General features: G+C 38.4%; 10 protein-coding genes, 5 long non-coding RNA genes, 5 other non-coding genes and 8 pseudogenes across 91 annotated transcripts in view; 15 read left to right on the forward strand and 13 right to left on the reverse strand.

The window, feature by feature from the left end:
• Window positions 1-47,146: 47,146 nt before the first annotated feature.
• Window positions 47,147-87,570, forward strand: GC (GC vitamin D binding protein). The gene is made up of 13 exons (XM_008993199.3): window positions 47,147-47,283; window positions 57,963-58,032; window positions 58,936-59,068; window positions 62,315-62,526; window positions 63,984-64,116; window positions 64,416-64,510; window positions 70,603-70,732; window positions 72,140-72,342; window positions 74,205-74,334; window positions 74,800-74,897; window positions 76,673-76,805; window positions 83,721-83,775; window positions 87,397-87,570. The coding sequence occupies exons 1-12, from the start codon at window positions 47,223-47,225 to the stop codon at window positions 83,748-83,750; spliced, it is 1,428 nt and encodes a 475-aa protein (XP_008991447.1). The 5' UTR covers window positions 47,147-47,222; the 3' UTR covers window positions 83,751-83,775; window positions 87,397-87,570.
• Window positions 87,571-87,769: 199 nt separating this feature from the next.
• On the forward strand, window positions 87,770-92,515 carry LOC144581812 (uncharacterized). Its single transcript, XR_013533084.1, has 2 exons — window positions 87,770-87,854; window positions 91,681-92,515. It is a non-coding gene; the product is annotated as an uncharacterized LOC144581812 (long non-coding RNA).
• A 12,879-nt stretch (window positions 92,516-105,394) lies between these two features.
• On the reverse strand, window positions 105,395-105,549 carry LOC118152428 (small nucleolar RNA U3; annotated as a pseudogene).
• A 121,983-nt stretch (window positions 105,550-227,532) lies between these two features.
• On the forward strand, window positions 227,533-289,285 carry LOC128931610 (uncharacterized). Its single transcript, XR_008480194.2, has 2 exons — window positions 227,533-227,642; window positions 289,164-289,285. It is a non-coding gene; the product is annotated as an uncharacterized LOC128931610 (long non-coding RNA).
• SLC4A4 (solute carrier family 4 member 4) lies at window positions 282,315-781,238 on the reverse strand. Of its 40 annotated transcripts, none has more exons than XM_078367094.1 (28): window positions 781,135-781,238; window positions 755,429-755,491; window positions 630,775-630,848; window positions 611,274-611,453; window positions 520,372-520,507; window positions 509,405-509,565; window positions 501,910-502,089; window positions 489,578-489,673; window positions 459,937-460,013; window positions 423,995-424,152; window positions 416,433-416,520; window positions 413,642-413,796; window positions 412,900-413,013; window positions 410,469-410,643; window positions 397,583-397,716; window positions 391,832-392,103; window positions 377,415-377,485; window positions 366,533-366,724; window positions 327,433-327,546; window positions 325,280-325,441; window positions 313,988-314,166; window positions 312,810-312,882; window positions 305,440-305,508; window positions 302,652-302,825; window positions 297,923-298,084; window positions 290,441-290,537; window positions 287,604-287,683; window positions 282,315-286,610 (listed from the first exon to the last, which is right to left on the reverse strand). In XM_078367094.1, the coding sequence occupies exons 2-27, from the start codon at window positions 755,440-755,442 to the stop codon at window positions 287,640-287,642; spliced, it is 3,351 nt and encodes a 1,116-aa protein (XP_078223220.1). In that variant the 5' UTR covers window positions 755,443-755,491; window positions 781,135-781,238; the 3' UTR covers window positions 282,315-286,610; window positions 287,604-287,639. The 40 variants fall into 40 exon arrangements, with proteins under 40 accessions (XP_078223220.1, XP_078223218.1, XP_078223229.1 ...); XM_078367092.1 differs by lacking the exon at window positions 781,135-781,238 and adding an exon at window positions 761,577-761,777; XM_078367103.1 differs by lacking the exon at window positions 489,578-489,673.
• LOC100394691 (uncharacterized) lies at window positions 314,162-433,507 on the forward strand. Of its 2 annotated transcripts, XR_013533086.1 has the most exons (5): window positions 314,162-314,274; window positions 378,876-378,955; window positions 393,306-393,353; window positions 423,324-423,430; window positions 426,587-433,507. It is a non-coding gene; the product is annotated as an uncharacterized LOC100394691 (long non-coding RNA). The 2 variants fall into 2 exon arrangements; XR_008480196.2 differs by lacking the exons at window positions 423,324-423,430; window positions 426,587-433,507 and adding an exon at window positions 394,208-395,871.
• LOC118152280 (uncharacterized) lies at window positions 501,703-567,056 on the forward strand. The gene is made up of 7 exons (XR_008480193.2): window positions 501,703-501,862; window positions 506,565-506,747; window positions 517,569-517,669; window positions 535,480-535,680; window positions 544,003-544,145; window positions 544,804-545,486; window positions 566,363-567,056. It is a non-coding gene; the product is annotated as an uncharacterized LOC118152280 (long non-coding RNA).
• LOC128931609 (SLC35A4 upstream open reading frame protein pseudogene) lies at window positions 567,217-567,935 on the forward strand (annotated as a pseudogene).
• LOC128931608 (putative UDP-sugar transporter protein SLC35A4) lies at window positions 568,006-569,214 on the forward strand (annotated as a pseudogene).
• Window positions 679,404-683,306, forward strand: LOC144581814 (uncharacterized). Its single transcript, XM_078367122.1, has 4 exons — window positions 679,404-680,262; window positions 681,281-681,339; window positions 682,345-682,395; window positions 682,521-683,306. The coding sequence occupies exon 1, from the start codon at window positions 679,442-679,444 to the stop codon at window positions 680,036-680,038; it is 597 nt and encodes a 198-aa protein (XP_078223248.1). The 5' UTR covers window positions 679,404-679,441; the 3' UTR covers window positions 680,039-680,262; window positions 681,281-681,339; window positions 682,345-682,395; window positions 682,521-683,306.
• A 27,396-nt stretch (window positions 781,239-808,634) lies between the features above and the next one.
• Window positions 808,635-839,432, reverse strand: DCK (deoxycytidine kinase). The gene is made up of 7 exons (XM_008993200.5): window positions 839,068-839,432; window positions 834,111-834,226; window positions 816,989-817,182; window positions 815,833-815,980; window positions 813,632-813,747; window positions 812,815-812,905; window positions 808,635-810,532 (listed from the first exon to the last, which is right to left on the reverse strand). The coding sequence occupies exons 1-7, from the start codon at window positions 839,156-839,158 to the stop codon at window positions 810,506-810,508; spliced, it is 783 nt and encodes a 260-aa protein (XP_008991448.1). The 5' UTR covers window positions 839,159-839,432; the 3' UTR covers window positions 808,635-810,505.
• LOC118152594 (small nucleolar RNA SNORA36 family) lies at window positions 822,842-822,972 on the reverse strand. The gene has a single exon (XR_004741339.1). It is a non-coding gene; the product is annotated as a small nucleolar RNA SNORA36 family (small nucleolar RNA).
• A 6,026-nt stretch (window positions 839,433-845,458) lies between the features above and the next one.
• Window positions 845,459-998,139, reverse strand: MOB1B (MOB kinase activator 1B). Of its 7 annotated transcripts, XM_078367132.1 has the most exons (9): window positions 997,644-998,139; window positions 993,893-994,024; window positions 946,743-946,909; window positions 943,024-943,221; window positions 874,471-874,637; window positions 863,808-863,901; window positions 858,974-859,107; window positions 854,497-854,660; window positions 845,459-851,957 (listed from the first exon to the last, which is right to left on the reverse strand). In XM_078367132.1, the coding sequence occupies exons 5-9, from the start codon at window positions 874,523-874,525 to the stop codon at window positions 851,880-851,882; spliced, it is 525 nt and encodes a 174-aa protein (XP_078223258.1). In that variant the 5' UTR covers window positions 874,526-874,637; window positions 943,024-943,221; window positions 946,743-946,909; window positions 993,893-994,024; window positions 997,644-998,139; the 3' UTR covers window positions 845,459-851,879. The 7 variants fall into 7 exon arrangements, with proteins under 7 accessions (XP_078223258.1, XP_078223259.1, XP_035149477.1 ...); XM_078367133.1 differs by lacking the exon at window positions 946,743-946,909; XM_035293586.3 differs by lacking the exon at window positions 943,024-943,221.
• LOC108590961 (uncharacterized) lies at window positions 924,389-929,172 on the forward strand. 2 transcript variants are annotated; one of them, XR_008480198.2, is made up of 3 exons: window positions 924,389-924,516; window positions 928,457-928,559; window positions 929,042-929,172. It is a non-coding gene; the product is annotated as an uncharacterized LOC108590961 (long non-coding RNA). The 2 variants fall into 2 exon arrangements; XR_008480199.2 differs by lacking the exon at window positions 924,389-924,516 and adding an exon at window positions 925,351-925,484.
• On the reverse strand, window positions 960,628-960,734 carry LOC118152464 (U6 spliceosomal RNA). Its single transcript, XR_004741226.1, has one exon. It is a non-coding gene; the product is annotated as a U6 spliceosomal RNA (small nuclear RNA).
• Window positions 963,568-964,597, reverse strand: LOC144581815 (ATP synthase peripheral stalk subunit b, mitochondrial pseudogene; annotated as a pseudogene).
• Window positions 969,121-969,231, reverse strand: LOC118152529 (U6 spliceosomal RNA). The gene has a single exon (XR_004741286.1). It is a non-coding gene; the product is annotated as a U6 spliceosomal RNA (small nuclear RNA).
• LOC103792005 (protein cornichon homolog 1) lies at window positions 984,501-985,657 on the forward strand. Its single transcript, XM_035293591.3, has one exon. The coding sequence runs from the start codon at window positions 984,549-984,551 to the stop codon at window positions 984,981-984,983; it is 435 nt and encodes a 144-aa protein (XP_035149482.1). The 5' UTR covers window positions 984,501-984,548; the 3' UTR covers window positions 984,984-985,657.
• Window positions 997,693-1,015,639, forward strand: GRSF1 (G-rich RNA sequence binding factor 1). 2 transcript variants are annotated; one of them, XM_002745747.7, is made up of 10 exons: window positions 997,693-998,116; window positions 1,000,641-1,000,797; window positions 1,003,650-1,003,805; window positions 1,004,800-1,004,943; window positions 1,005,557-1,005,692; window positions 1,007,762-1,007,946; window positions 1,010,008-1,010,129; window positions 1,010,836-1,010,971; window positions 1,011,867-1,011,941; window positions 1,014,310-1,015,639. In XM_002745747.7, exons 1-9 carry the CDS (start codon window positions 997,763-997,765, stop codon window positions 1,011,914-1,011,916), a joined length of 1,440 nt encoding a protein of 479 aa, XP_002745793.1. In that variant the 5' UTR covers window positions 997,693-997,762; the 3' UTR covers window positions 1,011,917-1,011,941; window positions 1,014,310-1,015,639. The 2 variants fall into 2 exon arrangements, with proteins under 2 accessions (XP_002745793.1, XP_078223256.1); XM_078367130.1 differs by lacking the exon at window positions 997,693-998,116 and adding an exon at window positions 998,190-998,384.
• Window positions 1,015,640-1,022,349: 6,710 nt separating this feature from the next.
• On the reverse strand, window positions 1,022,350-1,022,444 carry LOC118152635 (small nucleolar RNA U13; annotated as a pseudogene).
• A 4,314-nt stretch (window positions 1,022,445-1,026,758) lies between these two features.
• Window positions 1,026,759-1,131,204, reverse strand: RUFY3 (RUN and FYVE domain containing 3). 23 transcript variants are annotated; one of them, XM_008993206.5, is made up of 20 exons: window positions 1,112,739-1,113,153; window positions 1,112,308-1,112,610; window positions 1,092,354-1,092,407; window positions 1,073,622-1,073,795; window positions 1,072,634-1,072,751; window positions 1,071,559-1,071,660; window positions 1,068,422-1,068,545; window positions 1,061,692-1,061,753; window positions 1,060,078-1,060,143; window positions 1,057,779-1,057,848; window positions 1,051,915-1,052,007; window positions 1,050,257-1,050,340; window positions 1,045,223-1,045,390; window positions 1,044,606-1,044,703; window positions 1,040,339-1,040,458; window positions 1,039,363-1,039,462; window positions 1,034,885-1,034,949; window positions 1,032,144-1,032,171; window positions 1,030,625-1,030,693; window positions 1,026,759-1,028,830 (listed from the first exon to the last, which is right to left on the reverse strand). In XM_008993206.5, exons 2-20 carry the CDS (start codon window positions 1,112,483-1,112,485, stop codon window positions 1,028,687-1,028,689), a joined length of 1,917 nt encoding a protein of 638 aa, XP_008991454.1. In that variant the 5' UTR covers window positions 1,112,486-1,112,610; window positions 1,112,739-1,113,153; the 3' UTR covers window positions 1,026,759-1,028,686. The 23 variants fall into 23 exon arrangements, 19 of the variants coding, with proteins under 19 accessions (XP_008991454.1, XP_035149483.1, XP_078223252.1 ...); XR_013533090.1 differs by lacking the exons at window positions 1,112,308-1,112,610; window positions 1,112,739-1,113,153 and adding an exon at window positions 1,130,699-1,131,204 and having other exon boundaries at window positions 1,040,339-1,040,478; XM_035293592.3 differs by lacking the exons at window positions 1,112,308-1,112,610; window positions 1,112,739-1,113,153 and adding an exon at window positions 1,130,699-1,131,204.
• LOC100397595 (large ribosomal subunit protein eL8 pseudogene) lies at window positions 1,045,625-1,048,265 on the forward strand (annotated as a pseudogene). The gene has a single exon (XR_013533093.1). The product of XR_013533093.1 is annotated as a large ribosomal subunit protein eL8 pseudogene (transcript).
• On the reverse strand, window positions 1,065,439-1,065,511 carry TRNAK-CUU (transfer RNA lysine (anticodon CUU)). The gene has a single exon. It is a non-coding gene; the product is annotated as a tRNA-Lys (tRNA).
• Window positions 1,130,314-1,153,433, forward strand: part of JCHAIN (joining chain of multimeric IgA and IgM) — a 49,761-nt gene continuing 26,641 nt past the window's right edge. The window contains exon 1 of the mRNA XM_008993213.5: window positions 1,130,314-1,130,497. The gene's annotated coding sequence lies outside the window, so the exon portion shown is untranslated. The remainder of the gene's footprint in view (window positions 1,130,498-1,153,433) is intronic.
• On the forward strand, window positions 1,132,547-1,132,648 carry LOC118152540 (U6 spliceosomal RNA). The gene has a single exon (XR_004741296.1). It is a non-coding gene; the product is annotated as a U6 spliceosomal RNA (small nuclear RNA).
• Window positions 1,133,985-1,134,084, reverse strand: LOC118152534 (U6 spliceosomal RNA; annotated as a pseudogene).
• On the reverse strand, window positions 1,146,434-1,148,111 carry UTP3 (UTP3 small subunit processome component). Its single transcript, XM_035293605.3, has one exon. The coding sequence runs from the start codon at window positions 1,147,941-1,147,943 to the stop codon at window positions 1,146,498-1,146,500; it is 1,446 nt and encodes a 481-aa protein (XP_035149496.2). The 5' UTR covers window positions 1,147,944-1,148,111; the 3' UTR covers window positions 1,146,434-1,146,497.
• On the forward strand, window positions 1,149,418-1,150,011 carry LOC128931611 (large ribosomal subunit protein eL32 pseudogene; annotated as a pseudogene).

Raw genomic sequence — 1,153,433 nt, forward strand, 5'->3', positions numbered from 1 at the left:
AACCAAGTTGTAGCCTGACTACATTGGGCACATGTTCTCAAGATCTCCTGGGGACAGCATCATGGGCCATTAGTCACTCTTATTTGGCTCATAATAAATTCCTTCAAGTATTTTACAGAGGTTGGCTCTTTGTTGATATGGTTAATAATACTGACAGCTCAACATTAACCTTCTGTTTAGCTGTACTTGCCTTAAGTTTAAATTTTTTTTTTTAAATTTCCCTTCTGCTATTTTGACATTTCATATCTGTGCAGTTAGTCCTCAGAAGAAACAGAACTATCTCAAAACCCAACTCTCTGAGCTAAGAAATTATTGTTTCCTAAATGACTCTATTTTTACTTTTCCAAAGATTTTTAACTTACGCACCTTATTTGCTTGACTTGTTTTCCTTTATGTTATATAAGGTTATTCAGAGGGTAAAAAAAAATCTTTCAAATTATCTGGATATGATAAAATACTCTGCACCTCCTACCTCCACTACAGAAATATGTTCTAAGAATCAAATGACTCATTTCTGAAATATGAGTATTTTCTGCCAACAGTTTTCCCATATTTTAATTTTATTAAAATCTCTGTAGGTATAAACTTTCAACTGGTCACCCTGAAAGTCTGTTGTTGAACTTTGCTTTTGAGGAGAAATGACTTGGTTGAAACCAAATCACAAAACACATACACACACTTAATTTCTTGTGATTTCTATGTCAACATAGATAAAGATAAGTTCATAATAAAGGATAGGTTGCTTGATTTTTGGTGGTGAATTAACTAATGATCCACATACAATTAGAAATAATATTCACACCTATTTCATCTACAAATTGTTTCTCTTATATAACACGTAATATATAATAACAACTATGATGATTCTCTGTTCAGCCATCCCCAAGAGAAATCCGTTTGCTTAACTTCATCTTAATTACAAGGACTAGAGAGATATATCTCTAGGATATGATATTAGAGCACATATCCTTCGCAGGTTCATTAATGCCAATATTTTAAAATGTATACTTTATCATATTATTATACTCGGTTCCACTGTGAAAAAACAGGAGGGTCATTGAAGAATGACCCTCCTGTTTTTCACAGTGCAACTAGTGAATTCATACTAGAAATAGATTTGAGTCCTTACTTTGCACTTTCAGACTTTAACCTATATAAATCTAAATTTCCTTAAGTATAACATGAAGAAAATAGTAATACTCATTCAACAGAGTTGTAAAGATTTACTTTGCACAACAAATATTTATTGAGCACTTCCATGTTCCAGACGTGATGCAAAGAGCCATGTGTACAACAGTTAACCTATCTAAAGAGAATCCCTGAGTTCTTGAGGTCTGACATCTAGAAGGAGGGTCAGACATTAGGGAAATGGTTATATAAGAAACTATAAAACTATAAATTTGGTGAGTGTTGTAACACCCCATATTAGAGGGCTTTTACCTAATGTGACTCCCCTAAAGAAGTGATGTTTGAGTTGAGATACTTTGTATGGGTAGGACTTAACAATACAGAGGCTAGGAGGAAACAGCGTGTATAAAACCCTGTGGTGGGAAGGAACTTAGAAGAATGTTAGATATAGAAGAAAGACAAGGTACTTGAAGTCAAGGAAGTAAGAAGGAGTATAGTTTGAAATGAGGTGGATAGTTAAGGCCATACCAGAAAGGGCCTTTTATGCCTTACCAAGGAATGTTATCTTTATGCTAAATGGAATGGGAAGCTATTAATGAGGAAAGATTATCTCGTTAGTAATGTGGAAAACAGGTTGAAGAGCATCCAGACTGGACTTGAATAGATGCATTGAGGAGGCATAGCAGAAGTCTAGTCAATAAATAATGGAAAGTTGTACTAGCATGGTTTTGGCAATGAAAGAGAATGCAGATGAACTTAAGAGGTATTTAGGAGGTAAAACGGAAAGAACCTTATGATAGCCTTGACAGAGTATAAGACAGTAGACTCCAACATTTTGGCTAGCTACTTAGATTACAACTGTATCTATGACACAGAGATATGACAAAAGGCCAGGTTTGGAGGCAAGAAGATTATAAATTTGGCTTAGATAGTTTAAGTTTGAGATTCCTCTCATAAATTCAAATATGTTGATTAGACAATTGTTTATATCAAGCAGGAGTTGGTTGGCTATAGAGAGATTTGGGTGGTACATGTGTATTGTTTCCGTAAAATATTAAAAGAAACATTGAGTATGACTGAAGTCATCCAGGCAGATAATCTGGAGTTAGAATACAGTGGACTAAGACTGAGGTTTAAGTAATTCTAATACTTAATAGCCTGATGAAAGAAAAGAAGCCTACAAAAGTGTCAAAAAAGAATATCAGAGCAACAAATGAAAGTAAAGAGTGTAGTGCTACGAAAATCAGTTGAGAACAGTATTTTGGGAAGAAGAGAGTAACCAAAAGAGTCAACTGCTCCTAGTAATCAAGTAACATAAACAATGCAAAAATGCTGGTTTGGTTTAGAAACAAGAAAATCATTGGCTGGGAAAGAGTAGGAAGTAAAGAAATGAACACAGCACACATAGATATTCCTTAGAAAAAAATTGACTTTCAAGGAGAAAGATTAAAGGTAACAACTGATGAACAATGAAAGGTTGGCTGAAGTTGTTTTTGTTTTTGTTTTTGTTTCTTTAAGAGACAAGGTCTCACTCTGTCGCTCAGGCAATGCAGTGGCATAATCAAAGCTCACTGTAGCCTCCATCTACCAGCTCAAATGATCCTTTCATTTCAGCCTCCCAAGTGAGTAGCTATGACTACAGGCATGCACCACCATGCCCAGTTAATGTGTTTGGTTTTTAATGGGAGATACTTGACCATGTAAAAGGCATTGGGATAAACACAATTAAGGGATTAAGAATAAATCTATAAGAAAGAATTCATGTAAATCATGCAGAAATTGTGATAGAAAAGAAAGAAATGGAATATCGAGCAGAGATTAGCCTCTAAAAAGTAAATTAAGTGACATAAGCAAGTGATATTTTTCAAAATCCCTAGCACATTCAATGGTAGCTATTTTATCAGGAAGGATACTTTTGTTTGAAACTAATCAAAAATGCAGCTCAAACTGGTTTCAACAATAAAAGAAATTTATTAGCACACGTTGCTAAAAATACAGTGCAAACAAATCTCATGCACTTTTAAAAATCAGAGTTCCAGGTCCATTTTCTCTGAGATTTTCTTGGTTCTGCCTGTTATCAAATATGAGGTATCTCAACCATAAACCATCTTTTAGTTCCATCTTATCAGGGCCCTCACTCTGATTGGTTCAACTTAGGTTACCTACATTTTCCTGTAACAATCACTGTGGGTGGGAGATTATTTTACACTGTGGCAAGAAGAGGATTCATTCTGTGAATAGGCTGTTACCAGGCAGGGTTTAGACAGGGGACCAACCTTACCTGAACATCATGGTTGTTGTAAAATCAGTTGGGGGCTGAAATGGAAGCTGCTAAGATAACCAAGGCTGTCTACTATACACCATGTAATGAACTACCCTGATAGTAACATGTCTTCTCACAATAGTGGTACATCATTAAACTTCTTGCTTTCCCTCCGCATTTTTCTCTTTAGGACAGATTGAGAAAAAGAAACACTTCTCAGTTGACTGCGATGACTGGAGGCTGGTAATGATGAGGGGCTGAAGTTTTCACTACCAGGAGTTATCACAGCTAGTGGACTTGACAGCTGGAGTGTTTTTAAATACCAAAGTTAGTATTTGCTACTTAAGCTTTTCCCATAAAACTTCAGAAAAAGGTAGTGCAATGCAGATGTTTCATATATTTTGGTGGTTTATTTCCCTTATAAACTTGATAATAATTAGATTCCCTGGACAGTCAATTCAGTTCTTATTTTAAGGAGAGGATATCAGTTCCTGTAACAGTTCCTGTTACAAGAGTTTATAAGAAATAGAACATAAGTAATCAAGATAGAAAAAAGTTGTAATAGAGTACAGTTTCTGCATTGATTGCAAATAGAATAAATATGCTCATTCTGGTCCTTGTATAATAGTTTTACTATTGTTTTCTTATTCTACCCAATTTTAAGAGTCCTATCCAAAAATCCCCTGAGGCTGTAGTCTAAGACTAGAAAAGGGTTTTCATATGTTCCCTGAATATGGTCAGTCAATCATTCACTACTTCTTTTGTCATGAACACTTCTTTAAGCTATAAGGACTCATGAATGTTTTAGAAGAAGATTTCCATTTCTATCTATTCTCAGACATGCTTATTTCTGTTCTTCTCCAATATTTTTGCTACACGAATATCAATTTTCTGTTTTCCCAACCTAGCTGATATTTCTCAACTCTGCTGCATTTTAGACTTATGCGGAAAATTTTATCCCAGAGAGAGGAAAGGAGGGCAGTGGACAGGAGGAGAGAAGAGAAAAAGAAAACACCAGTGCTTGGATCCCACTCCTGGGAAACTAATTTAATAATCTGGGGTAAGACACAGGAATTACTGATTCTACTGTGCAGCCAGCACTGAGAATCACTGCCCCAGTTCTCCAAGGACTCTGCTTATGTATCATATTTTTAGACTTTGGACTTTGGCCAGTCATTTTATTCACCCTTATTCTTACTTCTCTCACCCCTTGAAATATATTTTGACAGAAGAATAAATCCTCAGATCCTTGCCCATGTCCTCACTTGGTTCCAGAGCCTATAACTGAGTGAAATCTAAAAACAGAGTTATCCAAGCAAGAGATTCTTAGCTATCTATAACATTTATATTTACAAATAATATATATATCCAACACTAATACAACAGTCTGTAGTAGTGATGCTTTTATGACCCATTTATAATTATCACAGAAAATAAGTAATTCTATTAATTCTATAAATTTATCTTTATAAATTTTATTTTGATTCCAGGAAAATGGGGAAGAACTACATAAAATTAAATACAAATAATTTCTATTGAAACAAAAAGACTAAACCTCTTTCATTAGGCCCAAATAGGGTACCACAAATAGATCAAATATCTATATTAGGATAAAGTCTATTTCTAATAATCAACATTAAACATTAAAGTCTATTCCTAACAATAAAAAATTATAAGAAGTGCTAGGGAAGCAGAGGCCAGAATGTATAAATTAAAAAGATGCATTGGATTTAGGATTGTTAATATAAAATTCAAATAGAAATATAACTGCCCAATAGGTTCTCTTTGCCCACTGCCCAGACAGAGCCAATTTATCAAGACAGGGAAATTGAGATAGAATGAGTTTAATTCATGCAGAGTTGGCTGATTGGGAGACTAGAGTTTTATTATTCAAATCAACCTCCCCCAAAATTCAGAGTATAATTTCTAAATATAATTTGGTGGGTCAGGGGCAAGGACGTAGAGAGTGCTGATTGGTTGGTCAGGTTAGAGACAATCACAGGGGGCAGAAGTGGGTTTTTCTTGCTCTCTTCTGTTCCTGGGTAGGATAGTAGAACTGGTTGAGCTAGTTTACCAGTTTGAGTGATGCCAGCTGATCCATCAAGTATGGGTCTGAAAAATATCTCCAGCACCAATGTTAGGTTTTACAACAAGTAATGCTATCAATAGGAGTAATTGGAGAGGTTTGGAATCTTACAGCCTCTGACTTTGTATTTCCTAAACCATAATATCTAATCTCATGGCTAATATGTGTTTTACAAAGGCAGTATTGTCCCCAGGCAAGAAGGCTTGCTTAGGAAAGAGATGTTATCATCTTTGTTTTAAAGTTAAGCTGTTACAGTAGGTAGTCAGGCAGATATGAGCAGGGCAAGAGCAGGAGACCTCCCCCTCCCCTGGCACCAGGAACGTCAGACGACCAACAGGTGATGGTCAGGCAGTTGTTAAGCTTTCTCTCTACAATAATAATTGGTCACACCCAGTACCAGGGAAAGGCAGTCTCCCAGTAGATAGAAAAACCTGAAACTGGTGATCAGCTTCCCAATAAGATCTCAGGAGTGGGGCAAGTGGGTACAAGCGTGTGCACCTAAGAGACAAAATGGTGGCGTTTAACTGGTATATGACCTTATAGAAACACTCAACTGGTAAGGAAAGAATGCCTCAAGTGAGCATGTGTACAACTCCAGTAAACACACCGTGCCTGCAGCCCCTCCCAAGTGCTGGCAGGCCACTCTGCATGCAGACAGCTCACCCCAAGGAGAGAATCAGGGAAGAGACACAACCGTCTGAAAGTATCCCAATATATGCTCCAGGTCAAAAGGTTCAAACCGTGCGCTTGACTCTCACAAGTCTCTTGCCTGGCCTTCTTTCAAGCATATTTAGTTCCTTTCCTTCATACCCTAAAACTTTTTAATAAACTTTCACTCCTGCTCAAAAACTTGCCTCAGTCTCTGCTGCCTTATGCCCCTCAGTTGAATTCTTTCTTCTGAGGAAGCAAGAATTGAGGTTGCTGCAGACCCATACAGATTTGCCACTGGTAACAAAACTACAAACTAAATTTTTCCCCAAATTTAGTGCAGTTATGCCCAGGAATGAACAAGAACAGCTTGGAGGTTACAAACAAGGTGTAATGTCTTCCATTGTCATAATTTTCTCACTGTTATAATTTTTGTGAAGACAGATTCAGAAACAAGCCACTTTTTAAAATATATGATTTATTGCCTTGGCTTATAGAAACCACCGAAACCCACACAGCTTCATCTCAAAATGCATAAAATAATTTTGGGGTGGGGAAAGTCATAATTTATTTTTTTTTTGAGACGGAGTTTCACTCTTGTTACCCAGGCTGGAGTGCAATGGCGCAATCTCGGCTCACCGCAACCTCCGCCTCCTGGGTTCAGGCAATTTTCCTGCCTCAGCCTCCTGAGTAGCAGGGATTACAGGCACGCACCACAATGCCCAGCTAATTTTTTGTATTTTGAGTAGAGACGGGGTTTCACCATGTTGACCAGGATGGTCTCGATCTCTCGACCTCGTGATCCACCCGCCTTGGCCTCGCAAAGTGCTGGGATTACAGGAAGTCATAATTTTTTAAGGTAGTAACTGTCAGAGACTTTTCTGAATACTTTGGTTTACTTACATAGTGCTGCACACATGGTAAATATTCCATTTTTGCTCAATGTCAGATTGATCAATGCAAGGTCCATGGTTTAACTAAGATGTTAGTCTGTTTGCCCTGCAGGTACTATAAGGGAAAATACAACTTAAAAATAAGACGTTTAATGCTCCCTATTGAAAATAAAGGAAGAGAACAATTCCAACTTTTTTCTTAGGATACTTCCAAGACTTATAAATTCTTTGTCTCTTAGAAATGTTAAGTCTCTTGCAAAAGTTCAATTAACCTCTTTCCAGCTTTACAATACAGGAATGTATTTCTCAAGAACCTGAGAATCATCTCTTTGAAATGCAATTATCAAAAAAGCTAGCACTCCTATCTCCCAGTTTTTGTGAGAGAAAATTAGCCTGATTTCATTGGGTGCCTTGCTCCAAAACTACCTCCTTTCAAAAAATATGAGAAGTTTGTTTTTTCCTTTAAACAAAGGTAATAAGCTAATGCAGATGTTCACTGTACCAGATAAACTTAAAATGAACTATGTGTGACAAATGGTGCTCTAAAGTCCTCTTAATAATTAGTTATTGTTTATCTTGAGAACATCTATGTAATGGGCTATATCTGCTTGGCTTGAGAAAGGGCTGAGATTTCCGTCTTTTTGATTACTTAAATGAATTGCATGATGTATATTATATTCTGGCTATTAATAATTCTGGTTATTTAATAATAAAATGGGTTTCTTTCTCTTCTACCTTTAGGGAGCGGTTTTTCTGGGTTGGGAGAAGATTTTGTTTTTAGTCAGTTTCCCCTAACAGTACCCACATCAGTCCCCTTGTGGTGCCTCCTGTACCCGGCCATAGTGAGGGGAGCTGTCTGGTGAGTAACACCTTTATTTCAAGAGTTCTTAAGCTCCATAAATCTCTGGCTCTCATTAGAGAGAGAGACTGGCTGGTACCTGAGACTATATAGTCATTCCTCAGCATATTCAGGGGATTGGATCCAGGACCCCCAAGGATACCAATATTCAAGGATGCTCAAAGTCTTGTATTTGCTTATATCCTACACACATTCCAGTATACTTTCAATCATCTCAAGATTATTTATAATAATACAATGTAATTGCTATGAAATTCTTATATTGTATTGCTTTATTTGTAATACTTTTATTACTGTATTATTACTTTTATTATTATTTCTTAAATATTTCCTATTTGTAGTTTGTTAAATCTCCAGAAACAGAACCTGTGGATACAGAAAGTCTACTTTAGCTTTAATTGGTGTCATCTTCAGCTGCTCCTTGATTAGATTAAGATTTTGAGCCCTTATCTGAGTAGTTTAAGCTACCATTAGTTGGAGTTTTTTTAGATTATCATAGAGAATAATGCAGTCTTTCATTCAGTCTTTCAACAAGTCTGGCATATATATTGAATGTAAATGCTCTACACAACTGTCCAGGCATTAGAGATAAAACAGTGAATAAAGTAAAGCCTTTGTATTTAAGAAGTTTGCATTCTTCTGAGGCATGAAAGGCAATAAACAACTCAATCTATTGTTCTTCACATTTTAACATTTCTAAAATTAGGATGGCATGACTGTAACAATCCTGATTATTACCAGGCAATAGGAGTTGTCATCGCCTGCACATATGCCAACTTGGTCATATCTGTTCACACTGCCATTATACCAGTTGAATCATGTGTAGTGCTAATATTATACATGTCAGTTTAATTGCTATGTAAAGTGTCTTTTTAAAAGATTATACTAATACACTTGAATTTTTCTTGAAGTGAGAAATTATTGTATAGGTCAGAAAGCATGGAAACAAAGCAGCAGGGAATACATTTGAAGTAGTGAAGATAATAGTCATCATTGTAAGTGTAACCATAATTCCATATTTTCTTTTTGTTAAATGATAAGCCAAGTGCTTTATGGACTCCAATAAAGAAAAATTACCTCCCTCACAGCTTCATTAGCTCTAGCAGCTGATAGGTTGCAAGCTGAAATATCCTTTGACAATATCTAGAACTTTCCTTAAGTGATCTTCTTCTCTTTCCTTTCATTCATCTTACTACCAGGAAGATAAATGATGCCAACTTGGATTATGAAAGAGGCCACACAGAGCAGAGTAACCCAGACCCTGACATCACCCTAGTAGACATCACTCTAGTAGAGCCATTGACAATCTACTAGAAATTTCGTGTGAGAAAAGTAAACTTCTATTGAGTTTAAGCTACTGTTAGTTGGAGTTTTATGCCAATTGCCACGGAATCTAATTCTAACCAGAACGGGAAGATAAAATGAGGCAATACTATATGCAGATATCCTAAGCAGTGTTTCTAGAATCAAAAGACCAGTTAAATTAGCAAACAAGGGAAGAATGCTATGAGATGACCCTGGAGACTATAACTAGAATCCAGACTGCCAAGATAACAAGAAGGAATGAAAAATCCCAGAAGGATTAGGAAGGGGATAGATTCTAATGTACTTTCTACAAATTCACTCTGGACATCTTGCTGGAAACAGGCAGAGAAAGAGGCAAGAGGGTGCACAGGGAAGCCACCAGGAGGCTGCTGCAGTAATCAAAGGAGGAATGATTGCCCATATTAGGGTGGTGACAAAGTATACGGAGGAGAGTCAATGGATTTGAAATGGGCAAGTTTCTTGTCCTCTCAGAGTCTCAATTTCCTCTGCTGTTAGATTGGGATATTAATACATTCTACCTTATAACATATGTTACCCAAAAATAAAATTCTAAGTCCCCCAACTGACTGGCCAAGGGGAGCTAACAAAACCTGAAAATCTAGTTCATAGCATGGCATGAAGGTGGAGATTAGACACACTCCATTATACTCACCTTTCTTTGGAGTTCAGAAACAACTGACCACCATTACCATTAAAATAGAGACCCTAATGAGGGAATGTATCCTCTTCCTGGGTCCATGAAGGGGCATAGCTTCAGGGGCAAGAACTTCCCAATGCCCCCTTTCCTTCTCTCCATCTGGGAGACTTAACTGTTTCTGTTCTAACTTTTGCGGGCGTGGAAAAATAATCAAAGTCAATCACTCCAGTGGAAGTTTAAAGGAACTCTATTCATTGGCTGGGAGCTTGGAGAAGGAGGGAATTCTTCCCAGGTTAAAAGTCCCCTTCTTTCACACCCCCTTTGGACTCTTGTTTGGATCCCCTTTCACATTCCTGTGGAAGCTGCTTTCCTCTCCAGGATTCCCATTTTGGGTCCCCTTTCACACTCTTCATGGAAGCTTTCTTATCTTTTTCTCTCTCTTTTTTCTCTTTCTCTGCCTAAATAAATCACTTGTCTGCAAAAACTTTTTGGGGTCTAATATTTTTTTTGTTCGCACCATGCCATGGTCCCTGTCCCATTCTTGGGTAAGCGAGAGACCAAGAGCCCGGAAAAACATCTTCTCAGGGGAGCTGAGTGCTCCCCTCCACCCCAAAACCCAGAAACAATTAGCAGCAAGCCAGCCAAGAGAAGGCAGTCAGGAGCCAGGTACAGCCAGGAGCCAACATAAGGTAGCACATGAGGGTGAGTTATATCGGATGTCTCAAAGAAGGAAACCTTCCCAAATCATTCTATGAGACCAATATCATCCTGATACCAAAACCCGGCAGAGACCCAACAAGAAAAGAAAACTGCAGGCCAATATCCATGATGAACATAGATGCAAAAATCTTCAATAAAATATTGGCAAGCCGATTGCAACAGCAAATCAAAACACTTATCCATCATGATCAAGTAGGATTCATCCCGGGGATGCAAGGCTGGTTCAACATACGCAAGTCTATAAACCTAATTCACCACATAAACAGAACCAAAAACAAAAACCACATGATTATCTCAATTGACGCAGAGAAGGCATTTGACAAAATTCAACAGCCCTTTATGCTAAAAACCCTCAATAAACTTGGTATAGATGAAACGTATCTCAAAGTAATAAAAGCTATTTATGACAAACCAACAGCCAATATCATACTGAATGGGCAAAAACTGGAAGCATTCCCTTTGAAATCCGGCACTAGACAAGGATGCCCTCTTTCACCACTCCTATTCAATATAGTACTGGACGTTCTAGCCACAGCAATCAGGCAAGAAAAAGAAATAAAGGGTATGCAAATTGGAAAGGTGGAAGCCAAATTGTCTCTATTTGCAGACGGCATGATAGTATACCTAGAAGACCCCATCGCCTCAGCCCAAAAACTCCTGAAACTGATAAGCAACTTCAGCAAAGTCTCAGGATATAAAATCAATGTGCAAAAATCACAAGCCTTCCTCTACATCAATAACAGACTTAAAGAAAGCCAAATCAAGAACAAACTGCCATTCACAATTGCTACAAAAAGAATAAAATACCTTGGAGTACAACTCACAAGGAATGTAAGGGACCTCTTCAAGGAAAACTACAAGCCACTGCTCAACAAAATCAGAGAGGACACAAACAGATGGAGAAACATTCCATGTTCATGGTTAGGAAGAATTAATATCGTAAAAATGGCTATACTGCCCAAAGTAATTTACAGAATCAATGCTATACCCATCAAGCTACCATTGACTTTCTTCACAGAACTGGAAAAAACCACCATGAACTTCATATGGAACCAAAAGAGAGCCCGCATAGCCAAGTCAATTCTAAGCAAAAAGAACACAGTGGGGGGCATCACACTACTGGATTTCAAACTATACTACAGGGCTACAGTAATCAAAACAGCATGGTACTGGTACCAAAACAGAGATATAGACAAATGGAACAGAACAGAGGCATTGGAGGCAACACAACATATCTACAACCATACAATCTTTGATAAACCTGACAAAAACAAGCAATGGGGCAAGGATTCCCTGTTCAACAAATGGTGTCGGGAAAACTGGCTAGCCATGTGCAGAAAGCAGAAACTGGACCCCTTCCTGACACCTTACACCAAAATTAACTCCAGATGGATTAAAGACTTAAACATAAGACCTGGCACCATAAAAACCCTAGAGGAAAATCTAGGCAAAACCATCCAAGACATAGGAGTAGGCAAGGACTTCATGAACAAAACACCAAAAGCATTGGCAACAAAGGCCAAAATAGACAAATGGGACCTAATCAGACTCCACAGCTTCTGCACGGCAAAAGAAACAGTCACTAGAGTGAATCGGCAACCAACAGAATGGGAAAAAGTGTTTGCAGTTTACCCATCTGACAAAGGGCTGATATCCAGAATTTACAAAGAACTCAAACAGATTTACAGGAAAAAAAAAAGCCCATTCAAAATTGGGCAAAGGATATGAACAGACACTTTACAAAAGAAGACATATATGAGGGCAACAATCATAAAAATGCTCATCATCACTGGTCATCAGAGAGATGCAAATCAAAACCACATTGAGATACCATCTCATGCCAGTTAGAATGGCGATCACTAAAAAATCTGGAGACAACAGATGCTGGAGGGGATGTGGAGTAAAAGGAACACTTTCACACTGTTGGTGGGAGTGTAAATTAGTTCAACCATTGTGGAAGACAGTGTGGCGATTCCTCAAGGCCTTAGAAATAGAAATTCCATTTGACCCAGCAATCCCATTACTGGGTATATATCCAAAGGACTATAAATCGTTCTACTATAAGGACACATGCACATGAATGTTCATTGCAGCACTGTTTACAATAGCAAAGACCTGGAATCAACCAAAATGCCCATCGATGATAGACTGGATTGGGAAAATGTGGCACATATACACTATGGAATATTATGCAGCAATCAGAAATGATGAGTTTGTGTCGTTTGTAGGGACATGGATGAATCTGGAGAACATCATTCTCAGCAAACTGACACAAGAACAGAAAATGAAACACCTCATATTCTCACTCATAGGCGGGTGATGAAAAATGAGAACACATAAACACAGGGAGGGGAGTACTAAACACTGGGGTCTATTGGGGGGAAAAGGGGAGGGCCAGTGGGAGGGGGAGGTGGGGAGGGATAGCCTGGGGAGAAATGCCAAATGTGGGTGAAGAGGAGAAAGGAAGCAAAACACACTGCCATGTGTGTACCTATGCAACTGTCTTGCATGTTCTGCACATGTACCCCCAAACCTAAAATGCAATATAAAATTAAAAAAAAAAAAAAAATCTGTCCCTCTTTAAAGACCAGAAGCAGCAGCACCAAGCCATGGGGGTAGGGCCCAGCCCATCTTTAAGTCACATGGGCCAGCCAGAATTAAAGGCTCAGTTTCATTCCTCCAAGCTCTCTCTGCTTTCCCTCGCTCTCTCTCTCGGCCGCATCTCTGGGCAAAAACCTGTGGGAGGTGGGGCAGGCAGACACTATCTCCAGTTACTGGGTGTCCTGGCTGTGTGTTCCAGCTATAAACTGAGTCTGTGGGGCAGAGCAGGTGAGCAATCCCCCTAGGCCTTTCACTCCTTGCCATCCAGGAACTGGGACCACAGTGGGCCTGGGAAGTTAAAAGCTGCAGTCAGTCACAGGCACCTATGGGCTGGAGTAAAGTAGCGGGGAGGGGGGAAGGTGTGGCCAAGCCAGGCACGGAGTCTTTAAATGCTGTAATTTCCCCAAACACTCCTACTGCCCACACTTAGCAGAGCAGCAGCACTTTAAAAAGCAAAGCAGGGATGCGCTTTTGTCAGCCCTCTTGCTTGCTTGCTGGCCCGAACGTTTGGATCATGAGTTGGGATGGTGAAACTGTCGCTCAGTCCTGGAGGCAGAGCCTGATTGGAACCATGACACCAGGCAAAGCCTGTACTGGGTCCGCACACAGCTGCAGCTGAACCAGACACATGCAGACAGTGGAACCAGGTTGTTAAAAACCACAGTCAGGGGCAGAACAGGGGAGGCTCCCCCAGGGCATTTGGCTGCCAGCTGGGGGGTCCCTGTGTGGGCAGCAGCCAAGGAGGCAGTGGCTCAGGGAGTGGCCCAAGAGTGCACGTGGTTCTGGCAGGGTCAACATGGCAGAACAAAAGCTGCAGGGATGGGGCATGGTTCCCACAACTCACAGTCAAATGAAAGCCACCTGTGTGACCCAGGCCCAACTTTTAAAATCACAGTGGCAAGCAGGTTTTTCTCTCAGTGCACCAACTGAAAGAAACAAATGGCAGCTGGCTATAAGCCCTGCCCAGCTTTCAGGGCCAGCCACACCACCTCAGGGTGCAGCATTCTCATTCACATAAGGCTTATGAATGCTTTCTGCCTTGCTTTAACACAAGTGGCCAAATGGTGAAGGAGTTAAAGTGTAGGGCTGGCAGCTGCAAAGTTACCTGATTCAAATTCCTGGTGAAGTCAGTCTTGAATTGGGGAAATCTTCTAGGGAAATTCAGAAGCCGAAGGCTATGGGACTTTGTGTTTTGTGTATAATTTGTCTTGCTTAGGATTAGGCTCTCTCTATGGCAGAACTTTTCCATCTAGAAGATCACAGTTAAACCAAGGCTAGGGACTCAATAGCTAATTGCAGGCCTCACAACCCTAAGGGCATTTTCCTACAGTGGAAAATAAGGTTAGGGGAGGAGTCCCAGGTCCTGAGGGTACGGTTCCAGCCTCGACCACACGGCCTTCTTTGAACTGTGCACTCCAAGGTTCCCTCCCTAGAAGTTTACCCTTCTAGGGCAGTTTTGTAATCTGGCCTGTGTAAATTGAACTTTTGCTAGGGAATATTGGTACCCATCTCCTGAGCCTCACTGGCATCATCAAGGACTCATTGGTACATGACTACCCAACCCAATGGCCCATCATGCCTCTGTGGTAGTCACTGGAGGTCATGCAGACAGTGAGTGATTTCCTATGATGCTGGTAGGCATGACTCAAATCCAGTACATGGGAGGCTCCCCAAAAAGATGATCACGCATCTTGGGCACACTGAAATTTCAAGGTACTGACTGAGTAATGCCTCAGACCCAGTACCCTTATCTGTGGGATGATGCCTTAGTTCAACGGGAATAACCAGGGATGCTGGTTTTCTTTCACAATTGAATGCTGCAGGTTAAAATTAAGTGGTCTATAAAGGTAAAATACTGTTGAGCTGAACTTTTTTCTTCCAATTAGGAAAGATACCCATCAGTGCCCTCATATACATGTAGAAGGAAACAAACACTCCCTTTACGTGCCAGGTTGCAGTGAGCCGAGATCGTGCCGCTCCCGGCCAAGTGTACTTTTTTAAAGCCTCCCGCAATTGCTCAAGAAAAGCTGTTGGGTTTTCTTCATTTTGGAGGCCAGGTTTTTTTTTCCATTCAGCAGGGGGTAATTTGGCTATGCTGTTTGGCAGAGAAAAATGAGCCACTTCATCCTCAAAGATTGTGTGTCAAATTGGTCCCAATTCTCCAGGATACATTTTAATGGGGACTTGATCTTGGGAAGAGAAGCACCCATCTGAAATTGAACACAATGCCGGGCGCGGTGGTTCATGCCTATAATCTCAGCACTTTGGGAGGCTGAGGCGGGTGGATCACGAGGTCAAGAGATCGAGAGCATTTTGGTCAACAAGGTGAAACCCCGTCTCTAATAAAAATACAAAAATTAGCTGGGTATGGTGGTGCATGCCTGTAGTTCCAGCTACACGGGAGGCTGAGGCAGGAGAATTGCTTCAACTCAAAAGGCGGAGGTTGCGGTAAGCCAAAATCGTGCCATTGCACTTCAGCCTGGGTAACAACAGCGAAACTCCATCTTAAAAAAAAAAAAGAAAGTACACCAGACTCCACTGAGGGTCAGTTAATACTAAAGGACAAGTTTATTACTTAGTCAGCAGCAGATATCAGGAGGAAGCTTCAGAAGCTGGCCTTGGGGCCAGAACAGAGTCTAGAATCATTACTGAACCTAGCAAACTCGGTGTTTTATAATGTAGACCAGGAGGAACAGGCTGAAAGGAACAGGAGAGATCAGAGAAAGGCTGCTGGCTTAGTCATGGCTCTCAGGCAAACAGACCCCAGGGACTCAAATGAGGGAAACACTTGGGTTAGCTGCCAGTCTGGCAAAGCCTGTTAACAGTGTGGTCTGAAGGGACATTTTATAAGAAATTGCCCCCAGAGAAATGGACCACCACCTCATCCATGCCCACTGTGCCAAAGGAATTACTGAAAAGTACACTGTCCCTGAGAACAAAGGTCCCCAGGGCCTGAGGTGTCTGACCAGATAACCCAATGACAGGACTGAGGGTTCCTGGAGCAAGTGCCAGCCTGGAGACTTGGTGTCTGTCAAATCTCTCCCCTCAGACTCTCCCTCTCTATGCCCATCTTGGGAAGGACCATTTTTGGTTATTCTGTCTACCCCAATGGCAGTTAAGGTAGTGGGAATTGACTCATGGATTTGTCACACTCAGCTGCCACCTTGGACACCCCCTGAAGAAAGTCACAGACCCTCCACTCCACAGCCTGAAGTTCCAGGAGACAAACTTTCATACACCTGTGAGCCATTAGAGGATCCTCTCCTGCTTTTCCAACAAGATCCCAAGGAAACTAACTCTTTATGAGTCTAATTTGTATCCTGGCATTAACAGGACTGCAACTCTTAACTTTGCTATCTCTCAAACTCCAATTATTCCTTTCATGGCGGGGGCGGGGGTAGAATAATAGAAAAACTCAGTGCTGGTGTTAGGAAAGTTACTACCTCTGTTCAGTTCCTATAAACTATCTCAGGAGTTAATTAATAACATTAAAAAGTTGTTGATTTTTCTCTGCAAAGGCAGCTCTCTCTGCAAAACAGCTTAACTCTTTAGCTGCCATAGCCCTTCAAAGTAAAAAGGGCCTCAAATCTGCTAACAACAGGAAGGGAACCTGCCTCTTTCTAGAAAAAATGCTGCTACATTGTAAACCAGTTACATGTTGTCTTAAACATAGTTAACGAACTCATGGTTCAATCAAACACAGGGCTAGCGACCTTCAAGAAACAGTATTGTGAAGCTTGTTTAACAACCGGCTGTCCTGGCTATAACATCTCCTAGTTATAACTTCTGGTTATAACCATTCTATAATTGTTGGCCTCTGAGTCTCTGATCTTTAACCTTTTTGTCACATTCATTTCTTCTAGAGCCACACAGTCACGAATAATCCTGCCACTGGAATCCCAAATGTCCTTGGCTCATGAGCTCTATTGTGGACCTCAGGATCAACCTGCACCCCTGAAAGTCTGCCCTCTGGAGGAAACCTTGACTGCAAGGCACCTTCCATGCCCCATTTCAGGAGGAAGTAGTTAAAGAACAGTCAATGCCTGTGTTCCAACAGAAGTTGAACTTTCCTGTTCAGAGGGGGGACTGAGGGAATGCAGTCTCCTCCTAGGTCCATGAGGGGGTATAGTTTCAGGGTCAAGAACTTCCCAATGCCCAAAAGTCTCTCTCCATCCAGGAGACTTAACGGTTTCTGTTTAACTTTTGAGGGTGTGGGGAAATAATCAAAGTTAACCACTCCAGTGGAAGTTTAAAGGAACTCTTTTCATTGGCCAGGGGGCTTGGAGAAGGAGGGAATTCCTCCCAGGTTAAAAGTCTCCTTCTTCCATACTCCTTCTTTGGATCCACTTTCACAATCCTCGTGGAAGCTGCTTTCTTCTCCTTGATTCCATATTTGGATCCCCTGCCACACTCTTCGTGGAAGCTTTCTCTCTCACCTTTTTCTCTCTCCTATTTCTCTTTCTCTGCCTAAATAAATCACTTGTCTGCAAAAACTCTTTGGGGTCCAATGTTCCCTTGCGTATGCACCATGCTGTGGTCCCTCTCCCATTGTTGGGTGAGAGACCAAGAGCCTGGAAAAAACATCCTTTCAGGGTAGCTGAGTGCTCCCCTACACCCCAAAACCCAGAAACACTAAGACTGACAGAACTGCTTCTGTAACCGTAGATACTCAATTCCAACCTAACTCTTGTGTAGCATTACATGACAGATAGCAGGGTTCTAAAAGAAACATATTTTGAAATGGTCCTACAAAGCTGTCTCTTGGAGGTAAAATTTTGCATTCTATAAAGAATCTCCTACCTTTACTAGGTCTTTCTAGGAGTCTAAAACCTTCAATAAGATGTGAGAGAATAGTGACATCTCCTCTCTGAAGCCTACTAACTGGAGGATTCAGCTATATGACAAGAACCTTGGCTTCCACAACAACCCCTTTACCTTATCTCAAACCGATTTCAACTCTTCAGTCAGAGTTTAACCCTTTCAACCAATTGCCAATCAGGAAATCTTTGAATCCACCATCACTTTTAAGTTCCCCCACTTGCAGTTGCCCTACCTTTCTGGACTGAACCAATGAATATCTCACACATTGATTTATGTCTTATGTCTCCCTAAAACATATAAAACCAAGCTGTACCCAACTGCCTTGGGCATGTGTTCTCAAGACTTCCTGAAGCTGTGTCATGGATCATGATCCTTAATCTTTGAAAAATAAACTTTTAAATTCATTGAGACCTGCCTCGGTTACTTTTTGCTTTGTGCAAATCTGTGAAGATTAGATAATAACATGGAAAATGATCATAAGCCTCCTTAGCACAGAGAAAGAGACCAATAAATGCTAGCTACTGCCATTGTAATTATAATGACCACCTTGGAAGTAGAAATTACAGGACTTATTGATGGCTTTTATGACATATATAATCTGTGTGCTGGGCACTATTTTCATCACCAGAGGTTGTGCCAAGCCTGAACAGTTAGCTATAGTCTAGGTAAGCCCATTTGCTTTACTTGTGTCATAGCTGCTGAGTATATACTCAGGTTTTTATTGACATGTTTGCTACATTTATCTTTTTCAAATATAGCAGGTATGAAATGTATTTCTCAACTCTCAGAACCAAGATTTGATATATGTATTTCTCTAAATCTATTTAAATCTGCTCTGAGTCTCTACACTGTTGACCATCATGAAATTCAATTTATTTTCCTTTGGAGGTTTTATATAGGAGTTTCAGTATCTTATTTATTCTAAAACATTTACAAGGGCTTCTCATCAGTTCACACTTGACCACCTCTATGGTCACTGTAAAGCAGGGAGTACTGCTGTTTTGTTGGGCATTTAGGCACCATGATCTTTGCCAAGTAGAGGAGTCAGGTCCCTGGTAAGCAACTTTCAATATCCTCTGAGGCTCTCCTACCTCCCTATGGTGCTGAATAAAAGCAGAGAACTGAACCCTACAAGTCAAGTATCTCATATAATTTGATAATTTCCCAGATTCTGAAGGGGAATTATCTATTATCATTCCTTTTGCTCTCCTCTATTATAAGTATGACAATCCCTTTCCTCCTCTCTTTATTGTTCAAAATGCATTATTATTCAGTTTTGCTTACATTCAGCACATAGGTGATTTCTAAGCTTCCTGGGAACTTACAATAATACTGTCAGAGTAAGAAGTAACATCTTCTTGACCTTTTGCCATATGACAAATGGCTTCATCTATGAACTAATGAACTTGGTGAACTGATGGTGCTGGTTTCAGCAAGTCTTGGGGCCTTTTATTCCCAGGAGATTATTTGTGTAGGATAAACGAAAGGGAAAAGAGCAAATCATGAGGTAGTCTTCAGTCTTTATAGCTCGCACTGTATCATAGGATTATCTCCATGCTTGCTTCCTTGTCAGGTATCAGTATCCCAGGTAAGAAAAAAAATATATGTATATATATATACACACACACATATATATATCTTATATATATACATATATATACTTACCAGTATCTCAGGTAAGAAAAATAGATAGATAGATAGATACAGATATAGATATAGAAATAATTCCTATCAATGTGGGTATAAAAGAGGAAGACTGCTCACTTCTTAATGAGAAGCACTGACCAAACCATGTCCTCAAAGTACAATGAAATAAAAACTTTTTAATGCATTTCTAATTTTTCTTCCTAAGACAAAAAGAGAGAGATAAGAATTTCCATTTATGACTCAAATCACTGAAACAATACAAAGAGTTTATAACAGAGAACTCAATGGGAGTAATATTGGACAATTATTTAATGCTATGTTGAATAGGAAATAAAAGCACCATTACCAACACATCTGACAGATATCTGGCTCTTAGAGTTTTGAATCTTCTAAAAGTATACATTGTGCCTTATGAAAACAACAAATAGAAAGGAGCTTCTCCTGACACTTGGACATAGATTCTCCTAAAATATGCATCCATTTTTTTCCCCATAAGTTATTGGGGTATAGGTGGCATTTTGTTACATGGTAAGTTCTTTACTGGTGATTTGTGAGATCCTCATGTACCCATCACCTGAGCAGTATACACTGTACCATATTTATAGTCTTTTATCTCTTGCCCCCTTCCCACTATTCCCTACTCCCAAGTCCCCAAAGTCCGTTGTATTGAGGGATTGTGTTAAAGAAACTTCTCTTCCCAGGTCCCCTAGGGGAGAGGTTTCAGGTGCAGGAATTTGCCAGCTCTGCAACTCCAACTGGAGACCAGAGGGGTTTCAAATGTAAAGTTCTTTGTCTGGGTTGCCCACGTGGAGGCTAAGTAGGGAAAGCCAGGTGGGGCTCCTTTGTCCCAAAATCCCACTGAGAGCTCTGGGAGAAGGGGTCTTTGTAACTCAAGGCTGTGGACCAAGTAGCCAATCTGGTTTCAGAGTCAAAGACTAATCACTCCAGAGGAAGTTTGAAAAAACTCCTCTCATTGGAAGAGAACATGAATGGGGAGGGAATAACTCAAGGGTTAAAACATCAGCTGCTCCTTACCTGAAGGAATTTCCCTCTCTGGGTTCCCCTCCCACAACAGTGTTGGAGCTGCCCACCCCCTCTCTGTCTAATAAATTGCTCTTCCACAAAACTCTTTCCTTCCATGGTACTTATTCAGCCTCCAGGGCCCTTTCCCCATTCTTTGGGGTAAGAGAAGCCAAGAACCTCTGAGCTCTGGGAGCTGGGGATGCTCCTCCATTACGGTATCATTCTTACATCTTTGCATCCTCATAGCTTACCTCCCAAATATCAGTGAGAACATATAATGCTTGGTTTTCCATACCTAAGTTACTTCACTTAGAATAATAGTCTTCAATCTCATCCAGGTCATTGCAAATGCTTTCAATTCATTCCTTTTTATGGCTGAGTAGTATTATACTGTGATTGTATATACCACAGTTTCTTTATCCACTAGTTGATTGATGGACATTTGGGTTGGTTCCACGATTTTATAATCATGAATTGTGCTGCTATAAACATGTGTGTGCAAGTATCTTTTCCTCTGGGTAGATACTGAGCAGTGGGACTGCTGGATCAAGTGGTAGGTCTACTTTTATTTCTTTAAGGACTGTCCACACTGTTTTCCATAGTGGCTCTACTAGTTTACATTCCCATCAGCAGTGTAGAACTGTTCCCTGATTGCCAAATCCACGCCAGCATCTACTGTTTTGGATTTTTTTATTATGGCCATTCTTATAGGAGTAAGGTGATATGACATTGTTGTTTATTTGCATTTCCTTGATCATTAATGATGTTGCACATTTTTTTCATACATTTTTAAACCCCCAAACCAGTTAACCCAGAGGGACTTTTAATGGTTCTATTAGGCACTCCTCTCCTCCTTGTCTTCCGCTCACACAGACCTAAATAGAGTTTTGGCCTCTGCCCCAGTAGTTCACTGAAGCAGCTCTCACAAAGGTAAACAACAATTTAATCCTTCTTAAAGAACATAAACCACAAGCTCTTTACTTTTTCTGGGAAGCAAGAGAGGAAGGTATAAGAACAGCTTAGACCTTGGCTCAATTTTGTAAACAATCTAAATGTGGACAAATAAAATGTGTCATATGTTGGAAAAAGCAGCAAAGGAGAAAGGACTTACAGAGTGCCTACATAAATTGGTTATGAGTGACACATAAACAAGGAACAACAAACTGCAGAAGGCTGCAGGAGGCCTCTGAGGAGGAAGACCTCTCCACGCCTCATGTTCTTGGCTCTGTTACCATAAACATGTGCTCAAGGATGTAAAACCGCTTTGTAGCACTATGATGTAGCCAGACTTATAGGCTCCTTGTAAGACCCTCATTCCATCAGCTGCACATAGATGATAGGCTAAAGATAACCACGTTCTTGTTTTGTGAAACTCCCAAACCACCACCATTATCAATCCATAGAATGACACACTAGTTCCAGCTCACTGATTCACTCCATCACATCACCCACTCCCCACCATTACTCCACCCCTACCCTTGTAGATCAAAGTGATTGTAGCTAATAAATAGTGTGGATGATCAGAGCACAGGGCCTTCACTGTCCCCTCCAAAGTAATAAGTGATGGACCCCTGGTCCCACTCTTAACACTCTTAATTTTTTCCTCATTCCTTTGTCACCACCAAACAAGGGGTACCAAAGATGATGTAGGGCTGGCTCCATACATCATATCCATGAAATTAATGTTACAAAGCTGTGAGAATTAGTGGAGTTACTAGTATCACCTAATATCAGAAATATTGTTTCCAAAACAGAGGCATGTTGCAAAAAGTAGCATACAGTGTTGATAGCATTTGTGTAAAGTATAAAAGCAGCAAAACAATATTAAATACTTGTTTAGCAAATCACTTATTTAGAGTAAAAATATTAAGACATTTATTTGGAGTGTAAAGAAAAGCATACACACAAAAAGATCAGGATACTTGTTACCTCAGAGTAGGAGGTAGGAGAATGTAATCAGAAGTGCTTCATTTTTATGTAATGCATACATGGATTTTAATTATATTAACCTCTTTACTTTTTCAACATGTTTGCAATAATTCATAATAAAGGGATAAGTTAAAGAAACTAAATGTATACCTGTTCTTTTTTAGAGGTAGGATTAAGGGTGGGGAGAAGAAATATTAGTGCTATTACATTCCTTCTTCCTATTGCACCATTTCACTTATTTTTATTTAAACTATTTTGGCTAGAATGGGCCAGATTATGCTTCACTAACAAACCTCCAAATATATATGTCACAACTAAACAAAAGTCCAAATTTCACTCTTTCTTGTTTATGGTGGCTCCACATTCCACTTGTCTTTGTGTTGGCACAACTGAACATGATCACCATGGCTAAGGAAGAGAGCAGGGATAATTAATAGCACGAAGGATCTCAAGTGTTTCCAAATATGGCCAAATACATCACATGGATATTCCCAGACTCAAAGGGCTGTGTCTTAACTCACTGATTTTTTTAAAAGTAATCCTAAGTACAGGAGCAGACTGAGAAAGTGATACAGAGAAGGAAGGAAAAGCAATTCATGGGTTTATGATCAAGCTGATGGTTTCTGAGACTCAGGCATGCTGGGATGCCTCAGAGGAGCCATGAAAAATATACCTAAAAATTTCCCATGAGAGTGATATTTAAAAAGGAACCAAAGGTATTTTTGTATCTGCTTCCAGCCTTACTTGTCAAGAACTGTCCCATGGTAAACACTCTCCTGTACTTCCTGATTGGTGTATGTGTCATGGTGCTCATCTTCTACACTGGTTCACAGAGAAACACCAGGGCAGAAAGCAAGAGACATACAGTACAGCTGAGGCAAGTCACTGTCAAGTCATACCTCTAAGTCCTGGATTGCCACTGTAATCTCTGTAACAGAAGTTTGGGCAGAGATGCTGAGAAGCAAAGCACAGGTGTTGTCATATACAGTTTATCCCTTATACCACTCAGATCCACTTGTAAATCCAATACACTACAGTAAATCCAATATGTCACAGAGAACCAAGCTACAGTCCCCCTGCTACAACTCATCGCAAGGCTATAATTGGTACTTATTATTTCTCTCCACCATCACACAATTTAGATTTCCCTAACCTTTGAGCAATGATTCAATAACTCCAGATTTCTTGTTTAGTGAGAAAACATAGACCTCTAGGGGAAGGCAAAGCTTCCAGTTACTTACTATAGTTTAATACCATTGCCATGATTCATTATATGCAGTCATGACTGTGCATAGAAGCGCCAACGTATTTTCCTGAATTCCACAAGTATTTTTCCTTGCTTCCACTGTGTAATATATCTATCCAAGGTAATCAGAATCAATCATTCAGCTCTCACAGTAACTCCTTTATTACTTGTTGGTTCTGCAACATTAGGAATTAAAATAGCAAAGTAGTGGTGGGGCTTCAGGCATTAGAATCTCTACTACGCCCTCTGATAGAAATGTGTCCCTGATGGAACAGGAGCTCTACTCCTGAAAAGCAAAAGTATGAGAAGCAGAATTCCAAAAAATAATCATTTGGAATTATGGTGAGGGAGCCAATCCTCCCTGCAACTCATATCCGTATTGATGCAGGCAAACCCCAAAACTGGGGCTCAGCTTGGGAGCGTTCTTGGCTTCACTCAGGAAAGAATTCAAGAGTAAATTGACAGTGAAAGAAAGCAAGTTTACTTAAAGCATACAGCAAAATGGCTGCTCCATAGAGAGAGCAGGACTGTCTCATAGGCAAGATAACCACAGAGTAACACTGGTGGGTTTATGGCTAGCTATTTATATACCCACTCTTAATTATATGTTAAATAAGGGTCCAGAACTTTCTGGAAAAGGGGCATGGAATTTCTAGAACCATATAAGGTAACTTCAGGGTGATTGCCATGGCATTTGTAAACTGTCATGGTGCTGGTGGGAGTGTACTGTGCAAATGCATTAAAAGTTCTAGTTCGGCTAGTTTGGGCTGATTTCTTTAGATCAGCTCCTGTTTTGTTCAGTGAGGTCTTGTGACCAGTGCCAGGAAAAAAAGTCCTGCTGATCTCCTACCTCAATATGTTTTAGTTAGTGAAGATAGTACCATATAGCACAGTATATCAACCATCAGTTTACTGTATACAATGCATTCTGAAGGACACCTGAATCAGTGGTGTGCTAGTAAACTGAATTCTCTCCAAAGTCTTCTTTTGCTCTGGATCCCATTAAATCTGGATGACTTTCAAGTAACTTTTAAATGGATTAAAAATGTATTCCCAAGTATATTATATACTGTCTCCAAAGTCCAAAGAGGCTTGCTGAGTATTGAGTCTGTTTTGTACAAGACTCCAAAATTTTTTACCTATATAACAGTTATATGAAAATTCCTGGATTTTTATCCTTCACCCTCTGATACTCACATGTCCTACTGGACACTAATTCCTGTTTAATATGTTTAATTAGCCTTATGTCAATAATATAGTGAGCCAGCATGATATTCTACAGAATGTCAAGAAACTCAGGGCCTCTGAGGAATATATTGTCACAAAGAACAGGAGAGATGATATGATCCTGAGATAAGACACTGATTATTAAATGACTACAGGAAATGTGGCCACCTTTAAATACTGCATGGAGGCTTTCTAAATTGGTGAGTGGCAAAACTGAGCCTGTCATTTGCGTTTACAAAGTTTCTAGAGAAGTTAACAAAAGCCAGCTAACTTCACAATTATTGCTATAATATTACTTAGTGTTCTGTATAGGCCAATAACTTACCATCTCCTGTCCTTCTCAATTCATCATCAGTTAAAGTTTTAATCATACTAATGCTACTATATGCTGAAAGTTACCACCAGTCTATCACCTACCAGTAGCAGTGGGGTCTGATCACTGTCTTAACAATTAATTACCAGTTCCAGAGTCCAATCAGGAGGTTCGGTAAAAGATATTCCTAGAGCTACTTCTAGTACCAATTACCCTAGCCTGGGATCCCACAAGAAGCAGAGACTGAGATAAGGTTTGCATACATATATTTTCTTTAGAAATATGCTCACCCTCCTCTGAGGGAGCCATTTAAAACCTCAAAATTTTCTGCCTGTGAATGGAACAGTACTATTTATTTACCAACTTCCATCCCCATTGTGCAGGCTTGTCTCATAGGTGTCATCTCCCTCATCATTTAGCTTTGAACATACATCAGGGTGACTGAGGCTTTTTGCAGGAGTCCCATGCAGATGTGGCAGAGATGCCCAGAGGTAGTAAATGAGAGATCCTTAATGCAGCTGAAGTGAGGTACTTTCAGGGTATACCTGTTGACACCAAGTTTCTACACCAATGTTGTGGGGAGAGGTGATGGTGGGAAAGGAAGGCTGAGAGGATGTGAGACAAGGCATTAAGCAACATCCACAGCAAGCCATGTTCTTCTAAGAGAGGAAGTCTGAAAACCCTGATAAATACTGTCAGGGACAGCATAGATCCCATTAAACATATAATAAGATCACAATCTGTAAACACCACAAGGCCAAGTCTTTTTATCATAGTATGTATGTATAGTTGTATTATCTATTTATTTTACACACGAGGTCTCACTCTGTCACCCTGGCTAGAGTGCAGTGATGCCGTCTACAGCCTAGATCTCCCAGGGTGGTGTGATCCTCCCACCTCAGCCTCCCGAGTAGCTTGAACTACAGGCACATGCCACCACGCCCAGCTAATGTTTCTATTTTTAATGGAGACAAGGTTTCACCATGCTGCCCAGGCTGACAAAGTATTAAATAAATGAGTTAAAGAAAAAGTGAGTAAATGAAGAATGCAGCTTATAGTTGAATTCTTACTGGAATGAACTTTTAATGATTTTTTTAAACTTTAACAGGTTTTGGGAAACAGGTGGTGGTGTTTGATTACATAAGTTTTTAGTGTTGTTTCCTGAGATTTTGGTGCACCCAATACCTGAGCAGTGTAGATTATACTACCCAATGTGTAGTCTTTTACCCCTCTCCCCTTTCCTTCTGCTCCCCAAGAGGCCCCAGAGTCCAGATCATTCTTAGGCTTTTGCGTCCTCATAGCTTAGCTCCCACTTACAAGTGAGAACATACAATATTGGGTTTTCTGTTCCTGAGTTACTTTACTTAGAATAATAATCTCCAACTCCATCCCGGTTGGTGTGAATGCCAGTATTTTGTTCTTTTTATGGGTTAGTATTCCATGGTGTGTGTGTATATATAACACATTTTCATTATCCACTCATTGGTTGATGGGCATTTAGGCTGGTTCCATATTTTTGCAATTGCAAATTGTGCTGCTATAAACATGCATGTGCAAGTGTCTTTTTCATATAATGACTTATTTTCCTCTGGGTAGATACACAGCAGTGGGACTGCTGGATCAAATGGTAGTTCTACTTTTAGTTATATAAGATATCTCCATACTGTTTTCCACAGTGGGTGTTTCAGTTTACATTCCTACCAGCAGTGTAAAGGCTTTCCTTTTCACCACATCCATGCCAGCATCTATTACTTTTTTGTTTTTTAATTATGGCCATTCTTGCAGGATTAAGGTGGTATTACATTGTGATTTTGATTTGCATTTCTCTGATAATAAGTGATGTTGAGCATTTTCTCATATGTTTGTTAGCCACTTGTAAATCTTCTTTTGAGAATTTTCTATTCATATTCTTAGCCCCGTTTTTGATTGGATTGTTTTATTCTTGCGTATTTGTTTGAGTTTCTTGTAAATTCTGGATATTACTCCTTTCCAGGATGCCTAGTTTGTGAACGTTTTCTCCCACTCTGTGGGTTGACTGTTTACTCTGCTGATTATTTCTTTTGCTTTGCAGAGGTTTTTCTTTAATTAAGTCCCATCTATATTTGTTTTTGTTGCACTTGGTTTTGGGTTCTTGATCATTAACGCTGCCTAAGCCAATGTCTAGAAGATATTTTCTGATGTTATCTTCCAGAATTTTTATGGTTTCAGGTCTTAGATTTAAGCCTTTGATCCATCTCGAGTTGATTTCTGTATAAGGTGAGAGATGAAGGTCCAGTTTCATTTTTTTACATGTGGCTTGCCAATTATTCAACCACCATTTGTTGAATAGGGTGTCCTTTCCCCACTTTATGTTTTGTGTGGTTTGTTTACAGTTGGCTGTAAGTATTTGGCTTTGTTTCTGGCTTCTCTATTCTCTTCCATTTGACTACCTGGCTGTTTTCTTACCAGCATCATGCTATTTTGGTAAATCTAGCCTTGTAGTATAGTTTGAAGTCAGATAATGTGATGCCTCCAGACTTGTTCTTTTTCCTTAGATTTGCTTTGGCTATGTGGGCCCTTTTTTGGTTCCATATGAATTTTAGGTTTGCTTTTTCTAGTTATGTGAAGAATGATGGTAGTATCTTTTTTTTTTTTTTTTTTTTTTGAGATGGAGTTTCACTCTTGTTACCCAGGCTGGAGTGCAATGGTGCAATCTTGGCTCACCGCAACCTCTGCCTCCTGGGTTCAGGCAATTCTCCTGCCTCAGCCTCCTGAGCAGCTGGGATTACAGGCATGCACCACCATGCCCAGCTAATTTTTTGTATTTTTAGTAGAGACGGGGTTTCACCATGTTGACCAGGATGGTCTCGAACTCTTGACCTCGTGATCCACCCTCGGCCTCCCAAAGTGCTGGGATTACAGGCTTGAGCCACCGCGCCCGGCCGATCGTAGTATCCTGATGGAAACTGCATTGAATTTATAGATTGCTTTTAGCAGTATAGTCATTTTCACAATATTGATTCTACCCATCTATGAACATGGGATGTGTTTTCATTTGTCTGTGTCATCTATAATTTCTTTCAGCAGTGTTTTATAGCTTTCCTTGAGGTTTTCTATCTCCTTGGTTAGGTATATCCCTAAGTATTTTATTTATTTATTTATTTATTTTTGCAGCTGTTATAAAAGGGGTTGAGTTTTTTATTTGATTATCAGCTTGGTTGCTGTTGGTGTATAGCAGTGCTGCTGATTTGTGTACACCAATGGTGTATTCTGAACACTTATTGAATTCATTTACCAGATCTAGGAGCTTTTTGAACAAGTGTTTAAGGTTTTCTAGGTATATAGGAGGTGGAGCTAGCTGGGCCTGGAACTGGTGGGAGGCAGAGACAAATGGGAGCCCTCCTGGGAGCCCATGGCCCTGGGGGCCACAATGATAGAGCTGAGTCGTGTTGCCCTCCAGTGGGGGAGCAACATGATCAGGCATGGAGGGGTAGACAGAGAGGGGCCCAGGGGGAGCCTGGAGCCCCTGCCCCAGGCTGCAAGGAGTCACTGCCAGGGCTGCCTGCACATTCCATGGAGTGGGTGAGAGCACTGCCCTCCCAGGCACAGGACCCAGGCATCTCTGCAGTCTGTACCCTCACAGTTCCAGAAAAGACCCTCACTTTCCCCCACAGGCTCAGGGGTATCTGCTCCCACTGTCTGGCCTCTCCCCACTTCTGGTGCCCACTTTGATCTTGGAGCTGAGTTGGGGCCACATCCAGGCTGTTACAGCCTGGCTAGGTGTGCGCACACTCAGGGCAGCATTGACATGCTAGCCCCCTGCCACCTTGGTCCCCTACAGACTTTGAGTGCCAATGAGCATGATGAGGAAGTAGCTGGGGCGGGGGTGCTTAGGGCAGCTCAGCACTGGCCTGCGGTGCTCCTTGCTGTGAGAACCATGGACAGCAGCAGGAAGCAGACAGGCTCCTAGGCAGAAGAGGGCAGGTCCCTAGCGAAGCCCTACTTTCAGGCCAGGGACAGCCTGAAGGCTGGGAGCTGGGCTGCTAGTCCCACGGACCAGAGAGGGAACTTATGGGGACTTTTCTGAGCCCACCCATGTCTGCCCACGGACTAATCAGTGCACACTTCCTCCCCACTGAGACCCAGAAAGCCCCAGGCTCAGCCAGAGCTAGACACAGGATGGGAAACCTGAAGGCAGAGAGGACCCACCCACTCTAGGGCCTCCTCTCTGCTGAGAGCTGCACAATGTGACAAGCAGCTGCAGACAAGAGCTACCCTCTCTGTTGAGAGCTGAATACTGGACTGGACACCCTTGCTGCAGAAAGGAGCTGCCCCCTGCAGGTCTCTTCTGAGCTGTTCTATCACTCAATAAAGCTCCTCTCCGTCTTGTTCACCTTTCACTCTTCTGCATACCTCATTCTTCCTGGTTGCAGAACAAGAATTTGAGACCCGAAGAATGGTGAGGACAAAAGAGCTGCAACACAAACAGGGCTGAAACATGCATCTTGCTCTCCACATGGCTGGCAAAAAGAAGGAGAGGAAAGTTGCAGCCCTTCAGGGAGCCCAGAACTGGGAGCTCCCCAAGCTAGAGCTGTGATTCCCGCTTTCGGCCCCTTCAGTGGAAGCTGCTTACTGTGCACCTGGTCCAGCTGCAGCCTCCAGAACCAGCACCTGTGCTGGAACCTGGAGCTGCCCACCCCATGGCAGCAACTGGTGCATCTAACTGTGCAGTGGCTTGATCACACACCCCTCACCACTCCACACCTGACTTGCAGTCTCCCTTGGAGGCATGGGACCTAGGCTGGTAGTGTGAGCCGAGCACAGCCTGACAGGCCAAGTGGGTAGAAGCAAAACTTGGGCAAAGGTTGCACTGGCCACAGAAGTTTCCAGCCAGAAAAGCAGCATCCCAAAGATCCTGTACCATCTATAGGTTTAATCAACCTATATTTGGAGAACATACATGGGAGACTTGAATAATGAATAATTGTTCTTCAGCCAAAGTTAACATGAAAGATATAGTTGAAATGAAGCAGAATGTAAGGCAGCTCAGAAACTTATGCATATGTAGTCAGTTTTTATTTTTTAATTTTGGTTTTGAGAAATATTATATTCTGCTCTACCCAATTCAAAAGGAAATAGAAGGTATGCAAGTCCAGCATAATCACAAAGCTATATAGTTTCTCCAGAAACCTCCAGACCTTTACCTAATAGGTATAATTTTATGTATTTTGTGCATATATTTAAGAGAGAGAATAACAGAAAGAGAGAGACAATCAAATAAGAAAATAAGGTTTCAGCTCAATCTGAATGAATTGTAAAGAGTCGCCTCTACCAAGTAGAAATATTTCAGAATTTATTCATTTTTATTTTACACAAATAATTTGAATTGCTACTTCTGTTATAGTGCCTTAATTTCTCTGTTACTTTTTTTTTTTTTTTGAGGGCAGGGACTTTGTTTTGTTTCTCAGCTGTGTTATGTCCTCAGCATCTGGAGCTGCACTGACACACAAGTGCTCATAATACTTTTCTAATCAAATTAAAGATGTGACAGTTTGAACTATGATAAAAGACTTCTAAATATGAGTAATCAGTTTTTTATAACCATTTTACAAAGAAATAACACCTACTATAACAAAAATTACATTTCATTATCTTAATGTATTTATGTCCTACCCTGATCGCAAAAAGCCATAAGTAGTCAATAATAAACCAGAAACTAACAGAATTCTCCATGTCTGTTAATCCATGGACCTCACCTGACTCTAACAACACATCCCCCAAAATTAAAAATACAACTCACCATCAGACAAATGTTATAGTTTTTTTTAAAAAAAAGGCCCTTTAGATTTTCCTAATATGGTTTAGGGTTTTGTGGTACATGCATATACACACAAGTGTGCATATAAGCATGTGCATTTTAGGAAGAAGAGGAAGTAAATTCTTTTTTTATTTTATTGTTTATTTATTTATTTTTAAAGAAATGTAGCAAATGCCCAACTTTACCTTTAAAGGCATTGTAAGTAATATTCCATTTTTATGATGGAGTATTAAGATGAGATGTGCTGATAGAAAACCATAAGACTCTTGGTATAATGGAAACCAATGTGGAAATATGTTAAAAGAGATACTTTTATAAAGCTAGGGAGGGGTCACATCACAGAAATTGTAACTTGCTGTCTTGGATGGCCATCAAGTTTTATCTTACATGCCATCTGCTTTTGATTGATAGTGACTTTCTGCAACAAAGTGTGGAGACAGATTCATAGGCAGAGTTACGTGCTCAGTGGACTGTGGCAAATGCTTGTTGGTAGCTATCAAAGGTGCTCATTGCATAGGAGCAACAGGTCTGCCAAGTATTTGCCTAGGATTCAGGGGTTCACCAATGTGTTTCTGACTTTCATCACCCAGTGCTATTTAGCAAACTGGTTTTTTTGTTGTTTGTTTGTTTTAAAGAAAGGAGATAAAGAAAGAAAAAAAAGGACTGAAGGAGAGGAAGAAAGAGGAAGAAAAAGAGGGAGAGAGAATGGGAATGTTGCTTTATTCTAAAAATGGGTATTGAAAACCTATTATAAAATAGGTTGCCAATAATTGTGCTTAATAATGGCCGGTCAATATTTCATTTAAACCTATGAGTAGGTGTGATGTGGTACTGACAAGAATGTATATTTTGTGTATTTAAAGTGGAGAGCGCTATAAATGTTTATTAAGTTTACTTGTTCCAGATCTGAGTTCAAGTCCTGGATTTCTCTGTTACTTTTAAGACAAAAAAGCTTGCATATCTAAAGTGACCAGTTGTGGAGAAACTATAGTCAGAGCATTTTTATGAGACTCATGCTAATAGGCTTAAGTTCTGAGCTAGTGAGCCCAAAAGTCAATCTTGCCAACTTCCACTTTTGTGACTTCCAGCTTTTTCAAGTATACATATTCTTTTTTGCGATTAAAAACTTTATCATTTTCCTCCCTAACTACTTTTTAACAAAATTCTTTTAAAAGAATTTTCATTTTATTAATCAGAAGACATTTAAATATAATTTTCACACAGTGGCTTGGAAAACATATTCCATTTACTGTCACTATTTACCTGTTAATAGTAGATTTGTTGATAGTAGAATACTATGTATCCTATTAGGAATGGGCTCTGGATCAAAATGCTCAATTTAAAATTCAGACTACTTACTAGAAAACTTAGTAAAACTCAGTTTTCTTATCTGTAAAAAAAAAAAGATGATATATTTTGTTTGCTGTAAAGATTAAATTAAAAATTAATGTAAAGTTTTATGCATAATGTATAGTATATGTTGAGCTCTCATTATATATTAATGTTTTTTACTAGTAGGCATATGGATCTACTGACCATTTGCAATGACCTTGATCCCTTTCCCCAAAAAGAGGTTGGGAAAAAATCTCTTTAATCTGGTTATTGACTACAAAGGTAAAAATAAATATAGAACAATCACAGATCTAATTCTCCATGGTACTCAGTGACTTTGTGATAAGAATGACATAAGACTTTAAAAAACAAATTGTCTTGGTATGGCTGCTCACTATAAAACAATTTCCCTCAGGCAACAGTGATTCGTTTATCCTTAGAATTAAAAAATATTGTACATGTATCTTATAACATTATGTTGTATGCCTCAAACATATACAATAAAATTTATTTTTTTAATTTATATGATTATATCTACTAAAAGGAATGACTACCAGAACAGTTGTGGTACACACAGTTGAGAAGGAAATGGGCACCTCTGCTTTCTAGAGGTGTAACAAAGAGGTTCCACTAAGACTTTTGTATCAGAAAAATAATCCGCTACCTAACATTACTTGTTTATTAAAATATAATTAGTACCCATTCTATCCCACTAAAATTGTGCTCCATGACGTCAAATATTTTGTCTGTGTTTTCTATCTTAAACTAAACACTTAGAACAGTGCCTGGATCAATAATAATTTATTTGAATGAATAAATGAATGAATTTGTTATTAATGTTAGCTGTATTACTAGGATTAACAAAATAATAAAGAATATGATATAAACAATATTACTATGCTTATGCCATATGACTGCAGATTATAAAGAGTAACATTTGAAAAATGGTGAGGCTTGTTATTTTACCTCTTCCTCTGATTTATGACATTAGTCAACATTTGTAGAATCCAAAGATTTAACTCACTGTTCATAAATCAGCCATGATTGAGAAAACTGATGCATTCCAAAAAAAATCCACAAGTTATATGTATGTTTTTTGAATTTATTTATTTGTACTTAGCTAGGTACTTTGAATACATTAACCATTAATCTGTTATCATTAAATCTATTTTATATATAATTAATGTTATTGGTAGAGCTTGCATACAAATCTTTCTCTAAAACCAAAGTCTCTTTTTCACTGTTTTTTCAAAAAGATTGCTTACTCCACTAGGAGAAAGATATCTACCTAATCTAACACTGGTGATGATCTTGATTAGTCCAACTGGTAGGAAATGCTGTAGTCTTGGAGTCAGGTACTATGTTCTAATTCCAAAGAATTTCAAGTTACCATTGGTACTGTCTGAGCTTCAGCTTCCTTATACTATGAATTTACAATATTCTGACTACCAATTCATAGGATTCCTGTGCAAAGGAAATAAAATAAAAAGTATAGGAAAGTGATTTGTTGATTTTAAAGGAATATTGATGTGTATGAGAATTGTTGGTGGTATTAGCTCTCATCTGTATTCATTCATATTGTCAAATGACAGAGTATGTTGAGAACAATGACTTTATATCAAATTTTCTGTAGAAATGAAATAGAATCCCAAATCTCTGAAGTAAGATCACAAAAAGTAAATAATACATAGAATACCAAAAACAGCCAGTATTTTTACTGCACTATAGCCTTTTATATTTAGTTACCTTTTCCTGAGTATATCATTGCATAGAACTCACATGGCAATACCTTGAATAAAAAAGACAAAAGTTTGTAAAGTTATTTATCATCATTGATTATTAACTTTTTGTTTAAAGTTTTCACATTTGAAGTGAAAATCTAGTGTACTTTCTATGAGGGAATCAACAGAGGTTCCACTTTTTAAAGGAAGTAACTGAATTAGAAATAGAATGAGAATAAAAGCAATTTTTCTGTTACTAGAAAGCAACTTTCCTTTACTTGTTCTTTTCATGCTCAGCCAAATCAGAATACAGGAATAGCATCACACAGTTTGTTAAACCTTTGGATTCTGCCAATGTTGACTGATATAAGCCAGAGGAAAAAGTAAAATAACAAGCCTCACTCTTTTTGAACATAACTCTCCCTAATCCTAGGCATGTGGTATAAGCATAGCAGCACATCATTCATAACACATTATTATCAGACTGTAAGTTCACCAGATCCCTTTCTCGCTATCTCCTTCACACATTTGAATACAGACAGTCCCTGACTTATTATACAATGGTTTGGCTTATAATTTTTTGACTGTGATGATGTGAAAGCTATACATACTCAGTACGCTCTTCAGCATAAGACAGGGTTGTAGCTATATTAAACTCATCATAAATTGAAGGTATCATTAAGTCAAAAACACACTTTGGACTTACAGTGTTTTCAACTTTTGATGGGATTATTGGGACATAGCCCCATCGTAAGTTAAAGAGCATCTATATTTCAGATGATTGTTTGACTGAACAGGGTAGCAATTTGACAGCTATCTAATCAATTCAATTTAAAAAAAGCCTTAATGACACAAATTAAACTCTGGGATATCGAGAATGAGAAAAGAAATGAGAAAAAAAAACTTGATAGTACACATGGTTCCTAACTTGCAATGGTTCCACTTAATGACTTTTGAACTTTAGGATGGCTTATCGGAGTATGAAATACATTTTCAACTAATGATATTTTCACCTTATGATGGGTTTATAAGCATACAACCCCACTGTAAATCTAGCAGCATCTGTATTGTATGGTTTAATTTTTAAAAATTCCCTTTTAACGTTGCAAGTACTAATTAGGCTATCTGAAAGATCTTGTTTTTCTCTAAAAGACTGTATTGAACAACCTATTCAGTTCAGACATTCTCTGTGCAGGCTACAAATTTCATTTTTCATGTGAATAATCCTAGAAGGTAAATGTCAATCCAGAAAAAGAGAAGGATACACAAAATAATATGAAGCTTAAACCCCAAATAAGCACTAATTGCATTGACTAAAAGCAGTAGAAACCCTAAGACTATTAAAACAGTGAAATGTTAAAAAAAACTAAGTAATTTAAATGATATGATGTTATTCACATAATAGTTTATATCTGATGTTCAGAGGCAAGATGAATAAAATATACTGTCCACACAAAGCAAGAAACAATGGGATTTTAAAGGCTACTGTAAAGTCAATTACTTCAAATAATTCAATATTTTGTTCATTTCCATAAAATTACAGAACAATTAACCTGGCATTTTCAAACACCTAATCTTTCCAGTACTAATACTAATTTGTAATCTAAGCATGGTAATTGACTTTCAGGGCAAAAGAAATAAAGAAGAAGAAAAAAAGGGAAAAACAGGAAGAAAAGAAAGAAAAAAAATTGCTGTGACGCTTAGGGTTTAGTAGAAATGTTTAAAAATTGGAGTCCAGTTAATTTTAAATTTTAGAACAAAATATCCTTTTTAAATTTATTCTTAGATAATTGTCTCTTTACTATTCTTCATTTGTATAGGCAAACATTATTTTAGTTTTTTTTAGGCATTTTTTAATTGTGTACATGTGGAGTATTTCCTCCATACTGGAGTTTCTTCCATAAGAAACCATTCAGGAGGTACCTGCTTTCACGTATTGGACAGCAGATGTTGTAAGTTTGAGATTTCTGTGCGTAAGGAATTTCATAAAGTGAGCCCTGAAGTCACCCTGGCTATTTGTCAAAAACGTCCGGACCTCAGTTTACCAAGCTGGAATCCAAGCATAGCACAGTAGTCTCACTGAGCGGAGGCAGAGGAGTTTAGGGCAGCTAAAACAAATGGAATTTGCAGGACAGAGTACCGGAGGAGAAGAATCTGCCTGGGAGCAGGAAATGTGCTCAGAAGACTATGGAGGACTTAATATGTGACTATGAGATTGTAGTCATTCTAGTAAGTGTAAAGCAGCACCTCATTTTGGTTTTGCTTTGCATTTCTTTACCTCTAATGAGGTCAAAGTCTTCCATGTGCCTATTGGATTTGTGTATCTTCCACAGAAAAATGTCTATTCATATCCTTTGCCCATTTAAAAATTTAGATTATTTGTCTTTCTTATTGCTAAGTTATAAGAGTTCTCTCTTCTGGATATGAGGCATTTATCATATCTATGACTTGCAAATATTTTCTCTTATTCATGGGTTGCCATTTCACTTTCTTGATAGTGTCCATGAAGCACAAAGTTTTAATTTTGATGAAGGCCATTTTTCTATTTTATTTTGATGTTCATTCTTTTGGTATTATATCTAAAAATCCATTGCCAAATCTGAGGTTATGAAGATTACCTCTAATCTTCTAGAATTTAGATTTCTTAGTTTGTTCTAAAAAATTTAATCATAAAATAGGAAGTGCAAAGTTTCTGATCATTAGAGAAATGCAAATCAAAACCACAATGAGTTATCATCTCACGCAAGTCAGAATGGCAATTATTAAATGGTCAAGAAACAACAGATGCTGGCAAGGCCGTGGAGAAACAGGGACACTTTTACACTGATGGTAAAAATGTAAATCAGTTCAAACACTGTGAAAGACAGTGTGGCGATTCCTCAAGAATCTAGAACCAGAAATACCATTTGACCCAGCAATTCCATTACTATATACCCAAAGAAATATAAATCATTCTATTATAAACATATACGCCCACATACGTTTACAGCAGCATTATTAACAATAGCAAAGACATGGAACCAACCCAAATACCCATCAGTGACAGATTGGATAAAGAAAAGGTAGTATATTTACCCATGGAATACTATACAGCCATAAAAAAGAATCAGATCATGTCCTTTGCAGCGTCATGGATATTACTGGAAGCTATAATCCTCAGCAAACTAACACAGGAACAGAAAACCAAATACCACATATTCTCACTCATAAGTGGGATCTGAACAATGAGAATACATGTACACAGGGAGGGGAACAACATACACTGGGGCCTGCCACAGAGGGCAAGGATAAAGAGCATCAGGACAAATGGCTAATACATTCAGGGCTTAACACCTAGATAACAGGTTGATAGGTACAGCAAACCACCATGGCACACGTTTACCTATGTAACAAACCTGCATGTTCTGCACATGTATCCTGGAAATTAAAATTTTTTTTTGAAGTATAAAGTGTCAGCTATAAATCTCTACTAATTGTGTGTTGGTTGTTCTATTGTTTTCATCAATGTCCTGTGACATAAATTGCTTCACACACTCATATTATCAAATTGGACCTCCTTGGAAGTGATAGCCCCTGAGGCCAGTATTGGAGATTTGTTCTGACCCCAGGGGGGCTCCTCACAGCTTTATCTATCCCTATTCCTTTCCAGTAATCTAGCCACACTACAGCTTAGACTGTATCTCCAATGAATCCATCAGCCCCCCTCCCCCATTGCCTTTCACCACAACCTTCATTACTTTTTTGTTGTAAATGAAGTAAGTTTTTTGTGGGAGAGATTCAGGGCTCTCTATGCTAGAGCATGCTTCTCCTGCCTGGCGAAGTCTTTGAGATGTTGGTCTAGTTCTGTCTGCTGGTGGGCACAATGTCGCTTCTCTCTAGAAGACCCCCGTCACTTTAGACATAAGTACTCAGTGGAGGGGGAAAGCATCAGCCCCAGGACCCCTTGGCTTACCTCTCTTGACCTAGAAACCCTGCCCACAAGCCAATGCAAGAGCAATCAGGATTTAAATATTCTCAGCAGTGCCATGCCCAAGTTGAACCTACATCCTATCATCCAGGGCTGCACAAAATAGAGCAATGACTTCTTGGCCACACTCACCAGGAACTTAGCCTCAGCAAAAGTAGGTGAGGGCAGGAGGAGAAAAGCTGTCATGCTGCCCATCTTGGGAAGACAGCCCTCCATTGAGAGATAGGGGTAAACAGAGCCCTGTTCTCTCAGTTATATCTGTCTTGTTGAGCTGGGAGGCAAGAATTAAATGAACAGATCTTGGTTCAAATATCACAGATTTACTTTTCTTACCAAGTGTGGTAGATTTCCTTAAGTAAATGATTTTTTCATTTGCTATATGACCCTAAAACCATTTCCAGAGAATGGAAATGATTCTTTTTAAGATAATTTTCACCCATTTCACTAGAGAATAAGTCCATGAAGCTCCTCACACTGTCATGCCAAAAAGGGGAACCATGGGATTTCTTTTTGGGGGTAATGAAAATGTTCTAAAATTAACATAGTAATGATTCCCAAATCTGCAAATACACCAAAACCCATTGAATTTTGTACTTTAAACAGGTGAATGTTATCATATTTAAATTATATCTCAGTAATTCTGCTTCTTAAAATATATTTTAAGAGAGAGAGAGAGGGAGGTATATGAGGCTTGCCTAAACGTGGCTACTAAGTTGTTGAGAATAAAAAATAGAGACTGGAAGTCAGATGGTGCTAAAAGACATTGGCACTCCCATCCACCTAGAGTGGAGAGACCTCATTACGAGCTTTTTTACTCCCAAGTATCCAGCTAAGACTCCAGGAAGACTACACATTGGAAGACTATACCTTAATACACTAATAGAGAAAGGCCTTTTGTAGATTCACCCTCACAGTGTCTAAAATCCAAGTCCTTACAAGAGCTATAGGAGATTGAGTTTGGAGGTTGAGTCCTCCAAAAGTTAGAGGGCCTTGGGAACCACTGTGTGCCCTCCACACAATCGCCCTAAGAAAAGACAAATCTAGCTCACACAGGTTCAAGATGATTAACCAGTAACTGAAGTGTCAAGATGATTGATTAACCAGTAACTGAAGTGTCAATAGAAACAAAAGTAAAATTTTTACAGTAAAATAACAGAATACAGTCTTTGTAATATATCTTGAACAATGTCTATTGTACAGTAAACAAAATTTCTGTACTTGTAAAGAAACAAACAAAATCATTCATGGCTCAGAGAATAATCAGTCAACAGAAACCAACTATGAGATGGTGCAAACACAATATGTACTAGACAAAAATTAAAGGCTGTTTTAATTTATAAAGTGAAAACTTTAAAAGATAATCTGTTGGAAGAATTAAAAGTAAATATAGTCTTAAGTGAATAGATAGGGAATATCAGCAGCAAAATAGAAAATGTAAATTAAAATAAAATGGAAATTCTGAAATGAAAAATGCTAAACTTATTGAGTAGAATTGGGGATATCAGAAGAGCAATGAACTTGAGACTAATGAGTAAGAACTATTCCATCTGAAGAACAGAGACAACAAAGGTTGAAGAAACTGAGCAGGCACCTGTGGGTTAATATCAAGTGGTCTAACACAACACTGGGAATATAAGTCTTAAGGAGAAGACAGGAAGAACAGAGCAGGAAAGAAATAATCGTTAGACATTTTACAAATTTGATTTTTAAAAATTGACTTATGAGAAGCTCAATAAATGCTTATCAAGACAGATATAAAGAGAATCATACAATGCATATCCTAGGATAGTCACTGAAAACCAAAGACAAACTAATCATCTTAAAAGCAACCAGAGGAAAAAAAATACTGCAATCAGGACAGCAATGAAAAGATTAACTGCCAACCTCTTAACAGAAGATAATAAAAAAACATGTTTATAGTGCTTAAAAAACTTTAAGTAAAAAGAATAACTTTGAAAGAAATGTTGATAAAGCTGGAATAAACACAAAGTATTCAAAAAATAGTACAAAGGATAAGACTGGTAAATGATATTATACTGTTGTAAGCTTTTTAAATGTGGGAAATGTGATATAAACATATGACATATGAGATGTGAAAATGTGAAGAAAAAAACTTTCAGGTATAAAATAGAAAGTGAAACATGTAGGACAAAAAAACCAATAAACTTTGGAATACTGAAGATGAATCTTATCAGCCCTAGAAAATCTATTACATTTTAACAAAATTAATGGCTTAAAAATCACAAATGCTAAAATAAAACAATATTGTCAACTGAGACAAGAGAGTCAGGAAATGAACAAAAAAGGAACAAAATACAGAAGAAAAAAGTGGAAAGCAAATATATCAAAAAATAGTAAGAATGTACATTCAAAACCAATCATACCAATAAGAACATTAAACATAAATGAACTAAACACGCCAAGATTATGTCTTGATAAAACAAGCAAGTATGAATGCTTTTGTCAAGAGCTTCACTTTAAACACAAAGACACAACTAGATTGAAAGTAAAAATATGCAAAAAGATTACCATTACATTAAGTATGAGAAAGCTGTCATGGCTATACTATAAGGTGAGTACAAAAGTTTTTTTGGTTGGTGCAAAATGGTTTTTACCGTTAAAAGTAATGACAAAACTAATAAATAAAAATATGGGTTTTAATGGCAAAAACCACAATTACTTTTGCACCAGACTAATGGCATTAGACAAAATAGATTTCTAGAGAAAGTATTATCATAGATAAAGGAGGACATACTGATAAAAGGAATAACTTATCAGAAAGATAATCATTACAAATTTCTATGTGTATAATAACAGAGCTTCAAATTTAAAGAAGCGAAAACACAATAGATTAAAAACTATAAGGGAAAATGCTAAAATCCTCAATGGGAGTTGGAGATTTTAACACTCCTTTCCATTTTCTTGACCTTTCTAGCTTCCAGGAGATGACTGCATGTCTTGGCTCACAGACCCCTTCCATCTTCAAAGCCAGCCATCCTATCACTCCAAGCTCTGCTTTGCTTCTCACATCTCTTTCTCTCACTCTGACTTTCTGCCTGATTCTTCTAAACTTAAAGGACCTTTGTGATAACATTGAGACCACCCTAATAAGCCAATAAAATCCCTATAAAGGAAACTGATTAACTTTATCTGCAACCTCAATTCCCCCTTGCTAGGTTACATAACAATTACAGTTGCAGGGATTAGGGTGTGGGCCTCTTTGGTCAGCCATTATTCTGCCTTTTCCTGACTTTCTAGAGGCTCTAAAAAGAAATTCCTGAAAACAGAAAATTCATTTCCCCTTCAGTAAAGATAATCTCTTAGATCATCTAATATTTTAACTTATTTTGCAATGTGATCCCAAAAACTTTTTAAAACTCGCTCATATAACCCAATTTGTCACCTTCATTTATTCAAATTGCCAGTCCTTCCTCTTTAGAGTCCTATTCATTAGAGAATGTACAGAAAACAGCATTATTAGAAGCTCTTAACAAAGATTAGCCAGGTTATGAAAATTAACATTTGTTCTATTTTTGAGAACTCCATTCTATTCCTGGAAAATATATATTTAAAATCTAAATGCATATATGTACATTTGGAGACATCTATCAGGGTTGCTCACATATGGATGTTTTAGTATATATTGGCTTATTTTCTCATTCTCTCTGTATTTTATCCTTTATTCTCTTTTTTCTCCATTATCTCATTTTCTTTTTATCACCTTCTGCTTCTCTTTCTCTCCATATATAATTCAAAAACATACTACCATTGTTAATATTTATAAAAGTAATTACATAGTTTTAGTATTCAGACCTGTTTCTACAAATGACCTGGCTCCAGTGTTGGAAATAGTTCAGTAAAAAAATCATTATAAAGCAACTTCTTTTTAACTAACTGAACCTAGATATTTTTACTTAAGAATACTAAAAATACTTAGCTGACAGTTTAATAATTATGACTATATATTTAATGGTGAATATTATGGCATTCCTCATACCATTGAATAATACAGGTAGAAAGAGATGTAGCTGCCTGCCTAAGATTACCAGCCAAGTCTCATATGAACCTTGCTCCTGTACTATTTTTTAAATTCTGTTCTTTCTTGTTCTTTCTCTCTCTCTCTTCTTTCTTTCTTTTCTTACTTTCTCTCTTTCTCTCTCTCTCTCTCTCTCTCTCTCTGTGTTTTTTTTCAAGGAGAAGATAAAATTATTTGCATCTAGTCTGAACCATCATTTCTCCTAAATATCTATGGTTCTCTTCAGTGATGTATATTTCTTTATGAAAGTGTTTTGGGAATAGTAATGGTTATGTGCCAGTTTGTTAGTTATACAAGACCTCATAAACTACTATAGCCTTAGTAAACAGAGTCACAGCAGAAGTCAATTTATCTCTAATTGTAGCTCAAATTTTTATTTTAAAATAAAGGAATACATCTTGCTTAATAAATACATTTATATTTTTCAGCATTTTCTGAACTCCTGTACTCTGTTGAATGTATTTATATAACAGCTCCTTTTGTTTTAAAATACAAATAAATCATTTGCAGATTTGCATGAAAATTCAAGTAAACTTAAAAATAAACTGGCTTGTTCATGAAAACCATGATTACTCAAATTATACCTGGATTTCAATGAGCATAAACAAATTGCATAATTCTAGCATGGCCTTTCATTTCTAAATCCAGGGTTAACAAATTTCTCTAGACATTTAAAATCCTTTATTAAACTGATTATGACTGAGAATTTACCGCATTCAGTTTCTATCGGTGCTAGCTGTTGGAATACCAAAATAAAGGTGTTTTAGCCATAGTAGGAGCACTGTGGGAGAGCAAAGCACAGAGGAGGAAGACTCAGCACCACCTGGAAATTTTGGGTGTCTTCCAAGCTCCAGAGTCATGGACCCAACTGCCTACTCAAAATATCACCTGAACACATCTTCCTTCAAACTGTATGTCTTCTTTGGTGTCTTCTATTTCAGAGATTTGCATTAATATCCATGCACTTGCACAAGCTAGAAACCTGGGCATAACTTCTCACTCTTCCCTACTCAGTCAAAGTCTGCCTCCAAAACCACGTGATGATTCTGTCTCCAAAACTGTCTTGCCCCTCTGCCAGCACCACAGGCCACACTTCTGTCATCCCTCACTTGGACTTCTAAAGCAGTCTTCAAACTGCTCTTACTGTATCTACTCTTACCCCCTCTATTCTCTGCACCCTCACAACTCAGCACACTCGGCATTTTGTCTTCAACGTCTGTCTTCTTAGCTAGACTAGAAGGTCTGTGAGAAGAACCATGTAGATATTTTGACATAGTAGTACCAATAGCTTGCATGTTACTTGGTACAAAGTGGTATGAATTAAATATATGTTAAATGAATAAATGAACGGCTGACAGACAAGGGACAACAAACACATAAAACAGAGGAAGAGGAAAAAGAAGAATCTCAACAAAGACTATGGAAAGCTCAATAGTACAATGCGTTCAGTGAACCACAACTAATTCAGCTGTACTTAATTTTAATATACATACACAGCAAAGCATCCCTTTTAGAGGTAGGTAGCATGGATTCATGAACTTTAAGCACAGGCGTTGGCCTAAATTGTTTTAAATAGGGAGGCAGTAACACAGTCTTATTTGCATTTTTGATAAATAATTACAGCAACAGAGGGGAGAATGTTTAAAGGCAGGTTAGTTAGAATGCTTTTAATTGCAAATTCAGCAAGAAGCAGCTTAAGTAAAAAGAGATTTACTATAAGGATATTGGAATTTCTCATGGAAGTCAATCATAGATAAATGGCTGGGCTATAAGTGTATTCTGAAACCTGGATTATGCTTTATTACTCTCTATTCATCAACTTTAAGGGTATTATTACTTCAAGCTACTAATATCAATTTCATCAGGTCATTTATCAGGAAAAGATACTGATAGTGCATTTTAATAGTATAAAGACAACCTGAATAAAGAGAATACTCTCCCAAAATCATTCTGAAGAAGGTCATTTCTACAGAAGTATTCTAAGAGTTTTTAAGAAACCTGTAGCAACATTAAAATATTAAAGATACTGTTTTGGGCATGTGCAGTGGCTCGTGCCTGTAATCCTGATGCTTTAGGAGGCTAAGTTGGGCAGATTGCAAGGTCAGGAGTTCAAGACCAGTGTGACCATCATGGTGAAACCCCTGTCTCTACTAAAAATACAAAAATTAGCTGGGCGTGGTAGTGCATGCCTGTAATCACAGCTAGTCAGGAGGCTGAGGCAGGAGAACTGCTTGAACCTGGGAGGTGGAGGTTGTAGTGAACCAAGATCACGCCACTGCATTCCAGTCTGGGTGACAGAGCGAAACTCCATCTCAAAAAAAAAAAAAGATACTGTTTTGAAAAAGAGCAGTATTAGTGTTACCTTTTAGTAACTAAGCCTTCCTAAAGGAAGAGACATGGGATAGAGAAAAGAACTAAAGATAGGCTGTGTCTGCCACACAATTTTGCCTGGAACTAGCCCTAGTCAGGGAGAAATATGCTTTTCCTCTGAAGCCAATGGCAAGATAGAAAAGAGGAAAGAGGCTACTTCAAATCAGTGTTATACAGGAAAAACAGCTCCTGCAAAATTCTGCTTAAATATTCGATAAATGATTCTTGTTAAATACATACTTCTGTGATAAATCTCTGAGTTGCTGTAACTGCTGCTCTGATAGGCAATGTCAAAAGGTTTGATTTGGTCTTTTTCACCCATTTTTCCTCCATCGGACTTACTAGAGCAATCATTGTCACATGAGGCCTCTCACTTAGGCCAATTATGATTATTTCTTCCCAGTTTTAGAATCACAGTAAGCAATCAACATTTGAAAAATTAAGGATAGCTACATAAATGAGACGGAAAAAAGGCTTATATATTTAGCTTCTAGCCTGTTTTGCTGATTTTCAGTTAGAAAAACGTTGGCTGTTTGTTTAGAGATTTCTCAAGAGGACACATAAATGAGATGTTGCAATTCTTGCTACATGTAGTTTATCATTAAACGAACGTGGCAAATGTTATTGCAAAACAGAGATAAAGTTTAATCTTTAAAACAATGAAAGAATGAGCTGGTCTTAACTCTGTATTAAAATTTGTGGGGAATAATCTGAGTGTAGCTTTTTGAATGAACTAATCATCAGAAGATAACTGAAATATGGTTAAATAAAAGAGATACAGAAGTATAAATACATTATATTGTCTTACATAAAAATGAAAGCTGTAGCAATACACTAATGCGTTAGTTATTTCTCTGAGTTCTGGGTGTTTGAGTACTTCTTAAGTTTTTCCACACTCATTTGGAGTTTCATTTCCAAATAATTTGCCATAGAAATAAAATATATTTTTTAACTAACTTGCACAGTAAACTAGGAATTGGGCCAAAGGGAACAGAAAATTTAGATTTATATTAGTCAGAAAGTTGATCATTGAACGGGAGAGTTAGCTCTTGGACAGGAAATCTATCTCCTTGACCATATGGATTGCCACTGGCCTTACAGAGATACTTGTCCTTTGATCTGACATAGGTATATTTGTCCAGCTAGCTGGACTTATTTTCTGAAACTAACACCCAGGAATTTTCAACATAGATAAGAATCTGACTAAACATGTAACTGCTTAAATTGGTTTACTGAGATTTTGATGGACTCTGCCCTTGTAGACAATCCTTGGCTACTGAGTTGATAACGAAGTTTTAAATCATTTATCTGTGAGACCCTGGACACAGGGCTGGTTTTAACATCTTCTGCTGAGTTTCAATGGCCTCATTAGTTCCATCGACCTTCCCAGATATTATAAATTTGGAAAGCCAGCAGGAGGAAGTGGCAATAAGAACTAGAATAAGAGTAATAGGTGACATTAATCTATGTTACTACCTGACGGATGTTACCATGAGCCCTGCACCTGGATTATCTTAACCTGATAGCCATGCTGCGTCCAGTGTACTCAGTTATCACCACATTGCATATAAGGAAAATGAAACTCAGAGGGATTAATTTCCCAAGGTTACATAGCTACGAAAGCTGAGTAAGGATCTGATTTTAGAGTCTGTGTAACAACCTGTAACTGACCATTTCCTGAAAAGAGGACGACTACTGAAAAAAACAGGAGTGGAACTCATCTAATTCCAATGAATCATCTACCTGTGAATCTCTGGATAAGTCACAGAATTTACCCAGTGCTCAGTTCCCTCTTCTGTAAAATGAAGATGTTGGATTCCATGTCCTACAAGACCTCTCTGAGCTCTCAAATTACACGCCCATAAAATATACTAGATGTGAACTATTAGTAGAGGGAGCTTTAAAATTGCTGTAGGAAGTCCAAGATTTGCCACTAACTTTTTATCATTGGCAGTGGATGAACCATTTAATCTCTCCGGTTATTTGCCTCACTTCAAAGTTTATTTTTAATATATATGTCAGTGCTTCACAAAGTGTAACATAGCACATAAATACAAAGTACTATGCCATCACCTCAAAGAAAATTACTTTATAGCATCAGGATTATGAATTCTAGAAACTGTGCTGAATGGGCTTCTCCCTTATTACTTAGAACATCGGTTTGCAATATTTTAAGGTAATGCTTATTTGTAGTAGATTTAAACAAAGAGAGGAAGAGAGGTAAAGAGAGATAGTTTCCAATTTTCCACTTACACATGAGAAAGGTGGAATCCAAACAAGACACATAGCCCTATACAGGGGGAGAAGGTATCCCTTACAAATGTATTAAATAAACTTTAGTGAGGAACAGCAGTGATAAATAACCTAATACCTTGGCTCTTTTGCAGTTTGACAAAGTTAATGATTAAAATCTCCTAGGTTTTCCACTACAGTATCCCCAGGGTGTCTATTTACCTTGATTGTATCTCTTTGGGGCCAAGGATAATAGCCTCTTGCTTCTGTGTAGAGATTAATAATTGATTAGTTTATAGTCAGGAATCTTCGTAAAAGGAAACCAGTTACTTTTGGCTACCACCTTTTACATGATCACCTACAGGAGCCAGGAGGTGCCGCAAGACTCCCTGGTAGAAAAATGAAGAAGGCCCTGGTACTACTCCTGCTTGCTGTGGCATTTGGACATGCTTTAGAGAGAGGTAAGATTTATTTGTTGTCACCATTTACAGGAACTTTTACTGGTTTAATTTTATATTACCACTTAAAAATGAAATAAAAGGTTAAGAAACAGAAGAACTGGTGAATATGTTGGGGAGAGGGGTAAGGACCAGAGAGGCATTAATCAGAGCTCCACTATGCCATGTAATGTTGAATTGGAATAGACAAAAAAATCAAGACAAGCATCTTGTTAAAGAAAGAAAATGGAACTATACAATTTGCCAATTATCCCTCCCCTCTTTTTAATAAGCAAGACCTAAAGAGAATGATTTAAAATTAGACATTTGCTAATTGTTACAAGATGATACAAATAAAGACCATGATTCATCACTAAGCATTGATTCAGACTTCAAATATTCATTGCCATCAAGAGTATAAGATGCCAAGTAAATGATGCGTGATGTCAACGTAGAGATTTCTTTGACCCCTTTAGAGGAATCCTATACATGCAATATTTGAAAACGTACTGTTTTAAAAATACCCATCACATAAAATTTCTATAGCTATGAAACACAACCACAAATAAGATAATTGAGTTATATTTTTTATTAAAATTATTCTTCAGATGGTGTCTTCATCTTTGGGCAATGTTTCAAAACTTTTTTATATGATACAAACTGAGATAACGTGAAGTATACAACTTCATGAATTCTACAGCTGGAAAACTTTTCATCATTAGTTTCAATTTATTTTTCTGGCTGATTATTTAATGTTCACAAGGGAAATCTGCATTTACCCTGCTTTGTAAAATTAAGGTTTTCATTTAGTGCTGTCAGTTAACAGCCTCACCTAACTCGTATACTATTATTCATATTAGTAATATATTTAACCAGTGGAAAAAAATGTGTGTTCCCAGAAATTATCAGTTACTTAATGTGACATGAATAACCTTACTCCAGACTTCTTCTTCTTCTTAAATTTACTTTTCCTTGATCTTACTTTCATCATTCAAATTATTTTAACTCTTGTCTTACCCATCAATTTTTAAGTAAGTCGTGTGTCCTCAGGTAAGACTACAAAGTCTTTCCAAGATAGTGTAGAGTATAAAAAAGCAACATAAACTGTATCCCTTATAAGACCTCTGAATAGGCCACTTTCCAAGAAATCCTGAAGCCTTATTCTTTTTGCTAAGGCTTTGCTGGGGCAGATATCATCTTGAAAAATCCTACTGAAGCAGGTTCAGATCAGGATCTTTAAACATAGATGGTCCAATAATGGCTAGGAATTTGAATTATATGTAGAGGTCATAACCAGAAGCATGAATCACCATTTTAGACTGTTGACTCAATAGGTGTACATTGGCTTCACCTCAAAGAATGACAGTGTCCTTTGGAGAGGAACAGAAAGAGCATTCTGCATTCTCTATTTCAACATTCTCAGCAGTCCTCAGGTTCTGATGAAACAGATGCTAAAAACCACCAGTCAGACCCCTTGAAGATCTGAACTTTATTCTTATAACTCATGAGCTATGAGCCAGATGATATCTTGAGATATACATAATACACTTGGTAAGCATTAACATTCAATATTTGGGGGCAGTAGTTCTGATTTATTATTTCTCTATTCTCTAATACATGAGCATGACCCAAATACCAAGTCAGTAGTCTACTTAGAAGCTAGCTGTGTTTTCTCCCAGCTGGGAGTTATAAAGTGTACCAATTAAGGGAGTTCTGAGGACTCTTAGGTTCTGAGTAGACTTGGATTATGGGAGATTGGTTTGGATTGCAGTTTTCTCTGCATGTTATAGTTCTAGAGAGCTGACCACCCACGGCATTTACTTAAACACCTGTTCCAGAATATATTACATTCGAGACTTGTCTTGAAAAGAAGTTTCTGTAGCCAAACATACTTAAGAAATGAGTCATACATTATCCTTCTTGGTGGTTTCACAATCAATGCCTTTGTTGTCCTAAAGGTTATGAGAAACACTACCAGAAAGAAATTTAACTCAGAGTGTCTCAATACATTGACTCTTTTCGGAACTATTCTTTGGAAATCTTGGGTCTGAAATGGATAGTTACAGCTCAATCTTTACTGGACAGGCTCCAGTTAAGCCAGTCCTCTATTATCAAACAGCATTGGGAATCTTGTCCCCAACCCCTTTGGTATATCTTGGAGAAAAGAGCTTACCAAATCTGCTAAATCTGGATAGTGTCTTAAGAAAATGTTCACTTTTGCTACCCTGTGAGAAGCAAGAAGGCAGTGTTTGCCAGTTGCCTCCAAGTAGCTTCTTCCCCTAGGACTGAAATGGATGAAATACTAATACACAACATATCCTTCCCTCTTCCCTTCCAAAGAAACCAAGTAGCAAAGACTAGTGACAGAGCTACAAAATTATCAAAGTAATTATGCCAGCAGGAAATAAACCACTGCAGTTGATAAGAGTTGTTGACAAGAACAGGCTTTTATTATGAACATGTCCTTTTTTGCTTTAAGCATTTCATTTTCAGAACACACACACACACACACACACACACATATATATAAAACATTATACTAAACTGTAAGAAGAAAGTTCCCTTTGGGTTGGTGGGTGAGCTACACTTCTCCTTCTCTTTCTTCCCTGTCAAAACAGCCCTACACAAGGGCTGAAGTCATACAGGCAGCTAACGTTATCTCTGAGAGCAATGTTAACCTCCCTGAAAATCAATAGCAACGTTTCATCTTATTGATATTGGGTGTAATGCCACATATGCAGTCACCATTATGTGTGTAATAAAAGGATAAATGTACACACTCTGTAAAAGGCCACCAACTTAATCCACTTAGGATAGGAGGAAGATGAAGACACCTCTAAAAGGAATTGATGATACCCTTCCCCAATTGTTTGGTCACCTAACTTCTTCATTCTACCCATTGCTTTCTCTCTCTAATTTTCTCATTCATCCTGATCTGAGCACACGTCTAAGTCCTTTGTAGCCCAGGGCTTTGCATTAGCTCTTCCCTCTTCCTGGAATATTGATTGTCCAGATATTCTCATAGCTTCCTTTCTCACCTTCTTCAGGTGCCTACTCCAAGTCTACTTATAGAGGGGGCTTCCCTAACCAACCTACCACAAATGACACCTACCACTCTTTTACCTTCTATCCCCTTACTTGGATTATTTTTCTTCTTAGCACTTAGTACCTTACCTTATCACTGGTTGTTCATTTGTTTATTGTAACAAATGTAGAATGTAAGCTCTGAAATTAAGAACTTTTGTTATTTCCTGTAATTCCCAGTTATGGAACACTACTTGGCATTCAGTAAGTGTTCAATAAATTTTTGTGTAATATTACAAAATTGGGATTTTGTATACTTATGTCTACTATCAGACTCAGGTTCCTTAAAGATTGGTGGCTTTAGAGTTTTCTTTTATATGATGCCATACTATCTACTATCCCAGTAGATAGTCCAGGTGTCTGTGTATGTGTGAGTGTTTGTAGATAGATAGATAGGTACATATATATATATATTCATATGTATAACAATGGTCACGAACTAACTGGATTTAGCTAATAATAATAACTGCCAGGTATATTCTGCTTCCTAAGGATATAATCATCTTCACCTTACAAATGAGAAAACTGAGGAAGAACAGAGAGGATAAGCAACTTCCCAGGGAAGCAGGGATTCAAATCCATGTGGTCTGCATCCAAAGTCTCTTTCTTAAATCATGATAAAATACAGCCTCCTATGGATGTTTTATTTGGTCCTCATGGTTTGGGCCAACAAAATTTCTTTAAGGCTGTCTTTAAAGTCTCATTTGACTTGTCAACATTTTAAAACCTGGTTCCACATAAAAATCTAGATTTCTAGCTTCTCTGGAAGCACAGGAAGGTGTGGTAATAAGGGGCAAATTTCCACATGGCAATGATGAACTGGAGCTGAATTGTGACTCCCGCTTTTGGTCTAAACCCCCAGTTCTCATGATTGGGTATTTAATCCTTTCTTCCCTTAGATCAAATGTAAGTTGTGTAGTTCCTAGATCTTATGAGCATTTGTGTTTGCTAACCTGGGTGTCATGGTAAAATAGTAACTTGAGGTTTAACACTACCTAAAGAAAAGAATATTAACCAACCTGGTGCAGTGGCTCATGCCTATGATCCTGGTGCTTTGGGAGGCCGAGGCAGGTGAATCATGAGGTCAGGAGTTCAAGACGAGCCTGACCAACATGGTGAAACCCTGTCTCTAATAAAAATACAAAAATTAGCCAGGTGTTGTGGTGTGCACCTATAATCCCAGCTACTTGGGAGGCTGAGGCAGGAGAATCATTTGAACCCAGGAGCCGAGATCACATCACTGCACTCCAGCCTGGGCGACAGAGGCAGACTCCGTCTAAAAACAGAAAAGAATATTAACCAGTGATTTTATCTTTGCATTTAAAATAGGCAAAATAATTAGTTATCAGCCATACCTTTCATGAAATCACACGTGAATTATTTAAATATGTTTACATTTTACAAATTGTGTTTTTATCCTACAGAAGCAAAACTTAAGTAACATTTTTAAATGCAAATAACTGATTTTATCTGTTTAAAAATATAATAGCAAGAGCACATAGAATAACACGTTTCAGTCTTCAAATTCTACCACATATCAAAGTAAATTTGTTATTTTGATATTTATCAGTTCTGCTGCAAATGTTAGGTAACAATTGGTTTTGTTTTTGTTTTGTTTTTGAGATGGAGTTTCGCTCTTGTTACTCAGGCTGGAGTGCAATGGCGCGATCTCTGCTCACTGCAACCTCCGCCTCCCGGGTTCAGGCAATTCTCCTGCCTCAGCCTCCTGAGTAGCTGGGATTACAGGCACGCGCCACCATGCCCAGCTAATTTTTTGTATTTTTAGTAGAGACGGGGTCTCACCATGTTGACCAGGATGGTTTCGATCTGTTGACCTCGTGATCCACCCGCCTCGGCCTCCCAAAGTGAACAATTGGTTTTAAAATGAAACGTATTCATTTGACAAATACATACTAGATTTTAAAAAATATAAATAACAAAATACATGGTTGGATTGTTGACTAGGCTAACATTGAAGTGAGTGTTCCTTAATAGTTTTCTTAGAAAATATGTGTCTAAGGAATTATAACCTGATGACAATTGGGGTGTAACATCTAGTATATATCCTTTAGAAAACAGTGGCATTCCATTTTCTTTCTTTCTTTTTCCTTTTTCTTTCTTTCTTTCTTTTTTTTTTTTTTTTTTTTTGAGATGGAGTCTCACTGCTCTGTCACCAGGCTGGAGTGCAGTAGTGCAATCTCGGCTCACCGCAACCTCCGCTTCCTGGGTCAACTGATTCTTCCACCTCAGCCTTCCGAGTAGCTGTGACTACAAGCGCACCATCACGCCAAGCTAATTTTTGGTTTTTTTAGTAGAGACGGGTTTCACCATGTTGATCGGGATGGTCTTGATCTCTTGACTTCGTGATCCACCCACCCTGGCCTCCCAAAGTGCTGGGATTACAGGCGTGAGCCACCGTACCGGGCCTCTATTTTCCGTCTACATGGTACTGCAAAATTCATTATTATTTGTTTAAAAGGCTCTCTTTAGCCTTACTAAGACAAATGAAGTGCTACAAAAGCACTTAAAGCAATATATATCACAGTGGTTAACACAAAATAGCACTGAGTACTTGATAGTAAAATTTCCCATTTAAATTACAGTTCTCACAAGTGTCTAATAATAAGCCTTCAGTTTTTTACTGGGATTTAAAAAGAAAAATTAGAAAATTATATTTCATTTATGAAAAAAATACTGCGGATACATCACTATAGGAGACAGCACTATAAAATTGTTTTGGCCATACTAAAAATTAATATACACAAATCTACTCTTTATCACTTTTAGAAGATAAATTACTAATCTTTGAAATGAAATTTTTCCTATCAAGATACTGCAATCTGTTGGACTTAAAATGCATTTAAATGGCTCAGGAGAGCTGTTTGACAGAACCACGTGATGACAGAAACATAAATAATGATAATGTACAATATATCTTTGCCATTAGATTGCATAATTTGTTTTCAGTTTATACAGTTATAACTTCAGTAGTCATTGAGATGTGTATATTGATAGGAAACAGTGAAAGGAAATCACCCATGTCCAGTGTTTCCTGGTTTAAAATGTATTGTTTTTTAATTGGCAAATCATGGGGGCACAATGGAGTAGTTTGATATCCATATATAATGGGGAATGATAAAATCATCAATGAACTCCTCTACCATCTCATTACTCATCATGCCAAAGAAATGAAATTGTGAAAACATAAAATACCCAACAGAGCTGTTAAAGCCCATGATTCTCCAGAACACAACAGGAAAATAGCAACTTGAGACAATTCCTAGCATCCTGTATGAGCATTTATTTACATCAATGTTATTTAGCATCCATTAATGTTCTTGGTATACAAATAACAGTTCTAAGGAACCAAATTAGATTTGAGTGAAAAACTAATAATAGTGAGATCCAAATACTTACTTGAATAAACTTAGTAACAAGAAACTATCTTATGACTTATTATAAAAATTTCATGAAGGCAAGGATGTGTCTATTTTGGGCTCCATTGTATATTCAAATTTGATACTGAACCCAATGCCTGGCACAGAGTAGGCCTCAAAAAATATTTGTTGTATGTATGAATGAATATTATCAACTTCGTAGGCAGAGGTAAGGTGCCTGAAACAGCAAAGATTTCCTGAAAATAAATTAAACTGGCTTTCAAAAGTTCAAAATTAAACAATGCTTACCAGAATGTTTCACAATATAGATAAAAAAATGGAACATGCTGTTCCAAAAAGCAAAAATTCTGTTAATGAAATTTGTAAACACTTAGTACTGTGGTGGTCACTTGATGTGAAAGTGATTTCACCAGAGTCACTAAGATTATTCCAATATTTACTAGGGATATATCAAAGTCCAAATCACCTTCTTTGTCACTAAATGGCACATTTAAAAACAGAGCATATCATTTACAATTCATTTGAGACAGGTTTCAACTACATGAATTGGACTGAGCTCAACTGGTGCAAGAAAAAAAAAGCATACTTATTAGTAGTATCCATGGAATGAGGAGTCAATTCGTAATAATCACATTGCAAATTAACTTTAGTATTTATTTGCCATATCTGCAAATTGAGACAATGATTAACATACATTGGCTTAGTCTTGTAAGCTAGATATCTTCTCTTTAGATAAATTTTTAAAATTATTTTATTAGAATTATATTTTGGGTAGTTCACCTGAAAGATCAAGGTGCAACAGTTTCCTCTACATGTTATTTTTATATTTTAATTCTGAGCTTTCTCAATATCCAAGTTGAGCTTCCTCCCTTGCTTCCTGTCACACCCAAGGATGAATGTTCCAGCAAAAATAGTTTCAAAACCATTTTAAGCCTTATACAGTCCATCCAGTTTCCCACTTCTTTCTCCTCAGTTTGCATTCTAACTAAAGTAGTATAGAATGTTCATGAATTCCAAAGCGCTGTGTGCAAACTCGAATAGTTAATTCAATTCAAACTATTTAATGGGATAATCTGCAGGGCCCATTTATACTACCTTGACATGCACATTCACATTCCCATAATATATGAAAGAAAACTTCACATTTTTTCGGTGAAATGAAAAATCAGAACCTGGGAGGTTAGAAGCAAAATATTTCTCAAAATGTTCATCAGAGGTACCTCATTTGAATACAGGATTTCACTTTGCATATTATTGAATAATGGTCACAATAGAAGTACCAACAAAAATAACCTCTTCCATTTTATAGGGGGGATTTAAACAAAGCTCCTATTTATTAAAAGGAAAAGGAATTCTTATTAGAGCTATTTTGTGTGTGTGTTAAAACACAGTAAGCCTTGAGAAAAAATTCCTTGTAATCTCTATTTTTAAGAGACTAGTTTATAGTCCTCAACAAGTGATCTTACACATCATGAGGATACATTGTACTAAATTCAAGGATCTTTACAAGATATGGTTATTTAAATCTATTTTGATATTTACAATGACAAAACAAACTCCCCTCTTTAAAACACTGCTTTCATTTCAGTTACAAAATAGCCACAGTTGGAATAAAGATATCTTACATTGAACTAAAATCTACTGCTATATAACTCCCAGCCGTTTTTTCTAGCTCACTTTAATAAACGAAATCTACTTTAGAAGCAAACTAAGACAACTCTTGACATCCTAAGTACAGCTTATCACCACATGACAACAGTTTAGCCTCAATTGTTTTTTCTCCCTATTCTAGTCTTCAACTCCATAGAATACCATTAACGATTAATGGAAGTTTTCTGCCTTGTTTAACCTTTTGGAGGTGTCACAATAGCCAACCTTGTAAACTAATCAATAAATTTCAGAAAATGTACAAGATCTGAAGGTTCTCAGACGTAACAGAGGTTTGCTGCAAGCGGCTTTTTTGGTTCCACTGACAATCAGCTTGATCAACCCTACTGCCTTGTCCTAGTTGCCAGAATAATATCAGATTCAGGCATGTGGGTTCTTTTCCACTTTCCCTGTGGTTTTCAGGGTGTTTGAGTAGGTCTCTTGTTAAAAAGTGCTGCTGAAGAATGTCTTTTTCTCACAATTATCAAATCTGACTTTTCTCACCTCAAAAATATTTTGGAGGGTATCCATCTAAAAAAATACATGCTGTGACTGCTTCCTCTATAGGCAAACTGATATTAAACAGGTGGCATTAATCTGATGACTCCTAAAGAGAATCTTCACCCAAAAAAATACAACGCTTTCAAGTCTATATCCAATCACAACCATTTCCACTGCAAGCCGTCAAATAGAAATTTTCACCCAGGCATATGTTTACACAGTCTTTCATAGAACTGTAACTGTTAGAGAGGAGAGGACTCTTTGGGATTAATGCCTGACGGCAGTTACCATCATATCACCTGAGATGACTTTCCCAACATTTGAAGTGAGAAGGATAAACCACTAAAAGTTAAAGCCACTTAAAACAGAGAGTAGGGCATTTCTGAAGATATAACATCACAGGAGGGAAATTTCCTGGGCTTATTTGCATAAATAATGAGTCAGATTAGGAGGACACTGACTGACTTTGATGTGTCCGCCCTATTACATATGTGATGGGCATGCTGAACAAGAGTCTCATGATTATTAAAGAACTCTTCTCCCTCTGCAGGAACTAGCTCTTCCCTGTAGTGTGAATGAACTCAAGAGTAGGTCCTGTGATTTTTCTGTTCCCTTTCAAATACCAATCTTATTTCATCATGAGAATGTCTAGTTGTATTTAATAGTCAAAATGTTTTAGTGTATTGAAAGTTGAAGCTACTCCCCCATTCAGGCCTGTTGCAGTCCTGTTGCTTGGGGTGGGACAGGAGAACACAGACACCTGCCTCTCTTCTTCTTTGCCTATTCTCCTCTTCTCCTTCCTCTGTACCCTCTAGGGTGCTTCTAGCTCCTCCAGGGATAACACAGGGAAAGGAGAAGCTAGTAAGAGAGACAGCAGCAGGAAAAGTTCAATACAATGGACAAAAAAAAGTCAGTGGGCAGCATGGTGAGCCAAGGTTGTCTCCTCTGGTTATGAAGACTTGCAAAGCTGCCATTCACTCATACTGGGTTCTTTGATGATCTCTTTCCCTCATTATTCCTGGATATGTTTCGTATGCAGCTGGCACCTTAAGACTCTCCTTTGGGCCCTTGATTTTCAAATTGTCTGCCTCCACATAGACACCCAGCTATTGACAGTCCACTGCCCTGCAGATAGCACTTTTTTGGTGGTGAAGCTGGAACTGGGGGAAATATATTTAAGACAACTCTTGACCAGTTCGCTCTCCTGCTTGAGCTATGTCAGGTCTGCAAGCCACACCATTGCTTCCCACCCAGTCCTCTGTTTTGTTCTCCAGGCCACCTAGCCAGCCCATCACCCTCTAGATTTCTCCAGCCTGAATCATACTCCTGTCTATGACACCCCAAACTCCAAGAGTCCCCTTTCAAGCACTGAGTGGTTTCTTGAAGCCCTTGTCGCTATGTGAAAGTGAAAGGGAACACTCCCCACCATCCCCCAGACTCACCACACTAACTCTGTCCAAAATAGTCTTTGTCTGATTTCCACCTTGTCCCCAGCTGAATTCCTAGCCTTCCCTTAGACAGCGGGAGGTGAGTAACAGAGCACGGGTGGCAGCACTAACTCTTCTGTACCTCCCTTAAAGTCCTGCATTAGTGGTGCTCCCCCTCACCTTGGAATGGAGACACTCTCTACTTGTTTGTTGTTCTTTTTCCTTTTCAGGCCTTAGGTGAAACTGAGACAATAAAAGAAGAAAGGGAGAAGAGGGTGGGAAGGAGGGAGAAAAAGAGAAAAATTCTCATTTTGGCATCATTATAAAGGTAGGAACTAAGAGTTGCCACATCAGTAGCTTCTGACTCACTAGTTCACATGTATCATTTGACTCGCCTACTTTCAGTATTAGTTTACTCTCTCCTTTTGTTCTGCTGGTGACTAAAATATAACAGAATGCCATAAAATTGTGGCCTATTGTGAGAGAAGAGCTAGAAAGCCACTCAAAATATGAAATTTTATATAAACATTGAGAAAATGCTACTTTCACCATAGACCACATGGAAGATCACTTTATACATATACATGTAACATAATATTGATCAAAAGGGGAAACATACAATTTTTTTCTGTTTCTGCCTCCTTAGGCCGAGATTATGAAAAGGATAAAGTCTGCAAGGAATTCTCCGATCTGGGAAAGGGGGACTTCACATCTTTGTAAGTGTGCCATAGCCACTCACTCTCTTGGTGATTTGATCTTGAACAAAACTGAGTGTTAGGAACTGACTCAGCATGGAGGCAAATCCTTAATCCTTGCCAAAATTAAGAGAACAGAACGCTGGGGCCAGTGTAGACACATGAGTCAAGCAAATGAAGGACATCCAGAGATTCCAGTTGACCTTTGGTTACTACAGTCTAAGGACTTGTCACCAGTAAGTTTATGAATGAGTTCAAAGAGAATACATACAGCATAGCTTTCTAAGGTCAATTAAAATGCAACAATACATCCTAGGAATCTAGCAAACCAAGGCAATGAGGTACAGAGCAAGTACATTTGGGGAAGCTCAAGAAGGACCACACCAGACTGGTTTGACAGAATCCCTAAGGTTCAACATCTATGCTTTCCAAGATAAATTTGCCTACAACAAAAGTTGCTTTTTAAATTAAATCTCTTTTTTTTTCATTAGCCAAATAAAGTAAATGTGTACAATATTTCATTGAAACACTGAACTCATTTTAATGTGCACATTCATACTTTAATGTGCCAAAATGTAAAAAGAAAGTTTCAGTTCTGGCTGGGTATGGTGGCCTGTAATCCCAGCACTTTGAGAGGCCAAGGAGGGCGGATCACAGGTCAGGTGTTCAAGACCAGCCTGGCCAACATGGCAAAACTTCACCTCTACTAAAAATGTAAAAATTAGCCAGACATGGTGACAGGCACGTGTAGTCCCAGCTACTCGGGATGCTGAGGCAGGAGAATTGCTTGAACCTGGGAGGCAGAGGTTACAGTGAGTCAAGATTGTGCCACTGCACTCCAGCCTAGCCAACAGAGCAAGGACTCCATCTCGAAAAAAAAAAAAATTCCATTCTAATTGATATATTGTCTTATTTTCCCCTCAGGTCACTAGTTCTGTACAGTAGAAAATTTCCCAGTGGTACCTTTGAACAAATCACCAAGCTTGTGGAGGAAGTTGTCTCCTTGACTGAAACCTGCTGTGCCGAAGGGGCTGACCCCGACTGCTATGACACCAGGGTAGGTTTCTGTGGCTGGCCATCTCTATGGCAGCCCAGAGAAGGAAACCAAAATAGCCCTTTATGCCATGTGTTGAGAAAATTTTAGACAGCAACTCCACTTATTCTAGTTTGGGGGAAATATGAAGCCTAATATCTTTAGAGCCCAATTTATTCTAACATAATGAGTCAATATTATCCACTATTCCTACAAGGTTCAAATGAGAAAACTGGGTCATAGAGTAATTTAGTGATTTATTAACTACACATTGCTAGCAAGAAGCAGTTAGAGGATATAAATCCAGATATAACTCTAAAACCTAAGTTTTTATCACCATATTGACCTCCTCAAATATCAGCTCACAGAAATTATGCTAGGTAAAGTAACTCAGGAATGAAAACCCAAATACCATATGTTCTCACTTATAATTGGGAGCTAAGCTATGAGGTTGCAAAGGCATAAGAATAATACAATGGACTTTGGGGACTTAGAGGGAAGGGTGAAGGGGGCAAGGGATAAAAACTACACATTGGGTACAGTGTGCACTGCTCAGTTGATGGGTGCACAAAATCTATCTCAGAAATCACGTCTAAAGAACTTAGCCATGTTATCAAAAACAAAATAGTTTTGTTCCCCCAAAACTATTGAAATTAAATATACCTATGAATTAAATAGACACATGAAATTATATATATAATTATGTTTATATATATCAGTTCATTAACCTCTTGAAATAATCCTAAAATATCCTGTATAGCTTAAAAACCTAACCATAGCTTTATCCTTTTATCATCACGCCAGGACTGTTACCAACTGCTCCAGAATAATTTCACGTTGGTTTCAAATTGAGGAGGAGGATTCAAAAGTTGCCCTGTATGCACATAACTAAATTCTAGGTTTTCTCCCCTATAGCACTTATGGAGAAATTAAAATGCTGAAGTTACAGTGTTCTAACCGTAGCTAAAAAGGGTGAAATCTAAGGAGTTTCAGCAATTTATTAATGTAGTTATCAGGCCTGATGCAAATGACATTTAGATGCATTTTGATAAAGGCCTTTACAGACAGATTCATTTCACTGTTCAAGCCTTCAGCAAATATTCTACAGAAACAATGCTCCAAAGATCTGATTAGAATAGATTCTACACAATGAATATTCTTACCCACTAATTGTTTTATCTGTTCTGTCCCTTATCTAGTTTTTCAGAATTTTATAATCCTTTTCTTCCACTGGCAAGTTCATAAATATTTTTTATTTCAACCGGAACTTCTGCACCACCTGAAACTATAAAAGCATCAAGCTGTCAACCATGGTCAACGTAACAAGCACATTTTTATTTTATTTCACATTTTGCTAATACATCCCTTGACCAAAGAAATAACCTGTCTTATAATCCTGGAGCATAAGAGAACAGATATGGCATTGATATTTTTTGCACATTTCTCTTTCTCCGGATCAAAACATTTTGAAAATTGTTTTGATATTTTGTCAACCTTTTTTTTTACTTTAAAGAAGATAACTTTAAAAAGGCAAAAAAAAAAAAAAAAAAAAAAGGGTTGCCAGAGAAATTAATGGAAAGGAAAAAGATGGACTGAAAAGAGAGATAAGTGAAAAAAAGAGAAAGATTCTAATTTTTAACTTCTCCAAATCTGATGAAAGGATGATATGGGAGAGGGTGAGAAGTTAGTTTACATAACTAATTTATCACATTGCCATCCTTCACTGGTAGAAAAGATTTTTAGAAACTTTACCTTAAAAAATGACTAACTTATAAATTAAGAATGTCAAAGTACTTTTTCCCATATAAATCCCAAGGTAATTTTTTCCATGATGACTATTTCTAATCTTTGTTCCTTTATGCTATTTCTATTCTAGATTTTAATTTCAAATATCAAATTGTTTCTAAAAAGAACATTTTGATGCTACGATTGCCTTGATGGTGTTTAGTCTGCTCACAGGTATCAGTGTATCATTGCTGAAGCAGTAAATGAAGGTGCATCAGTGGTTTTCAACCTACACTGCACTTGCACATAAATCTTGGAGTTTTGGGAAACACAGACTTTCAGGCCCTATCTTTCACCTACTGAAACATAATTCCTGCGTTGTGCAACCAAAGCATTTTTTATTTTATGTATAAGTAATTATGATGCAAAAGCAGGCTCAAGAATCGTTAGGTAAGAGAATGTAAATAATGTAGAATGAGACATCGGTCACCACCTGCGGAGTCTGACCTGCAGACCCTGACTCAACCACCAATGAATGAATGCACTCTCACACCATTACAGCATTTCAAGTGGGCTAGGGATGGCTGTTGACTGCTTTCAGAGGGTGAAATGCAACTAATCGACCCAGACTCCCTGTATATCCACACATTTATTCCCTCAAGATTTTACAACAGAGGTTCTAAATTAACACACTTGTGGATAATTAAGATGGTTAAAAGAGTAGTTATATGAATGATAAAAGCTTTAGGTTGTGGGGCCCAGAGTAAACACTATTAACAGGTAATTCCCCTTTAATCTCCCCCTGAGTGGGCCATCCAGCACAAAGTTCACCTGAATAAACAGTTAGAGTAAAGACAATGGGATGTGGGGTAAATAGACTTAAACTGGGAAAAGAATCTTACTGCCCTATCTTCTCCCTAACTAAATGGATCTGCCACCTTTGGCCTACTCCAGTAAAACCTTTCAGCCTTCCAAAAGGTTTGAGACTAATCTATTACTTTTCCCAATATATCTTTAATATTTTGCCAGCCACCCCAACAGAAGATTAAAAGAGCCAGCAATCAAGAGTCTGCTCATTTCATAAAGAGAGGGGAGAAGAGCTCATTTCATAAACAGAGGGAGGTCCTCCTCACTCTTAATGGGGCATTTGCAGCAGAAAGCAGGTGGGAGATGATTACAGAATCACCAGTGGAAGTTTTTCAAATGACCCTCTCATCCTCAGAGATTTACTATCCCCATGGAGGAACGCTGGGCTGGAGAATGCAGTCCTAATGGCTCTCATCAGAAAAACACTGTCCATTTATTATTCAAAGTTCTATTTTTGTTCTACTCTGAGGAGTCATTTATTAACATAAATAAGATTCTATACTTGCTGATAATCATACAACTTGTCATATTGAAAATCACCTCATGGCGCCCTTGGCATGAATACACAGTTACGAATGAGAAATTTCTAATTATAGGCTAAGATATTATATTGAATGGAGATCGAAGAGCCTGGAAATTTACATACATAGATGAGTTTCCTATTTTCTTCTCTTCCAGACCTCAGCACTGTCTGCCAAGTCCTGTGAAAGAAACTCTCCATTCCCAGTTCACCCAGGCACTGCCGAGTGCTGCACCAAAGAAGGACTGGAACGGAAGCTCTGCATGGCGGCTCTGAAGCACCCGCCAGAAGAATTCCCTTCCTATGTAGAACCCACAAATGATGAAATCTGTGAGGCATTCAGGAAAGATCCAAAGGAATTTGCTAATCAGTGAGTGTTTTCATCCTTTAGGGCCTAAGATATCAGAAATGACTCTAATCTAACCCCCTACTCTGTGCAAACACTTCCTCTACAGCAACCTGAACCAATTCTGAGAACTTGACTCTCATTCAAAACAGCCCAGCTTCCGTTTGGTGCTGAGTTTTGTGTATGTCTTTCTCAGAGATGAAATCAATTTTTCCAAACTCTTAGCAACCCTAATCCTATTATTTGAATCAGAATCACTTGAGTCCCCTATCCACATGATATATTTTCAAATATTTGACAGCCCCTATGATTTCTGATGCTAAAGATCATTGCATATGTCATATGATAGAAGCATTTTATTGCCATACACATTTTAAGTTCTTAATTTCCAGTAAACCATAAAAAATGAACAGCTTTTCTCTTCACTCCTATACATCCCAGAAACATGATATGTATATGTGAATATGAGCATCTACTACATCAAGTGAACATGCAACCTTGATATTTTCATTGTTTAACATGCATAAGGGGCCAGATTACACACTGATTCTTTATGCTGGTCTGGAAGGTAACAAAAATGAACAAAAATGGGGGGAAATACATTTATTAAAGTAAGAAATATATATATATATTCAAAAATCAAAAGCAATGTCATTCAAAGTGGTCACAAATTGTAAAAATGAGTAGGATTGCTCATGCCTGTCAATTTTCAAAGAGGATTTTGCTGAGAATTTCAGAGTCCCTTTTAGATTCATAAGGACATCTAATCCCCAACATAGAAATTATTTCCAGAAAATAAGTAATGTATATATGACAATTATCTAAAGTAAACTGAGATACATAAGGAAAAGCAAATCTAGTAATTACATTTATTTCAATTAATTCAATCAGCAGCTTAATTAACAAGCTGCTAAAATGGGTGATGCACCTGTCTAGACATGAAGTGAACGAAGGAACAAATGGCCCCTCCTCTCAAGCAAAAAACACAGAAATTTAGTAATCTATTTTTAATGAATATATTAATAGTGACCAGTATTATAACCTTTTCTCTAAATTCTTAGTGTTTTTAGATATTAAACTATAAATGTAACATACATCCTTTCTCCATCAACATACTTACTAAAAGGTAGGTTTTGGGGGCCGAGCATGGTGGCTCACACCTATAATCCCAGCACTTTGGGAGACTTATGTGAATCACCTGAACCCAGGAGTTCAAAACCAACTTAGGCCAATTAGTGAGACCTAATTTCTATAAGAAATTTAAAAATTAGATGAACATGGTGGCATACACCTGTAATTCCAGCTACTCAGGAAGCTGAAGCAGAAGGATCACTTGAGCCCAGGAGGTTGAGACTGCCACAAGCTATGATTGTGCCAATGTACTTCAGTCTGGGTGACAGGACAAGATACTGGCTCAAAAAAGAAAAGCAAGTTTTGTTTATTCACAAATTTTTTGACTAATCCTATTTTTTCCTCCATAGCTTTATGTGGGAATATTCCACTAATTATGGACAAGCTCCTCTGTCACTTTTAGTCAGTTACACCAAGAGTTATCTCTCTATGGTAGGGTCCTGCTGTATCTCTGCAAACCCAACTACATGCTTTTTGAACGAGGTATGTCCCATTTTACTTATTACATGTTTATGTTTTTTTCTTCTAATAGCATTCCTCTTAGACAATGGTAGAAATTGAGATTTTGCAATGAGTAAAAGTTTCTAAAATGCCTCCCTTGCAACTTGTTAACTGGAAAATAAATGTAATACCTCTGGAAAAGAAATAGCAATAAGTTACTTTCACCAGTGTTTAGTTTCCTCTTCATAAAAAAATATCATGAAATAGTCCCTATTTTTGCCATTTACATGGTATCCAATGAACCTTGACCATCTAATGGGATTCTTTCATTTGTTTTCTAGAGACTCCAGATTAAACATTTATCACTTCTCACCACTATGTCAAATAGAGTCTGTTCACAATATGCTGCTTATGGGGAGAAGAAATCAAGGCTCAGGTAAACATTAAGCACCATCCTCGTATTTAGAAGTTTGGTTCTGCATTATCTATTCATAATATTATGGTTCTTTAAGAAGATGTCTGCATTGGAAGATATAAAATAGTTTTATGCTTCAGTAATCTTTAAAAACATGGCCAAATTCTTGTTTTCTTCTCTCTATACAGATTGTGAAGAATAAGGAACAAGGTTATGTCATAAACCATGAGATTTGCTTTTAATCAATCTTTTCCATATAGTTGACCACTAGAAAATATTTTTTCAGTGTTTATATTAGCATATGTTACAAACAAAAAAAGCAAAAACCAAAACAAAACAAAAAACCTTTTTAGTTTATTACCTATTATTTGCCTTGCCCAATTTTTCTTGGAATAAGACATCTGAATTCTTACTTATTGTATGAAGACTCATGCTATACAGTATATATGTCTTGCCCTTCATTAATTTATTCTCACTAGTTATCAGCCTTTGTATTAGTCTGTTTTTATGCTGTTGATAAAGATATAACCAAGACTGGGCAATTTACACAAGAAAGAGGTTTCATTGGACTAACAGTTCTATGTGGATGGGGAGGCCTCACAATCGTGGTGGAAGGCAAAGAGAAGCAATCACATCTTACTTAGATGGGTAGGCAAAGAGAGGGCTTGTGCAGAGAAACTTCTGTTTTTAAAACCATCAGATCTCATGAGACTAATTCACTATCACAAGAACAGCACAGGAAAGACCCACCCCATAATTCAATCACCTCCCACTGGGTTCCTCCCACAACATGTGGAAATTGTGGGAGTTATAATTCAGGATGAGATTTGTGTGGGGACACAACCAAACCATATCATCCCACCTCTGGCCCCTGTGAAATCTCATGTCCTCACATTTCAAAGTCAATTATACCTTCCCAACAATCCCTCAAAGTCTTAACTCACTTCAGCATTAACTCAAAAGTCCACAGTCCACTGTCTCATTTAAAACAAGGCAAGTCCCTCTGCCTTTGATCCTTTAAAATCAAAAGCAAGCTAGTTACTTCCTAGATACAATGGGGTAAAGGCATTGGGTAAATGCTGCCATTATAAATGAGAGAAACTGGCCAAAACAAAGGGACTACAGGCCCCACACAACTTTAAAATCCAGTCGGGCAGTCAAATCTTAAAGCTCCAAAATGATCTCCTTTGACTCTATGTCTCATATCCACGTCATGCTGATATAAGAGGTGGATTCTCATGGTCTTGGGCAGCTCCACCCCTGTTGCTTTGCAAGGTACTCTCACAGGCTGGTGTTGAGCATCTGTGGCTTTTCCAGGAGCATAGTGCAAGCTGTCAGTAGATCTAGCATTCTGGGTTCTGGAGAATGGTAGCCTTCTTCTCACAGCTCCACTAGCCAGTGGCCCAGTAGGCACTCTATTTTGGGGCTCCAACCCCCACATTTCCCTGTAGCACTGCCCTACCAGAGGTTCTCAATGAGATCCCTGCCACTCCAGCAAACTTCTGCCTGGACATCCAAGTGTCTCCATACATCCTCTGAAACGTAAGCATAATTCCCAAACCCCAATTCTTGACTTCTGTGCACCCACAGGCTCAACACCATGTTGAAGTGGCCAAGGCTTGAGGCCTGCACCCTCTGAAGCCATGGCCTGAGCTCTATACTGGTCCCTTTTAGCCATGGCTGGAGCAGCTGCAGTGCAGGGCACCAAATCCCTAGGCTGCACACAGCACAAGGACCCTGGGCCTAGTCCATGAAACAACTTTTTCCTCCTAGTCCTCCAGGCCTGTGATGAGATGGGCTGCTGTGAAGACCTCTGACATGCCTTGGATACATTTTCCCTCACTGTCTTGGGGATTCACATTCAGCTCCTTTTTACTAATGCAAATTTCTGCAGCCAGCTTGAATTTTTCCTCAGAAGATGGGCTTTTCTTTTCTATTGCATTGTCTGGCTGTGAATTTTCTAAACTTTTATGCTCTGCTTCCCTATGAAACTGAATGCCTTTAACAGAACCCAAGTCATCTCTTAAATGCTTTGCTGCTTAGAAATTTATCCTCCCAGAATGCTTTCCTGCTTAGAAATTTATCCTGCCAGATACTCTAAATCATTTTCCTCAAGTTCAAAGTTCCACAAGTCTCTAGGCCAGGGCAAAATGTCACCAGTCTCTTTGCTAATACAAAACAAGAGCCACCTTTGCTCCAGTTTCCAACAAGTACCTCATTTCCAACTGAGACCACTTCAGCCTGGACCTTATTGTCCAAATGCTATCAGCATTTTAGGCAAAACCATTCAACAAGTCTCTAGAAAGTTTCAAACTTTCCCACATTTTCCTGTCTTCTTCTAAGCCCTCCAAACTGTTCCAACTTCTGCCTGTTACCCAGTTCCAAAGTTGCTTCCACACTTTTGGGGTATCTTTTCAGCAGCCCCCACTCCTGGTACCGATTTACTGTATTACTCTGTTTTCATGCTGCTGATAAAGACATTCCTGAGACTGGGCAATTTACCAAAAAAAGAGGTTTAATTGGCCTTACAGTTTCACATGTTTGGGGAGGCCTCACAATCATGGTGGAAGGCAAGGAGGAGCAAATCACATCTTACATGGATGGCAGCAGGCAAAGAGAGAGCTTGTGCAAAGAAACTCCTGCTTTTAAAACTATCAGATCTTGTGAGACTGATTCACTATCACAAGAACAATTCAGGAAAGACCCACTCCCATAAATCAATCACCTCCCACCAGGTTTCTCCCACAACATGTGGGAATTGTGGGAGCTAAAATTCAAGCTGAGATTTGTGTGAGGACATAGCCAAACCACATCAACCTTATATTTGCAAACTTCCCTTTGATTTTTGTATTACTACTGTTAACCTGTATTTTAATTTTGGTAGTTTCTAGGTTGCATGTCTCTCATACCTTCTCAAACATCTAGATTTACCAACTTTTCTTCCCTCAGTACTTAGTGACTTTAATTCCTTCTAATATACCCCACAAGCTTTCTTCCCTAATAGTAATGATAGAACTTTTTGCCAGCAATGAATAATAATAAGCTTCTATATTGGAAATAGAAACTACTTAAGTTCTTTAAATATAACATTCTCTCAGAATTACTTGAATACACACTGACAGTTTCTTTAGTTCTTTCTATAACTTTTTTTTTACATAGATATAGTGCATTTGGTGGGTAAAGCAGAAGAATTTATAATATAAAGCCACCATATATAATACTGTCTAGAAATGTACTTCAAGGAAATGGCATTTGCTATAAACAAATATTTAGCCATAAAATGTTGCTACCACTTTTTAAAATTAAAATATGGTGGTTTTTAAAATTAAAAAGTGGTAGCAACATTTTATGGCTAAATATTTGTTTATAGCAAATTATGACATACACATATTATTTTTTAAGGCTACATAATATTCCACTGTGTGTGTGTGTGTGTGTATGCGTGTGTGTGTGCACATGCGTATACCATGCTTTCTTTCTTTGTCTGCTGATGAACAAACGGATTGCTTCTGCCTCTTGGTTATTACATTACATTGTTAAAATTATATAATAAATGAATATTTAATGAAAACTATAAAACATTGCCAAAAGAAATTTTAAAAGATCCAAATAAATGAAAATACAGCACATGCTTGTGGTTTGGAGGACCTAACACTGTTTAAATGAGAGCAATCTAGAGACTTGATGCAATCTCTATCAAAATCCTACTGGCATTTGTTTCAGAAATAGAAAAAACATATTCTAAAATACTCAAGAGATCCCAAGTAACCAAATAATCTTGAAAAAAGAGTAAAATTCGAGGTCTAACACTTTTGATTTTAAAACATACTACAAAGCAACAGTAATTAAGACAGTGTGATGCTGGCATGAAGACAGATATATAGACCAATGGAACAGAATAGACAGTCCAGAAATAAACTTTTGGATATATTGCCAAATGATTTTCAAGAAGTGTGCCGAGATTACACCATGGGATTAAAAGATAGTCTCCTCAACAAGTGATCCTGGGAAACCACATATGTACATGCAAAAGAATGAGGTTGGAACTTTATATAATATATACAAATTAATTCAAAAATAAATTGAAGACCAAATGTTAATACCTAAAACTATAAAACTCCTAGAAGAAAACATAGGAGAAAAGCTGTCAGGATATTGGATTTGGCAATGATTTCTTGAATATGATACCAAAGTACAGCCAAGAAAAGCATAAATAAACAAATGAAACTACAACAAACTTTAAAACTTCTGGCCAGGTGTGGTGGCTCATGCCTGTAATCCTAGAGCTTAGGGAGGAAGAGGAGGGAGGATATCTTGAGCTCAGGAGTTCGAGACCTGACTGGGCAATATGGCAAGACCCCATTCTCCACAAAAAGGAGAAAACAAACAAACAAAAAACTTCTACATATCAAATGACACAATTAACAGAGTAAAAAGGCAACCTGCAGCATGGGAGAAAATAATGCAAATCATATATCATATAAAATATCATATAATATTCAGAATATATAAGGAACTTCTATAATTCAACAACAACAAAAACCAAGTAACTTACTTAAAATAGTGTTAAAAGACTTGAATAAACAATTATTGAAATAAAATACACTAATGGCCAATAAACATGAAAAAATGCTCAAAGTCACTAACCTTAAGAGATATGTAAATCAAGTCTACTGTCATACCACTCTGAACATGCCCAATCTCATCTGATCTCAGAAGCTAAGCAGAGTCAGGCCTGGTTAGTATAATACTTGGATGGGAGAAATGCAAACCAAAACCACAGTGAGGTATCCCATTAGGATAATCACTATCAAAAGAACAGAAACTAGCAAATGTTAGCAAAGATGCATAGAAATTGGAATGCTTGTACACTGTTGGTAGGAATGTAAAATGCTGCAATCATTATGGAAAACAGTATGGAAGTCCTTTAAAACATTAAAAATAGAAATAACATTCAATCCATCAGTTCTGCTTTTAGGTATATATTTAAAAAATTCAAAGCAGGATCTCGAAGAGATTTGCACTTCCATGTTCATTGCAGAATTATTCACAATAACCAAGAGGTGAAAGCAACCCATATGTCCATCAGCAGATGAACGGATAAAAACAATGTGGTATATACTTACAATGGAATATTATGTAGCCTGAAAAAAATAAAATCTTGTCACATGCTACAAGGATGAACCTTGAGGACTTTCATTATGCTAAGTAAAATAAGCCAGTCTCACAAGGCCAAATACTATATAATCCCACTCATATAAAATATTTAAAGGAATCAAAATCATAAAGACAAAAAACAGAAAGGTGGTTGCTAAGGGATGGGAGGGTAAGGGAGGGGAAGTAGGGAGCAAATCAGTGTCTAATGAGTATAGAGTTTTAGTTTTGCACAAGGAAAACTTCTAGATATCTGTTGCAAAGCAATGTAAATATACTTATATACTAAACTGTACACCTTAAACATGGTTAAGATAGTAAATTTAATGTCATTTTCATCACAATTTTTAAAAATAATGCTTAATCATATTCACGACATATTTAAAATATTAATATTAAAAAAAACTAATGATATTCCTGGTATAGTAAGTGAAGAAGGCAAATCTGAGAATAGTATAGCATATCATTCACATATAAAATACTTAAAGGTTATACACCTAAAATGTGAACATTTATTAACTCTAAAGCTAAAAGGTCTTTTAATACTTCTTTTATCTATACTTTCTAATAAAATTTATAAAAAATACTTTTTACAATTTATGAGAGCCCACAAAAAAATACAACATTGGCCTTATGAATATACAGAGAGAGACATTTGTGATTGCTTCACTAATGCTTTATATCTAACATTTTAAAGGTGTGCTTTAACTATATAGAACTTGCAAGAAGAGAAGCTGCATTTGAGTACTGAACATTTGAAAAGATTCATTAGGAATCTTTCAATCTTGAGTCTTTGGCTTTGGTACATAAGATCTATCGCATGGCAGATGTGCTCCCATGCAGCTCTTGAGGCCAAAGAGTTGAAACTGTGATATTATTTCTCCCAGTAGTGTGTTCATCTTGAAACCAAGAAAACTGAGAATGTTGATAAGCTAACAAATTTATTTTTAACTGTTTAGCAATCTCATAAAGTTAGCCCAAAAAGTGCCTACCGCTGATCTGGAGGATGTTTTGCCAGTAGCTGAAGATATTACTAACGTCCTCTCCAAATGCTGTGAGTCTACCTCTGATGATTGCATGGCCAAAGAGGTAAGACAATCTCTCTTATCGTTATCACCATGTACCAGGTTTCGAATGCCAAATGCTGAGTGGCAGGTACTCTTCTAAGCCCTAGTTCATGTGCATTATCCTCATGGATGTTCACATGTATTCTATGAGACATAAACAATTCTTAGCGCCACTGTACAGATGAGGAAACAGAAGATTAGCAAGGGTCAATAATTTGAGACCACACAAGTAGTAAGTGGCAAAGTCCATATGCAAAAATGAGATTATCTGATTCTCAAGACCTTACACTACTTGCACTGTATGGTATTCGTCACCATATGTGGTCATTTAAATTTAATTTTAAAGTTAAAATAGTTATAATTGAATATGATTTAAAATTCAGTTCTTTAGTTACACTAACCACATTTCAAATGCACAATAGCATGGACAGTGCAAACACAGATCATTTTTATTATTGCATAAAGTTCCATTAGGCAGCACTTGAACCAATATACTAGTGGAAGCTACTACTGTTTTTATTACACTTTTTATACTTTGATGCCCATCTCAAATTTTTTTACCATTTTTTATTTTCATAATCCTTTAAAACTTTGTGAATAATTGCTTTAGCTGAAGGTCAGTCTCCAAGGTCTTGTCAATCTCTGTAGTAATAGATACATTGAGTTGCCTTGTCCTTTTCCATAAAAAATGCATGTCTGTGTTAATAAATGTTTTTCTATAAGGCTTTATAATGGCAAAATAGGAGTCTGTTTCATATATTTATGTCATGTATTACATCGGTCTACCTAGACACAGCATATTTTTCTTTTTCTTTTTCTTTTTTTGAGACGGAGTTTCGCTCTTGTTACCCAGGCTGGAGTGCAAAGGCGCGATCTTGGCTCACTGCTAACTCCGCCTCCTGGGTTCAGGCAATTCTCCTGCCTCAGCCTCCCGAGTAGCTGGGATTACAGGCACGCGGCACTATGCCCAGCTAATTTTTTTGTATTTTTAGTAGAGATGGGTTTTCACCATGTTGACCAGGATGGTCTCGATATCTTGACCTCGTGATTCACCCGCCTCGGCCTCCCAAAGTGCTGGGATTACAGGCGTGAGCCACCGCGCCCGGCCCATATTTTTCTTTTACTAGTCCTCTATTGTTGTATTTAGGTTGTGCTGGTTTTTTAATATTTTAAGCAATGATGCACTTAATAGCCTTATAATGGTTGGCCTTTTATCCATAATTATTTTCTGACCATAATTTTTTAAAAATAGAATTGTACATTTTTAAGACTTTTAGTACATATTGACAAATTGCCTTTCCACATATTTTACCAATTTTCTGAGAGTATTCACACTGACTTTCATAAATATGATGCCAAAGCCTATGTAATTTTTATTTTTAATTAGACTATCAGGAAACTGACAATGCACAAACCATTTGTTTTGTAGCTGCCTTTACACACAGTAAAAATCTGTGAACATTTATCCACAAAGAATTCTAAATTTGAAGACTGTTGTCAAGAAAAAACACCCATGGATGTTTTTGTGTGCATTTACTTCATGCCAGCTGCCCAAACCCCTGAGCTTCCAGATGTGGAGCTGCCGACAAACAAAGATGTGTGTGATTCAGGAAACACCAAAGCTCTGGATAAGTAAGTAGTGGTCATGTGAAAATGTGTTCCCATTTTAAGTTCTCTGGACAAAAAAATGGGGGCCCACCAGATGGAGGGAAGGTTTGCTGTCATCCATTTCAAACATAGGCAAAGTACTATTTTTATGCTTTTCATGGACTTTAAGTATCTGTTAATCTATTGTAAATAACTAGAATTTTCAAAACATCACAATTCATTGAGTTTGACAGGAAGATTTTGGATAGCGAGAAAGCAGCTTAGAGTTCTAATTCTGCCTTCTTTGATTCCTGTGGATGGCCAAAAGAAGTAACTTGACATTTTTGAACTTCAGCCTATCATTAATTAATTTGAAAATGTTTATACTTGCCTTAGCACACAGATTGCTAATGAGAAATACATGTAGGAATGTAAGTAACAGTAAATGGGAAAACATGTCTTTGTTTACAATGCTGAACACATGTAAAATATATCATGCAGCCAGAAATGTTTATCATATTATTTACTAGTTTTATCATAATACTTCTGTTTTAAAGTCACAAATCAAAAGCCTAAAGTATACTAAACTTTTGGACAATAAGCATTTGATGCAAATAAAAGAGATGGCAAACACAGAATATTTTTTCTTAACAATTATTATTCATTTTCATTAAATTTGAAAAGAGATTAAACCAAAGAAATGGTAAGTTTTTATCTTGTTTCATCCAACTAAAAAAAGAAATAAAATAAATATACCATGGGTTGAATAGATGTGTATGCATACTCGTGGCATAAAAATACTTCAGTAATAGGCAAGGTACGATGGCTCACGCCCATAATCCTAGCACTTTGGGAGGCCGAGGCAGGTGGATCACGAGGTCAAGAGATCGAGACCATCCTGGCCAACATGGTGAAATCCCATCTCTACTAAAAATACAAAAATTAGCTAGGCATAGTGGTGCACGCCTGTAATCCCAGCTACACGGGAGGCTGAGACAGGAGAATTGCTTGGACCCAGGAGGCAGAGGTTGCGGTGAGCCAAGATCATGCCATTGCACTCCAGCCTGTGTAACAAGAGCGAAACTCTGTCTCAAAAAAAAAAAAAAAAAATTCACATACAGTTTGAAGCAGCAATTAGCAATATCAGATGGCAGAAGGTAGATAGGACTAAAACTTTAATTTACATTTTAATAAATGTTTATTGTTTTTATAAGTGCATAGACGGCAGTGGGATAAGACATAATGAAGGAATTTACACAAACCTATTTTCACAGAAAAGCCTTTTAAAGTACCCACATGATGCTTTATATGGCGTCAAACGTATTATGTTTGCACAAAGACAGTTCCATATGCATTTGAAATAGATATGTTTATATATAATATAAATATATATTCCACACAAAGCTTTAATTCAGTATTAACTAGTCACAATAGCAAGTATTAATAACTTGTATCTCAATGAAAGTATTTTACAATCCAAAACATGTTAATTTAGAGTCAGTCTGAGCTAAATCTCTTTCTTTAATTAAAATGCAGAAACCACAGCTCTGCCTTTATGATAGATGTTTCACATTTCAAAATGTAGGCCAAGTACAGTGGCTCATGCCTATAATCCCAGCACTTTGAGAGGCTGAGGCAAGCAGATCACTTGAGGTCAGAAGTTCCAGACCACCCTGGCCAACATGGTAAAACCCCAACTCTGCTAAAAATATGAAAATTAGCTGGGCATGGTGGCAGGCGCCTGTAATCCCAGCTACTCAGGAGGCTGAGGCATGAGAATCGCTTGAACTCAGGAGGCAGAGATTGCAGTGAGCCAAGGTGGAGCCACTACACTTCAGCCTGAGTGACAGAGGGAGACTCCATCAGAGACAAAAGAAGTCAATATCTCCTTTTCTCCCTCATGCTAGGTATACGTTTGAACTAAGCAGAAGGACTCGTCTTCCAGAAGTATTCCTCAGTAAAGTACTTGACCCCACCCTAAAAAGACTAGGTGAATGCTGTGATGTTGAAGACTCAACTGCCTGTTTTAATGTTAAGGTATATTTGCTAGATTTTCTTTATTAAGCACGTACATAAAGGGTTGGCAAATTATAGATCATGGGCCAAAACTTGCTCACTGCCTACTTTTGTATGGGCTACAAACCAAAAATAGAAAAATGGTTTTACAGTTTTACATTGTTGGTGGGAAAAACATAATAGAACATCAGTATCTCATGACCCATGAAAATTATACAAAATTCAAACTTCAGTGTTTATACATCAACTTCCACTGGGACACAGTCATCCTCATTGCTCCTGCAAAGCTTACAACTGCTTCTGTACAGAATTGAGTAGTTTCAACAAAGACCACATATGGCCTGCAAACCCTAAAATATTTATTATCCAGCCTTCTGTAGAAGACATTTGCCAATGCTTAATGTAGGTAACATCTTGATTTGACAGCCTGATGGGACAATGTTTGAAGACAAATAATTTTGTTATGCAATTATTGTTTTCTTACAGGGCCCTCTGCTAAAGAAGGAACTAGCTTCTTTCATTGACAAGGGACAAGAACTATGTGCAGATTATTCAGAAAACACATTTACTGAGTACAAGAAAAAGTAAGAAACTTGTTCTGGCTTTATCCTTCAAATTTATCAATAATATTTTCTTAGTACTATGAATTGAAAGCATAGTTGAAAACATAAGATTCTCTTCAGTGAACAATAAAAAGAGGAGGTGCAATGAGGAGTTTAAGTAGTCAGAATCTCATAGAGTGGAATAATAGACATTGGAGACCCCAAAGGGTAGGAGGGTAGAAGAAGGGTGAAGGATAAGGAATTCCCTCTTGGGTACAGTGTACATTGTTTGGGTGATGGTTATACTAAAAACCTAGACTTCACCACTACGCAATACATCCATGTAGCAAAAATGCACTTGTACCCCCTAAGTCGTTTTAGTTTTAAAAAAGTAGTTCAGAATTTATTATCTGTACAAGAAGCAGCTAAGTGTTTTTCAGGGGAAAAATTGTCATGTGTATCAAGTGGGTGGGCAATAGAAACACAGCCACAAAAGTATAGATTACAAAATCTATCTGCAGGAACTTGATTCAAAATGGAAAAATGAGTACATAGCTTATCAACATTCTTATCTCAGAATTTTCTGTAGATATTGCTATATAAAATTGAGGACCTATAAAACTGCTGAGAAACATTATAACTTCATGGCATAGTGCCTGGCAAGAAGACCCAAACTTTCAATCAAGCATAGTGTCAGCCATCACCTGCATATATTCCCTATAAATCAGAAATAGAAATCTTAACCACCAATAATATTAATTGTGTTTTTTTCTCAATTAAGTCATTTTTCTCAATGAAAAGGAGGAAAAAGCATTTCTCTATAAGTAGGCATTAACTGTAAAATAATAGGCCATAGTAAGGAAAGAAGTGGTACTGGGTTCTTGAGGAAAGTCTCCACTGAGAAAACCATGTCATTTTCCCAAGCTATAGTTAGTAAATTTCTCAGATCCTAATCCCTACCCACCTCTTCCCCACTTCTTTTTTGCATGAGTCTCTCCTTGCCTCATTTGAGCCCCCCATCCCTACCACCCTGAGGTTCAACAATGCTTTTATGAACTAATGGGTCCCCTTTACCTTTTGTGCCTTCCCAGCACCCACCCTTGCCAAGCCCAAGTCTAGATTAATATGGGTCTTCTTACCTCCCATTGCCCACTGCTGGCTGGCAAGCACTTCCTGAAGAAAGTCGTAAAACCAGGCTGGGTTGCTTATTATGAGTGTGAAGAGACACTGAGATCATTGATTGTTCAAATTGAAAGAATCAGGAGACATCAAGTCCCATCACCATCCTGAAACAGAGACGGAGAGTTCATTTTCAGTAGAGCTAAAAACAAAAGCCAAAGTTTTCTGACTCTCATATCAGTGTTTTCCAACATAGTGAGTTGAGAAGTAGGTAAACCAAAGGTGAAAGCATATAAATTAGGAGAGAAAAAAAAGGCATTAAGCTGGTATGAGGTCCTGTAAAGGAAATATTTTTTAAGGAATTTTAAATCTAAAACTGAAGAGAAGATGAAAGGTTAGAAAAAAAATTAGAAGTATTCTTCCATGTTGAAATAATGAGCAAATGAAAGAATAAAGACTGGAATTCCAGTTCAGCAGCTATTTGTATGTTTACTTTCATGATCTTGAAGAGGCATAGGTTTCACTTTCTAATCTCAAACTGACATTTCTATACCACAGGTGTAGAATTTTCTTGAGACTGGCAAGTATTTCTATTTTCATTTTTATTGTAAAAGATCTGAAATGGCTACTATTTTGCATTAGAAATTTTTATAAAATAAATACATCTAGTAAGATCTGACATTTAAATGGTTTTTCAGACTGGCAGAGCGACTAGGAGCAAAATTGCCCGACGTCACACCCAAGAAACTGGCAGAGCTGGTTGACAGGCGCTCAGACTTTGCCTCCCACTGCTGTTCCGTAAACTCACCTCCTCTTTACTGTGATTCAGAGGTAGGAAAATATAACCCTCTACTTAACACAGCAAAATAACTTAAGAACTTATTCACTCAGATCTACTCATTTCTTTCCTGTTATTGAGACACCATTATGACAGGCCTTTCCTGGTGTTATTATAACTTGACTGTCTTTGCAATGAAAGTAAGAAACATAACTGCTTTTATGTTATACTCTTCAAAAGCAAGTTGAGGCAGTTGTAAAACATGAAATTTGATACTTTTTTAAGAAACAAAAAAGTTTGTGAATACAGGCAACAAAGAACATGTAGTGTTTTACAAATTGTGAATTGTAATGTAGTAACAGCCTTTTTAAATGAAAAAGAAGAATAAGAATACAGTGAAAACATCCAAGTTCATTACCTTCACATAGTGAGGGTAAATTGTATTTCATGTATCTGTATGTGTGATTATGTAGATAGATACATATGCATATTTAGGTAGGTAGATTGATAAAAGGAAATACTTTTAGAAAAATGGGGTTATATCATAGCTTCTATTAATATGTTAATTATAGAAATATTACATTTGTTTTAATATGACATAAGAAAAAGAAATGCAACAGAAGAATTTCTAAAGGTCACATAAATGCTTCTTTAAGAGTTATTTTCTAAAAGCTAAAAAATAATTTTAGACACTATTTGTTGGCTCCAAACTCTGAAAGATAAAGATATTAGAACTCCTATATCTTCCAACTTCCGTCTCTACTTCCCTCAATTTTGGATAGTTCTTGGGCTCATCTTTCTTTAAATGTCCCTTCCCCTCATCCCCACCTTCCCTTTTTCTTTTTTCCCCTCCTACTTCCTGGTTCAAGTCCAATAATGTTAACAGTAAAATAACCCCTTCCCCTATTCCCCTCCTCCTTTCTCTCTTTCCCCTTCTTTCCCATAAATGTATTTGCATGTCTGCCAGATCATTTATTTTTTAACTTGTGCAAAACACAGGCAGTTCTGGCCAGACCTTTCTGCTTTCTCTGATGGTATCAATAGATGAATTATTGTTTATCTAATCATTGCATCTGAAGCATATTGGTTTTCTTCTATAAACCACAGTGTTAGGTTGGGATCTTGTATTCTGCCATCTTTATATAGACTGAAGGTGTGAGAGAGGGGAGGAGACCTCAAGTAGGCTGTGTGAGCCCACTCTTAGTGGACCTGAGCTATGCTCCAATTTCTGAGACTTCAAGTGTCTTATTCTAAGATTTCTTTCACTAAGTAAGCATCTGCCCTGTTCTCATGGTGAGGGGTGTATTCTGATGGCTTTTTTCAGAAAATGTCAGCCCATATGTTCACATCCTCTGTTTTTACCTGTTACTCTCCAGCAAGTATTTCATTTTTTCAGAAGAGCCAAAAGGTAAAAACACTTCATTTCACTTTACTGCTTATTTTGAGACATTAGTAATAACTCCAAGAATTTTGTTGTCTTGTCCACTCTATTTCTGAAATATAGAGGCAGGGTAAGGAACAATTCTATGCCATACCAAATGATACTTAGAGTAAATGATTTAATGCCAATTAGAAGCCCTTAAGCGCTTTTTTGGTTTTTTTGTTTGTTTGTTTTGTTTTTTTGTTTTGAGATGGAATCTCATTCTATCACCCAGGCTGGAGTGCAGTGGTGAGATGGTGGTGAGATCTTGGTTCATTACAACCTCTAACTCCTGGGCTCAAGTGATTCTCCTGCCTTAGCCTTCCAAGTATCTGGGATTACAGGTGTGTGCCACCACACCTAGGAAATTTTTGTGTTTTTAGTAGAGGGGTTTCACCATATTGGCCATGCTGGTCTGGAACTCCTGACCTCAAGTGATCTGCCCGCCTCGGCCTTCCAAAGTGCTGAGATTACAGGTGTGAGCCACCATGCCTGGCCAGAAGCCCCTTTCTGTAAGTGAAATAATTTAAGCATTTACATGAAGTTTTGTTCATTTATTAGCCACGAAAGCAACAAAGCCCAATTTCTATTAGTGCACATTTAAAAATCTTCAAGAACTTAATTTTTAAAAAAGTAAGTCAAACTTTGTATTTTTTAAAAAGTATAAATGTTCAAAGAAAACTATACATATCATCTAGAGTAATTTCTCACTCAGTTAATTCCTTCCAGAGGTGCATTCAGCCTTCATTTAAGTTTTTTGGTTTTTTATGGGTTTTTTTTGAGACGGAGTCTTGCCCTGTTGCCAGGCTGGAGTGCAGTGGCATGATCTTGGCTTGGCTTACTGCAATCTCTGCCTCCTGGGTTCAAGTGATTCTCCTGCCTCAGCCTCCCAAGTAGCTGGGACTACAGGTGCACACCACCACGCCCAGCTAATTTTTGTATTTTTAGTAGAGACAGGGTTTCACCATGTTGGCCAGGATGGTCTCAATTGCCTGACTCTGTGATCCACCCACCTTGGCCTCCCAAAGTGCTGGGATTACAGGCATGGGCCACCGAACCCAGCCATTTAAATTTCCATAGTCAATTTATCTACTCCTAGGAGTAGAAATGGAAATGGCCTATTCTATTACCACATAACTGCATTGAATGTTCTCTTATTCAATGAGAACTATAAATTAAGCTGTAATATTCCCTTTGTAATTTCTCCTGAAATCACCCTGGCTTTTGTTAGCAACTAGAAAATGTCTCTGTTAGCAAGAGCAGTTGTCTTATACTTGAAGTGGCTTTAAAAAAATTAGGCTGTGTAAAATATTTTTTTAAAGTCTTGGGCTATGCGTACCAAGTTTCTTAATATTCATATTTTAGTAAAGTTTTATTTGTTTTGTTTTGCTTTATTTTACTGTATGGTACGTAAGAAAAAAGTCTTAGTTTGACAAACGGAGTTACATATTTTTCTAATGCCTTCCTTATAACCTTAGGGATTCTGGTTTCTTTTCTAATTTCCATATTTACACTCTGGTCCCAAACCTATTTGCTAATCTTGTTTGTAAAAATTTATAAAGTCAGAATTCCAAATGAAAAGAGTACAGTAGAATAAAAGCCCTTTCTTTAAATTCTACTGAAAAATATGCCATCTTTATTGTTCATTAAAATTCAAGCTACTTAAGATTTTCAACATAAAATCAGAAGAAGCTGGATTGTCAGAATATTTTGTGGGCATTAAAACATTTTTCACATAAAATAATTAAATTGAACAGTTCCTTCCTTTTATAATAACAACTTGCTTTTGGTAACCTAAATTTAGTTGCAATTTAGGTGGCCTTAACCTAGAAAAATAAGGCCAGGCGTGGTGGCTCAAGCCTGTAAGCCCAGCACTTTGGGAGGCCAAGGCAGGTGGATCACAAGGTCAAGAGATCGAGACCATCCCGGTCAACATGGTGAAACCCCGTCTCTACTAAAAATCCAAAAAAATTAGCTGGGAGTGGTGGTGCGTGCCTGTAATCCCGGCTACTCGGGAGGCTGAGGCAGGAGAATTGCCTGAACCCAGGAGGCGGAGGTTGCAGTGAGCCGAGATCGCGCCATTGTACTCCAGCCTGGGTAGCAAGAGGGAAACTCCGTCTCAAAAAAAAAAAAAAAAAAAAACCTAGAAAAATAAAATCACCTTACATATAAGTTGTTTCCTACCAGAAAATTTGCTCTGAGAGTCTATTACAAAAAAAGGAAAAAAAAAAAAAACAGTCTAAATATTCTTTTAAATTCTATAAGAAACATCACTCTTGAAATCCTTCCCTGCCCCCTTTGTCTATACAGATAGGCACTGTCCTGCCTAACACTATACAAGACAAACTGAGCTTTAAGCGTAAATTCATGCTCGCTTCAAGTTCCTTGTTTTTTATTTGAGTTGGTTTTCAATATATTTTTCATTTTAACATATTGCCATTCAAATCACTACAATGATGAGAAGGGAGGTTTGTAGCTATCCCTCTTCTTGCTTTATGGCCAGTAAATTTATAGCAGCTGAGCAGCTTATCTTTCAGTAATTGCTAAAGTAGAGTGAGATGAATGGAGTTATTGAGATGAATGCAGTTATTGAGTTACTTGTGCAAATTTGATTATTCAGAGCCCTCAGAGATTAAACCTTCTGCTGTTTCAATTAGCCTTCTGATTGCTTTTCTAAACTGACCTTATAGCTAGGTAAGCAAGTTCACCCCTCCTTTCTGACTTCATTTTAATACAACATCTGTTTGAACAGCATTCTCTTGAATTTCCAATGCTTAACGTGAATGTCCCACTTTCCCTATAATATTTGGATCATAATTTGTGAGATGTCTTTGTTATATATTTGCTTGACAAAATTTTTTCTTAAAAGTAATATCCATCTACTCCTTTTCCTCCCATCACTTGCATCCAGGAATCAGTCTCTACTTGTCATTCCAAATACACTTGGCACAAGTACTGGAAGATTGGCAAAAGAGGCTTCTGAACCACATTAATTTAGTGTGTCATTGCATGGGTATCTACCCCTATCCTCACCCTGATCGTGAAATGAGCAGGAAATACAACAACCATGTCATTTTCTTTTGGTTTTACCATAGCACTCTCAGAACTGATTCATTTGTTTACGCCAAAAAAGGCCCATTTGCCTGCAGAAAAACACACAGTTATAAAATTAGACTTGAATTTTTTTTTCTTTTTCTACCATTATTCAGGCAGGGCATGCCCTTGTACTCTCCTGAGAACTCATTACTATGCTTCCTTTAAAATGTTTCAGCTAGTGAGCATCAGATATGATTTCCCAAAGTATTCTGAAAGTCACTGTAATATGCTGGAATTGATCACGAAAGTCCTAAAAACATAGAGACAAATACAAATAGCCAAGTGGAAGCCAAGTGGAGGAGACTGACAAGTAGAGTGATACATTGTCTATACCCTCCCCGCTGTCTTTCTTATATTAGGAAAAACTAGTATATTCACTGTAGTTTGTTTTATTTCTTGGTATAACTAGATTTTATAATCCTCAGTGTCACAGCTATCATTGATTAAGCTATTGCTATATGTTAAGCAGAACTATTAATAGCCCGACACGTATGTACTTATAGAATAACCCAAAACAATTCTAGATGTTATTATTTTAATTCCCCTTTCACAGATGGGTTGAATCAAATTTATAGAGGCTATATGATGTTAAGAAAATCTGTTTATTCTGTATTAGTCTGTTACTTTCCCTCAATGTCCTTGTCATAGACTTTAGCCCTAATTTAGCTAATCATGACAAAAGCAAAGTATTGCTACCAAAAGACTACTGACTGAAAATCCAAAATTATTGTTAAGTAGCAAACAATGATACTATGTTGGTAGCATCACTCTGAATCCTACCCATCTCACTTCCTTGGACTCTTCCTCCATTAGATATTCTTTCTTCTTTTGCATCAACGTTTTTACCAGCTCTGTCTAATTTGTATTAAAGTTATTCTTCTTATCTGAAAAAATAACAGATAAGGCACTTTAGACACCTCCCTAGCTATATTTCTTTCACCTCCCCTTACAGCCAAGATTCTTGCAAGAATACCATATACACCAACTCCTCACACCTCCTATTAATTTCTCAACCCTTTGGAGCCTGGCTTTTGATGGTACTGTATGACTATCAACAAAGGCACGCCAACAATATCCTTATTGCTAAATCTAATAAACATTTTTTAGTTCTTACCAGCTGTCTCTGCAATACACTTGATACCCATAAGTATTCCTTCCTTCTTGAAACAATTTCTTTAGCATCTGTATTATTATTTTCTACTTTTTGTCTTTCTATAATTCTTCTCTTCTTGTTCTATTTCATATTGTCCTCTTCCTTTACCTATCCCTTAAATTTGTTTTCCAGAGTTTTTTCCTTGGTCTCCACTTCCATGGCGCTACATTTTCCCAATGTTTTCCATCAATGCATACGCTTTTAATCTCCAGATCTCTACCTCCAACCAAGATCTCTCCTTCAGCATCAGGCTTTTTATCTAACTGTCTATGGGACTCTCTTTTCCCCCAATAGCTTGTCCCATAAGAAATTTTAAATCGACATGGCCAAAACATAGGCCAACTCCCATAACCTTCTCTTGTGTTTTTTAAGTTTATGAATATTATCATCCTTTTACCCGTTGCCCCATGATAAAAATTTAGTGACTCTTTTTATTTTTCTTTCTCTTTTTCCTTATGAAGCAAATAAAATTGCAAATCCCATCAATTCTAACTCTGTAACATCTCCCAATCTCCCACCCACATTCTTCTACATTCCTAGTATTTAGTTTCAGGCAATCTTTCACCTAGATTACAGCCTGTCCTTTGGTCTCCCACCTCCAGTCTGCCCACAGTGCCTCACTTCCAATCCCATCTCTATACTGAGGTCAAATCAATGTTTTTAAAACACAAAAATGGTTTATACACTCCCCTAATAGTTTTCATTGCTTCCAAATTAAAGTACACTTTTTTTTTACAAAATAGAGATATTTTGGACCTTGATTTCTTCTCCAGGTAGTAACTTGCTGTCACCACTTGTTGTGCCTCCTGCTTGGGTTCTCCTGAGCTACTTGCCATTTTCCAAACACGTTAAACTTGCTCTTACCTCAAAACCTTTGCACATAATAACTCTGCTCAATTGCCCTATCTCGCATCAGGCTTGCTTTGGCTGAATTATTCATCAGGCTTTAGGGTTCAAGTTAGAAGACATTACCTCCTCTGAAAACTCTTCCCTGACACTCAAACTTCTCTGTTGTCCCATAAGATTCCGTGTGCACCCAATAATTAGCACTTATAAACTCTAAGGTCATTTTTTCTTGTTTACATTTTCCAGCAGACTGTAAGCCCTTCAAGGGCAGGGATGATGTAAAGCTAAATAAACGTGAAGGGTGGTTAATAAAAACTACAATGTAACATTGCATTCTGGCAAGAATTGTCCCCTCTAACCAAGGTTTCAAGATTTTGTATATCTTCTGCATAATCTAGTAGTCTACAAATGAAATACTTCGTAAATGATGTAACATTCTTTTTTCATTATCAGATTGATACTGAATTGAAGAATATCCTATAGTCCTGAAGCATGTGTATTAACTTTGGTAAGTGTATTTTTAAAATTCAGGACCAAAGAATTCAGCACTGTACAGTGTATTCTAAATATCAAAGAATGGGAAGGAGATTTTAATAAATTTACTCTTATCTACTCAAACTCATTTTACAGATAAGAACATTAAGCAATGAGAAAAGTTAAAGAGTTTACACTTACACAAGAGCACACAGCCAACTTCTGATATATTTAAGACTAGAATCCAGGCTTACTGGCCCCCTGACTTGTGCTTCATCTATCATAATCTCACATGTAATATAATGACAGCATAAAGAACATTTAAAGGATTCTCATGCACTTCAACAGGAAGAACTCTGAGTTTAAAGACAGCGTTCATCAAGTCTTACAAATAACACAGTAGGGACCTTAGGAGGAAAGGGACTTTCTTATTCAAATTAAAACAACACTGTTAAATTATTACTTGCTTTTTTCAGTTACTATATTTTCACCTATTAAAAAATGCCAGATGAAGACATTAAGAACCTAAAATAGTTTATTCTGACATAACTTCACATCTTAAACTGAAAGTGACCTGAACTCTGCACATTTCAACAAAAACATTTTCTGTCCAGATTCAGTTGTATTTATTCTAAAGATATTATACATGAGACTTTAAAAGATGCAAACTGGTTTGGATTTCAGTTCTTAGCTGAACTGAGGCTTTTCAATAATGTCAGTTATTATTTTGCTGACAACCCTGCCCAAAATAATGTAGACACAAAAGCCTTCCAATCCCTTGACTAATAACATTAAATTATTTCACCATGTTCATATTTTCAATTATTAATTATTTAAATCTTGTGAATCAGTAAAAAAGAAACTTAACACTCTGAGAACCAGTACTAGGGTGATTGTCAAGAAAACTCATTTTCGAAATCACTCAACCTGGATTAGAATCCCCACTCTAACTATCTGTCTTTGTAAATTTGAGCAAGTTATCTATCCTGTCTAAAGATGAGTTTCCTTTTATCTAAAATGAAAATTTCAATATCGACCTTAATACAAAATTTCAATTTTTATGATTGAGATGTATATAAAATGCCTAAAAAATAATCAAAATGAATATTAGCAGTAATACTAGCAAAGTTGTTGCACTGATTCTCCTACTAGTACTGATATGAATCTCAAACGTTTTTCTGCCCATGTATATGCCAAAGCACAAAATATGCCACTGTCCTAAAGATAAAGTAAGTTTTCTCAACAACTTCCAAGGAAAACACTTTCTGATCTCAGTAGCTGCTAAATTATACTCTCCTCCCCATTGGAATGAGTCTACTTTTCCTTTATCTCAATCCACATGTAATAATCTGCAAAAAGTTAAAATCCCAATACACAACATTTACCTCACCTCTCATCCTTCAAGATTTCTTAAGTTTTAATTAAGAGTCAGGGTTATTTGGAAAGCTATATGATAACTTTGATTTCAAATATGTTTTTCACTGGACTATTATTCTTCAGAACTCAGAGTGCATTTCCTTAATGTTATATGTTTTCAGGCTTTGGGAAAACTAATTAAAATCGGAGAAGATATCCTAAGATAAGTAAAGGAGGAAGTAATAATCTGATGGATTTCAAGAGATTTCTTTTCAGAACAAATTTCACAAGTATTTTTAATGCTAACTAAATCAAGAGATAAATTCAGTTTGTCAATGACATATTAATGAAGATTCTAATATACTGATTCTTCTGGTTCATGGTCATTATTTTCATCTTCTGTAGACATTTCTTATTATTTCACCTGTGTTAGTCTACATTTTTCTCTGACCTTTAATTAATTCTTTGATTTCTATACCACTCAATTGTTTGGCTTCCCAAATACATTTTGATCATCTGGATGGATTATTCACATATTCACTTATTCCTTCCTAAGGTTGTTCACATATTCCTTCCATGGATTTTGGCAACATGCATTGACTCTTCTGAGCTCAATTTTATCCACTGCCTATTTATCACTATTGCATTCTGCAATGATGAAGGCCTACCAGCACTCAATTATTTTGGGAATAGTTACATGACTTTGAAAAGGAAAATTATACCTCATTCACAAGGCTATGAGCCACTGTGACCAGCCTGAGGTACTTGATACCCAGAAATAATGAGACCACAACTTTACCACTTGTCTCAGGTTTCCAGAACACAACCAACTGATTGCAGTTCCTGGGTTCCAGGGGGAATTTTGTAGCTGTATTGGACAACTGTGAAGTCATTCAACTAACAGCAGCATTGCCTCAAAAATAACACAATCCTAGTCATGAGCTGCTCTAAATCTAAGTCTTAATGATTTCAGAGTAAATGCCGAGTACTTTCCCTCAGATAGATCAGTCTTTTCAATATATATTAAATTATTCAAGTAGAAAATATCAATTTTCTTCAATGATTTTTCCCTTGCTGTAGCAGGTAATCTCTTCAGCCCCAGAAGTGGCACATAGTTTAGACTGAAGCAGTGTCTAAAACCATTAAGCCAACTTTGGTTGGCTGTGCATTTCATTTCCATTTAAGCCTACGCATCTCTAGTTAGGGATCTGAATCCCTCATTTAGAAGCTGAAGCTGAACACCTTTTATCTCAAGGTGTTCCAATCTCTAGTACATCTACAATTCAACAGTTTCACACTATTTCACTGTCAATTAGAGTCTTATTAAAAACTTCAGTTCTCATCTTGACAGCTATTGGTCTCCTTGATCAATCTTTTACTTCAAGCCTTCAAGCTCCAAATTGATGGTGGTCATACTTGCATGCACTTTTGGAGAGAGAATCTCTGTGTCTTAATAAATCTCACAAAGCCCGATATTTTTTGCCATTAGCTATAGAAGCAAGTAGTGGTCCCTCCAGGTTGCCAAAACAATAAATGAGTTGGCTCACAATGTAGAATCAGGCTGGGTGACAAATATTTTAGATACCAGAATCACAACCAACACAGAGTTGCTCTCACTATGAGAGAAACACAGGAAGTGAGGCTATGAGAAAAGATTCGAGTCTCTCATCCTATCCTCACTCCAAAGCATAAACTCACTGAAGACAATGAAACATGGAATTTTTTATACAGTACAAATAGAACTATGATATAACTATATTATATTGTCTTGGAAGAGGGAAAAAAATTAAAGGTAGACAAATTGGCCCTAACACAATGTAGAAGATGATTTGATAAAATTCATACTCAGTGTTTTGCTAAAATAAAAACTACTAAACTATTGTCTCAATTCCATGATCAAGTGTACTCATTATGCCACTGGTTGACAGTTTTGCCCTGGCTGTAATTGTTATTAACATAAAGCAGAAAGTCACATTCATCACCAGTTTAAAAAATATTTTTAAAACACTGCACAACATACAAGGTACCCTGGTGTATCAATGGTAATGGCTTTATATGCTTTATGTATGTATATAGTATATAAATCCATCACTATTTGTATTGGAAATGTCTTACATTCTTTTCTTAATCTGGACTTATGAGATGGGCCATAGTGGATATATGGGTCATTCTAGACAGAGTAATTTTTGGCATAAATATTAAAATAGCATGAGGTTGTATGCATCTATTGAGCAATGTTATGATTGTTGCCCATTAGCTCTGTTTTTCTAACATAAAATTTATTTCATTATTCTCATAGACCTAGAGCTGGAGCACCCTGGGGAATGACCTCTGATGACTTAACCTAAGCAAAACCACTGAGCTTCTGGGGAGACAACCAGGATACTTTCTACTTTTTCTAGCTACAGCATCTTCATACAATGATAAGTATGATGATTTGCTATCAAAATAAATTGAAATACAATGCAAACCATAGATATGACTGAGAATTATGTGGATCTTCACAGTGTTGATCTTGAGAACTGCTCCTGTGTCTTTCACAAAAATGCTACAGTAAGCAATCTCATAAGGCCTGTTTTTGTCTATATCTCTGCTGTTTCATTCTAAAAGACTCAGCATTAAGCATCCACTTTAAAATTCCCAATATGCTAAACTCCATTCTCTGATTGATTCCCAGGCTTAGTAGGTATCATCAAGAAAATGTTGAACCGGTCACAGTGGCTCACACCTGTAATCCCAGCCCTTTGGGAGGCCAAGGTGAGTGTATCACAAGGTCAGGAGTTTGAGACTAGCCTGGCCAACATAGTAAAACCCCTTCTCTACTGAAAATACAAAAATTAGCCAGGCATTGTGGCATGTGCCTGTAATCTCAGCTACTCAGGAGGCTGAGGCAGGAGAATTGCTTGAACCTGGGAGGTGGAGGTTGTAGTGAGCTATGATTGCACCACTGCACTCCAGTCTGGGTGACAGAGCAAGTCTCCATTGAAAAAAAAAAAAAAAAAAAGAAAAAGAAAAGAAAAAGTTAGACAGACTTCCACCATAACGCCTAGAATATTTCACTTCTTAAAAACTAACAGCAAAAACACAACAACAGCAACAAAAAGACTCCTGAAACTACCTTCCTGCTTCCAGCTACAAGTTGCTTGGAATTAACTAGGTAGCATCTGCCTTGCTACAAATTTTCTTTGTAACTTGAACAAATTTATTTTTGCAAAAAATGCCTGAGAGAAATTTATAAAGTTCTAAAAACACGATTTTTCTGCTTAACTAAATGTACCACATATAAAAAAATATATAATATTCTATATGTCTTCTTGGCCCAGGGGAAATGAAAGTGTTCTCTCTATTCTGCTTTAATGGAAAGTTCAAATATTTAGAATAAATACCTCTCTGAAACTATGACAAATCATGCAAGCTTCTATATGTAGAGTTAATTGCGTCAGGGAATTTGAATTCACCTCATGTTAGATGTAGAGTTATACAATATATCAAGCAATTTTATGGCAAATATAATTGGAGTTAAATTAACTAACATACCTGTCACTTCTCAAAATTCTAAGTCCCATGAAGGAGTATTGCATTAACTGAGCCAAGGTCAAGTCACTTTCTGTCATCCAAAGAACTTCTCTGTTTGAGGTTTGCTTCTCATTTTGAAATCTTAGTGAAAGGTAGGGCTGCACTTTCTATGTAGAAGCTTCAAGGAGCAGGCATTTTATTTCCCAATTCCTGGCAAAGCCACCTTTGCTCCAGTTCCCAAAAAGTTTCTCATCTCCATCTGAGACCACCTCAGCCTGGACCTTATTGTATATATGGCCGTCAGTTTTCTGGTCAAAGCTATTCAACAAGTCTCTAGGAAGTTTCAAACTTTCCCACATTTTCCTGTCTTCTTCTGAGCCCTCCAAACTCTTCCAAACCCTGCCTGTTACCCAGTTCCAAAGTCGCTTCCGCATTTTCAAGTATCTTTTCAGCAGCACCCCATTCTACTGGTACCACTTTTACTGTTATCAGTCTGATCTCAAGCTGCTGATGAACACAATATGCAAGACTGGGCAATTTACAAAGGAAAGAGGTTTTGTGGAGAATTCACAATTCCACGTGGCTGGGGAAGCCTCACAATAAAGACAGAAGGAAAGGAGGAACAAGTCACAGCTTACATGAATGGCAGCAGGCAAAGAGAGCTTATGCAGGAAAAGTCTCACTTATAATAACTATCAGAGTTCATGAGACTTACTATCATGAGAACAGCATGGGAAAGACCTGGCCCCATGATTCAATTACCTCCCACAACACATGGGAATTCAAGATGAGATTTGGGTGGGGACACAGCCAAACCATATCAAATTTGTTTCTAAGAATGATGTTTACAAGTTCTATCAGTGAGGATTATCTGAGGAAACAGAAAAAACAGGAGATAAAGAGATTTATTTTAAGAAATCTGGGAGAAATGCCACATATAGATGAAGAAGAGGAAGGCAGCAAATCACGCTACCATGTGTGTACCTATGCAACAATCTTGCATGCTCTTCACATGTACCCCAAAACCTAAAATGCGATTAAAAAAAAGACTAAAAAAAAAAGAAAAAGGCACTTAGATGTCCTAATATTTCTCAAATTATGCAAACGTACAAATACAAAAAGATCCTGTACTTGGCAATTGCTAACTAGATATTTAGATATGGAAGAAAATATAAAGGGATGAGGTAGCCAGTTCATTTTATTAAGTATTTTACATTTAGGTTAAAGAAATACCCATAGAAGAGTACGTTGCCATCTAGACATCCTTTCTTCAATTCCAAACTCAGTGACTAAGCCCCTATGGTATACCAAATTCCAGGTGGCCTCTAGAGGGAAAATAAGTGTCCTAAGATAGAGGTATGCACAGAGCATTCCTAGAGTCTTGGGGAGGAACAGGGAATTTCTAGGGATGAGAATTAAGTGTGTGCATGGCAGTGGGGTCAAGGTTAGGCCTCACTGAGGTCTGAACTTTCTTAGGGTATAAAAATGGTGCAACCATTTTGGTGGAAGTGGAGTTGGTTGGGCAGATATCTGCAGGTTCGTGAGCCCAGGGGTGTTTTTAAAAACAGGGCTGTTGCTGGGAACAGGAAAAAGCCATAGTTAGGCCAGCATCTAAGATCGGCCTGCTACCCAGGTGAATTTAAGGGTAATTTTGGGAGTAACAGACAGAAAGCAAAAACGCCATTAGAAGTGATTACAATGATCTGGAAAAGTAATTACAAAGGCATGAACCATGGTAGTGACGAAAAGAATGGAGAAAAGGGGACAGAATCGAGAAACATTTTGATAATAAAATCAGCAGGATAAGGGATTAATCAGCTCTCATGAGTGGAGAAAGTGCTGGGATAAATGGAAAGAGAGGATACATATCGCCACCAGATTCATCTCTCCATTCATAAAACAATAGTTGTGCCACTGAATGAAATAAAGACACTAATAAGACCCTAAGTCACTTTTCCTCCTGACACAATAACATGGATTATTTTCCATAAATAAAGACCAAGATCCTAGAGTATCTAATATTTGTAAGGTGCTTTTTCACATTTATAAAATGTTTCACTCATTTTAAGTCATTTGGTAATAATTACAATGCTGAAAGGCAGGGCTATTATATTTTATGGACAAGAAATTATGTTTCAGAGAGGACATCTATTTCTAAAAATCACACAGCTAGTAAGTGGGAGAGCAGAAACTCAGATTCAGAACTCCCTTCCAAATCCATCATTCCTTCCCTGTAGCAGGTTCAGTTCTTTCGGTTAGAAGCCATCTCCCTGTCAGGACACAGACAAGCTGTTTCTGCTTTGGTGACAGCGTTTCCTGCCTTCTTGCCCGAGTCTCTGTAATTAGTAGCCCTGTGCATTGCTGACCACAGTCAGGAACGGATGTCCTTGCTGTAGGATCCTATTTTAAGACTCCACTTGAGATATATATGTGTTATACCTGCTTTTTCCTTTTGCCACATAAAATCCACAAATGGAAGACCAATGAAAAATCCCTGGAGCAAATGTACTCGTTGTAACTTTCACAAGACCTGTCAAATTCTAGGTGACTGCAGGCATTCTATTAAATGATGTCAGTAGGGACTTACTGATACCTCTGTTACCTTCACTCTAAACTAACTCAAATTAACCTGGATCCCAAAAATCTGAGGTTTCAAAAAAAAATTAAGAAATTGCTTATGCATTTGTGAAGCTGGCAAGTCTTAAATAGCCTAGAAACAGACAAAATTTCTATATTACAGTGTTGAGGTTGAATTCTTCTTTCCTGAAAAAACTTGTTTTTGCTCTTAAAGCGTTCAACTGGATGACAGTCACTAACATTATCAATGGTTACATGCGCAAGATCTCTTTCCAGCAATATCTAGGCTAATGTTTCACTAAACTATTACCATAGCCTAGACAAACTGGCACACAAAAATTAACTATCACACAAATCTTTTCTTGCCATCTATAAGGTCTAAAGTCTTTCAAGTTGCAGTATTGACTTCCTATATTTCTCTGGATTCCTAGGTCATCCCACGAGTGTTTCTTTCTTTTTTTTTTTTTTTTTTTTCTCGCTTTTTCACCAGGCACCAGGCTGGAGTGCAATGGCCCGATCTCCGCTCACTGCAACCTCCGCCTCCTGGCTTCAAGCAATTCTTCTGCCTCAGCCTCCCAAGTAGCTGGGACTACAGGTGTACCCCACCATGCATACCTAGCTAATTTTTGTATTTTAATAGAGACAGGGTTTCACTATGGTGGGCAGGATGGTCTTGATCTCTTGACCTCATGATCCACCTGCCCCAGCCTTCCAAAGTGCTGGGATTACAGGTGTGAGCCACCGTGCCTGGCCTCATGGTTGGTTCTTAAACATCACCTGGGACCCATTACCTTAAACAGTCCTCACAGAATTAGAATATTAATACCTCACCTGGAAATTCTAAAGAAACAAAGCTTTTTATGAAGATTTTAATTTAAAAACAAGTGAAAGACCTTTCTAATGTGTCATTTCATTCAATAGCAATAGGTCCTAATGAAGAAAGAATTTGATCAGCTTGAGAGTTGACTGTTTCCATTTGGAGATAAATAGCTAAAAATAAATAAGAAGACTTAGAAGGTTGTTTTTACATCTCTGCTCTCCCTTTTGTACACCTTTCCCCACCACAGAGGTCTCACCCTCCCCCAACCTATAAATGTGATTCCCAACCCCAGCTGCATCTTTGAATTATATGGAGAATTCTGGAAAAAATACCAGTGCCCAGGCACCCCCTCAGAGATTCAGATTTAAGCAATCTTGAATGAAACCTGCCCTGCAACCAAACCTGCCAATCACTGCCTTAAAAGCTTGGTCCCTTCACCCAAATCAGAAAGAGAAAAGTATCTTGGATTAACTGATTAAAGATCTTGGCTAAATGACTAATGAAACTGTAGCAAGTGTGAATTTCTAACACTGTATTATCTCACTCTGGCATTACATTTTGAGTATTTTTGTCCTTAATTATAAAATAATCTCTTATCTCTCACTAAAGAAATCCCAGTCACAGATAATCAGGTCAAACAATTCTCTTTCCCACAGTCTATTTTATCCTTGTCTGTTTCTTCAAGGATCTGAAATATTCCTTCCTCCATTGGGCCAAGAAAGCATCTAATGGTTTCTTCCATGACACCCACCACCACAAAGCTACTAGTTTCATAACTAATGCATTCTGGCAAGTTCCACTTTGCAGTTAACAATAGTAGTACCTTATTGCTCATCCATGGATAAGGCACTTGGGATTCATATTTTACTTCTTACCAAGTAAGAAAGTTTCTAATAATAGATTGACTATGCCAGATATTCTCTTTAATATCAAAAGTATAAATCTTTGCATCTGTTGTATGCTGCACCATGAAAATCCTCTAAAGAAATGCCTATTTCAGATAAAAACCTTTGCCTCCACCTTGTGGATGACATGTCAAAATGCAGATGACTGTGCAAAAATAGATTCTTAAATCAGTTCTTAATTAAATTAATACAAAATCATCTGGGATATGCTTACTCTATGCTATAGCTGTAGAGCAATGTGAAAAGCAGTTAACAAGATACAGAACTTTTCATTTTATACTCAGAGATTTTAACAATTATGTCAGTTTGGCAACTTTGTACACACAGAACAAATAATCCATCCAAATTTGTCATTTAGTTTGAAAATGTTTAAAAATATGAAAAAAATTATCTCTTAAAATAGCACTAGTTTTAGAGTACAAATATCTACTCAATATTAAACACCTGCTAAATTTAAGGTAAGAAAAAAATGTGCAAAACAGTAATATTCACTTTCTATAAACTTTACTACTTTTCAAAGAACTTTCTTATTTTCTCATCTAATCTTCATCAAAATTGCATGAGGCCGATAACCCAGGACCTATTACATATAATTTACAGATAGGAAAGGTGCAGTGAGATGAACACACTAATAAGGGCACACACTAGCAAACAGCAAAGACTGATTTAACAATATAAAGCATTTGTTGAGAACTTTTATTAAGTACAGTTCTTATTGCTTTGTAACTGAGTCACTTATCTACTGTATAGTAACATGCCAACCAGAAAAAAAATAGCTTAAAACAGTAAGAATCATTAACTGTGCTCACACATCTGGGGGTTGAGTGGGCTCAGAGTTTCTCATGCAGTTGCAGCCAGGCAGTGGCTGGAGGTTGGGCCTGACTATCTTGAAAGGTTTCCTAGGCATGTAGTTTGGCAGTTGGGCTGGGAAAAAAATCAAACATCTGGGGTCTGGAACAGATGGGCTTCTTGAGTATCTCTAAGTGGTCTCTTCAGGTGGTCTCTTCATATGGCAGTTTCAGGGCAGCCAGATTTTTCACGTGGTGGCTGAAGAGCCCTAGAGTGAGTTTCCCACAAGTCAATGGCAGAAGTTATCCTTTCTAGTCAACCCTCAGAAGTCAGGCAACTTCCTTTCTATTGTATTAAATTAAGGAAGTCAAAAGACCCGTTTAAGTTCAAGAGGAGAAACAGACTGCAATTTTTGATGAGTATGGTATCAAAGAATGTACAGATGTTTTAAAATAATCACATATACATTATCTTCATTAGCCTCCATGAGATAGGTACTGCTATTATCTTTATAATGTAGATGAGGAAGTTGAGGCACATCATGGTCAAATAATATCCCAAGGACAAGTTTCAGTGGTAGAATTTAATTCCAGATAGTTTGACCCTGCATATCTCTCTCTCTCTCTCTCTCTCTCTCTCTCTCTCTCTCTCTCTCTCTCTCTCTCTCTCTCTCTCTCTCTCTCTCTCTCTCTCTCGATAGTGAGGTGGGGTAATTCCCTTGATTCCTTTCATGGACAGGTACTGGAGTTACTTGTTTCACTCTGCCCACCGCTGGCCACTCCTCATGAAAGGGAGTGTGTGAACAAGTACAGGAACTGGAGCTAATGAACGCTGAAACTGGCCAGTCACTTCTCTGTGGCAGGAGTAGGCTCTGTGCAGGCCCTGCAGCAGCATCCAAGTGTGTTACAACCAATGGTCTCTCAGCTCTGCCATCCAAGAATGTTCAAGTGCCAACCAGCTCAGTGGAGGGTCCAGGTAGCAGCCCCTGCCCTCTCAGCACCCAGGTTGCTGTCTGGCATCCAGAAAGAATCAAGTCACACCAATGGATTGAAGTGTAGTATAGGCATGAGAGGATTTTATTGGGTAATGAAAGTGGCTCTCAGCGGGTTGGGGAGTTGGAAGGGGATGGTGTGGGTAAAAGGTGATCTTTCCCTGAAGCCCGGCTATTTTGGGCTAGGCCCCTCTTCGAAGTCACACCATCTGTAGTTAGCCACATCTATCTGTAGTTTCCAACACTTAGTTGCTTCTCAGCTCACCACTCAGCTGCTTGTATCCTCAACACTCAGCTGCTTGTGTTGCTCTGCCAGCTGAAATCTTTTTATGGGCAGAGGATAGGGGATGTGCCAGGCCAAAAAAAGGCAACATTTGGGTAGAAAAACAGAGTCAAATGTTTTCACTTAGGACCTTGATTCGGCTTAAGGGTGGGGTTTACCAGGAGCACAGCCCTCTGTATCAATAGGTTCTCACTCTGTTGCCCAAGATGGAGTGCAGTGAAGTGATCATGGCTCACTGCAGCCTTGACCTTCTGGGCTTAAGTGATCTTCCCAACTCAGCCTCCTTAATAGCTGGGATTACAGGTACATATGACATCACCCAGCTAATTTTTTCTATTTTGCAGAGGCAGGGTCCCACTATGTTACCCAGGGTATTCTCTAACTCCTGGACTCAAGCAATCCTCTCACCTCACCTCCCAAAGTGCTGGGATTACAAGCTTCAGCCACTGCACCTGGCCCACTATACATCCTTAACCTCTATGCATACTCCTGACATTGAAATTCGTAGCCGGATATATACTAACAATTCTGAAGGGTATTTTGCTATCAATCACACTTATCGGGTAAAAAAAATTTTTAAGGCTTTATTTCTATTTCCTTTTATCCTAGTTTCATAAGAAAATTATATCTAGCCAGGCTATGTTTTGTGGAATATATCTTTTAAATAAACATTTATTGAGCATCTAGTCAGCATTTACAAAGCACAATGCCTATTATCAAAGGAACTTCTGTTCTAATAGGGAAGACAGGCACATGCACTAATAAACTTAGGAACTGAATGATGCAGGTAGAGAGAAGGGTATCACTGAGGATGAGCTGAGAGGAAAACTGGTCAGTGGCAGGTCTACAGTTTGAATATTGGCACAGGTTCTTTAATATGAAGTAGTGTTCTCTGCTATTAAATCAGCTCCAGGGCAGATTACCTTGTAAGGCTTCTTGTCCTGTGCAGGGAGCTGCCATCTGCCATTTGTCCTCCTTCATCTCAACAGCCAACACAGCTTTCCTGAAATTCCATCTGGGAGTTGAAGCTCAGAAGGACAATGAGAACAATATATCATTGATTGATTTCTCATTGAAAAGTCACTATATGTTGTTGGGTTTTTTTGCTTACTTTGGTGATAGGTGGAGAGTTGACACATCAAATACTAAGTAAAATAAATCATGCTGCCACCTCTACACCACCAGGTCCTGGACAAACAGGGAGGAAGCAGGATATATCTTCCAAGTCCCACAACAACCAGCTCTGGACTTCCTTTTGTACTTTTAGGAATTCTCTCTTTTCCTCAATCTCTCCTCAAGGTTTCCGGTATTCTAATAACAATCATAATAATTCCTTATTTTTATATTTTAATGCATTTTTCATTTTATTACTGGATTTGATATGCTTATTTTATCCCCAGATTGACTAATGCCCAAAGTGATTTAATATCTTTTCAGGAAATATTTTTTTAAAAAACATATTGACTGAAAGTGGAAGCCAAGGAACTCAATATGTTAGAGGTTTTAGAGACACATGTAAGGAAAATAGATTTTAAACAGTTGACTCTCCAGGAAACAGAATGTGGATGTGTCCTCTCGGACTCTTTGTGAAGCCAATCAACCCTGTAAGTGATCTTACCCACTACTTAGTTCCCCCAACCTTAAACAAAACCACCTCACTATCCTCTAATGCAGTGCTCTTCAAAAATGTAAAACATTGACCCAAATTTATAGAAATATATTAAAAAATGAGATCACCAATTGTGTTCCTAAAAGCCAAATATTTAGGGCAAAAAAATGAGACCAAAGACCATTTTTAGGGGTGAGATTCAAAATACAGTACTTAACAATTGCCATGCATATGGCCTGAATAGGATGCTGGTCAATAGGACATGGCCATGAACAACTGGCAACTAACCGAGACATATGGAGGGGGTTGCATCTGAATATTTTTGGCCATTATGGAATACGGTATCTGAAGAAGTCAGGAAAAGTCTTGGAGAAGAAGGGGCACTGAAAAAACAGAATAACAGGGTCAAATATAAATTTTATGCATTTGGATGCCAGAATCACATGCAAACTTTCAGTAACTGAACAGACTTCTTCTCTAAGCAGACCAGACTTAGGCACAAGGATTAGTCAAGAGGCAGTTGTTTGTGGAGGATGTAGTATTTAGACATACGGGCCAAGGTCTGCACATGCATATGTAAGTGATCCCACAGAGCTAGGCAGAGTTGGGGCTGGGAAGGAAGAGGGACAGGGGTGGACTGAAAGCTGGTTCTCCTTATTCTGCCAATTTCTATTTTAGAACTCAAAGGAAATAAGAATTTTAAAGCTAAACCTTAATTTTCAGGTGATTTAAAGGTATATTTGCCAACTTAGGAGGGTAGAACATGTTTTATTTATTTATTAGCTTGTCAGCTAGATTTCAAAGGTTTAAATATTTAGACACACGCTATGTGGGCCTCCATTTGTACTCTTATGCATACGCCTGCAGTTTCAGGGTCAGGTATTTATTTTACAGGTCCTCAAATGGATCAAGTAAGTGACTTCTCTCTCCTTCTACACAACAGCAATAGGCAGCCTTATCCAAACAGGTTTAACAACAAACTGTAGCCAGGTGTATTAGTCCCTTCTCATGCTGCTAACAAAGACATTCCTGAGACAGGGTAATTTCTAAAGGAAAGAGGTTTAATGGACTCACAATTCCACAAGGCTGGAGAGGCCTCACAATCATGGGGGAAGGTGAAGAAAGAGAAAAGTCACGTCTCACATGGTGGCAGGCAAGAGAGTTTGTACAGAAACACCTCCTGTTTGTAAAACCATCAGATTTCACCAGACTTATTCACTACCACGAGAACAGTAAGGGAGAAACTTCCCCCATGATTCAATTATCTCCACGTGACCCCACCCTTGACACCTGAGGATTACTACAGTTCAAGGTACAAGTGAACTCACATGAATTCAATTCATGTGAGATGTGGGTGGGGACACAGCCAAACCATATCCCCAGGTGTTTCCCCAGGATGGTGATTTAAAACCAACTACTGGCTCTTTCCTCCAAAGTCAAGTCTGGGAAAGCTGTAAATCTGAGAGGAAACTAGGAATAATTTAAGAAACTAATAACCATAACAACAGTAAACATGAGAGCCCTTGAGGTGTCTGAAGGTGGAAGCATTCCTTAAAGCCTGCCTTGAACTTAGGAACATTGTGAGGGAAGGAGATTGAACTGTAGTAGATTCATCCTGGAGCAGAGAAAGCTGAAGAAAATCTTCTACAATCTGCTTTTGCTTTCGGAAAAGTTTAAAATTCTAAAGAAGTCTAACAGATAGTCCGAGTAAGTGAAAAGACAGTCAATCCATGCTCTTGCAGTAAATGACTGGCTATCATAAAAGTATTGATTCTTTCCAAATTTATCAATAAATTAAATGCAATTTCCATTAAAATTCCAGATGAATTTTTAGTCATTCAACATTCTTGTTAAAAATTTTATGTAGAAATATAAAAGTCTACAATAAAATCTGCCTAAAACATTAGTAATGTGTGGTAATGTGTTTAACCAAATATTAAGACATAATACAAAGCCATATAAACAACAAGTAACATATAATATAGCAGTGAATAAACAGAATAAAATAGAAATCCAGGAATGTAGAGGAACTTAAAACACTATAGTGATAGTATCTGAAAAAAACATGAAAAGATTGTATTCTTTTAGAGGTGGTATTGAGTTTGTCTACCATGTGTAAAAAATTTAAAGTGAAACCCTAACAGCACATGCAAAGGCAGGCTACAAATAAAGACTTAAAAATATATCTCTGGAGTTAATAAAAAATGCACATAAATGTATTTGGAACATGAAGGTAGGAATAGCCTAACTAAAAAAAATATTCAAAAAGGACAAATCATAAGGCAAAATTTTGATGAATTTTATTATCAAGATTAGAAGTTCTGTTCAACAAAAGACATCATGAATAAAGTTCACAGACATGTGCAGGTAGGGATAAAATATTTATAGTTCCTAAACTAGCAAGACATTAAAATTGAGAAAATATTTTAAAAATCCAAAAACAAAAAAAGAGAATGTAAAAATGAGTGAAGCACAGAAGATTTTTGGAGATGGTAAAACTATTCTGTATGATACTGTAATGGTGGGCAAATGACATTATGCATTTGTCAAAACTTATAAAACTGTACAACACAAAAAGTAAACCTTAATCTATACAATTTTAAAAACATTGTTTAGGAGGTCGAGGATTCCAGGAAAGAATGCAAACTGTGACAAGAAAATCTAACTTTATTACATTTGTATGAAACAAGTTGATTGAAAGAGTTAGAAGAAAAGGCTTTTATCTACATACCCTTAGAAATCAGTGAAGTCTCTAAGACTAGAGGCAAAAAGAACTGCACATAAGTACTGCACTCCAGTTTATAAAGTTATTTCCCAAGGAAATATGTGTTAACAATTCTGATACTACCTATACATTATACTAGGATTCAACATTTAAGTGACTGAGTAGAGGGCAGATAGTGGGAGCCAACTTTCTCACCGTGGGAGTAGGAATTTACAAATAAACAAGGGGAAGAGGCTAGAATGCTCCATGTTAAAATGAATTTGAGTTAGGAACATCAGTAAGAATTCATGTTTAATTTAAGACAGATACAGGTGGTTACATGGAGAAATATTTACAGATATGTGTACACATATACTTGTTTGTTCTGTCAACTGAGTGGGCCAAAGACACAATACCCAAAAAGTAATGAGTTCACCTGGCACCCACAGCCAGATTATTGTTTTTCTAATAGTAAGTGCCAATAGCAAGAACCAGGGATCTGTGGAGAGTTTAGGACTACAGGAGGAAATATACATAATAAGCCTACACCTTCTGGTAGTGCCAGAACCAATGCAAGTACTCGGAAAATACACACACACACAAAACTGGGGTATGTCAAAAGGACACATAAGCCAACTGAAAGAGCTCCAATGACCAAAGCTAGAACAACCTGACCTTAAGATAGATAAAGTAGTATTGGGTTATAATCCAACATATAAAATAAATGCCCATAAAGCAGTCCATACTAATAGAAATAAATGATTGAATATATTTATAAAGGGAAGAGACAAAACTCCCCTGGAAAAGAATTATAAATGAATTATACAGATACTCCCACTTAAAGAAAGAAGAACATAACTCCCCACTCATTAAGTGTGGACTTGTATAGTGACTTTCTTCTAAAGAGCAAAGCATAGAAAGAGACAAATAAAGAGAAACTTTACAGTGGAAAAACCTGGAAAACACTAGTTCAGTCAGGTGATCAAGGTCAACATCAAGAGGCATACATCATGTAGATGGTACATATCCCCTTAATATGATAATTAAAATGGTGCTTTACTAGTGTGGTGTTCCTCCCCAAAATCAATACACTCAGTTTAGGGATAAAAGAAACATCAGAAAAATCTCAATAGAGGAACATTTTACAAGATACCTGACCAGTACTCTTCAAAACTGTCAAGGTCACCAAAAACAAGGGAATTCTGAAAAACAATCACATTCAAGAGGAGCTTGAGGAGCTATAACAACCAAATGTAATACGGTCTGTGTGGCCTCCTGGAACAGGAAAATGAATTTGGGTAAAACTAAGAAAATCTGAATATACCATGGTTCAGTAATGATAATAAATGTACCATACTAACATAAGATGTTAATAATAGGAGAGATTATAGGGAGGGGAGAGAGAATATGAGAAACCTCTGAACAATCTGCTCAATTTTTCTATAAATCTACTACTGTTATAAAAAATAATATCTACTAATAAAATATTACACTTTATAGATGAGGAAATCTGCTGTGGTGTGAAGGTTTGTGTCAGCTCAAATTTCATGTTAAAACCAATGTAATATTAGGAAGTGGGGCCTTTGGAAAGTGATTAGTCATGAGGACAGATCTCTCATGAATAGGATTAGTGCCCTTACAAAAAAAGTTCCAAAGAACCATCTTGTCTCTTCTGCCACGTGAAGACACATTAGGAAGATGCCATCTATGAACCAGGAAGTAAGCCCTTGCTGGACACTGAATCTGCCAGCATCTTGATCCTGGACTTATTAGCCTCTAGAGCTGTGAGAAATAAATTTCTTTTGCTCATAAGTTACCTGATTTATTGTATTTTGTTATAGCAAAATGCAAAGGCTTATTAGCATGTAAAGAGATAAACTTATTAATGATCAGAGAAATGCTAATTGAAACAAAAATGAGTTACCACTTTACCTCTGTGAGACTGAATAAACATGGAAATCTGGGAAATGCCAAGTGTTGGTGAAGACATGGAGATAAAGGAACCCTTACTCACTATGGTTAGAGTGCAACCTTAAGTATGTATGTGCTTTGGAGAGGAATCTAGGGGCCTTTAGTTGATTACATACTTAAATAACTCTCACCCCACAATTCTGCACCCGGGTATGTATATCCACAGGAAACCCTCACAAGGATTCACAAGAAAACCTGTAGGAAGATGTTACTGTAGTGTTGTTTGTAAAGACAGAGTCAAACATAAACTGTGTTTCCAGCCCTGGAATAATATATATCCAGAATGTGATAGATGCAGACCATTAAATGTACACATTGGTTAAAAACAGCAGATGTACATAAAGAAACATGGCTCAGTTTTAAACTCATAGTGCTGACAAAAAATTCAAGAAATACAATGATTTTGTTACACAATACCATGTATGTATATTAAAAATACATATATACAAAACAAAATTTATATTTAACAAGAACACATACAATGAAATTATACACAAGAACACATAGTATGGTTACTTATGGGTAGAGGAAAGTGGAGAATTGGGAATGGGAATAAATTTAAAAAGAGAAGAGCCTTACATGGACCAAAGATGATAAAATACATGAACTAAAGAGTATTATAAATGTAATTAAACTAACCTTCTGCACTTGATCCAACAAGAAAATTATATTCTAACAGATATAGAAATAGGCTCTGAAACCTCAAAATGCTATGCTGTGACTTTATGATTTCATTCCTATATGAGGATCCTTAGGTCTACACTTCCCATGTCATTTTCCAAGAACTCCCATGGTCTGAGCTAACAGTTGAGCAAGGTCAAGAGGATCTTGTGTGGCTCCAAGGAATCTCCAGTGTATACCCTGCAGGGTTCCTGGTGCCCAGGAACCAGAAACCCAAGGACAAGGCTAGAACTTAGCATTGTCTTTATGCTATTGAAAAGTAGCCTATTTCGTTATTTACTCTTGGGATGCCAGCCAATTCTAACCATTTTTGGAGGAGGAAAAAGGATAATAGCTCCACCTACATTAGACTAATTTGGGTCCTGCTATTTTATCATAGCCCCCACCTAGGAGAGAGCAGAGGCATATTTGATGCTATTGGAGGAAATCCTGCTCTTTCCAAGTTGTTAAAGAACTACTCTCTAAGGAACTAAATTAGTTCCAAATGGTTAGAATAAAGATTGGTTCAAGAGGGATGTTATTTGATTCCTGGTATCACAGAGCTAAGCCTAGACTTAGATAGCTTCACAATCTCCAACTAACAAAGATAACTATAAAATGATAAAGGGGTGAATTCAGCAAGAGGATATAACAATTTTAAATATATATGCACCAAACACTGGAGCACCCAGATATATGAAGCAAATATTTTTAGAGCTAAAAAACGAGACAGGCCTCAATACAATAACAGTCAGATCTTCCATACAGATTAAAGAAATATTGGACTTAATCTGCACTATATACCAAATGAATCTAATAGCTATTTACAGACTGTTTTATCAAATGGCTGCAGAATATACCTGCTTTTGCTCAGCACATATATTATTCTCAAAGATAGATCATACATAGGTCAAAAAACAAGTCTTAAAACACTTTAAAAATGAAATATTATAAAGTATCTTCTGTGATCACAATGGAATACAAACTAGAATTAATAACAGGAATTTGAGGAACCATGTATTTTAGGAAATATGTAGAAAAGTAACAATATGCTCCGGAAAGACTAGTGGATCAATGAAGAAATTAAGAAGACAATTGAAGAATTTCTTGAAACAAATGATAATGGAAACACAATGTACCAAAATCTATGGGATACAGCAAAAGCAGTATGATGAAGGAAGTTTATATCTAATTAGTGACTACATCAAAAAAAAGAAAAAATTACAAATAATCTAACAATGTGTCTTGAAGACCTAGAAAGACAAGAGCAAAACAAATCCAAAATTAGTAGAAGAAAAAATAAAGATTAGAACAGCAAGAAATGATACTGAAATTAAAAAATACAAAAGATGAATGAAACAAAAAGTTGGGCTTTTGAAAAGTTAAACAAAACTGATGAACCTTTAGCCAGACTAAGAAAATAACTGAGAGAAGATCCAAATAACAAAATCAGAAATGAAAAAGGAAACATTACAACTGATACTGCAGAAATTTAAAGGATTATTGTGGCTACTATGAGCAACTATATGTCAATAAATTGGAAAATCTAGAAGAAATGAACAAATTCCTAAACACATGGAACCTACTAAGATTGAGCCAGGAAGAAATGGAAGAAATCCAAACCTGGACAAACCCATAACAAGTATTGAGATCAAAGCCGTAATAAAAAATTTCTCCCAGTAAAGAAAAGCCCAGGACCTGATGGTTTCACTGACAAATTCTACCACACATATAAACCATTAATACCAATTCTACTCAAACTATACAAAAAAAATAGAGGAGGAGAGGAATACTTCAAAAACCATTCTATGAGGCCAGTATTATCCTGATACCAAAACCAAAGACACATCAAAAAAAGAAAATGATAGGCTATCTCTGATGAAGACTGATGCAAAAATCCTCAACAAAATATTAGCAAACTGAATTTAACAATACATTAGAAAGATCATTCATTAGGACCAAGTGGGATTTATCCCTAGGACATGAGGATGGTTCAACATATGCAAATCAGTCAATGTGATACATCACATCAACAGAATGAGGAAGAAAAACCTTTATGATCATTTCAATTGATTCTGAAAAGCGTTTGATAAAATTTAACATCCCTTCATGATGAAAACCATCAAATAACTGAATATAGTAAGAACATACTTCAACATAATAAAAGCCATATATGACAGATATACAGCTAGTATCATACTGAATGGGGAAAAAACTTAAACTTTTTCCTCTAAAAACTGAAACATGACAAGGATGCCCACTTTCACCACTGTTAGTCAACAAAGTATTGGAAGTCTGAGCAATGGCAATCAGACAAGAGAAAAAATTAAAGGGCATTCAAATTGGAATGGAAGAAATTATTCCTGTTTGAAGATGATATAAACTTATATTTGGAAAGCCCTAAAAGAGTCCACCAAAAAACTATTAGAACTGATAAATTCAGTAAAGTTGCAGGACACAAAAATGGGATACAAACATTAGTAGCATTTCTATGTGCTAATGGTGAACCATCTGAATAAAAAATAAGAAACATAATTCCATTTACAATAGCCACAAATAAAATTAAATACCTAGGAATTCACTTAACCAAAGAAGTGAAAGATTTCTGTAACAAAAACTATAAAGCACTGATGAAAGAAATTGAAGAAGACACCAATAAACAGAAAAATAGTTCATGTTTATGAATTGGAAGAATTGTTGTTAAAATGTTCATACTACCCAGTGCAATCTACTGATTTAATGTAATCTCTATCAAAATACCAATGACATTCTTCACAGAAATAGAAAACGCAATCCCAAAATTTGTATGGAACCACAAAAGACACAGAATAGCCAAAGCTATCCTAAACAAAAATAATTAAACTGAAGAAATCACATTACATGATTTCAAATTATGTGACAGAGCTATTGTAACCAAAACAGCATTGTACTGGTATAAAAATAGCCACACAGAGCAATGAAACAGAATAGAGAAACCAGAAACAAATCTGTACACCAACAGTGAACTCATTTTTGACAAAGGCCCCAGATCATACACCAGGGAAAAGTCAGTCTCTTCAGTAAATGGTGTGGGAAAAACTGGATATCCATATGCAGAAGAATGAAACAACACACCTATCTCTGGCCATATACAAAAATCAAAATAGATTAAAGACTTATGTCTAAGACCTCAAATTATGAAACTGTTACAAGAAAACATTGGGGAAAATCTCCCGAATATTGATCTGGGCAAAAATTTCATGAGCAATACCCCAGAAGCAGAGGCAACCAAAGCAAAAATGGACAAATGGATCACATCAAGTTGAAAAGCTTCTGTACAGCAAAGAAAACAATCAACAAAGTGAATAGAAAACCCACAGAATCGTAGAAAATATTTGCAAACTATCCATCTGAGAAGGGATTATTAAACAGAATATATAGGGAAATCAAACAACTAAAGGAAAAAAAATCTAATAATCTGATCCAAAAATGGGCAAAAGATTTGAATTTCTCCCAAGCAACACCAAAAGTCAGCTTCACACTCAAGAGAGAACACTACATCTCTTCCTCATGGGTTTCGGTACTCTACACATGCAGAGAAACTTCTCTAGTAAAAACTATAGAAATGATCCCTGAAAGTATAGTCTTGATTTGAATTTCTCAAAAGACATTTCTCAAAAGATGACATAAAAATGGCAAACAGGCATATGCTCAACATCACTGATCATCAGAGAAATGCAAATCAAAATTACAATGAGATATCTCATCTCAGTTAAAATGGCCTATATCCAAACGACAGGCGATAACAAATGCTGGCAAGGACATGGCAAAAAGGGAACCCTCGTACACTGTTGGTGAGAATGTAGATTAGTACAACCACTATGAAGAACAGTTTGGAGGTTCCTCAAAAAACTAAAAATAAAGCTAACATATGATCCAGCAATCTCACTTCTGGGTATATATCCAAAAGAGAGGAAATCAGTATATTAAAAAGGTACCTGCACTCCCACGTTTACCACAGCACTCTTCACAATACCCAAGGTTTGGAAGGAACCTAAGTGTCCATCAACACAGGAATGGATGAAGAAAATTTTGGAGGAGGGTCCAAGATGGCCAAATAGAAACAGTTTCCATCTGCCACTCCTAGCAAGACCTATACAGAAGGCAGGTGATTTCTGCATTTCCAACTGGTGTACCCAGATCATCTCACTGGGACTGGTGCGACCCATGGAGAGAGAGAAGCAGGGTGGGGCATCACTTTACCCAGGAAGTGCAGGAAGCCAGGGGACTTCCCTCCCCCACCCAAAGGAAGCACCAAAGGAAGTGGTGTGGGACTGTGCTAGCTGCCTGAGGTACTATGCTTTTCCCATGGATTTTGCAATCCATAAATCAGGAGATTCTCTGGTGGGCCAGACCACCAGGGCCCTGGATTTCAAGAACAAAACTGGGCAGCTGTTTGGGCAGGCAATGAGCTGCAGGAGTTTTTTCATACTCCAGCAGTGCCTGGAACTCCAGTGAGACAAAAAAATCATCTACTCCCCTGGGAAAAAAGGTCTGAAGCCAGGGTCCCGCTCCCATGGACTCCAAAAAGCTAAGAACCACTGTCTTAAAATTTTCACTGCTGGCACAGCAGTCTGGAGTCAGCCTGGGATGACTGAATTTGGTGCCAGGAGGAACGACCTCCATTACTGTGGCTTTAGTAGGCGGTTTTCCCCTGACAGTGCTAAAGAGACTGGGAGGCTTGTACTGGATAGAATTTACCATGGCACAGCAAAGCGGCCATGGGCAGGCTGCTGCTCTAGATTCCTCCTCACTGTACAGGGCATCTCTGAAGGAAATCCAGCAGCCCGAGTTAAAGGCTTACAAATAAAACTCTCATCTCCCTGGGAAAGAGCACCTGTGGGGAGGGGCAGCTGCAGTTTCAAGTTCGGCAGACTTAATCTTTCCTACCTGCCTGCTCTGAAGAGAGAAGCTTATCCTGACAAGGGGAATTATCCCAGCACAGTACACAAGCTCTGCTGAGGGGCAGACTGCCTCCTCAAGCAGGTCCCTGACCCTCCAGGGCTCCTGACTAGGAGAGACTTCCCAACAGGGATCAAGAGACATCTCATACAGGAGGGCTGACTGGCATCAGGCTGGTGACCCTCTGGAACAAAGCTTCCACAGGAAGGAGCAGGCAGCAGTCTTTGCTATTCTGCAGTCTCCACTGGTGATACCCAGGTGAACAGGGTCTGGAGTGTATCTCCAGCAAACTAAAACAAACCTGCAGAAGAGGGAGCTGACTGTTAGAAAAAAACTAACAAACAGAAAGTAAGAACAATGAAATTAAAAAAAAAAAAAAAAAAAAAAAAGATCCCCCCTCCGACACACACACAAAACCCTATCCAGAGATCATCTGCCTCAAAGGTCAAAGGTAGATTAAACCACAAAGATGAGGAAAAACCAGCACAAAAATGCTGACATATCCAAAATCCAGAATGCTCTTCTCTTCAAAAGATGGCAATGCCTCTCCTACAAGGGCACAGAATTAGACAGAGGATGAGATGGATGAATTGACAGAAGTAGGCTTCAGAAGGTAGGTAATAACACAATCCTCCAGCTAAAGCAGCATGTTCTAACCCAATGCAAAGAAGGTAAGAACCTTCATAAAAGGTTACAGGATCTGATAACTAGAATAACCAGTTTAAAGAGGAACATAAATGACCTGATGGAGCTGAAAAACACAGACCTAGAACCTTGTGGTATACAAGTATCAATAGTCAAATCGATAAAGGAGAAGAAAGGATATCAGAGTTTGAAAACCACCTTGCTGAAATAAGACCTGCAGACAAGTTTAGAGAAAAAAAGAATAAAAAGCAATGAACAAAGCCTCTAAGAATTATGGGACTATGTAAAAAGACTGAACCTATGATTGACTGAACCTGAAAGAGATGGGGAGAATGGAACCAAGTTGGAAAACACACTTCAGGCTATTATCCAGGAAAACCTCCCCAAACTAGCAAGACAGGCCAACATTCAATCTCAGGGACTACAGGGAACACCACTAGATTCTCCACAAGAAGATCACCTCCAAGACACATAATCATCAGATTCTCCAAGGTTGAAATGAAGGAAAAAATGTTAAAGGCAGTCAGAGAGAAAGATCAGGTCACCTACAAAGGGAAGCCGATCAGACTAACAGTGGATCCTTCAGCAGAAACCCTATAAGCCAGAAAAGGGTGGGGGCCAATATTAAACATTCTTAAGTAAAGAATTTTTAACCCAGAATTTCATATCCAGCCAAACAAAGCTTCATAAGTGAAGGAGATATAAAATCCTTTCCAGACAAGAAAATGCTAAGGGATTTCATCACCATCAGGCCTGTCTTGCAAGAGCTCCTGAAGAAAGCACTAAATATGAAAAGAAAACACTGGTACTAGCCACTGCAAAAACACACCAAAATATAAACACCAATGACAGTATGAAGAAACCACATCAACTAGTGTGTAAAATAACCAGCTAGCATCAACATGACAGGATCAAATTCATACATAACAATATTAACCTTCAGAGTATATGGGCTGAATGCCTCAACTAAAAGACACAGACTGGCAAATTGGATAAAGAGTCAAGACCCAGCAGTGTGCTGTATTCAGGAGACCCATCTCACATGCAAAGATTCAAATAGGCTTAATTAAAGGAATGGAGGAAAATTTACTAAGCAAGTGGAAAGCAAAAAAAAAAAAAAAAAAAAAAAAAAAAAAAAAAAAAAAGGAGAGGTTGCAATCTTAGTCTCTGAAAAAACAGACTTTTTTTTTTTTTTTTGAGACAGGGTCTCACTCTGTCACCTAGGCTGTAGTGTAGTGGCACAATCTCAGCTCACTACAAGCTCTGCCTCCCGAGTTCAAGTGATTCTTCTGCCTTAGCCTCCCAAGTAGCTGTAATTATAGGCACCTGCCACCATGCCTGGCTAATTTTTGTATTTTTAGTAGAAACTGGATTTCACTATGTTGGCTAGGCCGGTCTTAAACTCCCAATCTCAAGTGATACACCTGCCAAGGCCTCCCAAAGTGCTGAGATTACGGTGTGAGTTACCATGCCCCACCTAAAACAGACTTTAAACCAAAAAAGATCAAAAAAGACAAAGAAGGGCATTACATAATGGTAAAGGCATCAGTGCAACAAGAACTCAATATATATGCACTCCATACAGAAGAACCCAGATTCATAAAGCAAGTTCTTAGAGACCTATAGAGAGACTTAGACTCCCACACAATAATAGCGGGAGACTTTAACACCCCATTCTCAATGTTAGACAGATCAACGAGACAAGGATATTCAGGACTTGAATTCAGCTCTGGATCAAGTGGGCCTAACAGACAACTACAGAACTTTCCAACCCAAATCAACAGAATATACATTTTTTCTCAGTGCCACATGGCACTTATTCTAAAATTGACCACATAATTGGAAATAAAACATTCCTCAGCAAATGCAAAAGAACTAAAATCATAACAAACAATCTCTCAGACCACAGTACAATCAAATCAGAACTCAGGATTAAGAAACTCACTCAAAACCAAACAACTACATGGCAATTGAACAACCTGTTCCTGAATGACTCCTGGTAAAAGATGAAATTAAGGCAGAAATTAAAAAAACTAATGTGAAACCAATGAGAACAAAGAGATAATATACCAGAATTCCTGGGACACAGCTAAAGCAGTGTTAAGAGGAAAATTTATAGCACTAAATGCCCACATCAGAAAGGTAGAAAGATGTCAAATCAACACCCTAATATAACAATTAAAAGAGCTAGAGAACCAAGAGGAAACAAATCCAAAAGCTAGCAGTAGACAAGAAATAACTAAGATCAGAGCAGAACTGAAAGAGATAGAGACACAAAACACCCTTCAAAAAAAATCAATGAATTCAGGAGCTGGTTTTTTGAAAAGACTTACAAAGCAAATAGATTGCTACCTAGACTAATAAAGAAGAAAAGAGAGGAGAATCAAATAGACACAATAAAAAAAAAGGGGGATATCAACACCAACCCCATTGAAATACAAACTACTGTCAAAGAATGCTATAAACACCTCTATGCAAATAAACTAGAAAATCTAGAAGAAATGGATAAATTCCTGGACACATACACCCTCCCAAGACCAAACAAGGAAGAAGTTGAATCCCTGAATAGACCAATAAAAAGTTATAAAATTGTGGCAGTAATTAATAATCTACCAACACAAAAAAAGCCCAGGATCAGACAAATTCACAGCCAAATTCTACCAGAGGTACAAAAAGAGCTGGTACCATTCCTTCTGAAACTATTCCAAACAATTGAAAAGGAGGGACTCCTCCTAACTCTTTTTATGAGGCCAGAACCATCCTGATACCAAAACCCAGGCACGGACAGGACAAAAACAGAAAACTTCAGACCAATATCCTCAATAAACATTAATGTAAAAATCCTCAATAAAATACTGGCAACAGAATCCAGCAGCACATCAAAAAGCTTATCCACCATGATCAAGTCAGCCTGCTTCATCCCTGGGATGCAAGGCTGGTTCAGCATACACAAATAAATAAAAGTAATCCATCACATAAACAGAAACAATAACAAACACCACATCATTATCTCAATAGATGTAGAAAAGGCCTTCAACAAAATTCAACATCCCTTCATGTTAAAAATTCTCAATAAAGTAGGTATTAATGACACTTATCTAAAAATAATATGAGCTATTTATGACAAACCCACAGCCAATATCATATTGAATGGTCAAAAGGTGAAAGCATTCCCTTTGAAAACCCATACAAGACAAGGATGCCCTCTCTCACCACTCCTATTCAACATATTATTGGAAGTTCTGGCCAGGGCAATCAGTCAAGAGAAAGAAATAAAGGGTATTCATATAGGAATAGAGGAATTCAAATAGTCTCTGTTTACAGATGAAATAATTCTACATTTGGAAAATCCTATCATCTTAGTCCAAAAACTTCCTATGCGGATAAGCAAATTCAGCAAAGTCTCAGGCTACAAAATCGAAGTGCAAAAATCGCAAGCATTCCTATACAGCAACAAAAGACAAGAGGAGAGCCAAATCATGAATGAACTCCCATTCACAACTGCTACAAAAAGAATAAAATACCTAGGAATACAGCTTACAAAGGACATGAAAGACCTCCTCAAGGAGAACTACAAACAACTGCTCAAGGAAATAAGAGAGGACACAAACAAGTAGAAAAACATTCCATGCTCATGGATAGGAAGAATCAATATCGTGAAAATGGCCAAACAGCCCAATGTAATTTATAGATTCAATGCTATCCCCATCAAGCTACCATTGACATTCTTCACAGAATTAAAAAAAAAAAAAAAAAAAAAAAAAACTCCCTTAAATTTCACATGGAACCAAAAAAAAGAGCTATAGCCAAGACAACCCTAAGCAAAAAGAACAAAGCTGGAGGTATCATATACCTAACTTCAGACTATAATATAAGGCTACAGTGAACAAAACAGTATGGTATTTGTACCAAAACAGACATACAGACCAATGGAACAGAACACAGACCTCAGAAATAACAGCACACATCTAAAGCCATCTAATCTTTAACAAACTGGGGGGGAAAAAAAGCAATGGGAAAAGGATTCCCTATTTAATAAATCATGCTGGGAAAACTGGCTAGCCAATGCAGAAAACTGAAACTGGACCCCTTCCTTACAACTTATACAAAAATTAACTCAAGATAGATTAAATACTTAAATGTAAAACCTAAAACCACAAAAACCCTAGAAGAAAACCTAGGCAATACTATTCAGGACATAGGCATGGGCAAAGACTTCATGACTAAAACACCAAAAGCAATTGCAACAAAAGCAAGAATTGACAAATGGGATCTAATTAAACTAAAGGGCTTCTGCACAGCAAAAGAAATAGAGTGAACAGGCAACCTACGGAATGGGACAAAAATTTTTCAATCTACCCATCTGACAAAGGTCTAATATCCAGAATCTGCAGGGAAGTTAAATGAATTTACAAGAAAAAACAAACAACCCCATTAAAAAGTGGAAAAAGAATATGAAGACACTTCTCAAAAGAAGACATTTCTTTGGCCAACAACATGAAAAAAAGCTCATCATCACCGATCATTAGAGAAATGCAAATCAAAACCACAATGAGATACTATCTCACACAAGTCAGAATGGTGATGCTTAAAAAATCAAGAAACAATAGATGCTGGAGAGGATGTGGAGAAATAAGAATGCTTTTACACTGTTGGTGGGAATGTAAATTAGTTCAACCATCCTGGAAGACAGTGTGATGATTCCTCAAGGATCCAGAACCAGAAATACCATTTGACCCAGCAATCTCATTACTGGGTATATTCCCAAAGGATTACAAATCATTCTACTATAAAGACACATGCACGTGTATGTTTATTGCCGCACTCTTTATAATAGCAAAGACATGGAACCAACCCAAATGCCCATCAATGATAGACTAGGTAAAGAAAATGTGGTACCTATACACAATGGAATATTATGCAGCCATAAAAAAGAGTGATATCATGTCTTTTGCATGTACATGGATGAAGCTGGAAGCCATCATCCTCAGCAAACTAACGCAGGAACTGAAAATCAAACACTGCATGTTCTCACTCACAAGTGAGAGTTGAACAATAAGAACACATGTGCACAGGAGGGGAACAACACACACTGGGGCCTGTTGGAGGGTTGTGGGCAAGGGGAGGGAGAGCATTCAGAGAAATACCTAATGCATGTGGGGCTTAAAACCTAGATGATGGGTTGATAGGTGCAGCAAATCATCATGGCACGTGTATACCTATGTAACAAACCTGTACATTCTGCACATGTATCCTGGAACCTAAAGTAAAATAAAATAAAATGTTTTAAAAAAAGAAAATGTGGTACATATACACAGTGGAGTCATATTCAGCCATTTAAAAAATGACATTTTGTGATTTGCAACAACATGGATAAAACTGGAGATCATTTTGTTTAAATGAATTAAGTCAGACCAGAAAGACAAACACTGCATGTTCTCACTTATTTGTAGGGTCTAAAAATCAAAACATATGGATATAGAGAATAGAAGGATTGTTTGCCAGAGGCTGGATATGGTAGTGGGGGGCTAGCAGGGGGCCGGGAATGGTTTCTGGGTACAAAAAATAACAGAAAGAATAAGCCTTGCTATTTGATAGCAGGGCAGGGTGACTATAGTCAATAATAACTTCATTGTGCATTTCAAAATAACTAGGAGTGTAATTAGATATTTGTAACACAAAGGAGAAATACTTGAAGTGATGGACACTCCATTCTTCATGATATAATGATTTCACATTGCATGCCTGTATCAAAATATCTCATATATACCATAAACATATACACCTAGTATGTATGCACAAAAACTTTTAAAAAGTAAGAGAAAAACCTCTCTAACTACAAACCATTCATAGTTATTCTAATAACTTAAAATTATTTACTATGTGCCAAACATTGTTCTAAACACTTTAACTGCAGTATGTCATATTCACACACACACAAATAAATTGTGAGATAGCTATAATAACTATACCGGTGTTATAATAGGAAAGTAACACATACAGAGATTAAATGATTGGCTACAGGTTAAATAATGATGGTGGCTCTCGGCTCCATCATCATTAATAAATCATAATAAATGATGGTGGAGCTAAGATCCAAACCTAGGCAATCTAAACTCAAAGTCTGTGAACTTAAATAGAACTCACTCTATCTCTATCTATTGGGCATAGTCGTCAAAGAAAAGCAGCTTCTCTAAATGATGGCCAAAGTCCTAATGGAGGAAATTTTTCTTGCTTCTGTCAGAAAGACATTTTTCTACATATGTATCCAAACAGACAACCAGATTTGTTTTGCGTATTTTTGTTTGGGTTTAAAAGTTTTAACGCTTGCCTTTCTACTTGTTGCTGACTTTCTTTTCTTCTCTTTCCTTCCTTCATTCCTTCCTTTCTTTTGCTTTATTTCTCTCATTGTCATTTTAAAATTACTAAAAGCATATTGACACTTTTCACTGTGTTTACAATCCTGCAATACAAATGATAACAAATGAGTACAGCGAAGATGGCAAGATGCTTGATGGTGGCTTCCACCTATGAGAATGTCTTGGAAAGGGGGTGAAAAAACATGAAATCCTCTATAATCTCCATATCGGACATTTTAGAAATCATCCAAGGAAAGAAAAGGACTTTTTCCCGAGAGGAGCCCAGGTTTGTCTCTGCCCCAGTTCCCCTACTGTCTTTCAAAAGAACACAGCCAAACAGTTCTTACTTCCCAAGATACATTGTTTTAAGAAAGAAACTAACAAATATGACAAAGAAAGACCCACCATTTTAAGTAATGGTCTATTCATGTATAGACACAACAAACCAGTTCTTAAGAATATTTTAAAGTGCATTATAGTAGATTTTGTATGCTATTTGATATGCAAAATAAGTATTTCTACTTATCAAAAGTAGAAATAAAAATGTTTTTGAAATCAGGTTTTAAAAAATTTGTTACGAAACTCCTTTACTGCTCTGACAATAATGGTGTGAAGTATACTTTATACAATATATACTTCATTATTTACAATCTATTCATCTTTTTTATTATTTTTTTAAATGCTAAACAGTAGTCTACTGCCATCCAGCCTACTTCTAGTCTATCACAAGTTATTATGTGCCTAAGAAATGGAAATTTATTCTCGTATTAGCCTAAGATAAATAGATAAATAGATTAAAAACTACTTTTATCAGCCTTTTTAGAGATCATGAGGCATATTTCAGTAAATAAGAATGAGCAATGTAAGCAGACAGATTTCCTGATGTTGACTCAATAAGGGGATAGCTATACTCTTTTCTGGTTTCCTCAACACCCCTGGCAGCCCCAGGTCTTAGAGTGCTCCTAAAGTTGCTAGGTTCTTGTTTTCATCCCTGTTAGTATCTAAGAATAAAGCAGCAATGAGCATCCTATATCTTTTATACTTAGATGCTAACAGGAATGTAAACAAGAACATAGCAACTTTAGGAGCACTCAGAGTGTAGGTATGTAAGTATAGGTATAGTTATAAGCACAGGAATATAAACCTAAACGTATATAAATATGGATATATAGATATATATTTCTATTACATACAACAAGTTTCCTTTCCACTAATATAACTGAGACCTGACTGCCAAAATAGAAAGCTGAATGATATTTGTGCTGAAAGACTCAAAATACTTGAGGCAAATACTTTGATTTTGAATTCTGTTCATTGAAAGAACCTTTTCTTTCCTATTTATAGAGTAGCAGAGGAAAAGAACACTGAACCAAAAGCGAAGAGACTGGAGTTTTACTCCCAGTTTTGCCACCGTTATATTTACTGTGTGACTTTGGAGAAGTCAGTCAATTCTTCACACTCAAACGCTCCCATTTGTAAAATGCTGGCAATAGACTAGAGGACCTTCACAATTCCTACTCACCTCATATTCTTTGACAACAGTATTATCTTCCTTTGCCTGTGTGTGGGGGTGAAGTGGTGTGTGTGTGTATGTGTGTGTGTGTTTTTGCTGCTCTATATGCAGTATCTGAAACTGATTTTGAAGATGTAAATTACTCAATTGACCCACTAGATGGTAGCAGATTCCTGGTTACTGTATAATTGCAGGCTTCCAACCTCTTTCATAACCTGAATTCTACCATCGAGAAGTTAGTGAAAAAGATTTTGCCTTGTTTGTCAAAAATCATGAGTTTTACTCTCAGCTCTGCCATTTACTCCTTGCGTGATCTTTGGCAAATGAGAAATTGCAAGGTTTTTGATTTCCCACCATAAAATCAAAGGGAGTCTTGCAGATCTAAAACTTTACTGCATATTGTTACCATAATCAAAACAAGACATTTAAGCAGTAATGGCCTCCTTTTTTTTTTTTTTTTGAGCCATTCAAACAGTCTGAATATGACATGAAGAAAAATTTCATTTTCTATCTACAAGACATCAAGTCATCGATATTTTTTAGTTTCCTCATCTAAAAATTAGGGAAATAATAGTATCCACCCCTAAAAGGGTATTGTAATGATTAAATAAGATCACACAAATACAGCAGTTAATAAATGTTAGCAACAATTTTTGGCAGATTTTTTTAAATTGTTATGATTTTGTCCCATGCCGTTTGGACACCCTCAGATTATTCACTACTCTTCTCTCCTAATAACTGTGGACATAAGCCAGCGGGTATGGACTGGTTCAGAGACTGCACAGAACAGCCATGGGCCCAGAAATACCTCATAGAATCCTCTCTAGTCTAAGATGCTGTAAAAATTTCCAGATCCTTGATCTGTAATTCCAGTAGAAACCTAGATCTTTGTTTTAATCTATCTTTGCTAAAATTTCTTGACAGGGCCATCTCCGAGCCCTCTGATCTGAATTCGCAGCCTGTGTTCACTTAGATTCCCCTTAAAGAGTGCAGAGTCAGCCTGAAGGCCTCCAGGTAAACATGTTTGGCTTCTAATCTTAGCAAAAATCTATACAGACTGGTAACTACTGCTACATATTATCTGAACACAGTTGCTGTGTTCTTTTAAATATTGTTTTAAAGCCTTGAAGATTTGAAATGCCAAGGAGGCCAGAGGCAAGAGGTACCAAGTCATTGAGGTAAATAAAATTCCTAGACTCCACCCTGCTCCTCTGCCCTCATTAGCTATCATCACTTTTGAAAATATTTGATATGATAACTTAGCAGAATTAAGGTAAGAGGCAGAGCAAAAACTAACTATGGTTATTACCAGGAACCATTCCCTTACTTGCCCCATGTCTTTTTTCCAAAAACTATACTGTAACACATTTCTCCATTTTCTTTTTTTAATAATTTATTGTTTCGCATTTATTTAGAAATAATATAGGTGCTTTCTGATACTTTATTCTGTGCAACAGGATGAGCCCAATCAAAATATCAGTGCTGATAGGAAGCTGTGAGTCAGAGAATACAGCCCAAGCCAGGGCAAATGTAGCAGAGGATGTAGCCCAGACACTCAACAGTAGAGCAGATCATAAGAAAGCAGAACCAGGAATGAGTGGGGTCTAGAAACACCCCCACACCCTTTATCTTTACGTGCTAACAGAGATGAAAACAAGAACCTAGAGATTTTAGGAGCACTGCAAGACCTCAGGCTGTCAGCGGTGTTGAGGAAACCAGAAAACAGTGTGGCTACCCCCGTAATGAATCAGTGTTAGGAAATCTGTCTGTTTACACCGCTGGTTCTTGTTCACCCAAAGATGCCTCAGGACTTCCAAAAAGGCTAATAAGATTAAAGTAGCTCTTGAGTGCACATCCCACATTTAGAAAGAGGAATGAATACAAAATTAGAGAAAGGGAAAATGGAAAAAAAAAAAAGCTGCCCTCTAATTATGTATTCTTTAGCTCGGAGAACACTCTGCAGACACAAACCAACTATCAGTAACTACACTGTGAGCTCACTGAGGGCAGAGACCAAACCCGGGCTACCCTTTCTATCACCAGTGACCAGTCTGGTACCTGCCACACATATGCTCTCAAAGAATGTTTGCCTTTGTTACTGCTGTTGTGGATGATGCAACTGAATATATACCAAGGTGAAAGCTTGTGATATTGTCCTGCTTCTAAGTGACCACAGTGCATGCTTCTGACCTTTAACCCTCTCCTAACCTTCAAGCTGAACATGCATGTGAGCATGTGAAAGTTTAATCACACCAAATAGGAAATAAGACCAGGGTGCAGGCTTTAAACGGATGTAAACTTCCTGTGTGTCTATTACGATTGGTGGCTCCTAACATCCTGAACACCCTTCCAGCTAATGATGAATTTATAGAATTGCTTTGTAAACATGGTCCAATAGGCTGGAAGTCAGAAAATCTATATCCTAAGCCTAGTGTTTTCACCTGCCAGCTATATAATCTGAAGCAAGTCACTTAACTATATTTACTTTTCTTTTTTTGTAAGTTAGGTTAATTGCCTCTAATGTTCATTTTAGGGGCAATATTCTGATGCTAAGCTGGTCATAAAGAAGAGAAAATTGGATTTAATAGGGCAAACTAGTGTTCCTGATCTTTATAAATTCCCACACAGTCTTTGCCTCACCCTAATCCACATACTTTGCAGTGTGTGAACAACTAAACTGCTTACAGGAGGATTAACTGGCAACACAAATGCAAGGAGTATTCCACCAAATTACATGTAATCATCTTTTTGTGTACCTTAGGGCAGGACTAAACTCTTATCATTTCAACACACTGAATTCGTTGGCTATAGAGCCTAAAAATAATTTTAAATAACTTGAAGTGGAGCTATAAAATATAAGAATTTTATGCTTCATTCAATAAATCTTATATGCAATGGTCTTTAAGTTTTCTACAGATGTCATATGAAATGATGATGAAATTAGCAAATGTTGACAGATTAAACTATCAGTAGACAGCTGACTGGAAAAATGAGCCAATGAAGATAGAATTCTGTTTGCAGATACTCAGTTTAAAGCCATGTGCCACCAAAGGTGATGTCAAATTGTGTCCCTGAGTTGATAATTGTTCAACTCTTTAATATGAGGTTTTCAAGCCAGCTAGAAAGGGGCAGGGGATAATGAGTTTTGGGGCTAAGGCAGCCCTGGATAAGGCTACAAAGAAGTTAACTTTAATCTCCAAAATATTAATCCCCTTGCCATCACCATTCCACCAGGATACTCAGTGCTGTCCATGAAATTTATCACAAAAGTTCTTCAGTTCAAAGCACATCACTTTCCAATCTAATAAAAAAAATTCTATTTAATTCTTGTTTGGAATAAGACAGTAAGCAAATTCTACCTTGTCTCTCTCACTGAATGTAATTTTAAAAACCTACATAGAATGCATGAAGTAGACATTTGGAGACTCTGAAAAGTAAACAGCAGCAGGCAAATGAGTAACAAAGACCAGATTTAAAGAACCACTAACCACTAGTGTGTGTATCATGTATTCCACTGATGTCCTCTGGCCTAAACTATAAGCAGCCTAAAAGCCAGAAGTAGCCATCCGTGAAAACAGAAAGAGATCTAGACTTGAGGGGTGGCCAATGCAGGGGATGCTGCAATTATCTAAAATTCTGAGGAATAAGAAACTTTCTATCCACTTGTAGGAGCTCAGATTCCAAAACCTAAGAGGGTAGGGTAAGCCCCATTGTTTTCTATCTTCTCTGTCATTCTACTGTTTAGCCACAGCACTGGTAGAGAGTCGTAAGTAATGCCAGGCAGAACAGAGTAAATAAAAGTCCAGCTCTCTGGAAGCAAGACTGAAAAGGGGAACTTCAGGGAACTGGAAGGTAATGGAGATATTCATGGAGAGAAGCCGAATAAAGCAACCCAATAACGTTGGTTCTGAACTCCAAACCATACCTGCATGCATATGCCCTAATCGGCATACCAAAGACTCTGAAAACTAAACTAAAAGTTAAATCATTCCTCAGGCTACTGAATAATTATACACATGGGTCTGGTCCAAATAGCACTTCAAGGACTGAAAATAGAAACAAAAGAGATATCATAACAGACCATGGAAATATTTTTTTAAAGGTTAGGAAATACTATGAAATACTCTATGCACATACATTTTACAATACAGATGAAATAGACCAATTGCTTGAAATCCGCATACTATTTAAATTCATTCAAGATGAAATAGAAAATTGGAAGAGTCTCATAAATATTAAGGGAATTAATTTTGTAGTTAGAAACATTCCTAACGTCTTACTCTAATACCAAAATTAGACAAGGATAACAGAAGAAAAAAAAAACACTAACACAATATTGCTCATGAACACAGATACAAAAATCCTCAACGGATTGAATATATATATATATAAATATTAACAAACTGAATTTATATATATATGTATCAGTCAATATATTGGGTTATTGAAAACTTTGCCATTAAAAGTAATGGCAAAAATGGCAATTAATTTTGCACCAACCTAATAATTCACCATATATAAGGAAAACTACAAACTCTACAGAAGACCACAAACTCAAGCAATTAATGCAGAAGAAAGCATTTGACAAAATTCAATTTATGATCTAAAAATACCAGAAAACTAAATATAGAAGGAAACTTTCTCAATGTAATACTACTAACATCATATTTAATTGTGAAGGGCTGAATGCTTTCCTCCTAACAATGAGAACAAGGCAAGTGTACAACTCTTATCACTCCTATGCAACACAGCACTGGAAGTCACAGTCAGTGAAATCAGGTGCAAAAAAGAAATAAAATGCATACAGATTGGAAAGAAAGAATATTTTTCCTATTTGCAGATGACATTATTGTCTATTCTAAAACCTCTCAGAATTATGTCTTTAACAAAGTTGCAGTATACAAGGTCAGTGTACAAATATCAATCATATTTCTATATACTAGTGATGAATAATGAAAAGCAACTTTTAAAAAATACAATTTACATTAACTAAAAATAGTTATGTGTAAGTTTAACAAAAGATGTACAGGGTCTGTAGGGCAAAAATTACAAATGTTGACAAAAGAAAGCAAATAAGACTTTAAAACTGAGAGATACACTATGTTCATTGATTGGGAAATTCAATGTACTAAAAATGTCACTTCTCCCAAATTGATCTACTCATATAATGGTATTTATTTATGTATTTGAGATGGAGTTTCACTCGTTACCCAGGCTGGAGTGCAATGGTGTGATCTCAGCTCACTGCAACCTCCACCTCCTGGGTTCAGGCAATTCTCCTGCCTCAGCCACCTGAGTAGCTGGGATTACAGGCACATGCCACCATGACCAGCTAATTTTTTGTATTTTTAGTAGAGACGGGGTTTCACCTATGTTGACCAGGAGGGTCTCAATCTCGACCTCGTGATCCACCCACCTCGGCCTCCCAAAGTGCTGGGATTACAGGCGTAAGCCACCGCGCCCAGCCCTATAATGGTATTTAAATCAAAATCCCATGAGAGATTTTGTGGATACAAACCCATCTGATCCTATAATTTATATAGAAAAGCAAAGGAATTAGAATCACCCAAACAATTTTAAAGGTGAAGAATAAAGTTGCAGGACTCACATTGCCTGTTTTAAAACTTCTTACAAAGCTACAGTCATCAAGACAGTGTGTCATTGGCAAAAAGAGAAACACATCAAGGAAAACAAATGAAGACTGCAAAAATAGACCCACACAACTATGACCAATTGATTTTTAACAAAGATGTAAAGACAAGTCAATGGGGAAAAATAGTGCTTAAGCAAGTGGCATTGGAACAATCACATACCTGTAAGAAAAAAAAATTACCTAAATCTCATACCTTATGTGTTAACACAAAATGGATTATACATCTAAACATAAAATTATAAAACTTTTAGAAGTAAACATATGTGTTAGAATTCATAGGTATGTACACTAAAAAAAGTCAAGTTCACTATATGCTTATTTTAAAAATAAAATTTTTAAAAACCCAACTCATCCTCTGATTCATATTCATTGCTATAGACAATAGGTAGCAAAAGATCACACAAGCCTTTTAAAGGGATGACAATGAGATAGTAAAATTTTAACTAAATTTTAATTTTTGACTCCAGAAACATTCCCTAAGGAATAAAAATGCCAACTTTTGCTATAAGCATGGTTTGCTTATTTCTCCTCAGTTCACACCACTGCACTATGCTTACAAATAATGTGGTCTTTCTGAGGATGTCTATTATGAGTCAAGGGCATGAGAAGAGGAAAGCTAGTGTCAAGAAAAGTGCCCTAGCTTATATTAAATAGGCTAAAAGTTTCAGGTGTACTACCATGACTACATCTCTAACCCACTCTGACTTATCCATGCCTCCTGTGGGGGAACATCACTAAAGAAGCAGAAAAGGTACAAAGAGAAAGACAAGGCATCAAAAAAATGAACAGCCCAATGTTGCAAATAGCAAGTATATGAATTTTCCATTGCTGCTCTAACGAATTATCACAAACTGAAAGGCTTAAAACAACACAATGTATTATTTTACCTCTATGTAGATCAGGACACAGTAATAAGAGGTAAATGTTGGATTCAAACCCAGGTCTTTCTGATTCCAAGATGTGTATACTTAGTCGCTACGCTTTATTGTCATGGAGTCTCTGGGGATTTTAGGTAGTTTGAAGTGCTACCTGTCCTCTTGACTACCATGATATATTGTCTATATTTTCTACATTTGTGATATACAGTTGTCACTGGTTTAATTATACACATGCATCTTTATTTTTCAAATCTGTAAATTATACATTTAGAAAAGACTTCTTTCATACCATGTGCAAATTTGAAAACGAAGCTAGGAGAATGAAGACCTTTGGGTTTAATTATTGCTTTGTGCTTTCAGCTGAATGATTACAACATACTGGTACGAGGGAAGGTCACTAGAATCATGTTACTAATAATAATTATCACAGGGCAGTTTGCATATGACTTATTTTGAAAAAAAAGAATTAGAGGAGATTCAAAGTCATCTTTACATGTATACAACGGGAGGAAGGATGATCCCCATGAGTCTAAAAACCAAGACAAATTTTCTCCTTGCCTTCTCCCAATGCCAGATTTATCAATGATTGTTAAATGCTTACCACTTTTACCACTTTCAGATTTCTGTGTATATGCAAGCAGGAAAAGGGCGAATATTGATCTGGATTCTTTGAAATATTTAAGAAAAAAACCACCTGGAACATCAAAGCTTTAACGATATTTCATGTTGCTAAAAATAAATTTTCTATCACCTTTGGGATAGAAGGAGTTTGGCTTTTAGAGTAAACGTTGTCATGAGCCTTTGCTTATGCAAAGGTAATAGATTCTGTTTTGAAACACTGGATTTGGAATAAAAGAAACCTAACTACAAAAAAAGCAATGTAAAACGCTATTTTCTGTGGTCACAGCAGCATTTCTGAAAGATTATCGTGGGGTTAACCATTTTGGTTTCTCTTGGACAGCAAGAATAAAGTTAAAATAAGGTTTTCTCAGCAAGAAAAGTGAATTAAGTCCTAGGAATTTAGTTGAGGGCTGAGGAACGACTAATAGATTTTAGGAGTAGGATTTCCTACTTTTCTGCATTGTAATTACCTTATGTTTCCATAAACTTTCCATTTATTCAACAAGTTTTTAATGAACTTGTACTATGTGCCAAGCAATATTCTAGGTGCTTGAGATTTGTCTATGACAAAATAAAGACCCCTGCCTGAGGGTACCTTATATTATAGTTCACTTTCTTGAGTGAAGTCTTTTGAAGGATAAAGCCTGTCAGCTGTGTTTTGGAGAGAGAAAAGTGATGTCTAGTTTTATAGTGAGGCAGAGCAGAGATATTTGCACTGCATGAAGAGTAGTTATGAGATAGCAGGGGTGGGAAAAATGGTGGAGAAACTGGGCAAAGCCGCAGCCAGGGGAAGGTAAGTTCTAACCATGGCTTCCCAGGACTTGTGGATTCCCAGGACTTGTCTGCACTGTGTGACTTCCCATATGATAAAAAGCCAGATGATAATTATTTGGGTATTAAAAGGAGGCTAAATCTAAGAAGCTAGCAGGCCCTTGTATTACATCTATAACAACATGAATTTAATTCTCAAACTATCAGCTATATGATCTTGAGTGAGAGATAAAAGGATAGCATCAGAAATACTGCTAAGGGAATTGAGTTTAAATTTCATTCATGTGTATTGCATACATGAATGCCATCACTTATCATGAGTGTTTATTGTGGAAGACAGATGAGAATCACTGGTACCTTTGTTCACCAGACATACCAGGAAAACCAACATGGAACAATAGTGATATTTCGATGTAGTTTATTGAAAAGTAACATTGACATCCTGTATCTGACAGAATCCTAGATTATATTTCTCTTTAGCTATAGCCAGATGGAGATGTTTTTATTTTTAACACAGGGGTACCTCTTGTAAATAGTTCTTTAATCTACCCCATATGATCATAGTTATATGATTAATCAAGAAATTATTCTTGAAAAACAAAAATTAGGTAAGAATAATTTTGGTTATTAAAGTATTTTTCCATCCATTATTCTATTTTCTTCTAAAGTTTTCTCCACTAATGAAATTATATTCATTTTTTACATATAAATCAATAATTATTGCTTTTCTGTGTTTCCTGATTACATTTATCATGTTAAAATGCACTTCCAAATCCAGTTTAGGCTTACATTTAATCAGATGTAATGCATTTATTTGGTTTTCTAACCACACAGGCTATCAAATGGACTTTTAATCAAACCTGATGCTTATGAAGTTTTTGACCGAAAACATAAGGTTATTGGCATCTGGGTAATATTAATGAGATATGTAGAACTTATAAACACAAAACAAAAACATTTCAACTCTAAGTCACATATAAATAAGTTATCTGTTGCTTATGTGTAAAACTCCTCCTTAGTTTCAGCTTTTCCTTAAACATCTCCAATACCTTTTTCTGTTCTGCATCAGATCCCTGAAATTCATCAGTTAGTATGGTCTGCTTTAGAGGTCATAAAAATGGCCTCCCAAAGATGTCCACATTCTAATCATGGGAACTTATAAATATATTGATTTACATGGCAAAAGGAATTAAGGTTGTGAATCAGCTGACTTTAAAATAGGGAAATTATTTGGTATATCCAGGTGGATCCAATATTGTTACAAGGGTCTTTAAAAGTACAAGAAGGAAGCAGAGGAGTGGCAATGATGCTGGCTTTGAAGATGGAGAAAAGGGACCATGAGCCAAGGAATGTGAATGTCCTCTAAAAGCTGGAAAAGACAGCTTCCAATATTCTTCATCCTCTCCCAATTAAAAACAAAAGTCCCTCCTCAATCCCATGCACCATACCAATTATTACCCTGTTTTTTGCCTCTCTTTTACAGAAAAATCTATTGGAAGTTTTCTACTTGGTTCCTCCATTCCGACTACACCTCTAACCACTGCCATCTGGTTTCCACCCCCAATATTCAACTGAAGTGGTCCTGATAAGATCACAAGTGGCCTCCACCCCATTTCCAATAAATCTGAGCCCTTATCATTCTTAAATTCTCAACTACATTTGATAATATTGGTATTGCTGCTCTTCTCAATACTTTCTCCCATAACTCCTATAACACTTCATTCTAAGTTTCTGGTAATTATTCATTGTGAACTTCTTCTTTTTTACCCATCCCTTATTCATAAGTGTTCTTCAAGGTTGTGTGGTGAGACCTTGAACATAAAAATGTTCAGACTTTACGAACTCTTCCTATGTAATCTCATCTACTCACATGGAATCAACTATCATCTTCATACTAAAGGCTTCTGACTATACGTCTCCAGCTAGATTTCTTTCACGCTTTTTAGATCAAAATGCCTACACCTTTTAAAATATTATGAAAACGTCAAACTCAACACATCCAAAACTAAACTTATCTTTTTCAAACTATTTCTCCCAACTTCAGTGTACTTAGTACCAGTAAATGGTGTGAATATTCACTCGTTTCCCTACTCAAAAAATTGGGAGTAATCCTTGACTCTTTCTTCTCCCTCTTCCTCCATATTAAATCAGTTCTACTTTGTAAACATTGCTCAAATTAGTTCACTTCTTATCATTGCCATTGAACTACCCTAATTCAAATCATTATCACCTCTCACCTGTATATTAGATCAACTCTTTAGAAAGAAGCTGCAAACACTAGCTAAAAGTATGCCAGGGAGAGAACTGTGTTGCTTCCCCTTAAGACTAGCCTGTCTAAAAATAAAGGCAACACAAAGGAAGGCAAAACAGAGATGTATAAAGGAAGAAGATGCCTTCTATAGTACATGAACCCCCTGGGTAAGCCATGCCTGAAGCCACATTTCTATCTGGAACTTTCGAGTTATCTGAGCTGCTGCATTTCATTTTTTGTTTTGACTTTTTAAGTTTACTAGATTTCCATAACTGTCAATTTATGTTTTGACTTACAAAATTATTTCACTAGGACATAATCTACATTTTATCCTCAGTTCCTAGCACAGTGCCTAGCCAGGTACTGAATTTGTTGAATGAATGATGTATATAAAACACTTTCAGTTCAACTTCACATGTACGCCAACAATATACTTTAATTCACTCAAGAATCAAACGTATGTCAAACGTATATTATGGATCAGGCACTAGCTAGATGCTTGGAATACATCTAGTCCTGAAGGAAACATACAACACTCTTATTCTAATGAAGTTTAGATTTAGTATGTCAAAAGATAAACAGTAAAGAATTAAGGTGTGCCAGTTAGTACAGGATATCTACTATTTTTCCATGAATTTTAGAAAAGCCCCTTGGATTTTATGCAGCAAAATATTATGTCTCAATGAACAAAATCCTTCAGTGTTTGTCTCTCAGTGTAAGATATTCATATGAAAGAATTGAGGAAATGGTATCCAATAAAAATTAGTCCCAAACAAACTCCAGGGCTTAAAATTCCATTAGAAACAAATTATTATTATAGAGTACTAAGGATTCAGGTCACAGAAACACACTCAGTTCACTGACCCTTTAGCTCACTAATCAAGAAACCATGAAAAAGAAAAAAATGTTACTTAAAATAAGCCGTCCTGGAACTGAATACTGGATTCAAATAAAAGTTGTATCCTCTTGGGAAAGTTTTCTGAACTTCCTAAACAGTTTCCTCATTTGCAGTTGGAGGACTATTAATACCTAATTCACTAGGCTTGTTCTATAATACTTTAATTCACTAGGCTTGTTCTGTTCACGTAAAAATTAGCCAGTGATCATTAAATTTTGGTTAAATGAATAAATGCAAATACAAATATTAAATGACCTGACATATATGAAAGCATTCGTAAGCTGTAATGTGCTGTCTAAATGTTAGCTGCTTTTGGTATTGCTGTTGTTGTTGTTATTACTATTATTATTCTGGTGAAAGCCAGGGGTGTGGGAGAGTTGAGAGGAGAGTACTGGAAAGAGAAGGAAGTATGAGAACAGACTTGAAAGTCAAAGGAGAGTGGGCAAGGCTGCAATAAGCAACATGTCTAAGTAGAGGGAGCTTGTTTTCCCTGTTTCCAGCCTCTAAGCTCCTTTTCTTTGGTGCCCCCATGGTTCTCTCCATAAAAACCCATAATCCACCAGGCACAGTGGGTCATGACCGTAATCCCACTTTGGGAGGCCAAGACAGGCAGATACCTTGAGCCCAGGAGTCTGAGACATAACCTGGCCAACATGGCAAAAGCATTTGTAAAAATAGCTGGGTATGGTGTCACACATCTGTAGTCCCAGCTACTCAGGAGAGACTTGCTTGGAACCAGGGAAGTTGAGGTTGCAGTGAGCTGTGATGGCACCACTGTGCTCCAGTTTGGGCAATAGAGACTGTCTCAAAACAAACAAACAAAAACCCCTAATCCCGCACCCTGTTTAGCAACCAAAATTACCTCTTCCCTCAGCCACACCACACTTTCCTCAAAGGCTGGTTTTAGGAAAGAATCTGATTAAGTGATACTATAATGTTGTGGAAATGTTGCTGTTTTTGTGCCCTGCCACTTTGGGTTGCATCTTTTTTCCCTGTGACTGTCACCTCCCCTTTAATTACTCCTTAAGGCTGAAAGTCCCCATGACAGCAGTGGTCACTGGCCGACATTTTTCTTTTTTTGTTTTTCATTTTCCAATTTTTCTATAATAAATTGGAATATAATAAAAAGAGAAATATTATTTTTTAAAATTAGATTTTTTTAAAAGCTATTCCAATAAGCAAGGAGTAGCTTCCTTTATCTTCTTTGTTATCAGCTGCCACCTTGGCCTTCTAATGATCTGAATAAGTTTCCCTCCAGTGACCATTCTCTATTTCCTGGAAAACTGAGTACAGTTGAAATCTAGATGTTCTAAACCTCAACTAACTTGTTTGCCCACCCCAGCTTTTGGAAATTTAGAACAGATACATAATGGATTTTTGTCTTGTCTTATGAAGTTTTCAAAGTAAATACTTGAGTCTGGGCAGAAACTCTCTTTAAGTAATACCTTGGGATTCAAGGAAGAAGAAATTGATCAAGAGAAAAGAAGCCTAAAGGTATATACAGACTTTAGTTCCACCATCTCTGAACCACTTTCCCAAGTAATGTACTTAGCTTCACTATATGAAAATCTTACTGTTTTCATTTAAATGGATAGTTTACTATTAAAGTGTAATTCAGAGCCCAATAAATCTTAACACAATAAATATCATGCATATAATTAACTATATTGACTTAATTTTTTGTAATTTTAATTGAAACAAATAACAGTATGATACATTATCTGAATTGTATATGTTCCTGATATAGCATAGCTCTTGGTTATAACCTTCAAAAGAGGAAGTTATATTGGTCATGGACATAAGATTATTAGGATAACTGAGGCCACACTAAGGATGGGGAGTGCATAGAACTGTGTCAGACTTGGGAAGGAGAACCCTGTGAGCCATTAGCAGTGAAAGCACGCAGTAATTCTAATAGTCAAAGACCTACAAGAGGTCAAAACTCTGTTCATAGCATGTGAGGGGTCATAGCAAACAGGAGAGGCTATGAATGAGAAGTTAAAAACATCAGCAGAGTTTGGATACAGGTCCTGGGTAAACTCAGCTAGCAAACCTTTCTATTTTGCCAGCTGCCTGACACCCCCCAGAATTCTATGTGATTCTTATTGAAATAGAGGGCAACCAGCATGATAAGTCTAGGTCTGAAGAAGGGAGTATTAATCGAAGTGTACAGATGAGAGAAGAAAGGGTAGAAAATTAAAGTTCCAGAAGAGGCACAGATATATAAGACAACATTCTCTTAAAAAGAGATAAACAACTAAAATGTCCAGTGCTTGAATTTGTGGAAGGAATAGTCTGAGTATTATTTCAAATCCCACCATCCCCACTTCCCCATTATACATCATTCTTAGACTTAACAGACTATGAGTGTATTTAAGTATTTTTAAGAAACTTACGAGAAAAGTTACCTTTCCTATGTTTAAAGAAAATAAATGCTCTACTAACAAACACATATTTTCCTGAAGGCTTTATTCAATACTTAATGCTTAGCCACAAACACATCTAGAATTGTTGTGTAAGGAGATTGTATTAAACGATCTTCATCTCAGAAAAATACAACCCCAGGGCTTTACCAGTACGTAAGTGAGACAGATATATTCTGTGGAACTAAAACCCTGCTACGTTGAAAAGAAGAAGCAATCTTGCCCTGGATCTATCAAGAGGAAGCAGAACACTGAGACTGTATTACCTGAAAAGGCCCCAGAAAGCTTGAAGTGCCACTGCTCACAGATTTTTTTTAAGTTTGATCAAGAACTCCCAAAGGCAATATAATTCTAAAATTAAATCAAGGATCAATTAGGTCTTCTGAAAACTATTACTTTTAAAACATGTTTTTAAAAATGAATGAATGAAATCTAATTCTTTGTTTCCACACTTGCCTTTTCAGTTTTCTTGATCCACTTTCCTCTCAATAAAATGCTGAGGAAGATACTTACACAAATAGAAATTAAGGATTTTTCTTAATAGAAATAGAGTGGTCACATTTGTCTTATATGCTACTTTATGTATCTCAGCAAACTGTGTGATAATCTCACAATGAAAGACAACATGTGAAAATGGTAACAAGGGGAATCAGTGACAGATTTACTCAGGAAGCTGGATTTTCAATCTGAAAATTTCTAAAAGAATCAAATATGAGTTGATATGAATTTGGGGTTGAAAGCAACACATTAAAACGGAGAAAACTATTCTAAAACAAGTCATGGGAAGCCTACCAATAGCTTGCTAATCTGACAAGCAACTTAGATTTGGGGGCGGTTTTGGACAAATGCTTAAAGTTAATTAACTCCTGGAAATCCCTGGAAGCCAACTGACTAACTTGCCATTTCAAAGACAAACTCTTGACCTTTGGCACAGTTCTTTTTAATACTGGTGGTGTGGAAGGAACAGGACAAGGGGCAGTTCCCACAGCTACTTAGTAAAGTTTGTCTCCTTCTGGAATTCTGGAGATCAGAGTTTTAAGAGCAGTGCAACTTCTGACTAGTCATTTACCCTCTCTGGGTCTTAATTTCTTCCTCAGAGAATGACAGTGTGATACAGTTAATTGCCCCAGTATTTCTTTTAGTAACAAAACCCTCAAATGTTAGTTAGGCACAAGAGTGCCCAGCTAGAGACTAACTTTCCAGCCTTCCTCGTAGCTAAGAGTGGCTGTGGGCTAGCAAGAATTATATTGTAATTTTTATGTCATTTCCTTTAAGACAAAGCCACTTTTTTTGGACTCTCTCCTGTCCCGCTAGCTGGGAAATGGCCACGGATCCACCACCTATACCCAGGAATGAGAGCCCCGTGATGAGGATAGCAGAGCCCGCCACCAGCACAGGATCCCGATAGACATCACTAAACAGAGAAGCCCATCAGCCCTGCACTACTTAATTCTGGATTCTTACATGAGAGAGAAGCAAAACTACTTCTATCTTGTTCAAGCTGCTTTAGTTATATTAGCTCAGCGTGAACCCTACCTAACACAGAAGGTCCTACACAAACTATCTCTAAAGTATGTTCTAGATCTGACTTTTCATAAATATAATGGAAGAAACAGAAGTTTTGCCTTAGTACTAAAACACACAGAATAAACCTTGCTATTCTGCCAGTGATGGTCACAGAAATGCATGCTAAAGCTTAAGATCAATTTTTAAATGATAGCCTTTTCTTTTTCTCAGCATCTCAGACTTATAGGCCCCATCATTATATCTTTTAATTGCTCTGTTAATCACTTTCAATATTCCTCTACTTCACTATCATGCAGTATGACAATAGATTACCTTCATTACAAAGGCTATCTTCAAATTCCCACAGGCATTTAGTAAAGTTTCATTATCCTCAGACATAATCCTATGAGAAGATTAGATCACATAAAGTAGTTTTCTGCCTATCAGCACAAAGCAGCCAGGGAGGGCTTGCCGTTGATGTGAGGTTTGAAACCTGAAATCCTGCAGCTCACATGGGAGAGCCAGAAGGAGCTCTGGGAGAATCAACTTAAGTTGACTCAACATTGCTCTTGCTTATGCAAGTCAATTCCCAACATGAACATAAAAAATGCTCTCATCAGCCAAGCACAGTGGCTCATGCCTGTAATCCCAGCACTTTGAGAGGCTGAGGTGGGCAGATTGCTTGAGCCTAGAAGGCCAGCCTGGGCAATATGGTGAAACCCCATCTCTACAAAAAAAAATACAAAAATTGTCCAAGTCTGGTGCTGCACACCTGTAGACCCAGTCTCTCTAGAGGCTGAAGCAGGAGGATTGTTTGAGCCACGGAGGTCCAGGCTACAGTGAGCTGAGATCACACTCTGCACTACAGCCTGGGTGACAGAGTGAGACCCTGTATCAATAAACAACAACAACAAAGGTTCTCATCATTTTGTAAAAGCCCAAACTTGAATACTTGATTTTACAGAAATTTTACAGTCATGTACAAGTTGTCTTTTTATTAATTATTCAGCATTTTATTAGCAGTTTTTTCAATTGAAGCTAATGTAAAGTCTCAATGATCTGAAAAGATCAAGAGTCATTTGACTAAATTGAATTCTTTGTGCAAATTTAAACTTTCCAGTCTGTTGATATCTAAAAGAGAAAAATACATAATGGATGACAGATGGATTCAGAAACAGAGAATATTTCCCAAGAGAGCATTTTGTACAAGAAAGAAATCTGGACCTCTCAAAGGCCAGCTAAATAGCCATTATGAACATGGGGTAGGGAGAGCTGATATCTTTGGGGAGAACTAAAGAGATGCCAAAAAGAAAAGTGGAGGGATACAATATGATGCTGTACCACCTACTAATCCATCACTCACACTGAAATCAGGGCAAGTATTTAAAACCACAAATATGATCGTTTCCACTTCCCTGCCTAAAATTCATAAATGGTTTGCCATGGCCCTTAGAAAAAATGTACAAAATGCTAAGTTCACCTAAAAGTGTGTTATGTGCTGGTATGCTAATTACCTTTCTGAGATCACATCAAACCATTATCCCCACCCCGCTCCCCAGGCTAGGCATGTCCCCGAAAAATGTCACATGTTGAAGTTCTGACTCCTCAGAATTTGACCTTATTTGGAAATAGGGCTATTGCAGATGTCATTTGTTAAGATGACTCCTTCTAGAACATAGTGGACCCTTAATTCAATAGTGTCCTTGTGAAAGGGGGAAACTTGGACCTAGGCTCATACAGGGAAGATGCCATGTAAGGATACAGGCAGAGATGTAGATGATGCTTCTCTGAGCCAAAGAGACCAAGGATTGCCAGCAGAGCACCAGAAGCTAGGGGAGAGGCATGAAACATTCTTCCTCACAGCCCTTAGAAGGGACAAACCCAGCTGACACCTTGATCTTGGACCTCTAGCCTTCAAAACTGCAAGTTAATAAATTTCTGTTGTTTTAAGCCACCCAGTTTGCTGTACTTTGTTACAGCAGCCCTAGGAAAATAAGGCAATGGGATTCTCTCAACTTCTGTATGGACCTTTGCCCATGATGTTCCTTTTATCTAATAGAGCAACTTCCCTCCCTCTTTTCCTAGCTAAGAGAGCCTTAGGTCTTGCTTTAGAAAACACTGACTTTAAAGTAAGACCTTCTTTAACCTTCCATACTAGATTAGATCTATCTTCTCCTCCATGCTACCTTTGCCCCAAATTTTACAGGACCTCACAGTTCTTCAAAGCCCTAGTTTCTTCTGAGCTATTTCATTATTGGCTTAATGTCTCCATCTTCTGCATTTGACTGTGAACCTAGTCTGGGACTATGTCTGTCTCATTCATGTCTATGTTCTCTGTGTCTAGACCAGTAGCTGGCACATAATTTGTGCTCAAGAAACATTCATTGACTGGCTTCCTTCATTTTGACTTGGATGCCTTTGTTTCCAAATATTGTTTCAAAGATTTCACATCCTTAGTAATAATTCCCACCAAAATATTTCTACCCTCATGTATATATTCATGTGCCTGAAGGCAGCCTCATATTTCTATAATTCGTTGTTGTCATACCTAACATTTTATCCCATTCCACCACACATCTGTATAAGCAATAATATTTGTAAATGTACTAGTCCCCAGGAATGTTTTTGATTTGAGTCCTATATTACTGAAAAGAATCTTAATTATTTGGCAAGCTGACATCCTCATAAGATTCTATCTGCTCTGCAAGACAGATGAGAGAAATCATGTGAGAGAGAACACTAAAGGAATGAAGCACTTTTTATAAAACAAACACTTGTTTAACCTGTATTTTCTGATATGGAAACTTCTGATGAGGTACTGAAGTGAGGGGTTTGGAGAAAACTATCTAGAATCTGTGGAATAGCAAAAGTCAATCTCAAAACATTGATATCTATATCTATCCATATACCTGCCTTTCTATGTATATTTGTAAAAAGACAAAAAGAACAAAGGTTTTGGATAGGTTATTTGTACCTGTCTGGTTAATTTTAACTTGGTCTGATTTTTTTTTTTCTCAAAGAATTGCACCAATTCTTGAAAAGAGTCTGTTTAAACAGACAGACTCAGAAATGTGTAATAAAGATCTTGGTGATTATGTTCACTGAGTAGAAACATTTTGCTTTATCCTAGAGAAAAAGTTTTGAATAAATGTGAACTTGACAAATATTTTCCTAAGAGGATAATAGCTGGAGATACTATATTATTTAGTATCACATCTTCAGACAGGTTCTGCTGTTCACAGAAGAACTAAAGAGTGGTGAGTTCATTTTGATTTCCATCATACAGTGGGCATAAGATATGGTACGATCTACTACTCTCGGGTACGAGAAGACTAAGGTGACTAAATTTGCCCTAGTCTTCATTTAGTAAATATTTCTTAGGCATTTATTCTGTGTCAGCCATTGCAGCAAATGCTGCTAATGCAAGCTGAGTAAAAATAATAGTAACAGCAAGAATCACTGATTTTTATCACCAGTTCATTATGTGCCAGGTACTATGCTAAATGCTTTAATACATCATCTCCTTTTACCCTCACCATACTCCTGTGACAAAAGTACTATTATTTTCTTCATTTTATGGAGAATGTAAATCTCAGAGAGGTGTGAGAAGTTTTGTAAAATTGACCTTGTAATTTGTACAAGGTCAAAGAGCTAGGATTTAAAAACAGCTCTGTTTTACTCCAGTGCCTAAGTTCTTACCCAGTACTACTTCAATTATACTACTTCACATTATAGCGTGGCTCAGTTACTAAAATTCTTTCCCCAAATCCATAAAATGCAAGTTGGGATTTTGACCTAAGAAAGATAATATAAAAGTAGGTTTGAGAAAGGGGATTTAATTCCACGTTATACAGAAATGGCATTAAGTAATCTTTTCCTAGAATGAGTTTATGAACCATTTCACATAAGCTCTCCAAGTTCAAAAGTCAGGATTATAGTAATTTTGACTTGACTCAAGTGGCTAAAGGAAAACCAAAATGAAAGAAAAGGCCTTCAGAACCTCAAGCTCAATATGTGTGTGTATGTGTGCATGTGTGTGTATGCAAAATTAAAATGGTATAGAAAAGAGAGCTGGAGTTTTGAGTCAATAAATAAATTCAGTCTGGTTTTAGTCACACAACACAAAAAAACCTGAATCTGTGTACATTTTTTGGTTAGGGAGAATCCAAAGCTTTCCTAAATTCTCCAAAAAGATTTTGACCCCAAATTTTGAACCAAAAGTGGGGAAAATATTTTTCAAGAATCCAAAGAGAAGGCAGGATACAAATGTACCCACTGGTTGAACTCAGGATTCTGGAGATGTTCGTAGAACCACTGTAAAGTAGAGAATTGGCCACCGAGCCTGTGCATCCCTGGCACCTGTCATTTTATCTGTCAGGCCCGCCACTGATCTTTCCTTCTGTGGATTTAATACTCCTAGCCTCTCTCTGCCTCCCTCACTCATTTAGTTCCATTCCAGATACAGAGGAAAGACTTAACCTGATCAGTGAATTTGGGAGAGTAACTATGAATGGAAGCTTCCAGGAAACATGCTCCCCTCTCCAGCTTGGGAAGAACCTACACTTGGAGCAGGAAACTCCTGCCCTGTTCTAGTACAAATGAAGCTGAGTAGATGCCCTTCAAATTTCAGATACAGCATCATGGAGCCAAGTTATCCAGAGACATAGTCAAATTATCTAGTTTTATTATTAATTAAGGTCATTTTTGAGGCTTCTATACGCTGACCCTTTTCTTTCTGTTCTTCACTTATTCAGAAACTGAATGTGGAAGCAGTGTATTATTTATCAGACCTTTTCAAAGAACCCCAACTATACATAAATAGATAACAATAATTGGTAAATAGAATGCAAAAGAAAATGTTTCTCCTTTACATATTCTGGAAATAAATGACTAGAGGTTGATAGAAGTGACTTAACAAAAGCCCAGAAAGGTGACAAGAAGATAGTTTCTATCCCTAATTCTGAAGCCAATGGAACCATTGGATAGAAGAGAATTAGAATTAACACTGAGGCAGTAAATGGGGACAGTTCTGCCTAATAGAAGAAAGTCTTCTAGGTATTGTTCAGATATTTCATTTTCTAGCTACCCCATCTTTGATCTTTCATTTTCTTTTCTACCCATCATCACTGAAGTAGGAATTGTACAAGGCATGTGTTTTGCTCATGTCTTATTCTAGAGAGCATGATGAACTAGGGGTTCCAGCTTGGAAATCAGTACCAGGGTTTGCTTCAAGGCTACTCCTCTCATAGGCTGCTCCAGCCAGTGACTGAGTGTAGCAGGGATACTAAAGCAGATCCCATTCCAGAGAGACACAGAACTTTTTGTTGGCCAGCTTTGTTTGAGGATTTCCTGGTGGCTTTGCCAAAACTGTATGGCACTCCACTCAACATTCACTGCCGCTCTGTCTCTCTGTCTCTCTTTCACTCTGGATTAGACTGGGATAGTGGTCAGGTGGTCCTCCTATTTCCTGCACACAAGCATGTTCCCTTAATAGAGCTTATATGTTTAATCTCATCCTGGTGTCTGCTTCTTGGAGGACCCTGAGGGAAAGTTTTAAAGACAGTACCAATAGAATCTATTTATACTGGAAAAGAGTCAGAGAGATCAGCATCTATACAACTTTATAAAATAATAAAACAACAGTTAGCTAAAGCCTTAGAATATAGTTAATGCAGCTCTATAGCCAATGCAGGGTGGTCCTGTACTTTAAAGGAAGGATTTTGCATAATGTCAGAAAGAAATAATAGCATTTGGATTTCTCAGAACTGTTACTGACTTTGTTTAGCAAGCATGGGTATGGGAGAAGGATTAGCATGAGCTTTAGTTGAGAATGAATCATGGATGCAGACCCAAAACAAAGACAGAGACTTTCCTAGTCACACTGACCATGAGTTTTCCCAGCACCACTTAAAAAAGTGATTAGTGATTAGCACCAGAAATGCATAATTTGGCTTTATTCAGTGAGTTTCCAGAACGAGTAGAAAGAGAAATAACACCTCTTACAGATTGGTGCCTCAGCAAGATACATTCTTGTTTATATATGGTACTCTTCCAAAATAAGTCTGAGCCTTGCCAATTCCTCCATTACATCATGCCTAGAGACAACAAGAGGTGCAGAATTTTGCACCTGGGCTGTGGCGCATTGGTAAGCAGACTCTAGAGTTGTGCTGTCCAATATTGTAGCCGCTAGCCACATGTAGCTGTTTAAATTTAAATTCAAATTATAGACTAGGCATGGTGGTTCAGGCCTGTAATCCTACTACATCGAAAGGCTGATGTGGGCAGATTACTTGGGCCAGGAGTTGGGGACCAGCCTGGCCAACATGGCAAAACCCCATCTCTACTAAAAGTACAAAAATTAGCTGGACATGGTGGCAGGTGCCTGTAATCCCAGCTACTAGTGGCAGAGGCAGAATAGCTTGAACTCAGAAAGCAGAGGTTGCAGTAAGCCGAGATCGTGCTACTACACTACAGCCTGGACAACAGAGTAAAACTCTGTCTCAAAAAAAAAAAAAAAGAAAAAAAAATCAAATTATTTAAATCTGAGTAATATTTAAAATTTAGTTCCTAACTGCACTGTCCACATTTCAAATGCTAAACAGTCATAGGTGACTAGTGGTTTCTGCATCAGATAGCACAGATATAGAATATTTTCATCATCAAAAAAAGATTATTTTAAACAGTCCTGTTCCAGAGGAATTCTCTTGGAACAGAACAGTAAACTGACTTCTTAAAGTGATTTCAGCTTTGGTGTGGAGAGAGAGTGTAAGGCCACTGTTCCAGCACAGCTCCTCCTCACGTCTACTAAAGAGGCATAAAGACTGTGCCACTGTTTTTAGGAGGCACCAAAGAAGGCTCAGTTTTATCTGGGATAATTATTAGTAACCAAAAAACTTCACTGAAATCTTTAGTTTATTTGATTTCTTTCCATGCATTGCCTAATGGGATTAAGTTTTAGGACAATGAAAGCTCCGGTTAAAAAAGCAATGGGCTAGCAAAAGCAGAACCAACCCTGCTGTGGAAAACCACATGGACCTGGGAATCAGCATCATGTGTAGTCTGTCTTAGAAGAGCCAGGGTCTGGAAGATTCCTGTAGCTAGAGGAAGAAACTGTGCTTCAACTGATGGGTTTAGGCAGTCTGGCCTCCTCTTTAGAGATACCCTGCTCTGAAAGAGTTTAGATGTGCAGATGCTGTTGAGATTACAAGAGAGAATTAGTGTCTCAAGAGAAGGAAATCTTTCTGCCAGAATTATTGACTCCGCTGGGGAAAAAAAGTGCAGTCACTGACAAATCCAACTAAGAAACTCCAAGGCTTTCCTGCCGATATGCTGATGATCAGGGAGAGCTGTGGGTGGACAGATGATTGAGAGAGCACACCACCTAGGAAAAGATGCTGAACTGGAGAACAGAGAGCCACAGAACTACACTTAGAGCACCTAAGCACATGTTTATATGGGTCTTATATCGGCACTTTCTTCATACTCCCATGCCTTTGATGATTCCATGGACTTCATATCAGTTTGATTCCATGGTTCCTTTTGCATTTCTTGGCCTTGACTAGGACAGTTCATTCCTGATTTGGCATTGGTTTATTTCGTGCTGCGTTTTTTCCCTTTGAAACAGGGCATCTCTGTCCACTAATGCCTTGGCCTGTGACTGCCATTCTCCTACTCCTAGTCTTCTCCATAGTCTCAGCTCCTGGCTGATCTCCTCTTTTTTTCTCCCAAGTCAAACTTGCTTATACTGGTACCAATAAGTTCTGCCTCTCAATCCAGAATTATGGGAGAGACATGATGAATTTTCTAAGAATAGATCAATATATACAGCTTACCTCTGAGAGGATTGATTAAGAATTCTTTGGCTTCCTCAGCTTCATTTGTTATTTCAATCTTTCATTAAATTAACCATGGATTTACTCATTCAATCACTGAATAAACATTTATTGAGAGTACATGATGCACCCAGACAGTGATTTAGCACTAGAGATACAGTGGTGAACAAGAGAGAAAAATGTCCTGAATATAGCTGCTTATGTTGTAGTGGGGAAGGAAAGATCATACACAAAGAGAAAGCAAATTGAATTATTTCCAGCAGTAGCAATCATTATTTCAAAAGAAGATGGAGTAATGAGACACGTAATACTAGGGGAAGTGATCGATTTAAATACATTGATCAATGACATTCTCTGAGAGTAGGTCAAAATTGAGCAGTAACATGAATGTTGAGAAAAAGTCAGCCATGTTAAGGTCTAGGAGAGGAACTAGCTAGGCTGAGAAAACAGCAAGTGTACAGGCCCAAGGTATGAGTGACCTCAGCATGTTCAAGGGAAAAAGGATGGGTGTCGTGGAACAGAATGAGAGAGAGACTGGAAGGAGAAAAAAATGGAGAGTTAAGATCATGAGGTTCTATCAAAGAGTTTGCTTTGATTCTAATTGCAAAGGAAGATCACTGAAGAGTTTGGAATAGGGTAGCAATGTTATTTGACTTCAATTTTATAAAGAGTTCTCTATGCAATGTATAGAATTTATATCTGTCAGGGTCCCAGCAGGAAAAACAGCCACACTCAAAAAGGGCTTAACTCAAGAGAGGTTAGTGAAGAAACTGCATGTGGAGTCATGGGTAGGATTTTGGAAGCCAACAAGGGTTAGTGAAGTACCCAGGGACTAGCAACAGCAAAGCGCTGTTACCCTAAAGCCTGAAGGGACAAATTGAAGAAAAAAGGAACATACAAGCCTTGGGAGAGCTGAAGCAAGAGAAGATTACCCGCAAGAGCTGTTAACTATGGAGATACACAACCACTGCCAGACTGTAGAAGGGATAATGAGGCAAAAGAGATATCTCTTTCCCATCTTTCTCTCTCCAACCTTCTATTGGGACTCAACTTTCTGGACCTTCAAACTTCTACTGAGACTCTCAACCATCAAGGCAAGAGAGTCGGCAAGTGGACCCAGATAACTCCTTTCATAATGGTCAGCTACCAAGTAGTCAAAATACGTCAAAAAAAGGATAGGGAATGAATATGGAGGGTGGGGAAGGAAGTAAAGAGAACACATTAAATCAGATTAAAACAGAACAGAGTAAATCTGCGAGATTTAGTGGAGCAGGAGGAAATCTGTGAGAAACAATTGAGAACAAAGCATGATAATAAGTACTGTGAAAAATAAACTTACTGTATAATATAAAAAAGATTTTCCAATATTAACTATCACTTTCTGAAAATTCAGGGGTGAAGAAAAGTTTATAAATATTATATTTATCAAGTATATTAAGGTGACTTCATTCCACTTAAGGAAGATAGTGCCTATGAAAAATAACCTCAGTATCTTTTGAGGTGAATAAAGGAAGAACTATTTATGTCAAAATCATAAAATACAAAACCAAAAAGCAGGTCATATGGGAAAAAATCTACTTTATCTTCTGAGTTTGTTCCTGCACAGTATTTGTGCTGGCCTCCCTAGCTCTTAAATAAATACTCTCCCAGGTAGAAATATGAATGATAAATGATTGTGGGCAGACATTTAAACTATGTTTCCACAAGAAGCAAACATTAACTTCAAGAAGAATGTTCTCATAACCATAGTGCCTGAAACCCAGTTTTCTCCCACTTTTATAACATCTTACTGTTTTCTCCACTCTTCATTACCCTCTGGGATAGTGAACCATGGAAAATTAACAATAGAACAAGAGGATTGTATTAAAACTGAAGAAAATTTGGAAACTCTTAGCAATGTAATAATCAGACTGTGTGATGGGGACAATCTTAGCAATGTTAGGTAAGGGTGAAAAAGGGGACAGCGAATCCTTTCTCACAATGATGATTGGGAATCTTACTAATGAAGGAACCCATCTTAGAAGTAGAAATATTTGCTTGCCTTTTCTTTGATTCTTTTCATTTCTTTGCCTGTACACAAAGTTTGATCTCTTTTCAGCCTATGATCCAAAAGGTAAGAATGAAACAAATGCTGGGGTGCTGGGTAATGGGGGAAAAAAGCAAGACAAGGAGGACAGACTGAAAACTAAGAGACAAGAGACATCTATTTCTGTCAATGAGAAAGTAAGGAAGTCTAAATTACCCTTCAAACCACTATAAAACTGAACAAAATACAACAACTATGTTCAGATATTGGACAATGGACAATAAAATAATAATGTTCCTCGATAATTGGGGAAGGGGAAGAAGGAACCCATGCCCAAGTGATGCGGGAAGGAAGAACCTAGAATGTCGTTGAACAGACATTGATAAAGTTCAGGAAGGTCAGAGTTGCTGGAATTTTTAAGGCAATGTATCTGACAGTACAAAACTACATAGAGAAAAAACTTTAGAAATCTGGGTAAGGGTCACCTTGAGCCTTTGGCTAAGGAGATATTTGCCCATTTATAAGGTAAAATCCCAGGAGGGCAGACAAGAATAATTTCTGCAGAAAAAGCAATTACCATGAAGCTGAAAGATGAACAGTTTCTGGAGCTGAGACTGGGCCAAAAACAGTTTGAATTCCTTCCAGCCAGAATGGAGAGATTTCTCTGAATACACAAGGTATTCAGTAGACTGTAGAAGGCTCAGACCTTAAAAGTGGGAAAAATTTATCTTGAGAATAAAACATATTCTATACTCATCTAAGATAAAAGAGCTTAAAAACAAACTTTGAGAGATCAAACTAACCCACAAGTGACTTAATTGTCTTCAGGCAAAATTTTAGAAATATTAAATTAACACAAAAACATCTACCACTCAACAATATAAAATTCAGAAGTCTAGAAAACAATTAAACATATATTAGATATACAAAGAAGCCAAAAATACAACAAATGGCCAGAAGAAGAACCAGTTAATTAAAAACACACCCCAAAATAATAGAGATTTAATTCGGAGATTAAAAGCTTAAGATGATATACATTTCCTACACATATTGAAGGATGCAAAGGAGAGGAAAATGAACATAATAATAAAAGAAATGAAAGTCATACAGAAAACCAAATGCAATATCTAGAAATGAAAATTACAATAGTGAAAGTGAAAACATGACTAGAAGCAAGTAGCATTAGTTTGAACACTGTAGAAAGAAAAATTAGTGAACTTGGGGCCATATACTTATCCAGATATAAAACACAAATATAAAAACACTTAAAAATTGGCAGAACCTCAATGGCCTGTAGAATAATAGTGAATAATTTAGCACAGACATAACAGGAGTTTGCGGGAAGCAGAGAGGGAGCAGAAAAATTATTTGAAGAATAAATGGTGGTCTGATGTATTCTAAATTTTCTGAGATCTTGCAGCAAACAGATCTAAGAAGTTTAATGATGAACAAGATACAGAGAAAATCACACGAAGATGTAGTATGATCAAATTACCGAACACAAGCATTAAAGGGAAAAATTTTAAAGCAATCAAAGGAAAAAAGGCACATATATAGAAAAGAATAAAGCAGAATGTCCATAGACTTCCTGTCAGAAACTATGCAAGCCAGATGATAGTGCTGTTGACATAGAGTCTGTAACCAATGCAAATATTCTTGAGGGGAAAAAAAAGAAAAAGAAGAATTTTATCGGGCAAGTAAAAAGCAGAGATAATCCATTAAATAAATCATTCCTGGAAGTAAAATATAACCCTAAAAATATTAAGCATTATTAATATTTAATATTTGTAAATGTTAAATCAGGAAATATGAAAACAGAGAAAACAAACAGTAAAATGATAGATTTATTTTTATTTTTTTAATATATATTTTCTTACATTTTAAGTTTTGGAGTACATGTAAAGAACATGCAAAATTGTTACATAGGTACATACATGGCAATGTGGTTTGCTGCCTTCCTCCCCAAAATGATAGGTTTAAACTCAACCATATCATATTACATATCAATAGTCTAAATAGTTTAATTAAAAGACACATATCATCAGACTGGATTATAACAAGACCCAACTAAGACTCTACTGTATGTTGTTTACAAGAAAACTATTTTCAAGATAAAGACTCAGGTAGATGAAAACTTAAAGGATAGAAGGATGATAAAGCATGAAAATATTCATTATAAGAAAGCTGGAGTGGCTACATTAACATCAAACAAAGTAAACATTATAAAAAGGAATACATTCAGGTCAAAGATGGACATTTTATAATAATAAAGAGGTTAATTCACAAAAAGACATAATAAAGCTAAAACCTAGAGTTTCAAAATTTGGGGAAAAAAAAAAGCAACCCTTGTCACATTGAAGCAAGACAAATCCAAAATTGTAGTTGGAGACAACAGTACTCTCAATAGTTATTCAAATAATTTAACAGAAAATCAATTAGGATATGAAAGACTTGAGCAACACTATAGCATCTGATCAGAGCTAACTGATCTTCACAGACCCTTCCACACAGTAACATCAACAAATGCATTTTTTCAAGTACATATGGAATTTACATCAGAATAGCCAAATGCCATGCAATTAAAAACTAGTTACAACAAATTTAAAATAATTAAAATAATACCACATTTATTACCTTATCACAATCAAATTAAATTAGAAATCGACAATAGCAAAACATCTACCAAATCTCTAAATATTTGAAAATTAAACTTTTAAGTTTGGTCAAAAAAGAAATCACAAAATGATTAGAAAGTATTTTAAATGAATTGAAGATTAAAAACAAAACACACTGAAACTTGTGGGAAGCAGTTAAACCAGTGCTTAGCGAGGAATATATAGCTTTAAACGGTTACATGAGAAAAGACGTTAAATAAATGACCTAAGCATGATGCTTTAACAAGCTAAAAAATAGTACAAATTAAACCCAAAGTAAGTAGAAAGGAGACAATAGTAAAGAATAGAAATCAAGAAATTAGAAAATTAAAAAACCAATAGAGATAATTTTAAAAACCCAAAGGTAATTGTTGGAAAACAAAAATGAATGAAATTGATAAACTTCTGCCTAGACTTATAAAGAAAAAAAAGAGGCCAGGCACAATGGCTCACAACTATAATCCCAGCACTTTGGGAAGCTGATGTGGCAGGATCGCTTGAGCCCAGGAGTTCTAGACAGCATGGGCAACATGACAAAACCCTGTCTCTACAAAAAATACAAAAATTAGCTGGGCATGGTGGTGCACACCTGTATTCCCAGCTACTGAGAAGACTGAGGCAGGAGAATCATGTCATCCTGGGAATTTGGGGCATCAGTGAGCCATGATTGTACCACTATACTCCAGCCTGGGCAACAGCAGGAGATCTTGAAAAGAAACAAAGAAGGAAAAAGAGATAGAGAGAGAGAGAGAGAGAGAGAGAGAGAGAGAGAAGAGATAGGAAGAGAGAGGAAGAGAGAAAGAGAGGAAGAAAGGAGGAGAGAAACAAATGACCAATACCAAGAATTAAATAGAAGACATTACTATAAATTCTGCAGAGGTTCAAAAGATAAAAAGAAAATATTGCAAAACAAATTCACCAAAAAAATGACAACTTAGATGAAATAGGAAAATTTCTTAAAATTTATAAACTACCAAAAACTAACTGATGAAGCAATTTTTAAAAACTAAATAGCCCTAAATCTATTAAAGAAACTGAGTACATCATTCAAAAATCTTCCCACAAAGAAAACTCTATTACCAATGGCATTAATGGTAAATTACTTTAATCATTTACAGAAAAAAAATACCAGTCTCACACATATTTTTTCAGGAAAGAGAAGGATAAAGATGAACTCCCAAATCACCATAATAGGCCAGAATAACTCTAATACCAAAACCAGACTCACACATTCCCAAAAAAGGAATATACATGTCAATATCCCTTAGAAACCTAGAAGCAGAAATTTTTAACAAGCAAAATCTAGAAATGCACAATAAAATAGGACATCAGGACCAAGTGGGGTTTATTCTAAGAAACCAGGCTTGATTTAACATTAAAAATCATTCAGTGTAATTCATATCAACAGAATTTTTTAAAAACCAATTTAATCATTTCAATAGACACAGAAAAATCATTGATACATCTTAATATTCTTGTTTTTTTTTTAACTCTCAGAAAACTAGGAATAGAAGGGAACATTTTACAGCCTGAAAATATCTGTGAAAAGGCAACAGCTTAAATTATACTTAAAGATGAATGACCAAATGCTTTGCCACTAAGATCAGGAGGAAGGTGGGAATGTCCATGGCTACTTCTACTGAAACTTGTAAACTTGTAGTGGATGTTTTAGCTGGTGCAAAAGGCAAGGAGGAAAAAAAGAATTAAAATTCGAAGAAAGCTGAAACTCTTTTTTCAGACAACATAATCATGTCCATTTGCTAGATTCCTTAGAAATCGTTTTTTAAAAAGCTAATATAGAATTAATATTCTAGTTTAGCAAGGTTAATACACAAAAATCAACTGCATTTCTGTATACTAGCAACAGCAATTGGGAATTATAATTTAAGAACAATAGCACTTATCTTACCACCAGAAACATGAAAAACTGAGGAATAAATTTGACAAAATATGTCCAAGAACTTTTTAATGAAAACAACAAAACATTACTTTAAAAAGTTAAAGAAAACCAAAAGAAATCGAGACATATACCATGTTTGTAGATTAGAAAACTCAATAGTATTTAGATAACAAACAATTCTGCCCAAAGTAATCTAGAATGTTGTAACTGTTCTGTCTTCTTGAAAGTCACCAGAGTGACCATTCTAAATTACAAATTTGATCATGTAATTCATCTACTAAAAAAACCTTTTATGGTTCCCCAGAGCTTATAGGATAAAGTCTGAACTCCTGAGAAGAGCACACAAAGCCCTCCATCATCTAAGCTAGACTACTGCTTTCTATAATGCTCTCTGACTGAAATACCCACCTTTATCCCCACCATAGTGAACTCTTTTTTTATCCAAGATTCAGCTTTGACCCTGCTCTATGAAGACATTTCTGATGTACCAAAGATTTCATCACTGCCTCTTTCAAGTCTGACCTATGTTACCCATTTTTGTCCAATATTGTCATGGTTCATTTGATGTTGAATATCACCCCAAGAAAGACTGTGCGCTTTTTTGTAGGCTCTACCTTGAGGGCAATGACTATGTTTCATTCATTTAATTTGGTTTCTCCAGTGCTAGCACCATGCATGGCCACATAATAGGTACTCAAATGTTTTTTGAATGAAGCATTGTCTGCTTGACTGAATGGATGAAAGAGAATTAGAGTCCTCCAAGAATGAAACATCCAAACAGAATGAATTTTACAGGAGAATAGGATACATTATCTAAAGTAAGTTGAGAGAAATATGAAAAAGGACTTTTCATAACAGGAAGAATTATTAAATATTTTTATTCTGGCTCCCTTTTCATTCTGGCATTGCTTCTAATCTAAAGCGTCTCTGAGGAAATTATGTTTGACCACAAACCCCACCAACTATTTCTAGTTTCCCATAGTAAGTCCTAGTTTTTTAAATCATGTCATCTATAGCTTCACTCTAACTCTGACTTCAAATTTCCCTCCCTCTTTTATTCTCTCTTCTATACTAAACAAATGAAAATACTTGTAAATTAAATAAAGAACTCAGTGCCAGAAACTGCCTGGCCCAGGAAAATTTTCCTGTTTCCTTTCCATCATTCACACAAAGTACTAATAGCATGCTTACCTCTCCACCCTTTCTAGAACCTGATTCTCCTCCATTTTCTTTAACCTATAAGTTTAGGTGAGTACATGTTCATTTGCTAACATTTCAGAGATTCCCAAGAACACAGTGGCCTAACTCTTCTACATAGAAAAGTTTGGGAACCCCACAAAACCTCATTTCCTTTTGGTATCTGGAGACATTTGTGCTACATTACTTTAAATATTTAATTATTTTTAAATACCATTTTGAAACAAAGTCTAATCTATAGAGAGCTATGCAAAAGATATGACAAAGCTAAAATGAAGGCAGGAAAACACTTGGGAGAACTCCCAAACTTCTTGTTTTAACCAATTAGGCAGAGGAGGCTGGCAAAAACATCAGGCAGAGCTCGCCTACTGGAAGAGCTTGTCGTCTCCTTTCCTATTCTGATGCTCTCTCCTTGTGGTGCCGTCTCTCTCCCACCTTCTCAGCCAAATAATGATCTACTCTTTCTTCATATTAAAACTGTACCTAAATATGTAATGGATGAATTTCCTTTCCTTGGGATTTGCCTTTTATCAGAGGGCAAAGGTCTTTCCCACCCCACTTTGTCGAATTACACCCCCCAAAAAAATATCTTTTTGGAATAAGCAAACTAGGTGGGAGAGGGAGTAGACTTATTACTTCTTTTATGGAGGAACTGCAGAATACAGAGCTGATGGGAAAATATTCCCAGCCAACATGAAAGAAATACTCAGGGCCGTTTCAGCAGAGGCTAAGGCACCATCTTCAATGTTCTACTGGAGATTCAGCACCAATCTTGTTAACTTAAGCTCACACATTTAGAGAGAAGCTAACACATTAAGGAACAGAGGCAGCATAAGTCCTGACTTCCCTTCCTTTCCCTTCCCTTAACCATCAACTAACAGTCCAAGATCTTTTCTCTCACTCTCAAATAGCTGCTTTCTACCCCTTCTCCTTGAATGTGAGATATATTACTCCTTCTTAAGTGTGTTCACATTCCTTTGCTCCCCATTTTAAATTTTCCTGTCTTTTCACCTCAGCTTGGCAGTAACATAGGTCATTGTCAAAGACACTTAAATTCTATTGTTGTCTCCTAAGTTATTACCTCTCCATTCAACTTAATGCCAACAACCAACTCCTAAAGGAAGAAAAATTTGAGTGCGTTAACTGCATTCAATAAATCTTATAGTGCCACAAAGAAAACCACAGCAAGAACAACCTAATTTCCAGGACCTAAGGTTTAACAAATCATTTTGACAGCCGCCACTGCCAAATTTACTATTCAGTGTTAACCATGTGCAACTTTTTCTTGAATAACCCAGGAGTGACCTGCTGAGAAGAGATGGCCTGGCTACTGAAAGCTTGTTAGCTCACCCTTCCTGCAGTACCCCTGACTAGTGTAGCTAAAATTATAAGAGAAACAGGCAGAATGCATTTTTAATCAAAACACAATTTTAATCACAATTATTGATTGATTGTTTAATAATTCCTTTCTTTGGTCAGGTGAGGAATATTATAGTTAGAAAAAGGAAAAAAACTATAAAGAATACTGAAATACTTTAAACTTAAGGAAATAAATAAGACCTCTTAAAGTCTCAATGCTGCATTTTAGTTTGTGAAGCAAAGACTGAGCTTTGGCAGAGTGATAAGTGTTGGAAAAGTGTCGGTCCACGTGAACCTGGAGTGCCCACCATTGCACCAAAACTGTAACACTGCTGGGACTCTGATAACAGATAAGGAAAGCAGATGTTACAGGAATTCATTTGCTTATCTGGCCAAGGACTATCTTGAGAGAGATTGCTCTACTGCCAGGAAAGTGAGAATCAATGACACAAATATGATTTATAGAAAATTGTTCTTTCCCAAGGAGGTATCTGGGGTCAAAAGGAAAAAAAGAAAGAAAATGTTTCAATATCAGAAAGAAAAGCAGTATTGAGAAACTCACACAGCCTATCCTCAGATAACCCCTGACCTAGTTTGCAAAGCCCAATGTCTAATTCCCAGAGTTACCTATACAAAACTAAGTCACCATGAGGCCCAGTCATGTTAACAGGGGCTAAGACCCCAAAATAACTAGAAAACGTCTGTTCTCAGGGTCTCTTTTTGCTTCACTCTAATCTCCCCACAAAAGGCAGTCTCTCAAAAATGCATTCCCAAAGGCATCTTAAACTTCTTGGCCCATTTTCTCTTCTCTTCCAGATTGCTTCTACCAGCAACCTTCTTCCCTTTTGAGTGTGAACCCAGCTGCTCTCTCTAGATTCTCCATTTTTCCTCATCCACTCGTATTCTCCATTGACTCAGCAAAGTACAAGGTATAGTCTACTCCAGAGCTTTCCAACTGGCACATAGGGTGACCAGCTTGTCCTGGTTTATCCAGGATTTTTCTAGTTTTAGCAATGAAAAATTCACATCTCAGGGAACCCTTCAGTTCTAAGTAAACCCTACTGCTATACCACAAATGGGTGAAGATATTCATAACTTCAGCTCTGGGGATGGCTAAAGAACAGAACTTGTCATTGCTGAAGTTCCTGGATCATTTCTAGCCACAGGGGCCTCATCCATTTACCCAAATGGCCTATACAAATATCATGTCATCATGTGAAGTTTATGAAGCACTGTTCTAGAAAATTCCCTTTTCATTTAGTTTAGTTAGAAGGGATGGATAGAAAATGTTGCAAAGTAATGTCTTTTCTTTTTCCCTAGTCCACCTAGTAAGAGACTGTAGATTCAAAAAGAAACTGAGATGCACAGCACAAAGTTCCTCCTTTTTTCTTGGTGTGAGGTTTCAGCAGAGTGCTGTGCCATCACTGTCTGACTTTGTGAGGGGTCAGGAGACGGTAATGCTTATTCATCACCTGGAACCAGCAGAGGCAGCACGGTTCTCCATAGCAAACACTACAGTATCACAGGCCAAAAGGCCTTGATAAGAAGTGGGAAGCAAGACTAGAGCTTCAGGGTATATCAACAGCTCTTAGTGTAATGGGTGACAAGAGTGGCAACAATTATAAGATCACTTAATGAGTGCCTAGTGCATGACAAGTATTTATACTAACAACCTCACAAAATTATCTCATTTGACACTTTCCCAAGCTCTGTTTTATAGTTGAGGAAACTAAGACTCAGTGAGATTAAATCACTTGCCAACATCACCCAGCGGATAAGGAAAAGACCAAAATTCAAACACAAGTCTTTTTGATGCGAAAGCCCATGCTCTTATCCTCTCTACTCTAGAGGCATGAACACCCTCTGTAGTTGCTGCCAGAACAAATAGCAGTCACATCCTTATCTTCACTGTCTCAGGATGAGAGTATTCCTTCATATGTCACAACTGGATTCAGGCATGAACAGTTCCATTAGAAATAACCACAGGAGACAGTGAGAAGAGCTACAAGTCACACAATCTCAGGTAAGTGCCAAGAGCCAGAGAAATTTTGTGTGACTTTTATTTATTATAACTCTAGCTTTGCCACCAGGCTGGTGTGGCAAGGAAAACATACAATACTGGCAAAAGAGGCAAGTTCAAGAAGTGGATTTTATAGGCAACTCATAATATCCTTTCCCACTTTACAAATTCCAAAAATTCCACTGCTGATCCTTAAACCCTTTAGATTAAACTTGGTTTCACTTGATTCTCCCTGGCAGAGCTAATACAAGCTGGTCTTTGATTCTGTATGCATCTCCATGAGGGATGAAGGATATGTCCTGGAGGGTCAAGAGGAAATAAAAAGAAGAAAATGATCACCCTACAGGGACACGCAACTTGCCAAGATAATCTTTGTGATTAGTTTACGGTTTGTTTTGCTTGTGTATTTTGGGTTGGTTTGTTGTTTCCCGAGTCTGGCCTTATAATTAAATATGAGTTTGAGCATGAATTTGGGACTCTCTGAGCATATTTTTCCCAAATATTAAGAAAACATTTTCCAATAGTGTCCTGTTTTGTGTTTCTTAATCAACTTGAGGTAAAAGTGGCATCAAAAAGATGAAACTTAAATAGTTGATCTAGCTGAAATTTTTTGAACATATCAAAGTTCATGGGAAGAATAGAACACTATTTTTTGAGGTTGCAACTGCTCTGGAAAATTAAATCCACTACATTAAGGAGGATATTGTCTTGGCTATTATAACAAAGACCAAAACACACTGGCTTAAATGAGATAGGAAGCTTATTTTTATTTTGTATAAACATTCAAATTGATAAAGGGCAGGAAACTCTGTTCAACCGAGTTGCCTAGGAAAGTCAGGTTTCTTTTATCTTATTGCTCCAGCATTCAGTAGGGTCATCTATGGAGGCAAGTTGATCTACCACCACCAAGTCCATGATCCAGGCAGCCAGAAAGGAGTAACTGCGATAAAGGAAGCAGATGCCCAATCCTTGGTAGAGATAGTCTCAGGTGTGACACAAAAGTCATACATGCATGTCCCATTGGCCAAAACTTAATCATATGGCCATGCCTAGATGCAAGGAAAGTTAGGAAGTGTACCCTCTAACTGGATGGCCACTGGTACAGCCAGAACTCTTTAACTATGGAAGAAAGGGACAATGACCATTCAGAAATAATTATAGGTCTAGAGTCAGTCTTACTGTAGGTAGAAGCATAAGACTAGAAATGATGAACTTACATATTCAAAATAAAAGAGAGTAGCAGTGGCTATAGAGGAAAGAACACCAGACAGGAAATCGGAAACCTTACCTTGCCTTCTTTAATTGTGAAACTTTAACTGAAATATCTATAAAAAATAATCTAAAAGGAATAGTCTATGGATCTAACCTTTCTAACACTGAAATTTTAATATTTAAATAAGATTCCAGATTTTTACAGACTAAACTCGAGAAATTATGTAAGAATAGGCTATACTGTACTTCTAGTCCATTGGCTACATTCTTAATATTTTATGATGTCTCAACAGATCAACCTTAGTCTTGTACATTTTTTTCATGTCATCAGGCCCAAGCTATAGCAGTGGGTGTTATGATTTCTCTACTGGTTCCTTCATCTCTCATAGTATTTCCTTCTCTAAGGTTCCCCTCTGGACCCTGTGGTCTAGGGCTGACTTTTGGATGTTCTGTATTAATTTTTTGTGCCATTTTCATGTGTACAACTAGTGACATTAAGTACATTCACATCATTTTGCAACCATCACTACCATCCATCTCCAGAACTTTTCATAATCCCGCATTGAAACTATACCCATTAAACAATAACTCCCATGCCCCTTTTCCCCATCCCCTGACAAGTACCACTCTACTTCCTGTCTTTACGAATTTGACTACTCTAGATACTTCATGTAAGTGGAATCAGAGAGAACAGTCATATGTCACATGAAGACATTTCAGCCAATGACAGCATTTACTGCAGTGTTCCTATTAGGATGATAAAACCATGTTTCTAATGCATCTTTTCTATGCTTAGATATGTACAGATGTACAGATAATTACCATTATGTTATAATTTACTAGACTATTCAGTAGTAACAAGCTGTGAAAGTTTGCAACCTAGAAGCAATAGGCTATACCATATAGCCTAGATGTTTAATAGGCTATAACGTCAAGGTGTGTGTAAGTACATGCTATGAAATTCGCATGATGATGCAATTGCCTAATGCTACATTTTGCAACATGAATCCCATTCTCCATTGTTAAACAACACATAACTCTATTTGTTCCTTTGTGACTGACTTATTTTACTTAGCATAATAGTCAAGGTTCATCTATGTTGCAGCATGTGTCAGAATGTTCTTCCCTTTAAAAATTTTTAATTTTAGCTTTGCTTATTTTACTTTTGATTGTAACAAAGAACCCACAGCATAAAATTTACATTTTAACCATGTTTAAATCTACTGTTCAGTAGTGTTGAGTAAATTCACATTGTTGTGAAACATATCTCCAGAATTATTTATCCTGTAAAACTAAAACTCTGTTCTCATTAAACAAGCATTTCTCTTTCCTTCATCCCCATAGGCCCTGGTTGTAAGATTTATTGCTGAGGTAAAATGAGGAAACTAAGGCAGGTATAAAAAAGTGAAAAGCCAATTTATTCAGCTCCCATGCAACCTTCAGTGGTCCAAGAGGGGGCCAGAGAAGTCACACCCCGCTATTCAGGGTGTGGGGTTTTATGGGGAGTGCAGGAAATTGATTGGTTACTGGGGAAACAAAGAGAAGGCATTTCTATTGGCTGTTGAGGAGTAGGAAGTACATGGAGTTAAAGTAGGAAGTACATGAAACTAGCTGCCATTGGTAGGCAGGCGGGACTTTGGGTAAGTGGGCCTTGATTGACTACTGGGGAAACAAAGAGAAGGCATTTCTATTGGCTGTTGAGGAGCAGGAAGTACATGGAGTTAAAGTAGGAAGTACATGAAACTAGCTGCCATTGGTGGGCGGGCAGGACCTTGAGTATGCGGGTCTGCTGGGGGTATTGGGGAAAGCTGTTGCTGGGCAGGGAATGGTGGGGCTTCTTTAAAAAAATTTATCTGCAGGGTTTTTTAACAGAGGGCTGGAAGTTGGATGCATAATTTAGTGCTGAGTGTGGGCTTGGACATGGTATGCCGAGGCGGGTGCAGGGAAGCTTTGTGGGGAAGCCAGATAATGAGCTCGGGTGATGATGCAGTTATCAGGCATGGAGATTGATGAATGTGTCCGTTTAACTCCCGGCAAGGCAACTGGCCTTACACTGGTAACCACCAATCTATTTTTTGTTTCTATGAATTTGATTACTTTAGATACCTCATATAAATGAAGTCATATAATACTGGCCTTTTTGTAACTGAATAATTTCACTTAGCATAATGTTTTCAAGATTAATCCATGTTATAGCATGTGACAGGATTTCTTTCCTTTTGAAGGCTGAATAATATTCCATTATCTGAACATAGCGCATTTTCCCCCACTCTTCCATTGATGAATAATTGGTTTGCTTCTACTTCTTGACTGTTGAGAATAATGCTACAATTAATATGGGTGTGCAAATGTGTCTTTGAGAAGTGTACTTTGAATTCTTTCAGATATATATCCAGAATTGAGATTGCTGGATCACATGTTCATCATGTCAATTTTTAGTTCAATAAAATATTAACTGCTTCACAAAAAATCTTCTATACTTAATTAATTGACAAAGTTTTTACCAAGGTTTAATGTCAGAATTCTAAAATCTTAGCCAGAATGGCTGAATATTCATACAGATACTCTTAACATGAATAAAATATGATTGATTCTATAATAAAATATAACATTTATAGGAAATATAATGAATGTCTAAAATAATGAAATATTACATCAACAGGAAGACCAAGGCCTGTAATCTAGTTAAGCAAGACCAAGAAACTGGACATAAAAGAATGACAAATGCAGCAGATCATTGCATCCAGAATCATGAATGATACGGAAAAAGATATTTATTATAGGGATTAAACATTATGCATTTGTCATGGCTGGTAAAGGCATTAATGGAAGGCTTTTGCCTCTGTGTCTGGTAACGGACCTGACTGTACTGTTGTAGGTCAGCAAGGACTGGAATACAGAAGAAAGACTGAAGGCAGAGATGAGCAAGGACAGGCTAGGAAGCACACAGAACAACTGAAACACTCAACTGTCTCTCATTGCATCTAACCTCAATGATACAGGTGACGTGCACAAAAAGCTGGTACCCTTTCCCAGCTCAACTGACCCAGAACTTGAAGAAGTGAAGGAGGAGATTGAGCAGGGGGAAGAAGAGTTGTGGGCCCAACTGTCACTCAATGTCAATGATGAGTGAGAAATTACCTTTGACTTCTACCAGACCTCATATCCATTTCCACAGCAAATCCTTTTAGAGATACCTGCAAAGTATATTCAGAATCTGAATGCTCCTTGGCACCTCCATGCTACCACTCTAGTCAAAACCATCATTATCTCTCACCTAGATTTTGCAGCAGTCTCCTTAATGGTCTTTCTACTTCTTCCATGACCTCTATACTCTCTTGTCAAAACAGCAATCGAAGTGACTACACTGAAACATAAAGTAGATTTTGCTTTTCTTCTGCTCAAAACCCATCTTTCTGTTGGGGAAAACCATAGTACTTAGAATGGACTCCCACGTCCTGGTCCGGCTCATTTCTCTGACTTCACTTCCTTGCAGTTATGCAGATACCCAACGTGTATCTGAATGTCTCTCCCCTTCACTACCTGCACTGTAGCAACCTGGGCCTTCATGCTTCTCCTGAGTCTTTGCCCCTGCAGTTTCTTCTGGCTGGACATTTCTTCCCATGTTCATTCACCTGTTTCCCTCTCTTCCTTTCTTCAGATCTCCACTCAATAGCAGCTTCTAACTGAGGCCATCCTGACCACTCTACTTAAAATAGCAAATGACTAAGTCTCCCACCACCTGACACTCCTTATCGCCTCTCTCTGCTTTTTCTTCATATCAATGTTTGATCTCCTTTGTATTTTACTTATTTATTTCTTCCCTCTATAGAATATAAGCTCAATGAGGACATACATTTAAGGGATGGGGTGAAGGTCTGATTTGTTCACTATTATGTTTTTAACATATGGAACAATAAATGAGTGTTGAATAAATAAGTCAGTGAATAAGTGCTAGTATTATTTCATGTATTGCCATCTTCCTACAAACTCCTGGAATACTCCCCTTACCCTTAAATGACTCCATGTACCAGAATTGACTACAGAAGGCTCTGGGTGAAAACCTAATGGCACTGAACTTATAAGATGACAACTGCCTAAGGTTTCTATTGATTTTTGTCTTAACTGTGGGATGAGGGATATTACATTTTCTGAGCAAAAGAGGGCCTTGAAAGGAAATTGACAATTAGGAAAGAAGTTGTTTCTTGGTTAAAACAATCTTTCTAGTTATATCTGCTTTTAATCTTGTTTCATGTGATACTTTACCTCCCCTTGAAACTATTCTTAGATCAGGCATCCTCTCCTTGTGAATGTCATCACCTCAAACATCAATGAGAACCAGAAGAAGAAAAATATGTATATTTTACTTAGAAAAATTCCAGAATTACTTTATGACCAACAGTAATTTGGTTGTATTTGGTTTTTCTGGTTTTAATGCAGTTTCTCAGGATAGAAAATACAGAGTTGCATCATTTGGCAATTTGCCGTGTACAGCATCCAGAACAATTTGATTCCCATTTGCAAGTTTCATGGAATTTTTTTTTCTGTAGTGATCATTAAGTCTATTTATTATGTTTTATATTTAATAATGTGTTGTAACTGTGGCAAATAAAAGAAATATAGTCCTTTCTTGATGGGAGATTACAATAATACATGAAACAGAATCTAATAAAAAAGTAACATATTGTTAAATGTTCAAAAAATTTACTTGGTGTGTCTATTTCACCAAAAAAAATTCATTATTCCTTCTGCTTCTTTGATAAGCTCTCTTTTAAAATCAACAGATCTAACATCACTAGTAACCTAAAAGGTAATCTAATTTTTTTCACCCTATGCCTAAAAGTTTGGTATCTCCATTTTTAACCTATTCTGCCTCAGAACAAACTAAATTTTAAAGCAATTTTAGTTCAAGGATCAAATTTAGCTCAATTGGCCTTTTAGGGGAAGAAATTCATTTTGTCTACTAACTAGGATGTAGTGTCAATTAATACAAGTAATGTGCAAGGTGATTTTAAAATGCTAAGACCAAATGTTCACTCCTGTGATGGTTACAAATGAAATTCAATGACTTGGCAGTAGCAGTGATTCAAGCCTGTAATCCCAGCACTTTGGGAGGCCGAGGCCAGTAGACCACTTGAGGTCAGGAGTTTGAGACGAGACTGACCAACATAGTGAAACCCTGTGTCTATTCTACTAAAAATACAAAAATTAGCTGGGTATGGTGGCACATGCCTGTAGTCCCAGGTACTTGGGAGGCTAAGGCAGGAGAACACTTGAGCCCAGGAGGCAGAGATTGCAGTGAGCTGAGATCGCACCACTGCATTCCAGCTTAGCAACAGATCGAGACTCCATCTCAAACAAAACAAAAGAAAGAAACAAGAAATTCAGTGACTCAATGGCCTATATATTAGTAGTTAGAGATCAACTATTCTGTAAATTTAATTTGCATGTGTAGGCACAAGTTCTATTGATAGAGCTGCTTATTTTAAAAGAATTACATAGTAGTACATTTTCATTAAGTATCTAATTTGGTCACAGCATATCTCAAAATTAATTTAATTTCAGTTAACACTGATTTTTTTAAGTTTATCCAATGCTTCAGATAAACTTTCAAATTTAGGAGTCTTAGAATAATTTGTAAAGATAGCTTCAAATTACTCATTCATCGCTTTTTTATGCCAGCATTTATTTGAAAAAATATTTATTGCCAAGTCAGGTTTTTCTCTGCCTATGTAACAAGATATTTTTATTAAAAACTCCTTCCTGTCACTTAATAGATAGAATATTAAATTTTAATATCATCAGAAGGAAAATAAAGTTACCTAGGACTACTAAAAAAAAATGGTTTGTTCCAAAATTAAGTATACCTTTTGGTGTTTGGTTACCTATACTATTTCCTCTCTCCCTAGATTTCTCATTAAATATTCACTGTAACAGAATGTTACCTTTCACAAAGCTAGACACCCAACCCTCCAAGGATAGTCAGGAGTGGTGGTGGAGTAGAACAGTATAACTTTGGAATCAAACTCTCTCCCTAACTCCTAGTGGGAATTTTAAAAGGCATTAAATATTTCTAAACCTTAATTTTCTCATCCCCAAAATGAACTTAATAATGACTTACACCCAAAGGATTTTAGGATAAAACTCTCCATAGTATGTGGCATATGGTAGACATTCACTAAATGTTGGTTTGCTTTGTGTAGTAAGGTTCTTTTAATTTTTACAATTTTAAGATTTGGAATTTTTCTAAAAATCTGACATATATACTTTCCCATCAGTTTTATGCTTGTATCTTTATTCTGGACAGAGAGAACCTAGAGTGAGTAAAGTGAAGCACATGGCATGTAGATTTAAGGAGGGACACATTTTCAGGGTCACATGATTTGAGAAAGGTCCTGAAATTTGGTTAGAGGAGAATTTCCTGGAGTGTTTCCCAAACTATCATCTCCTCCCTTTTTCCAGGCAGCTCATGGTTTCCAACCTCTGTAGTGATGTCTCAATCATTTCTAATTTTACCAGGCATATATCCTGGTTCCTCAAAGTTTGATATGCAGACCAGCAGCAGAAACATCACCTGAGCACTTATTAGAAATGCAGAATCATAAGGCTGGGCTCATATGTGTAATCCCTGCAGTTTGGGCAGGCCAATCAGTTGAGCACCAGAGTTTGAGACCAGCCTAGGCATCATGGCAAAACTCTGTCTCCACAAAAAATATACAAGTAGCCAGGTGTGGTAGCATGTGCCCGTAGTCCCACCTAGTCAAGAGGCTGAGGTAGGAAGATCACCTGAGCCTAGGGAGATTAAGGTTTCAGTGAGCTGTGATAGTGCTAACAAGACTCTGTCTCAAAATGAAGTATTTTGGGGTGGTATTTCCTATTAGGGCTCAGGAAATACCACTTCAAAATCTTTCTCTTTGGCATATTGACTATTTTAAGTGAGTTATTCTGAGAAGCTACAGATACATAAATAGGTCTGAAAAGCTGCCCTTTGTAAAATCAGTTTACATCTTTGAAATAAATTTTTTTAGTAAAGTTATCTATATCAGAAAGAGAGCTACTCCTTTTATCACCCGAGAGACTTTTATTTACATAACAAGGTAGCCTTTATTTACCATATATTTCCTCCCCTCACCCTCTCATAACTTGCCTTCACCACCAAAAGCTCCAAGCCCTTATTCCTTTCTATAGCCCAAGATGCTACAGAAGCTTTAATCATCTCACCCTTCTTCAAGTCTCATATTTTTGTGGGTCTCCTGTATAGATGTATATAATTAAATAGGGTTTTTCTCCTGTTAATCTTTTTTATGTCAATTTAATTCATAGACTAGAAGAAATAGAAGGGTGAAGAGAAGTCATTTTCTTTTCTTCTCTACAAAGCCCTTAAAAAATTTTTTAGCTTCATCTCATCTATGTTACAGAAAGTTAAAGGGAAAGGCCTTGGATTCACTTTGGGGCTAGAATGTAAAATGTAAAACAGTACCATAAGCTCACTACAGAACAGAGGAAATAAAGAGTTCTTCTGAGATGTGTAAGACTTCCCTCCAGGATCAACCTTGAAAGACTAGGGTTTTATTTTCTTTAAGAGGAGTGATTGTTCCTTTAACCTTATTACTATAATACCAGGGCTAGAGTGGTTAGGGATGGAGGGAGGGACATAGAGAAGCCGTTGCTTGTCACCATAGCCCCCAGGTAAGAGATCAGAGATCCAGGAAGATTAACGACATTACCTGGAGAAAACGACATTCTAGAACATCTACTCAAAGTTTCAGAGTCATTTACACACATTCCAACTGCTAACTACTCCTTAGCCAAAAAAGCTGGATGAACAAAATTCTGTAGATTATTTTAACTGATTCTTTAATCTTTATTAAACAGGTTTTTAGAAAGTGAAAAAAAGTCAAAAGACTAATTCTAAACAAATAAAATCTGGCTTCAGAATAAAACGCTTACTCATACAACATAAACAGTTCCTTTAAGGCTAAATGGTTCCCTAAATTGAACTAAATTTGAAAATCTCACATGTCCCTCCTGTCCTTGAAACTGCTTTGCCTCAAGGGAGTATTTGATTCCTTAGGAATGCTCTACATTTTGATTCTTGGTTCAATATGAACTTAAGTCAAATACTTAAACTTGACATAAATATTTAAGTTTTACCCTCAAATACTGTATGTACACAAAAGTAAAATATTCAAGCTATTAAAAGTAATTCATCTTGGGTAGTTGTAAAGATTACAGAAAAATTAAATTTTGTTTTTTGTATACTTCTATGCATTCCCAATTTTCTAAATAGTATATGTTACTTTCATATAAATAAGTATATAGTTGTAAATACAAGTAGTTTCTCTGGCCAAGCCTACAGCCATCATCAAATTTTCCTGCTTCCCATGATCCAGAAAGTTAAGCAATATGAATTGGTTTATACTGTGTTTTAGATACAATCTTAGGATGAAACAAACAAACAAAAATAACCCAGCTCGCATTTTTAAAGAACTTATGGTCTAGGAGAGACAGATATTCATTAAAACGTTATTGCTCAGTCTGTGCTATTAGTGAGGTACCATGGCATGCTATGGAAATGCAGCAACAATGCCTACGTCAGTTTGGGTAACTTAGGGAAGTCCTGAGGAACAAATTTGAGCAGAAAAGCAAGGAGTGAACATTCCAAGCAAAGAAAAGAAAGGGCATGAAAGACACCTTCACTGCCTAATTTTTCAGCCAGCCTGATTTTAAAGCACGTTATCCTCATTAACTGGTTAGTCCATGTCAAATCTCTAAGAGTTATTTCCGTTAACAGTAAATTTGGTTGATTAGATTTTGATGTTAATAAGAACCTTTGCTAACTTAATGGCTTACCAAAAGAATGCACACAGAGAAACTAGGGTAAAGAACCCTAGAATACTTTAATCCTAGCCCATAAGGGCATTCCAAGACAGGTAGTCATAGGAATTTATTCAACAGCTAGTTCTGGGAATTTATTCTCACAGGTCCCGAGAGCAAGATTTTTGGGGGCATCCTTAAGATGGCAATTGTTCCCTGCAGCCTCTCCATTCCCAAACATACACAACACATACAGTCACACCCTCTCCCCAACATCAACATCACCCAACATACACATATAACACTTAACTTCATAGGAAGCAATAGAAAGAAAATTAACTAGTCAACATCGACCAACTTTCCAAACAACTCAAAATTGTGCCCCATTATCTATTGGTAGAACAGCTTTGGTTACCTCTTTGTTTATTCATTTATTCAGCAAACACCTACCAGGTACTAGGGATTCAAATCTGACTGAGGCACGGTGTTTGCTCTCAAGAAGGTGCAAATCAAAAAGCATGTGGCACAGTACAACAAGTGCAGTGACAGATGGACACAGTGGTCAGAGAGTGTTAGGAAAATAGAGGGCATTAAGTCATCCCAGGAGGGAATTATTCTGAAAAGTGGTCTGCTTCTCTCGGAAACCACAGAGAACTACAAAAAGCCCAGTATGGCTGGAGCAAAGGGTGAATGTGAAGGAGTAGCAGACAACAAAGCTGAGATTATAGGAAGAAATGGGGTCATGAAAGGCCCTATGTACTAATTAAAGATTTTGAACTTTATCCTTGAAAGCTATGGGGGGGCTATTGAAGGACTCTAAACAAGAAAATGACATGATTTAAAAGATCAGTATAATTGCAGTGTGGAGAGCAGATTGGAATGGGGTCATCCTAGGAGCAGGAGAGGTAGTTGGGGGACAGTTGCAGGAATGTAGAGCCTTTAATGAGTTCAAATTAGGGTAGTTGCTGTGAAAACAGGGAGAAGGGGAAGAATTTAAGAGACAGTGAGGAACGAGATCTTCACAAGAAAGTGTTACCAAGGATACCTCCTTCAGCTTCCAGCTCTGATGTGTTTAGTGTATGGGGAGAAAAATCACCAGGAAAGTACTAATCTCAAAGCAGTTTTCAGTTGCAGTAAGGTGGAACGAATGCTCACACAAGACAGTAGAGATGTAAGGTAGCTCTTTGGTGATAGGCTATGAATTCTGGAGGGCACAAGAGAAAGTTCTGAAAGATCAGGTGGGCTGTTTGGTCATCAGGTTGAGAGAGATGCAGAGCAATGTGGAAATTAGCATTCAAATAAAGACAGCTTATCTGGAAGTCTTGAACAGAGATATGGTCTTGATGTGGTCAACCTCAAATGCTTGCTGTATGTGATATAATCATGTTACTCTAACTTACTTCACCATGAATTTTTTTAACTTCATAACGTATTACTAGAATATCTAAAGGAGTTCATAAAACATGAGTTCTTTGATTAAAGTAGCTAGTGTTGGGGCTCAGAACACGATAACCCAAAGTATGACACCTTGGCATGCTGAGTATTTTGAACTGAAGGGCCTTAGTGGCAATGTCTTTCTGACCTTCTCCCACCTTCCTGTCTCTTGCCCCTTTTTCCCCCTGAAGTGATTCACAGAAACCAGAATTCCTCACCCCTAATTCAGGTCATTGAAAGTAGAACTCCACTTCCCTAAGGCAGGCCATAAAACCTAGAAAGATCACTCTCTGACCTTCTCCCTTCTCCTTACTAACCCTTATGTGACAAGCACCCTGTCCTAAATACAGAGGAAAGTAATGCCACACAGAGAGGCCAAGAAGATCTGAACAGACAGGCCTTGCTGCCCCACTTAGTCTCTTTCCATTAGACCATCCCCTTTTGTCCAATCACATTTCTACATGGCTGTTCATTCTTCACTGAACCTAAGCATAAAAATAGAGTTTTCCCTGGGTCTTTGAGTCTTCATTTATGAAGGCTTCCACATCATGTAAAACTTGGATTAATTTGTTGTGCTTTTCTCTCTTTTTTTTTTTTTTTTTACAAAAGTATTCCTTGTGATACATGAAAAAAAACATTTCCCACTTTTCTGCCTCTAGAGTAGGCAAAAACTGGTCTTTAAGATAAATTATTTGCTTCAGGAAATTATCAAAAAGCTTTTATTTATGTCATTTTAGTGCTTAATAGCGAACACATCAGAGGAATCAAATATGTTTTTGTTTTAGTGAAAATAGAAAAGGAAAACATGAAGGAAATGATCAAGACAGAGGTCCAGCCCTGCACACAGCTCCTCCTACCCCATGCCTAGAGGCTTCCCCTCACCTTATCCAGTCCAGGCTAAGTAATGTTTGCTCATATAGTATTCCAGCCCCCTCCCTGATTGGCATCATCCTTTTAGTTTTCTCAAAAGAAACTGAAGCTAGAAAGGAAGATTTAAATTCAGACTGAGTGGATTTCTTGAGGTTCTGCACCCCAGTCTGAATACCGCCTCTCCCTTCCCATCCTTACCTCCATTCATATCACCAGGGCAGCAACATGGTTCTTTCCAAAAAGGAAAAAAAGGAACTATTAGGGCCTGGAAGTGGGCTCAGTTTGTGGAGAATTCTGGGGCCAATATATCCAGAACACAATTTAGATGTCAGGAGCTAGAAGGCGAGAGGATGAGACGTTGGGGTGAAGGGTAATGAATGGAGACAAGGGTTCTACTCAGCACATCCTGTGGGCCAGACAGACTCCTCAATCTCAGGGAAGGACCACAGCTAGAGGAGGGCCAAGGTAGGGTCTACTAAAGCACAGGACTCAGAGCAGGAGCCTTTTGCCTAGGTCTGTGTGTGGAAGGGCACTCAGAAGTGAGAAAGAGCAAAGTTATTTCCTAATCATATGCAGAATTCACCGTAAAGCCATGAAGCATCACAGTCGTAATTTCCAACACCACATCTTGAAGCTTCAGGGGCCCATTTTTCAATTATATATTTTTCTGTAAATAAAGGTAACAGTTCAGTTCTCTGGATCAGTCTGAGTCCCAGTGGAAAGCAAAAGGCACACTCAGCCCTGAGAAATAAAAATGAAAATTTAAGCCTCCCAATTGACTGAACAGAGCCCCCGTTGGCCAAGGGGAACCCAGAATAAGCTTGAAAACTGAGTTCTCAACCAAGAAGAGATGGGGCATCAGACATGTCTCCTTAGAAGCCCCTCCCTCGCTTATTGCCATGACATTTTCTTCACTAAGGGCTAAACTGAAACCAGGCCTTCGAAAAGACTACACATGAATATCAACCAATTGCCTGATACTGCCCCTCCATTTTGCAGTTTCAACAAAGCAGTACCAGCAGCCAGGCACGGTGGCTTATGCCTGTAATCCCAGCACTTTGGGAGGCCAAGACAATGGATCACCTGAGGTCAGGAGTTCAAGAACAGCCTGACCAACATGGTGACACCCCATCTTTCCTAAAAATACTATACTAAAATTTAGCCAGGCATGGTGGTACACCCCTGTAGTCCCAGCTACTCAGGAGGCTGAGGTAGGAGAATCACTTGAAACTGGATGCAGAGGTTGCAGTGAGCTGAGATCAGATACTACACTCTAGCCTGGGCAGCAGAGCAAGACTGTGTCTCATTAAAAAAATAAAAAATGCCTGTAATCCCAGCACTTTTGGAGGCTGAGGCAGGCAGATCACCTGAGGTCAGGTGTTACAGACCAGCCTGGCCAATGTGGCAAAACCCCATCTCTAGTAGAAATACAAAAACTTAAGCCAGGAGTGGTAGCACTACTGTAGTCTCAACTACTTGGGAGGCTGAGGCAGGAGAGTCACCTGAAACTGAAGGCGGAGGTTGCAGTGAGCCAAGATTGAGCCACTGCTCACTTCAGCCTAGTCGGCAGAGCAAGACTCCGTCTCAAAAAAAAAAAAAAAAAAAAAAAAAAAACATCATTTCTTCCTAATAAGAGATTGTTGGGGCCAGGCGCGGTGGCTCACGCCTATTATCCCAGCTACTCAGGAGGCTGAGGCAGAATTGCCAGATCCCAGGAGGCGGAGGTTGCGGTGAGCTGAGATCACGCCATTGCACTCCACCCTGGGTAACAAGAGCGAGACTCCATCTCAAAAAAAAAAAAAAAAAGAAGAGAGATTACTGGCCATGGAGTGTTCCTGGCCAGTCCACAGTGGATGCATAGTAAGGAGTTTCAGGTCCTCTGCTTCACCTTTTGACACCACAGGACCAAAAACTCCACCCTCACACCATGCTAACACGCTGCCTTTTTTTGAACATGGATCCTATGGAGAAGCATGAAGCTCAGTTGCACATGCACATGTGTCTCCTCTCATAAATATTTACGACTCCTACAGCTTATTAACTACGTATCTTTAGCAACCTTGTTCAGCATAAATTCCTGTTCCCTCTGCCCCTCCGTTGAAGTGTAGGTCTCCAGCTTCTGACCAGAGGCTATGCTTTCTAGCCTGAGAGACTGGCCACCCAGCAAGCTGCAACCCTTTATGAGACATAAAGCTCTCCTATCCAAATGTATGGATCTCATCATTCTTCAGTTGACAGCCCAAAGGCTTAAGAGAATTTAGTGAGGGGACTATTTCTGGAGGGTGGGTAAGTTAAGGGAACCTATAGAAAATGTGGATGCACCCAGGGTTTAGAAACAGGAGGGAGCTGTTACCCCAGCCTGAAGAGATAAGGAGAGGAACTGATAGTGTTGGAGTCCAGTGAGAGTAGCCCAGTACTACCATCTAGAGTTTTAAGGCACAAAGACAGGAAGGGAGCAGGTGAAGCAAAGCCCCAGCCCCTTTTTCCTCAGGTCCTCTGACTCTCTCAGCCCACCCAGAAGCCAGAAGGGTAGTCGACCCAGGAACTGTAATTAATAGGGTCACTCCACCAAAAGTACTCACAACAGCAGAGCAGAGAAGAAAAGAGAATAAATTATGAATTTGGAAAGGGGGAAAAGGGAGAATAATCAAGCTCTCTTTTATAATTAGCTTGCTAACATCTCTGGGAATGTGAACACAGCACAGTCAAATCCTAGTCAAAAGAAGCACCGAACATTTACAAATTAAGTACCCTTCAGTCCTGTGATTGACTCTTGTTTTTAAAATTAAGTTTAATCACTGATTATCTTTTCTTCTTTTTTTATTTTTTTCTGGTTCACAGAATATTGACGTGTCCAAGGGAAAAGACCTTTGGTAAATTAGTCACATATTTTGTATTGGTCTTTGTCTGAGAAGGAAATGTATCTAAATATCAAATAAGTCCCCAGGAATTTTCTAAAAACATCAGGTGTTTGCTGCCATTTCCAGAGGGAAATTCTTCCATAAATATAAACTAACTTTAACCTAAATTGTATTCTGACTTCTTTTAAGTAACTAGAGTGTAATTAAATGTCTTGAAGTTCAGATTGAGGGAAAATACAAAACACTCTCTTAATTCTGATTTTTTTTTTTTTTTTTTTTTTGCGAAGTTGACAATATACTGCCTGTTCTTTCCAAAGGCGTGGAAATCTGCAGTCAAACTCTATCCAAACTTTCTTTTAATTATCTCATGAGGTCTTATGGTAAGCAAGGTGAAAATAATGTGTCTGAATGTGACTTTGGTGATTTTCTTTCTAATTTATATTTACAGATATCTTCTAATAACCTCCTCCCTTGCCTCAATTGGCTGAAATTTTAGTAGAGACAGAATCTTCTGGCTTCTAGAACTTTTGCTCCATAGTCAGAAAATTTCTCACCACCCTCTACATTTTTAATGGACATGCCTTCTGTTTTCTCACCTTAACTCTGTAAAATAAAAATAAAATCCTAAGCCCAGCAACCAACTGAATGAACCCCCATTTTATGCGATTAGAAAGTGTTAGAAATTAATATGGCATATTAATAAAAGCCAGTGTAAATCAGTGGAGATAAAGAATGCTGGGGTATCAGAAAGGATTTTTATGAAAATAAAGTGGGAATTAAAGTAGGCTTTGAACAATGGAAGGAGTGAACATGTAGTGACAGAAGTATCTTGGTAACTCAAGTGCATGAAAGTGCCTTGAGATGGGAATGCATGTAACATCTAAATAGTAGCATGCTTAGAATACATAGCACCTACAATGCAATGGGGGAAAACTCAATGATTGTATTTGTCAGGGGCTAGCTGGTAATTGTTTGCATGTAACATGATCAAGGTGGGCTTCGGATCTATCAATTTGGCAGCAATGCATGATATGCATTGGAGGGAAAGAGATCACATGGAAGGAAAACCATGAGAAAATTCTTAGACTGTTTGTAAAGACATGACAAGTGCTTAAACTTGGCAATTAGTTGACTGTGGAAAGTTAAATAGAGAAAAACATCAGTGATGTTTGGGATTTTTTTTTTAGCTTAATAAACTTGGAAAAGATTAGTATGATCGGCAGAAACCACAACATGGGGAAAAAAAATTTAGAGAACATGATTAGCTAGTTTTAGATTTTTTTATACCTCAGCATGAACATATCTGATATCTGACAAGTAGGGAGCTTGCAAGTGAGACCAACACTGAGGACAGATACTGACTCACCTACTCAAGAACCATTTATTACTATAACCTCTTGAAGAATCGTGGTCATCTTATCACTATTGTATGTCTAGCATCTAGCAGGTTCCTGATTTACAGCAGCCCCTTGTTACAGACATATCGAATGAATCCTAGGCAGTGGGCTTACAGTGGTGAGGAGATACAGACCCTGCTCTCAGGAAGTTCACTGGAGATTTGAGAGTTATTATGGTAGAAGCTATAACTGAGGCTATAAGAGAAAACACAGTCAGCTAGATTTCTTCACCCAACCACTAACTTTTCCCCCAAACAAAACAAAATCATAGTAAATAAGAAAAAATAGGGTCAGAGGAGAAAGAAAAAGGTGGAGCCATGGAATAAATAATTATAAGAAAAGAAAGAAAATAAAATAACCAAATTTCATAGAAACCAAGGTAAGAGAAAATTTCCCTAATATTGCAGAGGTAAAGAGTATCCGAATTTCTAACAAGATGACGAATACAACAAGTAATTTGATTTGGCAACATCAGGTCTATGACACTTTTTAGGAGCTAAACAGTCAGGGAAGACACCACTGACTGGAGGTGCTGTATGAGTGAATGCAGTATAAACTTTTCAAAAGGTGAGACAGGAAACGGAAAAGAAAGAACAATACAGCGATTCTGGAGATGCTTCATTACTGAATTAAAGTAACTCATAATTATGTACAAATGACTGATATTCTTCTTTGGTTGGTCCCTGTTTAGTTATTTCACAATCTATGTCAGCTAAATCTCTGCTCTTAACCATGTTACTTTCTCAAAACTTTCCTCTGTCGTTACCTCTTAAACTTGCCTTAGACTTGTTTATTTGCTCCAGTGCAAGTGCCAACCTTATGCTTTAAGGCATAATCTTCTAGGTCACTGCCTTATAATCTATGTATTCTATGCTCCAAGCAAATTAATAACATTTAGTTCACTCCTCTCAAAAATAAAAAATCTTTCTGACCTCGATAGCTTTGTTATTTACTTCTGTTCAGTTATACTTCATTATTCTTGCATCCCTGGCTTCCACATAAGTTGACTGATCCATGGAAACCTCTGAGTCTCCTTGACTCATCTTCCTCTTTTGAGCAGAAAGAAGCAAACACCAAAAACAGTGAAATACAGAGGCAAAGAGGTATAAACACAGCAAGATTTTTAACCTTTTTTAAATAAACATATAATCTGAACTCTATGCTAAAATAGTAATAATCTAGATTAAAGGGATATATTTATTGACAAAACATAAAATGCCAAAATTGGTACAAGAAAATTTAAATATCTTTGATGACAAGTAACAAAGAATTGGAAAGCTTAGACCCAGAGAGTTTCAAGTAAGATTTACAAAACTCTCAAGAAACAAGTAACTCTATACTAGCTGTTCCATAAGTTTAAACATGGTTGGGAAGGTGGTCGCCTAATAAATTTTAGGATGCTAAGATAGCCTTAACTCCAAAACTTGTTAAGGCTTGTCCAGAAAAGGAAAATTACAGGGCCATTTCACTTATAAACATAGATGCCAAAATCCCAAGTAGAATATTAGCCTACTAAATCCAGCAGTGCATTTTAAAATGACTAAGAGTTTTTCCAGGATTGCAAAAATAATTAAATAGCAAAATACAAAGATGCAAACTGAATAATCATATGATTTCTCCAATGATAAGGAAAAAATTGACCAAGTTTAATGCCTATTTGTTATTTAAAAGCTAAAACAAAGTGAAACATTTCCTGAGCCTAGGAACAGAAAACTTGAAAATTCCATTATATAAGGTTTTTATGCCAAAATTCTAAACCAACATAAACAACTATCTGTTGGCACTATTAAAACAAATCAGCCATTATTATTGAATCAGTTTGAAAAATCTAAATATTCCTCTACTGGCAAAGTCAACTACAAAATGAAGATCCATTCACAATATCAATATGAACTGGAACTAGCCTTATATGGAATGTCTTATGAAATAGGTATTTCATGATCATTGTTAGATAACTTAACATCTATAATTTCAATGTCATCTCAGGTGAAACTCCAGACAAAATTTTTACCACTTTTCTGAGATTTTTCAAATTCTTCCTTTTGCATCACAATGTTAAGTGTACTTATTCCTCCTCCTAAACCTCCCATTCCTATCCTCCTAATCATTACTTACCTATCATTAGAAGTATAGAAATCTCTTCTCCATATTTTAAATTCCTCAGAGCACCTAACACAATGCCTTTTATGATAGATGCTTAAAGAAATACATATTAAAGAAAGAAAGGAAAGAGATTGTGAAAGTACATTGTTCATTTTCCATGAATTTGTCCAAGGAAGAGTTCTTATTTTTAAAATAGATGAATAAAGTGACACATCAGTTTTGAGGAGCTTCTCAATTTTTCTTATTCTATAATTTTTAATGTTATAATCAATTATACCTTAAGCTGGTTAAAATACGAGTAAAGATCTGGCATATATAGAACATATATCACAAAATAGAATTATTTCACCATTTTATATTAATTTCGAACCCTGTTTACATTTATATTCTCATCTACCACCTATTTTCTAATACAAGCTTCTGAGAAATGTGTCATTTAAAAAGTTGTATATATTTCCCTTCCTCCACCTTTTCACATACAAAAAAATTCACACACCTCTATTTTGTTTCTAAATTACTTGTCTGTGTTCCTTTAAGTAGTGTATAACTCTGACAATTCGTCTGGCAAATTACTAGTTTGTGTTAAGTCCAAATATCACAACAGAAATAGAATCAGAATAGTCACCAAAATTATCAAATGATATGAAGATGGTGTCTAATCTATGAAAACCTGAAATTCTCAGAACATATATGAGCCCATACACTAATCAAATATTAGAACTCAAAATTGGCTTCAATTATTAGATGAGGACAGAGAAAGCTTAAGTGATTTTCTTAGTATCTCAAGGAATTTGGTGAAAGAAAATACACCAGTCTCAATCAATCAATTATTAACTGCACAAACCTTTTGTTCTCATTATTATACAATTATTTATGGTAGGATAAATTTGAACAGAGTCATATGGAAGTGTCAGACCTGCACAAAACTATAAGGTCAGCAGCATTTTCCTTTCTTTCACAAATTTCTCTTCAGTAATATACCATTTCCTCACCTTGGAACCATCACTTAACCTCTGTGAGCTTGTTATCATATGGAATATTGGAGACAATGCCTATTCACAAAGCTGTGGAAAAAGTTAACTAAATGTGAGTCCTTGTCTAGCGGCCAAACCATAGCTGATGAAAAACATTTTTTCCTCTTCACTTTCTTAAGATAATACTGTTTTCTAGTCTCTAACAACCTGTTATATCAAAGCAGCAAAAAGTATTTAACCTAACTTATTCTTTGGCAAAACTAATTTACACCATCTTTAAAAAAGCTTTGAAAATATTTTATGAATATAAATATTTTAAATATATAATAAATTATACATAATATAAATAACATTTTATAATTATAAATATTTTTATAAAATGAAAATTATGTTATATAAAAGAAATATTGGGTGGGTCATTTATGTAAATCCTTACTTCATGATCGTATATCATACTGAAAAATAATTATGTATATTCTAAAATTTGACACATTAATTTTGTTACAAATGCATTACAATCAAAAGGCAGGCATTTTAGGGAGGACACTAGAGTAGGAGTCAGGAAATCTTGCCTCTAACTCTGGCTCTGCCATTATACTATCACATCTTTTAGGGTAAATCACCTATTCTCCCTGACTCTCCTTTTCTTCATCTGTAAACTTAAGAGGCAGAGCCAGGCAATTTCTGATCCTTCAGCCCAGAAAAGTCTTTTTTTGATGCTTTTACAGATGCTCAGCCTTCCTGAGATTTTCTCCTGTCTCACATACTTTTAATTTATTCAAAACCACCAAGGACCTTATTCACTTGCAGATATTTGCTCTTGGAAATGGGAGACATAGCCTAAAAATGAATAATAAAAGCATGTGAAAGGATTTGATTTAGGGTTACACAATTGTTCAAATATAAGAGGGGTCTTCAAAAACTCATGAAAAATGGATATTATAAAAAAACTATGCATACATTTCCATTTTGAACTAACTTGTTATAACATGTTTGAACATGATCTAGTCTGAGGCAATAAGAAGGTTAAGACATCCATCAGTTTGAAAACAGATACTTTCAGAACAGCATGACTTCTGCTAATATTGAAATAAGAACAAACACCAAATGCATGGTGAAGCTTGGGTGGAAGAATGGTGACATCACTAATGCTTTACAAAAAGTGTATAGGGACAATACCCCCAAGGAAATCAGCAGTTTACAAATGGATATCTTCTTTTAGGAAGAGAGGAGACAATGCTGAAGATGAAGGCTGCAGAGACAGACTATCCACAACAATTTTGAAGAAAAAGTTCACCTTGTTTGCAGCCTAATTGAAGAAAACCAATGATTAGCAACAGAAAAAATACCCAACACCATAGACGTCTGGTTTAGTTCAGCTCACACAATTCTGACTGAAAATTTAAAGGAGCAAACTTTCCATACTTGTTAGGTGACAAAACCATTGCACCCAGATTAGCTGCAGACAAGAGCAGAGTTTTCAATAAAATTTTTAAATAAGTAGGATAAATATTCTGAAGCATTTCTTCAAAGAATTATAGGAGGAAATGGAACATGACTTAACCAGTATGATCCTGAAAACGAAGCACAACAAAGCAACAGCTACCAAGTAGTGGAAGTGCTTTAGTCAAAGCAAGAGAGGACTGTCAAGAGTAAGGTCATGGCAACAGTTTTTCGGGGATGCTCAAGGCATTTTGCTCATTTACTTTCTAGAGTGCTACAGAATGATAACATCTGCTTATTATAAGAATGTTTTCAGAAAATTAACAAAGCCTTAGCAGAAAAATACTCAGGAAGGCCTCACCAGTGAGTTCTTCTCCACTATGGCAATTCTCCTTTTCATTTCTCTAATCAAGCAAGGACAATTTTGCAAGAGTTTTTATGGGAAATTGTTAAGTATCCACCTTACAGTCCTGATTTGGCTTCTTCTGAAGTTCTTTTTGTTTCCCGATCTTAACATGTCTGTAAAGGACTCCCATTTCTCTTCAGTAAAAAAATAAAAAATAAAACAAAACACTGATATGGTTAAATTCTCATGGCCTCAATTCTTTAGGAATAGACCAAATGACTGGCTGGTATCATCACTTTTAAAAGTGTCTTGAACTTGATGAAGCTTATGTTGAAAAAGTTTATATTTTTTTATCTTTTCATTCCATCTTTTTCCACAAACTTTTTCTAGTTTTCTCATATGTAGAGTTATACTAGCCTCTTATCTCATCTGAATTGTTAGACTATCATAGCATTTTTCCCTCAAAATGTGTCAGCGAGAAGTAAAAGGAATATGAAAGGTAAGAGTAATTACTTTTTGCATGTGGTAAATGGAAAATACTAAGCCAGTCATCACTGTTGATAGTAGACGAAATTACAGCACTACAACTTCAACTTTCAAAAACTGAACATAATAAATGACAAGGTATTTCAGATGTCCTAAATACTTTTAATCCCCTGAGCATGGTATTATCTGAAGCCATATTTGCGTTCTACTAACCCAACCACAGTTATCTGAAGGGAACACTCACTAGTTATTTCATTTATTTATATACTCCCTCATCTATTTAAAAGCAATTTTTTAATTGAATCCCTCCACTTTTATACTAGGTTCCAACCTTTTTTACCTACTCAAGAAAATTGCTACAGCAATTCTTCCCTAATCCACATAAGTACTTCTTGTTTGAATATGTCCCATCTACATTTTAAAATGTTATAGCTTCTCCCATGAAAAAATAAATTCCTCTTGAACTCAAATCCCCTTTGGCTACTGCTTCTCTACTTAACAAACATTTTTTAAAAGAATTGCTTATATATTCTATATACAATTATTCTCTTCCATTTTTTCTTGACCTCTACCCAATCAAGCTTTTGCCACCACGATTGCACCTAAATAGTTCTTGTCAAGGTCAACAGTGATGCTAAATTCAAGTCTTAGTTCTCATTTTAGTTGACATGGCAGCAAGTTACATACATGATTACTTCCTCTTTGTGGAAACAGTTTCTTCCATTGACTTTCAGGATAATTGTAAAAAAAATAATGACCAACAAACTAGTACAGTTTTATTTTGAAGTTCACCTGTATCTACCATGATTCATCTGGCTTTTCGTAAAGGCTATATAGTTCAATTTAACTTTGATATGATGAAGACGACTACCCCTGCATCTTTTTAGTCTTTGATAGAGTTCCTGCAACTCCTCCTGGGATAGAGTACTGTGTTACTGCTTCTTATTTACCATATTAAACAAAGTATAAGGGAGTGGTAGGAGAAGACAATCTCAGAGGTTTCCATTTGGCCTTATCTAACATGATGGCTCTTACTCCACAAATGCAGAATCAAAATGATGATTCTGCTAGGTGCTGATGTTGCTCCCATTTTTCTGTACTCAGGAACCAAAGAAATTACCAAGAATGAGTTGTGGGTTAGATCTACTCTGGACCTGCTATGAGTTGAACTTCAGCCAAGACTCCATGTGTTTCATGGCCCTTGTATTCAGCAACTCTAACAAGGATGCCATGAGAGCATTTGATTGGTATCACTATTGGCTTACCCCTCATATACAGTAATCCTCACAAGAGCTGAACATACCCAACCCCAGAGTACAGAGCATTGATAAATAGCTATAGAGCCCTTGAGTGATGAACTGGTAAACACTTTTTGGAAATACATGTTGTAGTATTTTATCGTCCTTCAAGTTGACCAGCCTCCTCTTCAGTCAATAGGCTTCCTGTCTGGAAAATTAGTAAGAGTGAATTTTTTCTATTGTAAGAAAAACGTTGATTTCAATCTTCTACTTGCAAGCTCTTAATATTATTTGGTTATGTAATTCAAGCAATACTTTCATTGGCTGCCCATCTCTCTCATCCCTAAGAAATCATGGTTCATCTGCCATTGTTACATATCCCTATAAGTATAGGCTCCCTGGTGGCTTTCCAACTGTGTTGATGAGTAATTAAAATCACCCTGCCTCAAGTGGTTAAGTGTCACCATTGGGCCCCTTCTATTCTAAAATCCTGTTACCACCACTGACTTTAGGCAGTTAGTCCCATAGTAGCAACTTTTATCATCAACTTGCCTACAACACACAGCCATCACTGAGCTTCTAGGGGTTGCTATCTTCCCTCTTGCCAGTGTACTCTTCATTGCTTTAGTGCAGTAAGTGTCCTCTATGCCCTACCAAAAGATATAATCAGCTGTTTCCTGTAATATGTTTATTCTAGCATAATGATTCCTCTGGGACTTCTGATCGTTTGCTTCATTATCTACTATGGCAGTTTCAACATCTCCACCTCACTTCCTGTGTCATTGCTATCACCATAATTTCAAGGAGTTACTGAAATATGTATATTAAGACTAGATCCCAGCATTATTGCCAGTATGTTAAACCCTGAGTTATGAGAAAATACCTCCATAGCAATAAACTCTTCCCTATCTAATCATGCATTTTGCCCCTGCCCCTATTCTATACTATTCCTGTATATGTTCTATGTTCCTGTCAGTATCAGCCATAGGTTACAGGTCTTTAATTAGTAATCCATTCCCTCCAATAGCAGAGACTATACGTCCATGTTTTTTTTTTTTTTTCATGCTAAAACTTGACCCTAGTTATTAGCCTAGAAATAATGAGAAAATATGTAGGCAGTTCTTAAGGAGGGCAAGCATCATCTTGAAAGACCTCAAGTGAAGAAGCTTCCAGGCAATAGAAGCTGCTAGCCAGAGAGAGAAGGTTGTTTCTCCAAACCTTGAGGGTTTCCAGAAACCTGGTAATAGCAATGCCACCACATGTTGGTATTATTACCACCCCAGTTAGCACCAGCAATGGGATCTCTATTTAGTCTGGCCAGAGAATGATCTGATTTAGACTCTCATTCTAAGGGCTCGCTTTCCATGACCACCTCTGCTACCAATGGCTTTAGATTAGGTTTCCTGAGTCAAGGATTTGGATGCAACTAATTTACTTGGGAAGCAATTTCAGGAAGCATGTTAAGGGATTGGGAAACTGAAAGGAAATGGAGGGAAGCCAATAAACAGATTTTTAAAGAGCAAGTTATCACAGCAACAAGAGATATCCTCTAAGAAACTGTAGAATTCAGCATGGAATTGTCCCATTAAGGGGCAAGAAAGTTGAGATATTTATTGACAAATTCCTGACCCTCATTGTTGGTTGCTCTGAGAGCAGTTAACACTCTTCTCCCAGTCAGGCCTAAACTAGCCGTAGACCAAGTATCCTCCCTCAGCAAGTTAATCAGAAATAATGAGTTTGTATGGTCCATGAAAGCTCTAAGGCAGATCCGGGTGGGCCATGAAAATATGGACAGGGCACTGACAGCATCTGCTACTCTAGCATATATCAAGACCCTAACTCTCCTGTCTCAAATAGCAGGTATCAGTTATATGTTTATGTCTACATAAATATAAACCTACAAATGATTCTTTTTTATACAGTTATCCAATTCCCACCTAAAAACTTTCATTCTATCAGTTTTATGGATTCTACAGAATTGTTAAAGATGTGATAAGCAAACACTGAAGAACTTTTATATATGAGTAATATGCATAATAACTTTGTGCTATTAAGATGATGAATTTAAAGGAAGAAAGGTCATATGTGGGGAACCAGACGGGAGACTACTATAATATCTATAGCATTAACTAAGATAGTAATTGTGGGTGGGGAATGGAGATAGTGGCAGTTTTGAAACATCTTAGCAAATAAAATTTATAGGACTAATTGATAGAAAATGAGGATTAGGAGTGAAGGAATTAAAAATATAGTATCTTTCCCTTCTTTTAGATATGCAAGTACTTAACAGCAATCAAGTGACAAGTGGAAGAGATATTACAGATATCAGAAATAACTAGTAGAAATCCTTCACACTGAAGGTTAAACTAAAGCCATAGGTGATTTAGATAGTTTACAAAGTTTAAGAACCTCTGTTCAGCTTAACCTTGTTGGGGTCGGCGACCATTTTAGGCGTGAGCTTGCTGGTAGCCTGGGCACCCAAATTAAAGTTCTCTTCAGTCCCCAGGGAAGAAAAAAACAAAAAAAAAACAACCTCTGTTTCATATGATACTACTGGAATCTCTTCTCAAAAGATTTGAGTGTCATTAACTGGCCCATATGTAACAATTCCAAGAATATCTTCTATTTTAGGTGTTGAAAGTTTCTTACGGAAATTTATCATGTCATATTAGCAGAAACCAAGAAATTTAACTATACATCTATCAGACTTCCAGTAACTGCCTTGGCAAAAAGTCAAATGATATTTTAATCATTGTCAGATGCCATTCTTAGCAGGAAAAACTTTCCAGGAACAGAAGGTAAACTGAGAGAAGAATTGCATAATTCTAATCCAAATAACAAAATGTAAATACCTTGCCAGGTCTGTCCCACAGACCCTGGCCGACAGATGATATGAGTCCTCAGACAGAGGTATGCAGTGTAAGAGCAGCTAGGTAACCACCTAGCCCTAGTGGCCAGAGAGGCAGCCTCGAGAAGCAGGAGCTGCTTGCTTTTATTCAGTGTGTGCACAATACCAAAAACCTGGAGCAAACACCACCTGTAGGTAATTAACATTTATCATTCCCCTTTCAGGGAACGTCAGGCATGGGGATGATCAAAGGTCAGTTCCTGATCAATATAAGTAAGCAAGTATGTTTAAAATAAATTCCCCTGTACTCCCTTGAACTCCCTTGCCCTCTGCCTCTAGGTTATAGAGCAGCTGCCTTCAACTATTCTCCCCTGGGGCTCTGCAGAACCTTCCGACCTTTCCGGTTTGCATCCTTTCTCTATAGTTGTTCCCACCACTGTGACTGATCCCCCACAATACCTCCTATTCTGTTTCCAGTAACCACTGAATGAATATCGATTGAGGCAGCTCCAGAATGATGTAGGATGAATTTATAATTGGCCATGTAAACATATTAATTGCCCCATATTAAGCTCACAATATGTTACCACCTGGTTGCCATGCTACTAAAACAAGCCAGCTGTGGCACATTCTTTCCACCTGAGGGACTGATTTAATGCCACAGTCAACAGAAGACTGTATCTCTCCCAAGTTTGCGTGCAGATTTCTTGTAACAAATAATTTATAGCAAAAAGATGCCCGATTTTTGACAGCTTCCTAATGACTGAGAAGTTTAAAAATATCCTTAAATTTAAGCAAAAGAAAAAGGGGAGAGATTTACTACGAGAGAAGTTGACATTTTAGGGATAATGGTAACATGTAAATCCTAGAAATCTTCAAGAAAAAGTAAAAACACTAAGTGATTTCGTCTAGTCTTTATTCATGCAACAAGTATTTACAAAGTGCCTATTTTATATGTAACAGGTACTTTCTCTAAATGTGGGGGATACAGCAGTGAATAAGACAAGCAAAGTGAATCCTATGAACACCACAGTGGTAATTATTTAATAACCGGTTTTTCAGGTTTCTAGAGTTCTGTAGTTTAAATACTCCCACTGTGGCCAATTTCAAGCCACTGACATGGCATCACTGGGAAGCTGGGAGATGATGCATACACTTGGCTTTCATGAGCTGGTAGGAACCAGCTTTAGCACTCCTCTGGAACACTGGTCCAATGAGGCTTTCAGAAAAAGAAGGTGATTAAAATATGTAGAAATCTAAGTTTTGAGAAACACTATATCCCTTTGTTGTATGCTGTGTCATTCTCTTAGAGGTTTTTCAAACACTTTAGCTCAGCAAGGAGTCATACAGTAAAAACTTAAAATTATTTACCCGTGTTTCTCAAGGAGATTTGGCCACAACCCAGCTTGTTAGCCTGCATAATTTTTAAACTCATAATCAGCACCTAGAGAGTTGGAAAGTTGGCACATCTGACTGTGAAGAACTTAAATGTAAGGATCTCAAAATGTGTATGACTGGCAATACCAGGTATGCCTTATCTATTTCTAAGACGTTTAGGAAATGGTCAGATTTTATCTTGTTTTGTGAACTACATAAATCCTTTATTTTCTTTTTCTCAATTCTTTCTTGTTCATCCAGTTAAGTCTGATTGATGGGGGGAAAAAAAGTCAAACTGTCAGAGGCACTGGAACCAGATAACTCCATCTTGATCAGGGGCTGCGTAAAATAAGGCTGAGACCTACTGGGCTGCATTTCCAGAAGGTTAAGGCATTGTTGGTCACAAGATGAGATAGGAGATTGGCACAAGATACAGATTATAAAGACCTTGTGGATCAAACAGGTTGCAGTAAAGAAGCCGGCTAAAATGCACCAAAACCAAGATGGCAACGAGAGTCCCTCGGTCATCCTCACAGCTACACTCTCACCAGCACCATGACAGTTGACAAATGCCATGGCAACATCAGGAAGTTACCCTATATGGTCTAAAAGGGGGAGGCATGAATAATCTACCCCTTGTTTTGCATATAATCAGGAAACAACCATAAAAATGAGCAACTAGCAACCCTCGGGGCTTCTCCATGGATAGTCATTCTTTAATTCCTTTACTTTCCTGGTAAACTCACTTTTGCTTTACAGACTTGCCCTGAATTCTTCTGGCATGAGATCCAAGAACCCTCTTTTGGGGCCTGGATTGGGACCTGTTTCTGTAACTAAACCAGCTATTTTATATAACAACTTGACCAAAACAATAACTTAGAAAGGCTTTGGCAATATTGGTTTCAATTATGACTGGATCAATAATCGAGCCTCTTTTTTTCCAGAACAGCACAGATAACTGAGAAATTGTGATAAATGACTTACACCTTTATAACAGGCAAAATTGTGAAGATATTAATTTTCTTACTTGATATTTAAAAAACTGAGATTCAAAGCAAGGAACTAAATTAGAAAATATCCAGTAATGATTTCATATTGCAGGTTTAGAATGCATGTGATTCTGAAAAACCGTGATCTAACAAATAATGAAATTTCTCCTCTGAGGTTTTAGGAGAAGTCCAAAGTGGTGAAAGGATATTATACATGTTACATATAATATGTATTATGGTTTTATATATTATAAATAACATTTATTACATATATAAATGTTTATATATAAACTATGTAAACTACAAATAAAATCCTAAGCCCTCAACTGACTAAATGGACCCCTTTTTGGACAAGGGAACCCCAGAGAAACCTGAAAAACTGAATTCCCAGTCATGAAGTAACAGGGGGTCAGATATACCTCGCTATGTTCCCTCCCTTTTGGAGTTTAGGCACAACTAGCCAGAATTAACATTAAAATTGAGATTATAAGACTGGCAAAACAGACTCTTTGACTCTTTGTGGCAGTAAGATACTGAATTCCAACCTGACCCTGCTATAGCATCACATGACAGATAGTAAACCCTAGAAGAAATAGAAATATACCCCAAAATATATTTCTTGGACATGTTTTGAAATGGCCCTGCAAAGCTATCTTTGCAGGTGGAGATTAGCGTCTGTGGAGAATCTCCACTGAGGCAGCCAGGCCTCCCTTTCTAGCCTTGTCCTAGATCTGGAAAAGATAAAATGAAAGTGTGACACCTTTAAGGTTTGAAAAGAGACATTTATTATCTATTCTCTCTGATGGTTGTTACCTATGAGTCTTCATCTACATAAGAACCTTGGTGCCGACAATGCCTCTTAACTTGAGCATTTATTTCTACTGACTTAAAGTCTAAAAACAAAGTTTTAGTTTTTCAAACAATTGCCAATCAGAAAAATCTACCTATGACCTGTAACCACCCTCACTTCCCTGCTTCAAGTTATTTCACCTCTTTAGGTTGAACTAATGTAAACCTTCCATGTATTGATTATGTCTTTGCCTGTAACTCCTTCTCCCTAAAATGAGTAAAGCCAAACTGTAACCCGACCACCTCAGGCATACTTTCCTAGGACCTCTTGAGACTGTCCTTGAGCCGTGGTCACTCATATTGGCTCAGAGTAAATCTCTCTAAATATGTTACAGTTTTATTTTTCTGTTAACAAATACGTGTGTTTGTGTCTGTCTGTGTGTGTCCCTGAGTTTTGCTTTGGGATCAAGACTCTAAAAGGTATATATTGTGAACCCCCAAATTTGACATGGGTCTCAGTTAATTTAGAAAGTTTATGTTGCCAAGGTTGAGGATGCGCATCCATGACACAGCCTCAGGAGGTCCTGATTACATGTGCCTGTAAGGCTTAATTATCGGTTCGAACCCGAGAGCCGACAACCAACAACACAAGGCGATGTGTAGTAACACGCAGTTTTAATGAGCTCCTGGGTGCAGGTGGGCTGAGACCTAATCCTGTAAACAGTCAGTGTCCCAGTCTGATGTAACTGCTACATGGTACCTGGATGGCCTTTTTCTCAATCTTCTTCAGGGGGTACGTGTCTTTGGCCAGTTCTCTTCTGACTTCTGCTATCTTGCTGATGCTCGCTGCTGGCACAAGTGGCCTTGCACCGTGGGACCCGGCCTGAGAAGGGAGGAGTTACTCATTCCCCTAAGCTTTCAGGCCCCAGGAAAAATCTTTCATTCCTGTCTATTTGGTTATAAAAAAAGGGAAAAGGGACGACTTTCTCAATAATTACTTCAGGCATGACATAGGGGGTGGCATGGGCACCTTGGAAAAAAGAAAAAGAGAACTTAATTAGGGGGGTATTTTTGAGAGACAGGTTGGCATCCATCACGTTGTCGTAGCAGGAGGATCGTCTGGATTGTCTGGTGGTTAACTTTAAGGACTGTTTTTTCTGTTTGGGTTATCATACACAGGGACTCTGAGTGTGTTGCCTGCTGCTGACGTTTTGGAGGACGAAGTAGTCTTGGGGGCAAGCTTGACCTTGGTTTGATGGATCCAGCCGGGGAGTCCTTGGACTCTCACTGCAATTGGCATGCTGAGTCTCACAGTGTAGGGGCCTGTCCACTTCCATTGTAACTTTTTGTGAGGGTCGAGATAAACACATCCGTGTCTGGAAGACAGTTAGGGTAAGAGGACAAGGAGGTGTCGACAGGCAGAGATGTGGCCTCATTTGCTGCTTCATGAATGAAAGACCGTGTCTGGATTAGGGAGGGGAGGTAATTCCCGAGTGGCTCAGAGTCTGGTAAGGGTGGAGGCCCTAAGAGAAAAGTTTGCCCATACATGATTTTAAAGGGACTATAAAAACACGGTGCTTTTGGTGTTACATGGAGTCCCATGAAGGCAAAGGGAGACTTTTTTGTCCATGACTGGAGGGTTTCTAGAGCCAGCTTGGGGAGTTGGGCTTTGAGGACAGAGCTGACTTTTTAAACTTTGCCTGAAGATTAAGGCCTATAGAGTGTGTGGAGAACCTATTTTATTCCTAAGGATGTAGTGACGCCTTGGGTAATTTGGCTGAAAAGGGTGGGTCTGTTATCGGACTGGATGGATATTGGAAGTCCGAAACAGGGAATTATATGTATGATGAGAGTTTGCCTGACAGTATTTGCACATTTTGAAGTTGTTGGAAAGGCTTTTACCCACCCAGAGAAAGTGAAGACAAAGACCAGAAGATAGTGGAGCCATTTATTGGGTGGCACGTGAGTGAAGTCTATTTGTCAATCTTGCCTGGGAACCTGGCCCTGTGCTTGGTGGGTAGGAAAAAGCAGCGGCCGGAGGGAGCCCTGGAGTGACACTGAGTGGCAGATAGAGCAGGACTGAGTAATCTCTCAAACACGTCTGGAAAGGTGAGGACAAGTGAGAATAGGGTGGAGGAGTTGCAAGAGAGGTCTGTAACCAACCTGGAAAGAGTTGTGGAGGCTTTGGAGGATAGGGATTGTTTGAGAGTGAGGAAGCACGAAGCGCCCTTCCTTGACATACTATGGTCCCTGCTTTTGAAGGTCTGGGGCTTGGAAGTGCACCTTTTCTTTTAAGGAGCAAAGAGGGGAGAATGAGGACAGGGACAGAAACTGGCCTCGTACAGGTTGTAGGGCTACTTGTTTGGCTGCCTGATCTGTTAGAGCATTTCCAGCCGATACTGGATTGTCTGGGGTTTGGTGATCCCTGCAATGGATGATGGCAACTTTCTGCGGGAGTCTGGCAGCTTGAAGGAGTTTGCAGATGAGAGAGCCATTTAGGACAGGAGTGGGTTTTTTTGTAGTTAGGAAACCCCATTCTTTCTAGATGAATGAGTATGAGTGCACTATGGAACGTATAGCAAGCATCTGAATGTATGTTAATTTGTTGTCTGGCTGCTAGAGTGAGAGCTCCAGGTGAAGGCAATGAGCTCAGCGTTTTGGGAGGTGGTGCCTATGGGGAGTGGATTGGCTTCAGTAGTATGGGGGGTGACACCGTCGCATAGCCAGCATGTCGGTGTCCTTGACATAGGAAGGAGCTGCCAACTACAAACTAAGTAAAGGAGGCATCTGGAAGAAGTTGGTCTGTTAGGTTTGGAAAGGGTGTAAGAAAGGTTTGAACAGTGTCTACACAGAAGTGTGCGGGGTTTTGGGAGTTAGTAGCTTCAGGTAAGAGAATAGCCGGGTTTAGACGAGAGCTGGTTAGCATGGTGATTTGGGGAGTTTCTGTGAACAAAGCATACAGTTGGAGGAGCCATGGGGCAGAGATGAGACTTAGTACACTGTAGTAAGCTAACATGTCTTTGATGTCATGGGTTGAATAAACTTAGGTTTGCATGAAGGGATAGCTTTAGGCTTTCAAAGATGAGAACAGCAGCTGCTGCTGCCAATGCTTGGAGACAGCCAGGCCACCCAAGAACAGTGGCTTTAAACTGTTTAAAGAGGTAGGTAGGCAATAACCTGGAGGGTGGATCCCTTTGACTGGGTTAGAAGACCTAGTGCAACTCCACGCCGTTCATCAGTAGAGAGGGAGAAAGGTTTGGCAAGGTCTGGGAGAGTGAGTCCGGGGGCTGAGGTGAGAGCCTTTTGGAGTAGACAGAAAGGCTGGGTAATAGGCTGTGTAGGATTAAAGGCTTATGGAGAGGGTCTTTGGCAGCTTGGTATAATGGTTTGGCAAGTAGAGTGAAGGAGGGAACCCAGAGCCTAAAGTATCCCACTAGTGCCAGAAAAGAGAGAATTTCTTGTTTAGTTTGTGGAGGCAGGAGGGACTGGAGGAGAGATACATGGTCAGTTGTGAACCTTGGGTTTGCAGAGTAAGAGCTAGGCCTAGGTAAGTGACTGAGGAGGTGAGTATTTGTGTGTTTTTAGGGGAGACCTGATGCTCCGTTTCTGTTAAGAAGTTTAAAAGAGATAGTATGGGTATTGCAGTCTTTTTGAGAGGGGCTACACAAGAGCAGATCATTAACATATTGAAGGAGAATGGACAGTTTTAGGGATAAGGTACAGAGGTGGCAAGGAAGGGCCTGTCCAAAAAGGTGGGGTTTATCCTTGAAACCTTGAGGCAGTACACACCAGGTGAGCTGGTGTGAAAGGTGGGTGTCAGGGTCTTCCCATGTTAAGGCAAAGAGGTTCTGAGAATCAGGGTGCAAAGGAATTGTGAAAAAAGCATCCTTTAGACCAAAAACGGAAAAATGGGTGGTATTGAAGGGAAAGTAGTGTATGGGTTAGGAACTACTGGACATACTGGGAGCACAGTTTGGTTAATGATCCTGAGGTCCTGGACTAGGCGCTAAGTTCTCTCTGGCTTTTTAACAGGTAGAATTAGTGTGTTAAAAGGGGAGTTTGTTGAGCAGAGTAGGTGACTGGTGAGGAGTGGGAAATGACAGACTTTAGGCCTATGAGAGCCACTTGAAGAATTGGATACTGCTTCTGTGATAAGAACTGGGTGGGAGTTTTAAGGGTGATGTGGATAGGGGTGTGGTGTTTTGTGACTGAGGATGTGGAAGAATCCTAAAGAGCAGAGTTAACTACAGATGGGGGGATAAGGAAAGGTTAGGAGGCTGGAGGAGTAGAAGAAAGAAGAACCAGAGGCATCTGGGTGGATGTGTTGGATACTATAGGGAACGTGGAAGTGGAGAGTAGTGTGGAGTTTTAAAAGGATGTCTCTGCCTAGGAATGGAGCTAGGCATGAGAGCAGAACTAAGAAAGAGTGAGTGAAGGAAAAGGTGTGTAGGGAGCAGAAGAGTGGAGGGGTGGCTTGGGGTTTGGAGAGTTGTCCATCAATTCCTACAACAGAAACTTGGGAGGACTGGGTGGATCCTGATAAGTTAGGTAAAGCAGAGTAGGTTATTCTGGAATTAATTTAAAAACATCCTGGCCTATATGTCACCATCAGAGTTACCCTTGGCTCGGATGAAGAGATGGTGGTTGCTGAGGCGTCCGTTCCAGGGCACCATCAGTCTTCAGTGGCAAGGCCAATGAGATCTGAGTAGAAGGTTTTGGTCAGCTCAGGAAGGGATGAGGGTGGTTCTTGTGGGGACCGCTCACAGTCTGACTTCCAGCGGAGTCCTCCACAGAGGAGGGCCACAGCCTGTTAGACTTACCTGGGTGTGAGCATTGTCTGTACTAGTGGCCCTCATTGACACACCTGAAAGAAACGCCAGGTGGAGGTGGATTACTAGGAGGCTTCTGTGGGGCCTGCAGGGCCCCTGGTGGCGGAGGCAAGCATTTGAAACTCTGCCTGTTTTTGTCTTTTACTTTTCTCATCATGATTATTAAAGACTTTGAAGGCTAAATCAAGAAGGTGTCACTGTGGGGTTTGAGGGCCGTCATCAAGCTTCTGAAGCTTGCCCCAAATATCGGGGTTGAATTAGGGGATGAACTGAAGGATTAAGATAGTGGTTCCTTTTGGGCTGGCTGAGTCTAGGTTGGTATACTTTCTCATGGCTTCAGTTAAATGCGAGAAAAAGAAGGCTAGGTTTTCATCAGGACCTTGGGTGATTTCTGAAAGTTTTCCCTAGTTGACTGTTTAATGGGCACCCTTTTTGAGTCCAATAAGGAGACACACAATCATGTGGTCTTGATGGCAGCATCCAGGGGCCTGTCTTGATGATCCTAGTGGGGGTCCTGGTTAAGGACTGCCTCTGCGCCTGTAGGCTGGGCAGGAGCCTGGTGGCGAATTGTATCAGCATGTGCCTGAGCTAGGGTCCAGATACAGTCCTGGTCTTCTGGGGTGAAGGTGGAAAAGAGGATAACATAGAGGTCATGCCAAGTTAGTTTAGAAGACTGGGTAAGGTACTGACACTCTTTAATATAAGAGGTAGTTTCTTCTGGAAATGAACTGAGTCTTTTGTTAGTTTCAGAGAGATTAAAACATGAACTTTTACAATACCTTCAGTTCCTGCTATGTCCTGAAGGGGGTATTCTAGCACAGACACTGAAGTAGGGGTGGGGCATGGGCCAAAGATGGCACCTGAGTGAGTATGGGCAGAAGAAAAGAAAAAACCTGGAAGTGGTTCTGGCTGAGGGTTCAAGGGAGAAGTGGGGTTGAGTTAATAGGCAGTGGAGGATAAATAGGGGCATAAGGTGGCAGGATGGGTTTACAGGCCTCAGAGGAGGGTGATGGGAGAGTACAAGTATGGGCAACACTAGAATTGTCCTGTGAAGAGGCTGGTGTAGGAAAATAAGTGGATACTTTTGGATGTAGTGCTGGCTGGGAAGATGGCAGCTGGGATGGTGGCGGCTGAGAAGATGGTGGCTGGGAAGACAGAGGAGGCTTGGGAGATTGGAGAAGGTGGTTGAGAGGGAGAGGTAGGGGCTGGGAGGAATGCACAGCAGTCTGCTGGATGGAATGAGGAAAAAGAGGTAGGGTCAGGAGGAGAAAGGCCATCTGGGCAGCAAGAATGGAGGAGAATTTGAACAGGCAAGCAAGAATTGTAGAGGTCGGGTTATGATCTGAGGGCAGGAAAGGCCTGTACATTAGGAATTTCTTCTCATTGTTTCAGTCATTGGCAATAATTGCTTAAGTCAGTTAAAATTATAAAGTCAAATGTTCTATTTGTGGGCCATTTGGACTTATTATCCAATTCGTATTGTGGCCAGATCGAATTGCAAAAAAAAGATGAGGTGCTTAGGGTGGATATCTTGCCTGAGGCCTAAGGTTTGCAGCTTTTTTTATGAGGCAGCCTAGAGGGCTGTCCTTTGGAATGGAACACCAGGAATTTCCCATAATGGTGGGTAGACTTGGGAGAAGAGGGAAAAGGAGACCATCCTGGATGGCAAGAGGGAAACGATAAAAGGAATGAACATCACTGCTGCCTTTTTTATTCCCAGAATGGGATCAAATGGCTCAGAGGTGTCCCCCTAAGACCTGATGATCAGCGAGTGCCTGGCACACGGGAGACCCTTCTTGGACCAAGGTTGGATTTTTGGACCAGAGAAATCAATAGAGTCCATGCAGATTTTTCTCTGTTAACTGGGCTCCCAGGAAACTTACCAGTAGGTGAGATTAGTTAACCAATGTGCACATACAGAGAGGTGATGAGGCTGAGGATCTTCCTTTGTCCAGTTGCAGTGGCCTGCTCTCCAGGGTGGAGGGGTAGGTCCACTGGGACATGGACTGGAACCCCTCCTGGGTTTTGGCACCAGATGTAAGGCTCTGTTACTGGTTTGAACCCTGAGAGCATACCAACAAACAACATAAGGCAATGTGGAGTAACACACTGATTTGTTTGTTTGTTTGTTTTTGGTTCTTTTTTTTTTTTTTTTTGCTTTTCATACATATATTTTTTATTTTTAATATATATTAAATAAAATCCGCATCAAACAGCTTTGTTTTCCCCACCCCTTTTCTTTTAATTATATATATATATAATTGCATTTTAGATTCTGGGGAACATGTAAAGAATATGCAGGATTGTTCCATAGGAACATATATGCATACATGGTAATGTGGTTTGCTGCCTCCATCCCCATCACCTGTATCTGGCATTTCTCCCCATGTTATCCTACCCCCCACTGCCCCTCCCCTAGTCCCCCCACACAGACCTCAGTGTGTGATGCTCCCCTCCTTGTGTCCATGTGTTCTCCTTGTTCAACACCTGCTTAGGAGTGAGAACATGTGGTGCTTGATTCTCTGTTCCTGTGTCAATTTGCTGAGAATGAAGGTTACCAGGTTCATCCACATCCATACAAAGGACATGAATTTATCATTTTTTATGGCTGCATAGTATTCCATGGTGTATATGTGCCACATTTTCCCTGTCCAATCTATCATCGAAGGGCATTTGGGTTGGTTCCAAGTCTTTGCTATTATAAACAGTGCTGCAATGAACATACATGTGCATGTGTCCTTACAATCAATTTATAATCCTTTGGATATATACCTAGTAATGGGATTGCTGGGTCAAATGGAATTTCTATTTCTAGGCCCTTGAGGAATCACCACACTGTCTTCCACAATGGTTGAACTAACTTATACTCCAACAGTGTAAAAGTTTCCATATTCCACCACACCCTCTCCAGCATCTGTTTTCTCCAGATTTTTTAATGATCACCATTCTAACTGGTGTGAGATAGTATCACAATATGATTTTGATTTGCATTTCTCTAATGAATGGTGATGATGAGCATTTTTTCATATGTTTGTTAGCCTCATATATGTCTTCTTTTGAAAAGTGTCTGTTCATACCCTTTGCCCACTTTTTAATGGGCTTGTTTGTTTGTTTGTTGTACATCTGTTTTAGTTCTTTGTAGATTTTGGATATAAGTCCTTTGTGAGATGGGTAGATTGCAAAAATTTTATCCCATTCTGTTGGTTGCCAGTTCACAGTTCACTCTAATGATTCTTTCTTTTGCTGTGCAGAAGCTCTGGAATTTCATAAGATCTCATTTGTCTATTTTGGCTTTTGTTGCCAATGCTTTTGATGCTTTAGTCATGAAATCCTTGCCTATGCCTATGTCTTGAATGGTTTTGCCTAGGTTTTCTTCTAAGGTTTTTATGGTGTTAGGTCTTATGTTTAAGTCTTTAATCCATCTGGAGTAAATTTTAGTGTAAGATGTCAGGAAGGGGTCCAGTTTCAGTTTTCTGCACATGGCTAGCCAGCTTTCCCAATGCCATTTATTAAACAGGGAATCCTTTCCCCTTTGCTTGTTTTTGTCAGTTTTGTCAAAGATCAGATGGATGTAGAAGTGTGGCATTGCCTCCAAGGCCTCTGTTCTGTTCCATTAGTCTATATCTCTATTTTGGTACCAGTATCATGCTGTTTTGATTACTGTAACCTTGTAGTATTGTTTGAAGTCAGGTAGCATGATGCCTCCAGCTTTGTTCTTTTTGCTTAGAATTGACTTGGCTATGCAGGCTCTCTTTTGGTTCCATATGAAGTTTAAGAAGTTTAAGTGAAGAAGATCACTGGTAGCTTGATGAGAATAGTGTTCAATCTATAAATTACTTTGGGCAGTATGGTCATTTTCACAATATTGATTCTTCCTAACCATGAGCATGGAATGTTCTCCATCTGTTTGTGTCCTCTCTTATTTTGTTGAGCAGTGGTTTGTAGTTCTCCTTGAAGAGGTCCTTCACATCCTTTGTTAGTTGTATTCCTAGGTATTTTATTCTCTTTGTAGCACTTGTGAATGGCAGTTTGTTCTTGATTTGGCTCTCTTTAAGTCTGTTATTGGTGTATAGGAATGCTTGTGATTTTTGCACATTGATTTTATATCCTGAGACTTTGCTGAAGTTGCTTATCAGTTTCAGGAGATTTTGGGCTGAGATGATGGGGTCCTCTAGGTATACTATCATGTCATCTGCAAATAGAGACAACTTGGCTTCCACCTTTTCTGGATTGACTACCCTTTATTTCTTTTTCTTGACTGATTGCTCTGGCTAGAACTTCCAATACTATATTGAATAGGAGTGGTGACAGAGGGCATTCTTGTCTAGTGCCAGATTTCAAAGGGAATGCTTCCAGTTTTTGCCCATTCAGTATGATATTGGCTGTGGATTTGTCATAAATAGCTTTTATTATTTTGAGATTCATTTAATCAATACCTAGTTTATTGAGTGTTTTTAGCATAAAGGGCTGTTGAATTTTGTCAAATGCCTTCTCTGCATCAATTGAGGTAATTGTGGTTTTTGTCTTTGGTTCTGTTTATGTGGTGGATTACGTTTATAGACTTGCATATGTTGAAAAATCCTTGCATCCCTGGGATGAAGCCTACTTGATCATAATGGATAAACTTTTTCATGTGCTGTTGCAATCAGTTTGACAGTATTTTATTGAAGATTTTGGCATCTATGTTCATCATGGATATTGGCCTAAAGTTTTCTTTTCTTGTTGAGTCTCTGCCAGGTTTTGGTATCAGGATGATATTGGTCTCATAAAAAGATTTGGGAGGATTCCCTCTTTTTGGATTGTTTGGAATATTTTCAGAAGGAGTAGTACCAGCTCCTCTTTGAATGTCTGGTAGAATTCAGCTGTGAACTCATCTGGACTTGGGCTTTTTTTGGTTGGTAGGCTATTAATTGCTGCCTCAACATCAGCCCTTGTTATTGGTCTATTCAGGGATTCAAATTCTTCCTGGTTTAGGCTTGGGAGGGTGTAAGTGTCCATGAATTTATCCATTTATTCCAGGCTTACTGGTTTATGTGCATACAGTTGTTTGTAGTAATCTCTGATGATGGTTTGCATTTCTGTGCAATCTGTGATGATATCCCCTTTATCATTTTTATTGCATCTGTTTGATTATTCCCTCTATTCTTTTTTATTAATCTGGCTGTGGTCTGTCTATTCTGTTGATCTTTTCAAAAACCAGCTCCTGGATTTATTGAGTTTTTGAAGGGTTCTTTGTGTGTGTGTATCTCTATCTCCTTCAGTTCTGCTCTGATCTTAGTTATTTCTTGTCTTCTGCTAGCTTTTGAGTTTTTTTGTTTATCTTGCTCCTCTAGCTCTTTCAATTTTGATGATAAGGTGTCAATTTTAGATCTTTCCTTGCTTCTCATGTGGGCATTTATTGCTATAAATTTTCCTCTAGACACTGCTTTAAATGTGTCCTAGAGATTCTGGTACATTTTGTCTTCATTCTCGTTCATTTCAAAGAACATCTTTATTTCTGCCTTCATTTCATTGTTTATCCAGTTAACATTCAAGAGCCAGTTGTTAAGTTTCCATGAAGTTGTGTGGTTCTGAGTTAGTTTCTGAATTCTGAGTTATAATTTGATTGCATTGTGATCTGAGAGACTGTTATGATTTCCATTCTTTTGCATTTGCTGAGGAGTGATTTACTTTCAATTATGTGGTCTGTTTTAGAGTAGGTGTGACATGTTGCTGAGAAGAATGTATATTTTGTGGATTTGGGGTGGAGAGTTCTGTAAATGTCTATTAGGTTTGCTTGATCCATGTCTGAGTTCAAGTCCTGGATATCCTTGTTAATTTTCTGTCTCATTGATCTATCTAGTAATGTCAGAGGAGTGTTAAAGTCTCCTACTATTGTTGTGTGGGAGTCTAAGTTCCTTTGTAAGTCATTAAGAACGTGCTTTAGGGTTCCAAAGTGGCTCCCGCCAGAGGTCATGGCGCTCGCGAAGGCAAGGTCATCAGTTCAAGGCTAACCTGAGCAACCTCATAAGCTCAAACTGATTGGCAAAAGAAAAAAAAACAAAAAAAGAACGTGCTTTACATATCTGGGTGCTCCTGTATTGGGCATTTATATATTTAGGATGGTTAGCTTTTCTTGTTGCATTGATCCTTTTACCATTATGTAAGGCCCTTCTTTGTCTCTTTTGATCTTTGTTGGTTTAAAGTCTATTTTATCAGAGACTAGGATTGCAACTCCTGCTTTTTTTTTTTTGCTCTGCATTTGCTTGGTAGATCTTCCTCCATCCCTTTATTTTGAGCCTATATGTATCCTTGCATGTGAGATGGGTTTTCTGGATACAGCAGATCACTGTTTTTTGACTTTTTATCCAGTCTGTGTCTTTTGACTGGGGCATTTAGCCCATTTACATTTAAGATTAATATTGTTGTGTGTGAATTTGATCCTGCCATTTTGATGCTAGCTGGTTGCTTTGCCCATTAGTTGATTCAGTTTCTTCATCGTTTGGATGCTCTTTACCATTTGCTATGTTTTTGGAGTGGCTGGCACTGGCTGTTCTTTTCTATGTTTAGTGCTTCTTTCAGCACCTCTTATAAATCAGGCCTGGTGGTGATGAAGTCTCTGAGCAATTGCTTGTTCATAAAGGATTTTTTTTTTTTTCACTTATGAAGCTTACTTTGGCTAGATATGAAATTCTAGGTTGAAAGTTCTTTTCTTTTTTTTTTTTTTTTTTTTTTTTTTGAGATGGAGTTTCGTTCTTGTTGCCCAGGTTGGAGTGCAATGGCGCAATCTCGGCTCACTACAACCTCCACCTCCTGGGTTCAGGCAATTCTCCTGCCTCAGCCTCCTGAGTAGCTGGGATTACAGGCACGCGCCACCATGCCCAGCTAATTTTTTGTATTTTTAGTTGAGACAGGGTTTCACCTTGTTGACCAGGATGGTCTCGATCTCTTGACCTCATGATTCACCCACCTTGGCCTCCCAAAATGCTGGGATTACAGGCTTGAGCCACTGTGCCCGGCCTGAAAGTTCTTTTCTTTGAGGATGTTGAATATTGACTTCCACTCTCTTCTGGCTTGTAGGGCTTCTGCTGAGAGATCCGCTATGAGTCTGATGGGTTTTCTTTTGTGGGTAACCTAACCTTTCTCTCTGGCTACCCTTAGGATTTGTTCCTTCATTTCAACCCTGGTAAATCTGATGATTATGTGCCTTGGGGTTGCTCTTCTTGAGGAGTATCTTTGTGGTTTTCTCTGTTGGCCTGGCTTGCTAGGTTGGGGAAGTTTTCCTGGATAATGTCCTGAAGTGTATTTTCCAGCTTGGATTCATTCTCTCCATCGCATTCAGGTACATCTATCAAACGTAGATTAGGTCTTTTCACTTAATCCCATATTTCTTGGAGGCTTTGTTCATTTCTCTTTACTCTTTTTTCTCTAATCTTGCCTTCTTGTTTTATTTCATTGAGTTGATCTGCAATCTCTGATATCCTTTCTTCTGCTTGATTGATTCAATTATTGAAATTTGTGTACACTTTGAGAAGTTCTTGAGTTGTGTTTTTCATCTCTACCAATTCATTTATATTCCTCTGTAAGCTGTTTATTCTCATTAGCGTTTCATCAAACCTTTTTTCAAAGTTCTTAGTTTCTTTGCATTGGGTTAGAACATGATCTTTTAGCTCAGAGAAGTTTGTTATTACCCACCTTCTGAAGCCTGATTCTGTCAATTCATCAGACTCATTCTCCATTTAGCCTTGTACCCTTGCTGGTGAGGAGTTGTGATCCTTTGGAAGAGGAGAGGTGTTCTGGTTTTGAGTGTTTTCATTGTTTTGTGCTGGTTTCTTTCCATCTTTGTGGATTTATCTACCTGTGGTCTTTGTGGTTGGTGACTTTCAGATGGGGTCTCTGAGTAGATATCCTTTTTGTTGTTGATGAAGTTATTTCTTTCTGTTTCTTAGTTTACTTTCTAACAGTCAGGCCCCCCCTGCTGTAGGATTGCTGGTGGTCCACTCGAGACCCTTCTTGCTTGGGGATCACCTGCAGTGGCTTGCAGAACAGTAAGGGTTGCTACCAGTTTCTTCTTCTGTTATCTTCGTCCCAGAAGAATACCTGCCAGATATTGGCCTGAGCTCTCCTTTATGAGGTGTCTCTTTGGTTATATGGGGTAGGGGAGCTGCTTGAGGAGGCAATGTATCCCTTATAAGCACTCAGATGCTGAGCTGTGAGCTCCATTCTTCTGTTCAGAGCAGCTGGGCAGGTATGTTTAAGTCTGCTGCAGTGGAACACATAACCACCTTTTTTTCCCAGGTGCTCTGTCCCTGGAAGGTGGGGTTTTATTTATAAAGTTCCTGTCATTCTCATGCCTTTTTTCAGAGATGCCCTGCCCATCAAGGAGGTAACCTAGTCACAGTCTGCCAGCAGAGGCATTGCTGAGCTGTCGTGGGCTTTGCCCAGCTACTGTGTGGACTTCCTTGCAGTTTTGTTTATAGCAGTATAGTCAGAACTGCCTCAGTAATGGCGGTCTGCCTTAGTAATGGTGGACTATCTCTGTAATGGTGGACTGCCTTGGCAACGGTGCACTGCCTCAGCAATGGTGGACTGCTTCAGTAATGACGGACTCCCTCAGTAATGGTGGACTGCCTTAGTAATGGTGGACTGCCTCAGTAGTGGTGGACTGCCTCGGTAATGGTGGATGCCTTTCCCCCCACAGAGCTGGACCATCCTGGGTCCAGCTGTGCTTGTTGTGAAACTCTCAATCCAGAGTGTTTCAGATTGCTGGTCTTTGTAGGGGTGGGACCAGCCAAGCCAGATCACCTGGCTCCCTGTTTCAGTCCCCTGTTTTTCAGTTGAATGGGTGACTCTGTGTCTCAGGTGTTCCAGCTGCCAGTGCCCAGATTTGTGAGTTTTTGTGCAGAAACCAGCTGCGCCAGCTGAAGTTGCTGTGCTGGAGACTTGTGGTGCTTTTCTGCCCGGGAATCTCCTGGTCTGTGGGCAGTAAAAATTCACTTGGAAATGCAGTGATCACTCACTCTCTGCATTTTTTGCTGGGAACTGCAATCCAGAGCTGTTCCTATTCATCCATCTTCATAACACATGGTTTTAATGAGCACCTGGGTGCAGGCAGGCTGAGACCTAAAATGGCTTCAGGACCAAGTGAGAATGGGGCAGGAATTTTATGGTCTCCTGTAAAGAGGAAGTGTCCCAGACGATATAACTGCTGCGTGGTACCTGGACAGCCTCTCTCTTGATCTTCAGGGTATACGTGTCTTCCAGCCAGCTCTCTTCCAGCTTCTGCTCTCTTGCTGACACATGCCACTGGTGCAAGTGGCCTTGTGCCTTGGGACAGGGCACTTTTAGGCCCAAGCTTTCAGGCCCCAGTGGGAATCTTTCAGTGCCCAAGGTAGTAGAGCACAGCTTAGCTTTATACATTTTAGGAAGACATGAGACATGAATGAATCATTATATGTAAGAATTACATTAGTTTGGTCTAGAAAGGTGGGACAACTTGAAGCTAAGGCAGGAAGACCTGAAGCAGGTAGGTGGGCTTCCGGGTCACAGATAAGTGAGAGACAAACAATTACATTCTTTCAGTTTCTGATTAGCCTTTCCAAAGTAGGAAATCAGATATGCATCTATCTCAGTGAGCAGAGGGATGACTTTGAAAAGAATGGGTAGCAGATATACCCCGCACAGTTACAAGCTTGAAGGGGTCCAAGATATTTTCTTTTCACATTTCTCCCCTTTTCTTTATTAAAATGTTTTGGAGAAGGCATTTTAGAAGAAAACGAGTCTCTGGTCTCAAGATTCATCTGATCTCTCATGGTTAAGAAGGTTTATTCCTAGATGGGTAGGTCCTGAAAACTCATTTTTAGCAGGTTGTGAAATCTCATGTCTTATTAAGAGAAAAATGGTGGGAAAAGGGATAAAAACAACACACAGAAGAACAATCCTGAAAAATCAATATAGGCCACATTACTCTGAAATCTGTACATCAGTAGATAGTTATAAAAGTGGTTTATGTATGTACATATGTTGCTGTTATTTTCCTCTGAAGTTTAAGTTGTCTAATTTCAGTTCACAAGGCTTTAAAAAAGAACAGCTTAGTTTTCAGTGACTCCCAATTAGAAAAAATGAAAAAGAAGAAAAAAATTGAAAACATATTTTGAAGACTTTTAGCCAAGAAGATATTAGAATTCAGTCTAAACTGTAGAAAATAATAAAAATTAAAAAACATAAGGCAAGACTATAATCTAAAAATAGGTATACTATAATTTTTGAAACATAATTTTTCTTGCTCCAGTTTCCTATTTTTGCTAAAGACAAATCATGGTGGAACAGTTGCCTTATTGCCCTAGGTCTAATTATTTGTATACAGTGTAGCACAAATAATTATTTTTTACATAGGCTTTTAAATTGACTTTGATGCATCTTTGTTTCATAGAAGGAATCTCAGATAAGTCTTTTTTAAAGCTGAACAAGCCATGGATTTGTGTCATCAAATGTCTGTGAGTTGGGTGATTCTCTTGAGATTCCAGGATAAACTCAGGGATCCTAGACCTGTCAGAAAGTGACATTTTTCACTTACCACAGGTCAGGAACCCTATACAGGAGGTGTGTGGACAAAGATATAAGGCCAGTTTTCCCAAGGGGCTTTATTAATTCATAAGTCATGTTTGATTCCCTACACTATTCTAGTCAAAGCCTTGATAAAATAACCATTTCCTCCAATTCCATCCTGTTACAAATGAAAAAAGATTTTTATTACACTTATGCAAATAATTGTATTGCCATAAGTTAAGAATACTCACAAATAGTTTCCAAATTATGGAGAAATCAGAGAGAAACAACAGTATACTTACCTATTTAAAGATGTCAATAGCTTAAATGAAAAGTTTTAAGACTGAAAAAGGCTAGGCATGGTGGCTCATACTGTAATCCTAGCACTTTGGGAGGCCAAGGTAGGCAGATCACCTGCATTCAAGGGTTTGAGACCAGCTTGGCCAATGTGGCAAAACCCCATTCCTACTAAAAACACAAAAATTATCTGAGTGTGATGGTATATGTCTGTAATCCCAGCTACCCAAGAGGCTGAGGCAGGAGAATCACTTGAACCAAGCAGGTGGAAGTTGCAGTGAGCCAGGATTGTGCCACTGCACTCCAGCCTGGGTTGATACAGTAAGACTCCATCTCAAAAAAATAAAAGAGTCTCAAAAATAAAACAAAAGGATCGGCAAACATTTTAAGCAAAAAGTAAAAAAGATTGGTTCATTCCATGCAGTTAATTCCTGTTCTGCTTGACATTCATGAACATGTTAGCTCTCCATGAGTCCTGAAAATTTTTCTTGTTATTATGTCACAGAATATCTACAATTTATCTACATATATGCATAAGAATATTTCTAGACCTATTATAAAAAGGGTTTTTTTAATGTATTTGGTCTTTTTCCAAAATAGTCAAATATTATTTATAGAGTTGTAATTATTAAGCTTTGTACTCCAGAAAGTGAGGTTTCAGGGACAACCTGCATGAATGCTAAAACTTGATGCTAAACTTAATATTTTAAATTAATTCATTAAGTTTCTACTAAGAACATGCTGCAAGAGACCTTTCAAGGGTTCAAGTCTGTCAGAGGCTTAAATATTTGAAAATTTTCTGATGTTCATTTTCCAAAGAAGCATAGACCATGAAATAAATATTTGCCATATAAAATAGAAGATAAAGTTAATAATCTAAAAATAATTCTGGTTGAATTAGACACAATTCATGCAAATTTGGCTTACTCAACACCGATGAGTTTAAGTGGGAGAGTTAAATTATTGACTCCACTCATACAATTTCTGTTAACTTATGGAACAAAATCACTGCCTAGAATAGCACTTACCAAATATTGTTGTAAACTGCTGACCTCATGCATCTAGATGATGTTAGTTATTCTGCTAAAGTCTTTAGAAGCAATTGGTTGTGGCCTTCTTAAGCTCTATTTTAAAAGATTTCTGTTGTGAAACAGATGGACTTGCATGAAATATTGCTCCTATGCTTTCTGATCATTTGTTTTCTCTCATAAGAGTGAAATTTGTTATCTGTATCCTCTCTGGTTGCTAGGATAAAATGTCTCCTTAAGGTTGCCAAGACTAGCAGCAACAACAGCTGGTGAATCTAATTTGCATTTAAATGGACAATTCAGAACAATGTCCTTCAAGTCCCAGGATGCTCTGGATGTATTCTCTATTTACATACACTGCAAGATTGATATACAAGCAACCATACAATCTAAAAGCTGCATATTAAGGATCAGTCACACTATGAAGGGCTGCTGATGCACTCACTCATCACCCTCTTGAAAAAATAATTATCCCAAATCCTCATATCAGGCATCTCCTTCTAATATTTCAAGCTGCTCGAGGATTAATTTTAGCAAGCCTAGAATTGGGCCTGTGTTATATTACTGAATAAAAGATCTTCCAAAAATCTGTGATCTCTGGTCAAGTCATGAATTAATTATTATAATTGATAAAATTGCTTGGTAACCAAGAGTCCAAGGAGTTTCAGGGAAGTTTGTACCATGTTGTTAGTATTGTTCATTGATAACAGTGAGACTGATGATTTGTATCCAATTGTGTTAAGATCCCAGAAGATCTCTGCTATTGGTGCTAGTTTCATACTAAGAATATTGCTTTGGGCTATGATACATATTCTTACTTTAATGCTGTTGCTATATTGTATAATTTTCTTGTAAAACTAGATTTGAAAATACTTCAACTTTGGGTCTTGAGAATGTTCTTTACCAATTAAATCCTGTTTGATTGCCACTGTTCATGTGAAAGCTACACAAACGCTCCTTTTAATAATCACCTAAAAATAATCACTTGTATGATTATAAATTATTATGTGCTTATCAAAAAGCTTGGAGACTGTAAAAAATTTCTGAGGAATAAATAAACTAAAGTTACTCAATCTTAGAATCAAGAAATAATCATTCTTAATTTTTCCCATATACTTTCTGTTTTCCTGAGATCATGTGTCATAATTGTTTTGTAATTTGTTTTTCTTCAGGTGACCTTAATAACATTAGCATTACTCTTAGTAAATATTTTCCTGACTATATACTGTTTCATCAATGGATATTCCATTGTTACAAAAAAGATTTGTATTGTTGAAAATTCCATTTATTTTATTTTTCTTCTTTAAAAATAAGAAGTTATGGCCAGGTATGGTGGCTCACACCTTGTAATCCCAGTACTTTCAGAGGCCAAGCTGGGCAGGTCACGAGGACAGGAGTTCTAGACCAGCTTAACCAACATAGTGAAACCCCATCTCTACTAAAAGTATAAAAATTAGCTTTGTGGTGGTGCACACCTGTAATCTCAGCTACTCAGGAAGCTGAGGTAGGAGAATTGCTTGAATCCGGGAGGTAGTGTTTGCAATGAGCCTAGATCATGACACTGCACTCCACCCTGAGTGACAGAGTGAGACTCTGTGTCTAAAAAAAAAAAAGCATTTATGAAATTGTATTGTGCATTAAGGCTGTTTATCATATTTCTTCCATATCTTTCAGATAGATTCCTAAAATGAGATTGACTATGCCATAGAATATAAACATTTCTAAGGCTAAGGACAAAAAAATTACTTTTTTAAGTGACTTACAGAATCCTTTCATTGAAATCTAAAAAGAAGTTGGCATTTTTATGATTAATTTCCAAAAAGGTAATATCTACTTTTATATGCATAAAAACTATAGAAATAATTTACTAAAGCAGTCATATCTTCTGTCATAGTTATTGGAATAATTTTTGTTTGACTTTTAATTTTTTGTTTGACTATTCCATACAATACAAACATTTTTAAGGCTAAAGATATAACTATACTGATTAATTTCCAAAAAGGTAATATCTACTTTTATACTCACAAAAACTATAGAAATAATTTACTAAAGCAGTCATATCTTTTAGAAATATTTAAAAGACTATGACAGACCTCTTGTCTGTCATATTTATTGGAATAATTTTTGTTTGAATTTTAATTTATGTATTTGGCTTATAGTCATTTTATGTCTTAATACAGTTAAATCTATTATCTTTTCCCTTCTAATCTCTTATATTACTTTTAAGTCTGGAAATCTTTTCTCATGCAAACATTTGATAGTATATTCATTTTTATTTTTTTCGAGACTTTTTACAGACTGATTTTTTTTTACCTTTAACTCTTTAAGCCCTTTAGATGAAGTTTCCCAAATTATAACTTCATTTATTCTAGTACTATTTATTGAAAACCTTTATTATATGTTAATATATTGTTCATATATATTATGGGAAAATAAATCATCACTGGATTTTTAGGTTTCCCTGCAAAGCATTGGACTCCTGAGCCATGGTATGTTGCAAATTAGAAAATATTTGGCTTTATTTTTTTCCAGAAAAAAAATCCTTTTCATTTGCCTGAGTAGGACATCTTTATCCATTTGCCTTCCATTCAAAAGATAATAAACTTCTTATCCCCTAGGATTCAAATGGTTTCATTTCGGAATGGGAACCTGAGTTAAAGGAAAGGGTCACTGAATAATGCTTAGACTACTGGAAGAATTTAGAGTGTTATGTTTCCTTGTATTTACATTTCCAAAGAGACAATTCTGGGTTGCAAACTTGAAGAACTCGTCTTATCTTGCCCTTGAAGATATTCATTTGCACTACAAACTTAGGAACCCAGAATCCTTCCTCTTCTAACAGAAAGAGGAACGGATGATCTTCTCCCCTTCTGGATAGAAGGAGAAACGTAAAGTTCTGGGTCCCTAGCCTACAGTGCAATCCCACAGCATATTTTATGATTTATCCATACACTTATCATCTCTAAGGGCTGTTTTAGCTTTGAGTACAATAAAGCTCTGATCTCTGACTGTCTGCAGGTGTTTCTGTTAAGTTTTCAACTGTCTACCTATCTAAATATATAATTGTGCAAATAGGGAAACAGATCCATCACAGTTTCTATCTTAACATACATTAAATTTTTATTCTCCTGGAGCTCCTTCTGGACTATTTTCTTTGTCACTATCACGTCAGTGATTATGTAAGCTTTGTATTATAGATATTTATAAATTTTATAACTTGTATTTTTTCTAATTTTAAAGCAATTTTTCTCTATTTACTTTTTTAAGTGACTTACAGAATCCTTTTATTGAAATCTAAAAAGAAGTTGGCATTTTTATTAAGCCTATCAACAAATTGGTAAATAATTCACATTCTCTATAATAATTGGTTTTCCCTTGAAGAAGTATTTCTTCATTTATTTAAATATTTTTATTTCTCATTTTTGCAATTTTCTATATAAAATATAATTTCAATTTATATTATTAAGAATTTATTTCTGTTTCTGATGTGTATGTCATCTTGTTTTTCATTATGCTTTCTAACATTATCAGTGTGACTATAAAATAGTCTTACTTTCAGTCATTGTTATTTTTTTTTTTTGAACTCTTTAATTTTTTTGAATTCTACCCTGTCACCCAGGGTAGAATGCAGGCTGGAGTGCAGTCACAGCTTACTGAAGCCTGGACCTCCCCGGCTCAAGCAATTCTCCCATTTTAGCCTCCCAGAGTAGCTGGGACCATATGTATGCACCGCCATGCCTGGCTAATTTTTGTTTTTTGTAGAGACAGGTTTTGCTATGTTGCCCAGGCTGGTCTTGAATTTCTGGCCTCAAGTGATCCTCCTTCCTTAGCCTCTCAATATGCTGGAATCACATCCACAGTGCCTGGCTGAGAATTTGTAAAATGCTTTTACTGGTATAACATATTTTTTCAGCCCTGAAAGAAAAGATTTTCATGCTGACCTATCTAGCATATTCATCATGAGTACTTGCCATTCTTAGGCACTGAAAATACCAAGTTTTGTAAGATAATATAATGACGGCTTTTAAGAAAAACTCCAAAATTTATTCTATATCCTTCCATGAAAAACTAAAACTGACTTTGAAAATTATGACAGTAAGAAAAAACTGCTGTAGTTGACTCCACCTTGCTTCTAATCTCCAAGCTGTATTTGGTCACTCCTGGGCATAAGTCAAGCTCTCTTTGGGAGGAATTTAGTTTACAGTTTAAATTTAAAGTAAGGATGATAACAGATTTTCTTTATCCACTCATTGATTGATGGGCATTTGAGCTGTTTCCACATTTTTGCAGTTGCAAATTGTGCTGCTCTAAAGATACATATGAAAGTATCTTTTTCATATAATGACTTCTTTTCTTCTGGGTAGATACCTGGTAGTGGGATTGTTGGATCAAATGGTAAATTGATTTTTAGTTCTTCAAGGAAACCCCACATTGTTTTCTGTAGTGGTTGTACTAGTTTACATTCCCATCAACAGTTTAAGTGTTCCCTTTTCATTGCATCCATGCCAACATATATATATTTTTTAAATTTTTTATTTTGGCTATTCTTGCAAGGAGTGAGTTGGTATCATATTATTGTTTTGAATTGCGTTTCCCTGATCATTAGTGATGTTGAGTATTTTTACATATGCTTTTTGGGCATTTATATATCTTCTTTTGATAATTGTCCATTCATGTCCTTAGCCCACTTTTTTATGTCACTGTTTTTTCTTGCAGATTTGTTTGAGTTCTTTGTAGATTCTGGATACTAGTCCTTCAATGGATAGAGTGTGCAGATCTCCCATTCTGTGGGTTGTTTGTTAACTCTATTGATTATTCCTTTTGCTGTTCAGAAGCTTTTCAGATTAATTGAGTCACATCTATTTATCTTTGTTTTAGTTGCATTTGTTTTTGGGTTCTTGGCCATGAACGCTTTGTCTAAGGCAACATCTAGCAGGGTTTTTCCAGTGTTATGGTCCAGAATCTTCATGGTGTCAGATCTTAAAGTCTTTGTTCCATCTTGAGTTAATTTTTGTATGAAGTGAGAGATGAGGCTCCAGTTTCATTCTTCTATATGTGGCTTGCCAAATATTTTAGCACCATTTGCTGACTAGGGTGTCCTTTACCCACTTTATGTTTTTCTCAGCTTTGTCAAAGATCAGTTGGCTGTAAAAATTTGACTTCATTTCTGCATTCTCTATTCTGTTCCATTGGTCTATGTCTCTATTTTCATACCAGTATCATCTGTTTTGGTTACTGTGACCTTATATAAGTTTGAAGTTAGATAATGTGATACTTTCAGATTTGTTCTTTTTGTTTAGTCTTGCCTTGGCTATGCAGGCTCTTTTTTGGTTCCATATGAATTTTAGTATTGTTTTTTTTAGTTTTGTGAAGAATGACAGTAGTATTTTGATGGGAATTGCATTGAATTTGTCAATTGTTTTTGGCATTATGATCCTTTTCACAATATTGAGTCTACCCATTCATGAACATGGGATGTTTCTATTTGTTTGTGTCATTTATGATTTCTTTCAGCAGTGTTTTGTAGTTTTCCTTGTAGAGGTCTTTCACATCCTTGGTTAGGTGTGTTCCTAAGTATTTTTTTTTTTCAGCTATTGTGAAAAATGTTGAGTTTTTTACTTAATTCTCTGCTTGGTCACTGTTGGTGTTTAGCAGTGCTACTGATTTGTGTACACTAACTTTGTATCCTAAAACTTTTCTGAATTCATTTACCAGTTCTAGAAGATTTTTGGAAGAGTTTTTAGGGTTTTCTAAGTAAATGATCATGTCATTAACAAACAGTGACAATTTGACTTCCTCTTTACTGATTTGGCTGTCCTTTATTTCTTTCTCTTAGCTCATTGGTCTGGCTAGCACTTCCAGTAGCATGTTGAATAGAAGTGGTGAAAGTGGGCATCCTTTTCTTGTTCTAGTTTTTAGGGGCAATGCTTTCAACTTTTCCCCATTCAATATAATGTTGTCATATATGGCTTTTATTACCTTATGTCCCTTCTATGCCTATTTTGCTGAGGGTTTTAATCATAAAGTCATGCTGGATTTTGTCTAATGCTTTTTCTGTGTCTATTGAGATAAACCCATAATTATTGGTTTTTTATTTTTTTGTTTTTTTGTTTTTGAGACGGAGTTTCGCTCTTGTTACCCAGGCTGGAGTGCAATGACTTGATCTCGGCTCACCACAACCTCCGCCTCCTGGGTCCAGGCAATTCTTCTGCCTCAGCCTCCCGAGTAGCTGGGATTACAGGCACACGCCACTGTGCCCAGCTAATTTTTTTGTATTTTTAGTAGAGACGGGGTTTCACCATGTTGACCAGGATGGTCTACGAACTCTTGACCTCGTGATCCATGCGCCTCGGCCTCCCAAAATGCTGGGATTACAGGCGTGAGCCACCACGCCCGGCCAATTTTTGTTTTTAATTCTGTTTATGTGGTATATCACATTTATTGACTCGTATATGTTAAGCCATCCCTGAATTTCTGGTATAAAATCCACTCGATCATGGTGGGTTATCTTTTTGATATGTAGTTGAATTCAGTTTGCTAGTATTTTGTTAAGGATTTTAGCATCTATGTTCATCAGGGATATTGGTCTGTAGCTTTTTTTTTTTTCGGAGATGGACTCTAGCTCTGTCGCCAGGATGGAATGCAGTGGTGCAATCTCAGCTCACTGCAATCTCTGCCTCCTGAGTTCGAGCAGTTCTCCTGCCTTAGCCTCCTGAGTAGCTGTGATTATAAGCACATGCCACCATGGCCAGCTATTTTTTTTTTATTTTTAGTATAGATGAGGTTTCACCATGTTGGTGAGGATGGTCTCAATCTCCTGACCTCATGATCTGCCCGCCTCAGCCTCCCAGAGTGCTGGAATTACAGTCATGAGCCACTGTGCCCGGTCTGCAATGCAGAGCTTATAGCTTGCAGTGAATGCCAAGAATGAAGTACTCAGACACTTCCAGCTGAGCGGGGATAGGGGAAGCTCTTCCAAGAGAGTCTTTCCCAGCATCCGTCCACCAAGTATTTATTGAAAGGGCTTGTATTAACTACAAACATCCACTAGATGGTCATTTGAGGTGGGCTACTGAGGCACCTGTGACCTTGCACATCATTCAAGCTGCATTCTCAGGAGGCTATTTACAGCATTTCTTATCACACCACACACTCCACTCCCTGTCCTGTTTTCAGGGACAAGAGTCTCATTCCTATGCAGAAATAGCATACACAGTGCTTCAGTATTTTTCCATGCCCAACCTCAAACTCCATGTACATAAGCTTTAATATGTTGCCATGCACCCCCTACATCTCCCCCTTCTTTAATTATTACACCATCCAATGCAAGGTAAGCTCTTCCCTGGTTATAGATGCATCAGGTGGCAGCAAAGAGCCATCTGCAAATGCCTAGCAAACAGATACAAAAAAGATAAGTATAGCAGCCATCACCCAAATATGTGTGTTTAGCCACACAACTAAGTGTTTGAGTGTAACCATTGAAAGCCTTTTTGCAATTACTTAAGGGTACTTGTCTGTAATTGCTGTGATCATTCCTCCAAGTTGTTTCTTTAATTAACACTCAAAAGTGGAAATTTGAGAAGACAAATAGTCATGATAAGCCCCTTGCAGATGTGCTTTTCTAAATTACTGCAAGGTGGAATCTCCTTCCCAGTTCCAGGTTAAACTTACAGGCAGCCATAATTCTTCATGCCATTTTAAAATCATGACATAGGTTATATTTAACTGTACAACGCTTTGTTAAGACAAGGATGTAGCATACCAACTACAAGAAGAGGCTTTAATATTATAATGGATTGGTTCTGCTTTATGTTAGGAACACCTTGCCCAAACAGAAGTATATAAGGGTGCATAGTACAAATCAGGACTGTATCACTAGCATTATTCTGCAAAGCAAAGGCATAGTTTTCACCACTAGTAACATACTCACCATGTGAAAGAACTGTTTTAAAAAAGGAAGACCTAGTCTCCAAATTTGAGTATGAGCAGGCTTAAAGCTTGTTTCCCTTTCAGTTGTAATATTGGTCCTGAAAAGCTCATACTCTGACCAGGTGATAGAACTATTGGAGAGACTCCCAAATCCAGTAGTTTGATTTGCAGACATAAGATAACTGTGGGAACCCCAATCAAGTAAGCTGCCATTAACAAACAGAGGCCCTTGGTATGGTGCAAGCTGTCTGCACAGAGACCACTGGACAGCCTCAAACTTATATCACCAGTCCCTACTTGGATAGTATATGCCATCTGAAAGTAAAAATACTCCTGAGGAATGAGAGTAACAAACTTGTCATGTGCTATTGTGGAAAACAAAGAGGGGGATTACTGAACAATAAAGTCAAGGCATAATTAAGTTTAATCCATCTCAAATTTTCAATTAAGGGGTAAGATGGGAGCATCTATTGACCTCCTGTCTAAGAAATATCATTAGATGACAAAGATAGGTCAGCATCCCACCATGTAATAACATTAAAAACAGAGGGATTTAGAACATGACTCCAGTAAGCATGTTCTTAAGCTGATCCCACTTGGCAAAGGACAAGAATCACCAGCCACCCTAACATGCATCTCTATCTTACTTTCTTAGAAGTCTCCCCAGTTACCACCAAATACATGACAAATTGATTTTCTGGACTTGCAGGGACTTCCATGGTGGCTAGCCAGATAGTTTGTTGTTTATCCTGTTTCTTTAGCTGTCCTTACGTAATGTCAGATGCCTTCCGAGTCATCACCATCATTGCTGGTCAATTCTCCAATAACAGGTCCTTTTTTCAATGAAGGAGCCCCATATTCCCCCTTTTTTGTTTATTATGATATACTTTAAGAGTTAGAGTTTATTCAATAATGGCCTAACTTGTTGAGTAATTAGGGGATGCCAGTTTTGTGTTGTATGTGTTAAAGTTGCAATACATATGTAAACTGAGCACTAAGATAGCAAAGGCCATTATTAGTTTTTGTAGTTTCTGAAAGGCCTAAAGTTATAAAAGGTTTAAACAAATGAGTAATTGCATCTTAAATTTTTCCTTCTTCCAGAGGGTAGCCTTTATCAAGCCTGTATACATGTCCATGGTAACGTGGAGAAATTTTAAAAGTCTAAAGGGTGGATACTGAGTAATATCAGTTTGCAAGATAGCGCTAGGCACCAGACCTTGTGGGTTGGCACCAAGCCAAGGAAAAAAGGGTGAGAGAATGCCGTTGTCAACTTTTAATGATTATGTGAGCTTGAGCAAGTGTTACATGAAACTGTTGTTTAAGAGTGCTGGCATTTTGATGGAAAAAAACCCCAGCATGATTAGCTTTAGCTTGTAATAAAGCAGGAAAGTTAGCAAACCACATTTGTCGTTGTACCAGAGCATTAGGTCAAGCATTCCCTTCTGATAAGGGACCAGGTAACCTAGAATGAGAGCGAATATGTGTTATGTAAAAATAGTGATGATGGGCATAGAGGAGGCTTTGCACTGTAAGAAACAAATTTAGTAGAGATTAATTAGTAATCCCCTTCACGTGTGCAAGATTTAAATGCCACACTATAGCTGCCTTTTCAGTTTTTCTTGAGCCATCTGTAAAGACAGTAGTGGTGTGAAACAAAGGCTTAGAAACAACAATAGATACAAATTTAACAGGCACAGTTTGTAAAAAGTTTAGAAGCTTAGAGGCTGGTAAATGGAAGCTGATATTACCAAGAAAGTCAGCCAGAGCTACTTGCCAATTAAGATTACAAGCTAAGAGAGTATGAAATTGCTCCTCGCTTAATGGTAGGAAAAGAGTATCAGGGTCATATCCTGACAACTGGACACAATGCTGGTGTTCCTTTATGATAAGAGAAGCTAGTAAATCTGTGGTCTTTTGTATATATTTAGAGGGGTTATGAGACAGGTACACAGCACATAAAAATATGGAAATGGCAAAAGATAAAGCCTACCTGTTAAACTAAGGCATGGAAGGGATAGATATTTTAAGTGATTTTTACCATATTTTGGCCTTTGAAAGTCATTAAAATGTGACTGAAATTTGCCAGGATAATAAACTTGCATTGAGTTAGCTTATGTGTATTTAAAAAAAAAAACTTTTAAAAAGGTCTTTAGGTGCTGGACATTTTCTTGCATTAGCCTTTAGCTGGAATGTTTCAGAAGAGAGCTTGGGAAAGCAAGGCTGGGGCTGGTTTCTTCCCAGCTGCTCTGGGCTCCTTAGACAGCCTCTCTCTAACAGCCTGCCACCTGTTGAAACTCTTGCCCTGAGAGGAAGGAAGGAAGACTACAAGAGGCAGTAAGGGGCTAGAGAATGACCAGGTGGTCAAGTGTGCGTACGTAAGCACAGAGGCAAGAGGCAAGAAGGTAACAGCCTGGGAGAAGACTACTCTCCTCATCCTCTAGACCACCTATGCTTGGAGCCAACCCTGTTACGTAAGGTACTGAAAACATATTGGGCTTTTTATTATTTTTACCACCCTCAAGCAGAGAGGCTCAGGGGAGGAGCAGACATGCAGCACAGTGTTTTTTAAACATTTTATTAAAAAGTGAAACAAACATTTCTTACTGCTGCGTCTATCTTCTGAAGATGACAGCAGCTGGCAGAGCTCGTCTACCCCAGCCTAGTATTTAACATATGGCTACAGGAGAGCACCCCTTATTAGCGGGCTTCTCCCCCAGAGCTCTGTACTCTAGGCTGCTCTACACTCCTCTGCCCACCTTAGGCTAGTAAGACGGGCGCACATGGACTGTTTCTTAGCCCTTTCCCCTGGGGGCCAGGGAAGATGAGGAATTGTTTGTCAGCTGGACCTGTGAGGGGTGGCAGGAGTAGGAAAAGCAGCAGCACAACAAGCAGCAGGCCACTTTCTGGGCACAGTTACTAAGGCAGGTGACCATGGCGAGGAGGATTCTGAGGACCAAGCTGGAGCTGCCTGCAGCCACCCCGGGACTCGGTCTGTGGTTCTTGGCCTCCATTTTGTCACCACAAACTCAGAAAGGGGCAACTTGCCTAGATTGCTAGTGACTAAGTGGGCACTCCATGGCATCTTAGCACCTCTCCTGCCCCAGGCCTCAGTGTGCAGCAAGAAAGCCAGTGCTATCTTAGATAAAACTCAAGAGGCAGCCTGCAACTTTCCCTTATACTCCAGGGAAACAGAAAACAGACAAAACCAGAAAGGCCGATGCTGGAAGTAGGAAGTAGTGAGAGCATGCATATTAGGAAGACAATTATAGTCAGTCACTCTCCTTCCCTCCTGGGTCACCCCTCCAGTGGGGAAGTTTGTCAAGGAGATGCAGACATCCAATCATATAGATGTCCTCTGACCAGGGGTCTTATCTAAGAACTGTCCCTTAGGAAATTGGCCTCCAATCTCCTCAAGGGGGATAGGAGGCACTGTTTCCTGGACGGAGCCAACAGATGCAGGTCCCTTTAAGGGTGGAGAAAAAGAGGGCAGTAGCTTTTCTATTGGGGGGAGGAAAAGGCTCCAGTCTGTCCTTATCCTCACTGCAAAAAATCTCTTCCTTATTCCCCACAGAAGGAAATGAAAGAGAGAGAGGGGTCTCTCCCTGTTGTTCTGGTTTCTGCTTTTCCTTCTCCTTTAAATCTCCTGAATTTCCTTCAGGTGGAGAAGATGGGTGGTCTGACTCACCACAATATAGCAGGTAGAGGATACAATACAGAGTGTACCAGAACCCAGGTGTTCAAAATAGTAACATTAGTAAAATGACCTTGCTCATATCCTCTTTTCAGGTAGCGACTTACCTGCTCCCATAACTCTAAATCTAAGGTTCTTTGACCAGGAAACCAAGGAGATTCCTGCCAAATTAAAAGCATAAGCTTGTGTAGAGCTCCAGGCTCTACAGTGCACTGGATAGCCTTAGGTAGCTGTTGCACTGTTTTAAAAAACACTTTCTGCTCTTTGGTTATTTTTTGACCCACGATAACCTAACCCCTGATATTTTATACACCTGTTGCTACACTTGCCCTGAGAAGATGAATTAAACTTAATTATGCTTTGGCATCCCAGCCTCCTGATACAAGTCAAGACTCCTTTACCTGGATTCCCTGAATATTGATGAGCTCTTCTTCACTCATAAATTCAAGGTGATCACATCGAGATCACCAGTTGCAGAGCTTATAACTTGCAGTGAAAGCCAAGAATGAAGCTATCAGACACTTCCAGCTGAGCAGGGCTTGGGGGTCGCTCTTCCGAAAGAGTCCACCCCAGCATCCATCCACCAAGTATTTATTGAAAGGGCTTGTATTAACTACAAATATCCACTAGATGGTCACTTGAGGTGAGTTGCTGAGGCACCTGTGACCTTGCACAACACTCAAACTGCATTCTCGGGAGGCTGTTTTCAATGTTCCTTATCACACCACACACTCCACTCCCTGTCCTGTTTTCAGAGTCAAGGAATTTCATTTCCATGCACAAATAACATATGCACAGTGCCTCAGTATTTTTCCATGACTGACCTCAAATGGCATGTACATAAGCTTTAATATGTTGCCATGAGCCCCCTACACTGTAGTTTTCTTTTTTGGTTATGTCCTTCCCTGCTTTTGGCATTAGGGTGATACTGGCCTCATGGAATGATTTAGGGAGATTCCCCCCCCTCGCCCCCTCCCCCCTTTCCCCCCCTCTCTTTCTTTCTCTTTTGGAATATGTCAATAGCATTGGTACTGATTCTTATTTGAATGCCTGATATAATTCAGCTGTGAATCCATCTGGTTCTAGACTTTTTTTCTTATTGGGTTTGTTTTGTTTTGTTTTTGTTTTGAGGCAGAGTCTTGCTCTGTCACCAAGACTGGAGTGCAGTGGCATGATCTTAGCTCATTGCAACCTCTGCCTCTTGAGTTCAAGCAATTCTCCTGCCTCAGCCTCCCAAGTAGATGGGACTGCAGGCACATGACACCACACCTGCTATTTTTGTGTTTTTAGTAGAGATCAGGTTTTGCCAGGTTGGCCAGGCTGTAACTCCTGATCTTAGGTGATCTGCCCACCTCAGGTTCCCCAAGTGCTGGGATTACAGGTGTCAACCACCATGCCCAGCCTGTTGGCCATGTTTTTATCACTATTTCAATCTTGTGGCTTGTTATTGGTCTATTCAGAGATTCTGTATCTTCCTGGTTTAATATAGGAGAGTTGTATATTTCCAGGAATTTATGCATCTCCTCTAGATTTTCTAGTTTATGCATGTAAAGGTGTTCATAGGAGCCTTGAATAATCTTTTGTATTTCTTTGGATCTCCTCTTTTCTTTTTTGATTCATCTCATCTCACTAATAGTCCATTAATTTTATATATACATTTTTTAAAGAACCAGCTTTTTGTTTCATTTATCTTTGATATTGTTTTTGTTTGTTTCAGTTTCATTTAGTTCTGCCTTGATCTTATTTATTTTCTTCTGCTGGGTTTGGGTTTGGATTATTCTATTGTTCTTGTTTCTGCAGTGCCATGAGGTGTGACTTTAAATTGTCTATTTGTGCCTTTTCAGACATTTTGATGTAGGCATTTAATGCTACAAACTTTCCTCTTATCACCACATTAGCTGTATCTCAGAGGTTTTGATAAGTTGTGTCACTATTATTGTTCAGTTCAAATAATTTTTTAATTTCCATCTTGATTTTATTGTTGACCCAACAATAATTCAGGAAAAGGTTATTTAATTTTTATAAATTTACATGGTTTTGAGGGTTTCTTTTGGAGTTGATTTCCAATTTTATTCTCCTGGGGTCTGAGAGAGCATTTGACAAAATTTCCATTTTCTTAAATTTACTGAGATTTGTCTTGTGACCTATCATATGATCTCTCGGAGAATGTCCTATGTGCTAACGAGTGTACATTCTGCAGTTGTTGGGTGGAATGTTTAGTAAATATCTGTTAAGTTCATTTGTTGTACCATAAAATTTAAGTCTGTTGTTTCTTTGTTGATTTTCTGTCTTGATGACCTGTCTAATGATGTCAGTGGCGTGTTAAAGTACCCTCCTATTATTGTGTTACCATCTATCTCATTTTTACATCTAGTAATAATTGTTTTATAAATTTGGGAGCTTTAGTGCTAGGTGCATATACATTTAGAACTGTGGTATTTCCTGTTGACTAGTGCTTTTATCATTATATAATATCCCTCTTTGTCTTTTTTAACTGCTATGACTTTATTGTTTTATCTGATGTAAAAATAACTACTTCTGCTTGCTTTTGATGTCCAATTGCATGGAATATCTTTTTCTGTCTCTTTACCTTAAGTTTATGTGAGCCCTTATGTGTTAGGTGAGCCTGCCAAAGATAGCAGAAACTTGATTGATAAACTTTTATTCATTCTTTCATTCTTTATCTTTTAAGTAGAGGATTTAGGCCATTTACATTTAATGTTAGTATTGAAATGGGAGGTACTATTCTATTCTTTGTGCTATTTGTTGCCTAAATACCTTGGTTTTTTTTTTATTGTGTTATTGTTATATAGGTCTTGTGAGATACTTTAAGGAGGTTCTACTTTGGTGTATTTTTAGATTCTCTGGGGGGTATTTAGAAGTCCTTTTAGCAGTCCTTGTAGTGCTGGCTTGGTGGTGGTGTATTCTTTCAGCATTTGTTTATCTGGCAAAGACTGTATCTTTCTTTCATTTATGAAGCTAAATTTCACTGGATACAAAATTCTTGGCTGATAATTGTTTTGTTTAAGGAGGCTAAAAATAGAACCCCAGTCCCTTCTAGTTTGTAGGGTTTCAGCTGAAAAATCTACTGGTAATCTGATAGGTTTTCCTTTCCAGGTTACCTGATGCTTTTGCCTCACAGCTCTTAAGATTCTTTCCTTCATCTTGACTTTAGATAACCTGATGACTATGTGCTTAGGAAATTATCTCTTTGCAATAATTTTCCTAGGTGTTCTTTAAGGTTCTTATATCTTTAGCAAGGCCAAGAAAATTTTCCTTGATTATTCCCTCAGATATGTTTTCCAAACTTTTAGGTTTCTCTTGTTTCTTGGGAACACCAGTTATTCTCAGGTTTGGATGTTTATCATAGTCCCAAACTTCTTGGAGGCTTTGTTCATTTTATTTTTCTTCTTCTTTCTTTGTCTTTGACAGATATAGTTTGGCAGTGTGATTTCTCCACTCAAATCTCATCTTGAACTGTAGTTCCCTTAATCCCCACGTGTTGTGGGAGGAACCTAGTGAGAGGTAATTGAATTATGGGGGCAGTTTCTCCCATACTTTTCTCATGGTAGTAAATAATGCCACTTGGTTCTTATTCTCTCTGTCTGTTGGCATGTAAGACAAGATTTTTGCCTTCCACCATAATTGTGAGGCCTCCCAAGCTACATAGAAATGTGACTCCATAAAAACTCTTTTTCTTTGTAAATTACCCAGTCTTGGGGATGTCTTTATCAGCCGCAGGAAAATGGACTAATAAGTTAAATTGATATTGGTAGAGTAGGGTGCTGCTGTAAATATACTCAAAAATGTGGAAGAACTTTGGAACTGGGCAACAGGAAGAAGTTGGAACAGTTTGGAGGGCTCAAAAGAAGATAGGAAAATGTGGGAATGTTTGGAAGTTCCTAGAGATTTGGAGGGCTCAGACGACAGAAGGATGTGGGAAAGTTTGGAATTTCCTAGAGACTTGCTGAATGGCTTTGACTAAAGTGCTGATAATAATATGGATAAAAAATCAGGCTGAGGTGGAGTCAGGTAGAGATGAAACTTTGTTGGGAACTGAAGTAAAGGTGACTCTTGCTATGTTTTAGCAAAGACTGGTGGCACTTTGCCCATGCCCTAGATATTTGTGGAACTTTCAACTTGAAGGAGATGATTTAGGGTACCTGGTGAAAGAAATTTCTAAGTGGCAAAGTGTTCAAAAGGAAGTAGAGCATAAAAGTTTGTAAAATTTGCAGCCTAATGATGCAATAGAAAATAACCCATTTTCTGGGGAGAAATTCAAGCCTGCTGCAGATATTGGTATAAGTGACAAGGAGTCAAATGTTAATCACCAAGACAGTGGAGAAAATGTCTCCAGGGCATGTCAAAGACCTTTGTGGTAGACCCTCCCATCACAGGCCCAGAGGCCTCTGATGGTTTCATGGGCCAGGGCCAGGCACCCCTACTGTGTGTAGCCTAGGGTCTTGGTGCCCTTTTTCTCAGCAACTCCAGCTATGGCTAAAAGGGGCAAGGTATAGCTCAGGCCATGGCTTTGGTGGGTGGAAGCCCTTAGCCTTGGCAGCTTCCATGTGGTGTTGAGCCTGCAAGTACACAGAAGTCAATAATTGAGGTTTGGGAAACTCTGACTACAATTTAGAGGATGGAAATACATGGATGTCCAGGCAGAAGTTTGCTGAAGGCGAGGCTCTCTTTGAGAACCTCTGCTAGAGAAGTGTGGAAGATAAATGTGGGATTGAAGCCTCCACACAGAGGACCCACTGAGACACTGGCTAGTGGAGCTGTGAGAAGAGTGCCATCATTCTCCAGACCCCAGAATAGTACATTCACTTACAGCTTGTATTGTGTGCCTGGAAAACACACAGACACCAATGCCAACCTGTGAAGGCAGCCTGGAGGGAGGCTATACCCTGCAAAGCCACAAGGGCCAAGTTGCCCAAGACCACAAGAACCCACCTCTTACATCAGCATTACCCAGATGTGAGACATGGAGTCAAAGAAGATCATTCTGGAGTTTTCAAATTTGACTGCCCTCCTGGATTTTGAACTTGCATGGGATCTGTAGTCCCTTTGTTTTGGTCAATTTCTCTTATTTGGAAAGAGTGTATTTACCCAATGCCTGTACACTTATTATATATAAGAAGTAACTAATTTGCTTTTGATTTTATAGGCTTACAAACAGAAGGGACTTGCCTTGCTCAGATGAGACTTTGGACTTTTGAGTAAATGCTGAAATGATTTAACACTTTGGGGGACTGTTGGGAAGGCAGGATTGGTTTTGAAATGTGAGGACATGAGATTTGTGAGGGCCAGGGCTGGAATGTTATAATTAGGCTCTGTCCCCACCCAAATCTCATCTTGAATTGTAGTTCCCTTGATCCCCACTTGTTATAGGAGGGACCAGTGGAGGTAATTGAATTATGGGGGAAGTTTCCCTCATACAGTTCTCCTGGTAGGGAATACGTCTCAAGAGATCTGATGACTTTATAAGGGATTTCCCCTTTCACTTGGCTCTCATTCTCTCTTGTCTGCCACCATGTAAGATGTGACTTTCAATTTCTGCCATGATTGTGAGGCCTCCCCAGTCATGTAGAACTGGGAATACAGTCAACCTCTTTTCATTTACAAATTACCCAACCTTGGGTACGTCTTTATCATCAGCATGAAAATGGATCATTACAGTATTAACAAATTGGGTGAATTCAAAATTTTTATCATCAAGCTCTAAGGTTCTTTCTTCTGCTTGTTTGATTCTATTGCTGAGATTTTCCAGTTCGTTTTGCATTTCTTTAAGTGTGTCTTTGATTTCCAGAAGTCATTATTGTTTCTTATTTATGCTATTTCATGGAATAACTTTTTCATATCCTGTATCATATTTTTTATTTCTTTAAGTCGAACTTCATCTTTCTTTGGCACCTACTTGATTTGCTTAGTAATTGTCCTTCTGAATTCTTTTTCTGACAATTCAGAGATTTTGTCTTGGTTTTGATCCATTGCTGGTGAGCTGGTATGATCTTTTGAGGATGTTAAAGAACCTTGTTTTATCAAATTACCAGAATTGGTTTCTGGTTCCTTCTCATTTGGGTAAACTATGTCAGAGGGAAAATCTGGGATTCAAGGGATGCTGTTCAGAGTCTCTTATCCCATGGAGTGCTCTTTTGATGTGGTGTTCTCCTTCCCCTAAGAATGGGACTTCCTGAGAGATGAACTGTAGTGACTGTTTTCGCTGTTCTGGATTTAGCCACCCAGCAGAGCTACTGGGCTCTTGGCCAGTACTGGGAAGTGTCTGCAAAGAGTACTGTGATGTGATCCATCTACATGTCTTGCAGCTGTGGACACTATCACCTGCTCCACTGGAGTTAGCAGGGAAGTGAAGTGGACTTAGTGAAGGTCCTTGATTGTGTTGTTTCTTAGTGTACTGGATTTCGTTGGTTGGCCTACAGCCAAAAAGTGGTACTTCAAGACTGCATCAGCTGCAGTCTTGTAGGGAGGATACAAACTTGCCCTAGGGACACCTAGCTAAGTATTCAGGATTCTCAAGTGGTGGGCCATAGAATTCCCATAAGATTATGACCTTTGTCTTCAGCTACCAGAGCAGATAGAGAAAGACCACCAGGTGAGGGCAGGGATAGGTGTGTCTGAACTCAGCCTTTCCTTGGGTGGGGCTTGCTGCAGCTGCTGTGGGGTATGGGGTGTGGTTCCAATGGAGTTATATTCCTAGGGGGATTATGGCTGCCTCTGCGGAGTCACATAGGTCACCAGGAAAGTGTGGGAAAGCTGGCAGTCACAGGCCTCACCCTGCTCCCACACAGCCTGCAGTCCTAAAGTCCAGTCTCACTTCCATTATGCCCCACAACAGCACCAAGTCTATTTCCAGACAGCCAGTGACCAGGGCTGAGAACTTGCCCCAGACCACAAGCCTCCCCATTGAGAGAGCAAGCAGAATCACCCTTGTTTGGTATCTCAGGGAGTCTGCAGCAATGATCCAGTTCCTTCAAAGAGTTTGTGGATTCTCTCAGCTTTCCTGGTATGTTCTTGCAGTAGTTCTTGGAGCAAAAGTTAATGATATGAGTTTCTACACACTGCTTTGATCATCAGAGCAGGAGCTGCAAGCTAGTCCTGTCTCCTATCCATCATTTTAATCTGTCTCCCAACTTTTAAATTTTTTAAAACACTTGTTTTTAACTCAGGTAAAAATACATACAGTAAAGTGAAGAGTGAAACAAAATTCAGCTATGGGAAAGGAGTTTCTCTGTACACTAGTATCATAACATAATTCAACATTTCTGAAATTCTGGGAAAAGTTGAGATTTAGTTTCTTAAAAGTAATTATTGGTCAAATTAAACTCCTTTCTGGTTTTGAGCTTGTTCCTATCACATGAGGATTTGAAGTGAAGATTAAAGAGGGCATATCTAAAAGCACCTAACAGAATTTCTGGGCCAAGAAAAATGCATAGTAAATAACTCCCATTGCTGTAGGGTGCGTGTGTGTGTTGTGTGTGTATGTGTGTAATGTGGGGCAGCCATTTTAATTAAACTTTTAGTTTTACTAAATTTGTACTTGTTTTATAGAGGAAATAAATAATTTTTCTAAAAATTAGCTGTAAATTTTTCACCATCAGCTTTTAAGAATTCTAATTTTGGTAGTCATCAAACAGAATAATCCTTGTCAACTGCAACCAATTTTTATTTGTGACAGGATTCAAATTTAAAACACCAGACCCTTATAGAAATATGTATAATATAAACATATATTTGGTGTAAAATAGATTTCCTAAAAATTTTATCTACAGGTTATTTTCATTACACTTAAAGTTTTTAAATTTCAATCTAATGTATTTTTTCTGGATTTCTTATATTTGCTATGTATGCACCTCTCACACTGAATTGGCACAAGGCAAATGGATGGACAGAGAAATAGAAGATGGTAGATAGATAGAGGTCGATAACAAAGGTGGAAAAGACGAGAACAAATAATTTTTGTGATAGTCTGATAAAAATAGACATTTCTTGGAATCCAATTAAATTATTACAAAGTTGAAGTTTAAAAGGTTACTCAAGATCTAGAGTATAAATTGGATATCTCTTTAATGCTCTTTTAGCCAACATTTTCCATGTCAACAAGAATTGTTTTACTACAAATTTTCAGGGGTAAAATTTGTTTCTTAACCAATTATAAGTATTTCTATTTTCCAAAACTTGGGTGTTCTACTGAAAAGAAAATTGAGAATAAAAGTAAATATAGTCAGTTTTTCAAAAATGTTTGTTTTTAAAATGCAAATTTGTTTCAAAGCAATTGGTATATTAGAAACAATTTTTAGTATAATATGAGTTTTGTATATCACATGCATAATTTTATCTGCAGAAAACACTACATGAAGGTAAAAATGTTTAACCAGCTGGACTGAGACAAGTAGGAATGTGCAGAATGCATATATACACACTCCTTAAATATCTACCCCACTTAATGCAAGTGTTAAATTACAGGGTTGTTTTTTATTTTGTTTGCTGTTTCTTTTGTGTGTTTGTAAACTTGTTTATTAAAAAAAAAAAACTCATCATCTTATATTGATCTAAATGTCCTGGCTCAGAAATGCCAAACTATGCATGCAGAAGGATAGCTTTAAGAATTGAGATGAAGTTTGAAATAGTAAAACATTCTGAATAAAATGAGAGAACATGTGATACATTCTGAGCAACAGATGTAAAGGAATCCATATTGCCAACCATCAGAGACAACACTGGGAAATAAAAGAAAGGCCATAGTCAGGACAATTTAGGTGCTAAAAGTCAGTAAGAGCAAGGCCCAAAGAAGAAGAAAGAAATAGATCTTAAAGTATATGGACTAAACACAAAATGGTAAGAAAATTGGAAACGATCTTTCCCCTAATTGAAGAGACAGCACTATCTATATTCAAAGGCCCTAAATAGAAATTACCAAATCTTGTAGAAGTGGTTTTGTTTTGTTTTTTGTTTTGTTTTGTTTCAGTGATAACAGTGGCTTCAAACATGGTAAAACTTCCAAAGGCTTCAGCTGCTGGATGGAGCTATAAGAACAAATTAGCCACAAAAAAAAAAAAAAAAAAAAAAAAAAAAAAAGTTCCCAGCACTGATACAGAAGGCAATTGAAGAAAAAGGCTATACTTCAGATTAAATTCTCTATTTTGAAGAAACATGTAACTATTATCATTGTACACCTGAAAAACCTACATCTCAAAGGCAGGAAAATGTACCCCAGGATTCAAGGCTGTTAACTATACAAACCTGATTCTGGCTAGCTCAAGCACAAGTATCTACAGTTCTCTATATCTGATATTACAACTTTCCATTCTTCAAAATAATGTTTCTTCTGCCTTTTAACAGTAACTCACAAGTCACAACCCTTCAATGCTCACTTCCACAAGCAAACTTCATGTTCTTTTCAAGATAAAGTACCATATTTCTTATAGTATTTATGTATTTCTTGACCATTTTCAGGTGTACATGTTGACCAGCCTCATCTTGAACTCCTGACCTCAGGTGATCCACCTGCCTTGACCTCCCAAAGTGCTGTCATTACAGGCATGAGCCATCATGCCCAGGCTTTTACTTTTTTTTAAGTGATGTGGTCTGACTGTGATTCCCCAAGCTGGTCTCCAATACCTGGTCTCAAGTGATCTGCCAGCTTCAGCCACCCAAGTGCTAGGATTACAGGCATAAGCCACCACATCAGACCAGAATGCACAGTTTTAACATCAGATAATCATAAAAATAGCAATAATTAAGGTGAATTGCAAATATGTTAAGGACAACTTTATTGATTATTGTTATTATCTATTATCTCCACTTAACAGATGAAACTGAAATTCAGAAAAGGTAAGCAATTTGCCCAATTTTACGCAGTCAGGGATAGAAGTTAAATAGCATGTTCTCCAAATACTCTCTCGAGAGGCAGGAAGAACCTACTCACCCTGAGGGAGTTGAAAAAGGTTTCACTGAGAAGTGACATTTGATCTGTATTTTAAAGCATGCGTCAAAGGTTTCCTAATAGAAAATGGTGTGAGGGCATTCCAGGAGGAAGAAAAATGTATGCATAAACATGGGAAAGGGCATGACATATTTGTTTTAGGGCAAAGAGTTCACGGGAGCTGAATTGCTAAAGTTACATGGCAGAAAGTACACAGAAAAAAGGCAACAAAATTAGGTATAGATCAAATTGGGAAAGGCTTGCCTTAAATCTAATCTGGACAACAGAAAATCAATGATAGATTTGGTGTACAAAAAAGAAAATTCAGATAACTTTCTGTGACTTAAAATGCTAGGCCCGTACAATTCTACCAAAGAGATAAGAAAAGTGCCAGATTTATTGAAACACATGGATGATAAAAGACAAAAGTTAGGAGTTCCTAATTTAAAATAAACCAACAGCTCTCTTCTCTTCTTCACTTCCTTTCCTGGACACGTCAGTCCTAGCCAATCAGGTGTAGCTGAGCATGTGTCCAGCTCAACGTGGGAAAGTCACAGTGGTCAAGAGTGAGAATTGAGAGCAAGCTCACGGTAATGAAATTGTCCACTGAGGGAGCCAGTCCAGAGTGGCCTGCCAGTGCTTAAGTAGGATGAGGAGAGCATCTGTGTGAACAGGCAGCCTGGCAGCAGGTGTTGGAGCCTGAGCATATCTACAGAGGACTAGCCCAGTGCAGGATCTCAAAGCCAAGGAGGGTAAGGAAGACAATCCTGAAGGAGCAAGCCCAACACAGGGTGTCAAAGCCACAGAGCACGAGGAGGATGTCTGTGTAAGAAGGATGGCATGATGAAAGGAACTGGGTGTCCAGGGCAGGTGAGAAGGATGTCTGGGTATGGGGCGTGATCCAGTGCAGAGTATCAAGCCCAGTTGCAGTGAGGAGGATTTCTTTCTGGGATAGTGGACAGATGTGGGGTGTAAGAGCCCAATGAGAGTAAAGGGAGTGCCTGCATGGGTAAAGGATGATGTGGCAGTAGCCTGGAATGAGGATGTAAAACCTGAAGGGAGTAAAGAGGATGTCCCTGTGAGGGAAGAGACAGGACCAGTAATGGGAATGAGTTCCAACCATGGAAATTGATCAATAAATAAGTACATTAAGGGTAATGTGTCAGTTTCTCATGAATGAGCTGCAAATATGAAACTTTATGGTTTCATTTGGCATTGGAGGCATTTGTGTAAACTTAGGTCTCAAAATATATGTTAGATATAGAAATCAATAGAGGTGTGTGCATGTGGGTATATATTCCCTACCTCTGTCCAGTGAAAGGACATGAGATAAAAGCGAAGACAGGAAGCACAGCTAGCACCTAGATCTTGATTTCTGAAGACTTATCCGTTGTGAGCTAGGGATTTTGTGAAGAAATAGCTGATTCCAGTGCTGGGGTTGAAAAACTACAGTATGAGCCTGGAACAACTTATGGTGTCTAGAAATGAGGAAGTGCTCAAAGAATCATAGAAACTAGTAAAAAATATTAAGAGTCAGGTTGAAGGAGCTTCCACTGGACAAATCAGAGATAATTTGGAGGTCAAATGAATACAAAGTGGCAGACAATAATGCATTAAATAACATAGGAAATTATGAGTTCATATTGATATAAGCAAATGAACAAACTGCTGAGAGAGGATTTTACATCATCTCAAAATACTTTCACCTGCAAAAACACTTATTAACTGCAAAGGGAAAGAGACACAGTGAACAACCTAGCTGATTCCGCCTCATTCAAGTGATTAAACACCAGTGATAAGACAACATGAAATTGTGGTCCACCTAATAAAACGCAAAGAACAGAACATAGTAACATTTTAAAAATATTTATGCCAAGGATGCATAACCTGAAACTAAAGATAAGGAAATGTTAGATAAATCCAAACAGCGAGATAGTCTCTAAAATAATTGACCTGTAATCTTCTAAAGTGTCAGGGTATTAGTTAAGAAAAGCCTGAAGAAGTAACTGTTTCTTACTGAAGAAGACTACACATGACAACCTGTGATCTTAACTGCATTCTTTAGACACAAAGGATGTTATTTACATACAGGCTGAGGATGTGATTGTAGTAAGGTATCAGTGTTAATATCCTGCTTTTGAGTGTTGTACTGAGGTTATGTCCTCCTTTTATCAGAAATGCACATTCAAGTATTCAAGGATAATGAAGCATAATATCAGCAACTTACTCAAAAATAGATTCAGGAAAAAAGGTTCTTTGTACTATATATACACAGTTTCTGAAGGTTGAGATTCTTCTTTTAAATAAAGAAACAAATCAACAATAAAATCCCACATATGTGTCAACTCAGTTCTCCAGAACTCAGCTTGAGCTCAGATGTAATGCAGAAGGACCTTCATTCTTAAAACCCTAGGCAATGTACTGCTTCCCTTAGCAACTCACTAAAATTCATATTGTTCTTACTTTAGCACACAATTCTTAAAAAATCATTCTTGGTTTTCAGTCATTCTGGCCAATAGCTGATTACATGGCCACTGTTGAAGCAGACTAAAGACTAACTTTAGTCTTTTAACTTGTAAAATAAATTTTAAAAGTGAAGGTGATTTAGCTTGCTGCAGGAAGGAAGACCAGCACTCCATAGGAACATAGGAGCACGTCAATAAGGAGGAGCAGGTTAAGAAAGGCTTCTTATGAGATTTGAGCTTGTGTTAATGATTCTAAGGAGGAATTAAGTAAGGAAACAAGAACCAGTTCTGAATTGGGAGTTTTCAAGAAGCAGGAAAAACTCTGTGATTGGGAATCTTAACACTTTTTGTCTAAGAGGTAGGAAGAATAAAGCAAATCTAGAGTTGCCACTGGTAAAGAAGCAGGAATCGTTCATGTTAGTCAAAAGAGGGGCGTATTTAGTCATTTCTCTGATCATGTAGCAGTCTGGTCTATGCCTTGTTTTTAGCATTGTTTATGAGAATGCTAAGAACACAGCGTTGTAATGGGAGAGAATATTGTTGTCTGGTTGTCATCAGCACCATGTTTCAATTTCTCACCAGAAAAAAATAGATGAAGATGAATAGTACTGTAAGATGCAGATACAATGTAAACACAGGAAGTAATCACCAAAACCTGCCATTAAGAAAGGAAACAAAAAAAATTTTAAAACATGGTCCCAAAATAATTATAATAATATGTTAACTGCTGCCGATTCTAAGGACTGTCGTGAGGGTCATACATATGGCAAACATTTTCAATTCTCAAAGATATACATTAAGTTAATATTATCTTCTTTTTACACACAGAAAACTGAGAGACAGATTAAATTCCCCGATGTTGCTCTGCTAGTAAATAGCAGAGCCAGAATTACTATATAATATAATGGTGGATTTCCACACTCAATGCCTAAACATTTACTGAAGTCACTCTCTGAAAAGTGTTATCTGAACACTATAGGGAACAAGACATAGCACCTTCTAAAATATCCCTTAATATCTCTTCCAAACATTGGCTACTTTCAACAATCCCCCTTCCTTGCCTCAATCCCAAATTTTCAAAGATGTAATCTAGCCTTCTATTTCATAGTTGAAATAAGGATCAACAATGTACTTCCTTCTGACTTTGACTTACTCCAAATTTAGCCCCTTCTCTCCTTTCATTCTTTTCTCTATTTTGCATTTTCTTTTTTGTTTGTTGAACTCTATTTCCCCATATATACTACATGTGTTATCTTGCAATTGCCTCTTTATATACCTGTCTTAGAAGACATAATTTATTTTTGTTTTTGTCTGCTCAGCATCCTAATTGTTTGTGGGGGAATTACTCATACTCATGCTGATATATGTTCAACAACTGGTTGTGTGTGTGTGTGTATGTGTGTGTGTGTGTATGTAATTATACATTTACTCATATCAAGATCATAGATAATTTATAAATAATAAAATATCTAATTTTCTTTTCATTTTAAATTCCGTGCAACCAGTTAATTCTCACAGAATATTTTTGTTGATTTTGCCAAATTTCTGCAAACTAGAGTTGTAGTTGATAAAGGGGTGTGGTTCTGCCTCAAAGGCAGGTTGATATTTTCATTCATGTTAATGAGTAAGGCAAAGTGAAACAACAAACCCCTATGTCAAAACTTTTATTGCATCAGTGACAAGTAAAATAACTTGGGAAGTAAAAACCTTTGAGTATTTATTACCTTCATTTTTATATAATTTATTTAATTGCAAGTTAATATTAATTTTAAATAATATCTACATATAACAAGCTTATAGGACTTCTAAAATTTTAACAATTGGCTCTCAGGAGCAGATAGAAGATACATCTAACTTATCACTTGGGATAGTTAATATTAAGCGGCAACTTGATTGGATTGAAGGATGCAAAGTATTGTTTCTGGTTGTGTCTATGAGGGAGTTGCCAGGGAAGATTAACATTTGAGTCAGTGGACTGGGAGAGGCAGACCCACCCTCAATCTGGGTGGGCACCATTCAATCAGCTGCTAACCTGATAGAAAAAGCAGGTGGAAGGTGGAATGAGCTGATTTTCTGAGTCTTCCAGGCTTTATCTTTCTCCCATGTTGGATGCTTCCTGCCCATGAGCATCAGACTCCAGGTTCTTTGGCCTTTGGGACTCTTGGACTTACACCAGCAGTTTGTCAGGGGCTCCTGAGACTTTGGCCACAGAATAAAGGCTGCACTGGCAGCTTCCCTACTTTTGAGGTTTTGGGACTTGGACTGAGCCCCTACTGGCATCCTTGCTCCTCAGCTTGAGATGGCCTACCATGGGACTTTGCCTTGTGATTGTGTGAGTCAATTCTTCTTAATAAACTCCTTTCATATATACACATATCTTGTTATAATAGTTCTGTCCCTCTAGAAAACCCTGACTAATACAGATTTGGATACCAGGAGTGGTTCCAGTGGAACAGAATTTTAAGGCTAGATTTCTAAAGTTGGTTCGGGGGTTTCTGGAGTTGGCTGCTTAATCTTATTAGATCCAAAAATGTTAAGGACACTACTTCTAGTAGTATAGAGAACACTGATAAGGACTCTACTTCTAGTAGTATAGAGAACACTGATAAGGACTCTACCTCTAGTATATAGAGAACACTGATAAGGACTCTACTTCTAGTGGTATAGAGAACACTTGTCATTAACTGTTTAGAGAGTTATGCCTAATTAGTGCATTTGATACTCCTGATTCACCACTCTTGAGAGGCAAGGAGTTTAGCAGCTCTGTACATAATACCTTTGTCCATATGTGGAGAACCAAGGAATATAATGAAGTTGCTTGGTTGCTCCTTAGTTCACTGGAAGACGTGATGAAAGAAAAGGATGAACACAGGGATTCTAACTCCCAGCTCCAGAAGCACATACTGAACCTCAAATCTTCTGAGATTGCTGTGAGAGTCTGCTCTCCCCTAGAAAAAGGGCTGAAATTGTAGATAATTAGACACATGCACTTATCATGCAAGTGGGTGACCTACAACAGGAAAGGTGCATGCTTAGTCTTGCCAGGTGTCTACTGTTAAAGGGAGAAATTGGGAAAGTATGGGACCCTGCAACTCGGAATGGGGATGTGTGGAGAACACTGATGAACCTGGGGACATTGAGCTTATAAATTCTGATGAGCCATTTTTGCCAGAGGAAACAACCTCCTCACCCTCAGAGGTCTCAACATCCCCTCCCTGACCCATGCTGCCATCAGTCTTTCCACCTTTGTCTAAGGAGATCAACCCTACACTGCCTGAGGCAACAGTGATGCCCTCCTTTGAGGCAGTTGCCAGGCAAGACAATGCTGATTCTCCTCGGGACCCATTCCCAACACCCTTCTTTGCATCTAGATCTGTAACTAGACTCAAGTCTTGGCAGGCTCCTGTAGATGAGGTTCAGAGTGTGACCTATGAGCAGGTGCACTACTCTCCAAAATAATTCCTTGAGTTTTCTAATTTATATAAGCAGAAATCTGGAGAACAGGTATGGGAATGAGTATGAAGTATGTGGGATGATGGTGGAGGGGACATAAAGTTGGATCAGACTGAATTTATTGATATTGCCCCACTAAGCAGGGATTCTGCATTTAATGTTACAGCTTGGAAAGTTCAAAATGGTTCTAATCATTTATTTGCTTCGTTAGCTGAAACATGGTTCAAAAGATGGCCCACTGTGAGTAAGCTGGAAATGCCTGATCTCCCTTGGTTTACTATAGAGGAAGGGGTCCAAAGGCTTAGGGAAAGTTGAATGTAGAATCACTTTAGACCTACTTATCTCAGTTGGGAGGGTTCAGAAGACATGCCCTTCACCAATAGCTTGAGAAACTGATTGTGAGGGGAGCACCTGCATCCTTAAAGAGCTCTATGATGGCTCTTTTCTGTATGTCAGATCTTACAGTGGAAACCACAGTCACTCAATTACAGAATTTAAATGCAATGGGAAAACTTAAATCCTGAGGTGGCAGAAGTGGCGACACTCAGTTGTCAAAGGCAAGGTGGGTATATTTACCATAATGAACAGCAGAGGTAAAGCAGCAATCAGACTACTCTGACTTGTGTAGAACTCTGGCATTTGGTTAATTAATCACGATGTTCCTAGAAGTGCCATTGATAGGAAGCCTATTACATTCTTATTTAACTTGTATAAGCAGAAAACTTCCAGGTCAAGTTGACAAAAGACTAATTTGAATTATAAAAATAGAGAATCATAGCCCCTCAATCAATTTCCATTCTTGAACCACTTTATAGACCCAGAACCCTTTGAATGAAGGGGAGGCTGAGTCTCCTTGAGGAAGGACCCCACTCTACTACCAACAATTTATGCTGTTAATCATTTTCCCACATTTTCCCAAAGAGACCTCCAGTCTTTTACCAGGGTAACTGTGCATTGGGGAAAGGGAAATGATCACAACTTTAGGGGATTACTGGCCACTGGCTCTGAGCTAACATTGATTCCAGGGGACCCAAAACATCATTGTGGCCCTCCAGTTAGAGTAGGGGCTTATGGAGGTCATGTGATTAATAGAATTTTAGCTCAGGTCTTACTTACAGTGGGTCCCTGGAGTCATCCTGTGGTTATTTTCCCTGTGCTAGAATGCATAATTGACAAAGACATACTTAGCAGCTGGCAGAATACCCATATTGGCTCGCGGACTGGTAGAGTGAGGGCTACTATGGTGGGAAAGGCCAAATGGAAGCCATTAGAGCTGCCTCTACCTAGAAAAATAGTAAATCAAAAACAATATTGCATCCCTGGAGGGATTGCAGAGATTAGTGCCACAATCAAGCACTTGAAAGATGAAGGGGTAATGATTCCCAACACATCCCAGTTCAACTGTCCTATTTGGCCTGTGCAGAAGACAGATGGATCTTAGAAAATGACAGTGGACTATCATAAGCTTAACCAAGTGGTTACTCCAATTGCAGCTGCTGTACCAGATGTGGTTGCATTGCTTGAGCACATTGACACATTTCCTGGTACCTGGTATGTAGCCATTGATTTGGCAAATGACTTTTTCTCCATTCCTGTCTGTATGGACCACCAAAAGCAATTTGCCTTCAGCTGGCAGGGCCAGAAATATACCTTCACTGTCCTACCTAGAGATAAATCAACTCTCCAGCTTTGTATCGTAATCTTGTTTGCAGAGATGCTGAGACATTTGCATGCCAGTGGATGGGAAATAAATCTGACTAAAATTCATAAACCTTCCAACTCAGTAAAATTTCTAGGGGTCTAGTGGTGTGGAGTCTGTCAAGATATTTCTTCTAAGGTTAAGGATAAGTTGTTGCATTTGTCCCCTTCTACAACCAAGAAAGAGGCACAACAGCTACTGAGCCTATTTGGATTTTGGAGGCAACACATTCTTAATTTGGGTGTGTTACTCCAGCTTATTTCTCAAGTGATCCAAAAGGCTGCCAGTTTTGAGTGGTGTTCAGAAGAGAAGAAGGCTCTGCAACAGATCCAGCCTGCTGTGCAAGCTGCTCTGCCACTTGGACCATATGACCCAGCAGATCCAATGGAGCTTGAGGTGTCAGTGGCAGATAGGGATGCTGTTCGGAGCCTTTGGCAGGACCCCATAGGTGAATCACAGCAGAGGCCTCTTGGATCTTAGAGTAAGGCCCTGCCATCTCCTGCAGATAACTTCTCTCCTTTTGAGAAACAGCTCTTGGCCTCTTACTGACCTTGGTCAAAACTGAACATTTGACTATGGGTCACCAAGTTGCCATGTGACTTGAGCTGCCTATTATGAACTGGATGCTTTCTGACCCATCCAGCCATAAAGTTGGGTGTGCAGAGCGGCATTTCATCATCAAATTGAAGTAGCGTATACAGGATTGGGCTCAAGCAGATCCTGAAGGCACAAATAAGTTACATGAGGAAATTGTTCAAATGTATATGGTCCCCACTCCTGTCAGCCTGTCTTCTCTCCCTGAGCCTGCACCAATGGCCTCATGGGTAGTTCCCTACAATAAGTTGACAGAGAAAGAGAAGACTAGAGCCTGGTTTATACGTGATTCTGCATGCTGTACAGGCACCATCAGAAAGTGGACAGTTCCAGCATTATAGGCCCTTAGGACATCCCTGAAAGTTAGCAGTGAAAAGAAATCTCCCCAGTAGGCAGAACTTTGAGCAGTGAACTTGGTTGTGCACTTTGCTGTAGGGAGAAGTGGCCACATGTGTGGTGACAAAGAAATATGGGGAAGAAGTATGTAGATAGCCCTGAGTGATCAAAAACTGTGAAGATATTTGCATCTCCTGTGAGTGCTCACCAAAGGGTGACCTCAAGAGAGGAGGATTTTAATAATCAAGTAGATAGGATGGCTACTTATTATGTGGATACCACTCAACCTCTTTCCCTAGCCACCCCTGTCATTGCCCAATGAACCCACTTACAAAGTGGCCATGGTGGCAGGGATGGAAGTTATCCATGGTCTCAACGACATGGACTTCCACTCACCAAGGCTGACCTGGCTACAGTCACTGCTGAGTGCCCAATTTGCCAGCATCAGAGACAAATACTGAGCCCTTAATGTGAAACCATTCCTTTGGGTGATCAGCCAGCTACTTGGTGGCAGGTCGATATTCTGAACCTCTTCCATCATGGAAAGGGCAGTGGTTTTTCCTCACTGAAATAGACACTTACTCTGGGTTTGGGTTTGCCTATCCTATATGCGATGCTTCTGCCAATACTACCATCTGTGGACTCATGGAATGTCTTATCCGCCATTATGGTATTGCCTCTGACCAAGGCACCCTTCAGAGCTAATGAAGTGCAGCTGTGGGCTTATGCTCATGGAATTCACTGGTCTTACCATGTTCCCCATCATCCTGAAGCAGCTGGATTGGTAAAACAGTGATATGGGCTTTTAAAGTCACAATTACAATGCCAACTAGGTGACAATACTAGTCTGATGGTGCCTGTATAGCATGCATAAGGCTGTGTATGCTCTGCATCAGCATTCAATATATGGTACTGTTTCTCCCACAGCCAGGATTCACAGGTCCAGGAATCAAGGGGTGGAAGTGGAAGTGGTACTACTCACCATCATCCCTAGTGATCCACCAGGAAAATTTTTGCTTCCTCTTTCCACAACATTATTTTCTGCTGGCCTAAAGGTCTTAGTTCCAGAGGGAGGGATGCTGCCAAGAGGAGACACAACAATGATTCTGTTGAAGTGGAAGTTAAGGTTGCCACATGGACACTTTAGTCTCCTCCTACCTCTAAGTCAACAAGCTAAGCAGGGAATTACAGTGTTGGCTGGGGTGATTGACCCAAACTATCATGATAAAAATCAGTCTACTACTTTACAAGAGAGGTAAGGAAGAGTGTGTATAGAATGCATCCTAGGAGATCTCTGAGAACTTCTCTTAGTATTACCATGCTCTGTGTTAAGGTCAATGGGAAACTATAATGACTCAATCCAGGCAGGACTACAAATGGCCCAGAACCTTCAGGAATGAAGGTTTGGGTCACTACACCAGGTAAAAATCCACAGCAAGCTGAGGTATTTGCTGAAGGCAAAGGGAATGCAGAATGGGTAGTATAAAAAGGGAGCTATGACCACGTGACTAGTTGCAGAAATGAGGACTATAATTGTTATGAATTTTTTCTCCCTATTTTGTTAGCAATATGTTTGTGGATGTATACAGTGGTACTGAGAAAATTCTTCATTTTATTTTCTTTGTTTTCCTTTATCATGTGACATAAGATTTATTGACTGCATATCAGCATTTAGGTGTTGTTAACTTGGTGTAATAGCATTTAGGTTCAGGATCAGTGTGCTTCTGGTTATATGGATAGCTGTTTTATGTTAGTGTAATTATGACCTTATTATTGCCTTTATTTGGAGATTAAGTAAAATTTCAGAAGCTATATACGGGTTCAAGTTGACAAGGGATGGACTTTGATGGTTAATATTAAGTGTCACTTGATTGGATTGAAGGGTGCAAAGTATTGTTCCTGGGTGTATCTGTGAGAGTATTGCCAGAGGAAATTAACATTTGAGTCAGTGGACTGGGAGAGGCAGACCCACCCTCCATCTGGATGGGTACCATTCAATCAGCTGCCAGCCTGGCTAGGAAAAGCAAGTGGAAGAAGGTGAAATGAGCTGACTTTCTGATTCTTCCAGGATTTATCTTTCTCCTGTGCCGGATGCTTCCTGCTCTTGAATATCAGATTCCAGGTTCTTCAGCCTTTGGACTCTTGGAATTATACCAGTGGTTTGTCAGAGGCTTTCGGAGCTTTGGCCACAGACTGAAGGCTACACTGTCAGCTTCCCTACTTTTGAGGTTCTGAGACTCACACTGAGACACTACTGGCTTGCAGTTGACCTATAATGGGACTCCGCCTTGTGATCATGTGAGTCAACTCTTTTTATATAAACTCCTTTTCATATATTCTTTTATCCTGTTATTTCTGGCCTAGATAATCCTGACTAATACACAACTGCTGCTTCTTTGCTGTGGATAGTCTTGGGTGGGAGAGACCATCTTCTATAAACAATCAAAAAAGCTAGCCTCCTCTCCCCTGTGGTCAGTCAAGAAACAAACCCAAGCTTGGGAAGTTTTGTGCTCTCTTCTGGGACTTTGAATCTTAATTGAGTTGTAAAAGAAGAAAAGAAACAGTTGGAGATCAATCATTCATAATATTAGTAGTTGCTGACTTCAAAAGATTAACAGCCATGGGACAAGTCTTCATTAATGGGAAATAGAAGTCAGTAGGTAATTCTCGCTATTAGAGTGGGCCATGTTTCTTTTTCTACTGTCTGGCGATTCCTTGATTGCTACCTCTTTCTATACTAGTTCTCAAGCCTATGATTCTCTTGTTATTCCCATAAATTACATTTTGCTTAAGTTAGAGCAGATTTCTATTGGTCACAATCAGTAAATCTGAAATGTTTTATCTGAGCTCCTTAGGAGAAAGGACCAGACTATTTTCCTATTTCTAAAACTGTTTCTAAACTCTAAAGTGTTTCTATGCACTTTACATAGTTCTAGCACTAGGTGAGCACTCAATAAATGTTTGCTAACATGAATGAACAGATTTTATAGTTAAAATAACATTTCTGATTACATAGGTCATATATAAGCCCCTAACATAACTTAAAATAATTATGTTGTAAGTTCTAGAAGTTAGGAATAAATGTTATACTATTTCTGTACAGAAAATTATCAATATTTGCAAAAAGTTCTCAAGCTATTTCTAGATATTAAGAAATCGGTGATCTTAATAATAATACTGGTGGGAGCAGGTGGGTGGGAGGTGATGTTTGTCATGCAATTGAATATTTCTTCTGTCTACTTTATATCCTCTTTGCCTACTGTTTACTTGAGTCATTGATGTAGCAATGAACTTTGTAGAGGTATAAACTGGTGACTCCTTACTTCAGCTGTGACATATTCCCTGGTATCTTCCTGACATCTTGGCATGGTTCACACATGTATATATAATCTTGACCTCAAAAGACTAATAGCCATGGGACAAGTCTTTATTAATGGGGAATGTAAGTTAGTAGGTGATTCTTGAATTATTCTCCTCCTTGGTCCCTCCAAGAGACAATTCTGAGTGGCAATTCACATGGCTTTTCAGAAGATTCCAGAAAGACTGACCCCAGTTGTCCATTCAGTGATAAGATAATCTCTACTGGGAAAAATATTTTAATTATTTTTCTATAACCCGCAGTAAAATTTCAGCATGGAGTAATCATTGAAATATAGTGAAGAGTTAGACATCATTAATATTCATATGTAGAAATTTTATCCAAAACAGTTGGGAGACTGGGATGGACATACAAATATTTATAAGCATCTGAGTAACTGCTACTTGACCTCAGCATAGCACTCATTGGTCACATTTTTCAGGATGCCAGTCTTAAATTTTCCAGAAAGTCACAATATGTTTCTTCTAGGAAAATAAGAAATAATATTTCAAAGAAATCCTTTAGGCAAGTTTCAGTATATTACCTAAAATTGTTTTAATTAAATAAACTGTCCACTACAGAAACAGAGTACTTTGAAATTCTATGATGATACATAGAGATAGGGAAGTGGCTTTGGCAGAAATGATGGGTTGGTTGTATCACCAGAGGATACTATTTATTACCAGTATCCATGTTAGAGGCATCTTACGGAAATATATAAAAAATACATTTTTGCTCTAACCTTAATCTAGTGAAGGAAAGTATCAAGAAGCCTTTATCTATCATGATATCCATTCATATTTTTAAAAGCAAATAGCATTAGAGGGCTGATATGATCCTGCGTATTAAACACTCTGGCAAACTACGTATGAACTAATTGCCACCAGCAGAAGAATTTTGACTTTTGAAATGTTTAAGACAGAAATCGTAATACATTTCCCCCAGGCAATTTTTTTCTTCTTAACTTACTGTTTTCCATAAAGAGTAAGTCATCTCAATTTTATTTATGATATTAGAGGACAATGCTCAGAGCATTTCAGTGTATTTACTTATGATTAATGAACTTAAACTGAATTTCCATCTAATCCTATATAACCAACTCTTTGTAATTTGATTCTCCCCACCCCAAATTATGAAACATGTTTTATTATAGTGAGAACTATTTCAGACAGAGCAGATGCTTCCCTCAGTTTCAGTATTTGTAATATGAATGCACATGCATTTCACAGAAAACATCATCTAAAGATTTAAGGCAGAAACTGCCCTCAGTATCTCAGTATTTCAGCAAACTGATACTAAGTCAGTTCAGAAGTAAAACAACAAAGGCTATTTAAACAGATTTTCATGGAAAGCAACTTAGTTAAGTATTAAATAATCGTTACTCTTTGCATGTTTTTCTTGAGAGCAAGTGTTCTTACAGAATTCATAGAAGACTTCCAGCATGTTGTTAAGTCTCTGAATGTCATAAAGAATTTTGTATAACTGATTTAAAATTTCCTCTAGGAAGAGGAGTCCTAGCTTTCACTAGTTTCTTAAAGCATCCATGGCAAACAAAAACAGCACAAAACAAACTTTTATTTCTTCAAAGCCAGTTCTTTTTCTTCCATTCCATGATTTAAACTAGGAATCTTCTCCATCTGTTTTCAGATAAGATCAACACGACTTTTTCCTTGCAGTTGTACAATTTATTCTTGACAGCTTTTATTAGGTAACAGCCCAATATTCTTTTTTTCCAAAAGAGTGACAAAGCTCTATTGGAAAGAGTAGTAGTTGAGAGGAATTGTTTTAAAGTAAGTAAAAAGGGACAAATTTGAAGTCTCTTCAGAGATATTTTGTGTCCACACTGGAGTAGCAAAGAAAACTACAAAACTTATTGATTGACAATGTATAACTTTCATAGTACTAAATCACAAAAGAATGTCAAGCCAGGTAAGTCATTAGGAAAGCACCTTTGTTAAGTCAACATTTCGCTCAAATAGTAAAAGTTAATATTAACATGCTTTCCTAGAAAAATGCTCATTTCCCTACCATAAATCATGCAACAAAGCAGGCATTTTTGAAATATCTTTTAAAATCTGTATTTTTTTTTTTTTTTTTTTTTTTTTGAGACAGAGTTTCACTCTTGTTACCCAGGCTGGAGTGCAATGGCGCGATCTTGGCTTACTGCAACCTCTGCCTCCTGGGTTCAGGCAATTCTCCTGCCTCAGCCTCCTGAGTAGCTGGGATTACAGGCACGCGCCACCATGCCCAGCTAATTTTTTGTATTTTTAGTAGAGACAGGGTTTCACCATGTTGACTAGGATGGTCTCGATCTCTTGACCTCGTGATCCACCCGCCTCAGCCTCCCAAAGAAAATCTGTATATTAAAAAATATAAAGACAGAATGTATAGTAAAAGACATGTAGCAAATTTTGTAGAATGGTAATATTCTGCACCTTTGCCCCAAACACACTAATCCCAAGTACAGCTGTCTTTCTCCATTAGTTAACGTAAATTCAGAATGTGATTGCCTTACATGTAGCATTTTATTAAAGAAATCTCAAACCTGCAGGAGTATCTCAGTTTTCACAATTAAATACAAAACCAAAGAGCCCTTTATTCAATAGAAATTTTATCAAACATTTTCAAGAAAAAGTCAAATTTTTTCACTACTTGTCAGTTTTAACTTCAATATATATAGCAACAGTTAGGAGTGATATTTTTGTTTCTTTATTCTTAAGTCACCGAAATTAAACAATTATTACCACATTATATCCCAAACGCATTCATTGAACAAATCATCTAATGCTTACTATGTGTGAGAACTGCACTAAATAAGTGATGGTGCCTAAAAGCATGTGATGGTGATAAGGAACAAGTGTGAGTCCTTAACTGTGACATGGACAAAATAGATGGTGAATAAGTAAATCATTTTATCTTGGACAAACATAAATAGTGATAGGAAATCTTAGTAATGATAAGTCACATATCAAAAAGCAAACTGTGAAAAGAACAGCAGCATTCTGTATACTTATTAAGTGCCAGACATTATACTAAGAGACTAAAAGGTCTTACTGTCCCTAAACTTTATAGAAACCCTGTGAAGAGTGGGTATATTTGTTATAGGACTCTGAGTCACAAGTAACAGAAATGCAACTTATAAGAATATAGTTAAAATCCAGCACCCCTAGGACCAGGTTCTAGAAGAAATGCTATTAAGTTCCTTACTGTGTCTGTCATCTCTCTTCTTCTTTTCAAGTCCCCCTTATTCTTTGTCTGTAGGTGAATTTCCTCTCTGTGTATATGACAGTAAACAAGACCATTAATAACTCTCAAGTTTTATATCTTAAAATATTAACACCTAACAAAAGGCTATGCTTTATGGGTTGCAATTCTAAGATTCCTGAAAAAGAACCACAATTGGCCAAAGTTGATCCAGATGCCCAACACCAGACCAACAGTGTTCATAGGTGGATTCTGTTACATCGAGGAAACAGGATCTTGAAGTGTCAGTCTTTCTGATTTTATTTTTTTTTTACACACTCATACCTTTTCTCCAATGAGTCAGTGAACACAGAAGCATCACTATTTTTCTACAAGAAAAGTAAAAAGAAAAAATACATTTACATTAATTTTTCTACAAGAAAAGCAAACCAAAAAATACATTTACATTAATTTGTTCATTTGGTTTAGTTGGTTGGTTGGTTGGTTGGTTGGTTGGTTGGTTGGTTGGTTTAGTTGTTGGTTGGTTGGTTGGTTGGTTGTTTGGTTGTTTGGTTTAGTTGTTGGTTGGTTTAGTTGTTGGTTGGTTGGTTGGGTTTTTTTTGTTGTTGTTGTTTCTAATGCTTTCTAACTAGTCGCTTGAGACTCAAAAGAAAATCCCTGAAGGGAGTGGGACAAAGAGATTACATGACAAAAATTTTAAATTGAAAAAGGTAAGGCAATAACCTCAACTCCTGTAACTGGAGGGAAAATTGTTTAGGGTTACCTAGGCTGAGAGAGAGGAAAGAACATGGAGGGGCCAAAACCTCAAAAGAGGGCAGAATTCTCAGAACTAAAGCATCACAGGGAAGGTAGAGATAAAAGGGAAGAGTTACCATGAAAATATGGCCAATTATCACTAACTGGCCAGCTCTAGTGAGCAGAGTGGAAGCTTGGATGATAAACTATCCTCACTTTGGTGGAAAAACCATGTCAGTGGCTGCCATCATTGTTGGGCAGATAATAGCTGCCACCATCAGCAGCCTCCACCTCAGCAGTGCACTGTCCACCATATTAGTATCTACCTATACCTCAAGATTTTGCAGAACCTCCATGAGTACTGTCACTATCATTAGCCGGGACCCTCATAAGTGCCCCAAAACAGAGCATAGGAAACTTGACCCACCAAAAACCGCAGTGGTAAAAAAGGGAAAGCCCCAGTACAGGTATTTGGGTAGGCTGGAGAGTGGAAAACCCACGATTTTTTTTTTAACCACTTTTGCAATTTCTAGGGTAGCCATGCGGATGACAGGGTAGAGGAAGGAAAATTCCAGAAAAAAATGGCTGTCATGGCTTGTATGGTAGATGCAAAAAATCGGAACACTCTAAAATGCAAATGTTGTCATTTGACATGAGACAACTAATTTTTATAAAGTTGAATACTTTCTTTCCCAAGATCACACAGTTAGAAAATTCTGAGCCAAAATGCAGATGCAGACCCAGCCAATGCTCTGAACCATGAAGTGACAGTGGCTCAATAACTAGATCCTTGTGGCAGCTTCTTTTATAAACAAAAATGTACAAGAGGCATTAATGAAAATTTTTGGAATTAGAAATCTAACTGATTACATAACAAATCTAACTGATTCTGGCATTAAGTCCATTTTGGGCTACTGTACCAGAATGCCTGAGACTGGGTAATTTATAAGAAAACAGACTTATTTATTATTATTCTGGAGGCTGAGGAGTCAAAGATCAAGAGGCCCCCATCTGGTGAGGGCCTTAGTGCTGTATCATCCCATGGTGAAAAGCGGAAGAGCAAGAGAGTATGAAAGAACGAGAAGAGGTAAAACTCACTTTGATAACAAACCCACTCTCAGGATAACAAACCCACTCCAATGAAAATGATATTAAGTCATTCATGAGGGCAGAGCCTCTTACAGGTCCCACCTCTCAATATTATTGCATTGAGGAATTGAGTTTCCAGTACATGAACTTTGGGTGACACATTCAAACCATAGCAGGCACCATGGAAAGCAGATAGCTATCTCAGCAGCCCTGAGAACAGATAGGCCTTAAGATCTTATGTACAGTATTAGGAAAGGGGGCTGTTTTCATTTTTGCCTTTTGAAATAAAATGTAGTTATTATTGCTATCCATTATTGCTCTAGATAAGTATGTCTCAAACTCAGATTGGGGCCTGAGATTATGTTTTGTAAAGATTTTATACATACATGTCTTTATTTTGATGAAAAAACCATCTATATATATAGAGAGAGACAGGGAGCCATTTGACCCACTAAATCACTGACTTTTAAGGAACAGTGGGGCAATGGGGCTTCAAAAGGCATAGAAAACATGTGATCTTAATTTATACACATTAAAAAAAATTTTTTTTAATCTTAAATTCATGGTAAGTGCCATAAAAAATCTTGAAATATAAATCATGGTTCTTCTAAGTCATTATTCTAATATTAATCTATTTTTTTAATATGACATATATATACTAAGTAGCAAGTTAGAGAAACTGAATTCAAGTTAACTTAAGCAACTAATGAAAATTTTGGTTCATGTCGCTGTAAAAGATATTTAAAATGTGCACGCTTGCTTTCTCTTTCTCCTTGCTCTTCTCTCTCTCCATCCATCTCTCATGTCTTCCACTCTCTGCAGGGCCTCCTTCTCTTCTATAACATGCATGGATAAAAAGCCCCAGGAAGCTCTGAGTTTAAGATATCACGGCTCATCATTCAAGCACAAAGAAGGAAATTCTCTCAGCTTTCAAATGTTAAATTTTTTATAAAGACCTTAATCCAGACTGGGTCACATGTCCACCTTTGGACCAATACCTGAGGCAAAGGGATTGGGCACAGGATTGGTCATGTCTCTGTCCTGTGTCCAGCATTTTGTCTCAAGTATTGCAAATGTCAGCCCTACAAGAGTCACATGTTTGGTAGGGAATATGAGTTGTGGTGGGCCAGTTCCAGCTTGCTGGAGTTGACTGTGTGTATCTTTCTTACAACCCCAGATGGTGGAAATATTTACACAACAGAAAAAAAAAGCATATGCTACAGACCAGGGATGTTTTATTTTCCTGAGAGTAGGTTGTTCAATACCAGAAACTCCTGAATAGGAGTATTTCTTTCTAGGGCTAGAATCAGGAAGACAAAAGGGTGTTGAATAGAGATGTCACTATGTACTACAAGACCCATTTGTTCTCTATAAGTGCAACTAACAAGTAATATTTATAAAACTAGCAGATTTATCAACCTTTACAGCAATTTTTCATGAACAGAATTCTAAGATATTGAGGACTTTTAAAGCTTTCCCGTTTTCAGACTATATAAAACAGTTTTGAATTTGTTTTTTACATAGCTTCTATTCATCTCACTAGTGTTCAAACACAGAAAAATAATATTCCCAGAAAATAACATGCTCTCAAAATGGAAAAATGTTATCTGCATTCAGATAATTTTGTAAAAACATTACCTGTATACTATGGTATCTCACTTGAAGTATAGTCATTATTAGTCTTTCCATGGGTCATTTATGGAATGATAATATTTTTGAAATTCTTTTGCCAAGAAAAATAACATGTCCTGATACATGCAACCCACGGTGAATAAAGATAATTTTTGAAAAATTCCTTTAAAACTCTTTCAAATATCCACATGCTATTCAAAAGAATTCATGTTACAAATATTATTTGAACATCATCTACATACAAGTCTCTAATTTCATCTTAATGAAAGACTGAAAGTAAACAAACTCCAGTCATTCTGTTTCAGTGCTGATTTTTTTAAGATTTGTTGAAAGTTCTTCATACAATGGCTTATAATCATGGATTAGGCTAATTGAGCCTATTTTTTAGTCATATGATACATAATACCTACTGTTTTGTTTAAAAGAATTTTTCTTTTACAGAGAAAAGCTTTCCCTTGAATTTATATGTAATTTCACTTCTTGCACAACTAATAGTTATGAAATAGCTTGTATTCATAGAGCAAACATTTTTTGAACTTTTACTCACTTGCTAGATATTGTGCTAAGTACTTTACTTGCATCATACAATTTAATCCATAGAATAGCTTGGTAAGACAGGAAAACTTATCCCCATTTAATATATGAGCACATTGAAAAATAAAGAAGACAAATAGCTTTCTCAAGTCACATAAAAATTGAATAGCATTTCCAGGAATCAAAGCCTAGTGTGACACCAATATTCATGCACCCAACTGCCTATATATACCGGCTGCAACGTAAGGCACTAAGGTGCTCTCATGTGTATTTCTCATTCAGTTCCAATGCACAATGTCTCTGTTATTCTTCTCCATTACGGAAGATAATACCAAGGCTCAAAATACTTGAGAAATATGTCTAAATTTGCAAAGCAACAGATTATAACTGCCAGAGGTGAGAGTCAGATCCAAGCCTGACTGATGCCTTGAGCAGGGCTTTTTCTACTGTACACCTGTCAACAGAGCCAAATTATTTGAATGTGTTACAAATTTAGTTACTTAAAAATTTCAAAGGAATAGCCTTAAATTATTAATGTAATTATGTTTGGCTATATCAAAATATGGCATTTGTTCAGATTGTTAATTCGATTATACTTGGGCATAACAATAGAGAGTATGTGCCAGAATAAATCACAGATGCCCAGCAATTTTGTGAGAAGATGTCTGGGGAGACATCTATATGATAGAAGTTGTAATTTAGCACCAGACAGTATGAATAAAAAGAGTTGAATAAACAAATCCAGAAAAGAGGATTTGTTTATTCAACTCTTTTAGGGAAAAGAGATAATGAAGGCAGAATCTAGAATCATTTATATCCTTTAATCACAATAGTTATACTAAGAACAGACCAAGCTGAGTTAAGGGTCTGTCAAAGTCACATTAAACAACTTCAACCCTTAGTTATCCCAGCCCTAGTACCAACTCCTTATTGTAATAGGCCCATAATAAGAAAATCACATGCAAATTAAATAGACAGTCATTAGAGACAGAGTCAGAAATGTCTACTCCTTCCACTTTGGAGTAAGTGAGATCTAGGCAGGATTGAGGTGTGGTTTGCCATACAGAACAAGAAAGATATCATAAAGTTAATGGATATGACAAGTTTAAGAGTTACCTAAAGGCTCTGCATCAAAGGGAGGGAAAGAGACTTTGAGTCCTACTAAGTTGTTGCTTTCCAAGTTGACTTCAATGGTGGAAAATATGAGTAATAAATCATGCAGATGTGCTTATTATCTTGCCATATATAATCATTGATGCTTGGAAGGAAACCCTTCAAGTCAGAAACAATGGGCTGGGATGAATACTTGGAAAGGTATGCCGTCTTCCTCTGAGCAGAATCAACATCACAAAGATGTCAATTCTGAACTTGCTTGGAAAAGCAAATTACAGCACTCTCCTTTAAGTTTGAAGATTCACAGAGAACCAACAAGTGGGTCACTTTTAAGCACCTCTGGTTCTGGAAATTACAGAGGGAAACTTGAAGAAAATTTTCTAGTAGAACAAAGGTAATTGATCAGCAGAGTCACTGAACATAGGTTGGGAAGAAGCTTAACTAACAGTAAATCTTATTTATCACTAGAAATTTACAATCAAAGAGAGGGTATGGCTTCAGTTGGGGGAGGAGGTTGTTGTTGGGAAAGTGTTTGAGGAGGTGGGCAAAGAGGGAGCCTCTAATAATGGCAACAGGCTTAGAAATAGTCCATAAAAATTTCAAGATCTACATTTAAATGTCTTGTATACTAGCAGACTTGTGGGCTAAGAAACGTGGAACTTGTACTTGCTTTTTGGAATAATAAGCAAAGCTGGGAAGCTTTCCCAGACTCCTAAGCTAGATGACAGCTAAGGTAATAGCTCTTCCTGAATTCTGCAGTCAGATTCATCTTCCCCCACAAGATTGTGAGCTCCTCACTGATAAAAAGTCTCCTGACACAGCAGTTGCTAAACAAATATTTATTGGATAGAACTATTGAAATATATTAGTTTAATTGTCTTGTCCTAACTAATCTTAAAATTGCCCACTTCAGAAAATAAATGGCATGCCTCTACAGAGCTCTACATAGATGTTCTCTTCCCTTTTAGACCCATACTAGTTTAAAATCTGATCATCTTAGTTTTTAAATAACTTTTCCTTGTGGAAACTGTTGCCTATTTTAGCTATCCAGTTTGTTTCTGTTCCATTTATCTTGCCTCTAACTCTAGATGGGCAGTCACTGTCCTATAGTGTGGACACCATTCCACACAAGACATATGAGATTGACATGGTCCAAGCTGCCCTTGGACAGAAACATGAAGTCACTGAAATGTGACTTTGCCTTCTTCCTGTGTCATCTGTTAGTGGCCCTGATCAAGAAAACATTTTGTGCATTTTCTTAGAATCATGCCACTCACGTGGGTCTTTTGGATCATAGTTTAAATTCATTTATCTATTTCCTAATATCCCAGTGGAGGGTGCTATAAGACTAGTCTACAGGTCAGCATGGCTACCTCCATGACAGGGAGGGAGCAAGGAACTCAAATAAATAAGGAGAGAGAATATGAATGGAGGTTAAAGCTCAAGTACCCACACCTGAAGCTACGTTTTTTTTGCCAGAATAGGATCTTGAGGGAGATAAGAAAGCCATCTAGTTGAAACACTACAGATAATATGGAACCTGGTAATAGGTTAATGACCTTATAATGCATTCTGTGTGAGAAGGCAGCAGACATCACACTTCATTTGGATCTCTGCTCATATGGTTCCCAACAAAGAAGCCTTCTCTGACCCTGTTACTAAAACAGTACAACTCCTGTTGCCAATCCCATCTTACTTACCCTGAATTTGCAGAGAGTCCACATGGATTATTGAGTAAGGGCCAGACTCTGACTCCATACTGTTTGGATTGAATCACAGCTTCATGATGATCATTCTGATCTTATGACAGGCTACTCTAGGTAGCACTAAGATTGGAATTTATAACAATCTTAGCATCCAATCATAAATATATGTAATTAGTCTGATTGTATAATTCTGGAACTGAGCCCATTCTTAAAACCTCCCATGAGTAAGAAGAGACATGGGAAGAGTGAACTGGCTATATATACATTTAACAACTCACTTATTTAACAAATATTTATCAAGTACCTACCATGTGCAAGGCATCCCTGGGCTCCTTGAAAGTTGTTCAAGAGAGGATGCAGACTTCTCTTTGCCACTCTTGTGGAAAGAAATAGAAGGCAGTGAAAACCTTAACTAACTTCTGAGTTAAGGTTTAAAGCTTAATCTAATCACAGAAGTTTCCTAACTATGAAAACAGGAACAGTGCCTTGCTGATCATCTTGCTTTTTCTTTCTCAATAAGTTGTCTGCTTCCTGAATGCACACATGTGCACATACACACACATGCACACACACACCTGTAATCTTTATTCCTGAATAACCTGGATTCTAGTGTCAGAAGAAGAAAAACATTAGCAACCTACAATGTTAATAGTTCCAATTAGTAAAATTAATGGATTTGGGTACTTCTTTAATTTTTCCTTAATTTGTTCTACATAATTTAAACAATTAAATTATAATGATGAAAAATATGCACTCAACCAAGAGATCAAATCAGATGTGAGACAGGGAGATAAGCAGGATTCTTCTCTTCTGAGATTGTGATTTTTTTTTTTCCATGTTTTCTATAGCTATGAAGAGAAGAGGGTCAACAGTGTGGAAAGGGAATTTTCTCTCAGTTTAGATACTCTGTATGTGAATCATGTCTTTGGAGGCCTTTCTCTGTGGTTTGATGTGGTATCTCAGACCATGTTGGTATAATATTTGTAAAATTAAAGAGTAGTTGATTTACTATATCATTTTCACTGAGCATGCAAATATTATAGACCCCAAACAAATAAATTATTTCTAAAATATTAAAATAAACACATTCTGAGGCCATTTCCATTACAAATAATGGTGGACTTCTGTTAATGTAACACAGACCAAAATTCACTGTAGACTGTAAATAACATCTAGAACTTACTTGCTATAATTTAAAAACATGAGGAAATTTCCTGAGCAGTGATGTTAGCAACATGGCAGAATAAGACATCCCAGTCCTTGTCCTCTATACAAATAACAATTTGGCAACTATCCACAGACAAAAGTACCTATGTGGAAGGAGCTTGTAACACCCCAGTGAACCCAAGACTGAGAAGAGCTGCTTTGAAAAAGCAGGCTTATACCCCAGTAGTGGGCTTATCATTACAGACCCTACTATACATCTGAAAACAGCTTCATTCCCCTGTGGAACTGACTTCAGCTCTGCTTATTTGTGGCCTCAGAGAAAGGCTATTTCTGAGAAGGGGCCTGGCAAGAGCCACATTCGCCTATGACCCTAGTAACAGGCCTGCTGACAGTAGACCCAACTGCAGATACGGAAGCAACCCCATGACCCAACTTTATCCCCACTTGACCACAGTTCAGAGGCAGTCCTGTCCATCTGGGGACCCTTCAGGAGAATGTTTGAAGAAGTCAATAAATTCTGGAAGAAGTGACTGTTCCTTCAAATACACGAACAAAACCACAAGGCTACAAGGATCACAAAGAATCAGGCTACTGTAATACCATCAAGGGAAACTAATAAAGCTCCAGTAACCAACCCTAAATAAATGTAGATTCATAAACTGTTTGACAGAAAATTCAAAGTAACCATTTTAAAGAAGGTCAATGAACCACGAGATAACATAGGTAGACAATTCAATGAAATCAGGAAAGCAAGATATGGACAAAATTAAAAATTCATTAAGAAATAGAAACCAAAAAAAGAAAGAAACTGAAATCTTGAGGATAAAGACTATAGTGACTGAATTGAAAATCTCTAATAGAGAGTCTCAATAGCAGACTCAATGAAGCAGAAGAAAGAATCAGCAAAATCGAAGACAGGTCATTTGAAATTATCCAGTTAGAGGAATCAGAAAAGAGTGAAGTAAGCCTACACATCTTATGGGACACTATCAACCACACTAATATATGTATTATGAAAATCCAAAAAGGAGAGGAGAGAATGTGACAGAGTGTATTTAAAGAAATAATGGTTTAAAATGGCCCAAATCTAAAGACAAAAAAATGGATGTTGAAATTCATGAAACCTAAAGACACCTAGATAGGTGAAACCCAAAAAGTTTTACAGTGAGACACACTATAATTGTCAAAAGTAAAAAATGAGAAAGAGAGATAATTTTGAAAATAGAGAAAATCAATTCTTCACACACAAGGAAAGCTTCCTAAAACTGTAAGTGAATTTCACAACAGAAACCTTTCAAGCTAGGAGAAAGTAAGCTGATATTCAAAGTACTAAAAAAAAAACCTGCTAATTAAGAATACTTTACCCAGCAAATACATTGTTTAGAAATGATGGAGAGAGAATTCTAAAACAAAAACTATGGGAATCCATTATGACTAGGCATGCCTTACAAGTGCTAGAAGTAACATTTCAAGTTAGAATAAAAATATGCTAAACAGCAACACAGAAACATATGAAAGTATAATTAATTTCACTCTACAGGTAATATAAAGACAAACACAGAATATTGTAATGCTGTAATGATGACATGTAAGTCATGTTTTAACACTAGTATTTAAATTACAAAGACAAAAATAGGCGTAATAACTATAACCACAGAATATTTTTAATAGAACACCATATAGAAAGAAGAAGAATCTAACATGAATTACATAAGAGGGAGGAGGAAATACAGAGTCTCTTTTTTTTTTTTTGGAGAGAGCCTCGCTCTGTTGCCCAGGCTGGAATGCAATGGGTCTGTCTTGGCTCACTGCAACCTCCACCTCCCTGGTTCAAATGATTCTCTTGCCTCACCCTCCTGAGTGTCTGGGATTACAGGCACCTGCCACCACGCCCAGCTAATTTTTATATTTTTAGTAGTGATGGGGCTTTCACCATGTTGGCCAGGCTGGTCTCAAACTCCTGACCTTGTGATCCACCTACCTTAGCCTCCCAAAGTGCTGGGATTACAGGCATGAGCCAGAAATATAGTTTCTCTATGAGATTATCAGCTTAAAATCAACAGTTATAGCTACAAAATGTTTGATAAAAGTCCCATGGTAACCACAAAAAAATATAGTATGTAAAGATAAAAAGAATGAAAGCATAGTACTATTTTTAAAAATTCATCAAAACACAAAGGAACTAAGAAGAAGAGAAGAACAAGATAAGTACAAAACAGGCAGAAAAAAATAATACTTTTGTAAAACAGGCCTTACAAATTAATAATTACTTTAAATGTAAATAAACTAAACTCCTCAATAGTCCAAGCAATTGGTAGCTAAAAGAAAGCAGAGTGGCTACACTTCTATCAGACAGGATGGACTGTTGGTCAAATACTATCACAAGGAACAAAGCAGAGCCTTACTTAATAATAAAAGTCATTTCAAAAGAAGGATAAAACCATTATAAATATGTATGAATCCAACATCAAAACACCTAATATATAAAGCAAACAGTGGTATATATGAAAGGAGAAATAGATGGAAATACTATAATAGTAGGAGACTTTAATATCCAACTATTTATAGTAGATAAACCATTCAGACTGAAAATTAACAAGGAAATAGCAGATAAACCATTCAGACTGAAAATTAATGAGGAAATAGCAGAACCAAAAGAACTAAACTATACTAGAGAACAAGTGGACCCAAAAAGCATATACAGTGCATTCCACTAAACAGCAGCAGAGCACTTACTTTTCTTAAATGTACATTCTCCAGGATTGGTCACATGCTAGATCACAAAATAAGTCTCAACAACTTTAAGAAGATCAAAATTATTCCAAGTATATTTGCAGTAACAATGAAGTGAAACAAAAATCAATAATTAAAAGATGGAAAAATTTACAAATGCATGGAAATTAGATAACAGACTCTTAACTCTTGGGTCAAAAAACTCAAAACGAAAATTATAAGACAAAACTTACAGAATTCAACCAAAGTAGTACTATGAAGGAAACTTATAATCATAAATACCTACATTGAAAAATAAAATAGATGTCAGATAAATGACCTAACTTTGACCTCGGGAACTAGAAAAAGAACAAGAAGCTAAACCTAAAATTAACAGAAGGAAATAAAGAAAATTAGATCAGAAATAAATGAAACTGAAAAGAGAAAAAAATTGAAAAAATTAAGAGTTGATTTTTTGATGCCTGTAGTCCCAGCTACTTGGGAGCTGAGGCAGGAGAATTGCCTGAACCCAGGAGGTGGAGGTTGTGGTGAGCCAAGATCGCGCCATTGCACTCCAGCCTGGGTAATAAGAGCGAAACTCTGTCTCAAAAAAAAAAGAAAGAAAAAAAAGAGTTGATTTTTTTTGAAAAGAGCAAAATCAGCAAACCCTTAACTAGACTAAGAAGAAAGAGAGAAGACTTGATTAAATAAAATAATAAATGAAAGAGGCAACATTATAATTGAACCCATAGAAACGAAAATTATTTTAAGGGGCCATAATTAATAATTATCCACCACCAGATTAGACAACCTAAAGGAATGTTGAGAAATTCCTAGAAACAAACTATATTAGGGTTTTCCAGACATACATACATCCCACAACAATTAATTCGCTTACTTGCCATGATATAGGCAAAACATTAGTTATCAAATAAATGATACAAACCATAAGAGTGATATAAAGAATGATACCAGGGCAAGCTTTACAAAGGAGATAGCATTTGATATGGGCCTTGATTAAAAAGTAAGATAAAAGGGAAGGATTTAGAGACAGAAGAAAATGACTCCAGAGCACAGACTATGGAATTATGAGCCTCACTTGGCTGAGCAGAAGGTGCTTGCAGGTGAGGCAGGTGACTAGAGGGAGAAGTTATTGAAATAAGCAGTTTATAAAGCTCTTGGGAGTATTTGTATTTATAACGATGATTACTAATCCTGGGAAATTAGACAATGACAAACCTGGATTGAAAAGATATTTTAAACAGCAGAACCCTCAACTCCTACTATCTAGATCAATTTCTACTTTGACCAACCCTACAATGTCTGTTTACCCTTGACTTATGGTCACGTGTCACTTAACAACAGGTATAGGTTCTGAGAAATGCATTAGGAGATTTCATTGTTATGCAAACATCATAGACTGTACTTACACAAAGCTAGACAATAAAGCCTACTACAGTCTAGCCTGCATGGCTAGACTACCCGTAGGCTAAAAATCTGTGCTGCCTGTACCATACTGAATACTATCGATAATTCTAACACAATGGTATTTGTATATTTAAACATATCTACATATAGAAAAGGTACAGTAAAAATATGATAGAAAAACATGGTACACTTACACAGAACACTTACGATGAATGGAGCTTGCAGGACAGGAAGTTGCTCTGGGTGAGTCAGTGAGTGAGTGGTGAGTGAATGTGAAGGCCCAGGACACAGCTGGATACTACCTTGGACTTTATAAACTGAATACACTTGGGCTACACTAAATTTATTTTTAAATTTTTCTATCCTCAATAATAAATTAACCTTAGCCTACTATAACTTTTTTACCTTATAAGCTTTTACTTTTTTTCATCTTTTTAACTCTTGTATTAATATTTAGCTTAAAACACAAACACATTATACAGCTGTTCAAAAATATTGTCATTTTTAATTTTCTTCTATAAGGTTTTTCTATTTTTAAATTCTTTACTTTTTAAACCATTTTGGTTAAAAACAGTAACAAAAAGTCACACATCAGCTTTGACCCACAAAGGGTAGGATCATCACTGCTACTGTCTTCCACCTTCACATCTTGCCCCATTAGAAGATCATTAGGGGCAATGACATCCATGGAGCTTTCATCTCCTATGAAAATGCCTTCTTCTGGAATACTTCCTGAAGGACCTGCCTAAGACTGTTTACAGTAAAATTTTTTAAAAAAAGAATATACCCTAAAATAATAATAAGAAGCATAGTATAGTAAATACATAAACCAATAACATAGCCATTTATTACTCTATCAAATATTCTGTGTTGTACATAACTATATGTGATCTACTTTTATACAGCTGGCAGCACAGTACACCAGCATCACCACAAACACATGAGCAATGTGTTGTGCTGTATGATTTTACTACAGCTACAATATCACTAGGACACAGGAATTTTTCAGCTCCATTATAATCCTATGGTACCACCGCCATAAACAGGTCCATGGTCACTGAAACACCATTATGTGGGTATGACCGTATTTAAGTTAGTTTCTTACTGAAGTAAGGGAAGCACCATTAAACCCAGTAAGCAACTCCAAATCTAACATGAGCGTCTTTTAAAACTTCTTTCCCTCCAGACTGAAAACTCCATGAAGTGAGAGACAACAGCTATTTTATTCACCAGTTTTTATTAAACATATGCCATACTACCTGGCCCTAGTAAGTGCTCAGTAAATAAATGTGGAATTCATTTTGAATAAATTATCTAGGTATAGTTTCTTTGGAGTTACAATTCTATATTACACTGTTTTATCCTTGTAACCTTCTCTTGTGACATACTAAAATATAATTTGTTTATATTTTTTAACTTTGAATTTAAACATTGTAACAACTTTTCTGCCCTCCCTTGAAATAGTTGGAATAACCCTGAATCACAACATCAGAGGTGGGAAAACACAGCCCCAGGCAGTTATGCCAGAAAGGTTTAAATACTCTCTTAAAGCATTTCATTTTTAGCCTTCAAAATGAAGGTTTTGTTTTTTTTTTTAACTTTGTGAAAGCTGTGCATGTGAACAGATGTGCTCTGGGAAAATCAAATTTAATCAATATTGGCCAGAGAACAAAGGGATTTAGACCTGAATGATTTCTACATTTGGCTACTGCATATCAATCACTGGAGACAGCAGTGACTGCTCTGCTATGGCAGAGAAGAGCTATACTGATTTCCGTTAGACATGCTTCTGCTAAAATAGATTAATTCTTAGTCAGCAGAATCTGATTAAGGCCGAAGCTTAGCAGGCTAATTTTCAGCCTATGGGAATAAAGTCACAGTAATTTTCCGATCATTTAATGAGAAAGAAATCAGCAAAGATAAAAGAAAAACACGACACCAGGAGACTACAAATGCCAAACATTTCCTGCCTGTCTGGCCCATTGAAACATCATCTGGGTAGGGTTTACTTTTACAAGGCATAATTTCCCTAATAATTAAGAGTGGGAAGGTTTTCAGAGTCCTTAGTTTACTATTTAGAAAAACGTCACCAGAACAAGGCTAATTAAACCTTCGCTTTTCATCACAGTGTATAGTTGCCATACTTCTCTATGATTTGAAGCAATGGTCTTGGACCATATTTTACTTCCAAAATATACAGTGTACTTTGAAGCAAACAGTTATCAGAAAAAAATAATTTCCAATGAAAATTAGATTTATTTAAAGTAGTAATTGGTGGCTTTTCTTCCCTTTACTTTTTACATTGAAATAGCTGTGCTCTACTCCATAACCAAATTGGCTCTAACACACACATATTTATTGAATGTAGACAATCATTTTGTGAGAGGCATTTTTCCAGATACTGGGAAAAAAATAAAAACCGATTCTGGCTCTTGCCTTTGAGGTTGCCCAGTCCCCTGGAGAGACACTGTGAGAAGTACAATTAAAAGGAGGTATATTAGTTCATTTCACACTGCTGATAAAGGCATACCGGGACTGGATTATAAAGAAAAAGATATTTAATGGACTCACAGTTTCACGTAGCTGGGAAGGCCTCACAATTATGGCAGAAGATAAAAGGCATGTCTTACGTGGCAGAAGGCAAGAGAGAGAATGAGAACCAAGTTAAAAGGAGTTTCCCTTTATAAAACCATCAGATCCCATGAGACTCACTACCATGCAAACAGTATGGGAGAAAACTTCCCCATGATTCACTTGTCTCTCACCAGGTCTCTCCTGCAACACTTGGGAATTATGGGAGCTACAATTCAAGATGAGATTAGGGTGAGGACACAGCCAAACCATATCAGAAGGCAAGTACCAGGTTCTATGGAAACCATGTTTCTGGAGAAATTATAGGAAGCTTCCCAAGGACATCACCATCCAGCAGAGTCCTGAAGCAGAAGTAGGACATTTCCAGGATTATGAACTTCTGGTTAAACCTGGGAGAACATAGTTTCTTCTTGGAACTTTACTATATGGATTTTTTCAATGAACTTCTTAATTTTAAATTTATAAAAGAGAAGTTACAAACAATACAGGGAGATTCCAGTTTCCCTTAAAGTTAACATCTTACATGACCTTGGTATATTTGTCAAAACAGATATTAATGTTTATTATTAGAAAACAGACACTCTGTATTTCCCCAGTTTTCTCAATAATGTTCTTTTTATGTTGCAGTATTTAATTCAGGATACTATATTGAATTTAGTGGTCAGTTCTCCTTGTTCTCTTCTAATCTTTGACAATTTCTCAGTTTTTTTCTTTTTTTCATGACCCTGACAGTTTTGAAGGATACTGGTCAGGCAGTGTCTCAATCAATCCGAGCTGCTGTAACAAAACGTTTTAGACTTCATACTATATAAACAGTAAAGTTCTTGAAGTCAGGCAATCCAGGATCAAGACACCAGCAGATCTGGTGACTGATAAGAGCCTACTTTCATACAGATGGCACCTCACTTGGTAGAAGGAGTGAACAAGTTCCCTTGAGCCTCTTTTACATGAACACTAATCTTATTCATGAGGGATCTGACCTCAAGGCCTAGTGATCTCCCAAAGGCCCTACCTCTTAATATTATTAAGAGGTAGAAATTATGTTTATAGAGATTATGTTTCAATAACATGAATTTTGGGGGGCAACAAACATTCGGACCATAGCAGGCAGTTTGTAAATCATACTTCAATTTATATTTATCTGAGATTTTCTCATAATTAAATTGAAATTATGAGATTTGGGGAACAACATCACAGAAGTATCCTTCTCATGGTATCAAATCAGGGTGTATTTATCTGTTTTCATGCTGCTGATAAAGATATACCCAAGACTGGGCAATTTATAAAAGAAAGATTTATTGGACATACAGTTCCACATGGCTGGGGAGGTATCACAATCATGGGGGAAGGCAAGAAGGAGAAAGTTACATCTTATGTGGATGGCAGCAGGCAAAGAAAGAATTTGTTCAGGAAAACTCCTGTGTTTTAAAACTATCAGATCTCATGAGATCCATTCACTATCACAAGAACAACAGTGGAAAGACCCACCCCTTGATTCAGCCATCTCCCACCAGGACCCTCCCACAACATGTGGGAATTGTGGGAGCTACAAGATGAGATTTGGGTGGGAACACAGAGCCAAACTATATCACAGGGCTACATGATATCAACATGACATATCACTGTTGATGTTAACGTTAATCACTTGGTTAAGGTAATGTCTGAAAGGTACAGTGAAGTTATTTTTTACCTTTCCATATTCTATCCTTTGGAAAGAAGTGAGTAAGTCCAGCCCACACTCAAAGAGAAAGGAATTAAGCTCCACTTCTTAGGTCAGGGAGTATCTACTATATTCTTTAGAATTACTTTGTAAGGAAGATTTATCCCTTCTTCCCTATCTATTCAGTCATGCATTTGTATCAATTTGTACTTATGTATATCTATCTAATACTTTTTGTATTGGACAAAAACTTTATTATTTATTTTGCTGCCCAAATTTTTCCAGATTTGGCCAGTGGATGCTCTTTAGTTTACTGCCTGTGTTCTTTCAACCTCTGTATTTTTATTGTTTTAATACTTTTTTGCATTTTGACATTACAAGATGCTCCAGGATCATCTTGTATCATCCACAACTAGCTCTAGAACCAGCTATTTCCCCCAAGGAGCCCTGGTTCATTTTATTGGAGAAAAGGATTAGAAATCAAGATATGACTGCTGAGTATGTGTTTTTTGTGTATTCACATGCTGAGATAAAACACAAGGATGAAGAAAAGAGAAGAGATGGCAGCAAACAAAATAATCAAAGCTGGAAAGCAATGAGCCAACTAGAAGTGATTTAACAGACTGAGAAAAATAAAAGGTAAACCAGCAGTGGTGAAAATATTGAAGCAAGCCAACTGGTTCCACAGAACTCCAAAAAGTCTTGGAATTGAGGGAACAAGCTAACTCTGAGAATGAGCATAATGATGGGCTGAAAAAAGAGTGGGTAAAAGTATATGCAAGGAAATATTGTATTTCCTTCCCACACCATGTATACCAGATACGGTTTGGCTGTGTTCTCACCCAAATTTCATCTTGAATTGTAACTCCCACAATTCCCATGTGTCATGGGAGGAATGAGGTAGGAGGTTATTGAATCATGTGAGCAGGTCTTTCCTATGATGTTCTTCTGATAGTGAATATGTCTCACAAGTATAAAAATGGGAATTGCCCCACACAAGCACTTTTCTCTTGTCTGCCACCATATGAGACAAGCCTTTCACCTTCCACCGTAATTGTGAGGCCTTCCCAGCCACGTGGAACCATCAATTAACCCTCTTTCTTTCATAAATTTCCCAGTCTCAAGTATGTCCATCAGCAGCATGAAAAGAGACTAATACATTACCCAGGCAGTATTCCTCCCTACACAAGCACAAGACTGAGGCTTTAATGCTCCATAGAGGTTCAACCAGAAGGACTCTGGAATTGGGAATACTAAGCTCAGTTGAACAGAATTAAATGAAATATAGCTATATGAAATAGTGAAACATCTTAGCTCACTTCTTTCATTTATTTCTGAGAACACAGTCAACCAGATTAAGGATTCCTCTCTGGATAAACTGAACAGAAGAGAAAGTCTCACAGGTGATTAGAGTTGGAGTTTCAAAATGAGTAGCTCAAATCTACCTTGCAATGAAGTCCACAGGTCAATAACACCAATGCTTGCACACAAATTTGCAGTAACAATTATTGTCATTTTTTTTGATTAAAGGTATACATAAACAACATATATAATACATGTGGACACACACATACATGTATGTATGTGTATTTTATATACATAATATATAAACATAATTGTAAAATATTCTGTAGTTAATTGCAAGTACCATAGAAGGAAAATGCTGATTTATAAGCCATTCCTCCTAAGGATAGCCATAATCCTGATTTGTAGGCTTTTCTTTCCATATACAGGATATATATGGATCCTTAAAATGATAGTTTATTTTGACAGTTTTTAAATTTTTATACATGGATTTATACTGGATGCATAACTTGTAACTTGCTTCTTTCCTTTAACATTATTTGAGAGATTAATTTACATTAATGCATGTACTTGTAGTTTGTTCACGTCCATTTCTCTATATAATATGTTTATTTTAATATGGTTAGAAATGTGCTTTGTTTACAATTGGGGATTATTATAGATAATACTAATATGAACATTCCTGTGCATGTGTCCCTGTACACATGAGCATGCCTCCTTTTTTTTTTTTTTTTTTTTTTAGATATATAGGTAGGAGTAGAATTGCTGTCTGGTATATAGATTTGGCACAAGTGCAATTTAAAAATTTCAGCAACTTTTTAAGAAATTGACATGATTATTCTAAAATATATATATGGACATTCAAAGACATGAGTGTAGCCTAAACAGTTTTAAAAATAAGAATTGAAAAACATGCCGTATCTGATTTTAAGACATTCTAAAAGTACAATAATCAAGATGGTATGTGATTTGTGTCAAAATAGACAAATAGATCAGAGAAACAGAATAAAGAACCCAGTAAAATATCCACACATATATTGTCATCCAGCAAAGGTACAAAGTAATTGCATGGTAGAAGAATACTTTTTTATATATAGTACTAGAACAATTTATTATCTATATGCAAAATAATAAACCTTGATTCTTTCCTCATACCATCTACATGTTTCTTGAAATAGAGCATGGAACTAACTATAAGAACTAAAATTATAAAATTGTTAAAAGCTTAGTGACCTGGTGTTTGGTGTTGCTTTCTTTATGATGTTCTTGTGCTTTTTAAAAAATAAATTTTATTGTGTACACTTAAGGTATATAACGTAATATACAGGACACATAGATAGTAAAATTGTTACTATAGTGATGAAAACATATCCATCATCTCACATAGTTACCAATTATTTTGTTTCTGTGACAAGAGCAGTTAAAATCTACTCAATTAGCATAAATCTCATATAAGTACAATTTTATTACCTATAATTCTCATATTGCACATTAGATATTTAAACTTGTTTATTCTACATATTTGCTGCTTCGTATCTTCTGATCTATGTCTCATTTCCTCCTCCTGTTCCCCAGCTCCTGGTAACCACTGTTTTGTTTTCTGTCTCTGTATATTTGACTTTTTAATTTTTTTTTTAGATCCCACATATAAGTGAAATTATGCAATACTCTTTTTCTGTCCCTGGCTTAATTCACTTGGCATAATTTCCTCCAAGCTCATCTATGTTGTAGAAAATGGGAAGATTTCATTCTTTTTTAAGGCTGAATAATATTTCAGTATATATTTGCACCACAGTTTCTGTATTTGTTCATCTGTTGACAGTTTAGTTGTTTCCATATCTTGGCTATCATGAATGATGCTGAAATGAACAAGGGATTGCAGATATCTTTTTTTTCGCATATACTTGGAAGAAAAATTGTTGGATCATATGGCAGTTCTACTTTTTGTTTGTTTAGAAACTTCCATACTGTTTTTCATAATGCCTGTACCAATATGCATTCCCATCAACAATGTAACAGATTTCTCTGCCTCCAAACCCTCAGCATTTAACTTCTGACTTTTTGATAACAGCTATCCTAATGGGTGTGATATGGTATCTTATGTGTTTTTTATTTTTATTTTTTATTTTTTTAAGGAGGGCATGGGGGTGGGTTGCGGGGATCCCGCCGGCTCAGCTGCGCCAATTCCAGGTGAGTCACGGCGATCTTATGGTGGTTTTGATTTGCATTTCTCAGATTAGTAAAGATGTTGAACACATTTTCAAATACCTGTTGTTCCATTAGTATGTCTCCTTTGGGAAAATATCTATTCAGGTCTTTACTCATTTTGAAATAAAGTTATTTGTTTTTCCACTCTTGAGTTGTATGAGGCCTTCATAAATTTTAGATACTAACCCCATATCAGACATACAGTTTGCAAATAATGTGTCTCAAGCTATAAACAGATTTTCTTTTCATTTTGTTGTTTCCTTTGTTGTGCAAAAGCTTTTTAGTTTTATGTAGTCCAATTTATTTACTTTTGCTTTTGTGGCCTAAGCTTTTGGTGTGATACTCAAAATATTATTGCCAAGACCAATGTCCAGGTTTTCTCTTATGTTCCCTTTCACGAGTTCTAGAGTTTCTGACCTTATATTTGAGTCTTCTGTCCATTTTGAGTTGATTTGTGTGTATGGTTTAAGATAAAAGTCTTATTATTTTGTAAGTTAAAATTTAGTTTTTCTAGCACCATTTATCAAAGGCTCTCCTTTCTCCATCATGTCCTCTTGCATGCCCTTGTTGAAAAGTAGTTGACCATGATGTTTGGATTGATTTCTGAGCTCTTAACTGTGTTTCACTGGCCTACATATCTGCTTTTATACCAGAGCCATACTGTTTTGGTTAATATAGCTTTGTAACATTATAAATCAGGAAGTGTGATCCCTCTGACTTATTTTTCTTTTTCAGAATTGATTTGGCTATTCAGGGGTTTTTTTTTTAGTTCCATACAAATTTTGGGATTTTTTTCTTATTTCTTTGAACAATGCCTTTGCAATTTTCTTAGAAATTAATTGAATTTGTAGATTTTATTGGCCAGCATGAACATTTTAACGAAATTGATTCTTCTAATCTGTGAACATGGCACAGTTTCCATTTATTTGTGCCTTCTTTAATTTACTTCTTCAGTGTTTTATACCTTTTAGTATAGCTTTTATATACAGATCTTTCACCTCCTTGGTTAAATTTATTTCTAAATATTTTTTATGGTATTATAAAGGGGAATCTTTGTTTTCTTTTCTTTTTTTTAAACAGTCTCCCTCTGTAGCCCAGGCTGGCGTGCAGTGGCACGATCTCAGCTCACTGCAACTTCTGTCTCCCAGGTTCAAGCAATTCTCTTGCCTCAGCCTCCTGATTAGCTGGGACTATAGGCACATATCACCACAGCCAGCTAATTGTTTTTTGTATTTTTACTAGAGACAGGGGTTTCACCATGTTGGCTAGGCTGGTCTTGAACTCCTGACCTCAAGTGATCTGCCCCTCTTGGCTTCCCAAAGTGCTGGGATTACAGGTGTGAGCCAACATGCCCAACCAGGAATGTTTTCTTGATTTATTAGTTAGGTCACTGTTTGTGTGTAAAAATACTACTGATTTTTCTAGTCTAATCCATAACTACTGATTTTTATATGCTGGTTCGGTATCCTAAAATGTCAATGAATTCATTTATTAGTTCTAACAGGCTTTTGTTGTTGAATCTGTGGGGTTTTTTTAACACAGAGAATCATGTTACCTGAAAACAGAAAAAATTTTACTTCTTTCTTTTGTGTTTGTACACATTTTGTTTCTCTTTCTTGTCTAATGGCTCTTGCTGGCACTTCCAGGACTATGTTGAATAGAAACAGCAAGAGTGAACATCCTTGCCTTGTACCAAATCTTAGTGGAAAACTTTGTTTTCTCCCATTGATTATAATGGTAGCCATAGGTTTTTTTCATAAATGGTTTTTATTATGTTGAGAAACTCTATACCCATATCGTTGAGAGAGTTTTTAATTGAGAAAGGATGTTGGACTTTGTCAAATTTTTGTATGTGTCAATGAGATAATCATATGATTTTTTACTATCATTCTATTAATGTGTTGTATAATATTAATTAATTTGCATATGTTCAACTAGACTAGCATGCTAGGTATAAATCCCACTTGGTTATGATATGTAATCTGTTTGATGTGTTATATTTGGTTTGCTAATATTTTATTAAGAAATTTTGTGTGACTGTTCATCTGAGTAATTGGCCTACAGTTTCCCTTTCTTGTGATGTTTTTGTCTTGCTTAGGTATCAAAGTGATGCTAGCTTCATAAAATGTGCTAGCTTAATTTTTTGAAAGAGTTTAAGAAATACTAGTATTAAGTCTTCTTTGAATATTTGGTAAAATTTATCTGTGAAGCCATCTGGTCCTTAGGTGATGGTGGTGGTGGTGGTAGTGGTGGTAGTGGTGGTGGTAGGAAGTCTTTTTAATTACTTCTTCAATCTCTCATTACTTTTTATTAGTATGCTCAGGCTTTCTATTCTTCCTGACTCAGTCTTGGTGGGTTGCATTTCTCTATAAACTTACCTATTTTCTCTGGTTATCTAATTCGTTGTCACATAATTTTTTTATAATAACTCTATTGATCCTTTTTTATATCTGTGGAATTTCTTACAGTTTCTTCACTTTGATTTTTAATTTTGTTTGCCTTCTCTCTTTTCTCTCTCTCTTTTTTTTTTTTTTTTTTTTTTGACTAAGCTAATGTCTAGAAGGATTTTTAGAATGTTATCTTCTATAATTTTTATGGGCTCAGATCTTAGATTTAAGTCTTTGATCCATCTTGAGTTGATTTTTGTATAAGGTGAGAGATGAGGATCCAGTTTCATTCTTCTACATGTGGCTTGCCAGTTATCCCAGCAAGCTTTGTTGAACAACGTGTCCTTTCCTCACTTTATGTTTTTGTTTGCTTTGTCGAAGATCAATTGGGTATAAGCATTTGGCTTTATTTCTGGGTTCTCATTCTGTTCCATTGGTCTGTGTGCCTATTTTTTTACAAGTACCATGCTATTTTGTTGACTATGGCCTTATAGTATAGTTTGAAGTTCCATAGTTGGGTAATGTGATGCCTCCAGATTTATTATTTTTGCTTATTCTTGCTTTGGCTTTGCAGGTTCTTTTTTAGTCTTGTATGAATTTTAGAAATGTTACTAATTTTGTGAAGAATGGTGGTGGTATTTTTAAAGGAATTGCATTGAATTTGTAGATTGCTTTTGGTAGTATTGTCATTTTCAAAATATTGATTCTACCCATCCAGGAGCATGGGATGTGTTTCCATTTGTTCGTATTGTCTGTGATTTCTGTCAGCAGTGTTTTGTAGTTTTCCTTTTAGAGGTCTTTCACCTCCTTGGTTAGGTATCTTTCTAAGTATTTCTCTCTTTTCTCTTAACTAGACTACTAAGGGTCTTTCAATTTTGTTTATTTTTTCAAAAACAAAAACCAACTTCGTGAATGTATAAAACTCATTTGTAAAGGTAAATTCATAGTCAAACCCAGAATACTTCAATATTGTAATGGTGATGTGTAAATCATATATATCTCTAGAATAAAAATTAAAAGTCTAAATGATAAAAACAGAACTGCAATAAGTTGTTAGTAATGCACAATATAAAAATCTATAAATCTAGATATCAAAAACATAAATTGTTTGAGGGGAAAAATAAAACTAGAGTTTTTGTGTGCACCTTAGTTCTGCAGGGTAAGTCTTTTTGGCTGGAAGGTTTTTTCTTTGGTCATATTTAAAATCTCACTCTGTTTTTTCTTGGCCTGTAATGTGTCTGCTGATAAATATGCAAATAGTCTTGATAGTCTAAGGGTAATTCCCTTATATGTGACTAGACAATTTTCTCTTGCTGCTATTAAAATTCTCTTCTTGATCATCATGGTGGTCAGGAGGCAGGACTAGATAGCAGCCCTGACCTGGACAGGCAGAGCAGCGTGTGGAGACTTGCATTGTGAATTTTAACTCCAGATCTACTGCAAGAAGAAACCAAGAAGACCTGCAGACACTCCAAAGGAAGCAGATGGCTTCTGCAGGACCTGGGAGGCACCCCAAATAGTGTGTGCCCCAACTGCAGAAGTGGGAAAGGAGAGCTTCCTCACCTAAACACACATTCCCACTGGAGAAACTAAAGGTCTATGTGCAGGAGAAGTTTCTGACCTTACCTGGAGCTGAATCAATTTAGAGAGCCCAGTGAAATACAGGGGTAGAGGAAGCAGCCAAAGGCCCTGAGAGCTCCCTGGATCCCCAAACAGGCCACTCATGCCTAGCATCACAGGGATCCATCGGGAGGGCAGCCAGAGGAGCAGGGACAGAAAACACCACAGAGAGAAGGAAATCTCCAGCTGAACTTTGTAACAACTTGAATGGGGTAAGAAATCTTCTGGCCAGAACTTGGGGGAGGGTGTGAATCCAATGTGCAGACACCACAGACAGGAGAAGAAACAAGCCCTTTTCTTTCACAGATGGGAGGTAGGTAGCCTGGTGAAAGTTCTCAAGACTGACTCGTCCACTGCCTGCAAACAGACTTGGAGCTGCGAGGAAGGCACGATGGGAGTGACACTGGCCCTTTGGTTCGCAGGGAAATTGGGCGAGGCCTGTGACTGCCAGCTTTCCTCACTTCCCTGACAACGTACATGACTCAGCAGAGGCAACCATAATCCTCCTAGGCACACAACTTCATTGACCTGGGAACCTCACCTCCCATCCCCCACAGCAGCCACAGCAAGACACCTCCCCCACCACCAGGACAGTCTGAACTTATACCTGACTAGCTCTGCTCCCACTTGATGGTCCTTCCCTACCCATCCTGGTAGCTGAAGACAAAGGTCACATAATCCTGTGAGTTCTGGGGCCCCATCCACTGCTGGTTCTTCTCTATACTACCACAGCTGATGCTCTCTGGAAAGCACCACCTCCAAGCAGAAGGCCAATCAGCACAAAAACAGCATTAAATCACCACAGGATTCTGTGCAGACAACTCCCAGTACCAGCCCAGAGTCGAGTAGATTTGCTGGCTGACTAGACTCACAAGAGAGACAACAATCAATGCAGTTTGGCTCACAGGAAGCTGCATCCATAGGGAAAAGTGGAGAGTATTTCATCAAGGGAATAATGCATGGGACAAAAGAATCTGAACAACAACCTTCAGCCCTAGACCTTCCGCCTGACAGAGCCTACCAAAATGAGAAGGAACCAAAAAACCAACTCTGGTAATATGACAAAACAAGGCTCTTTAACACCTTCAAAAAATCATACTAGTTCACCAGCAATGGATCCAAACCAAGAAGAAATCCCTGATTTACCTGAAAAAGAATTCAGGGTGTTAGTTATTAAGCTAATCAGGGAGGCACCAAAGAAAGGTAAAGCCCAATGCAAGGAAGTCCAAAAAGCAATAAAAGAAGTGAAGGGAGAAATATTCAATGAAATAGATAGCTTAAAGAAAAAATGATAAAAAATTCAGGAAACATTGGACAAACTTACAGAAATGCAAAATGCTCTGGAAAGTCTCATCAATAAAACTGAACAGTAGAAGAAAGAAGTTCAGAGCTTTAAGACAAGGTCTTCAAATTATCACAATCCAACAAAGACAAATAAAAAAGAATAAGAAAATATAAAGAAAGCCTCCAAGAAGTCTGCGATTATGTTAAATGACCAAACCTAAGGATATTCAGTGTTCCTGGGGAAGCAGAGAATTCTAAACAGTTGGGAAACATATTGAGGGGAAAATCAAGAAAAATTTCTCTGGGCTGCTAGAGACGTAGATATCCAAATACAAGAGTCATAAAGAAGATTTGAGAAATTTATCCCAAAATGATCGTAGTAAGAAAAAAAAAATCCCATCAAAAAGTGGGCTAAGGGCATGAATAGACAGTTTTCAAAAGAAGATATACAAATGGCCAACAAAGATATGAAAAAATGCTCAACATCACTAATGATTAGGGAAATGTAAAATAAAACCACAATGCGATACCACCTTACTCCTGCAAGAATGGGCGTAATCAAAAAACAGTAGATATTGGTATGGATGTGCTGATCAGAGAATACTTCTGCACTGCTGGTGGGAGCGTAAACTAGTACAGCTACTATGGAAAACAGTGTGGAGATTCCTTAAAGAACTAAAAGTAAAACTACCATTTGATCCAGCAATCCCACTACTGGGTGTCTACCCAGAGGAAAGAAGTCTTTATATGAAAAAGATACTTGCACATGCACGATTATAGAAACACAATTCACAATTATAAAATCGTGGAACCAAGCCAAATGCCCATTAATCAACAAGTGGATAAAGAAACTGTGAGATATATATATATCGCCACACACACACACAATTTTATATATATAGATTATATATATAGAGAGATGATTGTATATGTGTGTGTGTGTGTGTGTGTGTGTGTATATATATATATGTGTGTGTGTGTGTCTATATATATGTATATGATGGAATACTACCCAGCAATAAAAATGAATGAATTAACAGCATTTGCAGCAACCTGGATGAGATTGGAGTCTATTATTCTAAGTGAAATAACTCAGGAATGGGAAAAAAAAACATCATCTTCTCACTGAATGTGGGAGTTATATGCTATGAGGATGCAAAGGCATAAGAATGATACAATAGATTGTGGGGACTTGGTGGGGAGAATGGGAGGGAGTGAAAGATAAAAGACTATAAATAGGGTGCAGTGGATACTGGTCAGGTGATGAGTGCACCAAAATCTCACAAATCACTGCTAAAGAACCTTCTCACGTTACCAAATACCACCAGTGTCCCCTATAACTTATGGCAAAAAAAATAAATTTTAAGTGAAAATTCTCTTCTTGCCTTTGACTTCTGATAGTTTGATTAGACATACCTTGGAGAGGACCTCTTTGGGTTGAATCTATTTGGAGATTTTTGAGTCTCGTGGATCTGGATGTCCACATCTCTCTCAAAACTTAAAAAGTTTATAACAATTATTTTATTAAATGAGTGTCTCTTAAATAACAATTATTTTGTTAAATATTTTATTAAATAATAAACAATTATTTTATTAAATAAGTCTCCCTTCTCTGCCTTTCCTTTTGAAATTCACATAATGTAAATATATGTCTCTTAATGATGTCTCAAGTTCTGTAAGCTGTCTCATAGTCTGTCTTTACTCTTTTTTATTTGTTTTTCTTTTTCCTCTGAGTCATTCTAAAAACTTGTCTTCAAGTTCACAGATTCCTTTTTCTACTTAATTCATCCTGCTGTTGAAGCTGTCAGTTACATTTTTATTTCGTTGACTGAATTGTTTAGCTCCAAGATTTCTGGTCTAGTTCTTTTTTTTTTTTTTTAATAATACCTATCTCTTTGTTGAAATGCACATTCAAATAATGAATAATTTTCTTGATTTTATTGAATCACCTACTTGTTTCCTCTTGTATCTCACTGAGTTTCCTTAAGATAAAGATTTTTAATTCCTTTTCAGAAAATTCCCTAATTGTCCTTTATTTTCAGTCAGTTACTGGAGAATTATTGTGTTCCTTTGGTGGTGTCATATTGTCTTTCTTTTTTATGTTTCTTGTGTTCCTACACTGATATTTGTGTATCTGGTGGAACAGCCACCTCTTCCAAACTTTAGAGATTGGCTTTTGTAAGGGAAGAATTTCACATGCAGATGGGTCTAAGGGTGCTACTTGGGAAGGATATGGTGACACTGGTTCAATGTGGGCACAGTAGTATAATGTCTGTGTAGCTCTTTCAGTTGTAATAAACACTGGCAATGACTGTAAGTGCTTCAGTTGTCTAGACTGCAGAAATATATCACAGTGACTCTGTGGCTGCATAGGTTTTCAGGGCATGAGATTTAGGGGTTCTTCCATTCTTATTTTTTTCAGTGAGAAATCTTAACTAAAGGGATCTTTTTTGGCACCAGGTCAGACATGGCTCAAAATCAGCCATAGCAGCACTTGGATCCAAGGTACAGGTGCTGAGAGCAGCTATGAAGCTGAGTTCCTGGGCTCAGCATCCTGTGAAACCACTGTAGCACCTGGGACTTTAGGTATAGTTTCACTCTTCAAGGCACAAATGAATGTAGTTCTACAAAGCTGGGGTCTTTTGCTCTGAAGCACACCATAGCAGCTGGGGCCAGAGGACTGGGATATAGCTGTGTTTATAATTATGAAAGGCAGGGCACAGCACCGACAAAACTCTGAGAAAGAAGAGTTGCTCTGAAGGGTTGAGTCCAAGAAGCAAGGCACAGCTACAATTTAGGAACCAACAGGACACAGCGGCAGCTTGGGTTCTAGGAAATGAAGTACCATTCAGTAGTGACTGTAGACCCCGGGATGATAGGACAGGGCAGTATCCCAGGCTCTGTGAGGCCAGGTGCAGCAACAGGAAGGACTCAGGAATGTCAAGATGCCCTATGGCAAGATGCTCAAAAGACTATTGTACATATGAACACCAAAACACCTGTACAAAATGCTCATAGTAGACTTATTCATAATAGCCTCAAACTGAAAATATCCCAGATGCTTATCCAAAGAAGTAGGGAATGTATATACAAACAAACATACACACAAGCATAGGAAAACTACACAGCACTAAAATAAACCCAAATTACTGATATACACAACATGGATGGCTTTTAAAGACAATATAGAGAACAAAAAAATTGAAATAGAATAGAACCAGATAGAATGATTCTGTTTAGATGAAATTTAAGAATAGAAAAGAACTAAGATAACTTAAGGTGATCAAAGTCAGATTAGTGGTTACTTATGGGAAAAGGGATAGAGACTGACAGACAAGATGGTTTAGATATGTGTTCCCACCCAAATCTCATGTTCAGTTGTAATCCCCAATGTTGGAGGTGGGGTCTGGTGAGAGATGATTTGATCATGGGGGCAGATTTTATAGTGTTGTCATGGTGATCATGAGTTCTCCTGCAATCTGATTGTTTAAAAGTATGTGGCTCTTCCCCCCATCTCTCAGTCCTGTCCCTGCCATGTAAGTCACTTGCTCCAACTTTGCTTTCCACCATGATTGTACGTTTCCTGAGGCCTCCCCAGAAGCAGATGCTGCCATGCTTTCTGTACAGCATGCAGAACCATTAACAATTAAACCACTTTTCTTTATAAATTACATAGTTCTCAGGTATTTCTTTATAGCAGTGCAAGAATGAACTGATACAACAAAGAAATAAGCAAGGGGACTTTTTGCACTACTGGAAATATCCTATACTTTGATCTAAATGGTGGTTACACAGATGTGTACAAATGTAAAATTTCATTGGCTGACTACCTAAATTTAGTTCACTTTTTGCTTTAAATCTGAAAAGATATAAAAATTAAGAAATACATTACATATAGTTTACCTTATATATGAAATGTAAACTATGTTTAGCAGAAATATTGTTACAAATAAGCAAAATTTCACAAGCTGTGCTTTTGCCAGTAATCCCCAATAAGAACTGCCTTATCAATTCACATTGAATCTGTGAATTGATTGTATTAATATAATTAGCAAACCAAGGCAGGGGAATCCTGAAATAGCTGTTCACAGAATAAAGAATATGTGTCTTCCCTTAGTTTCTATAGGACTGACGAGGTTACAGTTGTGGCATATTTTATTAGAGCTCTTGCTCTAGCTGTTAGGATTATACTTCACCACCTCCAGGCTTGGCCAAATGACCTGCTTTTGGTCAGTTAAAACTAAGTAGATAGGGTATGGACCACTCACTGAGTGCAGAGCTATTATGTGATAGTTATGTTCTGTTTCCTCTGCTCTGAAACTGGCAATGTCTAGACAAGGCTGCTCTGTCGGCCTACGTTCTGAAATGGAGATGATCTGGCCTAGAGCCACATTAGTATAGCTTAAGAAATTAACATTTATTTTTTAAATCCACTACAATTTTGGGGTTATCTGTTGGCATAATTTAGGCCAAGCTGACATATAAAAATTGGTATCTAGAAGTGTCACCATAACAACAAAAAAACTAAAATAGGTGAAATTGTCTCACAGACCAATGAAACTGTAAATGGACTCTAGAAAGATGACAGTCCATATTATGCATTGGCAAAACATTTTATAAACTGTTGCCTGCCTGTGTTAACATGGAAGACAGTGAATGTATTGAGTGAGCTTTGGATTTAGGCATAGAGACTGGCAAACATAAAGTTAATGACATAATTTGCTTGTTGTATCTGACAAGATATTACAACAGAAATGAATTTTTTTTTAAAGCAAAATGAAACTAAAGTCAGTCTGCAATCACAGATGAAAGGGAACAAAATAGAAAGGTACATCTGTTTCTCCTCTCCAAACATAAAAGATAAAACTGAGAGGGCATAAAACTCACCTCATACCAATGAATACATCAGTATACAGCCAAAGTATCCTATGTTAAAACTTCTTAATAGATTAAGTTAGAGCCTATAACATCCCTTCAGTCAGATGAAATAGCCTATGGATAAGAGGCTAAAGGCATGAATCTATCCCACCTCCAAAACCTGATTAGCTCAAGTCATTGGTAATTAAGTTTACAGAAAGAGATATTGTAAAAAGAATAGAAGATGAGGCTATAGGCACATGAAGGTGGCTGAAATCTCATCAATAAAAGAGCCTAATGCTGAGAATATGGTCTTAGTTGGGACTAAATACAATTTGTGATTGTTCTAGATTAAAATGATCCTTGGCACCTCTAATAGTTCATGTGCGGGAAGTAGACTGAGAAATCTGCTTAGCTCCAAGGAGGATGTATTCTTCAATGTCTTTTTCAGTTGTGGCCAACAAGGATATTGGAGAAAAAACATTTTTCAGTGTACAAGCCAAGAGCTAACGTAAAAAACAGACTAGGGCATTCTTCTCTGGAGGCAGAAAAGCGGCCTAATCAAAAGGTATAACCTATCTTCTGGGGAGGAGACTTCTTGAAACATCTATCCAATGTGATTTCAGAATTGCTCTGTCCCTCCCGTTATTTCCCTTTCTGAAAAATAATACTTGTTGCAATTATTTTCTCTCTATCAGTGAATTTGAGACTTGTGGGTGGAAGGAAAGTTATTTTCTGTTTATATGCCCTTTACAAAGAGAAATTACAACCAGATCCAATTTAGTAAAGACTATCACAAAATCGCTTACTTTCATCCTGATGTCATTCCTTGACTTTTGGATTTTTCTCCTCTTGAGGAGAGAAATGAAAATATTTTGTGTGCAGATGGAAGCAAATATTTGTGAATAAAATTGGGGACTGTGCTAGGTTTTTTGTATTATGCATTATTTGCTGTCTTACCCTGAGAGAGGATTATAAATCCCTCCCTGTTGACCTCAAGCTTGGTCATGTGACTTGCTTTGAACAATGCAGTATGAGCAAAAGCTTTAATATGCATCAAAGGTTTTCTCATGCTCTAATTTCCCTCTGCCACGAAGTCAGCCATATCCAGAAGGGTGAACTCCGTCAAGTTGGATCTTGTAGCAAAGATGATGGAGCAGAGTTTCAGTCCATTAACTAACCTATAAAGACTTACTACACACATCAGAAATAGACCTCTGTTGCTACAAGCTTAGGAAGTTTTGAAGCCTTTGTTAGTTCAACATAATTTTGCCTAAGTAGATTGCTATGTCTTTGCTTTCTTTCTTGGTGTTTTTCTGATCCCTTCCAAAAGATATCCTTGAGCCCTCTCACACTTACATGGAGGGCAAATTTCTAATATATTCTCGCCTTCGCCAAACAGATGCTTCAATGGTTGGAAATATAAGTCACTTCATTGTACGACAAAAATAAGTGCTAAAATGTAGTGTTAGGGGAGTAAGGCTTGCTTTCTCATCTTCTCATGACATCACCGCAGTTAGTATCCTTGTGTTGATAATAGACCTGTGGAAGTCTGGCTTAGCAGGTTTCCTCTTTGGCTTAGGATTACAATGTATTCTTAGAGAACTGCACAAGAGATTATTAAAAACCTACTTTAAGAGATTAGAAGAGATTAGATGTTTCATCAGCAGTATAACCTGTGCTTGTTTTGAACTGGAAAACTGGTTACTCTCATGATATCACAGAAACTCAAAAGGCTTGAATATCTAAGAGGATTTGAGGAAGCCTCTACTGTAAAGCTAATTCCCTCATTTATTGGCTTCTAAACTACCAGTAAAAGTATGTGTTTATCATCACAATCTAATAACCATTTGTTGAGTACATTGGCTTGTGGCTGTAGTATAAAAGAACTCAAACCATTTTCCCAGAAAAGGAATGACAAAAATAACCCTGATAGTCTGAGCAAATAGAGAGGAGGGCTGGATTCCTGGAAAATCTGTTTTATATAATTTCTAGTGAAAAATGTTATGTTCCAAAGCATAGTATTAAAAGAGATTATTATGAATATGTAGCATAGCATAGTGGTTAAGAGTACATATCCTAGGGCCAGACTGCTTGAGTTGGTTCTACTACTTATTAGCTATATGACTGTCTTAAGTCAGGTTTTCAGGAAGCCAACTCCAAGGCAGAGATTTTCACGCAGGAGACTTAATGGAGAATGCTCCAAAAATGTGTCTTTACAAAAGTAATTTATATTGTCACATTGCTTCCCAAAGAGTGCTCTCAACACTTGTGAGGGAGTAAGAACAGAATTGAGTGGAAAGGAAAAGTTGAACCATGATGTAGTTGCAACAGGGCCTCAGCTGATTCCATGAGGAAATCTAGAGCTGGAATGGCCTTTTAGGAATGTCCTGAATTGAGGCAAAAGGCATTGGATGTGGATTGCTCCTGAGGGAGGGGAATAACTGTGGGTAAAGCTTTGGCCCACTAAAATTCCTGGGGAGGGACTCAACTGTGACTGTCAGCAGCCAATACAGCTGGATCTGAAGGAGTGCTGGGAAGGGCATAGCAGTCCTTCAGGAGCGCTACAGTTCCCATGGGAAAGTTATTGAACTTCTTTGTCCTTCAGTCTCTTCATCTATAATATGGGAGTAATAATAGTACCTCTCTTTTAGGGCTGTTATTAGAATAAATTATTATTTGTTAAGTATCTGGAACACTCCCTACCACATAGTGTGACTATATAAAGTGCTTGTTAAATAAAAAATTGTCCAGTAGACGTTATTAGAGAATATACTTTAACAAACAGATAGAGGAATTGTATAATAGTTTATTAAATGGTTCATGGGGATAAGTCACTCTGAAGTACTTTTGAATGTTTGAAAGCAGTTAATTCTCAAGAAATTTAGTTCTACAGGAAAATCTTAAGAAAAGTGTTAATTTGCTTGGTAGTTATTTCTTAATAATCACGTAGGTATTAGAATTATCCTAGGCCTTATTCAAATTACATATTTTGAATTGCTGAAATATAAATTAAAAGAGTATAATTTTTGGCAAGTGCTATGCTAAATACCTTATGTGCATTTTCTCATTCCTCATTACAACCATTTTAAGAGAAAGATTCTATCGCTTGTACAGAGGGGAAACAGACTCAGAAAGGTTTGCAAGGCCAGACTTCAAGGCTGATTCCAAAGCCTTGATGTTTAACCACTTCACTACACTTCCTTCCATATAAGCCACTCACACATTCAGCTGTTCCAAATCTTTGAAATATCTGTTTGATTTCTTAAGCATTGCACTCAAAGAAAACCTGTCTTCATAAACATTCAATAATAACCCAACAGTATTATATTGCATTTTCTTATCAGAAAAGCCAAGCTGTTCATGTCAGATAAACAAGGTAATAAAACATTAACTTGTATCCATAAACAAGATGTTAGCTTGCATGGTATTCTAGAAGTATTGTATAAAAACATACGTTTGTATTAAATTACATATTTATTATGAGGATGTGTATCATAGCATCAAAAATATACTCAGCACTATTATCATACTCAGTATTATTATCATACTTTAAGTCCTATGATACATGTGCAGAACATGCAGGCTTGTTACATAGGAATACATGTGCCATGGTGGTTTGCTGCACCCAGCAACCTGTCATCTACATTAGGTGTTTCTCCTAATGCTATCCCTACCCTAGCCCCCCACCCCTGACAGCCCCCAGATGTGATGTTCCATTCCTGTGTCCATGTGTTCTCATTGTTCAACTCCCAGTTATGAGTGAGAACATTCGGTGTTTGGTTTTCTGTTCTTGTATTAGTTTGCTGAGAATGAAGCGGTTTCCCACTTCATCCATGTCCCTGCAAAAGACATGAACTTATCCTTCTTTATGGCTGCATCGTATTCCATAGTGTATATGTGCCACATTTTCTTTATACATACTATCATTGATGGGCATTTAGGTTGGTTCCAAGTCTTTTCTACTGTGAACAGTGTTACAATAAACATATGTGTGCATGTGTCTTTATAGTAGAATGATTTATAATCCTTTGGGTATATACTCAGTAATAATGGGATTGCTGGATCAAATAGTATTTCTGGTCCTAGATTCCTGAGGAATTGCCACACTATCTTCCACAATGGTTAAACTAATTTTTGCTGCCACCAACAGCGTGAAAGTATTCCTATTTCTCCACATCCTCTCCAGCATCTGTTGTTTTCCAACTTTTTAAAGATCGCCATTTTAACTAGCATGAGATTGTGGTTTTGATTTGTGTTTCTCTAATGACCAGTGATAATGAGCTTTTTTTCATGTTTTTTGGCTGCATAAATGTCTTCTTTTCAAAAGTGTCTGTTTATATCCTTCCTCTATTTTTAATAGGGTGCTTTTTTTTTTGTAAATTTAAGTTCTCCATAGATTCTGGATATTAGCCCTTTGTTAGATGGATCTACTGTAAAAATTTCCTCCCATTCTATAGGTTGCCTGATGATAGTTTCTTCTGCTGTGCAAAAGCTCTTTAGTTTAATTACATCCCATTTGTCAATTTTGGCTTTTGTTGCCATTGCTTTTGGTGTTTTAGTTATGAAGTCTTTGCCCATGCCTATGTTCTGAATGGTATTGCCTGGGTTTTATTCCAGGTTTTTTATGATCTCAGGTCTTATGTTTAAGTCTTTAATCCATCTTGAGTTAATTTTTGTATAAGGTGTAAGGAAAGAATCCAGTATCAGTGTTCTGCATACGGCTAGCCAGTTTTTTCAATACCATTTGAGAATCTTTTCCCCATTGCTTGTTTTGGTCAGGTTTGCCAGAGATCAGATGGTTGTAGGTGTGAGGTGTTATTTCTGAGGCCTCTGTTGTTTTCCATTGGTCTCTATCTCTGTTTTGGTACCAGTATCATGCTGTTTTTGTTACTGCAAACTTCTAGTATAGTTTGAAGACAGGTAGTGTGATACCTCCAGCCTTGTTCTTTTTGCTTAGAATTATCTTGGCTATACTAGCTCTTTTTTGGTTCCATATGAAATTTAAGGTAGTTTTTTGTTTTGTTTTGTTTTGTTTTTGTTTTTTTAAAATTCTGTGAAGAAAGTCAGTGGTAGCTTGATGGGGGTAGCATTGAATCGATAATTACTTTTGCCAGTATGGCTATTTTCACAATATTTATTCTTTCTATCCATAAGCATGGAATGTTTTTCCATTTGTTTGGGTCTTCTCTTATTTCATTGAGCAGTGGTTTGTAGTTCTCCTTGAGTAGGTCCTTTGCATCCCTTGGAAGTTGTATTCCTAGGTATTTTATCCTCTTTGTCACATTGTGAATGGCAGTTTACTCATGATTTGGCTCTTTGTCTATTATTCGTGTATAGAAATGCTTGTGATTTTTGCACATTGATTTTGTATCCTGAGACTTTGCTGAAGTTGCTTAAGGATGAGCTTAAGGATAAGCAACTCCCATGAGAAATTTTGGGCTGAAACTATGGGGTTTTCTAAATATACAATGATGTCATCTGCAAACAATTTGACTTTCACTCTTCCTGTTTGAATACCTTTTATTTCTTTCTCTTGCCTAATTGCCTCGGCCAGAACTTCCAATATTATGTTGAATAGGAGTAGTGAGAGAAAGCATCCTTTTCTTGCAATGGTTTTCAAAGGGAATGCTTCCTGCTTTTGCCCATTCAGTATGCTATTGGCTGTGGATCTGTCATAAATAGCTCTTATTATTTTGAGATGTAATCCATCAATACCTGGTTTATTGAAAGTATTTATAATAAAGGGTCTTGAATTTGACTGAAGGCCTTTTCTGCATCCATTGAGATAATCATGTGTTTTTTGTCATTGGGTTCTGTTTATGTAATGGATTACATTTATTGATTTACATGTGTTGAACCAGCCTCGCATCCCAGGGATAAAACCAACTTGATCGTGGTGGATAAGCTTTTTGATGTGCTGCTGGAATCAGTTTGCCAGTATTTTAGTGAGGATGTTTCACATTGATATTCATCAGAGATATTCACCTCAATTTTCTCTTTTTTTGTTGTGTCCCTGCCAGCTTTTTGTGTCAGGATGATGCTAGCCTCATAAAATGAACTAGGGAGAAGTCTATCTTTTTCTATTTTTTGGAATAGTTCTAGAAGGAATTGTACCAGCTTTTCTTTGTACCTTTGGCAGAATTCAACTGTGAATCCATCTGGTCCTGGGCTTTTTTTTTGGGGAGGTCAGGGGGGTTGGTAGGCTATTAATTACTGCCTCTGTTTCAGAACTTGTTATTGGTGTATTCAGCAATTTGACTTCTTTGTGGTTTAGTCTTGGGAGGGTGTATGTTTCCAGGAATTCAACCATTTCTTCTAGATTTTCTGGTTTATTCATGTAGAGGTGTTTATAGTATTTCCTGATTGTAGTTTATATTTCTGTGGGATCAGTGGTGATATTCCCTTCATCATTTTTATTGTGTCTATTTGATTCTTCTTTTTTCTTCTTTATTAATAAGTGTGATGTGGTGCTGAGAAGAATGTATATTCTGTTGAATTGGGATGGAGAGTTCTGTAGATGTCTATTGAGTTGGTTTGGTCCAGAGCTGAGTTCAAGTCCTGAATGTCCTTGTTAATTTTCTGTCTCGTTGATCTGATATTGACAATGGGGTGTTAAAGTCTCCCACTATTATTGTGTGGGAGTATAAGTCTCTTTGTAGGTCTCTAAGAACTTGCTTTATGAATCCGAGTGCCCTGTATTGGGTGCATATATATTTAGGAGAGTTAGCCCTTCTTGTTGCATTGATCACTTTACCATTATGTAATGCCCTTCTTTGTCTTTTTCGATCTTTGCTGGTTTAAAGTCTGTTTTATCAGAGACTAGGATTATAGCCCCTGCTTTTTTTGTGTTCCATTTTCTTGGTAAATCTTCCTCCATTCCTTTATTTTGAGCCTACGTGTGTCTTTGTATGTGAAATGGGTCTCCTGAATACAGCACATGATAGGGTCTTGACTTTTTATCCAGTTGGCCAGTCTGTGTCTTTTAATTGGGGCATTTAGCCTGTTTACATTTAAGGTTTATATTTTTATTTGTGAATAAAATTTATGCTGTCATTATGATGCTAGCTGGTTGTTTTGTCTGTTTGCTGATGCAGTTTCTTCATAGTATCAGTGGTCTTTAGAGTTTGATATGTTTTTGCAGTGGCTGGTACTGGCTTTTCCTTTTCCTATTTTGTGCTTCCTTCTGGAGCTATTTTAAGGCAGTCCTGATGGTGACAAAATCCCTCCATGTTTGCATGTCTGTAAAGGATTTTATTTCTCCTTCACTTATGAAGCTTAGTTTGGGTGGATATGAAATTCTGGACTGAAAATTATTTTCTTTAAGAATGTTGAATATTGGTCCCAACTCTCTTCTGACTTGTAGAGTTTCTGCTGAGAGATCTGCTGTTAGTCTGATGGGCTTCCCTTTGTGGGTAACCCGACCAATCTCTCTTGCTGTCTTTACCATTTTTTTCCTTAATTTCAACCTTGGTGAATCTGATGATTATGTGTCTTGGGGTTGTTCTTATTGAGGAGTATCTTTGTGCTGTTCTCTGTATTTCCTGAATTTGAATATTGGCCTGTTTTGCTAGGTTTGGGAAGTTCTCCTAGATAGTATCCTTAAGAGTATTTTCCAGCTTAGTTCCATTCTCCCCATCACTTTAAGTTATACCAATCAAATGTAGATTTGGTCTTTTCACATAGTCCCATATTTGTTGGAGGCTTTGTTCATGCTTTGTCATTCTTTTTTCTTTGATGTTGTCTTCATGCTTTATTTCATTAAGTTGATTTAATCTCTGATATCCTTTCTCTGCTTGATTGATTAGGCTATTGATAATTGTGTATGCCTCATGAAGTTCTTGTGCTGTGTTTTTTAGCTTCATCAGGTGATTTATATTCTTCTCTAAACTGGTTACTCTAGTTAACAGTTACTCTAAATTTTTTCAGATTTCTCAGCTTCCAAACATTGAGTTAGAACATGCTCCTTTAGCCCAGAGGAGTTTGTTATTACTCACCTCTGAAGCCTGCTTCTGTCAATTTGTCAAACTCATTCTCTGTCCAGTTTTGTTCCCTTGCTGGCAAGAATTTGTGATCCTTTGGAGAAGAAGAGGCTTTCTGGTTTTTGGAATTTTCAGTTGTTTTGTGCTGGTTTTTCCTCATCTTCATTGATTAATCTACATTTGGTCTTTGGTGACCTTCAGATGGGGTTTCTGTGTGGACGTTTTTGTTGTTGTTGATGTTGATGCTATTTTTTTCTGTTTGTTAGTTTTCCTTCTAACAGGCCTCTCTGCTGCAGGTCTGCTGGAGTTTGCTAGAGGTCCACTCCAGAACCTGTTTGCCTGGGTATCACCCACAGAGGCTGCAGAACAGCAAAGATTGCTGCCTGTTTTTCCCTCATTCCAGAGGAGCTCCCACTAGATGCCAGCCACTCTCCTTTATAAGGTGTCTGTCAGTCCCTGCTGGGAGATGTCTCCCAGTCAGGAGGCATGGAATTCAGGGACCTACTTGAGGAGGTAATCTGTCCCCTTGCAGGGCTTGAGCACTGTTCTAGGAAATCCACTGCTCTCTTCAGAGCCAACAGGCAGGAATGTTTAAGTCTGCTGAACTGGTGCCCATAGCCACCCTTTCCCCCAGGTGCTCTGTCCCAGGGAGATGGGAGTTTTATCTACAAGCTCCTGACTGGGGCTGCTGCCTTTCTTTCAGAGATACCCTACCCAGAGAGGAGGAATCTAGAGAGGCAGTCTGGCTACAGTGGCTTTGCTGAGCTCTGGGGGGCTCTGCCCAGTTTGAACTTCCTGGCAGCTTTGTTTACACTGTGTTGGGATAACTACCTACTCAAGCCTCAGTAATGGTGGACACCCCTCCCCACACCAAGCTCAAGCATCACAGATCAACTTCAGACTGCTGTGATGGCAACAACAATTTCAAGCCAGTGGATCTTAGCTTGCTGGGCTCTGTGAAGATGGGATCCACTGAGCTAGACCACTTGGCTCCCTGGCTTCAGCCCCCATTCCAGGGGAGTGAACAGTTTTGTCATGCTGGCATTCCAGATGCCACTGGGGTATGATTTAAAAAAACCCTCCTGCAGCTAGCCTGGTGTCTGCCCAAATAGCCGCCAAGTTTTGTGCTTGAAACCCAGGGCCTTGATGGAGTAGGCACCCAAGGGAATCTCCTGGTTTGCAGGTTGCAAAGACCATGGGAGAAGCATAGTATCTGGGCCCACATGTACCATTCCTCATGGGACAGTCCCTCATGGCTTCCCTTGTATAGGGTAAAGACTTCTTGTGCTTTCTGGGTGAGGTGACACCCCACCCTGCTTTGGCTCACCCTCCTTGGGCTGCACTCACTGTCTAACCAGTCCCAATGAGTCAAGCCACGCACCTCAGTTGGAAATGCAGAAATCACCTGCCTTCTGTATTGATCTCACTGGGAAATGCAGACCAGAGCTGTTTCTAATCAGCTATCTTGCTGGCCACTGTACTCAGCACCTTTCTAATTATAACATCTAATCTTAGTCTCACCATTCAAAAACCTGATCCTTTAAAAACAGCTAATGTATAGTCACTAATCCACTAATTCATAGTTTCTTGTAGTTTTGCCCAAAGTCAGCAATTGTTTGCCAGTTGAGTAACTTAGTAATTGAACCTCCACAACTGCTAATGTTTGACTGATGTACTCCTTGACAATTCCATTGCTAAATTCTAATGTTTGGAATTTCCCATCTAAGCTAAATTTTAACCTGGAAAATCTGAGATAGAAGATCAGGTTAAATAAGGTAAAGAAGATAAAAATCATTCCAGATACTGGAGAATGCTGGTTTTCAAAACAAAAAATATTATAGTGCTATTTGACTTTTCAACATCCATTTCCTATCTTGTCACATTAACTCCAATTTGTTCAGGTAGTGGACTGAGCTACCTTGGCTCCGGAATTAGACTCTAACCCCAGACTATGTTCAGAAAATGCTAATCAAAATGCCATTAAATAGTGATTGCTCCAATTGTGGGCAGGTAATTCAAACCTGCCCAGTGAAACATAAAGGGAAGTCTCACAGGTTGAACTTCCATCCCAATATAAAGGCAAATCTTGGCTACGAGAAAGCCCATTACCTGTCTCCCAGCTTCTTTGTGTTTTGATGTGATGATTGAAAATGTAACACCCATCTTGTGAACATGAATGAAGAAACCAAGAGAATAACAGAGATGCTAGCTCTGACATCAACACATGGAACAAAAGCTGAAAGTGACTTAACCCCAGACTATTTGAGGCAGGGTTCAAAGTTGTCATTTTTTCCAACCACTGATGCAGTGTCTTCACACTGCTCTTCATCTCTTCTCTCACTCTGCTGCCCAGTATTCTGTCAGCTGCCTGATACGTTTTAGGCAAAATATCATTTGCATTCATTTCTCTAACATCTAAAAAATTCTATGCCTTGTTTATGGGTTCATTGTGAATGCTAAAACCAACAAATTGTGTTTCCATTGTTATAATTTTAATGTTCTAGTAGGACCAAGTAGTGGGCTATAATTACATATCCAATATAACATCTGAGACATTCAAAGGAGAATGTCAAGTTCAAAGAAATTCTGTTTCCTTATCTGCACCATTAATAGCTCAAACTTTAAGTCAGCTATATATTTGGAGTATTTATTGCTCAAGTGGTATTTAGTTTTTATTTTTCCTGGAGTTTCTGATTGCTTTTGTTTTCTTTTTAGGTATATTAACATATGTCTTCTTCACCATATCTCCAAATCTTCAATATTTTACAGATTCTCCCTTATTGTTGGAATCTAGCACATTATTTCCCCTGAAATCTACTAACTGCTATTGGTCTACTAACTCTGATCTGGATTGGTTTTATAATATCTGGGTCACCACTTTCTTGTACAACTTTTTGTTTTTCTAGAAATTTTGAATTGCCTTTTAAAAGGTGGGGGCTTTGTCATATGTTCAAGCTTTCAGCCATTTATCCATTCTATGGGGTACTTTTTAAAATGTGCTTTTCCCAAGACTTCTGTTCTCCTAATTTAGAGTGAGTGAGTGTGTGTGTGTGTGTGTGTGTGTGTGTGTATGTGTTAAGTTTAGATGGACTCTTGCTCTGTCACCCAGGCTGGAGTGCACTGGCGCAGTTTTGATCACTGCAACCTCCACCTCCAGAATTCAAGCGATTCACCTGCCTCAGCCTCCTGAGTAGCTGGGATTACAGGTGCATGCCATCACACCTAGTTATTTTTTGTGTGTTTTTAGTAGCAATGGAGGTTTCATCATGTTGGCCAGCCTGGTCTCAAACCCTTGACTTCAAATGATCTGCCTACCTTGACCTCTCAAAGTACTAAGATTACAGGCATGAGCCACCACACCCTGGACCAAATTTAGTTTTGATTGGTTGTTTACTAGGCCTGAGGCACAGTGATTATTCTGGACTTTATTGTTCGACAAGGTTGAATCATATTTTTTTTGACCCTAACTCTTTGTGTCAGTCAAATCCTTCATTGTGAAGTACATCCATAATTAATTTCCTAAGAACAGTTGAATAGAATATGAACATTTGAAATAAAGTACTGCATACTTTATTCTAATATACATTTGATTAATGTTAGTTGGTTCTAGAATTTTAGGTTTAAAATAATTTGCTTCCAGAATTTTTAAGATATTATATTATTATGTCCTAGTAAACAATTTTGCTGTTGCATAGACTGTTACAGCTTGGTTCTGACATCTCTGTTCTGTAGGTGGCCTTTTTTTTAATTTCCTGTATTTCCAACATTACAGGGAAAGATAGCTCTTTTTTTCTGGACAATTTTAAGATACTTAATCCCATCTTCTGAAACTTTTATTTTTGGTAATCTAAAATTTGACAATGTTATGAGTATGTATTTTTAATTATTGTTGTTCTGGCCACTCAGATTTGTGTCTGAACATATGTATCTCCATTTATCACTGAGAAACATTCTTAATCCTGAGTTCTAATTTGATTGCACTGTGGTCTGAGAGACTGTTATGACTTCCATTCTTTTGCATTTGTTGAGGAGTGTTTTACTTCCAATTATGTGATCAATTTAGCATAAGTGTAATGTGGTGCTGAGAAGAATGTATATTCTGTTGATTTAAGGTGGAGAGTTCTGTAGATGTTTATTAGGTCCACTTGGTCCAGAGCTGAGTTCAGGCCCTGGATAGCCTTGTTAATTTTCTATCTCATTGATTTGTCTAATATTGATAATGAGGTGTTAAAGTCTCCCACTATTATTGTGTGGAAGTCTAAGTCTCTTTGTAGGTTTTTGAAAACTTGCTTTATGATTCTGGGTGCTCCTGTATTGGGTGCATATATATGTAGGATAGTTACCTCCTCTTGTTGCATTGATCCCTTTATCATTATGTAATGCCCTTCTTTGTCTCTTTTGATCTTTGTTGGTTTAGAACTTTTTTTATCAGAGACTAGGACTCCAATCCCTGCTTTTTTTGTTTTCCACCTGCTTAGTAAATTTTCCTCCATCTTTTAATTTTGAGGCTATGTGTGTCTTTGCATGTAAGATGGGTTTCCTGAATACAGCACACCATAGATAGGGTCTTGACTTTTTATCCATTTTGCCAGTCCATATCTTTCCATTGGGGCATTCAGCCCATTTACATTTAAGGTTAATATTGCTATATGTGAATTTGATCCTGCCATTATGATTATAGCTGGTTATTTTGCCCATTAGTTAATGCAGTTTCTTCAAAGCATAGATAGTCTTTACAATTTGGCATATTTTTGCATTGGCTGGTACTAGTTTTTCCTTTCTGTGTTTAGTGCTGCTTTCAGGGGCTCCTGTAAGGCAAGCCTGGTAGTGACAAAATCTCTCAGCATTTTCATGTCTGTAAAGAATTTTATTTCTCCTTCACTTAAGAAGCTTAGTTTGGCTGGATATGAAATTCTGGGTTGAAAATTATTTTCTTTAAGAATGTTGAATATTGGCCCCAACGCTCTTCTGGCTTGTAGGGTTTCTGCTGAGAGATCTGCTATTAGTCTGATGGGCTTCCCCTTGGGGGTAACCTGACCTTTCTCTCTGGCTGCCCTTAACATTTTTTTTTCTTCATTTCAACCTTGGTGAATCTGATGATTATGTGTCTTGGGGTTGCTCTTCTCAAGGAATATTTTTGTGGTGCTCTCCATATTTCCTGAATTTGAATGTTGGCCTGTCTTGCTAGGTTTGGGAAGTTCTCCTGGATAATATCTTTAAGAGTGTTTTCCATCTTGGTTCCATCCTCCCTGTCATTTTCAGTTACATGGATTGAATGTAGATTTGGTTTTTTCACATAGTCTCATATTTCTTGGAGGCTTTGTTCATTTCTTTTCACTCTCTTTTCTCTAATCATGTCTTCTCATTTTATTTTATTGACATATTTAATCTCAGATATCCTTTCTTCTGCTTGATTGATTGAACTATTGATACTTGTGTATGCTTCACAAAGTTCTCATGCCACATTTTTTCAGTTCCATCAGGTAATTTATGTTCTGCTTTAGGCTAGTTATTCTGGTTAGCAATTCATCTAACCTTTTTTCCATGTTCTTAGCTTCCTTGCATTGAGTTAGAATATGCTCCTTTAGCTCAGAGGAGTTTCTTATTACCTACCTTCTGAAGCCTATTTCTGTCAATTCATCAAAGTCATTCTCCATCCAGTTTTGTTCCCTTGCTGGCAAGGAGTTGTTATCCTTTAGAGGAGAAGAGGTGCTCTGGTTTTTTTTGAAATTTTCAGCCTTTTTGTTCTGGTTTCTCCCCATCTTCATGGATCCATCTACCTTTGTTCTTTGATATTAGTGATGTTGATACTATTCCTTTCTGTTTGTTAGTTTTCCTTTGAACAGTCAGGACCCTCTGCTGCAGGTCTGCTGGAGTTTTCTGGAGGTCCACTCAAGACTCTGTCTTCCTGGGTATCACCAGTGGAGGCTACAGAACAACAAAGATTGCTGCCTGTTTCTGTCTCTGGAAGCTTTGTCCCAGAGAGGCTCCTGCCAGATGCCAGCCAGAGTTCTCCTGTATGAGGTCTGTTGGCCACTACTGGGAGGTGTCTCCCACTCTGGATACATGGGGGGCCAGGGTCCCACTTGAGGAGGCATTCTGTCCTTTATCAGAGCTCAAGCACTGTACTAGGAAAATTGCTGTTCTTTTCAGAGTTGTCAGGCAGGGACATTTAAGTCTGCTGAAGCTGCACCCACAGCTATCCCTTCCCCCAGGTTCTCTGACCCAAGGAGCTGCAGTGGGCTCATCCAGTTTGAACTTCCTGGCTGCTTTGTTTACACTGTGAGGGTTCAACCACCTACTCAAGCCTCAGCAATGGTGGATGCCCCTCCCCTCACCAAGCTCACATCCCAGGTCAGGTCGACCTCAGGCTGCTGTGCTAGCAGCAAGAATTTCAAGCCAGTGGATTTTAGCTTGCTGGGCTCCTTGAGGGTGGGATCTGCAGAGCCAGGCACTGAAGAGAATCTCCTGGCCTGCCAGTTGTGAAGACCATGGGAAATGCCCAGTATCTGGGCCAGAACACACCATTTCTCCCGGAAGAGTCTCTTGCAGCTTCCCTTGTGCTTCCTGGGTAAGGCAACACCCTACGCTGATTTAGCTCATTCTCAGTGGGCTGCACCCACTGTCCAACCAGTCTCGATGAGATGAACTGGGTACCTCAGTTGGAAATGCAGGAATCACCCCCGATCTGCATTGACCTTGCTGGGAGCTACAGACTGGAGCTGTTTCTATTTGGCCATCTTTTTTTTTTTTTTTTTTTTGAGATGAAATCTTACTTTGTCCCTTAGGCTGGAGTGCAGTGGTGTGATCTCAGCTCACTGCAATCTCCACCTCCAGGATTCAAGCAATTCTCCTGCCTCAGCCTTTCAAGTAGCTAGGAGGATTTCAGGCACCTGCCACCATGCCCAGCTAATTTTTTTTTTTTTTTTTTAGTGGAGATAAGGTTTCACCATGTTGGCCAGGCTGGTCTCAAACTCCTGACCTCACATGATCCACCCGCCTTGGAGCCCCAAAGTGCTGGGATTACAGGCATGAAGTGCCCAGCCTAGAATGATTTTAAAAAGCTATCTTCTATTCTCTGAGATATTTGTTTTCATAGAGTTTATATTTTCTATTAATTTCAGTCTTTCTCTGTGATGCTTAAAGGATTTCTTCAAGTGTTTTGTAATTCTTATTGTCTTATCTATACATTTTACATTTTAGAACTTGAGAGAAATATTTGACAGGGAGCTTTATGTCTTCAGGAGAGTATTCTTGTACTTTGCCTAGTTATACAGAAAGGTAACCAGCTATTAATGTCAGAATGAGGAGAGCTTTTTTCTTTTTCTTACTGGTTTTATAATACTTTATAATATCTCTTATCAAATGATCCATCAGTTCCATTTTTTTCCTTAAAAGTATTTCTCTGGGAGCTCACCATCCTCTTGTTCTGATCCAAACCAGTTTCTCTTAGGTCTGTGCCATAGTTTTTATTGTGGGATATTGCTTTGTCATAAACATGGGAATTAGGGTTCCTAATTTCTCCCAAGGCAATGGTTCAATAATCTTAGAGAAAAACCCTCTGATCTTTTACCTAAGATAAGAGCCAGGCATTAGGTTGATTGACAAGCAGAGGGGGGAGAGGGAGTTCTATATATAGTAGACCCCCATTTGTGGTTTGGTTTTTACAGTTTCAGTTACCCATATTCAACTGCAATGCAAAAGTATTCAAAAATTCCAGAAATAAGCAATTTATAAGTTTTAAATGGCCTGGAATTCTCAGTAGTGTGATGAAACCCTGTGTTATCCTGTTGCATCCTGCCTGGGATGTGAATATTCTCTTTGCCCAGTGTTTCCACACTGGCTATGCCACCATTTTATTGCTCATTTAGTAGCCACCTAGATTATCAGATTGACTGTTGCAGTATTGCAGTGCTTGTGTTCAAGCAACCCATATTTTACATAATAGTGGCCCCAAAGAGTAAGTCTAATGGTGTTGGCAAATTATTATGTTTTATTTTTGTTGTTGTTAATCTCTTACTGTGCCTAATTTATAAATTAAACTTTAGTTATCATAGGTATGTATCCACAGGAAAATCCATAGTATATATAGGATTCGGTACTATCCACTGTTTCAGGCATCCACTGAAGGTCTTGGAACGTATTCCCTAAGAAGAAGGGGGAATTACTATACACGCATACTGTAGACACCCACTCTCAGCCAGCCCCACTTCCCATTCCCATTCTCAGTACTACCTGCAATGTCTGAGTCCAAACCTTCATGAGATTCTCTTGGCCATCTATCTATGGCTTTTACTGTGGCTTACTTTGCATGTGTTTTGGTCCACAGCTGGCTTCATCATTAAAGGTTGCATTTGCCTGTATCATTCTAAACTTTGTGGGAGTCTGCTCTACCTGTGCCCTCTTCCATAATGTTTTTATTAAGAATCATTGTAATAAAGTCTTTGAAAGGAGAGGTCTTGCTTCACCAATTTGTATAGAAATTATTTTTCTATTAAAAAAAATACATTGGAGACAGAGTAGAAAGTATATGTTTCCTTTCAATGAAAAAACCTGGTGGCATGGGTACCAGTGGGGAGACTAATTTATAATCCAAGTAGTAGATGATGGATATCTAGACTAGTGTACTGTTCATGAAGATATTTATTAAAAGTTGATGATTTCAATCTGCTAAGGAGGTAGAACAGTACTCGTGGTTCATTGAAGGTGTAAAACAAGAGGTGGGAATTCAGAATGACATTCGGGTGCATGAACTGAGCTACTTCGTGGCTGATGGCATTCTTTGTGACATAGGGAACTTGAAAGATGTGCTTCAGTGGGATCGATGGGTGAGTTTGATTTGGATAAGTTAACACATGTCATTTAAATCCAAATGTTCTGGAATCACTTGCATATCTAAGTCAGAAGCTCAATAGAGGGATCTGGACCGAAAATGAAGATTTTGGAGTTATCAGCATATGGGTGCTGTTTGATGCCACAGGAATAGGTGTAATTGCTATGACACAATAAGAGGAGCAAGAGTCAGGCCTTGAGGAGAAATCTGGAACAATACAAGGATAAAAAGTACAAGAGGAAGGTGAGCTCACAAACGAACCTAGGAAGAAAGAGAAAGACAAATGACTTAAACACTGATAATTTATTTGAGGAAGGAGTAAGAGGTGTGACAAGTTCTAAGAAGATTTAGGCATAAATATATGAGAAAATCCCGGAGACGGCAGTGTCCAGAAGATCTACTGCCCATCTGATGCACCCTCCTGGCAAAGCCTAACTCTGGACCAATCCCACTATCAACTCTCATTTGGATTATTGCAATGGTTTCCATTGGTCAGTCTACCTTTGTCCATCAACTCTCCAATTTAGTCCTTATTCTGGGCAAATCTAATGCGCTGTTTCTCTTCCAAAAACCCTTAACAGATTGCCATTGCCCTTTAATGTCGGGCCAAACTCTGGGCTGCAGAAAGGGTCCCATGGTGACAAATACTGCTGAGATGTATACTATCTCCAGGAGACACATCATGGACCTTGTTTTCTCAGAAACGATCATCTCTGAAAAGCCTCATTCAGACCTTCCCTACTCAGATCACATCCTCTTAACCAGCCAATGTGTTCAGCTGGTACTGACTCCACAAAAATATACTGTCTTGAACATTCCATATTTTCCTTCTCCTTTGGCCCCTTCAGTCTTAACTGCCATGGTGTTTCCTCTGCCTAGGCCAGTCTGCTCACTGTCTACCTGCCTTCTTTCACACATGCTTTGCTCTTCACTTAACTATCCCTCCAAGGACTACCCAGTATCCATTAGGTCAGGTTTACTCTCCCATTTCCCCATCCTTTCCCTTCACAGTGCTGTAATTCGTAATACTGTATTTACCATTTAAAAATTTATTATATATCTCCTCTTCTAAAACACACAATTCATTAGGGCAAGGACTGTATCTTTTGTTTGTTCATTTCCTTAACCAAGCAAAGAGTCTTGCACATGTATGTCCCATTATTATTAAATTGAACAAATGCATGCCAATTCTCTGCCTGCACCATTTTGTTTTACAGCTTCCAGGTTTGAAATGTCTTTAACCACTTTCTTAATTCCACTTCAGACTATGTCTGGCAAACATTTGCTCACAAAACCTGACAGACTGCTTTGAGACTTCCTGACAGTTTGGCCTCTTATTCCCACAATGAATTGTTACCCACTGTACCCAGCGCATATTTCTATTGTGGTACTTATAAATTTTTATTGCACTCCTTTGACTACCTGTCTTTCTCACTTGAAGGTAAGCTACTTAAAATTAAGAATCATGTCTTATTTTTGGTTCTTCAGCAACTACCTCATTCAATGTTTATCAAGGATGAATCAACAAAAATCAAATATGGCTTAATATTGTCTTGATGTCCCTAAATAATTATTCAGACCATTAATTACAATGTATTTAACCCTTAAGATATTTAATCAGGTTAATAATTTAATCAGTAGATTTTAGTCAATATAAAAGCAACATATTTTAAGGTCAGTTGTGGTGTCCTGCCTTTGTACTAGATAACCTAATTCTTAAGTATTTGAATATATTTTGTACAGTTTTTTTTTTGTAGAAAAAAAGAAAAAAGATAAAGAAAGAATAAAAAAAAGAATGAAGGAGAGGAAGAAAGAGGAAGAGAAAGAGGGAGAGAGAACTGGAGTGTTGCTTTATTGCCCAGGCTAGAATGCAGTCTAAAAATAGGTATTGAGAACCTCTTTTATGCCAATAATTGTGCTTGACAATGGAGACAGGAAGGAATAAGGGAGGAAAATAACAAAGAAGCAGCCAACCAATATTTCATTTAAACCTGTGAAATGCTATGCAATTGCTGAGGAGTGATTTACTTCCAATTATGTGGTCACTTTTAGAATAGGTGTGATGTGGTACTGATAAGAATGTATGTTTTGTGTATTTGGGGTGGAGAGTTCTATAAATGCTTATTAAGTTTACTTGTTCCAGGTCTGAGTACAAGTCCTGGATATTCTCGTTAATTTTTTGTCTCATTGATCTGTGTAATATTGACAATGTGATGTTAAAGTCTCCCACTATTATTGTGTGGGAATCTAAGTCTCTATAAGTCATTAAGAACTTGTCTTATGATTGTGTACAGTTTTTTAATATCTTCTTTCTCTCTTCCTGTTAGGACTAAGCTATTGATTCCGGCTACATCAATTCTCTTATCAATAGTTTTCTCTGTTGTTTCTAATTTCTTCCAATTCAATAAATCTATAGATGACCAAGCTTGTTAACATTTTGAATAAAATGAGCATTAATTATTCTGAATGAGGATTTGAGACCTAAGGTGCTCAAGCTGTCATGCCTAGACCTTGAGAAAGATGATTTGGTAGCTCAGAGGGTTTTGTATTGTACCTCCTAGTTCTCAGAGCAGGGTTCAGATAGGCTGTATAGTATAATGAAGAGTTGGTAAAATGCAAAAGCATATGCACAAGTATACTTTTTCATAATTTACTAAATATAATTTGATCTAATTCCTTGACTTTTATTGTTATACATGGCAATATTATTTAATGACTCTTCTTTGTATATGTTGAAGATACAAATTCTCCCAAATTAGAATCTGTTCTGTGTGTGGCTTCTGCTGCTGCTTCCAGCTCAATGATAAAATCCCAATCCCATTCCCTAACCCCCATCATCACCACCACTATCAGTCTCCTCATGCTCAGAGCTATTTTCTCTGTTAAATTTTCAGATTAAAGGATTAGGCCAATGTCACTGCCTCATTATTTTTGTTTTTATGTCACCTTTTACTGCAATCAGCAGTTCTCTCTTATCACCTCTATTATTTGGTCCCCACCCACCCAACATCATCACTCTCTGATTATAATTTTGGACTGAAGTTTCCTGGATAATTTTAAATATTAGGTGAAACCTTAGATAAACCCAGCAAAAGTGTATATACTGTATCTTCTGTGAAAAATCATTCTAAGATTTCATTCATTTAAATAATTCTTTTTTAGTAAGTACTTATTATGCTTAGCAGTTTTGTTTTGAGAATTAATTTACTCTATACCTCATCCTGGATTCAAGAAAATAGTATTTTATATTTCACTATATAAAAGAAGACAATACTATCTTCTCAAGAAAGACCATTCCTATTGCTCTTAGTTGGACCTATTTTTTCTTCCTTTGAATCTTTGCATAATAGCATTTCATTAATAATTACATAATTCTTAGAATCTTTCTTAAACATATAATTTGGACACTAATTGTATCCTCCTGCCTGAAGTAACTAAAGCAATGTCAGACAAGGATTCTGACTTGCTCATCTTTGTATTCCCTGCAGCACCCAAAGAAATAAAATAAATAATAGGCATTTAACAATTATATGAGGGGTTGAACAGAAGCACTTGACACCCATAAATGCATAAAGTTACTTTATTTTAAGTATACATATAATTTTGAAAAATATAAATGCTAAAATATCTCATCTTCTTCATCTCTTAATTCCATAAAAGTCACAATAGAAAGCTTCATAAAACTGTAAAATACTATGTTATAGGAATTTTAGGATTTATATTGGAAAAAGTTATTAGTAATATATTGAAATGTTTTCTGTTCTTTATCATTTTGTTCCACCATGTTGATCTACTTCATTTAAAATAAAAAGATGCATCATTTCTCTCTCCAAAGTTAATAAAGACTTAAGAGAATAAAAATAAGAATATCTGAAAGTGCGTATTGATTCTGAAAAGTAACGTGTACGAATATGTACCAGCCATGAAAATGGCTAAAAAGAGGCAACTATTCACTCTTTTCACATTGTAGGACTGGGACAAAGTTACTTCTGGCTCTAAAAGTTTCACTGGATGACTTTAGCCCTGAGTTGCAATATTTGCCTAGGAAACAGAATTCTTGCTTATATGTACCCAAAGAGAACAATGAAATGAGCCAGGAAATCAGACATATCTAAATTTCTGTCCAAAACACAGCTTAACTGGTTAGTGTATTACAAAACTTTTTTTTAAAATTTCAGGCTGCAATGAAGCTTAGTGAAATCATCTGAAAATTTCCATGGCCTTTCAGATAGTGAAGTGCTATAAAATATCACTTAATTGTACCCAGCCTCTTGGTGCCACTGGGCTTCATGCTCATGCGTGAAGAGCAGATGTGAAATATCATGAACTATAAATAAGAAAATCTCAGGTTCCCGCACCAAAATCATTAAGTAGTATGAAAAGGATTGAAGAAGGCTTTGTCCCATCCCTGAACAATGTCAACCTCTGTAATACAACTCAAATGGTTTCATTTTGTTTTTAACATATAGTCAGCAGTCAATACATTTCAAGTACTTTAACACAGTTAAAAAAGAAACCAAAAAACTCAAAAGACAATCATTCTCTATTAAACACCAGTATATAGTTGATAAAAGATTTACTCTGTGTGGGTTGGTGCATAAGTGTAAAATATACACAAACTGAATTACAGACAGCAGACAACTGTTTTTCCTCCACTCTTTAAGGTGGAGGGCTGAGGAGAGAGGTTTTTGTTTTCCTACTTCGTAAGTCAGTATATCTCCCCAGCCCCACTTCTCAACCTTGACTGGGAGAAGAGGCAGGGACATTACTGCCTCTGGCACACAAAACAATTAGGATTCCGAGTATTCGTTTCACACAGTAGAGAAGATGACTTTTGTAAGGAAAACAGTGTGTCCAAGAGATTTTTCTCCCAAAAACAAAACCAGGGGCATTTATGCTCCTTTGATAAGGCAGAGGCTTGGCGTATTTCTCTCTTTTCTTCCAATAGTGTTTCTCCAACCACAGCCAGGACTTTCTGGTTAACAACAACTCTGAGTGTACTTTGCCTTTACCTCTTGAATCTTTTATCTCTGAATTCATATCATGGAGAAAAGGGAGAAACACTTATAAAAAAATATTTACGGTTGTAACTTGTGTACAGTTTGCATAGAAACAAAACCACTGCCAAATCTGGCTCATTCTTAGTCAATGAGTAAGTTCAGTTAAAATACTGATAATTCGGTGTCTCTATCTGAACCTCAGGTTTTGCTTGTTAGTTTGGTTAACTACTTCTGTTCCTCTGAAAATGATAACATGTTGAAAAACTTTCCTGGGTTCTAGAATATTGAAAGGATTTTATATTAACTGTTTATTTAGCAAATGTAATATACTATTCTGTGTTCATGTCATAAATACCAATATGGATCATAAACAGAAGTACATACAGGTTTTACCTCTACTCAGAGGCTGAAAGATGAGTTAAGTTGCTTCAGGAGTTCTTGGCAAGGTATGGAGAGGGCAGTGAAACCATAAATACTTGATTCCTGATCAGAAAAGTATCTAGAGCTTTTATAAAAGTAAACAAAAGTGCCTTTGACTTAACAAGATCACAGGTTAAGCTAAATGTACTATACATGGTTTTTACACAATTTGTTGATGCTTCCATCAGTAAAGAAAAAGGGAAAGCCTTCTTATACGGGTTTTTATTAGGGTAATAGAAAGCTAGATAATATAGAATAATCATTTTAAGATAGCCCTAAATACAAATGTGATGCCAAAGTTTGGCATGTGAGGTTTTAACACAATAGCATCTAATTAACCACTATTATTTTAATGGAAAAATTGGGTTCATTATTGTCTAATTTGTATAAATTAAAAGTTTTAGGAGTATCAGATACTGTAAAACTGACAGCTAACTCAGGATAATAAAATTTTTGTAATCAAAATTACAAGGAGACAGAATTATAATTTAATTAACACAACAACGAATGGTAATCAATAAGTGCATGTTATCAAACCAAAAAATGTGGTTTCATTCTGCTTCTAGGATACTCCCCAACAACTGCAACAACTGGTTATAGTTAAGATATATCACAGTTGTGGTTATATGAATCTAAACTTATAATTTCAACATTTAAAATAGTTTCTTAATATACATTCACAATATGTAATGTATCATTAAAAACATTACATTTAAATATCATGTTAAATTTGGTTAATAAATGTCTAATTTTCAGTATGGTGCTTTGAAATATACATACATATAATATGTACCCAAATACATTCTAAATGTCCCATTTACAAAGAATAATTGCCTTTGTATCCTAGGAAAATTGCATGAGAGTACTGTTACAGTGTACTCTGCAGGTCTGCAACCCCATTACATTTTATAGGCGTGTAAATGGGCTATTAATACTTTTATGATTTTGTATTATAACTATGAGCTATTATATCAATTATAATGACTGATACCTGGGAAGTATACTATATTTGCCCTCATTTTCATAAGGATAGACTTCTTGGACCCTTGATGAATGTTTTCAAATGTGGTTTAGGCTTCATGAAAACTGGCACAAGGGATTCAATGACTTTGCCCTCTGCCTACCATCACTCTATTGCTTTCTACTATTGTACATATATGCACCAGCCATACACAGAGCACATACATAAACACACAAATATTTCAAAATGAGAAAATGTCTAACAATACTGCATAGGACACTGACGTGGTAATACAATCAGCATCTGTACCCAGATGCTACTATTATCAGAACATCAGTTATTCTCATGACATAGGAGTTTGTCTCTTCTCCCTCAGTCTCCTTCATAGAACAGTTAAGTTTCTTTTAAAGAAAGGGAAAAATTGATGCTTAGAAACATGGTGTTTTTAATCTGATCTTGCCTTCTGGCTTACCCTAGAGATTGTGTATTTGTGTGTGCATGTATGTGTAAAAATCACATTATATACAATACAATTTTTACAGAAAGCCTGGCAGCTACAAATAAGAGGTAGAACTACTCAAAACTATGTTTCCTGCTGCAGGAAAAAATTCATTTTCTTTACAGTAATTTAAAAAAAGTTTTAAAAATTGACAAAAAATAAGTTGCAGGTTAGGCCCCATAATTTAAACAACAAAATCTAGGAAGAAAAATATTCTTCAATGTACTCAACAGATAAGTTCATTAAAGGGTTAAAAAAAGTTGCATAGGAAAAAAGGGACATTCCAGCACTTGCTACAATGATGGCAATGGTTTCTGTATAGGGAGTAAAGTACCTTCAGTTTTTCTTCTTTTGATAACTCTAAGATTAGGGTTTACAAGCAAGAGCAAGTTTGAATAGCAGCACTTTTTCCAGTCCCAGATAGCTCTATAAGAAAGAAGGGACTCTGTCTGGAGGTCAAGGTTTGTTCTACCAGACAAAGACAAGCCAGTAAGCACAGCTCCAAAGCTAAAGTTATAAGTTCCTTCAATATTTTAATAAAATGTGTTATAAAATCCTTAATACTTTTATCCTCTGCTTAATAGAGGCAAAGGACAGGGTCTGTGCATGTCTGTGTCTTGAGTGACAGAAGAATTTGGTTATCAGAGGATATATCTGAACGTTTAAGAACAAAAGGGGGATTCCTCAGATGCTGATTTTAAGGAACGGTGCACTATTACCTTGATCATATCTATGCAAGAGAGAAGCAGAGAGAGCACTGTATTATTTGGCCAGTGACCAAAAACTGAGACAAAACAAAAGTTAAAAAATAAACAGCCAAACAAAAACGAAGGACATGAACAACAAAATGTCAGTTTTAAGAAAGACAAATAGGTTACAACGTAGTTTCTGTTCCCTTGCTCCTCCAGAAATAATCACTGTCTTCAGGCTCAAGTTCTATTCTAATTTGAGGCACAACTTTTACTGGAGTTCTAGGAGGACTAGAGAAAATTAAAAAAAAGTAGTAAGTAAATCAGATTTCCTTCATCATCTGTCAAATGTACATGCATTGTATAGAAGTAAATGTGTCCTTCTTTGTTCTCTTTTAAAATTTATATCCTCTTTGTGTATTAAAAACAAACTTTTTAAATGGGATGAAGGTATCAGCAGAGTAAAAAACTTCAAGTAAAAGATTTCATCACATCTCATACCTAGATTAAAACAATAAAAACAAACACAAAAGGAAAAGAAGCACTACCAGGTGAGTAATGCTGTCAGGAATTAAAGGACAAAAAGACCAACATAATAAAAACATTCAGAGATTTCAGAAAATCAATTAGAACCTGAAATCTCTAGAACTTTGTTAAGAGGGAAAGAAACCACTGAAGAAGAGCTATCAGAAAGTACCAGTTACCAGCCAGGCACGGGGGCTCATGCCAGTAATCCCAGCACTTTGGGAGACCAAGGTGGGTGGATCACCTGAGGTTGAGAGTTTGAGACCAATGTGGAGAAACTTCATCTCTACTAAAAATACAAAAATTGGCTGGGCATGGTGGTGCATGCCTATAATCCCAGTTGAGGATTATAGGAGGCTGAGGCAGGAGAATTGTTTGAACCAGGAAGGTGATGGTTGTGGTGAGCCAGGATCATGCCATTACACTCCAGCCTTGGCAACAAGAGTGAGACTCTGTCTCAAAAAAAAAAAAAGTGCCAGTTATCCCTTCAAAGCAGGGATGAAACTGAAATTATAAGAGCTAATGTTGATCCTGGGCTGTGACTTAATGAAAGATTCTATTATTTTTAAGAGTAATAGGTCTTTTAGAATGCTTTTTACTAGTAAAAGCTGGAACAAGTTTTGATCACTGGGTAATTTATTTAAGATAAATCATAGAGAGGAAGGAGGACAAGAAGTTCTGTCAATAACCCACCATTAACTACACTTCTGTGGGGCAATTATCCCACAGAACAACGTAAAATACTGGGCTCTCCTTTACCTTGGCAAACCGAGTGACTGAAGGAAAGAAATTTTATCAGCATGATGTGTGGCGTTCAAGGAATGTTGCTGATCTTTCTCCTAAAAAATAAAATTTTTTGAAAACATAAATAGTAAGTCTTTGGCAAAGTATAAAATAAAAATCTTCACAAAAGGATGCATCTTCCATAACTAGAAAGAGTAAAAAAGTCAAGTTTAGACACTTCAGTAAACAATGTATTAAGCTAAGACTCTAGTGTGATGCAGACAAAATCACTTAGTTTTCTTTATTTTAGGTTTTCTGGGATGGGTCACTATTGTCTTGTCAGTGAGAAGGATAAGCAGCAAATCATTTTTAAAGGGTGGTAGCATTCTCTTAATGTCTAAGGCTTGCTCTTAGATTTCCTTCTGTCTTCAGAATTCCTAAGTTGGCCCTGCTGTTATTTACAGGGAAAAAAAAGATTTTTTTTTTGAGTTATTTACTTATACCACAACACTATTTCTATCAGTTTTGTTCTTTCATGGATGATAAAGATCAATATGACATTAGGAAACATTTCAGGCAAAATGCTCATGTGTATTTCATTTAAGTAAATTTCTAATATCAACTTGCAATTTTTCCCTTAAAAGGGGTTTGAGAGGGTAAAGGGCAACTGGCACATAAACTTTGTCCATGAGTCTCAAATTCTGGCTAGTGATTTTTTTAATAGCTTTTACATTTATTGATGTGGGGCTATTCCAGGTTATAATGCCAACAGAAAACATACATGCTAGGCACATGTATGTTACTGTCTGCTTTTGCTGTTAATGTTTCATTGATAAAAAATGAAGTCAGAACATGGTTTGAGGAGCTTAAATTCAAAAAGAAATCTGTAACAAAACCCCATTAATAGGAGTTAACAGAAATTAGCCTCAGTTACAAGTTATAGATTACAGATTGGACACCAAAGGTAAGACTGCTTTTAGTCCTTTGTTCTTGAATTCCAGGCTGGTAGCCAGCCTCCAAGATGGGTCTCAGAGATCCCTGTCTCCCGGTATTTACGACTTTGTGTAATTCTTTCCCACAGTGTTAAGAGTGTGGGTCTGCACTACCTTCAGAATATGACAGAAGTAATGGTCTGTTACTTCTGAGATTCAGTTATAAAAGATTGTAGCTTCTGTCTTGGTTTCTTTCTCTTTTATGACTGGCTTTGAGAGAAGCCATATCATGGGCAGCCCTATGGAGATATCCACAGGTAAAGAAACAAATGTCATGCCATGGCCCTCATGAGTGTGCTTTTGGAAGCAGATCTCCAGCTCCAACCAACTCTTCAGAGACTAAAATATTTAATGGGAACCTCAGGGGGTGGATACTATGCCGTCAAAAATGTTTATTATAGAGATTTGCAGAAGAAGAAACAAAACCTGGTCTGTTCAGAATTCATGTGTTTCCTTAAATTCTTGGCATAAATTACTTTACTTTGGTTTGATTTGGTTTGGTCTCTTGGGGCCTAGTGCATGAGCTTAGTTCAGAACAATGGCATCCCAGAATATTGTTTAAAAAAATTCCCCCTTTTAACCAAGTTCATTTCTTCTTGTCTAGAGACCATCAAGCTTCAGATGATCATGGAACAAAGGTTCCAGCCAGCCAGTTACAGGTGAAGATACCACCCCTGTTCATCAAGGAGCTACCCTGCCTCCACTAGATAAAGCATGAAGAAAGTTCAGTGATCCCCAATAGGTAGGTACTATCTACCACACCAGCATGAAGCAGTTCCAGGAAAAAAAAAAAAACCACTGGTCCCTCTGATTTCCATGAATCTTTAGGGAGATCACATCTCTCAGTGAGGAGATGAGGCAGGAAAAAGGTCTGGAGGCAGGGAACATAAGAAAATATGTTTGCTGTTTTAAACTGCTAAGTTTTACAGCAATTTGTTACTCAATGATTGGTAACTAATATACCTTTTTTTATCAATAGATATTCATTCCAAACTTTTCTTGATAACAGTAATTTCTTATTGAAGTCGAGGTGGCATGATAAAATAGAAATAAAAGTGTCTTAACTGTCTTTTTCTGTAACAGATCAGTGTACTTTGAAGTGCATCTGAATCTAAAAGGATACATTTTCTTCAATGAGAATGAAAAGTGAAAGATAGCTTGATAGCAACTGCTACTTGCTATTAGAGAGTCTGAAACAGTCACTAACATTACTCTAGAGGTTTACCCCATTTCTAAGAGACCTATTAATTCAATTACAGGAGGAAAATGTCACAAATCATTGCACTGTAGCCACCAGGCTATTACCCTAGAAAGACCAGTGCAGTTATAATGATAATTTTGAAATAGCAAAAGAGGAGATGAAGAAATTAGAAAGCAAATGCATATAAGTTATATCTAGAAAGTTGTACTAATACTCCGATTTCTAATTTAATCAAAATAATTTTTCCAAATTATCAATATTAACAATTTATTGATCAATTTCTCTTTTGAGCTGATTTGATCATTGGTTAAAACCTAAGGAAGACAAACAGTTGACAGTGATGTAGCTGCAATTCTAAATACCAGCAGGAAAAAAAAAGAAAAATCAATTAAAACATGGTTATTAATTTAGCAATTGGAAAAACTGGGGATGATTTGGGAAAGAGAAAAGACTACCAAATAAAAATTTTAAAGGTTATGGATAAAAGGAAGAAGTTAAGAGTGAAGCTTAGGGTATAGGGTATGTAAAAATAAAGTTTTATTATATTAAGTGTAAATCTTCTCACAGAAAAAATGAGAAACAAATTGAGGGAAAGTTAATGCAGATGGCAATTCTAAAGTGTTTTCTCTGTAAGTGCAAATCATATTCAAGCAAGCAAGCAAGAGGTTAGTTCTACTCACTGTCGGAAGGTTTGCTATCACTTAGGAAAGGTTGCTGTTCCATGATGTCCATTGGAATTTTAATACTTGGAACTTTTTCTGAGTATGGGCAGTCAGACTGTGAAAAAAATGTACAACACGTTTTAGAATATTTTTATTATACAACCCTTCCTATCTCCCAGTATCGAACAAACCTTTCATATAATCACTTACTTAATACTAAGGAGAAAAGCCCTGTAATTACTTCCAGTTTGCTAGCTTTTAACTGCATGGCTTCTTTCTCCCTCATGTTTGTTTTCCACTCTTCTGAGTTAATGGTATTGAGTCAATTAAAACTAGAACTATGCCAAATAGAGATCACTACAACTGAATTGTAAAGCTTTCTATAAGTTAGACTCCCAATCAGCAAATGTTTATGAGTTGTATGTGTGAAGCAAATTATCTCAATGCAAAAACAGATTCAAGTTAGGAAACTTCCTAAATTATAAATGGTCTTGAAACTCTTATTTTGTTTCTGCTGATTCTGTCTCTAGAAAAATCATGACCCATCTTTCCTCTAGAACAAGTGACAGACTTTTAAAATATCCACGATCCAGGAGCCTTCTATGTACACTAGAAAATAAACTTTCCTCACTTACTCTAAGTACTATTTTATGGGTAAAGGTTCATTTTGATTTGTTTGTGCCAAAGATACCTGAAAATGTAAGCAAACATAAGAAAATAAAATATTTAAAAAGGTGTCTATGATGGTTAGATAAGCAGAAGATCATAACCAGAATAAAATGACAAAACCAGGCAGGTAATCATAGGACTGCTTAAAGAACAGGCCACCTACCCCAAGCTATAATAGATTTCCCAAAGATTACCAACTTTGCTTTGTTAAATTGCATTATATTGATTCTAAGTCTATGTTTGGACTCAAAGACCAATACATCTCTTAACTTAAAGTAACAAAAAGATGATCATCTTTAGCTGAAAAAAAAATGAGACGTAATGCTTAAAAAAATCTTAACATAAAGCTTATTACCCACATGGAAAATTTACTTATGACGCCTCTAAAGAAGTTAATGAACTAGAATATCCTTTAAGAGAACTAATATAATGCACTCAAACTGGCAAAACAGAATAAAAAAGATGTCACACATAACAATATTAACCTTAAATGTAAATGGACTCAATGCTCCAATTAAAAGACACAGCCTGGCAAACTGGATAGAGTCAAGACCCATCAGTGTGTATATTTGGGTGACCCATCTCACGTGCAAAGACACACACAGGCTCAAAACAAAGGGATGTAGGAAGATTTACCAAGCAAATGGAAAGAAAAAAAAAAAGAGTGGGAGTTGCAATCCTAGTCTCTGATAAAACAGATTTTAACCAACAAAGATAAAAAAAGAAAGGACGGCATTACATAATGGTAAAGGGATCAATGCAACAAGAAGAGCTAATTATCCTAAATATATATGTACTAATACAGAAGCATCCAGATTCTTAGAGCAAGTTCTTAGAGACCTACAAAGAGACTTTTACTCCCACAATAATAGTGGGAGAATTTAACACCCCACTGTCAATATTAGACCTAATGAGACAGAAAATTAATGAGGACATTCAGGACTTGAACTCAGCTCTGGACCAAGCTGACTTAACAGACAGCTACAGAACTCTCCACCACAAATCAACAAAATATACATTCTTCTCAGCACCACATCACACTTATTTTAAAATTGCCCACAGAAGTGGGAGTAAAACACTCCTCAGCAAATGCAAAAAAAAAAAAAAAAAAAAAAAAAAAAGAAATCATAACAGTCTCTCAGACCACAGTGCAATCAAATTAGAACTCAGGATTAAGAAACTCACTCAAAATCCCACAACTACATGGAATCTGAACAACCTGCTCCTGAATGACTACTTGGTAAATAGTGAAATGAAGGTAGAAATAAAGATATTTTTTGAAACCAATGAAAACGAACACACAATGTACTCAGAATCTCTGGGATGAAAAAAAAATGTAGGAAATATCTAAAATTGACACCCTGACATCACAACTAAAAGAAACAGAATTAAAAGAACTAGAGAAGCAAAAGCAAGTAAATTCAAAAGCTGACAAAAGACATGAAGTAACTAAGATCAGAGCAGAACTAGGGAGATAGAGAGAGACATGAAAACCCCTTAAACATCAATGAACCCAGGAGCTGGTGTTTTGAAAAAATTAACCAAATGTATGTACCACCAACTAGCCAGAGGAATAAAGAAGAAAAGAGAGAAGAATCAAATAGACACAATAAAAAATGATAAAGGGGATATCATCATTGACCCCACAGAAATACAAACCACCAGCAGAGAATACTATAAACACCACTATGCAAATAAACTAGAAAATCTAGAAGACATGGATAAATTCCTGGACACATACACCCTCCCAAGACTAAACCAGGGAGAAGTTGAATCCGTGAATAGACCAATAACAAGTTCTAAAATTGAGGCAGCAGTTAACAGCCTACCAACCAAAAAAAGCCCAGAACCAGATGGATTCACAGAGGAATTCTACCAGAGGTGCAAACATGAGCTAGTACTATTCCTTCTAAAACTATTCCAATAAACAGAAAAAGAGGGAATCTTCCCTAATTCATAAAAAAAGAAAATTTCAGGCCAATATCCCTGATGAACATCAATGCGAAAATCCTCAATAAAATACTGGCAACAGAATCCACCAGCACATCAAAAAGCTTACCCACCACAATCAAGTCAGCTTCGTCCCTGGGATGCAAGGCTGGTTCACTATATGCAAATCAATAAATGTAATCCATCATATAAACAGAAACAATGACCAAAAAAAACATAAATATCTCAACAGATGCAGAAAAGGCATTCGATAAAATTCAACACCCCTTCATGCTAAAAACTCTCAATAAGCCTGGCATTGATGGAACATATATGAAAATAATAAGAGCTATTTATGAAAAACCCACAGCCAATATCATACTGAGTGGGCAAAAGCTGAAAGCATTCTCTTTGAAAACCATTACAAGACAAGAATGCCCTCTCTCACCAGTCCTATTCAACATAGTATTGAAAGTTCTGGCCAGAGCAGTCAGGCAAAAGAAAAGATAAAGGGTATTTACATAGGAAGAGGGAAGTCAAATTGTCTCTCTTTGCAGATGACATGATTGTATATTTAGAAAACCCCATTGTCTCAGCCCAAAATCTTCTTAAGCTGATAGGAACTTCAGCAAAGTCTCAAGATACAAAAACCAAAGTGCAAAAATCACAAGCATTCCTACACACCAATAACAGACAAACAGAGAGCCAAATCATGAGTGAACTCCCATTCACAACTGCTACAAAGAGAATAAAATATCAAGAAATACAACTTCCAAAGGATGTGAAGGACCTCTTCAAGAAGAACTACAAACCACTGCTCAAGGAAATAAGAGAGGACACAAACAAATGAAAAAACATTCCACACCCATAGATAGGAAGAATCAATATCATCAAAATGGCCATACTGCCCAAAGTAATTTATAGATTCAGTGCTATCCCCATCAAGCCACCATTAACTTTCTTCACAGAATTAGAAAAAAACTACTTTAAATTTCATGTGGAACCAAAAAAAATGCCCATATAACCAAGACAATCATAAGCAAAAAGAACGAAGCTGGAAGCATCACGCTACCTGACTTCAAACTATACTACTAGGTTACAGTAACCAAAACAACATAGTACTGGTCCCAAAAGAGATACATATATAGACCAACAGAACAGAACAGAGACCTCAGGAATAACGCCACACATCTATAACCATCTGATCTTTGACAAATCTGACAAAAACAAGCAATGGGAAAGGATTCCCTATTTAATAAATGGTGTTGGGAAAACTGACTAGCCATATGCAGAAAAATGAAACTGGATCCCTTCTTTACACTTTATACAAAAATTAATAGAGATTAAAAATTTAAACATAAGACCTACAACCATAAACAACCTAGAAGAAAACCTAGGCAATACCATTCAGGACGTAGGCACAGGCAAAGACTTCATGACTAAAACACCAAAAGCAAAGGCAACAAAAGCCAAAATTGACAAATGGGATCTAATTAAACTAAAGAGCTTTTGAACAGCAAAAGAAACTTATCATCAGAGTGAACAGGCAACCTACAGAATGGGAGAAAACTTTTGCCATCTATTCATCAAAGGGCTAATATCCAAAATCTACAAGGAACTTAAACGCATTTACAAGAAAAATAACCCCATCAAAAAGTGAGCAAAGGATATGAACAGACACTTCTCAAAAGAAGACATTTGTGCGGCCAACAAACCTATGAAAAAAGCTCATCATCACTGGTCATTATAGAAAGACAAATCAAAACCACAATGAGATACCATCTCATGACAGTTAGAATGGTGATCATTAAGAAGTCGGGAAACAACAGATGCTGGAGTGGATGTGAGAAATAGGAACACTTTTACACTGTTTCTGGGAGTGTAAATTAGTTCAACCATTGTGGAAAACAGTGTGGCGATTCCTCAAGGACCTAGAAATAGAAATTCCATTTGACTCAGCAACCCCATTACTGGGTATATACCCAAAGGATTAGAAATCATTCTATTATAAAGGCACACATACATATGTTTATTGGAGCACTATTCACAATAGCAAAGACTTGGAACCAATCCAAATGCCCATCAATGATAGACTGGATCAATAGCAAAGACTTGGTATCAACCCAAATGCCCATCAATGATAGATTGGATAAAGAAAATGTGGCACATATATACCATGGAATACTATGCAGCCATAAAAATGATGAGTTCATGTCCTTTTCTGGGACATGAATGAAGCTGGAAACTATTATTCTCAGCAAACTAACATAGGAACAGAAAACCAAACACTGCATGTTCTCACTCATAGGTGGGAGTTGAACAATGAGAACACATCAACACAGGGAGGGGAACATCACTCACTGGGGCCTGTTGGGGGCTAGGGGAGGGATAGCATCAGGAGAAATACCTAATGTAGACGACAGGTTGATGAGTGCAGCAAACCACCATGGTAAGTGTATTTCTATGTAACAACCCTGCACGTTCTGCACATGTATCCCAGAACTTAAAGTATAGTAATAATAAAAAGATGCCACATGCACGTACCTTTATGAGAATGTCAAAAACAGTAAGACATTATACTCTTTTAAATATTTTCCAAAATAATAGCAATTATACATGGACAGGTTGCAGCCCACCCTTAATCACAGCCTACCAAGCAGACTAAAAAATGACTGAGTGGCTCAAAATGTTGGCAAGCCATAATTTTCACTATATGTGCTCATAAATATTACATTATAGCTGTTACCCGCATGTCCCCTTGTGACTTCTTGTATCCATAGATCCCAAACCATGTGACTAAGAGGCAAACTTAGGAGGGCCACATTCCAAATGTGGAGCCCTAAATAATTAGCTCAACCCAAAGAACACACTGCACAGATGTACTCTAAATTGCCTGGCTGGATTCAGTGCCCAGGAACAAATGTATATGTTTGTTTGTTTTGGTAGAGGTAGGATGAAAAAGAAGAGGAAAAATATCAACTATGACACTTTGGCTTCAAGAAATCTGTTGGAAACAGTTGAAAATGGTAAATATTCATATGAAAAACTATTTAAATGGAACAGGATTTGTTGGAAATCATATTTAAGAATTGGAAGAACTTCTAAGGAGTTCATTTGATCCAACTTTTGTCACTCGAGAGCAGTATATTTAAAACATTCTCCAAAGTTGGGATTTTACTATTTTTTCTTAAAAATCATTAGAGGGGTATTCCATAATCTCCCTCTTTGTACATTCATACATTCATAATATATAATGAACTTTATATTTGAGGTCCATGTACATAAGTTGACATACTTATTTTGGACAAAATATTTGCTTTAATTATTTTAATATTTCAGGCAACCTTTTTTTTTTGTATTGATTGGTCCAGAAATTCATTTCAAATTTTAATTTGTATTAAATGTGTAAATGCATCATTCTTCTATTACATCTTAATCTCTGCTGCAATTAAAATGCATTCTTTTTCTGTCATCATTGGAAACAAAAATCTATATACCTGTTCTCATTGCAGATGGATGACAGTCATAAAGCTCTCTTCACCTCTTTTTCTCTTTAGCTAAATGTGCCTCATGCATTAAGTCTTTTGCTTATTGAATCAATTTATGTGAAATCCAATTACGTCTCTTGCCTTCTTTCACTGTACTATTTCCAAGTTCTACAAAAAGAATACAGTCAGACAGCCTGATCAGTTGGAACTAACCAGAGAGGCCTGGATTCGAGTTCTAGCTTTGCCACTATGGCTGCATACAATTAGACAAATGACTTAAATATATATGTCAAAGCATCACCTTACATATATACAATATTATGTCAATCATACTTCGTTAAAACTTTAAAAAAATTTTAAATATTTAACATTTCTCAGTCTAAATTTCCTCGTCTGTAAAAATGGGGGCAAAAAATAAATACTGTGATAACAAGCTATTAAGACAATTAAGGATAAGGTATGCAATGATCAAAGTTATCAAGTACTAAGTAGAAACTAAAAATTAACAATATTCCTACTTTAGAATGGGTAATGATGCACAAAAAAATCATTTGTGAGACTGCACTGTGTAAAACTCAGAACAGATTTTCAAATGGAAAACATTATTTTGGCAATCTTTTCAAAAGGCTACTGTAATAAGGTGTTACTACACGTGTTAAAGAAAACAAATCCCAGCTTTTCTTCTAGCACAGATTACAGATCCCTACTGGAGAATCTGTATTCTGTGAGCTGGTCACCTAAAGAAAAAATTGGGCAATAATTTTGTTTCTCAACTTAATCCCCTAATTGCAGGAGCATGACACTAACCACCATGACACTAACCACTATAATTACGTAAAAAGACCCCAAACTCCAATTCCCTTATCTTTTTACTGAAGAGCAACAGAAAAATAATGCTAAATCTTATTAGCATAAATATAGTGCTAATATTAATAAAACAGCATGGAACTTTGGTGGAGAGCCTACTCAAATAGATTCATAGCTCACACGAAGTGAGATCACTGACATCTATCCACATTAGGCTTAAAACTACATAAAATTGAGTTATTATCTTAAATATAAGCCCTGGATTATTAATAGAAACCAAATACATTTTATAGTATTACTAAGCAAACTTCCTTCATATCTATGAGATCAGAGTTCTTAAATGTGGTGAGTTTTAAAATTTTCTAGAAGTCATTATTAGTCATTATGTCATTATTAGTGTATTAATGGTTACAGAAAGACTTCAGAAAATATAAAAAACCAGAGAGAATATAAAGGGCAAAGGGAGGTGAAATGAGTAATATGCGACACTTCCAGATAAACATTCTTAGAACTTGGCCCTCCATTTCACATCAAGTATAAAAATGGATAATTTTCACATTTGTTTTTCTTTAACTAGCTTTCCTTTGGAAATTGGAAAGTTCCTTACATCATCATTGTCACTGTCCAGACTTCCCTTCTTCTTTTTCTTTTTCTTCTCATCCTCCTTCTTTTTCTTGTCCTTTTCTGGAATGACATCATCGAGGAAGCTGAGGTCGTGCTGAGAGAAGAGGTAGTCCATGCCTTTTCTGACAGCTACAAGTGCCAAGATCTGAAAGGGCAAATATTAAAAGTATGAAAGAAACCATATTAGATGAAGTTGCAGTGAGCATAGATAATGTTCCATCAAATTCCTCAGAAACCTACTTTGTGTAACGCTAGAGTATGACAAACTTGATCTTGACTATATGAACTTATACCAAGTGAACTCTAATAATTTTCTACATGGGGACTGTTGTTTTATAAAAGTCTTAGTTGAAACTCACTTTCTTTTGTTCACTGAAATGCATGATCACATTCAATCAGAATTTTATTATCAAAGGATTGTTTTTCAAAACCATTTCCTTCTATGTGAGATTTTAAGTAAAAGTTGAAAGTAAAAAAATAGCTGGCATATGATTTCTAAGTATTAAAAATTAAAACATTATAAAAGTTTTTAGCAATCAAGAAAATCTGTACAACACATAGAACACTAAGACATCTTCAAAGTATTCACAATAAGGTAGTATTTGAATATTCATAGGGTACTTCAATCACCACCGTTAACTAAACAGTTAACATGTGCCAGACACTTTATTCAACTCTTAGGCAATATTATCTCATTTATTCTTAACAAACTTCAAAAGTAGGTATTATTATTTCCATTATACAGTTGAGGAAGTTGAAGGTTAGAGACATTAAGTACGTTATCCAAGATCCTTAATGTCTGCAGAGGGAAATGAATGCAGATCACAATAATACAAAGGGTCCCAGTTGTCTGCTTCCAAAACAAATATTCTTGACCTGTGTATTTTTGGTTCTATGAATTGCTCTTGAAGAATGACTTCTGAAGGTACATTAAAGGTATCTTTATTCCACATTAAATTTAACATGCATCAAGTTATAGGCATCCTGACTTGCTTCAAATTAAGCAGTTGTCTTTATCAGCATCATGCTCTCTATGACAGTTTCCTCATCCCCTAGAGAAATAAATAACATCTACCCTAACTTTTATTACAGAATTATACTGTGACCAAATAAAAGTTCTGAAAAGATAAAAACACTTTAGAAAAGTAAAGCATTTAAAAATTCTTATTTAGCACAGGCAAAAAGTGATTGATTCAATATAATTCGAATGTATCCTGGTCTAGCTTCAATTTTCCTGACTTCAGCAAAATTTATAGGCAGGTAGATACTACTAGTAGGTAAAGTCGAGTTGCTTCTTACATTCAGTATGTTCTTCAGTAAATATAGCTTTTTATTTAAAAAAATAAGACATAAGGGACTATTAAGAAAAAAAAATCCAACCTAACAAATATCACTAGTATTCAATATCCATTTTTTCTTGCATCCTTGGGAGAAGAAAAAATTTAAACAACAAATACAAAAAATAATAATCCTGGCTAAGAGTAAGAGGATTTTTTTATAAAAATAAATGTGGTAAGCGTATGAAAACTCTGTTTTCAAAGGTGCAGGGGAAACAAAACACACTCGAGGCTCCCTTTGTGTCTTGTTTTAAGTGTACATATATGCATTTTCTTGCAAAAAATACAGATTTATGGTAAATTATCAAATTCTGTAACGAAGACAAATACATAACTCCTTTTCCTCTTCTTTCACTTGTGACTCAGAGTTAAACGTTAGTTGCTTTACCTTGTTTCTCATCGTATTATGAAAAGGATAGAGTGTCCCCACCTTATCTTTAAACTTAGCATTATGCAAACCACAAGAAATTTAAAAACTGAACTTCTCACTCCATTTCTTCTAATGTATTGGATGCATTCTCACAAGTTGCCAAGCACTTCTTTATTGCTTGAAATGTCCTACACTCTTTTTTTTTTTTTTTTTTTTAGGGAGGAAAGGAGGAAGGGAGGGAGGAAGTAAGGGAGGGAGGAAGTGGGAGGGAGGGAGGGAAGGGAAGGAAGGAATTCAAGCAATGAGAGAGACATTGCCGACCTAGATCTAGAGGTTTACAAGTTGATTTCTTTTTTTGAGAGAAGGAAAGAAAAAAAAATGAGTAAAGGAGAGAAAGAAAGAGGAAGAGAGAGAGGGAGGTGAACAGAAATATTTCTTTATTCTAAAAAAAAATGGGTATTAATAATGGCCAATCAATGTTTCATTTAAACCTATGAGTAAGTGTGATGTGGTATTGACAAGAATGTATATTTTATGTATTTGAAGTGGAGAGCTCTATAAATATTTATTAAGTTTACTTGTTCCAGATCTGAGTTCGAGTCCTTGATATCCTTATTAATTTTCTGTCTCATTGAATCTAAGTCTCTATGTATCTGGGTGTTAGGATCGTTAGCTCTTGTTGTTGTATTAATACTTTTACCACTATATCTTTGTTGCTTTAAAATCTAATTTATCCGCTACGAGAATTGCAACTCCTGCTTTTTTATTTATTTATTTATTTATTTTTGCTCTCCATTTGGTTGGTAACTCTTTCTCCATTCGTTTGTTTTGAGTCTTGTGTATCCTTGCATGTGAAACAGGTCTGGATGTAACATGCCGTTGGGTTTTGGCTGTGTCTTTTGATTGGGGGATTTAGTCAATTTAAATTTAGGGTTACTGCCATTTGATGTTAACTGGCTGTTTGATCCATTCGTTGATGAAAATTCTTCTTTATGTTGGTGCTCTTTACTTTTTGGTATATTTTTAGTAAGGCTAATACTGGTTGTTTCTTTCTGTGTGTAATGCCTCTTTCAGAAGCTCTTGTAAAGCAGGCCTGGTGGTAATAAAATCTCTGAGTACTTGCTTGTTCATAAAAGATTTTATTTTTCCTTCAGTTGTGAAGCTTAGTTTGGCTGGATATGAAATTCTGGGCTGAAGGTTCTGTTCTTTGAGGATGTTGAATATTGGCCCCCACTCTCTTCTGGCTTATAGAGTTTCTGCTGAGAGATCTGCTGTAAGTCTGATAGGCTTGCCTTTGTGGGTAGCCTGACCTTTCTCTCTGGCTGCCCTTAGTATTTTCTCCTTCATTTCAACCCTGGTGAATCTAACGATTATGTACATTGGGGTTGCTCTTCTTGAGGAATATCTTTGTGGTGTTCTCTGTATTCCCTGGGGTTGAATATTGACCTGCTTTGCTAGTTCAGGAAAATTTTTCTGAATAATATCCTGAAGGGTATTTTTCCAGCTTGGATTCATTCTCTCTGTCGCATTCAGGTACACCTATCAGACGTAAATTTGGTCTTTTCACATAGTCCCACATTTCTTGGAGACTTTGCTCATTCCTTTTTATCCTTTTATCTCTAATCTTGTCTTCTTGTTTTCTTTCATTTAGTTGGACTTTGACCTCTGTTATCCTTTCTTCTGCTTGAACAATTTGAGTGTTTAAACCTGTGCATACTTCTCGGAGTTCCTGTATTGTATTTTTCAGTTCCATTAATTCACTTATATTCCTCTCTAAGTTGTCTATTCTCAATAGGATTTCGTCAAACCTTATTTCAAAGTTCCTAGTTTCTTTATGTTGGGCTACAATATGTTCTTTTAACTCACAGAAGTTTCTTATTATCCATTCCTTGAAGAGTGATTCTGTCATTGGGATGCGCTCATTCTCCGTCAAGCCTTGTTCCATTGTTGATGTGGAACTGTGATCATCTTTAGAGGGAGAGGCATTCTGATTTTGAGTATTCTCAGCCTTTTTATGCTGGTTTCTTCCCATAATTGTAAATTTATCCTCCTTTCATCTTTGAAATTACCAACTTTCAGATTAGGTCTCTTGATTGGACGTCCAAGTTGTTAGTTCCCAGGGCCAGAACGGTGGCGTTAAGACTGATGGTGCTTTTCTGCCCAGGATTCTCCTGTCTGGCTTCCTTCTTGTGTCCGTAAAGGGTGACTCTGCCTTCCCTGGGCTCCAAACCTCAGTCAGAAGGGGAACCAGTCTCGTTTTCTCTGCGCCGAGAGCTGCTGCGCCGAGGTGCCAGCAAAGCCGCTACGCTGGCCACAAGAGTTGCGCTGGCGGCCCATGTGGGTCCTTCAAGCCTCAGTCAGAAGAGGAGCCAGCCCTGTTTACTCTGCTCCGAGAGCTGCCACGCTGAGGTGCAGGCGAAACTGCTGCACCAGCCACAAGAGTCGCGCTGATGACCCGTGTGGTTCCTCCACTGGGGATCTTCTGCTCCATGAGAGACCAGAATTTGTCTGAAAGTGTGGTGTCCTCTAGTTCTCTGTGCTTTGACTGAGAGCTGCAATCCCGAGCTGTTATCCATTGGCCATCTTGGATCGTTCCTCCTGTCCTACACTCTTACTTAGATTAATTCTATTGTACAACAACATTTAAAAAGTAATTAACATGCACTGATGTCTACTGTGTGTCAGGCATTTGCTACATGCTTGATATTCAATTTTGATGATCAGAAAACAACAATCCACCCCTTGTTTTACTGATGAGTTAATAGTAGTTCAAAGAAGTTTTGATGAGTATCGACCAGGGCCAGTATTCGAACTCAGGTGAGCCTAATTCTAAGGTCCATCCTAAACAACCATAGACATGGGAAATGTAAATTACAACTGATCAAAGTGATGAGGTCAAAGCTGGAAAAGTTTGAAACCACACACAAAAGAGATGTGTGTCTATATAACAATAACCACATGATCCATATGATCTCACAGTTAGGTTCAATTAAATAAATCCCTACCATTACTGGAAAAATGATAGCAGCCACAGTTGACTTGAGGATCCAAAGCAGGGCCAAACACAACACCTGCAGGAAAGTGAACAGGTGGACTCTGCGCAGTGGAACATGACGCAGGTAGATAAAGTCAGGCTGATGCTTCAGTGGCATCAGAAGCAGCTTCAGACGATCCATGAACTGGGGAGGAAAGAGGAAAGGAGTCCAACTGCATTACTTCAAGAGCTGATGCACGAAGTCATTTACAGTATATCTAACTAATCACTACTGATTAATATTCTATAATTTAGGCAAGCAGTGTCCTTTTCAGAGGACAAAGGAATGGTCAAGGAATGCAGAAATTTAGTCAGGCACACTAAAGCACAAGTCTTCAAAGTTTTGTTATTATATTGCAGGAATGTTATGCTGAGGTATAAGAAAAAGTGTCCACTAAAGAATAAAGTCACAAAGAAACACATAAATTCTAGAAGCTCATCTCCTGGTTTCTGTTTTTACTCTCTGAGTCTTGGGAGAGAGGATCTTTTGCCTATTATAGTAACAATATGCTGAAGGAAGATGTCTAACTCATGAATCCTACTCTGCCTCAGTTGCGTTATCTGAAAAAATAGGAGATGATACTATGCATCATATATTAATATATTTCAGGAATGTTTTAGGGATATAAAGGAGGTATCCAACTTAAAGGGAATACATTATGTTTTCATAAATTCCATATTATTTGAGTGACATAACTTGACTAATACACTCAGCAATATATCACCATTTCTTTTCAGAGAAAAGCCATATGAATACTACAGTGAGTTTCAGGGTTGACATCTGAATCTAAGAGAGGCTATCAAATGGTCATGTATAAACAGGTATTGAAATAACTACTGAGCATCTATGTGCCAGGTACTGTGCCTCAAAGAATAGCTGCTGAATTGACATTGCCAATGACAAATGGGAAGATATTCAAGAACCTATCACAGGCTCTTTCAGTGAAAGATGCTCAGTAAACAGCTATTGAATTGTACAATCAAGGAATATTAACTCTGAAATAATCTCTATTTTCTTTCTGGAAGGAAACAAGTGTAAAAGTAAACTAGACTATCACGATATTCTCTTCCTACATCCCTTCTCTTCCTCTCTTCCTTTCCTACTTAAAGCGTTTTCGTTTTCCCTCTAGAACTATTTTTAACTGGTGGGGACCTTCTCTTTATAAAGTTTGGGTTATAAAATTTCTTGCTAAATCAAAGCTCACCAAAAATGTCTAAACAAGGGAGAATCAAGAAAGAAAGAAAAAGAGAAAAGCCATTAGGGGTAGTAGCTTTGCAGAATTTAAGAAATCTACTAGCTGTCTCTGGTTGTTTTTCCCCATCATTATTATATGGTTGATTTTTTCTTTTCTTTTTTCAAATAAAGACGGGATTTCACTATGTTGGTCAGGCTGCTCTTGAACTCCCGATCTCAGGTAATCCACCCACAGTGGCCTCCAAAGTGCTTGGATTACAGGTGTGAGCCACCACGCCTGGCCTCTTCTTTTTTAATTAAACAAATATGTATGAGTTTAATATGAGTTTCAACCAATAAAGCCCTTAAAACACATAGAATTAAACTTATGATCTAGACCAGGTCATTAAGGGCAAACAAAAATAAGAACTATCTGTCTGGGAGCCATTTTTGTTTCATATTTTTCCATTTTGGGAAATAAGGAATATTTACCATGGCAGGTAAAAATAAAATAATTTTACAAATTTATACTTCCCAAAAGTCACATTCATCTAGTCCAGACTATGAAGAACCACCTTGTATTTTGTAACAAATATCCATATGATGACAAACTCTACTTAGCAGTTCTAAACAGAGAAAAGTAAAGTAGCCTTTTCTCTTTTTTGTGATCTGGCCACTTGCCCAGTTCTATCTGACTTTAAAACCAAATTAATCTGAATTCAATAAGCAAAATCAAGGACTATTTTGAAGGGGTTCAAATAAATTCTTACGATGTTCACAGGACATGCAGTCTTTTCCCATTAAAATATAACTAAGTGTTAAATAAGGCTACAGTTAACAAGGTGCCAGAAAACAGCATAAGTACTTCCAGTTTCCTGGTGCCAAATAAATTAAAACCTAATTGAAAGACAAAGTCACTTATGAAGTTTTCCCTAATGATTCTTTTTTTAAAGAGACAGAGTCTTACTATGTTGTTGAGGCTGGACTCAAAGTTTCAAGTGATCCTTTCACCTCAGCCTCCCACGTAGCCGAAACTAAGTGTGCACCACTGTGCCCAGCTGATAATGATTTTTTCCCAAAGTTATGAATAGCTGAAGTTTTCAACAAAAGGAATACATAAACCACATTGACTTTATTCTTTTACTGGTAAAAACCTTTTGATTATTGCTAATAGCCATGTGAAAAGCAAACCAAGAATAGCCTGTTCTTAGTATAGCGTTAAGGCAAATGAATAAATACCATCTTGAAGAACACACAGAAAGAGTTAGATATCCTTCCTGAGACAGCAAAACAGAGATAAATATGGGTAAGGAGGAGGAAAAGAAAGATTATAGCCTCTCACTTTCTTGATCAAATGACTTTTAACAGCTTATTTAAAGAATGGGTATGTATGGTAACTTTTGTTAATACTGGCTAACTTGTCAACTAAACCAGAAATGAAAAGCAGCTGAATGATGAAGGAGAAAAAATGTATTTTTAAAATTTAGCAGTTAATGATTAGCACTTTTCTTCAAAGATCTTTTACTGGACTAGTCTTACTATTAGAAAAACACTACTGTACTTATATTGCCGTGGAAAAACTTACCTGCACACCATTGAGGGATGCTACTCCCATATATAGAAACACACCATAGAGTACAGGCATGGGTATAAACTAGAAAGAAAAAAAATGAATAAAAGTTAAAAGCAATAATAAGAAAAAAGAGGAATGAAGAGGAGTCATTTAAATAAAGGCTAAATCTAAAACTACAATACAGGCTATCATAACACAGTGACCTCTAACTAGTATGCTTTACTAATCAATTGATGAACTTCTGAACTCTTTGTACTAGCAATAAATCAAGAGTTAAAAGGACTTTGAATTTTCATTGGATGCTTGTTTTTTGAGTGAGTATGTACCTTAATAACAACTTTTTTTAATTAATGGAGGAAAAGTTCCATTCTCCTTTACCCTGAAAAGGAATGACTATGTAAACCAGATACTTGTGTGAACTGTGAGGTAGACAGAAATAGAGGTATTAATAGATGGTTGCCTCACTCTTGAGACCAAGTTCCTTTCAATACAGTCTGTTGATTTTTATCCTTAATAATTTTTGCCAAATTGTTTAACATCTTGATGTATATATGCCTCTTTCAATAAACATCAAAAAACTGTCCTCTCTCTTCTCGGGAATATTATGAGAACTTACTAAAGAGAACACTGCTTGAAAGGAGCATCTGGAAGCAATTAATTACACCCATGGATTAATACACATCTTTAAAACTGAATTAATACCTTTCATGCATTAACTAGCCAAAATATTTTACATTAATAGAAAGCATTTTAACAAGAAGAAGTGATGTTTGTTCTATTGCTGTCTAAAACTGTATCTATTGCTAAACCTTCAAAATGTCTCCTAGGACTAAGGAAACTAAGCAAATAAAAAATGATTCTGTTTCTGGGAAGACTTCTGTTTGAAAAACAAAAGGTTCTCAACCTTAGAATTTGAAAAGAAGTTCAAGTAATTTCAGGAATTTTCAAAGCTAAAATACTAAAACCACAAGTCAATTAAGGCCAATCTTACCAAATCCACATAAAGGAGGCTACTGTAACCAGAAAACATAGTATGGCTTTAGAGTAATTTTTTAAATACTGCATGCATTAAGTGAAGCACAATTTCTATCAGTCTCTCCTTGTGATTGTCTAAAGTAGTTATGCATCTGAGACTCTTCGGCCACTATTAGAGAATGAGTAAATTCTAAAATGTGTAACAAATATTTCCAGTTGTTACTGGTTAGACATAGGGATGCTTAAATTTATATGAAATATACTTATTTACACATATAAAACATAAAATGCTTCTTCAGAAAAAGACAACATTTTTAACGTAGCTAATTTTGATCTTGATGTCAGAAAAAAAAAAAAATGATGGGGATAGGAGGGATGAAGTTCCTGCTGGGGAAGCTGTAGTACCCAACAGTCACCACAAAGAGGTGAACACATCACACTCAAGCCTCTTTACTTCTGATACATGCCTTCATTTCCTTTGCAATGTGCATGTTTCTATTCCTTGTGATTCTTGTGTATAAATGTACCAAAAAGTAAAAAAATAAAAGGATCGTTTAATAGCTTTGATTCATTTTTAAACATCTTCCACTTTTCTTTCTTGTCATTTCATTTTTAATTTGGTGAGCAGTGGGGGTGGGGTGGCTGGAAGGAAAGAAAAGAAGGGAATCGAGAAGTATAGTTCAATCGTGGAAAACTAGTTAGAATTCCTGCAGTAGTTACTTTTTCATCTGATTAAAGCGTTGTTCTAGTTTGAAAGAAAGCTAGCACAAAAGGGACCATCCCTGGCCTCATCCTCACCCTTCAGCTAGGCTTAGCTACAGGTTTTTTTCTAATGTGGTTCTGATGTCAAAGTGAAGGACAGTTGTGCCTTCGTGCTTAGGTCCATTCTCTGTGAATTTATGATTATGATATCACCAAATCTACAACAAAATAAAATCAGAAGGTACCAGTAACAGAATGGCATGGGGTGTGGGTAGAAAAATAGCTTAAGATATGAAAATGTTTTTTAAACAGTTATTCTTTGTTGGAAAGGAAATAATACATAAAGAAGGCTACTAAGTTGACTTTTGGCCAACTTCTACGTGATTCAAATATATCCTTTGAAATTTGCCATTTTCCTTAAAATAGTGCAACCTCTCAATAAAAATCTTTCAATGTGGAAACCTTGGTGAAACTTAATAGAATTATTGGGTTAGAGTATACTTTTTATTGGATTTAGTTCATGAGTTACATGAGGTCAACCCTTAAAAATTTACCACAAAATAATCATTTCTTGCAACAGAAATTTCTCAAAGGAGGAAAGAGAAGATATGCTTTAAGAAGATGGAAATCCATCTTAAGTTAAACCAATATAATATACCTAATAATAGTAAGTAGACAATTTTACAAAGCAATACAGAAGTAATTAAAACATAAAAAACACAAAGTATACCAAGTTTACAGGCATATCAGGAACTGCCAAATGATAAAATTATGTAAAGGAAATGTTGTAGATAACCAGTCATACCCAAAAAGCACAAAACTATAATTATAAATAAGATTACCATGCATGAAATCAAGTATTGATCCTACAACCAGATGGAATAATTGAGATAAAATCAAAATAGAAGTTCACATATTCAGACCATGTCACCAAATTTGGATAAAATCAAAATAGGAGTTCACATAATCAGACCACGTCAATTTTTCAAATTCTGGTGAATTCAGTTCTACTCTTTTTCACTTATGCCTCCCTTTAATGTGCTAATAGTATTTTAATATTCCCAGAGTAGCAAGTGAGAAAAGGGTAAATTTCATGTCCAGCCCAGAATTAGGTACAGCAGTGAGACCTCCTAGCAGAATAATGGTCATCGTGTGTGTGTGTGTGTGTGTGTGTGTGTGTGCATGCATGTGCATGTAAAACCCAGAACAAGATCCTGATTAAGAGCATGGGCACAAAAGTCAGACAAACCTGGTTTCAAATTCTGGCCCTACCAGTTCTGTAACATTGAGAAAAGTATTAACTTATCCTCAGTATTGTCATTTAAAAGAGGCTATGATAAAGACTATATCACATAAAGTATCTAATCCAGGGACTGGTTCTGAATAGATAAGTGACAAATGGGGTATTAATGTCATAATTATCATGAGGAGGATCTGACTGGCAAGTTGAGAAGCCCGCAATTCCTTAGCAGAACTCTCTTTGGTCCTCAGTCATCAGGGCGGAAAACGGCAGTGATACAGACCAGAAGAATGGCTGCAAAGGTCAGACTCAAAGCCCTGGTCTGACTTAAGTTCTACAATATTGCCCTTTCAGCAATAACAACTATATTTAGAAACATGCTATTCAAATAATATCTTAATTCCCTTAAGTCTTAAAAATCTAAGCTGGTAAGGAAGCAGTAGCTGACTTGCAATCTGCTTCCTAGTCATTGAAGAAACTGGAATGAGGTATGATGAGGAGTTTGTAAAAATGCTGTATTTATCTGCATATGAGAGGATTCGAAATTAAAGAAACTGAAGAAGATCATCTCATGGAAAAGGAAAGTAAATTAATTCTTTGGGGGTAAGTACTATGTTTTGTTTTAAATGGTTATAAACCATGAAGGTTATGAGATTGGCTTTCATGTCAGAACTGCCTGAATTCACGTTTTGACTCTATTATTTAAGAACTTTGTGACCTGGTAAGTTATTGATAATTTTTCTTATCTGTAAAACAGAGACATTTTTTATAGGTGTCATTCATTGAGGGACTAAATTTTAAAAATCTGTGCTAAGCCCTTAATCAAATGCCAAGCTCAGTAAATGGTAGCTACTCCTATCATCATCATCAGCATCACCATGACCATCTTTATTTCTCTAGCACTGAATAAAGTGGCATATTGTAGAAGCTTAAATATTTCCAAATACAAATTAAATGGTGTCCTGATTTTAGAACACAAAACAAATCTTAAAGATAAATTAGATTACTCCTAATTAACTTGAATTAAACTATTTCAAGCAAAGGCAACAAAAGTAGCAGTGAACTTCACTTGATTTTTACTTCTTCAGACTTGCTAGAAAAAATGGGAAAAGTAAAGCTCAAGCAAGTGACATTCATCTTTTTGATGATCTTTAGCGTCCTCTCTTTTCCCCACACAGAATACTCACTTGCCAGGCAATATTTCTGCTGCAAAAACCCAGAAGTAAACTGTTTAGCCAGCCAGGGATGCCAGTTATTCTTGTTCAGTACCGAATCGGTTGTTAGATTCAGTGCTTTGAGGCATGTATGACTGCTGCTGGCTAGGGTCAAGGGGTATCCTCATAAATTTAAAACTGTAATTCCTTACATTCTTCTACATAAAAGGCAGATCTCAGCAAAGAGATCAAAATAAAAGCCAAAAACTTCATATTTAAAGTAAGCTTGCATAAACATACAGGGGAAACATTACCTACACTGCTTAATGCATGAAAGAAAATTACTTGGATCACCCAAGACCATTAAACTTGTAAGGGATGTAAGGAGTTGGCAGAAATGGTGTTGAGCCATTTCATTTTAAAAAAGTAAAAGTAACACATTTCTCTTTTCCCATTTATTTGATCTGTCCTTTCAAAGACAGACTCTTAAGTAAAATGATTCTCTGAAGTTATCCTCTGGTTCTTTAAAAAAATAGAGTCGCAAAGGAGATGGAAAAAGGTTCCCTACTAAAACATAAACCCTGACACCACTTTCTGTGTGAATTCTAAGGTTAATTGTTAATCTTGACTCTTACTTAGTCATAACTTAGGTTTTGGTTAAACTGTACCCTCAATATCTGCTTCTTCCTGTATTGACTTTTCAGAGATAACAAGGGATTTGTGATAAACGCACATAACTTACCAAACCTTAATGATACATGATCTGAAAGTAGCTGACTTTATCAGGAGATGTGATTCCTGAAGTAAGGAACAGCATAACTTAATGAAGTAAGGAATCACAGCTGCGAATGCTTGACTATTGTATTCTTGTTGTTTTCAAATATAGGTTTTGTACAGTATGCTATAAACTATATTGACAAAACAATTTCATTTCCCACATTATGGGCAAAACCTTGCTTAACAAAAATGTTTGCTGGACCACATTTTTCATTTATTCTTACAATGACTCTTTGGGTTAACTCAAAATTGCCAGGTGGAAATAGCCACAATCATGGACACTAGCAGCTGAATGAAGGTGAGCCCAGGTATGGATCAATTAAGGAAGGTCAAAAGAAAAGAAAGCTCATACTCACTGATCTCTTACAGCTCTCTGCCTTTGTTCCCTGCATTCTTATCTGTTTCTGTAAATACTAAGGTACTTTGCCTATCAGGGGTGAAAAGAATCATTGTAAAGAAAAGAACTTTTAGCTTTAACTCCTCTGCAGCCATATTTGGGTGCAGGGTGGGAAAACAGGAAGAGGCGTTGTTGAAAATGTAAGTCTTGCATCTCTCCTAAAAATAGTAATTATATAGTATCTGTTCTCTATGTCCCCTTGGAATCATCCATGATTACTCAACTGTCAGAGTCTCTAGGAATAAAGCCAATTTGCTATAACATATACACACAAAAGGAACTTTTAAACACATCTGACTCTTTTGAATTAGGATTTTATACTGTATTAATGAAAAGAAATTACATAAACATAAAAGAAAAATGGGGGAGGTGATGAGTAAGTTAGAACTGATGAAAAGATTTTTGCTCATTTATCCCTCACTAGTGACTGAGCACAGAGCTCAAAGAAGAAACTCTGCAGCTGCTCGAAGTGAGCCCACCTTCAAGGAACCCACATTCATTTCTAGGAGAGCCTCTCACAACATGGGCTCATAATTGTCTGCAATGGACTCTCTAAAAATGATCTCAGTAGATGAGGTTCCATTGCCTAAAAGGTAACTGTCATTAGGCTTTCTGCCAGCTGATGTGCTGGTGCCTATAGGATAATGGAGGAACATAAAGCATTTGGCAGCAGATTCGATGCTGTGAAAGTCACCTCTTCACGCCTATCCCATAACTTGCTTTGCACTGGCAAAGGTGACAATAGGGTTCCCTCTGTCCCTGCAGAACATAAGCTCCAAACTCTTTTAAGGTCCTCTGTACCTAATCAGAACCAACTTCTCCCAGGTTATTTTTAATCTCAATGTCTCAAGTGTAAGATGAGATATTTCCTCATGAATCCAGTCAGAAATTAATTAAACTAGTTAATTGACATTGTGGAAACCAAGGGAAAAAGATGAATAATTACATATTTTAACTGTTTAACAAGTATTTTCTGCATAGTGTATACATCAGTCTAAATACCCTGAAGGCAATCTTAGTCTTATTTATAGGTCAAAGATACAACAGTTCTACTCTCCTCAACTTCATCTGATTGGCAACTGACATAAAATTTGCTAATTTTAGAGAAACAGAGGGTTTTTGCTTTTCATTATTTGTACTTCTATATTGTTTGAATTCTTCAGAAGATTACTTATGTAATTAAATGAACATTTTAAAAGCCTTTAAAATTAAAATTGTTTAAAAATAAAAATTTTAAGAGAACATTTGGAAGGATATCATTAACAGTGGTTGTTTATAGCTGTTAAGTCCATGGGTAACTTTCATGCTTTGTAATGTCATACAAAGCATAAGATACAAATTATCAATAATTTGCAAGTATGTTTATAGGATTGAGAAAAAAGAATAAAATGTTTGCAAAAGAAAATTTGAAGTTTCATGAAGAGGTATATGCAAACTTTCTTTAGTTTTTTTCCTACTTCTTAATAGGTTTCATATATAGTTTCTGTGTATCCATCCCATCAATGAAACCTATATTGACTCCTAATTTTCTAAACAACCTATACCATGTAATTTTCTTCCTCAAAAGTTCATTTCTAAAGCTTTCTAATTACAAGTCAGTAATTCTACTTTAATTTACCTTTGTGAATTACGGAGCTGAGTCAAAGAAAATAGAAACAAAAGCAATAATTAAGAATAGCAGAAAATTTCAAAATTGTCATCCTGCATCACTCACATTATCTAGGAGTCTAATGGGGGAAGAGGAATGAGATTTGGATACAAGCAATGGAAGGTGATAGAAGAAAGAATGTATAGGAGACAAGGAGAATAGAAATATGTATGTGGAGGAGGGGAGAAGATCATTCTGATTAAATTGCATGAAACTACCGTTTTCACAGATCAGAAAGTTTGGATATTGTTAACTTAATATGGTTCAATCAAATAATTGCAAAACTAAGGATAAGGGAAGGGATGAAAGAGTGAGAAGGAAATCAAGACAAGTTATTTAAGGCCCTCTCTCTACTTGACCCCTGCTTCAGTGTGTGATAGAACTGATGAGAATCTTTCAAATATCTCACAAAGAATTCCACTCTTCACATGTCCAATTATATGTCAGTGATCTGAGAAGAAGGAAGAGGTGAATGTTTCACATATTTACCTTCAAGATGGGAGCCATAAAGACTGACAGACCAGTCAGAATAAACACAAGGGTTCCAGTGACTCTTTGTTCCCTGAAACCAAATCAGAAGATTACCAATCTACCTCTTGTCTTCATAAACATGCTCTTGTCTTTTCACTTTCAAAAAAAAACTACACATTGACAAAATCAATGTTTGGGTAAAACAACAAAGGTGTTGATATTATGTAATTAATACCTCAAGGATAGTATATAAACTCAATGTAACTATAAAAAAATCTCTTAAGGTGACTCCAATATGTGATTTGAATTCATGAAGAAAGAAGTACTCCTGCTAAATCTTTTGCTCCTTTTAGAATCAAAGAAAAATCACTTGCTCTTGGTCCATCAATTACTGGCCTCTTTGAAGACCTGATTTTTTAAAGCAATTTATCCACTTGTGTAATTACCCTTACACCTTCTTTTATAGGAGACAGATATAACATTGTCCTATATTCTAATTAACAAACAGCTCAAGGAAATTTCATTAGCACAATAAATCACATCAGTCTAATTTCCAAATCTACAACAATAAAAGTACTTTTCAACAAATATAATTCCCATCATACACCCCTCCCCCACCCACTGTTTTGGCAAGGGATACAATGGCTCTGTCATGTGAGCTCTCTACCCAAGCACTTAAGAGCAGAGTTTGCTGTAAAAAGTACTTAACAGAGTATAAAAACCTTCTACTTCTTCCCTTCATATCTACCCAAATCGAACAGCTGGAGGTTAAAGTTTCTCAGTGTTTATGGGGACAGAAAAAGAATTGGAAAATAAGAATGCCTTTCCCTTTACAGAATCTTAAAAGTCATAAGCAGACTCAAGAGTTTTAGGGCCGTCACATGTGATTGTGATAGAGTCAACACTGCAGCACCAAAATCACCCGCATGTTGAAGAAAAAAATGATCTGGTTGTGGTTTTACATGGCAACGTTTAGCCTTTTGGAAATCAATGAAAATCATATATCATAAGGAGTAAACTGAAAAAGATCACTGAAAACTCTGATGAAAATTTAGTCCTTTCTGGAACAAAAAATATAAGAATGAATTAATCATCACAAGCCCTATCTCCTCTAAATCTGCCCATTTCCTTATGATTGCCACATAAACGTGTGCACAATATGTTTTGAAGAGCCATTTTCCTCTGAGTTAACACACCTCACTCCTAGAAACTTTGGTTGTTCTCCAGGTGCAGAAGTCTCTGTCTCCATCTTCAAACTGTCGATGTGAGCAATGGAGATGACTGTAGCAGCTACATACCACGGGAGAGCCATGAAGGAGCATATCACCATGAGGATGGCCACCCAAAAGAGATCCAAGTGATAACCCGCTCCTTTCTGTGGAAAGAGATAACAAAACCATGTGGAGAAAAGACTCATATTTGCTATCTAGTCATTTCCAGAAGGGAATTAAGATTAGCAAAGGAAATGGACTCACTTTGCTTGGTAAGTTAAACTCCTTGAAGGAGGAGACTGTATCTTGTTTATATTATTCCCCTTAGCAATTAAACATACAGCTGCCTCTGACAGCTGCTTTGGTAGACACCTTCTCTACTGTAACAATGAATCATTGTTTAAGAGGTAAGTCAAAGCTACACTTACTATTTGTTTATCTTTAATCTCTCTACATACAATTTTCTAATGAGAACAATGGAAAGATATGCCCACTCCATAGAGGAACTGAGATCTTTCAATGATGTAACAGAGGCAAAGCATCTTATAACAATTTAAACCGTAGTAGTTGTTAATGTCACAGGTGCTTAGTAAACAGTGATAGTGGCAGTAGTGGTACTGGTTGTTGTTGTTCAGATAGTCATAATAAGCACCTTGAAAGCAGTCACCCTGCCTTCTCTGCGGGACAGTGCTGAGTAGTACGCTGTTCATCTAGACAGTACTTACTTTATGTAAGGATCCGAAAGCAACGTTGAGAAGGTATGTGGGCCATTTCTCAGCTTTCATAACATACAAAAGTAAATGTTTAACAGTCTATTACACATCATCATTAAGGTAATAAACACTCCCTTAATCAGAATAGGCCGATTTCAAACATTGCCCAATGGTCACAATAACATTTGCTGACTGGAAGAGCAGACAATGTAACAAAAGGTCTAGCTCTTTTACTCATTAAATAAATATTGTTAAATGTGTCCGCAATGTTATTCTATGGTTATATTTCTCTGCTTTATTTATGAAGAAATCAAATACTTGATACCCCTATGGAGCCTGAGAAAATAGAGCAGTCCATTTTCACAGCATGGAAGCAGCAGTACCAAGAGTATGACCAATCCAAGGAATAAAGAGGTTGGTTTTAAACAACGAGGATATGATTTACACTAGGAACCTGGTGACTGTTATCATTCAGCTCTTGTTACAGTTCCTCGCAACACTGCTCTCCTCTCATTGAAATGCCAAGATTTCACCCCTGGTTCGCACACATGGATCTAATCATGTTCTAAGAACTCATCACAGGCAAGGGGAGTTGGTACAAGAAAGAAAAGCATGTATTCACTTAGTCCAGGCTTGGCTAAGAACAAAAATCAACTTGGGATTATGAATAGATATAGGCTAATATACATTCATAAAACCAGTTCTTTTCAGGAAGACATAATAGTTTGAATTCAGAGTGGTGTAAGGCAGACGAAAAGAGGGCAGAGGTGGGATGAGCTGAAATAAACTTGTTCAATAATGACTAATGGGATTAATACCATGATATATCTGAGATTTCATTCTTTCTTGAATATTGACTGCCAACTTAGGACCATGCTGGTGACACATCTGTGAATAAAACAGACAAAAAAATCCTGCCCTCATGGAGTTTCCATTCTACTGAGGGAGACAACAATGAATAATATAAATAAATAAAATATACAGCTTCTCACATAGTAATAAGTACTAAGGAGAACTGTCGGTCCCTAGGTTTGTATAATGAGTATAATGGGAACCACTGGAGGGTTTGAAATGGAGGAGAGTCATGGTTTGCTTATGTTCTAAACACTCTGGCTGCTGTGTTAGGAGCAGATTGAATGAGTAAAGGATAGTAAGACTACATAACCAGTGGAATAAATTGTGATGATTACAACCAGAGTGGTGGCAGTGAAGATGATAAGAAGTGGTTGGGTTCTGGCTCTACCTTAAGGTGGAGCCTACAGAATTTTCTCCCTCCTGCCTGTTCGTATGTCTATGACCCTGCTTTGGGGCATTCATGATCTGGCTTCTGTTCACATCTGCAGCCTCATCTTTTACCTGGATCCTATGCCACCACCACCTTCAACCACATGCAATGCCTCATATGTGTTTCTTTCACTAACACCTTTTGTGTCTTTGCCCACATAGCCTCTTCTACCCGGAATAACCTCTACTCTTCTTTTGTTCTTTCTCTGGCTCAGTCCTCTTTATCCTTAAGACTTAAATTAGCCTTCACCTTTTCTGGTAGGGTTTCCTGCCTCAACCTAGGTGAGATAGGTAAGTCAAGTTAGGTTAGATCTCCTCCTTTATGTTTCCCTGTTTTTCATTTTATACCTTCCTCTATCACAGCATTCATCACACTAATTCTGAAATTATATATGTATTCATCTGTCTTTAACTGTAGACTATAAGTAACATGAAGACCCGGACAGGATCTTTTTTTCTCTGTATTCTGAATACCTTAGCAGAGTGCATGATGTACAGCCAATTCTCAATTAGTGTTTATTTCTAGAAAAGGACAAATAACATTCATATACTCCCCTTACTGGTAATTATAAACTCTTATTTAGCCCTGAAAAAAATGCAAAACTTTGTTAATTAGTAGACATTAACTAATTAACATTGTGGAGAGGGGAAAAAAGGAGAAAAATAGCTGGAGACATCACAGAATTTTCAAGCCCTCTTTAGACTAAATCACTCAAGTTCATATTAGAAGTACCAGCAGGGTAACTAATGAGCATAATCCCCAAATCTTGTTACCAAAAAACCTGTAGGAACCTAAGGATGTGCACACCAGCCAGATGAATGGGTCAAAAGAATAGGTGATGTAAAAAAAAAGTCACCCATGTTACCCTGAGTCATCTGGATGCTTTCTGGATCTATTTCAGCTAAAACAAATTTGAGTTAGATATGCTGAAGATTAGCAAAAAGGGGCCATATGAAAGAGGGTGAACTAAAGATTTTAGATGACAGACTCTAAAGGTAACTATATATAACCATCAAAATAAAAAAAACAGTTCTGGGATAAAATAGTTATAGATACATAAGTACTCTCTGTTCCCTTGACATTGTTCCTTCCAAAAAGTCTTCCTTCTCCTCAGCTACACTGGCCTAAGGGAAGGGAAAATCACCAATGTGACCAGAAGGCCCTACCTGGTCTGCCCCTACCTCCTCTCCAACCTCAACTCTCCCTCTCTCACTGCAGCCACAAAGGATTGTTTCAATCACTTGTTCTCACCAGGTACCTCCTTTTGTAAGGCTTAGGCACACAGTGATTCCTTTGGGTGCCTGAAATAGTATTCCCATCCAGCCTCATTTAGCTAATTCTTGCTAACAATTTAGGTCCCAATGTAAGTGCCATCACATTGGGGAACTCCCTGCACCTCATGGACTAAGTCAAACCCTCTCAATATACTATTTCCTTCTCCTTCATGACACCAGCCACATTTGCAGTGTCACATTCTGCATAATTATGTGAATTGTGCCTCTCTCTCTCTCTCATAGCTCCATGAGGACAGGAACCATGTATGCTTTTGTTCACCACCAAAATAGCACCTGGCACAGTGCCTGCCACAGAGTGGATACTTTAGATAAATGTTTGATGAATAAATGAATAAATGCTAACTCGTTCATTCAGTGGCACTCTGTCAGACCACAGAAGAAAAACTAAAGATAATACACTGCCCTTGCCCTCCAGTGGTTTACTGCAATAGTAGCACTGGTCAAGACAACAGGTGTTTGTAAAACCGCAGTGTTAAAGGTCTACAGTAAGGCTGAATTCAGGGCATTAAGAAAGCATCCTGGAGGGATACCCAACTCAGCACAAAGTCAGGGATGGTTTGCATGGGGTGTGGTATTTAGGTTGAGTTCTAAAATATGAGCCCTAACCAGCTCGGAGATAAAAAGTCGGTGAAAAACTATGCAAAGAGAGTTGCCATTCTGAGAAAATGAAATAGATTTGGAGCACAGGAGATGGGGGAGGTAGAAAATTAGTCTGGAGAAGTTAAGAACTTTTGTATTTTGCTAAAGGCTTTGGAAGTTCTTATCACAGGAGCAATGGGAAGTCATGGGAGGGTTTTAGGCAGGTGAGTGATATGATCAGATTTTTATTTAGAAGGACGGCTCTGTTGAACTGCAAATGATATCTTGGGAGTGGTCAGGATTAGAGGCAGAGGACAGACATGAGAACACTGTCATAATACAGGCTTGAGACGATGCAGCTTAAGCCGAAGGAACACTGGGGAGAGTTTAAGGAGACCAAGACCAAAGAGGAAAAACTGATAAATTTATTTTGTCAGATTGCAACATGCAAGGTTTACCATGTCTAGTACAGTGTCTGACACACAGTAAACTCTAGAATACCTTTGTGGAACGGAATGGTAGAAGCTATGCTTCAAATTCATGTTGCCCCTGGCTATTGCCATGAGACCCAAGAACCCAAATGGTTATGTCAAAGAAGTTATTTCTGCAAACACCTATATATGTACAAAAACAAGCCACTTCTAAGATGTCCCTTTGAGTTAAAAGTATCTGAATGACTAGATTTGAATGGAATAAAAATAATATTCAAATACTGGTCCTTTTTATATAAAGAATACTGCAAGAAATATGGAAAACAGTATTTTTCAAAAATAACACATGGAACTTTTTATCTGTTCTGTACTCCTCCTCCCCACTGCCATTACCTTTTTCAGATTCTCATTCTTTCTCTCCTGGATTATACAGCAGCCTCTTCCCACCCACCTTCCCCTTCCACTGAGCTCCCCCACCCACCTCCACTCTTGCTCCTCTCCCGTCCATCCTCACTGCTGCCAGACACAGTGTTTAAATGCAATTCTGACCCCATCAAGTCCAAGCTGGATGTTGCTGAGAAGGGGAAGCCACAGGCAGATGAGAAGGCTGAGCAATACAAAGCCATACCGAGGCTCCTGCATCTAAAACTGAGGAGGCCCTCGCCCTCAAAAACTCCAGAAGCTCTCCCAATCCCTAAATATGCCTTACACATTCCCTGCTCCTGTACTTTCTAGGTGCCACTCTTTGAAGTGGTATTCTGCTTCTACTCCTTGACATTTGTTAAAAGCCATTCACTACCTTCAATGCTCCATGCAAAAATTCCCCTTCTTCCTTCACACCATCCAGCAACCAACCTGCAGCCCTCAATGCTGCTCTCACCACAAATGTCCCTGTTTTTCTCTTGTCCCTGACAACCCACTCTCCTCACGAACTAATCTTTTTTAAAAATCAAAATCATTATATGCCATTTCCCAGTTTAAAACCCTCCAGTAATTCCTGTTTCACTTAGAATGAAAAACTAAACACTGTAAAATTATCTTTAAGTTCCTATATCAGAGCCTCCTCCCAGAACTATTTTGCTCCCATCTCCACTCCCAAGGGACGTTTGGCAATGCCTGGAGACATTTTTGGTTGTCACAGCTGGAGGGTGGAAATGCATCTACTGGTGAGAGACTAGAGATGCTGATAAACAGCCGACAATGCACAGGACAGCTACCACCAACAAAAAAACATCCAACTGTCAATGCTGAAGTTCAGAAACTTTGTTTCATGTGACCTGGCCCCATTACCTTTGACCTCGTCTCAGCAAACTACTTCCCCATGTTTCAGTCACACTGGCTTACTATATGTTTCTTCTTAATACCCCAAGCTCCTTCCCACCCCTGGGGCTTTTGCATTTACTCATGTTTTTGCATGGAAAATGATTCTTTAATAAGTATTTATTGAACACCTATCGTGTGCTAGGCTCTGTGTAAGACAAAACAATAAATAAGAGAATACTTGCCCTCTAAGAGTTACAGATTATTAATTGTGGAAAGATATGAAAACAAGGAATTTAATGTACATATAAGGTACAAGGCACAAAGAAAGGCATGGTCAGTTCTAACCTTGGTGTTGTAATAGACAGGTGGTGAATAGGGAAAATCCATTAGACTCCTTCGGGGCACAGACTGCAATGTAGAACAATTTTTATCTTCAACATCTAACACGAGTGTTCCATACATAGCAACCACTCAATAAATGCTCAAAAGGTTAAATATGCCCTTGAAAGTTTAAAAGACTAGGCATGAATACAAACCAGTTGTTCTATTTTCTAAAACTAAGATTATTTTAAGTATAAGGAGAGAAAGTGAAACTTTATTTCCTTTTGAAATGATATATGCTTTACTAATACAGAATAGAAGGCATTTAGGAATAAATCCACAGAAATCAAAATCTATGAAAGAAGACTAGCCTAGCAGCCTAACATTGACAAGTGGTACACAGATGGTAACAAAGGAGAGGTAGGAACAGTGTGCACTCAGACGTGCAGGGACACAGAGCAAACATTCATGCTAGAGGCCCACAAAGATCCACACATTATGCTCGTTTATGGGGACACTGAGAGCCATGACATGGTAACTCCCACCAAGGGGCTCAGAATTGAAGGGGACACAGACTTGTACACAAATTATAATGTACTCTAAATAGAGATTCAAAGAGGTTTGGAAACAATAATAAAAATACAGATAATGAAGTTTTCAACTATGTCTAGAGTTAACTCACAAAAATGCCCTGCAATGATGCCATCTAAACAGGGCTTTGAACAATGTAAGCACACACTTTGAGAAGTGGAGAGTTTACATGTATTTCAGTTATCACGCATCTCACACAGCGTAACAACTGAGAGTCATGTGGGCCAAAGAGAATAAAAAATTCTCCAGCATGTATTTATTGAGTCTACCATATGGAACTGGTGGGCCACATGAGAGCTGAAGAGAGGAATAAAACATGGTCCTTACCTTGAAAACATTTTGGCCCAGAAAAGAGATACGGTAATTAAACAAAATAGATAATGTGAAAGACATATGTGACTTGTGCCACAGAGTAATACAAATATACTAAGAGCAAAAACAAGAGAAATATGAGTTACATTAAAGGTGAAAGCTACACTGAGAAGTTTTTGTATTTAAATTATCTTAAAGGATGGAGAAGATTTTGAAAAATAGCAATCATTAGGAAGTAGGGAGAAGAACTTTCTGGCTGGAATACCTAACAGAAGAAACTGTCAGTTTTAAGGAAAAATCAACTAGGGCAAATGGAAGTTCTCTGAGAGGTAAAGATTCAAAGGGGCCAAAGTGTGAACATTTAAAAACACAGGACTGACATACAAGAATAGTATTTTTTAATAAATGAATGCTTTTGGAAGGAAGCAAGGAAGGCTGGTTATTAACTCATAGCTAGCCCTTTAGAAGAGTCTAGGCATGAAATAAAAGAACTGAGTCTAGGGTTACAGGAGTAGAAATAAAAAATGAAAATAGAGTAAAAATAGGAATTTGGGAGTTATCATAAAAGAACAACCTCAAATTAAGGGTTTTACCATAAAAGATATCAGAGCAAATTGGTTGCCATAACCACCTCATATCTATTTCTAGATATAATACTAAATTATTTCTCCCTCCCACACCCAATCTATAACACTCTTGAAATCACTTTTTATTGTGAGAAGTATCCCTGGCTTTGCAGCCTGAAGCTCAGACTCTCTTCCTGCTTCTGTCAATGACTCAGGGATAACCTTAAGGAAGTCATGACCTTGCTGACCCTGGTTTGCTTTTGAGAACTCTGCAGGGATAATGCAAGGCATAACCAACCAAAATAATGGCCAAAGAAAGCCAAGTGCCTTGGCGTTCCTTTATCAATACTGAGCTGTTCAGCAGAGTGGAAAGGTGGATCCCATCCCAAGCAGAAAAGACAGCCAGAGCCACTTGACCGGAAGCCAAAGCAAATGCCACCCAAAAACATGCTGTTTTTAATGTCACAATGCTTCCATTTCTCTCACTGTTTCAGGTTTCTCTTTTGAATCAATTTCATAACAGTTAAGGCCCTTTACAATTTTAGACAGAATCTCCAATGTTCACATTCCACAGCTCTCCTTTCCTAACAAAATATGAACAAAACAATTTTCAGAGTGAAAAGCCTTTGATTCATGATGAAATCTCCACTGGTATCATCAGATTTGTGACAAAAGATTGACACCCATTCCATAACCCTCATTATTCAAAATAATGATTTCAAGTGGTAATTCTGAAGGTGATAAAAATTTATTTTTTTATATATTCAACTCTTATTTTAAGAGGCAAACCCTAATAAACCTTGATTTTCTAATGTTTTCTACTGAACTAAGAGGAAAAAAGGTCTATGTTTTATCATTCCTAAACTTGTGAAATTCTAAATTCTTAATTTTATCAATAAGAAAACATAGCAAAAATTAGTAGCCATTTATTCACCTCTAAAGATACATAATAAATCTGGCCAACTGTAGATCACAATTAATAATTTGTTTACAAATATTTTTCAGAATAAAAATACATTAGTCCATATCCATTTGTAGCCTTTGGTAAATTAAACCAACATCCAAAACTCTGTCAATTCAGAACATCTAAAAATGCTAAAAAAGGCACAGAAAATATATTTTAGAAACTGGCTTATCCACTAGAAAGGCGAGCAATTGGACACAAAATACAATAGCCACAGGAAGAAGCAAATCCATGGAGTCAGTAAGCCCTGGAGCCTGGGACTGCTCTGAGAGAGACTGTGCCAATCCTTGGAGGCTTTGGGCCTGAATTAGAATGACCCTCTGAACTCTTGGGACTGGAGACCAATTCTCGGGCTATGTGGGAGAGGGCACAGATGGGAGATACCACCGAAAATAAAACTAGTACACTCTAAACATGGCATACTCAGTTGGTCAATCAGGAAAAAAAAAAATACCCCACAGAGAAAGACAGTGAGAACACATGCCTCTCTCAGCCTTGCCACTGGGTATCGTGCCAAAAGAAGGGAAAAGATAGAAAGAATCTCCCAGGATATTCCTAACCACAGATCTACAATTGCGTTTAGAGCTGGAATTCACATTATCTCTGTGGCCTGGAAAATCCTAAGCCAAACTTGTAGTTTGAAGTTTAAAGTCATCTGGCCTTTTAAAAATTAGCCTTGGGCTTCTCCTTCCATGTGTATGTGTAGATAGATAGATGTCTATATCTATATTTATATCTATAGATATTTGATTATATATATAATTAAAACTTTATAATTATAAATATAATAGATACTTGATTATATATAATCAAATATATATCATTAATATATATAACTATATATTCAAAACTATACATGCACACACACATGGAAGGAGAAGCTCAAGACTAATTTATAAAAGGCCAGATGAGGCCATATATATATATATATATATATATATATATATCACAGGGAAGCAATCACCAAGGTCTAGACTATGGCAAAATTTTCAGTACAAATGTAGCAGATCTTATTTTCCAAAAAAGGCTGGAAAATATCTCCTGTCTTACATCGTTTTCTACAATATGACCTTGCCATTTCCCCATTAAAAGGAGAATCCCCCCTGTCACCCCCTTAAATGGAGGCTGCCCTTGTGACTATATTGACCTTTTGACTATTGCAAAGTAAAGAAGTAAGGCGGTATCAGTTGCAGATAAAAACCATTAAATGGCCTAGCATCTTCCACTTCTTAATTCTTAAGTCAGCTGCTGTGTAACAAGTGCAAATAACCCAACATTACCAGAATGTGAGAAGCTCAGTGATCTTAGAATTAAGACAAGTATCTCAGAACAGTACAATATCTACCCATGGCAGGAGTGGGCATAGGGGGAAAGTCATTTTAATGTAAGTTTCCAAATGAATTTGCAACCTTGTCTTTCATCGTAAGTGAAAACCACTTGGTTTCCTTTGGAACCGCTGATTTCCTGGAGATACCTGTTCTTTAGTGAAAGTCTAGTATTTTTCTTTTTTTATTCCCTATATTAGATGGGAGCATACCTCACTTATTTTCATGCTTCCATAAACTGTCTTCTATTGAAGTCTAGTTATTCTTCATTCTGTCCTTCTACATCACTAAATACGCTGACCTCCATGTCAGTTATATAATCTCACTTCTGGTTTTAGCAACTTTGCCATGATGTTCTTCTCTACCATACCCTGTGCCACTTTCCAATCATAGCAATATTGAGGCAGGTGATACTTTCAGTACACCAGACTCACACTACTCTAACTTGCAAGTTTTGATGGACATCATCTTCCATATGCTTCAGGAGCTAGCCACAGGTTTTGAACCACTTCATCACTCTCAGCTTCCTCTCCTCTCAAACTCTCAAAATCTAAGCATCTCTTCTTTGACCAAAGCCTTTAATTTTCTTCTCCTGGTCTTATTATTATGGGATTTGCTCCTTTCTTACCATAATCTACAGCTTTTTAAGTTCTCCCATAGTTTATCAGAATCTTCCTCATCTCTCTCATTCCTCTACTCAATGGGTTTCTATAGTCAGACAATTCTTTATATTTCCTGAATATTTTTCCTGATATACCTACTGTGCTGAACTCTATTCTTAGTAATATCGTCTCCTTCTGGGATTTGAATGCAATTTTCATGCTTCCCTCATATGGTGGTTATGAAAAGTTAATGAGTTAATATATAATACAAAGTGCTTAGAAGATCGCCTGGCTCATGGTAGCCATCCACTAAATTATATATAGCTCTTGTTGTTGTTATTCATATCTTACTTCCTCAAATGGTATTGTAAAAATCCATCACAACTAAAAAAGTCACTACAGCTGGGAAAACATTATAGGCATTTTAGGCAGCTCTCTTTAAAGACATCTCAGACCACTATGGCATTTTCTTTAGACTCATAAAGTTAATAACTTATTCTTAAAATGTGCAAAATAAAGTGTTTTTCTCCATACTTTATGGTTAATAACATACTGACACATGTATGTGAAGAGAAAAAACAAGAATGCACACCAGCAGCTTACAATCATGAACTATCTGAATAATCTTTAAGAATAAATTTGAGTTGATTTAAGAGAAAGCAGATGCTCAGTACAGATTAATTAAATCTTTGATTGTCAGTGTCTTTATTGAAGATAGCTACCCCACTAAAATCAGATGTAGGATGACTGTGGCTAAATAGTAAATTATGTTTGTATTCACTCTTTCCTAGTGAAAGACATATGATTTGAAACCTTTTTTTTGTTTGTTTCAGATTTAAATGAGCTCTCCCTAAAGTGTTATACCAAAGACATGTGCCAATACAAGGTGATCTATGGTCCTGCTGACTCTGAAGGAACATTAGCTATAGTATAACTACCAACAAAGTTTTCTTGTTTTTTAATCAATTAATGTTTTCAGGTACTAAAAAGAAAGTAGAAGGCAATGATAGACATTATTATGTACACTTACCTTGAGTTTATGTTCTTTCCTGTTTACAATCACAGCTGTAATTTGTTGGTCCATGAAAATCAGTATAGTGACCAACAAAGCCGGGATAGCAGCGGCAAGGCACACCCACCAGGGGTTCCCTCCAAACGGTGGAACAAACCAACCTCGGTTTGGACTTGTTGGCTTGAAAAGGATAGGGGACATTTTTCAGAAAATTATCAAGTTAATATATACTATTCAGTGAAAAATCAATGGGAAGACATGCTTTTATATCTGGAAAACCAACATATTGAGACATGTAAACAGCTGAGAGTTGGAGAATGAAGATTATTTACCAAAACCTTCCCAAAGGATGTAATTTTTGAGGCAATTCTTTAAAGAAAAGAGAGAAAGAATATGGGCTGTTAGAAAATAGTGAATGGCATTTTGTGTATTTGGGATGATTTAAGATAAGGACTCAAAATGTAAGAAAGTGATTTAAGTTTAAAGAGTAGCCAGAAGAAAACTCCAAATGTAATATTCAGTAGAAAGGCAGCAAGAAATTACCAAACCACCATGAATTTTGTTCATGGGTTGTAGCAATTATACTGAAGTTGTTTCTACTATTGCCAAATTTTAACAGCTTCATAATATGTATAAAAAGCCACAACTTTTTTTTTTATAAGTGAACTAATGTAAACATTCTTGTCTCTTATTTTACATATGAAATATTGATCTACAATAATTTGGCAAATTCTAGGAAATATCACAAAACAATGGGAAAAATGTGATTTTTTGCAGTTCTTAGTCTGTTTTTTATCAGTAGATCATATGTGTCTACTACAGGAAAAAAAAAGGTTTTCCTAGGCTTTTCCTTACTTTCAACAATGCAAATTAAAAAGCTAAAATAGAACAGTCTGTGAATTATTTTCTCCTTATTTGCTATGAGGAAAGTTTCACTTCTCTTCTGAGAATATTCCCATCATCTGTCTCATAATTCTATCACTGAATCTAACCTTATTTTACTACAATTAGCAGATGTGAGCTTGTCAGGGAAAAAATTTTTTTTTACTCACAAATGCATTTCAAATCGCCAGTTTAGAGTCTGACTCAACATTCAATAAATATTAACTCAAATCAATTGATTATTGAATTAATGAGAACTTATCTTTACTAATGAGTATGTGATAGCAGAGACAATTTAAAAAGTAATGTTTCTTATAACATATATATCCCTTCCTCATTACGTAGTTAATAAACTAAAACTGCAACTAGGTTAATAATTCTTAGCAAGTATATGGTTTCAGTAGTGGAGAGAGTGAGGATTATTCTAGAAAATAGATGAAAGACTTGCAATGAAAACTTAGGAATATATTTAGGAATGACTGAAATATAAATTTTATCCATTATCTACACGTATGAATAGGTTCATAAGTAATTCTTATATCTACTTTGTAAAAATTAAAATTCACATTATATGTAAATGTGTGTAGTAGGTAGTTTCATAGTATGAAAAGAGTACTAAGACTAGACATCCGTAGGCTTGGGTTCTAACTTCATACCGTGACATTACTGGTTTCATAATCTTGGGCATTTTGCTTAATTCTCTGAGCTTCAATCTTAACTTTATAAAATCAGGATGATGACCAGCCTGGGAAATATGGTGAAACCTTATCTCTACAAAAAATTAAAAAATTTGCTGGGTGTGGTAGCATGTGTCTATAGTCCCAGCTACTTGGGAGGTTAAATGTGGGAGGATTCTTTGAGCCTGACAGGCAGAAGTTGCAGTGAGCTGAAATTGCACCATCACACTCCAGCCTAAGCAACAGAGCAAGACTCTGTCTCAAAAAAGAAAAATAATCAGAAGGATGATAGCGACATTCCATACTTCTCAAAGTTATTATATAGATCAAGGTAATAAGGCATATAAAAATATTTCAGATATTTAAAAAATATTCTAAAACTATAAGGCAGTGTTTGTAATAGTATTATCAGTTGTGCTAAATAAAAAACCTAGTCTTGACAGTTAATTGTAGTGAATAAATTAAATTACATGTATATATGAGCCTAAGAGGGACTGATTTTGAAAAAAAATGAATAATTGTACAAAACTAACTAAAAGAAACACACAATAAATGAGGGAGAAAGAAAGAAAAAGAGTTCCAGGAATGACCAAAAGATAGACATTCACCTACCTTGAACTCGCTTGGCACAATTAGTTTTGGAGTGTCCACGCCCACCAGGGCATCTATTACACAAAAGATGAGAATGGACAAGATAATGGCAAAATCACTGATCAGTTTTCTTGCCTGGAAAAAATAAAAAGAAACCAGGAAGCATTTAGTACCAGATACATGTATTTGTCTATGTTTGAACTGAATGAAGAAATTTGTATTTGCTAATAGTTTCTAACAGCTTCATCAACCAATTGAAGGAGGTATCAGAGTGCAGAAAGATTCTTTTTAAAATTGTTTTTGTAGTAGTATATCACCTGGCTAGACATAATCTAATCCCAAAGAACAGGTTGGGATGTATGTGTGCAGCACACATGTATGTATGTGTGTGTGTGTGTATGTGCACGCATACACGTGTGTGTGCAGGGAGGGCAATCAAATAGAACATATCCCTGAAATATTGTATAAACTCATCCTGCTTGCAATATGAAGGTCACCTGGATAAGAATGAAAACTAAGTGCATATTATAAAAATCTGCACAACAGAGAAATTCTGTTTATTATTTGGGAGGCAGCACTGTGAGTACAAAGTATGACAAATCTCATAAGATAGCCTGAAAACACCAAGAATCTAGCATGGGAAGGCTTAGAAGTTCCTGTCCCTGAGTGAAGTAAATATCAAGAGCTCAGAGTAATGTCAAGTGATGAAAAATGAAAATGTGATGGCTGCGCTAGCTTTGTTAAATAAAATATTTCTCAATCCCAGTTAGTTGTCACTGTGTGACATCTCTTCTCCACCACTTTTGCATGTAACTGCCATTATCTGATAACCCTCCAAATTCCTAAGTACCTCCCTCTGGTCAGGACACAGTCTGAGGTTTAAAGAATACAGCATTAAACTAAGATCATTCCCATGAAGTGGGTGAATATTGGTCATCTGCAAGTTGGTAAGGGGAGCATAGTACCATTTGGTTGCTTGAGATTTCTCTGTAGTCTCTAGTAGCACTAATGAGGATTAAGTGTATTTCTAGAGCACAGATATTTGAGCTTCCCATATGGTGGATACACATGTTAACACATAATTTAATCATTCAACAAAAATTTACTCAGTTCCTAATACTTGGCTTGGTGCTAAGGATACCACAGTAAATAAAACAGACACAATCCATGTCTTCACAAAGCTCATGCCAAGTTATAAACAAGGAAGCCTGCTCCTAAATAAAACCAAGGTTGATTCAGAGGTTATGTAGATATCTCAGGGTGAGCAGTCAGTTTCTGATGCTGCTGGATGAAGGGAGATCAGTGATGGGCTGAGTGGATGCAAGTTCTGAAGACAAAGGATTTCTTGAAAGAGAATAATATCACTGCAGCCAGGCAGTCAACAGAAACTAAAAGTAAGGGATGAAAATTACTTGGCAGGGTGCGTGTGGTAAAGGCTCTAATGTTCGATGCTTGACCTTTATCAGGTGTCAAGAGCCTGATACTAACTGGCTGCAGGATCAAAGTTGTTCCTTTTGGCCAGTAGTTCCTTTACTTCTTGGAGGGTTAGATTATGCTAGGTTTAGCTTTCTTGAAAAGTACACGTTGAGGAACAGAAGGCGAGACTTTTGTGGGCAAGTTAGCATCAATTATAAACAATAAGTTTAAAGAACCAATAGATGGCATGAATCAATTTGGGTGGACAATATAGTACAGCAGTTAGGAGCATAATTACTATTGGAACTCCTGCACCATTATTTCCTATTTGTAAATACCCTTTCTTAGCTTCAATTACTTCATCTGCAAAACACAGCCAAAATAATCCCTATAACTTCACTGGTTTATCAGAATTAAATAAGAAAAGTCATCAAAGTGTTTAACAATATTGCCTGGAACATAATAAATTCTCCTAATATAAGTTAATTATTGTTATTTAAAGTTCCAGAAGCTCTCTTGGCTGCAGAGACCACTGGAATAACTAAATGATCTACTGTCAGGAGGTCTTTGAAATGAAACTTGAAATCCAAGAAGCAAAAAATAAGAGGCCACTAATAACATGAGACTGCCACTCAGAGCTAATTTTGGTTTGAAGTATCTGGAATCTCACACAAGAAAGGATGTTTCTATACTGGAGGAAACTCATTTATTTAAGTTTTGTGCAAATAGTGTTGACACTGGCAGTTCAGAGTGGTCTGGCAAAAGATGGTCCCATGAAGCAGTTCAGGAGTATGTCAGGAAGTTACAACCACCCCTCTAGACCAGTAGGTCATAAATCACTGGAGGACCAGAGGTCATTGCAAAGGCAAAGTGGAAGTTAGTTCTTATTTATCACCCTTACAGTCCTCACCTAGAAAATACAACTGGTAGGCAACACAGATGTCCTAAGTTGTTTTAAAGAAGAGAAATAGTTATTTAAAGGACAGATAGCTTTCCTCCTTTTTTTTTTTTTTTTTTTTTAATGAACAGGAGAAGGGAGGCCAGGTGTGGTGGCTCATGCCTATAATCCCAGCACTTTGGAAGGCTGAGGCAGGCGGATCACCTGAGGTCAGGAGTTCAAGACCAGCCTGACCAACATGGAGAAACCCCATCTCTACTAAAAAAAAAATACAAAATTAACCAGGCATGGTGGTGCATGCCTATAATCCCAGGTACTCGGGAGCTGAGGCAGGAGAATCACATGAACATGGGAGGTGGAGGTTGCTGTTAGCTGAGATTGTGCCATCGCACTCCAGCCTGGGGGAACATGAGTGAAACTCCATCTCAAAAAATAAAATAAGAAATTAAATTTTGGAAAAAAAAAAAGGAGAAGGGAAATAGTAGAAAATAAATTCAAACTGCAATTCTTTGGTATAAATTCCCATAGACCTGTACCTCTAGCCCTGGTGAAGGACAGACCTGCTTGACCAAGATCACTACCAGGCACCTGGGCAATTCTGCTTCTTCAGTTGGTGGAAGAGGCATTCTCAGCCTTCCATATGTTGGACACCCTGCAAAACCTATATGGCAAACTGAGCCTCATCATTGAGGGCCCACATATGGGGCTCCTAATTTGGCTGCGCTACTCTAAGAGATAGTGAGATCAAGGCACACAATTCCAAGTACCAACAAAGAGAAAGTTCCCTGGAAGATCTATATTGCTTTAAGAAATTATTTAAGGTATAGTAATATTGAAAGAAAAACAATGTTTCTTTTTTCAGACGAATATACCAGCTGCATTTTAATTTGGGTGCTGGTTACACAGATGTGCAATCTATGAATTTTACTATGTAAATTAAAGCTCAATTTTAAATATACTGCAACACCCCCAGAAATCCCAGAACTTCCAAATCCAAATTAGGGTTGTCTTTCAAATCATTCTCTTTGGGAAGCTATTTATTTTAATGGTGTTGCTATTGTTCCAAAAATTAAAAATTCCTTTTATAGTTTTAGTACTGAGCAAAGACTCACATTATCCACATTAACTATCACATGTATGAAGGATCCACAATCCTATCTTCTTTGAAGTGTAATCTTTTTTGTTTCAAAATTAATATGTGTTCATTGCAGAATATTTCGAAAAAATAGGTAAGAAAATATTTTTAATGAACTATATAGGAATACGTTATAACATTTGCAAATATATCCTTTTCTACACATTTATGTCCATTTATATGTATACATATAGAATTTTTCACATACTGTTTGATATTTTGCTTTTTCTACTTTTATTCTATTTCATTTGATATTTTCTATAATAGTATACAATATTGACTCTACAGTATTATGCTAAATGGTTATCCTAAAATCTACTTTTCTAATACTCTACTGTTTAGAATGCTTTTAACTTTTCACTATAATGAACAATATCATAAAGAAATCTTTGCACATATATAAGACTGTTTCCTTAGAATAAATTCCTGTTAGAAGAATTATGGTATCAATGTCTATATAAAAATTTAAGTCTTTTGGTATGTAATGCCAAATTATCTTCTTGAACATTACATTGATTTTTCCAATTTTCATTCTACTCAATGATACACAAATTACTGCAGACAGTTTGTAAAGTTAAATCCATTCAAAGCAAGAGAAATTTGTCATCACCGAGGATATTCAAAAGCATATAAAATTGTCAAATCTCCTAAAATTCCATTTCTGTAGGGAATGAACTGAATTTCTTACTCCATGCTGAACTCTCATATTTAATACACAGCCTACATGGATATATCACCCTCTAAATATGGCATTAACATGGGTACTCAAAAGTATCTCATTAAACTTCATAAACCACATATTACACGAATAGAGAGTAAATGTAGAATTATCAGTGGATATGGAGTCAACTCTGATAGCAGGATATGTGTATGGAAATAGTTCATTAAAAATCACAGCCAGGGTGATATATCCTGTATAATATACACACTTTTATTTCCACTTCCTTCCCCTTAAATTGTACAATATTAGTTTAGTTACAGCACAAATCACTCCTGGAGAGTGTTTATTATTAAGATATTCATTTCTAAGATCTTGGATCCAGTTTAAACTTCATAGTCAAGGAAATTGATTTTTCCCAGACCACTGTTGTATTCAACTCTAAATCTCCTAATTAGAGAAGACAGGTAGGGGTGCTATTTTAGCAGATTATTCATGTCTTACTCTATACTAAAATGATTAGTTTGAGCTAGGCAAAACTGACATAGAAGTAGAAAGTGCCCTAAAAATGTCTAGCAATGAGTACATACAGTCTACTAGATACACTCTGGAGTCTGTAAATGAGACTTCCAAGTCTGACTTTAAGAGATAGGAACTGCTCTCTTTGGGCCCTTCTCACAGTTTTAAACACATTTAGAAAGAGACACCTATGTGATTTTCTTTCATCATTTGTTTTCCCTTTCATTTCATCAAACTTGGTCTCTTTCAAAAACTCCAAAAACATCCTGTTATGTAGGTCAATCTATCAATAAAGATATAAAATTAGAAAGACATAGTTCCTAATTCTCTACTATTAACAGCTATTACTGGTAATGGTTAAAAGTAGAAGTGCCAAAGTTTTCCTGAGAAAACCTGTTCCTTCAAGATTTCATGCCCAAACCAGTGGATTCAGAGGCCTCAAATCTAGCCTGAACAAACATCATAAATTGTGGTTGTCCATCCAAATCAAATGTTAAGTCTCTCCAGGCTCAAACTTCAATATCTTAGGAATATAAATTATCACAATCTAAGAGAACACAAATTAAGATAATTAATAGATAGCAAGAGCTTGCCATTAAATATTTTTAAATAATATATAGATGTGCTACAAAACTCCTACCTCAATTTATGAAAGACAGAAAGAGAAGCATGCCTCAATTAAGACTGTACTGCCTTTTTTATCAGACCAGTTTTTAACTCTTTAATTTTTGTTTACTATGTTTAATTATAAAATGAAGAGAAGAAAAATATTTCTGTCCTCTTCAGGATTAATTAGACAGTATCTCAATTAATCTAATAAGAAGCCAGCAGCTTAAATATTTAAACTACCAAAGCAAAGAAGAAATTAAGTGGATGGGAAAGGAAATCCAAATAAACATATGCTGTTCTCTCCTTCTCTGGAAAAACAACCTAATAAATCTGTTATAAACATAATATTCATGAAAGATGATACTATATTAATTATTGAGAGAGTTGTAATCATACAGACACCAACAGTGAGAAGCTAGTTGATTTATAGGGGAAAAATGAATTGGGTTTTTTGGAAAGCCCAGAGGACATTTGGTTTTCACTTTGCAAGGTCTACAGCTGCTCCTAAATTAACTAGAGGGAAAAAGCCATGCATCTACAGAGCAGTTCTCAATGGATCAGGCTGTTATGAAGAGACAAGGACAGCAGCAGTCACCCTGTGAGCTCTCAATACATTTTAAATCATGATGTCAGTTCCTCTAGTGATTGTGGTACTTGGAAAACGCTAAACACAGTGTAAAAAACCATTTATTCTAGATGAAAAACAAATTATGCCAGACAATTATGGGTCTTTCAGTAATCAAAAAAAGGCATCAAAATAACCTACAAATTTTGGAATTTTGTCCCCCAGTAGCCAAAGCTATAAAGCACTGTAAAAAAAGAACATTAATAGTAGTCATGGCAATAATCATAGTTCACTGTACTTTGATTCAGTAATATCCACTATAATCGGAATTTAATGAAAGGAAAGTCTGATTTTGACTCTAAGATTTTAGTGCCATGGTTCTAAGTTTGACTTAGTTCTAAGTCAAAGAGACTTGGGGAGCAAAGAAGAGAGATGAACTGGAGAATTTATCTGCATAGGGCTTGGAGGTTGACAATGGGAAGTCTACTGGAAGGAGAGTAAACCTAGTGAAGTGGTTCAGAAAAGATACTAAGGAGACTTTGGCAATCAAAAAAGATGTTTACTTTCATTATATCTCAAAACTAGGCAGTAGAACAAGAAACACAATGTGTGTATTCCAGAAGCAAATGATCAAAACACATGGAAAATACTATGTCCCAATCTGGTTACTATCTTCTAAATTGAAACTTAAAATCTGGAGCTAATATAGAAAAGGGCAGCTGGAGGATTTGGGAATGTGGAAAACACGTCACAAGAAGAATGATGGCATGCCTAAAGAAGTTGTAGGGAGAATTTGTCTTCAAATACGTGAAGCCTATCTCAGGAAAGAGAAATTAACTAGTTCTATGTAGCTCCAGATGGCAAGTGCAGACCCTGTGGACAGAGGCTATGGAAAGGTAGATTTTTGTTTCTATCAAGAATGCCTACGGGATACTAGAATCCTGTTCTAGAAAGCATTTAAGCAGCATGAAGACCACATGTCAGAGATGACGTTACACTAGATAGTGTTCAAAGTCCTAACACTAAAATTCATTAAGATCCAATTATTAAAATTGCTTGACCATCTAATAGAGTCTTCTTAGATATAACTCAAATAAATCAGTATAATAAAGTGAACCAGGGCCTAAAAGATGGTTTTATAATTTACAATAATATACAATAAAAGTTTTAAAAGTATAATTAGTTAAGTCATCTGTATAAATTAGACAACCCCAAAATGGAATAAGAGATCATTATGTGTTAGTGCAGAGATTTCAATATTGTTGACTTTTCTATGCTAGATAAATAAGCTGAAAGAGCTCAGGACCAAGAGATTATCATGGTTAAAATTATTACTTCTAGCCATAAACTGCCTCTTTGCAACCAGTAAAAGCTTTCTCAAAATGTTTTGGCCAATCACTGCTCCCAACCTGTTTTTCTTAGGGCTCAATTCAGGTTGATTGTATTTTTATTTTGGGTCATATGTCTGTAAGAACTAAAGTATTTGTATAGTCTTTGTTAAATGTTTAACAGATTAAGTTGTGTTTATAACCAAATATCCCTTTGTCATTCTTAACAAAATAAGTATAAAAACAAATTTGACTTCAAAAATTACTTTCCTTGATATAAAATACTTCAAGAATCTGGAAATCTGATTCTTCTTTAGTGACAGCAAAGTCGCTTTGCTGTCACTAAAGAAGACAAATACCACCCAAGACCGCGAAACTAAGTGAGACATGTAAGAGAGGACATTTCTTACTCATGTTTTAACATATTGTTTTAGTTTGACAGTTTTTACCATTCACTAAGACAATTTCTGAGAGAAAAAGAAACCAGAATGGGGATGTCTCCTGATTCTTGTTAAGGGCTGTTTATAAACTAAACACATCCAGTTTTAATAGAATGGCCATAGACCAAAATGTCAACAAAAAAATCATGGTTCTAGAATATAGCTAATTGTAGAATTCTAGACTTTCCTGTGTTTCATGCCAACAAAAACTAAATGCATCACCCAAATAAACTGTTCCTCATGTTTTCATTAGTTTCTGAAGCCTCACTCTTCAAAGAACATTCTGCATTATCTAAATATAGCATAGAAGTTGTTATAGCTATTGATGCTACCTGGAATTAAGTGATTTTATTTATATTTAAATAAACAAACCAGGAAGTATATTAAAAACACCTTATGATTATACCAATTCATCTGAAGGTTAGAATTAATGCATATTCTAAGGAGGAAAATTAGAAAATCAAGCAATTCTTTAAGAATGGCATTCCTGGGCCTATTACATATGCCAGCCACATTGAATGTGACTATATCAAAGTACCAATAATTTTGCCTAATTCATGGGGTTCTGGGGCTTTCTGATTTCTACTAATCCTAATACTGCTCTGTTTTTAAGCTATGGTTTTCATTTTGCCACCACATATGCACATAAGGTGTGTGATGGCATCTTTGTTCTTTGTTTATGATCATTTGTTGGTGTGGGACTCTGGAAGAACATTTCATGTTAATGCCCTGAGCCATCTGCCACAGAAAATCACAGATTATGCTGTGATATTCCTAATGGAAGTTTTGATGCTGAAAGACTTTGATTAAAGACTCAAGGCTGATATAACAGACCAGTCACAGTGTGGGATAAGAGACTGATACGCCCCTTTAAAAAGAATGGTGAACACAAAAAAGACCGTCAAAGGAGTACTGGTATTTGACACATGTTCCGCTTAGCATTAGGGTTCTGTAGAAGTGTCTAATATACAAAGTAAATACCTGATAGACAGGCTAGCAAAGGTAATCCGTTTCATTTTCAGTGCTCATACTCATGGATTGCTAGTGGCTCTGAGAGGGGAAAGAGTGGGTCATTGACCATGGCCTCAGTGAAGGTAATGAGAGCCAGGAGGGGAACTGAAGTGTAAGTGTAAAGGAGAAAGACTGCAGTGGAATAAACATCACAAAAGGACTGTGACAAGTTTAATTTGATAAAGAAATATGTGGAGTGCCACATGCAATGGATATCTTTTTTTTTTCTGAGACGGAGTTTCGCTCTTGTTACCCAGGCTGGAGTACAATGGCACGATCTCGGCTTACTGCAACCTCCGCCTCCTGGGTTCAGGCAATTCTCCTGCCTCAGCCTCCTGAGTAGCTGGGATTACAGGCACGCACCACCATGCCCAGCTAATTTTTGTACTTTTTTAGTAGAGACGGGGTTTCACACCATGTTGACCAGGATGGTATCGATCTCTTGACCTCGTAATCCACCTGCCTCGGCCTCCCAAAGTGCTGGGATTACAGGCTTGAGCCACCGCACCCGGCCGCAATGGATATCTTTATTTGTCACATCAGATTCATTCTCTATCCCCCTCTACTACACTCTCTGCCTTCGGAAGTTAATCTGTATGGTCTACTATGGGTTCCCCAGTCTTATTCACTGGGATACCACATCTTCTTCTGTGGTTTCCATATACCCTAACTTCACCTTCATAAATAATGTATTTATTAAATCTTCAAATTATCTTAATTTGAACATACCATTTGCTTCTTGCTGGGATCTTGACCCATACACCAAATCTTACTTTAAAATTTTGATCAGACCAGGTGTGGTAGCCAACATCTGTAATCCCACTGCTTTGAGAAGCTGAGACAGAAGGACTGTTTGAGCCCAGGAGTTCAAGACCAGCCTGGGGAACACAGTGACACCCCATCTCTATAAAAATTAAAAAAAAAAAATTTCCATGCATGATGGAATGTGACTGTAGTCCCAGCTATTCGGAAGACAGGAGAGAGGACTGCTTGAGCCCATGTGGTTGAGGCTGCAGTAAGCCATGATTATTCCACTGTACTCTGGCTTGAGTGACTGAACTAGACCACATCTCATTTTAAAAAAAGAGAGAGAATAAAAAAGATTTTGATCTTGGGTGGCTCTAAGGATAGGTGATATTATTAGCTGAGATAAGGAACCAGATGCAGTGGCTAATGCTGGTTTATAAATAATGCCTTTATTAAATCCTCAAATTATCTTAACTTGAGCATACCCTTTGCTTCCTAATGGAATTCTGACTCACAGACCAAATATGACTTTAAAAGTTTGATCAAACCAGGTGCGGTGGCTTATGCCTATAATCCCACCACTTTGGGAGGCTGACTTGGGAGGATCACTTGAGGCCAGGAGTTCTGAGGTGGGAGAATCACTTGAGGCCAGGAGTTTGAGATCAATCTGGGCAACACAGTGAAATCCTTTCTCTCCCCGACCCTCTAGAACCCCAAAAAAGGAATACAGAGAGATGAGTAAATTCAATTTTGTCAAGAAAGCCAACAATGTTTTGAATTTGTCTTTGCTGCATGACAAGTGTGAATCATCCACAAAGGGAGACTGGCAGATGTGGTATGATAGAGATAATTATATTTTGCAAATTTGTAAGGTTTAATTATTGCCATAAGCCTAGAATAATATAGGAAATGTAATTCATTTAGGAAATGGAGCCAGAAAACTCTTTAAATTTATAAAAGTACTAGAGATCAAAAGGCTGTTAATTGTCACCTAGCCAAGCTTTCCCTTTATAGGTGAGGAAACTGAAGTCTGTAGCTGGCTATCAAAGAGCACATTGTTAGTTAATGGTAGTGCTGACACTAGAATCTATAGCTCCTGGGTTCCTACACATTGCGCTCTTCCCACAAAATGCCGCACTAATCTGTACCTGACTGGTGTCTACTACTCAACAAGTATTAAGTACTTAGTCTGTATCCAACCTTGTGACAGTTGATCTGACTAATAAAAGAGAAGTATAACTGTTTTAAAGTAGTTTAGCCTTAACTAACGATTCATACAAATGTTTAAAAATGAAAGAAAAAAGGAGAAATGACTGTGTAAGCTAAAGGAGACTGAGACATTTTTCATGGCAAGAACATTGTCATTCAGCATTAGCATTTTGAGTTTTTAAAGGTTTCATGTGAATTGTCGGTGCAAGGAAGGAACTAAAAATAGTCTCGATTGTTTCCACAACTATAAAAGCCTGTCTTATGTATAGTGTTTAAGCATGTGTTTTAATTATAAAACATTATATAAGAATATATATAAGACTGTATACACCTGTCTGCACCGACCTGTAGAAACCATATTTCTAAATGACAGCTTAAATTAAAACATATTTTAGTAAATGAGACATAAAAATGATGTTCTCAGCCAGACACAGTGGCTTGCGCCTGTAATCCCAGCACTTTGCAAGGCCGAGCCAGACAGATCACCTGAAGTCAGGAGTTCAAGACCAGCCCGGCGAACATGGTGAAATCCAGTCTCTACTAAAAAATATACAAAAATTAGCTGGGTATGATGGTGTACACCGGTAATCCCAGCTACTCAGGAGACTTATGCAGGAGAATCGCTTGAACCCAGGAGGTGGAGGTTGCAGTGAGCCAAGGTTGTGCAACTGCACTCCAGCCTGGGCAACAGAGCAAAACTCTGTCAAAAAAAATGAGGTTCTTATTATTCATTTATGTATGCATATACATTTAGGTATATATTATTACTTAGCTGTAAATGTGAAGTGAGTTAGGGTATAAGGGGAGATGACAGACTGAAAGCCTACATAGTTACACATTGATCTTTAGAAATCACACATACTTTCTCCTCTCTGTGTATCTTATAATTTGGTATATACTATTCTAAATGATGCTGAGAATCTTCTTTAAAAGAACTGTTACTGGAATACTATCATTATTCTATTTTTACATCATCATGACATTCTGTGCAGTATTCATCAATGACTGAGAAATTACCTGCTTAGGCTCTTATAAGGGGAGAATTTCTTTAAGTCTGAAGAGTTTTACTCAATTTGGGTGTTGCTGCCACAAGGAAAAGGTTTTGCACACATAGAAAGTAAAATGACCATTCTATTTAGTCTTGGAAGTGATATCAGCAAGATGGCAGACTAAGACTTTCCAATGGTCACTCCCCTGTAGAAACATCAATTTGAACGACTAGCCACTGATTAAAATACTTTCACAAGAGCTGAAGAGGGAAAGCCTCTGTTTAGGAGAAGAGGGAAATGAGTAACCAGTCTTCACCTTGGACACCAACAGGCCTGCCCCAGTAAAACCAAATGAGAAGGAGGCCCCACAACCCCAGATGCTAGGTTGGTAGAGAACCCCAGACTCTAAAATCAACCACAGACTGATCTGGGCAGCCCCCACACCAGGCTGGCTCAGCAGTCCCATGTTCCTGATCTGTCCTGGGGACTTGGTATCTGAGCCCACCCCATTGCCAGATCAAACCAAGTGGCCCTAGGCTCCAGATGAGCCCCAGGGCCAGGGTAGCCCCAGGTACAATAGGCTCTGAGCACCCCCAGCACCAGGTTAGATGCTATGGCCTTAGTCATCAGGTCAGTACCAGCAGACTCAACCTCCAAACAAGCCCCTGCCAATACAGGCTTCAGGCCTGTCCAGTATCAATCAGCCCCTATGGCCTCAGGCTCCAGGCCCACCCTAGGTTCCAGACCAGCCCAGAGCCAGGTCAGCCCAGAGAACCCGACCTCAGGCCTGCTGCGGAACAATGCCAGCAGCCCTGGCCTTAGGCACTTGGTAAGTACCATGCATACAGGCTCCAGGCTTGCCCAGTACCAGGTCAGTCCCTGTGGCTCCACCCTCTGGACTGGACCCTTAAACCCCACACTCCAGCAGATCTAGGATCCAGGCACACGTTAGCAGACCCATGTTTCAGGACAGGCCCTGTGGTTGCATGACCCAAAACAGCCCTCACAGACCTAGTCTCCAGGCAAGCACCCATAGAGCCAGTTTTCAGGCTGGTTCCCATAGCCACAGGCATCAGACCAGCCACTTTGGCTTTGGGCATTAGGCCAGCATCTGTGATCCCAGAGTCTACATCGGCCCCAGCACCAGGCCAACTCCAGTCTCTAGGCTGGTACCCATATAGCCAGGCTCTAGTAGACACAGGGTCCAGGCCCACCTCACTAGACCCTGAAGCCAGAAAGGCTCCTATGAACCAAGCCTCCTGGACCATTCCTTCAGACTCAAGTTCTAGGCCAGTGCCCATGGACCCAGGCCCCAGGCCTTCCCTCAAGCACTGAGCAGCTGTGGCAGGGCATCATTTTGGGAGCACAGTCATCACTGGTAAAGCAATTACACAAAGGCATAAGAAAAAGGGCTCAAATGGTATCACTAACAGTAATCCCCCAAACCACACAGTTAGAGAAAAAAAAGGAAGAAAGAATATACAAGACAACCAGAAAACTATTAGTAATATGACAGAAACAAAGCCACACATATTGATAATAACTGAATATTAACAGATTAAATTCTATACTTAAAAGATACAGAACTGCTGACTGAATTTACAAAAGTAGCATCTAACTATATGCTACTTATAAGAAACTCACCTTACCAATAAGGACATATACAGACTGAAAGTAAAGGGATGGAAAAAGATATTCCATGCAAATGAAAACCAGAAGGGAGCAGGAGTAGCTATAATTATATAAGATAAAACAGACTTTGAGTCAAGAACATTAAAAAATATAATTACCTATGAAATAAAGCAATAAATCTAGCAAGAGGATATAACAATTCTAAAAATATATATACCCAACAATGGAGCACCCAGATTCATAAAGCAAATATTACTAGATCTGAAGAAACAGAAGGTGATACAATAATAGTAAAAGACGTTAACACCCCACTGTCAGCATTAAATAGATTATCTAGATTTAAAAAATCAAAAAAGAGACACTGATTTAGACTGAACTTTAAACCAAATGGATCTAACAGATATTTACAGAACATTCTACCTAATGACTGCACAATATACATTTCTTTCATCAGCACATGAAACATTATCCAGGACTAACCATATGTAAGGCTACCAAAGAATTCCTAAAAACTTTCACAAAATGAAAATCATATCAAGTATCTTGTCAGACCACAATATAACTAGAAATAAATACAAAGATATACTTCAGAAACTACAAAATTATATAAAAATTAAACATGCTTTGGAATGACCTTTGAGTCAACAAAGAAATTAAGATGAAAATCAAAAAAAAATCTTGATATAAATGAAAATACAAACCTAATATACCTAAATCTGTGGAATACAGCAAAAACGGTATGAAGATTAAAATATATAGTAATAAATATCTCCATGGAAAAGTAGAAAGATTACAAGTTAACAATCGAAAAATGTACATCAAGGAAATAGGAAACCATGAACAAACCAAATCCAGAACTCTCAGGAAGAAAAGAAATAATAAAGATCAGAACAGAACTAAGTGAAATACAGACTAAAAAAGTACAAAGAACAAATGAAACAAAAGGTTGGCTCTTCGAAAAATATAAACAACCAACAAACGAGCTAGACTAAACAAGAAAAAAAAGAAAGAAAAAATCAGAAATGAAAAAGAAGACATTACAACTGATATAACAAAAATACAAAAGATCATTACAGACCATTACGAACAGCTATAGAATAATAAACTAGAAAACCTAGAAGAAATGGATAAATTCCTAGAAACATGCTCCCAACTAAAATTGAATCACTAAGAAATAGAAAACCTCAAAAGACCAATAATTAGTAGTGAGAATAAATCAGTAATAAAATGTCTCCCAATAAGGAAAATCCCAGGACTAGATAGATTCACTGTGGAGTTCTACCAAACACGTAAAAAAATAACCAGTCCTCCTCAAACTATTCCAAACAATTGAACAAGAGGGAATTTTTTTTCTATATTAGTCTATTCTCACATTGCTTTAAAGTATTACCTGAGACTCGGTAATTTATAAAGGAAAGAGTTTTAATTGGCTCACAGTTCTGCAGGCTGTACAGGAAGTATGGCTTGGGAGGCCTCAGGAAACTTACAATCATGATGGAAAGCAAAGGGGAAGCAGGTATGTCCTACATAGCTGGAACAGCAGGAAGAGGGTAAAGGGGGAGGGCCTACACAACTGTAAATAACAAGATCTTGTGAGAACTCACTATCATGAGGGCAATAAGGGGGAAATCTGCTCCTATATTCCACTATCAAGCCCCTCCTCTAACACTGGAAATTACAATTTGATATGAGATTTGGGTGGGGACATAAATCCAAACCATATCATCTCCCTAATACATTCTATGAAGCTAATGTCACCCTGATACCCAAGACAGACAAGAACAACAACAACAAAAATGACAAATATAGGTCAATATTTCTGATAAGCACAGATGCAGAAATTCTCAACAAAATACCAGCAAACTAAAACCAACAGCACGTCTACAAATAATACACCACAATTAAGTGGGATTTATCCCAGGGATGCAGGGATAATACAGCACAATAAACAGTGATCTTTATACTGTTTATGTGATATCACATTTGCTGATTCAGCAAATCAGTAAATGTGACATCACATAAACACATAAAGATCAAAAATTATACAGTCATCTCAATCAATGCAGAAAACTATTTGATAAAATTCAACATCCTTTCATGATAAAAACTCTCAATAAACTAAAAATAGAATGAGCATGCCTCCTAATAATAAAAGCCTTGTAAAACAAACTCACAGCTAATGTTATACTGAATGAGGACAAGTTGAAAGCCCTTCCTCTAAGAACTGAAAAAAGACAAGAAAACCCATGTTCACAACTCCTATTCTACACAGTCTGGAAGTCCTAACTGAAGCAATTAGGTAAGAGAAAGAAATCAAAGATATCTGAATTAAAAAGGGGGAAGTTAAATTGTGCCTCTTTGCTGATGATACAGTCTAATAAAAACTCTACAAAAATTTCTTATATTTGATAGAAAAAAATAGTACAGTTGCAGGATATAAAATCAACATGCAAAACTCAGTACATTTCTATACACTATGATCAAGCCAAGAAAATAATTCAAAAGGTAACTGAATTTGCAAGAGATATAATACAATAAAACAAAATACCTAAAAATAAATTTAACCAAAAGGATGAAACATCTCTAGAAAGAAAACTGCACAACACTGATGAAATAAAGAGGCCACAAACAGAAAAACTTCTCACACTCATGGATCAGAAGCATTAATACCATTAAAATGACCATATTGTCCAAAGCAGTCTGCAGATTCAATGTGATCTTTTTCAAAATACTGCCAGCTTCACAGAGTTAGAAAAAAATCCTATGTAATAAAATTCATATAGAACTCAAAAGAACCTGAAGAGCCAAAGCAATCCTGAGCAACAAAAGAATAAAGCTGGAGGCATCACATTACATGACTAAGATATATTACAATGCTTTAGTAACCACATCAGCGTAGTATTGCTATAAAAACAGACACATAGACCAATGGAACAGAGTAGATAATCCAGAAATAAAGCCACACTTACAGCCAACTGATCCTCAACAAAGCTGACAAGAACTTACATTGGGTAAAGTACACCCTGTCTGATAAATGGTGCTGGGAAAACGGGATACCCACATCCAGAAAAATTCAACTGGACTCCTTCCTCACCATATACAAACATCAACTCAACATTAAGGACTTAAAAAGACCTCAAACTATAAAAATACTGGAAAAAAATTAGGAAAAACTTTCCTGGACATTGGTGTAAACAAATTATTTATTTATTTTTGTCTCTGAGATGCTTTTATTTTTTATTTTTTATTGTAGTTTAGGTTCTGGGGTACATGTGCAGATCATGTAGGATTGTTACATAGGTACACACATGGCAATGTGGTTTGCTGCCTCCATCCCCTACATCTGGCATTTCTCCCCATGTTATCCCTCCCTGACCTCTCCACCCCCACTACTGTCCCTCCCTTGGCAACCCCCAACAGACCCCAGTGTGTGATGCTCCCCTCCCTGTGTCCATGTGTTCTAATTGTTCAACATCCGCCTATGAGTGAGAACATTTTCTGTTCTTGTGTCAGTTTGCTGAGAATTATGGTTTCCAGATTCATCCATGTCTCTACAAAGGACACAAACTCATCGTTTTTTATGACTGCATGGTATTCAATGGTGTAAATGTGCCACATTTTCCTTGTCCAGTCTATCATCAATGGGCATTTGGGTTGGTTCAAAGTCTTTGATATTGTAAATAGTGCTGCTATGAACATATGTGTGCATTTGTCTTTATAGTAGAATGATTTATAATCCTTTGGGTATATACCCAGTAATGGGATTGCTGGGTCAAATGGAATTTCTGTTTCTAGATCCTTGAGGAGGCGCCACACTGTCTTCCACAATGGTTGAACTAGTTTATACTCCCACCAACAGTGTAAAAGTGTTCCTATTTCTCCACATCCTCTCCAGCATCTGTTGTCTCCAGAGTTTTTAATGATCGCCATTCTAATTGGCATGAGGTGGCATCTCAATGTGGTTTTGATTTGCATTCTCTAATAATCAGTGATGAGCATTTTTTCATATGTTTGTTGGCTTCATATATGTCTTCTTTTATAAAGTGTCTGTTCATATCCTTCTACTTTTAGATGGGTTTGTTTTTTTCTTGTGAATCTGTTTTAGTTCTTTGTAGATTCTGGATATTTGCCCTTTGTCAGATGGGTAGATTGCAAAAAATTTTTCCCGTAACAAATAATTTATTATTAAGATCTGAAATTCACAAGCAACAGAACAAAAATAGAAAAGTGGGACTTAAACTAAAAGCTTCTGCACAACAAAAGAAATAATCTACATAATAAAGAGACAATCTATTGAATGTGAAAATATATTTGCAAATTATTCATCTAACAAGGGACTAACATTAGAATAAACAAGGTACTCAAACAACTCAAGAAAAGAAAAACAAATAATTCCACTTAAAAGTGGGCAAAGAACATGAATAGACATTTCTCAAAAGAAGACATAGTAATAGCCAACAGGTATATGAAAAAATGCTCAGCATCACTAATCATCAGAGAAATGCAAGTCAAATAAATCTATGAGGAAATGTCATCTTACCCCCATCAGACTGGCTATTACTAAAAAAGACCAAGTATACGATGTTGGCAAGGACGCAGAGAAAGAAGAAATTTTTATATGGTTGGTAGAAGTGTAAACTACTACAGTCACTATGGAAACAGTATTGAGATTTCTCAGAAACCTCAACACAGAATTGCCATTTGATCCAGCAAACACAGTACTGGGAATCTACTCAAAGGAAAGGAAATCACTATATCAAAGGGATAGGATACCTATACTCACATGTTTTCTACAGCGCCATTCACAACAGCAAAAGTATGGGATCAACCTATGTGTCCATCAACAGATAAATGGATAAAGAAAATGTGACATATATATATATATATATATATATGTATATATATAATGAAAAACTATGTAGCCATAAAAAGAATTAAATAATGTCATTTGCAGCAACATGGATAAAACTGAAGATCGTTGTTTTAAGTGAAGTAAGCCAGGCACAGAAAGACATATAGCGCATGTTATCACTCATATGTGGGAGCTAAAACATTTGATCATATTGAGGTAGGGAGTGGAAAGAGAGTTAACAGAATCTAGAAAGAGTGATGGAGGTAGGGCAAGGATAAATTGGATTATAGGTATAATGAAACAGACAGAAGGATCAAATCCAATGTTTGATAAAAGGTTAGAGTAACTATACTTAACAAAATGTATTGAAAATGGGTGATAGATACCCTTAACACCCTTAAAAACCTTTTGTTATATATATAAAACAAAATCTCACACATACCTCATAAATTTGCACAAGTAAGTAAAATAAAAAGAAACTATCATCCCAGTGAACAGGCAACCTACAGAATGGGAGAAATTTTTTTCAATCTCTCCATCCAACAAAGGGCTAATATCCAGAATCTACAAAGACCTTAAACAAATGTACAAGAAAAAAACCAAACAACCCAATCAAAAAGTGGATGATGGATAGGAACAGACACTTCTCAAAAGAAGACATTTATACAGCCAACAAACATGAAAAAAAAGCTCATCATCACTTGTCATTAGAGAAATGCAAATCAAACCACTTCAAGATATCATCTCACCCCAGTTAGAATGGCAATCATTAAAAAGTAAGGAGACAAAAGATGCTGGAAAGGATGTGGAGAAATAGGAACATTTTTACACTGTTGGTGGGAGTGTAAATTAGATCGACCATTGTGGAAGACAGTGTGGCAATTCTTCAAGGATCTAGAACTAAAAATACCATTTGATCCAGCAATCCCTTTACTGGGTATATACCCAAAGTATTCTAAATCATTCTATTATAAAGACACATGTGCACGTATGTTTACTGTGGCACTGTTCACAATAGCAAAGACTTGGAACCAACCCAAATGCCCATCAATGATAGACTGGATTTAAAAAATGTGGCACATACATATCATGGAATACTATGCAGCCATAAAAAAGGATGAATTCGTGTCCTTTGCAGGGACATGAATGAAGCTAGAAACCATCATTCTCAGCAAACTGACACAAGAACAGAAAACCAAACACTATGTGTTCTCACTCATAAGTGGGTGTTGAACAATGAGAACACATGGACACAGGGAGGGGAACATCACACACCAGGGCCTGTTGAGGGATGGGGTATAGGGGAGATAGAGCAGGCAATGGGGGATTGGGGAGGGATAATATTAGGAGAAATACCTAATGTAGGTGATGGGGGGGATGGATGCAGCAAACCACCATGGCATGTGTATACCTATATAACAATCCTGCACAATCTGCACATGTACCTCAGAACTTAAAGAATAATTTTTAAAAATTCACTTTAAAACTCAAAATTTGAAAACAAAATAAAAAATAAAAGAAATCTCCAAACAAAAAAAATATATAAGGGGGGGGAAACTGCTAACAAAGAATATCATCTATTCTCCAAAAATGAAAGAGAGGCACTTTCTCAGACAAATAAATGCTGAGCAAGTTCATTGCCACCAGACCTGTATTAAAGGAAATGCTAAAGCGAATTCTTCAAGGGAAAAGTAACTGAAAAATATTTGAAAGTATAAAACTCACTGGTAAAAGTAAGTGTATAGTTAATTTCAGAAAACACTGTAATTGTGGTAAGTTACTTATATCTTTGGTATAAATGATAAAGACAAAACTATTTAAAAGGATAATTACTATAATAATTTGTAAGATATATATTGTGACATGCAAAACATTAAAAAAAAAGTGCTGAGGGAGATGTAAAGTAAAAGTAAAACGTTGTTCTATGCAATGAAAAGTAAGCTGATATCATCTTAAAATAGCCTGTTATAATTGCAAAATGCTTTATGTAAGCCTCATGGTAACCACAAAGCAAAAATCTCTAGAACACACTCAAAAGATAAAAAGTAAGAAATCAAAACACACTGGAGGAAATTATCTAATCACAAAGGAAAACAACGAAAGAGAAAGAACAAAGAATCTACAAATTAGCCAGAAAACAATAAAATGGTAGTAATAAGTCTGTACCTTCAAAAATTACCTTGAATATAAATGGGTTAACTTCTACTCTAAAAAGACACAGAATGTCTGAATCGATTTTTTTTTAAAAGATCCAACTATATGCTGCCTAAAAGAGACTCATTTCACCTCTCAGGACATACATAGTTTAAAACTGAAAGGATACAAGACAATAGTCCATGCAAATGAAAACCAAAAGAAACCAGGGATGTCTGTACTTGCATCCGATAAAATAAATTTTAAGTAAAAAAAAAAAAAAAAAAAAAAAAAAACAGGACAAAGAAGGTCATTATGTAATGATAAAGGGATCAGTTCACAAGAAGACATAAAAATTTTCATTTCAGACATCAAGATGGCTGACTAGAGTTGCCTGGCACTCATCCACTACACAAAAAAAGGACCAAAATAGCAAATAAATAATTACATTTACACTAGAGTGACAGAAATTATGTTGGGAGAGATCCAGAGTAGCAATGAAATCCCTGTGGAGTGTGAAAGCCCAGGATAGAGAAAGGAAAAGGCATCCTTATGCTTCTGCCACATTATCTTCCTTGCTGGGATTGGCTCAGAATCAGGGCAGACTTCTTATTACAACAAAAAGATGAACTGATGGCCAGAAGTCCCCATAGCCACCAGAGATGCCAGAAGTCTTTGCTACAGAAGAGTCCCCAGTCCTCACAGGGGACTGTGATTAGGATCCAGATTAGGGAGTTTCTAGGAGTTTACACAACCGCATTGCCCCAGAGTAGGAACTCAGGTTGTATATACTCTACCTTTCAAGCTAAGGTGCTATAATATGGCACCATCTTTAAACTAGACTAACTGTTATAGGGCATCCTGTCCTGGGAGCCCAGAAGCCACTGCCTCTCTCCATCCTTGAGGCCCCACCCTCATTTCACCATGTTCACACAGGTGCCTGCAGCACTACAACCCCAGGTGCACAAAGCATAGAACCAACAGTACAACCAAGAACCCAGTGTTCAAACCCATGGAGCATCCTCACCCATGAGGAACACGTGGAACTGCAAAGCAGGAAAGTCATTGAACAGCCAGCAAGTCTGCCATGCACCTTACCCAAGAGGCTACCTGGTGGTACCCCGGTCACCAAACCCCAGATTGCTTGCCACACAGCCTGATGGCCCACCATGCACAAATGTTCTCACCTACGAAACTGGCTCAGGAATTCTACAGACCCTAGCAAAATTGCAGAGCGACCATCACAAACTCCCATAAAGTAGGCCACTAAGACAATCACAGATAGCTGACAAAAATTAAAGCTGAAGAAAATGTATGGCAACCATGCTACTGAGCCTACCCAGAATCAAAGCCAATATATGATACCAAATGATACCCTAAGACCCATCTACAGAAAAAAAAAATCCCTCCCTACAAAAGCTCCTCCATGAATTTTAAAAAATACCTATTTCACTAGATGTGTAGATTATCAACATAGAGACACAAGAAATATAAAAAGGCGAGTTTGACTCCCTCTCTTCTGATTTGAATAGCCTTTCTTTCTTTTGCCTGATTGCCCTGGCCAGAGCTTCCAATACTATGTTGAAGAGGAGTGGTAAGAGAGGGTATCCTTGTCTTGTACTGGTGTTCAAGAGGAATGCTTACAGCCTTTGCCCATTAAGTATAATACCGGCTGTGGGTTTGTCATATACGGCTCTCATTATTTTGAGGTGTGTTCCTTTAATAACTAGTTTATTGGGAGTTTTTAATATAAAAGAATATTGAATTTTATTAAAGGCATTTCTGCATCTATTGAGAAAATCACATGGTTTTTTTCCTTAGTTCTGGCTATGTGATGAATCATATTTATTAATTTGTATATGTTGAACCAACCTTGCATCCCAGGGTTGAAGCCTACTTGATCATGGTGGATAAGGCTGATGTGCTACTGTATTTGGTTTGCCAGCATTTTGTTGAGGATTTTTACATCAATGTTCATCAAAGATACTGGTCTAAAGTTTTCACTTTTTTTTTTTAATCTCTACCAGGTTTTGGCATCAGAATGATGCTGGACTCATAGAATGAATTAGGGAGATGAATTTTAATTTATGGAATAGCTCTTCTTTATATGGCTGGTAGAATTCAGCTGTGAATCTGTTTGGTCCTGGTCTTTGGGGGTTGTTAAGCTATTTATTACAGCCTCAATTTGAGAACTCATTATTGGTCTATTCAGGGATTCAACTTCTTCCTGGTTCAGTCTTGGGAGGGCATATGTGTCTAGGAATTTATCCATTTGTTCTAGATTTTCTAGTTTATGTGCATAGAGGTGTTTATATTATAAACTCCATTATAATATTCTCTAATGGTTGGTTGTGTTTTTGTGTGGTCAGTGATATCATTCTTTATCATTTCTGATTGTGTTTATTTGAGTCTTCTCTCTTATCTTCTTTATTACTCTAGCTAGTGGCCTATTTAATTTTTTCAAAAAACCAGCTCCTGGATTTGTTGATCTTTTGAAGGGTTTTTTGTGTCTCTATCTCATTCAGTTCAGATCTGATCTTGGTTATTTCTTGTCCTCTGCTAGTTTTTAGATTTGTTTGCTCTTGGTTCTTCAGTTCTTTCAGTTGTGATGTTAGCTTATTAACTTGAGATCTTTCTAGCTTTTTGATGTGGGCTTTTAGTGATAAAAAGTTCTTTCTTAACACTGTTTTAGCTATATCCTAGAGATTCTGGTACATTGTCTCTTTGTTCTGATTAGCTTTAAAGAATTTCTTGATTTGTGCCTTAATTTCATTATTTACCCAAAATTCATTCAGGAACAGGTTGTTCAATTTCCATGAAATTTTAGGGTTTTGAGTGAATTTCTTAATCCTGAGTTCTAATTTGATTGTGCTGTGGTCCAAGAGACTGTCTGTTATGATTTCAGTTCTTTTGCATTTGCCAAGGAGTGTTTAACTTCTGTTTATGTGATCAATTTTATAGTAAGTGCTGTGTGGCAATGAGAAAAAGTTATAGTCTGTTGTTTTGGGGCAGAGAGTTCTAGAGATATCTATAATGTTCTCATGATCCAGAGCTGAGTTCAGGTCCTAAATATCTTTGTTAATTTTCTCTCTTAATGATCTGTCTAATATTGTCAGTGGGGTGTTAAAGTCTCTCATCACTATAGTGTAGAAGTCTAAGTAACTTTGAAGGTCTCTAAGAACTTGCTTTATAAATCTTGGTGCTCCCATATTGGATGCATTTCTATTTAGGATACTTAGCTCTTGTTGAATTGAACTCTTTACCATTATGTAATGCCCTTTGTCCTTTCTCATCTTTGTTGGCTTAAAGTCGGTTTTGTCAGAAACTAAGACTGCAATCCATGCTTTTTTCTGCTTTCCATTTGTTTGGTAAATTTTCCTACTTCGTTTTATTTTGAGCCTATGTGTGTTTTTGCATGTGAGATTGATCTCTTGAAGATAGCATACAAATGGGTCTTGGTTCTTTATCCAGCTTTCTACTCTGTGTCTTTTAATTGGGACATTTAGCTCATTTACATGTAAGGTCAGTATTGTTAAGTGTGGATTTGATCCTGTCATCATGATGCTAACTGATTATTTTGCAGACTTGTTTATGTGGTTGCTTCATACTGTTAGTGGTCTGTGTACTTCAGTGTGTTTTTGTAGTGGCTGGTAACAGTTTTTCCTTTCCATATTTAGTGTATCTTTCAAGAGCACTTGCAAAGCAGGTCTGGTAATAATTAATTCCCTCAGCATTTGCTTGTCTGAAAAGAATTTGATTTCTCCTTTGCTTATGAAGCTTAGTTTGGTGAGATATAAAATTCTAGGTTGATTTTTCTTTTCTTTAAGACCGTTAAATATTGACCCCCAATCTCTTCTGGCTTGTAGGATTTCCACTGAGAGGTTCACTGTTGGTGTCATGGGCTTCCCTTTGCAGGTGATCTAGCCTTTCTCTCTGGCTGCCCTAAACATTTTTTTCTTTCATTTCAACCTTGGGGAATCTGATGATTATGTGTCTTGAGGATGATTTTATGTGGAGTATCTTGCTGAGGTTCTCTGCATTACAAAAATTTGAATGTTGGCCTATCTAGATAGGTTGGGGAAGATACCCTGAAATGTGTTTCCCAAACTGGGAGTCAAACAACCTAGTTTGCAGGTTACATCAAACTATATCTAGAAAACCACATCATCTCAGCCCCAAAACTTCTTTAGCTTCTAAGCAACTTCAGCAAAATCTCCAGATACAAAATCAGTGTGTGAAAATCACTAGCACTACCTTAAACCAAAAACAGGCAAGTCAAAAGCCAAGTCACAAATAAACTCCCATTCACAACTGCCACAAAAGGAATAAAATACCTAGGAATACAGCTAATGATGGAAATTAAGGACCTCTTCAATGAGAACTACAAACTACTGCTCAAGGAAGTATGCTCAGAATGACACAAATAAATTGGACTTTATTTGTAAATTGATATTGATACTTCCATTTCATGCTCATGGATAGGAAGTATCAGTATGCTAAAATGGTCATACTGCCCAAAGCAATCTGTAGATCCAATGCTAGCCCAAGTAAACTACTATTGATATTCTTCACAGAATTAGAAAAAACTATTTTAAAATTCACATGAAACCAAAAAGAGCTTAAATAGGAAGGAAATCTTAAGCAAAAAGAACAAAGCTGGAGGCATCACACTACCTGACTACAAACCACAAAGCTACAGAAACCAAACAGCATGGTACCAACACAAAAACAGACACAGACCAGTGGAACTGAACAGAAAATCAGTAAGTAAGACCACACATCTAGAACCATCTGATTTTTGACCAACCTGACAAAAACAAGCAATGGAAAAAGAATGCCTTATTTAATAAATGGTGCTGAGAAAACTGGCTAGTAGTATGCAGAAAATTGAAACTTGACCCCTTCCTCATGCCATATACAAAATTTAACTCAAGATGGACTTAATGGTAAACCTCAAAACTATAAAAACCCTAAATGAAATCTAGACAATACCATTCAGGATATAGGCATAGGCAAAGATTTCATGATGAAGATGCCAAAAGAAATTGCAACAAAAGCGAAAACATACAAATGGAATCTAATTAAACTAAAGAGTTTCTGCACCACAAAAGAAACAATCATGATTGTAAACAGACAACCTACAGAATGAAAGGAAATTTTTGCAAACTATGCATCTGGCAAATGTCTAATATCCAGCATTTAAAAGGAACTTAAACAAATTTACAAGAAAACAAAATCCTATTAGAAACTGGGCAAAGGACTTGAAAAGACACTTCTCAAAACAAGACATACATTTGGCCAGCAAACATATGAACAAAAGCTCAACATCACTAATCATTACAGAAATGCAAATCAAAATTGCAATGAGGTACTCTCTCACACCAGTCAGAATGGCTATTATTAAAATGTCAAAAAATAACAGATGCTGGCAAAGTTGTAGGAAAAAAAGGAATGCTTTTACACTGTTGCTGGGAGTGTAAATTAGTTCAACCATTGTGGAAGAAGACAGTGTGGCAATTCCTCAAAGACCTAGAGGCAGAAATACCATTCGACCCAGCAATCCCATTACTGGAAATATACCCAAACATATGTAAATTGTTCAATTATAAAGACACATGCATACATATATTCATTGCAGCATTATTCACAATAGCAAAGACATGGAATCAACCTAAAAGCCCAGCAATGATAGACTGGATCAAGCAAATGTAGTACATATACATCATGAAATACTATGCAGCCATAAAAAGGAACAAGATCATGTCATTTGCAGGGACACGGATGGAGCTAGGGGCAATTTATCCTTAGCAAACTAGTGCAGGAACAGAAAACCAAATACCACATGTTCTCACTTATAAGTGGGAGTTAAACAATGAGAACATATGGATACATCTAGGAGAACAACACACTCTGGGATCTGTTGGAGGGGGAGAGGTGGGAGGAGAGAAAGAATCAGGAAGAATAGCTAGTGTATGCTGGGCTTAATACTTGGGTTGATCTGTTTAGCAAACCATCATGGCACAAATTTACCTATGTAACAAACCTGCACATCCTGCACATGCACTCTGAATTAAAGTAAAGGTTGGATATTTTAAAAGAGAAATACAAACAAAGCAAAACTGAAAGAGAAAAATACTACCCCCAATGAAACACCATAAGTCATTAGGTGGTCCAAAACAAGAATATTTATAAAATAGATCAAAAGGAATTCAAAATAATGATATTAAAGAAACTCAGAGAGATATTGTAGAATAGAAACAATTCAGTGAAATTGGAAAAATAATTCATAATCTGAATGAAAAATTAAAAAAATATATCATAAAAAAAAAACAATCAAACAGAAATCCTGGAGGTGAAGAATTCAGCAAGAGAAATTTTAAAAAGCATACAATTGAGAGCATCCAGAACAGAGTAGATCAAGAAGATCAAAGAGTTCCTGAGCTTGAAAATACCTTTTGAAATAACCCAGTCAAGTAAGAGGAAAAATAAATAAGAATTAAGTGGATAAATCTTTGTATGATATGTGTGAAAGTCGGAAAAGAGACAGATAAAATACAGAAAATTTATTAAACAAAATAATAACTGAAAACTTCAAAGTTTTGGGAGAAATATGGACATCTTGATCTAAGAAGCTCAAAAGTTCCCAACTGGATTGAGCCCTAAATGATGTTTTCCAACGCATATTATACTCAAATGGTCAAAAGCTAAAGACAAAGAGAGAATTCTATAAGCTGCAGGAGAAAAGCATCAAGTCGCATATAAAAGAATCTCCATTAGACAATTAGCAGATTTCTCAGCAGAAACCTTGCCAGTCAGGAGAGAATGGAATAATATATTCAAAGTGTAGAAAGAAAAACCAACTGTTAGTCAATATCACATTCAGCAAGCTATAATAAAGATCTTTCCAAACAAACAAAAGCTGAGGGAATTAATTATTGCTAGATAAGCCTTATAAAAAATGCTTAAGAGCTATAACTGCAAACAAAAGGATGATACTCATTATCATGAAAACACAAGAAAGTATAAAACTCACCAGTAGAGGTAAATTCATAATAAAATGCAGAATTTTCATGGTGCTACATAAATCTTTCAATCTCTAGTATGAAGGTTTAAACTTAAAAAGGTCAAAAACAAGAAAACCCATAATTAGTGACTAAGAAACACACAGTAGATAAGAAAGTAAATTAAGGTAACAAACATATAAATTGTGGGAAGGAGCAAAAAAGTCTAGAGTATTTTAACGTGACCAAAGTTAAGTTGTTATCAGCTTAAAATAGAGTATTATAATTATAAAACTCATTATGTTAGCCCCATAGCAACCACAAAGATAGAAATTACAGCAGAAACACACATGAGAAAGGGAAAAGAAACAAAGCTTAGCACCAAACCACAGAGGTAAACAACAAGACAGGAAGAAAGGAACAAAGGATATTAAAATAACCAAAGTACAATTAACAAAATGATAGGAGTATGTCCCTTACCTATCAATAAAATCCTTGAGGGTAAATAAATTAAGTTCCCCAATGAAAAGATACAGAGTGTATGAATGTATATTTTTAAAAAACACCGAACTATAGTTTGCCTACTAGAGATTCCCTCACTATTAAGGACAGACTGAAAATGAAAGAATGGAAAAAGATACTCTATGCAAATGAAAAACAAAAGTGAGCAGAGGTGTCCATATAAAATATACTTTACATCAAAAACTGTAAAAAGTGACAAAGAAGGTCATTATATAATAAAGTAATTGATTCAACAAGAAGATAAAATAGTTATAAATCTATATGCACCTAATCACAGAGTATCCAAATATATAAAGCAAATATGATTATTAGATATAAAGGGAGAAACAGAAGACAATACAATAATAGATTTCAATACCCCATAACAATGGACAGATCATCTATACAGAAAATCAACAAGAAACATTGGACTTCAGCGGCACTATGTCTCAAATGGACCTAACAGACTGTTACAGAATATTCCACACAACTGCTACAAAAAACATATTCTTTTGAACTGCATATGTAACATTCTCCAGGATAGATTATATGCTAGGCTACAAAACAAGTCTTAGAAAATTTAAGAAAACAGAGATCATATCAAGTATCTTTTCTGACCACAATGATATAAAACTATATATGAACAATAAGAAAAACTTTGAAACCTTTATAAACACTTGGAAGTTTATGCTCCTGAATATGTATGCTACTAAATAATCAATGTGTAAGTGAACAAATTAAAATGAAATTAACAAATTTGAGATTAATGAGAATGAAAATATATCATACCAAAACCCATGGGACACAACAACAGCAGTTCTAAAAGTGAAATTTAAAGCAATAAATGACGATATCAAAAGACGAAAAATTTCTAATAAACAGCCTAAGGAAGTATGTCAAGGAACTAGAAAGACAAAAATAAACTAAACTCAAAACTGTTAGAAAGAAGAAAACAATAAAACTCAATAAAGACTAAGAAAAGTAAAAAAAAATCAACTAAAAGTTGGTGTTTCTTTAAACATAAAATCAGCTGGGATGCAGTGGTTCACACGTGTAATCCCAGCACTTTGGGAGGCCAAGGAAAGTGGATCACTTGAGGTCAAGAGTTTGAGATGAGTCTGGTCAACATGGCGAAACCCCATCTCTACAGAAAATACAAAAATTAGTTGGACATGATGGTGGGTCCCTGCAATCCCAGTTACTTAGAGGGCCAAGTCACCATAATCCCTTGAACCCAGTAGGCCAAGGTTGCAGTGAGCCAAGAAGGCATCACTGCTCTCCAGGTTGGGAGACAGAGCAAGACTCCATCTCAAAAATAAAATAAAATAAAATATGATAAGCAAAATCAACAATCCAACAGCTAGACTAAAAAAAAAGAAAGAAGACTGAAATAAATAAATTCATGATTAAAAAGAGACACTATACCTGATAACAAGGAAATTTAGAAAAACCCTAAGAGACAGTTAGGAACAATTATACAACAACAAATTAAATGACCTAGAAGAAATGGGTAAGTTCTTAGACACATACAACATATGAAAGGAAGGAAAGCAAGAAGTTAAATTGTCTCTGTTGGCAGACAACATGACCTTACATAAAGACTCAACCAAAGCATATTTCAGAATAAACAAATTCAGTAAAGTTGCAGAATACAAAATCAACATACAATTTGGTTGCATTTCTATAGACCAACAACAACCTAACTGAAAAAGAAATCATAATCCCACTTAAAATATCTACAAAGAATACTTGAGAATAAATTTAGGGGGAGAGGATCCAAGATGCCCAAATAGGAACAGCTCTGGAGTGCAGTTCCCAGCAAGAACAATGCAGAGGGTGAGTGCTTGCTGCATTTCCAAACAAGTTTTCACTGCCCACAGACCAGGAGATTCCCAGGCTGAAAAGCACCAAGAGTTTTCAGCACAGTGGTTTCAGCCAGTGCCACGGGTTGGTGCACAGAAACTCAAAACAAATCTGGGTGGCTGTTTCAACTGTTACCTGGAACACCTAGGAGACAGAGCTGTGCATTCAACTGAAAGGGGGGGACTGAGACAGAGAGTCAGGCGATCTGGCTTGGCGAGTACCACCCCCACAAAACAAGCAATCTGAAATGCCCTGGCTTGAGAGTTTCACAGCAAGGGCAGCTGGACCAGGGACAGTCCAGATCAGTGGGGGGAAAGGCACCTGCTACTACCAAGGCAGTCCACCAATACCACAGCAGTTCACACAGCAGCTGGGCAGAGCCTGCAGCAGCTCAGCAACACCTCTGTGGGCAGACTGTGACTAGACTACCCATGTGGGGCAGGGCATCTCTGAAAAAAGGCAGCAGCATGTCAGAAACTTACAAATAAAGCTGACCTTACCAGGTCAGAGCACTTGGGAAAAGAGGCAGTTGTAAGTTCCACTGCAGCAGACTTAAAGGAACCTGCCCAGCAGCTCTGCACAGAACAACAGAGCTCCCAGCACAGCACGTGAATTCCTATAAGGGGCAGACTGTCTCCTCAAGCAGCTCCCTGACCCCTGTATACCCAAAGAGACACATCATAAAGGAGAGCTCAGGCCTACATCTGGCAGGTACCCTTCTGGGATGAAGACAACAGAAGAAAAAACCAGCAGCAGCCCTTACTGTTCTATAGCCCCCATGGGTGATGCCCAGGGTCTTGAGTGGACCTCCAGCAATCCTGCAGCAGAGGGGCCTGACTGTTAGAAGAAAAACTAAGAAACAGAAAGAAACAGCTTCAACATCAACAAAAAAAATGTCCACTCAGAGATCCCATTCAAAAGTCACCAACTACAAAGACCACAGGTAGATAAAGCCACTAAGATGGGAATAAACCAGTACAAAAACCAGAATGCCTCTCTTCCTCCAAGGGATCACAACTCCTCCACAGCTAGGAATCAAAGATGGATGGAGAACAAGTTTGATGAATTGACAGAAACAGGCTTCAGAAGGTGAGTAACAACAAACTTCTTAGAGCTAAAAGAACATGTGATAACCCAATGCAAAGAAACTAAGAACCTTGAAAAAAGGTTAGATGAGATGCTAACTAGAATAAACAGCTTAGTGAAGAATATAAATGACTTGATGGAGGTGAAAAACACAGCATGAGAACTCAGCAAAGCATACACAAGTTTAAACAGCTGAATCGACCAAGCAGAAGAAGGGATATCAGAGATTGAAGATCAACTCAATAAAATAAAACAAAAAGGCAAGAATAGAGAAAAAAGAGTGAAAAGAAATAAACAAAGCTTCCAAGAAATATGGGATTATGTGAAAATACCTAATCTACCTTTGATAGGTATACCTGAATGTGACTGAGAGAATGAATCCAAGCTGGAAAAATATTATCCAGGAGAACTTCCCCAACCTACCAAGGCAGACCACCATACAAGTCCAGGAAATACGGAGAACACCACAAAGATATTCCTCAAGAATAACAACCCCAAGACACATAATTGTCAGATTCATCAGAGTTGAAATGAATGAAAAAATGCTAAAGTCAGCCAGAGAGAAAGATTGGGTTACCCACAAAGGAAAGCCCACCAGACTCACAGCAGATCTCTTGGCAGAAACCCTACAAGCCAGAAGAGAGTAGGATCCAATATTCAACAACCTTAAAGAAAGAACTTTCAACCTAGAATTTCATATCCAGCCAAACTAAGTTTCATAAGTAAAGGAGAAGTAAAATCCTTTATGTACCAGCAATTGCTGAGAGATATCATCAACACCAGGCCTGCCTTATAAGAGCTGCTGAAAGAAGCACTAAACAAGGAAAGGAACAACTACTACCAGCCACTCCAAAAGCATACCAAATGGTAAAGACCATCTACATAATGAAGAAAATGCATCAACTAATGTGCAAAACATCCAGGTAGCATCAAAATGGCAGGACCAAATTCACACATAACAATATTAACCATAAACGTAAATGGGCTAAATGTCCCAATCAAAAGACACAGACTGGCAAACTGGATAAAAATTCAGGACTCATTGGTGTGCTGTATTCAGGAAACCCATCTCACATGCAAGGACACACATAGGCTAAAAATAAAGGGATGGAGGAAAATTTATCAAGCTAATGAAGAGGAAAAAAATAGGAGTTACAATCCTAGTCTCTGATAAAATGAACTTTAAACCAACAAAGATCAAAGTAGACAAAGAAGGTCATTGAATAATGGTAAAAGGATCAATGTATCAAGAAGAGCTAATGATCCTAAACATATGCACACCCAATACAGGAGCACCCAGGTACATAAAGCAAATTCTTACTGACCAACAAAGAGACTTAGACTCCCACACAACAATAGTGGGAGACTTTAACACTCCACTGTCAATATTACACAGATCAATGACACAGAAAATTAACAAAGATATCCAGGGCTTGAACTCAGAACAAGACCAAGTGGACCTAACCGACATCTACAGAAATCTCCACCCCAAATCCACAGAATATACATTCTTCTCAGCACCGCATTGCACCTACTCTAAAATTGACCACATAATTGGAAGTAAATCACTCCTCAGCAAATGCGAAAGAACGGATATCAAAAACAGTCTCTCAGACCACAGGGCAATCAAATTAGAACTCAGAATTCAGAAACTAACTCAGAACCACACAACTTCATGGAAACTGAACAACCTGCTCCTAAATGTCGACTGGATAAAGAATGAAATTAAGGTAGAAATAAAGATGTTCTTTGAAACCGACGAGAATAAAGACACATGTACCAGAATCTCTGGGACACATTTAAAGCAGCGTCTAGAGGGAAATTTATAGCAATAAACACCTACATGAGAAGCAAGGAAAGATCTAAAATCGACACCCTGTCATCAAAATTGAAAGAACTAGAGGAGCAACATCAAAAAAAACTCAAAAGCTAGCAGAAGACAGGAAATAACTAACATCAGAGCAGAACTGAAGGAGATAGAAACACAAAAAAACACACTTCAAAAAAATCAATAAATCCAGGAGCTGGTGTTTTGAAAAGATCAACAAAATAGACCACTAGCCAGATAAACAAAAAAGAAAAAGGAGAAAAATCAAATAGATGCAATAAAAAATTTAAAATAGGATATCACCACAGATTCCACACAAATACAAACTACCATCAGAGATTACTACAAACAACTCTATGCACATAAACCAGTAAGCCTGGAAGAAATGGATAAATTCCTGGATACTTGCACCTTCCCAAGCCTAAACCAGAAAGAAGTTGAAACTTTGAACAGACCAATAACAAGAGCTGAAGTTGATGCAGCAATTAATAGCCTACCAACCAAAAAAAGCCCAGGTCCAGATGGGTTGAACCAGATGTACAGCTGAACCAGATGTACAAAGAGGAGCTGGTACCATTCCTTCTGAAACTATTGAAACCAATACAAAAAAGGAGGGAATCCTTCCCAAATTATTTTATGAGACTAACATCATCCTGATACCAAAACCCAGCAGAGACTCAATAAAAAAAGAAAACTTCAGGCCAATATCCATGATGAACATCATGCAAAAATCTTCAATAAATACTGGCAAACCAACTGTAACAGCACATCAAAAAGTTTATCCATAATGAGCAAGTAGGCTTCATTTCAGGGATTCAAGGCTGGTTCAACATATGCAAGTCTATAAACGTAATTCACCACATAAATGGAACCAAAGACAAAAACCACATTATTATCTCAATAGATGCAGAGAAGGGCTTTGACAAAATTCAACAGCCCTTTATGCTAAAAACTCTCAATAAACTAGGTATCAAAGGAACGTATCTCAAAATAAAAAGCTATTTACAACAATCCCACAGCCAATATCACACTGAATGGGCAAAAACTGGAAGTATTCTCTTTGAAATTTGGCACTGGACAGGGATGCCCTCTCTCACCACTCCTATTCAATATATTATTGGAAGTTCTAGCCCGAGCAATTAGGCGAGAAAAAAAACATAAATGGTATTCAATTAGGACAGGAGGAAGTCAAATTGTCTCTATTTGCAGATGACATGATTGTATATTTAGAAGACCCTATCATCTCAGCCCAAAATATCCTGAAACTGATAAGCAACTTCAGCAAAGTTGCAGGACACAAAATCAATGTGCAGAAATCACAAGCATTCCTATACACCAATAACAGAATAACAGAGAGCCAAATCATGAGCAAACTCCCATTCACAATTACTACAAAGAGAATAAAATACCTAGGAACACAACTAAGAAACGATGTAAAGGACCTCTTCAAGGAGAACTAAAAACCACTGCTCAAGGAAATAAAGAGAGGACACAAACAGATGGAGAAACATTCCATGTTCATGGTTAGGAATAATCAATATCATGAAAATGGCCATACTGTCCAAAGTAATTTATAGATTCAACACTATCCCCATCAAGCTACCAAAGACCTTCTTCAAAGAACTGGAAAAAAAACACCTTAAACTTCATATGGAACCAAAAGAGAGCCTGTATAGCAAAGACAGTCCTAAGTAAAAAGAACAAAGCCGGAGGCATCACACTACCTGATTTCAAACTATACTACAAGGCTACAGAAATCAAAACAGCATGGTACTGGTAGCAAAACAGAGATATAGATCAATGGAACAAAACAGAGGCCCTGGAGGCAATGCCACACATCTTCAACCATCTGATCTTTGACAAACCTGACAAAAACAAGCAATGGGGAAAGGATTCCCTGTTTAATAAATGGTGTTCGAGAAAACTGGCTTACCATGTGTAGAAAGCAGAAACTGGACCCCTTCCTGACACCTTACACTAAAATTAACTCCAGATGGATTAAAGGCTTAAGTATAAGACCTAACACCATAAAAACCCTAGAAGAAAACCTAGGCAAAACCATTCAAGACATAAGCATAGGCAAGGACTTCATGACTAAAACACCAAAAGCATTGGCAACAAAAGCCAAAATAGACAAATGAGACCTAATGAAACTCCAGAGCTTCTGTACAGCAAAAGAAACAATTATTAGAGTGAACTGGCAACCAACAGAATGGGAAAACATTTTTGCAATCTACCCATCTGACAAAGGGCTAACATCCAGAATCTACAAAAAACTAAAACAGATTTACAAGAAAAAAAAAACCCATTCAAAAGTGGGTGAAGGATATGAACAGACACTTTAGAAAAGAAGATACAAACGAGGCCAACAAACATATGAAAAAATGCTGATCTTCACTGATTATTAGAGAAATACAAATCAAAATCACATTGAGATACCATCTCATGCCAGTTAGAATAATGATCATTAAAAAATATGGAGACAACAGATGCTGGAGAGGATGTGGAGAAAGAGCAACACTCTTACATTGTTGGTGGGAGTGTAAACTAGTTCAACCATTGTGGAAGACAGTGTGGTGCGTCCTCAAGGACCTAGAAAGAGAAATTCCATTTGACCCAGCAATCCCATTACTGGATATATATCCAAAGGATTATAAATCATTCTACTATAAAGACACATGCACATGTATGTTCATTGCAGCACTGTTTACAATAGCAAAGACGAACCCAAATGCCCATCAATGATAGACTGGACATGGAAAATGTGGCACATATACACCATGGAATACTATGCAGCCATAAAAAATGATGAGTTTGTGTCCTTCATAGGGATATGGATGAATCTGGACATCATAATTCTCAGCAAACTGACACAAGAACAGAAAATCAACCACCACATGTTCTCACTCATAGGCGGGTGTGGAACAATGAGAACACAGGGACACAGGGAAGGGAGCATCACACACTGGGGTCTGTTGTGGCAGGCCAAGGGAGGGAAAGTGGGTGGGTGGGGAGGTCTGGGAGGGATAACATGGGGAGAAATGCCAGATGTAGGTGACGGGGGGGTGGAGGCAGCAAACCACATTGCCATGTGTGTACCTATGCAACAATCCTGCATGATCTTCACATGTACTCCAGAACCTAAACTACACTTAAAAAACAAACAAACAAAAAGAATAAATTTATCAGGGAGATGAATGTGCTATACTTTGAAAATTATAAAGAATTGGTGAAAGATATTGAAGAAGACATGAGTAAATGGAAAGATGTCCTGTATTCATGAATTTGAAGAAGTGGTGTTATTAGAAAGTCCATACTACCAAACCAATCTGTGGATTCAAAGCAAACCCTATCCAAATTCTAATATTTTGTACAGAAATAGAAAAAATAATCCTAAAATTTGTATCAAATCACAAAAGACCCCAAAGAGCCAAACCAATCTTGACCAAAAAGAAAAAAACTGGAAGCATCATACTACCTTATTTCAAAATCTACTACAAACCTATAGGAATCAAAACAGCATGGTACTGGCAGAAAAACAGACATGTAGACCAAGGGGAAAGAATAAGAGTCCTGGAATAAATCCATGCATTTATGGCCAATTGATTTCAAACAAAGATGCCAAGAACATACAATGGGGTTACAGTAGTCTGTTCAATACATGGTGCTAGGAGGACTAGAAATCCACAGGCAGAAGAATGAAATTGGACTCTCATCTCATACCATATACAATTATCAATTCAAAATGGATTAAAGATTTAAATATAAGACCTGAAACTGTAAAATTATTACAAGAAAACATAAAGGAAAACTCCATGACTTTAGTCTGGGCAAAGATTATTCTTAGTATCAAATAAACAACCTAACATGACATCTCAACATAAGGTTATCTTCTGACAACAAAACCAAACATAGACAAACAGGATTGCAACAAACTAAAATGTTTTTGAACAGCAAAGAAAGTAATCAACACAGTGAAGGGACAAACTGTGGAATGGGAGAACATATTAGCAAATCATACATCTGTTAAGGGGTTAATATCCAAAATATATAAGGAACTCAAACAACTCAATAGTAAAAAAAAAAAAAACAAAAAACAAAAAGCTCACCTCGACAAAGGACCTGAATAGATGTTTCGCAAAAGAGGGTACATAAACGGCCAACAGATATATAAAAAAATGCTCAACATCATTAAGTATCAGGGAAGTACAAATTAAATCCACAATGAGATATGACCTCACACCTGTTGGGATGGTTATTATCAAAAAGATAAAAGATAAGTGTTGGTGATGATGTGGAGAAAAGGTAACCCTTGTACACTGTTGGTGGGAATGTAAATTAGAACAGCCATTACAGAAAATGTATGGACGTTTCCCCATAAAATAAAATAAAACCAGAACTACTATATGATTCAGTAACCCTACTTCTGTGTATATATCCAAAAGAAATGAAATCATGATCTCAAAGAGATATCAACACTCTCATGTTCTTTGTAGCATTATTCACAATAGTCAAGATACAGAATCAACCTAAGTATACATCAATAGATGAATATAGAAAATGTGGCACATATAAACAATGGAATACTCTTCAGCCTTAAAACAAAGGAAATTATGTCATTAGCAATGGAGGACATTATATGAAGTGAAATAAGCCAAACACAGAGAGACAAATACTACATGATCTCAGTTATACGTGAAACCTAAAAAGTCATACTCACATAAGTAGACAGTGGAATGGTGCCTACTGGAGGTGGGGAATGCGAGGATATTGGTCAAAGGGTACAAAGTATCAGACAAGAGGAATAAGTCTTTGAGATCCATTGCACAGCATGATGACTGCCGCTAATAATAACGTGTTGTATATTTTAAAATTGCTAAAAGAGTAGGTTTTAAATGTTCTCCTCACAAAAAATGATAAGTATGTGAGGTTACAGATATGTTAACTAGCTTGATTTAATCATTCTGCAACATATACATATGTCATATTGTAGTACAGAAATATATAGTTTACAATTATTGTTTCTCAATTAAGATTTTAAAACTTAGGAAAAGGATCCCCATTCATCTCAAGGTTGAAACTAGTTTATTTTGCAAATTATGACCTATTAAGTACTTCATAGATTTTCCCCTTTCCCACTTACTATACTTAAATTATATCAGAATTTGTCAGATGGTGATGATTCACAAAGTATAAGCCAAAAATACAAACAAACAAAAATAATTAATAAGGGAAAACCTCAATAGATAATAAAAAATGTCCTCAAAGATTTTTACCCAGGAATCTGTAATACACAAAACTCATACAGTTGAAGAGGTATATCAAGAAAGCACATTTCCCAGTGTCTTTAAGAACAAGCAGTTAATCTGAATGGGTGAAACAGCCAAGTCTTAGACAATAGAGAGTTGGAAAAATATCTACCTGCAAAGTACAGATTCTACCAAAAGCCTCAAGTGAGAGAGAGAGAGAGAGAGAGACACACAGAGAGAGAGAGAGAGAGAGAGAAAGAGAGAGAGAGAGAGAGAGAGAGAGAGAGAGTGTGTGTGTGTGTGTGTGTGTGTGTGTGTGTGTGTGTAGGCTAAACAAAGAATGGCTGTGGATTGAATGCTTTCTGGCTGTGGATCACCAGCTTGTAATGCCCATGTTAAGCAGACTAAGTTGAATGCTTCTTTCTACATTTCACTTTGTGGAAATTTTTCATTCCTTGGGCTATCTAGTTCTAGACATTTCATTATCAACCCTCCCATTTATTTACAATTTTATAAGAAGAATCAGAGAGTCAAAAATTTTCTAGGTGAAAGTAAATATATTTTCATTTCCAAGGAATTTCATCAAGTGTATCTTATATTCTAAAATTTTTCCACTCCTTTTACACAAAATGCAAGAGCTATTTCATGAGATGTCAGCTGTACAGAGTAGGTCACTGATATAAATCAGGTGTAATCAAGATTGCCTAAGAAATACTGACATCCTAAACACTAAAAACTGAACTGTAAAACAAAGGATTATCTTAGTTTGATTCTGCAGGCAAAAAAACCAAAATGCCATTAACTAAATGTTGGTCTTATCTTGTAGCATCTCCATGAACCCACAGTTTTGACTAAGCTCACTCAAGCATTTTAATGGGAGACAGGATGTTTGCACAACTCAGTTTAATTATCTGTTTCTCTGTACTATGGAATTCATCATTATGGGAAGGGAAGTTTGGCTCATATGACAGTCGTATCTTATACCAGTATTTGTGTAACAACACAATTTAAGTTTACTCCCACAGCCCATAATTCAAGTACTAAAATACTCACATGTACAGCTGCTGAAGAAATTCCACAACATGGAAATTCCTGATTAACATGAAGAGTTTTTGGTTATATACTTAAATGCTATAAATTCAAAAGGTCTTTTTCTTCCCTCATGCATTTTTAGATAGAATTCATCTCATTTTGTTTTCCTTTTAGCACATTCAGAATTATGAGAGCTATATGACAGAATTATGTGAGCAAATCCTTGGAAGGTTTTCCTAAAGCTTGACTACACTTATGTTAGTAAGTATGCACGTGAACAAAGATTGAAATGTAATTAGTAAAATGCACGAAATTATATTGGACAGGTTGAATTACAGGTGCCTTTTTTGCCTTATAAAGTTGTATTATTGTTGATGCAGTGTAAATCCAATGAAAATGATTTAAAGCTGAGGTACTTACTGTGGTTGGAAAATAGCGACTAGTTTTGAATTTTTTCAGAGCCATCGAAGAGGTGTAGGTTCCCAAGAAGAGGATACAAGACATGAGTGTGATATCAGGAACAAAATTACAGTTGTTCCCCACCACTATTCCTCCGTATTTTGAACACTCCTTCTTCGATAAAAATGCCCAGTCAACAGTAGTATTATGGTGCTGAAGAAGAAAAACATTAAAATTTTTCTAGGTAACACTGACATGCAAAAAACAGCCTTTGATACCTGACAGGCTATATAGGAATTATACTAAAAGTTTCTGTAAAACAACCTGAAAATAAGCACTGGGGGGTGAAACTTGATGAGGTGTTAATGGAATAACAGATAAGATGGGCCAAGAGGGTGGCAGTTATTGAAAATACAAAGGAATAATGCAATTTGTTACCTAGTTAGGGCAACAGCCTTAAAATGCCCACTTGTTCAATAGACATAAACCACCACAAAGTACTTCTTTCCTGCCAGTCTTCCTGAGAGTAAAATGAGACACATTAATATTCTAAGTCTCAAAATGTAAGACTCTTTAAAACACTTTTCTTTTTCAAAAAGTACTTACCATTGTAAGGCACAGCCTCTTATGCCTCTACCCTACGGTTAACGCTCTAAAAGTTGCAATGGGTTAACTACTCACCGAGCACTTTCACAAGTACTGTATTTCTTTTCTAAATAACTAGAGACCAGTGATTTAAGCAATTAAACTATAAAAATGTGGATGTTCCCTGCTTTTTCAATTGCACATTCTAATACAGCAGAGATTCTTTTCTTGTTGACTCTAGGTCAGCTTTGTAAGCATCTGTTCTTGGTATGGGCTGATGCCCTTAAGGCTGTGTAGTTAAGTATGGAATATCCGTCTCCATGTTACATGGCCTCAAACATAGGGTCAGTTTTCACGTATGGCTGCCGTGGAGTCAGTGCTGTGCTTCTCTCTAGCAGCTCACTCCTGTTCCTATTTTTTGTTTCTAATACAGAGGAGAATCCTTTTGTTAGCATAGCAGATAGGGCCAGCACACCCATTCCCCAGCTGCTCTGAGTATTAGCTGCTCTTAGTTTATAGCTTTATTCTTCTCTAGATAACTGGCATTAGCCATTTAAGAGCCACCCCACCTGCAATATAGTGCCCTCTCATAGCTGATTGCTGACCAATACTAACCAGAATTGAAAACTCTGCCCGCTTTGTCTCCAGGTGAGAGAAACTCTACACACAATTTATGCTCCAGAGTTCCCCATGGGATCAGGCTGAAGCAAAACTCAGCTGAAACTGCATCCTTGTTTAACTCCTTTCCTGTCTTAAACTGCTTCTCTCAATCTGTTTTTATTGAGACTACTGTCTCAATAAAGTCACGTCACCCAAAATCCCTGTATCTGAATCTGCTTCTAAAACAGCCGACTTACTTAAATTACTAGTCAACCAAAAGTAAATGGCCTCTAAGCCTAAGAAACTTTTTCTAAAATATCAGAGTTTGGAGGAAATAATTTAATCAGATTTCTCACCTCTAGTATTCAATAGTCCTGAAAGATGAACATTCATTCTCTGCTTGAACATTTTATGTGATGAGCAGTCTCCTGGTTGCTCATTCCCAGGCTTAATAAAACTTCTTCATAGATCTTCCTTATACTGACAGTTGAATCTGCTTAAATACACTTTAACTAAGTTTCTTTTGCTATACAGTAACACTTTCTTGCATACTGTGACAATCTGGCTCTTTCCTGCGGATTTTCAAAATCTTACCTATCTAAATGGATGCCAGTGTGGTTGGATGGAAGGGACTGGGTGTCTTAGCTTAGAAACATTCTAGATACCCATAATTTACTCCTTTTAGATGCAGGCTAATGGGTATGTCATATGCTATCAGAAGAGTTATTTGAAAACACCTTGCAAATAAATATGGAAAGATAAATTTTTCTGTCCTTTGCAGACAAGAGTTCTACCTCACATCAAACACATCATCAATGTCTTTTACTATTCTATGAATTCTCGTTGTATGAGTACCACAGTCATAAAAGAAGAATCTCTTGCCAGAAAGAGTTTACTTTTTCATAGAGCTCAAAAGGTAAAGTGCTTACATAAGTCAATGTAAAACAAACTTTCTCTTTCCCTGAAATACTTTCCTATAGAAGCTTCAACTTGTAAACAGCTGAACTGCATACTTGCTTTTATCGAACTCTGATTCTGAAAGGTGATTAACCAAATATCATTTTGTTTTTGAGATTTCTGCATATGGACATTTACAGTATCATACATTTAAAGGTTAGATGTCATAAGAGCTAACAGGTTTCTTTGTTTTAAAGTCAGCAAAAATTTAACATAATTCCACTTCAGCACTTTAATAACAAAAGAATTCTTCTCTATAACTAGAGTTGCCCACAGATAAGTTGTATTAAAGCAATACTGACAGGAAGTTCCATTGATTTTTTTTTACAGAGATTCAGGTTGAGGTGACTATACAGATGTCCATGAAATGATGGACATGTTTTCTTGCTTACATCAACTTAAAATGCCAAATGATCAGCATTTTGTAAGCCTCAAATGTTCTTTGTATGATTATCCAGAAACTTGAGTCTCCAAATACACCTATCATTAAGGACTTCAATATAAATATTGTAGATGGTATGCATATATCTCAGCATATTTGGCATTTCAGAATACAAAGTTTCCTACTCCCATAAAACTTAAATTCTAGCTAATAATTAATTCTATTTAGATATCACTGAAAAGACATCTATATTATCTGTATTACTTCAGTGTTATTATTCCATATAAGCTGATGTTAGTGAAGAATAACTCTATAAAACTTCAGGCAAGGTCCATTTCATAAACAAACTAACCCACAACCACTGCTACCACCCATGTTTAAGCCATGATTATCTCCTCTGGACTTAATGCAAGAGACCCTTAACTTATCTAACTGCTACTATCCTCTAGCACTTACAAGTGATTCTCACTTCTCTATGGTTTTGACCTTTATTTCCTATGCAAAATTCTATACATATTTTTTAAATGGTTAAATCAGAACTTTAAGAACAAGACCGTTCTGGCATGGTGGCTCACACCTGTAATACCAGCACTTAGGAAAGCCAAGGCAGGAGGATCACTTGAAACCAGGAATTTGAGACTAGCCTGGGCAGCATAGCAAAACCTCATCTCTATTATTTTTTTTAAAATTAGCCAGGCTCAGTGGTGCATGCCTGTGGTCCTAGCTACTCTGGAGACTGAGGCAGGAGGATCACTTGAGCCCAGGAGTTTGATGTTACAGTGAGCTATGATTGTGCCACTATACGCCAGCCTGGGCAACAGAGCAAGATCCTGTCTCTGAAAAAAAACAAAGAACAAGACAAATGGGAACATAATTTCAGAAGTCCTCTCTGCCTGTTAGAATTCTCTTAGCACATTATCTCTTTTCCTTAGATGCTTGTAATGTTTTATTACAATTTATTACAGCTTCCCTCAATATTCAGTGTTGTAAGTTTGGAAATATTCAGAGGGCTATCTAGTGGATCTGAGACCTGGATCTAGAAGAAATGTCAAGTGTAGTGACATCTACTTAGGAGTCATTCGGCAAAGAGCTGATAACTGGAGTAGTAAGACAATAAAACAAAAAGGGGAAAATGTGCAGGAATAAAAGAGTGTAAAACATCTAGGGTATCCACAATGGAAGTGAAGATACCACAAAACACTATGAAAAAGTCATCAGAGTGATGGGTAAAAGAAGTACAATGAGCTGAGAAACCCGTGGGAGTGAAAAAATTGCAACAGCAATTACAGACTATTTTTTTTCAAGAAATACAGTAACAAAAGAATAGGTTAGAATATGTAAATTGCAAGGTTACGGCAAGTTCTTTGGGGTTGGCAAAAACGTTTGAGGTATTTATAGTGGATGAGAAATAATCTGGTTATGGGGATGAAAAGGAAAATAGACTGATGGGAAATGCAAGAATGGAAAAAGGAAATGAGAGAGAGAGAGAAATGAACCAGGACTTAGTAACTGTTTGGACTGAGGATGGAGAAAAGCTAAAAATGATGAATTTACATTTTGCCTGAGGACCAAAGGGACTGTGCATCAATAGGAAAAGAAAAAAAGAGCAGAGCACAACAGTAGCAGAACTGAATTTGGTATACATTAGGCACTGAAGAAATCATTGTTGAACAAATAAAATCTCTCATCAGGTCTGGAATATATGACATATTCAAAGAAGATATCTACCAATTTATCTATTCTTTTTATTTGGAGGACAAAAATTAAATTGAAATAAACTTTCAATTTAGAGTTGCTGGGTAAAATGTAGTATGCCCAGTTACATTTGAATTTCAGATAAACAATAAATAATATTTTCAGTATAAGTGTTTCATATATAACATTTAGGACATATTTATACTAAAAATTATTCAATATTTATTTAAAATTCACCTGTAACCGGGCGCAATTTATATTTGTTTGCTAAATCTGGCAACACTATTTCAATTAAATATAGAATATTTTTAATAACAGTCACATCTACAAAGAAGAAAAATAAGACCACAAGAAAATAGAAAATGCACTGAAACCTGACTGCATGAATGAACTACTGTAACATCTACAGATGCAATAACAATAAAACAACTTTTAAAACTTTCCCTAGAGAAATAAGATATAGTTACTTAAATATTTAAAAATATAAGGCAGTTAAGGAAAGTATCTAGATGAGTGGTATGAATATCAGATTATCCGAAGAGAGAATAATCATCTTCATTGAGCACAGAGAAAATAAAATTTAAGCCCTAAACGAAGGATTGGTTTTTGTAGAACTCTCATATTCAAAAGGCAGCAGGAGTAACAGCAGAAGGACAGCAAAACTGAAAGGGACGACAGTGAGGGTAACAAAAAAGAATAAAAGTAACAAACATTAGGTGTGTAAAAGTTAGGTGTGTATTTCTTTTGGCATTGGCAGCAAAAAGGAGGTAAAGTATTAGAGAGAGACACCATGAGCAAAGATGCTGATATGGGGACATACAAAGCTTCATTCAGTTTTAAAGACTTACTGAATGCTCACCTTTGTGGAGGATCTAACAGTGAATAGACCAGATGGGCTGAAGCAGATTGTTTAGGTAAACGGGTATTAGGGAAAAAGATTTAAAGAAAATGAGATCAAGTTGCTGAGGATCTTTACTGTGGCGAATCTCATTAAAAGAGATTTCAATCTATTTTTGAGATAACTTTTTCAAGAGAATTACCCTGTTATACAGAGTGGACCTGCTTGCAATTCTTAAAAATAGAATGCATAACACAGGATTTATTTTAAAATTTAAAAGACCATAGTATCCTACCTAAAGGAAAAAGTGGGGGATATATGAGACAGGATGGACAAAATGTTTGAAGCCATTGAGGTTAGGTGGTGCATATATGGGGCTTCACTGCACTATTCTGTTTTAGTGCATCTTTAAAATTTTCCGTAATACTTTTAAAAGTAAAAACACGTAATCGTCAAGGAGGTTTAAGGAAAGAATGGTTTTTACACTTGACTATCTCAGTGGGAGAAAATCCCAAGGATGCTTTGCACAAGATTAATATGACATTCCATTTCCCATGAAAATGAATGATAATTCCTAGAATCATGAAGGTTCTTAGTCCCATGATTAACAGCATCTCTGGATAATATAATAAGTAATAATGATAAAAATAATAATTAATGGTTCTGTATTACAGTAGATCCTCACTTAATGTCATCAATAGGTTAATGGAAACTGCAACTTTAAGTAAAATGATGTATAACTGTACCAATTTTACCATAGGCTAATCACTACAAACAAGAATTAAGTCCCTAAGGCATACTCCGGGTCACAAAACCATCACAAAGAACAAAACAATGTCTTATATTAAATGTTAAAATAAATGTAAGCTATACATCCATTTAAGAAAGATTAATAAAACAAGTAAGATAATAATTATCATTCCAGTTCAGGGTTGTGAGTGGCCAAAGCCTATCCCAGCTGCTCAGGGTACAAGGCAGGAACTATCCCTAGAGAAGACACCATCTTATCTCAGGGTGCAAGCACACACATACCCACACTCAGTCTGACTGGGAAATTAAGACATGCCAATGAAGCTAATATGCATGTCTTTTGGATGTGGAAGGAACTCAGAGTACCTAGTGAAAACCATCCAGACATGAGGAGAATATGCAAACTCCACACAAGCAGCAGCCTGAGAATCACCATCTTTTTTCCACCAACATTATAATGAAACGGTGTTATTTGAGGACCTGCTGTACCCTCTTTGAGTATCCACTGATAAAATATATGCTTTTAAAAATATAAACGAGAGTGACACCACTAATAAAAGCCTTAAGTTAAGTTGTTGATATACTTTATTTTAGAGTCCCCCCCAGTGGTGAGCCAGATTTGCAGTATTCTGAAGCCTTACCTTACCTACAGCATGCATTTGAGTTACAGTTGTCTGTACCATTATAAAATATCAAGATGAATTGGTTGTTCTGTTTGTGACTAAGATTATAGAAAGTTGTAAGAGGCCATCACTCCCATCCTAACAACCAAAGAAAGCTAGATACCCTATAAAAAAATCATAGTTTTAAAAAACTCACCATTAAGATGAGGAAAGAGGTCAAATATTTAATTTTTTTAAATTATTTTTTGTTATTTATTTGTAAGATATTAATACCTAGACTCACTCTGTTGCCCAGTCTGGAGGGCAGTGGCATGATCATAGCTCACAGTAATCCTACAGGTGTGTGCCATCACACCCAACTAATTTTTCTGTTTAATAATTTTTTTTTTCTTTTTGAGACGGAGTTTCACTCTTGTTACCCAGGCTGGAGTGCAATGGCGTGATCTCGGCTCACGGCAACCTCCGCCTCCTGGGTTCAAGCAATTCTCCTGCCTCAGTCTCCTGAGTAGCTAGGACTACAGGTGAGTGCCACCATACCCAGCTAATTTTTGTATTTTTAGTAGAGACAGGGTTTCACCATGTTGACCAGGATGGTCTTGATCTCCTGACCTCGTGATCCACCCACCTCGGCCTCCCAAAGTGCTGGGATTATAGGCATGAGCCACCACACCCAGCCTATTTAATGAATTTTTAATGACTACATGCAGACAGGGTGAGGAGAACTCAGAGGAGTCCTAGGCATAGACTCAGTCTGAATCCACTCACCAAAGTTTCTCATGGTCTTTGCCAAGTGGATGGGTAATACACACAAGACTGGAGGTTGGACAGGAAAGCTAAAAGAGTTTCCCCTTAGATACATGGAGCCTCCCTTAAGTGTAAGAAGGCCACTTTCTTAAGATGGGAGGCAGAGGGATAGAGCTGAGAGAAACCCTTCTGAAGCATTCAACCACTTTGGAAAGAGCTCAGGTATCTGCCCTCTGAAGGGAAGGGGCAGAGTATTTGGGCAAAGAAAGATCCCCCAAGGAAAAACCTGGGGTATCAAACAAAATACAGCATTCCATGGGACCTTCTGGGATGATGGAAATGTTCTATATCTCGTTTGGATGATGGTTACCTAGGGTATACAACCATGGAAACTCATTTCAATGAAAACTTCAGAATTGTGTATTTTAAAGTAAGCCTCAATTTTAAAAAAAAAGGACTCTGATGTAAAAAACAAAATACTAACTGATCTTTTCAATTACTTCCTCAGACGAAACTGACATTTGATTTTGAAATCTAGTGTCTCACACTCTGAGAGTAGGAAACTGGAAGCCAACAGGTATTAATGCTCATTATCCAGCTACAGTGTGAGCAAGCTGTGGCTAGTCTTAAAGGTTTACAGGAATCTTTTAAGGAATTTGGTTTGCAAGTTGAAGGGATATACCAAGCAAGAAATCTATAGAAAAATTAGAGAAAGTAAGAAGAAATAAAGACACCATTGCAACAACAAATGGAAATTTTAAAACCTGCCTTTTTATCTTGAAATATAGTTATCCTAGAGTTTTAATCTCTGTTTAAATGTCTTAATACCCCTCTCTCCTGCTCTTTCCCCCAAAACACATCCCTATCACCATGAAAAGGAAAGCTTGTCTTCATGCTAGTGAAGCTGAAGGGAAAAGACCTTCCTTTGTCTGACAGGATGTACTCAGGCCTGTGAGAGCAAGCCTTCCTGGCTCCAGGGCTGCATGTCACTTTTCCTGTACCTTCTCTCACAATCTAATTATGCCTGAAATGAAAAAAGGAAAATAAAGTCTTGATGACTGCGTGTCCTAGAAAAGGTTCAGGATAATGGAGCCAGCTTTCATGACCAAGCAGATAGAGGACTTAGCGGCCTCTCAGAAGGTGGGGTTCCCGATGTCCTCTCTCTATTAAGCTTCTGAGTTATGCAGGCAGTATGACCTAATCAAATGCTAGTATCTAGAAAGAACAGTAACAATACCTAACACTGACTGAGAGATGACTACATGCCATCCACTATGCTAAGTCCTGCCTATCTATTAAGTGGACACTTAAAGTACCTTTGAGATAATGACTATGACTATCCCAATGTTGCAGATGGGTTGAGAAGGTTCCATGGCCTGCTAAGTAATGGAGCCCTGCATTTGAAACCAGGCAGTCTGACACAAGAACTCACTGTCTGTAAGTTCTTCTACATGAAACACTATGCTGCTTCCTAAAAGAACAGAAACAACACAGACTCTACAGCCAGAAAACCCTGAGTTCAAATTCCCATTTTACCATATACTTGCAACATGGCCTTTGGAAGGTCAGTTAACATTTCTAAGTCTCTGTTTTATCTATAAAATAGAGGTAACATCTAATTACTCATAGAGTGGTTGTGAGAATTATAGACAATTACTGTGAAGAGTCTGGATCCTAGTAGATGCTCAATAATTGATAATTATTGATGATAACAAATCATATTCCCTCTTAAAACTCATTTCTGAGTCATTTACCTATACTGTATGTGTGTGTGCACATATGTGTGTGTATATACAATGTATACACATGGGCATTGACATAAATGAAAAAGGAGAAATGAAGATTAAGAGTTGTCCTTCATGACCACACACACATTTTTCCCCCTAACTTATTTCCCTAGAGGTGTTGAACACAGCAACTTAACATTTTAATTAAGGTATGCAATTGATGCACACATGAGGGGTTTGCTGCCCTGCCCTGGAATATAGGGCATCTATAGGAACTGAAACGGTAAACATTTTCACTTGTATACATTGAAGCATCATGGTACACTAGGAATGGCACCAGTCTTAGAACCAACCAGACTTCAGTTCAAATCTTTGTTCTACTAACATATGGCTAAAGCAAAAACGTTATTAAACCTCTGGAGCTTCACTTTCTCTCATGTATAAAATATAAATAATTAACTCTGGTAGTTTTTATTGATAGTTATAGTACATATTAAAGTCTATAATAATGAAAATATGTATAACACATGTGGTCTCTAGTAGGTGCTCTATAATTAGATATTATGACTCTGTGTTTCTATCATAATCATGCTAGAAGTCAATCAGAACTTCCATTTTTTTCCATGAACTTTATTGTGACATCTTGTTTTAATACATATCAGTTACTGAAGTCTCTTCCAGGACTTGCCCAAAGGTGGGACTTAAAAGTTCATTAATTTTAATGCTTTCCTTGATTAGATACAAAAAGAATTAAGTTAAAAATTAATCTCTTTTTTTAAGTCAGTGGAAGTGATGTTTTATTAATATTTATTGAAAATCAACTTATTTTGTATTAATTATATTTTATTAACTATATTTTAATTAAAATATATACTATTAAATTATGGTTTATTAATTATATTTTTACTATAAGAATTTGAATAAAATTTTTCAAATCTAGAAGGAACTAGTTTTTCCTGTACTTAGGCAAGACCTTTCAGGCAATAAACTGACCAGCTGAAAGACTGAAAACCGAACTCCTTTCTGCATGCATGTGGTAAAACATGTACAAATAGTTTTTCACATACACAGTATCAAACATGAAAGAAATAGAGAGGTAAAGTTTGAGGAAAGTCAGAGAAAACTTTAACAGCAAAAAAAGTAGTCAAGAGAGCCCTAGAATATAAAAACGAAAAGAAAGGTCACATGAAAGTTGCCCAGGAAAGACAGAAAACATCATCTTTGAAAGGGATGTTAGGGCACTCACTGCATAATATCTGTAGAAATGTTCGAGTCTCCAGAGAGATGGGCACTCTATCAATACAAGGTATTATGGCTTCTGTCTTTATAACTGAAAGATTGATATTCTTTGGTAAGATTCCATATTCAGCATAGAAGGAGCACAATTGGAAGTCTGAAACAGCACTTTCCCCTTTTTCTCTAACACAAAAGCCTCCTTCCAGTGTGTGACCTTCCATGCAAAACAGCTCATTTTTAAAGCTTAGTTCCAGTCTCCTAAAGATCCTTGGTTACAAGCCATGGGAAAGGATATCATGTGACAGAGGCACAGTCCTTTCTAAGTGACAGTGGAAAGGTCCTACTACAATCACTCTTAGTGAAGAAAACACAGCACCATTTGGTTAGTAAGAATTCTTAACCATACGAGACACAGAGAGAGAGGATACTGTGCTCTCATTTTCCAACTTCTCACATTTTCCTTTGTGAAAATATTTCAATGTTACAATTAATGTGATGTGGCAGTTGAATTCCTAAGAAGTTTTAAAAAGCATATTATAGAAGTAAATATTGGCTTCAGTTTTTTTTTTAAGGCAAAAAAAATAGTGCTACTACAGGAAAGGAAAGTGGCTTTTTTTTTCCCTGTCCCTCCACTGTCAATAATCATTACATTTGTGTTCATGCCGGAATTGCTGAATGACAGAAGACATCATATATTATGAATATTATAAACTGGTATACAAGACACAGTCAGTATGAAGGTAATTTAAAATAGTAAGTCACTTACCATGTCAGTAGAAGAAACAGTTGGCCAATGCTCTGGGGCCAGTGTGGTGTCATTAGATATTGAGATATTAGCTGTAAGCAAAAGACAATTATTTTATAATATAAAAATAAAATAGAAGAAAACCTTAAATGCATAATTAGGTATTTTTAAAATCAGGGCTAAACAGTTTTTTTATAAAGGTCCTTAATAAAAACATAAGGGAACAATGAAATTTTATTTATTATAAATGTGTTTATCTTTCACCTAGATAAAACAAAGATTTGGACACATCTGCTGTGCTCTAATCTGATAAGAAATGATGAGGGATATTTAAGAAGATGGGATTAAAATTTGTTTCAGGTTTCAAAAAAAAAAAATACTTCCCTGATACAAGTACTCAATATATTTTACCTTGTGGAACAAGGGATGTTAAAATTGGATAAGTTGATCACTGGCTTCAGCATGTACAGGAAAATCTCCCAAATTGAATCTTTACTAACTAAGAATTAAATAATTCATAACTTATGGAAATTTTGACAGTGTATGAGAAAGAATATCTTTGCAAAATGTGTGAAAACAAGAGTAAGTACTAAATGAATAATATAAAACTAATGAAGATGAATATTTAATCTAACTTTTACAATTATATTCACACAATTTGGCATCATTTATAGGTTTAAAATGGCACTTGAAGAAGAACCTAACTTATTAACCCGAACTTCCTCTTGGAAATGTTTCGTTCCTTTTTTTAAATTGCATGTGTCTGAAAATTAAAACACAGAATTTTAAAAGTATTCTATAGGTAAAATATTTTTATCAGATAATCCTTTTTCCTATTTTGAGAAGCTTTATATATTACAAAATAAACTATTAGAGCATATTCCTAATTTATAAAAATGTTATAAAAAACAACACATCAGCGTTTTTATGTGTTTGTTTAGGATCATACAGTTTATCTAACATCTGAATTGCTAGTTACTATTTGGTCCCTACCCCCATCCCTCTAAGCCACTAGCTGGCCGTTTTAGTTTGCATGCTTCAAGTCCTGCCTACCTAAACGCTTAAGAAGAAACACACAGGTTTTGATAGCTGACATTAGAATATAAAATCCATAAGGGAGGAACAGAAGAAGCTTATCTTGCTATAATTTTTCCCAAAAATCTCCCCAGTGTAGCTCATAATGGGAACTCAGAAATATTTGCTGTCAATAAAGGAAGTTAGAAAAGAGGCCATTTCATGGCCAAAATGAATGAGAGCAGATAAATGGGAAAAAGAGAAATAAGAAAAACAAACGAAAAGAGAGAAAATATTTAGCTTGGGCCCTGCCTTTGGCCAATTTTGGAACTCACTCTGATCTTTCAAGACTCTAGATTGTGTAACTATTAAGCTAAAGCTAGCTATTGCCAGAGTTTCTCTATTTCAGCAGTAAAGCAAGTACATGTTCATATTATCTGTTTTCTTATTCTCTCTGTTTCATTACAGATCAGAGGGAATTAAAAGTCTGACGGATATCAAAAAGCTAATCCATCATGATCAAGCAGGCTTTATCCCTGGGATGCAAGGTTGGTTTAACATATGCAAATCAATAAATGTGATTCATCACATAAGCAAAACTAAAGACAAAATCACAAGATTATCTCAATAGATGTAGAAAAGGCTTTGGATAAAATTCAACATCGATGCATGTTAAAAACTCTCAACAAACTAGGTATTAAAGAAACATACCTCAAAATAACAAGAGCCATATATAACAAACCCACAGCCAACATTGTACGCTTCAAGGGAAGCATTCCCCTTTAAAACCTGCACAAGACAAGTATGCTCTCTCTCACCACTCCTATTCAACATAGTATTGGAAGTCCTGGCCAGGGCAATCAGGCAAGAGAAAAAATCAAAGCACATCCAAATAGGAAGAGAGGAAATCAAACTATCCATGTTTGCAGACAACATGATCCTATATCTAGAAAACCCCACAGTCTCAGCCCAAAAGCTTCTTAAGCTGATAACTTCAGCAAAGTTTCAGGATACAAAACCAATATGCAGAAGTCACTAGCATTACTATACACTAACAACAATCAGGAACACACTCCCATTCACAACTACCACAAAGAGAATAAATGCCTAGGGAATACAGCTAACCAGAGAGGTGAAAGATCTCTACAAGGAGAACCAGAAACCACTGCTAAAGAAAACAGAAATGACATAAACAATGGAAAAACATTCTATGCTCATGGATAAGAAGACTCAATGTTGTTAAAACAGCTACGCTGCTCAAAGTAATTTATATATTCAATGTTATTCCTATTGAACCACCATGGAGATTCTTCACAGAAGTAGAAAAAACTATTTTAAAATTTACATGAAACCAAAAAAGAGTCTGAATAGCCAAGGCAACCGTAAGCAAAAAGAACAAGGCTGGAGGCATCACGTTACCCAGCTTCAAACTATACTACCTGGCTATTGTAACCGAAACAGAATAGTACTGGTACAAAAACAGACACATAGACCTATGGATCAGAATAGAGAATCCAGAAATGAGACTGCACATCTACAACTATATGATTTTCGACAAACCTGATAAAAAGAAGCAATGGGAAAAGTATTCCCCATTCAATAAATAATGCTGGATAATTGGCTGGTCATAAGTAGAAAATTGAAACTGGACCTCTTCCTTATGCAATATACAAAAATTAACTCAAGATGGATTAAATACTTAAAATGTAAAGCCCAGGACTGTAAAACTCTAGAAGACAACATAGGCAATCATATTCAGGACACAGGCATGGGAGAAGATTTCATGACAAAGACATCAAAAGCAATTGCAACAAAGGCAAAAATTGACAAATCGAATCTAATTAAACTAGAGAGCTTCCGCACAGCAAAAGAGATTATTAACAGAGTAAACAACCTAGAGAATAGAAGAAAATTTTTGGAAACTATGCATCTGAGAAAGGTCTAATATCAAGAATCTATAAGGAAATTAACAAATATATTAAAAAGATTAACAGCCCCATTAAAAAGTGGACTCAGGACATGAACAGACGCTTTTCAAAAAAAGACATATATGTAGCCAATAATCATATAGGAAAAAAAGCTCAACATCAATGATCATTAGAGAAACACAAATCAAAATCACAATGAGATACTATTTCACACCAGTCAGAATGGCTATTAATAAAATGTCAAAAAATAACAGATGCTGGTGAGGTTGTAGAGAAATAGGAACACTTATACACTGTTGGTGGGAGTGTAAATTAATTCAACCATTGTGGAAGGCAGTTTGGTGATTCCTCAAAGACCTAGAGACAGAAATACCAGTTGGCCCAGCAATCTCATTATTGGGTATACACCCAACAGAATATAAATTATTCTATTATAAAGATACATGTACATGTATGTTCATTGCAACACCATTCACAATAGCAAAATCATGGAATCAACTTTACTGCCCATCAGTGATAGACTGGATAAAGAAAAGGTGGTGTATATATACACCATGGAATACTATGCAGCCAGAAAAGGAATGAGATCATGTCCTTTTTAGAGACATGGATAGGACTGGAGGCCATTATCCTTAGCAAAGTAATGCAGGAACAGAAAACCAATTAATGCATGTTCTAACTTATGAATGAGAGCTAAATGATGAGATCACATGGATACATACAGGGGAACAACATACATTGGGGCCTACTAGCGGGTGGAGAGTGGGAAGAGGAAGACGATCAGTAAAAACAACTAATGGGTACTTGGCTTAATACCTGGGTAATGAAATAATCTTTAAAACAAACCCCCATGACACACATATAGCTATGTAACAAACCTGCACATGTACCCTGAACTTAAAATGAAAGTTAAAAAAACAAAAACAGGCTAAAGGATGTTTGACCTAAACAATAAAGCCAAATGAATACATTCTCAAAAGGACGAAAATATTCGTAAATAATTATTTACAAAATCTAGGTTTAAATTACCATGTTGTTATAAAAAGCTTAAATAACTTTTTTTACATTGTATTTCCTCATTTTACATTCTAGGTCATATAATGGGTATACTTTTATACCCATTTCATATTGAATGGGACTCTGAAGCAAGATATGCCAGGTTACTTGCCCAGGGTTATAGTTTTTCAGAAGCAGACTTGGTAGCAAGACCTTGTTCAGCATTTCTTCTCTTACACAGCATTTCTACGATCAAAATCAGATGATTTATGTGGCCATGGAATGAAAGGTGAGATAGTACTTGCCAATATTAGATGATGTGACTCTCAGTTGTGACCCAAAATGTCTAATCTGTCTGAGCTTTTGAGGAAAAGCTGCATATGTGAAATCACAGGTACTATTTAGATGGTGTTGAAAAGCTGCCCTTCTTGAGATAGATTCTTTAATGCAATTTTGTCAGCTTTCTCTCTCAAGAGATCGAAAGTCTTTTTGCAACCCCACTTTTCTGCATAAAGACTGAGGAGGAAAGATATTCAAGGCTTTTTCTTCATGAAGTGAATGATGGATAATAAAGGCCGGGGGTGTATTAAAATAGGATTGCAATCTGAACTTTTAGTAGCTGCTCTCAAGTTTTGGATAAGCATCAAGTCTGTTCGTTTAAATTCCTTTTAGAATTTCAATCTTCTTCCCCTAAGACAGGTTATTAAAGCACATTGGCTCTCAAAATCCCAAAAGACCAGCATCAAAAGGACAGTAAAAAGTATATAACACTTTCCCTACTTATTTTAATAAGCAGCTGCTTCAGATGAAAAACTTGAAGATAAATATATTTTAAAAGTACTTCCATAAATGCATGTTGGCAGGGTATGTTAGAGTCCATAAACAAGATTAAAAAGTAAATTTCTTTAGGCTCACAGAAAATGATCGATCCCAATTGGAAGCTTGGTCTACCATTGGTTACCATTTGAATCCAGGTGCAGATATTTTGGCAACCAATTGCAGAATAATCCATTTATATGGAATCTGCAATCTACTTAATTAGGATTCTGGAAAAGTCAAATGGAAAAGCCAAAACACTCTGCATGTCTCTCCCATTTACTCAGCATCCTGGCTCATGAGGCAAAGAAATTCTTTGTCCTAGGAGTCTGGCTAATTTAGATTTAGCCAATTATCACTGGGACAATCTCTGTTTCATACTGGCTTTCAGGGAGTTTACACAGGTTGATCGTTTTCCATATGTGGATTTTCACATATTGTTCTTCCCTCCCATGTATCAAATTTTAGCTGATCTTTTGGAATGAGGGAACGAATATTGTAAGTAACAGAAATTTTTAAATGTGTCTGTGACTTTTCCTTCTTTTCTTTTCTTTTGAGATGGAGTTTCACTCTTGTTACCCAGGCTGGAGTCCAATCTCGGCTCACCGCAACCTCCGCCTCCTGGGTTCAGGCCTCTCCTGCCTCAGCCTCCTGAGTAGCTGGGATTACAGGCACACGCTACCATGCCCAGCTAAGTTTTTTTTTTTTTTTTGTATTTTTAGTAGAGACGGGGTTTCACCATGTTGACCAGGATGGTCTCGATCTCTTCACCTCGTGATCCACCCGCCTCGGCCTCCCAAAGGGCTGGGATTACAGGCTTGAGCCACCGTGCCTGGCCGACTTTTCCTTCTTAACCCATTTATGCCAGAGGTTGCAAAATATTTTGTGTGAAAAATCAGACCTTGGCGGTGACCTTGAGCAGTAGGATATAAATAACTCCCAGAAGCTTAGCATTCCAATAATGGAACACTAGGCATTTAAGCTGAATTTTCTTCCTTATGCTTAATGAGAGATTTAGAGAAAGAACAAGGGGATCAACTATGGCTGAAGCTGTAAGACGTATGAGAGAAAAAAGAAGATGATATCTACGTGTCAGTGTTGGTAAACCTCTGGCATAGGGGAAAATCAGTTGGATCATTAAAGGTTGTCCCTGTTTATCTTCTAGTGGCCTGGCCCCAGGAACTACCGTGTGGCTCCTGTGCTCTACATATTAGCAAGAACTGTACCGTCAGGATCAGGAACAAACTCAGCTGAGATTGTGAGGTCAAATGTGAGCAACAGTTGGTCACTAAGGTCAGATCTGTCTGCTTTTATGTATCCCCTAATACAATGTGGAGACGGGAGTACCATGAGAACTGGGCTTGAATTCTGAACCCAGTACCTTCTGAGCACAGTGCCCTTAAGCTCCCTCACTGCATAATCTCGAGGAGTTACTTCACACCTCTTGACCACATGTCCCTCATTTGTAAAACTGGATTTGAAACTATCTACCTCATAAGGTTACTGTGCAGATTAAATAACACAATGTAGGCAAAATTATAAACACAGTGTCCAGTACCAGGATAGATCTAAGTAAATGGCAGCTAAGTCTCAAAAAAAAAAAAGATTACTCATAGCTCTGTGCCCTGGAGAAAGCAGACCTTGTCCCTAGGATGAATGTCAGCTATCTCTCAAGATCTATGTGATAATTAAATATACATACATTATGTTACTAAAATACAGTTTATTAAAATCCCCTAGTTAAATGTCTGGCATTTGGATGGTGCTTAATAAATATTAGCCTAATGTGAACCTGTGCCCTCAACATCGCTTCTTATGATTACAATAATGTGGCACTGATTAACCATATGTGTACAAGAAAATCTTTAAGACAATTTTCCATGATAATGAAACTTTAAAGTTTTATTTTATTACATTTAAGAAACATCTTAAGGGAATTAAGTAACTATAAAATAGATAAAGGATAAAATTAAATAAGCTCTGCCACACGGTCATGTCAGATTTATTTAAGGGTTCTGGATAGCTTGAGCCCACTAGTGCCTCTTGATAAAGTCAAATATGTATGCTTTTAATTTCCAGGTCAATAAAGGTAACAAACGGTAAAAATGGCTTTTGAGGGAAGACAAAGTAAATTAAGAAAACTGGGGGAATTAGCTTCTAGGGAAATTGTTTGCCACTATCTCAGCATTAAATCTTAAAAAAGATAAAATTAATAGTAGGTTTTCTTTATTTTTTTTTATTATCCTTTTAGTTTCCCTAAGTATTTTCACCAAGGCTTGAGTTTTCACCACAACTAGGAAAGTTCAAATTGTATACTCTTTAATCTACAGGCATTCTTTTCACAAGTTCGCCTACGATGTTGAGCTGGAAGTTAAAGAGCTGAGCTACTGTGAAGACATTAAGATGAATATATTTAATCTGGGCATGGTGGCACGTGCTTGTAGTCCTCGCCGCTCAGCAGGCTGAGGTGGGTGGATCACTTGAGCCCAGGAGTTCAAAGTTGCACTGAGCTATGATCGTGCCACTATGCTCCAGTTTGGGTGACAGAGCAAGTCTCCATCTCAAAAGAAAAAAAAAAAAATATGGGTATATTTTGCCACCAATTTCACCAAAATTTCTCTTCCATACCCACCCATCATTACATTTTGGATGTGTCATAGACATTGTAATGGGGAAACTTTCACAAAACTGTTTTTATACAAACCCAAAACTACAGAATTTTCCAGGTCTTATGACAATTCCATTTTTTGATTTTTGCAAGCATTATGCAGAAACTGCTAAAACATAGGTTAAGACAATAAAAGAAAACTAAAATGATGAGTCTCTTTCCCAAAACACTATTACCATAAGTGATAAAATGTCAACTGTGCTGGAAAAGGATTCTCACAAATGCAAGCCTGCGGGATGCTACAGCAGAACTTGTACTTCCTTGTTTTACCATTAGTTTATGTTTAAACCTGCTTCACAAAGAGGGAATGGCACACAATAAAAATAAAATTGCATATATTATGACGTAGTTCATGGAAGGTAAGTTAGAATGATCTTTTATTTTCTAATTTTCTTTTAATAGGCTAATTATGAAATACATATTGACTATAATATGGGACCACAAGGGATGCAATCCAGAAATTCTTTTGAATGGTTAAATTAGTGCATAGCACTTATTAATATATTAGAAAAATTATGTAGAAAGAAATGATGTTAAAATTCTAGTGACAACTATGTTAGAGCATCTAGAAGCCTCCTTATGCTGTGAATTACATAAAGGTATGGAAATGGAAGCATGGCTACTTCCAATCACTAGGCTTGGTCTTACAGTTTCATACCAGGAAAAAAGCCAACTTTAAGATAATATAGACAGGATGCACTTAGTGCCTGAGAAAGAATTTACTCACCTTAGTCATGCATCTATTATTAAGCATGTTCTCCTGGAACAGTCAACAATAAATCAATAAAATATATCCCTTCTGTTAACATAGTGTCTACCCCTTTGAGGCTATTTTCCTTACTTTTATAAGTCATCATTTTTAGAGAAGTTTCTTTTTCCTCTGGAAGTAAAACTGACACCTGGTCAGAAAATTTTCTTTGACCCTTTTCAAAATATTAATATGCCTTGAGTATATAGTCACTGTAAGGTTTACACATTAGGCAAATGAACACAGATATTAGAGGGGAAATTTATTTCTAAAGTTTGGATTAAATAGAATTCTTACTTTTGTTCATTCAAAAAGCAATTTAACACTATTTTAGAAAAACAATACATTTTCTAATTTGTGTGTATATGTATGTATCCTACTTCATTGCAAATAACACAATTCCTTTTTTTTATTATTATACTTTAAGTTCTGGGATACATGTACAGAACATGCAGGCTTGTTTCATAGGTATACATGTGCCATGGTGGTTTGCTGCACCCATTAATCCATTGTCTACATTAGCTATTTCTCCTAATGCTATCCCACCCCCAGCCCTCCACTCTCCGACAGGCCCTGGTGTGTGATGTTCTCCTCCCTCTGCCCATTTGTTCTCATTGTTCAACTCCCACGTACGAGTGAGAATATGCGGTGTTTGGTTTTCTGTTCCTGTGTTAGTTTGCTGAGAATGATGGTTTTTCTAGCTTCATCCATATCCCTGCAAAGGACATGAATTCATTCTTTTTTATGGCTGTATAGTATTCCATGGTGTATATGTATCACTTTTTCTTTATCCAGGCTATCATTGATGGGCATTTGAGTTGGTTCCAAGTCTTTTCTATTGTGAATAGTGCTGCAATAAACATATGTGTGCATGTACCTTTATAGAATGATTTATAATCCTTTGGGTATATACCCAGTAATGGGATTGCTGGGTCAAATGGTATTTCTGGTTCTAGATCCTTGAGGAATCGCCACACTGCCTTCCACAATGGTTGAACTAATTTATAATCCTACCAACAGTGTAAAAGTGTTCCTAGGCCTCCACATCCTCTCCAGAATCTGCTGTTTCCTGATTTTAATGATTGCCATTCTAACTGGCATGAGATGGTATCTCACTGTGGTTTTTATTTGGATTTCTCTAATGATCAGCGATGATGAGCTTTTTTTTCTTGTGTTTTTTGGCCACATAAATGTCTTTTGGTAAGTGTCTGTTCATATTCTTTGCCCACTTTTTTGATGGGGTTATTTTTTCTTGTAAATTTGTTTAAGTTCCTTGTAGATTCTGGATATTAGCCCTTTGTCAGATGGATAGATTGCAAAAAAATTTCTGTACAATTCTTAAAAAACAGTGAAACAGACCCTCAGAAAATTTTTGTTGATGAATGAATGAGAAGTGAAAAAGGGCAGAGGACAGATGAGAAAACAAGTGAAAGGTGTGATGCCCATGTTCTGTCCCCTGTTTCCAAAATTCTGGCATTTATGTTTTTGAATAAATTAAATAGATACCTCTTAGAAGAAATGAACACCTTGCCTCTAGGACTTCAAAGCCTTTTTTTGCATGAGTACATACAGTATACAACACTTTTTTGTCTTGAGATTCAATTAAATACTATTAAATACTCTAACTACAATGCACTGAAGCCTTAACTTTTTTTTTTTTTTTTTTTGTAAACACAGCTTCAATGTTTCGTATTTATCTATAACAGCACACTGGTTGTTAATTTTGGGGGAGAAAGCAGACTTGCAGTAGAAGCCTTGTTAGTATCTTTCCCTAGGAAAATTTATGGGAAAATTAAAGGTTTGAATATTTAAAGAATACAACTATTGGAAGATTAAACTCACTAGGGCATCTTTTGTAGGACAGTGAGAAATATGAAAAAGAACAAATTTTTACTCAGTGTCCATTAGGTACCAAACAATTTTGCATATGCTACCTCATTTACTCTTTATAGTAACCCCTAAGAATAGGCACAATTACTAATCCAGTTCAGAGATTATCAAACAAAGAGATTAAGTAATTAGCCTAGTTCAGGGTCGCACTGCTAGCTAGTAGCAGAGCTGAAATTCACACTCAGTTTTGTTTACTCTAAAGCACGCAGTGTTTACACTTCATCACATTAACATTTCTAAATTGGGATGTTGGTGATAAAATTAGATAGTCTATTGTTCTTCAACTGATATTTTTCAGTTTTCCCTTTTGGCTTTTGACCTAAATTATCTTCTTTCTTACATACTCCACCATGTAATCATCAAAGTACAGTGGGAAATGTAATATCCATTTCCTCTACTAATTAATAGCTATCCCATTTCTAAGAAAAGCAAATCTTAGCACAAAAATCACCCATGAATGGGATGTATCCGCTCAAGCATGTCAAACTTACTGACTGATTTTCCGACTAGCACTTGCAACTGAGCTTCCTTAGTTGTTCAGTAAACCTATGTATATAACTTGAGTTACCAAGCAGTAGTTGGGAGTAAAATGAATGGAGAAAAAGATGCATTGGGGGGGAAAAAAAGGAAGTGATTAGGCTTTCTCGAAGCAAGTGAGAACAAGAAAGAAAAAAAGAGAAAAGAAAGCGTTGCCTTAACAAAGCACACACTACAGAAAGCCACAATATATTGTGGCCATGAAGAGAGGTTTCTTCAGTAATTAGTGGCCCCTGTTTCCATTCCTGTAAAATCAATTCTCAGTTTGCAGAATCATAAATCCATCTGTGCAATTGCTGGTTCATTATTACATACAGTCCCAGTGTTGAAAAACAAGTCATATGCCAGTTTAAATATTATTGACTCATTGAATTATTTTATTAAGAGTGCATGTTGTGATGAAAGGCCAGTCTTTTGTTATTTTTAGAATACTTACTTAAGCTGTATATGCAACTGTATTATTCTCTCACTATCATCTTTCAGTTTGCTATCAGGAAATACTAAATTTATGATGAATAGATGCAGTTTGCTACCAAAAAACATTGAGGTTATGGAGAAATAATAACATTGTCAAAAAGTACTAGGGTTATGTGGGAAATACAAAATCATTAATCTTATGGGGTTTTGTTAAATATGAAATTGTCATGAAAATGCAAATAACTATCCATTTGCCTTTTTACAAACCACAAATAGATTTCATCTCCATAGATTTAAATAATTCTTCATGTTCACATGTATCTTTTATGAGTACCAATAAGAGGTATAACCAACAGTCTTGTTGCAGAATGGGCCAACTGCCCAACAATGTATGCCTAGAAGGAAGGATGATGAAGACAGGACTATTTATTCTATCATTTACACTTCAAGGCTAAATACTAACTCTAAATATTAAGGATTGGTAATAGCAATAATAATGGCAGCTAACAGTTGATTACTTATTATATATTAGAAACTATTGTAAGTATTTTATCTGTAATAGTTCTTCTTTTTTTTTTTTTACTTCAAAACAAATCTATAAGGTAAGTACTATTACAAACCTTAGTTTACAGATTAGAAAGATGGGGCTAAGCTACCTTGGGAAAAGGAACTTGCTAAAAGTCACATATTTGACCTTAGCCAACCCAGGACTTGGATACAAGATCTTCTGACTTCAAAGCCCTGCTACACTACCTTACTGGTGCCAACTAAAGGGAGTAGGAATTGTTGGAGTCCTTCTGAACAACTTCCTAGTTACTCAGCGCTGACTTTTTACACACTCCAGGAAAAACAAGACGAAGGAAATGCTATCACCACTTACGCCAGCACTTGCCATGCAAGTGTAAAATAGATTCAACTCTCAGTGTCACTTTTTCAAAAAACAAAGATCTTTCTTGAAAAGGAGATTACATGTAAAACCATTGTCGTACTTTTTACAGTTTGAACACATTTAGATATGTCTTCCTTGGTTTCACGTTACCTCTTCTATCAACATCCACATAATAAAACAACAAACACAAGTTTCCATTTGCTGCAGGTGGGTATGGGGTTGACACTAGACTTTTTTTTTTTTTTCTGTGTGACAGGTGTGCTGGCAAAGCCCTCATCTGGCTTCTTAAATATCTCAAAGTGTTTTTTTTCTTTTAGAAAATCTTGGTATGATTACTCAAACTTGCCTAAGAAGTCATAAATCATTAAATAAACATATACATTTATTTATATATAATGTATTTTTAGGAGAGCTGAAAATCCCACAATTAAATGTTTGTGAAGCCATTATTTTGGACATCTGGACTTCCATGAAAGTCCAGGTTGTATGTTTATTGAGAGTTTTACCCACTTTCTCTCCTAGAAAAAGGTCCATACAGTTGTGTAACGGTAACATTTGTGTTTCTCTGGGGAGCACATTTAATTGATCTATTAATACTACATATCATGGGCTGAGTGATATATATTGTACTTGTTTCCAAGTACTTTTTAAATTATTAAATATTTCAAATCAGTATACAGCTGAACACTAGTTCGCTTTTATAACTATATGACATCCTTTTTAGTCTGAATCTTTAAATTTCTACTTTGTATATCTTTCTGCATTGCCTTTAAGTATGGGTTTCATTTTAACGTGCGTTGATTTATCTTAACACAAATAGAATCCCTAAGTGCATGGCCCAACAATGCCCTCACTTATCATCAGTGTTACTGATGTTACTTGCCTCATTGTGAGGGAAGTAGTGTTCTCTTTTTTCTTGCAATTCAAGACACATATCAGTCTACTAAGACTTCACCAATATGGCAGAGAAGAATGTGTTGCATACCAAAATATCTAGGAGTAATCTGAAATGGCACGCCACAGCATAAAAATAATTTGTAGTATCTTGCTTATTCTTTAAATTCATAAGCATTCTGCATTCTAGTCTATAACTATGCTTGTTTTACTGTAATTATTAAGAGGTTTTTCCTCAGAATCTGTAAGTCATTGTGCATATTGCATGAATATGCCCCACATTTATGTCCCAGCCCTTTGAACACTGCTCTACTTCTGGTGCTAAAAGACCTTTTAAAAAATATGGGCTATATCTCAATTTTTACTTTAAGGGACACAGACCTGTAGCTAATTGCATAACTTAGGATCATCAGTACTATTAATATTTAATTGTCTGACACAAATACCTGTCTCTCTTCTTTTCTTTTTTTTTCTTTTTCTTTCTTTCTTTTTTTTTTTTTTTTTTGAGACAGGGTCTTGTTCCCCCCTCAGCCACTTGAGTAGCTACAGGTATGTGCCACCACACCCAGCTAATTTTTGTATTTTTTGTAGAGACAGGGTTTCATAATGTTGCCCAGACTGGTCTCAAACTCCTGGGCTCAAGCAATCCACCTGCCTCAGCCTCTCAAAGTGCTATACAAATAATAATACAAACATTAATTCCTTGCAAATACTGCAATTTGAGTTAATGTCAAAATTACAGGCATGAGACACTGCACCCAGTCACTATCCCTTTTTCTACAAGAGAAGATCTAAAACAACTTCCCTCCAAGAAAATCATTTTTTCTAATGTCTTTCATAGTATAAAATGGAATTTTATAATGGAATTCCTCCAAGAAAGAATTCCAAAGACCAAGCTGAACCCTTTTTTTGTGAAAAAGTTCTGATGTCAACTCATGGTTGGTATGACAGATTTTAAAGTGCTAAGATATATAGACTCACATTCCTTTCCAGAAATTACTTTTGCTGTTACGTTCTTCATGAGTCTAGAATATAAATCTACTCCTAGAACATCATATTCCTTCTTTGGTTTCTTCTTTTCTCTTCCTTTCTTTTCTTATTTGTCTCATAGAGATAAACCATAAAATTCTACCACTAGGCAATTTCAATCTGAATTTCTCTTTTTTTAATTTAATGTTTCAAATTATATGAAGTAGATTCTTATTTTTTTCTTCTATAAACTTAACATAATCTATTAAAAGTTTACTTATTGGAAGAGATTCCTACACCAATAAAGAAGCATCAGAGGACAGGCTTGTCACGTACTTATATGTTAATACATGTATCCAGGTTTCCCCACTTATCAAATTAAAAATAATGTACACATGAATTCCTTGCAAATCCTACAATTTGAGTTAATTTCAAAATACTGAGGTGGTTATAGTCGCATTCCAGAGCTCCTGGTCTCATTTCCTGGTTGAATCATACAGCTAAAACATCTCAGGCAATGAGACTTCAAATTCAGTAGCATAGTTTTTCAGAGAAAATAAAATAAGACTAATTCCTCAGGATTGTAACAGCATGTTGAAAATTTGCAAGCATGAAGCCTACACCTTCCTCCAAATACAAAGCAAGCACAAACACAAACCATGACGCCCTCACCTGGGTCAGGTGGTACACAGGCACAGGAAAAGAGAGTGTTGTCGCCCACTTTGAAGTTGGAGTTGATGGGGTAGTAATGTGCAAGCTTGATCATCTTCTTGAAAGCATCATAGATAAAGATGAAGCTAATCAGAGAAGAAAAGCCCTCTTCTGTGAAACGTGTGAAGTATTGAACCAAGAAGCTGGCATCAGTGGCTACCAAAATGAGACACAGGAAGGCAGACCACAGGCCAATCCAAAGGCGAAACTCCAAATAATCAAAATTATGGTCCCTGGAAAAAAGAAAGAAAGGTGTTTAGATTCCTTCTCCTTGGAACATAAAGAATAATATAAAACCACCAAATGTCTATAGAATGACTGACAAAAATATAAGATCACTTTTAGCCACTAATTGTAAAACTCAATTTTAACTAGAAAGCACTAAGTTTAGGGATTTAGTCTAACGATACAATATTTTAAAGAGTAACAGAAGTTTGAGGAAAGCACATTGAAAGTAGTTATCATTCATATGTGAAAAACTTATTATTTTTTCTCATTCAAAAATATGGTCCTTACCTTCATAGAATTTATAGAGTAAATAATTTGCAAGCATAACACTGGCACCTAGTGTGTGTTCAATAAATGTTAGTATGAGCTTTATGGGTTTATAAAGACAGTAAGAGCAATATATTTTCTGTCCCTATGTCATCACAATCTACTGAGGGAAACAAATCAATAAATGTAATCACACTTTAAAATACTAAGTGATAATGTTACAGAAGAAGGAGGAAATAATTCTGGCTGGAAGGAAAGATGAAGTAGCAGAAAAAAACTCAAGGTATTCAAGGATAAGTAGTAGAAGCTTTCTGGACAGGCCAGGGAGAGAAAAAAGTGGTTAAAAAGATATGTGGCATAAGATGGCCTATAATGCCCACTGTGTGTGGACAGAGTGCCACCAACATGAGATGGAATAAGACATATGAACAGGCATCAGATCAAGAAAGGCTATCTTGCCATGCTGCTTCCAGACCCTACCACTTCTTATGAAGCTTGTCCACAGATCTGATATCCTCCTGCTGAAGCTGGGTGTGAAGCATCTGGTGACTAACAGCTTTTGGTGTTTGTCCCACAGCAGACTTGGAATAGGCTGCTTCTATCTAAGGAGGTCATTGTCTTCTGAGGACTTTCCCATTTCTTACAACTGAATTATTAATAGTCCAAGGTTCACAACTCTGAAAGGATGGGTCAAGTGTTAACGTTGACCTTTTTATACTGATTATTTTTAAATTATGTGGCAAGTGCTTTACAGTGATTTTTTATACTCAATTTATTTGTGATGATAAAGCAGGTAACAGTATTACTTGCAAGAGAATAAGAAATAAGTCAAGGACTGTTTGACACTGTATGACACTTCATGCTTCACACTTTATAGCCTTGTTTTTAGACAATGACTTTCTGATAATTGCTAATGATATATCTTAAAACTTTCCCATAGGTAATCAACTCTCCGCCTTTACCAGCACCAACCCAATATGGGTCATAGGTAAGTCTTTCCCTGATAAAAACCTCCTCATTGATATCCTTACTGATATTTATATTCGCCTTACTCAAAGCCATTTTCCACACCACAGCCAAAAATTATCATTTTTAATGTAAGTCAGACACCCCAGCTTAAAATCTTTCAATAGCTTCCCATTGCCCTTAGAATAAAATTCAAATTTTTTACATAGGACAGTGCCTGGCACATAGAAATTACCCAACAAAGACTTGCAGGATGAATACATGCATGCAAGTAACTTAAGACTTGACTGAGGCAGTTGCTGACACTGGCCTATGAACTATATCACATGTAACCAAGACGTGACTGGTCCTGTGCTAGCTAAAAATGACAGGATATTAGAATTAAAAGTTCTTTAGGTGCTGTGATGATTAGTTGTATGTCCCGGCCAGGCTACAAAGTACTCAGACACTGGGTCAAACATTACTCTGGGTGTTTCTGTTAAGGTGTTTTTGGAGAAATAGACATATAAATTGGTGAGCTTTGAGTAGAGCAGATCACCCTCCATAGTAAGTGGGGGACTCATCCAATCAGTGGCAGGCCTCAATAAAAGAAAAAAGACTGACCTTCCCCAGGGTAACAGAGAATTCTCCAGCAACTGCCTTGGAACTTCTGCAACATCAGCTCCTCCTGGTTCTACAGCAGACAGCCTTTAGACTCAAACTGGAGCATTGGCTCCCCTGGGTCACCAGCCTGCCAGCCTTGTCAGCCTCTATAATTGCATGGGCCAACTCTTTATAATAAATCTGTACACACACTCACATTTTATGGGTTCTGTTTCTCTGCAGAACACTGGCTAGTACAGACACCAATCTGTCAAATTATGTCTCATTTTACAGATAAGAACATCAAGACCAATGGAAGTTAAATCATTTATCCAACGTCAAGGTTTTAATGACAGAGCTTGACCAGAAACCAAATCTCTTGATTCTTAGATGTTCCCTTTAAAAATTATAGCATCTTTCCTCAACTGATTTGTATTTAGCTCCAGATAGTGTGCATATTAAAGTCACTGTCCTTTGTTTCTCTCTTCTCATCGAATCATGCAAATTGAAATACATTACCAAAGAAGGAGATTAACACTGGAGTAAATAGTTATCTTCTATACACTTTATGGGATCCTTCTGAAGACAGCTTTTGCATTCCTTTGCAGTTCAATTTACGTCCAGAACCCTACAGTTTAAATCCCATGCATGCCTATGTGAGATAAGTAAACTATAGAAAAAAATCTGAGTTCTAGAAATTTGAGATAATTTACATGATCATACAATGAGTCAATGTCAGAATAACAACTAATAAACAGTTTTGTTACTTCTGAGCCAACATACTTTTTCCTTAAAATAAAAATTTTAAACAATTACCTAGTTTTGCTACCCTAGCAAGAAGATGAAAGAGCAATCTTGATTTGTTCTAGGAATGCTAGTAGTTGTTTATAGATTTGATGTTTACAGGATAGGATGAGAAACAAATCTATTAACTAGTCAGTGGTTAGGAACAACATTAAATTGGGTACAAAGAAAAAGATGCATGTATAAACTTAAACTTTAGAACCTAAACAATATACTAAACTAGCTGCTTTAAAAGACTTAGGCAATCCTAGAATAGTTCAACAAGAATGACCCAAATAAAGTCAATAAAACCAATGGCACTTCATTATGAAGTCATATGTGTAGAGCAATCAGAAGGAAGAATAAGAGATGAGAAAAATTTAAATAAGTTGATCATCAGTAATGACTACAATAAAATGATATTATTACATCCAATAAGTTCCCTTGGTGCCAAGTTTAAATAGCAATTAAGTTCTAAAAAGCAACAGGAAATGATATTAGAGACCAAAGAAGAAATTATGGTGAATTAGAAGGAGAAAATAGATTAATATCATTATGGTACCACTCAGTGTTCCTAGATATTTGGAGTCATAGTTTCTTAGTAACATAAAACCAAGGATACAGACAAACTGAAGAAGTCACATCTGAAACATGCTCCAGAAATTAGTGGGCAGCCACTGACGAATAAACTCCCTAAAGAAATACATCCAGTAATATCATGGAAGAAATAATAATTTGAAGGCTTTAAAGAATATAGGAAAATAAATACTGAATGACCAAATGATAATAGTACAAATTAAAATCCAACTTTTAATTGTGAAGTTCTTATATAGCTTAGATAATATATAGCTTACATATTATCACTGCTGCTGCAGTAACATAAACAAATGATACAGCATTGTGATTAAAATAATGCTTGTTACATATTGCTCAGTGATGGATTTAAAGCATGGCTTCTCAAATGTTTCTTGCTGATTTAAAACTGTTTTCAAATTAATCACCTCGAACTATGTTATGTTACCAATTATGATGAAAAAAAGGGGGAATGGAAAGAACTTGCTTAGTAAAAGGATATAATCTGTACCTCACAATTACTTAAAACAACTGGGATGCAAACATTTTCTGCATATTAAGGCTCTGATCACATTTCATCCAATAAATCTTTCTTCTAAGTTTGTTCATGTTTGTTCCTGTTTATAATACATCCTTGTTTAATCTTTCCACAAAGGCTTTCTTGTCCCACACAATGTTTCCTTAAACATATAAAAACTGTTTGACTCTTTCTATAAACTGACATGAATAAAATTCTTTCCAAAGTTCCTCTGAGAATTATGATAGAGGAGGGATTTATAATAATAATTACCTACAGAAAATTCACAACATTACTTAAAATTTGGAACTTTACATTCTCAAAAGACTCTCGATGACATCCTCAACCCTGTTTTCAAAAAACTAGTTTGAAATCCTCATTGCCTCCTCCACCTTAGGACCATTTTTGATAGCACACACACTTTCAAAGGCTGCATATGAGCCCCTAAGTCCATGATGTACTATGAAGGTAATGACCATACTAAAATTAAAATCCTAAAAATATATAACAATATAAGACTATGGGAATGCGACAAAGAGTGCCAGCAAGCCATGTGACATTCTGCAATCTAAAGATTGAGATCTGCCAGTAAAAGCAATTCTCTTTTAGAGGTATCAACTACATTAGAAAGAAGCCAGAATACCCAATTTGATTTTGAATCTATTTGTGTATTAATGCGGCCACTTGGATAATTCACTTAACTCATTTCCCCTTCTTAAAATGATCCATCAATTTCTAAAAGAAAATGTTGATATCTTAATTGCGATGCCTGTTTGAAATGTCTAGTGATTCCTGAAGAGACGTGGACTCTGGAGTCAGAAAGCAGGAATTCATATCCCAGCCCTACCAATGATTTGTGATGTAATATTAGGCAATTTACTTTTATTTCCTGTATTTGCTTTTTCATCTATAAATCAGGATGGTCCCTACCTCACAGGATTGCTGTAAGAATTAAATGAGTTAGTACATGTAAAGTGCTTAGGATAATATTTGGTACATGATCAGCTCTCAATAAATATTAGGTATTTATTCAGCTGAGTTTTGGAAGCTATCTTTAGTTAAGAACACACAACTGGAGTTAGGAGCAGTGAACCAAGTAAACACATCCAGTCTCTTTCATTATTGAATGATGTGAACTTAATCAATTTAATTTCTCTAGCATATCATTCAGGATCATGGCAGGAAATAGAAGGCATTCTGACGTAACAATGAGTGGCAAGGCACTCAGAGACCATCAACAGCAGGAAGCCACTAATAACTTCAGGCTTGAAAAGGCCAGCGAAGGAACAGAGCTACCAGAGCCTGGAGAAGGCTAGAGTCAAGGTAGATAAGCCACTCGACAGGGACTACAGTCCTCTGGAATAAGCACTGCCAGACTGCTGTGCTAAAGCAGACGGTAAGCTGGAGAAAGGCAGACATACTCAGACCTGTCTCTCTCTCTTCCTGCCCTGCTGGTACTCCCCAATAACCAAACCCAAGAGGAAGCCAAAAGGCAAAGGGGCATGGGTGTTGCCATCCACAGGCATCAGCCCCTAGAGCACAAGGCAGAACAACAGGAAAGAGAGTAAGTGGGGAGGGAGCAAGGACGCACACCACGTAAGAGCCTCAGTCCATTCACATACGAAACAAGTGGTGGCTACCTGATTGCTAAGGCCCTTTCACCTCTCCCATCTGAACATTCCAGTATGCTGAGTGATTCTTGGATCTGCCTAATCACTCTTCTGTGCTCTATCTAAGCTATAAAAGGTTCTACAATTAAGCAATTCTAATTTTTAATTAAATATGTATATACATACTTGCTGAAATTAAATAGGAGCCTTTCAAAAACTAGGACAGGTCCAGTGCTGCTCAGAATAGTGAGTGGTTGACCAGCAAAAAGGCAAAAGATGGCTCCAGAGACAGCAGTGCCCAAGAAACTCTCCAACACGCCCTAAAAGAAAGAAAATACAGATGTTAAATGGCACGTCTTCTTTTTCTTCTCATTTGTGATGTCTCTAAGCAAATAAAGCCACATGGATATACTATTAGGGGGGTCTTAGGAAACGTATCAAGAATGAAGACCAAAGACTTACCAATATGCATATTGCCACTATTTATTTCACTTGCATGCCATTTAGTTATTGTTCCCTACTTCAAGGGTCAACCTTCTCTAAAGCACTGTAATTACTATAGTGACTGGTGAGTACAATGCAAAAGGTGGCTCTGATCCTTATTAAAATACTGATAGAAGCTTCTAGACATAAAATTCAAGTGGTTAGAAGTGACTTGGTATTTTTGCTGGCATTTTTCTCTTTGTGATTCCCTGATTTTAGGGAATGAAAAACCAGAGTGTTTTAGCCTGATTTCACCTTGCACATAGTAAACACTTATAAGTAGCTATCTTTTATGCACAAAAGCTGTTTATTTTTTCCTAGAGAAATGCCTTTGAAGAAGAGAGGGAAACAAAGAGGACCAAAATAGTGATTTGTCCTCCATTCTGCAATTTCTAAGACACCAATTTCAAAAGACATTCTCATTATATTTTCATTGTCCAATGTAAACTTATATACGAGCTTCAATTAACTATTTCTAAAGAAAATATAGGTGCTGGAACATAAATAGGTAGTCTTTTATGGCCACATTTTCTTTTAATTACATCTGTGGAAATCTACCCATTATTTTCCTTTAGCTTAATAAAAACAAAGACAGCATGTCAACCAGGGTCACTGACTTACGAAACTGTCCTAACTTTCCTAATCACATCACTCAGGACCAACGCTTTCAAGGATGACAATCTAGCCTGTTTCCTATATTTTTCATTATTTCCAGCTTTAGTTATTAGTCATCGCAGCCAAAAGCGTGATTATTTTTGCACCAACCTATAGATAAGCACATGTGTATTTGTAGGAAGGTTGTTTCGTAGGCTTAAAATAATATTTTATAAAGACATGACTTTTAAACATCAAAAGATGACAGAGAGCCTTTATTAACACATGAAGCTATAAATCTGAACATTTAATTTGCGAAATAAAACATTTTCAAATGAGTAAAGAAATTCCGTAGCTTTAAAGGACACAATAATATATTCAGTGGTAGATCAAACAGTGAAGCAAAATCATGTGATCTCTGTTGGTATAGGAAGAGTTCTTTCTTCAATTAAACAAATTACCTGTTCTTAGATGTATGATTTATGCCACATAAAACAAGCCTTTTAATTGAAACCACCCCCTGACTAGAGGAGAGTGGATTTCGGGGGAGTCTGCAGCACCCCTCAGTCATTACCTGTGACCCTCAACCCCCAAGTTGACCTCTCCATCTGTCAGCCTCACTAGGCCACCTCTTTCCACTGCCCCAAAAGTTCTCCAGCAACTTCTCATTCACTTATCATTTTTAAAGAAAATATATATATAAAATGATTAAGAAGAAATTTTTTAATCAACTTACAATACTTAAACACAGTAAGTTCATCAAAAGCTTAGTAGACCATTATTACAATGATTATTAAAAATATTTCTTACACTACTTCCAAGACAGTAAGATTCTCCATAGACCGACATTAGCAATAGCACATCCTCCTCTTTTTAGGGTAGAATTCACTTCAGAAAACAAATGAAAATCCTTTAGATCAGCACTAGGTAATAATGGAGTTGAGACAGTGGTGGATAAAAAACAAGAGTTGACAATTAAGTAGTAAGACTGGTTTTTCTATGGCAAATAAACACACTCTGAAACAATCCAGAACAATTTCAGTTTATACAGAAACTAGGTTTGAAGTCTGGTAGGAAGGTCCCATAGGGACTTCCATTTACATGGATGTAGGTCCAGGGCACAGCTGAATGGTGCCATCTCATTATTTATAGCTGTTCTGTGGAGAGAGTATCTTGCTTATTCTTCCTCACAGGGACAGAAACCAGAATAACAAGGAAGGGCAGCAGAACCAAATGTAGTTATCCAGAGAAGACAGAAAAGGGTTCTCCTATGCCAACAAATAGCATTTGCCTTGATTTCTTAAACATGTAGACAGGGAGATTCAGGGGAGTTAAGTGATATGAACAAATTCACATTCAATGTGACACAAAAAGTCTTTGGGTCTTTGGCGCATGTACTTGCCCAACCACACTTCACCCCTGGCAAGGATGAAAGGTGTACCATAGGCTGGGATTCCAACCCTTGTGCATAGAAAGTAGGCTTTCTATGTCTTTATAATTTATTTTTCTTTTTTTTACAACTTATACCAGTGTATGTATAAGATGAAAGGTAGAAAACTGAATGTCTCCTGTGGCAGGACAAGCCACACTCTGGGTGCATGTGATAGGCAGATATACTGCATCATTCTTTATCAAGCAAGGAGTAATATTTCTCATCACTACCATAGGGTCAAAACATGGCACTGACTGGGTGTAAGGGGAAATATAAAAGGGAAAGGAGCAATACAGAAGGAGAGATTTCGCTTTCTCTACTTGATTTGACACAGCTATTAATCTCTGAGAGGACAGGAATGAGGTCTCCTGGCATCATCCACGTTTCTTCTTCTCTCATCATGCTATCCACCATCTCTACATGTGCTCTGCAGGCATACAGCAAATGCTAAGGGAACCAAGAAGCAAGGCCCAAATCACAGTCTATGTTCCACTTATCAAAGGTCAACAGGCGTTGTTGCTCATTCAGTAAAGATAACAACCAATTTCTTCCAGAAAACCACTGTGATTTATGGAAGCCATGTGACTGTTAAAAGGCAGATTATTTTTATTTCAGCACTTGATCCTTTGGTAAGTGCTACAGTTTCCATTCTGTTGCTGACAATTTTGAAACAGAGACAGGTTATTTATGAAACACACTGTACTGGAAACTTGCTTAAACTTAGAGATGCTTCCAGCATTTCTGAGAAAAGAACTATTTGACATTTCCCTCTTTATAATACAGAAATTTTTAAAATAATGTGTAATGAATAACTCTAGTTTAACTGTAACTCAAGTTTAAAGCAATTTATAAGGTGAACTATCAGAAACTTCTTTTCTGATTTATTATATTCAGTGTTCACTGATATGAAAAGGAAAACAATGTGTGGATATGTATAGTTTTAAAAGCCATAACTCATAAAGTCATTTCTACACCTGATTGTTCAGAGGAACAAATTCCCTAGCAATTTATGATGCTGTAGACAGCTGAGCTCTGAGGTGTGGAGCAATCACATCCCACAAAGTGCTCTAGTCCGTTCTGGTTGGGCTTTCATTTTATTCCACTTCTGATCATATGACACCACTGTGGAACAGTAGAAAGAGCAGAAAAATGGCAGTCAGAAATCTGGCGTCTAGGCTCTGTTCTGCCAAAGGGAGCTGATGGTCTTATGAATGTCACTTCACCTCAGTCAACTGCAGTATTTTTATGAAGAAAAAACTGAAACACAATAGTAGAGTACTGGACTCTGGAGTCAGACAATCCCAGATTGACATCTATACCATATTATTTCCTAGATCAATGAATTTAAACAGGTTATTTAACCTATCTCTGCTTCCTGAAGTTAGTATGCACATAGATCAGATCATGTATGTAAAGTGCTTAGCATAGTCTCTGACTGATAAAAACCTTCTTGATATATGGCAACCATATGTGTACACTGTACTTATTTAAATATTAGATGACGGCCAGGAGAGGAGGCTTATGCCTGTAATCCCAGCACTTTGAGAGGCTGAGGTAGACAGATCACCTGAGGGCAGGAGTTTGAGACCAGCCTGGCCAAATTGGAGAAACTCCATCTCTACTAAAATCTCAAAAATTAGCTGGGCATGATGGTGCATGCCTGTAGTTCCAGCTACTCAGGAGGCAAGGCAGGAGAATTGCTTGAACCCAGGGGCAGAGGTTGCAGTGAGCTGGGATCACACCACTACACTCAAGCCCAGGTGACAATCTCAAAAAAAAAAAAAGAAAAAGAAAAAGATGAGGAGGTTAGACTGGATAACATCTAAAATCTCTTCCAGGTGGCTCAGCACAAAGAACATGTCTTGGAGTAAGGGACATCTGAATTTAAATTTCAGTTCTACCAGTGACCAACTGGGTAACATTTCTAAATCCTACTTCTCTTCTGTAAAGTCAACAGCTACTTCAAGGATAATTATTTGGATAAAATGAAACAATAATATGTAAAGAGCTAAGAACAGAGGTTCACATAAAGCAGAGATACAATCTAATGTTGATTTCTTTTCCTTGGCTGCTCTTCGTATTTTTCTTTTCAACCTCTCTCTATTATTTCTCTTTCCTTCAAGAGACAAAGGAGATAAAAAGAAAGACAAAAGAAATAATGTGAAAAGATAAAAATTAGTCTTTAGAAGAAATAGGTGAAAAGAAGTCTCTTTAGGTCGACAGTATTTCCCACAGCAAATTTTTAAATCTACAGAAGTCTTAGATGCAACACTATAGCCATTGAGGGCTGCTTCTTTTCATTCCTTTGCATCACATGCAAGACAATGATAATAAACAAAATAGCTTGTTTTACTTTTCAGCAGTGAAGTTGAAATCCATATTCAAAAAAAATTGTGAATCTTTTTCAGCTTGTATTAGGGTATAAAATTAAACCATGGATAGCCCTTGTTTTTTAAAAGTCAAGAAATTAGGACAAGTCCCAATTTACTATGTTTTAGTAAAACATACATTTTACTAAAAGAAATCAGACCATAGGAGCAAGATTCTAAATTAAAAGCCAATCACAATTTGTAATATCAGACTTTTATGTCTTTGAGCAACTTGGGACAAGGTCTGTTGGGGCCACCATTACCTGTCATGGCTAATGCAAAGCAAACACATTCAAGATGATAAAACATTAAATATTTAAAATCGGTGCGGTCAACTTTGACTTTACTGCACTTTGCTTTCTTCATATAACACTAAAAAGCGACTTTTTATGTTCTTTTTTATTATGGACTTTATTATTTGGATTAATAATTATAACCCCAATTAGGGAAGATGAATGACAATAACAGAAGGAGAAAAAAGGCTAAGGAGAAAAGTTGCACAACAGCCTAGGAAAACAAAAAGATTTCTATTTCTTTTGACAATTTTCAACACACTAAAGTATGGAAAATAAAATATTTAGGTGGCATCAAATGGTAAAGTATTTAACGGCATTATTTTCATGTTTCAGACTTTATAAATTTTTTTGTTTATAAGAGTACAAAGAAATGCTAGCCCTTTTGGTGGTGTTCATAAGGAAATCTGCAGCATATTGAATAATAAATAATAAAATTAAATTTCTCTAGATAGGCCCTTGAAGCTAAAGTTTAGTCAGGAATTATGAGGTAGCCCAATGCCACTGGAAATAAGCAGTCAGAGCTGAATTACCTCTATGAGCTTTGATGTCAGATCACCAGCACAAGCCAAGCCACGTGATCAAAAATAAGTGGAGAAATGATTCAAGTATCTAAAGCAAATCTGGGTCATATGAGAGTTATCTCAGAAGCTTTTTTAATAAGAAAAAAATACTGATTATTTCCACCCTAAACAAGTCAGGACCAGTGAAAATAATGTGTAGGGAATCAGTATCTTCTTAAGTTCCCCAAGTGATTCCCATGTGGCCCAAATGTGAGATGTACCTCCCCTTCTCCTTCAGAACAGCAGTAACGATTGGTCACGCACACCATTCATCTACACTGGGGAAGAAGACTGGATATACAACCCTCGTTTTTCATTTCCCTTGTGTGTAGGCACAGCCTATAAATCAGTGGCTTCTGTCCTGACACATCACAGCTGCCAGGTCCTTATAGCCATCCACTTTGCCTACAGTACTTTGTCGTCATAAGCAGGATTTCTGTTTACAATACTCAACAGGAAGTGAAAAAAAAAGGCAAGACTTGAAAGACAAATTATCTCCCTGCTTGATAAAAAGTACAAGCCAAAAATCTTACCAAGAGTTTCAACTCCAAGTCTAATAGACTGGATGGTAAGACATGGAGACCTTTCTAATTTTTTTTTGTTTGTTTGAAGAGCTGTGAATATGTATCTAGATCATCAGAAACGTTAGGCCAGTATAACCTTACACAAAAACCAATTCCAGATGGATAAAAAATTTAAACAAAAACAGAAAAGAACTAAAATATGTGGTAAATATTTTTTTAATCTTGGGGTAGGGAAAGCCTCTCTAAATATATCATAAAAGTAAGAAACTACTAAAAAATTAATGATTATGTCTACATAAAAATTAAAATCTATACACAAAAGAAATCATAAATAAGGTTAAAAGACATATGGTAGCTCTAAAAAATATATCTTTTGTAATATTTCTCACAAGCAAAGAGAAAGTATCCTTATTATACACAGAGTTCTTCTAAGTCAATGAAAAAAAACCCTAACTGCCCCAAAAGGAAAATATACCAATGATACAAGTATAAAGAAGTAGAGCACGTAATCAATAAAAATGTGACAGATTCACCCTCACTAAGTAATCAAAGAAATTTAAATTAAATAAAATGAACCATCAGTTTTCAACCCACAGAATGACGAAAATGAGAATATGGGACAAAATTCTGTTTTCACAAGGGTATGAGCAAGTGCCCATTACTGGTAGAAGTATAAACTGGTATGACCATGTGTAGCATATTTGAAACAAATATCAAAAAATAACATGAGCATATCTTGCAATCATTCTGCTAGAAATTTGCCCTACGAAGGTAATCACAAAGAATAAAAATGTAGTTAATCATCTACACTTTTTTGTTTATAACAAACTGGGAAAAACTAAACGTCTACTAAAAGGGGCTCTGTTATAGTAAATTATGGCACATGCATCATGTGTGTATATATATGTGTATATATAGTCATTAAAAATGATGTTAAATATTCATACTAAAGTGGAAAGACATTCATGAAATACTGAAGTTATGTAACAGCACATATGGGATCTTATTTATATAAAAGCCTATATATCTGTATACACATAAACTTTAAGATGTACGGGAAAATGTTCATAAAAATGTTAATGATGATAAATTATGGGTGATGGGTTTAAGGGTAAAATTCCCTTCTACATTATTTTTCTAGATTTTTGGAATTTTTTACAATACGTAATTACATCTTATTCTCAAAACAGTTGCAAGCCTAATACACAATAAGAATTAGAATTTAGCATCAGTTGAGACTTCCCATGACCCTGACTAAATCACTATCATTTTCTGATCGCCAAGAAAATAGGGTGACAAAGGTCTTTCAAATCAAACAACCCACCAAATACACATTACTTAACCTCAATCAAATAGGATTTAATTCACAATTTGCACATGAAGCAGAGTACATTATTTAAAGTTCCTTTCAGGAAGAAGAAGTAGCTAATAAATTTTAGAGGTAACCAAGTAATGCAAAATCCTTATTTTGTCATTAAATAGGTCTATTTATTTTTACCTATCAAAATTGTGTCATTCCAACAAACCATCTCTATCTAACTTTGAAAGTGGAATATGTTGATAGTGTGGAATAATGTCACCTTATATTTTCACTTCAAGGAGGAAATGCATTTTGGTGCCAAAGTACAACACTCAGCTAAATTGAAATTCATGTACAATTCTCAGTATAGTAAAGCAATTACCAATTTGCTTTAATCTTGCTGTTATAAATTACACATAATAGGCTTTGTAAAGATGTGTCTGTCTTATCAAGGAACATCACATGTGAGTAAGAATGATATAGTTCCAACTTAAGCAGATTGATTAAATATTCTCAGCACGGCTTTATGTTGAAATAAAGTTTCAAATTTGGAGATGCCAGCTATAAATGTTCCTTATTATGAGACAAGTTCCCTTAAAATGTGCTCTGTTAAGCTCCATAAATATCACAAAATTCACAGAATCTAAAAATCTTACTGTATTCTTTTGCTAAAAGGTTTATGAAAATAGGATTATATTTACTCCTGGAAAAAAATTAAAATTACATTCTTCACTCAGTCTTCACTCTAGACTATGCTTATTCATTCACAATCAACAATGTAGATTTTAATTAAAATACTTTTCTGTCTTTCATAACACTAAAAGAAACAATTTTTTAAATAATATGAGACTTGTCAGAAGGTATCAAAAAGTATTTCTTGTATAAGTATCTTGCCCATAGACTACAGTAATCCATAAATATTTGTTGATTTAGTTCACATTAAGGTTCCATTCAGATAGTACTTAGAATGAAAAACTCATAGAAGTAATAAATTCTACAGAAATACATTTATACCCTGACATTTAACAATTTAATTAGAAGTAGCAAAATGAATCGAGCAGTATACTTGTTTGGCAAGCAAGAATATAAATGAATCGGCCCATCCATATGTGTGGGTTCCACATCAGTGGATTCTACCAACTGCAGATCAAAAAATAGGAAAAAGTAAAAATAAAAAATAATAAAAACCAATACAAAATCTGAAATATTGTATAACATGTTTCATAGTATTTGCACTGTATTAGGCATTATAAGTAATCTAGAGATAATTTAAAATATATGTATGTGCAAAGGTAATACACAAATAGTACCCTGTTTTGTAAAAGCCATTTATACATCCATGACCTTTAGTATCCACAGGAGGAAAAGAAGTTCTAGAACCAATCCTCTGCTGATATCGAGGAATGACTGTAATAATGCAGTGAGTTGGCAAGCATGATTACAGAGTTTAGTTATTGAAGGGGACATGCTGTTTAGGACGGTAAGGCTGAAAAGCATTTGTCTGCCTGAAAATATGACAAGCAGACCAGAGCATTACTGTGGGACTTACTATAAGAAAAGGATAGTAAGAGTGTCTTACAATTCTTGGACTTCAGAAAGCTTATGTTCTAGTCCTCCATTGCTGAACTATAGAGAAAGGAAACAGTCACAAGCCAGGGTTGCAACCAAGATAAATATAAGGTCAACTCTTGGCTGAGTGGTTCAGTTACTCAAAGAAACCCCAGCTAAACTTTATGCTACATTTAACAAGAAATTTGTGAAAACCCATTCTGTAAGTCCCAGAGTTCTCTCAGAGCAGCCTAATGGCCAAAATGTGTCCCCCAAACTGGGAAATTCATACAATCATCTATGTCAGCATTATAATTCTATGACTGTACTTAGAGCCACTGTAGACTAAACTGTTCTATTTTGAACATAATTTCATGAGAAATAATCTACATAGCTCCCAAAATAATCTGCTTCTAATTATATATGTGTATATATATGCTCTAAGATAAATGCTTCAAGCAGGCAAGACCTTCTGAACAGAAGCTGGCAGAAGAGTTTGCTTAGACAACAGCCATGCAGTGACTCATCTGTGTTTTCACAACACGTTTCTACCCAGCACCCATGTCTATTTGTAGCCTAACAATAAAGGCCCTATGTGAACTATCTCTGAGCTGTCTGCCTTTAGAAGCAAGGACGCTTCTCAGTTGACTCATTTGAGCTGCCTGTGCTTTTGAGAATAACCCACTGCCACATTTATGAAGGCATGTGACACAACGGCAGATTATTTCAGGCTCTGCCAATGCATTTCTGCTTAGTCTTGGTCTAGTGTTTAGAAAAGCAAGTGAAGCCAGAGGATTTCACCCCCCAAATAAGCCCACTATATACGACTACTAATATCTCTTGGGGTAACTGAAAAAGACTGTTTTCATCAACACTCGACACTATAACTGGGATTCAAAATTGGAATTCTTGTCTATTTTGCTCATCTATCTTTATCTCCAGCACTTAAAACAGTGTCAAACACATAGTAGACACTCCATAAATATTTGCAAAGAAACAAGTCAACTTCTGCCGTAGACCTGTAAAATGACCTAGGCCTTACCACCAAATCCATAAAAATATTTTCTTAACCTAATCACAGGTCAAGAAGACTTCTCCTGCCAGAAAATAAAAAATTTTGAGTGGCAAAGTCCACACCCTTTTAATGAAGAGATTATCTTCCACATTTTAAATCACCTTACTCCCTAGTTCTTAAAATAGATAAAATTATTAATATTTCTTGAGTTTCAGTTCAACTAATTTATATTAACAGTCATTAATTTTCTATCTACTTTTTTCAGTGTTTCTATCATCTACTGTGACTTTTAGATGTATCAAACTGTAGTCTAGAAGAAAGACATTGCCAATATATTTTTTAAGGGAAAAAAGCTTCGAAAGGGGGTGAAAAGTATGTTCTTCAGTATTTTCACTCACAGAAACCTTTAAAATAATCCATCTACAGTTTCAGTGAAATAATCAATGGAGGTTAAAAAATCTATTAATAAAATAATCAAATTACACCTGGAAAAATTCCCCATAAATTTGAAAGTCAACTCCTAGGAGTCACTTCCAACAAATAGTTATTTTAGTGGACTATTTAACATCCTTAAGCACTAAAAGCATATGCATTTCTCCTGAAATTTTTACAACCCAGAAAATAGCTAATTCCACCAGCAAGGCCTTTTTCAGGTCATATATCACAGAGGAAAAAAATGCCAGTTAACTATATATGTTACATAATAGAGTCCTCTACTTTGCCAAAACTTATTCATATAGAAGTTCATACACATAGAAGGGATCGAAACGGACCTGAACAGACTTATTCTCTAGAGTCAGATGCAACATTGTAAAGCCAAGTCTTACGAGATTGCAAAGAATTACAATTCAATTCAAAAAAGATAATAAACTAATACCCATAGGTAGTACTGCAATGTCCCATCTCAATGAGAATGTCCATCAAAAAAAGTCTAAAACTTATCTGCACAACACAAGAAAGTCTCTGTACATTCTGACAGACGGAAGACAGTTTTGTTCTTACCGCCCTCTCAAAATCACAGCTTTCTTCTATTTTCTTAACATGTGGCTGACTGTGTTATCTTCTTCAAGCTGGCCATAGGGTGTTTCCCCAGTGCCATCTTCTCCATTTGTTTTCTCAAACTATCTGTTTCAGTTATCCTTATGCTGTCATTTAGATGAAGAATAGCTGCCCAACTTGGATATAGATCAAACTTTATAAAAATTCTATTACTGACATCAGTACTATAATTTATTCATTCTTGTCTTACAAATGAGGGAAAAGGAAAAAAAACGCACTGTATATTTCAACTCTATGTCCCATTAGAGTCGGTTTTTACAAACCATGCTGCAGGTCTCTCACTGGTAACACAGAGATAAATGTTCTTTGACCAGCATGATGTTATTTTCTAAAATGTTAATCAGTTGCCAATAATTTAAAATGACTGGTTTCATTAAGAATTAGAATTTTCAGCCTCTCTTTGAAAATCAGAAAATAAAGCAATACTGGGTACACATTCATGTGGGAAAAAAAACAAAGCTGAGTGGTCACTGACTCTGATAGAGCATGAGCTCTTAGACGGCATCACAGTCCCCCTGCTGTAAGAAAGCCAAAGTTAGCTATGTGGAGAAATCACGGAGTGAGTTTCCAGACCCCAAATATTCCGGACATTCTAGCTTAGGCACCAACACATAAGTAAAGAAGCTGTTGCGTGACCTCAACCTCTGCTGCCATCTGACTGCAAGTGTATGACGGACCAAAGAGAGAACCACTCAGCTGAGCCAACCCACCACCAAAACCATGAAAGAGACTAATAAGATGGTTGTTTCAAGCCTCTGAGTTTTGGGGTAACATGCTACTCAGTGATAGATAAGCACTAAAAGATAAAAGTACACTTAACAAAATAAAATACAATTGTATAATTTCTCCCTTTTTACTTAGCTCAACATAGATGCTATAATCTCCATAGTATTTCTGTATTTAGACAAAAATCTTAAACATGCCTGTGCCCAGGAAAGAAAACCAAAGTAGAAAAAAAACCAATCCTCTGGAATCAGCTGCATTAAAAATAATCATACAAAGCTGGCTGGCACCACTTATGAATGCCCCATATGTCATAGAATAATAGTAAAGTGGAAGGGCAATGTGTGAAAAAGGCTTGAATCTGGTCCTTTTCATAAGAATATAACTTCATTCATTACTCTGTATTCATCACCTAGCACAATACCTTTTTTTCAAATGACTGGATCAACTAAAAACAGCTCTGGATATATTTTTCTGTTGATGGAGGGAATCAAAAGCATCTTTTCTATCATCAAAACTTTAGCTATTATTGTTACAAAGGGAAGGAAAATGCTATCTGAGAAGCAAACAACTAATTGTAGTTACAATTAATCATACAAAATAAGTCAAGCCAGAGTCTTTACAGCTTAATGAGAATCAGGTCCACCTACAGGAGATACAACTGTTAGCTTGAATTCATTGAAACCAATTATACCGGTAAACATGCAAACCCGGAAAACATGCAAACCCAACTTTGAGCAAATCACTCAATGGTTTCATGCTATTTGCTCATATGTAAAATTAGGCTAATCACATATTCCTAAAGAAAGTGTAATCATCAAGCTTAACAGAATATGTTCCACATAGCCAAAGTAGAAGGTCTAAACCTTGTGCACTGAACAAAATTAAAGCAGCTGATAAGCTTTTGCCCAAATAGAATTGTATATCCTCATTTCCTTCCCTTCCTTTCCCCACTTGTGACTCAAGCCAGATTTCATCGAGCTATTTTTATAATTACTAAAATGCTGGAAATACAGCAGCAGGCCAGAAGCAAAGTAAAATGCAGCATCCAGCAAAAGAAAGAAAATCACGCTGAGTAACTGAAAGGCCATCTGCTTCTAACTGAGCTGTAGGGGTGAGGAAGGCAATCTGGGCTGTACTATTTGTGTCCTCCCCAAAACCATACCCACCTGCATGTTGTCAGTGGCATCCCCAAGCAGTCCTCCAAAAGTGATAGCATTAGTTACAGTTGCCAGATAAATGAAGAGAATTGCCGAAAGAGCTTGAATATTTAAAGCATCATAAAAATCGCTGGCAAAAAATGGTGCTTTCCTCTTTATGTCTTTAATTAGTCCACCACAGAACCTGGGCAAAGAGAATGCAAACATCTACTAAATGTAAAGTAAATGACTATAAAATGAATCAAGAGGTAACTCATTAAATCAAACATAACATATTTAAAATGCTTGAATCAGTGATAAGATACTACTTAACCACTTATGATGAAACCAGAAAACTATAAAGGAATAAATTTTCTTCTATCTTTTTATTTTTGGATCACCGAATTAGGTGTTGCATTTCCTAAAGACCAGCCAGTTGGTCTTTAGATAAAAGTGAACTATGTAAATACATTAAAATTTTTCATTGCCTAGAGAAAAACATCCAAATATGTGAGCAGATCATATAAGGCCCTTCATCATCTTGCCACCATATCCTTCCACCCTCATTCATTCATTCACTCACTCACTCATTTATTCATCATTCATTCTTTCATCCCATAAATGCTATTGAGCGCCTGCCCACACTCTGGCCCTTTTCCGAGTACTGAAGACACAACAGTGAACAACATGGGTCAAAAAGCTCTGCTTTCATGGAGTTTACTCTGGGGACCAAAAGGAGGTCAACAATAGTAATCATCAATAAATGCATAAATGCATAATAAATGAACATATGGATTATTCTACATTGAATAACTGTATAATAATAAATGAATAAATACAACACATAGTGATAAAAATCAAGAGAAAAACTAAATGGGGAAGAACATTATGTAGTACTGGAGAAAAGTGGTTGAGATTTTAGATAGAGTGGCCAGAAGAGGCCTCCAAGAAGGTGACTAGGTAAGGACCTGAAGGAACTAAGGGAGGAAGCCATGCAAGTGTGTGATGGGAGGAAATGCAGCTGAACCCCATGACAAGTGTCAGCAGGTCAGCTGAGTGACTTTCACATCTGTCTACTCACCCTCCCAACCAAACTTCTAACCTCAGTCTTCCCCAGGGCTTCTGCCTAGAATGCCCTATTATGAAGCTCAACACCTTTCTGAAGTCTTGACCTAGAACTTAAGGTTCATATTTCCACTCTGGGCTATTATACTTTATGAGGATTATCCATCTATCTGTCTGTGCTCCTACTGGATTTTAGCTGACTCAGTGCCTTGCTTCAGTTTTCTTAGAATTCACAGGGCTGTGCATGGTACCAAGCATACTGCAGACAATCAATGAATTTAGCAAAGGTGAAATATAAAAGAATGAAATCGATTCTGATTAAATTAAAAATTAAATTCCAGAACTCATATCTGTAGAAAAGAAAAGGATATTCCTAATGAAAATAGTTTACAAAAAAAAAAACTATTCAAAAAAAGGTAGGAGAGGAGAGAAAAGAAGATTTTGTGTTTTCTATGTTTTGAGAATAAAGGAGAGGGGAATAATATCCCGTCAGTTTGGAAGAGAAATCCAAGTGGGTCATCAGGAGAAGGAAATAACTTCATTTCATTCAGATTCAATTGCATATTAAAATGACATACATTTTCATTTTCAAAAACCTTGAAGTGTTTTTTAAAAACTGTATCTTTATAAAATAAGTATCCCATTTAAAAACTTACTTAATCCCCAATAAAAGAAAGAATCTAATGGTAGGGAAAGAAGAGTTATCATGGAAAGAAATTAGCTGAAGTAATTTACAAAACCTGAATTCCCAACTTCAGGCTAAGGAGGCAGAAGAGTGAGAACTCATTCCTGTATCATGTTCCTCACTTTTGAATACACATACAGGCAAGAAATGTAATTATGAAAGCCAAGAGGTGAAGGCTGGTACATCAGTCAGTTCTCTGCCATCTCCCTGACCCTAACATGCCCACAGTCATTCCCCTCCAGTCTTGCTCGCTTTGGTGCCAGCCCTGCCACACACCAGGCACTCTGTTGCAGTCCCACCCCTACACACCCACCACACCCACATGGTCTGTCTCCCATCTCCTGTAGTACTTTCCTCAAATGTTGCCATTCTCTGTAAGGCCTTCTCTGGACACTCTATCTAAAACTGGAATACAGTACTCCCATCCCCAAAGTCCCTACTTCTGCCTTAATTCTCCTCATAAAACCATTACCTCATTTACTAATTTGCTTATTATTTACGTCTTGTCACTATAATAAAAGACCCTATGGGAAGACAGCATCATTTAATTCACTGCTATATTCCCAATGCCTGTGACAAATTGTTATACTGTAAATATTTGTTGGCTGAACAGATGAACAAACTGATGAATAAAATGCTGACAGAAAGATGAAGGGAAATTTACACCTAAGGAGAATGTCGTCATGAATGGCAAAAGGAACTGTCAGTTACCGTCCAGTTCGCTGCAATTCTTCACAATCCCCATGTCCTCCTCCTCCATGTCCTCCATCATGGGGCGTATCCCCATTCATCTGAACATTCTCTCCACCTGAGTACATATTCTTTCTAAGCAAGACAACAGACACCAAGAGCATATTAGTTTATTTTATTCATTTGCTTCTTAGCTGTATCATGCACTGGCTAACGGAAAGATGGAGTGAAAATCCTTAAGGTGAAAGATCATTATTTCTTTCTGCTGCCTAACAGGCAATTCTTTAAGTGTTGCATTTAGAGCCAACACAAATGACTGGATGAATGGGAAAGCTGAATTAACTGTATATCTTATAAGAGGGAAACTGTTTCAACTGGGAAAAAATATTCCAGAAAATTATTTCTCTTCAACTACTTTACTCTATTTTTTAACCATGTACATCTACAAGGACTCATCTTCATGTTTCCAGATATACAGGGAGTCCCCAAATCCCCCAAAGAATGTCTGTGATACATTCCTATGTAGTAATCTGAGATCTCCAATTTATAATAACTGAAGAATGTCATACCCATAACATTTATTTTACAGTGTCGAGGAAACGTGAAGCCAAGGCACATAAGTGATCCATTTGGGAAAATATGTCAAATTAAGCAGGAACCTGAAAATATTAGAGCAATAGGCTGACCTCACTTTTTTTTAAAACACAATCTCCTTCTCAGAGTCATCCCAGCAATTGAAAACTATCAACTGGCTATAATTTACCTTTTGTCAGAGGATGGAAGACTCTTAGGAGGCTCTATCCTAATCGCCGGATCCCATTCCCCAGGTGGAAGGACAATGACTTCATCTAGGAACTCATCAATACCAGCAATCAGGTCGTGCCTGTCTTTTGCTTTATAAGCAATGTCATGGAACACCTAAAGAATAATAAAAGATGTGCTCATTCAAAGAGAGACCTCTGCACATGCTTCACACCATGTCAAGCCTGAAGAATGCAACCCGTAATAACAGCCATGCTCTCATAGTCCCTATTATTCAGTCTGTCCCCCAAAAATACAGGCATATGGATTCTAATTTCAAAGAATAGAGGTAGAGGCTTGAACAAAATGCTTTGTTTTCATGTGGTTTCTTTCCTACCAATAATGTAAAACAACATTGCCTTTCTGCTCCCACTGGCATGTACCACTACTAATACAGTTGCTATGGAAGTCAGATTAAAATGGTTTGGAGAAACATACTAAGAGTCATTCCCTGAAATAAAAACAAGTGGGATAAAAACTGCTCATAACTCAAGAAGGAAAAGTTCAAGCTGAATGTTAAGATTAGGTTAACACCCAAACACTGAGTTCTCAAACATATAAATAATGTGAGATATTTACAAAAGAAAAATCTGGGTTATATTGGCAGCACATTAGTCAAAGGGCCTTGAATAGTAGATCATCTGCCTATCTTTAAGCAAGGAAACAACAAAACCATCCAATGCAGCAAGTGTTTCATATCTTTTATACAATCTCCAAAGAAAGAGGTTCCAAAATGTACACAATCCCTCCTGTCAATCGTTCCATTTTTCTAACAGAACTGATGATCTGAAATCTCTTTATACATAACCTAAGTCTTTCATACTTCGTATGTCAAATTCTTCAGTCTTCAGAAGAGAAGATGGTCCCTGTTCAATACCCTTACCTATTCTTAAAGATTTCGACTAAATCACTTCTCTTGGAAAAGAATTTTTTAAGCTATCAATTAAGTAACATTAATGGTCTGGGGGTTGTGGGGTTGAGGGAAGGGTGACACAAAATGCCAGCACCCTTTGGTGGCAGATACAGCCACCCTTGACTTTATTTTAACCTTATTTTCTCTTGCTACTTCCCATGACAGAGGCTGGAAAGTCACAGATTCACTTCCTAGCCAACTGTGCAGATAAAGATGAACAGTTCCAACCAATAAGATGTAAGAAAAAGGCTGTCTGGGAAAGCTTTAGAATACCTGATAAAAGATGAGATACAGCTAGCATTACCATACCATCCTTCCTACCTTTAATACAGATAAGATGAATATAGACAAGATGACTCGAGCTGATGGTAGGCAATGTCGTTTTACCATACTGACAGGAAAAAAAAAATGCCATTTTAAGACCATAAATTTAGCAAGAGCTTCAGCTCTTGATTTATCATTAAGCCGTTATGTTAAAATAACCCCAGCAACTACCTACCTCCAAACTTCCAAATAAAACCCCAAATTGTTTGAGCCACTCTAAATCTCACTTGTTAAAGCATTCTTAATTGAAATATCTTAGGAGAAAGTATTTTTAAAAAACAGATAAATTACAAAAATGCAAAAAATAAAATGAATCCACTGAGATGAGTGAAATAGATGTTTCCTTTAGGGAAAAAAGCAGCATAGCCATAAAGCTTTTGGTCCCAGAATAAAGTAGCTACCTGAGTAATTACCACAGGGAACCTCTATAACTAAGGGGAAAAGTACCCCATTCTCCATTTAACACACAGAAAAAAAATGACAAATCAAGCAATGAAGCAAAAGCAACATATTTGGGGAAATAGTAAGCCAGAAAGATCCAGGAGCAGCAACTAATGATCCTCTATTCTAACAGTATTTCTTCTGCTATTAGGAATAGTTCAGAGTTTTATCATATCTAAACTACATGTAACAACATCCAGGCTGTTATGAAAGTAAAAGCGTCCTAATTCCAAAGTACTCTGCCATAATGGTTGCTAATGCATTTTTAGATGTGTATCATTCCTTCCCACAAAATAGAAAACAATAAAAACATGTGCTTTCTGATACCTAAGGAAAAATGCATTATCCATTTTATTAAACATTATTTTACAGAACCCATCATTTCTGAAACATAGTATATAAGGATTTGAATTCACAGAATCAGTATATTAAAAACTTCAATAGATAAAGTTTAAGTCAATACAATGGCCTCGAACTTTTTTATTTTGAGAATGAGTCTTGCTCTGTTGCCCAGGCTGGAGTGTAGTGCCGTGATCTCAACTCACTGAAATCTCAGTATCCCAGGTTCCAGCAATTCTCCTGCCTCAGCCTCCCGAATAGCTGGGATTACAGGCATGTGCCACCATGCCTGGCTAATTTTTGTATTTTTAGTAAACTTGAGGTTTCACCATGTTGGCCGGGCTGGTCTCGAACTCCCGACCTCAGGTGATCTGCCCACTTCAGCCTCCCAAAGTGCTGGGATTACAGGCGTGAGCCCCCGTGCCTGGCTGACCTTGAAACTGTTTAAAGAATATTTAACATATATCAGTTTTAAGACATGAAAGTGTTTTGCAAAAGAAGGAAAAATATGTTTTATTCCAACAGAGTTTAGAATCCCTTATGAAACCAAAATGCATGCCTTACTTTTTGAAAACCATATAGGAGTCAGCTCATTTGTCTCAAATGACTGTACCTTATGTTATAAGGAAGTCTAGTAATCACATAATTCTAACTAAATAAATTGTGACAGCCAATTCACAGTATGAAAACAACACAAGTAGGGCATTCACAGAACTCCATCTTCCTGATTTCCTACCTCATCAGACATCAAGGTGGCAATGGCTCTGCCAATCTCATGGTAGGATTTGGCTTTCCCCTTAGGACCTAAGAGAATGAACAAGAACCTAACAGAAAAGGAAAAAATTTCATCAAACTCAACATACATAAAACTGAGAAATGTTTAACTTAGTTCATAAAAAGGTTAGGTTTAGAATTCACCTTTAAAACAAAGGTAATATTCTTGGTAATATGAAGAATACTCTTTTGCACTATTGCAAAACACAGTGCAATATTTATTTATTTATTTATTGTTTATTTGGCGGCAAATGAGAATCTAGCATATAAATCTGAGAAGCTTCTTCGCTGAGCAGGAAAGGTGCATTTCAAGCACTTTAGAGGAATCATTCAATCTTTCCTTTTTAAAGCTTTTTTCTCTCTCCATTTCTACTGACTTTTGGAATCTTTGGAGCAAACCCATTAAGCACAGTAACTGAAGAGACAGTACATCTTTACATTTTTCTGACTTTTCCTTATCCAATATGGGTAATGACAGATTATGGGCTCCACAGTTTTAAGAAATATTTCTACTCAGAAGTGACTGGGATTCAGCAAAAACCAAATCCTCTACAAGTAAGCCACATGCTGACAGCCAAAGTAAGGACAGAGAAATATGAGAGAAATTCAAAATAAAGCATCATTCACAGACAGTCAAAATTCTTTTGTGGGTGTCCTCTTGTCATTTACCAACATTTTTTCTTCATAATGCACAAAACATTGCTCCATAGCAAACAGGTCCTGAAACATGCAATAACAAACTTAAACCCACCTAGGTTCACCTCTAATCGTGTTGGAAAAAAAATCCCTCACTGATCACAGAGGGCCTTTGCCCTTGCAGCGTGTCAGCACTGAGGATGAGGGTATCTGATAAGTAAATGAGTAAGAAAAAACATACAAAAAATATACCAAAGGTGACATCAGATAAATTCCACCTTGATATTTATCATGTATCACCTAATGGGGAGACAGTGAGGACAATAAAAATGAAAACATCATAGGCTTGCCCAGCTTTTAAAGCCTGCAAAGCATTTTACATTCATCACTTTACTTACACTTCCATATGACCCCCTGCAATAAAGAAGGTATCCTATTCCCACTTAATGGTGAGGAAATTGAGGCTGAATTAGGTTAAAGGAAGAGCCCCGATCTGTGCCTAGTAAATGACAAAGGGCAGATAGATAGGTACTCTTACCTCCTGTTCTTTTCACCACATATTTCTGCCTAATATTACCTGCCCTACTAATATACCAAGTTTGTGAATTAACAGAAGTCCAACAATGGCTTCTATAGGTCACCCTGGGGAAAGAACTTCTGGATGCTTAGCTAGGAACAAGAAATCTTACGTAAGATTTTTATGGTACCAGAAATGGCTTGCCACTTTGCTTAGCCAAATTTTATTTATTTATTTTTATTATTTTATTTATTTTATTTTATTTTTTAAGACGGAGTTTCGCTCTTGTTACCCAGGCTGGAGTGCAATGGCACGATCTCGGCTCGCCGCAACCTCCGCCTCCTGGGTTCAGGCAATTCTCCTGCCTCAGCCTCCCCAGTAGCTGGGATTACAGGCATGCACCACCATCCCCAGCTAATATTTTGTATTTTTAGTAGAGACGGGGTTTCACCATGTTGACCAGGATGGTCTCGATCTGTTGACCTCGTGATCCACCCGCCTCGGCCTTCCAAAGTGCTGGGATTACAGCCTTGAGCCACCATGCCCAGCCTGCTTAGCCAAATTTTATACTTAACTTACTTATCTATATACCTCACTTAAAATGAAAAAGAATTGACAGTAAATACTTTAAAATATGTTTGGGTCTGTTCCAAAATGCTCTTGAATGTATAATTACTTTTTTTAATTATAAAATTCAACCCAAAAGGGATTGTAAAACCCCAGAAATAAAGAATGTAAAAAGGTGTCTGAAAGTTTGAATACCGAAGTTTTATACCAGAATAATCATAAAACCACTTAGCACTTATTTGATTAGAAACCAGTCCTGGAGTAAAGCAGCACACTCACTTCCAAGTGTTACCATAGTAGATAGAATCAGCAGACACCAAAGGCTGTTCAAGTATGAAGGAAGTCATTATTTGAATTGAATTTTAGTTCTTCTAACACTGAAGTTCAATTGACACTAGAACTTTTGTTCCTTTGAAGCTGGATCCTAATTATAAGCCACTATGTATAGTATTATAAAGTGCTTCTTTAGGACCATAAAATGGATTTTTCTAAAGGAACTGATCACTGATTTGAGTGCAACATACATAAAAAATATTTAATGTTTAAAGCAAAATAATGCTTTAATCCCATTAAAAAACACAAGTACTAGTCACATTTCTTAATTCCTTTTGCCTGACTACAAATGGCCATTTTTCAAGACAATAAGGGTGCAGGTTTAGGGAAAAAGGAGCAGATGGTGTGCTACAAGGGAAAATATCTAACACCTGGATCCTTTACTTAGTACATTTTTAAATAATGGATTTATTTTGCTTCCATTTTTTATTATCTTCATGTATCTAAATATTAACTTTTCAGTAATACATATCCAAAACTTTCCCAAAACCACTCTGTATCTCTTCCTACCTCTCTCTAGCACTTCCATCATGACTATAGCTTGCAAATACATATTATGGAAATGTATTTACCAACTGACACGAGTTAATTATCAGGTTGACTATATGGCAACAAAGCCAAAATACTATCTTGTTAGTGAGAAAACATTCTCAGTCATTAGTAGTCCTCAAACATAAACTTTGGCAGGCGATGAGCACTCCCATAGCTGACAGAGTAATTGAGCCTCCAAGTTACAGCCTAAGAGATAAGGACAGACATTTTCTATAAAATAATTACTCTTTGTTCACTGCCAAATAGTACCGGTTGAAGAATGAAAGGAAGCAGGAGATCAATGCTGTCTACAACGATAGCAATAAACCCAGTGTATGAGAATTATATTGGTTCAGTAACCCAGATATAAAAGTAGTATTCCTCTTTCCTGGGTAGTGCAATTTTTATTTTTTAAAGAACATATTTCTTCATTAATAGAATAACACCTAGTGCCAAACCATCATGGTGGACACACCAGTTAAAATTTTCACATTACTCCAATCAGGAAAAATTCAGTCAATCTGCCTCCTTAAAATGATGCATAGAGACAATCCAAGCATCGTAAGCAGCAAGAAACATAACTTCAAGCCAAAAATGTCATCTGGAGGAATGGAGACCCTTAAGAAGCTTCTAATGTGGACTGCATTACTGAAACAGGAGGAGACATCTGAGAAAACTGAACACAAGACAATCTAGCAAGTTGAAGTTCCCTCTGCCTGAAATATGTTTTCTCTCCTTTAACCTTCGAAGAAGCAAAAGCTGTTACAACTTTTATAATTGAAGTACATCCTGCCAAACTCAGTTTTTATAATGTACTGAAAATTCCTTTCATGACCCAAGCTGATTTTTCTCAATGGACAGATGTTATTTTTATCCAGAAGCTTTTTTCTTTATTAACAAATTAGAGTAAACATCACGTTTGTGTGGCTGCAAGGGCACAGCTTACATTGACAGCTCGGAAAAAAAAATTATTTATGTTACTAAGTTCTTTTTATTCACTCAGAAATAAGTCAGAGTTACAATTTTTAATCGCATCTAATTATCTGAAGACTCTTCATGAGGCCCTTTTCTACTTTTTTGAGTTTTTCATATAGTTTATTATGCCTGGGGAGGATGCCTCCAGCATTCTCCACAACAAAAGGAAGTATTAACCAATCTGTGTCCAGAACCGATGGCCTGTACTCACATTCACAAAATAATTATAGGCAGAAACAGAGCATAATATGAGAAAAGGAGTAAGCCTTCCTAAACCATTTGATGTTTTCAGAAAAGATGTGCACCCCCATCTTTCCTGATACATCACAGTTATTTCCAGCATAAACTCAGCATGTACCAACCCTTTATATCCTTCTAACAAAACGACAGGGAATTCAATAACCCATTATTCATCTTTATCAGCTTTGGAAAATGTAGCTTCCATAATGAATTCATGAGGACCACAAACCCACCATAACCAACTGCATTACACACAGTAAATATTAATAACAGCTAGCAATTAAACTGGTGGATGTGACAAAATTTAACTAGCAGGACCTCCATCCCAACCCCTCTAATTGTTTTCTTAATGGTTTTGACAATTAACCACAAACTACTACTTTTAGATAAATAATTATTTGTAACATATATATTACCTTAAGTGCTAAGAGGGTAAACATTCTAAATTTTTAACACTCTAGACCTTACAATTGCCTTATATGTGCAAATCAAAGATCACAAAAGTACAAACTAGGGTTTCATTCTTCTTTATGAGAGAACCCTAAAACATTTTATTCTAATCCATTTTAGAATCTCCCCAGACTCTCCCTAAAACTCTTGCCTCAGATTCAGAAATATATCTAAAGTTCTATTCCCAGCACTGATGCTGAATCTTCCCTTTGCCTTCATCTCTCAACTGCAAAATGGTATAAGAAGAAGATTCATCCCCTATATAACTAAAAAATATGAGTGAGGCTGGGTGCAGTGACTCACGCCTGTAATCCCAGCACTTTGGGAGACTAAGATGGGTGGATTACTTAAGGTCAGGAGTTTGAAACCAGGCTGGTGAAACCCCATCCCCATAAAAATACAAAAATTAGCTGGGTGTGGTGGCATGCACCTGTAATCCTAGCTGCCCAGGAGGTTAAGGCAGGAGAATTGCTTAAACCCAGGAAGTGGAGGTTGCAGTGAGCCAAGATCATGCCACTGCACTCCAGTTTAGGTGACAGAACAAGACTCCATCTTACTCATATATATATACATACATATATACATATATATATATATACATACATATATACATATATATATATATACATACATATATATATATATGAGTAAGTGGCAGCTCTGTGGACAGACATAAGATGACAGCAAGCAGCCGGGCGCAGTGGCTCATGCTTATAATCCCAGCAATTTGGGAGGCCGAGGCGGGTGGATCACAAGGTCGAGAGATCGAGACCATCCTGGTCAACAAGGTGAAACCCCATCTCTACTAAAAATACAAAAATTAGCTGGGCATGGTGGTGCACGCCTGTAGTCCCAGCTACTCGGGAGGCTGAGGCAGGAGAATTGCTTGAACCCAGGAGGCGGAGCTTGCAGTGAGCCGAGATCGTGCCATTGCACTCCAGCCTGGGTAACAAGAGCGAAACTCCGTCTCAAAAAAAAAAAAGATGACAGCAAGCAAAGTGCCTGCAAGATAGTAGGAAAATCATAAACACATCCTATCATATCACCAAAGATCAAATAACACAGTTTGTTTGCTTTCACATGAATGTTAAGAGGGGCCCCTACATTGGTAGACATCCACCCAGTTGATAGTCATTAGCTGCAAGTGGAGGCCTAAAATAGATCAAGCAAGTAACAGAGTAATTAGTGAAATTTGTGAACTGTACACAAGAAAGGGGAGCTGCTGGAGCCATACTTCCTAAAAGGCAGATGGTAGTAATACTGTTTATTAGAAATGGTAATAATCATAACAGCAGCAGTATAACCTTCCTCCACCTTTAAAAGGAAAAATGACCATAAAAAGATGTGTGCAAACAGATTTTTCAGGTTTTCTTTCAGTACAACAGAGTAGCATGCACGTCAAAGCACATCCTGAAGTGTAGATGCTGTCCCTCACAATGCCTACCACATTCCTTGTGGGATTTGTTTTATTGGATTTCACAGGATGCAGCCATTATAAATGGCCCTACATTACCTACACAAAAAAACCTAATGACACTCCTTACTCAGTGATTATAGCTTGTACTGGTTCAGAGGACAGCAAATGGTTGAAACTATTTCCAGGAAAAATGATAACATGCAAGGATATATTGTTCAGATTATTGCCCTGAAAAAGTCTCTAATATTATTGAATTACATTGTTTTGAATTGCTTGGCTCCTTTTGCTAATTTAAGTGATACTGTATTTTACCTTTACACTAGCCCTACCTTCCAGAATAAAAGAAAAAAGTCAGTGAGCCAGATAGGAGCAAATGACAAGCAGGATACAAAAATGGTCATGATTTGCTACTCAATGCATGCATATTATTGTTAAATAAAAAGCCTTTTAAAGTATTTTTTATTTGTACCTTCTAAAGAAAAATGGTAATAAAAATGAAAAGCCAAGAGCAATTTTCTTTAACACTTCTCAGCATGTTTTTTTTTCTTTCAAGCCCCAGTAAAGTTAGGCCAGAGAGACATAAATAAAGCCATAGGGGCACGGAGCTGGACTTCAGCCATTATCTGAGTCAGCTGTTTGCCAGGTGACTGTACAGATAGAACCACAAGGCTCAGCTGGAATGTTTTCAAGCAAAATGCTATGTTACAGAAAACACAAATCATCATAATCCTATTAACTGAATAAGCTATAGTCATCTCCTTTCTGCTGCTATTTGTCCAATAACAGCCCTATGTATCATTCCTATTTTAAGTGTCTAAGAAATATCAAAATGGGTTAAAAAAATACCTGTATGATGTGGAAGAATGTCCTTCGATGTGCGAATTGAGAGACCTAGAGAAAATTTTCTCTTAATTTTCTTCCTAACTGGCTCTAAAGAAATCTTGAGACTCTTTACACTGTTGGTTAATCATGCTCAGACCATCTGAGCTGAGGAGGACACATCTATCACTGAGGAGGATTCAGGGTTCTTCCTGCTCACATGAGGAAACCTAAAGGAAATTCACCTGTCCTTGCCCTGGAACCCACAGAAACAACTCCCACCTCCCACCCCGCAAAAAAAGGTTCTATTCATATGATAATTTTCTGTCAACCTAAAAACTACAAGTTTTCTTTAAACTCTTTTGCAGCACAAATTTAAGTGAAAAATGAACTTCAGTCAACTAATGGCACTCCCAAGTCAAGCTTTCCAACTTTGTGGAGCTCAGTTTCAGAGGCAGATGAAATGACTTCTCAGGTACTATGCAGTGAAATGAGTATGTGATTATAATAACATTAATATACTTCATTTTAAAACAAAAATTTTTGACATAACATATAACAGCAAAGTATGCAAATTTAAGTATACAGCTTGATGATTTCAACATATATAATATGTGTACATAAACCTACTACCAATTTTCTGATAAAACACAGAGTAAATGAAAGCAACTATGACCTCTGAACCATTTACTAACTATATGACCTTGGACAACTTACTTAAATTCTTAGACCGTTTTTCATCTGTAAAAACCAGATAACTATAGTTTGTCCCTTAAACTATTATTGTAAGGATTAAGTAGAATAATCCATAAGAAGAACCTAGTGCGTTGACCAATAAACCATTATAATTGCTATTGTTATTACTATATCAGTGCAAAAAATTTGATAGTATCAAAGTCAAACAGTCATTATTTCAAGTTAAACATCTCCAATGTGTTTGCACTAAACATTTCCACATTCTATTGATTCTCTAGCCTGAGAGGGAGGAGATAACTCTATTAGCACATTGTAGACCCCAGCAGGTAGGAGAGCAGCTTACCTTGTGGGCACAGGAACTTCAGTCAGGGCACCCAGCATGACAGCCTGCTGTAGCCTAACAAAGGCAATGAAAGGAGTATCCAAAAAGTCAACCTCCCCAACAAGCACATTGGAAGCTTCTGCATCACGTGGCAATTTTTTCATGAACTTATTCTTCAGCTGCATGAGAAGAACCAAGAAAACACAATTTAGTTCCAGAGAGGGGAACAAAAAGAGACATCCCATGTATCACTCACAGGAAATTCCTTTTTACAAATCTACATACATGTTCTAGCTGGCCACTTCTCTATTATGTTTAAACATTCTATTATAGTAAACATTTACTTGGATTCAAAAATATTGGGGAATAATCACATGGTTTACATATAAAACAATGTATCATACAACTCCATTCATTTATATATTCATTCACTCAACAAAAACTTGTTGAAAATCTACTGTAAGCCAGGCAATACTATAAGCCTTAAGAACACAGGGATGGATAGACTAATTACATGTCCCTCTTAGACTCATATTCCCATAGGGGAAAAATAAAATATAAAGTGCTGATAAGCACTAAGTTAAAACAGGTTAAAAAAAAGATACTATTTTAGAGAGGGTGATCAGGGAAGACCTCTGAAGAAATACATTTGACACTGGAGTAAAGATACAAGCTATGCAAAAATCAGAGCAAAGAATATTCTAGGCCAAATGGATGGTAAATGCAAAGACTCTGTGACAAGAAGCTGTTTGGCAGTTACAGGAAAAGTAAGAAGCCAAGCGTGGCAGAAACTAAAGGAGCAAAGGAGAGAAAACAGTAGCCAAAGAAGTTGCATAGGTAAGGGGTGAACAAGATTGTAGGGCACAATAGGCCACAATAAGGAGTTTTGGAAGTTGCAGGCAGGAATTACCTACCAAAAGCCCAAGTAGAAAGATGGAGTGGAACAGGAAGACACAAATTTGAGAGACATCACCGCATAAACAGTATTTGGTATCATAAGGCAGGATGGCACAATCCTGGGTGTGAGTGTAGACAGAGCAGAGGGGTAAGTCCTGGACCACTCTAACTTTTACAGGAATAAGAGAAGATAAGCAGAGAACACTGAAAAAGAAGAGGAAAACCAGGGCTTCACCAGCAGCCGGGTGAAAGAACAGCTCAATAAGGAGAGTAAATCAGTTGAATCACAGGCTGCTGAAGGTTCAGTTAAGATGGCAGCTAAGAAGGGACCAATGAATTTGGCAAGATGGAGGTGCTGGGGATCTTGATAAGAGCTGTTACAGTAGACACCAGGGAGTAAAGATAATTATTTTGAGAAATGTTGCTACCAAAAAAAAAAGCTGAGAAATGGGAAAGCTAGGGGAGGAGGGAATAAAATAGATTTTTTTAAAAATATAACTATTGTATTAACAAACAATGCTTCTTGATAGCAAATATTAAGGAACTGGTTGAGAAGTGAAAAGATTCCATCAAATTTCTTATTTGGATAATATAAATAAATAAACATATATTAAGATCTACCAACTTAAAAAAATGTAGTTAAAACAGTCATAAGGCAAAATTTCAGCATATTAGAGAAATATCATTTTAATTCATGGGTAAGCCTTTTTGTTTTCATAGTCCTCACTTTTTTTTAAATTTTACTTTAGCTATATACTATATCCTGCATTTCTCCGCATGTTATCCCTCCCCACCTGCCCCACCCCCTGCTGCTCCTTTTTAATTACAAAGGAGATGGTGATAGCAGAAAGAGGCTGATATTTGATTTTGAATAAAAGTTATTAAAGTTTGAGTAGAATGACTTGAGATTATCTAAACATTACTAGTTAACAGTTTATTTCATTTATCTATGACTACCTTTTCTTCAAAAAAAGCAGATCATTGAGGACTTCTATGATTTTATTTCTTTAATTTTTAATGCATCATTTTCATGAAGAAGGAAAAATCTGACCTGATTTTGCCACTGACTCAATGGTATAGTTTGTCAAATACTTTACAATACCTTTTTTTATCGTACTTTAGGTTCTGGGGTACACGTGCAGATCATGCAGGGTTGTTGCACAGGTACTTACATGGCAAGGTGGTTTGCTGCCTCCATCTCCCTGTCACCTATATGTGGCATTTCTCCCCACGTTATCCTTCCCCAACCTCCCACCCCCGACTGTCCCTCCCCTAGCCACCCCCCACCAACAGACCCTAGTGTTTGATGCTCCCCTCCCTGTGTCCATGTGTTCTCATTGTTCAACACCCGCCTATGAGTGAGAACATGTGGTGTTTGATTTTCTGTTCTTGTGTCAGTTTGCTGAGAATGATGGTTTCCAGATTCATTCATGTCCCTATAAAGGACATGAACTCATTGTTTTTTATGGCTGCATAGTATTCCATGATGTATATATCTATCATTGATGGGCATTTGGGTTGGTTCCAGGTCTTTGCTATACAATACTCTTTTTAAAGTTCCCTAGACTTTTCACCATGACTTTCTCACAGCAACCGTGTAGTTAGGACAAGTCTTATTATCACATTAGAATAACTTTTTAAAAGAAGCTCACAAAGTCCAAGTGTGGAGTGGAGATTAAACTCTCATCTCTTTCTCTTTGCATCTATCATATTTAGTTCCAGCATGTTGAGCACCATGACAAAAATGATTGCAAAGGTACAGCACTTCTCTAAGCAACAAAATATGGCACTTTGAAAAGCAAAGCTAAAATTACTTTTAGCCCTCATGATCACAGTCCATTTTTTCAGAACTGTCTTAATGATATAAAAACTACCACATATTTGTAAAAACGAAAATAGCATATTAAGGGGCCAGGTCTGTGTGAGCCCTGCATGAGATGGGAGTGGCCTTGCGCAGCTGCAGTAGCACCGGGCGAGGGGCCTTCAAACCGTCAAGGATTCTTCCGTACCTCAAGGAGATTTCTGGCGCTGCTTTCCTCCGTCTGCCTTTTGCATGAGCTACCAACCATGAGCTGGGCTGTGGGAGTCCTGCCCACCAGCGAGAGAATAGGTGCTGCAAAGCTCATTTCCTTCATGGGAGGCTGGCTCCATGTCCCCACCAGGCTGCATGCATCCTACTTGGGGGTGGCTGGCCCTTCACTCCCATTTCCAAGATGGTGACTGTCAAGTGTGAACTTGCCAGGAATTTTACTTTGGAGGAGGCCACTCATCCCAATAAGAGCTCCATTATAGGAACTGGATCAGTTGGCATGGCCTGTGCTCTCAGCATTTTATTAAAAGGTCTGGGCAATGAATTCGCCTTTGTGGATGTCGATTAAAGCAAATTGAAGGGTCAGACAATGGATCTTCAATATGTCAGCCCTTCCTTAAAAATGCCAAACATGTTTTCCAGCGAAGATTACAGTGTCACTGCAAAGTCCAGCTTAGTCATTATTGCAGCAGGTGAACGTCCGGCAAAAGGAGAAACGCATCTCCATACAGTCCAGTGAAATGTGTCCATTTTTAAATTGATGATTTAAAGTACTATCCAGTACAATCCGCACCACAAACTGATAGTGGTTTCTAATCCAGTGGCTATTTTAACTTAAATATCCTGTAAATTGAGCGCATTTCCCAAAAACCATGTTATTGAGAGTGGCTGTAATCCAGACATTGCCTGTTTCCGTTTCTTCATTGGGCAAAGGCTTGATATCCACTCTGAAAGCTGTCATAGGTGGATCCTTGAAGAGCATGGGGACTTAAGTGCTCCTGTGTGGAATGGAGTGAGTAATGCTGGCGCCCCTCTTGAGGATCTGAACTCAGATAGAGGAACTCATAAAGATCCTGAACAGTGGAGAAAAGTCCACAAAGAAGTGATTACCTGTGGCTACGAGACAGTTAAAATGAAAGGTTACACTAATTGGGCCATTAGCCTATTTGTAGCTGATTTAACAGAATGTCCTTTGAAGAATCATAAGAGAGTGTATCCAGTTTCCACCATAATTAAGGGATTTTATGGAATCAATGAAGTATTCCTCAGCATTCTTCGTATCCTGGGACAGCATGGCATTACAGATCTTATGAAGATAAAGCTGTCCCCTGAAGAGGAGACCCAGGTGAAAAAAGAGTGCTGAAAGACTCTGGGAAATTTAAAAAGAGCTCAAGCTTTAAAGCTGTTTAAAGCTATCAATCTGAGGATTTTTTGTTACTTCCTTTGGTAACAATCATTTTATTTTTTAAATTGTTGTATTATTTTCGTTTTATACTTTTCCCTGAGAAAAATTTCAAAAGTACTTGCAAAATAGAGTATGTAATAACAAATTCCTGTTTATCAACCACTCAACTTTATCAGATTTTACCCTTATGCCATGTTTGTTTCAATCTTTATTTTTAAAGAAAAATCCCACAACTGCAGTTGAGTACATTCCAACTCCACTTCCTTCACTTTTCCCCGAGGGTTCTGAAACCAGTGTTTATTCTTCTCATGTAGAATTTATTATAAATGTGTATGGGCATACACATGATATAGTATTGTTTCTCAGGCATTTAAGCTTTTCATAAATAGTATCATACTCAATGTATCATTCTTTACCTTGTGTTTACGTTTGTTAACTCAACATCATGCTTTTGAGAGAAATCCACATTGATGAAAGTAGCTCTACTACATTCATTTGAAGGGCTGCATACTACTTCATTGTATAAATATAACACAATTTATACATTGTACTATTAGGCAGTTATAAATATTTCTGCAGTGTTGCAATATGCAAAATTTTTGCCTTATGATCTCAATATTTGAGCTTATTTAATGTGTATACCTAAAAGAATAATTCCTGAGTTTTAAAGAAGTTCCTCCTGGCTCCTAGCTAAAGACTTCATGACTAAAACACCAAAAGCAATGGCAACAAAAGCCAAAATTGACTAATGAGATCTAATTAAACTAAACAGCTTCTGCACAGCAAAAGAAACTATCATCAGCGTGAAGAGGCAACCTACATAATGGGAGAAAATTTTTGCTATCTATCCATCTGACAAAGGGCTAATATCTAGAATCTATAAGGAACTTAAATTTACAGATTTCTTTTTTTTAATGGGAGATATTACAGCACTTTTGGAATGTAAGTGAGAATGGTCTAGTAGAGACAGATTAATGCTGCGAGATAGATAGGTGTAAATGCAGAAGAGTTTAAGCATCTTTAAACTATTGACAAGAGACAATATTCACATCACAGGTAGAAAAGTTAGCTTTAGATAGGAACACAGAGAGTTCATCAATACTAACCAGGGAAAGCAGACTAGATGGGTACTAATGGGAGTACCCATTGGGAGACTGGGAGATTTGGTGGGAGGACAATGCAGGCTTCTTAGGATTTATTTTTGCAGTGAAACACTAGGGTGCTAATCCTGAGGAGGAAGAATTTGTGTCGGGTTTTGAGAAAAGAAGGCACAAACTGGTTTTCTTGGAGAATGAAGGCTGCTTAACACAGTCACTTTGAAAGCTTATAGGTGTTACTCTGCAGCACAATTTAAGGAAGATTTTTCAACAATTGTGGAAAAATGGAGATAAGAATTTTGGAAGACCATTCAAAAGACACAGACTTCTGATACATACTTATGCAACATAAATGTCCCTCCCCTCAAATCAAAAGAACCATAAAACTTAATATTTTCTATAACTGATTATTGTGAAGATGGAGGTGTGAGGCATGAATGCATTTTTCCATTAATAAAAAGGTTACACCAACATTTTCAACTTCCATTTCAGAGTTCTTAATCAGGGGAAATAAGCAGCATGAGAACTAATCCCTAAGCTCCATCACTCTCTGTAGGATTTTTATAGATTTTTTTTTTTTTAATTCTTCATATAAGAAGAAAGCTGTGAGGCAAAAAAGCAAGGAACTTAGGGCTAAGAATTTAGTGTAAACCAAGAAAAAGAAAAAGAAAAAAAAAAGAGCAAAGACAAGGTATATATAACTTACATGCTACAAACAAAACCACTTCTAAGCAGTAGGGAATTTTCCAAAGTTTCTCCCATCAATCCTTGAAGAAATGCTAATATTTATAAAATTTCTTTTTACATCTTACAGATATGAAAAGAATAGACATGGGAAGGGTCTAAAAAAAAACATCAAGTTGCCAAAATTGTTATTATTACCTAAGGAAGTTGCAACTATAAATTGTCCCCTATAACACAGAGCAGAGTGTGGAATATGGTCAAGTGGCCCAAACCCATACAAAATAACATTTCTAGAATAATCTTCCTCAAACTCTCTCCAGAGAGAGTTCCCGCTATTAACATGGAACACAAAGCTCTCTAATAATCTGACTTTACTTCCCATTTTCTCCAGCAGACTCCTTGCTCCAGTTAGGCAGGTGATCTGACCATAATCCTCTTCTGTTTTATATACTTACACTCCTACACTTCTTATCAAAAATTGCCTTTTCTTCATGTATGCCTTTTCTAAACAGCCTTTAGAAATCAGCACAAGACTTTCTACCATCTCAGTCCAATTCCTTGGTAACTTCCTAAATACTCATTTCTGAATCACATTTTTACCAAAGTATCTTTTCCCCAAGTTTCACAAGGGTAAGAGCAGTTTATTCTCCATTGTACCAAACAATTGCTTTGCACATAATTCAGCTGTAATAAATATTATAAAGGAATGGATTCTGTAGCACTAAAAATCAGACCAGAAGACCATAAAATGCCAAAAAAAAGAGAGGATTTTAAGGTTCAACCTGGAACCTACTAACTGGATTGTCACAGCAACTACCTAACTCACAACACATGCAGATTATCCCACAGTTGATTATATTCTTCCATAAATCATTTTACCAGTTCTGCAATCACTATACCCATATTCAAAATTAAGGTATATACATTTTAAGGCAATAGCTAAGATAAATCAATAGCAATTCTAAAAAGTATGTGGTCCCTGAAGTACCCCTAGCACTCAGTCTTTGGTTGGCTCTTTTCTATCTAACACACTTTACCTGGGTGATCTCATCAAGTCTCATGCCTTAGATACCATCTGTATGCTGATGTCACACATTTATATCTTCAGCCAGGACCTCTTTCCTGAATTCCTAGACCTATAACACCACCACTTGGATTTCTAATATGCATTTCAAACTTCACATGTCCAAACTGAGCCCTTTCGCTAGCCCAGCCCACCCCACCCCCGACCAGCTCTTTCTGTCATCTTTCCTGTCTGATTAATGGCAAATCCATTCTCGCACTGCTCTAGACACAAACCTTGCTATCATATTCACCTCTTCTCTTTCTCTCAGACTCCCATATCCATTCCATCAGCAAATCCTGTTGAATTTACATTCAAAAATATATCCAGAATCTGATTATTTTTCACCACTTTCATTGTTAAAAATAGTGAAACACCCTTCTCCATGTTATACTTATCTCTCTCCTGAATGATGGCCTTGGCCTCTTGGCTGGATTATCTGTTGCTGCCCTTGCCCCAAGTCTATTCATCAAAGCTGGCAGAGCAGGCAAATTAGGAATTCAATCATGCCACTCCTGTGCCCAAAACCCTCTATGGGCTTTTCCATTCCAGTAAGAATGAAGCTAAGGTCTTCATGACAGCCACAAACCCCAGCATTAACTTGTTGCCCATCAGCTCCCTGACCTTGTTTCATACTTTCATACTTCCTACTTTCCTACTGAACAGATGCTTCGCACATAATTCAGCTGTAATAAATATTATGAACAAATGGATTCTGTAGCACTGAAAATCAGACCAGAAGACTGTAAAATGTCCTCAAAAGTTAGGATTTGAAAGGTTAAATCTGAAACCTACTGCCCACACTCTACCCTCCATGTCCTCCATGATCTTCTCCAAGTCCACACTCTATACCCTCTATGTCCTCCTTCAGATACCCCAAGCACACTTACCCCAGGTCCTTCACACCTGCTGTGTCCTCTGAAAGGGATGTATGCAGGGCTCCCCCCTTCACTTCCTTCCAATATTTAATTAACTTACCTTCTCATCAGAGAGGCTTTCCCTGGACACACTAAAATTTTAACTCCCTTCTCCCCACAGATACTTCTTACTCTTCTGCTTTATCTACCTTGTACTTACTGCAATCAAACATACTGTTTTCCTTATCATCTATATTCATTTTTGTTGAAAAGTTTTATTTTTATTACACTGCAATGTAAGCTCCCTGAAGGCAGAAATATTCATTTGTTTTGTTCAGTGTTGTATCCCTAGTGCTTGAAGAGTGCCCAAGGAGCTGAGGAGAAAGGTTCATGAATATTTGTTGAATGATGAGTGTTGGTTATCATTTCTGCTCTTTCCAACAATCCTTCCTATATCTTCTCTTAAAGAAGTAGGTTCTACACATCCCAACGAGGCCACATACATGGACAAAAGACCTAGATATAGCCAATCTTAGTAAACTCCTCTCCTAACAAGAGTCATTGGTCTACAGGATGGAGTCAATTACAGGGAACCAAACCTTTGGGAAAAATCAATATTTAGAAGTGTAGAAATCAACACATTCCCTTTCAGCTGAGGTTGTTCCCTATCATGTCGAAAGGGCACAGGACTGTCCACGCCAGGAAAGAGTGAGGTCAGCACCCAAAATGAAACCATCAGAATCAAAAAAAGAAAAATGGATGAAGAGAAAGGCTCTTGAGTCCCCAGTCTCAGTCAGTGACATCCTGCAGCTTGTCTGTTCTATGAACGCACCAAGAATTCTTCTCAGTTACATAAGCCACTAAATCCCCTTTTGGGCTTTGATTAATTTGAGGTACATTTCTATCAACTGTAGAGCTCAGATACAAAAGTGTGTTTGTCAGATAAATGTGAGGAACAGCAGGTTAAATAAAATTAAACAACTTTCTATACTACAGATTTTTTTAAACTTTAGTATACCTAGGAATTCTTTATCTCCTACTGGCAAATAGATAAGGCACCTTATGATATGGAATCAGATTAGCAAATTCTGCTTTGGACAGAAATTTTCTCATCTTCCATCTAATCCTACTCTCAACTGTACTTAATTGTCTTCAGACTATATGGGTACCTACAATGTTCAAAGTCTGATAAGAAGAAGACACTAGAGAACAGACACCCTGTAATGCTGCAATTAAAAAAAGAAACATAAATATATGTGAAAAGTACACTGTGGAATGGGAGGTCACAAGACACACCAATCACACCTAGTAACGGAGTTCAAAGAAGGTTCTTCCCTAAGTCAAGTTTAAAACTCTCCCATAATTTTGGCTCATCAAACACTGATTCACATATGTTATCTTTTCCAAGTAACCCAATAACATCTGATAAAGGAAAAAGTAATGGCTAAAGTATGAAAACCAATTCCAGGCTTATACAATAAACTGTAAACTGTAATAAAATACTAGAAAAAAATGTAAAGATTAACCCAAAGGTAAACAACACCAGGAAACATAAAACAAATAATAAAAAACAAAAGTAGAATATATGGCTTTCAGATCACGTTGAAATCACTCAATAAATGCATCCAGATTGAATTCCAAAGATAAAGTTGAACATCCCTTTCGAAAAGATCGTAAGTTGCTTCTTAAAATAACCAGCCTGGATTTTATGCAGGGCCAACTACAAGAACACACGGAGTAAAAAACAAAAACAAATTTTTTTTTTTTTTAAAAAACAAATTTTTGTTTTTTACTCCGTGTGTTCTTGTAGTTGGCCCTGCATAAAATCCAGGCTGGTTATTTTAGCCAACCTAGGCTTCAGAGGAGTGAATTTCAAATAGCCGCCTTGTGGAACTAGAATTATTAAAAAATACTTTGATTAGTTCACTGATTTTGTGACCTTTTTGTCTTGACCAGGCTATTAACACCAGCTCTGTGAATCCAGATGCTACATTCTAGGTTCCTTTTATACTAGCCTGGATACTTTCTTCCAGAGTAAAGTCATACTATAGTTATTCAGAAGTATACATTTTACCTTCTGCTATAAATGTTTTATCTTATAATTTTTTTAACCTTTCCTACTTTCTGAGTGGTTTTCTAACAACAACTCAGTTATCACGGTATTAGCATAAGAGGTCGCTTAACTTGGGATGACAGTTGTATGTGATGATAGAAAAGTTACTCATACACAAGTAATATACATCAAATATAGCTATTTTTAAAGGTTAGTCTTTCACACTCCACTCAGGTCTTAGATTCTTCTGCCTTTTATGAAAGCAGTTAGCATAATTTTTTTTTTTCCAACAATGTAATTTTTACTTCCTGGACTGCGGGAAGGGTACCCCCAGTGAACAAAGGAAAATACGCAAATGTATCCCTTACACATTTGGGGTTGTCATTACTGCTGTGTCTGATCTCCATTGGCTGGAGCCAAACCTCACAATCTAAAACTCGATTCGCTAATAACTTAAAATTTTCTAAACAGGTAAAAGCAGTGGAGAGCTGGGACATGCCAGTGAGCACGTCTAGCAGATACCTTGGTTGAAGTCCAAGGACACAGGTTTTCTATATGGGTGGGATAATCATATGATTAATATTATATACTCCTTCAAGTTGAACGGTAAAGAAAAATAAATAAAGAAATAAAAATTTTTAAAAATATTATGTACTCCTAGCTTCCTCATCATCACTCTCAGTCCTGCAACATCACCTGTAGGTCCAGGATATTATATTATTACCCAGTCACTAGGCGGACATTTACACTCTACCTCCTTTTTTCTCTGCCATTTTTCTGCATGTGTTAAAATAAGAGCACCAATAATAAAGTGTTATTTATAACCAAGAATACTCACGATTTGTCCTTTAAATCTGATTTACTAGAATGTTATCCTGTAGGCTCTTCAATGTCCTTGCTATAAATGATATTTTAACAACATCTAAACTTGAGTGTATTTTCTCATTCTTTTAATAAAGCTTACACCCCCTGCCCTATTCTATACATTATCTTTTCCCCTCCATGAGAATGATTTTAATCTTCAAATCTGTACCTGTTTTCTATTCACCCTGCCTTATGTCCACATGCTAACATTCATCTGTTTTCCTGGGCAAAGATATTCTTTCTGGCATTCTTGCTGTTCCTTCCTCTTTCCATTTCTTCTTCATAGCTTATTTTCTCTTCTTTCTGTTTATTTTTCCCTGCCCCTCACCCTTCCATTGTTTTTGGGTATTTTCAGCTCTTATTCTTTCTCAAACAAACTCACATGGTAAGCTCAAAATCATTTTAGGTCACCCAATTTCACGTCCTTCCATTGCAAAAGATATCTCTATCAGTAGTAAAGTAAGATCACCATATCTACTGGTTGGCCCATAACAGTCCCAGTTTACCCTACCGTCCTGGCATAATGACTAATAGCACCTCCTTTCATTCTCAAAAATGTCTTGGTCTAAAAGAAAAATTATTATGGTCACCCTACATGTTAATCTCACTGACACTGGCTTTTAGGCCAAATAATAGTGTTAGAAAATAATTACATACTGTAGAACCTAACATTCAAGAAACTCAAAAGTGTAAGGGAGAGCCCAGGTCAAACAGCATCTTACTAGGTCACTTATGCTCTCTGAGTATGAATTTATTCATTTACCATACGCAAACAACAATATTAACTGTTAAGGTAGGGGAAAAGTGTTCTCTCACCTTACCATGTTTCTGCCCCTGCCTATTTATTCCTCTTGTCTGTACCTCAGGAAAGGTGGCCAATCTTTCCTGAATTAGAGTTCAATGGGACTAGTGCCTTGAAGACAGGAGGTAAGTTGACTTCTTTCTCTTACAGTAAGACAACTAAATAGAAAAAAAAGAGACTTGACATCATCTATGTGGCTGGTTATATAAGTTGACTTGGAGTCTGCTTCATAGGCCCAACTATATTTCTCTATCCTGGCTGGTGTCTCTGAGACTGTGAATCCCAAGATTTAGATTCTGTGTGGATGGTTGTGAGCCTATGTACGTGGTGAACCATATTAAGACTGAAATTCAGCTTCCAATCTGCTTAATTCCAGGCTGACATTAAGGTGACCTGCGCCTAATCCAAATGCCAGCTAAAAACAAAAGATATCATCTCTGAAAGAAGATGATATCATCTAGAGTATAAAAATTATATCTACTATGGATATTTTATATCTGACATTTAATCAAAAGTTGTTAAACATGACAGAAGACAAGATCAATTGACTGGAATCCCAAGGCAGGAAAAAGCAGAACTTAGAAATAAGAAAGGAGAGTTATATTCTGTGGTTATAAGACACAGGCTTTGAAATAACTTCCTATTTTTTAAATATTGATTTCAAGATGGGAATTTCAATGGAATCTATTTATAAAGCAAAATAGTTGTCCTAGAGATTAAAATGTGTATCACTGCCTTGTTAAAGTTAGTATTATTCATAATATGAACACATGACATATCAAAACTTGAGAAATGCAGCTGAAAATGTGCATTCAGTAAAATTCATGCCCTTAACTGTCAATGTTACAAAAAGAAAAGCTAAAGTCTAATGGTCTAAATACATTATCTCAAAAAATAAGAAAACAGCAAAATAAATTCAAAGAAAGCAGAAGGAAAAAATAATAAAAGAGAAGAAATTAATAAATTTAAAAACAAATATATAACACTGCTCATGTTGTTTCATAATTTGAGTGACAATTATATAGGTGTATTCACATTGTGAAAAATCATCAGTTAGACATGATTTGTGCATCTATGCACACCCAGATGTGTGTTGTACTTTAATAAAACATACTACAATAAATTTCTTAATAAACTGTTATTTCACTGCAAACATGGCATACATGTAGCATTCCTTGGCAGAAAATCCTTAAATGAAATAAAAGACAGTGAAAAACTAAAACCATATTTCACAGCCATAACATATATTAAAGATTTTTATAAAGATTAGAAGTTATATAAATGTGCACACCATACCCAAGCTATGTCCGAGGAGATACAATCCTGCCTTTAATCTCCAATGGCAATCAAATTCCAATATTCCGCTACTCTAGACAAATAAAATATAACCTTAGCAATTATATTTTTCTTAGATTAAAATTAGACTTTAACAAGGGCTGGGATGAAGAAATAGGCCATAAAAAACATCCATGTGAAAATTTATCACTGGGGCAGTTCTGAAATAGGTTTCACCTACCAAGAACTGTATGTACCTATGTGGAGCACACAGTCGCAAACTCTGGGAATCTGAAAGCATGCTGGCTAGAGACCAGTACATTCCTACAACTGGCTTCTTTAGTTAATCAAAGGCTGTTCCTATCCACACCCTTCCCATACCTTCAAACCCCTCTTATTCTATACATGGGGAAATAGAGGGCTTATCTGAACTTCTCAAATTCTAATCCTATAGGAGTTTGACTTCAAGTATCAAGCGTAAGCTAAAAATTCCAAGCCCCACAGCCATCTAAATGGACCCCTCCCTCTCATCCAAAAGCATTCCAAAGTTAACCTGAAAAACTAGTTCAGGCCATGATGGAAAGCCTGGGGTAAGACATCCTGTTTACACCCTCCTCCTCTTGGAATTCAGATACAAGTGACCAGCATTAACATTGAAACAGAGATCTTAAGACTTTCTGTAGCAATAAAAAAGTTTTATTCTAGCAATAAAAAAATTCCAAGCTTACTATAGTATAGCATCACATGGTACAAAGCATGCCCTGAAAGAAACTGAAGTATTTTACCCTAAAATATATTTCTTTGACCTATTTTGAAATGGTCCTACAAATCTGTCTGTTGTGGGGAAAATCAACATTGCATAGAGAATCCCTTTCCCTTTCCGGGTCTTTTCCCTGATCCTCTGGCATCTTTTTAAGTCCAATAAGAAACATTTATAATCTATTTTCTCAGAACCCTGCTACCTGGAGGCTTTATCTGTGTAAGAAGAAACTTGGTCTCCACAACCCTTTATTTTAATCCAGATACTCCCTTCTATGGATTCTAGGTCTTTAGATACACTCTTTCAACCAACTGCCAATCTGAAAATCTTGGAATCCATCGAGGACCTGAAAGACTGTCTCCCCACCCCACTCCCCGACCCCTACTTTGAGTTGTCCTGCCTTTCTGGACTGAACCAATGTGCATCTTACATTTATTGATTGATACCTTATGTCTCCCTAAAATGTATAATACCAAGCTGTAGCCAACCACCTTGGGTACATGTCATCAAGACCTCCTCAGGCTGTCATGGGCATATCCTCAATCTTGGCAAAATAAACTTTTAAATTGAATGAGACTTGTCTTAGATACTTTTTGGTTTACAGGAGACAGCAGTTTTTCTCACTGAAAGCTGTATTCTGGCTTTTCATCGTAGAAGAGAAGGAAGACCCATGATTCAGAATCTGGGTTCCAAGTACAAAGAGCAGGCCTAGTATAACCAGTCTGCTTTTCTGAGAGGCTCTTCACAGCTAGGAAGATGAAGCAGAAGGCTCTGCATAGTTCATCAGTGTTATGCTTCTGGGTTTGAAGACAAAGTCTCAGCCAACAATAAAGGCTCCTTGGCCTTTGTTTCTCTGTGTACACATTTCCCTGATGATCTTCTGGAGAGACTGCTGGGCTGAGGACAGGGCTTGGGTGTTCCTGAATAGCCTGGACAAATACCATCTTAAACACACCTCAACAGTCGATTTCTAAATCTCGCTTCTTAGCATGGTTGCCCAACTAGGAACAGCAGAAGAAGAAAAAGGGTAAGAATCAGTGTTCTCTGAACTTAATCAGGCATTGCCTTTTATTCTAAGTCTACACAGGAAAAATTATCTTAAAGTTTTTTGTTAAATAAGGATATTATTTACGTGTTCATTAGGCTAATTTATGGAATAGGATAATTATGGTGTGATAAAAGAAAACCACTGGATAATTATTAGAACATATTTTTGTTTTGTTGTTAATGGAAATGCTGATTGCCCATCAGGCTCTTAAAGGTATAATTTAGAAGAATATTTCCAAGGGCTAAATTTACATACCATTGGCCTAATATCTAAATGGCCTAAAAAGAACCATTGCTTGATAGCCCATAGAATCCAAAATTTAGACAATCACTTTTGATGTTTTTGGAACTTAATGTTTATGATGCAGTCTGAGATTTCCAGTGTGTATAAAATATGAAAGACTGCAGATAAAAATCATTAAATAAGACAAGATGCCAAAAGGCTCTGGCTGCATTATTTTACTTTTTGAATACTCTTCTACTTGTGTTTATTCCATTTCTTAAAAACACTACTTCAAAATGAAAATAATCCTGAACGTAGAAATTTGATTTTCTAATTTTTCCTTCCAAATATAGACATCTCACCACCATTAATGCAAATGATTCTGCAAAGCAACACATTTACAAATGGCTATTAAACTAAATATAACAGTAAGTACGATCCATTAGTTCTAATTTCCTAAACAGGATGAAATTTCAAGTACTGCTCTAGTTTAAAAATCAACTTGGTCAAATTTCCAAGTCACATTTTCTTAATGTCTCACATTATTTTTTTTTAAAATGGTCAATATGCATATAGCTACTTAAAGTTTTTAAAACACTTTCATATGTACTATGTTACTGGAATTCTTACAGCAAGCTTGTAAGAAATGTATTGCAACACCAATTTACAAATGAGGGAAATTAAGTCTCAGAAAGCTTAAGGGTCTTCACCAAACTCATACAGCTAAAATGACCAGGCCATGACTTGAATGTTCACTATACTGTGAACCCCTTACATGTCTGAGGAATAGATTTTACTACCTAAAATTTAGAAGCTATTATCCTGAAATATCTGAGCCTTTTATATAGAAAAACAGTGTTAATGTTTAGTCTCTGTAAAGATAACCTTGAAAAATTTTAATGAGTCCATTTTAAAGTGTTTCATAATATTTAACTGCATAAAATAAAATGGGACAGAGACAGGGAAAGGAGAAGACCAAATAAAGACAACGGTACTTTAAAAAGGATTTAAAGAAAAACAAGAACTGCAGGTTCTAGATGCTAGCTAAGTTATATAATTTTTCTTTTCTAATAAGTTCTTTTCCTCTTTCATTGCTGTGTCATGAACTCCACTGTCACTTGTTCCATGGTCACTTGTTCCATGCCTGAAGGAAGTAGAATTGAAATCCTCATTCATCTATCTGAGATGGAAAGCCCCTCTACCTGCATCACCCTCCCTTCCTACCTGGCCCTTTTAGTTGGCAAATTCCACGTATGCCTCCGATCTTTAGCCAGGCCTTCAAAAAGGCTAACTTCCCTGACTATCCCCACCTTCTCTAACTTTCCCTAGCCTGACCTCTGAAATTGTTCTTATCACCAGGCATTCATTGCTTGACTTGGCTGTGACTCTTACTAGACAAAGAGTTTAAAGACAGGTCTAAAATACCCTATGAAAATAAACCCTGTATTATTCACCTTTGTTTCCTCATTGCCTTACAAAGTGATGGCCTTGCAGTAAGCATTCCATAAATGTTTGTTAAACACATGAAATCCATGTGCTCACACCTGTGTTTTGGCATCTTTATATCATGCACAGAAACAAGCAGGGACACTGGTATCTCCACTAAAGGTGCTCCATCTTGGCCGGATGCAGTGGCTTACACCTGTAATCCCCACACTTCGGGAGGACGAGGTAGGCAGCTCACAAGGTTGGGACCAGCCTGGCCAACATGGTGAAACCCCATCTCATCTACAAATATAAAAAATTAGATGGGTGTGGTGGTGTGCACCTATAATCCCAGCTACTCGGGAGGCTGAAGCAGGAGAATCACTTGAACCCTGGAGGTGGAGGTTGCAATGAGCCAAGATTGTGTCACTGCATTCCCTGGTGACAGAGAGAGAGACTTGGTCTCAAAAAAAAGGTGTTCCATCTGGTGATTGTCAACCTCAGAAACGTCTCCGGGAAGAAGCAAAGGGCCTTTACAGGTTCCAAAACTATGACCATAAGTCCCTACCAGTCATTGTTTAAAAAAATTCCCTACTGAAGTGACTGAAAATCCTATCCTTGTCCAGGATTTCTCAGTGAGATTTTGAAAAAGAGTCTTTCTTTGGGAGAATAGCTGTACAGTGAATTCCTTCCAAATTTAAGATTTTGAAACTCATACTGGTAAGACTTAATTCTAAAGGTACCATTATTACCAAGATGCAGAAAGAACTTCAATAATCATTCCAAAATTACTAGTAGTAAAATAATAATGATTCCAAATGTTTTCAATCAATCATCTCTGGCCAGGCACTGGACCAAAAACTTTGTATGGGTCATCTTCTTAAATTCTCACCACATTTCTATAAGTAAGTTATTACTGTGGTCTCCATATGCCCAAGAAGAAAGTAACATTTAGAAATTCCCCCTTATCTAAGGCTTCACTTCTGCAGTTTCAGTTACTTATGGTGACCCAGGGTCTGAAAATAAGTAAATACATACGGTATAATAAGATGTTTTTTGAGAGATCAAGTGTGAGCGCACATTCACATAACTTATATTACTGAATGATGTTATAATTGTTTTATTAGTAATAATTGTTGTCACTCTCATACTGTTCCTGATGTGTAAATTCAACTTTATCATAGGTATGCATCAATAAGAAAAATCACAGTATATGTAAGGTTTGGTACTGTCCAGTTTTAGACATCCACTGGGGTTTTGGAACATGTCTCACTGAAATAACAGGAAACTGCTATGTAAAACTAACATCACAAAACTAGAAAAGGCAGAACAAAGATTCAAACAAAAGACTGGTTGTCTCCAGAGTCCAAGCTTCACCATGCTAAGCTTGCTAATTGTTATCCAGTGTTCTAAATTCAAGTGGAGAAAAAAAGAATGAGCTTTGGAATTAGACAGAGCTGGAAGCAAATCTCAGTTCTTCCGTTTATCAGCAGACTAACGTTGGACAAATGACTTCATTTCTTTAAAGTGAGTTTCCTCATCTGTATATTGAGAATAATAAATGATTACTTTGTGGCATTAAGAAGAGTTAAATGAGGTGATGTTTGAAAGTATTTATGCCCAATGCTGAGCAGGTAATAGGTCCCTCAATAAATATGTTAAATGGAGGAACATTATAGAGCCCTGAATCAAGAAAGCACCAGTGGGACTGAATGCTGAAGATAGATTTGAGAAAAATTAAAAGACAAAATATTTTGGACTTGTTGAATGCCCGGGTAAAGCAGGTGACAAAGTAGGAAGAATCCAGCATGACATACAACACAAAACTTGATTTCTTCAAATGCTTAGCGCTCTCGAGCATTAAAAGGAAATCTTTCACCAATACTGGTGATTCACAGGTAAATCATTGAAAATTCAGCTATGCATTAAAATATCTGTGTCCTAAATTGTTTAAAGTTTAACCTATGCCACAGTTGCTGAGAAGACCACAAAGTTATCTTCTACATTTAGCGTACTCATCTCTAAAGTGGGGTTGAGGATAATATATAACATGATATAGGTAAATGCTCCTAGCACAGTACCTGAAATAGTGAATAAATGGTACCGATAATTATGATCACATTAGAGTTCTAATATAATCCTAGAAAGAGGGGAAGAGGTAATTGGCAAAAATGAAATTTTTCTCTCCCAAGGGAATAAAGTAAAATACAGCTAGATTGCCACCACATTTAACTCAGATATGCCATCATTTGAACTTTAAGAAGAAATTTCTTTTATCAGTTTGTATCATAGACTTAAAAACATATTATCCATAAAATACCTCCCTAAGAAAGTTCATTCTACCAAGTCTACAGATGCACACATTTTAGCTTGGGAAGGTTGCAGAGAGAGCCTCCCATGCTAAAGCTGCAAAATGAACCGAAGGCTGAGGTGAGCGTGGGTGGTTCAGTGCAACTACAGTGTAAAACAAATACAATTCCTCAGGATAACTGTACCCATTTAAATTATCTTTATTCCCTCAGAATGACACCCTTGTCCTTGAAGGACTATTTTCAGCGGGAACACTTTGTTTTAAAATGAAATGCTTTATTTCTAACTTTTGCCCTACCTATTGTCATCAAAAAGCATTATCTGATAATAGTCTCCCCTCCCCTACCCCAAAAAGAAAGATCATAAACATAGGGTTTCTTTTATTCTTCCTGCCCCACAAACACCAGCTGCCATTAGGAAAGAAAGGTTATAGAAGGAACAACTATATGAAGTCAAAATAAATAAACAAATTTTAAAAAAACGTTGTGGGGCTAGTGTCTTCAAGAAAAATAAAAATATAGTTTAAAGGGAATCGTTTCATGTGCATTGTGTTCTGCATATACCCCAGCTGGGGTAACTAATAAGAAAACATAAACTTCTCTCTTAAAAAGTTCAAGGCGTGCATGGTAAAGGGTAGAATAATCAGAGGTAATGTAGGCAAATAAGAGTTACAAGTTAATAGTTTGAAAATAATAAATAAATAAAAGTTAATGGATTGACAAACACTTATGCAGAATGTCTATCTTGTGCAGAAACTGAAAAAAACACTTTCCATTGCTTCTCCCACCCCTGCTCCACCCCAGTGTAGTTTATGAACCCAACAAAGCTCTGCTCTTGGCACCATTTAAAGCCCAGGCTGGTGCTTCGGGGCTTAGGCCCTCTACTTCACTGTTCTCAACCTCACCTGAAGTTCCCTTCACTCAGAACAAAAAAGAAAAGCCAGGACTCTTATAGAAGCACAGAGCAATGGTTCTTAAGGTTGGCTGATGGGGATCCAAGAAGCCCATGGGCACCTGAAAATTACATGCAACCTTTTGTCCTCCATATTTATTGTGTATTTTTCTGTTTAAAGCATTCACAGTTTCATCATAAGCTCAAGTGGATCCTTGACAGGAGAAAAGTTTACGAACCACTGCATTAGACAGTCCACGCACTGAAAAAGTACATAAGAATGGCTACAGCTCTGTTACTCTATGAGGCTTTGACCTCTAAACAGAGTTCATATTGAAAGATTTTTGTGGTTCAAGCAATGGGAAATTTGGGCTAAGCACAAGAGGGAAGAGATACATAGACTACCACAGTGGGAAAAGGAACCACCACCTGTCTCCTCCAGATGCATTTCACTGGCAAGAGCATGTTCCCCCAGCTAATTCTGAATCACAGAATTTTGGAACTGGAAGAGATCTCAAAGGGCTCAGTCTTGGCCCTCCTGAGGACCAGAGAAGCTAAATACATGTTCAAGGTTATACTCTGAGAACAGTAGCAAGCGCCTTTTCCCAAGTCCTCCTCCATTCCTGCTACCACCATACCACTGGGACAGAAAACAATTAAAAGAATCATCTACTAAAAAACTTTTCTTTTTTTTTTTTTCTAAAAAGCCACTGAGGGAGAGTTCTTAAATGCAGAAGTACTTTTCACTTAACACATCAAATACAATGACAAAAATCAGCCTGTAAAACTGACAAGTAGACATCGTTCTTAAGCCCTGTCTGGATGAGTGCTTTAATATCTGATTACTTGGGATCTAATAAGAAATTGTCAATAAAACATCCATTTGCAGAAAGACAGGTGAGGTAAAATACACAATCTATTGACTTCCAAATGACTGCTAGCAGTTCTTTGAGAATTCAGTACGATCAGCTGGGAAACATTTAAACCAGGTCCTTCCAGGGCTGAGATACACAAGAGAACATATGGCCCCAGCAGAACACTTCAAACAGGCAGCTGTATAGCTATAATTAAATCTGTAGTAGTCACGCTATTATTTATTTAGCAGATTTTTTTAACATACCCTTCACGGAGGTCTCAGAACATGCACCAAATCAGAACAACAAATATACTGAAGAAACGGAAAAAATGAATCAAGAGGAAAGTAAGGCTCTGAAACAAAGGCAGGCAACAACTCTACGGAAATTTGGCCACGAGGTTCTTCATCTGCATATGGGGGCTTCTGACTGAGCCACCAGTAGGTTATGGTTACTTAACTGACATACTGACCTGAGATCCTTTCGCTCCTTTGTTCTAAGTTCCAGCCCAAAGTCAGCTTCTTATTTTTGAATTCCTAGGTGCTGTGGGCCATTTGACATTCAATAAATCACAAAGTCTTTAAATCATTTAAAGACTGACTAGTTTGTGATACCCCACTCAATGAATACATTCCTAACATATAGTCATTTGTTTCTTCTGGAACATTACTGTGAAAGAAGGAGCATCAACTCCAGAGTAAGTTCAAAATCACCTCTGCCCACTCCACAATTCCTGACAAAGTTCATACTTCCTTCTCTGTGCTAGGACATCTAACAGCCTATGTTACTTACCGATTCATCTCACAGTCTATAATGAGACCTCCTAGACAGCAGGGATTGTGCACTGTTCATTTGTGTAGTCCTGATACCTACTGCAGCATTTAAGTGCAAAGAAGGGCTTTAAAAAGTACATATATACATTAGTGACAACGCTCAATTTCCTATATAATTCATCCTTATGTTGAAATCAAATCTGCTTCCATGAAACATCCATCTGTTATTGCAATTTTATATCTGGAGAAAAAACAATGAATCTATTCTCTCTCACTGGAAGGCAACTTTCACAGCTTTATACCCTTTAAGCCTTCTCATCTCTAAAAGTTTTGGGTGAGTTACTTCTATTGTTCTTCTTAGGTTAGTGTCCAGGTATCTCACTTCACTGTTACCATAACTACATCTCCTCAACTATTTCTGAATAATTGACACCTTTGTATAGTCTAAATCTGCTGAAAGTCATAAATTCTCTGTCCAAATAAAGTAGTAATTTTGCATGTTCTTATTCACTTCAGATTTAGAACTTATATAGTTTATCTTATTCTTGTGAAATTCCTGTGGTTTCAAGCCTGTCAAGATCATGCTTCATCTTAATTATATTACTTAATTTTTAGATGGCTAACTTTGTCAGTTTTATGTCATTTGAAAATCTCATAATAATGTATTATGTCTTAATCTAAATTGCTAATACATTTGTTTAGCAGAGCAATACAAACTAAAAAGTGCCATGGCATTAGAAACCTCTCCCACTTTTACACTGGCTATTAATCAACACACTTTGAGTACAGTTGTTTATCCAGCTAAGAACCCTCTGATGTTCATGCAGCTCTCAGTCTGTCAAAGTGCTCACAGCAACATCACTAGGCCCTATAGATGCCACACTACAATGAAGCATCACTAGGCCCTATAGATGCCACACTACAATGAAGTGTCCTGCTCAGAAAAGAAAACATAGTATATAAATACACTTACATTCTTCTACTCAACATGTATAGCAACAACTTAGACCACCGATCGGCAAACTGTTTCTGTGAAAGACCAAACAGTAAATATTTTAGACTTTATGGGCAAACATATAGTATCTGTCACTTATTCTTTTTTTTTAACAGCTCTTTAAAACTGTAACCATGCTGAGTTTGCCAGCCATACAAAACCAAATTACCGGCAGGCTATGGTCCACGAACTATAGATTGCCAGACATCATTTCTCCAATTCTGAAGCCAATGGCCTATTTGTGAAGACAAACACTTAGCCAAAATTTAAAATAAGCAACTATTTGATGACAGTTGTGGTAGGTGTCATGGTAGAAAAGCATAATATTCAGTAAGAGCTTGTAACAGCAGCCCCTAGCCAAGACTGGGGGCGGGGGTGTGTCACAGAAAACTTCCCTGAAAAGGTGACATTTACAGAGAAATAATGGGCAAATACCAGTTGCCTGAACAAAGAAGAGCGTTTCAGTGAACAAAAGCAGCATGTCCAAAGACTCAAAGGCAGGAAGAAGACTGGCATGCTAGTGAAACTGGTTGGAGTGAAGTCAAGAAAGGAGAAAACTTTTATCACCTTTGGACATCAGGCAGGATAACGAAGGTCATGCCAAGGATTCTGGTCCTTATCATAAAGTCAACAGGTAGTCATCAAATGGTTATAAGCCAGGAGTGACACTTTCCATACACTCCATCAGCACAAAAGCCTGTCTTACATTTGCTGTATGTGCCCACAGTGCTTGGTCAGCTTTCTACAGTCTCAGCTTTAAAAAATCACAATGGTTTATATCAACGTTAAAATTATTAGTGCACTACCACAGGCTGGCTAGTGACTTGTTATTTTCAATAAAGGAGAGGGGAAGAGAATACCATCGATATAAAATTTGCCTGTAAATTAGGAAACTAATAAATGGGGAATCATTCTAAATTCCGATCTATTCCAAAACAAAAACAAAAAAAACATGCTAATGTTCTATTTTCCAACTGCCTTTCTCTTGAACTTCTCCAATATTGAAAATGTATTCCCAACAGTCCCCCAACATCTTAACTCATTTCAGCATTAACCCAAAAGTCCACAGTCCAAAGTTTCATCTGAGACAAGGCAAGTCCCTTCTGCCTATGGTGTTTGCCCTATGGGCCCGTTAAATCAAAAGCAAGCTAGTTACTTCCTAGATACAAGAAACTGGCCAAAATGAAGGAGTTACAGGGCCTGTGCAAGTCCAAAATCCAGTGGGGCAGTCAAATTTTAAAGCTCCAAAATGATCTCCTTTGACTCCAGTTTTCACATCCAGGTCACATTGATGCAAAAGGTGAGTTCCCATGGTCTTCAGCAGCTCCACCCCTGTGGCTCTGCAGGGTACAGCCTCCCCTCCTGCCTGCTTTCATGGGCTGGTGCTGTGTGTCTGCAGCTTTTCCAGACACACAGTGCAAGCTGCCAGTGGATCTACCATTCTGGGGTCTGGAGAATAGTGGCCCTCTTCTCACAGCTCCAATAGGGACTCAGTGTGGGGGCTCCAACCCCACATTTCCCTTCTGCACTACCCTAGTAGAGGTTCTCCATCAGGGCCCTACCCTGAAACAGACTTTTGCCTGGGTATCCAGGTGTTTCCATACATCTGACATCTAGGCAGAGGTTCCCAAACTTTAATTCTTGACTTCTGTGTACCCGCAGGCTCAACACCATGTGGAAGTTGACAAGGCTCGGGCTTCCACCCTCTGAAGCCAGCCTGAGCTCTACATTAGCACCTTTCAGCCACAGCTGGAACATCTGGGACACAAGGCACCAAGTCCCTAGGGCACACTATAGCATGAAGACCCTGGGCCTGGCCCATAAAACCACTTTTTCCTATGGGGCCTCTGAGCCTGTGATGGGAGGGGCTACCATGAAGGTTTCTGACATGGTCTGGAGACATTTTCCCATGGTCTTCGGGATTAACATTAGGCTTCTTGTTACTTATACAAATTTCTGCAGCTGGCTTGAATTTCTCCTCAAAAACTGAGTTTTTCATTTCTACTTCAAAACTGAGTTTTTCATTTCTACTTCATTGTCAGGCTGAAAATTTTCTGACCATTTATGCTCTGTTTCCCTTTAAAAATGGAATGCTTTTAACAGCACCCAAGTCAGCTTTTGAATGATTTGCTGTTTAGAAATTTTTTCTACCAGATACCCTAAATCACCTCTCTCAAGTCCAAAGTTCCATAAATTTCTAGGGCAGGGGCAAAATGCCTCCAGTCTTTTTGCTAAAATGTAACAAGAGTCACCTTCACTCCAGTTCCCAACAAGTTACACATCTTCAACTGAGACCACCTCAGCCTGGACCTTATTGTTCATATCACTATCAGCATGTTTGTCAATGCCATTCAACAAGTCCCTATAAGGTTCCAAACTTTCCCACATTTTCCCGTCCTCTCCTGAGCCCTCCAAACTGTTACAACCTCTGCCTGCTACTATCTTTTCAGCAACACCCACTTCTGGTACCAGTTTATTATATTATATTAGTTCATTTTCACACTGCTGTAAAGACACACCCAAGACTGGGAAGAAAAAGATTTAATTGGACTTACAATTCCACATAGCTGGGAGGCCTCAGAATCATGGCGGGAGGCAAAACGCGCTTCTTACATGGTGGCAGCAAAAGAAAATAAGGAAGAAGCAAAAGCAGACACCCCGATAAACCCATCAGCTCTTGTGAGACTTACTCATTATCATGAGAATAGCAAGAGAAAGACTGGCCCCATGATTCAATTACCTCCATCAGGATCTCTCTCATAACATGTGGGAATTCTGGGAGATAAAATGCAAGTTGAGATTTGAGTGAGGACACAGCCAAACCATATCAGTGATGAAAATAATAAGTACTAGATAGTATTAGAAATTCAAGACAAAAGTAATTAACATCAGCTGGAATAGTCAAGGATGGATATAAGGAAAAGCACCACTTGACAAGTTTTGTAGTAAAGGCAAGACTTGGAAAAGCAGAGAGAAAAAGAGAAATTTGGGTCCAACAGTAATGTGAATGCAATAACATTCATGGAATAACAATCAGAAATACATTTCATTAGACTGTGGACAGAACAGTATAGTGCAGAAGTTCAGAGCATGAACTCCAAATAGGCAAATTAACAATGCAAATTTTAAAAATAAGGAATGATATCTACATGAAATGGACTTTCATCCCACCAAATCTTACTGCAAAACAAAACCAAAAGTAAAAAAGCAGTAGCCCATTTAAATAATGAAAATGGCAAGGACAACAAAGATTTGCATAACATGTTGAAGTATATTAAGTATTTTCCTTTTCACAAAACAACTCAGTAGAAAAAGCAGCTCAGACTGAAGTATAATATCTGTATTATGAATCAGAAAACTGAAGTTCCGAAGAGTTAAGGTTTACCATGGTTAAGTGTTCCTATGATCATACTAATAAAAAAGTTGAATAATAACCACTTTTTCATCTTACCAGAAAAAAATTTGAAGATTATAATGATGTGTATTTATCAGACTAAATGAACTAGAGTTGACTCTATCTATGCTGAAAATGAGTATGTAGCAGCCCTGAAGTCAAAGAACCTTGGGGTTTAGCAAAGCACAAGTGAAGATCTGTAAATCAAGTGTGTTCTAACTTTCTAATCACTGTGGTCTGTGGACAAGTCGACTAGCTAATCTACTTTTACTAATTCTACACATGACACTAACTACAAAAAAAAAATAACATTCAAATGTTGTATTTCCTCTAATTTGGAAAACTTTAGACCATTATTTCAAATAATTCTAAAAGCTTTAATATTTTCCATTTATTAGATGAACTAAGCCTTTTACTCGTATTGTTAAACTCTAGATCGTTGCATTCCAATTTATTTCTCTCATCTCTTACCTAACCTTTTATCCAAGGAAGAATGTTTAATTTGGTTAAAACTCTTTTCTTCTGTTGTTTTTGTTCTCTAGAATGGAAAGATGCTTCTAAAGTCCCTGGTTTCTCTTTGATTGATGGCTTTGGCCCACAGAGTTGTCTTTCACTGAACTCCAGCTGCACTTTACCATCAGCACCACAGTTTATTTGGTGTGAATAATCGGCTAAGATACAGACTCAGAATTTGAGATTAGATATTATACTTTTTTTTGTTACATCAGTCTTTTTTCACTGACCTCCACCAATCACATCTACAGTATCAGCACATAACATTGAGTATTTTAATCACTGTGGCAACAGAAACATCCATGCTGTCACCATAAGACCTTTAAAATTTTTTTAATTATTCATTTTTTAATAGTAATTCTGGTAATTAGCCTATTCAGCATGATGTGTCCCTCAAAGACAAACCAAAGGCCAGAAACACTGATTGAACATCTGTTTGTTCCACTGTAGCTTTCAGGGACCTAAAAAGACCTTTATCCAACTAGGCAGAACTCATTATACTCACTAAGAGCAGAGGCGCTAGGATCAGAATGCAGCTCTACCACTTAAATGCTATTTAACTTTAGGGAAATTACTTAATCTCTTCATGCCTCAAGTTTGCCAATATGTAAAACAGAGTTGCCATTACCAACCCCAAAGCATTAGCTGTAAGTAAGTGTCCAAACTATGCCAGTTGTTAATTATTGCTTACATAGAAATAGACTCAATACTATCAGACAGAGCTACCGAGGGATCAACAGTACAGATAATTTTGAGGTTCAAAGCTTACAATCACTCCCTATGCAATGACTCAGTTACTTCCTACCCTCTTATATGTGTATGCATGGAACATTGATTAGGCAGGAATGTCATCTTGGCATGATTAATCACTGGCTTTCAGACTGCAGAAAACATTACTGCTGCCATTTTAACATGGTGGCAAAAAAAAAAAAAAAAAGAATTGTTTTCATTTCAGTTCAGTTCTAGGGAGTGAAACCAGCCCATTGGTAGGTGACACATGGAGAAATCAGGAAGCTCTGCTGGTGACTGATAAGGTCATGAGATTCTGCTGAGGCACACAAAATCAACGAGCCACCGGATCAATCAGACAAGTGAGTGGGAACAGTGAGAAGCTCTTCTCTTTCTAAAGAACAGGAAAAGCTTCCTCCCATGGTGTGACCTCTTCTTAAATTTACTCTGCAGGGATTCCCTACTGAGAGCGAAATTGGGGAATGGTAGAATCTGCAAATATGACCCAACATGTTAAAAAAAATTGTTGGCTGATCTTTATATTAGCCATTTCAGTTAACCACACTCCTTCAAAGCTCCTAATATAGCACTCCAGATAAGATATACGCTTTTTATTTAACTAACAGTACAGTCTAGATGCATGTTCACTTAAAATTCTCTTGGGAGTTGGGGGAAGGAAAAGAAGGAAATGTAGCTCCAAGCTGCAAATGTGTTGAATAATGTTCAAAGGGAACACTTGTCCAACTTCTTTTGCAATTTTTCTTTTTGTTCCAAATGCTGACCACCAAGAAGGGCTCTTGAGATCAAGCCATTTTTTGGTTGCCAAGGAAATTCCCACAGAGCCTGAAAAGTGCTCTCAGAGATGGAAACAGCAACATCTTCAGTCAAAGCAAGAAGAAACAGACAGGTGGCCAAGTCTACGATCACTGCACCTTTCACCTCCTTACTTCAGAATGTGGTGATTATCCAGCTCAGACATTGAATTAGACCAGGAAAATAAACCCAGTTTTTATTTCTATACTTTAAGCTTCTGACATAAGCCCCCAAAGTGAGTTGGGAGGCAAATGCTAGATACTGAGATTCTTTTCACTTTGAGTCGCTAAGCTTTTAGTGGAGTGAAACATAAAGAAAAAACTCAAATCTGACCGACAAATAGTATCTTAGCAGTGGAGGAGGATTTAGCAAAGTGTTGAAGAGATCTAGGACACAACTCCTAGAATCTTTTGGGAAGGTAATTAAATTTGTAATACACAGTAATCCAGCAATTCCACTTATAAAAATTTCTCCTCCAGAAATACTCCTGAAAGAATGGAGAAAAATTACAATGAGGGTACTTCTTAAAGGCTTATTTGTATAAGCAGCCTATAAGCAGAGAATTGAAAATAACTCATATCTAGTCATAGAAGACTTTCAATAAAATATGATTCATATATACTATATGGCCTTTAAGAATAAGGTAGGTATCCAGGATATTGTTAGGTTAAAGAAAATCAAATTTTAGAACAATGCAATCAATCCCATTTTTTTATTTATATATAAATATATAAGTATTCATGTATCAGAAAAGTTCATTAGACTCAACATCAACCTGCTAATGGCAGTTACTTTGAAGGATTCAAATTTAAGAATTTTCACTTTTTATGTTGTTCGTTTTTGCTTTGTTTAAATTTGACAGCATTGTTGTGTATTTTGAATCAGAAAATTCTAAAGTTTTAAAAAATATTGTAGATAATAACATGTTAATATAAGTAAAGAATGATTCTGTGGGCTGGGCATAGTGGCTCACGTTTATAATCCCAGCACTTTGGGAGGCCGAGGCAGGTGGATTGCTTGAGCCCAGGAATTCAAGACCACCCTGGGCAACATGGCAAAAGTGCATCTTTCCAAAAAAAATTTCTTTATATATATATATGTGTGTGTGTCTGTGTGTATACATTTATACACACACACACACATATTAGCTGGGCAGGTGGTACACACCTGTAGTCCCCACTACTTGGGAGGCTGAGATGGGATGATATCTTAAGCCCAGGATGTAGAGGCTGCAGTGGGCCAAGATTATGCCACTGTACTCCAGCCTGGCCAATAGAGTGAGACTCTGTCTCAAAAAGAAAAAAAAAATAAAAAATGATTCATGTATATATTTACAATTACTATAAAGTTTTTAAAACTGTACTCTTAAGAGTGTTTATCACAAGGTACTGCTATTTTCTGGTTTTGTAACAGTTTGCCACTTCCAAAAAAAAAATACTCATTTCTTTTATGAAGACTTCATCAGACGTATGTAATTTGTGATGTAAGAGTATACCTCCATCACAGACTATTGCTGACAGCATGCTACTGTTCTCTGAAATATATTCTAAGGGTCTTCCTGGTATTGACATACTGTCAGAGTGATACATATTGAAAAGAGAAAAAAGTGACATCAAATGTAATACTGCCAGTTTATTAAGATATATCATAGCTACAATTTCTTTTGTTAAACGTCGAATACAGAGATGCAGTGCTACTGGAGTTCAATTCTTTCACAGGGGCAGGTAAGAATGTGGCACAGAATCCCTTTTTTGGCTGTGCTGTCCTGTTCCTACACATCCTGATGCTCCTTTCTGAACCATAAAAACTAAGAAGGTTTCCTGTCACCATTCCTCTAGCAAGGCCTCCAGTGAAGGTTTCATGAGTCATGTGTCATTAGCCAGGTGGCATGCCTGATGTTAGCCAACAGTAACATTAAAAGGACCACAGGTGCAGATATAATTACTCAAAAATTCAATCTCACTATTCTCGGTGGCCTACACCCACTTCTAGTGCATTAAATATTTCAATAATATTTACTAATTAATAATGTAATATAATTAACAATACATGGATGACCTTTTAACTATGAAACTCTTTTTCTTTCTTACACTATTTCTATGGCACAGAAGAACTTCCTTTGCTGATAATAATAGTCTTAATGGCTGTGGCTAACACATTAAGGAATGGGCTCCCATGGGTCTGTGAGCTCTCATTTTAATGCACCAGGGTACTCATACAGTACTTAATATAGGAATAACACCAGATGATCCAAAACATTGGCAAATTCCTCCATCCTATCACATTGCATCTCCAGTGAGCTTTTTAAAATGCAAATCAGAGCATGCAACTCTCTAGGTAAAAATCCTAAAAGAGTATCTCACTGTACTTAGAATAAAATAAAAAGGTCCTCCTGCATATTTTCCTGACCTTATCTACTGCTGCACACCTGCTACATTTGCTCCAGCCACTTACGACATTTTTTTCCTGTTTCTTGAATACACTATCTTCATTTCTGCCTTAGGCCTCTACTCTTGCTTCTTGCTCAGCCTTGAAACCTCTCTCTCCAGATCCTCTCCTCACTAGCTAACCCTCTTACCTAAGATAGTTTTCCTGTACCTCTCCACATTACCCTGCTTTATTTTCAAGACAGCAGTTTTCATTATGTAAAATTATCCTACATATTTACTTGTTTTTCTTGTTTACTTTTTGTCTCTTCCCAAAAGTATGGAAGTTCCATGAGTCAAAAGATGTATCTGTTTCATTCACTTATGGAACCCACAACTAAGAACATTTTCTAGCACAGAATATACATTTTAGATGAATGAATGAATTCAGATCACAGCTACATGCAGTGATGGGGTGATTTAGGAATTCAAATTTATTGTAGCTTCAGTCACTTAAAACCAAAGCTCTAAACTTCACAAAAGGCTCCTTTTTTCCTAAGTGAATACATAAGACAGAGCTCAGTTTACTTCATATATACTCATCTGCTTCATTTTAAGGCTGACACAAAACCTGGCCTTAAATGAGTGCTAGTTTTCTGTTTCAGACAAATACTGCTTAAGAAAGTATATTAACAAATTCAGAGATGCAACTGTCCCAATTTCAAAACACATACCTTCTTTAAATCAGTATTAATACCAATGCTTCTCAAACCCTACCCATAACTATCAACTGTTTAAGCTTTAAGATTTTGGGAGAAGGATAGAATGGAAAAAGGAAGCTATCTTAACCCAAATTTCTTCTAGAGAGGGAAAAGATAATGACAAACATGTTTTGCTAATTATCTAAGCACAAGCTGTCCCCCTGTGAAAGGGGCCCAAAGAAAATCATTGCAAAGCCATACAAGTTCCCCTCAGGGACACCTTGCTGAAGGAAAGCTGTAGCTGCTGAGCCAGAGAGATGCTCACCAAAGTCACCAAAACTGTAGTGACTAAGGACCTCTAAAGACCATAACTACCTTCTTACAACACTCCTTTGTTCTTAGGTTTTCACAGATGTGATTCCATCTGAGCTCCTCTGACATAGTAATGTCTCACTGGTCCCTGACTGAAAACATGCTTAAGACAATTATTATAACCTCAGAAAACATGAACCTTTCTTAGCCATTGTACCTCCTCTGAGAGGTGAAGTAAGACCATTCATATTCAGTGTGAACTGTAGGTTTTTTTCACTGCGCCATGGAAAGGAAAAGGAGGTGGTTTTGTATGTTTCCTTCACTATAAGCATGAAATAACTATTAATGCTAAGAGAAGCTTTATGTGAGCCCTGTGATGGAACTATATGTTCAAAATCATGAGAAGAAGTCATCTCAGTGGACTGGGTTGACTATCATGTATATGCAAGAAAAGAATTAGGGGTTGTTCAATCATAGGATGTTTCCTTCTAGATTTCATTTTAAGATAGTTATGCTTAGAAACTTTAAACTTATACATGGCTTAATGGTTTCATCCTCTTACTTTCTGACAAAATATTTAAATTCAGATCTATTTCTTAAAAGACCAAGACTTCAAACATAGGAATCAAGGCAGCCAAATATATTTAAACATAATAAGCAATAGACAGTACTAAAAATTATAATATACTTTAGAAATTAACCTGACGTAAAACTCCACCATGAGATCTATGGAATAGATTCTCAGATTAGCTAGCTAAATAATGAGTATCACAGAAATAATAACCAGATAAGCAGTTACAAGGTTGTATGGACCTCAAGGGTCCCCCTGAGAATCTGTGGGATATTTCTACATAATGTATCCACTGCAGTCTACAGACTACAATTTCACTTCAGGTTGGACATGTAATTGTGACATGTTATTGTATTATTAATAAACTTGGAAAAAGTCAACCTTTTTAAAGTCGTTGCACACTAAGCAACGTATTTCTACAAGAGTTAAAGCTAAGAGGTAAAATGATGAAAAAGCTCTTTCTTATCCTCATAGCTGAACCCATGTTCACATGAAAACTGTAATTAAAACCACTGTATTTGATAAGCACCCATCTCATATGTATGTAAACTTTTAAAAGAACAGAAAAAGAATAAGAAGAAATGGAAAAACAAATCAAATATAATCAAGAAAGATAATTAGATAATGTAAAAAAAAAACACTCCATAACAACAAAATAGAAGAGATTATTTATGTAGATTTACAACGAGATGAACTCCAGATGTATTTTTTAAATCTACTTCTCCACAGGTGTTTTTCTGCTTAATAAATATAACATCCAAGTTGGAATATGGTTGAAGCACTGAATCACCTAAATTCTGGCTATGCTCTTCTGCTGTTAACTATTTTAAGCTATTTTTCAATAAAGCAGCCGCTACTGAAATCATAAGTACATAAGCTTGGCAAAGCCAGAAAGAAAAAGTACAGCCCACAGATTTGTTTCTTCTGTTTTCCCAAAACAGAATCTCATAAAAAATATGCCCTAAAATTCTGTCAGTATGTAGCTGTCAGAAAGAGTAATTCTGTTCCTCTTCATAACTCTGAACATTAAGCCCATTCCCTGTGCTACTAAGAAGTTAGATAGCTCCAGTATGTTGCAAGGCACCATTACAACTATTCAAATTGTATCCAGGCAGAATAATCAGTCAATCAGAAATTTCAGTTTTTGGGGAAAACAGAAATTTTTTTGGATGGAAGTTTTTGGGGCCAACTTGGACAAACACACAAGACAAATTTGAGTTTCCTGCCAGGATTACTACCAGGACATTGGCTAATTAATTATAAAAACTTTCTCAAAATAAATGTAAGCCTGGAAACCTTTTTTTCCCTGTCCAAACAGAGAAAAAACAAGTTAAAAAAATTAAAGCTAGGGTTTACCACAGCTTCATCTTACTTGCAAATCCACTTTCCTTTTTATTGCCCTAAAATGATCTAGGAGTTTTTGTATTTGAAGTTACCAAAGTAGTAGGTGTAAAAACTGAAATCTTAGTTTGATTTCTGTGCCTAAACCTTTGGTTGTAAAAGAGATGATGGATTAGTTACAAAGCTTCTCTTCAAACTCTGGTAGGAAGAAAGAATGGAGTTTCTTCCTCTTTTGAAGAACTCATTGGATTAACTATAGCTACTGCCATAAGATACAAATTAGATTAATAGTTGTTCTTACAATTTTATATTCATCAACCTTCCTTTGCTGGCTTTGAAAAAAAAAAAGGAACAACATTCCTAAATTAAATTCTCCTGGCTTCATCTTAACATGAACCTTGATGACTATGAGATGTTAGAGATATACACTGATGATTCTGGTTTTAAAGACTCCATTCTTATGGGCTTATAACAAAATTAATACCCACAAAAAATGTTCCACATATTTCTTCTACTACTGGAATCAAAATTTTATGTAATATGCATCTTAAGCCATTAAATTTCTTCCACATATGCCTAGATATGAAAAGACCCAGTAAGTTAGTAAATTTCTCTGTAAGCATTTACCAGCTGCTTCTTGTCAAATTCCTGGCAAGAGGAGAGCTGCCCTTAATAAAAGAAGCCTTCCTCAAAAGCTCCATCAACAAGCTATTTCTAAGCCTAATTACTACACTGCCTTATCCAGTATTAAGACCCATGGCAAGCCTTACAAATAATCAGCATGAGTTGGTAAACAATGAATGGAGACAAAGTATGTGAAACTGATTTAAGGAAACTTCTAGTGGCCTGAGTTCTCCATTTTCCACTACAGGTAGCTATCTACCAAGGTACCCATATTTAAATGCTCTTCTTCCTGATCATTCCAAGAGGTAGACAGATATAAGGGAGGTGACAATTCACATTAGCATCTGAAGGAGGAGCAGCTCAAGGACTCAAGAATGTATCTCAATGTAAAGAGGTAGGAAAGTAATTAGTCCTGACCTAAACAGAGTCCCTCTTCTGGGGAACACAAACGAATAAATGAAGATAAGGAAGATAACATCAGCTTTCAGAGAATCATAAAGGTCATCAAGAAGTTCTGAACTTAAAACGATAGGAAGCCACTATTTGTTTTTAATCTAGAGTAGAAAAATGAGGGCAACAATGTAAAAAACATATTGAATTGAGAGAAAATGAGGACAAGAGATGAATTCCAACAGCTCTTCTAGCAATTCAAATCTGAGATGATGATACTACAAGGAAGGAAGGAAGGAAGGAGGGAAAGAAGGAAGGAAGGAAGGAAGAAAGGGAGGGAGGGAGGGAGGGAGGGAGGGAGGGAGGGAGGTGGGATGGAATGGAATGTACACCCTTCCCATATTTTTAGAATTCACCAAGGCCTATAAATCTCTATCACTACTACAAGTACTGTCAGTTAAAGAGGAATACCATCATAAATATGGGTTTTGGGGAAAAAAATTTAAAAAAACTAAAAACAGCAAAGTATGAAAAGAGAAAACTTCAAACCCACCTACTTAAAAGACAGAAAGGAAAAGAACAAGTCATCCCTCAGTACCTGTGGGTCATTGCTTCCATGACCTCCATCAGATAACAAAATTGGAGAATGCTGAAGTCCCTGATATAAAATGGCATACTATTTGCACATAACCTACACACATCCTCTCAAACACTTTAAATTGCTCTAGATTACTTATAATACCTAATACAATATAAATGCTATGTAAACAGTTGTTACGATATATTAGAGACTAACGGCAAGAAAAGTAAGTCTCTACATGTTCAGCACAGACACAATTTTATTTTCATTCTGTCCATGGTTGGTTGAATCCATGGATGCAGAACCATGGATACAGAGGGCTAACTGTACAATCAGCACATCAAGCATGAAGCCAAATAGAATCACACTCTACTATATCAAAAAGCAAAATGGTAAGTTAAAAGAGCAAGAATCAGATATTTGATTTTCTGAGGTGAGTTATGTACTATAGTTTCCATTTAGCATAGAACAAAACTGCTGTCCATCATTACACAACCAGGAATAAGCGGCAAGACCAAATTTTCTTGCTTCATGTTCCTTCTTCTTTCCAATATATACTACTTCCCCTCTAACCCCAGGGAAAGTCTAGGATTTCTATGATTTTTTAAATATGCTGCTTTCATTTCTTCAAAACTTTGAAATTTTTTTATTTAAGAATCATTTTTCAATATATTCTTAAAATATAATTTTCTTGCACAGATATTTACCCAGCTGGAAAAATGGCCCAGTTCATACCATATTCTCTTCAAAAGAAAGTAAACAGATACTCAAAACCTGATTGCTCTTCATTCAACTATACATTTTAAAAGACAAATATATAGCTAGTGAGACAACTATCATCTTTCCCTACAGTATCCCCCAAAAGTTAACAACATCAGCATTTCTTAGCATTTCTTTTTTTTTTTTTCCTGGAGACAAATCTCCCTCTGTCACCCAGGCTGGAGCTCCGTGGTGTCATCTCAGCTCACTACAACCTATGCCTCCCAGGTTCAAGCAATTCTCATGCTTCAGGCCCCTGAGTATCTGGGATTACAGGCCTGCACCACTGTACCTGGCTAATTTTTGTGTTTTTAGTAGAGACAGGGTTTCGCCACATTGGCCAGACTGGTCTCCAACTCCTAGCCTCAACTGAGCTGCCCACCTCAGCCTCCCAAAGTACTGGGAGTACAGGCATGAGCCATTGTGCCTGGTCAGTATTTCTTCACAATTTACCAAAATATTTTTTTCATAAATTATCTCACTTAATCCCTAGAATAAACAGAAGGCAGAGATTACTGCTATTTTTTAAAGCTGAGACAACTATTACTCTAAGACTTAAATTGCTCAAGTGAATGCATCTGCAACAACTGAAGTAGACTCAAATTATTTCCTTCTGATTCCAGCTCCCTTCACACACTGCTTCTCCTTCTCTCAGGAAAAGTCCAAACTGCTGTCTGTACATAAAGGTCCATTTTAAGTGAGGCAACCATCACCCCTAATCCTTTCTCAGCATCTTTTAGACATATGTTGTCTTACATTTCAAAGAAGCAAGAATATTTCGCTTACCTGGTCCTTCTCTGGTTTATCAGAAATGTCATTCAGACTGGAGGAAGTCAGATTCCTGTGGGTCATGGCTGGGCTACCTGGAAAAACACAAGTAAATGCTAATTAAAGATGTGTTTTCAAGAGCACAAAGACTTTCTAATTAATAAACACCAATAGATGATGATGGAAATGGAAATGATACTTTTAACCACTCTAGGATTCTTCTGAAGAGTTTTCCAGAGGCCAGGTTGGAATAAGAACATAGTTAAATGCCAAGTATGTAAAATCTCAAATACCTGGTTTAGGGCTTATTGCCTGGTTCAATTTGAAGATAAGCTAAACTTTGAAAAAAACTTCTAAGACAGGAAGCATAAACATAACTTTGCTCCAGGTTTGGTTCACTCTGTTATTCCCCTTTACATACGTGTGAATATACCTGGTTTTCTTTCCTTTTCCTGTTGCCTGCAGAGAACAGCTGTTTCCTCATCTTCAGCAGAGCTGACCCCGGATGCCAGGCCCAGGCCTCCTGTCCCCAGGCCTTGGCAGCCCTTCCTAGAATGCTGCTCACTCAGATCAACCTGCAAAGCCTTGGTCAAGTGTTTCCTTCTCTGGCTAACACTTGGATCTAGAATATTTCTCCTTAGTGGGCATCTGATCTAGAATCCTCACTCTATGCCTCAACAGAGTTATCACAGGCTCTCTTACTTCTCTGCACTCCTGTTTGCCAGAATAAAATAAGCATATCCTCTTTTACCCCTTAATATGTTAAAACACTTCAAGTGAAAGGATGGATGTCATCCGAACACTACATGGGAACCAATCTTCCTGACCATATGGCAGCTGTCAGTATGGTTCACTGGTAACCCATCCAATGATTTAAGACACTATCATACATGAATAGAGAGGAAAGACATGTAGAAGAGCCACAGACTGTTTTCAAATAGACCATGTTAATCAACTTCAGAACACTGAACTTTCATTCTGCAGTTGTACCTGAAATTTAGGCTCACCAAGCAAAAAGACTAACTTTTCAAAGCCAAGATGTTTGACCCAACTGCTGCAGGGTGCTGAGTAATGCATTCATCCTTAATCCTCAATGATCTGACTCAGGCTGGTCTTCACAGCAAGAGGACAAGGGTTGAAAAGAAGCACTGAAGTTCTAACATAGCTTCACATTTGCTTCCCAATAATTTTTTAGATTACAGACTTTAATTCCTTCAGATAGAAACTTTAACATATAACTTCGCAAAACATTAAAAGCTACTCCTAATAAGCTAATGCCTATATAAGAGCAGCTCTTTAAATAATATCATTCCTTTTAACTAACAGATCAGAAAAATTATAATATCCTTGAACTGGCAAGACAGGATATTTTCCACTCTGCTGCATTTCATTGAGTAAGCATGGCCTAGATCTCTTAAATCTTTTACCTGGTTGGGTGTTTTATTCTAGGAAAATTTGAGCTCAGGGCATTATTCAAAGGAAAATAACATTTGAAAATGTGCTTTATGTGCAAAATTAAAAGAAACTCTTTGAAGAACACATTTTCTTCTTTGAGCCATGTATTAGATTTCTAGTGTCCACTCAATACAAAAGATACCAGGGACAATCCTGAATGCCCCCCAAATAATGCTGTGATTGAAGCTAATAGAAAATGATGAGTACAGACAATTTTGCACTTTACATTTAAAAACAAAACCAGCTATTTGGACTAACTGGGTAAAAGTTCTGCCCGAATAAGTGAAGAAATCTGAATTATACAATCCTAAAACAATAAAGCCTTAGCAATTCTAATCATAAGTTAAAAATCGCTTATGTAAATAAATAGGTAAGACAAATTTCTACTCATCAAGTCATTTATATGTAAGTGGCAGTACTGAAATAAATTTAAAGCAGGTTTCCATTGAGTAATTTAAATTTCCAAGGCGATAGCCTAAAGTCATTGATTTGCTTTGGGCACACTTCGTAAATATTGCAAAGGGACATTTCAGCCCAAGCTGTCCTAACTGCTGCAAAATCTGAATAGGTAGAAGCCAAATTAATGAGGTTTTCTTTGTAATGGTAATCTTGATTGGTGTGACAGCTTTTTCATGAAACCTTAGATACCATCTCATCATTCTTCGCATTTCTGAAAGACAATGATAGTATGGCTATCTATATTTATGCTATATGAGGAGCAAGAGAAAGGTACACGTCCAAGACAAATGCAAGAACCAGAAGAGGGAGAGAAGACTAGTATTAAGAAATAATTAAATCTGTTTCCGTTCCTAACTTTCTCTGATTCTCATTAATAAAAGTAACTAATATTAACAGCTTTACTAATGTTTAACACTGCAAGAGTTTGCTAGTCAACACTTCCAGTAACTAAGCAAGATGATCAGCATTCTTCAATCTTCTTCCATCCCCCTCCCTACCAAACACCCCATCTGGACTTCCTAAGACCTTGAAGCAGAGACAAATCCTCCCCAATGCTCTAAATCAGTGGTTTCTAAAGTGAGATCCCTAGACCAGCAATACCCACATCTTGCTGGACACTTGTTAGAAAGGCAGATTATTGACACTCACGCCATGCCAATTTTTTTTCCCATAAGTTAGATTTCTAGTGTCCACTAAACAGATGGGAACAGGTGGTATTTGGTCACATGAGTAAGTTCTTTAGTGGTGATCTGTGAGATTTTGGTGCATCCATCACCCAAGCAGTACGTACTGGACCCTATTTGTTGTCTTTTATACCTCATCCCCTCCTACCCTTCCCCTCAAGTCCCCAAAATCCATTGTCTCATTCTTATGCCTTCGAGTCCACATAGCTTAGCTCCCACATTATCAGTGAGAACATATGAGATTTGGTTTTCCATTTCTGAGTTAGTTCACTTAGAAAAACAGCCTCTAATCTCATCCAGATCACTGCAAATGCCGTTAATTCATTCCTTTTTATGGACGAGTAGTATTCCATAATATAAATATACTACAGTTTCTTTACTTATTGATTGATGAGTATTTGAGTTGGTTCCACAATTCTGCAACTGTGAATTGTGCAGCTATAGTAGTTCCACTTTTAGTTCTTTAAGGAATCTCTACACTGTTTTCCATAGCTGCTGTACCTGTTGGAATTCCACTCCACAGTATAGAAGGGTTCCATGATCACTGCATTTCACACTAACATCTACTGTTTTTTTTATTTTTTGATCGCAGCCATTCTTGCAAGAGTACGGTGATATTACACTGTGATTTTGATTTGCATTTCCCTGATCATTGGTAACGTTGAGCATTTTTTCATGTTTGTTAGCCATTTGTATATCTTCTTTTCAGAAGTATAGATTGTGAAGATTTTCTCCCACTCTGTGGGTTGTCTGTTTACTCTGCTGACTGTTCCTTTTGCTCTGCAAAAGCTCTTTAGTTTAATTAAGTTCCAACTATTTATCTTTGTTTTTTATTGTATTTGCTTTTAGGTTTTGGGTCATGAAATTCTTGCTTAAGTCAACATTTATAAGGATTTTTCCAATGTTATCTTCTAGAATTTTTATAGTTTCAGGTCTTAGATTTAAGTTCTTAATACATCTTGAGTTGATTTTTGTATAACATGAGAGATGAGAATCCAGTTTCATTCTCCTACAAGTGGCTAGCCAATTATCCCAGCACAATTTGTTGAAAAGTGCAAACTTTCCCCACTTTGATTTTGTTTACTTTGTTAAATATCAGTTGGCTGTAGTATTTGGGTCTATATCTGGATTCTCTATTCTGTTCCATTGGTGTATATGCCTATTTTTATACCAGTACCATGCCGTTTTGGTGACTATGATCTTATAGTATAGATTGAAATCAGGTAGTGTGATGCTTCCAGATTTGTTCTTTTGCTTAGTCTTGCTTTGGCTATGCAGGCTCTTTTTTGGTCCCATATGAATTTCAGAATTGCTTTTTCTAATCTGTGAAGAATGGTAGTATTTTGATAGAGAACATGTTAAATTTATAGATAGCTTCTGGGAGTATGGTCATTTTCACAATATTGGTTCTACCCATCCATGAGTATGGGATGTGTTTCCATTCGTTTGTGTCATCCATGATTTCTTTCAGCAGTGTTTTATAGTTTTCCTTGTAGATGTCTGTCACCTCCTTGGTTTGGTATATTCCTAAATATTTTATTTATTTTGCAGCTATTGTAAAAGGGGTTGTGTTCTTGATGTAATTCTCTGATGGGTCACTGTTGGTGTATAGAAGAGCTACCAATCTGTGCACATTAATCTTGTATCTGGAAACTCTGCTGAATTCTTTTGTCAGTTCAAGGAGCTTTCTGGAGGAGTCTTTAGGGTTTGCAAGGTAAATAATCATAACATCAGCAAACAGTGACAGTTTGACTTCTTCTTTACCAATTTGGATGCCCTTTATATCTTTTTCTTGTCTGATTACTCTGGCTAGGACTTCCAGTACTATGTTGAAGAGGAGCAGTGAGAGTGGGCATCCTTGTCTTGTTCCAGGTCTCAGAGGGAACGCTTTCAACTTTTCCCCATTCAGTATTATGTTGGATGTGGGTTTGTCATAGATGGCTTTTATTACATTGAGGTATGTCCCTTGTATATTAATTTTGCTGAGAGGGATGTTGGATTTTTGTCGAATGCTTTTTCTGCATTTATTGAGATAATCATGTGATTTTTGTTTGTAATTCTGTTTATGTGATATATCACATTTATTGACTTGTGTATGTTAAAGCATCCCTGCATCCCTGGTATGAAACCCACTTGATCTTGGTGGATTATCTTTTTGATATGTTAAAATCAAAAATCATATCTTTTTTATTTTAACATAGATGCTAAAATCCTTAACAAAATACTAGCTAACCAATATGGACTTGGTTAGTATTTTGTTAAGGATTTTAGCATCTATGTTCATTAAGGATATCAGTCTGCAGTTTTCTCTTTTGGTTATGTCCTTTCCTGGTTTTGGTATTAGGGTGATGCTGGCTTCATAGAATGAATTAGGGAATGTTCCATCTTTCTCTACCTTGTGGAATAGTGTCAAAGGATTGGTATCAATTCTTCTTTGAAAATGCCTGACCAATTCTATCAACACTCTGGGTATGAGGCAGGAGGGTGGACACCAATGTGCATTTTAACAAGCCCTCAAAGTGATCTGAATCATGCCGAAGATTGAGAACCAGCGCTCTACATAAACCAGTTATCTTAAAAGTATCTATACTAATCAGAATCTGAGTTGAAAGAAGCATATACATTGAAGGAGTATCGCCAGATGGGTAATTCTGATAATCTTGCCCTCCTCCAAGCTACTGCTCTAAACTATCATATGTCAAGCAAATCATTAGCTTATCATACGTGCCATATAAACATGCAAAGAGGTTACCTGATGTTTCCTCTGAATCCTCACCTATATAACCAAATAAATAAATAATTTTGTTTTGGAAACTCACTGTTTAATCAACCTTTTCCAGAAACATATCACCCAAATCCAATAATAAAAAAATGAGGGCCAAAAGAGATTATCAACCAGATTGTACAAGGGAATAAAAAATGTGTGTGTGGCATTTTTGTTAACCTGGGAACGCGTTAAAAAACAAGTCCCTAACAACATTCTTGTGAATATTTTACACCTGACATTTCATAAGACCTATTGTCAGAATAAATATTTTCTATTTAGATTTTTGGCCTATAATGTAAATACATTATACGCAATCCTGAGCAAGTGGGGATGCTAGAGAAAAATGTCACCGTGCGCCAAAAAGGAAAAAGTATGCTGCTTCTCGGGCAACGGTGATTCATTCACTCAAAGCTACAACCAGTAGGCCCTTCCCACCCAAAATCCAGGGCATAAAAATGTCTTATGCTTGTTCTTGGTCCAAAGAAACTTTGTATTTTTTAAGATTCACTTAAAAAAACAAAATAGAAGAAGAACCAGTCTCAAGTGCATAATCATAATTAATTTCCATATCACTGTTTTCTGGCCATAAGAAAAAAAAGCTTTGAGAATCACATTTTCAAGCAGTTTCACACAATCAAAAACAATTTCATTTTCAAAGTACCCACTTGGCAGGTACATACTGTTGCTATAAAAATTAATTACATTCTGTACTAAGTTTGAAAATCATCGTTATTCTTTAGCACACATGTAGCAATTCATAAAGTCCTTTGCAATTATAACTATTAGATACAATAAAAAGGGGTGAAGAGAAGCTATGGCACAGAAAGAAGAAAGAAGATAGTTGAATGTGTACCTATTAATGTAACACAATGACACATAAAATCCCCCCTCGTCTCATACCTTCATAATGAGCCAATAGAGAACCCAGGGACAAGCTAAAACAAAGATCCCATGATCTATGAAATAAATTGAATCTTTTTTATTCTCAATAATAAATAAGTAATATTTATAGTACAAGAAATAACTAAGATAACTCACATGTAATAGACATACAAGAGAATCTGCATGTTCCTGTCAGAATATTTGGAGGTATGGGTCTAGTTTTCACAGCTTCGGACCCAAAACTAGCAATAAATGTTGTTTCAGAATAATGGATGTTAATGTGTTCTGTACCCACACTGACTCATTGATGTTCTTTCTTCTCCCTTTGTTGGTGCAACAAATGTAGTAGAAGATGCGTATAGTCAAGAGTAATGGTCAACTAATCTTTTTGAGTACTAGGTACCTGAACTCACATTATCTTACTTAATCCTCTTATCAACACTGTAAGGTTGGTATTATTATTACCATTTGATAATAAATTATCCTCAAGGAGGCTAAGTTCATGGTCACACAGCAAGTGGTAAAACCATAATGTAAACCTGGATCTCTTAATACCAATTCCACTGCCTCTGAGAAGAGAACTTTTTCTCCCTGTGTTATTTACATAAACACATAAACTTCATCATGGCTAATAAAGAGAAAATGTAATGTACAACCACAAAGAATATGTTCTATTTTCATGATAATTATGTGCAGGATAACATCACTACAGAGGTTTAAGGCAGTTATGTTCTTGGTTTCCAACTTAGCAGTTCCAAAGATGGAGGTGGTATTACTCTACTTTCTCATTTTCATAAAGAAAAGAAGGGGGAAATATTGAATTCAGCCACTCTGTTTACCATTCTAATTAAATAGTTGTTCCAAACCACAGCTCTGTGACAAAGAAGGATGCCAAGGGCAGTAGCAACAGCAATATAATTATAAAATAATTACACCACATGCGTCTCGATGTCTTAATTTATAGCCATAGCCAAGTGTTTGTAAAATTCCACAATATACATACAGCCTATTCTCCATCATTTCTACATTAGTTTTACATATTTCAAGTTACTTCAGTTCTAATTTCTTCCCATTTTACTCACTAAAAGCAGGAATAAAATGGGACAAAGAGAACAAATCACTTAGAATACTTACAATGGGTTTGACTGACAAAATCTAGAAGGAAGGCTAAAAGAGTTTGTATCTAACAGAGCAGTTTCCTAGTTTTAGATAGCAACAGGTTATTAAGAGCTGTCCCCTCTAAAAATAATAAAATAAACATGTCGTTATGGTCCCCAACCCATTTCCATCCCCCATCCCCTAAATAAAATATAAAAATATTTAAAATATTAGACTAAGGAAAGTTATTATAAACATCATCAGTCAGAAGGTGCCCTTTCAAGGAATTTCATAACAAGAAAAAATCAGTTTGAGCATTTTTTTGCTGGTTTCCTTTATGATTGTTTTGTTTAAAATACTTTTAATGTTTGTTTTTATTTTATGTAATATAAACTCCAAGAGCCAGAGCCAAGGCCCTTGGTTTGTCCTGTTCTCAGCTATAGCCTCAGACCTTGGCATTCATGGCACTTAATACTTTGTGAATGAATAATAGTGATGGGGTATCATTTTACCTCCATTTGGAGTTACTACTATAAACACTACTGTGCAAAGTCCATTTCCTATGGAGGGAGATGCTGTGTGCATACTCCAAGAGCCTTCAGACTTGGACACCCTTAGAGTAAATCAGTAAGAAGTTTGTAGCTGGCCCAGAACTAACAGAACTAAAAGACTCTGCCAAACTGGCCCAAAGCCTGTTGTTCAGCAGGGAAAAAAGAAGTAGCAATAAAGAGGGAAAAGAGAAATTCCCTGTAAAGGAGGAATGAGGATATGAGGATGGAGGAGAAATAAGGCAGAGTGTTAGGATCTCAGCTAAATGAAAGGAGAGCCTGGGGTAGCAAAAAGCTGGGGGAAACTAAAATAACTCAAAGCATATAATTATCTTGGAAAGTGGAGCAACTGTGGAGAAAAGAAGACATCAAAAGACCCAGATAACTATCAAAATATATGAGTAAAGTTGAAGCCAAAAGCTGATGTCATTCCTAACATATGGGACAAATATAATAGAGAGGACGTCCTTATATGAAGAGGTAGAAGTGTGCAGAGGTCAAATCACAGATACCTGCATCAGTCAGGCTTCATAAACACTACTCTCTTATTTTAATAGCTATTCCCTGCCCTTTGGGACCTTTGTTATCTATAGCCCCCCTTGATAATCATTTAACCTCAACTTTCTTGATGCTGTTCACTCCTGTTTTTTTAATTTTCTTACTACTCTGTGGACCTTTCCCACAGTTTAGTGTCAGGTCGCATACATCTCAATATCAAGTACGAAAGTTTCATCTCTTCTAATTCTTTCAAATTTCAGTCAGCAAAAACAAAATGCTCTAATTCACTATGAGTCTTACTCTAATAATATTGCACTGGAAATTTAATTTTTATTGTGATCTAAAATAGCTTAGGCCAGGCATGGTGGCTCATTCCTGTAATCCCAACAGTTTGGGAGGCCAATGCAGGAGAATCACTTGAATCCAGGAGTTCAAGACCACCCTGAGCAACACAGTGAGAGCCCACCTCTTTAAAAATTTTTTTTAAGTTAGCTGTGGATGGTGGTGCACACCAGTAGTTCCAGCTACTAAAGAGGCAGGCAGGGGTGGGGAGAGGACTGCTTGAGCCCAGGAGTTAAAGGCTACAGTTGGCTATGGTCACATCACTGCACTCCAGCCTGGGCAACAGAGCAAGACCCCAACTTAAATAAATAGAATAGAATAGAACAGAACAGGATAGAATAGAATGCTTCATTTCTTAAAAAAATATTTCACTATCTTTCTCAAACACACATACATTAATAAGGAATACAAAATCTCCACTCAGCTGAGAAAGCATTCAAAAGACAAATACAGACTGGAAAATTTACTAAATGAAAGAGTCCCTATAGTGTACTTCAAGGAATCTGTGGTCTTTGTGATGATAGTATTTGTGATTGGATAGTTATCCTTCTCCATATTCACAAACACATACATGAGCACATACATATACACAGACGCACACCCATGCATGTACACACACAACACAAAATTATAAAAAAAAGTTATTCCCTCCCCATAATGTGATGAAAACATATAAAGTAACTTGTGACCTTCTTATCTCACAAAAGTAGAAAGAGAAAAGAACAGTACATTCAGCAAGTCTATGCTAGCTAAAGGCTAAGCAGGAAAACCTATCAATGATGAAATATAACAGAAGTAAATGAATATCCCACTGCCTTTGTTCTAAACAGGCACTGACCCAGAGTGATTTTAGTGAAAATCACTCTGGGTCAGTGCCTGTTTGGAATAAAGTAGGTTCCTGCAGCCACATCATTACAAGGACACATATGGTGTCTGATTCAGATATGTTTGGTCTATTCTCTTGTATATATATATGTAGACAAGAGATCCAAGACAAAGTAAAATTTCACTGATTTAGAAGAGTGGAAGAATTCTCTGATTTGATGAAGCATCCAAATTAAAAGTAATTTACGTAGGCAACCAACTCAAAATGGTAAGCTTAGTACGTGACTTAGTAACTGGATTTATCTCCTCAACCTTCCTAGGTACTTTTAAAGTGATAGATTCATATATATATATATATATATATACTTTTTTACAAAAGTATAAAGCCACACCAATAAAAGAACAGATAGAAGACCAACATAGACAAAAGACTCTGAAAACTTTCTGGAAGAAGAAGAGCAGATAAAATAGTAGACTATGACACCATTTATGCTATTTAGAAATTTCAGTGTAAAATTCCATGCAGAGGGACATGGAGTTAAAATTTAAGAGAATATCTTCCCAGCAAAACTCTGAAGAAGCTGCACATTGGAAACTGCCAAGTACAATGGAGGCAGAAATAAGGGAAAGTCTAAAAAGGATGGATTCAAGGAAAGGGATGGGTTCAAGGAAGTAAACCACCACCCCATTGGGCAGCATACCCTGAAGCCAAAGCATTTACACGGCAGGGCTCTGCTAAAGACATATTCAGAAAAGACCAGGGCAATTAGCACAGGTATTTGTATCTCACAGCAAAGTCTTCTGAATTCTTGAGCTTAGAGGACCCCTCAGGATTACTCCTCCTGCTCACACTAAAACAAATGCTCTTTCTTAAATGTAAATGTACAATAGAGCACCATCAGAGGTTTGAGAGGAAGCCAAAGACCAAAACCCATACCTTAAAGAAAAAAAAACAGGCAAAATAATTCCAAAAAAATATATCATTTAGAAAGCTGAAATAAAAATTTTAATTAGTTTTTAGAGATTTGAGAAGATACTGTATCCACAAAACATAAACAGATTGATATGAAAACTAGAACAAGAAAAATGTTTTAGAATGGACCATTAATTACCTTAAAACCTATATGTATGAGATTATACACATACCAAAAAAAACCCCTCAATACAACCATTAGAAAATATTATAACAAGAATCTTCCAAAGAGCAAGGGAAAAGGGGGACAAAGAGCCAGAAAACATAAAAGTATAGATAAGAGGTAAGAGGATCAATCCAGGAATGCCAATACTTGATTATTAGGAGTCCTGCTAAGCAAGAACAAGGAAAATTGTGGACAGAACATCATCAAAGAGAATATAATATCCCAGAACATTATCAAAGAGAATTCAAGAACCCACAGATAAAGGACATATTTCTTCAGATCGCAAGGACACCTGGGGAAAAATAAAATGAACCCCAAAAAATAATTTTAAAAGTCCTGTATGTAAATGAATCATTGTGAAACTTTATAACACTAAGAATGAAAAAATTCAAAAATGTTCTATCTAGAAAGGAAAAGGTCTAAGAATTAGATTTTGGAATTCTCTTAAGCAACACAGAATGGTAGAAGATAATGGGACCATGATTTCAAAGTACTGGAAGAAAATTATCCTCAATCAAGAATTCTATATGCTTCCAAATCATCAAATGTGATAAAAATAATATGGAGAAGCTGGGGTCAAAAAAACTCTAAAAAATGTTAACCTTAATTTTTCCTTTTATACAAAGTTATTGACAGTGTAACAAGTAAAATGAGGGAATGAACTAAGAAATAGAAATATATGGTCTCCAACTCAGAATGACAATGAAAGTCAATGCTGGAATTTCCATTGTGCAGTGGTCTGAAAAGCAACCCATCTCGTAAAGCAGGAGGGCAGTGTAGAGAAGAGAGGAGCTAACAGGAGGGGCAGATCTGCAAGGAGATATCAAGGGATTCTAAAGGTGTATTGGTATCTTTGAGATATTGGAAGAGCTTAGGAATGTAGTCACAATAGGCAGTGTTTTAAATGCAACCTAAAACTCCACATTTGAAAAACTACACGAAAGAAAATGTACTTACAGTTCATTACACAGCTTTAGAGTAAACCATATTCATAGTCATAATGATATAATTTCTAACATTAGCACAAACTGATAGAGAAAGCATAGAATTTAGAGATAAAGACAAGAATACAAATCTAAAGACCGGCCATGGTGGCTCACGCCTGTAATCCCAGCACTTTGGGAGGCCAAGGCAGGCAGACAACCTGAGGTTGGAAGTTCAAGATCAGCCTGACCAACATGGAGAAACCCTGTCTCTACAAAAAATATAAAATTAGCTGGTGTGGTGGTACATGCCTATAACCACAGCTACTCGGGAGGCTGAGGCAGGAGGCTGAATTGCTTGAACCTAGGAGGCGGAGGTTGCAGTGAGCCAAGATCGCACCATTGCACTCCAGCCTGGACAACCAGAGCAAAACTCTGTTTCAAAAAATAATAAAAAAATGATACACACACACACACACACACACACATATATATATATATATAATCTACATTGACAATAAAAAGTACAAGCACCAATGACAGAATTCTAGAAGGTAAGCAGCCAAAAGAGGGGCAGCAAAGGGTAGAGATGCTAACATCTGTTTTTTACAAGGTAAGAAGTCAAAAGACCCTGTCAATATTTGCTACAAAAAGACATAAAAGCATAGGTTTACTACTTAAAATTAAAATGTAATTAATAATGGACTAGAAATAATAATTTCAAATGTATATGAAAGAAAAAGGTGTACAAATGAGGTATTTTTTTTTCTTTTTGTGGGGAAAGGACAGAGTCTCGTTCTGTCATATAGGCTTGAGTTCAATGGCGTAATCTGGGCTCACTGCAACCTCCCAGGTTCAAGCCTCCCTCCTCACTGTTCTAGACTTCTAGCTCACAAAACATGACTTGGGAAAAGCCATTCAATTGTCTTCCTCACGCAATAAACTCCTCAGGTCTTGCTGACTACACATTCATTTAACTGATACACTCCTAGCAATCGATGATTATAGGACAACTGCATAGGAGTAGCCTCCAGGAAAGAAGGGCACAAACACCTCTGGACACATAATGCCTCTTTCACCCAAGTGGCCCTGAAGGCACTGTAGACCAAAGTGCTGTAAGTCTGAGAGAGAAGAAAGGTAGGATACAAGCTGTCCCATTGTGCACTTGCTCATGCACTCATTTTCTCCCCCTTAGAGAGATTAATTATGCAATTCAGCCAAAGTGACATCTAGGGTCCAAATGATACTATAGCTTCAGGACCCCAAGTGATCCTAGAGTTACCCTGGAAAATTCTGTTCAGAGCTATGACAGGCACAGGATTGCCTTCTATTGAAAAGCCCAAGCTGAACTGACATGCTTGCAGTTCTTGGCTGATATTGTCTAATCCTAAATGGCATCACGTTATCCAGTTCTAAGAAGTCCCACTGGTGAGGATATTTGGCTTTGCAACACAGATCTGCCTAACATTATCTGCTGCAGGCATTATGTTTCCGACTGGAAGGTGGCAGCAGAGGAGAAGACAGTGTGATGGCTCACACTTCTGCTTTCTGGATGGGCCTAATGAATCCATAAAGATATATATAAGAAGAATTATTGCCAATATGTTATTATCATCGAAAACAGACAAAGTAAGAAAAGGTAGTAAAATGGGAATAAAAATCTCTCATCAGGACATTGTAAAGATTAAGCAAGGAAACACATCTGGAAGTGTCTTGCTCAGCTCTTCAATAGATGTTAGTTGTCTCTCCCTTTGCCCTGCAACCCTGTGCATAAATCCCCTCTGAACTCAAGATCCTTAGGAAACAGTAAACTATATTTGCCATTGTGGGATACCATATACTCACCATTTGTAATTTTTCTAGTCTAAGAAAATGAGTTCAGAGAATTGAGAGGTTGCAGTTCTAACTCATATCCTGAGGTGAGGATTGAAATCATGAGCTGACTTAAGAAAGGAGGACTGAGACCTAAATGTGGCTGTTACTCATCACACAAAGGGTATGTGATAACTTAGGCAAAGCAATACAAGAGAGCTTCCCGGAAAAATGTTAGATGTCTTACTGAGTACATAGCTCATTAGTAATTTTTTACTTGAGAAACCGATGCAGTACCTTGCTTACTTATGTATATACATCACAGGTACAGAAAGTTCTTTAATGGTAATTTCTAATGTTCTCTTGAGGAAAGGATGGTCTTAGCCCATTCTAGTATCTGTCATTCTGATTTGAAGGCAATATATACTTTCCGATATTTACTACTAAAGCAGTGTGGAGAATGAATTGGGTAGGAAAAGAGAGCAAGTGGTAAAATATATGCATCAACATACAAAAAACAGCTCTGGGAATGCTTCACTGAGCCTAGTTATACTGGTTAAAGTTTGCTTAAGTCAGTGAACAAAGGTGCATTTTTTTTTAAATCCATTTTCTGCTGAATCAACGTAAAGAGAAAATCAGAGAATGAGAAAGAAATTCATATCAGAATCAGTATCAAAACTTTGGTTTGAGAAATTCCTCCAGCACGGCTCAACTAGAACTTTCTCACAGTTGTACATTATCTCTGGACCAGGAATACAATACAGTGGGAACAGTGAGTTTAGATGCCCCCGAGGGCGGGTTCTCCGGAGGCTAGAGAACCTCTATATGTTATTATAGATGTGGCTCATAGAATCACAGAGTTAACGGACAACTGGAGCTCATCTAACCAACTTCTCATCCAAGCAGCTTCTCTCCTACATTATAGACAGTCTCATAGCATCTATTTATGTGCTCTCAGTGACAGGAAGCCTGCTGCTAATGAAGTGATCCATTTCACTGTAATAGAGCTCATTCTTACATGTGGTAAACTGCTTCAATATCCCAGGTAAGCAGGAGCATTTGCACAGACCAAGAAAAAATGTGAGGATTGTGTTCAGAGTGCCAATCCAAGTACACAGATGCTCAGAAAAAGCTGGTTTTCACTTAAACATGTACAGCTCCTACTAGTTGCCTTAGAAATAATGATGTCTTCATATGTTCCCAGGCTTTTTTTTTTTTTTTTGCCAATCAGTTTGAGCTTATGAGGTTAGCCTTGAACTGATGACCTCGCCTTCGCAAGCGCCATGACCTCCGGCGGGAGCCACTTTGGACCCCAATGTTCCCAGGCTTAACTCAGATGTTCATAAACAGAAGCCCTTGCTTTATCTTTTACAATTCTCTAGCACTGGAAAGTTGTTCCCTGCAGTCCTCATCCCTCTCAAAAAAACTAGTGTACAAAGGTCCCTTGAAGGAAAAAAAAAAAACCCATCTTCCTTATATAAGAGGACTATATCCTCACCAACAGGCCTTTGCCAGCCTGAATCTAGGAAAACTAAAATTTCAATCAGGTCATTGATTTTTTTTTTTGGAAAATCAATGGACTACAAAAATTACACTCACTCCTTATCCAAAAACATCAGGAGTCTCAATAAAATATCTTCTTCACTAAAATGATCACCCATAGAGCCTAGTCTATTCTCCGAAACAGCAAAGTCTACTTTCCTCTATGTACTTGTATTGAGTGAGCTCTCATGAACTAACTTAGCTGCCTTTTCTCCAATTCCTTTAATCAACACTCCTATGGCCATATCTAGATCTCTCACTACCTAACCACCTCCTCCATGGTCTCCACGTTCTCATTCTCCTCCTTCAGATGTAAACCACTCTCTCTACAAGCACTTCTCACTCTGTTCAGGATAAGCTCAGCTTCATCCAATCAACTAGTCCAGTTATCAAAAACATCACTTGTTCCTTGGTTAAAAGAAAAAAAAGTCTATTGAGCCAAGATCACACCACTGCACTCCAGCCTGGGTGACACAGCAAGATGGTGTCTCAAAAAACAAACAAACAAAAAGGTCTAACTTGTAGCTCTCTAAGATAGGGACTGTGTCTGCTTTAATCATTGTATATTCCCAGCACCTAACTGAGTAGTGAGCAAAGAAGAATAGTACTCAAAAATATTTAAATGAATAAATGAATTGAGGGTCTGAATAAATTAGTATACATCCCAAAACTCTACCCCTATAACTGCATATGATAAAATTATTACCAATAAAGAGAGAAGGAATCTTCCCAGTCTGAGGTTATGATAATCACTGCTACTGAAGACAACAGTCAAAACTATCTCAGTCATTATTATAATAATAACAAGCTATACAACCTGAGCCACTAGCTAAGTAAGAGGAAGTGCCACTTTCTTACAGGTTCTAAAAGAACCTAGAAACCCAGACAAAAATTATCTAAAGATGATCTCTGGAAAACGGAGAATAATTCAACCTTGAAACCTACAGCAATTCCCGAAATCAAGACCCCAGCTTAAATGTGTGCTAGAAGAGTCAATTTTTAAAATAAGACATTTGCAGAGGGAAAAGCTTGTCATTGTAATTGAATTTATCCTGTTCTTCGTCCTCAAAAAGGATGCTGATATTAGTATCTCTGCTATATTCACCTAATAAGACTGCACTTCGCTTTGTAACCATGGTTACTGCTTGCATCACAGTGAATAGCTCTTTCTGAGGCAAGCTGATCACAGCCCATAATAGTTTGTGTGCTCCAGCTGTTTCCTGGGGTTGATAGGAATGGGTCTCAGAAAACAGAACCATTGCAGAAAATTACACTTCAGAATTCTGACTTGTTGCCCTTCATTGAAAAACATCAGGCATTTCATTTTCTGACTTGAAACAGTAAAAGACAGAGTCATCAGTGTCCACACTTCTTATTATCAGACAAGAGCAGCATCTGTGTCTGGAAGTAAGGAAACCTGAGAGTAGAGAGAACAAGAAGCAGAGAGAGGAATGGCAAGAAAATGTGCCATCTGGAGTCTACACACCCGAGTTCAAACCCTGCTCCCCCCAACTAACTGAGTGACCTCAAATAATCCCTATCAGATAGGCAAGATTACAGTAGAACAGTATTTGATTCTCAAGGCTTAAAACACCAGTCATTTATTTCTTACTCATGGTAATAACTATTGTGGATTGGCTGGGGTTGGTCCTCCATGCCAGGACCCAGATGCATGGAGCAGCCATTCTCTTGAAGCTTTCCTGGGAAATGGCCTCCATCACTCCTGCTCACAATCCCTTGGCCAAAGCAAGTCATGAGCTCACATCTAACTTCAAGTGGGTTGAAGAAGTGGGGTCCTCATACATGCCCAGAAAGAGACAGATCTGGAATACTGATGAATATCCCTAATGACTACTATTAATACTTAACTTCACTGAGCCTCCGTTCCCTCATCTGTCATACGGAGTGAGTGATGCTTACTTCAGAGAAATGTTTTGTGGGGACTGGTTTAATCAATGATAGCTGGAGTAGTCATACTTTCCCTAGTTGTGACATCTCAGTCATGGATAGAATGATCCAGTTAGCAAGAAATGGAGGCCCTGACCAAAGAATCTAATTCTCAAATTCTACTACTATCAGCAGCCATAGAAAAGCAGCAGAGCTTCCCTCAGGCCACTGAGTCCAGTCAGTTTTTTGGGTGATGTGAAGACTACAATCTGATCAATTTATAAAAATCATTCCTGCTCTAGATTTACATGTTACCTCATCTTTTCTCTCCCTTTCAGGTTAAGTGTCCATTTAATCAACAAATATTTATGAAGTATCTGTGTGTCCAGCCCTATGTTAGAACTTAGGTGAGGAATAAATCAGTTTCTTCCAAGAAAAGCCCCAATCTATGCAAGAGGAATCACAATTTGTAACCCACTAACAGCTCCCCATACCACCATCACCACCACCAGAAAAAAAATAATAATTCACACAAATAAAGAAATCTAGATGAATTTGAGAAATCTGTCATCACCCCTCCAAACTCTGTTTTGTCCAATAGTCAAAAACAAAAATGGCACTACCTTATTGTTTGGAATGTTTGTCTCAGGCTAATGGATACTACACATTCTGGTTAAGTGGATACTACATATTCTATCTCCTCTCTTACTTGTTTTCCAATTTACTAAGCTCTTAAAGATGATCAGAACACATTCTATCCATACCAACTGCATGGGAACAAAAGAGATACAAGCATGACTGACACTGCATGGTTAGCAAATAATTTAGCCACAGCAAAAAACACGTGGATGAATCTGTCAAGTCCAACATTTACTGAACATCTACTAAATGTGGCATTATGCTTGGCACTGGGAATACAAAAATGAATGGGTTGTGCTCAAGCTCCTTAGATACTTTGCCAACAAAGAAGGAAACATATTTGTACTATTGTATCATAAGTCAATGAGGGAAGGGGGTTGGGGTTATGAAAGCATAAATAAGGGAGAGGCACTATAGTGGAACGGGAGGAGGAGGAGATAATGAGCAATACAAAAAAAGTCTCCTGGGGGACATGAGAAATTTAAGAATATGTTAAATTTAGTCACATCAAGTGGGGGCAATTGGAATAGCATGAACAAGTGATAGAGAGACTGAAAGGCATGGAATCTAAGTATATAAAAATCTAAATTACAAGAGCTTGTAGTACAGGAGTGGGAATGGCAAGAGATGATTAGGGGGTTAGACAGAGACCAAGTCAAAAAGCATTCCACAGGCTAGAGAACTCAGGCTTGAGATCTTATAAGTATTAGTCAGGCTAGGGAACATGAGCTTGAGTTTTAAAATGATAGGGAGTCATCACTAAAGGTTTTTGATAAGAGGGAGTGATGTGTTACATTTGTAGCTTAGGTTCTTCTTTAGGCAATTGTGAAAGATGGATTTTAAGAAGTCAGAGTGAAGCCTTGGAAAACAAGATGATATTCAAATGGTCCCACAAGAGATGATGATGAAGACCTGAATTAGGGCAGTTGTAATAGTCAGGGAAGGGTGGGAATAAATCAGAAGTAAAATGATAGAAGAGTATGGTTACTGAAGGTTATAGAAGGGGAAGGGGAAGAAGAAGTCTTCGATGATAGGGACTTTTTCGCCTGGCAAAGGGATAAATGAGGATCGACTGAGGTAGAGGATACATTAAGAGGAGTAGAACTCAGATCTGAATTACCAGGACAAGTCTAAACATAATAAACATTCAGCTTACCACAGAAATAAAAGCCTTGTTTCTGAAGATTTTGCCAGCAATTTCCTTCAAAGTAAAATTCTACTGTTTGCTGCCAAAAAGAAATTTCATTATTTACTTTGAAATTGATATCCGTAGCTAGAATATTGCATTTGCTTTTCCTTCTGTCTCTCTCACTCATATGTACAAAGACAGACTAATTCAAGTATTTAGAGCTTGCGTTGTCTCCAATCATTAAATCCAGACATTGTTTGGTCTAATAAGAGTGCTTTACTGTATATTTGCATGAAAGACTGTCCATCAGTTTCAAATTAATGTAGTCTACTTCAGAAGTCTCCTGTAAAACCACAGTCTCACCAGTTCTTCAGTAGACCTTGAACTGGTAACCCTCCCTCATTATGAGAAAAGCCCTCAACCTCCATTGTAAGAATATGCAGGAAGAGATTTTCTGCACGGTGGCCTTCCATAACTTCACACTGCTCTCAGCCTTGCCAAGAAGGGCAAACTCCAAAGTCAAGTTATAATTCCTGTTGTCACTGGGTGATAGTCATTAGTGCTGTATACAAAATATTTCTGAATCACCTTCTGGGTACACGGTAGCATAATTATTCTTTGAAGTTAGATATGGACACACGATATGATTTGGCTGCATCCCCACCCAAATCTCAGCTTGAATTGTATCTTCCAGAATTCCCATGTGTTGTGGGAGGTAGACAAGGAGAGGCAATTGAATCATTGGGGCTGGTCTTTCCTGTGCTATGCTTGTGATAGTGAACAAGTCTCACAAAATCTGATGGGTTTATCAGGGGTTTCCAATTTGCTTCTTCCTCATTATCTCTTGCCACCATATAAGAAGTGCCTTTCACCTCCCACTATGATTCTGAAGCCTCTCCAGCCACGTGAAAGTGTAAGTCTATTAAACCTCTTCTTCTTCCCAGTCTAGGGTATGTCATTACCAGCAGCATGAAAATTGACTAATACAACACATGACTCACTATGTCAAATGAAATACACGAACATGATGTATTATTTCTGGGCACAACTTTAAGAGGCAGCTTGTGAGTCACAATGACCCTTGCCTACTGCTACAGTGACTTTGGAAGCACTGATGAGAGAAGGCTTCTATTAGCCTGATCCTAACTAACGATGATGAGCAGAGACCCCTGAAGATCCACATTACACATATAGTAGCATGAGTAAGAAAGAAACTTCTGTGTTCTTAGGCAATACAGACGTTTGGGGTTAGCTGACACTACAGCAAAATCTAACCCATTCTTTATGACTACTAACTCTCATGAAAGCAGCAAAGACAGAAAGTCAGGAAGCCCTGCTCTTCCTCTCACCCCCAAAAAACCATTCCTACTCCACTATCCCTCATCAATGTTCTCTGGGAACACTGAGGGAATCGCAATCACAAACACATAGTAGATATCATTTCTCAGTGACTCTTAACCTTCCCTTTCAATACTTTCAATTATTACTACTATACTTTAATTTCTCATTTGGAGCATCTAGTTCAATTGTTCATTCGTTCATTCAGCATATATTGATTTACTGCTATATATAAGGCATTCTACCGGACACAAAAAAAGTAGCAGTTATGAAACGTTTTGGTCTCAGATCACCTTTACACACTTAAATATTAAGAAGGTCTGTTTATTCAGGTCATATCTATCAGTATGTATTACAACTAAAAAGCTTTTAATATTTATTAATTCACTTTAACAACAAACCACTGTGTGTTAACCTAAGTCATATATCTTATGAAAAACAACTATACCTTCAGAAACAAAAAATTTAATAAAAAGAAAGTCACTGTTGCACATTTTTAAATATATGACTAAATGAGGCTAGGGGAGGTCATTTACACCTGTAATCCCAGCAATTTGGGAGGCTAAGGCAGGTGGATAATTTGAGGCCAGGAGTTCGAGACCAGCCCTGGAAACATGGCAAAACCCCGTCTCTATTAAAAACACAAAGATTAGCCAGGCATGGTGGTACACATCTGTAGTCCCAGCTACTCAAGAGACCTTGAAGCAGGAGAATTGCTTGAACTTGGGAGGTTGAGGTTGCAGTGAGCCAAGATTGCACCACTGCACTCCAGCCTGGGCAACAGAGTGAGTGGGACATCATCTCAAAAATAAATAAATAAAATGAATCCAAATATACATATATATTAAACATATATTTTTTAAACATATATATATATATGACTAAATGAAATACAATTGGATTCGCCTGTCTGCTTCTGTGTTCAACCTGTTAAAATATATTGTTTTTGTTGAATTACATAACGAAAATCCTAGGACTTCTCATCTCTTTGAAAGGGTCTCAGGCATACTTAAGGCTCTTTAGTTCCCACTTTGAGAACCAGGACTATAGCATAAGGGTAATGTAGTCTGCCGCAACTGCATGACTCTGCCATTGCAGCATGAAAGTAGCTACAGACAATATAAACTAATGAGCATCGCTTTATTCCAACAAAACTTTATTTACAAAACAAGGCGGCAAGCTGGACTTTGTACACAGCACACAGTTTGTCAATCCCTGCAATAGAAGATACCTAAGTGAATCAGACATATTCCTACCCTTAAGGAATTAATAGCTAGTAAAGGCAATGAGACATGTACTCACATTATAGTGCAAAGTAGAATGAGATAAATGTCATGCGAGGAGTCTCAGAAGAGGTTCAGAGTTCAAGGTCAGTAGCGAGTACCTCAAGTTAAGAAGCCTTCAAGGAGAATGTGGGCCATGAAGGATGGTCAAAATTTTAACAGAAAGTTTCAGGAGGAAGGAGAATATTCAAAGTGGAAAAATCATTCTGGATAAAGGCACTAAGTGCCCAGCAAATTCAAGTAATGGGAAGTCACTGCTGAAATGTAGTCTAGATAAAGAGAAATACAGATGTGTTAAATGCTACTTAATCAACTTTAGTTCACCATGGGATGGAACTTGAATGCCAGACTCAAGGGTATGGATGCTTCCTCAGACGCACTCAGGTGCCATCGAACACTACCACATGAGGAGGTAACTTATCAGCCAGATGTGATAAGATCAACTGGAACACAAAGTGTGAAATAAATTTGCATGCAGCCAACTGTAACACTGACCTCACATAACAAGATACTGGATCAAATTAAGCAAAAGAAAATAAGGACATGAACAAAAGCAATGGCAGTCAGACTAGAAAGGACACTGAGGCAAGCAACAATACAGAGGTAATATATAACAGGCTTAGTGGTTCACTGGAGGTAGAAGGGAAGGAAGACTGCATAATCAAAGTCAACGCCAAGGTTCCACGTCCAAAAGAAGAGAGGAAATGGTAAAGATCAGGGAAGTTTGGAACAGAGACAGCTTTGGTGATGAGCAGGAGAGTTTGATTACAAATATATCACACATATCACCATTTTCTCAAGCACAGGTCTGAATCCTCAAAAATCCCAAAACCGTATTAGAAAAGAAAAAACCTGTTTCATAATTTTAGCAGACTGCCAACGTTTTTCCAAATCTGTGCCTCAAAATCTCCTCCAAGTCCCCAGTACTCTGAAATACAACAGAATTTCTACATTTTTATTGTCTCATCTTGATTTTCTCTATTTATAGGAGTCTAAAGTCAACATATATTTTAGACCATTGTAAATGTAATAGTAGATATCAAGGAAATAATTCATGAAATATCTTTCAGAAATTCAGAATAAACAGTAACTAATTCCTTTATTAAAATGTGGTTAGAACTTCCTATACCTTAAGAATGTTGTAGCTCATTCTTGCATACCATATACATTTTCTGAATGTCTTATGTTACCTAAAAAGTCTGAAGATAGATGTCAGGTTTCTGAAAGATTTTATTTCTTATAATCTTTTGAAAATTATGACTATAAAAAGCTATAGTGGGCCAGTCGCTATGGCTCATGCCTGTAATCCCAGCACTTTGAGAGGCTAAGATGGGCAGATCACCTGAGGTCAGGACTTCGAGACCAGCCTGGGCAACACGGTGAAACCCTGTCTCTACTAAAAATACAAAAAATTAGCTGGGCATGTGCGCCTGTAGTCCCAGCTACTCGGGAGGCTGAGGCAGCATAATTGCTTGAACCTGGGAGGCAGAGGTTGCAGTGAGCCGAGATCACTCCACTGCACTTCAGCCTGGGTGACAAAGTGAGACTCAGTTTCAAAAGATAATAATAATATTTTTTTAAAAAATAGAAAGCTACAGGGAAGGAATTTTTTAAGTTGTACTTGGAATTGCTTTAGATTTTAAAGGCCAAAAATATATGTGGAAATGGTATAACGAGTGACCCAAATAATATTCTCTCTCAAAAACAAGTCTGCATCTCAAAAAAACAGAGGGATGGAAAATGAGATGCTTGGAATCAAGATGAGAATGGTCAAAATTCACTGGGCAATAAAAATAGCTGTGATGTGGTGGTTGTTCTCCACCTCAAAAGAAGGTTTAGGAGAATAAAACATGAGCTAAGCATGCCCTAACAAAGCAGAAATCTAGAAGCATCCTGGCCTATAATAGGTACCCTAAAAATCTGTTAGTGAAATATATCTTCAAAGATGGTCACAACATGTATAATGGGAGCAGAAATCTTAACTGACATGCTTCTGTAAATCCAGGACCTGGGTGTATGAATGGTTTCCTATCATCTTCCTGGCAGCTAGCTCCCGAGGCATCCTGGATTCCATTCAGTCAGTTATCAAGTCCAGACGACACCATTCCTATAACATTTCTAGCATTATCACCTCCTTTCCACTTCCACAGTCACAATCCTAGTTTAAATTCTTTTTGCAGCACTGTCTTTGGTCTACTGAAATCATGTCCTGTCTCTCATTAAAAGAATGACTGGCAGGTTAATTTCCCTAATATAAAGTTCTAATCATGCTATCTCCATACTAAAAACTTTCACAGACCTTCCACAAAATGGCCCAATTATTTTGCCACCCTAGCTCCACACATCTTGTTCTTATGCCCTCCCTGCTAATTTAATGTATCAACTCACTCTGCCTCATACAAACTCTTATTTATACATTCTCAACAACATAGTTGCCTTGATTCTTTTCTCTCGCCTAGCATGACCTTTCAATGTCTCAGCCTGCTCTTACTACAATCTTTATGGAAATAATTTTTGGAATTTTTCCACAAAATTTATGGAAATACCCATCCTTTAGGGTCCATTGAAAAGTCTGCATCTCCAACCAACAGAATGGGAAAAAATTTTGCAATCTACCCATCTGACAAAGGGCTAATATCCAGAATCTACAAAAAACTTAAACAAATATACAAGAAAAAAATAACATCAAAAAGTGGGCAAAAGATATGAACAGACACTTTTCAAAAGAAGACGTTTCTGCAGCCTACAAACATATGAAAAAAGTTCATCATCACTTATCATTAGAGAAATGCAAATCAAAACCACAATGAGATCAAAACCATCTCATACCAGTTAGAATAGCGATCATTAAAAAAATCAGCAGACAACAGATACCAGAGAGATGTGGAGAAATAGGAACACTTTTACACTGTTGGTGGGAATGTAAATTAGTTCAACCATTGTGGAAGACAGTGTGGCAATTCCTCAAGGATCTAGAAATAGAAACACCATTTGACCTAGCAATCCCATAATTGAGTATACACCCAAAGGATTATAAATCATTCTACTCTAAAGACACATGCACACATATGTTAATTGCAGCACTGTTCACAATAGCAAAGACTTGGAACCAACCCAAATGCCCATCAATGATAGCCTGGATAAAGAAAATGTGGCACATATACACCATGGAATACTATGCAGCCACTAAAAAAAAAGATGAGTTCATGTCCTTTGCAGGGACATGGATGAAGCTGGAAACCATCATTTGTAGCAAACTGATACAAGAACAGGAAACCAAACACCACATGATTTCACTCATAAGTAGTGTTGAACAATGAGACCACATGGATACAGGGAGGAGAACATCATACACTGGGGCCTGTCAGGGGGTGGGGGGCTAGGGGAAAAATAGCAGGGGATGGGGGGATTGGGGAGGGATAGCACTAGGAGAAATAGCTAATGTAGATGATGGGGTGATGGGTACAGCAAGCCACCATGGCATGTGTATACCTATGTAACAAACCTGCGCATTCTGCATGTGTACCCCAGAACTTAAAGTATAATAAATAAATTTTTTAACAAAGAAAAGTCTGCCTCTCCCATGAATTATTTTCCCAATTCTCTATTTATACTCCACCATTCATTCTTCTAATTAGTATTTGCAGGGAGTAGAACACATGCCACTGTTTTACATGCTGTAGACAAACCAGTCTGTCCCCTACCCTCCTGGTGGCACTTACCGTAGCTTCTCTGAAATGATTGTTATCTGCAAGTTTCCCTCATCTCCTTGCCTCTTATTGGACCATATAACTAGAGAGTAGAAGCTTGGTGAACAGCTGCTGAATTGAACTTGCTAAAGTGAACTCTTTGGGTTCACTACCTTCCTAAAGAAGTAAAACATTATGAAGACCCTAGAGCCAGAGAAAAATTATATAATTTTTATTTAGTCAGTAAACTCACTGAAAGTTAAAAGATTTTGAATTGCTTAATTCCAGAAATGCTCAAAGAAAAATTTTTTAAGTTTTTTCTAAAAGCAAAAAAAAGTCCCAATTACAATTCAGTTCTTTAAATTCTAATGTTAACTTTGTAGCCTGAGGGTAGAATGAAACAAAAATCTATAGGTATACCACTGTGGTTTCATTAAATAATTTTTTAAAAAAGCAAACAGTATTACTACTAACAATCCTTGGGATAATCACAACATTAAATACTGGGTAAGTACCTGCAAAGCAAAACACTGAACTGGACCAGGTCCTTGCCCAATAGATTGACCAACTGACAGATAGAACACAAAGCAAGGTGAAGACAGATGCCAGGAATGTGCATCAGATGACAGAAAAAACTCTGAACCTCCTTTTCTTCTTTGAAGTTCAGATCTCACAGTCTGAAGCAGCTGATTTCGACTCCCAGTAAATGCAAAAGGACACAGGTGTTTTCTAAGGGCTCAGATGATGCTGGCTGCTAGATGTCAAACTGAATTCACAGATAAGCACTCAGAGTGAAAAGCCATTCTGGATCTAACAAGATAGGGTATGTTCTTATGCTCTAATAATGGCAAAGCATTTAGCTGGGTATTAACTTGTCCTGAAAAGTATCTTCTCTTTTGATTTCCCTGGCCCAGGCTGGTTTCAGACCTGCCGGTGAGATCTGTAAGAGGAAATTATTTTTGATTTTGTTCCAAATTCTAATTCAATACCTTGGCAGCATTTGAAATGGATAAGAGCTCTAAGCTCACATCTGCCTCAGGTGACAAGGAAGATAAGAAGCACACAATGTAAAAATGAGAGCTTACTCCCTAAAAGCAACTTTAAAGGAATTTTTTTAAAGGTAGTTACTTCTAGTTACATTAGGCCTGAAAATATCTTGCTAAAATATTTAAAGATAAACATTTAAAAAACTTGTTACAAATTTGTTTTTAGCTCATATTCTGGCAGTTTTTAAAGTCCAGATTAACTTTAGAAAAAAATTAATAATAAAATTTATCAGACCAGGACATGCAGAAATATGAGGAAACAGTTTTTACAAGTAAACAATATTCACTTCTGGTTAATGGTTTCTGGTGACCAAGATGGGCCCTAGTCAAAATAAGGCTATTGGTTGCTTTTATTTATTTTTATTTTTTTGCATATATTAGTTTAGTTTATTGCATATGTTAATTAGTTTAATTTCTTTAGATATTACATAAGTATACACTTTTTGAAACATCATATAAATAAAATTATATAAAAATATATGTAATTCTTGTCAATTTTAGAAATTTTTTTAAAAGAAGAAATTAAGACAGGTAAACACAACTAAAGGTGTTTATTGCTAGTAGCCTGCTCTGTAACAAAAGCTAGAAGTAGTCCTACAGATTGAAATGAAAGGTCACTAGAGTAACTCATGTCATAAAGAAATAAAGATCTGATAAAGATAAATACATATATAAATAAAGCTAATATTATTGTATTTTTGGTTTGTAATTCCTCTTTTTCTTCCAATAGGGTTTTGAAGACTTTAACACTCCAATAATGGACAGAACATCTAGACAAATGATCAAGAAAGAAATAGAGGACTTAAGAGATTATAAACTAACTAGGTCGAACACATATGCAGAACTAGAACTCTCTACCCAACAACTGTTGGTTGCTTTTAATGAAATGAAAGAGTATCAAGGGTCAACAAACATATACTGTACAACACCCTTGTTTCAAGTACCTGCACCGGAGGAGACACGAAAGCATGAGATACAGCCCCTAAAGAAGACTTTTTTTAATGTAGATAGTTGAAATGAAAAAATAAAGACAATGAAACATCCGAGCACAACATAAAACAATAGATGGCACATCTTCTTCCATTGTGAGGCACAGAAAAGAGGAGTTATGAAATTTTTAAAACTTGAAAAGATCTTCTGTGTTTAAAGAAGTATTTTACAAAGGAGATGGAACTTCATTCAGTTCCTACTGAACAGTTTTGGATAGGCATACTTGAAAAGGCATTCCTGGACCAGTTGTGGTGGTTCATGCCTGTAATCTGAGCATTTTGGGAAGCCAAGGTGGGCGGATCACCTGAGGTCAGTAGTTTGAAACCAGCCTGGCCAACATGGCAAAACCCTATCTCTTCTAAAAATATAAAAATTAGCTGGGCATGGTGGTGGGTGCCTGTAACCCCAGCTTCTCAGAAGGCTGAGGCAGGAGAAGTGCTTGAACCTGGGAGGCTGAGGTTGTAGTTAGCAGAGATCGCACCACTGCACTCCAGCCTGGGTGACAGAGCAAGACTCCATCAGAGAGAAAGAGAGAGAGAGAATTCCTGAAAGGACAGGAGGAAGGATTTTCCACGATATAGGACAAAAGAAAAGAGACAAGCTGATCAGAGTTTATACTGAGAAGAGACAAAAGTGAGGTTGAATAGGTAGGTAGAACCAGCAATATTTAACACTACCTTGCACACCTTAATTATTCAATAGGTGTCTATTTTATTTACTGAATGGATACAGTAAGTAATATAAGCCCTGGGGAAGGTGATTATACACCAAACTTTTAGGGAGAGAATATATTACATAAGAGACAATGAGAAGAATCCTCTCTCATTACTAAAATGTGTTTCTTAGAAGGATTGGTCTAGGATGTGGTCTCAGGTTGATTTCCAAATAGTTGCCATATTTCCATATCATCTGCAAACTGAACACTTTGGTCAATTTCCTTGATACTTAATCTACAAAAATACTTCAATGTCTGGATGTCTGACAAGGAATAAATAAAACTTAAAAAAATAAAAACAGCTACAATTTCTTGAGCAATTCCTATAAATAAGCACTTTGCTAACAGCAGTAATACTGGATTAACTAAGTGTTGAGCACTAAGCTAGATACTTTACATATTTCTAATTTAATTCTCACAACAATCCTATGTTGGTAAGATTAATTCAGTTTTACAGTTGAAACACCGAGGTTTACAGTAAAAGAATAATTTGCCCCAAGTCAGGAAGCCAGGTGTGGCAGATCCAGGATTCAGACTCACTCCTGCCTGACTTCCTAAAAGGCCCAAACTTCTTAACTGAAATTTTTTTTCCCCAAGAGTCATCATTAAGTAATAAAAGAATTTATTTGTAGAAATGCTTGATTCTTGCAGAGAAAGTCATGTGAGTGTTAGAGTGTCATTGTGGGATCAGCAGATCTGCTGGGCAATCTGACCATGTACATTTTCTATACTTTAACTTCAATAAGGCATCATCCATAATATTATCACTGAAACTACCATATGATGAAGCTCAAGTCCTGCCCTACACACTTATGACCTGCGTGATTTGGGGAAGTTACTTAACCTTTCTAAGTCCAATTTCTTTATCTGTCAAATGTGGGTAATAACAATAGCCACTTCACAAGATTCTTCAGAAAATTAGATAACATCACATGAAGTATTTAGCTCAGTGATTATACTTGATAAGTAGTAAATTAACATACGTAACTTTTATTATTCAAGGAAAATGATTAGGTTTCTACTTTATGGATGTATCAAGCTCATACTTTTCCTTTAAGATTTAGCCCCAAAAACACCTTCTCTAAAAGCCTTTTCTATTATTGCCACTCCCAGGCCAAGTGTATGTTCCCACAATTGTGTGTGTGTATGTGTGTGTGTGTGTGTGTGTGTGTGTGTGTGTGTGTGGTGTATTTTCATCCATTTTACTTATCATTTTATAAAACTGTTATCTATTTATGTCCTGTCTCCTTCATTAAAAAGGAAACCCCCCCCCGAGGGTAGAGACTCACCTTATTCATCTCTTAATACTCTACTTTAAAAACAGTATCACATATTATCAATTTAGAAATCCTTGGGAAAGTGCATGTAGCTTCATGTGCATGTTCTCTTTTGGTTTTAGGTACATAAGCCTTGTCTTTTTACCAAGCTCTAACTTTTTAAAAAGGAAAGATTCTACCTTACCCTTCTTTCTTGTCCATAGCACATTCTGTCTTTCTGGCATGTAACAGGTATTTGAGGTATTTAAAATTGTTAACTTAGTAAGCTCTTCCTCTTAGCACTTTAATGCTTTCTAACCACCTTCAGAGGCCTCATCTCCAGTGACCCTCCTCCCAGTCCTCTGAAGTAAGGTTGAGCATCACATCACCATGAGGAAACTGAGATTCAGAGAAGTGTCCCATGGAGGGAGGGCTGCCAGTGCCAGCCTCACCCCTTAGTCTCACAATCTTCCCACTGCCTTGCAAGGTCCCCAAGTTGGATTCAGGACAGATCACCTAGGAAGTTCTTTATGACTGCCCTCTTTGATAGTAGAAGAAATAAACCAGCAATTATGACTTTAGGAATCTTTACATCTTACACTTCCAGGCATTCTTGAGGTTGCCCTCCACTCAGTAACCACGAACCCAATCTTCCTGCCCTCCCTCTCCCCACCACCGCCACCTTCCTTGCCCTTTCCCCAGCCATTGACTTACTTAGCCATCCCACGCTGGGAGTGCGTCGCACTCGGGGGTCATCATCCAAGGTGCGGGTTGCTAGGCAGGGCACTGAGTTCTCAAGCGGGCTGCGGGCTTTAGAGTCAGAAGCAGAAGACAGGAGGAGGAGGAGGAGGAGAACACATGAGCAGCCACAGCAAGGATGAGGATGGAAGCATTAATTAAGAAGAAAAAAATACTAAAGCAAATCACACAAGCGGGTTAAAGGAGAACAATGACATATTACAATGACACACAACCCCTCCCATGACCCTGCACCCTTAGATGAAACAAATCCCAACAAAGAATGAAAAAGTCTAAAAAGTTACATTCAATCATTGTAGCTCCCCAAAAACCAACAGATGATCCACGTTGCAGTTCTAATAGACAAAATGTAAATCATATTCAGAAGAAGAAAGAGTTACATAATAAACACTAATCTCAAGATGTAAGATCAAGATTGTTAATAATTCTGCACCACATAAGCACACACAGAGGGAAGTTACACACAGCTTTCTAAAGCACAGGGGGCAGGGTGTCCTGTTAGTAAGCGGCTTTCTTATTATCTACTCAACAGACCCGTCTGTGGATCTTGTGCACAAATGCAGAAAGCAACATTTCATACTTTCATTTCTGAAATGTTTTCCTTGATGAATACAGAGCTGGATCTCGATTTCCTGTTTTTCAGCCCTTCAGAAACATGAGACTGGGGTACGGATAAATTAATACCTTAATATAAGCCAATCTAGGAATGCATGTTAGTCCTTCATTTCCTGGTGCCCTTTAATACTTTAATTTTAATATTTTAACCTTTGGTGCACCTGTGCCAAATCTTAGACCACAGCAAAGATGAAATAATGTTGCAGACTATATATACAGAATGGTTCCTCCAGATACATTTCATCGCCTGGGTGAAACAACACCATCCACTTCCTCCTGAAGATAGTTTCAATGGGGCTCCATGTCATTTATTTTACTATTCCTTTTAAATGCCATGCTCCAAGGCTAGTAAGGTATAGACAGCATAATCATCCTTTAAGGAACCACAATGAGGTCGGAAATATCTAGCCATCAGACTACATGCAATTTGACTTAAGAATGCCTTTTTCCCTTAAAAATCATTAAATGATCAAGGCAGTATACAAAGCATATTCAACCAACAGCAAACATTAGATAATCTATTCACATAAGTATGCAAACAACAGGGGAGACAAATGGTCTTTTCAAGGCTACTGATGCCTTGGGAGGTCAAGGTTTAAAGTGAACCATTTACAAATTTATATAAGTTTATAGCCAAATTTGGGAATTCTGCACATTATAAAATCCAGAAACATTTTTGTCAATTTATCTGTCTGTGTTTAAAAGCTGTAAATAAAGCCAGGACTTGTGAGCGGGCCATCTGTGCCAGCACCTGTTTGAGGCAAATCTGATGTCTTCTCTTTGCAATCTGAATTTTTAATTGTTTCCCATAATTGAAGTTCTTTGCAAGTTTTTATTACACTAAGAAAAATGGAAAAGGGAAATGAACGGGTTGAGATTATTCCAAAATTGCTTTCGTTAAGAGGGAGACATTTAGAAGTGTACATTATTATACTGACCAAGCTTCACCTCCTATTTCCTTTGACAACTAAGTGATCTGCTTAAAGACCCAATATTCCTGCAACAGCTAAATAAAATGAATGAGGCTAAACAACTGGCAAACATTTATCCAGGCTCAAGCAAGGACCCATTGAAATGACAGATCAGTGAAAACTGACAAAGGCTGATAATGCAAAGGAAACTTCTGCAAAAGAAGACATGCCCTTTAGCTTCTAATTTTTTAGAATGAGAATTCACATTCCTTTGGCTTCTCATCAGTATGTAGGTACCCAAATTTTATCACTGATACCATGGCTTGCTTCTAACATGAGTACAGAGTCAGCAGCTTCGTCTAAACTCCAATGCTGATAACTAATGTTCCCCAGCAGCTTCTCTCCTCTACTCCCGTCAGTGTCCTGTTGGGAAATAAAGCTGGAAATTTCTTTTTGCATATACAGCCTCCATTGAGGCTGAGCCTCACCATCAAGGGGACAGTGGAATGGAGCCTGGCACTTGCCAGCAAAGAACCTGGCTCCAAAGACAGGCATGAAAATGGAACTGCCCAGAGAGACTCAGCACCTGTGTTTTAGCAAGGTCTGACTGGAGCCATCTGGCAGCTTACCCTTATGAAAGCTGGGACTCGCACAGCATCCATTACTTATGTTGACAAATGTCTACATTTTGAATTGTTGGACCCTCTACGTACTTCTGTGCAGGAGGAGATACAAACTCTGTAACCCTTTCATGTTGCTTTTTTCTCTTCACAAATTAACTTCAAATATCAAATTTTGAGAAGTCGTTCCCAAAGCTAGAACAGAACTTTTGTAATTATGCCATGGTAATGATATATTATGTATGCCTTGTCTACATACTGCCTTTATTGTACCTCTTTTACACTTGAGCTACAAAATAAACAGCTTAGACTTGCTATTATCTTATATATTCCCTTTTAAATCACTTTTGCCTGACTTCAGGTATAAACAAGGTAGAAATTGTTTATATTAACACAACCTGATGAGGAAAGATATAGCTCCAAAGGCTTTTGAGTGATGGTATTCAACAAAGGCTTTTGAGTGATGGTATTCAATATCTAGACTACAGAAAAAGATGTTGGAACATCTTTTTACATGAGGTATGTTCCCCTTGAGAATCAACCTGTCCAAAACCATCAATCCTAAATCTGTTCAAGTGAGGAGAGTGTCTCTACTTGAATCAAGCAAATAAATACCCTCCCACCAAAAAAAAAAAAAAAGAAAATGAAAAAAAGTCTCCAGAAAAATGCTTTTTTTTGAACAATCCTATTAAGAAGAAAATAAATTTTATTCATGGTAAAGTTGTAAGACTCTTTTGGGATTGCAACATAATATGTTCAAATAGTCATTGAACACTTCCTATGCATTCTGCACTGCTATTCAGTCAAGAAATCTAACCCAAGAACATACCAGCATTTCACCTAAACACATGAAACATGTTGCCCAGGAATCTCCATTTGGAAAGCCAATAAAGACATTCAACTGTCTGCCATGTTTGGTGTGTTTTCCTGCAAAGATGCAGAATGGCCTCTAGAACCTTTCACCACCACATTATTACATGTAAGACCTGGACTGAGTGATGCATGGGAAATAAATTATGCTTGAGAAGCTCATCCTCTTGTAGTTGAATCAGCATATGGTTATTAAGCACAATGGGTTCCTCCATTTGCTATGCTTAGACAAGTTATTTATATTTCTGACTTTCAGGTTTTTCATCTGAAATGATATACACTAGAGCCACCATATAGAACAATGCCTGATGTATAACAAGTGCTGAAATAACATGAGGCTACTACTCATATCATTAATGGAATGACCTTTCCTTTTTCAACATCTTGAAGAGTGTTGAAAAACATTAAAGACAGAAATACTGGCCTACTTTAATTTCAAAGTGTGATTTTTAAGAAATTAGGTTCACAAACCTAGAAAGATTTGTCCTCTGTATTTCTATGGATACAGGAGTTGAGTGGAATGAGGCATGCTTAGTCATTCTTGGAAGACTTTAATTTATCCCCTCCTTTAAATGAGTCCACAGTGCTCGCATTTTATGCCTCTATCTTGCTTACCCTTCTCTCCTTACTTTTCTCTGTTTTTCCCTCTCCTATTTCTCTTTCACAAGGAGCAGGATGTAGTCCCAGATCCACATCAACACTTCTATTGCTCCCAGAGCATCATGGGACTTGGGAATACAAAAAGCTTTGCAAGAGTGGCTCTACTAAGGAAACCAAGCCCTGGAAGGAGATTTACTCAGGGTTGACAGCAGCAAATCAGTTCAGTGTCCTTGAAATACATTTTCTCCGGGAAAGGAAAATGAAGAAGAGAGTACTCACATGTGGTAGGATAAAGGCAAAGAGAGTCATTTCAGTTCCTATAATCTCTCAGAGACCCTAGCTGTGTAAAACAGACTGACAACTAGTAAAATTTAAAAATATGTTTATTACAGGGTAACATCTTGCTGTACACATATTATTTCTTGATAGCTAAAACTGTCATTTCTTAGACATAATGATCAATCTTTATACTCTAAATTTTAAAATACTAGAAAGCCCATGAGTGACAACTCATTATATATTATTTGGCATCTGCAAAGTCGATAATGAAAGTAGCACTATTTTAAAATAAAATTCCAAGAATATTTTCATATAAATGAAGTCATAGACAAAAAATGGAGAGACATAGAAAATAATAAAGTACAAAATAATGGTAGTGAATTGAAGTTCTGTCCTCAGTTTTAAAGCTGAAAGTCATTAAATTTTCCCCTTAAAATATTTCTGAATAATAGCTGTCCCTTACAGTGTGCTATGATCTGAATGTTTTTGTCTCTCCAGAATTCTTAGGTTGAAGCTAACCTCCAATGCAATAGTGTTAAAAGGTGAAGCCTTTGTAAACTGATTAGGTCAGGAGACCTCCACCCTCAGGAATGGGATTCATGCTCTCATGAAAGGCTTGAAGGAATCTGTTTGCCCTTCCACGTTGTAAGGACACATAGAAGGTACCATCTATGAGGAAAGGGCCCTCACCAGGCACCAAATCTGCTGGCACCTTGATCTTGGACTGGCCAGCCTCCAGAAATGTGAGCAGTAAATTTTTACTGTTTATAAATTACCCAATCTAAGGTATTTTGTAATAGCAGAATGAATACACTAAGGCACAACGGTATCTCACATTTTGCTTATTTAATAATTTTCACAAAAATGTCTCATTTATTCTTGGTTATATGCACAGAATAAGACATTTCTACCCTTATTTTACAGATATAAAAACTGAGGCTCAAGGAGATTATGTAAATTGCTCATAATCACAGTGCTACTAAACCTTAGCCCAAGAATTGAATGAAACCTCTGGAAATGATGGTGCATGTCTTCAAGAAGAAGATTATAAAGTTGGCCTTTAATGTCAAACAACTAAATTTCCACTTGTGTTATATCTCTTAAGCCCAATTCCTCATTGCTATAAAGAGTGGAACAGGTTAGCAAATACTGACAGGGAATGACCCTTGGAGAAAAATGTGGTTTTTAAAGATCTGAACATCATACATTTGGAAAATCAGTCTACGGAAAGAAAAGGAAAATAAGAAAATAAGAATGGTGCCTGATGGATCAATTAGAAATGCAATAATAACAACAGCCAAAATAGTTACTGTTATTAAGGAATGGGATTTCATTGAGGCACTTTGCTAGCAACTTTCCATAGACTGGTTCATTTATTCTTAGGTGGGAAAGAGCTCCATGGTTGTTTGGGTGCTGGTCAGGATATTCACCTGTGCTTTGAAAATGAATGAAAATGAGAATCCTGAACAAAACAGGTGAATGTATGCTGTTCCTTTTGGGAAAGGGTTAATTGTATGCAGAAAGGTATATTGGAAGAGGATTCTAATCTTAAGGAGATGTGGGCCTGAGAATTGCAAGATGTCAACTGACCTACCTGAGAACTAAAGAAGCATGATGGCCAGCTTCAGATACAGGTTAGGAAAATATCTGCCTTACGTATTGATTCAGAGACCATGTCTGAATTCAAGGGTTTGGGGCAGTTGTGGGAGATGGCCTGGAAAGAACAACAACCCAGCCTGAGACAAATGAGCAAGGTGGAATCCCAAGTGCAGGCAAAAAACAAAGAATTTCTAAAGGGAATGAGAAAGCTCCCAGATCTGGTGGTGGTTCCAGCCAGATCAAATACATGCCAGTGTCAAGGCAGCTGAATCTAATATGAAACCAAATAGTTTGAATGGGCCTAATCTCAAATCAGATCCAACACAACAAGAGCCCAACTAATATCACTTTTATTTCACTGGAGTCTAAAATTACTATTAACATAAAAATTGATTTCTTTCCATTGTTTGTTCTGCATTGCGAACAAACAGCAATAAACTATACTTTTAAAAATACCTAAAGATGAGTATGCTTATATCAAACCAGCAATGTGGGAGACAGCTAGGGAGTGGTATCCCACCTGGTAGATGACATTAAACAGAGGAGTCCAGGTTCAGGAAAGTAGTGGCAACCCATAATGGGAGCAAGTGGATTGAATTTCTCATATTTGAAGAAAATGGTGGTAAACTGAAGATAAGACCCAGAGGTTCCATCAGGAGCAGGTCCAGGGTGCCTACAAATATGGAGGAGGCCACAGGCATAGGGGAAGGTACGGGGGAAGCAGCAAGAGGCATAGGAGCCAGCATTCTCCTTGGAGCTGCCACTGTCTCCAACTCCTTATCTGCCTCATGCTAAAACGTTAACAAGTCTTGGATTTCCAGTGTGATTTAGGGCTCCCGTGACACCCATTTAGCGAAAGATAAAACCAATGAAGGGAACAAACCATTCTGTAAGAAGGCTATGATGAGAAAGGTCTTAGTCACCTCCCATTGCTAATGAAAGACTTGTTATCACTTACCAAAGGGCAGAGAGAATAAACCAGCACTATATCTGCAAGTTTCTTTTCAAATAGTAAGCTACAGAGTAAGCATCATTTCAGAAACCACTCCTACTCAATATAAGATTTTTCTTCTTCTCTAATTGTTCTTAAACATATTGTATATAATTTACTAACATTTGTGGAGTGGTGACTATGTGCCAGTTACCACTCTAAACATTTTATATTTTTTTATTTAATTTTCATTATCTCTCTTTTACAGACATCAGAACCAAGTACTAAATTACCTTTTCAATTTTTTACTGAAAAAATAAAAACTGTTCACTAATACAAAGCGAGGTCATAAAATTAGATTAAGGAAAAATAAAATTCATAGTCTAGATCCAATTAGATTACTAAAGCCAATTCTCAATAAAGGGCATCTATACTCCCAGACCTTGTAAGGCAAGGAACTGATGATCTTCATGGTAATCTAGGGGGAAAAAATGAAGAAGTCAGGAAAAAAATCAGGGACAGGTCGATGATGGCTTTATCCAAATTTCTACAAAGGTAAGAAAAGGTGAATACTCAAATTTAGGCTCCTCATTAGTTTTGGTCCTTAAATTCAGGTCCCAATCATCTTTTGCAAGCTTTCGGATAAAACAATAGATAGAAAAAGTATCCATTTAAATGATACATTTAAAAAAAATCAGATCCTCTTATAAACTATGACTTTTTAAAATGCAATTGTTAACCTTGTGATAAACATCTTACTAAATATTTATTGAATGAATACCAATTAAGAATAAACTTTACTTTCTAATAAAAAGCAAACTAAATTCATCTTTTTTTTTTTTTTTTTTGAGATGGAGTTTTGCTCTTGTTACCCAGGCTGGAGTACAATGGTGCGATCTCGGCTCACCGCAACCTCTGCCTCCTGGGTTCAGGCAATTCTCCTGCCTCAGCCTCCTGAGTAGCTGGGATTATAGGCACACGCCACTGTGCCCAGCTAATTTTTTGAATTTTTAGTAGAGATGGGGTTTCACCATGTTAACCAGGATGGTCTCGATCTCTTGACCTCATGATCCACCTGCCTCGGCCTCCCAAAGTGCTGGGATTACAGGCATGAGCCACCGCGCCCGGCATCATCTTTATTTTTAAAATACTACCAAGTAATGTTTCCAGGCTTAAACATTATTTTTTCATAATACGCTAAAATAATACAGAACTATTAGCTAAGTATCTCAGACCAAATTATTAGGTAGAATCATATGAAACTGCTGACACCTTAATTTAACCCCAAAAAATGGCAATTTCATATAATTCAACCTAAAACAATAGTGGGAAATAAAAAGTAGGTAAAGAAAAATCCAACACCAGAGTAACCTAAAACCTCATTAATTTCTTCATGTACCTCATTAAATGAGGCACTATAGAAATGCTTCAATTAGTATATTGAGAAATTATAGCACTTGCCTGAAATTTAGTATCTGATAGATATGCCCATAGACTTTACATATGTCTGAGACAAGTAGGAATTTCACAATAATTAGCATTTTGAAAGCTCACCTCATTATTCCCTGATTTATTACAGATAAAAAATGTTTTTTGCTCCTTTTTAAAACCATAAAATCATCTTGAACCCTAAGCCACACCAGGATGCTAAAAGATGAGAGTTAGTCTGTAGCTGGTAATAAAGACGGTAGTGTGCTGGTAATGGATGTTCCAGTAAATGTTTGCAAACCAGTTTCCAGGGAAAAAACTTACTTGTATATGAATATGTGTGTGTATGTGTATGTGGTGAATTTTACTGATAAAAAGGATATTGTGACAACCAAGTATAAAGGGGTTCCTGAAGAAACTCCGACTGGCCTATGTACTGGGAGGAGTGTACACCGGGGTGGAGCCTTGGGAAGTCTGCGCTATTTGCAGGGAAGAGAAGCCTGGCCCCTCCTCTTCCTGGGTGGTAACTGGCATTCAATCTATGAGGCAGGAAGCCTGTACTACCAGGACTCTTGCTCTCATGAAAGTCCTTGTTTCCCTATTTTTCCTTTTTGCCCAATAAATTCCATTTTTCTCACTCTTCAAATTGTCTGCAAGCCGAATTTTTCATGATCGTGTGCCAAGGACCTCATCTTTGGCTGAACTAAGGAAAAGTCCAACGACAATATGTAGCACACATTATATCAATAATAATAAAATATACAATACTCTATTGTAAATTGCAAATAGTTGATTATCATACAATACTTTAGTTGATCTTGGCCTAACTCTTCCATCAGCAGCTAACATGGTTGCAACTGGCAAATGAGTAAGTAGTATACTTCCAATATCCATCAGATATCCAACAAATACTTGTGACATTTGTTGATTAAAATTATGTATGTTAAACAGTAAGACAAAAGTGAAACAATGAAGGAATATGTCAGACTTCATCCATTTGTCAATGATTGGGTGACTCTTTTCCTAAATCAGATAATAATTTTTGATTACTGAAAAAAATGTTCTTCAATTTATTTCTGTTATTCATTTTGTCAGCGATAGGCACTTTACACTTTTAAATTTAATCTACATTATTAGCATTTTTCCCCATCACTTCTTTAAGCCTAGAGACAAATGACTAAAAAATAAAAATAAAAACCTCAAGCCCTGATTTGTAGCATTTGCTGGTTTCTATGGGGTAAATACCATCATAACAGCCCATTTCAAGCTACCAATATAGTCACTGAATGCAGAGCTGAAAAGAGATGCACAATGGCACACTATTTTATAGCATTTCTACCACCATACAGACACAATAGAAGAAATAACCAGCCGGGAGCGGTGGCTCATGCCTGCAATCCTAGCACTTTGGGAGGCCAAGGCGGGCAGATCACTAGGTCAGGAGATCGAGGCTATCCTAGCCAACATGTGAAACCCTGTCTCTACCAAAAATACTAAAAATTAGCTGGGTGTGGTGGCACGTGCCTATAATCCCAGCTACTTAGGAGGCTGAGGCAGGAGAATTGCTTGAACCAGGGAGTCGAGGTTACAGTGAGCCAAGATCTTGCCACTGCACTCCAGCCTGGTGACAGAGCAAGACTCCATCTCAAAAAATAATAATAATGGTAAAAACCTTAAGAGCACAGACTACAGTAAAACACAGTGAACAGGCAGAAAGCAATAAATTTTCAGTATTCATTATCTTTGCTTTAATATAATTAATTGTAAGTTTATATAATTTAATTTTTAATAGTAAAAATTAAACAACCAGCTTTCAAATCCCTGATAACTATATTTAACAACCAGCTCGCAAATCCCTGATAACAACTGGCTCTCCTTAATAGATTAGACCTGGCTCCAGTACACCATCGGGAAATAAAAAAATTCACAACTCTGAAGTTATCTATAAATTTCAGTTATTTATTACATTGTTGCTAGCTATAATTAAAGCTGGCAGTATCACTGAATCTATTTTGTAGCCTATGTAGAAGACAAAGGTATACAAATTTATCTAGGTTTCACATGGAGATATTAGAATCTAGCTCCAAATATAACAGATTTAAAGATTCAAGCAAAAATTTGCCATTTGATAATTTATAAGAATGTACCTTGAAGGCATACAAAATTCATTGCTAAAGGATCTCTCAAAGCCAAATCTTGCCTCTGGATATTTAAAAGAAGTTAGGTAGCATTAAGGCCAATAACAACATGTTTTAAAAGGTCTAATCACATTCCACGCCTCAGAGTGTAAGCTGATCAGCTGAAGAGCTGGAAAAGAACTGCCTGCCCTTCCTATTTGCTTTCTGCCCAGCATAGATAACATTTCACAAGTGAAAAGGTAGATGACAAAGGCATTTCAACTTTTCTCTGAAGTACAGAGATCTACAGATAGGATGAAAGATTGAATGGTGAGTGATATCAGCTCCTTAATTGTATTCCTCATCCAAATACTTTCTCCTAAAGCACAAGATTCAGGCCGCCAAGATCCATCTGTTCCTAATTTCGACTCCGCCTGCAGTTTCACGGAAATGAAGTTCACCATACTGGTAGAAAGCCTCCTGCATGCCATATTCATTCCTCTTCTTTTTGAAAACACATTGATATTTGAAAACAATGCACTCATTCACTTCTCTATACTTCCCCCAACCCCATGCTAAGCTAATTCAATCATCAAATATTGGGATTTTATTTTACATGAGAAAGTAAAATGAAAATTTATTTCTTATTAAGAAAAGAGTAACTTCAATTTTAATTGCCATAATTTCAAAAAATAAATTGTGAAATAAAATATTTGTGACATCAGATATAATAAACTACTCATCCTATAACTTTCTAACCATTAAGTCACCTCTCTCCCCCAAACCATAATTAAAACAAAAACAAAAAAAAAGCCAGGGGAGACACAAAAACCAAAATATTTCCCATCTGCAGAAATACTGTAAGTAACAGTAGAACCATCAAACTGCAGTGGAAATACTGCAGATTCCATTCTCTTTTGTAAATTTTTTTTATAAGAAGCATTTTATTTTAATTATTTCCCCATAACCAGTTGGGTCTAAAAACATAAAGCATAGAAAATCTGCTAGTAGCTTTCTTCCAGCCAACTGTTACCTTTATACTAAGAAGAGAAAACCCATTTCCAGAAATGGCATAGCTGAGTTGCAGTTCAGTTGATACAATTAGCTTATTCCATCTTTTTCCATGAAAATCAGTTTTACGTTATTCTGAAGATGCAGCTGAAGGCAATGAATTAGAATCTTCCTTATCTACTCATCTCTCTCTCTTTTTTTTTTGAGACAAAGTCTCGCTCTGTCACCCAGGCTGGAATACAGTGGCATAATCTCAGTTCACTGTAACCTCCATCTCCCAGGTTCAAGCGATTCTCCTGCCTCAGCCTCTCAAGTGGCTGGGACTACAGGTATGTGCCACCACACCTAGCTAATTTTTTGTATTTTTTTAGTAGAGATGAGAGTTCAATATTTTCATTAGCCAGGATGGTCTCAATCTCCTGACCTCATGCTCCACCTGCCTCAGCCTCCAAAAGTGCTGGGATTTTCAGGCATGAGCCACCATCACCATGCCTGGCCTCATCTCTCTTAATACTAAAAAAAAAGACTGGGGGTGGGATGGGAAGATAGACCTAACCCTATCAGCCCAATGCTTAGTAATTCTTTCCACCATACCTTCATTTTCCATACCTCACAGAAACCAACTTCTCCCTTCTCAGATTGCTCCCAGTCATGAAATTTATTTGAAACAAAGGCAGTGATAGACATTCTGAAGGAAACTCTAGTAAATCAATAAACTACAGTTAGGATACAGTGTCTTCCTTATCATTAAATAATGGGGTTAATATTCCATCTCAAATAATTATTCTTGGATCTATCATTATCACATATCAAAAAGGCGGATTGGCTTTATTAGAGGTAAAAAATAATATTGAGTCTAACTTTAATGAAGTAATCATTTATATAAGCTGAACACCATTTTACATACTAAGCAAACAGTGATAGGCGATTTCAAGGTATTTATCATTCTTACTATTCTCCTAACTCTGGCAAACCCCATGTTGAAGACATATTCACAGAGGTACTCAATAATCTAAGAATTTGCTGACTCATATAATATTCCATTGTTTAATCATAGAGTTACTACAGAACCACCTCTGGAGTAAGCAAGGCACATGGCAGTAGCAGCCTACAACAACTGCAGAAATCTTTCCAGCAGGACTGCAAACCTGCCCAACTGAATTGAAAATGTCATTATGAAATGACTATGGCATATGAACTCAAGAAAAGAAGAAATATGGAGAAGGGTTAAAACAAAGATGACAGGAGACAGTGTAAAGGTGAGTGAGACAAGAGAAAGCAGCAGCCACTGGCCTCTCTGCATTACCATTATCAGGGTTGGTAAACATCCTACTTGCACTGGAGACTGTCTTCCCAATGTCAGCCAGGGACCGAAGGTTGGATTTCTTGGTTTGATGCCGGTGCTTCCGGAGCAAAGTATAGGTCACCTTATCCTTAAGTTCAGGTTTCAACAGGCCTGTCTCAATCTGATGGTCAACAATCATTTCTAACACAAAAGCAAAGCAAAACAAAAGCAAAAATCAAAACTCAGTCACAAAACCACAAAGTTATCTTTTTACTCCAACTTTATGGATGTCACCCTCAAATTCAATATCAATATATTATTTTCCAAATTTCCCACTTAATGTAAAAGATAATGTGTACACGGATACTGGCATTAATGAGAGTTACAAATATTAGAGTATTCATTTTATGTTTTTTCAATCCCAGTTGTGGCATATTCACATGTTAGATTCTTCTGTAACACAGTAAGTCAGTAATTTATATTTTTCAATTTAAAAAAGTAAGATTCAAAAAGTTCATGTACTTATAGCAAATGTACATCAGAAATGTAAATGATATACAAAAATTTAAAGGGTATAGAAAATTTGATGAGATTGTTGATTTTTAAAATCTATTTTCCCAAATTCTTCTGTAATGTTATATATACTTAAGAATAGAATACAGTAAAGGAAAACAATACCCAATATCAGGTCATCTGAATTAATCCCATGAAAGAAATATTAAATTACAAAATTATGCTGCAGTCTTTTCTAAGAAAAGAGGCTGATTCTCCTCCTTCAGATCCAACTAAAGACTTTCCAATGTATTTCCATTGGACATTTTAAAGTATAAGGTGACTAGAATTTTTTATGAAATTGTAATACCTTAGTCTTACTAACAAAAAAATTTAAGTTTCTATTACTCTTTTTTAGTGTGATTTTAGCCAGAAAGATGATACTGTTTCATAGAAATTACTCATAGTTCATTCTGCTGGAAGGGAAGTTCTTATTCCAATAGAAAATAAAAGACCCTCTTTCTCACAAGTCAACATGTAAGCAATATGGCATAAATGAAGCCTGGTGCATTCTACTCTACATCTACATGACAGGCCAACATTTATCTCTAGCCAGGATGAGGCTGAGGACAAAACATTACAGAATCCATGAAGATATGCATTAGTAGGAGTCTATCTCAATGTATGCAAGTAGAACTTTAGTCCTCTGCACAGAACCAGAGTAATGGATCCCATGCCTCCCTTTCTGGTATATGGATGCATCTAGCACATACATTTATATTTTCCTCTTAGGCAAACTTTAGTATATAAACGTAGAGAAATGAACAATAGCTATTCTTTTCCAAAAGGCTGTCAAGAAAATCAATGAGTACTGGTAGGATAACAGTATCTCCCAAGGATTCTCGCTTCTTTGTAAAGAGAAGTTATAGATGTTCAAGGGGTTTTGCTTGGGCATGACTGAACTTCTCAAAAGTCCATCTTCTAAGCACTCATAGAATTGGCCTCACAGCCTATAGCTAGAAACTGGCAATTTACACAGTGTACAGTCAACTATTTGGAAGCCAAGCAGAAGCTGAATCCAGGATTTTTCATCACATGCCTCACAGAGATGCCATAAATGTTATATAACATGGGACCACTTGATAGGGAGGCTGGGCAAGGCAGGAAAAGTTTCTCCCATAGGAGAAACTTTTGGTTTGAGAGTAGCTTTTAGCTCTGAGTATTTTTAACTATACAAACCCCACTCAGTAAAACTATCAGAATTGATCCTATAATTACATTAAACTTCTGTTCTACAGTAAATAATTAGGTGCCTACAAAACACAACCTCTCTACTTTCCCTTTAAGTCCTTTTAAAGTGGAAAGTCCATTTTACAGAAGAACCAGAAAAACAAACAGACCCACCATATCTGCTATGAGTGCTATCAAACTCCTACTTTAATTTCAGGGTTGTAGATTAAACTGTTTCTTATCTACTCTTCCTGGCAGAGCCTCCCTCTATTCCTGCCCTCCCTTGAAATCTCAAACCAATCTTTATGTATGCACAGCCAGTCCTCTGTTACCAATGCCTGGAAATCATCAGTTAGAACAGGTTAAAACATCTATGTGGCTCTATGCCCTTCATTAAGTTTCCATTAAAATGGCCAACATTATAGGGATCTCTTTAAGCATAAACTACAAAATCATTCCAAGGAAAGAGGGGGCAGTAACATTTCACAGCTACACTGAAATTAAGCCTTCAATGTTCAAAATCCCACAGACACTACCAATTGGGAGAGAATGTACCAACTCTAGATGATAGCAGAACTGAAAGGAACCTCCTAGAGCATCAAGTTCAATCTCCTGTTATGCAAATGAGAACACAGGGCCACAGGGTGACTTGCCCGCAGACATAGACTGATTAAAGGCAAAACTCCTATATAAAATCAGGTTTTCTGACTCAAAGTTTAGATCTTTCTCCATGTCATACAGTACTTTTCTTTATTTAAAAACTAAGCTCCAGAGAAAAGAAAATTGATATGTGCAGAGCTTTTGCAGACCAAAAGAATGATGGCTATGTAACAGAAGAATGGACAAAAATCACATTCTTAAAAGAAACACAAAGAGCCAAAAGTAGATAAATACATATTCAACTTCAAGATTAACTAAGATAATTTAAATAAATGTACAAATATGACCAATTATGAGAATTTTTTTAATTTGTCAAAGAAATAAAAATTAAAAATTTGAATCAACCACCATGATGTGAAATGTATTCAATGGGCAATTCCATTTCTGATGACAATGGTGCAGTATTGACTAGGAAGTACAAAAGCTTTGTAATATGTTTACACCTTTTGAATAGTCTACCGTTAGAAATATATCCTAAAGAAATCATTTCACAACAATATAATAAAGATGTCCACTTCTTTTCTTATAATTAAAACCTAAAGGCAATCTAAATGCCCAAGAATAGTTTATTAAATATTTTACAGCTACTATAGTAATGGTCATATTTCTATTTAATAACATAAAAAAGTTCTTACGTTTTTAAAAAAACATACTAAAATGATGAAGTATGGTTCCATTTTGTAAAATCAATTATATATGTGTAAACAGAGATTTACAGAAAAAAATGCTGAGAGGACAGCTCTGAGAGATTATATTCGTGAGTTTTTTAAATTTTACACGTTACAGTTTTCCAGATTATTTAAAAATGAACATGCATTAGTTTTGTGACTACCAAAAAAGTTAATGCCATTTTAAAAATATAAAAGGTATAAAAACTAAGAAACAATAGGACCAACCTATCTGCCAACATGCACAGCTCGGGAATGCCTTTAAATATAAAAATGAGACTCCAAAAATAGAGCTACATTTTCTTAATCCATTTCCCATCATGATAAAATACCTGAAATGGCTTATAATTTTTTTAACTTAAGAGGGGAGGAAAATTCCCATAGACTCAGCTTCACACGTGAATGACACTCTTTAAATGTAGAATTACAATGAGGATACTAATAATAAAGCTATTAAATAATCTGCAAAAATGATGTGTTATCCTTTATAATACTTCAAAGATAAATTTTTCTATTAAGATTCAGAAGAGGTTCTTCAAGAAAAAATCAAGTAGAGGTCCTGAGACAAATCAAAAATAGGCTGAATTTTTTGTGTAAGTGTGAGAAGTAACACCTGCTTACACAGTCGCCCACCGTGGTGCAGGGCCCTCACGTGGCATGGTGCTGTCTTTGAGCCTGCAGAGTGAGATGCCTCTCAGAGGCAGGCTAGTGAGGGGAAGCAGGTGGACTGCAACAGAAAATGAAAAGCAGCTATTGTTTGTTTGATATAATCACGCTTGCTATTATTTCTTTTTCTCATTTGTTGATATAAAATTGGGGTGTGGGGGGAGATGCATCTTAAGAATTAGCTGTGCATAATTCTCAACTCAGAAGTATCAGCATGATTTTGGACAAAACAACTCCACCTCACCCTCTACTACAAAAGGATTTTTTAAATAACCAAATAATGACTATAACTTCTCAAGTTACTGTGCCATCTTCTGTCATTTAGATGAAAAAGGGCTCTGTTGCCTTCATGTTTTACCCTGTGTTAGGTTTTGATTCTTTCAGAGGATTAAGAATTTTTTAGCTAGTGACACTCTTTCAAACATGCTCTTCTCCCTACTTCTGAAAATCTGGCCCTTTTCCTCCCCTTTATTTTACTTGTGATGTGTTATTTGTCCCTGAACCATTTTTTCATATTATCAGCTCCAGAATGACAGCACTGGCTCTCTGCCTGCTTGCCCCAGGGGCTGCAGAGCAAACATATTAGTGAGTGATGATACCTCAAAGTGACCTAGTAGTGTCTAATTTTAACATGTTATGACAATTTTTAAAGTAAATACATGAAGGTTAGAGAAAAAGTTCATTACTGATAATAAAAAATAATGAAAAACTGAAAGGAGACCATAAAATGCTTGATTAACCTCTCTTACTAAATACCAAAACATTCTCTCTTTGGCCATTGGCTAAAAACGTTCCAGTATAATGTGGTACTTTCTCTTCTACAACATGAAAAGAGTCAGTTAGGTGCTGAAGAACAGAAACTCCTTAAAATGGCTCTTCCTGGTGATGAAGGTCCCAAAGACAGTTTTACAGACACATCGAAGTGTGTAATTCAACTTTTAACTTTCATCACCCTTGCAGATCAGCTCCAAGTACAGCAGAGATGCTGTTCCACTGTTTCCAGCTCTACCTACCACACCGTTTGGAATCTTGTTTCCTGTTCATGAAGTCACTGAGTGTCTCTCTATCTGACTCAATCCATCTACAGTCTGCTAGGTGACAAGCAGAAAGATCTGGATAAACTATTTATACTGGGATAGACATGTAAGTAGACAGCAAATACGTCTGATGATCTTATTTAATTATCTTATTTAATTTCATAACAACCCTGAAAGGTTCACCTTTATCTTCCTTTTAGAGATGAGGGAATGAAGACTCCAAAAGATTTAAGTAACTGGCCTTGCCCATGATCATACATGCTAGTAGGGTTAGACTTTAATTAAAAGCCCCCAACATTAACTCTAGCATTCCTTCTTCTACATCACTCTGCATCTCATGGGAATTAACAAATGGCATTTTCCCATATAGTATGTATATTTTAACAGAGGACAGACGCTGAGCACTGTGGCATGAATCCCTACGTGGGGAAACTTTAGGCAGTAATGATCATCTGTGGTAAAAACTGTTTTGTTTTTTTTTAATGGGAATCTGCTTGGTGACCCTTATTCTCCTCCTAGACTGCCTATACACTACCAAGACATGAGTTTCTTCTCCAGTTTGCCCTATATTTATGCCATTTGACTTATTTTCAACGTGTAATTTTTGACATCTTTGCTCCAGGTTAGTTCTTAAAGTCTGAGAATTACAATTTTCACTCAAAATCTGGATTGATTTTTGCTGATCATTATACTTTTCTGGATAATAATCTCTCTTGCAGCTTTTAATAAATGAAAAAAGACAATGGAAGAGATGGCCCAGGAAATCATTCTTTCTCTTTGCTTCTGTCTCTGTAGATGTAATCCACTCTCCCTGGGTACCATAATCCAAGATCTCTCCTCATATATCAGATTTCCATTTTCAGCCTCACCTGCCTTGTTCAATATGAAAAACACCATGTAAAACTGTGTTTCCTCCATTATCTTCTAACTACGTATGCAGATTTGTACCTATGTTGACTTATACCTTGTCTCATTTACCTGGTGGTAGATTTGCAAACCCTAATTTCACCAAAGCCTGAGAAACAGTGTTTGGCACATTATAGAAGCTCATGTACTACTACAGAATAAATGTATTAAATAATTATTTCTGTCCATCCAGCATCTTCACATAAGTCCTCTACCTTCCACACTTGTACCTTACGTACTTCAGATGCATGAAAAGCATGGGTCTTCTTTGCAAATCTAACTAACAAGGTCTCTGAAAAAGAACCAAGTATATATACATCAGCCAGATATATGCCTCATTTGACAGCTAATCTTTTCTTCCAACACAAATGCTGCAGCATTCGTATTACCTATAATATAAAGAACAGATGTCATAGACAAGCCTTTTGTCTACAGATATGCAAAGAAACTTTGCAGTAAGTCTGGAACATATAAGAATGTTACACGGATCACCTTCTTCAGGTCTTTGATCCACATCTTCTTTCCCACAATGCCAGGGTAGGCACACTGCAGACCACTTAGAAAAATCCAGTCACATCCCTACAGATCCAGGGCTCACCTGGTTATGGAATTTTCCTAGGAATAAGGAGTGGAGTTCCTGTACTTCTTTAAAAAAATTTAAAAATGCGATCTTTGGCACACCTAGATCTGCAAGGTAATATGGCAGTTTTAGGGCCAAGCCACTGATAAAAAATGAAAACAGTGGCTCCAGTTTGGAATGCAGTGATGTGTACTCAAGGTGTTCAGCATGATGAGTTAACATTCAATGCACAAAATACTAACAACAAAGGATGCCAAAGCTACCCTGCACCATGAGTTTCAATGACTTTGATGGTGGTGATACAAATGGCACTTGCCACCAGTGTGACCTTATGCAGTCACCTGTAACGTCCTGCTGGATCCCTGCCCCACCCAGCCTTTAGTCACATGCAGCTAAAGGGGCTTGACTTCTGCCTACAATCAACCCTAACCCAGGAGCTAGATTAGTTCCATTCTTACAGATGATTTAAGTCCTGTTTTACAGATGATGAAATTGAGGTCCAGAGAAGTTAAGTGCAAGTCTAAGATCTCTAAGATCAAAAAGTTCTAGAAATCTAGTGCCTGGACTTCCAGTCCAATATAACCAAGGATGGGTGAATAAAGAGACTCTATTTATAATATTAATCTTATGCTAATAAGTGAAGGAAGTGAATGTAAAACTGTGCATATAAAATGAAAAATAACTAAAAATGAGAAGCATGGCAGGGCATGGTTCCTCACACCTGTAATCCTGGTACTTTGGGAGGCCAAGGTGGGAGGATCATTTGAGGTCAGGAGTTCGAGACCAGCCTGGCCAACATGGTTAAACCCCCCCTGCCTCAATTAAAAATACAAAAATTAGCCAGGCATGGTGGCAGGCACCTGTAATCTCAGCTACTCGGGAGGCTGAGGCAGGAGAATCGCTTGAACCCAGGAGGTGGAGCTTGTGGTGAACCGAGATCACACCACTGCACTCCAGTCTGGGCAACCGAGTGACACTCTGTCTCAAAAAAAAGAACAGCATAAAGGAAAGGATTCAGAAGCAAAGCTAGAAGGAAATATTCCAAAATGCCAACAATGACCAGAGGAAGATGTTATGGAAGATAGTTTACTATTTTCTTAATATTTGTGTATTTTTCAAATTTTCTTGCAATAAAACATACTACTATTATAATACAAAAAGAGAGAATAAATATTATAAAATATTGAACTCTGCTTACACTACTAGTCATCTGCCTTGGTGAACTGTGGATAGGTAAAGCCAACAAAAATAATAAAAGGTTCAGATAGCATACTTACCCACCAGCTGTGGGAGAGAAGAAGCCTCCCGGTCAAGCATGATGGATCCTTTCTCCATACACGTCCTCAGCTCAAATAAACTATGAAGGGACAATGTGGCCACATGGGGCTTGCTCCATCTTTCCCCACCCTGTTCCACTTTTTCTTCAAACTTGATCCATCTAGGAAAATGAGATTAGTAAAGAGCAATTAAAAGTGTTCTAATGTCCTCTAGAAATAGCAGTCTCAACCCCTCCATCACCACCCCTTCCAGCATTTCCAAAATGTCTCTTTTTGTGGAGTATTAATAGCTTATTATATCATTAATTACATACTCTTCATAAACACACTCAGAGAAGCACTAGACTGCTCCCCTGAAGTTACAGAGGATAAAAGCAAATCAAGAGAAGCCGAAGCATCCTTGGTTTTATATCTGCCTGTATGTAACCATGAGATCCTTAAGAACAATTATTTAACTAAATTTTTAATAAGGTAGAAAAATATGCATTTCAAAATTCTACATGTGGGTACAGCCTACAGTGTATAAAAATAACCACCACTGTGAAGATTCGGTTGTGACTTCACGAGGCAAGTTTAAATAAGGTGAAATATCAGTGATGAACCAATATTTATCTCAGACATAAAAAGCATGATGTGTGAAGTGGCAAGATGAACGTAAAATTTCATTTTATTGATGCTTATGGAAGACCAGCATGTTTTGTTGTGTCTTCCTTTAATATACATATCTCAGCAGATGCATGTTCCCCCCTTTCATTAAGATTTTAAAAACTTTACCCTTCATATCTGGTTCCATATGTGTCTAAATATACACAAGTTCAGTGAACAACAGATTATTCTGATGATAGGAGATTTCCCATTAACCTTAGGGATTAACAACCCTCTTTTCTAGCTTCTGCTTTCTAAGACTCCTAGACATTTGATAACTCAGCAATATATAGCAATAAAAAACCCTTAATGGAAATGAGAGCAAAATACATTTGACAGACTTTATATCCCACATATTACACAAACAGACACTTCCTACACTGCTAAAGGAAAATGGGAAAGGATCATCATTTTGCTGTTCATCATGACACAAACAAAAAGACTTCTTTCTTTCACTTTAAACCTTCTGAGAGATATTGAAAGAGATAAAGAAGGAATTAAAATTGTTTTCTACATTCTTCACCCAAAGGTTTAATGATTGAAAAGTGTTTTCCTAGAGAAAGCTAAACGCTCACCTAACTCACTAAAGATGAGAACAAAGGGCAGAGATCAGAGGAAGCTCTACATAGGGTATTATTTATAGACCTCTTACCACCCCCAGAAGAGGGGGAAAAAAAACACATTAGTAGAACCAGGAGTGAAAATAGATCAAGAGATCAGCCCACAATGTCAAAGAAAATTTAGAATTTTAATCAAACCCAACACCCATATGTTTCAGAAGTATTTTAGCCATATCTGAAGACTCTCCCCCCATGCTCCTCTCAGGAAGCCTCTCACAGCCAGGCAACTCCAATGTCAATGGTAACCTTATCTCAACCTTACCGACAATTCTAAGACCCTCCACCTTTTCCTTGTATCCTCCCCAAAAATGCAGGAAGTGGAGATTTTTATGTGGTTACCTCATGAATTAAGAAGTCCACAAAACCACCAAAGAAGTTCTAAAACTTCAGAACTGGACTTGGTTTATTTCTACAAAAGTAGTTGTGACACATTCCAAAACAGAATGAAAGACATTGTGTGTGTGTGTGTGATTAAACTATTATTTCTTCACTCTGGTTCAAGTTAGACCCAGAGAAATAAAAGGAACTGGGAGAAAAATGACATAATTTTATATTACACTCAAAGAATTCTATGGGTTTAACCAAAACTATAAAAGGTAATAAGGTGATTGAAGTTATTTTGAGAATAATCCATTTCTGATGGAGAATATCACACTGGTTAACTTCAGGTACATCATCTTTTCATGCTTGCTCATAGAATTTCTAAGCATGTTTGTTGGTAATTGGCATATGAATAATATTTACATATGATGCTAAAATTTATTGCTCAAGATAAGACTCTAGAAAAAGGAAGATATCATCACATATGAAATCAAGTCAGAGTTACCTAGAATTATGTCATCTATAATTCTTGATTACTCTTGAATTCCTAAGAGTATGCTTATTTTCTCAGGGATAGAATGTTTGGTTGTAGAATTTAAGCCCAAAATGAATAACATGGAGCAGCCAGAAGTCCTGTAAAGGGAAATGTTTTACAAGGCCTTTACTTCCCTCTTTTCTTTCCTAAATGAGCCCAACTTTTATCAGTTGCCAAGAGCCTGTACTGCCAGATCTATTCCTTTAAAAAAAACTAAGTGTCACTTGTATACACTAGCTCTTTTCTGCCATTATACTCTCTATGGTCTGAATGTCTTATGTCCCCACAAAATTCATATATTGAAATCCTACCCCCCAAGGTAGTGATACAAAGAAATGGGCCCTTTGAGAGGTGATTAGATGGACTAATGTCTTTATAAAAGAGACCCCAGACAGCTCTCTAGCCCCTTCCACCATGTGAAGACACAATGACATGGTGCCATCTGTGATAAAGCAGGCTCTCACCAGACACTGAATCTGACAGTGTCTTGATCTTGGACTTCCCACCCACCAGAACTGTAAGAACCAAATTTCTGTTGCCTGTAATCTACCCAGTCTATGGTATTTTGTTATAGCAGCCTAAATAGGCTAAGATAATTCTCAACTGTCCAAACAATATCAGTTTAATAAGATTTAATTTAAAAAGAAAAACAAGAAAACCATTGCAGTTCTTTGTAGTCCATCTTTTATTTATTCCTCTCCATAGTTTATATTGTAGGCAACCTGGTTAGACTTAAATATAACTTTGAATACATTGAAAAAATGCATTTGGAAAACATAAATCCAAACGAGGGTGGATTTATGAAATAGCATTACTCACCCTTCTGAATTACACCAGCTCCTTAAGTCAAGATTTAACCATAAAGGAATGGAAATATAAATTCTCAAAACTAGGCAGTTCTTTAAAATTTATATTTTTAAGGGATAAATATTATCTCATAGCTCAGTTTAGCATCTATTTTACTTTAAGTTCAGTAAATATTGAATATTGTGATGATGTCATATTACAGCACAGCTTACAGCACAAGGGGAACTCTGGAAAAATGCCTATTAAATTCCTTTAAAATGTATTGCTCTAATTGTTAAAGGAACTGATTATACTTCCAACAAATGCATTTGGACCTAAAATACTGGCTTTCCTAATTAAATAGATCATTTGCAGATAGTTTCATTCCAGAAACTGCACATACTCTGTCTAGCCTCCGTGCACATCAAGGACAAATTTGGATTTTGGAGAAAAAAAAAAAAAACCTGAAAACTACTCAAATCAAATCAGAGCCCATTAAAGAAAAGGCTAAGGCAAAAGTACCAAAGTTCACCCTCTCCAAGTGCCAATGAATCTGCAAAGGTGCTTTAGAACCATATAATTACAATTTTTTTAAAAAACAGACATTTTTACTGTAGGGTATACTAAAAGCCACTATCTCTCCTTTATAATAACTATGAATAATTACATATTTGTAATAAGTTTCCTACTTTCTTTTTGTTTCAGTACTTGACTTGTTACAGAAAAATGTGTTTCAAAAGTAGGCTTTTTAAATGCTTGCAATTACAAAACTGTTTTAACCTTACAGGAGGGGTTTATTAGGTGAAGTTTATTTATTTCAAGGTCTTAGAAGAATAATGATAAAATGCTTTGCAGTTTAAGACATTTTCAGTGACTGCGAAACAAACAGCATTTCACTTGTTTGTTGAAGAAAAAAAAAAAGACCCACTGGGAATCACTGAATTTTGCAACTTTCCAATCATATGATTAAATATAATTAAGAAAAAAACAAGACCTCTAACTTAAAAACATACCAGTTGTACAGCGGAAACCAGACATGACCTTTACACTATATAAAATTCAACTGAGTACAACTATTGAAATGATAATAAATTTCTTGCTAACTAACAAGTGCCTTATCACCCATAAAAGAAGACAATGCTAGTGTGTACCTGGAAGAAATGAGGTTTTTAAGGAGAATTCTTAAAATTCTAGATCAACTATTAAAGTTATTGTATATAACTACATATGATTACACAGATGATTAAATTCCTTGAGTCTTTTTCTTACAGAAAAATAAACTTGGTCTGAAATAGAATTTCCCCAAAGTAATTCAGTAGAAAAAAGACAGAAAAATCAGTGTAGACTGGGAGATAGCAGTCTTTGCCCAAACCCACAGTATAAGTGCACATGTTGGTATTTAATGGCCATGCCCTTAAATCAGGTTCTTCAGAGGTGGTTCAGGTCAATCTGCCAAGTTGAAACACACATGGGTGTACATTTGTGGTGTCCATTTGGAAATAAAACATGAATACCCTTTTCCTTTGTTGGCTTGTGTTTGTTGAAACTTGTGATGGCTTTCCTTTATACTCAAGAGGTTTGGCAGCACACTTTGAATTATGCTGAGGAAGTTATCTTTTTTTTTTTTTGAGATGGAGTCTCACTCTTTTCCAGGCTGGAGTGCAATAGTTCAATCTTGGGTCACTGCAACCTCCACCTCCCGAGTTCAAGCTATTCTCCAGCCTCAGCCTCCTGAGGCACCACCCACCACACCCAGCTATTTTTTGTATTTTTAGTAGAGACAGGGTTTCACCATGTTAGCCAGGCTGGTCTCGAACTCTTGACCTCATGATCCACCCGCCTTGTCCTCCCAAAGTGCTGAGATTACAAGTGTGAGTCACCATGCCTGGTATGGGGATATTATCTTTAAAAACATTCATATAACGGTGGTTAAGTCCAGCACTGTCCATTTGAAAATTTACTGAAGAGAAACAGACAGCTAATAATCATTTTTGTAGCGATATCCCTACTCAAATGAATAAAGAATTTGGGAAGGGAAAAAAAAGGTCCCTTTCTCCTGACTTTGGGCCATCATCAAAGTTGGATCATGAGTTATTCTTTTACCAGTTTGTTTCATTAACCCATTAGCTGAGACCTAGTCACCTAGACATTCTTAATGGGAGCACAGGCTTCTTCACCAATTCCAAATGATTTTCCAGGTCTGATAAGACTACCCTTTGCACAGTGTTTAACTTGTACTCTCTTTTGGAAGAACCGCTGAAAATTCAAAGTTCTAACTTTTATGAAAAAGAACACGCAAAAATGTAAAAAGGATGGTGATGGTGATAGAGTTGATTGTTACTTTAAACTTCTTGTAAATACTTAATCTTGTTCATAGTATAACTACTGTATTTTCCATAACTTAAAAGGGGACAACTCCCCCTATTATTGAAACAATTCTCATTTTTTTCAGGCACAGGGCCAGCCTGAAATGTCTGAAGCCACAGTAATGCTGATGCTCAGTGTAGGATGTTCTTGGTCAAATCAAATCATTAGCCAACTGACAAGTAGAGAGTCTGAAAAGAGAAAGGAGTCTGATACTGAGTTATGTGGGGTGTAGACTTATAATAGAAACTACAGAAAGCTGGAGAAGTTCAGAGAATTAGCTCTCTATGGAATAAAATAAGCTATCAATTGCAGTTTTCACAGAAAATCAAATTTATAAGTTGGCCAGAAAAAGATTCATGTCACATCTTCATATATAAAATTGATTATTTCTAAACATTAAATTTTCATTAGTCTGGTAGGTTTGAGATCTTTTAACGGCAGAGGGGGGAACTACCATGTCTGGAAATTGGACATCACATGTGGAAGTCAGAAATTACTGCAAAAACATTCTGAAAGCAGGGTATGTCCCAGGTAGTAAAGGTTACTGAAAAGCTAAATATTTCCAGAGGCATATTCACCTCCAAGCCTCTCCAGAGAATTAAAGTGGAGTAGCAAACTAAGAATCAATGTTCCACATGGACACAGGGAGGGGAACATCACACACTGGTGTCTGTTGTGGGGTGGGGGGCTAGTGGAGGGATATCAGGGGGTAGGGAGATTGGGGAGGGATAATATTAGGAAAAATGCCTAATGAAGGTGACAGGGGATGGAGGCAGCAAACCACCATGGCATGTGTATACCTATGTAACAACCCTGCAAGATTTGTACATGTACCCCAGAACTTAAAGTATAATAAAAAAAAAGAATCAAGGTTATATTTCTCTATTCATTGATTCTATTAGCCAGTCTTTATTGAGCATGAACTGTGTGCCAGGTAGTTTTAGGCACTAGGTACAGAATGCCAAAACAACTGAAAATTTCTGCCCTCACAGAGCTTTAATTCTATTGAGAAGAGATAATAACAAGATATATGATATGCTAAATGATGACAAGTCCTAAGGACAAAAATAATGAAAGATGAGGGATAGGGCGTATTGGGGGAAGCTTTCAATAATAGATAGGACAACCACTAAGCAGGTAATATTTGAATAAAGACCTGAAGGAGATGAGGGAATGAACCATGCAGATAACTGTGGGGATTCAGGGAAGAGAACATTTCAGACAGAGGGGACAACAAGTGCAAAGTTCCTGACAGATTAGCATGACTGGCCAGTGAAGCTCACACCGAGTGAAGCAAAGGAAATGAAAATGAAGACAAAAATCAAAGAGATCATGGCAGACAGTTTGTAAAAGAAGAGCAGGTGCAAAGAGATCAACTAATTAGGAGGTATCTTCAGTAATCTCAGTGAGAAATGGTGGGATGAACTAGCATCACAGCAGTACTGAATGTCAGATATAGTGAGATCTCTGAATATGTGAATATCTTTAGGGGAAAACAGAATTTGCCAATTGGTCAGATATTGAGTGTAGAGAAAGAGAGAAATCTAGGAAGACTCCAATGTTTCTGGCTCAGAAATTAAAAGAATGGAATTGTTTATTGAGATGAGGAAACCTGTAGGAAGACCAGATCCGAAGTTCAGTTTCAGACATGTCAATTTTGAGACTCCTATTAGCTCTCCAATTATTTAATTCCAACTAAATAAGGAATTATATCTATGCTTTTATAAATGCAGAGGTCAACAGTATATTAATGAAATAGTTTGAAACTTTAAACATAGGTCCTCTTCTATGCTTTATCAATGGCTTGCTGAGTACCTTGGGTCTGTCATTCCAAGGTTGTTTACTGGTCAGAAAGAGAAGAATTATATAGAACCTTAATTTGGTCAATTAATATTTCTAAAAAAGTATTATATTCAGAGCAGTTGTGTCAAAAGCAATTAGTTCTCAATCAATCACACATTAAACAAATTTATTGAGAACCTATTATGAATCAGACACTTCCAGGTACTAGCAGCATAACAGTAAACAGACAGACATGATAGTCTCTGTCTTCAGATAAATTAATGTAATGAGGGAGACCATATGAAAACCATATATAATGAATTGATCGACAGCAATTGTGGTAAACCCTATAAAGAGAAGCTATACAGCGTGAACTTGACACACAGTACACTCCTAACACTCTTCCTCTTCAGCAGTGTGATGTCTTGAAGACAGACTATGTCAGCAAAATGGCACATGTGCTCCCAAAGATATAATGTCTCTAAGGATGGTAAAGTATTCAAAACCATCTTAGTCTTTAAAAATCTAAGTAAAAATACTATGCTCATATCATTCAATGTTGAATTACCTATACAATGAACAATTGTATACCTTTCTGGGACCAGGGATTATGTAAAATAAGGTATGGTCTGCATTTGACTGAAATAAAAAACAGAAAACTATATCTGAATTCTACTCTATGATAACAACTCACAAAGAACTTCAAGATGAAAATAGGAAAGTCAAAGTAGCTCTTAGAGTCATAGCTGAGAATACCAGTATACACACAGGAAAGAAATTTGAGAGCTATGAAATATGTGTAATATTAGAGAAGATGCAACCCAATATGACCTTCATCTGATAGAACAGAAATTCAGGCTCAGAAAGACTACAGGACTTGCTTAAAGTTCAACAGCTAGTGAGCAGCAAAGCCAAGACTAGACCAAAATCTCCCAACACTTAATTCAGGCTGCATCAGGACAATTCTCACACTGTATTTTTCTATCAGAAAGAAGGAAAAGAAAGAATGAAACAGATTCACTAGTAAAAGTTTTGCTTTGGAAGCCTTCTTTTGGAGGATGTCTTAGGAACTAAAATTGTATTTTACAGAGGATTTTTTTCTATACAGGTTATTGGTTCTCAGAGAGGGGAACAAGAAACAGTTGCTGTATCCTTGGAAGAAGCCCCAACAGAGCAAAGAATGAAGAGCTTCAAGAGAAAGTATTAGCGGTGAGGAGTAGAAAGAAATGTGCCATGAAAGTGTTTTTAATTAGAAGAAGAAAATATTAAGTAGCTATCAAACAGAAGAGTTAAACAATCATGACCACTGTAGCTATCTATTAGAAAGAGAATTACCCGGTAAATGGAAAATAAAGTATTTAAAAGTTAGGTCTCTTTCCTTAATACTACTGTCGGAGCCAGGGGTAAAACAGAATTACTTTTTTTCTGACTATTGCTTAAGCTATGAAAGATAAGAAATTCTCCATCAGTTCTAAAAGTTTTTAAAGCAGGTATTTCTGCAAGGCTAAGCTACCTAGAAACTCTTGGTAAAGAATAAAAATTTCTCTGCCATTATCAAATAAATTAATTTATGAAGCTTCTCCAGTATTAAAAATCCCAAAGGGCTAAAGACATTAAACATTACTTAAAATTAAGGAAATAAAAATAAATCCATAAGCCTATAAAGCATAAGCCTAAGTAACTAAGCTACAAAAAATCCAATTAAATTCATAAAGACTTGATTACAAGTGGTATGAGGTATGAAATCTTAAAACATGCCTCAGAAAATTAAAATTTGTTCTTTAACTCTTCAAAAAATCTTCAATCGTAAAGAAAAAGGCTATTGGCTTATTGCTTCTTGATAGCTCATCTGCTCTAATTGATTAAAGTGATTTTTGAAAATATTTTCTAACTAGAATTTCTTTCTATCTAGAAAAAATAGCAGCCATAAATTCTTTTTCTGTCTATAACCGCAGAAGACAACGTTCATCTATCTTTGCTTTGCTTACACTCAAAGCTGAGATAATGATTTCATTTTCCTTATTCTCATATTGTAAGATACTATATTAAACTTAATTCAAACTTTTTAATAAGATACAGGGATCTATATTAGAGCCTCAGGGATCTACCTAAGCGCCTCATTTGCTCACTGCTATATTCATGGTACCTAAAACAGTGCCTGACGTAAACTATTCATTCAAATAACATTGGTCGAGTTGAATCAATTTGAATTAAGTTATAGACTATAAAATGTTTATCTTAACATTATCTTGTTTGTGAAAGTGAAATACATTGGAATCAGCACATAATGATGACAATGAGAGATCAATAACTGCATTATAATCAAAGTCTTTGTATTACATAATTGCCTTATGTCACAGATGATGATTAGCCTGGAGAATATCTCTGAATATGTATGTAAAAGAAAAGCTCTGTTATGAGATTAATGAAACCCTATGTATTTGTGTAATGCTTAATGATTTACAAAGCATTTTCATATAAAAACATATACATGTGTATGTGTATAAATATATGTAACATTATATAAATTGTATACTATATTTACACGTTTTATATACCATACATATATATGTATATGCATACTATATTTACATATGTTTTATATACCATACATATATATATATGTAATAGGCATTATTATCCACTCTTTATTGATAATGAAGCCAAAGTTCTAAGAAACTGAGTGTCTTGTAGCTAAGAAGCAACAGAGTCAAAGTAAACTTGGGCCTCTGAACCCCAAACTCAGATGAACCTTCTACTTTCCGCTGGATATTTAAAAGATTACAGGTTTATACGTGAAATACAGTAGTTCCCCTTATTCACAGAGGATACATTCCAAGACCCCCACCGAATGCCTGAAGGCATGGATAGTACTAAACCCTATGTATCTTTTTTTTCCTATATGTAATCCCTAATAAAGTTTAATTTATAAATTAGGCACAGTAAGAGACTAACAACCATAATTAATAATAATAGAATAAATATAATAATATACTATAATAACCGTTATATAAGTGTGATGACTCTCTCAAAATATCTTACTGTACTGTACAGTGAGTAATCGAAATCATAAAAAGCTAAACTGTGGATAACCTGGGGGCACTACCATAAGAGCAACTTTGTGTTAATCCTCATTGTTCTAGTACTCTCTTTCTTATTTTATTCTATTTTATGTTTTTGAGGCAGGGTTTCAATCTGTCACCCAGGCTGAAGTGCAATAATGTGATCAGAGATCACTGCAGCCTCGACCTCACAAGCTCAAAGGAACCTTCTACCTCAGCCTCCTGAGTAGCTGGAACCAGAGTCATGTGCCACAACACCCAGCTGATTTTTTCTTTTTTCTTTTTTTTGGGGGTGGGTAGAGATAGGGTCCCATTATGTTGCCCAGGCAGGTCTTGAACCCCTTGGCGCAAGCAATCTACCTGCCTCAGCCTTCTAAATTTCTGCAATTACAGACACAAGCCACTGCACCTAGCCAAAACCTCCCTCTTGACAGAGAATGAGTAATTAGTCATACAAAATCTCACAAGAGATCTTGGCATGTGGACACTTTGGAAACATATATCTTGGCTATCATTGTTGGGTACATGAGTTTATTATCTCTCTAAAATATTTTACTATTAAATAATATATAAATTGAGCTTTATTTCTAATTCCTTATAAAAGCCAAAATTATAGCAACGTGGATCAATGAAATAATGGCCCAATAGTGAAATAAGAGGTTCCCTGCATTCATGTTAAAAAAAAAGAAAAAGAAAGAAGAAATAAAATTATTTATTCCTTATCATCCCAGCCAACATCATCCCTATTGGCCATTCAAAGTGCTAAGTCTAAAGAACAGCACTCCAGGATCAAAGCATCTTGCCCTTGTTTCCCTGGGTCAATACTGCATACAGTCAGCCATGCCTCACCTGGCTGTTTCCTTCCACTCCATCTCCTGCCCATCCACGGCCAGCAGCTCATCCAGTTCCGTGAAGAGCTGAGGGGGAGCTGGGCTGTCATCCTCCTCTCCCAAGATGAATCGGATGCGTTCTGCAGCAGGAGAGACTGCAGAAGTGAAAATACTGTGGTTAAACATTGGCTGGACAACCCTGAGGAAAGTGGAGCTCCGGGCTCTTCCTCTCTCCCCAAGGTTACTGGACTTCCCTTCCACATTTTCAGTGGACATCTCTCTTGCTGAGCCTCCCAAATCCCCAATCTAAAGCCAAAAAGCAATCAAAGCCCTTCTCTATTCCTTTGGTTCTGAACTGTATATCTTAGTTCTCTGCCACTCTCCAGAAGGACAGCACTCCAAGTCTGTGTGATGTGTCACAAAGAACCTTTAGCCCTCAGATGAGCTGAGATCCAACCACTCACTCCCCCTCCCTCCCCACTTATGACCCACCCAAAATTATTAGACAAAAGCAAGCTTGAACCAATCACTTTTTCATAGAGCAGTAGGAGGGGCAACAAAGCACCCCAATCCTAGGTTTCCCCAAGTCCCCACCTCCCACCCACTCTCCCTCTGTCCAATGCCTAAAGCTCACGTCCTCGCAGGCCGTCCAATGCCTAAAGCTCATCTCCTGCCAAAAACTGGCTAAATGCAAAGTTGATGAAGGAATATTTAACAAGATGAGCCCCCTTCTTTACCCAATGGTACTACCCAATGGTTGTGCCCAAAAATGTTCAGTCACACTTCAATGCACTTGAAAAACAAGCCCAAGTAAAATATTGTACACTTGAGGGGAAGGAAAAAAAAACATTTTCCAACATACTCAAGCACATAATTGAATGCCCTACTAGCTCCTTTTGACCCTATCTCCTGAAAATCATGTAATGAAAAATTAACTAGAATTTCCCCCAGGTCATGGGTTACTCCCTTTCAAAAATAAAAAAGAAGAAGAAAAGAGAGAGAGAAAGAGAAAGAAAAGCAGCTGGAAATTGATGGCCATGTTACAAAATTAAGGCCCACAAATACTCCTCAAAATCCCTGGGTAAAACCAACAATAGTATATACATGTGAATGCAGCTCAAGTATACACAAGTACATTTATTATGGATAGACAGATACACACATATACATGCATATATAAATTTGTAGAAATATATGTATACAAACAACCCAATAAAACCAGAAAATCCCTACCATCTGAAAACTTTATAATACAGGATAGAATAAAATTCCATAGATCAAAACTTATTTAGTACAAGTAAACCCATGAAAAATATTCAACCTAATTAAAAATCAAAACTAATCATTAAAATAAAATGTGTTTTACCTATTAAAATGTCAAAAAAAATGGCTGGGTGCCATGACTCATGCCTATAATCCCAGTACTGTTGGACGCTGAGGCAGGCAGATCACCTGAGGGCAGGAGTTCAAGACCAGCCTTGCCAATATGATGAACTCCCATTTCTACTAAAACACACACACACACACACACACACACACACACACACACACACACACACATTAGCTGGCATGGTGGCAAGCACCTGAATTCCAGCTACTCAGGAGGCTGAGGCAGGAAAATCGATTGAACCTGGGAGACAGAGGTTGCAGTGAGCCAAGATCACGCCACTGCACTCCAGCCTGGGCGACAGAGCAAGACTTCGTCTCAAAATAAATCAATTAAATAAAATGTCAAATAATGAAAAAAATAATGATAATCCCAACGTGGGCAAGGGTTTGGGAATCATGCACCCAGCACTTCTTGATTTATGTTATTGGTAGGAGCCTTAATGGAAACATCTCACTAAAGGGAGATGTTTGAAGGACATGAACATTTCTGGAAGGACATGAAAAATTTTAAATAGTGTATATATCCTGTAAACCAACAATTCTTCCACTGAAAATATATTCATTCTAAATAAATAAGAGTTATTTCAAATGTTTAGTGACGGGTGATCATTCTAGCATTGTTTGTAACAGAGAAAACAGAAAAATCCTAAACATCCATAAAGTAAGATTGGTTAAATAATGTATGGTACAACTATACAATACCATGCAATCATAAAACATGAAGTCAAAATAGCTGGACTTTTTTGACATGTATACTATATAAAATTAAATTTAAAAAATAAAAATCAGCCGGGCATGGAGGCTCACGCCTGCGGTCCCAGCACTTCGGGAGGCTGAGGCGGGCAGATCACAAGGTCAGGAGTTTGAGACCAGCTTGGCCAATATGGTGAAACCTTGTCTTTACTAAAAATACAAAAAAAGCTGGACGTGGTGGTGCATGCCTATAATCCCAGCTACTCAGAAGGCTGAGGCAGGAGAATTGTAGGCAGAAGTTGCAGTGAGCCGAGATCGTGCCAATGCACTCCAGTCTGGGTGACAGAGCAAGACTCCATCTCAAAAAGAAAAAAAGGCATGAAATGATCCCATTTTAGTAAAGAAACAATAAATTTGTATTTCTATAAAGTAAAGCTAGGAATTGAGGCAGCCCTCACTGTGCTCAGTCTGATATATGTGCATTTTAGATACCACAATTTATTTAAACAACACTAGTCCCTAACAATACAGTTCAAACTTCAGTTAACATGGTATACTAATAGTAATTTCATAAAGTACAAACTTTGCTGCTAGCTCTTCAGTCCATAAATACTACATAACTAATGTATGTGCATAATGATCATTGACCAATCATAGGGTGCTTCTTTAAAATATGTCAGTGATGGATCACTGCATGTTTGTTATTCGGTTCACACATAGACAGCAAAGTGTGTAGCTGTGTTGCCTTCTTGTCTCCCAAACACAAATGCATGTGACAAAAAGTGCAGCAGGGAAACAAAAATTAATACCATTGCAAGTAAAATTTGTATCAAACATAAATAGAGAAGACGTAGCTAACCATGGAATGTAAATGATGTTGCCATTCACCATTGAGAGACTCTGCAGAGGAACTTAGTGAAGGTGAATTAATCAGTATAAACAAGAAAAGTGGTTGTGATGAAAGGATGATGACCTAGAGAAATGATACTGGCTAAAAACTTCACATTCAAGGAATTTTAGGCCACATTTCTTGATATGGAAAACACAGAGATAAAATGTAAGCTGATCCATATTTAGAGAGCATGACAGTTTGCCTAGGCATTGAAAAAAAATGCACGCTCTATATCATAAGTTATATAGTAGGAAGAAGACAAGCACTATTCACACTACTCCTGATGAGACTGTACAATGAAATGACTTTAATATCAATGTTTCTAGTATTTTAAATTACTGCATACTGAGTATTGGTTTTACCTTTTTTCATTTCCCTATACCTTTATATCTAACAACAAGAGAGATTTTAGTGATTTAACAATGTTTTTAAGGTCAAAGAGCAATAATAATTTTTATCGTTGATTATTAGGATTGCTTTGCATAATTTCAGTTTACAAAGTCATTTTTATAGTCTTGCACTACTGTACAAAGCAAGGACGCCTTATATCCAGGGATATTTAAATATACAGGTATATTTTCAGTGTTATATGGTTTATTTCTAGGGCTTCCACTTTCTTATGTTCATTTTTCTATACATTCCCAAATATTTACAATTCACTCAAGTATTCCATTCAGCAAATATTTGTTCAGTACTGTTTATGCTCTTAATTGGCTTAACAGGCTTTATCTTCAGTCTCTGACAAAAATATCTCTGACCTTATAGAGTTTACACGCATGTAGGGAAAATAAATATTAACTAAGTAATCCATTATTTAAATAAATAACTAAATTAGTACATAAACCAATACCACAAAAAAGCCTGCTAAATATAAGTGTACGCAGAACATTAAAATAAGATAATTGAGTACATATTGATATGGGGTACAGTGAATATGTTTTACTTTTGTGATTAGAAAAGATGGCTTTGAAATTTCCTAATATCTCTGGTAGATAATAATCTTAAAGTTCCAGGACTTTATTGTAAAAATATTTGCAATGCCTTTTCAATCATGAAATGGGAAGTCTAATTATTTTAGGGATCAGGAGGGCATGAAAATGAAGAAATGATAGGCAGAATTTGGAGTCTGGAGTCTGTACAATACTTCTAAGGAGTAGGATTCACACTACCAAAAGTTCAGTCACTTTTTTCATCATAGTGGTTCTGAAACTAGCAATCACAAGTAAGAATCCCCTTCCATCAACATTCAACATCAAAGATCTCTAAATCGGAACTAGCTTTAATTTTTTTTAATTTTATTTTATATTGAGGGGCACATGTGCAGGTCTGCTATATAGGTAAACTGTGTGTCACAGAAGCTTGGTGTACAGAAGATTATCTGCCACTGAGGTAGTAAGAACAGTACCCGATAGGTAGTTTTTCGATCCTCACCTTCCTCCCTCCCTCTACCTTCAAGTAGGCCCCTGTGTCTGTTCCCTTCTTCGTATTCATATGTACTATATAGAGCTAGCTTTTAGAAGGGAGATGTCTCAAGTTAGATAATCAACCTTTTGTCCATTCCTAAAGATGTGATGTAGGTTTGTCCCCACCTCTAACAGAAAAAGAAAAATTTGTCTAATGCCTAAAAAACAGGCTTTTCTGCATAGACAGTACATATCCCTGCTCAGCTCTACTCGACAGAGCATTACTGTGTGGTCCAGCCGTCTCAATTTAGCAAAACATAAATCACTCTGCTCATTAGACAGCAACTCAGTGGTGACTTCTGCAAAATGGAATGGAAGAAGGATGTCACACTACCTCCAGGTCTTCCTCTAGGCATCATGCCTAACCTCTTTCACAGGTTGTCTTATTTATTACATGTAGGCAGCTGAGGAACCAGTATATCAATTCTTTGGGGATTAAAATTACAAAATTGTGTGCCATAAACTAGTTCGCAACTTCAGAAAGTTTCTACTGGTGCTGTACTGGGCTCAGAGCCAGCAGACTTGGGGTGCATATGACTTAGCAAGACACCAGCTGGAGCAGCCAAGAAAGTGCTTGCATCATCCCTCCCCAAACCCCAAGCAGTACAGCTCTGGGAGAAATTCCTTCCTTCTGCTTGAGGAGCGGAGAGGCAAGAGTAAAGAACTTTGTCTTGCAACTTGGATACCACCTTAGCCACAGTAGGATAGGATACTAGGCAGAGTCTTAAGGCCCTAGTTACAGTCCCTAGCTCACAGATGAAATTTTTAGACATACCCTGGGCCAGAGGGAACCTCCTGTTTTGAAAGGAAGGACCCAGTCTTGGCAAGATTCATCACCTGCTGACTAAGGAGCCCTTGGGCCCTGAATAATCATCAGGGGTACTCAGGCAATACTTGCCATGGACCTCGAGTGAGATCCAGAGCTGTGCTGGCTTCAGGTGTGACCCAGTACATTCCCAGGTGTGGTGGCTATGGGGAGCAATGCCTGCTGGATGACAGGAGAGGGAAGAATGAAGCCCACTTTGTCTAGCAGTTTGGGCACCAGCTCAGCCACAATGGAGCAGGGCACCAAGCAGTCTCCTAGGGTCCTCAGTTCCAGACCTTCGCTCTTGGACAGCACTTCTGGACCTGCCCTGGGCCAGAGAAGAGCCCACTTCCCTGAAGGTAGAAACCCAGGCCTGGCAGCATTCACCATAAGGTGACTGAATAGCCAGCTTGGGCCTTGACTGAACATCAGCAGTAGCCAGTTATGGGACAGTGGCAGCCATGCAGAGAGACTCCTTCTGCATCAGGAAAGGGGAAGGAAGAGTAGAAAGGACTTTGCTTTGCAGCTTGGGTGCCAGCACAGCAGCAGTAGAACAGAGCACCAAACAGATTCCTAAAGTTCCCGATTCCAGGCCCTGGTTACTACATGGCATGTCTGTACCTGCCCTCAGCTCACTTCCCTGAAGGGAAGAACACAAACCTGGCTGGATTCACCACATGCTGACTGAAGAGCCCCTGGACCTTGTGTGAACATCGGTGGTGGCCAGGCAGTGGGCACTGTGGCCCTGGGTCAGACCCAATGCTATGGTGACTTCAGGTCTGACCCAGCACAATCCCAGTAGTAGTGACCACAGGGGTACTTGGGCCTCATCTCCCCCAGCTCCAGGTAGTTCAAATGGGGAGAGAAAGAGAGAGAGACGCCTTCTGTTTGGAGGAAAGTAAGAGAAGAGAACAAGAGTCTCTGCCTGGTAATCCAGGGAATTCTCTCAGATGTTATCACAACCACAAAGGTGATACACCTACAAGTCTGTAAGTCACAGCATTACTGGGCTTATGGTGCTGCCCGATGCACGTATGGCTGCAGTGACCAAAGTCACAGATCACAACAATCAATTCTCTTTGAATGCTCGAAAAGCCTTACCAAGACAGGCACAAACAAGCCCCAACTGTAAACACTGTAATAAATACCTAGCTCTTCAATGCTCAGACATCAACAAATATCTACAAGCATCAAGACTATCCCGGAAAACATGACCTCACCAAATAAACTAAATCAGGTACCAATGACCAATCCCAAGTGACAGAGACATATGACCTTTCAGACAGAGCATTCCATATAGCTATTTTGCAGAAGCTCAGTGAAATTCAAGATAACACAGAGAAGGAATTCAGAATCTTATCAGATAACTTTAACGAAGCGATTGAAATCATTTTTCTTTCAAATCAAGCGAAAATTTTGGAGCTGAAAAATTTAACTGACATATCGAAGCATGCAACAGAGTCTTTCAACAGCAGATTTAATCAAGCAGAATTAGTGAGCCTGCAGACAAGCTATTTGAAAATACACAGTCAGAGGAGACAAAAGAAAAAAGAATGAAGCACACCTATGAAATCTAGAAAATAGCCTTAAAAGGGCAAATCTAAAGGTTACTGGCATAAAGACGAGGGAGAGAAAGATTGGTTGAAGTAGAAAGTTTATTCAAAGGGATAATTTTAAAAGTAGAAAAATTTTGGCCAGGCAAGGTGGCTCACGCCTATAATCCCAGCACTTTTGGAGGCCCAGGCAGGCAGATCACAAGGTCAGGAGTTCGAGATCAGCCTGACCAAAATGGTGAAACCCTGTCTCTACTAAAAATACCAAAATCATCTGGATATAATGGTGCACACCTGTAATACCAGCTACTCAGGACGCTGAGGCAGGAGAATCGCTTGACCCCGGGAGGCAGACGTTGCAGTGAGCAGAGATCATGCCACTACACTCCAGCCTGGGCAACAGAGCTACACTCTGTTTTCAAAAAATAGAAAAATGACCGGGCGCAATGGCTCAAACCTGTAAGCCCAGCACTTTGGGAGGCCGAGGCGGGTGGATCACTAGGTCAAGAAATCGAGACCATCCTGGTCAACATGGTGAAACCCTGTCTCTACTAAAAATACAAAAAATTAGCTGGGCACGGTGGCGCGTGCCTGTAATCCCAGCTACTCAGGAGGCTGAGGCAGGAGAATTGCTTGAACCCAGGAGGTGGAGGTTGCGGTGAGCCGAGATTGCGCCATTGCACTCCAGCCTGGGTAACAAGAGCAAAACTCCATCTCAAAAAAAAAAAAAAAATAGAAAAACTTCAAATAAAAAACCTAACAATGCATCTTAAAGAACTATTATAGAAAAACAAACCAAATTCAAAATTAGTAGAGGAAGAAAAATAATAAAGATCAAAGCACAAATAAATGAAATTAAAAGAAAGAAAGCAATACAAAAGATCAATGAAACAAAAAGCTGGTTGTTTGAAAAGATAAAATGACAAACCTTTAGTCTAAGAGAAAAAGAGAGAAAACCCAAATTAATGAAATCAGAGATGAATAGGCAGACATTACAACTGATAACACAGAAATTCAAAGGATCAGGCGAGGTATGGTGGCTCACGCCTGTAATCCTAGCACTTTAGGAGGCTAAGGCAGGCAGATCACAAGGTCAGGAGTACAAGACCAGCCTGACCAACATAGTGAAGCCCCATCTCTACTAAAAATACAATAATTAGCTGGGAGTGGTGATGAGCACCCATAATCCCATCTACTCAGGAGGCCGAGATAGGAGAATCACTTGAACCCAGGAGGTGGAGGTTGCAGTGAGCTGAGATCATATCACTGCACTCCAGCCTGAGTAACAGAGTGAGACTCCATATCAAAAAACAAAAAATAACAAAAAAAAAAAAGAAATTCAAAGGATCATTATCGACTACTATGAGCAACTATATGCCTAAAAATTGAGAAACTTAGAAGAAATGGACAAATCTTAGACACACTCAACTTACCAAGACTGAACCAAGAAGACTCTAAATCTGAATAGACCAATAACAAGTAATGAGATTAAAGCCATAATAATAGGTCACCTAGCAAAGAAAAGTCTGGGGCCAGTTGTTTCACTGCTGAATTTAAAGAAGAACTAATGCCAATCCTATCCAAACCATTTCTAAAAATAGAGGGACTACTTCCAAACTCATTCTATGAGGCTAATATTACCCTGATACCAAAACCAGACAAAGGTAAAACAAAAAAAGAAAACTACAGGCCAATATCCCTGATTAACATCAATGCAAAAATTCTCAACAAAATACTAGCAAACCACATTCAACACATGTTAAAAAGATCATTCATCATGACGAGGTGAAATTTATCCCAGGGATGCAAGAATAATTCAATATATGCAAATCAATTAACATGATACATCATATCAACAGAATGCAGGACAAAAACCATAATCATTTCAGTTGATGCTGAAAAAGCATTTGGTAAAAATCAACATTCTTTCCAGAAAAACCCTCTAAATACTGATTACAGAAGGAATATACCTCAATATAATATTAATAGTAGAGCAGACCTACAGTTAGTATCATGCTGAATGACAAAAAAACTAAAAGCCTTTCCTCTAAGATCTAAAACAAGATAAGGATGCCCACTTTCATCAATTATTCAACATAGCACTAGAAATCCTAGCAGTAGCAATCAAACGAGAGGAAAAAAAGGGCGTTTGAATGGGAAAGGATAAACTCAAATTAACTTTGTGTGCAAATAATATAATCTTATATTTGGAAAAACCTAAAGATTCAACCAAAAAGCTATTAGAGCTAATAAATTCAGTAAAGTGGCATGATACAATATCAACTGTACAAAAATCAGTAGTATTTTATATCCCAGAAGTGAACAATCTGAAAAAGAAATCAAGAAAGTAGTCCCATTTACAATTGTTATAAATAAAATAACATACTTAAGAACACCCTTAGCCAAGAAAGTGAAAGATCTCTACAATGAAAACTACAAAACACTGATACACGAAACTGAAGACATAACAGAATGGAAAGATATTCCATGTTCATAAATTAGAAGAATCAGTATTGCTAAAATGTCTGCACTACCCAAACCAATCTACAGATTTAATGCAATGCCTATCAAAATACCAATGTCATTCTTCACAAAAATAGAAAAAAAAAACCCTAAATTTTTTTTTTTTTTGAGACGGAGCTTCTCTCTTGTTACCCAGGCTGGAGTGCAATGGTGCGATCTCAGCTCACCGCAGCCTCCGCCTCCTGGGTTCAGGCAATTCTCCTGCCTCAGACTCCTGAGTAGCTGGGATTACAGGCACGCGCCACCAGGCCCAGCTAATTTTTTTTTTTTTTTTTTTTTTTTTTGTATTTTTAGTAGAGACGGGGTTTCACCATGTTGACCAGGGTGGTCTTGATCTCTTGACCTCGTGATCCACCCGCCTCGGCCTCCCCAAGTGCTGGGATTACAGGCGTGAGCCACTGCACCCGGCCGAAAAATCCTAAAATTTATGTGGAACTACAAAAGACCCAGAACACCTAAAATCATCCTTAGCTCAAAGAACAAAACTGGAGGAAACACATTATGTGACTTCAAATTATATTATAGACCTATGATAACCAAAACAACACAGTACTGCCATAAAAATGACACACAGTCCAATGGAACAGAATAAATAAAGAACCCAGAAGAAACAAACTCATACATCTACAGTGAGTTCATTTTTCATACAGGTACCAATAACATATACAAGGGGGAAAGAAGATTTTCTTCAATAAATGCTGTGGGGAGAACTGGTAATAATATGCAGAAAAATAAAACTAGACCCTTATCTCTCACCGTACACAAAAAGCAAGTCAAAATGGATTAAAGACTTAAATTTAAGACCTCAAACTATGAAACTACTACAAGAAAACATAGGGAAACTCCAGGGCATTCGACTGGGCAAAGGTTTCTTGAGAAATACCGAAGCACAAGCAACCAAAGCAAAAATGGAGAAATGGGATCATATCAAGTTAAAAACCTTCTGCACAGCAAAGGGAACAATCAACATAGTGAAGAGACAACCCAAAGAATGGGGAAAAATATCAGTAAACTATCCACCTGACAAGGAATTAATAACCAGAATATATAGGGAGTTTAAAAAAAAAACTCAATAGGAAAAATCTAATAATCCAGTTTAAAATGGGTAAAAGATCTGAAGAGATATTTCTTAAAATAAGACATAGAAATAAGAAATGGGTGCATGAAAAGGTGCTCACCATCACTAATCATCAGAGAAATGCAAATCAAAACTGCAATGAGATATCATATAATTCAGTTAAAATGGCTTTTATCCAAAAACAGGCAATAATGAATGCTGGCAAAGATGTGGGGAAAAGGGAACCCTCGTACACTGTCGATGGGAATGTATAGCCACTATGGAGAACGGCATGGAGGTTTCTCAAAAAAAATTAAAAACAAGACTACCATAAGATCCAGCAACCCCACTGCTAGGTATATGCTCAAAAGAAAAGAAATCAGTATATTGAAGAGATATCTGTACTCCCATGTTTACTGAAGCATTTTTCATATTAGCCAAGATTCTTAAACAACCTAAGTGTGCATCAACAAATGAATGGATTTTTAAAAGGTGGTACGTATACACAATGGAGCACTTTTCAGCCATACGAACGGATTTTTAAAAGGTGGTATGTATATACAATGGAGGACTATTCAGCCATAAACAAGAAGAATGAGATTCAGTCATTTTGCAACAAGATGGATAAAACTGGAGGACATTTTAAGTGAAATAACCCAGGGACAAAAAGACAAATTTTTGCATGTCCTCACTTATTTGTCGGAAACAAAAATTAAAACAATTGAACTCATGGAGACACAGAGTACAAGGATGGTTACCAGAGACTGAAAAGGGTAGTTGGTGGGAGCAGGTGGGGTGGGGGATGCTTAATGGGTACACAAATATGGTTAGAATAAATAAGATCTAGTATTTGATAGCACAACAGGGTGACTACAATAATAATTTATTGTACATTTTAATATAACTAAAAGAGTGTAATTGGAATTTACAACGCAAAGAAATAATAAATGCTTGACGTGATGAACACCCCATTTACTTGATGTGATTATGCACTGTATGCTATATCAAAATATCTCATGTACCCCATAAATATATATACCAATTATGTACCCACAAGAATTTTTTAAAAAGAAGAAAAGATAATACATAGAAGGGAAAATGCTATGGATAAAACTAGAATAAGCAATAACTAATATTTTTGAATGGCTACACTACCCCAGGAAGTATGTTAAATGTTTTCCATTTGTTATGTCGTTAATTTTACACAAGTCTATGAAATAGCAACTTTTATTATTCTCCTACATTACTCTTATACAGAAAATGCATCCTAAGAGAGTAAGGGACTTCCTCAAGATCACACAACTACTAAGTGATATGACTTCAAATCCATTTGTGTTATTTCCAAGACCACTTCTTAGCTACCACATTCTAAGAGTTAATCTCATATTTAAAAAGAATTAAAAGTAAAACACAATCATACTGCTACATGAACAACATAGGCAGTTAAACATAGTGGATTCCAGAAGACACAGAAATCACAATGGTATATGAAACAATCAGAAAGTAAAATGAACATCTGGTTCATTATTCACCAAAAGGCACTTTGCGAATGCACCCTTTTGGTTTTGGTCTAGCAAGCATTCCGCTGTGGCCACCCTGCAGGCTACCAGAAAAATTGTTTTAATAGAAATTGTGATCACAATGAAGAATTCCTGCTGAGCATGACAAGTCTACATATAAATTCCTCTAAACAAGTTAAATGAGGACTTCTGGATTTTGCATTTTCTTCTTAACGGAGTCCACAATTTGGTTCAATCCCAGCTTTTAACCCGAAGTATAAAAAGAAACAATATTTTTAAGTTATTAATGTGCTATTATCAACTGGTTTACATAGTTATCATTTTAAGTATTCATTTCTGTCCTTCACTCTAGGCAAATGTTTGTAGGTAGATATCACAGTTATTAAAACTTCCACAATTTATGTATTAAGTATATCACAGTAGTTTATTTCCCCTAGAAAAAGCCATCATTTTATAGTTATGTCATGCTTTACAATAGCTCAGGAGCCCAGACCTATCCCAAATGGTTCCAAGGGCTGCCTAGAGAGGGCAGCTAATCTTCACAACCTTTCAAAGGGGCAGCTTTTTACTCCTTTTTAGAGATGATTATAGATAAGGCACTTCACAAATGCTTTGCATGAATGATGATCTCATCTAATCCTCACAACAAACCTGTGAGGTAGATTATATTACTATCTCCATTTTACACATAAGGAAACTGAGGCTTGGATATGCATGTAAATTGCCTAATGATTCACAGGCACCCTAAGCAGTCTTCCCTGAGAACCCTTGTTATCATGCTGAGCCTTTGTTGACCAGATTGGGGAATGAGACTCAAAGAGGTTCAGCAAATTACTCAGTGTCATATAGTAAGTAGCAGAGTCAGGTTCAAATGTAGGTCAACTATTTCTAAGTCTAATGTTGCGGTGTTACACCTTTTCTCATCCTTATAAACTTGAAGCATACCATGTGTCAAAGAACTGTCATGGTGGTATATTTACCATTTGAAACAGCCCCCTAAGTGAATCTGATTGATATCATTTTCCATTCATATTCCCCAGAAAGTAGAAACTTAGGTAAAGCTTATGTGCTAACTCTTTCTTGAGAGGGCAATTCCAGGATATCACAAGTAAGAGAAGAAGGGGCATGGAGCATGAAGGGAGGTTAAGTAGACATAAGGTACTGAATTCTTATTAATAATAATTACCAGACCACTGTAGCACTCTAAAAACACACTTAAATATATATATATAAAATCCTCAAACTTCATTTTCACCTTTAAAAATAAAACAAATGAGAATAACTAAATGAATGAAGTTTTATAAACATATAAATGTTTAAACCACACACACATACACAAACACACACACACACACACACACACACACACACAAACAGACACTGTAGTGGCCACCATCTGTTAGGAACCACCTTTAAGCTCTTTTTCTAATGATGGCATCCCATTTTCTTCTAGAGAACCATCTTTATATTTGTATAACCATTTGGTTCAATCCATACCCTATGACCTAGGTCTGAGCAATGAGATTATCATAACTTCTTGCCACCGCAATTTATTTTTGAATGGACAGTTTACCTAATACAGGCAAAACAGAGTAAATAAATTTCAGCCTTTTGCTAGAACTACTAGGAAGTAAATCATTATGCGAAGAGGCCAAAATGGCAATAAAAGCTATGATGTACAGATGGCCATCTTGCAACCCTAAGGGAAAAGTCTACCTAATAATAAACATGTAATAACTCAGAAGCAAGGCAGGGGTAGGTTTCTAATGCCTAGATCCACCCATGCCTGCAGTCAGTTATTTTTCAATCATACTTAATAATTACAATTTAAATTAAAAGCAAAAATTGTTTTAAGGCAATCTGAGCTGAATTTTTTTGTCATTTGAAACCAAGAGTCCTGATATACCCTCTTATTATTGTAACTGGTTAAAGTACAACTAATTTCCATGTGTTAGGTGTATCATTAAATTAATTGCATTGAACAACTTTTTTAAATGAAATCCAAGTTTTGGAGAGATGTGTACAAGTCACCTAGATTTTCTTCATGCCTTAACATACCTTTACCCCAACCAATCCAGAAAATCACCATCAATTTACATGTTAGCAAGCCACAGATAAGTAAATTAGACAGTTACTTTTTCTGTTTCAAATTAGCCAAAAAACTGGAACAGTCAAATAGTATTCATTAAAATAGATAATTTTAAACATATTTAGGTATCCATGTATTAATAAGCTCCCACTCAAGAAAAGCTGTCAATTATCACAAATTATTCTTAATATGTCATGACATTATTATTCAGCTGTAGAGCGTCAACAGCACGAAGAGTCTGAGTTTCATAATATTATCAAAGTGCATTAGTTAGGAGCAGAGTAAGTTCAATTTCAGCTAGCAAGCAGTGATAAAAAACAAGAGTTTACTCAGATATTTTTAAGAAATATCTGTACTGTCGCTTTTTATCTTAAAAATGTAGAAAAATAATTTACCTGGGGTTTACATTACACAAACATTATACAAATTCAGGTCATGTCTATAAGATACACAGAATTCTTTAGAATATAAAGGTGGTACTCCCTGCATTCTATAACTTATTCGGTGTAGTTCCTTCCCAACTTCTGTCACAGCAGTGGGTTAAAAATTAAAACCAGGATCTCTGTCAGTGATGTAAATATGTATTTTTCTTTTTTAAATGCTGCTAAGCCACTCTCAAAGGGGTAGTCTCAGTGATGGCACAGCAGTAAAGCAAGTTTGGTCCATGAAATTCCATGTTTCAAAAAATGATTGGCCCACAGCCTTTTTGGTCTGCTGCTTCTTTTATTAATTATCCCAATTATACTCATTGTCATTATATTAAGTAGTTTATTAATATTATTTCAATATTTCAATAATCTTTATCAGAGAGAAAAGTAAAATTCAAATCAATCACTTGGTTTTTAGCAGCCTCAGTGATGACCTAAAGCTAAGTAACTAATGATAAAACTAAACATTTTGACATTTTTTTCCAAATTTCACCTTCCATGATATCATTTTCCTTACTTAATCCAAACGTGTACAAAGTACAAGTCTGCATGGTATTTATACGGCTTTGAGAAGAAATGGGTTCACAGAAACAGTAATCACCCAATGGCTCCATCTTCATATTGTAAGACTGCATTCTCCCTAGTAGATTAACATCCCAAGAATGTGCTGGGTCCTTAAGGAGTGTTTCACACATATTGATTATTTTGGCTCCAGCCCTCTGCAAAACAACACCTGGAAGAGGTACCACATTACAGACACCATCATCAGAGTCACTCTCAATACGCTGCCAAGGATGTCAACTCCCAATGTTCCCAAGAAGGTAACACTTGAGATGCCAAAACAACACAGTAGTGAAAACAAAAGCAGGAGACAAGGAAGTCTAGATGGACTTAGTGGGTAACAGGAATTTTGGAGGTAAGTACAGAGTTCAGAACATCATTCTGCCCCTGATTCAGATCTAAATTATGTCTTTTGACACATATCACATGCCAGAGAATTTCCAGAAGAAACGTTAAGTGAGGACTCAGGTAAAAAGGAGGAATTCATACAACCACATCCGTTCAACCACATTTAACCACCAGGGCATATCTGCCTTGTTAAAATTACAAGGTACCCAATGCCTTAAGTATCTAAATAATTATTACTTCTACTTGTGTTTAGCTTCTTGCAGTCTTTTGTTGAGATCAAATTACTTTCCCCAAAGACTCAACTATACCCAGATCCTTCCATTAGTGAATTTTTTTAAAAAATCGTTTTTGTTGTTTGTTTATTCCAGTTATAAACAAGTTTCTTGCACTTACAACAACAGGCTGATTAATTTATATAATATATATAGAAAAAAAACACCAGAAGGACATATACTAAATGTTAACAATTATTATTCTTAAGTAATAGAACCACTGAGGATTCTTATTTCCCTTGTTTTCCTTCTGTGCAAGTTCTAAATTTTCTAAAATTAGTATTAATATCATATTTATAAGGAAAACAAGCCAATTAAGGTTTTTTCAGTTGCTAAATTGAGAATAGGCATGTCAAATTATTGCCACACACTTCCTTACAATATTTGAAAATGCAGAATCTCAATTATCTTTCTCAAAAAAATGTCCAACACAAACATAATCTTATAGCACTTGCCTTTACTGCTGTGTAGGGACTGGAATAGCCAATTCTGAACCAAGACTGGCCATGGTTCTGAAAGCTACTTAACTGAGAAGCCACAAAAGCCTAAAAAAAAATCCCATGGTCACAGAACAATGGGGATGAGAGTGAGGGGAATTTCATGCAAGTTGCATGGAAAGGATACTTTCTGTAAACAGAACGGAAAACACTTACTAATTGAAATGGTAAAGAAAGAATATGGCTGCCCAGCAACCTTTTCCTGAAGGACTTAAAAGTTTCTTGTGCATGTTGTAAACATCATTTCCATTTACTTTTAATTTCTCACTCCCTACATCACTTCTTTCTTCTCTGCCAGAGCTGCCCATGATAAGGTTTACGTGATGAATCACTCTGCTTAAGAGTGAACACATCAGCATTTTCTCCAGGTTCAACTCAGACCCATTATCAGCACAATTTATACCCTGAGGTTTCTAAAGTCAGACTCAATTCTCATCAACATTAGGAAATCTTCAAGATTCCCAAAATAAACTCTACAGATTTGCTCGAGTGCAGCTATTTTCTATACAGAGTAGCTAAATATATAGCTCCAATATTAGTGTCACAAGCGCCAAACTAATGATGCCATTAGATGCTTCCATACACAAAAGAAGACTTCTCTCTCCTTCCTGTAGACTCTGTCAAAATGCCTAAGAATATAGAGGCACTGGACCTTAAAAAATCTTTAGGATTTCTGACTTCATCCCCACATTGCCAAAAAATTCTTACCCATATTACCTGGATAGCAATACTGAAAAATGTGGTTTAAAAATACCATTTCTTTTAAAACAGGAGAGGAATGGAGGCCTCAAGGAAATATTACATGGATGCCTGTTCTTTCTTATTTGAAAAAAGGTGACATCCCCACAGATGTATTAACACTCTAAAGATATTGCTGGAACTCTGAATGTAATATAGAAATGTCAACAAGATTCGACAATAAGGTTTTCTTCTTTTCTGTCTTATTTAGATCTGTTCAGAGTTGAGGGTCCAAAATTAGTGGCAGTGATCCTCAACTTTTGTGAAGTTTAATTATATTCTCAGCAAAGAAAAAATAAATGTAACAGATCCTCCAACACTTCCTACTTGACATCTATAAGTTTCACTGTTCTCAGACAACATAATGCTTCGTTTGCCTTGTGCTATGGTTTAGAAGTTTTTTACATCCAAAGCTCATGTGGAAATTTAATTGCCATTGTGGTAGCATTGGTAGGTCAAACCTTGAAAAGGTGTTTACCTCACGAGGGTTCTGCCCCCAGGAATAGACTAATACCATTATCTTGGGAATGGATTCACCCCCGCTTGCTCTCTTTTGCCTTCTTTGCCCCTCTGCTTTGTGATGCGTTCTGCCATGTTATAACACACCAACAAGGCCCTCTCCAGATGCCAGAACCTTGATGGGGGACTTCTCGCCCTCCAGAACTAAGAGCCAATAAACGCCTGATCTTTACAAATGACCAAGTCTGTGGTATTCTGTGGTAGCAGCACACAAGAGCACACCAGCAACTGTCTACTGATGAGCAAAGACAAAAAACCAGGCTAGAAACTGAAAGAGCACTTGTAAAAACTGAGTTCAACTACTTGAGAAATGGCATATGAATGGCAAGAGTCTAAATAAAAACACAAGTAAATGCTGATGCTGTTTCATTAAGCACCTTCCCAAATGACCAACGGAGATGGTCTCAGGAGATCCATGCTCAGGAAATAATAAAATGGGATCAGTTAAGTTTTTAGAACCATCTTTTAGGGAAGAGGTTCATAATATGTTATAGAAATAAACTTCCATCTAAATCATTCATATCACTAAACTACACAAAGCTAATGGAAAACCTAGATTAGAGTGAGTATGTGGGCTGGCTAAGGGTCTTAATTTTCTGTTAATGTATGCTACAAATAAAACTCATGCATTCTACAGAGTAATACTGACAAAAGTAAATGATTCACCCCCTTTGACACAATCTGTTTTCACTATAATCCCTCTATACATTTCTTAATCCCTTATATTAGAAACCTATATATAACACTTCAAGGCATCTAGAGATAACCTCAGTTCATCAGGGGTGACGTAAGTAAGTGCCAGCTCAAAAGAGATTGACTATTAACAGCAACCTATTCAGAAAGAACAGTTAGAGAAAGTATTTAGTCGCTTTTAAGATTTATGGTAACCTGTAAGGCTTGGCTATTCCTTAACTGGGTGAAGAATTTCCAATTAATTAACTATCGATCAAAAAACTTACAATTCCTTTGCCTTCTCAGAAAACCCCTTCTTTGGATCCATCAAATACCAGCAGAAGCTTGTTTGAAAATACATTTGACTATTCATGGCACTCTTTAAGACCTCCATAAGCTCAAATCTTTCTTTCTTAGAATTACACTGGTAAGATGCTTTAGCAACCTTGTAAAGTAGAGATTAGGCATTCACCTGAAAATTGTCAAAATCCCTCTGCCACCCCTCCTTTGTGAGAAGGGCAGGAAAAACTTCAGTAAAGTGGGGTGTCTGAGATTCAGGTATAGAAATGCATAAAGAGTGAGTCAGGGAACTCCTAGGAAGGCAATGGAAGATGTTCTGGGCCTGATGAATAAGGTAAGCCAAAATCTGCAAGAGGAGGCCACAGTGTAAATGCAGGAGCAGCAAATACAAACAGCAAATCTGAAGGGACTACAAGGAAGACTCAAGGTCAAGTTGTCAATTTAAGACTGAAAAGCTAGGGTAAACTGAGATAAAAGCAACCCAGTCTTGATATGTAGGAGTCAGTAGAACCTAAAGCTCAAGGCAGATGTTAAATATAAATACCTAAGTTGTCTAGTAATACAAAAATGAATTAAAGAAGTGCTGTTGCTTGGAAGTGGTGTGGAAGGAGGAGGGACTGTTCCCAGTAAGTTTTAGGAGAATTCACATAAGACACTAAATTTTTGCCAATTTGTTGGGAAAATTCCCCCAAGTGATCAATGAAGTGTTTGCAGCAGCTGATTCCTACATCCTCAGAGAAAATGAATCTTTATCTCTTAGGGAGCATTCATTTCAAAAGATGGGATTCTGCAAATGCACTCCTATCTAGTGACAGCACAGGGGATTCACTTCATGAGATAACACAGCCCTGAGTCAACAGTAATCAGAGGTAGAGTGATGGGATCAAAATTACGAGACCAGAATCTGGTGCTCAGTTTCAACTCTGAGCAAATCGCTGCTTCTTCCTCGAACTCACCTTCCCGCAACTTTTTGATATATAATAACTACAGGAAAAATGAAGAGATTACTAAAGGTACATCCATGGTTGGATGAATCAAATTTTACTCTTCTGGCTTACAAAATTCTATTCAGAAAGACAAGATAATGCTATTATATTTAGCAATCTACCGATGTATTATTATTCATTCTGGCACTTTAGATCTCATCTTTCTTTTGAGAAGTAATACCAACAAATTTTCAACACAAAGATTGAAAAAACTGAATCTGACAGTCTTAGAGAAAAAAAATAATGCTCAGCAATATTCTCACTCTTTATTTACTCCATTATTTAGTCAAAGTGTACAGTTAGCACTAACAGTATTTAAATACTAACTACATAAAGGAGTTGCAAAATGAATGAATTTTTCAGTGAATGTCCCATCAGTTGTGACCAACATAAATAAACTCACTGAAAGTGACCTAAAGAGGTAAAGGCATATAACCAACTCCAGAGACTTAAGTAAACCTGAAAATCCAATGGAAAAATAAAGCACATGAATAGGATGAGGATTTCCAAAAACAGAAGGAAAGGGAAAAGTCTGCATGATGGTTCACAGATAAAAAGAATATGTGGTGAAAAGAACTAAGCTATACACAAGGGTGACTTACTGAAATGAATCGACATTTTATGTACAGAACAAGTTTTGATTCACAGGTCCTACTGACAATTATTTAAGGTTTCCTCTTTAAGTAGTAATTTGACTTAAAAACAAATACAGAATCAGCAATCCAAGAGATACCAATGAATATTAAACAATATTGATTATCTCTGAGCTGCACCCAAAACACACACATATTAAGATTGTTATAGCATAAGATATGTCCAGTCACTCTATTCTTGCATAGTGGAGATGTTAGGAAGCATAATTCTCTACTACAATAGAACAAAACTCATATTAAAATAACACATGTAAATCAGCCACTAACCATGTTCCTTAAAAATGATCTTAATTTTTCAGAACAAGAACCTAAATATTTTTACAGATTTCATTATTGGTTTACATAAAAATAAATTATAGTTAATTAAGTAAATGCTAAACTTCTGTCTTGTATACTCAAAGAAAAACTGGCCAATGCCTAGTTTTTATAATGTTATATTCATCTAATTCTACTTTAAAATACACCAAAGGTGCTATTTAAGTGTTACTTGCGATATCAGCTAAATGAATTCCCTAAACAGAATTCTGAAAGTCAGTTTCTAATTGGTTTTTTTTTTTTGGTTGCTAATGTAAAATATGCCTAAATATTACAATTTATTCTTTGGTTATCATATAGATGTTTATGTCCAAGAATTCATTTCAAAAATGTCAACTGCAATTAAAATTCCTCTGAAATGTCTACATGGTATGTCCTGCCATGAATGACAATTGGTTAATTTGCCTATAAAATTAGCATGCTCTGAGCTGAGTCAAAAGAATGTATCCTTTCACATGCTGAAATCAAACTCACTTCAGAAATGAGTTTCTCCTACACCTTGAATCAATTACTATCTAAAATGATCAAAGACTTTCAGAACAATAACTTGGCTTTACGATGTTATTTGGGGTATGCACAAACAGCTACACATCCACTGCGGTCTTTTCTTCCAAAACTTACACTTCTATTTTCCATTATCACAAGTTTTTATTTTTCTTCTTTTAATTCATCACCACTTACAAACTTCTTCAAAAGACAGTCATAAGGTTTATTAAGTAGAATCTAAATTAGAAATATTACTTAATAAGAATATCTTTTGGTAAATAGCCATTATTATGAACATATCTCCTTTAATCCTCGGAACATTCCCACAACCGAAGTATTATTTCTATATTCATATATGATATGTATTCAATGAGATTATTGCATATATTACCCAGATAACATCTAGTAATGGGGAGCTCTAGACTTAGCAGTTATGTAGCTTTGTCTGACCATAAAGCCCATAGTCTTCCTGCTATAGAGAGCTTCCCTATTCATTTCTATTTCTACTGTATTTGGGAACCTAGGGCACCCTTCGAAACCCCACTATCAAACAGAAGATTTCAAAAACATATCTAGCCATTGGCTTGAACGCTTTGAAAATGAGGCATGTTAAAATCTTGTTAATAATAGTGTTTGTTTTTCTCTTTAAAGTATCCAAGGACTATATATTACCAAATACTTTGCAATGAATGTTAAACTTTTCCTAGACTAAGCTTGGAATTGAGCCATTATTCCTTTACTTTTTAACAAGCCATCCTTTCTATTCCTTTTAATTTATTTTCCTCTGATTTTAAATGGCTTTAAGAACCGTCTACATTCATTCCAGAGCTCAAACAACTTAGCCTATAAACTTGTCAGTTCTAACTTTGGGAGTTATAGATCTGTTTAAGAGTCAGATGAAATGCATATAAACACACACGGGCAGAATTTTATATAAAATGGCTGTTATTGCTTTGGAAAATGATTTTCTTCACACTTGTCAAGCAACTTTCAAAAAAGATACCTCATTCCAGGGAATAAACTCACTTCCTAGAGTTGCATATGCCTAAGCTTCAAATGATGGGTGTACACTAGAAAAATAGGAATAAAATCATCTGACAGCACACACACACACATATACCACCCTGTTACAGCCCTGTCTAGAGAACTTTATAAACACACATGAGCCAGACATAGTGGTGCAAAACTGTAGTCTCACTTAGTTGAGTGGCTGAGGCTGAAGGATTGCTTGAGCCCAGGAGTTCAAGTCCAGCTTGGACAACACAGCAAGATTGTATGTCTTTAAAAAAATCAGACTGGGCGAGGTGGTTCATGCCTGTAATCCCAGCAGTTTGGGAGGCCAAGGTGGGTGGATCACAAAGTCAAGAGTTCGAGACCACCCTAGACAACATGGCAAAACTCCATTAAGGTAAAAATACAAAAATTAGCCTGGTGCAGTGGCATGCACTTGTAATCCTAGCTACTCGGGAGGCTGAGGCAAAGAATTGTTTGAACCTGGGAGGCGGAGGTTGCAGTGAGCTGAGATTGTGCCATTTCACTCTAGCCTGGGCAAGAAGAACAAGACCCCATTTAAAAAAAAAAAAATCATAGAATGAGACCATGCCCTTTGCAGGGACATGGATGGAGCTCAAAACCACTATCCTCAGCAAACTAACACAGGAACAGAAACCCCAACACTGCATGTTCTCACTTATAAGAAGGAGTTGAATAATGAGAATACATGAAACACAAGCAGGGGAACAACACACACTGAGGTCTGTGGGAGCTGGGGGTAGGGAGAGTATCAGGATAAATAGCTAATACAAGCAGGACTTAATACCTAGGTGAGGGGTACAAGGTGCAACAAACTGCCACGGCACACCTTTACCTATGTAACAAAGCTGCGCATTCTGCACATGTATCTAGAACTTAAAATTAAATTTTTAAAAATCAAAATAAATAAATAATTTTCAAAAACCACATGCGAATTATGTTTTAAAAAATATAGCCTATACCACCAGCTGTACCAGCTGACCACTTTGCCTTAAAAACCCATTTCCCTAATCTCCGCTGTGGTGAAATATGTCAAACAGATATTTATAGACACATTCTCTTAGCAACATATTCCATTCCTATTAAAACATTTGCAGATCTACATTACAAATGCTTACAGATAGAGTTATTTGTTAAGGTCCAGAATGTTCAGAGGGAGGATTTTCTCCTAAACTTCACGTGCAGCAAGGCTTTTTCAAAAGTAAGGCTGTTGGCAAATAAATTGAGCCCAGAGGTTGACATTTTGTCAAAACAATCTGCAAACATTTATTTTGTTGCCACAGTTCAGCTGAAACTAGTTCCTACTGAGATACTGACACTGCTATAATGTTGATTCATGCTTCTGTGGCTTCAAAAATTAATAACCGTAACTTTTGTTTTTTAAGTGGTTTGGAATTGCCAGCAGTATGCTACCTCCAACTGGCTCTAAATAAAGCTGTTCATGATTTAAACTGGTTCTTAAAGGCCAAAATGCATCTTTCTTTGCAGTTTTAGGTCTTAACTGGTTTCTTATGCAACCAAGCGAAGCTAAAGATTGTACCACGGTGGCTATACCCAGGAAGTGGTGAAATGGAACTTCAGTTTCCCTCAGTGATTAACTCAAAAACAAAGACTTAATGTCTATGCTATAGTCATTAAATCTTCCATATTATAAACCAGTCCTTTAGGATAATGTGTGTGTTCTTCAACACTTTAATGAGACAGAATAACTAAGGCATCCACCAGCCTCAAAATATCTCTGTAAATCTCCATGTTTGTCTTTAAAGAGTTTCACATTTCATATTTAAAATTAATAGTTCTAGATTTACTTACTATAAAAATATCTTTTTCCAAATATCTAAATAAAAGCGATGTTTCAGGTAAATGTATTTATCCTGTACTCAACCCCAAGAGCACTTAAAGCCCAGTCTGAGGATGAAGTCTTCTGTGCCTCTATTGAAAAAGGTCCACATCCATATCAGTGCTTGCACCATAGCTTTGCAATGGCTTGACCAGAATCCAGGTAAGTATCACCAACTCATATGCATCCTTTCAGTTTCTTTTTCTTTTTTTTTAATACGTGTTTTTATTTTTTTGTTGTTTTTCTTTCTCTTTGTTTTTAATTGCATTTTAGATTTTGGGGTACATGTGAAGAACATGCAAGATTGTTGCATAGGTACACACAGGGCAATGTGATTTGCTGCCTTCCTCCCCATCACCTATATCTGGCATTTCTCCCCATGCTATTTCTCCCCAACTCCCTACCCCCAGCTGTCCCTCCCCTATTTCCCCATGACAGACCCCAGTGTGTGATGCTTCCCTCCCTGTGTCCATGTGTTCTCATTGTTCAACACCCACCTATGAGTGAGAACATGCAGTGTTTGATTTTCTGTTCTTGTGTCAGTTTGCTGAGAATGATGGCTTCCAAGTTCATCCATGTCCCTGCAAAGGACACGAACTCATTCTATTTTATGGCTGCACAGTGTTCCATGGTGTATATGTGCCACATTTTCCCTGTCTATCATCAATGGGCATTTGGGTTGGTTCCAGGTCTTTGCTATTGTAAGTAGTTCTGCAATGAACATTCGTGTGTATGTGTCCTTATAGTAGAACGATTTATAATGTTTTGGATATACACCCAGTAATGGGATTGCTGGGTCCAATGGAATTTCTATTTCTAGGTCCTTGAGGAATCGCCACACTGTCTTCCACAATGGTTGAACTAATTTACACTCCCACCAACCATGTAAAAGTGTTCCTATTTCTCCACATCCTCTCCAGCATCTGTTGTCTCCAGATATTTTAATGATCGCCATTCTAACTGGCGTGAGATGGTATCTCAATGTAGTTTTGATTTGCATCAGTTTCTTATCATAATAAAGCTATGATTAAAAAATGTAATCACTGTTTAATATCCTTTGTCATTTTTTTTTTTTTTTTGGTGGTGGGGGGGAAATAGGCCAAAGTCCTTGTATAGTTCACAACAACTGTCTTCTAAACCTAGGGAAAGTGATAACTATTAGGAAAGTAGCTTTGAACAGGTCAGCTGTGCTTAAATCTGCGGTGTCTGCATCAGTTTTAAGTTTGATACTAATGGGAATAGAACAGAGGGAAAAACAAAGAATCTGTGGGAAAGGAAGGAACCTAAAAAAGTCAGCCAGTCTCTCAAGATTCAGATAGTCATTGTTTGGCTTGATAATTTTATAAACTCCAAGAAAATCAAACATACTATTATTTAATATGTCTAGCTTATCCAATCTCCTTTCAACAGCATGAATAAATAAGAGTTTCCTGGAGGGGGGACTCAAGATGGCGCTGTGAGAACAACCCAGGATTGGAGCTCTTCTCGTTGAATCCGCAAACGGTGAGTCAGAGCGGCATTTCCAGACTGATCTTTGTTGCCCACAGAACGGGGAAACTCCCAAGTATAAAAAAGACACGGGACGCCAGGCAGTAGGTCTGCCTGGCGAAGCCGGCAGCCGGGGCGGCGGTGGCCGGCCCTACCCAGCAATCCCCACAGGGCGCGCTTGTCCGGGTGCCCTGTTGAACCGGCAACCTGAGACTTGAGAGGGCTGGACTTGAGACTGAACGAGACTTGGACAGTAGGCCAGCCCAGGGGATTGCAGGGATTGGGATACCCAGTGGGAGGAACAAAACCGCAATTTCAAACTATCCCGAGCAGACGGTCCGAGACGCTCTGTGGGGGAGGGGCGTCCACCACTACCGAGGCAACCTGCCCCAACTGAGATACACGCCCACTGCTGACGCAGCCAGCCATTGCCGAGGCAACCCGCCACAACTGAGATACACGCCCACTGCTGACGCAGCCTGCCGTTGCTGAGGCAACACGCTACAATGAAGAGACTCCGCCGCAGGGCGTGGCGGAGACCACAGCAGAGCCGGCAGGAACAGCGCAAATCACACAACAGCAGGGCGGAGCCTCGGCAGCCAAACAGTGGCTAGTCTGCCTTCTAGCTGGGCAGGACACCTGATCAGACATCCAAAAATAAAGCCCAAACCCCTCAACACAGAGCATTTGAGAAAAAAAAAAAAAAGGTTTCTTAATGAGCTCTGTTGCAGCAGAATCAAACATAGCAGCCTAACAGCCCTGAATGAAAAACAGAGTGCACAGCTCAGCAATTAAACCCCTATAAAGTACAAACTGTCTCCTCAAGCAGCTCCCTGACCCCTCTATATCCAAAAGACTGACATTAGGCAGGCATCATCCTGGGACAAAGAAAGCAGAAAGAGAAACTGGTAGCATCCCTCACTGTGCCACAGCTACTAGAGGTGCACTCCAGACAAGCAGGGTCTGAAGCAGACCTCAGCAGTCATACAGCGAAGGGGCTAGACTGGTAGAAGGAAAACCAAGCAACAGAAATACTTCATCATCAACATTCTGGGTGTCCACTCAGAGACCCAAACGAAAAGTCAGCAATTACGCAGACGACCAGCGGACAAATCCACAAAGATGGGAAGAAACCAGCGCAAAAAGGAGGAAAACACCCGAAACCAGAACACCTTGCCTCCTAGAAAGGACCAAAACTCCTCACCAGCAAGGGAGCAAAGCTGGACAGAGAATGACTGTGACGAAATGACGGAATTAGACTTCAGAAGATGGATAATGAGAAACTTTTGTGAGCTAAAAGATCATGTATTAAATCAATGCAAAGAAACTAAGAACCTTGAAAAAAGATTTGAAAAAAGATTCGAGGAAATAATAACAAGAATGGATACCTTAGAGAGGAATATGAATGAATTAAAGGAGCTGAAAAACACAATACGAGAACTTCGCGAAGCAAACACAAGTTTCAATAGCCGAATTGACAAAGCAGAAGAAAGAAAATCTGAAGTCGAAGACCAACTCAATGAAATAAAACGAGAAACCAAGATCAGAGAAAAAAGCGCAAAAAGGAATGAACAAAGTCTCCAAGAAATGTGGGACTATGTGAAAAGACCTAACCTACGTTTGATAGGTGTACCAGAAGGGGACGAAGAGAATGAATCCAAGCTGGAAAATACTCTTCAGGACATCATCCAGGAAAATTTCCCCCACCTAGCAAGACAAGCCAACACTCAATTGCAGGAAATACAGACAACACCACAAAGATATTCTGCAAGAAGAGCAACCCCAAGGCACATAATCGTCAAATTCAACAGGGTTGAAATAAAGGAGAGAATACTAAGGGCAGCCAGAGAGAAAGGTCGGGTCACCCACAAAGGGAAGCCCATCAGACTCACAGCAGATCTCTCGGCAGAAACACTACAAGCCAGAAGAGAGTGGGGGCCAATATTCAACATTCTTAAAGAAAAGAACTTTCAACCCAGAATTTCATATCCAGCCAAACTGAGCTTCAGAAGTGAAGGAAGAATAAAATCCTTTGCGAACAAGCAAGTACTCAGAGATTTTGTCACCACCAGGCCTGCTTTACAAGAGCTCCTAAAAGAGGCACTACACATAGAAAGGATCAATCAGTACCAGCCATTCCAAAATCACACTGAATGCTAAAGAGCTTCAACATAATGAAGAATCTACAACAACTAACAGGCAAAACAGCCACTTAGCATCAAAATGGCAGTATCAAATTCACACATAACAATATTAACCCCAAATGTAAATGGACTAAATGCACCAATCAAAAGACACAGACTGGCAAATTGGATAAAAATCCAAAACCCATCAGTGTGCTGTATCCAGGAAACCCATCTCACATGCAAGGATACACAAAGGCTCAAAATAAAGGGATGGAGGAAGATTTACCAAGCAAAATGGAAAGCAAAAAAAAGCAGGAGTTGCAATTCTCATCTCTGATAAAATAGACTTTAAAGCAACAAAGATCAAAAGAGACAAAGAAGGCCATTACATAATGGTAAAAGGATCGATACAACAAGAAGAGCTAACGATCCTAAACATATATGGACCCAACACAGGAGCACCCAGATACATAAGGCAAGTTCTTAATGACTTACAGAAGGACTTAGACTCCCACACAATAATAGTGGGAGACTTTAACACTCCACTTTCAATACTAGACAGATCAACCAGACAGAAAATCAACAAGGATACCTAGGGCTTGAACTCAGACCTGGAGCAAGCAAACCTGGTGGACATTTACAGAACTCTCCACCCCAAATCCACAGAATACACATTCTTCTCAGCACCACATCACACCTACTCTAAAATTGACCACATAATTGGAAGTAAAGCACTGCTCAACAAATGCAAAACAACTGAAATCATAACAAACAGCCTCTCAGACCATAGTGCAATCAAGTTAGAACTCAGAATTCAGAAACCGACCCAGAACCGCACAGCTTCATGGAAACTGAACAACTGGCTCTTGAATGTTGACTGGGTAAACAACGAAATGAAGGCAGAAATAAAGAAGTTCTTCGAAACCAATGAGAACGAAGACACAACGTGCCAGAACCTCTGGGACACATTTAAAGCAGTCTCTAGAGGAAAGTATATAGCAATAAGTGCCCATATGAGGAGAATGGAGAGATCCAAAATTGACACCCTATCGTCAAAATTGAAAGAGCTAGAGGAGCAAGATCAAAAAAACTCAAAACCCAGCAGAAGACAAGAAATAACTAAGATCAGAGCTGAGCTGAAGGAGATTGAGACACGAAAAACCCTTCAAAAAATCAATAAATCCAAGAGCTGGTTTTTTGAAAAGATCAACAAAATAGACAGACCACTAGCCAGATTGATTAAAAATAAAAGAGAGAACAACCAAATAGATGCAATAAAAAATGATAAAGGGGAAATCACCACAGATTCCACAGAAATTCAAACCATCATCAGAGAATATTACAAACAACTATATGCGCATAAACTAGTAAACCTGGAAGAAATGGATAAATTCCTGGACTCCTGTGTCCTCCCAAGCCTAAACCAGGAGGAAGCTGAAACTATGAATAGACCAATAACAAGGTCTGAAGTTGAGGCAGCAATTAAGAGCCTACCACACAAAAAAAGCCCAGGTCCACACGGATTCACAGCCGAATTCTACCAGACACACAAGGAGGAGCTGGTACCATTCCTTCTAAAACTATTTCAAACAATCCAAAAAGAGGGAATCCTTCCCAAATCATTTTATGAGACCAACATCATCCTGATACCAAAACCTGGCAGAGACCCAACGAGAAAAGAAAACTTCAGGCCAATATCCATGATGAACATAGATGCAAAAATCTTCAATAAAATATTGGCAAGCCGATTGCAACAGCAAATCAAAAAACTTATTCATCATGATCAAGTAGGATTCATCCCGGGGAAGCAAGGCTGGTTCAACATACGCAAGTCTATCAACGTAATTCACCACATAAACAGAACCAAAAACAAAAACCACATGATTATCTCAATTGACGCAGAGAAGGCATTTGACAAAATTCAACAGCCCTTTATGCTAAAAACCCTCCACAAACTCGGTATCGATGGAACGTATCTCAAAGTAATAAAAGCTATTTATGACAAACCAACAGCCAATATCATACTGAATGGGCAAAAACTGGAAGCAGTCCCTTTGAAATCTGGCACTAGACAAGGATGCCCTCTCTTACCACTCCTATTCAATATAGTACTGGAAGTTCTAGCCAGAGCAATCAGGCAAGAAAAAGAAATAAAGGGTATTCAAATAGGAAAGGTGGAAGCCAAATTGTCTCTATTTGCAGACGACATGATAGTAAACCTAGAAGACCCCATTGCCTCAGCCCAAAAACTCCTGAAACTGATAAACAACTTCAGCAAAGTCTCAGGATATAAAATCAATGTGCAAAAATCACAAGCATTCGTCTACACCAATAACAGACTTAAAGAAAGCCAAATCAAGAGCGAACTGCCATTCGCAATTGCTACAAAAAGAATAAAATACCTTGGAATACAACTCACAAGGAATGTAAGGGACCTCTTCAAGGAGAACTACAAACCACTGCTCAATGAAATCAGAGAGGACACAAACAGATGGAGAAACATTCCATGTTCATGATTAGGAAGAATTAATATCGTGAAAATGGCTATACTGCCCAAAGTAATTTACAGAATCAACGCTATCCCCATCAAGCTACCATTGACTTTCTTCACAGAACTGGAAAAAACCACCATGAACTTCATATGGCACCAAAAGAGAGCCCGCATAGCCAAGTCAATTCTAAGCAAAAAGAACACAGCGGGGGGCATCACACTACCAGATTTCAAACTATACTACAAGGCTACAGTAATCAAAACAGCATGGTACTGGTACCAAAACAGAGATATAGACCAATGGAATAGAACAGAGGCACCAGAGGCAACACAACATACATACAACTATACAATCTTTGATAAACCTGACAAAAACAAGCAATGTGGCAAGGATTCCATGTTTAACAAATGGTGTTGGGAAAACTGGCTAGCCATGTGCAGAAAGCAGAAACTGGACCCCTTCCTGACACCTTACACTAAAATTAACTCCAGATGGATTAAAGACTTAAACATAAGACCTGGCACCATAAAAACCCTAGAAGGAAATCTAGGCAAAACTATCCAGGACATAGGAGTAGGCAAGGACTTCATGAACAAAACACCAAAAGCATTGGCAACAAAAGCCAAAATAGACAAATGGGACCTAATCAAACTCCACAGCTTCTGCACGGCAAAAGAAACAGTCACTAGAGTGGATCGGCAACCAACAGAAAGGGAAAAAATTTTTGCAGTCTACCCATCTGACAAAGGGCTGATAACCAGAATTTACAAAGAACTCAAACAGATTTACAGGAAAAAAACAAACAAGCCCATTCAAAAGTGGGCAAAGGATATGAACAGATACTTTACGAAAGAAGACATATATGAGGCCAACAATCATATGAAAAAATGCTCATCGTCACTGGTCATCAGAGAGATGCAAATCAAAACCACATTGAGATACCATCTCACGCCAGTTAGAATGGCGATCATTAAAAAATCTGGAGACAACAGATGCTGGAGAGGATGTGGAGAAAAAGGAACACTTTTACACTGTTGCTGGGAGTGTAAATTAGTTCAACCATTGTGGAAGACAGTGTGGCGATTCCTCAAGGCCTTAGAAATAGAAATTCCATTTGACCCAGCAATCCCATTACTGGGTATATATCCAAAAGACTATAAATCGTTCTACTATAAGGACACATGTACACGAATGTTCATTGCAGCACTGTTTACAATAGCAAAGACCTGGAATCAACCCAAATGCCCATTGATAATAGACTGGATTGGAAAAATGTGGCACATATACACCATGGAATATTATGCAGCAATCAGAAATGATGAGTTCGTGTCGTTTGTAGGGACATGGATGAATCTGGAGAACATCATCCTCAGCAAACTGACACAAGAACAGAAAATGAAACACTGCATATTCTCACTCATAGGTGGGTGATGAAAAATGAGAACACATGGACACAGAAAGGGGAGTACTAAACACTGGGGTCTATTCGGGGGAAAAGGGGAGGGCGAGTGGGAGGGGGAGGTGGGGAGGGATAGCCTGGGGAGAAATGCCAAATGTGGGTGAAGGGGAGAAGAAAAGCAAAGCACACTGCCATGTGTGTACCTACGCAACTGTCTTGCATGCTCTGCTCATGTACCCCAAAACCTATAATCCAATAAAAAAATAAAAATAAAAATAAAAAAAAAAAAGAGTTTCCTGTGAATATACACTGCAGTCTCTAATTCTATCCGGTTACTGATTCATTCACAAACTCTTATTTTTATTTTACTTTAAGTTCTGGGAAACATGTAAAAGTGCAGGTTTGTTACATAGGTATACATGTGCCATGGTGGTTTGCTGCACTTATCTAGGTTTTCGGTCCCACGTGCATTAGGTATTTGTCCTAATGCTCTCCCTCTCCTTTTGTCACACCCCCCAACCGTTCTCAGTGTGTGTTGTTCCCCTCCCTGAGTTCATGTGTTCTCATTGTTCAACTTCTACTTAAGAGTGAGAATATGCAGTGTTTGGTTTTCTGTTCCTGTGCAAGTTTGCTCAGGATGGTGGTTTCCAGCTTCATCTATGTCCCTGCAAAGGACATGAACTCCTTCTTTCTTATGGCTTCATAGTGTTCCATGGTGTAATGTGCTACATTTTCTTCATCTACTCAATCACTGATGGCCATTTGGGTTGATTCCAAGTCTTTGCTATTGTAAATAATGCTGCAATAAACATACAGACCCATGTCTTTATAGTAGAATGATTTATAATCCTTTGGGTATATCCCAGTAATGAGATTGCTAGGTCAAATGGTATTTCTGCTCCAGATGCTTGAGGAATTGCCACACTGTCTTCCACAATTGTTGAACTATTTAACACTCCCACCAACAGTGTAAAAGCATTCCTATTTCTCCACACCCTCATCAGCATCAGTTGTTTCCAGACTTTTTAATGATCGCCATTCTAACTGGCATGAGATGGTACCTTATTGTGGTTTTGATTTGCATTTCTCTAATGACCAGTGATGATGAGCTTTTTTTCAAGTTTATTTGCCACATAAATGTCTTCTTTTGAGAAATATCTGTTCATATTCTATGCCCACTTTCTGATGGGGTTTTTTTCTTGTAAATTTGTTTAACTTCTTTGTAGAATCTGGATATTAACCCTTTGTCAGATAAATAGGTTGCAAAAATTTCCTAGCAATCTGTAGGCTGCCTGTTCATTCTAGTGATCGTTTCTTTTGCTGAGCAGAAGCTCTAGTTTAGTTAGATCCCATTTGTCAATTTTTGCTTTTGTTTCAATTGCTTTTGGTGTTTTAGTCACAAAGTCTTTGCCCATATCTATGTCTTGAATGGTATTGCGTAGGTTTTCTTCTAGGGTTTTTATTTTTTTTAGGTTTTACCTTTAAGTCTTTAATCCATCTTAAGTTATTATTTGTATAAGTTGTAAAGAAGGGGTGGAGTTTCTGTTTTCTGCATATGGCTAGCCAGTTTTCCCAGCATAATTTCTTAAATAAAGAATCCTTTCCTTATTGCTTGTTTTTGTCAGGTTTGTCAAAGATCAAATGGTTGTAGATGTGTGGTTTTATTTCTAAGGCTTCTATTATGTTTCATTGGTCTATATATTGGTTTTGGTACCAGTACCATACTGTTTTTGTTACTGAAGGCTTGTAGTATAGTTTGAAGTTAGGTAGCATGATGTCTCCAGCTTTGTTCTTTTTGCTTAGGATTGTGTTGGCTATATGGTTTCTTTTTTGCTTCCATATGAAATTTAAAGTAGTATTTTTCTAATTCTGTGAAGAAAGTCAGTGGCAACTTGATATGAATAGCACTGATTCTATAAATTACTTTGAGCAATATGGTCACTTTCACAATACTGATTCTTCCTATCCATGAGCATAGAATGTTTTTCCATTTGTTTGTGTCCTCTCGTATTTCCTTGAGCAATGGTTTGTAGCTCTCCTTGATGAGGTCCTTTACATCCCTTGTAAGTTTTATTCCTAGGTATTTTATTCTCTTTGGAGCAGTTGTGAATGAACGTTCACTCATAATTTGGTTCTCTGCTTGTCTACTATTGGTGTATAAGAATACTCCTGATTTTTGTACATTGATTTTGTATCCTGAGACTTTCCTGAAGTTGCTTATCAGCTTAAGGAGTTTTTGGGCTGAGACAATGGGGTTTTCTAAATATACAGTCATGTTGTGTGCAAACAAAGAATTTGAATTCCTCTCTTCCTATTGGAATACCCGTTATTTCTTTCTCTTGCCTGATTGCTCTGGCCAAAACTTCCAATACTATGTTGAATAAAAGTGGTAAGAGAGGGTATCCTTGTCTTGTGCCAGTTTTCTAAAGGAATGCTTCCAGCCTTTGCCCATTCAGTATGATATTGACTATGGATTTGTCATAAATAGCTCTTATAATTTTGAGGTATGTTCTATCAGTACCCATTTTATTGAGAGATTTTAGCATGAAGAGGTGTTGAATTTATCAAAGGCCTTTTCTGCATATATTGAGATAATCATGTGGTTTTTGTCAGTGGTTCTGTTTAATATGTGATAGATTACATTTATTGATATGCATATGTTGAAGCAGGCTTGAGTTAATTGCAGTGGATAAGCTTTTTAATGTGCTGCTGGATTCAGTTTGCCAGTACTTTATTGAGGATTTTGGCCTTGATGTTCATCAGCGATATTAGCCTGCAATTCTCTTTGTTGTGTGTCTCTGCCAAATTTTGGTATCAGGATGATGCTATCCTTATAAAATCAGTTAGGGAGGAGTCCTCTTTTTATATTGTTTGGAATAGTTTCAGAAGGAATAGTAGCAGCTCCTCTTTGTACCTCTGGTAGAATTCAACTGTGAATCCATCTGGTCCTGGGCTTTTTTTGGTTGGTAGGCTATTAATTACTGCCCCCATTTCAAAACTTCTTATTGATCTATTCAGGGATTCAACTTCTCCCTGGTTTAGTCTTGAGAGGGTGTATGTGCCCAGGAATTTATCCATTTCTTCTAGATTTTCTGGTTTATTTGCACAGAGGTGTTTACTGTATTCTCTGATGGTAGTTTGTTGCTGTGGGGTTAGTGGTAATATCCCTTTATTATTTTTTGTGTGTCTATTTGATTCTGCTCTCTTTCCTTCTTTATTAGTCTAGCTAGTGGTTTATCTATTTTGTTAATCTTTTCAACAAACCACCTTCTGGATTCATTGATTTTTTGAAGGGCTTTTTGTGTTTCTATCTCCTTCCGTTCTGCTCTGATCTTAGTTATTTCTTGTCTTCTGCTAGTTTGTGAATTTGCTCTTACTTCTCTAGTTCTTTTCATTGTGATAGTAGGGTGTTGATTTTAGATCATTTCCATTTTCTTCTGTGGGCATTTAGTGCTATAAATTTCCCTCTAAACACTGCTTTAGCTGTGTCCCAGAGATTCTGGTACATTGTGTCTTTATTCTCATTGGTTTCAAAGAATTTATTTATTTCTGCCTTAATTTTTTTATTTACTCAGTAGTTATTCAGGAGCAGGTTGTTCAGTTTCCATGTAGTTGTGTGGTTCTGAATGAGTTTCTCAAACCTGAGTTCTAATTTGATTGCACTGTGGTCTGAGAGGCTGTTTGTTATTATTTCCATTCTTTTGCATTTGCTGAGGAATGTTTTACCTCCAATTATGTGGTCAATTTTGAAGTCATGCTATGTGGTGCTCAGAAGAATATATATTCTGTGCATTTGGGGTGGATAGTTCTGTAGATATCTATTAGGTCTGCTTGGTCCAGAGCTGAGTTCCAGTCCTGAATATCCTTAATTTTCTGTCTCGTTGATCTGTCTAATACTGACAGTGCAGTGTTAAAGTCTCTTTGTAGGGGTCTCTAAGAACTTGTTTTATGAATCTGAGTGCTCCTGTATTAGGTGCTTATATTTAGGATAGTTAGCTCTTCTTGTTGCATTGATCCTTTTACCATTATGTAATGCCCTTCTTTGTCTTTTTTGATCTTTGTTGGTTTAAAGCCTTCTGAAGCCTACTTCTGTCCATTTGTCATATTCTGTCTAGTTTTGTGATCATTTGGAGGAGAAGAGGTATTCTGATTTGGGGAATTTTCAGCATTTTTGCACTGGTTTTTCCTCATCTTCATAGATTTATCTACCTTTGATCTTTCATACTAATGATGTTTAGATGGGGTTTCTGTGTGTAAGGGTCCTTTTTGTTGATGTTGTTATTGCTTTCTATTTGTTAGTTTAACAGTTAGGCCTCTCTTCTGCAGGTCTGCTGGAGTTTGCTGGAGGTCCACTCCAGACCCTATTTGCCTGGGTATCACCAGCTGAGGCTATAGAACAGCATAGATTGCTGCCTGCTCCTTCTTCTGGAAGCTTCGTCCTAGAGGGGCTCTGGCCTGGTATCAACTGGAGCTCTCCTGTATGAGGTGTCTGTCAACCCCTGTTGGGAGGTCTCTCCCAGTCAGGAGGCATGGGGGTCAGGGACCCACTTGAGGATGCAGTCTATCTCTTAGCAGAGATCAAGCACTGTGCTGGGAGAACCCTCTTTGTCAGGATCCACTGCTCTCTTCAGAACCAAAAGGCTGGAACATTTAAGTCTGCTGAAGCTGTGCCCACAGCCACCCATTTCCCCTGGTGCTCTGTCCCAGGGAGATGAGAGATTTGTTTATAAGCCCCTGACTAGGGCTGCTGCCTTTCTTTCAGAGATGCCCTGCCCACTGAAGAGGAATCTAGAGAGGCAGTGTGGCCACAGCCACTTTACCATACTGTGTTGACTTATGTCCAGTTCTTAGCATAGTCAGGGAAAAGCCACCTACTCAAGCATCAGCAATGGTGGACACCCCTGTCCCCAGCAAGCTCTAATGTCCCAGGTCAACTTCAGACTGCTGTGCTGGCAGCAAGGATTTCAAGCCAGTGGTTCTTAGCTTGCTGGGCTCTGTGGGAGTGGGACTGCTGAGCAAGACCACTTGGCTCCCTGGCTTCAGCCCCTTTTCCAGGGGAGTGAATGGTTCTGTCTCACTGGAGTATGAAAAAAAAAAAAAAAAAACCTCCCACAGCTAGATCGGGGTCTGCCCAAACGGCCACACATTTTGGTGCCTGAACCCCAGGGCCCTAGTGGTAGAGGCACATGAGGGAATCTCCTGGTCTGTGGATTGTAAAAACCATGGGAGAAGCATAGTATCTGGGTCAGAATGCACCATTCCTCATGGCACAGTCACTCAGGGCTTCCCTTGGATAGGGGAGGGAGTTGCCCAGTGCCTTGCACTTCCAAGGTGAGGTGACGCCCCACCCTGCTTCTGCTTGCCCTCCATGGGCTTCATCCACTGTCTAACCAGTCCCAGTGAGATGAACCAGGTACCTCAGTTGGGAATGTAGAAATCACCTTCCTTCTGTGTTTGTCTTGGGAGCTGCAGAACGGAGCTGTTCCTATTTGGCCATTTTGCCAGATCCCCACAAACTCTTAATGACTATCAATTATGTGCCAGTAACTGTGCACATTATAGTGCTCTGGATGGGCTTATATCCCAAAAGGGAAAAATCCACATGTAAAGAGATCATTATAGTAATTGTGTTTTGATTTATTCATTTGTCAATAAGCATTTATTAAACAACTACTATGTATTGAGCCCCTTCTAGGCACTGTGTTAGGGTCTATAACAGAATAATGTGGTGTGTGATTTTTTTTCTGAAAGCACTATGGAAGACTCCATGTATAGACTCCAGTTGGCTTGAGCATATAGGATAAAAGGGTGGCAAGAGAAGAGAAAGAAGATATAAAATATATAGTAGACAAATCAGGAATGGCCCTATATACTTTGATAAGGCATTTAGACTTTATCCTAGAAGATATAAAATATATAGTAGACAACTTGTGAATGGCCCTATATACTTTGATATGGCATTTAGACTTTATCCTATCACATAAATAGAAAGTATTGAGGGCTGCAAGCAAGGAGTGGCAGAATCAGATGTGTGTTTTAGAAGGCTATCTAGGGCAGTGCCATAGTTGGGGACGTGCAGGAGGGAGGGTATTCAGCAGTTCTTTCCACACCTATAAAGTTATAATTGGTAGTTGTAGACACCTATACAAGCTGACTGCTCTTTGCATCTTTGCACCTTTGGTTTTTATTTGTTCCACACACCTTGAGAATACTTGTTTGTTTCCTATAATCCATTGAAGGCAACCTTGCTTCAGAGGTGTACTCAACATTTCTTTTGCAACTCTGCTCATAAATGCACTGCTTCCATGATATCAGAAAACATCTGATAAGATTACCTTATTTTCACCCATACTCTCTATCTAAACTAATTTGTAGCAAATCTAACTATAGCATTTCCTGCCATAACCCAATCAATGATGGTGGTGGTGTTGCTGTTGACGATTTAACAAGGCAATCAAAAATCACAGGCTTCCATTTCCTCAGCTACTCTCATCCTATATTCATCACTGTTAACCCTTGGTAACCAGTTATACTGAAGCATCTTTAAGAGCTTTTCCCTATTGGTGAAAGCAAAACCTGTAGCAAGCTTGTAACCAGACAACACCTGAGCAGTGTTGTCTAACCAGGTCTTATCAGCAGATTGACCTGAAATAATTAAAAACACAGATTACCAGGTTTGAGTCTCAGTAAGACACGGGGTGAGGGGTGAAATCAGATATCTGTATAAATGCATGTGTATAAAATGCCCTGGTTGAGGTTATGAATTAGGCTAATTTGGTAAATCCTAGATGGAAGCTATTCTAATAAGTTCCTTATAATTAAAGCAGCATTAAGCACATATATTTCTTTTAATTACTTTAATGAAACTTAGGCAATCAATTTAAGTAATTGCCACCCATTTAATGTTTACTAAAACAGATTACAACTAATTCGCATGCCATTTTCTAAATGCTTCAGGCTTACTTGGCTTTCCTGCTGTGCATTAAACAGTTTGTTAACTATTAATAAAGAGTGAAGACATTACATAATGGTAAAAGGATCAATGCAATGAGAAGAGCTAATGATCCTAAATGTATATGGACCCAATACAGGAGAACCCAGATACATAAAGCAAAATTTTAATGACTTACAAAGAGACACAGACTCCCACACAATAATACTGGGAGACTTTATCACCCCACTGTCAATATTAAACAAATAAATGAGACAGAAAATTAACAAGGATATCCAGGACTTGAACTCAGACCTGAAACAAGCAAACCTAATAGACATTTACACAACTGTCCACCCCAAATCCACAAAATATACATTCTTCTCAGTACCACATCACACCTTCTCTAAAATTGACCACATAATTGAAAGTAAATCACTCCTCAGCAAATGCAAAAGAATGGAAATCATAACAAACAGTCTCTCAAACCACAGTGCAATCAAGTTAGAACTCAGAATTCAGAAACTAACTCAGAACCGCACAGCTTCATGGAAACTGAATAACTGGCTCTTGAATGTTCACAGGATAAACAATGAAATGAAGGCAGAAATAAAGAAGTTCTTCGAAACCAACAGGAACAAAGACACAACATACCAAAATCTCTGGGACACACTTAAAGCAGTGTCTAGAGGAAAATATATAGCAATAAATGCCCACATGAGAAGCAAGGAAAGATCTAAAATCGACACCCTATCGTCAAAATTGAAAGAGATCAAGGAGCAAGATCAAAAAAACTCAAAACCTAGCAGAAGACAAGAAATAACTAAGATCAGAGCAGAACTGAAGGAGATAGAGACACAAAAAACCCTTCAAAAAGTCAATAAATCCAGGAGCTGGTTTTTCAAAAAGATCTACAAAATAGACCACTAGCCAGATTAATAGAAAAGAAAAGAGAGAAGAATCAAATAGATGCAATAAAAAACGATAAAGGGGATATTACCACAGATTCCACACAAATACAAACCATCATCAGAGAATATTACAAACAACTCTATGCAAATAAACTAGTAAACCCGGAAGAAATGAATAAATTCCTGGACACTTGCAGCCTCCCAAGCCTAAACCAGGAAGAAGTCAAAACCCTGAGTAGACCAATAACAAGGGCAGGAGTTGAGGCAGCAATTAAGAGCCTACCACACAAAAAAGCCCAGGACCAGAATGGTTCACAGCCGAATTCTATGAGACATACAAAGAGGAGCTGGTACCATTACTTCTGAAACTATTCCAAACAATCCAAAAAGAGAGAATCCTTCCCAAATCATTTTATGAGCCCAACATCATCCTGATACAAAAACCTGGCAGAGACTCAGCAAGAAAAGAAAACTTCAGGCCAATATCCATGATGAACATAGATGTAAAAATCTTCAATAAAATACTGGCAAACCAATTGCAACAGCATATCAAAAAGTTTATCCACCATGATCAAGTAGGCTTCATTCTGGGGATGCAAGGCTTATTCAACATATGCAAGTCTATAAACATAATTCACCACATAAACAGAACCAAAGACAAAAACCACATGATTATCTCAATAGATGCAGAGAAGGCCTTTGACAAAATTCAACAGCTTTTATGCTAAAAACTCTCAATAAACTAGGTATTGACGGAACATATCTCAAAATAATAAAAATTATTTACAACAAACCAACAGCCAATATCATACTGAATGGGTAAAAACTGGAAGCATTCCCTTTGAAATCTGTCACTAGACAAGGATGCCCTCTCTCACCACTCCTATTCAATATAGTATTGGAAGTTCCAGCCAGAGCAATGAGGCAAGAAAAAGAAATAAAGGGTATTCAAATAGCAAAGGGGGAAGTCAAATTGTCTCTTATTTGCAGACGACATGATTGTATATCTAGAAGACCCCATCGTCTCAGCCCAAAATCTCCTGAAACTAATAAGCAACTTCAGCAAAGTCTCAGGATACAAATTTAATGTGCAAAAATCACAAGCATTCCTATGCACCAATAACAGACTTAAAGAGAGCCAAATCAAGAACAAACTGCTATTCACAATTGCTACAAAGTGAATAAAATACCTAGGAATACAAGTAACAAGGAATATAAAGGACCTCTTCAAAGAGAACTACAAACCACTGCTGGACAAAATAAGAGAGGACACAAACAGATGGAGAAACATTCCATGCTCATGGTTAGGAAGAATCAGTATCGTGAAAATGGCCATACTGCCCAAAGTAATTTACAGACTCAATGCTATCCCCATCAAGCTTCCATTTCTTCACAGAAATGGAAAAAACCACCTTAAACTTCATATGGAACCAAAAGAGAGCCTGCATAGCCAAGTCAATTCTAAGCAAAAAGAACAAAGTGGGAGGCATTACACTACCAGACTTCAAACTATACTACAAGGCTACTGTAATCAAAACAGCATGGTACTGGTACCAAAACAGAGATATAGACCAATGGAACAGAACAGAGGCATCTGAGGCAACACAACATATCTACAACCATCTGATCTTTGACAAACCTGACAAAAACAAGCAATGGGGAGAGGAATCCCTTTTTAATAAATGGTGTTGGGAAAACTGGCTAGCCATGTGCAGAAAGCAGAAACTGGACCCCTTCCTGACACCTTACACTAAAATTAACTCCAGATGGATTAAAAACTTAAACATAAGACTTAACACCATAAAAACCCTAGAAGAAAATCCAGGCAAAACCATTTAGGACATAGGTATAGGCAAGGACTTCATGACCAAAACACCAAAAGCATTGGCAACAAAAGCCAAAATAGACAAATGGGACCTAATCAAACTCTGGAGCTTCTGCACAGCAAAAGAAACAGTCATTAAAGTGAATAGGCAACCAACATAATGGGAAAAAAATTTGCAATATACCCATCTGACAAAGGACTGATATCCAGAATCTGCAAAAAACTAAAACAGATTTACAAGAAAAAAACAAGCAAGTCCATTCAAAAGTGGGTGAAGGATATGAACAGACACTTTACAAAAGAAGACATACATGAGGCCAACAAACATATAAAAAAAACGCTCGTCATCACTGGTCATTAGAGAAATGCAAATCAAAACTACATTGAGATACCATCTCACACTTGTCAGAATGCAATCATTAAAAAATCTGGAGACAACAGACAGTGGAGAGGATGTGGAGAAATAGGAACACTTTTACACTGTTGGTGGGAGTGTAAATTAGTTCAACCACTGTGGAAAACAGTGTGGCAATTCCTCAAGGACCTAGAAATAGAAATTCCATTTGACCCAGCAATCCCATTATCCAAAGGATTATAAATCATTCTACTATAAGGACACATGCACACAAATGTTCATTGCAGCACTGTTTCCAATAGCAAAGACCTGGAACCAACCCAAAGATCCATCGATGATAGACTGGACAGGGAAAATGTGGCACATATACACCATGGAATACTATGCAGCCATCAAACATGATGAGTTCATGTCCTTTGTAGGGACATGGATGAACCTGGAAACCGTCATTCTCAGCAAACTGACACAAGAACAGAAAATCAAACACTGCATGTTCTCACTAATAGGAGGGTGTTGAACAGTGAGAATACATGGACACAGGGAGGGGAGCATCACATACTGGGGTCTGTCAGGGGGAAATAGGGGAGGGACAGCTGAGGGTGGGGAGTTGGGGAGAAATAGCATGGGGAGAAATGCCAGATATAGGTGATGGGGAGGAAGGCAGCAAATCACACTGCCATGTGTCTACCTATGCAACAATCTTGCATGTTCTTCACATGTACCCCAAAACCTAAAATGTAATTACATAAATAAATAAATAAATAATAAATAAAGAGTGAAGAAAATCAGAATCTGGATGTTATTTTAACAGTTAAAAGGGCCACTGAGAAGCATGACTTATAATTAGCAAAATACATGGGAGCTCCTTGTAGCATTAACCAGGACCCTATGATCCATACTTTAAAACAAGAGCAGGTGAAGAAAAAGCAATATCCTTCCTAAAATAAGACACCTCTTTTTGTCCACTAACAATCAGAAAAATTCCTTTTGTTATTATTTTTTTTTTTTTTGCAGGTATCTGAGGATTTGTGAAGTGGCACTCTAATAAATGAACTCAGCACAAAATGTATCAAGATTAAAAATAAAAATTTCTAATATTCATTAAGCAATCACTATTCTTGGTGCTTAGTCCCCATTCTAAGTTCTTTGTATTTAATTTTTTCCATTTAATAATGCTAGGTATTAGTATCCCATTTTATAGATAAGGAAACAGGCACAGAGATCTAAGTAACTGCTCAAGGTCTGATGGCTAATAAGTAGCAGAGACAGAAACTGAAACCAGGAAATCTGACCTCAGAACCTACGCTCTTAACCATGCTGCTGTGCTGTCACTAAGAGAATCAGGGACTTGAACTGAGTCCCTATGGAGCTCCCAAAAGAGACAGAGGAGCTATGACAAGAAACGTAGGAAGGAATCGATGCTGAAAACAAGTCAGACTTGCAAATCAGTATCCAATTCACTACTAAGTTCCTACTGTGTGTTGGGCACTGCATTCAATGCTTTGGGAAATATTACCATAAAGATAAATAAGACAGAGTCCCTTCTCATCTTCATTGCTTCTTCAATTGTCAACTCTTCCATAAAGCCTCCCCTGACTCTGAACACTATTATACCACTCTTCACACTGCATTATAAAGTTTTCATGTCTGTCTCTCCTCCCAGTAGGCTGTAAGTTCTATGGCCCATGATGGGAACAGATGCCATGTTTTAGCTCCTTTTCCAGTGCCTAGATTCCCTGTAAGTATGCCAGGACACACTGCTGTCTCTCTGTAGATGTTTTATGAATGCATGAACAGATGAAACACAGATAGAGGGCATGGAAGTCAAATAATATGCTCTGAGATTCATAGGCTGCTTGTGGTAAAGATGGGGAAAGATTTTGCATATCCCAGCTCCACTCCAAAGTTCTGTCTGATATATCACATGTATCACACTAGTATCTTTTGCCCAAACTGCATGATTTAACATTTTAGCATATGTTATGAATAAAATGCTCATATTTCATCTTTATGCTTCATCTCTTATTTAAGATGTTAATCCCTTATAAGCAACGGCCACTGCATACCTCACTTACTGTGTCAGGCCATGCTATAGGGATACCTGCAATTGAATCTTTAGAAAGGTACAGACCTCTTAAGTTGCTAAATCTAAAAATGAAAGTTTAGATAGATTAAGTTACTTGCTCAAGGTTACAATGCTAGTAAGCGACAGAACTGGAACTTAAATCTAATTCAAAATCCCACACTAGTAATAACTGGACTATTTTTGTGCTCTCAAAGTTCCAAATCCCAACTTCACCACCTACTAGTTATGTAACCTTGGAAAAATTATTTAACTCCTCTGAGCCTCATTTTTATCATCTTTGAGGTAAGTAAATGAAAACTATCAAAAATGATATAAGGGTTAAATGAGCTCCTAAATGTAAAGTGTTGGTCACATAGTAGGTATTCAACGAATATGTATTGATAGTTCCATCCAATAAGATTCTGCCCAGTAATTGAGCACATATGTTAACAATTTATTTAGATAATATAACTTGTATTAATTGCTGTGCTATAAAAACAACTATGCTGGAATTTATTTCCCAACTAAAGAGTTCCAAGTTGTCCACAAAATTAAAATTTTGTAAAACTAAGATTTCACAGTAAATACAGACAGCTATAGATTAAAAGTCTTCTAAAACAACTTTTATTATCACTTTTTAATCAGTAGAGATTCTAAAATACAAAGGTCAAAACCTTGCCCAAGGCTGAATCAGTCATTGAGAATCTGGACCCAGAATTTTGTTACATGTTCTCATTTAATCATAGCTGGCTTGCTTCCACACTAAGGTATGGTTCCTTTTATAATGGCAATTCTGTGATGATTAATTTTATGTGTCAACTTGACTGGGCTAAGGAATGCCCAGGTAGTTGGCAAAACATTATTTCTGGGTTTGTCTATGAGGTTCTTTCTGACAGAGATCACCATTTGAGTTTGCTGTGGGACAAAAATCAAACAAAAAGATGCAGGAAAGGTAAATTCAGCTTTGTGTTTAAGCTGGGCCATTTATCTTCTGCTCTCAAACACCAGCGCTCCTGGTGTCTTTCAGACTCAGACCAGGACTTAGACCATTGGCCCCCTAATTCTCAGGCTTTTGGACTCGCAATGAGTAACACCACTGGCATTCCCCAGTCTCAAATTGCAGACCACATACTGTGGGACTTCTCAGCCTCCATAATCACAACAGCCAATTCCTATAATAAATATACATACACACATGTATATCTCCATTATATTCTCTTGGTTCTGTTCCTCTCAAGAACCCTACTACAACTTCCCACGTGAAACAGAGTTTTTACCCAGTAAAGGAAGAATTTAGAAGATGTAGTTTCACATTCAGCCTCTGCCACATATTAGCTCTGTGAATCAGGCCAAAGTTTCTTCATCGATGGAATGGGAACAAAATAGCTTTTTCTTTTTTTTTGAGACGGAGTTTCGCTCTTGTTACTCAGGCTGGAGTGCAATGGCGTGCAACCTCCGCCCCCTGGGTTCAGGCAATTCTCCTGCCTCAGCCTCCTCAGTAGCTGGGATTACAGGCATGCGCCACCATGCCCAGATAATTTTTTGTATTTTTAGTAGAGACAGGGTTTCACAATAGTGACCAGGATGGTCTTGATCTCTTGACCAATTGTTATAGTGATTAAATAAGACAATGCAAAGGAATAGGCCTAGCATAGAATCAAGAATATAATAGGCATTCAGTAGATGTTGCTGAAACTATCTGGAGTTTTCAAGATGCAGCCAAGTGTCAGTGCTTTTATTGGAAGTACCTAGGTACAGAGAAGGAAGGAAGGACAGAGGGAGGGAGGAAGGAAAGGGAAAAAAAGGAAAAAGGAGAGAGGGGAAGAAGAAAGGGAAGTGGAAGAGGCAGGGAAGAAAAACAGATTTGAAAAACACCTATCTGGGATGCTATAGCTGCAATTCTGTTTAAAAGGAGCAGCAAGACTTCAAAGTCACACAAAAGCCTATGATTTTGAACCTGAATTACAAAGTTAAATTATGAACCCCATCTTATTATTTCTCTAATCGTAACAGAAATTATGATTTTCAATGAGCTAATCAAAAACTGAAAAAGTGTGGTCACGGAGAGATAGTTTGATCTGCGTAGACTGGAAGAGTTGTTTTTCAAGAGGTGGTCCATTGGGAAGATATCAGAAGATAAAAAGTGTCTTTCGGCATGAAACAACAAAGAATCTGCAAACACCCTTGACAGAGAGACAGAGATATGTGTGAAATGCTAATAGGCATACAGATTTACTGTGAAATCAACCTTACAACTGTGCCAATGACACTTGGGATACATTTTATTATAGACAACCAATTGGCTTTTCTTTACTCACAATGAAGCACTACATGAGTAGTCAATAACTCTCCACCTCCCTTCTTACCATTTATCTCTCCCTCCCTTACCCTGCTAAATCCTGATTTGAAACTGTACTGTGCCTCACCTTACAAGCTGTATGACTTAAGAACACTATCACGTTCACGGAAGAGATTAAAGCAGAGGAAGATGAGGTTTGATGGAAATTACTTTAAGGAGAGAAAAAGACTGGCACAGCCTGATTTTTATACTTTCCTTAATGGCAGATGGTAAAACCCCATTTATAATAGAATGTATGGTAAACATCAGAAAAAAAAGTGATTACTACAAAAAGTGAACAAATCTAAGGAAACATAATGGAGCTTGAAAAACAACCTGTCTAAAATCCATTTACCAAAATCTATCCTTGGGTAGAGTAAAGATTTCGATGTTTTCCATCCCCAAAATACCTTATGTAGGCCTAACATGATTATCTTCTTTTCCCATAGAGTTCTAGTGCTACCTAAGAGTCACACACTGAAGGCTGGGACATCATTGCCTTTGAAGGTCACCATTGAAATATATGTGTCCAATTCAGAAACGGGCCGCCAAAAACTACACATTCAAGACCAAGTGCTTCTCTTCCAGAATCATAGCACACCAGGAGTCAACACTGCAGGTAGTGCACAGCAAAGAGAATGAGCTACAGGCAACCCCGTTAGACTCAAGATTCATAGCCCATTTCCACACATTCCCTTTGCATCATAGTTTGCTGCCTTATACTTTTAAAGGTAATTTTTCTTGATAAGGAATATCTGTTACCTTCATACTCCGTGGAAGTAAGCAAAGAATTGTTGTGACCCTAGAGAAAAATCAGAGTCACAGAATTTTAGGTCTGGAAGGGATCTTTTAAGTCATATAGAATTATCATTTTAGAAGCAAGAATACAGAGGTTCTGAGACATTAAGGGATATGTCCAGGTTCAGCAAGTTACTAGTAGAATCGAGACTTTTTAAAAAATCATTATTCTCAGTGCATTGCTCTTTCTACCACTTAAACATACTTTATCAATAGCTGATTGTTTCTGAAATTTTAAAATACTTCCTTTGCTAAGACTGAAAAAAAAATCATCTCTGTTTCCAAAGCTCAGAAGACTAAATATGCAGACTCAACCTCATATATGTACCTCCTCCCTATTTCTACAATTATCAATGTCCTTCCTACCTTGCAACTGAAATAAAATAACATCCTTCTAAGCTATGCCATCATTTGCAATGCACCAAACATCAAATATGGAGAACAAAACTAAGACTGTCTTACTTTTGACTTATAGAAAGTATTCTTCAGAAGTTTGGCGGGGAAGATGACAGATGACAAAGATTCCCTGCCTAAGATTAAGGACCTGGCATTTCTCAAGAACCATCTAGAGATCTTGAGATCTCAAGAACCAGCAGTGGCACGTGGAAGATGAAGTCAACAGCAGGGCAGGCCAGGATGGCTCGCTATTGTCCTCCCCATTCCTCAAGAGATTCCTGGCTAGCTGTGGTGGCCACACTGAGGGCATCAGCAGTATTAGGCTTTGCCATGAGCACCTGTGCTGGCATCTATGCAGCTCAGGGCTCAGGCTATGCTGTGCCCAATGTGGAGATGGCATTGAAAGACTATTTGCAGTCACTATGCAAGGGGCCCGACTATCTCTAGATGCTATGGGGGAGGCAGAATAATGATCTGGAGCCTGCAGGTAGAGACACTGTCTGGCTTCTCTGGCTGTCATCCATTTTTCTTCCAACTTTCATGCCAACTTTATCCTTGCCTCCCTTCCTGCAGACTGTGGACAGTGGCTTATCAGCCTGCTCCCTGGATTCCTTCTTCCCCCTCCCAACTCCATCAGACTGGCCCCAAGACTGTGACTTCAAGGGCCACCAGCCCCTTACTCTTCAAGCCCTGACTATGCAGTTGGCAGATGATTCTGATCCTCAGTATCCTCTCTGGCAATGTCCCATGGCTCCTACCTACTGGGAGCTGGCTCCATAACTTGATTTCCCCCAAATATGTTACAATCCCAACTGCCCCTTGCTAACTACACAGGCCACCCAAAGTCTAGCATGGGTATGAAGGCAGTGGACCTTGATGCTACTCATGCCCATGCCCCATGCTGGCACTGTGCCATGTGGACAGCCAGGTGCCCATCCAGCCCTCCTCAGCTGTGGAGCTGAGTTGACCAAGCTACTGTTAGGTACCTTCTCCCTTCTAGTGGGCTGGCAAGCATGGCCCTAGGGAGCTCCACTCTGACACCAAGATGCTCCCTTCACACTATCAGCCCTGCTCTATGGCACTAACAACAGCCTAGTGATCTATCTTCAGCATGACATGAACCCCAGCACCTACCAGGTGCTGAGCAATTGGAAGCAGGACCCTGTTCCAGTGTCTGCCTCCAGCACTGCTTCTCTGCACCTCAGGGGTTAGCACTGCTGCTGGCTGCGGGACCTGTTACCCATCAGGTGGCCTTTAAGAACTTGGTACACCCTTCCCAGCCCCCTCCAGCAGCTGCTGCCAGCCCCATGCCCCTACACATGACTCACCTGGGCCTGCTCCTCCTCATCATGGACTTCCTCATCTCAGGCCTGTCGTCACTGCAGAGCTGCTCATGAGAAGACAGCAGCTGCCCCTGGCACTTTAGAACGTCTTTCTCTATACCTTTGGTGTGCTCCTGAATCTAGAGCTTCATGCTGCTGGTGGCCCCAGCCCAGGCCTCCTGGAAGGCTTCTCAGCATGGGCAGAACTTGTGGTGCTGAGTCAGGGATAAATGGACTGCTCATGTCCACTGTCAGGAAGCACATCAGCAGTATCACATGCCTCTTGGTTGTGCCCTGCTCACTGATGGTCAATGCCATGCTCTCAGCAGTCCTGCTGCAGCTGCAGCTCACAGCCACCTTCTTCCTGGCCACACTGCTCATCATCACCCTGGCTGTGTGCCCATACTATGGCAGCCACTAGTCCCTGACCTCCTCCACCCTGGCTCCAGACCCTGTAGATTGGGTGCCACCATCAGAGTCCCCTCCTAGACCTCCCTTCCAGTTCCCTCAGCAGCCCAGTAACAACTGCCTTGTGAGAAAAGCTGGAGAAGTGAGAGAGAAGTCAGGTTATTCTCTGGAGATAAATGAATGAAGGGGCAGTCCTAGGAGACAGGAATAATGGGTTTGATTAAGGACGTTCTCATCTTCCTGCCCTCTCATCAAATTCTTCCAGACTAAAGAATTAAGGTAACATCAATACCTGGGCTTGAGAAATGTTCCTATCCCTGCCTCATCCTGCATGAAAGCAGATGATCAAAACAGGGTGTGGGCAACAAGTAGCTTTCCTGGACTACTTTGGTCACCCCAGCAGAGCCACTGCCCCCAAGCCTGGTGCTGGCTGCTCCAGCCCAGCCATGGTGCATGACTCTCCCATAAGGGATACTCAAACCTCCCACTGTCATGCAGGAAGACCCAACTGCCACAGATTATACAACTAGTACACCAGTCACTCCCACAATCCCCCCAGTTCCAGCAATGCCTAGACACATGCCCCGCACCCTCTCAAGACTGCTGGTTCCCCACACCTAGCCTTTGTTCGGCAAACCCCAGAGAGGGCTGAGGCTTGACTCATCTCAGGGAATGTTGGTCCTGGGCCCTGACTTAAGCCAACGTTCCTGATCTCTCTGATCACCTGAACGCACAGCCCACTCTAAGGCTTATAGGAGGTACCATGCTTCTTACTCTGGGTCCTGTCCAGGCCAAGCAGTCTCCCAGCTCCCAACAGCCTTGACAAGCTCTCAATCAATATCTGACCAGGTACCTGTAGCTCAATCAATCTCTCTTCAACTACATAAGCAATAAGGTCTTAATAAAGTGTTCTAGGGTGTACAGTGGTTCCCACAACCACACACTAAAAAAGTAAGTGCTATTCATTTCCTTAACACCTGTGTCCAAATGGCCTATTTCCTATGCCATAAACAATAGAAAGACTGGTCAGTAGCCAGTTGGCTGAAGTCATACATCCTTCACACTTTTCTGCCTCATGGATAGCAAAAATGAGACTCTCTTAACTCAGCTAATTCAACAGTTCATTCAAACTCAAGATAAAACTTTTCTCTGAAAATACAAATCATGTTCACATTATGAACACCTAGATGTGTAAGACGTCCTGCTTCAGAAAAGACCTCATGAAAATAAACCTAACAGCTAGACCGATAAATAAAATGTTTGAAGATTTCTCTAAAGTTGAACCCTAGAGACCATTTTCAGCAGAAGAGTTAAAGGAGTTTCCAATGGAAAGAACAAGCACATAAATTGAATATAGAGCCAAACAATGAAATGAAACTGGCCACTCATCTACGAGGCCAGAAGAATGAAAACCAAGTCCCAACGCATCACCAGAAACGCTTCTTGAAACTGGGAAGCACAGAACCTGCCCCTCCCTGAGCCTGAGCCACTTCCCCTGACACTTTCTAACCCAGAGACGGCCCCAGCATCTAACTGAGAACGCATTTTCCAGGATGTGAAACTTGCCATAGGAAAACCATCTCTTTCCCTATGCTGTTGTCTGTCTAAGCAAAGGACTCACTTTTACCAGAAGAGAGATAATTTCACTGAAAAGTGTGGAATACACATTTGATCATATTTATATATTTGGTAACTCATAAAACTATTTTAAAAATTGATAAATGTTAACTCTTTTTTTTTTTTTTTTTGAGACAGAGTCTCACTGTGCTGCCAGGCACCAGGCTGGAGTACAGTGGCACAATCTCAGCTCACTGCAACCTCCGCCTCCCAGGTTCAAGCAATTCTCCTGCCTCAGCCTCCCAAGTAGCTGAGACTACAGGCAAATGCCACCACGCCCAGCTAATTTTTGTATTTTTAGTAGAGAATGGGTTTCACCATGTTGGCCAGGATGGTCTCAATCTCTTGACCTCATGATCCGCCCGCCTTGGCCTCCCAAAGTGCTGAGATTACAGGCTTGAGCCACCGTGTCCAGCCTGATAAATGTTACTCTTTAATCATCAATATATATTATAAAACACTATCAACCTTAAAGGTTGAACTCAACCCTAAAACCCTTTCACAAGGCCGTGTAGAAGCTAAGCCCATATTTATCTCTGTTCTGTGCCTCGTCCTTCTCCACCTAAGGCTGCTTGCAGTTCCCAATATAAACTTAGCACACTCATGATTGTCACTGCTTAGCAGTAGCCCTTATATAAATGTGCCTTTTGATGACCCAAGCTGGGTATATTAGTTCATATGTCTTCTCTAGGATTAAGACAATTCATGGGACATTTATTACTAATGTTTTATTATAACAGCCAAAATAAATTTAAAATAACAATAATCAACATTTGTGTGGCAGTTTATGGTTCACAAAATGCTTTTAAATACATGACCTCATTTGAATCTTGCAAGCCTCAATCAAGATGGGGAATGAAAATGGAAACATAGTCTCAGAAAGGTCACAGTACTATTAAGCTGCAGAAACAGAACTTGAACCAAGGTCTTCTAAATTCAAATCCTATGCTCTTTATACTATACCAAAAGAAATTAATATATTGGTGAATTTTTAAATTATACATAAGATTCACCAATGCTGGCTAGGCATGGTGGCTCAAGCCTATAATCCTAGCACTGTGAGAGGCTGAGGCAGGCGGATAACTCGCAGTCAGGAGTTCGAGACCAGCCCAGCCAACATGGTAAGACCCCATCTCTACTAAAAATACAAAAATTAGACAGGTGTGGTGGCACATGACTGTAATCCCAGCTACTCAGGAGGCTGAATCACTTGAACCTGGGAGGCGGAGTTTGCAACAACCTGATATTATGACACTGCACTCCAGCCTGGGCGACAGAGCTAGATTCTGTTACCAAAAACAAAAACAAAAAAAGATTCACCAATATATTCATTCCTTTTGCCAAAGTGTGTGTGTGTGTGTGTGTGTGTGTGTGTGTGTGTGTCAAACTAGAAAGGTAGATGTAAGGAATCTTCTAGAGCAACAACCACACACGTAAAAACAAAGAATAGACAGTTTCTAACAATCTAAGTGTAACATGACTTTGCATATTGCAGAGAAGGCATATGATGCTACATGGCAGCTCCAGCACTCAGGGTTAATAACAGTGTCGGTAAGCAAAAGAGCTCAGAGTGTCTACCTGGAGAAGCAAACTCATTCCATGATGCTGGTAGTTCTCAGCACAAAGGCTGTAGCAGCATGCCGCTGGGCAGGGCACAGTTAATGCAGATTCTTCTAGGACTCTGTTCCACAGCCAAGTCTCTAGCTGAGTTTCACAAGGACCTCTTTGTCTTGGGCCTCCTCCCAATACATGGGAAACCTCAGAACGTCTCTTGCCACTGGGTGCAACTAAGCTTGGCCACTTGGTATTACTGGCTCTCAAGGGTGGCCAGCTAGTCGAGCCAAGACATATTTCCAACACTTCTTGGTCTTACAAACAACATATACTTTGGAAGAACTTTAATAGAAGATTGGAGGATATTTTTTCCAATAATACTTTAAAATCCATATGAGAGAACGAACTAATATCCAATGGAACATAATTTCTTATACTCTGCCCTTTTTTTCTATCACCTAGCCAACAAGGTAAACTGATATGTCTGTGAAATGACAGATCCACAAGGACAGAGTACTTTTAACCTGACAGAATACTTTTAACTTGAAAATCTCAGAGAGCAGATTTTCAAGTATGTGTAATAAGCGAAGAATTATTTGAGATTATCAACTCAAAAATATGCTAAACATACGTGTTAACCACTTTTTTAAATTAAGAAAATATTAAGGAGACAGCACATATAATCAGTAGAAATCATCAAATCATATTTATATCTCCCCAAATACCTTTTGATTTTTAAAATATTATGATTTAGTCTACTCTAGTATAAAAGTAGTAACGGTCCCAAAAGAAAAAATACACCCAACTCTGAATAAAAATAAACTTCAGGAATGTAGAGTTTTGCCATTTTTCTAGATGGTTCCTTTAACATAGAAATGCTGCATGCCATTAAGAGGTATGAAGTGAATTGTTAGGTTAACAGTTTATTGATCATTATACATGAGATAAGTCAACTTATATCTTGAGCAAAACACAAGTTAGTATCTTTCTACATGTACATTTAAATGCATGTAAATCTAAAGAGAAGAGACTGGACGAATAACTCTTCAGCAGGCTCAGGGCAAATTGTTGAAGAGAGACTTTTACTCTCTGCTCCATTATTTATGCTCTGTATCATATAGCTTTTTATTCTATATTGTTTAAACTATGAAAATAAAAACACAATCATATTTTATTTGTATAAGATATAAAAAGAAAAATTTTTTTTAAAAAAAGGTTAAAAAGAGTTGGCTCAATTATTGGACCATTGTATCATTGCATTGATACAATGCAATGGACCGTTGTATCATTCATTGGTTGTTAAACCTTAGATTTTGTCCAAAGCAGTTAAACAACCACGGAATGATACAATGCTTTAGAAATGGAGGACTGAGGCTGGGCACAGTGGCTCACACCTGTAATCCCAGCACTTTAGGAGGCTGAGGCTGGCAGATCACATGAGGATAGGAGTTTGAGACCAGCCTGGCCAACACAGTGAAACCTCTGTCTCTACTAAAAATACAAAAATTAGCTAGGTGTGGTGGTGCATGCCTGTAATCCCAGCTACTCTGGAGGCTGAAGCAGGAGAATCATTTGAGCCTTGAAGGTGGAGGTTGCAGTGAACTGAGATCACACCACTGCACTCTAGCCTGGGTGACAGAGAGAGATTCGAAAGAAAAGAAAAAAGAAAAGAGGGAGGGAGGGAAGGAGAGTGGAGTGGAAAAAAGGAGGGAAGGAGGGAGATGGAGGACTGAGCAGATGCTGTAATAAATAAGCATCTTTGATTTAAAGTAAGTGACATCATTAGGGGTTCCTCAAAATGAAAAGGCAGGAGAGAAAAGGCAATTTTCTTCTCCAATCAATTTTGAAGAATTATGAAAAGGAATTCAGTTCTATGGTTGCTTCCTCTTCTAGGAAAATCAAGGTAAAACCTCTGAAATTTTCTTATATTGGTATTTAAATGGATCTATACATCCCAAAGCAAAAGTACCAGTCCAGGGGTTGCTGGATCTACACCTAGGGTCTGCAGCTCCAGGGTCTAATATGTCCCCTTGGCTCAGGAGACAGTCCCTCACCATTTGTAAATATAGAGAGAGACAGCAATAGTTCCCAGTTCCTGTGTATTAGAGTGTCATGAGAAATGACTCAAAATCTCAGTAGATAACTCATAAATCCACATCTACAACCATGATGTTCCTAAATTCAGTCTATCTGCAATGATCTACATTCCCAATTATCACTCCTTACAGAAATGAGCTCTGTTTACCACTTTTAACATTGAAATTGTTAATTTCCACCAGTCAACCATATCCAAAAATTTAAGATCTAAAAAAGCATACCTTATGCTTTTAGCAAACCTAAATGCCTGAAATTACGGCAAAGTAAACAGCCTAAGAAAAGCAATGAGTTATAAATCATTTGTTTTACTAAGACTGGATTTTTGTCATAGGAATAAACTAAACTGTCTTTTTTGACTGCTGATTTATGTTATAAATTTAATATAACTTTGTATATTATATTTATAACAATTATGGGCACCATTCATTCTTTACATAACACTGGCAGAAGAAAGCCAACTACTTTTGAAACAGGTCTTAAAGTTTAAATTAAAAGAGGGCCCACAATAAAATAAGTTTGGTAAAGGGTAATCCCTGTCTTTAGCCCTAAATCCAGTGGCATATGTGCCTTCTGTAATTAATGGCAAAACCTCCCTCACAAGCAATTTCCAGATGTGGTATTTAAAGTACAGCTAATCAGTCTTTGATTCATCATGTGTTTGGGAATATTCTCCTAACAGGCACACTTGCTAGTTCACAGCAAAAGAAATATTACTACCCACTCCACTGCCACTAAAAGAAAAACATTTCAAACATGTTTAATCTCTTTGAGGGCCAGTTGTAGACATATATTCTTCTCCTAGCCAGGTTCTAACCAATTTTAAAACAACCAAACATAAACTTACATCAACCCATGATCTCATGTGATGAGTTTACCAAGGTCTCCAACAACCTGAATTACATGCCAAGGGAAATAGAATGAACAGGCCATTCTGTAGAGTGAAGACAAGTTCCACACCTGTCAGTGGGAATCTGTTTGACTGCAGCCCTAGGCAGCTTCACAGAAGAAACCTTTCTTAACTGGAAGAAAGTGCTTCTCCCTTAAATTCAAAGAGATCATACTGCTTATTTTATTTAGTTTATTTTTGGAATTTTCTACCTCATTCCAGAAAGAATTGAAGGTAGTTACTACTATGCTTCTGTTTTTAGGGGAACTCACAAACTCTTTCTGGACATTTTTGTCAGGTTAAGTTCTCCTTTATATCCATTAGGGAACTGAAGACCTTCACTTTTTTCTCAGAATTTCTTTATCATGTACTCCAAAAACCAATTGCGTAATAATTACCTCACCCTTTACTGATCTTATGAAAGCTTAACCTTCCTGCTGATTCATTCACAGTGAGATGACAGCTCACACAGTGCGTGCTTTCAATATGAGCACTTAGACTAAGAGTGACAGAGTAAGTTATAATATATGCCCTGAAAGTTCAAAACACATGAGGTAGAAGGAAAAATAGTTACCCCAAACGTAAGTTCTAAAAGAATTATCTAACTGGACCTGAAGTCCACCACTGACTTGACCTTATATCATCAGTCTACCAACTCATGAAACCAGCTCAGTGGAATTTGGGAAACTTCACTAGTCTCTAATCAAGACGTTGTTAAATGTGTCATTCATTATATTATACAGAGTCTTCTTTATTTCTTTCTGGATTTTTTTTTTTAAGATGAAGTCTCGCTCTGTCACTCAGGCTAGAGTGCAGTGGTGCAATCTCGGCTCATAGCAACCTCCACCTCCCAGGTTCAAATGATTCTCGTGCCTCAGCCTCCCAAGTAGTTGGGACTAAAGGTGCACACCACCACACCCAGCTAATTTTTGTATTTTTAGTAGAGACTGGGTTTCACTATGTTGGCCAGGTTGGTCTCAAACTCCTCAACTCAGGTGATCCACCCAGCTTGGCCTCCCAAAGTGCTAGGATTACAGGGATGAGCCACCGCACCCAGCCTCTTTCTGGATTTTACATTGGTAATACTTGTGTTTCTCCTAAGCAAATGATTTGTTTTTAAATGGTGATCTCTATTAATCAAGTAGTCAAGTTTCATATTTTGCCTTGGCAGGTAGAAATCTTAGAAGCAAAAATGAGACATACACTCACTGTGACTGTAACTATTCAATGATTTACATTTGTTCTTTCCTCTTTCATTTGTCCCTCTTTTTACCTTTCATTTTTTCCTACCTATTTATTATTATTTCAATTCAATATACATCCTGTATTGTAGAGCAGCTGGTGGGAAAATAAAAAGCACAGTATTGTGAATACCAAAGTCAAGTATAATTTGAACAAATAACCAGAAAAATTTTAGAATCCCAGGCAATCCAAGTTTAAGCATAGGTTCATGTTCACCTATCTAAAAAACATTTTTTTTTTTTTTAGTTGGATATTTGCTCTTGTTACCCAGACTGGAGTGCAATGGCACAATCTCGGCTCACCGCAACCTCCGCCTCCTGGGTTCAGGCAATTCTCCTGCCTCAGCCTCCTGAGCAGCTGGGATTACAGGCACGTGCCACCATACCCAGCTAATTTTTTGTATTTTTAGTAGAGATGGGGTTTCACCAGGTTGACCAGGATGGTCTCAATTTCTTGACCTCGTGATCCACCCACCTTGACCTCCCAAAGTGCTGGGATTACAGGCGTGAGCCACCGCTCCCGGCCTAAAATACATTTTATAGAGCATTGGAAAACTCAATATTTTATATCAGAGAAACAGCATAAGCAATTCATGTTTTACTGCAGAGATATAAAAATCTGTAGAAACATTAAAGTCACACCCTCAATTATATCAAAACTGTACTTAGCCCCTCCTTAGTTCTAGGAAACTACCATCTGAACATAAAACTGAGCTAAAGGCCAAAATAAAATTTAATCTCTTCTTTACTTTCATTCTTTGTCAATTAGCTTGTTGTGATGTGATTATAAATAAAAAAAATCACATTATTTAACTCACCAGAAAAGACCTACATTTTTATCTAATTACACCTAAGTTAGATCATATTACAGATTCAGGCTTTATCATTGAGACTACTGTTAATTAGTTGAACAGAAGATAAATTTAGAAGTTTGATTTCTTTCTACAAATTCCTTTTCTTAAATCATGAGAAAGTGTCTCTTGTCCTTTAAAATTTGAGTTCTTCACCATATCTAACCTATCACCTCCGTTTATTCAACTAGACTGTCATTTCTTACAAAATGGCTCTGTTCTTTTGGCATGAAATTAATTCTAAGTCATTAAATTTGGAGCTTTGATTCTGTCTTGACCAAAATTTATTTAGTCCCTCCACTTCCATGTAAATTAATATTCATCATTTTGGTTAATTATTTTAATCTGATTTTTATTATTTTCCACAACTCAACATCTCTGACAAATACTCCAAACTAATTCATCAACATAAACCAAAGAGCAGGACCAAAGAAGAGGCTTTCAAACACTGCTCAGGTTTTACATTTTCCCAAAGATTTTTCCCAGAGCCACTAAGATCTTGTGAATCCAAATAAGCCCAATAGCTCAGCTTTGAGAGTTTCTCTCCCACATAATATACAAAATCACCCAATGGGTTTGAATAATATGAGAAATCTAACCTCAATTCCTTTCTGGGGTGACCTCACAATTTCTCTTGGAATACTGAAGACCCAGATACCCAGTCATATGTGCTGAAGCAATTACAGAAGGGATTTATTTATTAAACATTAATCCCCTTGTCATGCAGAGTACCTAGAAAATCCCTGATGCACTTTTGCACTGAAACTTCACTGGAAACAAATTTTTCTAAGTCTCCAAAGACCTTTCCCTTGACAAGTCAAATCGGTCTTTCTCAAGTCTTCAATACCCTTGACCTCTATGCTTCAGTTAGCACTGTTGAAATTCTCTCCTCGCATGGTTTCCCTGGGTGTTCTCTGTGTTCTTCTACTACCTCTTTGTCTCATTTGCTGACTATTCTTTCTGCCTGCCTCCACCCCCTTGGCTGGCAGCTGCTCCTAAGGTTCCAAACTCAGCTTTCTGAATTTCTCCCTCAATAATCACCACAGTGATAGATACTCCATATGCATTACTGAACTATCACCTTGCATAAATGCCTCCAAAGTCAACGACCAAGGCTTGAGCTCTCAAACTGTAATCCTGTCTAGTAACTGACCGGTCATCTCAGAATATGATCGCTGACACCTGAAAAGTAGTATCTCAAAAACTGAGCTCATTTTTATTCCTAGTCCAGCAGACTTTCCCAAAGCCCTCCTATAAATCCTCATTATTTTAAATCTAGGTTACAAAACAACTCCCTAATACTCTCTCCACCCTTAGCTCCACTACTTCAGCCTATCCTGGATGATGGCACTTTCCTACTGTCCCTTGAATCAAATCGATAATCAAATTCATTCCCAATTATCCACAGCCATGGAAGTTCCACCTTGTCTTAGCCTTTGTGCTTATAGTCTTGCTTATTGTCACTAACATGTCAAATGTGACTTGTTTCACTTCCAAACCTATATCCTCACATATACCTTTCTTTCTCATTTCTGCCTGCCAATTTGCTTCTCTCTTCTTTCATTATCCAATGCAAAATTCAGATCCTTCCTCAGCCAGCCCTATCTCTTTGGCATCACTGTCTTAATCACTCAGTACTTCCATTTGCACTATGGTTTTTTTTTTCCATTTATTGATATGTTACTTTGCAAGTGTTCTCAACTTGTGTTGAATGTACATGTTCTCTCTCTGCCAGATTATAAAACTCCTTGGAAGCAGGAAATTTCTCTTACATAATAACATTTTACTTCTCGTATAAGAACATTTAGAATATGTTAGTACTACCTACAGTGCAGTATCAGCAGGTAGCCAATAATAGTTGTAATTAACAAAGTAGTTATTATGGCTGGACAATGTCATAATTCTATATCCAAATCCAATATAAAACAATGCATATCCAAAACACATTTCAAACAAGGGTGCAAGGGAATCCCATTTTCTTCAATAAAAACTTTTAAATGATTCTTTATTGTTTTTTTCCCCTCTTTAAATTAGCTACATTTCCTTTCCTGTTTTTCCTTGTTAGCTTGTCCACCTACTGAAAGGAAGGCAAATAATTTCTTATCTAACCTAATTATTTACTCCGTCCTGCCCGTACTGGAATCCTGATCCTGCACCTGCTTTGCTCAGTGCTACTCCCAGAGGTATAACAAAGCACAAGGCCAAGGTCAGCCCAGATCTCAGCTTAAGTCCCTAAAGTCTGAGAACCTAGATTGTAATTCCACCGGTTTGCTAAAAGTCAAGAACCAGCCTGCATTTCACTGAAAGATACAAAGATTATGTATATTTTGATGCCAATCATATAAAAAGGGAAAAAATGAGAATTAGGATTGATTTTTTTAAATTCATATGATGGAACGAGAGAAATACCACAGACTTCTACATACCATTTCCATAGATTCTTTTTTAACTGAATAAATAGTTGAACTACATAAAATGTCTCAAATGAGGATATTGGCCTGATGGCTCACAACACCCTTCAAAGCCCTTCTAAAGACCCTACCCTAGGCCAGGTGGAGTGGCTCACATCTGTAATCTCAGCACTTTGGGAGGCCAAAGTGGTCAGATCACCTGAGGTCAGGAGTACAAGACCAGCTTGGCCAACATGGTGAAACCCCATCTCTACTAAAAATACAAAACTTAGCTAGACGTGGTGGCACACACCTGGAATCCCAGCTACTCAGGAGGCTGAGGGAGGAGAATTGCTTGAACCCAGGAGGCAGAGGTTGCGGTGAGCTGAGATTGTGCCACTGCACTCCAGCCTGGGCTAGAGTAAAATTCTCTTAAAAATAAATAAATAAATAAAACCCTACCCTACATTTTTTCTCTGACTCTTTGATTTCAGGCCAGACTATCAAGTGTTGCATAGACTGTCTCTATCAAAAAGCAAGTGCACTGACATTTTTCAGGGAATCTTTCTGAAAGAAAATCACTTAGATGAACATAGGACTCCCAGATCTGCCACTCATGGCTTTCAAGTAAGTCACCATGCAAGATAGAATCCATTCACATGAAAGACCATTCTGCATGCTACCCCTTTCCAGCACAGTCTCCCCTAGACTACCAGAAAAAAGTGATGTTAAAATGCAATTGGCAAGTATTAGAAGTCAAATGAATATGGACAGCTGATAAATGCATCTTGATGGATAGATATTTAAAAATGATTGAAAGATCATCCTGACCATTCATGACGTCAATTGAAACACATCAGGATACGGTAACATATTAACTCCTGGGAATTTTCATTACCATCAGTAGATGATATAAAGTCATGAAAAAAGCTTAACTTGGGATAAAAAAGATGCCGCCAAGTCATTTATTCATACTGAATCCTTATGAAATTATTTAATAGAAAATATATTGTTTTGGCTTATATTCCAGATTCAGCTTCAGGGGAAAATGAATTAAACATTTTGTTATTTCTCCTGTGTTGAGAGTAATCATTGGACTACAACAGAACCATCAGAATCAAAATTTTTAATTTTGAACTTGCATAAGGAAACCCAGAGTAAATGCAGCATCAATGAGACTATTCTATCAATGAGGGAAAAGCACGGGCATAATACTACAAGCTGCATTTGATGAAAATAAATTTCGATTTAAAACACAAAGGCCATACTGTACATTAAAGATAGAAAGACCATACTGCCAAAGGCATGAGCATGAAAGGTCAAATGCCAGTTTGTATTAGTAATGGAAAAATGCGCCCATAAATGAAACACCAAACAACACTCAAAAAGCCTATAAAACACAAGCCAATCCCACTGCTTCTTCAAGAAAGGCTAACATTATTAGAATGTATGCAGATCACAACTTGCGCCTTTCCCACTCTTTGTACTTCTGAAGAGTGTGAAATGCCATTTTTATCAAATTTTCTAAAAATGCACAACTGTATTTCATTTCATTTTAATTTTTATCCTTTGAATGTCTGCTTTCCTTCCTATTAGATCTTTCTTCTTGGTGCTTTCTGTTCTTTCTAGAATGAGTTGTATAGCATGGCTTTATATAATGTATACTGGCAGCCTGCTATAATATATAATGTGTGCTGGTAACTTGCCTAGAAATACTACCACTCATCCTTCTTAGGACACAGACATCTAATTAGAAGAGTGTAATCAGGCCAGGCAATCTGCCTTAACAATACCCAGAGTGAAAGCATGAACTCCGGTGTCATATAAACCTGGCTCAAGTCTTGGCTCTGCCATTGACTAAAGGCATGACCTTAAGAAGTTACTGTTACTTAACCTCATCAAGATCCAACTTAAAAAAAAGACTCATAATACTTCTAAAAATAACAACATTTACCTCATAGTGTTTTCATAAAGATTCAAAGAGAGAATGAATTTCAGAATGTACAACAGTCCCTGGCACATAATAAATCCTGCCTAATTTTGAAGTATTGATAATAAAGGTTAGGGTAACACGTCTACCATTTACTTGTAACCTTAAAGTTTCTCATTCATAAATTGGAAATAACAATACTAACCACATAAGATTGTTATAAAGATCAACAAAGTCAGTGAAAATATTATTTAATGTATAGCTATATGCAAATATGAGGCAGTGTTTTCTGAATTTCATAATCCATGATAACATGTAATGTTTGGTCTAACTTTGCACCAAGTTATAGAAAACTACTTGTGATAATTCCATTTGGTTGGTTGTTTCTGTATTTCAATACAGTCCAAGAAGAGACACATGCTATGGAAAAATCCTAAGTCTCCAAAGCAAACGATCCCTGGACAATACAAAGCTAAGTATCCACCAGCTCATCAGTATGAAAGGAGGGTCCTTTACATCTTGTGCTTTTATGTGTTTGGTCTTCTGTTGACTTCGAAGTGAATCACTTGGAGTGCTTTTGTAAAATAATTCCAGGCTCCACCCCAATTTTACTTATGCAAAATCTGTGAGAGTGAAGCCCAGAAATCTGAACTTTTAACAAGACCTCCTAGTGATTCCAACACTCATTTAAATTTGAGAATTCCTGTTTCAAAGTTTTGTTAGGAAAAGTCATAATGAGCATGACTAACAACTGTCACTATGAAAAAATTGTTCACCAGAAGCAAAGGAATACCAAACAGATTAGATTCTCTTGTAATCTAAGTATATAGACTTTGAAATAGAGTAGCCAAAGTTCAAATAAATCAATATTTAACTTTTCCTTTAAATGCATCTTCAATGACACCTCGTAGAGTACTATGAGAATTGTTTTACAGCTGGTTATTATTGTACAGTCAGGTTTCTCTAGTGCTCCAGATGCTGACTTCACTTCTCTTAACACTTGCCCACTTGCCTGTGCCTGCAAGATAAGCAGGGGGTAAACATCAACATACTTCCAGGTTCTGATGTTTCATCAAGCCCCAGCCCTCAGTGAACTTGCCTGAAATACTACCACCCATCTTTTTGAGGCTACAGACACCAAACGAGAGGACTGTGATCAATATAAGCAATATGCCCTCAGCCACCCCCAGTGAGCCAGTGGGGTAATCCCCACCCAGAGAACCACTGACAGTATCCACCTCACACACAGCAATTCTTTCAACCTAAGAGGTTACCAGGAGTCAAGATAGGTTCACAAAGAACATGTTACACCAAGAAAGCCTTATTTCCTTTTTTGACTAAACGACTGCACCATTTATCTTGAGTTAAGCAAATATCTAACCCTATGCCCTACTAACTTAGCAGTGCTCTATGTCGATACCTTGCTGCAGTGCTTAAGGCTTTGCTCACCATGGAGCAGATAATGGTATCTGAATGTCACACTGAGCCACTTGACACCTGAGACTACTGAGACTCTGCCCAGCTATTCAAGAGCTGTAGAGATCAATTTCTCAGCACATCTGTAATCTACTGCTATAGGACACCAGTTGGAAAGCTCACACTAAGGAATATTACTACATGACTAAATAATGGCCTAATCAGATTCCCCATTGAGGACACCAGTCTGATAGCTGTTAGAGAAGTAGGTGGGCATGTAGTTACCCGAAGTGTCTAAATCAGGGAACATCAGGAAGCCAGAGGTAACTAGGGGACACTATAAAGCTCAAAACAATCAGCAGAACCCAAAGTATAAGACTATAGATATATAAAAGAAAAGAATGGGGAGCAAAGAGCTTCAAAGACCAAGGTGCACATGTGAGTTCATCATCCTTGTTTAAATACAAAGAGCCAAAAAGATATAAACACAGAGTTGACTGGTAAACCAAGATCAGCTGGAAGAAGTAATATACTGTTTTGTCTAACATTGTTAGCAATGACTTAAGGGACAACAAATAAATAGAATATAGCTTATCAAAAAAATCACATCACCCAAAGCTAAGAGATGTTACCATTTATTCTATTTTTCAAGGGATGTTATGTGGAAAAAGGATTAACTGTATTATCAAGAGCAATATTAAGACCAAAGGGTCAAAATCTTATGAAGTCTAACTCATTCAATGTAATGAAAGACATTTTAGCAAATAAAACCATCCACAAATGGAATGGACCACCATGCAAAACAACTGGCTCTTTGGCCCTGGGAGTGTGAATTATGATCAGTCAGAAAAATCACAGCAAGGATTTCTGTTTTGGCGAGAGATAGATCAGCTGGCCTTTAAACTCCTTTTATACTCAAATTCTATGAAAAACATTTTAAGCAGAAACCAGAATCTGGCAAAGAGTACAACATCTAAAATGATCCCCGTCTAAATTACAAGTAGAAGCCATTTATTTCCATTCTGGGAAATATAACTGATAGAGGCTAATTTTTACCTATGACATCATTCTACTCCTAGCATTACTCTTACTACCCTTATCACTGGGGGTTGTTTCCCACAGAAGTTTAGACTTTAGAAGTCAAGACAAAGGGGGGGAAAAGGACTTTATTCCTGAAAGCTGACTGCTGAGAAAATTGTAAGATGATTGTTCACTCTCCTCATTTAGCATAAGGAAGCAAAAGGAGGAGGCATCTGCAGCAAGAGGACTATAAAAAGCTCATCAAGCACTTGGGTCTGAAAGGATGACACCGTGGACCAGCCTGGGATCAACTTACAGTGAACTCTGCAGGGAAGTTCCCTAGGCCCTGGAACACATGCAAAACCAGTGGAAATGTTGTAGAGGAAAAGCAATCAAAGTTTCATACACAATCCGATGCAGTCTCCCATTTCTGTAAACAGCAACACAGTCTTAATGGATACAATTTGGTGATCTAGAACCATGACTCTTAAGGAAAGAGAGGATATAGAAATAATGTTGACTCAAAAATCACTCCCCTGCCAGCCTAACATTTTCTTCTCTGGAAATTGTGGTAATGAGGTTATGGACTTGCATATTTTAGAGAAAAGTGGCCTTTACACTTGATCCTGCCAAGATTCTGTTGGCTTCCCACCCACAAAAATGAAAATATTCAAAGCAACTGAGGCAAACCTAGTGCAGCCCTGTATGACTCTGACAACAAGAAAGAGCAGCTCTCCGTGAGTCAAATGTCAGGCCTGCACATATCTCAGCTATTGCAGGCACTCTGTACCTAGATTGTCCTACTCCTAAAGACATAAAAGAGCACACAAAGATGGAATTGGGTTTTTCATTGAAATGCTTCAAAAGGCAATGGAAGACAAATGAGGACCATGGGAGGAGGGAGTTAGGGGAATGAAGGTTTTAATATTGTTCCAGAATATCAAACAAATCAACAGAATTCTGGTCATTGCTGCTACACTGAGGCAGATACACAATTTTGGTTGGTCATAAAAGCAAAGAGTGGCATACCTTTTTGGAAATGCATGACAGAACACTTGGTAGGTATTTTCATAATAAAATTTCACTCATCAAATTGACTAACCAAGTCTATTCAGCACTTTCAGACCTCAGTTTTCAACGTAATCATCCCTTTTTCATTGCATATTTGAAAAATTCAGTCACCAGTCACAGATGTCCCACTCATTAGTACAGATTCCCAGAGTTTTTGATTTAGTTAAAAAATCTGGGCAAGCATGGGAGCTCAAACCTGTAATCTCAGTTCTTCAGGAGGCCAAGGGAGGAGGATTGCTTGAGCCCAAAAGTTTGAGACCAGCCTGGGCAACACAGTGAGAGGCTGAGATGGAAGGATCCCTTGAGCCCAGGAGGTTGAAGCTACAGTGAGCCCTGATAAGGCCACGGTACTCCAGCCTGGACAGTAGAATGAGACCCTGTCTTAAAAAAAAAAAAAATCATCTCTAGGGCTGCCTTTTTTCCTACTTCAGTTAGTTGCCTGTCCACTTGCCACAAACTATACTACACTGGCCAAATGAATTATTTTCTGGCTTTCCACAGGACTTACTTAAAATTTTACCAAAGCCACAGCTACTTTTTCTCTCCTAAGAACTCCAATCATTTTTTCATTTATTTTCTTTTCAAATCTCAAGCCAAACTTCTCAAAATTTTTTAATGGGGTTTACTAAAAAGAAGCAAATGCTCTTTTTCAGAATTTGTATCCATGAGCAGAAACTGAGATCACCTAAATAAGTGTAAGAAAGAAATAACTTCTGTAATATAGTCATCTCATTCAGAAAATTAAAGGGAAATAAGAAAAAAAGAGAAGTCACATGACCCTTGCCTCATCACCAATGCTATGTATTGTTCAAGACAAATCCATAGTTCACATTTCACTGGCAATTCTAATGTATCACTATATTTAGTGTGGCATTATAATCCCTCAAATTATTTTGAAGGAGGAAGACTCTGCCAGTAACCCACTGTAGCATTATATGCATGTAAACAACTAATATAATACATATTGTATATGCATTCCAAAGGGAGAATTTCTATAACATGTTACACTTAAATGAAATATTAAACATCAAATATCACTTCTCTTATCAAGGTTTTATATTGTAATCAGCAAGAGAAAATGAAAATCACACCACAGTCCATTTTATTTTTAAAATTTCTTAGAAACATGTAATTTAAACCTAAAAGAGACTTCAGAGATTACCTAAGGTCAAAGCCCTTTGGTTTTACACAGGAGAAAACTGGGTCTCATACTAGCTTTCCAAGTTGCAGAAAGTCATAAACCCACTTGATGCAGGTCTGGCATGAGATCCCAGGCCTCCCAACCTGCATCCTAGTGTTCTTCTGTATTATTACACTTTCCTTCAAAACCAAACTCACTCTTCTTTCCTAATCATTCTTCAGCACTGTATTAAATACAAAGTTGGACTCAGACTCCGCTCTGCAGCCCCTAAGCAGAGTGTTGAATGTGACTCCAGGCACACTGCAGGACAGTCAGTGCTAAAGATGAGGTCTGGCATCTGCTTTGTGGCTAGCATCCATTGTCTAACTCAAAGTTAAGTACAGAGTATGCAAATGAAAATCAGGAGACAAAATTTGGGGTGGGAGAGCTACCTCTTAGACACCTGCTCTGCCTGAAATCTCCTAATTCTCACTTATGTAAAGATTCAGCTGCTCAAAAAATGTATCAAATTTATATTAATTTTCTCCTTTTTATTTCTTTGCAGTGATCATTTCCTGTAGCAGACATTATCTAATATAAAAAGTGGGCAATACAATAACTCTATGAGAACTTATAACTTGTGCACTTTCATATAGATATTTCCATATTTACAGTGAAAAATAAATGTTAAAAATAAAACTTGACCTAAACCTCATACCTAATACAAAAATTAACTTGAAAGAGATTATAGAGTCAAATGTAAAATTAAAAAATCTTTTAAAAGCGAAAAGAGAAAAAGTCTTCAGGACTAGAGTTTAGTAAAGGGTTTTGAGATATGACACAAAAAGTATGAGTCATAAAAGAAAAAAATCAATAAACAACATCACCAAAACTTAAAGCTTTTGCTCCATGAAAGACCCTATTAAGAGAATGTACAGATAAGCTACAGGCTGGGAAAAAGAATGAAATTGGACCCCTATTTTATACCACTCACAAGATTAACTTGAAATGGTTTAAAGACAAATGTAAGCCCTGAAACCATAAAACTCCTAGAAGAAAACAAAAAGAAAAACTCCTTGATATTAATCTTGACAATAACTTTTTGGCTATAATACTGAAAGCACAAGCAACAAAAGCAAAAATAAGTACATGGACTACAACAAACTGCAAAGTTTTTGCACAGCAAATGAAACAATTAGCAAAATAAGCAACATATGAAATGAAAGTATTTACAAATCATATATCTAACACAGGGTTAAGAACTAAAATACATAAGGAATTCATGCAACTCAATACTCCCTCCCAAAAAATGGGCAAAGAAAACACACAAACCAACAGATATCTAAAAATGTTCAACATCACTAATCATCAGGGAAATGCAATATAAGTCATCACCTCACACCTGTTAGAATGGATATTATCAAAAAATAAAAGATTGGCCAGGCGTGGAAGCCCACGCTTGTAATCCCAGCACTCTGGGAGGCCTAAGTGGGCATATCACCTGAGGTCACGAGTTCAACACCAGCCTGGCCAACATGGCAAAACATCATCTCTAAAAAATACAAAAATTAGTCAGGCATGATGGCAGGTGACTGTAATCCCAGCTACTGGGGAGGCTGAGGTGGGAGAATCTCTTGAACCTGGGAGGCAGATGTTGCAGTAAGCCAAGATCATTTCACTGCAATCCAGCCTAGGCAACAGAATGAAACTCCATCTCAAAAAAAGAGAAAAAAGAAAACAAGCACTGGCAAGGATGTGGAGAAAAGAGAATCCTTGTACACTGTTGGTAGGAATACAAATTAGACAGCCATTGTAGAACACAGAATGGAAGTTCCTCAAAAAATTAGATGAAGAACTACCATGTGATCCAGCAATTCCATTTCTGGGTATACATCCAAATGAAACAAAATTACTATCTTAAGGAAATATTAATATCTGCACTCACATGTTCATTGCAACACTATTCACCAGTAGCCAAGAAACGGAATCAACACAAGTATAAATGGATAAAATATATAATATATATATGGATATATACACACATGCATACATAATATACAATGGAATATTATTCAGCCTTTTAAAAGCAGGAAATCCTTCCATTTGTGGCAACACAGACGAACCTGGAAGATATTATGTTTAGTGAAACAAGCCAGGCACAAAGACAAATATTGCTTGATCTGACTTATATGTAGAATCTTAAAGAAAAAAAAATGTCATACTCAACAGAAGCAGAGAGCAGAATGGCAGCTGCCAAGGGCTGGTCGGGTGGGTGGGAAGAATGGAGAGGTGTTGCCCAAAGGAAACAAAATTTCAGTTAGGTAGAATGAGTAAGTTCTGGAGATCTACCATAGAGCAAGGTGACTAGAGGTAATGATAATTTACTGTATACTTGAAAATTCCTAAAAGAATAGATCCTAAGTGTTCTCATCACACACACATAAAAGATAACTATGTGATGTGATGAATATGTAAATTAGCTTGATTATGGTAATTATTTCAGAGCATATACATAGATCAAAATATCACACTGTATACCATAAATATATGCAGCTTTTATATATCAATTATACCTCAAAAAGCTGGAAAAAATGAAAAGCAACCTATGGAATGGGGAAAAAATATTTTCAAGCCATATATCTGATAAGAAGTTAATGTCCAAAATATATTAGGAATTCATAAAACTCAATAGCAAAAAAATAATAATAAGGACAATCCCATTTTAAAAATGGACAAAGGACCTAATTGTATGGCTTTTTTCAAAGAAGACATACAGATAAATTACCAAGAAAAGACCTGAGCATCACTAATCATCAGAGAAATGCAAATTAAAACCACAGTAAGATATCTGTCACCTTATACCTGCTAGGAAAACTATTACGAAAACGACAAGAGATGGATGTTGATATGGAGCAAAGGAAACCCTTGGACACTAGTGACAGGAACATAAACTGGCACAGCCATTATGGAAAATAGTATGAAACATCCTCAAAAATTTTAAAACAAAGCTACCATAAGATCCAGCAATCCCACTTCTGAGCTTCTGGGATACAACCAAAAGTAACTAAGTGCATTTCTCAAAGGGATATGGGCACCCTCATATTCACCACAGCATTATTATACACAGTATCCAACACATGAAAGGACCAAAGTGTCCTTCAAGAGATGAATGGATAAACTGTGACATACACAATGGATCAGCCGTATAAAAGAGGGAAATCCTGTTGCTAGTTACACCATGAATAAACTTTGAGGACGTTATGCTAGTGAAATAAGACAGAGAAAGGCAAAGACTGTATAATCCATTTACATGTAGAATTTTTTAAAAAGTCAAACCCGTAGAAACAGGAAGGTTGAGGTAATGGTGAGATGTTCGTCCAAGGACACAAACTTTCAGTTATAAGATGAATAAATTCTAGGATGTAATGTACAATATGGTGACTATAGTTAACAGTATCATATCATAAGCCAAAATTCGCTAAGAGAGTAGATCTTAAATATTCTCATCGAACAAAACAATAGTAATTAGGTGAGGTGGTAGCTATGTTAACAAAATTGATTTCAGTAATCCTTTTACAACACAAGTGTATATAGAAGTATTACACCTTAAATTTATATAATTTTCTTTGTCAACTATACCTCAATAAAAAGACAGGCTACAGCCTGGCAGAAAATATTTGCAAATCACACATCTAACAAATAATTCATATTTAGAATATATACAGCACTCTGAAAACTCAACAGAAAGAAAAAGCTAAGAGAAAGAAGGAGAAGGAGAAGGAAAAGGAGTGAAAGAAAGAAAACAAGAAAGGAAAAATCCCACTAGGAAATGGGCAAAAGATACAAAGACATTTCACAAAAGAGGATACACAGATGGCAAAAAAAGATACTCAATACCATTAGCCATTAGAGAAATAAATGCAAGTTAGGACTACAAAATTATCACTATTCAACTATCAGAACAGCTAAAATAAAAAATAATAATTCTAAATGCTGGTGAAGGTAGAGAGAAATCAGATCACTCATACATTGTCAGTAGACAGTAAAATGATAGAAGCACTCTGAAAAACAGTTTGGTAGTTTCTTTAAAAACAAAACAACCATTCCCACACAACCAAGCAATTGCACTACTGGGCACTTATCCCAGAGAAATGAAAACTAATGTCCATTCAAAAGCGTGTGCACAATTATTCATAGCAGCTTTATTTGTTTTGGGGTTATTTTGTTGTTGTTGTTGTTTGTTTGTTTGTTTGTTTGTTTGTTTGTTTGTTTGTTGTTTTGAAAACAGGGCCTAATTCTGTTGCCCAGGCTGGAGTTCAGTGGCACAATCTTGGCTCACTACAGACTCGACCTCCTGGGCTCAAGTGATCCTCCCACCTCAGCCTCCCGAGTAGCTGGGACTATAGGTGTGCACCACCACACATGGCTAATTCTTGTCTTTTTTGTAGAGAGGAAGTTTTGCCATATTGCCCAGGCTGGTCTCAAATTCCTGAGCTCAAGAAATCTGCCCACCTCTGCCTTTCAAAGCGCGAGGATTACAAGCATGAGCCACCACCCCTGGCCAGCAGCTTTATTTGCAATAGCCTGGAACAAGAAACAACCAATATGCCTCTTAACATGTAAATGGTTAAACAAACTGTGGTGCATCCATACCATGGAACACTACTCAGAAATAAAAATAATGAACTATTTGCAACAACTTAGATGGATCTATGGGCACTACACTAGTGAAAAAAAAAAAAAGATCTAAAAAAAAGCAGATTCACATACCATATGATTTCATTTATATAGCATTCATGAAATGACAAAATTACAAAGATGGAAAACAGATTGGTAGTTGCCAGGGATAGAGATGGTGTGAAAGGAGGGGGTGTAACTGTAAAGAGACAGCCCAAGGAAGATCTCTGTAGTGATGGGCTATTCTGTGTCTTGATTGTGGTAGTAGTTACATGAATCTATACATGACAAAATTATATGTAACCATGCATGCACATCGTACCAATGCCAGTTTCCTGGTTTTGATATTACACTCTAATTATCTAAGATATAACCATTGAGGAAATGGATTGAAAGATACGTGAGACCTCTCTGTACTATCACTCACAACTTCCTACAAATCTATAATATTTTTTAAATAAAAAGTTTTTCAAAAATACAAGAGCCATATGATGCCACTTTGTACTGCTGCAGGATTACTCCAGAATGATTGCCATATTGTCTCCCCTTTAGTAGGTCCTCCATCTGCACTTGAGGCTGCCTTGCTAATTGTCTTGGAAACTGCAGTTCATTCACATGTGTTTTCACTTTGTTATGCTAGTGTTCATTTGTTTCAGGAGACTCTGACAGCCACATCTCGTGGATTTAACAAAGGTAAAGCACCAGCTTCAAATTCATTTAGAAGCATGCTTTTGGAATGATGGAAAAATCATTCTACTCTTCTAAAGTTCTCACGTTGGTGGGAAATGGTTACTGCTGTGGTAAATTTGAGTTATTATGTAAGAACTAGGAAGCCGCAGCCCAATACAGGAAGGAAATGTGGTGTGGTACTGAAAACACTTGCTTGAGGGCTAAAAGTTTAAGTTAACTGTTTGTGCCACCTTGGCCAAATCACTTGTCCTCAGTTGCCTATTAAATGCAGAGGTTTAAATAGGTAATTTGTGGTGTGTCTGCCTGCTAAAATTCACTACTATTCTCAAAGCACTATCAGAGAAAGAAGAGCTACTTTTCTGATGAAAATCTTATTACTTTGAAACCTTGAAAGGCAAAGAACCAGTTTTAGAATCTATCGTATGTTTAACCATCACTCCCTGTTACCCATATTTTAAGGTAAATTATGATAACCAGTTTGAACAAGTCTCAAATGAAAGGAAAACTTTTCAGGAAGTATTGTCAAGAGGAAGTGACAAACCTTTACAAGGCACCACGCCAACTGCATCTTCAGTTTAAATGGTCCTTTGCAATAGACAAAGTTGTTCTTTTGGAGGGGAAAGAAAAAAATGTGTTCTGCTATTTAGACTTATCTTCCCTATTCATTTGATTCATTCATAGTTCACGCTGCTGACAGCTCAGGGCAACTTGGAAAAGGGTTGTGCTGGCACCGGCAACAATTAAAGCAAAGACATTTCCTGTGCCTGAATCCTTTGGGTTCACTCCTGCTGCTGCAGTGAAAGAATTTTTTAAAGAAATTTTTTCAATTAAGGAAGGAAGCAAAATATCCTAGGCCTGTGAATAAGCTGAGGACATTTCTCCAAAGGAATCATGAAAGACAAGAAAGGGTCATTGGCCTCAAATGAACATTTTGGAATAAAAAACAGAATCTTCAGCAACCTACTTTTGAGTTTTTGTCTTATTTTGCATTTATTTCCTCTCTGTTTTGTTTGAAACTATTTGAAGAAAGTCTGGCAACTTTTCTTTACTGACTAATTTATCTTGTTTTGTATGACCGAAACTAATTTAGAATAAAAGAATATGAGAGCTGGTAGAAATTTAGAGATTATCTACACTACCTCTTCATTCCACTGCTCAGTAAATTGGAGCCCCAAAACATTAAACAAAGTGTCCAAAAGTCAAAGAACTAGTAAAAGGCACACTAGAATAGAACTCCACCTCTTGAGCGTGCTCTCTGCTCTACCATGGGATCGACTTCATCTCTCTCAGGTGAACAAAAAATCTACAGAGACTGATAATCAGAACCCCTAGCTCCTCTAAAGATACTAACTGCATTTGGAAACTGAACTTCTGACATGTGAATTACTTACAAATGTTGTTTGGTGACCCCCACTCCCTGTCAAACTATTTGCTTTAATTCTTCATGTCTAATTCTATTTGAATGGACTCAGTACACAGTTTATACTATTTTTAATGAACAATCTGACATGGCACATACAGTTGGCTACTAAACAACACAGGTTTGAACTGCATGGGTCTACCATGCAAATTTTCTTCTGACTCTGTCACCCCTGAGACAGCAAAACTAACCCCTCTTCTTCTTCCTCCTCCTCAGCCTACTCAATGTGAAGATGACAAGAATGAAAATCTTTGTGATGATCCACTTCCACTTAATAAGTAGCAAATATATTCTTTCTTCATTATTATTCACTTAATGACATTTTAATAACTTTTCTTTTCTCTAACTTTATTACATGAATACAGTATATAATATGTATAACATATAAAATGTGTTCACTAACTGTTTATGTTACTGGTCAGCAGTAGGCTATTAGTAGTTAAGTTTTGAGGAGTCAACAGTTTCACATAAATTTAATTAAGTTTCACAACTTAACTCCCACGTTGTTCAAGTTTCAACTGTATTTACTGCAAGTTTATCTATCAATCATTAGGCTAAGCATCTTATATTGATTATCTCATCTAATCATCACAAAAGTTCCATGAGTCAGATAGCATCACTACCATTTTTCAGATAAAGAAACTGAGACTTAAACAACTTAGTTAACTGCTTCAAGGCCACACATCTAAACTAGGTCAATCTGATTTCAGCATGCAACACTTGATGAATATGCTTCTCAGAGCTACAGACTTCTCAACTACTTGTACATGCTTTCAAAATTTTATGCCAATTTCTTGTTCTGTAAAAAAGAATGGAATTCTGGAATCCTCAATCTAATATTCAGCTTAAGGAGCAAGTGGGCCTTACACAAATGCACTCTACTATCAGTAATACAGACATTATGCATTACCTTGTGAGGAAACGTATCAAGAACAATGTGATGAGATTGAGCCTTTTCGAACTTCAACCAGCTTTTGGCTCTGTGGACTGAAACCAATTATGAAGCAAACTACAGGAGTTCAATGGAGACATCTAGTCTTTTTATACTCATCCCACTGCAAGAATTAGGGTGGTCAGGAGTAGTCTCCTCATAACTCAGTAAGCAATATTATGCTTTTTCTGAATTCCTGCCCCAATTATTTTAATTTCTGCTTTTAATGATTTAAAAGTACTTGCATATGAACTGGTTGCATTTCCCCTGCAATGAAGAGGGGCACATATATCTTTATCTGATCTGCCACATATGTAGAGACAGACGAGCATAGTCAGCCATTTCCCAGCTGAATGCCCTTGGGTTAGTTACTCACTTCTCTATATTTCATCCATAAAATGGACTTAATAATTATATTCACCTCATAGGGTTGTTATGAGGATTAGCTGAGCTATTTGTTATCAAGTATTCAGAACAAGACTCAGTGAGCATTACCTATTCTCATTGTAGTGATGGTGGATGTGGCAGTTATTACGAGAACAATCACAAAATTGGAGTGACATCTTTTACATAATTGATCCTGGTATTTAACGACTGTCAAAAAGAACCACTCTAAATTAACTATTCTAAACTAAAATTATTGCTTTGGCTGCATTTCCCAAAATTAAACTTATTCAAATCGATTTCTGGCATTACTATATGTAGTACTTAATTCACCTTAGTAGGTTCTTCAGAGACCCATGAAATAAAATCCACTGAAATATTTTTAAGGTTTTCCTGTAGTTGTGAAAAATCATCAGAACACCATCTTTGAACAATTTTCATGTCAAAGTCATATCCTTCATGCATTATGACTGGAACTGTGCACATAGAGCTCGACTACATGCTGAGGCTGACCAAACCGCCTTTTTAGGAAAATTCCAACTTGCCTCTAGGACTTCCTGCAGTCATCTCGGTGCTGCGGCAAGATAGTCATTCTTCCAAATGAGAGTCCAGATCCATATTTCAAGAGATCAACAACTTTACCACTTGCTTACCATGAGGCCCTCTAGTACCATGGTGAAGCACATGTCAATTAGAGTGGGGAAGGTCTGTATCTGAATCCTGCTACTGAGCACCTGTATAGCTTTGAGTCATTTAACCCCCATGAGCCTCACTGTCCTTATCTGCAAGACCAGAATAAGTACCTTCCTTATTGAGCTACTGGAAGGAATAAAGAAGGTATTGCACACACATGGCAATGCCATGTGTGTACCTATGCAACTGTCTTGCATGTTCTGCACATGTACCCCAAAACCTAAAATGCAATAAAAATTTTTTAAAAAAAAAGAAGGTATTGTATATAAAGTGCTTAACATTCAATAACAACAACCCATGGCCACAATCACCACTCTGGGGAAACACTCACAAGCAGCACTGTAACATGAGCTTTTCTACACCCACCTCCTACTGAAGCCTGGATGAGAGAAATGGTGTTTGCAGAAGATCAACCTATAATCTGGGTCCTGTGAAACATATCTTTGAATAAAGTAGAACCACTAGAAGATGATATGCTTGCATTTAGTTAATTTATGTCTCTAACACATTACAGGCAGCATGAACAGAGTGGGGAGGACATGGGCTGTAGAAACAGACAAGGTCTGGATCTCAATTGCTGGCTTACTCCTTACTAGCTATGTGAAATTGAAGACGTAGTATAAATCATTTGAGGCTGAGTTTCTTTATCATTAAATGGTCATAATGATACCTTTAAAAGATAGTTGTGATCATTAAATGTTCATGAGGATTAAATAAAACATGCAGAGTCCCTAGTAGAGTGTCAGACACATAATAGGCACCCAGCTAATGTTAGCCCCCTTGCAGTGCATTTTTATGTTATTGTGTAGCTGTAAATTTTTGTTGAGAACATTATCTTCGATTATTCTTATTGCCTCTTATCTATAGCCTCAAGCTAAACAATTATTTTGAATACAATCCTAGTAAAATCTCTACTTCTCTGTAGCATGCTTTTCCTTTTCTAACAAGAAATATGTAACTGACTGTGTCTCTCTTTTTAACTTGGCTGCCAGGAAGCTCAAAGACAAATTAAATTCAACTCTAGAAACAATATTAAGCCTAGTAGCTCTGGATATTGTGTTTTCCCAGTTGCGGTTTCTAGTTCCACTCATATCTTATTAGTACAAGACACCTCAAATCTTTTGTAGAATGTGAGAAGCTATTAACTAGCCAACAAATTAATTCTGTTCCAGGAGAAGATATCCCTGTAGTTACTGTAAAAAGAACACCAATTCGGAATGTTCAAGTCCTATTTCTCACACCTGTCCCATCTCTGGGGGTAATTCACTTCACCTTTCAGATCTGTATTTTCTCATGTAAAGCAAAAACAATAATCTCTAAAGGTCCCTCAGAATCATTTTTGTATACAAGTGTGCTTTGGAACCTGTCAAGCACTATGTAAGGGTCAGGTATTACTTTTATAATCAGAGAAGGAAGTGAAGGTGTGCACATGCCCATACTCTATGGTGCAGCACTGAGGACCCCTGCAGGCAAGCACGAAAGCTGTGTCATGGTGGTCGCTGCAGCAGCCACCATGACCACTAGGCTGTCTAGAAAGCTCTAGCAGGGCTCCCTGGAAGAGAAGGGGCATGAAGGAAATAAATGTAAACACTTCAAGGGGCAATCCCAATTCATTAAGTCTCTCAAGCTAATTTGTTCTTTTGCTCCTACTCTAACTGATTTGCTTACAAGACAGTGCAAACGAGACCATGCTTTGTTCCCCAATGAGCCTGTGAGCGTCACCCCTCACTTTCACCAGGCCCATGCCGGGAAAGGTTGAGGGTAGCAAGAGGACTTATAATGTGGGAATCCAACATCTATCCTTAACCCCTACTAAGAACAGTGGATACATTACATCAACTGGTACATCCAAAAGTATACATATACTAATAGTGTGATTCAGAGTGGGGGGTGATTTTAAGTTCAACTTGGGTTAGAACCAAGCTGCTCTTAATAGTAAGGAGTGTGTTTCTACATTTTTAAATAATTTGCTGATTTATTCCAGGAGGGCAAATGTTCTCATAGAATCTTCAAGTCTTTTATTCCAAAATCCATCCCCTTCACTAAACAACTTAGTGTAGCAGCTGCTTGCCCATGGAGAAGAGAAAGAAGGAAATTCCTGGTATGCTGGGGAAAAAACAAGGTAGAAGCTGGAGTTAAAAGTCACAGGTTCGAGTCCCAGCTCTTCTCCTTGCTAAGGTATGAATGTTATCAAGTTACTTAATGATAATAACTAATAAACACTAAGCTATATTATTTGCCAGTGCCTGTTGAAAGCTTTATATTCATGTAACCTTCACAGCCACCTGATCAGGTACATATCTTTATCATCTTATTTCACAGATCACAAGAATGGAGACTTAGACCAGTCAAATGACTTGTCCACCATCAAAAAGCTCATGTAAAGTACACTGGGGTCTGAATACAAACTCTGATTCCAAACCTGTGGTCTTAACCACTGTATGATAGTTTTTAAATAAATTTTGCTTTCTTGATTTGTAAAATATGGGAACAATAACACTGGCATTATATTTCTCACAACGTTCTTACAAGGAGCAAACATAATCATGGAGGTGTCAGCCTTTATTAAGTCTATAGTACACGACAAATGTTATGTGTTCCCACTCAAATCCATGTACATTTCCTAACACCAGCTACTTGCTAGGCAAAGACACGCAGTGTAATATGCCAAAAAGAAGTTACTTCTAAATGTTCTGAACTCAGAAAAGAAAAAAAATACTTTTAAAAGACATCTGTGAAAATGAGTGACTGCAGTAATAAAAGCAGCCATGGCCAAGCTGATGAGCAACGGGAAAAGCCCGTTCAGAATCTGCCCACGCCCTTCAGAAAGACACAACTGTCACCTAAACTGCTGGAATTTCAAATACGGTAAAAGCTATTATACTGCTATGCTCATCCATTTCCAAGGCAACACACTTTCAAAGGAGTTTTCTCTAGAATTCAATTGACTTTAGACCAATCAAGTGGAAAACAACTATTCATAGCTGTAATTTTCTAATTTTGAATACAACCAGCTTTGGAGAAATGAATAATGGAATCCACCAAGATTTGACTGCAGCCTATCAAAGGCTCCTCGTTTTTGCCCAACAACCCCAAGTATGTCGGCTTCATCATATAGGTGGTATAAAGAGGGTCAGACCAGAAGTCCAAAGACCTTGTCCTAATTCTGACTCCCAGCACAGCATGTGTGACCCCAGGCAAATTGCTTAGCCTGTGGGAACCTCTGATTTGTATTTCTAAAATAGGAATAATGGTGCTCTGATTGCATCAAGGGCTATGGAACAGTTAGGGTTCTGTGTATGAAAGCCTCTATGTTATATAGCACTACACAAAAATAAAACATTTTGCAACATATAGTCAACTCAGCTTAGTTGATTCCCTGAATGCCCTCTGAACTGTGCACAGAAGACCCAAAGAAAACTTTCAACACCATCCAAAATAACTTTGATGGAAAACCGCAACTTGCAGCAAAGGGGGAAAAAAGCAAAGTGTGAAAACATAAAAAGTCCTCTGAAAAATATAGTTTGTTACAGTCAGTGAGGCTCTCCTGAGACCTTTTCTGATTTCTTTTTAAAGAAAATACATTTCCTGATCACAGACTTCAAAAATACAATGAACAAAAATACTCTGGTGTACTTAGTACATAAAGGTTTCAAAATTCCTCTGGCTAAACAAAATCTCCCTTTGCATCAGAAATGTTTCTTCTTGTCCTAGCCATGACAGAATAAGCTAACAAACCAAAACTAAGGTGTAGATCACCATGGTATAAACCCTTCTATGCTCTGGTGACATACTGGACAGAGTTTATACCATAAAGTCATTTTGGACGGAAGTCCTTGAGGGAGCAGAAGCAGGTTTGAGGTTTTGTGTCCTGTTGACCCTGTCATCTGATCGCTTCCTTACATCATGTGAGTCACAGATAGAAAAGGCCTGGGTATGATTTACAGCCAATGCTACTGAAATACTCACCCAGAATGAATTGCCCCTCCAACCTTCTATACTTCTTAAATTGTAGAATTGGTATCCTTAAGGGATTATCTTGTCTGCCAGTGGAATATTACATGAAAATAGACAAAATTATGGAGCCACGGAGATGGTAAGAATGCACCTCTCATATCAATGCAAAAGCTTTTGCTGAGATTGACTAGTGACTATAAAAAAAAAACTACTTTATTAGGCACATTGATATCATAGGAAGAAATCTTTGCAGAAAAGAATATGTAAGCAGAAGTTGGGAATGGTTCTGCAGATAATCAATGTTGAGAAAAAAATGCAAAATCATACTCATAAAGCTCCATTTAAACTCAGGCTAAAAATCAGTGCTTTAACTTACTGTATGCCTCATATATAGATATGCTTTTATCATGGCATTTAAAACACAAAATTATTCACCCAAAATTGGCACATTTCATTTTCTTTTTTTTTCTTTTTTTAAAAAAAAAAACAAAGACTCTTACTCTGTCACCCAGGCTGGAGTACAGTGACACGATCTCAGCTCACTGTAACCTCCACCTCCTGGTTCAAGCAATTCTTATACCTCAGCCTCCTGAGTAGCTGTGATTACAGGCATGCACTGCCACGCATGGCTAATTTTTGTATTTTTAGTAGAGATGGGGTTTCACCATGTTGGCCAGGCTGGTCTTGAACTCTGACCTTGGGTGATCCGCCTGCCTCGGCCATTTTCTCAAATATTAGTCAAAAATAATGAAATGAATTTCTAGATGGAAGTCTCCTCAATGAGGCCTCACGTACATGGTCAGTGCTGATGGACTGCCTTAGATAGCCACACTCATACTCATCATGCTTTCTCCTGGCCCAGAGCCTTGCTTTGTGCTCTTCTTGTGACCTCCAGCATTTTTCACTTACAGCCCTTATCAAAATTTGTTTCTCTTATCCTTCAGATCTCAAGTATAATTTTCTCAGAGAAGCCTTTCCTGACCCCCCTAACTAGATCAGAACCTACCTATTATTAAATCTCATAGAAGCATAGGCCACACTCCAACAGTACATACCAAAGATAGAACTTGACATTTATTTATATGGGTATTTGATTAGTAAGTGTCTCTCCAGACTGACTACAAGCTCCCCAAGGGTAGAAAGTATCTTTAATTTTGTTCATTATCATCACCCCAACATCTACCACCATACTTGGTACACGGTGTAGACCTTCAATCATTATTTTTGATGAAGAAATAGATGGATAAATAAGATATCTCATCCTTCCTGATCCTGATACTGCTGTGGTTAGTAATTATCACATTCTTTTAGATTTATCTGATTTGTGTTATTTTCCCCACTAAAATGTCAGTTTCTATGAAATTTTCATTTCTGTAGCCTCAATGCCCAGGACTATGCCTAAAAACTCCACAAATATTTCTTATATATTCTAATAAGTTAGTTGAATTGAAATAAATTGACTTGCACTACACTGAATTGAAGTTTCAGGGATCTCACTGCATCTCTTTCCTCATCCTGTTACGGTGGCTAGCTGGGTGCCTGCCCCAGTGCCATGAAGGATGATGACAAGCTTACAAGCTTACAGTTCATACAAATAGATCATGTCTCAATGAGATCATGCATTCACTTGGCTTTCTGGCCAGAAAAGAGAGTCAAAAAGCAGTTACATTAGCTTATTTCCTCTCAGGGGAACCATAGAGAAAAGAGTAAAAGGCACTATTTATCAAACAAAATGCTGAGAAAATATTTTTCCATTTAAGAAAACGACAAATTAGTGAAAGTGACAAAAATAAATAAAATCCTACCACATACTCAAAAAGTTGCATAATTGCCTAAAAGCCAAATTGTAATTGTCAATGTGCTGGCATTTGGCACAGAGTTCAGGATTTCAAGGAAGCAAGCCGCACTTTCATAAACACTAACAGAAATGTCAAAAGCAGCTTTTGATTAAACTATGATTGTCACAGTATATAGGAATGAACTAACATACGGTATTTTTAAAATAAACTACTAACCACATCCAGTGGTTTCACAATTAAAGAACGGTTCATTGCTTACAAAAATTCCCCCAGACCCAGCTGTCTTCCAAAAAAGTCCCACTGCCTGACTCTAAATTTCCTCTGTCATCAAGCAGATTACAAAGAGGCCAGCCTTGGATTGGGTGTTGACACCAAATCTTTTACAAAGATGCTACTCTTTATCTTGTGGCTGTATTAAAAAAAAAAAAAAAAAAAAAAGCCACCCTTTATCTTGTGGCTAAACAAAGCCTCCAGGTAACCTCCCATGAAAAGTATAAACTGAATTGCAAAGTTATATTAAATAATCTGCTAGAAGACTAGGGTACGTTTAAAAGGAAGTTTTAGGAAGCTAAAGATATTTACTATATGGTATGCTGGTAGATTTTAACCATCAGGTAAAAGGACTAGCATAACTATAAGACAAGGCCCAAGTTTCTTACAGGAGGAATAGCTTGTAAGGATGAGTCTAAAACCAACACAAAGAGATAATGTTAATATAAGAATAAAGGGAAGATAGAGAATCACTATAACCATTTGAAAATCATGGTGAGAAAACTATTAGGAAACTAAAGATAAAGCACGTAGAGGCCACCTGAAATGGGTTTGAGGACAGAATGTAGAGAGCTGGTCCTAAGTTATAGATAGCCCTATTTTGAGGGGGTAAGATATTAGCCCTTGCCATTCACCCAGTGATTTTTCTGTTTTTCTTTAATCTCATTGTCTTTCTTGATATAGTTCCTCTACTTCCTCTGCTTCTTTCTCAAAGTCGTCTCCTCTCTCTCCTTTTACTTTCAGTGTTATGCCTGCACATCCCCCTCTATTACCTGTGACTGCCCATAATACAGAAATCAGCGAAATTTGTTATTTAAAAATAAATATATTCTCCAGGTTGTTTTTTCTTCTTATACATTGCCCTGATTGATTTCTTTTTCATCTGAACTTGTATGAGCCTTTTATTAAGTCAAAGGTTCCCCACTCCTACTCAATCACTAAGGACGGCACATTCTCTCCATCTGCCAGAAGAGAAAAGCATCTCTGCCACTTCTTCCTGTACACAGAAATGTACAAAGAATTTCTTCAAATTCATCCTATTGTGTTCATTGCTTCGATGTTTTTACTAATGCCAGAAAGAATCATAAAATAATAGGATAAAAGAAGCTTAAGGAAAGTATAGCATAGATGGATTTCCAACGTCAGTTTCATGAAAGGCAAAAAAAAAAAAAAATCTATAAACCTTCCAAGTTTGGTTGGAGCATGCAAAGATAGCTCAGAAAACTTTCGTAAAGCCACACATCCATACTTTTCAAAAACCTTGGTTAGCATTTAACTGAAGTGGCCACTGGAATGCCAACTTCCTATCTTGAGTCTTTCTTAACCAGAGTATCTTTTGCTCAAAATCTGTATTTAGGAATTAGAGGACCAAGGAAGGGTATTAGCTCTGTCTGTGTGTGGACATCAATAAAAAATAATCCAAAATCTTTTTGAAGCTTTTTTGCGCATTTGCTTGGTTGGTTGGTTTGTGGCATTCATCAGTGTCACAAGAGGTAACCAAGTACAATTAGACAAATAATTGACTTAGGATTTTATAGTTACTCAATGTGTGTGTTCTGGATGCTGGGTGAATCTGCAGTAAATTTCTAGTTATAGAAACTGCTATTTCCATACCTTGGTAACAGAAATTGCCCTATTTTCTGAAGAAAACAACTTCAGCTTTGAACGAACACAGCTAGCTAGACAGCCCACATGTTTATTGTAAATTTGCATCCAAAAGTCATATTTTCCATTACACTAAAATTATTCTACCCAAAGCCTCATAAATGAAGTAGAATCAGTTAAATATAATTGCTTCATCTTGTGGCCTTTGTGGTAAAATTTTGGTAACTGACGAGAGATAATTTTAATACAAATTGTTGAATCACAATACCATCACCATCAGAAGTAGTTTCTAAACAAAGATATCATGTGCAACATGGTTTTTTTTTTAATAGAATTTTGCTTAATTGGCAAATAGCAAAGAATAAAACATTCCAGTGATGCTGTTTCAGATTCAGTAAATCATAATCCTGACAAGGATACTAAGTCATCTAATTTCATCTCTGAAAGCAACATGGATCTTAATCTGTGTATCTGTCCCAGACACACATGTAGTACCAATGCTTAAAGTTCTCTGTGTAAAAAACTCCACAAACAGCCTTGGTGACACATTCAGTTATTAACAAATCTCACTGCCATAAGTAACCTCTTTTATCTTCCATCCTCACTCAACACAGCAGAATATGAACCCTAAGTAAATAATCATAAGAAGAGGCAGGCTTATTCCAACTCAGCAAGCTATGTAGCTCTTTAGAGAAATGCCATCTTATAATATTTTACATTCCAACACTTACCTGCATGCTTTCATGCATTTTAATATTTTAGTACATTTCCCATGAGAAAAAAAGTACACACAAGTAGCACTTTCATCTCTGTTTTAAAAACATGGGCAATTTCTATCTTAATTATGTATAAGTTAGTTATTGCAAAAACTAAGTTGCAGAACTACAGCATTAAAAAAATGACTTTTCCTATATTCTCTCTTTTTATTTCACCATGATTCAACTCACCCTACTGAACAGTTCTTTGGTTATTTCTATTTTAATCACATTTCAGTAAGAATTTACATTGGAGGAACAGCATTTTTTTTAACAGAGATAGTTGCAAATTTTCTTGGATAATCCAGATCATTTTAACCTAATAGGTAATTTCTGGGCATTTTATTTACCTATCCATTCAACAAACACGCTATTGCAGAACACGATTCAAATGAAGTATGTGATATTGCCTCTGCCTTTGAGTCTCTAATGATGACACTGAAGAGATGACACGCATTTGAATGATAGAAGTATGCCACCACTTGAAGCATTACAGATCGAAGTATCAGACTGTGTGATGTAGACAATACTTGCTGCAAGAGTTCAAAAACTCGGGAAGTCATTATGAGTTTGTAAAAATGAACTTAAAGTGGCCTTGCTGAGACAGAGTCAACCTATGATTTTTATTGAACTATGTAAAGTATTGAAAGCAGCAGAGGAAACTTTGTGACATTGTAGGTTTACTAATTACTTTAAGTAATGATGAGCAATAGACAAGATTGTTTGTTTGTTTGTTGTTTAATTAAGGAGAGACTATAGACCTAATATTTTGGATGTCTGGCAGCCTTGTCTGAAATAACTCCCTTCTATTTCAAGGACAAACTTAAGGCTGAAATTCCAACTAAGAAGTATCACCTTAGGAATTCAAAGGAAGTGGCAGACACAAGAGAAACTTTGAAGGGAAAACCAACAGGGCTCAGTGTGTGGCTGGCTATGGAAGAAAAAGAACAGAGAGGAATAATGGATATCTGGGATCCTGATTCTATATGTAACCAGAAAAATAAAGACTCCTCGCTCATAACACCTCCATAAAGGTGATGAAAAGTCAAGTAAGACTCTTATCCATGGGAAAGTTACTAAAAGAGCCTAACATTCCTGCCTCCAGATTGTGGTCATGGAAGAATTCCGGAGAATTTATTTATAGAGTAGGCCTGTGGTCCCTCACCCCAACTACTTCTGCATTTATGAGTTCATACTCACAAAGCCCTGAGTGTAAATCCCTGATATTAAGACCCTTGTCCTTTAAGAATTAGTTCTTTCTATATGAAAAATGTCCAAACAGAATACTATTTCAAGAAGATCCTTGCCAACATCTTTCATTTTCTCAGCACATTCAAATCACACACACACTTACACAAACTCATAAATACACATTCAAGCTTCCTGCCTTGTAAATTTGAACCCCAAACCACAGGATGTGACCTGCCTTCCACTTAGGTGGTAATGCCTGTGGCAGACAGTCATTTCTTCCCCATTTACTTCACTAAAGTATATTTCACACCTTAAATTCCACACACTATTCTGGTTTTCCCCCATTTTCCACCCTAAGTGACAATCTCTTTTTAGCCCTGAGTACCCCAGCACCTGGAGTATACTAGAACCCTTTGAGGCCTCCTGAACTCATAAGTCACTATAAATAGCAACAACATCAACTCTCCCATGACACATGTAAACACGCTATTCATAACATCTCATGGCATGATAAAATGGAATAACTATTGGAATAGCCAGTGGCAACAAGAAGTGAACAGTGTAAAACCTGCCATTTGAAGGACACTTCAAGGTGACTTCAAGAGAGCTGCATTTCAGAAACTTGTAGCTCTCTAAGAGATATATGCAGTGAACTGGCTAAAGAAGCAGAATCACCATGACACAGTCCTCTTGTATTCATCAGCATCGCAGAGGAATAAACAACAATTATTTGTACCACGCAATACAACACTGTTGAAACAACCCATTGCCACCAAAAACACAAGTATGCCAAATATTTTTCCTTCTGCACAACACTGCCTCCAAATTGCTGACGTGTCCCACCCAACAGCCCTTCTTAACCAGATTAATTTCACAAAGAAATACAAAGAAAGAGCCAAAAAGAGATCCTTATGAAAGAAAGAACAGCCTATTTGATTTCAGGCATCCAGAACGGGGATTACAACTGTTGACCAAATTCAAGGACACCTTTGGTACACCAAGCCACTTGCTGGTGGCAGTATTCCACACAAAAGAGCAGCACAAAAGACAGCACCTCTGCCCCTTAAAGTCCCCCTGGTCCTCTCACCTGCCAGCCAACATCCAGACTGATATTCACCAGCAAGATAAGAGACTGAATTTAGGTTGCTTCTCCCAAATACGCCATTGGGAGCCAAGAGCCAAGCTGATGACTAAAGCAAAAGAATACCTAGTGAGAATTTGTGGCAGAAAAGACCAGAAGAGCTTAAAGAATTGTGGTTATTGTTCACAAGGAATTAAACTCTACAAAAGTTTTAGCCTGAAGTTTCTGGCATTACCTGTGTACAATGAATAGAAAAAGTTGAGCTTGAAGAAGGCAATCATAGTAACTCGCAATAGTAACTGCTAACCATTGTTGCTGACTATATGCAGTGCTCACTTGATGTTCAGAACACTATGATTAAAATCAATCAGCCCCTTTTTACATATGAGGAAGCTAGAGCACAAAAGAGTTAAGCAAATAACCAAGGTTACATTGCTGGTATGAACTGGGATTCAATCTCAAGTAATCTGGTTCAAATGTGCACTCTTAACCACTCTGATAGGCTCCCTTTCCAGTAAAATTACAACACGTGTCCCTTTTGACATGGCAAACTTTAAGTTTTAAAATTTTTTTAATATAAAAAGCTTCTGCACTCAGACCTAAAGACAAAGTACTTCCTCCTACTTACGTAAGGTGAAAAACAGAGAAGAGGACAAAAGAGATGGTATAGTTTTTGTGTGTGTCTGTGTTTTGTTTTGTACATTGGGACAGGTCTATCTCATTTTCATACATTTCCAAAGGCTTTTCTCCTATACATAGATCGGTTTTTGAGAAATGCCAATGGCCTGCAGAAAATTAAAGAAACCTTACTTTATGGTATCAAAATTAAGGATCTTGCCTGAAAACAGTTAAAAAATCAAGAAAAAGTACAAATGTACCCACAAGTGTGAGGTCAGTTTGGGGGAGGGGACAGGGGTGTGCACTGGGAAAAGGGGAAGTCAAATGACACAACACCAAATATTCTTGGCTCTTATGAAAAGCTACTCTGTTCATTTACCCGGAAGCATCAAACAAAAGCAGCAGCCCATTTCTCTGTTTCAGTTTCCTGAATATAACTGGATCACCAACCAGCATCCACTGTCCCAGGCTCACAGAACAATGTTCACTAGCATCAATCCGTCAGTTCTGGTACACATCCAAAAGGCTAAGAAAGAATACCACAAGACTGCATGAGTGTCTGTATGGACACACCTATCACTATGATTCCACAACGGGCAAGACCTACGTGTGAGAGGCAGTCAGCACCTCGAAGCATAAATGCATGTTCATGCTTGTCGAGAAATATCTTACACATCAGATCCAAATGCTGAACAAGATGTTCTGTTTGTAGCTGTGTCTCCTAACATCTTACACATCTTCAGAATCTCTGCAGTCACAAAGAAGCCTGTGAGGCCCCCATAAGTATCCCTGGACACTGACAAAATGGGAGGCACAGAGGTCAAAACCATCCAGGCTGAGAAGGAATACTGTGTTTCCAAAGCCTGTCTCAGCCAGGACCACCTTTCCACCCACTTTTTGGGCAACCCTCAGAGGATGGCAGCTGCTAACTTAGAAAAAAAAATGCACAGTGGAGGAGGCAAAAGGATTATTTTTAAGAAAGAGCACAATCTAACTTTTCTCTCAACCACCCACTCCACACCACCTCCTCATTCCCTTGTCTCTCCTGCCTGTTCTTCCATTTCGCTTTCCTTCCCCAGCCTCTCTCTCCCCATGGCTCAGTGCTCCACGCTCTCACACACGTTTCCTTCTCTGTGTCCCCAGCTGGGACACCAGTTCTGACACCACACGGAGAACAGCAGCTGTGAAAGGACTTGGAGCTGCTGCTGAGCTCAGAGGGGGATACAAAGCTAGCTAGCTTCCTCCTCAGAGCTCCAAATGTGTAAAAACCAAATACTCATTTATTTTTTAGAAACCCCATCTTGACACAAAAGCCATGAAGAAAATAGAAAGCTCTAGGTTATAAATGAAATGAATCTGTTAATTATACCATCTTCTTAATATGCCTAAATACTGGAAGATGTTTCATTTACTTCTTATAAATGCCCTTTCATGTTTTGCAGAAACAGGGTCTCTCTGCATTGTCACGGATGAAGCACAGCAGCTATTCACAGGGGCAATCATAGAGCACTATAGCTTCGAACTCCTAAAGATCCTCCCACCTCAGCCTCTGGCATAGCTGGGAGTATAGGCATGTGCCACAGTGCCAGCTCATGCCACCTTAATGTGGCTTCTGAAGGGGGGGGCTGCCCAAGTTCTCTGGGAAATGGTATTTTTAAGTGTACATGAAAAATTCATGTGCTTTGCGGTTCAGTTTCATCCATCACCTGTGGTTAATAAGCAGCTCCACACACTTGGGAGTTACCTACCCAGACAAAATCCCACTTTTGCAATAGGCAAAATAATGAGGCACTTTCCAAAGTGGGATAATTAAAAGTGAGGACCAGATTTTATGTGTCAAGGGAGAAAGACAGGGCAGAAAAATATAAATACTATATGCAAGGCTTAAAAACAAGAAAATAGCTGGATCTCTATCTAGGATGTAAGAAATTTTTAGGCCAAGAAAAGCAATGCTTACATCTTTCTCTGTAGTGATTTGTTCATTGAGTTACTCCTCAATAAACATATATCAAGCACATACCATGTGCCAGGCATTGTGCTAGGCACCAAAGAAAACAAAGTGAGCAAGACAACCTGATCTTTGCTCTCATGAAGCTTACAATCGAACATCAGCTCAAGACAAAAACTGTAGGCTCTCAAAAATCACAAGTGAAAACCTATATTATAAAGGAAACAAATAAAGTGCTGAGAAAGAATAATGAAGGGGAATCTGCGTTAGAGAGAGTAGTAAGGAAAGGTCTCTCTGAAGAGGTAAAATTTTAAAGCCAGAACATAAAGGAACAGAAAAACTAACCAGGACAAGAATGGGCTGACCATTCCAGGAAGACAAGCTTGCATGAGCAAAGGTCCTGAGGCAGAAAAGGTTTTAGCACCAAGGGACTACATAATGTACCTGGAGTAAAGTGAGCAAGGAGAGAATGGCACATCACAGGACTAGAAAGACAATAGACCATGATGCCCAACTGAAGTTTTACTCTGAGGACAACCGGAAGTTTCCAGCAGAGGAAGAACATGATTCAATTTACACTTTGTGATGATCTATACTGCCTCTCTATGAAGAAAGCCCTGAAAAGCAGAGACGGCTGCAGTGTCTATGCAAGAGGTGATGATTCCCTGGACAAAAATGTAACCGCAAAACTGAAACGGAACAGACAGATTCAGATCTATTTTAAATGTTGAACCAACAGAAATCACTAAAGGATTGCATATGGGAGTGAGGGCAAGGAAAGAATCAAAGATGACTCCCATCGGGTTACTATTTCTATGAGGGTTATGCGGGTTTTTTTTTCTCAGAGTGTAAGTATCACATGATACTCTGCCAGGCACATGTGGGAATCTTGTCTAGGGACATGATATGTCTATGGACATAAGCAACTCAAACACCACAGGTCACAGAACAACAGAAACTGTAAGTGGCAGTTCTTGAGAGACAATAATGGAATACTAGGCAAGTATTTCATCAAGTCCATTTTCCCACAAGAATTCTGCTATGTTGGTGCCAGAGCCCTGTGGCTTCCCCCAAAATCACAAGGTTAAATGATTTTCCATATCTAGGTGCAAAAACTGACTTTTAAACAGAACTGTTCCAGATAATTAACTACCAATCCATCAAAGCAGCCAAGGATACACAGTAATTTCTAAGAGAACCTTCATGTCAAATTGGATAACTCATATCAAATATGCCAAAGGCAAATTAGTGTATAACTTATTGATCAGCAGGAACAAAACTACAAAATGCAAATTTATAAATAATTTGCTTATGACCACTGAACAGTTTTATCCCCAACAACTGTCTCTCCATAGGATCCCTTCAGAAAGCCAGTATACAACATAATAAGTATTCACCCAGGAAGAAACCTCTGAGGGGAAAGAGAATGAATTGCCTTGTTTCACCGGCTGCATTCAAACTGGTCCCCAAATGCCATAGAATACAACAGTATTCTGTAGTTGATACACATGCAGTCTCAGCATCTTCCTGATCTGTTCATTCCTTATGACCTGTCTGAGTGCTAGTGGCACTGCTTCCATTGCCCTTCCTCAAAAGCAGATATATAATTTTAATCTCAAAATTCTTGGCCCATCTGTCTAAGTGAGCACCTCTTCACTTTTTAACATTTATAGTGATGATGCACTCTTGTTCTTAAACTGAAGAATGAAAGACAAGTTATAAAAGACAGAGAGAAAGAGAGAGAGAGAAAAAAAGAGAAAGCGCACAAGCACACGCACAACAGAGAGAACACTTGACACTGGCTCATGCCTTGCCAAAAGGGATACATAGTAAATCCAGATAAGTGGTAGTCATTTATTTGGAAAAGAATGGTACCTTTTGTTCCTCTAGCCTATTAACTGTGCCTGTTTATATACATTTTAAGGCCTTTTGTCGAAACAGACTCCACTACCTTAATCAATATATGAAGGATTCCTTTCAGACAGACTTTTCCCCAGTATTTCAGTGAAATTTATACAATGTGAGGCTCCTGCCTTCTGGTCCTTCTAGTCTTAAATTTATTTCAATGCCTTTTAATTTAGATTTCATGATCCATCTCAAGCTCTCCTCCAAGCATTTGTCTTTAATTCGATGGTCCACCTGTATTGCTCCTCTCAGCACCGCACTTCGCTAACTTCCTGAGCCACTTGCTCAGTTCCAACAGTGAGACTATAAAAATTCACATCACTATGCCTCACACCCTCTTTAATTTAACTCTGTAAATTCACTTTTCAACACCCTTGAGCTGTTCATTCTAATTTGGCCTGTCATCACCTGCAATGACTGAGCTCGATCTTTATCTGTGCCACCCATAATGCATTTTATTGCAGGGTCCGTATTTCTGCAACTGTAGCAAAGACATGAAGAATGTACAGAGCTCTGCCAACATGAAAAGCTGTCACTGTGAAACTCCTGTTGGGGAATCTCCCAAAGTTGGCATGTGTTTCTACTGCACATATTCATTCTCAGTTCAGCCACAATATTTGGCCCATGTAGCCAAATATTCTCCACATTAAAGAAAGAAAAAGCAACATAAACATACACCTAAACACACAGCCCACCCTGTCACTGGAATCCAAGGGTGTTCTTTGACCTCCTGCTATTCTGCTCTTAGTAACACTTTTATCCAAGGTACGACATCAAATACATTCAACATCTTAATAACTGTGTCACTCTGTAATCCTCTCTGTCTTACAAGATGATTTTCAACAATTCCTATTTAAATCACTGACCTGGCTCACAACCTGGTAAAATGTCACCCAGAATGCTAACATTTGGAAAGATATGTAAATATATAGACACATAATCTCATCTTGAGCTACCGTCTCAATGGAACCTATTTCTAAGCATAAACAATGCAAAAATTCTTTAAGAGTCTTCTAGTTACTGCTCATTGCAGTAAATTGTTGTAAATACCATCTGCAACACTGCCCTATTACACATAAACATGTAGAATACACAGCGATGCCGAAACTTGGTCAGACCCTTTCTGATCAACTACATGACTGACCTTCTAGGTCAACCTGCCAGTACAAGCAAAGCATCTCCACAGTCATTATCCTTTAGAGCAGACCATCTCAGTATTATAGCATCCCTCCCTTTTAGCCACAAGATTCAAAAAGGCCTCCTTCTCAAAGATGTGGGAGTGAGGCAGAGAGAGGCACCAACACCCAGAAAGTACTCACTGAGAGGTTTTAGGATGCTGCTGCTCGATTCATCAGCGTTTTCAATATCTGATTTGTCAGAGTAGTTCTCAGAGATTCTCTCCTTTTCCTTCTTTTCTTTGTGCCCTGTCTTTCTCTTGTGACGTCTCCTTCTCCTGTAACTCTTCGGCACATGGACTCCGATGTAAATGGTATGGTGGCCTAAGGGAGATACATAAATCACCAGTCAGTTCAAACCACATTCTCTACTGCAGATGAATTGCACAAGATGCACAAATCAGAAGAAAATGTCTATAAATTAAACATCACCATTCTATATTTGACAAACTCTAACTAGAAAAATAAAATTTCCTCCCAATTTTCAGTTAGCTTCAGTATAATTCAAGCTGGTGATTGACACTAGGGTTCTGTGAGGGTGTGCTCTAATTCTGTCCAGATCTACTACTTTTGTTTTGGAAAAACAAAGAATATCAAACTGGAAATCAGGAATCATGTTGGTCAGACCTCTGCCATCAATTAGCTATCTGACCTAAAGCATGTCTCTCTTAACCACTCTGGGCATCAACTTCATCCTTTCTAGAAGGGAAGACTTAAATTGGGTAATCTCTAGAGGCCCTTCCAGCTCCAACCTTACATGAGTCTATGACTATACTGAGTAGAATTAGTGCCTGCTGGAAAAGGAGCTGTTGGAGCTACAAAAATAAAGATTTAACTCAAAGTTCAAAAAGTCATTTTGCTGGGGGCAAGGCTTTACATTAAAACTTTTATTTTAACCTAATCAGCAAAATAGAGACGTAGAACTGGGACAAACTGAGGAAAAATAAGACATACTTGGAGAAAAGATTTTAGAAATACTCAAACGTTCACACTAGGAAAGAGCTAAATGAATGTCAGCTACAGTGCCATTCTCATTTTTCTTTTTTCGTTTCCAAAAGTTTCTAAAAACTGGTAGTTGCAACGATAAAAATAAACCGAGCCCAGCAAAAATTGCCTTGAAGAGAAGGGCAGGAGGAAAAAAGATTGTGAAATGCTTTCAGCTCTCTAGATGGAAGGAGCTGCAAAACTGACAAGTGGTATTATTTTTACAAAATCTAATAAGACAAAAAAAAAAGAAACTCTAAGTTCAACATCATTTTTTTAAATTGGAAAACTTTTACTTTCACTTTAAATACAGCATAACTTCTGAACTTAGGAACTACCATTTCAGCAATAATGTGAATACTTTTTTCTGAACTGCAAATTAGATTCGATTTTCTTACTTATGGGTTTTGTTTCCCATTTCTGGAATTACTACCCAATGACAACTTAGCAATGCCACAGCCAACATCACATACCTACATGCAAATACAAGTACATGTAGTATGTATGATATGAACTGTCATGAACTACTTTCCACAGTAACCTATGGGGTATACCCAAAAACACAGTAATTCACAGGGGTGCTTCCTTAAATTGGCGGGCTTAAAAGAATTATATGCTCCTTCAGGAAAGAGATTCCAGCTAAGCAATGCAGAACCTAAGTGAATGGGTTAGTATTCAAAAGAAGACATTAGCTGCATGAATGAAGCTGGAGGCATCTACATAAAGCAGGACCTCCTTCCCAACACACACGCAGCAACTCAGCTGCTACCAAACACAGTGAAATTCTCCCCACAGAATGTGTGGCAGTGAGAAATGTATCATGTCTAACCATTTGCAAGCAAATCGTTCTCATGGGAAAGCTATATTATACTAGGAAGAAGGAAATGTCTCAGAAACAATGTGAATTAAGAAACAGTGTCAATTGTTTCCTGTGCTCCAGTTACTGAGGGAGTCCTGAAGTTTTATCTCAAGTCTCAACAATGTAAGTTAGGAGAGCCAACCAATTGCTTCAATAAATCAAACACAAAATGCTTGGTCATTTTCAAGAAAACACACACAAATTAAGAGGTCAGAAAATTTTTTTAAACCTGTCACATTAAACATTTTCTATTAACCTCATTAAATACAGCAACTAAGCAAAAAAAATTATAATTAAGCTACATTGTCATATTGATGTTATATAGAAAGATTTCTTATATTGTATTTATCGAAATCTGCATAGTACATTTGATCAAATCATTTAATAGACAGTCTATATGGGTGGATAAGATGCTAAGGGAAGATTTCTGGCTGGAAAGTATCATCATTGTCAATCTAATGAAAGAGTTAGGGCAGCTCAGTGAGTGAGCCATCAAACCCTGGAGAGGAATGCACTTGATGTTTTGGAGCCTACTTTGAGTTGTCATCACGAAAGTGGTGTCATTTTGGTCACATGGTCATGATAAGCATCCTCCCGCAACAGACTCACTGTATCTCCATTTCCTCCAACTCCTCCTTCTTGGTCTTCCCTGTGCACTTCCACACAGGTGTGGGAGCTTTCAGAACTGACACTGCAGTATGGAGTGCTATGGTCCCCAGTTGCCAAGCGGAAATGTGGTTTCTCTCAAGACATGCCAAATTTCAGGTATTTTAAAATCAGCTTTATTAACTGGGCACGGTGGCTCAGGCTTGTACTTTGGGAGGCCAAGCCTGGCAGATCATGAAGTCAGGAGTTCGAGACCAGCCTGTCCAAGATGGTAAAACCCCATTTCTCCTAAGTAATACAAAAATTATCCAGCTGTGGTGGTGCACACCTGTAGTCCCAGCTACTCTGGAAGCTGAGACACGAGAATTGCTTGAACCCAGGAGGCAGAGGTTGCAGTGAGCCGAGATAATGTCACTGCACTCCAGCCTGGCAACAGAGTAAGACTCTCTCAAAATAAATAAATAAATAAAAATAAAATCGGCTTTATTGAGGTATAACTTATAAACCATAAAATCCACTCATTTTAACCATACAGGTCAATGATTTTAGTATATTTACAGAGTTGTGCGATAACCATCATAATCCAATTTCAGAACATTTCCACCAATCCAAAAAGATCCCTCATACCCATCTGCAGTCACTCTCTGTTCCCACTCCTGCCTAATGCAACCACTCTTGGGCATTTTTTAAATACTCTTATGATGGCCTCTGGGAAGCTACCATTCTCTGGTACTCACATGGCAATGTACATTTTGTAGAGATCCTTACAGCACAGTGAAATACGATATTCCCTTGGTAAGGAAGATATTGCCTTCTAAGAACTGCCAGAGAAAATCATGGCACTAAGCTGAGCAATTCAAAACTTAAAGCATCTTCCTCCTCCTCTCACACATTTTTAGTAACTAAATTTTCCTTTTCTGTCTTGTGTTCAGGTAGAGGAGAAGGAACATGGTTCCATGGTTAAGCAAACCTTGAGGAGCTCAGCAACAGTGCTGGCTGCTTCATCAGTTACTTCTCAACCTCTCACTTCAGCTTCCCGGCCTATAAGAAGAAAGCAAGACAGCCTTGCTCTGGTGGATGGGGTAATACAGGCATGTTGACTCAAAGGGACAATTCAATACTTAATAAGCTTTATGTGCCAAGTAACCAAAATACCAAAAGTAAAATGAGCTGCAATGGAAGCCTTTTCACTGCCCCCACAGAATACCTGTCATAATGATCAATAGAAGCTTCATTATTGCTGAAAATGTGCTATGGTTGATGAGAATATCATATGTGGATCTCAGTATTTATTTTCATTAAAATCTCTTTACCTGTTTCAGGGATATGTCATGAAGACTGATGGCTACTTTTAAAATTATAACTCATAAAATGACTGCAAGCTCTTAGAGAAGTCATAAAGTTGAGGGTATAGTATTGTTTTACATGTAACATGAAAAGGAGAAACTTGACAGACAAGATTTCCAACACAGCAAGGGAACTACAAAACAGTAAGACCATTAAAGAATCAAGGATAGTTACCTGCTTCTTATACAAGAATTTTTAGACTAAAAAATTTCTCTGCTAGAAAACTCAGAGTATACTGCTTCCAAAGATAATGTGAAAAGGAGGAGCAAAAAAAAAATGTAAAATCTATCATGTCTGAGAAAGAAGTGATTGTTTTCAATGTTATCAAAATAAATGTTACATTCTTACTACTGAAACTTCATGAAGTAAAACTACTGGAATCTACACTTGACAGTGTTCATTTAGGTGTGCAGTCAAAGAACATTCAGTCCTTGACTTGGCAGTGGCTTCAGTCTCATGTGTTCAAATAAATACCCTGCATGCCTTTCTCTGACAGATGGTACAAGTTCCCAATAAACTCCAAATATCTTGGGAATATCTCCCAATCCATACCACAGCCAGTACTACTGGAAAGAAAACATGGCTTTTCTGGGTACCTGTGAATGTCAGAAATGATCACTATGTGATTCTTGTTTCTTCCCATCCTTACCTGCTCCACCCAGTTACAAGCAGGAAGTAGTACGAAGCTCACTCATCCAATTATCCCAATTCCTGAAGTATTACTAACCTAACTTCATACTTCTCATAGTTGCTATAATGTTTTCTGGCAAACAGAAAACTTACACTTAGTAACTCTGGAGCCATTCAAATGAAGGTGGCTTTCACAAATACACATTTTGCTAACCAAGGATGATTTAACACTTTGAAGTATGAAAACCTTCAAGCCAGAAAGGGTTTTAGATCAGCCAAACTATAACTTCTATAGCTGAGTGGATGGTTAACAACATATGCATCTACATGCAAGATAGATCTATTAGTTCCTTCCTGGGAAACAAGCTGCTGTGTTTACCGTACATCCAGATGATAGCAACCATTTAGTGAATGCTTACAAGCATGCCCCCAGGCACTGTGAGGTGTTTTATATCTACCACCTCATGCAATCCTGCTCCTATCCCCATTGTACAGATGCAAAAACCACAGTTTGAGGAAGCCAAGGACATTATAACCATCTAGGTTTTTATAAAGTGTTCTCTTCATAAAATCCCACAGGAGAAATATGTCTCTCTTCTCAATATCAAGAAGAGTTGAGTGTTTCATCACTGCTTTGATGTTGTGTTCTTTAAAACATACTATATTTATATCATAAATTTAATAACTTATGTCTCTTTCCTCATTGGCTGCTAAAAAGAGAATAGACAAATTTTAGGCAAACCTGTAATGATTACATAGAGTTTCATGACATGCATTCTGTACGCTAACCTCACTCGCCCAACTTTTCAATTGTTATTTTCCCTTCACCCTCAACATTTTTGGAATAAGTAGTATATAATTTTTTTTTTTTTTTTTTGAGACGGAGTTTCGCTCTTGTTACCCAGGCTGGAGTGCAATGGCGCGATCTCGGCTCACCGCAACCTCCGCCTCCTGGGTTCAGGCAATTCTCCTGCCTCAGCCTCCTGAGTAGCTGGGATTACAGGCATGCGCCACCATGCCCAGCTAATTTTTTGTATTTTTAGTAGAGACGGGGTTTCACCATGTTGACCAGGATGGTCTCGATCTCTTGACCTCGTGATCCACCTGCCTCAGCCTCCCAAAGTGCTGGGATTACAGGCTTGAGCCACCGCGCCCGGCCGTAGTATATAATTTTTTTAACCTGATATGTCAGTACTGTACTCTACCTAAAGGATCACCAAAGGACAGGTAAAATCTCTTTCCAGAAGTCTACCTTTCTGTACCTCCCACCATCCATCCCTACCTCCAGCCTCTTACATACATCTCTAATTAAACACTAAGGGATGTTCCAGATTTTATTTATAGCTACACTTTTACTCTTTCAACTGAATGCCTGTTCTCTCCAGTTCAAAGCAAAGATTCTACAACATGCAGTATTTTACATACTTCTTTAAGAACTAATAAACAATATTCCCCAAATATGAGTTAAATACCGTCTTCTCTGGCTTATCTAACATAACCCAGTCTTCTGCCAAGATGCCTAAAACATGTTGCAGCTATTGCTGAGAAGAATGAGGGATAGCAAAATTAAGAGATTTATTATTTTTTTAAATATAAAAGAGGTGGAGACCCTGGATGAGTGACAGATTACAAAAAGATGCTGCAAAGACTTTACTTGTTAGACCAAAATAAAAAAAAAAACTCAATTAAAAGTATATGCATAAGAAAACTCAAACCATAGTATCAAGTCCAGGCACAATGGACACCGTGGGGTTGGCACTTTTATTTAATAAGAAATAGACCCATATGTATAATCCTAAACACCTTAATGAAATACAAGTAATATTTTTTGAGACGAAGTCTTGCTCTGCCGCCCAGGCTGGAGTGCAGTGGCGTGATCTTGGCTCACTGCAACCTCCACCTCCCCAGTGCAAGTGATTCTCCTGCCTCAGCCTCCCCAGCAGCTGGGATTACAGGCTTCTGCCACCAGGCCCAGCTAATATTTTTGTATTTTTAGTAGAGGTGGGGTTTCACCATGTTGGCCAGGCTGGTCTCGAACTCCTAACCTCAAGTGATCTATCCATCCTGGTCTCCCAAAGTGCTAGGATTACAGGCATGAACCACCACACCCAGCCAAAATAAAACTAATTTGTTAGCTTATTATTCTCAAACCCAAAAGAGTATCCATAAGCAGCTCTAATAAGATACCAGCAAAGTAACATTGCTTATTTACTGGGGTATAAATACCAGCTCATGAAAAGAAAATCCCCTTTAAAAAGCACAGTGTATTTTTATAGTTACCAGAGGGTAAACCAGACCTTTATGAAATGTTTGCATGAGGGTCCAGACTCAGAACAAGGGATGATTTCTATTTTTACATTTCAGATAGGGCGATTTTTTACATTAAAAAGTATATGTTTATTAATAGATAATTACATATTACATATGTAATTTATGTATAGATAAGTTTGAATACTGATGAGTACTTTATTTTAATTTTAATGCTACCAATTACATAGGACCATGCACGCAAGCAAATGGCAAATGTGACGAAAAACAGGGAAATACTTTCCTTTCCACTGAACTGTGGGAACTTTATATACTGAAAGCCTCCTAGAAATCCTCAAGGCAACCTGAGGTTCCCCAAGCAAGACTGATAAGAAATCTTAGCTTGTTACTTGATATTTACTGAGTACAGTACTATTAATATTTAATATTTGATGATAATAGTGATAACAATCTCTAGGCAAGAACTAAGAGCTACAGAATAAAAGGTCTCAAAGGAGAGGCAAGCTTATGGCTGTTAGCTAGACTCCTGTCCTTTAGCTCAGCAAACATGCATCTGTCTTCCAAGAGCTCATTTTTAGCAAAAGAGTTCTATTAATTATAGTCTTAGATGAAGGAGAGGAGCCTAAGACCACACACTGAAATTAAGCTTCCTTTGCAGTTTCCATTATTAATGGCAGATAAGAAAGGCAAAAACTGACTGGCACTATATAAAGTCTGAATTCGTGAATATGTTTATAGAAATACAACTTAATTATGTTCAGTGATCATCAGTTATTTGAAAAGATCTTAGCTAGAAAAGCAAGAATTTCCCCTCAAAGTTACTTTAGGAACCCACCTTAAGGAATTAATGGAATGAAAAATCAGGTTACCCTATGTAAACTGCAGTTCCTGAAGTGCTTTTCATCTTCAAAGTTGATTCTCCAAAATAATATTAACTTTGCTCTAGCAAAATCTTTTATATTCATATCTACAGATATAAAACATACCTACATCTATATAATTACATATATAGAAATAAATTTCCCTGTACAAATATATATCTGTCTCTACACAATCTTTATAGATTATATAGAAATATAGAAATATATATTTTAATGTACAATCTGAATTAAACATGGCCTCCCACTATGTCTGGTACACAAAGGTGCTCCATAAATGTTGATCCTATTTCTCCCTTCCCTTTTCAAAGGGGAAAAAACAGAGCACAGTTTTTTCTCATTCCCACCCACCTCCAGCCCTGATAATAACTGACTTGTGAACACTCTTTGTTCTCCAGAACATTCACCTAGAGGAGGGCAAAAGAGTCAACCTCAGACCTATTCTTAACTTGTCCCTTCACTGGCAGTTTTAGCCATCCTACAGAATTCAGCTCTTCAACAAAGCCAGCACCTTCCATAACCTCATTCTTCCCTGACCCTGTCCAGAAGCAAGGGCTTGGCAATTTCCACCCTGATTTGGGCAAAGTTTCCCCTGGGGCTTTTATTGGCTCGCTGTCAATCCACAGGAAACAGGTCTGTAAGTCCTTTTACTTGCCCTGAGGAAACAGTAGAGCCAAAAGGCCTAGGAAGGCCAGCACTAGGCAGAACAGTGCTCGCATGAAAAGAAGCCACCCAACGGGAAGACACGAACCCTCCACTTCCCCCGACACGCAGAACCACCCACAAGGGCTGCTGCATTGTAATGTGCAGTACACATGCCGTCAGACAAAATCCACCTGTGAGCCAAACACAGAGAACGGACAGTTTCCATCATTTCTCTGTGGTCACCATTTGCACAACTGAATGGGAAATAAGGTTGGAAGATACAAAACAATAGCTAATTCAATGGTCATTGATAACTGGATTTGCAATTGCAGCCAGAGAGGCAGCTTAGAGAGACACATAAATACACACGTTCACACTCTCATTCCAACCACATTGTCCATCTCTGATTCTATTATGGCTTTCTTTTTGCAGTGGCCTAAGCCCTGGCTGGGCAATAGGATGAAGAGTACTTGGTTGCTATGGATAGGTGATCTAATATAGTTAATACACTCATGGCTAATCAGGTATCAATTATTTCATATAATATATAAATATTCAATATAATTTTAATATACATGGATCTACTATAATTACATATCACATATACAAATTATTATATATGGTCATATGTTATATTGTATCAATAGATGAACATTATATTTTAATATATTTAAAATTATGTAAATATTTAATATATTAATATTAATTTATATTTGTTATAAAATATAAATATTAAAGTTCACATTATTCCCTTCCCTCACATACAATATGTAGGTGAATGAGATGTAGGTAATATTCTAGGGCTATAACAATCACCCAGTATTAGGAAAAGTGCTATCAGAGACTTCTGTCAGCCTAGAATCCCAGAATCTTCACGACTATGGTTTTCCACATGCACCCAAGAAAAAGAAGGATGACATTCGTGGACACAGTAGCACATAATCATACTTTTAAAGGGGCCTAAAAATCACTTTAACTGGTTCAGCCTCTTCATTTTCCAGTGATCTAACTAAAGCCAAATAGCCAGTTAATGATGTATGGAGACTAGAACTCCCAGTGCCCCTGGATATATAAGCCTTCCCTTCCCATTTTTCCACTATCATGGTACCCCTCCTTCACCCATCCCTGCCATCATCCACTATCTGGAAAACACAGCCAAAAGAATAATAACGATTAGTCCTTTCAAGTTAGTAATTATCAAGAAGGGAAAAATGGGCTCAGGATTCTCTGGAAATGTTTCTATCTTAGAGTCACAGAATGACAAACTGAAATCCACACCCTATCCCATAAGATGCTCCAAAATATGAAAATCTTCTAGCTGGGACATCTGTCTTCCCACTTACCACCAGGGGTCATTCAAATGCTGAGGTCAGTCTTGCGTCTTCTTTCCCTCTCACCTCTCCGTGAGCTCTTTCAACACCTTTTATTCCTTTCAGTTTTTTCCACTTCCTGTTCTTCCAGGTGCTTCTCCTAGTTCTCATCCATCTCCCTACCTAAATTCCTTTCCCTCTGCAGAGGGAATCAACCTCAAGCACACTCTTTTGGAATGAGCACAGCCTTGGGTTAAGTCAGAACACCTGGATCCTTCCTAGTTATTCCAACTCCTACCAATGTTACCTCGAGCAAATCACCTTAACTTCTTCAGACTACAGATGGTTCCTGTAGTCATCTGTAAGCTGAGAACATTGAACTAAATTTTCTCTACGATCCTTTCTAGTTCTAAAACAACTATAATAATTCCAAATATTTTAAGTAGTTAAGTGAAATGGAGCACATAGAGGGAAAGGCTAAAAGTTTTCTAGCATCGCCTCAAAGTCTCTTCCTAACTTCTCATTATGATAGTTTTCTCTTGGGCACTCTTCAATCTACCCCAATTTGATTCCCAACTAACCATGACACCCACATTACTAACAAAACTACCAATCACCTTCTTTTTGCCAAGTCCAGTAGCTACTATTTAATTCTCATCCTACCTGACTTCAAGGCAGCATTCAGCACTGTCGATCACCAGCTCCTTATTAAAAGCCCTCTTTTCTCAGGCTCAGAGGCTTCACTCTCTTCCTGGTTTTCCTACTACTTCTATGACTGCACTCTGTTAATCTCCAAATGTCGGCACTTGCAGAGTCCAATCCAGTCCTCTTCTCATTCCATTCTTTCACCCTGGGCAATGTCATCCATTCCTATGCCTCCAAATGCTAGCTATATGCCTAGGACTCCTAGATTTGTATCTCCATCCCTGTCCTTTCTTCTTAGCTCCTGCTTGTATAGTCAACTACCAGCTTCAGAGTTCTACTGGGATATCTCACAGCTGCTTCAAATTCAGTATACACAAAAGGCTCAACTCCTATCATCTCCCACCACTCTTATTCCAGTTCCCCACCTTACAAAATGGTATATGACCCCCCAAATTCCTCATGGCAGAAATCCAGAAGCCACCCCCATCCATACATCCACCCATCAATTCAACACATTTGTCTCCATCTTTTTGTCCCCACTCTTGTCCAAATCAAAATCATCTCCAGTTGAATCTTGGCAACAGCCTCCCCACTTTTATCTTTGCCCTCTTGGGATATTGTCTACATCCAGCAGCCAAAGGAATCTTTTCTAAAATACAAATTTGGTCTTATCACTTCCCTGCTTAAAACCCTTCTGCAATGTTTCCTTAATGCACACTCAGTAAAATCTGAAATATTTAGCATAACATAAAAGACCATGAATCATCTGGGTCCCATCCACCTCAGACTACTCTCTCCCTGTTCACATGGTCCAGCTACCATAACCTTACTTCTGTTTCTTAAATGGGCCTACCTCTTTCTCACTTCTGGACCTTCACACACCTGCCTGGAATGCTTCCCTAATTATTCACCTAGCAAATTCCTTTTTCTCTTTTAGGTCTTAATTTAATGTTATTCTGTAGGAGATACATTCCCTGGCCTTCCATGTAAACTCACCTAGGTATGTGATACATCTCTAAAATTACCATATCAACTAGCCTTGTGTCCTCAAATAATGGCTGGTTTATTTGACTGAACAATAATCGGGGTCCTAGTTACAATATGTTCTCACATTCAACAATACATGTAAGCCTGGAAAAGCAACATATTAGAGCTCACACCTGCAAGTGTTCTTACAATTTTGATGGGCTTAAATTTAAAAAAAAAAACATAGTCCATCAGTTACATTAAATTTAATAAGAAGAGTTAACATAAGTACTAATCAACTAATTTGTTGAGTACCAGGTATCAGTATTAGCTTTAGTCTGACAGTGTTCTGCAATCACTGGTGAGAAAGAGTTGCACATAAAGATAAATTACATGCAACAATCACATGCAAAGTAGATAAATATTTTAAATTTATGGGGTTCACCCTGGGGGATTTCAAATTGCTTTACTTATATTCCTAGAAAAACTAGGAGATGAGAAGTACAAACTCTATCTTCTTGTACAAAAAACTGAGATTCAGAAATTAAGTAACTTCTTAATGGCTTACTGGAAGTATTAAGGTATTTTTCCAGTATTATCCAAAAATTCTTAGAGCATCTCCAGGTGGCTAAGGAGACAGGTTACTCACTGCACTTTACATGAAGGAACCATAACCATATGAGGATGATTTGCCTTGTATTACCCAGAAAGACGGTGGCCAACCAGGAACAGAAAAAGGTCCTGAGACCACCACCATGTTCCCTAAAGCACAGCATAGATGGAATCAAAGCAAGGAAAAACTTGAATAATCAGATACTAATTTAATTTGCCAAACACATGTATCCATTAAATTCAGTTATGAGCTTTCATTCTACCTTGAAAACATTTTCTTTATTTTTCAGTAGGAATCGAATTTCCTGTTAAAAATTTAATAATCAATTGGGGGGTGGGGAGTGATTCAACCCATCTATAACAATGTAATTCTATCCCTCTAAAGTTGGTATACTGACCAATATTACTAAAATTTAAAACCTCTTTTTATTCCCAGAAGTTTTTGGCCTTGTTAAAGTTACTGAGCATTCCACCATGAAAACAGTCAATAAAATAATATTTCATGAGGTCTAAGTAGAGTCTGTTCTTTCAAAAATCAACAGAGTATGAAGAAAGGTATATACATTGGATATAGCCCTTTGTATACCTGCCTTTTAATTCTAACTCTATGGAAAGGTAGAAACAATTTACCAGATTTGAAAACTTTTTAGGTATTCAGAGAAGTGAATTATTTAAGTCATCTATACTGCTGATTCAGTGGATGTCACTCACCACCCTCACTACCTTCACCTTTCATCCCACCTGGCAATCAGCAGCTCCAGGGATGAATGTTGGAACCTCCCGTGAACCTGTGCCATGGCAGGCTCTCACCTCAGTCCCCTGAATGCAATCAGCCGAAAGAGTAAAATAAAATAAGACAAAATAAAAATCTCACCAGCAAGCTCATGATATCAACAAGAGGGCCTCAACTGATCTTTATTAAATTCTTATTTCGCTCAGTCTCATCAGGCCCAATTCTCAATTCTCCCAATGATTTCTAATCTTGTGGTGATAAAAAGGGGGAAATATTTAGGTCAGGTTAGAATATATAGTATTATTTCTATACTGTTGCATAATCTTATTTAATTGGCATCTAAATTACATAATGGCCAGGAGGAAGCAGAATTATTCCAGTCCATGTGGCAGAAAGGGGAAATACATTTATATATGCATGTTTATACACATATACATATACATACACATATACATATACATATACATATACATATACATATACATATACATATACATATACATATACATATACTAGATTCTTGAATCCTTCTCACTGGCAGAAAAACATTGCATTCTTGAATCTGTTTTCCAAATGAAGCAATGTTGCAGGCTTTATTACACAATGGACAAGCATTTATATTTTACCCAGTACACAATTATGGTTAATATGCCTCTTCTTGGAAAAGAAGACAATTCAACAAATTAAAGATAATGTGTGTCAGAGCAGTCTAACAGTGAGAATTAGATTTCATACCCAGAGCTTAAAGGATGATAATGAGTCCAAAGGAAAAGAGAGGGGCCTTGGGAAATTCCACTGGACCACTGGCTTGAGTTTTCCAATAGAAGAATCAGTAGGTAGGCATGGTTAGGAAGGCAAAGGATAAATGTAGGGAGAAATGATTTAAGCAAATAAACAATATTTATGCCAGTTACGATTTTTAGAAAAGATAACAACCAAAGAAAATCATTGGTGAGGCTTCAATCAGAAATAAAAACAGCGAGTGGTGGGGTATAAAGCACTCCTGCTCCTCATGCCAGGTACAGCAGCAACATTGCTGTTGGTAGTTCTTAAGAGTTCTAAGGTGAATGACATGCTCCATTGTTCCCATTTTACAAAGGGAAAAACCCAAAATCCAACTATAAGTTGCTTCCTTCACCTATGCGATGATTTGGTGATAGAGCAAGTTTTAAACTTTTATTCTCAAACTGTTACTCTGCTTTGTCAAAGCCACTCTGCTTTGACAACACATGAATAAAACAAACAATAGACTCCCAAAGATAAACATCAACATGTCTCACAAATATGACCAGATAAAAAGCTTCTAAAAAGAAGCTCAATCTATATATAGACAAAACTGCTGTAAGTGTATTATTTCAGAATTTCTGGATCCTTGCAAAACACAATGCAAGTACCAAGTTCAATTTGCTATGGCTTACTGCCATCAAAGAACATCAACACCTAGGATAGGAAATGGCTCAAGAAGGCTTTAGCCCATACTATACTACCAGGGAATTCTCCACAGTTGGAAAACTCTCGGAAGGAATATCTGATTCTAGTTTCAACAACACACAGAACTATCAGCCTTCCTTGAAGTGAAAGAAATCTATATATAAATATTTAACTTCCCTGACACAGCAGGAGGTGTCAGGCAGCTACAGAGCGAAGTGCTGCATACTTTAGGACCTCTGGCCAGCGTTCAGCTGAGGCCATGAGGAGAAAGAAGCAGGAGTTGGGAAAGGTCTGCATGGGCTCAATCTGTTCTGGGAAACCTAGGTTGCTATTCAAGTACCAACTTTTAAACACCTCAATATATTTCTTTGAAGCGGTCCAATGTGTGGATACATTGTTTCTTTTAAGAAGGCTTTTCCTTTTGCAGTATTTGCCCAAGAGTTTCCTCTGTACACACTGTTTCTGAGCAATTGGAGTGAACAGCAGAGAAGAGGCCAGCAAAATGCAACCGGACACCTATATCCAGTGCTCAGAATAGCCCCAGTGCCGGCTCAACCCCTCCCTTCCCATCCGATAGGTTTTCATTCACTCCTTCTTGGCAATTACGTTTTATACCATTGTAATTATTTTAAAATGTCTACCAGACCCCACTTTGTTTTAAGAAAAATACTACCTTCTTCAATACACATGAGTAGATCATCCTAATATCCTCTTGTGAGAAATAGGTTTAAGTCATTATTTCATATCTGTAAAATGTTGACGTCTTGACTTCCAAAAAGACAAAAACCACCATTTCATCAGCTTAGTCTCTCTCTTCAAAAAACATAGTAGGAGAATGAAAGAGTCTAATGAAGTGGAGATGTTTAGGACCTTCTTTTTCTTATCAGTATAAATATATAAATTATATGTCAATGATCTTTGCAAAATCAAATGGGAGTAATACCAAGGATAAGATGAGAGGCTATATCATTTCATTAGAATAAGAGTACTAACATAACCAAACTTCTTTCCCCCCCCCCACCCCTTCTCTTTTCTTTTTTTGAGGCAGGGCCTTACTCTGTCACCCAAGCTGGAGTACAGGAGCACAATCACAGTTCACTGTAGCCTTGATCTCCTGGACTCAAGCAATTCTCTCACCTCAGCCTCCCAAGTAGCTGGTACTACAGGCACACACCACCACATTCAGCTATTTTTTGTTTGTATTTTTCTGTAGAGATGGGATTTTGCCATGGGGTTTCACCATGTTTTCAGGGCCATTCTTGAACTCCAGGCCTCAAGTTATCCTCCCACCTTGGCCTCCCAAAGTGCTAGGATTATAGGTTTGAACCACCACCTCAGGCCTTGAGAACCAAATTTTTTTTTTTTTTTGAGACAGAGTTTCACTCTTGTTACCCAGGCTGGAGTGCAATGGCACGATCTCAGCTCACCACAACCTCTGCCTCCTGGGTTCAGGCAATTCTCCTGCCTCAGCCTCCCGAGTAGCTGGGATTATAGGCATGCGCCACCATGCCCAGCTAATTTTTTTTTTTTTTTTGCATTTTTAGTAGAGATGGGGTTTCACCATGTTGACCAGGATGGTCTCGATCTCTTGACCTCGTGATCCACCTGCCTCAGCCTCCCAAAGTGCTGGGATTACAGGCATGAGCCACCGCGCCAGGCCCGAGAACCAAATTTTTAACAAAAGATATTTTTAAATATGCAACAGGATTATACAAAGTGATTCTACATATGTTTTACTTAGTTCATGTTATATATTTGTTTATTCATTCTTTCTTTTAACAAATAATTAGTGAATATCTACCTGTCCCAGACCTTGACATTTTTTTTTCCTTTCCTGAAAACAATCCTCCCGTAAATTCCATGCGTTTTCAACAACACTCCCTCTTAATGTCCACCAGTAGACATGAGAATCAGTAGAATTATTCTTCCATTGGGACAGATCAGTGCATACTTCCTACTGCATTAAGTTTTGAATAGAAGAGGAAAATCAGTACAGTATAGTATAATCACTTTAGAAGAGTACCAACCAAGCCTTCAAATGGAGACACATTTCAACCAATACAGTGTTACTTCGTTTTTTATTTTCTGAGCTGTTGGTTGAACATGATGTTAAAAAGAGGCCCCTCCTCATGAAGTCAGAGTTGCCAAGGCCTGCTGGGAGTTACCTAGCCTCACAGAGCCAAAGCCTTATCTCAAAGGATAAGGTGGAGTTTGCTCTTTTCCCCTATTGCAAAATATGAGACTATTAAGTAATCTGTTTATATCATACAGATCCAAAATCCTGGCCAGCTTTTTTAAGAATAAAACATCCATAGGATTTTCTTCTGTTTGGAAAAATCTGCCTGGGACTCTTTCTATCTCAACCTTCATTCACCCCCATGTAATTAGCAATTTCTCCCATCCATGTTTGAAATGAAAAGTGAGTGGTTGTCCCTCATGGTCAACACTTCTGGATCATTCTAGTAATGTTAATTTGTCATCTACAGACCAATTCTGTGGCAGCATGAAAGGGCCTGGGTGGGAGCCGGAGCATTTTGATAAAGAAATAAGTATCAATATCTGAAATACTGACATTTTAAAATAAGTATCCACAGTAACCACTCTCCACCAAAAATGTTAACTTTACATAACCCCACATAGTACGAGGCAACCAGTGGAAGAGAAGATTTAAAGGCCTCTATTTATTTTAAAGAGTAAAACTGGTACTTGGTTTCATTTTGAAAGAGTATCTCTTTAAGCTATTAACACATGAAGAAAATTATGTGACAATTAGGTTTAGGTCTTTAAATATATGCCACATAGATAAATTTATTTAAACAGATGACTCCTCTTCTGACTCACTCTATTCTTAGTGAGTTTTGCAGTTGATGGTTTTCTATTAAGTTTTTAGAACGTGGATTAAGTGTCATGCCACCCACTGAGAGTAAAGTTGAACAAGGTGAACTGAGGGCGTGGTTTGAAGTCTCTCTCCTCAGATCCACAGCATTCAAAGGAACTATGAGAGAGTATCTGATTTTTCTTGCCATCAGGCTGAGCTGAATCCAATCACCCCAAATTAGGGGACCCTAAGAATTTTTAAAGCATGAATATTTCAAAGTAACAAGAACTATCAGAACTTAGTTACTTTAATAATCATTTATTAAGAGTACATCTTATTTATGCAGATAACTGTTAAAAAAAACAAAGCTTTAAGTTTACTTTGCCAAGAATATTTACAAACATTGTAAACTTCTGTGTTTATTCTAGAAGCAAGAGAAATAACTACTTGCATAAAAGGAAATGTAAATAATAGCATAAAGGCAAAGTGTTCCAGCTCCTTGCCTTTTGAATTCTGACCCTTAAAACTGAGGCATTCACTTCTGCCATAAATGTGCCAGGAAGATACTTTAGAATAGAGATAATAGTTTGCTTCTCTTCAAGTACTCTCTTCTCTATGCAATTAAAAATATGAGATGGACTCATGCCCTTGGGAAGAAACATTCCCCTCAAAATTTGAATACTTCTTAGAGGTCCTTACCTAGGCCACCACTGGAACCATGGATATGCCATAAAACCCCTGTCCATTTCAACTACTTTATACTATCACCTAGAGCTACTATAAAATCAAAGTCCTCCCACACCCATCAATAAAGCAAGGTGAAAAGGCGGGAGGGTCAATCGGGAGAACACCAAATTAAAAAGGAACAATTTTGTTTATTTCTAATGAACAATAACTACAATTTCAAGACTATACTGTAAGACAGTCAGCACTGTTGAAAGTTACCCAGGAAATAACCATAAGCAAGCAATCCTACTGCGGGGTTCAGGATTCAGCAACGGGCAACTATCTAAGCATGTTTTGAAAGATGTGTAGTCAGCTCAAGTACCAATCAACATGAAAGACAGTCACTAAAATAGAGGTCTTATAAGAACAGGAAAATACATACATCCATTCGGCAAGTTTAATCATTACAAAACCAACACATTTCTTTAATTTTACAGATGTTTCTCCCACTTTTGGTTGTGTTTCTGTTTCTTCTTAAAGAAACCTGGCTACAGATTTGTGTGCTATTCATTTATGTTGTCATCTTAATTTTGTGCTTGAAAATCAAGGGAAATACTTCAGGAAATACACTTCTTAGTCAAAGCCTTAAGAAACAATATACAATATCTTATTGCAGTGCAGTACTGTCAATCCTGTGGACCTTACAAATTTGAGAAGCGATTTACATCTCTTGTGAACTTAGCTGGAATATTATTCTCAAAGGAAAACACATGCACACAGTGCATGTCACTCCCAAGCCTTTCTCTACTTTACCTGACTTAAAACTATAGGCTATTTACTCAAAGCTACATTATATCTCCTCTTTGACACTGGGACAGTGACCGAGTCACTAAAATGATGATTTAACATCATGGGTTCCAAGAATCTTAAGACAGAAGTTTTACTATTTTGCTTTTACCAGCTTGACATTTTCCCACAGCATGTTGTAAAAATGCAAGGAACCCATAAAACAATATGAAAGAAAATACTGTAGTTTCCGTTTTCCTAAGAAACTTAGGCATCAAACTCTTATTAGTCAGTCCCAAGAGCATAAATGCGGGAAGTTGAGGTGGGGGTGGAGGCGCCAATCCTCTAACACCACATGGGCAGAAGAAACTTACTAAAGAAACATGAGAAACAACATGAGAGCCACACTATTCAAACTGTTCCAAGTGGCACAGAAGCATCGCTTGCCCATTACTTGGTGTTCAGTCTGCTTGAAGAATCACTCCAGAACATACAATACTGACTCTCTTTTCCCCAAGCCCACCACCGTCTGGTTCAAGTCTGGGGCTGGCACTAAATGTTTACCATATGGCACCAGTCAGGCCAGAGTCTCCAAAACACAGATGAATTGTCTCTCAGGTGACTTTAAAATGTGGAATTGATCACATAATTTACCTGCAAGTTTCATTTAACTTTGAGTATTGCCTATAACCCTAGTTTTTAAAAATCTCATTATAAATATTAATATATATATATGTGATGCCTTCATATAATTATTTTAATAAATATTAATTCAGCTTTGCCTTCTCACTCTCAGATAAATAGCATTTTTCCCACATTATTGATAAGTCAGGAGATAGGAAAAGGGAATACCTACTGAAAGTATTATAGTACCAGATAAAACGCAACTCTTCTTTAAGTTTTTAACAGGCACTAGGAAACATTAGCAAAAGAGATCCTTGAGTTTTTTAAATAAAAAATGCTTGTCCATCTTCTCCTAACTGACATTCATTCATCCATGATTACCACTCTTAATATCTTCAGCTTAAACCCATTTTTCCTGCAACAATGGTATCATTATCCTTCTGTAATATCTATATCTTTACACTACAAGCTATAAGAAAGAATATTAAAGATGCTGCTGAATATATTTATATAAATCTAGCAGCTTTCTTGAATTAGTCATTGGAAGGTGATTAGTATTTTTTGTAAAATGTTTATTTTTGATGAAGAGGCACAGCTAACACAGGTACCTACTTAAAATAAGACTTTTTTAAACCAGGCAAGACTCATATTGAATCAGATTCTGATGGTCCAATGAAGTTCTTAAAATTACTTTCTGTGCTGAAGCAAAATGTAGAGATTTATAAAACCCTATAGAAAAGGTTTGGTGTTTAACTTTGAAAATGAAATGCATGAATGTTATTATATAGAGAGACATATGTATGTCAATAGACACTTTCCCAGACCCATAAAGCTCACCTTCTACTTCTTCTTCATCACACACATGCTTGAGGAAGGAAGCCCCTCTGTCCAGGACAGCTTCATCCTCCATCCTATAGTAATAAAAAAGAAAAAAAGAATGCTCAGACTTCTCCTGGAGCGAGCCACTTGGAGCAGCCCAGCTTCTGGGCAGGTTAACCTGCAAGCTGTTGTTCATGTTAGCAGGGCAGAGTCACTCTTCCTTTGGTGTCTGCTACTGCTTCACGCAGCTCCTCTCATCTGGTGCTGGAGAATATGCCGGTCCCACATAGCTTCAGTTCTAACCTTGAGAGGGCACCCACATAGACAAGTAAGAGAAAATAATCCCAATCCTGTAGGCAGGATGTTGGGGGCTCTCTCCTTTGGGGTTTTAAAATTTTTTTAAAAAAGGATGAAAGCAAAAAAAAAAAAAAAAAATACCAAGAGAGGAAGTTTGGTGTGTCTGGAGTGCTCGTGATGATCGTTTGTGGAAATCCAGCTTCAGTGCTTAGCTGCTCTTTAAACACCCACTGCATAAAATGTATACCCTCACACACACACACATATGCACACCCACCCACACGCAGAGAGCGACGGGGAGTTAGGCTAGTGCACAGTGGGAGCCTAGCTTCCAGCCAGCCTCTTAATACCAGCACAGCCCAGTATTCTCTGTTGAGTGGCAAGCTTTGAGTCACATGTTGGCCTTACGGAAATCTGACATCTGAGGATTATCCAGCAACCCGGCTTCGGCAATACACACAGATACATGCCACCCATTCATTCATTTTCCACATTCTTATCACACGTCTTTCTCTATGCATATCTTCCCTGTTAACTCTTCCCTGAAGGGCACAAAGTTCTTCATTTTGTAACCACATTATGCTGTCCTCCCGTCTCCTTACATAATAGGATCTACTCTGCGATTTCATACGCTAAATAAGACCTCAGAATCCATCCAAGGAATGACAGCGTTTTTAGGGCCTTCTGATGCCAAACATGCTTCTAGTTTACAGAATGAGTTAAGGTTTATTTCCACACTCTGCAGCTCCTTTTCATTGCATTAACTTTGATATACAGAATTCCATGAGCTCTATTTATAGTGAAAGCAGAAAGAAATCCTGAATTGCTCAAATGCTGCTTGTGTAGTACCAGTCTGGAAACAAAGAACTTTCTCTGGGGACAGCTGCTCTATGTCATACCGTACATGAGCCCTGCCAGAGGGCTCATTCTGTATTCTGTTCATCCAATTATAAGCTCAGGCATTGAATATTGTAGGTCTTTTTTCCATATAATCTATATAACTTACTCTTGTGCTTTAGATATTTGTTGTCATCTATGTGGATGTGCATTGAATTCATATTTTTGTCCTTACTATTTTAGAAGCATATCCATCTAACAAAGCAACCATCATAACATGAAAAGTAAGAAATTTGGTGTCAGGAAGCTCTCGGTTTAAGAAAGCTAGCTCTACCATTTAATAGGTGTGCCACCTGGAACAAAGTTTTTAGCTTTTTTGAGCCTCAGTTTTTCCATCTATGAAACTGGGGTAATATCAATCATGCATTAATCCAACACAATAATATCAACTTGGCATTGATGGCTTTGAGATTCGAAGTAGGTAACATACCTAAAAGCACACAGTGTAGGACTCAGCACATACATGTTTAATTACTGTAAGTTTCCTTCCTTTCTGTTTCCTTCGTTTTTACCCTGACCAATCAATGGTGGACAACACCACTAAGAAACTCATTACCTCTGGACACTTGCAAGATTTTTTTGTTTCAAGAATATTGGCCTTGTGTATAATAGCCCATCGTGATAACATATCTTTTCCCTTCTCTATACCCAAATTAAAAATAGAAAACTGAATGCAAGCAGGATATGGATCAGCCATCAAGATTTTAGTGGAAGAGAAAATTCCTTGAAGATTTGAGGCCAGGCATGGGGATTCACACCTGTAATCCCAGCAACTATAATCCCTCAAGAGGCCAAGGCAGGCAGATCACTTGAGGTCAGGAGTTAGAGACCAGCCTGGCTAATATGGTGAAACCCCGTCTCTACTAAAAATACAAAAATTAGCCAGGCACGGTGGCACACACCTGTAATCCCAGCTACTTGGGGGACTGAGGCAGGAGAACAAATTAAACCCGAGAGTCAGAGGTTGCAGTGAGCCAAGATCGTGCCACTGCACTCCAGCCTGGACGACAGAGTGAGACTCTGTCTCAAAAAAAAAAAGACTTGAGAAGTCAAGACCTTTATCAACTTTTCTAAGCCTATGGTTCCCATGAAGATTAAATAATACAGTATATTCACTGATTCAGCAAATATTTACTTAGTGCCTGCTGTGTTCCTTATACTCTTCAGAGAGAGGGAAATATATCCGTGAATCAGAGAGACAAAGTTCCTAAGAAATTAATAATGAATCGATGAACGAGGTAATCTCAGATAGCGTTAAGTGCTTTGTGGAGAATAAAATGAGGCAGGGACTGCTTGGAATAGGGTGGTTCACATGAGGCTTCTGGAGGACAAATGAGCACAGACCAAAATGACAGGAAGGAATCAGCACTGAATATTTGCAGGTAACATGTTCCAAGCAAAGGGAACAGCAAGAGCAAATGCTCTAAGGTGAAGACAAGTTTAGGATGTTCCAGGAACAGAAACAAAGTTAGCGCAGCTGGACAGGGCCAGAAGGTCACTTTAGCAGATGATACTGGATGGGGCCATGAAACCAGGGTAAGAAGTCAGAATTTTAGGTGTTGTGGGAGTCACTGAAGAGTTGTAAAATGGAGAGTGACTTGAACTGTTTTTCATTTTTAAAAGATCATCCTGGCTGCCATGTGAAAAATGGACAGTAAGGGGACAAGAAAAATTAAGAAATTATCGCAGGAGCCAAGGGAAGGCTATGGGAAAAATGAGTTTTTGGGGAAAAAACCAAGAGTTCCGTTTAGCCACTTGAAGAGTAAGATGCTTATTACACATGAAAAAGTAACCATCGGGTACACAAGTAGATATCTGAGTCTGGAGCTCAGAGGCTCAGGATAAGAGATAAAGATTGGGAAATCAATGAATAAAGCTGGTACCTGAAGCTATTACTAAATAAGATCATCCAGGAAGAAAATGTAAAAATCAAGGAGTGGACCCCAGACCAAGTGCTGAGGCCTGCCAACATTTACAAGCAGAGCAGAGGAACAAAAACAGTCAATGGGGTAAGAGGAAATCCAGGCAAGAGTGATGTCAAGGAAGTCACAAAAGGAGAAGAATACTGCTACCAAGTGACTGAGAAAGATGGAGAGAGAGATGTTAAAAGCATTTTTGTCATGATACCAGTGTCTTCCAATTGCCACATATAATTTTTACATACCACACACAGTAGTAGACACAGAGGAGGCATTCAATAGTTCTCTTTTCTCTTTCCTGCCTTCTTCCATTCATTCATTCATTCAGTAAATATTTACTGAATACCTACTATTTTCCAGGCACAATCCAAGGCACTGGAGTTAACAGTGAGAAATACAGACAAGGTACCTAATGCAATCACATCCACCTTCTTAAAGATTATCCCTAGCAATCAAGGCAAATAAATTCAGAAGACAAGAACCCATCCATTATACATTTGTAGACATAGATAAGGATGACAGTTTAATGGGGAAATTTTCTTAAGAGACCTCAGAAACAACAAAATCCTGAAGCCCTGTACTACTGCATGTACATGAATAGTGCCAGCTCCTCTTTAGAAAACAAAGAGTGGTTTAGCTCACATGACTGCTCAGAACTAACCCTTTCCAGTCCTATCAGGACTAACTCTTTCCAGCCTGTAGAATCCAACACAAATTCATGTGGAACATCATTTCTGCACCCCACCATTAATCAAACTGGTCTGAAAGCCTTTTTTCAAATTTCCTAAATAAAAGGTTGAGCCTTTGTGCCTAAGCCATTCCCAAAATTGCATGCAACCACCAAAGGAGAAGTAAAAGAAGAAAAAGTGATACAGTGGCTCAGCCTGTAATCTCAATGCTATGGGAGGCCGAGCGGGAGGATTGTTTGAGGCCCGGAGTTCTAGATCAGCACAGGCAACATAGCAAGACCCATCTCTGAAATTTCTTTTTTTTCAAATTAGCTAGGTGCAGTGGAGCACACCTATAGTCCCAGCTACTTGAGTGGCTGAGGTGCAAGGACTGCTTGAGCCCAGAAGTTCAAGGCTGCAGTGAGCTATGATTAGTCCACTGCATTCCAGCCTCGGTGACACATGAATTCCCATCCCTAAAAGAAGAAAGAAAAAAACAGAAAGGAAGAGAAAATGAAAACCAGCAACAACTGGAGGGGATAGTAGAAAAGTTCAGAAAAACCCTCTTCCTAGGCTGAGAAGACCATCCAGCCTAACTGAGGCACTGTCACTTGTTCCATCTGATGTAGAGAGTGAGAATAACGATTGGTGCATTCCTTGGCTCTTTGATGCATATTTCACATTCCCTCCAAGACTATACATAGCAAGTAATTAGAAACTTCGTTCTTTCTGACAGACAATGCAGAGCATCTCATAGCAGTCTCATCCCTGTAGGAAGCAAAAAAGGAGTGAGCAAGGCAAACTGAAAGTATAAAACCTGTGCAGCCACAGTGGCTTTTCCCCAGAGCAGCCCTCACTCCTCCTTAGAAGTAAGCCCAGCCTGGTGCACCTAGGCTTCTGCACAAAATACAGGAATTCATCACCTTTTCTTCATCTTTATGCCACAAATGTCAATTATTTGGGTTTGTGACCCTCCCCATCACAAATCCTCTCAGCAGTTGCTTGCTATTATTAGTAAGACAGAGATATCTTTTAAAATAAGCATCTGACCCAACTAGTTCCTCCTTCTATCAATAGGAAGAAATTAACTCATCCAGTCCTTAATCAGGCCCCCAAACCCATTCTTAAAAGTTCCTTTCACACACTCTGGATTCACCAAACACAAAGAAGGGAAGAGCATGCTTCTAAAAAGCTCCCTGGGTTGCTCACATCACCAGCATGAGGCAAAGTTCAGAATAGATTTGGAAGCTTCTCACCAGCATCACGGGGATAAGGGTCACACCAGTCAGTATAAAATCCACTCAGGGCCAATAATGCCTTCCCTCAAATAGGCCTGTGACCATATAAGTTATACCCTTTCTGCAGAAGTCCACACCCAAAGCAAGGTTTTTCTTATTCTCCGTTATTTTGGGGCACCAAAATGATTTAACTGTAACACATGTGAAATCTATTGCCAAATGGACCGGCTTTCACCAGCCGGTCCTAATCACTGAGCAGGCTCCTAAGGGTGACTTAAGCCCAGCATGAGAAACATTTGTGCAAAACTGTCAGCCACTGGGTCTTGAGCACCCATCTACATTCCACCCCTCTCAGTTCCCACCCCCGGAGCCTTGCCAACTGCCAACGTGCTCACCAGCTAGTCCACACAGCGCAAGCAGCTGCCACGCAGCCAGTCAGCACGTGGCAGGCCGCCAGCACACAAGTTTCAGAATGCAAGCCTGCCCCGTCACAGTGCTGCTAAAGGTTGAAGGTCTTCGAGTGTGCTAGCCTTTAGATTCGCCTCAATTGCCCTCTCACCTCCCTTCTCCCATCCCTCCCCTGTTACTCCTTCCACTGTAGCACTTCACTTGTCTCTATAGTAACAGCATCTGGATTCAGGGTTAAAACTTTATACAGCACATGTCTCCTCCTAGCCCAAGCTTTTGCCGAAGGATGCAGCAGCAAAAAGGCTGCTGCTATGCGGTGGAGCCGCCTGTTTCCCTGCCACCCCAGGATTACAGCTACTCTGTAAGCTGTAGGATGAAAGCAACCACAGCACTGAGCCCAGGGGAAGCCTCCAACCTCGGTGCACTGGCAGGTATACAGAGGATGGGACCCTGGAGAGCAGTAGAGTACCAGTGTTTAACATGTTCATACCAGAGTTTGACATCACTGGTTCTCTCTGTGCATACAGCTTGAAGTTTATTAGCTATTCTTGTATTTCAGATCACTCCACTTTATCCTCACTAGCTGGTCTGTTTATGACATCAAATGAACCCCATAATCTCTCACTTCACACAGCTTTCCCGTGCATAGCCAACGTTTTAAAAGTTCCTTACACACATGCCCGCACACAGGGGAGTGGACAAATACTAGCAAGTGAAGAGTTTCATTATCAGCCATTTTTTGCCATGAAACTAAGTGTATACAGGGCCTGTACTTGAGGACTGAAGTCTCAGAGTTCAAAAGCAGGCTGTCCGTGTTACTTGGCTAATCTTGGATCAGATGAAAGACAAAAATCAGCATTTCACAGGTCTTTTTCGGGAGCTATACAGAATGTAACAATCAGTACTGACATCTTAAATCACACATTCATACACACATTTCTGAGTTTTATTCCCTATTCAAATCAAGTCTAGGAAGTGGGGGAATCTCCATCATAAATCATTTGCAAACGTGATGCTTTCTTTCATGCTTCTAAACTTCACGGTACTTTATTGGTGCTTTTGCTGTTTGGTCAAATGTGCTATGCACATTTTCAACATACACATAAAGAACAAGACAATTCTCTAAGCCACAGCAACAAACAGGAAGAGCGATCTCAGTGGCTGCAAAGTGCACTGCCATCTTTTGGCAACATGTGTTCACTACAGGGAACCGAAGGGCAAGAAAAGGCTGCAACCATTCTCTTTAAAATTCACAAGACCTCTAAGAAGGCCTTTCGTTCCCACAGGAAGTAAGGCAGAACACAGTTGCTGACTTAACTGTGCAGACCGCTGGAGCTCTGGGCATCCATGCTGGGGGAAAGGACATCGGTGCAGCAAAACTGACTAGCATGACTGATGGCAGAGATGACTCCCGAAGATCAGCTGGCAACAAAGCAAAGCAAATCTCCTTCCAGAGCTCAGAAGCAACCCTATCAGCCTGGAAATTTACACAGGCCCAGGGCCAGAGGAAAATAGGTGAGAGTCCCACACAAAATCAGACTGAGAACTGGATAAAAGGTGAAAATGCAACTCAGAGCAGGATCACGCCAAATCTAATTCTGGATTTATGAACTGTATTAAAAGTTCATTTGTACTCTTGGGCACTTATCCCAGAGAAATAAAAACCTACGTACACTCAAAAACATGTACATGAATGTTCACAGCAGCTTTAAATATAGTAGGAAACTCCAGAATTAATCCACATGTCTTTCAGTAGGAGAGTGGTTAAACTACGGGACATCCGTACCATGGAATACTGCTTAGCAAGAAAAATGAACTAACTATTGATACAACAAATTGAATGAATCTCCAGGGGGTTATGCTGAGTGAGAAAAGCTCATCCCAAAAGTTTATATACTATATTATTCCATTTATATGAAGTGATAAAATTTTAGACATGAAGGACAGATTCATGTTTGCCAAGGGTTAAAGATGGAGGTATTTGTTCTTTAAAGATGGAGGGACCCCTGTGGTGTTGGCTTTACTCAGTTTCTTATCTGTGGAAACATGGATCTACACAGGTGATAAAACTGAATAGAACTTAATACAGACAGAGAAGACAGAGAGAAAAATTAATACAAGTGAAACAAGAAATGTGAATGAGTTTGGTGAATTGTATCAGTGCCAATATCCTGGTTATGATATTGTACTTTCGTTTTGTAAAATGTTAACCTTGGGGGAATCTGGCAAAGTGGAGCTTTAATGCACCAGTAAGCTCTGTGTATAATTTCTCAAATATGCATTTGAATCTATAATTATCTCAATAAAATTTTCAATTTAAAAAATCTCATTTGTAACTTTGTTTTTTTAATTTCCCCTAGAAACATAATTCAGCATGGTGGTCAGGTCCAATCAGCTGGTCCACTAACACAGATGCAGAATTACGCAAAACTGAATACAAAATCCCAGATGCACACTTTGATAAGTGTGTGAGCTCAGGAAGTTAACTAACCTCTCACTTCAGTGTCTTTTAAAATGAGCTTATACCACTTCAGAAGTAAGTTTAGGGAATTAAATAATTTCCTAGAGTAAATAAATCCAATCAGTTTTAGTTAAATCTAAAGTTCATAGGGCCTAGAGAATAGAGTATCATTACTCCTACAGACCCCAAGGTCACTATTCTTTCTCATGAGCAAATGCATAGGATTTTTAACTGGGGAGACCACAGATAAACTGTCCCTCAAATGATTAAGATCAAACTCTCCCTTTCCACCTTTTCCATGCTGAGTCCAGTTCTCCTAAACTCTGTCTTCAGATTGTTGATTGACTTCCGAAAGGCTGGAGCAGGCTCAGCAACAAAAGACAAGAAAATAATTAGTAAAAGGATGGAGACAGAGACTCTGGGGTGAGAAAAGGCTCAGAGGCCAGGGGAGGTGACAGATGAAGAGAGAAAGTGCTGAGGAGGGTATTCAGTGTTGAAAGGAGGACTGCGTTCATGACTCCTCAGGACAGTCCTTGACTTAGCCTACACTCTCACTTGGACACTACTTAATGTTTTTAATGGGCCATCTCACGGGCCTCCACAAAGACCATGTGCTGCTTCTAACCAGAGCTCCATTGTAGAATAGAGCAGTCTCCTCCTTCCTATTTTGTCCTTCAAACATTTTCTCAGAGTTTTTACTGTTACGGACAGGAAAAAGAAACTCCCTTCTTAACTGTTTATCTTTCAGTCACCCTTCTTCAAGGCTTCTTTTATGAAAATCAGAAAGATCCTAAGACATGAATCAGGCAAGATGAAATGGCTGGGCTCCTCCATATGAGACACCAGCACAGAGGATGGCAGTGGGCACATTCATTCTCTGTCCCCTCCTCCCTCCCACTACCAGCTCTTCAAACAAGAGCCAGACCCAAAACAGCAGCAGAGTAAAGAGCAAAGGGAGGAAAGGAGGATGCCCCACAGGGCAATCACAGGAAAAGGAATATCTATAGCTGAAAACCCACCCTGCAAGGCAGCTGTTAGTCAAGGGAAGCTCCAACATGCTCAAGTTTGACATGAGTGTAGGATGCCTGGATTCCCATCTGCCCTCTCACTAGTGGTTTCTCACTGGCCTCCATGGATCTGAATTTATTCCCCACTAATCCATCCATTTATGAAACACTTTGGTATCCCTGTCCTTTTAAAGTGCCTTCTGTGGTTCTTCATTACATGAAAAATTGAATCCAACTTGCTCAACATGAAATGTAAGCTCAGGTCCTACCATCCCGACACCAAACACCCTGAGCCATCCACCACACTTTCGTGTACATGCTAGTTCTTCTAATGAACATAACATCTTAGTTAACCCATTCTTTGAAACCCAACTCAAGATCCAACCTCTTCTAAATTCTCAGACATAACCTTCCCTGAGCACAGCTATGCTCCTTCCTCTGTTCTCCACTGGCTTCCTGAATGTGCCTGCTTCTCATATAGCACATTACAATGCATTGTCATTATAACTTATCGTTACTCAACTGTACTTGTGCATGTCATGGCTCTTGTCCCACCATATTATGAGCTCTTCGAGGCAGATACTGTCTTTCTAAAGTTTTTCTACAGCTAGTGTCAAGCTCTGTGCCATTGACTATGAATCGATTGATGAGTCAATCAATCAACCAACCAGTTAGAAATGGGCAAAGTGAGAGCACACACACATTTTGTATTAAATGGATCTCTAAGTTCAAAGGCCCTGAATGTGTATTTCAAACAACATAAACCCCATAAACAAGCAAATTTCCAATTCCTTACCCTGTTATTCAACTGAAGAAACAGTGATTTGTTCCAAACAAAGGGGGGGAAATGGCTATGCTGTACTCCCTGAAGAGTGTTATGTTTACAGTTGAATTAAGGGATTTTTTCAAGAATATTTTTAACTATATAATTTTCTCTTTATGGGCTAATGTTAAAACTCAGCTCTTCACAGACTATAACTATGCTGTCATATGTGGTGGCCAAATTAAATTTAAATGAGAATTTCCCCTTGTCTGCTAAAGAAAAAAATTAAGAGGTACCTGGGCCTGCCACATACTAGGTTCTAAATAAAAATTGGTTCCACAAACAGAAGAATGAATCAACATAAAAATAAATCCCACCATAAACTACTTTAAATCCCCGGAACAAAGCCTGGCACAGTGGTGTATGCCTAAAGTCCTAGCTACTAGGAAAGCTGAAGTGGGAAGACTGCTTGAGCCCAGGACCTTTGAGTCTGTAGTGCGTTACAGTCATGCTTGTGAAGAGCCACTGCACTCCGGCCTGGGCAACATAGTGAAATCCATCTCTGAAAAAAAATAAGAAATACCCAGAAGCAGCATGAAAGTTATAAGAAAGTTCAATTTTGCTCATCAGGCCTGCAACTGGACAAATAAAACTCTGTAATGTGTTTAGGTAAACCTATAAAGAAGCTGGATGGCAGTTACCTGCAAATAAAACTGGAATTCAAAATGTCAATATAAACCTTAAGCTCTAGAAATTTTAGCTTAATTCTACGTTTATACATAGTCGATGATAAATTATTTGTAGCAATTAGTACGGCAATAGCATGGATAACTAAAATCCTCAGTTAATTCATATTCTTTGTACTCTGTGATTTTTGCACATTTACTGTGGATTTTACAGGGATCTCAGATCAGATGCAGATTGGCAGACAGATGGGGACTCAAGAGCAGGAGTTTGTTCCAGGACACGGAGCTGGGAGTCAGTTCCATGGCACCTGATCAAGTACTACCTCCTGACCTACCCACCTCTGACACACAGAACTGACATTAGGGAGATGCCTTCTGAAATGGGTTTAGGCAAACCTTCCTACTTCTACCAAACATGGTAACCACAATGTTCACATCTCCCATCCTGAACCACCTGCAGCTGGCAGGGATGAGCTTCCTGAAATTTTGTTAAGTTCTTGCCTCATGTCAGTCAGTGTGCTAAGCAGCATGCATGCATTATTTCCTTCTAGATGCCATCTTATTTTATCTGACTCAGTAACAGAGTAGAACTGAAGATTCTAGCTAAAGGATGTCAATACCCATAACAATGTAGGAACTGAGATTAGGGACTTTCATTATCTTTTATTTTTATTTATTTACTTATTTATTTATTTATTTTTGAGATGGAGTCTTGCTCTGTCGCCCAGGCTGGAGCACAGTGGTGCTAGCTCAGCTCACTGCAACCTCCAGCTCCCAGGTTCAAGTGATTCTCCTGCCTCAGCCTCCCAAGTAGCTGGGATTACAGGCACATGTCACCACACCCCACTAACTTTTATATTTTCAGTAGAGAAGGGGTTTCGCCATGTTGGCCAGGCTGGTTTCAAACTCCTGACCTCAGGTGATCTGCCCACCTCAGCCTCCCAAAGTGCTGGGATTACTGGCGTAAGCCACCGAACCCAGCCCATTATCTATTAATATTTTAAGTCACATTTTAAACACTTACTACCTGCCACATACTATGCTAAATACTTTTTGACGATTATTTTTTAATCCAATCTTCACAACAATACCATAGGTAGGACTTTTCCCATACCCACTTTAGAGTTCTAATTTTGAGGTTAAATAATTTGCCCAAAATCACACAGTACATGTGATGTGAAGACCAGGCATGTAGACCAATTTAGCAGCCCTCAATTTTAACCACTCTACTCTTTTATAATCAGCTAATCAATGCCCACCAAGGGTTATCTTCAAGAATATTTTTTCACGGTGTTGAACTTACATATATGCCTTCTTATAATTTCAAATTACATCACCTATCTCTTTCCCCTCTTTGGTAGGCCTACTGGCCAAAGATTGGAGCATCCCGTAACAATCCACCCCCACCCCCCACAGCCCTGCAAATTAATGTCATTATTTTTCTTTAACAAACAGGCAGTGGTTACTATATCCTAGTTACTATTGTAGTTGCCTTACAGATATTATTAACTCATTTAATACTCACAACAATCCAACGAGATTTGTACTGTTTTTATCACCATCATCTCTGAAACACAGAGAGATTAAGTCACATGCCCAAAAAAATCAGACAGCTCTAACTGTGGATGTCAGGATTCAAACCCAGGAGGACTGGTTCCAAAATCTGCTCTCTTACCCACTCAATGTCAAGCTGCCTCTTTTTAGCCAGTTTGATTGATCTGTTAAAACTCTTTAAGGAGCCCTGGCAGTTGAGAAACAAGAGCGGGAGGAGGAAGTCCGGGCCGAGCCCCGGGGTGGGTCTGTGTTGGAAGGACCAGGCTGTGGATGAGATGGGGCTGTGAGGATTCAGGTTCTGAGGAAGGGACTGAGAGGATCAGGCTCAGAGAAGAAGCGGCTGTGGGGACCCGGGCTCCAGATGGGATTAGGGAACAGGACTGATGTGAGTTCTCCAGCTTCTGAGGGAAGGCAGGCTGGGAGGAACAGAGGTGTGAGGAGCCGCACTCCTAAGAGAAGGTCGGAAAGCAACGGGGTGTGAAGACAGACAGAGGCTCCGGAGAGGTAAAATGGGAGCAGTGCAGATCTGGGCTCCTACGTGGGAGAAGCGGGACAGTGAAGACTCGGGTTCCTAAGGATTTAGAAACAGGCTGCCAAGACTCAGGTTCCTGAGGGGCAGAAGCAGACTGAGAAAACCTGAATTTGGAAGGAAACAGAAGCAGGCAGTGAAGATGGGCTGTGGGAATGAAATCCAGGCTTTGAGACTCTGCATTACTGAGTCTCAGAACAGGGCTGTGAAGACCTGAGCTCCTAACAGCGCTGGATCTAAGGGACTGTGGATGTGAGTTCGCCCTACAAAGGAAAGGGAAAGGGCCACCTACTTGGCTTTGGGCAGGCTTTTCTTGTGTCAGATACTCGATCTAGGAGGCCCACAGGCAAGCATCTTCATTTTCTGCATCATTCGTGGGAATCAGATGTAAAGTTGAAAATAGTTTGAACTCAGTTATATACTCAATAAGTTCTTTAAATCCCATTCCTCTCAACCCTGATTGGGCACAGATCTCTGCATCTCAAATAAAAGAATGTCAATGCAAAACAAAAACGGAAATTAAAACTCTAGGAACCTGGGGTCGCAAATGTTAAACAGAGTGAAAGCTTCAGTGAAAGCGTAGACTCACTGGCTGCTGGACATTCATGAACATCCTCTCCCCAGGCCCATTTTGCATATTTCCCAATTCGCAGGTATCACACAGCATCCATATGCCAGGCTCGGCCTGGGCTCACCACTGCCACATGGTTCTCCACCAAAGCACAGACCCACTACATGGTAGGACCCCGTAGGGCTGCCAGCAAATAGTTGAAATCATAATTGTTAGATTCACACATGCCAAGGAACTACTGTATGGAAAGCCAGAAGAGCGCATCACTCACCATGTGGGCTGTACTACTAAGAGAAAAACAACTTTTATCTCATAAACTTTATGAGCACAGTTCACTATTACAAGAACATTGGAGACACTTCTCTAGTCTGTGTTCTCTCATTAAAATGTCTCTTTCCGCAATGCTGTTCAAAGTTTATCCTTCATTTTTCCCAAGAAATCTCTCAGTGTATACTTGTGATCTAATTTTCCAAAGTTTGTTTACTCATTCATTTATTCAATGTATTGAGTGTCTGCTACGACTAGGCATTATTTTAGGCACTAAGGATAAATCCATGGTGAGAAATAGACAATACACGAAATTTAAAAATCAACTGCATAATGTGTCAAAATTGATACTGCAATGGAAAAATATAAGCAAGGAAGAGATTGAGGGAATGCTGGTGAAAATGGGAAGTGGTGCAGTTTTAAATAGGTAGTTAAGAAAGACCTCAAGGAGTGAGAGTTGAGCAAAGATTGAAAAGGGTAAGAAAGTGAGACTTGTGGTAATGTGAGAAAACAGCAAATGCAAAGGCCCTGAAGCAGGAAATTGCCTGGAAGATTACCGGAATATGAAAGAAGCCAGTGGCTGTTGCATAGTGAGCCAGGAGAACTGGAGATAAAATCAGAGAGGTGAAGGTAAAGGCGAGGCAGGCTGCTCTGCATCTGGGAGGGCTTTGGTGTTTACTCTGAACAACCAGAAAGCCACTGGAGGGTCTAAGCGTTAGAGTGATACTTCCTCAAGCTTGTAGTCTTCACTCAAGTTTTTGTCATTATTTAAACATTTCCATTAAGGTGCTTCCTAAAACCTACTTAGAAGGTCTTTCTGGGTTCACAGCTAGTATAGCACAGAGGTTACAGGAAGGATCTGCTGGTCAGAATCCTACAGCACCATGTCAGAACTTGACCCAATCCTCTCCAGATCCAAAAGTGCATTGACACACCTTAGGAGACTTCATTTCGAGTGTTCAGAGCCTTGACATTGACTTCTGCCTTGTGAAGGTGCTGAGCAATGTTTCAGTGCTCATGACAAAGGCCAATCTGCATTAACTTGTTAATATAATCTTTATCAGCTTCTGCCAAACTAACTCCAAAGTTCATGACTCAAGTTGTTGCCACTTGAATCCTCGCCTACCTATGCCCCAGGGATGGCAACACGTAGTGTGAGAAGATGCCAAAGCAGATGATTAATATGTGGGTATCATGAGAATAGCATAGAGCTGATTTGTTGGTGGTTTTTTTTAACACCCATGATTCAAATTGATATTTTAAATAATAGAGAAATACATTTAAAGTTGTTTTAAACTGTGAGTTTTCTGATTCCACGGTCACACCTCCTGCACTTGAGAAGGAAATCCCCTAAGCTTGTCATCCTTTGCATAAGAATGACATCCCTTGTTTGATTCTAGCCGCTTGTTTGTACAGAGGAGTGGTCCACATTGTGAAAGGATGTTACATCCCAATTTAAAAACACTCTCATTCATAGTGGAAAGCAGTACAGCGATCCTCAAAGAGTTAAAAGCAGAACTATCTACCATTCAACCCACCAATCCCATTACTGGGTATATACCCAGAAGAATATAAGTCATTCTACCATAAAGACACATGCACATGAATGTGCACTGCAGCCCTATTCACAATGGTAAAGACATGGAATCAACCTAGATGCCCATTAATGACAGACTGGATAAAGAAATTATGGTACATATACACCATGGAACGTTATGCAGCCATTAATAAGAATAAGATAATGTCTTTTGTGGGAACATGGATGCAACTGGAGGCTATTATCCTCAGCAAACTAACATAGAAACCAAAAACCAAATACTGCATGTTCTCACTTATAAGTGGGAATTAATGATAAGAACTTATAAACACAAAGAAGAAAACAACAGACACTTGGGTCTCCTTTAAGGGGGATGGTGAGAGGAGGGAGAGGAACAGAAAAGATAGCTATTGAGTACTGAGCTTAATACCTGGGTGATGTAATAATACATGCAACCAACTCCCATGACACACATTTACCTATATAACAAACCTGCACATGTACCCCCAAACCTAAAAGTTTAAAAAAATGAAAAAATAAAAACACTCTCCTTAACTCTGATAGAAAAAAGGACACACATAGGATATAACCATCAAATGCGACATGTGGGCTGAGACACTGATTCAAACAAATCAACCGTTCAAAAAACTATTTTGAGACAATGAAGGAAGCTTGGATGTTAATTGGGTATTAGATGGTGCTAAGGAATTATTATTAATTTTATTAGGTATGATAATGGTGGTGAGGTTATATGTATTTTTAATGTCTTTACAGGCATACGTCAGAGATGTTACAGTTTTGGTTCCAGAGCACCACGATAAAACAAATATCACAATACAGCGAGTCACATGAAATTTTTGTTTCCCAATGCATATAAAAATTATGTCTATACTACACTGCTGTCTGTTGTGTGTAACAGCATTATGCCTAAAAAATGTACATATCTTAATTTTAAAATTCTGTATTGCTAAAAATGCCAACAATGACCTGAGCTTTCACCAAGTTGTCCTCTTGTTGCTGGTAGAAGGTCTTGCCTCAATTCCGCTGGACAGCAATGAAATTTGCCTCATCAATTGATTCTTCCTTCACAAAATGTTGCTCTGTTGCATGCATTACTGGTGAAGAGCATTTTACCCACAGTAGAACTTTCTCCAAAATTGGAGTCAATCCTCTCAAACCCTGCTGCTACTTTAAGTTTATGCAATATTCTAAATCCTAATCCATTGTTGTCATGTCAACAATGTTCACAGCATCTTCACCAGGAGCGGATTCTATCTCAAGAAATCACTTTCTTTGCTCATCCATGAGAAGTGTCTCCCCATCCATTCAAATTTGTCATGAGGTTATAACAATTCAGTCACATCTCCAGGCTCCACTTCTAATTCTAGTACTCTTGCTATGTCCATCACCTCTGCAGTTACTTTCTCCACTGAAGGCTTGAACCCCTGAAAATCATTCTTGAGGATTAGAATCAACTTCCTCTTAAACTTAAGCTTCTGTTTCTGTTGATATTTTGGCATCCCCCCATGAATCATAAATGTTTTTAATGGCATCTAGAATGGTGAATCCTTTCCAGAAGGTTTTCAATTTACTTTGCCCAGATCCATCAGAGAAATCCCTATTTATGACAGCTATAGCCTTACAAAATGTAGTTTTAAATAGTAATACTTGAAAGTCAAAATTACTTCTTGATCCATGGGCTGCAGAGTGGAAGTTATTTTAGCACACATGAAAACCACATTCATCTCCTTGTACCTCTTTGTCAGAGCTTTTGGGTAACACTGTCAATAAGTGGCAAAATTTTGAAAGTAGGTCTCAACGGTGAGCTTAAAATACTCAATAAATCATGCTATAAACAGATGTGCTGTCATCTAGGCTGTGTTGTTCCATCCTCAGAGCACAGGCAGAGTAGATTTATCATAAATCTTGAGGGCTGTTTTCACTTTCTTATCATTGGTGTATTCACTGGAGTAGTACTTCTAATTTTCTTCAAGTACTTTTCCTTTGCATTCATGATGTAGCTAATGATTGGAGCAAGAGGCCTAACTCTTGACCTATCTTGGCTTTTGAGATGCCTTCTTCACTGAGCTTAATCATTTCCAGCTTTTGACTTAAAGTGAGAGACGTGCTACTCTTCCTTTCACTTGAATACTTTGAGACTCTTGTGATGTCTCCGCAGAAGAGTGAGCTTCCCGGTGATCCTAGAAGAATAAAAACTCCCCAAAAACTAATACAGTCCCTTGTATTACTAGACATTGATGGGATACAAGGGAAAAGAAAAAGAAGGATGTTCCTGGTGACAGCATATCCCTTCTTGAAAACACAGGATACCTATTTTTCTCAAGGAAGTATATTGCCTTTGTTGGTCAGGTTCCAAGGCCAACTCACAAAGTTCGATTTACTGAAAATGTGGCCAAATTATAGGAATAATAATAAAATTTAATATAATACGTACTTTATTTAGACTTGACTCCTAGTCAATGAAATAGGTGCTATTATTATCCCCCTTTTACAGATGATAAAACTGAGATTTAAAGATGTAAGCAAGTTGGCAAGGTCACACAGCTACTAACTGATGCAACCCGTATAGATTATTAGCTTGCAGTATCAAAATTACTAATATTACAGTGCTAATAGTACTGTTTTAGGTATATTATGGGTGAAATAGACTTGTATGGATTTGAATGGATCTGGAATACTAAGCATCATTCTAATATTGCTTTCTACAGTAAAATACATTTTGAGTTTCAAACAACTAAACAATAAATATAAAGTGACGGCATTCCAAAATTAAGTGGGAAGCAGCACGTGCATTTGTTTAGAAAGGTCATCAATATAGGTCAACTCTATGCTGAAATAAAATTTCAGCATAAATACCAGTGTTACCTCTCATAGATAATCACAAATAAAATTAACCATAATCAGTTGAGACAAACCAATTCTAAGAAGGAATTACATATACGGGTGGTCTAAGGTAACTTTTTACATTTGCTTTTTTCATTATCTCAATACTCAGTTATTCGAATAAACACAGACAGCTAAAGACCAAAGTAAAACATCACTCGCTTCTTAAAGAGCTGTTCAGTGTCATGACGTCTCCTTTCTGGAGATTTGGGACTTGCTTATGAACTATTACCAACTTGGATCACTTTCGCAAGCTACTAGTAAAAAAGAATTATTTCTTCTTTTAAATATCAGAAGAAAAGCCCCATTGCCAAGAAGAGTCTTAGAAAAACTGAAGATCACTTTCCCTACACTCTCCATTTGTTTTAACTTTCAGAGTCTCCACAGCTCACTAGCTTCAGCCAAAGCCAAAAAGAAAGAAAAGCCAAAAGCAATGCAAGTCTCACTGTTACTACCACATTCCAGCCTTGCTGAAGACCTCAGAGCCTGCTTTCTAAGTCTTCCTGCCTCTGCTTCCAGTTCTATAAAAACCAACAGTCAATCAGGAAAAGCCAGTTAAGTACATTGATGGCACTCTTATACCAAATAGAAGTAATGACCAGCTGAGAGCTTCCTATTTCTGTTATAGTCATAGAATCATTTTTGTTTACAATGGTCTTTGAAAGGCAACCATATAATAAGGATCTACAGATAAAAACTACTCGATAAGCTACATAAATGCCTTTTGTGGTGGTTTTGTTTTTGTTTTTGTTTTGAGATGGAGTCTCACTCTGTCATCCAGGCTGGAGTGCAGTGGCATGAACTCAGCTCATGGCAACCACTGCCTCCCAGGTTCAAGGGATTCTCCTGTCTCAGCCTCCTGAGTAGCTGGGATTACAGGCACACAGCATCATACCCAGCTAATTTTTTGTATTTTTAGAAGAGACAACGTTTCACCATTTTGGCCAGGCTGGTCTCGAACTCTTGACCTTAAGCAATTCACCAGCCTCAGCCTACCAAAATGCTGGGATTACAGGCGTAAGCCACCATGCCCAGCCTATAAATGCCATTTTGTTAGTGGCCAAATCCTTTATTTCTCCATTATACTGCTGATTTGCACTGTTGTATTATTAAAGCTGACAGCCCGTTCATTAGCAAAAACATATTATTCAGTCTTAGTAAGAATTAAATCACTTAAAAAAAAACTTTAATGTCAAAGCAATTCTAAAGTGGTATTTCTTACTCAATTCTTATTTTCCCAATCTTATCCCACTCACAGTTTCTTTAAAACAAAATTAGTAAAGAATTTTTATGAAGTGAATGTAATTCGAGTTACCAGTTCTCTAAGTCTCAATGTTCTCATCTGAAAAATGGGCTTAGTAATACCCACATTGTTTAGTTGTGGGGAAGCTATGGGATAACAGACAGGAAAGCACCCTGAGTGGTAGGTACTGAGCATAGAGTGGGTAGACAAAGCACGGAGCTAGTATTGTCATGCAGCAAGTCCTTAATTTCTCCCAGACAGGTACAAGTTCATAAAGGTCAAACTGCTAGCCCCTGGCTCAAGATCATGAAGGTCACATTACTAGCAACTGGCGGAGAGAGAATTCAAACCCAGCTCTGTCTGGCTCCAATGCTCCATGCCATGCTGTCTCCTTAGCATGGAGCAGGAGGAATAACCACATAAGTCTTCCAAAGTCTTTTCTAAGCTCATTAGTCCCAAGGTGGAAGCCAAGAATAAAGGATAAGAGAAGCTTCCCTCTTTTGAACATTATGTAAAGTGCAGGGAATCAAGAAAAGAAATCATCAAGCATGTGCCTCTTGATATATCAGAGGTCAAATTTCTCAACTTATTGATAATACTCAGAGGACTAACTGGGCACATGGCTGAGCGTGGAAATGGGCCAGCTGGGTATTTCTGAAAGATGGTCACCCTGGGAAACACAGACCTGTTTGTGCTATGTTTCTGACAAGAACAAAGCTTAAAAATGACCCCACGTGCCAATTTTTAAAAATCAGAATAAAAAAAATTAACAATAGAAGTGACAAAGGAATGAAAGCAAGAAAAAAAGTGTATTTCAGTTAACACATCTTTGGTAAGAACTAATTTTCTGAATTGAATGGTTTCTTAAAATAGAAATGATGGCTGGGCACGGTGGCTCACGCCTGTAATCCCAGCACATGGGGAGGCCGAGGCAGGTGGATCGCTTGAGGCCATGAGTTCGAGACCAGCCTGGCCAACATGGTGAAACCCTGTCTCTACAAAAAATACAGTTTAGCTGTGCATGATGGTGCACACCTGAATCCCAGCTTCTTGGGAGGCTGAGGCAGGAGAATCACTTGAACCTGGGGGGTGGGGTGGAGGTTGTAATGAGCCGAGATCTTGCCAATGCACTCCAGCCTGGGCAACAGAGTAAGACTCCATCTCAAAAAAAAAAAAAATAGAAATGACAAAGTTGGTAGACAAGCAATGATAATTTATTTTGTTTGGCAAAACTCTCTACAATGCATTACAGAATTATCAATAATGATAATTATACATATCATTTGTTGAGCACCTGATGTTCATTAGCCCATTTGAGACAGCTGACTTGTGATCTTCACAGTGATCCACAAGCCCAGTAGTTACCACTAGCTCCAACTTACATAGAATAAAACACAGTCCAATAGCTATAAAGTTAATGTGCTGAGGTTACAGAGTCTAAGAAAGAAAAGACAGAAATTCACACTTACATCTCTCTGACTCTAAAACTGATGCTCTCCTTACTGGACATGAAAGTGCCTGGCACAGGGTTCATTTGATGCTACCACCCTCCTTACAAACCTGGGAAAGGAACAAGGTGGACAGAGCCTCCCTGGAGGATCAGGCCCAGAGTGTCAGTGGAAGGGCATAGTGTTCTCCTCAGGAATCGAATGAATAGTGCTTGAAATGGTGAAACTGAGAACAGAGTATTAGTTGAAATGGGTGCTACTATGACAATAAGGTGTTTTGAAAGCATAACCATCTGCACCTTAGAACACAAATTTCTTAGTCAAACAAAACAAGAAAAAAGCAATCAGGAGTGAATTAATAAATTCGGGGTGGCAGGGAGGGGGAGCCCAGCTGCGATGCTTTAGTCTACCCTGTACTATCAGCAAGATTGAGGAGAGGACAGGAGGACAATCTAAATGACATTTGTGATCCAACATTTGTGATACCATTGTTAATAACACAAGGTATTACTTTGAAGATTCTCAAATAGTTCCACATAATTTATTTATTCTCTGAGCATACCTAGTTGTGAATAAGAAGATAAGTAATATACTGACTCTAGGTTAGAGATCAGATAATTCAGACAAAAGGTTCTAAGCACATTAGGAAATCACAGCAAAAGCAAAATCATAACCCAAGCTTCCAGTATAGAATGCACTAAGCTGCATAATGCATAAAGCTACTACTACATCAACTGTGAATCCTCGTGTTTCCAAACCAGGGTTGGAATAAATTTCAAGTGGGTGGAGATGTCCTTCATTTTCTGCAAGCTGCCAGGCAGGGCCAGGCAGATCCCAAGCCCCAGACCATTTACCTCCAGCCAAAAGATGTCTAGACTGTTTACCCAGTGTACCATGCAAATATTATTATTTACTAAGCACTCTGTGATGTGAAAAGATTCAGAAACATTAGTAAATAAATCTATTATTTCACCAAGATTTTTTCTCAGATCATGTGGTTTATTAAATCAATTTGGGCACAGAGCCAAAAATAAAAACAGAACTCAATGAAACAAAAAAAAAAAAACCATAGGAACAAAGATATGGGACAGTTTTATGCACTTAGGATAGGGTACAAGTGATGCAAGGAGCACATCTCTGACTTCTGCATTATATACAAGGGTCATATGTCCTGTCTCCCTGCCCCTCAGCCTTCCCCATGATGATGTGTTAATGGAAAACAGAATTGAGATCACAAACCTTCCTATCAGGAAATGCTAACATGTACCTGGAAATCCTGGAAAACCCACAAAGTACCTGAAGTTGCTTCAATAATCATTCCCTTTCAAACTTCTTTCCTCCTTATGGGGCCATTGGCCAGCATCATCCCAGGCTGAGGATGACATACTTCTGAAGTACTGTATACAGGGCTGTGTAAACAAAGTTAAGAGGCCACAGCTGGGGACACTTCTACACCCCTCAGTACAGGATCAGTTCATACCAAAGGTGGAGCCCGCACAAAGCTCAGTTCTCCACACAAAACCCCAGTACATGGGTACCTGAGGGCCATGTCAAGAAAAATGACTGAGATACTAAGTGGCCAACTGAACAGGCACAAAAATGTTGCAAGGGAGTAGCCTGAGTGGGGGACAGAGAAAAGGGAGTGTCTTGTCAGCTCAGGCTGCTATAACAGAACACCACAGGCTTAAAGTACAGACATTTATTTCTCACAATTTTGAAGACTTGGAAGTCCAAGATCAAGGTGCTAGCTGATTCAGTTCCTGTTGAGACCTTCCTTCCTGGCTTGCAGAAGGCCACCTTCTTACCATGTGTCCTCCTATGGCCAAAAGAGAGATCATTTCTCTCATATCTCTTCTTACAAGGGGCACTAATCCCATTCATGAGGGCTCCACCCTCATAACCTAATTATCTCCTAAAGGTCTTACTTCCAAATACCATCATATTGGAAATTAGGGCTTCAACTTATGACTCTGGGTGGGGGTGGGGTGAATACAGACATTAGGTCCATATCAGGGAGATTTCCTTCTCACCTTTTCATCTTTTACTCTATCAAAATACAGTAAGATACATAATCATAATGACAGCCACAGAAATGATTCTTAATAAAGAGCAATTAGTGTGCCATGAAAACTCAGTACTCCAGTAAGACCGAACTGGTGTGGTGGCAAAAGAAGCCCCTGCTTTGAAGCCCACCAGCCTGGAAGCAGAGCGTTCTTGTGGTTTAGTCCCAAAAACAAGAACAGAGGCTTCCCTATGCCTGCTTTACCAGCTCACTGTAGCATGTCGAGAGTGGCCCTCATGAGCCAATGCTTTATGGGGTAAAATCCAGGATTGCGTCTAGTAATGACAATAAAGGAAGATACAAACAGATACAAATCAGTAACATAGTGTAGGCAGGAAAACACAGACTTCTGAGTTATCATCAGATCTTATGCAATCATACATTGCTAAATAACAGGAAACATTCCAAGAAATGCATCGTTTGGCAATTTTGTCATTTTGTGAACATCAGAGAATGTACTTGCACAGACCCAGATGATACAGCCCATTACACACCTAGGCTATGTGGTATAACCTATAGTTCCTAAACTACAAACCCATATAGCACATTACTGTACTGAACACTGTAGGCAATTATAATACAATAGTAAGTACTCGTGTATCTAAATGTAGAAAAGGTACAGTAAAAATGCAATAATATAAACGTATGGGACTGCTGTCATATACATGGTCGATCACCGACCAAAACGTCATTATGCAGGGCATGACTATTTACGTCCTCATTTTTGAACACCTTCCCCCAGCACCAGAGGAGCTTCAGCCTCATGGTAACCACTCTTCTTGGCTCCCTAGTACTTACCGCAACCCAGTTTGTTTCATGTGACCTGGCCTACCAAAACTACAGCTGCTACCCTATCCACACACACATGGGCACACACGCAAACACGTGACGTGCACATGGAAAATGTCACTGCCATTGTGGACTATGGCCCACTTCATCTCATTCATCTAGTCTCAACCTCTGCCTCACACTTTCATGTCCCATGGTTCTCCAACCCCACTGTGCCTCTGTGCTGTGGATTCCAGCTCTGGTCTTTGTGACCATCCAGTTTTCCTCATTCATTTCTGGCGAGCCCCTCTGACAGCAGGTCAGCACTGGTTTCACCCTCTGCTCCCAGCAAGGGCAACCCCCACCTTTTGCCCAGCTCCAGAGGACTGGGCCTCTTCCTGGCTACTCTCCCAGTCAGACATAATTCTGCCTAGATCCATTCCTGATCCTGAGGATTCAACACAGGATGGTGACTACATTAAAACTAACCCTGAATCTAACCAAGTGAGAAACCTAAGCTCAGTGCACAGCCCATTAGAGAAAAAGCCAGAGGATTCCAAGCCCCAGAATAGTAACAATAGAGATAAGAAACTCAAAATTTCAGGGAAAATTAGATAATTTTAAAATTAGACCTAAATCATTCTTTCAGATGGAAGACAGAAAGCTGGAACGACTCTTTGAGGGCAGACACACTTACACCAGCAAAGGTTGGAAGGTTAGATTTTCTTAGATGGCATCTAAGTTGTCTTCATATACAACCAGTGAGACATCCTGACAGTTGGCTGGCTTCCTTAGTAAGGGAGTGCTGAAATCATCACATCCATGAATTTGGTTGTAAATCTTACAAACCTTGTCTTAGGTAACTCTAAAACAAGTCCCTCATTTTTACTGTCTAAGTTTCCTTAGCTGCCAGAGCTAAAACTCATTTTTGCACAACTTCAGGCCTGAGAATCATCACCATGTAGCTCCGATAAGGTCCATGAAGCATTGTAACCTCTTCACACACACACAAAAAAAAAAAAGATAAATAAAGTGACACTACTACTAATGTGTTTACTCCCAACTTATGGGGGATGTGACTTTGAATTGCCAAATGTTCTGTCTTCTTAGCAAGAGAGATTTGTGAAAAATCTGTCCACCAAAACTCCAACTCTTCAGGTTTTTGCTGAGATTCACTGGGGAGCTGTGAAACATAACCACGTTTTTAAAACTTCAGGATGCAGCAACATTAAGGTCACTGCTAAAAACTGGTATATTCTCAATTAACATGGACAGAAATTTATTGTTAGTAGTTTATGTTTCAGACCCAAAGTATCCTTCTACCTCCTGGTAAAAAAAACCTCATGAATGGTGTGAGCTATCATATACCATTTTGATGTTTTAATTTTGCAAATGGTTGGAGTTTCACAGGTAACATATAAAAACTTCTGAATGTTAAATAAAGCTTGGTGGTGACAGATCCAAACTTACAGAATACAGAATCATAGGAGAGTCACTATGTCTTTATACTGTTAAAAGCAAATAAAAGATAAATCTTTTCTGAATCACTGCCCAAAGCCTAAAATCTGTAGGAGTAAGTAAAGGAGAAGAGGAAAGGCAATTATAACAAGAAAAACTGTTTTGTGAAGGTGTTTTCTGGTAAAAGTAGATGCAGTCACCCTGGCACACGAAGATATCATTTGAAAGCAATCTAACAACCACATGGATGTGTGCAAATGAATAAATGTTGCCAAGATAAATTACAAAGAAAAACATTCTGAATGTGAGTTTTCTTTGTAATACTTTGGCTCAAAATCTTTTCATATTTTTCAGACAATTCTTTGGAAATTCTGAGTAGCAAATATTTTTTTCTCCATCACTTTTCATCTTTATAACTGCAGCTGTATGTCTCCAGTTCAGCTCACTTAGACAACTTCTTATTGAGTACCTACTCTGTGTCAGTCCATGCTAGAGACTGATGACATAAAAAATGAATAAGACACAGATGCTTCATTGAGGAGATTATAGACTACTGAGGTAGAAAAGTACATAAACATATCTTTACACAGCTTCAAACCCCAAGAAATACACTTTAAAAGATTTAAAAGAGATTCTTCTGATCATTTGTTTACACAGTGTTCGTAGTAACAAGAAGAAATCTTTCTCCTTCATTGGGTTAATTTCCCTAAGATTTTCCTTGAGTAAGGGTGCAGAATGGAAGGAGAGATGGAGAAAGAGAAACCACAAATAAGTGAGAAACAATTGATAAGAAAATGTTTCCTGAGAAATTACCAAAGATTATGCATTTTAACACATACAATGCATTGCCCACAAACTAAAGTTGCTCAGAGAAGGTATTTAACCTCTTCAACATTTCTGGCAATTGTTACTTTGGTTCTAGAAATATATTAAGTATGTTTAAGTCATCATGTTTTTTGACGGTGATTGCATAAATGCTGTGATTTCTCCTTAAATTAGATAATGGCTATTAAAGAGCCAAGAAGGATAATCCTAAACACACCCTTGCTTACTGTTTAGAAAATTACATATTTTCAGGTTTGCAGCATCTGCTGGCCCAAAGGAAGCAATCAATGACTTTCCCTACTATACCAGCAGTGCTCAGGCCAACATGCAGGTGAGCTCAGGCCAGCACCAAGGGTTGCTCAGATGGGCACCCAATTGGAATCCACACTGGTAGTTACAAAAAAACACCAGAACTATGTGATACCATTGCCAGCATGGCAGGCTTCAAAAGACAGGTAACTAAGGTGAAAAGCAAGAGGAAAATAGAAATAAATATTGTCACATGGTTCTTACCAAAAATGTATAAATGTTCAATTTTCAGAAACTTACATGGACAGACCACAAAAAGTACTGGAAGGGTCCCTCCAAATAACATACAACCAAATAAAAATAATAATAATGAAATAAAATATAGTGCTGGAGTCTCCTGAAAACTGTAAATAATTATTAATCCAAGAATACATCATAATTTATTTTTCCAATTTTTAAGCATAACTCACCACAATGGAAACATCAGCTACCTTGAAAACCTAGGTTTCTCACAATACTTAAGAAGAAAAAAGTAAATAGGTCTGAAAACCAGAGACTGAGAAAGTTGAGTCCAATTGCTATGCACCTTCAAAGTACTAACAGATTGAAATGCTCATCATTTTCTAAAGAAAGATACAATAAAATGAAAATCTCCAAAATGCATTACACAGAGCTACTGGTACTCATATTTTATGATATACCTGTATTAGCTGCAAAAATGTGATCTAAGTGTTATATTCAAAAGAAGAAAAGAAAAGAAAGGTTTCAACTGCCTCAGCACCTGTGAACCTCAGACACCCTTCACTTGATCCCGTTCTTGCAACATCCTTGTAGAATTCTGTTTCTAAATGCATCTGGCCTGTCTCCCCCAGTAGGCTGTTACACATTAGGGACGCATGTGCCCAGCTGTTTCTTTCTCCCAAGATACTAACAGAGTGCTCAAAACAATAGATGACTATTAAACAGAATTGCCGCTGTTCATTTCAAAAGTTAGACATAATACATTGTAGCCAATAGCACACATAGTATGAGGGTCCTTTTGATTTGAATATTATATTCAGCATTGGGAAAAAAAATATGTGCCCTTGTCATATAAAGTAACTTACGTCATACTTATTCTGACCATGCAGAATAATCTACAAAGGCAAGAAAATTTGACACAAACTTTCTGAAGACTTTCAGCGTTGCATAAAGAACATAAAGCCATTCTAAAGATCAGGGTTCTAGTGTAATCAAAGTTGTCCCTCATAACCAGATATTCCAGCTAATTGCTAGCCAATTTTAAGTCTGGAAACTCAAGAAAAAAACTGAGAAATGTTTGTCTCATGTCAAACCTTTGGTCACAGCTCAGGAATTACACTCAAGTGAGGGTCATCTGAATATCATCTAAGGTCCTCAAGAGATGGTATAAATGGCATCCTAAAACCCAACTTAATTAGGTTAACTTGCTTTTTATACAATCATAAAAAGGAAGGTGATTTAAAACAGAAGAGTCCAGATGACAACAATAAAAGCAAAGGCCACAATAGGAAAGAAAGCCATAATTAATAAATCATTAAATGAGATTATGTTTTAATACCAATAACAGGCTTACTTCTATACATTCTAACATAGGCCCCTTTAAATATAATGTGATAAATTATGTAATAATACATTTTATCTCTAATAATTTTTTCATTTTAGAGATATAATTAGCCAATAATATACCTGGTTATCTGTAATGGTAACACTGTTATATTATTATCATTTGTCAAAGGAGGAAAGCAGCTAGGTACAGTCGCTCAGACCTGTAATCCCAGCACTTTGGGAGGCCAAGCCAGAAGGATGGCTTGAACCCAGAAGTTGGAGACCAGCCTGGGCAACAGAGCAAGACCCTGTCTCCATAAAAAATAAAATTAGCTGGGCATGGTGGCACGTGCCTATAGTCCCAGCTATTCAGGAGGCTGAGGTGGGAGGCTCACTTGAGCCTAAGAGGTCAAGACTGCAGTGAACTATGATTGCACTACTGTACTCCAATCTGGGCAACAAAATGAGCCCCTGTCTCCCCCAAAAAGAGGAGGAAAGTCTTCCAAAAATTTCCCAAACTTAAATGAAAATAAAGAAAAAAAATATAATTCAAGCATTAATATTTTTCTACACACAGAAAATAAGCCTAGATGCAGTTTTTAGAAGTACAAATTCACTGGGAAGACCATAAAGTCATTGATAAAGGAGAATGTAAAGTAGCAAATTTTGTGTCACTTCCAACACTTCCTTTACTACTTCAGAAAAATTATCATCTAAGATTATCTGATTTCAATATTTTAAAGTGTATTTCACAGTCAGGGACTTCATTTAGTTTTTTTGTAAACAAAAGAAAGTTGAATGCCAACCAAATGTTGGGAAATCATAGTTGTAAGATCAACAGTAATTTGTACCTACAGATATACTTTCCTTTCAGGATACAGGAGCACATACTATAAATGTATCCTCACACAGGCTTACGGATCTTTAAACTTTTTCTAATTCTGAATTAATAAATGTAGAAATATTCTATGCAGGAAGCCCATGTGTCTAGACATACTAAATCAGATGAAACATTTCCAGGAGACTTCAGACTAGTGTCAATAAAACAAATCGTCAGTTCTCATTTATTCAAGGGACCACAGTGTTTGGAATATAGACAACACCTTATTTCTTCTTACAGTCCTTTCAGTTGCCAGTATCTTATCTATCTTATGAGCAGGCATCACTTCAGAAGTGATGACAAAATTAAAATTATTCAGTTGAGACAAGTGGTACTGTTCTCAATATATACTACAGCATTTGATTTTCCATTACTACATGAGATTAGTAGTACCATTACGCTTGTTTTACAGAAGAAGGGCACATGGATGTCAAGAGAATTCCCCAAGACCACAGTCATAGGGGCAAAGTAATATGATCATCCAAGCTGATTCCAGAGCCTGAATACTTAGCTACTGCATGATTTGTCTTCAGTGCATAATTATGATAGAGGAAATGAAACCCAAACCAATCACTAGGGTCAGAAACCTCTCCTTCTAAAATAATATTGATAATAATAATAATGAATGTGAATTTCATGAGTGAAATGGTTCCCACTACTGGTTTTAATGAGATTCATAGATTATCGACGGCTTTCAACCCATATATTCAGCCCCAGGCCCTCAGTTATAAGCCAGAGTTAACAGTTTGAGCTTTCTTGCTTATCTTCTTATACATTTGTCAAGTCTAGTATGTATTTATAAAGCATTGTACTCGAACTAAACAGTTTTGAACTCCACTATATTGTACTATTTTATTCGTTATCAATGACCTGTTTTCAAATTACTGAAGTTGAACAAAATTTTCAAAATTATAGAAGGCTTCTTCCTAGCTAAGAACTTATAAAATTCTGACATTATAAGCCAATAATTCTTAACATTTTGGGGGGCCATGAGCCTTTTGGAAATCTGAAGAAAACCGGATTGTAACCTCAAAATAAAATGGATATATGAATGTATAATTTAAATGTGGCTATCATTTCATGAGGTTATTGAATGCTCACACCTCAAACACCAACAACAAACTTCAATTAAAGTACAGTATTTTGGTCTTGTTTTCCATATTTAATGATTCTCTTTTTTTTTTTTTTTTTTTTTTTGAGACGGAGTTTCGCTCTCGTTACCCAGGCTGGAGTGCAATGGCGCGATCTCGGCTCACCGCAATCTCCGCCTCCTGGGTTCAGGCAATTCTCCTGCCTAAGCCTCCCGAGCAGCTGGGATTACAGGCACGCACCACTGTGCCCAGCTAATTTTTTGTAATTTTAGTAGAGACGGGGTTTCACCATGTTGACCAAGATGGTCTCGATCTGTTGACCTCGTGATCCACCCGCCTCGGCCTCCCAAAGTGCTGGGATTATCGTGAGCCACCGCGCCCGGCCTAATGATTCTCTTATATTGCAATACTCCTTGAAATATCACTCATCCTCTAATGAGTTATAATCATGATCTTATTTGCAAAATTTCACAGAAATATGGTCTTATTTACAAAGATTAAATTAGTATACAAACTTACAGGAAAATCGCTACTTTGCTTACAGAAAGAACTGTAGAGAGGCAAAGAATTATCCTACTTCCCAAATGAGTTCTATGACATAGTCAATGAGCAGTTTCCCACAAAAAAGGCTATCAAAACACTCGTGTTTGAATGTAAGCTAAATTACAAATGCACGACTGAAGTTGCCTTAACCTTATGGGCATACCCCCTCCAGATCTGATAGTAAGAAAGTCCCATGACTGATGGTAGATAAGATAATCTTGCTCATTACCTTTCCAAATTTAATGTACTCTAGTTAAATAGCCATGGTCACTGATTTTGGCTGCATCATTGCACTTTCTGATAACAGACAAACATTAGATTTTTTAGAGGTGATGTCCTACAGCTGACAGGCTCTGATTTTATTTTCATTCAAATTTTGGAGAACTAGATAGCTAGAAACTGATATTTTGCTTTGTGATATATAAGGGGCACTAGTCAGTATTACATATTAAATATTTTTGTGTATGCCCCAGTTTCAGCAATGTCATAAATATGCCGGATAAACTTCTCCAGAAAAAAATAAATACATACACAAATTCTGTACACAACAATATAGAGGGGTTTTTCTGAAGCCCAGCTGTGGGTCTCAAACTTCATGATTGGAAGATATGCCTGCATTCAATAGATAAGTGTGATCTGACACTTCTGATTTGGAAGGACTTTACCTCCCTAAGATGACATGAAAATTAACTCGGCTCTGCCTTTAAAGCTGTTAATCATATGCAAAGAAACAACATTCATCAGAAATAATCACCACAGCATTCTCTTTGTTATCTGGTAGGTTTCTCAAAGCATAAAAAGATAAACTGCCCTCAAAGTAAGGTCCTGGCTCTTTTCTATTTCAAAGGTTGAGAAGCTGAGGGATGGGGAGCCTTCTGCATCTGTCACAGTGACTCCATCCTGCATCTCTCTAGAGAGCTAATCAGTAGACATCCTGATGCTGGCAACACAAACAAGCTGGAAACTAGTCTGGCTAATGCAGGTATTGTCTGGTAGGATGGTCACCCCCTACCTTGTAAATTCTAACCCACCTCCTTCCTAAAGGTCCTGTGGCACTATCACGCATGACCTTGCTCTCCTCAAGATGTATCCGTTAACTCCAGTGTTCAATTAGCCATCTTATTCCATATTTATTTTGTCTATATTAGCCTCTCTCATTGTCTTTCTTGTTCCCTAGTTGTTTTACATAAGTTCATCCTCAATATATGTCATACAGTACAACTATTTATAATGCACTGTTAGGCATATAACTGGTCTATATCCACTATTTCTCAGGCTCCAATGTTAAGGTAGAAAAACTATCATTTTGAATAATTCATTTCTTTAATTTATTTGTTTTTGAAACGTGATTTTTTTTCCAGTTACAGGCTCTGATTTTATTTTCATTCAAATTTTGGAGAACTAGATAGCTAGAAACTGATATTTTGCTTTGTGATATATAAGGGGCACTAGTCAGTATTACATATTAAATATTTTTGTGTATGCCCCAGTTTCAGCAATGTCATAAATATGCCGGATAAACTTCTCCAGAAAAAAATAAATACATACACAAATTCTGTACACAACAATATAGAGGGGTTTTTCTGAAGCCCAGCTGTGGGTCTCAAACTTCATGATTGGAAGATATGCCTGCATTCAATAGATAAGTGTGATCTGACACTTCTGATTTGGAAGGACTTTACCTCCCTAAGATGACATGAAAATTTATATTTTTCGCTCCTAGTTCCACAGGTTTTCTAAATGCTGAATTTACTAGGTACAAAGAGACTATACTAATAGCAAAGACTAAACTTGCTAATATATTATATTCCATTTTAAAAAATAGTATTGCAAAACAATGAACAGGCAAAAGTAAGACGAAAAATAAAATCTGTATGGAAACAAGAAGAAGAAAAAGTTTTCAAGTACTCAACATCCTTGGTTACTTTTCCCGTGACCCTGTGATTGGAAACCAGGGCATTATTTAAAATGCTGGTCACCTTGGAAAGCAAAGACACCTCTAAAAATAAAAATCAACATTTCCAGACTCTGTCATAATGGTTTCCTGGTAAACAGAAAGACATGCTTGCTATTCTACCCCCACATGGGGGTTATGGCAATTAAATATTTAACATTTGGAAAGTGCTTTGAAGACAAGAAGCTAAGTGCTAAAAATCATCATCAATTTTCAGTAAACCACACTTAAAGTGAACCCACCAGGTTTATTGTTAGAAACTGGACCATTAGTATAAGGCCATGTTTTCTTTTTCCATTTCATTTAGACCATTAGATCAAATAGCCAATACCACATCGAATCTTCCTCTCCTTTTGATAAACCTTTAAGTGGCCTGTGGGTAAAAAACTACTTGATTTTCAGAGAAAATATAAATTACAATAACGTGGTTTTTCTGGAATTTACAGTGTTTTGCTTATTAGGTATCTTTTCTCTTCTGCCTTTAAGTTATATAATAAACAGTGAGTTTACTAAACATTTCATTTGTAAAACTTTGTGAGTGATAAAATTCTAGTTTAATATACTTCTACTAGCTAGTTATCATTTAAGCAAACATATATCTAGGTGTCCCTGACCACATTACATTTATATATTTAGATGAATGATCCAAGGCTTGATTAACCTTTATACTCTAAATTTAAGTAATAAGCCATTCTATTTAAATAAACAAGTGTTTTAGATCGACAACTTTTCCTTCTTACAATACATTCTGGTTTGCATTTATTCAATTATAAAACTCAGATCAGTGGCTCAAGATTGAGAAATGCATGTTTTCCACCAAGGTATAACTAAAATCCACATAGAAACCTACCTACATGCATGCTAACAAAAAAGAGGGCATTAAGTGGTTTTTAAATAGGGAGTCATGAGCAGGACCCTCCACAAAGCCATTATACAGAAACTGGCTGGCTTGGGATGAAATATACAAGAGTAGAAATTTCACTTACACCCATTTTGGACAACATGATTTTGTCCAAAATATTATTTTTACTTCATTATCTCTTACACAGTGAAAGATCATCTACAAAAATGTCATAAATTTCATGTTTTTGAGAATTACAAGATATACCAGCATTATCTTCTTGGATATGGAGTTGTTTTCCATTAAATCAAGCGCAACAATGTTTCTCTAAAAGGAAAGTTTATGTATTTTAATCCCCCAAAATACAGTTTTAAAAGTTGTCTTTCTAAAAGGAGAAAGGACTTGTTATGCACTACATTTTTACCACTCATAATATATAAACAATATATTTTTGCACATCTATTAGTCTACCTCAATCTTTTATCCATATTCACTCTTCCCAAACACCTTTTCCCCACCCGCCCCCACTAAAATGTGGAAGGTGTTCGACATTCTAAGTCTCAACAGGAAAAGAAATGTTAGCTGGTTGCTGAAGTCAGATTTCCATTAGGTTCCTGACTCACATAACAAAAGTAACCATGGAATTCTGCATAGAACCCACAACAGATTGCTCAACTCAGAAACAAGGTTAATGTCTAAGGAAGTTAAGCTAAGACAAAATTTCTCATTGACAGCTTGATGCTTACTATGTCTTCCATATAATCCTCATTTTCTACAGATCATCATATAATAAATATGTTGATAAATGATTTTCCATGGATCATTTCTAACAATCTCATTTCTTTAAAAGAAATGGAGAATAAGTATAAGGAATTTAATTAAAACTGGGAAGGAAAATGGATTCAAGGAAGCCATCTCTTTTAAAAAATTTTTCAAAGGAGGTATTGTATTATTTCCTCCTCCACTCTGCTGGCTTTATTAGGGTGTACAAATAATGGATGACTGGTAAAACAGAAGAAATGTTCACAATTGATATTTGAAAGAACTGTTTTGGGGGCATATATTTTTAACTATCTCTGCTTTAATGTTAACAGTGCAATCAGACAGTGCCTTAAAAATCAACAATATAACGTAGTTCCCATGTTTGGAGAGGAGGGGGAAGGGTGAGTCATTTCAAATAAAATGTTATCCACCCATATAAATATGAAGGAGATAAAAAGTGTCCGAGGGAATTAGCCATGTCCTAAAGTGAATGAGAACTGAATTAGCAGAGACTGAATCTCCATGAGAACATTACTTTGAATCAAAACCAAATTTCTAAAACATTCCAGGTGATTTGCTCTATATTTATAGAATTTAAACACTGGAATTAATGATTCTGAAACATTTAAGAAATAAAGCAATTTAACTGTCAATGCTATATGTATTGGCTGTATTTTTTAATGTTTATATCTAGGCCTACAATGATGGGATAGGTGACCACCAACACTTCAAAGAGCTTCTCAGCTGGACACTATCCCCAAGTTATGAACTGCTGTTATCACACCAGTCTCCAACTCAACAGCAGTGAATGGATTGACTTTCTGTTAACTCAGAAGTTGCTTATCTAAGTTACTTTGAGGGAGGCCAAGAACTCATACACACATAAACTTCCATCCACCATACATTCAAATCCTTCAAATGTCATCATCAGCAACTACTACTTTTGCATCTTTCTTCTGGTAAAAATTAAAAACACAAATAGTACTAAAACACATTATAAGTTAAATCATTTCTTACTAAAATATTGTCAGATGTTTTCCTCTTGCAAAGAAAATTAGAAAAAAAAAATAATGAGAGTATTAGCAGCTTTCAGACTCACAGCATATCAGAAGAACCGCAGTATAAGAGAGAGAGGTAAGGCTGATAAAGTCAGGCAGGAGCATCATGACGAACAGCTAACCCATACTGACTACATACGATGCTTTTTTCTAAGCATTTCACATTCATTAACTTACTTACTTAAACCCTAGGAATTAAAGAAGGTTGGGATAAAGAACTTGGAAGCACAGAGTCCCCCGTCATAAGGCACAAAGTATTTGGTGCTGTGCTGTGCTGTCCGGATCTCCCCTTCAGAATATAAGTGCTTCCCCAGCTGGTGGAGTGTTGGCTGATGAAACACAGCTCAACCTTGTTCTAGAAATCACCTGAGCCAACGAGAGCCATCTGACCCAAGGTTACACCTCTCTCCAGAGGCAGCCCATATATCATGACCAGTTACTGTGGGATAAAAAGGCCTAGCTTCCTTATCTCGAGGTGGGGCAACTCCAAAGAGTCTCTCTCCCCAACTTCAGAGCTCCTGATGGGATCAGCGGAGGCCTCTGTTACTGTCTTGGTCTTCAGCTTCTCCCTCTTCCCAGTCCAACTTCCTTAACTCCCCCAACAGGTAGCGTCACTCAGTACAAGTCCTGGTAAACTTCTTGCACAATCTCAGAAACTGTTTCTCAGGGAATTCAGCCTAAGACAATGGTAGAGACAGGATTCAAGCCGGGGCTCTCTGGCTCCAGAGCTCATGCTCTTAGCTCACACAGGGAAACCCTGATAGTCACAAAGGATTTGGAAAACAATTTTGATGGAGGTTTCCAAAGACCTCAACAGCCTATTGAGCCAAGAGGTCTCAATAACAATAACTGAAATTTGCTGGATCTCAGTAACCTTCTTGAGGCCCCCTAGGTATTTGTGGGGTGTGTCAGCTGTGCTCACCACCCATCCTTTCTTTTCCTTTTTTTTTTTTAATTATACTTTCAGTTCTGTGATACATGTGCAGAATGTGCAGGTTTGTTACATAGGTATACACCTGCCATGATGGTTTGCTGCACCCATCAACCTGTCAAATATTACACCCATCATTTCATATCCTTCTAGTCAGGTCCCTTTGCTGATGGCTAATGAACTGTCAATAATGCCACTTTCCTGCCAGAATACATTTATACATCCGTTTTCTTATCCTTTATGTTGTAACAAGGGTGTCATAGCTGTGTCTAAACAAGAATTAAGGCATAATGCCATGGAGCAATAACTCCACATGTCTCCAGACCTGGACTGCGTCTGAATTATATAATGAATACCAACAGATGAACAAGAGGGAAAATTATATTCAATATGTTGAGACAGAATATAAATGTGTGCAATTCATTTTAAAATGATGTACATCAGAAAATATTTTGAGTTTAGTTTAGCTAATTAGGTAAGTAAGCTTCAATTATCAGAAAATTCAGTTAAAGTGACTATTTTATACCCTGTTGGCAGCAGATAAACAGGCCACTCTTATAACTTAAGCAGACAGGTTCACAGTTTCTCACAATCAGACTCCTCCAAATATGATTTCCTCTTCCTTGATTCCACAGACACTGCAGAGTACCTAATAAGGCTTTCACATCATCCCACCTCTGCTCTCCAAGCCATAGGGATTCTGTTAGATCCCATATCCCCAGACACGCCTTAGGACTAAATCCTCACTTTCTTATTCCATCAGCTCTCAACTCAAGTAGCAGCCTGGGCCACATGTTCTAACCTGCTTTTTTTCTACTGTTCTGGTTTTTATATAAAGGACACTGTGGGCTGGGTACAGTGGCTCACGCCTGTAATCCCAGCACTTTGGGAGGCTGAGGCAGGCAGATCACTTGAGGTCAGGAGTTCGAGAGACCAGCCTGGCCAACATGGTAAAACTCCATCTCTACTAAAAATTCAAAACTTAGCTGGGTGTGATGGTGCGCTCCTGTAGTCCAAGCTACTTGGGAGACGGAGGTTGCAGTAAGCAGAGATCAAGTCACTGCAATCCAGCCTGGGCAACACAGCAAGACTCCATCTCAAAAAATAAAAATAAGAATAAGTAAAGGACATTGTGTTGTTCAAGCCCATGTGGTAGAGTCCATCTATCACAAAAGCTAAAAGCTGTAGGCTCAACAGGAATACATGGCACCAGACTTTCCAAGCTCATTAATTTGCATACATAGTATTACATTTTAAAAAGCTATCCAAGAGGATAATTTTTAAACCCTCCCAAAATAAAACATATTGCGTTTATTTGGAAAAGTAAACTATTTCAGATTAGTGGGATTATACCAAATGAACCCCAAAGCAAAAATGTTGGTTTCAATTCAGAAGTAACATCCAATTTCATGTTATCAGTAGCAAGGTATGGGCTTGATTCATAGACATTTTATAAGGAACTCTAAGTGCTCATTTTATAACCTCAAATGTAACCATGCATGTACACTAGTGCCTTCTAGTCAAGGTCAAGAGCTGAGATAAGACATGCTGAGGCCCGTAAACTTTATAGAAAGTGTCATGTGTCGTCAGACTCATAATCCTCTAGATCAGCTTTCAGTGACATCTGACAATGACTTCAAAGAACAGGAAATGATTCTACAAAATGATTAGTGACTTGAACAAAGTTCTGTGAAAGGAGGATAACCCTGGGTAAAGTCCTGGGTAAAGAGAGAATAATCACCCAAAAGATTAGGTCTATTTACCAAATGTCCATCTTCTCTTTTAAATTGTATAAATACTTAATCCACCCAATGATTTGTCCTGGACCTTCTCCTGTTAGAGGATCCAGCTTCTCTTCTTGTGGTAAAAATCTGCTCACATAAATACCTACTGCATAAACTTAAACTTTTTAAAAATTTAAGCTAAACCTATTTCTCTCAGTTATATATATGTGTATGTATATATATAGTAGAGACAGGGTCTCACCATGCTGCCCAAGCTGATCTCAAACTCCTGGCCTCAAGCAATCCTCCTGCCTCAGCCTCCTAAAGCACTGGGATTACAGGCATGAGTCATGCAGCTATTTCTCTCAGTTATATGTGGTGCTCCTGGTTCTGACATTCTTGGATTTGGGGAAAGTGTTCATGACATTACAGGCTTTGGTGAGGTCTCCTTTCAGACTTCACACTTCATTGTTCAAGACCATAAGCATTCAAATAACTTTCTGTGTGTTCTCTTAAAGAAATTCCTCCATTCTCATGATATGCAGTGTGTTTCTCTAGACCCTTCCCAGTTACATCTGCTCTGCAGTGCAAGACCAAACCCTCAAAGGAGTATTCCAGATAAGACTGCATAAGGTTCAGATACATGGACAAACATAGATGTACAGCATTCAAAGATTCCTATTAAGAAATAATTGAACTCGAATGCATGTTCAAGTGTAATATTTATCAATATATCAATATATTAAAGAGTAGTGAAACACTGAGATTTCACTGGAAATATTATGCATATGTAATAAATGAAACATCTGTTCTAAAACGTCTCAATATATTGTGCATTCACACATATTGTAAGGCAAGAACATGCACCTAACACATAGAGATATATAGTACAACGATATTCTCTCACCTTTACATAAAAATCCAGTGTTATCATGCTGCCCTAACACCTGTACAATAAAGAAGTTCTACTCTCATTCACTTTTATTTGCATTATATTTTCCAAAGATTTTATAGGACCAACACTTGAACTTCAAACTCTTAGTTCAATATAATCAATATGATCAATATTTTAAAAATGATTTGAATGAGGCAAACACCAAATTCACAGATATATGAATAAATAAGTGAATGAAGGACTCCTCCTTCTTGCCTGTCAAATGAGCACCTTTTCTAATGGAAACACACAAGCCCTAAAAAAAGAGAGTTAGCAGGTCTCTAACTCTGTATTTTTTATAATCTGTGGTTATACATATAATCAGTAATTAATAAATATGTATTTTTTCAGAGCAGGCATAAAAATTGCAATTCCTCATAAATCTTTTTTAGGTAAAAACCTTTTTAGGCATCTTTAAAGTGGTGTTCATTAGGGGAAGCTGAGTAAAACGTACAGAAAAACTCTCTGCACTATATTTTTGCAAATTCCAGTGAGCCTGTATTTAAAAACAAAAAGCTTTTTTATACAAGTGCTAACAATTTATTTTTAATCTCAAATAATCAGTCAGTAAAATTGAATCCAATTCAAAGAACAGATCCAATACAGCCATATCAAAATAAGTTAAGCAATTTTCCAAGGAACTATAATACATCACAAACTTTAATAACAAAGATTCTTCCCCAAAGCTACTGGATTCCAAACATCATTACAACGAATTTCACAAGAAATATATTAAAAGCCTAATAGCAATGATCACAGCTCCTGCATTGGAGGAATATCTCCAGAAGAAATACAGTTTTGGGTTTTGTGTTTTGTTTTGTTTTTTGTTTTTTGTGTTTTTTTTGAGACGGAATCTTGCTCTGTTGCCCAAGCGGGAGTGCAGTGGTGCAACCTCATCTCACTGCAACCTCCACCTCCTGGGTTCAAACTATTCTCCTGCCTCAGCCTCCCAAGTAGCTGGGATTACAGGTGCCTGCCACCATACCCAGGTAAATTTTGTATTTTTAGTAGAGATGGGGTTTTGCCATGTTGGTCAGACTGGACTTGAACTCCTGACCTCAATCCAGTCACCTCAGCCTCCCAAAGTGCTGGGATTACAAACATAAGCCACCGTGCCCAGCCAGAAATACAGTTTAAATAAAGTTAGAAAGGATGATTTGTCATCTCTGGTCTGTTCACATTTTTAAAGTACTAAGTATCTCTCCATTAAGTAAGCATTTTCTGGCCACTACCAGGACCAGGAAAGACATACTGACAGAAAGGGTAGGAAAGTATACAGTGTAGAAAGACAACATGAACATATACGAAACAATTAAAGGGCAGTGCAAAACAGTAAGCAATAAAGTGATTAATTAAAGTGTAGAATTCACTGCCTAAGGTTTTGGCAATAAAAATATGTAAGTGTTTGAACTATATTTTCTTCTGATGTTTTTGGAATGGTGTTTTTATTTCATTCCTTAATAGATTTTTCAAGAGAAGTTATCTGATCTAGTTTATCTAAATCTTTTGAGACCTTTCCTATTGGCCTTCTCTCTTTTCCCGGGCAAAGGAGCTCAACTTGTGAAAGTGCAAATGTGTGAGCTATGTGTTTCTGCTTAATCTGTTAATGCTCAGCCATTTTCCAAAGGCGATTGTAATCAGTACTTTAGCAAACTCCCTACCATGAGGCCCTACTTTCTGCTAACATCATGAGTGCTCATCTCACATTCCTAAGGACATAGTCTCCAGAGGTCAAAGGAATTGAAAGAATTTGTGAAGCAGTTCAACTGTGATGTCTCACTGCAGCTGTGGTCACGCAATACACAAGGAGAGTTTCAGGAGTGCAGCCATCAACACTCAAGACCCCATTAAACTTTCAGCCTAACTGATGGTCCCACTGATTCCTCACTCAGAACAAAACATATTTCATCAAATATCACTTTCAGGACTCCATTTCTGATCCTCTGGGGTAGAAGGCGCAAAACCTGGTTTGTATTAGAGACACTAGGAAAATTTCAATAAGGCCATATAGACACAGATTTCCATGCTGCATGGAAATTGGTTCTTCCATGGAAGAACTAATCCTATTCCCTTGGGAGGTCAGTTTAGATACTTTCATTGTCATAATCCTTATTTGTTAAGCAGGTATTCTTCCCTAAATCCACAGCACCCTTGTTTTTTAAATCCCATGTGTCAAATGAGAACTGAAAAGAGGAGCCTTGCTTCCACACTAAATACAGCAATCATCAGGCACGCCTGGATGCATTTGTTTTAAAAAGAGCCAGTTTAACTTCACAAAGGAATGAAATCACTCAGAACAGGAGATGAGATTTTTCTGAAATTCACTATTTGTAAAACTGTAGTTTAACAATGTTCACCATAATTACCCTTTGTATTTATTTCAATTTTCCATAGCACTATGCCTGTAACAGAAAACAAAAGCTGTCTACTATACCAGATGATTCCATTTTCCACTAAGTCACTCAAAATTAGCCACATTTGCGTCAAGCACATGAGGTCTACTACCTAATATGTAAACCTCCTTATAAAATGTAGACTGACGTACATCACTCCGAAGTAAAATGTTACATGCTCAGTATTCTGAGTACCACAGAACAGCTATACTCAAATGATGGCAGCAAACAACAAAGACCCCCATAAGCTCTTTTTAAAAAAGCTCAAATACAGGAAAAAAGAAAGAGTATCAGTCTTCGGGTAAGAAAATCTAACTCCATTTCTATATAGAAATCCAAGTTCCTTCTGCTGCAAACCTGATTTTTCAAATGGATACCTACTATTATTTAAAGGAAAATCATGTAATTCCCCAAAACAAAAATCATACAAATTTTAATTCTATTTAATTAAAAAACAAAAAAGATATGATTCCAAACCACTTTTTGAATAGAGTCACAATATCAACCAACGGCTGAAAATTAGACCTATCAAAGGGTTAAGAATTGTTGTTTTACACAAATGTTTATAAGGTGTATGCTGTTTGCTCTCATATCATACTCAACATATCTGTGAAACACCTTATTCATATTAAGCTGAAAAGGTGTTATCAAAGCCCCAGTTTTTAGCTATTATTCATCCATAAATGTTCGATTTTACATGAAACATGGTTTCCAAAGTATTGGCACTGGAGAACCCACTGTAATATTTAAAATCTGTAACTTTGTGGGCATTCTAATTAAAGAAGCTAAAAAATATTCAGTGTATAAGCTTCGGGGATCACTCAAGGAGTGAAGAGCAGTGTAATCATTTTGAAGCGTTCTCCAAGTCATGTGTGTGTTAGGGGACGTACATTTAATATGAACTATATAGTGAAATGGGTGACTGCAAACTGCTGGCTATTAGACTCAATTTTTCAATCTGATGCTTGATGAACCTTGGTTCCAACTCAGCTTTAGCAATAAAAAGTAAAAGTCCTAGAGGAAAAAAATATAAAGCACAGTTTGAGTCACTCAGAGTAGGCTTAAGAAAGATGCCTAAATGTGTTGTTCATTCATTCAGGCAACAAACATTTATTAATATGCCAGGAACTGTTCTCAGTGCTGGCACAATTCAACTCAAGAATAAGGAATGTTGAAGAATACTATAACAAATAATAATAACTACCATATGTATGGCCATTTACAGTGCTGAACAAACTTTCATAAAGATCACTTTATTTGTTCCTCATAACTTCTCTGTGAATGAGGTTCTATAATTATTTTAATAATGAAAAAAGAGAGACACAGATGATTTTTTTTAATTCTCCAAATCAAGCAACTAATAAGTAAGAGAGCCAGATGTTCAACTCGTACCTTCCAATGTTCCATTGGTCATTGGGCAATCAACATTACAAGATGCTCTAATTTTATGTAAAAGCATTGAGGACTAGTTTTGCATATTTCTGAGTGCTGTATTAAAGTTGTTTAGTATTGTTTTGGTTTGGGATTTTTATTGTTTAGGGATAAAGTTTCAAAGATCCAGACTACCATGTTTACAAGTTCAAAATGTTTGTAATCTCTTTACCCAATGAATTTACTTATTAGATGGAAGCACCGGTGAATGAGTTTGCCTGGTTAGCTGAGTCTTCTAAACAAATAAAAGAAGTTAATTCCCCGTCAAGTATTAAAATCTTCCTTACTTGGGAAAAGATACTAGATAAAAACCTCATGAGCAAAAAACATGAACCAGCACTTTACAAAAAAAATGTAGACAATAATCAGATGAAAAGATAGATAAGGTACCCTGAGAAATGCAAACTAAAACTATAATGTGGTACAACTATACATCCAATAGAATGGCTTTTTAAAAAGACACCTTTTGTAAGGATGTGGTGTAGATGATACTCATACAATGCTGGTAGGAATGTGAATTAGTACCAACTCTGAAGGAAGGCACTATCTACTAAAACCATCGCATCAATTAAACTGGCAAAACACACAATTGGAATTCCCACATGTTCACCAAAAGACATACATAATAATGGTCATAGCTGCACTACTCATAATAGCTAAAAACTGGAAACAACCCAAACAAAATAAGTAAATCAGGAACAAAATGGATAAATATACTGTGGCCTTCTTATAAAGTAGAACACTATGTAGCAATGAGAATAAACTGATGCTTCACACAAAACAAGAATAATTCTCACAAACATAATGTTGAGAAAAGAAGTCACACACAAGAATACATACCATGTAATTCACAGACAGAAAGTTCAATAACAGGTGAAAGTAACCTATTGTCTCAGAAATTAGGAGAGCGTTTGTTTACCTTGAGGGGAAGTAATGACTTGCAGAGGAGTTAGAGAGGCTTCCGGATGCCAGCACTAGCCTAGATTTTAGTCTTGGCACTGGTTACATGGATGTGTTCACTTAGGTCAATCACTGAGCTGTCTACTGATGGTATGATGATGTGAAATTTTCTGACCATATGTATTTCAATAAAAACTTAATAGAAGGAAGGAAGGAAAAGAAAAGACGGAAGAAAGGAGAAAGGGAGGGAGAAGGGGGTGCAATGAAGTGATGCTATCAGAGTCCACATCTAAACAGTCCTCAACCACTGTGCTTGCTTTAGTTCTCACTTCTATCTACCTCTTCCTTTACTACCAAGCTGTTCTCAGGCACTTTTCAATGTTTTCCATGTATCTGCCAATAAAGCCCATTTCAGCCATCTACTTCGTAGTTTACTGTTTGCCATGGGATTAGAAACTTTATAATTAACCACAGAACAGCATGTGTATTAAAAGTAAACCCACCCTGAGGGATTTCCTGGGAGTAAAGTGAGTCCTTTTTAATGTATGTCTTTTTTTACCTTCTATTTTGCCTGCTCAGAGGCTTTTTGCTGGGGAATATGCCAAATGTAGGGGATCCAAATAGGTGAAGTTGTTACTAGATCTTATCTGTGAATATTAGATCTCCAGGCCAAAGCTAGAATTAACTAACATAGAAATCCATATCTCACAAGTTCACATACTTGCAAACAGTATTAAGAAGAATATTAATCAGTGAATATACTTTAAAGAAAGAAATCACCAATTTCTTCTTAAATAAGATGTCTTCAATATATCAAGAATAGATTTTTCTAGTTGTGTCACTCACAGAATATTATAGCAGTGTTAAATATAACATACTTTTTTCTCATTTTGTATTTTTGTTCATACTGATTTTTTAATCACCAAAAAAGTATACTAGGAGTATTATTTAAAACTTTCTTAAGGTTTCTAATATAGAAATTCAAGTTAAATTCAAGTCAAGGAGTATAACTTTTCCACAAAATTATCCACCAAGTAAAAATACAAAAAGCCAAAATATCAGTTGGTGGTTATTTATCTCCTTTTACACCCTAATTTCACTTAATTTCCTTCCGTGTTCATTCTACATGAAAAACAAAAGTTAGCTCTCAAGATTCGAGTTAAAACTGGTACAAATTAAAATTAAAATTAAAAATTCTTCTCTCATGAAACATTCCCTGGATTGCAGAACCTGAAATAAAGTTGTGGCAAGTGGGCACTGCTACTGAGCAGAATTACCCACACAAAATGGAAACTGTCACTTTAAAACGATAAACTTTTAACCGCTTTAGTATCTTCTGCTGTGACTAAAAAAACAGTCACCCATTCATTGATGGTTATTCAACATCACGTCTCACCAGTCAAAAGATAAAATATTTATTCCTACCTCCACCAATAATTTACAGTTAACATTTAAGAAAAGCATAGAGAATTCTCTGTCATAGTTTCCTCTTCATTTCAATGAGCAACAATCCCTTACATTTACTTAGTTTTTAGGGAAGAGAAACAAGATGATGTTTTGGTTTACACAAACTACAGAGGCACATAGTTTCAACATTACTGTTTCTACCACCATCCTTTTTCAATACAAAGGCTCCTGAACCTACAATGTGTTATGTCCTGATAAGCCCATCATAAATTGAAAATACTATAAGTCAAAAATGTGTTTAATACAACTAACCTACTGAGCATCATAGCTTAGCCTAACCTAACTTAGATGTGTTCAGAACATTTACATTCTCCTACTAGGCAAAACCATCTAGCACAAAGCCTAGCGTATTTTATAATAAACTATTGGATATCTCATGTAATTTATTGAATACTGTGCTGAAAGCGAAAAACGGAATGTTGTTATCAGTACTTGAAGTACAGTTCCTACTGAATGTGAATGCTTTCACGCCATTGTAATTCTGAAAAATTTTAAATCAAACATAGTAAGTCTGGAACCACCTATCTTCAGAGTCAGGTAAGATATTATCATTAAGGAATAAAATTATTGGCATGATTAAGAAGATTGGAAGAAAAAGTTTTCTCTCTCCTTTGCCACAGCAAGTAAATAAAGCCATTAGCATTTATACACTTGTCCATTTTTTTTTCTTTTTTTTTTTTGTGACAGAGTCTTACTCCATCACCAGGCACCAGGCTGGAGTGCAGTGGCGCGATCTCAGCTCACTGCAACCTCTGCCTCCCAGGTTCAAGCAATTCTCCTGCCTCAGCCTCCCGAGTAGCCCGGACTATAGGCACACGCCACCACGCCCAGCTAATTTTTTTGTATTTTTAGTAGAGACAGAGTTTCACCATGTTGGCCAGGATGCTCTCGATCTCTTGACCTTATGAATCACCTGCCTCGGCCTCCCAAAGTGCTGGGATTACAGGCGTGAGACACCACACCCGACCCACTTGTTCATTTTTTTAGAGACAGGCTCTCACTATATTGCCCAGGATGATGTTCAGTAGCTATTCACAAGCACAATTTTACAGCATATTAGTACATGACAGCCTTGAACTCCTGTGCTCAAGTGATCCTCCCACCTCAGCCTCCAAAGTATCCAAGATCACTATATCTGGCTCTCGTATTTTCAATGTCTTATTAGAAATGTCATTGCACTGCTGAGACTGCCAAAATGCAATAAAAGCCACTGCCACAGAAGTATTATGAAAGTAGTCAATATGGCTTCCCACAAAATTAAATCAGCCACCTCTACAAATTAGGGGGTGTGTGTCTGTGCATGTGCGTGTGTGTGTGTAAACATACATTAGGCAGAACTGAGTAAAGGGGAATCCATCCCTATTGCTGGAAAAATAACCAAAGGTGTACACTACTGAGAATATAAAAGATCACCTTCATGTCAGAAGAAGAGCAACATATTTTCCATTTTGCAGCCCAAATGTATCAAATATTTAAATATTGGGAGAAAAACAAAATATATTTGGAATATAACTTAGCCCTGACCTTATATAAAACTTATTCCTTCTTTCCTCTACATTATGTAAAAATAGTAAGTTCTAGTTTTGTAAAGTCTTACTAGCTTTCTGGATGTTTTTAACTAACCATTTTGCTAAATGACTCCCTAAAAAATACATAAATTTCATAAATCACAGGTTGTCCTTGGAAACAGCATCAACTGAGATACATGTTCTACTTATAGCTTCCTTTGTCCCATCAAATCATGCATTTTGATTCCTTCCATTTAGCAATCAAGAAAAGGCTGCTTAGAAATTTTAATCCTCATTAGATTTTCCTCTTCTTAGTTTGTTCTTTCCAATCCCAATCTTAACTATCAACTCCAGTCTTAGATTTCATTCATATTATTTTAAATAAAGCCAAAGAAACTCTAAGAAAAAGATAATGTATCTTGCCACACTTAAGTCCAGCAGTCTCTCAGGACTCTTCTCCCCTAAGACAAGTAGTCTTCATGGTCTACAGTGCTCTCAGAGGCAGTCAAGGAATCCTGTTTATTTACAGGATTCACCAGCTAGTTTCCATTTCCTTAAGTGTTTTCTTTTCCTTTAAGATGTAAGCATGGCCAGATATCACTCTTGCTATCAGAACAAGGGATCAGAACCTCAAAACTGTACCTGCCAGCACTCAGTGAAAAGTGAGATTACCATCAAGGCCTACTGGAAGTTGTCCTAAAGCTGAACAATGAGAACAAGGTTACCCGATTTCTATCACATTATTCCTCTAAATCTGATTGCCTGTATTTCTTTCACACAACATTTTTGTAAATCCAAAATGTCTCTTAATTATTTAAAGGACTGAAATAATGGCACTAACATTCAAACATCTAAAGTTATTTAATGTTGACTACATGAACTAAAAGAAATACATTAAACTGACAGTACATCCTGTCATTGTCATTGGGTAAGGTGTCTAATGTATGCCTGTAAATCTCCAGAAATGACCCCAAAACAGCAAATGGGGCCAGGTGCGGTGGCTCACGCCTGTAATCCCAAAACTTTGGGAGGCCGAGGTGGGCGGATCATGAGGTCAAGAAATCGAGACCATCCTGGACAACATGGTGAAACCCCCTCTCTACTAAAAATACAAAAATTAGTCCTGTGTGGTGGCATGTGCCTGTAGTCCCAGCTACTCAGGCGGCTGAGGCGGAAGAATGGCTTGAACCCAGGAGATGGAGATTGCAGTGAGCCAAGATTGCGCCACCGCACTCCACTCACAGAACAAGACTCTGTATTAAAAAAAAAAAAAAAAAGAGCAAATGGCACCAAAACCCTCATTTTGAAGAACACTTAATCCAAATTGTTGGGGGTTTCCTAGTTTTCAGTTTTTTCAAACATACCTGGAACTATCAAAATATCCAATCTTGTCCTTGTCACCCCCACTCCTACAAATGCTCTCTGCCTCAACAGTTCACAATGCAGTGGTACTGCTTTCCTGTCTCCACCTACATATATGAGAGTTTCTGCGTCATCTTACTTGACAGTCTGGGATAAGGTTAAAGCAAACCAATTTCAAGATTTAACACAAAGACCAGAATCCTATCAGAACTTTTAACTTTAAAACGAAAGTAAAAATTTTTTCTCAGCTATAAAAGCTATAGAAAAATAAACCGGCACACTTCCTTTGAATTAAGTTATACTAATATCTTCAGTCCAAGTACTAAAATGGCCATGTAAATTGTTTATATGTTAATGTGATAGACACAAGAGAGTTGTAGTCTGAAGCGTTTTCAAAAGACATTACATTGGCTGTAAAAAAAAAAAAAAAAACTACTGAATATTGTTCTAATGGTATTGACGAATCTACTCAAATCACAATGGAAAAAAAAAGCCCAAATGAGCAATGCACACTTTAATTAATTTAATTCAGGTTAATATTACAACTCTAAGTTCCAAGATACAAGAAAAAAGAGAAATACAGTACAATGCAGTGTCTCTTAGGAAAGGAGCTGTTCCAGGATTTGAGACAATGAGCGTTTAGTACAGCCCAGTGTTCTTGATTTCTCATTAGGAGCAACTTTCCAGGCCACTGAAGTGAATAGTAAAAGAAATGGGGAGGGTAAGCGAAAGGGGTCGCTGCTCTTCAGTGTCAAGAAGGAAAGAGCTTGCTGCGATCAATTATGCAGAGAAGGTAGGGCGTTGAGAGGGAAGAAAGGGTAGAAAAAAACAGTTTTACAGGGCGCTGAAAAAAGTGACAGAACAGAGGTAGAACTGCTTCCTTCTCCATCTATCACGTCAAGTTCAAGTTTTTCTTTTTGTTCTGTAAGAACTTTTGTCTTAATGGTGCTTGAGCGGTTTGCTGATGATGTAGTTCCCAACTCCTGCCTTCCTTTGGTGACTTATTAACGGACTGGCAACGGCTGAGTAAAATGCACTTAAGAAAAAAGAAATCACCTCTCTTTGCCAAGACCGACATGCTGCCCAGTACCTGAGGAAGAGGTCCGCTGTCGCTGGCCAAAATAAATTCCAGTTGAACCTCTGCCTCCCCTATCCAAATCCATTGCAAATAAATGTGTTGTGCCACTTGCAGACAATCTGCCTGACTCACCCCCCGCCTTCGGCGTGCCAGGGAAAGATGTAATGCTCCGTCCTGGAGCGGGCAGTGAAGCGGGGGCCGTGGCCTCGGTGCAACCGAGAGTCCCCACGTCCCCCCCTGTGATGGTTTTGGGGATGCGTTCCTCTCAAGCAGGTGTCTGGTCACAGGGCGACCACCCAGGCTCACAGCAACACACGTGTCACTGAGCCTGCGCCCAGCCCGCCGCAGACACTGGACCCGCAGTCCTCGTAACGACGCCCAGTTGGGGCTTAGCAATGAGGGAGGAGCGGGACCACCCAAACTCTTCCTCTAAACCTTAAGAAGGAAAAAAAAGTACTTTTCCGCGAGCAGCCGCCACACACTGCCCGCGCCCAGCTCCGGGGATGCCCGGCCCGAAATTGACCTCTCTCTCCCTCGCAGGAGCGCGCCGAGGCCGCCAGTGCGCCCTCTGGGATCAGCCCCCGGGCCCGCGCTCGCCGCCGCCGTGGAGCGAGGAACCCCACCGACCCTCCCTGCAGCTGCCTGGGCCAGGCGCTCACCTCCTGGGGTCCGGCTTCCGTCGCTCCTCCAGTTTGGCGGCGGAGTGTAGGGCTGCAGCGGCCACTGCCGCCGCCGCCGCCGCCTTCGCTGCCACTACGGCCGCCGCCGCCACCGAAGCGCTGCCCGGCGCGCCGCCTGATTTGGAGGCTGGGGGGCCGCGGAACCCCCGGAGGCGCGAGCCTGGGACGCGGCGGGGCCGAGCCGCGGGAAGTTGTCTGCACGGGGCGCGGAAAGAGCGGGGCGCTGGTCACCCGCGCCCAAGTAGTCACAACTTTGCCGCCTGGGTGGGTGCGCGCTCCGGAGGGAGGCGAGCGCGGGAGAGCGGGGCAAAGACTCTGGGACTGGAGGGTCTTCGGAGCAGGCAGCACTGGAACCTGAATGGCCCGCAACGAAGGGGGACACGGTGGGTCGGGGCGATGTCTACACGGCCCGCGTGGTGAGCGGCGAGCGAGTGTGTGAGAGCGCGGGCGTCTACTCTACTTTGCCTCCTGCAGCTCCTGCATATTTATGGGGATCTCTGATGTTACTGCCAGTAACTAACACTGCAGCAGTGGAGCCCAGCCCGGGTGCCCCTCGGGAGCAAGCCGGGGTGCAGGGGCTCAGGGAAGGCGGCCGCGACGAAGGCTGTGCCGCGAGCGCGAGCCTGCGATCCATATTTAAAGCCGTAAGTGGCCTCGGCCGGCCCCCTGCCCTGCCCTCGCTCGCGCCCGCCCGCCGGGCCCCCACCGCTCCGGGCCGCCGCTCGGCGTCAGCCGCCCGGGCCTCCGCGGCGGGCGGGGCCTAGAGCCGCGCCGCCTCCGCCGGGGGCTCGGACTCTGCGCGCAGCTGGCAAAGGACCCGTTTCCAGACCCGTCGCTCTTGCCTCCTGGGTTCCTTCTCTCTCACGCCCTAGGCTGGGTGATAGGTCCAGCTTTTTGTCTTACTCAGAAGAGTTTACCAGTGGGGAGAGCCTGTGCTTCCATGCAGACCTAAAATTGCATGCGTTTTCCCAGCCCAGATCACTCTTGACTCTACTTTCTAAAACTTGGGGCATATAGAGTGCTGCCATAACACAGTATTAAGTCATTGTTCACCTTTAGCAAAAGTTATCTGAGGATAAGGTGGTTGTCAAACTGTGTCCTTCACTTATGTCACTGGTGCCTTTCTGTCTTCCTTGGAAGTTAGGAAAACAGCCTTAGCTATTCAAAGCGGTTTCTTGAGCATGCAAAGTGATTATTTGTATTTATTCTGTTCCTAAGTCTAATTAATGAGGTTCAAGTACCCTTTGCCAAGCAAATAACATACAATGACCCAGCACCAGGGCCATCAGTAAACCGTCAAATCATAAGTAAACCATTAAGATATGAACAGACTGTCAGCACAGACACCATCTATTGTTCCGGGTACTGCTAGAGAATAGTCACTTAATGGATTTCAGCCACATGGTATATCATGCAAGTGTATATCATTTTCTAGTAATACATATTATATGTAATACATATGTGGACACCACTGAGCAAATTGTGTTTTCAACAGTAGCCACCAAAACACATAAAGCTCAGTCAAGAGAAATGATTTCACATACTGACTGCTCCTTGCTCCCAGTCTTTCTTCAGTACAAAGCTATAGCTAATAGAGCCTCCAAGGGGGGAAAAAATGGGGTAGGGAGAAAATAATTTGAGGACAAAGGCTTTTCTTTCTAGTATTCAAAACTGGAAGAGATCCAGAGATCCATGGTGCCTGACCAGTGCTTGGAAAGCAGGTATGGAGCTTGTATCTTTTAAAAAACGTATACTTTTAAAAACCTTAGTTAGTGCTTAGAAGGCATAAGGAAGCACCCCAATCTGTCTGATGTCTACAATTAAAATGTACTAATGTCATGTGTCTGTTGTCACATCTGGCTCACATATATGTTCACACATTCTACATAACCCACTGCAGTGACAGTCATGAGAATAGCACCAGGATTTGTTAATAGGAAACTCAAAACCAAAGATAAAACAAAAAATTAGCTTTAAAGTTTTCACCTAAGTAATTATATTCTATTTCTAGGCTAATGTTAAAATTAACTTCCACTCCCTACGCAGGCAGTTTGCAAGAATCAGCAACCCCAAAGATAAGCTAATAGGCAAAGGGAAGTCACTTTTGTATTAAGAATTTGCCACTGCTGTTCAGCAGTTTTTCACACTGTGGATTATGTATTTCAACATAGCTGGCAATTTCTCATTATAATCATGAAGCAGCCATGTACAGTCAGTGTTGGTGAATAAGAAAAAAAAAGTTCAAGAAACACATTTTGCAAGCATTCTGCTGCGAAATATATCAAACTCTCCTTCACATAAGCTAAATAGGTAACTCCTGAAGGCATTTCAGTACCAAGATTGGCAAGAATTTACCCGAAAAGGAGCACAGAGGTGAGATTTGGTATGTGTCTTTTATTAGTGAGAAAAAGAGTTGTCTTTGGCAAAGGGTTTGCAAACTCTGTTATCATTTTCATTACTTGATGTTTGCTATCCCACAATTAAAAGAGCATGTTTTATTTCCTATTGATTAGTGTCCACTAGATATGTGTGTGTTTTCTTTTGAAAGGTCATTGATTAATTTTTCTTATAAACTCTCCATGTGGTCACTTTCGATTGCTTTTCCGGGTGATAACCATGAATCCTAAGATTTTTGTTCACCTCTCCTAAAAGTTCTGTTATATCTCTTGATTCTCACAAGTCCAGAGAAAGATTTATTAGTTCTTTTTGCCTTGGGGTTCACACAGCTTGGTGACAAGAAGAATGGGCAGAAAAATGGATAGAACTAGAAAAACGGTGTAAGTAAGCTTTACTGATAATCATTTGTTTACTTTTTAATCAATAACTCTCTGCACTAAATGATTTCTTAGAATACCTGCCCAGTATTTCGCTTATTAATCAGATTTCCTTCCTATCATCCAAGGTCCTAATTGGCATCTAAAGAAAACAGAAAGGAGGAAGGACCTTTGTTTCGATGACAAGCACCATCTAGTGGCAGCAGGTGATGACAACATAATGTCTCCAAGAAGAATGAAGATGAAAGTTTTTGAATAGGTAGTTCAGGTGTTCCTGGTGGCATATAGGCATGGCATTCTTTGATTCTAAAATAAGAGGTTGTATGTAGTAAAATAATGCAACTGATTGGCCCTATGTTGATTATTGAAAGTAAGGTGCAGATCTGACCTGCAGATAAAATTATTACCATAGAATTTTCTCAGTATTTGTGTGACTTTGAATAGGTCATTTTGAATAGATTTCTGTATTTAAGGTTACTCATTACATAAAATAAGAAGCGTGATGGCTTGTCACCAGATGTTATCTGTAAAGAAAGCACTGTGTTCAGCAAAGAGCAGAATCCATAAATTTATCATATTTGGGGGTTTTCACTATTAGGAAAAAAAGGTGAATAATATTGTTTGTTTCTCCTGGAATTATACAAAATTATAACATTCATATGCATTTCATATTGGGGCCTAAACAGAAAGGTGGTAGGAGATCTGTTACGGCTTGTTACTACAAATATCAAAGACTGGTCAGAGGTGTTTCTCAATATCAAGTCCTTTTTAAATACGTGGCTCATTGGTGAAAGTCTGACCAACATTTGCTACACGGAATAGAGATTTTCTTTGTACTGGTGTTTGTTTGGACTTCTTGTTGTTAGTAAACAATATTGCAACAGAATGATCATTAAAGTTGCCACTTTGTATCAGTTTAGCTAACTACTTCATTGTGTAAGAGTAAGAAATGAGAAAATCACTTTTTTTCTTCTCATTCTGAAACCAATCTGGGATGAAAGATAGACAATAGATCTACCGTCACCAAAGGCCTCATTTTTGTTTCACTTACACTCCACAAGTATTCATATTCAGTCTGGCAATTTCTTGAATAAATTCAACTAACCTAGATTTATAATTTACATTCTCTTCTTCAACCCTCCCCCCCCCCAGGTTTAAAAATAGCTATAGCCCCCTTTTTATCAGGAGAAAATGAAAGTGAACATAGTTTTTGGAAGCTGTCAGCCCAGCATGAGCTGGGGAAAATAATTTTATTTGGTTAAACATGTGTTACAAGTTGTTTCACAGCTTTAGCAACTGAGCTCTCAACCATATCCAACTGTCATTTTTAAAACACATGCCTAAAGTGAAATATTAGAAGAGGTTCTAACTTTTTGTTTTTTTTTTGTTGTTGTTTTGTTTTTTTTGAGACAGAATCTTGCACTGTAACCCCTGCTGGAGTACAATGGCATGACCTCAGCTTACTGCAACCTCTGCCTCCCAGGTTCATGCAATCCTCCTGCCTCAGCCTCCTGAGTAGCTGGGATTATAGGTGCACACCACCACACCTGGCTAATTTTTTGTATTTTTAGTAGAGACAGGGTTTCACTATATTGGCCAGACTGGTATCGAACTTCTGACCTCGTGATCTACCCATCTCGGCCTCCCAAAGTGCTAGGATTACAGGCATGAGCCACCGTGCCCATCCAAGGTTGTAACTTCTGAAAACAGGAGCTAATCTCGGTTAATGTCAAGGAAGGCAAGTTATTCAATCTCTGTGTCTCATTTCCCACAGCATTAAAATCAAAGACCTTAAGATTATACCCAAAAATTAAACAATTCCAATAGGATACCACAATGATTTCCTCTAATAAAATTGAACAGTATGTCTGTGAGAGAGAAATATTCAAATCTTTCAGAAATGGCATCGACATATTTATTATGAAGGCTATGTTTAATAACCTTAGGCCAACAGGAATTCTCCCTACAGGAATTCTCCCATGGATCAGCATAACGCAGCACATAGGCCTCTCTGTTTCAAAGGAGAAGGAAAATTTAAAATGAGCTACTAAGCCACTAAAACCCAGGCTCCTGATTTAAATGATTGATCTGGTTTTAGTTCAGATGGTAGAGAATTATGTCAGACTTCTCTACTAGAACTGACTCTTGGGGCCCTTGGACTCTGATAATCTGTGTGTGTTTGTGTGTGTGTGTGTGTGTGTGTGTGAAGTGTACATGTACATGATCAGACCAGCCACTTGCCAGACACAGAAAGGTGCTTGCTCCTTTGTATCCCACTGGCTTCCCGCCTCCTTGAGAAATGAATGGGCCTACATTGCAGAGCACTTTAAAGCGGCTCTTTTTTTTTTTTTTTTTTTTTTTTTGCCTGTGGACTAAGTCATGTGGATTCAGCTATCCCACTGCTTGGAGACAGGTTTCTTTATGGACTAACTGACCACCAGATCCAACTGGGCCATAACCATTCTCATCCTACTCATCTGCTCTTCAGACCAGGCCTATCTTGGAGACCACAGCACCTCAGTCTCCTTGCAAGTAACAAAACAGTTGATGTTGCTTCACGGAAACCACTGCAGATCAAAATCTGAGTATTAAAAGTTGACTCCTTTTTCCCCTCTGTTTAGGGAAAGAGCACTCCGAGCAAATGTGCCTTTACGGCTTTTCAATTTTCCAGTGCCAAACAAAGGATGCTCTCAGTTCTACACAGAATATGGGGCATTCTTGGGTCATCCATTCAGTCAACCAATATTTATTAAGAACCTACTTACTTTGTGTCAAGAACTCTTCTGGATGATGGATTCCTAGAACAAGAAAAGTTCCTGCTTCATGGAACTTACAAGTAAACAAATAAGTGGGCAAAATAATGTTCATTATCTTGGAATACTAAATGCAATAAAAACACTATGAAGAGGATGACCAACCATCTCAGGTTACACTGCTAATTTACCCGTTATCCTTCTGAATGATAACAGCACTCTCTATCATCTCAAAAGGAAGACATGGTGAAGACTTATAGAATCCCCTTAGCCCTAGAAGAGGTAAAGCACAGAGATGTGATAGAGTTGACAAGGCAAGGGAGAGCTGCTTTCAAGTGGGGATCAAGGAACGCCTTTCTGAGATAGGAATGTTTGAGCGCAGATCTGATTTGACAGGACATAAATATGAAAAATTTTAAAGGCAACTTGACAGTACAAACAGCATCTGGCATGGTGCCTTACACGTAGTAGGAACTCAGTAATTATGGAATGATTGATGGCATTCATTCTTTTCGGAACATTAAAAATAGAGAAGCTTACTTACCCAGAATATACTTCTATTAAGACAGATTTCAGGCTTCACGAATTCCTTATGACATCATTCTTCTTACACAATAACATTGGGACTATATCTGTGTATTTATTTGCATGTGCATAAAGCATCTCTTGAAGGATACATGAGCAACTAAAAGCACTATTTGCTTCCAGGAAGGGGAACTAGAGCAGGCATAGGGAAGAAGACTTTTAACAGGATCATACACTTTTAAAACTTTAACCATGCATGTAGATTGCTTTTTTTTTAAATGAAATTTGGATTTAAAATATATAAACAACTGTATTTATCTGCCTATAGTTTTCCATATGAATAAGTATATAATTTAAAGAGAAGCCCACCTGATAGATTAATATTTTTTACAAACTATGTCACAATGGCTCCTGAGACACCAGTGACAAGACTAGAATGTCTAACCCCTTTCATAGTTATTGGATGTTGTTCAGTGCCAAAAGCATTTGTTCACTTTCCACCTGTGCTCCATTCAAATCAGTGTCCAAAAGGACAAAAATATTTTCAGAAAGAAATTGCTGCTTTTCTTGCACCTTGTCAAATAATAAAACAGTAAAAAAAAATTGTAAATAACATTTTATCAGGCATCTTGCTGTAACTTTGATTAGAACGGTTAGTTTTCAAAATGAAATTGGGCCAGGTGCAGTGGTTTGTGCCTGTAATCCCAAAATCTGGGGAGGTTGAAGCAGGAGGATGGCTTGAGCCAGGCTACAGTAAGCCATAATTGTGCCACTGCACTCCAGCCTGGGCAAAAGAACAAGATCATGTCTCAAAAACAAATAAGAGAAAATGTGTTGCTTTTTTTGATTATAAAAGCAATGTAGTTTTACTATTAAATTGTCATAAAATAGAGAAAAATAGGTGGAGTAGCAGTAAAAAAAAAATCTCTTTCAAAGAAGATGTTCATTTTTTACATATTTCCTTTGCATAATTTAGATTTGTGGTTTCCAGTTGATTGACCATATTGTATTAAAAAATGGTGTGTGGGCCAGGCTTGGTGGCTCACCCCTGTAATATCAGCATTTTAGGAGGCCAAGGCAGGTGGATTACTTGACACCAGGAACTCAACACCAGCCTGGCCAACATGCTGAAACCTCGTTTCTATTAAAAATACAATTAGCTGGGCATGGTGGTGCACACCTGTAATCCCAGCTACTTGGAAGCCTGTGGCACAAGAATGCTTGAATCTGGGAGGCAGAGGCTGCAGTGAGCCAAGATCATACCTCTGCACTAAGAGGCAACAGAGTAAGACTGTCTAAAAAAAAAACTGTATAATGTGGTCATTGAGCCTAATTTTGAGTGAGGACAATCTCTTTTGTCATAAAACACAAATTTTAAGAGATGTGGCTAGAAAAATTAAAGGAAATCTGGGATTCCATCTTTTCAAATCCAGTTCATAGTTGTTATGCTCTTATCTAAACACAAGTCCAGAATTTCCCCTCTGTCTATAAAGATTCCAATGGAATAAGCTGTCTATTGACAGTTTCTGCTATCTGGCAATGAAAATATTGATAGCCTCACTAAAAATAGTAGTATTACTAATACGGCCAACACCTACATAGCTATTACCATTACCGTGTTCTAGGGTCTGTTCTGACAAATTAACTCATTTAATGTGGATAATAAGCCCATTGTTAGTAGTGGTATCACTTGCTTTCTCGTTGCTATTATGTTTATTTATTTTTTGGTGATATCCCTTTCATGTTCACAAGAAGCTATGTGTCTGTCAGAACTCCCTACATTTTTATACATGGTCAGCTGTTTCAGATTTACTCAAAATTTGACAAAGTTTGGACTTGAGTTGGGTTAGTCTTTCTCTGTGAATTTAAACATCTGGTCCGGAAGGTTTAGTAATTGTTGGAGATGGCCAGGCACAGTGGCTCACACCTGTAAGCCCAGCACTTTGGGAGGCCGAGGCAGGAGGATCACAAGGTCAGGAGATTGAGACCATCCTGGCCAACACAGTGAAACCCCGTCTCTGCTAACAATACAAAAATTAACCAGTCATGGTGCCACATGCCTATAATTCCAGCTACTCTGGAGGCTGAGACAGGAGAGTCACTTGAACCCAGCAGGTAGAGGTTGCAGTGAGCCGAGATTGCACCATTGCACTCCAGCCTTGGCGACAGAGCAAGACTCCATCTCAAATAAATAAATATTAAAAACAAAATATAATTGTTGGGGACATCCACACAATAGAAGAACACGTCAATTATATCTACTTTTCTCATTTCAGCTGAACTTGACAAAGCACATATATACTGATACTAATACCCACATATACTTCTATGAAATCAGCTATCCAAAAACAGAATTTTAGAATTTGAAAATACTAGACTTTGATTTTTTTTTTCCTTTGGTATCTGAGCTACATTTTGCCACAGCTATTTCACATGAGATTTTCAACGGTGTTTTCTTCCACCTTCAGTCACAGGTATGTGCTCTATCTGTAGTCCGTCCTATCGGGAGCACAGTAGAAATACAACATATAGGCTTAAAGGCCATTAATAATTTCCCATGCACTGGTAATACCACGGTACTTGTTTATAATGTACTATATAGAAAAACATAGTACACACAGTACTAGATAGTATGTATAAGGCTCCGTGCTATCCACAGTTTCAGGCATTCACTAGGGATCTTGTAAAGTATCCATTGTGGGTAAGGGGAGAACTACTGATACTGTGACCTTAACTTTTTAATTTTTCATTATAAAATAAGTGGGGGAGGAAAATCTTTTTCTTGGTGTCCTGGTGGTGGTGCTGGTGTTTGGTATCTAGGCACTGAGCCTAATGTAGTAATCTCCATTCCTAAATTAAATTTGGAGAATTTTATCTCTGTTTACAAAAAAAACCCTAGTATCTAGTATTTCTCTCAGGATTGCACAGAAATTAGTGACAAAGGCCAACATATGTCTTTTCATTCAGCAATTTTTACTTGCTTAAACTTAAAAAAGATTCACATTTTGCAAACATTTTTCAGAAAAATCTGTGTTAGGATATGTTATGGTAAAGCAGAAATTGGAAAAGTGAGATTGTTTTTGAATTATTGATAAATTCCTTTCCTCTCAAGCTTTCACCCAAGTGTTTAAGTAACTTTGATTCAAGGAAAGTAAACTCAATTACTTCTCAATACTCAAATTTTTTCATAGATGTGGTGATGTCTTGGAACCAACAGCCTAGCATCATAGTCCAAGGAAGATATTAAAAATAAACTCTAATAAGGAGGAAAGAATAAGAAACAAACAGAACAAAGTAGAAGAGTTCTAGACAACTCTGTCTGCCTCCACCAGTAGCCCTCAAGTTCCATTACTGCTTCTTTGATTAAATTAAAATACAAAAAGTATTGTGTCTTTACTTAACACTTTGCCTATCCTGGCAAGAGTAAAGGACATTCCATTTAGAGAAACAACTATTCAAAAGCTTCTGCTGACATTGCAGTTACTATTTGGAATAAAGACCTAAGTAATCAAGAAGATGGAGGCGATTTTTCACAGAATACAAAAGAAAATTTACATACTAGGTATAGTGGTGCTGTACTAATAAACTGCTTTCATAATTTTGCTTTAGTGTAGATCACCAGTCAAAGCAAATGGAAGTCACCCCATATAATACTAACAAAGTACAGGCAAATGAATTCAATGCTGCATTCAATCATTAATAACACCGTGTAACTACTGTTGTCAAGTATGTCCTAATCCCCATGGAAACTAGATGACAGGATAAAAATTATCCCTGTTCTACAATTGAGGGAACAGAGGCTCAGAAACACCAAGTGACTGACCTCAAGTCACACAAGTACCAAAGTTTCGAAGCCAGGGTTCTGTAACCAGGCCTAGGCCCACGCTCTTCCTACTACACTGTGCCTTCTCAATCTACCCCTAGGAGGTTAATAAAGAAAGTTGGCACCACTTGGTCCTTGATGGATAAAGTATTAAGTATGGCCTCCCTACGTCTACACTCCCCTCTCTACACTTTCCATTTGCAGTCTAGCCTGCACACAAACCCAAGTTAATTTTCCTAAAGCTCCGTTTTGATGAACCTCCCACCATTCTTCAATTAAAAAAAAAACTTTTCAGTAGTTCTTTATCAACTATTGAAAAAAATCCATGTTATTTAGCTTGGAATTAGTAGAATTTCATGACTTGGCGTCAACCAGCTGTATTTGCTACTGATCCCATAGACAATTTGATGCTCCACTCAACCTAGATTTCTCACCATTTTCTAAACATGTATTTTATTTTCTTGGTCTCAGTCCCTTGCTCACGCCATTTATTTTCCTAGAACACCTTTATTTCCTCCATTTTCATCTCTATCTATTGAAAGCCTTATTTTAAAATGTACAATTTAGATGCTGCCTAATCCATATTATCTTCTCTGATTAGTTCAGCCCTCAAGACCTCTTTCTCCTCCATACTGATAGTATTTAGACTGTGCCACTTACATGTCACCAACACTGTCACCGGGTATTGAGGCTTTTGGTATATGTTTCTTATATCCCTTACTAAATTTTAGACTCTGTGAAAGTAGGAAATGTGCCCTATGCATTTTTACATTCTTTGTCTCCTCTAGTACAGTCCTACGCATACAGTAGGCTCTCAATAAAAGCTGAATGAATAAATAAAACAATAAGTAAAGTTAATAATGCTTACAGGTTTAATTATAGTAAAATCCCCCTTGATAGGTAATATTGAGCCCAAAAACACTTGCAAGTTTTAATTTTTCTGTGGCTAGTCATGTAAAAGTCATCTTTTATATTCAGTTATTGGCTTGAGCAAAATATGGGTAAGTTTTCATGAGCAATTAGACTTAAGCATGTAATTTTCTTCTTGTTTTAAATGATCTTTCATTTATTCATTCAAAAAATATTTATGGAATGTCTATTATACACAAGATTTATTCATCAAAAAATGTTTATTCAAAAAATATTTATTAAAATATATAAATATTTATTCATTCAAAAAATATTTATGGAATGTCTATTATACACAGGATCCAGCAAAGTATTGAAGAAACAGGGAGGAGAAAGATAGACAAGGCCACTGTCTTCAGGAAGTTTAAATTCTAGTTGAAAAGAGAGGCAGTAAACAAGTCAACAAACATATAAAATAATAAGATAATTTCTACTACGGAAATAAATAGGATGATAAAGGAGAGAATAATGAGGTAGAATATTTAGACTGGCTGGTCAGGGAAAGTCTAAGGAGGCAACAGCTGACCTTAAAGGATCCAGCCATGCAGTGCATGTTGGGGAATGCGCTCCAGGCAGAGAAAACAGCAGGTTCAAAGGCACTTGAGGGTTGAGGAATGAAAGGAGATTGATGATGGTAAAGCACAATGAATGAGCAGAGAGAGCAGCGATGAAACGAGGTTTGGACGAGGAGGCAGGAGACAAATCTTACAAGGTTTTATGAGTCGAGGAAGGAATTATGATCTTATTGCAAAAGCAATCAGAAACTACTGAAGATTTATAAACAAAGGTGTCACATGATCAAATTTAGAATCTGGGATGTCCATTCTTAGAACTGAACTAGTAAGAAGGCCCTTGCCACATGCTGACACCTTGATCTTGGATTTCCCAGCCTCTAGACCTCTGAGACAATATTTCTGTTCATTATAAATTACCTACCTAGTCTCATTGACAAAGTGAAAAGACAACCCACAGAATGAAAGTAAATATTTGCAAACAACACATCTGACAAGGGATTAATAACCAGAATATATATAAGGAGCTCAAACAACTCTATAAGGAAAAAAACTCTAGTAATCCAATATAAAACAAGCAAAATATCCAAATAGACATTTCTCAAAAGAAGACATACAAATGGCAAACAGGTATATGAAAAGGTGCTCAGCACCACTGATCATCAGAGAAATGCAAATCAGAAGTACGATGAGATAATAGCTCACCCCAATTAAAATGGCTTTTACCGAGAGGACTCAAGATGGCGCTGTGAGAACAACCCAGGATTAAAGCTCGTGGTCAATGTGCGGAAGGGGTGAGTCAGGGCCGCATTTCCAGACGGATCTTTGTTGCCCACAAAACGGGGAAATTCCTAGGTATAGAGGAGACGCGGAACGCCAGGCAGAGGTTTTGGCTGGTGCAGCCAGCGGCCGGTGCGGCGGCGGCCCGCGCTGTGGCGGCGCTACACAGCGGTCCGCACAAAGCGCGCTTGTCCGGGTGCCCTGTTGGGCCGGCAACCTGAGACTTGGGAGGGCTGACCTTGAGACTGAACAGGACTTGGACAGTGAACCAGCCCAGGAGATTCCAGGGTGACAGCGTTTGGGGTAGCGCAGTGGGACAAACAAAACGGCGATTCCAAACGCTCCCCGTGGAGGGGTTCCCTGAGGTCGCAGCTCCGTTGGGGAGGGGCGCCCGCCATTACCGAGGCAAACCGCCCCTACTGAGGTACACACCCATTGCTGACGCAGCCTGCCGTTGCCGAGGCAACCCACTACAACAGAGAGACTCCGCCGCAGGGTGTAGCCCATGGCAGCAGGGCGGAGACCGCAGCAGAAGGGCAGAGCCTGCAGCAACAGGGTGAACCTCACACCAGCAGGGCGGAGCCTCAGCAGGCAAATAGTGACTAGACTGCCTCCTAGCTGGGCAGGACAGCGCGGGGGACACTCACAAGGAAAGCCCCAACCCCCCCCAGACAGAGCATCAGAGAAAAAAAGGGTTTTTTTATGAGTTATGTTGCACCAGAATTAAACATAGCAGCCGAACAGCCCTGAATGAACAACAGAGCTCACAGCTCAGCAATTGAGCTCCTACAAAGTACAGACTGTCTCCTCAAGCAGCTCCCTGACCCCTCTATATCCAAAAGACTGACATTTGGCAGGCATCATCCTGGGACAAAGATAGCAGAAAAAGAAACTGGTAGCATCCCTCACTGTTCCGCAGCTGCTATAGGTACACCCCAGAGAAGCAGGGCCTGGAGTGTACCTCAGCAGTCGTACAGTGAAGGGGCTAGACTGGTAGAAGGAAAACCAAGTAACAGAAATACTTCATCATCAACAATCTGGGTGTCCACTCAGAGACCCAATCAAAAAGTCAGCAACTACACAAATGACAGGTGGATAAATCAACAAAGACGGGAAGAAACCAGTGCAAAAAGGAGGAAAATGCCCGAAACCAGAACACCTCACCTCCTAGAAAGGACCAAAACTCCTCACCAGCAAGGGAACAAAGCTGGATGGAGAATGACTGTGATGAAATGACGGAATTAGACTTCAGAAGGTGGATAATGAGAAACTTTTGTGAGCTAAAAGAACATGTTTTAAATCAATGCAAAGAAACTAAGAACCTTGAAAAAAGATATGAAAAAAGATTCGAGGAAATGATAACAAGAATGAATAACTTAGAGAGGAATATGAATGAATTAAAGGAGCTGAAAAACACAATACAAGAACGTCGCGAAGCATGCACAAGTTTCAATAGCAGAATTGACCAAGCAGAAGAAAGAATATCAGAAGTCGAAGATCAACTCAATGAAATAAAATGAGAAACCAAGATCAGAGAAAAAAGCGCAAAAAGGAATGAACAAAGTCTCCAAGAAATGTGGGACTATGTGAAGAGACCTAACCTACGTTTGATAGGCATACCAGAATGTGACGAAGAGAACGAATCCAAGCTGGAAAATACTCTTCAGGACATTATCCAGGAAAATTTCCCCCACCTAGCAAGACAGGCCAACACTCAATTGCAGGAAATACAGAGAACACCACAAAGATATTCCGCAAGAAGAGCCACCCCAAGGCAGATAATCGTCAGATTCAACAGGGTTGAAATAAAGGAAAAAATACTAAGGGCAGCCAGGGAGAAAGGTCGGGTCACCCACAAAGGGAAACCCATCAGACTCACAGCAGATCTCTCGGCAGAAACTCTACAAGCCAGAAGAGAGTGGGAGCCAATATTCAACATCCTTAAAGAAAAGAACTTTCAACCCAGAATTTCATATCCAGCCAAACTGAGCTTCAGAAGTGAAGGAAAAATAAAATCCTTTGCGAACAAGCAAGTACTCAGAGATTTTGTCACCACCAGGCCTGCTTTACAAGAGCTCCTGAAAGAGGCACTACACATAGAAAGGAACAACCAGTACCAGCCATTCCAAAATCACACTAAATGCTAAAGAGCATCAACATAATGAAGAATCTACAATAACTAATGGGCAAAACAGCCAGCTAGCATCAAAATGGCAGTATCAAATTCACACATAACAATATTAACCCTAAATGTAAATGGACTAAATGCACCAATCAAAAGACACAGACTGGCAAATTGGATAAAAATCCAAAATCCATCAGTGTGCTGTATCCAGGAAACCCAACTCACATGCAAGGATACACAAAGGCTCAAAATAATGGGATGGAGGAAGATTTACCAAGCAAATGGAGAGCAATAGAAAGCAGGAGTTGCAATTCTCATCTCTGATAAAATAGACTTTAAAGCAACAAAGATCAAAAGAGACAAAGAAGGCCATTACATAATGGTAAAAGGATCGATACAAGAAGAGCTAACAATCCTAAACATATATGGACCCAATACAGGAGCACCCAGATACATAAGGCAAGTTCTTAATGACTTACAAAGAGACTTAGACTCCCACACAATAATAGTGGGATACGTTAACACTCCACTGTCGATATTAGACAGATCAACCAGACAGAAAATCAACAAGGATATCCAGGGCTTGAACTCAGACCTGGAGCAAGCAAACCTGATAGACATTTACAGAACTCTCCACCCCAAATCCACAGAATATACATTCTTCTCAGCACCACATCACAGCTACTCTAAAATTGACCACATAATTGGAAGTAAAGCACTGCTCAGCAAATGCAAAACAACTTAAATCATAACAAACAGCCTCTCAGACCATAGTGCAATCAAGTTAGAACTCAGAATTGAGAAACCAACCCAGAACCGCACAGCTTCATTGAAACTGAACAACTGGCTCTTGAATGTTGACTGGATAAACAATGAAATGAAGGCAGAAATAAAGAAGTTCTTCGAAACCAATGTGAACGAAGATACAACGTGCCAGAATCTCTGGGACACATTTAAAGCAGTCTCTAGAGGAAAGTATATAGCAATAAGTGCCCATGAGAAGAATGGAGAGATCCAAAATTGACACCCTATCATCAAAATTAAAAGAGCTAGAGGAGCAAGACCAAAAAAACTCAAAACCCAGCAGAAGACAAGAAATAACTAAGATCAGAGCTGAACTGAAGGAGATTGAGACATGAAAAACCCTCCAAAAAATCAATAAATCCAAGAGCTGGTTTTTTGAAAAGATCAACAAAATAGACCGACCACTAGCCAGATTGATTAAAAAGAAAAGAGAGAACAACCAAATAGATGCGATAAAAAATGATAAAGGGGAAATCACCACAGATTCCACAGAAATTCAAACCAACATCAGAGAATATTACAAACAACTCTATGCACATAAACTAGTAAACCTTGAAGAAATGGATAAATTCCTGGACTCCTGTGTCCTCCCAAGCCTAAACCAGGAGGAAGCTGAAACTATGAATAGACCAATAACAAGGGCAGAAGTCGAGGCAGCAATGAAGAGCCCACCACACAAAAAAAGGCCAGGTCCAGACGGGTTCACAGCCGAATTCTACCAGACACACAAAGAGGAGCTGGTACCATTCCTTCTGAAACTATTCCAAATAATCCAAAAAGAAGGAATCCTTCCCAAATGATTCTATGAGCCCAATATCATCCTGATACCAAAACCTGGCAGAGACCCAACAAGAAAAGAAAACTTCAGGCCAATATCCATGATGAACATAGATGCAAAAATCGTCGATAAAATATTGGCAAGCCGATTGCAACAGCAAATCAAAACACTTATCCATCATGATCAAGTAGGATTCATCCCGGGGATGCAAGGCTGGTTCAACATACGCAAGTCTATAAACATAATTCACCACATAAACAGAACCAAAAACAAAAACCACATGATTATCTCAATTGATGCAGAGAAGGCATTTGACAAAATCCAACAGCCCTTTATGCTAAAAACCCTCAATAAACTCAGTATTGATGGAACGTATCTCAAACTAATAAAAGCTATTTATGACAAACCAACAGCCAATATCATACTGAATGGGCAAAAACTGGAAGCATTCCCTTTGAAATCCGGCACTAGACAAGGATGCCCTCTTTCACCACACCTATTCAATATAGTACTGGAAGTTCTAGCCACAGAAATCAGGCAAGAAAAAGAAATAAAGGGTATTCAAATAGGAAAGGTGGAAGCCAAATTGTCTCTATTTGCAGACGACATGATAGTATACCTAGAAGTCCCCATCGCCTCAGCCCAAAAACTCCTGAAACTGATAAGCAACTTCAGCAAAGTCTCAGGATATAAAATCAATGTGCAAAAATCACAAGCCTTCCTCTACACCAAAAACAGACTTAAAGAAAGCCAAATCAAGAACAAACTGCCATTCACAATTGCTACAAAAAGAATAAAATACCTTGGAATACAACTCACAAGGAATGTAAGGGACCTCTTCAAGGAAAACTACAAACCACTGCTCAATGAAATCAGAGAGGACACAAACAGATGGAGAAACATTCCATGTTCCTGGTTAGAAAGAATTAATATCGTGAAAATGGCTATACTGCCCAAAGTAATTTACAGAATCAATGCTATACCCATCAAGCTACCATTGACTTTCTTCACAGAACTGGAAAAAACCACCATGAACTTCATATGAAACCAAAATAGAGCCTGCATAGCCAAGTCAATTCTAAGCAAAAAGAACACAGCGAGGGGCATCACACTACCGGATTTCAAACTATACTACAAGGCTACAGTAATCAAAACAGCATGGTACTGGTACCAAAACAGAGATATAGACCAATGGAACAGAACAGAGGCATCGGAGGCAGCACAACGTATCTACAACCATACAATCTTTGATAAACCCGACAAAAACAAGCAATGGGAAAGGATTCCCTGTTCAACAAATGGTGTTGGGAAAACTGGCTAGCCATGTGCAGAAAGCAGAATCTGGACCCCTTCCTGACACCTTACACCAAAATTAACTCCAGATGGATTAAAGACTTAAACATAAGACCTGGCACCATAAAAACCCTTGAGGAAAATCTAGGCAAAACCATCCAGGACATAGGAGCAGGCAAGGACTTCATGAACAAAACACCAAAAGCATTGGCAACAAAGGCCAAAATAGACAAATGGGACCTAATCAAACTCCACAGCTTCTGCACGGCAAAAGAAACAGTCACTAGAGTGAATCGGCAACCGACAGAATGGGAAAAAATGTTTGCAGTTTACCTATCTGACAAAGGGCTGATATCCAGAATTTACAAAGAACTCAAACGGATTTACAGGAAAAAAACAAACAAGCCCACTCAAAATTGGGCAAAGGATATGAACAGACACTTTATGAAAGAAGACATATATGAGGCCAACAAGCATATGAAAAAATGCTCATCGTCACTGGTCATCAGAGAGATGCAAATCAAAACCACATTGAGATACCATCTCACGCCAGTTAGAATGGCGATCATTAAAAAATCTGGAGACAACAGATGCTGGAGAGGATGTGGAGAAAAAGGAACACTTTTACACTGTTGCTGGGAGTGTAAATTAGTTCAACCATTGTGGAAGACAGTGTGGCGATTCCTCAAGGCCTTAGAAATAGAAATTCGATTTGACCCAGCAATCCCATTACTGGGAATATATCCAAAGGAGTATAAATCGTTCTACTATAAGGACACATGCACACGAATGTTCATTGCAGCACTGTTTACAATAGCAAAGACCTGGAATCAACCAAAATGCCCATCGATGATAGACTGGATTGGGAAAATGTGGCACATATACACTATGGAATATTATGCAGCAATCAGAAATGATGAGTTTGTGTCGTTTGTAGGGACATGGATGAATCTGGAGAACATCATTCTCAGGAAACTGACACAAGAACAGAAAATGAAACACCGCATATTCTCACTCATAGGTGGGTGATGAAAAATGAGAACACATGGACACAGGGAGGGGAGTATTAAACACTGGGGTCTATTGAGGGGAAAAGGGGAGGGCCAGAGGGAGGGGGAGGTGGGGAGGGATAGCCTGGGGAGAAATGCCAAATGTGGGTGAAGGGGAGAAAGGACGCAAAACACCCTGCCGTGTGTGTACCTATGCAACAGTCTTGCTTGTTCTGCACATGTACCCCCAAACCTAAAATGTAATAAAAAATTTAAAAAAATTAAAAAATTAAAAAAATAAATAAAATGGCTTTTATCAAAAAAGCATGCAATAACAAATGCTAGCAATGATATATAGAAAAGGGAACCCAGTTACACTGTTGGTGGGAATGTAAATTAGTACAACCACTATGAAGAACAGTTTAGAGGTTCCTCAAAAAAAAATAAAAATAGGGTGCAGTGATTCATGCCTGTAATCCCAGCATTTTGGGAGGCCAGGGCAGGTGGATCACCTGAGGTCAGGAGTTCAAGACCAGCCTGACCAACATGGTGAAACCCCACCTCTACTAAGTAAAATTTTTAAAAAATAGTCGGGTATAGTGGCACATATCTGTAATCCCAGCTACTTGGGAGGCTGAGGCAGGAGAACCTCTTTGCTATTTGTATTTCTTGTTTTACACATTGCATGCCTATATCAAATATTTTGTGTAACCTATAAATATATGGACCTACTATGTACTCATGAAAATTAAAATTTAAAAAATAATAATTTTTAAAAATAAAAAAATACATTATCCAGTCTTAGGTATTCTATTTTAGCAGCACAAAACAGACTAAGGTAAAGGTGAGGGCTGAAGATGGAGAAAAGTGGATAAATTTTAAAGACATTTTGGAGGAAGAACTAAGTTGACTTGTCGACACATTAGATATAAGAGCTGAAAGAACAAAAAAAATCAAAGGTGACTCCTCCGTTTTGGTTTGGAAATGGTGCCAGTTTCTAAGATGGAGAAACCTGATGAAGACCATCTGTGGGGAAGACAAAAATCACTTTCGATTTCGAGGAAAGACAGTAAAAACACTATTTTGAACGTAATAAGTTTGAGATGTCTTTTAGACATCCGATTCTAGTAAATAATCAACATCACAAAAATCTTAACATTTTACTTTTAACGTAACACTTACATTCACGTTCTTCTGATTGTATACTCACTTTTTCTTTGGTTAATGTAGCAGATTATATTTCCCAAAGAGGGTATCTGCAACATCCCCACTTCCACATCCTCCTCTCTGACATGAACTTGCCACTCCCCTTTCAAAAGGCAGAGTCTAATTCTCGTCTCCTTAAATCTGGATGAACTTGGGACCAATATAGCACAGTGGAATAAGGTTATGTGGCAGAGATGATGCAGCTACTACTTTGTTTGCCAGAATAGCCATGCTTGGAGCCTTGAGCTACTGTGTAAGAAACCCAACTGTCCTAATGCTGCCTTGCTTGGCTCCAAGCCAAGCTACTTGGAGTGGCCACATGGAGAAGCCCCTATCTGTAGGTAGTCTGACTGGCACCTCTAGTCTTCCTCTTCCCAGCACATGAACCGGACATGTGAGTCAAGAACCCTCCAGATGATTCTAACTCCCTGCCATCAGATCACTCTAGCCCTCAAATCACTTCTGCTGGAACCTTAAGCACTATGAAGAAGAGGCAAGCCATTTTGCTGAGCCCCGTCCTAATCCACAGCATCTGTGAGCATAATAAAATGCTTATTGTTGTAAGCTACTAAGTTTTGTCATAATTCATCAAACAGCAGTGGTATTCAGATCAGCCAGTTACTCAGACATTCAAGGAAAATATACATCTACACTATAAACCTATCAGCCTGTACAGTTCAACCCTATATTCTAGAGGAGCATGCAATCTCCAAGCAAAATGTATACACTAAATGTCATTTCACTTATACAAATGAAGGTTAAATAACTGTGTTGGTGGTAACTATGGGACAGATAAGGAATCTGAAGTTCAGACATAAATTTGGCACTTAATTCTTCTCGGAAAAACTAAGTTTAATAGTACTGTGTATTCAAATTTCATAAAAGCTAGACGCAAAGGAAGACTTTGCGTTTTAAAACCCTGATGCATGTTTCAAATCTTATGATTTCATTTACATTCCATAAGCAGTTTTCCTGCAGATATCTCTAAGTTCACATAAGTGGAGCTACAAATAGAATAGACTGCTTATGGATAAAATTCTTACGTATGCCAAACAGTTGGGGCATTGGAGCACAAAGTTGTTTTGTTTTCAGAAACAATCCTCTGTATTTTTTCTTTTCTTAACACCCAATATTTTCTCTTCACCTTTCTTACGAGACCTGTGAACTAGGAGGATTTGGTCTTGGTTATTAGGATATTTCTTTCAAAAGAATACCTTGATTTGAAAACTGTTTTAACGCAACATACTAAATTTTAAAAGTAGATTATTTTCCTAGGAATTAGGACCTGCTATCCTTTGAGTGAATAATGTCAATTTGTTTTGCCTCTACAACAATCAAAAATATTTAGTGACTAATCACTCCTTCATATGAGTACAGCAAGTGTTAACAATAAACAATATTTCCCAAGATAGCAATTTTTGTAGCCATGGCCTCCTGGCTCTAACACTGCTGCTATTTAATAATGTCTCACTCCTTAGTAAGCCAATAAGATCTTATTACCCTTGCAGATCCATAATCAATAGGAAACTTTTGTTTCTATGGACAAAACAACTGGACTCAAGGCTCTTGGCTACTTCTGCTTTCACTCTTATGCTCTATGGGCAAAAACAATAGTGCTGCTCTGCTCAAAATGTTAAGATTCTGGGAGCTCCTAAAAAACAGTAACTACATGTGCTCACATTTTTTTTTTCATTTCTTTCCAAAAAGTAAACTAACACATTTAGTATTTCAAGCCTTAGAATGTTCCAGCTGCCATATAGAAATTTTTATTTTGGAACTCATTGGGTCATGATGTACTATAACAAGAAGAACTTCAAAATAATCCTCTTTTTTTTTTTTCCGAGATGGAGTTTCACTCTGCCACCCAGGCTGGAGTACAGTGGTGTGATCTCAGTTCACTGCAACATGCAACCTCCACCTACCAGTTTCCAGCAGTTCTCCTGCCTCAGCCTCTTGAGTAGCTGGGATTACAGGCATGCGTCACCACACCCAGATTATTTTTGTATTTTTAGTAGAGATGGGGTTTCCCCATATTGGCCAGGCTGGTCTCAAACTCCTGACCTCAGGTCATCAGCCTGCCTTGGTCTCCCGAAGTGCTGGGATTACAGGCATGAGCCACCAAATCCAGCCTACTTTTCCTTTTTTCTGGAGAGTTTGAATGTAGGTGTTGTTATATTTTATGAGTGTATACTTAATAAGAAATAGGATAAGAAATTAGTTTACACCAGAGGTTGCCAGACTTTCTGTAAAGAGAGAGTAAAAGTTTTGGGCTTTGCCAGCATACATTCTTTGTCTCAACTACTCAGTTCTGCCACTGTTGTGAGAAAGCAGCTAGCTATAGGTGAAATGCAAATGATGGATATGGCCAGCTTTGACCACAGAGGGCCACACTTTGCCAACCTCTGGTTTAAACTAAAGGCAGACTACATTAATAAAACAGAACCACATTTATTTATGAAAAGATATCTACCTTTTAGGTCTTCTCAGTAAGTCTATATACCTACTGCTTTGTTTTGTTTTGTTTTAGACTATACCATGCCTCCTCACTCAGCCCAGCCTTCTGTGTTGAAGCAGACTGAGACAAGTCACTTATCGTATGACACCAATGATTGGAATGCAACAGAACAGCTCTGCGACATCACAGGAGAAAGAAACAGACCAAAGACTAGATCTGGTATTTTGGAGTTAAAGGGAAGTGGAGAAATACTAGGACTAAAATATCTAGCAAAGCAGTCTATTACTTTGTACAGACACATCTGAATTAAAACGTGGCTAATTTGGGGTACACTGTTCAGAAGCACTAATACCACACACCACGAGGTGCACACTTCCATTTCACTTCAATTAGACAACCCTATAAAACTGGAATGACAAAAATAAAACCCACACCCTAACTATTCTCACAATGAAGTAAAAGTGAAGATACACTTCATAAAAAAGTATCAACGGCCTGTCTAATCCTATGACCAAATAATGCATCTGATGCTACCAACCTGGCCTAAAATTGTTTTCTTGCCAGCTTGCGTAACCAATCACTTTCTAAAAAGTTATTTCCTTTCTACCTGTATGATTCTGATTTCTAGCTCCCTGCCCCCAAGTCTCTGTCAAAGATTGAATTACTCCTCATGACAAACCATAGTACAATTTTAGGAACATGGTTTTAGTGAAAAAGAATGTTCCCAATCATAGCATGTACAACAAAATCAAGAGCAATAGAGCAGACGAAAAATAAACAGAATTGAAATATCAAATAAATGTGTTTGATGGGTCCTTAAGTGTCTTTCTTGTCTCTCTAACCTTACATGATAAAAGTTTGACCACACATGGTAGCCGTAAAGAATTATTATAATTATTTTTTCTTTTTCTGGGTTTCAATACACCTAGATCCAAAATCAAGAACAAAGATAAAATGTTGTTTCATAGTGATAGTGTTTCCTTCTTTCCTGAGTTAATCTCTTTAGTCCACTCTCCCCTGTGCTCTACATTCATTAGTGATTTACACCCCTCTCTCATGAACTATGAGTCCATTTAAAAGATAAGGACAAGGAGCGTTAAGAGATCAGGGAAAGGTTAGCAGAGATTGAACTCAGGAGTTCTGCTGCTTAGGCTTGAACTGAGACCACAAAAGCCTTGGAATTGTCTGATTAACAATACTTGACAGTGGTGCCATCAAACGGGGTGTAACTGTCCTACCGAATTTTCTATGAAGATTACACTTTGTAGCAAGAGCATAAAAGAAAGGGCAAGCGCTTTGGAGTCAGACCACCTTGGATTCAAAGCACGGCTCTACTACTTATTCTCTCAGTAGCTTATCTTATTATGGCAGTGGTGACAATGTTGGTGCTCATGGTGGGAGTGAGGATTTTACTAGTAGTTCAGTGACCTGACCATGCAAAGACACAATTTACAGTGCCCAAATAATTGTAAATAACCCTCTCAGTCCAGCAAATATATTGAATGCTTCAGTCTATATTCTATCTTCTATTGGGGTTAGCAAGAATATGACCTCTTCAAAGTGATGTTGATTGAATTAAGGCCACTGCTTGGCATGAAAATAAGCACTGGAATAGTCTTCGTTATTAAAATCATCTTGTAATTTCTTATGGAATTGTAATACTCACTGTAATCCCATACCCAATTAGTATATTGGGATAGGAGTATGCAGTATGGTCAGAATTACAGAGGAGAGGAATATATCCATTTCCACACCATTTTCTTCCTTTCATAAACTCTGAGAACAGATTAAATAATCCATGTAGGTACACATTGTTCCCTATCAGCATCATGCTGTCATTCTTTCATCTCTTTTTTTTTTCTTTTTTTTTTGAGACTGTCTCACTATGTCACCCAAGCTGGAGTTCAGTGGCACCTCTGCCTCCTGGGTTCAAATGATTCTCCTGCCTCAACCTCCTGAGTAGCTGGGACTACAGGCACGTGCCACAATGCCTGAATAATTGTTTGTATTTTTAGTAGAGATGAGTTTTCACCATGTTGCCCAGGATGGTCTCGATCTCCTGACCTCGTAATTTGCCAGCCTCAGCCTCTCAAAGTGCTGAGATTGCAAATGTGAGCCACCGCACCCAGCCTGTCTTTCTTTCATCTATTAAAAGGTCTTGACAAAGTTATCTTGACACACAATATCAGGCCCAGAGCCTGTAATTGTAATTTATCACCTGCCAGCCTCCTACACTGTTTTGCAGCATTTATTCATTCAACAATTAACCGCATATTATGTGTCAAACACTGCTTAGTGGTGGGAATAAACAGCAATTCACAAAATATGACATAATCTTTGTCCTCATGAAGCTTACTAAAGAGTTCCAATGGAAGATAAATATTAAATGAATACACAAGTAGGCAATTCATTAATTACGAATAAGGTTAGCCAACAGTCATCATCAAGAGAATAGCTGGAGACATGCCCTTGGAAGTCTGGTGAACCATCAACTCTATACCTAATGGATGGCAACTGGAGACGACTTTCCTGTCTCCACATTCCCTGTCACTGACATCATCCCCTCAGTAAAACACAACAATGGGATATGGATGATGATGCTTGGCTAGGGCAATAAATGTTCGTGTAGAGTTAATGAAATAATCATATTGCCACATGACAACTTTTCTGACTCCACAACACCGTGCTTCCCTTTAGGGAAATAGCACACATTGTTTACTTAATGCACAGCGAGAGGCCTATTTGCTTTGTGGAGAAAGGCTCAGGTTAATGTCTCTATCAGAAGCTGTATTTCATCTCATATGGGCTCATTCATATCTCATCTTCTTAAGGGAAGTCAAGTTGAAAACACTGGAAGTCTTTCTGCCCTTTGGCCCTCTGCAGACGTACCCCAGCCCCCAGGCATAGAGCCTTTATCAGTACTGGGAAAATGATTTCTATGCAATGTTTTTCATCTTGAAGATTTTTATATTTACCTGGAGGATAAATATTAATTATTTAAGGTAACCTACTTCTCCAACACATGGATCTTCCTTCAGAATTTATCAAAGCCTCATTTTTATAATCTAGTCCATATATGAAAGGAATGTGTGCCAGTAAAGAGAAATTAGTGTAAAGCCTTTTGCTTTTAATTATAAAGTGGTAGTTGGTGGTGGTGGTTGATGGTGTTTTGACTCTATTCGGTGGGCATATTTTCAGTCAAATCCTCTTAATTTGTTTGCTTTCTTGCTTGTTTTTTTTAAATCATTCTTTTTTCTAAGCTCCTACCTTTCCTCATCTCTCATCTAGCCCACCTCCCACCTCGTAATACCCTTCTCAACTCTATGATATTACCGCCCTTTACTCTCTGGCCACATTTTGCCTTATTTCTGGTTTCTTCTCCTCATTATTTAAGCTGGTTCCTGAATCTGTGAGTGTTCCTTTGATTCTTACTAAACTGCTGTAGAAATGAAAGAGTTCCACATGAGAATAACTCAATGTATAGTAGACGAATTACAGTTTTATCAAGCACCCAAATGACATTGAACAAATTTGGCATTTATAACAGCTACCCTATGTTCTTAAAAAAAAAAAAAAGCCTGGAGTTAACACTTACCAAGATATGTGAATAAGATAAAACAATAGGGAGTGTATTTATTTCCTCCTAAACAGAGATTGTCAATAAGAAGAGAGAGTATTGGATCATGAGTAAAATTGTTAAACCGTTGAATCAGCCTGCATGGGTTTTAATCCTGGCACATGCATTTACCAGCTGCATATCTTTGGTCGATGTCACCTTACGTCTCTAAGGCTATTTTCACAGTAGCGAAACTGTGTCTACTTCATCAGGGTAATGTAAAAAGTACATGAATTACATAGATGTAAAGTGCTTAGAAAGTCTGGCATAGTAAGCACTTAATCACATTCCAAATTGCAGAAATACATATCTCTTTTTTCTGAACTCTAATACTATAGAAAAATCAAACCAAATGCATTGGAAACTATGCACTCAGATTTTTATATAGGCTAGTTAATCATCACTGAGCAGTATAGGACTCTACACAAAGTATTGTATGTTCACATTTAATGAAAATAATAATAATAAAAGTAATACTTTTGACCCACCAATTCAATTTTTAAAAATGTCTCCTAGAAAATATTTACCCAAGTCAGCTGGGCATAGTGGCTCACACCTGTAATCCTAGCTCTTTGGGAGGCCAAGTAGAGCGAATTACTTGAGGTCAGGAGTTTGAAATCAGCCCAGCCAACATGGCAAAATTCCGTCTCTACTAAAAATACAAAAATTAGACAGGCGTGGTGGCATATGCCTGTAATCCCAGCTACTCAGGAAGCTAAGGTTTGAGAACCAGGAGGCAGAGGTTGCACTGAGCCAAGATCACGCCACTGGACTCCAGCCTGGGTGACAGAGTGAAATTCCATCTCAATAAAACAAAAATAAAAAATAAAATAAAATACTTACCCAAGTCAACAAAAAAAGAAAGCAAGAGATAGAAACATTTATACAAAGATATTTTCTGCATCATTGTTTGAAGTTGTAAGATTAAAAAATTGAAAAACACCTGAAAATTGGTTAAAACTCTACGGTCTATCCATTCAGCTATCCACAATGCAATCTTAAGAAAAAGTGGGTAAATTACAGAAGAGCACTATAGGCAAGGCATGATACTCTTTTCATTATCTAGATACAGATATGTAGCTATACACATTTACAGATATATAGACACACACGAATTTGTATCTGCATTTTTATTTTATAATTACAACTTTTCCTTTTTATTTTGTTATTTTAGTTTTAATAAACAACATATATATATATATATATATATATATATATATATATATATATATCTGTATGTGTATATATATATGGGGGGTTATTTTGTTGTTGTTTTTTGATACGGAGTTTTGCTCTTGTTGCCCAGGCTGCAGTGCAGTGGTGTGATCTCCCGCTCACTGCAACCTCAGCCTCTCGGGTTCAAGCGATTCCCCTGTCTCAGCCTCTCAAGTAGCTGGGATTACAGGCACACACCACCACGCTCAGCTAATTTTTGTATATTTAATAGAGACGGGGTTTCACCATGTTAGCTAGGCTGTAAACAACATATATTTTTAATAAAACACGTGCAGTACTGCAAAATCCACCCAGGTGTGTTTCATGGATAAAAAGACTGGCCCTTTAAGGTGTCCCAGGTGAAAATAACGGGTCACTCTCAACAGTCTCTTCTCCAATTCACATCCCGTTCCCAGCTGAGTACTGGCAATCTGAAAAGCACACACAAGCTAAATCATCTCTTGCTGGTGGCCCACACATACTTTACCCATGCTGTCCTCTACCCTGACCCAGAACACAAGCACAATGAGTGGCAAAGAGAGATGGAGTCCTTGTAGAATATCCAGAAACCAGTCTGATGGGAAATCAAAATCTATATTGACGTAAGAAATGCCTGCCAACACCAAATACCCTGCTGAAAAGTCAGTCATTCCTTTTTTGGCACATTGCTACAAGGCTAAAGGGACTTGGGGATTTTATGTTTCAAAAGGAGGCACTTTGCCATTCCTAGTAAGTGGCTGAGGGAGAGTCGCCATAGAAACCATCACTTAAATTTGGGGGGTATTTAAAACCTCAGTTCAGCATCTGAAATCCATAGCTTGCCTTTAAGAAACACTCCAGCTTTTCAAAAGCTTTGGGTAAGTGGGAGCAGAGGATCACTGGTGTTGATTAGCCTGTTTATTTAGCTGATAAAACTAAACTGTTATTTTAGGCACAGTAGTTGGATTCTTTGCCAGTGTAAGCAGAAAATTTGATTTGTTGTGTTCAGACATGCCCTTTCATTCAGGTCATAGTTGTACATTCATAAATCTCTTTATCATATTTCATATACATGCAGATGCTGTGTGGCTACATGTTTATATTACTTGTTCAGAGAGAGAGAGAGACTGAGTCCAGGATGTGTTTGCCTGGCATTCTCATTTTTTAATTGGGTCTTTTCCCACAGATTTTCGTCTGGAAATTTTCAATTCTGAAAATATGGCTTTAAAGCAGGTGAGCAGTAATTTCCCTGGTCTATAGAGTTTCTTAGTTGGTTTTATTTTCCTCTTCCCACTGTTGCTTTCCTTGTTAGAGATGCCAGCAAGCAAACAAGCTGGTAGCTGTTTCATCACTTCTCCCTTCTCAAGGCCTCTTCTTAAAAAGATTCTTACATGCGTAGTGTAATATCCAAAAGGTAGATACCAAAGGCAGACTAAGGTACACAAAATCCAAAGATCAGAAGGTCTTTGAATAATCAAAAACTGGCTGAAAATTATGTACTAAGTTAACATAATTAGAATATTACACATCATTTCAAATTTCCTAATTTTAGAGCTATGAATTTGTACATTACATTCTAAAATGTATGCAAAAGTGGTTAGGTGCAAAGGTAATGATAAAATATTGCTTATGCTAATTTTTATTATTTCAGTATGCAAAAGATCTAGATATAAAAAAGTCTTAAAATTTAATTCAGAAATTCATATATTTTAATGACAATTTTTATTCACATCAGGTGAAAATATATTTTCCAATTACCAGTTTGATCTTGCTACAAGCACATTAATATATATTGTATTAATATGTATGACTTTTATATGAATAAAACTGATAACATTATTCTGATACTTGATTTCTAAGTGGCATGGCCTTATTACACACACTACTAACTTTGGATTGCATTTGTGTCTAATAATTTATGTCATTATCTCAATTTCCTTTTCCTTTCATAGGGACACACACTCAACTTTGCCTCAAGAATTCATACAAATATCAGTTAAACTTCACAATTCGTTTGCAGACCTTCTGTGATTGCAGGTTGGAGTGGTGTGTTTACATTTACAGATTAAGGAATAAATAATTAAACAATATATGACTAATCCAGTCATAATTAGGCTATTTAGACAAATGCTGAATAGGAACAGTCTCCTTTCTCAAACATGAAGCATGTCATAAAGAAAATGCTTCATGTTTGAGAAAGGAGACTGTTTAGAAAATTATTCTAAATCTCAATTCAGAATAACTAATAAAAATGACCATAAATCACTTTGTAAAAATAAAACTGCTAAGCATGAGCTAAATAAGTGCTATTAATTAAAGCTGTTAAGAGTTAGAAGCAGAAAAGAATCGTCACCTCAGCTTTGCTGAAACAAGGCCAAAAATTACTGCTGATGAAATGCAAGAAATCAAGAGGAAAATATCAGTGGTAGCAAAGATGGCTTCACTGTAAGCCTCAAATTGTTTCAAGGGCTGGTACATCTCTTTTTTTTTTCTTCCTCATCCCCTGTTAGATCTCTTTTGATATGGTATTCCTATATAAGCTGCCTACAGAATCACTGTGTGTGTGTGCGTGTGTACTTGTTTGGACATAAGCCAACTTCTCTCAAGGTATAATTTTACCGTCTTTATATAATAGGTTTAATTATATCAGATTCAGTTGTAGTTAAAGTCCTGTGGTTTTTATTTGTAAAATTTGTGAGCATAGAATAGCCAAAAGTATAAGAACTTATCAAAAACATGGCATGCATACATGAGGTGTGCACATAACTGTGTGCAGAGTGAAACAACATCATAATACAATTTTTGTTAAGGCTACAAACCAAAAAAAACCTCATTTACCTCACCAGATGGTGAACTGGTATCAAGAAACCTTTCTGAGGTTCACCAAAACCTCTGGCCAACGCATGAGCAATACAGGATATATGGAAACCCAAGTCACTTCCCACCACAACAGCCTCCTTGGCAGCACCCTGTGGAATTCTACGCCACAGAGTTGGCCTGTTGAAGTAGTGCATCATCACTCCCACAAGTCCAAAACTGGGCTTTTATGTATAATAGCAAAGCAACATAATAAGGAAGAACAGACTGAGCTCTTCTTTATTAAATTCGCATATGAAAAGCCAGCAGCAATCATGTGTATTCTTGTAAATTTTGTACAGTCTGCTCTATAAAGAATCATGACGTGCAAAGTTTATGCCTACGTATATTACCAAGAAATGCAAAGGAATGTTTGCAACACCTGTCATATCAAATGGATTTTTAAAAAACAGACATTTATTCTAATTTATGCACTTAGAGTACCCCCAATTAATTGGTTTATTCTGATAAATTTACACACAAAAAAAGACTAAGAAATATAGAGTAAAACTTTCACCAAGTACAGTGGTTCATGCCTGTAATCCCAGCTCTTTAGGAGGCTGAGGCAGAAGGATCACTTGAACCCAGGAGTTCAAGACCAGCTTGGGCAATATAGTGAAACCCCATCTCTAAAAAAAATAAAAATAATTAGCTGGGCACGGTGCAGCACACCTGCAGTCCCAGCTGCAAGGGAAGCTGAAGTGGGAGGAGCACTTGAACCCAGGAGGTCAAGGCTGCACTGAGCTATAATGGTGCCACGGCACTCCAGCCCCGATAACAGAATGAGACTCTATATCTTAAAAAGGAAGAAAGAATAAAATTTTCATAACATGAAGCTTCCCCCTAATTGTGGCTACCAGCTCCACACCTTTAGACTGTCTTAAAGATGAGACCACTGATGTCTCTTCTTTATTTGGTTCTTTAATAATTAAATACTTTTCTTGTAGTCCAAAAATGGAGACACCTCAATTCAAATTCCACTCAGCAGAAACTAGTGGTATTCACAGATGAAAGAACCATGTGAAATCCTAAAAAGTTATTTTCATCTCAAATTGTTTAACATACAGAATCATTATACACCAGAATTAGAAGGATCCATGGGACGTTATCTGGGTTGGTGGCCTTCAAACTTTTTCAGCATTAGACCTACTGTTCACAAACTCTCTCTCTCTCTCTCACACACACACACACACACACACACACACATAATAATTAAATTTTTAAAAAATCAGAAAACAATAATTCCCATTACTTTATAAAAGGCACTCTGATAGTTTCTATTCTATTCTATTTTCAAATGCTCATTATGACCCACTGAATTGATTTTGTGACCCACTAGGTAGGTTGAATCCCACAGTTAGAAAACTTAGGCCATATTGTAGCTTTTGGTGATTTATAAAACTAAAAGGAATTATGAATGAATGTTTTTCTGTTTTTCTTTCTTAAATGATACACAAAATGAACTCATAGTACATGTGAATCTTTTCCATACACTGATCATCAAATTTTCCTTCACAAATATAAGAAATAATAATGATTATTTACAATCATCTTTCCTTAATTGGCATAGATTTGCTTTTTTTCTAGTTTCTTCTTAATCTATTAATTGTAGGGTTATGACGTTCATCATCCTGACTTTGTCATTAATGTATTTTAGCATTTCTATTTTGCCTCCAGGTATTAACACTTAGAATATTTATTTATTTGTATTTTACTTTAAATCAAGTCCGACATATATTTTCATAATAATTACTCCAATCTATCAACCCCAACTGTTAGTTAAACTTACCCAGAATTCTTCGTTGATTGTACACTGGAAGGGCAGGTAAGTCTTTACTGCATCCTCTCTTGTCTCTATCCTATTCAAGCATCTTCTCTCTTCCTTCCTCTAAAATTATCATGGATTTGACTAGTATATTCTTAAGCTGTGATCACACACAGCTCATTTTGTTTGCCCCAGCTCTCTACTTTCTTCCAGTGAAAGTAGCCACACTCTCTTCCTGAGCATGCCTATGAGACAGTGCCTCTCAGTGCACAGCCTGCACCCCTCTTTCCAGAGCTAGCTACCATACCCTCATAATACCAAGGCTTTGAGAAGTCACAGCCATAAGCTTATTTCCAGGAAGACAGAAAGGTTATCATCAAGTCTGTAGAGGCAAAGGTCCTTGAACAAATTCAAACCCTCACACTGGGCTGTTTTCAAGCCCTGATGGCTAACATAGACCTTTTAGAGGTGATCTCTCCTAAAAGAAACTCCCCAATGTCATCTACTCCAAATCTACATCTATGTTGGGTTATGATAGGTCTGAACAAACATCCAAGACTGTATGACATTGTTTTGTTCACCTCACTGCCTCATTTCTCTTTCATGTATGCTAGACTGGACTGGTAGCTCCTGATGCTCCTGCATCACATACTGATGACCCTGATTATGGGCTTCCAGCCCACTGGTGGCAAGAACAAGGGCATGGAGTAGAGGGTCAATGAGAGGCATTGGGAGAGAATGAGTAGAACATTTCCATCTGTCTCTTTACTGGCTACTGATCAATGAAGTAGGCAGGAATTCTGGCCTTTTCCTTGTAAGGTATTGTGTAGATAATGAAATATTTTATTTCTAACAGAGATGAAGGAAAAAAGCCAAGACATATTGAGTGCCTACTATGTGCCATGCCAAGTGCAGAAGGCTTTACATGTGTTATCTCATTTAATCCTCACACTACTCTCTGAAAAAAAGTTTTAGAATCCTTTATTTTACTGATGAAGGAAGTGAAGCTCAATGAGATTAATGCCTAGCCAATGGCCAGACATCTAACAGGAGGAAGAGCTGGGCTTCAAAACTAGGTCTGTCTTTTCATCACTGATTGAAGGATGCAAAGTACTGATCCTGGGTGTGTCTGTGAGGGTGTTGACAAAGGAGATTAACATTTGAGTCAGTGGGCTGGGAAAGGCAGACCACCCCCCTTAATCTGGGTAAGCACCATCTAATCAGCTGCCAGCTCAGATAGAATATAAAGCCTAGCCTCCCAGCATACATTTTTCTCCTGTGCTGGATGCTTCCTGTCCTCAAACATCAGACTCTAGGTTCTTCTGTTTTGGGACTTGGACTGGCTCTCCTTGCTCCTCAGCTTGCAGATGGCCTATTGTGGGACCTTGTGATCATGTGAGTTAGTAATTATTATAGATTAGTATAATATATATATGGGAGTTTTACATATATATATAAATAATACATATGTAACATATTTTATATATATATTAGTTCTGTCCCTCTAGAGAACCCTAATATACCAGTTCTTTTCATCCAAATGACACTTTTCTAAGGAGAAAATAATTCTTTCTTTTATTTACTGAATGAGCAAATGGAGAGTATTATGCAGTAAAGAGATGAGGGGAGAAATGAAGGTGAAATGAGCATAGAAAAAAGATCAAATAAAGTGTGAAGCAAGTCTATCCTTGAGTAAATATTTTAGGGATCTCTTGCAGATGTATAAGAATGTCCTTCAACCTGAGGAAGCTGATTAAGAAAAAAAGTATGGCCATACTACTTCAGGTCATAATAGCAAAAAAAATAATGCAGAGAACCCAAATGCCCATTAAGAGTAAAATTGGTAAATAAATTATATATATTCACATGATGGATTATTATACAGATATGAAAATGATGAACTACATATGCACATATTAACTTGAATTCTCCAAAATATAATCTCAAGTGAAAGAACTAAGTCTCATAGAATAATATTTCAAGTGAAAGAATCCCCCAAATGTAATGTTGAGCCAAAATGTACACAGAGTGATTCCACATACATAAAGTTCAAAAATAGGCAAAAATATGTGTTGTATTATTTAGAGATAAACATATATGTAATAAAAGTATTTAAAAAATAAAAAGAAATATTAACACAAAATTTAGAATAATGGTTCAAAATTTTGATGAGAAAGGAATACATATAGAAAACATCTAATATAGGGGTAATCTCCTAGGTCTTTAGATAGCTGATAAGAATATAAGTATACTTGGCCAGGCATGGTGGCTCACACCTGTAATCCCAGCACTTTGGGAGGCTGAGGCAGGCGGATCACGAGGTCAAGAGGTCGAGACCATCCTGGCCAACATGGTGAAACCCGTCTCTACCAAAAATACAAAAATTAGCTGGGTGTGGTGGCATGTGCCTGTAGTCCCAGCTACTTGGGAGGCTGAGGCAGGAAAATTGCTTGAACCCGGAGGCGGAGGTTTCAGTGAGTCAAGATAGTGCCACTGTACTCCAGCCTGGTGCCTGGCGGACAAAGCAACACTCTGTCTCAAAAAAAAAAAAGAATGTAAGTATACTTCATATTATTTTCTTAAATTACATATAGATACACATTATATATGCCCTTTTATATATATTTAAAGTTCTTACATTTTTCTGAAAGAAAATTGTTTTTTTGAGAGGATTTTACTCTGTCACCTAGGTTGGAATACAGTGGCATGATCATGGCTCACTGTAGTCCCAATAGCTGGGACTACCGTTGTGTACTACCAAACCTCTACTAAAAATTTTTGTATTTTCAGTAGAGACGGGGTTTTACCATGTTGGCCAGACTGGTCTCAATCTTCTGAGCTCAAATGATCTACCCTTCTTGGCCTCCCAAAGTGTTGGGATTACAGACATGAGTCACTGTGCCCGGCCTTCATTTTTTTTTTTTTTTTCCAGTAGAAATGGGATCTTCCTATGTTTCCCAGGCTAGTCTTGAACTCCTGGGAGCAAGTGATCCTCCCACTCAGCCTTCCAAAATGCTGGGATTATAGGCATGAGCCACTATGTGCGGACAGGAAATATTTCTTACACGTAAAAATAAACACAAGAACATGCAGAAGACAGAAAAGGCCTAAAAAGTTGATAAAAAAGAATAAACCGAGGAAAGAACAGGTGGCGTGAAAAGCACTAAATAAGTCATTAAAGGTAAAAATGACAAAGACTATGTCAGAGAAAGAAAATGAAGACTTCATCAGAGATCATCTTGGACCATCACAGGAGTTCAGCAGCAGGTCAGCAGAACCAGCGAAATGAGCTGAATTAGTTCCTTCAGGCCAGTACTCTAAAGAAGTAGGACAAAACTTCCCATTAATACAGTTCGTATGTCGTTAAAGTGAGTAAGATGTTTGTTGTTAGGAATGCATATTTAAGTTATGCACAACAAATGTTAGGCATTGGAAGAGTTTGGCAGCAAGCCAGTGCCTATAGTAGACCCAGTCTATACCAGTGCTGTGCCACAGAACATTCCGTGATGTTGGAAATGTTCTAAATATTCACCATCCATGTGGCAATTTAATATTTGAATTGTAGCTAATGTGACCAAAGCAATGAGATTTTAATTTGATTTAAATTACTTTAAAGTTAAATATAAACAGCCACATGGGGCTAGTGGCTACTGCATTGAATGGTGCAGGATACTTTCATGTCACCACAATTAGAAATGAAAATCATGCAAGAACAATTTGAGGCATGGCCTTTCTTCTTTTTTTTTTTTTTTTTTTTTTAGATAGAGTCTTACTCTGTCGCCAGGCACCAGGCTAGAGTGCAGTGGCATGATCTCAGCTCACTGCAACCTCTGCCTCCCGGGTTCAAGCAATTCTCCTGCCTCAGCCTCCTGAGTAGCTAGGACTACAGGCATGCGCCACCACGCCCAGGTAATTTTTGTATTTTTAGTAGAGGTGCGGTTTCACCATGTTGGCCAGGATGGTTTCAATCTCTTGACCTCGTGATCCACCCACCTCAGCCTCCCAAAGTGCTGGGATTACAGGTGTGCGCCACCATGCCCAACCAGCATGGTCTTTCAAATACCAAACTGTTTCTTCCCCAACATACCTGACTCTACCATAATTCTTCTTCTAAAAGCATCCCCATATTCCAGACTTATGAGAGCACGGAAGAAAGACATAAGAAGAAAAATGAGGCAGGCTGATGGAAAGGGTAAGGGAGGCCGTAGAGAGGTAGTGGTCCCAGAACACTTGGCAACTTAAGGACCCAAGCTGCCAAAGGAGAATTCAGGTCACGAATCCCAAGCGCTCTCACCTGCTCTTCTCCCATTTCCATCCCTGTGCACTTATTTGAAGAGTTTGGTAATTGGATGCCTTGATAGAATAAAGCAGAGGATTTCATTTTTTAAATCATCTTTTCTGCTTGTCATGCTAAATGGCAGGACCTTTATAGCATTTTGCAAATTGAATTCACCTTTCCATTTAGGTAACACATTTAGTTGAGCTTTCATTTGCCTTCTGCTGACTAAAAAAAGGCTGTGTATTTACTGGCTCAGTTCTCTCTCTGCATATGAGGGAATCAGGGTATTTACATACCACTATTTCTGGCTGAACCGAAACCTTGGTTCCCAGAGGAAGGCAACTTGCAGACCATCCCCATTTATGAGAAGGGCATCTGTTTCCTTAACCACATCTTACCATTTTTCGGTTAGATGGCTCTTGGTTCTCCCTATATGGCTCTTGGTTCTCCCCAGAACCCCGTTGCTACCTCCCCCATTCCACCTTCAGCCAAACCCAAGTTTGGTTTCTCTGTTTCCAGATACTCTGTTTCCCTGGGCAACATCAATGTGTACAGAAACTCACTGCTTGGACACTCTGAGAATTGTCAAGGCTCAACATTTATTTTTGTAACAATACCCAAGATTAATATCATATTTTCTTTTTCAGTCATAAAATTCAAGGGGTATTGAAGCATTAAAAATGGTTTGATGAACATATACTTCAGATAAGTAATTATAAGCAAGTATATTCACATGGATGTAAAACGAAAAACCTAAACATGTACCCCTGAACCTAAAATGAAATCTTAAATTAAAAAAATAAAAATAAAGAATATTACTTTTAAAAAAAGGAATTCACACTTAAGTTGGTAAACAATTAACTTAAGCCAGATGACTAAGTGGATTTAGGGGCTCCATCTGAGGAATCAAAAAATAATGCCATTGTTGAAAGTAAGCCAGTAAAGCTTTGGCTCTGCCTGCATTTTCATGGTGATAAGAAGAGAAAAGCCATTAGTAAATAGTGACTCTCATCCATACCTATCAGCAGAATTGACAAAACTGGTTCCAAGTGAAGCCTCAGAAGGTAATATGAGAACATGGCCCCCCTAAAGCCCCCATTCATATATGGAGCACAGAGCCCAACACGTGATTGGTGCCTAACAAGAATTTGTTGAACAAGTAAGTGATGAGAAATAAAGTAGAAATTTCCTCCTTACCTAAGAGGAGTTGCAGAATTTCATGCTCACACCTGAAAGAAGTTTAGAGCTCTCCTCTCTAGTTTGATCTAGTAGCTGAAGAAATTTAATCCTCTCACACCCAAAGTTTTTAACATACAAAATTTATGACTTCCTGCTCCTTGCTCAAGAAGAGCTGTCTTATTTCCGTGACCTTTTGAATCAATGCCCCAAAATCATATCAGAAAGGATCCCAGAAAAAGGCTATAATTTGGAGGAAAGAATCTTCTTACAATTTTTTTCTCTGTTGAATCTATTTTGGGTCCATTAGTTTTAAAATAATAATAATAATGATAATAATGACTGCCTTCATGCCATCTTCTACAAAATAATGAGAACATTCAAGAAAGAGAATCATGCCATTCTAATTAAACTCGCTGAGCACATCTGGCTTCAACAACTTTGTCTAATGTCAGTTTCAAGACCTAAAGCTGTTTCTAGTGAGGACCTTAGAAAATTTATTTTTTTGAATGGCTGTTATTAAAAAGTCAAAAAATAATAGATGTTGACAAGGTTTTGGAGAGAAAGGAATGTGTATCACTGTTGGTGGGAGTGAAAATTGTTTCAACCATTGTGGAAGACAGTGTGGCAATTCCTCAAAGACCTAAAGACAGAAATACTGTTCAACCCAGCAATCCCCTTACTGGGTATATACCCAGAGGAATATAAATCACTCTATTATAAAGACACATGCATGCATATGTTCACTATTCACAATAGCAAAGATACCAAATCAACCTAAATGCCCATCAATGGGTATTTAGAATAAAGAAAATGTGGTACACATACACTGTGGAATACTACCCAGCCATAAAAAGAACAAGATCATGTCCCTTGTGAAAACATGGATGGAGCTGGAGGCCATTATCCTTGGCAAACTAACACAGAAACAGAAATCCAAACGCCACATGTTCTCATTTACAAGTGGGAGCTAACTGATAAGAACACATGAATGCAAAGAGGGGAACAACACACTAGGGCTTGTCAGAGGGTGGAGGATGGGAGAAAGGAGAGGATCAGAAAAAATAACTATTGGGCACTAGGCTCAATACCCAGGTGACAAAATAATACAACAAGCCCCCATGACACAAATTTACCTATATAACAAACTTGCATATGTACCCCAAACTTAAAAGTTAAATTTAAAAAAGAAAATTAATTTCTTTGGAAGACTTAAGAGACCCAGTTACTTTTTCGACAGACCCAAGACTTGTTCCACAGGGTCACAGAGCTCTGAGAAAGACCAGTGGGAAAAACTTTAGTGCAGAGAGACATTGACTCAATATGAAGAAGAGCTTTCCAATTGTCAGAGCTGTCTCTAAAATTACAAATACCAGATGTGCTACCTCAGGAACTTGGAAGTTCTCTGTCACTTCTGGCCAGAAGTAGAGAATATGGAACTTAAGTCAGTAGTGGGGTCTGTGATCTTTAAAGTCCCTTCCAGTTCTAAGTTTCTATGATTCCATGAGTCTCCTCCTGGCATTCTGAAATAAGTTTGTGAATCTAGACATTTACCTGAACTTCGGAGGTCAAGGAGGGACATAGAAGAAAAAATGAAATCTTGCTCACTGGTTAGGACCAGGACTTACTTGAGACCAGCCCAGTTCCTCTAGAGTCACAGCTTATGGAGAGTGCTCTGTCCTCCCTCAGGACCACCAGGCCAGATCAATACATTTGCCAGGCTTGTGTAATTCAACTAAAACAAATTCAACCTTAGAAATCTGGAAAACGGCTATTTTCCTGGCAACAATGCAGATGGGAGATGGCAATGCCTCCCAGGTCCCCTCTTCAGAAAGACCCTACCTCGACAACCAAGAGATCCTGCTGATTTTAATTCTGTGTTCTGAAATACGATGTTCCATGTCACGATGCTATAAATTAGCTTGATATTTTGACAAATGAACCCCTGGTATGATTAAATCAAGTCTCATTTCTTTCCTATTTCCTTCTTTGATTACTGTACTCCAGCATAGAGCACTAGCAGAAAAAACCAAGTTCTTGGTTCATCCAGAGGAGAAGTGCAAGGAGAAAAGAAGGAAAGCATCATTGTGGTGTGTGGTTTGCTTTCCCACAGTTGATTTTGGAATTCATCTCTCTGACTGCCTATTACTCACTGACCGTCATAAACCACCACCTCCAAGAGAGTTGGGGAAAAGGCAGACAGAGGTGAGGAGGATAAAAAGAAGACAGGAAGAGCAGGAGGATTCACTCTGTTACATTTTCAACTGCTAGATAGCATCTCCAAAACAGAAAGGTTCTGCAAAGAGGCTGAGACTCAGGTTGGTGAATTTCCTCTGACAGGAGGTAGCCTCTGCTATGTCATGAGTGGATATCTAACATTAATAACATCACTCTCCTGCCTGGGTAACAGAGTGAGACCTTTCTCAAAAAAACAGAAAGAAAAATAAAGATAGCATCACTGAAGCATTATTTTCTCCTATAACAGGGAGCAGCAAAAAGCCATGGTTGAGATTGAATGCCATAGATGCCTGAAGTAGCCCTATAACGTCCCAGGAAGATTACCTTAGCCGATGCTCAAGTAGAACTCTTTCTCCTCTGAAGCTGCATTGTTTCCCAGTCTTTTTGTATGCAGTGTTTTAGTTTTAATGTCTGTGTTAATTTTAGTAAAAGAAGGCAGCTACTCATGAGGCATCCTTGCTACTAGCAAACTCATTGAGAGGCTCTTTCCTAAAGCTATACTGCTCACCACAAAATAGCTTATAGGTCTTTATGAATTAGGTCTAATTATAGAGCAGAGTGTACCTATAGTTTGTATCAGAAGTTTTCTTACTCTTCTTTGATTAAACCTGTTTCTGTTACACACATGCACACACACACACACAAAGTTTGAGATGAAGTCTGATGCAATTTTGTATTTCCCACTCCCATGCTTTGGACATAATAAATTATCAATAAGTGCTATTATATTTTAGGGTCAGCTTTTCAATTAAAAGATGGGAAAGGTTGGAAAGTAGCTAAGGGGTATTGTCTTCTTCCTTATTCTCCCTTCTATTCTCCAAACATTGATTCAACCCAAGCTTGAGAGCTTTGCTGATTTCATTCACTTCAGTTTAGTTCTCATTTTGGTATATATAAATGAATTTATTCATCTATCCAATAATTTTTAAGCATAATATGTTCCACGCACTGTACTAGGTGTTGGGGATACTAATGAGCAAGGCAAACAAGGTTCTTGACTTCTTGAGATTTATTTCCATGGGGAAAAAATATATAAACAAGTTTTTAAACATATTTATTTATGGCAATGTGGTTATGAAAACATTTCTGAAAAAGTGAAGACATTTGAGCTGAAACCCAAGTGAAGTGAGAGGGAACAAGCCAGGCAAAGGTATGAGGGAAGAACAACCAACAAAAGAAGTGTGCCCAAGAGAAGAACATGTCCAAAAGAAGAAATGCACAACCTCCGAGCTGGGAAAATCTTGACACATTTGAGACAGTGTAGCTGGAGCAGCATGAATGAGGGAAAGAATAGTGGAAAATCAGCCTTAGGATATCACAGGGGCCTTGCAAACATGGCTCTAAATGTAACAGAAACTGATGCAAGGATTTTGAGCAAGGAAGTGACATGATCACTTTTGTTATAGGATCATACTGAAAGTGGGGCAAGAATGAAAGCTTAGATTTCTCACTTATTGTGGAAGTTGAAACAATTGAACTCATAGAAGAAAAGTATGGTTACAAAGTCTGGGGAATGGTGAGAATGGGGCGATGAGAGTCAAAGGGAACAAAATCTCAGACGGGAGGAATATGTTTTGTTTTTCTTTTTTTAATTCTATTGCTCAGCATGATGAATGTAGTTAATAGAATATTGTACATTTCACATTTGCTAAGAAAGTAAATTTCAAATGTTCTCTCTACAAAAAATGTTAAGTATTTGAGGTAATGGATATGTTAACTAGCTTAATTTAATTAGCCCACATTATATTCCTAAGTCATAACATAACTTCATATCCCACAAATTTATATAATTATAAGAGGTCAATTTACAATTTTTTTTAAAACAGTGGAACCTTAGGAGTCTGCAATTTCCTAGCAAGAAATGATTGATGGTGTCTTGGATGACAGGTCTAGCAGCGGAGGTAATGAAAAGTGGTCATATTTGACACACATTTTGAAAGTAAGCCAACAGATTGTCATGCGATGAGGAAGAAAAGAAGAGAGGAATCAAGAATGAGTCCTAGGTTTGAGGTCTGAGCAACTTAATGCAACATAAATGGTGCCATTTAATGAGATGAGGCAGGCTGGGGCAGTGAGCAGGGCGATGCAGAGCAGTTTTGGAAGGAAAAATCAAAATGATGTGTTTGTGATGCCTGTGATGAATACAACTGGAAATTCAAGACGAGTAAATATATTAGTATGGAGATTTAAAAAGTCAGAGTTGAAGATATACATTTGGAAGTTATTGGCAGAGATTTTTTTTTAGACAAGGTCTCACTTTGTCACTCAGGCTAAAGTGAAGTGGTACAATCATGGCTCACTGCAACCTCAACTTCCTGGATTCAATCAATGCTCCCACCTCAGCCTCCTGAGTAGCCGAGACTTCAGGTACACATTGCCACACCTGGCTAATTTTTTGTAGAGACAGGGTTTCACCATGTTGCCTTGGCTGGTCTCAAACTCCGGAGCTCAAGCCGCCTGCCCACCTTGGCCTCCCAAAGGTCTGGGATTACAATCGTGAGCCACCATTTCTGGCCAGCAGGAATCGTATTTATTCTCATTGGATGCTGTGTGTTCAATACAACCCATTTTTAAATAGCGTCATTAGAAAAATCCAAGAAAAGGGAGAAGCTGGAAACAGAAAATTAAGCAACTTGACCATCCCAAACAGAAGGAGAGGGGATTAACATGGATAGGATAATGGGTACAAATATGCAGTTAGATAGGAGGATTATGTTCTAATATTCAATTGCAGAATAAGGTGACAATAGTTAACAACTATGTATTGCATATTTCAAAATAGCTAGAAGAGAGAATTTGAAATATTCCCAACATATAAAAATGATAACTGCTCAAGATGGTTGATATCCTAAATACCTCAACTTGATTATCACACATTCTGTGCATAATATGTACAAATACTATGTATTAGTGAAATAAATAAACAAAATTGAAATAGGGGGAAAAAAGGCAGATTAGCATGTGGATGGCCAGAACAAACCATACAAATCTGGAAAAAAGTGCCCACAGGTACAGAGATAAAGACATTTGCAGTTGGATGTGGGCTGGGGCATGCTGAAAATCTCCAGGCACATGGGCAGGGCTCAGCAGCAACTGCTAGGGATGCCCACAGGATTGGAAGTATTTCCAACATGAGCATCTCACTTTCTAGGCTCCTAAAAGTTGGAAGTGAGCCTGATAGAACCTTGCCAGGGTTCTAGTATGAAAACTAGTGGTGCACAATCTTGAAGTCTCCAGATGTGGGGCAAGTCAAGTGTCGTAAATGGATGAAGAGGACCAGGAGTGGGACAGTCATAAGCAGAAAGATTGTAGAAAAGTGGAGGATTTCAGCCTCATCCACAGGGGGCAGCCAATTCACAGCTAAAGTCAATGGTTGCTAGGTGGGAGTGAGATCCAGTGCTGTCAGAAATACAAACACACACACAGAGAGAGAGAGAGAGAAGGGAGTTTAGTTTGATGACTTTAATTAATCACTACTACTTTCCCAACTGAATGATCCCTTGTGGTTAAATAGGGAAAGAAGGATCCATTATTGACTCATTGATTATTTACCTGGCCCCCAACATACCCAACTAGCCTCCTTCCCTCCTGCAAAGTAAAGAATTCACATCCACTGGCAGGGAACTGTGAATCACTGTGATAAAGGTGGAAGCATACAGTCAGTCCAGAAAAGAAATGATGTTTGGATGATCTGTGAACCTTGAGATTAGCTTGTTCAAGAGAACTTTGTTCACTGACTGTACAGATCCTCGAAGATTATATGAACTGAGTGAGATGTAACAGTGCACTAATTTCTCTAGCCAAAGGACAGAAAGGCTTGGTGTGTCCTTGGCTGAATCTTTCTTTTCCTACTAGGCAAGGTATTTCCCATAGGATCTGCTTAATATGTTGCAAGAGAGTTTATGCCAATCATGATTGTCATTTGATTGGAACCTGTGCTTTATCTTGTTTGCCTGGACTAGCTTTGAGAAAGAGCCTGGCCTGAAAAGTAATATGAAAAAAAAAAGAATTGATTCGTGAGGCAAGCAGGGAATGGATAATGTTAATATATTAATAGAGGTGTAATACTGGCCCCCACGAAGAGTTCACTTATTGACCCCTCCTACTGTGTTTTATTCAAAGTAGTGAATAAACATATCCTCCATTAATCAACTTAACTACCTGGTTTGTCATTCCAAGGCCACACTAACACATTGTATAAAGTCTACCTTTTGGAGACCTGCTATGACACTGTTAAATATAGAAATGAATTTGGCAAATATATCCATGGAGCATTCTTACTGAAAATCTAACAAGATCTTTTCATTAGGGCCCAATATCAACAAAAGAGAAGCTCCCAGTGCATTTTCTCTGTGTGTTAGAAACCACTCTTGTCAACCAAAGTACAGTATGAGGGCTTCTCTTCTTTTTTTTTTTTTCCTTTAAGTTCTTGGATACATGTGCAGATTGTGCAGGTTTGTTACATAGTTATACATGTGTCATGGTGGTGGTTTGCTGCATCCATTGCCCCGTCATCTACATTAGGTATTTCTCCTAATGCTACCCCTCCCCAATCCCCCCACCCTCTGCTATTCCTCCCCTAGCCCCCAACCCCCTCCAGGCCCTAGTGTGTGATGTTCAAGGGCTTGTTTCTTTGCGAAATTTCTCTGTGACCAAAACTTCCTATTAAAGTAGTTCTTTGTCTTTATACTTGTGAGCAAAACAAATGAGAAACAAAAGATATTTTCCTTGAATTAACACAACAGACTTCAACTGCAGCTGCTTTATTGAGTTCCACTTCTTTTTTTCTGATGGAACCAGTAATTAGAGCTGCCCTCAGAGCTCAAGTTTCCAACATAGGCAGATAGCAACCACTTGAGAATTTTCTAGCCTAAGATTGTTGGCTGTCCATGAAATTTGCAGAAAGCAAAGGGAAGAATGAAGTTGTGGCAGAACCAGGAGCTATTACAATGAGGGTTTGTTCAAGCTATGAGACAATTCTAAAAGAAAGGGTAGTTAAAGGACCACCCTTCCTATCTCGAGATCAGGAATGCAGTGGTCAAGTTCCCTAAATATTATTTAATGAATGAATTAATGAATAGATGGAAAAGTCACTTCAGGCTAAGAATCTAAGCACCACTTTCTTTTTTTAATAGGCAACACTTATTTGTTTATTTATATTTTTTATTGCACTTTAGGTTCTGGGGTACATGCACAAAACATGCAGGATTGTTGCATAGGTACATACATGGCGACGTGGTTTGCTGCCTCCACCCCCCCATCACCTGTATTTGGCATTTCTTCCCCTGTTATCCCTCCCCAACCTTCCCACCCCCTGTAGTCCCTCCCCTATTCCCCGCCAACAGACCCCAGTGTGTGATGCTCTACTCCCTGTGTCCATGTGTTCTCATTGTTCAATACCTGCCTATGAGTGACAACATGTGGTGTTTGTTTTTCTGTTCTTGTATCAGTTTGCTGAGAATGATGGTTTCCAGATTCATCCATGTCCCTACAAAGGACACGAACTCATTGTTTTTATGGCTGCATAGTATTCCATGGTGTATATATGCCACATTGTCCTTGTCCAGTCTATCATCTATGGGCATTTGGGTTGATTCCAAGTCTTTGATATTGTAAACATTTAAGTACCACATTCTATGCCATAGGAGGAATGCTGGGCAGATTGATATCTAGATAGATAAGTGATCAAGAAGTTTCTTGGATTAGCAATCAGTGGAGGATGACTCTTGAGGAACTTGGGTGTGGGGACAGAAGGAAATATGACAGGGATCCAGTGATCAGAATGTGGGTGAAAGATGGAGGCTTTTATTACAACTTCAGTATAGAATCAGAGTGGAGCCAGCAAGCAGATGACTCAGCTTGGAGCTAATTATTTTCTCTTTGATTATAGTGGAGTCTGGAGCTGAGCTAAACTTATCAGTAACAGAGATCTGCTCCACCTCAGAAAGTTGGTGAACAAACTGGTAAGGAAGCCAGACTGGTCATGATAGTATATTCTCAAAAGTTTCTGTAGTCAGTTTTATGGTGTAGCGCTACCAGGACATAGAGGTACCTCTTCTTTGGTCAAGAGTAAGAGCTTAAACTTTGGATTCAGGCAAAAGTTTCAGCTTCCTCATCTAACATTACCCTGGAGATAGTAATACAGCTTCTTTGTATGGAAAGCATGTAATGCACTTAATACTGTGCCAAACTTATACTAAGTTGCACCAAAAAAGGCTAGTGTTGTTATTATTATTTCAGGGATTATAGAGGGCTTACTACATACCAGACCCATCATCTCATTTAGCCCACCTAACATTCCCTGAGTACTACTCAGGGGATAGTAATAGGTACTACTATTACCCCATATATATAAATGAGAAAACTGAGACTCCAAGAGATTATGTAATTTGTTCAAAGTTACATAGTTAATGCATGGGGGAAATACTGTCCACTCAAACCAGTTTGTCCAACAGCAGGACCCTTACTCTTACAATATACTGATCCTTGAAAGTATAAAACCATAACTGAGTCTTAAGTCCTTTTCAGAATATCACATGGCCCCTCCAAGATGGCTCCTCAGACAATGCTGTACATCACCACATGGGGTTAACAGGCAACCCTACACTAACACTGACTCTTCAGTGGTCACGAAAGGGCAAAAATTAGCTCTGCTCTAAATCTGTTCCAAGTGGCAGGAGAACTTCTGGCTCCCTCAAGAGAACTCAAAACATACATTTTTATAGAAGATTAGTGAGAAAAGCATTCAGCTATGCATGAGGGCTCTTCTGTAACTACATCAGGCTTGAATCCAGTTCTGCTGGTCTCCGGTTTGTCAATGACATGTTGTTTAGTATTGAGTTCCCTAGCCCCAGAGCACCCAGCTAAAGGCCCTGAGATAAGGCGAATGCTAGACACAGGAGCATTAAAACAGGGTTTGTGGTAAACACCTGAGCCTGTGCTCACAAAAGGCCCGCCTCTAAAGCTGCCCATCCAAAGGGACAGGACTAAGGATGGGAAAAGAATGCTTCAGCAATTATGGTTCTTCTAATTCTGTCTCTGCAGCACTATGAACCCCTAGGAGAGAAGTTCTGAGGGTTTGAAAACTTAATCAGAACGTCAAAAGTGCTGATGGTTTCAGTTAAGTCCAAAATACTAAGTTCTTTCCAGAGACTGGCTAGGTGAGGCTTCAACAACTCAAAGAAGACAAGTATTCATCTCTGGGTTTCAGTGAAGATGAGACAAAAGTTAAATACCATCAGATACCACATGATCTTACTTAACATTAAATCTAAAAAAGGTGAACTCATGGAAGCAAGAAGTAGAATGGTGGTTGTCAGGGCTGGGGTGCTGGGATTCTATTATGTTCATCAAAGGGTACACTTTACGAAAGAAGACATATATGAGGCCAACAAGCATATGAAAAAATGCTCATCGTCACTGGTCATCAGAGAGATGCAAATCAAAACCACATTGAGATACCATCTCACGCCAGTTAGAATGGCGATCATTAAAAAATCTGGAGACAACAGATGCTGGAGAGGATGTGGAGAAAAAGGAACACTTTTACACTGTTGGTGGGAGTGTAAATTAGTTCAACCATTGTGGAAGACAGTGTGGCGATTCCTCAAGGCCTTAATAGAAATTCCATTTGACCCAGCAATCCCATTACTGGGTATATATCCAAAGGACTATAAATCATTCTACTATAAAGACACATGCACATGAATGTTTATTGCAGCACTGTTTACAATAGCAAAGACCTGTAATCAACCCAAATACCCATTGATGATAGACTGGATTGGGAAAATGTGGCACATATACACTATGGAATATTATGCAGCAATCAGAAATGATGAGTTTGTGTTGTTTGTAGGGACATGGATGAATCTGGAGAACATCATTCTCAGCAAACTGACACAAGAACAGAAAATGAAATACCGCATATTCTCACTCATAGGCAGGTGATGAAAAATGAGAACACATGGACACAGGGAGGGGAGTACTAAACACTGGGGACTATTGTGGGGGAAAGGGAAGGGCCAGTGGGAGGAGGAGGTGGGGAGGGATAGCCTGGGGAGAAATGCCAAATGTGGGTGAAGGGGAGAAAGGAAGCAAAACACACTGCCATGTGTGTACCTATGCAACTGTCTTGCATGTTCTGCACATGTACCCCAAAACCTAAAATGCAATAAAAAATTTAAAAAATAATAAAAAATAAAAAGGGTACAAAATTTCAGTTAGGAGAAATAAGTTCAAGAAATCTGTTGTACAACATGGCAACTCTAGTTAATAACAATGTATTGTATTCTTGAAAATTGCTAAAAGAGCAGATTGTGAGTCAGGCACAGTGGCTCATGCCTATAATCCTAGCACTTTGGGAGACCAAGGTGGGTGGATCACCTGAGGTCAGGAGTTTGAGACCAGCCTGGCCAACATGGTGAAACCCCATCTCTACTAAAATACAAAAATTAGCTAGGCATGTTCATGGGTGCCTGTAATCCCAGCTACTCAGGAGGCTGAGGCAGAAGAATTGCTTGAACCCAGGAGATGGAGGTTGCAGTGAGCCGAGATCATGCCCCTGAATTCCAGCCTGGCCAACAGAACAAGACTCTGTCTCAGAGTAAATTGTGTTCTTAGCATAAAAAATAAGTATGTGATACACACTATGGAATACTATGCAGCCACAAAAAAGGATGAGTTCATTTCCTTTGCAGGGACATGGATAAAGCTGGAAACCATCATTCTCATCAAACTGACACAAGAACAGAAAAACAAACACTTTATATTCTCACATTTATAAGTGAGTGTTGAACAATGAGGACACATGGACACAGAGAGAGGAACATCACACACTGGGGCCTGTTGAGGGGTGGAGGGCTAAGGGAGGGATAGCTGGGGGTAGGGGGATAGGAATAGGGGAGGTATAGCATTAGGAGAAATACCTAATCTACATGACAGGGTGGTGGATGCAACAAATACCATGGCACGTGTATACCTATGTAACAAACCTGCACGTTCTTCACATGTACCCCAGAACTTAAAGTATAATAATAAAAAAGATAAGTGAGGTAAATACATATATTAATTAGCTCAATTTAGCCATTCCCGTATATATATATATATTGTTTAAAACATATATATATATATATATATATATATATATATGGTTTAAAACATCATATTGTTCATTATACATATATATATACAATTTTTATTTGTCAACTAAAAATAGATTGATAGAGAAAAGAAGATTGAATTTAAAATACATACATACATACATACACACAATGGGACTTATGCTAAGATTTGAGGCATGCTAAAGAGCAGCTTTATTCCTCTGCAGTTACTTAAAGGCTTACTGGAGTTCAGCAACAGACTCATGGCAACTGTAACCCCTAGCAAGCACTAACCATGGTTTTCTGCCACATACCACCCGCTTCAGGAAGAAGCTTCATCATCCTCGCTGGTTTAGAGCTGAATTAGAGCTGAAGGTCAGCTCTCAACTGCACAAAGGAGACAAAGCTGGCTAGCATTCCTGTGGCCTTGACTAAAATTCAGCACTGAGCTCTCCAGACACCACCCTTTTCCTATTGAAGAAGTAGGACTGGGGTCCACAGTAACAGACTCAGCCCGTGGAGAAGTACAGCCTTGTGGACTTGGCAAAAGACCAGAGAATTAGAAATTAGCAATTGGTAAAACTCAGCACTACCAAGGCCCTCAGCCATACTAAGGACAGCAACAGAGGAGGGAATTTCTAAGACTTTTCTTCGAAGCAATACACTCTAGTATTCAGTGATATTGAAAGGCTAGAACAGCAAGTGGCAGGGGAGGTACACAGAGCAAATAGCAAGGTCTGGTTTTAATGGAACAAAATTTAGAACAAGATTTGAGTCCCAGAATAAGGATACAGAAACAATGTAGAGTTCCTCCTCCTTCACCGAAGAGCTTTCTCCCTTTACAGGAAAGCTGGTGCAGCCATGCCCAAGGCCAAGGCCACAATGTAGACTAATCTGGACATGGATGGAAGGCATGATAAGCAAGAGCAGTAGGAGAGTTTCTGGAACAAAAACGAAACAGGCCATTAGTGACATGGGAGAATATATCCCTAGCCCAGGGATCTGGGAGTATAGTTTCAAGCAGCTCCACTAAGCTTTCAATATTCTTGAAGCCTTGTGTTTTATCTTGAAAATTCAATAGAACTTCATATTTTATTTCATAATATATTCACATTAAGTCTTACATAAAAATTATAATTGAAATGAGAATTTTAAAATCTATATTTTCAGGTAAAATCAATGTTGGGGGAAGATGATTCATGTAAATGTCTCACAATTCCCCACCCTCCTTGGCACACCATCCCATATACCGCAATGCATTCAGGCCTCTGTTTGTGAATCAGGAGCATAGTAAAGCCCCAGGAAGTCTGGTAGGCAGCCTCCAGAAACCTTCATGGGGGAAATCAATGGTTGTGCCAGAGAGGCAGAGCAAGGTGTTTATTTGATAGCTACCAACAGGACAAAGCTTGAAAAGAAGAATTTCAGTCCTTGAAAGTTCTAGAAAGAGTAAGGCCGGTCCCTAAGACTTTGAGCAGTGAGGGTGCCAATTTCCGTGTCAGGGCAGCAACAGCCATAGAACCAGGGAACCAAACTGGGAGATTCCATTGTGGTCCCTCTCCTTGAAAGTGAGCCCTTGTGACCTGGCAGAAGTGATGCTGTGCTAGTTCCAAGACCAGCCTAAAAAAGGTCTGGGCCTTCTGCGTCAGAGTGTTTTGCATTCTGGGGGAAGGTAGCTATAATGTAAGGAACACAACTACCCTGGACCACTTTGCTGTAAAGAAGCCCACGCTGGCCACACAGAGAAGAACCTGGGAATCCTGCCATCCAAGGCACCTTTGGCTGACTTCCCCGGCTGAGTTCCAATTTGCCAGCCATGTGAGCAAACCATCTTGGAAGTTAACACCACAGAGGACAGAATCACACTGTCCTTGCTGAGTCATAGCCAAGTTAAAGAATCATAAGCAAACAAACGATTGTTGTTTGAACCACTGAGTTTCATGGTGAATAGATAACTAAAACATATGGTAAAGCTTAGCCTCACAGAGCTACTCAGGAAATAGGATCCGAGTGAGACCTTAAGAAGATGTCTTAGTGCTTCCCATATTACCAACCTAAGGGACCTAAAATTCTCCTAGAGGGGTTCAGGGATAGGAAACTAAGAAGGGTTCAGTGCTATTACTCATTTCCAAATTATAATAACAATGTTCCAAATTTTCACAAATTTTCACTAATCTCACCCTGGTTAAAAAAAAATGGTAATTCACCAAATGCACTTACATTAATTGGTGTTCAATTCGAGTCTGTAGGCTTGTCAACTCCTATGGTGTTCAGTGCTTGCAAGTTCCCACCATGTCCTCCACATGTTCACTGCATTGGAATGGGCTTGAGCTGTCTCTGCCTCACCTATGCAGTGCCCAACATAGTGATACACACACACGTACTTAATAGCCCACAAAGGACAATGACGAGAGACCATGATTTCTGGATTGCTTAGGGTCAGTTAACACTAGCTGTGGCCAGTAGTAGAAAAGGAAGGATTACTTAGAAAATTCCAACTAGGCACACAGCTGGGAAAGCTGCCAGGCAAAATCGGATGATTTTTTTCTCCATCTTACTATGCAATACCAGTAAGCAGGCAGTTGCAACAGAAGTAACAGTCATCAAGATCCTATTATGATATGCAGAGCTTTGGAGGAAATCTACAAGATCTCTCCGTGTGTCCCTCAGCAACCAGGCACAATTTAACTCACTCCCTACCCTTGCTATAAAAAAAACAGGAAAAAGCATTAAATATTGTCCAGGTGGTAGTATCCATCCAGCTAAACCTGCCATAACTGCTAAAACCAACAGCAGCCTCAGCTGCAGGATGCCACTTCTGTTTTCATGGAAATAGGCAGGCTTTGGGCAAATTCAAAGAACAGGCTTTTAGATAATTTTGCAGCTTTATTTGAGCTGAGACACACCGTCAGCTGATATACATTTTAGATCCCCCAACGACATGTGTCTGGAGAAGGGGCGGATTAATAATAGCTTACATTTCTATAGTGCTTTTCATCCAAAAAAAATCCCAAACAAGAGAAACAAGCTGAATCTTTTCTTCTTGTTTAATGGAAAAAACCCTAAATTTTTAAAGCAGTACTAAACATTGGAACTAATTGTAAAGAAATTCACTTTTTTAAAGTGTCAGGACATAATTATTATTTTTTAAAACTTAAATAGTGTGCACATTGCTCCTTAGAGCTCACAAAGATATGCCGCCATCACCATTTCAGAAGGCTATCATCTCTTTCCAACAAAGACAACAGTTGCGGTGACAGTAGATTCAGAGACATTATGGGTGAACAGATAAAAATAATAATAATAATTAACAATGGTACAGGAAGCTCCATCTGGAGTGTCTGATAACACAGTGGGAGATGGATACAGATGGGAAAGGGTGGGTGGCACAGGGTAGAGCTTGTCCCAATCTCATGGGCTCAGGACCCCAGACACACTCATATTGGTATAGGCTTTGGTTTTCCACTCGCTGCTATTCAAATGCAACTAACCAGGCCAGAGCCAGCATGGTTTACCACTGTCCAGAAGATCTGGGATGGCTCTAGATTACAAGCTGGCATCATGACAAGGTCAATAATGCATGTATCAGCATTTGATAATCCTAGATTAATACAGCTTTTCTTTCTCTAAAGTGCAGATTCTTTATCTTTAACCCAAGTAATTTTCATATACTTCCACGTAGTAATTCCAGGCACAATGCCACTTATTTTGGGCTTTTTACCCTGATTGGCAGCTAATTAGAACCTTGAAATGTTGGCAGGTGTCGTGATGAAAAGGCATCACAAACCCAGCTACCGCACAGACAATGGCTTTTTAATCACCTGTTTAAGTCACAGAGTTCCCAACTATCTGGAGCTGTTAGGATGAGTAGTTTCTTGATCCTGGAGGACTGCTGAGCAAGGAGGACCTCTGCTGTTATAACAGAACCAACATCTTTAGAGGGAAAGTGAAAGTGCACTTCAAAAACAGACAAAACAGAAAGGAGCAACCAGAAGGATTCTTAAAAAGGAAACGGTTCCTTTTTCTGTCAATTTTTTTCTTTCTGCAGAGATGCCAAACTAGTAAGAGATGGACAGATACACCCCACTCTCCCATCCGCCGTTGTTAGTGAACATGAGCTTATGATGAAGAAGGCAGAAAAGTACGTGGTTGAGAAGATAAAATTATCTTGTCATTCTTTTCCTTTAGTGTCATAGTTTGAGATTCTAGTGTGTATCACTTACTTGATATTCATCATGGGGATTACATTCTCAGCACGGGATAGATGTGTACAGGGGAGAACTTTCCTCCCACTGTGTCACTGGAAAGAAAAGGCTGTCACCATGACTGCCTTCACACATCCTCCTCTCACAGAGAGCTCTCTGAACTACAAAGATATCTCCCCTCGCTTGAGTTTTCCAAAAAAGGTATTGATTCCACAAATCTTCACAGACGCTGTACTATTTGCATAGACTTATGTTAGATGCAGCAGGGGATACAAAAGTATATGAGCGAGGTTTGCCTTTGAGAAACTGCAAACATAAAGTACATATGCATTAGAACAAATAATACAATAAAAGAGATGCCTTAAAGTATGATATCACTTAATGCTGAGAGCATATTGAAAATAGTAAGTGACATTCATTTAAAAAAATATGATATCACTAAGTGCTAAGAGCATATTGAAAATAGTAAGTGACATTCATTTAACAAAATAAGGTTGGGCACTGTGGCTCATGTTTGTAACCTAAACACTTTGGGAGGCCGAGGCAGGAGGATTGCTTGAAGCCAGAGTTGAAGACCAGCCTGGGCAACAAAGCAAGAACCCATTTCTACAAAAAAAAATATCTTCTTTAATTAGCTAGCATGATGGCACATGCCCGTAGTCCCAGCTACTCAGGAGGCTGAGGTGGTAGAATTGCTTAACTCCAGGAGTTTGAGAAAGCAATGAACTGTGATTGTGCTACTGCACCCCCACCCAAGCAACAGAACAAGATCTTGTCTCTTAAAAAAAGAAAAATAAATTAACATTATAAGAAAACTCTGGCAATTGAAGAGGTCAGAGGAGTCTTTGAAGAATAGGTCCCTGAAAATGGATAAAAGGTGTTTTTTTTTAACTTTTATTTTAGGTTTAGGGGTACATACGCAGGTTTGTTATGTAGGTAAATGTCATGTCACGACAGTTTGATATACAGATTATTTCATCACCCAGGTAATAAACATGGTACTGTTTATTACTGTAACTACCATAGGTAGTTTTATAAACCTCACTCTCCTTCCTCCGTCCATCCCCAAGTAAGCTCTGTTGTCTGTTTTTCTCTTCTTTGTGTCCATGTGTACGCAATGTTTAGCTCCTACTTATAAGTGAGAACAGGCAGTATTTGGTTCTCTGTTCTGGTGTTAGTTTACTTAGGATAATGACCTCTAGCTCCATCTGTGTTGCTACAAAGGACATGATCTCATTCTGTGTGTGTGTGCGTGTGTGTGTGTGTGTGTGTGTGTGTGTGTGTAAGGTATTCCATGATGTTTATGTACCACATTTTCTTTATTCAGTCTATCACTGATGGGCATTTGGGTTGATTCCATGTCTTTGCTATCGTGAGTAGTGCTGCAATAAACATACATGTGGCATGTGTCTTAATGGTAGAACAATTTATATTCCTTTGGGCATATACTCAATAATGGGATTACTGGATCGAATGGTAATGCCATTTTGAGTTCTTTAAGAAATTGCCAAACTGCTTTCCACAATGGCTGAACTAATTTACATTCCCACCAGCAGTGTATAAGCATTCTCTTTTCTTTGCAATCTTGCCAGCATATTATTTTTTGACTTTTTTTTTTTTTTTAGAGATAGGGTTTCACCATGTTGGTCAGGCTGGTCTTGAACTCCTGACCTCAGGTGATTCACCCACCTCTACCTCCCAAAGTGCTGGGATTACAGGCTTGAGCCACTGCACCCGGCCTTATTTTTTGACTTTTTAATAACAGCCATTCTGACTGCTGTGAGATGGTATCTCACTGTGGTTTGAATTTGCATTTCTCTAGCCATTAATGATGTTGAGCATTTTTTTTCATGTGTTGTTGGTCACATGTATGTCTCTTTTTGATAAATGTCTATTCATGACATTTACCCACTTTTTAATGAGGTCACTTGTTTTTTGTTTCTTGGCTTAAGTTCCTTATAGATTTTGGATATTAGATCAGAATCTAATGGACAGTTTGCAAATATTTTCTCCCATTCTGTAGATTGTCTGTTTATTCTGTTTACTGTTCCTGTTGCTGTGCAAAAGCTCTTTAGTTTAATTAGGTCCCACTTGTCAATTTTTGTTTTTGTTGCAATTGCTTTTGGCATCTTCTTTATGAGATCTTTGCCAAATGCTATGTCCAGAATGGTATTTCCTGGGTTATCTTCCAGGGTTCTTATAGTTTTAGGCCTTACATTTAAATCTTTAATTCAGAAGACAGAGAAGATTTGAGTAACCCAGAAAAAAAAAAAGGAGACATTCCGAGTTGAAAGTTAGAGTAGGATTTACTTAGATACTAAAACACTAGGATAGAAATATAAAGATTTGTTTTAGGGTTTAAGAATAATTCAGGCTAGCCAAAGAATGGAGAATTTGGGGTCAAATTTTGACTGCATTTGGGCAAGTGTGGTGGCTCACGCCTGTAATCCCAGAACATCAGGAGACAGATTACTTGAGTCTAGGAGGTTGAGACCAGCTGGCCAACAGAGCAAAACCCCATCTCTACTAAAAATACAAAAATTAGCTTGGCTCAGTGGCTCACATCTGTAATCTCAGCTACTTGGGAGGCTGGGGTGGGAGGATCGTTTGAACCTGGGAGGTTGAGGTTGAAGTGAGCTGAGATCATACCACTGCACTCCAGCATGGGCAAAAGAGCGAGTCCCATCTTAGGAAAAAACAAAAAGGCCAGGCACGGTGGCTCACGCCTGTAATCCCAGCCCTTTGGGAAGCTGAGGCAGGCAGTTCACGAGGTCAAGAGATCCAGACCATCCTGGCCAACATGGTGAAACCCCATCTCTACTAAAAATACAAAAATTAGCTGGGTGTGGGGGCACGAGGCTGCGGTCCCAGCTACCAGGTACACTGAGGCGGAAGAATTGCTTGAACCCAGGAGGGAGGTTGCAGTGAGCCAAGATTGCGCCACTACACGCCAGCCTGGTGACAGAGCAAGACTCCATCTCAAAAAAAAAAAAAAAAAAAGTGACTGTCTTTGATACCTAAACTTTTTTTGTTTTTCGATTTTTGTTTTTTTGAGACAGGGTCTTTGACATAGTTTGTTCCTGTGTCCCCACCCAAATTTCATATTGTAGCTCCCATAATTCCCACGTGTTGTGGGAGGGACCAGTCAGAGATGACTGAATCATGGGGGTGGTCTTTCCTGTGCTGTTCTCGTGATAGTGAATGGATCTCACGAGATCTGATGGTTTTAAAAGTGGGAGTTTCTCTGCACAAGCTCTCCCTTTGCCTGCTGCCATCCACATAAGATGTGACTTACTCCTCCTTGCCATCTGCCATGATTGTAAGGCCTCCCCAGCCAGATGGAACTGTGAGTGGATCAAACCTCTTTCTTTTGTAAATTGCCCAGTCTCCAGTATGCCTTTATCCAGTGACATGAAAACAGACTAATACAGTCTTGCTCTGTCACCCAGGCTGGAGTGCAGTGACGTGATCACGGTTCACTGCAACCTCTGCCTCCCAGGCTCAAGCGGTCTTCCCACATCAGCCTCCCAAGTCCTGCACCATTGGGTTTTGCCATGTTGCCCAGGCTGGTCTCAAACTCCTGGACTCAAATGATCCGCCCACCTCAGCTCCCAAAGTGCTGGGATTACAGGTATGAGCCACCATGTCTTTTTTCAGTATTTTTTAAAGCATCAAAAAGATCATAAGATATGAAGCAATTACCTGACCAAAACTGAAGGAAAAGTAGAGACTAGAGGGAAAAGCCAGCACAGAGTTTTCCTGATGGCATTTGGCAGCCCAGGAGAATAAAATCAAAGCCCAAGGCCCACACACTGTGGAGATTCTAATAGGAAAAGCTCACCTCAGTAAGCTGGAGCTCCTTTGCTTACTGAGAAATGCTTTCTGAAGCATTTCTGATAATGCTTCAGAAAACAGTGAAGCATTATCACCCGGGTGGAACAAGAAACCTGGAGCCATGAACATGGTTAAGGTGATCCCAGACTGGTAATTGCTGCTGCCTAACAGAAGTCATGCAAAACTTCTCCAGAGGTGGCACCTTAATCTTACACCTCAATTTATATTCCTGAAAATAAACTTTTAATATAAACAATCCACAATAAAAGGACACAAGAAAAAAAAATGCTGCACGAGAGGGAAACAGTAAAAACCACAAGCATAAGAACCAAGTTCAAAACCTTCCAATATTATCAGACACAAAGATAAAAAAAAATTGACTACGTTTAAAAACATAAAAGACAAGCTTGCAAATATCTTCAGGAGAGATGAAAACACAAAAAGTGATGTAACAAAAATTTGAAAGAAACAATGTCTAAAAATAAATAAAACAAAATGGAAAACTCAACAAACCAGTTTACTAGCAGATTAGACATGACTGAAGAGAGAATCCATCAGAAGTAGTTATCAAGAAATGCACAATATAAAGACAGATGAAATATACTACAGCTTTTGAGAGACATGGAGAATCAAGTGAGCTTGTCTCACTTTATTGAGTCAATTGATGTTTCATGAGGAGAAAAAAGAGGAAGATGTAGAAGCAATATCCAAGAAACAGCTTCCCAGTACTAATGAAGGATTTCAAGCCAGATTCAAGCCAAATGAATCCCAAATAGGATAAATTTTTTAAAAATCCAAACCGATTCACATCATGATGAAACTGTGCAGCCTGGGTAACGTAGCAAGACCCTATTCCTTAAAAAAAAAAAAAAATTAAACAGCCAGGTGAGCATGGTGCCACACCCCTGAAGTCCCAGCGACTTGGGAGGCTGAGGTGGGAGGATCACTTGAGCCCAGGAATTTGAGGCCGCAGTAAGCCATGATTGTGCCACTGCACTCCAGCCTGAACAATAGAGAAAGAGCCCAACTCTATAAAAGGAAAAAAAGAAACTGTGAAGCCCCCAACTACAACAACAAAAAATCATTAAGTGTACTCATAGATAAAAAGGAGATTAACTGCAAATGAGTAGTAGGCTGACAGTTAACTTCTCAACAGCAACTAGAAGCCAGAAAATAGTGGGATATATTTTTTAACAATGTTTTAGGGCAACTTTATTTTCACAGCAAAGTTGAAAGTATAGGGGGCTCCCATGTGCCCCCTGCCCCCAACACATGATAGTGGCCTCTCCATTACCAGCAACCCATACCAGAGTGGTACATTTTTTACACTTAGTGATCCTACATTGACACATCATTATCACCCAGAGTCCAGAGTTTACATTAGAGTTCACATTCAGTGTTGTACTTTCTATGGGTTTAGACAAATGCATAACAACATGTATCCACTATTACAGTAGCAGACAGAATGGTTGCGCAGTCCTAAGAGTCCTCTGTGCCCCACTCTCATTTTGTACAAATCATTCCACTTCCCTGAAAGTCACTGTTCGCTCTCCCAATCATATCTGGTCTACTTCCCTGTAGCGAATAAAACCTTAATTACACTATAAAGCTTTCCAATATCTCCCTCCTCTGAAGTCCTGTGAAGTTACAGACTATAAACATAAAGTGACCAAGAACTTCTTATTTATTTATTTTTGAGATGGGGTCTTGCTCTATTGCCCAGGCTGGAGTGCAGTGGCACAATCTCAGCTCACTGCAACCTTCGCTCCTAGGTTCAAGCAATTCTCCTGCCACAGCCTCCTGAGTAGCTGGGACTACAGATGCCGGCCACCACGCCCAGATAATTTTTGTATTTTTAGTAGAGACAAGGTTTCACCATGTTGGCCAGGCTGGTCTCTCACTCCTGACCTTGGGATCTGCCCGCATCAGCCTCCCAAAGCGCTGGGATTACAGGCATGAGCCACTGAGCCTGGCCCAAAGACTTCTTTAAATGAAGAAGAAATCAGAATTTATTAAATAATATCCTTAATATGCTAAAAGAAAATATTTAACAACTAGAATTCTACATCAAGTAATCTTTCAAAGATAAAGGCAAATAAATATATTTCCAAACAAGCAAAAATAGGAGCCTTTTACTACAAGTAGACCTTCAAGTAAAGGAAACTCTAAAGTGTAGATTTTAGGCAAAAGGAAAGTACTCCCAGATAGAATGCTAAAGAAGACAGAAAAAACAAAGAGCAAAATAAAGCGATAAGTACATAAATCTAAATAAACATTATCTGTATAATGTAACAATAGTAATGCCCTGTGGTTAATCAATTCATGCCAAAAATAGCAGGTAAGATGAAAGTGAGGTATATGAGGTTAAGGTAGCCCCAGGACCTGGTATTATTCATTTTAAGGATAAAATGAATATTTTATTTATTTTATAATATTCATTATAAAATGAATATCCATTTTAAGGATAAAAGTATTGATTCATTTTAGGCTTTGGTAAACTGAATATTTATGTTGGAATTTCCAGGGAAACCACTAAAGGAATAGAAGTAGAGCATATGATATCCAAATGCAGTTAAGGTTAAAAGCAATAACAAAAAGGTAACTAGAAAATACATTTAAAAACTAAGAAATAAACTTCGGAATTTTGCATAGGACAAAGAAGAATTCATAATGGAAATTATAAAATATTTTGAACTATAATCAGCTATATATAGAGAGAATGAAAATACATAATACAGATAGATAGATAGATAGATAGATAGATAGATAGATAGATAGATAGATAGATAGATAGAATATGTTCCATGTTGGAAGGGTCAGCAGTTCACCCTTAAAAGGATAAATCTCCATGCCAGATTGATAATATGGAAATTCTCCCAAAAGATAATGGCTTCTACTATAAAGAGTTTTTATTCTTTACTTTCATTTTAGAGAAGTCTCTAGAGGAAAGGGAAATGAACACATGTCATTCAGCCACATGTAGCCATTATCAGTAAGTCATTTTAAACCTCTATAAAAAAATAGCACAATCTGATGCATTGCTTCTTTTTTTTCTTTAGGAATTTAAAAATTTACCATTAAAACAAACAATCTCTACCTATATTTATTTTATTTCAAACACAGGACAGAATCATTCACAAGCCATCTATATTTCTGATAATTTTTTCTGTTTTCAGAGACTTTCTAAGATAACCTTCCACCTCTTTTCATTACAGGACTATGTTTATATTTAAAACATTTTGGCCAGATGCAGGGGCTCACGCCTGTCTTCCCAGCATTTTAGGAGGCCAAGGCTGGAGGATTGCATGAGCCCAGGATTTCGAGACCAGCTTGGGCAACATAGCAAAACGCTGTCCCTAAAATTAAAGATAAAAAATAAATTAGCCACTTGTGGTGGTACACACCTGTAGTCCCAGTTGCGTGGGAGTCTGAGGTGGGAGGATCACTTGAGCCAAAGAGGTTGAGGCTTTACTGAGCCACGGTCACGGCACTGTCTGTACTCAAGCCTGAACAATAGAGCGAGTCCCTGTCTCAAAAATAAATAAACAAATAATTTTTACAAGCATTCTTTTTTTTTTTCTTTTTGAGACAGAATTTCACTATTGTTTCCCAGGCTGGAGTGCAATGGTGCAATCTTGGCTCACCACAACCTCCACCTCCTGGGTTCAGGTGATTCTCCTGCCTCAGCCTCCCAAGTAGCTGAGATTACAGGCATGTGCCACCATGCCCGGCTAATTTTGTATTTTTAGTAGAGATGGGGTTTCTCTATGTTGGTCAGCCTGGTCTCAAACTCCCGACCTCAGGTGATCCTCCCACCTCGACCTCCAAAAGTGCTGGGATTACAGGTATGAGCCACCTCGCCTGGCCTACAAGCACAATACATACACATTCAAACACCTTCCTCACGTTAACCAAGGTAATAAACCAGCTTCCTTACAATGAAAACCAGTGATTGTTTGCCTTCTGATTTCTATTTTATTCCTCCTTAATCTAATTGAGTAAAGCAATATTTAGTGTGGCTTAGAAAGAAAATGCACAGAAACTGATTACAGAATTCCAAAATTTAAGCATTGTGTGTGTAGGTGTGGGGGAGTTATGTGTTGACTCATCTTGTATTAAAGGTAGGAAATCCTGAACTAGGTATATTATCTGAAACAGAAAATCAGTTTAACAATAATAATAAACGCAAACAAAAACAGACTCCAACTGAACTTATTCCCAAACATGTTGACAAACCACACAAGCTAACAAGTACATTTTGCTTTCCTAAATATATGAGTTAATCAGTATACCAAATAATGGGCTTGTTTGGTTTATTAATAGAATGTATGTTAAATACTTTTTAAATGGAGAGTTATCCACAATGAGAAAATAATATTTTATTCATATATTTAAAATATTTTAGAGAGAATTCTATTTCCAAGAAACAGTGTGCTGAATAATAATTTAAAGTTTGTTTATCTTATATAACAGTACTCTATTCTCAGTAAATATGCAGTTTACTGAATTCTCAATTGTTTAAAAAAGTCTGTATTAGTAAAATAATTTGTAAAAATAACAAAATTTAACTGTTAAGAGAAAGCACATTGCCCTCTAAATGTCTCCATTTTGAAAAAACATAGTAGAAGATTAAACCCAGACTAATGATTTATTATGATGACACATATTATGTCAAATTCTACATCAACGAATTTCAAGTCATCAAATTGATTCCCAGTATGTCTCACTTTTCTCACCTCTACCTTTATTCTAGTGACTTAGATCAGCTGTTTTTGTTTGTTTTTCTGTGGGGATTTTTGGCATTTTCTAAAATACATTGGATTTAGTCTGCTAACAAGGTATACCTACTAATTACTTTGTTTATAGAAAGACATCTCCCATAAAGGGACAGGAAAAAATGGCTTCTAAAAGCTAATAGAACATGAATTTTTAATATATACTGAAATGTTTTAACAGGCTTAATTTTTCAGGAGTGATCCATGTCTGAAAATTACCAATCCAGTAATTTTCCCTTCATACACAATGTGCCACTTTAAAATGTGCCACTCGACCACTACCCCAGTGAATCTCACTCCATAAGTTACGGGACATCGTTATCATATTGTAGGCATCTTTAGAAACCAGTGGTTCTCTGTTAATGAGCATGCCCACCGCAGTTGAGGATGGAAAGGGAATAAAATCCAACTGAAAGTATACAGAGAAGCAGGGCAGAGTGTAATTTAATTATTAGAGCTGGAATGTGTCCGGGACTCTACCTGCCATAAGAAAAGTATCCTGGGATCTTCAATGACTACAAGTGGTCAGGATTCCAGTTTTACAGCTCATCCAATTAAGTGGCCAAGCACATCTTCTGCTACACCATTAAGTGACAGGGCTGTGGAGTTCACTCTGCTAATGAAGTACCTGGAGCCTCGTGTGAGCTTCCCAGAGGATTTTTCAGGGCATGTGGATATGTGTACAAGGCCACATAAACATACACCTAATAAGAAGTACTTCCATTATGGATAATGAGCAAGAGAGACTTTAGCTGCTGTCTCTTCTCCACCCTATTAGTGTTGGACGATCTCTACAGCATAAGTTAGAATACAACTGAAAAATGATGGACTCTGGTCAGTCTCCAGGAGCCTCCTCTACTCGGTTTCTTCATTATGGTCAAGCATAAAATGTACACATTGCTTTGCGTAGTCCCTCATGCCCTCTGGAAGAATCCACCCTCACACTTTATAGCTGGTCTTACTTCAGGACCTCAATCTACTTTTCGAGATTAAACTGCAGGTAAAGATCTTCATTTTCTCCTACTTTTACACTAAAATATGACTCTCCCTTCTTCAATCTCCCCCCTCTTTGCAGGAAGGACAATGATACCTGTCATATCAACAAAATCTCAGGAATGACCACCAAATATTTTTTTCCAAAGTGAAAAATAGGAAAGGTTCTTCAAGTAGCCTAACTCAGTGGTTCCCGGACATTAATTAGTCCATTAACCAGCGGCACTGGAATCATTTTTAAAGTTTGTTAAAAATAGAGATTCCCAGGTCCCGCTCCAGATCTACTGAATCAGAATGACCAAGTATTGGAGTCAGGTTTGAATTCTTAACAAGCCCACAAGGTCAGTCTGCTTGTTTGAGAACCAAGACTGACTTCCTTTGTACGCAAAATAACAAAGGCCCATTGTGTGATTCCGAAAAGAAAATGTTATCTATATATCACACATAATGTACACAATGTCTTTCTCCCTTTTCTGTGTTCATTTTCTTTCTTTTATGCATAGCTTCTATTTTAGATCCCATCATCTCAGTTATCAAGTTTAATTTCTTTCTTCCCAGGAAGCATTGTGTAAAATTACTCTGGGATGTTATTAAAATTGATGCTAATTAACCTGACTATATTTACTTTCACACTCAGATAATATGAGTAATCCATGAGAGACATTGAACTTTAGACACAAGGGAAGTTAAAATGCCTATGACGCAAATAGCGGCATTAGAAAAAGATTATTGGACAATTTAAAATTAACTGAATGCTACTCTTTACTGTTACTGCGGTTGATGTTCCAGCATAATTGTTTGTTTTTAATTAGTGGAAAGGAGATGTTTGAAGACATTACACAAATCTGGTACCATGTCAGCCAGAGTGGAAAGAAGATGGCCAAAACTGGCCTGTGCAACTGAAATTTTATTCATCTGTAAACTGAGATGGTTGTAGCACAGGATGTCTCTCAACTCCTTACTTTCTCAAAACTGTCGGCAGTCTGTGAATATTAAGAAATTTGAGGCCAAGCACAGCAGCTCACATCTGAAATCCCAGCACTTTGGGAGGCTGAGGCGAGTGGATCACATGAGGGCAGGAGTTCAAGACCAGCCCGGCCAACTTGGTGAAACCCTGTCTTTACTAAAAATACAAAAATTAGCCGAGCATGGTGGCACATGCCTGTGATCCCAGCTACTCAGGAAGCTGAGGTAGGAAAATCACTTGAGCCTGGGAGGCAGAGCCTGCCGTGGGCCAAAAAAGCGCCATTGCACTCCAGCCTGGGCAACAGAGTGAGATTCTGTCTCAAATAAATAAATAAAAAGAAATTTAGCAACAAGGCACAGTGGCTCAGGCCGGTAATCCCAGCACTTTGGGAGGCTGTAGCAGGTGGATTATCTGAGGTCGGGAGTTCTAGACCAGCCTGGCCAGCATGGTGAAACCCCGTCTCTCCTAAAAATAGAAAAAAAATAGCTGGGCATGGTGGCAGGCACCCGTAATCCCAGCTACTCAGGAGGCTGAGGCAGGAGAATCACTTGAACCCAGGAGACGGAGGTTGCAGTGAGCCAAGATCACACATTGCATTCCAGCCTGGATGACAAGAACAAGACTCCATCTCAAAATAAATAAATAAATAGAAATTTAGCAAGAATAAGAACATGCAAATTAGTAGTCACCTGCTACCTTTACATCTGGAAAAATGATGTGGCTTTTAAAAAGAAAAGCAGGAAATATTTGTAGGTCAAACAGGGTGACCAGTTGTCTAGGTTTATTTAGTTCTGAGAGAGTCCCCAGGACACAGGATATTTTCAGCACTAAAATCTGGACAGTCCCAGGCAAACCAGCATGGCTGATTATCACAAAGCCAAACACTGGGTTTATGAAATTAAATCGTTTTTTTAGCCTGTAAATATTAACCTTTTGACACACTGAGAAGTGAAGCTGAAGTTTCCCAGATTTTGAACAGGTGGCTGGAACATGACAAGTTACTTCTAATACTCTGAAGTATCCCAACCATGATTAGAGGTTAAAACAACATCTGAGAGTAAAAGAATCCGACTTTTTTATATCAGGTACGATCTGATTAAGGGCAACAGAACACTTGAGAAGGAAATGTAGATAAACATCTTTATTAAAGAGGGGCCTGGGAATTGTATTGTCGCAGAACTCAATTATACATAGTACTTCAAACTGAAGAGCCCATTAGGAAGCAAATCATTTAACAAGAATCAGAGCCTCCCAATGGATATTACACAATGGCCTACAAACAAAACATCAGTTGACTTCTCTCAGGGTAAGCATAGATGGGCTTAGCAGTCATACCTAATTATCTAAACTCCACAGCTCATATTTCTGACCCTTAGATATGCCCGCCCTATGAACTTAGGCAAGAACAGGAATCCATCCATAGAACTTCTCAAGATTAATTCAAACAATTAAGGAATTATTTCATTTCACCTTAAAGTTAACATAAAAGATACCATGAGATTACAAATATACACTTGGCCAGGTACAATGGCTCATACCTGTAATCCCAGCACTTTGGGAGGCCAAGGTGGATGAAACACCTGAGGTCAGGAGTTCGAGACCAGCCTGAGCAACATAGTGAAACCTCATCTCTACAAAAGATACAAAAATTAGCTGGGCATGGCAACATGTGCCTGTAGTCCCAACTACCCAGGAGGCTAAGGTGGGAGGATCTCTTGAGCCTGGGATGTCAAGGCTGCAGTGAGCTGTGATCACAGCATGCACTCTGGCATGGGCAACAGAGTGAGATCCTGTCTCAGAAAATAAATAAATAATAAAAATAAAAATGTACACGAGGCCACAGAGGATTCTGGGAAGATGATAGAATGGAAACCACCAGGAATCTGTCTCCCCACCCAAACAATAATTACACTCCAGCAATAAGCCTGATGTAACGATTTTGGAACTCTGTGGTCTATTGAAGATTTGCAACTTCCAAGGGAAAATTTGGATGGTACGCTGCAATTAATTCTCATCAATTTCAGCTCTTAGCTCAGCAATAGCTACCCATCTTCCTTCCACCCCCATCCCACTGGCAGGCAGCCATGCAAATGTTCCTGGAGCAACTTTGCACACAGCTTTGGAAGCAAGAGTAGATTTTAAAAAGGACCCTATTTCCCCTTTGGTAAAAAGGTAGAAAAATTGTCAGGAGCAGTGGCTCATGCCTGTAATCCCAGCACTTTGGGAGGCCGAGGAGGGCAGATCACTTGAAGTCAGAGGTTCGAGACCAGCCTGGCCTACATAGTGAAACCCATCTATACTAAAAATACAAAAATTAGCCAGGTGTGCTAGGGCACACTTGTAATCCCAGCTACTTGGGAGGTTGAGGCATAACAATCAATTGAATCCAAGAGGCGTAGGTTGCAGTGAGCCAAGATGGCACCACTGCACTCCAGCCTATGTGACAGAGCAAGACTCCTCTCAAAAAAATAATAATAATAAAAGATTGAAAAAATAAAAGTAAAAATAAAGGACCCTATCCCTCACATATCAGGGATCTGTGCTCCAATCGCTGATTGCTACTTCTGATCACAGAGATGCAACAGGGAGGCAGTAGTCATTATTGTTGTACCTCCCTCCATTGTTGCAAGCCTCTCTGTCTCTGCCTGAAGTGACTTCCAGGGGATTTAAAGGATTGGTGCATTTTTCCCCCTTCATTTCTTTCTTTTTCCTCTTTGGGAGCCAGACTTTAAAGACTAGGACATTTGGAAGTAACTATATATGTGGGGAAAATTAGAAAATCACCATGAATGTCCAGGAAAAGATGTAGGTTCTGAAAAGATCTTAAGTTCATACCTAAAGCAAATTCTCAGCACAGTGACAGGCTACAACAATCAACAAACAAAAACAAACAACGAACAGCAAACCCTAAGCAAGAGGAGAATCTGATTTGCAGAGAGATCACATAATTAGAGTCAAATATCCAGATTTCAACAAAAAATCACAAGATATGTAAAGAAACAGGAAAATATAGCTCATTCAAAGGAAAATATATACATAAACCAACAGAAACTGTCCCTAAGAAAGACTTAAGGGCAGAGGAACTAGATAAAGTCTTAAAATATGTGTCTTAAAGATGCTTAAAGAACTAAAGGAAGACATGGAGAAATTCAAAAAACAATGTCTGAACAAATTGAAATATCAATAAAGAGATAGAAAACCTGAAAGGAAACCCCCAAAAAATTCTGAAGTTAAAAAGCAAAATAACTGAAATTAAAATTTTCAGACATTCCAGGATTCCATGATGAGAAGAGAGAAAGAGAAAGGGGTAGGAAGAAGAGTTGAAGAAATGATGGCTAAAAATTCCCCAAATTTGATGGAAATATATGAATATAAACATCCAAGAAGTTCAACAAACTCTAAGTAGGTCAAACTCAGAGACCCATCCTGAGATACTTTATAATCAAACTGTTAAAAGACAAAGAGAGAATCTTGAAAGCAACGAGAGAGCAGCAACTTATCACATACAAGAAATCTTCAATACGATTATCAGCATTTTTCTCATCAGAAACTTTGGAGGCCAGAAGGCAGTGGGCTAATATATTTTATTTCAAGTGCTAAAAGAAACAAATGGTCAAGAATCAAAGATGTAATTCTGTGACATCAACTAAAAAGAGTGGAGATGGAGCTACAAAGGAGGAGTTTTGGGGTATTAATGAAGTTAATATAAATTCAAATTAGAGTGTTATAACTTGAAGATGTTAAATGTAACCCCCATGGTAACCACAAAGAAAATAGCTATATAGTACACCCAAAAGGAAATGAGAAGGAGCTTAGACAACAGAGTAAGACCCTGTCTTCACAAAAAGTAAAAATTAGGCATGGTGGTGTTTGCCTATTGACCCAGCTACTGAGGAGGCTGAGGCAGGAAGATTGCTTAAGCACAGGAGTTTGAGGCTACAACGAGCTATGATCACACCATTGTACTCCAGCCTGAGCATTAGAGTGAGACTCCATTAAAACAAAAAAACAACGAACCAACCGAAAAAAGCAAGAAAGAAATAAGAAGGGAATTAAAATGTTTGACTACAAAAATCAACTAAACAGCCAGGTGCAGTGGCTCATGCCTGTAATCCTAGTACTTTAAAAGGCCGAGTCAGGCAGATCATTTGGGGTCAGGAGTTCAAGACCAGCCTGGCCAACATGGTGAAACCCCATCTCTACTCAAAATACAAAAAAAATTGGCTTGACATGGTGGTGTGTGCCTGTAGTCCCAATTACTTGGGAGACTGAGGCAGGAGAATCGCTTGAACTGGGAGGTGGCAGTGGCAGTAAGCCTAGATGGCACCACTGCACTCAAGCCTGGGTGACAGAGATAGTAGTGTCACCCAGGTGACAAGCCTGGGTGACAGAGACAATGTAGTTTGATAGGTATAGTATTGAATATATCAATTACTTTGGGTCGTATGACCAAAGTAAACAAAATAAACAAGACAACAACAACAAACACACACATATGCGCACACACACACACACAAATCAACTAAACAAAAGAAGACATTAATATAGGAAATGAAGGGCAAAAAAGCTATAAGACATATAGAAAACAAACAGCAAAATGGCATAAGTCCCTTCCTATTAGTAATTTCTTAAAATATAAATGGATTAAATTCCCCAAAGACAGAGACTGGCAGAATGAATAAAAACATGATCTAACTATATGCTATCTACAAGATAGAGAGCATATCTCACTTCAGATCTCAGAACACTAACAGATTGAAAGTTAAAGGATGAAAAAAATATTCTATGCAAACAATAACCAATAAAGCATGGTGGCAATAATAATAACAAATAGACTTTAAATCAAAGGATTTCATGAGTATAGTTTCAGTTTTGCAAGATGAAAAGAGTTCTGGAAATGAATGTTAGCAATTATTACACAACAGTATGAACATGACTAATATAATTGAACTCTTAAAAACGATTAAGATGCGAAGAATGCCATTTGTTTGAATGTCAATGTAGTTTGATAGGTATAGTATTGAATATATCAATTACTTTGGGTGGTATGACCATTTTTATGATATTGATTCTTCCTATTAATGAGCATGGAATGTTTTTCCCTTTGTTTGTGTCTTCTCTGAGTTCTTTGAGCAGTGTTTTGTAATTCTCATTGTAGAAATCTTTCACCTCCCTGGTTAGCTGTATTCCTAGGTATTTTATTCTTTTTGTGGCAATTGTGAATGGACTGCCTTCCTCTTTTGACTCTCAGCTTAACTGTTGGAGTATGGGAATGCTGGTGATTTTTGTAAATTGATTTTGTACCCTAAAACTTTGCTGAAGTTGTTTGTCAGCTGAAGGCGTTTTGGGGGTAAGACTGTGAGATTTTCTAGATATAGTATCATGCCATCTGCAAACAGGGACAGTTTGACTTCCTCTCCTTCTATTTGGATGCCCTTTCTTTCTTTCTCTTGTCTGACTGCTCTGGCCAGCACTTCCAATACTTTGTTGAATAGAAGTGGTGAGAAAGGGCTGCCTTGTCTTGTGCCAGTTTTCAAGAGGAATTCTTCCAGCTTTTTCCCATTCAATATGATGTTGACTGTGGGTTTGTCACATATGGCTATTATTATTTTTAGGTAGGTTCCTTCAATACCTAGTTTATTGAGAGTTTTTAACATGAAGGAATGTTCAATTTTATTGAAAGACTTTCCTGCATCTATTGAGATAATCATGTGGTTTTTTGTCTTTAATTCTGTTTATGCAATAAATCACATTTATTGATTTGTGTATGGTGAACCAACCTTGCATCCTGAGTATGAAGTCTACTTAATTGTGGTGGATTAGCTTTTTGATGTGCTGCTGGATTCAATTTGCAAGTATTTCACTGAAGATTTTGCATCAAGGATATTGGTCTGAAGTTTTCTTTTTTTGTTGTGCCTATGACAGATTTTGGTATTAGGATAATTCTGACCTCATAAAATGAATTGGGGAGGAGTCCATCCTTCTCAATTTCTTGGAATAGTTTCAAAATTCCAAATGTAGGAATAATACCAACTCTTCTTTGTACACCTAGTAGAATTCAGCTGTGAATCTATCTGGTCATGGGCTATTTTTGATTGGTAGTCTACTTACTGCTGATTCAATTTTGCAGCTCGTTATTAGTCTATTCAGGGAATCAGTTTCTTCCTGGTTCAGTCTTGGGAGGATATATGCATCCAGAAATGTATCCATCTCTTCTAGGTTTTCTAGTTTGTGTGCACAGAGGCGTTTATAGTAGTTTCTGATGATTACTTTTATTTCTGTGGGTCTGTGGTACATGCCCTTTGTCATTTCTAATTGTGTGACCATCTCTCTTTTCTTCTTTATTAGTCTAGCTAGCGGCCTACCAATCTTATTAATTTTTTACAAAATCAACTCCTGATCTTTTGAATTGTTTTTTTTGTGCCTCAATTTCCTTCAGTTCAGCTCTGATTTGGGTGAGTTCTTGTCTTCTGCTAGAATTAGGGTTGGTTTGCTCTTGCTTCTCTAATTCTTTCAGTTGTGATGCTAGGTTGTTAATTTGAGATGTTTCTAACTTTGAGATATAGACACTTAGTGCTATGAATTTCCCTCTTAACACGCCTTAGCTGTGTCCCAGAGATTCTGGTATCTTTGCTCTCATTAGTTTCAAAGAACTTCTTTATTTCTGCCTCATTTTTGTTATTTACCCAAAAGTCTTTCAGGAGCATGTGTTTCATTTTCATGTAATTGCATGGTTTTGAGCATTTTTTTCATCTTGACTTACATTTTTATCTCACTGTGGTCCAAAAGTGTGTTTGGTGTGATTTCGGATCCTTTGCATTTGCTAAGGATTGTTTCGTGTCCAATTATGTGTTTGATTTTAGAGTATGTGGCAATGAGAAGAATATATATTCTGTTGTTTAGGGGTGGAGAGTTCTGTAGAGATCTATCAGATCCATTTGGTCCAATGTTGAGTTCAGGTTCTGAATATTTTTGTTAATGTTCTGCCTCAGTGATCTATCTAATACTGTCAGTGGAGTGTCAAAGTCTCCCACTATTATGGTGTGAGAGTCTAAGTCTCTTTGTAGGTCTCTAAGAACTTGCTTTATAAATCTGGGTGTTCTTGTGTTGGGTGTATATGCATTTAGGATAGTAAGATTTTATTGTTGAATTGAACCCTTTAGCATTATGGAATGCTCTTGTCTTTTTTGATCGTTGTTTAAAGTCTGTTTTGTCTGAAATTAGGATTGCAACTTCTGCTTTTTTCTGATTTCAATTTGCTTGGTAGATTTTTCTACATCCCTTTATTTTGAACCTGTGGGTGTCATTACATGTAGAATGGGTCTCTTGAAGAAAACCCACCACTGGGTCTTGCTTTTTATCTAGCTTGCCACTATGGACCTTTTAAGTGGGGCATTTAATGCATTTGCATTCAAGGTTATCATTGGTATGTATGATTTCATTCCATCATTGTGTTGTTAGCTGGTTATTATGCCAGCTTCTTTGTGTGGAAAAATGGTTTTAAATTCATATGAAACCTAAAAAGAGTCTGAATAGCCAAGGCAATTCTAAGCAAAAAGTACAAAGCTGGAGGTATCTTGCTACCTGACTTCAAACTATACTACATGTCTATGGTAACCAAAACAGCATGGTACTGACACAAAAAAAGACACATAGACGGATGGAACAGAATAGAGAGCCCAGAAATAAGACAAAACACCTATGATCATTTGATCTTCAACAAATCTGACAAAAGCAAGCAATGGGGAAAGGACTACCTATTCAATAAATGGTGCTGGGATAACTGGCTAGCCATATGCAGAAGACAGAAACTGGACCCTTTTTCACACCATATACAAAAATCAACTCAGGATGAATTAAAAACTTCAATGTAAAACCAAAACTATAAAAATCCTGGAAGACAACCTAGGTAATACCTTTCTGAACATAGAAACAGGTAAATATTTCATGACAAAGATGCCAAAAGCAATCGCAACAGATGGAAAACTTGACAAATGGGATCTAATTAAACTTAAGAGCTTCTACACAACAAAGAAACTATAAACGATCAACAGAATAAACAGACAACCTACAGAGTGGGAGAAAATATTTGCAAACAAAGCATCTGACAAAGGTCTAATATCCAGCATCTATAAGCAACAAACAAATTTACAAGAAAAAACCAAACCCATTAAAAAGTGGGCAAAGGACATGAACAGAGACTTCAAAAGAAGCCAACAATCTTGTGAAAAAAAGCTCCATGTCACTGATTGTTTGAGAAATGCAAATCAAAACCACAATGAAATACCACCTTACACCAGTCAGAATGGCTATTACCAAAAAGTCAAAAAATAACAGATGCTGATGAGGTTGCAGAGAAAAGGGAACACTTATACACCATTAGTGGGAGTGTAAATTAGCTCAACTATTGTGGAAAGCAGTGTGGTGATTTCTTAAAAAGCTAAAAAGAACTACCATTCAACCCAGCAATCTCATCACTGGGTATATAACCAGAGAAATACAAACCATTCTACCATAAAGACACACACATGTAAATGTTTATTGCAGCACTATTCATAGTAGCAAAGACATGGAATCAACCTAAATGCACATCAGTGACAGATGGATAGAAAAAATGTGGTATATATACCCCATGGAATACTAGGCAGCAACAGAAAATAATGAGATCATGTCTTCTGTAGGAACATGGATGGATCTAGAGGCCATTATCATTAGCAAACTAACACAGGAACAAAAACCAGATATCACATGTCCTCGCTGATAAGTGGGAGCTAAATGATGAGCACTCATGCACACAAAGAAGGAAACAGCAGACACTGGAGACTTCTTACGGGCCCATGATGAGAGGAGGGAGAGGAGCTCCCTCCCAAATAACTGTTGGGTACTAGGCTTTGTACCTGGGTGATGAAACAATCTGTACAATAAACCCTCATAACACGAGTTTGCCTGTATAACAAACCTGCACGTGCACCCCTAAACCTAAAACAAACAAAAAGTTTAAGATAGTAAAATTGTATGCTGTATGTATTTTGTCACAATAAAAAATAAAACAAAAATGTAAGTTTATAGTCATAATTCATAAAAGAACTCAGCTTTTTTGGAGGTGATGATTATGTTTGCAAGGACAGTGAGATAATTTACATTGCCATTTATTAAAACAAGGTAGACAAAAGATCCAATGACAATGCCTTGTCCCTAAATCAATGGACTCATTTCCGTTCTTGTCTTGACAGACTTCTCAGCCACATTTAACATTATTCATTGCTCCTTTTATCTAGATGAATAAAATATCAAACTTAGAAAAATAAGACTTCTAAATATAAATTCCACAGTGTCCTGTCAGCCATATTGGAACTTGCAGCAAAAAGAAAATTCAGTAATTCCGATCCCATTTTTATTTAAAAATGTGATGTTTTGTTCATCATAGATTTTTTGCATTAACTTTGCTTTTTTTAATATTGCATTAAAATATTATTTATGCCAATTACTAAGTTTTTTTGGCACCTATTTAAATTTTGTGCCCAAGGCAAGCCCCAGTCCTGAAAAACACTTTCACTTCTGTGATTCCCGTTTCCTAGCTTGCCCCTCTTTCTGAACTGTCCTTCTTTGCAGTGCTTCTCTGTTTGCCAACGAAATGTCAGTGTTTTTTGAAGTTCTGTTTTGGGTCTTCTCTCCTTTCTCTATACATACCATCTGGGTTATCCTAGCTACTACTGTATCCTATTGATTCCCAAATTGCTTACTCTTCACTTTACTCTCCAGTCACACTATGCAGAGAATTTTACCCTAATCTAACCTTATTTTTCACCTTTGTGAGTCAGTCAGTCTGTGTTCCTGTGATGCATTTCCAGAAACATACTTCCCTCTTCCCAGGGAAGTATTTCCTCCTGCCAAAATTTAAATCTCTGTCCCACCAAAACCCTCTCCCGGCCTTCCTCATGCCTGCCTATATCCTAGAGTGTAGGAAGGGAGAGAAGGAAACAGAAATCCTCCAGGCCCTCCATTTTGCCATTCTCTCCACTTTACCTTCCAATTGCTCAAATATGTAAAAATCTCTCTCAGGTTAACAACTTCATACACGCTGTCTTCTCTATGTGGAATCTTTATTAGCAAACTTCTACTCATCCTTTGGGTCTCAGACTACATATCCCTTCCAGAGAGACTTTCTCCGTCCTTCAGATTATCTCAGGTTCCCCTCCTATATGCACCTGCAGAACTCTGCAATTTGTCTTTTATATCCCTCATCATACATTATTATAACTAGTTTCATTTTTAGTCTCCATACTAGGTCGTAAGCTCTATAACAGCAGGAGCCATGCCTTTCTTGTTCACTATTTTGTATCCAGCATAATCTATATATCAGCATAATCTTTGCAGTGGACATAGTGCCTAGCCCTTATCAGCAACTGAAGAAGTATTAATAATTACTTGAGGGAGAGAGGGAGGGTGGGAAGTCAGCAAAAATCAAATACCATCTAAACAGAACCTATACAGCCAATGAGCAATTGAGCAAATGAGCAAATGCAGCAGATGCAAAGATCACAAAGTCCAGCCATTATTGGGAAGTAGCTAATTAGAAAGTCCTACATTTTCCTAATCCTGGAACAAACTCTGGCTAAATAACCAGAATTCACCACCCTAGTGCTGTCCATGTAACAGGGAGAGCACAGCCCATTTGCTGTATTGGCAGTCCTGGGGCCTCTGAACATCTTGGCAGACCCTGAAGGGCCATCTGTCCTGTAGCATCCCTCCTGAAACTCATCTCTGCTATTTGTGATCAAATGCTCTGCCCATTGATCTTTTCTAGGATATAGGGTTTTACTTACAGTTTTCTGGCTACTGCATTTCACCAAAGAGTAGTAGAGAATGGTTTCACACAGAAGTAGGAGAAGAGATTCAAGTTTTCCAAATCCCAAATGCTTACCATGAAAAGTTTAGAATTTCTTTTCAACATAGTGTTCTCTGAAAAGATGATGTTAATTAAACAGGATGCTCCTGTTGTATAGTGTTTAAAACTAACACATACGGTTTTACTGATCATCAGTTTTACTGATCAACAATATGAAAGAAGTCTAATTCCATAAGTTAAAAAAATACACCTAATTAATGCCTAACTTTCAGCCTGTCAGTAGAAAACTGATGGGTATATATCTATCTATATAGATAGATATATCAGTTTTCATACACACACACACACGCACACACACCCATCAGATTTCATATGTGTAACAAAAAATCAACAGACTCCCCCTAGAAAATGTAGAGCTTGGCTCTGAAGCTTCACTGAAGACTGCAGGAGAAGAAAGAAACCGTTCTTGTCCTGGAAGAATAAGGATTCATGTGAACTGCACACGTACTTTAACACAAAATACCCAGCTTCTGGTTATTTCCCAAAAGTGTGAAATGGTATATGTTTTACAAAACAAGGAATAGAGAACTGTATCAGCCATACTGTATGTGGTTAATATTTCTTGTAAACACATCGAAATTTGTCAGAGAAAATCCTGGAGCTTCCCCTAACTACATATCCTTACATCTACTAACGGCTGAGACAAAGCTAATAAACTTCACCAGCAATTTAGCATTATCTATAAAAGTACTGCAGCCTTAAATATTATAACATGGTAGAGCTGAATGTAAATCTTCTTGAAAGTATTTTTCCTGTGTCACAATAAGCAGGAGCCCTATTTATAATGTGATGCCAAAAATAGATGCACACTGCTTCATATTTGGAGAAGGATCTGTACAAGCCACTCCACTGCAGAAGCTCTTACAAGTACTTTTCCAATACATTTTCCCTGGAATCTCTCTCTCTATCATCAGTATGTGAGCCATGGGTGCTTTGAACCAGGCAGGACAAGACACCCTGATAACACAAAACTTGATATGTCACAGAATAAAACTCCCTTGAAGGTGGCCACTACATTTTATGACTGTGTGCCCCTCTTGGCTTACAGTTCCATATCCCATATTTTCTTCTAATCAGAAGTTCATAAGGGAAATCTGTGTACCAAAAGGTATAATAAAAGACACATTTTAGATTTTTTCCCCACAGAGGACAGAGTTCCAGCCCCTAGCACTTTTTTTTTTTTTTTTTTTTTAACAGTCTGGCTGATGATCTGGTGCCAATACCAACTGCTGGTTAAATCATCTAATCAGCCAGGGTGAGGCTTTTTGTTCTCCTGCTTTTGTGATTTCATTTTTCAAACATTTAAAGTTGCCAACAATCTCAAATGGTGTCTCATTACTTCTCTCCAATTTGTTTCTATTTGAAGATAAAAACTATTGTATTTGGAGCAAATTATAATAGGATGCATAAATGACCCACCATTGTAAGACCAACAAATAGGTATGTCCCTATAATAGTTTGAAATGAAACATTTTAATATCAAGCCACAAAGGACAAAAATGCATCTCCACACTTGTTTTTCACCTATATTATCAACAACAACAATAGCAACGATTTATTGAATACCCACCAGTATCACAAGAACTCTGGGAGTTTAAAGCTAAACTTAGGCAGCTTATCAATTCAGAACAAGGTCAGAATATTCGCTTTCAGAACAAAAAGGTTTTTCTATCCCTGACTATTTACGATTTAAATCTTTTTTTTTTTTTAAATAAAGACAGAACGGAGGTCAAAATAGGCTGGTGCAGTGGCTCATATCTGTAATCCCAGCACTTTGAGAAGCCGAGGCAGGCATATCACCTGCCATCAGGAGTTTCAAACCAGCCTGGTCAACATGGTGAAACCCCATCTCTACTAAAATACAAAAATTTAGCCAGGTGTGGTGGTAAGCACCTATAATTCCAGGTGTTTAGAGTGCAGTGGCAGAATCTTGGCTCACTGCAATCTCCGCCTCCTGGCTTCAAGGGATTCTCCTGCCTCAGCCTACCAAGTAGCTGAGACTGCAGGAACCCGCCACCACAACCAGCTAATTTTTATGTTTTTAGTAGAGATGGGTTTCACCATATTGGCCAGGATAGTCTCAATCTCTTGACCTCGTGATCACCCTGCCTCAGCCTCCTAAAGTTCTAGCATTACAGGCATGAGCCCGCACACCCAGCCCATATATGACTTTCTTACTTACAATAGGTCAATCATCAGTGCTCAGGTTTATAGCCAGAGGAGGTTATAACAGAAGTGTGGGTATCTGTCAAAAGAAAAATAACAATTACTTGATGTATCTCAAATATAAAAATTCTTAGTGACAGTATGATACCTCAAGATACCTAAACCCATGTAAAACTCTTATTTTTGCCCTCTCAAGTTCTGTTCTCAGCATTCTGTTTTTAGGTTTTTGCACTGTTATTGCTGATGTAACATGATGTGCTAATTTCCAGTAACCAGCAAAATACTTAAAATCAAATATTTCTTCCTGGAAAATATACAGGAAACTGTCTCAACAAATCTCTCCTTATGAGCTTCTATAAATTTATCTACTAATATCTTACAAGGACTTGAAATATGTAAATATCAATATTCATTTTTAAAATATCTGTCAACGTGAAAGAGTTTCTATAAGAAAATGTAGGAAAAATAGAATCCTGGTGAAGTATAGAAAAAGAGAAATTTATTGAAATCCATCAACCATAGAATTTTAATTCTCTAAGATAAGAAAAGCTCCTACTTAAAATGAGTTATAGAATAGAAATTGTGGTCCAGTGATTCTTACTGAACAGAGTCCCAGTTCCTGTTTATATGTTTACATTATCTTGCATCCCTTAATAAAAATCATCTGCATATTGCCTTATGAGTGACATAGTTACTGAGTAGTAACTCTATGTGTTACTAGTCTGGTAACACATAATCTGGTACTTGATACCACAAAGGATGAAACTGTCTTGAAGATGGCCACTACATTTTATTACTGTGTACCACTCTTGGTTTACAGAGTGCTACTACTCAGTAAGGCAATATAGTTCCAGTACAGTTCTCAAAGATTTAATATGTGGAAAAAGTGCAGTAAAAAAGAACAAATGCAGTTTTTTAAAAAAGTTGTTTTGTTTTTCCAGACACTGTTATATTTGGGAGAGGGCTGTCTTTGCAGAATACGTGCAGTTTTGCAAAATGAGTACAAAACTAGTATTAGGAGCCAGGTCCTAACAGGGACATGTAGTATTTCCAAAGATGATACCTTTTTATTTTATGTTCCTGTGAAAGAAGTTAAATTTTCAGAATACCATAGAAACGCTGACCGTGAGTAGACCATAACCCATTGCTGGCTACCTGAGAATTTGGGACTTAACCAATTTACGGCCTTCTCAGTTCATCCACAGGATTCATTTAAAAATATTTCCTGGCAGGGCACTGTGGCTCACGCCTGTAATCCCAACACTTTGGAAGGCCAAGGTGGGTGGATCACAGGCCAGGAGTTCGAGATCAGGCTGGCTAACATGGTAAAACCCTATCTCTACTAAAAATATAAAAATTAGCTGATTGTGGCAGCGCACAACTATAGTCCCAGCTACTTGGGAGGCTGAGGCAAGAGAATCCCTTGAAAGAAAGAGAAACAAATAAAAAAAAAAATGTCCTCAACCCGAACGGCCTTCTCCGTGAGTTCTCTTTGTGTTCCGTACCCCTATTTGGCCCCACTTCCTTCTGCGTCTCTGGCTACAATCACCACAGTTACCATTTTGTCTTAATAGAGCTGTTCAAAATAGCCTTTCACTGAATAACCCTGACTAATTGCTTCAGAATAATTTTGGAAGAAAAAGGCACTCTGAAGAGGTTTCCATTCTACCTTTAGCATTTTTCCTAGCAAAGAACAAATCTTATTTCTTTGAATAACATCTGTATGTGTCTGACTGAATAATGCCTACAAAGAGCAATAATACAAAACAGTTTCTCTAAGAATGAAGACGGAGTCACTAAAATCCTGCAGGCCACAAAATCTCCCCATTCCCAACTTGATAGCCTCTCACTACCTTTATCTACATATATACACTTTTATTACTTAATAAAAACTGTCATTTGGGGTAGGTTTAAATAGAAGGTTGAATCGGTTTGTGGAGGCTGCAGATAAGTTGAAACATACATATGAAAAGACCATTTAAAATTGTGTTTAAGGTAGTGAAATAATTCAAGTTATTATTATAGACTATATTTCAAGGCAATCTTTACATCTCATTATTAATAATGCTCTTAGAAGATGTTAAGATATTGAACAATTTCCTGAATTACTATCTAATCCTCAACACATCAAAAAGTTCATCTTGCCTTTGAAGCAGAGGTGAGATGGTCTTCCATATAAGCTCAAGGTTTTAAGTGCTTTGTAGCTAGTCCCTCCTCATCCTTGTTTTGAACACACATAAATGCACACATATACACACACAGAGAGAGAGAGAAAGAGAGAGAGAGAGAGAGAGAGAGAGCGCACACAGCTCCAGCCAAGAGACGGTAGATCTTACATAGATCCCACTACCGAAACAGAAGTGTCTGCATTCAACTAAGTGAATAACCATAACAAAGATGAACAGAATGCTAACCACATGCCAGCCAATGCACTACAAGCTCCATATGAACTTTTTCATTTAACACTCAAAACGACTCCATAAACTATCCATTAGGACTTTGAGATGGGGGATGGAGGCAGGTAAAGGATTTAGAGAAAAATTTAAGCAACTAGAACAGCGTGAAGCTGGAATCCAAGCTTGGGTTGTCTTACCCCAGAGCCCCATGCTCTTGCTGTCCCAGGCACAGCATCTCCACCAACCTCATATCAACACTTAGAGCATCTTCAGGGCACCATTTCAGGGCTCATAACTTTGGAATCTGTTCTTGTCCTTTAGCTGCCATGTCTGTCACTTCGGGTATCAGTTTACTTCATTCAACATTGGAGACAAATAAGGTAAGACAGCTTCTGTTTTACCTTAATAATCAGAATCAGGAAGCAGTAATGAAATTTTTCAGAGGTAATAAGGCAAGAGTTGGAAGAGTGGGAATAAAGGGAATTTAAAGTAGCTATTTGGCCCATCAAGTGAGAAATGGATATAGTCTCAAATATAATCTCTACAGTAGTTTAAATGAATGAATTATATCTAATGTATGAATATGGAAAACAATCTAAAAAAACGTTAAGTTTGGGCCAGGTGCGGGTGGCTCATGCCTGTAATCTCAGCACTTTGGGAGGTGAGGGTGGAGGATCATGAGGTCAGGAGTTCAAGACTAGACTGGCCAACATGGTGAAACCCCATTTCTACTAAAATATACAAACATTTGCTGGGCATGGTGGCTTATGCCTGTAATCCCAGCTACTTTGGAGGCTGAGGTAGGAGAATTGCTTGAACCGGGACCTGGGAGGCAGAGGTTGCAGTGAGCCGAGATCACGCCACTGCACTCCAGCCTGGACTACAGAGCAAGACTCCATCTCCCAAAAAAAAAAAAAAACCTCAAGTTCGAATGAAAAAATACAAGTCGAAAAATGTAATGTACTAAATGATATCATACACTTAATTTTTAAACCAATAAAATAATATTGTATAATTATTTGGGTATACATACTCACATAAAAATGCATTAAAACATTTATGGGAGCTGAGCATGGTGGCTCATGCCTGTAATCCCAGCATTTTGGGAGGTTGAGGCAGGTGGATCAACTGAGGTCAAGAGTTTGAGACCAGACTGGCCAACACGGTGAAACCCTATCTCTACTAAAATACAAATATTATCCAGGCATGGGGGTGTATGCCTGTAATCCCAGTTAATCAGGAGGCCGAGGCAGGAGAATTGTTTGAGCCTGGGAGGCAGAGGTCATGGTGAGCCGAGATCACACCACTGCACTCCAGCTTGGGCAACAGAGCTAGACTCTGTCTCAAAAAAAAAAAAAAAAAAAAAAAAAAAAAAAAAAATATATATATATATATATATATATATATGAATTTAAAAAACCTTACTTCAGAAATGAATGATTATTTCTGTGGTACTCAGGGAGTTATGGGCTAGGGAGAAGTAAATAGATGACAGGCAGTTACATGTACACAGTGTAAATATGTCTGTAATGTATTGATTTCAAAAAATCTGAAGCAAAATGGGAAAAGGTTAACATTTACTAAATGTAAGTGGTGGCTACATGGTATTGTTATATTAATCTCCATTGTTTCCCCAATGTTGGAAATAGTTTATCGTAATGTAATTTTCTGATTGTTTTATCTAGATAAATAGATACTCTTCTGCCAAGGAAAGAAAAGCCCATAAGACACTGATGGAAGAGTTCCCTGTGTCAACCACTGAGAAACATGAAGATCATGGAGCATTTTGGCGGCTGTTCTAGCAGGCAGGCAAGGGAGGGGGAGGATGTCACAGTAATGGTTAGGTTGAGAGTAGGAAGACAAAGGAAGATGGTGGAGGATGGAGTGTTCTATAGTGGTGGGAGGAGAGTTATTTGCAAATAACATGTTTTAAACTTGAACTATAACTGGCTTCAAATGCAGAGTGCCTTGGCTAGGTTGGCGCTGAGACTCAGATACATCCAAGTTAGGGAGAATAAGAGGACCCATCACCCTTCAGCTCTATAATACAGAATCTATTGGAATAAACTGAATTGCTAGATACTACAGACGCTCCTGGGAAGATAACTAAATCCCGACCTCAATTAGGTTTAACATATATACAACTAATTAATTGAAGGAAGTAAAGTAAATAAGTTATAAAGAGAGACAACAGAAAATTTGCCAAAAGAAGTAAGGTATTTGGTTTAGTACATTTAGTAAAAGAACCTAAGGGTTGAAAGGCAGTAAATTTAACAGCTAATAGCAGAACCACTGGGGACCCAGGCATTCCAGCCGTATGTTTGAGCCCTGTGTATATTAATTAACAGCTGTCTCACAACTAGAAACTTTGGGTCACAGCCTTCCCACCATACACAAAACCAAAGAAAGAAACATTCTATTTTTATTTTCAAAACCAGAATCAGAGAAGGCATTATCAGGAATCCCAAATGAGAAGGTGCCGGTGGTAGCAAAGTCCCTTGCAACACCAGAGTTCCAACTAGATTAATTGCAAGCGGTAGTTCTGGCTGCAGCAAGACCAGTGCAGTTTAATTCAGAATAAAGCACTCTGAGATCTTACTCATTGCACTTTAGGAATAACTAACCTTGTTCTAGAACTCTCTGTCATCCCTGTAACATAGAGCAAGGAAGCATTCTTTTTCTCACTTTGCAAAAGCATCATTGGCTGAGGTACCTGAGATAAGAACTACCCCAAGGCAGCCATGGTGGTGGTGGGGAGTGCAGCCGCAGTGGGACCAGCATGGCAGCATCACAGCTTTCACTGGGATCTGCAGCGGGACTGCATTAGCAGCAACAGCAGAGTTCCAGCTTTGGCATCTATGGCAACCCAGTTTGGGAAGCTCAGCGGTGAATAGATGAAAAACAATTTGTGCGGGAATTTCCACAAACATATGGAAGAGAGGAACTCCACAAAGAACCATAATGGGTAGCTAGGACGCAGAGCCAATAAGATGTGAATGCTTTTGTGCTCTCAGGGTGGGAAAGGCAGAGATGTTCAAGTCACAGTAACTTGTTGCTGTGAAAGATGACATAACTATGAAACACTTTTTGCTTCAGAGAAAAAACATATAATAAAATAAAACACAAATTTGAATTAGATTTTTCTTCCCAATATTTTTGCCTTTCTCTAAGATAATACAGAATCTAAGAGGAGTTTTAGTAAAGGAAGGAAGCAGGGGGTTAGGTGGAGGAAGAAACTGCAGCTGATTAAATGTTTCCACTTAAAAATATTTTGTGATGAGAATATCTTCATATACCAACAATGATAAACATGAATACCTGAGCCTGTTTTAAATGCAACTCTATGTAATAGCTAGAATTTTAGTCTGCAGAATGAAAGCACAAGAGACGAGGTTACAGCATACCTAAAGCAGAGACTAGTGGGCTTACAAATCCAGGTGAAAGGAGGAGCTGGGCGGTAACAATCACCAGAGTCGGCCTTGAGTCTAAAAGTGCTCACAACTCACCCCAGAACACTTCCAAGCCCATTAGCACAAGCAAACCCCAGCTCACAAAGTATTTGAGTATATGAAGAAAGACAAAAATCATCAAAGTGAGAAAGGTAGGGACAGGGAAAACACCTGAGACCATTGAGATGTGATGTTGACAATTGTCCAGTAACATTTACGGCCACTTGGAAGGGGAAAACACTCATCCTTTTACATGTGCCCTATGTTGAGAAGAATTTTAACCAATTGGTTTGTTGAAAGTGCAGGCACTCTTACTTACCCAGCACTTTGCCCATATCAGGAATCATGCTGTCTTCCCTGAGAGATCTGCCTCTGGCTTAAAGGGTTCCATCAGTTGACGTCTAGGATTACAGCAAAGAGAGAGTGCATGCTGACCCCAGTGGGCCCAGCCCTGCCTCCAGGAGAGGGCATATGGGACACTCGTGGGCAGTCTCTACCTTCCGGAGTCTTGCACAGGTATAAACACATAGTGTCGCAGTGACAGATCACATGGGGACCAGGAGAGACGCTCACGTGCTGCACTCCTGCTGTCAAGGTAACAAGTGCCTTCCATTCCTGGCAACAGGATCCTTTCAGACCTGCTGTCAGATTAACTAAGGGATTAGCCAGACTTCCTCCACTGGGGAGGTCACGACCCTCCAGAGGGCTGATCAATATATTAATCCCTCCAGAGAGGGGCATCGCTTCAGCACACAGGCAGGAGAACTGTTTGCCAGCATTTCTCTATTGCAGGGGACACCTTCTTACTGCTTTCAGCATACACTTAAACTGTACTCACTGGGGAGTCTGTCTCCAGACAGGGACAAATGATGACTTGCTGGCAGCCTGGCCTCTATGAGCAAATCATAGCACCTTTTTTTTTCCTTTGAGACAGGGTTTCATTCTATTACCTAGGCTAGGGTGTAGTGGCACAGCCACTGCTCACTGCGGCTTCGACCTTCCAAGCTCAAGTGATCCTCCCACCACAGCCTCCCTAGTGGCTGGGACTACAGGCATGTGCCACCATGCCCAGCTAATTGTTTGTATTTTTAGAGAGCTAGGATCTTGCCATGTTGCCCAGGCTGTTTTCAAACTCCTGGGCTTAAGTAATCCTCATGCCTCAGCCTCTCAAAGTGCTAGGATTATAGGCATAAGCCACTGCACCAGGCCCACAGCACTTCTTTTTGGTGAAATTTGAATCCTATAATCATAGTACTTGAAGGTTTGATGATACTTGGAGGTCATTTGGCTAATGCCTCATGTTTCCCCTGCTTTGGGCAGGTAATAGGCTTATGATAGGAGTGCCTAGCCATTACAAGACCCCAAATGCCCTCTTCCTAGGAGGTGTCTCATGGGTAATGATGATCTACAGCCTTGCCAGAGAGGCACCCAGAGGCATGTCACAATTTCACCAAAGCAGGGAGTTAACTATTCATGACTTCAATGTTAAACTGTTATACAAGGCTGGGTGCAGTAGCTCATGCCTGTAATCCCAGCAATTTGGGAGGCTGAAGCAGGCAGATCATTTGAGGTCAGGAGTTCAAGACTAGACTGACCAACATAGTAAAACCCCATCTCTACTAAAAAAAAAAAACAAAAATTAACCGGGAATGGTGGTGCCTGACTGTAATCCCAGCTACTCAGGAGGCTGAGGCAGGAGAATCGTTTGAACCCTGGAGGCAGAGGTTGCAGTAAGCCAAGATCATACCACTGCACTCCAGCCTGGGTTACAGAGTGAGACTCCGTCTCAAAAAACAAACAAACAAACTGCTATACAAACCCCAAACCCGCAAAATGGTTTATTCTCCTTATGTGCCAGAGATTTTCATGAAAATATCTCCTTAAGGTTTTACTACCAAGCACTTCCTAGCACCCAGATGGGATTCTACAGGAGCTAGAATGAGCATGAGCTGAGTGAAGAAGGCCTCAGTGTGCCCCCAGATTGATGCACAAACATCTTAAAATTTGATATTCAATGGTATCTATTTTTTCTTTTGTTGCACTAATCAATTTTTAAAAAATCATTCCAACTCTTAATCTAGGCAAGATATCTTACTTAAGCCTTTCCAAGATTCTACACCCCATGCTCCTCTCAGACAAACTCCAGACTGCTTGAATTGATAATTCCCTTCTCAGAACAAACTCTACCACTTCCCCTACACCTTGCATGGCCTTCTAAGTAACTCATTACACTTACTGATTGACATACATGTGTCTTCCTAAAAGGGCTATGCGCTACTAAAGGGTAGGGCTCTATTATTCAACTTTGTATTTTTATGTGGAAAAATAAAACAAACCTGCTACCTAGTGGGCACTCGGCTAATGTCTAGTAAATAATGAATGAATGAATGAATGCTAATTGTACATTCAAAGATGGTTTGGTGCATTTTGAGGGCCCACAGTGTGTGGGTTAACCTCTAGAACCCCTTCATGAGACCATAGTACTCCTACATCCAATTCTTTTCTCATGCTATCTTTTCTACACAGAATATGTTTTTTAATAGCTTCTAGAATCCCATCTCTACTTATCAAGATTTTTTGCAAGTAATGAGATGAAAAGAAGACCGATCCTATCTGAACATATATCTTCCTGAGACTCACACTTGATTAAATAAATATATTTTTATTAATTTTTCTAAATAATGTATAGTTAGTCATTAGGTATATTTGCTAGACAGACATTCTTTTGCCTGTTACTGTATGGAAAACTCTCAAGAGTGTATTTTTGTTGGAATGAACTAGGGGAGTGCAGTAGGAGGAGAAGTAGAAACAGTGATCCATAGCAAATCTTACTTTCAAATTCTTAGGCATCATTAAGCAGAATAGAAAACAAAACCATCTGCTGCAATGCTCATTATTTCTTATTTACTTTTTTCATCTTAGAGACCCTATAGCCAAACTTTTTCAGCCAAAATATTGATCTTCTCTAACTCATGGAAAATATAAAAAACAAACACAGGCAAAATGGGTATAGCAAGTAGCTGGTCCATTAGCCTGGATAATGATGAACTGAATAATTATCTTCTTTGGGTCTTTATCTGTGTCTGCCTACCATAGATTGTGATAGATAGAACAAGATAAACCAATATTAAAAGTACATACTCTGGGCCGGGCATGGTGGCTCACTCCTGTAAACCCACCACTTTGGGAGGCCAAGGCGGGGGAATCACCTGAGGTCAGGAGTTGAGACTAGCCTGGCCAACATGGTGAAACTCTGTCTCTACTAGAAATATAAAAATTAGCTGGGTGTGGGGGTGGACATCTGTAATCCCAGCTATTCAGGAGGCTGAGGCAGGAGAATTACTTGAACTCAGGAGGCGGAGGTTGCAGTGAGCTGAGATCTTGTCATTGCACTCTAGCCTGGGTGACAGAGCCAGACTCCATCTCAAAAAAAAACATGGGACATACTCTGAAAAATCCAGGACCCTCCTTTTTCATTAACCAACTTCAAACATAACCTTCCTACATATTTTATTATGTATATATTTATATATGTGTATTATATATAGCATGTATATGTATTTTTACATATATGTATGTGTTTTTACACATATATATGTTTGTTTCTTTGTTTTTGAGACAGGGTCTCACTCTGTTGCCCACGCTGGAGTGCAGCGGTGCAATCACAGCTCACTGCAACCTCTGCCTCCCAGGCTCAAGCAATCCTCCCATCTCAACCTCCTGAGAAGCTGGGACTACAGGCCTACTCCATCATGCCAGTCTAATTTTTGTATTTTTTGTAAAAACGAGGTTTTGCCATGTTGCCCAGCCTGGTCTTGAACTCCTGCATTTAAAGGATCCACCCACCTTAACCACCCAAATTGCTGGGATTACAGGTGTCAGTCACTGTGCCTGGCCTTATTTTTTAAAGTTCATATTTATAAAACATTTTGCAAAAACAGATGGCCTTTAATGCTAAATGAGAAACATATTCCCACAGAAGAATTAAGTACACTGCAGGAAACCCGAAGAAGTAAACCTGCACATTAAAGAGCCCAGGATTAAAGCCTTTTTTTTTTTTTTAAGATAGAGTCTGGCTTCATTGCTCAGGCTAGAGAGCAGTAGTTGATCTTGGCTCACTGCAACCTCTGCCTCCTGGGTTTAAGTGATTCTCCTACCTTAGCCTCAAGTAGCTGGGATTACAGGCACGCACCACCACGCCAGCTAATTTTGGGGTATTTTTAGTAGAGACAGGGTTTCACTCAGTTGGCCAGGCTAATATTGAATTTCTGGCCTTCAGTGATCTGCCCAGCTTGGCCTTCCAAAGTACTGAGATTACAGACAAAAGTAGATTCTTTCATTCATTTAACAATATTCATCAAGCATCTGCTTCATTTTCCAGATAACATTCTCGAGACTGAGAACACATTCTAGGCACTGAGGGCTTCGTTTTGTCCTCAGCAGAGTTCACCCTGTAGATGATGAAGACAGATTATAAACAAATAAACAAAAATATAATTTGTCAGGTGGTGATAAAAACAATAAACAAACATGAAGTAGAGTAAGAGGGATAAGGGGAAACGGTGGCAGGTCGATGGGATTATTATTTTAGATTGGGTGGTCAGCCGAGACATTTGAGCGGAGACCTGAATGAAGAGATCTGGGGGAAGCATCCCAGGCAGAGTGAACAGCAAGGGCAAAGTTCCTGGGACAAGGGTGGGCTTGGCGTGTTCAAGCAACAGCAGAGCAAGAAGGAAGGTAGTGAGAAGTGAAGCTAGAGATCATGAAAGTATCTTACAGAGCATGGGAAGGGCTCTTGTCTTTTCCTGATTGAAGCAAGAGACAAAAGATAGGATAGCATTTCCTTTGCCTCACTGAAAAAGACAGTCCCTTACATCCATCTGGGATGAAGTGGAAGCAAAGAAAGAAATATATTGATAGAAATCACAATACTAAGGAGGGAAGAGACTAGTCCTGATGAACAACCCACTGCTTTGAAAACCACTTTACGATCCTAACATGGGTTCTTGTGATTTTTGTCTGAAACATTGTTAATAGTAGGCTGACATTTGTGATTTCCCTCAGTCTAAATGCAGTAACCTCCTATTTTCCCATCAGGTGCAATAAAAATGCTGGTCTAAATTCAGCCTAATCCTGGAGCTAAGAATAGCACAAATGTGAAGCGTGTCTCTGAACTAGAGATCCCCAGTTTTTGCTTCTGAATTAAGCCTTGTTGCATGTCCTCCAGGTTCAACTTAATCCTTTTACTCTAATGAACAAAGTTTAAGGAGAGGCACTGACACTGTACCAGAAGTAGAAGTCAGAACAAACAACGATCAAGCACTCGCCAAGCAAATGTGCCAGCGTGAAGTAATCTCGTCTTCCTGGTCGCTGTATTTTTAGCAGTGCCTGCTGAGCAACTCATTTTCACACATTGAGGCCACCAGGACAATTTTCCAACAGAATTTGCACACAATTTCACAAACTACTTTGTTTAAAACTCCTAACCTTTCTTTTTTCTTTTTGCTTGTTTCCTTCCCTCTCTCTCTCCCTTCTTCCCTCTTCCCCTTCTTCCTTACTTTCTCTTCTTCCTTTTCTCCTTTCTTCCTTTCCTCTTCCCTCCCTCCCTTCCTTTCTTTTTCTTAATAATCATGGCTACATCCTAGACCTAAATTCCTTCAAGTTTTTCTCTGCTTTTTTGAAAGATCTGTGTTTAATTATAATGGTGAATTAGGTACAAAGAAAGGAACATCTGTTTTAACAGTAATGAAGGTTTTTTATGGAGCTCAAGTTCTCCTAGTGAATTCTATTTCTAGTAAAATACTTTGGTGGTCATTTCTGCAAAACAGATGAAAAATATTTTTTCTTCAAAATAGATGTCAGGGAGATATGGGAACTCTGGCTGGTGCAACCTCAAGTCTCAGCCTATTCTCCTCCTTCCAGCTATCAACACATGGATTCTTATCTTCCCAGACCCACTGGGATTTGAAGATTCTCATTATTTATCACTATGGAGAAACAGAGAGAGTAACAGAAATACATGATGTCATGAAACTTTTTAAAGTTCCATCAAGTTTTTCAGGTAATTAATTCCTATTCCTATACTGACACCCAAGTAGAGGTAAGCAAATCTCTCTACAGTAGCACCTTTCCTGGATTTTCTTTTTTTTTTTCTGAGACAGGATCTGGCTCTGTCGCCCAGGCTGGAGTGCAGTGGCACAGTCTTGGCTCACTTTAACCTCTGCCTCCTGGGCTCAAGTGATCCTTCCCCCTCAGCCTTCCAAGTAGCTGGGACTACAGGCACACACTGCCACACCAAATTAATTTTTGTATTTTTTGTAAAGACAGGGTTTTGTCATGTTACCCAGGCTGATCTTGAACTCCTGAACTCAAGCAGTCAGTCCATCTCAGCCTCCCAAAATGCTGGGATTTTACAGGTGTGAGCCACCTTGCCCAGCCTTGTCCGGATTTTCTTCGGAAATTCCATACATCAAGTTTTTATGCAGCTTTTTTTTTTAACGTGTGTAGGTACTGTTCTAGGTTCTGGAGAGGCAGCAGTACCAAAACGGAGGTAACATTCCTTGCTCTGTTGGACATTACATTCCAGCGGAGGGAAACATACATTATAAAAATAGTATGTGAAATATAGTTTGTGAAGTGGTGATAAATGCTACAGAGAAAAATGAACCAGAATAGGTTAAGGGGTGGGGGTTTGCACTTTTAAATAAGCAGTCTAGGAAAGTCTCACTGAAAAGGTACATTTGAACAGAATACTTAAAAGAATCAAGCATATGAAGCACCCTTTCAGAAAGCATTTTGACTTCGCTTACTTTCTAAAAACATACTTTCCAGGGTGGTTTTAAGGAAGCATATTTTATCACCTTTTTGATTAAACAAATTTAAATGTTAGCTCAACTATGACCATTCTCACCATTATTATCTAACATTGTTATGGAAAAGATAGTAGCCAATGAAACTGGTCAATAAAACAAATTAGGTATAAAAATAGCAAAGGAGGAGATAAACTTCATAATGTGTAGATGATCGATCAACTGCTTAAACTTAAAGGGAAAACACAATTGCAACTAAAAGAATTCAGCAATTGACTGGTTACAAAGTTAATCTACAAACATAAATTGCTTTCATATGTATTAATACAATCAACAACCAGTTTAAAAATACCAAAAAAAAAATGCTGGGAACTGTGGCTCATGCCTGTAATCCCAACACTTTGGGAGGCCAAGACAGGTGGATCCCTTGAGTCCATGAGTTCTAAACCAGCCTGGACAACATAGGCAAAACCCCATCTCCACAAAAGAATGATAATATAAAAATTAACTGGGACTATTGGCATGCACCTGTAGTACCAGCTACTCAGAAGGCTGAGGTGGAAAGATCCCTCAAGCCCAAGAGGCAGAGGTTAGAGCAAGCCACAATCACTGCACTCCAACCCGTGCAACAGAGCTAGACACCTATCTCAAAAAATAAAAATAAAAATACAAAGGAAGATAACACCCCATTTACAATAGCAAAAAAAAAAAAAGAAAAGAAACAAAATATTAGGTTCATGATTAGAAAGATTCAATATCATGAAGACAGCATTTCTCTCCCTAAAGCTATAAAATGTAATGCAATCCCAATAAAAATAACAACAGAATTTTTGTTAGAAAAATAGCAAACTGTATCTGAAGTGCATATGGAAAGAAAATAAAAAAGCCATAAGGCTGGGAAGCTTTAAAAAATAAAAAGCTAATAATAATAGAAGACCAAGGCTATCATTTTTATTTTGATTTTGAAGCTTCACCAATTAAAATAGTGTGGTACTACTGAAGGGTGATAAACCGCTGAATGAAATAGAATAGAAAGTCTGGCAATAGACATAAATATACTAAGCGATTTAGTATATTTGGTTACAAAGTTAACATACAAACATTAATTGCCTTCATATGTACTAATACAATCAACAACCAGTTTAAAAATACAAAAAAAAATGCTGGGCACTGTGCTCATGCCTGTGCTAAATCCCAACACTTTGGGAGGCCAAGGCAGGTGGCCTCATTTAGCATATGACTAAACATGGCTTTGCACATCAGTGGAGGAGAAGGTGGATTAGTAAGTATGTGGTTTGGGAACAACTAGGTTAGCCATCTACACAAAATTTTAATGTCATATCCTTCATGCCAAAATAAATTTTTAGCACATAAAAGTTTTAAATGTAAAAACAGAAACAGAACATAAAGCACTAGAAATAGGAAACAATTTTTAAATAGACTCGGGGGAGGGAAAATCTTACTAAGCATTATACAAAAGATTGAAACTAGTGAAAACTGATAAATTCAAATACATAAAAATTTAAAAATTTCACACAGCAAAAAGCAAAACTAAAAGACATATTTTTACAAGGAGAAAAAGAAACCTTCATGCTTTGCTGGTAGAAGTAAAACTTGGTGCCAGATCTGTTGAAAGTGATTTTCAAGTATATGTGTCTTTGACTTAGAAATTCCACTTCTAGGAATTTATTTCATACATATGTGTCTTTGACTTAGAAATTCCACTTCTAGGAATTTATTTCATACATCTATTGACACACAGGAAAAAGATATGTACAAGGATATTTATGCAGCATTATCTGAAATATCAAAATATTAGAACAATTGGGATATATCTATATAACGGAATCATATGCAACCTTTCAAGAATCAGGCAAATCTGTATGTATTGATATGAAACACTCTTCAAGATAAGAGAGTTAGATAAATGAAGAAATAGTGAACTTAGTATGCTACCATTTGTGAGATTTTTAAAGAGTTGCACAAACACCATGCTCAAACATCTCTGGAAGGATAACTTAAGAAGCTAGTAGCAATGATTGCCTCTAGGAAGGGAACTAGGACCAGAGAATGAAAAAATAATCTAATTTTCAATTATATTCATGTATAGATTTGAATTTTGTGCTGTACATATATTATGCCTACTCAAAAGAATAAAAAATATTTTAACACTTTAAAAGTAACAGATATTTGTTAAAATATCTTTATTGATAGCTCCACATTATGGAAACCAAGGAAATATATTTCTTAAGTTACTAGATAAAAACAAGAAATCTAGATTCTGGTCTTAGATCTTCCTATTGAATCATTTTAAAAGCAAAACACATATATTTTTTTCTTTTTTCCTTTTTTTTTTTTTTTTTGACAGTCTCACTCTGTCAGCCAGGCTATGCTCTGTCGCCACTGCTCTTAGTGAGTGCAGTGGTGTGATCTCAGCTCACTGCAACCTCCACCTCCCAGGTTCAAGCAGTTCTCTGCCTCAACCTCCCGAGTAGCTGGGACTACAGGAGTGTGAAACCATGCCTCGGTAACTTTTGTATTTTTAGTAGAGATGGGGTTTTGCCATTTTGGCCAGGCTGGTCTCCAACTCTTTGCCTCAAGTGATCCACCCACCTTGACAACCCAAACTGCTAGGATGACAGGTGTGAACCACCACGCCCAGCCAAGACAACTTGTTTTTGAAGGTTGAGCTTTTCCAGGCTTTACCTAACTCTTGAATTTCTGAAGCTTACCAAGAAACTGATGCAACAGAATGCTGCTATTCACAAACCTGACAGTATTTTTTCATGCAGATTTGGGTTCCATACTAGAACTGCTGCCCTAACCTCCCACTCTACTTAGCAACAAGGTTCAAAAAGCAGTTTCCATTGCAGTTACATCTCTAGGTTCATCTTCACTCATTCTCTTATATAAGTGTCCTCATTTTCTTTTCTGCTTGTGGAAGCACTTGAGAATTGTTTTATATTCAAACCAGAATTTTTAGTTGCTTCTTAATAGAATAAACAAATCAGATTTCTAGCCCACTATGTTGCCAGAAACAGAATTTGCAAATCAGTTTCTCTAATTTTTTTATTGATCATATTTAATCATTACATCTATTTAAATGTTCTACTTCTTCATTTGGGCACAGGATGATATTTCATTTCCCTATCAGCTGGAGATTGGCAATTGACTTTGGCCAATAAAATATGGAAGTATTTTACATCTCTTTGATCAAGAAGCTTTTAAGAACCAACGTGCAAAGTCACAATATCCCCTTTCCCATGTTGGCAACTGTAGACACAACTGACAAGGTAAAGGCTCCTTCATTTTGAGTGTCTAAGTAACTATAATAAACAGAGCCCCCAAAGTAATCTATATTGGAATATAATATAATTGAGAAATTAACTTTTGTTGTATGAAGCCACTAAAACTTTGTAGTTTGTTACTGTAGCATCACCTAACCTATACTGACTGATACACAGGAGTCCACTGGATTACTGTTTACACTAGTAAGGTCATTCATTCAGTCAGTCAGTCAACAAATAAGTATCTTCCAGCTGCCACTCAGTTTTCTAGACTCTAAGAAACAATAGTGAAGGAGAGACAAACATAAGTGTATAGAACAAATAAATGAGAAACTCTTCTCATTCTTTGACCTGTAGCCTAACCCAATGACAGGCAGGGTTATTTGTGAGAATGGAAATCCTGAAATAGCTGGTTCCCATTTCTATTCTTACAGCATCCCCATTGAGACATTTGGAAAGGGGTAATATCAAGTCTAAAAAAACCTAATTTTATTCATTAAGAAAATTAAATGTTATACTTTTAGAAAAGAAGTGTTCAGAAACACATCTTTGGGTGGGAACTTAGGGAAGTTAACAATTACCATTCTAGCTTAAAGTAGTTGTAAATAACCATCTAAAGAAAGAATAGAAGCTAAACATTTTTCAACCAATGCTTCTGGGGTTGTTAGCGTATAAGGTAAGGATAAAGTGACATGGAGATGTTGAGAAAAACTGGTTTTAATAACTAATCTTTTCGGTGTCCATGGTCTGTAATGGTCTCAATGAAGCTCTGGATTTGGGAAATATCTGAGAGAAATGCAAACACTTGTAAATAACAGAAAACCCTATAAACAGCAGCTTAACAAAAAAATTATTTTCTCACGAACCAAGAAACTCAGAAATAGCTGGACCAAAGCCAGTGCAGACTGTCAAGAGTGTTATTAAGGAAATGACTTCTGTTTTTTCACCTGCTCTGTCATCTTTCACATGTGTTTATTTGTTTGTTTTATTGTTGTTGTTTCTTTATTTGTTTTAGTCCTCAGGGATACAAGATTGAGAATGTACCTTTGGCCACTATGTCCCTGCTCCAGAAAAACAGAAAGGCAGAAAAGTAAAAAGTCTAATTCTTATAAGGTTTTGTTAAAGATTACTCTAGATATTTTCCTTTCATCTTATTAGCCCGAATTGGTTACATGACTACCTTTATTTGTAAGGAAATCTGGAGAGGTGAGTATTTTATCTATGTACATGCCTGCCCTGAAAAATGTAACAGTTCTCTTTAGAAGAAAGAAAAAGAGAATATGCATTGTATAAGCAAATAGTCACAGGAAGAATAGGTAAAATTAAAAAAAGAGAGAGAGAGAGACAGCAAAGGACAAACCCCCAAAAAATGAGAACAGTTAAAGGATGGGCAAAGATCGATGGGCTCAAGGCACGCATTTTATTTTCTATTGTGTGGTTTTTAATCAGCTTTTATTATTTGAAAGCACTTTTTAATTCCCATAAATTTCCCAAGTACAGGGCTTAATTGAGACTATTAGAGCAAGCTAAAAGAATATCCAAAAAATACATTAGGCTGTTTTTTTTTTTTTTTAGACAGAGTCTCACTCTGTCTAGGAGGCTAGAGTGCACTGATGTGATCTTGGCTCACTGCAACCTCCACCTCCTGGGTGCAAGAGATTCTCTGCCTCAGCCTCCCAAGTAGCTGGGACCACAGGTGCACACCACAGGCCCAGGTAACTTTTGCATTTTTTGTAGAGATGGGTTTCACCATGTTGGCCAGGCTGGTCTCTAACTCCTGGCCTCAAGTTATCCACCTGCCTTGGCCTCCCAAAGTGCTGGGAGGTGTGAGCCACCATGCCCAGCCAAATACATAGGCTTCTTGTTACTAACTCAATCTATTGATTCATAAATAACTCACAGCTAGTGCACTCGCAAATCAAAACAGACTGGGTATACTAAATTATACCATAAGGCGTTATGCTAGTCATTGGGGATAGTAGCACTAAGGTTAGTTCCATGCTTTCAAAGCATGTGTAGTCTAGCCTCCAGATAAAGAAACTGGGTTTTTTACACCATGGAATACTATGCAACCATAAAAAAAACCAAGATCATGTCCTTTGTAGGGACATAGATGGAGGTGGAAGCTATTATCCTCAGCAAGCTAACACAGAAACAGAAAACCAAACACCACATGTTCTCACTTATACGTAGGAGCCAAACAATGAGAACACATGGACACAGGGAGGGGAACAACACACACTGGGGCCTGTTGTGGGGATGGGGGGAGGGTGAGCATCAGGATAAACAGCTAATGCATTTGGGGCTTAATACCTAGGTGATGGGTTGATAAGCGCAGCAAACCACCATGGCATTACCTATGTAACTAACCTGCACGTCCTACACGTGTATCCCAGAACTTTAAGTTAATTTTTTTAAAAACTTAAGTTTAATTTAATTTAAAAAAAAAACTTGTACTCTAGCGTAACAGGGAAGTGTAGAAACTAAACAACTAATATAAAGCAGAGTGATATTGGCTGTAACAGATGTGAACCAAATATTCTGCCGTAATATTGAAGAGAGCAACCAATTGCCTGGGGGCGCAGAAGTAGATTTTTCATCAAGAAAGGAACTCTTGAAATGGATCTTGAAAGTAAAGTAGAAATTAGCTGGGTCCTGAGGCACTCCAGGAACAAAAAAATAGCTTTTGTAGGATATGAAAACAACAGCATGCTTGATATGCTTTGATCATGGGGAACGTGATTAGAAAGAAAGAGCAGAGAGTTGAGGCTAGAGAAGTGGAGTGGGGCCACATCATAACTGATTAGATAGATAGATAGAAAGAGATAGACAGATAAATAGCTAGATATAGATAGAGATACAGTTGTCTATATATACCAGAAACAGAGACTCAAGACCCCACAAAACTTTGAACTGTCTTTGTTCCCAGAGGGTACATAAGCCCCGAGTTGAGATAAAGGGTAAGTAGAGGTGGAAAGCATACCTTCATGGGGTTCAGAACTAAGGGCCCATTCAAAGTGGGGAGGGGAGAAAGGTCCAGCAGTGGAGAGAAAAGGACTTAGTGATGAGTTATTCTTCAACGTGGGCCGCATACACTGATGCCCTGCCTGTGCAGATGAGCCATTCAGTAAAACTGGACATCCTGACGAAGTGCCTCCTGAAGAGAGAGTGTTTCTTAATGTGTGGGAAACTTGGACATCCTACGTGGAAATGGACACTTAAGAGAAACAGTCTGCCCTCTACCAAATGTGTATCCGAATGGAACCAGTTAGGAATTTCTATCTTTGGGATGCAGAAAACACACCACAACTGTCATGCATGTCATGACAAGAGATTGAACTTATTTCCAGTTCTCAAACTTTGTATCAGTCTCTCTCATACATGATGTTTTGTGTGAAAGGCACTGCTAAAAACGGCTGCTCCAGGCTGAGCCGTGGCGCACACCTGTAATCCCAACACTGTGAGAGGCCAAGGCAGGTGGATCACTTGAGCCCAGGAATCTGAGACCAGCCTGGGCAACATGGGGAGACCCCCCCCTCATCTCTACAAAAAAACACAAAAAATTAGCTGGGCATGGTGTGGTGGTGCACACCTGTAGTCTCAGCTACACGGGAGGCTGAGGTGAGAGGATCACTTGAGACTGAAAGGCAGAGGTTGCGGGTTACAGTGAGCTGTGATCTGGCCACTCTGGCCTGGATGACAAGACACTGTCTCAAAAAAAAAAAAAAAAAAAAAAAAAGGCTGACCTGACAAAACTAATGTATGGTGATGAAAATGAGAGTAGTGGTTATCCTTGGGAGTAGGTAATGCCTGAGAGTCTGATGGTATTGAAAATGGTATGTATTTTGATCTGGATGGAGGTAAGATGGATGTATATGTACTTTTAAATGTTTGTTCAGGCCGGGTGCAGTGGCTCAGGCCTGTAATCCCAGCACTTTAGGAGGCCGAGGTGGGCAGATCACCTGAGGTCAGGAGTTTGAGACCAGCCTGACCAACACAGTGAAACCCCGTCTCTACTAAAATTACAAAAATTAGCCGGGTGTGGTGGCAGACGCCTGTAATCCCAGCTACTTGGGAGGAGGAGAATCGCTTGAACCCTGGAGGCAGAGGTTGCAGTGAGTCAATATCATACCACTGCACTCTAGCCTGGGTGACGAGAGCAAAACTCCCTCTCAAAAAAAAAAAAAAAAAAAAATGTTTGTTCAAAGATGCCGTGTGGCTCACACCCATAATCCCAACATTATGGGAGGCCAAGGCAGAGAATTGCTTGAGGCCAGGAGTTTGAGACCAGCCTAGGCAACATAGCAAGATCCTATCTCTACAGAAATTTTCGAAAATTAGCCAGGCATGCTGTCTCAAGCCTGTAGTCCCAGCTACTCAGGAGGCTTAGGTGGAAGGATCACTTGAGCCCAGGAGTCAAGGCTATAGTGACCTATGATCATACCAGCATCTCTAGCCTAGGCAACAGAGTGAGACTTCCAACTCAAAAAAAAAAAAAAAAGTTTAAGAGGCACAGACTTTATGTAAGCTATACCTCAATTTAAAAAGAGCTAGCCCAGTATTTCCTTTTATTCAACCACAACCTACTTAGGCCTGGGTAATCCACATTCCTCTCTCTTTCTCCCCCACAAAGAATCAAACTCATAGATTCAACATTCCAATGCCAGCTAGTACAAACGCAAAGTCACAGGGAAACAGAAACACAAATATGTTTAGCTGGCAGGAAGATCAAAGAAAAGTAAATAATGAACTATGGTTTCATCAAACATTTACAGAACAGCACAGGGCAGAACAAAATAGCCAATAATCAAGATATACATTTGAATAGTATTTGTTTTAGAGCAATTTATTTTCAAATTTGCAACCAGTTTTAAGTCTTGTATTTAAATCTAATGCTTTTTAAGAGATTATAATAGACCTTTGGTTAATTATGGTTTTAGAAACTATAATCTTTCAAGGCTTTCAAAAATGTTTTTGAAAATTAAAAAAAGAACTCTTTCCTTTTTGAGATGTCTATATTTGCATTGCCCTACAATTCAGTGACCTATATGGTATCAAAGCAGCTGCCAAGCACTATGGTAGTACTGCAAAAATACATTTCAATTGCTTTTCACACTAATTTTTTTTTCTCTGCATGTGTGAGGGACTTCCCATTTTCAGACAGAAGTTGTAGAGAATTGCTTTCCTTAGTTCTGGCCCTCTGCTGGATTTGGTTACAAATTCAACACTCCCCACTACCTCATTGCTACCCTGTTACCTCTCAACAGAAGTAATTTTTGGCGGGAGGATAAAGAGCAAAGTAAAGTCATAGGCCAAGGATGGCCAAAGTCAATGAACTCTCGGGCAACCCCACTAAGCTCCCTCCCACCACAAGCCAAAATTTAAGGGGTGTGGGATAAGCAAAGTAACTGAAAAACAAACTGCCACTGGTAGGAAGGAGCTGCCTCCAATTCACCCAGGAGCACCAGGCTGCCCCATCAGCAATATTTTCTTCAGTAGGGATTCTATTGATTCTGAGCTCGTAGTAATACGAGGCCAAGAAATAATCTGACATCAAAGAGAAGAAAGAACTTGATAGCATTAATAGCGATTATTCCAATTTGATTAATTTGTCTTTTCTTGAGGAAAAATTACAAAGAAAATTCAGAATTTACTCTAGCCCTACTAAAATACGTCTGTCTGGAACTGTTTCTGTTACCTATGAATCAAAAACTTCTTATCTTCTAAACTTTTACCATCTCACCATTTTTGTAAAGGGCTACACCTTTAAATCCTTTAGAATGAAACAGCCATGTTAGCACAGAAAGGAAATGCATCTCAAACGAGAATACCGAATTTGAAAGTCATAGTTTTGCCACTTACTAGATATAAATTGGGGAATAATACCTAGCTTCACAAAGCTGTTATAAGGAATAATGGTGTTTTGTAGCCTGTAACAGTCTATACAAACCTAAGGTATGAGAGAAGCAGTATCACCGAATAGAAAGATCAGAGGCTTTGGATCCTGGTTCAAATCTCAGCATTATCACTTTGATCATGTTACGTCCTTTGACCCTCAATTGCCCCATCTGGACTGTTGCAAAGATTAAATATTAACATCTATAAAAGCCCAGTCACTTAACAGACATCCAGTAAATGATAGCTATTATTCTGAGGGCTTTTTTCTTCCATTTATTAATAGTTATTTTTCATTCATTCATTCAAGAAATATTTATTGAGCTGTGTTAGATATTTATTGTACTGTATTAGCATATAATGGAAGGCATATACAACTCCTACTTTTGTGGAGTGATCATCTAGTTGGGGACACAAACAAATAAATAAATAGGCAATTACAATACGATTTTATATGTATCTAAAACTGTAATTACTTTTGCACCAACCCAGTATAATAGGAAAAGTATATATGGTCCTCTGAGAACCAGAGGAGAGACACTTCATTCAGACTTAGGTTGGTACCACAGAGAAAGCAACATTGAACTGATAACTGAAAGATGAGGAGCAAGTGAAGGGGAGGGTGTAAGGGCAATTTTTTTAGACAAAGACACGCACAAAGGCCCAGAAGCAAGAGAGATCATGTTAGTCAAAGATTATCTCAGAATATCCAGCAACACGTCATACCCTTTGTTTTGGGATTGGAATATATATACTGTCAAATCGATCTTTCTGTCTTTTTCCTGTCCATTTACATCATGTCTTTCAGCCTTTCATCTGAACAAATAGCAATTGAAGAAAATATATTTTCATATTCAGCCAAAATCATACCATTATCAAGTACAAATTCCATGTACCAATTGCCATTATCAAGTATAAATTTCTCATTATATGGCCCAATAATTCACAACATATATTCTTATTTCAGTCTGGTGATACCCCAAGAATAGCATCGGACTGGATGGCGATGGATAAATACCCCTCTACCCTTCATTAACTTAATAGTACAATCAGAAAAATAAAATAAAATGGAAGACGTTAAACAGTATATGGTTAAATGTTACTTGAATGGTTGAACAATAAATATAATAGAAATTTAGATGAGGATGGATAATGACAAAATCTTATAAATGCCACTGTAGCTTGGGAGTATTTTCCTCATGTCATTCAGTGAGGCATATGACCTTACTATATACAGATAACTTTGTTCAGTCATTCAAAAAATATTCAAAGGCTTACTATTATATTTTATACAACAGGGACAGAGATCAAGATCCTACGCATACAAATCTACTATTTTTGTTGGCAGAAGAGGAGGCAATAAACAGAAAAACAAGTTAACACCTTACATACATATCTTACTGAATCTTCAAAGCAACTCATGAGGTAGAATTATCACCCTCATTTTATAGAAGAGACAAAAGGATGTAAAATAACTTGTCTAAGATTAGAGAGTTAGGAAGTGACACAGCACAAATTTTAACCTAAGTTATTTTTGCATTTCTTACAGAAAGATTCTCATACCTAATTTAACCTAAAATTAAATCAAAAATTTAATTGTATTTTAGCTTCTATCAGACGCTAAAGCCATTCCACTCCACTGCTGAAATTTTCCATGTCCATGAACCACAGAGGTTGCTGGAGGCTTTCCTAACACATGACCCATCCTGAAATTGTGTGCCCGGGATTTAGCCCAGTGGTTCTCACCTTCTCCTTCCCCTTAGCTAGGCCCTGACATATTTCTTACTCCTGTGATGTTCTTCCTTCTACCTGCAATGTTTTTAATTTTTATTTTGGTTTCCATTTCAAATTATAACTACGGGTTCCATTTTATCCAATTCCCTCCTCTACTTTTAACATCTTCAACAAATTCCTTGTTCATTTTCTTAATTTACCAAAACAGTTATTGATTAGTAATATTATTTTCCCCTTCAAAGGCATGACTCTAATGGGCTCTGCAGCAACTGTGGAATATTAAAAGGACTGCCATATTTGGAATGATACATATTAACAATAGCTCTACCACTAAGCAGTTATAAGTGCTGCACTTTTCTTTTTTTTCTTTTTTATTTTTAGAGACAGGTTTTCTCCATGTTGGTCAGGCTGGTCTCAAACTCCTGACCTCTGGTGATCTGCCCACCTCAGCCTCCCAAAGTGCTGGGATTACAGGCGTAAGCCACTGCACCTGGCCTAACACTGCAAGTTACAAAAAATGGTACCTGATGAAGAATTGTGGTTCAGAAAATCCAAAATACTTGCTCACGGCAAGTAAATACCATAAATCCAGGTCTGGCTTCCTACCATACTGTACATATTGCCTCTCTAAAATTATAGAAATCACAAAAATACGGATTTGAAAGAGCCCTGTAGAATCTATTTTTTTAATGTTTTAATTTTAATTTTGTGGGTACATAGTGTATATATTTACAGGGTACCTGAGATGTTCTGATACAGACATACAATGTGTAATAATCAGTCTTTTACAAGATGCCTCCCCGTGTAGGCATTGTGTATATAGAATCCTTCTCAGGAATCCAGTCTCTGATTGAAATCATGGCTTTATTACATACCAACTGTGACCTCTATGAGCCTCAGTTTTCTCACCTATAAAAGGAAATCATACTATTTATCTCATAGTCTTACTGTTAGGATTAAATAATAAAGTATGTAAAGGTCCTTTGTAAACAATAAAGCACTTTACAAATGCTCCCTGACCTTTCTTTACAAGCAGGTTAGACCCGTTCCGTTTAAAAATAAATTATTTTTAAATTTAAATCATTCTGGTGGCTACTCCTTTACATTATATATCACTGATTTCACAATCACAAATTTAAATAGAGCCCTATATTCATACATTTTTCTAGTAGCAAAATTGTTTAACACTACTACTACACATAAGACTAAGCTTACAATGTGTTTCTCAAACTCTTTTGGACAAAAAAATACCTACTTGGAACAGGTATAAAAAAATAAATTTCACCTTAAATATACAGTTATGTAAAATAATTATATAGCTTTAAATAGTCTGGCTTTAAATAAATTTTCTAATATAATTTTATCAGAATTTTTGCACATATTAAAAATACCAGGTATGACACATCATTTTAGTTATAATAGAAAGTATTTTCTTTTTGCTTATTGAGCATTTGACATTTATTAACACATTTAATAAAATTCTTTAGTTATGAGAGAAGGATAATTTAACAATAGTTAAGAAAAGTTAGTGGAGGAAGCTAGAAGGGTAATAAAATAATATAGGAAAAAGAAAAACTGTGTAACACATATAACCTGACTTTTAATGAAGATTTTGGCAAATTACTATACCCAACAACAGAAATGTTTCAGAACACTTTATAGAAACTACCAATAAAATTGGTTAAATTACATTAGTTGTAAAATGCCCACCTGTATTCTCCTTTACAATGATCCATGGGCATAATACTAAGTCCTTTAATCCAAGTAAATAGAAAATTCAATTTCTCTGTTAACTTTCTCCTTCCTTACCATTGAAATTCATCTAACTCAGTGCAATCATCTTAAAATCTGTCATTTCCAGGATTGCTTCTGTGTGTTCTTTTCTTGGCATTTATATTGTTTCTCTTTCTTTTCCAAGGATCTTATTCTAATATACCATAAAAATGTATGAGCATATATATATTTGTGTGTGTGCACTGGATATGCATCTTTCTCTAAATTAGTATTTCTTTTAATAGTGGGTGAAAATCAAATCAGGACAGAAGGTTCATCACTTCCTCACCCCTTATTAAAGCAGAAAGGTAAGAACATCATGTCTTTTTTGTGGCATATGCCCACCACACTAAATAAAAATATTTATTGTTTTACTTACAGTCAATGTCCTTCAAGTTGTCTGTGGTAATATGTTTTTTAAGCAATGTCGTCTGATAAATCAAGGAAATCCACTTTTCTACCTTCTAAGCTCTTATATCTTCTAAATGATGCAGGCTCAAGAGTTGCCAAATGAGATGGGCAAAGGCAGCCAAACAGGACTTCCTAGCCAATCTAAAAATAGCAGGTGGTGGTGGGCAGATATACCATTTTTCCCTTTCTCTTTGTCTTCCCCCTAAGGGATAGGTACCATAAACGTGCCTTGCTGGAAATTAAAACAGTGCAAAAAGAATTCTGTTCCCTCGTGCCCTAAGATCTAGAGAAATGATCAGTTTAAAAATGTGTACATTTTCAGAAGGAAGATATGAAAGTCAAAGGAGTTATTTTTACATTTCTAACAGGAAGATTTTCATACCCAGTTTCCATTTGTTCTATAAAGAAAACTGACCACAACTTGCTGGAATCAAGAGTTGCTTTTGCCTTTTATTTTTCTTTCCTGGAGCTCCTTGAATAATAATTATTAACATTTGTATGCTTTATAGTTGGCAAAGTCCTTTCACAGATTTTGTTACTGGCTCCTTACAACTGCTTTTGCCTTGAAAAAGTTCTAGCATTGCAATTTGAAAAATGAGAAAACTGAGGTTCACAAATGAAGCTTGCCCAAGGCCCAGATAAATAAGAGTTAGACCTGTCTTCAAATTCTCCATTTATTATACACCCACACACACATACAGACACACACACTATCTCCCTAAGTATTCCAACATAAAATCCTCCAACATAAAATAGCATTTAAGGATTTATTAAATGACATTTAAATGTTATTAAATAACTTTTAAATATTATTAAGTGTTAAGGATTTATTTAAAGTTTCAGTCCACGTGTGGTGGCTCACACCTGCAATCCCAACACTAGGAGGACAAGGCGGGTGAATCACCAGAGGTCTGGAGTTTAAGACCAGCCTGGCCAACATAGTGAAACCCTCTCTCTACTAAAAGTACAAATATTAGCCAGGTGTGGTGGTGGGTGTCTGTAATCCCAGTTACTCGGGAAGCTGAAGCAGGAGAATCTCTAGAACGTGGGAAGCAGAGGTTTCAGTGAGCCGAGATCACGCCACTTCTCTCCAGCCTGGGTGACACAGTGAGACTCCATCTCAAAAAACAAAAAACGTAAAAATATAAAGTTTCAGCTATTGGCCTGGCATGGTGACTCACACCTATAATCCCAGCACTTTCGGAGGCTGAGGCAGGTGAATCACTTGGGGTCAGGAGTTCAAGACCAGCATGGCCAAAATGGTGAAAGCCTGTCTCTACTAAAAGTACAGAAAAAATTAGCTGGGCATGGTGGCAGGCACCTGTAATCCCAGCTACTCGGGAGTCTAAGGCATGAGAATCACTTAAACCCAGGAGGCAGAGGTTGCAGTAATCCAGGAAGGCACCACTGCACTCCAGCCTAAGCCACAGAGTGAGATTCTGTCTCAAGAAAATTAATTAGTTAATTATTATAATTAAAATTAAATTTAAATAAAATTTTAAAAATTGTTTCAGTTATTGGAAGACAATGCCTAAGGCCCTAATTTGTAATGAATTGTGATTTTGCTGAAACTGAAATTTTAACTTCACACTGTAAGGGTAGGGAGAGGGAGCTAGTGATTTACAGAGTGAATGTGCTTGCAATTTCTGCATATTAAAACGCTGTTGTTATCTGCTAGTCATCTTATACTAGCCAACTTTAAGAAATGATAAAAATTTCCTTAAACAAATGTAATCCAAAAAAGAAAAATAACTGCTTCAGCTGATGATAAAAGAATAAAAAGAAAATAAAAAGGGCCATGAGTGGTGGCACGAGCCTGTAATCACAGCATTTTGGGAGGCCGAGGTGGGTGGATCACCTGAGGTCAGGAGTTCAAGACCAGCCTGGCCAACTTGGTAAAACCCCATCTCTATTAAAAATACAAAAAAAAATTATCTGGGCATGGTGGCAGGTGCCTTTATCCCAGCTACTTGGGAGGCTGAGGCAGGAGAATTGTTTGAACCTGGGTGGTAGAGGTTGCAGTGAGCTGAGATCTTGCCATTGCACACCAGCCTGGCAACAGAGCAAGGCTCCATCTAAAGAAAAGAAGGAAGGAAGGAAAGATTTTTTGGAGGAAATGTTATAATAAATTGTCTTAGATTAGAGGTCATTTGTAAATGCATAAGTTCTATAAAATGTGAAAATATGCATTTTCTAATCATATTAATTATATAAAAATAATTTCTTTAGAGAAATTCATTTTTCAAGATTATTATTCAGTTGAAAAAAATTAAATAAGAAATTGTTATCGACAAGTTTTGCTTCTTTGAAGATGAGGAGCAAAGAAATTCCCAGCCTGGAAGGAGATACTAATGTCTAAGCGGTTTTCTCTCAGTGGGACGGTTACAGGAGTCTTTTTTTCTTCTCATATTTGTTGTACTTTTCAAACAATATAGAATCCAGAAATGATGGGCATAATTGCATTTAAAAATAACAGACATAAGAAAATGTTCACAATATACTTTAAGAAAAAAAAGCAGGGCACAAAATTTAATCTACAGCATAATCTCAGGTTGGTAAAAAAGAAAAATTCGATGCAAGTACATAAAGCTGGAAGACAGTAGTCTGCTAGGATAGTGTTATCTCTACATGAAGGGATCCACGGGCTATTTTCTTATTTGAACATTTCTGCAATCTCTAAATTGTTTTAAAGGGCATATTAGTTCTTGTTTTGTTTTGTTTGAAAAACTGTCTCACTCTGTCACCCAGGCTGGAGTGCAGTGACATAATCATAGCTCACTACAGCTTCAAACTGGCATATTGCATTTTTATAAAGAAAAAACTTATTCACATATTTTGTCATTGCCAACTGGAGATCAAGTGGAAGCAAAAAAAATCACCTCAAATTATAAATCAATGGAAAATATTAATCTACCCAAATTCTAATTTATAAAGCATTCAATTTTATGTTCATTGAGTTAGGTACAGGTAGCTCTCATATACCATCGAAAAAGGCTTTAACAAATATTGCTGATAATCAAATCTTAGTATAAGAAATCATGTATCATAACATTTTCAGTATCAAATTTAGGATTTCAATTTCTGAATGTAAACAAAATACCTCTAAAGATTACAAATACACACTAATATAGAAAATAGGTCTATGCATATGTATATAGCACATACGAGAAGATATGTGAAATTCAGTGGTGGTGGGATTTCCAGTAAACTATACTTTTTTATTTATATTTTTTCAGACTGTTTAATTTTCTATATTAAATATTGCACTAACCCCCATTAAATTGAAATTGCCTCCCCTTGCCTTGATTAGTTTGTTTACAATAAAATAGAAATTGCAGGATACCCAGAGATAGAGATGTGTCAAAGGATTTCATTCACTTTCCTTTTAGTCCGTATTAAATAAAGTATTACCCAGGTATTACCGGCACTGCTGCACTGAAGATGGCATTCTTTAACTGTCCAAAGAGTCAAGGTGCTGATGGGGTTTTGCCTGCAGCCTACAGCCATGCCCTTGCAAGAACGTCTGAGTAACTGGTTGGGTGAAGGTGGGGTATAGGGTATTCTGCTGCTCTAATCACTTCTCCAGAGCAGGAATATTAAACTTACGATACTACTCACATTCTTTTACTCAAATAAAAGAAGAGTAATTAACTTCTAACTTTTATAAGAACAGAAAGAGCAACGGCAACTTATAAACAGACTTTGAAGACAATTTATAGGTATTAATAGTTATCTAATTTATAGATAGTAACACTAATACAAAGTTCTCTTTGTCACAACCCATCTTCTAGGAAGGGGTACAAAGATCTTTACATACCTTGCTTAAAAGCAATAGATAATAACTGTAGCCTATTTATCCCGTCTATATCCCAAGAGAAAGGTCTCTTGGTGTTAAGAGTATCAAGCATCAAATTTTCCTGAGAGTTTTCCATAACAAATATTTGTTATTTTTATAATCTGAAAACAATAAAGCCAGGTTTATATTTAAAAATTAGTAGGCCATTTACATTCACAAAGGAAAAATTATAATTTTCTTAAACATTAATGGAGATACTAAAAATATTTATATTGCTCACCATTCAAAAAATAAAAGTACAGAAAATAAAAAAAGTAGAATGCTAAGGATCTGGATAGCAATCCAATCACCTTTATGTACTTTCAAACTTACTCAAGGGAGAGAGTAATTCCTAGCAACTTAGCTATTTCTTCAGTCCCTGATATGCAGTAGCAGCTAGATGAATAAATTTCATGGAATAAATACATTTAACATTAAATGAATTGCCTAATGTTTAATATTTATACCAAAGACATTCTCCCAAGAATATCAACCACCGTTCCAATCCCACTCCCCAGAGGTAACCACAATAAAGAGTTCGGTGAATCTCTTTCTGCACATACACCCTACATACTTTTTAAAAAGAAATATGATCACATTATAGCTGCTTCCACTTAAAAATGCAGTGGATATTGTACTATAGTTTTAGCTTATTCATTCTTTTTAATAACCACACAAACTTACCAATCTACATGTTTTTATCAACAAAGACATTGAGTGAAATAATGGTACTAATAGTAATGGCTAACATTTATGGAGCACTGTTCTACACATTGAAATGGCATAATTTTATAGGTAGGTACTATTATTTATGACTCTCTTATAGATTAAAAATATTTGAAATACATTACTTGCCCAAGGTTATAATGACTTGCCCAAGGTTAGATGGTAAGAAGCAGGGCCAGGATTTATAGCCAGCATTATGGCTTAGGAACCTGTGCTCTTTATTATCACTGCCTCCATGAAGTTAAAAATACTAAAGATAAATTCAAATTTGACAATGACGGCTGCTATATACCACATGTAAACATAATAGGACATAATTTTTTAAACTATACCAGAATCTTCTATGCATAGTAGTGCCTTCAAAGTAACCATATAAAGAAGTTATTTATACTGTGTAAGTACTCAGTTTAGAGTCTGCTATTAGTAAAAAATATTTGATTTAGTAAAAAACCATGAATTTCCTTCAGATATACTTTATAAATGAACAAGAAAACAGGTCTAAGTGCCTTATTGCTATCTTTTTTTAATAACCTGCTTTTTTCAAGTTTGACTGCCCATCTTATCCACTATACTTGTCACTAAATGATTTGTGGTCATTTAAAAAACCATATCCAGGCCGGTGGCTCAAGCCTGTAATCCCAGCACTTTGGGAGGCTGAGGCAGGCGGAATACCTGAGGTCAGGAGTTTGAGACCAGCCTGGCCAACATAGTAAAACCATGTCTTTACTACAAATAAAAAAATTAGCCAGGCGTAGTGGCAGGCACCTGAAGTCTCAGCTACTTGGGAGGCTGAGGCAGGAGAATCACTTGAACCCAGGAGACAGAGGTTGCAGTAAGCTGAGATCATGCCACTGCACTCCAGTCTGGGTGACAGATCCAGACTCTGTCCCAAAAACAAAAAGTATCAGAAAGATAGGTTTCACCTACCCCTGTTACTGAATCGCTTTCTGTGTAACCTGTCCAAGTACCAAGTAGTTCCATAGGATAAGCTTCTCGGTGTACATTATTACTAAGTAAACAGTAAACGGTCTTGGAAGACAGCCACTAATATTCAGTCTGAGTGAAAATTAAAACCTTAAATTTCCTGGCAACCTGTTAAGCATAATTATAGTATCCCATAAATACCCGACAATTGATATTCTTCAATCTAATACCAAAAGAAGCAGCTGGGAGTTGTATGGCAGATTTTCTTATATTAAAGCAATTCTGAAAACTCAGTCTTTTTCATTGCCTGTATTTAATCCAACAGCTTATTTTATTTTCCCCCTGCATCTGTACACATAAAATCTCACTCAATGAAATATTTATTAATCAATAATACTGTTAATCTGGTAATGCAAGAAACCTCTCATCAGCTCCTATTTTTTTCCACCCACTCACTATCAAAATAACGATGCTTGGATTATAGGCAGAGCACAGTAAAGAATCAAGTATATAATGACCTCGTGTGGCAAGTGGCTATAATTACTAATTTTTTCCCCTGCTAAATTAAAATTTTATTTACTTTTATTATTGTGTATATTTGGGGGTACAAAGTGATGCTATATGTATAAAATGTGAAATGGTCAAATTAATTAATTAACATAGTAATCTAATTAACATATCCATCACACTTTTTGTGATGAGAACATTTGAAATTTACTCAGCAATTTTGAAATATACTTTATTATTAACTATAGTCACCATGCTATGCAAATATCTCAAAAAACCTCTTGTCTCACTGAAACTTTGTACTCTTTGACCAACATCTTCTCATCCCCCACCTCCCCAGCCTCTGGTAATCACTATTCTACTCTCTGCTTCTATGAGTTTGTTTTAGATGCCACATACAAGTGAGCTGATGTGGTCTTTGTCCTACTGTGCCTGGATTATTTCACTTAGCATAATGTCCTTTACCAGCCATGTTGTCACAAGTGATAGAATTTTCTTCTTTTTATTTTTATTATTTTTTATTTTTATTTATTTTTTGAGATGGAGTCTCGAACCATTGCCCAGGCTGAAGTGCAGTGGCATAATCTCAGCTCACTGAAACCTCCACCTCCTAGGTTCAAGTGATTCTCCTGCCTCAGTTTCCCAAGTAGCTGGGATCACAGGCATGCACCACCACGCCCAGCTAATTCTTGTATTTTTGGTAGAGATGGGTTTCACCATGTTGGCCAGGCTGGTCTTGAACTCCTGATCTCCAGTGATCCGTCTACCTTGGCCTCCCAAAGTGCTAGGATTACAGGCATGAGCCACCTTGCCCAGCCGGAATTTCCTTCTTTTTAAAGGCTACATAGTATTTGATTGTGTATATGTGCCACATTTTCTTTACCCATTCATTCATCTATTGATGGGCACTTAGGTTGATTCCATATCTTGGTTATTTGAATAATGTTGCAGTATTGCTTCTTGGCCTTTTGGCTAAGATCAAGTGTGAATACTGCTGCAATGAACATGCGAATGCAGATATCTCTTCAATATACTGATTTCAAACCCTTTGGATATATACCCAGAAGTGGGATTGCTGAAACATGTAGTAATTCTTTATTTTTCTATAAAGGAAAATTATATTATATTATAATTTACATCTTTTATTTTATTTTATTTAAGTTCTTTTTTTCTTCAGCTTTTAAGTTCTGGAGTACATGTGCAGGATGTGCAGGTTTGTTACATAGGTAAACATATGCCATGGTGGTTTGTTTCACAGATCATCCATCACCTAAGTATTAAGCCTAGTATTTATTAGTTATTATTCCTGATGCTCTCCTTCCCCCCAGCACACCTTGATAGGCCCCAGTTGTACCCAATGTGTCCATATAGCCTCATCATTTGGCTCCCACCTATAAGTGAGAACATGCAGTGTTTGGTTTTCTGTTCCTACATTAGTTCACTGAGGATAATGGCTTCCAATTCCATCCATCCAAGTCCCTCCATGTCCCTGCAAAGGAAATGATTCCTTTTTACGACTGCATAGTATTCCATGGTTTATATGTACCACATTTTCTTTATCCTGTCTATCATTGATGGGCATTTAGGGTGATTCCATATCTTTACTATTGTGAATAGTGCTGTGATGACATATGCATGCATATATCTTTATATCAGAATGATTTAAATTCCTTCGGGTATATACCCAGTAATGGGATTGCTGGGTCAAATAGAATTTCTATTTCTAGGTCCTTGAGGAATCACCACACTGTCTTCCACAATGGTTGAACTAATTTACATTTCCACCAACAGTGTAAAAGCATTCCTTTTTCTCTGCAACCTTGCCACCTCTGTTGTTTTTTGACTTTTTAGTAATAGCCATTCTGACTAGCACGAAATGGTATCTCATTGTCTTTTTTATTTACATTTCTCTAATGATAGTGACGTTGAACTATTTTTCATGTTTGTTGGCTTCATGTATTTCTTCTTTTGATACATATCTGTTCATGTCCTTTGTTCATTCTTTTTTTTGAGACAGAGTCTCGCTGTTGCCCGGGCTGGAGTGCAATGGTGCAATCTTGGCTCACTGTGACTCCGCTCCCGGGTTCTAGAAATTCTCCTGCCTTAGCCTCCCAAGTAGCTGGGATTACAGGTACCCACCACCACACCTGGCTAATTTTTTGTATTTTTAGTAGAAACAGGGTTTCACTATTTTGGCCAGGCTGGTCTCAAACTCCTGACCTCGTGATCCACGCATCTCCGCCTCTCAAAGTGCTGGGATTAGAGGCATGAGCCACTGCACCTGGCCCCTTTGCCCACTTTTAATGAGGTTGTTTTTTCATATAAATTTGTTTAAGTTCCTTGTAGACTGGATATTAGAACTTTGTCAGATGGATAGATTGCAAAAATTTTCTCCCACTCCCATTATGTAGGTTGTCTGTTCACTCTGATGATAGTTTCTTTTGCTGTCCAGAAGCTCTTTATTTTAACTAGATTCCATTTGTCAATTTTTGCTTTTGTTGCAATTGCTTTTGGCATTTTCGTCATGAAATTTTTACCTGTGCCTATGTCCTAAATGGTATTTTCTACTAGGGTTTTTATAGTTTGGGGTTTTACATTTAAGTCTTTAATTCATCTTGAAGATTTCTTTTTTTGTTGCAACTCTCCCAGGTTTTGGTATCAGGATGATGCTGGCCTCATAGAATGAGTTAGGGAGGAGTTCCTCTGTTTCAATGTTTTGGAATAGTTTGAGTAGAAATGGTGCTACCTCTTCTTTGTACCTCTGGTAGAATTCAGCTGTGAATCTGCCTGGTCTTTTAAGTTCTTTTTTTCTTCAGCTTTTAAGTTCTGGGGTAATATACAGGATGTGCAGGTTTGTTATGTAGGTAAATGTGTGCCATGGTGGTTTGCTGCACACATCATCCCATCACCTACCTATTAAGCCCTAGTCTTTTGGTTGGTAAGCCATCTGGTCCTGGTCTTCTTTTGGTTCGTAGGTTATTTATTATTACCTCAATTTCAGAACTCATTATTGGTATATTGAGGGATTCACTTCCTACTGGTTCAGTCTTGGGAGGTTGTATGTGTTCAGGGATTTATCTATTTCTTCTAGATTTTCTAGTTTATGTGCATAGAGATGTTTATAGTATTCTCTGATGGTTGGCTCTATTTCTGTGAAGTGGTGATAGCCCCCTTACCATTTCTCATTGTGTTTATTTTATTCTTCTCTCTTTTCTTCTTTATTAGTCTAGCCAGCAGTCTATTTTATTGATTTTTTTTTCCAAAATATCAGCTCCTGAATTTGTTAATTTTTTGAAGGGTTTCTCATGTCTCTACCTCCTTCAATTCAGCTCTGATCTTGGTTATTTCCTGTCTTCTGCTAGCTCTGAGGTTTGTTGCTCTTGGTTCTCCAGTCCTTTTGCTTGAGATGTTAGGCTGGCAACTTAAGATCTTTCTAGCTTTTCATGTGGGCATTTCATGCTATAAATTTCCCTTTTAACACCGCTTTAGCTGTATCCCAGAGATTCTGGTACATTATCTCTTTGCTCTCATCAGTTTCAAATAACTTCTTGATTTCTGCCTTAATTTCATTATTTACCCAAGAGTCATTCAGGATCAGATTGTTCAATTTCCATGTAGTTGTGTGGTTTTGAGTAAGTTTCTTGAGTTCTAATTTAGTTGAGCTGTGGTCTGGAAGATTGCTATGATGTCAGTTCTTTTACATGTGCTAAGGAGTGTTTTATTTCTGACTGTGTGATCAATTTTAGAGTAAGTGCCATATGGTGATAAGGCTGTATATTCTGTTGAATTTGGGTGGAAAGCTCTGTAGTTATCTATCAATCAGTCCACTTGATCCAGCTCTGAGTTCAGGTCCTGAATATCTTTGTTAATTTCCTTTTTGATGATCTGTCTAATATTGTCAGTAAGGTGTTAAAGTCTCCCACTATTATTGTGTGACAGTCTAAGCCTCTTTGTAGTCTTTAAGAACTTGTTGTATGAATTTGGGTTCTCCTGTATTGGGTACATATATATTTAGCATAGTTAGCTCTTCTTGTTGAATTGAACCTTTTACATTTACGTACTGCCCTTGTCTTTTTTATCTTTGTTGGTTTAAATTCTATTTTGTCAGAAACTAGGATTGCAACCTCTGCTTTTTTTCTGTTTTTCATTTCCTTGGAAAATTTTCCTCTATCCCTTTATTTTGAGCATATGCGTGCCTTTGCACATGAGATGGGTATTGAAGACAACATACTGATGGGTTTTGGTTCTTTTTCCACTGGCCATTGTGTGTCTTTAAATGGGGGCATTTAGCCTATTTACATTTAAGGTTACTATTGTTATGTATGAATTTGATCCTGTTATGATGCTATCTGGTTATTTTGCAGATGTGTTTATGTATTTGTTTCATAGTGTCACTGGTCTGTGTACTTCACAGTACACAGTGTTTTTGTAGTGGCTGGTAATGATTTTTCCTTTTCACATTTAGTGCTTCCTTCAGGAGCTCTTGCAAGGAAGACCTGGTGGTGACAAATGATACTGTCACTGGTCTGTGTACTTCACAGTACACAATGTTTTCGTAGTGGCTAGTAATGGTTTTTCCTCTCCATATTTAGTGCTTCCTTCAAGAGCTCTTGCAAGGTGGGCCTGGTGGTGACAAATTCCCTCAGCATTTGCTTGTCTGAAAAGGATCTTATTTCTCCTTTACTTATGAAGCTTAGTTTGGCCAGATATGAAATTATGGACTGGAAATTCTTTTCTTCAAGAATGTTGAGTATTGACACCCAATATCTTCTGGCTTGTAGGGTTTCTGCTGAGAGGTTCACTATTAGTCTAATGGGTTTCCCTTTGTAGGTAACCTGGCCTTTCTCTATGGCTGCCCTTAACATTTTTCTCTCCTTTTAATTTTGGAAAATCTGATGATTATGTGATCTTCTCATGGAGTATCTCACTGCATTTCCTGAATTTGAATGTTGGCTTGTCTTACTAGGTTGGGGAAGTTCTCTTATATGATATCCTGAAATATGTTTTACTACTTGACTCTGTTCTCCCCATCTTTTTCAAGTACCCCAGTCAGTTGTAGGTTTGGTCTTTTTACATAATGCCATGTTTCTTAGAGGTTTTGTTCATTCCTTTTCATTCTTTTTTCTCTATTCTTCTCTGTCTTATTTCAGAAAGATAGTCTTCAAGCTCTAAGATTCTTTCCTCCACTTGGTCTATTCTGCTATCGATACTCGTGATTGCATTGTGAAGGTCTTGGGTTGTGTTTTTTGGCTCCACTGGGTCAGCTATTTTCCTCTCTAAACTGGCTATTCTGGCTATCAGCTCCAGCCTTGTTTTATCATGATTCTTAGCTTCTTTGCACTGGGTTACAGGGTGCTCCTTTAGCTCAGTGAATTCATTATCACCCACCTCTGAAGCGTATTTCTGTCAATTCAGCCATCTCGGCTCCAGCCCAGTTTTGTGCCCTTGCTGGAGAGGTGTTGAGATCATTTGAAGAAGAAAAGGCACTCTGGCTTTTTGAGTTTCAGCACTTTTGCATTGATTCTTTCTCGTCTTTGTGGGCTTATCTACCTTCAATCTTTGAGGTTGCTGACATTCGAATGAGGTTTTTGTGGGGTAATTGTTGTTGTTTTCTGTTTTACTTTTAAGTCAGCCCACTCTACCATAGGGCTGCTGTGGTTTGCAGGGAGTCGGTGCCCAACCCCAGTTGCCTCAGTTTCACCCATACCTGGAGGTATCACTAGCGAAGGCCACAAAACAGCAAAGATGATAGCCAGCTCCTTCCTCTGGAAGCTCTATCCCAGGGGGGTACTGACCTGTTGCCAGTCTGCACACACCTGTAGGAGATGGCTGGACGCCTTCGTTGGGGGGGGTCCAGTCAGAAGGAATAGGCTCAGGGATGCCCAAAGAAGCAGTCTGGCTGCTTTTTGGTAGAGCAGTTCTGCTGCATTAAGGGGCATCCTTCCTCATCCAAACTGCCTGCCAAAGTTGGTGGCTGAGTCGACCCAACTGCAGAGATGACAGCCATCCCTCCCCAGAGGAGCTCCATCCCAAAGAGAGATCAGAGCTTTGTCTGCAGAACCCTAGCAGGAGTGGCTGAAGCTCTCACAGGGGGATCCTGCCCAATGAGGAGAAATGGATTGGGGTGCCACTTAAAGCAGTCTGGCCACAATCTGGCAAGGCAGCTGTGCTGCATTGGGGGGGGACCCTTCCTTGTCCAGACTATCTGTATTCTCCACAGCCAGCAGGCAAAAGCAGCTGTGTCAATGGAACCCCAGATATGACAGCCACTCATTCCCCTAGGAACTCGAACCCATCTCAGACGGACTTCAACCCACTGCAGTTGGCTGGCTGGGATTCCAAGCCAGTGAGTCTTAATTTGTGAGGTGCTATGGAAGTGGAGCCCACAGAATGACATCGCTTGGCTCCCTGGATTCACCTCCACCTCCTTCCTTGGGGATGTACAGATGAATTCCCCGCTGTGCCAGGGATCCCAGGGCCAGAGTATATAAAACTCCTAGGTCTTTACATATGCCTGAGCAGCTGCTCTGCCAAGACGTCATACAGCTCTGTGTATCAGACCCAAGGCCCTGGCAGTGTGGGCTCACAAGGGGATCTCCTGATCCACAATGACAGAATTTGGCTCTGTGCCTCCACCCAAGTCTCATCTTGAATTATAATCCCCCCATATCGAGGGAGGGACCTGTAATCCCCACATGTTGAGGGAAAGTGGTTGGATCGTGAGGGTGGTTGAATCACAAGATCATGCTGTTCTCGTGAAAGTGAATTCTCATGAACTCTAATGGTTTTAAAGTGGTAGTTGGTTCTCATACTCTCACTTCTCCCTCCTGTCATCTTGTGAAAAAGGTGCCTTCCACCATGGTGTTAAGTTTTCTGAGGCCTCCCTAGCCAGGAGGAACCGTGAGTCAATTAAATCTCTTTCCTTTATAAATTTCCCAGTCTTGGGTATTTTTTCTTTTTGTTTGTTTTTTTTTTTTTTTTAGACAGTCTTGCTCTGTTGCCAGGCTGGAGTTCAGTGGCATGATCTTGGCTCACTGCAACTTCCACCTCCTGGGTTCAAGTGATTCTCCTGCCTCAGCCTCCCGAGTAGCTGGGACTACAGGCGTGTGCCACCATGCCTGACTAATGTTTTTGTATTTTTAGTAGAGACGGAGTTTCGCCATGTTGGCCAGGATGGTCTTGAACTCCTGGTCTCCAGTGATCTGCCTGCCTCGGCCTCCCAAAGTGCTGGGATTACAGGCACAAGCCACAGATAGATTAATACACGCAGGTTGCAAAGATCCATGGGAGAAGCGTGGTTTCCTGAGAGTGGTCGCGCAATAACTCACTGCTTCCCTTGGCTGGGATAGGGGTTCCTTTGGCTCCATGCCAGTCCCAGATGGGCCATCGCTTCCCCCACCTCCACTTTTCTTTGTTCTTCTTGGGTTGGGTTGTTTGCCTAGCAGTCCCAGTTCAAGAACCTGAATATTTCAGTTGAAGGTGCTGAATTCATTCACCCTTCATTCCTCTCCATGAGTGCTGCAGACCACAGCTGCTTCTAATTGGCCATCTTAGATCAACCCCCATTACATAGTAATTCTATTTTAGTATTTTGAGGAAACCTATAATTTTCCATGGCTGTATTAATTTACATTCCCATCAACCATTTACAAAGGTTCTCTTTTCTCCACATCTTCACCAACACATATAGTCTTTCATCTTTTTGATAACAGCCATTCTGACAGGTGTGAGATGAAATGTCAGTGTGGTTATAATTTGCAGTTCCCTAATGATAAGTGATGTTGAACAATTTTTTATATATATGTGTTGGCCATTTGTGAGAACTCTTTGGAGAAAAGTCTGCTCAGATTCTTTGACCATTTTTTAATCAGATTGCTTTCTTTTTATTGTTTCAATTTCTCATACATTTAGGATATTAACCCCTCCCTCATTAGATATATTAGTATAAATTACAAATACTTTCTCCCAATCTGTAGGTTGTCTCTTCATTCAGTTGTTTCTTTTGCAGTGCTGAAGCTTTTTAGTTTCATGTAATCACATGAGTCTATCTTTGCTCTTGCTGTCTGAGCTTCTGGGGTCAAATCCAAAAAATCATTGCCCAGACCAATGTCATGGAGCTTTCCCTATGCTTTCTTCTTGGAGTTTTATAGTTTCAGGCCTAAGGTTTAAGTCTTTAATACATTTTGAGTTGATTTTCATATATAGTGTAAGATGAATCCAGTTTCATTCTTCTGCATGAAGAAATCAACTTTTTCCAACACCCTTCATTTAAAAGACTGTTCTTTTCATGTTGTGTTTCTTGACATCTTTCTTTCTTTCTTTGAGATTGAGTCTTGCTCTGTCACCCAGGCTGGAGTGCAGTGGTGTGATCTTAGCTCACTGCAGCCTCCACTTCCCGGATTCAAGCAATTCTCCTGTCTCAGCCTCCCAAGTAGCTGGGACTATAGGCATGTGCCACCACAACAGGATAATTTTTGTATTTTTAGTAAAGACATTGTATTTTTAGTAGAGACAGAGTTTCACCATGTTGTGCAGGCTGGTCTTAAACTCCTGAGCTCAAGTGATTCACCCAGCTCAGGCTCCCAAAGTGCTAGGATTACTGGTGTGAGCCACTGCTCCTGGCCTTGGCACCATTTTTGAGTAACAAATATGATTATATATTAATCCAAATATACTTAAAAATCACCTTAAACATCAATGGTCCAAATACATCAAGTAATAGACAGGGGTTAACAGTGGATAAAAAATAAGACCCAACTATATGTTGTGTCCAGTATTATCATTGGAGATTTTAATACCCCTCTATCAGTAATAGAGACAGATCTAGCAAGCAAAAAATCAGTAAGGACATGGATGAATACAACAACAGCAATCAATTGGATATAATTAACATTATAGATTACTTCAACCAACAACAGCAGAGTACACATTCTTCTCAAGCTCATATAAAACATTCCCCAGGATAGACTACATTCTGCACCATAAAGCACACCTTAACAAATTCAAAGAATAGAAATCATGCAATGTTTGCTCTCAGACCACAAGGAAATTAAACTAGAAATCAACTACAGAAAGATGGCTGGAAAGTCCCAGGTACTTGAAAACTAACACATTTCTAGATAACACATGAGTTAAAAATCTCTCAAGAGGCCAGGAGTGGTGACTCACCCCCCGCAATCCTAGCACTTTGGGAGGCCAAGGCGGGCAGATCACTTGAGGTTAGAAGTTCAAAACCAGCCTGGCAAACACAGTGAAACCCCGTCTCTACTAAAAATACAAAAAATTAGCGGGGCATGGTGGTGCATGCCTGTAATCACAGCTACTCAGGAGGCTGAGGTAGGAGAATCACTTGAACCTAGGAGGTGGAGGTTGCAGTGAGCTAAGATCATGCCACTACACTCCAGCCTGGGTGACAGAGGGAGTCTCTGTCTCCAAACAAACAGGCAAAAAACAAACTCTTGAAGACATTTTTTAAATATTTAGAATAAAAATAAATGTGAAAGCAGTACTCAGACTCAGTTTATAGCACTGAATGTTTATATTAGAAAATAGGATCTAAAATTATAATCTATTTTACCACAGGAAATACGAACAGAACAAATTAAGTCTGAAATAAATACAAGAAAAGGAACAATCAAAATTAGAGTAATCAATAAAATAGAAAACAGGAAAATCAATAGAGAAAAATCAGTCAGACAAAAAGGCAGGTCTTTGAAAAGGTCAATAACAATTGCTAAGCTTGGGGGTGGACTCAAGATGGCGCTGTGAGAACAACCCAGGATTGGAGTTCTCGTTGTGTCTGCGGAGAGGTGAGTCTGAGCTGCATTTCCAGACTGATCTTTGTTGCTCACGAAACGGGGAAATTCCCAAGTGAAGAGGAGACACGGGACGCCAGGCAGATATTACGCCTGGCGAAGCCAGCAGCCGGGGTGGCGGCGGCCGGCCCTACCCAGTGCTCCCCACAGGGCGCACTTGTCCGGGTGCCCCGTTGAACCGGCAACTGGAGACGTGAGAGGGCTGGACTTGAGACTGAGCTAGACTTGAACAGTGGGCCAGCCCAGGGGATTGCAGGAACAGAGCGTTAGGATTGGCCCAGTGGGACGAACAAAACCGCGATTTCAAACAAGCCCCGTGCAGACGGCCCGAGACGCTCTGAGGGGGAGGGGCGGCCACCATTACCAAGGTAACCCGCCCCAACTGAGATACACGCCCATTGCTGACGCAGCCTGCCATCGCCGAGGCAACCCGCTACAACAGAGAGACTCTGCCGCAGGGCGTGGCGGAGAACAGCAGAATAGCGGAGCCAGGGCGAGCCTCACAACAGCAGGGTGGAGCCTTGGCAGGCAAACAGTGGCTAGTCTGCATCCTAGCTGGGCAGGACCTCAACGGACATCCAAAAATAAAGCCCAAACCCCTCAACACAGCATTTGAGAAAAAAAAGGGTTTTTTTAATGAGCTCTGTTGCAGCAGAATCAAACATAGCAGCCTAACAGCCCTGAATGAACAACACAGCTCACAGCTCAGCAATTAAACCCCTATAAAGTACAAACTGTCTCCTCAAGCAGCTCCCTGACCCCTCTATATCCAAAAGACTGACATTAGGCAGGCACCATCCTGGGACAAAGATAGCAGAAAAAGAAACTGGTAGCATCCCTCGCTGTGCCACAGCTGCTAGAGGTGCACCCCAGACAAGCAGGGTCTGGAGCGGACCTCAGCACTCGTACAGCGAAGGGGCTAGACTGGTAGAAGGAAAACCAAGCAACAGAAATACTTCATCATCAACATTCAGGGTGTCCACTCAGAGACCCAATCGAAAAGTCAGCAACTACGCAGACGACCAGCGGACAAATCCGCAAAGATGGGAAGAAACCAGCGCAAAAAGGAGGAAAACACCCCCCGAAACCAGAACACCTTGCCTCCTAGAAAGGACCAAAACTCCTCACCAGCAAGGGAACAAAGCTGGACGGAGAATGACTGTGACGAAATGACGGAATTAGACTTCAGAAGATGGATAATGAGAAACTTTGGTGAGCTAAAAGATCATGTATTAAATCAATGCAAAGAAACTAAGAACCTTGAGAAAAGATTTGAAAAAAGATTTGAGGAAATGATAACAAGAATGGATAACTTAGAGAGGAATATGAATGAATTAAAGGAGCTGAGAAACACAATACGAGAACTTCGCGAAGCATGCACAAGTTTCAATAGCCGAATTGACCAAGCAGAAGAAAGAATATCTGAAGTCGAAGACCAACTCAATGAAATAAAACGAGAAACCAAGATTAGAGAAAAAAACGCAAAAAGGAATGAACAAAGTCTCCAAGAAATGTGAGACTATGTGAAAAGACCTAACCTACGTTTGATAGGTGTACCAGAAGGGGACGAAGAGAATGAATCCAAGCTGGAAAATACTCTTCAGGACATCATCCAGGAAAATTTCCCCCACCTAGCAAGACAGGCCAACACTCAATTGCAGGAAATTCAGAGAACACCACAAAGATATTCCGCAAGAAGAGCAACCCCAAGGCACATAATCGTCAGATTCAATAGGGTTGAAATAAAGGAGAGAATACTAAGGGCAGCCAGAGAGAAAGGTCGGGTCACCCACAAAGGGAAGCCCATCAGACTCACAGCAGATCTCTCGGCAGAAACACTACAAGCCAGAAGAGAGTGGGGGCCAATATTCAACATTCTTAAAGAAAAGAATTTTCAACCCAGAATTTCATATCCAGCCAAACTGAGCTTCAGAAGTGAAGGAAAAATAAAATCCTTTGCGAACAAGCAAGTACTCAGAGATTTTGTCACCACCAGGCCTGCTTTACAAGAGCTCCTAAAAGAGGCACTACACACAGAAAGGATCAACCAGTACCAGCCATTCCAAAATCACACTGAATGCTAAAGAGCATCAACATAATGAAGAATCTACAACAACTAACAGGCAAAACAGCCACTTAGCATCAAAATGGCAGTATCAAATTCACACATAACAATATTAACCCTAAATGTAAATGGACTAAATGCACCAATCAAAAGACACAGACTGGCAAATTGGATAAAAATCCAAAACCCATCAGTGTGCTGTATACAGGAAACCCATCTCACATGCAAGGATACACAAAGGCTCAAAATAAAGGGATGGAGGAAGATTTACCAAGCAAATGGAAAGCAAAAAAAAGCAGGAGTTGCAATTCTCATCTCCGATAAAATAGACTTTAAAGCAACAAAGATCATAAGAGACAAAGAAGGCCATTACATAATGGTAAAAGGATTGATACAACAAGAAGAGCTAACGATCCTAAACATATATGGACCCAATGCAGGAGCACCCAGATACATAAGGCAAGTTCTTAAGGACTTACAAAAGGACTTAGACTCTCACACAATAATAGTGGGAGACTTTAACACTCCACTGTCAATACTAGACAGATCTACCAGACAAAAAATCAAGAAGGATATCCAGGGCTTGAACTCAGACCTGGAGCAAGCAAACCTGATAGACATTTACAGAACTCTCCACCCCAAATCCACAGAATACACATTCTTCTCAGCACCACATCACACCTACTCTAAAATTGACCACATAATTGGAAGTAAAGCACTGCTCAACAAATGCAAAACAACTGAAATCATAACAAACAGCCTCTCAGACCATAGTGCAATCAAGTTAGAACTCAGAATTCAGAAACCGACCCAGAACCGCACAGCTTCATGGAAACTGAACAACTGGCTCTTGAATGTTGACTGGGTAAACAACGAAATGAAGGCAGAAATAAAGAAGTTCTTCGAAACCAATGAGAACGAAGACACAACGTGCCAGAACCTCTGGGACACATTTAAAGCAGTCTCTAGAGGAAAGTATATAGCAATAAGTGCCCATATGAGGAGAATGGAGAGATCCAAAATTGACACCCTATCGTCAAAATTGAAAGAGCTAGAGGACCAAGACCAAAAAAACTCAAAACCCAGCAGAAGACAAGAAATAACTAAGATCAGAGCTGAGCTGAAGGAGATTGAGACACGAAAAACCCTTCAAAAAATCAATAAATCCAAGAGCTGGTTTTTTGAAAAGATCAACAAAATAGACAGACCACTAGCCAGATTGATTAAAAATAAAAGAGAGAACAACCAAATAGATGCAATAAAAAATGATAAAGGGGAAATCACCACAGATTCCACAGAAATTCAAACCATCATCAGAGAATATTACAAACAACTCTATGTGCATAAACTAGTAAACCTGGAAGAAATGGACAAATTCCTGGATTCCTGTGTCCTCCCAAGCCTAAACCAGGAGGAAGCTGAAACTATGAATAGACCAATAACAAGGTCTGAAGTTGAGGCAGCAATTAAGAGCCTACCACACAAAAAAAGCCCAGGTCCAGACGGGTTCACAGCCGAATTCTACCAGACACACAAGGAAGAGCTGGCACCATTTCTTCTAAAACTATTTCAAACAATCCAAAAAGAGGGAATCCTTCCCAAATCATTTTATGAGACCAACATCATTCTGATACCAAAACCTGGCAGAGACCCAACAAGAAAAGAAAACTTCAGGCCAATATCCATGATGAACATAGATGCAAAAATCTTCAATAAAATATTGGCAAGCCGATTGCAACAGCAAATCAAAAAACTTATTCATCATGATCAAGTAGGATTCATCCCGGGGATGCAAGGCTGGTTCAACATACGCAAGTCTATCAATGTAATTCACCACATAAACAGAACCAAAAACAAAAACCACATGATTATCTCAATTGACGCAGAGAAGGCATTTGACAAAATTCAACAGCCCTTTATGCTAAAAACCCTCAATAAACTCGGTATCGATGGAACGTACCTCAAAGTAATAAAAGCTATTTATGACAAACCAACAGCCAATATCATACTGAATGGGCAAAAACTGGAAGCATTCCCTTTGAAATCTGGCACTAGACAAGGATGCCCTCTTTCACCACTCCTATTCAATATAGTACTGGAAGTTCTAGCCAGAGCAATCAGGCAAGAAAAAGAAATAAAGGGTATTCAAATAGGAAAGGTGGAAGCCAAATTGTCTCTATTTGCAGACGACATGATAGTATACCTAGAAGACCCCATTGCCTCAGCCCAAAAACTCCTGAAACTGATAAGCAACTTCAGCAAAGTCTCAGGATATAAAATCAATGTGCAAAAATCACAAGCATTCGTCTACACCAATAACAGACTTAAAGAAAGCCAAATCAAGAGCGAACTGCCATTCGCAATTGCTACAAAAAGAATAAAATACCTTGGAATACAACTCACAAGGAATGTAAGAGACCTCTTCAAGGAGAACTACAAACCACTGCTCAACGAAATCAGAGAGGACACAAACAGATGGAGAAACATTCCATGTTCATGGTTAGGAAGAATTAATATCGTGAAAATGGCTATACTGCCCAAAGTAATTTACAGAATCAACGCTATCCCCATCAAGCTACCATTGACTTTCTTCACAGAACTGGAAAAAAACACCATGAACTTCATATGGAACCAAAAGAGAGCCCGCATAGCCAAGTCAATTCTAAGCAAAAAGAACACAGCGGGGGGCATCACACTACCGGATTTCAAACTATACTACAAGGCTACAGTAATCAAAACAGCATGGTACTGGTACCAAAACAGAGATATAGACCAATGGAACAAAACAGAGGCACCGGAGGCAACACAACATACATACAACTATACAATCTTTGATAAACCTGACAAAAACAAGCAATGGGGAAAGGATTCCATGTTTAACAAATGGTGTTGGGAAAACTGGCTAGCCATGTGCAGAAAGCAGAAACTGGACCCCTTCCTGACACCTTACACTAAAATTAATTCCAGATGGATTAAAGACTTAAAGATAAGACCTGGCACCATAAAAACCCTAGAAGAAAATCTAGGCAAAACTATCCAGGACATAGGAGTAGGCAAGGACTTCATGAACAAAACACCAAAAGCATTGGCAACAAAAGCCAAAATAGACAAATGGGACCTAATGAAACTCCACAGCTTCTGCACGGCAAAAGAAACAGTCACTAGAGTGGATCGGCAACCAACAGAATGGGAAAAAATGTTTGCAGTTTACCCATCTGACAAAGGGCTGATATCCAGAATTTACAAAGAACTCAAACAGATTTACAGGAAAAAAACAAACAAGCCCATTCAAAAGTGGGCAAAGGATATGAACAGATACTTTACGAAAGAAGACATATATGAGGCCAACAATCATATGAAAAAATGCTCATCGTCACTGGTCATCAGAGAGATGCAAATCAAAACCACATTGAGATACCATCTCACGCCAGTTAGAATGGCGATCATTAAAAAATCTGGAGACAACAGATGCTGGAGAGGATGTGGAGAAAAAGGAACACTTTTACACTGTTGCTGGGAGTGTAAATTAGTTCAACCATTGTGGAAGACGGTGTGGCGATTCCTCAAGGCCTTAGAAATAGAAATTCCATTTGACCCAGCAATCCCATTACTGGGTATATATCCAAAAGACTATAAATCCTTCTACTATAAGGACACATGTACACGAATGTTCATTGCAGCACTGTTTACAATAGCAAAGACCTGGAATCAACCCAAATGCCCATTGATAATAGACTGGATTGGAAAAATGTGGTACATATACACCATGGAATATTATGCAGCAATCAGAAATGATGAGTTTGTGTCGTTTGTAGGGACATGGATGAATCTGGAAAACATCATCCTCAGCAAACTGACACAAGAACAGAAAATGAAACACCGCATATTCTCACTCATAGGTGGGTGATGAAAAATAAGAACACATGGACACAGAAAGGGGAGTACTAAACACTGGGGTCTATTGGGGGGAAAAGGGGAGGGTCAGTGGGAGGGGGAGGTGGGGAGGGATAGCCTGGGGAGAAAAGCCAAATGTGGGTGAAGGGGAGAAGAAAAGAAAGCACACTGCCATGTGTGTACCTACGCAACTGTCTTGCATGCTCTGCTCATGTACCCCAAAACCTATAATCCAATAAAAAATTAAAAAAAAAAAAAAAAAAAAAAACAATTGCTAAGCTTTAGCCAGTCTAAGAAAAACAGAAAACACAAATTACTAATATCAAAAATGAAAGAGGGGACCAGGTGTGGCAGCTCACATCTGTAATTGTAGCACTTTGGGAAGCTAAGGCGGGCAGATCACTTGAGATCAGGAGTTCAAAACTAGTCTGGACAATATGGCAAAACCCTATTTCTACTAAAAATATAAAAATTAGCCAGGCATGGTGTCGGGTGCCTGTAATCCCAGCTCCTCAGGAGGCTGAGGCAGGAGAATCAATCGCTTGAAGCAAAGAGGCAGCGGTTGCAGTGAGTCATGATCAAGCCACTGCACTCCAGCCTGGGTAACAAAGCAAGACTCCATCTCAAAAAAGAGAAAAAGAAAAAGGGGACACAACTACAGTCCCCATAGACATTAGAAAGTTAATAAAGGAATATTATAAATAACTCTAGGCCCACAAACTTAATAAACTAAGTGAAAGAATCAACTCCTTAAAAGGCACAATCTGCCAAAACTCACAGAAGAAACAATCTGAATGTCTGCATCTTTTAAAAAAACTGGATCAATAATTAATAATCTTCCAAAACAGAAGTCATTAGGCCCATATTGTTATGTTGGTTAATTCTGCTAAACATTTAAGGAAGAAACTACACCAATTACTACAAGCAGAATATTTCCCGACCCATTCTATGTAGCCAGCATTATCCCAATAGCAAAACCAAAGACATTACAAGGAAACTACACAGCTTTCATGAACATAAATGCAAAAATCTTCAGTAACATATTAGCAAATTGAATCCAACAACATAGAAAGAATTATAACTATAATCAAGTGAAATTTATTTTAGGTACATGTATTAGTTCATTCTCACACTGCTATAAGGAACTGCCAGAGGCCAGGCGCAGTTGCACAACCTATAATCCCAGCACTTTGCCAGGCTGAGGAGGGTGGATCACCTGAGGTCAGGAATTCGAGACTAGCCTAACATGGTGAAATCCCATCTCTACGAAGTACAAAGACATTAGCCGGGTGTGGTTGGCGCATGCCTGTAATCCCAGCTACTCGGGAGGGTGAGGCAGGAGAATTGCTTGAACCAAGAGGCAAAGGTTGCAGTGAGCCAAGATCACGCCATTGCACTCCAGCCTGGGCAGCAAGAGCACAACTCCATTTGAAAAACAAAAACATTAAAAAAAAAAAAAAAAAACTGCCAGAAAATGGGTAACATATAATGGAAAGAGGTTTAATTGACTCACAGTTCAGTACAGCTGGTGAGGCCTCAGGAAACTTATAATCCTGGTGGAAGGGGAAGCAATCATATCCTCTTTCACATGGTGGCAGGGAGAAGAAAAATGAGGACCCAGTGAAGGGGAAGCCCCTTATGAAATCATCAGATCTCATGAGAACTAACTCACTATCACGAGGACAGGATGGGGAAAACTGCCCCCATGTTTCAATTGTCTCCACCTGGACTCTCCCTCAACATGTGGGGATTATAGAAACAATTAAAGATGGGGTTTGGTGATAACACAGCCAAATCATATCAGTATGCAAGCCTGGCTTAACATTCAAAAATCAATTAATGTAATCCATCACAATAGCAGGCTAAAGAAAAAACATCAAAATCACATTAATACTGAAAAAGCATTAACAAAATCAATCATTCATGATAAAAACTCAGCAAACTGGGAATAGAGGGGCAATTTCCTCACCTTGAAAAGAACATCTACTAAAAACCTATAGCTAACATTATATTAATGGTGAGGAACTCAAAGTTTTATCACTAAGATCAGAAAGAAGGCAAGGATGTCTACTCTCACCACTGCTTTTCAACATCATGCTGGAAGTTCTAACTAATGTAATAAAACAAGAGAAGGAAATAAAAGGTATACACATTGGACAGGGAAAAAAATTGTCTCTCTTCATAGATGACATGATAGTCTATGTAGAAAATGTGAAATAATCACAAAAATCTCCTGGAACTAATACGTGATATAGCAAAGTGGCAGTATACAAAGTTAACTTCCAACATCAATTACTTTCCTATAAACCAGCAATAAAGAGGCAGATTTTGAAATCTAAAACAATACCATTTATATTATCACTCCTAAAAATGAAATACCTAGATGTAACATTTACAACACACGTACAAGATCTATATGAAGTAAACTACAAAATTTGATGAAAGATGACAACTAAATGGATATTCTGTGTTCATAAATAGGAATAATCAACATTGTCAAGATGCTCAGTTCTCCCCAAGTTGATCTATGAACTCAACACATTCTCAACTAATCCCATAAAGTTATTTTGTAAATATTGACACACTGATTCTAAAGTTTATATGGAAAGGGCCAGGCATGGTGGCTCATGCCTATAATCCCAACTCTCTGGGAGGCCAAGATGAGAAGATTGCTTGAGCCAAGGAGTTTGAGATCAGCCTGGGTAACATAGTGAGATCTCAACTCTACACAAAAACTTCAAATTAGCTGGGCATGATGGTATGTGCCTATGGGCCCAGCTACTCAGGAGGCTGGGGTGGGAGGATCCCCTCAACCCATGAATTCGAGGCTGCATTGAGCTGATTGTGCCACTGCACTCCAGCCTGGAAGACAGGGTGAGAACTCGTCTCAAAAAAATAATAATTAATAAAAATGAGGTTACATGGCAGGCAGAGGACTCAGAATGGCCAACTCAATGTTAAAGAACAAAGTAGGCCAGGCACGGTGGCTCACGCCTGTAATCCCAGCACTTTGAGAGGCCGAGGCAGGTGGATCACAAGGTCAGGAGTTCAAAATCAGCCTGACCAACATGGTGAAACTCCATCTCTACTAAAAATACAAAAATTAGCCAGGCATGGTGGTGGAGCACCTATAATCCCAGATACTCAGGAGGCTGAGGCAGGAGAATTGCTTGAACCCGGGAGACAGAAGTTGCAGTAGTCGAGCTCACACCACTGCACACCATCCTGGGCAACAGAGCGAGACTCTGTCTCAAAAAAAAAAAAAAAAAAAAATGAAGAGAACAAAGTTGGAGGACTGACTCTATCTGACTTCAAGATTTATTTTAAAGCTACAGCAATGAAGCCAGTGTGGTATTGGCAAAATAATTGATGAACAGGCTAATGGAACAGAATAGAAAGCTCAGAAATAGACCTACATAAATGTCAACTGATCTTCAACAAAGGAGCAAAGGTTATACAATGGAGAAAAGACAATCTTTGTAGACAGCCACATGCAAAGAAATAAACCTAGACACGAACCTTACACCTTTCATAAAAAATTAATCCAAAAAGATAATAGACCTAAATTTAAAATGCAAAACTATAAAAATTCCTAGAAGGTAACTAGATGACCTTGGGCAGAACAATGACTTTTTAGCTACAACATCAAAGGCACGATCCATGAAAGAAATAACTGATAAAACTGATCCTCATTAAAATAAAACACTTGTGCTCTATGAAAATACCAACAGAGTAAGACAAGCCATGGACTGGGGAAAAAAATACTTCCAAAAGACACTTGAAAAAGGACTGTCATCCAAAACATACAAAGAACTCAAAACTCAACAAGAAAATGACCCCCAAAACTCAAACAGAACCTTGCCAAAGAAGATAAATAGATGGCAAGTATGTGAAAAGATGTTCAACATCATGTCACTAGGGAATCACAATTAAAAGGAGATATACTACAGATCTATAAGAATGACCAAAATCCAAAATAATAACAACACCAAATACTGAAGTGGCTGGGTATGGAACAATGGGTACTCTTTCATTGCTGGTGGGAATACAAAAGGGCACATATCCACTTCCAAATACCATTTGGCTGTTTCTTAAAAAATTATATATATTCTTACCATGCAATCCCACAACTGCTCTCCTTGATATTTACCCAAAGAAGTTGAAAACTTAGTCCACACGAAAACCTGCACATGAATGTTTATAGGAACTTTATTCATAATTGCCAAAACCTCAAAACAACCAAGACATCTTTCAGTAGGTTAGTGGGTAAACTGTTTTACATCAGATGATGGAATATTATTCAGCACTAAAAAGAAATGAGTGATCAAGCCATGAAAAGTCATGGAGGAAACTTAAATATATATTACTAGGTGAAAAGTGAATGAAGCCCATCTGAAAAGGCTACATGCTATATGATTCCAAGTATATAACATTCTAGAAAATGCAAAATTATGAATATAGTAAAACGATTACTTGACAGGGATGGAGGGGATGAACAGGCAGAACAGGGAATTTTTAAGGCAGTCAAAACAATGGCAGATAAATATCATACATTTGTCCAAACCCACAGAATATATAACACCAAGAATAAACCCTAATGTAAGCCATGGGCTTTGGGTAATATGTTGATGTAGGTTCATTAATTGCAACCAATGTACCAACTATGGAGGGAAATGCTGATAGTAGGGATGGTTCTGGAGGGCAAAGGAGAAACAGTTGAGTATATGGAATGCTTTACTTTCTGCTCAATTTTGCTATGAACCTAAAACTGCTCTTAAAAAATAAAAAACAAAGATGTTTTAAAGTTTATAAATTAAAATAAGACATAAAACTGGTAAAATCCAAATTAGGTCTGTAGTTTAGTTAATAGTAGTACACCAAAGTTAATTGTCTTGATAAAATACTCTAGTTAAATAAAGTGTTATCATAGAGAAATAACTAAGTGACAGGTAAACAGGAACTCTGTAATATTGCTGCAACTTTTATGAGTCAAAAGCTATTTCAAAAAAATTTTAGCACGGAGCACAGTGACTCATGCCTGTAATCCCAGTGCTTTGGGAGGGCAAGGCAGGATAATCACTTGAGACCAGAGTTTGAGACCAGCCTGGACAACAACACCCTATCTATATAAAAAATAATTTTAAACAGTTAGTCATCATGGTGGTGCAAGCCCTGTAGTCCCAGCTACTTAAGGGGCTGAGGCGGTATTGCTTGAGCCCAGGAGTTTAAGATTGTAGTAAACTATGATTCTGCCTCTGTACTCCAGCCTAGGCAACAGAACAAGACCCTGCCTCTTAAAAAAAAAAAATTAAAAGAAGTAAGTTAGTCAAATTAAGAAGGCTATTATTTACCAGAATTTATATACACTTAATGTTGCAATGTATCTAGCATTTATTTTTCTAAGGCAGTAAGATCTGCATCTCTATTTTAGAAACATTTTACAACTCTGTTCTTTAAAGTATGACGGACATTAAGTTCTAGGTGGCTCAGTATATAATGCTTTAAGTTTTAGGCATAGCAGAAGAGAAAATTCTAGAGAAAAATGTCTTGTATTATTAATTATCTTTCTAGGAGAGCAACCTATAAAGAGCCATATATAAATTCTAATGGAAGACATGATATAGGTAAGAGACCCAAGAGATAATGCAGACCACCACTAGGCTCGATTCTCTTATGACCAACACACTGAGATAACTTCTGAGTCATGACAAATAAATAATAAATTTTTATTAGCTTCTTTTCAATTCTACACATTTTTAAAGTCATTACACATTTTTAAAGGTTAATAAAAATCAATGAAATATGTCTACACTTAGAATCAATGTAATTTGTACAGATAATTTTCACCTTTAATATTCATAATTTTTTCTTTAAAAATAGAATAAATTTTAATTCTGAAAAGATGTAACAATTTCCATGAAAGCAGGTCCACTGTAGTACATGAGGTTTATACTTATTAAGAAATATTTAATTAAGTAGACACATTCATTTATATCAAACAAAAAAATTGTATATGTATCATGAGACAGTTTAAATATGTACGGTAATTACAGATTTGAAATTAAGTCCCCTTTGCAAAGATCAGTGCATCTGGACTGGTTAATCCACTAAATTATCATTTTGAATAAGAAACCAAAACAAAAATGACATTTTGGAAAGAAAAATAATAGTTTCAAAGTGAAAGTGACTCTTCTCCTCATTTTAAAATGCATATAATTTTCTAAAACGTAAAATGGAGAGTTTTAATACACAGGAAAAACACGCACACCTTAACTAAACTAACTAGAAAGAAAATATCTTTATATTTTTTTATGTTTTATTTTTATTTTTTGAGACGGAGTTTCGCTCTTGTTACCCAGGCTGGAGTGCAATGGCGCGATCTCAGCTCACAGCAACCTCCGCCTCTTGGGTTCAGGCAATTCTCCTGCCTCAGCCTCCTGAGTAGCTGGGATTACAGGCACGCGCCACCATGCCCAGCTAATTTTTTGTATTTTTAGTAGAGACGGGGTTTCACCACGTTGACCAGGATGGTCTAGATATCTTGACCTCGTGATCCACCCGCCTCGGCCTCCCAAAGTGCTGGATTACAGGCATGAGCCACCGCGCCCGGCCGAAAATATCTTTATATACAGAACTAAGATGAATCCATGCAAGTTTTTACAAGACTGCCTGGAAAAAAAATACTATTTACAAATGTTCACATAGATGGTTTAGAGATAAGTAGTTAAATGTCTCAATTAACTACTAACCTCTGTCTTTCTTCATTAATTTTATTTCCTAGTTCAACAAAAAACAATAATGCTTTCAGGATATATTAGATATAAAGCAGAATCGTTTTTTATCAGTAATTTCTCTGAAAAAGAGAAAAAACTTAAAGCAGAACCCTACAAAGCAAAGCAAACTACAAAGAAAACAGTAACATAGTGTTTGCAAAGTAGAAATGTGTGACTTTTATTTTAACTTTGAAATAGCAGGCTATCTAATTAATCCAGACAGTGGAGAAAGCAAACTGAGGCAGGAAGTAAGAGGTGGGCTAAACTGCTAAGAAATAATCATTTAAAATAAAACTTTAGAATCCTTATTCTAGGGATTCCTTTAATTCCACTTTGCAAGTTTTAATAGGTACACTAATTTACACAGGGCACACTACCAATTACTGTGCAACATTAAAGCCTTCAGTTAAGAAACTTGTTACCAGTGAGGTGAGACACACCAGGGAAAAAAGCTAACCTGCCAAGGAAGACTAAAGAGGGGCAAAATAGAAGGAAGCTGGATCTTTTATAATGTAGTTTAGCCACTAAACTGATGCTGGAACCATCTACCGCTACACTTCCTGCTGTGAGAAATAATGTATTTGTCTTTAAATGTCTTTTTTTTTTTTTTTTAAAGACAAGAAGAGAAACTGGTCAAAAAGCTTTGCGTAAGATTCATTTTAAAATCTTTTTTTTTTCCTTAGAACAAAGATGGTTAAAAACTTGGGTTTTCTAAACAAACTTGTATTAATATGAAGTTAGGAAGATATACAAAGCTGAAGTGTCTGGAACCATTTGGCTGCCTGCAGTCTTCAGCAAGATCACAAAGTACTCAAAAATTCTTTGACCTGAGGAAAGAAAAAAAAAAAAATCAATATAATTCCTTGACTAATTTTAGATACCCAATGTTCATCTTCATTTAAAAGTATATTAGTTGAAGACCCCAGCTGTATAAGTAACGATCACAACGTCATAGCATTTACTTTCCAAAGAAATGTTGTTAAGGCTGGGTGCAGTGGCTCATGCCTGTAATTCCGGCTCTTTGGGAGGCCGAGGTGGGTGGATCACTTAAGATCAGGAGGTTGAGACCAGCCTGACCAACATGGTGAAACCTCATCTCTACTAAAAATACAAAAATTAGCTAGGCGTGGAGGCGTGCACTTGTAATCCCAGCTACTTGGGAAGCTGAGGCAGCAGAATTGGTTTAACCTGGGAGGTGGAGATTACAGTGAGCCGAGATCATGACACTGCACTCCAGCCTGGGTGATGGAGTAAGACTGCCTGGAAAAAAAAGAAATACTATTCAATACTTCAGTTGTAAAAGATGAATGACCTCAAAGGTCATTTTAGGAGTTTATTGCTCTGTTGCCCAGGCTGAGTACGTGGCTCAATCACAGTTCACTGCAGCCTTGAACTCCTGGCTAGGCACACACCACCAAGTCTGGATAGTTTCTGTTGGTTTTTTATAAAGATAACGTCTTGCCATGTTGCCCAGTCTGGTCAGGAACTCCTGGGCTCAAGCAATCTTCCCATCTCAGCCTCCCAAAGTGCTGGGATTACAGGTGTGAGTCACTGCATCTATCAATCTAAGATTGACATATTTCTAAAAATAGCTATAACACCAATTTTATAATCTCTTTATTTAAATACTACAGACTATTGACATGTGCAGCTTTAACACTGATAAAATTAATAAGCACAATAGTTCAAGCAACTTTGAAGATGAAACATAGAGTAGATTTGTCATGTTTCTGAAGCACAGATGTGAATTATATACTCTGCAATGTCAGTGTGTGGGAAAAATCATATAAGGAGTCAATGAACCTAGACAACTGACCACAATCTAAGAATACACTTGTTCTCTACATATTGTATCAATAATTCTCAAGAGACAAAGATTATTCCTTGTAAAAATACTTTAAAAAGAAAGTCAACTGCTAGCACTATTAATAAAAGTAAATGTAATAATGTGAATGATTCTTAGTCAAAACAAAGTAGTGTCAGATAAAATTAAAAAGTGGTTTTACAAAGTCAGTTAAATTGATGGTTAGTTGTTAATACTGACTTAATTTCATTTACTTTAATAGTATTATAAGAAAATTTGTCCTATATTTTTAACATCATTAATAGTATGAAGAAGTCACTGGAATTTTCCAGACAAGCTTTAGTTCATATTAATGGGAAAAACAACTACATGTATACACTACAGTAGTTACATAAAATGTGAAGATTTTCAAAATTCTTGAAATATATCCCTTATGAATGTGAAGTCTCTATTAAACAGCAGATATGTCACAAAAGAAAGAAAAAATCAAATTTCTCTCCAAACTAAACCAAACAAATTGTGGTTTCTTCTTTATAGTTCAGTCACTGAGTTATCAACATGGGTATAGGGACATTTTGTTATACAAATTCCCTTATTATTCTCTCTCAAATGTTCATCAATAAATTCTCATCCAGTCCCTTTATCAATATGACACCACTTACTTAACAGAATGTGGTCAACTCCCAGTATCTGGGTGATGAATGAACTATGATTAAGATAATGACTCAGTGATTAGGCAGTCAATTAATCCTTGACATGATCTGAGATGAAACTCAAAACTTTTAATCCTTTAATCACAAGACTTTAGCCAACGTAAAAATGGATGAGATCTGTATCCTACAACTTTAAATATCCTCCATATTGAATTTGGTTGAAAAAGATAAATTTAATTTCACAAGCAGTTTATTATTAAAGTATCTAAAGCTTGGTGGTATAGGGAAGAGAGGAAGAAATGGGGACAAAGCAGAGAAAAAGGGAGTGAGAAAGAATTTTTGTTATGCTTTTCCCTATCCTACAAAAAGAGGCACTAAAGGATTTTTTTTTAAATCCTTATTTATTTATTTAATATTTTTCTAAGAGATCTGTCAGATTCTGAGATTTTGAAGCATCCTTATATTAGCTCAGGCCACAAAGCAACAATTCAGTCAGGACTGGGATCTAAGCAGTCCAAAATCTTCTAAAGCTCTTAACTGTTTCTTAATGTAACTTTATGGAACCTTTTCTGTTAGAAAATTGTTTTCTCACAAGTTAGTACACTTTTTTAGACAAAACAAATATTAGTTTGTAGTCTGTCTAAGAATCTACCTTTTCAACCAGACTTTCATATTTGTCTTTAAAGTCTTCATTAACATCCAGTGTTAAGATAGGCACCTCTTGAAGATAATTGAAGTTGGTTCTGTTTAAAAAGAGATTAATAAAATAATCAGAAATGTAGAAAAAAGAGAGAAACATTAAAAATTCATTCTTATATCATTGGAAACTCAAAATGTTGTCAACCATTTACACTAAAGTTACTTTGCAATACTTTATCTGGCAGGCCCTTCTTTCTCATCTAGATTTACCATATGGAGCCAAAAAACTCAGATATAAAATATATAAAGCTAGGTACTGTAACATATGATTCTCTTCAAAAACAAAAAACAGACAATAAAGTAGGAATTTCTGCATTTTAAAAATGAGAAAACTAAAGCTCAGAATTGTCATTCTGAAGCTCAGAGGCTATCCGAGGTCACACATTACTAAGTGAGACTGGACTTGAGCCAACATCTGACTAATAACAAAGTCTATCCTCTCAACAATTATGCTATACAATCTCCCAAGTCAAAATTCTTTCTGAAAGGGTACCTAAATAATGTATAGATATATTTCCTACTTTCACTTAAAGCGAAATTTCATATGTTATGCTATCAATATTACCAAGTTTTTATAAAGTTATAAAAACTTTAAGACAATAGGATCTCACTGCAATCAAGAGAATCAAAATCTATACCTAGTTCTGGAAGATACCAATAAGTAAATGACTGATAATTTTACATGTTGCTAGTCATATATTCCAAATTTTAGATTAAAATTTAACAAAGATATTTAAAACGAATAGTAAATAAAAATAAGGACGTCTTACTTCAATGTTCTATGCAGGAGCCAGCTTTCATGTTTATGATGAAGCTTCTCTAAATATTCAAGAGGAATGCCTTGCTCTTCATTTCTTCCCCGTAAATACATTCTATGTAAGCATTTCTAAAAGCAAGTAATAAGAGATGGAAGAAAAAGACAGGGAACAATTATTCTTGTCTGCTGCCATCAAAATTTTCTTTTCTGGGTCTCTCTACTCATACCAGCCAAAATCTCTACATTCTACTTCTTAAAAGTTGAAATAATTTATTTTTCCCTCCATGAGCTTTTCAGCTACTTGGTGGCTCTAAACCAAGTAGTACTTTCAAAAATAAGTTAAAATAAGTCTAGAAATTTTTGGTATCCACACATGAAATATACTAAGTTTGATAAAAAGGAGGAAAAAAAGCATTAAACATCAACTTAAAATATTCAGAGACAACAGCTAAAAGACAGGCCAATCTATAAAGGTAATCTTACTTTGCTGTTAATCAAACTTGATTATAAAACAGCTATGTTCAGTTCATGTAAAACCACTAAAGGCAGTGGTTCTTAATGTGATGAAAGCTCTATACCAGCACAACCAAAACAACTTTGGAATGTTTTATGCCTGTCCTGTATCTGCATTATCAAATAAGGTAGCCACTAGCCACCTGTGGCTTTTAAGCACTTGAAATATGGCTTATGTGGTGACCAAGGAACTAAATTTCTAAATTTTATTTAATTTTAATAACCTTACATTTAAATAGCCACATTGGACAGTGCAGCTCTGGATTATGTTCCCCCAAAAGTACACCTAAATAAAAGCTTTCATATAATTTTTAGGGGTTCATAGACCCTGAGAAACTCTTCATGCATTTCAAGAAATAAAAACCTCCAACCTAAATGACATGCATTAAGACCATGGCAGCATACAAACTGTTGCAAGGTCTACTCTAAATTCTCTTTTCAATAATTAAACAATCCTTTCATCAAAGGATATCAGAAACAATATTGATGAAATAAAGTTGTGTGCTAGACTTTAAGATACTATGAATGTTTCTATCAAAATGAAATGATTAGTATTCTTTATGTTTTTTGGTTTGTACTATTTTTCATAACTTTAAGAAATCTTTTCAAAAATAAAAGTGAATTCTGAAATTATAATTGCTAAATTCTAGCTTAATATTGATCATAAATGTTTCAAGCAAAATGAAATTATTAGTATTCTTTATGTTATTTTTCATTTTTATTTACTATGTTTGTAATTAAAAACAAAAACTTTCAGAAATAAAAGTAAATTTCAAAGTTGAAATTGAAAAAGTCACTTTTGAAATTGCTAAATCCTCACTTAATGAAGATCGGAAACCTCATTTCTTAAAAAAGCCAGCTTCGATAGCAACACAGTATTCTAACTAATTTTAGGGCAAAAGTTATGACATTTACATTCATCAGTCCCTACCCTGTGACTTAAGGAAGAAATGAGAATTAAAAAATAGAAACAATAGAAATGAAAGCACCAAAACCAGAAAGCTTCTGATTAAATGTAAGATCTTAATATTTAGGTTAGTTTTATGAAAGGTATCTATTTGGTCTTTCTGTATTCATTTTATAACCTCATATGTAAATAGAACAGCTATGTTACAACCTATCACAAAAGCACTTTTCAAGTGAACTCCCTTAATTGAAAATGGTTCTCTAAGTCTTTTCCCAACTATAGCTGGCATTATCCACTCATCCCAAGCCATAAACAACCATAATTAAAGATTTTTTGAAAAGGATCTCCATACTCCATTCATTCAATAAATATTTACTGAGCCCTTACTATGTGCCCCAACAGTGCCTAGAACTGTTCTAGGGACTGGAAATTCAACAGTAATGAAAATACCCAAGGTCCCACCTCATGAAGCCTATATTCTAGGAGTTGCTTGACTACATTTCTTACTTTAATTGTGCTGAATAAGAGAGTCTGCAAATATTGGGAAGAAATAATGAGTAAAAATAAAAAAGAATTGAGGAAGCATAAAGAGCCTAAAGAAGCAACTTGGCCAGTCTGTGATTCCAGTTTGCTGAGAAAAAAGAATACCTCTATCTATATAGTTACAAGTTTCTAATATAGAGTGGGAGGTTGGAAGGCTGGAGTTAAACTAAACTGCCCTCATTACATACCACTGAAAAGAGTTCTAAATATTTCTTTAAATTTTCATGGAACATATTTTTATTGGGTTTTACCTCTGGAGTGGCTCGAAGATAAATGATTCCATCCAGTTCAAGGCTTTGGCCAAACTGGTTATTCGTCCAGTCATGCCAGTCTTGATAAATTGTCCACTCTGTTTCATTCATGCATTCAGATTCATACAAATTAGATGCAAAAATATACCTAAAAGAGAGTCTTCATCAACACATGTATCATTTCCAAAAAAACTAACAAAGAAATAAAAAAGAGAATAAGAACATGAAACATTCTCCTAAATCCAGTGGCACATAGTGCCGCGGACAGCCGAAAAACCAGAAGTCTTTCCATCTACAGGAAATATGTTCTTGGCCAATGGTTCCCAAAATATGGAGTGAGGATTCCATAAATCCCCAAGATCTTCTAAGGGGTTCTGTGAGAGGCCAGATTACTTCATATACCAACATGTTCAAACAAACGAACATACCATTAACAGATTAACTACGGAAGCATAAATAAAAATCCAGCTCTTTTTAAATAACTGAGGCATTAAAGATATCTGCAAAAATGTAAAGCAATGGTACTCTTCTAGCTACTTTTTATTTTAGAAAATATCATTTTTTTGCCAAATTTATATTAATATGAAATGAATTTACTAATTTTAAATCATTTTTATAAATCTTAGTTTTTAGTAACCTAAATATCAATAGGACAAGCGCTTTGCATGCGTCAATAGTTATTAAGAATTGAAAAAGGTCCTAAGATCAAAAATTTGAGAACCTCTTTTCTGAGCTAATTTTGGAGGTCAAAATAATCCTAGCATAAGTAGCAATTCAAAGGCCCCTTAGAGACATTTATTTTCTTGCTTCAGGTAACAGTCTAGGATATAGATCCAGATTTAACCAGAGTACATGATAATTTTTAAAGGGTTTAAGGGAAAAACAACTTCTCTGCAAATTTAATTTGAGATGGCCACCACCATATTCCCAACAGTTTCTATGGAAGCTAGGGATTATAAATGCAATAACTTTTCTAATGCCATTAGTACCAAACTGCTGAGGGATTTAAATGTCATTTTCCATCTTAAATCCCCCAACTCAGACATTCATATTACCAATTCCCAGGAAACATTAAAAAAAGAAAGAAAGAAAAAGAAAAAATGTCCAGTTCTAAGACAAAAACTTTAAGTGGCCAAGTAAAGTCATTTATACATACCTATCACTATACACAGATCGTTCAAAAAATAATACTGGTTTCTCTGCATCTTTGAGCTTGCCATTGAGAGAGGCAAGCTGAGCTCTTATTCGACTGAGACAGGCATATGTTTGGAAGGTAAAAGACCATCGTTCTGGTTTCTCATACATCATCTGAAGAACATTCCCACCATTTTTCTGAGACGTTGTAAGTTCCTATTGTGAATGTGCAAAAAAGAAATGAAAAGCAAAATAAATGATCAATAGGGCTGTTTTAATATTTTAAGGCTATAAAAGAAGAGTTAGATAAATAAATGCAATCATGATTAGTAAAACCAAGATGATTAAGTTCCCTTTCTCATACTCTTTCTCAATATATTTTTCAGATTGTCTGAGGTCTGGAAAAATCTTTAGATCTTTCTCACAAGAGGTTACAAACCAATAACCTATGGAAGAAATCATTGTTTGGCCCAAAAGGCCTTTTTAAAACCTTGACTTAGCTGTCAATATTATTGTCAATATTTAAAAGCTAAATATTTTCACATAAAATATTTTATTTACATCTTTTTAAAAATGAAAAAAAAAAAGTAATACTGTACCCATCTTGGCAAAATCCCTCTTGGCAAAAATCATCTACGGCAAAGTCGCAGATGCCTCCCATCTAAATCTGGGATATATGTTCTCCAGCTTATCAACCCCCACCATTCCCTGATGATTTTTTTTTTTTTTTTTTTTTTTTTGAGACGGAGTTTCGCTCTTTTTACCCAGGCTGGAGTGCAATGGTGCGATCTCGGCTCACGGCAACCTCCGCCTCCTGGGTTCAGGCAATTCTCCTGCCTCAGCCTCCTGAGTAGCTGGGATTACAGGCACACGCCACCATGCCCAGCTAATTTTTTTGTATTTTTAGTAGAGATGGGGTTTCACCATGTTGACCAGAATGGTCTCAATCTCTTGACCTCGTGATCCACCCACCTCGGCCTCCCAAAGTGCTGGGATTACAGGCTTGAGCCACCGCATCCGGCCTTCCCTGATGATTTTCATAACAGTTCTGATGCATTCATCTGGCGGTCTGGCTCCTTTAAGCACTTGTATTTGTAACCCTCCAATCTTCTAATAGAATAGAATAGTTTCCTCCCCCAGATTTTGCAATTCAATAATCTTATTGTCAGAATCATGTTTTCCAGGTTGAGAAAAAATACGAATGTAGATTTTAAAATGAAGTAAAACTCTATCATCTACTATCTGAATTAGAAATAGCATACAGAATACATGAATTATTTTTCTCTTTCTATATCATTTTTCTAGTTCTGTCCACCAAAAGGCCAATAAACAATGACACCCTTGTAGGAATATAAAAAAATATCATCCAGATTATAATTTCTAAATACCATTTCCCACTGAAAGGAATTAGAATTCTGATTCTAAATCTGGGTAAGAAAATATACAAGAGGAGCTTCACCTTGTGTATTTTAGGAAACTATTACAGTAGACCACTGCGATTATGCCAAGGACATAAGCTGCCACTGGTCCAAGAATAAGTTGAACATCTCCAGTGGGAGGCAAAAATTCATGAGTTTATAATAGTAAAAAACAAACAAGCAAAAAAAAAAAAAAAAAAACTAAACTAAACTCTAGTCATCTTCTGAGGCTCCTAAGGCATTAATTAATTATTCTGCAAATGTGTAGGTAAAAAGAAAAAAAAAGTCACATTTTATTCTGGCATTTTTTTTAGAAATACTTTCAGGATAATGAAGTAGTATATGAGGAAGAGGTCTTCCTTACTAAAGAATCCCAGCCAGTAAATTCAGAAGGCTGGAGAAGGAATATCACCTTTTATAATACATGCTGATATACTGCAATGAGGCAACAATTAGCAATAGATGCTAAAATTATTAGAGAAAAGTTAACTGGGAATTTTATAACGGATGAATCAAGCTGACAACACCTGAACTGACCGACTGATTTTAATATCACAAAACACATTTTCTTGATGTAAAGAAATACATGTCACCAACTAGGAATCTTGCCAAAAAAGAATTGAAAGTAAATCTAATCAAGCACCTGCCTACCCATAAATTTACAGGAAATACAGAAAACTGAAAAACATGTTAAATTTTGCCAGAGATACAGTCAGCCAAAACCAGAATGAGGAAAATTATATAGAACAAATGACTGTTTCTTCAACAAATAAATTATAAAGGAAAAAAAGGAAGAGGTAACCAACAGATTAAAATTTAAAAAGCGTATTAAAGCCAGGCATGGTGGCTCTTGTCTGTAATCCCAGCATTTTGGGAGGCTGAGGTAAGCAGATCACCTGAGGTCAGGAGTTTGAGACCAGCCTGGCCAACATGGTGAAACCTAGTCTCTACCAAAAATATAAAAAATTAGCTGGGCATGGTGGCACGCGCCTGTAATCATAGCTGCTCGGAAGGCTGAGGCAGGAGAATCCCTTGAACCCAGAAGGCAGCGGTTGCAGTGAGCCAAGAAGGTGCACTGCACTCCAATCTGGGGGACAGAGCAAGACTCCATCTCAAAAAAATAAATTAAATAAATAAATGGCATATTGACCACCAAATGTAACATGTGTGAATTTTGTTTGGCTCCTAATTTCAACAAATTATGAAAACATTATGAGACAATGGGGAAATATTAACACAGGATGATAAAAATAATTATTAATCTTTTAGATGACATTTTTTAAAAGACTCTTTATATTTCTAGAGTTCTTTGAGTCTTTGTTTTCTCCAGATGAAGTAATATATTCTCTAAGTATAGTAAAACTATAGTCTTTCAAAGCATAGAAGAAGCTCCGGGGGTCCCTGGATTTTTTCAGGTTGCTAAAGTTCTGAATATCTGTTCATAATGACCTAAGTATGCTTATAACAACACTGAGCTGTACACTTAAAAATGGTTCAGATGATAAATTTTATATTTTTGCCACAATAAAAAAGTTAATCACCAAAAAAGACCACACATCTCCTTTTATTTGAATTTCTCAGTAAATATAATGTCTCTTGGCCAAAGCAATTTCAAAGTTTACTATATTAAAATAATTTAGCCAGGCACGGTGGCTCACACCTGTAATTCCAGCACTTTGGGAACACCGAGGCAGGTGGATCACCTGAGGTCAGGAATTCGAGACCAGCCTGACCAACATGGAGAAATCCTGTCTCTACTAAAAATACAAAATTAGCTGGGTGTGGTGGTGCACACCTATAATTCCAGCTATTTGGGAGGCTGAGGCAGGAGAATCACTTGAACCTGGGAGGCTGAAATTGCGGTGAGCTGAGATTGCGCCATGGCACTACAGCCTGGGCAACAAAAGCGAAACTCCATCTCAAAAAAAAAAAAAATAATAATAATAATAACTTAGAGAACCAATCTTGATTCATCACCTAATCAAAAAATAAACTAGTTCTAAAAATAAAAATATGTAAATTCAAACTGAATCAAAAATCTGTAATAGAATTTTCAGCTATGAAGATGTTATCATCTTTTAGTTTAATAGTGTAACAAATTAGAAAATTTAACAGTAAGCCAGGGTATCATTATCGGTTCTTCAGGATAACTTAAGAGTCATATAAAACATTTTCTTTTGATCCTATGCATGAAATTTCAGACAAACTGCAAGGGTCTTTTGCATGTAATCATGAATGTTAAGAATAAAATACGTATTAAAAATTTATCCAGCCAGGTGAAGTTGCTCAGGCCTGTAATCCCAGCATTTTGGGAGGCTGAGGCAGGCATATCGCTTGAGCTCAGGAGTTCCAGACCAGCCTAGACAACATGGCAAAACCCTGTCTACAAAGCACAAAAATTAGCCAGGCAAGGTGGCATGCACCTGTAGTCCCAGCTACTACGGAGGCTGAGGTGGGAGAATTGCTTATGCCCGGGAGGCGGAGGCTGCAGTTAGCTGAGATTGTGCCACTGCACTCCAGCTTGGGTAATACAGCAAGACTCTGTCTCAAAAAAAATTTTTAAAAACTATCTAAAATATACTGTGTGTCATCTTTACCAAACCAAATGTTAATTTTATCAAGTTTTCCTCTCTGAAAACTATCCAGATAAAAAATTTGAATGTGTCAGAGTGAAACTACATTAAATAAAAATTGGTAGAACATTTCTAGACAGAAAGCAGTTTAGCTACACTTACCGAAAAAAATCGGTATCTTTTGGCCCAATTAATTCCACTTTTGAAAATTTAGTTTTAAGAAATAATCTAGAATATAGGTTTAACCATAAAGATATTTATCACAATGCTAAGCAAATAGGTTATTACTCCAATATTACTAGGCATTTATATTAATAGTACATCATACAATAAATTAAGCTGCCATTAAAAATCATTTACACCAAATTTTTAATGACAATTTTAATTGCCCTGACATAAATATTATAGGGTGCAGGGAAGAAACAAAATACAAAGTATACTGTTTCACCAAATAAGATCTAAGGTTATCTCTAGGTAACAAAGTTATAGGTAAGTTTTAGTCCTCTCTTTTGATAATTTCTAATATTTCCTTAACTTCAAACAGTAAACAGGTCTTACTTTATAATATTTTTTAAAATTATGTATCACCTCCACCAAACTGTACTATATTGCTATTACTTCAACGATGTAAAAGATACATACAGGGTGGTAGGATTATGGGTAATTTTTATTCTGTTCTCTATAATACATATCCATTGTCACTTTATGAAAGAACACTTCATTGTTTTGTAGGAAGTACAGATTATTGCCAAGGTAAGTAAAAAATAGAAATATCAAGGTCAGCTATAAATCAGTTATCTTTTAATTCTAGGGCTAATCTTTGTAAACATTGCAAAAGAGTTGAATTAAGTTCAACTGAAAAAAATCAGAGTCTACCAAAGAAGAGAATTATAAAATAACCAACAGGCCAGAAGCAGTGACTCACATGCCTAATCCCAGCACTTTGGGAGGGCAAGGAAGGCAGACTGCTTGATCCCAGGAGTTTGAGACCAGCCTAAACAACACTGGCAAAATCCCATCTCTATAAAAAATATGCAAATTAGCCGAGCATGTTGGCTCAGGCCTGTAGTCCCAGCTACTCAGGAGGCTGAAGTCCGAGGATCATTTGAGCCCAGGAGGTGGGGGCTGCAGTGGTCCGAGATTCACCACTGCAGTCCAGCCTGGGCAACAGAGCAAGACTCTCAAAACAATACAAGCCAATAAAAATTATCACATCACTTCAGAAGGTACAAGCAGAAGTACTTTATCAAACATTCTTAACTAATTTTCAAGAATGACTTATTAGGCCAGGAGCAGTGGCTCACATCTGTAATCCCAGCACTTTGGGAGGCCAAGATGAATAGATCACTTGAGGTCAGGAGTTCAAGACTAGCCTGGCCAATATGGTGAAACCCCATTGCTACTAAAATTACAAAAATTAGCCAGGCGTGGTGGCATGTGCCTATAATCCCAGCTCCAGCTACTTGGGAGGCTGAGGCAGAAAAATTGCTTGAACCCTGGAGGCAGAGGTTGTAGCGAGGCAAGATCGTGCCACTGTACTTCAGCCTAGGCGACAGAGTAAGACTCCTTCTCAAAAAAAAATTACTTATTAAAAGTAAAAAATATGTCATTGTGTCATAGATAAGTATGGTTTATGCCTTCTTTATCACAGTTACTAGTTTTTCAGTGGCTTATTAGTGGTAAGAAGTGTTGGATAAAACGAAAATAGTATTGGTAAGGCATATGTTAATTAGCTTGATTTAACCACTCCACAATGTAGACATATTTTAAGACATAATATTATATACCATAAATATATATAATTTTTATCTGTAAATTAAAAAAATAAAGTATCTTAATTTTTTAAAATATGTATATACAATAAAGTTCATTGGACTTTTTTTATTTTGTAGGCTAGGGATAAATGAATAGAATAATATTTTCTATCCAATCATTTTCCCTAGCCAATTTCAATGTTCCAAGGTTTAATTAACAGAGCAGGGAAGTTCCCCTGAACTGAACTCAACACTTTGGAAATATCTTAATTTTAAAAAATTAAAATAGTACTTCACGATTAATAACAGTGATCCTCCAAAATAATTCAGCTCAATGGAAAAAGAAGACAGAGATGGCTTCCTAACAGTCTGCATAGCTCAAAAATAAGCTAAAAGGAAGCAATTAAATCAAAGCTTTGGGCCTAAATAATAACATAAATCACCATATAAAGTACATTATTTTAAAAAACCTACCATACAAAGATTGCTAATAATCTGAGTGGTATGTTTTAAAGATTATTCTTCCCAGGAGAAATCTGGAGAAAGGAGAGATTACACAGGCTTCTCAGGTGCTTTGCCTCTTACTATTTTGCCAAAATTAGTGGTATCTTATCAATAGTATAGCAACATTTCAGCCACTAGGTGGCAGGTTAAAAAAAAAAGCTAAAACTGAAAAAGCTAAGCATATGGGTGCACAATTAGTTACTAAAGGAAGAGATCAGAGGTACCAAAGGCCCAATTCTCCCAAATTCACAAATGCCAAGAAGTGTGACAAAACGAGAACATCCAAAGTAAGACTGACCTTGCCAAGGTTAGATTTGAGAACAGTCACTTCTCATCACTAACAGTATTCTAAGAAAAACTGACATTTAAATAGTGGGTGATTCATAGTATAATCTTAAGGAATAGATCAAGGATGAGTGTGGAGAAGGACTCCTGGATGAAGAAATAAAATCTCACTTCTTGAGTTTAGTAGAAGAAAAAAGAAGAAAAGGCTGGGTGTGGTGGTTCATGCCTATACTATATTAAAATAACTTAGCCAGGTGCGAAGGCTCACACCTGTAATCCCAGCACTTTGGGAGGCCGAGGTGGGGGGATCACCTGAGGTCAGGAGTTCAAGACCAGCCTGACCAACATGGAGAAACCCCGTCTCTACTAAAACTACAAAAAAATTAGCTGGGCATAGTGGCGCGTGCCTGTAATCCCAGCTACTTGGGAGGCTGAGGCAGAATTGCCTGAACCCAGGAGGCAGAGGTAGCGGTGAGCCAAGATCGCGCCATTGCACTCCAGCCTGGGTAACAAGAGCGAAAAAAACTGTCTCAAAAAAAAAGAAAGAAAATATCCAAAGATACAGGGGAGCCACCCACACAACCATCCTCACATTCCACAACTGTATCTCAAAAATACCATCCTCACAGAATTAAACTGTTTCCAGAAGTATATAGAGAGAATTAACAACATAACATTCCTCAATACACACAAGAAAGTTGAAGCTACCTTCCAAGAATGTGCATTGTAACATCACGGAGACTTGACCAGATTTCAATAAACTCTGATGAAAAAAATATGTTAATAGGATCACCAGCATGCTAGTCATACAGAATGAACAGTTTGGCTCTCTGACTCTAGTACATGGAAAGAAAATGTCCCATCCCATAAACATGTATGTCGGATTCAGAAAGCTGTAAGTCTTAAAATGAAGACAAATGTATTAATGCACCATAGTTTGATGACATAGTCTGATTAACATGATCTAACTAATTCCTCTGGGCTCTGAGAATTCCAAGCTCAACAGACAACTGTATTATAAATTGTCTTCCCTTGTATATGAAAGCAATGTTTTTCAACTTCTCTGCAACATAACTAAAGGATTCAATACACTCCCAACAATAACAGTGATTCACTAGGGTGATGATTTTTAACGAGGAGGCATCCCACATATTTGAACTTCCAAGAGACTGTTATTTTAAAAAGTACCTAAATCCTTGAGATTCTCTTTTGTGTGTGCAAATTATGGAATGCATGAGAAACTTTGTACATGTATATAATGTGTAGTAATCAAATCAGGGTATTCAGGATGTCTATCACCTGTGTACAACATATTTTTTTGCGTTCTACTCTGCTATAAAACACTGAATTATTTCTTCAAGCTTCCTGCATGTCTGTACACTTTAACTCACTCCTCTTCACCTTCCCCTCTCCCCTCCACTTACCCGTCCCAGTTATTGTTATCTATTTTTCTACTCTCTATTTCCATGTGTTCAAATTGTTTAGCTCCCACAGAGATTCTTATGACTTCCTTCCACTGGTTGAGAATTATGGGCCAAATAAAGAATAAATTGATCTAAATTCAATTACCTGAATGATTACATTTCTTTCTGCAAATTAAAATTTTTGGCATTTTGGTTTTATATATCAGCTTCTGTGCCCTTGGTTAATCTGGGGCATGCTGAGAGTCAAATCACAAATGGGTCAACAGACCTTAAATGGAGGTCACCTAGTCCAATACCCTGCTTAAGAATCCCCTCTATATTTTCCAACATTGGTTTAATCTGGTTAGTTTCTATCTAATACCTGAGGATAACTGCATTGACAGCTGACCCCAGAAATAAGAGGAAAAAGAGTTGCTTTTAGAACTCAAGTCTCTCATTTCAAAAGGTAAGTAAACTTGAGTAAGTGCTTTATAAAAAATGCAGTGAAAGAAGACAGATGACCCAGAGGAAAATGGGCAAAAGGACCTAAGTGGGCACTTCACAAAAATCAAATGACCAATAAACATATGAAAAGGAACACAACCTCATTAGCAATCGGGAAAATATAAAAAAAAATTTATATATATATATATATATATATATATATATATATATATATATACAAAACACTCAGCAGAATGACAAAACTGAGAAAACCATACAATACTAAATTCCACAATGTAGACATATTGATTACACTGTGGAGAAAGAAAATTGGAAAGCCACTTTAGAAAACAGGCATCATAAGCATTCCCAGTAATTTTACTTCTTATTCCTACAGAAACTTTCGCATGTATACAAGTGAATTCATGCTCACACCAGTACTGTTTATGAGAGCAACTAACTGGAAACCACTCAAAAATCAATTAAAGGCATAAAATGAACACAGTGATAGATGAATAAAATTAAATACTATAGGCCCAAAGTGGGGCTCATGTCTGTAATCCCAACACTCTGGGAGGCCAAGGTGGGCAGATCGCTTGAGCCCAGGAGTTTGAAGCCAGCCTGGTAACATGGTGAAACCCTGTCTCTATAAAAAATAGAAAAATTAGCCGAGCATAGTGGCACACAGGCATAGTTGCCTATGATCCTACCTCCTTACAGAGGCTGAGGAGGGAGGATCACCTGAGCCTTGGGAGGCTGAGGCTGCAGTGAGCCATAATTGCACCACTGCACTTTACCTGGGCAACACAGTGAAATCCTGTCTCAAAAATAGAATATTTTTAAAAAACAAAATTTAATACTATATAGCAATGAAAATAAACAAGCTATAGCTGCATGTAACAATATGGACAAATTTCATCAATGTATTAAGTAAAAGAAGCCAGAGGAAAAAATGTAAACAATGTAATTCCATTTACATAACATTCAAAAACAGATAAAATTAAATTATACTTGGAGGTATGTTCATGTATGGTCAAATAATTTTTAGAAAGCAGGAAAATTATTATCACAAAAGACTGGGAGTGATTACCCCTAGCAGAGTAGTAATGTTAAAAAGAAGATACTGTGATTAGAGTAGGCAAACAGGGACTTCTAGAATGATGATGTTGTATTTCTTGACCTGGATAATAGTTATAAAGATGTCAAATGTAAAACTGTTCTTCACACTGTACATGAGCTTTCACATAACTTTTCTACATATATATCATAGGTCAAAAAATGTTTTAAAAAAGAAGCAATAAGGCTGGGCATGGTGGCTCACACCAGTAATCCCAGCGCTTCGGGAGGTCAGGTGTTCAAGACCAGTCTGACCAACATGGTGAAACTTCATCTCTACTAAAAATACAAAAATTATCTGGGCATGGTGGCATGTGCCTGTAATCCCAGCTACTCAGGAGGCTGAGGCAGGAGAATCACTTCAACGCGGGAGGCAAAGGTTGCAGTGAGCCAAGATCATGCCACTGCACTCCAACCTGGGCGACAGAGCAAGACTCCATAAAAATAAATAAATAAATAAATAAACAAATTTACCTACTTTAAAATTCTACTGTAGACTAACCCTACCTTTCCCCAAAATTCACCTGTAAAACATCAATTTCTTTTCTCATATATATATTATACTTTCGGTTCTGGGGTACATGTGCAGAACATGCAGGATTGTTGCATAGGTACATATATGGCAATGTGGTTTGCAGCCTCCAACCCCCCATCACCTATATCTGGCATTTCTCCCCATTTTATCCCTCCCCAACCTCCCTACCCACTGCTGTCCCTCTCCTATTTCCTTCCAACAGATCCCAGTGTGTGATGCTCCCCTCCCTGTGTCCATGTGTTCTCATTGTTCAGCGCCCACTTATGAGTGAGAATATGCGGTGTTTGATTTTCTGTTCTTGTGTCAGTTTGCTGAGAATGATGGTTTCCAAATTTATCCATGTCCCTACAAAGGATACAAACTCATTGCTTTTTATGGCTGCATAGTATTCCATGGTGTATATGTGCCACATTTTCCTTATCCAGTCTATCATGGATGGACCTTTGGGTTGGTTTCAGGTCTTTGCTATTGTAAACAGTGCTGCAATCAACATACGTGTGCATGTGTCTTTACAGTAGAATGATTTATAATCCTTTGGATATACACCCAGTATAGGATTGCTGGATCAAATGGAACCGCTATTTCTAGGTCCTTGAGGAATCACCACACTGTCTTCCACAATGGTTAAACCAATTTACACTCCCAGCAACAGTGTAAAAGTGTTCCTATTTCTCCACATCCTCTCCAGCATCTGTTGTCTCCAGAGGTTTTAATGACCACCATTCTAACTGGCATGAGATAGTATCTCAATGTGATTTTGATTTGCATTTCTCTAATGACTGGTGGTAATGAGCATTTTTCCTATGTTGGCCTTATAAATGTCTTCTTTTGAAAAGCATCTGTTTATGTCCTTCGCCCACTTTTGAATGGGTTTGTTTTTTTCTTGTAAATGTATTTTAGTTCTTTGTAGATTCTAGATATTAGCCCTTTGTCAGATAGGTAGATCGTAAAATTTTTTGCCTGTTCTGTTGGTTGCCAGTTCACTCTAATGATTGTTTCTTTTGCTGTACAGAAGCTCTGGGGTTTAATTAGATCCCATTTGTCTATTTTGGCTTTTGTTGCCAATGCTTTTGGTGTTTTGGTTATGAAGTCCTTACCTATGCCTATGTCCTGAATGGTTTTGCCTAGGTTTTCTTCTAGTGTTTTTATGGTGTTAGGCCTTATGTTTAAGTCTTTAATCCATCTGGAATTAATTTTAGTGTAAGGTGTCAGAAAGGGGTCCAGTTTCAGTTTTCTGCACATGGCTAGCCAGTTTTCCCAACACCATTTATTAAACAGGGAATCCTTTCCCCATTGCTTGTTTTTATGAGGTTTGTCAGAGATCAGAAGGTTGTAGATGTGTGGTGTTGCCTCCAAGGCCTCTTTTCCATTGGTCTATATCTCTGTTTTGGTACCAGTACCATGCTGTTTGATTATTGTAGTCCTTGTAGTATAGTTTGAAGCCAGGTAGTGTGATGCCTCCAGCTTTGTTCTTTTTGCTTAGAATTGTCTTGGCCATGCAGGCTCTCTTTTGGTTCCATATTAAATTTAAGGTGTTTTTTTCCAGTTCTGTGAAGAGAGTCACAGGTAGCTTGATGGGGATAGCATTGAATCTATAAATTACTTTGGGCAGTATGGCCATTTTCACAATATTGATTCTTCCTAACCATGAGAACTGAATGTTTTTCCATTTGTTTGTGTCCTCTCTTATTTCATAAAACATCGATTTCTTAAGAAAATGGGGTCTATATGGGAAGAAAGCCCCTTTAAGATTTAGTCCTGTATTTCGTAAGGATTGGGGTATACTGAATTAGGCCCTAGGTCTAAAGTTGGTTATGCCTGGCAAATAGAAGGTGTATGAAAAAATATTTATGGTTATTCAAAACCATGTATCCTCCAAGTCTATGGAATATCTGGCTAGTGATTCCGCTTTGCATATGTGATTTACATTTTAAATATTCAACTATTATTCCCAGAATTCGTTATACCAACAGAAAAGATAAATGACAAAAGATAATAATAAAAGGCTTGAAAGGTAAAACTCAGTTATTGAATAGTCCTTTTGGTTTTTCTTGTTTGCTTGTTTTTAAACAAAATGTCAAGAGGCACTGAAAGAATTGAACTTGCTATTAGAGTGTCTAAAACTTTAATTATTTAATTTTTTAAAAACTTTTAGATTCCTGGGCAAGACGGCTAAATAGGAACAGCTCCCGTCTGCAAAACCAATGCAGAAGGCAGGTGGTTTCAGCATTTCCAACTGAGGTACCTGGCTCTTCTCACTGGGACTGGTTAGACAGTAGTGCAGCCCATGGAGGGTGAACTGAAGCAGAGTGGGGTGTTGTCTCACCTGGGAAGTGCAAGGGGTGCGGGAACTCCCTCCCCTAGCCAAGGGAAGTGGTAAGGAGTTGTGCCTATCTCACACACAAAGACACATATTGGCTCAAAATAAAGGGATGGAGGAAGCAAGCAAATAGAAAGCAAAAAAAAAAAAAAAAAAAAAACAGGGGTTACAATCCTAGTCTCTGATAAAGCAGACTTTAAACCAACAAAGATCAAAAAAGACAAAGAAGGGCATTACATAATGGTAACAGGATCAACACAACAAGAAGAACGAATTATCCTAAATATATATGCACCCAATACAGGAGCACCCAGATTCATAAAGCAAGTTCTCAGAGACCTACAAAGAGACACAGACTCCCACACAGTAACAGTGGGACACTTTAACACCCTACTGTCAGTATTAGTCAGATCAACCGGACAGAAAATTAACAAAGACATTTGGGACTTGAACTCAGCTCTGGACCAAGAAGACCTAATAGACATCTACAGAATTCTTCACCCCAAATCAACAGAATATACATTCTTCTCAGCAACACATAGCACTCATTCTAAAACTGACCACATAATTGGAAGTAAAACACTCCTCAGCAAATGCAAAAGAATGGAAATCGTTAACAGTCTCTCAGATTACAGTGCCATCAAATTAGAACTCAGGATTAAGAAACTCACTCAAAACCAATCAACTGCACGGAAACTGAACAACCCGCTCCCGAATCACTACTGGGTAAGTACCAAAATTAAGGCAGAAATAAAAAAAGTTCTTTGAAACCAATGAAAACAAAGATAGAACTTACCACAATCTCTAGGAAATAGCTAAAACAGTTTTTAGAGGGAAATTTACAGCATTCAATGCCCACAGGAGAAAGCGGGAAAGATCTAAAATCAACACCCTAACATCACATTAAAAGAACTAGGAAAGCAAGAACAAACAAATTCAAAAGCTAGCAAAAGGCAAAAAAAAAAATAATAATAATAATAATAAGTAAGATCAGAGGAGAACTGAAGGAGATAAAGACATGAAAACCCCTTTAAAAAAATCCGTGAATCCAGGAGCTGGTTTTTTGAAAAGATTAACAAAATGGGTAGACCGCTAGCCAGACTAATAAAGAAGAGAGAATAAAATTAGACACAAGAAAAAATGATTAAAGATCACCACTGAGCCAACAGATACACAAACTACCATCAGAGAATACTATAAATACCTCTATGCAAATAAACTAGAAAATCTAGATGAAATGGATAAATTAATTCCTGGACACATACACCCTCCCAAGACTAAACCAGAAAGAAGTTGAATCCCTGAATAGATCAAAAACAAGTTCTGAAATTGAGGCGGTAATTAATAGCCTACCAACCAAAAAAAGCCCAGGACCAGAAGGATTCGCAGCTGAATTCTACCAGAGGTACAAAGAGGAGCTGCTACCACTCCTTCTGAAACTATTCCAAACAATAGAAAAAAAGGGAATCCTCCCTAACTCATTTTATAAGGCCAGCATCATCCTGATACCAAAAACTAGCAGACACAACTGAAAAAGAAAATTTCAGGCCAATATCTCTGATGAATATCGATGTGAAAATCCTCAATAAAATACTGGCAAACCGAATCCAGCAGCACATGAAAAAAGCTTATCCACCACGATCAAGTGGGCTTCATCCCTGGGATGCAAGACTGGCTCAACATACGCAAATCAATAAACCTAATCCATCACATAAACAGAACCAATGACAAAAACCACATGATTATCTCAATAGAGACAGAAAAGGCCTTCGATAAAATTTAACACCCCTTCATGCTAAAAACACTCCATAATTTAGGTATTGATGGAACAGATCTCAAAATAATAAGAGCTATTCATGAAAAACCCACAGCCAATATCATACCAAATGGGCAAAAGCTGGAAGCATTCCCTTTGAAAACTGGCACAAAACAAGGATGCCCTCTCTCACCACTCCTATTCAACATAGTATTAGAAGTTCTGGCCAGGGCAATCAGGCAGGGGAAAGAAATAAAGGATATTCGAAAAGGAAGAGAGGACATCAAATCATCCCTATTTGCAGATGACATGTTCGTATATTTAGAAAACCCATCGTCTCAGTCCAAAAGCTCCTTGTGTTGATAAGCAACTTCTGTAAAGTATCACGATACAAAATCAATGTGCAGAAATCACAAGCATTCCTATACACCAATAATAGACAAACAGAGAGCCAAATCATGAGTGAACTCCCATTCACAATTGCTACAAAAAGAATAAAATACCTAGGAATATAACTTCCAAGGGATGTGAAGGACAAACCACTGCTCAAGGAAATAAGAGACGACATAAACAGACAGAAAAACATTCCATGCTCATGGAAAGGAAGAATCAATACCATAAAAATGACCATACTGCCTAAAGTAATTTATAGATTCAATGCTATTCCCATCAAACTACCATTGACTTTCTTCACAGAATTAGAAAAAACTATGTTAAATTTCATGTGGAAGCAAAATAGAGTCCATATAGCCAAAACAATCCTAAGCAAAAAGAACAAAGCTAGAGGCATCACACTACCTGACTTCAAACTATGCTACAAGGCTATAGTAACCAAAACAGCATGGTACTGGTACCTAAACAGATATATAGACCAATGGAACAGAGCAGAAGCCTCAGAAATAACACCACACATCTACAAGCATCTGATCTTTGACAAACCTGACAAAAACAAGCAATGGGGAAAGAATTCCCTATTTAATAAATGCTGTTGGGAAAACTGACTAGCCATATTCAGAAAACTGAAACTCCTTACACCTTATACAAAAATTAACTCAAGATAGATTAAAGATTTAAATGTAAGACCTAAAACCATAAAAATTCTAGAAGAAAACCTAGGCAATACCATTTAGGACATAGGCATGGGCAAAGACCTCAAGACTAAAACTCCAAAAGCAACGGCAACAAAAGCCAAAATTGACAAATGGGATCTAATTAAACTAAAGAATTCTGCGTAGCAAAAGAAACTATCAACAGAGTGAACAGCAACCTACAGAATGGGAGAAAATTTCTGCAATCTATCCATCTGACAAAGGGCTAATATCTAGAATCTACAAGGAATTTAAACAACTTTACAAGAAAAAACCCCGTCAAAAAGTGGCCAAAAGATATGAACAGACATTTATGTGGCCAACAAACATATGGAAAAAAACTCATCATCACTAGTCATTAGATGCAAATCAAAACCACAATGAGATATCATCTCATGCTAGTTAGAATGGTGATCAATAAAAAGTCAGGAAACAACAGGTGCTGGAGAGGATGTGGGGAAATAGGAGAGCTTTTACACTGTTCGTGGGAGTGTAAATTAATTCAACCATTAGAAAGACAGTGTGGTGATTTCTCAAGGATCTAAAACTAGAAATACCATTTGACCCAGCAATCCCATTATCAGGTATCTACCCAAAGGATTATAAATCATTCTACTATAAAGACACATGCACACATGTTTATTGCAGCACTGCTCACAATAGCAAAGAGCTGGAACCAACCCAAATGCCCACTAAAGATAGACTGGATAAAGAAAATGTGACAAATATACACCATTAAATACTATGCAGCTATAAAAAGTGAGTTCATGTCCTTTGCAGGGACATGTGTGAAGCTGGAAACCATCATTCTCACCAAACTAACATAGGAACAGAAAACCAAACACTGCATGACCTCACTCATAAGTGGGAGTTGAGCAATGAGCACATATGGGCACAAGTAGGGAAACATCACATACTAGGGCCCATCCAGGGGTGGGAAGCAAGGGGAGGGATAGCATTAGGAGGAATACAGGAATACCTAATGTAGCTGATGGGTTGATGGGTGAACAAACCACCATGGCACATGTATACCTCTGTAACAAACCTGCATGTGCTGCATATGTATCCCAAAATTTAAAGTATAATTTTAAAAAAGAAATTTTTATGAAAAAAAAATTAGACTTTACTTAAAGTGCCTAAATCTTGAATGCTAGTTCAATAAATTTTGTTTTCTTTCATTTTTTCTTTTGAGACAGTCTCATTCTACCACCCAGGCTGGGAGCACAGTGGCACCATCTCAGCTCACTGCAACCTCCACCGCCTGGGTTCAAGCAATTTTCCTATGTCAGTGTTACAAGTAGGTGGGATTCAGGTGCCCACCACCATGTCCAGCTAATTTTTGTATTTTTATTAGAAATGGGGTTTCACAATGTTGGCAAGGCTGGTCTTGAACTCCTGACCTTGAGTAATCTGCCTGCCTCAGCCTCCCAAAGTGCTGGGATTATAAGTGTGAGCCACCACCCTCAGCCTCAATGAATGTTTATACATACAGCTCCCCTCAGTATCCTCAAGAATTGATTCCAGGATCCACACAGATACCGACATCCACAGATGCTCAAGTCCTTTATGTAAAATGGTGTAGTAACTGCATATAACCTATGCACAATCCTCCCCAATAGTATAAATCATCTCTAGATTGCTTATAATACTTAATTAAATGTAAATGCTATATAAACAGTAACCTGTATTATTTTTTATTTTTGTATTGTTGGTTATTTTTTTCTAAATATTTTCTATTCATGGTTGGCTGAATCCCCAGATCCAAAACCCACAGATATGGAGAGCGAACTGTATATTCATCCATGTAACTACCGCCTAAATGAAGATATAGACCTAAAGCTAGATTTGAAAGTTTTATTGAAAAAGAAGGAAAAAAAAGCCAAGAGATTAAGTACTACTGCTCCTCTAAACCAAAAGGATTTTATCTACCTAAATTTTATTTTCATACCTCAAATTCATCTTGAGTACTATGGACATTGCACCATCTAGCAACAGGTTCAGGAACCACTTCCCAATCTTCACACACTTTTTTCAGGATATTTACAAATGTTGACTTCCCTGCAGCTGTTGTAAGAGAGATAAAATGAGGAAGAAAAGTTGTCAGGAAAAAAAGACGTCAAATAATCATCAGCTTTTGCAAGATTTACAATAGCAAGCAACACAAAAAACCCAAAACGTTCCATTTTCTAAACTTTATATTTCTTTAAATGAAAATGAAAAGGCTCCCTGACCAATTTCATTAAGCACATTTGTTTGTTATTATGTTCACTTTAATAATACATTATATTTAATAGTAGGGACAGTCTTGATCTAGAAGCAATACTCCTAATGGGCACCACACCCTGTATATCTGAAGTCACCAAATGTAGTTACATTAGACATCTCTGGTTAGCAAAATGTTTTCTATCTTTCGCTCTCTGTGTGCACGCACACACACACACACACACACACACAGATGAACATACAAATAACTTCAATATACTTACAAGCAAAGCTTCCTCTTCCTTATAAGTTAGATCTATAGAGAGTAAAAAGAACTTACCTTTGACTTGCAGAACTATATTTAAATCTAGGACATTAGATAGGGCAATAGAAAAGAAGAAAAAACTAGAAGAATCTTAAAGAATCACATACAGAGAAAAAAAAGGGAGGGAGGCAGTAAATAAAAAAGTGACACAGGGAGACAGTTTAGAAGAAAAACACAGTCAATTGTCTCCAGAATAGAGGAGAAAAACTTTTAAGGATAATCTGGATGACTATTAGATTTAGTCATGGGAAAAACACTGACCACCAAAATTTAGCATGGAGAGTGTAAGCTTAGGGACTTTAAGACACTTAGAAGAATGTTAAGTGGAAGTGGAAGCATATAGTTCACATTCACTGAACTAGATGGAAGAGGGAAAGGGAACATGATGTTCAGAAAGAACACCCAAGGAACACATTTAAAAATTAGGCATCCACTCGAGTCTGAAAGCACTTAGGGCTAGAGCATTCAACTTTCTTCTGAGACTGCTTACAAGAAGAAAAAGTTCTGAGGTCATACTTTAAAAGTCTAAGAGTAATAACGGTTACATTTAGTTCAAGCAGAGTAGTAATAGCTGGAGTTCCCAATTAGACTAGCATCTAGTTCCTTAACTTTTTGGGGAAAAGTGGGAGCTAGAAAATAAGCTAATTAGAAACGGAGACTGCGCAGGGGGCCCGAGCGGCAGAGTCGCGGCAAGGGCGCTTGGCAGAGAGGAACACGGATCGCACACGGGTCGTAGCAGGTCCCACACTCCAGCCTCTCGTGGCCAGGGTTTGCTGTCTGCTTGTCCTGGACTGAAGTACCCATGATCAAGTCATCCAAGGAGGAAAATATCTGTTCCAGGTAAGCCCAGGCCCCCCCAGATACACAATGGCTGAGGAGCGAACTGTCAGTGTGGCTGAGGTTGGGTTTCAGACCAAGATACTGGGATTCTCCTAGTTAAGATAAAGAGCTTTGGGTGCCTGACAATGAAAATGGCGTAGTCTGCCTTAAGAGTTAACAGCTTGAAGGCATGACAGATAAAGAACACACATGGACTTATGGCACATGGAAATGTGTGCACAGAAAAAGGAAATCTGTAATTATTTAAAAGTAGGAAGGCATTCTTCCTCGCCAAAATGGGTACATTCTGTTCAGTTATCAAATTTGAAAATCTCCAAGAATTAAAGAGACTGTGTCTCTGGGGGCCCATCATAGCCCTTGATGTTATAGCAATATGTTGTACAATGGCCACGATTGACTCTGTGTTGTGGTATTGGCCCCTACATACAACTGGAGGAAGTCTGAACTTCATCATGTTGATAAATTGGACTGTCATGATTCTTTATAATTATTTCAATGCCATGTATGTCGGTCTGGGCTTCATCCCTCTGGAGTGGAAACTGGAAATTTCTCAGGATACCATGTATCTCCAGTATTGTAAAGTCTGCCAAGCATACAAGGCACTACATTCACATCACTGCAGAAAGTGACAGATGTGTGGTGAAGATGGACCATCACTGTCCTTGGATCAACAACTATTGTGGTTACCAAAATCATGCTTCGTTCACACTGTTTCTCCTTTTAGCACCATTGGGTTGTATCCATGCTGCTTTCATGTTTGTGATGCCTATGTACACACAGCTTTATAATCATATAAACATTTATAGCTTATTTAGATCTGGCAAATAAGGTGAAGGGGACATGAACAAAAGTGCAAGACCAATAATAAACAGCAACTAACAAAGTCTCAGTGTCAGGGAGATGAAAAATGGCAAGGAACATGCTCCATCTAAACACCAATGTTGTCATACAGAAATGCAGGCCCAGTGTTAACAGATTTTCAGATTTTTCAAAAGAAGCCAAGAATCTAGATGTTTATGGGAAATCTCAAAAAGTTTTCAAGTTAGCAACGAATTTAATTCGTTGTCCATGTGATGCTGAAACAGATCAAGCCCCAGAGGGCGAGAAGAAAAACAGATAGCGCAAATTAATAATTTGTATATTTATAGCTTATTTAGATCTGGCAAATAAGGTGAAGGGGACATGAACAAAACACTCTGTGTCTAAAGAAAACACTCTGTAGCCCAGGCTGTAGTGCAGTGGCACAACCACAGCTCATGACAGCCTCAAATTATAGGTCTCAAGAGATCCCCCACTTCGGCCTCCTGAGTAGCTAGGACTAAAGGTGAATGCTACCACATCTGGCCTTTTTTTCTATCACCAGGCTGGAGTGCAGTGGTGCCATCTCGGCTCACTGCAACTTCTCCATCCCAGACTCAAGCAATCCTCCCACATTAGCATCAACCTCCTGAGTAGCTGGAATTACATGCGTGATTTTTTATTTTTATTTTTCTTAGAGAACAGTTCTCACTATGTTGCCATGCTGGTCTCAAACTCCTGGCCCCAAGCAATCCTCCCACCTCAGCCTCCCAAAGCACTGGAATTATAAACCTGAGCCACGGGGCACTAAATTTTTTTTCAACCTGTGCAGGCCAATATTGTGCAACTGCAGGCTATCAGTTTGCAATTCCTTTCAATGTAGGTAATGGGGAAATCAGTGAACAAGTTTAAGCAGGGGATAACACAAAAACATCTGCATACAAGAAGATTGCTCCAGAAGTAGTTAAGAGAAACTGGAGATGGGATGATATATTAGAAAATTATTTCAGGTGCTGAGAAGATTAAAGATGCTTTGGGGAAAGCAGATTCCTAAATATGATGTTATCTAACTGGATTTGAGAGAGGGAAAGAGGATGAATGTACTGTGGTATTGCTCTGAGGAGTTATTCATTCAAATTTCCTTTTTTGTTTTTGTGTTTTTAACACAGTCCTGCTCTGTCACCCAGGCTGGAGTGCAGTATTGTGATCATGGCTCACTGTGGCCTTGACCTCTGGGCTCAAGCAATCCTCCTACCTCAGGCTCTCCAGTAGCTGGGATCACAGGCACATACCAACACATGAAGGAACTTTTTAATTTTTTTTTAATGAGGGCTCACTACATTGCCCAGACTTGTCTCAAGCTCTAGGACTCAAGCCATCCTCTTGCCTAAGCCTCCCAAAATCCTGGGATTACAAGTATGAGTCACCATGCCCCATCTCAAGTTTACCTTTCAGATGGCTTTGTTCAGCTACTTTCTCCTGTCTTTATATATGTTCTTCTTTCTCCGGTAAGCAGCTGTGAAGGATTCCATACTAGTAAACATGCACCCTCAAATAACTTACATTGCTAAGTATATTATATGGTCTTTCTACTGGTGCCTTAATTCTGGAGCAATGAAATAAGAAAGTCTTCTTTGAGAATGCATTTTTTTCTATTTATTTGAACGCTTAAAGCATCTGCTTCCCTTGCCTTTCTCAAGAAAGTACACTGCTTTGAATGTGGTAAGAATTTTAAAACATTTGCTGTATGCATGAGTGACCAACACCCAACCTGGAGCTAAACAATTTTTTTTTAATCTATCAAAACAGGAAGCTTCAGGAGTAGGTTTCCTGTGGTTGGAAACACAAAAGAATTGAAAGTTGCTGTGCATCTTGCAAAATGGCAGGCATGGCCTAATCTGCCCCCCATCTGAGTTAACAGGAACATTAGTGGTCTTTGAATCATAATCCAGTGTTTACTTGGATGTGGAGTAAGGGGTGAGGAATTCCATGCTATTAAGATCATTAAAGGCCTCTTTCCTTGTACTCGAATGTTTATATGTTTCGTTAATAATACAGCTGAAAAACTGTAAACAACCCAGAGGTCCACAACCAGAAAATGGATAAACAATCGTACATCCATGCAATGGAATACTACTCAGCAATAAAAAGAAACCACAGAACTTCCAAAGCATTATACTAAATGAAAGACGCCAGACACAAAAGGCGATATAGTCTATGATTCCATTTAGATGGCATTCTGGAAAAGGCAACACTTGCAGGGATAGAAAGCAAATCAGTGGTTGCCAGGGAATAGGAAGGGGGTAGAGGGCTGACTACAAAGGAGCAAGCAGGTACTTTTTGAGGTGATGGAAATGTTCTGTATCTCTATCGTGGTGCTGGTTAAAGGCATAATGTTTGTCAAACCTCACAGAAGAGCACACCTAAAAATGGTGAATTTAATGTAAGTTACGCCTCCAGATATCTGATACCCTTTCCCCGCTTCCCTTTGCGAGTTCCCAACAAAGAGGGCGCAGAAGCTCAAAGCGCGCCTCACAGACTGCAGGCCTGGCACCCAGTCTGAACCCTGTGACCGCAGTCACCCCGCGGCGCAGGAGGCAAAGGGAGGATGCTGTGGGTGGGAAAGGAAGCCGAGGACGCGTCCACAAGGCCAGGCTGAAGGGAAAGCCCTCACCCAGGAGCTGCAGAGAAGGGAAGGGAAGCTGGGGCCTTAGGTCTCACATTTCCGGAAGCTCCTTACCGATGTTCCCTTCGATGGAGATTTTCTTGATGCGGGTCCCCTCAGAGCTGGCTGAGACAGATGGGCAGCTTCTCTTGGGCGGGGTGGCCATTCCTAGTCTTGTGTCGGCCTGGAGCGCGTCATGCAGAGAGACCAGGGAGGCAGCCACAGATGCGCGTGCTGGAGCTCGCGGCGCCGCGGAGACAGATCTTGACCTGCCCGGTCCTCTAGTGAGCTCGTCGGCCCGCTGGCGGGTGTGGAGGTTTGATTTTGGCGCGCGGAGGCAGCTGATGATGGGGGCGGACCTGTGGCGTGGCCCCGCCCTTCCCAAGCCAGAGACCCCTTGTTGGCCGGTCGGCCCTCGCCCGCCTCCAGCGCGGGCCCCCGTGTGCGCGCTCCGCGGGCCAGGTCACGTGGAGACCGAGGCGGGGCTGCGCGTGAGGCGGTGCGACTCTACCGCTGCCGCCTGGCACCCGCGCGGGGCGCGGAAGAGGTTCCGGAGTTGGGTAGGGAGGAAGGGTGGACGCCAGAGGTCTGAGGGCGTGACGTGCAGTGGGCCGTGCCAGGCTTTGGAAAACTCGCGTCTCCAGTGGGCCTGTTGGAGGTGAACATCGCGTCTGGACAGAACTGGATGAACTTAAAGCTTTGAACTCATCATGGGAAAGGCACTGTGTGATAGGGAAATCAAATGGATTTACCCTGGCTTCTCCGCCTAGAAGACGACCATCAGGTGAAGTGCTGCCCTCGGGAAACGCACTATCCACTTACTGTGAGCCAGGCTCTCTTCTATGCGCTTTTCATTAATTACGTCTAGTGCCAGAGATACCGTCATTAGCCCATTTACCTACAGTGGGAATACAGGCACTGAGAGGCTGCTTGTTCCAAGTGTCAGTAAGTGAAACTGGGATGGGAATTTAGGTAGTCAGATGCCTCCCACAGGAACCCTTAGCAGATCTCCCATACCCCTTTCCATTTGATTTGGATGCACGACCATGCTGTGTAGAAGTTAGCACGTTGTGTTGGTAGGTTTCTGTTCAGCTGTTAATTGACTTAGCCTGCCCAACACCTGGCACATAGGTAACAAAATAAACTGTATGCCTAATTTTTGAATGCTTACTTCTGTGCCATGTACTCTGCCAGAAGACTCATGTAGCTGGGACAAATGCAGTGTAGGATTGATTTGTCCCAGCTAGATGAGTGCATTTTTAGTAAGGGTAAAGACCCCTAATGAGGCAGGAGAATAGGGAATTAGGGTAACCAAGAGTTAAGGCATAAGCAAAAGAACAGCAGATGCAGCCAGTTCTAGGCAAGACTAGGCAGCATACAGGCCACACCTTCACTCCTGTGATTTTGTAAGACAGAAGTTTCAACATCAACCTCTGATTGGCCGTGGCCATGTCCATTTCAGCCTCTGATTGGTCGCAGGCCAATCCTTCATAGGGTGTAACCAATTAAAGGACTGTAAAGGGCACCTAGAGGTTTACCAAATTATTTTAGCCTAGTAACCCTTAAGAACGTTGCAATTGGGAGGGACTCTTGAGGCACTTGCTTGCTTCAATAAATTTGTGATTTTGTTACTCCGTTCTTTTGTTGCTTTGTCTTTCATTGCTTCCTTCTTTTGTTGCTTTGTTTCTACATTTTGTTCAATTCTTTGTTCAACACGCCAAGAACCCAGACAACTCAAGAGTTGAGACTTCCCATCCAGTAGCACTAATAAACGGGACATTACCCATTCTGGAAGTTATCTTGTCCAAACTGTCTACAGAAAGCAAAGGCCTTGCTATTCTTTTCTACATTGCAACTATCATCAGATCTGAAATTCATCTAAATGTGTAGCCAGAAGGGGAAAATGGTGACTCCATTCTCAGAAATAAAAAGCAGAAATTAAAATGTGACTCCTTGAGGATCACATTTTCCAGGATGAAACAGCAAGAATCATTATTTGTAATGGCCCTGTATTATTCTGTTATGCATTTATTTTGTATATATTACTTTTACTTACTCCCATAGTGATTAACAGCAAGATCCTAGTAATGGAAAACGCCTGAATAGTTGTCATCAGGTATAGCAAGGAAGCTGGGAGAAAGGTGCTGGTGAAGCTACTACATATCACATTCCACAGCCAAGCTTGGGAGAAAACTCATGAAATGGTAAGAGTACTGGCAGCTACCAAAAGGAGGAAGGCAAGGCAAGTCTCAGAGACCTTCAACAGGAAAGCAGAGCTGAAGTCCTGCATGGACGTTGTGGGAAGTAGAAAAGTTCCTCTTCAAAGTTTTCTTTCTTGTTAAAGAATAAATCATAAGTGTTAGAAATAATAGTTTGTTTTAAAGACTTTCTTCAAAGCCTTCTTGCTTTTTAGTAACAATTCTTTGTTAAACTCTATCTTATGTAGTTGTTAGACATGTTTATAGGCACATAGTACATTCTATGTCCTTGTACTTTAACCAAGATATCTGTGCTGGGCATGCTCACAGGCATGTCCCAGCTCACAGCCTATGCCCCTTTCTTATTTGGACTTCCTCTTTTACTTTTGTTCTTCATTGTCTTTACCTCTTCAAGAAAGTTTTAAGTTATTAGCCTGTTGGGTTCAGTTTTAGATTGTTAAGTCTGGCTCCAACCAACAGAGATCAGATGACTCCAAATGTGTAAGGGATAAATATGTCTGCTTTTCCTTTGTGAGTTGTACTCTTCTGGCAAGATGGCTAACAGGGGCACCCTTTCTGCAGAAAGTAAAATTGCCTCGCTGAGAGATCCTTTGTCTCGGTGATTTTTCTTTGCAGCACTGAGCATGTTTCCCACAGATGTCATAAAGAGGCTTGGGGTTGAGGAGTAGAAATCTCCAAGTGTGGTTTCCATAAAAAGACCCACACAAGAAGTGGTATCTTATAATGATGAAGAGTTTAAGCACTGAAAAAATTAAAGATTTCAAACACCAGCTCTGCCAGTTTCTTCTGGCTTTGAGAACTTGAGTTCATCTAAGCCAAAAGTATACTTTGAAAATACAAATGTGGGGCCAGGTGCAGTGGCTCACGCCTGTAATCCCAGCACTTTGGGAGGCTGAGGTGGGCGGATCACAAGGTCAAGATATCAAGACCATCCTGGCCAACATGTTGAAACCACATATCTACTAAAAATACAAAAATTAGCCAGTGAAACCCAGTCTCTACTAAAAATACAAAAATTAGCCAGGCATGGTGGCATGTTCCTATAGTCCCAGCTACTCAAGAGGCTGAGGCAGGAGAATCACTGGGAACCGGGAGGCAGAAGTTGCAGTGAACCAAGATTCCCACCACTGCACTCCAGCCTGGCAACAGAACGAGACTCCATCTCACACACACACAAAAAAAAAAAAAAAAAAGAAGAAGAAGAATAGAAAATACAAATGTGGGAGGCTGAAGCAGGTGGAATGCTTGAGCCCAGGAGTTTGAGACTAGCCTGGGCAACATAGCAAAACTCTGTCTCTACAAAAAAAATAGAAAAATTAGCCAGGCACCTGTAGTCTCAGCTATTTGGGAGGCTGAGGCGGGAAAATACCAAAGTCTAGGAGTTGAGGCTACAGTGAGCTAAGATTATGCCACTGTACTCCAGTGAGACCCTGTCTCAAATAACAACGAAGTTAATGGGGGAAGCAAAGAATCTAGCTTTTTTGGCATTAAGTCCAGCATAATTTCCCATTTTCCTATATGACCTATGTGTAACACAAGGAGAGACCAGAGAAAAGCACTTTTCAAAACATCTTGATTTTTGGTCCACAATCTCTTATCTAAAACCCTGGCAGCCAGATGTTTCAGAATTCAAAATTTTTAGAAAAGAAATTCAAAACTTTGAAACTGGGCACAGTGGCTCATGCCTGTAATCCCAGTTCTTTGGGAGGCTACAATGGGTGGATTGCTTGAGCTCCGGAATTCAAGACCAACCAGGGAAACATGGCGAAACTAATACAAAAAATATAAAAATTAGCTGGTTGTGGTGGTACACAACTGGGGTCCTAGCTACTCAGAAGGCTGAGGTAGGAGGATGGCTTGGGCCTGGAAAGTTTTAGCTTTAGTGAGCAATGATCACACCACTGCACACCAGCCTGAGTGATACAGCAAGACTGTCTCAAAAATAAAATTTAGAATCCAAACTTTAAAAAAGAAATACAGTGCATATACTGTATATATTAAGCACCCCCACTCCCTCTGCAAAGGTGTTAAATGCACTAATATTTTGCAGTGAAATATAAAGACTGTTAACGTGAAGTGGGATAAAGACTATTCACCTCCAGTCAGATTAAGTTTGCACTGAATTCAAAAAACTACTTTTGGGGCCAGGTGCAGTGGTTCACGCCTATAATCAACACTGTGGGAGGCCACGGCGGGTGGATTATCTGAGGTCAGGAGTTCGAGACCAGCCTGCCCAACATGGTGAAACCCTGTCTCTCCTAAAGATACAAAAATTAGCCGGGCATGGTGGCATGTGCCTATAGTTCCAAATACGTGGGAGACTGAGGCAGGAGAATCACTTGAACACGGGAGGCAGAGGTTGCAGTAAGCCAATATCACTCAACTGTATTCCAGCCTGGGTGGCAGAGTGAAACTCCTTTTAAAAAAAAAAATTGGTTTTCTGAGCTTTTCAGATTTTGGAACTGCACATAAGAGAGAATACAGAGCACCCAGCCAGTCATGAGCATGCTGCCATCTTAACCCTTTCTTGCCAGAAATTTTACTATTCCTTCAATTTGGGAATTCTTTTTCTCCTGTGGGAATTCTAGTTATCCCAGCACTTTGGGAGGCTATGGCAGGTGAATTGCCTGACAACATACAGGTTTATTAGGAAAACTAAATCAACTTAGAAAATAGTAAAAAGCATAGAAGATAAGAGGCCCCGAACATAGTTAAATAGTGGTTACACAGCCCATGAGTTTGTCTACACCAACTCAACTACCTATGTAAAATGTTTAGCAACTTACCTTTGTTATAAATTTCCCCTTGTAATTTTCATTAGTGCCTAGAAAACGGGGTACAGAAGCCATCATAAATGAAATACAAGAGTAGGAGTCTGGGTACTGCCTGCAAATCTGAAAGCAAAATAACGTACTAGAAGAGCATAGGAGTCACTGATTGTATATAGCTTAGCAAAGAAAGCTGTTTTGCTACATGCTTGTAAAGTGAACCAGAGTCATCAAGAAAATGTGATACTGTATTCATCATGTGTAAAACAGGAGCATGTACAATTTTTTAGTAAAACTTCGAAATATGATTGTTTAAACCTTAGAGGAATAATTAATTAGAATCTCTGTTGCAAAATGCACCACTGCAGCTGTTATATGAGGGATTAACAACTTACATTTAGTACGACAGAGGTAAAAGAACCTAATTATCAAAATGTAGTTAATTTTACAATATATGAGCATGTGTATATTTCTTTACACACAATAAATGAGTAACAGGGTGTTTTTAAAGCATGCAGAAACAGTCCACATCAGCATTGATTAGCAGTTCAACTAGTCTTTCTTCCAAATACCCTTAGTGACTAAGCAACTGTGGCTAATACCATTAAATATTCTTAACCTGACGTTCAAACACAAATGCCTCTAACATAAATACTTCTCATACTCTGAGAAGACTGCTAAAATACACATTTTGGCTTGGTGTGGTGGCTCACACCTATAATCCCTGCACTTTGGGAGACAGAAGGAGGTGGATAACCTGAGGTCAGGAGTTTGAGAGCAGCCTGGCCAACACAGAGAAATCCCATCTCTACTAAAAATACAAAAAATTAGCTGAGCGTGGTGGGACATACCTGTAATCCCAGCTACTCGGGAGGCTGAGGCAGGAGAATCACTTGAACCCAGGAGGCAGAGGTTATAGTGAGCCAAGATCATGCCATTGCACCCCAGCCTGGGCAACAGAGCAAGACTCCATCTCAAAATGTCAAAAATAAAAAAATATATAACAAAATACACATTTCCTTTTGGAACTTGGTAGATGATTCTCCAATATTGTTTATTACTATTCCTTAATGATCTACAATGAAGACAAAATATTAGATAATAGCTTAATGAAAAGGTCAACAAATGATTGTTTAGCTGCTCTCACTCTAATAGTATATATTAAAAAAAAATACACCTGCACACTGAAGAATAACCAAAAAAGTGAAAAAAGAAAAACAAAAACACTGGCTTCAAGTTCAGGCATGGGAGGATTTTAAAACCCTAATCCAAATCAGTGACTTGTACAATTTCTGAGCTTTAGTTTTCTAGGATATTGACTGAGATACTAATTTCCAAGGTTGTTGTGAACATTACAGAAAATAATGCCTAACAACATTTCAATGTTCAACATATTCCATCTAACATCAATATTTCCCTTGGAATGTGTTTAGTGTGGGAATGCCAATAGCAAAAATAAACAGTAATGCAAAGTCAGGATTCGTGGCCAAACATAACTATTTATTCAGTTTTTTTCTTATAAACATTGAGTTTCTTCCTTAAAAAAAAAAACACCTAGAATTTAAATATTTCCCATCCTATCACATACAAGTCTGTATACATTATTTACATCTCTCAAATAAAACATATTACAGATTTTTTGACATTCAGTATCCCTTTTTAACCAAAATGACGAAGCAATTAAACTTTGATCAATAACAACTACAATTTGCATAATCTGGCATAGTTTATAATGCCTATGTTGAATTTCATATCTTTTTTCCCCCTCTAGCTACTTGATTGTAAGAAACTGTCTTATCTCCATGAGAGTAGATCCCTGTCTTTATGCACTCTCCTCAATACTTGCACAGTGTAAATGCTGCCCTTATTCTTCCATTACTTGGCAACGACAATATTCCTCTGCTTCTGCTTTCAGAAATGATTTCTATTTGAACTTTAAGTGTTCTCACATATATTGTATTCTCTTTCAACCAAGATTTCATGACACTGTTCCTAATGGTAATTGTAGTAACTTAAATTTATAGGAAAAGTTCAAATAAAACATCAAGTAAGTGTTCCTTACAAGATTGTACCACTCTGGTTATGCATGTACAATAATAACAAATACAAGTTAGTGGCTGTAAAAAAAGCTGTTTTCCCTAAAACCAGTCATTTCTGCCAAACAATTTAAGGAGCAAAGCATCCTTAAAATGAAAATGCACTAATCTTTTTTACAATCTGCACAATTATTTCAGAAAAATAAAAATTAAAACATATAAAACTGTAAGAAACACCCATCTATACAAATTTAATATTAATTCAGATGAGAACATTAATTTACAAAATAAAAAACAATTTAATATTAATAATATGTGAAGGAGAAATTAAATACTGAAATTTTAACTTTGTATCACTAATAATCTCAGCTTCAGTGAAATAATTTAAAGAAAGCTGTCAACCTAAACAAACTGAAACCTATGAACTGACAGTAAATACTTCAGAATCTCTAACAATGAAGATCTGAAAAATCAGCCTAATTATTTTCCTGTGTGTGTGTGTGTGTGTGTGTGTGTGTGTGTGTGTGTACACTCACAGTGAAAAACATACTGCTGGAAAGAGCCAGTGATTTTAGTATCTACCTTGGAAAACGGTAGCCCAAAGTTTCCAATTATTTAGTTCTATATGCAGAAAAAGAAAGTTGTACTACATTTGCAAAACTGCTGGTACTCAACATTCTAATTTGTATTTTCTCTGTTTTGTCAAAATGTGAATCAGTTCAGCTACAAGTGACAGACATAGAATGTAGTTTTATACCTTCAAAATGAATTATTCTCTGTGATTAGCTTATTAGGAAAGCCTTAAAAATTCAAAATCATCTGCGGTCAGAATTTTTGTTACATCTTGAAATTAAACTTTTCCATTAAATCTTAAGATAGCTTTAGTGCTAAACATTTATCATATCATACACAATTAAGCTGATAGCTGAACAACAGTGACGTCTATGGTAAATTTTAATATTACAATAAAACTCTGATATTTAAATTACTTAAGAGTAGTCCTTAAAGTATAAATCTGTGTTTCTAAGAACTGGTATATATTCTTTAAAATCCCAGATAAATTGCAGAATAAGCTTAAACGATAAATCTGTGTTTTTAAGAATTGGCATATTTTTCAATACCTCAGATAAATTTCAAAATAAGGTTTGGTATGCAGTCACATTTCCAAATTATAAATATGCTTTTGGTTCCACATCTTTTAAAAAGACATTAAAAATTATAAATCTATGAAAAGGTTATATAATTCCAAATATTTTATGATATGTAGGCTTAAAACTCAGCATATGAAATTTACTCCATAATTAGCGTATGAAACTTACTCCAATTTCTTTGTATAATAATCTCCAGTATTTCATTAAAGACCAACTGTTCATCTGAGTGAAAACATTTTTTAAAAAATGGCAGTAAAGGCTGTTGTTTCCTTAAACTACTTCTATCTTAAATATTGGATCCATTTTTCCATAGTATCCATTCAATCAATACTATCCTACAGTAGTCAAAATTAAATTGAAAGTTTTCAGGAAAAGGAACAAAAAGAGAAAAGTTCTAGAGAAAGGACTTAGTTTTTTCGATTATTAACATATCTAACTAAGGTAATTAAGGTAATTAAACTGATTTTTTTTAAAAAGTAAAACCTCTACATTCAAGTGATATTTTCCACTTCAAAAAAGTGACATCAGAAAACTATTCTTTTATTCAATGATGTTACCAAGGCTTAAAACATTCTCTTGTGCAAATTCAGAACTTATGGCACTTTCCTTTGAACTTCCCTAATGGTTGAGTTCTCAGAGAACAGCCAAGTTTAAATTACAGTTGAGCTGATGATTAAGATAGAGCATATTGTCTGGCCGCAGTGGCTCATGCCTGTAATCCTTGCAGTTTGGGAGGCTGGGGAGGGCAGATCACTTGAGGTCATAATTTTGAGACCAGCCTGGCCAACATGGTAAAATCCCATCTCTACTAAAAATACAAAAATTAGGCGGGTATGGTGGTGCATTCCTATAATGCCAGCTACCTGGGAGTCTCAGGAGGGAGAATTTTGCTGGAACCCAGGAGACAGAGGTTGCAGTAAGCTGAGATCATGCCACTGCACTCCAGCTCAGGCAACAGAGTAAGACTCCGTCTCAAAAAAGAAAGAAAGAAAAAAGTCATATTAAGCTGCCAAAAGTTTTTGGTACAATTAAAATGATGAAATTGATTTTCCTGCATAATCACAAACTGATTCTTATGGCATCCTCTAGAAGAGTTCAAAAAATATTAGCCTTTTGCAATATAGCTGGAATAAATAGTGCTCTCAAAAGAACCACTTTGAAGATCAACTCTCATTTAGATGTTAAGGCATGACTTATTCATTTTAAAAAGAAAGTTCTACAACTCAATATTTGTATCTCACATATTCTACCATTTCAGTGGTTATCAAAACCTCTCTCAGAGAGGGGTAGACAAAAGTATAAATGAAATGTTGTTTTGCTATTTTCCCATAAGCAAGGAAAAGACATAAAATGGAGTCTGGTGATTATATATGTAATATATAAATATCCACATCATCTCTATTTCCTGATAAGAGATTGTAGTGTTTTATCCATCCTGATAAGCCAGGTAGTAACTCCATCTGAGATATATTATACACAAAACATATCTGCTCCTACCTAATACATTTTAGGGTGACCATTTAGAATTTACAAATGACTAACATTGGGAAGGTAGAAAGAGGCAGCAATTTAAAATCTTACAACTTAAGGTAAATTAACCTCCAAAACCTCTACCAGCAACTAACGCATGCTTGTTGTTTAGTGCAGTCTAATGCCATAAAGGGAATAATCAAGTCTGCAAATGAAAGCCAGCAGCACCATCTACTGCTAATTAAAAGATTTTCACTCTTTTTGTGATTAATTTCTCTCTACCACCACTACTCCATCATTTAAAGTCATTCCAAAACATTGCTTCATATCAACATTTAACCAAAAAAAAGCACTGTGACTAATAATAATATGTTAACTTACTACTTTATATTTTATGGGATGCTTTTATCAAAGGATAAGAAAACTGACTTTTGCTTTATAGTTATGTATTAATATAAAGAGCAAGGGGGAAAATAATTATCTTGGTTACTTACAAATTAATTAAAATCCGAAAAGAATCCAATAGACATTTATCAGCAAACTTTGCTGCAGAACAAAGCATTGATTCTTACATTTAAAAGGGCATTGGCCAGGCGTGGTGGCTCATGCCTATAATCCCAACACTTTGGGAGGATAAGACGGGTGGATCAAAAGGTCAGAAGATCGAGACCATCCTGGCCAACATGGTGAAACCCCGTCTCTACTAAAAATGCAAAAAAAATCAGCTGGGCGTGGTGGTGCATGCGCATAGTCCCAGCTACTTGGGAGACTGAGGCAGAAGAATTGCTTGAACCCAGGAAGCAGAGACTGCAGTGAGCCGAGATCATGCCACTGCACTACAGCCTGGGCAACAGTCTGAGACTCCATCTCGGGGAGGGGTGGAAAGGGCATCTTACTAACTTTCACGGGAACCAACCAAATCAAATCAACTTTTTATTATATCAGTTCTTTCACTTTCTGATTTTTCTTTACTTGTAGCCATGTAACACCAGTGCAATGCCAGGCCCCTCCCCTAGAGAACTGCTATGCTTTGTTACCATATATACACATCTCTTTATTTCCCAATGACTGTGATTAAAGAAATATTCTGAAGCAGGCACCTGAGATTCTGGCACAGTGAAAACAAACTTCTTTCTACATATAGAGGAGAGTAGGTCTTACTACTAAAATCAATTTATGGAGATATTTTCCCATTTTTACAGTGTACTGCTGTATAAGGCTTGAAAGGGCAAGATTAATTTTTCACTACTCTCTCTATACTTGGCTACTGCAACTCCTTTGTTGCTAGACTGATATGAAGTCAAATACAATATGGAAGACTGAGTAATTCTGTGCTTCATTTGCCTATATAGACAATACTCAAAATCACCTCACAAATTTTATTTCTGAATCAACCCATAATGATTCATATTATCTATCTGAATACAAAAAGATTTGTCTTGAGGAAATTAGCTCTCACTGCAGCTTATAAATAAGCTTTACCAATAAATGTCTAATATATCTAACTCTGCCATGCTCTCCTGTTATTTCTACTGTTGGTACTACTTGGTGAATAATTGCTAGAAATGAAGTAGAGAAAAAGGCAGTTCCTAGTCAACATAATTGTAATGGCAATACATTTTCTGCTCTACTTGTTAACGGCAAAACAAACTGATTTAATTTTAGATTCTCTACTAAGTGTTTTTAATCTATGCTATTTCAGAGCAAGCATTTCTTCCTAGAAGGAAAAAGGTCTATGTTTCTACTAAAGAAAGGGTATATATTTCTACTGAAGAAAGAAGATTTATTGGAAATGACAACACTAAAACTGGATTTCTGAAAAGGGTATTTCTCGAGAACAAAACTGAAGTGGAAAAAAATATTCTAAAAACTAAGCTCTGAACTTGTTATTTATGGTAATAATTTACTAGAAGATCATGGCAAATAAAATTTAGTAACTACTGAATTAGCATTTTTCATTATCTGGTATCACTGCAAAGAAAAACATTTCCTTTCACAGTGGAAAAAACAGAAGTCAGAATGCTTCAAACTGGGCCTATAATAAGCAAAGAAGATACGGTATCATCTTAAAATGACAGGGAAACACCAGCTCCATTCACTGAATGGAAATGCTAAGAAGTGATCAATTTCCTCAAACAGTCCTTAAATTCCATGTTTAATGTCTGTACCTAAAATAATAATTTATTTTTAACTTCTCATGGAAGTTGATTCCTAAAAGGAAGTCTCTAAGACTTTGTTTATAAGTAATTGATTAAAATCTTCATGCCACTCTATTCAAAGGTTTTCGGACAAAACTTTCCAGAACTTAACTCCCCATACAGAGTAACATCTCCATACCCTCAGCCAAAAATACACATTCCTATCCCCTCCTCTTCAAGGCAGACGGGAATTGTGCAGACTTATGGCTCGTTTGGCAATTGCTAGGAAACCTCACAGTTCAGCATCACCTCTGAAGATGGCAATCCTATATATAACCTGAATTTTTACAACTACAGTGCAGTTAACATGTAGAAAGAAGCCAAAATGTAATACATTTAAATATCCTCAAGTTTCAATATCACAGATATCAAGAGGTGGGAAAAGACCTGCTTGTAGAGCTTTAAGCATTGTTGAACATAATATATTACCATCAATATCAAAAATAATTAAGAAATATTTTTTATGTTCTACATGCACACCTTTACAAATTCTGTTTCTTCAAAGCAGTAAAGGCTGGAGATCACCATTTTAGGTAAACTATGGCTTTTATCACAGATATTTTACAACATGCACCAGTAAGTGCCCTGGGTAGTAATCCTAATATTGTTTTAAGCCCTGTTCAGTTCTATATCTATGCTTTGCACCTCAGAAGTGAGCCTGCCAAGGCACTTTAAAACATAAGTCTTTTGGGGACTTCAAAAATGGGCCACAATTTATACCACACAGAAACCAATCCATCAGCAGTTCAATCAATCAGCACTTTCTTGCAGCACACAATATTATTTAAAAACTCCTCAAATAACCAAAACCATGTTTAAAAACACTAAGATAAATTTACTCTTATCAAATGTATAGAGAATGGTTCTTAGCTTCTCCTAGGAATAGAATATGGTTTTATACAATCAGAATAAAGAAAAAGGAACCCAAACAAGTCCCCCCAAACCTAGGACAAAAATAATCCAGATAAAAACAAAATATAACAAAAACCCCAACACGCTCCACACTGCTTCATTTGAGGAACAATTTGCACAGCTCTACATCCTTTTATCTGTCCTTTGAGGTGAGTTTTTCAATCAGTTCTTGGAGTGGTGCAAGTTCTCTTCTATCAATAAGGTTGAATTCCTACGCATGATAAAGAAAGGCAGAATAAATAGCAAAAACATTATTTGCATCTTACTCCAAAGTAAATTACCATGTACATTTGTTGGAAATTAGCTTTTGAAGTAAATAAAAGCAGAATTTTTTTTCCCTTATTCACTAGGTCTGTGTCTTGAATAAATCACTTAACTGCTCCTGATGTTATGTTTTTACATCTGTGACACTAGGATAAATCCCCCTAACTCATAAAATTATTGTGGGAACTAAAAGTGATACTGGATATTAACTATTTCATGTAATGCCTGGCACAAAGTAACAATAAATGGGAGTTGCTGCTTCCTGTTGAAAGGAATGATCTGGATACCATTTAAATACAGTCAAACAGGTAGAGGTGCACACGTGCATGTGCACGCGCACACATACACACACATTTAAATACAGTCAACCAAGTAGAGGCAGACTTGCGCGCGTGTGCACACACACACACAAAAAAAAACACACTAGCATCTCTGGCAAACTTGAGCATTTTATGACGAGCAAAAACCTAGTTATAAACTAATGTATCTACTACAAGCTATCTTCTAAGATATGGTAGGAAAATAACATGAATATGGTTGAGTCCACAAATGATAAATTAAAATCTTGTGAAGAACAAATGAGAAAGCCTGAATTTAATTTGTGCTCCTTTAGAAATTCCACCCCTGTCATTCTGAAGTTCACTTCTGAATAGATTTCCCCCGAACTATAAATTAAAAGGCTAGTAAATAGAGGGTTGTTTGCACTTCTGATCTTTTGCCATGGTAAGGCATTCTTAGCTTCAGATTTAATTCATTTATTAGCATCTATCATGTGCCAAGCACTACAGTTAAATACTGGAGAGAAGCATTAGCAGGTATTTAATAGCAGGACCACCCCTAAGGTTTGTAGAGTCTGGGCCAATAACACAAATGGATATATATCATATGACTAAATTACTAAATTTTGTATTAAGCTAGTATGTTGTTAAATAAAACATGTTCTATGCTCCTATTCATAGCGACCAGGATAACAGATTCAAACTTAGAATTCTCCACACTCAGCCATGCGTGGTAGCTCACACATGCAATCTCAGCACTCTGGGAGGCTGAGGCGGGTGAATCACCTGAGGTCAGGAGTTTGAGACCACCGTGTCCAACATGGTGAAACCCCCTCTCTACTAAAAATACAAAAATTAGGAGGCGTGGTGGGTACCTGTAATCCCAGCTTTTCGGGAGGCTGAGGCAGGAGAATTGCTTGAACCCAAAAGAAAGAGGTTGCAGTGAGCTGACATGGTGCCACCGAACTCCAGCCTGGGCAACAAAGTGAGGCTCTGTCTAAAAAAAAAAAAATTCTCTAGACTCCTAAGGATTCTGCACTGGAATGTAGTGACATTAGGAGAGCCAGCCGCAGGTGCCTGGCCCTCAGACCTCCCTGCTTTTAAACCCCATTCATCCTGCACCTCAAGAGACCTCACATATGAGTGTGGACACTTTGGGTAATGTCCACATGCCCTCAGAAACAACTGCCATCAGCAACCCTCAGGCCTGAAAGTATACATATCAGAGATGGAACCTACTCTCAAAAGAATGGAACCCAGGAAAAGATGCATAGAGACCCTGGAAATACGTTTTGGACCACGTGGACAGAGAATTCCGGGTTTCAGGTACCCAAGCAAGCACCAGAAAGGATCAAGATAGGTATGTTCTTGGCCCTACAGATTCCTCACTGTGGAGAGGGGTGCAGGCTACAGAAGGACCAGAGCAGGTTATCTCTAAATTGTGGGGCCCAAGGCAGGTGCTGCCCTTGCTTAATCAAACAGTGATACTATAAAACTAATGATCTACCTTTAAGAAGCTCAGTGTCCTGAGATACAAACAGCATGAGATGTGATAAATGCTATAAATCGATCCCCTGCTATTTGCTAGGAGTTGGGAAATACAGTGTAAGATCACTCAGCCAAGTAAAACTAATCCTTCTGGAGGGAGAACATACTCTCTTAAACCACCACAACATTAACTTTAGCAATCACATTATGCCTAAACCAAACACAGATGCAAACTTTAGGACAACATTTTCTTCGTTCCTTAGTTCTGGACATGGGATATCACGGTAAAGTAAATGTTGACAGCAACAGTTTCGGCAGGGTACAATCTCCTAAAGTATGTTTATATAGGTAAAATATGTGCCTTCAGTGTGAGGAGTGTATACAGTGGAAAATGGATACATATTTCTTAAGAGAACAAGGGAAGTGGCAAAGGCATTTATAAATATATGCCTGTAGATATACAAAAACAACACGAATTCAAGACTTGGGCTTCTGCTCATCACCATCTCTCCTTCTCAACCTCCAACAGACCTGCATGCCATCAACTTGGATACTAATACAATTTAGAAACAAAAAGCCAGTCCTTGTCATCATGGAAAAGCGTAGAGGAGGATGCAGACCAGAGAGATATGGCAAATTCCATCCTGACAGTGTGGATGCAGTACTCACCTTAGAACTATGAAGATAAATGAGCACCAAAGGCCTCCTAATCCAACTTACCTGGACAAAAAAAATAAAGTGCTTGAAAGATGTATTTAGATGTGCTTCCTCCTGAAGTTGGATCACAGGGTCAAAATGCTGATGATAAATGTGAGCATAAACCCTAAATAGGCGTTTGAGTATAGTTTTTGCCACAGACATGAAATTCTTTGGGAACGGGACACCTAGAAAAGAGATAAAAAATTCCCTCTAATAACTGGAGATGATAACAAGGCAACATGAGTTTGTCAGCAAAGGGCAACATAAGTTACCAAGACAAGGCTGAAAAGAAGTAGTATTTGTGAATTTATACATATACCCATTATACCTTTTCAGAAGTTCTCAATATGTCATGAATGAATATAAACTTCAACGTTTTTATGGTGTAAGAATCAGTCCTCATTATAGCCTGTTACGTCTCTAACATACTACCACCACATTACTAAAATGAAACAGATATACACCCAAGATGGTAGTGAAGGTGAAACTCACACTCAGATCATCAGATTTCTTAAGTCTCAATAAAAATATGTGCTGAACAGAAATAATGCATTAACCACATTCAGTTTTGTTTAAAATGCTTACAGTATATATTATACTTTTTTATATGGGAATTATTTCATTACTACTCCAAGTCTACATTTGTCCTTTAATTAGCTACATTCTCTATTCCACTGATTCATGAATTAAAGCACGTTTACAGTACTGAAATATGAAAGTTGAAAAATATATTTTTTCAACTGTGGAAAAGAGGGAACTCTCATATACTGCTGGTGGCAACATAGATTGGTATGGCCACTAAGGAAAACAGCATAGAGGTTCCTAAAGAATTAAAAATAGAATACCACATGACCCAGCAATCTGTCTTCTGGGTATATACCCAAAGGAAATGAAATAACCCAGTCGTAAAGTTATCTGCACACCTATGTTCTCTGCAGCATTGTTCAAAATAGCCAGGACATGTAAACAACCCAGGTGTCCCTCAACAGATGAATGGATTTTTAAAACTGTGCTATATATATACAATGAAATATTATTCAGCCAGAAAAGAGGAGATCTTGCAATCTGCCACAACATGGATGGATCTGGAGAACATTATGCTAATGTGACATAGTAAATGCCCCATAAACTGCATACATCCACTATACCTCGGCTTTCCATTGAAACTGCTCTCTGTAACCCTAACGTGACAGGCAAGCAGTCCAAACCAATGCCATTTTGGCCCCTGCACCATTTTAAAACTTGTAATAAGTAACTAAGGTCTGTAATTTCCACCCTACCCAGAAATGTGTAAACTAATGCTTATCTTGATTTCTGTGAACCACTTAAGTAATCAGAATGTCCAAAGTCCCCTGGCTCTCGGAATGTCCAAAGCCCCTCACCCACACCCCCACCCAAGAGGTGGTTTACAGGCATAAAAGGTCTTGACACCCTCCTTTTGGGGCCACAGGTTAGAGAGACGCGAGTCCTCTGTGGTCGCTGGCAATAAAGACCCTGTAAGTTGGTCGAGTCTTTGTCTCAGTGGTGATTTTGCGCTTGCTCGGTTACAACACTAAGTGAAACAAGCCAGACAGAAAAAGAAAAATATTGCATGACCTCACTTACATGTGAATTTTTTTTTAAGTCAAATATACAGAGATAGAGAATAAAACAGTGGCCACCAGGAGTGTGGTGAAGGTAAGTGAAAGGATACAAGGTACCAGATATGTAGAATGAACAAGCCTAAAGATCTAATGTACAACATGAGGACCATAGTTACAAATAGTGTACTTAGTGTAGTGAGGCTGGGCGGTGACTTATGCCTATCATCCCAACACTTGGGAGGACAAGGTGGGATGATCACTTGAGACAGAAGTTCAAGAGCAGCATGGGCAACATAGCGGCACCTTGCCTCAACAAAATATTAGAAATTAGCTGGGTATGGTGGTGTATACCTGTGGTCCCAGTTACTTAGGAGGCTGAAGCAGTAGGACTGCTTGAGCCTGGGAGATTGAGGCTGTAGTGAGCTGTGACTGTGCTACTGAACTTCAGCCCTGGCAACAGAGTGAGACCCTGTCTCAAAAAACTAATAATTTAAAAAAAGAATAGAATAATGTATTCAGGGGTCTGCTAAATGAGTAGATTACAGCTGCTCTTACCACAGGGGGAAAAATTAGTAACTATGTAAGATGATGGAGATGGTCATCTGTTTCACTATAATAACCATTTTATTATGTATAATCTCATATCATCTTGTTGTCTGCCTTAAATATATACAATAAAATTTATCTTAAAAAATGTATAAAATCCCATATCCTCTGTTAAACATGTTAAATGATACAGACTGACAAAACAGCCAAATATTGGTACTACTGGGTTCAATGTCATGATATTGCCCTCATATTGCTACTTCTCACTTAATTATAGTTCACAAAGACATAAAAGACAAACCAAAGTGAAAGGAAAATCTATAAAATAATATGCACTCTTCAACAATGTCATAAAAAACAAAAATGACCAAAATGCACATTTCCAAATCAAAGGAGGCTAAAGAGACAACAAATAAATGAAAACAGGTATCAAAGATTTTCTTTGCTATAAAGTACATTATTAAGAAAACCTGAAAAGCCCAAATAAGATCTATAGATTGGAAAATAGCATAGCATCAGTATAAATTTCCTAATCTTGATATCTGTACTGTGATTTTTCTAAGGAAATGCAAAATCAAGTTTTAAAGGCATCATATATGCAACTTACTCTCAAACAGTTTAGGAAAAGGAATGAATGAATGTATGTGTATGAGTGAGAGAGGTTGGGGGAGAGGGAAAGGAAGGAGGAAGATGTTAACAATTAACAATCTGGATGAAGGGTTTGTATGATTTTTTGTACATTTCCTTGTATAAGTCTTGCAAATTTTCTAAAAGTTTGAAATTGGATCAAAATAAAAATTTTAAAACTGTATTATGAGAGATAAGAGATAAGGTGGGGACACTCATCCAACCTTTACGATATATATATGTAATTCGGTCTTGAAAATTTGCTCTTTTATTACAAAAGTTCAAAGTGGTTAATGCATTCAATAAATATGTTTAAAATACTCCATAATAACAACAACTATTTATATTGTCTTCACCACCACTTTCCAGAAAAAAAAAAAAAACATAAGATGTCAAAAAGTTCTAACATTAGAAGAGCAAATTCTCCTTTTGAGATAATCAGTTGTAAGAAGTTTGAGAAGGCAAAAATATATAACCATCTAGATGTGAACAATGTCCACCTGATCAGTCTGCCCTTAAAAGTAAATATAAAAAACCAAAAGTCACTCAGCCAATAATAGGGCAACCCCTCAAATCTTGTTTTCTTCTCACATGGCTTAATATCTGAATCTGTAAGATTCATATTGTGAGTTATAAATTCAAACTCCCTTTTGATCACAAATATATTACTGTATAACACTGGACAGAAGCCAAAAGAACTTCCCTAAATAAGTATATATGACTGTGGCAGATGTTACTAGCTATCTACTCAATATCAACTCTCTTTTTTCTGTATCATGAGCCAGATTTTGTTACTATCCCAAATCTACTGATCTCGTCATTTAAAATTATAGAGAGGGATCCCAGCACTTTGGGAGGCCAAGGCAGGCAGATCACTGAGGTCAGGAGTTCGAGACCAGCCTGGCCAACATGGTGAAACCTCATCTCTACTAAAAATCCAAAAACATTAGCTGGGTGTGGTGGTGCATGCCTGTAGTCCCAGTTACTTGGTAGGCTGAGGCAGGAGAATCACTTGAACCTGAGAGGCAGAGGTTACAGTGAGCCAAGGTTGTGCCACTGCACTCCAGCCTAGGCAATGGAGTGAGACTCTGTCTCCCAAAATATTTTATAAAAATTAAATTAAATAAATAAAATAAAATAGAGGGTTTACCTTAATGTTCATAAGTTTGGTGTGAAAAAGATAGAACACCTTTAAGTGCCTAAGAGTAGAAATATATGTTAGGTACAGTAATTTAGCATGATTTCTGGAATAGTAATAAGCCTCTATCTAGAACTTTCTACCAAAAGGGCTTCTTAAGCCCTTCCCCTTACTTCAGGGAAGTAAATTTATTCTCAATGATGATCATAATTATTTTTTAAAGTATTAAAAAAAACTAGTGTTGTCTAAAAAGAAACTTGGTGATATTGTAATCTAGAATATCAACAAAAACTTAACAAAATAAAATAATTACCTTAAGAGAGGGAGATCATTTATTTTCTAATAAACCTAGCCTTTCAGCTAATTATGCATTTAAAAGCACTAAGTTAAAGAGGAAAAGCTCAATTCACACAGGATAACTTGTTTATTTTACCACTGGGTTAACAAACTTTTGTGCCTCTTTTTGGGAACTGCGTAACATACACATACATTAACACAGCCCTAAAGAACTCTCCAACTAGATACCGTGGAAGAAGGGAGGAAAATTCTAGAAGCATATAAAAGATAAATCAAGATGAATCCCAATTACAAAAAAGAATTATACCAATTTTTGATGGAAATAACGTCTCATCATCCAACTGGTCCTGAACCCAGGTCATCAAGTAATCGATATACTTTGGTGCAGAGCACTTAATAGGTTTCTTGATGTTTGTTCCATCTGCCCAATGATATTCATATCTGCATTGGAGAGATAAAAAGCACACAGAAGATCAGTATATACCTATACATAGTGTATATATTTTATGTATATTACTAATGTACACACAGACACGTTTTCAATACTCTGCTCCTCCAAATAAAGATATATTTTTAAATTGCCAGTGGACTACTTTGCATTTATCACAATCCAAACTAAGTAGATCCCGGCAAACTCATGTTTTGTGTTTCGATACTCTCCTCAGGTCTGAATTTTTTTACATAGTTCTCATAAGTAGCATTTATATTTTAGAATCAGACACTATTTTAAGTAGAAAAACCAGCTTACTTCCTAGTTCTATGATGACCACTTTTGGACTTTATGGTTGTTTTTCTTCATTTTAGAAACCATTTCTCCTTATGTAGTGCAATTCTTTTTAACTTGGGGCTTTAAATTTTCCATTAAGGATAGAAAATGACACAGAAGTACCAAAATAAGACTAATGAAAATGAGAATTATTTAATATTTGAGTACATTGGCTGAAGGGCTAAACATGTCTTTAAAGAAGGTCCAAAGAAAATTTGCAACCCAAATAAAGGCTTTCAATATTAGCAGAACACCATCCTTTGATTCAATAAACATTTAATATATACCTTCCATGTGAAACATACTAAGTCAAGAACAAGAAACACTAAAATGAAAGCACTTTCCCTACTCTCAAGAAAAACAGACTAGTAGAAAAGATAGACTCAAAAGTGAAGATGTAAAAACAGTATGATAAGAACCCTAAAAGAGGCTGAGCATGGTGGCTTATGCTTGTAATCCTAGCACTTCAGGAAGCTGAGGTAGGTAGATCACTTGAGGTCAAGACTCAAGACCAGCCTGGCCAACATAGTGAAACCCCATTTCTACTAAAATTACAAAAATTAGCTGAAAATTGCTTGAACCCGGGAGGGAGAGGTTGCAGTAAGCCAAAATGGTGCAACTGAACTCCAGCCTGAGCAACAGAGCGAGACTGCATCTCAAAAAAAAAAAAAAAAAAAGAGCCCTAAAAGAGTTACACACACACACACACTGAATTTTGAGATAAGAAAGATGCATACAGGTGAAACTCCAAAGTGGAAAAGTCTCTAAGCTGACCTAGGATTTAGTATTTTAGTTTCCAAAACGTTACTTTTGCTGCTTAACTTCTCCCTTTGATTCAATTGTGTTTTTCTAACCCTGTCCCCAGAGTTTGGGCTAAATAATAGGTCAGTGAGACTGGGAAAGGAGATGGCAATATATAACAGAAAAATACTACAGGCTATTTCAAACTATAAATTATCTTCAGATAGGATAAATAAGGATGCCTTTCTATTTAATCAGAACTACTTATAGCTGAACAATAATATTAAACAAGATACACCTGAATTAAACATTCTGTAGAAAATTTTTCTGCCAAAGTGGGACAATAGGGTTGACTATCAAGTCCCATTTTGAAGGTCTACAAGGAGATACTTTCCAACACCTCTTCATATCCTGTTTTAACTGTTTAATCACTTTCACAGTCAAAAGGTTCTTTCTAATATAACATTAACATTTTTAGTGTCATTTAAGCCTATTTTATGTCCTTGTTTGCTACTCTTAGAAGACAGAGACCATGAATGGTGACATTCTAGCCATCATTTTGTCCTTTTTCTTTTTAAGACAGGGTCTTACTGTAGCTTAGGCTTAAGTACAGTGGCACAAGCGTAGCTCACTGCACCCTTGAACTCCTGGGTTCAAGCAATCCTCCCACCTTGGCCTCCCAAAGTGCTGAGATTACAGGTAAGAGCCATCATCCCCAGCCCATAATTATTCTTAAGAGACAGGGACACAACCATGTTTACTACCTTATGTTAAGAAACCTTAACATTTTTAACCTTCCCTCACCATCATGTTTTTCATCTTGTCAATCATTTTCAGATGTTTCACATTCATTTTTAAATGTAAAAATCAAAAACAAAGTAAACCAAAGAATCATTTTCAATATCCTGAAGTGTTTTTTAAAAATATCAACTTTCAATATCCGAAGGCTTTTTGAAAACTAACTGTATACTGCTTAGACCTTTAGAGTTTAAAACTATGACTCCCTAATCTCTTCTTTTTCTTTTGTCATATTTATACTTAGGATGACTTCTTTCATTCTGTAGCTCTATTTTGCCTCATTATCTTTCTCATTCCACCTCTGACAGACAATTCTCTTTGAAATTTATTTCTGTCATCACAGCATGAACTTGCAAACTGCAAACTCCAATTCACAATTTCTTTTTTAATAATAATAAAAAACAGTAAGTGAGGGCCAGGCGCAGTGGCTCTCTCTTGTAATTCCAGCACTTTGGGAGGCTGAGGAGGGCAGATCACTTAAGTCAGGAGTTTGAGACCAGCCTGGCCAACGTGATGAAACCCCATCTATATTAAAAAGACAAAAATAGCTAGACGTGGTGGCACGCACCTTTAATCCCAGCTACTCGAGAGGCTGAGGCGAGAAGATCTCTTGAACCTAGGATGCAGAGGTTACCATAAGCCAAGATCGCACCATTGCACACCAGCTTGGGAGACAGAATGAGACTGTCTCAAAAAAAGAAAATAAAAATAAAAAAACAGTAACTGAGAACAAAGTTCTATGAGCCATCATTCAATACCACTTTACAAGGGGCTTAGCATTTGTTAAATATTAACAAATGCCTCTCCTTGGCACAATCCTGCATCTGCTGGTAAAGATGAAGAACCCTGACAACAACCACATCCTCTCAGCACTAATAACTGGGAAGTGTCAAGATTCTCAAAAAAAAGAGACAGGGAGGGAGAGAGGAAAGAAAAGAGAAGGTAGAAGAAAAGGAATGCAGAGAAAGAAGAAAGAGAAAGAGGGAGAAATGAAGAAAAAGAAGGAAGAAGAGAAAGAGAGGGAAGCAGGCAGGCAAGGAAGGCAGGAGACCACACAGCTTTAACATCATGCACGCACACATGCGTACCGCAGCAGAGGCAAAGATCTCTCAAGCCAGGAGAACTGGCTCTCTTAGAAGGCAGTGCTATTTAACTTCTCAAGGCATAACTAACCATAGAATAGAAAAATTTAAAACATCTATTTTCACAAGTGAAACTTAACCAAAGTGAATACCAGTAATACTGACAAGAATAAAGTAATACTAAAAGGGAACTTATTTCATTTCTAAATGCCCCCATTCCTCTAAGAAATCTTCCCAAAATAACAAGTAACAGAAATTTACACTCTACCTTTGATGATAAAACTAGGAGACACCTATGTCTTTAAACCACAATTTTTTTTTAGACAGTCTCACTCTGTTACCCAGGCTGGAGTGCAGTGGCACAATCCCAGCTCACTACAACCTCCACCTCCCAGGTTCAAGTGATTCTCATGTCTCAGCCTCCTGAGTAGCCGGGATTATAGGTGCACACCACCACACTTAGCTAATTTTTTGTATTTTTAGTAGAGACAAGATACACCATGTTGCCCAGGCTGCTCTCATCCTCCTGACCTCAGGCAACGATCTACCAGCCTCAGCCTCCCAAACTGCTGGGATTACAGGTGTGAGCTACCATGCCTAGCCTAAACCACATTATTTTTTATAAGGGCTATCTTGACTAGACTTTCAAAATGGGGAGCTGGAGAGAACAAAAGACGCACCTCCAACTACAAATCCCATACAAAGTCCACAGAAGACGTTTCTCCAAAGTAAACAGTCCAGTGAGGGGTAAAAACCACAAACATACTTCTGCAGGAAGAGGTCTAAATGGAGGAAGGAAATTCACAGACATAGATTTTGAATAGCTCTGCAGCTATACTCATCTCTATGGGCTAGAAAGTGGTTCAAACGCAGCTTTGTGCCTTTCCTCGTGTGGTCTTCCTTTCTCTTTACTGAGAACTGCCAACTTCTTTTACCGCCTCATATGGTATCTCCATATCTTTCCTAAGCTACAATATTATACCTCTGTTATGGGCTCTTTGATCATCTGACTAAATTCTTTCAGTCTATGGCAATGCATAGAGCAATATTCTTATGATGAATGCTGACATAGGATGTAAAAGATATGTACGAAAGGCCTTACATTTAGGTACCACTAAGTAAATGGTAACTGCCATTGCTATTATTAGTAGTAGTAATAATAAAATCCAGTTTCCAAAATGTACTGATTCAACCCACGTTTTCTGGGCTTTCAAACAAGGTAGCAAACTCTGTCCTTCACCAAAAGGGATTAAAAGAACAAATCTAACAGGTTAAATAAAGTATGTATAAACAGCATAAGAAATATAACAAAGAAACATCATTATAAAGGTAAAAAGTTTAATCATCTGATGAAATCAGAAGGTTCTGACAGAGAAGCATTTGATAATAAACTTTAAGATCAGTGAGATTTTTTTGAAATATTGACAGAAAATGACAGGAGTGAAATGGGAGAAAAGAAAAATATCCAAGAAAAGAAAAGAATAAGTGAGCTTCCAGAGGGTAAAAGTAATGGAGGGGACAACAAAGAATGTCCAGTAATCTAGTTAGCACAGACCAGAGAAGATACATAAGCAAACACAGGAAAGGCAGGATGGAGGGTCACAAAGCCCAAGCTAAGGAATCTAGATTAATAGTCACTGGCAAACCTCAGAAAGAGATGCTAAGTAGAGAAATCACATGGTCAGAAATATTGTTCTTCTCCAAGAACCATAAACTAATATAAAAATGAGAACTGATCATTAACCATGTCTTACTTTGGGCCAGCTGACATCACTGGACAACTTTCTTCTGTACAGAAGTCTGTGATGGTTCCATAAAGCATGTTGATCTGATTGAAGAAATCCACAGCTATAAAGCAAATATCAGTTGTAAGTAAAACAGAATGGCTAAATTTAAAATGAAATTTTAATTGTACTCAAACAGAATAGGCTTTATCAGTATTCTTTCCCCAACAAAGAACAGGTGAAATGCATACACAGAAGTCTCAATACATTGATATGAGGATCTTGTGTTCATCCAATGACTCCCTTGAGAGTAAAAAGGCAAGCACAGAGAGGAAGAAATTACTTACAACACATCTAAACAACAAAAATCTTATATCTAGAATATATAAAATACTCATATAGATCAATAAGAAAAAGACAACACAGCTGAAAAACGTGACAGTTTTGAACTGTCACTTCATGAAAGAAGTTTCCAAGTGGTCAAATATCTTATAAAAAGATATCGGTAATCATGGAACTACAAATTTAAATGATGGCAGAATGCCATTCCACAGGCCCTAAAAAGGCTAAAATTTATTTGAAAATGCAACAAGGCAAGAATATCCATCACATTCTTAAAAAAGAACCAGGCTGGGCACAATGTGTCACACCTATAATCCCAACACACTCACAGGCCAAGGCTGGAGAATCACTTAAGCACAGGAGTTCAAGATCAGCCTGGGCAACACACTGAGACCTCGTCTCCACCTAAAAATGAAAATAAAATTAGCTGGGCATGGTGGTGCATGCCTGTGGTTCTAGCTGCACAGCAGGCTGAGGTGAGAGGACTCCTTGAACCCAGGAAGTCAGGCTGCAGTGAGCCATGATCACGTTACTGCACTCCAGCCTGGGCGACAGAATGACACTATGTCTCAAAACAAAAACAAAGGTAAGTATTAAGATTTATAACCCACAGGCCGGGTGCAGTGGCTCACACTTGCAATCCTAGCACTTTGGGAGGCCGAGGCAGGCGGATCATGAGGTCAAGAGTTCCAGAGCAGCCTGGCCAACACAGTGAAACCCCATCTCTACCAAAAATACAAAAATTAGCTGGGTGTGGTGGCAGGTGCCTGTAGTCCCAGCTACTGAGGAGGCTGAGGCAGGAGAATCTCTTGAGCCCAGGAGGTGGAGGTTGCAGTGAGCCAAGATTGTGCCATTGCACTCCAGCCTGGGCAACAAGAGCAAGACTCCATCTCAAAAAAAAAAAAAAAGACTGATAAAGCACAATGAATAAAAGAATATGATTTTGTACACTAATGGAATAGAAGAGAGACATGAGCAATTACTACATGACAGAAAAAGATGCAAACATAGATGAAACATTTGATTTATTACATAGCCATCATTGCAGAATAAGCAAAGGACAGTCTTTTCATAAATATTTCTGAGTCAACTGGTTATTGCTATGGGAAAAAAATAAAACCTGGCCAGGCACAGTTGGCTCATGCCTATAATCCTAGCACTTTGGGAGGCCGAGGTGAGAGAACGGTCTGAGGAATACAGCAAGACCCTATCTCTGCAAAAAATATTTTAAACATTAGCCAAGTATGGTGGTGCTCCCCTGCAATCCCAGCCACACTACTCAGAAGGCTGAGACAGGAGAAATGCTTGAGCAATTCGAGGGTATAGTGAGCTACGATCTCGCCACTGTACTCTATCTAGCCTGGGGCCAAAAAATGAGACCTTGTCTCAAAAAAATAAAATAAAATTTGACTCTTATGTCATACTCAAAAAGCAATTTTAAGTAAACTGTACCTCTAAATGTGAAAGGTAAGACAATTAAGTTTAAAAGAACATATTCATAAGCTTTGGCATTTATAAATTTCTTAAAAAGAACATAAGCCGGCCATGGTGGTTCACGCCTGTAATACCAGCACTTGGGAAGACCAAGGCCTTGGGAGGATCACTTGAGCCCAGGAGTTTGAGATCACCCTGGACAACACAGTAAAACCTCATCACTACAAAAATTAAATAATAAATAAAGTAGCTGGGCATGGTGGTCACACCTGTAATCCCAGCACTCTAGAACACTCTAGGATGCTAAGGTGGGAGGATTGCTAGAGCCAGGGAAGTTCAAGGCTGCAGTGAGCCATGATTGTGCCACTGCACTCCAACCTGGATGACAGGGCAAAACCTCAAAAAATAAAAATTTAATTTAAAAAAAAAGGAGGATAAAGAGCACTAATCATTAAGGAATAGTTTTCATGTTTCACTAGATTTGTTCCTAGGTTGACATTTTTGATGCTATGTATTTTTTCCTTTTGTTCATTTTTTTTTTTGGACTCCATTTTCTGGGAATGAGATATTCATAATTTTATATTGACCCTAGAGCTGACAACCTCATTAAATTCATCTATTAGTAATAATAATCATGGTATAGTAATAATAATCATAGTCTTTTAGATTTTCAACACATTTTCTTATCCAAAAAGGCATTTTCAGACCAATCAACATATTTACTTTTATTGGCTATGAATGAAAAAAATAATTCTTTCTTCCTTTCTAGTCAGTATATTTTGTATTCTTTTTCTTGCCTTACTGACTTGGTTAAGACTCCAGTAACTGGTTGGACGTGGTGGCTCATGACTGTAGTCCCAGCACTTTGGGAAGCCAATTCAGGCAGATCATCTGAGGTCAGGAGTTTGAGACCAGCCTGAACAATATGGTAAAACCTTGTCTCTACTAAAATACAAAAAATGAGCCGGGCATGGCAGAGGTACGCCTGTAGTCCCAGCTACATGGAAGGCTGAGACAGGAAAATTACTTGAACTCAGGAGGCAGAAGTTGCTATGAGCCCAGATTGTGCCAATGCACTCCAGCCTGGGCGACAGAGCAAGACTCTGTATAAAAAATAAGTAAATAAAGACTCCAGTAAAATACTGGTAATGGATATTCTTGACTCTTTCCTAAATTAAGAAAAAAATTCAACATTTACTATTATAATGTTATAGCTATTCTGCAAATAAATATCCTTTATCAGAAGAAAGTTCTTATCTATTACTTGATAGCCTTTTTATTATGAATTGATTTTGAATTTTGTCAAATGGTTTTCTGCACATATTGTTGTGATATGATTTTTCTTCTCCTTGATTGGCTAATGCAGTGAATCACAATGACAATTTTAAATTTTTTTTCCTAATTTTTTTTTTTTTGAGCTAAGATCTCACTCTGTTGCCCAGGCTTGGGGTACAGTCCTATGATCAGAGCTCAGTGCAGCCTCAAACTCCTGGGTTCAAGCAATCCTCTCGCCTGGACCTACTTGAGTAATCAGGACTATTGGCAAGCAACACCATACCTAGCTAACTTTTAAAACTTTTTATAAATAGTGGGACTCACTATATTGCCTAGGCTGATCTCAACCACCTGGTTTCAAGCAATCCTTTCACCTTAGCCTCCCAAAACACTGGGATTACAGGCATGAGCCACAACATGAGGCCCCCTCAAATGTTAAATTAACCTTTGTATTCCTGGAATACACTCAGTTTAGTCATAATGTTATAAACACTTAGAATGTTACTAGATTCAATTCACTAAATATTTTTATTAGGATTTTTACATTTAGGTTAATTTCAAAAGTTAGATGACCTGGTTTCCTTTCTTGTAATGTTCATGCAGAATTCATAAAACTAATATTTCTTCCATTCTCTGTAAGACCCAAAGGCTGGCATTATTTCTTCCTTAAATGTTTCATGGAAATATACTGTGCCAAGGTTTTTAAATGCATATAATTTTTTTTAAGTTTTAAGACTGTTCAAATTTTTTTATTTTAGTGTTAACTTTGATAAGCTGAATTTTTATAAGAATTTGGCTATTTCATTTAAACTTTCAAATCCATTAGGATACATTTATAACTTGTTCACAATATTCTCTTAGAACTTTTAATGCTATGTAAGATCTGGTGTGTATTTGCTTTTTTATCCCTGATATTGGTTATTTGTGCTTTCTAGTATTATTTTAAATAAATAATATTTTTTAAATAATATTTTTATTTTATAAATATTAAAAAAATTTTTCTTGATCAATCTTACCAGGGGTTATAAATTTTTAGACTTTTCAAAGAACAACTTTTTTTTTTCCACAATAAGGAAAAGTTTATTTAAAAAAAAAAAAAATCCAAGAAATTTTTTTTGTATTTACATGTATCTATTTTACATTTTTTTAAATGTTATATAACAACTATATAAAATATTTATGTATACATATATACATTTATACTTTTTCCATAACTTTTTAAAATTAAATTTCAAAATATTTTTTTAAATTGCATTTTAGGTTTTGGGGTACGTGTGAAGAACATGCAAGATTGCTACATAGGTACACACATGGCAGTGTGATTTGCTGCCTTCCTCCCCATCATCTATGTCTGGCATTTCTCCCCATGCTATCTCTCCCCAACTCCCCACCCCCTGCTGTCCCTCCTGTTCCCCCCCAACAGACCCCAGTGTGTAGTGCTCCCCTCCCTGTGTCCATGTGTTCTCATTGTTCAACACCCGCCTATGAGTGAGAACATGTGGTGTTTGATTTTCTGTTCTTGTGTCAGTTTGCTGAGAATGATGGTTTCCAGGTTCATCCATGTCCCTACAAAGGACACAAACTCATTGTTTTTGATGGCTGAATAATATTCCATGGTGTATATGTGCCACATTTTCCCAGTCCAGTCTATCATTGATGGGCATTTGGGTTGGTTCCAGGTCTTTGCTATTGTAAACTGTGCTGCAACAAACATTCGTGTGCATGTGTCCTTTTAGTAGAATGATTTATAACCCTTTGGATATATACCCAGTAATGGGATTGCTGGGTCAAATGGAATTTCTATTTCTAGGTCCTTGAGGAATCGCCACACTGTCTTCCACAACGGTTGAACTAATTTATACTCCCACCAACAGTGTAAAAGTGTTCCTTTTTCTCCACATCCTTTCCAGCATCTGCTGTCTCCAGATTTTTTAATGATCGCCATTCTAACTGGCATGAGATGGTATCTCAATGTAGTTTTGATTTGCATTTCTCTAATGACCAGTGATGATGAGCATTTTCTCATATGTTTGTTGGCCTCATGTATGTCTTCTTTTGTAAAGTGTCTGTTCATATCCTTTGCCCATTTTTGAATGGGCTTGTTTTTTTCTTGTAAATCTGTTTTAGTTCTTTGTAAATTCTGGATATCAGCCCTTTGTCAGATGGGAAGACTGCAAAAATTTTTTCCCATTCTGTTGGTTGCCGATTCACTCTAATGACTGTTTCTCTTGCCGTGCAGAAGCTGTGGAGTTTGATTAGGTCCCATTTGTCTAATTTGGCTTTTGTTGCCAATGCTTTTGGTGTTTTGGTTATGAAGTCCTTGCCTACACCTATGTCCTGAATGGTTTTGCCTAGATTTCCTTCTAGGGTTTTTATGGTGTTAGGTCTTACGTTTAAGTCTTTAATCCATCTGGAGTTAATTTTAGTGTAAGGTGTAATGAAGGGGTCCAGTTTCTGCTTTCTGCACATGGCTAGCCAGTTTTTCCAACACCATTTATTAAACAGGGAATCCTTTCCCCAATGCTTGTTTTTGTCAGGTTTGTCAAAGATCAGATGGTTGTAGATATGTTGTGTTGCCTCTGAGGCCTCTGTTGTGTTCCATTGGTCTATATCTCTGTTTTGGTACCAATACCATAATGTTTTGATTACTGTAGCCTTGTAGTATAGTTTGAAGTCCAGTAGTGTGATGCCTCCCACTTTGTTCTTCTTGCTTAGAATTGACTTGGCTATGCGGGCTCTCTTTTGGTTCCATATGAAGTTTAAGGTGAGAACCACCTTTTTTTTGAGATGGAGTCTTGCTCTGTCACCTAGGCTGGAATGCAGTGGTGCAATCTCAGCTCACTGCAACCTCCACCTTCCAGATTCAAGCAACTCTGCCTCAGCCTCCCAAGTATGTAGATTACAGGGACCCACCACCACACCCAGCTAATTTCTGTATTTTTAGTAGAGATGGGGTTCACCATGTTGGCCAGGCTGATCTTGAACTCCTCAAGTATTCTCCCACCTCGGCCTCCCAAAGTGCTGGGATTACAGGAGTGACCCACTGCACCCAGCCCAATTCTCTTTATTGTATGTTTCTTTTTTTATTTTTTTAATTTCTGTTCTTTACTGATAACCTCTTTTAACATTTTGTTTTGAGACGGAGTTTCACTCTTGTTGCCAAGGCTGCAGTGCAATAGCGCAATCTCAGCTCACTGCAACCTCCACCTCCTGGGTTCAAGCAATTCTCCTGCCTCAGCCTCCCGAGTAGCTGTGACTACAGGTGCGTGTCATCACACCTGGCTAATTTTTGTATTTTCATTAGTGACGGGGTTTCGCCATGTTGGCCAGGCTGGTCTTGAACGCCTGACCTTGTGATCCACCCATCTCAGCCTCCCAAAGTGCTAGGATTACAAGCATGGGCCACCACTGGCCTCACCTCTTTTAACTTTCTTTGCATTTAATTTGCTGTTGTTTTCCCAACCTCCAGAGATTGATGCTTAGTTCATTAACTTTTAATATTTTTTCTTTTCTAATATATGTATGTATGTAAGGCTCTACATTTCCTCTAACAGAGCTTCAGCCATATCCCACAAGTTTCCATATATAGTATTTTCATCATCAAATTTCAATTTAAAATATTTTCTAATTTCTATTGAGACATACTTTTTCCAAACATATACAGATTTCTCTTTGTTATTGCTTTCTGGCTAGATTCCACTGTGGTTAGAGATAGTATTGGTGTCGATTTTTGAAAATGTACATATATATATATACTCTTAGGTGCTTAGGTCATGTGCTCCTAGGTCAAGTCTGTTAATCATGTTGTTCAAATTTTTCTAATTTGTTATTGATTTTTTCTTCTATATTTTCTGTTACTGAAAGAGAAATGTTAAAATCTGCCATTATGACCACGGTTTGTCTACTTCTCCTTTTAGTTCAGTCAACTAATACTAATAAGTTTTTGAGATGTTATTAGAAACATATACATTCAGAATTTTATATATTATTTGAGAATTGAAATGTTTATCATTTTAAAATATCCTTTTTCACTGCTTTTTGCCTGAATGTCTACTTTATCTGACATGACTACTAACATTCTCTGGATTAGTGTTTAACTTTAGTTTCAACCATTCTATATCTGTATATTTATATATCTTGCAGCATTCAGATTTGTTTTGCTTTGTTGCCATCTTGACATAATCGAGGTTTTTTGTTCTTTGTTTTCTGTTTAAGACAGGGTCTTGCTCTGTCGCCCAGGCTAGAGTGCAGCGGTGCAATCACAACTCACGGTAGCATTCACCTTCTAGGCTCAAGAGATCTTCCCACCTCAGTCTCTCAAGCAGCCTGGACCACAAGTGTGCGCTACCATGCCTGGCAAACTTTTTTATTTTTGGTAAAGATAGAGATTTGCCATGTTGCCCACAATGGTCTCAAACTCCTGGGCTCAAGTGATCATCCCACTGCAGCCTCCCAAAGTGCAGAGTTTACAAGCATAAGCCGCCATGCCCGGACAACCAACTTTTGTGTTGGACCATTTTGACCTTTACATTTAATACAATTATTATTGATAATATATAGATTTCAACCTACTATTAATATCTTACTATTTGCTATCTATTTATCCTACTCATTGTTTGATTTTTTTTCTCTCCTTATGTTTTTATTAAATTTATTTTATTTCATTTTTTTAGAGACAGGGTCTCACTCCCCCGCTCAGGCTTGAGTACAATGGTATGATCATGGTACACTGCAGCCTCGAACTCCTAGTATTCCTCCCACCTCAGCCTCCCAAGTAGCTATGGCTACAGGTATGTACATCTCTGGCTAGCTTATTCTTTTCTTAGAGACAGGGTCTTGCTACATTGCCCTGCATAGCCCTTATTGTTAAATTTAAGAGCTCTTTGTATATTTTGGATACAAGTCCTTTAATATGTATGTGGTCTGCAAAGATTTTCTGCTAGTCAGTGGCTTCATTTTTTATTTTCTTTACAATGTCTTTCCCAGAGCAGAATTTTAAATTTTCTTTCTCTTTTTTTGTTGGAGACAGAGTCTTGCTCTGTCACCCAGGCTGGAGTGCCGTGTTACAGTCCAACAATTCAGTTAAATGCTGTATTTTTCAAAGCAGAATATGTCCTAAGCAGATGTTCTAATGCTTCAGTCTAAAGCAATCTTTGTCCAGCTGTAGTAAAATTATAGAATTACTAGGAAATTTTAAAAGTTTTCAAAGTTCTAGGCATTAGAGTACTACAGTAGTCCCTCCTTAACTGTGGGTTCACTATCCATAGTTTCAGTTATCTGTGATCAACCTTGGTCTAAAAATATCAAATGGAAAACTTCAGAAAAAAACAATATATAAATTTTAAATTGTGTGCCACTCTGAGTAATGTGATCAAATTTCACAGCATCTCACTCCGTCCACCTGGGATGTGAATCAACCCTCAGTCTAGCATATTCATGATGTATACCTGCCCATTAATCATTTATAGTAGCCATCTTGGTTATCAGAGTGAAACATCACAAGAAGGGTGAGTAAACCATAAGATTATTTTGGAAGGTAGAGACTACATTCACATAACTTTTACTACAGTATAATTATAATTGTTCTATGTTATTAATAGTTGTTAATCTCTTACTGTGCTTAATTTATAAATTAAGGTTTATCATAGGTATGTAGTATATAGAAAAAACACAGTATATAAAAGGTTCAGTACTATCACTGGTTTTAGGAATCCACTGGTCATCTTGGAATGTATCCCTAGCAGATAAGGGAGGTACAGACACTCAGTTGTGGCAACTGAGAAGACAGAATCTACTATAATATAGAAGCTGTACACAGCCATGCTTACATTTTAAACATTAGTAAATTAACTCTCAAATAAATTTTACAAAAAGGCACAAACAAGTACAAAAAGAATGTACACATATATTGGAGATTTATTCTGATATAAATCTTGGAGATGACACAGAACTATCTTAGAAATATGACTGGCCTCATCAATAAAGCAAACAAATCACTTTGTTTCGAATAACTAGCCTCTCTTGGTTCAGGCGGATAATCCCATGATAATAATATGGCTCTTGTGTAAATGCTATCACAGTAAGTTTTAAGACATCAAAATAAAATCCTCTGGTTCCTAAAAGGTATTAGATGGGGGCAGTTCAATTGATACATCCCATGACATAGTTCAAATTATAGTAAGAGGCCATTAAATATAAGAAAAATACTGTTTTGCTTTTCTTAAAGCCTAGACATTTTGTGTATGCCTTAAATTAGCTTTCATTTTATTTTTACTAAATTCAAATAAATTTCCTTCTATTATAAAATTCTTATTATTATTATATTATTTTTACTAATGCTGAAACACCCTGAACCTTTTACTCCTCAACTTTCTCTGGCTTAATTCCCAAGAATATATTTACTTTTCCTATGTTAGTCTTTGTAGGAGTTAAGAACATCTCATAAACATATTTTACTAACTTCATAAGATTACTACTCAACGTCTTTTGGAAAAAAAAAATAAGCACAACTGGCAGGGCGCAGTGGCTCATACCTGTAATCCCAGCACTTTGGGAGGCTGAGGCAGGTGGATCACAAGGTCAGGAGTTTGAAGCCAGTCTGACCAACACGGTAAAACCCCGTCTCTACCAAAAATACAAAAATTAGCCAGGCATGGTGGTACATGCCTGTAATCCCAGCTACTCAGGAGGCTGAGGCAGAAGAATCGCTTGAACAAGAAACAGAGGTTGTAGTGAGCCAAAGTCGTGCCACTGTACTTCAGCGGGGGCAACTAAGTAAAACTTCGTCTAAAAACTAAATAAATCAATCAAAATAAAAGATAAATAAGCACAATTAGACAAATTACTGAGTATACCAATGAGAAAGGCAATTTGGCATAGTGGTTGTTAATTCAATAGACTCGGAAATTCTATAGCTGTATATATGAGCCCAGGCTTTGCCATTTAATAGCTGTATGACCTAAGCAAGTTACTAACTATCTCAGCTTAATCTACTAAATGAAATAATAATCATACCTACATCATAAGTTTATAAAGATAAAATAAAATCATGTGGAAAGGAGAGTGGCATGTCTATACAATTAGTGTATGACAAATAAAAAATTATTATCATTATTGTAATGAAGATAATAAATCTATGCTTTGTATTAAAATAGGAAACAAGATTTAATAAAACTCCATATTCAGAAATTCAGTAACAAGGACTGGGTATGGTGACTCATGCCTGTAATCCTAGCACAGTGGAAGGCTGAGGCAAAAAGACCATCCTGCAGAACATACTGAGACCCCCATATCTACTAAAAAAAGTTTTTAAATGAGCCAGGCATGGTGGTGTATGCCTGTAGTCCCAGCTACGTTGGGGGCTGAGGTAAGAGGATTGCTTGAGCCAGAGGTCAAGGCTGCAGTCAGCTGTAACTGTACCACTGTACTCCAGTCTTCCAGCCTGTGTGACTGAGACCCTGTCTCAAAAAATAATAATAATAAAGTAAATAAAGTAACATGAAGGTTAAAGTTAGATTGAGATATCACTCTTTTATGATATTAGCTTGCTAACTAAATCCTAGAACGGATAGCACCAACACTCACCAACAACAAGGCTATTACCGTAATTCATAGTCTACTGAGAAATAGAAAGGCTACTTACTGTTAACTGCAACCCATTCATTTAGATCTTCCCCCTCAGGAAGCATGACAGCCATCCGGAGGTTGCCACTGCCAAGTGTGGCTTCTGCATGTTTTAAGAGCTCATACTGGTGAGAACCCTCTGGAATGTTCTTCTTTGGTTTAAAAGTTTTAGAAGAGCGACTACCACTATGAATAGAAAAGAAAAAAAAAGGCACTTTAAAAAGGCACGACCTTCAACAGAATCATTCACCAAGCATTAGACCTAAACTGTATTGGCTTAAATCCCAGCAATATAATTGCTGTAACTACTGTGCTCTCCAGCCAAAACTCCTACAAACTTCTCTACTGTCTCCAGTTAACTCACAAAAAGAAAAAAATTTTAAGCTGCAAAAAACTAACACCTCTTCTCAATAAATTAATGACTCAGGATTATAGATTGTAATCTAAAAAACAAAAAAGTACTTCCATGACAAGTTTTAGTTATTTTATTCATTTCACCCCATTATAGATTGTAATCTAAAAAACAAAAAAGTACTTCCATGATAAGTTTTAGTTATTTTATTCATTTCACCCCATTATAAGTTTCTCATTCTAATAAATTTGTTTCCTTCTTAAAAGAAATGTAAAGATACAATTTGATATCAACAAAACATAAAAATCCTACAGCAAGGAAAAAAAAAGCTACATGTTCGGCCAAGCACGATGGCTCACGCCTGTAATTCCATCACTTTGGGAGGCAGAGGTAGGCAAATCACCTGAGGTCAGGAGTTAGAGACCAGCCTGGCCAACATGGTGAAACGCTGTCTCTACTAAAAATGCAAAAAAATTAGCCAGGTGTGGTGGCGGGTGCCTGTAATCCCAGCTACGCAGGAGACTGAGGCAGGGGAATCACTTGAACCCAGGAGGCAGAGGTTGTAGTGAGCCAAGATTGTGCCACTGCACTGTAGCCTGGGCAACAGAGACTATGTCTCAAAGAAAGAAAGAAACAAGAAAAGCTACATGTATTTCTACCCAATTAAAGGAAGTATCAGTAATCAATTTTAGTCTAGAACTGCTTAAGCAGTTAAGTAGCTACACATTAGCCTGGCTGGTTTGCTCAAATTTCTGAATGCTAACGCACACACAGATAAACACACAGCATATATGCATGTGTGTATACACACATATATATTGTTTAATGGATCAACTGAAACTAGGCTTCAAGATGGTTTAATAGATTTTTTTTTTTTTTTTTTTTTTTTTTGAGATGCAGTCTCACATTGTCGCCCAGGCTGTAGTACAGTGGCACGATCTTGGCTCACTGCAATCTCCACCTTTTGGGTTTAAGCAATTCTCCTGCCTCAGCCTCCCAAGTAGCTGGGACTACAGGCATGCGCCACCATGCTCAGCTATTTTTTTTTTAAATAAATTTTTAGTAGCAACAGGGTTTTACCATGTTGGCCATAATGGTCTCTATCTCCTGAGCTCATGATCCATCCACCTTGGCCTCTTGAAGTGCTGGGATTACAGATGTGAGCCACCGCACCAGGCCAGTTTTAATAGTTTTTAAGACAGCTGGGCACACCTCCAGTTCCAGCTACTGGAGAGGCCGAGGTGGGAGGATCCCTTTAAGGTTGAAGGGCACTATGATCACACCTGTGAATAGACACAGCACTCCAACTTGGGCAACAGAGCAAAACTCCAGTCTCTGCAAAAAATAAAAAAAAAGAAAAGAAAAAGAAAAAGAGAGGGAGGAGGGGAGATGAGTATGTTGGCTCAAACTGGTAATCCCAGTTACTCCAGAGGTCAGAGGCAGGAGGACTGCTTCAGGCCAGGAGTTTGAGACCAGCCTGGGCAACATAGTGAGATCCCCTATCTCTAAAAAAATGTCTAAAAATTAGCCAGGTATGGTGGTGCAGCCTGTAGTCCCAGCTACTAGGGAGGCTGAAGCCAGAGGATAGCTTGAGCTCAAGGAGTTCAAGACTGCAGCGAGCAATAATCATGCCATTACACTCCAGCCTGGGCAACAGAATGTGGCCCGTGTTTTAAAAAAAAAAAAAAAAGAGGAAGAAGAAGAAAGAAGAAGAGGAGGAGGAAGAGGAGGAGGAGGAAGAGGAGGAGAGGAAGAGGAGGAAGAAGAGGAGGAAGAAGAGGGGGAAAAGAGGAAGAAGAAGAGGAAGAAGTAGGGGTGGTATTTTTAAATTAATGCTAGCAAATTTTTATCAAATTTGGAGTCACCCCTGTCCACTATTCTCCTCCTCTTCTTATGAAAAGGAACAGACTGGAAAAAAAGAAGCTGAGTAAGTGTCATCAAAAACATCTAGGCATTTGAACATATGAATATGAAAGTGGAATTACAAAAAGAAGATATAAACAATGGTTACACTTTCCAAACTCTCCAAAACTTTTCACTGATTACCTCCTCTCAAGTTTACAACCTCTACCCCAATCCGTCCCTCTTTCCCTAAGATAAAGCAGTAGTTCTCAACCCCTCGCTACATTATGATAATCATCTGAGGAGCTTTCAAAAAGTACCGAGGATCCTGAAATAAAATAACAATCTACCAGTCAACCCAAATATCCAATTCAATAACAGGTATTTTTCATTCTAAAGTACTGACATTCTCATTTAAATATAGGTCTCTTCACAGGTGTTTAATTAGAATTAAACTGATGTTCCTCAACTCTAACATACCCTTTCCTAACTCTACTCAACAGCAAAAGGGTAGCTTTAAAACACTCATCACGGGGCTGGGCACGGTGGCCCACACCTTTAATCCAAGCACTTTGGGAGGCCAAGGCAGGTGGATTGCTTGAGCCCAGGACAGGCTGGGCAACACGACAAAACTCTGTCTCTACCAAAAATACAAAATTTAACCAAGTGTGGTGGTGCATGCCCATAGTCCCAGCTATTCAGGAAGCTGAGGCAGAAAGATCATTTAAGCCTAGGAAGTCAAGGCTACAGTGAACCAAGATCATGCCACTATACCCTAGCCTGAGTGACTGGGCAAAACCCTGTCTAGAAAAAAAATAAAATAAAAAATCAACCCAACACAGTGGCTCTTGCCTGTAATCCCAGCACTTCGGGAGGCCAAGGTGGGAGGCTCACCTGAACCCAGGATTTGAAGACCAACCTGGGCAACATGGTAGGACTCCATCTCTAAAAAATATATTAAAAAAAAAATTCAACCAGAGAATCAGAAGCTAAAAGAAAAAAATTTAAAATAAAGGCACTCATTAAATTATGTTACTTCTCTGCTTAGAACCACTCAGTGACTTTCAGTGCAAAAGTGTAAATCCAAAGGTCAAATATTACATATAGTCAAGCTCTTAGACCCATTCTCATGTGGAAATTCTTCAGTTTAATGAGACAATGTAATAAACACCAAATTTGCTCCCAGCATCTCTAAAATATAATTATAAAAATATTTAATGCTAGGTGTGGCAGAACATGCCTGTAATCCCAACTATGGAAAAGCTGAGGAAGAAAGATTGCTAGAGGGCAGGAGTTTGAGGCTAACCTAGGAAACACAGTGAGACTCTGCCTCCAAAAAATAAAAATAAATTTTAAAAAATTATTTATATAAATATAAATGGTAATAATATAAATATATGTATGCCTACCAAGCCTGAAACTTACTTCACTTTCCTCCTTCTAACCCTTTATAACAACTTTGTATAAGACACATACTTCGCCAGGTACAGTGGCAAATCTACAATCCCAGCACTTTGGGAGGCCAAGGTGGGCGAATGACCTGAAGTCAGGAGTTCGAAAACAGTCTGGCCAACATGGGGAAACCCTGTCTCTAGAAAAAATACTAAAATTAGCCAGGTGTGGTAACACACACCTTTAATCCCAGCTACTCCAGAGGCTGAGGCAGGAGATTCACTTGAACCCAGGAGGCAGAGGTTACAGTGAGCCGTTAGCATGCCACTGCACTCCAGCCTAAGTGACAGAGACTCTGTCTCAAAAAAAAAAAAAGACACATACTTCACAAACATATTTTACAAAAAGATATTTTGCTAATTTATGGGTGATTAATTAGGAAAAGAGGTTCCCTATTACCAATGTGGTGCAAATCTTCAGACAAGGTGTTAAGTACACTCCCTTTAATTAGCACATGGCTCAGATGGCTGCAGCAACTGGAGATGTGACAAGCAGCTCTGAAAATGGCTGACAAGAGTACATAAGAACCACAAGGATCTCAGCTGTGTCTGCATTCAGGTAAGTCAGAGCCGCACCTCCCCAAAGTGATCTACTAATCAAACCACGCTGCCCGGACATTTTAAGATTCCAATGTTTTCTTGATCAATGCTCTTCCCAAAACTTTATACTTCGGAAGAAAAAAAATCTGAGTTCAATTTTGTGAAGGCCAACTTTGACACACATCAGCTATGTTATCTCAGGCAAATTACCTACCTTTCCAAAGCCTATTTTTTGGTTAGCAAGGAAAACCTAATAAAAATAACAAAACATGAGCACTACCTGTATCATAAGACAGTTGCAAAATGAGAGGATACATGTAACATTTAGTATTTTCATTATCCTTTGTTTTCTTGACCCACAATGACTCAAAAAAAAAAAAAGAAAAGAAATAGTAGTGCAGTACTAAAACCCCAAATCCTACTTTATCCCTCAAGACTAAATGGGGGAAAAGATAATTAGTTCAGAAACAAACAACTGTCCTGTCATTTTAAAAGAGAATTTTTTTTTTAATTTCTGGGTTTTTTTTTTTTTGGTGGTTGTTGTTGTTGTTCTTGTTGTTTTTTGGTTTTTTTTTTGTGTGTGTGCTATTCCCTATGCTGACCTCAAGGTTCAGGCAATCTAAGAATAATCTTAGGGTTAGACTGGAAATCAGGAAAACAAGGTTCTACTCCCCATTTTGGAATTTTCCATTTTTCTTTTTTCATTTTTCTTGAGACAGAGTCTTGCTCTGGTGCAATCTTGGCTCACTGAAACCTCCAGCTCCCAGGTTCAAGCGATTCTCCTACCTCAGCCTCCTGAAAAGCTAGCATTATAAGCATGTACCACCACGCCCAGCTAATTTTTGTATTTTCAGTAGAGACAAGGTTTCACCACATTGTTCAGGCTGGTCTCGAACTCCTGAACTGAAGTGATCCACCTGCCTCAGCCTCCCAAAGTGCTAGTTTTACAGGCATGAGCCATAGTGCCCAGCCTGCAATTTTCTTCTTCTGTTACTTAAGAAACAACAAATTATCATCTGGGCTTCAATTTTTTTTTTTTTTAATTTTGTTTTCTGAGAGTCTGGAAAATGACTTTTTACAAAAGTATATAATTTAGAGATGAATGTTTGTAAATGTTTCTAGTTCCCTGCAGATTCTTGACTCTCTTCATTTCCACATACATTTATACTTTCAAATGCTTGCAAATCCTGCATTTAATTTCCCTTCTATCTAACCCGTCTGCTTTATTTCTGCAGAATACTCTAACCACTCAATACTTTTTAAAAATACTTTTTAAAATTTTTGTTAGGTTTTTTTCTTCAGCTGCTACCTGAATCTTCACCTGCCAGTATCCACCCTACCCGGGAATGGTGGTGGTCAATAATGCTACTCATTCCCAGGTCAAAAGACCAACTGACACAGGCAAGCACAGCAGCTCACGCCTGCAATCCCAGCACTTTGGGAGGCCGTGGATCACTTAAGATCAGGGGTTCAAGACCAGCCTGGCCAACATAGTGAAACCTCGTCTCTGCTAAAAACACAAAAATTAGCTGGGTGTGGTGGCAGGTGCCTGTAATCCTGGCTACTTGGGAGGCCGAGGCAAGAGAATCACTTGCTCCCAGGAGGAGGAGGCTGCAGTGAGTTGAGATCATACCACTTCACTCCAGCATGGGCAACAGGGCAAGAGAAAGAAAGAAAGAAGAAAAGAAAGAAAGAAAGAAAAGAAAAAAGAAAGAAAGAAAGAAAGAAAAAGAAAGAAAGAAAGAAAGAAAGAAAAAGAGAGAGAGAGAGGGAGGGAGGGGGAGGGGGAAAGGGGGGAGAGGAAAGGGGAGAGGGGGAAAGGGGGAGGGGGGTGGGGGATGGGAAAGGGGGGAGGGGCGAGGGAGGGGCGGGGGATGGGGGAAGGGGGACGGGGGATGGGAAAGGGGGGAGGGGGGAGCGGGGGAGGGGAGGGGGCGGGGGAGGGGGGAGGGGGACGGGGGATGGGAAAGGGGGGAGGGGGGAGCGGGGGAGGGGAGGGGGCGGGGGATGGGGGAGGGGACGGGGGATGGGGAAGGGGAGGGGAGGGGGAAGGGGGAGGGGGAGGGGGAGGGGAGGGGGGCGGGGGAATGGGGGAAGGGGGACGGGGATGGGAAAGGGGGGAGGGGGAGGGGAGGGGGCGGGGGATGGTGGAAGGGGACGGGGGTGGGAAAGGGGGGAGGGGGGATGGGAGAGAGGAGGGGGGCGGGGGATGGGGGAAGGGGGACGGGGGACGGGGAAGGGGAGGGGAGGAGAGGGGAGGGGAGGGGAGGGGAGGGGAGGGGAGGAGAGGACCATACAAATAGAGTCAGCTGATATTGACAAAAGGGGAAACGCAATTCAATGAGGAAAGGATGATCTTTTCAACAAGTGATAGAAAATCTGTATGACCTTGAATTTGATGATGAGTTTCTAGATATAAAGACCAACTAACAAATGACAGAGCCCTCAAATTCAAAAGCACAAACACTCAAGCATGTACATGGAGTCCTCACCAGAGAGTACAAGTTCTTGTAGCAACACTGTATGCCCAATGCATACACCTCACCTATTTTAAGATATACGAATGGAAACGTTCACAAAATTTTTCAAAAACATAAAGTATGTTGCCCTCTCACCCCACCTACCTCAGAAGAAATTACAGTGTCTAGTATCTGGTATAAGCACTAGAAAGTTTTGTGCCTGTTTTTGTTTGCTTTTACACAATAGCAGCATACCGTAGTGTACTTAATGTTTTTCACTTACTATATCCAGAAGACTGTTAATAAGATTCAAGTAGACCTAACTTATTCTTTCTAATGGCTAAAATAATATTTCCTTGTGTAGATATATAATAAAATACTCTGATCAGTCCTTTATTAATCAAAACATTTAGGCTGTTTCCTCCAGTCATCTGCTACCACAAACAATATTACAGTAAGCATCCTTGTGTATATGCATATCTAAAGGATAAATTCCCAGAAGAACTGCTGTACTAAATAGTAACATTTTTAAATTTTATACAGTGCCTATTTTTTCCCCAAATAAACTGCACCCTTTTACAATCCCACTAACAACGTACGTATGGGAGCAGCTACAACAAATGAGAGTCTTAATAGACAGGTATTAGAGATTGCTAATTTCTCTTGTACAGCTTACAAGATAGCACCATAACTATGGAGAATGTTGTGTTGTGTTTTATCGTTTGTTTTCTGAGACAGGGTCTTGCCCTGTTGCCCAGGTTGGAATTCAGGGGCATGAGTAACAGCTCAAGTGATCCTCCCACCTAAGCCTCCTGAGTAGCTGTGACTACAGGTATACGCTACCACACCCAGCTAATTTTTATATTTTTAATAGAGATGAGGTCTCACTTTGTTGTCCAAGCTAGTCTTGAACTGCTAGGCTCAAGCAATCCTCCCACCTTGGCCTCCCAAAGTGCTGGAATACAGGCTTGAGCCACTATGCTCAGCTACTATGAAAAGCTTTCTCACTAGAATGTGAATGATGTATTATATATTAGGAGTAATGTATTAATAATTCATAGCATTACCTCACTGCTTTCCAAATAAACATACACGATATTCACATTTGTTTCCCATTCTCACTCGTACACCTGAAGGCAAATCCATTTTTGGAGCAAGACAGGGTGGTTTGTCTAGTAAAGAACTCAGTCCTAGAGATGGTCCTGAATACATTATCTCTTAGTCTTGCAATTTGATTTATCTTTTGCAAATTTCACCAACAACATTTATTTTCTCTTTGAGACTCTAAACCAGTGGCTCCCAACCTTTTTGGCACCAGGCACCGATTTCACAGAAGACAATTTTTCCACAGAGGTTGCGGGGTTGCAGAGCTCAGGCAGTAATGCTTGCTTGGTGGCCACTCACCTCCTGCTGTGAGGCCCAGTTCGTAACGATTTTGTTTTTGTTATATGATCCATATATATATATATATATATTTTTTTTTTAATTGCACTTTAGGTTCTGGGGAATATGTGCAGAACATGCAAGTTGTTGCATAGGTACCTACACGGCAATGTGGTTTGTAGCCTCCAGCTCCCTGTCACCTGTAACTGGCATTTCTCCCCATGTTATCCCTCCCCAACCTCTCTACCTGCCACTGTCCTTCCCCTATTTCCCCCCCAACAGATCCCAGTGTGTGATGCTCCCCTCCCTGTGTCCATGTGTTCTCATTGTTCAACACCCGCCTATGAGTGAGAACATGCAGTGTCTGATTTTCTGTTCTTGTGTCAGTTTGCTGAGAATGATGGTTTCCAGACTTATCCATGTCCCTACAAAGGACACAAACTCATCATTTTTTTATGGCTGCATAGTATTCCATGGTGTATATGTGCCGGATTTTCCTTGTACAGTCTATCATCGATGGGCACTTGGGTTGGTTCCAGGTCTTTGCTATTGTAAACAGTGCCGCTATGAACATACATGTGCATGTGTCTTTATATAATAGAATGATTTTATATAGAATGTCTTTATATAATAGAATGATTTTAATAGAATGTCCTTATATAATAGAATGATTTATAATTCTTTGGATATATACCCAGTAACAGGATTGCTGGGTCAAATGGAAATTCTATTTCCAGGTCCTTGAGAAATCACCACACTGACTTCCACAATGGTTGAACTAAATTACACCCCACCAACAGTGTAAAAGTGTTCCTATTTCTCCACATCCTTTCCAGCATATGATCCCTATTTTTTTCCTGTACCAAATATCTATATATTGACACCAAAGAATGTCAATTTATTCCAAATTAAAAGCAAATTATTTGTGACACAAATGACTGTAAAATAAATTGGGTTACAAATCATGTATTTGTGTCAACAGCTATATCCCTTCAAGGTTAAATGAGTTATTAGTCTAACCACAGCTAGTGAAATAGCAGAACCAGGATCTCGAAGAAGTTACTGAGTCTCGGCTTCCTTGTCTATAAAATGGAAATAATAATGCCTATCTGACTACTAAACGTTATGGTAAGAACTTCACTACTACTAGTTCTCTTTGCTCCGCTTCTAGGTACTAATCTGTCATTCACATCAGTAGCTCGTTCCATAGGTCTAAGTCCAACACTACAGATCAGGTATTTGATAAATACCTGCTAATTGATAGTTCCAGTCAACTTTGGTCTGAGAACTCCTACATCAGGATAATAATGATGATTAATATTAACTAACATTTACTGCAGGCTTTGTACTCAGAACTATTTTACATGCAATATATCTCATGTAATCCCCATAACTCTATGATATACATGCTATTATTTTTCTTTATTTTATGGATGACAAATCAAAGGCTTAAAGTACTTATATACTCAGCTCAAGATTATAAAAGTGGTAAATTAAGGAGCCCAAATTTAAATATAGGATTTAAATCTCTAAAGATCTTTTTTTTTTTTGAGACAAGAGTCTTGCTCTGTCACCCAGAATGGAGGACAGTAGTGTGACCTTGGCTCACTGCAACCTCTGACTCTCGGGTTCAAGTTATTCTCCTGACTCAGCCTCCTAAGTATTTGGGACTACAAGCACCTACCACCATGCCTGGCTAATTTTTGTATTTTTAGTAGAGATGGAGTTTCGCCATGTTCACCAGGCTGGTCTCGAACTCCTGACAAAGAGGATCTACCCGCCTTGGCCTCCCAAAGTGCTGGGATTATAGGAATGAGACCCAGCACCTGGCCTAAAGCCCATTCTTTTACCCATTACCCAACATTTTACTCAATGCTTTCCCTTTAGTTTCTACCCAATTATTTCTTTCTTTTTTAAGACGGAGTTTCGCTCTTGTTACCCAGGCTGGAGTGCAATGGTGCGATCTCGGCTCACCACAACCTCCGCCTCCTGGGTTCAGGCAATTCTCCTGCCTCAGCCTCCTGAGTAGCTGGGATTACAGGCACGTGCCACCATGCCCAGCTAATTTTTTGTATTTTTAGTAGAGACAGGGTTTCACCATGTTGACCAGGATGGTCTCAATCTGTTGACCTCGTGATTCACCCTCCTCGGCCTCCCAAAGTGCTGGGATTACAGGCTTGAGCCACCGCGCCCAGCCCTCTACCCAATTATTTCTAAGAATTTTCTCCCCTTTTCACATTTTAATTAAGTCACTCATGAAACAACACAAGGCTAATTTATACCAAGACTGCTATTAATAGGCACTTTTATTTACTTTATTATTATTAAAACATTATTTTTTTCTTACCCTTTTCTCCACCCCTTTGTAATTTTATTTATTTATTTTTTTGGAGTCAGGGTCTCACTCTGTTACCTAGGCTGGAGTGCAGTGGCACAATCACAGCTCACTGCAGCCTAGACTTCCTGAGCTCAAATGATTTTTCTACCTTAGCCTTTCACCTCAGCCTCCCAAGTAGTTGGGACCACAGGTGCACGCCACCATGTCCAGCTAAATTTTTTGTGGTTGTATTTTTTTTGTAGAGACAAAGCCTCACTTTGTTGCCCTGGCTGGACTCGAACTCCTGGGCTCAAGTGATCCTCCTACCGCTACCTCCCAAAGTGCTGGGAACAGGCACATCTTAAAACAATCTTCAAACTACCTAATTCCCCTCCTCATACCTTCTCTAATTTATATGAATACTTAGCACACACTCTTCCAGTAAGAAAAATTAAAATTCCACCCTACACCAATTTCCCCCAAATGTTGCTAAACACATCCACGCGTTCAGAGAGGCAGATATGCATCTGCAAAAAATGTTAGAAGCTGTTAAATTAGAATGTATTCTAGAAATAATAAGACTAAAAGCTAAAGCTACAAGCTATCAGTATTGAAAAGATAGCCTTCCACCGGGCACGGTGGCTCACGCCTGTAATCCCAGCACTTTGGGAGGCCGAGGCAGGTGGATCACGAGGTCAAGAGATCAAGACCATCTGGTCAACATGGTGAAACCCCGTTTCTACTAAAAAAAAAAAAAAAAAAATTAGCTGGGCACAGTGGTACGTGCCTGTAGTCACAGCTACTCAGGAGGCTGAGGGAGGAGAATTGCCTGAACCCAGGAGCCAGAGGTTGCAGTGAGCTGAGATCGCACCATTGCACTCCAGCCTGGGTAACAAGAGCGAAACTCCGTCTCAAAAAAAAAAAAAAGAAAAGATAGCCTTCCTTCAAGACAGACAGCAGTCTGAACAAATATATCTACTTACATTTCTGTCTATAATCCCTTTTAAATCACTATTATTAGTGGCAGGTAGTATTGCTACTATCATTACTGTTAGGAGAGTAAGAAATCCTTAACACAGCTAGAAAAAAAGAAAGAATGCTATCCACAGTTTAGAAATTGAGGAATTCTGTTAAGATTAAAAAGTTGATGAGACACAGTGACTGAGAAGTCTGAGAAAACCTAGCTTAGAGACCTAAAAGAGGTCTCTATAAAGGTAAGAGTTATTCTACTATGCTCCAAACTCAGAAACCAGACTACAGGAGAGGACACTGAGAGGATCTCCAGAAGACTATAAGGGAAACTGACCCAGAGTCTTTGCACAAGTGAATCCCAGTACCTTTTTGGCTGCCCTTTTCCTGAGAAGCAGGCAAGCACAGCCTAAGCTAAAGCTCAGAGCATGGTAGACGGAGGGATTTTAACGACCTCCCCAGCAGGCAGAGGAACTTGGCAGACAAAAGAGAACCTACTGGCATACCTCTTTATAGTTGGCAGCAGTTCCTACTCCTTCTGGTCACCAGAGGCAAGCTCCCATAATCAGACTATTCAAAAAGAAGCAAACCAATATCCTCAAACACTCACGCTGAACAGACAATCCCAAATCACTAAATATTCCAGGAAAACCAACATCACGAAAGAACTACTCAACAATATATCTAATACTAAAGAAAACCAAGAAGAACACATTAAATATAATCAATATCTTTAGAAAAAACAGAGATACTATTATATTCAAAACACAGGCAATACTGAAAAGAAACAATTAGGGAAGGATGGAGAAGCTGAAGTTCTCCCTAAGCAAGTGGTGTCAAGTCAAGAGATATTACCCACAGTGAGGGGTACTGAAAAATTAAGGAATTCTGGTAAGATTAAAAAGTTGACTTTTTAATATAATTGACTGTGGAGATGGTTACTAAAAAACTGTAAACACTGCACTCTAAATGGGTGATTTGTAAGGTACATGACTGTGTCTCAATAAAGGATGTTTTAAGACACAAAGAAAAATATAATTGAAGTTATAAAAGTGAACAGTGGACCATACAAATAGAGTCAGCTGATATTGACAAAAGGGGAAACGCAATTCAATGAGGAAAGGATGATCTTTTCAACAAGTGATAGAGAAACACTGGGACATCTCTAAGCAAAAACATAAATCCAGACACAGATCTTACACCTTTCACAAAAATTAACATAAACAGAAAGGTAGGCCTAAAACTACGACACAATACTATAAAACTTCTAGAAGAAAATCTGTATGACCTTGAATTTGATGATGAGTTTCTAGATATAAAACCAAAAGCATCTTTAAAGAAAATATTGATAAATTTGTTTTATTAAAATTTAAAATTCTTCTCTGTGGCTGGGTGCAGTGGTACATGGCAGTAATCCCAGCACTTTGAGAGTCCAAGGTGGGCAGATCACTTGATCTCAGAAGTTCCAGAGCCAGCTTGGGAAATATGTCAAAACCCTCTCTCTACAAAAGGTTACCTGGGTATAGTGGCATGCACCTGTTGCCCCAGCTACTTGAGAGGCTGAGGTGGGAGCCTAGAGGGGTCAAGGATGCAGTGAGCTGAGATAATGCCACTGCACTCCAGCCTGGACAACAGACTAATACCCTGTCTCAAAAAATTCTGCTCTGTGAAAGACACTGTAAAGAAGGTCAAAAATCAAGCCACTGACTAGCAGAAAATCTTTGCAGACCACACACATAGTAAAGGACATATCCAAAATATACAAAGAGCCGTTAAAATTCAACAATAAGAGCTTGAGTAAAATAGCAAGACTCCATATCTGGGTGCAGGGTGGGAGGAACCTAGCCAACTAGCCAGGGATGTGATGTCTGTAGTCCTAGCTACTCAGGAGACTGAGGTGGGAGAATCACTTGAGCCCAGGAGTTCAAGGCTGCGGTAAGCTGTGATTACACCATTGTACTCCAACCTGAGTGACAGAGTGAGACCCTGATTCTAAAAAGAAAAACAAAAATCAATAATAAGACAATCCAATGAAGAAAATAGGCAAAAAAGATGAACAAAGCCCATCAAAGAAGATATACAATAGCAAACAAGCACATGAAAAGATGCTCACCATCATTTGTCATCAGGGAACTGCAAATTAAAATACTGAGATACCTCTTAGTACACATCTATTAGAATGGTTACAATCCAAAAAACCACAATACCAAATGCTGATGAGGGTGCAAAGCAACATGAACTTCCATCCACTGCTGGTAAGAATGAAAAATGGTACAGCCACTTTAGAACATAGTTTGGCTGTTACAAAGTAGATCTTTTCATACAATCCTGCAACCACATTTGTAAGTATTTATCCAATTGATTTGAAAACCTATGTCCACACAAAAACCTACTTACAGGGCCAGGTGCGGTGGCTCATGTCTGTAATCCCAGCACTTTGGGAGGCTGCAGCTGGTGGATCATGAGGTCAGGAATTTGAGACCAGCCTGGCCAATATGGTGAAACCCCATCTCTACTAAAAATACAAAATATTAGCCAGGTGTGGTGGCAGGTGCCTGTAATGCCAGCTACTTGAGAGGCTGAGGCAGGATAATCACTTGAACCCGGGAGGCGGAGGTTGCAGTGAGCCAAGATTGCAACACTGCACTCCAGCCTGGGCGACAGAATGAGACTCCATCTCAAAAAAAAAGAAAAAAAAAAAAAATCTGCTTACAGATGTTCACAGTGACTTTACTCATAATCACCAAAAATGTAAGCTAAAATGACCTTCAATAGGTAAAAGGATAAACTGTGGAATATCCATGTAATGAAGTATTATGTTCAGTTACAAAAAGCTTGAGCCACCAAGCTATAAGAAGACAAAGTCTTGGAGTCTTGGCCAGGCACAGTGACTCAGACCTGTAATCCCAGCACTTTGGGAGGCCGAGGTGGGCCATCACCTGAGGTCAGGAGTTCAAGACCAGACTGGTCAACATGGTGAAATCCCATCTCTACTAAAATACAAAAATTTGCTGGGCATGGTGGTACATGCCTGTAATCCCAACTACTCAGGAGGCTGAGGCACGGTAATCACTTGAACCTGGGAGGCAGAGGTTGCAGTGAGCCGAGACTGTGCCACTACACACTCTGGCCTGGGCGAAAGAGTGAGACTCAATCTCAAAAAAAAAGACAAAGTCTTAATTAAATATTGCTAAGTAAAAAAAAAAAAAAAAGTCTGAAAAGGCTACACGCTGTAATTATTCCAAATATATGACATTCTAGCAAAACTGTAGAGACAATGAAATGACTGGTGGTTGTCAAAGGTTCAGGGGAAGGGAGGAGTACATTCCCAACAGAACTAAAAACATATATCCACATAAAAACTTGATTTTAATTATTCTCACCACAAATAAATCTAAGTGAGGTAATGCACATGCTAATTAGCTTGATGTAGTCATTCCTCCACAATATATATGTATTTCAAAACATCATGATGTACACTATATATACATACACAGTTTTTATTTATCAATTTTAAAACACATTTTAAGTAAGATAAAAGACAGAAAAAAAGATCATTCTAGTTGCCATGCAGAGAATGGATCGGGAGGAAGGCAAAAGTGGAAATGGGGAAACCAGTTAGCAAACTACTGCCAGGAAGAAAGAATGGTGGCTCAAACTACCAGGGACGAACAGAAAACAAATTCAGATATTTGTAGGTAGAACCAACAGAACTTAGTATTAGATTCCATCTGTGAAGAATGGATGTAAAAGAGAAATAAAGAATGACTTCTAGGTTTTTAGTCTCAACTAGGTAGAAAGTGGGCCATTTACTGAGATGCATATAGGGAGACAGGAGTGAATATACTAACCTGAGATACTTATTAGACATCCAAATGGGCATGTTAGATATGCAGCTGTCTATACAAATCCCAGGTGTGAAGGGAATATCAGGCTGAAGGTAACGAATCTGTGGGTCCTCAATAGTTAGCACAGTGCCAAAAGATGCACTAACACATTATGAAAACAACAAGCATTTTATAAGCTACGATAAGTCCTACAGTGAAAAAAACTTTATGGTTAATCCGAGTTTCCCAAACACCTTCAGTCGTGGAAACTTTTCTTCCACATTTAGCCTCCTGCTCTTTAACATATTAGGGAACACTGCACTAGTACATTCTGCTATACTGCTTCTCAGTTTAAATCATGTTCATAAAACTCAATTTTATAAAGTGTAACTAAGTGACTTCATACAAGAATTGGTGGAGGGTTGGGGAATTAAGTATTTAATACCCCATAAACTCTTATAATCAAATCCTTAGAAAATAATATAACATTTGATATGGTCTGGATATTTGTCTCCTCCAAATCCCGTGTTAAAATGTAATTACCAGTGTTGGAGGTGGGGCATGGTGGGAAATGCTTGAATTATGGGAGTGCATCCCTCATGAATGGCTTAGCGCCCCATGCCCTTGGTGGTGAGTTCTTGCTCTCAGTTCACATGAGATCTGGTTGTTTAGAAGTGTGCGACATCTCCCCGTTCTGTCTCTTCCACTCTCACCATGTGATGTGCAGGCTTCCCCTTCACCTTCCACAATGATTGTAAGTTTCCTGAGGCCCTCATCAGAAGCAGCGGCTAGCATCATGCTTCCTGTACAGCCTTAGAACCATAAGCCAATTAAACCTCTTTTATTTGTTTTGAGACAGTCTTGCTCTGTCACGCAGGATACAGTGCAGTAGGGCAGAGTCTCAGCTCACTGCAACCTCCATCTCCCAAGTTCAAGCGATTCTCATGCCTCGGCCTCCCAAGTAGCTGGGACTACAGGCATGCACCACCATGCCCGGCTAATTTTTGTGTTTTTAGTAGAGATGGGGTTGGTGAGGCAGGTCTAACTCCTGGCCTCAAGGGATACCCCGGCTTGGGCCTCAAAAAGTACTGGGATTACAGGTGTGGGCCACCCTGCCCGGCAAACCTCTTTTCTTTATAAATTACCCAGCATTGGGTATTACTTTACAGTAGCACAAAAATGGACTAACACAGCACTTTGCAAGCAAAGCGAAGTGTGACATCTGTGAAGTTACCTGAGGCATTAGCTCAGCTATAGATGAAGGCACTAAAGTATAATCACCAGTCTCAGAACATCTGAACTTCTGAGTTGTATAGAGGCCACATATTCCTTTGCCTAGCACTAAATCCATTATTCTAATCAGTAAATAGGTACTGAACACAGAGGAGATTTTAGGAAGTGTCCATAGTGGAATGACTGGGTGATATCCAAACAACAGCAGTAACTCTATTTTCCGAACCCTATACAACCTGCTGGAACAGGAAGAAACCAAATCTTGCATATATACAGCTTAGATAGAGCACCAATCTGGCAAATGAGCCAAACATACCAGTGTTTGTTTCAACTGAAAAACATCAAGGGAGCTTAAGCATTACTTTTTAAATAGACTTCTTCCTAATGTTTCATGGAAAACTGTCCATTCTTTCTGGTGTCTCACTGTAGACATAAATGTATGTCTTTGTTCTCTTCTACAATAGCTCTTTAATATGAAAGGCTGCATCTTCTTTGTTTTCTAACTCCACTGTCAAATACAGTATCCGGGACATAGTACAGAAAAGGACAAAAGATTTGAAATAAAGACCCAGTTCTGGATCCTGCCTTCTCAGATACTATGACTCACTTGTCACAATACTTCTGCAAAACTGGTGATATCATCCCCAATTTTTTAGTTGTAAGCTTAAGGAAGTTGTGTAATTTGTCTGATATTTTACAGCCAGTTTCAGATCTGTCTTTCTAACTTCCTGGCTAAGAATAAAAATCAAGGATGGTATCACCAACTTTGCAGGACTGTTACGATAAATGAGTAAATACATTTGAAGCACCCTAGTTTTGAGATAGCAGTCACAGGGCAAATGTTCAATATAATGTGAAAGAAAAACAGAATCTTGGAAGCCCAAACTCACTATGCTTAAGAGAAAGTTGGCTAGGCACGGTGGCTCAAGACCGGGCATGGTGGCTCAAGGCCAGACGCCGTCACTTATGCCTATAATCCCAGCACTTTGGGAGGCCAAGACAGGTGGATCACCTGAGGTCAGGAGTTCGAGACTACCCTGGCCAATATGGTGAAACCCCATCTCTTTTAAAAATACAAAATTAGTCAGGTATGGTGGTGCATGCCTGTAATCCCAGCTACTGGGGAGGCTGAGGTAGGAGAATTGCTTGAGGTTGCGAGGCGGAGATTGCAGTGAGCTGAGATCATTGCACTCCAGCCTGGGCAACAAGCGAAACTCTATCTCTTTAAAAAAAAAAAAAAAAAAAAAAAAGAAGAAGAAGAAGAAAAGAAAAGAAAGTTAAGCTTGGGAACTGAGTCATGCAAAAACTGCCTTCGTTTTGTTCCCAAACAGATAGCTGTAATTTCACATGCTTACATTATCTTATGTAAAATCTAGCTTTACCGAGCACAAGACAATGCATAATTGACTTTTTCCTCTATTCTCTTCAACTTGTGAAATGCTGATTCACTGAGTGCTAATCAGAGTCTCACAAGAATGTAACCACATGCCTCACTGCCTACCCTCCCTCCTTTTTTTTTTCCTTTCCCTTCTCTTTGCTTTTTCCCCTTGAAATAATGACATTCCAAAACCCTCTTTGGAGAAAGCACAGGTCACAGATCCTATTGTGACTGGTGTTTCTTTTTCCTAGGCCCATCCTCAACCTTGGCAAAATAAACCTCTAACTGATTGAGATCTGCCTCAGTCAGTTTTTGGTTTATAATAAGAACTAGCGTTTTTTAAATGTTCAATAAACAAATGACTATATATATGTATATTTACATGCACTTACATGTGTATAAATAAAATATCCTTTCTGACTTTATCCCCTTTCCACACTTCTACTAATCCATGAAGGGTCAACTTAAAATAAGGCCTCCTGCTTATTTGTTTCTTTTTCTCTCTCCCTCTCTTTCACTAGATTGTGAGTTAACTCAGGAATGTGAGTCTTGTCTTAAATATCTTTGCATTCCCCTTCTTTGCAATACCTAACAAAGAAGCTGAAACATAACAGAATACATAATGTTTATTATTTCAAATAATGATATTGAAGGGGAAGAAAAATCACATTCTTATTGAGAGGAGCCACTGTTACCAATATTAAAGAAAAAGATCAATCTGTCATCTTTATTTTATGCACTATGGCAAATCTAAAGGACTCCAACTGTGCAAGAGAAGTAACAGATTGAGGAATATTTCTTAGTCCTAACATCAAAATTTCACTCTCAGTATTAGGCCCCTTTACAGTCCTGCCCTACTTAAACTTTGGCAAAAAAAAAGAAAAACCAGCTTAGCCAAAGCATTTGCCTACACACATGAAGCAGTAACACAACAGGCATTCAATGCAATCAGTGACACAGAAGTTTTGTAGTCTAAATGCTTTGAAATTAAAACTCATAATAAACAAGACAGCCTGATAGAAGAACGAGAAAAAAAAGCACCACAGAGTTAAAATCAGGTAGTACCTACTTCTCCTTATCTCATACAATTTTAACTTCACTTTGTTTTTTCACCAAATAATGTCTAGTCATCCCTAGATAATCAGTGCAGGGGTCATTTTCCTCAGGAAGCTTCCCTGATACCCTAAGATGGGTTAATGATATCTTCTCTGTGTTCAGACAAGATACCATCATTGTCTATTTTACATAGCACTATGAGTTTTTCAAAGGTAAGAAATGTTTCTAAGTCATCACTGAATCTCCAGAATCTATCACAAGGCCTAGGTCAGAATAGAGCTTCCATGTTTGTTGACCTAATTGACAAAGAATTCCAGGCCAAAAATTTAAAAATATGGCAAATACTTTTGACATTTGCCAAAATTTGTATCTTCAGCTTATACAAATAGGCCTAATCATGATAGGTTCAAGCAGCATTATACATGGTATTCATGCAGAATAATATACATCTTATATTTTAACTAACATTTCAGTAGCACAACTGAACAAACAGAATCCAAGCACAAAATTACAGTACAAGACTATAGAATTTAATTTACCATGACGGTTTAAAATTCAGGGCCTTGGAAGGGGCCCTAACAATGTGTTCCCATGGTCAAAGGTTTTCACAAAATTTGCAAACACAATCCAACTACAATTGGTTAAGACTTCTGTTTCTGACTCGCTCTCCATCATACTTCCTCCTTGGGTAATCTGATATTCTGGGCATTGAACTAAGGGGAAGTTGGGTTGGGTATATATTTAGGTTTCATAGGATATACGTATTGTGCAATCACATCCATGTATAACCTGATAATTGCTAGTCTGGGTACAGTCATGGCATCCAGGGATATTCTTACCACCCAATGCACTGCCTTATCTGGTATCATTAACACTAAGGCAGAGGACCAGGGACATCTAGATCTGAGCTCCATGGCACAGAAGTATGTAAAAACACTGTACTTCATGTAAAACTTACCAGGGATGAGATAGTTTGGATTTGTCCCCAGTGAAATCTCATGTTAAATTGTAATCCCCAGTGCTGGAGGTGGGGCCTGGTAGGAGTTGTTTGGATCATGGGGGTGGATCCCTCAGGGCTTGGTGCTGTCTGTGTGACAGTGAATGAGTTCTCATGAAATTTGGTCATTTAAAATTCTGTGGCATCTCATTCCCTACTCTATCCCTCTTTCTCTCCTCTCTACCCCCTCTCCTTCATACTGTCTTGCTCCTACTTTTGCCATGTGATGTGCCTGCTCTCTCTTTTGCCTTCTGCCACGATTGTGAGTTTCCTGAGGCTTCCCCCAGAAGCTGATGCCACGATGCTTCCTATACAACCTGCCCAACCTGAGCCAATTAAACCTCTTTTCTTATAAATTACCCAGTATCAGGTATTTCCTTACAGCAGTGCAAGAACAGCCTAACACAAGGAGTTCCCCCAAATTTGAAAACAATCTTAAAATGTTACATGACACTACCAATAAAACAAGTTGTGAATCTCAAACTTTTCTAAGCTATCAAATAATAAACACAATTTTATCAGTCATGCTGGAGAAAACAGTACACTGTTGACATATGAAGAAGTGGTCAAAAAGTATGCAGTCAAAAACATCTAAATAAAAAAGTATTAGAGGCCAGACACAGTGGTTCATGCCTGTAATCCCAGCACTTTGGGAGGCCAAGGCGGGAGGATCACCTGAGGTCAGGAGTTTGAGACCAGCCTGGCCAGCATGGCAAAACCCCGACTTTATTAAAAATACAAAACTTAGTCGGGCCCAGGGTGGCACATGCCTGTAATCCCAGCTACTCAGGAGGCTGGGGCAGGAGAATCGCTTGAACCTGGAAGGTGGAGATTGCAATGAGCCAAGATCATGCCTGGGTGAAAGAGCAAGACTCCATCTCAAAAAAAAAAAGTATTAGCGATATCTAGCAGTTGACATAAATGTATTATTTTTCTATATTTTATGATGTTTCATTAACTTTGTCAGGATAATTAAAATTGTAATCTGTGATTTTTTTCATTCTAAATATTCATTTTGAAACCAAATTTTTTATTTATTTTTTTTTTCATTTTCTCAAACGGGGACTCCAAAAATCTAGATTAGTTTCTACTCACTTAAGGCTTACTAATGTTAATCACAGAGGGAAGAGTGGAAGTTATGGCTTGATATAACTGATTCTCTCAATTATCAATACATAAACCTGTTTAGGTACATGTACAGTCTTCTATGTCTATATTTACCAAACTATGAGAAATGTGTGTTAACTTCTGTCTCTTCCCCCTCTCCTTGGGAAGAGGGGGTAGTACAATTTAAAAGCAGGTCCCATATGTCTTATTCATTTGTGTATTTTTTCAGAAGTTACTTTCTAATGCAATAAATGAACAATAATTGTTGTTTTTTTTAAGTTACCACACCTTGAACTATTATCTTCAGAAAAGTTTATCAAAGCTCTTTCACTATTTTATGTCAGATGTTCATTCAACATTGTGGGGTAAGTGGAAAACAATGATTAACTATAAGAAATGATGTAAGCTCATCTCTTTAAGGATCCAGGTGTTGAGATACTGGATGTCATCCCAGTTCTTTGCTCACCTCAAAGATCATCACAGTTAACACAGCTGTGCTGTTCAACGGAGCAAAACTAAAAGCAAGTGTAAAAAGCAGGAACTAGTAAACTGCTTGTTTCTCTTCCATAAAAGCTGAACCACCCCATTTAGCTAATGGAATCTCTAGAACTATCTGAAGTGGGAGTATATGCTTATATAATATTATGTCAAAAAAACATCAGAAATTTCCCTATGGTTTTGATTTTAAAAGGTAATGTATTTTCTAGGGTGATGAAAATGTTCTGAGTTTACAAGTAGTGTGGGTTACAAAGAGCATACATTTGTTTAACACTTAAGATCTGAGCATTTCATGTTTTGTAAGTCATATCTTGATAAAATAAAAATAACTTAGCAATTAACTCCCTGAACCTACTGAGGTATATCTCTGAGCTACATAAAATGGAAATACCTCCCACAATGCTCTTAAACATTTACATACAAATTTTTTCTTTACTGACTTCTTTGCCTCCAGTTCTTTGTTTTGAGCCTTTGATAATCTGACAGTATGAACCGTCTCTCTAGAGATAAAAAACACAATGTTTTGCATAGAGGAATTCAGGAAGGGGCTAAAACCTGTTCATAAACCCAGATACAGAAATCCTGCCCTAGTCTGTATCTTTTCTTTGAGGCTATCATAAAAACATCAGTTTATCTTGAAATGTTCTATGAGCTTCACATTTAATTTCTAATCCTATACATGTATCTTTTAGATAAAACTTACATACATTCAAGATAAGTACAAGATTTTTATTCAATGAAAAACTACAATGTAGGGTTTTTTTTTTCTATTAATAAGTGACACTAACAGAAAGCTTTAATGATATTAATAAAATAATTTATAGGGCCGGGTGCAGTGGTTCACGCCTGTAATCCCAGCACTTTGGGAGGCCGAGGCCGGTGGATCATGAGGTCAAGAGATCAAGACCATCCTGGTCAACATGGTGAAACCCCATCTCTACTAAAAATACAAAAAATTCACTAGGCATGGTGGCACGTGCCTGTAATCCCAGCTACTCAGGAGGCTGAGGCAGGAGAATTGCCTGAACTCAGGAGGCGGAGGTTGAGGTGAGCCGAGATCGTGCCATTGCACTCCAGCCTGGGTAACAAGAGCGAAACTCCGTCTTAAAAATAATAATAATAATAATAATAATAATAATAATTTATATTAAAGTTCAAAACCACAGTATTTATGAGAAATTCCATGCATTAAATTCATTCTTAAAAAAATAAAGAAACCCATACTGATGCTTATAAAAACTGATAAAGTGTCCTAGGAAATAACTTTACTTATTAAATGGCAATTCCACTTTAATTACGTAGAAGATATTGGTAATATGTTCACAAAAGTTGTAAACCATTTTCTCCTATAAATTTAATTTCAAGTGCAGCTGATTTGAGTGTTTGCTTCTTAGGATTTTTTGTTTTCAATAAAATAAAAATCATTTCTGATCTGGAGATCAATTTTAACCAATGTATAATTAAGGTAAAAAAGACTGAAGATTTAAATGAGATTTGCTAAAGCATACTTCTGATGCATAACCTGAATAATCTGATATATTAGCCAAGACTGATAACAAATAATAATTAAATTATAAAACTTACTAAAGCCTTTTACAACTATTAAAACATTCTAACCAAGAGGTTTAAGAAATTTAGAAACAAAATTCTTATACAGGGTTAACATCAAATCATCTATTCTTCTGACAGATATTTAAGTATCTCAGTCCAGTTTCACTATAATAACAAAATTAAAATACCAAGTTTGTGATCCCAGCAATTAGCTTTAAAGGGTTAAATTAGCATTTGAACGTTCAAATGCTAATTTTTCTCTGAAAAGAAAGATACCAAAGCTTCTCTGAAAAGAAAAATGTCACAAGGATGGAAGAGAAGGGAAAGAAGGAAGAAATTTCTTAAGCTGCAACAGATGAAAGTGATAAAGAGGTAAGTAGAAATTAAAGTGTAGTACTGAGAACACACTTCATATCTAAAAGGGCATCTGGAATTTCAAATTAACCTGTTAAGAAACAGCCACTACTACTGTGTCTATATGGCACAGAAAAGAAAAATGAAAGAAACAGCCAAAGTAGTCAACAGAGATTTGATAACCAGATAAAAATAAAGAGAAAATTAGACAATGTACATGTAGCAAGAGATGTCTATTTCTGCAGTTATAGTAAGACAAAATACTACAGTTAAATTTGGTTAATCAAATCCTAAATTCAAAGCTGAGATATATTAAAGGATCAATTAATATTTAATGCCCTAATATTATTTTTATTATTAACTTGAAAACAAAAATGCAAGAAAAATTGTTCACCCATTTAGAATCAGATTTTACAAACATTTAACTGATAACAATGTTGATACAATGGACAGAGATTCATCTTTAATCCTCTAGGATAGCTAATACTGGTAAGACACCACCATGTTAAGCACTGTGGGAAGCTATGAAAACTCGTAACTGATAATCCTTGCAGTTCAAATTTGGTGGCTTGTTTTGTTTTCTGACATGGGGGTCTCACTCTGTCCTCACCCAAGCTGGAGTGCAGTGGCACAATCTCGGCTCATTGCAACCTCCACCTCCCAGTGATATGGAAGCAGGGCAGGAAAGTGCTGGGTAAGATAGAGGAGGGTTGGTTCCTGGAGAGGGCTCCATCCCTGGGCCTGTGCCCATGAACTTAGGTGAGGACAGGCACTCCTACCTTTGTGCCCAAATGTTGCATTTCTCAAGACCACCCTGGCCTGCCACAGCTCCATCCTGTGACAAGAAAAACCCCCAAGACCCTAGCAGGAAGAGACACAAGCGGTTGGATGTGGAAAGGAACACATCAGTGGAAGAAGACACAAGTGGCTGGACGTTGAGAGGAAATCTAGGGGAGCACACCAGCAGAAGAGCAAATCGACACACCCCCGGCACACCAGCAGGCCACGAACCAGCGGAAAGATGTGGAGTTTGGCCAGGGCAGTCAGAGGACAGACTGGGCCTCAGAGTGGCCTGACTCTAGGGGAAAACCATCTCCCTCTGGCTTCCCCATCTGCTGAGAGCTACTTCCATTCAATAAAATGTTGTATTCATTCTCCAAGCCAACGTGTGATCCAATTCTTCTGAACACCAAGGCAAGAACCCCAGGATACACAAAACTCTCTGTCCTTGCTATAAGGCAGGTGATATCTCACTGAGCTGATGGCTAAACTAAAAAAGTACCCTGTAACACACGCCCTGAGGCTTCAGCTGTAAACGTTCACCCCTAGACACTGCAGTGGGTTCAGAGCACCACAACCTGCCTGTCTGCAGGCTCCCCATAAAGATTGGGGCAGAGGGGCACCAAATAGGTGAGTCACACCCCCATTACACACCCTTCAAGGGAACGTTTCCCATTTCACCAGCTTCAAAAGATCCTGCCACCTCAGCCTCTCAAGTAGCTGCAATTACAGGTGTAATGCCTGGATAATTTTGAATTTTTAGTAGAAATGGGGTTTCGCCATGTTGGCCAGGCTGGTCTCGAACTCCTGACCTCAAGTGATCCACCCACCTCAGTTTCCCAAAGTGCAAGGATTGGAGGCATGAGCCACTGTGCCTGGTCCCTTGCAGTTCAAATTTGGATTCATCTGTTTTCTTGCAAAAATAAGAGTTGCTGAAGAAAGTTGGAAAAAGGAAATATCTAGTTCTTGAAAAAAGGATTTTAAGAGTATTACTAATACACTGCAGTGATTCAACACAGTAACACAGTTTTCTTTCACTTAGACACAACACAATTGTGAATGCTTAACAGAACATAACAATAAAATGGATTAGTACTTACAAGAAAACTACTGAAGATGTTGGGCAAAAAATATACACTAGCCTCCACTTCCTACTCAGAGTGATAATAAAGTGATTTTTTTTAAAAATCATAATCTCATAGAAATGAAAAGAAAAAAACATTTTGGAAATTATAAAGGAGATGAATAACTGACTTAATGTGCCTAAGAAAACCCAATCCCAGGCCAGACATGGTGGTTCACACCTATAAGCTCAGCACTCTGGGAGGCCAAGATGGGCAGATCATCTGAGGTCCGGAGTTCGAGTCTACCCTGGCCAACATGGTAAAACCCTGTTTCTACTAAAAATACAAAAATTAGCCAGGCGTGGTGGCAGGCGTCTATAATCCCAGCTACTCAGGAGGCTGAGGAAGGAGGAACACTTGAAGCCAAGAGGTAGAGGCTGTGGTGAGCCAAGACCACGTCATTGCACTCCTGCCTGGGCAATAGGAGTGAAACTCCATCTCAAAAAAAAAAAAAAAAATTCTACAATTAAAACCAATCCAATTTACATCACAGATCCCACAAAAGGTTCAGGAATTAGTGGCACATCTAGATGTAGAATACTCTAGAAGTGCAAATAAAAATAGAACGGAATTTTCCCCACTCTGTTTAATAAGCAGTTAGACCTGCAGACCCCCTAAACAATCTACACAGTGGGCTTCTGTACCACCCAACTCTGAGGGAAAACTAAACGCTGAAGGTTTATTCTATAGAGAAGGCAAAACAGAAGGTCTCGGGCTTGAGAGACACAGGTGTAGTTGAAGGCAAATTTACTATAAATTTACTATATGTAATACATGTAGATAAAGTGAATTTGAATAATCAATGTTGAGGCCCCTAACCAGAAACGCAAAAAACTTGTAGCCAGGATAATAACCTCCAAAGACCAGAAAAGCATGCAAGCATGCATTTATTCATTCATTCATTTAGGCAAATCTGATCACACCACATATAATGACCTGAAAAGATAATCATACCAGGAGTTCTTCAAGGAAATAACCTAGTTATATCACCCTTCAGCAAAGCCAATGGTTGATAAGCCCTCCATACTCATGCACACAGAAATACAATTAGCTTTTTAGTTACCCTACTTATAAATAAAAGAAGAAAGTAAAAGAGTTGCCAGACACTGGAAGGAAGCCTCTAACATGAAAGAGGACACCAAAATCAAAAAGAGTAACTTGGAGGACAAACTAAATGCTCAAAAAAGCCCCAAAAACCAACAATAATATCTTCAGCAATAGGAAAGAAATACTGTTTCATGAACTGAGAACAGGACACCATGTTAAAAAAAAGGAAAAATTAAATAGGACTCTTGAAATTTTTTTTAAACGGTTGAAAAAATTTAAAATACAAGGAACAGATAATAAAACTGACATAATCTCCTAGAGCACAAAACATTAAAACAAAGAGATGGGCTGGGCGCAATGGCTCACACCTGTAATCTCAGCACTTAGGAGGCCCAGGCCAGTGGATTGCCTGAGGTCAGGAGTTTGAGACCACCCTGGCCAACATGGGGAAACCCCAACTCTACTAAAAATGCAAAAAATTAGCCAGGCGTGGTGGGTCATGCCTGTAGTCCCAGCTACTTGGGAGGCTGAGACATGAGAATCACTTGAATGTGGCAAGCAGAGATTGCAGTGAGCCAAGATTACGCCACTGCACTCCAGCCTGGGTGACAGAGTAAGACTCCATCTCAAAAAAAAAGATGAAAAAGGAGAAAAAAAAATTAAGGACCAGTCAAAAAGCCTAATATCCAAGATATAGAAAATTCAGAAAGATACAACATTTAATAAGAAAGTATTTTATCAATAAGGGAATCTACAACAGTGCATCAAAACAGACCCACGCCAGAGGATGCCATTATGAATTTAAGAAAAGTTACAAAGATAAGACCTTAAAATAATCCAGAAAAAAAAAATCCTATACAAAAGATCAGAACGCCAATAAAAAACTATTCGAGACCAGGCACGGTGGCTCACACTTTTAATCTCAGCATTTTGGGAGACTGTGGCAGAAGAATCACCTGAAGACAGGAGTTTGAGACCAGCCTGGTCAACATGGTGAAACCCTGTCTCTACTAAAAATACAAAAATTAGCCAGGTGTGGTGGCAGGTGCCTATAATCCCAGCTATTCAGGAGGCTGAGGCAAGAGAATAGCTTGAACCTGGGAGGCGGAGGTTGCAAGAGCTGAGATTGAACCACTGCCCTCCAACCTGGATGAAAGGGCAAGACTCCGTCACAAAAAATAAGACTTTTTAAAAAATGTTTTAAAAAAGAAAGCCATTTAGACTTCTGAACAGCAAATGGAACTTAGACCCCCAAATTAAAACTAAATTCTGTAGGAAAATTATTTCTAGCCTAGAACTCTATACTCCACTGACATAATGCCAATCAAGAATGAGGGTACCTTCAGAAAAATAAGGTCTTAAAATATTTACATTCCTCTTATTGTTTCTAGAGTTTTAGAAGATCTGCCACACCAAAATAAAAGAGAAAACCAAGAAAGACATGGGATCAAAAAATAGGAAATCCAACCCAAGAAGGGAAATCCCCTAAATGAAGGCTAAAAGAGATTCCAAAAATGACAGCTGTGGTACAGGACTAGATAATATCAACAATACAGGCTGGAGCAGGTCAAAAAACTCCAATATAGGCTTGTTCAAAAAGATAAAATGAGCCAGGCATGGTGCCTCATGCCTATAATGCCAGTGCTTTCGGAGACCAAGGCAGGAGAGCTTGAGGCCAGGAGTTCAAGACCAGTCTAGTGTTTTGCTGAAAAGTTTTACTTTCACTTTGGGTTTGAGGATGTACAGCAAAAAAAAAAAAACCCACAATATTACACTTAAATGCAGTTAAAAGCAAAGTTTAATGATTAACACAGCAAAAGAGTATATTGGTGGCTCACACTTGTAATTCCAGCAATCCCGGCACTTTGGGAGGCTGAAGCGGGTAGATTGCTTGAGCTCAGTAATTGGAGACCAGCCTAGCCAACATAGCAAAATCCTGTCTCTACTAAAAATACAAAACTTAGACCAGGTGTGGTGGTGCATGCCTGTAGTCCCAGCTACTCCAGAGGCTGAGGTGGGAGAATTGCCTGAGCCGGGGAGGCAGAGGTTGCAGTAAGCAGTGATTGTGCCACTGCACTCCAGCCTCGGAGTTACTCTGTCTCAAAAAAAAAAAAAAAAAAAAAAAAAGTATAATGGTTAACTGGTTAACTTAGCAGACTGAAGTGAGGAAAGGAAAATACATACACACACACACACATTCACCTACATTCAAATTAAGCAGTGCTAGAAGTCTTAGAACAGCCATCTGAAGTTCCAACTGAAATGAGTCCTGGGCAGTGTGTTTTCTCCACAGGCAAGATTTCATAGCTATCAGAGGGTCCCAGCTTATACTGCCAAGCCGCTAACTGAAATTATCAGCTACATGCAAATACACAGCTCTAAAGGTTTAATTCATAATGCTTAATCTTTTACTTTGTGTGTCTCCAGATGGTCTGAAACCTAGATAATTGGCCAGATTGCCAAGGTTTGAGAAGTTCCACAGTATACTTCCTTTCTTATTTGAAAATTTCAGGACTGGTGGGTGTTTAATCTCCATGTAGACTACAGCCCACATGGGATCATTTGTAGGTCAGAGGCCTAGCATTGCTTCTGAAGACTGAACAAGACTAATACAATTTTAAATTCCTTACACCTGGGCATAGCAAGATCTCATCACTACAAAAATTTTAAAACATTAGTTGGGCATACTGGCATACGCTGTACCTATAGTCCCAGCTAGGTAGGAGGATCACTTGAGCCCAGAAGTTGGAGGCTGCAGTGAGCTATAATCTGCCATTCTCTAGCCTGGGCAACAGAGAAAGAGACCCTGTCTCTAAAAATCCACATATAATAATAATAATTATTAATCTTAAAAATTAACAATGAAAATTTTTTTAGTGGTAAGAAAATAATTTAAATGTTTGAAGTTAAACTGGATGAGTATTTGAGGATAAAAGACTAATTAATACATACAAAATTTATCAAAACAATTACAGAGACAACAAAGTTATGCAGAAGAGGAAAAATAAAATTATATTCCAGGCTGGGTGGGTGGCTCATACCTGTAATCTCAGCACTTTGGCATGCTGAGACAGGTGGATCACTTGAGGTCAGGAGTTTGAGACCAGCCTTGCCAACATGGTAAAACCCTATCTCTATTAAAAATGCAAAAAGGCCGGGCACGGTGGCTCAAGCCTGTAATCCCAGCACTTTGGGAGGCCGAGACGGGTGGATCACGAGGTCAAGAGATTGAGACCATTCTGGTCAACATGGTGAAACCCCATCTCTACTAAAAATACAAAAAATTAGCTGGGCACGGTGGCACGTGCCTGTAATCCCAGCTACTCAGGAGGCTGAGGCAGGAGAATTGCCTGAACCCAGGAGGCAGAGATTGTGGTGAGCCGAGATCGCGCCATTGCACTCCAGCTTGGGTAACAAGAGCAAAACTCGGCCTCAAAAAACAAACAAAAAAAAAATGTAAAAAAAATTAGCCAAGCATGGTGGCAGGTGCCTATAATCCCAGCTACTTGGGAGGCTGAGGCAGAAGAGTCACTTGAACCTGGAAGGTGGAGACTGCAGTGAGCCGAGATCGCACCACTGCACTCCAGCCTGGGTGACAGAGCAAGACTTAGTCTCAAAAGAAAAAAAAAATTATATTCCAGTACTTGGCTCAACTGTCCCCAGTGTTTACATAATATTTATATCGAGAAGTTGGCAGAATGGGGCCAGGCATGGTGGCTCACACTTGTAATCCCAGCACTTTGGGAGGCCAAGGTAGGTGGATCACTTGAGGTCAGGAGTTCAAGACCAACTTGGCCATCATGGTGAAATCCTGTCTCTACTAAAAGTACAAAAATTAGCTGGGCTTATGTGTTGCATACCTGTAATCCCAGCTACTCAGGAGGCTGAGGCAGGAGAATCACTTGAACCCAGGAGGCAGAGGTTGCAGTAAGCCAAGATCATGCCACTGCATCCCAGCCTGGGTGACAGAGCAAGATTCCGCCTCAAAAAAAATACATACATACACACACATACATACATAAAAGAAGTTGGCAGAATGAGAAGTGTGTATGTGGTATTTGCAAAATATTTTTTTCTTCTTTGTAGAGACAAGATCTTTGCCATGTTGGGCCAGGCTGGTCTTAAACTCCTCCTGCCTTGGCCTTGGAAAGTGTTGGGATTACAGGCATGAGCCACGGGGCCCAGCCATATGTAGTGAGAAAGGCATGAAATCCTTTTCCTCCACAATAATTCAATAATTAATGCCTAAAAATAAAGAAATCAAGTAACAAATAAACATGTTAGAGATGTGAAATTAAATTAGAAGTCAAAATGATCAGGTAAAAAGACTTCAAAGTAGCTGTATCTAAGAAACAGAAAAAAAGGAGTTATCTAAACTACGTACATGTAGAACACTGATAAAAATACAAAGTCCTTTAAGTTTGAAAGCCTAACCAAAACCCAGTTTGAATGCTTAATCAAAACATGGTAATGAAATGGATTTTTTTTTTCTAAGACAGAGTCTTGCTTTGTCGCCAGGCAGTAGGCTGGAGTGCAATGGCGCTATCTCAGCTCACTGCAACCTCCGCCACCCAGGTTCAAGCAATTCTCCTGCCTCAGCCTCCCGGGTAGCTGGAACTATAGGCACATGCCACCACGCCTGGGTGATTTTTGTATTTTTAGTAGAGACAGGGTTTCACCATGTTGGCCAGAATGGTATCGATCTCTTGACCTCGCGATTCGCCTGCCTCAGCCTCCCAAAATGCTGGGATTACAGGCATGAGCCACCGTGCCCAGCCCATAAAATGGATTTTTACAGAAATGTTAGTAAACTGCTCTGTCTTTAAAACCTAAATATACTGTAAAATTGATATGGTTTGGTTTTGTTCCCTACCCAAATTTCTTGTCTTAGTGTTGGAGGAGGGGCCTGGTGGGAGGTAACTGAATAATGGGGATGGATGCCCCCCCATGCCCCCGTTTGCTGTTCTTGTGATAATGAGTGAGCTCTCATGAGATCTGGTGGTTTATAAGTGTGTTACACTAGCCCCTTTGTTCTCTCTCCTGCTTGCTTCCCCTTCACCCTTCTCCCATGATTTTAAGTTTCCTGAGGCCACCCCAGCCATGCCTCCTGTACAGACTGTGGAATTTTGAGTCAATTAAACCTCTTTATAAATTACCCAGTTTCAGGTATTTCTGCACAGCAGTGTGAGAATGAATATAGTAATATAGATATATGACCCAACATTTTTACAGTATACCATAGATAAGTAAGTCAAAACCACCTATATAAATGGAGACTTCTCATCCTAATGGCATCCTAATTAGCTGGTAGCTGGTAGCTGCTACTACTATAATCCTCAGCGCTATTATCAAAATTGTTTCAAAAACATCCACCTTAGAAACACTGCTACATTTAATCAATGTGATATACCAATGGCCCCTAAGGAAAACAAAAGCCAACAACATGCATCATGTTGTAATTTATAAAAGCAACATGCAGCATGGGGTAGTCAAAAAACAAAGACTACTGACTGGAATCCTATGGCCCTGGAATCACTCTGCAACTCCACAATTTTTATTTTATTTTATTTTTGAGATGAAGTCTCGCTCTGTTGCCCAGGCTGGAATGCAGTGGCGCAATCTTGGCTTACTGCAACCTCTGCCTCCCGAGTTCAAGCAATTCTCCCACCTCAGCCTCCTGAGTAGTTGGGATTACAGGGGTGCAGCACCACACCCAGCTATTTTTTTGTATTTTTAGTAGAGACAGGGGGTCACTGTGTTAGCTAGGATGGTCTCAATCTCCTGACCTCATGATCCACCTGCCTTGGCCTCCCAAAGTGCTGGGGTTACAGGCATGAACCACTGCACCCGGCCAAATGGTATCTAACGAATTGGGAAGCAGGCACAGGCTAGGGAAAAAGAACTGGCTCCTGAACTAAATGAATGGGTGTGGGGAGGAGAAGAGCAGTCCAGCCAGAATAACAGGAATAGCATTTACAAAGGCAGAAAGACGGGGGAGCAAGGAAGGTTGAGAGAAATGCAAATAAAATTACTGAGCACTGTGGGGGAGGGAAGTTGAAGCAGGAAGGCACAGATGAGGCTGGAGTGGTAAGCAAACATCTAAGGGAACCCTTCTATGCCTTAGACTTTTGCAGACCACTTCCAGCCCACTCCTATATCTATCTGAAATGCCCGAGTGAACTGCAAGTAGGGGATGGACCAAAGGATTCTTGCCACTTCCCTTCCATATTAAAAACCATGATGCTAAAGTGGAACAGCAGTGGCAGCAATGCCAAGAACAAGCAGGCAGGGCCCCAAATACACACAATAAAAACAGCCTCTGACTAAAAACCAGAAGAACGATTCGGCAAAATTCTTGCTCTTTTGAGTAAGTGAACGTACTACACATATTTATAACTGTAGTAGTGAGAGCAATTTTTTTTTTAAAACGGAGCTGCGCTTCCAGGTTCAAGCGATTCTCCTGCCTCAGCCTCCCGAGTAGCTGGGATTACAGGCACCCAGCTAATTTTTGTATTTTTAGTAGAGACAGGGTTTCAACATGTTGACCAGGCAGGTTTCGAACTGCTGACCTCAAATAATCCGCCTACCTTGGCCTCCCAAAGTGCTGGGGTTACAGGCATGAGCCACCGTGCCCAGCTGAGAGCAATTTTTTATTTATTTTTTCTTTATATGCCTAATTTTTGATGAACACAGACTGCAATTATTTCACACATACAACCAAAAAAGTTTGTATACTCAATGCAGTATCTCACAATGCAAGGGTCTTTAACCTTCATTAGCCAGTGGATTTGGAGCTAATAAGTTAAAAACAATCATGAAGGAGCACATCTATGTAACATGCTGGTTTCCAGTATTAAGATTCCTGAGGACAGAGATCACATCTTAATTTATTTCTAAACCCCTTCCTTTCTCCTCCCACCACCAGCAAGCACCTAACACTTTGCTTTTACACACAGGACATGTCCAATAAATGTTTATTTTATTATGCAATAATGCCATACATTTGTAAGATGGCTAAAAAAAACTGGAATACACGAAGAGTTTACACACTGGGCTTGGGAATTTCATGAGCAAAGATAATGACAGTGTTTATATATGACTCTGGCTTATGAAAAGCTTTCATATACATTCTGTCATTCAAATCTCACATTAACCTAATGGAAGAAGCACTCCTTTCCCTCCAGTAGGCAGTGGCAATAGAAACTAAGAAATTAAGTTATCTGCCCAAGGTCACATAGCTAGTGACAGACCAAAGACTCTGAATGTCAGGTGTTCTCACTCATAGACCACTGTTCTCTCCCATGACAACCTACAGTTAATTTATTAAAAAAAAAAAATGGCTGTAAGCCCAGTACTTAGGAGGCCAAGGTGGACAGACTGCTTGAGCCCAGGAGTTCAAGGCTAGCCTGGGAAACATGACAAAATCCTGTCTCTACAAAAAGTACAAAAATTAGCCAGGCATGGTGGTACACACTTACAGTACCAGCTATTCAGGAAGCTGAGGTGGAAGGATTGCCTGAGCCCAGGAGGTTGAGGTTGCAGTGAGCTGACATCATGCCACTGCATTCCAGCTTGGGTGACAGAGTGAAACCATGTCATGCACGCACACACACACACACACACACACACACAAAAAAAAAAAAAAAGAAAGAAAAGAAAAGAAAATTATTCAAAACATATTTGCCAAGTAATGTCCTAATGTGCTGGGAAATAAAATGATGGACAAACCCTCAACCCAGGAGGAGAAAACTTTCAGTCCAGAAGGAGAAAAAAAGGCCTGAAACAAGAAAATAATTACAAGCATGAAAGGAGAATAAGGGAATCTACATTGAGGCCCCTTTATTGGGAATCCCGCAAAGACGGAACTGATGTTATATTGAATCCCAAGTATTTTTCTTATTTACCTTACTTCAAACCATTTAAGTTAATATTACAGGCATCCACCCATTTAGTGTCTAATGCTTCTCAAACTTGGAAGGTGCTTTCAAATCACCTAGGGATCTTATTAAAATGCATTCTAACCCAATGATTAGGACCTGAAATCTTGCATTTCGAACATACTCCGAGGTCTTGCCAAAGATCCATCCTTTGAGAGACTAAAGCAGACTTCTCGAGGATTACGGTTATGTAGAGACACTAATTCCCTTAGTCCTGAGAGTACCTTCTGTCACCAGAGGGCCAAGAGCAGTTGTTCTTCTGCTACATAAAATGACAGTGGTATTTTTTTCCTTAATGTTAAGTGATATTTAAAAAAGACAAAGATATCATTAACAAGCATAGTTATCCCTAGACAACACCTTACAAATACATTCCCATTTTTTAAAAAAAGCTAAAATAATAGAACTCGCCAAGCATGGTGGCTGATGCCTATAATCCCACCACTTTGGGAGGCCAAGGCAGGCAGATGAGGTCAGGAGTTTGAGACCAGCCTAGCCAACATGGTGAAACCCCATCTCTACTAAAAATACAAAAATTAGCTGGGTGTGCCTGCAATCTCAGCTATTCGGGAGGCTGAAGCAGGAGAATCACTTGAACTCAGGAGAATCGCTAAAACCCAGGAGGCAGAGGTTGCAGTGAGCCTAGATCGTACCATTGCACTCCAGCCTGAGTGACAGAGCAAGACTCCATCTCAAAAAATAAAATAAAGTAAAATAATAAAATAAATAGAGCTCAATTAAGGCAAATTTTGGTTCCTAAAGGTCTAGCTGTTTAAAATTGTAGCTTTATAGTATAGTTTGGTTCTAATTATAATTAGAAATATAATTTTTTAAAAATTTTGGTTCTTGATGGCTTGCTATTTTCCAAACGAAACATTGATGAGGATGACAAAGGATTGATTAAAAGGCTAAAGAGTCTAAGCCACTTTGGGAATTAAAGGGCTGAAGAGTCTAAGTCACCAGCAGCAGACCTCAAAATATTGCTGTGAATTGGTCTGTTGCTCACGGACTCAAAAGTATAATTTCTAAGAGTTGAAAATAAGACAACTGAATATGTGGCAGGTATGGGGAAGGGTTAGTGAGAATGAAACCAGGCATATGTGAGCAAAAACTATAACCACAAGGAGTTTTTAAACAAAGAGCTATTTCAGTAGTTAAATCTAACACTACAGAGCTCTAGCAAACAAATGGATTCTCTAAACAGCAGAAGGGTAATGCTGCTTGAAACATGATCTCAAACACTAGGAAAGTTGCCTTAAAATATCTTTCCCCCATTGTTTCTACTGAATTAGTCTTTATTTACAGTTATACATTTATACTAAGTTATACTGTTACCTATTTTCTACAAAAGAAGATCTACATAAAAAATATTTCTCCTAATACCCAATACCGTAATACAACTACTACTAAATTATTCTCATAAAATTTCAATTTGAGAACAACAAAAAGACTTAGGCAGAAAGACACAAGAGTAGCAATAAAAGAAAATTTGACTAGGCAAGGTAGCTCACGCCTATAATCCTGGTAGTTTTGGAGGTTAAGGCAGGCAGGAGCTAAGAAACCAGCCTGGGAAATAAGCAAAACCTCATCTCTAGCAAAAATACAAAAAATTAACCAGGCATGGTGGTTTATCATCAATGCTTCATCCCATATTCCTGGGAAAATAATTAAAGCTTCAGGTACATTTGGTCACCTGGTGGGCCATTTAAACATTTTATAAAGGGATTTCATTAAATTGTTATTTTCAATGCATGTTTTCTAGTTGTATAAAAGCTTTCCCATGCAAGTGGGCTGATGTTGTAATAGTAGATTATGGTATGGTGTATTTTTAGCAGGTAGAGAAAGCTTTTTATGGTTTGGAGCTTCTGAAAACATCAGAGAAAGACTGTCCTTGCCATCCACACTACAACAAAACTTCGGGACCTTGAACTTCAGGTTCATAATCTCACAACCAAGAGGATTCCCTCCATACTTTTGTAACTGTGCACCCGTTGAAACCCTTGAGGTAAAGCTAACCAAGAAAAAGATGGCATCCTTCATGTGAATAGCTTTTCCCCAAGTTCACAGGTATGGCCTGGGGACAACTTCTATTATCATGTTTTTCTTGCTTATACCTCTATTAACAACAGAAGTGGAAAATGGGTCTGTTATGTGCACTAATGGGGTGTACTTTTATTTTTGAAGGAGTTTGCAGCCCACCTTATACTTCGATAGATAAAAGATGAAGGTCCAACGTAGGTAAGAAACTTTAATGGTATATACGTTGCCTCATAATCAGTCAGAAACAAAACACTGGTTCACTCCTCTTATCTCACATCATGGGTTAAAGAGAACACTGCCAGGAGGGCTTTGCTCTTCCAAAAGGACATCATTTGTTAGGTCCTTTTTCCGTGGTTTAAAATAAAAGAAGCAGTGGTTAGAAATGTATCCCGCATAACAGAGTCTATAGCAAAGTCTACTGTAAAGACTACAGTTACACAACAGACTTTAAATTCTCTTGTGAAAGTTATGGTAGAATTGGCTGAGCAGAGAAGTATCTGAGCAGCTGCTGGCACTTGTGGCCTATGGAGAAATATGTTGAATGAAAATTATAGAAATTCAGTGGTAAGCCGGGTGCAGTGGCTCACATCTGTAATCCCAGCAGTTTGGGAGCCCAAGGCGGGTGGATCACCTGAGGTCCAGGAGTTCAAGACCAGGCTAGCCAATATGATGAAACCCCATCTGTACTAAAAATACTATAAATTAGCCAAGCGTGATGGCACATGCTTTTAATCCCAGCTACTTGGGAGGCTGAGGCAGGAGAACTGCTTCAACCCGGGAGGCAGAGGTTGCAGTGAGCCGAGATCATGCCATTATACTCCAGCCTGGGCAACAGAGTGAGAAGAAAGAAAGAAAAGAAAGAAAGAAAGAAATTCAGTGATAGAAGATTAACAAAGAAATTGCTTAGTCAAGTGAGTAAACTCCATAGCTCATTCTTTGATCTATTCGATTTTAGGAGGTTTGTTTTATGGGGACCCTGGGTAAGGAACTCTTGGTATTATCCATCCAATAGTCATAATAATAGTCTGGGCATGGTGGCGCGTGCCTGTAATCCCAGCTACTCGGGAGGCTGAGGCAGGAGAATTGCCTGAACCCAGGAGGCGGAGGTTGCGGTGAGCCGAGATCGCGCCATTGCACTCCAGCCTGGGTAACAAGAGTGAAACTCCGTCTCAAAAAAAAACATAATCATAATAATAATAATAGTCTCCCTGCTGCACTGTATTCTCTGAAAGTTTTTAAATGCTTGCATGCAGCCATCCCTAGAATGTCATATGGTCTCTCTTCAACTGGAGTGACAAAGGCTGAAAGAAATATGCAACCATGAGGACACCGTAACCTATGAATGATGCGCTGAGATCAGAAACCCAAAATAATGTAACTGAGAGTGACGCTAAGGCCCTAAATTTTGGTCACACTCTCACCTAAGTGAGAACCTGACCAAAAAGGGGGAATTTTTTAAACAAAATTCTAGGAGTCCATTGTTTTGGACTAAGCTCATGCACTAGGCCCCAACAGACCAAACCAAACTAAAATAGAGTTGTTCGTGCTAAGGCTTTAAGGAAACACACAGATTCTAGAATAGACCAGGTTTTGTTTTTTTCTCCTACAAACTCTATAACAAACATTCCTGGCAGCATAGATACCTGCCCTCTGAAGTCCGCATTAAATCTTTTTTAAAAAATTCATTTCCTCTCGCCTAGAGACCATCAAGCTTCAGATGATCATGCAACAAAGGTTCCAGCTAGTTCCAGGTGAAGACACCACCCTGGCCGTCGAGGAGCTACCACTAGACAGAGCAGGGAGAGTTCCATGATCCCCAACAGGTAGGGACGATGCCCCAAGCCGGCATGAAACAGTTACAGAAAAAAAAGACCAATGGTCCCTCTGCCTCCCATAAAGATTTATGGGAATCACCTCTCTTGTGGGCAGATGAGGTAGGAAAATAGGGTCTGGAGGCAGGTAACATAAGGCCGGTTCACATTTCAGCTGTGAAAGGAAATATCCTCTCCATGGGGTGTAGGCCAAATAAATAACTTTGTAACTTTACTTTATCCTCTCTATTTACATAGGGCATACAGGTAGTAACTAATGGAATCATCTAGAAGGTATTTAAACACCCCAAAATTCTGTAACACTGCTCTTGAGCCCCTATGCTCGGGCCTGCTCCCACACTGTGAAGTGTACTTTCATTTTCAATAAATCCCTTCATTCCTTCCTTGTTTTGTCTGTATGTTTTGTCCCATTTTTGTTCAAGATGCCAAGAACCTGGACACCCTCCACCAGTGACAGTATTACCCAAGTAATGCTTGTTTACCTTCCAACTCCTGCTTTTAAGTTTTAACCTCCAAATGTCAAAGTAGCACTAACATATTACCATAACAAACCTACAGAAACTGGCTATGACTTAAATAATCATAAATGATTTATAAAAAATAACAGTTGCTAGCAATCATCACTGTTGAGACAATGATAAAAATCTAAGTATCACTGTTGCACATGAGTCCAAATAACTGAGCTAGGCTTTCTACATTCAGTATCTCTAAATATCCCAACATTTCTGAAGTATCGATCCTAAACATAGGATTTATAGGAAAAAAATATATTACTGTCACACATGTACCACAAACAACTGAGTCCCAGACTGCTTTCATCCTTTATATCGCTATCAGGGGCCCACTCAAGACCCAAGGAGAGGAGCTGGGGCAGTAATGGCGACTGTACAACAGCTTGGGCCAAGCCAGAGAGAGTGGCCAGACATGGTCAAGAGAACAGCTATAGTACAGGGACTGAGCAAGTAAGTATCTGAGAATGACCAAAGTCAGGTTTCTCACTGACAACCAAGAAAAACATAGGAAAGGAAAAGGCTAGAATGTACCCTGTACCACTGGCTTGCAACTGAAGGTAGTGGTATGAACTCATCATTTAACATATACAGACAGATATACATAAAAATATATGGACATAAATGAGTATCAGTGAGAGTGCCTGGGAGCAGGAACACATATGTAATCGGCATACCTACACCTAGATTTTGGTTTCTAAATACTATTCTCCACTGAGCAAAACCAATGTCTTCAGATAAATGTCTATTTCCTGGACAGGGGCAGGAAAAGTACAAAATAAAAAAATATTTTGTGTCAGGAATTAAGGAAGTGCTCAAATGAGGATGGGAATAAGTCAAGGAGACACAGACGCCAACTCACTGAAGAACATGGGAATCCTTATATGTACACTGCCTTAGTCACTTTGGGCTGTTACAACAAACTACCTTAGACTGGCTAATTTATAAGCAACAGAAATGTATTGCTCACAGTTAAAGAGGCTATATAGTTCAAGTCACCACCTGATTTGGTGTGTGGTGAAGGCCTCATAAATGTCACCTTCTATGTGTCCTCACATGGTAGAACAGTATAGAGGCTAACATGCTCCCTCACTCAGGCCTCTTTATCCAGGCACTAATACCATTACTGAGAGCCCTGCCCTCAAGAACTAATCACCATACAAAGGCTCTATCTTCTAATACCATCACCTTTGTGATCCCTTTCAACATAGGAATTTTGGAAGGATACAAACATGCAGATAACAGCATGCACTGGTGTTAAAAAAAAAAAAAAAAAAGAATAAATGAGAAGAGTAAATTCCTTACAGTAAAATTGCCAACTAATAAATTTAGAAGCAATGACAGAATTAGCACTTTGGCAATCGTCATAGTAACAATTTGACAAGAAACATCAATGAAAATTAAAACTAGTGGGTAAAAACAGAATGAGGAATGGGAGAGCTACATTCTATCAAAATATCTCCCCATAAAATATTAATAACAAAAAGAAAAAAAATAACCTTACAGTGCAGAATCCTGGTAAATGCACTAATCAAAGAATCAAAGTTACCACCACCGCCAATGAACAAGAAGACACTATGTGCATCTGATAAGATGGACTAAGAAAATTGCTTTTCACCTGAGTGCAGTGGCTCACACCTATAAACCCAGCACTTTGGGAGGCCTAGGCAGGAGGACTGCTTAAGCCCAGGAATTTGAGACCAGCCCTGGCAACATGAGCTGTCTCTACAAAAAATTTAAAAATTAGCAGGGTATGGCGACACGCACCTATTAGTCCCTGCTACTTGGGAGGCTGAGGTGGGAGGATTCCTTGAGCCTGGGAGGTAGAGGCTATACTGAGCCATGATCACACAACTGCATTCCAGTCTAGTCAACAGAGTGAGACTATCCCAAAACATACATACATACATACATACATATATACAAACATACAGGAGAAAAGAAAAACATATACTGCACCTGTGATATTCCTGCCTCCAAATGCATAACTCAAATGCACAAGGAAACATCAGAGAAACTCAAAGGGAGGAACATCAACAAAATGACTAGCCTGTAATCCTCCAAAATGTAAAGGTCATGAAAATCAAGGAAAGACTGACAAACTATTTCAGTTTGAAAAACATAGGCTGGGCCCAGTGGCTCAAGCCTGTAATCCCAGCACTTTGGGAGGCCAAGGCTGGGTGAATTGCTCGAGCCCAGGAGCTCAAGATTAGCCTAGACAATATGGTGAAACCCCATCTCCACAAAAAAGTCATTAGCTGGGCATGGCAGAACATGCCACAGTCCCAGCTATTCAGGAGGCTAAGATGGGAGGATCATTTGAGCCCAGGAAGTCGAGGTTGCAGTGAGCTGAGATGAGGCCACTGCACTCCAACCTGGGCAACAGAGCAAGACCCTGTAAAAAGAAAAGAAAAAAGGAAAACACTGCAGACATATAAGTAGATGCAATACATCATTCATGATTGGATCCTTTTGCTGAAGATGACAATGTTAAAGCAACAGATGAAACTCACTGGGGTTTCTGGATAAGGAATACATGGAGGCTCTTTAAGGTGTTCTTTGCAACTTTTCTGGAAGTTGAAAAATGTTTCAAAATTAAAGGCCAGGCGTGGTGGCTCATGCCTGTAAGCCCAGCACTTTGGGAAGCTGAGGCAGGGAGATCACTTGAAGCCAGGAGTTGACCAGACTGGCCAATACAGTGAAACCCTGTCTCTACTAAAAATGTAAAAATTCGGTGAGCACAGTGGCACACACCTGTAGGTCCAAACTACTCAGGAGGTTGAGGCGGGAGAATCACCTGAATCTGGGAGGCAGAGGTTGCAGTGAGATCATGCCGTTGCACTCCAGCCTGGGAAACAAGAGCGAAACTCCGTCTCAAAAAAAAAAAAAAGAGATGGCCTTAAGTTGGTTAATGTAAACCAAAAATGAAAACATAGAAAGAAAAGGAGAGATAAAGTTCTCTATAGGTCTCAGTTTGACATTCCTAACAGGTACAACTGTTTCATATTTTTCAAGTAACACGTAGCTATTTTGCCTGAGTATCTCCTAATCAAATATATAGAGAAGTGCTACATGTATTAGACATGTGCTTTAACATGCTTTCACTCCAAAAGTACAAAAACTGCAACTACACTTAGAGAAAGAAATCAATAATGGTAAAAGTAACCACATGGCAATTATTTTGCACTCAGGGATGTGTAAAAAAAAAAAAAAAAGCTATCTCACATCAGATGAGAAAAGTAAACTAAAGCCAGTACTGCAACTCCCAAAACTACAGTTCTTTCTGAAAAGATGACCATATTTACTTCCATTCCCCACATTCCCCTAAAAAATGCAACATATTAAAAAGAATAACATATAATATACATAAGGATATAAGATATATATTATACAATAATTTATATTATCCTTAATGTCATATTAAATTATATATACATAACAACAAAAAGAAGAAAACACAAAATAACCTTACAGTGGAGAATGTATTATAAGGATATAATATATGTTATCCTTTTTTAGTGGGTTATCAGATAAAAAACTGTAAGATAATCCTTAGTCATCAGCCATTCAAAATGATGTTGCGGAAGTCTATTCAGTGGCATAAAAAAATTTACAAGTAAAAACTCTGGTCTATGTACAGTGGAAATCCATTTGTATATTTTTAAATACATAAAAACGGCCAGGCACCATGACTCACATCTGTAATCCTACCACTTTAGGAGGCCAAGATGGGCAGATTGCCTAAGCTCAAGAGTTCAAGACTAGCCTGGCCAACATGGTAAAACCCTGTCTCTACTAAAAAATACTAAAACAATCAGCCAGGCATGGTGATGGGCGCCTGTAATCCCAGCTACATGGAAGGCTGAGGCTTGAGAATTGCTTGAACCCAGGAGGTGGAGTTTGCAGTGAGCTGAGACCATGCCACTGCACTCCAGCCTGGGCAACAAAGTGAAATTCTGTCACAAAATAAAATAAAATAAAATAAAAACATACAAACAAAAATGCAATGAAAAAGGTTCAGAAGAAGTTTTATTCCTAAATACAAAAATAGTTATCTCTGAAGGTGTGATTATGAGTGATCTTTATTTTTTTCCTTTTTCTACCAATACTTTGTGATTTCTCCAACATGTATATTATTTTTACACAAAAAATAAAGGTTACAAATATCTGAATATTACATAAATTTAAAAGTTTCTATTTTCTCTTCTACTAATGTATTCTTGGTGAATATTAGAAAACAGTCCCAGCAGTATGAGATATGAGACAATACCATTCGGTAACATTAAGACTTCTCTTAATAACAAGGCCTACTTGAAGATCACCTCTAAGAAAAAAATATAGATAGATATATATATACACACACATATATACATATATACATATTAGTATGTATATATGTATGTAGACATATGTGTATGTGTGTGAATATATATGTAGTTTTGTTAATTATAAATAAAACAGTACAAGGCAGGATCAGCCGGGAATGATGGCTCACACCTGTAATCCCAGCCGACAGACTGCTTGAGGCCACGCATTCCAGACCAGTCTGGCCAATACGGTGAAACCCCATCTCTACTAAAAATACAAAAGTTAGCTGAGCATGGTGGTGCACACCTGTAGTCCCAGCTACTCAGGAGGCTGAGCCAGTAGAATCACTTGACCCCAGGAGGCAGAGGTTGCAGTGAGCCGAGATCGCACCATGATGCAGTCTGGGTGACATAGCGAGACTCTGCTTCAGAAAAAAAAAAGTCCAGGCATGGTGGCTTATACCTGTAATCCCAGCACTCTGGGAGGCCGAGGTGGGCAGATCACCTGAGGTCAGGAGTTCGAGATCAGCCTGGTCAACATGGTGAAAACCCCGTCTATACTAAATATACAAAAATTGGCCAGGCGTGGTAGAGGGCACCTGTAATCCCAGCTACTCGGGAGGCTGAGGCAGGGAGAATTGCTTGAACCCGGGAAGCAGAGGTTGCAGTGAGCCGAGAATGTACCACTGCACTCCAGCCTGGGCAACAGGGCGAGCCTCTGTCTCCAAAAAAAAAAGTATAAGACAGGATCTCTAAATCTAGACTTCCAGGACTCAAATTCCAGCTACACTATTTACTGGCTACATGATTTTGATAAAATTATATAACCTCTCTGTGCTAGTTTCCTTATCTGTAAAATGGAATTCCTGCTAGTCACTGAACTGAATTAACTATTTAAAACACTTTGTCCCTGGCACATAGTAAACACCCAGTAAACTATTATTGTTATTTTTGTTTAATTATTTTTTATTTTTAGACACAGGGTCTTGCTCAGTTGCCTAAGCTAGAGCGTAATGGCAAAAGCATAGCTCGCTATAACTCAAATTGGTTCAAGCCATCCTTGTGCCTCAGTCTCCCAATGTGCTGGGATTTAGGCATGAGCTACCACGCCCAACCTATTTGATTATGCTTTTAAAAACTGTTAACTTTTTTTTTAAAGTTGAGGCTGCTGAGGCATTAACATTGGTTAAATCACTTGCCTGAAAACAAGATGCTGGCTTTTGGGGTCTAGGGGGAAAATGAGGGACAGAGAGAAGGAGACAGAGACAAGTGCATATAAACATAGCAATATCATGAGTCTCTTTTCCTAAATTACTAATCTTTTTTTTTTTTTTTTTTTTTTTTTTTAAGACAAAGTCTCACCCTTTCACCCAGGCTAAAAGGCCATGGTGTGATCTCGGCTCACGGCAACTTCCACCTCCCAGGTTCAAACGATTCTCCTGCCTCAGCCTCCCAAGTAGCTGGGAACATAGGCACCCACCACCACGCCCAGCTATTTTTTGTATTTTTAGTAAAGACGGGGTTTCACCATGTTGGCCAGGCTGGTCTTGAACTCCTGACCTCATGATCCACCCACCTCAGCCTCCCAAAAGTGCTGCTAAATTGCTAATCTTAAGAATTACAAATGGAAGGTACGTAGCACACTGCTCAGTATTTCATTCCTTTCCCAATCCATCTGTATCTTCCTGTCAGCTTTCGTTGTTGACATAAAAAAAAAAAAAATAGAAGAAACAGACCTGGTTTAGTCATTCACATTCCCAAACCACCTTTCCTACAGACTTTCATTTATAAGCAGTAAATGTAGTAGATGCACCTATAATCCCAGCTACTCTGGAGGCTGAGGTGGGAGGATGGCTTGAGCCTAGGAGTTTGAGGCTAGGCTGGGCAACACAGTAAGACCCAGTCTCTTTTAATTGCTTTTTAAGAAAGAGTCTCACTCTGTCACCCAGGCTGGAGTACAGTGGTGCAATCTTGAGTCACTGCTAACGTCTGCCTCCTGGGTTCAAGCAATCCACCCACTTCAGCCTCGAGAGCAGCTGAACGCCACCACACCTGGCTAATTTTTTTGGTAGAGATGGGGCTTTTGCCATGTTGCTCAAGCTGCTCTCAAACTCCTGGGCTCAAGGTTCCACCCCATCAGCCTTTCAAAGTGCTGAGGTTATAGGTGTGAGCCAACACCCTTTGCTGACCCTGTCTCTTAACAAGAACAAGTTAAACTAAATGTACTTCTTTTAACTCCATTCCAAATAAATAGCCTGTACATTAGGAAATTTGGTCTTTTCCAAGTCAATTTTTTTTTTTTTTTTTTTGCAGAATTCCATTAGGCAAAAGATACCCATAACTTAAAAATGCTAGAAACTTAGAGAATGTGCTATATACGTTTTGAATGATTATTTAGAACTCACTTTTATGCTGGGCGCGGTGGCTCATGCCTATAATCCCAGCGCTTTGGGAGGCCAAGGCGGGTGGATCACGAGGTCACGAGATCGAGACCATCCTGGTCAACAAGGTGAAACCCCATCTCTACTAAAAATACAAAAAAAATTAGCTGGGCATAGTGGTGTGCACCTGTAGTCCCAGCTACTCGGGAGGCTGAGGCAGGAGAGTTGCTTGAATCCAGGAGGCGGAGGTTGCGGTTAGCCGAGATCGTGCCATTGCACTCCAGCCTGGGTAACAACAGCGTCTCAAAAAAACAAAAAAAAAGAACTCACTTTTATCCTCAATTTCCCTGCCTTTTATATGCATATCAGGAAAGAAAAACTCCTAAGTCAATAGATCTGAGTTCCAACTGTACCCAGGTCAATAATGAGGCCACCAACCTTAAATTGGTGACTTTTGCCTCTTTAGCAAAAAAGAGTTAAGTAGGCCATGTTACTAATAGATCCCTGCTAGCTCCAAAATTCTATGGCCTCTTGCACAAACATAAAAGTGAACAATTTTCACAGGCAATTTCTTGACTCAAAGATGTATCCTCTGACTGTAATCTCCCATTTCCCCTTGTCCTCTTAGAGAGCTCCTGTTCACCTTCCATTAACCCCCACTTCTTTCATGAAACCTTCCTAAAGACTAAGTAGAAAAAATTGCTCCACATACTTTGGGCCCCCGTGATTGTACTGCATCTATTGTAGACAACTATATACCATCTACCATCTCTGGAGTCTCACATCTTCCTCAATGCCTGGCACACAGCAGGTGCTAAGGATGTGTTTAAAAGATTTGAGTCCACAAAGTTAAATGAGGTTCCTGTCAAGTTTCCATATCTACTATGAGAGTTTAGCTTAATCTGAAGACACACAGAGGCCAACCTGTAGCACAACCAAAGCTAGGTCCCAGCCAGACCCACATATGCAATGCAAATTTACCCTGAGCATTTGTACAAAAGCGACACAAAGGTATCATTTCTGCAGATGATCTGGGCACCCACTCTGGGGATTATCCTAATCTGTCTCAACTCCCTATCCAAAAATTCCTATTCCCTGTTCTTCTTTGTTCCACGGCACTTACGACTTTCTGCCATACTACATGATTTACTGATGTTTAGTATTTACAGACACTTACCAAAACATAAGCCCCACTAATGTAGGGATTTTTGTCTCTTTTGTTACAAATGATGCCCAGTATGAGTGCCTGGCACAGTGAATTTTTTTTTTTTTTTTTTGAGACTGTCTCATTCTGTCTTGCAGGCTGCAGTGCCATGGCACAACATTGGCACACTGCAACCTCCACCTCCCATATTCAAGTGATTCTCCTACTCAGCCTCCCGTGTAGCTGGGATTATAGGCATCTGCCATCATGCCTGGCTAATTTTTGTATTTTTAGTAGACATGGGGTTTCATCATGTTGGGCCAGGCTGGTCTCAAACTCCTGATCTCAAGTGATCTGCCTGCCTCTGGCCCCAAAGTGCTGGGATTACAGGCCTGAGCCACTACACCCTGCAAATGGCCTTTTATTTAAGACAGGGTTCTCACTCTCTATTGGCCAGGCTGTAGTGCAGTGGCATGATTATGTCTCACTACAGCCTCAACCTCTTCAATATCCTCAGGCTGAGATGACCCTTCCACCTAAGTCCCCAGAGTAGTTGGCACTACAGGTGCAATTTTTGTATTTTTGGAAGTAGAGACAGAGTTTTGCCATGTTGTCCAGGCTGGTGTCAAACTCGGGGCTTAAGTGATCCGCCCACTTCAGCCTCCCAAACTGTTGGGATTACAGGTAGGAGCCACTGCGCCCAGCCCACAGTTTATTTTTTAAAAATCAGTAATAATTATTTCCTTCTCTCTTAGAGCCCTCAAGAGTCATGAGTCACCACCTTCATAACCCTATCTTGTACTGCCTTTATTTCCTCTGCTCCATCCACTGACAGTAGGCTTCCCAGTAAACTTCCAAGAACTGGAGGAAAATATTTGTATTTAACTCCTAAGCTGTAACTCTTTCCTTCTCTACTCATTTGTTGGTACAGAAATAGTTTTCACATGGCCAGGTGCAATGGCTCGCACCTGTAATCTCAGTACACTAGAAGGCCAAGATGAGTGGACTGTTTGAGCCCAGGAGAGCAGCCTGGACAACATGGCAAAACCCTGACTCTATAAAAAAAAAAAAAAAAAAATTTAGCCAGGCACAGTGGCGCATACCTGTAGCACTAGCTAATCGAGGTAGGGAGGGGGTTTGAGGTGGGAGGATCACCTGAGCCTGGGAGGTCAAGGCTGCAGTTAGCTGTAATCATGCCACTGCACTCCATCCTGGGCAACAAAGTGAGATCCTGTCTCATAAATAAAAAAGAAAGAAAGAAAGAAAGAAACAGTATTCAGACAGCTATACCAAATAACAAATAGATGAAATAACCAAAGCCTCGTTCTTTCACTTCCAATAATAATCATTTCTAAGTGATGTTCACTTTAGATTTTAAACTGATGGTGGACAAAGACCAAAACTGAAAATGTTTTTTTTTTTTTTTTTTTACAACTGAAAATGTTGAATTAACTTTTCTGACTGTGCCCCAAACAGTGCAAATGCTCTAAGGTGCTATATACATTAGTCACTGAAAGATTTCTTTTGTAGCTAATAACCTTCAGGAGGAATGAACTAATCCACCACACTTCTGAATCTATTAAATACTGAGCCATGTAAAAATAGGACACTATTGTATTTGTATTCAAAAAATAGCATCAGAACCTTCTCTATCCCCTAGTTTCAGCCAAATATGGCTCTTCCCTGCTTTAACTCTTTTTTTTTTTTTTTTTTTTCTTTTTTAGATGGGAGTCTTGCTGTCTCCAGGCTGGAGTGCAGTGGCCAGATCTCAGCTCAATGTAACCTCCACCTCCTGGGTTCAAGCGATTCTCCTGTCTCAGCCCACCCAGTAGCTGGGACTACAGGCGTGTGCCACCACGACCAGTGAATTTTTGTATTTTTAGTACAGACGGGGTTTCACCATATTGGTCAGGCTGGTCTTCAACGCCTGACCTCGTGTTCCACCAGTATCCACCTCGGAAAGTGCTGGGATTACAGGCAAGAGCCACCGCACCTAGCTTTGCTTTAACCAATTTAGCTTACTAGACACAAGCCCATCAGCAGTAGTCATGGACATCATCTACAGTGTTATTTTGAATACAGCTTCTAAATTCTTGAAAAAAGCAAACATTAGCAATGTAAAATTAAGCTCAAGATGAGAAAAGATTCAAGCTGAGAAGCTTGAATACGGTGATTAGAACTAAAACAGGAAACTGCCCAGGCATGGTGGCTCACACCTGTAATCCCAGCACTTTGGGAGATCGAGGTGGGCAGATCACTTGAGATGGGCAGATCACTTGAGGTCAGGAGTTCAAGACCAGTCTGGCCAACAAGGTGAAACCCCATCTCTACCAAAAATACAAAAATTAGCCGGGCGTGGTGGCTCAGGTCTGTAGTCCCAGCTACTCAGGAGGTAGGAGAATCGCTTGAACCCGGTACGCAGGGGATGCAGTGACCCAAGATCGAGCCACCGCACACCTGGGTTACAGAGCGGAGACCCCATCTCAAAAAAAAAGAAGAAGAAGAAGAAAAAGAACTAAAATAGGAAACAAAGACTTTTTATAGTCACCCAGTCCTGTCATCTAGCCCTATACCAATCTGACAAACTCAGAATCAACTTCTAGGATGAGCCTAAGAAATTCCCTTTCACAGTTTAAACGTTTTAGGCAAGTTGATACAAGCCAGGTCCGTATGCATATTGCAAACAGTAAGTCTGCCCCGAGGCTTCTGTGATTGTTCAGTTTTGCTTAAACACCCTAAAAAGAATATTCTAGATGTGACCATGCAAAAAGGGTGACTTAAATTCTCAGCATTCAGACGTCAATGTAACGACTAAAAATTATTGGGCAGGGAAAGAACAGAAATCTTAACAAAATAATCTTTAAATGCTAATTTCTCCACAACAGTAAAAGAGTGTATGGGGTGAGTTTCAACCTCCGAGTTTTTAAATTAGTTTTCTAAACACGGACTAAACAAGGAATCGGTGCATCACAACAACGAAGCCTTCAAAAGAGTTACTCCTCAGGGTGTAACCCGTTTTCAGAGCACCTAAGGCTTATCTACTGCCTCCGTATCCACATCCGGCCATCCCATCCTTCTGCCCTTCCCTCTCCACGTTCCCCCCACTCGTCTGGAACAAACGATAAGTAAGTGAAATAATGACCAGCACTAAATATGACGCCAAAGTTGACATTTACAAATGATTTTCAAAACAGCTCCCCAGTGGACCTCATCAACTAGGCGGGGGTTTTGCACACTATGCAAAACCTATTTGCTGGTGGTCTAAAAGATAAAACCCGTCTTCTTCAGGGAAGTACTCAGGGAGGAAGGGCGCCTCGAGGAAGCAAGGGGGCGGCTCCAGACCCCTTTCCTGAGGACCCCAGTCAGTGGCCAGCGGATCCCGACCCGCAAGCAGCCTTGTTTCAGTGTTACATGTACAGAACTTGTCATCCCAACTTTCCAGCCCTAAGACCGGAGGGGAAGTTAAAGGGTCCTGGGGTGACGGGAGAAAGTACGACAGTCTATCGTCTGTGCTTGGGGCCCAGAAAAGAGCAATGGGCAGCTGAGACGCAGCCATTCGATCGGGAACCGGTTGGAGCCATTCACCGGGAGAGTGGAAGACATCTACGAGAAGCGTGCAAGCAAGCCCGGGAATGCGAGCGAAGGCAGAGGTGGGGGTGATGGAGGAATCCAGACTCTTGCCCCGGGGTGTGCCGGAGGGAAAGAGCCTCCTCAGGGCTGGAGGAGCCCACGCGTACTCTAAGCCCGCTGGGGAGGCGGCAGTTAGGCAGTTCGAGCGCTCCGCGCAGTCCCGGGGCCCAGCTTGGTGGTGACGCCGGGCCCGGGCAGCGCGGGGCCAGGAGAGTCGGGATGAGGGCGGGCGGCGGGCGGGGGCCCAGGTCCACCCGAACAAAGCCGGCGCGTGCGGGGCCTGGCTACTCACAACAAGAAGCTCATGTCGGCCGCGGCGCGGGTTGCAGGCTCAGGGGTCGCGAGGCCTCGAAGAGGCGTCGGCCAGAAAAGAGGAGGAAAGGCTAATAGAACAGGAGACGACGAAGAGGAAGGTGTTGAACGCCGGCTGCTCGGTGGCCGCAACTAGTTCGGCTCAGCCAGTTCCAATGGCAGGCGGAGGGGGCGGAAGTGGAGAGCGCTCGGCTTGAATCACTCCAGGGAGGGGAAGGAAAGGGAGGCGGGGCAGGGCTACAGGCTCCCAGCGCGGCCCTCCCCAGCTCCCGGCCGCCCCCACCTCACGAGCTCTCGCGATAGCGGTGCAAGCCCACCCCGCCCCTCTGGCTGCGGCCCGGGGTCCCTCACCTTTTGGTCCCTTCTGCTGCCAGGGGCCACGCCCAGCGTGTGGGCTGGCGCTACCCGGCTCGCCTGTCCACCTGGTTAGGGGTCGTGGCCGAGTGCTCGGAGCCTCTCCCCTGGGCTCCAGACGTCAGGGCGAAAAGGGGTTTCAGCCCCGAGATGTCAGGGTCCCGCAGTGAGGGATGGAATTACCTCCGCAGTTAGGCCCAGTGAGTGCCCGTCCAAGGGCGGTGAAAGGTGATGGCATCTTTCTCTGTTAGCACTTAAAAACAGGAGGGAGTTTCATCTGGTTGTAACGACTTGGAGGAAAAGGACCAAATGGGTTTTCAAGGTCTCTGTCATTTTATGATCATATTTTTAAACCCTGAACTAGGGAAGGTCAGAGTCCATCACTACCTGAAGAGGCAAGGCAGGCTGTCATCAGCAGCTGGGAAAGGTCAGAGGGAAAGATCAGAGTCCATCACTACCTGAACAAGCAAGCCAGGCTATCATCAGCAGCTGGGAAAAGGGAACCAGCCAAGGAGGAGAGCAGAGCTCGGTTCACCAAGAAACCCAGTATGGTAGGCTGGTCATCGGTGTAACCACTTAGGGGGCCAAAGCTTGTAAGCACTCTGATGCATCCTAGAAGCTAGAAGCCATTCAGACCCGCTTACAGAGAGACTTTCATTCTCACAGGGTTATGGGGCCCAGGGCAAGCCTTTATATTCTGTTTAAGAATACTTCACATACCTTGAATATGCCACCACAGCATTACCAATTTAGGGGGGAAATATGGGTACCCAAGAGATGTCCATGTTATTTACTCACAACACCCATCAAATCTACATGGAAGTTATCAAAGAACCTGAGCAAAACAAATCATGTGCAGATATTAGCTCACCTTTGGCTTATTCCAAAGGGCAGAATACACTTGAAGTAGGTACAGATATAAAATTTATTATTCTGTATTTATGCACTATTATTTGGCACATTGTTAATGTGGTAAAAAATATATTTTTTAATAGAAGAAAATAGGGAATCTAGCACTGAAATCTTGCCCTATCTCAGGAACAGCAGAAGGAACTGGAATGGGAAGACTTTCAAAAGATTACCAGATCAGAATAAATAGCTAGTGCATACAGGCCTTAATACCTAGGTGATAGGTTGATAGATGCAGCAAACTACCATGGCACACATTTACCTATGTAACAAACCTGCACGTCCTGCACATGTATCCTGGAACTTTAAATTAAATTTTAAAAAGTTTTAAAGAGTCCCAGAAAAGAAGAAAGAGGAGGATTTATCCTAATGAAAATAATAGATTTATGGTATAAAAACCCTGTTCCAAATATTGATATGGTACTAAGTTACTGTATAAAATATTGATGTGGTACTAATTTACTGTATAATTCTTTTTTTTTTTCTTTCTTTTTTGAGACAGAGTTTCTTGCTGTGGCACGATCTTGGCTTACTCCAACCTCTGCCTCCCAGGTTCAAGCGATTCTCCTGCCTCAGCCTCCTGGGTAGCTGGGACTACAGGCATGCACCACCACACCTGGCCAATTTTTGTGATTTTAGTAAAGACAGGGTTTCACCATGTTGGCCAGGATTGTCTCGAACTCCTGACCTCGTGTTCCACCCACCTCGGCCTCCCAATGTGCTGGGATTACAGGAATGAGCCATCACACCCAGCCCTGTATAATTATTTTAAGGGTCTTCTGAAAGCCAGACTTGCATTACCAGGTTACAGATTATCTTTGAAAAGAGTGAGTTGACCTGTCATAGCCTCAGTTTTAGCTCCTTTAAAATGATTGGATCATTACATGATCTCTAAGATATCTTCCTGTTCTAAAGCTCTGTCCTGCCAGGGGCATCTTTAAAATGACTGGCACACATTTCCACATTGCTCCCTGAATGGCTTGCAAAAAAAAAAAATATATATATATATATATATATATATATATTCATTTGAGGCCAGATGCCATGGCTCACACCTGTAATCCCAGCACTTTGGGAGGCCGAGATGGGAGGATTACTTGAGGCCAGGAGTTCAAGATCAGCCTAGTCAACATAGTGGGACCGCTCCCCAATCTCTATAAAAAAGAATAAGTATATTCTAAATGTATTTTGGTATCCTACACAATCTCACTTAACATAGCAATTCAACCTGACCCTTTATTAGTGCTCCTTAGATTTTAATTCTATATCTTGCTTCATTAAAGACTAATCAATGTACAATTTTAAGTGCTTCTCAAGGACAGATTAATTTGACATAATAGAAAAACATGGCGGTGGCACACCCTTGTAATCCCAGCATTTTGGGAGGCAGAGGCGGGCAGATCTCTTGAGGCCAGCAGTTAGAGACCAGCCTGGCCAGCATGGTGAAACCCCATCTCTACTAAAAATACAGAAATAGCTGGGCATGGTGGCACACCCTGTGATCCCAGCTATTCAGGAGGCTGAGGCAAGAGAATCACTTGAACCCAGGAGGCAGAGGTTGCAGTCAGCCAAGGTCACACCACTGCACTCCAGCCTGGGTGACAGAGTGAGATCTGTCTCAAAAAGAAAAGAAAAAGAAAGAATGGAGGGGCCAGGCACAGTGGCTCATGCCTATAATCCCAGCACTTTGGGAGACCAAAGCAGGCAGATCACTTGAGGTCAGGAGTTTGAGACCAGCCTGGCCAACATGGCGAAACCCCGCCTCTACTAAAAATACAAAAATTAGCCAAGCATGGTGGCGGGAACCTGTAATCCCAGCTACTCAGGAGGCTGAGTAAGGAGAATCGCTTGAACCCAGGAGGCAGAGGATGCAGTGAACCAAGATTGCACCATTGCACTCCAGCCTGGGTGACAGAGGAAGACTCCATCTCAAAAAAAAGAAAAAGGAAGGAATGGAGGCATGAAAGAAAGGAATGGAGGCATGAAAGATTGGTGAAGCTTGGTGTGTCTTTCAGTGCATTCTATTGCTAAAACCCACAAAGCATCAAAACACAGAGCTTATTATTTAACGTTTAAAATGGAAGAAGGAATCTTCTATTGATACAAACCTAGTCCAGTATCCTTCCCTTTAAGATTATTAACTTTTTGATTGAATATAAGGTCTACGCAATAGGACGGCTAGATTTTAGGTGATGATCATTTATCTACTCAACAAGAATTCATTGAGTGTCTACTATGGGCCTCTGAGAGTTAAAAAAAAAATCACATAGTCCTTGCCATCTGAATCCTATAGGTCATTGGGAAATACAAGGAATCAAATAAAAGCAAAATTTAAAACTGTATTAAGTGTCATGTAGTATATGAAGTCTTTTTTTTTTTTTTCAGATTCTCATTATGTCACTCAGGCACGATCTTGGCTCACTGCAACCTCCACCTCTGGGTTCAAGCGATTCTCCTGCCTCAGCCTCCCAAGTAGCTGGAATTACAGGTACGCATCACCATGCCTGATTAATTTTTATATTTTTTAATAGAGACGGGGTTTCACCATGTTGGCCAGGCTAGTCTTGAACTCCTGACCTCAAGTGATCTGCCCGCCTCAGCCTCCCAAAGTGCTGGGATTACAGGCATGGGCCACTGCGCCTGGCCTGTATATGGGTGTATATTAAAGGGACCTTACCTATTTTGGTGGTCAGACAGTTGGATCTTGTGTATTCAGAATTGAATAGCATATATATACTCCTTGTATTATATTTAAATTCTGGTTACACTCATAAACAGCATAATTTAATAAAACAACTTCCCTAATCATCATGCCAACTCGTTTGAGGTGTTTTGAAGCACCACAACATAAAAATTGATTTTTGTTTTCAAAAAGTCCGTCTTTCAGAACTTTTTAGAAAGCAGTACTTTCTGTATAATTTTGAGGATCTTAGTCCGTAGGACAAAAATTATGAGAGATTTATTGGCCAGGTGCTCACGCGTCTCAGCATTTTGGGAGGCCAAGGCAGGAGGATCCCATGAACACCCTGGGCAACATACGGCAACCCTATCTCCATAAGAAAAGAAAAATTGCTGGGTACGCACCTGTAGCCCCAACTACTTGAGAAGCCAAGGCAGAAGGAGCACCTGAGTTCAAGAGTTCCAGGCTGCAGTGAGCCATGATCCAGTCACTGCACTCCAGCCTGGTAACAGGGCAAGACCCTGTCTCAAAATAAAGTAAAATAAAATAAAAAGTTTCTTGCAAGGGCCTTAGACTTGCTCAATAAATGTTGAATTGAATTTCTTGGTTCATCAAGTTTACCATTGCCCACAATTAATTGTTTTTCCCACTAAACTCAAACCACATAGCAGTAACTGCCGTGGGGAGAAGGAGGAAGGCCCTTTTCAAGTCTATTCAAAACAGCTTTTCCCAAATTGATAGGACATGACCAAGGTTGGAAAGTCTAAAATTAACTCTGCCAGCTGTGTTTTGGTTTGCTTCAGATAGCACATGGGCTCAGGGGGCTCAATTTGCTAGGTTTGTTTGTTGCTTCAATCTGCTGTGCTCTGAAAAAGTTTGTTTGCCTGGAATGCACATTGTGCACAAGACATGGTAACTAGGCAGCTTGAAAATATATTGGAAATAAACAAATAAGTATTTCTTTGAATCTCAGAAAAGCCCAGCAACAACGTAGGGGGATGGAGGAGTTACTGCTGAGTAGGTCAGATGAATGGTTTAACATTTAACCTTGCTAAAGTTTCCCAGAGAGCACGCTGCTGCTGTGCTGACAGAGATGAAAAGATGATGATGCAGTTTCAAGGAGTTCGTGTTTTTAGCCCACCCATCTCCACGAGGTCCTTTAGTATGAAGGACCATATATAGACATAGAGAGTACCCAACTGGGTGCAACTTAAAAATATCCTAAGTATCAGCAGCTGTTACTTTCACCTACACAAATTCACAGTTGGCTTAATTAAATAGAGGCTGTTCTCAAGAGCTGCAGCCCTTTGGGTAGTACCCTAGATACTTATGCTGCTTCCGTCTACTTCATTTCCTTCCTCAGAATAACAAAAAGCAGAATGAATGAATGAAAAGGAATCAATTATTAGCAGTTCAGGGTTTGCTTCTATGTGAATAACAGAATGTGGGAATCAGATCTTCAAATAGGGTTTTGAATCCCTGCCACTGGAATGCAAGGACCCTATGCAGTCCCTACTCTTGGATATTTGTGATCTTGTGCCCATGGCCATTACCACGCCCTCTTCTTGGCATCTCTCTCATGTTTTCCAGAGTTGTCATAGTCACAACCATAGCAACCTGAGCGGGCCACAATCCTCTTACAGCTGGAGACATGAGATACAGTGTTATACAACATAATTCCCCTGTCCTACACCATCAGGAGTTTGGTTCCCAATAGTCAAACCATTTGTTTTTCCTCAGGATAAATATTCCAGTTCTCCCTAAATGTCACTATTTTTGAGGTTTCTATGGCATCAAAGCAACCAGAAAGCATTCAGAGTAGAAAACCAAGGTAATCAATCCCACCTTGAAATTTGACCAAGTATTTCTAAATTCCTTATTTATGGGCTGTACTCTGCGTTTCCACACTAAGCATTCCATTTGAATACAAAATAAAGAGATTTAGCAAAAGAAAACCTTAGTAGGCAGGAAGATTTCCTACGCAAAATAGTACTTTTAAAGGAAGTGATCTTGTAATGCACTCCTTAACAGGGATTTGTCTGAGACCTTTCTGGAACCCTGCAGGGTGAAGGACCACTTGCAAGATTCAGTCAGTTGTCAGTGTAATTCATTAATGCCATAAACCAGTTACCTCACTAAGAATGAGAGTTCAAAAGAAATACACAATATCGCAATCTCAAAGAACTCATTTCTAATGGCAGAGACTAACATGCAAACAAATCATTACAGCACAAAATGATTTCTCTTATAACAGGATTATAAGCAAAGGGCTACAGGAGGCCAGGCAAAGTGGCTCATGCCTGTAATTCCAGCACTTTGGGAGGCCAAGGTGGGTGGACTACCTGAGGTCAGGAGTTCAAGACCAGCCTGGCCAACATGGTGAAACCCTGTTTCTACTAAATACACAAAAGTTAGCCCAGTATGGTAGCAGAAGCCTGTGATCACAGCTACTTGGGAGGCTGAGGCACTAGAATCACTTGAACGAGGGAGGAGGAGGTTACAGTAAGCCAAGAGTGTACCATTTCATTCCAGCCTTGGCAACAAGAGCAAAACTCCATCTCAAAAAAAAAAAAAGGCTATAGGAGCCCAGCTGGATTTTTTAAAAAGAACTGATTTGAGGAGGAAAATAAGGGTCAAGAAGCATTTTACCAAACAAAGGGAGTTTTAAAGGATTGCTATACCTTCTCTAGATATAGAAGAGGTGATGGAGGAGTAAAAAGCAGAGAAACGGCATTGCAGAAAGAGAATGCCACATATATAAAGCCTAAAATGTGTAAAGTCATAAAAAAAAGTATAGACAAAGGAAATGCTGACTGCTATAATAATTGACACATTAATATGGACTCTCATTTGCTCATTAATTCAAGAAATATTTATTAAGCACTAACTATATGCCATTTGGGTATGTATACACTGAGGACATAGTAGGGTACAAAATAAAGTTCCTGCCCCCAAGAAGTTTACATTCTAGTGGGGAAGAGATATTCCAAATATGTCAGTGTATGAACTCCCTAGTTGTAGTTGCATTTTAATTATCTAATTACGACATGAAAATCTCAAGCCTTATTAAGGAGTATTTTTTAAAAGTCAAGGTATCAGGAATCAAGTAGGGGAGAAATTCTGGAATCACAGTATAAAGACAAAAGCTCTCTGATTACTAAGCAGACAGTAGTTCCAATGCTCATTTGAACTGTGCCTTAGTTGAGAACACAGAATCACAAATTCAGTCTTGTAGGAAGTACTATGAATAATTAAAGTAGAGCCTTTAGCTGTAAACTCAATGGCTATGTGGCCAAATGACGCATCTAAAATTGGAGGAGGTGTTGTACGTATAAAGAAATCAAGATGGACCCACAATGCCATTTCTATAAACAAATCCTCACACTTCTCCCCTGTGTTGTTCCTCCTTCTGGCAACCTCCAGGGACTTTCATCATCTATCAGAGTCACTGTCACAGGACCATCATGCTAGTAATTTCCATAAATCATCTCCGGATCATCAACAACACCTACCAGGCCACACAACAGGGCTCAAAAGGCCAGTTCCTCCCAGGAGACCCATGTGGTTACTCTGGATAGGACTGAAAGCAGCACTTTGTTCCCTGGGATACACTAGGGCCAACCTTGGCTGCCTTTTCTGCCAGGGCTAATAAAGAGCTTACATAATCATGGATGCATATGAGCATCTAAGCCAATGCCTGAAAGAGACCACAGAATCTTCAGGAAATGAAGGGAACCAATATTTATATTCTGTTCTGTATGTAATTTTCTGCCAGTTTTCTTTCAAGACTGTAATCATTCATTTCTCACCACAATGCTATGAGGCAGATGTTATTGGCCTAATTCTACAGATGAGGAAATTAAATCATATCTTGCCCAAGACAAGTAGTAAGTAGTGAATCTAGAATTTGAACCCAGTTCTATCTAATTCCTGTAGGATGAAACCATCCAGCTGGGCACACTGGCTCAGGCCTATAATCCCAGCATTTTGGGAGGCCAAAGCAGGAGAATCACTTGAGACCAGGAGTTCAAAACCAGCCTGGGCAAGATATCAAGACCCGATCTTTATAAATAAAAATGTAAAATATTTTTTTTTAAATGCAAGAATAATAGATTATTCAGTAAATGATGCTGGAACACTGGATAGCTATCTGAAAAGTCTTGGTTTCCTACCTGAATTTCTTATGCTAAATTAAAATCCAAATGATTCAAAGTCTGAGTATGGGGGCTCACACCTGTAATCCTAGTACTTTGGGAGACTGAGCCAGCCAGATCACCTGGGGTCAGGAGTTCAAGATCAGCCTGGCCAACACAGCAAAAACCCATATCTACTAAAAATACAAAAATTAGCTGGGTGTGGTGGCACACACCTGTAATCCCAGTTACTTCGGAGGCCAAGGCAGGAGAATCGCTTGAACCTAGGAGACAGAGGTTGCAGTGAGCCAATATTGTGCCATGCACTCAAGCCTGGGAGATAGAGTGAAACTCCATCTCAAAACAAAACAAAACAAAACAAAACAAAAACAAACAAAATCCAGTCGTTCAAAGATTTATGAATAACCATTTGGAATTTAATTTGGTGTAGATAAATTCAGGTAGAGAACCAAGACTTTTGCATTTATGAATTTTATTCATAAATACTTGGACCATTTGGAATTTAATTTGGTGTAAGAAATTCAGGTAGGGAACTTCTTATGAATAAAAATCAAACTCAAGCATTACAAGAATATGCAACAGAAAGAATTAGAGAAAAAAAATCAAACTCATGGGCTGGCACAGTGGCTCACATCTGTAATCTAGCACTTTGGGAGGCCAAGGCAGGTGGATCACCTGAGTTCAGGAGTTCGAAACCAGCCTGGCCAACATGGTGGAAGGCCGTCTCTACTAAAATATACCCAAAAAATTAGCTGGGCATGTAGTCCCAGTGCCTGTACTCCCAGCTACTCAGGAGACGGAGGCAAGAGAATTGCTTGAACCTGGGAGGCGGAGGTTGCAGTAAGCTGAGATTGCACCACTGCACTCCATCCTGTTTGACAGAGCAAGACTCTGTCTCAAAAAAAAAAAAATCAAACTCATAAAAATACTAGGGAAAAAAAAGAAGGATTTTTAAAATAATCTCAAGAAGAAAGCCTTTCTATGCTATACATAAGTCCAGAATCCAGAATTCACAAAGATGTACATATAAGACATGGATAAAGTTAATAAATGAAAAAAAATTGTCAATAATAAAAAATAGTAATAGCAGAATGTTAAAATCTATAAACTGGTGGAAATATTTCCAACAACTACAGATGTAGTGCTTATTTCTTTGCTGTACAAACAACTCATATTTCAACAAGAAAAAAATACAATTTTGTTTTCTTCCTTTCTATCATTCAAAGTACAAAATACTGGCTGGGTGTGGTGGCTCACGCCTGTAATCCCAGCACTTTAGAAGGCTGAGATGGGGGAATCACCTGAGGTCAGGAGCTCAAGATCAGCCTGGCCAACATGGTGAAAACCCGTCTCTACTAAAAATACAAAAATTAGGCATGGTCGTACACTCCACTCCAGCTGCACTCCAGCCAGGGTGAAGAGTGAGACTCCAACTCAAAAAAACAAAAAAACAAAGTACACAATATAATTTTTAAAGGTAAGGAAAAGACATAAACAGAATATTTTGCAGCTGAAAATAAATAAGATAAATCTATAATAATTGATTTTATATTTTTCTATTTTACTTTATTTTTCTTTTTTTGAGACAAAGTCTTACTCTGTCGCCCAGGATGGAGTGCAGTGGCATGATCTCGGCTCACTGCAAACTCCACCTCCTGAGTTCAAGTGATTCTCAGCCTCCTGAGTAGCTGGGACTACAGGCGCACACTACCATGCCCGGCTAATTTTTATATTTTTAGTGGAGATGGGGTTTTACCATGTTGGGCAGGCTGGTCTTGAACTCCTGATCTCAGGTGATCTGCCCACCTCGGCCTCCCAAAGTGCTGGGATTACAGGTGTGAGCCACTGTGCCCAGCCATCTTTTTCATATATTAGGAACAAAAGGCCAAGCATGGTTGTTCACGCCAGTAATCCTAGCACTTTGGGAGGCTAAGGCCAGAGGATCACTTGACCTTAGGAGTTCAAGACCAGCCTGGGCAACATAATAAAACCCTGTCTCTATTTAATAGAAAAATAACAAGAAGAAGAAGAAAAGAAAAAAGCAAAGATACAGGAAAATAATATAGTAATCTATTGCTAATTTAAAAAAATAAAGTAGCGGAGGTATTTGAAAGACCATATGTTAGTTTCCTTTGGCTGCTATAACACATTACCACAAATTAGGTGGATTATGACAATACAAATTTGTTATCCTATAATTCTGGTGGTCAGAAATCTGAAATCTGAAGTGAGTGTCACTGGGTTAAGATGACGCTGTTGTCAGGGCTGCATTTTGGAGGCTCTAGAGGAGAATCTATTTCCTAGCCTTTTCCAGATTAGAGAGACTGCCTAAACTTCTTGGCTGATAGCACCACATCACTCCAATCTTTGCTTCCATCATTGTCTCTTCTCTGGCTCTTATGCCTCTCTCTTCCATCTCTTAAGAACTCTTATGATTACATTAAGCCTATCCAAGCAAAACTGGACAATCTCCCTATCTCAAGATTCTTAATTTAATGACATCTAAAAAAATCTCTTTTGCCATATAAAGTAACAACATAATTGTGGGTTCTAGAGATAAACATATGGACACCTATAGGGGACCATTATTCTGCCTACCACACCAAGCAGATTGAGAAACTGAAGAGAATCAACTCAACAACTATTATAAGCAACAATATAATTCATGAGAGTTGCTGGAGATAAAATTAATATACAATAGTCTATATCCCATTTATCTAGTAAAAGACACAGAAATATATATGCTCTCAATTATGCAAGAAAGCTTAGGGATTGGCCAGGTGCAGTGGCTCACGCCTGTAATCCCCACACTTTGGAAGGCCAAGGTGGGTGGATCACCCAAGGTCAGAAGTTCAAGACCAGTCTGACCAACACAGAGAAACCTCATCTCTACTTAAAATACAAAAAATTGGCCAGGCGCCATGGCTCATGCCTGTAATCCCAGCACTTTGAAAGGCTGAGGTGGGTGGATATCCTGAGGTCAGGAGATCAAGACCATCCTGGGAAACATGGTGAAACCCTATCTCTACTAAAAATACAAAAATTAGCTGGACATGGTGGCACATGCCTGTAGTCCCAGCTACTCGGGAGGCTGAGGCAGAAGAATTGCTTAAACCTCAGAGGTCGAGGTTGCAGTGAGCTGAGATCGTACCACTGCACTCCAGCCTGGGAGACAGAGCAAGACTCTGTTTCAGAAAAAAAAAAAGAAAAAGAAAAAGAAAAATAGCTAAAACATGCCAGACTTAATACCTAGGTAACAAACCTGCACATCCTGCACATATACTCCAGAACTTAAAATAAAATATATTTAAAAAGAGAAGGCTTGAAATATTCCCAACACATAGAAAAGATAAATACTGGAGGTGATGGATACCCTAAATACTCTGTCTTGGTCATTACACATCCTATGCATGTAACTAAATATCACATGTGCCCCCAAAATATGTACAAATATTATGTATCAAATACAAAATTAAAAGATTCCAAAAAAAGAAAAACATACCCGAGACTGGATAATTTATAAAGGAAAGAGGTTCAATTGACTCCCGGTTCAGCATGGCTGGGAGAGGGGGTGGCCAGAGGGTAGGGGGAAACCCATTGTAAAACCATCAGATCTTGAGTGAATTCACTATCACAAGAATAGCATGAAGGTAACCACCTCCAAGATTCAATAACCTCCCACTGGACCCTGCCCACAACACATGAGGATTACGGGAACTACAGTTCAAGATGAGATTTAGGTGGTGACACAGCCAAACGATATTAGTTTATAAATCTAATCTTGTCATAAACAGGCAGTGGCCTGTTTAAAATTCTGATTTTGTTGTTTTGTTTTGTTTTTGTGGCTATTATCCAACTCCCCTTTCCTATTTTGGGGAAATCTACCATTGTGTATGGTTTTGGTAGGATTCAGTGACCTATATTTTACTATGAAACCTGAAGAGGGAAGAAATTAGATACTCCTGCCCTGGGCACTGACTAGAGGCAGCTCCACTGAAGCAATGGGACACTTAGATCTGTTCATGGGGACCTGCAGAAGCATCCCACAGTTGCCAGTCTGTCCTGACTGAAAAACGGCTAGTGTATTTTGTGGTTTTTAACCTGACAGAGTTTCTTGGCGTCTTTTTGCTTTCTGAGTCTTACCCTCAGCCTCCTGCTGATTTTATGAGTCCCATAAAACCATCCAAGAATGTGGATCTTTTTTTTTTTTTCTATTTCCTGCAATAAAAAAACATGACTCCAGATCAGTCAGACCTCTTCGCAAGTCCTACAAGCCTCCACCTTATTTTTCGGGGCCTCTCTCTTGTCCAACCCTTCCCAAGTACATATCTGATTTTTCATTTTGGAAACATGCCCTGCCTTTTTTACCTCTTCATATGCATCCAGAATGCTTTCTTCCCCATACAGAAAAGCAAGTCCTTTCTGAACTTTTAATACCCATTTAATTCAACTCTAATTTATGCGATTCCTTCTTGGTACTGTTGGAAACAGATGCTTGGTGCTGCAAAGAAAAATTACACTGAGACAGAGGATCTCTCAGCAAGGCAATTTTACTTTCTGCAGAAAGGGTGCTCCTGTTAGCCATTTTGAAATGAGAGTACAACGAACAAAGGAAAAGCAAACATATTTATTCTTTATGCATTTGGGGTCATCCTTACTGCTGTGTCTGATCTCTGTTGGTTGGAGCCAGATCTCATAATCTAAACTAAACCTTGATTGGCTAACAACTTAAAAGTTAAACAGGAACAAGCAATGGTGAACAAAAAGGAAGTCTAAATAATGAAGGGGCATAGGCTGCAAGCTGGGACTGCCTGTAACCATGTCCAGCACAGGTATCTTGGTTAAAGTACAAGGACATAGAATTTACTGCATGTCTGTGACATGTCTAATAGCTACAAAGGATAGGGCTTAACAAAGAGCTCTTACCAAGAAGTCTTTGAAGAAAGTCTTTAAAAGAAACTTATTTTTAACATTTATTATTATTAGTAGTAGTATTTTTTATCAAGAAGGGAATTTTGAAGAGGAACTTTTCTACTTCTTACAGTACTTTCTCTTCTATTTCTATCATCTATTACAATATTTCATGTTATGTTTGAAGTATTTGAAGTATTTTGTATAAGAACAAGAGGTCCTTGAGGAGATCAAACAAACAGGCGCTGGTCTAGCACACAGCATATTGAGCCTCCCTATTAAATATTCATCAACTAAATAAACTAAGTTCGTTAAATGCATTTTATTTATTTAATGATTTATTTTTGTGATGGAGTTTTACTCTTGTTGCCCAGGCTGGGTTGCAGTGGTGCCATCTCAACTCACTGCAACCTCCGACTCCTGGGTTCGAGATTCTCCTGCCTCAGCCTCCTGGGTAGCAGGATTACAGGCATGTTTTGTATTTTTGGTAGAGACTGGTTTTCTCCATGTTGGTCAGGCTGGTTTCAAACTCCTGATCTCAGGTGATCTGCCTGCTTCGGCCTCCCAAAGTGTTGGGATTACAGGCATGAGCCACTGTGCCCAGCCAGTTAAATGCATTTTTGATGATTCAACATTATCATGAACACTCTTCCTTTTTTGGTCCATTTCACTGTAGCTCTTTGGGATTGGAAAAGAGTATAGGATAATTTGTTCCTTTAAAAATGTATCTAAGGCCAGGCATGGTGGCTAATGCCTATAATCCCAGCACTTTGGGAGGCTGAGGCAGATGGAGTTCAAGACCACCCTGGCCAACATAGTGAAACCCCACCTCTACTTAAAATACAAAAAATTAGCTGGACGAGGTGACAGGCACCTATAGTCCCAGCTACTTGGGAGGCTGAGGCAGGAGAATTGCTTGAACCAGGAGGCAGAAGTTGCAGTGAGCCAAGATTATGCCGTTGCACTCCAACATGGGCAACAAGAGTTAAATGTTGCTTCAATAAATGAATAAATATGAGTCTAATATTTGGCAGCTTAAAAATAGTTTCATATACACGTTCTTCTTGATTTTTGTTGCAATCATATGTCGCAAGCTAGGGTAATAAGTTTCAGAGTGATTAACTTTCCTAAGGTTACATGACTTTAAGTGGTAATAATAACGATAATAATAAAATAATAAAAATAAAATTAACGAAAGAAAAACTAACATTTATTTAATAATTACTAAGTCCAAGTACTGTTTTTTGGTTTTTGTTTTTTCATTTACCTTGCTGTATCTAATTTGATCCTTTCCACTATGTGGCAAGTACTATTATTATCTGCATTTTGTAAATGGGGAAAATAAGATCTCTGTATTGGGGTAGAATTGGTGTTCCAAGTTATTATGTTGCGCTGGTATTTACTGTGACCTTCTGATGATTCCTAGTGGTTATTTTCTACGGCATCTTTTTTGTGTGTGTGTGAGACAGGGTATTGCTATATTGCTCAGGCTGGTTTTGTTTTGAACTTCTGAACTCAAGCAATCCACCCACCTTGTCCTCCCAGAGTGCTGGGATTACAGGCATGAGCCACTGCTCCTGGCCTCTGTGGCTTCTTTTAGCTTCTTTTTGTGCCATTTTCTTGTTAGTGTGCAGTGCCATCTTACTGACACTAATTCACTACTTCTTATCTATGCTGGAAACCAGGTGAGTAAACTTGATGGTATTGTGTCTAAAATTAGGAGGAAATAAATGAATATCCATGGATTCTGTAACTTGTTTTTTGAGATAGTCTTGCTCAGTCTCCCAGGCTGGAGGGCAGTGGCATGATCTTGGCTCACTGCAACCTCAGCCTCTCGGGTTGAAGCAAGTCTCCTGTTTCAGTCTCCCAAGTAGCTGAGACTACAGGCACTCACCACCACGCCTAGCTAACTTTTGTATTTTTAGTAGAGACAGGGTTTCACCATGTTGGCCAGACTGGTCTCAAACTCCTAACCTTAAGTGATCCACCCGCCATGGCCTCCCAAAGTGCTTGGATTACAGGCATGAGCCACCATGCCTGGCCTGCAACATCTTCTGTGGGAATTTTTTTTTCACTTCTTGATTCTCTTATTATATTTTGTTAATAAAAGTCCCAGAAAAGTACCTATTTTAAAATAGCTTAATTTGGGTTAACTGGAGTAAACTCATGCAATTGACTAGAAAATAAGATTCTCTAAATAGTCAATGAAGGACTGGAGTGACCTGAGTGGAAATAATCGAAGTCGTAATCTGTTTTTCAGCACTTGAATTCATCCACTTGCAGGAGAGAGACAAAAACACTGGCCAGCTCAATGAACCTACCACTATAGACTGCTGCAATGATGAAAAATAGTTGAAATGGTAAATGAGGCCGGGCGTGGTGGCTCAAGCCTGTAATCCCAGCACTTTGGGAGGCCGAGGCGAGTGGATCATGAGGTCAAGAGATCGAGACCATCCTGGTCAACATGGTGAAACCCCGTCTCTACTAAAAATACAAAAAATTAGCTGGGCATGGTGGCGCGTGCCTGTAATCCCAGCTACTCAGGAGGCTGAGGCAGGAGAATTGCCTGAATCCAGGAGGCGGAGGCTGCGGTGAGCCGATATCGCGCCATTGCACTCCAGCCTGGGTAGCAAGAGTGAAACTCCATCTTAAAAAAAAAAAAAAAAAAAAAAGAAATGGTAAATGAATATAACTTGCCAAAGAAGCAGAACTCAGCAACTTCAGAAAAGCTGGTTAGAATTGTCCTTTTGAAGGGTTCATTCTTTTATTAATGTGTATTTTTTTCTTTACTACAATTTTAAAAAATATTTATTCTTGCATATTTTTTATCCCACAGAAACCCAAAGAACTCAAGTTTGCCTACATTTGGTTTTTTTTTGAGGCGGAGTCTCACTCTGTCACCCAGGCTGAAGTGCAGTGGCATGATCTCAGCTGACTGCAACCTCCACCTCCCAGGTTCAGGTGATTCTCCTGCCTCAGCCTCCCTAGTTGCTGGGACTACAGGTGCATGCCACCATGCCCAGCTAATTTCTGTATTTTTAGTAGAGATGGGGTTTCACCATGTTGGTCAGGCTGTTCTCAAACTCCTGACCTCGTGATCCACCAGCCTTGGACTCCCAAAGTGCTGGGATTACAGGTGTGAGCCACCTTGCCCAGCCAAATTTGCCTACATCTTTGCAAGCAGAAAAAAAAGCACTTTTAGCATGCACACTAATTAAAACAGCACATTAATGACCAACGCCAGTATTCATGTTGTTTCTGGAGAATGTTTAAGATTTGACTTGGGGCCAGGAGCAATGGCTTACACCTGTAATCCCAGCCAAGGAGGATTGGGAGGCTGAGGCAGGTGGATCACCTGAAGTCAGGAGTTCAAGACCAGCCTAGAAGGCCCATCTCTATTAAAAATACAAAATATTAGCCGGGCATGGTGGTGCATGCCTGTAGTCCCAGCTGATTGGGAGGCTGAAGCAGGAGAATGGCTTGAACCCGGGAAGCAGAAGTTGCTGTCAGCCAAGATCGCGCCATTGCACTTCAGCCTGGGCAACAAGAGCGAATCTCCATCTCAAAAAAAATATGGACTTGGGTCAGGGGCAGTGGCTGAGGCCTGTAATCCCAGCACTTTGGGAGGCTGAGGCCGGTGGATCACCTGAGGTAAGGAATTCAATACCAACACGGCCAACATGGTGAAACCCTGTCTCTACTAAAAATACAAAAAATTAGCTGGGTGTGGTGGCGCACACCTGTAGTCCCAGCAACTAGGGAGGCTGAAGTAGTAGAATCGCTTTAACCCAGGAGCCGGAGGTTGCAGAGAGCCAAGATCAAGCCACTGTACTCCAGCCTAGGTGACAGGGCAAGACATTGTCTCAAAAAAAAAAAAAAAAAAAAGAAGAAGAAGAAGAAGAATTTGGGCGATTGCAGTGGCTTATGTCTGTAATCCCAGAACTTTGGGAGGCCAAGGTGAGTGGACCATGCAGTCAGGAAATCAAGACCATCCTGGCCAACATGGTGAAACACCATCTCTACTAAAATACAAAAAACTAGCTGGGCATTGTGGCACATGCCTGTAGTTTCAGCTACTTGGGAGGCTGAGGCAGGGGAATTGCTTGAACTTGGAGGTGGAGGTTGCAGTAAGCCGAGATCATGCCACTGCACTTCAGCCTGGTGACAGAGACTCCATCTAAAAAAAAGAGGATTTGATTCCACACATTCAGTTCATTCCATGAATATTTACTGAGTGTTTACCCTGTGCCCAGCACTCTACAGGTATTAGATAAATATTAGTGAACAAAACTGACATCTGTCTACTGTTTGCAACCTCACTCTATATTCAGCTATTATTTTAAATTTATAACCCAAGATCATCAAAGAACACTGAAATTTCATAGCAATGTGAAACTTTCAAATATATGCCCTTAAAAAGTAAGGGACCAGGCCAGGGACCATGGCTTATGCCTATAATCCCAACACCTTGGGAGGCCAAGGCAGAAGGGTTGCTTGAGCCCAGGAGTTCAAGACCAGCTTGGGCAACAAAGTGAGACGCTGTCTCTATAAAAAATTCAAAAATTAGCCAAGCCTGGTGGCATGTCCCTGTGGTCCCAGCTACATGGAAGGCTGAGGCAGGAGGATCACTTCAGTCCAGGAGGTCAAGGCTGCAGTGAGCTGTGTTCACACCACTGGGCTCCAGCCTGAGAGACAGAGTGAAATACTGTGTCAAAAAAAAAGAAAAGTAAAGGGCCAAAGATATCTATTAGATGTTAGTGATGAAATAAATTTTAAAATAGTCATAATATAATGCTGCTCTGCTGTGCCTTAAATTTCATTTTATTATTTATCATTATTATTATTTTGAGACAGAGGTTTGCTCTTGTTGCCCAGGCTGGAATGCAGTGGTGCTCACTGCAACCTCCACCTCCCAGGTTCAAGTAATTCTCCTGCCTCAGCCTCCTTAGTAGCTGGGATTACGGGCATGTGCCACCACACCCTCCTAATGTTTTGTATTTTTAGTAGAGTCAGAGTTTCACCATGTTGGCCAGAATGATCTTGAACTCCTGACAATTGATCCACCCGCCTCGGTTCCCCAGAGTGCTGGGATTACAGGCATGAGGAACCATGCTGGGCTGCTGTGCATTAAATTTCATGAAATGTTATATAGTTTCCAATTGCTGCTATAACAAATTACCATAAACTTGGTGACTTAAGTTTGTTACCTTACAATTCTGGAGGTCAGAAGTCCAAAATGAGTTTAACTGGGCTAAAATCAAGGTGTCATCAGACTATGTTTCTTCCGGTGTCTCCACAAGATGATCTGAAAGTTTCCTTACATTTCCTAGCTTCTAGAGGTTACTTGCATTCCTTGGCTCAGGGCTCTATTCCTCCTTCTTCAAAGTAAAGCACCACTTGGTTACCTGTGATAATGTTATGGAATGATTTTTATTTTCTCCTTTTTAGCATTTCTGATGGTGCATGTATTACTTTTACAGCATGAAAAAAGAAAATAACAAGAAGCCTCTATTCAGAAAATAGTTTAGAATTCTGTGCCAGTCGACATAGTACACATAGTACAGATGAGCAGCAATCCAGGCTTTCTGCTTGGAACTAGATCATGACCAATTTTGTAACCTGGGTAATAATCTGAGCTTGATCTGATGAGTAGTGAAGAATAGTGGAGTTTTTTAAAGCATTAGGTTACCAGATTTGTAATTTAAAAAGAAGCTGCAATGATAGATTGTATTAAAATAAGCTTTACTACTACTTTGTAATCACCCCATTTAGATTTGCAAAGTATAAGTTAGTTGTCTCTCTTGTTAGTTTAGCCCATTTCTTTATACCATCAGCACTGATATTCAATTTTTTTTTTTGAGATGGAGTTTCCCTCTTGTTACCCAGGCTGGAGTGCAATGGCGCAATCTCGGCTCACCGCAATCTCCACCTCCTGGGTTCAGGCAATTCTCCTGCCTCAGCCTCCTGAGTAGCTGGGATTACAGCCACACGCCACCATGCCCAGCTAATTTTTTGTATCTTTAGTAGAGACGGGGTTGCACCATGTTGACCTGGATGGTCTCGATCTCTTGACCTCGTGATCCACCCACCTAGGCCTCCCAAAGTGCTGGGATTACAGGCTTGAGCCACCGCGCCCGGCCGATATTCAATGTTTAAATCATTTTCTTGGCAGCCTTTTTATTTTATTTATTTATTTTTCGAGATGGGGTCTCAATGTGTTGTCCAGGCTGGTCTCAAACTGTGGGGCTCAAGCAATTGTCCTGTCTCAGCCTCTTGAGTAGCTGAGACTCCAGGCATGCCCAGCTAATGCACTTTTTTATGCTATGAAGATGAAACATTTATTTTAGACTCTCATGGATAAATGACTGCATTGTTCATTTTTGGCTTATGACATAAACACAGATGACAAAGGAGATCTGGTTGGTAATATAACACTGCTATTTCCAGTGAACCAGATTTTTTCAGTGGAAAATTGAGATGGGAAAAATTTCAGCAAACTTCCATTATTTGTTAGTCCTCAACACACCATCATAAGATATAGTATCTTCTTCACGTTTGGCTAGGGTAAAACCATAGTACTTCAGTAAGTTTGATTCTGATGGACAGAAGCTAGGGAACAGATTTTCAGCAATACTGTCCTAGGGATCAGCAGAAGTAGCTAGGGGAGGAGCTCATTGTATGGGAATTCTCCCTCCATCTCTACCCTGACACGTGGACCACCAAGGGAAAACTCCTCATTTATCTATTTTATAGTAAGTATTTATTAGGTTTACTGTGAGATTAATTTGAAAGAAAAGATTCTTAGTTTAAAATTTTGGAACACACTATACTAGTCCTTTTGTTTTGTTTTGTTTTCAGAGATGAGGGTGTTGCTATGCTGCCCAGGTTGGTCTTGAACTCCTGAGCTCAGGTAAACCTCCCGCCTTGGCCTCCCAAAGTGCTGGGATTACAAGTGTGACACCATGCCCAGACATGATGGCATTAGAAGCTAAAACTCTATGCTCAGTTTATTATGAAATAATGGGTAGGCCGCTTGTCTAGCTTAGCTTTTAGTTTATCCCCTTTGTTTTGTAATAGGTCCAGCTTCCTGGGCAGATAACAATTTAAAAGTTGGTTTCAAGAACACATTAGGTATTGCAAATATTTAGGGACTAAAGAAAAGTAAACAGAATTCCCTAACAATTATCACCCCATGTGAAAAAAAACAGTGTATTTCAGAAATACAAAATATTGTACGTATTTCAGCTGGGCACGGGTGAGGCCAAGGCAGGCTGATCACGTGAGGTCAGAAGTTTGAGACCAGCCTGGTCAATATGGTAAAACCCCATCTCCACTAAAAATACAAAAAGGCTGGGCACAGTGGTTCCACATCTGCAATCCCAGCACTTTGGGAGGCTGAGGTGGGTGGATCACCTGAGGTCAGGTGTTACAGACCAATCAGACCAACATGGTGAAACCCTGTCTCTACTAAAACACAAAGATTAGCCAGGAGTAGTGGTGGATGCCTGTAATCCCAGCTACTTGGGAGGCAGAGGCCCAAGAATCTCTTGAACCTGGGAGGCAGAGGTTGCAGTGAGTGGATGTAGCACCACTGTACTCTGGCCTGGGTGACAGAGTGAGACTGACTCAAAAAAAAAAAAAAAAAAGATCAGTGCACAGGCACCGAGTATAGTTGCATATTACATATGCTCTATTTATCTGCTGGCTTACCTCCTTGATGTGGGCCAGAAGCTGCTGTACCTCCCCACTGCCCACTTCAGCTTCTCTGGGCCAGGTGCATGTTTAGTCTCATAATGAGGGGTGCCAGCTTCTGCAGGACACCCACATCATCAAAGTTGGAGGTTGTGAGACTGAACAACAGATTTGTCTCCCAGTGGATTCCAGCTTGTGTTTGTGATTTTCAATTGTTTGTTGCTAGAGCAAATAACAACTGAGCCCCCTATTTTGAATGATTCTCTCAGGGGTAGATTTATTATTTATTATGTTGGACCACCTCCATCATGGAAGGGGCAGCACTTTGTTCTCACTGGAATAGATACTCTATATAGGGATTTTCTTTCCCTGCACATAGAGCTTACGCCAAAACTACCATCCACAAAGTTACAGAGTGACTTCTCCACAATCATGGTATTCCACATAGCATCACTTCTGATGCAGGAAGTCTTTTCATTAGTTGTTTTGTGTTTTGTTTTGAGACAGTCTCACTCTGTTTCCCAGGCTGGAGTGCAGCGGTGCCATCTCGGCTCACTGCAACCTCCACATCCCGGGTTCAAGTGATTCTCCTGCCTTACCCTCCCGAGTAGCTGGGATTACAGGTGCACACCACCATACCCAGCTAATTTTTTGTATTTTTAGTAAAGACGGGGTTTAACCATGTTGGCCAGGCTGGTCTTGAACTCCTGACCTCAAGTAATCTGACCACCTTGGACTCTCAAAATGCTGAGATTACAGGTGCGATCCACTACGCCCAGCCTAAGAAGTCTTTGTATGGAAATGAAATACAGCAATGGAACTATGCTTATATTAATAAAATTCACCAGTCTCACCCTGTCCCCCTCATCCTAAAGCCACTGACCTGAAGGAATGATGGAATGGCTATTTTTTTTTTTTTGAGACAAGTCTTGCTCTGTCACCCAGGCTGGAGTGCAGTGGCATGATCTCGGCTCACTGCAACCTCTGCCTCCCAGGTTCGAGTGATTTTCCTGCCTCAGCCTCCTGAGTAGCTGGGATTACAGGCATGCGTCATGTATGGCTTAGAGAGGGGTTTCACCATATTGGCCATGCTGGGCTCAAACTACTGACCTCAGGTGATCCACCTGCCTTAGCTTCCCAAAATGCTGGGGTACAGGCATGAGCCACTGTGCCCAGCCTAGAATGGCTTTTTGAAGACTAATTTATGGCACCAGCTAAGTAGCATACGGCATACCTTGTGAGGCCTAGGCGATGTCCTCCAGGATATAGTATATGCTCTAAACCAGAAAATAACATAGGTCAGATGCAGTGGTTCAGCCCAATACTTTGAGAGGCCAAGGTGGGAGGATCGCTTGAGGTTGGGAGTTCCGGATCAGCCTGGGCAACATAGCAAGACCGTTTCTACAAACAAACAAAAAATTGAAAAGAAAGTAACATAAGTGGTGCTCTTTCTTCTAAAGCCAAGATTCATGGGTCTGGGAATTAAGGTGGTGGTGAGATTGAACATGGCTCCTCTCATTATTATTCTTAGTGATCTTCTAGGAAACTTTTTTGCTTCCTATCCCTGAGACTTCGAGTTCTGCTAACTTAGAGGACTTAGTTCCCAAAGTAGGATGCTTCCACTAGAGGACAAAACAATGGTTCCATGAAGCTGGAAGTTGAGACTGCCACATGATCACTTTGGGATCATCATGCCAATGAATCAACAGACAAAATAGAGGGTAACTGTTCTGACTACCCAGAGTGATTGGTTCTGACTAACAGGGAAAACTGGGTTGCTTCTACATAATGGTTATAAGGAAAAGTATGTCTGGAATGTAGTTGATCCCTGGAGTGCTGTTAATAATCCCATGTCCTGTGATTAAAGTCAAGGGAGAAACCATAACAACCCAATTCAAAGGGGACTGCTAATGATACAGACCCTTCAGAAATGAAGATTTGGGATACCCAGTCAAGGAACCATGACCAGATGAGGTGCTTGCTATGGGTAAAGGGACTAGGAATGGATAGTAGTCATAAGTACCTGCTATGACCAGGTGACCATAAGTAAAAATAAAGACTATAATAGTTATCATTATTGTTTGTTTGTTTTGTTTTGAAACAGGGTCTTGCTCTGTTGCCCAGGCTGGAGTGCAGTGGTACAATCTCAGCTCACTGCAACTTCTGCCTCTAGGCTTAAGTCATCCTCCCTCCTCAGCCTCCCGAGTAGCTGGGACCACAGGTGTGTGCCACCATACTTGGCTAGTTTTTTGTATTTTTGGTAGAGACAGTGTTTCCCCATGCTGCGTAGGCTGGTCCTGAACTCCTGACCTCAAGGTATCCTCCTCCCTGGCCTCCCAAAATGCTGGGATTACAGGCATGAGCAACTGTGCCTGGACTACTTATCAGATAAACTGAGAATATTGTTCTAGCCACATTAGTAATTACACAAACCTCTGAATGCTTTATAGAGTTTACCTACTACTGGAATTATTCTGCAATTTTAATTTCCAAAACAAAAATAATTTTTTAAAGTCAATTTTTTAAATTAGTTTAAGTACATTACATAATATTAAAATGAACCAACTAAATATTGTCCACTAGAGGTTTTAATATTTCACATGTTCAAAAATTAGTCCATTGGCCAGGAACAGTGGCTCATGCCTGTAATCCCAGCACTTTGGGGGGCCCAGGCGGGTAGATTGCTTAAGTCCAGGAGTTCGAGACCAGCCTCAGCTACTTAGTAAAACCTCATCTCTATGAAAAAAAAAAAGAAAGAAAAAAGTTAGCTAAGAGTGGTGTTGTGAGCCTATAGTCCCAGCTACTTGGGAGGCTAAGGCAGGAGAATTGCTTGAACCCCGGAGGTGGAGGTTGCAGTGAATAGAGATTGCACCTGCACTCCAGCCTGGGTGACAAGTGTGAAACTGCATTGCAAGAAAAAAAAAGAGGCTGGGCTGGGCACGGTGGCTCATGCCTGTAATCCCAGCAGTTTGGGAGGCTGAGGTGGGAGGATCACGAAGTCGGGAGTTTGAGACCAGCCTGACCAACATGGAGAAACTTAATCTCTACTAAAAATACAAAAATTAGACAGGCATGGTGGTGGTTGCCTGTAATCCCAGCTACTCAGGAGGCTGAGGCAGGAGAATTGCTTGAACCTGGGAGGCGGAGGTTGCAGTGAGCCAAGGTTGTGCCACTGCACTCCAGCCTGGGCAACAGAGTGAGACTCCATCTAAAAAAAACAAAATAGCACATCCAGGCACAGCTGAGGCAGTGATTGTTTCCTGTTAGTCTCGATAGCTCTTTGTAAATATTTGTAACATAATACTTACCACCTTATAGTCATTTGTTCACTGATATAGTTCCCAGGCTAGACTACAAAGTCTATAAAGGCATTTTGTTGTTGTTGTTGTTGTTTGAGACGGAGTTTCGTTTTTGTTACCCAGGCTGGAGTGCAATGGTGAGATCTCGGCTCACCGCAACCTCCGCCTCCTGGGTTCAGGCAATTCTCCTGCCTCAGCCTCCTGAATAGCTGGGATTACAGGCACGTGCCACCATGCCCAACTAATTTTTTGTATTTTTAGTAGAGACGGGGTTTCACCATGTTGACCAGGATGGTCTCGATCTCTTGACCTCGTGAACCACCCGCCTTGGCCTCCCAAAGTGCTGGGATTACAGGTGTGAGCCACCGCGCCCGGCCCTGTTGTTGTTTTTGAGACAAAGTCTGGCTCTACTGCCCAGGCTAGAGTGCAGTGGCACTATCTGGGCTCACTGCAATCTCCGCTTCCCAGCTTCAAGTGATTCTCACACCTCAGCCTCCCGAGTAACTGGGATTACAGGCACGTGCCACCATGCCAGGCTAATTTTTGTAGGTTGTTTTTTTAGAAGAGGTGGGGTTTCACTATGCTGTCAGGCTGGTCTCAAACTGCTGATGTCAAATGATCCGCCCACTTCGGCCTCCCAAAGTGCTAGGATCACAGGCCTGAGCCACTGCACCCAGCCCATAAAGACATTTTGTTTTTTCTTTTTATATCCAGAGTTCAGCTAATGTCCAGGTCCTAGAAATACACTATCTGTGGAAAAAATAAGTTTTCATTATGCATGGTTGTATAAATGAATGAACAGTGCACATGTATAAATGAGTAATTCTAAAGTTACTAAAAACCTAAAAACTGAGGACTGTTAGAGTCATTTAAGAAAGGTATAATGTCTGGGTGCGGGGGCTCATGCCTGTAATCCCAGCATTTTGGGCAGCCAAGGTGGGCATATTATCTGAGGCCAGGAGTTTGAGACCAGCCTGGCCAACATGGTGAAACCCTGTCTCTACTAAAATTACAAAAATTAGCCAGGCGTGGTGGTGCACACCTGTAATCTTAGCTACTCAGGAAGTTGAGGCACTGAGAATTGCTTGAACCTCTGAGGTGGAGGTTGCAGTGAGCTGAGATGGCACCACTGACTCCAGCTTGGGTGACAGAGTGAAACTTCATCTCAAAAAAAAAAAAAAAAGACTCTCAGATCTCAAGTTCCTCTTTTGCAAAATGAGATAATATCTTGCAGTGTGTATGTGCATGTGTGTGTGTGTATATATATAGAAAGAGAATGTGTATAAACTGTGTGTGTATATATACTGTGTGTGTATACATACACACTGCAAGATATCCCATTTTGCTATATGTGTGTGTGTGTGATATGTATATGTTTTGAGACAGGGTCTTTCTTTGTTGCCCAGGCTGTAGTGCAGCAGCACAATGATGGCTCACTGCAGCCTTAACCTCCTGGGTTCACGTAATCCTCCCACCTCAGCTCCCTGAGTAGCTGGGAATACAGGCACAAGCCACCATGCCTGGTAATTTCTAATTTTTTATGGAGATGGGATGGGGTGGGGGGGCTCTCACTATGTTGCCCAGGCTGGTCTGGAACTTCTAGACTCAAGGGATCCACCCGCCATGGCCTCCCAAAGTGCTGGGATTACAGGAATGAACCACTGTGCCCTGCCTTATCTTGCAGTATTGTTATGAGAATTAGAGATTATCTATACAATCAACACAGTGCTGAGCTCAAATAGGTGCTCAATGAAAGACAGTTCTATTGCTATTTACTATATGTATCCAGGAATAATTAAACTAAACAAGTCCTTATATATGAATTATGACAATTTCTGTATTCATTGAGTTTATTATAATTATTTAGAAAACAGAAAGCAATCTATGACACTCTGATTCATAGCTGGATTTTTTTTCTTTTTTTAAAAGACGGGGTTTTACCATGTTGGTCAGGCTGGTCTTGAACTCCCGACCTCAGGTGATCTGCCAGTCTTGGCCTCCAAAGTGCTTGGATTATAGGCATGAGCCACTACACCTGGCCCATAGCTGGATTTTTAAAAAAAAATTTAGGCTATTCTTACAAACCTTGAGCAAGTCCCTCAAACTTTGAGTCTTGAGAAGTCCTCAGCTATAAAATTATTAGCTCAACACCCATCCTGTCGATATCATGGGACTCTTAGAAGAACCAAATATGCAAATGATGAGTTTTATAAATTGTAAAGTGCTAAACAAATCCTAATTATTTTTATATCTTCAATCTGAGTGCTTCAACTATAATTATATTTTTAAAAATCATTGCATTAAACCTTAATGCACTTTTGCCCCCTTGTCCATTTTCTAAAGTTTAAAGTGAACTAAAACTTGCCACTTAGTTCAGAAAGCTATCATGAGGCCTGAAGACCTAACGTTTATTATAAATTCAAACATTCAGAGCATTGGGCATTGGCATCAGAGTGACTTATTGTCAGTCATTGCAGAACTTTGACAGGTCAATTAATCACCATCTAACAAGGCTCCTCGATTTCTTTTATAAACTTTGAGAGGTTCTGCTCTGAGTGGTATGCCAGGAGTAAAGTCTTATCCTAAGAGACATAGACATTCCAATTGCCAAGAAGTATTAAAGGCAAAGTGTTATTTATCATACTGTACTCATTATCATAGCTCTGCTCATTGAAAACTCACTGCTGTTGAAGCAGACCTAGAAACTTTTACAACATCAGTGACACATTTCATCAGGTATCTAATGTGTCACTGGCTTTTCCCATAACCTTTCCCTTAGAGACATTAGGGCAAGAGCTGTTCATATGAACAAACTGAGATGGTCCTAGGCAGAATGGGAACACTGACTGTATGTTTACCTGAGGTGGCGAAGTCATGTGGGTTTTTTTGTTGTTGTTTGTTTCTTTTTATGTGGTTTCATAGTCAACAGTTTCTGAACTTAGCTGTACATCAAAATCACCCAGGAATCCACCCCAGAACTATTGAGACAAATAATACGAGGAGAAATCCTAAAAACAGTATTTTGAACAAATTCCAGCTCCTTTTCATGTAATCAACCAAGGCTCTCTGACTGTGGACCACTGAGAATCTCTGGTTCACCTTGCCTTAGTGTTGCCTCCCTCTTCTCTATTTTTTTTTTTCTTTTTTTCCATCTTCACTATTTGGAACCGTGTCCATATAACACATGAAAAGTGGGCCGTCCTTACTATATATAATTCATACATTTCACCACTCTCTTTTTCTTCCGTTATGTTGCAGAACCAGAAGGATCTAGCTTTGTTATCAGAGGTTGGGAGGGTGGGAAGGATGTGTTTGTTGGAGACGGGATGAAGATGGGAGGTGGGGGGACTAAGGTAGGTAGGATAATAAGTACAAGCATACAGTTAGATAAAACAAGTAAGTTTTTTTTTTTTTTTTTAATGGATTGGAGGTTTCAGTGGGACGGGAGAATCACAAGGAATCAGGTGTTCAGAGGAATGTACTGAGTAGAGGTGAGGAACAAGGATGTTGAAAAGTAAAAAAAGGAGAGAAGGAAAGGAAGAAAGAGGAAGAAAAAGAGGGAGAGAGAACAGGAATATTGCTTCATTCTAAAAATGGGTATTAATAATGGCCGATCAATATTTTGTGTATTTAAAATGGAGAACTCTATAAATATTTATTGAGTTTACTTGTTCCAGATCTGAGTTGAAGTCCTGGATATCCTTATTAATTTTCTGTCTCGTTGAGTCTAAATCTCGTTATGGGTCTTATGTATCTGGGTATTAAGATCTCTTATTGTTGCACTGATCCTTTTACCACTGTATCTTTGTTGCTTTGAAATCTATTTTATCAAATGTGAGAATTGCAACTCCTGCTTTTTGTTTATTTATTTATTTTTGCTCTCCATTTGGTTGGTAAATTTTTCTCCAACCCTTTGTTTTGAGTCTTTGTGTATCTTTGGATATACCATTAGGTTTTGGCTGTATCTTTTGATTGGGGGATTTAGTCTATTTAAATTTAGGGTTACTGCCATTCGATGTGAACTGGCTATTTTATCCATTCGTTGATGTAAATTCTTCTTTATGTTGATGCTCTTTACTTTTTGGTATATTTTTAGAAAGGCTTATACTGGTTGTTCCTTTCTATGTATAATGCTTCTTTCAGAAGCCTCTTCTCTATTTTTAATGCTTTCTCCTTTGCTAGGGGTTCTGTATTTCCCAGGGTCTCTAATGCCAAGACAAAAATCTATCCGATATGTTGTTAACACCCTAGCATGACTTAATTTAATATGCTATTTCTTCAGAAATGCTAATGGTGGGATTTGAGACTCTATGACAGCTTGGGCTAGGGGTGGTTGAGGGAGGAAAGGCTTTGCTTCCTGGTCCACAAATGACATTACTTAGGGAATAGTTTCCTTTTACCTATCCATAAAGTCAGTCCTACATATAAATTCCGCATCATTATACAGAAATGAATTTCAGGAATATAGCACAAACGAAGTCAATGGAAAATCTGGATGGCATCTGGAATCTTAATTTGCAAGTTCCTATTGAACAAAATTTCCCGATTTTCTTTTCTTCTTCTTCCTTTTTAAGTTAGAGCATATGTGAGAAAATTTTTTTCAAGAATAGAGGATTGTTCTCACTGGAATATTCAACATGGTCTGGATCCTAATTTAGCAGGGACATTTCAAAGAAGATTAAACATTGGATTTAAATCTTTAAAAAATCCTTAATAAATATTTTCTATCCCTCTGACATAGCAAACATTATTTTTTTTTTTTGATTAGGTATTTCTCAGTTAATAACAAGTAGGAATAAAGCCTTTACTTTTGATGCATGTCTGTTAGCTGCTTCAGTTTGATCTTTACCTGGGAGCCCCTGCTCAAGGCTACCATAAACTTAGAAAGGACCCTTTTCAGAAGAGTAGGATTTCCACAGGAGTCCAAGCAGCCCTTGAAATTGGTCTCTTTGCCCGGGCTCTGCTCTTTTCTCCTATGAATTATTGCATTAGTTCTCTAACCACCTCTGGTCTCTTGTCTTCCTATGATCCCTCCTTCAAAGTATTGCCAGAGTTTTATTGATTGATTGATTGGAGATAGAGTATTGCTCTGTGGCCCAGGCTGGAGTGCAGTGACGCAATCTCAGCTCACTGCAAGGTCCGCCTACCAGGTTCAAGCGATTCTCCCGCCTCAGTCTCCCAAGTAGCTGGGACTACAGGTGCATGCTGCCACGCCTGGCTTATGTTTTGTATTTTAGTAGAGATGGGTTTTCACCATGTTGCCCAGGCTGGTCTCGAACTCCTGAGCTCAGATAATCCGCCTGCCTCCGTCTTCCAAAGTGCTAGGATTACAGGCATGAGCCACCGCACCCAGCCAAATTTGTTTATTTATTTATTTTTCTTGAGATAGGTCTTGCTCTATTGCTCAGAGTGCAGTGGTGTGATCATAGGTCACTGCAGCCCTGACCACCGGGTCTCAAACAATCCTCCCACCTCAGCCTCCTTAGTAACTGGGACCACAGGCATGTGCCACCACCCAGCTAATTATTTTAGTTTTTGTAAATGCTATGTTGCCCAGACTGGTCTCAAATTCCTGGGTTCAAGTGATCCTCCTGCCTCAGCCTCCCAAAATGCTGGGATTATAGGCAAGAGCCACGATGTTCAGCACAGAGTTAAATTTCTAAATTTAAATGTGTTTATATCACTTTCCTATTTCAGTGGGCACTTAATCTTCTTCTAGATACAGTTCAAGTTCCTTAAGATGCATTCACCCAGTGCACCCACACCTTTTTAATGATCTCATTTCCATTAGACTTTCCAAAATTCTCATTATGTTAGTATTCTTGCTATAAACCATTTGCAATTCCTTGAATTCTCCAAGTCTTTATGCCCCTGGAGTTTTGCAAAAACTTTTCCCTCTGCCTGGGACAGGAGTCCCTCCTTAATTTTGCTTCATTATTGATTTCTTCAAGAACCAATTTTGAAGTAAACTCTCTTTTTTTTTTTTTTTTTGAGATGGAGTCTCACTCTGTTGCCCAGGCTAGAGTTCAGTGGTGAGATCTCAGCTCACTGAAACCTCCACCTCCCAGGTTCAAGTGATTCTCCTGCCTCAGCCTCCTGGGTAGCTCGGATTATAGGCGTGTGCCACCACACTTGGCTAATTTTTGTATTTTTACTAGAGACAGAGTTTCACCATGTTAGCCTAACTGGTCTTGAACTCCTGACCTCAGGTGATCCATCCACCTTGGCCTTCCAAATTGCTGGGATTACAGGAATGAACCACCATACCCGGCCTCAATCAACTGTCTTTAAGTCATGTTTGATACCACAGGAATGTGAAAAGTGTCTGTCTTTTGCAGTCTGATGGCATCCTGATATACCTTCATTATAACTGTAATCGTGCTGTGCCACAATTGACTTTCTTATTCATTTTCCTTACTAGATTGTGAGGACCTTGAAAGTTGGAATTATGTTCATCTATGTATTTCTCAGTATCTAGCACAAAAATGCATATAATAAATAACTCTGGAATTAATGACCCTTAGAATAGATGACTCCTAACTCCAGGACCTTATGAAGCATTAGGGCAGATTCAGAGTCAGCTAACATGGTCACCAACAGAAATTGTAATGAATGGAAAAACAACCACCACCTACATGGGAACATCCCAAAGGACCAGGCCACAGTGGGGTATGATATACTATTGAAATATGGCTCAGCCTACAAATTCTGGATGCAGAGAGACCTAGAACCTCATGGAGCTGTCCATAAAGTTGTAAGAAGTAGCATGGCATAAAAGTGGAGTTGGTGGTGATGGTGCAGAGTCCAAGTATTTTCTTGAATTTGTATTAAGATAGTTCTTATGATATCTTAAGTCCCCAATGATACCATGTCCCTACTTGAAGAAAAAACACCTAGAAGGCAGGCCCCACAGATTACAGTTAACCTTTTTCCACACAAAATTTTGAGTATTCACTTCTGATTATAACAGTAGGTAAAATAATTTTGTGTAAATAAAGTACAAGTGACCATAATGAAATTATATACTGGGTGAATCATTATCTTCCATGCTAGCCTACAAATAATAATGGTATTGTACTTGCTTATGACCTTAATAGAAATTAAATGCCATATGGTACTTCCAATAGCTTCTAGTAAGTGTTTGTTATAAATGGAGCCTACAAATGCAGTGAAATTAAAAACACGTTTTAAGATTATTTTAAAATATAGGTTTCTATATTCACTGGAAAGAAGTCACCTAGCATGGTGGCTCACAACCATGTAATCCCAACATTTTGGGAGGCTGAGGTGGGGAGATTGCTTGAGCCCATAAGTTTGAGACCAGCCTGGGCAACAGAGTGAGATCCCATCTCTACAAAATATAAAAATTAACCAAGCATGGTGGTGGGCACCTGTAGTCCCACCTACTTGGAAGGCTGAGGTGGGAGAATCACTTGAGCCCAGGAGGTTGAGGCTGCAGTGAGTCATGGTTGCACCATTGCACTCCAGCCTGGGTGATAGAGTAAGACTTTGTTTCAAAAATAAAATAAAATAAAAAAGTACTACCCAATGTCTAATATGCCATTCACTTTTTTTCATTTTTTTATTACTTCTTATTCAAATAGGGAGGTATTATTTATAAACCAGCTTTAGGACAACTTCCATGTCCCTTAGCCTGCACATGTAAAAACATATGTACATTTAAAAAGTCTACTGATTTTAATTCAACAAACATTTACTTAATACTGATCATGGCCAGGAATGGTCATACCTGTAATCTCAGCACTTTGGGAGGCCGAGGCAGGCAGACAACTTGAGGTCAGAAGTTCAAAACCAGCCTAACAGACATAGTGAAACCCCATCTCTACTAAAAATACAAAAAAAATTATCAGGGGTGGTGGCAGGCACCTGTAATCCCAGCTACTTGGGAGGCTGAGGCAGGAGAATTGGTTGAACCTGGGAGGTAGAGGTTGCAGTGAGCTGAGATCGTGCTATTGCACTCTAGCCTGGGTGACAGAGCACGACTCTCTCAAAAAAAAACCAAAAAACAAAAAACAAAACAGATCATAGAACAAATTTTGTAGGTGTATCATAGGTACCTATGTGTGTGTATATATATATATAATATATGTATATGTATACTATATATAGGTAAATGAAATCTTTATATCATATATGAAGATACATATATATACACATATACATACATATGTATCTTCATACATATATATACACATATACATACATATGTATCTTCATATATGATATAAAGATTTCATCATGATACAGAGCTTGGTTTCAAATGTAGTGGGGAACTAATATGGTACATATTAAATGTGGTACATAAGAAATTAGCACTTCTAAGAGCTTTCAGTGATAATTCTCATTCCTTTGATGTCCTTCAAACCAGCAGGGTATATTCTGCTCCAGACCCTAGGATATGCTTCAGCAGGCCTCTCACAGCTTAACTTGCAGCTTAGTGTTTTCTTTTTCCACTTTTTTTTTTTGAGACGGAGTTTTGCTCTTGTCACTCAGGCTGTAATGCAATAGTGTAATCTCAGTTCACTGCAACTTCTGCCTCCCGGGTTCAAGCGATTCTTGTGCCTCAGCCTCTTGAGTAGTTGGGAGTATGGGCTCATGCCACCACGCCCAGCTAATTTTTGTATTTTTTAGCAGAGATGGAGTTTCACCATTTTAGCCAGGCTGGTCTTGAACTCCTGACCTCAAGTGATCTGCCCACCTCAGCCTCCCAAAGTTCTGGGATTACAGGCATGAGCCACCTTGTCTGGCTAAAGAACATTTATTTTCCCAGGAGTCAGCTGCCTTAAATTCTTTCTGAACCAAGCCAGGTTAAAACAAATAAATATTGAGGTACAATTGGAGCGGAAACATACAAATACAACAATTACCATTTTCTTTAAGCAATATCTAAGAAAATAATACTAGTCATCACTTATTAGATTCTTCTATTTGTTAGAGCTATGTGTTAACTTTACTTATATTTCCTTTACTGCCTTATCCCTTTCTGCATGTACAAAATCATCTTCCTATCTGCTCTACCAAATAGAGCTATTTGCTTCTTCCTATGTGTCACGTACCTCACTAGCTCTTCCAAACATGAGTTGGTGAGATACCTGGCACATAGGGAGAACTTAATATTATCTCCATTATTATAAGTTAGGAAAACAAAGCTCAGAGAGACAAATAACTTGACCAATATCACCATATAGCTAGAGAGTGACATAGCTAGGATTTTATTAAGGTGTCTGACTCCAAAGTCTTATGTTTTTCCTAAGTCATGGTGTTAAAGAAGGGTAGAAATTATTCCAAATATCATAGCAGATTTACCTTTTCCTTCATGCCTTTTTTTCTAATGTCCTTGTTTCCTGTGATACAGGCCCTCTTTTTCTATTGTGCTTCCTTTCCCTTTTGCTCTCAAATTGTAGCTGGGTGTGGTGGTGCATGACTGTAGTCCCAGCTACTGGGGAGACTGAGGCATGACAACTGCTTGAACCCGGGAGGTGGAGGTTGCAGTGAGCCAAGATTGTGGTACTGCAGTCCATCTTGGGTGACAGAATAAAAGTCTGTCTCAAAAAAAAAAAGAGGTGATTATTCAGAATGATGCCTATTACCAAAGAGCTCAGGGATATTTTGTATCTGTGTGTGTCAGTTGATGCTCTGGACCTTGTGCTCTGGTTATACTCTATCTTTTGCCATCTGAGGAAAAACTAGTTGGTGCCACTACTTCTCAGTATCTGGATAGTAAACAACAACAACAAACACAAAAGGCTACCACCTTATCTTTGTAAGTATGGCCAGAAGATGCCACAGCCTATTGCTCCACTTTCTAAATGTCCTCAGTGTGAACACTTAGTCACATAGGAGTACCGACTAAGCATTCGTAGAAAATTCTGTTTTGTGACTGCCTGATCTACCTGAAGTAAATCAATTCCTTATCATAATCATGTTGACATTGTATTCTGAGAACTCCCTCAGGAACGCTGTTCACATTTCCAGTCTTGTTTTATTTATTTATTTATTATTTTGAGACAGAGTCTCGCTCTGTCACCGGGCTGGAGTGCAGTGGCACAATCTCGGCTCACTGCAACCTCTGCCTCCTGGGTTCAGGCAATTCTCCTGCCTCAGCCTCCCGAGTAGCTGGGACTACAGGTGTGCGCCACCACATCCAGCTAATTTTTGTTTATTTTAGTAGAGATGGGGTTTCACCATGTTGGCCAGGCTGGTGTCTATCTCCTGACCTCGTGATCTGCCCGCCACAGCCTCCCAAAGTGCTGGAATTACAGGCGTGAGCCACCACGCCAAGCCAGTCTTGTTCATTTTAAACATTTGCCATGGGGGCAAAAATGTGCTATTAATATAAAATAATCTTTTCATTTTTTTTTTAAATTTTTTATTGGATTTTAGGTTTTGGGGTATATGAGCAGAGCATGCAAGACAGTTGCGTAGGTACACACATGGCAGTGTGCTTTGCTTTCCTTTTTTCCTTCACCCACGTTTGGCATTTCTCCCCAGGCTATCCCTCCCCACCTCCCCCTCCCACTGGCCCTCCCCTTTTCCCCCCTATAGACCCCAGTGTTTAGTACTCCCCTTTCTGTGTCCATGTGTTCTCATTTTCCATTACCCGCCTATGAGTGAGAATATGCGGTGTTTCAATTTCTGTTCTTGTGTCAGTTTGCTGAGGATGATGTTCTCCAGATTCATCCATGTCCCTACAAACGACACAAACTCATCATTTCTGATTGCTGCATAATATTCCATGGTGTATATGTGCCACATTTTTCCAATCCAGTCTATTATCAGTGGGCATTTGGGTTGATTCCAGGTCTTTGCTATTGTAAACAGTGCTGCAATGAACATTCGTGTACATGTGTCCTTATAGTAGAATGATTTATAGTCTTTTGGATATATACCCAGTAATGGGATTGCTGGGTCAAATGGAATTTCTATTTCTAAGGCCTTGAGGAATCGCCACACTGTCTTCCACAATGGTTGAATTAATTTACACTCCCACCAACAGTGTAAAAGTGTTCCTTTTTCTCCACATCCTCTCCAGCATCTGTTGTCTCCAGATTTTTTAATGATCGCCATTCTAATGGCGTGAGATGGTATCTCAATGTGGTTTTGATTTGCATCTCTCTGATGACCAGTGACGATGAGCATTTTTTCATATGATTGTTGGCCTCATATATGTCTTCTTTCATAAAGTGTCTGTTCATATCCTTCTCCCACTTTTGAATGGGCTTGTTTGTTTTTTTCCTGTAAATCTGTTTGAGTTCTTTGTAAATTCTGGATATCAGCCCTTTGTCAGATAGGTAAACTGCAAACATTTTTTCCCATTCTGTTCGTTGCTGATCCACTCTAGTGACTGTTTCTTTTGCTGTGCAGAAGCTGTGGAGTTTCATTAGGTCACATTTGTCTATTTTGGCTTTTGTTGCCAATACTTTTGGTGTTTTGTTCATGAAGTCCTTGCCTACTCCTATGTCCTGGATAGTTTTGCCTAGATTTCCTTCTAGGGTTTTTATCGTGCCAGGTCTTATGTTTAAATCTTTAATCCATCTGGAGTTAATTTTAGTGTAAGGTGTCAGGAAGGGGTCCAGTTTCTGCTTTCTGCACATGGCTAGCCAGTTTTCCCAACACCATTTGTTAAACAGGGAATCCTTTCCCCATTGCTTGTTTTTGTCAGGTTTATCAAAGATTGTATAGTTGTAGATATGTTGTGTTGCCTCCGGTGCCTCTGTTTTGTTCCATTGGTCTATATCTCTGTTTTGGTACCAGTACCATGCTGTTTTGATTACTGTAGCCTTGTAGTATAGTTTGAAAAAACATATGGAACGCTTCACAAATTTGCATGTCATCCTTGCGCAGGGGCCATGCTAATCTTCTCTGTATCGTTCCAATTTTAGTATATGTGCTGCCGAAACGAGCACTAATCTTTTCATTTTTATTGAAGTTACTATTTCTTGACAGACATTTCATTTCAATAACTAATCAGCTTACTCTCCCAGAGACCTATTTTAACAAGCTAATTTTAACAAATGAAAAAGTTGCAGTATTTAGAGCTATAGTCATCTGTCATGTGTCCATCATAAATAGGTACATTTTATTCTGTCATAGAAGTTTTCCAAATACAATCAATGGGAGAGAGATGAAAATTGGTTGGCATGAACTTGCTAATTGTGAATATAGGGTAACTGACAAACCTAACCTAAGAAACACAACACTGCAGCAAAAGACAAATTTTGAATTTGTGGCTCTAAGTGGATCTGTTTTCTTGTCAGATAAAAGAATGAAATGACATCTATGGGTTCATGATTTTTCATTTCTTTCAAATGCAAAGCAGGCTGTGGGGTGGGACCCTTTCAGATGAACTCTGCTTTGTTGCATATCAGAAGAAAAGTATGTTCATCTCTAAGAATTAAAGGGCATGGACAACAAAATAAGTTCCCTATTTATTTATTACTAATGAGAACAATTATCCCCTTCCAGCTCCTCTTCTAGCTCATGATAATGTGCTTTTAGAGCACTGAGGGCTCCTTCTGAACATTCTTTCCTAAAGATGGGAGGTGATTGTTTCTTTCCTTCCTTCTCTTTACAGTCCCCTAAATCTAGAGTGTTTCTACCAATTTAGACTAGCTGTACCTCAGAAACTATCAGAGAAGAAGGCTGACAACCTGTCAGTGGTACTCTGTATATAGTACTATAGTAAAGAACATGTTTTAGGGTTAATTTATTATAGAGAAGGTGGAGGAGTTCTCTCCTATTTAAAGCCAAACTCTGGAACTGAGTTTTGATGCCTGTCCTTTTCCACCCTTCTGGGAAACCACACATCAATTATGCCTATTTCTCCTCATTACTTATTTCTCATCAACTGAACCCTTCTCAACGTCACTTCAACATGCTCTCAGCTCACCAAACTTAATCCAAACTAATCCAAACAAAGTAATACAAAATCCACATTTGACCTATATTTTTTTACGCCTTATCCCTTTCTGCATTTACAAAATCAAATTTTTATTTGTTTGCACTTCCATCTCCATTTCCTCACCTCTGCTTTATTCTGGTTTCTGCTATCTGATCCAAAAATAATGTCCTCCACAGGGCACTATTATTTCTAGTTTTGTTTGTTTGATTGTTTAAGATGGAGTTTTGCTCTTGTTGTTCAGGCTGGAGTGCAATGGTGCGATCTCAGCTCTTTGCAGCCTCCGCCTCCTAAGTTCAAATAATTCCCCTGCCTCAGCCTCCCAAGTAGCTCGGATTACAGGCATCCGCAACCATGCCTGGCTATTTTTTTGTATTTTTAGTAGGGATGGGGTTTGGCCATGTTTTCCAGGCTGGTCTCGAACTCCTGTTCTCAGGTAATCTGCCCACCTCAGCCTCCCAAAGGATTACAGGTGTGAGCCAATATGCCTGGCCTTAATTATTATTATTACTATTTTAGTAATAATAATTACTGGGCAAGGTCTCACTCTGTTGCCCAGGCTGGAGTGCAGTGGCATGATCTTGGCTCACTGCAACCTTCACCTCCTGGGCTCAGGTGATCCTCCCACCTCAGCCTTCCAAGTAGCTGAGACCACAGGCATATGCTGTCACTTGGCTAATTTTTGTATTTTTTGTAGAGACAGAGTTTCACCATGTTGTCCAGATTGGTCTCGAACTCCTGGGCTCAAGAAATCCACCTGCCTCAGCCTCCTAAAGTGCTGGGATTACAGGTGTGAGCGACCATGCCTGGCCCTCCCCAGGGCATTAAATGCTTGAGTACCTCAGTTCTGGTTTCCAGGCCTTTTTCTCTTCTTACTCTAAACTTGATCTTAGGAAATCTCGTCTAAACCAACAACTTCATTTATACTGACAACTCTCAAATCAATAATTCTAGGGCAGACTTCTTTGGTTTAACACAAATTGAATTTAACACAAATGGGGTTGGTTTGCTTCCATATCTATGTTTGTTCTAAACTTCCTGGAAATGAAAAGTAATCCCCATCCACTTCACCCAACTCCAAAGAAGAGTAAAACAATAAGAAACAAACAATTGAACCCCTTCAATCAAGCCCTAAGTCCTGTTGATTCTACCTCTGAAAAAAAAATCTCACAAATCTTTACTCTTCTCTTCATCTCCATCATAGTCAAAAATAGTCTCTCAATGTAAGTCTTTTGTCCAAGAGAGCCTTTTCACTTCCGTAATAATTAAATAACTAGCACTAAAGAAGGCTAAGTATGGCTATCTGGGCTTAAAACAATAATAACACCAGCCAGGCACAGTGGCTCAGGCCTGTAATCCCAGCACTTTGGGAGGCCGAGGTGGGCAGATCACGAGGTCAGGAGTTTGAGACCAACGTGGCTAACATGGTGAAACCCCGTCTCCACTAAAAATACAAAAGTTAGCTGGGCATGGTGGCGTGCACCTGTAATTTCAGCTACTAGGGAGGCTGAGGCATAAGAATCGCTTGAACCTGGGAGGCGGAGGTTGCAGTGAGCCAAGACTGAGCCACTGTACTCCAGCCTAGGTGAAAGAGTAAGACTGTCTCAAAAATAAATAAGGTAAAAATAATAAGAACACAACTTTTTCCATTCAGTTGTCACTTTATTGCAAGATGGTAGAATTAATTACAAATTTAAACTATAGCCTGGTAATCTTTAGTCAGGCAGCAAGTTTTTATAAAGGCAAACTGCTTATACAGAAGCGATCATGGAACAACTCAAATGCAGAGTAAGAAAGATGAGAACTATCTGACTGAGCAATAGAGATTTTGTTCTCTCACTATTTAAAACAAACTTTTCACTTTTAGGAGAGGTAAACCATAACTTCAGTAGACACCAATACAGAAAAATTTTGTCAAATAGACGAATTTCCATTTAGTCAGTCAACTGCTTCTAGCTGTCTCAATTGGAATAGGTACATTTACATAACTGGCTGTGCTTGAGCCTTCTTTGCCAGCCTTTAGGTTAGCAATGCACTTGGCAATTGTCTCCTTTTCCTGCTGTGCAGAGATGCTCTGCACCACATGCTTCTCCACCCAATTTATCATGTGCTCTTGTTTCTTTCAACGCATCATGTTCTGCACAGATATATGATAGTCCAAGCAATTCTTTACTTTTTTATATACTCTATGCAGTCGTTCCCAGTAAGCAACCTCCAAAGCTATGGCAGTGTTATGCCTCTGCACATCAAAAAGGTAATGGTGCTTCTGAACCAGTGCATGCTGTGCCTTCTACAATCAACTGCATCCTAGATTTCTTTGATGAAAGCCTGCTTCACCTTTTCTAGTTGGGCAAGTTTTTGCTCATTGAGTTTATCAGCAAATTCTGCAATGGAATGACCTTATTTTTTTTAACTCCATAGATAAATAAACCTACTACTGATAGGGTAGTGAAGGTCTCTTTGGTAATCACATATATTTCTTTGGATAAAGCATTCAAGATAAGCCAGTTCCAAGCACATAGGGTCCTGTTACACCAGTTTTAGGTTAAAGATATTGGAAGAATTCCTCAGGAATCAGTCCATGATTAACTTTTCCTCCATATTCAGGACGGGGGCAAGGTGTGGCTGCCCTATGTGAAAGGTCCTTGTTGATTGCAATACCCCTGGACCTAGGAAGGCTGCATTCTTCAGAGAGTGGGCCACTGTGGCAGCAGCAGAAAGTACCACCCAGGATGGCATGGTCAGCGAAGGTCCACATAGCAATCTTAGCGTCCCTGTGATCCTTGACAGGAGACTCTGTCAGGGCCCACAATTTTTTTTTTTTAGATGGAGTTTTGCTCTTGTTGCCCAGACTGGAGTGCAATGGTGTGATCTCAGTTCACTGTAATCTCCGCCTCCCAGGTTCAAGCAATTCTCCCAAAGTGCTGGGATTACAGGTGTAATCCCACCTCAGTCTCCCAAGTAGCTGGGATTACAGGCACCTGCCACCATGCCCGGCTAATTTTGTATTTTTAGAAGAGATGGGGTTTCACCATGTTGGTCAGGCTGGTCTCAAATTCCTGACCTCAGGTGATCCGCCCACCTCAGCTTCCTAAAGTGCTGGAATTACAGGTATGAGCCACCATGCCCAAACAATAACACAATTTTTAAAACCTGGTGTTTCATAAGTTAAATCTAGACATACCTATATAGGCATACGATGAAGACACTGCAGGTTTGGTTCCAGACCACTGCATTAAAGTGAATATTGCAATAAAGTGAATATCACAATAAAGTGAGCTACACACATTTTTTGTTTCCCAGCACATATTAAAGTTATGTTTATACTATACTGTGGCTTATTAAGTGTACAATAGCATATGTATAAAAAAGTACCTTCATTAAAAAATAGTTTATTGCTAAGAAATGCTAACAATTACCTGACCCTTCAGTGAGTCATAATCTTTTTTGCTGGTAGGGTCTTGTCTTGAGGTTCATGGCTGCTGACTGATCAGAATGGTGGTTACTGAAGGTTGGGGTGTGACAATTTCTTAAGATAGGGCAACAATGAAGTCAGCTACATTGATTCTTTTTCATTCATGAAATATCTGTCCTTTATGCCATGCTGTTTGATAGCATTTTACATACCAGGGAATTTCTTTCAAAATTGGAGTCAATCCTTTCAAACTCTACCACTGCTTTTTCAACTGAGTTTATGTAATATTCCATTTTTTCTGTTTATTTATTTGTATATGTAACAATCGAAATCCTTTATTGTCATTTCAACAATGTTCACAGCATCTTCACCAGAGGCTGTAGTTTATTGAAATAGAATCCTCCAAAAACCACTCTTTGCTCATCTTTAAGAAACTACTCACCCATTCAAGTTTGATCATGAGGTTGCAGCAATTCATTCACATCTTCAGGCTCCACTTCTAATTCTAGTTCTCTTGCTGTTTCCACCATCTTTGCAGTTACTTGCTTCACTAAAGACTTAATCCCTTCAAAATTTTCCATAAAGGTTTGGAATCAACTTCTTCCAAATTCCTGCTAATATTGATATTTTGACCTCCTCCCATGAATCACAAATGTTGCTAAAGGCACCTAGATTGTGGATCCTTTCCGGAAGGTTTTTAATGTACTTTGCACAGATCCATCAGAGGAATCACTGTTTATAGTATTTAAGATGTATTTCTTAAATACTAAGACTTGAAAATCTAAATTACTCCTTGATCCATGAGCTGTAGAATAAGTATTGTGTTAGCAGGCATGAAAACAACATTCATCTCCTTGTACATCTCCATTAGAGCTGTTGGGTAACCAGGTGAATTGTTAAGGAGCAGTAACATTTGGAAAGAAAATTTTTTTCCTGAGCAACAGATTTCAACAGTGGGCTTAAAATATTCAGTAAGCCATGCTATAAACAGATGTGCTGTCATTCAATCTTTGCAGCTCAATTTATAGAGCACAGGCAGAATACATTTAACATAATTCTTCACAGCCCTAGGATTTTCAGAATGGTAATTAAACATTGGCTTCAACTTAAAATGACCAGCTGCATTAGCCCCTAACAAGAGAGTCAGCATGCCCTTGGAAGCTTTGAAGTCAGGCAGTAACTTCTCATTTCTAGCAATGAAAGTCCTGATGTTATCTGCTTCCCATATAAGACTGTTTCATCTACAGTGAAAATCTGTTTAGTGGGTTCATCTTCATTGATTATGTTAAATCTTCTGGATAACTTGCTACAGCTTCCCATCAGCACTTGCTGCTTAACCTTGCACTTTCACATGATGGAGACAGCTTCCTTCCTTAAGCCTCATGAACCAAACTGTGCCTAGCTTCAAACTTTTCCTCTGCAGCTTTCCAATCTCTCTTAGCCTTTATAGAATTGAAGAGAGTTAGGGCCTTCCTCTGGATTAGGCTTTGGCTTAAGGGAATGTTGTAACTGGTTTGTTCTTCTATCCAGCCCACTCAAACTTTCCCCATATCAACAATAAAGCTGTTTTGCTTTTTTTTTTTTTAAATCATTCGTATGTTTACTGGATAACCCTTCTTTTTTCTTTTGAGATGGAGTTTCAGTCTTGTTGTGACTGGAGTGCAGTGGCACGATCTCAGGTCAATGCAACCTCTGCCTCCCAGGTTCATGCAATTCTCCTGTCTCAACCTACCAAGTAGCAGGAATTACAGGTGCTTGCCAATATGCCCATTTTTTTTTTTTTTTTTTTTGGTATTTTTAGTAGAGATGGGGTTTCATCATGTTGGCGAGGCTGGTCTTGAACTCCTGACTTCGTGATCCACCCTCCTTGGCTTCCCAAAGTGCTAGAATTACAGGCGTGAGCCACTATGCTCAGCCTGGAGTATCACGTCTAATTTTCTTCAAGAACTTTACCTTTGTATTCATAACTTGGCTAACTGATGCAAGAGGCTTAGCTTTCAGCCTGTCTCAGCTTTTGACATGCCCCCTTCCTCATTAAGCTTAATTATTTCTAGCTTTTGCTTTAAAGTAAGAGATGTATGATTCTTCCTTTCATTTGAACATTTAGAGACCACTGGCCTAATTTCAATATCACTGTATTGTAGGAAATAAGGAGGCTTGAGGAGAGGGCGACAGAGAAGTGGCCAAAGGAGCAGTCAGAACACACATTAATTTTTACTGAAGGAGTGACACAAAATAAAATGAGGTATGCCTGTATTTAAACAATACTTCGACATTTAATGTCAAAACATTATATCCTTGAATTCATAGGGCACAGCACAGTGCCTGGAACACAGAAAGCACTTAATAAATGTTTGTTAGATAAATGAATAATTGTTCAAAGTTAGTTTCTTTTCTCCTTTATACTCTATGTAAACTCCTCTGAGTAAAAATTAAAGCTTTTTGTTTTAATATCTTTTTTTTTTTTTTTTTTTTTTTGAGACGAAGTTTCGCTCTTGTTACCCAGGCTGGATTGCAATGGCGCGATCTCGGCTCACTGCAACCTCCGCCTCCTGGGTTCAGGCAATTCTCCTGCCTCAGCCTCCTGAGTAGCTGGGATTACAGGCACACGCCACCACGCCCAGCTAATTTTTTGTATTTTTAGTAGAGACGGGGTTTCACCATATTGACCAGGTTGGTCTCAATCTCTTGACCTCATGATCCGCCCACCTCAGCCTCCCAAAGTGCTGGGATTACAGGCTTGAGCCACCGCGCCCGGCCGTGTTACTTCTTTAAAAAGTGAAAAGTACAACAAATTTAAAGATCTTAATTGTTTTTGTGTGTGTGTTTGTGATTCATTCTATAAAACCAAACTTTTTTGCTCCAATGAGCTGAGCAAAGGAGTTTGGTTTTATAGAGAGAAATAAGCTGAAGGGGCCGGGTGTGGTGGCTCATGCCTGTATCCCCAGCACTTTGGGAGGCCAGGGAGGGTGGATCACTTGAGTCAGAAGTTCGAGATCAGCCTGGCCAACATGATGAAACCCCATCTTTACTAAAAATGAAAAAACTAGCTGGGTGTGGTGGCATGTCTCTGTAATCCCAGCTACTTGAAAAGCTGAAGCAGCAGAATCACTTGAATCAGGAAGTGGAGGCTGCAGTGAGCCAAGATTGTGGCACTGCACTCCAGCCTGAGTGACAGAGTGAGACTCCGCCTCAAAAAAAAAAAAAGAAAAAGGTCTGAGGAAAGCAGAAACAGAACAAAAAGCAGATTGGTCATTTCAAAGCTACTTTCCCTCTAAAGGTTAAGGCAAAGGGGACTTCATCATGCAAGATAAAACAACTTTTTTGGCTAGGCGCAGTGGCTCATGCCTGCAATCCCACCATTTTCGGAGACTGAGGCCAGTGGATCACCTGAGGCGGGGAGTTTGAGACCAGCCTGACCAACATGAAGAAACCCCATCTCTACTAAAAATACAAAGTTAGCTGAGCATGGTGGTGCATGCCTGTAACCCCAGCTACTCAGGAGGCTGAGGCAGGAGGAGGCATAGGTTGCAGTGAGCCAAGATATCGCCATTGCACTCCAGCCTGGGCAACAAGAGTGAAACTCTGTCTCAAAAAAAAAAAAAAAAAAAAAAAAAAGACCTTTTGAGAGGCTACTGTGTACCAGGAAGACTTATCATCATCCTCCTGATTGTGACCATCAAGAGGATAATACCAAGAATTTGGAAAATGCTTCTTACCCAGAGTCCCCATGAACTAAAGCAACTAAAATCAAACAGATCTAAAAATGAGCCAGATGAAGAGTCTACCTGTTTTAACCAAGTAGGTGTTAATTTTTAATAACCGAGTCTCTACAATACCTGATATATTTACCTGTGTGCAACAAGAAGTGTCAGCAACTACATAGACTCCTTTCTGTTCAGCTAGTAGGTAATCTAGCATCCCATGACTAAGATAAATTAAGGCAGGAAGTGAGAACAAGTGGATATGGAAGACTTTTTTTAACATGGAATATTTCACAAATTTGCATGTCATCCTTGTACAGGGGCCATGCCAACCTTCTCTGCATCGTTCCAATTTTCTTAGTATACGTGCTGCTGAAGCTGAGCACTAGAAGTTTTACTTTATAAAACAGACCAAGAGTACAATTTGAACAATAGTTGCATCAGGGATGTTGCTAAAGTTACCCACTGGGTGGACTACAGGATTCCTTAGATCATGTACAGATTTAGTTTGGTGGGACAGGTTCAACTTTTTTTTTTTTTTGAGAGAGTCTCTTTCTCTCATCCAGGCTGGAGTGCAGTGGCTTGATCTCAGCGTACTGCCACCTCCACCTCCGAGGTTCAAGTGATTCTCCTGCCTCAGCCTCCTGAGCAGGGATTACAGACACGTGTCACCATGCCTAGCTAATTTTTGTATTTTTAGTAGAGACAGTATTTCACCATGTTGGTCCATGCTGGTCTCTTAACTCCTGACCTCAAGTGATCCACCCACCTACTTCCGTCTCCCAAAGTGCTGGGATTATAAGTGTCAGCCACCATGCCCAGCCCCAGATTCAACATTTTACCAACTTACCTGCAGAAGCTACTGATTATGAAATTCTATCTATAGCATTATTCTGTCAAGCCAAAACGGTAGGCATAAACAAGGAAAAAATGAGAGGGATAAGAGTCTCATTATAATAGAGAGTCTTGTTCCACTATCATAGAAAAGGCTGTCTACAACATGAAGTCATCAATTTCCCATCTTTTTTTTTTGAGGTGGAGTCTTGCTCTGTTGCCCAGGCTGAAGTGCAGTGGCACGATCTCAGCTCACTGCAACTCTACCTCTGGGGTTCAAGCAATTCTCCTGCCTCAGCCTTCTGAGTAGTTGGGACTACAGGTATGCGCCACCATGCCTCGCAAATTTTTTTGTAGTTTTGGTAGAGATGGGATTTCACCATGTTGGCCAGGCTGGTCTCAAACTCCTGAACTCAAGTGATTTGCCTGTCTTAGCCTCCTAGAGTTCTGAGACTACAGGTGTAGCCACCATGCCTGGCCCAACTTCTCATCTTGACTTGCGGTTTGATTGTCTCTGGTTATGGCATCAGGCATTTTAGGGAAATCTCCATGTGGCCCACACATCAATAATGAGACTTGTCCTTTGAAATTAACATTGAGTTGTGCATTTTCAGCTTATAGGGTTTCAGGAATAGATTCATTATTTTTGTTGTTGTTGTTTTTGTTTTTTGTTTTTTTAGTAGAGATGGGGTTTTGCCATGTTGACCAGGCTGGTCTGGAACTCCTGACATTGTGATCTGCCTGCCTTGGCCTCCAAAAGTGCAGGAATTACTGGCATGAGCTACTGTGCCTGGTAGTAGTTCTTTTTTTTTTTTAAAAAAAAAAAAAAAAGAAGTGAAGAAGAGGAAGAAAAAGAGGGAGAGAGAACGGGAATGTAGCTTTATTCTAAAAATGGGTATTAATAATGGCTGATCAATATTTTGTATATTTAAGGTGGGGAATGTATATTTTGTGTATTTAAAGTGGAGAGCTCTATAAATATTTATTGAGTTTACTTGTTCCAGATCTGAGTTCAAGTCCTGGATATCCTTATTAATTTTCTGTCTCGCTGAGTCTAAATCTCTTTATGAGTCTTATGCATCTGGGTGTTAGGATCGTTAGCTCTTATTGTTGCATTGATCCTTTTACCACTATATCTTTGTTGCTTTGAAATCTATTTTATCAGATGCAAGAATTGCAACTCCTGCTTTTTATTTATTTATTTATTTTTGCTCTTCATTTGATTGGTAAATCTTTCTCCATCACTTTGTTTTAAGTCTTTGTGTATCTTTGGATGTGAAGTGATGTAGTGATCTGGATGTAGCATACCGTCAGGTTTTGGCTGTATCTTTTGATTAGGGGATATAGTCAACTTAAATTTAGGATTACTGCCATTTGATGTTAACTGGCTATTTTATCCATTCGTTGATGTAGTTCTTATTTTTAGTTAGAGAGTTGTAGCCAGATATTGAAGGACACTAGAAGAATTCAGAATCTAGTCTAGTCTACAGGTAGATAATAAAAACTTGAGAACAATGAACAGGGGTATAATCAAATAACAGGTATACTCTAGCTTTTCTCAGAAACATAGTTTTTCTCTCAATAGCAGTGGTCCCAATTTTTCCATAGACCAGGGTGGGGATGGAGGGGATAGTTTCTGAATGAAACTGTAAACTGTTCTACTTCAGATCATCAGGCATTAGATTCCATGAGCACAAAACCTAGATCCCACGCATGTGAAGTTCACAATAGGGTTCCCACTTCTATGAGTTTTTGTGGTTTTTTTTGAGACAGAGTCTCACTCTGTCACCCAAGCTGAAGTGCAGAGGTGCAATCTTGGCTCACTGCAACCTCTGCCTCCCAGGTTCAAGCAATTCTCATGCCTCAGCCTCCTAAATCGCTGAGATTATAGGTGTGTGCCCCCACAACCAGCTAATTTTTTGCATTTTTAGTAAAGACAAGTTTTTACCATGTTGGCCAAGTTGGTCTTGAACTCCTGACCTCAAGTGATCCATCAACCATGGCATTCCAAAGTGCTGGGATTATAGGTGTGAACCATGGCACCTGGCCTCCTATGAGAATTTAATCCAGCTGCTGATTGACAGGAGGCGGAGATCAGGCAGTAATGCTTGCTTGTCTGCTGCTCACTTCCTGCTGTGTGGCCTGGTTCCTAACAGGGGAACTGGATATTGGGGACACCTGCTCTACAGTCACCCCTATTTCTACCAAAGATAACCAGAGTAAAACTAATTTGTTTGCAAAATAAGTTTGGCCTCATCAAACTTGGGCTGTTTGTTTACACAAGTACAGCAAGAATAATAATTGACCACATAGTCTCTATTAAGGGTTGCCTTGCTGGAACTTTTGATAGGAAATAAAATCCATCAGATTGGATTATTAACAAACGCTTGAGGTTATGAAGCCAAACCAAAGCATACTTCAGACCTTGTCTACAGTACCTATAGACTCATTCTATGTACTTGTCAAATATGGTATTCCAGTATAAAACATAACTAATATTTCCAATTTTATCCTGAGAAAAGAGCAGATTCTTATTGAACTTAACTATGAAAGTAACATAAAAATAACAATATTTCCATAAAAATAAGAATTTTCATGCATATTCTAAATTCTGGAGGGACAGGTAGGTACTGAAAGTTAATGTTTCAATTTTTGTTCACAAAAGTATACTTTGCCAAATTGCTGTAAGTTATAGATAGCCTAAAAGAAAGAGTTGTCTTAAATCTGGAACACAAAAAACCTGCAATATTTCAAATAAAAATGCTGTTAAAACCCATAATTTTTCTTCATCAGTTTATTCAATCCCATGTAATTAATTTTTGTTCTGCTTGATTTTGGTTAGCAGCTCAAGAACCCATTAGTTTCTTCATCAGGGTTCTGGAAATTTCTAGCCATTCTGGTAGTATGATCTTTTTCTTTTTTTCTTTGTACTTTAGGTTCTGGGGTACATGTGCAGATTATGCAGGGTTGTTGAATAGGTACATACATAGCAATGTGGTTTGCTGCCTCCATCTCCCCGTCACCTATATCTGGCATTTCTCCCCATGTTATCCCTCCTCAACCTCCCTCCTGCTGTCTCTCTCCTAGTCGTCCCCAACAGACTCCAGTCTGTGATGCTCCCCTCCCTGTGTCCATGTGTTCTCATTGTTCAACATCTGCCTATGAGTGAGAACATGTGGTGTCTGATTTTGTGTTCTTGCATCAGTTTGCTGAGAATGATGGTTTCCAGATTTATCCATGTCCCTACAAAGGACACAAACTCATCGTTTTTTTATGGCTGCATAGTATTCCGTGGTATATATGTGCCACATTTTCCTTGTCCAGTCTATCATTGATGGGCACTAGGGTTGGTTCCAGGTCTTTGCTATTGTAAACAGTGCTGCAATGAACATATGCGTCTATATGTCTTTGTAATAGAATGATTTATAATCATTTGGATATATACCCAGTAATGGGATTGCTGGATCAAATGGAATTTCTATTTCTAGATCCTTGAGGAATCGCCGCACTGTCTTCCACAATGGTTGAAGTAATTTCTACTCCCACCAACAGGGTAAAAGTGTTCCTATTTCTCTACATCCTCTCTTGCATCTGTTGTCTCCAGATTTTTTAATGATCGCCAGTGAGACGGTATCTCAATGTAGTTTTGATTTGCATTTCTCTAATGACCAGTGATGATAAGCATTTTTTCATATGTTTCTTGGCCTCATAAATGTCTTCTTTTGAAAAGTATCTGTTCAGGCCGGGCGCAGTGGCTCAAGCCTGTAATCCCAGCACTTTGGGGGGCCAAGGCGGGTGGATCACGAGGTCAAGAGATTGAGACCAACCTGGTCAATATGGTGAAACACCGTCTCTACTAAAAATACAAAAAATTAGCTGGGCATGGTGGCGCGTGCCTGTAATCCCAGCTACTCAGGAGGCTGAGGCAGGAGAATTGCCTGAACCCAGGAGGTGGAGGTTGCAGTGAGCTGAGATCGCGCCATTGCACTCCAGCCTGGGTAACAAGAGCGAAACTCTGTCTTAAAAAAAAGAAAAAAGGAAAAAAAGAAAAGTATCTGTTCATATCCTTTGTCCACTTTTTGATGGGTTTGTTTTTTTCTTGTAAATCTGCTTTAGTTCTTTGTAGATTTTGGATATTGGCCCTTTGTCAGATGGGTAGATTGCAAAAATATTTTCCCATTCTTTTGGTTGCCAGTTCACTCTAATTGAGGAAGGAGATCCAAGCATCTAGGATCACCTCCCCCTTGACTTCCACACTGCATTTCAATAGAAAAAACGCTAGCCAACTGGTGCCTCCTCAATCACCTTCCTATAAATAGCAAGCATGGTTTGGGGGACTCTCTCTGGAAGACATTGTTTTTGCTTAAACAAAATCAAATCCCCACCCCACTCCTCCATCTGGAGACTAGAAATGTTTCACGTTATTCCTAAAACTGTAAACCCAAGATCCTTTCATGCATAATTTCTAAGACTGTAAACCCAAGGCCCTTTCATGTATAATTTCTAAGGCTGTAAACCAAAGATCCTTCCACATGTAATATCTAGAGTGTGAGCCTATATAAAGGCAGAGCTTCTCTTTGTTAGCTAAGCTAGGTCATTCAAACAAATCATTGCCTGGCTCCCGGCTGTAATAATAGTAATAATAATAAAAAACCTCTTCCTTCCCAGTTCAGTGTTTGAGAGGTCTGTTTCTCGAGGCCGATCCTACTACATTTGGTTCCCTGACCGGGAAGCAAGTTTCAGTTGGCAGATGGCCAGAAAAAGCCTCTCAGGTGGTTTGCCTGGCCCTTTGGAGCATCCCTGCGGGGGGCTCCCGCCCACTGGGGCAACACAGTTCCTGAGAGCGCTCCCGGGCAGGTATTTGCCTGGTGGAAAGCCCCCGCAGTGTGGATCCACCCAGTGGCTGAACATCGAGAAAGAATGGGTACTTGGAACGTGCGGACAACAGAAACATGGTAGGATTGGTCCCGGGAAACTTCCCCACCTCCTTTAGGTGGAAGTGTGGCCTAATCACCAGCAGGTACCAAATTTGGCACGTTTAAACTTGGCTCTCTCTCTTCTTTTGTAACTAACCTTGAAAGCTTTTGCATATGGTTTCAATTTAGATGGAGGGAAGAGAGCGAGTGTGTGAGTGTGTGTGTGTGTGTGTGTGTGTGTGTGTGTGTGTGTGTGTAGGGGTCCAACTGGACTCATCAGTCATGAAATGTGGGAGTATCAGGCCCATTAAAAGGGGCCTCATACTTTGAGCAATTTGTAGGGCTAGTTGGAATTAGAGATGGCCACATAAGGCTGAGTAAAGGAGCCTTCGCCGTCTAGGTGTTGTAAAAGGACTGACGTTAATGTAAATTGGAAAGTGTGTACGGTGTCTTGCTGGGTGGGAACCGCTGTGGGTGGAGTAACATTCTCCTAACTGTGAGAATTGTTTTTCTGGCACGTAGGCATGGGTCAAATTCATAGCAAACATACTCCTTTAGAGACCATCTGAAACATTTTAAGAAGAGATTTAGTGGAAATTATAGAGTAGCTATGACACCAGAGAAATTAAGGACTTTATGTGAGGTAGATTGGCCAGCATTTGGGGTCCCCCAGTGGGGACCCTTAACAGATCTCGTCTCCAGAGTAAGGCATGAGGTTATATGTGGTGAGCTAGAACACCTTGATCAATTGCCGTACATAGGCTCGTGGTTGCAGTTAGTTTTAAAATCTTAGAAGTGGTTAAGGGGACAGGCAGTGACTGTTTTAGTGGTCAAGGGACAGACTGCTTGGAAAAATCCACCCCCACCAAGAGATGCAGACTCCCAAGGTCTGGTGCCTGGATGGGGCAGACTCAGTGGTAGAGACATGGACCCCAAGGTTCAGGCAGACCCAGTGGCAGAAGAGTTTTTGATACCGAGGAGCCACAGGCTCTCGTTAACCTACTGCAATTATTCAGACTCATTATGGCCCTCAGACTGCCTCGTGAGGAAGAGTAGAGACTCTTCTTTACTGAACCAGACCAGGAAATAGAGCCTAGCAAAACAATGGCCTAAGTTCTGGGCAGAGGACAATCTGCCTGGACTGGCAATCAACCAGGCCCCTGCACTCATTGAAGTCAAGCCTGGGCCCAGCCAGTTAGACAAAAGCAATATCCAGTTCCCTGAGAGGCCCTAGAAGGCATTCAGGTCCATCTAAAGTGCTTAAAGAACTATGGAATTATAGTTCCTTGCCAGTCTCCATGGAACACCCTCCTCTTGCCTTGTTCTTAAACCAGGAACCAAAGACTACAGGCCATTGCAGGACTTGTGCCTGGTTAATCAGGGCACAGTGACTTTGCACTCAACTGTGCCTAACCCATACATACTGCTGGAATTATTGCCAGCGGAGGATAGTTAGTTCACCTGCTTGAACTTAAAGAATGCTTTCTTTAGCATCAGGCTAGCTTTTTTCTTTTTTATTGCATTTTAGGTTTTGGGGTACATGTGAAGAACATGCAAGATAGTTGCATAGGTACACACGTGGCAGTGTGATTTGCTGCCTTCCTCCCCTTCACCTATATCTGGCATTTCTCCCCATGCGATCTCTCCCCAACTTCCCACCCCCTGCTGTCCCTCCCCTTTTCCCCCCAACTGACCCCAGTGTGTAGTGCTCCCATCCCTGTGTCCATGTGTTCGCACTACTCAACAACGGCCTATGAGTGAGAATATGCAGTATTTCTGTTCTTGTGTCAGTTTGCTGAGAATGATGGTCTCCAGGTTCATCCATGTCCCTACAAAGGACATGAATTCATCGTTTTTGATAGCTGCATAATATTCCATGGTGTATATGTGCCACATTTTCCCTGTCCAGTCTATCATTGATGGGCATTTGGGTTGATTCTAGGTCTTTGCTATTGTAAACAGTGCTGCAATGGACATTCTTATGCATGTGTCCTTATAGTAGAATGATTTATAGTCGTTTGGATATATACCCAGTAATGGGATTGCTGGGTCAAATGGAATTTCTATTTCTAGGTCCTTGAGGAATCGCCACACTGTCTTCCACAATGGTTAAACTAACTTACACTCCCACCAGCAGTGTAAAAGTGTTCCTATTTCGTCTCTTCCGGTCCTAGGAGCTTCGGGAACCGCGGCTTGGGTGCAGACATGGCCAAGTCCAAGAACCACACCACACACAACCAGTCCCGAAAATGGCACAGAAATGGTATCAAGAAACTCCGATCACAAAGATACGAGTCTCTTAAGGGGGTGGACCCCAAGTTCCTGAGGAACATGCGCTTTGCCAAGAAGCACAACAAGAAGGGCCTAAAGAAGATGCAGGCCAACAATGCCAAGGCCATGAGTGCACGTGCTGAGGCCATCAAGGCCCTCGTAAAGCCCAAGGAGGTTAAGCCCAAGATCCCAAAGGGTGTCAGCCGCAAGCTCGATCGACTTGCCTACATTGCCCACCCCAAGCTTGGGAAGCGTGCTCGGGCACGCATTGCCAAGGGGCTCAGGCTCTGCCGGCCAAAGGTCAAGGTCAAGGCCAAGGCCAAGGATCAAACCAAGGCCCAGGCTTCAGCTCCAGTTTCAGTTCCAGCTCAGGCTCTCAAAGGTGCCCAGGCCCCTACAAAGGCTTCAGAATAGATATCTTTGTCTGCCAATGTGAGGACAGAAGGACTGGTGTAGCTCCCCTGGGGCTGCCATCTGCATGGGGCTGGGGTCCTCCTGTGCTATTTGTACAAATAAACCTGAGGCAGGATTAAAAAAAAAAAAAAAAAAAAGTGTTCCTATTTCTCCATATCCTCTCCAGCATCTGTTGTCTCCAGATTTCTTGATGATCGCCATTCTAACTGGCATGAGATGGTATCTCAATGTAGTTTTGATTTGCATTTCTCTAATGACCAGTGATGATGAGCATTTTCTCATATGTTTGTTGGCCTCATGTATGTCTTCTTTTGTAAAGTGTCTGTTCATATCCTTTTCCCACTTTTGAATGGGCTTGTTTGTTTTTTTCTTGTAAATCTGTTTTAGTTCTTTGTACATTCTGGATATCAGCCCTTTGTCAGATGGGTAAACTGCAAAAATTTTTTCCCATTCTGTTGGTTGCTGATTCACTCTAATGACTGTTTCTTTTGCCGTGCAGAAGCTGTGGAGTTTGATTAGGTCCCATTTGTTTATTTTGGCTTTTGTTGCCAATGCTTTTGGTGTTTTGGTTATGAAGTCCTTGCCTACTCCTATGTCCTGAATGGTTCTGCCTAGATTTTCTTCTAGGGTTTTTATGGTGTTAGGTCTTATGTTTAAGTCTTTAATCCATCTGGAGTTAATTTTAGTGTAAGGTGTCAGGAAGGGGTCCAGTTTCTGCTTTCTGCACATAGCTAGACAGTTTTCCCAACATTATTTATTAAACAGGGAATCCTTTCCCCATTGCTTGTTTTGTCAGGTTTATCAAAGATCGGATGGTTGTAGATATGTTGTGTTGCCTCCACTGCGTCTGTTCTGTTCCATTGGTCTATATCTCTGTTTTGGTACCAGTACCATGCTGTTTTGATTACTGTAGCCTTGTAGTATAGTTTGAAGTCTGGTAGTGTGATGCCGCCCACTGTGTTCTTTTTACTTAGAATTAACTTGGCTATGCAGGCTCTCTTTTGGTTCCATATGAAGTTTAAGGTGGTTTTTTCCAGTTCTGATTTGGTATGTTTTTGGACTGGCTGGTACTGGTTGTTCCTTTCTATGTGTAGTGCCTCTTTCAGGAGCTCTTGTAAAGCATACCTGGCGGTGACAAAATCTCTGCGTACTTGCTTGTTCGCAAAGGATTTTATTTTTCCTTTTCTTATGAAGCTTAGTTTGGCTGGATATGAAATTCTGGGTTGAAAGTTCTTTTCTTTAAGGATGTTGAATGTTGGCCCCCACCCTCTCCTCTGGCTTATAGGGTTTCTGCCAAGGGATCTGCTGTGAGTCTGATGGGCTTCCCTTTGTGGGTAACTCAACCTTTTTCTCTGGCTGCCCTTAGCATTTTCTCCTTCATTTCTCCTGGTGAATCTGACAATTATGTGCCTTGGGGTTGCTCTTCTTGAGGAATATCTTTGTGGTGTTCTCTGTATTTCCTGAACTTGAATATTGGCATGCCTTGCTAGGTTGGGGAAGTTTTCCTGGATAATATCCTGAAGAGTATTTTTCAGCTTGGATTCATTCTTTTTGTCACATTCAGGTACACCTATCAAACGTAGATTAGGTCTCTTCACATAGTCCCACGTTTCTTGGAGACTTTGTTCATTCCTTTTTGTGCTTTTTTCTCTAATCATGCCATCTCATTTTATTTCATTGACTTGATCTTTGACCTCTGATATCCTTTCTTCTGCTTGGTCAATTCAGCTGTTGAAACTTGTGCATGCTTCACAAAGTTCTCTTGTTGTGTTTTTCAGCTCCATCAATTCACTCATATTTCTCTCTAAGTCGTCCATTCTTGCTATCATTTCATCAAATCTTTTTTCAAAGTTCTTAGTTTCTTTGCATCGGGTTAGAACATGTTCTTTTAACTCACAGAAGTTTCTCATTACCCACCTTCTGATGTCTGATTCTGTCATTTCATCACACTCATTCTCCATCCAGCCTTGTTCCTTGCTGGTGAGGAGTTGTGATCCCTTGTAGGAGGAGAGGTGTTCTGGTTTCAGGTGTTTTCCTCCTTTTTGTGCTGGTTTCTTCCCATCTTTGTGGATTTATCCACCTGTCATCTTTGTAGTTGCTGATTTTCAGATTGGGTCTCTGAGTGGACGTCCAGACTGTTGATGATGAAGTTATTTCTGTTTCTTAGTTTTCCTTCTAACAGTCTGGGCCCTCTGCTGTAGGACTGCTGAGGTCCACTCCAGGCCCTGCTTGCCTGGGGATCACCTGCAGCAGCTGCAGAACAGTAAGGGTTGCTACTAGTTTCTTCTTCTGCTATCTTTGTCCCAGAATGATGCCCACCAAATGTGAGTCTGATCAGTCATTTGTGGGGTGACTCTTTGGATATACGGGGGTCAGTGAGCTGCTTGAGGAGACAGTCTGTTCTTTATAGGAGCTCAAGTGCTGAGCTGTGAGCTCCATTGTTCATTCAGAGCTGCTAGGCAGGTACATTTAAGTCTGCTGCAGCAGAATTCATAAACTCCCTTTTTTCCCCCCAGGTGCTCTGTCCCGGGGAGTTAGGGCTTTATTTATGAGTATCCATTGTGCTGCTCCCTTTTATTTCAGGGCTGCCCTGCCTAGCAAGGAGGCAGCCTAGTCACTGTCTGCTTGCAGAGGCTTTGCTGAGCTGTTGTGGGCTCCGACCTGCTGCTGTGTGAACTTCCCTGCAGTCCTGTTTATATGGGTGTGGTTAGAACTGCCTCGGCAATGGTGGCCCGCCCCTGCAATGGTGGACTTTCTCTGTCATGGTGGGTTGCCTCGGCAATGGCAGGCTGCCTCAGCAATGGCGGACTACCTTCGCAGGGGTGGTGTGCCTCAGTAATGGTGGACACCCCTCCCCAGAGAGCTCGACCATCCCAGGTTCAGCTGTGCTTGCTGTGAAACTTTCAATCCTGAGCATTTCCAATCACTGTTGTTTTTTGTTTGTTTGTTTTGTGGGGGTGGGACCCACTGAGCCTGATCACTTGGCTCCCTGGTCAGAGCCCTTTTTTTTTAAGTTGAATGGTTGACTCTCTCCCAGGTGTTCCAGTCGCCTACTGAAAGGGTGCCAGGATCTGTGTGATTTCCCGTGTGGCAACCCAGTGCACCGGCTGAAACAACGGTGCTGCCCAGGAATCTCCTGGCCTGGCTCCCTGTTTCAGACCCCTGTTTAATCAGATGAATGGGTGAATCTGCCTTCTCAGAGTTCCAATTGCCAGCTTAAAAGGGCAACCAGACCAGTGTATTTTGTATGGAGAGCCGCCACACCAGAGTGCCGGCAAAATAGCCACGCTTGCCAGAACAGCCGCGCTGGCAACCTGTGGGGCTCCTCCACCTGGGAATCTCCTGGTCTGTGGGCAATAAAGATCCGTCTGGAAATGCAGCATCCACTCACCCTCTGCACTTTCACTGGGAGCTGCAATCCTGAGCTGCTCTGAAAGGGCCATCTTGGATCTTCTTCTCCAGGCTAGCTTTTGAAAGTCAAAGACTATTTGCATTTCAATGAAAAAATCCAGAAACAGGTATGACCACTCGGTACACATGGACCCAGCTTCCCAGGGACTCAGAAACTCTCTCATCATCCTTGGGGAGGTGCTAGCCTGTGACTGCCCCCCAAAAGTTTCTTGCTAAAGACTTAGGCTGCATGACCTTTGATTGAGACACCTCAAGGCAGTTGGGTGCGCAAAAAGAACAGATACCTTACTTTGGCACCTGGAGGACTGTGGGTATAAAGTGTCTAAAAAAAAGCCCAGATTTGCCAACAGCAAGTGCGATATCTGGGGTTCACCATCTGGAAGGGGGAACGCAGCCAAGGAGCAGAGAGGAAGCGAGTCATTTGCAACCTGCCAGAACCTGAGGCTAAAAGGCAGGTAAAGGAGTTCCTGGGTGCCCTGGGTTTTGTAAATTGTGTATTCAAAACTTCGAAATACTGGCCAAACCCTTACAAAAAGTGACAAAGAGGGGAGGAGAGAAGACAAGAAACCTCTTGAATGGGGCAGAAACTAAAAGCAACTTTTGTCAGCTCTGGCTTTGGAGCTATCTGATTTAACAAAGTCTCTCATGCTGTATATGTCAGGAAAAAAAAAAGGAATGGCAATTGAAGTTCTAGCATCAACTCTGGGAAGAATTTAAATATCAAAGCACCCCACACAGTAGTGACCCTAATAAATACCAAAGGACATCATTGGTTAACAAATGCTAGGCCTACCAAATACCTGAGACTGCTAAAGTGAAAATCTCTGCATCACCACTGTGCAACACCCTAAACTCTGCCACTTTGCCCCTGGTGCCAGGAAGCCCATAAAATAACCCATGTGCTGCTTCAAAATCTCACTCCTTGGTTTAGACTGACACTGCGCATTAAATCAGGCAACAAACCAGCATTTGTGGCAAACTTGGCCCAGAAAACAGCAGTGGCCTTGGGGTATTATTTTAACTGCACACTGCCTACTGCCCTAAGGGTTCAGGAAAAGTAAAAAGAATGAACCAGCCCATCAAAAACAGCTTAGGGAAAGTGTGTCAAGAAACAAGATTAAAGTGGGTACAGGTACTTCCCTTACTGTTATTCAAAATTAAATGCACTCCCTTTAGGAGGACAGGATATTCCCCCTATAAAGTCTTATAGTATAGGCCCCCTCCCATACTCTGGGCACTCCTGGGAACTCTTCATGACTGGGGAAAGATTGAGTTAAGATGCCAGTTACAAGCTCTAGGGAAAATTGCTCAGGAAATTTCAACCTGAATAAATGACAGATGTCCTATAAGCTTATTCTCCCCAGTTCACACTTTCTCACCAGGTGATCATGTGTGGATAAAGCACTGGAGTGCAGCTCCTCTGAAGCCACAGTGAAAAGGACCTCAGACCGGATCCTAACCACTCCCACAGCTATAAAGGTAAATGGAATCCCAGTCTGGATCCATCATAGCCGTGTAAAAACTGGCAGCAGCTGAGACTTGGGAAGCCACCCCAGACCCTAGGCAATGACTGCAAAATCACCTTAAGAAGGACAACAAGCCCTGCTCCAGCCACATCCTGGAAGCTGGCTGGTCCATGCACAGCCAAAGCATGAGAAAATTCATCATGAGACTTGTTCTTCTTAATATTTGGACTTGTACAGTAGGGACCTTAACTAATTTTAAAGAATGCTGTCAGTGTGTACATCAGGTTACTAAGGTAGGATGTAAAGTAACTGCCATTCTTTTGTTCTACAGTTAGTATGAATGTATAGGGACACAGAAAGGAACCTGTTTATATAATAGTACTCAGTATAAGGTGTGTAACCTGGGGAATGGACAGCCAGATGTATGCTATAACCCATCAGAGCCCCCTACACATATGACTTTTAAAATTCAACTCCTAACAGGGCGATGGAATAGCCCTACTAAATTAATAACTAAAACAGAGGAGAACGGAAGCCCAAAGCAGGTTACACTAAGGTTTAATGCCTGTGCAGCCATCAATGCCTATCATTCCAGTCGGGGGGGCTGTGGTTCCCTTGGATAGGAACAAAGTTATGCAAAAGAGCATAAGTATATCTGCCAGAAAACCTACTGGTGCAGTAATTGCATTTCTGAGTCATGTGTTCTCTGGGCCACTTGGAAAAATAATACAAACAATTCCGTTTGTCTTGTAAAAGGGAGAAACAATATTCCACAAGTAATGTCCCTTGTGTCTCAGGATATTGTAACCCAGTAGAATTAATAATCACAAATCCCTAAGACCCTAAAAGGGAAAAGGGGGAAACTGTAATGCCAGAAATTAATGGGAAAGGGCTTGACCCTGGAGTCAGTATCCAGATTCAGAAAACAATCAAAAACACTCAGCTGGGCCAGTGTACCAGCACTTTTTATGGTACATTAAATAAGCCAGTGCCAGAACTTCCAAAAAAGACAAAAAACTTGTTCCTTCAATTTGCTGAAAATGTGGCCCATTCCCTCAATGTTACTTCTTGCTATGTATGTAGAGAGACAACTATGGGTGACAGGTGGCCATGGAAAGCCCATGAGTTATTACCCTCTGATCCTGTCCCTGACCTGACCTCAGTTCAAAGGGTTCAAATCAACAGTTTCTGGGTTTTAAAGGTTTGAATTATTGGACAATATTGTTTGGCCAGAGAAGGAACTGACCTTACAGTTCCAGTTGGAAAGCTTAGCTGCATAGGGCAGCGTCTGTATAATGGAACAGTAGGCACTATAACCTGGTGGAGCTAAAACTATACAAAAAAGAACCTGTCCTAGAATTTTCAAAATTACAAAATGCTTGGAATCACCCTGGGTCCTGGAGAGACTGGATAGCCCCTCCTGGGTTGTACTGGATATGTGGACATAGAGCATACATACAGCTGCCTGAAAGATGGACAGATAGCTGTGTCATAGGCATCATTAAGCCTTCTTTTTTTTTTATTATTTGTTAAGACAGGTGAGCTGTTAGGACATCCAGTCTACTATGCCCAGGAGAAAAAAAAGTCTGAAAATAGATAAATGGGAAAATAATAAGTGGCCGCTGGGAAGAATTATTGAGTACTATAGGCCAGCCACAGGAACAGAAAATAGCCCATGGGGACACCGGATTCCTTTCTATATGCTAAATCAAATCATTCAGTTGCAAGCTGCCTTGGAAATACTCATTAATGTAATGGGCAAAGCTCTGTCCATTTTGGCTGGACAAGAAACTCAAATGAGAAAGGCCATTTATCAGAACCAGTTGGCCTTAGATGATTTGCTGGCAGCTAAAGGAGGAGTCTGTAAAAAATTCAAACGAATCAACTGCTGCCTGCACAGAAGCGACCAGGGTCTTGCAGTTAAGAATATAACCAAACGAGCACACGTGCCTGTGCAGGTACGGCAGAAATTCAACCCTAAGTTCTTGTTTAAAAGTTGGTCCTCAGCCTTAGGAGAATTAAAAACCCTCATCATAAGTATAATAACAATAGTGGGTATTTATTTACTCTCCCTTGCTTTCCCCTCTTGTTCCTCTAAATAACTAAGAAATCCTTTACTACTGCAATAGACCAGAAAAACCACATCACAAGTATATTACATAAATCATTATCAATCGGTTTCTTCAGAAAGTCTGGTAAATGAAAATGACAGTAAGACCTCTCACTAATATTATAAAGTGGTGAGGGTCTCAAAAGGGGGAGTGAGGAAGGAGATCCAGGCATCTAGGATCACCTCCCACTTGACTTCCACACTGCATTTCAATAGAAAAAAAGGCTAGCCGCTTTTTCTCCGCTGGCACCGGCGCCGCTCCCCGCTTCTCCTCCCCGGCCATGGCGTTCACGTTCACGGCCTTCTGCTACATGCTAGCGCTGCTGCTCACTGCCACGCTCATCTTCTTCGCCATTTGGCACATTATAGCATTTGATGAGCTGAAGACTGATTACAAGAATCCTATAGACCAGTGTAATACCCTGAATCCTCTTGTACTCCCAGAGTACCTCATCCATGCTTTCTTCTGTGTCATGTTTCTTTGTGCAGCAGAGTGGCTTACGCTGGGTCTCAATATGCCCCTCTTGGCATATCATATTTGGAGGTATATGAGTAGACCAGTGATGAGTGGACCAGGACTGTATGATCCTACAACCATCATGAATGCAGATATTCTAGCATATTGTCAGAAGGAAGGATGGTGTAAATTAGCTTTTTATCTTCTAGCATTTTTTTACTACCTATACGGCATGATCTATGTTTTGGTGAGCTCTTAGAACAACACACAGAGGAATTGGTCCAGTTAAGTGCATGCAAAAAGCCACCACATGAAGGGATTCTATCCAGCAAGATCCTGTTTCCAAGAGTAGCCTGTGGAATCTGATCAGTTACTTTAAAAATGACTCCTTATTTTTTAAATGTTTCCACATTTTTTGCTTGTGGAAAGACTGTTTTCATATGTTATATTCGGATAAAGAATTTAAATGGAATTACATATAAATTAATATAAAATGATTACCTCTGGTATTGACAGGTTTGAACTTGCACTTCTTAAGGAACAGCCATGAATCCTCTGAATGATGCATTAATTACTGACTGTCCTAGTACATTGGAAGTTTTTGTTTATAGGAACTTGTAGGGCTCATTTTGGTTTCATTGAAACAGTATCTAATTATAAATTAGTTGTAGATATCAGGTGCTTCTGATGAACTGAAAATGTATATCTAACTAGTGGGAAACTTCTTGGGTTTTCTCATCTGTCATGCAGATGATTATATATGGATACATTTACAAAAATAAAAAGCGGGATTTTTCCCTTTGACTTGATACTATCCCTGTATATTGCATGAATGAGAGATTTCCCATATTTCCATCAGAGTGATAAATATACTTGCTTTAATTCTTAAGCATAAGTAAACATGATATAAAAAATATATGCTGAATTACTTGTGAAGAATGCATTTAAAGCTATTTTAAATGTGTTTTTATTTGTAAGATATTACTTATTAAGAAATTGGTTATTATGCTTACTGTTCTAATCTGGTGGTAAAGGTATTCTTAAGAATTTCCAGGTACTTTAGATTTTCAAAACTGAATGAGAGAGAAAATTGTATAACCATCCTGCTGTTCCTTTAGTGCAATACAATAAAACTCTGGAATTTAAAAAAAAAAAGAAAAAAAGGCTAGCCAACTGGCACCTCCTGAATCACCTTCCTGTGAATAGCAGGCATGGTATGGGGGAGTCTCTCCGGAAGAGATTATTTTTACTTAAACAAAATCAAACCCCCATCCTACTCCTCCATCCAGAGACCAGAAATGTTTCACATGTAATTCCTAAAACTGTAAAACCAAGACCCTCTCCTATAATTTCTAAGGCTGTAAACCCAAGATCCTTTCATATATATTATCTAGAGTGTGAGCCTATATAAAGGCAGAGCTTCTCTTTGTTAGCTAAGCTAGGTCATTCAAACAAATCATTGCCTGGCTCCTGGCTGTAATACTAATAATAATAAGAAAAAAACCTCTTCCTTCCCAGTTCAGTATTCAAGAGATCTGTTGCTTGTGACGGTTCCTGCTACATTATCATTGTTCCTTTCGCTGTACAGAAGAGCTGGAGTTTAATTAGATCTCATATGTCTATTTTGGCTTTTGTTGACAATGCTTTTAGTGCGTGTGTGTGTGTGTGTGTGTGTGTGTGTGTGTGTGTGTGTGTGTTTAGAGACGGAGTTTCACCATGTTGGCCAATCTGGTCCCAAAGTTTTGACCTCAGGCAATCTGCCCTCCTCGGCCTCCCAAAGTGCTGGGATTACAGGTGTGAGCCACCGTACCCAGACTTGCTTTTGGTGTTTTAGTCATGAAGTCCTTGCCTCTGTTTATGTCCTGAATGGTTTTGCTTAGGTTTTCTTCTAGGGTTTTTATGGTGTTAGGTTTTATATTTAAGTCTTTAATTCATCTGGAGTTAACTTTAGTGTAAGGTGTCAGGAAGGGGTCCAGTTTCTGTTTTCTGCACATGGCTAGCCAGTTTTCCCAACACCATTTATTAAACAGGGACTCCTTTCCCCATTGCTTTCTTTTTTTTAACTTTTAAAAATATGTTTCTTTATATAAAATTCAATAATATAATTTTGTGTGACCATACCAGTTTTTAAAATTTAACATTATAGCTATAAATCAAAGGTTAAATGAGTTGTGCAGTCCTCACCATGAACTGATGGCCTAATTCTGTTCTTTGTCCACACAGCCTGAATCTTTCATTCCCTTTCAACCAGAACTGAAACTCTCCTTGACACCACCTAAGGATTTCCCATGTGTTCTTTCTCTGCTGTTTGATGACCTACTATTTTTACCTTTGGTTCTCAAGTTTATTATCACAAAGAAATTGCAGCAAGTTTCCTCATGGTTAACATTCCAGAAGAAAAATAACCCACTGCTTTTCCCTAGGAACAGAAACTTGGGATCATGGAGTCAAAGGAACCTAATGGTTGGTTCTTTGGCACAGAGCAACTGAGGCTCAAAGACAATCATTTTGTTGAAAGAGCAACCAAGAAACAGGTCAGCCAGGTCTGTGTATGAGACACTAATCATTTGCTGATCTCTGAACATGATTTATCCCTGAGTATTTTTTTTTGTATTTTATTATATATATATATATATATATATGTAATATTGCATTTTAGGTTTTGGGGTACATGTGAAGAACATGCAAGATAGTTGCATAGATACACATGTGGCAGTATGATTTACTGCCTTCCTCCCCTTCACCTATATCTGGCATTTCTCCCCATGCTATCTCTCCCAACTCCCCACCCACCACTGTCCCTCCCCTATTCCCAAAAACAGACCCCAGTGTGTAGTGCTTTCTTCCCTGTGTCCATGTGTTCGCATTGTTCAACACCCGCCTATGAGTGAGAACATGCGGTATTTCATTTTCTGTTCTTGTGTCAGTTTGCTGAGAATGATGGTCTCCAGGTTCATCCATGTCCCTACAAAGGACATGAATTCATCATTTTTGATGGCTACATAATATTCCATGGTGTATATGTGCCGCATTTTCCCTGTCCAGTCTATCATCAATGGGCACTTGGGTTGGTTCCAGGTCTTTGATATTGTAAACAGTGCTGCAATTAACATTCGTGTGCATGTGTCCTTATAGTAGAATGATTTATAGTTCTTTGGATATATACCCAGTAATGGGATTGCTGGGTCAAATGGAATTTCTATTTCTAGGTCCTTGTGGAATCGCCACACTGTCTTCCACAATGGTTGAACTAACTAACACTCCCACCAGCAGTATAAAAGTGTTTCTATTTCTCCACATCCTCTCTAGCATCTGTTGTCTACAGATTGTTTAATGATCACCATTCTAACTGGTGTGAGATGGTATCTCAATGTAGTTTTGATTTGCATTTCTCCAATGACCAGTGATTTCTTTGCATTGACTTAGAACATGTTCTTTTAGCTCACAGAAGTTTCTCATTACCCACCTTCTGATGTCTGATTCTGTCATTTCATCACACTCATTCTCCATCCAGCCTTGTTCCCTTGCTGGTGAGGAGTTGTGATCCCTTGTAGGAGGAGAGGTGTTCTGGTTTCAGGTGTTTTCCTCCTTTTTGCACTGGTTTCTTCCCATCTTTGTGGATTTATCCACCTGTCATCTTTGTAGTTGCTGATTTTCAGATTGGGTCTCTGAGTAGATGCCCAGACTGTTGATGATGAAGTTATTTCTGTTTCTTAGTTTTCCTTCTAACAGTCTGGGCCCTCTGCTGTAGGACTGCTGAGGTCCACTCCAGGCCCTGCTTGCCTGGGGATCACCTGCAGCAGCTGCAGAACAGTAAGGTTTGCTACTAGTTTCTTCTTCTGCTATCATTGTCCCTGAATGATGCCTGCCAAATGTGAGTCTGATCAGTCCTTTATGAGGTGACTCTTTGGATATACAGGGGTTAGGGAGCTGCTTGAGGAGACAGTCTGTGCTTTATAGGAGCTCAAGTGCTGGGCTGTGAGCTCCATTGTTCATTCAGAGCTGCTAGGCAGGTACGTTTAAGTCTGCTGCAGCAGAACTCATTAACCCCCCTTTTTTTCCCCAGGTGCTCTGTCCCAGGGAGTTAGGGCTTGATTATAGAGTTATGAGTTTCCCTTGTGCTGCTGCCTTTTTATCAGGGCTGCCTTGCCTCGCAAGGAGGCAGCCTAGTCACTGTCTGCTTGCAGAGGCTTTGTTGAGCTGCTGTGGGCTTCGCCCTGCTGCTGTTTGAACTTCTCTGCAGTCCTGTTTATATTGGTGTGGTTAGAACTGCCTAGGCAATGGTGGCCCGCCTCTGTAATGGCGAACTCTCTCTGTTATGGCAGGTTGCCTCGGCAATGGCGGGTTGCCTTGGCAATGGTAGGCTGCCTCCGTAGGGTTGGAGTGTCTCGGTAATGGCAGACGCCCCTCCCCCACAGAGCTGGACCGTCCCAGGTTCAGGGACTTTTTTTTTTTAAGTTGAATGGTTGACTCTCTCTCAACTGTTCCCGTCGCCTGCTGAAATGGCACCAGGATCTGTGTGATTTCCCGTGTGGCTACCCACTGCGCCCGCTGAAACATCGGCACTGAGATTTGTGGTGTTTTGCCCGGGAATCTCCTTGTCTGACCCCCTGTTTCAGTCCCCTGTTTAATCAGATGAATGGACGAATCTCTGTTCCCAGATCTCCAATTAAGCTCCAGCTTAAAAGGGCAACTAGACCAGTGTATTTTCTATGGAGAACCACCATGCCGGGGCGCCAGCAAAACAGCCGTGCCAGCCAAAACAGCCGTGCTGGTGACCCGTGGGGCTCCTCCGCCTGGGAATCTCCTGGTCTGTAAGCAATAAAGATCTGTCTGGAAATGCGGCGTCCACTCACCCTCTGCGCTTTCACTGGGAGCTGCAATCCTGAGTTGTTCCTAAACAGCCATCTTCTTCCCCCTGCCATTGCTTGTTTTTGTGAGGTTTGTCAAGTATCAGATGGTTGTAGATGTGTGGCGTTGCCTCCAAGGCCTCTGTTTTGTTCCATTTGTCTATATCTCTGTTTTGGTACCAGCACCATGCTGTTTTGATTACTGTAGCCTTGTAGTATAGTTTGAAGTCAGGCAGCATGATGCCTCCAGCTTTGTTCTTTTTGCTTAGAATGTCTTGGCTATGCAGGCTCTCATTTGGTTCCATATGAAGTTTAAAGTGTTTTTTCCAGTTCTGTGAAGGTCATTGGTAGCTTGATGGGGATAGCATTGAATCTATAAATTACTTTGGGTAGTATGGTCTTTTTCATGATATTGATTCTTCCTCACCATAAGCATGGAATGTTTTTCCATCTGTTTGTGTCCTCTCTTATTTCCTTGAGCAGTCCTTTACATCCTTTGTTAGTTGTATTCCTAGGCATTTTATTCTCTTTGTAGCAATTGTGAATGGAATTCACTCTTGATTTCACTCTCTGTTAGTCAGTTATTGGTGTATAGAAATGCTTGTGATTTCTGCACATTGATTCTGTATCCTGAGACTTTGTTGAAGTTGCTTATCAGTTTCAGGACATTTTGGACTTAGACAATGGGGTCTTAATATATAATCATGCCATCTGCAAATAGAGACAATTTGACTTCCTCCTTTCCTAATTGAATACCCTTTATTTCCTTTTCTTGCCTGATTGCTCTGGCTCAAACTTCTAATACTATATTGAATAGGAGTGGTGAGAGCCAGCAACCTTGTCTAGTGCCATATTTCAAAGAGAATACTTCCAGTTTTTGCCCATTCAGTATGATATTGGCTGCGGGGTTTGTTGTAAATAGCTTTTATTATTTTGAGATATGTTCCATCAATACCTAGTTTCTTGAGAGTTTTTAGCATAAAGGGCTGTTGAGTTTTGTTGAAGGCCTTCTTTTCATCTATTGAGATAATCATGTGGTTTTTGTCTTTGGTTCTGTTTATGTGGTGGATTACGTTTACAGACTTGCATATGTTGAACCAGTCTTGCATCCCCGAGATGAAGTCTACTTGATCGTGATGGATGAGCTTTATGACGTGCTGTTGCAATCGGTTTGCCAGTATTTTATTGAAGATTTTTGCATCTATGTTCACCATGGATATTGGCCTGAAGTTTTACTTTTTTCTTGAATCTCTGCTGGGTTTTGGTATCAGGATGATGTTGGTCTCATAAAATGATTTGGAAAGGCTTCCCTCTTTTTGTATTGTTTAGAATAGTTTCAGAAGGAATGGTACCAGCTCTTCTTTGTATGTGTGGTAGAATTTGGCTGTGAACCCATCTGGACCTGGGCTTTTTGGGTTGGTAGGCTATTAATTACTGCCTCAACTTCAGCCTTTGTTATTGGTCTATTCAGGCTGTCAACTTCTTCCTGATTTAGGCTTGGGAGGGTGCTGTTGTCCAGGTATTTATCCATTTCTTCCAGGTTTACTGGTTTATGTGCATAGAGTTGTTTGTAGTAATATATGATGGTAGTTTGTATTTCTGTGGAATTGGTGGTAATATCCCCTTTACCATTTTTTATTGCATGTATTTGATTCCTCTCTCTTTTCTTTTTTATTAATCTGGCTAGTGGTCTATTTTGTTGATGTTTTCAAAAAAACAGCTCCTCGATTTATTGATTTATTTTGAAGGGTTTTTTTTGTGTCTCTGTCTCCTTCAGTTCTGCTCTGATCTTAGTTATTTCTTGTCTTCTCCTATCTTTTGAGTTTTTTTTGATCTTGCTCCTCTAGCTGTTTCAATTTTGATAATAGGGTGTCAATTTTAGATCTTTCCTTGCTTCTCATGTGGGCATTTATTGCTATAAATTTCCCTCTAGACACTGCTCTAAATGTGTCCCACAGATTCTGGTACGTTGTGTCTTCATTCTCATTGGTTTCAAAGAACATCTTTATTTCTGCCTTCATATCATTGTTTATCCAGTTGACATTCAGGATCCAGTTGTTCAGCTTCCAGGAAGTTGTGTGGTTCTGAGTTAGTTTCTTGATCCTGAGTTCTAATTTGATTGCACTGTGGTCTGAAAGACTGTTTGTTATTATTTCCATTCTTTTGATCTTTTTTTTTTCTTCAAGACAGATTCTTGCTCTGTCCCCCAGGCTGCCAGGCTGGAGTGCAGTGACGCCATCTCAGCTCACTGCAACATCTGCCTCCCAGGTTAAAATAATTCTCCTGCCTCAGCCTCCTGAGTAGCTAGGATTATAGGCACCTACCACCACATCCAGCTAATTTTTGTATTTTTAGTAGAAACAGGGTTTCAGCATGTTGGCCAGGCTGGTCTTGAACTCCTTACCTCATGATCCACCCCACTCGGCTTCTCAAAGTGCTGGGATTATAGGCATGAGCCACTGAACCCAGCCAGCACAAACATTTTATTGAGGATGGCAGGTGCTACCTTGTTTCATCTCTAGTTTATACTAACATGGAGTCTCATTTTTTAGGGGCCAGCACTCTAATAGCTCTTAAGTACCTGAAGTGTGCCCACCAGTCAAATGGTGGCTTTGGCTCTGAGATCCCCTTGACCAACTTGCCCAATGTAAGCATGCGAGAAAATGTAACAAAAAGGATTGAATCCAAATTCCAACCAATTCCAAAAGCCAGCGTTCATGCCCCCTGCGGTAATAACCACTTAGAGCAACACTATCTTAAAATGCAGCTCCTTGTTACCTGAGTCCATAAGCAAGGTAAATAAGTAAAAAACAAACAAAATCAAGGCTGTGCACAGTGGCTCATGCCTGTAATCCCAGCACTTTGGGAGGCCAAGGAGGGCGGATCACAAGATCGGGAGATGATCAGCCTGACCAACATCGTGAAACCCTACCTCTACTTAAAATACAAAAATTAGCCCAGCATGGTAGCGTGTGCCTGTAATCTCAGCTATTTGGGGGGCTGAGGCAGGAGAATCACTTGAATCCAGTAGGTGGAGGTTACTGTGAGCCAAGATTGTGCCACTGCACTCCATCCAGCCTGATGACAGAGCAAGACTACGTTACAAAAAAAAAAGAAAGGCCAAGCTTGGTGGTCCATGCCTGTAATCCCAGAAGTTTGGGAGGTAGAGGTAGATGGATCACCTTAAGTCAGAAGTTTGAGACCAGCCTGACCAATGTGGTGAAACCCTGTCTCTACTGAAAATACAAAAATTAGCTGGGTTTGATGGTGATCACCTGTTATCCCAGCTACTTGGGAGGCTGAGGTAAGAGAATCACTTAAATTCAAGAGGTGGAAGTTGCAGTGAGCCTAGATCATGCCATTGCACTCCAGTCTGGGTGACAGCATGAGACTACATCTCAAAAAACAAAAAACAAACAAAAACAAACAAAACCAGAAATACTGTGCAGCTCTTTTTTTTTTTTTTAATGTTTTTGAGATGGAGTGCAGTGATGCAATCTTGGTTCACTGTAACCTCCATCTCCTAAGTCCAAGCGGTTCCCCTGCCTCAGCCACTGAGTATCTAAAATTACAGGTGCATGCCACCATGCCTAGCTAATTTTTGTATTTTAGTAGAGATGGGGTTTCACCACACTGGCCAGGATGGTCTCAATCTTCTGACCTCATGATCTGCCCACCTCAGCCTCCCAAAGTGTTGGGATTAAAGACATGAGTTTAGTGCCCCTTGCCAACCTGCAGCTCTTAAGCCAGACTTAATGGCATGCACCTGTAATCCCAGGTACTTGGAGGCAAAGGGAGAAGGATTGCTTGAGCCCAGTAGTTTGAGGCTGTAGTGAACTCTGATCATGCTTGTGAATGGCTACTGCACTCTAGCCTAGGCAATATCGCAGGAACCCTTCTCTTTCTTTTTCTTTTTGTTTGTTTTCTGAGACAGTCTTGCTCTGTCACCCAAGCTGGAGTGCAGTGGTGTGATCTTAGCTTTACCTCCTGGGCGAGGCCTCTCAGGGGGCCTTAGCCTCCCAAGTAGCTGGAATTACAGGTGCCAACCACCACGCCTGGCTAATTTTTGTACTTTTAGTAGAGACAGGGTTTTGCAATATTGGCCAGGCTGATCTCAAGCAATCCACTGCCTCAGCCTCCCAAAGTGCTGGGATTACAGGTAGGTGTCACTGTGCCCAGCCAAGATAAAACTGCTGCTCTTGCCAATGACATGTCAGCCACTGTAAACCCTAAAAGGTCATGCATTGTCTCACAGCACAAACTAACTCTCAATTCAAAAGCCAAAGAGAAAAAGGGAGTCCACCTAAGAGGAACTTACTTGTATACCCTTGAGGCTTCATGAAGAAGACTGAGGACCTCAAAAAGCATCTGAGGCACCTCTCTGATGTTCCTATTGGAGTCTCAGAAGTCATCAGCAATGTCCTTCAGGTCCCTTTGTCAGTTGCAAGAACTGTCAAAAGACAAAATTACAATGAATTTAGTTTATAAATATTAATTGCAGTTTATTTTCTATTCTAAAATTGGGCCACATCTTATTCTATAAAGCAGAATGAGCATGTTGATGAGCTGAGCAAAGGAGGTTGCCTTTAGAGATAGAAAAGGGCTGAGGAAAACAAAAACAGAGAACACAAAGCAGATTGGTTATTTCAGTACTTTCCCTATAAATGTCAAAGCAGAGGGGACTTTCTTATTATGCCACCTAACACCGGCTATTATCTGTCTCTCCTGGTTACTCAGAAGGTCAAATAAACGTAGTTTCAGCTTGGTCTTATGGAAGGTGAATAACTCCAATTTGGTTTGGTCTTTTGGGCCTACTGGAATAGTTCGGTCCAAACCAATGGCCTCTTATAATTTTATTTACTTACTTTTGAGGTAGGTCTTGCTCTGTCATGAGGATGGCAGGTGGTACCTTAAAGTGCTGGAGTGCAGTGGTGAGATCTTAGCTCACTGAAATCTTGACCTTGCGGGCTTAAGTGATTATCCATAGCTGGGACTATAGGCAGGTGCCACCACACCCAGCTAATTTTTTTGTATTTTTAGTAGACTTGGGGTATTGCCAGGTTGTCCAGGCTGCCTCTTATAATTTTATTTACACTCCTGATTATAAAGTACAGGATTTCTGTCTATCTATTTAGGTTTCCAATCCATTCAAATTTTTATGATGACTGTTGCTATTTCTGCTAAGAAAATGAGGGCAAGAGTAAATATGGGCACAGTCTCCAATATATCTGCAACCTGTTATTTGTAGTGATGATCTGTTAGGAAGGGCTAAACCATTTTCCGTCTTGAAAAGGAGGCTTAAGAAAAGTACACCAGGTGTGGTGGCTCACAGTTGAATTCCCAGCACTTTGGGAGGCTGAGATGGGAGGATTACTTGAACCCAGGAGGTCAAGGCTACAGTGACTCATATTCACACCACTACACCCCAGATCAGGCAAAAGAGCGAAACCCTGCCTCTAAATAAATAAATTAATAACTCTAGGGTTCCCAAATCTTACAGATGAAGAAACCCCTTTCTCTTTTTTGGCTGGGGCAAGGAAGTCTAGCCTGTTCTTTGTTTTCCTTGGAAAGTTCCAGGGTCGGCTGGGCACGATGGCTCACACCTGTAATCTCAAGCACTTTGGGAGGCTGAGGTGAGCAGATCATGAGGTCAAGAGATGGAGACCATCCTGACCAACATGGTAAAGCCCTGTCTCTTACCAACATGGTAAAACCAAAAATACAAAAATTAGCTGGGCATGGTGGTGCATGCCTGTAGTCCCAGCTACTTGGGAGGCTGCGGCAGGAGAATTGCTTGAACCAGGAGAGAGAGGTTGCAGTGAGCCGAGATCGTGCCACTGCACTCCAGCCTGTTGACAGAGCGAGACTCCATCTCAAAAAAAAAAAAAGTTAGAAAGCCAAAGGGTGACTGACGAACAAAGTAACTGTTCAGGGAAGAGACATCCAGTGGCTTCTACATCCAGGCCCATTCCCAGGAACCATATTTCCAGAGGGTCCTCAATCCCTGAGGCCTCAGTTGGCTCCTTTGCAGGTATCTAAGAACAAATCACAAAGAAGGAGTAGGGAACAAAAACCAGCCTCACCTTAGTACCTGCTCTCACCCCAAAGGAAGGTGAGGACTGCTGGCAGGGATGGGGCCAGGGCTTAGTCTCCAGCCAGAGGGTATGGGACTTGTCCTCTGGGGACCTGCCCTTCCCACACTCACTCTCTCAGCCAGGCTGTCCTGGACATTTTTGGGATTCCTATGAGGGGCTCGTGGTTCCTGCTCTGGGGTTTTCTTCTGTCATTTTAACACTGAGGCATCCCTGCCTGCCTTCCTGGAGGATGGAGTATTTGCACTGTTGCCTTTTCTTCTGTCCCTGTTTTTGTACAAAAATGACAATACTCTGTCGGACTGTGTTTTAACCCAGAAAACAAGTGAGCCCCCTTCTCTTTGATACTCCAGGTTCACAGAACCAAGCCTATCAATTTTTTCTTGTTCTTTGTTTTTTGGTTGGGAAAAGGGTTTTCTAAGAAATACTGAACTTTCCTTACCTAAAAGTATTCTGTGTTAAACAAATCAAACTTTAAGTGTAATACTTTAAATGTAATGCTTTAATATATTCTAGCAAAGAAAATAAGGATTGGAGGATGAAGGTAGGGGATAGATGAAACAAGATTGAAAAGTGTTGACAATTTATGAAGTTCCTGAAATTTATTCTGCTCTTCTGTTTGACATTTTCCACAGTAAAAAGTTTTTTTAAAAATATTAGCTTTCTCTTATTTTTGTTGTTAGAGTATAACAACTTCCTTGTACTTATCTGTCTTTGACAGGTTCTGGCCTCAGGAGGAGGAAAGCTGCACAACCAGTCTTTGTGTGTGTGTATATAAATCTCTGTTCACTTGTGAATACAGTTTTTTTAGGGGAGGGTTCACCTTTGTTATGCACATGATCAACATGATACAAATAAATATATATAAAAATATATTTTATATATATATATATTTGGAGACAGGGTTTCACTCTGTTACCCAGGCTGGAGTGCAGTTGTGGCAATCACAGCTTACTGCAGCCTCCATCTCCTGGGCTGAAGCGATCCTCCAGTCTGGGCTTCCCAAGTAGCTGGGACTACAGGCCCACATCATCACACCTGGCTTTTTAAATTTTTTGTAGAGACGGGGTCTCCCTATGTTGCCCAAGCTGGTCTGGAACTCTTGGGCTCCAGTGATCCTCTCACTTAAACCTCCCAAAGTGCTAGGATTACAGGCCTGAGCCATGGCCTATATTTCATTTTAAAACAACGAAGAATGTTTTCCTTTCCTCAGACTTGGGGGGGTACCAAATCTCTGATATTATCCCAAAGATTTTTTGTGACTAGTATCACAATTCCTTTCAGAACAGCTCCTTAGCCGCTTACACCACAGGATTTGGTGGTAGAGCGTGGGGCCGCACAGACCTGCACTCCAGGTCTTGGCCCTACCCAGAGCAGGATGGCCCTGGCCTCTTTTTTTTTTTTTTTTTGAGATGGAGTTTCGCTCTGTAGCCCAGGCTGGAATGCAGTGGCACAATCTCCGCTCACTGCAACCTCTGCTTCCTGGGTTCAAGCGATTCACCTGCCTCAGCCTCCCGAGTAGCCGGGATTACAGGTGTGAGCCATCACGCCCGGCTAATTTTTGTATTTTTAGTAGGGACAGGGTTTCATCATTTTGGCCAGGCTGGTCTTGAACTCCTGACCTCAGGTTATCCGCCCGCCTCAGCCTCCGAGAGTGCAGGCGTGAGCCACCGCACCGGGCCTAATATTTTGTATTTCAGTAGAAACGGGGTTTCACTGCGTTGCCCAGGCTGGTCTAGAACGCCTGAGCTTAAGCAATCTGCCACCTTGGGCCTCCCAGGGTGCTAGAATTACAGGTATGAGCCACGGCGCCCAGCCCCTAGCCTCACTTTTTTTGGGCCTCAGTTTCCACCGCCTAAAAGAGCAGCAGGTCTGTGGCACCCGCTCCCCGGGCCCCTCCCTATCCGCGGGTAGCCCCGCCCTGAGGGCGGAGACCTGGAGGAGAGACGCGCTCTCCTCCGCCTCCTGCCGACTCACCGCTGCCCCCTGTGCCCGGCGCATGTGTCCGGCAACCCCCACCGGCCCTGGATTCCACTTCCGCTCCCCTCGCGCTGCAGCCACAGCTGCCTACAGGCTCCGCGCCGCCTCGCGAGTCCATGGCCGGCACGCGCTGGGTACTCGGGGCGCTGCTCCGGGGCTGCGGCTGTAACTGCAGCAGCTGCCAGCGCACCGGCGCCGCCTGCCTGCCATTCTACTCTGCCGCTGGCTCATTCCCGTCGGGCGTCTCGGGCCGTCGCCGCCTGCTGCTGCTGCTCGGGGCCGCCGCGGCCGCCGCCTCCCAGACGCGTGGCCTCCAGACCGGGCCTGTGCCTACCGGGAGGCTGGCGGGGCCTTCCCCTGCGGCCACCTCTGCCGCGGCCGTAGCCGCCGCGGCCTACCCTGCCCTCCGTGCCCCTCTGCTACCGCAGTCGCTGGAGGCGACCGCGGGTCCTACGCGGTGCTACAGTCAGGTACGTGGGCGCCGATCCCTTCTGGGCCGCGCGCACGCGTCCCCGCGCCCCTCCGTGTGCGCCTCGCGGGCGCGCCCGGGGATCCTCGGCACGCGCTGCACACCCGCCCCCGTTCTCCCTGTGCTCCTATTGGGCCCCGAAACAAGGGACGCTCTCCCAGGCCTCGGGTTTTCTCCTTGTTTTGTTCTCCCCTCGAGTCTTTGGTCTGTTGGGCAGTGTAAGTGTGGCCGGGGTTTATGTTGAGGCCTTGTTTCCTGCTGGGCCCATGGTAGGTTTCGTGAGGCTGCTGACGCCGCCACCCCGCATCCCTCTCGCTTTCCGCCCTCTGGTTGTGAAGTCGCGAGGCCCTAGCCCGCCGGAGGTTGGGAGTTTCCTTGCAGCCCGAGCGCTTGGCCTGGGCGGCCCTCGGCGCCTCTCGGTCGGCCGCGGCTCAGAAGGTGCGCGCACACAGTTGCGTGGGCAGGCTTGTGGGAAGGAGCCTTGTCCCCAGCGCGCCCCTCTCTCTCCTGTCCCCAGGGAAAGACGAGCTGTCCCGGTTTACTGAAGGTCACCTCTGCAACTCCACTCATACAGAAGGTCTTTTAGGACTGTGTGTCGCCTCGACTGGGAAAGCAGTTTGGAGATTTAGATGTTGGGGCGGGGGTGAAGGGGAGGGAGCGTTGAGGGTTGACGACACAACTTGGGGTCCCAGGAATGAATTTACAATGTTTTTTTTCCTTTTTTTTATTTTTTATTTTTTAAAAAGCCCGTGTGTACTTTAAGAACTCAGATTGCAAGTATTTTGTGCCTTGTAGATGAACCTTTCTCCTCTGCTTGTTAGGTGACGTCTGATTAACTATCCAGCCCCTGATTCCTTGGGTCATATTTATCTTAATTGAATTTGTGCTTCTCCTTTAACTTAGGGAGACTGGGAGGCTAATCAGCATGGCTGTTGTCTGCCAGTGGCTGAGCTAATTGATTTGAATCCTGACCCAATACTTTCTGCTGCCCCTTTTCTGTAAAACCTGGTGATGCTTATGGAATTCTGGAAAAAAGGGGGAAGTTGTCTACAAAAACTACAACAAAACAATCTCTAATAAACCTGTGTGAGCTACCTCCCCCTTTTTTTCCTATGAAATTGACTGCAGTGATAAAATCTGTAGAACATCTATTATGTTATTAACTGCTTACATTTATTTCTTAAAATTAAACATAAGCCTTCATGAAAATGATAGAGAGGGCCTGGCGCAATTTCTCACGCCTGTAATCCCAGCACTTTGGGAGGCTGAGGCGGGTGGATCACCTGAGGTCAGGAGTTCGAGACTAGCGTGAGCAACATGGTCAACTCCATCTCTACTAAAAAATACAAAAAAATTAATCGGGCGTGGTGGCGGGCGCCTGTAATCCCAGCTATTCAGGAGGCTGTGACAGGAGAATCACTTGATTCCGGAAGGCAGAAATTGCGGTGAGCGGAGATCATGCCCTTGTACTCTAGCCTGGGTGACAAGAGTGAAACTGTCTCAAAAAAGGAAAAATGACAGTACAAAGATATCTTTGTCCTTAATCCAGTAGAGTGCAAGTGTTAAAGCCTGAATTGTCTTCTTAGGTTATGGTTGTAGTGCTTGGTGAATTCTTATTAAATTCCTGTTTTTGCTTAATCTGATAAAAGAGACTTTATAAGTCTTTAACCTCACACTGCTTCTGTTGCCTTTTGTGATCTTTCCCTTAATCATTTGATCTGGCATACCAGCTGACAGGAGTCTTCCCAAGGCATCCTGCTGTCTTGATTTATCCAGTCTTCACCGTCTTTTATTAACTTCCCTTTACCTACCAAGTGAAGGACACACATTAAGCTCAACACTTAAGACCCTCTCCTATGTGGTACCAACTTCCTTTTGCCAGCTCATCATCTTTGGCTCCTAATTGTACCCTATAATGTGAACAGATGGAATTAATTGGAAATATTTGCTTTTTTTCACATGGGCCTTTGATCATACTGCTGCTTTCTCTTACCTTCAAACTGGATTGCCCTTTTATATATCCCCATCAGAATTACATCCTTCTTTCAAGACCCATCTCATGTCACGTCCTGATTCTTCTGTTAGTGCTATGATTTGAATTACTGTAGTATTTTTTAATCTTAATTATAGCATTCAGCATCTCATCTTGTCTGCTTATCTTATTCTAGATAGCTATTTCAGATGTGGGCCAAACACTGTGTGTAGGGGCAATCAAATATTTGTCACATTTAGGGGACCTGTCTTGTGTTGCCTTAACTAAAACACTATTGTTACATATAATTTGAGGTTGATGAATTTTAAACCCTGAATGAAATTTATGTCCTGCCAAACCTTTAGGATATACCCGTTTACTGCTTTTGAATGTACAATTTAAGCCACAACAGGATGGGTTAGATTGGTGAAGTTTACTTTTTGCCTCTGAAATAAGCTAGAATATTAGTTTGTAGAATAAACATTTTCTAAGTAGAATTTTTTTTTTACATGTAAATGTAACTATTTTTGCAATTCTTCATTTCCCTTGGAAGGAGTCCAAAACGACTTACTTGGAAGACCTTCCATCACTCCCTGAGTATGAATTGGCCCCATCCAAATTAGGAGAGGAAGTGGATGATGTCTATCTCATTCGAGCTCAAGGACTTCCCTGGTCATGCACTATAGAAGATGTGCTTAACTTTTTCTCAGGTATGTTTTATTTCTTTTATTTTTCTTATATTTCTCACAAGCAGATATGTATGTTTTACATTTGTTATTTTGTCTGAGTAAAAGGTAATACCACAAATCCACATCAGACTGTGCTGTCGAATTCCTTTTTGATGGTTAGGAATTGTCTCATTCTGGTTGGTTGCGTATACCAGGTGACACCATATGTGCTGTTTGTAGTATGTAACAAATGGAAAGACTTTGGGCCAGGGGCAGTGGCTCAGGCCTGTAATCCCAGCACTTTGGGAGGCCAAGGTGGGAGGATGGCTTGAGGCCAGGAATTCCATACCATCCTGGGCAACATTTTGAGACTCTTGTCTCAATTTGTGTGTGTGTGTGTGTGTGTGTGTGTGTGTGTGTGTGTATACATGTATATATAAAGACTTTGAATTCGACAAAAGTATTTAATGTTAAGACTACATGCTGTGATGGAATATTATGCAGCCATAACAAAGAATGGAATTTTTGTCCTTTTCAGCAATGTGGGTGGTGCTGGAGATCATTATCCTAAGCAAACTAACATGGAACATTAAATACTATATGTTCTCACTTACAAGTGGGAGTTAAACGTGAAAATACATGGACACAAAAAGGGGAACAACAGACACCAGGGCCACCTTGATGGTGAAGGGAGAGGATTAAAAAATACCTACTGGGGCAGGGTGTGGTGGCTCACACCTGTAATCCCAGCACTTTGGAAGCCCGAAGTGGGTGGATCGTGGGGTCAGGAGATCAATACCATGATGGCCAACATGGTGAAACCCTGTCTCTACTAAAAAATAGAAAAATTAACTGGGCGTGGTGGTGGTTGCCTGTAGTTCCAGCTACTCAAGAGGCTGAGGCAGGAGAAGTGCTTGACGCTGGAGGGCAAAAGCTGCAGGCCTGGGCGACAGAGCGAAACTCTGACTCAAAAAAATAAAAAACATTGAGGGCTAGGCGTGGTGGCTCATGTCTATAATCCCAGCACTTTGGGAGGCGAAGGCAGGCGGATCACTTGAGGTTAAGAGTGTAGACTAGCCTGGTCAACATGGTGAAACCCCGTCTCTGCTAAAATACAAAAGTTAGCCAGGAGTGGTGGCAGTGCCTGTAATCCCAGCTATTCGGGATGCTAAGGTAGGAGAATCATGAACCTGGGAGGCAGAGGTTGCAGTGAGTCAAGATTGTGCCACTGCACTTCAGCCTGGAAGACAGAGCAGGACTCTCTCTCAAAAACAAACAGAAAAACCTATTGGGAATAATGCTTGCTATGTGGGTAACTAAATGATCTGTAAACCAAACTCCTGTAACATATGGTTTACCTATATAACAGTCCTGCACATGTACTAAATAAAAGTTAAAAAACAAAACTATATGGTTTAAAAAATTCTTTTTTTCTGTGGCATTAATATATACATACCAAAATGCCAAGCCTGTCAGTAGAAATATGGGATTAAGAGTAACTCTTTATGTAATACATACATTTAGAATAGAAGATCACTTAGTATCAAGAATAAAGTTACCTTAATAGCATGCTTGGAGGGTTTACCTATCTGTGGAATTTTTTTTTAGTTTCTGTATCTGACTCTTTTTTGTTTTAAGATGGAGTGTTGTTCTGTTGATCAGGCTGGAGTGCAGTGGTGCAGTCTTGGCTCACTGTAACCTCCGCCTCCTGGGTTCAAGCAGTTCTCCTGCCTCAGCCTCCCAACTAGCTGGGATTACAGGCATCTGCTACCACGCCCAGCTAATTTTTTGTATTTTTAGTAGAAATGGGGTTTCACCATGTTGGCCAGGTTGTTCTTGAACTCTTGACCTCAGTTGATCTATCACCTTGGTCTCCCAAAGTGCTGGGATTACTGGCGTGAGCCACCAAGCCCGGGTGTTTTATTAATTTTTTTAGCAGTTCCTTGTGGAGAAGAAATAACTCCTAGTCAGTAAGCCAAGAGTGAGCCTGGTCAAATATTTTTTAAAGCCACTTGGCCACTTTCATCCTGGACTTACTCCCATTATAAAAAGTACATAGTCTGAAAAGGGGGAAAAGTCTGGGCCTCTCTGGGAGGCTGAGATGAGAGGATTACTTTAGCCCAAGAGTTCAAGACCACCCTGGGCAATAAAATGAGACCCCCTTTCTATACAAAAACCAAAAAACAGTTAAATTATGGTAATAAAATTATTATTTTGAGAGTTTTGTTCTTCTTCCCCAAGCTGGAGTACAATAGTTGGATCTCAGCTGACTGTAACCTCCGCCTCACAGGTTCAAGCGATTCTCCTGTCTCAGCTTCTCGAGTACCTGGGAATATAGGTGTGTGCCACCACGCCCGGATAATTTTTTGTATTTTTAGTAGAAACAGAATTTCACCATGTTGCTCAGGCTGGTCTCGAACTCCTGACCTCAGGTGATCTGCTCACCTTGGCTTCCCAAAGTGCTGGGATTATAGGTGTGAGCCACCATGCCTGGCCAATAAAATTATTCTTACAGGAAATATTTTAAAGTCCTATGGATATGATTTTAAAGAAAGACATGTGAATTTAACTATATTTTATGTCCTTAAGTGATTGTAGAAATGTTGGAATAGACATAACACATTTTGTGTTGGGCCTAGCCTGATTGGCCATTTAATGGTCAGGAAGGACATCATAAGCTTCTGTGCTAAGGTTTGCTTATCTTCTCTACTTGGAATGTTTTAGAGACTACATCCTTATTGGTGTTTGGATGGCTTCAGTGATGGGGATTTGTGTAAGGAATATGACACTTGTTTCCTGCTTTGTTGTTGGAAAATTGCATTCTTGTGACTTACCTCATTGAGCTAAAAGTTTGATTTCTGTTTTTTTAATTGATTTTACTCATACACTTTTAGACTGCAGAATCCGCAATGGCGAGAATGGAATACATTTCCTCCTAAATAGAGATGGAAAGCGAAGGGGTGATGCCTTAATTGAAATGGAGTCAGAGCAGGATGTGCAGAAAGCCTTAGAGAAGCACCGCATGTACATGGGCCAGCGGTATGTGGAAGGTATGTGAAGTCAGATTCTGGCGTTTTGGGATCATTGTGTAGGTTTTATACTTTTCAAGGCAGTTTTTTTTATCCTTAATAATGAAGTATTTAGATGGTATGAATGTATTATTTTATAGGTTGTGAAAATAAAACATAAAGAGATAAACTTTCTTATAAAATGAGAATATTGACCAAGTTTATCTTTTTTTCTTTTTTTTTGAGACGGGTTCTCGCTTTGTTGCCAGGTTGGAGTGCAGTGACGTGATCTCAGCTCACTGCAACATCTGCCTCCCAGGTTCAAGCAGTTCTCCTGTCTTAGCCTCCCAAGTAGCTGGGACTACAGGCACGTGCCACAATGCCCAGCTAATTTTTGTATTTTTAGTAGAGATGGGGTTTCACTATGTTGATCTGGCTGGTCTCTCAAACTCCTGACCTCAGGTGATCCACCTGCCTTGGTATCCCAAAGTGCTGGGATTACAGACGTGAGCCACTGCGCTCGGTCTACCAATTATCTTATAAGCTTTGAGAATTAAATAAGTTATGCCTACATAGTAAATATGCAATAAATGTCATTTGTCACCGCATGTTCTCACTCATAGGTGGGTGTTGAACAGTGAGAACACATGGGCACAGGGAGGGGAACATCACACACTGGGGTCTGTTTGGGGGTGGGAAGCTGGGGACAGACAGCGAGGGATGGGGAGGTTGGGGAGGGTTAACACAGGGAGAAATGCCTGATGTAGTTGACGGGGTAGTGGGGGGGATGGAGACAGCACATCACCATGGCATGTGTGTACCTACACAACAATCCTACAAGATCTACATATGTACCCCAGAACTTAAAGTACAATTTAAACAAATTTTATTTGTTATTTTCTCTAGAGAAGTATATAAAGATTAAAATAGTTTTTGAATTCTTGGATAACCTACCAAGTTTTAATGATATATTTTTAAATGGGTTTGTTCCTTTGTTATGTGAATTTTGCATCCCTTTTGTGCTCTTTCTTTGTAGTATATGAAATAAACAATGAAGATGTGGATGCCTTAATGAAGAGCCTGCAGGTCAAATCTTCGCCTGTGGTAAATGATGGTGTGGTTCGTTTGAGAGGACTTCCTTATAGTTGCAATGAGAAAGACATTGTAGACTTCTTTGCAGGTACTTTGCTGTTATACTTGGGAGCTCATAACTTTTTCCCCTATTATATGCTTCTGTATCTTAGATGAGCCTTTTTCTGTGTAACAGTTATTTAGGGGAGAGCGCTTCACTTAATTTTCTCATATTTATAGATTTATGTGTGTTTTTGTTCTATCAGATTTTAAGGGGAGATGTCAGATTTCAAAATAGTTTCACAAGGGTTTTACTATTGAAGGAAATACCATCTTATAATAGCGGCTCTATGTGTGAAAGATGATAACAATTTCTATAACTTAAAAGCAGCATCTAATTCCTAGACCATTAGTAGTGATGTCCATGATCTCTATTGTCTCCTAGTATATAATTAACAGCAAAATAAGCCCACACACACAAAAAAAAAACAGGTGGGGAGGATTGTATGTTTTAGGTCCAGAGCTTCTTGGACCTGTTCTGGAAATATAGGTATGTAGGTGTTACTGAATTTTGACTGCTTAATAGTTTTCTTCCTATCAAGCATGTATTCAGTTTTGGGACTGGCAAACAGGATAAAAATTTTATTAGTATGTGAATGATGGTGTTAATTCTAAGGGTATAAAAAACCTGCTAGTAGCACTAAAATCTTTTGGTGTCCTAGGACTGAATATAGTTGACATTACTTTTGTGATGGACTACAGAGGGAGACGAAAAACAGGGGAAGCCTATGTGCAATTTGAAGAACCAGAAATGGCCAACCAAGCCCTGTTGAAACACAGGGAAGAAATTGGTAATCGGTGAGTAAAGCAAACATTAACGATGCAGAAATGTCACTATGACTTAGAAAAGTGGAGAGAGTAGTATAATGAGTCATCAAATGCCCATAATGTAGATTAACAATTTTTTTTTGACTGTTCCTTGTAGAGCAGGACTAACCCGTAGACAGTGTACCTGGAGCAGCTAGATTAACACATTTTTAACATCTGTTACATTTGCTTCATCTGGTTTTTTTTTTAGTATGCATCTCTAAAGAATTTTTAAAATATAATTGCAATGTTATATCTAACATAGCAATAATAAAATTAATAATGGTTCATAATCACATTTTCCCAAATATGCCAAAATACTTGTTTTTTTGTTTGTTTGTTTTTGTTTATTTTTTACAACAGAGTCTTGCTCTGCCTCCCATGTTCAAGCGATTTTCCTGTCTCGGCCTCCCAAGTAGCTGGGACTGGAGGCATGCAGCACCACTCCCAGCTAATTTTTGTACTTTTAGTAGAGACAGGATATAGAACTCCCAGACTCAAGTGATCCACCCACTTCTTCCCTCAAGAAGTGCTGGGATTGCAGGTGTGAGCCACCATACCCAGACAAAATTATTTTTTTATAGTTGGTTTGTTTGAAACAATCCAGTTAAGGTCTACACACTGCATTTGATTGTTATGTCTAATTTTCTTTGTGTGTGGGTTTTTTTTCTTTTAAGACACAGGGTCTTGTTCTGTCACCCAGGTTGGAGTGCAGTGGCATGATGATAGCTCACTAGGGCCTTGAATTCCTGGGCTCGAGCAACCTTCTTGCCTCATGCTACCAACTAGCTAGGACTATAGGCATGTGCCACCACAGCTGTGTGTGTGTGTGTGTGGAGATCGGGTCATCCTCCAAATTAGCTAGGACTGTAGGAGTTTGCCACCACACTTGGGAGGGTGTGTGTGTGTGTGTGTGTGTGTGTGTGTAGATGGGGTCTTGTTTTGTTGCCCTGGCTGGCCTCAAACTCCTGGGCTCAAGTGATCCTCCCACTTTGGCCTCCCAAAACGCTGGGATTACAGGTGTGAACCACTGCACCTGGTCTCCTGGCTAATAAAAAAAAAAAAACTTGTAGAGATGATGTCTCACTTCGTTGTTCAAGCTCAAAGGTTTTTTTTTTTTTTTTTTAAAGAAGTGGTGTTCATCTTATCTTTATAAATTTGTAAACACAAATTATTTTTATAACTCTTAGTTTAGAAAGCCATGTTAAGAAAAAGAAAACTAAGCTGGGCATATTGGCCCATGCCTGTAATCCCAGCGCTTTTGGAGGCTGAAGTGGGAGAATCACTTGAGCCCAGGAATTCAAGAGCAACCTGGGCAACATGGCAGGAACCCATGTCTACAAAAATAAAAAATACAAAAATTAGCATTATGAGGTGACAAGCAGCAGTGGTCCCAGTTACTCGGGAGGCTGAGGCAGGAGGATCGCTTGAGCCTAGGAGGTTGAGGCTGCAGTGAGACATGTTCATACCACTGCACTCCAGCTTGGGTGACACCAAGGCACCCAAGCTGCAAAAAAAGAGCTAGTTCCAGAGGCTTGGGTTTAATAGATAGTCTCCTCCACTGTGATAGCAAGTCAGAATTGATACTTAGTTCTTGAATTCTCATTAGCCTTTTAGTGAGGTTCTGCAGAAGTTAGCTCTTCTTTTACTGTGACTTTTAATATTTTATATAGATGTGATTAATTTTCACAGAATTGAATTGCAAGGCTTCAAGAGATGGTTAACCAACTAGTTAAAAAAATGCTTATGAGATTTTTTTTCCGTGTACGTGATTAACTTAAGCATAGGAGTTCTCATGAAGCAAAACAGTAGAAAATATTGTTAAAATGTATATGAAGAAAAAGTGTTATCTTGGCGTGAAAACTTTAATCAGTAACCTACTCTTTTATATTTTCATGGGCTGCTATCTATATCCATTATTACTTTCCTCCTACCTGTTATCTTTGGACACCTGGTGTTTCATAAACTGTTGGAAATATAATACATGCATGTTTATTTTAAAGGAGTTGAATATAAGTACTTTGCACCATTTGTGCCTGTTCACTTTTGCTTTGACATAGATACATCGAGATATTTCCAAGCAGAAGGAATGAAGTTCGAACACATGTTGGTTCTCATAAGGGAAAGAAAATGGCATCTTCTCCTACTGCTAAGTATATAACTGAGCCAGAAATGGTCTTCGAAGAACACGAAGTAAATGAGGATATTCGACCCATGACAGCTTTTGAAAGTGAGAAAGAAATAGGTAAGTTCCTGCCTCTTCTTGAGACTCATTTGGTCTCTTGAATGTTACGGGTTTTGTTAAATCTCGTCTCACTGTAACCTCTCCTGGGTTCAAGTAGTTCTCCTGCCTCAGTCTCCCGAGTAGTTGGGACTATGGGTGTGTGCCACCAGGCCTAGCTAATTTTGTATTTTTAGTAGAGATGGGGTTTCACCATGTTGGTCAGAATGGTCTCAATCTCTTGATCTTGTGATCCTCCCACCTTGATTTCCCAAAGTGTTGGGATTAGAGGCATGAGCCACGGCTCCCAGCCTAAATTTTTTTATGATCATGTTGTATGAAATTGTAAGACTGTAGGATAAGGAAATTAAGTTAAAGGGTTTGTTTGTTTGAGACAGAGTCTTGCTCTGTCACCCAGGCTGGAGTGCAGTGGTGCTATTTTGGCTCACTGCAACCTCCGCCTCCCGGATTCAAGTGATTCTCATGCCTTAGCCTCCGGAGTAGCTGGAACTACAGGTGGGTACTACCTACAGGTGTACCACCACATTTATTAACTATATCAAAACTTAGATAATAAAAATGTGATAAAAGGAAGTAGATTGTCAACATTTAAATTAAGATGGGGGGAGATTTGGGTAATGAGTAAGAATACTGACTGAAGTAAGAATTTTTTTTGAGACAGAGTCTCGCTCTCTCTCTTAGGCTGAAGTGCAATGGTGTGATCTCAGCTCACTGCAACCTCCGCTTGCTGGGTTCAAGCGAGTCTCCTGCCTCAGCCTCCTGAGTGGCTGGGATTATAGGCACCCACCACCCTGCCCAGCTAATTTTTGTGTTTTTAGTAGAGACAGGGAGTAGTCATGTTGGCCAGGCTCATTTCGAACTCCTGACCTCAGGTGATTGGCCTGCCTCGGCCTTCCAAAGTGCTGGGATTACAGGTGTGAGCCACTGTACCTGGCTGAAGTAAGAATATTTGTTTGCTTCTGAATTTAATTATTTCTTTGATTCCTAGCCCAAAGCAGTATTTGGAATCTTTTAAGTTTGAAAATACTTTTTATTATTATTATTTTTTGAGATGGAGTTTTGCTCTTGTTACTCAGTCTGGAGTGCAATGATACGATCTCAGCTCACTGCAACCTCCACCTCCTGGGTTCAGGCGATTCTCCTGCCTCAGCCTCCTGAGTAGCTGGGATTACAGGCATGCACTACAACGCTTGGCTAATATTGTATTTTTAGTAGAGACAAGGTTTCTCCATATTGGTCAGGCTGGTCTCGAACTCCCAACCTCAGGTGATCCACCCACCTTGGTCTCCCAAAGTGCTGGGATTACAGGCATGAGGCACCATGCCTGGTCGATTAATCCTGTATGTGTGTGTATGTGTATATGTGTGTGTGTGTGTGTGTGTGTGTGTGTGTATATATATATATATATATATATATATATATACACACACACACATTTTTTTTTTTTTTTGAGAAAAGGTCTTGTTCTGTGGTCTGTTCTGGAGTGCAGTGATGCAATCATGGGTCACTGCAACCTTGAACTCCTGGGCTCAGACAGTTCTTCCACTCCAGCCTCCTGAGTTGCTGGGACTATAGGTATTCATTAATGCCCAGCTAACTTACTTTCCTTTTTTTTTTTTTTTTTTTAATAGAGATAGTGCCTCGCTATGTTGCCTAGGCTGGTCTCGAACTCCTGGGCTCAAGTGATTTTCTTGCTTCAGCCTTCCAAAATGTTGGGGTTACAGGTGTGAGCTACCATGCCCAGCCTTTGTTCTTTTATTTTTTTAAACCTATAATCTAGAAAATCTCTTTCTAGGTTTAATTCATAATCATTTTACTTCTCTGTTGTTACAAAAAGGGGTAAGTTCTTAAACTGGTAATGGTCTGAAGCACTCAGTGCTTATAGGTGGTCACGTGATACTTGTTTAGTGGCAGAAATTTCAGATGATTTTGGCTTTTAAAGCCCTTTCTTTACTGGTTCAAGAGGAATTGAGGATTTGGACATAGAATTCATACCTAATGAGAATCTGTCAATAGCCCTTGAAGCTGTTGTGTTTTAACAGTGCTTTTTGTTCCATGTCTCAGAATTGCCTAAGGAGGTGCCAGAAAAGCTTCCAGAGGCTGCTGATTTTGGAACTACGCCTTGTCTGCATTTTGTCCACATGAGAGGATTACCTTTCCAAGCCAATGCCCAAGACATTATAAACGTGTGTGGCAGTAAGATACCCAGTCTCAATAGGTTTGAGTAAAAGTTCTAAAATTGAACTTGTATTAATTTGGGGAGGGTAGAGAAGAAAATATGACATTTCTGGATTATCTTTGGATAGTAAGGTGGCATCTTCCTGGTTGCAAGCCTTGCTCATTTTTCTGTAGCTGAAAGTGTGGCTTGATACTACTTTTTTTTTTTTTTTGGTGACAGTCTCTTTCTGTTACCCAGGCTGCAGTGCAGTGGCGCGATCTTGGCTCCCTGCAACCTCTGCCTCCCGGGTTTAAGCATTTCTCCCGCCTCAGTCTCCTGAGTAGCTGGGATCACAGGCATGCACCATCACGGCTGGCTAATTTTTGTATTTTTAGTAGACACAGGGTTTCACCATGTTGTCCTGGCTGGTCTTGAACTTCTGAGCTCAAGTAATCCGCTCACCTCGGCCTCCCAAAGTGTTGAGATTACAGGTGTGAGCCACTGTGCTTGTGGAGAGCAGATATTTGAAATGTAACTTTGAATTCTGAGAAAAATTAGAAAAGCCAGAAGACTACTGGATGTATAAATATATTATTGCTTAAAAAACGGATTTCCTAAAAACAAATACGTCAAGTGTATGAATCAAAGTCTGAAAGAAAGATGAAGAGCCACTAGACTTCTAGGTAGGCTTACTTCCATCATGTTCCTCTTGACTGCCTTTGTTTGTTGTTTAGTTTTTCGCTCCACTGAAGCCTGTTAGAATCACCATGGAATACAGCTCCAGTGGGAAGGCCACTGGAGAAGCTGATGTGCACTTTGAGACCCACGAGGATGCTGTTGCAGCGATGCTCAAGGATCGGTCCCATGTTCGTAAGTGCTGCCTGTGGCTTTCGTTGTCATTTTTGATGCTTGTCTTTGCTTACAAATATCTCTTTCTGTTTTGGGATTGTAGAATTTTTTCTTGGGAAATTTGTATTCTTTTAGTACTAGTAAATTAAATATAACAGATAAAACACTATATTATAATGAGAAAAATTTGTGTACTAATTATCCTGCATATTTCTTTCTTTCTTTCTTTTTTGGTCACCCAGGCTGAAGTGCTGTGGGGCAATTTCGGCTCACTGCAATCTCAGCCTCCTGGGTTCAGGCGATTCTCCTGCCTCAGCCACCTGAATAGCTGGGATTACTGGTGCCTGCCACTGTGTGTGGCTAATTTTTGTATTTTTAGTAGAGACAGGTTTTGCTGTGTTGGTCTCAAACTCTCAAATGATCCACCCGCTTGACCTCTCAGAGTGCTGGGATTACAGGCATGAGTGACTGCACCCAGCCTGTTTGTCCATTTTACTTTTGTTTGTTTGTAGTTTTTTGAGACAGACGCTTATCTGTTGCTTAGTCAGTAGTGCAGTGGTGTGATCTTGGCTCACTGCAACCTCTACCTCCCAGGTTCAAGTGATTCTCCTGCCTCAGCCTCCTGAGTAGCTGGGACTATAGGCATGTGCCACCACACCCGGCTAATTTTTGTATTTTTTGTAGAGATGGGGTTTCACTATGTGGGCCAGGCTGGTCTCAAACTCCTGACCTCAGGTGATTTGGCCTCCCAAAGTGCTGGAATTATAGGCATGAGCCATGACACCAGACTAAATTTTGTTTTTAATTAGGGAAAGGAAAGGGCAAAGGGTTTGAGTTGCTGTCTTAACTGTGAAAAATGGCTGTAATATTTTTCTGCCTTTCAACTTTTTAAACTAATCTTTCTCATTGTCCTCAGATCATAGGTATATTGAACTGTTCCTGAATTCATGTCCAAAAGGAAAATAAGACTTCAGGGGCTCCAGATAATAAGGTAAATTTAAAAGGTACAACTGTGGGCCAGGTGCAGTGACTCATGCCTGTGGTCCCAGTACTTTGGAAGCTTAGGCAGGTGGATCATTTGAGATCAGGAATTTGAGAACAGCCTGGCCAACACGGTGAAACCCCATCTTTACTAAAAATACAAAAATTATCTGGGCATGGTGGTGGGCACCTGTAATCCCAGCTACTCAGGAGGCTGAGGCAGAAGAATCACTTGAACCCAGGAGGCAGAGGTTGCAGTGAGCTGAGATTGTAGCACTGTGTTCCAGCCTGGGGAATAGAGTGAGACTGAAAAAAAAAAAAACAGAAGTACAACTGTGTAAATTATTTTCTATTGGTAAACTCATCATCCACTTACTAATTTATAATGTGGTAGAAACCATTCTCTTTTCATTTCTCAAATTTTTATAGGGACCAGGTCTTGCTCTGTTGCCCAGGCTAGCAGTGGTGCAGTCATAGCTCACTGCAGCTTGCAGCCTTCTAGGCTCAGGTGATTCTCTCACTTCACCCCTCCCGAGTAGCTGGGACTACAGGTGTGTACTACTGTGTCTAGCTAATTTTTAAATTTTTTGTGGAGTTGGTGGTCTTACTATGTTGACTAGGCTGGTCTTGAACTTCTGGCCTTAGGTTATCTTGCTGCCTTTGCCTTCCAAAGTGTTGGAATTAGAATGAGCCACCCCACTTTGGTACCATTCCTTTTTTTATTTTCATTTTTATTTGAGACAGAGTCTTGCTCTATTGAGCAGGCTGGATTGCAGTGGCACAGTCTTGGCTCACTGCAACTTCTGCCTCCCAAGTTCAAGTGATTCTCCTGCCCCAGCCTCCTGAGTAGTTGGGATTACAGGCGCCCACCATGATGCCTGGCTAATTTTTTTTATATTTTTAGTAGAATTGGGATTTCACCATGTTGGCCAGGCTGGTCTTAAACTAACTCCTTGCCTTGAGTGAATCACCTGCCTCATCTTCCCAGAGTGCTGGGATTACAGGTGTAAGCCACTGCGCCCAGCTAGAATTCCTTACAGTTTGATTTGTATAGTAGCTTTGAGCATTTTCTCCATACAGAATTTTTATGCATGATTTCTAACATCCATTGTGCCATGTGCCAAAAAATAGTTGAGCCACCTTTAGTAGCTATAAATCACAATAGACTGAATATGTGACTTGCATTAGCTTTTTTCCCCCCTACTTAAACACATTTTCTCAGGTTCTTTGAGATGGAGTCTCACTCTTTTTGCCCAAGCTGGAATGCAGTGGCACAATATCAGCTCACTGCAACCTCTGCCTCCTGGGTTCAAGCTTTTTTTGCCTCAGCCTCCCGAGTAGCTGGGGTTACAGGCACCCACTACCATGTCTGGCTAACTTTTTTATTTTTAGCAGGGACAGGGTTTCACCATGTTGTCCAGGCTGGTCTCAAACTTGTGACATCAAGTGATCTGCCAGCCTCGGCCTCTCAAAGTGCTGGGATTTCAGGTGTGAGCCACCACCCACAGCCTGTTTTAAGGTATTTTTAAAAGAATGCATGTGGAACCATAGTGTGTCATCCGTATATACACAGTTAATGTGTCACTGTTTCATTTTCCTAAAATGGCTTTTTTTTTTGCCTTAGGAAGTACATAATTTTATAGTGATAATTTTCCTGTGAGATTTGCTAAATATGTCTTAATGTCCCTTCCCTTGATTAAATATATGTTGTCTTTTTTCCCCATAAAGTATTTTAATTACTGTTGCATTACAGTCACTTTTCATTCTTTTTTTTTTTTTTTTTTCATTCTTTTGAGACGCCTGAGCTGTAATGATTTCTTGAAAACACATGAGGCCAGGTGGGCAGATCACCTGAGGTCAGTAGTTGAGACCAGCCTGGCCAACATGGTGAAACTCTGACTCTACTAGAAATACAAAAATTAGCTGGGTATGATGGTGCACCCTGTAGTTCAGCCACTTGGAAGGCCGAAGGAGAATCATTTGAATCTGGGAGGTGGAGGTCGCAGTGAACAAGATTTTGCCACTTCACTCCAGCCAGCCTGGATGACAGAATGAAATTCCATCTCAAAAAACAAAGCAAACAAAAAAATGGGCATTCTGTTCCCCTATCCTACTCTATTGCTATTTCTGGATGTGAAGTCCCGCAATTCTGTCATGTTAAGTATTTATGATAGCCTAAATCTATTTAAAATATATTCTGAAACTCTGTTTTTTTATGCCAGGCTATAAACACTAATGCCTAACTAGTTTTTTCTCACTTTAACTTGGTTTATCAGATAAATTGCACAAAATTTGAACTCGCAATTTTAAATGATATGGGAATGTGTGCCATCCTTTTTCATCTTAAGTAAATGTGCAACCTTTTTTTGTTTTTTTAGAATGAAGCAAGAAGCATTTCATTTGCACATCTTTCTTGGACATGGGATATACAGTTCCAGTTTATTAGCAGCAACTGCTGGGGAATTGATTTTGGTGTTTTGGGTTAATTGCTTCTAAGAAAAATTTCGTAATGGACTGTTTAGAAGAAGAAATGAAAGATCCAGTTTGGGCTTATGAAATAAACCACAAATTAAAAGTTTTATTTATACTGTCCAGGATCTGATTTAAAAATATGGTCTTTATTTTATATGATTAGACAGTTTGTTTTCGTAGGTAATATGTTATCCATTGTAAAGACCACGTATTTTTATTCAGCAGTATTCCTTAAACTCTTTCATTTAAAAAATAATACTCTTTTTTTTTTTTGCCTGTGAATTGAGTGCTCTGATGTAAAAATTCTCATGGAGTGAAACTGATTTATTTTAACCAAACATTCACCAAAGCAAAGAAAGGTTTCTGACCTTTGAACTGGTATGGTTTGGTAGAATAGTTTTAAATTTTGCTGTATTTGATTACTTAGGAATTTTTTAAAAATCAAAACAAAAAATAAATACCACAGCTTAATGAGTGTAAATGGCAGTTTGGCAGTTTTATGTCTTTAGAAATGTTTTGCCTTTCTAAGCCTTGTGCTAAAGGTGTTTAATGTTGGTGCCTATCTACTTAAGGGGCATTCTAGTCTTAAAAGTTGTCTGAACTGTCCCTCCCTGGCTTTTTTTGGTTTGGGGTAAACCTAAGGGTGTTAGTCTCAAAACTGTGAAGTGACATGTCAGAACAGTCCAGACTGGTGAGAAAATTAATGGCTTCACTAAATTTAAACCAGCTCTAGATAGGAAACAATCAGTCTCCTCATTTGCTTTTACAATGGAGTAGCACATCCCATATTTTAGAACAAGTAGGGGTGCCTTGCTTAAATAAAAATAGCATTTAATGTATAATTGTGTGAAGGGTTTATGGATAAAGCTGTACTTCTGTCATAGTGTGGCAGTACATTCTGCTTTAATATTAAACAGCTTGTTACTTAAATACTGGACAAAATGGCTGGCTTCAAAATGTAGTCATTAATAAACTAACTTTATGTGCACCTGTGTAGGAGAATCCAAATCCTGTATACTTAATTTGCCTTGTGCCTGTTCTCAGGGTGACGACTGCCACCAGGAGATGCAATTCTAGTTCTTAAAATTAAATTTGCCCCGATTTCTGAGAGGTGATAGTCTGGAAGAGAGACTATGTCTTCTCTTATTTAATACATAACCATCTTTGATTACCAGCTAAGATGTGAAATCACTGTACTGTAAGTAGTTAATAAATGAAGATTTGTTTCAGGCTGAAGATTACCTAAGAGTATTTATTATTGGAGTGTGTGTCACTGAATATATTATTACCTCAAGTACTCATATATTAATATAAGAAGAAATGGTTAATTTTCGTGTGTGTGTTCTTTTAAATCCTGTGAACGTGACTTAACCAGCTTATTATCATCAGTAGTACTACTTAAGATGGAAATGCATTTTCATACATGCTCGAATGTGCCAAGCTGTGAGAACCGGTATCCCTAGTTGTATGAATTGTTTAGCAGGTGATGTTTGTTTCTCTCTCTTTCACATTTGGTATCTAATTTGCTCTGGAAAAGATCTGTGGGTTCTATCGTGATTGGAGTAGTGAAGAACTCATTTGCAGTTTGAAGCTAATGAGTTTTATTTGCACATCTTGGAAGAGAATGAAAGCAAAAGCATTAAAATGCTATATGATGGTAAGGTTGAAAGGATGTATCTTCTTGCCACACTACAGGCTGAATTTTCTGTACAAAAGGTTGCCATTATTGGGAAGTCATCTTATGTATTTGAATGCTCTTTTGTTTTTGTTAATAATCTAGGCTAGTAAATGAGTGATTGCTAAGGTTAATGTAGTTACTAGGAAAGGAAGAGAAGCACATAACAGAGTAAAAGTAATCTTATTTCCATGCAAGTGGAAGACACTTCTGTCTCCCTACATTTGGAAGACTGTGGTGTGCATCACTGTTTGCTATTGAAGGAGGCAGTGATGGTGAATTTCCCTCTTTTGTCTGGGTTCCTCATGTCTATAACTTCCTTTGTGGTAAAACTATCAAGAAGAATGGTGGGACTGGGGTATATGGTCAGAGTGCTCACATCCTGCTTTAGCCTAGCTACTTCTAAGGAGCTACAAGGTGGAAATGGCATTTGGATTACTAAACATCTTAAAGGTCATTTTCTATCAGTATTTAAAATCTTTTCTCATTCTTTTTGAATGATTATATGGCACAAATTGTCTTCAATCTTTTGCTATTTTAATGCCAAAGTGAATTACCTTGTGTAAGCTTATATGATCTTGTGCATACATACATTTCTCTGTAGGATAAACGGTAAGATTATGTGCACTTACATTTTATATCTAAAATTAAATTTATATCTAAAGTTGTTTGTACCAGTAATGCAAATGCCATTTCCCCATAGCCTCACCAACATAACAAATTAGCAATCTATTCTTTGTCTATCTGACAGGTTAAAAAAAATACTGAAAAAAAAAAAGTAGGATTCCTTTCTAAGGTAGCTTTTCTTCATTTGGATTTCCTTTTTTTTTATGAGATGGAGTCTTGCTCTGTCGCCCAGGCTGAATTGCAGTGGTGCAGTCTCGACTCACTGCAACCTCCACCTCCTGGGTTCAAGCAATTCTCCTGCCTCAGCCTCTTGAGTAGCGGGGATTGCAGGCACCTTCCACCACGCCCAGCTAATTTTTGTATTTTTAGTAGAGATTGGGTTTCAACATGTTGGCCAGGCTGATCTAGAACCCCTGACCTCATGCGATCCACTCGCCTTGGCCTTCCAAATACTGGGGTTACAGGTGTGAACTACCGTGTTCGGCCAAATTTTTTTGTAGTTTTAGTAGAGAGGGTTTTGCCACATTGGTTAGACTGGTCTTGAACTGCTGACCTCAGGTGATTCACCCACCTCAGCTTCCCAAAGTGTCGGGATTACAGGCATGAGCCACTGTGCCCAGCCCTGTTTTTTCTTGAGATAGGGTCTCACTCTGTTGCCCAGGCTGGAATGTAGGGGTGCAATCCTGGCTCACTGCAACCTCCACCTCCTGTGCCCCAGTGATGGGTCCACCTCTTTTTTTTTTTTTTTTGGGGGGGGTGGGGAGAGATGGGATTTTGCCATGTTGCCCAGGCTGGTCTCAAACTCCTGGACTCAAAGTTGTCTGCTCACCTCAGATTCCCAAAAGTGTTGGGATTACAGATGTGAGCCACTGCACTTGGCCTGGATTTTCTTTTGTATGAACTGTCTTCATATTCCTTTCTCGTTTTTCTTTAAAAAAAAACACATACACAAAACCCTTTATTATAGGACATTTCAAACATACAGAAATAGAATAATAAACCTCTATAACCATCAATGATCAACTTGTGGTCAGTCCTGTTTTGTCTCTAGTTTCAGTCTACTTTTCAATTTTAAAGCAAATCTAGACAGTATTTCATATGTAAATATTTCATCATGCAGCTCTAAAAAAATTTAAAATTATTCCCAATAGTAATAATTTGTTGTCACCAATTATCTATGATTTGAAATATTATTTTTTTAAAAGTGTATTTGAATCAACATCCAAACAGTCCATACATTGCAATTGGGTCATATGTCTAATTTTACCTGCAACATTTTTATATAAAAAATTTCAAGCATGCAGAAAAGGTGATGCCAGTACTCATCCCTTAGATTCTACAGTCTAAGCGGAGCCATGCTTTATCACATACCTGTCTCCTGCAGGCTCATCTTCTTTTCTATATGCATGTCTAAGTAAGTTGTAGACATTTCTTACTTTTAATCCTTTCAGCATACATGTCATTGGAGTTTTTTGTTTTTGAGACAGTTGCTTTGTCACCCAGGCTGGTGTGGAGTGGCATGATCTCCGCTCACTACAACCTCTGCCTCCCAGGTTCAAGCAGTTTTCATGACTCAGCTTCCCTAGTAGCTGGGGTTACAGATGTGCACCACCATGCCTGGCTAATTTTTGTATTTTTAGTAGAGATGGGGTTTCACCATGTTGGCCAGGTTGGTCTTGAACTCTTGACTTCCATTGACTTGCCTGCCCCGGCCTCCCAAAGTGCTGGGGTTACAGGCATGAGCCACCGCACCCAGCCATCGCTGGAGTTTTTTGAGGGAGATTTTCAGTAAGGTGAATAAATGTTCAGTGTATCATTTGATGAGTTTGTTCTTTTTGTTTATTATTTTTTGAGATGAAGTCTTGCTGTATTGCCCAGACTAGAGTGCAGTGGCCTGGTCTTGGCTCACTGCCACCTCCACCTCCTAGGCTTGAGGGATTCTCCCGCCTTCAGAGTAGCTGGGATTACACTGGTGCCCGCCACCATGCCGAGCTAATTTTTTTTTTTTTTTTTTTAAACGAAGTTGCTCTGTCGCCCATGCTGGAGTGTAGTGGCTTGATCTTGGCTGACTGCAACCTCTGTCTCCCAGGTTCCAGCCATTCTCTTGCCTCAGCCTCCCTAGTAGCTGGGACGACAGGCGCCTGCCATCATGCCTGGCTAATTTTTGTATTTTTTATTAGCAGGGTGGGGGCGGTTCACCATATTGGGCAGGTTGGTCTTGGACTCCTGACCTTGTGATCCACCCACCTCAGCCTCCCAAAGTGCTGGGATTACAGGCGTGAGCCACTGCACCTGGCTCTAATTTTGTATTTTTATTCGAGATAGGGTCTTGCCATGTTGGCCAGGCTGGTCTCAAACTCCTGGCATCAAGTGATTATCCTGCATACACCTCCCAGAGTGCTGAGATGAGCCACTGCACCCAGCCTCATTTGATATAAATGTGTGTAACCCAAACCCCTAAGTTTGGAGCATTTGTATTACATCTGAATTTTTCCACCTAATCAATTCCTGCACCTCTCTTTCCTGTCCCTTCTTCCCTCCCCTGGCAGTTACTGTTAGGATTTTGTTCACTGTAGGTTTATTTTGCCTATTCTAGAACTTCATATAATGAACTCATTCATATAGGATGTATTTTGTAAGTTCATTTTACTCAGTATGTTTGGATATTCTGTGTGTTTAAGCTTCATTCCTTTTGATGGCTGAGCAGTATTCTGTGTTTGAACATGCCACATTTTAACGTTTTACCTGTTAGGTGAACAACTGATGAACAATGGGCTGTTTCTAGTTTGGGGCTGTCACGAATAAAGTTGATATGAACATGTTGTACGACCTTTTTGTGAACCTACATTTTAATATAATTTGGATAAGCATTTAGGAGTGAGAATATCCTGAGTTGAAGTATTTTAAATTTTACCAGAAGGTGATAGACTTTCCTAAATGGTCATCCTGTTTTATATTCCCGGAGTTCTGGTAGGTCCACCTCCTTATCATTTGTTGTTGTCAGGTCTATAATTTTAGCAATTGTGTCTGTAGTTGTATCTTGTGGTTTTAATTTGCTTTCCCTGACAATGAATAGTACTTTTTCATACACTTATTAGCCATTCGGCTATCTTCAGTGAAGTTTAAGTGTCTGTTTCTTCCCTTACTCGGGATGTTTTGCCATGCATTTATTTTTTTCCTTATTTGCTGAAGAAATAAGATTCCCCTGTAGGTTTCCATAATCTGAATTTGGCTGATTGCCTTTGTGTGATGTTGTTTAAACTGCTTTTCTATTGGCTTTGGTCTTTTAACTAATCTACAGGAGCATTTTGTTCCTATAGTGAATTTTACATGCCTTTTACCTTCAGTTTGTCCTCTGTTTGCTCATCATGGCAGAAATTATTTTTACATGGCTGAAGTCTTACAGCTCCCCCTTTATAGTTTCTAGGTTTTATGTTAACATTAGAACATCTCAGTGAATGGTTCTGAAAGCACCTGGGGATAAAGCATGAAGGTGTATAAACAAAGTAGACTCTAGAATATGGATGGCTCATTGAAGGTCGTGTTATGTTTAAGAATCTTAATTTGAAGCGCACTGGCAGAACCTAGCAGGTTTATCCAAAGACTTGTGATTTGAAAACATAACTGGTTATAATGGAAATAAAGAGGTTCTGAACCTTTCCTTCTGCTGCTTGACAGAAGATGGCAGATATTTGGAAATAAAGACCAAAAGCTAGGGAGACCAAGTTATTTACAGTTTCTGATGGACTGGCTATTTATTCATTTCTTGCCTCCTCAAGCAAGCAAGATGGGGCCAAGCACCGTGGCTCACACCTGTAATTCTAGCACTTTGGGAGGCTGAGGCAGGTGGATCATCTGAGCTTAGAAGTTCGAGACCAGCCTGGGCAACATGGTGAAACCCATCTCTATCAAATATGCAAAAACTAGCTGGCCATGGTGGCTCACTGTAGTCCTAGCTACTGGGGAGGCTGAGGTGGGAGTATCACTGGAGCCTGGCAAGTGAAAGCTGAGATCACACTGATTACGCCACTGCACTGCAGGCTGGGTGACATCAAGACCCTGTCCAAAAAAAAAGAAAAAAATTGGGGAATACAAGTAATATGTTAGAAGAACGTAGTATTTGTGATAGATGTTGTAGTTGAATATGAATTATACTTTATTTTTTCTTTTCTTAACTTTACCTTCTGCTAGCTCACTCCAAGTGATACTTTTGTGCCATAAAGCAGCACTCCAGAATGCTAAGTCATTACTGCTTCCTGGAGACTTGTGCAGCTTTTTCATTCGCTTGCCCTTGCCCTTTGGAAGCCTGAGTTACCTCTCCTTTACCATGCTTAATTATTAAGTCTTAGGGATCTGATATCCTCAGTGATGCTTACAACTGCTTGCTGGTTCTTTTTTTTTTTTAAAGACATGGTCTCACTCTGTCGCTCAGGTTGGAGTGCAGTGGCGCAATCTTGACTCACTGTAATCTTTGCCTCCCTGGTTCAAGTGATTCTCCTGTCTCAGCCTCCTGAGTAGCTGGGATTACAGGTGTGCATCACCACACCCAGCTAATTTTTGTGTTTTTAGTAGGGACAGAGTTTCACTATGTTGACCGGGCTGGTCTCGAACTCGTGGCCTCAAGTGATCTGCCCACCTTGGCCTCCCAAAGTACTAGGATTACAGGTGTCAGCCACCACTCCCAGCCTACAGATCCTATTTTTAAATTAATTTTACATTTCAAGACAATTCACTGACTAAAGTTTGTGCCACTTATTCTAGGTATAGAAATTGTGCTCATTAGATAGCATGGTTTCTGATTTGGTATATTAACTGACATGCTTAACAAAAATCTTTATCCCAAAGTAGTGTGTTAACATCAAAATTAACCTGTCCTCAGCAAGGGAGACCTCAGTCATCAATGACAGTTCTCAAACCAGCTAATGTCTAAGAATTATTAAGATTTGATTTGGGAGAACATTTTGAATAATAGGCTAAGTTAATTTGAAAGAAGTTTTACTGTAAATCAAAACAGGACCACTTAACTACTGAAATATAATTATTTTAAAAGGGCCCCCATTTTTTGGTGAACAAAGCTGGAATGAGGCTGTAGTGGACAGCCTCCTTTCACAGAATGGTTAAATCTTCTTTAAGAGTTTCATTATATGTTTTTATAATTTGACTTATAAATAGTGAGTGAACGAAAGACTTTCTCATAGTTCCAATCTGCTTATCAACCTTAAAAGACTTGGAGTCTAGTTGGAAAGAAAGAAGCAAACTGCATTGATGAGTCCAGTCAGGTTCTATTAGGTTAGACTTATGCTTGCTTTGGGTATGAAAGCACACTTTTTTCATATATAAATTTTATTTTAGAAATAGTTTTAGATTTACACAGACATTGCAACAATAGTACAGAGTCCCTGTATACACCTCACCCACCTGTATGCCTGTTGTTGCTATCTTACTACAAGATATTTGTCACAACTAAGGAACCCAACTTTGGTACATTACTATTAACTAAATCCCACTGTTCAAATCTTTAGTTTTTCTCCTAATATTCTTTTCATTCCAGGATCCCACAATTACATTCAGTTGTGTCCCTTTAGCCACCTAAGATGTTTCTGTTTTTAATGACTTCAGATTCTCAGCGTTTTTTTTTCTTTCACATCAGATGGATAATGTGCTGATGTAACAAGGTGTGAACGCAGCACATCTCACACAGACTTGTGAAAGCCCAGTCATCATGAACTACAGAGGGATCTCAGACTTGTTTTTGATGACCATGACAGTTCTAAGGAGTACTAGTTGGTTTTGTAACATGTCTGTTAAGCGAGGTTTTCTGATTGTTTTCCTTCCGGTCTTGGGAGGAAGACCACAAAGGGGCATTCTCATCACATCAAGGGTACATGTTATTAATATGACTTATCACTGATGATATTGATACAAATTTTGATCACCTGGCCAAGATAGTGTTTGCCAGGTTGCTGTAAAATTATTTTTTTTCCTCTTCACATATTGCACTCTTTAAGTTACTAAGCACAATCCATACTCGAAAGGTGGGGAGTTAATCTCCATCTCCTTTAAGGGGGAGTGTCTACATAATTATTTGGGCTTTTTCTGTATAGGAGAGATGCCACCTCTCATTCATCAGGTCATTTACATCAATGTGGACTCACGGGTACTTTATCCTTTGGGTTAGAATCCTGTGCTGCATTATTTACTTTGTTGCTGAGGTTCGTTTCATCTTTGGCTACTGAGGGTTCTTTCAGTTGGCTTCTGTCTCCCTTTCACATGTCTACATCCTTGTTTGTGGAACACTACTTTCTGGCACTACACTACACCCTAGACTGAGAATCGGCCATTTCTCTAGGGAGCCCTGATTCCTTTTCTTGGAGAAAGGTATTAGAAAAGAAGATCTGGGCATTGCATATACTCATTGCTACTGGAGTGCCTGTTGCTAGGCCTTCCCAGTGAACAGATATATGCATGTGTAATAACATAAATGTACATACATAATTGTAGTTTCTGAATCCTTCTGGAAAGCACAATTTTTAAAAACTGATAAAATATACATAATACTTGACTTTTTTTTTTTTTTTATTTGTAAGCATACATTTCTGTGGCATTAAGTGCATTCACATTGCTGGGCAACCATCACTGCCATCTCGCCAGAATCTTTCATCTTCCCCCAACACAAACAGTACCTATTAAACACTGACTCCCCATTCTGCTTTTCCTTAAGCCCCTGAGAACCATCATTTTACTTTGTCTTTATGCTTTTGACAAATCTAGGTACTTGGTATAAGTGGAGTCATACAATATTTGTCCTATGTAGGACTGGCTTATTTCACTTACTGTGTCCTTAAGGTTCATCAAGTTGTAGCATGTGTCAGGTTTTTTTTTTTTTGTTTTTTTTTTTGAGATGGAGTTTTGCTCTTTGTTGCCCAGGCTGGAGTGCAGTGGCGTGATCTCAGCTCACGTACACTCCGCCTCCCGGGTTTAAGTGATTCTCCTGCCTCAGCCTCCCAAATAGCTAAGATTACACGCATGCACCACCATACCCGGCTAAGTTTTTTGTATTTTCAGTGGAGACAGGGTTTCTCCATGTTGGTTAGGCTGGTCTGGAACTCTCGACCTCAGGTGATCTGCCCGCCTCAGCCTCCCAAAATGCTGGGATCATAGGCATGAGCCACCGCACCCAGCTGCCTGTGTCATTGTTTTTAAAGCTGAATAATATTCCAGTGTATGCATATACCAACTTTTGTTTACCCATTCATCCATTGATGGACACTAGGGTTGTCTCTACCTTTTGGCAGTTTTGAAGAGAGCTGGAAACACAGGTGTACAAATATCTATAGAAGTTCCTGCTTTCAGTTTTTTGGGGTATATACCCAGAAATGGATTTGTTGGATCATATGGTAATTTGTTTAATCACTATACTGCTGTACCATTTTATAGTCCCATCAACTGTGTACATGAATTCCATTTTCTTTATTTCCATGTCAACACTTGTTCTGCTTTTTTGATAATAGCCACCTTAATAGGTATAAAGTGGTATCTCATCGTGGTTTTAATCTGTACACTTCTCTACTGATTACTGATTTTGAGCTTTTCATGTACTTATTGGATAATTCTCTATCTTTTTGCAAGACATGTCTGTTCAAGTACTTTGCTCATTTTTTCAGGCTTTTTTTTTTTATTGTTCCAGGAGTTCTTTTTCTTTTTTTTGAGACAGAGCCTTGCTCTGCTGCCCAGGCAGAATTGCAATGGTGCAATCTCAGGTCACTGCAACCTCCACCTCCCAGGTTCAAGAGATTCTCCTGCCTCAGCCTCCTGAGTAGGTGGGATTACAGGCACCCACCACCAAGCCGGGCTAATTTTTTTTTTTTTTTTTTTGGCATTTTTCGTAGAGACAGGTTTTGCCATGTTGGTCAGGCTGGTCTTGAACTCCTGATCTCAGGTGATCTGCCTGCCTTGGCCTCCCAAGGTGCTAGGATTACAGGTGTGAGCCACCGCACCCAGCCAGGATTTATTTGCAGTTTTCTCCCATTCCTTTTTATTCTTCTGGTAGTGTCTCTTGATGCACAAATTTTTAGTTTTACTCGAGTCCAATCTATTTTTTTTGTTGTTGACTGTGCTTTTGGTCATAACCAAGAAATTACTGCCAAATCCAATGTTATGAAGCTTTTCCTTTATTTTTGAGATGGGGTCTTGCTCTGTCACCCAGGCTGGACTCACTTCAACCTCTGCCTCCCAGATTCACTCAATTCTCCTGCCTCACAGCCTCCTGAATAGCTGAGATTATAGGTACCCCGCCACCTCGCCTGGCAGTTTTTATTTTTAGTAGAGACAGGGTTTCACCATGTTGGCCAGGATGGTCTTGAACTTCTGACCTCAGGTGATACACCTGCCCCGGCCTCCCAAAGTGCTGGGATTACAGGCATGAGCCCTCACATCTGGCCAGTAATTCTGTTTCTTTTTTATTTTAAAGAGTTTGATAATTCTAGCTCTTTTCCTCCCAATCTTGGTGGATGGAGCTAGTTTTTTATGCATTTTAAATTAGTATTTGTATATCATGTAAGGGTTCAACTTGGGTTTTTTTGGCATGTAGAGATCCAATTTTCCCAATACTATTTGTTGAAAAGATGATCTTTTCTCCACTGAATGGTCTTGGGGCCCTTATCAAAAATCTTCTGACCATATATGTAAATGTTTATTTCTAGGCTTGTGATTCTATTCCATTGGTTTATATGCTAAACTTTATGCCAGTATCATACTGTTTTGGTTACTGTAGTTTTGTATTAAATGTTGAGATTAGGGAGTGCAAGACCTCCAACTTTGTTCTTTTTTTTTTCATTTTTGAGACAGAGTCTTGCTCTGTCGCTCAGACTGGAGTGCACTGGTGCAATCTTGGCTCACTGCAACGTCTTCCTCCTGGGTTCAAGTGATTCTCCTGCCTCATCACCACCATGACTGGCTAATTTTTGTATTTTTAGTAGAGACAGGGTTTTGCCATGTTAATCAGGCTGGTCTTGAACTCGACCTCAGGTGATCCAATCCCTTCTTGGCCTCCCAAAGGCTAGGATTACAGGGTGAGCCACAGTGGCTGGCAGAACATGTGATACTTTTATGTCTTAATTTTGTATGGCAACATTTTGAAGTTTTCAATGTTAAAGTCTTTTGGCTCTTTGGTTCAGTTTATGCTATTGTAAATGGTGAAAAGCACAGTTTTAAAGGAAGATAGATAGGCATATCATTAAGTCAAGGTATTCATGACTTGGTCCCCATGCTTTTATGGAAGGCTGCACTAATAACTACAGATCTTTGGGATGTTGTATACAATCTTTTTTTTTTTTTTTTTTTTTTTTTGAGATGGAGTCTCACTCTGTTGCCCAGGCTGGAGTGCAGTGGGACGATCTTGGCTCACTGCAACCTCCGCCTCCTGGCTTCAAGCAGTTCTCCTGTCAGCCTCCCAAAGTGCTCGGATTACAGGTGCAAGCCACCACTGGGTGCAGTGGGAGGCCGAGATACGTGGATCACAAGGTCAGGAGTTCAAGACCAGCCTGGCCAAGATTGTGACACTCCATCTCTGCAAAAAAAAAAAAAAAAAAAAAAACTAGCCAGGTATGGTGGCACCTGCCTGTAATCCCAGATACTCGGGAGGCTGAGGCAAAGAACTGCTTGAACCCAGGAGGCAGAGGTTGTAGTGAGCAAATATTGCGCCACTGCACTCCAGCCTGGGTGAGAGCGAGACTCTAGCAAAAAAAACAAAAAACAAAAAAACAACAACAAAAAAATTAAAGGCTAAATATCTGTGTGCAATTCTAAGTAAAATCTCAAGTGACTAATATTTATTATATTGCATGTTACAATGCTGTCTCTTTTCAATTTAATTTAAAATTAATTCTAAAATAACTTTTGCTGATTTAGGGCAACACTCCTTTAGTCTATTTTTGTCCCCCACATTATGTATAGCACGTAAAAGAGAGGTAGCTCATGTAGGTGGCCAAAAAATGAGAGTTAAGGTTCTCAAAAAACAAATGTTATTTAAGGGAAAAAAAGACAATCAACAAATTAGGCTTAAGATTTTATTTTTCCCTAGAACTCTTAAGCTTCACCAGGTAACAGGCAACTTTTGGAATAACAACTCTTTCCCAGGTTGTAAACCTTTCCAAGAGACATAATTTATTAAATAACAGGGTTCCAAGATGTTTCCACCCCAGAATTATAAACCAGTCATAGAATCATATCTTCTTAGGTCTTGATTAAAATCAAACAATCTATAGACACATGTAACAGAATCAAAATAATATGTTTCTTTCCTTCTCTTGCTCAATATACTTCCCTCTTTTCCCCCAAAGAGTTTGTAACTCAGATGTATGAATACAATCAGCCCTCCATATCCACAGATTCTGCATCCATGGATTCAACCAAATCAAAATACAGTCAGCCCTCCATATCCACAGATTCTGCATCCATGGATTCAGCCAATAAAAACTATTCCGGAAAAAAAAAATTCCACAAAGTTCCAAAAAAGCAAAACTTGAATTTGTCGAACACCAAGCACTATGTTGAATCCATGCAAATGAAATGATGTGTATTTTATTAAGTATAAGTAATCAGATGATTTAAAGTACATAGGAAGATGTATGTAGGTTATATGCAAATACCATATGACCCATATTATACAATAGTACTTGAGCACCATGGATTTTGATATCCACTGGGATTCCTGGAACCAATCCCCCATGGATACTAAGGGATGACTGTATTGCCCTTTCCAAGAAAGCATCTATCAGCTGATTCATGACTCAGAATGAGGAATTCCATATTCAAAAACAGTAAGTATTCTGAGCTAACTGTCCTTGGCCATTAACAAATTAAACTTGGCCAGGTGTGGTGGCTCATGCCTATAATCTCAGCACTTAGGAAGCCAAGGCAGGAGAAGTGCTTGAGCCCAGGAGTTTGAGACCAGCCTGAACAACCAATGTGACCCCACTGCTTAAAAAAAAAAAAAAAAAAGCCAGTCCTGGCTACTTGGGAGGCTGAGGTGGGAAGATTGCTTGAGGCCCAGGAGGTCAGGGATTCAGTGAGCTGTGATTGCACCACTGCACTCCAGCTTGGGCAACAGAGCAAGACCCTGTCTCAAGAAAACAAATTAAACTTGTTTTACTCTATATTTGACTTTGCTTTAATCAATATCTTCTATTTGCAAAAGTCAAACCCTATTTTTAAAACTCCTCACAATTTCCATTATGACTCTGAGAGAAAGACAGAGGGAATGGGGAAGAGTTGGCTTGTTTTGTGAAAGATTCTGAAAAGGGCAGTTTATTTACTGTGAAGTCACTAAGTAGAAAAACAAATGTTCTTTTTTTGATAATGAAATCCTTGTAGGTAAAGACCAGAAAATTCTGGTCCTGAAATTATATTATAATATTGTTTTCAACACATTCAGAATTTATATTACTCTTTAATTTCTTTTCCCTGAGACTGGCTTCACAGTTTGGTAGAGATACTTTCAGAGGTAGGTAGTAGGGGTGAAGAGGAAACAACGTTTATGTCTAACAGCACCTGGGAATATATGTAACATCTGTCACTTTGATCTCGCAACTATTCTGCAAATGTAATAGAAGATGATCGTTTTCCTTTTTATTATCTGCCTAGACTCTCTCTTCTATTAAATTTACCCCAGCATTATTATCACTAATCATAACAGTGAATTGCCTTTCCAAAGATATGCTATAAAGCAAACCTTCAATGTCAGGTTGTTTAGATTTACGAGAGAAAGGCTCAAGTGAGTTAACTTTTATTCATACAGTCATTAGGCAAAACGAGCAGAATTTCCAGTAACCCCAACGACTGCCTTTTCTCCCCGGACCTAGTTAATTCCTATCAACTCTTTAGTTGACTCTAAGGACTGGGCTCTAGGAGATCCTGACAGCTAAAACACAGATACAGAAGAGCCTGCATAAACGTTCTGGTCCAGGTCTTGGCCTTCAGTCTTATGATGGGCTGGTGGAATATTGCTTTATCAGATGCTTGTGACAGGGATTGCAAACCCGCTCAGGCTTGATACTTGAAGGAAGAGGCAGTTCATTTGTTGAACAGGCATCACAGAAGGTTCCTCTGCAGTTCTGACACACATTCTATGAGGAGAAGGAGGTGAGGTGGGGAATAGAAGAGGAGCAAGGCATTAGGATTCATGGGATAGAAAAAGCCAACTACGGTAAGTGCTCAATGCCTAGTCAAACACTGACAGGATGTTTACTATGTGCCAGATAGTATTTGAACACAGGCCCGGTCTACAAAGAAGTTCACCATCTAGTTTTTAGATTAAATGAAAAGAAGTACCATAGAGTTAAAAATAAAAACAGATAACATACAAATCACTCATCTTTGGAATATACTTCACACATCTGTTCCCCATACTCACCTTTAGGTAGGTTAGTTTTAAAATTAGTTTGCAAATACCTGAGCATACTCCAAGTAAGGCAGTGATGAACAATGGATTGGGTGAACAGGCTAGGATTGAAAAAATGTTCTGAGTATGAACTGAAAGTATAATTCCTAATACATGGATATGCTTAATGCTTTCCTGTGATTTTTGATACTCTGTAAGAACATCCTTTCGGTTATCGGTGCAGCAGGAGCACAGCTTCCTGCATCTTGTTCATAGGAAAACTGTTTTGCTTTCCTAAACATTTTGAATCTTCAATAGTCAAGCACTGGAAGAGCAAGACATCACTATAGCGGTGTCAGCGGTAAGCCTGTGATGGGGTGGTATACACAAAGCTCCAAGTGTCCCATATAAAGAGCTGTGAAGAATAATTTCTCCCATGAAGTACTAACTTCATCTCAAATAATTCATCTTCCTGAGGGTGAGAGGAGTAGGGGTTGCTTTTATTTGAAAGCCTGAGAATTTTTGTCTGACATACAGAAGTTAATGTTGCATGGCTTAGAAGATGAAAGCCAGAATTAACAGTTTCTTCTATTTTGTAACATATTTCTATAATTACACCTTCTAGTTCTATGAGGGCAGTTCATCTGTTATCTGATTCTGTGAATTTAAGACTAGGTCATACTATAACTTCGCTTGTTAAAATTCAGCATCATCACAAATGGTGCTATGCAGGTTGTGATCCAGAATTTGAGCCTGCCTGCTGTATCTCTTCCAAGTATGTGTTTCATGCACTCATTTGTACATAACTTTTCTTGAGCACTTGACCACTATGGATTGGATACCATATTAGATGCTGGGGGATTCTACCGTGGACAAGACACAGTTCCAGCTATCAAGGGCACTGGTTCTTTCTGAATATTTCCTTTACTCTGCCTGCTCTAGGATAACAAACTGGGAAGGTGCTCAGGCAGATGACACCCTTGAGGACTGGGGGAGCAGAAATCAGGTGGTCTAGCGGGAAGAGCTCATATCCTGTTCTGAGCAGGATATAGTGCTGAAAGGACTGTGGACTTTGGAGCTAAAGCTAGATTGGAAGCTGGGTTTCACCACCTATGACTTGAGTAATTTTGGGAAATGGACTTAGCATTAGATGTTCAACGTTCTTCATCTGTAAAATGACAGCTATGAAGGACATAAGCTTGACAAGAACAGACTTGATCTACTTTGTTCATTACTCTTTCCCAGCACATTCTACACAGCAGGCACTCAATATTTACTTACACATTTCTATCTGCTTATTTGTTTTAAATTACATAGTTATTTATGTTTATTTTAATGGGAACTTACTGACATCAATTACTATGACTGAAAAAGAACAGGTACCCAGTAAATGCTTGCCCCTTTTGCTTTCACCCCACTCCCAGCACTGTGAGCATGTACTCTGCACTCTATGAGGCAAAGACCCTGTTACTCCTGGGGATGGACTGGGGGTGCCATAGGCATCCCTATGAAAATCCTGTCCATGTCTCACCACAGTTACCTTTCTTAGGCTGTCATCTTCCTGGCATAGCTGACACACCTGTGGCTTTTCAGAGAGCAGCAGCTGATCCTAAACCACACAGTGAGCTGGTTAGTTTTCCTTGGTGCCAGAAATATTAGTACTTTCAGAATATGATTATTTTAGCTACAATATTAATATAATCACACTATAGACTGTTGGGAAAATAAAACCAATTACAAACAGGTAATCTCACCACCATAATACAACTCAGATCATCTTATTATTATCCTTCCAGCTCTTAATTTTTATAATAAAATAACGACTTTATTTCTAAAAAGAAAATTCAAGCACATGCAAGTATAAAGTTTTAACATTATCCCATTCCTCCTGTTTCACTGTACCATCAAGAATGAAAAGAACTGGGGGTTGGGCCTGGTGGCTCACGCTTGTAATCCCAGCACTTTGAGAGGCCAAGGTGGGTGGATCACCCTGAGGTTAGGAGTTCAAGACCAGCCTGGCCAACATGGTGAAACCCCATTTCTACTAAAAATTCAAAAAGAAAAAATAGCTGGACATGGTGGTGGGCACCTGTAATCCCAGCTACTCAGGAGGCTGAGGCAGGGGAATCACTTGAACCTGGAAGGCAAAGGTTGCAGTGAGCTGAGACTGTGCCACAGCACTCCAGCCTGGGTGACAGAGCAAGACTCTGTCTCAGAAAAAAGTGGGAGAGGTGGGGTGGTGAGGGGGAAAGAATGGCAAGCACAGGGCACGGAAGCTCACGCCTGTAATCCTAGCACTTTGGGAGGCCAAGGCAGGCAGATCGCTTGAGCCCAAGAGTTTGAGTCCAGCCTGGGCAACATGGCAAAACCTCATCTCTACTAAAAATACAAAAAATTTGCCAGGTATGTGGGCATGGTGACATGCACCTGCAGTCCTAACGACTCAGGTGGCAGAGGTGGGAGGATCACCTAAGCTCAGGAAGTCGAGGCTGCAGTGAGCTGAGATCGTCCACTGTACCTCCAGCTTGGGCAACACAAGTGGGACCTCATCCATTTATATCATCTCCAAAAAAAAAAAAAAAAAAAAGAGTGGAAAGCAGTAGGATTTATTTTATTTTATAACCTAAGAGGTAAATGACAGGGTGACGCAGACATAGTAGCATTCACTGTCTTTCTTATGGGCTTTCATATACTGTTAGATTCACAAAATGTTTTACAATCATTTATGTTAGCTTATTTCTAAGTGATCAAAACATCTTTTTTCTCTCCATTTTATGTAAGGGAAAACTAGAGGAAAGGTACATAAAGTGAGCTCTCCTAGGTCTTATGTCAGGGATAATTTCAAATAAGTGAGAACTGATGTTTACTTAGTAAACTGCTGAAAGCTGTGCTACTTCCTGTGTGAGCTTCGGGCAATACATATTTGTTGAGGGTATTGTAAGAAGGATGGCACACTGTATTCACTCATCTTCTGCCCACGCTACCTTTTTGCTAGATAGACACAGTACAACCAACTTCATAATTTATACAAGATGTTTTGAAACAGGAGGCTCTGTTACCTGTTCATCCACAGGGTGGGGTTGCAGCCTACAATGGAGAAGTAAAAAATAGTGACAAATAGCAACTGTGTGTATTTCCATTTATATCATTTTAATAAAAAGCTCAGAATACAAACATTTCTTCAAACAAGAAATACTGTACATCTTTTATATTACTAAGAATAACATAATTATTAATCTTGACCTTCAAGGAGGGAAAATTTTGCTTCTTAAAATCTATCACTAGAATCTGACCCCTGACCTATTATATTAGGATTCCCATTTAAAAATAGATTTGAAGTTATGTTTTACATTTCCCTTTTACTATCAAAATAGTTAGCGTTTATGTTTCCCAATGTGTAAAACTCCAATGGCGCACTGGCCATATACTTTAGTAGCTTTTTTTCTATTTGATATTATGGAAATCTACTCATTATCGCATGTTATATATTAGTCCCAAATATTCTTAAGATGTGAGCTTCAGCAAATTAATCCAAGCAAGGGAAATAAATGAGACTGTCACCAGAAAACCCATTCAAGTTGAACTACTTCTTCATGAGACTAAGCTGAGCTAACTCTGATGTTCCTAGCATGGACTAGAGCCTAAATGAGGCAAAGCAAAGCTCACAGTTACAGGGAAAATGCACCACAGATTACAACGGTTCCTATTCTTTTCAGTTGAGTAGCAGTGTGATCACCAGACATATACCATGGGGTGACCAGGTTTTCAGATGTTCCTTGCCATCATAATCCAGGAAGCCTGGTATGTCTAATGATTGCAGCTATGGCCCGAGTAAGTCCTGGAAATTGCTAATAGGTAATGCAGAGCCAAGGGACTTAAAAATAGGAGACAGGATAAACAGAGGCAACCTGGTAAGTCACCTAGCCTCTCTGTGCTTTTCAGTTTTCTCATCTGTAAAGTTGCATTAGATACTCCTCTAAGGAATATTAAATCATAGGGAGAAAAACGAATGTGAAACAGACAAATTCTACGTTGCAGAGCACAATTCAGATATAAGAAAGCACTGTCGTATATTATCAGGACCTAAGTCAGAAGTTGCCATTTAATAGACACTCCTGATTGCTCAAGTAAATGACCTGATTTTAGGCTCACCCCAAAAGGGACCTGGAAGCCTAGGTTAATTTCCTGGCCTTTCTAGTTTCCTTCTCTGCTTATGCCATTCTGTAATGTAAGATGGGCAATAGTTTAAGGTAAGCTCTGGATCAAACCATGCTCTTTGGGAGCAAAATTAAAGACTTTGGAATAGCCTTTAAGGCAAGAAAGGGGCACTTAGGCCAAGCACCTATATAATTAGCCTACTACTAGACTGTGTGATTTCTCTTCTCCAGCAGCTACTTCTGCTCCAGATGACACACTACCTCATTCTTAAGATAACAAAGCCTGGCTAGGGACAGCTGTACAGTTCTCTCAAAACCCCACTATGGTATCATTCCTCATCACTAACCTCTTCCTCCACCTTTTAAAATCGACCTCAATGTTTAGGGCAGTTAGGTTCACAGCAAAACCGAGTAGAAAGTACTGGGACTTCTCACATGCCTCCTGCCCCATCCCCAGCCTCTTTATCAACATGTGGCACCAGAGTGGCACATGTTACAACTGATGAGCCTACACTGACAACATCATCACCCAGAGTCTATGGTTTACATTAAGGTTCACTCTTGGTGGTGTCTAGTCTATGGGTGTGGTCAAATGTATAATGACATGTATCCACCATCACAGTATCATACAGAGTAGTTTCACTGCCCTAAAAATCTTCTGTGTTCCACCTGTTCACTCCTCCCTTCCCTTACCACCGGAAACCACTGATTTTTTTTTTTTAACTGTCTCCACAGTTTTATCTTTTCCAGAATGTCATATAACTGGACCTCCTTCATGTCTTAATGCAGGGGCACTATGTAATATTTTGTTATATTTCTAACCTGCTAAAATAACTATAAAAAGCTTCCTTGAAACTATCCTATGCTCTTCATTGTGAGCAAATTAGAGTTAGGAAAAAGGAATTAAGTTAGGCTATTTGAGACTCTTAAGAGAAAAGAAAAATGAGAGATGAGAGATAAATCAGAGTACTTATTTCAACTTTTTTTTTTTGAAATGGAGTCTCACTTTATCGCCCAGGTTAGAGTGCAGTGATACCATTTTGGCTGACTACAACCTCCACCTCCTGGGTTCAAGTGATTCTCTTGCCTCGGCCTCCCAAGAAGTTGGGATTACAGGCAAGCCCAACTAATTTTGTATCTTTAGTAGAGATGAGGTTTTACCATGTTGGCCAGGATGGACTCAAACTCCTGACCTCAGGTGATCCACCTACGTTGGCCTCCCAAAGTGCTTCGATTTTAGGTGTGAGCCACTGCGCCTGGCCACTTATTTGAAATTTAGCACAAAGGTAGAAACAAGTCATATTCAAATATATTTAAGAAGCTAAGAAATGCTACATATGACTTATACTTTATTTTCCTGGGATACCAATTCAGTAAAGGTGAGAAATAACCTCTTAAGTAATAATTTGAGCTTGGGAATTAATCAAGGAAGAGATAGAGGACAGCCTGATTACCTTCTTTCCTCTGAAATGGCCTAATGGGTTTGGTTTAATACATGTCATGTGGTTTATTGTTTATTAACTTCAAATGTCTTCCTGGCATATTAGTAAGTTGGTGTCAATGCCAGTGTATATCAAAAGCTCCCTCCTTCCCACCACCCCAGAATAACTTTACATCTTAGTTAATACTTGATTAACAAACACCTGTGGCTTTCTTCCAGGGACTTTTTTAGTTTAACATTTTCCTCTTGCATTTTGTGCTTCCCATCCTGCCAAAAGAAAATAGCCCAATTTATTAATTATTCCGAATGCTAAACAATGATGATATTGCAAATATTTTCTTCTGCAATGCCTTAGTTTGGGTATAAAGCTAAGCAGCTTTTTCATTAGGGAAGGGATCTAACTTTCAAGCTATGTTTTCCTCATTCTTTTTTCTAAGTAGTTTCTTAACAATTCTCATAGTTTGCGACAAATGATTTTCAAAGTAGATATTTTAATTCTTGAGATTCAAATAAAATTCAGAATGTATTCTATTTATTTGCAAAGTTGGCTCAAGATACTGGCTGCTTGTATAATTTTTTTTTCTTTCCCCCAGACTGAGCTCTGAAAAACTGGTAAAAGCATGGATGGCCATATCCAGCAGACTGTAATCCTCTGGATAGTCAATCAAGTTGATGCCCCAGTGCCACAGCTTTTTTTTGAGACAGAGTCACACTCTGTTGCTGTGGCTGGACTGCAGTGGTGCCATCTTGGCTCACTGAAACCTCTGCCTGTGGGTTCAACCAATTCTCCTGCCTCAGCCTCACAAGTAGCTGGGACTACAGGCATGTGCCACCATGCCTGGCTAATATTTTGTATTTTTAGTAGAGATGGGTTTTACCATGTTGGCCAGACTAGTCTTGAACTCCTGATCTCAAGTGATCTGCCTGCCTTGGCCTCCCAAAATGCTGGGATTATAGGTGTCAGCCATCACACTCAGCCCAGTGCCACAACCTCTATAGCCTGTTCAACTCAAGTAGTTTTCTACTTGGCAAGACAAATGTAAAGTTTCAAACTGCATTTCTACCCATACCCCAGGTATTTTGTTTTCTTTTGAGCTGGAGTCTCGCTCTGTTGCTCAGGCTAGAGTGCTGTCGTGTGATCTTGGCTCACTGCAACCTTCGCCTCCTGGGTTCACTCCAGCCTCAGTCTCCTGAGTAGCTGGGATTACAGGTGCACATCGCCATGCCCAGCTACATTTTTGTATTTTAGTAGAGATGGAGTTTCACCATGTTGCCCAGGCTGGTCTCGAACTCTTGATCTCAGGCAATCCACCCACCTTAGCCTCCCAAAGTGCTGGAATAACAGGCATGAGCCACTGTGCCTGGCCAGGTGCTTGGAGAGTTTTTAGGACTACATTTTTTCTCTGGCACACACACCTATTGCTGCTTGCCTTCAACTGCTGCCCATGTGCATCCAAAAGTGGAATATATATTCTTTTTGTTTGTTTTTTGAGACAAGGTCTCATGCTATTGCCCAGGCTAGAGTGCAGTGGCAGGATCATAGCTCAGTGCAGCCTCGACCTCCTGGGCTCAAGTGTTCCTCCCACCTCAGTCTACTGAGCAGCTGGGACTACAGGCATAAGCCATCTCAACCAGCTAATTTAAAATTTTTTGTTGTAGAAATGAGGTCTCCCTATGTTGCTCAGGCTGGTCTCTAACTCCTGGGATCGAGCAATCTTCATGCTGCAGCCTCCCAAAGGGCTAGGATTACAGGGGTGAGCCACTACACCCAGCTGTGTAGTGTTCTTACACTACTCAAGTATCAAGGAAGGGAGGTCAATGAAATACTTATCCTCCTGCAAGCGCCACTGCAGGAAACAACTGAAGATTGAAAAACTTAAAGCCTCACTGGAAAAATAGGGTAAGACAGGCCAACATCTGAAGTTGTAAGACTTTTAGGTTTATGTTCACTAAACTAAAATAATAAAGACAGCATGCTATATAGAGTGGTTCTTTGTACACTTTAAATTATTAGTAGTGGTACTATTTAATAAATTTCCATATACCATTATTTTCTATTTGACAGTAAATTAGCAGCTCACTCTCTAGAAATTTTAAATAGTTTATGAACTGGTCCTGCTTTGTTATATACTAGAAATATTCAAAAAGTTCATGGAAAATGCATATTAAGAAAAGACTGTACATGTACTTCAAAATTTTTTTGCACCAAAATAAACTTGTACTTACTTATTTTTAATATATCTGACCAGGATATAGTTTGAGTCATTAAAAAGGATAAGACATCAGTTTGAAAAGAGCCCCTAGATGGGCACGGTGGCTCACACCTGTCATCCCCGCACTTTGGAAGGCTGTGGCAGGCATATCGCTTGAGTCCAAGAGTTCAAGATCAGCCTGGGCAACATGGCAAAACCCCATCTCTACCAAAAAAACACAAAAATTACCTGGGCCTTGTGCCCATACTCCCAGCTACTCAGGAGGCTGAGGCAGGAGGATCAATTAAGCCTAGAAAATCGAAGCTGCGGTGAGGCATGATTGTGCCACTGGACTCTATTCTAGGTGAGACTCTGTCTCAAAAAAAAAAAAAAAAAAAGAAAAAGAAAAAGAAAAAAGGAAGAGCCCCTACCAGAGCAACAGGAATTCTGATAAAATTAACTGAAGCAAGAACAAACATCAAATTGATAGTGAAACTTAGATGGAAGAACTGTGAAATTACAGATGCTTTACAAAAAGCTTATAGGTACAATGCTCCAAAGAAATCATCAGTTTACAAAGGATAACCCATTTTAAGACGGGGCCAGATAAGGATGAAGATGAAGCCTACAGTGGCAGACTAGCGACATCAATTTGTGAGGATCTTGTTCATGCTCTGATTAAAGAGGACCAATGATTAACAGTAGAAACAACAGCCAACACCGCAGACATCTCAACTGGTTTGGCTTATACAATTCTGGCTGAAAATTAGTTAAGTAAACTTTTTACTTGATGGGTACCAAAACTGTTGTGTCCGTATCAGCTATAGACCACAGCATAGCTTTCAAGGGAAATTATAAACAAGTGGGATCAAGAACCTGAAGCATTTGTCTGAGGATTTTAACAGGAGATGTAACAACTTCATAGCACAATCCTGAAGACAAAGCACAATCAAAGCAATGGCTCTGAAGAGGTGGAGGTGGTGCAATCAAAGCAAAAGCAGACAGGTCAAGAGCAAAGGTCATGGCAACAGATGTTAGGGAAGCTGAAGGCATTTTGCTTGTTGACTTTCTGGAAAGCCAGAGAATGCCAGTATCTGCGTATTGTGACAGTGATTTTAATTTTTTTTTTTTTAATTTTTTGAGAGGGAGTCTTGCTCTGTTGCCCAGGCTGGAGTGCAGTGGAGCAATCTTGGCTCACTGCAACCTCCACCTCCCAGGTTCAAGCGATTCTCATGCCTCGGCCTTCCAAGTAGCTGAGACTTACAGGCACGTGCCACCACACCTGGCTAATACTTGTGAGAACGTTTTGAGAAAGGTAGCCAAAGCTTCAGCACAAAAATGCTCAGGAAAGCTTCAACAGGAGTCCTATTCCACCACAAATATGCTCCTACTCATTCCTCTCATTAAACAAGGGCAATTCTATGAGAGTTACTACAGGAAATCATTAAGCAATCCTGATTTGATTCCCTCTGATTTCTTTTTGTTTCCTAATCTTAAAAGATCATTAAAGGGCACCTAGTTTTCTTCCGTTAATAATCTAAAAAAGACTGTATTAATATGGTTAAATTCCTAGAACCCTCAGTTATTTAGGAATGGCCTACATGACTGGTTATCATCACTTATAAAAGTGTCTTGACCTTGATGGATCTTAGGTTGAGAAATAAAGTTTATATGTTGTTGCCTTTTAATTCCATTTCCCATGATATTTTTGAAGTCCCCTTGTAGAATATGTACACACAGGAGGCAATTTTTTCATGGTGTTTGTCTTTGACAGAAAAAGCATTTCATGCTTTTCTGATTTCATTATTTCCTGGGCTCCAGAAATGACCTTATCTAATTTTAGCTCCTTCACCGCTACAGGAGCTGGAGGTATCTCCTTCTAAGATTATTCTGTAGAAATTTCTACTTTTATTCTTTTTTTTTTTTTTTTTTTTTTTTACTTTTTTTTTTTACTTTTATTCTTTAAACTATTCTCTATTACCTTCCCTTCCTCAAGCCTAGTTTCCTTTCTTTCTAATTATTCCCATGAGAAGTTCCTTGAGGACACTCAAAGTGAAATCCTCATGATTTGAAAAAGGTATACAGAAGAAACTCCACATTGAGGAAAATTCTGTTAAAAGGGAATTCAGGGTTGGAGAGGGATTATTATACTATTTTATTAAAATTATTAGTTAGCAGAAATCCAAGAAACAGAGATTTTTGTTAAAATGCCAAAATAATCCTACTTAAAGAATTATTAAAAAGGAAACAGTTCACTGTGATTATTAAAATCCCCCTTTCCAAATGAAATCAAGTTAGAGGAAGTGTCCTAGAGGCAGACTCAGAATCAAGCTTTCATCTGTTCACATCATTATCAAGTATCTATACATACTTGAGGACACAGCCCCGAAGAATGTGATCTGTGAAAGAAAACTGACAGGCCTATCAAGTTAGCCTCTAAAATTTAAGCTGAAATTAAGTAAAAGAACAAGGGAATAGCAAATATTACCATCTTGGATTCTGGCTTCTGGGAACCCTTTCCTGGGATGCTCCTGTCATTTTGCAATCTTCTTTCTTTTTCCTGTTTTAGTTCTAACTCAAGCTGGTTCCTGAGGTAAGCAGGAAAGGAAAAGGATGAAAAATTGAAATTCTACACAGACATATTCTCTAAAGAATGCCAACCCCTTGTCTTAAAGTGCAATAATTAAGAATGGTTAAGAGCTTGCTGCCAGAGACAGGTTTTTAAATAATAATGTTGCGACTTCTTAGCTTAACCATGTGAATCTGGACACATTCAACCTCTCTAATCTCTACTTTTTTTTTGAGACAGAGTCTTGCTCTGTCACCCAGGCTGGAGTGCACTGGCATGATCTTGGGTCACTGCAACCTCTGTCTCCCAGGTTCAAGCAATTCTCCTGCCTCAGCCTCCCGAGTAGCTGAGATTATAGGTACTACCACCACGGTGGTGAATTTTTGTATCTTTAGTAGAGATGCTGGCCAGGCTTGTCTGGAACCCCTGACCTCAGGTGATATACCTGCGTTGGCCTCTCAAAGTGCTGGGATTACAGACGTAAGCCACTGCGCCCAGCCTTAAGCTCTACTTTAATCTGAAAGTGGAGGCAATAATATCGCTAATAGTATCGATGTGAAGATATTAAATGGACAGCCTGCATGTGAAGTGCTTTGTAAAATATCTGGTACACAGTAAGAATTCAGGAAATATGACATATTATTATTAGCGTAAGATGGGCTAATAATGACTATCCAGGATCGTGGCTCTACTTTCCTAATTCTTTGGTCACAAATCATGTTGATAGAATTTGGGGAATGTTGATGTATGTGAAGTTTTCTGAATTCCAATTCCAGAAAAAGGACATTGCAAAGACAGAGCCAACCTGGCTGGAAGTCATGAAACCCCTTTTCTTGCTGTCTACCCTAAGAATTACCCATGACCACCCTGTCAGCTCAAGCTGTCCCCTCTTCACCGCTGCCGGGTGAGCTCCTCGACTTCCAGTTGCAGACTGTTGATCTTGTCTCCAAAGTCCTGTTTGAAGAGCCGGTTGTCCAACTCAGCAGACTGGCGGCTTCGCTCAGCCTGGCGCAATCTGGATGTGAGCCACATGAACTTGTGATAAAAAACAAAAGCCATGGTGGGGAGGAAGACCAAGTTCACAACACAAAATAAAATAACCCAAGGAAGAATGCACAGAGAGACAGAGAGGAAAAAAACTTTGCAGGACACAGGCGAAGAAACTACGGGAGGAAAAAGATGAAGAAGAAACAAATTCTAAAAAAAAAACATAAGATGAAGGTGAACCAGGCAGAGGAAAAGCTGGTTTTCCATTTTTTTTTATTCTAGTACTACAGTTTACAGCCATTAGATGATAAACAATAAAACATCACTTTTTAGAAAATCCATATCCAAAGCCAACCTCAAGTACACAGTAATTTAAGTTAAATCCACTTTTTAAAAAAATTTCCTAATAGGTTTGGTACCTAATTTTTCTGTTTTAACACACATAACTAGAACTTTAAATGGGCAACTACCTTCTTACATGTGGAAGTATAGTTTTTTCTTGTCCTTTCCCCCAAACCACATATATTAAATCATGGGACATTATATATCAACCCTCACCCAGGCTTTGAGTTATTTTATAAGGAAAAGTGTTTGTCAGAGTTTGGCTGTCTCCTTCCTTTTCCATTCCCACAAAATATGTGTGAGTAAGTGGACAAAGAACTCAGCATTGGGCCTGTTTTAAGACTCTGACCATATTCTCCAGAAGATTCTGATTGATGTTTTCTTCTAAATATCTTATAACTTTGCACCTATAGAGAAGCATGTTTTAGAACATAAAACACTTGGGATTTTATGTAATAGAATTTAAAAGCATGCTATGTGTAGATTTTAGAAAGTTTAATTTTGGTATTTGACCACTCCTTCCAAATGCTCATAGAAAAGGCAACCCATCACCACAAGAAGTTGATGAGGAGAATATAGTAGGAGATTTGTTTATATCGGTGCAAATTATAAGAATTAAAATACGTTCAAGACACAGGATCTTCTACCTCTATTAAGTTGGTTTAAACATATGTTCTTTGACTTGATTTTGGTTTAAGTCAAATCTGTGCAGGGACCTATATAAGCACACATGGAATCTATCTTACACTCTTAATTCTGGGTTTGCCAAGAAACAGATAAAGAATTTCAAGAACTGGAAGCGAAGGGGTTATCTGTGTCCCCACCTAAGCAGCTGAAGTGCTGCAAAGCACACCAGAATGGAAATAAAAAAGAGGAAAAAAATCCAAATATTTTGTCAAGACCTTTTGAAGGAATGAAGGCTTATGTAAAGCCTGTCTCTTCATATCAAAAATCATCCTAAAGAAATCAACGTATTTATAGGATTATTTACAATGTTAAAGCCTAGAAAGGGTTAGTCTGTGGTCACTTAAAAAAAGAAGCCCTGCTAATATTGCTTGTGGATATCTATGTGGAATCAGTATTTTTGTACTAAATAATAATAAAGAAGGTAAGTTTATCATTTATTTCCTATTCTGAAATGTTTTTCTAATAATTCAATTATTAGCTTCCCAGAACCTTTAGCAAATCCCCATCTGAACAAAAGGTAACAGAAACTCTTAAGTAAATGTTTCCAGGTAAGAAATAACAGGCAAGGCAGAACATCCGCACTCATGTCTATACCCTGTCCTTTTTACTCCAATAAGAAAAACAGGATATGAAAAATGGGTAGTGCATCATTTTTTTAATAGGAGAGGAGCGTTGTTATTAGAATTGTTCTCTCTGAACTACCCAAGTAGGAAGCGGAATTGCAGGAAAATGGCAGAGGTAGAAGATGACAAACATGAAGAGGGTTTCCCCAAGCATCCATATTATTAAGTTATCGTAAGTTACCTAATTGCTAACTTATCTCTATGTATTTTAAAGAAATATAAGGATGCTGTTTTTTCTTTTTCAAAAGTCACTAAGGCAAAAAAACTTGCAAGCAATCTTGGTTATTGAGAATAGAAGTGTAGTGAAATACTAAGTACTATTCTTGGCTTGGGGATTAAACCTATATAACAAAAGTGAAAAGGGGTCATGGTCTAAGAGACACAGAACTATTTTAGAAGAGTCCAAGTTCACCTGGTAGTTACCGCTAGGTCATTACACTGCAATGGCAGAACAGGCTTGCAGATACAGACATGAACAATGCACCGAGAATCTGATATTATCAAGGACTGGGTTGTAAAGGCATCATTAATATATGTACAGAGCTTCAAATCCCTAGGCTTTTAAAAAAGTGGTATTTTTATTTATTGGTCAACTCAGAAATAATTTCTCAGAGTTTATTCAGCATTTAATTCGGAACTCATACCAATTTTTCTAACCCTGGGGAGAAAATAAGAAAAAAACCCAATCTATATCTCCAACTGGTTTTTTAAAAGTCCAACAAATTCAAAGTCAACTTTTTGGTGACATTTTATATCAAACCAGAGCTTAAATGTAGTAACTTTCAGATTTCTTCCTTTTACAATTAAGTTGTAATATCAGACTTGTGACGTGACCAACTGAAAAATGCCTAATGATGTTTTGGGATCAGTTTATTTGCTGCACTATTTAAGGTCTTTGCCTGTTTCACCAAATCCTTTTCACTAAATAAAATAAAAATGACAATGAAGTGAAAGGGGAATGAGAAAACGAATAAACAGGAAACACAAAAACAGCAAGAGATAAGTCAGCTTAATACTCAAAGAGATAATCATTATTTCAGTTGTTTGCTTTAAATTCCAAGTCAAAAAATCATTGAAAAGGAATTTGATACATTTCATTTCAAAAGCACAATTTATGAACACTAAAATCATTTTGTCAAATCATAATCATATAACTGATTATGAGCAAGTATATAACTGTCTTTTCCTAGGTAGACTGATACAGTTTTATTTGGCCATATAAGAGGTTTCAGGCTTAATTATTAATTTGCCATTAACTTTTGAGTTAACATTAATATGCACTGCTGTTCAGGATGCTTACTGGTTAAGAATCATCTGAATAAAAGAAGTCATCCATTCATCCATTCATCATATATGTACTGAATGAATGCTTGTATATTCAAGGCACTGCAACAGATCTAATAAGGGAACTTAAAAGATTAGTTAACTAATCTCAGGGAGCTTACACTCTCATCAGAAGAGACGTATATAAAGGGTTAAAAGGAAAAAGACAAAAGTGAGAAGTGTCACAAGCAATATAGATAGATATGGATATGAAGCTATGGGAATTCCCAGAAAGATCATTTCTAGCTGCAAAGAGGTATCAGAGGAAACTCTGGGGAGATAGCATTTGAGCCTGAACTTAAAAATGTATCTGAAGAACAACGGAGTGGGAAGAATTAGGACATTTCTAATTAGTGGAACTATTGGGAATGAAATGAATGAGAAAAATGGGAAGTATATCCAGGGACCAGTAATTTAGTTTTGCCCAAGTGCAAGAAGGGTGAGGAACAGGTGTGACCTTGGGTGCCATGTCACATTCAGTCTTGAAGACTCAGCCATTTCTCTTGACTGCTGAGTTGCCACAGAGAAAATGGTTGTTTCACACAAACAGAGAAAGAGAGTAGCATAGGGAGAAGATGTGCTTTGGGCAGACATAATTGTAGATACTGGTGGAAGAGAGCTGCCGAAAGGATGGAAACTCAAGATTGGTCTCCAGATGAAGGTAAGAGCTGGAGAACACATTGGAGGCCACAGTGGAAGCTACAGAACTACTCAGGAGAAAGAAAAGGGAAATAAGAGAAAAGGGTTAAAGAAGGGAGAGAAAGATACAGAGTAGATCCTTGGAGGACACCTGTCTCTCAGTGCCTCTATATCCCCTAGCATCAAAGTATTCAAAACACTTTAGGGATGAATGATAAAATCACAAAATTACATACATACATTTGAGAGTCCTTTCATGCTTTAAAGTATCCTTTCTCTAACACATGACTCGAGTTAAAAGTTCTGATGTTCAAAACAATCATGAAAGGCTGATCTTTCAATTTTTTTTTAAGACTACTTAAGTGATTGACATTTCCTAAAAACATTTCAGTCATACCTCAGAAAACACACATAACATTCAATTGGCTTTCTTTTTACCAGAATGTCTGATGCTAATTTGGAAGAATTTCATATACTTTCTATTTGCCGAATGCATAGCACATTCTCTTCACTTCAGCACTGACAACCCAAAGTGTTTCACTGAAGAAACAGGACTTTTACCTTTGTTCAAGTTGTTTAATGGTAGCAGCCATCTGATTAGTCTTCTCTTCCAGGCGACTGTTTAGTTCACTTTTCTGTTTTACTCCTAAGTCTGAACTCTGTTATGGAAAATAATTATAAACAAGCTGCATAACATAAATTCTAAAATATAACCACACATGCCTTTTGAATCTAATGGTAAGTGGGAAAATAGAAATGCTCATATACTTCTGTATCAGTTAATCTTCAAATAGAAAAAAAGAAATTTGTCTAAAGTTAGTATTGTTACATGCAGCATTATCATATAATAGTTTATCAATGTATCACATTCCAGCGTAAAAGCTAATAGAATATATGACTCAGCTGGCATGTTAGACTGCAGAGTAGACATTATCTTATAGGATAAAAAAGACCCCCACCCTCTATTATAATGTGAAAAGTGGCTATGGTTTTCTAGAACAGCAATATAGGATCCCATGACGGTCTGAATCTGAGAGAAGTTTACTAGCAGCTAGCATCGAAATGACATGTGATTCTTCCCTTTTGTAATTAAAGTGTGATTCTAGAGGATAAGACTGGAGGAGGGAAGCCCCAAGATTTTAGAGAGCCAGTGAGTCTATTCCTCATATTTCCCCTACCTGCAGCTTAAAGGCAAGTTCATGCTTGAGAGCTCTGAGATCATCCAGCTGCTGCCGAAGAGATACCAGGGCATCCTGCTTCTCACAGACATCCTTCTCCAGCATCTTCATAGCCAATTCCATCTCCTGCCTCATGCTGATCTGCATCTCCAGTTCTTTTTCAACATCCTGCCCCCAAAAGTAAGTAAATTGCTTACTCTGTTTCTTCAACTAAGTACAAACCATAAAATTTCACAGGAAAAAGTATACCAAAACTCTCAAGTCTTAATATTCTGGCAAAACAGCTTAAGCTACCATTCATTTTCAGAAACATTAACAATGATTAATTAACAATAATTAGGATATACAATAACATTTGCCCAATAATGTACAAATCTGAAAAACCTGCTAAACCAAAGATAGAGCTATTTATTATATCTAAAATATACACATATTTGAGACACTGCATTAGACATTAAGACAATTGATATCATATCTTATTATACAAAGATACATACAGGTTTACAGTAGTCAGCACAAAATGAAGTAGTTGCAATTCTTCCAAATTTGAATGTTGTTGATATATTCAAGAGCCCAGGGAACCCAGAGGACCACCTGAGTCCCTGGGGTAACAACACAATTACTGAGGATGGCCAGTATGGCTAAGAGGCTAACAGAATTTTTAGGTTCATTTAATATGAAACCTCTTTTTGTTTCAACCATTATTACAGCAACATTATTTGGATGATCAAAGATACAAAGACCTGAGGATCTTCTGCATGTACCTTGTGCCCTGGGCTCACCTAGGCCCTCACCTACTTTCTTAGTTTCTTTCCTTCTTATCAAACATTTGTCTTATTGTTATAAAACGATGTGAAAAATTTTAATATTTTTATTATGTGCCACTTCACTGAGATTCCTGGTTTACAAGATTAGCATTATAGAAAATGAATCATACCCCTTCTTAAAAGGCTGACATATATTATTTCTGTAACCTTTCTTATGAAAAGTATTATATTTTGAGATCTCATTCACAAACACATAGAAGGTAAATGCTATTTTAAGGATGTTAAAATAATACTGCTGTGTTTTAAAAAAAAAATCTGAAATTCTGCCGGGTGTGGTGGCTCACCCCTGTAATTCCAGCACTTTGGGAGGCTGCGGGAGGCGGATCATGAGGTCAGGAGTTCAAGAATAGCCTGGCCAACATGGTGAAACCCTGTCTCTACTGAAAACACAAGAATTAGCTGGGCATGGCAGTGGGCGCCGGTAATCCCAGCTATTTGGGAGGCTGAGGCAGGAGAACTGCTTGAACCTGGGAGGCAGAGGTTGCAGTTAGGCAAGATCATGCCAGAGATCATGCCACTGCACCCCAGCCTGGGCGACACAGCAAGAATCCATCTCAAAAAAAAAAAAAAATCTGAAATTGTTATATACTGTCAACTTGTAATACATGTATATTTTTTGAGATAAGGTTTCACTGTCACCCAGGCTGCAATGCAGTGCAATCCTGGCTCACTGCAGACTCAACTTCCCTGGGCTCAGGTGATCTCTCTCCTCAGCTTCCCAAGTAGCTGGGAATACAGGCATGTACCACCAAGCATGGCTAATTTTGCATTTTTTGTAGAGATGGGGTCCCTCTATGTTGCCCAGGCTGGTCGCAAAGTCCTGGGCTCAAGTGATCCTTCCAGAGTACTGGGATTACAGGTGTGAACCATGGCACTTGGCCTGTAATAATTTTTTAGTACAAGTTAAGTCACCCCTTATTTTCAGGTTCTTCCTTATTCTTAGAGACATTGTGGGGAGGTCCCTGTGTTTGTCATACTATCGAAACTCTAGGAAGATTTAATATGTTAATAACAGGGATTATTAAAATTCAGTACAGGAATAGTATCCCTTAATATAAGTTCTTTTTTTTAAAAAAAAGTATGAGTGACACGTAACTGTACATATTTATGATGTACAACATGTTTCAATAATATAAAAACTATGTAATGACCAAGTCTGAGAAATGAACAAATCTATCATCTTAAACATTTATCATTTCTTTGTGATGAGAACATTCAAAAGCCTCTGTTTTTTCCAGCATAAAGAAAAGACAAATAGCTCTTCCCGCTGCCCAAGATGCCGAAAGGAAAGAAGGCCAAGGAGAAGAAGGTGGGTCCGGCCCCTGCTGTCATGAAGAAACAGGAGGCTAATAAAGTGGTGAATCCCCTGTTTGAGAAAAGGCCTAAGAATTTTGGCATTGGACAGGACATCCAGCCCAAAAGGGTGAGCCGCTTTGTGAAATGGCCCCGCTATATCAGGTTGCAGTGGCAGAAAGCCATCCTCTATAAGCGGCTGAAAGTGCCTCCTGCAATTAACCAGTTCACCCAGGCCCTGGACCACCAAACAGCTACTCAGCTGCTTAAGCTGGTCCACAAGTATACACCAGAGACAAAGCGAGGGAAGAAGCAGAGGCTGTTGGCCTGGGCTGAGAAGAAAGCGGCTGGCAAAGGGGACGTCCCCACTAAGAGACCACCTGTCCATCGAGCAGGAGTTAAAACTGTCACCACCTTGGTGGAGAACAAGAAAGCTCAGCTGGTGGTGACTGCACATGACATGGATCCCATTGAGCTGGCTGTCTTATTGCCTGCCCTGTGTCATAAAATGGGAGTCCCTTACTGCATTATCAAGGGGAAGGCAAGACTGGGATGTCTAGTCCACAGGAAGACCTGCACCACTGTCGCCTTCACACAGGTTAACTCAGAAGACAAAGGTGCTTTGGCTAAGCTGGTGGAAGCCATCCGAACCAATTACAATGACAGATATGATGAGATCCGCCATCACTGGGGAGGCAATGTCCTGGGTCCCAAATCTGTGGCTTGCTTCGCCAAGCTCGAAAAGGCAAAAGCTAAAGAACCTGCCACGAAACTGGGTTAAATGTACACCAATGAGTTTTCTGTACATAAAAATAATTAAAACAATACAAATTTTCCTTCAAAAAAAGAAAAAGAAAAGAAAAGACAAATATTTAAGGTAATGGGTATCCCAAGAACACTGATTTGGAGAACACTGATTTGGTCTTTACAAATTATATGAGTATATTAAATTATCATATGTACCCTGGAACGATGTACATCTATTATGCATTAATTAAAAAAAGAACAAAAAGCAACAAATCTCTCTTCTATTTTAAAATATGTATTACTGTTAACTCTAGTCATCCCATGCTATGCAACAGAGGACCAGAACTCATTCCTCCTATCTAACTATAGCTTTGTTCCTGTTGATCAATCTCTCTCTTTCTTTTTTTTTCTTTTTGAGATTGAGTTTCGCTCTTGTTACCCAGGCTAGAGTGCAATGGCGCGATCTCGGCTCACCGCAACCTCCGCCTCCTGGGTTCAGGCAATTCTCCTGCCTCAGTCTCCTGAGTAGCTGGGATTACAGGCATGCGCCACCATGCCCAGCTAATTTTTTGTATTTTTAGTAGAGACGGGGCTTCACCATGTTGACCAGGATGGTCTCAATCTCTTGACCTCGTGATCCACCCACCCCGGCCTCCCAAAGTGCTGGGATTACAGGCTTGAGCCACCGTGCCCAGCCTGATCAATCTCTTACTATCCCCTGCCCTCTCTCCCACTGGTGACCACCACCTTACTCTTTACTTTTATGAGAACAACATTTTAGATTTCACAAATGAATGTTATCATACAGGATTTCTTTTCCTGTGCTTGGCTTATTTCATTTCACATAATGTCCTGTAGGTTCAGCCATGTTGCCACAAATGACAGGATTTCATTCTTTTTTATGTCTGAGTAGCATCCCATTGTGTATATGTACCACATTTTTTTAATCCATTCACATGTTGATGAACACTAAGGTTGATTCCCTATCTTGACTACTGTGAATAGTGCTGCAATAAACATAGGAGTGCAGATTCTCTCTGACATACTGATTTCATTTCCTTTGGATATATCCCCAGTAGTGGGATTGCTGGATCATATGCTAGATTGATTTTTAATTTTAATTTATTTTTTATTTTTTGAGATGGAGTCTGGCTCTGTCACCCAGAATGGAGTGCAGTGGCATAATCTTGACTCACTGCAGCCTCAGCCTCCCAGGTTCAAGCAATTCTCCTGCCTCAGTCACCTAAGTAGCTGGGATTACAGGAGTGTGCCACCTTGCCTGGTTGAATTTTTTTTTTCATTTTTAGTAGAGACAGGGTTTCACCATGCTGGTCATGAACTTCTGGCCTCATGTGTAATCCAAAGTGCTTAGATTAGAGGTGTGAGCCACTGTGCCTGGCCTGGTTTTTAATTTTTTAAAACAACCTTCACACTGTTTTCCATAGTAGCTATACTAATTTATATTCTCACCAGTAGTGTGTAAAGGTTCCCTTTCTCTACATCCTTGCCAACACTTATCTTTCAATTTTTTGATAGCTGCCATTCTGATTACAGTGAGGTATTACACTATATATGTAGATACATATATACATAGTGTGTGTGTGTGTGTGTGTATATATATATATATATATATATAATACGTGTGTGTGTGTGTGTGTACACACACACACACACACACGTATTTTTTTTTTATTTCTAAAAAATATTTAAGACCAATACTGGATAATAAATGTTTCCATTTATATCTAAGACTAAGTATAAATCAGATATAACAGCTAAAAATAAAAGAGCGTAATCCTATAATAATGATTCTTTGTAAAGAAAAGAGGAGCCACCACCTCCAAGAATCTTTGCAGGGATGAGGACTTACGTAGGAGTGAAACTGCATAGTTTAAAAAAGTAGGTTCTGTATACGTAATATTCTTGCAATACAAACTACAAAAGCAAAAAAATAAAGATTAACAAAATCTTATTGTTGAAAATACTCAGAAAAAGACTGTGAGTATGATAAGGCATGTGTGTTAAAAAGAGATAAACCATTTTATAGGATCTGTAATTTTTCAGAACACTACTGATATTCCTAATCTCGGTCTGTATAATAAAACCTCTAAGTGGTCAGTTCCCTCGTAATGTATTCCTGAACTATTAGAAATTAAGCAAAGTTTACCAATCGTAATTGTGTCTCTTCTTTCAAATGCTTTCTTGCTTCACTTAGTGCTTGTCCTTCTGCAGTTCTGTCTTGCTTGGGGCCCTTGTAAAGATAAATAACATTGTACATATTTAAGGATTTAATCAGAATTAGCAGAGACTAACATTGCCACTTAGTAAGAAAAAAAGATCATATTGAAGCAGGTATAATAATAAACAAACACAAGAAACTGAGGAAGTCCAGTATATTTTTAAAGGGTAAGCTGAATTGGGGGCTTCCTGACACTTTATTTAAAATCCTAAAATAGGTTACCAAACCAGATAGAAGTTTTAAAAATCAGCCTCTAAAATAACATAGTATTCATTTCAAAATATGAGTTGGACTATAGGTTTTTTTTTCTTTTTTTTGAGATAGAGTCTCACTCTGTCACCCAGGCTGGAGTGCAGTGGCTCAATCTCTGCCTACTGCAACCTCCACCTCCTGGGTTCAAGTGATTCTCCTGTCTCAGCTTCCCGAGTAGCTAGGATTACAGGTGTGTGCCACCACGCCTGGCTAATTTTTGTATTTTTAGTAGAGATGAGGTTTCACCATGTTGCCCAGGCTGGTCTTGACCTCCTGACCTCAAGTGATCCACCTGCCTTGGCCTCCCAAAGCGCAGGGATTACAAGCATTAGCCACTGCTCCTGGCCCAAGGGCTACAGGTGTAAATGTTAATAGATTCAATCTCCAGAGAATTCACAACTGTTATCTTCGACTATCCAGCAAAATCACAGATAAAAATAAGCAGGTCATAAAAAAATTCTGAGCAGATGGATCACCTTAGTCATGGAAAACTGCTTTGGTTCCGTCTCATAGCCTAGTAAAAGAACAATTTTAATAACTATGAATATTTGGATTCCTAGGGACAGTAGATTATAAGCATGAAGATAAAGTAGAGAGATCGTCCTAATGATAACAACACTAACATCAGTAAAAAGTAAGAGATGCTAGTGAATACATAAAAGATAGGGAAAAAACCATCCACAGAAATCAGGGAATATTTAAGTGCCAGAAGCTCTATCAACTTCAATCAATAGTCTCCTGAAGTGGCACTATTATGTTGTAATAGAGAATTGTCAATGTTGGTAATTATGATCCTCAGTCATCATAAAGGGCTACATGTATTAAATTATGTCCTTAATTAAAAAGGCTTGGAATTGTACAAAACATAAAGGTTTACGAAATTCTGATTTAGACATCTATAACAAGTTTGTTGCTTTAAAGGATTAAGTTATCCAGAAAGTACATTTATATGGTAGCTCTTTCCCAGTGGTATCATATAAATGAGGTGTCACTTCTTATAAAACAGTAACATGGTATAAAAGTAATGGTATATTTAAAATAACAAATTGTTAAATACTGTATGAATCACCAGTACATAAAAACAAGAAACCGAATTAGACTGTTTCTTGAAGTCTCTAAACACATGTAGGTGGCTGTGAAGCCAAGAAGCATCTTGTAGGAAAAGGGGCATAACCCTCCCACAACCTTCATCACACAATTACGCATAGAGTCTTAATAAAAACAGTGTGCTTGATACAGGCCTGCTGCTTAAAACGGTGCTTTAGAGACTCTCCTTTACCACTAACAAGCTGATATTCTCTTTATGAATATTTTATAAATCCAGTAAGATTAACCTTCCGATTGGATTCCAGTATGTAGGAACTTTCCTCTTTAACTCGTTCCATTTCTTCTTGTAAGGTAATGATCCTGTTGTTTGCAACTGCAAGCTGTGGATAAAATTTTAAAAATAATCTTTTATCTTTTTAAAATTAACATAGTGTTAAGATAATCCATGATCAGCTGGGATGTAATTTTCAGGCTTGTATATTCTTAGAAAGCAAGCAAGCTGGCCGGGCGCGGTGGCTCAAGCCTGTAATCCCAGCACTTTGGGAGGCCGGGGTGGGTGGATCATGAGGTCAAGAGATCGAGACCATCCTGGTCAACATGGTGAAACCCCGTCTCTACTAAAAATATAAGAAAAATTAGCTGGGCATGGTGGCATGTGCCTGTAATCCCAGCTACTCAGGAGGCTGAGGCAGGAGAATTGCCTGAACCCAGGAGGCGGAGGTTGCAGTGAGCCGAGATCGCGCCATTGCACTCCAGCCTGGGTAACAAGAGCAAAACTCCATCTCAAAAAAAAAAAAACAAGAAAGCAAGCAAGCTATAACCCAATAAAAATGTTCTTACAGGGAACTCGAGAAATATTTTTCTTTCTCTATTTTTCTAAGACAGGGCCTCACTCTATTGCCCAGCCTGGAATGCAGTGGTGCGATCTCAGCTCGCCATAACCTCTGCCTCCTGGGTTCAAGAAGTTCTCATGCATTAGCCTCCTGACTAGCTGTGACTACAGGCATCCACCACCACACCCAGATAATTTTTGTATTTTTCATAGAGACAAGGTTTCACCATGTTAGCCAGGCTGGTTTTGAACTTCTGGCTTCAAGAGATCTGTCCACCTCAGCCTCTCAAAGTGCTGGGTTTATAGGCATGAGCCACCACACCCGGCCAAGAATATTTTTAGATGAGGCTAAATAAAAATAAAATGTATCTCCTTATTGCTACTTTTATATGAAAAGTTTTAACAAGATTATCTCAAGGATGTTCTTATTAGCAAGAAAAAAATATATTTATTAAGAATGTCAACTTCTTAAATGTTTAATAGGTCCTATCCATAGGCATAGGCAAGGACTTTATGACTAAAACACCAAAAGCAATGGCAACAAAAGCCAATAGACAAATGGGATCTAATTAGACTTAAGAGCTTCTGCACAGCAAAGTATCTTTAGAGTGAACTGGCAACCAACAGAATGGGAAAAAATTTTTGCAAGCTACCTACCTGACAAAGAGCTAATATCCAGAATCTGCAAAGAACTAAAACAAATTTACAAGAAAAAAACAACCCCAGCAAAAAGTGGGCAAAGGATATAAACAGACACTTTTCAAAAGAAGACATTTACGTGGCCAATAAACATGAAAAAATGCTCATCATCACTGGTCATTAGAGAAATGCAAATCAAAACCACATTGAGATACTATCTCACACCATTTTTTAATAATGGCGATCATTAAAAAATCTGGAGACAACAGATGCTGAAGAGGATGTAGAGAAATAGAAACGCTTTTACATTGTTGGTAGTAGTGTAAATTACTTCAACCATTGTGGAAGACAGTGTGGCGATTCCTCAAGGATCTAGAAATAGAAATACCATTTGACCCAGCAATCCCATTACTGGGTATATACCCGCAGGATTATAAATCGTTCTATTATAAAGACACATGCACACGTACGTTCATTACTGTTTACAATATCAAAGACTTGGAACCAACCCAAATGCTCATCAATGATAGATGGGGATAAAGAAAATGTGGCACATATACACCATGGAATACTATACAGCCATACAAAAGGATGAGTTCATGTCCTTTGCAGAGACATGGATGAAACTGGAAACCATCATTCTCAGCCAACTGACACAAGAACAGAAAATCAAACACTGCATGTTCTCACTCTTAAGTGAGTGTTAAACAATGAGAAGACATGGACACAAGGAGGGAAACATCATATACTGGGGCAGTTGGGGTTTGGGGGGCTAGGGGAGGGATAACATTAGGAGGAATACCTAATGTAGGTGATGGGGAGATGGAGGCAGCAAACCACCATGACATGTGTGTACCTATGTAACAATCCTGCAAGATCTGCACATGTATCCCAGAACTTAAAGTATAATTTTTAAAAAATGAAAGAAAAATAAATAAATAGGTCCTGTCACACCATGGAAGCCATGTGATAAACTCCTCATAAGATCTTTTATAGATTTCTAAAAAGATTTAAAAAATGAACTCCAAAGTTCTCATGTTAAAAGATCTTATTAAGCATTGAGATTTTTTATTTTAATGCCTAAAAAAATCAGGTAATGTTATTAGCAGTAAACTGCTATGGGGAAACATTTATATCACTATTTTTCAGAAGAAAAAAGCAAAGTGGAAACACTTTTCCCTTCTCTGCACCTACTAAAACTTCCAGAAAATGTAAAGGTGCCTGCATGAGGCTGGGAGGAATAACTGATCAGGCTCCTCCAGCCAGGCTCATCTCCTTCTCAATTATTATCTCCTCACTAGCAGCAGGTGCAGGCTCTGCTCAGTTCCTGTCCTAACATGGTAAGCACAGAGAAGCTCTTGCTTTCTGGGGACAGGCCTGGAAGCTCAATTCTCTCTCAGATCCAGTGGACTAAAAACGTGTACGAAACTACTTCTGGGCAAGTCAGTCTCTTCTCTAGATTCAAGTTTGCCCCCAGGAAGGTTGTTCCAAAATCTTGATTTAAGAGAAACTATTGTGAAACTTGATTATGGCTGCAGATATACAAGGCTTTCCAATTCAGCTTTACCAATAATGAAGTGGACATTTATTTATCTATCTATTTATTTATTTGAGACAGGGTCTCCTCTGTTGCCCAGGTTGGAATGTGGTGGCACAAGCTTAGCTAATGCAGCCTTCGTCTCTCGGGCTCAAGCAATCCTCCCTCCTCAGCCTCTCGAGTAGCTGGGGCTATAAGTGTGCACCACAACACCTGGTTAATTTTGTGTAGAGATGCAGTCTCACTGTTTCCCAGGCTACTCTTAACTCTTGGCCTCAAATGATCCTCCAGCCTTGGCTTCCAAAGGGCTGGGGTTATAGGTTTGAGTCACCGTGCCAGGCCTGAAGTGGATATTTATATCTTCATCTGCCTAATTCTTCTTAGTTTGTCATTCAAGTTCAAATCCCAGGAGGGGAAAAGAGGTTTGCTATCTTATTCTACTGGCCTTTTTTTTTTTTTTTTTTTTTTTTGAGAAAAGGTTTTGCCATGTTGCCCAGGCTGGTCTTGGAATCCTGGCCTCAAGTGATCCACCCACCTTGACATCCCAAAGTGCTGGGATTACAGGTGTGAGCCATCGTGCCTGGCTTTACTGGCCCTCTTAAACCCAAAATGGAAATGAGAAAAGACAGAACTAATGAACTTTATCTGCTCTCTTAAAGCATATTTTATTTAAGAAAATAAGTGTTATTGGTAAAATAAGTAAATGAATACATGAATATTTTTAGTATTAATATAATAAATCTAAGGAAGACAAGTCCTATGACTGAGGGAATAAAATTAACAACTATATTTATTTAGTGCTTATGATGTGTCGGGTACTGTTCTAAGCCCTAATAATGTATTAAACCATTTCACACAACAATCTCATAAAATATTATTATTGCTATTTCCATGTTACAGATAAGCAAATCAAGGAATGGAGGCTTAAGTAATTGGCCCAAGATTAGAAGACCAGCAAGTAGCCAGGTACAATGGCTCACGCCTATAATCCCAGCACTTTGGGAGGCTGAGGCAGGTAGATCATCTGGGGTCAGGAATTTAAGACCAGCCTGGCCAACCTGGTGAAACCCTGTTTCTACATAAAAACAAAAATTAGCTAGGTGTGGTGGTGTATGCCTGTAGTTCCAGCTACTCGGGAGACTGAGGCAGCAGAATCGCTTGAACCAGGAGGCGGAGGTTGCATTGAGTGGAGTCTACAGTGAGCTGAGATCATACCACTGCACTCCAGCATGGGCAACATAGCGAGACTCTGTCTCGGAAAAGAAAAAAAAAAAAGCCAGGTGCAGTGACTCACGTAATCCCAGCAGTTTGGAGGCCAAAGCAGATGGATCACAAGGTCAGGAGTTCGAGACTAGCCTGGCAAACATGGTGAAATCCCTCCTCTACTAAAAATACAAAAAATAATAGCTGCTGTGCTGGCACGCAACTATAGTCCCAGCTACTTGGGAGGCTGAGGCAGAAGATTCACTTGTACCCAGGAAATGGAGGTTGCAGTGAGCCGAGATGGTGCCATTGCACCCCAACCTGGGTGACAGAGCGAGACTGTGGCTCAAAAAAATAAAATAAAATTTAATTTAATTTTAAAAAATTCAAAATAAGACTAGCAAGTGCCAGAGCCAGGACATGAACCCAAGTAGCCTAGCTTTAGATATCATGCTTAATTGCTATGCTGTACTGCTTCAATATAGTAGCAGCAGAATCACAGTAAAAAAATCTGTGCTGAACATTCCAAAAGCCCTTATGGTAAGATTCTAAGGACTATAAGCATAAATTAAAGTTTTGAGATATATAAAATTAAAATTTTTGTTCCCAAAAGTGAAGGCAACAGAGCTTCAAAAAAGCCACAGAGTAATAAAAAAGAGTAATAAAAAAGGTATTTTAAAACGTTACAATGAAAATGTTCATTTTAAAGAAAAACCGATTAAAAGCTTCTTCCTGACTAGTGTTTTAATTTGATTTTATTTAAACTAAATTCATCCCATTGGGGTATAAGGGCATCACTATAATCAGAAATGAAGAATGTATGCCAGGCCCAGTGGCTTACACCTATAATTTTACCACTTTGGAAGGCTAAGGTGGGCAGGTCGCTTGAGCTCAGCAGTTCACGACCAACCTGAGCAACATGGCAAGACCCTGTCTCTACTAAAAACAGCTAGGCATGGTGGTGTGTGGCTGTGATCCCAGCTACTTGGGAGGCTGGGGTGGGAGATCACTTGAGCCCGGGGGGAGTGGGAGTTACAGTGAGCCACTGTGCTGCTGCACTCCAACCTGGACAACAGAGCTAGATCCTATCTCAAAATAAGAAAAAGGAATAAAGAAGGTAAACTCTTTGCCATCTGGATAATGTTATTTAGTATTTTTAATAAAAACATCTAATGCTATTTAAAGAAAAAATATCTCTAGCTAAGGCTTTGGCAAGTTAGGGAAAAAATCTTTTTATTAGAAGTAAAACATGACGTTATTTTTCTGTTCTTATTTTAGGGACTTTTCTAAGAGTTTTTACATTCTTGTCTATTCTTATCTGATCTTCAGAGTTAATTGTGAGGCTGAAAGGCAAGTGCATTGTAAGCACTCTCATTTTCCAGTGAGGGAACTGGGCCTCTTAGAGGTCAAGTGACTGACTTACTCAGGAGCACATGACTTACATAAGCATGATTTGTAAGCAGAGATCACTGATCTTATGACCAGGACTCTTTACCTTATCTATTTAACTGTCCCAGGAAGAAAAGAAGGACATAGAGGGTGGGGAGTTTACTAATCTGGAACATAAAGCAATGCCTGGCACATATAAATATTTGTCTAGCTCTTGTACATAAACAGTGTCTGAAATGTTCACTGAATGAATAAATGATGAACATGCTATACGCTAAACATTTAGTCTAGGTTAGCCCAGGCAAAATATGCACACAAAATAAACTAAGATACTTCATCATCCAGGCAACATGCCCCAACACAGTCAAATTGGGTAAATGAGACCCCTCCAATAAGCCAACTGGCCATTCTAGTCAGAACAAGGAGTTACGCATTACAGTTGATTTTATTTGAAAAGTCAAGTTCTTCCTTTCCAAGGTTACATAAAAATTATTGGTTCTACTAATGCATATTAAATTATATAAGTCAATCAAAGAATTAACAAAACTTACCTCCTCTGTCAGTTTAGTGTTGGATTTTTCTAACGCATCTACTTTTGCCTGAAGGTTGTTTACAGTAGCACTATCAAGAGAAGAAAAAAATGGTCACTTTTGGAAAACAGAACAATACCCTGAACTGTCCTTTTTAAATCCTTCACACTTAGCCTTCATTGTATTGTCTAATGCTCACAATTCCTTTTTTTTTAGACAGAGTCTCGCTCTGCTGCCGAGACTGGAGTGCAGAGGTGTGATCTTGGCTCACTGCAACCTCTGCCTTCTGGGTTCAAGCAATTCTTGTGCCTCAGCTTTCCGAGAAGCTAGGGACTATAGGCACACACTACCATATCCAGTTATTTTTTGTATTTTTTGGTGGAGACAGGGTTTCACCATGTTTCCCAGGCTGCTCTCGAACTCCTGACCTCCAGTGATCCGCCTGCCTTGGCCTCCCAGATTGCTGGGATTATAGGCATGAGATACCATGCCCAGCCTTAATGCTCCCAATTCTTGACCTCTAATCTTACAGAAGGCGGTGTCTGCTTTAACTGCTGTTATCTTTGGCATTTGAGTTTTAATTCAAGTATTTATTCAATGAAATAAAAGAGTTCATTCCCAACAGAGTAAACTTTAAGGTTTGTCTACATATGATCATAACAGGCTACATGAATTAACTGCTTACATGTACCAAGCCCTCTTCTAAATTATGTCATTTGCATTACTGCATGTATTCCTTTCAACAACCTTTATGTTAGATATTCTCAATTACACTTAAAGAAACTAATGCAAAGAAAGAGCAAATAATAGTACCATTGTTTATATTTCATTGTGAACTGTAACCACATTTTGCTTGGCTAACATCTCCATAGTTTATTACAGTCATTATATTAGTTCTTGGTCCCCAGAGAAAATGTACTTATTAAACTGTTGACTTTGTTAGGTGGAACCAAGACTACTCAAAATTTTACTGATAGTAGTATAATCATAAGTTTTATTTAAATTAAAATGTCTATTTTTTCATAAGAGAACTACAAACAAGATAATTGATGAATACATTAATTATTCTTCAAAATTATTCAGTAGTCTTAACATAACAAGAACATCAAAGTACTTGAGAATACCAGTAGTTTTTGGATAGCTCTTCTCAGGGGAGAAAAAACTGTTTCATGTTCTGTAAAGTTCTGAAACTACAGTTGTCTCCTCTTATCTATAGTTTCGCTTTCTGTGGTTTCAGTTACCTGCACTCAACTGTGGTTCAAAAATAGATGAAAATAATACAGTAAGATACTCTGAGGGAGACACTGCATTCATAGTTCTTTTATTATAGTCTATTCTTAAAACTGTTCTACTTTATTATTGTTGCTAATCTCCTACCTTGCCTAATTTATAAATTAAACTTTATCACAGGTATATATGTATAGGAAAAAACACAGTATATATATATATATGGTTTGGTACTGTCTGTGGTTTCAGATGGTACCAAATGTATCCCCTCCACATAAGGGGGAACTACTGTACTTGGTGAAAACTTGGCGAATTAACTGTAATAATGATGAAGAAAGGGTAAATTAATGCTATTAATTCAATGTATAAATGAGAAATGCAGGGAAGGAAAATATGTATTTTTTTTTTTTTCTTTTTAGACAGGGTATCGCTCGGTAACCCAGGCTGGCCCCACAGGTAGCTGGGACTACAGGTGCACACCCAGCTAGTTTTTCTGAGTTTTTTAGTAGAGACAAGATCTGGCTATGTTACCAGCTGGTCTCAAACTCCTGAGCTCAAGCGATCCTCCGAACTTGGCCTCTCAAAGTGTTGGGACTATAGGCTTGAGCCACCACACCTGGATGATATGATTAATTTAAAGGTACTAATGTAATGAGTGGTTTACCCAAGATCAGTCCTGAAATATGCAGCTACATATGCTAAACCAAAACGCTACCAATTTTCAACTGTGTATGTCATATATTTTAAAATTCTTAACTGAAGGTATTTATGCATTTATTTATTTTATCACTAGAGTTATAGCTACATACATAATATTATATACTATATTATTATATATTATATATAACATAATATATTGCCTTTCACTAAAGGTCACCAAAACTGTTAAATGCCATTTATTCATCTAGTGGCTAACTCAGTGCCTGGCAAGCGTTGAGTTATTATATAATTCAGTGCCTGGCAAGCACTGAATTCTACATATATTTGTTGAGGATTGTCTGAATTATCCTCACTGCTCCTCATTTTACTCTTCCCTTCTCCCTCAACAATTCCCCAGTAAAGTGAGTAAGTAATATACTTATTCATTATTTACTTCAAATGTCTGTTCAGTTCTTCTACATAGTTCTTCTGGTCCAGAATTGCAGTAATCTGACCGTCTCTAGGGGGAGAGGGAGAAAATAGAAATAAAATAAATAACATAAGAAATGCCAAGATCCCAATCCCACCCCACCCCACCTTTTCATAAAACATGAGAAAAAATTTGTGGCACAGATACACTGAACCATAAGACAGATTTGATGTAAACCCTCTTGACATATCAACAAGAAAAAGTCAGGAGTTTAAAAATGACAAAACCCCACACTAATAAAGCTCTTGTTATAGCTTATAAACCTTAGTATTAATAACTTAGATCATAGGTATGATATTGCAATCTATTAGAGGCATTTAAAGGACAAAAAACTTTCTTGTTAATAGATTTTTTAGCTTCACTAGTAGTATTTGTAGTAACAATTTTCCATTTGTCACAGGACTTGAATTAAGCTCACTCTGATGTAATACAGCTATTCGCAAAGACTAAATATTTGTCTGTGCTATTTAACATTTAAAGTTAAAAAGGCTTTCATAAAAATCAAATATTTATCATTATTATTATTTTTTCTTTTGAGATAATGTCTTACTCTGTCACCCAGCCTGGAATGCAATGGTGCAATCTCAGTTCACTGCAACCTCTGCTTCCCAGGTTTAAGTGATTCTCCCACCTCAGCCTCCAGAGTAGCTGGTATTACAGGCACCCACCATCATGCTGGGCTAATTGTTTTTTTGTTTTTGTGTGTGTGTGTTTTTGTAGAGAGGGGTTTCACCATGTTGGCCAGGCTGGTCTCGAACTCTTGACCTCAGGTGATCCCCCCAACTGGGCCTCCCAAAGTGCTGGGATTATAGGCGTAGGACACTGTGCCGGGTCCAAATGTTTATTATTACATGAAAAACAAACTGAAGATAAAGAAGGTTCACTTCTACAACCAACTAATCTGTAATAGACAAAAGTTAAACAGCCAGCTTTTTCAGCTGAAAGATAAAGTTAAGGCCCCATACCTATACAACTACCAAAATAACAGTGAGATAATTTTAGCTCAACGTAAAAAATTAAAACATCAGACTATGCTTTCAATGGCTAAATTTATAGAGTATAGATGTGCTTCTGATCTCTAATTACTAAGTATCATAATGAATATTTTAAAACTGTTTAACATAATTTTAGATTTACAAGAAAAGGTATAAAGGCAGTACAGAGTTCCCACATACCTTCACTCAGTTTCCCCTAATGTTAACATTTTATATAACCTCATGGTGCATATTTCATATTGCCAATTTTAAGCAAACTGAGAAAGTAATCCCTCTCATCGAAATGACCATGTTTTAAAATCTACTATAAGGGATGAAGAACTGGAATCCTCTAGAAAATTTTTATTTCATTTGGCTGGAAGCACATAGCAGAAAAATTATTAAACAAAGCAAAACAAAAACCTTTTAAGGTTTAATGGTAGGCATAATAGTCACATATTTTTGGCAAGACTTTATTAAGGCTATACGATTAGAAATTCTTTCAGCAAGTCTGTTAAAACAGTGTTGTTGTAAACTTTAAATACTACCAAAGGAAAAAAAATACTACATCAGGAGAAAAGAACCCTATTTTTTGTGTACATACCCTTCACTACCTTTACTGCTGTTCCCATCCTTGAGATACATTGAAAAATCTATAACTCCAACCTAGAGAGAGAATTTTCAGGTTTTAATATAAAATTAGATATTCTTTACAAGCCATAACACAATGTCTCTAGGCACTCAAAACATAATACAGTCATGACAATTTCTAGACATTTATGATTAAAAATTTACTATTTTACTTTTAGTTTAATCAAGTATTAACAAGGGTTGGAAGTAAAGAATCAAGATTGTGTCAATAGGACTAGAAGACCAGATCACAACTAAGACAGTCAACAGAATACTTAATATAAATAAGGTCTAAAGTTTCTTTCTCTTTTGCTTATTTCAGGTATTCCACTACTGAATCCTTGTTTATTTTTACAAATAACTTTTTAAAAATTAGCACATTTCCCCTGTAGAAATTTCAGAAAATATAGCTAAACAAAGGAAAAGTAATATTAAACACTCATAATCCCAACCACCGGAAGATGACCATTGCTAACATTTTGGTGTCTATTCCTCCAAACTTTCGCTGATGTACACGTCTTCATTTTTCAAGACTGCCATTTTATTACTTAGCTTATTTCTCTTTAAAATATCTTATTTCCCTTTCCATTTTACCAGAACAAAACATAACAGAAGTTTGTCATAGTATTTCATACAGAATGGGTGAGAACTAATCAAAGAGAAAACATTAGCTTTATTTATTGGGCAATTAACATGTGCTAGGCCCTGTTCTAACTGCATTACATCAAGGAATCTGAAGCACCAAGAAACTAAGTAATTACAAAGTAATCCCAGCACTTTGGGAGGCCGAGGCGGGTGGATCACGAGGCCAAGAGATCAAGACCATCCTGGTCAACATGGCGAAACCCCGTCTCTACTAAAATACAAAAAATTAGCTCGGCATGGTGGCGCGTGCCTGTAATCCCAGCTACTCAGGAGGCTGAGGGAGGAGAATTGCCTGAACCCAGGAGGCGGAGGTTGCGGAGACCCGAGATCGCGCCATTGCACTCCAGCCTGGGTAACAAGAGTGAAACTCCGTCTCAAAAAAAAAAAAAAAAAAAAAAAAATATATATATATATATATATATATATACACATATATATTCAGCTAGAAAATCAGGAAGCCAGAATCTGAACCTAGGCAGTTAGCTTCAGAGCCTTTACTCTTGACTACCATGCTTTAATGGCCTTTAGTACAGCTGGTTCTCCTTATCAGCAGCTCCTAAAACCCAAAGGACACAGAGGGCTGACTGTAAGGGGTTGAGTATCGTGGGCTTTGGTAGACATGGAGGTCCTGGAAACAATCCCCCCTGGATACCGAAGGACAACTGTATAGCTGATCCTTGAACAACATGACTTTGAACTGTGCAAGTCCACTTATACAAAGATTTCCCTCCATTTTTGCCACTCCTGAGACAGCAAGATCAACCTCCTTCCTCTTCCTCCTCCTTGTCAACCTGGTTAGTGTGAGAACCTTTATGATAACGTGGTTCCTTTATGATGATCCATTCATTTAAGTGAATAGTAAATATATTTTCTCATCTTTATAATTTTCTTACAACATTTTCTTTTCTCTAGCTTACTTTATTGTAAGAATACAGCATATGAAATATACAATAGGCCAGGCATGGTGACTCATGCCTATAAACCCAGCACTTTGGGAGGCCAAGACAGGAGGATTGCTTGAGCTCAGGAGTTCAAGACCAGCCTGGGCAACATGGCAAAACTCTGTCTCTACAAAAAATACAAAAAAATTAGCTGGGTGTGGTGGCATGCTCCTATAGTCCCAGCTACTCTGAAGGCTGAGGTGAGAGAATCAAATGAGCCTGGGAGGCAGAGGTTGCAATGAGCTGAGTTCATGTCACTGCACTCCAGCCTGCATTACAGAGTGAGACTTTATCTCAAAACAAAACAAATACATACATATAAATGTATATGTAACATACAAAATAGTATTAATTGACTGTTTATGTTATCAGTAAGGCCTCTGGTCAATCGTATGCTATTAGTACTTAACGTTTTTAGGGAGTATTTGAATTTTTTACTATGCAGAGTGGTTCTACCATGTGGTGTCCCTAACCCCTCTATTGTTCCAAGGGTCAACTGCATATATTTTAATACACGCACACACACACACACACACACACACACACACACACACACACCTTGTTTTATTGCACTTTGCTTTTTGTACTTCACAGATACAGCTTTTTTAAAAATTGAAGGTTTGTGGCAACCCTGTGTCAAGCAAGTCTATTAGTGCCATTTTTCCAACAGCATGTGCTCGCTTCATGTATGAATTTCACATCTTGGTAATTCTCACATTTCAAACTTTTTCATTATTATTATATCTATTATGATAATCTGTAATCAGTGATCTTTGATGTTACTATCAAAATTATTTTGGGTCTCCATGCACTACACCCACATAAGAAGGTCCGTAAATGTGTGTTCTAACTGCTTTAGTGACTGGCTGTTCCCCAGTGTCTCTCCCTTCTCCTTGGCCTCCCTATTCCCTAAGACTCAACGATGCTGAAATTAGGCCAATTACTAACCCTGCAATGGCCACTAAGTGTTCAAGTGAAAGGAAGAATTGTACATTTCTTACTTTAAATCAAGAACCAGAAAAAAATTAAGCTCAGTGAAGAAGGCATATCAAAAGCCAAGACAGGCCAAAAGGTAGGCTCTTTAGGCCAAACATCCAGGTTGTAAAAGCAAAGGAAAAGTTCTTGAAGGGAATTAAAAGTGCTACTCCAATGAACCAATGAAAGACAAGAAAGCAAAACTGTGAGGGGGAAACCCCGCAAAAGCTGAGGCAAAGGTCTGAGGCCTCAGTCTGCTCTCATATAAATACAGAATTAGAAAAGAATTAGAGATATAGTTACATAGTTATTCCTATATATAATTATAATCACATAGCTATTCACATGTAATCACAAATATATACATATATATAATCATATAATCTTTATCTTACTAATAAGTCTCAGATCAAGAAGTATGGGACTGAAGCGGCATTGGAAAAAGAGGTGACCCTAAGGCAAGATGCTGTAAGCCCTCTCTCACGCCCACATAAGGGCTGCTGGAGGGCGCCTCAGCTGTACAGCAGCACCAGCGCTGTGAAAGTGCCTGCTGTTTAGCCAGCTAGGGAAGGAGATGTCCAAGATGGCCGAGACGTCGCCTTTCTCAGGGGAGTAAGGAGAAAACTCCACTCTTTCAAGCTCTTGTGGTAGGCCTGGCGGCTGTCAGGGAGGCATGCAGACATCTGGCGGCTTAAATGTCTCTATGTGGTGCTGTGCTTCAGCGGTCACATTGCATGTCTACTTTGATGTTCCGCTTCTGCACCTGGTTCCTCTTTCTTAAAAGATAAGAATTAGTAATAGTAACATAAATCTCAGTGACCTTGCTATTTCTTGACAAAAGTGCTGATGCCTTAGGTTTTCTCCTTGCCTTAGCTTCTTGAAACTCCTGAGCCTCTGTCTCCAAGACATGTGATTTACCTGACCCTATCACTGACCACCATTACCTCACCGTATCTACCCTTTCCCCTGCTTTGTACTCAATAAAAATCAGTGTCCAGGCACTCAGGGCCACTGCCGGACTCCACATTTTGGTTGGCAGTGGATCCCTGGGCCCAAACTCTATTTTCTCTATCTCTGTCTTGTGTCTTTATTTTCAGTTTCTCATCTCTACACCTGCAGAGAGACTCACGGGACCCTGCAGGACTGGACCCTACATCTGGTACCCAACATGGGGCTCAAACCCATGACCCTGACATTAAGAGTCTCATGCTCTACCGACTGAGCTAGCCGGGCCTACCATAAGAGCTTGGAAGAGTGGAGTTTTCTCCTTACTCCCCCAAGGAAGGCGATGTCTCGGCCATCTTGGACATCTCCTTCCCTAGCTGGCTAAACAGCAGGCACTTTCACAGCGCTGGGGCTGTTGCACAGCCGAGGCGCCCTCCAGGAGCCCTTATGTGGGCGTGACAGAGGGCTTATAGCATCTTGCCTTAGGGTCACCTCTTTTTTCCAATGCCGCTTCAGTCCCATACTTCTTGATCTGAGGCTTATTAGTAAGATTAAAGATTACATGATTATATATAAGTATATATTTATGATTACATGTGAATACTTATGGGATTACGTGATTTATGATTATATATAGGAATAACTATGTAACTCTATCTCTAATTCTTTTCTAATTCTATATTTATATGAGTGCAGACTAAGGCCTCAGACCCTTGCCCCAGCTCTTTCAGGGTCCCCCCTCCCTCCCTGCCAAAACAGCCTTATTGCTGACATGAATAAAGTTTTAGTGGTCTGTATAGAAGATCAAACCAGCCATAATATTCTCTTAAGCCAGCATCTAATTCAGAGCAAGGCTCAAATGCTATCGAATTCTATGGAGACTGAGATGTAAAAAAGCTGCAGAGGAAAAGTCTGAAGTTAGCAGAGATAGAGATTGGTTTAGGAGGTTTACGGTAAGAAACTGTCTCCATAACATAAAAGTACAAGTTGAAGCAGCAAGTGTTGATGTAAATAATAGAAGCTATAGCAAGTTAGCCAGAAGATCTAATTAAGATAATTGATGAAGGTGGATACACTAAACAACAGATTTTAATTGTAGTCAAAACAGCCTTCTATTAGACACTGCCATCTAGGACTTTCACAGCTACAGATGAGAAGCCAATGCCTGGCTTCAAAGCTGCAAAGGACAGACTGACTCTCTTGTTAGAGGCTAATGCAGTTGGTGACTTGAAGTTGAAGCCAGTGCTATTTACCATTCTGAAAATCCTAGGGCTCTTAAGAGTTATACTAAATCTACTCTGCCTATGCTCTATAAATGGAACAGTAGGCTGGGCATGGTGGCTCATACCTGTAATCCCTGCACTTTGGGAAGCCAAGGTGGACAGATCACTTGAGGCCAAGAATTTGAGACCAGCCTGGGCAACATGGCAAAACTTCGTCTCTACTATAAATACAAAAATTAGCCAGGTGTGGTGGTGCATCCCTGTAGTCCCAGCTACTCAGGAGAATGAGGCATAAGGATTATTTGAGCCCACGAGGTGAAGGTCGCAGTGAGCCAAGATGGTGCCACTGCCCTCCAGCCTGGGTGACACATCAAGACTCTGTCTCAAAAAAAAAAAAAAAAAAACAACACCAAAACCCAAAAATAAATGGTACAGCAAAGACAGCATATCTGTTAACAGCATAGTTTATTAGAATATTACATAAACTAAGTTAATAATGCAACAGCAAGATTTCAGAGGACTGACTCCAATTCTGAAAGAAATTTTACTGTATACAATCAAAGTCCTTGGCCTTAAAAAAAGAAAAAAAAAAAAAAGAAATTCTACTGTGGGTAAAATGCTGTCAAACAGAATGGTATGCTACAGAAAGATCTTTTGTAAAGGAAGAGTCAATTAATACAGCAAACTTTATTGCTGTCATATTTTAAGAATTTGCCACAGTGACCTCAACTTTCAGCAAACACCAAGATCAGTCAGCAGCCATCAATACTGAGTTAAGACCCTGTACCAGCAAAAAGATTACAACTCACTGAAGGCTCAGGTGACTGTAAGCATTTTTTTTTTTACCAATAAAGATTTTTGTTTGTTTGTTTCTTGAGACAGAGTCTCTGTTGCCCAGGCTGGAGGGCAGTGGCACGATCTCGGTTCACTGCAACCTCTGCCTCCCAGGTTCAAGTGATTCTCCTGCCTCAGCCTCCTGAGTAGTTGGGACTACAGGTATGTGCCACCACACCCGGCTCATTTTTTGTATTTTTAGTACAGACGGGGTTTCACCGTGTTAGCCAGGCTGGTCTTGAATTCCTGACCTCAGGTGATCTGCTTACCTTGGCTTCCCAAAGTGCTGGGATTACAGGTGTGAGCCACCACGCGCAGCCAGCAATAAAGTATTTTTAAGTTAAGGCATGTACATTGTTTTTTTACATACATACTATCACATACTTAATACACTACAGTATAGTGCAAACAACCTTTTTATTTAAAAACTTTTTTTAGAGTTTTATTTTGAGACAGGGTCTCACTGTGCTGGAGTACAGTGGCACAATCATGTGCCACTATATATAGCCTCAACCTCCCAAGCTCAAGTGATCCTCCTGCTCTAGCCTCCCAAGCAGCCATCACACTCAGCTAATTTTTTATTATTTGTAGAAATGGGGGCTCACTATGTTGCCCAGGCTGGTCTCAAACTCCCAGGTTCAAACAGTATTCCTGCCCCAGCCTCCCAAAGTGCAGGGATTACAGGTGTGGGCCATTGTACCTGGCCTAGTATAAACCAACTTTTACATATACTGGGAAACCAAAAAAATGCATGTGACTTGCTTTATTATGATATTTAATCACCCATAGATAATTAAATACTGCTTATATTTGCTTTATTGTTGTGATCTGAAGCCAAACCTGCAATATCTCCGGGTATGCGCGTGTTTGTGTGTGTACATGTGTGTATGTAAGTATGTGTATATGTGTGTTTAACAGAAAGCACAGCCAAGGCAAGGATCCAAAAAACATTTACAATGTATAAATAAGCCAAACTGGAAGGAAAAACAACCTAATTTTTTATATTCACATCAAAATGGAAGGAAATCCTGTTTATGACTCATAGAAGATGCCCTAATTTGGTTGGTATAATCTAATCAATTCACCTCTAAGATAGCAGAACTCAGAGTGACACACACGGGAATGAGAATCTTTCCCATACCTGAGAGTCCAGGTCTTCTCCTTTCATACAGAAATTGGCATCAATGACATTCAGACCCACCAGCAGACCAGCAATTATGGCTCCTTCTTCTTCCATCATGAGGGCATTGGGTTCATAGAATTCACTGTAAGAGATATCCACAGAATTCCTTATTGTAACAAAAATCTCAAAAAACCAGTGATATAATCATAAGACAAGGCCAAAAATGTTTGCTTCATGGTTGATTACAGTCACCTACAAAAACAGTAAAAAGACTGCAAAAAGAAAGGCTTTAGTAAATATTTTATTTTCAGACAATAGGTGGCTGTTGGCAAGTGGCACTGGTGAAAAAATTTTTTAAAAGAGAAAAGATAATAGGTGCATGAATAGATTATTTAGATAACAGTCTGGCAGAAAGATGTGATTGAACACTACTGTGGTTGAAGCAGGTATTCAGACTTTTTGACATATTTGTATGTGTGATGCACCATCAGATAATTTTGCAATCGTTTATGTATCTTAAAACATTTGTTTGGTAGCTGGGGGTGGTGGTTCACATCTGTAATCCCAGCACTTGGGGAGGCCAAGGCAGGAGGACTGCTTGAGCCCAGGAGTTTCAGACCAGTGTGAGCAACACAGTAAGACCCCATCTTTACTAAGAACAAACAACAAAATTCTGAATGGATAAAAATTATTGGCTGGGCACAGTAGCTCATGCCTGTAATCCCAGCACTTTGGGAGGCTGAGGTGGGTGGATCACATCACTTGAGCTCAAGAGTTCCAGACCAGCCTGGTCAACAGAGTGAAACCCTGTCTCTACTAAAAATACAAAAATTAGTGGGGTGCGGTGCCGCATGCCTGTAATCCCAGCTATTCAGGAGGCTGAGGTAGGAGAATTGCTTGAACCCAGAAGGTGGAGGTTGCACTGAGCTAAGATGATGCCACTGCACTCCAGCCTGAGTGACAGAGTAAGACTCTGTCTCCAAAAAAAAAAAAAAATTCTGGCTGGGCGTGGTGGCTCATGCTTGTAATCCCAGCACTTTGGGAGGCTGAGGCGGGGTGGATCACAAGGTCAGGAGTTTGAGACCAGCCTGGTCAACATGGTGAAACCCGATCTCTACAAAAATACAAAAATTAGCTGGGCATGGTGGCACGTGCCTGTAGTTCTGGCTATTCGGGAGGCTGAAGCAGGAGAATTGCTTGAATCTGGGAGGCAGAGGTTTCAGTGAGCTGAGATCATGCCACTGCACTCCAGTCTGGACAACAGAGAGAGATTCTGTCTCAAAAAACTAAAAATTATTCAAGATCAACAGATAATTAAATACTGCTTATAATGCACCTAAGTTACTAATACACAAAAAACAGTGACATACTTCATATGATCTAACTCTTGTATTCCTTGGTATTTACCCAAGTGTGTTAAAAACCTATATCCACACAAAAACCCGCATACATGTGTTTACAGCAGCTTTACTCTTAAATTTGGGAGCAACCAAGATGTCCTTCGGTAGATGAATGAACAATAGCATATGATTGAGCACTAGAAAAGGGAGCTGTCAAACCACAGAGGAAACTTAAATGCATATTATTAAGTAAAAGGTGCCAGTCTGAAAAGGCCATGTACTGTATGATTCCAACTATATGACATTCTGGAAAAGGCAAAACTATAGAGACAGTAAACCCCTAGTAACCACAAAACAATCACAACATGATCAGTGGTTACCAGGAGTTGGAGGACAGAGAGATGAACAGGTGGAGCACAGAGGATTTTTTAGGGCAGTGAAAGTATTTTGCATGATATTATAATGACATATGGATACATGTCATTATAGTATACATCTGTCAAAATCCATAAAACATACAATGCCAAGAGTAAACCCTAATGAAAACTACGAACTTTGGGAGATAATGATGTGTCAGTTGAGGTTCATCAGTTTTAACAAATGTACCACTCTGGTGTGGGATGTTGATAATGACGGAGGTTGCCCGGGGGGAAGGGGATATATGAAAAATCTCTGTACCTTCTACTCAATATTGCTATAAATTTAAAACCACTCTAAAAAATAGTCTTTTAGATGTTTTTTTCTTCCACCACCTCCCCCTTTTTATTTTGAGAAGTCTCACTCTGTTGCCCAAGCTGGAATGCAGTGGTGTGATCTCGGCTCACTGCAACCTCCACCTCCCAGTTCAAGCAATTCTCCTGCCTCAGTCCCCCGAGTAGCTGGGATTACAGGCACGCACCACCACGCCTGGCTAAGTTTTGTATTTTTAGTAGAGACAGGGTTTCACTATGTTGGCCAGGCTGGTCTTGAACTCCTAACATTGTGATATACCCGCCCTGGCCTCCCAAAGTGTGGGTATGACAGGTGTGAGCTACTACGACCAGCTGTCTTTTAGATTTTTTTAAAAAAGCAAAACAGGCAGAGCACAGTGGCTCATTCCTGTAATTCCCACACTTTGGGAAGCTGAGGCAGGTGGATCACTTGAGGTCAGGAGTTCAAGACCAGCCTGGCAAACGTGGTGAAATCCTGCCTCTACTAAACATACAGAAATTAGCCAGGCGTGGTGGCGCATGCCTGTAGTCTCATCTACTCGGGAGGCTAAGGCAAGAGAATTCCATAAACCCAGGAGGCAGAGGCTGCAGTGAGCCAAGATGGCATCACTGTACTCCCACCTGCAGTGCCTCAAGCCCCCCAAGTAGCTGGGATTATAGGTGTGCACCACAGGGTTTCGCCATGTTGGCCAGGCTGGTCTCAGACTCCTGGCCCCAAGTGATCCACCCACCCTGGCCTCCTAAAGTGCTGGGATTACAGGCATTAGCCATTGCACCTATCCAATTTTTTGCTATATTTGAATTTAATGCTACATGTCAAGTTCTTGTCTTACTGAGCCTGAGTATGCTGAGGTGCTTTCTGTTTTCTGGAGGTAAGTCTTGGCCTGCCCTGGAAAGGACGAATATATACCACAGCGACAGAAAGAACACACATAACATAAATCTTCCATTTGGAAGTATATGTGTGTGAGGTGGAAGAGAAAGTATCAGTGAAGCTGTTAGGAATCAACTGTTTCTGATCTACAACAATGGCAAACTTATGTGGTTTGAGTATATGATGCAGAACATGCCAAGGAAAGAAGAAAGTTCAAGATGGTGTTCATACCTGAGAAGTTCTTTCTTATTGATTAAAGCTTTCATATATTCTGAAAGTTTCTTTTGCATTAATGCCAAACGAAGCCAGGCTCTTCCTCTACCCACTGGAGTCCTACAAAAACACAGAAATCGAACAACTAAAAACATAAGCACCAGAAGCAAGGGCTACAGTAGAATCAGTTCACTTATTCTTGTTAATGGTGTTCCAGTGTAACAAGCGCACTGAGGTGCCTCTCAGGACCTTTAATGGCACATTCCTAGGCAAGGAATTTTTGTGTGTGGGCTAATGTGACCCGGGGGGTATTTGGGACAAATGCTTTCATAAAGAATTATTGAATGTGACTATAATTTGAAGACACAGCTTCTGAGAGACCCAACTAAAAATGTTCCATCGGATTAGTAAGAGCAAATCCTCATAAATTCAGTGTGGATTATATAAATGTCCAAAGCATGAATGTGGACACAAGCAATCTAGGCCTCTGTCTGATTAAAATTAAACTAGTCTCATTTGGGAAGGTAATCACTACTTTATAGTTCTAAGACAGGCCTACAGGCAGTAGCTCTTCAGATTGATTTGACAGCTGTTTTAATCTTGACTCTCAAACCCCCTGAATACCTTTTTTCCCTAAGTTAAGTCCAGCATGCCACCCCTTTAGATAAAATTGATTGAGACTCACTAAGTGATTCTCTCAAGTGCCTAAACAAATAAGGAAATGTTTGGTATTTCAACATAAAGACAACTTCTCTTACATGAATAATTATCCCTCAAGAGCACATTTTTCTTTTTTTTTTTTTTTTTTGCCAATCAGTTTGAGCTTATGAGGTTGCTCAGGTTAGCCTTGAACTGATGACCTCGCCTTCGCGAGCGCCATGACCTCCGGCGGGAGCCACTTTGAACCCCAAGAGCACATTTTTCTTAATATTCTATATACCAATTCTCTCATATCAGCACCTATTCATGACATCATGCATTTTGGATTGTTAAAAAAGAAATCATTAGAACATAATTGTCTTTAGTCTCGCTTTTCTAGGGATAGTTAATAAGAATTCTGTTCCTGAGAAACAGAATTCAACCTCAGACTTACTTAAGTCCTGGAAGATCTTTAACACTTGCTGTTATCTCTGCGGCTTCTGGAACAAGCTTTTCTACCAGTTCTAGAGGTCCCCAGAAGGATTTATTTTGTCCAAGAAAAGTTTTTTTAGCTAAGGTAACAAAAATAAAGCAGTATTTTAATATTCTTTACAAGATAAGCACTCTCTCAGCACACACACACACACACACACACATCCCTTTTCAGGAAACCAATCCTAGGTTGTAAGACAGTTTTAGATTCATTCATTCATGCTTTTAGAATAGACAATATTTTGTGAAAATAAAAAATTCTCTACTGCCTAAGACTTAGCCTTCCTTCTTTCAAGAACAATTTGTGATCTAGCCCTATAATATAATAACACATTTTAACAATACAGTGCCTAAAACTGTGTGGTATTAGTGAAGAGAACAGTTCAATAGAAAAGAATATGTAATCCAGAAATAGGCTATGGAATATTGGGAAGTTGGTAAGCACAGTCACAGAGATTGAAAAAAAACAACCAATCAAACAAAAAACAAGAAAGAAAGAATATTGGGAAGGTAGGAAGAAAGGAAACAAGGGTGAACTAGAGCAGGTACTGCCCTCAAAAGCTTATAGTTAAGTGGAAAGAACACTGAACCAAGAGTCAGGAGACCTGAGTTCTAGCACCTACTCTGCCACAACTCAGTGTGTGGCCTTGACCAAGTCATGTCTCATTCTGGGCAGGCCTATTTCTGCCTGTCAAACAGTACTACCGTATTGGACTTGATTACTCAGAATTGCCCTTCCAACTCTAACATTTAATGATCTGTATTTTGTAAGCTCTGTTAAGTCCATTGAGTCAACCATAACCCTATTCCCATACAGACTACATTCCAATAGATTAATATTATTAATTCAAGTATCTTATTCTTTGGCTCCACAAAGAATGCTTTCTTCTATAGCATGCATTGCTAGGAAACAGCTGGATGCATATTTGCATTCTGGGACCATAGCCTACCTTTCAAGCCATGTTTCAGACAGTGTTCCATCACCACAAAGAATTGCTGGAGAGGTGCATAGTCAGAGTCAAGAGTCCTTCCCAGGTTCAGAGCTGATTCAATCAGGCCCTTGATACTCAGCTTGGCCATGTTCATGAGGTTCATGCGTTCGTTAGCCATGAGATAATTAGGATCTGCAGGTAAAGGGAAAGAAGATGAAGCCTGGTTACTAGAAATAGCATATTTTAAAATTCAGTATTAGTTGTATTCTTCTCCGTCATGTACTCACTGTGAAAAAAATGCCAGTTTCCTTTAAGAATATCCTCAATAAAGCAGTAAAATGAACTATTTTATCAATTCTCAAGGCTTGAGTTGTCTTTTTTTCTTTTTCTTTGAGACAGGGTCTTGCTCTATCACCCAAACTGGAGTGCAACGGCATGATTACAGCTCACCATAGCCTGAACCTTCTGGGCTCAAGAAATCCTTCCTTCTCTGCCTTTTGAGTAGCTGGAACCATAGGCTCACACCACCACACCTGGCTAATTTTTGTATTTTCTAGAGAGACAGGGTCTTGAACTCTAGAGCTGAAGTGATATTCCCACCTCGACTTCTCCATGTGTTGGGTTTATAAGAGTGAGCCAGTGTGCCTGGCTGAGTAGTCTTTAAATCTTCTCACCACTCCCTCTGCTACCACCCTAACCTGGGTGCTGAGTGTCTGTCATAACTCCCCACTGCACTACCTTCACACTGATGTCTCTGCTCCCATTCTTGCCTACCCCTTTTTCTCTGCATAATTTGTGAAGTGCTAGAAAAATAAAGCCTCAATGTAGGAAAAAAGGGCTTAAACAAATTTTGCATTATATTATTATTTTTTTCTTTTGAGGAGGAGTCTCGCTGTGTCGCCAGGCTGGAGTGCAGTGGCATAATCTTGGCTCACTGCAATCTCGCCTCCCAGGTTCAAGCAATTCTCCTGCCTCAGCCTCCTGAGTAGCTGGAATTACAGGCATACTCCACCAAACCCAGCTACTTTTTGTATTTTTTTAGTAGAGACAAGGTTTTACCATGCTGGCCTCGATCTCCTGACCTCATGATCTGCCCACCTCGGCCTCCCAAAGTGCTGGGATTATAGGTGTGAGCCACCGCGTCCAGCTGGAATTTTATTATTCATTAAACTATTAAGTAGCATTATTAGTATAATGCAGTACTAGAACTTAATCAACTCCCACACTGTTAAGTCTTAGCATAGAGTGTATTGCTCTCATCAACTAGGCAGATAAACTATATGGGGGAAGGGGCTAAGTTAACACCTGTTATTGTACTCATTACCTTCATTTATTGCTGCTTATGCTGTGCCAGGCACTGGGGGCTGCCTCTTATCATAATCATCTCCATCTCTCCCTACAACATGGTGTGAGACAGTCACCAATACAACTGTTTTACAGGAAAAAAAAAACGAGGAGAGTAAAGCTTCAACTGCTCTGCCCTGACTCACTGTATGACCTCGGGCAAATCACCATCTCATTCTAGGTCAATCAAATAGCTGCAGCTGGCCCACGGGCAAAGCCAATGATCAATGACAGAGCCAGAGGCCAGACTCCACTTGTCTGACTCCAAACCCTGTGTTCTTCTTGAGCACTACAATCCATTTATAAGTAAACTGGTTACTCCTAATAATTTTATCCTTCTCTCCTCCTGACCATTCTTTTACATGACCATTTTACCTACTTACTCTCTCATGATATTTAGGTATTCTCCCTTCATTGAGGTGCTAAAGCAGGCCCATAATAGCTAAGTGGTCCAAGGTATAACAGTTCATAAATGACGGAATCTGGACCTGGATCTGACATGAAAGCTAATGCTCTTTACATTATGCCATATGCATCCTTCCAAACACCAAAGATATCAAATTTCTACTTAAAACTAAAGAAGAACTAGAGGCCTATGAAGTATTCTATTTCTTCTTAGGAAGACTAAAAATACTAATAAAGCTATGCTTCCATAATACAAATAAGCCACTTAACAACAACAACAAAAAAGACAGACTGTTTAATGCAAATTATCCCAAGCAATTTTTCTTCACACAATGTTTTTATTTATATCTGCTTTTAAAGTTAAATGAGCAGAGTCAAATGGTCAAATTCTAAATTAATCTTCTCATTAAGTTTAAGGATTTAGGGATTTGCAATTCCAAACATAAATCTTGGCTTGTCGTCATGTTGTCTGAGGTTACTTTTGGAGAAACACTTTATGTGAGAGTCGGAATTGGTATATATTACCATTAATTATTTCTTGCATAACAACAAATGTTTTAGGGCCATAGCTTGAATGTGGCTCGCTTTGCTCATGACAGATCAACTTGTCAAGGGTAGTATCCTCACAAGAGGACAGCAAAATACATGGAAAACTATGCTGTGAAAGACAGCCATGAAGAACAACTATCAGATATCAATTTCCATTTATTACCAGCATTTATGTACATTCTAGTGTTTCTGACCTCCTATAATCACTGGAAGAAAGGAATAGGGCAGGGATGTGGGTATGAACGTGTGTAGAGAGCTAGTAGCCTTCCCACCTGACACCTCCCAATAGATGGTAGTAGACTACAATTGGAGCTAGATAACTGTCTGCCCATAGGTAACTTTCAGGCATTCACTGTGCCTCAAGCCTGCAGACCATTAATTCAGGAGCATATGACAAGATGAAACAATGCTACTAGTCAAACTTCACAAGCTGATTCCAATGTAGTGAGAACTAGTCATGTGAGGGAGAGACAGACTTGGGTTCAATAAAAAGTATCATACTGAGACATTTTTCCAGAAGTAGTGATAGAGTTATACCAACCCATCTACACGGTCTCATCTTGTTCATACAACCAGCAGCAGAAATATTTAAGACATCTGGCTGAGGTCTGACGTGCATGAACTATAGAGAGGTTAATCAGCCTCTATGGGAATTAAATTTCTGATACCATTGACTCCATTAGTAAGGTGCTATAATCTATTTAAACTAACTTCCACCAAACATAAATAACACACCCATTCTTTAAAAAATACTACTCTCAACCTTGGCACTGTTGACATTTTAAGCTAGATAATTCAATTTTACGGGGCTCTGTTCTGCAAACTAATTTTTGCAGCATTCCAGTAGTGGTTAACACTAGATGTCCGTAGCACCCTGCAGTTAAGACAACCAAAAATGTCTCCAGACACTGCCAAATATCCTTTGGGAGATTAAATCATCCCATTGAGAACTACTAATCTAAACAAGTCAAAGTCAAACAAAAATCTGGTATAGTAATTTAACTGTTAGATATAAGAGCTTAAAAGCAAAAATTCACTTCAGTTAGAATGGCTATTATCAACAAGACAAAAAATAACAAATGCTGGTGTTATGCAGAAAAAAGGGAATTCTTATACACTGTTGATGGGAATGTAAATTAGTATAGCCTTTATGGAAAACTGTACAGAGGTTTCTCAAAAAACTAAAAATAGAACTATCATATGATTCAGCAATCCCACTAGTGGATGTTTATCCAAAGGAAAGGAAATAATATAACAAAGAGATATCTGCATTCCCATGTTTAATTCAACACTATTCACAACAGCCAAAATATGAAATCAACCTAAGTGCCATCAACATGCATAGATTAAAGAAATGTGTGTGTGTACACACACACACACACACACACACACACACACAATATAGTGTACATATATACACAATTCAGCTATAAAAAGAATGAAATCCTATGATTCACGGCAACATGGATGAGCCTAAAGGACATTATGTTAAGTGAAATAAGTCAGGCACAGAAAGGCAAATACCGCATGCTCTCATTCATATGTGGAAGCTAAAAAAGTTGAGCTCATAGAAGGTAGAAAGTAGAACTGTGGTTATTAGAAAATGGGAAGAGTATGGAGGAGAGGAAGACAGGGAGAGGTTGGCTAATGGATACAAAGCTACAGCTAGATAGAGAGATAAGATAAGTAAGTTATAGTGCTCTAGAGCATTGCATGGTGACTAGTGTCAATAATTTTTTGTATATTTTCAAATAGCTAGAAGAGAGGATTCTGAATATTCCCAAAATAGACAAATGAGTGTCTGAGGTAAGAGATACGCTAATTACCCTGATTTGATCATTACATTGTACACATGAGCCAAAATATCACTCTATCCTCCAAATATGTACCATTATACATCAAAAAATTTTAAAATAATTTATTGCTCATTGTTAACACAAAAGCTAAAATGAGTATTATTTAATGCTTATTAACATTTTTGTGCTGAATAGCTATAAAAGAAAAGCTTAATTTTAAATAAATCTATTTTGAACTTTTGCTCTTACAGTATAAAACTCCACAGAAAATGGCCGGGTGCAGTGGCTCACGCCTGTAATCCCAGCACTTTGGGAGGCCAAGGTGGGTGGATCACGAGGTCAAGAGATGGAGACCATCCTGGCCAACATGGTGAAACCCAGTCTGTACTAAAAATACAAAAAATTAGCTGGGCATAGTGGTGCATGCCTGTAATCCCAGCTACTCAGGAGGCTGAGGCAGGAGAATTGCCTGAACCCAGGAGGCGGAGGTTGCCGTGAGCCGAGATCGCGCGATTGCACTCCAGCCTGGGTAACAAGAGCGAAACTCTGTCTCAAAAACAAACAAACAAACAAACAAACAAAAAAACTCAACAGAAAATATGTGCTTGATTGTAAAATAAAGAAGTAAAAGTACTAAAAAGACCTTGTAATAAAACACCATTTAGCAAGCCTGATGACACTTATTTGTATGAGACAATCACAAACTTTTATTCTATCCTCATTTAAAAAAAGTACTAATAATAGAGACTTAGGATCCTTAGATTATCTACATATCGATATCCATATCCATATCTTTATCTGCTCTCCTTAATGGCACCTCAGGTATCATATTTCTACTCAATAATAAGAAAATTTACTTAAGTAATACTTCGTCTGGATTAAAATCTGTTAAAGGGTTAGTAAAAAAAAAATTAACCATCTGGGCCTGGTGGCTTGCAACTGTAATCCCAGCACTTTGGGAGACTGAGGCAGGTGAATTACCTGAGGTCAGGAGTTTGAGAACAACCTGGACAACATGGGGAAACCCCATCTCTACTAAAAATACAAAAATTATCTGGGCATGATGCTGGGTGCCTGTAAGCCCAGCTACTCATGAGGCTGAGGCAGGAGAATCATTTGAACCCAGCAGGCGGAGGTTGCAGTGAGCCAAGACTGCACCACTGCACTCCAACCTGAGTGACAAGAGCAAAACTCCATCTCAAAAAAAAAAAAAAATTAACCATAAATTTACTTGTCCTTATTGCTACCTTTACTTGGTAACAATATAATCAATGATGAACTTCACTGAGTTAGGACTTGTCATCAGAAATGATTAATATAATCATCGATTGGGCCAATTAACCTATTATATGACTTCAGCCAAGAAATCTCACCTCTTTGAGGCCTCAATTTCCTCCTCAGTAAAATGAGAGGGTTGGACTTGTTCAGTAATTATTTTTTTCCCATGGAAACCATGCACATTCATATCAGTCATAATGACATACAGCAGCACTGATTCTCAGGAGAGAGGCATATTAATATACCTGGAATCAGAGAAACGACATGTTCTGTTTGGAAAACCCCACAAATGACTAATACCAGATGAACTAGATCCTTTCTATTCTCTAGTCTTGGAACATCAACACTGGCGTAATCAGGAAAGCTTTTAGACATGGGAAATTGTAGGTTCCAACAGTACCACTGAATCAGGTTTTGTACTTTAACTAGATCCTCAGGCAATCTGTATGGGCATTAAAGTTTGAGAGGCACTGACCTAGATCACTCTCCTAGCTAGCATATTATAATTCCATGATTTCATAGTTGGCTTCATCAAGGGCAACTAACATACATGTATATCAGTAGAAAGCCCTAGGAGGAAGGAAATAATAAAGATTAGAGCAGAAATAAACAGCAAAAACAACTACTGAGAAAAATCAATAAAATCCAAAGTTGGTTCTTTGACAAGATCAACAATATTGACACTTAGCTAGACTGTATCAGTAGAAGAGGGAGAAGATTCAAATTACTAAAATCAGGAATGAAAGAGGGGACATTAGCATTGACATTACAGAAACAAGAGTTACAAGGGAATGCTTTGGACAATTGTATGCCAACATATTAGATAACCAAGACAAAACAGACAATTTCTTAGCAAGACACAAACTACTAAAACTGAAATAAGAAGAAATAGCAAATCTGAACAGACCTACAACAAGTAAAGATTCTGAATTAGTAATTAAAAAAAAAAAATCACACAGAGGAAGCCAGGACCAGATGGCCTCATTGTTAAAATCTACCAATCATTTAAAGAATTGACACAAATCCTTGACAGACTATTCCACAAATCAGAAGAACTTCCAAACTCATTCTATGACAGTAATATTACCTTGAGACCAAATCAGATAAAGACATCATAAGAAAACTATAGATCAATACTCCTTATAACTACAGACACAAAAATCCTCAACAAAATACTGAAAAACCAAATCTAGCAACATATAAAAAGGATTATATAACTGAACCAAATGGGATTAATCGTAGAACGCAAGGTCTGTCCAAAATACAAAGCTCAATCAATGTAATACACCAAATTAAAAAAGACATCATATGGCAATTCCATTAGAAGTAAACAAAGCTTGACAAAATCCAATATCCATTAATGATATAAACATTCAACAAATCAGGAAGAGAAGGGAACTTTCTTAGCTTGACGAAGGGCATCTACATCTACGTAAAACTCCCAGCTAACATAAACTTGATGGCAAAAGACTGAAGGTTTTCTCAAATATCAGAACGAGACAAGGATGTCAACTTTTGCCACTTCTAACCAACACTGTATAGGAGGCTCTTGCTAGGGGAATTAGGCATGAAAAGGAAATCAAAGGCAATTAGTTTGAAAAGGAAGAAGTAAAACTATATTTGTAGATGACATGATCTTGTATGTAAAAAATCCTAAGGAATCCACACACATGAAAAGTATGTAAATAAATGAATTTAGCAAGGTTGTAAGGTACAAGATCAATATACAAAAATTAATTTCTATACATTAGCAACAAACAATTCAAAAAAGAAATTTAAAACAATTCCATTCATAATAGCACCAGAAAAATGCCGATAAACTTAACGAAAGACTTGCAAGACTTGTACATGGAAAACTACAAAACTTTGCTGAAAGAAATTTTAAAAGACCAGGCCAGACGCAGTGGCTCATATCTGTAATCCCAGCACTTTGGGAGGCTGAGGTGGGTGGATCACTTGAGATCACGAGTTCAAGACCAGCCTGGCCAACACGGTGAAACCCCATCTCTACTAAAATTACAAAAATTCTCTGGGTGTGGTGGCACACACCTGTAATCCTAGCTACTAAGGAAGCTGAGGCAGGAGAATCGCTTGAACCTGGGAGTCGGAGGTTGCAGTGAGCCAATACTGTGCCACTGCACTCCAGCCTGGGCGAAAGAGCCAGACTCCATCTCAAAAAAACAAACAGCAAAATTTTTAAAGATCAAAATAAACAAACATCAAATGTTCATAGATCAGAAAACTTCATATTGTCAAGGTGACAATATTCCTCAAATTGATACAGAATCAAAGCATTTCTATCAAATCACCAGCTATCTTTCTGCAGAAATTGACAAGCTTATACTAAAGTACATATAGTGATTCAAGGAACCCAGAATAGCCAACACAATCGTGAAAAAGAACAATGCTGGAAGGCTCACACTTCCTGATTTCAAAACTTACTACAAAGCAACAATACTCAAGACTGTTACAGTCATAAGGAGAGACGTATAGATTAATGGAATGAAACTGAGAATTCAGAAATAATTGACTTATGGTCAATAAATTTTCAACAAGGTCACTAAGACAGTTCAACCGGAAAAGAATAGTCTTTGCAACAAATTGTGGTAGGACAACTGGATATCCCAATGCAAAAGAATTAAAGAAAAAAACAAAACTCACAATAGATTTGAGACCAAATTTTAAGACCTAAAACTATAAAACTCTTAGAAGAAAACACAGGTTTAAATATTTTATGACTATAGGCTAGGAAATGGTTTAGTGACAAAAGAAAAAATAGATAAGGTGGACATCATCAAAATTAAAAACATTTGTTTTTCAAAGAATATCATCAAGAAAGTGAAAAAGACAACCCACAGAATGGCAGAAAATATTTGCAAATCAGATCCAGTATACACAATGTACAAAGAATTATTATGATTTAATAATAAAATAGAAATAATCTAGTAAAAAAGAATGGGCAAAGGATTGAAATACACATTTCTGCAGAGAAATGGCCAGAAAGCATATGAAAAGATGCTAATTAGACAAACACAAATCAAAATGACGAGATACCTTTTCACACTCACTAGGACAGTGATAATAAAAATTATTTACTGGAGCAAATGGTATTAATAAGAATGTGGAAAAATGGAAACTTTTGTGCACTGCTAATAAAAATGTAAAATGGTCCAGCTGCTTTGGTAAACAGTCCGGCAATTCTCCAAAAAATTAAACATATGTGTTATTTGACCCAGAAATGCAATGTTTTCAATATGAAAACCTATGTCCACACATCATAAAAATGCCAACAATGGACACTGGAGACAACTAGCGGGTGGTAGGAGGAAGCAGAAAAACTGTTGGGTACTATGCTCACTACCTGGGTTACAGGATCACTCATACCCCAAATCTCAGCATCACAAAAAATACCCACGTAACAAACCTGCACATGTATCCCCCAAATCTAAAACAAAAGCTAAAATTATTTTAAAAAGCTATCCACACAAAATGTATACATTAATGTTCACAGTAGCATTATTCATAATTTGCCCCAAAGTGAAACAAGCCAAATGTCCACCAGCCAATAAATAGACAAAATATGGTATATCTATATAATATTATTAATGCATAAAAAGAAATGACATTACAATACATGCTACAACATAGATAACCCTTGAAAACATATGCTAAACGAAAGAAGCCTGACATAAAACACCACATATTATTTTGTTTATATAAAATGCCCAGAATAGGCAAATCTACAGAGAGAGACATATGTAAATACTTGAAGAAGCTCCTCAAGAAAAATCAGCAGAGACAGAAAATAGACTAGTGGTTGCCAGGGGTTGGGAGGAAGAAGAATAGAGAGTGTCATGATAGAATTTCTTTTTAGGGTAATGAAAATATTTTAGGATTAGAGAGTGGTGATGAATGCACAACTTTGTGACTATACTACCAACCACTGAATTGTACACTTTTAAGTGATGACCTTTATGGTATGTGAATTGTACCTCAATAAGGCCATTATTAGAAAAAAAAACACTAACGTTTTTAGACATCATAATACATATTTTGCATGTATCTTGATTCAAATAAACTGACTAAAAAAGACATATTTGAGACAATCGGACTTTGAAAATGGGCTGAGATACTATAAGACCTTGTTGTTAATTTTGTTAGTTATGGCACTGAAAGATTTACAGGTGCTGAGATGTAATGTTTGGAGTTTGCTTTAAAATGCTCCAGAAACAAAAATGGAGGTATTAGACTAAGTAAGATTGGCAATAATTACTGAAGCTGGTGATGGAGATATTAGAGCTCATTAAGCTATTTTTTTTAATGCACTATAAGCAGTCGTATAATTAAGCTGGGTATTGTGGCATGTGCCCATAGTCCTAGCTACTCAGGGGGCTAATAAGAGGCAAGAAGGTTGCTTGAGACAAAGAGTTCAAAGCTACAGTAAGCTAGGAGAGCTAAGATCACACCACCATACTCCAGCCTGGGCAAGACTTGAGGCCCTGTCTCTAAAAAAAAAAGTTCCATAATTAAAAGTAAAAAATTTAAAGTAAAAGTAAAACTCTGGCTAGGCACAGTGCTCCTACTGTAAACCCAGCACTTTGGGAGGCCGAGGCTGGCAGATGAATAGCTTGACCTGAGGAGTCAAGACAAGGTTGGACAACAAGGTGAGACCCTGTCTCCGTAAAAAACACACAAAAAATTATCTAGGTGTGGTGCTACACACCTGCAGTCCCATCTACTTGGGAGGCTGAGGTGGGACGATGGCTTGAGCCTGAGAAGTGGAAGCTGCAGTGAGCTGTGGCACCACAGTCTAGCCTGTGTAACAGAATGAGATCCCGAGACAGACACACACACACACACACACACACACGAAAAGAAAAAAGAAATTCTGCTTTCTCTTGTCTAGACACATGGAGTTTAGCTGTCAGCCTCTTGTAAGAAACTAGTGTAGTTTTTTCTACCTCCATATGTAACCAAGAAAACCCTTCTGATGGGCTTTAGCATTGAAATGAGTCAGCTTATTTGGTTATTTAACCAAAACCATTCTTTTTTATATATTCTTACTTATTCTTGGTTAAGTATACATTGCTCTAATCTTTAATAGATTTTTTTTTTTTTTTTGAGACGGAGTTTCACTCTTGTTGCCCAGGCTGGAGTACAATGGTGCAATCTTGGCTCACCGCAACCTCTGCCTCCCAGGTTCAAGCAATTCTCCTGCCTCAGCCTCCCAAGTAGCTGGGACTACAGGTGCGTACCACCACGCCCAGCTAATTTTTGTATTTTTAGTAGAGATGGGGTTTCACCATGTTGACCAGGATGGTCTCAATCTCCTGACCTCGTGATCTGCCTGCCTCAACCTCCCAAAGTGCTGGGATTACAGGCGTGAGCCACCGCACCCGGCCTTTAATAGATTTTTTAAAAAGTACTAGCTTGCACAAGAGTTCCCTAGGAAACACATTGATTTCTTCTTTATTGGGCTCCCATATCATAATGTAATTAATTTTAGTTTTGGAAAGTTACCCAAATTTCTTCAGTTACCTTTATCTGAGAATTCCATGCTGCAGAAGAATACCTGGAAGATTTCTGGAAACATTTAGAAGTTAGGATAATAGTTAGCCTTCTTTGTTTTGATACAACGTAAGACATTTAGGTGGTAAATACAACCCAAGAGTTTCTTGCTTTGCTCAATTTATTCCATAGAAATAATTTAAATGTTTTGGGCTTTATCTAGGTATCAAAAAAAAAAAAAAAAAGAAAGAAAGAAACAATGTAAAGATCTACAAATCGAAGGGTTAGATCTGTCTCTCTCATGTTCCCTGAGTGATATTAGGGGAAACAATACTCCTTGGACCTCTTATGCACCTACATTTCTTTACTGGGTGATGTCAAGAATCTAAGGCCCTGACCACTCTTCTCTGGGCCATTTATGGAGCTGATAATGAGAGACAAGGCTTTGCTACTGCTTCCTATAAAAACAATGGGTTCTCCCAACTTGGCTTTCTTCACCTGCAACACAAACCTACCATGTCGGAGCATGTCACTGAGTCATACAGTGCCACCCCATGGGACTCTGGCCCAAGAGGAACAGGCACAGATATGCAGATGCTCAGGATGCTTGCATTGCCATGAGTAATAAAGTCCTTTGTCTCTGACCTAGGAGTCTTGTGACTTCTGCCAGCATCCAAGAAACAGTAAGAGGCTAATTTATTAGTTTGTAAAAGCAGGTAAACCTCAGACCTGACAAAAACAAGGAATAATCACTGTCCTTAGTTTACCTCCCTTAAATACTATACACTTGTACTCCAAATGAGATAACACCAAAAATACCATGAATAAAAGCATTATAAATCTCAATATACTGCAGTACTTGGGGTAGATCCTAAACTTTGTGGTATCACAGAACACTTGGAGAATGGTATTCCAAGTGGTTGGAATGGGTGTGTGCAGTCAGGTGGAGAAAGTAAGAGTGGAATGGGGAATTCTTACTGAAGAGAACTGGAAAACACAATTAGGTAGGGTAGAGTCAGATAAAGAGGTCTTTGAAACTAGACTTGGATATTAATGAAGGAAGCAATGGGAAGGATATTAATGAAGGAAACAAAGCTTTTCAGCAGGGCATCAGCGTGACTTAAATTTTGTTTGGGGATGATTACTCTGAGAAGATTATGCAAAATGAATTTGAGAGAAGAGAATCAAAATGGTCTCCATGAAGAACTGTAGTGACTCAGGTTTAGACAGTCATAGAAGAAAGGAAATGAAGGCATCAAGAATAACACCAAGGTTTTTTTTATGCTGAGAGACTGAAACAGTGTGCTGTAAATAGAAATGAAAAAGTTTAGTAACTGTCATGGAGGTAAAGGACAAAATAAACTTGGTTTTGGATATAGTAAAGGATATTTATGTGGACGGATTCTCAACATACTATTTTTAAAGACAAGGTCTCACTACATTGCACAGGCTGGACTTGCACTCCTGGGCTCAAGCAATCCTCCCATCTCCTCAGCCTCCTGAATAGATGGGTCTACAGGAATGCAACCACCATGCCCAGCTTTCAAGATACTTTTGATCGCACAGCTGTATAAATGCAAATAGAAGTTTGGAGTTACAGAGTCATCAGCATAGGACAATAATAGCAATTATGAGAAAAGATGCTTTCACAAGGAGATGTTTTAAAGGAAAATAGAAGGATGCAAGATTACTAGCCCAGCTTTTAAAGTATGCCCACAATTACAGGCTGGAAACAGAGCCAAAACGGTCCTTTCAGGAACGTTTTTTTGTTTTTTGTACACATCTAGATAATGCTAGAGTACAAATGAATATATATAAGAGAGACAGCACAGGATACCAGAGTGTCTTTCAAACAAAGGTCACAACCCTTTAGTGGGTCACAAAATCAATTTAATGTCCTATATAGTAAGGTTATGTACTGTTTCATGAAACTTTTGTTTTTAGAGACATACAAATAAATGATGTGTGTGCTGAGTTCTGATGAAGATGTGGTTCTTGTGTCAAATAGGTTTAAAGAACTTTAGTGTAGTGCTTAAGAGCACAAGCTCTAAAGCTGGTCTGTGGGAGTTTGAACTCTATTTAAACTCTTCCCTCACTGTGTGACCTGGGGAAATTTTTTTTCTCTTGTTGCCCTTTCTGTTTTGAGATAATTGAGGAATCACATTAAATTCTAAGAAATAATACAGAGAGATACCATGTACTTTTAACCTAGTTCTCCCAAGGGCATCTTGCAAAAATATAGTACATTATCACAACCAGGATATTGATGTTGAATTACAGTCAAGACACAGAACATTTCAATCACGACAAGGATCCCTCATATTGACCTTTTATAGCCACACCCACATCCATCCTTCTCCGTATCCCATTCTTAACCCATGCCAACCACTAATCTGTTCATTTCTATAGTTTTATCACTTCAAGAATGTTATGTAAATAGAATCATACAGTATGTAACCATTAAAATTGACTTTTTGTTACTCAGCATAATTCTCTGATGAATTATTCAGGTTGTTGCATGTGTCAATGGTCTGTTCCTTTTTATAGCTGAGTAGTATTCCACTGGGAAACTTTCTTAACCTCTGTATGCATCACTTTCCTTATCTATAAAATGATGACATGGTTCTGAAGAGTAAACAAGCTCTTACATGTAAGCGTTTAGAAGTGCTTGGGATATACTAAGGAAAAAAATTTGTTAGCTACTGCAATTATTATAATCTTCCATATATATGTAACTTTTTTTTGTTGTTCAATCACCCAGGCTGGAGTGCACTGGCCCAATCTTGGCTCACTGCAACCTCCACCTTATGGCTTCAAGTGATTTTCTTGCCTCAGCCTCCTCAGTTGCTGGGACTACAGGCACCCACCACCATGCCTGGCTAATTTTTTTTTATAGGAGTCTTACTCTGTCACCCAGGCTTGAGTGTAGTGGCACGATCTTGGCTCACTGCAACCTCTACCACCCAGGCTCAAGAAATTCTTGTGCCTCAGCCTCCCAGTAACTGGGACTATAGGAACCCACCACCATGCCCAGCTTTTTGTATTTTCAGTAGAGATGGGGTTTCACCATGTTGCCCAGGCTGGTCTCAAACTCCTGGCATCAAGTGATCTGCCCACATCAGCATCCCAAAGTGCTAGAATTATAAGCATGAGTCACAGTGCCCTGCCAATTTTTTTCTTTCTTTTTTGTTTGAGAGGGAGTCTCGCTCTGTTACCCAGGCTAGAGTGCAGTGGCGCTATCTTGGCTCACTGCAATCTCTGCCTCCCAGTTTTAAGCAATTCTCCTGTCTCAGTAATTTTTTTGTATTTTTAGTAGAGATGAATTTTTGTCATGCTGCCCAGGTTGGTGTCGAACTCCTGACCTCAGGAGATCTGTCTGCCTTGGCCTCCCAAAGCACTGGGATTATAGGCGTGAGCCACCATTCCAAGCCAGTATAACAATTTTATTTAACTGAATAACCTTATTGAATGACGATGTGGCACAGTGCTGGAGGCTAAGAAAATCTCTTAAGATATGTTCCTTCTGTTTTTCAACATTCATCAAGTCTTAACACCCTCTGCTTCCAAATGCCAAGGAACCAGTAAGCAATTTTGGTAGTTATATTTTACATAGGTATATTATTTCCTAAATTCAAGTAGTACTCTCCTGATCATTTTAATCCTCAGAGAGATGGGCAGTAATCTGGGCAACTGCAAATTCACAAAATCTGTTCAAAAGGCTTGTAATAAATACAGACAGGAATTTAGTATTTATTGAAAAAGTAAAGGTATAAGCTATGTGCCTTTTATTATTTAATGTTCATAATTTCTCTAGTGAGTTTCAAACATTTTAGACACAAATTACTAGTGTATAAGGGAAGGAGATGCAATATAATAGATGTTCTATATAATACAATTCTACCCTAATAAGATACTTCATATTCCAGTAGATATGTTACAAACACATAAAATATGAAACTAACGATCACTGTAAAAAATAGTTCAAAAGGGCTAGCCGCAGAGGCTAACGGCTGTAATCCCAACACTTGGGAGGCAAAGGTGGGTTGATCACCTGAGGCCAGGAGTTTGAGACCAGCCTGGCCAACATGATAAGATCCTATCTCTACTAAAAATGCAAAAATTAGCCAGACATGGTGGCACATGCCTGTAGTCCCAGCTACTCAGGAGGCTGGGGCAGGAAAATTGCTTCAACCTGGGAGGCAGAGATTGGAATGAGCTGAGATGGTACCACTGCACCTCAGCTTGGGCGACAAGAGCAAAACCATCTCCACAAAAAAAAGTTTAAAAGAAGCAGCTTCAATTGTGCCAGAACTGAAACAAAAAAACAACTAAGAGTTCAAATCTGCAACTCATTAGAGTTTGCTATTTTAAGCTTTTTTAGGAGGCCAGAGGCCAGTGTTAACATTTCATCTAATGAAAAGCAAACTATAAGGCTGAATGTGGGGGCTCACGCCTGTAATACCAGCACTTTGGGAGGCAGAGGCGGGTAGATCATGAGATCTGGAGTTTGAGACCAGCCTAAACAACGTGGTGAAACCCCGTCTCTACTAAAAATACAAAAATTAACTGGGTGCGGTGGCGGGCACCTGTAATCCCAGCTACTCAGGAGGCTGAGGCAGGAGAATCGCTTGAACCCGGGAGGCCAAGGTTGCAGTGAGCTGAGATAGTGCCACGGCACTCCAGCCTGGACACAAGAGCCAGACTCCATCTTGCATCAAAAAAAAAAAAGAAAAAGAAAAAAAAAGGCAAACTATAGCCAGGTGTGGTAGCTCAAGCCTGCAATCCTAGGGCTTTGGGAGCCTGATGGGGGAGGATCGTTTGAGCCTAGGAGTTTGAGACCAGCCTGGGCAATGAAGTGAGACCCTGTCTCTACAAACATACATACATAAAAAATTAGCCAGTTGTGATGGCAAATGCCTGTAGTGCTAGTTACTTGGGAGGCTGAGGAAGGAGGACCACTTCAGCCTGGGACTTCGAGGCTGCAGGGAGCTATGACCATGCCCCTGCACTCCAGCCTGGGCAACAGAGTGATACCCTGTCTCAAAAAAAAAAAAAGGCCAACTGTTATGGCACATTTACAATAATAGATGAGAAAGAGAATTGAAAACAGTTCAGCAATTGAAATTCTCCAGAAAAGATCTGAGCCTGCATACATCATCTGCTTTCTCTGAGTCTGAAACAGGATTCTCCTCAGAACCTGAATTGCTACTGTGTATGTGCAGGTAATACTCTGTAACTGATTTCTTTTCGGTACTAGCACTCATATATAACATCTCCAAGTTATGTAATACAGTTAGTTATGTGAAATGCTGGAATTTCACATAACTGTGACTGAGACCATGAGGCAAGAAAAGTAGAGAAGGATCATCAAGAAGAATGAAATGATCAATAGGGTTAATAAGTAAAGCCATCTCCCTCTCTCCATTCTCTCTCTTTTTTAAAATTATATTTCAGAAAAATTCTTCTGTAAAGAGGATCTTGATCAACATTACTATGTATCACAAGACTGGAAATCTATTAAGATCATCAAGGTACTGACATAATCAACATCTTCTGGATATTTTAGGTACTATATTGTTAAAGCTCATCTTCTTTCCCTTTTGGAGTTTACCTATAATAGCCATCCACAAAAACTCGAGCAAAAACAAAATTAAGAAAAGGAGTCTGACTCTCACAGTAAGTTAATGCTTAACTCTTGCATTAGTACTCTTCTTGCATTAGTAAAGAAATGGAATCTTGCCTGTGATGAGTCATGGTAAAATCCTTAAGAAACGGATAAATTTTATGTAGCATTTTTCTTTAATAGCTAGTCTATGAAACGAATAAAAGCCTTACACCTACTGGTGCCTAGCCAAATAATTAATAATAGGTGGGGCACAGTGGCTCACACCTGTAATCCCAGCAGTTTAGGAGGCTGAGGCAGGTGGATCACTTGAGGTCAAGAGTTCAAGACCAGCCTGGCCAACATGTTGAAACCCTGTCTCTACTAAAAATACAAAAAAAATAGCCAGGCATGGTGGTATGCGCCTGTAATCCCAGCTCCTCAGGAGGCTGAGGCAGGAGAATTGCTTGAACCTGGGAGGCAGAGGTTGCAGTGAGCTGAGATCACTCCGCTGCACACCAGCCTGGGCGATGGAGTGAGATTTCATCTCAAAATAAATAAAAATAATAATAATAGCAACTAACACAATAGCAAACATTGCACACTAAATGAATCAGCACCCTTCTCTTTTTTTCTTGTCTGTGAACTGTCAACAACTAGACTACTGATTTGTTCTTTCATTTAATTATATGTCATCAGTGATATTAAAAGCAGAATCAAAGATAGCATAAAAATCGTTTGACCACAGGAAGAGAGATGACACTCAGGATTCCAGAATTCACACATTCAAAGGCAAGTGGTGAAGAATATACTGTTAGGCATCAACATGGAGGGAAAAGCTGCCTTGATTTTGTTTGGTCTGACCAGATCTACTGAGGGCAGTACTCATCCCAGGTCTGATAAGGCCACTAAGAAGTTTAAGACAATCTCTGTTCTCAAAGACTTTACCCTTTAACTAGGTTGATAAACATACAAGAATTAGAGAGTAAGTAAAAAGCCTTCATGAAGCTCCACGTTCTGCAGGAGCAAGTGAATGGAGAAAAGAATGTAGGCCAAAGCCGTCAAAAAGCAAATTGTGGAGATCCCATCTAGATTGAAGGGTTGGCAGGTGGCACAGGTGGAGGGAGAAGGGTGTGAACACATGACATGTCACAGGAACACAGTAGGAGAGAAGGACATGGGCAGAGAAAAGGTCAGTCTGGGCAGAGTGGTGGATGTGTGTGCTAGGGTAGCAGTGTGCTAAAGCAAAGTGGGAACATGTAAAATAAATGATAAAGTAGATCAAAATCTCAATTTTTCTTTCTTTCTTTTCTTTTTTTTTTGAGATGGAGTTTTGCTCTTGTTGCCCAGGCTGGAGTGCAGTGGCATGATCTCAGCTCATCACAACCTCTGCCTCCTGGGTTCAAGCAATTCTCTTGCCTCAGCCTCCCAAGTAGCTGGGATTACAGGCATATGCCACCACACCTGGCTAATTTTGTATTTTTAGTAGAAATGGGGTTTCTCCATGTTGGTCAGGCTGGTCTCGAACTCCCAACCTCAAGTGATCTGCCCGTCTCAGCCTCCCAAAGTGCTGGGATTACAGGTGTAATCCACTGAGCCTGGACTCAATTTTTCTATTTTTAGTATAAAATGTGTAAATCTCCCTGAGCTTTCCTATGGTTAGGTGCCTTAATAACAGAACAAACACTTACTGGTTTGGGGAACCTTTCCACATTAGAACATATGTGCTACTTTAAAAAGATAATCACAACATTCCATGTTTCAGTCTCTTATATGAAGAAGAAAAAATTAACAAAAAATAATTACACCAGAAAGGAATGCTATTATGTGACAAAGCTGAATGTGTGTAATGTTATGGAAATCTACAAATCAGAGCAACATTCCAGGCCAAACACATCAGATTCCTGGAATCTGTTTGCTTTTGGCTGCTGTGAAATACACAGAAATATATATACATATATTTATATGAGTAATAAAAGTTACACTTTCTCAACAAACAAATGAAAAAACAGCCATAACAAAAACTTGATGTAATCTTGAAATAATGTCCCTTTTAAACACATTATTCAACAAATATCTTTAAAAAGCAACGTAACCATACATTGACATTATTTTACTTGCAATCAAAACATAAAGATTTCCCAGTTATTGCCATGGGAAATAAAACCTAAAGCTGACATTTCCTCTTATGGAAAACAATTAAAAGGTGGTTAGAAAATTTTAAAAAGCAAGGAAAAAAAAGCTGAAAGATATTGGTGTGGCACGCACCTTCTGTATCATCGCGCATTTGCTCCACCAAATCTGTCAAATCCTCCCAAGAGTCTTTGCAAACGGCAAAAAGAAAGGAAAAGAAAGATAAAATGTCATGCAAGCCGAGAAAGAAAAGTGCTATTAAAAATTAGTTTTCCAAAGGGATAACTGAAAGGGAGGTTCCTAGAATTCTTTCTACTTATCACAGCAATTAACAGTGACAAGGGCTGGGACTACAACCAAATAAGCAGAGAGAGCAACTATGGTTATGAAATATGTTTAAAAGCTAAGATTAGTAATTTCAAGGCTTCTAATAAAGGGAAACAAAGATGTATATACCATAAAAAAAGCAACACAAAGTTTTTTTCTATTGAAAATCAAAGGCTCTTTGAATTTTAAGTGTAGGTAACATTAATCTATTTCAACATTTATTTTGATCACCTCAGGGAACTGAAAAGTATGTGCAAAATATATTTTTTAGGTTCAGGACAAATATTATGATGCAAACTAGTGACTTTTCTTAAAACAAAATTTAAAAATCCAAATACTTTTTTCAACTCCCCCCCACCACAATTCTCCTTTCCTAAAACAAAAACAAAAAGGCTGCTTTGAAGATACACAAAACACATCACTTATAATTCAATAAAGCCAGATATTTATTCAACATACAGAACTAGCAAAATCTAAGGCAGTGACCTACAATCAAGCACATTAATATTTCTGCAGGAAATAAATTTGAGATTAAGTAGAATAAAGACTATAAATAGTCTCAAGTAAATGCATGTCTTTTTTTTTTGGTTGCCCAGACTGGAGTGCAGTGGCACCATCTTGGCTCACTGCAACTTCCGCCTCCTGGGTTCAAGTGATTCTCCTGCCTCAGCCTCCTGAGTAGCTGGGACTACAGGCACACGTCACCACACCTGGCGTGTTAGCCAGAATGGTCTTATCTCCTGACGTTGTGATCTACCTGTCTCGGCCTCCCAAAGTGCTGGGATTACAGGTGTGAGTCACTGCACCCGGCCAATTCACATCATGATTTATCACCAAATGAGTTCGGGAAAATTTATGAAAAATGCTTTTGGTTTCCAGAGGTTGTTTTTTTTTTTAATTTTGGAATTATGTATCTATATATGTAAAGCAAATGGAAAGTGTCTCATATAGAAAAAAACATACTGTTTTTTATTATTTTATAGTAAATCAGTACTGAAATACATTATATATAAACATATTTGCATATGTCATTTTCAGGTACAATCCTTTGACAATATAATGTGCCACAAATCTATATTGTGTAGGATTACAGATTCACAAGAGTGGACTCTTACCCTCCACATTATTGCTTTCGTGACCTTGCAAAAGTCAATGGAGTGAATATTCCCATTTTATTCTTTACTGTATTTAACTAGAAACTGTATTTGTCACCTACTAAGATAAAAGTCTACCTTTTTAAAGCAAAATATAAAGATCCTCCAAGATTTGTATAGAAAAAGGTTCTGGAAAGTAAATTTCTAGGTAGGATACCAGGGATCACTCTGACTTTTCCTTGGGCATGTCCCATCTAGAGCATTTTTCTGTTACAACCAGACATATTTTCTGTTTTCTTCTTAAAACAGAGTTTGAAGTTTTAAGTATCACAATGATAGAATTAATTTAAGATAACTTTTCTCCCCTAGAAAGGTAAAGGTCTGTTTTTTTCCTCTAAAGTTGTTGTCTACTTTACCTTGGCCTGCTCAGGACTTTACTACAATAGGTAATGTGCCATTCTTTATTCCTCAAAGAAAGATTTTTGAAAAATTTAAAAAAATTGTGCCTTCTAAAATATGTTCTTTTTCTTTCTTTTTTTTTCTCTGAGACGGAGTCTCACTCTGTTGCTCAAGCTGGAGTGCGATGGCACTATGTCAGCTCACTGCAACCTTGGCCTCCCAGGTTTAAGCAATTCTCCTGCCTCAGCCTCCTGGGTAGCTGAAATTACAGGTGCACACTGCCATTCCTGGCTAATTTTTTGTAGTTTAGTAGAAACAGGGTTTCACCTTGTTGTCCAGGCTGGTCTCGAACTCCTGAGCTCAGGCAATTCACCTGCCATGGCCTCCCAAAGTGCTAGGATTACAGGACTGAGCCACCACGCTCAGCCTATGTTCATATTACTAAAATGACAACATCCAATCCATTATGCAGAGGTCGATGGCAGCATGGACAATTCTTGTCTCTTTCCTAGCACATTTCATCATTTCTACATATAATACTTTGTTGCCTTGGGCATGTTTTGCCTAATCTAAAAAACTATATTAACATTAATTTGTATCATCGTAGTATGCAGGCAAATTAAAGAGAGGGACAATCTAAATGCTAGTTGACATGGTGTGAATCAAAATTTGCTATAGATAATGCACAATTTAGTTATGCCAATCAGAATGGTGTAACAGATGTACATTAAAAGTATTAGCTGGGTGCGGTGACTCACACCTGTAATCCCAGCACTTTGGGAGGCTGAGGCGGGTGGATCATGAGGTCAGGAGTTCAAGACCAGCCTGGCCAACATGCTGAGACCCCCACTAAAAATATAAAAATTAGCTGGGTGTGGTGGCAGGTGCCTGTAATCCCAGCTACTCAGGAGGCTGAGGCAGGAGAATTGCTCAAACCCAGGAGGCAGAGGTTGCAGTGAGCTGAGATCACGCCACAGCACTCCAGCCTGGGTGACAGAGCAAGACTAAGTCTCAGAAGAAGAAAAAAAGGATTAAAGCAAATGGTAAAAAGAAGCTTCCTAAGTTATTCTGGCTAAACAGATAGCCTCAGTTCCCACTCAAAAGACTGACTCACAGGAAAGGAGTGTCCAGCTTAGAAATGCTGAGTGGACTATAGCATGTACCGGGCCAAGCAACTGGTCATGAAACACTGCAACCATTACTTCAATCCAAAAGCCTGAATTAAATGGTTTAAAATGCTGCATCTAACGAAATTTGATTAACCTCATTTTTAAGATGCATATGAATACAGATTTTTTTTTTCAGTCAAGAAGTAAGAGACAAAACCAGGCCTGGTGGCACACATCCATAGTCCCAGCTACCCAGGAGACTGAGGCAAGAGGATCACGTGAGCCCAGGAGTTTCAAGGCTAGCATGGGCAACATGGCGAGGGTTTCTCTCTCTCTCTCTCTCTCTCTCCTTTGAGACGAAGTTCTTGCTCTGTAGCCTAGGCTGGAGTGCAGTACCGTGATGCTGGCTCACTGCAACCTCCACCTCCTGGGTTCAAATGATTCAAATGATTCTCCTGCCTCAGCCTCCTGAGTAGCTGGGATTACAGACACATGCCACTGTACCCAGCTAATTTTTTGTACTTTTAGTAGAGCCAGGGTTTCACCATGTTGGCCTTGGTGAAACTGGTCTTGAATTCCTGACTTCAGGTAATCTGCTGTCCTTGGCCTCAGTTCTCTCCCAAAGAACTAGGATTACAGGCATGAGCCACTGAGCCCAGCCAAGACTTTGTCTCATTAAGGGAAAAAGAGAGAGTAAGAGAGATACAGACAGACACAAGGCTGGAATTGTACTAGGGCATTGAATTAGGAAGCATAGCTTATTTAAGATTTACTTAACTATTTTCTTGACTATCATTCTGTTTCAGGTCTAAGAATGAAAAAATCAATAGACTATGTAGCTCTGAAAAGATTTAATCAGGTGGCACTGTAAACATCTACTCTTAGGGTACACAGTGACTCAATGATGACAATGGTCTGGTCTGGTAGAAGGGGACCCTGGCCCCTTCTGTACTTCTTTTTTCTCTGGATGAGGCAACTGGATGAATGAAGCTCCTTTTCTACAGAGAAGTGCTTGAATGGGCTCAAAAATGCTTCCCATTTGTTTATGTATCCATGGTCGTGAAATCTCTTCTTAAGGTAGGCTTTCTCTAGCAGTACTGCTATAGACAACCAAATGACAGATTTTGTTAAAACCTGGGGGTTATTTTGTCCCCTTGAGATCAAGTGTCTTTGATTTAGTATGTTAATTTTTAGAATTATATTACAGTTTCCTAAGGGAACACCTTTCTGAAGCCTCAAACATACATTACATATAACTCCTTGAAGGGCTATTGTGAAAATAAAAACTAAGAAATTTAAAGTGCTTAGCAAATCATAGGTACTCAATGTCAACTGTACACTTACAACTGGATTTCTCTAAGTATATTTGCCATAATTATTCAAAGACAATAAAATGAACGGAATTTTAAAAAGCCAGCTAAGCTAAATATTAAAAACAGGAAAAGAAAAATAAGTTGACCTAAATAAACCAAATGCTGAAGTGCTACTAAACTAACCATAATATTATTAGCTTGGTAACAAAGCAAAGGAATTGTCATATATTAATTTTCACAAATGCTAAAAGGTTTTGTTCTAATAAACCGGTAATTTAGGCCAAGGCCTACTTTCTTCCCAAAAATATCAGGAAAAAAAATGACAAATAGTTCTAGAAAAGGCAACACATTAAGTCATCAACACTTCAGCCATTTAAATTTTACTGAGGCTAGGTGTAGTGGCTCTTGTCTATAATAATCCTAGCACTTTGGGAAAGGTGGGAGGATCGCCTACCCCCATGAGTTCAAGACCTGCCTGCAGGAGACAGAAGCAGGAGGGTCACTTGAGGCCAGGAGTTTGAGGTTGCAATAAGCTATGATCATGCCACGGCACTCCAGCCTGGGTGACAGAGTGAGACTGTGTCTCAAAAGATAAAATAAAATAAAATTTATCAAGTATTTATGGTGAGCAAAGGACTTTACTAAGGCAATTGAAGTTAAAAACATGAAACATCCATAGACAATGCCCTTGAGATCTAAATAACTATGACACAAGGTTTAAAAGGAATTAAGGCAGGGTTGGTAGCTCATGCTTGTAATCCCTGCACTCTGGGAGGCCAAGGCGGGCAGATCACTTGAATCTAGGAGTTGGAGATCAGCCTAGAAAACATGGTGAAACCCTGTCTCTGTCAAAAATGCAAAAATAATTAACCAGGTGTGGTGCTGCATGCCTCTAATCCCAGCTACTCGGGAGGCTAAGGTAGGAGGACTGCTTGAGCCTGGAAGGTAGAGGCTACAGTGAACTGAGATTGTACCACTTACACTCCCACCTGGGTGACAGAGTGAAACACTACCTCCAAAAAAAAGGAATTAACAGGTGGGGCATGGTGGCTCCCACCTGTAAACCCAGCACTTTGAGAGGCCTAAGCAGGCAGATAACTTGAAGTCAGGAATTCGAGACCAGCCTGGCTAACATGGTGAAACCCTGTCTCTACTAAAAATACAAAAATTAGCCAGGTGCGGTGTTAAGCGCCTGTAATCCCAACTACTCAGGAGGCTGAGGCAGGAGAACTGCTTAAACCCAGGAGGTGGAGGTTGCAGTGAACTGAGATGACATCACTACTTGCATTCCCAACCTGGGTGACAGAGCAAGATCCTACCTCAAAAAAAAAAAAAAAAAAAAAAAAAAAAAAATTAACATTAGAGACATAAGTAAAGATAAAACAGATTCTTAGGTGAGCAGTTAGGTGACACTAGCAGGCTAAGGAGGACCAGGCCTGATGGGGAATGAGGCAATAAGGAAAAGAAGCATTGAGCAATAGACCCTTTGCCCTCATGCCAGAATAGCTATGCTGGCAGAGATAATGGCTCTAAGACACTTTAGCTGGGAAGGTGCTGTCCCCAGGACTGGATACTGTGGGCTTCTCAGACAAAACACAGTACATCTCACATACACTCTAAGTTTTACCTCTCTATGAGAAAGAAAAAAGGAATCCCCACATGTAGCTTTTTCATCTCAAAAAACAAGTTCTAGCAATCTTAGAAATGCATGCAGTTTCTCACTGCACAATTAACAGTAAAAACTCTCTTCTGCTTAGGACACTATTGTTAGCTTTAAAGAGAAAGTAATATTATGAGGTTTTCAGCTGCTGAACCAACTGTCTTGAAAATCACAACTGTATCCTTTGGAAAGTTCGGATTTTAATATAGCATGAAAAAAACACAACCAACTGCAGCAGGAAAGACAAAACCAAGCTTTGAAGAGTAGCTAATATGAAAGTTGATGATACCATGTTATTTAAAACATTTTTAAATTGTTTAAAGCAGCTTGGCAATATGTATAAAAATTAAAAAATAAAAACTGGTAAAATATTCAAGTTATATACATAACAACGTACCAAAACTGTCTTGGGTAGAAAAATTCAGAAACTACTTAAATGCCTACAATAAAGGAATAGTCAAAGAAATTATGGCACATCCAGGCTGGGCGTGGTGGTTTATGCCTGTAATCCCAGCACTTTGGGAGGCTGAGATGGGCGATCACCTGAGGTCAGGAGTTCAAGACTAGCCTGGCCAACATAGTGAAACCCCATGTCTCTACTAAAAATACAAAAATTAGCCGGGCATGGTCGCAGGCACCTGTAATTCCAGCTACTTGGCAAGAGAATTGATTGAAACTGGGAGGTGGAGGTTGCAGTGAACCGAGACTGTGCCAATGCAATCCAGCCTGGGCAATAAGAGTGAAACTCTGTCTCAAAAAAAAAACAAAAAACAAAAGAAAAAAATTATGGCACATCCAATAACTGAAGACATTAAACAAAATGATACAAATTTCAAATTTCAGTTTGTCCGTATGGAAAGATATTGCAGAGGAAAAAAGGCAGATGACACAGCACATGTGTGGTATGATCTTACATGTACACAATTGTGTGAGTTTGCAAGTGAACCTTTAGTATATACATTGAAAAAGAAAATCCAGTACTAAATCTTAACAGTGGTTATCCCTGGGTATTAGAAATTTAGATGCATTCTATTATTTCGTCTTTTATACTTTTCTGTATCTTGTGACTTTTATAATGCAAATATGTCACCTCTATAACTCAAGTTGTTTTCATTAAAAATATCTACACATAATAATACTAAAGATATTTTCTTTTCTTTTTTTTTTGAGACAGGGTCTCAACTCTTGTCACCCAGTGGAGTACAGGGGCTCAATCAAAGCTCACAGCAGCCTCAACCCCCTGGGCTCAAGTAATCCTCCCATCTTCTCACCTCAGCCTCCTGAGTAGCTGTGACCACAGGCATGCACCACCACACTCAGCTAGTGCTTTTTTTTTTTTTTTTGAGACGAAGTTTCGCTCTTGTCCAGGCTGGAGTGCAGTAGCGTGATCTCAGCTCACTGCAACCTCTGCCTCCTAGGTTCAAGCAATTCTCCTGCACTGGTCTCCGTAGCTGGGATTACAGGTGTCCGCCACCACGCCCAGCTAATTTTTTGTGTTTTTAGTAGAGATGAGGTTTCACCATGTTGGACAGGCTGGTCTTGAACTGACCTCAGGTGATCCACCTGCTTCGGCCTCCCAAAGTGCTGGGATTAAAGGCGTAAGCCATGGCACATGGCCACACCCAGCTAATTTTTTATTTTTTTGTTGACTCAGGGTTTCACCACGCTGCTCAGGCTGTCCTGAGCTCAAGCAATCCACCTGCCTTGGCTTCCCAAAATGTTGGGTTTACACGTGTGAGCCATCATGCCCAGCCAGTATTTTCTTTAGAAACATTATTTTCAACACATTGACATACAATTTTGAGAATAGTTAATTATGATAAAAAATAAATAATTACTTAGCAGCCATTTGGGGACAAGTCTGTTTCACTGTTCCTCTACACATATGTTTCTAAGCTCATCAAATCCTTGTATTTATCCTCTGGAAAAGCTCAAATACCAAAAATTACAAAGCGTAGATTTTACTATTTACAACGCTGTACTCAAAAGCACTTCATAGCAGTCACAGTGGACTGGTAGGGACTAAAGGAATCACAATGAAAAACTTGCACAATTATATACCCTCCGCCTCCCCTTCAAGAGGGGCACCATCAAAAAAGCAAAATACAGAACCAGCTACTAAAGAGTAAAGAATATGGTAGATGCTCTCAAACGACAGCACTTGCTCTTTCCAACCAGGCTTGGGAATCTGACAATGTGAATTCGGTTCTGAGCTCTATCACTGAGCGGCAGTTATCTTATCTGGCACAGCATTTCCCTTTGGAAAAGGATTCATTATTTCAGTGGTTCGTTTAGGACAAATGACTTTTGGGTGTTAAGAAGCTGATAACCCAAAGAAGAGTTAGTGTGAATTCTGTTATGAAGGGCACAAATTAAAGATTAAAGTAGAAACTGTTCCACGAAAGGTCCAGAAAAGGTTCACCAATAGAAGAAAAGACTGTAAGGCACTGTGGTTAATGTCAGTGCCCTGAAGCCAACGCCAGTGCAGGAGCTCAAGCAGATAGGAAGAAACTGAAAGCAGTGCTGAAACAGGAAGGAAAAGCTGATTTTATGCAGAGTATGTTATGGTCAGCTCACAGGCAGTATGTAGCTCTCTTGTGGTTTAGATAGGAACTGGCATACAAGTACAAAGCTATTTATATTTCTCATCCAGATTTAGAATTTTACAAAATCCTGGAAGCTAAGTGGGTAAAACTTACCTTGAAAGGGTGACTAGCCAGGTTATTTTCAGGGCAGAGCAACAAGAAGGGATGAACCTTGTCCAAAGAACTTTGTCCCATAGGCTTCTGAGACTATTAAAAGCTACAATCTTCTCACTTTGAGAAGTTCACTGACCCTGCCTTCTGAACACATAATCACAGCTCAGGGAACCTGACAGTGTAAATCTAAGGCTGACTGCATTGGTGGCAACAAATGTTTCTGTAATCTCACCAAGGGCCAATTACAAAAGGGGGTGTGCCACAGTGAAAGCAAAGAACAGTAACACAATTCTGTGAAAAAGAGAATCCCAATGACTCAGGTTTTATTTTCCAAGTACTTAGAAAAGGAATAAATCAAATGTGCTGTAAATACTTCTAAATCTAGACACTGTGGGCCACTCTATACACTGCAAGCAGTATTTAAACAGCTATGAAAACAAAGCATGCCAGTAAATAAAAACAGATCTATGTTTGAAAACATTCAAAACAAAATGCCTAATAGAAATATTTAAAAATTATATTGGAAAATAAAATAAAAATTATATTGGAATTGAATCTAAAGCAGCAGCTCTGCTGTGAGGCAAATGTTCCCACTCACAGATGTGTGAAACTGTCATAGAAGGTACTGATATAAACAAATATCTGTTGGATGGAGGACCGTACACCAACAATTTTTATAAATGTTTTCCTTTGAAAAAGGAGCACCTGTTTTCTGATTAGAGTAATATGTCCTCTTGTAGAATATTTGGAAGATATAAAGACATATGAATAATATTACAAAAATCACCCATAATTCCACTATCCAGAGATAACCAACTTTTATATTTTTGATACATTTTCTTTTACTTGTGTTTATGTATACCTGTTCTTTAAAAAATTGTGACTATAGTAAATATGCAGCTTAAGAGAGAGCTTTTAAAAGTTATATCCAAACATTATCCTACATATCAAATATTGTTCCATAAGAATTTTTAGTGCAAGGTATTCTAAAACTTTTTGAATAATTTTCCTCTTAGGCTATTTAAGTTGCTCTCAAGATTCTGTTACAGGAAGTCAGAATACCATGATAAATACACAGTACATATACAAACTTTTTGTTTGTATCTCTTATTATTTCCTTAAGCTAGATGTCTGGTACAATCGCTGAGAATTAATTTTTTAGGGTCTTTGGTTCACAATGACAAAGTGATTTCTATAAAGGATGTAGCACTTTGGGAGGCTGAGGGGAGCAGATCACCTGAGGTCAGGAGTTCAAGACCAGCCTGACCAACATGGAGAAACCCTGTCTCTACCAAAAATACAAAATTAGCCGGGTGTGGTGGCACATGCCTGTAATCCCAGCTACTCAGGAGGCTGAGGCAGGAGAATCACTTGAACCTGGGAGGCAGAGGTTGTGGTGAGCTGAGATCACACCTCTGTACTCTGGACTTAACGAGAGTGAAACTCTGTCTCAAAAAATAAATAAAAATAAAAGATGTACCAATGCACATTCCTACTAGCAGAGGCTCCAATTCTTCCCATATTCCCATCAATACTACGTATTATTAATGGATATATTTAAAACAACAAATTATTATTCCAAACTTGTATTTTCCAAATAATATACTATTGGTCCAGAATATGAGATAAACAATTAAAAATAAGGAAAACATTAGAAACCATAAATTAAATTGTATGTAACGGAGGAAGACAAAATATTTTCTTTTAAAATGATTTCATGGAGTAACAGGGAATCCTGAATTCACCAGAAGTTTGTTGGATATCTACCATAAACAGTACACAGTACTATTAGGCCTTCTGACGAATGCCAACGAAAAGGGTTGCCCCGAAGACCTTTTTATATAATTTCAGAAATAAGGAATCCCATAAATTAAATAATTGGAGAATGATTCCCAGCTTATTCAAACAAATGTCCCAGACACTACCCAGTGAATCAGGACATGAAAGGTGTGAGATTTGTTGGAAAAGGACTTATAGATGAAGGGAGTCAGGGGTCCATTATCCTTTCTGATTTAACACTGGTATGAAGAATCACAAGTCGGACTCATAAAACAAAAAGAATAATCAGGGTTTTACTGAAGCACAGCCTGACTGGAACAGTAAGTGTATTGAAAAGGAGTTTGAAAAAACATTGAATAAATAAAATCAACCAAAAAAGGGCACGAGAATGCTTGACTAAAAGAGTAATGACTACTTGTAGCTACTATTTCCAACAATCCATAATCACAAATATTACTGCTATCACAAACTGCTTGATTATCAGGCTGAGGGCGGTGGCTCACACCTTTAACCCCAGCACTTTAGGAGGCTGAGGCGGGGTGGATTGCTTGAGCCCAAGAGTTTAAGACCAGCCTGGCCAACATGGCAGAACCCTGTCTCCACTAAAAATACAAAAATTAGCTGGGCGTAGTGGTGTGTGTCTGTAGTCCCAGCTACTTAGGAGGCTGAGGCATGAGAATCGCTCCAACCTGGGAGACAGAGGTTGCAGTGAGCCAAGATTGTGCTACAGCACTTTACCCTGGGCAACAGGGTGAGACTCCATCTCAAAACAAAAACAAACCAAAACAAAACAGAACAGCTTTTCTTACTGCTTTTGTAAATCTGCTTCAGAGAGCTAAATTTAGCATATAGATGTGTTGCTTGCCAGCAGGTCAGTTTCAGCATTTTTGCTGTTTGGTAGTATATGCACAATTGTGTAAATATTTTTATGTACTTTATAAAAGTGAGTGAAAAGAGGAAAAAGAAAACAAGTGGACAAAAAGCTCAGTCTCTACTTTAATAGATGGCAATGACTAAGCATGTCCCAGCTGGGATGCTTTTGCCTTATCTGGATGTTGACTGTACCTACCAACGCTGTGTTCAATTGTGTATAAAACTTCTGGATGGCTGGGCGTGCTGGCTCACGCCAGTAATCCCAGCACTTTAGTAATCCCAGCACTTTGAAAGGCTGAGGCGGGTGGATCATGAGGTCATGAGTTCAAGACCAGCCTGGACAACATGATGAAACCCTGTCTCCACTAAAAATACAAAAAAAATTAGCTGGGCACCGTGGCAGGGGCCTGTAATCCCAGCTACTCAGGAAGCTGAGGCAAAATTGCTTGAACCTGGGCGGTGGAGGTTGCAGTGAACTGAGACTGTGCCACTGCACTCCAGCTCGAGTAACAGAGAAAGACTCTGTCTCAGGAAAAAGAAAAAAAGAACTTCTGGAAATATGTCACCAGGGACTGAGAAAAAGAATCCTATTTTTGCATGCAGGCCTACTGCTGGACTTACACTCTAGAATTCTGGGACAGGAGTGTTGTCTGTGGGTTGAGCCATTGGCTGTCTGAGTTTGGATCCTGCTTTTACCACTTATTACATCCTCAAATGTCAGTTTATTGTATTTATTTTTATTTTTGAGATGGAGTTTTGCTCTGTCACCCAGGCTGTAGCACAGTGGTGCAATCTTTACTCACTGCAACCTCTGCCTCCCAGGTTCAAGCGATTCCCCTGCCTCAACCTTCCAAGAACTGGGATTATAGGTGCCCGCCACCACATCCTGCTATTTTTTTTTTTTTTTTTTTTTAGTAGAGATGGGGTTTCACCATGTTGGCCAGGCTAGTCTTGAACTCCTGACCTCAGGTGATCCACCCACCTCAGCCTCCCAAAGTGCTGGCATTACAAGTGTGAGCCACCACACCTGGCCAAATATCAGTTTCTTTATTTGTAAACTGAGGGTAGGTAATAACCGTATGTAATCTCAAAAGGTTGCTGTAAGAATTAAATGAGATAATACATGTATAACACTTGGAGTAAATAATTCCTGGCAGAAAGTAACTAATCAGGCCAGATGTATATTTTATCGCATTAAACTGATCATCTGTGCATCATCTCTCAATGTCAGATTCCTTATCCCTAAAAGAAGGTTAATAGAAAAGCACATATTTCGGCCGGGTGCACTGGCTCATGCCTGTAATCCCAGCACTTTGGGAGGCCGAGGCAGGTGATCACCTGAGGTCCGGAGATTGAGATCAGAATGGCCAACATGGTGAAACCCTGTCTCTACCAAAAACACTGAAATTAGTCGGGAATGGTAGTGGGCACCTATAATCCCAGCTACTTGGGAGGCTAAGGTAGGAGAATCACTTGAATCTGGGAGGTAGGAGTTGTAGTGAGCTGAGATTGTGCTATTGCACTCCAGCACAGGTGACAAGAGCGAGACTCGGTCTTAAAAGAAGAAAAGAAAACAAAAGCACATATTTCTTGATAACTGATAAATTTTTAATCAATTATTTTATTTATAGAGGTCCAAGAAAGGACAATGCTAAAACTTGAGTTTAAGCTACTACTAATGTTTATCTTCAGTCTGTCAGATAAATAACTTGTTTAGACTACTCTATAAAGTTAGACACAAAAATAGAAATATAAATAAAATGGCAATGCATTTAAGAATATGGCTTAAACTGCTGTGGCTCCAGCTACTGCTTCATGAATAACCACTAATATAAATAGCTACCATTTATGGGGTGCTTTACATTAATTATCTCATCTAATCCTCCTAACCTCTTGTTACCATTAATATCCCCAGTTAAGAGGAGAGAAAAACTCAAGTATGATGGCTCACATATGTAATCCCAGCACTTTGGGAGACTGAGGTGGGCAGATCATTTGAGGTCAGGAGTTCAAGACCAGTCTGGCCAACATGGGGAAACCCCATCCCTACTAAAAATAAAAAAATTAACTAGCTTGTGGTGGTGGGTGCCTGTAATTCCAGCTACTGGGGAGGCTGAGGCTGGAGAATCACTTGAAACCGGGAGGTGGAGGCTGCAGTGAGCTGAGATGGTGCAATTGCACTCTAGCCTGGGCAACATTTGAGACTCCGTCTCAAAAAAAACCTGGCCAGGCATGGTAATCCCAGCACTTTGGGAGGCCGAGGCAGGCAGATCATGAGGTCAGGAGCTTGAGACCAGTCTGGCCAACATAGTGAAACCCCCTCTCTACTAAAAATACACAAAATTAGCTGGGTGTGGTGGCAGGCACCTGTAATCCTAGCTACTCAGGAGGCTAACACAGGAGAATCGCATGAACCCGGGAGGCAGAGGTTGCAGTGAACTGAGATTGCATCACTGCACTTCAGCCTGGGCGACAGTGCGAGACTGTCTCAAAAAAAACCAAAACAACTCAAGCATAAATTGATAACTTGTGCAACATCACATGACTACTGAGTAGTGGGGTTAGGAACTGAATCCAGGTCCATGCCACAAAATCTATACTTTTAACCACTATCCTATATTATCTCTAAATTAATGACCATCACAGTAGCCAAAAGCACAAATTGCCAAATAAATCCCATTATTGTATTAATTCCTTTACTGTTCTGAAATATACCCCATATTAAGAGCAATAAAGTTTTCCATAGTCTAATTAATATCCACGCAACTCAAACAGACTCTTTAGGTATCCAGCAAATTTATTCAGTCATTTTGAATTCTGTGTCAAAATTTTATTTAGAAATTTTTAAATCTCAAGGCCTCATTAAAAAAAAAAAAAAAGTTTCCAAATCTGCACAGCAAATATCCTTTTGTAGTCAGAAAAAAGTCTTATTTAAGAAATCCAACTCAGCTTCACTTTAAAAAGCACACAAAAATTATTTTAAATTGAGATTAATAACTTGCCTGCCACTCAAACCATATAAATATCCAAAAAATGAAAATGGAGTAGGAGCATGGATGAAAAAAGAAAATAGACCAAAAGCTGGACATTTAGTTTAAGAACAAGGAATTTGACTTAGATCATAAATTCTATTCAAAAAATCTGTCTGAAACACTTTACAGAGTAAAGGCAATATATGCAAATAACATTTTCTCTTTTGAAATGTGATACTACTGGCTGGGCATGGTGGCTCACGCCTATAATCCCAGCACTTTGGGAGGCCGAGGCAGGTGGATCACGAGGTCAAGAGATCGAGACCATCCTGGTCAACAAGGTGAAACCCTGTCTCTACTAAAAATACAAAAAAATTAGCTGGGCATGGTGGTGCGTGCCTATAGTCCCAGCTACTCGGGAGGTTGAGGCAGGAGAATTGCTTGAACCCAGGAGGCGGAGGTTGCGGTGAGCTAAAATCCTGCCATTGCACTCCAGTCTGGGTAACGATACAAAACTCCGTCTCAGAAAAAACAAACAAACAAAAGAAATACGATACTACTGCTGTCTTTTAAGCTAATTTCAATTTATAGAGATCCCAGGCTTATGATGGTTCAACTTACGATATTTGAACTTTACAATGGTGAGAAAGTGATATGTGTTCAGTAGAAACCCTACTTCAAATTTTGAATTTTGATCTTTTCCCAAGCTAGCAATATGCTGGATGATCCTCTCTCACGATGCTGGGCAGTGGCAGCGAGCCGCAGCTCCCAGTCAGCCACACCATTAGCCACAGATCAGGATAAACAACCAATATGCTACAGGGTACTGTGCTGCCAGATGATTTTGTACAACTGTTGGCTAATTTAAGTGTTCCAAGCATGTTTATGGCAGGCTAGGCTAAGCTATTTAAGCTATTAGGTTTGGTAGAGTAGGTGTATTAAATGCATTTCCATTTTATTGTATTTTCAACTTAGGGCGGGTTTCTCAGGACATAACCCCATCTTAATTCGAGGGGTATCTGTAGTCACTTGAGACAACACGAGTCAGAATTTCATTCTTTAAAAATTCTCTTTAAAGTGTCAAAACTTTTATTAACATAAACATTTCTAATTAGGTAAGCTTGTTAAGGGTAAACGTGTTGTAAACTGAGTCATAGCTACAGTTGGTTTTGTTGTTAAACATTCAATAATACTGTAGGTAATACTATAGCCTGCCCTTCATGTATATGCACATGTGTATACACAACATGTATTGAGGAATTTCTTTAAAAAAATCTTTTTTTTTTTTTTTTTTTTTTGAGATGTTGTTTCGCTCTTGTTTCCCTGGCTGGGGTGCCATGGCGTGACCTCAGCTCACTGCCACCTCCGCCTCCTGGGTTCAAGTGATTCTTCTGCCTCAGCCTCCCAAGTACCTGGGATTATGGGCGCCGGCCACCACCCTCAGCTAATTTTTTGAAATCCCAGCACTTTGGGAGACCAAGGTGGGCAGGATCACCTGAGATCAGGAGTTGGAGACCAGCCTAGCCAACATGGTGAAACCCCGTCTCTACTGAAAATACAAAAATTAGGGCACAGCGTAATCCCAGTTACTAGGGAGGCTGAGGCAGGAGAATCGCTTGAACCCAGGAGGCAGAGGTTGCAGTGAGCTGAGAACGCACCACTGCATTCCAGCCTGGGTGACAGAGGGACTCTGTCTCAAAAAAGAAAGAAAGAAAAGAAATAAAGCTTTATTATTTTTCTGATCCTAGAATTATATGCAACTTGTTTGAAGAATGTTACTCCAAGAAATTCAGATACACATAAGCACATGACTTTAAAAAAAAAAAAAATCAAGAAAACAAAACATATAATTTCATCTCAGTAATAATACCACTTCTGAAATTAATATAATGATGTTTAAAGGTCTAACTGAAGTGTTCTGCTTCCATTCTTGAGAAAAACAAAGAACAGATGTTCTCTAAAATTTTCGTGGTGCTTTAAAAGTTCCTTTACTTTGAAATTCCACTTACTTCCAACATTGCTTTGGTTAAAAAAAAAAAAAGAAAGAAAGAAAAGAAAAGAAAAGAAAAGAAAAGAAAAGAAATCCTACTATGCTTTCAGAAACTTAAAAAAAAAAAAAAAGAGTATCTCTGAGAGGTCAATGGTGGTACATGAAAATGCAAAATGAATTTTCTATAAACAAGTCTGCTCCTCTAGTGCTGATATAGCACAAGAAAAGTAAGCCAGGATTCCAACTCTTAATGGAAATTAGGGTACAGACTTAAGCCAGAATATGTAATCTGGAAAAGTGTAAATTAGATTAATGCATCTGTGGGGTGGGTGGAAGGCTCAATTGAAAGAGTGATGGCCAAGGCTCATGCCTGTAATCCCAGCACTTTTGGAGGCCAATGTGGGTGGATCACCTGAGGTCAGGAGTTGGAGACCAGCCTGACCAACATGGAGAAACCCCGTTCTCTACTAAAAATACAAAATTAGACAGGCAGGGTGGTGCATGCCTATAATCCCAGCTCTTCGGGAGGCTGAGGCAGGAGAATCACTTGAACCTGGGAGGCAGAGTTTGCAGTGAACCAGGATCACGCCATTGCACTCCAGCCTGGGCAACAAGAGCCAAAACTCTGTCTCAAAAAAAAAAAAAAAAAAAAAAAAAGGAAAAGAAAGAAAGTGATGAGTGATTGGCAGTCACAATCTCTTAATCATTAGGAATTCAAACGTTCTCTTCCTTCTACATTCCTATTGGTAAAGGGAACCCAGCTTCTGCAGCCAGAAGCCAGGGAGTAATCCCAGGCACCATCTCACCTTCATCCTCTAGCTATCCCCAGCCCGTCAGTCATCTGGTACATTCTACTTTTCCAGGAACTGTTCCTTTTGTGTTCACTCTGCCTTAGTTTGAGATTGTCCTCTCCTACTCAGACCATTTTAATAGTTATAGTTAGGGGTCCCTGAGAGCTTATATGCTTCTGATTCATCCACTATAGTTTCCAGAGTGATCATTCCAATAAAACTCTTATTTCATGTTACTCCCAGATATAAAGCACCAGTAGCTTTTCACTACAGAATCAAGTTCAGGCTTTTCAGTATGAGTAAGATTTCTATAGTCAAGCCCCTGCTTATCTTTCCAGCCTTGCTGCCTGTTATGCCAAACAGAAGCCCCAGTGTGATCCCGTTTGCTATTCCCTGGCTTGTCCAGCTCACTATGTATTGTTTCTCCCTATGTTAGTCTGGTGATCACCTAGTTATCTCTTAAGGTCTCACTAAATGAAGCCTCTCCTGTGGAATCAATCTTAGGCTCTTGCCTTTAGGGGAAATCTATTTGCAATTAAACATGTTGTAGATTTACTTCTGGCTTTTAAAAATAAGAGTATGTAAAACAAAAGAGAGATCATCTCATTGACCACCAATAAGCATTGAGATAATGAAGTGAATATTTTTATTCTCATTTATTTAAGAGTTAAAGTAGGCAGAAACTCTAGGTCCAGGCCTATACCGTGGACTGCTCAGTGAAGGGCCAGGAATTCTGGTTTTAAGAAAATAAAATGCGGAAACCACAGAGCATCTATTGCTGAGTACACATAGTCTCCATCATTTTAAGAGGAAACATTATGCTTTTTGCCTATTTTCTTTTGTGGGAGTGAGGAGACTCCACTCTAGGATTTGTGTGTCAGATGTTTTTTCCCTCTATGAATCAGCCCGGGAAGTAGTCTGAATACTCCTGTGTCCAGACATCAGGAGTTCCATTTTGTCAACAAGGTGAGATTCACATAATCATTGGTCTGGTGACCACCACTTAAATGCTTATAGCTAAATTAAATCTAGTAACTGTCAATGGTATTAAAATTAAAGTAGATATTTCTTGGGACCAAATGACTGTTTAAATATCCAGAGTTTGCTGATGGAGCAAGAAAATAATACTCATAGGCTTTCATGGGCCTATGCTTTCCTTCATTATTTTCAATTCTAATAATTTAAAATAATGGCTTTTCTTGCCCAATTTAATGTAACATTCTAAAATGCACTGTCAGCATTTCTCTTATTTCCTCCCAAATCCTCTACAGTTGATTAAAGGTCTTGGAAACTCTTTATTTATCTGATTTATTTAATCAGCAGAGATATAGCTTATTGCTTAGGTTACAGCTCTCACACATTTTCTGTATTAGTGAGAAATGTGTTGCTACAGATTTCTCTATGAAGAATTCAAACGGTAATACCTCAAACACTTACATGGACTAAACAGCTCACTTTTGCTTACCCATGAAAATCTTGCTCAAAAAACACATATTCAAAGTACTAAAATTGTTAAAAATTATTTTTGAGACACTAATAACCTATATTTCATAATTAAAGGAATATTTCATACTGTGTGACTCTCAAAATAGATGGAAATATGATTTTTCAAACAAAATATGTAAACTGAGGCAGTTGCCAGAAGACCTCTTGGTAGCCTTCAAAAACTGTATTTCCTTCCCTAGACTTTTAAAGTTTTGGAGTCTGTTTTAAGTAGTACTGGAACTGTTGGATGTAGGGATGTTTTGATGAAAATACAGAATAAAAAATAATAAAAGAAATAGTACTGGCATTGTATAGAATTTCAGCTGATGTCTTATAACTTGTGCAGATAACGGAACTTACAGCCAAAGAAAGCTGTCCAATTAACAAACCAATTGTTAAAAGATGCAAAAGGTCTTAAAAACCACTTAAACATTGTTCTTAAAGACACACCCAAAATGACTGCTTTGTGTTCTGTGATATTAACCACTCCAAAAACTTTCTCAAGGATAAGGCTGACTGGGAAGATAAAATCCTTATTAAACACAATGGGCGATATCTGAGTCATGATAAGATTTCAACTCAAGGTCAAAGGCAGAGAATCACCTTTCCTAACCCCATCTGCTAGGTACAATTCACCTCTGGTCTTCTCTGTCCTATAGATGTTCCTATCAGGCAGATGTTTATAAAGAATTTCTCCCAACATGTAAGCATTTTTGTTTCCATCGGTATAAGGACAGAGAGTAAACCCTAGCTAAGACACCACTGTACTAAAAACAAAACAATTTGTAGCTATAACTCAAATCAATTCTCTTTCTGTGGCATTAAGAAAATTAAAGGGTAGAAGTGGAAAACCTCTCATAAATTAGGAAGAGTCCTGGAAAAAAGTCACAAGTCAAGAGACCACAAAGATCTCAGAGGTACTGACAGCAGAAATCTCAAATGGATCATAACAGTTACCACAAATAATTTATAAAAAGCAATGGCCAATAGATTCCAATATTATCATTCTACAGGGATCCCATATTAATCACATTTAATCTTTCCAAGGCATTATGCTTTTTTAGGCATCCATATTCAATAAATAAACATTGAATGTTATTTTCTCATCTAACCTAATAATCCATATTGTTAAAAAAGACAATATTTTATCAAATATTTCCTAGATGTCATAACCTGCTTAACATTATATCCTCATGACAGGATACCCCCTGGTGTTTCTACTGTGTTAATCATGTACAATCCTATTAACTATAGTCATGTTGTCTTAACTTAGTGTTATAAATCACTACAATTTTTATAACATTTTCATATATGAACAAAATTAATAGCTTTTTCATTATTGATTGGGATGAGATGTGGTAAGTGACTTCAAATGTTTTCTTTAGAGGCTTAAAGACAAAGAACTCCAAACAAGTATCCAGCATCTTTTGAAAGGACACCTCAAGGAGTAGGAAAAAAACTATTTTTTCCCCCATGAGCAAGAGAAGGGGATCTGGGTGCTGAGTACAGGTTCTTTCTACCTCTCCCTGATCCTCCCAGCTCTCCCCTATAAGAATGAGGATGCTGGGGAGATACTAGCAAACAGGATCTGACCATACCTTCATGGGTAGGCTCTGGGTCAGGTGTAAGTGAGATGTCATCCAGCTCCCGCAGACAGAGCCATTCTCCATCCATGGACACTCGGAATTTGCAAAGGTAGATGGTCTCCATGGCAGCCTGTGTGATCTTGTCAGTGGTGGGGGTTGGCATATCGGTCGGAGGCGTCAGAGCAGACATGATGACTCAGCTGGGACCACAACACACACACAAACACACACACACAGACACACACACACACACCCCACAAATAATAAATATAACCTCCTCTCCAAAAACACCCAATACAAAGCTCTGAAACAAAGCTTTCAAGAAAAGCGGTAGGGGAGGTTTTTAAAAAAAAAAAAAAAAAAAAGAAAGAAAAATACCTTATAATTTAAGAACCAACTGCTCAAGATAAACAATTCTACACTATCTTATAGACAGTTCCTACCACATAGCAAAATAAGACGATGCTTGTCTTCTCCCAGCTTCCTCTTCTTTTATCTTCCCTTCCCTGCCCCCCACCTTTTTTTCAGCTGAGCTATAGGCTTTAAATCCTGCACAGCCGATGCTGCCTTAGATGGCTTTAAAAATCTGGTCTCGATATGAGTAAGTGAAAAATCCTCCTCCTTTGTGCAGAAAAAAAATGTAAAAGAAAAACCTGAACAAAAAATAAACCTGTATTTTCAATGTAGCTTAAAAAAAAAATCCTGAGCTGCAGAAATCACTTCCAGGATCTGCTCAGATAAGCCGGGATGCTGAGTTCTCATAGGATTGGCCGTGTGCAGTAAGCAGGGTGTTGACCAAAATGGCTGACTAATGAACTGAACTGAAAATTCAGGCCCATGTGACCAGCTGCTCTGAACGTAGAGCAAGCAATTCCCAGGATGCTTTATAGATGCTGCTGATGCTGGGAGAGCAATTAGGCTGCTCTCTCTCATCCTGTACAACCCACTTCCAGACTGTGCTAGTCAAACTGTGATCAGACATAACACAATGCACATACCCTCATCAATTCCTCTTACTTTGGGATCAAGGACTGAATAAAAGGAGGACAATTTATACTGGATAATAATCTATAGTAAAGATAGTAAAAGAGGCAGTTGATTTAACAACCACATAATTCACCTCTATTATTCTTATCTACATAGCTATCAAAATTCTTTACTATGCTAAATGTTACATTTTAAGAAATACTAAAGCATAAAAAATTGAGGCTCTTAGAAGAAAAGAAAACAAAAAGAGGAAAAAAAAGCTAAAGCAGATTTTCAATTTAAATATCTTATTCTTGGGCATTTGTGATTTCCTTCTTCAAGGTACAAAAACCTGACCTTTTAGGTTATGCAGAAATGCAAGAAAAAACTTCAAGTTAAAAAAGTAAAATCTTTCCCAATTAATGGCCATTTATTAGCATGAAATATGTTTCTATGCAGAAAATTAAAACCGTGTTATATTTTAAAAATCCTCCCATTCGATAACATACTGAAGCTACATTATGATATTTTCTTAAATCAACTCATACACACACACACACACACACACACACACACACACACACACACAGAGTCCTATATTATCCAATGAGGCATTTATACATTGGTAGCAAAAAGGCAGGTACTTGCTTTATGAACTACATAAGTTACAAGGAGAAGAATGATAATAATTTTCTTTGAAAATGTTTTGGACAGTTGAAAGCAAGCATTTGTTTGTTTGTTTTTGTATATAAGGGTTCCAGTTTTCAGGAGGAGTATACAAATACAAGAAATAAGATCTGAGACTAATTATTCCTCTCTGGGGATTAACAGAAGGACATCTTGATTTACCTAATTTCTAAAAACTAAAAGAAAAAATTCTCCTTGAATATTGTTAAAATCTTGAATGCTTAATCCTAATTTGACACTGAACTCAAAGAAAAAAAAATGCTAAGAATCAAATTCTGTAGAGAAACTGGCATTTTCATATTGTTAGAAGGAGGGGCTGAATGGTCAGGAGTGGTAGCTCATGCCTGTAATTTCAGCACTTTGGGAGACTGAGGCAGGAGGATCACCTGAGGTCAGGAGTTTGAGACCAGCCTAGCCAACATGGTGAAACCCCATCTCTACTAAAAACACAGAAAAATTAGCTGGGCGTGGTGGTGCCCACCTGTAATCCCAGCACTTTGGAAGTCCGAGGCAGGCAAATGGCTTGAGCTCAGGAGTTTGAAACCAGCCTGGGCAACATTGGCAAAACCCCATCTCTACAAAAACCAAAATTAGCCAGGCGTGGTGGCATGGACATGTGGTCCTAGCTACTTGGGAGACTGAGGTGGGAAAATCACGTGAGCCCAGAAGGGCTGCAGTGAGCCTAGATTGCACTACTGAACTGTAGCCTGGGAGACACAGTGAGACCTTGTCTCAAAATAAAAAATAAAATAAAATAAGTAGACTGTACTATATACTGGTACAACATAAGAAGGCATATATATAGGCTTATTTATAATTGGGGAAAATCAGTAAGTTACTAAGGAAAGCAAAATATTCCTGGTTTTATTTCTATCTCATTCTCCCTCATCATCACCCTACATCTGGACTCAGAGCCACTCATTCATTCAACAAATATTCACTAAGAGGTGCTCCACATGCCAGGCAGCAATCCAGGCATTATGCACGCAGCAGTAAGATAGGAATACCTTTTCCAGGAAGCAGAGTTTATATATCCAAATACTGAACACAAGCCTTCATTTAACACATTCTCATTTAATTACAGTTCAATTCCTTTCTAGCCAAAAATATTCCCATCTTATGTATCAGTACATAAAGAGGACAGTTTATAGATTCACTTTATACCACACAATACTTAAAGATATAGTAAGTAGTCATTAAAAACGTCAGATTACATAGGATGTTCCTGAAACCACAACTCCAAACAGCCCTAGCTATCTGGACTTGTGATATCAAAACTCTCAATCACTGATACATTTTTTTTTTTTTGAGACTTGTCCTGTTCCCAGACTGGAGTGCAATGGCATGATCTCGGCTCATTGCAACCTCCACCTCCTGGGTTCAAGCAATTCTCCTGCCTCAGCCTCCCAAGTAGCTGGGATGATAGGTGCATGCCACCATGCCCGGCTAATTTTTTGTATTTTTAGTAGAGACAGGGTTTCACAATGTTGACCAGGTTGGTCTCGAACTCCTGACCTTGTGATCTACCTGCCTCGGCCTCCCAAAGTGCTGGGATTATAGGCCTGAGCCACTGCCAGGCCACTGATACATTCTTAAACTAGAACAAGGAACATGTGAATAAATCTGAATGCCATGTGTCTGACTGGGGTCCAAAATGTGAATTCAGCCTTGTCACAAACCATGGCAATCTCTTCATCAGCCAGTAAGCATTTACTAACTTGAACAGATCTAGATTGATTGCAACATACTAACCCAACAGGAACATCAAGGTTAGTAAGAAACTAACCTTGGTTAACATTCCTTCCAAAGATTCATACCACCCTACCTCTCTCCAGGTAGAGGACACAGAGAGGCAAGCCCAAAACAACTAAAGCTTTGTCAAGGAAAGAAAAACATGCCTGTGTTGGTATCCTTGAAGTTCCCGTATTTACCAGTTTGAGGTATTAGTAGCCATTTCAGAAATAAGACCCACAGGTGGACAAGAAAACCTGTACTTCTAGGCCAGGCACGGTGGCTCATGTCCGTAATCCTAGCACTTCGGGAGGCGAGGCAGGCAGATTACCTGAGGTCAGGAGTTCGAGACCAGCCTGGCCAACATGGCAAAATCCTGTCTCTATTAAAAATACAAAAAAATTACCTCATGCCTGTAATCCCAGCTACTTGGGAGGCTGAGGCAGGAGAATCATTTGAATCTCGGAGGCAGAGGTTGCAGTGAGCCAAGATCATGCCACTGCACTCCAGCCTGGGCAGAAAAGAAAAAAGAAAAGAAAAGAAACCTGTATTTCTACACTGTTCTTTAGGTAAACACCATTGAATCTTCAGCATGAGCAGTTAATTATAGTTCACAGGCAATGAAGTTACTATAAACCGTACTATTTGCAGTAACTTATAAAAACAATTCTAGATATTGCTTAGTGCTGTTTTCACATTTAGGTCTTTCCTAAGTAAACATCTTGACTTTGAATATAAAGATAAAATTAAGCCACCAGTAAGATATTCAAATCTTGAATTTTTTCTAATATACAGAGTAATACTCTATGAGCTGTACTGAACTATTTTCTCATTTGATTCCATTTGTAAGATGGTTCTGAGGTAGATGGGAGTTAGTCTGTGGCCCTAAAAGAATTAATAGGACTGGTTGGGCATGGTGGCTCATGCCTGTAATCCCAGCACTTTGGGAGACTAAGGCAGGCAGATCACCTGAGGTCATGAGTTCGAGACCAGCCTGGCCAACATGGCAAAACTCTGTCTCTACTAAAAGTACAAAAATTAGCAGGGCGTGATGGCATGTGCCTGTAGTACCAGCTACTTAGGAGGGTGAGGCAGGAGAACTGCTTGAACGTGGGAGGCAGAGGTTGCAGTGAGTGAGCTGAGATTGCACCACTGCACTCCAGCTTGGGCGACAAGAGCGAGACTCGGTCTCACAAAAAGAAAAAAAAATTTAATAGGCCTATGTGAAGTTCAAATCCAAAAAATACTGTGTTCTAGCTGCTTAAACAGTTTGTATTTTCCATATTATGATTTATTCAAAGCAAATAAGATTCACACTTCAAAGTCAGAAGGATATTTGTACTCAGTTGCTAATATAAGACAAAGATGAACTTGACAGGTTCAATGTCTCTTACATATTGTGGAAAAATTACTTAAAGTAGCTATCATTTATTAAATTTAAATTTCTATTTTCTGTTAGGTACTTTACAAATACCAGGTCAAGTCTTCACAAAAAACACTGCAAAGTAGAGATTGATACCTTCTCTTTACATACAATGAAAGTTCAGTCACGTAACTGGCCCAGAATCACATAATTAGCAAGTACCAGATCTGTTATTCCAAGCTACTTCTGTCTAGATGCCTCCAAAGTCCATGTTCCTCCTACACTCTGCAATTTCAGCACTCTGTCCTAAGTCTTCCTCCTCCCTGGACATTAAATTTTACTCAGAGAAAATAAAAAGAAATTACACACACACACACACACACAGTAACACAGGAAAACTCTCCTCATGAAATTCCCTAAACATGAATTTCAACAAATTTAAGATTTGAAGAAATTTTTTTTTTTTTTTGAGACGGAGTTTCGCTCTTTTTACCCAGACTGGGGTGCAATGGCACGATCTCGGCTCACCGCAACCTCTACCTCCTGGGTTCAAGCAGTTCTCCTGCCTCAGCCTCCGAGTAGCTGGGACTACAGGCACGCACCACCACACCCAGCTAATTTTTGTATATTTAGTAGAGACGGGGTTTCATCTTGTTGACCAGGATGGTCTCGTGATCCACCCACCTCGGCTTCCCAAAGTGCTGTGATTATAGGCGTGAGCCACCACGCCCGGCCTGATTTGAAGAAATTTTTTTTATCAACTTTCATACTTTACGCCTTAATGCTGCACAACCCATATATTCCCCTAGGCCCTGCAACTTACATATTTAGGTCAGGCTCTTAATAGGTGGGCAAATTCTGACAAACTGAGAGCATAGCATGGATTTTTCCTGTCATGTGTTTGCAATGGGTAGACCAAATGCTTCCACTATGTACTTGGTTCACTCTACCACCACTCTGTCACTGACTTCTCTCCACATTTACATACTAGTTGGACACATAAGGACACCTGATACATTCTGAAATAGGCAAAGATAATGAAGGGGGGAATCATTTTCTAAAATGAAGCATGGTGCACTTTTTAAAAATAGCAAATTCAATGTATAATTTTAAATCTTTAAAGAATATAACCAATATCCCTAAACCCTTGCTTGACTGGAGAAATGGACCAACACACGTACTTATGTGCTCCTCTTGCTTCTAAACTCCTGCCTCTCATTTCAAGGCAATCCTTCTGAATTTTGTGTAAATCATTATCTTATTTTAAAAATACTGTCACAAATACATGAAGGTCTAGTAAAATATTTAGTTTCAGTTTGTTTCAACTTTCTTATAGAAAGTGTTTCATGCTCTATAAAACTTTCTAAGCCTTTCACTAAATGCTGTATTGTTCTTTCTTTCCCTCCCTCCCTTCTTTTTCTTCCTCCCTCTCCTACCCCCTCCTCTCTCTCTCCTCTCTCTCTCTCTTAGTCGTCCAGGCTGGAGCACAGAGGCGAGGCATGATCTTGGGTCACTGCAACCCACACCTCCCAGGTTCAAGCAATTCTCCTGTCTCAGTCTCCCAAGCAGCTGGCATTACAGGCACCCAACACCCAGGCCTGGCTAATTTTTGTATTTTTAGTAGAGACGGGTTTCACCATGTTGTCCAGGCTGGTCTCGAACTCCTGATCTCAGGTGATCTGCCCACCTTGGCCTCCCAAGGTGCTGGGATTACAGGCATGAGCCACCGCACTGGGCCTTCAATGCAGTATTTTCTAAGATTCACTTAAACCGTAGTCTGTATATGTAGTTTATCCTTTCGGCTGCTGTATTATAGGTAATGTTCCAATATATGTGCAAAAACATTATTTTATTGGCCGGGCACAGTTCAAGTGATTCTCCTGCCTCAGCCTCCTGAGTAGCTGGGACTACAGGCACGCACCACCGCGCCCAGGGAATTTTTTATATTTTTAGTAGCGATGGGGTTTCACTGTGTTTGGCCAGGATGGTCTCGATCTCCTGACCTTGTGATCTGCCTCCTCGGCCTCCCAAAGTGCTGGGATTACACATGTAAGTCGCTGTGCCTGGCCTTCTGATTTATTTTCATGCTGGTGGGCATCTGGGTTATTTCTGATTTTCATAATGCAGAATAGAAACTTCTTCCTAAAATCAGTCAAGTTGTGCAACTAAATTTGTAAAGCTGACAAAGTTCTATTTGGCAGCTTCCTGAATCATAGTTTCATAATTTAAGAAGAAAAATCTCATTTTCCCCCTATTTTACTAATTGTTGTTTGCATGAAAGCGTATCTTTTTTTTTTTTTTTTTTGGAGACAGAGTTTTCTCTCTCCTGGGTTATGGTGCAGTGGTATGATCTCAGCTCACTGCAACGTCTGCCTCTTGGGTTCAAGTGATTCTTCTGCCTCAGTCTCCTGAGTAGCTGGAATTACAGGCAAATACCACCACGCCTGGCTAATTTTTGTGTTTTTAGCAGAGACAGGGTTTCGCCATGTTGGCCAGGCTGGTCTCGAACTCCTAACCTGAAGAGATCCATGCCCCTTGGCCTCCCAAAGTTCTGGGATTACAGGCATGAGCTACCACATCCAGCCATGAAAGGGTATCCTTGATGAATCATCATCGTGATGACATTGGTGGAAAGCCCAGATGTTTCTGTTAAGTTCTGATTACTCAACTCTATGATCATGATTATTTCACATGCTCCAGTACACCCTCCCACCTCCTTTCCCAGAACCACAATCTATTATGTCTACCTCTGATTTCAAGATTTCTTCAATTTTAGGGTTACACACTTGGTAGGCTCAGTGTCACTTTATAGATATTAACCAAGGTTGACAATAACTATAAAATGATTATACTCAAAAAGTTGAGCTTTCATTACTTTGTTAGAAACAAACACCACCAGGAGTATTATAATGCATCATCTTTTCAGTTGTCAAAATTAAGCAGCATAACATTAAAAATAACCTTTACCCTGAAATGTAAAACTGATTTCATGGCTCAGTGGCTACAGGTAATAATTTACAGATGTAAAGCTCAATAATTTACAAATGTGAAGCTATCAAAAACTTAGATGACCTTGGGAAATTTATCCTCCTCTTGCCTCAGTTGACTCAGTTGTAAAATGAAACTGAATAGCTCCACAAAGACCAGAAGTTCCACCAAAGAAATTTGCATTTTGAACACAACTTACATATCTGCTCAAAATAGTACCTACCATATACCAGACTCTCAATAGATACTTGCTGGTATAGATATGTATATAACCTTGCAATGGTATTTTTCCATCTTCATGTTTTACTTCAATCATGAAAACCCCCAAGTTCTATAAAATCAAACTATATTTATGCCCCAACAAACAGGTCATTCTAACACTGGCTTCATTCATGTGTACATAACAGATTCATTCATTCAACATGTACAGGGCACCTCCTATATGCTAGTCAATAGGTATGCAGAAAAAATAACAAGTCAACAGACAAGAAATAGACAATTTTAGGTAGTTAGGAAAGTCTTAATGTCTGTCATAAATGGATCTATTCAGCGTTGTTTACATATACAACTACTTTTTTCTATCAGATTGGTGACTCTTGAATTTCATTCGTTTACTCATTTTTAGTAAATAAGGGCATTAGTGAGTAGAACATGGAACTAGAGAGCTGTTGCCTGAAGAGGTGCCTCCAATCTAGGACCCGATTCCAATTATGGGAGGCGATGAAGGAGTACTGTGGACTCTGGAGTCAGCATGCTCACAGTAAATCCTAGGTCCACCAATTAGATGCTGAGTAACCTCGGCAAATTACTTTTCTGTGCCCATTTCTATACTGACCAAATGGAAATAATATTAACTATTTCGGAGTTAAATACTTAGCATGGCACTTCACACAAAGTAAGCAGTAAGTAAATGTCTCCGTAACTGAACCATAATAAGTGCTTCGACTTTGAGAGTTCTGGAAAAAAAAAACCTATCAACACATAAAATGAAAGTAAGGATAAATGTTTATGGAACAGAGGCAGAGGAAAGTAAAAAGGAGATGTGAGAAGAGAGTTAAAGTGGTATCTCTCAGATTTTGAGGAAGGAAGAGAGATGGGTCAGAATTTTACCATCATTCACCTCAAGTGACTAGATTTCCTAAGTTCATAAAAAAGACAGCAGAAGCAGATAAATGTCTCTGGAGAGTGCCTAAACAGATTCTAAAGTTAGAAGAATCATACTCTAAAAGGTGACATGCTACAACGACTTAGGCTTTTTATTTGCTTTTTGCTGTCTTGGCCTGACAAACTCTCCTTTTCCACACATCACAAGGTTCCCACACCTTTCTTCCAAACTTGCCCAGGTCTGCCACACTGGTCCCTCTGACATACTGAGTGTTGTGTCCACTTGGTAGGGAGCATGTCACATAAAAAAGGCTTTGCCAAGAGAGGAATGCCACCTTGGCCAGCGGCCCTGAGAAGTTTTATGGAGACTAAGAACCGTTTCACAATTATTCGAATACAGTAGGGGGCATGGCCATATTGCTACTTAGCTTCTTAAGTACCACCGCTTTGTAACTCTGAAAATGTTTCCTGGCCGGATGCAATGGCTCACTTGTAATCCCAACACGTTGGGAGATCGAGGCAGGCTGATCCCTTGAGGTCAAGAATTCAAGACCAGCCTGGCCAACATGGCGAAACCCCATTTCTACTAAAATACAAAAATTAGCTAGGTGTGGTGGTGCATGCCTGTAGTCCCTGCTACTCAGGAGACTGAGGCAGGAGAATCGCTTGAATTGGGAGGCAGAGGTTGCAATGAGCCAAGATTGAGCCATCATACTCCAGCCTGGGCAACAAGAATGAAACCCCATCTCAAAAATCAAAACAAAACAAAACAAAATTCCTTTCCAACAATTTCTAACCAATTTTTTTTTTTTTTTGAGACAGAGTTTCACTCTTGTTACCCAGTCTGGAGTGTGCTCTTGTTACCCAGTCCGGAGTGCAATGGCGCGATCTTGGCTCACCGCAACCTCTGCCTCCTGGGTTCAGGCAATTCTCCTGCCTCAGCCTCCTGAGTAGCTGGGATTACAGGCACGCACCACCATGCCCAGCTAATTTTTTTGTATTTTTAGTAGAGACGGGGTTTCACCATGTTGACCAAGATGGTCTCGATCTCTTGACCTCGTGATCTACCCGCCTTGGCCTCCCAAAGTGCTGGGATTACAGGCATGAGACACCGTGCCCGGCCTCAAACCGATTTTTTAATGCTTATGGTGTGCTACCAATTTCCCACAACAAATTTTACAGCTCATAATCTGAGCTGCTTCACACAGTAGGGAATGTGTTTTCAGTATTTGTAAGGCTTGGGTAGACATGTAATAGGTGTGATGTCCTGCAACATTCACTAAAAATGGGATTCTACTTTTCCTTTTGTTGGCTGCAGGTTGCCTATTATGCAATGATAAAGGGGCAGCCCATTTTTTGGTTAGTTCTTTTAATTATTTAAGAAATTTTGAAAAATATTGCCACAAAAAAATTATTTCATCCAGTTTTTTCTGCTACACTTCCATCATCATACATCTAGACTTTTTACTATCTATAGCCCATATTAGAGAAATATGTTCTCTTAGCTTTTTGATAAAATCCTATCTCTTTAACATGCAGATTTCTATGAAAAATTAAACAAAAACGGAAGATACAAGACAGAACATAGTCAGGTGAATATCTTTTGAGGCCAGTACTTGTCTTTCAGTCCCCAAGTTGCTTTCTTTGCCACCTTTCCGCTGCTATCCCCACTACCCAGCAATCTTACTGCTCTCCACCCAAACCAGCTTCTTTAAGACTTTGGTGAGAGAAATAATGATTAAGAACATGAACTTTGAAGACAGACTACTGAGGAATATGAATTCATTCCCTGGCTTCAGCTTAACAAATTGCTAAGTACTATTACTTGCAAAGTTTCTAGCTCTCTGCATGGCACACAAAAAAATCCCACAAATGGTGGCCACTAGTATTATTATCTTACAGTCACATTCTTTATTGGTAATTGTTTGGGTTCCAGAACTACAAAAAACGTTTGTTATATGATGAAGAGCCTTTTAGGACCCTCTAGTATCCAGAATGAAACTAAGATGAGAAGAAAAAAGAAAACTCTTGTCTACGAAGAATGAGTCTATGATTATCAGTAGGGGAGCACCAAAAAGAGACTCAAAGATTACACCCAACATTCTGAATTGTTGCTCTGTCAATAAGAGTGATTTTACTTTTTGATAATGCCAGGCCAGAAGAACAGGTGCAACAAAAAAGGTGGCAAGAGAAGAGAAGGTGGGGAAATTGGCTGGGAAGAAAAACTGTGAGAGTACAGGCAGCTCTGCTCTCAGGAAGAGTCAAGAAAGCAGAATCAGGAAGGCAAGCAGAGAGTTTAGTCATAAGGAAGGAAATGGGGGCATGACCCAGCTAACCTGTCCCTCGGTGGCTCAGGAGGGCCGAGGTCACATCAGCTGTGTGTGGAAGGAGCCAGCTGTATGGAGACACTGAACAGCTCAACTCCAGATCTCTAGAAGTCGCTCATGTACAATTATATATCCTTGGAAAGATGCAACATTTCTGAGGCTTGTATGTGTGGGTGGGTGCTTTTAATCTGCTATTTGACAAAAGGCACTTAATGGATCAGAAAATGGCTCTTTGCCTTCTTAATATGGTTGGAAAACAGAAGAGGGCTAACAGATTTATGAATCACAGAATGGTAAATGGGGACACTGATCTACATTGAAAATACCAAAAAATCCGTGTTTTAAAAAGCCACTCTTTGCTGTTTCCAAAACTACTAGTATGAAGGTAACTATGCCCAGAGCTTTTGGGGTTCTGAAAGTTTGACTATTTCCCTCATATATTTCAGCTTGGGCAGATGCCTCTATGTTTACAAAACACAATAAAGTAGGTTTCCCTTTTCAAAGTTTAAAAAAGCAAATAGCAGGTGAACTGATTAACATGTGTTTGAGGCTGGGCATGGTAGTTCATGCCTGTAATCCCAGCACTTTGGAAGGCTGAGGCAGGAGTTTTGCCTGAGCCTAGGAGTCCAAGACCAGCCTGGACAACACAGTGAGATCTCATCCCTTTTTTAAAAAAATTGTTGTTGTTTTTGAGACAGAGTCTCGCTCTGTGGCCCAGACTGGAGTGCAGTGACACAACCTCAGCTCACTGCAACCTCTGCCTCCCGGGTTCAAGGGATTCTCCTGCCTCAGCTTCCCCAGTAACTTGAATTATATGCCACCACACACGGCTACTTTTTTTGTATTTTTAGTAGAGACAGAGTTTCACCAGGTTGGCCAGGCTGGTCTTGAACTCCTGACCTCAAGTGATCCGCCTGTCTCGGCCTACCAAACTGCTGGGATTACAGGCATGAGTCACCATGCCCAAACTTTGACATACATATGTGTGTGTGTGTGTATATATATATATATATCTTTATAAAAAAAGTTTTCTTTTAATAAATAAAACAAAACAAAAAACATATGTTAAACCCCTGACCAGGTATACTGTTTTCTAGAGTACTATTAAACAATTAAAAAAGAAGAGAGACAATAATAGAAATGTCCACAGAGGATAAACTAGGTATACTTCACACAAACACATATATAATCTATATATACATACATGTATACATACAATAAACATAATCTAAATGTCTGTATACCTGTATCTATATTAATAAAACTGTGAGCATAAAGTTAATTTTCTCCCCTTAAACACTAATTTTTGGGTTTATATGTATATTTTGAACCTCCTTCCCCACACAATTGATTTTTCAAGTGCATCTGTCAGAGACAAAGGCTACCTCATTCTCTGCACTATCCAGGGCTCAGCCATGGCACTCACTGTTAAGTATACTAAACTTTGAAATGGGTAGTCATAGTAACACTGCCAGTCCTTTTCAATATTCTTTTTCTTCTATTCTTCTTCCTCCTATCTCAAAACAGGACTTACAAATACAGAAAGCTGCTTCTTTGTGAGTGGGACATTTTTTTGGACACTGCCTTAACTGGGAGAGAAAAGACAAGGGCAAGGATGTGGGCTATTTGCATAGCACTGCCTTAAACAATGTCTGCTGTAGTTGTGGGAGTTGGAAGGAGAAAAGAATAACTAAATAGAAGCTGGTAACTGTGCAAACAGCAGGGTGCCTCTTCCATCCAACACTAAAGAGAAGCCATCTTTTGTCTATCCTGTCCATTCACAAGATGATCTCTAATGGCAGGATGGAAAAGGAAAGCATTAAAAGTATTACACCATGGCATGCAAGCAGCTCCTCCTTACATATTGTAATTGCTGAGAAAATGGCATGGAAGGTCATACTTACACCAAGGAGATAAAGCCACCATGAAATATAAAAACATGGCCGGGCATGGTGGCTCACGCCTGTAATCCAAGCACTTTGGAGGCCAAGGCAGGCGGACCGCCTGAGGTCGGGAGTTCAAGACCAGCCTGACCAACATGGTGAAACCCCATCTTTTTTAAAAAAAAAAAAAAAGAAGAAGAAATATAAAAACATATATGTCTGTGAATGCATGAAAAAATTTTGGACAAAAACTCACCAAACTCAAAAGTGGGCATCCTCCAATAGGGAACTGGGAGGAGGGTGTTGGAGGTCCACAAAGAGGAAAGTTCACTTTGTAATCGTACTTTTGTATTATGAAACATTTCAACAATGAGAATGGATTCATGTGCTACTCCTACTTTTTATAAAATCAAATTTTAAAAGGCATGGTAGAGAGTTTTATGAGACTTAAAGTTAGAAGTATAAAAACTTAGCAGATTCTCAGCACTCAAAGACTGTGAAAAGGACATAATCCCCAACAGGGCACAACAGAAGCCTCCTTTCACACTGCACTGAAGCATTCTGATTTCACCGATATTATAGCCTACAAGATTTTGCAACAGAACAATTCATAAGACAAACCCTGAAAAGTTAAGGCTACCTCCTGTTTACAAATCTTTTTTTTAACTTTTGGAAAAAGTTCGATCTTTTTCCATGACTGGAATACAGTGGTGAATCACTGTTCACTGCAGCCACTTCTTCCGGGGCTCCTACCATCCTCCCACTCCTAAGTTGTTGGCACCCGAGGCATGTGCCACTGTGCTCAGCTAATTTATTTTTCATTAATTATTTAATTATTATTATTTTTTTTTTTTGTAGAGGCAGAGGCTGCTTATGCTGTCCAGGCTGGTCTCCAACTCCTAGGCTCAAGTGATCCTCCTGCCTAGGCCTCCCAAAGTGCTGGGAATACAGATGTGAGCCACTGTGCTAGTCTCACACATTTTTGCTATTCTTCAGCACTGTTATTTAAAAACAAAGCTTCTGAGCTCAAATGTAAACGTTAATTTTTAAAACCTCTAAGTACACTCAAGATTTCTAAAATAAAAAGATAATACTACCTTAATTTAATACACAGTCTTTCAAAGGTGTTACATTTTATACACTTTTGGCAAATACATTACTGAGAGTTAAAAATTGGGTTGCTAAGAGGCAGATCCCACTCATCATAATATTCACTAGGCATTGAGGTTGAATCCATGTACCATTCTTATAATTAAAATAAAAAGTCTTTTAAAAACTGTTTGGGGCCACGTGTGGTGGCTTACGCCTGTAATCCCATCACTTTGGAGTCAGAGAAGGGCAGATTGCTTGAGTCTATAGTTAGAGAGAAGCCTGGCCAACATGGTAAAACCCTATCTCTACTAAAATACAAAAAAATAGTGGAGGTGGTGATGCACACCTGTAATCCCAGCTACTTGGGAGGCTGAGACAGGAGAATCTCTTGAACCTGGGAGGTAGAGGTTACAGTGAGTCCAGATTGTACCACTGCACTCTAGCCTGGGCAACAAAGTGAGACTGCCTCAAAAACACAAAATAAAAAACAAACAAACCAAAACCGAAATCTCTAGTGTTCATGTATTTTATTTTTATTTTTTAAAAACAAGGGGCTAGGTGCGGTGGCTCACGCCTGTAATCCCAGCACTTTGGGAGGCCGAGGCGGGTGGATCAAGAGGTCAAGAGATCGAGACCATCCTGGTCAACATGGTGAAACCCTGTCGCTACTAAAAATACAAAAACTTAGCTGGACATGCTGGCGCGTGCCTGTAATCCCAGCTACTCAGGAGGATGAGGCAGGAGAATTGCCTGAACCCAGGAGGCAGAGGTTGCGGTGAGTCGAGATCGCACCATTGCACTCCAGCCTGAGTAACAAGAGCGAAACTCCGTCTCAAAAACAAAACAAAACAAAAAAACCAAGGTTTCATTCTGTTGCTCAGGCAGGAGTGCAATGGTGCAATCATAGCTTACTGTAGCCCTGAACTCCTGTGCTCATGTGATTCTCTGCCTTAGTCTCCCAAAGTGCTGGGATTACAGGTGTGAGCCACCTGCGCCTGGCCTGGTCTCCAATTTCTTAAATGAGTAGTCAAGAGAATCAAAGTTCTGATATCCAGATACATTACAGAAAGCAACATTGCATTGACTCTGCAAGGTAACAAGAACCTTTTTATTCATATCTAGAGTAGTCCTTTGTATAAGTATGCTTACATTCTAAAGTACATATAAAAATAACAAGTAAACGGTGGCTCAAGCCTGTAACCCCAGCACTTTGGGAGGCCGAGGCGGGTGGATCACGAGGTCGAGATCGAGACCATCCTGGTCAACATGGTGAAACCCCGTCTCTACTAAAAATTACAAAAAATTAGCTGGGCATGGTGGCGCGTGCCTGTAATCCCAGCTACTCAGGAGGCTGAGGCAGGAGAATTGCCTGAACCCGGGAGGCGGAGGTTGCGGTGAGCCGAGATTGCGCCATTGCACTCCAGCCTGGGTAACAAGAGCGAAACTCCCTCTCAAAAAAAAATAACAAGTAAAAACAAAACTCAGTCCAAAACAAGAACTATTTTGAATCAATTTTATATCTAAATAAAACATGTAACAGTTTCTATTTTTTTTTTTGCTAATGTGAAATGTTCTCAGTGACTAATCTTTAAAAGCAGAGGAAGTGGGGTACGTGTATATTCCCAGTAACTTTTGAGAGTACATACACCTCAATAAACTATTTCAAAAATAAAGACCAAGAGGAAATACTAGAATTTATGTGCTAACAGAAAACACCAGACTGGCTGGGTGCAGTGGCTCACCCCTGTAATCCCAGCACTTTGGAAGGCTGAGGCGGGTGGATCACCCGAGGTCAGGAGTTCAATACCAGCCTGGCCAACATGGTGAAACCCTGTCTCTACTAAAAATACAAAAATTAGCTGGGCATGGTGGTGGGCGCCCGTAATCCCAGCTACCCGGGAGGCCAAGGCAGGAGAATTGCTGGAACCTGGGAGGAGGGTGCAATGAGCTGAGGTAGTGCCACTGCACTGCTCAGATCCTGTTCATAAAACTTTAGCTTTCAGTCCTCTAGTCCTGATCTTGATCATATACTGTTAATACTGTTGCTTAAGCATTACTCCTTCAGAGAAGCTTAAGCAACAGTATTAACAGATAATAGTAACAAAATATTGTTATTTTATACAATTAAGAACATAAAAAGAATATTTAAGGAGGAGGGAATCAAATCAACTGAAATTCAGATAATTCCCACAACTGATACATACTGCTCAATAGTTGAAAAATTCCTCTACATCAAACCTTGTACTACAACTGTTACAGAGAAACGATAGCTTCATTTTGTAGTAGCATGCTTAATATGTAGATTACACAGAAATAGAACATTTTTTAGGACAAACAAAAAAAGACGGTTCTTAAAATACAAAGTAGGATTCCTAGAAAACAAAAGCAAAGTATCCTTGAGAAGATCCGTATCTTTGCCTCCTCTGCTATATGAAAAGACTCATTTCTGCAGTGAGCTGACAATCCGTCTGCACATTAGTGCAGACCACACTCCAACACACAAACTATGGCTTTACTAAGGTAGGCAAAGGTCAGTGTCTGCCCACTGACTTATTAGGAAGTCATAAGGAGACGTGAACACTGAACAACCTCCAGCTGAATCCCATGGACCCTTACTGCTACCAGTCATCCACCGTCTCAGTTTTGGATCTCTTGTTAAAGAGCATGGGTTTTGCAGAAAAGGAATCTGGGTCAACTGCATTCCTTCTCTTAAGCTGTTACTTGGGACAAATTGAGTTTCTCCATCTGAAAAAGTGGCATTCTATTTGGTTTACACAAACTTACTAACCACGATCATCAAAGCACATGCACATAGGAAATAATCAATAAATCTTAATATTTTCCTAGAAGACGGATGGGGGGACAAAAAACGTGAAGTCAGGGTTTCTTGGCAGTGCAGAGATATGTATTGGTGCTTTAAGAAATATAGGGGGTAGGTACCCGGGTGCAGTGGCTCAGCTTGTAATCCCAGCACTTTGGGAGGCTGAGGCGGGAGAATCACCTGAGGTTGGGAGTTCCAGATCAGCCTGACGAAAACGGAGAAACCCCGTCTCTACTAAAAATACAAAATTAGCCGGGCGCGGTAGCCTATGGCTGTAATCCCAGTTACTTGTGAGGCTGAGGCAGGAGAATCACTTGAACCCGGGAGGCGGAGGTTGCAGTGAGCCGAGATCACGCCATTGCACTCCAGCCTGGGCAACAAGAGCGAAAACTACGTCTCAAAAAATGTATATATATACACACACACACATATACATGGGGTAGGGTGGGAGAGAAGGAGCCTTCCCTCATCACTTCAGACAAGTTTCTCTCGCTTTTCAGAATTCCTACAGCAAAGTATGGCATTTATAGCGTGCCTTGTATCGTTAGCCACATTTTCATACTGTAAGAGTTTTGTTTTAAAACCAGATTTAACCCCCCTCTAAGAGTCTTTATATATATTGACTATTCTAGGGCCCTACTCATTGCCATTCTACTCATTGCCAGTAGCAGTAAACAGTTGAGTACTAAATAACAGAACGGAGTGTGGGTCGGCTGCATTCAGAGCGCTCACGTGTGACAGTGGCTTTAAAAGTGGAGGCCTCTTCCCAAAAACCGATATAACCCTGGGAGGTACCCTTCCAAAGCCACACATTCATTCCCTCCCTGTCTTCTCGCGCACCGCTGGGATTTCTCTTTCCACTCCGGGAGACGGATCTGGATCTGTCATATTTACCAGCATGGAAGGAACGCTCGTAAAAAATTAGTTACTAGTATTACTAAGGCCGCACTGGCGGCGGCGGCGCTGCAGCCACACCTACTCCGCTGCCGCGGCGCCGGGAGCCCGAAGAAGGCGGGTCAGAGGGGCCACCGGGTCTCCGGGCGCCGCCCCCTCCTCGACTCCTTCGGGGAAGGTTCTCAGCGCTGGACCCGAGGCCACGGAGCCCCGGGTGGAGGGGGACCCGCGGGCGGGCCGCTTGTCGCCCCCGCCCAAGCACGTGGGAGGCTGGCGAAGATGAGCACCCATCCCGAGAGAGGCAAGACCAGGCCTGGCAAGAGCCGCGGCCTGGGGAGACGCTGAGGTAAAGAATCCGGCGCCCGGACCGCGATCGTCCCGCTGCCTCCTCACCCGGGCGCTCCAGAACAGCGGCTTCCCGAGGGCCGCCGCCAGAGCCCCTGCCTCCCGGCTTCCCCGCTCGGGTCACCCCGCGGGAGGCCGGCCGGCCCTCCCCAGCCGAATGCCCCCTTCCCCGCGGGCGTCCCCTTGCCCCTCCACCACTCACGGTGCTTGCCGCTGCCGCCGCCACCGCCGCCGCTCGGGTAGCTCAGCAGCAGGAAGGGCAGTGGGGAGCCGGGCGACGGCGGGGTCCTCCAGGAGCGCTGCTGCTGCGGCGGCGGGCGCGCTCCGAAGCCGGCGCCTCCATCGCCGGGGTAGAGCAGGAAGAAGGGGGCGGCCACCGGCGAGTCGGGCTCCAACTGCCCGGTGGGGGAGGCGGGCGGCGGCCCCGCCTCACTCTCTCGGTCCGTGCCACCGGCGGGAGCGCGGCGCGGCTCCTCCGGCGGCCACTCCCCGCCCCTCGCCGGCTCCTCGCTGCAACTTTCGGCACCAGCGGTGGGCGGCGGCGGGGTCTCAGCCATGCTCGCTCCTTCCTTCGCCGCCGCCTCCGACTCGCGCCCGGGCCTGGGCGGGGTAGCAGAGGGTCAGGGCGAGGAGCCGACGCCCCGTCCCGTCCGCGCCGCCGCCACCGCCACCGCTGGGCTGGCTCTTGGGCTCGGCCGCTCGGTCCACAGCCCGCCCCGCCGGGGTCCGAGCCAGCTGGAGGGACCGCCCCGCCCGACGGCGCGGCCTCGCTACCGGCCGCCTCCTCCCGCCCCTCCCGGCCCGGCCCCCAGCCTGTGACTCGGCTCCCCTAGGGGGCAGCGTCCTCCTCTTCCCACTCCTCACCTTCCGCTTCCCTCCCGCGGGGCTGACTCTTTCCCGACCCTGGGGCCTAGGGCCTCGTCCTTACCCGCCCCGGCTCGGCCCTCTAAGGCGGTCAGGTGTGTCTGGCGCTTGAAAGGTGAACGACCTGGCGAAATACCTGGCGGCGTTTGGTCGTGTAACCGCCAACTTTATCGGTAACACGAAGGGACAAAGATCTGGGTTGAAGAAGAGACGAAAGCTAATTTTTAAAAAGCACCTCCCTGCCCCCGGGTATTAACTGTACCATTTGCCTTTCACACACAGGAACTTAAGCCGTTGATTCACTGTTTTGATTAATAATGAGTTTTTATGTGAGAAACCAAAGGTGGCTGTCTTCCTTCCACCACCTCTTTTGTTCCCGTCTTATGCGCTGTATTGAAATGGTGTATTTGCTTTGACTTTGACTCCCTGGTTTTCTAGTGCCGCGGGTGCGCATGAGTGCATTTTAAACCAAATAGCTTAGAATTTATACGACAAATGGCAATTACAGGTCGACAGTTTTCTCTTTCACAGTGCCGGTGTCTCGCTAGTAATTGGCCACCGTTGCTTTGAGTATTCGAATCAATGATTACTGACCTAGTAATTTCCTTAAGTAAACATTTCTTTCGGCAATAAAGACAATTTCCAGTTACTCTCATGGTTCTTTATTTATCCTGGATTCCTAGCTGATTAGCCTTGTGGTTAATGCTGGCATAGAAGCCATGTTGACTCATAATTAAAAATCACTGTTGCGTAACATTTTGCCCACCTGCTTTTTCTTCTTCCTCTGTTCAGTCTTTCCCTGGTGAGAGGAAGTTGTACTTCTTTGAAAGGAAAAGTAAACATTTTTATTACTGTTGTTATTGTCTGTAAATCACTCTTGAATTCCTACTCGCAATTACCATAAGACTTATAATACTACTTTTCAGTGAGTCTTTTAACAAGGAGCATTTAAAAAGTAAATGTTTACAGGATATTTTCAAGCAGTCTTAGAACTTTTCAGATTCTGGCGTTTCCTTGACCTGTTGATCCCAGTCCTACTACCTATTTGAATAAGTTATTTGTCTAGCTCTGTAAAATGATTTTATTATTGATAGATATTGTGAGGGCTAAATAAGAAATAGAAATAAAGCCTTTAAAATACAACTTAACATTGTATTTAAATTGGCTTAAATAATAATTATTAGTAGTACTTCAGCAGTACATAAACTAAAATTGGAACGATACAGAAAAGATTAAAATTCTTCTGCATGAGGATGATCTGAAAATTTGTGAAGCATTCCATATTAAAAATTATTATTATTATTATTATTATTAGGGCTATTTTATCATTTTGGCAAAATAGCATTTAACTTACAATAATAAAAACATACTGAGTTGAGGAAAAAAGCCTTTCCATCATATCTTTAGCATTTTGAAGATGGTTTGGGTCTTAACTCTTGGTGTAGGTGAGAATCTCGATAGGAAGACCTATTTGTCTTTTAGGAATTGCTAACTGTATGATACCCTAATAAGAAAAACTGAAAGCATTTGATCTAGCAATCCCATTACTGAGTATATACCCAAAGGATTATAAATGATTCTACTATAAAGACACATGCACACATATGTTTATTGAAGCACTATTTACAATAACAAAGATTTGGAACCAACCCAACTGCCCATCAGTGATAGGATGGATAAAGAAAATGTAGCACATTGACCCAGCGCGGTGGCTCACACCTGTAATCCCAGCACTTTGGGAGGCTGAGGTGGGCGGATCACTTGAGGTTAGGAGTTTGAAACCAGCCTGGCCAATATGGTAAAACCCCATCTCTATGGAAAAAAAAAAAAGAAAGAAAGAAAATGTAGCACATATACTCCATGGAATACTATGCAGCCATAAAAAAGAATGAGTTGATGCCCTTTGTAGGGACATGAATGAAGCTGGAAACCATCATTTTCAGCAAATTAACACAGGAACAGAAAACCAAACATCACATGTTCTCAATTATAGGTGGGAGTTGAATAATGAGAACACGTGGATACAGAGAGGGGAACAGCACACACTGGGGCCTATTGGGGGGGCGGGGACAAGGGGAGGGGAACCATTAGAAGAATTACCTAATGTAGATGACGACGAGTTAATGGGTGCAGCAAACCACCATGGTACATGTATACCTATGTAACAAAGCTGCACGTTCTGCACATGTGTCCCAGAACTTAAAGTATAATTTAAAAAAAGAAAAACTGAAAGCTTCCAGATGCATTATATGGTTTTAATGCCCGTTCTTAATTGGATCCTTTATCTTATTTTTACATGCAGAAATTCCAAAATATCATTATAGTCTCATCAAGTTTCTTCACGGAGATGTTTTACAATGTTTCAGTAAAGACTTTCACAAAAATCTATACTTAACCACTGTAGGTAGAAGAAATAAGAGCAGAGTCCTCACAGATCATTCTTGAGAAAGGCCAATACTCAACCAAGGGTGTCACGAAATTAAAATATGAAATATTACCTAGTCTGAATTGCCAGCTTTCTCCTTTCTTGTTAGTTAAGATACCACAGGTATAGAAACATTGACATGCTGTGGAGTCATCCAGTGTATCGGATTTTTGTGCCTCTGTTTAAAAAATTTTTTTGAAAAAATATAGAATGCTTCACAAATTTGCATATCATCCTTGCGCAGAAGCCACGCCAATCTCTGTATTGTTCCAGTTTTAGTATATGTGCTACTGAAGCGATCCCTGTGCCTCTATTTATAAAAAGAGTTATATTTATGTTTTATGTAATTAATTAAATGGAAAATTGATATAGAAAATCAGCTGAAATATGAGTTTTAAAATTTATAGACAAGGCTATTTATGAACTTTTTCTTTAAAGGTGGATGGTACTCCAAGTTCCTAGTTTCTTAAGGCTTTTTTAGCTTTTGAATCAATAATATAATCACAGCTCTGCATTAGCTTTAGTGATATAAAGGGCTGATTCAGCTGCTGTACACATTTAAGGAAGCCAAGATTACAAAAACAAGCCTAAACATGTTGCTCCTTCTTGCAAATGCACAGAGCATCTTCCGATACTGTTTTAAAGTGACAACATCCAAGCACGATAAGAATCAAGCTCTATTAATAAAGCTGGAGGCTTTTCAACTTTATCTGCATTTCATTTTTAGTTATCCATGTTTGGTTTTTAAAAAATCCTTTGGTGGCCCGGGTGCGGTGGCTCATGCCTATAATCCAGCACTTTTGGAGGCTGAGGTGGGTTGATCACAAGGTCAGGCATTCTAGACCAGCCTGGCCAACATAGTGAAACCCCGTCTCTACTAAAAATACAAAAAATTAGCCAGGCCTGGTGGCAGGCACCTGTAATGTCAGCTACTCGGGAAACTGAGGCAGGAGACTCACTTGAACCTGGGAGGTGGAGGTTGCAGTGAGCCGAGATTATGCCACTGCACTCAGCATGGATGACAGTGCAAGACTCTGTCTGAAAAAGAAAAAAAGAAAAAGAAAAAAATTCTTTGGTGACCTTAAGGATGGATACTTAAAAATATATTACAAAACTTTTTAGAGATTAATGTTATGGACAAAAAAATATTTTTAGTACAGTGCAAACTTCTTAAGAGCTGTGAATCAGGTCAGAGTGTGGTGGCTCATGCCTATAATCCCAGCACTTTGGGAGACTGAGGCAAGTAGATCATTTAAGACCAGGAATTTGAGACCAGCCTGGCCAACATGGCAAAATCCCATCTCTAAAAAAACTACAAAACAAACAAAAAAACCCACGAAAGCTGTGAATCAGAGAAGATAACACTTGAGGCAGGGCGTGGTGGCTCAAATCTATAATCCCAGCATTTTGAAAGGCCGAGGCACAGCTTAGACTGTATCTTCTCTAGGCTGTCTTCTCTGATATACTTCCATCCATGAACATCTAATAATCCCTTACCTCTTCCTATGTTAGGGATTTCTAGACATTTTCTCCACTGTGTTAAGACTAGTTATGTACTTGTCTTGGCCGGACAGTGGTTCATGTCTGTAATCCCAACACTTTGAGAGGCCAAAGTGGGCAGATCACTTGCGGCCAGGAGTTCAAGACTAGCCTGGCCAACATGGTAAAACCCCTTCTCTACTAAAAATACACAAATTAGTTGGATGTGGTGCCACGGGCCTATAGTCCCAGCTACTAGGGAGGTTGAGGCAGGAGAATCACTTGAACCCAGAAGGTGGAGGTTGCAGTGAGCTGGGATTGCATCAATGCACTCCAGCCTGGGTGACATAGTGAGACTCTGTCAAAAAAAGAAAAAAACAAAAAGGGAAGATACCACTTCAGAAGTGCTGATATTCTTTTTCAGTATAGTATATAGATTTATTATGATTCTAAAATAATGATTTTCTTGAGCTGTTTGGTTTCTATCGTATGGCATTTGGGAAAAGTCGTATTTGAAAACGGTGTACTCAATTTAAGTCTTTGTGTTAAACTTATTTTAATAAATGTAGAAATTTATTGATACTAATTAATATAACGCCTTATTGTGAAAGCTCTGAGTCCATTGTTCTTTTGAATTACTAGATTGTGATGGCTGTAGTAAGATTTTAATTACTTATTTTTAAAAAACATTCATTATAAAAATACCTAGTTACAACATTGTAGTGTGGGGATAAAATAATGAAAATTAAAAAATTTATATTTAAGGCCAGGTGTGGTGGCTCACACTTAAAATTCCAGCATTTTGGGAGGCTGAAGTGGGTGGATCACCTGAGTTCAGGAGTTCGAGACCAGCTTGGCTACATGGCAAAACCCCATCTCTAATAAAAATACAAAAAAATTAGCCTGGTGTGGTGGCAGGTGCATGTAATCCCAGCTACTCAAGAGGCTGAGACAGGAGAATCTCTTGAACCTGGGAGGCGGAAGTTACGAGCTGAGCTTGAGCCACTGCGCTGCAGCCTGGGTGACAGAGCGAGACTTCATCTTAAAATATATATATATAGATATAGATAGATAGATACATGAACAAATATATATGTATGTATAAACTAAATAAAAATATCTAGTCAATTTATATCTTCTATTATAGATACTTTTAAGAAGTAAAAACAATATATTTATCTACCTTGAGTAGGATGAAGAAAAAAATAAAAGTCCTTATATATATTTAGGTTAATCCATGATAGTTTTCTTTGGGTGTAGACATGAATATATTTTTCCATTTTTCTACATTTCTGTATTTGCAAGTAGTCTGTAATGGATGCATTGCTTTTAAATAGAAAATAAAACACATTGAGGGACTATTTTGATTCATAGTTTCATAATTATATCTTTTTTATGAGGACCTAACAGTAAAGTTGTGTTCCTTATATATACTGTGGAGAAATAGAATTCAAGAGGAGCCGATCATATTTGTGTCTTTTTTGAGTGTTTATCACTATTATTTTAGAGATGGAGGGTCTTTATGTTGCCCAGGCTGCTGTTGAACTCCTGGCTTCAAGCAGTCCTCCCACTTCAGCCTCCAGAGTTAGTCAAGATATTCAAAAACAATATTCAAGAACAATATTCAAATAACATAGTCATTGCTGGAAACCATAGTCGAGTTCCTACTACAATTTCCTTTGCCAAAATTTGAGATTATTCTTACTATCAGATTTCTAAATAATGTCCTTGGGCATAAATGGAAATATGTAGTTTTTAATAATATCATACTTACAGGTCAATTATTTTCAGTATTATGAACAGATGGCTAAATCAGAGAATTGAAGAAAGATTTCTCCTAGTTCTGTATCACTGACAATACATTGCTTCACAGGTCTAAAGAGACTCCAGAGACACCTCAGCCTACAGTGTAGCTGAGATTACAGGTGGGAGCCACCAGGCCCAGCTAGTGTTTATCTTAATAATGTTGCTGGCGGGGCACAGTGGCTCATGCCTGTAATCCCAGCACTTTGGGAGGCCGAGGTGGGCGAATCACGAGGTCAGTAGTTTGAGACCAGCCTGGCAAGCATGGTGAAACCCCATCTCTACTAAAAATACAAAAAATAAATAAATAAATAAATAGCCGGGCATGGTGATGTATGCCTGTAGTCCCAGCTACTCGAGAGGCTGAGGCAGGAGAATCGCTTGAATCCGGGAGGCGGAAGTTGCAGTGAGCCGAGATCGTGCCACAGCACTCCAGCCTGGGTGACAGAGTGAGACTCTGTCTTGAATAATAATAATCGTGATGATGTTGCTGAAGATTTCTATGAATGTATCCAGTTTGTCCCAACTCTCATGCTCTCTCCTTCAGCTTTTTTTTTTTTTTGAGATAGAGCTTGGCTCTTGCTGCCCAGGCTGGAGTGTAGTGGCTCTATCTTGGCTCACTGCAACCTCTGCCTCCTGAGTTCAAGCAATTCCCTTGCCTCAGCCTCCAGAGTAGCTGGGATTACAGGCGTGCACCACCATGCCCGCCTAATTTTTGTATTTTTAGTGGAGACAGGGTTTCACCATTTTGGTAAGGCTGGTCTCAAATTCCTAACCTCAAATGATCCACCCGCTTCGGCCTCCTGAAATGCTGGGATTACAGGCATGAACTACGGTGCCCAGCCTGTCCTCTGCTTTAAAGCTTCATCTTTTCTTGATGATTTTATTGCAAAGGACTCCTCATTGTTTTCCCTGCTTCTGGTTTTAATCTATTCCAGTTGCCCTACTCTATGGTGGCTAGAATGAGTAATTTACTTTTCTGAACTTTCACTTAATTATGCCACATCATTTCTTAAAAATCTGGGTTCACTTATTTATATCTGGGATACAATATAAGTGCATTAACTACCTACTAAGGTCTTTGATGATCTTACCCCTTTGTATCTTTCCAGTATTTTCCCCCTATCTTGTCTTACCCCTTCTTGCCTTTGGCTAAGCTTTATTTAACATGTTTGGCATTACTCATATTGTGGTACCTACTCTTCCTCTCCCAAATTCTACCCAAAAGAGATCTGTGATACTTTCTCTGCTCTCCCCATGTACATTGCCATTTTTCAGGTCCCATAGCATACAATCTGAGCAGTTAATTGCTTTAATTGTAATCAATCTATGCCTCTTCCCAGTTAGCATCCTTTTTTTTTCTCCTTTTTACAATGCACAAGAGATTTATTTTTTGTACTACTTATTCCTTGTACTATTATTCCTAAGTAGTTCTCAGGCCCCCTCATTTTATTTTTTATTTTTTGAGACGGCTTCCCTCTCACCCAGGGTAGAGCATAGTGGTGTGATCATGGCTCACTGCAGCCTTGACTTCCCAGGCTTAAGTGATCCTCCCACCTCAGCCTCGAAAATAACAGGACCATGGGCACATGCCGCCATGCCCAGCTAATTTTTGTATTTTTTAGTAGAGACAGGGTTTCACTCTGTTGTCTAGGCTGGTCTCGAACTCCTGTGCTAAAGTGATCTGCCCAAGTTGGCCTCCTAAAATTCTGAGATTACAGGTGTGAGCCACCACACCCAGCCTCACTTAATTTTTAAGACACTTTCCTCTTAAGATCACATAAAAATTCTTTGATTCTATTTGTGACCATCAGGTATCTGAATAAAAGAAATTTTTTAAAAAGCTAGACTGAATAAGAAGCTTAAAGAATAACTTATTTAGCTTACATTTATATTTCCTTTTTTATGTATGTTCAAGTGTAGTGTGAATAAAAATGTATTTCTAAAAGAGGTCATTTAATAAATGTGAAAAAATTTTAGGTGCTGATAGAATTTGATCATCTACTTAATTTGAATAATCTTCACCCCAAACCATGGAAAAATTGTCTGTTATATGTCTTAAAATAGGGCATATAAAACAATGCACAAGAGTAAAAAGTACAGCCCCCCAGCATAAAGTTTTCTTTTTTCTTTTTCATTTTCTTTGAGACAGAGTCTTGCTCTGTCACCAGGGCTGCAGTGCAGTGGCGCACTCTAGGCTCACTGCAAACTCCACCTCCCAGGTTCAAGTGATTCTCATGCCTCAGCTTCCCGAGTAGCCAGGATTACAGGAGTTCACTGCTACGCCCCACTAATTTTTGTATTTTGAGTAGAGACAGGGTTTTACCATGTTGGCCATGATGGTCTCCATCTCCTGATCTCGTGATCTGCCTGCTTCAGCCTCCCAGAGTGCTGGGATTACAGGCATAAGCCACCGCCCCTGGCCTAGCATAAAGTTTTCTAACTGAGGTCCATGGACTCCTGGCTTCAGGGCGTCCAGGAACCCAGTGTCATGTGCAAAATGTGATTAGGACTATGCCATGGTTCTGGGGGCGGGGGCAGGGAGGCCTATTGTTTTCAAGATTCTTAGGACTAAAGGTTTTGTAGTCCCATGGTAATCACACATTATACTTCACTCTTGTAATTAACTTCATTCATATGCCTAATGTTATTAGCTGAGAGAAACCAGAGCAGTGTTTCCCAGAACACATTCTGTAGACCATTTGGATCGGAATCATGTTGCATGCCTGTTAAAACAGAGATCCCTGGGACCAACACCAGGCCAGCTGAATCAGTATCTGTGGAGGTAGGGCACTGGAATCTGTTCTTTAAATTTATCAACTGATCCTTGGACATTCTAGTTTAAGAACCATTATGGTAGAACCAAAGAGAAATTAACTCATTCAAGTGGAGTAAATTGCTTTTTAAAAAAAAATCAGGGTCTCACTCTGCAGCCCAGGCTGGAGTGTAGTGGGGCCGTCATGCCTCACTGCAGCCTCAACCTCCTCAGGCCCTGGTGGTCCTCCCACCTCAGCCTCCCAAGAAGCTGGGACTACAGGCTCGTGTGCTACCATGCCCAGCTAATTTTTTGTATGTTTTATATTGCCTAGGTTGGTCTTGAACACCTGGGTCTTGAACATCTCCTATCTCAGCCTCCCAAAGTGCTGGGATTACAGGTCTGAGCTACCACACCTGGCTAAATTAATTTTTTTAAATTAGACTTAAAAAAATAGTAACTAACATGAAGCACTAACTACCTGCCAAGTGTTCTTCTAAATTGATGTTATATAATTAACTGTTTAAACTACTGATTATTACATATTATTCAATGTCAGGAGATTGGAGCACAGAGAGGTTTAAGTAGACCAAAGACACATGGTAAGTGGGTGATATAGGGCTTTGAACTCAGTATGGCTCGGGAGGCCAAACTCTTCCCAATCACTTCCCTTTATTGCCTTTCTTAAAGCAGGACATTTTACTAGTTTCCTCCAGATTTTTTTTGTTTTGTAGTTTAACAAATGTTGATTCTTGATACTTGTTATTATTTAGAGCTTCACTTTGAAGCAAATGTAAAATCACTGCTTTTATTTTTTAACAATAGCTGAATCAAAATACATCATCTGGAATGCATAGCTAAAGTAACTACCAATTAAAAACTCAGATATAAGAAAATATATCTTAAACAAAATTTAAAAAATACAGACTAATATTTGTTGATGAGGGGGGTGTGCGTTTTCTATACTTTATTTCTTTTTTGAGATGGTCTTTCTCTGTTGCCCAGGGTGGAGTGCTCACTGCAACCTCCACCTCCCAGTTCAAGTGATTCTCCTGCTTAAGCCTCCCAAATAGCTGGGGCTAAAAGAGTGCACTGCCACACCCGTCTGATTTTATTTTTTTATTTTTCATTTTTTAGTAGAGATGGGGTTTTGCCATGTTGGGCAGGCTGGTCTCGAACTCCTGACTGCAAGTGATCTGCCTGCCTTAGCCTCCCGCAGTGCTGGGACTGCCGGCATGATTCACTATGCTCAGCCTATTTCTGTTTTTTAAACTTTCAAAGGCACATTACAATTTTGTTTTTAAGAATAAAAAATGTAATCTGATTAGGTGAAGCAGCGTTTTTTCAGTTTGATTTTAAATTCTAGTTAGATACATGATTTTTTTGGTAACATCTATAATTCAGTGTTCCCATTAGTACCTGTTCATCATTGTGATCTCTGAGATGTAAAGCATACTAAGTTCCACTTATCCTGAATTATTCTGGTAATGTTAATTTAACATAGCAACTCTAGCCATTCCTCAGATATATCAAATATTTTGTGTAACATATTTGAATACAATTAATTATTCAAGTTATCTAATTTTTACCTTTTAGATCAAAAAGTAATTTTGCAGTTTGCCAAAACCTCTGACCATTAGGTAGTTCTTAGAGGTCTGAGAAGTGAATAAAATTTATTTCTACACAAAAATTAAAGTGGCATGTTTATCTTATTTAACTTCTTCATAGTTAAGAATATAGGTAAGAAACTGTGGCTTAGAGAATTGACTAGACCAAAGTCAGCCGGCTCATTACTAGCAGAGTAAGGACATCAGTATCTATTTAACGGATCACTAATTTGATGTTTTCTTCTACTTTAATTTTTAATATTTTGTATTTTTCATAGCTGTTCATAGTTTAATATACTGCCATAAAACTAACAGGTTGTTGATGCTTTGTATGGTACCTGCTACCAGTAATCTACTTTATTGGGCCTCTTATCCATGAAACTCTCCAGAGTTCACAAAGTGAATCTTTACAAAAGATCATCACACTGTTAACGACTTATACGTGCACCAATGACAGTACCCAGCACATCTCAGTGCACTTTAAATGTCTATTAAATATACCTACACCTTTTGAAAGATGTGGCCAGGCATGGTGGCTCACGCCTGTAATCCCAGCACTTTGGGAGAGTGAGGTGGGCGGATCACCTGAGGTCAGGAATTTGAGACCAGCCTGGCCAACATAGTGAAACCCCATCTCTACTAAAAACACAAAAAGTACCTGGGTGTGGTGGTGCACCCTTGTAATCCCAGCTACTTGGGAGGCTGAAGCAGGAGAATCACTTGAACCCGGGAGGTGGAGGTTGCAGTGAGCCAAGATTGTGCCACTGCACTCCAGCCTGGGTTACAGAGCAAGACTCCATCTCAAGAAAAAAAAAAAAAATGCCAGGATCGGTAGCTCACACCTGTAATCCCAGCACTTTGAGAGGCCGAGGCAGGCAGATAACCTGCGGTCCAAAGTTAGAGACCAGCCTGACCAACATGGAGAAACTCAGTCTCTACTAAAAATACAAAATTAGCCAGATGTAGTGGCCTATGCCTGTAATCCCAGCTACTCGGGAGGCTTAGGCAGGAGAATCGCTTGAACCCGGGAGGTGAAGGTTCCAGTGAGCCGAGATGGCGGCATTGCACTACAGCCTGGGCGACAGAGCGAAACTCTGTCTCAAAAAAAATAAAAAAAAACAAACAAATTTTGAAAGATGTAAATATATCCAACAACTTACTTTGCTATTAACTTTCATCAGACAAAGCCATGTTTTATGTTTGTAATATAGGATATCACCATCTACATCCTAGCTACTCCAAATGATGAATTAATAATTTTTATAAAGTGTTGTGAAGTCTCTAAAAGAGTATGTAACAGGCTTTTTTCCCCACTTTTCCAAATGGAAGATTTTTCTTCCTTCAAAACATAATTTTTTTTCTTACCACATCTATCCATCAATCTATAATCTCCCCCCGGCCCTCCCCCATATATATGTGGCAGGGATTTGATATAAAACACAAGATACTTTCTTTGAACATTAAAAAAAATTTATTTTGTAGAATCTCACTATGTTGCTCAGGCTGGCCTTGAACTCCTAGGCTCAAGCAATCCTCCTGCTTCAGCCTCCCAATAGCTGTGACTGCAGGTACAGCCATGCCTGGTTGAACACCAAATACTTTTTTCTTTGAGATGCAGTCTTGCTGTCACCCAGACTAGAGTGCAGTGGTCCAGTCTCGGCTGGCTCACTGTCACTGCAACCTCCACCTCTTGGGCTCAAGTGATTCTCCTGCCTCAGCCTCCCGAGTAGCTGGGATTACAGGTGTGTGCCACCGTGCCCGGCTAATTTTTGTATCTTTAATAGACAGGGTTTCACTATGTTGGCTAGGCTGGTATCAAACTCCTGACCTCAGGTGATCCACCGGCCCCAGCCTCCCAAAGTGCTGGGATTACAGGTGTGAGCCACTGTGCCTGACCCAAATACTTTCAGCCTCTAACTTCATGTCCTTTTTGCCCATGAGCTAGATTTTCTATAGCTCATGTGCTTACCCAATGCTACCCTTTCCTCCCTAACTTAGGATGTTAATTTCTCATTTATAAGCCAACACTGTTCTAGGTGCTTTACATACTTTAATTCACTTAATCCTCATAACTCTACAGTCGGTACTATTATCCCAATTTTAGTTGTGAAAACTAAATAATAGAGAGATCAAGTAATTTGCCCAAATCCTAGGTACTAAGTGATGGAGCTGGGTTAGAAATCCAGTAGTCTGGCCAGGTGTGGTGGCTCAGGCCTGTAATACCAGAACTTTGGGAGGCCGAGGCAGGTGGATTGCTTGAGGCCAGGAGTTCAAGACCAGCCTGGCCAACATGGAGAAACCCTGTCTCTACCAAAAACAACAACAACAACAACAACAAAATTAGCCAGATGTGCTGGCACACGACTATAGTTCCAGCTACTCCGGAATATGAGGCAGGAGAATTGCTTGAACCTGGGAGGTTGAGGTTGAAATGAGCCAAGACTGCACCACTGCACTCCAGCCTGGGCAAGAATGAGACTGTCTCAAAACAAAACAAAACAAACAATCCCCCTCGCCACCCCCAAAAGAACCCAACCCAGTAGTCTAACTACAGTCTGCTCTTACCTACTGACCTTTGGCTTCTCCAAGGTAGGTATAATAATAGAGACTCATACAGATGAAGAAAATGAAACTCAGAGATTAACTGAAAATCATCCTGTTAACTCCAAAACCTGTATTTTTTCTATTATCAAAAAAGGAAGTATAGAATTGGGTTCAGAAGCCATAAAGGCTGGATTGAAATTTTGGTTCCCAATAGCTGTGACTGTAAATACAGCCATGCCTGCCTGGTTGAACACCAAATACTTTCTTCTTTGAGACTGAGTCTTGCTGACACCCGGGCTATTTCCACTTAATAGCTGTGTGACCTTGAGAAAGTTACTTTTCTTTGCCAGTTTTTCCTTTTCAAAATATGGATAATAGAATTTACCACATAAGGTTGTTATGAGAAATAAGGAAATAAGCACAAAAGTGCTCAAAGCCACCTTAGCAAGCACTGTTACTTTTATTTCCAACCTACCACTTATTTATTTATAAAGAAACAAAATAATTTGTCTTGTGTGCTACTCTGAGGAAGCAGGTATTAGCCAGCAGCCTAGAGAATGAATGCTTACGTTGGTTTGGGTACAGATTTCAAGCAGGTGCCCTTTAGAAAGTCAACCTTCCAAAATTTCAGCATCCTCATCTGTGAGAGCAAAGTATCACCTTGCAGTTATTGTAAAGATTTTTTTATTTTATTAAAAAAAATTTTTTTTTTTGAGACGAGTTTCGCTCTTGTTACCCAGGCTGGAATGCAATGGCACAATCTTGGCTCACCACAACATCCACCTCCCAGGTTCAAGTGATTCTCCTGCCTCAGCCTCCCGAGTAACTGGGATTATAGGCATGCACCACCACGCCCAGCTAATTTTGCATTTTTAGTAGAGATGGGGTTTCTCCATGTTAGTCAGGCTGGTCTCAAACTCCCGACCTCAGGTGATCTGCCCACCTCAGCCTCCCAGAGTACGGGGATTACATATATGAGCCACCACGCCCAGCAGTTTATTGTAAAGATTCAAATGAGGTGACAACTAGTACATGTTAAGTGTTCAATAATCTTTTTTTTTGAGATGGAGTCTTACTTTGTGGTCCAAGCTGGAGTGCAATGGCACCATCTTGGCTCACTGCAACCTCCACCTCCTGGGTTCAAGCAATTCCCGGCTCAACCTCCTGAGTAGCAGCAGGGACTACAGGCATCTGCCGCCATGCCTGGCTGATTTTTTATTTTTAATAGAGATGGGGTTACACCACGTAGGTCAGGCTGGTCTCGAACTCTGGACCTCAGGTGATCCACCCACCTCGGCCTCCCAAAGTGCTGGGATTACAGGCATTGAGTCACAGCACCTGGCCGTGTTCAATAAATATTAACCATGCATCATCTCTGTATCTCTAGTAGCTAGCACGATGTTTACTAAAGAAACAGTGACACAATGAGGAAATTAGGACCTTTTTTGTTTCATTCCCTAGTCCTCTCATTTTCTTCCATAGTAACATCCTATTTTTACATTCAACGCCTCAACATCTTCCCCCTACTTAAAGACCAGAGTAGTGGCAAAGAAAAACAGAACTTTGAGCTGGGTGCCATAGCTGACACCTGTAATTTGGGAGGGGCTGAGGTGGACGGATCACCTGAGGTCAGGAGTCCAAGACCAGCCTGGCAAAAATGGTGAAACCCTGTCTCTACTAAAAATACAAAAATTACCTGGACATGGTGTCGAGTGCCTGTAATCCCAGCTACTTGGGAGGCTGAGGCAGGAGGCAGGGCTTACAGTGAGCTGAGAGATCTTGCCATTTTAATCCAGCCTGGGCTACAGAGACTCTGTCTCAAAAAAGAAAAAGAAAAAAAAAAAAAAAAAATAGAACTTTGTTGCCACTTAAAGTTCCGCTTACCTAGTAGTAATTATATCAAATTTTTAGCAAATAGAGCAAGTACAAGCAGCAACCACTGCAAATCACCAGTAAAGAAGTGGAAATGGAATTTTTACCTTATTTGCTACATTAAGAACTATGAGAAAATATTGACAATTGATGTAATTAAGGCATACCTTTTCCTTTTTCTACTTTTAACCGAAGTTTTATTCCTCTGCTTTTAAACCACATAGAATGTATGAAATCCATGTTGACATGAAGCCCATTTATTAACAAGTATCTGGCCCAATAATTATAGTTAGGTAAATAAAATGTCAGAACTATTTTATAGGCTGCCTCACAAACAACGGTCAAAGGTGCATTCTCTTTATGCAAAAAGTTACAAATGTTGTAAGTTTGATTAACATTCCACAATGAACTGTGAAATTTCCCTAAGCTAATACTTAACAGAATATTGGAAAACTTCAACATCATCTCTTAAGCACCTTCCCATTGCTCCCACAGTTCTTACAACCTTAATATAAATTGTCTAATAACCCAGATTTCCCTGTGGACAAGAATTTTTTAAATTTAAAGTATTATACATTAATACAATCATTTTAGTTAAAAGTAAAAATTTATTGATCCAAAATTGCCAAAAACCTTATGCTAAGCAAAAACTTCATTTAAGCTTAATGCTCTTTTTAACTCCTGCACGAATGCCAGATAATTCTCCACTATAACGTTGCTCTTCTTTACGAACTTCACGAACCTGGCCTCTTCTTCGAATTTTGGCTCTTCTGAACTTCTCCCTGTGTTTCACTCTGGGATTGCGATCGATCTTCTTTCTCCTAGGAGTAAGTCCCCTATTTTTAGCAATTTGATAGGTAATGGCTCTCTTTGCATTTTGATCTTCAAGAGCCTGTTTTTCAGTGTTTTCTTCTTTCTTTCTCTTCAGCTTTTGCCTGTCTTCTAGTTCTTTATAGTACTTCAGTTTAGCTTCTTCGTCAAAATCAGAATCATCAGAAAGATCTGTAACAGCACAGGCTGCAGCAGAAGTCCTTGAAACAGACTTTGGTTTGGGCTTGGTGGATTTTACTTTGAGAATCAGTTTTTTCTTTACAGCATCATCCTTAAGGGTCAACAGATGACGAATTTCCGAGGACAGCTTCTGATCCACAACTGACAGCTTGTTGATCAAATGTCGGTAGGTAACAAGCCTTTCTATGACAGGATGTCCATGTACTGGGACTCTCCTAGCTTTCAGGATCAAGTAAAAACTGATGTTCGAACAATAATTCAAGTAGAGGTTGTACTTGGTCCTCAAGTATTGGCTTCCTTTTCCGGGTGGAATGACCCCCTGTTCCACCAACTGTAACAATGGCTCCAGCTCATCCTTCACCTCTGTCAACTTGACTTTCAGGTCTTCTATCAGCTCCAAGAGTTCTGGTGATTCCTTTCGCAACATTTTCAGCTTCTCTTTCACTGAAACTTTAGCCAAATCTTTCACTACCCGCGTCTCAGCTTCATCTGCCTGAGGCACTGGTTTTGCAAAGGCCTCAACCCAGGCGACACCAAAATCATCCTCTTGCAGCGCTTGGGCTAGGCGCCGCTGAATGAGCTGTGCCTCCTCCTCCTCCTCTCTTTCCTCCTCCTCTGCCTCCTGTTGACTCTGCCGGCCTCGGGACTTGGAACCACAGTCCGTGTCATAGTAAAGCTTTTTCCTCTGACCCCACGACAAACTGGGATCCACGGAGGCCTCAGCTTCACTCTGCACGGAGCTCCCACCATCATCATCATCGGCATTCTCCTCCTCCTCCTCCCCTGCACTCCCTCCATCTTCGTCGTCCTCATCGTCCATATCTAGGGCTAGCACCTCCTCCTCCTCCTCCTCCTCCTCCTCGCCATCCTCCTCGTCTCCACTCTGTACTTCATTCCAGCCCTTAGCTAAGGCGGCCCGGGATCGTGCCTCATGAAAATCATCTACCTGGTCTTGGTAATAGCTGGTGTCCCCCGGTGAGGGTGGCAATCCTAAATCATCTCCATTTTCGTCGGTGAGGGTGGGAGCTGCCTTGGCTCGCACAGCTGCCCACTTAGCTGCTCCGCGCCGCCGGGATCTCCCCACCATGGCTCATACACAGTCTCAGGTTCTACAGCGACTCCGGACTTAGGGCCACTCTGACTTCGGCGCAGGAATCAGGCGCTCCGGCAACTCGTGGCTTTAAGCAGCCGCTCGCTCTCCTACCACAGGAGTTTGCAGACGCCGGATCGGCTACCAGAATTTCCTTTTCCTTCCGGCCCCCAGCATGCACTCCGCGCGGCGTGGAATCCGGGACTTCCGCTTGGTCCCTTAGGCGAGGTCACGTTGATACCAACTTCCTTTTCGCTGTGCCCTTTAACGCTAATCCATTCCGGTGAATTAAAATCTTTCCGTGTGGAAACGATAGGATAAGGAAGTTTCGTTCCACAGAACCCTTCCGGGGCTAATGCGCTTACTCTCTAGAGCCTGGGCGTGGCTGGGGGGACGGAATCCTGACTGCACCTCCAGGCGAGGTCGTGATGGCCACTAGAGGGCACTGCGTTTTACACCCCGGAGAAGTCCCCCGGGCGTTCCATTGAGATTTAACTGTGTGTACCTGGCGCTTGCGACCCGTAGTCAAGTGCTAGCGTAGTTTTCCTGCTCCCTTGGTTTGTGTTCTCTTTTCTTTTTATCAGGCTGGAAGTTAAGCAGATTGTTTTTCTCTATTTCTCCCCGCTCCCCCGCCCAAATACTATATTTCTGGGCACCACAGCCTCAGGCAGCGCCGCTGGACTCCAGGGTCCCACGCGAGGTTTCCGTGCGGGAGCGCAGCAGGCCGGGCCTCCGGCTCGAGTTTAACTCATCCCCGTTTCCCTCTCCCTGCTCACAGGGCTCGGTGACCTGCTCCACGGAGACTGATAAACCTAGATGACTCCGAGGGCTGACAGTGGGAAGAATACTTCCTTCAGGGCATTTGTTCTGGGTGCTGAAGGTAGTATATGATCACATTAGCTTAAACTAATCTTTATTTCTTCCTGGACTGTTGAAGCAATTATAATTAATAATAGCTAACATTGAGAGCAGTTATTATGTGCCAGATACCATTACAAGCTCTTGAAGCCATTATAACCCTGTGAAAAGTTACCGTAATAATCTGCAATTGGAGATCAGAAAATTGAGGCACATACAGCTTAAGTGAGATCATAAAGCTAATAAGTGGTAGAACTACATTGAAACAGAACAGTCCAGCTTCAGAATCCATGCTGTGCTGTAACTAACTTCTATGCTATACTGGCGTTCAACTTTTCCTTTAATAGGCCTCCTCCTTTTAGTCTCTGGTACATTTGATCTGGTACATCAGATATATCTTCCTAGAATATAATTTCTGTCAACTAATCCGTGGTTCAGAAACTTTCATTTACTATCAAGATAGTAAAAATTTTCATTTACTAACAAAGTTTACAGCATCCGTGGCTCTCCTAAAGTTTTACCCTGAAACAACCTTTCCAGCCATACCTTTCATTACTACAAAAACCTTCAATGCTAAGCTAAGTACTTTACTACGCTTCTCACTTGTCACTTTGCAAATACAGGTGTTCATAATTACCTGTATCAGAAATTTAGAAATCATTACGGATATCTTTTTGGTTAAGAAATTCTCATCTCTTCCTCGGCACTGCCTACGGAAGTGGCAGCTATCTCCTCCTTGGCATCATGACTGCCCTTAGACCCCTTATAACCAAAGATCCTCAAAAAGAGAACCAAGAAGTTCATCCGGCACCAGTCGAACCGATATGTCAAAATTAAGCATAACTGGCGGAAACCCAGAGCTATTGACAACAGGGTTCGTAGAACGTTCAAGGACCGGATCTTGATGCCTGACATTGGTTATGCAAGCAACAAGAAAACAAAACACATGCTGCCCAGTGGCTTCCTGAAGTTCCTGGTCCACAACATGAAGGACCTGGAAGTGCTGCTGATGTGCAACAAATCTTACTGTGCTGAGATTGCTCACAGTGTTTCCTCCAGGTACCACAAAGCCATCATGGAAAGAGCTGCCCAGCTGGCCATGAGAGTCACCAACCCCAATGCCAGGCTATGCAGCAAAGAAAATGAGTAGACAGCTTATGTGCACGTTTTGTGTTTAAATAATACTGTAAAAACTGCAAAAAGAAAAGAAAAGAAATTCTCATGTAAGCCGATCTGTAATGAGGCCTGTACTAGCCTATTTGAAAAGTTATTTTTGGTAGCAGTGAGTTAGAGACAACCTGGATATCCATCACTGGAAGAGTGGATCAATAAAATGTTGTGGAAGAGGCTGAGCATGGTGGCTCACGCCTGTAATCCCAGCACTTTGAGAGGCCGAGGTGGGCGGATCACAAGGTCAGGAGTTCAAGACCAGCTTGGCCAACATAGTGAAACCCCTTCTCTACTAAAAGTACAAAAAAAGTAGCCAGCCTTGGTGGTAAGCACCTGTAATCCCAGCTACTCAGGAGACTGAGGCAGGGGAATCACTTGAACCTGGGAGGTGGAGGTTGCAGTGCGCAGAGATCTCACCACTATTCTCCAGCCTGGGCAGCAGTGTGAGACTCTGCCTTAAAAAAAAAAAAAAAAAAAAAGAAAGAACAGCATGCAATTTAGGAGCACAGGGTGATCATACATTCTGGCTTGCCCTGGACAGCCCTGTTTAACCTGTTACCCCAGTGTAATAATAGCACCTCAATTCATTCTCATGATTATGATGATAAATTTTATAGTCATTTTAACTACATAGTAATTGGAAGCAGTAGATTATCCATAAGGCAACCTGAATAGATCTTAAAAACAAGGTGCTAAGGGAAAAAAGTAAAAATAGAATGTAATAAGTAATCTACCATTCACAAAAACTAAAAATGCAGGCACAACAATATAACAATACATATTTTGTAGGAATATGATAAAACAATATACATTAAACACAAAAGAATAGCTGCTTATCGAGGATGAAGAATGGAAAAAGGATTGGAGATTAAAAGGAATAGAAGAGGAACTTTCCACGGAATAATGTGCAAGGAACTGAGGTGAATAATTAACTGCATCTGAGATTTAATTAAAAAACAAATGAGCAAACAAAAATGACTAAAAATTCCTAACTTAAAATACTTCAGAAGCTTCCCAACGTCTATAGCAGGAGTGTCCAATATTTTAGATTCCCAATGTCTATGGGAGGGTGTCCAAACTCTTGGCTTTCGTGGGCCACACTGGAAGAAGAATTGTCTTGGACCACACATAAAATACACTAACAATAGCTAGCGAGGCATGGCAGCTCACATCTGTAATCCGAGCACTTTGAGAGGCTCAGGTGGGTGAATCACCTGAGGTCAGAAGTTTGAGACCAGCCTGGCCAACATGGCGAAAACCTGTCTCTACTAAAAATATAAAAATTAGCTTGGTGTGGTGGCAGGTGCCTGTAATCCCAGCTACTTGGAGGCTGAGGCAGGAGAATTGCTTGAACCTGGGAGATGGAGGTTGCAGTGAGCTGACAGTGTGCCACTGTACTGCAGCGTTGGTGACAGAGCTAGACTCCATCCAAAAGAAAAAAAAATCGCAAAATAACTCATAATCTTTTAAGAAAGTTTACAAATTTGTGTTGGGCTGCATTCAAAGCTGTCCTGGGCTGCATGTGGACTGCAGGCTGCGGGTTGGATAAGCTTGGTCTATAGGATCAAATTCATAACGCTTCATAACCACAGTCCTGCATAGATCTCAAACTTCCTCTCTATCAGTTATGTGTAATTGTGCCTGATTTGTGTTGTGAGGTGGACAGTGACTTTTTCCTGTGGGGTTCATAGCCAAGTTCGGACTCATACTCCAAAGGTTATGGTTTCTAAGATAGATACTAGACTATATAGTAATCTTTCTTGGCAGGAGTAGGGTGTGAGAAGACAGTGGAAATGCAGTCAGTCAATCCAGGTACATGTGTTTCTATACACTGTCAGCCCTTCAAAGCAGTAGCCTTTAACAAGACAGTGTCTTTTGAGCTTCCATAGTTATCAGCACAAGTCTTCAAACTAAATATTTCACCTTCAAACAAGATGAAATATTTAATATATAGCTTTCATGAACTGAAGACAATAGTTGAGGCTGGGTGTGGTAGTCCACGCCTGTAATTCCAGAACTTTGGGAAGCCAAAGTTGGATTGCCTGAGGTCAGGAGTTTGAGACTAGCCTGGCTAACATGGTGAAACCCTATCTCTACTAAAAATACAAAAATTAGCCGATCATGGTGGCACATACCTGTAGTCCCAGCTACTCTGGAGGCTGAGACAAGAGAATCACTTGAACCCAGGAGGTGGAGATTGCAGTGAGCCGAGATTGTGCCACCGTCCTCCACCCTAGGTGACAGAGCAAGACTCTGTCTCAAAAAAAAAAGACAATAGTTGAATGCATATTACTTTTTTTCCCAGCATCACAGACTAGGCTGGGATGACCGAAGTTGTCAAAAGAAGTAGCTTTAAAAAAAAATATGCATAAAGGCAATAATAGCAAAAATAATAATTTGATATAAGAGTTATAATGGAAAAATGTATTCTTGGTGTTAATACCTATCAATATATTTAGATAATTTAATATAACCCCAGAAACATGTTGAACTATTTTTGGATGCAAAAAAAGAAAGACTATTTTTAGTTCTAAGAAAGAAAATGGATGAAATATAGTTACCATCTGCTTTCTTTTCATGTGGTTTCATCTGTCAGAAACCACTTGCTCTGAAAGAAATATGTCATAGATTCTTTTTGCAAATAAGATCTGTATGTATTTTAAGTCACAAAGTCCTAAAAGTGACTTGGAAGTCAAATATAGAGCTTCTACTGAAATATTTGGTACATATTTGAAGCTTTTAAGCTTTAATATAAAAGGACTTGGTTTGGTAGCCTTCATTACAAAATGAAGAATTTAGTGAAATTATGACACTGCTTTATCTTCCAAACTCTAAGTCAACTAAAAACTTTGTAATCACTTTTTAAACATTATTTTAACCCCTTTTAATTTTTTCTTTTCATGAGAAAACTTGTAGATACAATTATTTTGATATTACATATTGACCCAGTGATAATTATAGCTTTTGTGGTGAAGGTCTCTTGAAACACAGCCCATGTAAACATTTTTTCTTTGGTCATCACTCATACTCTGTAGAATCAAGTTCTTAGCTCTAGGCCAGTATTCAGGGACTGCCTTTATCTGCCCCCAACTTATTTTTCAAGCTGTTTTCCCACTTTCATGAACTATATGTTCCAGCCAAACTAAATACTCATTTTTTTCCCTCTTTTTGAGATTTTTATTCTCTTGGCCTCTCTTTGGTCTATCTCATATTTCAATACTTACTTGGCCTTCAAGGCTCAGCTTAGATTGTGTCTTCTCTAGGCTGTCTTCTCTGAAATACTTCCTTCTATTAACATGTAATAGTCCCTGACTCTTCCTATGTTAGGGCTTTCTAAACGTTTTCTCCATTGTGTTAAAACTAGTTATGTACTTGTCTTGACTGGGCATAGTCACTCGTGCCTGTAATCCCAACACTCTGGGAGGCTAAGGAGGGCAGATAGTTTGAGGCCAGGAGTTC

The sequence above is a fragment of the Callithrix jacchus genome, chromosome 3 (assembly GCF_049354715.1).
Source record: "Callithrix jacchus isolate 240 chromosome 3, calJac240_pri, whole genome shotgun sequence".
Lineage (NCBI taxonomy): Eukaryota > Metazoa > Chordata > Mammalia > Primates > Cebidae > Callithrix > Callithrix jacchus.

Excerpts from the sequence above, each read along its gene's own strand:
- GC (XM_008993199.3), top strand. The coding sequence starts at position 47,223 with ATGAAGAAGGCCCTGGTACTACTCCTGCTTGCTGTGGCATTTGGACAT. Across the intron at positions 62,527-63,983 it reads CCAAAGGAATTTGCTAATCA|CTTTATGTGGGAATATTCCA; the intron begins GTGAGTGTTTTC and ends TTTCCTCCATAG. Across the intron at positions 64,117-64,415 it reads CTACATGCTTTTTGAACGAG|AGACTCCAGATTAAACATTT; the intron begins GTATGTCCCATT and ends TTTGTTTTCTAG.
- SLC4A4 (XM_054253294.2), bottom strand. The coding sequence starts at position 631,289 with ATGCAGTGGGTGTTTAAAGAGCAGCTAAGCACTGAAGCTGGATTTCCA. Across the intron at positions 410,644-412,899 it reads GAATTGCAGCGAACTGGACG|GTTCTGTGGTGGACTAATTA; the intron begins GTAACTGACAGT and ends CTCTTTGCCCAG. Across the intron at positions 325,442-327,432 it reads TTGTGCCAAGCGAGTTCAAG|CCAACAAGTCCAAACCGAGG; the intron begins GTAGGTGAATGT and ends ATCCTTTTCAAG.
- LOC144581814 (XM_078367122.1), top strand. The coding sequence starts at position 679,442 with ATGCCCGGCCCGAAATTGACCTCTCTCTCCCTCGCAGGAGCGCGCCGA.
- DCK (XM_008993200.5), bottom strand. The coding sequence starts at position 839,158 with ATGGCCACCCCGCCCAAGAGAAGCTGCCCATCTGTCTCAGCCAGCTCT. Across the intron at positions 817,183-834,110 it reads GTACTCAAGATGAATTTGAG|GAACTTACAACGTCTCAGAA; the intron begins GTATGAAAATAA and ends CATTCACAATAG. Across the intron at positions 813,748-815,832 it reads ATCTTCGAGCCACTCCAGAG|AAATGCTTACATAGAATGTA; the intron begins GTAAAACCCAAT and ends ACTTGCTTTTAG.
- MOB1B (XM_035293586.3), bottom strand. The coding sequence starts at position 946,804 with ATGTTATTTTCTGGTTTAGAGCATATACTATATCCTGGAGGACATCGC. Across the intron at positions 874,638-946,742 it reads CATCGCCTAGGCCTCACAAG|TGGTAGTCGCTCTTCTAAAA; the intron begins GTATGCCGTATG and ends TTCTATTCATAG. Across the intron at positions 854,661-858,973 it reads GTTATTTCCATCAAAAATTG|GTGTCCCGTTCCCAAAGAAT; the intron begins GTATAATTCTTT and ends TCTCTTTTCTAG.
- LOC103792005 (XM_035293591.3), top strand. The coding sequence starts at position 984,549 with ATGGCGTTCACGTTCACGGCCTTCTGCTACATGCTAGCGCTGCTGCTC.
- GRSF1 (XM_002745747.7), top strand. The coding sequence starts at position 997,763 with ATGGCCGGCACGCGCTGGGTACTCGGGGCGCTGCTCCGGGGCTGCGGC. Across the intron at positions 1,010,130-1,010,835 it reads ATGCCCAAGACATTATAAAC|TTTTTCGCTCCACTGAAGCC; the intron begins GTGTGTGGCAGT and ends TTTGTTGTTTAG. Across the intron at positions 1,010,972-1,011,866 it reads CAAGGATCGGTCCCATGTTC|ATCATAGGTATATTGAACTG; the intron begins GTAAGTGCTGCC and ends CATTGTCCTCAG.
- RUFY3 (XM_035293592.3), bottom strand. The coding sequence starts at position 1,131,053 with ATGGCTGAGACCCCGCCGCCGCCCACCGCTGGTGCCGAAAGTTGCAGC. Across the intron at positions 1,060,144-1,061,691 it reads AGCAGTAAAGGTAGTGAAGG|AGACGGTCAGATTACTGCAA; the intron begins GTATGTACACAA and ends CTCTCCCCCTAG. Across the intron at positions 1,040,459-1,044,605 it reads ATTAAACAACTTGAACAAAG|ATTGCGCCAGGCTGAGCGAA; the intron begins GTAAAAGTCCTG and ends GCTCACATCCAG.
- UTP3 (XM_035293605.3), bottom strand. The coding sequence starts at position 1,147,943 with ATGGTGGGGAGATCCCGGCGGCGCGGAGCAGCTAAGTGGGCAGCTGTG.